At 41.7% G+C, this 1,006,896-nt stretch overlaps 17 protein-coding genes and 1 long non-coding RNA gene across 36 annotated transcripts; 14 read left to right on the forward strand and 4 right to left on the reverse strand.

The window, feature by feature from the left end:
- Positions 1-126,745: 126,745 nt before the first annotated feature.
- LOC124851360 lies at positions 126,746-205,420 on the forward strand. The gene is made up of 3 exons (XR_007032408.1): positions 126,746-127,156; positions 157,678-157,787; positions 205,058-205,420. It is a non-coding gene; the product is annotated as an uncharacterized LOC124851360 (long non-coding RNA).
- A 25-nt stretch (positions 205,421-205,445) lies between these two features.
- Positions 205,446-750,287, forward strand: nrxn2b (neurexin 2b). 8 transcript variants are annotated; one of them, XM_035149292.2, is made up of 22 exons: positions 205,446-206,474; positions 247,414-247,434; positions 295,865-295,894; positions 336,579-336,596; positions 407,011-407,312; positions 420,879-420,902; positions 429,270-429,431; positions 435,933-436,371; positions 437,539-437,922; positions 440,640-440,843; positions 444,017-444,043; positions 466,574-466,693; positions 469,172-469,553; positions 470,698-470,888; positions 488,378-488,551; positions 492,881-493,000; positions 651,821-652,002; positions 706,048-706,219; positions 719,062-719,151; positions 731,627-731,952; positions 738,080-738,158; positions 747,299-750,287. In XM_035149292.2, exons 1-22 carry the CDS (start codon positions 205,763-205,765, stop codon positions 748,186-748,188), a joined length of 5,049 nt encoding a protein of 1,682 aa, XP_035005183.1. In that variant the 5' UTR covers positions 205,446-205,762; the 3' UTR covers positions 748,189-750,287. The 8 variants fall into 8 exon arrangements, with proteins under 8 accessions (XP_035005183.1, XP_035005189.1, XP_047194876.1 ...); XM_035149298.2 differs by having other exon boundaries at positions 747,890-750,287; XM_047338920.1 differs by lacking the exon at positions 719,062-719,151.
- Positions 750,288-785,896: 35,609 nt separating this feature from the next.
- On the reverse strand, positions 785,897-830,280 carry LOC118102482 (mitogen-activated protein kinase kinase kinase 11). Its single transcript, XM_035148715.2, has 10 exons — positions 828,131-830,280; positions 810,105-810,285; positions 806,860-807,008; positions 805,601-805,776; positions 804,805-805,051; positions 801,807-801,923; positions 798,238-798,409; positions 798,025-798,137; positions 797,220-797,831; positions 785,897-795,209 (listed from the first exon to the last, which is right to left on the reverse strand). Exons 1-10 carry the CDS (start codon positions 828,885-828,887, stop codon positions 794,608-794,610), a joined length of 3,126 nt encoding a protein of 1,041 aa, XP_035004606.1. The 5' UTR covers positions 828,888-830,280; the 3' UTR covers positions 785,897-794,607.
- A 4,365-nt stretch (positions 830,281-834,645) lies between these two features.
- On the reverse strand, positions 834,646-843,551 carry drap1 (DR1-associated protein 1 (negative cofactor 2 alpha)). The gene is made up of 7 exons (XM_035148631.2): positions 843,308-843,551; positions 842,579-842,651; positions 841,880-841,973; positions 840,168-840,293; positions 837,817-837,907; positions 837,636-837,724; positions 834,646-836,057 (listed from the first exon to the last, which is right to left on the reverse strand). The coding sequence occupies exons 1-7, from the start codon at positions 843,347-843,349 to the stop codon at positions 835,871-835,873; spliced, it is 702 nt and encodes a 233-aa protein (XP_035004522.1). The 5' UTR covers positions 843,350-843,551; the 3' UTR covers positions 834,646-835,870.
- A 321-nt stretch (positions 843,552-843,872) lies between these two features.
- Positions 843,873-845,634, forward strand: c23h11orf68 (chromosome 23 C11orf68 homolog). Its single transcript, XM_035148630.2, has 2 exons — positions 843,873-843,983; positions 844,464-845,634. Exon 2 carries the CDS (start codon positions 844,490-844,492, stop codon positions 845,231-845,233), a length of 744 nt encoding a protein of 247 aa, XP_035004521.1. The 5' UTR covers positions 843,873-843,983; positions 844,464-844,489; the 3' UTR covers positions 845,234-845,634.
- Positions 845,635-845,636: 2 nt separating this feature from the next.
- rela (v-rel avian reticuloendotheliosis viral oncogene homolog A) lies at positions 845,637-858,370 on the reverse strand. 3 transcript variants are annotated; one of them, XM_035148628.1, is made up of 11 exons: positions 858,180-858,370; positions 856,407-856,439; positions 856,007-856,194; positions 853,954-854,099; positions 852,172-852,263; positions 851,361-851,495; positions 850,479-850,583; positions 848,859-849,074; positions 848,682-848,762; positions 847,995-848,078; positions 845,637-847,613 (listed from the first exon to the last, which is right to left on the reverse strand). In XM_035148628.1, the coding sequence occupies exons 1-11, from the start codon at positions 858,184-858,186 to the stop codon at positions 846,778-846,780; spliced, it is 1,923 nt and encodes a 640-aa protein (XP_035004519.1). In that variant the 5' UTR covers positions 858,187-858,370; the 3' UTR covers positions 845,637-846,777. The 3 variants fall into 3 exon arrangements, with proteins under 3 accessions (XP_035004519.1, XP_035004517.1, XP_035004520.1); XM_035148626.1 differs by having other exon boundaries at positions 845,637-847,616; positions 858,180-858,368; XM_035148629.2 differs by having other exon boundaries at positions 845,637-847,616; positions 856,007-856,143; positions 858,180-858,367.
- Positions 858,371-861,316: 2,946 nt separating this feature from the next.
- Positions 861,317-881,094, forward strand: LOC118102789 (serine/threonine-protein phosphatase PP1-beta catalytic subunit). The gene is made up of 8 exons (XM_035149285.2): positions 861,317-861,475; positions 875,382-875,513; positions 875,604-875,834; positions 876,565-876,669; positions 877,017-877,088; positions 879,075-879,226; positions 879,479-879,613; positions 880,506-881,094. The coding sequence occupies exons 1-8, from the start codon at positions 861,424-861,426 to the stop codon at positions 880,608-880,610; spliced, it is 984 nt and encodes a 327-aa protein (XP_035005176.1). The 5' UTR covers positions 861,317-861,423; the 3' UTR covers positions 880,611-881,094.
- A 1,912-nt stretch (positions 881,095-883,006) lies between these two features.
- Positions 883,007-901,133, reverse strand: LOC118102788 (equilibrative nucleoside transporter 2). 3 transcript variants are annotated; one of them, XM_035149284.2, is made up of 13 exons: positions 900,948-901,133; positions 892,513-892,569; positions 892,131-892,212; positions 891,143-891,288; positions 890,571-890,710; positions 890,357-890,491; positions 890,047-890,144; positions 889,506-889,575; positions 888,103-888,281; positions 887,575-887,677; positions 887,051-887,136; positions 885,235-885,434; positions 883,007-884,082 (listed from the first exon to the last, which is right to left on the reverse strand). In XM_035149284.2, the coding sequence occupies exons 2-13, from the start codon at positions 892,542-892,544 to the stop codon at positions 883,971-883,973; spliced, it is 1,383 nt and encodes a 460-aa protein (XP_035005175.1). In that variant the 5' UTR covers positions 892,545-892,569; positions 900,948-901,133; the 3' UTR covers positions 883,007-883,970. The 3 variants fall into 3 exon arrangements, with proteins under 3 accessions (XP_035005175.1, XP_035005173.1, XP_035005174.1); XM_035149282.2 differs by having other exon boundaries at positions 900,930-901,133; XM_035149283.2 differs by having other exon boundaries at positions 900,872-901,133.
- A 12,753-nt stretch (positions 901,134-913,886) lies between these two features.
- On the forward strand, positions 913,887-918,136 carry LOC118102253 (junctional adhesion molecule A). Of its 2 annotated transcripts, XM_035148313.2 has the most exons (5): positions 913,892-914,052; positions 914,366-914,698; positions 915,028-915,138; positions 916,430-916,530; positions 917,070-918,136. In XM_035148313.2, exons 1-5 carry the CDS (start codon positions 913,995-913,997, stop codon positions 917,133-917,135), a joined length of 669 nt encoding a protein of 222 aa, XP_035004204.1. In that variant the 5' UTR covers positions 913,892-913,994; the 3' UTR covers positions 917,136-918,136. The 2 variants fall into 2 exon arrangements, with proteins under 2 accessions (XP_035004205.1, XP_035004204.1); XM_035148314.2 differs by lacking the exon at positions 915,028-915,138 and having other exon boundaries at positions 913,887-914,052.
- A 1,514-nt stretch (positions 918,137-919,650) lies between these two features.
- On the forward strand, positions 919,651-920,574 carry LOC118102686 (protein S100-P). The gene is made up of 2 exons (XM_035149048.1): positions 919,651-919,940; positions 920,324-920,574. Exons 1-2 carry the CDS (start codon positions 919,683-919,685, stop codon positions 920,462-920,464), a joined length of 399 nt encoding a protein of 132 aa, XP_035004939.1. The 5' UTR covers positions 919,651-919,682; the 3' UTR covers positions 920,465-920,574.
- Positions 920,575-922,100: 1,526 nt separating this feature from the next.
- Positions 922,101-922,903, forward strand: LOC118102651 (protein S100-A6-like). The gene is made up of 2 exons (XM_047338885.1): positions 922,101-922,328; positions 922,674-922,903. Exons 1-2 carry the CDS (start codon positions 922,176-922,178, stop codon positions 922,809-922,811), a joined length of 291 nt encoding a protein of 96 aa, XP_047194841.1. The 5' UTR covers positions 922,101-922,175; the 3' UTR covers positions 922,812-922,903.
- An 11,711-nt stretch (positions 922,904-934,614) lies between these two features.
- Positions 934,615-949,915, forward strand: kiaa0232 (KIAA0232 ortholog). 4 transcript variants are annotated; one of them, XM_035148993.2, is made up of 8 exons: positions 934,615-934,891; positions 937,307-937,881; positions 938,290-938,430; positions 942,028-942,097; positions 942,206-942,290; positions 942,408-945,771; positions 945,961-946,069; positions 946,770-949,915. In XM_035148993.2, exons 2-8 carry the CDS (start codon positions 937,645-937,647, stop codon positions 946,784-946,786), a joined length of 4,023 nt encoding a protein of 1,340 aa, XP_035004884.2. In that variant the 5' UTR covers positions 934,615-934,891; positions 937,307-937,644; the 3' UTR covers positions 946,787-949,915. The 4 variants fall into 4 exon arrangements, with proteins under 4 accessions (XP_035004884.2, XP_047194845.1, XP_047194844.1 ...); XM_047338889.1 differs by lacking the exon at positions 934,615-934,891 and adding an exon at positions 934,948-934,966; XM_047338888.1 differs by lacking the exon at positions 934,615-934,891 and adding an exon at positions 936,535-937,133.
- Positions 949,916-951,026: 1,111 nt separating this feature from the next.
- Positions 951,027-985,877, forward strand: tbc1d14 (TBC1 domain family, member 14). 4 transcript variants are annotated; one of them, XM_035148994.2, is made up of 14 exons: positions 951,027-951,570; positions 954,362-955,127; positions 963,587-963,710; positions 974,706-974,830; positions 976,017-976,099; positions 976,620-976,737; positions 977,467-977,573; positions 978,477-978,557; positions 978,671-978,759; positions 979,144-979,215; positions 980,346-980,474; positions 980,873-980,982; positions 982,038-982,296; positions 982,385-985,877. In XM_035148994.2, the coding sequence occupies exons 1-14, from the start codon at positions 951,528-951,530 to the stop codon at positions 982,439-982,441; spliced, it is 2,163 nt and encodes a 720-aa protein (XP_035004885.2). In that variant the 5' UTR covers positions 951,027-951,527; the 3' UTR covers positions 982,442-985,877. The 4 variants fall into 4 exon arrangements, with proteins under 4 accessions (XP_035004885.2, XP_035004886.1, XP_035004887.1 ...); XM_035148995.2 differs by lacking the exons at positions 951,027-951,570; positions 954,362-955,127 and adding an exon at positions 958,854-959,048; XM_035148996.2 differs by lacking the exons at positions 951,027-951,570; positions 954,362-955,127; positions 963,587-963,710 and adding an exon at positions 967,704-968,098.
- A 921-nt stretch (positions 985,878-986,798) lies between these two features.
- On the forward strand, positions 986,799-987,765 carry LOC118102667 (C-C motif chemokine 13-like). The gene is made up of 3 exons (XM_035149003.1): positions 986,799-986,959; positions 987,044-987,155; positions 987,469-987,765. The coding sequence occupies exons 1-3, from the start codon at positions 986,890-986,892 to the stop codon at positions 987,560-987,562; spliced, it is 276 nt and encodes a 91-aa protein (XP_035004894.1). The 5' UTR covers positions 986,799-986,889; the 3' UTR covers positions 987,563-987,765.
- A 2,247-nt stretch (positions 987,766-990,012) lies between these two features.
- Positions 990,013-990,979, forward strand: LOC118102665 (eotaxin-like). The gene is made up of 3 exons (XM_035149000.2): positions 990,013-990,173; positions 990,258-990,369; positions 990,683-990,979. Exons 1-3 carry the CDS (start codon positions 990,104-990,106, stop codon positions 990,774-990,776), a joined length of 276 nt encoding a protein of 91 aa, XP_035004891.1. The 5' UTR covers positions 990,013-990,103; the 3' UTR covers positions 990,777-990,979.
- Positions 990,980-993,186: 2,207 nt separating this feature from the next.
- Positions 993,187-994,153, forward strand: LOC118102666 (C-C motif chemokine 13-like). The gene is made up of 3 exons (XM_035149001.2): positions 993,187-993,347; positions 993,432-993,543; positions 993,857-994,153. Exons 1-3 carry the CDS (start codon positions 993,278-993,280, stop codon positions 993,948-993,950), a joined length of 276 nt encoding a protein of 91 aa, XP_035004892.2. The 5' UTR covers positions 993,187-993,277; the 3' UTR covers positions 993,951-994,153.
- Positions 994,154-997,199: 3,046 nt separating this feature from the next.
- On the forward strand, positions 997,200-998,166 carry LOC118102668 (C-C motif chemokine 13-like). The gene is made up of 3 exons (XM_035149004.2): positions 997,200-997,360; positions 997,445-997,556; positions 997,870-998,166. The coding sequence occupies exons 1-3, from the start codon at positions 997,291-997,293 to the stop codon at positions 997,961-997,963; spliced, it is 276 nt and encodes a 91-aa protein (XP_035004895.2). The 5' UTR covers positions 997,200-997,290; the 3' UTR covers positions 997,964-998,166.
- Positions 998,167-1,003,386: 5,220 nt separating this feature from the next.
- LOC118102663 (C-C motif chemokine 3-like) lies at positions 1,003,387-1,004,457 on the forward strand. Its single transcript, XM_035148998.2, has 3 exons — positions 1,003,387-1,003,651; positions 1,003,727-1,003,847; positions 1,004,161-1,004,457. Exons 1-3 carry the CDS (start codon positions 1,003,582-1,003,584, stop codon positions 1,004,252-1,004,254), a joined length of 285 nt encoding a protein of 94 aa, XP_035004889.2. The 5' UTR covers positions 1,003,387-1,003,581; the 3' UTR covers positions 1,004,255-1,004,457.
- Positions 1,004,458-1,006,896: the final 2,439 nt, after the last annotated feature.

Below are 1,006,896 nucleotides of genomic sequence, written 5' to 3' on the forward strand. Positions count from 1 at the left end.
AAACCTGCTCTGCTCTTATTACATATTTTACAAATATTATTTTTGATAAGAATAAGCAGTAGATTCACTGTATTGGGCATAGAAATTTTCACTAAACATTCGGACAGCACTGCAAAATGACAAATTGTGGTGAGTGATACTGGACATTGTGTGTCTGCTGTAGTCTCACACATAGAAAACCTCCATCTCTGAAGAAGAAACATCCCTGCGCTCACTACCGTCCGTTTGACTGTACAGCCGCAGATGAGCCAGGAGGCACCCTTAACCTCCATTTACAAGAAATGCTGCAGTATCTACCAAATTGCTCATGTTCAACAGTGTTTCTTTAGCCTGATCCCTCAGCACCTCTGGGCCCTCGGCTTTTCACCGCCATCAATCTATAAATTGATACGGCGCGTTAATGAGCCAATAATTGAGTCGTGAATCAGGGCAACGGCAAGTCATTGATGAAAGATCTGTAATTTGCACCCCTCGGCTGGAAACAAAGGAAGCAGCGAACGCTGCACTGCAGGGTCGGAGTTACTTATTTAGGTTTTGAATTCAAGCTATTAACTAGAAAATTACATTTAGATGTGACGGATAACAAGTGTTAGTTACATCAGCATCTTGAGGCTTTACCAGGGGTTTGCTCTGATTCTGATTTATTCTCACTGGTATTCCTAATAAACTCTCAAAATGAGTCCAAAGCATCCAAACCTCTGCTGCTAGGATCATCACAGCATCAAAATGTTTACCATTTTGATGTACTTGTGCTTAAGTTACTGACATTTTAAAGGGTGATGTTGTAATTTTGACTCTTACGTGACAGCTGCAAAGAGATCATAGGAATTACACACAAAGAAGATGATGAGCTTTATAAGAGACATTGTTACAAACAGAAAAACGGTTTCCCTCCACCTTGACCAGCTACATAAAAGTGCATCAGTGCTAATAATTCCAATTGTATAATCCCTGTTGTAGCACTTGTTGTAGATTTTAATTAAATGATCATCCACGTCTTCAGCTTCTGAATACAAAACTTTTCTGACCAAACCTTGAGATTTTTAGATTTAGATCCGATTTTTTAGACCAGCTCTTTTGAAAAAACAATACTTTAATTTCAGTCTGATACATTTCTGATACATTCTCCAGTGAGATTGCACAGTGCTAGCCGTAGCCGTAGCCGCTGCTGACTGTTTTCTCCCATCCTCCCGTTCTTCCTTTAGCCTCACCTACTTCCCATTCTGTGACCTTCACCCCGTATTGGTGATTTGTAACTAATGTGCATATGACGTTATTTGTGTCCCTGCCTGGGGCAACCAATGCGCTCCGTCCAAACAGTCCACTGCCAAGCCAACTAAGTAAATAAATGGGACAAGAAGAACAAATGAATAAGGAGATGGATGTTCCCTTCTTGAAGACACAGAGCCCTAATTTGAGCTAATAAAGGACCACATCAAGCGTGACCCCTCGCTGAGAGCGGGGGGTCGATGGAGCGTCTGAGAAGCCCATGCAATCTCCAGTCAATTGCTCACAGGCCCAAAGATCTCATCAGCTTCTTTTCTCCTAGCCCGGAGAAAGTGATGGGCGAGGGAATGAGAAAAAAGACAAGAGAGAGGGGAGAGAGAAGAAAGGTAACTGACGGCTGATGTTTTAAAAAACAGAGTGGGTCTTTATCATCATTTGCCCTTTGAGTGCTTCGTCCCATCAGCTCGGTGATAATCTGAAAAGGAGCCACTTAAGAATGAGCTGTTGTCTATAATACCTTTAATCGATATCAATAAAGAAGGGGGTCTCTTTCCTTTCTCTTTCTTTTCTCTTTCCCGTCTTCTTCTCCTCTCTGGAGTTAGCTCCTGATCCGAGGGGTAGGGTGGGTTATGGGTAATTGCCAGAGCACCCCCAGCGCCAGCTGTGATCTGATTTGTGGCAGAGGGCAGCCAATTACAACCATCGCGTCACTTTGTGCAAGGCGGCGACTGCCTGCAGGAGGCAGGGAGGGAGGGAGGAAGAAGGACAGAGGGGAAACAAAGGAGTGGAAGGATGGACAGAGAGACGGGGGGGCAAGAAAAAGGAGGATGAGGGGATGAGAAAGTCTGGAGGCAGAGGGAAAGTAGTGGAGGGGAGGATGACGGAGCAAAGGAGAGGGGGTAGGGATGACGGAGACAATTAATAGTCTGATTATGTAAAGACCAATTCCTTTTTTTTTTTACTTGAACTATTTTTTTGTTTTCACAACCATTTTTGTTATCATCCAAATACATACATCTATACAATCTTTGTAGGTACTGAGTAAGAATAATCCACAGACTAAAAATGAGGAAATGACAAAATGACAGTTATAATCTGCAGTTATATTTCTCTGTCATTAGGAAATTGTATTAATATCTTGGAATTTTGGAAATATCTAGTTGGAATTTACTGCATATTAACATATTTTATACTGTGATAGCTTTATCTTGTATCAGTACAATATTACAAGGTCCTATCTAAATATTGTTTTGATAACCGGGTGAGCACAACATTCAAAACAAACTTCATATGAGAGAGCCCACACTGCTTTTACCACCAGATTACAGATTACCACTGGTAATCGGAGTGGACGAGAACCCAATTTAAATAATCTATACAGATTATGGCTGAGGAGTCAAACTGTAGTAACCTTGAACTCTCCTGTCAGAGGAGGAAATGACAAACGGAAAAGAACGAGCCAAAGAGGAGTGTGATGTGATAGGCAGGGGTATCAGAGGACCACAGGTGGAAGACAAAGAAATAAGAAGAAAGACTTTTCACTTTCAGCAACATGCTGAGATTTCACTGCATTGAATCCCCCTACTGGTGTCCAATATAGTGCATTTATTGGTCCAGCCTGAAATACACCAGCAACCGTTTCAAAACACATCAACGACGTATTACTGTTGACCCAGTGGAAAATAAGGAGGGAGCGCCGCAAAACACCGTGACCCAGATTCCATATTTCCTGCCATTATGATCACTTCCCCTCCATACTTTGGTTCATTAGCGCCCATGTTAAGCTCTGCAGAATTGCTAATAAGTTAATTGAGGGCTTCTTAAGACTTGGTAGGTGACATTGAGAGGGAGATTGGCTTCACTTTGTGTGGGAATGAGCTTTGCATAATATTTAATGGCCACTCATGCTCCACATAGTGTAGCTGTAGAGACGACCGGGCCCATCCTATCACACACCCACACACACACACACACAGACACACACACATAATCACACACAGCAAATCACACACAGAGGCCTGCTATGAGTTTGGTGTCAGTATTAATTAAACACTTTCTGTCCCACTAGGGGAGATGCTGTGTGTGTGTGTGTGTGTGTGTGTGTGTGTGTGTGTGTGTGTGTGTGTGTGTGTGTGTGTGTGTGTGTGTGTGTGTTTGCATGCACACGTGATCAGTCACCTTGTGCGTCACAGGCAGAATAGGGGGTTTAATTTCGATATCAACTCTATCTGACTTGTAGCGGCACTTCCTGCAATCTCACATGCACACACACGCACACGACCTTGTGAAAGTGGTCGTCTGTTTTTATTGTAGTGTGTGTGTGTGTGTGTGTGTGTGTGTGTGTGTGTGTGTGTGTGTGTGTGTGTGTGTGTGTGTGTGTGTGTGCAGGCAGGTTGACAGTGCATGCAGAGAGTCAGAGAGAAAGTCTCACGCATGCAGGGAGCAGCTATTGGGATTTCCTGTTGGTGCCAAAGGTTTCCCTCTCTCTCTCTCCTCTCTCTCTCTCTCTCTCTCTCTCTCTCTCTCTCTCTCCGTCTCTCTGCCTCTCTTTCTTCTCCCCCCTAGAGGCTCTGTGTAGACAGAAGAGACCTCCATCCACACACACTCGCACAGACTCTCTTCCTCCACCGCGGAGCCAGCACTACGCCCACCAACAGGCCACAGATGAGTGTCAAAAGAAATACACTGGAAAGTGAAATATTGAAATGGAAGTCTGTTATGGTAATTCAGTCTCTTGAGTCTGTGTTTTGCTCTGGTTACGTCGGTGTGTGAGGGTGCGCGTGGGGGCTGTGCACGCTCGCTGGATGACTGCAGAGCAGCTTGATTAGCTGTAGCTGTCCGATTGCCCACCACAGATCAACCTTGGACAACCTTTCTGTCAACTTGATAAGGTCCACTTACCTCTGAAAGCTCTTATCTCCCTCACTCATTCTCTGCACATATTGCAGAAGGGTTTGGATGAAATGTTTGGTTTATTAAAACAATAAATTACAGTGGAGGAACAAACCCAGGACATTTGTTTGTGTGATAATTTAGACCATAAGCAGCACACACACATGCACAGAGGGTGTGGCTGGAGGTGTTCGCCTGTGTGTGTGTGTGTGTGTGTGTGTGTGTGTACTTATTCTTCCCTTTAGGACCATTTCCAGAATGAACACTGACCAGTAGACCTCATGGAGATGAGAATTGTGGTTAAATATTGAATAATTAATAATAATTCAGGTAAACAAAATCTATCTATCTTTACTCACACATGTGTATATTTACAAACACAGAATATCCAGTTAAAGCGACAATGCAGTTAAATAAACATGTCGATGAATAGATATAAGTCAAACATTTTATTTAACATAAATAGAAAGGAGAGGAAGGAAAACAAAAAAAACTGTTTTTTATTGCTCATTAAAAAGTTCATGGTTAATTTGGACAGTTTTGTTACTTTTGTCTATAAGCTGCAGAGTCTTGATATATTATTTTAATTCACTTAGAAATCCTGTGAAATTGAAGTTGTTGTTTGCCATTCTGCATTTATATATTTGAAAATTAACTGACAGATTCATTAGGTTTATAATGAAGTCAATTATATAAATTCTCATCTTTACTAAAATTAGATTTGCACAATATATAATCCTTCAATCGATTCCAGACTGCAATTGAATTGAATGAAAGACAATGATTTGTCAAAGACTGCAGAATTTACATAATTTATTTTGAATATCTTATATATTATTTTAAATTGATGGGATAAGTTTAGATAAATAAAACAACCGGGCTTTCCGTCGGTCAGCTTACGTCACGTGAGGACCCCTCACCTGCGCCTCTCACCTGGCGTCACCCTGTGCAGACAGACATACAGACAGACAGAGAGAGAGAGACAGACAGATGGACACACAGACTCACAGACTGTCAGTTGTTTTATTTCCCTCTCTATAGACGGAGCCTCAGCTGCAGGTCAGTGTTGGTGCTGCGGTGTTAAACTTTATTTTACAAGATGAGTTTGTTGTTTGTTTGTTTGTGTTTGTGTCACGTGACACCAGCAGCTGCCACAGCTCACCTGCTGTGTGGATACAAGGTAGCTGCTGTGGACGGACATGTTTGTGTGTCTCTTCACCGGTTCATTCACTGTAGCCTATGGTTTTAGTTCCGACTACCTGGAGCGCCACCTGCTGCTAATTAAGGCCAATTAAACCCATGCACTTCATGGTACCGACTATTTACTGGAGCTGACTGATTAACCAACCCACTCACAGGCAAGTGACTGTGTAGTTTCACTTCGACTCACTTGAATGAATCTGTGCAATGTAAACACATTTTTCTGCTCTTAAGTTCAGCATTAGTTTATTGTCTTATATAACTTTATTATTTTCATTTCTGGCACTGGTTCTGCATTTAATCTGTTTACACTTTATAGTTTGTGTTTATGTAAATTCTGCAGAATCTATATATATATATATATTTAGAGTTAATAATATATAAATAATCTTGGAGCAAGCTGGCACAAGAATTTTCTGTGGGATTAATAAAGTCTTATTTTATCTACTTGTGCATATGTTAGTAGTTAGTGCAATACCTAATTATCTCACTAGATGGCGTTTAGAGAAATCTAAAATCACCTGGAGCTGCAGAATAAATCATGCAGCCGAGCTAATGCTAAACTTATCTGCTACTCCACGCTGTGCAGCAGGTTTGTCACTGGCCTATGTATCCGTAGGTCTGAGGCCGGCAACATACACACTGTATTTTTTCTGTCCTTTGCCAATCACATTCCTATGGAGACCATCAAGTCCCAAACGGTGATGGTTTTGATCTTGTGCACAGTTATCTACCCGATCGCACTAGAATAAAAATGTTTTGGTTCATTATGAAAGTGTGGCCGGACAAATAAGAATATCGCAGGCCACTGTCTTGATATTAAATAATGGAAACACTGCTTTGACTTGGTGAAATAGGCCCTCAGCAGAATTACGCAAAAACTACTGGACGGATTACCACAAAGCTTGGTGGTAGGATGCATTATGGGTCAATAAAGAAGCCATCAGATGTTGGTGTGGATCCATTGATTTGGATCTTTCACTTTCTTAACACTTTTTTAAAAATTAATCATGATATTTCACACTGCAGTGCGAGGATGTCCAGTAAAGCGAGTCGGTCAGAACCAAATGAAGCTGAAGTGTACGAGGCTGGTAAAGGCAGTGGATTCCTGACCAGCCGGGTTACGAGAGCGCAACAGGTAAGAACAACACGTGTATTAGATGTTTACTTTGCAATATTGAGCTATGGACATGGACAGTAAAACCATTTCTTAAGGTGGGGGCATTATTATTGACATTATTGATCAGTTGCAACAGCAGTTTGTGACTTGTGTCCAGAGGGAGAGCGAGTGGAAAGTGATTGATCAATGACATTTCATGTTACATTCTGTTGGAATGCCATGGTGTGGAGATTGTCCCACTGGGATGTAGACTCATGACAATACAGGTGTTACTGATTACACTGGACATTTTTACCAGAAAAGAATCCTTTTGACTCGGTGTCTGCCGAGCGCTTACTGAGTGAGATCTGTAACGTTTGAATTTCACTGCGAGATGTTTCAATCGTCCTCTAACACCAAATCCTCAACTTGCCTGTCAGTCAACTCTCCTCTCATGTGATAAGACTCTGTTACTCTGCGATGTGACACTGCTTTAGAGCGTGACTACCCGACCTGAACCCAATGGGACACATGACGGTTTGGGCCGGGTTCGGACAAAAAAAATCAAAACATCTACCGGCGCGGATCGGGCTTGGCTTCGGCTCGGCTGGGTTAAACAGAAAAAATGCTGCTGCAATCCCACTCTACTCTGCTGCCGTGCAGAGCAGACACTCTAGCTTTCACTTTATAACTGCAGCGTCAGACTAAGTATTGATAACTAGTAACGTGGATGCTACAAGTGATATACAAAAATTAACCAAACCAGATTCATGGCTTTAAAATATGAATAAATGGTGTGGCTGGTGGTCAAGGTATATTATCAGTATGTGCCGTAACACTGGCAACATCGATGACTGCGGCAACCCCACCATATACCTCTTCTTTAAAGTCACTGCCCCTCTATAGGTCTCAGGGTACATGAACATTTACTTGACTATTTTATTTTATCTTACCTTTTAATTCTAAACCACATTTTAAAGGAAATTTCACAGCTGAAGTTCACAAGTTACTTTATAAATGCATGACTTTTCCTTGTTATGTAGCATGTAACATTGTGACATTAGTTCAGTAAGTAAAGGATCAAAATACCTCCTCCACCGCTGGACTCATTTATTGGAAATAATGCTCCCGTTGCTATCAGGCAGGCATCTCTGGCACAGACATCAGAGCAGTAATTTGAAACAATAAGACCCAATTTGTGTGAATTTGTTCTAGTTGGAAATGAAGCTCATTACGCTTGAGGTCTTGTTCAACCCAGAGTGAGAGAAGGAACATGAAATTGAAAAGCTTTTGAAATTCCGATGGCTTGCTCTGCTTTTGCTAAATGAAAATGTGAAAGCTTTGCAAATCAAACCCCCGTCAGTCTGGTGAAATCACGTCAGCGCTGTGTAATTCTTCTCCCCAGGAAATACCTCCCAAGTCGGACGGTTTATTTCGATCCTAAAGTGCCATGTATCTCCACCAAGAGTACTGTATGTGTGCATGAGGCAAGATTCATGTGTGCAGAGCTCCGCCAGCGAGCTTTGAAATGAAGAAAGCGCACACAATGCAGGATTAGCAGCTCCACGCACAGCTGGAATGATACCTGTTGCACATACAGTGATTTTGTTAAGTGAATCTCTGCTTTTCTCCTGCAAGGCCAATCTCTGCTGGCCCGTCATGCTGGACAAGTACTTATTGAGCAAAAGATTGAAAGTGAGAAAGAAGGGATTGGTTGAAGGAGTGGGTGAAAGAGAGGGGAGGGCGTGAGGGCAACAGGCATGGCAGCAGGAGAAGTGAGACGGCGAAGGCAGAGGATGAACGAGGCGGGAACGGGGGAATGACAGAGGAGGCAGACGAGTCAGAGAAAGAAGCTGTAGAGCTAATAGGAAGCACAGAGAGAGATGGAGAGAAGGGTTTGACTGAATAAATGAGAAATATGGGGCTGACAGGGACCGCGGAGCAAAAGTGAGAGACTGCCTGGGAGGCAAAAGATGTGGTGGAAGGAGAGGACAGCTCAGCTCTGCTGCTTGCTATTCCAGGTGTCATCTTTCCCAGTCACTGCTGATTAGTCCCTGAACATATCTCCCGGGGAGAAAATTAAATATTGATCTATTTTTCCTCTCTCCGTTCTAAGCCCCCATCCTCCATTTTTTACTCTACTTCTTTTTTTATTTATATAGAAAAGACCCACAACAGATGGAATTTTAAATGTGACTGGTCAGGGGAAAGCTGTGTTTTCACATGTGACAACCCCCCCCCCAAGTCACCGCAAGTCCATTCATGCAATGGTTTGTTCTCCCAGCCAGTGAAAGTCGCTGCACCTTGCATGCTTCCATAAGCGTGGCCGTGCACCCTCTGCATGTCTAGTGGGTATTAGGCTTTCAGGAGGTATTTCTCAAACTAAGACAAAGCTGTAAATTTTAAGTACTAATCTAGTTTTTCAAGTTGTATACAGTGCATGTTATCTTGAAGTCAGATGAGAACAAAGAAACTAGAAGACATTTGGGATTAAACGTGTTCATCCGACACAGTGGCTGTGGCTGTATGCAACAGTTATGTGGTTGCAAGATTTTAAAGCAGTCCCAGATTTGTATGGCCACTAGAGGGCAGCACAACAAGCTTTAAATAAAATATTGATATTATTAGCTCTTGAAGATTATATGGTGAATAATTTTGCAAACATTCATCTGTACTTCCTTCAAACAAAGTTCCAAGTTAGTGTTTATAAGTCGCAAACAGTAGGCAAAAGTAGCTGCCGACAGGGGACCAGGGCATGCCTCCGAAAAAATGTGGCCATAAAAGCTCAAATTTGGTGCCTCTGGTACACTTTAATGCCCCTGTTCATTAATATATACTGATCTTAATTATTGAAATGTTTTATTTAGCTTGTATACCTGGTGTAAAGATCTATTGAGTTATTGTGAAGGAGAAGAATAAGGAAGTAAAGAATGGGTATTCACTTTTTTCCACATAAACCAGGAGAACATGATTAGGTAACATGATAAACCATGATAAAACATGATAAAGCAAAACATTCACGATATGGTTACACAGATCGGTCATAAATATGTTACTGCAGGTACTGTTGGTACTTCCTGAGGTGAAGATTTAGAGGAAAAAGAACACAGACAAGAGTCAGTATCTGTCCTCTGCCCTCCTGCTACTGCGATTCACTGTTTGCAGGTACCATTGGTCGAGGGAGTGAAGGCGGGTTTGACTCAGACAATAGATACGTTTATACATGTTTACCAGAATCATTACCGTTCCCTCTCCTTGTACCTCTCTTTTGGTCTCCTCCAGCTCTTTGCTATTTGGTGCTGGGAAGGTTAGTGTTCCTACCACATGAAAGTGATCCTACAACCACTGGCTGTAGAACATTTGGTTCTCTGTTGGTTCATCATCACAGTTATTCAACCCATTCTTAAATTAAAAACATTGAGTCGTGAAGCTCTATGTGAGATGCATTAATCTTATGGACTGTTCAATTATGTATCTAGTAAAACGGCTTAAGCTTACTTATCCCTCGGAACCCACATTTCTGCTGTGGGTTCAAGAGATGCCTGAATGTACTCTGAATAAGAGAATTTAGTGTGGAACAAGAGAGGCAGAAGGAAACCATGCTACTCGTTAGATAGTGCTCTGTGTAGTATATCGTTTGCATTACTGAGTGCACACTGTTTGCTTTTGTACGACTGCTCCGCTGCCATTGATTCCATCTGAATTTACACAGAGGAGGCCATAGGAGGACCACATGAACAGACGGTACATCACATATGGTGTAAAAGACAAAATAATAAAACTATTAATATCCTTCACACCCACTGCAGCCTCATATCCTCTCAGATAGTATCATAAATCCTCCTACTCCACCCGAGTCCTCTGGGTGGCATAAAATGAACAGCCACGCATGTAAATCCTCTCCTTTTATACCTTGTACCTTGTCCCCCCTCCCCTTCGCCGCGTGTCTTGTTCCTCTCCTTGGCGCACTGGCTTTTCAGTGTGACGGCCTCAGCTGTGAGGGACCGGAGTGGTTGTGACAGGCCGGGATAGCAGCCGTTCCCCGCTGTCTGGGAGGATTAGCTCTCCTCCTTCAGGATGACTGGGGTTGCCTCCTGGCCCACCTTACCTGGTTCCTATATGGTCTATTCCACATAACAGGGCACACTGGGCCACTACGGACTGTATGATGAGCAATGGAAATCCTGCTCAGATGATGATAAATAGTTTTAAAGTTTGTTTATCTTTTAAAAATATGCAGTGTGATTAATCACAATTAAACATTTCCAGCCTATTTTTGTGTTGGTTTGCCAGCCCCTCTGAGAGCGGTTAGAGCACAGTGCCAAAACGTACCTGGAGGTGCTCCATCTACTTGTTTTTAACTGAAATAAACCACCACAGTAATGCGAGACATTACTTTAATTACTGTACACAAATAAGGCAATTTCCAGGAAGACTAGCTGCTTCCAACCAGTCTCCACACAGCATTTTACTGTACATTTGAGTCTGTTTAATGGCACGAACCAGGAGAATAAGTACACACATTATACAGACGAGTGATTTCACTTCTGTCTGTGATTTCACTGCGAACACCTTTAGGCCGAATGGACCTCTTCAGGGTCTCAATCAGTGGGCCATATTCAGGGGTGTATTTACTGTAGGAGGGTTATTTAATCTACTCAAAACAGTGCTATTGTTGTGATGGAACTGTTTTTCTCATCGGCTTAATAATTATCTTGGTTTTAGCATCTTTCTCACATACAGCTTGGAGTCTTATACACTGTGATTTAGACACCTGTGGTGGTGTAGGGTGTTGTACTGCGTGCATATTTGAGCAACTGTTAAGTTTTATTGTACTTGTAGTACTTTAGTAATTTATATTGCCTGCCTGCCTCCGTTAATAATCTTGTGGAGGATAAAATCGCTTGAATCGGAATTTAGTTCTCCTGAGTTGTGTCTATTCCTTGGTGGTAGTTTTCGATGCACTTGAGCAAAACAGTGAGACTCTATCATTATTGCCACATTATAGGTGTCACTGGTTTAACCTAACACCTCCGGAAGTAGCGACTCTAATGAAGCGAGTGAACGCACCAAAGCTGTTTTTAGTTTTTTTTTCCGACAACAGTGTTAAGTCTGGTAACTTGTTCGTTCGTCTTCACTGTATAAGCAAATAAGCACTGTGGGTAATAATGAACACCTTTTTATAGTGTATTTAAATGTTAATCTTAATCTACCAAGAAATTGGACATCTGGTTCGTGGGAAGAAGCAGAGTGAGTGCTGCATGCGTTTCTCTCCTTACAGCCATTAGGACTTATTGTCCCTGACACAGTAACTGTAAAGCATACACTTGCAAACCTATTCCCACTTTTCCCCCAATCAACATCTCTTTTCCACATTTGTGGGCAATCACTATGAAAACAAATGCCTGACCTTTTTATGGACCATTTGCAATATTGAAAAACAGTAATTTTGCATTGTTTGATTCTTCTAACTACCAGGAACTGAAGAAAACACCATACAGGGCCTTTGTAGTGGTTTTGTGTGTGTGTGTGTGTACAGTAACTGGTATAGCTACCTTTTATCCACAAGTTCAATTTGAACTTTCACGCATCATGAATAGCCATCAAGCGGATATAGTAAACTCATGAGATCTGAGGAAAGGACGTCTCTGGTATTAAAAAGACAAACCCAGAACAGATGGGATGCTTTGCTCTACTGACAATGCCCAAGGCCTAAGACCAAACCCCATCATGATGCCCAGTCCACCGTAGATTCCACTGGAGAAATGGCAAGTAAATCTTGACTGGCTGACATCCAAACATCCAATTATTCAGTGTCAGGGAAAAGCCTCTCCTCTCTCGCAGCCTGATTTGTATTTGAAAAAAACAGTCCAAACAGGAAATGTGCTTTCATTTCCAGAGGCAGCCAAGAGCCAAGATTGAACGCCATTTTAATGAGCTTTCCCAATGAGGTGCCACCTGTTTTATACAGATAATTGGATGATTGGCCACCCTTAAACGACCCCTGCTTAGCAAGCAATCCTTTCTTTCTTTCTTTCTTTCTTTCTTTCTTTCTTTTTCTTGCTTTCTTTCTTTCTTTCTTGCTTTGTCTGTACTCTGTCTGTCTCTTTTCTTTATTCTGTCTTTTATTCTTTGTCTTTTCATCTGTCCATTTGTTTCTTTTTTTCTGCCTTTTCCTTTTACTGTCTTTCTTTCATTTTTCTGTCTGTCTTCCTGTATGTCTTTCATCTGCCCATCCATCTTTCTTCTTTTTTCTGTCTGTCATCTGTCCGCCTGTCTGTCTTTTTTCCCTGTCTGTCTGTCTGTCTGTCTTCCTTCCTTCCTTCGAGACAACAGACAAATCATTCAACCTCTGTGTCTGAAATTAGCCAGTGCCTGCTACTGGAGCCAGGCAAACTCAGCTGGAGAAGTTGGATGTTTTTTCTATTTACACCATCAAACATAAATCCTTGCTAATGAGAGTATAAAAGAAGGGAGGCTCTCTGCCTGCTTTACATTTGATATTTGCTTCCCATCTTGTGTGCCAGTGTAGCTACCTAGCCTACTTGATGGCACCATGATATACCCCGTTCTCAATTTGACCACAATTAGAAACACCGCAGCTCACTGATGGCTTTAACTATAACCTTACACTTTTCTGAGTCATTATAAATCCATTTGCTGCAGAGCAGATACAGGACTCCCTGCCGAGACAATTCACATGATTATATCCATTTCACATTCCACACTGCACTTTCGAACACCACAGACTCTTATGATCTTGATGGTTATATCATTTCACACAGCTGCTTTACATACAGCAGACAGAGGGGGCACATGCTCAGCAAATGGATACAACTGAAGCTGATTGCAGCTTCTTGGTGACTCTGTAGGACAATTATATAAAATGTATGGAATAAGAAATAAAAAGCTTCTTTAATGTATCTATGTAGTAAGTAACATGTTACTGAAATACAGGGATTTAAATAAATAAACAACCAAATAAGATAGTAGACTTGGATAAATGCAGTACCACTGTAGAGGAAATAAATATAAAATGGATTCGATGTCGGCTTGTAAAATCATACTGAAAGTACAATGGCCTCTGTGACATCGACATTATTATACAATATATTATTAAACTAATACCAATGTATCAATGTGCAGCATTTCACTATTTTAGTTGCTTGAGTATGAAATAGTTACCATTAAAGTAGTACTTTTTACTTCAAATTCTGTCAGGTATTTTAATCCTGTGGCTCCCAGTTTACAGGACAGATCTGTCTCACATAAATCTCAAAGAAACAAACTTGTTGGCTTTACCTTGTGGACTTTTCCTTGATCTTCTATATTACGATTAAAAATCAAATCACCATTTCTGTCATTTCTGCTTCAGATGGTAACAAAGATTAGTGGTATTACTTGGTAGTACTTTGTGGGAACATGCTTTTGACACAGTTTGCGGTGCATGCCACTCTGCTTCTTGTCGGACTTTAAATAGCCAAAATATCTCCACACTACCGAATTCCTCTGACCCTTCCTTTCGAAAATGTCCCCGTCTTTTGAGCCTTGGGCTGTGTCCGTTTTGGTTTCTTCTTCTGTAACACTGTCACTCGTGTTTGTCATCTTAACATCTTCTGTACTGGTGTGCTCTGCTGCAGTAGCCCAAACATTAGCACGCTAATGCTCCTATACTCTGTGCTGTGTGCGTCAACCTCACCTGACGCGGCTGTAACTCTATGCCATTATTGGTTTGGCTGATCTCATTATCATAGGCTGTTCGTGTTGTCATGGATGAAATGAGTACTATCGACGTTGTATAAATCATGTCATATATTTCTATTGAGGAAAAGTAATTTTGTGATAATTATCAGTATTGTTTTATCGCCCAGCCCTATGGCAAACTGATATAGCGGTCAATTTCTAAATGGATTTTTAAACTTATCATGTTTCTGTGTAAAATCTCAGTCTGGGAAGGTAACCACTTACTGCAGCAGTCAAGTAAATATCGCAAAAACAAACAGTACAACATTACCCCCTGAAATATAGTGGGACAGCAGTTTTTAAGACAGCCCGACAGCTAAGATAAAACAGCTTGTTATACAGCTCTACATTCCAGTAGCCATTACATCTGAGCAGTGTGTTCATCAGCCACTGCAAAGCAATGATTTCATTTATAATCTTTGCCCAAGTAGTTACCTTCTAGCAAAACAAACAACTGAACTGCTCAATACAATTGCTCCCTGGAAAAAGTTCATAACGGTGCTTTCATATTTTCTATTCAACTTAAATATGCAAAGACCTGAGCTGTCTGTTGTGGGAAAGAATGGAAACAGCTTGAAACAATACAAATCTATTAATTGGGGCAGATGACAGTACAGCAAATTAATTAATTCAAAAAGGATGAAGATAAATGTGGTAGTGAGAATGCTTGTCTCTGGGGAAACGGTCTGTGTCACTGCTGGTTTGTGTCACATAACCTGCTGAAATCTGTTGCGATTAATTCACTAATATTAGCAGAATAATACTGAAGCCCGAACGCAGATGAGTGAGGTCAGTCTACATTAGTGCCTTTGGGCTACTCCTTTAAAATCACCCACCCTGGTACCCATAAAACTGGCAGGGTGTAATAAACAGAAACCATGGCACCTTCCTGACTTTGGACCTGACCTTTCCAAAGTAGCTGCCCCTCAATTTGCCAGCCTAGAGGCCCTTGCAGGCAGATAATAGGCATCCCCTAGAGCTACTATAACATCCATGTGTCTATAGAGCGAGGCTTGGAAACACATGGCCGACTGTACTGGTGCTTTCAAATGTCAGGAGATATTTGCTGGTAGCAGCGGCATTTGGTTGTTGAGGAAAGGCTGTACTCTGAGGTAGATGGAATGGACAGAGGAGTGGAAGTTCACTGTGAAGGGACGATTTAGAGTTCAGTAAAGGGTTGAATGAAATGAAAAGCTTTATATTGAAGTGGATCTCAAATTGGGATCTGGGGAAAATCCGAGAAAAATGAAGAGAGCAATTTCACATGATAAGGTAATACCACAAATAATTATTTGTTATTTGGCTATGATTGGAAATTTTGTGCCGCAAGATTTTATGAAAGGTCTTTTTCTTTTCCATGAACTATTAGTCTGCAACCTGTTTCAGCTAGAATTATTACTATTTAAAGAAAAGTAGCGAATCAATATTTTTACTTTAACGGTGGATTACATGAGTACTTACAAAAGAGTCACTCAAAGAGAACTCTGCAGCTCCCCGCATACAGAACTCTCCATTGACTTTCAGCTCATTGTTCTGTTAACCGGGCCTCAATTTTACTGCTTCGATTCACTCTCTTCTCTCAGCAGGCAGCAGTTTTCAACAGAAAAGCTCTTAAGACCCACTGTACCCGACCTGCCCAGCACCAAAAGGCCGCCAGACAAACGTAGCCACTAGCTGGTGGACATAGTGGGGCAACTTGTTTCCACTGCTCCAAAGGGCTTAAAAGGTTGTGGCCAGGTTTTAGCTCTATTTACTTTTCATGTAAATAGCATGAAGCAGAGTTGAGGTTGCTGCTACTACTTCACCTGCTTCCAACATGCATGGAGAAGGGGAAACCGTTTAAACCTAAAACTTTCAACACTTGCAATACACAGAACAACTTTATTGTTAGACTGACAGCTTTACAACAACAAGGTAAAGATCATGGTTTGGAATAAAGTAAACTAAATTGGGGTGAGGGTGTCTTCTTCCAATCTTTGTCAGAGACCCACAGTCTCAGACTTAGGACTTTAGGACTGTTAGACTAATGGTTTTGATGTAAAAGAAGAGATGTTGCACAAGTTGTTTCGTATATTTAGCGACAGAAAAGGAGAAGTTTCATGCGTTTTTGTGTTTATTCAAGCTTGTGTATGCATGTGTGTCAGATGTTTGAACCTGAAAGTTTGTGGGGGGGTGGGCTGGGAAGATTTAACATGGTAATTGAGTGCGTAATGCCATCAAAGACTGCTTCATGCCATCCGCTTCGCCAATAATCTGCCCTTGATTGCACACACACATACAGAGGGCATTGTTCGGCCTTAGTAGTTCATCTTCAGGTTATTGACGATCTATTGTCCTCATGGGAATTAATTCATCTGAGTTTTTCCACACTAGTGTCCTAGTAAAACCTAATTCTAGGTTGTTAACACACACAATAACTAATATCTGAAGCAGTTAAACACACTAAATATCTCTTGTCTTTATGCCAACCTGTGTGATGTCATGTAATGTGTTTGGCATGATAGCTTTAACCTCTGGACTTTATGTCTTTGGATCAGAGAAAATATATATATATATTTTAGGTTTTATTTTATATCTGCATGACGTAACCCTTTGTGGGTGCCGGCATAGTTACTCTCTTGTTGATGTCTACACTGTCTACCTTTTGTAGTACATACAGTAAAACCTCCAAATTTATATCTCCATCCATTCTTTACAATATCATTGCAGTCACTCACTTGTTATGACTGTGTCACACTCGCATCGCAGAGAGAAATCCATTCCGGCTCGTATTTGGTTTCAGGTTGTCCACGGTGATACAAAACCATTCGTCTGTCACAGTATGATATACTGTACACACGGCGTGTGAAACACACTTAACCTGTGGGTCAGCGCAGTGAATCCCAACACTGACACATCTTTGATCAAGCTACTAAATGGCTCCAACAGGATAGTTGTCCCACATAAATCCTAAATGGTCCAGGTAAGCCGAGGAGGAGGGAGAGAAGCAGGAAAAAGGCTGGCATGGCCAAAGGGGTTAGTGCTGATGCTTGTAAATAACATGGTAAATATTTACTTTTTTTATTTCTGAGCACTTCCACCTGTCTGGTACAAGGAGGGGAAAAATACTGGTGGAGTGGAAAAGGGTGATGAACCAGCAGAGCTGGCAGCCCATGACAAATGTAGACTGGTTTGGGTCTGGGAAAATTTGGTAGTAAGTGCATAAAACCTACTCTGCACCGTCTGCTAGCACCTTTTGTGCCCATGAGCAAAACACTTCACCCCCTCCAAGCTGCTTCAGTTGAGCTGCTGGTGGCTAAATATTATATGAATGTAGTTGTTCTCTGCAGATCTTCGATGTTGATGTGTTTTAGTATGTGACCTAGAGGGAGCATACCTCTACCAGGTTTAATGCCCTATCTTGCCATGTCAAAGCAGTGTTTTCTGCCATATTCAAAATGTTCCTGCCACAGTTTGATAAAGAACCGAAAAGGTGGTTTACACTTCGTTGTGCCCAGAATATATCTCTTAATGACTTTGGAGCTCCCCTGACTTTACCTGTAGCGCCACAAATCGTGGTGACATTTGAAGTTCTGACTGAAATACCTCAACTACTATTGGATCGATTGCCATGAAATTTAGTACAGACATTCATGATCCCTTTAGGATGAATTGTTATAATATTGATAATCCAAGCACGTAAGGGATTTGTCCCATATATTGGTTGATGACCAAAATACCTGAAATGTCCTCAGCTGCACTTTGTGGTCCTTATGAGCTAATGCAAGCATGCTAATTTACAGAAGTATGATGGTGAATATGGTACATGTAAGAAATGTGAATCAACAGCATGTTAGCATTGTCATGGTTGGAATGTTAGCATACTGATGTTAGTATTTAATTTAAAACACCCCTGTGCAAAGTGCATGTGCTCACTCTCAGGCATACAAGCATAGATGTAGACTGAGGCTTGTAATGCATTGTCTCTTCTGGAACACGTGTTTTCATGTAGACTGAGAGAGAGGTCTCTACAGCAAGAGTCCTTGTGTGGACTTGAGTCGGGGGTTTTTGCACCTTTTACATGGAGGCCTGTAATAGTTGCAGCACAATGTTGTTTCAATCACCTTTTATCACATCTTCTCTTTTCAATATGCCAATTTTTTTCCATTGCAGCCAAGCATAACCCCTTTTTTCCTCCAATATATTCGTATGTACACTACAGGGTAAACAAAATGGAGAGACTACAGATGAAAGGGACAGGAGCAGGAGAAAAAGCCAAAATGACAAGATAAAGAGGACAGCTGCCAAATATGAAAACCCATCGATTGCAGCAACCGCACACACTCGCAAACAGTTACGCAAGCTGACCCCTTGTTGACCCCTTGTCTTGCTCAGGTGTCTATCAGCCGAGACAGACAGAGAGGGAGGGAGGTTGAGGGAGAAGGCAGAGAGAGAGGAAGGGGAGCAGGAGGAGGATCAGTCAGAGGAAACAGACTGCCAGATCGCTGTGTGGCAGAGCAGCGTGGCCTCTGGCACTGTCACCAACGCCGCCGCCACCACTTCTGTTGTTGTTGTTGTCAGATGACGACAGGATGAAGAAGAACGAAAACATAGGGGGGTCGGGTTCAGGAGGACAGTTTTACACCCAAAATATCAAGTCGAAATGCTGTTTTTAAAATGAATAAGGAAAATTGGTAAATTGTTTCTGAAACACTTACCCTATGTTTTCTTCACATCCCGATAGCCATCAATAAATAAAATCTAAAAAAACAGAAGGAAAAAAAAGTCTGTGGTACTAATGAACACAACTAGGGCTGGGTTTAAAAAAAATCAATTCTCTGATTTGAAATTGATCTTCTTTTAACTAACCTGATATCGATTCATAAAAAGGAGGAATTGATCTTTTAACATGTGCCTTTTCCCATGAGTAACACCATTTTACATAATATCAGCAGCAACATTTTAGCGAGTTAGCGTGTTGCTTCTCTCATCTCATATCTGTGTCTGGGGACGGGCAACAAGCAGACACACACACACACACACACACACACACACACACACAGTCCTAGAGGAATACTGGAATATTTCTGTAACAGAGCCAAAGAGTCCATTTTATTTATTGTTTTAGTTGTGTGTGGTTTATTTTACTTATGTTTCATTGATTTAATTCAATATTTGTAATTCTAATTCAAATGTCTGACTGAATATTCTTAAGAATTCAAACTTTATTGCTCTTTGAAATTATTATGCTATAATATTATCATGATATCAGTGCGATGAAATTGTTTAAAAAAGATGACAATAATATAATTTCCGGGACAATATATCATCCAACAAAATTTGGTAAGACAGGCCTATGAATCAAAACGGCTAACGCAGGACCAGAGCAAACCAGAGAGCCAGAGACGTATTTACCTCTGAATTAGAGACGATAGCCAGACGTTAGCGAGTGAGTCACAAAAAAGTCGGCTTCTCGCAGTTTTTAGAAAGTGCATGTTTAAGTGTTTTGGGGGCATAGCTTTGAGGAGAGGGCCTATGGGAGGGGATGGGATGTATCAGTTTCCAAGTACAACCTGCTCTTGTAGCTTTTCCAGTATTCCCAATCCCAGCTTTAACCGGCCTTTCTCGTTGAGTGTGTCTTTTTGCATTAATCAAATGCTCGGTATACTTCGACAACTGACTACATGAACATTTTAAGGTGCTGCTGAGATGAGTCGATAAAAGTCTCTAAGTGCACTTTGGAATTTTGGCTGAAAAGTCTTTATATATTTTTCTCTAAATTTGGGCATAATCTCTGGGCATTGAACAAACACATCCAGTCGTAGTGAGTATTCTGGTGTCAGCTCAAGTGCCTCATTCAACAGCAATTCCAAGCCTTTTACAAAAAAGCCCAACCGTGTAGGTGCAATAAACTCCATACTAATTCACTGAGTAAAAAGGTCTCGGTTTCCTCCCTCAACCTTCAACGCTCTGCTCTTTAATTCTCAAGTTGGACTCTCACTGCTACTGCCTCAAGCCAAGGAAGACAAATCAGTCAGTTGTAGTCTTCGACCACTGGCTCTGGGTTTTTTTATATCGCTCTTCTTGGTTTGTAGTTTTACTGACAAAATGGGCTCAGTCATAACACCCCCACCACCCCCAATAGACCTGGACACACAGAAACCTTCCTAAAAAAGCAACAACATGTGAAGCAAATATCAGGCGGCACTAAGAAATCAGACTTTTTTAAGGGAGAATATACAGCTGACATGAGTACAGAAAAGAATATCGATAGATTTCAGTTATTTTCCCCTTTTCTTCACATTTAACTCCAATAGTATTTATCGTAGATTCCTAACTTCAGTGTCGTTGGACTACAAAGTTGTTGCTAATGGTGAGTGAATCATCCTTCTCATTAAAAGATGCAGCTAGGCAGAAAATGTCCTCATCTAACGAATGTTGTCAAGAGAACAGAGTACAGAGAGAGACAATGCTGGAGAGAAGCCTGGTTGACTTGAGGCAGGGGAAACACTTTAGAGGGTCATATTAAATACATCATAGAAATGTATCTTATTTATTTTTAAGAGTTAGTTTTTCAGAGTTAATCATGTGCAGCCTTCAATGCCACTAGTTAACCGACAAACATGGTCAGCAAATGCCTCAACAACATGTTTACGTTTCAAGTAACAAAGGTCTCTATTTGTTACATTACATTACATCACATTTCATTTAGCTGATGCTTTTATCAGTAAACTTTATTTAAAGAGCTACATACACAACTTTCAACTTTTGAAGCTTACGTATGTTAATGCAGCCTCTTTGCAAAAATCAAAGCCAAGAAAGTGAGTGAAGAATCTGTTTGTTGATACGATGTAGTCAGAAAATTAGAAGAGGCATTTCAGAGTGTGCCTAAAATACCCTCACACATTTGCCGACAGACAAAACAAGAAATTCCCCATTACATTTTCCACTCATGCCTGTCAAACTTACAAATCCACCCACACATATGTGGTGGGGACGTTTACCTGGCAGTTATTCCAATTATCTGTGTTCACACATAGTTAGCAGCGTATGCCTGTAAAAAGTTCCATCTGTTTGTATACCACAGCTTTGTGTTCCTCATACCAGCTTTCACAGGTCATTCAGTTCCCCAGCAGAGAGTCAAGCTTTCACAAATCTTACAAACAACTCCATTGCCATTGCATTATTGTTGAAACTCCTTAGACAGAGGCTCTGTGTTCACAAAGGTGGGTGACAGTGACATTTTTATCGTGTTGTCTTCTGTTTGAGTTGCAGCTGCTATAGACGGCTTGACGTTTTTTCCGTGGCCTGACATGAGTGGGCTATGTTTAGCAAGAGGACATTTGATGATTTGATGAGGATTTCAGTGTCAACTGAGCTTTTCTTTTATAGGAAATGTGACATGGAGCTAATCCTGCAGTCACACAGATAGACAGGGCGAGTTTCATCCTTGGAATGACAGTCAAACCATCTAGTGCACGTGCGTGTGGGTGCACGCACGCACGCACACACCACACTCCACTCCACTCTACTCCACACCCTTTATGCACCCTTTAGGCACACAACATGTACGCTATATACGAGCACCAGTTCACCCCACCCATCTGCATGTAACAGATTTAGAATTTATTCAGTAATATAGGTATTTCATTATTTGTGCAACCTGATTGGACTTTCTGATTTAGCAGCTTCAGTGAAAATACTGTGCAAGATTTTTTTTGGTTTGTCATTTGCAATTTACAATTTGTTGATATAGGCAGGTTTTATGCAGATTTCTTAATCTGCAATTATACTTTGGTGTAGCAGGTTGTGCCACAGATTTGTTTGGTATAGGGAATTTGTATAGAAATGAGTTTTGTGCAGTTTTTGTTCGTATAGGGAGGTTTAATGCAAACTAAGAAAGTTTCCACAATATATCGGTTGTATAAATATGTGATGTGTGATATAAGTATGTGATGACATAAGGCAGCTGTTCACAGTGAAAATGCACTGTATACTACCTGCACAGCACCAAAAACCTGTCAACACCAGTTAGCTTCAGTATACACCTACTTGGCATTTGACTGCTCAACAGACAGATATTTCCCTAAGGAATTGAAGAAGACCAAAACAGAGCTAAAAGTAGTGTGTGTACACTAAGTGCAAAACACAACTCCTTGCCTCTACTGATTGCACCATATGACGTGTGTGTGTGTGTGTACTTGTGGCTGCATTGTGGATATTTTTCCTTTTACATCTGAGGTTGTGAGAGACATTTATCCAATAACATTGGAACCAAGGCATCGCAGTGTGTCCTGTACATAGACAGGGGTGAAATTCTTGTTTGCAAAAGAAACATACTTGTGATGATAAAGTGTGTGCGCATATATAGTGTGAATATTAAGAAACTGTGGCAGGTCAAACTAAGACTATGGCATGCCACCACAATCTAAATAATTAATGGAAAAACACTGCATAAATTAACAACATATCCTCATTATGTTTTCAGAAAATGTAATCTGGTCAAAACAAGAAAGTATTGTTGAAAGTTGTTGCAGTTGAGTTGTATAAAAACATAGCAATATTTAGTAATATTTTTGACTTGGCAAGTTCTCTGTTTTTTTAACCACCAGCTGCATGTTTGCAGGCAGCACCCTCACAACCCCTTATCATAACCCCAAACATAACAGTCAGTGGTTTGTGCATCTGTGTATGCAGCCAGCTGGAAAGGCTGGGAGAGTCGTGGCTGTGAGCCTGCAGCTATAATTGAAATGCTGTCGGAGCCACTGGAATTGTAAAACACATCTTTTTATGTGTGCGAGAGGAACTTTTCCTCGAGTGACTGTGAAAGCTTTTTATGAACCAGCCAGAGTTTGAGTCACTAACACGTTGAACACCGAGAGAGTGAGTGTAAAACAATGGCCACGGTATAAAAATAAAAAAAAAGCCATAGATCGGGCTGCTACCTTGAGAATGCAAAGACATAGGGAAACTGCATTCTATAGCTTCTCAGCTCCAGGCAATAGATTGTGTCGGTTAGACGCTTCATAACTTGGACAGATCAAACCATTCTTTAATTACCACACAACCGTGGGTACTGGCGGCCTTCAGACAGCCATTTTTGTTTTTACACCAAATTGCTGAGCGTTAATGGTGTTGACCGCCGCCATTGTGTTGTTTTCTGCCTCTCTTATTCTCTGATTGTGTGCAGTTATATTGTATCATATTGTGTCTTTCAAATTTTACGAGGTTTACTTCAAACAACATTGCACATTCTGTGGTCGTTAAAGGGATATTGAAAATAACTTAACTAGAGATGCGTTGTAAAAAAGTAATGTTATAAAAAGGAAAATTCTGTCCTCATGTGTCCTCAAAAATGATGGATTATATTTGCTGAGGGAGGAGAATGTTTCTCTGAAATGTTTTAATAGATTTTTGAAAACACAGGGAGAAGATGACTCCAGCTTCTGACTGTGATAAATACATGGGTTTTTAATCATCACTGCCTTTTAATGTAATTGAGGATACTGTGTAATGGAAAAAAATCTTCAAATTTCCTGGGCATGAATTTGTTCTCATTACACTGTATATGTCTTAGAAGAAGCTTGAGCCTATCTGCTGCAGTTATATGAGAATCCCAGTCTTGGATCTGCTGGGTGCATGTGTGTCCTGTCTGCTCTGGCTGCACACGCACCTCAATGTGGCATGTGTTTATGCACATGCGTGTGTTTTGCCGCCTGTCTCTCCCTGTGCTCGCTGTGTTGGCAGGGCCACCACCAACCCACTGTGACTGTTCATCAAAGTGCCGCTCCCAGGCAACCTTGTCGCCTGGCAACACAAGCGCGGTTCACCAAGGTGACACGTCAACCTGGCCCAAAGGGAGAGAAAACATAAGGAAATGGAAAAAGGGGCACAACACGCAAGCGCCACCTCCCAGCATTCCAGCTTGTTCTTTTCATCTGCATGGCTCTTCGGTGTTGCCCATTGTCTGTCTTCACTCTCTTTTCAAATCTGGCAACTCCAGAGTTTGGCAGTCGACTAAAAGCAGCTTGCAATTACTCTCTCAAACACATATGAACCCAAAGCCAGGCAGGTACGGTGTCAGTGCCATTTTGTTAGAGGTCTGCTGCTCAGTATCCCTTTAATGCGTCAATGGCTAAATTTACCTCTATAGGCGTGATATGGGACTACATGTACTCTAACCCTTCATCAACCGCCGCCACATGCACATGGATCCTCACTGGAGGCTCAGTGATCGAATGTGAAATGTTTCTTCATTTTAGAGCTTTTACACCGCAGAGCTGCAATTACCCACTGATGCCTGCTTACTGCCAGGCAATCAGCACTCCATTAGCCCCTCCGCACTCAGCCTTCAGACACACACACTGTATGAGCCGACACCCACAGTCACATACACACACACACACACACACACGGGCAGGTGAACACACGTACGCACAAATGCACACTCTAGTTTCTCCCTTCCCAGCAACCACGGTTCTGGAGCCGACACAAATCATTGCTGACTGCTGCAGCAGTTTTTCCCTTCTCTTTTTTTTTTTTTGATCTTTTTTTTTTTTTTCTGTCTCTTCGAGCATTTCTTTCCTCAAACCTTAAAACCACGCTGCTTCCCCAGCCTCTGCTTCCTGGAGGAACGCAGAGTTTTTTTCCCCCCATTTCTAACATCTTCCAGCAGAGGAAACAGATCATGTAATACTTTGCCCGAGGTACAGTAGAGAGTAAATGTGTTATTCATTGCCAAAGGCATTTCTATCATGTTAAGTGGAAAATCTGCAGCAGAGAGGTGACTGGGATGCAGGTGGTGCCGAAATGAACGCAAACAGACACACATGCTCACAAACACACACACACACACATATGCACTCAAACATGTTTATGCATCAGTGCACAGTGCAGCACAGACACACAAAGTACAAACAGACACAGTTAAAAATAGTGAGATAAATGTGTAAATCTGCTTTCCTGGTTAAAATAGCACATCTCTGCTGGGAGCAGACTTGTGCATTCTAGTTCACAGCTTCAGATTGATATATGTTCCTGTTTGCTTGTGTTTACTCTCCCTCAACTTTGTAATCCAGTTGAGCACACAGGCACCCTCCAAGAATATTTTCCACCCACAGCACATATTACTTTCCTGATCAGTCCTCCACTCCCAGCGTGTGTGTGCATTGTGTGTATTGTCGCTGCCTGTCACCTTTCAGCCACTCTTGGAGAGAAGCCGGCCGTCCTTCACTTTGCCTCCTTTTAAATTGGCGTTCTTTTGGGGGAACTGTGAACAAACACTCCGCCCAAGGTGTCATTATTCATACTGATGACTCACAGACAAGGAGATGTTTTCCCATCTGAACGCTGCCTGACGTGGAGGCAATCGATGTCCCGCATGGCAGTACATCTGAGTGGTAAATCATATGTATCACAAAACACACATACATGAACCGTGAAGCCTGCCATGAAATTGTCATCACCGCGTTAATGTTTTTCTCATGAACAGTAAGTTATAACCACAAGGACATTGAGTCACCTCAGATTAAGTACTGCAGAGACTGTGGAAACAACACTGAATCACTGTCCTCATCCTTTTCTACAGGAATGGTGGCGCTTGACTTTGCGGGTCAAAAGAATTACACAACTCCTTACAGTGTGTAATCTATCTTTTAATTTGAACGTACACCCTTTGATGTCAAAATAACCTTTTGTAACTTGTGAAGAGGTCCGTGTAGCTGCTCTGGAAAACGGATTGCTGCAGCTGAACTACACTACCTGTCAGGAAAGTTTACTTTTGACTACACAAGAGAAAACCAGGCAAACTGGAACAACGGCACCTTTTGAAAAGAATGTTATTTATATATGCCATTTTTTTAAGGTATAAAATCCCTCTTTGAAGCACCGTTAAAGATGCCTCACATCCTTCAACTTCACCTTACACTTTCTACTAGCAAGTACTGAAAATTCAACGACCTCCATATAGTGCATTAGAAGCCAAATGCTTTTTATTTCCTATGGTAGACATGTGTATCCATGGTTCTATCATTTATTTAGATTGTGCGAGTGGCACACAGGAGGTCACATTCCCGTCTCCACAGTGTATTAATACAAATATCTGAGATATGGCCTTAAGCGTGCGGTATGTTAATTCAGTCATGATAGGCTGTAGTTTGAGTGGTTTCTTCATGAGGAAAAGTACACAGGTTAATTTGGATTAATGCTGTATGTTCCGGGAACTGAGCTCCATGTTAAACACAGGTCAAAGTTATTTAACTAGAGAGCAAACAGATTAGCTGTGGTGTTCTCTCTCTCTCTCTCTCTCTCTCTCTCTCTCTCTCTCTCTCTGTGTGTGTGTGTGTGTGTGTGTGTGTGTGTGTGTGTGTGTGTGTGTGTGTTATGCAAGTGCACAAGCATACACACACATCAAACAGATGATTAGAAAGTCAATACTGCTCCAGAAACTCAAGTAATCACTGTCTGTCAAATGATCTCAACCACACATCCTTACTTATTGTGTATGTAAACGTGGTCAAGAAACTCATCATACCGCATCATTAATCCAGGACATTTTATTCGCGGCAGTTTCATTTTGAACATTATGATGGATTTTTGGGAGCCATTTCCTCTTTTAGGTGCAAGGGACTCAATTCTGTTGACTCAGAAGCCAAAAACCATCTTCAAACTAGAGTAGCACTCGATAGAGCGCATGCCTCTGCCAAGGTCAAGGCCAAACAGTCCTTAGATTCTGTCAACCCACACCAAATTGTAAACACTCATCCGTCATTCCTCTGAATTATTACCTGGAAAATTGGTGAAATGTTAAAGAAACTGAAAAGCCGAACTGAAGTTGAGTAAAGCCAAACATCATTGAATATATATTTTTTAAATTATTCTTTGTCCAAGCACATTGTGTTCTTTAAAAAAAATTGAATGATAATTCAATTAACAAAAATTAACAAATTGTCATATTTATTGATAGTAATTGGCTTTTCTTTTTTTTAGTAAGACTACTCATGGGACAGGGGCACTTCAGGAGCAGATTTTATTTGTGGCAAGTGCCCCCCTGGTACACGCCCCTCGATTCTGCCCTACCAGGATTTTATAATATATTATAACATAATATGTGCCAGGAAGATGAGCTTTCCTAACAACCCTCGTGTTTCTCTTTATACGTTTAAAATGTTCCTCTCTCTTTAGCCAGTCACTCAGTTTAAAGTTGTGCTATTCAGACGCGAGGGTTGGAGGGCTTAATTTTAACTGCTGCCTTATCTTTTCCTCCCACTGCACTGTTAGTATATTCTTGTTCTCCTGGTTCACTGCAATTCATTCTTTTTGTTCTACACTATGTATTGAGCTGATAGCTACAAGCCCATTCATTGAATTTTTGGGCTGGCTTTTTAATAAGTTCCTCCAATGATTCAGGTATTGTCAGGCATGCAGAAACTCATCTTGATACCACAGGAACACCTTTAGCCGCTTGGAGCCAGAAAAAGAAATTCAACCCATCCACACACGCTATCTGTGGTTTGTCGTATCAGTAATTAAAGTTAGCCGCTGTCGGTTTGTCTGTGACTGCACGCAGTTGTGAGTACTTGTCATAAGCTGCATTCAGACATGCACTGAACTCTGCGGATCCTCTGTATTTTCTCTGGAGGAGGTGCATGTGTGAACGCAGAAGTCTGAGTGAGGGGCTCCAGGTTATCTCTGGACTTTCTCCGCCTGTCCTCCAGGTATAAAGTCCATAGGAATTTGGGAGAATCGGATGTGAGAAAACAATGGGGGATCCCATGCTGGATTCACCGCGAGGGAGTGGGGGAGCGTTGATAACGCCTATAACACGCGACAGATGCAAAAATGAAAAAAAGCAATGCCATACACGTACAGTAGAAGACACCGATGAAGGTGTCTGTGTTTTCAGGAAAATCGCGTGATCTGCGCAGCAGAATTAATAAGTCACTTCCTGCCTCTTCCTGCTGCACCCAGCTGCTCCACATCACGCCTGAATAATGCGGATGATTTGATGCTGTTGTGAACTTATCTGTGCAGAGAACCTCCCGCTGCGTCGTGCATGTGTGAAAGGCAAACCGCGGGCAAACTGCTAAGCCAATTCTCCGGACTTTACCCACAGGTCATGTTAACCACAAGTGTTTTTTCTGTTCGAGCAAATCCAGAGTGACACATCTTGTTTCATGTGGAAAGGATCACATCCCTGTCAGAGGTGGTATTCTCCCAACTTTTACTTCTATTATACTTATACGTTTTAAATAATATAATGTATACTTTTCATATGGACTATTGTGTATATACCACATTTTGGAATCATCATCCTCAGTATTTGAATTAAGAAGCTCATAAAAACAAGGTTTATGAGATTAGAGTCTACAGCTGTCTATTCAATTCCTTGTGCTTGTAAATGTCTCCCTGTTTTCCTGTTATTATAGAAAACACATTATATTGTACATTTTTATTCATACACACAATTTTTCAACTATGGAGCACATGTGCTTCTTAAAAACAAAAGTAAGCATCAAACCTTTGCTAAGCAAAACAGTCCAAACAATGTAATGTTTGCTAGATAGCAGTGTTGTAATCTGTCTTCAGCCAATTTCCTCTTCCTGTTTGTTTTCACATTGATTTTTCAGATGTCAGTGATGACTTTTAAGGCTTTTCGCCACCAATCCCCTGTGTATATGGAGGATTTACTAACTCCCTATGACCCTGCATGTCATCTTAGATCAGCTGATCTTCTGATAGCTCAGAGCCCGATTGGTGACCAAAAGCTATAATGCCTTTGAATTACGTGCCCCCAAACTCTAATGGCTTCCCAGCTGAGAACAGAAACTCTAGCTTCTGCTACTGCTTTTAAATCCCTTCTTATGACCTTCTTACAGAAGCTTTAACCTCAAAATGCTCATTTAATTTTAGTCGGTCTTTTAATGTTTGATTTTATTTAATTGCAATCTTTTGTGAAGCACCCTGTAACTTTGTTACAAAAATGCTATACAAATAAAGCACATTATTATTGTCATTATTATAATAAATGTAAAACCCCAAGTTCACACAACTGAATGTTACTCTAAATAGAGCCTCGTTACAACACATCACTGTTGCACAAAGGGTGCTGGGATCTCTCAGCTGAGCTAAGACATGTCATTTCGACATTGAGGGCAACTTAATCATACATAACCATTATAATATATTTTTTATTTTCATTATTTTGGTTTGCCTAAAAAAAGAATAATCCTTATATAAGAAAATATAAATTCCTTTGCTTATTTTGCACAAATTTATAAAGCAATATATTTAGCCTTTCTTACAGTATCACAATACCAAGAAATACACTGAATCATGACCCCTGTATTATGTTATGTATCGTACAGCCAGATTCTCGCCCGTACACAGCCCTATCAATCAAACAAGTTGCTTTCAGTACAAATGCTCACTACTCACTCGAAGTCAGACAGAGAAAGTTGTCATGTTTCCCCCCCTCCTCGCTCCCTGCCTCCTATACTTCTTAGTGACACTAGCGACGTAACTAATTGTCCATAGTACTGAGAATGGAGAACAGAAAGAGGAAGAAAAAAAAATCTCCCCCCTACACAAACATCTTATAAACCACCACCCTGTCAAAAATGAGCCGCTTTCCCAGTTGCAGTTTTGCGGTCTGTATTTCAGTGTATCGCTGAAAGTCGTAATTATGTTGTCAGGGAGAGAGCATGCAAGAAAAACATAATAAGCTCCGCACTCACTCACTCACACTTACACACAGACAGACACACACACACACACACACACTCTTACACAGCTTGTGTGGAAGGGACAGCTGGGGGACAGAAGAGCCATTACGAGTAAGCTGATGGCTGTGACACTTTTGCTCCTCCCTGCCAAAAACATCGATTATGTATTAACTTAACTTTTTTAATTTCCTAATTGAAGAACATGCGCATCACTCACACGCCATTTAGATCTAAGTATGTAGCCTTTAGAGCAGTGCTGTTTTCAATTCAACCTCCTATACTGATATATCCTTAGTTTGGAAAGTACCCAGCAAAATCTAGAATTGGAATTTTACTCTGATTTACCAATATTGCAACTCATTATATTGACAAATATTGCATACAACATTGGAAAACCCCGTTCAAAAAGACCTCACTGAATTGACACCACTGGTATAGAATCTATAAGTGCCTTCAGGAGGTCAAGTACATTTGTCAGTCTTTGCACATTTGCCGGTGAGTTCAGTGGCTCAGAACTGCCGAGATACCTGAATGACCAGGCAATAGCCATGCAGGAAAAGGATATTGCTAACATTTGACAGGGACTTCACAAACGAATGAGTCAGAGATGGAACCGTAAACAACTGGAGAAAGAAATCTGCCGTTCAGTTGGCAGGAGCTGGCAGGAGCTGGCAGAGCCTGACACGTAGGGACGAAGCGCAGTCGTAAAGGGATGTGAAGCTCCATCTTCCGTCGATCAGTCTCCCTCACCCATGGCTCTTGTTACGCCCCAGCCATCAACCACACGCAGAGTGGCTAACTAGCATCCCACAGTTCCCCTTCCAATATGACAGTGTTCTTAACAGCAGCGGCATGGTGGGGCAGGAAGTTCCAGGGCTCACATGTGACAATTACAGGAGGCGTGTGCATTCCAGTCGAGGCTGGGAGTTAAATAGGTATATGTAAAAGTATATTTACACAAATTGATCACCAAGCATGTAAATGTATTGTAATAATATGCTTGCCAACAAACGCACCCACTAAACTTAACATTGCATCGGTAGCACAGGCGTTATAAAGATGGATGAGGTCTTTCTTCTTCCTCCCACCATCCAGAAATGAAGCCAAAATGTCCCACATACAGCCGCTGCCATCTTGCGCTGAAGACGTCATTTGGCGCAAGAGTCTGCACAGTAGTGATCGTTCAGAGTCAGGTTAGCCAGACCCAGCAATGTTTTTATTGTTTGTTTTTATAGCATCAAATAACGAATTAACTAAACCAAACTTACTGGAAAAATTTGCACTTTAACATGCATCAGTGCGATGAGAACAACCTTTAATAATAGAAACCATCTTTGAGAGTGTGTATTTTGACTTTTTATTATGGAGATGGCGGGTTAGTGACCTATGCCGCAGCGAGCCACCAGGGGGGCAATTAAGACCCTTTGCTTCACTTTAGGGGAGCCATCATGTCATCCATCTTTATATACAGTTTATTATTTGTTACTTTTTTTTATCACTTAAATAATTAATTTTTCCTCAGACAAAAAAAAGAGTCAAAGTAGACATTCTCTAAGATGGTTTCTATCATTTAGTTTGTTCTCATCACACTGAATGTTATCTCATTATTACCTTTACTGCAGCCAGCAACCAGGGTGGAAACAAGATGCTTTGGCTTCACTTTAGCGGTGCCCTTGCCCGTATGATCGGTCTTTACATTTTGAATCACTGAATCATTTTCCTCCAACGAGGAAAAATAATAATTACAATTCAAATTGAAGGGCTAATAATCCAGTTTAGGTTGCACGATAATTACAAAGAAAATTGTTTTCAATGTTTCTCTTGCTCCCATGTTTTGAGCCAGTGCTCATTTTCCCAATTGTCCTTCATAGATTTCCTTACATTTGTATCATAGCAGAATATTGAGTTCAGATAATAACACTAGAGCACAGTCAGTCCCAGGCTAACCCACCTAAGTGTATTAAAGTCTATAGCCTTTCAACCAATCCATACACAAGTCCTGTCACATAATACTCCTCTTTTATGTAGTACATTATTGAAAAAATCTCCATGTCTCCTCCACCACCATCCTTTTCCTCCAACGTCCCCTCCTCAGCTGCTGCCTCTCAGCATGCATGCTCCCTGGAGATCCAGCTGGGATAATGTGCAGCTGTTTGCTGGGCGGTGACCTCAGCACGTACATGCATGTTCACGTAACAGCACATAAACTCACACAGCATCAAATGCAACCCTGTATAAACACACAGTGACACATGCACCCACACACTCTGTCGCATAACATATACAGCTACACTGTAGTTGTGTATTTAGTTCAGTGAGCTCAAGTATTCATGCTGTAAGGTGTACAAATGTATGTGACCAGAATAAGTTACAATATAATTAGATGGTTTATTTAGGAGAATGTATAATAAGGTAGTCATCTCTTGACTTTTATTAATTTAACATTGCAGCAACATCCATGAGATGTGAGTTCAATCTGATGTTCATTAGAAAGTTTTGATAAATTGGTAATAAACTTAATTCCATTGTCTTTTTCATCAACTTGCAACATTTCATGAGCTGTTGTTAACATAAGCTGAACATGTTTTTAGGGTAGGACTCCTACAGTGTTGGTAATTCCACAGGTTTCTACTGGGTGAGACATTTTTGTTCTATTCTTTAAACTACTGCCAACAGTAGGGGGCCCAGGTGGTAGAGCAGGTCATCCTTAAAGAGAAGATGGGCGATTCGATCCCCATCTCCCCTATTCAGCAGTGTCCAAGATACTGACCCCTAAATGGCTGTGTAGGCGCTAATAGATGCACTGTATGAGTGTGCGTGACTGAGTGAATGACAAAACTAATGTAAAGTGCTTTAAATTGTCATCAAGATGAGAAAAGTGCTAGAAATAATATCTAAGTTTTTCCCAAATTCCAAATGTAACAGATACTAGAAGGAAATAGCTTTCATTCATGTTGAGATCAGATTTCAAGACAAATCTGGAGTGGACTGTTCTTTTTTTTTTTGTTGCTGTAACCCTATTCTCAGAGTTGCTACTTCTTTTGTTTTAAGGATATTTGTATGTGTACCTTAAGTATCTCATGTGCCTCATATTCTTTTTACTATTTCCACAGAAGGTGGTCAGGGAAGCTGAGCTGAAGCTCCTTCGCCAGTCTTTACTCTCCTGGTCTGGATCACAGCAGAAGGAGGTGAGTGGGAGGGCAGAGAGCAGGAGAGAGGAGGATGTGGATGAAAGAGGGAGGGGATGGCACCGGTGGTGTGGGTGGGGCTCTCTAGGAACTCAGACCACTTGACTCTGGCGCACGCTTCACAGGGGAAGCTGTCGTTTCAATTATGCCGGCAGTCTGGCCTGCAAACACACGGGCGCGTACTGTACATGCACTTTCCCATGTAACACTCCATTGCTCCACTCCACCCAAACATTGCAGACATATGTAGGCACGTCTCCACACTTTGCGCCGACACACACACACACACACACCTATGAAGACAGCTCCAGCTGAGACCCTGACTATCACCACATCCCCGCTCGGTGAGAGTATCACAGCAACAACATGTGCAGCAGGGGGTGTGAATGTCTATCCAGCTAATCAAGGCATCTAAGCACCGGCATCTCCACACATAGTCAGACACTTCAAAGCCCTGCTGTTGTATGCCGCCTGCATGCCTGTTGTAAATTCCTCTTTCGAATGCTACAACAAACCCTTTGAACATTCTTCCTGTTCTGGCTTCCTTCTCTCTCTTTCTCTTTCTCCCCCCCTCTCGCTCTCTTTCCCTGCATCCCTTCTGTCTTGGCAATCTGCCTCTTTCATTACAGCTTGTTTACAGTGCGGTTAACCCTTCTCACCAGCTTTTCCTCGTGTGTTCTTGCATCCTATTGCGTTGCCTGACTGTTGCAATCATGTCCTGTAGAAAGCATCACAGTGTCGACTTTCTACCATCCTACATGAAACGGGGCAAGTTGTTCTGTTTTAGGTTCCGTCAAAAAGGGGAACAAACAAGTAATCCCGTTACAAACAATCCCTCCTCCAATCTGAAGTGGTTTACAGCACTGAACCTGAATGCAGCATTGATAATACACTACAGGCAGCACATGGATAGAAGAAACCAAAAGTCTGGAAGCAGCATCAGTGTACTGCTCTTGATCTTACACTTCACACTCATCTGCACTCACAGTGCACTGCATGGGGTACAGTTTGTCCTCACATGTTCACTGGTCAGATGAGCTGCAGTAGTCCAAAGTAAAATCCAATGATTTTGAACTGAGCTTAATAATATACCTGTTGCCTGAGTTTTATTTAACCTTTGGCCTCAGTGTTACTTAGGCCCTAAGATAACAGTCAACTTGACCATTGATGATATGACATTTAAGACATGGCATCACCTCACCTGTATAGCTACACGTCAGTCTACTGCTACTTACTGCAATGTATTTCTACAATGAGTTTGCCTTGGATAATCGCCGTCAATAATAATTGCTCACTGTTGAGTAATCTTAAAGCTAGGGTTGGTAATCCTGGACAAACTGGCAAGAGCAGGCTACAGATGTGCAAGGCCACATGTGTCCTCTCGTCAAAGCTACGCCCATATGAGCGTTCTCTGCCTTACAACTGCTAGAAGCCAACTTTTTCGCAATCCTCTTGCTAACTTCTGGCTATCGTCTCAGCTTCAGTGGAGTATGTCTCTCTGTTGAGAATGGGCAGGTCGGTTAGTGACAGACAGGTATACCAGTCAATAATTTAATCCGGTCAGTGTCACAGATGCTTGGTGTTATAACCAGAAAGCCCCTATGTGATTTATGTGTACCCTCATCCAGAGTAAAACACCTTTTCACCAAATATATTTGAAATTGCTAAAAAGTTTTAAATATATAATTTACATAAATTTACTTGTTAGATTTTTTTGTATATTCCTCCCAGATGGACATAGTTTTTCCAACTACTTCAAAACTAGTCTGATACTGATGAATATTAATGGTTCGGATGGTTTGGATGGAGTCAAATCTCCTCTGAATTACTGTTGTAGCCCCTGATGTAACCTTTCAATTTAGAATCACGATTCACTAATTTGGGACCTGGTTTTCTCTTTTTCAATCTTCCTGTGCCTCCAGCCACCTATTTGTCTCCACTCGTCTCTCTCCCGTGGTGTCTGAGGCGCTGAGGATGACATGCAGAGCAGACAGGCCTGTCACAGAGCAGGGGCACAGAGGAGGAGAGAGGAAAGAGGGGAGGCCACAGCAGATCATGCCGGTAGAGGCATCACATCTTAAATATGTTTTTAACAGCTTCGGGACCGAAATATATATCTCGGGTAAAGTACTGACATTTAAGTAAAACTTTGACCAACCATTCTTAAGGAGGAATTTCATTTTAAAACAGACTTACACAGTTTTTACGAAGATTCTGACATTCACCTGGGACTTGTTCTTATGTAAGAACATAATCTACGCACACTGAAGAGCACCCTTACACGCACTTGACAACTAAAGTCCATGTGTAACGTAATCGTTATTGTGTTTTTTACTTTTAATTCTACAGTTGTATGAGATTGAAATTACCATAACATATAATCATTTTTATCTTAAAGAAAGACCGACAAGTTTCAGTCCATATTATAATTCTTTTAAACGCAACTGAGATCACACTCACAGAATATTTTGTGTATACTGCAAAAGATAACACTTTTAAACACATGAACATGTTTGAATAGGAGAATATTCCGTCACAAAGTATTCACCTGTACCCAAAGCACTGCAGTCTCATGCCCTTTTAAAGGCATCGGAGGGGCCTTTACGAATAACTTTCGACTTACGAACACATGGCATTCATCAATGTAAGAACACAGATGTGAACAATTCTGCAGTTTAAGTATACGTCCTGAATCTGACATCAAGCTTTCTTAGGAAACTTCTTGTTGTAAAGTAAATAATGCCTCACTACTCTTCCAAAGAAGTAGTTAAAGGTAAATTTACTTACTATGATGAATGTGATGATTATATATGTTTTAGGTATGACAGCAGTTGGTTGGTCCAGATTGAAATGTCCCAGCAACTAGTGGAATGCTGCAACATTTTGCTATTCAAGTCTGACAGGCTAAATCCAATGACTTTTTTTTTTATCTTGTCAATTACTTTTGCAGCAGGATAAATCAATTTAAATGCAATGTCTCACTGGTCCGAACATGCGGTTGACATTTGTAACAGTAAGATGAGGTTGACATTTTAGTAAATATATTCATATCTATTGGTTGCTTTGCCATGGTAATTTCCACACACGTATCCATGGCACCCATGGAGGAGTTCTCCTGACGTTGTTGATCCCCTGACTTTTCATCTGGTGCCAGCATCAGGTTTTCTATTTTTGAATCACTATCATCCCAACTATTTAAATGCCTTGAAAGTTCCTACACATATTGAAGGACCCTGACGGACATATTCTAATAACGCTGGTGATAAACTCCATCTAATGGCATCATGGGGTCAACATTTAATTTGTCCAATGCACTGGTTGATGAGCAAAAAAAACTAAAAATATTCACGTCAGCCTCTGCTTATTTGTGTTAATGAGCGAATGCTGGTATATAAACACCCTAAATATTAACTGCTAAACATTATCATTATCATTAGCATAGTGATTATGTCAGCATGCTGATGTTTAGCATTTAGCTCAAAGCACCGGTGCATCCAAGTACAGCTTTAGTCTAGCTACAGATTTCTAATGGCCTCTTTCTGAATGCTCAGACAACTTGAACAACTTTTTTTAATTCAAACATAAATTTACAATGCATCTGGAGAAAATACTCTCTCTATATATATATTGTGGTATATAAATTACCATGATATATATAATGTAACTGCCATTTTTTTCACTAGAAAAACATTTAAGACATTTAAGATTCTGTGTGGTCCACAGAGTAACTGAGATACTGTCTTCACTTGTCTAAATATAACTGACTAGGTTTACATGATATATATATACAGTCCATGGATGTGACTAATGTCTGAACACTCCACATGTCTTAAATAGATTGTTTATTTCGAGTATGACCTTAATTAGGTTAAGTTAAGAAAATGAGAAAATGCTGTTTACATGGCAGTGTCTTATTCTGACTATTCGCTCAATCTGCCTAAAATCTGAATATTGCTGTCCATGTAAAGCTAGTCACTGTAACTCCTCATTATCCACTGAAAGCTAGACTCCTGTTGCACATGGCTAACACTAGGACACAATCGGGTTGATTTAGAATAGCTTTGAGGAACAGTCTATTTCTGGGTGTGACACAGCTCCACAGGTTGTCCTTAACACCGAACCTTTTGTTTGCAGCCTGTATCATTTTGTCGACCCCAAAGCAAAGAATGGAAGGTGGACACGGGAGGTGAAGGTGCAACCTTGGTGGAAGTAGATTTTTTTTTTCCCCTTCTTCCTCTCGCTGAAAGGAAATGTGTGGAAGAAGAAAAAGAAGAATGTGATGAGATTAAAGAGGGAAGTGAGAAAAGGTGGGGAGGTGTGAAGCCTCAGGTTGAAAGAGGTGGCATAAAAGTAGAAGTGGTGGGGTAAGAGGAATAGGAGGCAGAGTGCAGAAAGAGGGAGGGAATACAGAGGTGGTTTATGTTACAAACGATAAATATGACAGCCCTCTTAGTCGGTGAGGCTAATGGACTTCTCTTGTTCTGCCCTCATCCTTCCTGAAACACGCTGTTGTCCACCGCAGCTTATATGGAAAGCTCTGGACACTTGTCACACGAATCCACGATGAAATCACTATTAATATGTGGTGCTTTTGCTGCAGTGGTTTCCTATTTCTGTGTGATTTCAGCTGGCTCCGACATACACTACATGGGCGTGTGACTGGGACCGAGTGGTTGCCTTTCTTTGACATTTTAAACACTGCACACTAAAAATCATGTTGTGATATTTTTCACCAGATCGAAAAAAACGGCACATTTTCACTCCCACTCCCACATGCCCCATGTGACATATGATAATGAGTTTTATGCGCACCGTTCCAATGCGTGACATATATCTCTGTCACATGATGATAAATGCGGGACCTCTCTAAGCCAGATTGATTTTTTTATTCAGTGATTTCTCAGCTGAAAAAAATAGCTGTCAATGTCTCTTGTTCTCCAGTCGCTTTCCGAGAAGGTACACGCCCTTGTCAGCAATTAAACCGCTCCAGAATAAACACTGCGCGGGCCATGGTTTACCCCTCGTCCACCAACAATGTAGCAGTTCATTTCTAACCATTAACATTTAAATGGCTGCCTCGATTGATTGACCAAGTTTGAATAGCAATTTTTACACACAAGTGATTCCTCTCATCCCCTATCAGCGCTGATGTTTTCACAACATTGCGTCGCGGCTGCTTTAGCAATTATGTTTTCACCGTGCACGGTATTTACTGTGAGACACTCTCAACAAGCCCCATTTGTAAGAGTGTGACACATGCCACATGGAGGGATGGCGACTTTAAAAAATAGTCCTGCCTAGATCAAATAATCGTCGACCAACGTGAGATTTTCAGTGACCGATGCTTATATTTAGAATGGCACCGCTGATGGTTGATTGAAAATGCCAGTGTCATGTTATCGTTTTTTATATTTGCTTCCATAAAATAAAATAACATATCTACAAGTAATCAAAAACATTTTACTTCACTATCTGAAGACATCTTCGGGATCGGCTGATACCAGTAATCTCACAATGTCAGCTATCGGCCATGTTTGATGAGCGACTGATCAATTAGCTTATCATTCATGTCAAGTAAAGCCAGTCATGGCCTGTGTGGAAACGCAATCCTCAGATGAGCTCTATCACATCTCAGTCCTCACAGAGAGCATTTTCACTGTCAGCCAACTGTGTGTCACATTGCTCTAAAAAGTAACAAATCAATGATGTGTGTAAAGCTTTATTTGAATATGCTGAAGATCATTTAGAAATGGCATTGTGTTTAATGCTCCACATATAATACGATTGTCTATAGAATTCCTTGGCCTAAAGGGCCATTCATAGAGGTTCAGTGTGTTCAGCTCAGAGGATCCATTCATCTGCACCTTCCTCATCTATTCAGTGTGATGTCTTGATTTATATTTCCATCCGAGGAAGGTTCGGATTTTAGTATTACTTTCTTCTTGGCACCATTGTGCTAATACTCCAGAGAAACTTCTGTGGATTGTGTTTAATGAACCAGACATGCCGGTGGTTTAGTGCAGAATGCCAAAATGCATTGCAGAGTTAACTTGTCAGAAAAAAAAATTGACAGTCTTGATTGGTGCATGTCTTGGTTCCAGCTCTTTGGAGAATACATTTGAGGGGTCCAAAATATTAGATATGTCTATGTGGGCTCTTTCAGTGATATTTGATATGAAATAGTCAAATGCCTACATTATTCAGCATGTATTCTCCTGTTTAGCTACTGGAGTTGACTAAAGTGATACACAACTAGTGATCTAGATGTATGCATGCATTCTTTAGATAAGCATTTTATTTTTGTTTGAGGTTTTCTATGACCTGTCCAGAGTGTAGCCAGTCAATGTCAGCTGGTATTGACTCCAGCCCCCCTGCAATTCTTAAATTATATAGATATTATATCTATATATATATATAATGGTATATGCGGTATTGATAATGGATGGATGGAGAGCTTGGTCTTTAAGTTTCTTAAATGTATGTGTAATGATCGGTCGCCATTACGAGAAACTGACGCATGAATGGACACAAGGGTTATATTTAGAAACTCATTTGACTGATTGATGGTTGTGGTCAGAGCGGGAGTCGGAGGTCTCACAACGGGGACACCACAGGGTTGCTCCCTCTCATTGTTTGTCTACGAATGAGGAAAAGGACTCAATAGAAGTAAACTTTTTTTTTGCTAGACCTGTTTTGCTAAATTGGAAACAACAACTAAGCAAAATCCATGGAACAAACAAAACTTACCTGTTTGTGCTGCTCCTCTCAGGCTGCGCGGGACATTCAATTCCTTGGGGGCTAGCGCACCTGATATCGGTTCGGGAGGGGTTTTATTTTTGTACAATGTTTATTGAACTATTTTGGATCCGTTTGGGGTTTGTGTAAATATTTATTTAGGTTTTGGTTATGGTTTTATGCAATTCTTTTATTGTATATATTGTTAATATGTATGAAAATGTTAAAAAAAAGTTTTTAGTGTTATCCCTAATTTCAAGCAAGGTCACAGTATGAATTAATCTATTTTAATCTGTGTATTAACCTAGCTCTGATTTATTTAAGTCAAATTATTGTTCACACTCAGAAACACAACTAGATATGACCAACACTCGTCAATTTATTCATGTTAACTTTGTATCGAAATGATGAAAATCATTTGTGGCTGTAGAAGCTGTACAGTGTGAAGAATAGGGCTTCAATACATAAAAAAGCTGCCTGGTTATCTTGGTTGAAATAACCAACTGTGAAAGAATTCAGTGTGTGAATCAAAGTTATTCCTGATTTGTTCATGTCTGAAGAAGTAACTGCTTCAACGAGCAAACAGTTTTAGTACCATCTGCTTAAATGAGCCTGCTCAGTGTTTTAAAGTAGAGGACTGAGGCACGTTTGTTTGCACATGTGCAGTGTATATAAAAAGTGTGGAATGGTTGCAGTTAAATACAGCAGAGCAAAGCAATTTTCTATATGAAAAGTCACATGTGATGTTTTTCAGATTCCTTGTGTAATCATTCGAATCATTACAGAGCAGATATCTTTTTAGATATTATTGTTATACAAGCAGTGGCAGCAATTCACTTTAGCCTGAAATATAAAATAGCTGATTTTGAAACGAAAACTTTTTATTTCTCCACATCAAATTCTATTGAAAAACCCGGGATTGAATAATACAGCAGGGAGCCTTTTACGATATATAACGTTGAGGTGAATGAATTGAATGTGGGTAAAATTGGAATAGATGTGATTGTCTGCTCTACCTCTGCCACAAAAGCTTCAGTGCTGCTGTCGAACTGTCACAGCCTTCAGCCAATGGAGAAAAAAACAAAACAGAACATGTAAGACATACATCAAATGAATCTCTACTTGTCGTGTGCCATGCCTGAGGGGTTCATCAGTGACAAATGGCCTCCAAACCAACTCATGTGTGACGCAGGTGAGGAACGAGTATCTCTACACTCAGCATTTTGATGGCTCCTCAGATGGTGGTCGAGTGTGTGTGTGTGTGTGTGTGTGTGTGTGTGTGTGTGTGTGTGTGTGTGTGTGTGTGTGTGAGTGAGCCTGATGTAAAGCGACGGAACCCAAGAAAAGCTTGTGATGTCTCTGGTGACGTGTTGGCTTGGTTGTCACGTGCCTGACTGCTGGCTGTGCTTTGGTGGCATGTGGCCACTCGAACATGAAGTCACATTACACTGATTTATGCATCGCGTTGAGCATATGTATAGGTTTGGTGCTGTGGGAAATATGCTGTTGGGATGTGCACTGTGTGTTTTGTGCGTGTTTTGCTACTCTTGGTGACTACATGTGCATGCATGTGCGAAATATAAGATTGTATTTCAAGTGTTTTCCTGCCAAAGAAAAGCTATAGCCTAGTGTGTGTGTGTGTGTGTGTGTGTGTGTGTGTGTGTGTGTGTGTGTGTGTGTGTGTGTGTGTGTGTGTGTGTGTGTGTGTGTGTGTGTGTGTGTGTGTGTGTGTGTGTGTGTGTGTGTGTGTACACGTGTGCTAAATTCACATCTCAGTTTTCTGAAGGTTTAAAAATACATTTCGGAATCACTAAAAGATATGACTACATTCACCTGAGTTATGTCTAAGATCTCAAGCAAGATGACATCCGGGAAATAGTACTGTAATACCATAATAGTACAGTTTTACATAATGGTAGAATAAGTATATAAAACCATGTAAAAGCATTTGAACATTGTCAGCTGAGGAGGTGATCTACGTCTTACGTTTCCTTTCGGGGGCTCAGACCAGATGTCCTGGAAATGGTAAGTCCCCAGATAAAGGGGCTACTCAAGGTCTTAAGAGTCAGGATCAGACAGGAGGTTAGCCGACTGGCGATGGGTAGCATGCACTGTCGTAGCAGTGGCCACAAAAAATGGCAGGAAATTACATTAACTGTGGTTTAGGTAGTGATTAGCAGATTGTCAATGACTGTATTCAGGGACAGCAGAGAAATGCTGAAGTCAGCATGCTAACACGCAGGTAAAATGTTTATGCATGTTCACCATTCTAGTTTAGCATAGTAACGTTTAGCAGGAAATGCACAGTACACCTGAGGCTAATGGGAATGTCATTAGTTCTGCTGGTTAAAAATAACAAAAAGATATCACCTGATGTTTAATGCTATGAAAGTGTCATTAATTAATTAATTATTGTTCTCATCTCTCAGTTGCATACTCCCCATTATTAATTCTTCCCAACATATTAACATAATAATTTAATTCATCCAGTTACTTCATTCATTCTTTTGCCATTGGACCTTTAGTGTTTTTGTTGATATACCTTTTGAAAAGTGGGCAAAGCCAATGTGATTTGTGCATGACTAGGAAAAATAATTTCCTGAATCTAAATAATCCAGTTTAGTTATAACTTCTCCTGAACCGCTTCATTTGAAACTTCCATATGTCTTTCTTGCTTGGTTACAGCTTTCAAATACTGTCTGAACAAGCTATTACACAAAATATCAACTTAAACTCATATAGGAAAGTAAAATGACTCAAATATAAATAAAACATGATCCTTGAGTGTGTGAAACTACTTTTGGGAGCAAGATGCACATTAGCTCTATCTCTGAGAAAATGACAAGAAGCAATTAGAAGCACTTAGCATTATGGGGAACAACGGGAACATTTTCCCGTCATGGAACAACAGTGATGCTGTTTTTCGTGTTCCCTTTATTTTAGAAATGTGTCATTATCACTGCAGCTCTTTTCCCTGCAGCCAGATGAGCGCGGGGAGGTAGGATCAAAATTAACCTGTGTGTCTGGCAGCTCTGGGAGCACAGATCGAGTACCATCACAACCGGTTTTAGTGCCTCACAACACACGCTGCTGCCTTCAGTGGCACAAAGGCAAAGTGACTGGAATGGCTTTCATTTATGGATTTCCACCTTTTTGATTCTACTTTTAATTAGGTTTCCTGCGCACTCACATGTGTGCAGCGTATGCTCCACAATTCACACACACACACACACACACACACACACACACACACACGGCCAAATGACAAATGAACAGAGCAAGTTCTTTCCCATTGATTCCTGCTTTTCATTATGCTGGTGAGGGCATTGGGGGGTATTTCACAAAGCGCTCTTTATCGCCCCGCGCTCTTTTATGAAATGGAAATTATAACCGTGGGAGAAAACCCTTCCACCCATCGTTGTCGGAGCCAGTCCAGCTCCGTCTGCTGGGAAACATTCTGAAGCCTGGAAGAGACATCCTCATTCATGGTCAGTTACTGATCCGGGCTTAGTCACCTGTTTCCAAAACGCTTGGCAGCCGCGTTTAAGGCTGATTAGTTACTGAGGGGACTAATGAAAACATTGTCTGTAGTCCTGCCTTTGAAATTGCTCCTCTGTGCGAGGATCCATGCTGATCGAGAGGAAGTCTCCGAAACGAAAAGGAAAAAGTGGGTGGAAAAGGTGTGAACATTTTTCTTTCCTCTGAGTGCTTTGGTGCTTTTGCCAACATCTCTTTGCATCCGCCTGTCGTTCTTTTTACCTGCACTCCTCTTTCGCCTACTCCTGCCTTTCTTGTCTAGATCTCAAAAGGCAAGCTCCATCCGGTCCCAATCATCCCCCCCACCCCCACTTACACCCACCCATGTCCGTACACTACCTTTGCTCCCTCTTCCACATTTTTATACCAGTTGCTTCATCTCTGCTTTCTCACACACACACACACACACACACACACACACACCCCACATACACACACCCCACATACACGCACACACACACCAGCTGCCAATTCATACTCCAGAGGAAAATATTTTGTCCAATGAAGAAGACAACTCACCGTTCCATATGTCGTCTTTGCGCTTCACTGTGACCCAACCCTTTTTGTAATTGGATCATCTCTCTTGCAGCAAACCCGACATCTGTTATTTTAGACGATTTTACCACTCCACACTTACCGTTCACATCTGTCTGATCTTATACATTTTTCTGCCAACAGAACTAATATTTTGGATCTTGAGCTGTTCCTGTCTACATGGGTTGACCCCCCCCCTGAACAGAGTCCACAACAATCGCAGCATCTGTTATTCTTGGCACATTCTAAAGCCTCTGACCAGGTCTAGCTTATGCTCCTTTGGACTTTACTGTTTTCACTGCTGACCTCTTACCTGAGTCTTAAAAGAAGAAACTTTGCTTTTACACCATCTTGCCTTCGAGTCAAGCTTTTGAGACTGAATAATTACACACATTTTCACTAAGAACATCTTGGGCATACAAATGTAACAGGCTTTCTCACAGAGGACATTTTGACATATCACAGTAAAAGCACAGTTGTAGTCATAAAATCAATGATGGTTGAATTCAATTAAGCCACTTCACTACCATGGTCATGCTATTGAGTAAGCTGGCTCACTGTCACACTATCATGCCTTACTTGAATAGAGCAGATCCACCATGAATGATAATGGTAATGCCTGTGCTTTGACAAGTCAAAATGGCTCCTGTGAACATAGTCCACTGCTGTGGATAGTAAAATACAGTTAAATTAAAGTAGCATAAATTCGAAGCACTTAAGGAAAGTACAAGTACTTGATAATTGCAACTGTACTGAAACTGAAGCTTTAGTTAAGTACAAGTTTCTAACTGCGTGATAAACCAATCTCAGCATCAAAGTTATTTTTACCTCCTTCAAGCAGGTTGTGTTTTTGTTTGTTTGTCTTTTAGCAGGATTACGCAAAAACTACTTTGAAATTTTGTGGAGGGGTGCTGCATGAACTAAGGAGGGACCCGTTCAGATCAGGTGCCATATGCAGGATTTTTTTTTAGACTCTCTTTAGCATTGGAAGATGGGATATATGCCTCTGCACCAGCGACAGCCAGTGGCTGGAGGCATTATGTTTTTAGGTTGTCCATCTGTTCGTCCATTTGTTCTTCCGTCCCATTCCCGTGAACGCCATATCTCAAGAATATCTTGAGGGAATGTCTTCAAATCTGGTACAAATCTGGTTCACTTTGACTCATGGATGACCTGATTAGACTTTGGTATTCAAAGGTCACTCTGACCTCTCAAACACGTCTTGCCTGACTTGGACACACTGATTAACTGCAGATTTCAGTGGTCGAGGTCACGGTCACGGTGGCCTAAAAACCTCTTGAATGTGATACATGAGACCAACTTGAGGGAATTTCTTCAACTTTTGCTCAGTTGTCAATTGGATTCAAAGATGAAATGATTACATTTTAGTGGTGAAAGGTCACAGTGACCTTAGATGAATCTGGAAATAAAATATGTAGAAATATGTACGTGGCAACTGTACTGGTTTGAGGAGCCATACAACCACAGTGCGGTAATTCTAGATCAACATTTTCTTATATTTGTGTGAGTAATTTGATGCAGATCTAAATATAAATCTGATCTTAGTGGATCTATGTCCTCTGCTAAGCGCATTCTAGTTTCTTAATGCAAAGTGGTTGCATATGTGTGCATTTTGTCGGGCAATCTACTGCATGGCTTATTCGTAATAGGAAACTAAAATGAAAAAAGATAGTTTCCTCTTTTGCATGTACAGTTGATAAACAAACGTGTATGAAATTGACCTAAAAAGAAATTAAGTGGAGTATTTAAATATTTTGCAACCTTAGCCAACACGTTTGTTTATGCATTTTCCAAAACACCCCTGTGTGTCCTTGTGATCACCACCATGAGGTTGACGCTTGACTGCTCTCGTGGCCTCTAACAGCCCATATTTAGAGAGAACTGCATCCCGACTTCAGCACTCACATCCTACAACGTCCCAGATTCTCTTCTAGATCACTAGACTCTTAGATCACTCCGCAGACCCTCTTGGTTAGTACATGTCGCACATGATGAATACGGGTGATTAGCAGATGTAATGACCTCTGCTGTGTGCATACAAATCACAGCACCTCTGTCTAACCTGCTGCTTGCAAAAGCTACAGTCATGCTCTGAGGTGTGTGTTTGTATGCTCCGTGTTAACGCATAAATAAGTCACATGAGTTACTAACACACCCAGATATCACTGCAGTATATTCCACTATCTCTACAGTCATATCTTACAACGTCAGGGTATTAGCGAAGGCAGCATCAGCGTGGTAAATTGTGTAACTGTGTCATCTCAGCAGTTCTTGGGGATGTGAATAATGAAGGATGTTTACATGAAAGTGCAGCTAATGGAGGCACTGCATGTGGTCTGTGTGGGTGTGTGTGTGTAGGTGGATCGAGTTGGCTGATATACGATTTGCGTCCATGCTTGTTGTTTGCTGATATGTAATTTGCATGTTTGTGGGGTGATGTGTGAACATGTATGAATATGTGTGCGGTATAAATACATGCTCATGTATGAGGTACATAAACACCATGAAGAATTCTACGTCTTGTTGCCCAGTCCCCACTGGCTGTTTATGTTCTCTCGTTCTCTTCTCCACACACACACACACACACACACACACACACACACACACACACTTGTGTCCATCCTTCCACCTCCATCATACTTCTCTCCACGGACCTGCCAGAAAAATGGGCGTCTTTTAAATGGCCCACTCAGCATGGTGAGATGACTCGCTTATCATCAAGGTCTGCACTGTGTGTAGACGTCACACTCGCACATAAAAACATTAACACACAGCAGAGGATTTGTGCAAGGCTATGCATTTGCATACACACATATATTCACATGCCACCTAGCTCTTCATGCATGTTTTCCTGCACATAGTCAGATTCACACCACACACACACACACACACACACACACATATCTGCCTGCTCTGAAGCACATTTCTCAACCTCATTTTTTCCACTGCACACTTCCTCCCTCTCCCACCCTCCTTGTGTTACCCTGTCTGCCCCATAGGGGAGATTTCACACAGAGTGAAATACAGCGTTGCCAACATATGTCTCCAGCAATCAATTTATGCCACAGGGCTCTCTCTTGGCTCCCTCCGCTTAATACACTGCCACAGAGGGCTGCACAGACCGTCTTGGCTCTATTCTCATCATGTTTTCGGGCAGAATTACTCTAAAAAGAAGTATTTGCATTACTCTGAGTGACTTTGTGCTTTATTCATGAGCGTATTGACAAATGACAATAAGCAGCCAGCGTCAGCGATTGTCAGGAGAGTTACTGAAGCAGACGGTTGTGTTTGATGTGCTGCCTTTCATTTATGACTGCAGTAATATGGGAATAGTAATCGCTAGGGCAAAGCAGGTGAGTTAAAGTAAGAGCTGTTTATTTTTTGGGAGGGGTGTGTGTGTGTGTGTGTGTGAGAGAGAAATTGTGATGGCGCACATCAAAAAGAGCCATCTGAATTGCTTCTGGCATCTTCCCTTAGTATTTTGCTTTTAAGGTAAAAATGTGTCGCAGAAATTGTAATGATCTGTCCTGTGCAATGTTTTGTGTTCCGTGTCGCCCTGCAGCACGCCAGTAATTTCTGTGTTTCAGCACCAGTGGAGTGGACAGTTCCCTGCGAATTTCCCCTATTTTGGGCTTTTTTTTTCTCCTTCCAACAAAATAAATGTCCACTTTCAGGGTGAGGGCAGCAATGCATTAAGAACACAAGGCTGAGGGAAAGGGGGAGGAAAGAAGGAGAGAGATTAAGTGAAAGAGTGGGGAGATAATCTAACACAGGTGGCTTTTTTCTGAGGGGAAATATGTCTCAGCACTGATCTGAGCAGTGATGTAGGATCATTAATTTGCCTACTTCTTTTCTGTGCTCCTGCTGAAGCCCGCCGTTTCAGTCGATTGCCTTTAGCCATTAAGACAAGAGGCAGGATGGAGGGAGGAAAAGTGGTGAGGAGACGAAGAAATGAAGCACAGATTTATGTGGACATGCATGCATACCTACAAATAAAACACACAAAGGGTTTGTAGAGATACACACATGCCAGCTACACAAAGACATTGATTCCTTTCAGTCTGGCACATGCTTCTGGATGTCGGCCTAATCGCAGCTCCTGTGCAAAATGGAATGCTCAAATAAAGAGCCGGATGGACTGATGGACTGTCTTCATTATGTTCCAGCTCGTCTCTGCAAACCACGGGGAGGAGATGTGGAGGTTGGAGAGGTTTTAAATCACCATAATCCCTTACCAGCGCCGTTTCACTCTTGGTTTTAAGTTGTCTCTCCTTCCTCGCATCTCTTCCTATTTGTCCATGTCAAGCTACCCATGTGAGGGAAATGGGTGCCCTTCACTGTGAAATAACCTCAGCCTTTCTCTTCAAATAACAGAAAGAAAAAGAGAAAAGGTCACTGCTGCGGTTCTGCAGGGCTTCCAAACCAATCAGAATATCCCACTGTACCATGCATACATTTATAAGTGGCAGGGACCCCTGCAGATGCCTCCCCTCATTGACACAGTGGTGTTATTCAAGGCTGTAAATGCTCCTATCAATTAGCGGCGGTCTAAGAATTGCTTAGGGCAGCAGAACTACACCTCGGTGATTCAACCTGTCATCTTTTATAGATGTTGCTGAGTCCAAGGCGTGCCGGGCCTCAGAGGTACCAGCGAGCCAAGTGGTCAGCTGTGGAATTCACTCTTCCGAAGGGCTCCAATATAGCAGGGGGAATATTAAGCAATGGAGTGTCAAAATGTGAGGCTTGGCTAAATAACAAGGTCACTATTATTGCATGGGCATTGTTGATATTGATGGGGCCGAGCGATCTTGGTGGAGATGTGCGGCTTTTCCGAGCTTTTATCAGGGCCAATTACACGAACTGACATGGATTGTGTTTTAACCAGAAATGAAAACAAATTAGTGCAGCCTCAATGATATTAAAAAACATAATTTTTAAGATAAATGTGTCATTAAAACATTCTAAATCAACCCTGCCTTTTCAGAGGAGTAACAGCTCTTTGTTAACTGTGAATTCTACATCTCTGCTCACTAATTACACGTGGGAGTATCAAAAATAAACTATAATTCAAAAAATTACAAGCTTAACTAAAGAAAGTACATTTGAATTGAACCGCTGATAATTACGGATTAATCTTTTTCATAAACGGGAGCAAATAAATAGCCCTATTTTAAGAACAGTTATTCACAAAAGACACAAAAGATGTGACTGAAGCTGAGTACACAAAACAATAATACCTATTGGCAGTGATAATAACATTCAAGGAGTGTGATAAATACAATGAATCGAGTAAAACCAGTCATGATCCAAACCTTAGGGGTTTATCAGTAGGGCATTTATCCGGCCTGCCCACTGACTATTGTTCCCCACACCCAGCTTGACATCCCCACAGAAGCCATTGTTATGAAGGTCACTTTACAGAGAAAAAAAATGAAAAGGGTCTCATTGCAGAAAGTTCAGGGTGAGGACCTCCGCTTCATTCAGCTTCGCCTGCATTATGCTCCTGTGGATGGCATACACTATTCACCAAGTACAATGCAATGTAGCCTCTGCAGACCCCAGTTAGCCAGCATGAATGAGGCGACCTGCCAAGCCATTGGTACTTTGTGAAAAAAAAGTTACCCAAAGTTGTGTATCAGCTTCCTGGGAGGCAACACACTTCAGATTCAAGTGTGTGGACAGGAAAATGTTTATTCTCTTATACCAAATTAGTGGCTGACTTAAAAGTTTGTGTGGTTTTGTATTTCGTCCAAATAAGTTGTGTGTGTGTGTGTGTGTGTGTGTGTGAGCGATGAGCAAAAACATTTGATGCATCAGTTCTTGACACATGCACGGCTAACAAGTTTTTAGTTCAGCCCATTTTGAGAAATTACATTTAAAAAGTGTGGCAAAATGTGATAATACTTTTTTAGCATCACTTCAATGACACTACAGTACATTGGATTTTGTATCAATGATTTGGATATCCACGTGTTATAAAAATGAACCATGTACCATAGCTGGAGTAAATATCTTTTGGCTCATGACCATTGTGAGAAATCTGCTATCCCACTCCACACACACACACACACACACACACTTGTGGGACATTATTGAGGAAGCCTCTTCAGATCTCCAGCTCTGAGATGAAGTGTAATGACCGTGTGTGTGTGTGTGTGTGTGTGTGTGTGTGTGTGTGTGTTTGTGGACGGTTGAGGACCTTGTTCACGTTTCATAAAAGTTCTGCATAGACATGGGGCAGCTCCGACTCTCTGCTTTCAATTAAGCTGGTAATGAGCTGACATTAAGGTCAAGCATGGACAGTGGTGCAGTGGGGCTGTACACATTAATCAAAAGAAGCTTCTCACAGTGGCCAGTGAACATTATTAAATACACTATTCAAATTTTTCTGTGTTACAACTAAACCTATATATGGTACCAATAAAATATCTCTGCCAGTATATCAGGCCAGTGGAATTTAACGGTGTATTGACGAATATATATATTTTTATTTAAAGTAGTAAAGTCTAAATAGCACTTTTCAGATTGAAGGGGTATCTGGGGGGGTTTGGACGAATGTTTTATTAATTGATTATACACTTATTACTGTCCTGACTTTAGCAAGTTGACTTTATTCAGACATTAAACAGCTACAGCTCAATGTAATATTGACACTCACTGAATAAGTTATTGCCGAATGCAGCAGCCCATCACCCCTAAAAAAGATATTGGTTGATAGATGATGGATATACAAATATACATCATTATTCTCAGGAAATGGATTTCAAACCCCGATGTTGCTTAGAGTCTCCTGGCACAGAGGCTTGTGTACAGACGTCACATCAGGACCAGCTCCAGTCGTGTCTGTACCTTAATTCACATTCAGCATCTACTTTAAACTCTTGAGGGTTGGTGCTCCAGTGACAGATTTGTCATTTATTTCAGTTAATGCATTTACTGAGATATTCTTACATTTATACAAACCTAGAAGTTCCAGTTTTCGCTTCGCTGCTCTATAAACATCAAACCAACAGGAACAAGCTCAAAGATATATTTTGACCAACAGCGATGTTTTCACTGACTCCAGGAGTACAGACATCCTTTTGTATGTTTCCGATGCTCCGTTCAGCTCAGGTAGCTTGATGTGATAATGAAGTGACAAAACACGAGGGGCTGATGCAGAGGTCTGGGCAGAAGTCATATTTTGGATGGGCTTGCAAAAAAGTGAGTGGCCGTCTTTTCCTACAAAAAGGGACTCATAGAAACTTCAAAGTAGAAGTAAAAAAAAATGATACAATTATTTTTGCAACAATCTGCATTACAAAGGCATTGCCGATACAACGGAGCTCAGTCTGAAAAAGGGTGCACACACCAGTGTGGACATTATAACCCATTCATTCCAACTGCATGGCCTGGATGTTAAAAACCTTATTGATGTTTTAATGGGCCACTAATGGGGCAGGATTTCTGCCAGTGGTACCGATAGTCAGTGTGACTGTGTTGCTTCAGCACTATTATCAGCTCACGGATAGCAGCAAATGCGCAGGCACTGTTTGTCTGTGGGAATCACATTCCAGAGGCTTCCCATAGCTTCTCATAGTTCTGTTTTATTCAGAAATATGTGTCTCTTTCATAGGATTTTGGTAATATGTATTTTGATCATAGTTGGCTGAGGTGGGCCAGGGAGTAATGTGGATGGGCTGGCGCCACCCTGGCACATTACTGGCTCAGCGTCTCAGATGATGGCACATGTTGCCCATTTCTTGTCTAAATCCAACACATGGAGTGTTTCACCCTCAGCCAAATGTCTGACATGGAGACTCTCTGACCCTTCTGCCCTTTTCATACTGTACCACACCCACATCTCTCCCCAAGAGCAACTGCTACACATAACATGGAGTAAAGATACAGAATCTATCTGCCATAACTGCTGTGTCGTGCATTATTCGAGCACAGGGTTAAAAAGGAGCCTGAGGAGGAGAAGTTGGCAAGGGTGCCAGCTACCCCAGCACTTTGACGAGATTACCCCGCCACCCAATTCAATTAGAAGCCCACTTTAGTCACCACTCACCCCTTCAGGGTTTCCATAATCATAACAGATGGCTCTCTAGGAGACACCGACCATCTTTCACCTCCAAGAGGCCTGAAGAGCAGCCGAGCTGGAGAACTCATAATGGCACAGCAGTGGATCATGCTGAGTCTTTTTCACTCTTTTGTAGCTGATGATGTGTGTGGGGCACAGAAATACTGCTTAAATAGAAGTGAAGGCACAGTCAGTTTTACAAAAATAAACCTAAAACTGCGAAAAAAAAGTCCAGAAACAAACAGGAAAAAAAACCTGCATGTGAGTTAATGTAAGTAGATTAACCTACTTATGTGTAAGAATTAAACATGCATTCATTCAGGTGTAAACTTGATTGACTTGACAGACTGACACTTTATTGTTTCACGTTTTATAGGAACTGGGCTGTTGTAATACCCACTTCATTTTTTCTTTGATCTCGCTGTCAGTTCGCTATACAACACAGCAGAGCGATCAGCAGTGATTTGACATTGATACAGAGTTGTTTCGAATCGTAAGCTCTGTTCAAGGCATATTTCTTTGCTTTGCAGCGTTCTATTCTGGATAATTTGTACGACTCCTAGCTGCCCACTGCCAGTGGCCAGAATGAGCATGAGGGAATTCCTTTAAATTTGGTACAAACTTTCAATGTTTTTCTAAATTTTAACCAATTGTCACTTGGAGTCAGACTGATGATGAGACATCACTGGTCAAAGCAGAGGCATTCAACAGCAGGGTGGTATTTGTAGTTTAGAAATAAATTCAATATGATAATGACTGTTAAGGGACAATACAATAATTTACAATACAAACCCCATTTACATCATGTGTAATGTCTGGATATATTATCTGGATAAGGAAAACACCTTGCAACACAAGATGTAGAATGTGTGCAGAATGCATTGTGATCAGGATGCAATCAGATTGGCAGGACACTGATCAAATCTCAGCCAGTTGATATCTCTATTGTCTGACGTCAATTTCACAGAAAATAAATCTACCCAGTAAGTTCCTTGTAGAACTTGATTTTAAAAAGAAGCATTCCCGTTTACAGTATTTCCTCCTGTGACCCGGGGTGTGCCGAGTTCGTTGTCTTCCATCCCTGACCCACTAAATGATAATTTTATACGATAGAACTATTGGATTAAAGAACACCTTCAGGGTTCTAAATATAAAAAAACACAACATTGCTGATTTCCAGGTGACTGAATGTACTGTAAACAACCTCCTTCCTCAGTGTAGTCTATCTAGGATTAGCAAGAAAATAGAATGAAACTCAGACAATCATGGTAAGATTAATGATGTATTAGCTACATTATTAGCTACATTTGTTACAGATTTGACAACAGAATATAGCATCAAGGGTAGACGATACAGAGGTGTATGAACAGTGTAAACACAACAGAGACTGCATTTTATGCACATACAAACACATAGGCCTATTGTATGAAAGCAATAAGTATTTACACACCACATAGCGTGCACATGGGTAGAAATCATTCAGTTTGTTCTGTCTGAATGTCAGAATGTCAGACAAGTCGTGCACGTCTTGCTGAAGTTCAGGTTGGTCAGTAAACAGTTCCACCACGTGCATGTTAGCTTGACCCAGCACGAACCTGCGGGGTGCATTCGATTTGAGTCACTTAGTGTGCCACTAGAGCGGTGAATTAAATCAGAGATTAATTAATGTGAGCGAAACACTTTTGAAAGTTATGCTGAGGTACAATAATGCTAATCATCCTCCCCAGAATGACACTATTATTAACTGTGTAGCATTTTTGTGCATTTATTTGTGCTTTTCACAAACTGCCATCGGCCCGGCCTCTGCTGAATTGGTCTCTTTTCTTCCATTGTCACAGCTTTTCATGACTGGTTAACATGATAAAACAGCGCTGTCGTAGAAAGCATGACAGCATATGCTGATCTTAGCATTTTCCTCAAAGCACCATCGACGGCTTTGGAGAAACGAGTGTCGCGATGGACGCTGCATGATGTCATTTTCCATTTTCGCTTAGTTTTCCTTTTGTTGACAGTGACAATAGAGACAAAGTTGCTATTCTGCCCTGAGCCAGATCTGGATGTTCACCCAATTGTTCCTACAGAGTTTATTTTGTGCCTTTTCTTCGTATTCCATCGTATTATCAACAAGTAGTGACTGTTTGCTCACTCTTAGCATCCTGATACAAATATCCCTTTGTGCGATGCCTGAAGGCTTCCCCATTTTTTTCCCCCTTGTTGAGGAAATGCAGTCATATTCCCATTGGCAGGGAATAACAGAATACAGACGAGTAAGTAAATTCCAAAACCTGACAACCAAGTGGACCATTAGTGTCCTGATCCGGCATCGAACTCGAACTGAAATGCCTCCAGAGATAGTTTCCTTTTTTTTGCGTGTGGAATAGCTCACTCTATTTTTCATGTAAACTGAGAAATCCCTCCATGTGTGTGGCTCATGCACAATGAATGAAGCCCCAGTCGTGTCATTTCAAAATAAATGTTTTAAATAAGCAACACACTGGTCCCTTTGTGGCGCCCCTGGCTAAGGCACATGTCCTCACGTCATTAGGACTCTGTGTCCAGCTCCAGAGCCCTGTCTAATACCATCCCTGATTTCTTCCTCACGTCTCCTCCTCTTACTCCACACAACATGACTTGAAAAGCACCGGAAATGGCGTGAAACTTTATATATACATAAAAAGAGTGCCCTGCTGATGGCTGTGTACTGTATGGACTCAGCATTGTGACTTCTTTTCACACGAGGAATCATGTTTCCCCCGCTGAGGGAGAAGTTGGCACGGAAGTACCTCTCAGGTCTTTTTGTTTTGGTAAAATGAGAATGTTCAGAGAATAGAAAGCAAGCATCCAAACAACAAGCGGATCAGGGATATCACTCAAGCCTTTTGCTTTTTCAGTACCTCTTCACTTTTCTCTTTTTTTCCTTGAACACAGATAATATGCTATTGTGCTCACGTTAATTGTGTTCAATCTCATTCCAAGGTAAGACACAAACAACAAATGCCTTTGTGTTGCTGGCACAAGTTATTCGAGACCTGGAATGAACTGCACAAGAGGAGTGAGGCAGCAATCATCTTTCTCTCCACAGTTTGTGTGAGTGTACTGTATGATCAAAGCGGCTCTACCCCACCATGTGCTGATCCATCCTCGGCCAGATAGAGCTACTTAGTCCCCATAATGTCCTGGGGTCCCCTCTCATTGCTGCCTTTGAATCCCGTCACAGATAACGCTGCAGATTATATGCCTCTCCTGAGTCACTTTCAAGTTGACTGTACTCCAAAATCTCAAAATCTCTCAATCTGACTGCACACACGTCGGCAGTGAGAGTGGAACTATCCAGGCTCCTATCTGACTCTGTTGTTTCTGTTGGTGCACCAATGAGCGGAGATTTCGTATGCCAAGAAGTTAATTTGGAGAGACATAGTTGCTTCTGCAGAGCTAAAGTGCTAAAGTCCTTGACAGGTGATAAGAGGGTCATTTTATATAAAATTATTAGATTATTAGCAAAAATGAAGAGCCATCAATGGTTTCATTCATAGTAAACCTTCATACAGATCTATCTACAACTTTGCCTTTAAATACTTAACACGAATCCTGGAATTTAGACCTAAGAATCTGATTCAACAACCACATTCCATGCAGTTATGAGACTGTGACTTTAGTGTTTAATGTGACCACACTACCAGTTTTTTTGTATTTATTAATATTTGGGCCATATTGACCTCTAGGTGAGAATTTCCCAGTAAAAGCAAATTGGTAGAGCACTGGAAAAGGATATTTGCCATTTTTAACCTTTTTTGTGATTTTTTTAAAATTTCTAAAACTAAGAAATAAGCCCTTTTGCTTATTAATTTGCTGATCTATAGATAACCTTAATTACAAAGTAATTCATTATTTGGTGTTGTGATGAGAATTAACATAAACATTGTAAAACAATATATCAGCTAAAATACCATCCATCAATAAATCATAGAATTTACAAAGAGGTTTGCAAAAACAACATTAAAAAGTGATTATGTGTATAATTTTTAAATACATTAAATAATTGACAAATTAGAAACTGTTATTTAAAAGTCTGCTTGAAAATACAGTTCTAAAAAGAAGGAAATAACTAGATTGATTAAATTTAGAATACAGATTTTAATCAGTCATTTAAAAGGGCAATTTCAATCCCTATTTTAATTTCCATATTTATGCTACGTTTCCTTTTGCTTAGTCATGTACATAAGCCTCTCAATTTAGCCTCTGCACTTGCTGATTTGTGCTTGCGTTGTGACTTATGACCTGGGTACGGGAAGGAGCAGGTCATAGAGAAATAATTGTGCATTTGCATGTGACATGTCAAGCGATAGCCAATCAGAAAGCTTGATGCATCCTTTGGCTCATTTACATTGTTTTACCTAATTTGTCCCCATGCAAGGCTCAAACTGTCATGGAGAGACAAAATGATGAATATGCTTTCTTTGATGTGTCAGTGTCAAAGTGCCTGAACATGTGTGAGTAGAAGAAAAGTTAAAGTGTAAGATTAGGGTTTTCTTAGTTGAGAGACATGAGACAGACGGACCGTGATGGCAAACGTCCACCTCCTGAAAATGTGTAAAACGAGATGAGCAACAGTGTTCTTGATCTGTAGCTGAATATGCTTCCTATGGCCATGCAGTGTGAAAAGCAATTCTATTTTGCGAATTCTAAGAATACAGATGTAATGTCAAGTGAAGGAATTGGCAAAATGAAGTATTATAACTAAGTATCAGGTGTAAATTGTAATCTAATGTATACATTTGCATTGAAATGTTAATGACCATCTTTGCTTTTTCCTGTACCTGCTGCAATCATTTGAATCTTTGAGGTTGGAGTGCCACATTTTCACACTTAATGTGTTCCCCAGACATAAATGGTGTCTGTAGGGGACGGCCTGTGGATATGGTGAAAAGTGCAATCCATGATGAAGCAGGTTCAAAAGGTGTGCACTCACTGTCTTCTTTAAATAATCATCCTGACTGTTGCAGCTGTAAAAATGCATTTTAAAATGTGAGGAATCAATGGGCGCCTCAGTTCGAGAGTAAAAAATCTCTCTGGGTGCATTAGGTGTCTGCGTAGAGGACCCATTTCTGATTCCAGACAGTGTCACTGGAGCAAATTACACCACGCTATGCCACATCGGCAACTGAATAAAATCCCTCGACGCTACACATCACAAAGCCAAGGACATTACTATCTATCAGGTCCCCACCCACTGCCAAACTATAACCGTCCTCTTCTCAATTCTAGCTCCGTTTATTAATGGAGACTAAGCGGCACACCATGCAAGTGTTTCCAGATACTAATGGTCCTGTTGTCTGGCCAAGGAGGGAATGAGCCCGAACTCTGTCAAATTTAATCTTTTAATAAGGTTTAATACTTAAGAGTGTGAAAGCCTCCGTCGTCCTACTCCCTTACCCGTTTCTTATCCAGGCCCGGGCCGCTGCTCCCCTCTATCGTGCAAGCTCGCCGCAGCAGAGCTTTAGCTTCACCCTGGATGTGTCAGCACTCGGTGGATGTGGCGACTGAGAGGTAAAGGAAGATGAGGATTGGTGAAGTGGTGGGAGGCGGGGGCGCTGGGTTGAGCACAGGGCCTTGTTAATGGGTACACAATGTGCCGAGAGACAAGAAGCGGCATACTCCAGCCGGCGGTGCTGTCATCACAGAGGGAGAGACAAAGTGGGATGGTGTGGGAGAGAGAGAAGGAGAGAGGGAGGGTTATTATTTCCTCACTTCGTTTATCGGTTATCATTGGCGAGCACACAGACACAGGAGGACCACAGCCTTGAACACAAACTCAACGCACACGCCGGCAGGGACACGGATTGACACACACGCCTGCAGACACACGTTCAGGTACGCAGGCCATAAAAGACTTAAAAGAAATGAAGGGAATGAGCAGACACACATTCACACACACATGCACACAGGATGCATGGTTAAGTGAGTCTCCTAAATCACAAGCCAGTATTCAATTCATTAGGGAGCTCATAGCAGCTGTTCTTGTCTAACCACATCAAGGCAAAGATTTAACACATGAATCTAACTCCGAACACTTAAGATAAGTCTGCTTTTCTAAGAGACGGGGGAATTCGCTCAGCAATAGTCTGCCCAGAAATTGGTTTTAAACCCTAAGTCATAAGTATCATTAAGCCAGCAGTGTCGTCCAAATGAAATCAAAATCAATTTATTCTCATAGGCAATCCAAAAATGGAAAAGAAATAGTGAATTTAGTTCTTGATGGCAGCAGTCTATGCAGTCCTCGAGTGAAACACATAATTGTACCATTGCTTGCAGTTAGCTACAGTAATTTGATGTCATTAGTTGAGCTTTGTCAATGTGAGCTGGAGGTATGTGTTCATCTTCCTATGTGGAGTGGTTGTGATGATTCATTTGAATTTGTATAGCCTACAGCTTATTACTATTGAGGTTTTATTTCCTTAGCTTAGGCCTGAATGGGGCAAGAAGCACAAGCAGTCAGAGAATCTGACAAATTGCAGAGAAGCTCAACAATTTATCCAGAAAACTTTAAAAAATACCTTGGGTTGTTTTTATCTTATAACCAAGTATCAGGGTCAGTTAAAGAGAAACAAATCAGAGATTTTGAGAATAAAGTGGTGATTTTACAAAGAAAGAAAAAGAAAGTTACAATTTCATGAGGATAAAGTTGCAATATTAGTTATTCTGTCATTTTACAGGGGTAATAGCCTGTCGTTGACGTTAGAATGAGGAATGTGGCCATCTTGTTAAGTTAAGGTTTCACAAATGACAAAAAAATGCTTTTGTCACATCAGAGCCAAATAATTAAAGAATCAGGACGTTTAAACGATTTTGTAAGAAACTGTCTATCCTGACGAAAGAACCACAAAGACTTGGAGTAAATTGCCTGTTTAGTGGAGGAGGACATGTTTGGTAGTGGTAGATTGCAAGGCAATCATTTCTTACGTCTGCGTGATGTGTAGTTTCTCAACAAACAGTGAGATTGATGGCTAATCACGAATTTGGCCATACTCATCATACGTAGTTATAAAATTAGCACCAAAGTAATTCCTGAGAAGTAGGGGAAACGGCACCAACACTAAAGCAACACCTGCCAGGCTTAGAAATGCTCAAACCATCTAATGATTTGTAAACCAGCAAACATTTCAGCTAGATTACCTTAACAAGTGCGATTAGGAGCTCAGACGTAACTAGAACACAGCAAAAGCATCACCAATAAACCTGCCGTGCACAAGAAAAACTTGCACGCACAGAAATCTGTAAATGTTCACAACAGACTGTTTATCAAACTGTTATCTGTCTCTTTCAGATAAATGTGTTAATTAACATAATCCATCCATAATGTTGATTCTGTGTATATATAATTAAACTCTTCACCGATGACATGTTTGATTTGCGTTTCGATAATATCCACAAACTATAACTAACGCACAACTACAGATTATTTAGTTAGGAACTTTTTTTCAGCTCGGTGGTCTTCAATTTTTTACCAACTTTAACCGAAGAGCTTTAGTTGCTTAAACCTAACCTCACATTGATCTGGATTCGAAGCCCAGTCTCTACAAACTATAACAAGTTTCATTAAAAAAGGCTTTTCATAAAGTAGGGTATGTTTTATTATTTAAGTTGGTAAGAAATAAATCCTCTATACATACATACTTGTAGCGGTTAACTTTAATTCAACAACATTTTCTCAAGAGCTTCATAGCAATACATACTGTTATCTACATTTCCTATACATGTCACGCTCACTGTAGAAAATCCCTGCACTTGAGCGCCATCCAAGAAAAAAACAAATGAGAGGCGTTGGCCATATTTATGATGAATGTTTTTGTGCCCTGATTCCACAGCAGCGTTCAGATTGCCTGTATTAGGAAAGAATTACGCTCTCATCAAGTTTCATATGTCCAGAAACCTGCTCTCATCTTGGGCCATAAATAAAATGCACAATTCACCAAAATATATAGCACCGGAGATTACAGCAGCTTCATTATTTTGTGACTGTTTATTGCTCTTTTCCAAGTGATGGATTGCTTTAAAAACGCGATGGATAGATGAAGAAGAGGATAGAGGATGGAGGAAGAAAATGTTAATGAAAGCAGTCACTCACTTTGGGAGACTATAAATCATCTGTCCTTTTTATTTAGCGTTCAAAAAAAAAAAAAATCCCTCTGGTCAGCCTCATTGCTTGGTTCGGTGATCAAATGTTCCGCCCACTTTGCTTTTCTTTGCTTCTCTTTTATAGAGTAGTGCAAAAGAATGGAACGGTGTCAATGCACTGCCAAAATGAGCCACTGCATTTTAGAGCACTTTCATTGAACTGGTAGCTCATCCCCAGAGAAGCTCAAACTGTTCAACTTGTTCAATCAGGTGCATTGTTTCCGTATAGCTGCAAATTTGTGTACAGCCGGAGCGACTGTTGCCTTTTGTTTTGGATTTCACCATCCTCCCCAACCTCGGGAGAGACAGGTTAGATACTTTTAACACGCAATCCTTCTTGGCTTCCACACAAATGCCAAGAAAAAAAAGTCTCCCGGAGCCAAATGGCACCAATTTTCTGCCTCCACAAACTTCTTATTCCAAAGAAGCAATGCTGCCAAACAGATTAACGTGAAAGGACACATACTGCGGCGCACACATAACACACAACACCAGATAAAAAGTGAATTTTCTCCTGATTGGTTCTGGGGTGGTTAGAATTCAGAGCACCGTGTTTAAGAATAAAGAATCAACTGCTGTTTGCGGCTCACACACTGTGCACTCTCTGATTAACTGAAGCAAAGGCTCTGTGTTTATACTCAACCGTCAAAGACAATAAGCCCGTGGGCAACATGGTGGGTTCAGTCTGGTCGAGGATGAGGGTGTGGTGGGGGGTGTTGAAAGGTTGCCGGGAGAATGACAATGAAGGGAAGGTAAATAACACTGAGGATACAGGGGATGAGAGTGGAGAAATATGTGGGACTGCTTTTGTGTGTGTGTGTGAGAGACAGACCGTGAGACATGCCTCCTCCAGTGCTGAGGGCAGCAGGTTCTTGGCAGAGCCAGCACTTTCGTGGGTGGAGAGAAGAAGACCAGGACGAGAGCGTGGGGGAGATGAAGGAGGAGGGGAGGGGGAATAGAGGTTTTGGCTGCAGCACTGGTGCCCGGACATGTGGCGATGGCAGGGTCATGTCAGCCCTGATTTGCTGCAGTCTCTGACGGAGGTTGACCTTGATCACTCGCTGCTTTTAACCGACTCTGCGTGCTCTGTGAACAGCGCACCGACACGTTCCCATGCTCACTCCCCCGGGGGCAGCGGTCAGCGGGAGGCGGCCACACTTGTGCACTTCACATACAAACACACACATGCTGCTTGAAGTTAGTGGACCTGGCACTACAGCAAGATGTGTTAAAGGGTAATAGCAGCCAATTAAAATAACACTTTTTCCCCAGTCATATCAACCAGTGCCAATAGGTTTGGATTTATTAAGCTGTGAGATGTCTGACAATTCTGCTGCCACACAAAAAAGGAAGTAAACTGATACTGACATTAGTGCTTAAAAGTCTCATGTTTCCAGAAGCTATTCAAGTGTATTTTTCATAATGCTGTGATGATTCAATAATTAGCACATTTGACACTAATTTCAGCATAAGGATACTGTGTTCCACTTAATTTTGTTGGTAAGTTATATTCATAAAATTGTTACCCTAGTGTAAAATATAATTAATACAATTTGCAAAATAAGTGGTAATATTAGAGGAACTTAAACAATTAAGAAAATATGAATACAGCCACAAACATGTCATAACAGCACTTTAATTATTTCAGCGATCGCATGATTCAGAACAAGGATCAAAAAGACTGGTCTTGACCCATATTAACATCCATTACCCCTCATTTTTAACTAGATCTAATTTTAAGCTCAAGCACTCATCTGACATGAATTAATTTAAAGGGTTATGGGCATTTGGGCTTTGAGGGGTTACCCTGTTGTGTTCTCCTTTTCAGGACAAATTGGTGTGAAGACGCACACACACACACACACTTTGTCATCCTATCTAGTGGTGAATGAATCTGAAAGGATAGTCGGGACATGAGGCACCTGTGGTGGTGAAGGTCACGCATCAGAGTGGTTCCTGAAGGGCACGGGAAAGTGATCCTGCCTTTAAAAAAACCCCACTGACAACACATTAGCCGGTGCCCGGGGAGCAGCAGTAATAACACACACACACACACACACACGGACTCACGTTTGTACATCTATCTTAGTGAGGACATTTATTGGCATAATGCATTCCCTAGCACCTCACCCTAACCTTAGCCATCAAAATGCCTTACCCTAACCCCCCAAATCTAAAACCCTCAAACAGCCCATTAAAAGTGGGTGAGAAAGTAAGGACTGGCCAAAATGTCCCCACTTTCCCGAAATGTCTTCACTCCGTAGGTTCTAGGCTCAAAATGGTGCTCACAAAGATATGTGTGCAAGAACACACACACACACACACATACACTTGCAGAGCTGTTCAGGGGATCCTTTTTCACCAGTAAACATGTGATTTTTGAGAAACCCTCTCAGATTGCACACATGGTCCATATATATATATATATATATATATATATATATATATATATATATATATATATATATATATATATGATGCTAGGATTTTGCCTTTTTGTTGAAGCTGTTTTAGACACAGTGTAATGCACACCACACTTATGCAAACATACCAATCAATAATCAAATCCTATTCTGATCCTCTTGTCCCCCTTCCCGCTTTTGTGTGAAAACACCCCACAGTGTGGCCTTGATTGTAAAAGTGTCTGTGTGTGTGCAGCACACCTCATTTCAGATGCATTTTCTTCTACAGCTTTCTGAAAGCCAGTCGGCCTGATGAATGCCTTTGTTGTTTAAAAATGCTGCTGTTTTCCAAGCCCACGTTTTGAGATAAATGTCGAGCAATTTTGTGAACGAATTGTTCCCAGCATTTTAGGATAAAAGAAGACTGTGTAAGCCAAGAGTTTTCAGCTTTAACAAGGGAAAATAATAATAATGGTGGATGATTTGACACTTTGATCACCTGGCATTCATGTAAGGTTATGTACACAGCTGGAAAATAGGGCACATACCTCGGATAACACTTTACCTTTTCACATAGTCAAAAGCAGTTGTTCAAAAATATTTTGTTTTAAATGCAGTTTAGAGGAAGATATATATCATCAAATATTTCAAAGATTTATTACTGCATAAACATTTAATTCAATGTACACAAGTAGTTCAGAGTGAGACCTTTCCATTTGCTCTGCAGTCTGCTTCGTTTCAGGGGTAAAATATGACACGTTTTTCTCCTCTATACATTTATGTACCAGCTATGTGATTGCCAGGTAGAGAAATCCTCCACAGGCAAAATATAACCAGAGCTCATACATTATGATGCATAGCTGTAACATAAACTGGCCAGTAATTAGAGCCAGTTCTACATCATTGGAATTCTACACTGTGCTTCAACATTGTAGGAGTGAAGAGTCTGTAGTCTCTTTTAAAGCAAACACATAGTGATGTTGATAATTTTTTGACAGGTGCACAAGTCTAAACACCTCCCAACATAAATGGATCCATCCAGATCTGACACCTAAAGCACTTCAAATACTCTTGGGTGTTAAGCATGTTGAGAGCAGTCTTTTACTGTATCTGCAAGGCAAAATAAGCAGTAGAAGCACATGCAAAAGCATTGTTATTGTTTCTTAATTTTACAACATAAACCTCTATCTGTCAATTTTCTGACACTAATTCCGGTTGGCACCCCACTGGGAGCGAGTAAGGTAGCCACATACGTCCCTTTATCCCATCAACGTTTACCAGCAAGAGAGTTATCATCTCACCAGCTTGTTCCTTTATTCCTCATCTTCTAGCTGGACAGTGAAGGCAACACACATGTGCCTTAAACCTTCCAATTCTAATGACCAGCAATAGTAACAAGAAGTTGGGTTTAAATGGACTCGGCAAAACTTTTTAACCCACCAAGCAGAAATAGATTAATGTGCAAGGCTGCCACTTAAACAAGAAACATTTGAAGCCTTTTCACGAAATCTTTGGCACCAGCCTTCCACCTCATCTTCCTGTGCTGCAGGTGCAGGTTCCTCTTATTGCTGTGATGACCTTGTAGCTGTTCCCAGTGATCCAGACCATGACTTGATGAAAGAAATATTGTATTTGTGAGAAATCATTGGTAGTGTAGATTGCATAGAGAGAAAGGCAAAAGACACAGCACCAAACAGTTGATAGAAAAAAACATTATTCCCTTGTCTTATTTGTCTGTTCTATTGTTTTACATTAAATAACAATAGAAGAGAAACCAATACTTACTTTGTTGGCATATGAGTGCACATGCCCTGATACTTCCCAGCACTCGGTAATGTTCTGAAAAGAGAGAATCATTTTAATAGATGTTTTAACAGGCATCAAGATGATGGTGACGACAAAGCCAGAAAAAATACCCCACACACACTTAATAGATGCACTTGATATTTCACACATAACTTTGAGAATACTGTAATTTCATCTGTGTATTTTGCTGTGAATCGCACGCGGTACATGGAGAAAACAGGCGAGACCTCGACTCTCCAGAAGAGCAGCGCAGCACATGCTTCTGCTAGACTGTTAATCAAAAGCCCTGCCAGCTCCATCTTCGTCACAACAGTTCGATACAATGTCCACTTTACTGCTGACACTGCACAGGATCCTGCTATTGGTCTCCCAATCCATCCTACTCTAACTCATGAATGAGATACTTCAACTAGTTTTATGCCTGTGGCGCAGATATTCCGTCCCGACCCATTTTGAGCCATCCAGGGCACAACTTACACTTATGATTCTATAAGTGTTTAGAGTTTGACATCCCTTCAAACTCTGTGTAACTTTGTCTACTGTAACTGAGTAGCTGTACAGGGTATTTAGGGTCACCCCACATTTTCGTCACCTTGGGAAACTTGAGTTTTTTTGTACAATAGAAAAATACAGTTAAACACTATTCTGCATTTACAGTTGTATTTCCATATGACTCCACTTTGTCACGAAGAAGATCAACTTTAAAAGATAGTATGAGATATATTATGCCCCCTGAGAATTCCCACAGGTCTCTATATGTTCACATTCTATTGATGCTATGTATTTTTCATCACACAATCTCTGTTGGATCAGCTAGCAGCCTGGATTATTGCCCCCAGCTACAGGACATGCACTTGATAAAATGTGTTTGCAGTCTGTTGACAAAGAGCTTTGCAACATGGTAACAAGAAGTGGAAAAAAAGGACATAAAAATCTATATAAGAGTATATTCAAGCGAGCTTAGACTTCAATGTTTTTTCAAATATGTTTCTATCAAATGCTTTTCCTAGTGCAAATGTTTTCCTGTTCATCTCCTGCATCCAAATATAGAGATAGAGGAGAAGGTGAGAGTGAGAAAGAGACGCATCTCATGCTGGCATGTTGTCTGATCATCTTTTTTGTTTTATTTGTGCAGAATTTTCCAATTACGACTGAGTGACATGTATTGTAGCGAATGGTGAGGGTGTTGGCGCTCCTTTCACCGCAGACAGCAGTTAATGAGCTTCATATCATCTATTTATGTGATTTCTGAGAGAGCAGATGAAAGTGAAGATATCGCTAAAAATGCTTCGCAGACACCTTTTAATTGTGATGAAACGAAATCAAAATTTTTAACCTCCTGATCAGCTTTGATCACATCGTCTTTTTTTTTTTTCCTCCTTTGTCATTTTTAGAAATGCTAAAAGCGAGTGATCCGTCACTTCATAATCTCCCTTGTAAGATGGGATAGAACCTGGTGACATGATTACAGACACTCATATACCCACCATATGGTACTTGTGTATGGGCCTCATTACTGCAGACACATTTGATTGATGGAACTGTAGTACACTACCACTATGTGTTTAACAGTAAAACCTACAGAAGACAATATGCTGATACTTGGGGTTTAAATGGTTTTTAGTTAATTCTGTGAAACCACTGAGTCTGAGTGAAGTGAAGTCTGAGTACTATACCGGTAAAGGTTTCATCACAGAGAAACAGAAGAAAACAGACAACAAAAGCCTAGTCTATACATTGTCCCAACCATAGATTATATATAAAGATGGACAACATAAATGAAGCTTAAGCATCTCAATAAACCCTTTGTGTCTGGCTGCATTATAGGTCATAAACCCTGCCTCCTCAATGTTAGAGGCTGGGATCAAACTCAAAAGGTCAAAGTACATGTTAAATAACAATTAAATGTTCAAGGGCAAATTGCTCCTGTGAGCCTGGTTTTAATTAGTTATTTGATGATATCACAATGGGGCATAATGTCATGATTGACAGCTGAGACTGACTCCCAATTGGTCGAACGCATGGATTGGCAGAACCTCGATTACTGTGGCTCCATCCCCCAAACGCTACTGTGTATACCAGTGGTCGCCAACCCGTCGATCTCGTCAGTCTTCACTGTCGATGCGGTTGCTCCGCAGATCAGCTGTGTGTCGGTTGTATGTTGATCACATTGGCGGCGGAGCTGCTGGTTTATCTACTGCATTTCCTTCAATTCAAGTCGGATTATGTATTACACTAAATGCCAGGACACTACGGTATGAAGTCACGCATCTTTTACACAAGGAAATAGTCATATTTTTGGCCATATTCAAGGCAAAGCCTATATGTAAAAACATTGTGCTGCAGTAGCAGCTCCCCTGCAGAACATATAGTTAAACTGAAAAGCAAAATATTGTGCACTGAGCAGATGCAGTAAATATGAATTGATATAAATGTGAATATTGTGCACTGAATAGATACAGTTGCATAACTGTCTGTCTGTGTATATTTATGCTCGTACATGCTCGTGACCACTGCTGTAGACTGTGGCTCCAAAATATGTAACCGGCTCAAGAAAGCAGCGTTTATATGCAGGATATTTTGGCTTTATTTCTGGATAGTGGGAAGAAGTGTCATTCGTCTTTATGTACAGTTTATGATCTGTACACTGTTTGCTTGTTTACAGCCTGTCTGATCGCCTGACTGCATGTATTTCTTAACTCACTAGACTTAAGACACACCAGGGCCGGGACCATGTCTGGACCTTTTGGTGCCCTAGGCATCACATCCACTGCTGCTCCAAGGATTGATATTTTCATTATATTACTTTATGAGGAGTGTGTAATGATTTTTGTAATGATTTATTCTTTTAAATTAACTTAATTCAACTTCACTCAACACCTGTCAATTTTTAGATTTTCATACACAGTATTTCCTGTAATGTCTGGTTAAATTAGTTGGATAATGACATCCTTGTATTATTGTGACATTATCCAGGTTATCACTTATTTTTAAGCATGACTAAAAATGTTCACATGCCTAACAGTCTCTGTCATTTCTGGTCCGTATTGAGGCACAGGAGACTTTAACTTATGGCTCCTGACCACATTTTATTATCCAATATTTAGTTTAACTCCTATTTTTGACCATTTTCCCTGCATCATGAAATTTGAAGTGCACACTTTCGGCAAGCATTAAAATTTGTGAAACAATTTACAGATGAAAATATCTTCATAAAAATTCTAACGTGCTTGTTTCCTATTTGTATCGTGTCCTGAGGTATTTTTTATTATCTCATTAAATTCAGCATTAACAACATAATGAAGTTTTCAGCAATACATCACAGGTGTGGTTCACCTGCTGCTTGATGTCATATAGTGTCCAGTCTGTCTGGACTCCTGTCACCATCAGGTGGTCTTGTGAACACTGCTGTGGAGGTCACGGTTTACCCATCCGTTTGCCTGTGTAATTGTCAGCAGGACTAATCTGGCTAAAAAGGTGGACCCATAATTTATACACCTCTATGCGGCTAACAGCCAGTGGCTCGAGGGATTATCTTTTGGGGTTTTCCCCATTTTGTGAACAATGCGATATTTCAAATACTTTTTCATTCCATCCGGCACAGACGTTCACTTGGATTTAAGAATGATAATTAGAATTTAATTAGATTTAAATCTGGAGGTCAAAGGTCACTGTTACCTCACACTGCTGTCTCGTGAACGCATTATCTTAAGAACCGTGTTGTACGTGTATGTTAACTTTGACCCCCAGATGAACTGATTAGATTTGGTTGGTCAAAGGTCAAAGGTCAAAGTCACGGTGGCCTCACGATCATGTTTTTGGTCTCTTGGACATGATATCTCAAGTTTGCCTTTTGTGATTTTTCTTAATTTATCAGATTTCAATGGTCAGAGGTCACAGTGACCTCATGAGTTTGCGAAAAAAAAATGTAAACTGAAACTTCTTTGTTGCTGGAGGCATACAACCTCAGTGCAGACATATTTATGGTATCGACATCTACCATGAGTTTTTATTAAATTCGTCAGAGTACTTCCTTTGTCCTTTTTATTTTTCTAGTCTAAGAGCTAGACCGCGAGCATGGATTGTTTGGCCTAGGCAGAGGTATGCACTCTACTAAGTGCTAGTTTAACAGTGTAATGCACATACCTGACATCAGTGACAGACTTTTAAAAGTGCACTGGGAATCTGAAAGTAACTAATGCAATCTTGCTAGTGGACACAGGTGCCCACTTGCTCACCTGCTACTAAAAGCAAAAACATAGTTAGATTTAATGGAACTATCGGAGCAGCAACTAGGATTCTGTGGGGAGAGCTACCCACTCCCCTCATAACAAACACCTTCCAGCTAAACTCTCTACAAACACGATTACTGGTCAGGTGGTAGCTAAGCAGCTAATGCCTGGCTGCTCAGCTCTTGAGTGCTACATCAGTGCTCAGCCTAAACTAATGCAATGCTCCATTAACGACTGATTGATTGATGACTGGAAAAAGGAAATGTGACGCAAGCTGTAATAAATCATTATTGTAATTTGCACGTTGGCCCCAGAATTCCTTCCTTACAGGGTTGGAAAGCCTCAATCTGCATTTTAATCTGGGATAATCATGATAATCACATCATACAATCATATTTACACACACGGAATCTAAATATCTCATAATGAGAAATTGATTTGAATCTTTTCAATACTCCAGATAAAAACTAAATCAATCAGGTCTCGATAACATTTGAAAAGCACACAGCTCTTTTATTGTTTGAGATCTAAAATCAGCTTATTGATTAATTGAGTTCCGTAATTTCCAGTGCTTACCGACCTGGATGACTTCCTGTAGACGGCCAGCATCAGTCACCACATAAGGGGACACCACAGAACTTAGAGATGAATCATCCCTTAAGAGGAAAATCCTGGGAGTCCTCTATCCTCCTCTCTTCTCCATCCCACATCCTCACCCCCTGGGGATGTGTATGAAGCGCTGTTGCAGTTGAGCTAGGAGGGGTGAGACATGCACATCAGGCCTCAATGATTGAGAGTCCACATCCAGTGGCCGTGAACATCAGCTTCTACAACACACATACCCTCCAAGTGCTCTAGTCTGGTAGAGTGTGAACCCTCCCCACCTGCCTCAGTCAGAGGGGGCGGCGGGGCGGGGGGAGGCATGCAGCCCGTCATCCCCCACTGATGGATAGGGGACATTACGGCTCTTGGGGACAGGTGCCACTAACGATTAAAGGCCCCAGCCAGTGGCTCGGAAAGAATGGAAGTGGAAAGAGGAGAGGGGAAGGAAAGAGAAACTGTTGCCGCAGAACGAGTAAACACAAACGCTGCAGGGAAAGCAGACGTGAAACGAGAGGCGAGGTGGAGGGGGAGGAGGGGGCGTTGCAGGTAGAGGAGAGACAGATGGTGAGATCCGGGTTTTTTTTTTCGGTCTCAGTGTTTGGATTTAGTGTTTTATATTTTAAGCCTGTGTACCAAAACAGTGATCACACATGCTAACAGGCCTGTTTACAGGTGTGGAAACACTTTGCAGCCCCCTTTGTTTTTCCGTGTGTGGCCGTACCGCGGCAGGATAGCTCACCCTGTCAGTGAGCTATAGGGTGAAGTCTTACCTCCCCTGTCTCAGGGGCAATTTAGCGGCCCATCATTGGTGCTCCCTCGCCTCTCTTTCCTGTCAAAGCATCAGTGTTGTGCTGCCTCATAATTGGTCAGGACCCAAATTGTTTCCCCGTCCACGGCATTACCTGTGCAATATCTACAGGTAAATATATAATAAGCAGGCAGGGCCAATTCTTTTAAATTTGTATCTCCCTCATTAGTGCAAACCCAACAACCTGCAGATTTATCTGCTATGTGCCAATCTACTACCAAATTACACGTTGGTTGTCATGTCACAAGTGGGACCGGTCGTTCCTGGATAATAATCGCAGCCACTAAAATGAACCCCCTATGGAGATGAAATGTGACAAAAATAATCAGTGCTCTGCAGCTCGTTTCCATTATCACTTCCAATCATGGAGAGGGGGAAAGAGGTGCTGTTGAGAGGAAGACATGTGAGTGAAAGACAGAAGATAGGAAGGAGAAAGCAGCTGTCCACTGGGAGCGGGCCGCTCTTTGTTGATGCCAAGTTCAACAGACTGATTGTGGAATTGAATCTCTACAGGGCCAAGGCAATGAATAATAGGCCCCAGCCGAGAGAATGGAGCTATACTTTAGGTTTCAACTGCGGAGTGAGAAGCACTGCCATCAGCAGAAAAAAAAGGACAGGCGTAAGGACCAATGTCTATCTCCACAACACCAGTGATTTTGTGGAAATTGCCTTGACATTCAACTATAATTTGCTTTGTAATGACTGAAAATAGCTGCGGATGAGTCCTCCCAGATTGCTATGTTATCAAAAATTGTGCTCGTGAAAAAACGTGAACAACATTTGCAAACAGCAAGGGGGAACCACTTCATCACCCACCCCCACCCTGCCCCATCAGCCTCAGCTCCTCTTCTGATCCCTCCATTTTTTTTTTGTAGTCCTTTTTTTGAGCCAGCCTGTCAGTGTTTACTGTTATAATGTCTAATGTTTGCTCATCTGCTTACCCATAATCCGTCAGCACACATTCCCTCTCCTCCTTGGCCTCTATATTAAGGCTCTGTCGTCATTGACGGATTAACTCCTCTGAACTTCTTGAGGCTGATACAGAGCAGAAACATGGTACTGAACCCTGCCTGGCTGTCATACCCACAACTGTGCGCGTGCGTGCGCGTGTGTGCGTGCGTGCGTGCGTGCGTGCGTGCGCGCACGCGCGTGTCATGCTATCAGAGGAATTTAACATCAGAAGTCCTTCCAAACGAAAAAGATAAAGCTTTGATCAGGACTATATTACATTTACCAATAAGCAAGAAGTAACAGTCTATAGCTTCTTATTTACTTCTTGACCTCTTTTTGACCAACCATTGAGTCTCATTAAGAACAATTCTCCTTCACATGCTGCGACAATCAAAAGTAAACAGAAGCTGGAGTCCACCCTCAGCTGATATTTTCTTAAAGTACTTCCAGACAAAATAGCGAGTAAACAAAAACTTTTTTCTTCCGGCTGCACTCTTAAAACCAACGTATCCCACCTAATTATAATGAAAGGATTGTTCCCTCTCAGTTAGTTCACTTCTGATAGGTTGTCATGTGGGTTTCTGCCTCCTCTCGAAAGTGTCCCTTTTATCAGCGAGTCCGCACAGATACTGCTCTGAGTCTCTTGCCAGCTTATCTCCGTTATGCCATTAATTAGCACCAAGTGTAGCAATTACACTCAAATATCCTGAGCAACAAAGGCACAAAAGATGCCCCCCCCCACCCCACCCCGTCGTACCCTGGCCTTAAAAACTAGACCAGCTCCCACAAATGACGGGAAGGGGAGCAGGGGTGAGGAGAACAAAATGAGGAAGGGAGATTTTTTTTTTTGAAGCAACACAAAGACAGAACTCGGATAAGACTCCACTGTCGTTTTTAATTGGTTTGTCTCTCCTGAGAGGAGCTCCAGATCTGGAAGGTTTTAGATTGCGAGCCTCCTCTTGTATATGCCGGTAAGTATGTGCATATACATGAGTGCAATTTTGCATACATACATACATGCCGCAGTGACTGAGCTAAAATTGTGAGAATTGGAGATTCACAATTGGATATAACTTACAAAGGAAATCCTACAATTCACTGTGTCTGTGACGGCTCACGTACACAGGCTCTCAATGTTCCTAGCATTTTTATTTCATTCTTAACACTCAAGGACAGGAGTCTTTGTAGAAGTGCTAACTTGTGTTTATTTCCTTTGTTGCATTTGTAGTTATTGCAGTCAGAATCTTGGTGTCGGCATACATCTGTCATCTTAAAAGTAAATCGTATACTTTAGTTATAATTGACCATAGAATTTGTGCCGTTTGATACAGCTGAAATTTTAATTTCCTCCAAAGGAGGTGGATATTTCTTGCAGTCAATCTGCAAACTCTTTGCAAACTTCTGCTGTTGCGATTAATGAAGTCTCTCCTTGACATAAACATTCACAGATGTCACATACGAAGATGCCTGTGCGTGATGTTCGAACAGTTCTCTTGCTTCTGCGGGAGGCTCTTAGTAAAGCAGAGGACCTGCATGGTATTATCTGACTCACTGAAAAGCATCTGTCTGCTTTCTATGACAGTGTCCGTGAGCTGCGGAGAGCAGGTTGCATGCTTCTGTTTGTGAGTATTGCTTCTAACATGCTGTTCCTAAACTGTAGGTTAGCTCCAGTCAATACCAACACTCAGTGATTGCTTGTCATGTGCTACAGTGCATTTGCCGTCACCCTGGAGAATAAAAATCGACTCACTTCACATGAGAAAGAGTATAAAAATAACAAGATGAGGACATGTAGGGAGGGCTGTTGCTGTGGTGAAGGGGGTAATGATTATGGGGGCCAATACTCCGGATGGGGATTAGGGAAATTGGTTGAGTTTGGGATTAGGGTCTTTTAAGATCCTCCCAAGTACAGTAGGACATGTTGTTGGATGCAAACGGTTTGTTGTATGTACTTATGCTCCATGGTGTCTGTCAGCATTTGAAGGGCTTTGGGTGTTAGCCGGTTTCCCCACATGCGCAATTGGCCGCCCTGTGTACAGCTGACTAGACGGCAACCGTCTGGGGATCCCGGTCCCCTCCTCTAGCATCCATCAAGACAGACAGAACTCTGGGGGAAAGCAGAAGCACAAATTAGGATGTAGCACATAATCTAAAAGGTTCTTGCAGTGTTTTCAGAATTACTTTTAATTCAGGAGGGAGTTGGTAATCTACATCAGACAACATCTGTGACTAGGGGGGGTGTTTGTGTATCAGCAAGCAAAGCATTAAACAAGCAGCCGTGAAAAGCTTTTCAACTTCATATTATAAGTGCCAAACTGCAGCAAACATCTGGCTTCTTATGACGGCTCTCAAGATTTTGACATTAAACTGTAAGAGGACCACAGTGTATTTTTTTCCAATTACTAATGTCCGCTCTTGGGATTTTTTTATTTCATTTCTGCCACTTTTGTTTTGTCTACCAGTGAAGCGTTGAGTGCTGTTCCTAATGTTTATTTGATTTGGTTTCCACAGCATGAAGCCCTACCCCTACAGAGAAGAGAGAGGCGGAGGTGTGATAAGGACTGTTAAGGAGCCTGCAGTTGTGTAAGATTGTGGTGAACTTATACTCAGAGTAATGCAAGGTCAGTGTATTAGAAAATAGACATCATTACAATATTATTATTATTATTATTATTATTATTAATATTTACTAGGAGTACAGTGGCTGTTCTTGCATTTGTTGCCCTTTAGACATGATCATAAAGAAGCACCAGACATCATCATTACAAATATATGATATTTCTGTATTCTAACCAGTATGCAGACAGTGTTTAATCAAAATGAAAGCCAACACACTAAAACACCACACAACAGTAACCCAGTCACAACGGAGGAGGTCAACAAAGGATGTTGTTGAGTTATTGCCAAGTGATGGTTGTCTGTTTGAGGTGTGGTGAGGATGGTAGAGGTGCTCGGAGCCCCCAAATATGAAGAACACAACAGTTTTTCCTCAAATAGGAAAGCATCAAATAATAAGTGTCGACCGGCTTGTCCAGGTTTCCACGAGTATTGGATTGACTGCAGAATGTAACTCTGCTTCTTTCCTTGTCAACATCTGTTGTCGCTGACTTCTGCTGTGCTTGTGTTTCTGTTGTGTGGCTTTTGTAGTTGTGTTGTGGCCCTTGCATTTTTTTTTTCTGCTTGTGTGAGACATCTCGGCCACCGGACTAAGAGCTTAGGGCAATATGTATTTATAGGCAGTGCATATTTTAAAAGATTGACAATCACTTGGCAGAGTGTGGTTTTTAACTGGGACAGCAGTACAGCTTAGGTGAATTCACAATCAGCAGAACGGTGAGGGTGAAGGAACTAAATGGGACACAGCAAAAATGAAACAGAAAATCTACTTCAGAGTACTCTGTATGCGTTTCTGACACTTGTTGTTTTCACGTGGTGCATTCAGGAGCCGCAGGAACCTCAGAGAGTTGACACAACGCTGATGAGCAATGAAAGACCTATCACAGTCACAAGCACCCTTTTGGTCTCAGCCATGATTCCCTTTTAAATCCATGATTTTTAAAAGGAAATGTAACTGCACCGCCTTTTCCATTTCTGTGAACCCCATTATTATTACTGTCGCCAACTCAACACATGCACAAATATGTAAATAATACAGTTGACTCACAGCACCAACAATAGTCTGATCATTTCGCTTCAGAAATATGTCTGACAATGGAACACTAGTGATTTTCCTTAATGACGGTAATCATGACCTTTTTTTGGGTTCTACCGCTCTACCTCTTCCCACACAGAGCTCTCAGGCTCTTTGGTTGCACATTAATTTGCTCTTATGAGAACCAAGCCTTATTATGCCTGAAGGTCACCCCATTATCCCCCGCAGTCAGACTGTCTGAATCCAAATATTCACATGCTTCACTGTCATTTCTGACAGGCCGTGGAAGCCAGGGAGAGATGTGACGTCACCACCTTTTGCCACTGGTGAAATTCAGATGCTATGCCAGACGGAGGTAAATGCTCGCATCTCTAAAATGCTGGAGGTGAAAGACTGAAAATAGGCAGCTGTGAGAGATACCCACCCTATTTCAGGGAATGCCGCAGCAAGGGAGGCACGCAAGCCGAGTGAGAGGGCTGTGAGAAAAGGAACAGGAGTGTCACATCCATTTGTAACTCCCACTGTGATGTCAGGATGCTGGCAGGGGCTCAACAACTGTGCACAGTTACGTTGATGGATGCAGGTGAGTGCTCCGACTCTCTCCCCACACACTCATCTGTGAAGATCTGTCTGTTTGTCGTTCCTTTATGAACCCGTAGCTGATAGTCAGAGACAGCAAAAGATGAGAAATTGGGCCGGTAGGATAAATGAGAGTGACAAAGATAAGAATAAAGGTGAGAGTCGGGCGGAGTGACGAAATAGAGTAGCAGAGATTGGGAGGAGAAGAAAAAGGTCTGTCAGAGAAGTGGTGTTGTGACCAGTCCAGAGAAAGTCAGACGTAAAGGGAGTACATTGTAAAGTTTGTGTTTCTTTGAACCTTGACTTGAACTTTTTCCCTTCGATTCTGTTTAAATATTAAAGGTTTGTAATTAAAAGGTGACAGAGTGGGATGCCACAGGGGGCTCTGGCTTTATTGAGCGAGGAGTGACAAAGCATCGGCCGCTACGAGTTGCAGTCTGCATCGGGGGCGAGGGCAGGGCGAAGTGAGCACTGTGATGTTTATGGTCTTTTGTGTTGTTGTGTAATCTTAACAGTTTTCGTATATTGTAATGCGACAATGTTCTGTTTGGTTCACGAGGGGGCACTCCAGGTTTGTTATCACAGCAGGCGAGGAAACGGCCTCACGGTGAGAGTGTGGGAGAGCCGGGGGAATTATATTTAGCCTGCATTGATTGTTTCATAAACTTTTGATTAGTTCACTAAAGAGTGTTAATGTCTGTGCTGTCTGCAGTGTGTGGCAACTTTTTCCACAAATATGGCTGCCGCATCCGTCATTCACCGCTTCTGATATCGGTGAAGATCAAAACTCACCCGTTCATTGGAAGATGTGGCTGCAGTGCTTTGAAAACTCCCACGTGCAAGGCTTTTGCATAATGCAGGGGCAGGTGTACACTATGCTTACCATCACAGGGGAAGCAAAGCAACAACAAATGCATCCATGGCGGACACGAACATGAACAGGACTGAAATCCTTAATGGAAAAACTCCAGTGCCAGGCCCTGTCCTCCCCTGAGTCACAGTCACATGTTCATAAATACCCACTAAGCATGAACAGAGGACCCCAGTCTGACTTTGAATGATGTGAAAGGACTGAAAGGCATAATGGAAAGGAAATATTTGACTTGGACCAGCTAACAGTTGTTGTTCATCAAGATCCGAGAATTATTCTCTGAGAAATAAATAAGAAATTACTGGATCCACACCAAAATCTGATGGGCTCTTACCTGACCCATGTCGCATCCTTCCATGGTAACATGTCGAGTAGTTTTTGTGTAATCTGTCTTTCACTATCAGACGAACAACCAAGTGCAGATAAAAACACAACCTCCTTTGTGGTGGCAAGTAGAAGTATTTTGGGCCTTTTGTGATGTATTTTAATGGTCTTTAGTTGTAATGTGACAGTGGTCTGTTTTATTCACAAGGTGGCACATGTGGCTTATCATTCCTGCACACTTGGAAACGGACTTAGCATGAGACTAAACACGGACAGTAAAGGGATGTTTTGCCTGTAGCCAAGGGTAATGAGCAAATTGTAAAAAAAAGTTCAAGGAGTTTAAACACTACAGCTCTGTCTTGAAGAGTGTTTTGGGAATTTTACAGGCGCGAGTGGATGTTGAGATGTTTTCATCTGTTTATGTCCCAGCGAGAGCCTTCGCCAGCCTCCCAGGGTGCGCTGACAGATTTGAAGCGTGAGCCCACCATGGCAGATACTGTATGTATTTCTGAGCGTTTCTATATTGCTTAATTTGTTTCTCCCCTCCACATGGGATTGCACTCTTGCTGAGAGATGACTGGCAGACAAGAAGAAAAAAAGTCAGTTTTCAGCACTTTATAGGAGCGTGTACGCAATGGCAATCCCCCCGCCACCACAGACTCGATTCCGCCTCGGAAATACAGGGAAATTATTCACTGTGTGGGGCCCGCTGTATGTTGTCTGAATCCTGAAGTTGTTTATCCTTGCCTCTCAAGTGTGTCAGCTTTGAAAGCACACTTCAAGCAGACAGTTATTGTTGTGGCCAAATGCCCAACGCCTTCCTCCTCAATGGCAGCCAAAGAGCCAGATGGTGGGGTGTCAGAGGTCGATGGACTTACCACCTCCAAACACGAAGCACAATTATCAACGCAGTAATCGCATTCTGCTGTAGAATGATCTCGTAACGCCTCAGCACGATGTACAAAAGCGTTACTGTACCTTGAAACGCTCTTGGTTAGATGAGAGAAACCCGTGTGCGTGCATTCCTCCCCCATTAGAGTTTTGCTGTGTGTTGTGAAGTTGTGACACAGGCACAGATATGGTATTGGATTCTTACCTTCATTAATCATACATGCCTTTGAGTAAATTCACAGCTCAATAAATTTAATAAGAGACTGCTGGTAGGCCCAGGCAAGTCCCTGTGTCTCATATATACCAATGTAAGAGAGATCATTATGGAAATTCGCCGACTGAGGTGAACTTTAATAACTGCTCAAAATAAATCAAGAGGCGATATGAAAAGTGACAGGCGTTTCTCCCCCTCCAGACTTCAGATAGAGTGTGCAATTGAAACAACACCCAGCGTCAGAACATCTCAAGTAATATTGCTTCTTGAGGGAAATTCAGATTATGCAGGTTAGAATATTATGTGCCACTGCTTCGGGTAATCATGTAGTGCTGCAGCCGTGCTACTATTGCAATAAATCACAGTTTATGATAATGACAGGAGGAAATCATTGACACCTATGCATCCGGAACACAATGTGTGACATTCGTGCATATTCGGCGCAGACACCTCCGTGTGTTCCGACGCTTCCACCATCAGAGAATTCCAGGGCGAGGTGTGAGAGTATGAGAGAAGATGTAAATCTGGACCAGACGACAAAACACAGATGACCTTTCCTAACAAATCTGAGATGACCTTAGTGCGCGGATGCAAATGTGTGCAATGACTGATACGTTTTCAAAGGGCAGTTGTAGCTACAGACCTATCTTAGGGATTTCACTGATACCTGTTCAGGTACATGGCTCCGGTGCCGGTTCTCTGAGTTTCTGAATTTCTTAAACCGTCATTAACTTTCAGTGATGCGGACGCTTGAGGATTTGCAGTTTTCTTACTTAAAAATCCAACACAGAGGCAACCCCAGCGGTTTGTATTTAGTTAGAATCCCTGTTAATACAAAATTAATTCCAGAGCCATGAGAAGTCTGAGAATAACCATAAATCGTGTAGATTTCATCTTTTTTAACCACATGTGCTGCTTTGAAAAGTTTTTTCATCAGAACATTTGCTCAAAGTGCGGACATGAACTCGCAGTTGTGTTTGGAGAGTGGTTGTATTTTTCACACCTTGATGTTTTTTTCGAATATATTTTTCAACCGCAGAAAAACTTTGAAAATCAGTTTCTGATCTGTTGGATTTTTCCATATTTTGACACATTTTGCCAAAGGAATATTTTTTTATTTATTTAAACCAGCGGTGTAACTACCACCTGCGGAGGTTGAGTCATAAAAAATACAGGAGGAATAGTAAAGAGATGACAACATCCATGAGATCAGTAAATGCAGCTGCAGCGGCACATAAACAAACCACTCAACTGAAGACAGAGGTTTTTTTTAATCCTCAATCATGGATAAAAAGCAAAGTAGATGATAACACCACTGTGATTTTGTAAGTGCTGTCTGTTTTCCTGTCATTACCCTTCACCAGGCCTCCTTACAAACTTAACAGAGATCAGGGCAAGGTGAAAAGATGATAACAGTCACAATGAGAAGTTAGAAAAAGCTCACTTAAGGCTTCATAACAAACTGTTACAGTTTTTATTTTCGATTTCTGTTTCTACTATTTCTTTTTTGGCACTTTTCTAAAACAGTCTCAATCAGTCACCTGCACAGGCTCACTGGTGTGTCTCTAATAAAATACAATAAGTCTTTATCCTTTTTCTCCTCAGCTAATCAAAACGCGTCCTGACCTGCCGTGCTCTCTTATCACCACAAACTTACAATGGGGTTTATAAAAGAAATATAGTTTTAGTTGTGTGAGTGCGCAGCCCTCTGGGGATTTGATGGAGGAGCTGACAAGTGGCGACAAAGTTTCAGGACTGACCCCTGAAGGTGCCGGGGTGAGAATTAAGCAGGCGGAGTGATGGACCCTATTTTATTCTGAGGGAGCAGATAAGGGCTTGAATCGGAATCACATATTTACAGCCGCGGTTATTGAAAAGCAGGGTCACTGCACTCAGACGAGCTCTTCAGATGGAGATTGGGAGCTCGGAGGAAAATTAACTAAGAAGGGCTCGTCTTTGTCTCAGCCGGACTAGAATTTCAAGGACTTTTTTTCCTGCCGATCCCATTCAAGAAATGGACTCTTAATAAAATCGGTCACACTGCTGTGCTGTTATGAACTTACGTGCTTGTGTTGTAAGTGTTTAACATTCTTAAGAGGCAGAAAGTCTTGATTTACTTTGGCAATTACATTCTTTCTATCATTGCTTACCATTGCCTCTACTGCCCACCAAAAAAAACTTGGGACTTCAGAATAGAATATTTTATTTTTATGTCTCCGCGCTGGCAACAGCTCGTGGCCCGAGGCATTATGTTTTCAGCTTGTCCATCTGTCCAATTCTTATGAAAAGGATATCTCAAGAAGGCCTTGAGGAAAAATCTTGAATATTGGTATAAGCATAAAGTTGGACTCATCGATTAACTGATTCGATTTTGCTGGTCAAAGGTCAATGTCATGTTCTTGTGAATTTCATTACATCTGGCACAAATATTCATTTGAACTCAAGGATGAACTGATTAGAATTTGGAGGTCAAAGGTAACTTTTTTTGCCTTTTTGAAAGCATTAATGAGTTAAGAATGCCTCGAGAGAATCCTCTAAAATCGGGCACAAATGTTCACTTAAACTCACAGATTAACTCAATAGATTTTGGTGTTCAAACTTTACTCTCACACAACATGTTTTTGGCCTCTTGAACATCACATCTCAAGTCTTTAAGCCAATATGTAGCCAATATTTAGCTTGTTTTTAAATTAATTTTATGTTTAATTTGCCTCAACTTATAGTTTCACGTTGGCACCCGCTCCACAGTCCACACACACATAAGCGACACTTGAGGCACCAACAGACGCACATTCACACTCTGACCAATCGACTGGCATATAAGCAAAGAACTGTGTCATAAATAGACTCTGATTGAGGCCACACTGTGGTGGAAACGTTTTCAATCATTAGTTTTAAAAAAAACTCTTGCGCCCTATCCCTGTGCACCTTGGCGCACAGTTCAAAGCCCAGTTAAATATCCAGTGAGCAGGGAATCTCTGCACATATGGTATTTTGGTGACATAATGCGCCCCCCCCACCCCTGAAAATGCAACTAAAGTGTTCACACAACTGCAGTCATAAATTTTCACCTCATTGATCCCTTGTGGACTTGGCCAGATTTACAAATCTCCATCACACAGACGCTTGTGACTATGTTGTCCACTATTTACTGTGTGTCTGTTCCATTCAGACAGTTTGCTTGCTGCAAATACCAAGCTGAAAGTAAACATCATTAGCCTATTTGCTCTTATTTGTCTCTGTCCTTACCTTATTTGTTTGAGGAAAATATCATGGATTCAGACAAGCGGTGACAATGACGAGCAGGACTCTTTGTAAATGTAACTCTACAAACATTTACAAAGACCCAAAACTTAATCAGAGCAACACAATGCGAGATTCACTCTCGGTTATAATCTGTCTCCGCCTACAGGTGGGATGCGTAATTCACTGTTGTAAGTATGAGTTGCCAAAGAATGTTGTGGACAAGGTTTTGGGCGTCCACATTCTCTGCACTTAACTCGTAGTAGAACAGTGGCACAAAAGCTAACAAGCTAACACAGCAAGCAAGTGGCCGACAAAGTTATCAATATCCGAGCATGATGTGTATCCAATCCAAAGGAATTGTTTGGCTAACTTGCCAGCTAAACCCTTTTTCAAAATAATAAATAATAATTTAGCCAGTCGACTTCACTTCACGCCCAACGTCAAGCAAGCAAAACCGTGCAAGACATAGCAAACAAGCAAACGTTATTACATCCTTGTCCAGTAATTACAACTCCAGGTGGGCCTATGTCCTTCATTCGTTGGCCTCTTGCAGCTCTCACCAGCGAGTGATACATGCTCCGATTTTCACTCTTGTTTAGTTTCCTTCTCTTTTTCGTCTTCTTCGTTTTCTACGACAATGTCCTTTTCTACGATTTCTTTGGTGTTGCCATGAAGTCCATACTGTGAAGCTGCTAGCTCTGGCTGTTGGTGTGTGACATATGCTGTAAAGCAGGTTGTAATGTTCTAGCATGGTACACTAGAGTTAAGTGCAGTTCCAAACATCCAGGTCATGCTGTGGTAATGACAGACCTATGCCATTTTCTCTATTATAAGTTTGTGTTACATCAAAATCATTTTGAAGTTCTTATTTTAAGGTGTAAAAACTACCAAGTGTTGCTTTAACTGCCAAGTTAATCTTCTTTTCAAGCTATACCCTGGACATTAAAAGCAAACACAGTGGATTTTACTTTCCTTTAGTTCATTTCAATGATTTTAACATTATAGGGTAACTTCTTGCTGCTGCGCATTATGCCAACTGATTATATGTCAGGAGGAATATTTTCACATATTTCCACAGTTTCTTGAGGCACCACATAATGTATGAAAGCTGTTTACTGTTAGTCCAAGCCAAGAAATGATAATACCAAAAAATATTAAGTCCTGTATAAACAAGGCCCTGAGGTAATAATGCAGCGAGTAATATAAAGCTTAAGGTGAGCAGCCACCTACAGTAAGTAGAGGCTAGAATATGGCTGCTGTTGTTCTCAGAGGCTGGTACATAATCATTTTCTCCTTATCAGCCTTCAAATGAACCAGCCAGCGACAAGATGAATCATGCACTTCTAATATTCAGGAAGAAAATATACATGGAAAAACACAAAGGTAATATTACTGTTTACATAACATTTTAAGAGGGACTGAGTCAGCCCTCACGCACAGCAGTGCATTTCTCTCTCACTCTCAGTTCCCCTTGGCTCAATAAAAATGATTCAATGAGTAAACCTTTAACTTTTAATCTCCGTCTCTATCTCTAGTTTGTTTCAAGGTGCCAGACCGTGACCTTGCTGGCGCTTTTCCGTCTTTTTAGGTATAAATGTAGATGGAGGCACTCAAACTCAATACTATGCTTTATTCTCCTAAATCAAATAGTTTGCCTAACGCTATCTATATTTATTTGTGGCAGGCGCAAACCAGAGGCCCCCCCAAGGTCAAAGAAAGTATCATCTTGCCAATGCCAGAAATCCTGCCTCTGATAAGAGCAAATACCAAAGCTGGAGAGGCCACAGACACAAACCACAACTACACCTCAGAAACCTCAGAGAACTTTCCCCACACTGAACCAGCTCGTGATTGATTTTCTACACAGATCTCTTAACGGGCGCTGCTCTCCTATCTGTAACAGTAATGAATTTCATTATAAGGCCCTGGAACACACAGAGACAGATAGAGATGCTGGCCAATGGCGGGGGGGCGGGGAGAAAGACTGAGAGAGAGGAAAGCAGCGCTGTCATTCAGGGTCTGTCTGTCAAGACTGACAGCGCATCTCCCCGCTGGCTGGGGACTGAAATAACAGCCAGATTCAGAGCAATTATAAACGCTGCCTACTGCTTTTTGGCAACCTAGATACCCCTCAGCGAGCCTTAGATTTCTGCTGTTTTGAAAATATATATTGTAACATACATGTAAATATAGACGTATGAGTTTCCACCCTACTTACTTCGGCAGTATGTTATAACTCAAGTGCCCTGTAACCACGGTGACCAAAGATGTCCCCGGGCAGTGGATGTATCCAAGCCGCAGTGAGTCAGGACGCACGATTGGATGACTCACCGCTTTCTTGGGGCTAAAAAAGCCCCTTCATCAGTATATCTCACTCTCCCTAACTCCCTTTCTTTCTCCTTTCTCCTCGCCCGCTCCCTCCTTGAGATCGTGCACGTATCCGCACCTCGGCGTTTCCCCCCTGTAGGCCTGAATAAAGGCTATTTGGTTTTCTCCCAGACCCCGGGGGGGAAAGTGTTGTCGTCTGACGCCACAGAGAGGTGTCGGAGCCTTCAGTTGACTTGCCAGTCGTCTTATTTTCATATCTGCTCCAGCCTTCTGTTTGGTTGTTAAGGAAGTGAATTTCAGCCCTATCATTTTCTGGTCATTAGTATTCATGGAGGGCCGGGTCAGGTACCCCAGGAGTGATTGGCGTTCATGAATAAGCCAAATGCCACTGGAGAATTTGCAGAAAAATTGTTACTGCAGATTTCAATCTCAAGTGGACAATCACCACAGTGTATAGCTTGTAATTTTTAGAAGTTATTCAAAAGGCTGCTCTGCTTATTTTTTTTTATTCTTTATCATTATTGAAATCATGGCCCAATTTTTCACTGTGGGATCAGCCATTCTTACTCGGAGCCCACAGTCATTATTTATGCAGCTCAATTTCCTCCTGGACAAAATTGATTTGACTCTATTCACATCATGTTGCCTCAGAAATGATTTCCCAGATGGGGCATAATGTCATACGAAAATATTAGGTTAACACTTAACTTGGACTCTGGAGGAATTTTATTTTGAAATAGCTGCTCGATAAGTTGGCTCCCTGTTCTACGAGTACATCCAATATTTTCAAGCCAAGTGACTGCTGTATAAAAGGTAAAGATCAGTTTTAATGAACTCTTCCTTATCCATTATAGATATTATATGAACAAGTTAATATTAAAACATCAAGCAAATCAAAGTGTAGTACATGTGTGTGTGTGTGTGTGTGTGTACATATGATAATATATATTTATTGAATGGTGTCCGACAATTACCTGACAATTATTGATTGTTAGGTGATTGATTAGGAGATGGTTGTATCTATAAGCTATATATATTTGTTAAAAGCTTGATCAAAGACGGAGATTTGGAGAATCTACATTCTTTCCATCTATTTTAGACACTTGATTAATATGTGGCCACCGTCGTCCTCCCTCTGTGTGACTGTTTTAATCCATCTACTTCACTGCCGTCCCTATCGCCCATTCTCATTTGGGCACTTTGATCCCTTTCCTCTGCCCACTGTTATAGCTTTTCAACAGTACATTGCCTTTTTTTCTTCTCTCTTTTTATTCAGCTCCTGTTCTTTTTGTCTGATCTTTTAGTCTGATTTGATCACTTAAACCTTTCTTCCCCAGAGTATCTGTGTAACACTCCCTCCTCTCTTTATCACCTTGTTCCTCTTCATCACTCTTCCTCCTCCTGCCCTGCAACCAGGAATTTCGCCATCACCTCCCTCCCCTCCCCTCCACGGCCCGTCACGACCTCTGCTCCATTCACCTCAGGCTGCTGCTCTCCCCTTGACACACAGTGATATGCATATATACTATACATACTCTGTCCTTCAGTCGCTCCATGTTTAATCTCTTGCTTTAATTTCATCCTAACCTTTATCCTCTGAAAAAAAGAAAAAACGACACCGCCAACACTAATTAGTCCTCTCAAGTATAGGGTTCCAAACGCTCATCCACTCTGCCCTACTCGCTCTTGTTCTCTTTCTCTCTTCCACCCATACACCAATGCACATGTTGACGGCTTGTTGCCTCACTGACGTGGCTGCACTGAGGTGACACTGCGTCTGTCACTCTGACAGCTGGCATTTCACAGCGATCCACTGACTACGGCACTCACAAGGCAGACAGCAGCGATGGAGAGAGATAGAGAGGGGGGCACTGCACGAGGGGGAGGGAGGGTGTGTGCAAAGCAAAGATCAGCAAAAAGCATTAAAATGAAACAGTACGACAGATGGACAGTTTTGCTTTAATATTTCTGCCCTTATCTTACCCTTGTCCAGGAAGATAAAGTAAACTGTGTAAGCTCTGTGTGCTGCACAGTGCACAGTAACACAGTGTAGTATTTGTTGGAAGGACACACGTTGTGGTACATCAAGAAGGGAGTTTTTAAGTCAGATTCAAATTTTTTTAACCATATAAATTACGCTTGAATTGTAGATGACTATTATATAGTGTAGTATTTTGCAGTTTGATAAGGTTGTTGTTGTCAGCATAAGTGGTGACAAAGATGACGTCGATAAAAGATCTGACTAGAATATTAATTTTACCCTTAATTAAAAAAAAAAAAAACTGAGCCTCTTACTGCTCTACTGCTAAAATAAGACAGTGAATAACAATAATCTGCATGTTCATGATCTTGCATTCTGCATGACATTAGCATTTATCTTTACAGAGCCAAGTTTGGTTGTAGAGCCTCAATCTTGTTTCTTAGAAAACGCTGTATATTTTAACTCCAGTAGAATTTTGTTGTGAGGCATCCTCAGTGGAATATATATATATATGAAGTCCATCTGTGTAATAGCCATCCCATATAAAACTGAAAAAAGGAGAATTCAGGCTTTCAGAAAGAGTTCAGAATAAACAAGGTAAAATGAGCAGTTCCATCTACTGTACTGCTATGAAACAGAAAAGTTTGGAGTGTATTGAGTGAGCTAGCAATCCCACAAGTAAGAAAGTTTAAGTCATAATAAAAATGGAGAGCCCTGGTGTGCTGGAGAATGAAACTCAAAAAGTAATGGAGAAAAGCCTCAGCAGCACTGGGAAAGGGAGGAGTGAGCTTCAAGATAGCTCGAGCCATTCCACAGAAGAGGCAGATAATCTTTGAAAGAAATTAGAAAGAAGGTGTCAGCTGGGACAGAGCCCGACAAGGAATTCTTTTTTTAATTGTCACAAACCAGTAATCACTGGGGAGAATTTACCCAAACAACGTTAAAAACATGCAAAATCCAGTCGTACATGAAACCCTAGTGTCTCTCGGATCCAGTATCGAATAGAAGGTTGTGTTATGCTAGACACACGAAAGAAGAAAAAATGAATGTAATGTAGAAGAAAGAGTTATTTTCTTTAAATAAACTTCTATCAGTGTTCTTTCTGTAACTGCCCATGAAGTGGCAGAGCACAGGTGAATAAAATACTTCTAACTGGGAAAAAAAACTAATTATAAACCAAGTTCTTGACACATCGGAAAACAAAATACAGGACTACTTGTCGGCTCAGGGGACTTATTTTGTCAAGCTAAAAACCTTGCTGTGTAAAAAACATCAAGTTATAGACCAATTTCAAGAGAAAATGTGCAAAATGGAACATTCTGCACAACATTGGATTGGCACTTGCCAAAGCACGACAACACCTGGGAATTTGTATTATGGCAGGGTGCACCATTTTCCCAGCAGCCTTTGCACTGACAATGGAGGTAATTATTCGACCATCAAAGTGGCTCGTTGGTGGAGAGAGAGGCAGCAGAAACGACACTTTCCAACAAACAAGGGTGGCTAATTATGAGCTGCGGAAGATGGAACGTAGTCCGACACTAAAATGAGATTTAAATTTCATTATTTAGTCTGACACTGGCTTAACTGTTTCCTCTGTGGGAGGGGCATTATATTTTTCCTCAGGATTGGTCGAGACCTTGCGACTGCGAGCCCTTCCCCCTGTTGCTAATGCGCAGTCTCTGGCTTCAAATGGGGCAGGATGGCATCTTAATTTGTTCTAGCTTTATTTCTGGATAGTGGGAGGAAGAAGAGACAAATTTATTATCTTCATATGCAGTCTATTCCTAAACTGGATTTGGAGTGCTGAAAAAACAGACAATTTACATCCAGAAGTAGTTTAGATGCAGAAGATGTAGCACCGACGCTGTTTTCTTGTATCTCCGAATAAGCGGTTTACTGTATGGCTAGCAGCAACTTTAACACACGGTGTGGTTAAGGATAATTAAAAGGTAAGCAGTTGTTGCACGTATGTGAATCCTGAGGGATGGAATTGTCCCACATGGATTGAATTCCTTTGATACTGCTGTTACAAGAATGGGGACCACTGGGTGTATACTGTATACAGACTTAAAGAGGAGATAGTACAACCAGAGTTGACGCTAATAGAATCAACACCCAATAGGGACGGCCGAATCTGAGTAGATTACGTTCTCGAAACTGTGAAGTGAAATGTTCTTTGTCTGTTACTCCACAGAGAGGCGGCAGCTCTTCCTGCTAACGATGCACTTCTTGAATTTCATTTCAAAGTAACAGCTGCAGCTACCAGAGGAGGGGAAAAAAAAAATATTATACTTAATGGTCGCCAAAGCATTTTTGGCTGGATGAAGGAAGATTTTATTTCTTTTTAAAAGTTCTACCTCACGTAAGCGGAGCGAGCGACTTTGTGGTTGTATAATGTTCCGACGGCATCTGTCAGACATCTGTGGGTATGTGATAAAAGACGACTCAGAAGCCACTTGGAAATTTAACTGAGACGAGCTTTATGCACTTTGTTTCTCCACATAATTAAGCAAAACCTCTGCTCCGGGTTGAATAAACTTTTCGCTTAATACACAATAGTTTTTTATTCTCTCTGTCTCCCAGGAAAGACCAACATGTTTAATTAATCTGCTAGAGAAAGCAGGAAAAAAACAAAAAAAACACTTTCACCCGGCAGGATACACCGTTCATCTGATAAGCAGACAGGCTCACCTGATGTGTAAAGCAACATGAGAGGATATTGTTATCTGTGCTGATGCTGCCGTGCAGCTCGAGAACGCCAACAGGCAACGGGCCTGTCTGGAGAGGGACGGCAGCCTTATCAGACCTTCAACAGACGACTGACGTTTTTCTTAATTTATTTTCGCCAGATTGCCAGATCAAGACTGGCATTTCCATCAGGTGTTGCGGGCCGCGTGCTAACATGCGAGCGCCTGGCTGCAAGGCCGTGTGTTATGTGAACAATCGTTTTATGGTAATCCAGGTGAATATAAAGGTGGTAGCCTAATCATGTGTTATTTTTTATGTAACACTTGACTTCTCATTAATAATAATATTAATATATTTACTGAAGGTGCTAGCATTTCCTTTGCTGAGGAGCAACTGTCTTTGTCTCAACACTGGAGTTGCGATTACTCTGCATCATGTGTGTGTGTGTGTGTGTGCGTGCGTGCGTGCGTGTGTGCGTGCGTGCGTGCGTGCGTGCTTGCAGTACTTGGCTCGTTCCAAAGTGCCTCAATCTTTCTGCTTCATTGCGTCCACTTTTCTAATTTTCACTTCCTCTCCCCTGCTCCTTCCTCCATTCCTTCTCTAATTATCTTTGCTTTACCATCATTTCCCTATTTAGCATATGAATTGGACCCGCAGCGTCTCTGTGTAGTTCGCTTATCATGTTCGCACCTGTGTGGATGAAAGACCGTGGCTCTCATAATGAAATGCGCGGAGAATAGCATTATAATCAATTACGGCAGTGACTGCAACACGAGTTCAAAGTTAGTAAATATGTCTTTTGTTTATACATTGCAATGTATATGACCTTGAATCATAATTAGATTACTCACAGGGATGTTTGTTGAACGCAAATGTAATTGCAGTTGAGTTTGTTTCACCACAGCTTCTATTATGTTGTCTCAGCTTTGCTCTCTCCTTTTTTTTTTACGTCTTCATTTCTTTCAAATGGTTGATGTTATTTCAACAAATACTTGTGCTATTAATAGAAAACACTATTTATTCCTTATGTATAGGAGGGAAGAATAAAGGGCGGTGTTTTGTTTCATCCCATTAATTGCCTTCTGTTAGCAAAAAACAAATGCCTATCATGATTAGAATGAGTTTATGAGAGCTGTTCGTTCTGGAAGTACTGGAGTTACTGATGGCTTTTTAATATAGCTCATGAAGTACCATCCCATGGCCTATATCTTAATATTTCTTATTTTTCAACAAAGTTTTTTAGGATTGGCCTGCGGTAATGCTGGTTGCAGCTTTTCTTTCTGAAACTGTAAAAGTGACCTGCAGTAATTGAGCCACAGCAAGTAAAGACCTGCTGCTGGACTCAGTCCACAGAACCCGGAAGCTGCAGCACTACTGCTGCACAATGAGCTGTTCACCTGTTTATTCACAGTTCAGTGTGTACAACCCGAACTGGAGAATCAGTTGCCATTATTGTGAATGTGCCGTTCTTGTGAATGGCTGTTGTCATGATTTGCTACGTCACTTATATCGATGCTACAAAGCGCTGGTCGCCATTTTTTTCGAAGTATATAAAGATTAATCATATTGCGTGTTCAAACACTGTACTTCTTGGGCCTTTAACACTACACACACCAAGCCTATCTTGTTCTTCTTCTCTTTTCATATTATTATTATTATTGTTATCATTATTTAATGAATGGGTAAATGTAGCAGTAATTAATATCAGCGCTAATGAGAAATTAGATAATGGTACAAAATAACCAGTGCAACCTATTAAACAAAAGTGAATAATACTGTAGAAGTTACAAATACAGTTTATTCTACAGTGTATTCTACATTCTACAAAAAAGGAGCATTGAACCCTGATTAAAGTGTTCAACAATATTAGGAATTTTCTAACATTTTGGATTGAAGTGACATTCCAACATAATAACCCCAAAATAATACAAGCCCAAAGGAGAATGTGGCTGTTAGCTCGATCTGTGATCAGGGCGGTCATGCCAAAGCTTGGAGGCTTTTGTGTCTTGTCTTTTTATGATTTCAGCACAGATATGAGCAGCCCACCAGATAATCTCTAATTAACAACAATTTACACCCTTTCTGTCATGTTTTTATATTAAACTGCCTACTCCCTGTTTCTAAAGCAATGGCAGGGGAACATCTAAATCGAATCGGCCTTTGCATTTTGAATTAGCGAGAAGTGCACAACTATAAAATGAATGAAATAAAGAATTCCTTTTCCTTTTTGGGGTGTTAGGTTGCTGAAGTCAGTCAGGAAACTCCATCATGCTACATGGACAGACGAGTGGACACGCTTACAGTAATGTCAGGGATTTGTACCTATGTTATTACAGTGAACACGGATGACAGACTCAAGGCAGTGAGTGGGAGGCTTTGAAGCAGAGATATCACACATTACACCCTCTCAGATTACTACCTTCTCACATAGCGTTTCTCACCCATTTCTTAATGAGCTTAATGGACTGAGAGCAGAGTCTCACCTCCTTTAAACCTGATTAGGTCAGGCAGAAAATGTATCCGCCTGGAGGGCTGATAAATGCTCAGGCGAAATTAGATAGATGTAGTGTAAATTTCTATAATACGGATCCTTTAATCCTCAAAATGAAGTACAGCATCACTGCTTCATGTAGCATACAATAGTCTCAAACCTCCAGTTCAATTCCTGAAGTAGGTCTTGTCAAACACAAAGTGTCCTTTGAATGATGTTCTGCCATGCAGCTCCTCAAGTCTGTCTGCATCAGGGTCCCTATCACCACCTAGTTTCACTCTTTATCAATATAGTGTTCCATTTTCCATCTGGTGAAATCATCGTTTCTCCTAAAGGTCACCTCCTCAAACCGCAAGATGAAAGCTTTTTTTTCCAATTAACACTCACAGTTTTTTTTAAAGGGCCTTTCCTAGCGTTCGGTTTGCCACAATGTAATGAAGCGTTTGACCTATAAATGTAGGGACAGCATGGAAATTAAGTGTCAAGGATTTTTGTCAGTGGGAGAAAATGTTACTGTCAATCTGTAAAATAAACAGGGAACAGGGAATGACGGCACAGTAAAGATGTTGATAGCAGGCAGCAAACGGGCCTGTTTAGAAATATTCAGACATAAGACATTGGCTTCTGAACAAGCTCTCCTCTCAAATGGAGCTTTATCAACAGCAAGGTATCTTTGAAAGTTATGGGTACAAACACACCACCTCATGACAGAAGACTTGTGGCAATTATACAAAGAGAGTGTGTGTGGGAGATCAGAGTCTGCAGGCATGTAAGGGATCCGGGATGATCACAGCCTTCACTGGGTCTCTGAGGGTCTGACTCCAGGGAAGATATCAGATCAGAGCCAGGCTTTCACCACCCTTCACGTCAGAGTAAATTGTAGCCTCAGCTCCTTTTAAGTGAATGGAAACCATCCCCCAACAAATGACATCACTCACCTTGGTGATTCGTAACAAACTAGATTAATGGCACATCAGTGACATTTAAGCCACAAGAAAGGGGATGAACTGATGGAATCAGTGTCTCTCTGCAGCCTTGATTCCATGACACTTGTGAGTGGCTTTCACTCCGACCTTGTTTGGTCATGAACTTTGGACTTTTCAGTTACCAGGTGTGAAAAGTGCCTCAGACAGATAAGAACAAAATTTTGCACGAACAAAAGAGGTGGCCTCAGTCTTGATCAAACTGAGCAATGGTTCGGTTTATTTTCAGTGTTAAAAAAAAACGTTTTTGGACAGTTAGGATTTTTTGACCAATTGCAGGACGTTGAGACAGACTGAAAGAAGCAGAATCGGCTGGCATGATTGTTTGCAGTCTTTGACTATAATGTTTAAAGGAGAAGGACATTCACTTGGTGCATTCGAATTAGTGTCGCATGCAGCACCTGAGGTTGGTGATGCTCATAGTCACACCATAATGATAGTACAGTAGCAATAGAATTAACAACTGGTTAATTAATTTTCTCCATTAAAATGGAAATTACACTACCCTCTGCACTGACCACACGCTGACCTCAGACACACACCAATCAAAGTATAAGTGGACGCAGCCCATGTAGGTGTTGATGACAAGATGTAGGTATGTCCTACAAAAGTCTTTTGTCCTCTCCTAACTAACCGGATCAAATGCACACAATTTAACAAACACACGAGTCCTAGTTCGGACTTTGTTCTGGACACTCAGGTGTGAAAAAGCCCTTACTGTACTGTGAGATAATCCACCCATCACCTTTTTTCCACACTTCAAATGGCAGCCATCTTGTTGACTCCCATGCAGTGCCCCCCCAGGAACTTTAAACAGCCCTGCATCGACGTTTGTTTGTTTGTTTGTTTGTTTGATGGCTATTTCAAGCTTGTCCCTCCCTCCTTTTTCAAATATACCCCTTTCCAACACATTGGAGGAGCACTGATTAAAGCTTTTGCGACCGCAAGGAGCTTTCTATCATGGCTGCACACGAGCTATCAAAAACCTCAAAGCCCGCTTGCTCCATGCTTTGTCTTCCAATGATGAGCAGGGAGGCACATCAAAAGGCTGACAAAACCTGTGCAAAAAGGGAATATTTTATTCATAGCTGTCAACGGAAGGGAGTGGTAAGATATTAGGGCAAGAAGGGACCTGCTGCAATTTAGATCCTGATCCCTTAACATGGTGTCACTTCCAGGATGGTGTTTAATGAGGAAATGTGATCAAGGGGGGAAAGGTGAGATCTGGGCTGGGACACGAGAGGTGATGATATTTACGTCTCTCACCTCCGCTTTGCTCACTTTCACATGAACCTTGGGTGTATTTTTTCACTTGTTACTGGGATAGAGTTCATATAACATTTTAAAACTCTTCAAAATGCTCAGGTGTTTAAGGAGGTAGAGCGGGTTATCTATTCATTAGAAGGTTGGTGGGTCAATTCCCAGCTCCTCCAGTCGGCATGTTGAATCGACACTGAACCTCAAAGTACCTCAAACGGCTGTGCCAGTAATTGTGAGAAAAGTGTGAGGATGGAATGAATGAACGATAAACCGCATGGTAGACAAAGCACTATGTGTAGCAAGCTCTGAATGAATGTGTGTGTAAATGGCTGAATGTGATCTGTACTGTAAAGAACTATGAACAACTCAAAATATCTATTAAAATGCAGTATTTTTAAACCTTCACTCACCATAACCCTACGTAACCTCTGTGCAGTGTTTACAGCTGATTTCAAGCTCTGACATTTGAAGCATGATTTTTATTTTTATTTATCTGGAGTAGTAAACTGTTATGTCCACAGCAATTTCTGCAGTGTAAATGAGGCCTTGTTTCCGAAAAGTCACGACTGAGGTTTTTTTAAATTGCATTAGAATGTTGCCTGCACCACAGATGAAATCCCATTCACCTGCAGTTTGCTTTGGTCTCAGTGCCACCCGTTTGTGCGTTTATCCTGGCTCGGGTTGCAGAGGTAGCCGGCCAAGTATGGTGTCCTCGATATCCCTTTCCCCAGCCACGCTTTCTAGTTTTTGTGAGGGATCCCAAGGCGTTTCCAGGCCAGCTGGGATTTGAAGTCCCTCCAGCAAGTTCTAGGTCTACCTCGGGTCTCCTTTTAATATTGAGTGCCCGGCAAACCTCCCCAAGGAAGGTGCCCAGGACACAACCTAACCAACTCAGTTGCAAATATCTCCAAACCTCAGCAGAGAACAACAGATCTATCACTTAAATCACTTTGGATCTATCCACTGCCAGAGGAGTCACTTAACCCCTCATCGAGCCCCAGCCTTTGTGCCAACATGGATCATACAGTGAACATCCAGACAGCTGAGCGAGTGTTTAACAGCCAGCTGAGTTGTCCCAACCCTCGCCACAATGAAATAACATCTTACAAAAATGACCACACACAAAGGGAGAACAGAGAATCAATGCTGTACTTTCGGTCGCTGTTGCCTTCTCGCAGCTGTTGCTCCTCGGTCTTGTCACCTGAATAAAAATAGTCTCGTGCTCCGTTCACACACGCAGCCGCAAATATGTGAGGATGATATGTGAGTTGAGAAAATAGCAACTTCTAAAGCCTCCGATGCACGGGACTGTGTAAAGCAGCACCCACCTACCCAATTCACTACAATATAGCTTAAACCAGCCACAGAGGCTTGAATGAAAAACAAATGTGTGGAACCAAGTGGCTCATTCAGGTGCTAGTATTGCGGCAACATGGGGGGAAAAAAAATCCAATCGGCCCCAAAGGAGCTGAGTATGGAAATAACAGGAGGCATGAAGCTTGATTTTCTCAGCTTTACAGACTCCGGCTCAAACAAGTACAATATTCGTCACACAAAATGCTTTTGAAAAGCAAAACATGTCAGCAGAAGCCAAATTCTTCTTTGAGTTCCTCAGCTTTCCACTGAAACTGCAGCTCACTGATCTTCTATTTGAAGAGAAGAATTGTCTCTTTAAATTCAGCATAAATTCAGCTTCTCCTTCTCCTCTTCCTCCTCCTCCTCCATGCCACCACGGCTCCTCCCCTTAGATTCACCTACTTGGAAAGAGGGTAAATTTTGAGCAGCAAGCTGTCAGGAGATAAAAGGTGCTTTTATCGGCCATTAGCTTAAGAGCATACACAGCTTCAATTAAGCAGTATTAAGCCATGTATCACATCAAGAGAAGCTAAGTGTCCATACATGGGTGATTTAATGTGTCTGCAGGCATTTTGGTAACGTTTGTGTGAGAATGCCCGTCTCTCTGATCACCGATGTAACCTTTGGATAAGAAATACAGGAGGAAAAATGAGAGATCTGACCTTGAGTCTGTGCTTGTGCTGCAAATGTGTGTGTGTGTGTACTCCAGGTATTACTCATGTTTTGGAGACCTTATTATGTTTACACAGTCACATTACAGGGATTTGTCTTCTTTATGGGGACAAAAAGCAAGTTCCCACAACTTAAATTATTAATGTTTAAGGTGTTCACTGTTTTAAGGTTTAGGTTTAGGTTAAGGTTAGGGTTATGTTATGTATGGCAAGTGGTAACTATGGTTAAGCTTAGAATAAGTCTCCAGGAAAGCAATCTAAGTCAAAGTCGTGTCCTCTGAAGTCATGAAGACGCCACTGTGTGTGTGTGTGTGTGTGTGTGTGTGTGTGTGTGTGTGTGTGTGTGTGTGTGTGTGTGTGTGTGTGTGTGTGTGTGTGTGTGTGTGTGTGTGTGTGTGTGTGTGTGTGTGTGTGTGTGTGTGTGTGTGTGTGTGTGTGTGTACACTCTTTTTTTGTTACCCCTTAAGGGCCTTTTCCAGTTGAAACACTGACCTTGTATACCTGCTTAAGGTTTGGGTGAAGATTAGGTTAAGGTTTGTGTGAAACAAGAAGTGGTTGATTAAGGTTAGAGATACTCTCTAGGGAACAAATGTAAGTCATTGTAATGCCCTCTGAAGTCATCAAGTCACGCATCTGTGTGTATGTGTGTGTGTGTGTGAGACAGAGAGAGAGTGCACATGTGTGTTCAGGGAGATGTACTGTATGAGTCAGGGACAAACGCGAGCGTGCCACACTGACAGTCTCCATCACAAAGGCCTGATGTGAAGGGACAGGACGTGTCAGAACACAGGAGCAGCACTTTCATCATCCAAAGGCCAGATGGACGAGAAAAAGTCCACAAAGACACATACTCACACTTAACAGACATGTTTGTCCCACACTCTGATGTGCAAATGAAAGAAAATGCATAGAAAGACGCAGTTAATCCTGCGCTTTATCACACACAAACACACACACACACACGCGGAAGAAGAAATCTGATTTATATCAGTCAATCGAAGACAGCTTTCAGACGGGGGAGTTGCCAGTAGAATTGGAAGCCTCAGAGCAATGTCACCCCTGTCATCCCAACAAGAGGGTTGCTTTTCTTTCCTCCACAGGCAAACACATCCAAATGATGCGCTTGGCTGAGCGGAGAAGCTTGAATTCCTGTCGCGGGCTAAGTATTTTCAATGGATACAGTCAGGCCAGTGCCTAACGTTGTCATCAAAATGCACACAGGAATTGAGCGATTGTTATGATCTTACCATCGGAGGGTCTTTCTGGACTTTAAAAATAAATAATTTCTCCAGCTGTCTAGTGTTGCTTTTACTTCCTGCTGCAGTTTCTTTCCTGCCTTTGGGATTATTGTGTCTTGTGCCTTCCACCCTTCTCTATTCATGTCTTTTCCTATAGATTTATATATCAAGGATATTTTTTGGTTATCTGGTTATCAACTGGATAAGTTAACTCAGGGATTGCCAGCTGTGCTTTTTTATTTTTTGAAGGGATGAGGTTTTTGAAGGTTTGAGCATATGAGTCAGTCTCCTGGCAGTTATACTTTTTCTTTTCCACATTTATAGTTTTCTCTGCCCTTCCCTTGAGTGTTTGTCGGTCCCTGGTTTATACCTCTCCTTGGATCTGCGTCTACTGGGTGTGGCGACCTGGTTTTGACCAATCCATGCTAATCCTCCTGAAGTATTTAACCCCCAGTCCATCCATCCATCCAGACCCCTCCAGATTGTTCCGGCTACCACACTGTATTTGTGTTTGATGCCTTACCTCCAGTTCCATTCTGGTCACCTGCTGTGGGATTCCTGTATCCGTGTTAGCTCAGTCCAGCTCCTCTTCCTCCTGCCACACCACAAGACCCATTTACACCACAAGACCCATTTACACCTCAAATCCCTGTCATGACCCCCGGCCTGCTCTCCTTGTCGCCCCTCCTCTCTAAAGTCTCTGGTGATAACATGCCATATTAAATACTATACTAAATACTATTTGCTATTTCTCCTTTTTGAAACTGGCTCAAGTCTCGTGTTCTGTGTATTTGGGTCCAAAACTGAGTGTGTTACAACAAATGCATAATCCAGTTGCAGCTGCCAAGTGCAGGAAGGACAGCTGGCAAAACATCCCAGACTGTGTCAATGCGTACGTTAATAGGCTTATAATATCACTGCCCCATCATTACACCATGAGTAGATGTGACTATAAATACATGTGTGTATTCCAGTAAATTAATGTGTGTATTTTCATGGTTTGTATGTCAATTTCAGCCTTATTTTTCAGCCAGAACCCTGGTGGTGTCAAAAATGACTATAAAACATAATTCATATTTTAGAATTATGAAAAGTAAAACGTTGCAGTGATTCTGAACTGTGTTGCCGGATGATCTACAAAAGCATAATGGAAAAGGCTTTGATATTGCTGCATCCAAGAGGAAAATAATGAAATAAATAGAGTAGTGAGCCCTCCTACACTCATGTTGAGGAGCTGGCCCCCTGTAATATTGAGGGTCACTCACACAAAACAAATAGTTTGCTGGTCTCTCAACACTCGTGCCCTCTGACGAGACCCTCTCATGATCCGCCCACAGGGCTCCATGGGATATTGTACAAATGGTAATGTCATTGTCCAATAGAAATGACTCGGTAGTAAGTGCTGCTATAATTCGCATTGGTGTGTTATTTCGAATAGACTGTTTCTAAAAATGGACGTATACTCTGGGTTTGGACAGTAACGTGAAATTGAGAACATGATTCTACTTCTCTCTTGCTTTACAACGTGTGTAAACATTTTAAGGAATCTTTCTATATGTCATAATGTTCTTTGTATAAATCATGGTCCCATTTTGAGTCAATAAACAATATAGCATGGATACTGCCTGATTGACAGCTAGTAATGACCGATGGGTGTAGGTCACCGATAAAGGTCAAACCCAGCTCCTCCAAATATCGCCTCTTTGGTTTCAATAAACCAAGATGCGTCTGCGTTGGTGTCTACAACAGTCTTGTCGAAATGTGCCAGGCTTCTTTCCTTTTAAATATGATGTTTAACTACTTACCATGTCATAAATTTGAAGGAAGCACTTCTCAAAATAGCTACTATGGATTAATCTCCCCACACATCTCCTCATCTCCTGTTTATACAACAGACATTTCCGCCTGCTTGAGCCACTGATGCAGCAGCACTGGAACAACGCAGGTTAAATGTTTTTCTCAGGGCCATGCGGTCATGGGCGAGTGAAGCATTTGTCATCCTTCACTGACCAGTGTTTTTTTTCTGACTAACAACTTTCTGACACGTTTTCATGACATTTGGCTTGACTGTCGACTCAAATTTCTTCATGCTGGATAGTAGAACTTTTTGAAGCCAGTCCTTAGTTGTGTGGGAGAGGGAAAATATGTCAGAGAAAGACAGATAGAATTAGACTGCATGACTTGTGGTTGTGCTCTTCCTAAAAATACAACACTCAAGAAATATTCAAGTTTTGTATTTTGGAAGCGATCTTAATCGTGTGCTTTTTATTTTCTGTCTGATTTTTTTTCTGCTTCTTGTTAGTGATGCCAGCTTGATAACTCTGCCTTATTAATCACTCTGCCAAAAACAATGCTCACTGCAAATTAACCTTTCTATATTTGTCTCTTTGTTAAATAGCTCCCATTGTGCTTTGAAACATATGTTGTGCTTGTTTCACGAGGAGTGATTGTAAAATATGTCACTGACGCCAACACTACGAGGGGAAACTCATTTCTGCTGCCGTGCCAAGTGCCGTAACGTTGAATCAACCGCTGAGGCTGACGTGCCAGGAAAAAGAATGCGAGATTCTCCTCAGGGCTTTAATTGTCTTCAAAATAAAAAGTTCAACCTGACGAGAAATCAAAACAACAGTTCAACAACTTGTGGTCAGGTACTTTCACTGCAAAGTGGAGGTAGCTTTTCGGAATGCAGTGCCGGCGAGGATATGTATAGCACTGAGCGTGCTCCACTTTCTTCAGACAGCACTGACCTTTCCCACAATGTCCTTCTCAAACAAGAAGCGCCAGCAGTCATGTCTGAAATATACAGTATGAAGGCAAAACACCCCCCCACCCCACCCAGCCCCAGTTCCTCACACAATTAGCACATTTACCGTAAGCAGGACAGTGCCTTAGTCGTCTCTGGGTACAGCTAATCATGATGCACTGCTTCCTGCAGGAAGCACATGATGAGTGGGCACATGCACAGAGGCTGACCGACACAGACACGTTCATGTTGGAGTGTTTTGAATGTGTGTAAGAATGGGAGGGGCTATGGACAATGGGTAGACCCTTAATTGAAAGTGTGGTATTGGTTGGTCAGGTCTCACCAGCTAATGGTCAGGTCTCACCAGCTAATGGTCAGGTCTCACCAGCTAATGGTCATTCAAGCTGAAAGTTAACCACCGTAACTGTTGTGTTTTTTGCAGCTAATACCTAATTAATGGGGTCCAAGGATAATTCGATGATTAAAATAACGTATCAGCTACGGGCAGGCGCTATGACCTTGGCTAAAATTAATATCACTGTATTTTATTTTAAGTTTTGGGCAGAGAAGCCTGTCCTGTCTAGTGATATCCTTCCACCTTTTACTAGTCCTGTCATATATGGCGTGTCAGCAGTAAACAATGCCTAGGGTGGCACTGATGTGGTGATTGGTTGTCCGCAAACTAGCAACTTTCCTCCTCATATTCACAGAGATGTGAATGATTATGCAATCAGGGAAAACAAGCAATAACGTGCATGTGTGGGGACACAGATTTTTTTGTGAAGCTTATATTAACTGCATCGGTTTCAAGTCAGGTTTGGATAAAAAACTGAGATTCCTACCATTTTGGTCAGGCTCTTTTAGTTTTGGACGGGTTTTGACAGCAAAATACAGCCCAAGCCACTCTCTATTGCATAGTACTGTAGTTTGCGACATGTGGGATGATTAAAAACCAAGCCAACGAATATGACCGTTTTTGGGGAACAGGCATTTCCTCCCCTGTGGCCGCCTTGCTGTCCAAACATTTTCTCTTTAAAGACCGTGTAAGCCAAAATCAGTCATTTGTCTCTTAAAGCTCTAGCATGTCAGTAAGTGATTACTGAAAACATGTTAAACAATGGGAACTGCTGAATTGTGAAGTTTGTGTGTTTTACAGCATTCCTTGGTTCCGGATTTTTAGTTTGAGAGGGTGATCGCACAATGTCATCATGAATATTTTTAGGCAGTGCTAGCGCCTACACGGAAGCACACATGCAGGTGATGAGTTCTAGTATGTCAGGTCGAAAGGAAGCTGTGAACATATGATGCTGCAATTCAACACAACACTGATGATTATTTTTATTGATACAGGTGTAATTAATTCAATATGTCAAAAAACAGTCCAACAGCCTGCTTTGCTTAAGTAAATGTGCAAAGTGTGTACACCAGGAGACTTTAACTAGGTTGTACTCTGTGTAGTGCTTTGGTGTTTCGACAACAACTGCAGCCGGGCAAAGGAGAGCTGTGTGAGAGCAGCAGAATACTGCTCATTTCATGATTTTGAACCCTATTTTGGGGTGGTTGGCAATACATTGCTCTGTGTTGTGACAAAAATATACTTTTGATTGCTTTACACTGTCTTTAAGCTTAAGTGGCTACTTTTGACGTCACCTCGCTTTACTTGTTCAGGTGGGCTGCTCCCTTTTCACAACACACTTTGCATAAAGGCAGTGGCTGATATATTTTACTTTTTAATTTGCTATAAGATATACTGTATAATGACACGTATTCAGAGCACAACTGAGCATTTGAAGTATTTTATAATGAGGCTTTTGGTTTTCAGTGATCAAGATATTGCAAAATCCATGTTTTGCTGCACTACCACACTGGTGATGAATATGACACCAATGTACCAGGCACCCCTAATATCAGCATTAAGTCCTTTGTTGTGTTTGCCATGATGGATTAAGTTTAATTCTCAAATAAGAGACTGTGGGTGCTGAATACTGAGCCTGGGGATTTTGCACAAGAGGACCGCCAGTGATGACACTGAATGTTTTAAATTTCTTGGGGTCGGCCCTCTCTGGTGTGCACTTTTGCTTCTAGTACAGTGTCTCTCTGCATCAGGGAGACAGGAGCATCCTTCCCCTCTGCCACCATCATTCTTCATTTCCATCAGCTCCTTTTCCCAAACTGTAAACACTCCCTCGCATCCTGTCTGTGACTGTGATCTCTAACCCCAGTGGCCTATGCTGCCGTCTTACTGATGTGTCCAGGCCCCAGTCACCTCCCTGGTGCATCATGGCTGAGTGGAGGCAGTCTCAGAGGGTTTTCTTCTGGTGACAGAGGCCGACCAGACCCGGGTCACTTGCTTGGGGACAGCTTGCTCACCAACACTCCACTGGGAAAAGTCGGCCGACCGTTGGCCATTTATTCAGCACATTTGTCAGATGTTCACTCTAGATGGCATGTCAGCTGCAATGCAGTGCAAAGACAAACTGCTATTTTAAAGAAGGTAAACACTCCTTGCATTAAGCATGAGCAAGAAATGCCACAGCTAAGGTCAGATATACAAAAGCCAAGCTGCACGAAGCGTTGAATACATACATTACAAGCAAGAATATTCCCCCTGAATCAATTACTGTACATTGTAGCTACTTGTTGTATTGAGCTAGCAAGGGGCCAGTAGCCCTGAGCAGGTTTCTTAAGTGCTGGATGTCAGTTTCGAAGGCAGCTTTAAAAAATATAGAATTGTTCCTTGTAAGTTTATTTGTTGCTGTGTTTATGTCCATAGTCTAAGAAGTAGAGTCAGACTGGTATATTGGTTGTCCAATAAAAAAACGTCTGACAGCTTAACAGACATAGTAGTATATGTGTTTATTTTTTTGCCAATATGAAATGCAGAATAAGCAAAGAAGAAAATATGTGAATTTCAGCAGATCTACTAGTATCGGAAATGTTTTGCCCCCTAATATCGGAGTCCCCAAAAATCTGTTAAGCTCTACTGAAAAGAGGACTTGATAACAATCACTGTTGTAATTATGCTGTCAATAATAGCAACTGTAATAACAGCCTCTAACTTGTCTTCTTTGGCTTGTTTCCCCAGACTCGACATCCTGTGGCGGTAACTCTGTGTACTGTGAATTCATCCCCGTACTGGAGGGAATCATAACAACAGAACTTTTTGTGTTTGATTTAATTTACATAATCTGTGACTGTGTTGCAGTTGTTCTTGACAAATGCAGGTACTGTGTATAAAAGTTTGAGAGACCCAGCACAAATAACCCTGGAGTTTATGAAGCTCAAACAAATTGTGTTTCGACCATCACGGGTGTCCACTGTATTCAGTTTCAAGTTTATTTGAATTTAGTTCCAGACTAATGAATTCCATTTCAAATTGTGCTATCCAGATTGTTTTTATGACATTTTAAATAGGTAAGAAATCCAAATTATATGTATATATGTAATACAAAGTTTCCAGTGACACATATTTCTGCGCAGACTAGTTTGGATATGTTTTTCCAACATGAAAAATGCAACTTTTTAAAAATCTCAGACATGGTGCCCTGCGGCCAAGCATACTGTATCTCCCCACGCTCCATCCTTTAGCTTCACCCCCCGACCCCCCGCTAGTACCTTCACCCCCTGCCAGTTCTCACCCGTCACTGCACCAGTGCAATTACACTGCATCACTTGCCAAGGTTAGAGAGAGTTCAGTGCTCTCAAGCTCGGCCCCTGGGTCCCTAAAGGACATTGATTCCTCTGACCTATGTGTGACTGCTCTTCCTCCGACTGAGGTTCACCAAGCTTCTTGCGGCAGGCCTCAGTGCACAGCTAATTTCCCAAGGCTCAGTACAACGCGCTATTAGCGCTGAGCCTAAATTCTGTCTGCTACAAGCCGCTGCCTCTGTGAGATCTATAACCAGGCTGGTGGGGGACCATGAGAGCTCAGACACACTAAAGGCTTCCACCGTCTACTCATGCATGTAGTTGTCTCCTCCTAAACCTGTGTTTGCCCTTAAGGATCATTTCACCAGGTGTGTTCTGCTCGTGAGCCAACTATACCCGCAAGCATGCAGCTGCTGGCCATAAAAAAAAGTGTCCTGCCTATTATCAATGATCAGATATGAAGCACCTAAGTTTCCACATTTGTAATAAAATCAACAACATTCGTCACTCAAGTTGACACAAGTTATACTAATGAGCTCATAATTAATATAATTAATGAACTATTTAGCATATTTTTTTATCTACTTATCTTCACAACATCCTTAACAGGAGTATTAAAGTACTTTTCTTGTGTTAAGCCATTATGAGCTGGTAGCACTTATGAGAAACCGTTATTAATTTTCTTGTGGATGCTCCAGTATGATTAAAACCATTTTCTCTGTAGAGGGTACACGTATGAATTACTGTGTGTCTGTGATTTTTTTTATAGATATTGTGTTTATTGAATGTGTCAAGGATTCAGTATAAAGGAGACAACTATGGTATTATTGCTGAAGTATAGCTTCCTTCCCAACAGTGGTAGAATTGAGTGAGCTGCTGCCAAAAATCCTACCCCTTGTGGCACCGCTTGGAGGGGACACTACCCAGCAAAGGTTTAGGGCTAACGGAGAGGAACTGGGACGGGGCCTATGTTTTGTTGAGGGTTATTGTTGTTTATAATGATACTACCGCTAGGAGTCCCCAAAGTCAGAAATACCGTACTGTCTGTGACGTGGAATGCTGCAGCCAACTGACCTCCCCATTACCGCACCCTCTTCGTTCAGCTGTGGCAATGAGGCAACATCAAATCACGAAAGGCCCTCACTAGAGCCAGTGTGTGGTTTGTCTGTTATAGCCTCATGTTGAAAAATGTCGTTGCTAAATGGCACACTCCATGGTCTGTGCTAAAGTGATAAAAACGCTTGTGGGTTTCTGTCACGGAGGCTTTATAAAGACAGACATCTTCCTCCCACTGTACAAAAATGAAGCCAAAATAAGCTGGATACTGCACCTGACATGTTTTGACACCATTTTTAGCCAGAATCTGCACAGTATTGATTGTGGTGTTGAACCAGGCTATTGATGTCCCGCCGGTACACTTGTTTGACCAATCATAAGTTAGTCTCAGTTGTCAATCATGACCTTTCACCCTATTTTTATTGCATCAAAAAACTACCTTTAATGACTTCTTTGAGAAAATTGTATTCGATGTATATTCGTTAGACCCCTGTCCTATCTGCTAACATGGAGGAGTGCTAGGTGATTTGGTTTCACTTGAGGGAAGCTGTCATGTCATACATCTTTATAAACCGTCTATGGTCGCTGTGATTAGACACTAATGTAAGCATAATTACAAATAGTTTATTTATTATCTGCCAATAGATCCAACCAAAATCCTACATGCTGCAACTTTCCGTTCTGTGGTTGCTTGCCAACATCCAGCTAAGGTGGTATAGGTCACATCAACCTCTGCTTCCTATCAATGAAAAGTGCTGTTACGCATAACAGTATCTAATTAAAATATGACAACAGAATTACGTTTTGTGTATCAAATTATCTTTACGTGGACACTGTGTGTAACTAAATCCTCTGTGGTATTTATCAAGTCCATGGAGCTCTCTGCTGTCTTTACGTCAGAGGTGTCACACAGTGGGGACAGACACTGCCTCCAAACAAATAACCTATATCACCATGGAAACATTGACCCTGACCCAAACAACCCCCTCCCGCCCTAAGGCTGGGGACCCAACTGCAGGATAAGCAGCTTTCCAACCTCGACTCCGGTCTGGACTTTGTGTCCCTCCCAGTCCATCCTGTTATGAGGCCAGTTGCCAGAGGCCAGAGTGAATCTCATATACAGCAGCCGCTATCAGCTGGTCCATTGGGGCGGCTGGCACTCAGTTGGGCAGGAGATAGTGGCAACTGCAAGCTCATTTTGCCGCCACTCTCTGGTACATAGTGCAACAGAGTAATCATACCAATAACATTCTGGCTCTGTTACAGCACAGGGGCTCCGAGGAAGGAAATTAAAGGAACAAAGAGAAACGAGGCTCTGCTCCGGATCTCACATCATTTTTCTTTTTTAAACCCCACCCTGTTGTATGCGCCACCAAAGGAGGCTGTCCAAGGCAATAAGGCTCACAGCCTGCGGAGGGATTTGTTTTGCCAAAAATATTTGCTGCTTTCAATAATGTGGCTGTTTGTATTGAGGAGAGGAGAGAAGAGGAGAGATTGTGGTTCACATGCAATCTGTTGTAGCATCCTCAGTTCACCGGTGATGCCTTATTCTCTTACCCGGGGGATATATTGGGGAAAGAATAAGATTTTTATGACTTGTCTGTCTGAGCCTTAATTCTGCTGCGTGTGTGCATTTTCGTCTTTGTCCTATTTCCATGAAGGACACTAATCACCACCTACCTTCCAAACGCACCATGTTGGCTGAGTGCTGTTGGCTTATGGCTAAGACTGGACCCACTTAAAGACAGTGCATCCCCTGAGACTCACTTGCCAACACAGTCTCTCATCGTTCTGGTTCTGACAGGCTCTTCCTTTGCTAATCCTTTGGAAAGGTGCCTAGCCCTAGGTGCAGCAGCCCAAAGAGCAGCTCCTGTCTCTGGAGGTTTGAACAGGAGCCCCGAGGGTCTTATACCGGCCTCAGAGACACAACCCCCAATCCCCAGATATCCTCGGGATGAGCCAGGAAAATGCTGCGCCGACGAGATCTTCAGCTCAAGCGAGCCAATGGCAAGCAGTCACATGAGACAGCAGAAACTGAATCCCACTCCATCAATGATGGAGGAGAGAGTGGGAGGCCCAAGATTGGACTAACACTACTGGTCAAAATAAAAAAGGACACGCATACAGTACAAAGAGATACACACAGAGCCCTTTCCCTTCCAGCGCACAAACTTTCACTTACTTAAGGCTAACATTTGGCATGGGGATATTGTGGTTCGCTGCAAGTGGTGTTTCTCTGAGATTGAAAAGTGTGCGTGCGTGCGTGCGTGCGTGCGTGCTTGTGACTGAAGGATCCCTTTCATCTCGCCTCCACTACCAATCTTGGAGCCCCCCACCATTGCTATCACCCAGCCACCCACTCTCCAGACTCCTGTCTTCCTCTTACAGTGGCTGCCTTAAAAGCCCCATCACTCTTCAGGTGATTGTTCTTTCTAATGTGATGACAGAGCAAGCGGTATGACCATACTTCTTTATTTGTAGCAGCCACTCTCTGGGTATAGGTGGGAGTGGTTCAAAGTGAAACGGAGAGATTGGAGTGAAGTGGTACATAGGAAGCTGCAAGGGAAAGTGGAATGAGAGGGGATAATAAGGAACAAAGTGTTTAAGGATAAAATAAAATAAAATATCCTCACATTTGAGAATGGGAATTTACATTTGCAGGTTCGTTGAGTAAATGACTCTTTCCTCTTTTACATTTTAGATGTAAACTCAATAACAAAAGGCTTTTGCTTTCTATTGCCAATAGAGGTGTTTGCCTTTCTGCTGTTTTCCCCTCGGTGCGTCACGATCGATGTCACGAAGGCTCAGACAGCTGAGGCGCTCTCTCACCTTGCTTGCCAAATTTGCACATTCACCAGAGTGTCATGTTTCCATTGCTACTGATTGGAGACAGAGACGATTAAAACCGGTGTCTACTGGGGGAGTCATTTGACCCCGGAGTCAATGCTGATTGTATCTATTCCCATTGCAGATAAAAGCCAGATGTGAGTGACTTTTTTTGTCCAGTTGAAAAAAGGGCTTTATGTGATCAATTGATGATGACAAAATTGTTGTTACATTATATTAACGTTAAAGGCTGCTGTAGCAACCTTTCGTCGCTGCCTTTGAGGAAGTGGTAGGATTCAAGGAAAAACATGGATGGCTGCCTTTGCTCTGGCCTCTAGGTTAAGGTCCTCACATACTGACACATCAGACATCAAATTCCACTCCCAGGATAAAAAAGAAGTGGCTGCTGTGTATTGGGGCAGACACACGCTCAAATAACTGGGAGTAAAAGTCTCACAATAAAGAAGAACAGGGATTGTGAAAAAAATTTATCGTAAAAACTATGATCATCTGTTTCACATTATCTAAATGCACCGACCATACGATCATGTCCCAGTGTCTCATACTTTGGTTGTGCAAAATTGATTTGTTGTTTAGAACTATACAAAAAGTCCAACAAGGACAATGAACTCTCCCCTTCATGACCTTTAAATTACTGTTTTCCTACAGGGCCTGTGACTTCTTGACTGTTTAATTACAGTCCTGTACAGCATGCAGCGTGGGAGGCTCCACCAAGTTAGAACAAATGTTAGTTGACCATCGTTTCTTCTTGCATCCATCATGTGGTGAGGTAGGAGATTATTCAGTAACAAAACCCCTTGTGATTTGGACGCTGAGGCAAAGTGAAGCCTTTTCCATAAAAGTGACAAGTGGAACATGGGGGTGGTTTTAGATAACACATGGAGCTCAACATGAGGGAGGAAAGTGGAAGCACTTTTCTGCATTCATTATCACAGCTAATTAGCATAATTAGTGGTTATGCAAACCTTTTATGGGGGAACCCATTGAAGAAAGGTTAGCTTTTTAACTGCTGAGGAGGAGTCAAAAGATCACACACACAAACACACTGAGAGAACGACTGTATTTCAGGACTAAATACTGTCAACAAATCCTCACTGTCCCTGCCTCAACTCAATTGATGATATTTAGATACAGGCCACTCTGGCTCGGGAGGAAGAGGGGGTTGTCCGCTAACCAGAACGCCAATGGTTCGATCCCCAGCTCCTCTAGTCATCATTCCAAAGCAGAATGGTGCGTGATAAAAAAAGCACTGCCTATAGAGGCGCTTTATGAATCTATATGTGAATGGGTTATCGCAACTTGTACTGTTAAGTGCTTTGAGTGGTTGTAAGTAACTATATAGTAGATGATTACTATTTTCCTGCCTTGTAGAAGTCATATATTGTAAACGTTAGACTTTAAACTTTGGTTTTAGACCCCATGAGAACACAATGGAAGCAGTCCTATGAATTAGGAGCTTCAAATATATGTAGGATACTCCCCCCTGGAACCTAGATGCTGGTGGTGATGATGAGGAAGGCAGTATGAAGTGTGGACGTCTCACGAAGGCCTCTGATTGGACTGTTTGTGGGGAGCTTGACCTGGTATCCAGAGTTGAGCCTGTGCAGGGGGTGGAGGTGCTGAACTGACAGCTGAATGACAGGATGGAGAGAGGACATTTTACACTTTTACAGCTCACAGGTGATTGGATGAAAGCGAGCATGTCAGGTTGTGACTTGATGAAAAGAGAGAATGAGCTGGTGGAGCCTAGAGATGGCAGGACTTGGGAAGCAGTCACAAGGACTAAGCTTCATTTAGAAACACAGTTTTTAAAGATATTCAATAATAAATCTATCTCAAAAACATCCAGAATAAAAAGAAGTCTTCAACAAACATACTTCTCATCCCTCCCAGCTGACTGTGGGTTTGTCTCCCTTACAGTGGAATAACAGGGTCAAAGTTACAGCCAGGCTAGGGGCAGGAAATGATTCAAACACACACGTCACTAACCTGTGAAACGCGTCCCGCTCCCCTCATGACACTGTACGAGCAAAATCACAGTTTTCATGGATCGTATTAGAAAGCCTCCACACTGTGCCTGAAAGGAGAAGGGGAGGAAAAGACCAAAAAAGAAAGAAGGGGCACAGGGAGAAACAACACTTGCCATCTGAGTGTCAGGGAAATATTTTTGATCTTTGCTGCAAGAAAGGAAGTCAGCCGCTCATCAGTGAGCCCTGCAGAGATGAGATGTAAAGAGGCTGCAAGACACATATGATTAGGGTTAGGCATGACTGTTTGTCATTTTTCTTTTGTTGTCGCGCATCAACTATACCTCAACCATGAAAGGCAATTAATGAATGCTACAGCATGAGGCTCTTATTCTTACAATGTATTACAATACATCCTCATCAACAGTAAATCCCGGTGCTTTAAAGAATCACAAAAAAGTTCTATCATGACGAGTGTTTTTATCAGCACTTGCCATTTTCAATCAGCCTATCAATGCATCTATATCATTGATGTCGGCTGGGAATTGACTATTTACTACCCCCACCCGTGGACATAGATTAATAAGCATAAGTAGGCATGACAGGCCCGTCAAGCTTTGGATTTTTCCACACGTTGAAATGGTTGAAAATATGAAGCATATATCAACTCTCTACATTGTTTGTTTGAATTTGCCTCACTGTGGTGAGCGTAGAAAGAAAACCATTTAATACAGCACAGTAATGCAATGGCGAACAAGCTCCTGTAAATACAGGAACAATGCCTCTCCTTTATTTCCATGTCGTCTTCATGGATCATAAACTGGTGATGCAGACTTTTTTGCCTGCAGCATTAGCTTCCTCATCTTTTAGTGTCATATAATTCATGCGCTTTTCAAGTGCATATTTAGGATCCTTTCACAGAATCCCATTCTTATTATTCACTGAAAAGAAGAAAAAAAACAGTTGTCAGCCAGAAATGAGGCCTGCTGTTTTTACTTCTGTGTGAAATGATAAAACACGTTGTTTCAGACATTTAATGCAGCAATAATTACGCCTGTGTTTTCTGTATATACATCTGTAAACTCTATATGTGCTATGCCTGGATGGACAAATTGACAAGTGTAGCAACAGAAGCTAAGGGACTCAGTAGATTCTAATAATATTATTGTACATTTTATTTTGGGTTGTTCTCTTTGGGGAAGGGGAAAAAGCATAATGGAAATCTGCACAGCAGGGTGCATCCTGGACAGGTCACCAGCCCATCACTGGGCCGACATACAGAGACAAACCATTCACACTCACATTTAGTCTCCTCACACCAATTTGCATGTATTTTTCGACTGTGAGATGAAGCTGTGGTATGTGGAGAAAACTCAGGGGAGAACATGCAAACTCCACACAGAGGGACACCAATCCAACCCAAGAACCTCCTTATGAGGCGACAGTGCAAGCAACTGGACCACTGTGCCGCCCACAGCATCATAAATGAATCCAATTATAGCATGATTTGAAACCATGTCACATGTTTGGAACATATTGTTGCAAAATAGGGCAAACGTGACTCTCGAATTATTGCAAGTGAAACAAAAGCAGCTTTCAGACATGAACTCCAGAAAATGTCCACACAAAAGTTTGTACGGGATTTTTCCTGAGTTTTGTGTCAGTCACGTGCTGGATCACCATGCCAACTTACTTACTATGAATTTCCCTGCTGTATTGTTACATGGGCTTAGTGACTCAGACATGTGCTTACACTTACAGCTCCTGTCCGCACTTTAGTACATGTCTGAGAGCAGCTTTAGTGAAAGAGGCAGAGGAGAGAAGACAGAGGGATCGGAGGCAAACACACTCACACACAAGTAGGCCACGGGTGTGATATGTCTGGCATCCAGAAACAGGGTTCAGACACTGACCTCGCATCCTGTTGGTGAAGCAAACCCAAGTCAACCACAAAAACAGAGAGCATGTGCGATTATTCTCCCATGTTCACATTTTCACACACGCTACATACACTTTTAAACCTGCTCAAGTTGAAAGGAGAGACCCATTACACTCAGTAGGGTCTCTCCCCTCCCACCCCCCACCCCCTATTGTTACCAACAAACATTTTCTTTTCTTGTCCATGGCGGTTGGCATGAGGAAAAGAAACGTTGCAGGAAGGAAAATAAGAAAGATTTGTTTCTGAACATCCAGCTGTTCCACTGTGTGCAAAATGAAATGGCATGCTTCGATTCCAAAAGTAAAATAAAAATTGTTTTCAGTGGGAAGCCTTCTTGTTCAGGTTTCTCAGACCTGTCCAAGAAACCTCTTAAAAATATGGTGATAGACACAGAGATTTCCTTGGCACAGGCACCACTGCTGTCCGTGAATGATGTCTATATTATTTATTTTCTGTACATCAAACCTGCCCTGGAGAATAAGAGAGGAAACTGAGTTAAACATCATTTTAGGAAGAGACGAGCGGTAAGTATGCTCGCTTAAGTTTGTGCAGAAGTTTCCCAGGATTTGGGGTGAGCATTTTTAGACTCTGCATAAGTGTGTGACTATGAGACATACTGTACCTGTAAGCACATCGGCTGCTCTCTAACTAAGTTGAAATTCCATTTCATGACACAATGACAGATAAAGACCTAACAGCATCGCCTCCCCCGTATCTTCCTCCTCTGGCTCCGTCTCTATATTCCTATGCCGCGCCTCAAACCAGCTGCAATAAACCTCAGAAATCCACTCGGCTCAGTTTGCATACCCACATCTCTGCCTTTCAGAAAATGCTCACCAGTACTTAACAGACAATTATAGCACATCACACAGAAGTATGGAGAAAGAACCTGCCAGAACCTGTCTCATAATATGATTGAGGCCGTATTTACATGTTCAATTTTGAAGCCGGCCCTTAAACATCTAGGTGTGGAGTGCAGTTTGCAAGCATGTAGTGCGTCTGACACAGTGTTGGAATTCTTAACCTGCTACCTGCACACATTGGAGGGTCAGAGCTTAAGATATCCATGCTTCAATTGAGAAGAAGAAATGTATACTGTGCTTTAGTGTCAAGACCACAAAGTAGTCATTTTCTCATAGACTTCTATAGAAAGTTACTTTGGAGTTGCCTTCTCCAAAGTAAGTTTCTATAGAAGTCTAAGAGAGTCTACAATGTTTTTTATATACAGTCTATGCCACTGATATAATTGTGAGAAGTGATCTATAGAATTGCTCTGTAGATCCGAAGAACCCATAATAAACATAGCCAGTGATTTGATATGCTGGTCACACATAAACATCTTATTAACCGTTGGATACTCAACAGCGAGTACATGCACGAGAGATGTCATTTCAATTAAAATGGGCAAATGAAGTGATATTGGGAAATGGAGAAGGATCACCAAGGCATCATACATGAACTGCATGGAGCAATTTATCCACCGGCTCTGCCCAATATTACCATTTAATTGATTTCTCGTGAATACAGTGAGACTCGGGATTTAGGTTTCCTGTAAAAGGGACCTGGGGGAAATGAGAGACGATGTGATCATCAGTGCCACAAAACAGAACAGACGCACAAATATACCAATAATATTTCACGTCGATAGTTTGTTTGATTTACACTAGAATCACACTTTTGGTATCGTTAAAAGTGGTGAAATTGGTAGGGAATGCAGAAAACACATCCCCATTTAATGACTTGAACGCAATACTGTATAACAAAACCAACTGATAATAACAAAAATATGTGCTGCAAAATTACAGACAAAAGCAATACAGGTAATATATACTGGGTGTAATTATGTTAACACCCAAGCTTTACCTACTGGCGCACTGTATGATAAGTGAACTGCCAATATAACACAGAGGGAAGGTGTAGTGAGGAAAAGGTTTAAAAGTCTTATGAACTACAGCAACTTTATTATTAACTGAAACAAATTTGACTCCCCTCTTTAAATACTTGAATTGTAGAAATTAAACAGCAGCACATTTTGACTTTTGTCTGCCAAGATATTACTAGTGTGAATAAGCTTGTGCGTTATCTCCACCGCCTCCTTCCAATGTCTTACAATAATATATGAGTAATATTATTAGGTTGTCTGAAAGAGAAATGATTGGAGTGATTTGATCAAATCTGCAGTTGGTATCTTCTTAGGGTTTAACAGTAGAGGCAGTTTATTCTTAGTATGATGTGTTTTTAGCTTTACTACCCTTTTAACTACGATGGCAGAGATATGTTTGTAATGATATAATAAAAAAAAAAGGGTTAGGTCATTACAAGCCAAAAGATGATAGATATAAAGGACCAAAAATGGCATAAGTATAAATTAATAAATAAATGAAAATAACAAATAAATAGATACATAAATAAATGAAAATGATATTCAGTTTGCGAAGAAAAATGCTGTCTGTGTTTCTACATTTATTCATTGATTTCATCATTTTTACATTTATTGATTGATTTCTACATTTATTTATATCTGTATTTCTACATTTATTTATATCTGTATTTCTACATTTATTTATTTCTGTATTTCTACATTTATTTATTTCAGTATTTTCACATTTATTTATTTTTGTATTTATTAACTTCTGTATTCTATTAATATTCTACATTTATATATTTATTTATTCATTTCGACATGCATATTTTATTTCGGTGTCCCTACGTTAATTAGGTGGGGGGGGGGGTTTACACAGTCTGAAGTCTTATCTCTGCATTTATTTATTTATTCCCACTTCAAACGGTGTCAAAATAGAATGTGTAGAATGTGTTTCTATGTCTTTCTGACTTTCTCAAAATGACATTACACTAATCGTCTGGAGCTGCAGTGCATTTCGATCCCTGCAGGCTGTTGCTATAGGAGGAGTCTGTTATCCATGTCCTCTTCCTATGATTGTTAAATGTCAGAGTAAAATGATGGCTTTACAAGCTGTTGGTCTTTGACACCACCACCGGGCCATTACTTGATGTTTTAGATTATCGCAGACCGCTAAAGCTTCTCTGTATCTGCTCAGGCAATCTCCCAAAAATGACATTCATCTGCAGTTTCTTTAGATATCAAAGGAAATAAGAAAAACGTATCACTGAGTTTAAAAAAGAAAAAAGGCCCAGAAATATACACACATACGAAAAGTTATTTTATCCTACTTCAGGGAGGGTTTTCCTTTGGAGATTAGACTACCTGTAATTAAGTCGGAGCTAATTTTAGACTGTAATGAGAACGGATCATTAAGATCCTCTCTTTGCTTCATTTCCAGTTTTCAATATTTAAAAAGTATATTAACTACAGACAGTTGGAAATGAAATACTGTGAGTATGAATATTTCTACTTTTTAATTTCATACTGCAAAGTCATAAGAGTAAATATTTATCTTGTAGTGACATTGTGAAATGATTTTCAGAGTACATAAGATAGTAGAACCTCGTATTGAAGGTATTTTACCTTTGCCAGATGTTTTAGCTGTTCATTTTTTATATAACAACAACAAACCTTCCCAGAAAATATTGTAAATACAAGACCAGGATCTGCCTTCAACTGTAAATCTTGCACTTTGTTGTATCTGTTTCATATGTGAGATATGATGCAAGGTGCTGTCAAAGTTTCACATCATTTGGCTTTTTTTTTTTCTTCTTCTCAAACCACCTTAATTTAAATGGTGCAAGTGTCTTTTTCTCAGGAAGAGAATATATATAGAAAGGATAGCAAACTTTTTTCCTCCACACATAAGGTGTCAGTTTGCAGTTGGGGCCGACATGAATAACCTGTCTGACAGACAGAGGTGGCAGAGGTTGCTATAGAATGGAAACAGCATTCTGTATGAACTACTTTGCAGGTTGGAGTTAATACTTAAAACACTGGCAGTAGATCAAACTGCATCTGTAGATTTCTTTCTTTTTTTCCATTTGAAATAATTGTCCCAATTAGGTTTTGTGCAAATTGGTCTAAAACAATCAGCTACAAAAAGGGTAATTCCAAAAGAGCTGTAAAAAGATTGTAATTAACAGAAAAAGCCGCTGTGGAAAGATGCACGCAGTTTATTGTACCTTAAAGATAATTAAATTGACTAAAACATAGGTTATGTGGTAAATCCAGCACCGGAATTAACTGTGTTTAATTAGCACCACAGCATGCATTGAATGAAATGCAGAATGTGAGGAAACGGCTTCTTTCATTTTAGTTAATTCTATCATTATAGGTTTTTATCTGCAATCAAGTCAACTAAAAGTACAGGGTGACATCTCAATCTTATTTATATCTAAGCTCATTTCTGGAATAAGACGACAGTGCCACAGCAAAAAAAAAAGCTTAACCAGTGTGGATGTGGAATTTGAATGTCTTTGAAGCATCTTTTCTAGAAGAGAACCCACACCACAGCTCTCCCTATTGCTTTAAAGCTGCTTTCACATATGCACCGAAGTCCAGACATCCTCCTGGTGAGAACACAAATGTCAGTGTGTGAGTACAGAAGGAAAATGTCCAGGAAATTCAAAGCAGGCAAGTGAGCGTGTGGATGAGGGTGAAAAAGAGGAGCCATACACGTAGAGGACGCAGTGGAAAATGTCAACTTGGAAAGGCAATGAGATTCGAGAGGTTGTAGTGATAAGGGCCGATTTCAATGTCGATGTGCTGTAAACAAAATATGTATATGTCATATCCTGCTTGTTGTTGGAATACAGAAAGAAAATATTGGAAAAATTCACATTGAGGGAGTGGGCGTGTTTATGATGTTTCTAACACGTGGCGGATGCAAAACTGTAAAAACCGTAAAGATTAGAAATATCGCTTGTGAAATACACGTAGAAGACGCAGACAAAGATGTCATTTTGGAAAGACTCTTGAGAAGATTCATGAGATTTTGGTGTTAATGGCTCACGCTGTAAATAAATTCACATCTTTACATTGTGTGCTGCCCCCTGCATGCTCTACCCAGAAGCCACCTCTCACCTGCATGCTCTGAACATTTTCCTGTTGTCGCAAATGTATCTGACCTGGACAATATCCTGCTGCGTTTGTAAAAGGTGAAGCTGGTTTGGGTTCGTCTCTGAAAAGCATTTATCATAAAATCGTATCTTCTCCTTCTTTTTTCAGTGACTAGCACTTACAGTGAAAACTGAAAGATGTGCACCCATGCATCCCTTACTGAGTCACAATGGAGCCACCCCATGAGTTGCACTCATGCATGCTGTATATCTGATCCTCCATCAAAAATGTGTTACAATGGCAAAACTCCCAAACGTCAGCTTCCTTCGTTGTTCTACTCTTCGATCCAGGCCAGTCCTGCTGTAGACAGTACAGACATTTGGAGGGAAAAAAAGGAAAAGACGGTCATTCCCCTCCTGGAAAGTGGCACGCAGCATTGAGCGTTCCCTTATTTAATGGTTCAATAGCGATACCTACTCCCTCCTGTTTGAGAGCGTTGTTTCCCTATGGTTATTGCACCATCAGTTACCCCCGCGGATGCTTGGCTGACGCAAATGCATACTTCCACGCCATGCCGAGCAAATTAAACTGAAGAGGAGGTGGAGAGAGAGAATGGGGAGATTAAGTGAGAGCGAGGGAGAAAGAAAGAGAGTTACAGGAAGGTTAGACGTGGAACAGAATGAGGGACTTGCAATCAGGAGGAAAGGAGGCCATCTTAGTATCTCTTTGAAGACTCACACAACACACACACACACACACACACACACACACACACAGAGGTTAATCTTTCTAGTAAGGCCTATTTCTCGTACTTTCACTGTGTGTCCTAACTAACCCAACAAAAGCAACGTGAAGTTGAGCATCCCCATAGTGCTGAAATTAAACTGGTAAATTAAACTAGACATTAACTGTTTACATTACCTGAAAGGGACATTTGCCCAAATGATGAACTATCCACCTCCTATTACCACTGATGTCATTCTTTCTTTCTGTGTGTCTGTGGATCACATATTGCGTGAATTGTACGTCTTATCGGTTTCACACTTGGCATGTGTATTTTTTAAGAGCCCGAGAAAGTGCAGTGTCAAATCTGGTGCGATTTGGACACGCGATATTTTTAATATTAAGAAATTGTGAATAAAGTGGTGACCAGTGCAGTCTGTGGGCGGGGCTTCAGTTGAACATGTCTTATTCTTATTCATATCTTTCTTATCTTTTAAGGGGTGGTCAAATTTTATTAAAAAATATCACTGTGTTTTCAATAGATAATCAAAACACAGTGATATATTCTAATTCAAAATCCCAGTCCATAGTCTTGAAGGGAATGCTCAGACCATTTTGTAAATTGGCTTATTTGCTGTCAAACTCAGAGTGAGATTAGAGGATCAATACCAATTTCATGTGCATATTCAATACAGAGGTGGCTGCATGAGGTATTTAGCTGAGCTCAGTGCCAGGTTTGTGACGGGGGGGAAACAAATGGCCTCCTTCAAAATGCTCATCTCTACCTCTTGGCAAATTAGAGTCTTTCTTTTAACTAGTCCTGATCTTGATCAAAAACGTTCACCCTTTCAAACTGCCTCTGACAATGACAGAACCAGAACACAACATAAGTATGCACACACAGACACACAACCACACACAAACACACACACACACAATCAGGTAAACACTAGCACATGTACACGTGTTGCCTCACAGGAGGGGCCTTGGGGAGCGCGCTGCTGATTTTCACAGCCGTGATAGCGCGGCACAAAGGCGGCATTGTTCACCATCAGCAGGCGCTCCCCATTTCGGGGGGGGCGGATAAAAGAGAGAGGGAATAATTGCTTCCCCTCACACTGTGTGTAAAGTGTGTCCCCTATCAGCAGCCAGGCGCGGTGAGGGCGACAGTGGCGCTTCACGCACAAGACTATGCTCCCCCCCCACTTCACCTTCTCAAACACAAACATAAACACAACACACCGCTGTCCGTGTTCACCGCCGCAACAGCGATCACCGGAGGGGGCCCCCTTGGAAAAACGGCACCCTCCTGATGAGGATCTGTGCACACGCTGTGGCGAGCAGCGCACTCAGCGACAAGCGATACACTCGCTGAGACAAGTCGAGTCAAGTTTATTTATCTTGCATGTTTCGTACAACACTATTTGACACACACACACACACACACACAGAAATGTACGCACACAGGATTCAATCTTATCTGTGATCTTTATCGCAAAGTGTCATCCTTTTCCTACTGTTAGTAAATGTACGTATTCTGACGTGCATTTCACATGCAAACACCATACAGATCCACATCTCCAGTGGTGTGTGTCGGCCGCATATCTTTGTTCTTCTCTCTCTCGTGTGCAGAAGCAACTATCTGCAAATATGCTGATGCTGTCACTGTTGCATTACACCCACCCACACACACACACACACACGCACACACACACACACACACACACACACACACACACACACACACACACACACACACACACACACACACACACACACACACCATGTCCAAAGGGCTCCATGGGGTAAATATGTTCGGAGCCATCACGCCTGATCATCTAATCATGACTAGGCCTTTAGGGAACAGAGCACGCCTGCTCTCCATACATGCTGATCACACAATTTTCCCACAATGCCCTTCATCACTGCAGATTCATATCTAAGAGGCAGGTTAGATGGCTACAAAGACGGACTGAACAAAGAGAGGCTGTTTCTTTTTTTTTCTTCGCCAATTTTCTATTCTGTTTTTTTTTGACAGAGATAATTGATGTGCTCTGAGTTTTCCCATCACCGCCTTTATTTTCTCCCGCTCCTTCAGTCAAATCCAGGTAATGGTTCAGCACATACGATTTGCTTGTAGTTGCATGTGTATTTTCTCATTACCTATGGCTTTTCATTGGCTCTCATACCATGTGAAACACTGACACTTCATTACATATCCTGCTGACAGCACCATGCGTTGATTTATAACAACACTACCTGGTCGACGCCCAATCAGCGGCTCTGCCTTTCTGTATAACGACGGCTGTCTGCGTCCTTTTGGGGATAGTAAATATGATAAAGAGGCAGAAAGTTCACGAAGGAGCGACGTTAGGTGTAAAACAGGATGAGCTAAAGTGGGAACAATATTATAGCTGTAAACTTTTATGTATGTTTGTTTATGAGGCCGTTAGTTTGTCCAAACTGTTTGCTTTTTTTATCTTCAATCTTCAATCCATATCATTTTTAATCGTTTTGGGAGATGAATTTGTCCGTTCATAATCTCATTGATGTTCACCTGATATATGTTCATCTGTAATTTATTAGTAGGTTAATTGATGGTTACAATCAGTGGAGCTCACACAGGCATTTTGGGCCATGCACCATCCAGTACACACAGACAGTGCAGTGTATCTTGTTCTCGTGGTTCTGTAATTCCAGGTGAGCAGAGACTAATAGCGTGTGTAAAGGTAGCAGTGCAAAAAAGAGGATTGAACTGTGAGCAATGCAAATAGGAGATCAGGGTTTGCAGGGTAAACGTGTACATGTGCATCACTGAGCCAATAAGAAATTCAGTAGTGAAACCGAATGTAGCCTACTGCATGTATCAGTTGTGTGAGTGTGTTTTGAGAGGTCATCTTCAACTTTATTTAGATAGTTTTACAGTGTAAAAAGTGTTTTTAGATGACTTTGAAAACCTCCACTGGATGATGGGAGGGAGGGAGAGAGGGAGAGAGGGAGGGAGGGGAGGGAACTCCATCTAAATATATTTTCTCATTAGTGATCATGAAATCGACCTGTCTGGTGTTTACCCCACCTCTTGCCCAGTGTCAGCTGGGATTGGATCCAGCGTCGTCCCTCGCGACCCTCAAAGGATAAGCTGTATAAATGGATGGATGAAAATGCGAATCAATGTAAAAAAACAGCTATAAAAACATAATATACCTGGAAGGACACAGCAAACAAAATATATTATTGGTAATCTTTCCCCAGGACGACAGAGGAGGATTTTTCTGATCTGACACTGCAGTGGTTCAGGTTCGCAAAAAACAATTTGTAGGGTTTAAGAGATCTTTGTCGTCGTAGTTGTTATAAAGAAATAACATTGGATAAGGTTGGAGAACAATCACAGCTTAAAAGAAACTGGTGCTGCTTATTGGCAAGAGAAAGGAAAAGAAACACTGTGTCAAAGTCTTGACATTCTGTGGATCCGTCTGTCTGCACTCTGAGAAACTTTGTGGCTCAAAAAACAATGTATTATTTTCTCCTTCACTCTGGACGCACAAGACTCATAATTCCTCCGGTCGCTGGAGGCTTTGCACAGAAACACGTTGTATGTTGTTAATGGGCATTTGCTAAAAACGACTGACGCCGTCATTTTTCTTCCGAGGACACATCTCCAAATTTGCCTCAGAGGGCAGCGGCGCAGATTTGCAGCTGAAATATTCAACTCCCATTTCTCTTCACGGTGTCAGCGTGCCGACCACATCTCTGCCTTTTTTCTCCATCATTTGTTGACCATTAATCAACATCCGTCCTACACACAATGGAAACAGATCAATTTCCATGACAAGCGTTGTGTCTCAACCCACCTTGCCTTGCCCTGCTACTTAATGATCTGAAAGGAGGCTTTTAGGTTTCTCCCCCGTCACGGCAACACTTTACAGCACGTGCACATTGATCTGCGAGCGCTCCTTCCCTGAATCCCGTCCTGTTGATCCCGCAGCTGTTTCCTGTCGGCCTCTGAGCTCACCCAGTAAAAAGTTCTCACCTGAACGTGGCCAGGGTTGTGTTGTGGATTGTCCTTGAGACTCAGCTTCCACAGGCTCGAGGTGACCCTCTCTCTCTCTCGATTGCTTAGACCGTGCGAGAGCTGCTTCATTCTATCTGATTGATTTTTATTGACAACATAATGTACTCACTGCTTGTGGCCGTCAGCCTCGTCTCACACATAAACAGCAATGACATTGTATATTTAACGTATCTTAGCCGGCCCATATATTACCTATGATAAGTCAATCTAACAGAATTGCTCATAAATTGATGCTAGAACATTTCACTGTAAAAACAAAAACCTTGAAATTGCTCACCCAAATTAGATTTTGGAAACAACATATGTTCAACGGCATAATTAACTTGATTTTGCTTCAACTAACTATATGAAGTTTCTTGTGTAAACTTGGTCTCGATGCATAACTTAAGGTGGTAAAACGCTCAGTTTGAACCAGAGTGCACCACAGGTAGTGGGGCCAGTTTTAGAACAGGGTCTACTAGCAGTTGTGCAGGGGTTTTCAAGGGGGTTTCCACCAACTGCAATGAATCAGTCTTTCTGACACAAACATCGCGGCTCAGGAGGTTGAGTGGGTTGTCGATCCCTGGCTCATCAAGTGTGTTTGCTGTGTGAATGTTCTCTGAATGATCTATGATAGAAATCGATGATTTGGTGAGTGGTTGTTTGGTTTAGAAAGGCGCTTTTTAAAAAGCAGCCTTCAAAGAACTGTGGTAAAATATCTGGCGGAAACCCAGTGAATAGATGTTAGTAAAACCACTGCTTTAATTTGTACAACTTTTATTTTTGGGAATTCTTACGTTGAAGTCAAAATTAGAAGTTTCTGTAATCATGAAAGATACATAATCAGAATTTAAGATTATTAACCAGCACAAATTTTCTAAAGAAATTTGACAGTTTGTCATGTTACTGCCTTTTATTTAACTTGATTTATCTGTATTTGTCTTCTTTTCCTCTTCACTGATTACCTGCCCACCTGTATTTGAACCCATGTGTTCCACTGTGTTCCTCACCAGTTGTTCTTGTCAGATTCCTCTCAGCGATCCGGTGTTTTCCTCACATTTTTCTCGTGTTTTCTCTGGTACGTTTTGACCAAGCTTGATTTTTTTGACCATGCTTATTTGCTTGAGTGTTTTTGGAGAGGCTCCCCCTGGCTCTACTAAACCTTTTTAGTCCTGTTGAAAACTGTTTCCTGGATCTGTCGTTGAGTGTGACATCTAAAAGTGGGTCCTCATCTTGTTCTGGACATAACTGAGTTTGAGTTGTCCTCAAAATCCCAAAATCTAGTGCAATAATATGCCTGGAATTTTTGAGTTTCCCCAACTTTGAAAATCTATCAAAGACTATAAAAGTTATAACCACTACCATGAATGAAACACAAATAGCACACAGCTATACTGCTTAATATCTCAACTTCCACTTAGCTTCTACTTCCACTTCCTCTATAAGTTAGCTTGACCTGTCTGTCACTTGTAGGATATTCTTTTATCACATAACTTGTGTCAACTAAACTTGTCTTACATTGTGAACCTGGACATCGTGTAGAGGTAAGAAATAATATTCGATGGACACAGTAAGCTAGTGCTGTATCTGCATACACCTACACAGCATTACCATAATTTGTGCTATTTATATTATACCATAATTGTGTTCTATGAGTTGAATTTGTCTACGACATTATTTCCTTGTTATAAAGTTGATTTCTCTGAACTTAGTCTGTAGGTCTTGCAGTATTCTTTTCAAGCTAAGAGATTTAATGTGGGTATAAGAACCACTGTCATATCTAAGGCGACCCAATTTACTTGTGTTCAAACCCTCACCCTCTGCTCCTTTATGCCAAGTTATCGTTTGTGCGTCTGATGGAAATGTGATAATGTGCCCACAACAATAACAACAGACAAGGGAGATGGCTTCTTTGGCGTGTTGATGTTTTTTTTGTTTGTTTTGTCTGATTACACGGCACACTTGATTTGTCTCATTTCAGGGATGAGCAGGACTGCGATAGTGGCGCTGTGATTCGGGGGCTCTGTACCATCAATTCAATTCAATTAGTTTTAATTAGCGCAATGGAGACAAAAAGCAAGGGGGAAAAACAACAACCTCACAGGGTCCTCCGACAATGAAATGAATTACTCATGAGTGAAAGCTTATCACATCAGCCAGCTTTATATGTAGAGAATATTAAATCAAGGTGCTGGAAGACGTAAGACTGGAATGAGTTATGCCGATATTTAAAAGCCATGAAATCTCTATTGGATTCAAATCAGATCGTGATAACAGGGCTGATGGTTATTTGATGATATTTGGTGTTTTACACACTCAGGTGACTACTACTCATCTGTCTACTGTGAGATATTTTCATGTTTTTAGATGTGGCCTTTGAATGGAAAACTCTTGTTGAACCAAACAGTATTGACTCACATTTGATTGAAGTATACATCTAACAATGAGTGCAGTGACCTGCAGTTTTGTGAAATCCAAGCCGCTGACAAATGTCGTATACATAAGTGAGCCTCAGACGATAACTCAGACCTCCAGTATGTATTGAGAAGACATTTGTAAACCAAACTACAAGATTCAAGATTCTTTCCTGTCACATGCACAGTAAAAAAAACGCTCAGTACAATGAAATTATTGCATTGCCATTCATCTAATGGCACAGAAATAAAGATGAAACACAATTACAGAGATTGAACATAAACACATACACATGTTCATACACATGTGTTTTGTGCAAGACCAGCAGTAGCGTAATCATAAAGTGACGGCAGACGAGTGTTATTGCAACAGATCATAAAGTGTATTAATCCTATTGTTGAGTGTGTGATATTGGAGAAATGGAGAAACTATATATAAAATATATACACACACACATATATATATATATGTACAGATTGTTTTTATAATTTTAATATCTTAAAGGCTTTTCCTCTCTTTTGAATCCATCTTATGACCAATCAGATGTATCTGTGAGCCCTTGGAGGACTTCTTATTCTTTGCCCTGTGTTTGCTCCTTGTGTTAAATGTTTTTTTTGTCTCTTTTTGCACACAGCGAGGACTTTACAAGTGTCTGCTGTCTTTAGAATTTGTGGGGAATGAGAACTTACCTGCCTTCCATGCCTACCAGCCTTTAGCCCTGTAAACCTTTTCATTAGAGATTTCAATCCCCACTCACTGTCACCAGCGTGAATCCCACTATTCCTGTGTGTACATGATACAAAATATATCTGATGTCTCATTATGTGACTCAAATACAAATAATTGGTATATTTATATATATTAAATATAGAAAAAAATAGTAAATCACAAAACAAACAAGAAATCAAGACAGATATTCTTTGAGCTTTAAAGAAAAAGTGATTTTACTAAGGGCGTTTCTGATACAGACTGGTAAGTTATTATTCGTGCAATACTGGACGAGACAAACTCTGAATACTGTAATATATATAATGTGAAAGGACGGACAAAACAGGAACAATTGATATCACGGTTAAAGTTTGACAGCATCAGCTTTATATATTGAATGATCCCCTCTCAGGCTCATCTTCCACACAGATGCAGGTATAACTATAAAAATTGTCGCAACACAACTTTGTCCAGTCACAATGGGCCACCTACCCTCCACCAGCACTGTTTTTTAATCTTATATTTTGTCCTGAGAAATTAATTCTGAGAGGTGCCAATATCCTTTTGACAGGCTTCTCCAGCACCACGCTGCTCAATAAGCCAGTGATTGATGCTCCCCCTCCAGGTTCATTGACTGGGACTGAGATTTCTCCGTTGGCACACTGCTCGCCTCTGACGTAGACGGACTTTTAAGGCAGTGCACGCTGATGGCTAGATGGATGGGATACACTGTAAAAGTACTCCGAACACACATTATTGACTAACGTGTCAATTGTGTATGTGTGCAATGGTTCCCAATGGTTTCTGATTGATCGCCTGCTGAGGTGTAAACTGGCTTTTTATTTCGTTGATTTTGAATTCTCAACATATCTCAATGGAAATACAACAATCGTAGAATCATCAGCGTTACATGAAAGTCAATGTTAGTCCGACCAATAAAGATGTATCCTTTAAATGGACAGAACAGGCGGAAATGAAGACTTTTACTGGGACATGATGTGCGACATGACGTGGGACATGATGAGCAGACTCAGTCGCCGTCCAATTGAGGCGAGACAAAGCTGCGGACCACAGTGAGACCAAGCAGGGCTACTAATGAGGAACCCTGTCAGCCCCACCGCGTCTGACACCATGAAAAGAGGAAATGAAGAGAAAGTCAGAGCAGAGGGGGGGGAAACGCAGTTTCAGCTTCAAATGCTCTCCCCGACTCAAATGACCTTCGTCAAATGCTCCCACGTGTGCAGGCGACACCTTGTTTTTCTGCCTGGAGCAATAGCAGCGGGTTAGTCTTTAGGGTGACATGTGATGGTGCTGCAGCGAGAGAATGGCTTGGCTATAGTGAAAGCTGACCCTTCTTGTGTTTTTAAAATAATATGCTACAAGAGAAGTTATTAAAGCGCAGCATGGTTCAGAGACCTGCTGGTTTTCATTCAAGCTATTGATCAGAAACTCTAACTTAACACGTTTAACCAAGTTGAAGAATAAAACTGGCTGCTTTTTTTTTTATAAATGCAGAGAATTGAATCCAATTAGCAAACAGAAGAGAAGCTGTAAAACTGTTGCTGTTCAGATTACCTGAGCACATTTGTCCAGTTACACAACAAACAGCAAACTGAGCCATACCTGTGCATGCATGGGACATTTGACAGGTGGACATCTTTGGATACCATCGAAAGCATTTTATTTTAGGGCTGTCAGCTTTTGCAAAAATCAAATCCAAATGAATTTGACATGTCACACAATTCGTTCGGATATATAGACACAGGGGCACCGTGCACTGCTCCACTATGTTCACTTACAGTCATCATTTGGGTCTGTTCATGCATGTTCGAATGGTAGAGTTTTTACCGTCAGTAATTTGCTGCACCTCTCTATCATTCCCACTGCACACTGCCAACCAAATTGAGCCAATCCGAGCTCCCCCCTCCATCTCCTCCTGCTCTCCATCCAATGACTAACTTCACAAATTCTGTTGTCTTTACCCAGTCAAGGTTCTGGGACTATCATACTGAAGCTACTCAATTCTTTTGTAGTAACCAACCACTGATAGTGATTACAAATGTTATCACTCTAAGCGGTTTCCACGGTGCTAGAATTTTGTCGGAGGTGGCTGCCTCGCAATTCTCTGTGCAGGAAAAACTCCCTGATTACTGACATACTTTCTGATAGGTCAAGAGGGCAGGCAATAGGTCAAGCTGAGGGTTATCGCCCCCAGCTGGATCAGGAGACCAACTACTCCTGATGGTCTTCTACACGGTAGAGTTTTCATTTGATCCAGCCATTACAGTTCGAATGAATGTTCCACTTTCGAGTAAAAAGTGGCAGCCCTAGTTTGTTTGGAATATCAGCAATACTTTAATCATTTGAATGAACTCTACATATAACAGTGATGTGTCCATCATAAACTTAATCATGAGTATCACAAAGAGACTTCAGTTAAGTTTAGTTAAATTCAGTGTAATCCAGAAACAATTTTATTAAACAAAACAATATACCTACACATTCCATGAATGAAAAGGCAGCAGGGAAATCTACCTGCCCCTTTCATATATATATATATATAACACAAGGTAAATACAGATGACCATCCCTCTACAAATCACATAAAAGTGAATTATACATTAATTAATTAATAGTCATCATTATAACATATACACACAAATGGCCTGTTGGTATATGGCAGCATGTGGACAGGCTTATTTGGATCCTGTTCCATTGTAATATTGAAACATTTCATCTCTCAGATATAAGTTCCTGTCAGCCGACGTGAATCCAACTAAACTCAGTGCTTCCACCTCTTTATCCATCAGGTTATAATAAGTCACTGAACAGAGTTATATCACAGTAATCTCTCTGTCATGGATAGAGATGATGCCTCTCAAAGCAGTTTTTTTTCTGGTTCTTGGTCAGTCAGTCTTGAGCAGACCTGGGTCTTAAGAGTCAGATTCTCCTCAGACTGGGACGACTCTCCGCACATTTGGTTCAGAGGGAGGTCGTTTGAGCTCATCATTGTTTTGCAGCTCAAGGATTTTGTGTCCTTGCTTGTCAGACGCATCAGCTGGCTCGACTACTTTGTGTTATTTACTTGCATCACAGGAAAAAAAATAATTGCTGCCATGAGAATTTTTCAATGTGTCTGAGTTTCTTTTTCTGTTAGTTTTTTTTTTATATTATCTCTGGGCCTGATCAAATTGTCTCAAGGGGCCCTAATGTATATAAAATTGTTTACTCACTTTTTTTAAGCGATCTTCAATCTCCATGAGGGAAATGTGTGTGTGTGTCTAAGTAAATAAACTAATTAGGATTATGTCGTCTGTGGAAGAAGAAAAAAAAAAGGATCTTCTTTTAAATTGTTTTTGGACGAACTGTTTGGTTTACATAATTGGTTGCTGAAAAGTGGTTATCGGCAGTCATTAGCAAATAATAGCAGTGGTGCACTTGATAGTTATATCTTTTTTTGAGGAATATTAGTCTGTGACTCATTAGTAATTGCTCCATTTTGACTCAGACAAAGTTGTTTGTGTAATTAGGTCCGCAACTTGCAAATAATATCGCAGACAGTTCCATCCTTCACAGTTATTAGAGTACGAGGTCTATATGTTGTCCTTTGGGTATAAACGGATTTTTAAGGGGATACAATAGATTTTGTCCCCTTTGAATTCGTGTCATTTTGTGATTCCAGTAGATCAAGATGGCGTTTTTCTCTATCTTCGCAAGTGAATGCAATAATTGGTTCACATTTAGTCCTCTGGGGTATGTTTGATATTAACATCCTCTTTGACCACCCTTTATTTCTCACGTCTTAACTGCCCTATTAGGAGCGACGATACTTGTGCAGAGCAACAGCCAGCAGTGCACCGCCCTCCCCGTCTCCACCCCGGGGTGAAGTAGCCCTCTCCAGCCGGAGCGGGGCGTATATCTCTGCGAGTGCGGTGCCGCTGCCGCTGCTGCTGATGCCGCTGTGTCTCCTTCTCCAGCGGATGCAGGTGGAGGATCATGCGTCAAAGCGCACCGAAACGAGCAGGAGCATCCGCCAGACGCAGGGCGACGGCACCTCCGCAGTAAAAGCTTCCTCGGTGCACTGCAGCGGAGGCGCTTTAAATCTGAAAAGGAGGATCTGAAGTTGCATCTTTCTTTCCTGCCTCGCCGCTGCGTTGACGGCAGGGGATGCAGGTGGAGCGACTCAGCCAGGAACGTTCACATCTGTCTTAAAGGAGAGAGAGAAGAGGGGGGGTGGAAAACCTGCTTTCTGGTCTGATCAACGCTCTGGATAAAATAAAAAAAAACAAAAACAAGAAACACTGAAGCGCAAATTGCACCCAGGCTATATCCAGGGATTTGTACAAACCTCCTCAAGTCCTGGAGAATAATATCGGGAGGGATTGCTGCAAAACACAAGTAAGGACTTTTCCCCTCTTTGCTGTGGTGACAATATGCGTCTCAGTGCGTTTTTTTTTTCTTCCATCCCCTGGCTGTGAGGATTTATCCCTCTCTGCAAAGGCACTCATCGCCTGTCATGATTTTGTAAATGATGACAGGTGAAAGAATTTAAAGATGAGACTAAGAATAACGAGCAGTTCAGTTGCTGGCTTTGTTCTGTTCAGTGCGAACGATGCGTAATGGGTCAATATTTGGAGGAGATTTGGGAGGCGAGTGGATCCGCGGGTCTGCTGTTTGTTTTCTGCGGCTCCGGGAGCAGACGCGTTGAATCCGCGTGTGTGTGTGAGAGAGCGTGCGGAGGAGGCAAGTGATGGACATGTATGTTTTTGGAGCCACGCGTGACAGCAGTGGCGTGGAGTGGAGTGTGGGAATTCGGCAGGAAAGAGAGAGGGAAAGTCGATTGTTGTGCTTTTTGAAGCTGTGGCTGTGTTTACGCAGCGTCCAGACGACTTGCAAGGGATTGTTTCCCCCGACATTCGTCGGACCCGCAGACCCCACTGTAACAGCTCCGGGTTAGAATGAAATATGAGCCTGAATTGTAGTGGAGCGAGTACAATGTACTGATGGATCTTCATTTCCACACACAGCCCCACTTTCTTCTCCCCGAATCCCTTCAACCCCTCTCATTCCAGTGGTTCTGCCACCGGAGAGTTCGTTCAAATAATGGGGCATTATAGAGCAGGTTTATTATCATTTTTATTCTAGTAATATTTAACTTAATTTTCTCTTTAAATTAAAATATATATATATGTATGACACAGGGAATTAGGCCACCCGGGGGTATACTTTCTTTACAGAGCAGCTGCGTAATGATTGGCTGCTGGAGAGTGAAGTGGCTGTGATCGGACCCTGTGTGTTAATATCCACAGTCTTTTCCCCACGTAAATGTGAGGACTGCGTGGCACTGAGCGTGGAATATGTGTGCCTTCTTATTCTGGAGCTGACTGTACGGCCTATCCTTTGCGGCGACTGCATGTGTCTCCTGCGCCACCGCGTCGCCAAACGCCCACTGGGGCGCGTAATGGTGTCTCTACACAAAATCCCCCGACCCAGGAGCAGCCTACAAATCACAGCGGTAGTCCGAATCAGCAGATAGCTGCGATCATGAGGTGCAAATGCGGACTGTGGGGTTTTAGCTGCACCTTCGGAAGCTCTAATTAAAGCGAGCACATGCTGTCTAGTGGAGCCGCGCAGAGGCATGAGACGGATGGGAAGGACGCGACCAGAGCGAGGATGGGAGCAGACACCACACGAGGAGAGACCTTGTAAACGCCAGTGGGGATCTGACCTATTCTGTCTTTATACAGTGAAGCTGTGTGAACTTTTATAATGTATAAAATCCCCGTTATATTACATATATAACATTCTATTTCTACTTCTCCATCTCCTGTTGGACTGTGCAGCAACGCGGGCAGACCGTTACTGTGGGACAGTGGTACTAATTACTACAATTAGTACTGTTAACTACTTCATTTGAATGCATTTGCTCAGTGACACTTACAAACAAGGATTTTCACTCACAGCAGTGAAGTTTGATGAATCCAGAGAAGTGTCCCAGCTCCGATTGTTGAGACTTTTGCAAGGCAAATACAATCATGTAAAGATGATTGGCCTAATCAGACACAGGAAGTGGAAGTGCATACTGAGTCCACATTGGAATTAATTAAGCAAGGTGTTGTGATTCATTTCCTGAGTGCATGCTCATACAGCCACTATGTTAAAAGACCTCACCAGCACCACTGGGTTTTTGTTTTTTGGTGAGGGAATTTACTTTTCCCTCGTACACTTTGGCATCCAGCTGTTAATTTCCAGTCAACCAAAACAAAACCTCACAAAAAGGATTCCTCCATCAATGTAGTCCAACAACAATTTGACAATGGCCTTTTGAATACTTAAAAGGCTTCTCCCCTTTCGTAATAATAGGCCACACTGAGCAGGGCCCATACACGATTCCCCTTTTGTTCTCAGAGCTTTCAGCACACTTCATGAAGGGTGCTTAACATTGCCTTTGTGAGTGGAGATGACTTATAATAATTGCAAATTCCCCTGCAATTTGAATAATGTTTCCAGACCTTTTTGGTGTTTGTTATTCGGCAAGTGCAGGAAGTGGATTTGAGGTCCTGTGCCTCCCTCTGTTTTCACTCGTTCCGCTGACACGAGGCTTCCAACAACTTTCCTGCATGTAAATCTCTAGCTTTTCCGACTCAAATGCAATCATTCTGGGTCAACACGCAGACAGCATGCCGTTTGAAGGCAGCAAGAAAAAACAACAACCTGTTTCAAATGCAGATTGTGACTTATTGCTCTGTGCTTTTCTGTGGGCGGGATCTGTAGACCTAGTATATCGGACTTATCTCTGAGAATTAACTCAGTGAAGATGAGACGGATCTCATGTGAGTCATAAGAGATTTGGTCTCATGATGGTATGTGCAGGTCGAGCGCAGCCCCCAGAGCAGCTGTCAGATAGGAGGCATCAGTCATAAACACCATCCGCTCACAGGTCAGTGTTTTGAGCAGCTGTCATCTTCCCCTGACAGAGAGCGGAGCCACTGTCTTCTATCTCACCTCTATCACAACTTGGGCCCTCACAATCCCCCCCACGCCCCGCCGCGCCCCTCCAGTTTACCACGGCAGAGACCGGTAGGGAGCGAAATTGGACGCGGAGAGAATCCGAATGGGTAATCTGCCTGTAATCCCTCGCACGTCGGCAAAGAGAGCAATCTGCCTCATTAACTCACTGTTCTGCCGCTCGACGCCTGGCCCTCATCCGTCTTCCCATCCATTTGCCCACAATCCGCCCACAGAGTGGGACACAGGAGAGGTTAAAGGAGCTTAGGGGAGCTATATAGAAGACACTTTCGCTTGCATAAAAAAGTGGAGAACATGTGATAGGAAAATGAAAGATATCCTCTTTCCCCTCCCTACTCCCCTTCCATTTTAGCCATGGGGGCCATGATGGGGGAAGACATGCCTGGCCTGCTCTTACTCCAACCCTTCTATTTCTTTTCTCTTTTGATTAAGACACCAGAATAGGGGTGGAAGAGCCAGTGATGGAGAGATGGAGTGTAGGACCACTCATTGTCTCTGCATGGATGGATTTGTGAGCGAAAGAGAAGGGGCGTTAGACAGAGAAGCACAGGAGGGAGGAGAGGATACTGTATGGCCTATCGATCCTATCACTTTACGCTCTTCCCTCCTGTGGGGCCGTGGCTGTAGGATATCCTAGTCTAGATTGGAACTAACATTAGTCAGTCCGGCAGGACATTTATTATGGGAGATGTCAGAGTAAGAACATCTCTCATCAAGCTGTCAGCTGCAGAGGGAAAAAAGCACAAAATTGCCTTGTGATGGCACCATTTGAGTTGAAAGCTCTGTGCGGCTTTTAACATCTTGCCTTTGGTCTTTCTAATTGAGAGAGTGGAGGGGACTTGGGTGTTGGAATCCTGGAACTGTGCCACAAACTCCACTGTATTCCACAACGATTGGGTCATGAATTCGTTCAGCACAGCTCGCAAGTACATCTGAATCCTGGATGAGGGTTTTTTTTCCCCCCGCTCTCAAATAGTTGAAATTAATGTAATCCCAGCCCCCTTTTTTCATATCTGAGTATCAACCCCCCTCCCAAAAGCAGCCACTGCCAATGAATTAATGAAGATGCTCTTTGTAGCTTCAAGTGAGAGACTGATTTGAAATATTTGCAATACCACATCGCTCGCCTGTTAAGAGACTCAATCGAGATCCTTGCTGCTATGGATGAGTTGGACTTTCTTAAAGAGAGTAGGAGAGAATCAATAATAGAGAAATACAACAGACATGTCAAGCTGAGTAGTCACGTCTGCACCCTATCTCCTTTTGGCCTCGACTCAAATGCCTTCCCCGTCAGTTGTCCCCCGGCCCAGACCGTGAGAGGACTCATTTCCTGGACTGGCCTGTGTTTCAGGTGTGGGACGTGTCTCTTTAGCACCTGCCAGTGAGCTGCTTTACCTAAATTAGTCCGGTGCAAAACCAGCTGCTGTTTCTCAGATTTAAAAATATCCGCCCAGACTCACCACCTCCCCATCTGGAAGGGCATGTTCGGAACAAAGCGAACCGGTGTAACCTCACCCTCTATGACGATGCATCATGTTCACCTGTAACCCGATGACAGTTCATCCTCTTGGAGTCAGTAGTAAATGCTAGTGCTGTTTGATTTTTTTTTTTTCAGCAGCAAAGCCTGTTACACCAAGCCTCATTTGGCCTTGCGTCATCACACATAAACAAGAGCGTCTCTATCTTTGTATGAACTGTGCCTATCCAATCCAGGGTGTGCTAACATGTGATTAGCAGTGAAAGGATCCTATTTTAAAGTGGAGCAGGTTGCGTAACAGGGATATTGGACACAAAAAAAACCCACATAAGAGTTTTATGCTCATAATTGAAGAGTGGGTGTTAGTAACTAATCCTTATGCTGTGGGATATCACTCATCCACACTATTTCGAGTTTTGCATAATCACGCAATTTGTTTGCATAACACTTGCATATCTAACTACACAATAACATCCACTTGCAAAGACAAGTGCTTGGACATCGCCATCAGTCACTTAGTTGCTGTTTGGGGCGATAAAATGCATCCACATTTTCTTTCTCTTAGGGAATGTATAATTTATTATTGTGTGGCATTTTAAAAGAAATGTAAGCAATGTTGACAGTCCGAGGAAATCACATTCATCACTTCAAATGCAAATATACTTGCTCCTTTGTACATAGGCTGTGGCGATGGCCATGGACATACCACTAAGATTTCCTCTAAAGCACTTTAATACGTATTGTGTCTTTGTCAGGGAATGTGTTACCTATATACCCTTCAATTTCTTTAATATTACCAATGACATATTTATTGCCTGACTCAAATTATGTTGCACAGATGGTTGACCTGAGATGTTTGAAGGCCTCAGCAGCAATGTTTGAGATCAGACATTTTATGTTTTGTGTTAGGAGTTGCCATCCTGTCTCTGATGTTGTGATACGGGGAATCTTGAGAGTCTGCACTCTCATAAGGATACTGGGCATGTCGACGTGATTTATAGTGGCCTAGTTTGCTTAAATCCTGAACTGTTCTATTGTATACAATTGGGATGGACTGTCAGCATGTACGTTTATCGCATCCAGAGTCTCCTCTGTTGACAGATCCACGTTGTGTTATTATTCCATATTCAACACTGTTTTATTCACCACTTTGAACGCCGAATAGAAATTCAGCCATCTTTCATCAGACTTGTGTGCAGAAGATTTTCTCTATCCATTTTTTTTAACTCGTCCTAATTCTTAAATGGACTCTCAGGAGAGTTTGTTGAACAACTGGAGGTACTGCTCTCAGTAAAGTATACTTCAGAGAGTTGCTGCGCTCCACCACAGAGTATTCCCCTCTACCAGTAAATCCATAAGGCTTTTGTCCATCCTGTCATGGATGAATATTTTTTCAAAGAACCATCCCCGCCACCAAATCAATACAAGATGTCCAAACCTGAGCTATGCATGCTAAAAATAAAACCTCCCAAGCTCACATCTCTTACCCCTCGCTCAATTCTGATATGTAGCTATTTCCAATACTGGAATGTACCTGTTCCTTTACGCTCTATTCACTGGCTGAAATTAGGTTGGATTGTCTTCCCCCGTGGGAAGAATGAGCCGGGCAACAGGGGGCACTCTGGGGCTGATGGGGTTCATGATGTGGAGATACTGTCCACCACCGCACCTGTGGCCACACTCCGGCGCGCTTTCTTTGCCAAGCGATGAAGAGGGATGGCCATTCTGTGGGCCACAATGGCCACTTCAGCGCAGAGAGGGAAAGGCTTTGGCAGGGCACAATGGGTCCTTTTAGAGAGGTGGTGCTGCCGCTGCCCGGGCCTGCATTGGGTTTGTGCAGCCAGCATACCTTCATCAGGCTCGTCTTGTCACAGATACGACGACGCTCTCTTTGCACACGGCCCCCGGGGCAGAGCACCGGGAACGGCCACCATTTATCCCACAGACCTCTCCCATCGAGAGCGCTCAGCAGCCGAAGGACGTAGGTTGAGCAGGCAGGGTCAAACAATTACCCAGCACTATTCTATCATTTGTAATGAGCCAGGTTTAGAGAAGCTCAATTGAGCGACACCATTTGTGATTCAAAGATGAAACACAGGAATAGAAATGGGCACTCAAATTCAATGACATACACCGTAGCTTTATTGTGTAGTTGTTTTGTATGTCGGTCTCAAAAAACGAGCACTTTTACTTTTGTACTTCTGACAGCGGAGATTTTCACTTTCTGTTTTCATCACCTGCACTGCTCCAAACTTTAGTTTTAAACGCTTCTCTAGTGTTGATGCAGGTAGTTTTTTGCTTCTTTTTTTTTTGTTGCCATTTTTGTGGTTGTCAGGGGCAAATGAGGCCTGTGTCACATTTCGGCTTTCCTGGTTTGAAGGGAAAAGGTAGAGACACAAAGGCTGAATGTGTCAGAAAGACGGTAAGAGGAAAAGACGGCGAGGGAAGAGGAACGAGAGGAATTGCAGCGTCACAGGCCATTCTGCCCTCCCTCCATCTCAGTTCAGCAGTTTCAGTTCAACCATCCATCCAGAAAGCTTTAGTGGGACTTGCTGACTAACTGCTGTGATGCAGTGCAGGCTGTTCTCAACTCTTTTGGACCTCATCCCTATCCACACTTTTACAATTTTAGCCATTCAGTGCACCTGTGTTGGTACGTTTTTCTCCTACACTGCTTTTTCAATTATGAATCACGGCACCATTTTAAACATAAACTGATTCACAACTCAGCACACCCAGTCCCTCCTTGTTTTGATATTACATATTTTAAAGTAATCTTTCTGCCCAGTTTGATCAACCCTAAAGCAAACATAACACAACCAGTGATTCACTAGGATTTTGGTGTTATCACTGCTCCCCAAGAAAATATTCTCTGCCACAGGATAAAGGGATGAATGCCCTTTTCCAGCTTCTGATTTGTTCAGCTGTAGGAACATCTTCAGTTAGGATGCAGTAAAGATTGTCATGGCTCATATACCAACAAAAAACCACAGACAAACGAAATCTAATACTTGATCAGCAGACAACACTTGTGTCACATAACAGGATGGATTGGGGGATTGACAGCTGCATCCTTCGGAGGATGTGGTCTACCTGGCCAGTGAAAGAGGTGGTCTCTCTGAGAATGCCGAACCGAAATTAGACGGTCTGGTCTACAGGGGCTCTTTGTGATATTGCTGTTGGCTTGCAACAGAGCTGGGAATGTTTTAATACCCTTGTTTTTGTGTAGTGTTAGCTGTTAGGTTGAGTTGAAGCGTGATAATCAAGCGTAAGGTTTAGGGTTAAAGGAGCCTTTTCAATGGGACATCATAGTCGCGCCACTGTGATGCGATGAATTTAGACACACAAGTGTGGCTGCAACACCACAGCACTGGCAGCGCAGATGCCAAAATGGTTGTGTCATGTTCTTATACAACCTACAGTATTATTATAGCCAGTAGTGTTTGAATTAATCATTGCTATTGAATATATCTAGTTTAGTTCAAACAGTGTGACAATGCCCAGAGCAGCCTCTCATAAAATGGCCCAGAAATTAAATAAGCCCAGATCTGATTGTTTTGGGATCAGAGCCACTTTTCCCATCAATGGTGCTAATTGTGAGGGTTTAGCACTTACCAGGTTTCCAAGTCTCTCTCTCCCTCTCGCTGTCTTTTTCCCATATCTAAATAGAGCAGTCCAGGATTCATCAGTGTTTTCTCTCTCTTCCAAGCTGGTGTGACACACCATTTGGCCCGGGCGTTCGGGGACTGGCATGTATGGTGACTTGTGCCTCCCACTCCCCAGCGAGTCCCTGGAATAACTCCGCGATTTGACATGGCCCCTGGTGTACGGCAAGCTGTAGAGTGTGGGCGGCAGGAAGTGAGCGTGTGTGTGTGTGTGTGTGTGTGTGTGTGTGTGTGTGTGTGTGTGTGTGTGTGTGTGTGTGTGTGTGTGTGTGTGTGTGTGTGTGTGTGTGTGTGTGTGTGTGTGTGTGTGTGTGTGTGTGTGTGTGTGTGTGTGTGTGTGAGAGAGTAGTATTGTGCCTATTTTGACAGACCGAGTCCCTGGGAATGTATCAGAGATTTTCACCACGGCTGCGGCCTGTCAGTCTGTCACCCTTTTATATTTTTCTATAGCGGACACATTACAAGATTTCCTGACACTGTTAACGTAATAGTTTCAGATACATATTACCTGGGGAAAAAAACATGCAGACATATCGAGAACATGCAAACTGAAAACAGAAGGACCCTGGCAACCACATGTGAGTAATAACTAAAACTAGTTTAAATAGAAAGGTTTCAGATGACACATATAGATCTATAATAGAGAAGATAAAACGAGATAAAAGCCAGTTTTTACCTGATACATTTGAAATTTGAGGTATGAACCTGCCCTCTTGCCCAGCTGAAGCACAACAAGACAAATAGCTCTATAAAAGAGCAAGAAACAAACAAACAAGAAAGTTAATAAAGATAAAAAATAAATAAAAACATGATTCTATTCGATATTACATTCACAGAACAAGTATTACACCAGACATACAGTTCAGACATAATGTCTGGCCATACAGTGAGAAAAGAGATCAATATCATCACAGTGAACAGCTTCCAGGCTGGTGGAAAATCTGAGTAGTAAGTGAGAAGACAGGGAAAATGCGAGGGGAGAGGAAGAGAGAGATAAGACAAACAACACAGGCAGATCATAGGAACCCAGCATACCTCTTAGGTCTTCCAAAACACAGAGGCTGTGTTGAAAAGTCAGCCCCACCAAAGCCCTTTCAAACTACCTCAGCGCACTATCGATCGAAAAGCATTCTCTCTTGCCAAGCCATTTTCTCTAAGGATGCTGCTATCTGCAAGGCGGGCACTTTGCTCCAGCTACCCACTATTCACTCGCTAACCCCCGCTCTGCCATCAGCTATGAATCCATAAGACTTAGTCACACCTGTGTGGCCTCGAGCAAGAGGAGAGCGAGCGAGCGGGCGGGCGTGTTGTTCTCACCACAAACATTAACATCTCCATCTTCCTGCCGGTTTATTTTGTTTTTGTCTTCTCAATGAGGAAAAAAACAGCAATGAGGTCGCTGCGCCCTCACAGCACAGCGGCTCTTTTCACAGTTTCCGGGAGCTTTTGTAGATTTGCAAGAAAAAGAAATGATCATATTAAAGACCGAAAACTTCGTTGTTGTTGTGTTGAGTACTTTTAAGATATTAAATAAGAATGTGAGATAGGAGATCCCGCTCAGTATGGCGAGGTTATTCCCTTGATGTTGTAGCTGCAATAATAGTTACTAAAATAATATTTACTAACGGCAGTTGTTGTAAGCACTGTTGTCTCAGAGCCAGAAGGTTCCCGGTTTGAATCCCAGTCTGGCTCGTGGCTTTCTGTGTGGTCTTTGCATGTTCTCCCTGTGTTTACGTTGGTTTGAACCCGCTCACCCAATGTCAGTTGGGACTGGTTCCAGCTGCCCCTAAGACCTAAAGGATGAGCGGTATAGATACTGGATGGATGGGATATTTATGAATATTGCAAATTATGCAACTTCAATTTTTTTTTTACCTTACATTTATTTTGGAAGAGGTTTTGCGGATAGTGAGAAATAAGAAAAGATTTTTATAATTCATATTTTTTTATGGTTTGAAATCTGGAGGTTAAGAGCGGTCCATGAAGTGATTCAATTATTCATCCTCTCAATTGTAGAAAGTATTTGTATTAATATTTGAGTGAGTGAAGAACGATTGTAAATTAACCTACTTGAAAAGAAAATGCCGCCCTCAAGGTTTAAACATAGCAAGGTGAGGATGGGTTCAGTGGAAACAAAAAGGAGATTTTCAACTAAGCTTCATCTGTTGGGTTGGTACCTCTTACACAAACATTGCATACATTTAACATTTTTCTGAATACCGTTCGTTTATAATTCTTTTATCCAGGTCCCTCTTTTGTCCACTGCCTACAGTGAAATGCTGAGTGTCAGTTCTGAGAATTTCAGTGACCTTCCTTCATGTCATTTAGTGCTTATGGCACATTCTGCAGTGCATCGCCACCTCCAGCATCTCCGGTTCAGAGCTGTGCGGCTGAACCAGAAACAATGGGTGCAAGATGCACTGCGGGGTAGGCCGCAAGAACACCATGACCATCAAGGAAGGACATGCTTTGTGCACACAATCCGTCGGCACACTTCAGCACCACACACTTCACAGAGAGCTCCCCGTACGGCACTTGTAAGCCGCTGTCAATTCAGCACCACGGACAGCTCTCTACCCACATGAGCCTGCCTGTCTCACACAAAAGACGATTGGGTTCGTCGCTTAACATCAGGTTCAACTCTGGCACAAAGGAATCTTCATTTAACTGTGTTGGATCACCCTGGTAGACTATGCTGCTTTACAGAGCTCAGATAGTAGCTTTAGTTCAGGATTAATGCATCATTCCTGCAGAAAACCCAAATCAATTCTTTGAAAAAACTCTCTATCCAGCTGTAAAATGTAGTGTCTACGAAAAAGCCAGCAGATGTTAGTTGAGAGTAGATATCAATAATGAATTAAATTTAGACTATTAATTGTGCTTCAAAACTCCTAACATCGATTGGTCCAGTGTAAATTGTTGCACTCATATTTCATCACTGCGGCTCTGGGGAACATGAAACCAACTTTTTAAATAGAAATCTCTCTACAGAGTCAATACACAGTGCAGTATTAATGCAAAATAAAGTATGTCCACGGTGTTCTAATAATGCTGTGCTGCTAAGCTTTTTTATTCATGCACTTACATAATCTCTACATCACTCGCAGTAGCCCTTGTTGGCCTCGGCTGTAGTGCTGTAGTGTTAGCATTGCTCAGACTAAATAACAATATCCAAAGCTTAGTGATGCTTCATGCTAATATATATATATATATATATATATAATTATTTGTTATAATAGTCTAGCTTATTTAACACACTGAAAATATTTGGCAAAGCACAGCCTATACGTTATGTAGCTTTTGATAAATGGAATTCTAAATTTACATACATGAATTATACATTAACAAACACAGGACAACTACTTTTCCTTTTTTACCATTAATCCATTATTTTCTTTTACTCGTATTGATTCTATGTCCTGGAATCAGCAGGAGGTCAACAAGTTAGGTCAGTCTAATAGGAGACAGTATCACCCTTTTTCAATCGTCTACTGTGTCTGTGAACAGCAGACCATCTGGAAGATTCATCATTGGAAAACTCAGTCAGCATCAAAGGTATAAGTAAACAGTCTGACAGGGTCTTATCCCTTTAATGCCACCATAGCCGGTGTATGAGGGAGAGCCATGCTGTTGATTCAGTAACTTGGACAGCCCCCCTCCTCTCTCCACTCTCCACTTCCATCTCTCCTTCAGTCCAACCAGCTGTTTCTCAGGGAGGGTTTCAGCACCTTGGGTAGCTCCACATCCCGGAGTGCTGCTCCCCCTTTCCCACTGCAGTTCTTTACTAAAGCGTCACAGGGGAGCTGTTCTTTCAGCACCAACTTCCAAAGGCTTTGCAGCAGAGTTCTCACTGTCTTTGTGTGTGTGTGTGTGTTGGTGTGTGTGTGTGTGTGTGTGTGTGTGTGTGTGTGTGTGTGTGTGTGTGTGTGTGTGTGTGTGTGTGTGTGTGTGTGTGTGTGTGTGTGTGTGTGTGTGTGTGTACGTGGAGTGTACTCTGAGTTTGTTGTTAGTGGAGCTCCCTGGCCCGCTCACTGCAGGAGAAGCGCTGCTCCTGCTTTTTATGATAGATTAGAGGTGTGCATGTATGTGTCTGAGAAGAGGGATGGTAAATGGTTTGTATTTTTATAGCCCTTTTCTAGTATTGATGACCACTTCAGTTTTACATTCACCCATTCACACAAACATTCATACAGTGCATCTATGTGCAGCACTTTTCTCTATGAGAACAGAAATTGTGGGGTTCAGTATCTTGCCCAAGGACACTTCGGCATTCGGAAAGGGGAAGACTGGGATCCGAACCCCTGAGCCACAGCCACCATTTCTAATGCACACATTAGAACTATGTTTCAGTCTAGTTCTCGGTCTCTGCTTCTATTTCTCTGTCTTTTTCTCCCTCTGAATCAGTGTCTGTTTACCTTCTTTACTGTGTTTTTTACTGTTACAGAAATTAATTGTAAGTCTTGTGAAGTACACAAGCATGAAACTATGGATTTGTGAGTGTTTGTGTATATGTGTGTGTGTGTGTTGTGCCATTTTTTCCCCCATTATTGACTAGTGTGAATCCAGGAAGGGCTTGCCGTCCCTGTGGCTTAAGACTTCTATGATTATGTGTGATTTACAGCCCTCAGCACCCCCTGTGATGACTCTGCAGGACTTTTTTCTCTCCCCTCACTTCTTCCTACCGTCATTTTGTTTTCTTCCTTACCCCAGTTTTGCCTTTTTTCCCTAACATTGCTTTTTTCCCTTATTTAAAAAAAAAAAACTCAAGCCAGACTTGAGACCAGCATAATGGAAGCTTAGGGCGAGAACTGCTGACTGGAGCCCTTTGATGTTTGGACTCCTGGTTTCGCAACAGGTCATGGTGTAAATGTAGTGATGAAGTCATGTTAAGCCCAAGCCTCTTAGTGCACTTAAGGTAGCTGTAAAATATGTAAGCTTTGGAAGTGCGCACATGGCGTGTGCGACAGAAGTCCTTTTTCAATGAAGGAAATATTGTAGTGATTTATAGAGGATAATAATGTAGCAGTTGTGCTCAGTGTGCCTCGCCGTTCTGTGTGTCTGTGCAAGAAAGCAGATAAGTGGATTAGATTTCTATCGAATTAGAAAATGCTGTCTTCAATATTCATCATGCATTAAGAACTATTTGCACAGTGACATAACAATGTCAACAATTCAGTTAGAAAGTTCACATCCTTTACTGTGCCTTAAAGTCCTGTCAGAGGAACTTTTAAATGCAAACGAAAAACAGATGCATCTAAGTATGTGTGTACATTTTGTGCATGCCTGTGCCCTTTTGACGTCCCTGTTGCACCACCTGTGACCTGGGGAAGGGTGAAGTCATTGTGCTGATGTGGCAGCTGATGCCTTTCCCACCCCTGCATATGGTCCTGATAGGCCACAGCACAGCACAGGGACAGCTGCTGGGTGTCATAGCGACACACAGAGAAAGAGAGAGGCTGCAATGAAGGCAAAGACAAGGGAGCATTTAAGATGGTTTTTATGTTTGTGTTGTATGCACGAACAAAAGCTATCTGTTTCTGTATCTCCCCTCTTTTTTGTTTTCACACTTTGTACACATCAGTGAACATTAAACATTAACACCCTGAAGGGAAATGAGACCAATTAAACTGCGTGTTGCATTGATGCATGAAACAATACTAACTCTATTGTTTTGAACACATTTTAAGAGGTGCTAGCCTGTAGATGTGACCTTGTAGCTGCGATTGCATGTCGGCATTTGCAAGGCTGTTGCATTGAGCTTCGTTACAGCACATGTTTGAGCATTTTCAATTGGTTTTAAATGAGCTTAAGTGGCCGGATAATTTGCTCAATGCATAAAGGGATGACCTAGCTTGACATTTTTTGCGCAGCAGTAACAAAATATGTATCCACCCATTCGGTTTCTTAAGAGAATAAGGTCACTCTGATGAAGAAGAATCGAATCGGTCCTCACCTCCTCTGCAGTGACCCTATCTTTGTGTGTGTGTGTATAACTGTTAACTATGGAGCCATTATTAGTTATGTCACCATTGTGCAGCGGCACACATTACAAAAGGCAAAGTGCTTTCAGTCAGGAGCGCAGACAGCTCCCAATCAATGCTAGGGTGGGCTAGTATTGAGTCAGAGGAGAAAGACGCGTGAGGAGTGTTAAGAAATTAGGTAACGGTGAAAGAGAAGTGATAACAGTAAAAAAGAGGAATGAAGAGAGAATGAGGCAAGGTAATGGGAGCGATTTTTGGAGGAGGAGGAGGACACAATTTGGTGTGAGGGGAAAAACATGTTAAGGGAGGAGAAGGGTGAGAAATATATTTCCTCTATCCACTTAACACAGTAAGAGTCTACCAAGAAAAGCGACAGACAGAAACAGAGAGCAACCTGTGGTTTGACATTGGCTCACCTTGGCTGTCAGCGGAGTTGGACGGAGGGGTTATCTGTCTCCCCCCTGGTCCACTCCCTGCTGCTGTAATGAATTTATTGAGGCCTAGGGAATGGCTAATGCTCTTGTTTATGGAGGCAGGGAAACAGGTGGCAGCGGAATTCACCTCTCGCCACATTTCCTGGGGAGATCCAAATAGTTCTGCAAGCTGGGGCTCATATGCAATTTGGTTAATATTTTGTGGGTTTTGAATACAAATCATGACCACAGGAATGTGCTCCCCTAACTCTTCTATACCTCCTTAAATAGTCTTTTACACCTACCTTTTAGCTGTTTTTTTTGTTTTTTTTCAGCCCCAAGTCACAGATTGGAAAAAAATAGGTCCCATGGTAATAATAAAACCCAGATGAATCCCACATGTGGGCTGAGGATTTTCTTTCTGCTCCGTCTGCCTTCTCTGTCTGCGTATCGCTACCAAACCATCCTGTCCTTCATTCATACGCTCCACTGGCTGTGCTGCGTCAAATCGGCCGCCCGAGAACTCTGGGGATGGGATGGTGAGCTGCAGGGTGCGGGGGCAGTTGGTCCATTGTGGCTAGTGATGTGGAGGAGTGAGGAGAATGTAGCTATCATCCATTCCCATTAAGAGGAGAGCATAGAGAGGGAGGAGGGCCAGCAAGGGAGGAGAGACAATAAGTCACAAGATGCCAAGACGGCACGGAATATGCCTCTGGATGCAATGTGAGCAGGAACATATCACTCATAGTCCGCGTTCATGCCAAGGCGGGGGGGGGGGAGGTGGAGAAAGCGAGCGCAGACAGAGAAAGAGGAACTAATTCTCACGGCAGAGACCTTTACTTCCTGCGCAGTGTTAAATGCTAAACATGTTACTGCTTACTGCAGAGCACAGTTTTCTCAATCCTTCGGGCCTTTTCCTAGCCTCTGACTCCTGAGAGGGGGGGGGATGTCAGAGCTAGCTGTAGGCTGCATGCCTGTCTGAAATTGCTAATAGATCTGTCTTCCTTGCTGTCTTCTCTCCCTGGTTAGCATAGTTCAGTTCAAAGCACATAGCCAGTCTAATTTATTTATTTCCTTCCTCATTTTTCTATGTAGCACTTAAAGCTGCAGTGGGAATCGCGAGAAACATACTTTCTTTGTAGAGTCTAATATCCAGGACGTTCAATATTATGGGTAGGAGGCTGTCTGTCTTGAGCCCCTCCCACCAGATGAGCATGGGCATATGCACAGGCTTCCATAACGTGTATGTGACAGATGTCCCACGTGTGATTTATTGCGTTTATCATCACTCTTTTAGGTTGTTTTGGCAGTTGTTGCCAATGCTGGAATAGCAACCTGTCCTGTAAGATGTTCCGCTAGGACGTACACATGCAGCTGCCAACAGCCAATAGGAGCAGCCTCTCTCTGAACTGCCTTGTGGTTGGTCACAGTCTCCCCATCACACGCCAGGAAGAGGAGCCTGGATGAAGTGCAAAAGTCTAGATTTTTCACAGATCACTTGATTTAAATTATACTGAGAGTTTATTATTGTTTTATTGCTCAATAGGGCCAGAATATGTTGCCTACCCCTGTATTAAAACATGCAATGGTTAATGTTATGTAATGAAATTGACAAGACTGACTCTGATATGATTCTATGAATTGCATGAAAAGAGAATAAGTGTATAACACAGCGGGAGCATCATAGACACATTTCTCAAATTATTATTATCATTTTATATTTTGTATTATTTGTGAGCATGACCATCCACTGCAAACTTCATTTAAACCCAGAAGTTAGATTCATATTTTGATGATTCCACCTGAAAAAAAGCACCTGGGAAGCTACCAACATGTTACAACATTGCAATGTGTAGAGCTGCTTTTGATTTCCCTTTACACAAGTGAAATATGATGTAAATCTACTTGAAAAGTCCAATGGTCTTTAGAAACAACTGGTGCCTGTCCCCCCGCTGTGAGAAATGCAGAGGGCTGAACTGAGCAGCACCCCCCCACCACACACACACTGCCAAAATGGTACAGTCCGGGTTCACCTGATTAACAGGTGACAGCTGTGTGGCAATTAGGTGCAGCTGTTGAGAGGGGGGATACACACCTGAATTAACGAGGAGGACAATCATGGAGGAGGAGGATGAAGAAGAAGAAGAAATGTGAGAGTTTTTGTTTTTAAGATGGACATATTCTGTGTAGGTGAACATTAAGTGTTTGGTGTTAGAGCAGCGTTAATTGGCAGAGCAGGTACATTGCTGGTTTAATTGTCTCGATGATGGCGCATATAAAAAAAAAACACTAACGCAGCTGGAAGATGTAAAAGTGCTGCACGTCAACCTGGCGAGTGTCGTCTATTCTAATATTCACTAAAACTATAAACTTAATTTAGCACATCTCATCTTTTAAAGCTGCATAAAAATTAAAAATAAATTCCCGACGGAGTCACCAAGTTCAGCTGCTTTTAGCGCAGTGACGCAGTTAGTGTCATGTTGAAGAGGAAAGTCGTTTTTACCTGTTTCTTCTAACTCTTTTTAAACCAGACTGGTATAAGCAGTGTTAGGGTCTTACAGGTGATGTGTATGAAGTGGTGCAAAAACTACAGCGTCATTTAATATGATTAAATATAGAATCATAGGTAGAGTGATAGGTTTCAGCTCAGGCAGACTGGACCCCTGTACAGTTAAAGGCCCAGTGTTTAAGATTGAGTTGAAATGGATCTATTGGCAGAAATTGAAAATAAGTAGTGTTTTTTCTTTACCCTAGAATGGGCCATTTATATTTAAATACTTTACCTCACTAGGTCTTTAATTAACGACTATTCTGATAGGTGATTAATTCATTGATTTTTGAAAGGATGAATTGACTAATTGGATTAATCACACAATTACTCAATGGCTCTTATTTAGCCATCAGCTTTTAAATGGAGCTCGAGGTTGTTTTTGGTATGTGATGACTAACAATAAAGATAAATACTTAATTTAAAAATGTCTTATCAAACTTTGCTTTTTGTCCATTTTAAAACCAAGCAAAGGCAAGTGCTGATGTAAAAAATAAATAAAAAATCAAGTATCCATTTTTTCTGTAAACAAAGGACAGGAAATCTAGCAGCAATAAAAGCAACAAACAAACAAAACTACACTTCAAACTACACTACAAAACTACACTCCCTCAATGGAAAGAAAAGTGCATTTTGTGCGTGGCAGTCTGTTTGCAAGATGCAACTACATGAGGCCACATGTCAATCACTGTTCATTCAAACTGAGGGAAGTTAGCATCTCCACATGGTGTCGTGTGAGGCTTGCCCTCTTCTGAGAGCAGATATTCCCCCCGCTGCAGAAAAGATTTGCTCTGACGGGGTGGATTTTGCAGGAATGCACAGAAAAGATCATGCCAGCTTTGAAAGTGTGGGAAAACGTCCGTCATTTCCCCTCCACCATCTTGAGAGGGTCTTCTTTTTGGGATATTGCAGGCTCTGCAAAGTACATCTGAATTTCATTTCTCACCATTTGGATCAGTAGGTCCTCCTGGGTTTCATCTTCTGCCTCCCTCAGACTATCTGTGTCAGATTGAAGGAGGTTATCCAGTACTGATTTTTTTCCCCCCTGGACATTGTCCTTTTTCTGCTGTTACTCTGAGCCGCAGCCATGTATCCCAGTCTCCTTTGCTTCTTTGATAGAAAGGAATTAAATTGTCCCTTGCACCCTTGTGCCATCTTCTGCGGCCAAAAACGTAAGCTTTCTGAATCTTTGGTCAACGGCAGCTGCAATAAGAACTGGGTTGTCTCTCTCTGCTGAGATGGTGTTCAGCCATCTCTCGGTTGTCCCTTTTCCTGCACTGCAAGGAAACTACAAATATTGTAGGCAGTTTTTTGCGAGATGGCTCAATCCTCACCTTCCATGATTGCAATGTTTAGTTCAGCTCAACAGCGTGAAAAGACGTGCTATTTTAATATATGTTTACATGTTTAACCCGGTTAGACGTCTTCCTGGGACTGTGTACGCATGCTCGGTCATCCATTTTGTGAGTATACAGCAGTGTCAGACCTTGGTTGTTAGAAGTCTTGTAACAGACTATGCTGTTGTGTTATAGGTTGTTCATATCACTGTGTTTAGAAGGTACATTAGTGCAGTTTACAGCGTCAACGAATGTGTGAGAAGCCTGTCAGTGGTTGCTACTTTGATTGGAAGAAAGCTGGAAGGGGCATTGATGGTTTTCTTACTGATGATTTGAGGCGAGACTGTCAATAGAGAGAGTGGTATAAGATGCTAGCTGAGAGCACACGCATGATCAGACAGGCTTTTGTATTTGTGGCATTGGCTACGGCCTACACTAGCCCGTGTTCAGTTACTGAATTATAAATAAAACGAGAAAAGCAGCTAATTCCTTGTAGCGTCATTTCTGAGGGACACTACAGTAAGTTTCAACTGTACATGACCCTTTTTATTAAGTGGCACCCATATTCTTATAGTCATAACATCAGTGATTGTCTGCTGTAGGCCAACAGTTTGTTTGTTTTTCGTAACAGGGGGTGTCTGTGTCTGTGATGAGTTAAAGTCTTATTTTGAAAGTCTTTGCTTAAATGGTGCATTCGCTGCTTTACAATGACTGAGCATAGTGGTTTTGTGGCTTTGTGACTTAAATGTCACTGTGTTGCAGTGTTATGCTCCCTGCTATTAAATAATCACTCTCAGCCCCATCATTTGGGCATGGGATTGGGACGTGTGATTGTTTAATTGAATCTTAGTCGCTAAAAGACAAATATGTGAGTTTAAATTAATCAACAACCCCCTGCCCATAATAATAATCATATTCCTTAAGGCAAAGGCTGAGAAAGAGCTACTTTTAAATCTAACTGGTTAATAAATCCTCAACCTAAATGTATTATAGCAAATTTGAAAGCCAAATTTCTATCCTTTTACACCCAAGCTGGAAATCACAAAAAGCACTTCTACTAGTTACTGTATAGATTTTCCAACTCCGCCTTCCTCTGAACTTATATCTGAATCGTCAGACTTTTATCTGAGTCAGTGCTTTGCACAGTTAAAGTAATTACAGTAATATACAGTTTTGGTTTGGCTCTAGCAGATAGACAATGATTGAACAGTATCCTTTCTACATTAAGGTTGGGAAAGTCAGAAATTACCGAGTTGAACCTCTTCTCCGAATATTTAGTTTTGCTTTGTTCAAATGGTGAGATTGCATTTGGAGTTTCCATAAAGGACACGGCAGGGTTTGAAGAGCATTTCCAGTGCCTCAAACCTAGTGGCTCAGCCGCTGTTGCTCATCAGTGATGTCATGACTGGACAAGCGACATCTTGAACGTAAAACATGCCCAGCGGTGCCAAATTAAAAGGTCAATCATCTCGAATGTATGCTTCACTGGTTTCCTCCGTGAACTCTTACTTAGGTGTGTGTTTGCACTGCAGTTTGCCTGCGCCTTCGTTTGCTTCACCTTAATGGGCTCTTTGTGTGTCAGTGTGTTCGTAAAGTAGAAGCGCTCATATTTTTGTGTGTGCGAGTGGATGGACGAGAGTATTCATGGATCTTAGCCTGCAGGCAAGAAACATTGTCTTTTCTCGTTTACAGGGAAGGGATGTCTCAGAGTGTAGGGGGCCTCTTGCAGAGCTGCTGCCCATTGGTATGTGAAGGCTTTATAATTGAATTAGCCCAGGCCTTATGGCCTAATGTTACTGGCATGCTGAGTTCCAACGCAACACTGCTTGCTCATTATTTGTGAAAGGAGGTCACGGGGAATTGAATGTCGAATTTTGCGTACTTTTTAAAGATGGTGCAGATGTGGGGCGGCGTATATTTTTGTGGGAGAACATGAGAATGATTTTGCTTTGATGCTCATCATCTTTAGTATTCTTCGACCAGGTTGGCTCATCCTGGGCGTGGTTGGGTGTGTGTGTGTGTGTGTGTGTGTGTGTGTGTGTGTGTGTGTGTGTGTGTGTGCGTGTGTGTGTGCGTGTGCGTGTGCGTGTGTGTGTGATGGGTCTGGCTGGCTGCTTGATTTACGTCAGACCTCTTGATGTGTGGATGATTGCTTCATCATGAGGCCCTGCGTAAATGTTTAACAGCTGTCGGCCATGTCCATCAGTCAGAGCTTACGGGGCACATATGGATTCTGAAAACATCTTTGTATATTAACAAGCAAAGATATTCTGTTGGAACCACCATACATACAGTATGAATACAGTCCCAGATTTTGCAGTTATGTAGGCCCAGATCCGTTTGCAACAAATCTCCAGTCTGTCCCTCCTTTTTTTTTAATTTTCACACCAATTCATGCTTCCACACAGGGCATAGTGGTTGCCCACAGACGGTGGGGCACTATCATTTATTTCAATCGGCCTTCTGTCAGTTTAGCATAGTTTAGCATAGCCACCTGAGGACTGAGGAAAAATATATGCAAATTTGCCATTACTCAGGGATATCAGCTAAACAGCACTTTGCCTCCCCGATCAATTGTGTGTGCTGTATTACATCACTCTGAGATAATATACTGCAGCCCACCCGTCAAATTCCCTCACACTTCCTTTCAGCTGCATTTTCTGTTCCATAGACATCTCCTCTGTGCTGCTGGATGTGTTCGGGAATCTGCATTTGCATGCCCCTGCTTTTTGCATTCACTTATTGGCTGCTTTCACCGACTGTCTTTTTGCTTTCCAGCCTCGCGGCGGATCACACAAAATGTGCTTAAGACACATTTTAGCCTCACACAATGCGGCCGCAGTAATACGTTCGCTTGTAATGGCCCACAATCGGTTTGGTAGACTGCGGCTTGAGACGGTGGCACTGCGGAGGATGTCGGCGTGTATAATGAGGATTAAATCATAGTTGGGTCGGGAGCATTTACGAGAGCAGTGTCGAGACACCGCTGTGGTTTGGGTTTCAGTGCAGACTCACCCACTCTAAGGACGCTGAGCATTCAAGGCCCTACAGCATAGCAGACAAATGCATGTGTAAGATGTCATTGTGCATAATTTAGCACTAACAGGCCGCCTTGCTGGTCATCCTCCTGGGCTGTGTGAATTGGATGGTTGTGATAATGAAGCTCACTCATATGGAATGGTCCTACATGAGTGGGCTAATCTAACCTGTGGATTGCAAATAACATTGTTTTGTGAATTAATGCGCAACTTGCATTAGCTCCTATACGGATAGAGAATGGAAACCTCTTAGTTGGGTAAACATGATGGGGAAAGTTAAGTCACAAGGGAATTATGGGGGACATGATGTCACATATCTTCACTTAACACCCTCACACCCCACCACATCTTGTTTGTACTATAAAGCTGTTATGCTTAACTCGCTTTGAGCCCTCTAGTACCATTTTAATGACAACATATTCATTTAGCTGTGTTAACAAGGAATTATGACACTTAGTTGGGGAGGCACCGAGGAGGAAGAGGAGTATAGGCAAAAGGGAAGAGGAAGCAGATGTGAAGGAAGGGGGAAAAAAAGGCAAGGCAGGAGATTGGAGCTGATTGTCAGTGGGGACATGTAAAATGGAGCTTAAATTCACTGTGGTAACTGTTACTTCCACGAAAGCACTCAGTGCTAGTGAGTCCTGCTGGAGAGACGGGCGGAGAAAATTGCTATCATTTGATATTCAAATAATATTCAAATACTCAAATAAAAAGCCTGTGCTTTACAGTCCCTCTGGCTTTCTCTCAACAACCAGCCTCTCCATCCTTCCTCTCTTCTTCTCTATGCTTTCTCCGACTGTCTGTTGTGCATCTCCTCTCCCACAGAGTCTGTTTTAACACAGTCTTATTTCAAGGCAAATGCAGCTTAGGGGGCATTTCAGCTCTCACAGGCAGCATCTATGTTTAACTGTTTTGCATCCAGCAGTTAAGACAAGAGACTATGCTCTATTCTCTCTTTCTTTCCTTTTGTAGTTGAGTGTCCATCTGAATGTGATTCAAATTTTAAATGAATGATGAGTAATTAATCAAAAGAAAACCCCAACACGTGCAACAAGATCATGCAATTAAGAGTCAAGCCTCAAAGGGTGAAGCATAATGTGGAAAACAGGATGTGAATTTGTTGCTTGTATTCATTTAAAAACTCCTTATGGATCTGATAGTAGAAGCTTTTATTGTTTTGTAAGTTTTCTCAAACAATGTTTTAATGATGATTCAAGTTTTTCTTTTTTTTTTATCTGGAAATTTCCACTTACAAATTGGCAATGTGCATAATACAAGTGGGAAATAGCCTTATGTAACCAGTTTACTTTTCTCATTCTTTTTCTTTTTGTTTAGCTCAGTGCAGTTTACTCTGTTGCTCTTTGAATGCTAGATGACTGATGGCTATTGCTCAAACATCTAAATACAACAGAATTAAATAAAAAATGCTCATAACAGTAAACATCTGCTCCATTTGCATGAATATGTGCAAATGTGCGTGGGAGTGGTAATGAAGGAGCTGGGAGCCTGTGTAGTTATTCTACAGTGGCTTAATATATTGTGTATGTGCCGAGGGTATTTTTAATGAAATGCTCCGTGTTAATGTTCAAATAATGGGTCCAAGTAAACCAAACCAACAAGCACAGGCTGTCTTTCCCCTCTCTGGGTTGCGTCACCCACAGTTTGGCACTGTTTGTTTTGGCAAATGACTGATCTGTTTATATGATATGCAGCGAGTCATTATGGCTGCCTGCCGTTTGGGCGTCATGTCCCTTCCTGTGTGGTTCCTGGGCACATTCATCACATGCCTAATGACCAAAAACGAGGGCCAGGCCACAGTCTACTGCGGACTTGTGGTTTTGGCCATCATGTTGCAATATGCAGATGGAAGAAGATTCTGAGAATCCAATAAGTCCCAAGTTGTGTTCCTGGTGTGAACCTTATTCCAACTGATCTGACTAATGTAGATGAGGAAACCTTCCACTATCTTTTATATTTGTTTTCCTATTTTGATTTGAAAGATTCTTTAAAAAATGCTGGATGATCAAGTTAATAGTTTTTGTTGTTGCAGAACAGTTTTTGTTTGGATATTTAGGTCCCAGGTCGATGCCAAAATTGTGCAATTTTTCACGGTAGTTATAGCACTGTTTTTTGACAGTACTGTGTCTTTGGTAGGCATCATGTATGTTGTAGTTACTGGAGATGCGATTCGTTCAGGACTAATTCGGGCTATAAGTGGTTTAGTCTGAAGAGAATCAGAGCACTGGCACAGTAAACAATAACAACAACAATTGTAAAATGGCGGTGGCAAGTGTGGATGCAGGAACGGGTCCACTGTGGCCTGTGGAAAAAACACGCCAAAACTGGTGTATGGAAATGTGTTGCATTTGACACGGATCATCAGGGCAAATTCACAGACAAAAGTCAGTATAGTCAAGACAGTATACCACTGGTGCAATAGCATACTGTCATTTGATCATCTCAAAGAGAGACTTCTGTACACAGAACTCAGAAAGAGTGTTATTTATTAAATTTTTGTATTCTCACAATCTGCATCTGCTGTGAAAGTTGTCCTTACACAATATACACCACTAACGTTTTCTTGTCAGGCCTAATGTAGCAGGGGATCATAATGTAAGCTGGGTGCTATCATCCTGGTTTCCCATTAATTACCTAGACTGTAGCAGCCCGCCGCAGTTTCATAATGGCCTGGAAATTGTTTTACTTTTCTCTTAAAACAGTGAAACATCTTTAACTCTCTTTCTCCCGATCACATTGATCCATCTGTCATAGTTGGAATGGCCAATGGCAGCACCGGGAGCAATCCAACCATACCCCCGGGCCATCAAAAACATCTGTAAAGGTGCTGTGCACGTTCCTGTGACAAGCAAGCACTTCAGCGAGCAGGCAGACTGGCAAAACACCTGTCCTCTCTGTGTACCCATCATTCGGCTGCAAATGACAGCGTACTACGTGTGTTCACAAGGCAAACTAAACAATACATCTTCTGTGCTTACTGCAGTGGTCAAGCTGTCGCCAGTGATGTACGTAGCCTTGTCCCTGTCTGTGCAGTCTGGTTTTAGCCTTAATAATATAGGGAATGTAAATGGATTTGGTTATAAATTTTGTATCTCTTTTTGTTTTTTTGAACTAAACATTAAAATGTGAGTGCCTGGTGGGATCTGCCAGAGCAGATGCATTTAATGAATCCATATAGTAGACGTACTTCTGTGTTAGACTTGGATATGGCCACAAGACAGATGCCAACATTTGTGTAGACGGGATTCAACATCTCCTTTTGAGTGAAACACGTCGATATGATCTGTCAGCTCAGCATGTTGGCAGTTCCTCTCTTCATTCCCGCTGATATTACTGGCGTGACAGAATCACAGCAGTGTTTTTACGACTGGCAACAATGGTGAAGGGAGTTACAAAAACGCTGACATCAACATATCTGCACAATGCTTGACACCAAGCCTGAATATGAGTGGCAGTTCAATTTTAATCACCCCTCATCAGCTGCGATCATCTACGTAAACAGTGCACTGGGATGGGATAATTAATCACCAGTCCCTCATCTTCAATTAGCCGACTATTGGAGAAGCGGAAGGGAATATTCCAATTGCCGAGCTGCTATAAAGGCGGCATGTTGATGACACATCATAGTTAAAGACTTCCACCATCCCAGGATCTAATAGGCAACATCCTGTTAGCAGTCCCTCATTGGATAGTTTAGATGGGCTGAGGGCTAGAAAAGAAAGAAGGGAAGAAGAGAAAGCAAGAGACATGGAGAATGCAAGGGACATGGATAATTTGTATCATATAATCATAGCTGATATAATTTGATATTTATATTTCTCGGTGCAAATGGCTGGTCCCCATGTAAATACATCCTGTGGGTGTGCACTTGAGGTGCTTTTTTCATCAGAGGCAATAAGGAACAAATCAGTGTGGTCTGACTGCTTGTGTATGAGACTGCACTGCATCAGCATTTTCAGACTGGAAACAGTGGCACCACTCCCCTAAAATCAATCAAGTCATGAATTGATCAATCAGTGGGTGCTATACTCAATCCACTTAGCTTAGGTAACCTTTCAATCAGTTTAATAAGCTGTGTGTGACACCGCAGTGACTGAGCTAATGCAGGGCTAGTCAGGATGCATGGTGACGGTAGATGATTTACCAGTAAATTATTTGGCGTACTCAGAACATTCTGTCTAATCTGATGTTTAATTATCCCATGTCAGGATAGGATAACTGTCTTACTCAGACCATAGACTCTCAGATTTATTTGACAAGGTTTCAGGCTTGTCCTCCCTTGAGGATGTGAGTCTTTCTTTGAAAAGAAAACCTCATCCAACATGTCATAGCTTATCGACAAAAATAAATTAACAATGTTTTTTTCCATCTACTTAACCCCCTAGTCAGCTGTCATTATACTTTATTTCATTGGCAGAGGGAGGAAGGAATGGTATTGATCTGATGTCAGGCAGGGAGTAGACACAGAGAGGGGGGGGGGGCGGAGGCAGCAAAAAAGAGAGGAAATGTAAGAGCAAGGAAGACGGGGTGGCAAAGAAAGTCTATATGTTAAGATAAAGAGGAAGAGAGGGCACGGAAAGAAACAGGCTTCCCAGGCAGGCTGTCGTACAGCAGCTGTCAGATTAGTGCAGGGGGAGCGATGGTAAACTGAGATGAGACGGCTGAACTTTTCACTGCCTATCCCCCAGTTCCCTTTGGTGGCATTGTGGCCACTTTTTCAAAAGGCATTAGCTGTCACTGAGAGTGAACTTGGGCATCACCGCTCTCCCACTGTCGGTTCTCGGTGCCAGTCCCCTGTGATGCTGGTTAGCTGGCAGCACAACAACAAAGGATGACGACAAGGGCTATACCAGCTAAGTTACCTTAGTTGGCTTTCTGCTTCATATCTGATCCTCCTATGGGAGTCCTCGGGTGACTCTGGCAGCTAGTTAGCCGCGGAGCAGCCACGGGAGGCGGGCATTCTCTCTCCGAGGATCATGTGCTTATTTTTACATTGCTTATAAGCTGTACTGCTCACAGCTTCTGATATTCTGCCGTATTGATCTCTCAGCACTCTTTGACTTTTCTAATGAAATACTGTAGAGTAGACAAAAGTGGTCGTAACAACCCTGCCAGCCCCCTGTCAAATCACCCCTCACCAGATATGTTGGAGACTTCCTCCTTCATACATCTATGAAGTATTTAATTGTTGGGTTGTTGGATTCAACTTCATGTGTAATGTTGCACACTATCACTGGAAGTGGAGCTGCTTTATATGGTTGGTTTTCGAATGATCCTGATAAATATAAAATAGTTTGTACTCTTCTGTTGATTAGTTTTGATACAATCTAATGTGATCATGCTGTGAAGTAGTATTGAGACACACTATTTTAGCTGTAATAGTAGTATTTCTAGACAGCTTGATTATTGTTGTGGTAATGCAGTTTACCATGATATTTTAGCCTTATATCTGTTCAAAGGAAATTTGATACTGCCATCTCTTTTGGGAGCAGGAGAAATAACCATTTGTTTGAATCCGGATTTAGTAATTCCATTTATACCCTGAAAAGGAATTTAATTTCTGTAAGAAGACATACTATTTCTACTTCAGATTTTTAGAGACCAAACAAAGTGGACACAGTGCTTTATTTTTCTTTGTGACAATGCATAATTGGACAGGATAAACATCTATAGTAACATATATGATATGTCACTGTTATTGTCATTCAGGATGAATATATGTGCTGAAGACAGACCATTTGGTCACCATTAGCTGAGAAGGGAGTTCTTTGTAGAGGAGGATAATAATAATAATAATAATAATAATAATAATAATAATAATAATAACAATGGCTTGCATTTATATTTCACGGGACCCAAGAACGCTTTACATATGTCTGTACATATATCAAGCACTTCAAGTGTCCATTATATCAGGAACGGAATGGTCACTTATGCAAGAACTGTACAGGTTGATCGTCTGAATTCCTGGAAATGTAATTCTAATGCTCCAGACAAATATAAGCCTTAGACGTGCTCAACATGCAGATGTAATTGCTAAGTACAGCATAAAAAGGCTGAAAGCTATATGTCTTATTAAGATAAGTATTGGATTATGAAAGTGCACTCTGGATCTAAAGCCAAAACCCCTCTTTAAAATACTGGATAATATCCAGGCTAAGCACTTCTACAGTACCTGAGCGGCAGCTTCACAGGTAGAGATAGGGCAAATTAATTTACAGTTCAGAAAGCAGCTAATGATAAATTACTGGATTGATTCACAAGGATTCAACATGCGTTGTCTTCTGATCATTGCCATTCTCCCATAATATGAAATCAAGAGAGTTTAGAGCTTCTGAACCGTTTGCTCATTTTCCTTTCACAAGTATCAGCACCTCAAAGTATCAGTCTTAACTCCTCTCAGATACACTGTGCATTTGCAGTCAGAGCACTCTTCAGAGCGTTAAATAAATTTGACCTTTTAAAGATGCAACCCCCCAGCTCATTGTCTCCTTCATTTGTTGTGGTGTTCCTTTACCTCAGATGACTTACTGTAAAGCAGGATTATTTCCTGTGGGATTAAATCATAGAGTAGAGGCAGGATTAGTGATGCATTCTTTACGTCTGATTTTTCATCTTTGGCACAGGTACTGGAAATTCATTGTTCCGCCACCAGACATTTGCACACCAAACAGGGGTGAAATTAGCCTGGGCTTCATGGGCTGCCCCTGAATAGGGTAATACAAGAGCATAATCTGCAGAAGAAGAAAAAAAAGTGACGGGGGACCAAATCCACCGCTGAACTCAACAATTAGATGGGACTGTGCAGTAAATCCCATCTTCATTTCACCGTAAGTCTCATGTGAATGCAATTGTTTCAGCCACAATGGAATTGCTTCAGTCAGTTACTTAAAGAAGGAAAAGGACAGAGACCAGAGGGAGTCACATGTCGTCCATAATCCCTCACATTATATATTTGTGATTTGATCTTGCTCAGTCTGAGCCTAATGGACTCTGGATAGAAACACAATTCATGTTGAATAAATGTTTACTAATTCATCAGTGTGTAGCAGGAGACCTAAACTTGAATGTGGGTGAAAATGATATTGATTCCTGCTCTGAAATAAAAGTCGGCCTTCTTTTGGTGTGAGCCACGATTGAGTCCCCCATCGTTACCACTTCTGTGCAAAAGTGCAAAGATTTCTATCAATTTTTGTGCACATAACTGTCAGTTTGTTCTAATGTTAACACAAAACAAAGCTGACAAGCTCTCTGTTAATGGGGGCTGTGTGCACTTAGGTTCCTTCTCCAGATTAATTCATTCACAAGTTTTGCTGTGCAGCCAATAGGAGAATGATTGAAGTGGAAGGGAGAGGAAATTAGAAAATGGCTGCCTGACTCAGCATTTTGGGGCATAAATAAACAATGCAGTTGATCAAACAGGTTTTAACATTTGTGCATGCTTGCTAAATTGCTGCACCTATACATGATATAGATTTTCCGTATTCGTAAATACATCTTTAAGTAGACATTCTACCATAGAAATGTTTGGAGAAAGTTGTGTTTTCTAGAAAATATTTATACATTTTTTGTATTTCAACCCATTTACCATTCGTGTATACATAAGACACTTTAACCCTTGAGTATCTAAAAATTTAAGAGAGATTCTAGTCAATTATTTTTCTATCACTGTATTGATCAGTGGTGACAAATCCTCAGTCAAAAGAGACACTTGTGGCTACCAGTGGATTTACAGTAATTCTGCTGTCAGCTCCACACAGCAAACACAGTTTAGTCATTCAAAGAGCAAACATTGTAGCTGACAATATTGAAACCCTCAGAACACTGGTGTGTTTGACATATGAGCTTGTCTGCCTTTTTCACCTCCCAGCTATTAGTAATAATATTTATTCAAACAAAATCGTCCTCTTGTTTTTTTCCTCCCTTCCTTTTAACCTTGGAGCTTTGTGTTGGGGCTTTGTGTCTGTTTGGAAGCCTGACAGCCTGAGCTGTTGTTGTCAGAGGCTTTGCTCTCAAATACCACTCTAGGGTTTCATTCAATCAGTCATTCTCCCTGTGTCTCAGCATGCTGTGTATCGATGTTGGTTTGGAGCCCCTCTCCCACGGTGGGTCGCCGAAGTTGATGTAGTCTTAGGGCAGAATAAGCAGCTATCCAGCTGTGGATTGATGGGAGGGAGAATTCTCGTGCACACACACACACACACACACACACACACACACACACACACACACACAGGCGATCTGCTGAACTGCTATTGATCCGATCATCTTATTGCTGACTCCAGTGTAGTGCACTCATGCCAAAAGGGTTGTGGAACGCCACTCAGCTACACAGGGTACATTCAATCAAAGTGCCCACAGCTGGGTTAAGAAAGTCGAACATCACTTGAAGAACTGTAAATAAGGCACTTGTTTTTCGTTGTTTTGTTGTGAAGAGTTTGTTGCCAAGGTTTTGATGGCAATGTACCACTTTGGTACCAACATGACCAAATGACTCATCCATTTCTATGAAGCAGAAGTAGTCATCAGCTTAAAGGGTCTGTTTGGTCTACATCCCCCCCAAAACACTCTTCCTCTTGCCCCAACTTGTGATTAAGCCATGCTTAAAGTTTTATGTGCTGTCTTTGGAGCAAAATGCAATCGAAGAAATATGAGCTGAATTGATTTTTATTTGTGTAACTTAATGCATTGAAATAATAACAGTGTTTTCATAGAAACAATGTCTGAGATGTTAAATATATTCTTTTGTGTGCTGTTTACACCGAAAATCATTTCTGAAGTAGAAAGTACCACTCAACAATGGCAGTAAAACAGTTTTCTTTGTGATTTTTGCCATCTGCAGTATTTGTATAGATTGTACTTGAAAGAATACACTGCCACAGTCTGAAAATACGAATCATCTGTTTCTTTGTTATGAAGATCAATCTCTCCAACATTTCCTCCTGTGCTTGATGGGTAAGAAACAGTTGGTGAGAGATACTGATAGTAAAACGTGTACCACTGTGGGAAGTCATAAAAGGGCAGTGGTTCATTACCAGGCTAATGGACAAAGGGAAAGATCCTATAACCTAGTTAGAGAAGAGCTGTGTGTTTATGAGCCCTGGTCTCTAACGTCTACGCATGCAGAAAGAACTATGGACTCTGCACACATTAGACCAGGTCCACCCATATTTTAGTTTCATCCCTTTTCCCTCCTGAGTTATCACCTGGATTTTGATATCCCTAAACATCCCTAGATGGTTTGACTAGTGTGGATGTTTTTATGGCATAGTATATCCAAATGATAAATTATTTGGCTCCATTAGACAAAGGGCAGACAAGCATGCACATGCACACACTTACATGAACTTTAGCCTGCACACACAAAACAGAAAGTATGGGTGACTGATCAGAGTGTAATGGATCCTCCTCAGGTTTCCCCCAATGCACACATCTACATGAGCAGCGACAGGGCTGAGACGAGGGTGGATAGGAGACAGAAAGGGAGAGTGAAAGCTGCAGACGGAGAGGGAGATAAGAACTTGTAAGTACTCCTCTTTCTATTATCCACCTAAAGGCGCCATTGTTACCACTTTTGCACTTGCTCAGTTGGGGCAGTGTTACGTTTCACCCTGCAGTGTGTGCATGTAAGTCTGTGTGTGTGTGTGTGTGTGTGTGTGTGTGTGTCTGCGCGTGCACATGCGTATTAGAATGTAAGTGTGCAGGATTATTTGGTTAGTCCAGAGGCATCACTTCAATGACTGTGTACCTACAGCAGGCAGGTGATGAAAATAGCATTGTCTCTCCTTTGAGGCAAAAGAGGTAGTTTTAACTTTGATAGCTGCATCTGGATGTTTATTTTAGGAGGGCCAATTTAGTTAGCAGCATTGAAATGGCTTAGTTTTGTCTTTCTCCTACTGACACAAAAGTATGCAGTTCTAAAGTAAACTGATCACAAAAATTGTATTCTTTCCTTGCAGTTCATTCCTGCAGTTTTGTACTCTTCACTCCCCTCCTCTCAGTCTGATCCTCTGTCGGCCTTGCTTTTTATGCAGACACCAATAGTAGGGATCATCTCAAGACATTACCTATGCAGACAGGGTAATAGAACCCACGGATTGATCCTTTCTTTCCTCCACTTGGGAATCTTTGGCCAGAGGCTCAGGTTACCAAGCTGACATCATCTTTAGTACCCCCACATCCCACAGTCAGACTTCATCTACCCCTCTAATCCTGCTCCTCCAGCTGGGAAGGATTTGCATGAATGAATGAGCAGCTCTATTGGCCCACATAACAAATATGGATTTGTATGAAGGTGGATGTCAAAAATACAATATAGTTAGTTTGGTGCTTTGTGGAATAATTCACCTGCTGTTGTGTGTCCTGTTGTTTTATCTTTGCATCTACCAAGATGCTCATGTTAAAACTGTTTAGAATTAGAATAATAGTGAAAGTAGAGTGAACAAGCTCAACAATCTCGACAATGATGGCATATGCTAATTGGTGTTCAAGGAATGGAAATGTAGAGTTACCCAGTTTTTAGCAGAATATACTTTTTAGGGTAAGAGTCAGTCATGACTGGAGACCTAAATATTTGCTATTTATAATTGTGTTTTGGCTTTATGATGACATGGCCATAGGGAAGGTTGATAATGTTTGCTCTTTCTCTCTTGCTTGTTGTTTGGAGATGATGGGGTGAATTTTGGAGGAGGCATCTGGATAGGTCAAAGAGTCATTTAGTGAGTCACTATTAGTTATTAAATATTAAAAGAAGATAGCTGAAAGAGGTTTTTGCCTACGACACTTCATATGGCAATTAATCATGAAGATGGAAGGAGATAATGGCTGCGGTTACAAATTCCCATCTGCAGATATACAGTCGAAAAAAAGGTGTGAGTAACGAGTAAAGAGATGTATCTTTATCTGGATATTTTTGTCATATCACACTGCCTTTTTTTACAGTGATATTTTACCCTTCATGCAGCAGCAGCAGCAGCAGGCATATTTCATTTGCAGAAAAAAGGTTGCCTAGATTGGCACATGATACTATATACGCTGGCTAACGCCAAGACAAAAACGACGTCAGTATTTACACATGCATAACAAACATACAGGCATTTAAAGCCTCAATATAAACAATAACTTGATATCAAAATCTGAGTGGATGCCTGATAAATGAACGTCTTCAGTCCATAAAATCAAAAGCATTGGGCATCTAATTGAACTTCTTTTTTTATGCCCACACATCGATATCAATCTATCACTGTCTGTGCACGTTGCTTTGTCTGTCAAAACATGTTCTATTGACGTTCTATCGACCATGTCTTCAATTTCTATCAATGAAAAGTTATATTGCAAAAATTATCGCTATCTGTACAAGTTTGCGTGAGAGTCTTCATCTCTTTGAGAGTTATTTAAATGGCATCCCCGACATGAGCCAGGTGTGTGATGTATCAGTTATGAGTCTCGGTCAAGGCCAACCACAACTCTGTGATGATTTTTGTGTCCCTCCACAACGGGGTAGGAGCAGTGCGGGAGCTTAACACAGCTCAGAAATCTCCAGAAATACAAGCTCACAGATCACAAAAACAAATGTTTTGTGGATAAAAGCCTCCTGAATTATTCATGGTTGCTCATGGGCATGTTTCATCAAGTTTTACCTTTCCCACTATGGCATCAAGTGGAGTGTGAAAAATGCTTTACCAAAAAAACAGGAAAACAATACCCCCAAAACAAGAGCAGTGGAACTTCCAGGAAAAAGGCAAATTGCCAAACAACTTGATCCCACCCCCCCTCAGCAGACTGACTGTAACAGCTCTAGTTCTTTGTATATTTCTCTCTTTTGTATATTTAATGTAATTCAGTTATTTATTTCCAGGATTGCACTTGTTTGATATTCTCTCCAGTAACCTTGGATGGTGAAATGGTAACTTGAATGGACAGCCGGCATTGACGTTACAGCCAGGAGTGCTTTTGGCTTGTGGTTGCCATGTATGCATTAAGGAAAAAAGGAATTCTAAATATAATGTCAAAAAGGAAAATACTACCAACAGGCAGTCCCATACAATCACTGTAACATAGCTGTGATGAAAGGAAGACGGCAAGAATGCCGGTGCTGTAGTGCTGTATGAAAGCTGAGTGGAACCAGGGCTGCTCCTGGTAAATAATCTATCTGGGAAGGTCTCTTTCAGACTGTGTCTCCATAGAAACACTGTGTGGACAGTTTATGTGAGTACTGGACTGTAAAGACAGACTCTTCTCATCCTCGTCTTCACAATACTTAATAATAGTATTTAATATACAATAATAATAATATATTGGACTACGTTCAGTTGTTTCTTCATAGTTTTTTTGTGTCTTTTTTTGTGGATTGGTAGCTCAATAATAAACGGATGTACAGACATAGTGGCTTCGGAGCAGAGGACAAACTGATGGCTATGCTGTGAAATAGATGACGAACAGTCCAACAGGTGAAGACTAATTTCAAAATAAAATATTGTAGAAATTTGTTTCAAGCCAACCTTTACCCTTCAGCCATTAGCAACAGATTGGGTCCTGACCCAACATTGTTTGTTTATAGCCCGGCAGGCTCCAAACCACCACCAGCAGACACTGGGGTCACTGTGCGCGTTAATACATGGGAATGATGTCAGTGCCATTATGCTTCTTAATACACATAATAAATAATAGAGCACTGCCTCTCCCCAGAAACCAACACACACGCATATACAACCCAAAATGCTCATCATCTGTTCTTGCTCTTAGCACCATTATAGCATAAATCAATAGCCTAAAGCTGCCTGTTAAAGACCTTGGTGGGAATCCAACTTGGCTCTCTCAAAGCTTGCTTTTAAAGTGTTGAGATGCAGGATATCATTTTACCAATAGCCTGAGATTTTTAAATGTGAAGTGCTTTCAACAAAGTGTGCATATACTGTATATCTGTGAGGCATGTGAGTTGAATCTGTGTACAGTTCATGGAAATCAGATTTCATGCTATAACTGAATTCAAAAGAAAACTGTGTGGCCAAAGCATTAGTGCACTCACAGGTCCTCAATGGACCCCACTGCCACTTTAGCAATGGAGTGGGACAGATGAAGAGATGGGAGGGAGAAGATGGAGGAGGAAGGGGATGGTTAAGGCCCCTCAATAATTCATTTCCATCTGCTGATATAAAAGTTCTTCATTCCACTTGAAATAATACATGAAACGTCTGCCACAGACACACCCGTGTCAATTTTTAATGGTAGTCTCTTTTCCAGCGACTACACCAAATCAATCATCATCCCAAAGTCAAAATTTGGAAAGTTCCTTCTTTTATTGCTGTCCCCTGTTTCATCCAATCCAAATTATTCACAGAATCCAAGCATGGACGCTTGGTCTCGAATGGTTTTACTTTGAAGGGGCATGCAGGGACAAATTCTTCACAGTGGCATGGAATTCCTACATAAAGATGACATTTTTACTTCCCCCCCTCTTTTTACTTCTATTGCAATATGCATCGTGTTGCCAGAGATCCCTGAGTACCTTCTCCTGTCTCTAAGTTGAAAGTGGCCTGCACTTTTCTTTCTGTTGTGTGCCAGATCTAATTCTCTTTTCCTCTCCAATAGTGTATTAATGCATGCACGGCAGAATTAGCAACACTCGGCTGTCCACGCAATGTTGGTGCATGCTGCAGTCTTTTAAGTAGGTGGGTGGGCTTGTCCTGGATTTTCTATGCATATACAATTTTAGGTACGGTAGAGGTATGACTAGACATCTAACGTGTATTGTGGGTGTTGCTAAACTTGTGGCAGAAAGTTGAAAGTGGTGTCAGGTGTCAATTTACATCTTAGGAACATGGACCTGCTTGACACTTACCCAATTATTTTATTGGTTTGTCAGCAGAAGACGTGTTTAATTTGTTTATAGTGAGGGAACAAAGTCTGGACTTTCTGGTCCATGGATGCATCATCGATGAGAAATCCTCAGTCAATATGTTTTAATGCGAGTGATATTATTTGGTCCCAAGGCTTAGCTAAGTCCATGCACATTTCCTCTTCTGACCTCAAATGGCACAAGACATTTTCTGGCCCTTGTTACCTCCCTCACTTCTGCTGTTTTTGCTGACTTGGCGTCTGCGGTGATATAATCGTGACTTGCACTCCAAATTTGTTTGTTTGTTACAAACCTGTCTTAACATTACTGTGTGTATCTTGGCTTTTGTCCTGGATAAGTGTAGGTGGCGTCCTGGCTGTCCCTGTTAAACCACAGTTTCTGTACATTGCATATTTTATAGATTGTGGGCCTGTCACTTGGCACCTCTCACCAGCCCTGACAGGTGTCGTCTGTGTGGCCTAAGCTTAACCTATTTCTCTAGACTTTCATAAATAAAAGTGCACACCTGGATCACATGCACAGCCTTTGCACAACTGTGCTGATGAGGGCAGATTTGTTTCCAACTGGTCTGGTATGCTTCCAATGCCATAACCATCATGCTGCTATTGATTTAGCATGAGATGGTGAGCGGCTATTTTTTCGTACTCAAAAGGACACAAGGAAAAATAATTAATTGTTAAATCAATTATGCTGAGTCATATTGGCGTCTTCCTTATCAGCTGACATTTATGTGTAATTGGTTCATGATGGCATTCTCTTTGCAAAGCAAGGTGGCCTTATCAAGTGTATCTCTCAACACAGTATAGGGCAACGCAGATGTGCATTTTAGTCCCAGATACATCCTGTGTGCATTATGATCACACTAGACATCTATAGTGTGATCTATACTAGTTCTCCATCTCATGATGCCAGAAAGTGGCATATAGATATATCCTGAACATTTGTTTCAATACTGCTGAGTCCTTATGAGCACAGAACCAGTGAAGTGTAAAGAACTGCCTAGTGAGGGTTCATCTATCTTTTTCTCAGCACGTTTCAAGGCTTGTTTCCATTCCCATCGCTGTGGCCTCACTTCTATTACCCTATCTGCTCTGCTGGCGACATGAGAAAATGGAAACGTGGGAACTGACCATCACAGGCTACTGCAATAATTAAAAGAGAAGCTCCTTGGGGTTTCACAAAGCAGAGACTTTGTTCCTCCACATGGGTGTCAGATTCAGGATAGACGTCGAGGACGACTAACTGTGAGAGAGGTCCTTGTCTTACACATTCCGGGGTCTCCAGCCACTACTACTTAAGCCTTTACACCTCAGGCCAACCTGATTAGGCCACCTCTGCCTTGTTTCCATCCACTTTCTCTTTATTAGCTAATAGGCTTAGCTCTCTCAGGGGGACACAGACACATTGGATCAGCACACCAACCTGTGCTCTGTCTATCTCTGCCTCATTTCCTCCCCCTGCCCTGTTCTCTCTTTCTTTCTCTGCCTCATTAACTGTCTCATGCAAAGATCTCACAAGTTTCTTTTACTTTGAAATACAATGGATGCTTCACTTGCTGCAGCTGCCTGAGACACATGAAGGAATACAACAGATCTTTAGATGCTCTTGTTTGTGTATCGTCTCTGAGAACACATGCCTGCACAGACATGCACATTATATTCACTCAACTTAAAGGGGATGAATTATTAATGCTGTTTCCTTTCTGCATTTAGGGACCCATCCTCCTCCGTATCTTTTCCCTTGGGGCCGAAACACAAACGCACACGCACACTCAGAAAGAAGGGCAAGCTTTACTACTGCTTTGCTGATGCTTGGTGCGGAGTCATAAAAACAGACCGCATCATCCCTGACTTATCACTGGCAATATAAACATAATAACTCCACTGGGATGCTGCATTACACAGTAATTGACCCTTCCTCATCTGCAAAATTGAGCCCATCATTTACAGCTCATGTGTGGCAACTCTTTAGTCCGGATGAAGAATTAAATTAATATCTTTCATCTTTTTTCTAAAAAGAAATGTTAATTGTAAGATAAAAAAATGAGTAAATAATGGTGATATGATGACAGGGTTATTGTTCCTTATGTATTTATATAAAAAAAAAATCATCAGACATCAGTTAAATTCTTTATCATTATACAGGGAATGTATTTACAAATTAAATAAACTGTATTTTACTCTTACTCACTAAACTTCAATGCATAATTTAGACTCTAAATGCGTACATTTTCTGAAAACTGGTGATTAAAACTTAGTGCAAATGAAAGCCTGCTACAGATCATCAGATATGCAAACTAATTTGTCTGAATGTATTGTCTGGATTGTTGTATTTTAAGTAGGAGGTGCACAGACATATTGTTCATTTAAAAGTTTGAACAAAGGAGGAAAAAAAAGACTCCAAGCCTCAGGCTGTCTTTGATAAATCTTTTCAGACAAAATGGCCAGAGATGGATATTTTCTGGTGGTGGTCTTGTCTCATTGAACCTCCTGTTTAGTGATGATAACAAAACGCTGATGGTGGTTGACTAGCATAAACAGTTTAAATATGACAAGACGGCTTGTGAAGTTTAAAACACAGATTTACATGATGTGAAAGGTTTTTACTCCTCCACCACAAACAGAGACTGACAAACCTGTTTCTGTATCTTCAAATCCCTAAAGGTTATCTTCCAGTTGGATTTAGGGAAGTGTAATGTTTGTTTTAAGATTGGGGAACATTTTGTCATACGTTTATAAGCACCTGACCCACACAGGAAACCCAGCAAGATATCTATCACTTCTTGCTCCTCATTTGACTGGTTCATATCATTGCTGTTCTGGCACAAGCTTTCTGCAAAGTCAAATCAGTCCATCACGGAATCACTACATAACATGCTATCATTTATTCTTCATGCACAAGTTTCTCCAGGTCCCTGAGAAATGAGCTGTGTTGGACACCACCCTAATGGAATGGATGATGCTTTGAGACTCCCTTGCTTTGTGTAATCATTGGCGTGCTATAGACCGTCGTGGTTGAAATGAGATAGTCCCATTGATGCGCAGATGAGATTACCCAAGGATTGTGGCGCTCATGAAGAGCATGACAGAGGAATGCCGTGCATATGCAAAGTTGAATAGAACCCAGCAGAGGGGTTTGAAAGAGGAGCGAAAAAGAGACGGTGTACATTTTGAGTTTGTTTGCACCAGATGAACGTTCCAAAATGGCAGCATATGCCCACGCAGTTCACCCAGCGCCTTTTCGTCTTTGTGTTTGGCAAAGCCTTCATCTCAGCAGCTCTAGCAGTGCCCCTCTAGCCCTGTCCTGTTGCCTGCTATGCAGCTGGGGTTATGACAGTGCCCCCTTTTAGCTACAAGGGCTAACGTGCAAGTGGAGAACAAACAAAACCAAAGGCTGTGAGCTGAAACTATCTGTGTAATGGCATCAGCGAGAAATGCTGACGCCTGGCCAACTAAACCTCCATTTTCAGCCAATTGCAGAATTTCCACTCTTGATCCCTATGGAGTTACCTCGGTACCGTTTTCTTCACACACTCGCTGCATGTGGGCCAAGCATTATAACTTTGATTGCAGGTCACAAGTGGGAAAGCGGATATGTGAAGTTTATTTACCGGTACACATACTCACAGTGATCAGCCACAACTTTAAAACTAGTTACCTGTTTTAATGTTGTGACTGATGGTGTGTGTCTCTGTGTGTGACATAACTGTGTGTGAAATAACAAACATGTTAAACGCAACCAGCACTCCACTTACAGAAAAACACAATTTGATTTAAGGAGCAGTTACAAGGAAATGCTCTGATTTAAAGGAATATTCATCTGAAAAGCTTAAGTTATTATTTTAATTTTATTTACCAGTTGATTCCAGTCCTTCTGTACGGTATGTTTTGAAAATCTCAACCAGGCAAAGACGTTTTATATGTAACTTAATATCTTCAAGTTTTGTTCCAGTAAACGGAGGCACACAAAAGTTTTATTAATAGCAGTTGTAACACGTGGAGCTGATGTGATCCAGAACACATGAAATATGAAATCCACCTCAGCAACAGGTCTCCAAATTGCATTAGTTTATGATAATCATGCTGATTAGGTTATTGTCAGGAAAAATATCCTTGTTTCGCAGCAGAGCTTGTTTTTGGAGTCTGATACAAACCTGTGTTTTCTGAAGTTCTAAGTCCTTCAACAGTGTCATTTGTTTGAACTGTACAGAACTATAAGATAATTATAAGATACATTTAAAAAAAAAAAGTGGGGTTAATGTTATATTTTAGACCACATTACTAGGGCTCCAGACTAACTTTTTACATTGGTTGCACTGGTGCACCCAAAAGAAAAAAAGTTATGCGCACCAGCACTGCACCTTACATATACATACAGGATTTCTTAAGCGGCGCTGGGTATCACAACTGATTTCCCAAAACGATTTGATTCCGATTCACAAGTTCTAGATTCAATTTCCGATTTGATTCAATGTTGATTAAGTTAAGGATATTTCCTTGTACAATACCAATTCTGCTTCGATATGAAAGAGTTTCTCAGAAAACTAAAGCTATAAACACTGCAAGAAAACCTGTAACTCCAAGCATTTTATGCCACTGGTATAATAACTATATTGCATAATCATGCAAGTTCCCCCTTTTTAAAAGAGCAATTGACTTTTAATTCTAAATTCAGTCTGACAGTTGAATGAGAAAAATATAATATAAATTAAATATAATAAATTCCTAAATAAATAAAACATTAACAAAATATACCACACACAACCAAAACAATACATAAAATGGACTCTCTGGCTATGTCAACTAAAATTGCTGTGTGTGTGTGTGTGTGTGTGTGTGTGTGTGTGTGTGTGTGTGTGTGTGTGTGTGTGTGTGTGTGTGTGTGGGTGTGGGTGTGGGTGTGTGGGTGTGTGTGTGTGTGTGTTCATCTCTGTCACTCTTCACACACAAACTGACGATCACATTTATTTAGTATTTAATTGATGGTGTCAGATCATGAATCCAGATCGTTCCGGTCACTTAAACACTGATGTCCTGGCTGTGTGCTTCTCGTGTTGTGTGCGTTGCATGCGCAACAAATGTTTGAGTTTATTTTCAATGTGTTTAAATAACACATACTCATAATGACAAACTCTGGAGCAAATCAAACACACACAAAGTAAACTGCAGTACTGCGCCCTCCTAATAACTTGTGATTAGTGTTGGTGTTTATTGTTAGTGTAAAGTTAGCGCAGGCAGGAGTGTGGAGGTAGGACACACAGACAGGAGACTGTGAGTGTAAACTCCGCAAAGGAGATGAAAGCGAGGCAATAATCGATGTGATCAAATGCACGTAGACACACCGGCTAAATGTTTGGTGCACCAGTGCGACCAAGGAACATTTTTAGTCACACTTCCCCGATTTCTGGTCGCACTCTGGACCCCCTGTTATTATTATCATTATTGGACAAGCTGCTGCGGGGCAGATTAGACTACATGAGGTTGCCACACTCTCTAGGTAATTAATGGGAAACACTGCTGTCTGCTGGCTTTGTGATCTTAATACTGTATATCTATACTAGTGAGTGTTTTCAGTCATTGTTTCATTGTGAGTCAGTCAGCACAGTGTTTGGTTAGTCCAGTTTTACAAGCAGTTTGTTTATATTCACGATGAGTAAAATCCAGGTCATATTGCTGTTGTATTATTCCATCTGAGTGTAGTAGTGTAGGACAATTATTTGCATAGTAAATTAATTAATCACTGAAAATGGTGAATAATATCCTATTATTCCCTGAAGCCAAAGTTAACAGTTAAACAGGTTTTACTGAGCGACAGTTAGAAAATATAGTGTGTTGTGTTCCCTGTCAGAGATTAGAAAGACAGTTGAAACCGCTGCAAGAGCTAAAGGTTGAATGTGCTGTTGGCGGTGTTTCATGTTTGTTGTGCAATGAATGTATTTATGCTTTTCAATAGATAAAGGGTGTCCAAATCCTGTTCAGACACATCTATGCTGGCTGGTATGCTCCGACAAACACAAGGAAACATTTCAAGATACCTATAATGCAGGCTGTGTTTTTCTTATTGTAAACATTCAGCATATTTGATTTAAAACTTTATTAGGACATCATATACATTATATCACACTTGCAGATTGACTGTCCCTCCATTATTACCCTTGATGAGTTAACTAGAAAAGAGAATAGTTTGTGTGAGGAGGACATCAGTAGATAGTGACAGGGACAGCTTGTTTTATGAAAGACTTTGAGGGCTCTTACACCTATTTTGTTTGGTCCAGAACTTTGTGTATCTCCGTTTAGTAAGAGCAAAAACAACAGGTGTGAAAGGTGTCTTGGACCATGGACCGCACTGGTCCAAAAGAGTTGTTCCAGATCAAACTAACCCATGGTTTGGTTTGTTCGCAGTGTGTCAACACTTTTGACTGTAAGGCCAATTTCAGGGAGTTGAGAAAGCATTTAACAATAGAAGAAACACAGGCAGCTCGCAGGTTTTCTTGTATTCTTTGCCTCCAATGATATCACCTAAGATATAATGTTTGAACGATGAGGGTGTTCATTTGACTCATCGGAACTAGTGTGGAGTCCTGCGCCTGAAATTTGTGATAGTGGTAGTAATACCATAATGGTATTGAAATTAACCAATTTGTTAAGTCTCACCATTCAAACAGTAAAACGACTACCTGCTGAATTGACAACACACCGACATCAGACACACACCAGTCTACAAACCAATCCACGTCAAGTAGACTGAGACGAAGCACACAAAAGTGATGACAGGTTGTACGTATGTCATACAAAGGTATTTTGTCTGCTCTACAAATTACAATGTGAAAGCAAAAGTGAGCAGATCAAAAGTAAACAATGTGATAAATACATGGACCTTCTGACCTGAATAGCACAGTGCAACCGTTAATTAAAGCCGCTATAGATATCGCAGCATCAGAGTTTTAATTTCCAAAGACTAGTTTAATTAGTAGACAATCCAAGACAACACCGACGTTGGGATTCAGCAAACCAAAAAACAGGAGGAAGCACAGATGGCTAAAGTTCAGACAAAGACTGAGAGATTTACTAAGCTGGAAGGAGGAAAAGAGAAAGAGCTCAATGGGAGAACGTGTCGAGAGAGCTCTGGTCTTCCCTCCTTCGGAGAGACGCTGATCATAGAGTGCATGGCTGTTGTGGGATCAAAGGCTTTGTCAGTCAAAGCCCCTTGACTCCGTCTCTACAGAGCCGACTACAGGTAGTCAGGGAGGCATGGACGTGGAATAATTCATGACCAGAAAGGCTAACCCTGTGATGCACTTTCTGCCCAGAATGAGACGGCTCATCTGGGGTCACAGGTCTCCATGCCTCCCCTTATCAGGCCCCAGGCATGGAGATGAGAACAGCTGCTGGGTTTGGCCTCTGCTGCTCTGCTGTATTATCCGCTACACATACATACATCACAGTCATATTTGGCACAAATACAGTCATGCTGTGCATTGATTGTGTGTGGCATAAATGGCATGCTTTGCATGTATATGGGTGGGCAGGTAGGTGGATGCTTGGCATGGGATGTGATGTTTTTCCTTGTATGCGTGTTGTGTGTATTTGTAGCTTTCATAACCACGGTGGCACTGAAATAAAGAACACAGTTAAATGATATTCTACTCACAGTTCCAAGTTTCAAACAACATATGGCTTGGGCTAGCTGGAAGCCTATATGAATACTACTAAGTCATCTTCAGGCAGTTCTGTTACGCAAGGCTGATTGGAGACGCTCGGCCAGCATTTACGTGAACTGAAATCCCTTTTTGTAATTTGCATTTGAATGGCTGTCATACTTAATTTTACAATATTGTAGTGGAACAGAAGAAAGATGTTCCAATGTTTGGTTTCTTAAGCATTCGATCATTGTCCTGAATTTGGTTTCAGTCTAACTACTTAAACAAACTTGGATATTTACGTGCAGTTTGAACATACTCTGGTAAAATCAATATTATCGGTGGAATTCAACAGCAGGTTTTCTCAAAAGAAGGGAAAGTCACTTCATCCACTATTTTACACTATCCTGTAAAATAGATGTCTGCGCTTTTTTGATTCTGCATATTTACTTATTGAACTATGAAAATAATTGTGCATCACTGAGTTGACGGTAGCTAGAAACTAAAGCCTGCCCTCTGTTGTTATGGCCTAATAACCGCCATTTTCACCTACTGTACATCTGTGGATTTAACCTGTGAATCAGTCGGTGTAGCTCCCTGTGCACCAGAATGTTTAGCCCTAGGAAGGGAGATAAATATTCGCAAAAATAGTATTATTATTACATATCTTCTTTTTTTTTTTTTTATCACTTGGTGCAAATTAGTAAAAGCCCCTGCGAGCAGAATGAGTCATTAAATAGTAGCAAATATATTTTACACCTAGAGAAAAGACAGAGCTTTTGAAATAAAATGTTTTTTTTGTACATGGACGTATAAAAAGGTAGGCTAATAGGCAATAAACACTGGGACACAGAATTAAATTGGACCTTCAACCAAACATTTTGTGGGTGATACCTATTCCATGAAATCTCATCGATTTTCGAAATCCAATTCGATACCACGGCCAAAAACGAAAAAAAAGAAATCCTGTGTCCTTCAACACACACTTTATTAAAAATATTTGAACATAACAAACAACAGCGGCTATGTAGCCTTAAAAATGTTACAATGTGTTAAAATACGTGTTTCAAACTCTAGAGCATATCAAACAAAGTCAACATCAGTACTGTACGTGTCCTAATAGCTTCTGATTAGTGTTGGTGTTTATCGTTAAAGTGAGTGCAGGTCAGCAGGTCAGCGAGGAGGGAGCCCATGTAAGGCGTGTCTGCCCTGATCCTGAAGTAGCGGCGGCAATCATTTTGCGGCTGCGGGCCGTATTGTTCTGTACCTATGGTACTGCAAAAATGAGTTTGGTTTCAAAGTATTGGTTCTCGTGACATCCCTATCACTAACTCTCACTAGGTGCGTTCCTCTTTCTGCCGCGCTGTCAGTGCGGACTTAACATGCTGCATGCCGTGTAATTGCTGCACCTTGGGGCAACACTTTGAGTGTTTTTATTCTGAGAAATTCAGATCTATTTTCCGCTCCGTATATCCATTAATGTAAGTTGTTAAAATCCAAACACTCTTTCAGGGACTTTCTCACTCTAAGGTGGACTTTTCCAGCAAGTTTCTCCAGAGCTGTGTACAATTCTCAATTGCATCATGTCAGGTAGTTCTTAGAAAGGAGGCAGGATTTTTTGTTTGTAGCTACAAAGTGTGGTATACCTACTGGAGCATTAGGACAGGAAGTGATTGCTAAATTTCACATTTAAAAAAACATTTTTTTTAATATATATTATTTGTGATATTTAGTTTCTTTTATTTATTTGACTTAAGCTTGTTAGAATATAGTAACATACCAAAAACCCAAGCTTGCCCTCACTTTTTTTGTACATTGGTGTATGTAGTACACTGTTGACCTCTGGCTCCTCTGAGGACACATCTTTGTTAGCAACAAACAGTGCTCAGAATATATATATATATTTTTTAAACATAACAAATAGAGCTGTCCACATCCAAAGCTCATTTTATTTCGATCATCTCTGAAATCATTTTCTGTTCGGTTGCATTTTTGGCTTTATTACAGTTTTGAATGAAAGAAAACGGTTATTCAGAGCAGAACAAAAACAAATACTACCGTAATCACAGATCTGCAGTGGAGCTTAAGCCCAAAGTTAAGACCATTGTACAGATTAAAGCCATGACGTCAAGCCTGAATTTGTTGTTTCTGGCAGCATTTAGCTATAGACCCTTCTGTGATGGTTCGCTTCAATCATGTGATTGTGAGACAAGGTAAATCTGACCACGTCTGCCGTGCTTCTCATCACTGATACATTTGTGATAGTGTTCTCTGTGATGTGCTTCCTTGTTTACTTGCCGATGTGATCTTTTCTCATAAAAAAAACGGTTTGACATCACACGTGCAGGATGAGTGTTCAGTTTATCACTTCAAAGCTCTCCGGCTGAATTATTTGAAATATTACATGAATAACCACCTCAAACGCAGCACTTGGAAATCTATTAAATCCATTGCTTTGTTTGGATGATGAGAAACTCTGAAGGAATTGTTTTTTCATTTCATATTTGATTGAAACCCTCTTGTTAGTGCATGCTAGGTAGTGATGTTAACATATCAGAGAATGTTACTTTATAAAAACAAATTTTGCTTCTCCTCCTATCGCTTTCATTTCTCTTTATTGTCTTAGTGCTTGCATTAACCCTGAGAATTACAACCAGCTTGTCACATTTTGTGTTTGCATCCAATTGTTCCAACAGTTGCCTTGAAAAAAAAAAAATTCTGTTTGTTTTTGTGAATCATTCAAATCCAAGTGACCCTGGTTTTTCCAAATCGTTTTGGAAGGCATCACCACAAGTAGGAAGGTTGTCCCACCAGCAGATAAAGCAAAGAGAAGCAGAGGGGTGGGGATGGTGTGTTGGGTGACGCTAGTGGAGAAGTAGTAGTGAAATGGGGATAGAATGGGGGAGGCACCCAGTATGCGCTACCGGGTGGTGCCTCGTGAAACTTTTAACTTTAAATTCTGAATGCAGTTTTGGATTGGATCAATACAATCCTCTAAAATTCATCACAATCGAAATACTACTTTTGTTAATCTAGGTTATAAAAACATCTGAGCACATCACCTGCATCATGCTGATTTACAGTTAGATTATTGTGGGGTTTTTTTGTAATTGCGTGTATTTCTTTGAGGGCTGATATGAAATATTCAACAGTACAAGAAACTGCAAAGTTTCTGTCTACTTCGTTATTCATGATTACCTGCTTTTTGTAGCTTTGTCTTTCACAAGCGTGTGAACTTGACTACATGTTTTGGGTCTTGCACTGGAAACCCAATTAGTGACTATAATATTAAACAGAGTAGGTGATAGTGATGAGGATGTCAATGGGTTCATGATGACAATGATGCAACATTATTATAGGATACATGTCTGATGCAACCTGGTTTTCTTTGGCACAGAAATAAAAGAATGACCTTGTAGCCCTGTCAGGCTTCCCTGTTGCCCAAGCTTGTCAGCTTTTGGTGAAGGATTACAGGATTATGCACTGATTTGTATCGCAGCACAGGGACACCTGCAAACCTTCTCTGTGTGCTTTCATCTTCGTCTTGACAGGAAAAAGTCCCATGTTAACCCATTATAATATCTCTTTCTCTCTCCACCGTTCTTTTAAGGAATGAATGAGAGGGGATGGGGAAACTGAGCAAGTGGGTCAGGGTGAATATGCAGTGTAAAGTGTGGGGGAGGGAAAACAGAGCAAGGGGGAAGAATGGGGTAAGAGAGAGGGCACTAAATTCCAAGGCAATAATTAAGTGGAATATGGAGCACGCCCCCGAGGGTACATTGAAATCAGCACTTTGCATTTTGATGGAATGTGAGACTGCATGTAAGCCACTTTATTAATGAGTTTATTTATGTGTGGGTGGATGGCATTCGCCCTGACTCCGCGACACGCTTGGCCGGACTCTCCCTCATACTTGCAAATTGCTGGCAGGGGGCAAACAAAGGTGACTCGGGGTCGCATCTACTCAGTGTACTACAAGCTGTGGAGACCAACCGTGTAATGATCAGTTTATTTACATAATGTCCCCTCAATGTGCCCAATCATATGGATTTGTATAGGTTCATTAAAGTTTGACCGATATGCATTTGTGAAGCTCCATTTCTTGGGATTTGAGAGACTGAGAGCTTGGGCTATACGTGCTAAATTTAGTTTTGGAGGTTTGACATGAGATACTTGAGAAAAGATGTAATAACTTGACAAACTTTTGATGTTGAACATTGTCATTATTTTCTGTCTGTGCTCTGCTTCAAGCCAAATTCCCTCTATTGGGACTACAAAGTACTGAATTGAACTGAGCACAGGATAATAAGCATAACACGAGCTGGGTCTAATTTGAGATTCTGCATCAGTATTCATTTGGGTGCAGGGCTTACCTTAGATAACCATTGTTGTATTTAACTTTATGACTATAACGGTAACTGCACATATTTGAAAATAGTTTCCGTGCAGGAACTCTTTTATCTTTAAAATGGATTCTTAATTGTCGTATCCTAATGGGCTCCTGTGAAAGCCATCGGAAAAAGGAGTTTAATGGAAATTGAAGTTCAAGTTTTACAAGAGTGTTATATTTCCTGCACAGTTCTTTCTTCTTTGAAGTCCAGGGGTTTGTACGCCTCTTAATAAAGAGTGTGTCTGAGCTGTTAGCAAGCCTCCCCAGAGACATGTATTTGTGGTGTAGTTTATGAGAGCACTGGTCATAAAGATTTAAGATGGAGCTTTTAAGGCTGTTTGCTACATAAGCACAAGTATTGAGTGGAATGGGAGATTATTTAGTGCTGCATCAATACAGATTGTACATGATGGAGCTCCGCGCTTCATGTCTGTCTCCCTCTCTTTTTTGTCCTCATCCTGTCAGGCATGTAGCATTTTTCCCATTAATTTATTATTATTTATTATTTCCCATTGCAGACATAAACATGGTAATATGTCATTTGAGCTCCTGATGGGATAGGATGTGGTTTTCCTTTATCCTCACATGGACAGACATGCCCTCAAACAGCCCTCATGTATTGTAGTCGAGAGATTATTCTGTAGGTCTAAATTGCAGTTCCTAATTGGAGAGAATTGAACTAATGTTAAGCCCTTGGGTAATTGGTTCTGCCATTAGCACTTGGATGTTATTCACTTAAATCCATTCTGCAGGCATTTAAATTTAGCAACTGATAAATACTTTACAAAAAGAAAAAAAGTTTCTAGCTGTCTGCAAGTGGGGATGTCTTCATTAGTGTTCTGCAATTAGGTTTCTGTTTACATTCTTCCGACTTCAGTAATGGTGGATACGTTTAGATGCTTGGAAGTATGGGTTTACTTAAGCAAAGTAAATGTGACAAACCAAGAGCTCTGCACACTTTTAAAATGTCTTATTGAATATTATACTGGACTTAAATCAACTTTGAACATATATTGCCCTTTTGAGATGATATATTCCTTAACTAGTCCCACAACGGAGACGTTTGCCACGTTCCAACTGCTCAGACTTAGGTGATCAATTGAAATCGTCTTCCTGTGCTACGATAACTGATGTTAATGGAGAACTGATTTCAGTGGACTGACTTCACACACAGATGTTAGCGTTCTGCTCTCCTGAGAGGGCATGAGTGAGATCTTCCAGTGTGCCTAGTGTCTTGTTGATTTCCTCCAGGATGTCAATACCCTGTCATGTAGGACTGAAGGGACTAGTCTACAGATCAGAGGAGAGAACATGAATTAACAGTTTGCTGTTCAGTTATCTGCACGACAGCTGGATCCACATCTTTCAGTTTTAAGCTTGTGTTCCGCGTGGCTTGAGCTCCTTTGGGGTCTTGGCAGGCTCCCACTGCTGCCTCCCACTATAGCTGAAGCAGCACACTAGCTTTTTACATAAACCCACTCCACAGTCAATCCCTGAATCTTTCATTGTGTGCTGCACTAAATCCTACCTTTGTGACACTTATCACTGTGTTTGAGAGGTTTTAATTCCACTTAATTACAGAGTGTGTCATGTTTTTTTTGTTGAACCCCAAAATGACAATAGTTAAGTCAACACCCTTGACACTGGTTATAATGAGCTTCACAAAGATTGGTTATTGTATAGCCAGTTGCTGCTATGCTATATATTAAAACAACAACAAACACAGTCTTAGAAAAAAATCTAATGTAATTTTCCTAAAATTCAAAAGCATTTAGATTTCAGACAAATATTGTGATGCTGGTACACAGTGTGTGTGCTCAACAATGTACATCAGGCTCAAACATCTAACAGTGTGCTTACTTTGGTCCCCGATGCCTCTATATCACGGAAATGACCCAAAGTGGCCTCTGATGTATTTGTTTTAAAACTGAATTAGTTGACTCCAGCAGACTGAAGGCAGGAGGTTTTGAGGATTGGTATTTGGAAAGGGCACCCATTCAAATCCCAACACCCACAACAACTTATCACCATCATAATTTCACTGGCTGCATCACTGAGGTGTTTCAACATGTACATACTGGCCAGCCCAGCCATATGCTAGTCACTTTTGTTTAGAGCGGTGATTATTTTTTTGCCTCATGTTTGTCCACCAGTAAGATAACCTTTACATTTATTGGCTAGCAGCCTTGCTGCCTCTGGCTTCCTTCCTGGCTTTAATTAAAGCTGTAATTGTGCAGACAGGCTCTTCTCTCATTATATCTAATCTTTTCTTTCAACCTGCTCGCTGTCCCCCGTTCAATTAACTGAGCTCACTGCTGTGGAGGCAGGATGTTTGGTGAAGTGCGGGAGGAGAGGGAAGTGAATGACGTTGGAATCCTGAGCTTGACGATTTCTGTTCTGACCTCATTGAGCTGCTGTGCTGGCTGCATGTTCTTGTGACATGTTTGAAATCCTATGTGGAGTGTCGCACACAGAAGCTGCCAGTTACTGTGCAAATAGGGCTGCAGCTACATATTATTTATGTTATAGCTTATGTTTTAGCAATTCAACAATTATTAGTGTTGTGAATGATAAATTGTTAAAAGTGAATCAGCTGATAATTTTTGCAAAACCAAGATTCATGCTAAAATCTTGTACATTCATGCTTTTTTGGAATGGATTAACAGTACCTCTGTCTTTGTGAAACTGATGTTGGTGAAGCATGCCCTTCCGTTGGGTGTGAACACTGTCAAGGTCATAACTTAATCACAGTGGCTGTTCTGAGTTTCCTCGGGTGGACAGTCTGCACTGTCGCATGCTGGTTGCTGCCTGTATCCTGCTGCTTTCAAGTCTTCCTGTTAAACATACTCCAGAAGCAGCTGATTTGTTAGTGACGGAAAAAGTGATATCCAATATCTGCAAAACCCTGATTTTCTTTTCTCCCGCTGACTCATGTGGGGAGGATTGAATACTGGGAAATTTGGAGACGGATGGAAAATCCAACCACTGTTTGGAACAGAGGGGACCCCTGCCCTTTCTTGCATGTCCCCTGACACTCCCTGCACACATTGCCCTTGCCTCATTGTGATTGAAGTGGATTGCATTTCAAGTGGATTTGATGTAGAACAAATCCTCTTGTGTTAGTATTAGCACTGTCTTATTGGTTAGATCCTCAGAAGAGGTATGTGAAGGGAGAGGACTGATCAAGGGGTTAAACAGAGATTTAAGGATGACAGTGGGATCTGAGCAAGTGTGTCTGTGTGTGTGTGTGTGTTGGTTGGTTGTTGTGGTTTCAAATAAAGTTGACCCTTGGAAGGACAAGGGATGGACTGCAAACCTGAGATCTGTATCTACAAATTGATCTCTGCTTTGGCCTTGTATAGCGGATAGACAGAGGAAGCCACACTAGGTTGTGGATTTACGTATATGATGGTAAATAACATTTCACAGCCCTAAGTATATAAAATAGTATCCTTAATTCTAAATTTCCACAAGTAGATCCGTATCTAAGATGTGTAAAATACTAACTCAACTTAAAAAAAAGTTTATCTGCAGCGACATCTTAGTGTAACAATGTGTATTTGTAAATGGGTTATTTCATTAAAAAAAAATCAACAAAAACACTTGTTTTTTCCAATTAAACCACAGCCCAGATGCTTGCTATACCCAGTGGTAACAAAACAAAATTACAGCCGCCTCCACAAATCTTTTGTGCAGTCAGGTATTGTGCCAGTCTGTCACAATTATTTGCTGAAAACAACGTAAAAATGCCTTAATTATGTTCCTTTGAATCCTCCGCACCATTAAGAGCCAAACACTACCCCCTTTTGTTGTTTGGCAATTACATTGCTTTCTTTGCTTATGCTCTTTTTGCTTTGTGTGTTGTCCATTTTCTTGAATAGCCTCCATCCATGTGCTTTAGATGTGACCCGCAAATAGAATGGAGATGAGGTACTGAGAGATTACTAAAGAAAGGGAAAGCAGCAGAGGGTGAAGTCAGACGGAACAACACAGAAGACAATTACCGATTACTTTATTGTTGTGGGACATCAGAGTGCATGCGTGTGTAATCTCTTTGGTGAAGCATGAGACATGCCAACTGTTATTGACGACACGCTGTAGGATTTCTGCTGCACTTACCCACTCCCTGACTGTTGCCCCCTCACCCCTTCTGAATAAACTATCTTGTATACCAGACGGAGGTTAGGAGGTCTTCGTATAGCTCACCTCATTAGATCTTACACTGGGGAATTAACCCATTCATTTAAAAAATAAAACATGCAATATGGAAGCCAGTAAATGCAAATAAAGGAGATACAATGCACCATGCTCATGTGTTGCCACAGATGCACACACAATGTCCGTAGAGTATATTTAAGAGCAGCATTACCCTTGGATAAGCATTGACCCTGATGCCAAAAGGTGCTGGTCTGTGCACTCGAAATTGCACATTGTTAATTTTAGTGTAAATTATTCCTCAGGCTATACATAGTTTTGTGGCCCAGCTTTGTGGCCCCCAGTCAAGGCACTTTAGCCCGTTAAAAGATCCTGTTTAATAATTAATCAGTTCCATCAGCTTCAAAGGCAGTGCTCAATCGATTGAGCAACTCCCTCACTCCAATTCACGATGCTACAGCTTCCATGAAATTGTTTCCCTCCTTCGCTAATGATTTATTATCACTGCTTCCAACCAAATATGTGAAGACTAAGAAGTCAAATGGCAATTATGCAGAAATGTGATGTCTACCATCATATCACCCTTGATCATCCCATTTCAAAGGATTAGTGGTGGTACTGTGTTTTTTTTTTTTAATGGAAGCTGATTTGCACTGATCCATCAAAGACCGAGGGAGGAGAGTTGGGTGAGACTGACTGCGATTCTCGAAAGGTCATCTGCCGTGAGTTACTCTGCACACAGGGAGAGGCGATGATAGTGTTGGCTGCTGAGGAACCGGGCCCCTAGGGACTGGTGCTTTGCTGTCAGCTCTGACCCTTGCCACGGGGTCAGCTTCAGTGGCGTATATATCCCTGCCTCTGGGTTGCCTCTGCAGTGGAGACCAGACAACACCCATACTTTTTCATCCAGTTGGCGCAAGCATCGTTAATCATCCACATCTCCTTTGCCCGCCGTTGCTCCTCTTGGTCCTACAGGCTTCATCCTTCCATTTTTATTCTTCTTCAGTCCCTCACTTCCTTGCCTGCCCTCCACTTCTAAGTAGTCTTACTTTTATCACATGTACCATGGAACAGTGTACAGTATGCTAAGCGTGGCACCGTGAGCATGGACTGGAATTCAAGTGTCTTACTGGTGTGCTTGAAGGTTCATGTTCAGCTAGTTATTGTTGTGCAGAAATGAACGTAAACATGTTTGCGAACATTTTTATTCTGGAAAATTCTATTGCCAAACAACTTGAGTGTGGGAGACATCTTTTCATTCAGTGTGAAAACACATGTATTCATGATGAGCACAATGCAGTTACCGGCAGTCTTGGCCAGGTCCACACCAAACAGGCTGGACTCTACTTAATTGCAAATTCATTTCAGATTCATGTGACCAAAGCATCTGAAGCATCTATCAGGCTTCCTTAAATTTTCCATTTCATTTTGTGCTGTTTTGTGCGGTTTTCTTTCATCTTGAACACCATCAAGTAAGATTGACCTGCAGTGTCCTTCGCTGATCTGATCAGTCAGTGAAACACCAATTTCCAAAGATATCACCTGTGCCAAGTCAGAAACTCTCATTCAAATGTTTTTTCAGTGCAAGGTTGCGTAAATATCAAATTTGACATCATCTTTGTTGCATTGAAGTTGCACTTTAAGCCCTGTCTTTTCAATGTAGTCTGGCTAACCTGTCTGTTTTACAAAATACTAAACACTTCAAGTGTAAAATTACTTTTTGTGTTTTGAATAGTTGAACATTTTACCGCACAGATTTGTCCTCAGTTCTGTTGTGTGTTCTATATCTTGAGGTATTGCTCATTACAATACATCAAGCAGTCAATAGAATACCCACCATCCTCCAGCACCATCTATTTCTCAAATCAAACATTTTTGCCATTTCTTTGGAGCAGCATCTTATCTTGACTATCAAAGGACATGTTATTAAAGGATTTCTTAAATTATTTTGCGCAAGTAAATCAGTTTTAAGCATTGTGGTATTGTATGAGTTCTTTTACCACTGACCCTCCAGTAAAAATCTGCTATGCAAGCTCTCACTGTTCAAACAGCTCCTGATATTATCTTCTATGAATGTTTATTAAGTAAAAACCCAAAGTAACTCAGACAGATCTAACGGTAGAAAATTACATTTGTGAAAATTGGAAAAGTTCTGTGAAATCGATATTATCTGCACAGCAGAATAATGGTTTATGTAGATAGTTTTAATGACATCTTAATGGAAATAATGGAATTCAGATTGCATGCTGATAATTTTACAATTTACCAATTATATCATTGCTTTGCATAATGAGTCAACATGAATTAAAAAGCAAGAATATGATGAAGTGATTTAAAACTGCAAACGACCCACTGGCTTTTTGTCTGCATGTCTTTAACGTTGGTCGCATCGCTGTTTCTGCAACAATGAGGTTAATAAACACTGCATTGCCTCATAATCTGCGGGAAGGACTTCTCTACTGTGTGTGTGTGTGTGTGTGTGTGTGTGTGTGTGTGTGTGTGTGTGTGTGTGTGTGTGTGTGTGTGTGTGTGTGTGTGTGTGTGTGTGTGTGTGTGTGTGTGTGTGTGATCATTTTAGTTATTAATCGATGTCGGATCATGAATCTGGATCGTTCTGGTCACTTTATCCCTGATGTCCTGGCTGTGTGCATCTGTTGTTGTGTGCATGTGAACTGCGTCCACGCAAAATGTTGGACATTTTTTCAATGCGTTTTAATACGCGTCTCATAAACTCGAGAGCGAATCAAACCAGTACTGTACATGTTCTAATAACGTAGTGCAGGTGTTTATCGTACTGTGTAAAGCGAGCACAGATCAGCTGGGCAGTGAGGAGGAAGGATATGTGACAGGGTAATACAGCACGTTACAAGGTTAGGACAGTTTGTGAAAGCACGCATCTGGGAAAGAATTAACCGACATTACCATGATTAAGTTGGTTAGAGGTTTTAAATGTTTGTTTCGATACATTTTCGGTTAATTACCCAGCCCTACTCCTTGTGTGTGTTTCTTTGTCAGTCTCTTCTTTTTCTCTTCTTTTAAGGTCAAGAGATCTTTCACAGATGAGTGTTTACTTACAATTTTGCAGCCACACACAGAGCGAGGAGCCACTGTGTTTGCCAGAAGGGAAGGATGATGAAACGAAACAATGAGTTTGAGTGGGAGGGAGTACACACACTGACTCCTGAATGCCTGAATCTTCCTCACCTCACCTAAATCAGCAGAGCCTTTTATAGGCAGCCTTTACTACACAGGGGGAAGGGAGCTGTGCTGGTTCAAGACATCTCTAGTCGGTCTCAGTGTGCCTTTGAATCATCCCAGGTATTAGGCGTCACTATCCTAGATCTTTAATGTCATTGATGGAAACACTGTTCCTATTTCCTAATTCCAAAGTGAATTATTTTCTTCTGATAGCCCACAACAGAGTCAGATATAAAAGCTGCAGAAAACTCAAGCTCCAGGCTATTCTCGTGTACAGTTAGGGTTATCTTTCAATATAGATGAAGCTGTATGAAACAAAACTGTGGACAGATCCAGAAGAATTGAAAACGTTTGATCCTCTACACGAAGACTGCTCTGTCCTTTGCAAAAAAAACATTCACATACAGTCTTTTCCAAGTCTGTGCTTTACGTGTGTGGTCTTGAGGCTCATTGGGTCTAATGGGCCATGTTAATTGTGTTAACGGCTCTATATTCTACTGGGCCACATACGATTAAAATCTGCACTGATCAGCCACAACATTTAAGTCGACAAGGGTTCTGGTACATCGGAATACGTATATCTGTGGCCTGTTCAGAAAGAGTTCCTGTATGGAATTTTTTCACATTTGGTACAAACATTCACTTGACAACAAGGACAACCTCTATTTGGTGGTTTAAGATAAATAACACTGACTCCTCGAGGTACATTTTTTAGGTCAAAGATCAGCTTCACCGTTACATCATCGTTATTCAATGTCGTCACTCCAAAACACATGGGAAGATAGTGACCAAATTTCCCACAATTTAGCTGACACATAACTGTAAGATTGCTATTTTGGTTCTTTGTGGTTAGTTTTTAATATTAAGATATGTTAGAAACATTGCACTGTCAAAACAAATGCATGTACTTCAGACAGTTAACTGGGTTCTCATAGTACCCAGCCACATACATTGGTAAGGTAGTTAGCTGGTGACGTGGACTTTCAGGATAATGTAAAGTAACTCATGAAAAACTGAAACATAATTTTACAGTAAATGAGACCTAATTAGGTTCCGCTTTGCTTTTTATACTTGTCTTTCAATAAGTACATTTTCTTCAACAAATTGCTTCCAACTAAATCTAGTCTATTACCGAAGGAAATGTGAAGCAAAGGTGCTCTTCATTTCCAGCTCCTGTATGACCATGACATTTGTCCTTTCCAAGCAAAAACAACAGACATTGATCCGTGTCGAGCTGGCTGTCCACTCCTTTTAACTTTACCACCACTGTCTCATTGTAATGGCTCAGTGTCCTACAGGTGTCATTGGATCCCATTACTGGAGACAGTCTTGATTGGCTATGCAAACTCATTAGAGTCAATGGAACCGGTGAGATTCTCATTTTCACGGCTTCCCTCATTCGCATATTGGCTGCAGAGTTCTGCGATGTGCCATTGTTTGACTGGCAGAATGAAAGTGACGGGCAATTTCCGACGGATGATTTCTGAATGACAATGCACTGTTGCCCTAAAAGTGTGGCGAGCAGCTGATGACCACACATCTCAGACGTCAGTCTGTAGGATTTAGAGGGATCTATTGGCAAAAACAGGATATCATATTAATATATAGTCATTGGTGTATAATCACCTGAAAATAAAAAAATATTGTGTTTTCCCTACTTTAGAATGAGCCCTTTGTATCTACACCAGGAGTTGGTCCTTTTCCACAGAGCTCGCCATGTTGCACCGCCATGTTTTCAACACTGGCTGTAGAGAGGACATTTTGTGTTTTTAGTATTACTTGAAATCCATCATAAATTCCCCTACTTGCTTGGAAAGGGGAGGTGGTATTCAGTTGGTAATTTCTCCTGCACAGTGGTCCTTTAAATGTCTGTATTGGTACTATTGACTGTATTTAGTAGATATATAGTATATTCAAAATGTGAAGGTGAATACCTCATCATAATAAAGCCTGCACTGTGTTTATCTGTGCACTTGGATTTAACTGCAGTTTTTCACACAGCACTTAAACTCGCAGCTTTGAGACAGCAAGGTTTCAAAAACTCACATAAAGGACATACAATACATTCAGAAAGTATCCAAACCCCTTTACTTTCTTCACATTTAATTTTACAGCACTATGATCAAATCATTTAAAATGATAAAGATTTCCCGCATCAGCCTACGCTTAATGCTCCATAGTGACAAAAGCGAGAACATCATTTTAGATAGACATTTTAAAGTTAAATATCACATTGACATAAGTGTCTAGCACCTTTGTATGACATTTGGAATTTAACTCGGTTGCATTAATTTCTCTTGATAATCTTTGATATGGTTCTCCACCTTGATTGAGGTCTATCTGTGATACATTCAAATGATTGGGCAGGATTTGTGAAGGCACACACCTAAACAAAGTCACCTGTTCATGTCAGTCTGTGAGATACTGTTGCCTTTCATGGCAGTAATGGATTTGACGTGATATATATTTATCTTGACGCATCGAACTAGGGTGTGTGTTGTGTAATGCGTTGCAATTATTGACACCCCTGACCTTGTCTTTATTCTCGTGGTTATAAAGAGCTACCAGGCTTAATCCACACTGGGTATACGATAGCCTGCTAATGTACTGACTGCACACATACACATGTACATTCAGATGCATAACCCCCTTTCTCTGTCTGTCTCTATGACTTAATTTGTTAAATTCCAGAGGGAAATGATGTGTAATTTAGGATTTGAGAGATTTCTTACTAGCAACATAATCTGCCTTGCACTCTGAAGCTTCTTAAACTCAGTGTAAGAAGTTAAAACCCACCAGACGTTGGTCAAAGAGTATCTGCTAATCAAAGTTGTTGTTGTTATGCCTCTTGGAGTCTGATTTGTAATGTCCAATAAATCACAGTATTGGATTGGTTAAATATTTCAAATACATTTTGAACTATACATACTATAAATTATATGTTGGTCCAAATATAGGACATCCCTGATTATGAGACTATCTTTCTTTTTCCAACAACTATTTTGAGAAAAATACTTTTTGAGGAAAGGAAACGCTAGGGTTAGTAATCCTGGACAAGCTAGCAAGAAAAGGCTTCACTTTGAAAATATGCATCTGATTTATCCCACCACCTCCTATTGGCCCTCTTGTCAAAGCTCTGCCCAAATCAACATGCAGTGCCTTATAACCACTAGAAGAAGTTACTCAGTAATTTCTGACTATCGTCTCTGCTTCAGCGGTGAATGTCTCTCCCTGAAGACGCCGGTTATGTGCAATGAGTACAAACAGGGTGGGCACAGGCAGGCAGGTCGGTTAGTGACAGACAGGTCTGCCAGCGAACCATTTAATTTGGTTGGAATGAAATGATTGGTCTTATTTATGGTCCAGACGACTTTATTTATTCTTGGCTATTGGGACGTGAAGAGGATATCAACAAGTAGCTTTAAGACAGCCCTGCTGGCAAAGAGAGTCCTCGTCTTTGAAGCCTTTTCTCTCATACCAGTGAAAAATGAAATCTGGCAAAAAATAAAATACAAATTGTTGGATATAGTCACATTCTCATTCTCCTCTCAGGCTCCAGTTAAGTGCTCTGAGATATGTTTGGTCGCCCGAGGAGTTCTGCAGGGCTCTGTTCCAAACAGCACTTAATTTTTACCTGAATTATTGCCAAACTCTGTGGCACACTCACTCAGCACAGCACCGAAATCATGGGTAATGCTTTGGTGACATGTCTGAACATCCCTAAAAAAATACTTCTAAAAAGGCTCCAAGTTATACAGTAGTCTGCAGCAAGAATTATTACTGGTTCTGAATCCACTGACAATATAATACCCCTCTTCATCCAGCTTCACTGGCTCCCTGTGTGCTAAAGGATACTTCAAAAAACTCTCCTCCTCACATTCAAAGCCCGTCACAGCCTTGCCCTCTATCTCTTAGATCTTGCTAGCATGGGTGCCATCTGAGCTTCCTCTTGTGAGCACCTTGGATTTGAAATTCTCCACCCCTTTATATCCACCTACTGAATGTCGTATTGGGGGGCAGATGCTGATATTTGGGTCTAAAAATATTTAGATATGGATATTTCAGCTCATACTTATATTTAAAAGAAAATTGGCAATGATTCCTCAATGGTTATCAAACAAAAATGGCAAAAGTAATCATATTTATTGTTGTTATATTTCATTAGTATTATTTCTTGCATTAGTGCTTGTAAATACATCTGAGATGGAAAAATAACAAGTGACACAGAACTGGAAAATTCATCTTGGTTTTTCTTTTCTTTTTTCAGATTTTCCTAAACCTCCCTAGAATGCTCTAAAATAAAGAGCCTTATTCACTATTAATAGTTTTATCTTCAAAAAGATTTGAAGTGGCTATTCTGTTATTATTTTATGAAGCATTACTGACTTATTGATAATGATTACATGCTGGGAAATTTAGATGACTGTTGGTAATTCAGGGTTTACTTAATCTCAATTGGTGTACAAATGGATCTGTTAATTCAGAGACGTTATGACCATCTCATGAGTGCTAGTCAATTAATGTCACTGTCTTGGGTGGGTAGTTGACATAAAGTGTGTGTGTGCGTGTGCGTGCATAGATGCCTAATTTGTGCCCTTAGTCCCTTCATTATCATCTCACGAGTTTACCAGGTCAATGACACTCCCCAAAGACATGCACACCGTCACAGCCGTACATATGTCATATATTCACCTTTCTCTGGTGATTGTTTCAGTTGTACACAAGTTAATAACAGCTGTTCTCAGCTCAACTCTACCCACAATTAAAAAGCCGTTTAGATTCACTCGTGTAGTGCATCACACATCCATCCTTCCGTTCTGCTCCTTCCTTATTATTCACCCTCTGTGTTGCTCACTGAAGGGAAGCTACTTCATCACGCCACAGTTGACATCCTCCTTTTTGTCAAGGTCGCCAAGAGGCTCCCAGATGATTGTTGACACCTGTTGTTTCTTTATTTTCTCCACATTAGTTTTTCTCTCGGACGTGCTGACAGCGTGCAAGCCATCGCGGAAGGCAGCATTTGCTCTACTGCCACACTAATCATATCCTCCCTGAGTGCAAAGGGTTTGGCCAAGTCACTGTCTGAGCGCATGTGGTGATTTGCAAAGGCTGTTTTTTAATGATGCTTTTCATAGGCTGAGTGTCATGTCCTGCTGGCTGAGCTTCAGCTGATCCATTTTAGTTCTGGCGAGACACTGCACCTTATTTCATAGACGGTAGTTGATAACGGAGCGCACTGACTGGAGTGAGATCAGGTGAGCTATAGAGGTCAATGTTTTTCATCTCTCATCCAACTGAGCTGAACCTTGATCCCCCATCCCCTCAATCCTTCATGTTAATCCCTTTCAACCCCTTCATGCTCAACTGTGTATCCCAGTTCACCTGCCGTCCTCCTCTTCTTCTCCTCTCTTTTTTTTATTCTCTCCTGTGAGCTGCTGGTGCACCCTCTCTTTTTCGGCTTCATCCTTTTTCATTCTGTCCCACGAGTTCCCAGAGGTGACGGGCAGCGAGTGAGGACACTCATTGTTACGCCAGCTAGAGCAAAGCCATGCATTTTTTAATCTGCTCTGACACTATTCTCCATCCCTCTCTCTCGCTCTCTCTCTCTCGCTCTCTCTCTCTCGCTCTCTCTCTCTCGCTCTCTCTCTCTCTCTCTCTTTTACGTGGTTTCTGTCTCTCTCTCAGCAACCTATCACCCAGCCACAGCTTGATTCACACCCAGAGGAGAGGCATTTCACCAGGGACCAAACACCTGTCTGCTCCTGGTACTTGTGCCCTGCTGTGTGTGTGTGTATGCTTGTGTTTGTTTGTGTGTGTGTGTGAGCGACACACACCTCTCCTGTGTAATCGTGCTTTAGGGCTTCACAGCTTGTGTCTGTGGGGGTAGTGGTGGGGTCCTGCATCCACCGACCTTCAGCGATTAGCAAAAAGGCTGCTATTGTTTGCTCTCACACACTCACACAAACATTTTGTCCACTGCAGGTAAATTTCCATCCATGATACTAATGGCAGTTTTACTCAAGTCCTCTGCTTGCCAACTGACAACAGTCTCTTGTGTGAGTAGATCAATTGATTCATCAATAAGACACTTGGCAGATATTTAGCAGTGTTGATTGAGGAAATGAGAATCCCATACAGAAACTAAATGCATCCACTTTGCTGATCCTACAGACGCAGAAGCTTATTTGATAGGATAAAACGATGCAAAGACTCTAGTCTACTTCCTATATGTCCTAAGCTGTTTTTAGACATGACATGGCTCAATGAGGTCTGAACTTTGTCCAGAGATCTGCACATATGGTGAAACATTGTTAAAGATTGACAGCTTTTTAGGCAGTAATAACTCCCCATTATCTCTCCTTAGCCCCCAGCAATCCCCTCAAAACAACCAAATAATAACTAAATAAAATAGTAAATGAAATTACAACAGGTAAACACAAATAGATATTTGTGCCATTTCGAAATTAGAAAGACATTTCAGAGTTTTTCTTGAAGAACCCAGCAGGAGATTCTGCAGTCAGAAGCGTTCACAACAACACAGAAATCTCTGGAGTGTTGAGGCGAGGGAGTGGCGCAGCATATGGGAGGCAGGACAAAATGTTTAAATTCTGCTGCAGAGATGACATGTTTCTGTTTACTGCACATCGACACCGGCTTAGGCCCTTATTACCAAAAGCTCTCGTATTTTGTTGCCTTCCCAAAATTTACATCTTCTACATGTATGTCACCTCTTTTTTCATCCCGAGTATTTTTATTCTTTTTTTTTTTCAGTTTTGCAGCCACTGCGTGTATTAAACGTCATCAACAAGTCTCTCTGTGGATCCTCCAGACAATCTCCTGCTCTATTCTCCCACATAGTCTCATTTGCACATTATCCAGAGGTTCAGTGCATGTCTGAAAGCAGCTCTGTGTGCGCACATTAACACAAAATATAGTGTTTACATTGGAGGCATGCAATGGTCCCACTTTTTCTGATTCTAACACTAATGAGCGGTATTGATCTGAGGGTGTTTATTAATAAGCTGTATGCTTCACAATGTGGAGGAGACCTAGATCATTTTTAGCTGTATAGCTTGTTTTCATAGCGGAGACCTCCATGTTATGGCAAGTCTCCTAGCAAAATGTACGGGCGTGCTGATGCATAACATAATACATGCACATATACAAAATAGAAATGCATTGAACTGAATAAATAGGCCCTGTTGTCACCAATAACTAAAACAGCTATTTGAATCAGTATCGGACCTAATATGCGATATCAGTAGAAGATCAGATCTGTACATCTCTATATAAGTAGACGGTACTATTAGAAATGTGGAAGCTGTATCTTAGTCTTCTGTCTATCAACAAACAAACCTATTTCTAGCCCCACCCCTGTACAAGGCAGCCAATGATTTATTTATAATATTGATCACTTAACGTGTAACAAGATATATGAATGCAATAGCATGCTTCTGTTTACACCATGTTTATTTACATGGGTCTCACATGTGTGTGGAGACTATAATGGAAGTCATTACTCTCTTTCCTTGTGCTCCATAATAAGAGGGCGTTAGCATTCTGTAAGTGACGCCGCTGGTATTGAACTCTCTTTCCTTCAGAGCAAACTGGGTCTTTCCCCGTTTCCACCCCTCCTTTCCCCTCCTGATGTCACCTTGCTGCTTTTCCTCGCAGATCTCCTCATCTCTCCCTCTCTCCATTCACGCCCATGCCTACCCTCCGTGCTGTTCTCCCTCTCCTCGTGCTTGAAGACGGTGAATTAACTCCAGCCTTCAACAGGGATCTGCCTGTGATGAAGCCTTTGTGTTTGTACTCTGAGCCGGCGCCGTTTGGAAATTGAATTGGATGTTCTCTCCCCGCTCGGTTCCTCTTACCTTCCTGCTCCCAACACAGCTTGGGCTTTCTCTATTATCTGCTGCATTCCCCGCCACAATGCTCCACATTGTGCACCTCGATATGTGGCCATGTTTTTTGAACGCATGCAAACACTTCCCGACAACCCCTCAAGGATCCTACACCTGGTTGGATCATATGCTACAAGTGCAATCGCATATAGAGTAGCAGCTTCCCACTTTGTGTCATATGAATACACACACATTCCTATTTCCATCCAATAAACAATTCCCCTTGTCATGGCTATGGCCTGACTTACACTGATGCTGTATTCTGGCAGCCAAAGCTCCCCATGCGTTTGTACTTGCAGCCTCTCCTGAGAACTCCTCTTCTTCTACTGTCACTATCATCACTGTGTGTCCTTCAACTTGGTTTATTGTTGCTGTTTTCAATGCATTACTCCCCGTTTCCAGTCTGCCTGAACTCGCCTTACTCTTCCCACGTGGCCTCCCTGCTGTCTGGAAAGCAATCAACATAGATCTGCACTCACCAAATCCTGTCTATGTAGCAGGGGCCCTCTTTGTGTCCCCCCGCCATGCTTAGCCTATTACCGAGCGCTTTAGTCTCACTTGCCTCCTCTTCGTCTACTCCCAACTTTCTCTCCCCCTCCCCTCCCATATTTCCTACTCTACTCTCCTGGTAATGGTCGGGGATGAAAGGGAGAGCTTGTTTCTGTTCACTGACGCCCCAGTTGGCTGCTTGCCTTTCTTCTGCTATTGTTGTTGGGTCTTAACAGTGGTTAGTAGGCACTTAAGAAGGTAAACACAGAAAGAGGGCTGAAAGGAACATAATACAGGGGGCCGCAGGTTTATTTAGGGAGATGGAGAAACCAAATAGCAGGTGGAGTGTGATGAATGATATATGATGATTTCATATTCAGAGAGAGAATAGGATTGCATAGGATGAGGGCTCTGTGCTGCAGCAAAAGGTTCCCTGAGTACTACCTAGAATGAATTGTATACGTCAAAACAAGACTTCATGTCACGTTGTCTTCTTCACCTCTTCAGAAAAAATATTATCAAACAATCACTGCCAGGTTTTTATGAAGCCAGTCAAGGACACAAGGGGACAGGAAATTTCATACTGATACACGCAATGTTTATTATTTGGGTAACAGTGAGGACATTGTCCAAATCTGACATGCAAACGGTCTGTGGAATCATAACTTTCTTTTTCAATATGCTCTTTTAACCCTCACACTTCACCCTCCACCTGGAGGAATGCAATATTACAGATTTTCAACTGCTACAAATAGAAACATGTGGTTGGTTTGCTTCTAAAATATTGCTGGGTCACCACTATAAAACACCAAAGGAGCAGAGCTGCTGTTGGAAAAGTTCCCTCTTTTAAACTGTTACTGTCAGTGTTCCTACCTCTACTGTCTCCTCAGGCTACCTTGAAGGAAAACAAACGTGTATTCCTCAGACCTTCAAGACTCTGAAAGACAGGCTGCTCTTTTCTCTTGGCTGCTTTGTCCTCACTGACGAATAAATACACTAGAGTGCAACCGATTTATCTGTCAACCGATACTAACCTTTCCATTTAATGTAAAAAGAAAAAAAACATTTTCTTAATTCAACTTCTACAAAGCTTGTTGTGTTTGTTAAACTATAAATAGCAAGCCTCAATTACACTTTTTTTATCATAAGGGTTTGATAACAACATCCCAGGAATCATTACTTTTTTTCAAGCATATTTCAGGTGATATCTTGGTATCGGCATTTTTTACTTCCCAACATAGTCCCCTCCAAAAAATCCATATCAGTCAGGCTCTAGCATTTACTATTTCCACCTAACTGAGTGATATGCTTCATTGGATACATGTCGAAAGTATTATGTTTATAGATGAAATGAACATCATGTTCAACATTCAACATTTGAGATGCAGACGATTTTCATGGGCCACAGGCTGAGAAGTGAAGCAATTGCAGAACTAAAGTGTGGCAGCTGCAGTTCAATTTTCAGTCTATTTTTTGTCTTTTAATCCTGTTTTTATGTTTTCCTGACATTCAGCAACTTGACAAAAATCCAATGGAATCGCCTCTGGGCCAACATGTCACATATCTACCAAATACCTCCCTAAACTCTCTCTGACAGGGACACTTTATGTAAGGATTACAGAAGAAAATGCAAACATGACATTTTGACTCTCTGTTTGACTTGGCAGAAAAAATAACCTAGAACAACAATAGTCAGGCTGCAAAGCAGGCACAGACAGCATTGGAGGTTAAAGTCTCCAAAAGAGGGTGAGCGGGGGAGGATAATGGGAGGTTATGGGGAGGTGAGAAAAGTCATCTAAATAAATACAGGTTCACCTCGGTCTCTAACCCCTAACATGAAGTCTGCGGCAAATAAATCCAGTTTTATCCTGGACTGTGACTTGAACCATCAGCGTAATGAATTAAGTCCAGTTTTGTAGTTTATCAACTATCAAAATTTAGACAATTGTCTTGTAGTAACAGAGATATGTATACATGCTGTATATCCTCCCGCCTTGATTACTGTAATGCCTTGTGTACTCACCTGAACATGTGTGTGGGCAGCTCAGCTCAAACTTAGGCAGCTAGATTATTAACTAAAACAAAACCCTCCTCACACATCACCCAGATCTTGGCTTCACTGCACTGGCTTCTAGCCTCTTTTGGAATGAAGTTCTTTTAATCATATACAAGGCTCTGAAAGGCTTTGGCACCGGAGAACATAACTTTGCAACTTGCAGCCTTCAATCCAAAGAGGCCTTTGAGTACGGGAGTGGGCATTTAAACTAAAGAAAATCCTCCTTTCATAACCACTTAAAACACGACATTACATCGTTCCTTGATCTCTTAAGGTTTTCCTTCGAGGTCAAGGAAAGATGATAAGGAGACTTCTTAAGGACTTAGAAAAACATTACTTCAGTGCTGAAAGAATCAGACTGCACTTACACTGAACTTAGGTTTGGTTTTTAAATCAACTTTATAACAAACAAAAGATAAATACAGTGACACACACAATGCTGTATACATACAGTTAGGGGTGGGCGATATATTGAGTATACTCTATGTATCGCGGCTTGTTCCACGTGTGATGTATACAATGACTATATCTCGACCATTGAGTATAAATTGTCACGTGAGTGTTTTAAGCCGCCAGCATGAAATTCTCTGAGTTTCGCCTCTCTCACTCTCTTCTCATGTCCCTCTCACAGCAGACTGCTCACTCGCCCACCCATCCAGACAACTCCCCTGCACGCATGCATATTTTGTATCAGGAGAGGAGAGACTCAGAGAGAGCGAAAGAAAGTGTCCCAGCGAGTTGACGAGTGTTCAGAAATGGTTATTGACAGTCTGTTCATATCCTTTGTGAATTTTTTTTTTGTGAACAAATGGAAAGGGTTGAAGAACATAACTTTGTTGTTGGAGTTGAAGAAACAAAACAAACAGGATTTAAATGTTAACAAGTTAAACTGAAAGTGTATAAAAAGGATTTTAGTCTGGGTGATGCCATGAGTTCTGGATCAGGTCACAAGCACACACTTGGTTCTCTGTTGTTTCGACATTTGCCTGCAATGGTGTATCCTATGCCAAAGGAAGCAGATATTGAAGTGTCTCTCCTCAGCATGCAGAGAATTCGACCCGCTCTTATCATGGCTGCCGCTAAATACCTGTGACTCATTTCAGTTAAGAACTTTCTTAAACAAAAAAAAGACAATTTTAATATTTAACAGTACAAGTTAAAAACAAAGGGTGATCCAGCCTTTTATCCAGTTCTAGTTTCTGGAGCAGCAGATTAGCTGAATGTGTTGTTGCTTTTAAATCTCAATTCCTACTTTTATAGAACATCTTTTCCTACCAGCTGAATAAATAGCAGACTGTATTTTTGTGACATTGAGCTATTTTCTTTTATTGAGAGTTTTATATCTTTTATTTTCTTTTATTGACTTTTCCTCTTTGTTCATTTTGTTTTAAATATTCTCTCCTTTTGAAGGCACTATGCGCCTATTGCTTGAAAAGTGCTCCGTTAATACAATTCTAATCATTCCGCTCAATGTAAATCAAGGTTTTCCCATTGGTGCGTATTGTTTTTATAGGACTTTACATTTAGTTTGGTTGCTTGTCTGTGTACAGCTCACTGTGGTGACTCGACAGCTGAGGTACTGAAGCAAGTCAATCCCTCTCTCACTGTCTCATCCCCCTCGTATACATATCTTTGACAGATGTAATTCTTGGCTGTTTGACATATTTTCCTCCTGGTTTATTTCTGCAGTAAAGCTAAGAACCTGGTTTTGCTCGTCATGAATTTATTTCCTCAGTGGCAGCAGAACCTGTAATACCAAGATTCAGAAATATCTTGATTTAAAAAAAATCAGGCCTGTCTGAATGTATTTTTATTATTTGGATTAAATTAGGGTTAAGTTTAAGGTGAAAACTAATACTATACCATACTAGACTATATAACTGTTTTTATTTTCGATTAGGCACAGCACCCAAGTCTTGTAATGTAAAATATAACCCTGCAGAAATGACTTTTCCCTTCAATCCATTGGCCCCTGTCTTGTAGTTCACTGCAGCATCATGTAATAATTCATTACTGCTGCATTATAGCTAGTTTAAAGCTGATGAATGGGCGCAGTGTATACTTTTTGTAGTTCAGTCAGCCGTGTGTCAGAGGGGATAACCCCTGGGGTGTCGAGGTGTAGCTCTTCACGTGTCTGTGATGCAAAGTCACTGTCAGTGAGAGGACGTTGTTTTGTGTACAGTTTGTATTCATGGCGGATCTGTGGGAATGGGTGCAGATGTGCTTCTTCAGATTAATTTGTATGATAAGTTATTGTTTCACTGACTCCCTTTATAGTAGCCTGTTTGTGTTTTAAAGAAAGCGAGGCAGTTTGTAAACCTTGCTGAAGGGAAGAGATTTGTCCTCAGCTCATATGCTCCTTATTGCAGTGTTTTGTTTCCCATTTATCGAGGCAAATGTACATGCACATAATTTGTTGGATGAAATTGTCAGTGGGTTATTTCCTGGATGTTATTTTCTAAATCAGTATTTATGTTCTCTTTCTCTCTGCTGTATTCATTAATACATTTTTCAGTTACACTGACCCGATTTCCCATGGAAATCAAAAGTTTCATCTCATCTCACAGCTGCACTCATCCAAACACACTCACACACGAACATGACAAAGCACAAAAGCATTTAAATACTTGGACAAGGTACAGACACTTTAAAATGCATAAGCACACAATCCAAGGTAATCAACCTCCACTGAAACTATCTGTTTCAGGTTCATGGTGGTAACTCCGAAATTGCAACAATGATTGATTTGATTATTATCTTTCAAAAAGATAATCTCACTGGGGTGATTCTTCTTTCTTCTTTCCAGATTCTTTAGCATGCTATATCATGCATTCCTTCTCGATACTTTAACATGATTACAAGTTGAGTGGCAACGAGTGTCTCTCCTACATGTTAAGCTTTTGATAATTCCTGTCTTTACTAAAAATAAAGGAAGAATCAGGAGAAGTGATGCTACAGTGTGGAAATTTTCCCACTGGGAAATAAGCTTGTGACAACGCTGGTGTTAATGATGACACCAGTCAGCTCAATATCTGTGGAGCGCTTCGATGTTAAGAGTTCACTGCAGGAAGCCTCTCTCTTGTGGAGTACATCAAGGGGTGTGGAGATTAGAAGTGTTGGCTCCATTTGCTGCCTTTCCTCATCTGACAAAGTTTGCAGATTGCCACATTAATGTTCCCAAGCTACCTTTTGGCATTGGAGTTCAATGTGAAATATTACCAATTAGACTGTTTAGCTTTTTGTTTTTCGACATCAAATCCTTCGCCCTTTGTCCTGTCAGTCAACTCCTCTCTTCACAGGATTATACAACTCTGTGATTTGACACTCTACACATTTAGTTCACAACTGTAGAATCCAGATAAATGCAATGTATGATACAGTAGCTCAGTTTATGTCATGCGCCCAACTACTGAGACAACATGTCAGCCGCTGTCTTTGTTGCAGATAGGTAAAGTGGGTTTGTGTTTGTTTTAGATGTGTTGTGAGGGCATAGAGGAAAAGATGTAACGCACACAAATAGGCAAACATACAGCATTCACAACAGTCCATAGGCAATGAGCTGCACAAACATCCAGCCTCTGTTATGATGCAAAATCAATAGGTGAGCATATTGACTTCCTCTCAAGATAATGTCATCATCAGCACCTTACATTACTAAACAAACACACCTGTGATGACATCCACACCTTTTTACAAGGTCATACTCAGCGCATTTTCATTGATCAGCTCAACCGCTGTCTTTTAGATTTTCCATTTGGTTTGGCACTGAGTGGTTTCAGTTGCCCCCAGAGGCAGCTGGTGTTATATTTTTTTATTTTATTTCATTTGAGGGGTCATAATTTATCCTTTAGTATCCCCACTGAGGCTGTTGGGAGGAGGATGCAGTTTGTCTTGTAAGCTTAGTCGGATGCTTTTCTCTGCTTTTTTTTCCTTTAAGAGTTTAACCCCCCCCCCCCATATTCTCTCTAATATACTGCTCCCCAGAGGATTGCAAATGCATGCATATTCTTTCCCCTTTATCACTGCTCCTTGGGTTTGTGTAAGTGTATGTGCACATACAAGGCTGCCTGTCATCTCATATCTTGTTCCTAGTCGAGTCACAAAGTGGCATTGCATGCCAGAGCATGTTTCTGCTTCCTAAGATTTAGCGCTGAACTAAAGGAGACCTGAATCAATGTTTTCAGAGCAGTGTTAGTTCCATTTTTCATCAAGGATTTTTAGTGACTTCATTCTTTCCTCTTCATAAGAGGAAGACAACATACTGCTGGGACTTATGGGAGAAGAGAGCTGGATGAGAGGTCTTTTGTAAGACATTGCTTTCAACCACATTGCCCAGATCAATATGCCACCATAGGAAGGGCTCTGAGTGAATTGAGAGGCTAATAATGAGCTCAGCGAGTCTACATGGTCTGTGAAATTAAACACATTGCTCACCTGCAGCAAATGCTAGTGGGCCTTGACTCCCAGTAATCATATCGGTGCCCTAACGTCAATGGAAATCGCTAAGATGGAACTTTGAGTAGAAAATACACACCTCTGTGTATTGCTTGTCACTCCCCCCGGTCTTCAGTGGGCTCGTGTTTCTTTTGATTCCTCTGAAGTGTTTCTATCAATATGATCCTTCATCAGCCTTAGCTGTGATATTGAAATGTCAATTCTGTTTACAAATCTGCCATCGCCGTGATATCCTCTGAAAGTTTTAGAGTTTTTAACGTCTTCCCCCCACTGAGTTTTACTAGCTATTAGGTCTAAAAGCCAATAAACATTAAAGAGGCTGGTAATAATACCAGGTTTCCTTCGATTAAGATTGTCGCTAATAGTATTTTTATGATAGCTGCAGACAGCCGATAGACACTTAACAAAATTGATTAAACTTTTCCAACTTCATTATTCCCTCCTTGACTCCCCCTTGCCTGAATTAAACCATGCAGTACTCTTACACAAATATATCAACGTTCCCTCTGGGAAATCCCTATTTTTTTTAGAACGGACTTCCATTATAGTGATTAGTGTCAAAAACTATCATAAGGCTTATTTAATTTCAAAATTTTTAATTGGGGTTACATTACTGGCCTCCCCCAGCTTTCAGCCTTCTATCTCTCCTTTCACATAAAAAGGGGTCCTCTATAAGACGAGTGCACAGGTGACTTATAGGCAAATGGATACTTGGGGAGGTTGGGAGGTTGGCCCTAATAAGGTGCAAATATCAGGCCTGTGGCATGAGGGAAGAAAATAGCTTTTTGACAGTATATTTAAGATGGTAATCGACTGTCATTTACCACAGCCAATTCACTCTGAATTGCTGTGTGTCTCAGTGTCCCTCCCTCTCCTGCTCTATCGCACTTCCTTTTCTTTCAATCTGCTGTCCTTCCTATTTTGCCTGTCACATTCCTCCATAATTCATTCGTGATGAGAAGGCGAAGCAGCCTGTGAAGCAGCCGGTTGTGATAATATTACAGCCAGCTGCCTCTATGGCGTTTGACTTCGTGGTGGCTCCTGAACCTGGATTTTATAGAAGAGCATGAACAAGCAGCAACAACATTTGCCTTTTAAGTATGTTTCCAGGCATTTAAACGTTGTTGAAATTACAAACATTAATGAAAATCAGCCTTTTATACTTAATTTTTAATCCCTCATTTCACCAACTTTCAGTGTAGCTCTTGATGGCCTTATAAGAAATACAATAACAATGCCTGTGTTCCCTGAAGGGGAGCGCTTTACCTATCCGCCCTTTTATATGCTTGTTGACTGCTGCTGCTCTTATTGGCCACTCAGGTACCTGTGGCCCATAATTGCACCTGCCATTGCCCCAATAAACACGCAAGAAAGATGGGATAGCTGCGACTATTTACAGCTGCTAATGGCCCCTCTTTTTGTTGCAGCTTTCTAGAGGCAATCTCACAGTTGCAAACACAACAATTTAGAAGCAAATGCAGTTTCAGTCTCATGTATCCACAGGTACTAAAATTGATGATCTGTACTTATATTCCTAAGTGTAGCACAGAAGGGACACAGTAAGTGTGTATGCGTGTTTGTTACGTAACTGACCCGTCTGAAAAGGTTGGGGTTGTTTTTTGGGGGGTCATTCTGAACACTACTGAATGCCATCCACAAATAATCTATTCTAAAGGAAGTTTTATGAATTGTATTGAACATTTTTTAGGATCAACTATTTGTTATTTTTATTAAATCGGTTCCCCCTCGCAGTTAATTAAATTAATCCTTGGACTGAATTAGGTTTACCAATTCACAGTGTTGTCACTTTTTGTTCATTATTAAAAAAAACTCATGTACAACAACTGACTGATGCTAAATTTGTCTTTTTTTCCTCCCTCTAGTTTACAATGACTACAGAAAAGACCCAGTGTCTATATTGACACTGCAATGTTTTCTTCCCAAAAATACACACAATATCTTTGTCAACTGCACACTATCAGTTCCTCACTTTCCACACTGAGGTTCTGCTGTGTCTGATGGGGTGAAGATGAAGGAACGAGTGGAGGAAAGATTGTTGGCGTATGTGTTTGTTTGAAGGGGTAGGAGTTGGAAGATAGGGAGCATATGCAGAAGTACTGCTTGGCAGGATGTCTGTGGGGTGACTTATCCCTTTATTCTCTCGCTCCTCTTCCTATTGCCTTGCAACCCCCTCTGTCTTTCCTACATGCTGTCTCACTCTGTCACTTCCTCCTCCCCTCTGTCTGTCTGTCTGTCTCTATCTCTCTCTCCCTCTCTCCCGCTCTCCCTCTCTCCCTCCCCCTCCCCAGATAAGGCCAGCAGAGCTGCAGGCTTGTGGGCTGTTTAATTGGAACGGGAGAGTCTTGAGGCCTGGCCAGTGAGCCTTGCGCTTCCTACCAAAACATCTGCAGGCACCGAGACAGCCACACGCATGCTGCGAGGCATATGCACTCAAACACACAAACTTAATCGGCCACATTCTCGCTCGCCCCCAGCAAACATTTAACATTTCCTGCATGCAAAGCAACTTATAACAGTTGAACAGGTAGGGTTTCAGTATCTTACTCAAGGAAGCTGGGAGAGGAAGGCAACACTTCTAAACATGCATACCGAAAATATACTTTTGATGCCTAGAGCTGTGTTTGAGTACTCACATGCGCTTCACTATAAATATGTACACATACACAAACACTCCCACACCCAATAATATGCCCAAGCACAGTATTCAAAGTGCAGCCATTTTCACCTGCTGTAATCCACTGGCACACTGATACGCATCCAGGACCACTGTCCCCCCCCCTACGCAACAGTGATAACATAACAAAGCTTAACCTAGGGCTCAGACAACGGCTAATCCATTTTTCTGCAGCATGCACGCAGCACCGATTCATTTAGAATTACACTTTCAACGCTGGCCACACCTGGTCGTCTGTGAGCTTTTACGCTCCCATACAGTTGCAAGTAGGTGGAACCAAAGTTAGATGATGATGGATGGCCGCATGAGCCGAGAGAGGGAGTACGAGGAGGGAGGGGTGTGATGGGGAAATGAGAGGCATTATGAGGAGGTTAGTGTCAAACGGGGAGGAAAAAATAGGAGAGAAGGACAAGTGAAAGAGGTATTTAGAGCTCGGATGAGCAGGGGGCCAGACGGTAATGTTACAGTGCGAGTGCAGAAACTCCCTGTCAAGCTTTCCTTCCCTCTGTCTCACTGCATTATTGCTACATTACACTGCAGCGTGATGAGGCTGGCTGATGGCACGCAGATCTAATGGCGGAGTTATGCGGGGGATGATGTGTGTAAGTGCATGTGTTACTACATGTCACTGTGATTGTGTCACAAGTAGCATGGCAGGCTAAGTGTCACTGATGTCTTCTTTCCGTTTTTTTTATTTTTCCTCTTCGTTTCTATCCCTCGTGCTCAGTCTCACTCCCTTCTCTCCCGTTGTCGGCCATTTTGTTGGCTCGATCAGGGACGTAATAATGTCTTTATGAGTGATTTGCTAACGCTGAGAGGCCTGTTTCTTCCAGCCTCTGCTGTCACTGCCCGACATGATGTGGCTCTCTGTGCCTTCATGTTTCCATTTCTGTCATCTATGGCTGTCAGCACTGCCATCTACAGAGGCGGGTCCACTGCGTCTTGTGTCTGCAATTGATCTGCAACCAGCCGGACTAGTTGAAAACAACCTCTCCTCCCACACAGTCCCAAAGCCTCCAATCCGGCCTGCCTCTGCTTATTGATTGATTGATAAAGGAGAATTGTGGGTGACCTTTTCCTGCAGAGTCTAAAACAAGCTGCAGAATGTTCACTCTATCCTTTTTTTTTATACTATTTCCCAGCTCACCCTGTATGACTGCTTTCACTTTGCGTCCTCACAACATTTCAGCTTGGATAGCAAATTCATTTACTCCCCATGATTCAACCTGCCGAGGTGTCACGGCGAAAGGAGCAACAAGAAGTGCCTCTAAAGTCATTATTAATCTGGTGGTTACAGAGCTAACAGCAAGGCTAAAGCCCCTTGATCTGTTTCATTAGCATCTTCTCATCAGGGCTAAGTGCTGTTAGCAGTAACAGTCAGCGCTAGTCACTGGCGGCTTACAGCTGACGAGGCTGATCAAAGCCAGTAGTCTGATGTAGTATAAAAGCAATTCACCTCTGTGTTAGCTCACATGGTGCACATGACTGGGGGACTGTGTCATGGAAATCAGCTTCCACAATCCTGATTAGCTCAATTTATTTTCAACTAACTTCAAGGTGTTCTGTGTCTTTCATTTCTTCTTTGTAATGTGGGTTTGTTCTTTATTTATTTTTTTTACATTATCAAGTCTTTGTCATTCTCCCCCGTCAACCCCAGAGTCTCTTAATCATAGATCTCCATTCCATTAATGTCAGACTTGAGATTGAAAATCATATATACAGTTTCTCTACCAATTAATCTGACATCAAATCAACATGGTGTTATGATAGCAAGAGTAAAATAAAATGAAGATGTTTGCTAATTAGGCTGATCTCAAACTGCACTGACTTTATATTAGGACATGTAGGGAGTGTTTTGGCAGGAGAAATATAGCTCCCACAGAATTGTCTGATTTCCAAACCTTCCATTCCTCTTACCTCTCCAGCCTTCTCTCCTGATCCATGATGTTCAAGACATCTTGACACCACCTCTTCCATGTATTTGTTTTTTTTCCAACTCCCTTTCACACCAGCTCTTTTTTTCAAGTCTGTGTTCTCCATCTTGACCAGGAATATTGAAAGTGGCTCAGCAGGCTTCTCTGGTTAATTAGAGCACAGCAGCGGCGGCAGCAGCAGCAGCCTCATGCTGACGGATGGCACACTGCTGAGCTTCTCACAGGCCAGGATTAATGGCTCCTGCCTGACTAGGATATGGTTTGTGTGTGTGTGTGTGTGCACGCGCTTGTTTACATGTGGAAACTGTGTTTATAATGCATATGAGTAGGTGTATTTGTGCACTGAAAAAAACAATTTATGTGTAAATATTTGTGTGCGCTACACCTCTGTTATCGTTTCTCTAGATTATTGTGCTGTATAAATATTGCATACGCTTCAGCTGTTTCAAGTGCACTTGAAAAGTGATTCAGTGTCATATTTACAGTTCTAACAAAGGTGTCTCCCCCCTCAGAGGGGAAAAAAAGAAAAAGGCACTGCGCACTGAACTCTGTGTTGCACTAGTGGGCAGTGAGGTATTCAAACCAGACTTCAGATGATTGTCTTTGAGCCGAGTGTTTGCAGAGGAAGGAAGATGAAAGCCTGGCACAGCTTCACACAACAGGTGTAGTGTGGTCTGTGGGGAATCTGAAAACCTGGGGACTTGCAGTCGATGCACTGCAAGAGATGGATTAAACACCAAAACACAAACATTTATTCCAAGAATAATACAAGCCTGCACACAGTGGAAGTCTTTATTCCACAATACAACACCACAGAAATACCGTGAAAGTCCCCCGACTACACACAAGAAAGCAGTTGGTCATATAATTTTGCTACCTTCAGACTGAAAACCTCCACAACCAATTTGACATTGTTTACCAGATGCTTGATTTGCTTTTACTCCAGCATGTAAACGGTATATGGCATCATAGCAGTTGGAGCTTATAGAAGAAAAATGCATTCACTGTGAATGCAGAAATCTAACCTTATACATTTTGTATATGTACGATTGATCTTTAAGTTCTTCTTTTACCAACGTGTTTGTCTTTGTGCATTGCTGCAGCGGGCATGGAAATAACTGGCTCAAATAAATGATTTACCATTATGGCAGTTGCAGAATAACCTGCTCCCAGGTGTTGCATTCAGATAAATTGGTCCATATGACTTTTCTGTGTGACAGACTTTAAAAATTAGATAGGTTTTGCCATATTCAAAAACATCCAATCTTTGTCACAAGTGAGGGAATTAAGATAATAAATGAATGGTTTCCACTGTGGCGTGGACTCGGTTGGAGCAGAGTTTCTGTCAAGCTCATGCCAACACTCCTCATGGGATGATGTGAGAGGAAATGGGTCGGTGGTAGCTCACATGACCGTGCAGTCATCCTGAGGGTTGCAGAGCTTTGCTTGGATTAGAAGGCATGTCAGGCTAAATGAGACTGGGTACACATTGCTCTTTCAGCCTGGTTGCCTTACTCTGCTGCAGCTAGCCAAGCACTGTGAGCAAGATAGTTGTCCTTTTTCTCCAGGAAGGAATTGAGGCAAATGGATGTCACGCTAGCAGTTGGGGGGGGCGGGCGGGGGGGTGGCAACATTTTTATTTTTGGATTGAAACTGGACCAACGCTGGATTGTGCAAGTCATTTGTAAAACAATGCTGCGGTGAGGTGCTGGAGAGGAGACATTGTGGCATAAAAGTATGACAGAAATCGTAATCCCAAATGCTGGCATAAATATAGACACACACAAACTCAAACTGTTCACAGTCCACATGAACACCTCACTATCACACTGCTGAATGCAGACAGCTGCACACGCAACTAGAATCAATCAAAATCAAACACACTTCCAAACACAGCACAACCCTTGGAGCTCTGGTTATCTCCTGAGGCTTGTTATGCTTCCTCAGTGTCCTTGGGTTTGAATAGTACCATCAGCCAAGCCCGCCACAACCCCCTAATAACTGGCAACACAATACATGGAGGATACACGGAAACTCGACATACTAAATTTTGATAAACACAACACTGTGAAAAGACAAAGAAACCCTGCTTCGGTCTCGCGTGGTAGATAATCCCCAACCAAACAGAAATAACTTAACGAATACCCATTTTGGCATGGGGATATCCCAAATCAATTTACCCAAAAGGGACACAGATTTGGTTAAAGAATGGTTGATTTAATAAGCGTAAGCTCTCTGCTGGTATCCACCAAAGTAACGATACTAATTGATTTTTGACACTGTGGCATTGCGAATGTAGCTGTTGGTCATCAAAACCAACCCGGTACCACAGCCAAGACAAAAAAATGTATCGTACATGTGAAACATATTTGATTTAGTTAAAGTTTTAGTAAATGTCAATATGACTGGAATTAATGCCATAATGGGATCAAGCAGCACATAAATGTAAATTTCACCCTTTTGGTAGAACTGTGAAAAAATGTAAGATATGCTATGAATCTATCATCAGTGTGTTCATGTTTGTAGTAGAGCTGGGCAATTAACATGTTATGTTTTATCGTAACTGACGTTTCTAACCTCACTTGCTCGTGTCGGTTAATTCAGTTAATACTTTCCCCATTGTGTGCATTCACAAATTGTCGGGTTTCCACGACGTTCATTGTGTGGCGGCGGCCCCGACACGCTGTTTCAGGTTCAGGGCAGACGTACATTACATGTCCAGTATCCTTGGACCGTCCTGGATCACCCTCCTCGCTGACCTGCGCTCACTTTACACTTAAACAATAAACACCAACACTTATGAGAAGTTATTAGGACGCGTACAGTACTGAAGTTTACTCTGTAACATTGTGCGCTCACGCAGTTCCCCTGCCACAGACAACATGTGATGTGACACTCACAGCTAAGACCTCAGGGTTAAAGTGACTGGAACGATCCGACGTGGGGGGGGGGGCGGCATACAATAATTGTTCCTTAATTGTAATCGAGGTAAAAGTTTTAAACGATCTTGAGCCAAGCATGAAAAAAAATACAACCCTATAAAGTCCATTTGAAGACTGTGTTAGTCTCTGTTGTTGCATCACTCAGAGAAAGAAAAAATGCCGCAACATTATTAGTTTTCCTCCCTTTTTTTCTTTCTCACAGGTCTGTGTGCTCCCTCCATCTCACCCCTCTGAGATCATGATTTATGCTCCCTCTTTCTCCCTCCCCCCCTGCATGTATGCTTTTGTCAATGCTGTTGCCACTTTGAAGTCGTTGCAGAATAGCACAAGGGAACGTGAGCAGGGGTGAGCCTAGCTTTAATTGTAAACTGTCTGTGGGGGAAATTAAGTCTCACACAAGAAATAATGGCTCGGGATTAGGTCAAGCCCTTGGGTCAAGACACAGCTATAGACTCTGCAGCACTCCACTCTGAAACACATTTCATTTTAATGATGTGAGCATTTGCATACGCATATCTGTAGTGTGTTTGTATTTGTGGGGCAGAGTGGCGGGGTGTGATTCATCAATTATATTCTGTCAAAAAAATACTGCACATCTATGACAACTCTCCTAACTGCAAATTGAATCATTGTGTTAGGGTTCATTACATTGCGTGACGTGTCTATTGACATGACTGAGAGTGAGCAGATGAAATAAGACATTCATATTGCTCAGGCTCCTCTGGGAAGTATGCAACCACACTAAACTCAAAAAGCTTATTTATTGCTTGGCTCCAGACAAAGTTTTTATTTTATTTTTTTTGAAGTGTCAGCTTTCAACTGAAAAGAGCATAGGGATTTTCATATACAGTGCATGGTGTCTGAAACTGCAGGCGGGAGGAAACCAAAGGCAAAGCAGACGAAAGATAAAATAAATTAAAGTCCATGTACAAAAAAACCTTCCAAGGATTTCAACAGAGTAATTGCTAATTAACTTGACAGAGGATAGGTCACAGTTTTACATGGACCCACTTTTTTTTTTGTGAACTGGATCATGTCCGCATGTGATTAACAGTTTCTGTGTCTGTGTTTCTTTCAGATCCCGGCCTGCCTCCACAATGATGGGACCCATACCTGCATAAACCTTTGTGGTCGATAGGTTTCAGGAGAAGCATGGGCTTACGCTGAAACCATGAACACATCATATGCTCTATCAGACGCCGGCAAGCTCTAATACCCGTCTTCTCTACCGCTCCCTCTCTTTTGCAAATGTTCTTCTGCTTGTCCTCCCCTTGAAGAAAGATCACAATCGGATGACTCTTCCCCCAAGCCTTTGGCAGCTGCTCACATTTCCTGGAAATTGCTTTGAGATCTGGATTCCAGAGACAAAGCTTCTATTTTCAGTTCAGGATAGACTAAGAGGCTTTTGAAGAAACGACTGTTTGGCAATTATCATACCCCCACCCCACCACCCCCCCTATTGCTCTCCTGCTATTGCTCATTCCTTTCCTCCAAGTCCCAGAGGCACCAACTGATGGAGAGACTAAGGAGAGAGTCAGGATAAGGACAAGCATTTTTTCAACATCAGAGAGAAGGAGAAATAACTGCTGATTCATCAGAAACATTTTAGAAGGGCCCCTGAGAGGATTACTTTCCCCACTGAGCTTTACATCCCAGTTGTTCAGTGTGATATAATAATTGCTGTTTACATTTCAAATCTGTTAGCTACACTGAACTTAGTCTCCGTGGTTCAGTAGAACTGTAGGGCATTAAGTACAGAAGGGGAAACTTGGGAACTTTGAGTATGACAAGGGGGCTAAGATTCCTGTGTTGGCCCCTGTGGCCTCTGGCCCTCCTCAGCCTACTCAGTACAGTGACGATGCTGGAATTTGGTGGGGCGCCTGGTCAATGGGCACGCTATGGACGCTGGGAAGCCGGATCAGTGGGCGAGCTGAGCTTCAGCCTCAAGACCAACATTAGCAAAGCCTTGGTACTCTACCTGGACGATGGCGGCAACTGTGACTTCTTGGAGCTGCTGATTGCTGGCGGGCGCCTCCAGCTGCGCTTTGCCATCCACTGCGCCGAGCCGGCCACTTTGCACATGGAGACAGGAGTGAATGATGACCGCTGGCACATGGTCTTGCTCACCCGCAACTTTCGCGAGACCCTCCTGATGGTCGACGGTGAAACAAAAGTGGCTGAGGTCAAGTCCAAGAGGAAGGAGATGGCGGTGGTCAGTGACCTGTTTGTAGGCGGCATCCCTCCCGATGTGCGCCTCTCTGCGTTGACGTCCAGTACAGTAAAGTACGAGCCACCCTTCCAGGGCTTGATCTCCAATCTGAAGGTCGGGGAGATGCCTCCTACTTTGTTAAATAGCCAGGGCATTCAGAGCGACCTGGAGTACCTCTGCACCAAACAGAACCCGTGCTTCAATGGAGGGTTTTGCTCTATTCAGTATGGAGAAGTTCACTGTGACTGCACCCACACCCGCTTCAAGGGGAAGTACTGCAAGGAAGGTAAGGGACCATTATATTGTGCCAGCTTTACCCTGATTTAATTCTATTGTTCCTGTGCAAGGCCCCTTTTGTATATTAAAACCTCCATCTGTTGTAGGTAAGGATATTCTTTTTGCTTAGGTCCTCAAAATCTCTATACTATGTCATTAGATGCGAGTGCTGGCCTTTACCTTTGAGGTGTTGGGATGTCTTGATAGCAATTCATTTTCTTGATAGGACAGTGCTATGAGAGGTTATGCAGAGGAAAGTTGCATCGTGCTGATGTGTATAAATGAAACACAAATGGCCTTTCCATGGCCTCTCTAAGTCTCTTGCAGAGAGGTCATAAATGACTTATGTCTTAGTGTGGGGTGGAAGGAAGTTGTTCTAGGAGAGTCTTTTACTTGAGGTGTCGACCTCATGAAAGCTCAGAGGAGCTGTGTGTTGCTTTCTGAAAGAGCTGCTTAAGGCAGACATTTTGCAGTCTTTTATTGTCAAAATAGTTTTAAAGAAAATTCTTTGCTTGGAAAAGAAAAAAGCTTGCCTAGGATTATGTGACTCAGGTGCTACATTGAATGTGGCTGGGATTTTTTTTTGAAAACAATACTTAACATCAAAGGTGCTGAATATCTAAACAGAACATTTCAAATGCAAAATCGCACATTGTAGGTCTTCTTTTGACTAGCTTTCTCTCCTTCTGTTGTCTCAGTCTTTCCTTCTTTCCTCTCTCCCTCTCTCTCTGTGTCTTCTTTCCAAGCCTATTGTCTCTGGAATACACCCTGCTCCTGCCTTCACTTGCTCTTGGGTTGTGCTCCTGTGCTGTCAGTTCATGTCAAACTCTGTTCTGTTTTAAACTTCTGGCTCCCTCCTTCACTGACGCATCCCATTTCCATATCTGTGGTTTTTTTCCCCCCTGTCCTTCATCCATCCATCTCTCTGTTTCTCTTTGTCTCGCAGCATTTCCTTTACCCGCCTTCTCTTCTCCGGGCTATCTGGGTTTTTCCATCTCTCTTCACCTCCCTCCTCCTCTGTGCCTCTCCCGAGTTCACTCCCTTACTCCACTTATCTCTTTTTCACCTTTGCCCGCTGTCAGCACTTCGTAGTCCTGCCTCCCTTCCTCTCGCACTTAACTCCCTCCTCCCTTTCTTTCCAGTCTGCATCTGCACACCTTCCTTGTGAATTCAAAGTAAATCCAGTCATTCCAAATGCAGCCATCAGGAAAGGCATTATCACTTTATCCCTCTTTTTTTCCCTCTTATATGTTCTATCATTATCCTATTGTTAATATATGTACAACAAAAGCCATATATGATCAATAGCCTCAGCAGCTCTCACATTGTTCTGTTTGATGAAACGACTTGTAATTACAGAGCCTTCAAAAGGTAGATCACAATTACTTTGCTGGTTATGTGCCGATTGTTTGAAGGCTTCGCAATTTTGTGGTAGTCGCAGAGAAGCTGTGGCTGCGTTGAAAGAGAAACAAACAAAAAATATTTTGTTCATATTTTTGTTTGTAAATTGCTTTTGATAGATCTGAAGTCATACGCATATAATCAGCCTGCAGCCACGATTTAGATCAAAGTCTTTAAGTTGTTTTGATGTAGAAAGTCTAGAGCAGGCCTTAACAGTGCAGCTCAACAGTCTGCATTGTTTCGTCTACTGCTTCCTTGAGGAGGCCAAACAAATGCTCAATCCTTCATTTCTTGTGGATGAGTTCTAGGTGGTTAAAGCCCCCTTAGCACAGCACATGATGTCACGGCTGGACAGCAATATGTCTATCTGCTTGTCTGTCTGTCTTGCGCCCTGTCTCTGTCTCATATTTCACAGTTCCTTAATTCCTCAATCCTTTCCTCCCCGTCTGTCTGTGTGCTCTGTGTCAGATTGCTGTGTGGTTGCTGGGAGCAGATACTGCTGCCTGGCTTGGCTAAATTGAGAGCAGAATACCAATGCAGTGCTACAGTGACTGCAGGAAACATTTGTCCTTTTGAAATGGAGAGAGACAGTATGATGGAGTGAGAGGGAGGGAATGGAGATGGAGGCAAGGAGGAGAGGAACGGATCACGAGGAAATTGCGGAGAGAGCGGTGGCTGATCAACAGTGAGAAATGGAGAGGATAGCAAGAATAAGAAATACCGCATGAAGAGATTCATTTGATCAGCGTTAATTTATTTTTAGAGATGTTCTTTGGTTTGAGCACCGTAAATTGGGTCATTATGGCTGCCAGTGCAGCGGTGTATTTATTCCTTTTATCCGACACGTGGGTGGGATGTAAAGGTCTATCGCTCGCTCACTTTTAGTTGGTTTTAAGACACTTTAGATGTCTGAACTAACAAATCCATGCCGCGCCGTGTTAGCTCTGTGGTGAAGGGGCGATGTCAAAGTAATGCTTGTTTTTAAAGGACTGCTGCCTGCTCACTACAGAGAGGAAGAATGCATCACTTCATGGGATCACTTTTAATGATGAGACGTGGCACTTGCGATATACAGTATTCATGTGTCTGCGTCTAGATGATGCATGATATGCTACTTGATCATTTACGCATTTAGCTGATGGTCCTTTTCAGAGATTTAATATCAGAAGAACAAGTTTGCTTTCTTGGATCACTGAAACTATAAATTAGAACCCCTTTGACACTGACATTCATTCCCAACGGACCCTGCTGTAACCACAGGTAGTTATTGGCTCTATCTCTATCTTTCGCCATTTTTATGTTTTGATCCTATTACACACATTGAAGTTCCAGATGTTGGTGCATAAATAGCTGTAAATAACCAGAACACGGTCAGTGGCCCCCATGCTTTGTACTGTTTACTGACCCCGTTTTCTGGCATACTTTTGACATTGAATATGACACACTTGGTGTGATCACTTGATCACTCATGTTTGGACCAAAACAGTCATGTGAAATCAATAAAATAATAATAATGTCTAATATTTACCAAATATACAGATAATTTAAAACCGAAGAATAATTTAAATGAGGTTAAACAGATCCTGGAATTTTCATTAGTTTCATTTCATTCTCTGTTTCAGCCCTGCTAACAAGTCGTTTTATGCACCTATGTAGCAAGATTTCTGCTTCTACTCTGAAGTGCATGTAGTGATGAATAATGCAAAAATCACTAATAGTATTTCTGATTAAAGTACACATACCTTGATAAAGGATTGCATATTTATTACCCATTCCTAAATGGAACTCTATTTGTTGTGCTAACTTCTGAAAATATATTTGTAGATTTCAGCAACCCCAGAACCATTATTCCTGTAGGTGTCGTAGGGTTCATTTTTGCAGTAAAACGTAGTTCCTGTAAATGCTGTTGAAATTGAGTTCTGTGGATTATCTAGAGTAGCCACTAGGCCCGACAATCAAAATATTAAAATGACACTATCGCTGAGTCCAAAACCCAATTTACAAGAGCTGCAATTTTTCTTGATAAAGGTAAAGTGTGTTACGACTTACCATTATAAGTCATTGTGGTGCAAAAAATATCATCTCCTAAAGAGAATTTAATTGGTTCAGTTAAAGAATCATGAATTGTGAGTTCGTCCTTAATTAAGAGTAACAAGAGTAAGCAAAACATATATTTTTGAATTATAAAAGTATTGTAGGTTTTTTTATTATTTCTGCTTCAAATTCATTCCACAGTCTTTAATTATTAACAATGATAGGAGAAGCACCTAATAAAAAAGTTGAATTACAGTGAAATAAATGTCAGCAGGATGGCATCAGCAAGCTCTTGTTTGGTTATCATAACTACAAAAATCCTATTCATTTCACTTATTTTTACCCATTGAATTATCTCAGTCAGAAGAGAAATGTCAGGGCGTACCAATTATTACCTTTGCTGTTACGTTTAGGGATATAATAGTAAATTGATATTTGTGAAGCAATATTTGTCTCAAATTAATCGGTTCAAGGTTTAACATGCATCCAGTTTGGCTGCCACTCAGAACAGCCGCTCATTAGCAGCTCTGTCCAAAGATGCTAAAACAGACAGTGATCTGAGGGATTGAAACTAATACGTTGTTATATATTTAGCATTGTTTTGTTTTTTTTAAACCCAGTGCATTGGCTGTAAATTGGCTTGCTATAAAATTCACTCTTGATTGGCAAATAGCATGACTTTTTAAAAGCTTCTTAATAGCATTTACAAACTAAAGTCATTCCTAAAACCGAACATTAAAAGTCATTGTTTTATTTTTGGACTGGTGTTGGCTATGGTTTATAACAATTAATGTTAATAATTTAAGAAAGTGGGGGATATTTATTTTTGCGAAAAACACCTAAATAAATAAATCATAAGTACAACAACACCAGTATTAACATTTATTTGGACCAAACACAGAGAGAGTTTAATCGAGACATTTAGGGTTTTCTCTACCCTCCTCTTTACTTATAAATGCTGTATGCTTATGAACACAAAGCTTTAGAAGTGGCAGGCCTTGATGTGTATATTAGAGCATACTGAGAGAGAATGAATTTCGACAGAAAGAACTTCCTTCAGGTCTGTCTGAAGCAGAGATGGAAAGGAGAAGAGCCACGTTATTACAATATAATCTTGGCTGTGTTACATAAATGAATAACGATGCACATTTAACACTCGTGCTTTGATAGCCTGTAGTGCAGTTGGACAATGATTGAAATACAGGCTATTAGCCACAAAGGTCTAATTTAAAACAAAACATATTGTCTTCCAGACTTTAGAAATCCTTTGCAATGATGAATGTCTGCCTAAAGTAGAGTCTGTACAATCTGTAAATTGAAAATGACAGCTGAGGTTTTCGTAATTTAAGGAGGTTCTGCCATCTCATCTCCCTCGAGCGCAGGTTTTTATCCTGCTACTGTCTTTTGTAGAGTCTGCATCCTCTGTTGCACTGCATTGAATGCTCAAAGAGAAGCAAGCTAACATACTACCTTGAACATTTATGTGTGTAACTGTACCTTCCCTGCTATTATCAGAGATTCTGTCCCCATATTGAAGTAGTTATGTGCCAGCCTGTTGCTATTGGGGACTGTGATTATAGCCTCTGCGGCCCATTGTTTTTATAATTGATGCTGACCCTGGCTTTAGTCTCTGTTGACCTGTAAATGACAGTGCAGGGCAAGGCGGCTATGAGCTCTCAGGGATAATGACTGCCTGAGATATTAATACATTAATTTACTCAACAGGCTGAACAGTTGTTCAGGTTGCTACCGGGGCTGGATTAGCACCTGATGTTAAAGCCATTTGTCAGGCTTGAAATGCATAGTCACCTCATTAGAATTCAATAAAAAACAACAAATAGAAAAACAGGATTAATGTTTGGCTAATGTGACTCTTGTATTTATGGTGACAAACTGGAATTCCGTATAAAACAAAACCTATAATCAGCATTTATTGAATTTATTGATCTCTGTGGTCATTTCCCTGTACCAATTTGCAAATGCACCACTCAGTGAATTTAATTACTTTACATTGATTTCAATTTTAAGTATTCGCCACCACTTCAAGGCCAATGTTGGCAATAAGAGCTGTTTACTCACCATTCTAGGAGAAACATTGCGAGTTCAGCATAAAAACCTAATTCCTGTACCTTTCAGGCTTTTTTAGAGTGGTTGAAAGCGACGCCAACATTATGTCTTTACTTGTTTAATTTACATATACATTTACTTATTTTGAACTTAGCATTCTAACCAGCTAGCCTTAGTCTGGCCAGACAGTCTAATTCATAGACTGAACTCATTAGTTGCTGCTGTGAATGCGTCTGTGCAGAGAACCTCCTGCTGTGCTGTGCATGTGTGAAAAGCAAACTCTGGGTAAACTTTGTAGCCAATTCGCCGGATTTCACCCACAGGTCATGTCTCAAAACGGTTTATGACTGCACCCCAAAAGTGACGCCAAATCGTCTCTATCAACACCTGGTGGCTTGAAGTGTTTCAGCTAAAGACATGTATCTGAATCTAAAGTTTTTGACCAACACCAGCTATCTACACAGTCATAATAGCTGGGTAATGGATGGCTTTTCACTTTCACAATTCATGAGGACATGACACGATGGGGACTACTCTTTTGGGAAATGATCAGCATTCAGCTATGGTTTTGCATTTGAAAAGTTATCACCCCTCACCTACAGAGTTATATTGCATACAATTTACTCCTCGTTCTTGGCTTGTGACAAGAAATGGTATCTGGCAATGTCACAGAAAATGTGATGTTATTTGTCCATATTCTCAGTTTTCTCTGGCCGTGATATAAACACTATATCACCATTTATGAGGTAAGAAAATGTCGACGCAGCAGGCCTTTCCACTTGACAGTGCCATGTAGGAAACTGTTCAAAAACAGCTGCTTAGCTTATTACTGCTCACCGCTCTCCAATTCACTTTCATCATCACTTTCTATTATATACTTGGGAATATGGCAGAAACCTGGATCCCTGAGGGAGCCCTGCAGTTAACCGGGCTGGACCCCGCGTGTCAGGAAAAAGGCATCCCTCCTCCCTCCGCCTTAAAGCAAGAAGCCGTGACCTCAGGCGAGCCTCTAGCTGCAGAGTGGAAGAGACAGGGAGAGGCAGATCTGTGTTCAGGGAGTTAAGGCGTCAACTTCAAACGCACACTGTCCTTTTTATAGCCTGTGGAGATGTTTTAACAGGGTCTGCCATGAACAGATGCTATTTCCCCCAACAGGCCAGACAAATCTAGGTTTATCAGCTGCTGTAATTCATAAATGTCAAAAGCTCAGCGCCGTTCTTTACACCCACGAACTTGGTGTTTTTATATGCCTTTGTTCGATAAGAAGCTGTATGGTGAAGTATATGCACCTTTTGAAATGACCTGGTTATTTTCATTAATTCATCAAAACCGATCGGATCATTATCTAAATCACAAGTGTAGACAAACACTATGTCCCTAAGTTGATAACACACAAATCATTATGTTCTATCGTGTCCTTTTTGAACCTATCCACGCAACATTCAGACACCTGGAGGGTAAAGTAAGTGGACCCTTAGATTTAACAAGTGTTCCGACATCCTCTGGCAGCAATAACTTCAAACAAGAGCTTTTGTTAGGTACACAATAGTCAGTCCTGCACAGCTTCCAGGAGGAGTTTTTGACAGTTCTCTTACAGACCCATTTCAGCTCAGCCGTAGTCTTAGGATGAGATGTTGTGAACAGTGCTCTGAGCTCAATCCAAAGCATCTCTGCCGGGTTAAGGTCTGGGCTCTGTCTGGGCCACTCCAAAAGGTGGATTTTCTTTTTTTTGAAGTTGTGCTGTAGTAGATTTACTTCTATGGTTAGGGTCATTGACCTGTTGCATCACCCAGTTTCTACCCATCTTCAGCCGGCGGACACCCACTATAACATTATCCCTTAAGATACCTTGATAAAGTCGGGAATTAATTTTCCTCTCCGTGATGGCGAGCTGTCAGGACCAGAGGCAGCAAAGCCAGATCAAAGCAGCCTCAAGATTTGATGCTCCCTCCACTGAACTTCACCTTTGGAGTGATATTTTCAAGTTGGTATGCAGTCCAGTATAGTTTCAATAGTGTTCAAAACTGATCCAATCATATCTTCACCTTCTGATTCACTTGTGACTGTACTGTACTGACATTGTGTTGCCGTTTTATTTTTTGAAAACCTAACTAGGAAAATGGTATGGGGCCACTGTTGATATGTCAATGTCAACCACCATTGACATATCAAGTTTCTATTTCATGACCGTCCATTCTGCGTTTTGTTAGAAATAAACACTAAGTTTTCATACCTTTACAGAAGATGAAACAATATCGTTTTTAGTGCGTATTACATTCTTATTGCGTGCTCGGCCATTGTCTGCCATTTCTAAAGGCTTTAGCTGCATTCGTACTGAAAGTATAGTGCTTCTTTCTTTCGGTTGTAACATCGAATTCCTCTGGGCAGGAAAGCATTCAAGCATATTTTCATCCAATTCGACCTTATGGCTCAATAAGAATGCAGGGCTGGTATAAATGATTCTAATCTTAAAGCCTTACATGTGTAAAGATATAATCCATTGTTCTTAAAATGTGAGTTGAGTGAGGCAGGGCACTGAATTTGAGTGGTCATATTTGGGTTAGATGGTGACAGAACTAGGCTGGGAAGAGCAGGGGGAACCCTCATGCTCCACCATTCATACATCATGGTGATAATTGCTCTTCCCACTGGTGAGGGAGGAGACGGAGGCAGTTGGGACTCAGTTTGTGGAGGGTGTGGGGGTGCTTACTGCCTGATAATTGAGCTCCCAATTAACTTGTCCTGTACACATAAATAAGTATGGTATAGTGCTAATGATGAGGTTGTTGCCTTTAAGGTGCCCTGAACAAATTCTATTGATAACCTTATCAGCAATACAGCGGACAGAATCCAAGTCATGTCTTTAAGCCTGTACCAACCAACGACACTGATAAAGTTTAATGAAGCCCCCATGCTTGCATTGTATCTCATTACTATTGGTCTTCATCAGAGCGGCCGTGCTACGTTCTTCTATATATATACACTTAATTGAAAACTATAATATATTGCAAAAAAATGCCGTAAGCCACAAATAATCACTTTGATTGGAAGTAAAGGGGCACCTTTTTAAGAAAACCTACTGAGTAACAGTATGTAGGGTTTTATGGCATTTTACTCAATCTTTAATTGTATTCAGATGCTTGCATATCCATCTTTATATGGTAGGGATGCATTTTCTTGCAAAATTACTAGAGCTAATCCAATCTCATTGAATGTCTACACCAAAGTCCAGGAGGTGGACACATTCAGTTATTAGAAAAATAAAATTGAGTCAGAGTGATAGTGGATGTTTATAGGATGTATATTAACCTACAATCTAAATCTCTAACTCTAATCCAAAAATTTTTAGCTGGTGTTTGTTGCGTTTGAATAAAACAGGGATGACATCAAAGAAACAAAAGACAACTGCTCCAGACGAGTCCATAACCCCTCGTATTCGTGCTCTTTGTTGAGCTGTATGACAACTTTAAGTAAAGCTGTCTGACTGAAAGAAGTCAGTGAATGTTAAAAACAATTCTAATATTTCTTTTGACTTGATAAAAAGACGTGGTGCTGTAGGATGTTGGTCGGTTAGGTGCATAAAAGCAAGAGCCTTCCTTGGATGGTGTCAATCGGATTTTCCGGTCTACCACCATCTTTAACCTTTTCTCAGGTGAGTCCTTATTGGCTTGAAGGTCCCCGCCAGCGTGATCTGCTGTCACACGCAATTAAAGCTTGCTCTCTACCCCTGCTGTCTCTCTAGGAGTGGAAAAGTGAGTGAGAAGTCTGGCTCACACATCCCTGTCACTTGTCACTTGCCATCCATTGCGTCTATCACTGAGCTGCAGGAGAAACATATGGCTAAAACTAGAAAGGAAAATATGTCCTTGTTGCATTAAATTCTTAAGTGCGTTGAGACCATGTCTGTGCAGCATTACGATTATTCAAACATGATATGCAATATGTACAGATGAGACGTTTATTGACATTTATGACACTGGTGATTTAATAGTATGTCTAACAATGCATGGCTGGAGTACATTAGACAGCTTTTGTAATGGAACAACAAAGCCGATCAATAAAGGGATTCTCTGATGGCTTGTTTTCACTCCGTAGCATCAGTGCTCTAATATACTCACGTCAATTGCTGAAGATTTCATATACATGGATTTTTTGAGTATATCCGGTGCGCCCCTAATGCAATTTACTTCATTTTCATACCCTCAGGGTCTGACTATTTGTGTACGCCGTTAATTAAGAGACAGGTGGCTCTCCAGAAGCTGCAGTCACTAGAGAAGGGGGGGCATTTTTATCAGCCGCACAGTGAAACATGTCCCATTTCAATATCAGCGACTCCATCCTGCCATTTGTGAACGAACTGAGACGTTACCTGCACAGAGAAATCATTTCATATTTAAAGATTTGAATACTGAATATCTAAGTAACTCGAATGTAGGATACTTGTTTGCTTAAAGGAAGTGCCATGAGTGCAAGGCCATGCACTACCTTTTAAAGTTGTGTGTGTCCATATGATATTGGACTGAAAAGGGCATTGGGATCCAAAGTCATTATAATGCACAGTGTAGAGGACAATATGTTGGCGAGGAAATGTGGTGGGGAATACAACGTTGTAATATCTTTTATGCATGATTGCACATTAAAATGCTGCGGTGTTGGCTCAGCGATTCCTCTCTAGCCTTAGTCAGATGTATTGCTATGGTTAACTCTGAAAATGCTATATATTACTCACTTTTTATTAAAACACTTAGTAATCATGAAAGAGCACAAATGTGAGCAGTCCATTTCCATCCCCAATTTTACAATGGATGCTGTGGGCAAAATGTCAGTTGATTGCTTTTATTGTTTGCTTATTAGAACATTGTGATTCTCCTTTTTGTATTGTCTGCATTTTTTTCAATTGGGTTGAACACTAACTATCGTGTCGTAGCTTTGAAGGGTCACTAGTGAAACCAAATAAATCAGTCGGTTTGCAAGGCACACACCAGCAGCATCATATTTGCATTAATATATTCAACTTGCAACCTTTTGTAAGTTCTGCCCTTCCATTATATCAACTCAATCCTCTGAGGAGTTATTCCTCATGTTCATCGTTTGTGTTTATCACAGTCCAGCAACTTGAGCTTCATTAGCTTCTGCACTCTAAGCCTAAACCTGAAGGGAGCCAACCACAGCTCGGTTTATTGAACCCACGTGTGCAAGGATGTAGAAAGAAAGTCCACAAAGAGAGGAAAGAGAAAGATAGCGAAGCATTGAACACAAACCCGACCCTCCTCCCTCAGTTCCTGCAGACTCTTAATTTTTCTCTGCAACCCCAGGCTGCTGGTGAAAAAGATGACTGACTGGATTGTGACCGATAAGAGATCCATTTATCAGGTGACCCCCTGTGGTCCTCTACTGGACAGCTTGTTTGTGCATTGACTCCGAAAGGAGATACGTGGGAGGCGGAGAAGAAAGGTTCAGGGGGGGGAAAAAACAGCATGGTGTAAAAAAAAAGAAGGCGTGAGAGCATAGAGGAGTGTTGAGACTCAGAACATGTTGCTGTCGACACAGACTGTGGGAAAACCTTCACTGTTCCTGAGCCCCTGCCCTCTTCCTGGGATCCCACTTCAATCAAGCACCTGCCAGCTGAGCTTCAAAAGAGGACTGTAATCCCCCTCCCTTCGCCTGCCAAAGACCCCTGCCACCTGTAATATGACAATATTGATAAATGGAGCAGAGAAGTTTCTGATGCCTTCTATCGTGCCCCATAACCCCGACTGAGCATGTGGCTTATGGCACTGTTGATGCAGGTAAAAAAAAGACCCTGCCCCACAGTCAGCATGTAAAGGAAAAGGCCTTGATCACAACACGCGGGACTCAAATAGGCCCTTAGAGACTACTTAAAGGAGCAAAGCTGCCATCGCCGCTGATTTCTGCACAAACAGGGTGGCATTCATTATTAGTTTATAGATCTCCTGTGAACCGCAGTGGTTCTATGACATTTATTTATTTATCGAGCCTTCCAAACAGACGGGACCACCTATGGAGTTAATACAGCGTCGGCGACATCAAATTACTAGGAAATGAGGTCTGATTGCTGATGTGCTGCTGCTGTAATGCCGTCACTCAAGTTGCAAGCTGTTTGCGCTTGTGGCTCATCAGAGCTCTCCCGCCTCGCAGCTAAGCGAGACTTGACAACATCAAGGATAAAACCTCTGCTTTTATTTATTTATTCATTACGTTGCTTCCAATTTGACTCAAGCATTTTTTTAATGAAATAAGTGGGCTTATCGAGGAGCTGTGGCTATCTGACGCAGCCTGTCCGAAAGCAAGAGACATAATTCCCTTACTGTTCTCACCGACTAAACTACAATTAGACCCGTGTTCTCCGGATTGGGCAATAACCTCGTGAATCAGCCTAATTTCCTGACGTGTCGAGTGCCATGTTGTACAGAAAACAGGGCAGTGAGTGATAGAGGTCACAAATAGGATTGCCAGTAATGTTTCACCTGCAAGGTTGAGATAAGAACATGATGCTAGTAACGCAAGAGTTTTGCCAAAGGTGGGAGCTCATCAGTCATACAGCAGAGCATGGGGATAGGCTTTAGGATGGTGCATGCAGAGAGGACAAAGTTGTTAAGAGGGCTGGTTTGTGGACAGAAAAACCGCTGCATGACATAACAACACGGCTGTAGTAGTGACACAATTGTCCCATGCCCCCAAGAAGGGGCTTATGTCCCTGATGGATTGCCCAGAGTGATATTTGTCAGGGAAAATGAAACCGCTTGAGGGGCACACTGTGAGTGCTGGGGGCAGCAAGTAGTGATGCCAGCCTGTAGATTGTGAGTCTGCGGAAATGCATAGACCAGGGGATGTATGTGGGGGAGTGGAGGTCTGACTTTGTGCCTCAGTGGTGAGACTTTCAGCCTCGCTCGTGTCTCACAGGCAGGATGATAGATGGTTGAAAGAAATTTCACAAAAAAGGAACAACAAAGAAACGTACAATAGGATAGTCTCTGACTGTGTGTGGAGACGTTTCACTTTTGTTCCTCTGTAAACTTGTGTTTTACCACACAGGCGTGAACCTTAATGGCAGTTTTCAGTTTTAAAAGCGTCAATATGATAATACGCTAATATGATGCATGAAAACAGACATTCTGAAATGATTATTGTAATTATTCAGTCTTTGGATGCTTTTTCGAGCAGTAGTCATAACATAGCACCGCACATTTATTCACAGCCATCCTTCTCAGCAAAAAGACTTAATCACGCATTTCCATAAACACACAAACACATTGACACACATCTCTGGCGTCGCTGCTCACAAACTTAGCAGGGAAGGTAAATATTGACTCACAGTCTTCTTGGTAAAGGGCTTTTTGACTATTGGAGCCTGAAAAGGACATATAGTACACTAATTGTAAATAGCAGAATGCCACGGGCAGTGTGTGCTAGTGATAGTGGTTGACCTCTCTCTTCTCCCCTCTCCACCAAGTAGGCTTATTGCCAGGGGGGGCGACTTAAACTGAAGGGGTGGGTTCAGATTGGAGGTCATTCTGGATGTTAGGAATTACATGACTTCACTGTCAGTGTGGAAACATAGTTCCTGTGAAAATAGGGTTAATCTCGTTATGCCAGGAGTTCATGCCAAGTTTATACAATGAGCACAGCTTCTAGTCTCATTTTCACTGCCAGCTGTTGTCTCTGTATTCCACTAAGCCATGCATTTATTTGAATCATCTTTCACAGCTCGGAGATACAATAAATGCATTGCCTTCCCCCGCAATGCTTGTTGTTTAGCCTTGGTTTAATTTGGGCCCGTCCGTTGCGACAAAGTCATACAAAGTCACCAGTGGCATTGTAAATTGTGAAATACTGTAAAATTAGACTTAGCTCATGAATATGGAAGACAGAACAAGAGCGAGAGAGAGTAGAGAGAGCAGATAAAAGAAATCACAGTCCCAAAGAGAATTGTTCTGCTGTTCGCATGTCTGATCAAGCTTAAAAATGCTATTACTCTATTGTCACTGGAGCTATTCTCTCTGGTTTAACTCCAGAAGATGCTCTGACCCTTTCAACACTTTACCACATCTGGTCTATTACGTGCCGACAGCTCACCTTTCCCTTTTCTTGCGCGAGGATAATGCCAACTCCCCGTTTTATTGTGATGAAAAGGCAGCGCTGGCTTTAGTGTGATTCCATTTCCCCTGCTCTTGGAGCTTCTATAGGCAGAAGCCTTGACAGTACTTTACTTGAAAGCAATCACCAGGAACGACTGTTGCTTTAGTGTGTGATTGAATACCAATAAATCTGACCCTCTTTATTTCCCTTTGAACACCGGATGGTGGATGGATGCCAGCTTGTATAGACAAGAGAGTGGATTATCTTCCTTAGTGGACCTTAAACTACATGATCCTGCATCATGACGCAAAGCTTCCATCGGGGACATTTTGACCGAAGCCGAAATTCATGTAATTCTTGTAACATTTATAATACCTCAGCCATTGTGGTGGGTCTCTGTTGTTGCCCCCACTGAAGCTCCTGGCCCTTCCATCTATTTCTATTCAGTTTTCTCTTGACTTTTTTGTGTGATCTTGGCTTGCATACAAAACAAGCACAGACAATCACTTTCTGCATCTGCACACTAAAACGTGATGATTTTGTGAAGAAAGGGCAGATGGGGCAATAATTAATTCCATGTTTTATTTGTGCTCTTAATGACAAAGACAGTTTTGGCCCTTGAGAGGGGAGATCAATTGAACAGGCAAGCTCTGGACCCCTAAAATAAACATATTCCCATGATGCCTTCATGACAATGAGACTTAATAGTTCTTCCCACTGTCTCGTAATGAAGGATCAACCTGGTATTATCCCTTTATCTTCTCCCACTTGGGTGTTAATAAAGAGCTATGACTGTGCTGGGTTTTTACCAAGGTGACACATTTATTATTATACTTATTTCACACACAAACATGCATGCAGGGGAGAGACAAACAAACCAGCCCTCAACCGGACACGGATTCTACACGAGCCGGTGGGCAAGAGATGGATCTGTTTATTTTGTCTGTCTTTAGCCAGGTAACTACTGTGATATGGCCTGGTTTTTCCAGGTGATGTGTGTGCAGGCCTGTGTGTGTTGTCGCTCCGCACAGGTGGCGGGCAGCAGGGATGGGAGCAAGCCAGTGAGCAGGTAGAATACCACTGAGGTGGAAATAACACAGACTGGACTCCTCCGCTGTTTGGAGAGGCCTAGTGTGAAATGTTGCACGTAATGCTGACCGCACACTGTTCTTCCCCCTGCGCTGGAAAAAAGTCTGGTACAGGTGTAGCTGTGTGTTTTTGTATACCTGGGGAAGACATACAGCTAGTCACTAACATGAAGGCACAGAAGAGCCAAGAAGAAAGATCCATGCACCATACTGCTTATGCATTAACAAAAAATAGCAGTTTTATTTTGGGATCGTCAAATGTTTCTACAATGGTGATTGGTGACTTAAAGCTATTTTCCATGACTGGAGCTGATGATGGTAACTGAGCTTGCTGCTATTGTCACGCAAACAACAAAAATCTGAATTTGCATTGCTGAAGTTGGTGCAGACATTATTTTGTAATATCAGAGACTATACCTTTTACTCTAACAGACATTCTCAAGATTTGACTCACTCCTTCTCTCTCAGGAAATTCTTGGAAATTAGGAACATATTTCTTATACATCCAGTATTCCTCTCCAGTCATGATCCCATCTGATCGACATACTGTACATTTGAAATCTGCATGGCTGTGATTGGTAGGCACATAACTCTTCATTTGAAGATCAAACAATTAAAAGGGAAATAAGTGATTACAGTTTTGGACAAAATCCAGTCCCTGACATTCCACTGATATGAAGAGCTTTGAAATGTTGCCTTGGAAGGGAATTCATTAAGATAGGTATCATAAAGAAAAAAAAGAAGCAGGGTGAAGAAGAAAATGAAATAACATTTAACAGAAATCCAGATTTAAACCCACTGTCAAATGAGTATAACAATGAATTATGGACCAAAGTGTTAGCAAAGATTAATTGAAAACCTAAAGCCAGCAACATTGAATATGTAGGAATGTGTGGAGAAGGCAGGAAAGATGCTCGCTTCAAGATCTGAAGACTAGGGAGGAATATAAATGCCGTGTTTTGTATTTGATTATCAAATAACTCAATAAAAACTTTAACAGACTGATAACAGAATCTGAAAGGGATCATATACATTAATCAATGCATGGATTCTTAAATAATATCAATCTTCCCTGCATGTCAGCGGCTGAAGAAATGCATCAGAATAAGCCAATCACTATAATGATATCTCCTGGACAACCAGATGTTTCAATAGGATCTCTCCCTCCTGCTTTTGCAAGTATATCAAGCATCTTCAACAGTGGAAACTTTTCACCGATGTTTAATTATTTCCGTTTTTACTTTAAATGATAAAGATAAAGGCCCTCTGAGTTGTAATAACTGTCGCTCAATATTATAAGCAAATCTAGAAAGTAGCAAGATCAAACCATGTAATCGGAAAGCTGATACACACTGGTCTCATGAAATCGACAATCATCAGATAACATGAGTGAATTGTTAAGTCTTATTCTAGTAGTTTACCTTAGATACGTAGAAACAGTCTCCAATCAAAAAGTGGCCTGTTATTTTCAGTGCTTTGCAGATATATGGGTTTGGTCAAAATTGTATGCAACGGATCTGGGTGATCTATTCAAAGCCCGTGGCCTCAAAAGGATCCAATGACCTCAATTCAAAATCTTTCATCTTATATTGAGGAACAAACCATGAATGTCCAGCTGCAGAGCTTTTATTCATTCTACTTATTGAACCATTAGCCGAGGAAATGGGAACTGAAATGAATTTTCATAAAGAGGTGTAGAAATTCCAATGTATAGAATAATACTGCATTGTGATCCTTTACCTTTCCAATATGAATTGTCTTTTTTACATCAATCAGATTATCACTCAATGTGGCTCACTCTCAGGGTTTCAAAGTCACTTGGGGGAAATGTGAGTTGTTGCCTTCAAACAGACGCTTCAGTATCATGCTCACAATGTAGAACAATTTAATAGCATCAAAAGAATAAAAACACTTTTAGGATTGCAAATCAAATCAAAAAGTGAACATGAGACCTAAAAGTCACAGAAATATTTAATAAAGTAAAGGTAAATATAGATGGAGTGTCCAGGTTTCCGTCCTGGTTTAAAGCCTTTGACAGAATGATCTCATTCTTCATATTGAATAGAAAGATTTTCACACCGAAAAGATGTTTCAATGTTGTTTTAAAAAATATGTTTTAAATCAATCACTCAAATGTAACAAGTCATGAAATGGAAATAATGAAAAGATGATTGAATAACCAAGTACTGTCACTTTTTTATAAAATTAAAAAAAAAAAAAACTCTTTGAATTAATCAATGACCATGAACCTTCAAAAAGTGAATCCTTAAGTATCATCATTTTAATGCTTAATGCTTTCCTCCTCTGGACAAATTGAGCATAGACACTCACAAATTTGAAAACATGCTCTTTACTTAAAACTAGTTCAATAAAATATAGTTAAATATTTTTACACAATATTAAATTAAAGCACCATCAACCCATTTATGACTAGAGGATGGTATCTCCTGGAATGATAGATGAAATAATCAAGGCTGCCCCTTGTACAAAGCTCAAACTAAGGCAATTTAAAATACTTAATAGATTACATCAAGCTGTGTTACAGCTGTACAAATGGGAATAAGGGACAACTGCAAATGCTTTGTGTTGCTGAAGGAACTCTGCAAAACAAACCAACCAATGATCAACTGTAGTCACACACCACAATCATGTGTACTGGGAAACTTGCATTATTCAAAAAAAATGTTTATTAATGTACACAAAAAAAATGTATCCAAGTTGCAGAGTTGGAAAAAATAACAGCAAGATGACAGAATATGGTATAAAGTAGTTTGGCTTTTCAATGACGTCCATTTGATCATTTAAAGACAAAGATCCCACAACAAAATATAACCTGTAACCACTGGTTGGCTGGAAGGTGGAAACTCGTACCAACATCTTGTAGTATGATTAAGAAAATGTTCTATATTAATAAATAAAACATTGATTTCCCTTGATATCAGGCACAACTTATATCTAGGCCAAAACAACACACATAATGTTATTTATAGAAAATAGGCTAAACATGCTAAAGGCGTTGTGTGGATTTCCTCTCGGAATGGAAACATATTTACTGTTCATTAAATTATTGCGAGAACAGAAGTTGGCTTTTTAGTATTTTATCACTGTCTCACTGTCTGCGTCCACTGTCATCGTCCTTCAACCTGTTGCTCCCGACCAAAGCCACCACACAGTGACCAGCTGGGCAACACTTGAATTTTTAATACACCGGCGCCACTGCCATAAATGTCTCATTCTCTTCAAAGCTTCCTGTTTTGTAGCCGTCTCCAACTCTGATTACATCAAACACTGGCAGCAGACAGATGAAGGACAGCCTAAGTGAGAAAATCAAGCACACTTACCAGCTGGTAAAAACAGTAAATTCTAACACTCACGCTTGACGGCCTAAGTTGCTGAAACATGTATTATACGCTTGACTCTTTCTGACCTGCATACATGAGTGATCAAGCTTTTTGGAGTGTGAAAGTGGCTGCGAGGAGGAGGCAAATAAAGGAGACCAGTCAACTCCCTTCTGTTCCGTCTCCTCCAAAGCCCTTCTTTTGTTCTTAGGTTTTTGGCAGCGTGCCTCGAGTCCAGTCAACTTTCACTGCAGTGATTTGTCTGTGACACATCAGTAGCTCAACACTCTCATCTTAGAGCGTTTAGGGGGGGGGTGAGGGGTGAGCATGACTGCCAACAATAGGTATCCTGTAAGGCCTGCCTTTGGTTGAAGTTGTCACTTCAGAGGGAGTTCTCACCAGAAAATAAGTCCACTCTAACTAGCAGACAGAGAGAGATCGATAAACAGGCAGGCAGCTGGCCATGCAGTGTGTAATCCCACCAACTAGGTGTCTTCGATACTACGTCCGCTCTTATACCTGGAGATTCAGCATCACGTTGTGTCAGTTAACATTCCTTTTGAATAACGATGTTAAAACGATACTAATACAATTGGCCATTGAACATGTCGAGGTTGCAAAGTATGAATACAATTGTCATGTTCATGTGCAGCAAAATTTAACAGCACCAGCAGTACAGAAAAGCAAGAAATCAAACAAAAAAGCAAGTATAATTCTAAAAAGAACACACACACACAGTATGCTATCATATGTGGTTTATATGCAAATACAATGTCCATTAATGTTGGATAGATATCATCACCTGCTCCATTACTGTAAATATGTACACATCCTCAGTCTGTGTTCATCCATAGCTCATTTGGAATTACATACTATATTGCCTGCTGCATTTTACTGACTGTGAAATATTTTTGGGTCATTTTCAGTAGAAAGGCTGTACATCTGACATGCCACCCATCGTTACACTTCTTCATCCTGTATGCATTCCAGCGGTGCCTCTTCCCGCTGTGCTCCCAGCGGAGCCTTCCTGTTTGGTGACTCACTGACCCCCTTGCTCATATACAAATCTGCACACTGTCCCTTTACATAACACCCACAGCCCATTTCACTTCCACTCTGTTGAACAGGACTGAAACAATGGCTGGGTACACCCTCCACCCCACCTCCTCCTCCATATTCCCTCACTATGGTTCAATGACTGCTGTCTCATTGAGGGACGGTACAGAGCCTATGTGCCCGTTGCTACATTCACATACGGGAATGATGAATGTTTTCCTCCGATGGGGGACAGCGAGGGGCTGGAGATGAGGTCATGGGTTGGGAAGGGACAATAATGCATAAATTTCAGGCAGAAATTCATGTCCCGAATCCAGAACAAGAGCTGGAGCCCTGCTCTGGGTACGGCACTGCCACAGGCCAAACTCATTTCCTCCAACACATTTAGCTATTTCTGAAACGTTGAGGCCGGAGTGTGTCTCACTCACTGTCTGTGTCTGGCAAACACAAAGTACTTCTTTTAGAATTTACATTTATTTTCTGGTGCAGAACTTTTATCAAAGTTTCTGTCGAGCAGAGGGGGAGCCTTTGTTAGAGATGGTGTTGGTGTCACAAACTAATCCTGTTGGTGTATGGGTCCTGAAACGGAAAACATCAGTTCGTCTGTGAGTCGACATATTAAACTGGAGATCTGTTAAAATGGGAAGGGGTTCATCCTCTTCCAAGAGAGGGAATTAAACTGATGATTGGTCTTGTTTTAAGGCTGGGCATATTCTGCGGTGGTTGACCTCCACATAGAGAGCATCATTTTGAAGAGGTTTTTTTTCCTGGTTGTGGATGTGAATCTCTGTTTTAACCCCGTCTCAGGCTGTGTTCACACTAAGCACTTTAGTCTGATTTTATTTTATTTTTTAATTCACTGGGGCCGGTCACAACAAGGCCATATTTTAACATTGGTAGCATCAAATATCTGCTCTTAGATGACTGAAAGAGCACGAGTAAGTCTTTTTACAGGAGGAAGGGAAGTGTGCGTCATTAAGAGCGAGAATGTATTCTGAACCAAGTACAAGGATGCTAAGATGCAGGGGTTGATGGGTACAAAACGACAGGTGATGACATGCAATAGCTTTTAGTTACTCATCCGTGGAAGGCCGAGCAAATCAAATTGAATCAAGGGCAAACCACAGTCGAGACTGATTCACATATCCTGCTATTGGCTCATGTGCTCTTGAACTAAAATGAAGACTGCAGCCAGGTCCATCATCTTTACCCAAAGCACAAAGCAGTATTCAGAATAATGTTATTCCCATTCTCATAATCATTTGCTTGAACCTCTTTCAAATTTCTGACTATAACACAGATTTTTACAGTCCTGGTTATGCATGTATATGGATATGTAGTTTGTCTTGATTATGAAAGTGTAAATATTGTTTTAGAGACGTGCTGTACATATGAAGTTATTATTATTATACTTGATTCCCTTTGCAACAAACATGAATTATGGAATGCAAAATGGTGCTAGAAGCTCCTTGAGGTCATTTACATCAAGATTGAAAAGCAATACACTTTGTAATAGCTTTCGAGTTGAGATCTATCTTTTCTCGTCAGCATCTATCTTCCCTGCAATATTGGATTCCCTGTTCTCTCAGGGCTGAACACAGTGGCCCACAGCAGCAGCCATCACCGCCCCCCCGGCCCCTTATTTTTCTGACATTAAAGGCAATAAGATAATGGAGCTCCTTCTAGTAAAGAGCAGGCTAATAAACCTCAGGGCCATCCACTAGGCCACATAATGATTGTGTTAGCAATGATTCAGTTTATGACTAATTCAGAGGGAGAGGATTTGATAGGGAGGGTTTTGGAAGTCCTATTCTTGTTTTGAATTAAGTCCCTCGTTCACAAATTTTATTGGTATCAAATTGTTATTTTGTGATTGTCCTATAAAATTCCTACAGTAGTCATATCAGTGAACAGCTACTAAATATGGTGGAAACAGAATCAAAAAGCATTAGTTTACCTACACATCAGTGATATCTGCTTTACTGCTTCCACCAGACTAGAAAATATACTACAGTGGATACATCACATTATGAGCAGACCAGGTTTTTACAATGTTATTAAATCAAATATTTGTAGTTACTCCTTAGCGGACCATCATACTTTACCCCTTTGCAATGTCAGCCACCAATGTACTCTGTAATAGCAGAGTAGAGTAATGCAACTCCCTGACACACTGCATCGGGTTTTTACAAGTAACACTTTTACATTTGATGCAATCGAAAAGCAACTCTCCAGTTCCGTTGGACCCTTCCACCCAAAAGCCATTGGCCCTGCCTGTGCCTGGCAGACTGTAAAGCACACTTCATTTTGACATTCGTCACTTACTGACTGCAGGGAGCTGCACCAATGTAGCCTCACTACCATCAGCGGCTCCTGCCTCAGAGTGCGGTGGCATTTTGGGAGATCTATGAGGGTGTTTATGAGCAGCTTGAAAAGGGCATTTTGCAGATTTATGGATGACAAGGCTAAATGATCTATGGAAAACAGGGAGGGGGGGCATTGATGTTGATTGGAAAGAGTGTGTTTGGCAGTGTATGCTTTTTTTGTGTGTTTTAAGAGGGGTGTGTCAATCCCTCCCAATCCCAGGGTATTGGGGACTTTCCACAGTGCACGTTTGACAGGGGGGGGTAAATGAATAAATAAAAAGGTCACGTCAAGCCATTTTCATAAAAGCTCATTAACTTTTATTTGCTGCAAAAGATGTCTGTGTAATTAGAATAACAGTGATTGAGCTAATGAAATTACAATAAGTAGTGGTGAAGTGGAACCAAAAAATAATGATGCACAGCTTACGCATGTGTGAGACTTAACTGCACGTTACTGGCAGGTGACCTTTCAAGGAGATTGAGGTAGATCCCAGGTGTTTTTCTTTTGCAAGGTGTGGGTTTAGTTTGTAGGGTTTGTGTGCATGCATGACCATGTGTGTAGCCAAAGTGTTTGAGCACACAGGACTTTCTCCTGCCTGCGTCTGTGACGAGGCGCAGTTACGGTAACAGAGAGCAGTTTTTATTGTTGCTCTGACCTTTATTTATTGGCCCCCATCATTGTGTGGTGGCGAAGAAGTAGAACAATATATGTTCTACAAATGGCAAGTTATCGAAATGGTTTTCTCCACACATTGCTCAATAAAAATGAATAAATCAGGAAGCCCGGGCTTGTCATTTATTAGCTGGGTTAATAGAGAGGCTTCAGTCACAGTTGCTCAGGCTCACAAAATACAGTGGCCTTGCGGTGTCGTGCTAAAGACGGCTGAGACAATGAAGGTTCCCACCGCAGCCAAAACAAGTATTCAGCACAATTTCAGCTTGAAAAGAAGGACATCCATCTGTGAAGTGCGCTTGGTGCAGTGATGCAGGAGATGCCTCACACCCAGCCCAACGTGATCACACTCTGTGGTTGACATGATTGGACGTTAGCGCTCTGCTCCCATATATTATTGAATGCGGGCAAGTATAGGTTTCACCGCCGTCATTAGCAGGGGACGCCATTAATGATGAATGTTGCCTGATCCCACGTTTGTAAGAGGTCAATGAGTAAAGCTCTCTGAAAAAACAGTAATCAATGGTCAGCCAGTTTAATCACCGCCATGGTCTGTTATCTGTCTGCGACCTTCAGAAGGGGAAGTCATTCAGGTGCAGTGATGCTGAGACATCAAAGCAAAGGGAGATATTTCATTAAAAATTTAAAAAGAATGTGTGTAATTGATGAATTAGTGAGTAAAAGGGGTTGTTATTTGGATGGACGGACTCGCCTGAAAGTCGCTTTGACACCAGCAACGTGTTGTTCCGCCACCTCATCTTTCCAACCTGCGTGATACGTGGCTCGGTTCCATAGATATGAGGGAGATATGTCAGCCTCCCTGTCTGCTCGCTGTGTGTTCTGATAGCCTGGCAGCCTGGGTGTTTGTTTACTCCCTGTCTAGGTCAAAGCAGATGCCCTCACTCTTCTTCTCTACCTTCCCACTCTCACTGAGCTTCTGTGAATCGTGGTCTCTTGCACTCGTATTGCGCTGACCTTTATAGAGAACTGTATATGCTGTAAAGTAATGTCACAACACTCAATTTTCAAATCCTGTGCAAGTTGGCCAAAGAAGCTAAGGGTTGTCTCTGGTGGTGGGCAGACTCGTGAAAAGGAGATTAAGGTGAACAAGTCACATGGCTTTGCGAAAGCATTTGGAATCCCAATGTTGAGGTCAGTTTGCTTTCAGTAGCTACATTGGACTCTATACAGTTTTATTTCCTGTATACGCACTATTGTATAAAAATATAGTTTGGAGTGAATGGTAAAAAGAAACAATAGATAAAGCCTGAGTTGACCGTAGTGACCTCTTATTTCAGCAGGGTGGTGCAATGGTTAGCACTGTGGCCTTGTTAGGCAAGAAGCCTGTTTTTCCTGGGGGGGGTCTTTCTTTGTTCTCCCTGTGCACAGGTTTCCTCCAGGCCCTCCAGCTTCCTCCTTCAGTCCAAAGACATGCAGAGTGGGGTTAGTTTGCATCATAGGTGTGAAATTGAGTGTGAATGGTTGTTTGTCTCTGCATCTCAGCCCTGAGATGTGCTGGCAACCTGTCCAGGATGTCCCCCACCTCTTTTTTCCCAATGTCAGCTCAAACTGTCTCCAGCTTCACCAACAGCACTCAATAGTGAGTGGTAGGGCTTATGGATGGGTGGATGTTTTAGGGGTGGGTAGTATACCTGTTTATGTTATGTCACATCGTGCCATGTTGTGGGTTTTGCACTACAATTGCAAATGCACATGCATGTTTTATTCTTATCACACACAGAAGGGAGCTCCTTCTCCACCGACACCTGATAAACTACGTCACACCTACTGGTTATATACAGACAACAGGGTCATCTTGAGTTGATCCACACCGTCACAGATCTTATTGCAATTCGGCACACTGAGTTAAGATTTTAAATTTCTGTTCCATAGGTTTCTTTTATGACCAAATCAGCATGCTGAGAGGTCTGTGATGGTGCAGCCCAGAAGTGTGGTTATTTGACATGGGACGACCCAATAGGCTTATTCCACCTAATGCAGCACTGACTTAATCTGATGCTGATGCTAAATCTAAACCAGTTCATGCTCATTAGAAATATTTGTTTGAATAATCTTATACTCCGTTTTTGGCTGGTATATTTGTGGTATGTCGGATCACGAATGATGTGGGGACTTAATTACAGAGTTGGACAAACTTACTGAATGATCTTATTATAGTAAATGTGAAAAATACATGTTTTTCATGCTCACATCCAGGTTGCACAGCACCACAGTTCACAGCTCACACCCCCAAACAACACCATGGCTGTTACTACTAACTCTGAGAAATGAATCATATTATATTTACTAATTAACCTACATTATATGGCAGGCTACTCCTCCCAATACACATGTTGGCCAGGCCTTCAACTCATTTTCATTTCTATTTTAAGCCAAACACATGCATATTTTTAAAATGTTTCCCCCTCCATAAGAAATGTTAATTTACTCTACCAATAGTGAGAGAAAAGGTCGAATTATATTTTGAGTTATGTATATTTAAAATGTGGCAATACTGTGATATTATAGAATCATATCCCTATATTTCTGACTCTTATTGTGTGCTGAATGTTAACAGTTGAATGATTAATTTTATCCAAAGATTTAAAAAAGTACATTCATAACCTATAAAATGGATGAGGAAATATTTGGGACTGATAATGTCCTGCAGATGAGATTGTACCGGGAGAAAGATTATCCTCATGATTATATTCTGAAATATTTCATGAACATGGCTTTGATGTAACGCTCGACCAAGAGGATTTAAATCCTGCAGATGAGAACCTCACTAGCTGCTGTTTCATTTTGTCTTCTGCTGATGTATTCAGAAATGTTCAGCGGACCTGAATCATTTGAAGCCTGGGCGTTATGCATCACCGCAAAGTACACAACCTTGACTTGCTGTCAATAAGGAAAGTCATCATCATCCCATCCATCTGAAACATTTACGTGAACTCGTGGTGCTCTGTCTCAACGACCTCCTCAGATGCTTCTCTCACACACTCGTCAGTGCAATGTGCTAGAGTTGAAGCTCACTGATAGCATGTTAGTGTTTCAAAAAAATACGTATAAAGTGCAAGCTGCGCTATATGTGTCATTCCTTCTGTAAATATATTTTGTTTTCTTTTGAAATGGATTCATGACTCAACGTTAACTCTATCTCTCCGAGGAACAGCGAAATAGATAAAACACAAATATAAATAACCTATCTTGCAGAATAAAACAAGGGTATTAGGGTTTTCCCACATGATACCCGCATCAATTTATGAGAAGAAAAAAGACAGGAGAAATTAAAATAAATTATAGTATTATACCAATGAAGATTGTGCATATGTAACGTACCCAATCTAACATTCCCATCTTTTCAAAAAACTTGCCTTCTGATTCAGCTGCAAATCGAATACTGTGCACTGTAGTGCAAATGTTCCAACAGTACAGTATTGAATGTAATAGTGTGTTTCCTGGTAAGCTGTTCTGAATTCTAACCATGTAAAGTTATTCTAGTATTGAGTCATATGTTATGTAAGATAATGTAGGTCATGGCAACTCACCTGCCTTCATTTCATGTACAACGAGTATTGATTTACTCTCATACACCTTGAATGAAGGCAGGGGATGGGATGCCCCGCGCATCCAACTGTTTTTCAGAAACTTCACCTATTTTCTGCATTGTTTTCTTTCTGAATGCATATTTTCACAAAGACGGCAGCATTTCTGTTCACACAGCACTGAGTTAGACACACACTGGCATCTGGGATGATGGTTGAGTAGGTGTTGAGACTGTGAAGCATTCGTTTTGACACTGACGTGTCAGTTTTTTCTGAATTTGGGCGGGTTCAAAGTTAGTTGGCTGGTATTTTTTTTGCACTCTCTACATTTTTACCTTTTTTTCCTGTCTGCATCTGACAGAGATGCAGCCTCTTAAAAATGATGGTACTTGAAAGCTCAGCATTCCATTTCCCCACTTGTGACAACATCTTTCACATCTCTTTCTCTTCGAGGTGAAGAACAGAAAAATACTGGACCTGCAGTGCACTAACACAGCAATTGACATTCCCTGTATTTGACCTTGCACTCACAACAGTAACTTGCGTAGTTTGATTTTTAATATATTTGTATGTGCCTGGCTGGAAGGTGCGTTCATTCAAAGTGAGGTCAGCTGACTACAGGGGGTCGTTTATAATGGCTTCAAATGTGCTCAAGATGTAACATGAAAGGATCATTGTTGTCTACTATGTAAATTCATTGGAACTCTTCAGTGGGTTAATAACCTTCGTGCCTTGGCAACAACTGAAAGATGAACATGGACCAAAACCCAACAAGCATTTGCTTTTTTAAATAAAGGGATGCACAAAAAATACTTTTCCCCCCCTAAAACATAAATGTAAAAATTAAAAACATATCAACATAGCATGAATGTGCAAGCAGTTCAGTTTCCTCAGTGTAAAGTTCAGTGTCATTCTAAAGATGCTCTAATTGTGACTTAGATAGCAAGATATTGTCATCATGCCCCAATTTACTGCTGAGCAACTTTTAAGGAAAACTATGAAACGCTTTGACTAGAAGTATATACATTATACAGATATGCCTTTATGTAACCCTTAGAAATCCTACATGATCCCATGCTGTGAACAGATAATATCCCTTAAACCTATAGGACAAGCAATCAGAAATGTATATTTATAGATGAATACAAGTATGCATGACGTGAATGATTTGAATGGGCTGATATGTTGCAAAGAAAATGGAATATCAGGTTGTCCCAATAGTAATTTTTATAAAAATACAATTTATAATAATTTGTACTCCAGAAGGATTACTATCAGTTTTCCAGTGGGTTCTTTATAATGTATCAAGAGCATTCAGTTGCCTAGAGGCATTAACCCAAAAAACTGTTTATTAGACATTAAAACCGCTGGTTTGTATTCCTTTTTATTTATTTTGTTTATAATTTGCTGTTTTAGAGGACAAAATAATCTCCCAGGCTGGAGACAAATGATAGGTGTTCTCTGCAGCACATTGCTCTGCACATAACACCTCATCTTTCAAAGCTGTGGAGAAACAAATCAATACTCCTCTGTTGATACAGAAAGCGAGAAATAAAACAAGAATTCCAGCTCACCTGGGCTCAAAAGGTTTTGCTCTTTGTTTAGCTTTTGCAAACAAAGGAAAAAAATATTTTCCGCTTCTGCCTACTCTGTATTTAATTCTTGCACTGTGTACTTTGCTATTTTAGAATCCCTTCGTCCATGTAATCCAGGGGTGTGCTGCGCCGCAGCTCGGGGCCCACCGGGCTGTTCCAAACAAAGTCACATTAGCTTCTCTTCACTTCACAGCTGCGTTGGGCGAGGGGGGGGCGTTTTGCTAGAGTCCCGTACTCAATGTTAATAGTTTTGCAAGCACAAGACCAAGAATGTAGAGCATGGACGTGAGGGTTACAACAGCTTACCTGGAGATTACAGCATCAGCAGCTCTCTCTCGATATCACCCCTTAGGATTTGACTGCCATTACCCCACCATGGTGATTTTTTTTTTCACGCCCTCCATCTGTGGTAGTCGGAGATTGAGTGTAAATTCAACGGGCAGTTATCAGAAAGAGGATTGATCTGTGGCTTTCCATCCCAACGGAGATTCCTGACAGTTTGAGCTGCTGTCCCCTTAATTGGAGCATCCTTTCTATTACATGCCATGATCAGCCATTTCCTTTCTGCTTTGTTACTTGTGTACAGGCTTTGTTTTGTCTCTGGAGGCACATGGCGGAATCCTGTGAGCACGCCACACGCTCAAAGATTTAGTTACAGTGTATCCACAATGAGGTGCTTCAGACAGTAGACGGCTATTTCAGAGACGGATGTTAAGAAATGCGAATTGGCGCCCCTTCTTTTTCCTTTCTGCAGAAATCCCAAACAATACCAGCCATGTTGTGGGACTGGAGAGACTGGCTAGCTCAATCCTAACTCTATCGAGGATCATCAACAATTGTCACTAAATCAGCCCCTTTAGTCTTTAGCCTCTCTCAATTCATTACAAGTGAATGGGCTTTTATTGGCGTGACCATTTTAACAGGGACTCAGGGAGTGTGTAGAAGCTTGTAAGGCTGGATCGACACAGGCAATTTACTAGGGGATCGAGGGGCGACTTCAGGCCAAAACCAGCACAAAACAAACAGAGCGACAGAGAGATTAAGAGATTTGTCACCCCCCAACCCACTGTTCCTCCTTTTATTGTCCCTCCCTCTTTTCCTTAGCTCTCAGCTTGTTTGTTTTGCTCTGCTCATCCCCCTTCAATCTTGGATGCTGTTTGGTCTTCAAGGCTCTCTTGTCCCTTTTTGTGCGTGTTTTTTTTTCCTTTATATTTTCTCTGGCAAATACATATCCCCCACTGAGACTGATATTCAAACTGTATTATCTTATCCCATGCCTTTATATTGTGTTTTTTTTTATCAAAACTGTGCTGAAGGCTGATTCTTTTCAAAATGCAACAGCAAACAGCAATTCTTATGAGCAACTTTGAGTGGGACTTCCCCCTTGCGAGCAACTTACTGTTTCCAGTAATGTAAAAAAAAATATGATTTTGTTTCCCCAAAGCATTTTGTGAAAACACAAATACAAAATGTGGTTGTCTCTTCCAGTGCCTTCTTTTCACGAATCCGGTTGATTTTGACTCATTTGCGAGCTACAGCCATTCCGCAATCTGAGAGGTCTCGGCGAGATTGTAGGTGTTTGTGTCAGCAGGTGGGATTGAAAGCACCAGGACATACTGCACAAGAGGTCTGAGCTATCAGAGAGGAAATGATGAATATGAAGAATACAATTTTATTTGCAGTCAAACGAGTTGAAGCGGGTCAAACTTTTTTAAAAATCTCTCTTTTATGACTACCGGTGAGTCATACAATGCATCCTCAGTATAACACATTATTTCCTGTCAAATCATCCTTGACCTATTACAGTGGGTTCTGAGTGAAATCCATAATGATGAAGAAAATGATTCAATTTGAACATGTTTTTGCTTTCATTTGTATTGTATCATGACCATATTATATTTTGGGGTCAATTATCATATTCTTCTGTACTTCTGCTTTGCTCTTGCAAATGAAAGCTTATTTTTCTAGACCTGAAACATAACTGTGGTACTAGTGGAGCGCACACCACCACCATTCATTCATCTATGTTGATGTTGAAAAAAAAAATGTCATATTGACATATCACCCACCTCTTTCTGAATCTCAGAGGAAAGTAACCTTGACATTCTGCATTCAGCAGTTTAACATGCAGTTATAATAGGATAATAATTACAGAATATCAGCAGGGCTTGCAACTGTGTTTACACTTGCCATATATATATATTTTTAACTTGACTTTGACCTTTTTAATTAATGTGGCACACAGCTTTCATGTCAAAATAAGCTAAATAAACCACTAGTCAGATAATCAAGTACCTTTTTAGCACCTCAAACTGTGCCTGTACCTGTCTCCCACTCTCTGTCTTCAAAACTAAAGAATGGCTGGAGGCAACTAACAGGTGGGGAGGGAAAAAATTATGAGGTCAATGGATCTAATGTGACTGGACATAGAATTTGTTCTTCTCTTTTTCACGTCTACATCTGGCCAATCATATCATCCATCCATCCATCCATCCATCCATCCATCCATCCATTATCTTTCCCATTTATTTTTGTAATGGTCATCAAGGGAGCTTGAGCCAATCCCAGCTGGACAGGTGGCCAGCCCATCACAGGGCCAACTAAAACTGCTTTCAGACTTTATGAACTCCAGATTATTATCTTAAGGGCCTTTATGTGAGAACAAAATTGTCTGAGTCTGCGGACCATCTCTGTAGTTTCTCCTGCCAGCACCCTCGTAAAAAAGGAATAATTTAATAATGATCATATCCAAGTGAGCCCATGTGAGAAAACAGCTGGAGAGTATCCAGAGGATTCACCGCGAGCAAGAAACAAAAACATTTGATATGTCTAGAATGAAAGAGGTGTCATAAACATAGAAGACACAGACAGAGACGTCATCTTGGAAAGACAATGCAGTTCGAGAGGTCTTGGGGATATGGGCAGATGCCGGTATGGATGTGTTGCATGTTTGCAACGGAATTCACATGTTACGCCACAATTCCTTTATGCTGCTCCACCCCCCTGAAGGCTCTGGAGGTGTCTGTGTTGTGAACATGTACGATCGGATAATCTCCTGCAGCGTTGTTCATATGGAAAGGCAAACTCTGAGGAATGTCAGCACAGTTGGGTCCAGAATTTGACCGGTGTTCATGGCTAGAAATGGCTATACCATACCATAGCGTCTCCATGTAACCTAATCTGCTCCAATCTGCTTGTTTTTGAACTGTGGGAGGAAGCTGGAGTAGGCTACCTGAAGAAAAACGCAGACAATGCTTACTCCACAATCATTTACCATTGCACCATTGTGCCATCCAATAATGCCATCAAATGACAATTATATTAAAGTTAGTTACATTTCATTAGACACATTTTCTTTACAGTAGTTTCAAAGTTTTCCTGCATGGCTTGTGTTTTCACCGATTTCTAGGGACATTTCTACCCCTTTTATAAACAAGTCTTCAGTCTCATCCTGCTTCTTATTTCACATAAGAGATAAGCCCTCTGCCAAGGTTTCTTACATCTCATATCTCCTCGCCCCCCTTTTCTCTGTACTCCCCACTCATCTCTACCACTCCTCTCTTTACCCATTATCTCCCCCTTCCTCCCATCTCCCCTGTCTTCCTAGCTTGGCAAAGATAAGATTCGCCGTCCCCAGTGAGTTCTTGGTGTCGATACTAATGTGCTGTTATCATCGATGAACTGTCAGGCCACCTCCTCCCGTTCCTCCCCTGACCTTCCTGCAGTGATACAAAAAAAGTAAAGCTTATGACATATGTATGCTCCACATGACTTTGTTTTGAAGTACCAGATTCATAAAATATATCTTCTCCCCGTTGTTCACTGAACTTTTTTTTGATCTGCATAAGGTCCGTTGAGACGCCTACATAGTAGAATTAAACATGATAGAAACACTTCATTAGATCACAAAAGAGCACGTGTTTGAAACCGAGTCAAATCGCCCACTCAGTCAGGGGTCTGGTGGAGAAATGGAGCTGCAAGCATGTCACTAAATGTGTGCTGATGTGTCTTTGCTCGCAGTTGTCAGGCTCAGGGAGAGAGCTGAGTGGCGGCCAGCTAACAGTTAGTGACATTTATGAGGTGGATCTACCGCTGCTGATTGAACCTAACTATATGTGTCATCCTGGTGAAACCTGGTGAATCCAAATCCACCTCACAGCATCACAAGTATGCATATTTTTTAGCAACGGGAACCCAAGTGGGACCGGAGTCTTGTAGCCATTAGTGTAGAGTAGAGATACTGGGCCCACAGGGTGAAATGTCACTGCAGGGCCCTGATGTCAAATGGGAGCCTTTTTCTTTCCGGCTGCCACAGAATCAGAGAGCATGAATGAAAGTTAAAACACTAAAATCTTTAAAGTGTGGCAGCCACGCTTGCAGTTGATGCTGGTGCTGATGACTCAGAAAGTGGCTTCAAATAGGCAGTGATTTAAGAGATTATGCTGGCAGCCTGTCTCACGCAGCCCGTGATGTCATCCTCTCTTCATTTCTCCTTTTACACCAGTTTTGCAGTCAATACTTGTTAATCTTGTAAACGCCGGCTTTATTACAGGCCTGTTGTAGCTCTCTGTAAGAGTAAAAGGCCTCATATTGGTTTCTTGAAGGCTCACAGTTTAATGTGCAGCCGCAGATTGTGTGCACCATGACAGTAGTAAGTATAGTTCATGGGGTTTATTTTGACTGATACCTGACTCTTTTTTTTTGACATGATGTGTAGTTAGCCCTGTTTGCAGAGTTTACGAGCGATGTAAGTTATTGTTTCATCATATATAACGTCTACATGTAGAAAATGAACACTAGGGCCACTACAGTAAACCTACAGTACCGTCATTATGTAATATGAGGGAAGAATATAACATCAAGTAGTAGATTAAATGCTGATTTTAAACCCCCCCTCCCCCAAACACACCGTTAATCTGAACATAGCATTGTATATTTGAATATTTGCGTAATCATCTAAACTTTGTTGTATTGTATAATCTGACAAAGGATTTTGTAAAACCCCCAAAAAAACATGATCTCTTCATGTCATTTGATGAGTTTGTGATCATAGTCAGAGATTTTATGAGCAGTGGAAACAAATCTCTTTTAGGTCACCTTGAACAGGGATTAGTTGGAGGACAAGAACTCATTTCAAATTTTCATAAAAAGTCAGATTTGTCGAGAGAACATGGTGTGTATTCTGGGAGAATAAATGTCACCCTTACCCAGAAAGTTTTGGATTACCTAATGTGTCCAAACTAAAATCATCCTTTTTAAAATATCACATCTGCAGTTTGTCAAGTGTTTTGACATGATGCCACGTTAAGATACTTCCAACACAGCTAGAATACACTTTAATAGAAAAACAAAACTCAATACGAAATGCCACCAGTCAGGTTTGGATTTCAACAACTTTTAAATAAAGAGTAAAGGCTTGCTAGAGCCGACTATAGCTGCCATTTTACATCAGTGTTGAGTTGTCATCCAGGGAGAAACTCATTGCAGTGTAGAAAATAGCAGAAAAGCACCACTGACAGCAACCTTAATAGCCCAGAGTTCCAGGCAGCCACAAGACATGTTTTGTTTGGATTGTGTACCTCAGCGTTCGTGTTTTTTTTTCCACCGGATGAAACCGCTCTCAGCTGTTGCTTGTTTTTTGTTTCTACCTCCATGTGTGACCTCCAGCATTGTTGCCTGGATGGAGTATCGAAAAGTGTACAGTCGGTGCAGTTTGCTTTTTGTTAATCCAACAATCTAGTGAAGTCAGTCGGTGATGAATGGCATCTCTTTGTGAGATAAGAGTATTATGAATTCCAGCTCATCCTGCAGTGAATAGTGATTGCAAAAAGAAATGCAGTTCACGCCTCTGTCATGGCAAATCCTGAATAGATACGTGAATTTAGTTCTCTGCGGCTCTTAAATGGATCCGTTCGCTAACTGAGCACTGGCCATTGCTTCAGAATTTTATTGCGGTGACATGTGAATTATATTAATACCAACTTCAATGGAGTTTAAAAATCAAGGTTAAATGTAGTGAAAAATCAGCAGAGTTGAAAAATCAAGTGTCATTAAGTCCGCGAGGCTCAAGGGCCCTAATGGACAGGAAAGCAGCCAAATCAGGCCAATGCTTGACTGATGAAAGATACACGCAGGCTTTGCATACACACATGTGCACGCACACACACACACGCACAAGTACCTGCTACTTTTTTAATTTGAAAAGAAAATCAAAAGTGTTTTAATTGTGTTTTTAAGCTGTCTATAGTCCATTGTCTACTGGTCAAAAAACGTACGAACACCCACTAACATCTGACTTTTGTCGGCAATGGGAATGGATTTGATCAGCATTCGCTCCTGGGTCAAATCGGCACCAGCTCCAATTGGCAGTGATGCAAACATGACACCAGGGTGAACAAGCTAATTTGTCAAGACAGCAAGGGGAGACCCTCACCCTCAGTTGTCAGTGAGTTGGTGATGTTGAACATGATGATGATAACATCTGTGAATGAGAAAGGAGTTAATCACCTTTTTTGGGAGCTTACCTGCGTTTAAACAACCATTGTATACGCGCTAATTTCGGTGTGAAAGAGATAAATAGGTGCAATATATTTCACATGTAATCAAACATGATTCATTTTTTGTAAGTGCTGCTTCTTGCTGTCTGCACAAAGTCCGATTCCGTATATCTACAGATATCGGGCTCATTCTCTTCTCTTCACGCGAAGCATATCCGCTGCCATCCATTCTCGTTCAAGGTGAAGAAAAGTTGAAAAGACTTTAAATAGTGGACAGATAAAAGAGTCAGATAAGTCTCTGCTGTGTCTCAGAGGAGTGTTTTGCTTATCAGTGCTGAGTTTTGTCACACTTTGCTTCCTGCCAATCACCTGATATCCACAGGAGAGATAATCGAGAAGATCTATTTCAATCAAGTCGTCTTACAAACTTTATTGTACTGTCCATGTCTTTAATGTAGGTTGCCTTTAAGTGGAACACAATTTCATGCTGGGTTTGACCTCACACTACCTTTTTATTGCATCTCTTCACAGAACACAGTTTGGTTGTAAAATATCGTGTTTTTGATAAGTGCCCCACCTCCACTACCATATCTTATCTGAGTATTAACAAATTGTCTTTCTCTGCTGTCTTTCTGCATACTCCCGCCTCCTGCCTCTCCCTAGTAGTCAACGAGCGATCATCTCTTATCGAATTAGCCTCCTTGTCATTTAAACAGTTTGGATTCTGTTCTGTCCCCCCCCCCCTATACTGGAATACATCATTGCTGCTTTCCTATAAACAAAAAAAGGGATGCTCACAAGATATGACAGCTTTATACTTTAGATCATTGACTGTGTAAAGATGCACAATGTTACGGCTCATGAACTCCATCCTCCAAGTTAGTGAATGGGGCATGGGCCAAACTAAAAAAGTCAAAACACACATCAAATAAATGTTTTTCAAAAATGTTTTCTGCCATCTAAAGTGCAAATTTTTTCCGGATAGTTTGGTTTTAATTACTTGACAATGACTTGCATAGATTTGTTATGATGCTATACAAACAGGGTAAACATGATTGACAGCTGAAACTGTATCTGTGGGACCTTGAAATCATGACTCCATCCCCCAATCGCTACAGCACACATTGCAGTTCTGTATGATGTCTTCAGTGCAAGATGGCAATGTTCATATCTGGGGTAGTATTTCTTCATTTCTGTATCGTGGGAGAAAGTGGAGACACGTTGTCCATATTCATATACAATGTTTAATTTAGCTTTACATTGAATTTATAACCCATACACCTCACAGCAAAGACATTTTTATCTCCACCTTTAGTCTACATACAACCTCACAGTATCTTCCTGTCACTATTTATCTCTGTTTATTTCTGTCTGACCTTGTCTATGATGACCCTTGTCCAATGTCCCTGATACATTTTAACCTTTGCCTTTACCTACATCCTCAGACTTTAACTCACTGAGCTGTTATGACATTGGCAGAAGAGACACACCCCCATTAATATATCTAAAGTTATTACCTCCTCCTGACCTCCCTCTGAAACCTGCTTTTGCTTTATGAGTCACCACTGTGCAAGGTTGTTTCCGGTAGCAAAGAGGAAAACCAGTAATAGGCAGACAGTGTTCAGAATGAACCACCAATGACAGGCTCACACTTACTGTCTACATCTGAATCTTGATCTGCACCAAAAAATAACCACTTGCTCCTTGGCTCATGGCCTAACCTTTCCACCAAATGTAAAGTCTGTCCACAAGGTTTTTCAGATATGCAGGTTTTATCAAACTAACAACAAACTTTCACCCCAAAAAAAAGTGCCCCTTGGCAGAGCTGCCCAAAGTTCTCTGTTAATCGATTTTTAGACGAATAAAACTCATGTTCATGTGTGAGCAAAAAATAAAAAAATAGGAAAGATTTTTTATAAAAGTTTTGATAATCTTTATGCAAATGCAAGGTATCTGCCTTTAGAATGTAACTATTGCTTTTGTTTTTATAGTTGTCACATTTTTAAAAAAATCTTTTGACATTGCTTTAAACAGGTGGGATATACAGTTTAAAATGTTTTGACACATTAAGTTAATCAAGGTCATTTAAATATACCAGAGACTTAACACAGCTGTTATGTTTCAGAGAGGAAAACCCTTAAATACTTGTTAAATGTTGCATCTCTCTAATCCCTTCCATTTGACCCCAGTTCCCTCTTTCCCTTCCTGACATCCTACATTAAATGAGGAATACTGTATATGTTGTGCTGTTGCAAGATAAATCAGTCAATTTGTTTATTTTCAATTTTTTTCTTTATCAGGATTAGAAAAGCCTCAACTACATTTCCACATTTGTCGTGTTGTCGAGATTCGGTATGGAATCTGCAAAGGCCATGTCGTGCGGATTAACTTGTCACTCAGAGTGAAAGTTTCTGACAATGTGGGAGAGTTCAGGACAAATCTTCCCTCTGATTAGAATGTAAAGAGCGAGGGGAAGGGGGTGCATAGGGAGAAGTTTGTGTGTGTGTGTGTGTGTGTGTGTGTGTGTGTGTGTGTGTGTGTGTGTGTGTGTGTGTGTGTGTGTGTGTGTGTGTGTGTGTGTGTGTGTGTGTGTGTGTGTGTGTGTGTGTGTGTGTGTGTGTGTGTGTGTGTGTGTGTGTGTGTGTGTTGGGGGGGTATTTCCGTGCACGTTTCTCTCCATCTGCCTCTCCTCTCTGTGTGCACTCCATCTCTGTTACTCACTAATGTTGTCATTTCTTTTCCTCCGTGCCTGTCTGAGGACATGTCAAACAGCCTTGGATGGAAACTGCCTTTTCTCTGTCTCTCTCCTTTTCTCTGTCTCACCTTTTGAAATCACACTTTCCTGAGTGACACTGCGCTGGCCAAAATAAAAGACTTTAAAAGTCTTGCCAGTGCAACTACACGAACTCACAAGATGGGGACCATGTAAAAATAATGGTCTGCATTGGAAGTTTAGAATAAAAGGCTGTCTTCAAAGATCTTACACAGTTTGTGAATCAACTGTCCCTTCATGTGGCTACACTGTTGTGTATTATGTAGAAGTCAATACAAGTTATGCTGAAGAAATCAAAAGAGCCAGTATTGTTCGCAGCGCTGTGTGTTTACAGCTGTTGGCCAAAAATCACAAACAGCCCACTCTCACTCCAGCCCAGTGTTGTTTGGGTAATGTGCTGTGTACAGATCCAAAGAAAATGTTGTGCTGTGTGCTGCCCTGGTGTCCACTCTGGTGGTGTGTTTGCTTTATGATACATTTCAGCTACAAACCCCAGGTTAGCTACACTGCAGCTGGAAAACAGACAGAAACACGAGCCAACCGGACAAATGTGTTTACACTTATTGGTATGATGGAAATATTCAAACAATACCATTTTTTTCTTTTTTTTTTATGTAAAACCAACTACTCCCTCTGAAAGCAACCCTCTAAACAGTTTCCCCTTTTCAATCGTTTCAGGAACTATAACAGAGTATCAGAATGCAATACATCATCTGACTATACCAAGACTATGTCATTTATCTAATCATATGATTACTTGCATATAAAATAAAGTCAGCTGGTTAATAAATATGTGGCCAGAATAAATGTGATTTCTTTTTTTTTTAAGCAAAAACGAAAGTCCATAGTTCAGCATAATGTATCTTAACTATACTGGATCCATCTTAAAATACATTCTATCCAATTACTATATAGTTAATCTCTAGGTTATTGTCTCTGCAAGAAAAATAATACTACAGTGTATATGAGATGCTCCTCATATATCCTCATACATCAATATTTTAATTGGCATGTACTTTGTAAGGAGTAAATAACTGAAGAATACATACATCCCCATTACAGACATAACAAAGACTCAATGCTTCAGTCCTTTATCTGTTATGAAAATATTATAAAAATACAAATTAATGATTATTTTAGTCAACAGGACATCAACAGTCGCACAATAGACACACTGGTGAATCCATTGGTTACCTAACAGTTTTATTTTTGTTTTGTCTAAATATCTATTCATAATTATAGCTCCTTAATTAATTTACTTGTATTTAACGTGCTGTTCAAGAATGATGTTTTTACAATTCTACTGATAATATTACAAATCTATTCAAATTGATTTGCATGTTGAACCTGCACTATTACCCTATGCCCCCTCATAACCTTTGTCTATCTAACCAGCAGTTAATCGTGAAGCTCCCTTCACATGTGAGGAAATGGGTTGATAGTGATAGAGAGGAGATTGTTTTTCAATGCAGCCGTGCTTTTCTCCCCTCTGTAAATCCTTTAGTTAGCTTGGTGAGGATTAGGTCTGAAAAGTCTCTCATTTGCCTCCAAAGCCTGCAGGGATTCATTGCTGTAGAAATCCAGTTTCTTCAGAGCTTCCATCTGAATTTTACTTTGGTATTTATTTGCTTATATATTTTCATTGCAGCCCATGTCTGATTTCTGCTCTTTTATATCCCATGACTGCCTTCTTGCTTAATTTAGACTTTTTTTTATTGCGTTTATCGCTGGAGGTATTGCACAGTAAATTAGAGATATATACGAAAGAAATGACACATTTGACTTCCTGTCAGTTTAACACAAGTTTTTGTCTACATCTCAGCCTTTTAGAGTTCTTTTTAGTCTTGGATTGGGTGAAAAAGGTTACAATAAATAATGTGTATTCCTCTTTTTTACCCCAGAAATAATTCTAAGACACGGCTATGAGCCTCTTTTTTGCACGGAGACATCTTTTATAGTACACAGAAAAGCTTTTGAGCATTTTCATTCGTTCTCCATGCTCCCATATGAATCACAAAGTGCATTCAAAAGACTAAGATCCCAGTGGAGCTCAAAGCCTAAGGCTATGTGGGATAGACCATAATGAAAAACAGCTCTGGGATAAAGATAATGGGTGGTAAAGACTACTGGAAACTATCAATGGCATGAAAGGGACACGCTCCAAAGGGTGGGGCATACCCCAGCAAGTGTCTGACTGAAATCATATTTCATCCTTAAGGCTAGATTTCAGAACTATTTCCAGGGAGAAAGAATGCTTGCTCAAAAGGATTATCTGTCAAGTCAGAGTCAACCTTAAAATGATATGGATTTAACAATTAGCGGCGCTTACTAAATCTTATAGTGGGGCCTCTTGACGGATCATTCTTAATGTCCTCAACAGACGGGGAGTATCTTTCTAAGTGCAAAATCGGGGATGCGACAAAAGTGCAGATGAAAGTTTTAGAGCTTGAATATGATTTGTTGACACACTATAGATGCATAGGAGAGTCTAGTGAGGGCTACTCCCCATGAATTTAAATGTAATAGATTTTAGTGTTACAGAGCATTTAAAAACCCTGTTTGTCTATTTCCCCAAAGCGGTGTCTCTCTTTTTTAGCGAAATATGGACTTCTATGAAGCTGAGTTTTGACTGCGAGACAGAGGGAGCACAAAGAAAGAGCGTATGAGGGACTTTGTGGAGAGATGAATGGACAGAGTCATGGCCGATGATGATGTAAAAAAACCTCTACTGTACATCAAACATCCTCTGCTACAGCTTTGGATAGAGAGAGAGAGAGCTGGGAGGATATGAGGGAGGACAATGAAAAAAAAAAAGGATGATGGACTATGATCAGAAATGAGATGAGGGAAAGGCAGAGTCACGGCCAGTGATTATATAAACAACCTCTACTCCACACCAGACAAACTCAGTCCCCATGCTTTAAGCTCCAATAAGCCCGCTGGTTCCTTTCTGCTATTGAAATACACCACACCCCACTCGAACACTTACAGAGAGCATTAATTATTATCAATGTTGATGTCTTTATGGTAAACAGCAGCACTCGTGACTATCGCCTTGACTCGTCAAACTTTCTCGTCTTTCTTAAATGTCCTTGATTGTTTCTGTTGTGCGTCCTCCACATCAAGGGGGTCATCGGATAATTATTATCTTTTCCTCCTGGAGTCATTATTTATCAACCTTGTGTTTTCTAATAAGTATAAACCTCTATTGTTTGTGCTCAAAACCCTTTGAAGATGCTTTCATAGAGGTCGATAGTAGTACATAATTCAAAAGCACACCAGCGATTTGCTTCATGCAGAGGGTGCATTCAAGAGAATCCCTTTTCAAGAACACTGCTGGTATGTTGTGGGATATCCGCTTCTCTCACTCCTCAGCCCCGTCGGGGGCCAAATGGTGTGTTTCTGACTTTTAAATGGCCGCCGTTATCATCAAATCTTAATGTTAAAAGCAACTCTAACTGTCTAGGCTTCCCAACACACAAGCAGCATATGCACCATATATGAAAAATAGATTTGCCCTTTCCAACTCTAAAATGTAGTGTATTTTTCAATTTGCTTGACCTCACAGTTTTAGATAAATTGTGTGCTGCTGTGGCACAAAAAGCCTGTGAGGATTCTGTATGCTTCTTCTGTTTCTGTTATTATTCTGACTGAAAAGCTGTAGCATGCAAACACAAGGAACCAGCTCAGTATCGTCACATTTGTGTATTATTGACCATGCTACCACTCATTACAGCAGCAGCCCACAAAGACCCAGGTCCCGCACCCACAACAGCAGATCAAAATGCCAAGTTTTCCTCTGGGATGCAAAGCTCCAGGCTGCTTTACATTCTCCATCTGAGCCTCATCTTCCAACATGGGGTTTCTAGAGTGCTCGGCGGCAGCAGTTTTATATTCTGGCATTGCAGGCTGGCCTCTGCTGCTGTAGGGTAGATTTTTTATGTTAAGCGTCCTGGTTGAGCCTCATCTCTTAGACTCCCCCTCACTGAATCATTAGCTGGAGAGAAGTGTGTGAGAGTCGCCCTCTCTCAGTCGGGGTAGCTCTTTGACTGAAGCCTCCTGCTCCCTATGGGGGTAGTGTGGCTATGGAATGCTGGTCCTCCACACTCTCGTTGTGTATTTCTTAAATAAAGAAATATGTGTGTTAGTGGGATTATTGGAACAGTCACAGCATTTTAAGAAAGTCAGATAATAGACGTGAGATTAAATATTCAGGGGAGTAGACTTTATTTTGTTTTGCTGTCGAGGCTCCAAGATCTCAAGCCTCGTTGATGGTCTTTATTTAGATTTTATCTTGTGAAGGTTTTCTTTGAAGAAAAAATAGAAAGACATTTATTTGAGGAAAAAGTAACCAACTAATGACTCTGCTCTCTGTCTCTTTTCCATGCACTCCTGTCGGACCCTCCCCTGCAGCTGAAGAGTATGCTGTTGAAGGTAAGACAGATGTTTTCCTCCTCAGGCCCTCTGATGGCTTTCCTTAATGCTGTCATGGATTCTGATGCTGGCTGCTTATGAATGCTTTTTGCCCTCCCTCCAGGGAGGGGCATTGTCAGTTTGGACTGCGGTTATAAGTGACTTCCAGGGGGCCTAAATTATAGTTTCCGAATAAGACAAAAGCAATGGCTTTACAACCAAAATCATCCCTGTTTAATCTTGTTTATTTATTCTTGTCCTTTTTAATTTGGTTTTGTTTTGACTTTTTATTATTTCTATAGATACAAGCATATGGCAGCATAATTCACACAAACATGTCAAGATGTCTTGGCAATCTTGATCCAATTTTGCAGTTAACAAGGTTTTGTCAAAGCTAACAAGATATGGCATGGTGATTTTGAGATGCTGTCTTCCTGCGTTCCTCCCTGTCCTATATCCAACAACAGTGAACTAGGGCTGCAAGTGGGGGCCCTTGAGGGGCCTCATTAGCCCTTGGGCCAGGCACTAACCTTGTGCTGGATGTTGCCTGACTTGATGGATAGATCAGCTTTAGCTTGTCTGTCTGCAGGCTCCTGTCTTTCTCCACTCTGCTCTGATCTGGAAGAGATTCACCTTTTGTTTTCTGTTTGTCACACTTAAGAGAAACAGGCTTTTTTGGATCTCTGCTCTGCGTGGCAAAGCGTTGTCTGGGTGTATGAGTGTGTTTGCATGTTTTTTGAGTTGCATTTCCTCCTCGCTGAGTTTGAGATGATGGATTACCTATCACACAGCCTGAACCGGCAGGGGAAATCACTATAACAAACACCCTCTTCCACCAGGTTTTCTTTTAAAGCTGAAATCTTAAATGCCAGTTGTCTCTCAGTCTTTTATACAGCGCATTAGCTGTTTATCTTGTGGCATTTTGGAAATATGGAATCATATATCATAGTATCATTTCATTGTTATCAACTAACCCAGTGAGTTTTATTTAAATCCTGCTCTCAGCTTGATATGTAGAAAGTGTACACTTGTAGCTGACATTTTCTCAGCTTGTTCCTTCATGAGAAATGCAAGTCTCTTGTAAAGACCGTTTATGTGTGTTTGTTTGTGTGTGTGTGTGTGTGTGTGTGTGTGTGTGTGTGTGCGCACGCCCTTGCAGCCGTGTCCCAAGTCAGTACCACTGAGGCCCTTGATGAGAAAATGTCAGGGGGAAGGTTGAGAATAGCAATAAATGGTGGCAATCCTACGATTCCTGGCAACAGGGCTTGACAGATTAGCGCCCCTAGACTGATGTGGAGTGAGGTGAGGGGCAAGAAAGCTTTGTTTGTTAGGTAGAGGAGGTGGAGAGGAGCAGAGGAAGGGGATGAAGAGGAGTGACCTCCTCAAGGAAGGGTAGGGCACCTCACAAGGAACTAGGTCGTCCTCTGTAGTTTTTCACCAGACTGCAGAAGTAAAACTAGACTCTCAAACACATTAAAATGCAAAGTTAAAGTACTTTTGTACGTGTGTATCAAAGTAACAAATAATATGGACTGGTGTGTGTGTGTGTGTGTGTGTGTGTTTACATATGTCAAGGCAATGTCACTCAAGCCGGCCTTTTTTAGGGCAGCAGCTTCAGTTTTCAATACTATTTGGAGAATGATCTGCAGGTATTTCTTTGCACTGGGTCAGGACATCTGTTGTAGGTTAATTTTCTTTGATTGTGTGCTCCCAGCACTATGAGAGGGGGGCAGGTGCAGGGCTCTAGCTGTTTTCTTCAGTGACATCATAACACTAATGTGAAAGTGAGTATGAAAGCTGATCTAAAGTGTTATTTTTTTCTTTCATCCGATGTGGGATATTCTTATGTGAAGGTACACAAATTCTAAAATACACATGCTAACATCTCAAGTAATGTGTGCTCTCTGAAGTCATGTCATTTCATTAAAGACAAGGAGTTGTGTTCCCAGTTCCCAGTGTGTTGTGTATCAACAAGACAGCTCAATAGATTTATTTAGTGGCTCATTGTCTCTGATTCCAAATCCACAGAGTGTACCTGCACTTCTTCCTCCTCTATTTTTAGGGTTTGCCTGTGACCGTATTTGGTCTAATTAGTGTCGGTGACCGTGTAGTCAAAGGTTGGTTGAGATTGATGATGCAAAAAGATGTGGAAACACCCCGGGGAGGCTGGTGCCCCTGGAAGGTGGCTGGTGGCCCTGGCTCCCCCACTGTAGGACTTCGATTGACGATCTGCTTGCAACACTGACCTGTTTTTACCGGTGAGCTAGCCACACGCCTCCATCTGCGTACCGCCAAGCATGTCCTTTCCCCGGAGGACTGCATGTGTGATGTATAGTTTCATTATGTAAACTCCATTGTCCGTAGCAGTGGTGTTCCTGTGGAGGTCATTAAAGAAATGTCACGACGTGCTGAATGCAGTCGTAGGTTAGGTGAAGGGGGTTGTGACCTCAAGGTAGCCTTTTCAACCACCTGGATCTGTTGGTAGCAAACTGTTGATAAAGTGCCATTGTGCAAGGCATTTTAAATCGTACTGAACTGAATTGTGTTGTGGCGTAGTCGTCGGCAAAGACAGACTCGATACAAAAGAAGAAAGAGTGAATAAATACTATGTTACTAAGGCAGTAAAATGCTGTTCATTCAGATGTTGAAGGATAGTCATATTTTAATTTAACTTCAGCTGATGGTCTGACAGACTATGACCATGGCTGAGAGAAAAATGCCTTGTATACAATTGGATAGTAACAGATCAAATCTAACCGTGGTCCGTGTGGCTGGCCCCTGAGACTGGCTGATAGATGTAGTGACCCACTGCTGTGTTTGGGTGAGGGATGTTCCGAGCCGGCCACGCTGATCTTAATCAATCTGATCAAGGCTAATGATCTTTTCTCTCCGAGCCACGCAGACCTTCAACTTAATCTCACCCGCGGGGGAGGGCAGTAACATTTTTTTTCTTTTCCCCCAGCGTAAAAAAAAAATGGAGTTTGATGTTTGCCAGAGATATCGGATTATAGATTTGAGTGGGGGTCTGTAGTTATAGGAGATTACTTTGGATCATCCAAACGAGATTATGGATTTTGTTCTTATTTGCTCAGGAGAAATAAAACAGAATCATTGACTGAAAAAATTTACTGTTTTCTAAATGCGTCTGCATCAAGGCGACAGAAGGAGAAAACACAAGAGTATGAAGCAAATATTAAATGTACTGATGCCATTGTGGTATTAACCTAGATTTGATTTGTTTCTGGAACAAATGGTGCATGTACATGATCCTTATTAGAACTCCAGCTGCTGTTGTTTTGAATTCCGTTGGCGAAAAAGGCTCACCACCTGTGTGCTGAAAAAGGTTCTGGTCTTGCCAAGAAATGGTACATTGCTATAGCAATGAAGAACGATAAGGCATTTATTCATATAATAGCATTGCGCAACAAAACAATTTGTCCATTCTTTCAGATCAATAAAGCTTAACTGCATTTTTCATTGAATGCACGGGAGATTTCCAGTGTTCAAATAAAGCAATCGATTGTGGAAGATTGCTGGCAGCCATTTTACTCACGTGCAATTGAAGAGAACAGGTTTTATATAAGCAAGCACATATTCACACAGTAACCTCATTGAATGGAAAAAAAATTACCAAGGATGGAAAGGGTGGCACAGAGCTGAATGACTTCTTTCTTCAGCTCTGAAATTGCTCAAGAGCCTTTGGACAGCAGGATGCCTTGATGTTCCCTCTGCCTGCCCAGCTACTGCCAGATGTTGCCGGGAGATTATGCATCCCCGGGTCCTGGAAGAGCCAAAGTCCAGCCATGCCTGTTCTCACAAGACGATAATTTCACCCCACACAGCTCAGAATTTTTTTTTTTTATTCTCTCCTCTCTCTTTCTATTTTTCTGCTTTGTGATAACCAAGTCTAAGGGGATGGAGTGGGCGTCCACTTGTGAGCAACTCCAGATGCTTCAGTGTCAACATGCATGGCCTTAGGCAATATTGTTTTCCATGATGGAGAGAGAAATGGATTGGACAATGCATGGCCCAGAGCTCTGGTGGGGTTGTAGTGTTTGTGTGTGAAGGAGAGCATTGCGTGTGCCAGATTGTGCTGCTCTGCTGGAGATTCTTCATTTTTGTATCTTTTCAAGTGTAGTACAGCTCTGTCAAACTTTGAAATGGCCACATATTCCCTACTTAAGCCTGTATTTGACAACAATAGTGTACATTTTATTTTCCATAGTAAAGCTATTACATTTTTAGTAACATGTTAGTTTTTGTTGAGTCACTCACTTTTAACTAGCCGAAAGGTTGCAGGAACTTTTGTACACCAAAACAAACCAACAGCACCATTTTGACTTTATTATATTCTTCAAAATTTTTTTTAATCAACCCTCTTTTAGTTTATTATTTGTCTTCAACCTACAACACAAAAATTTGAACCTGAGCACTTTTCCTGTATTACCCTGACATACCACAAGGAGCTTTGGGAGGGATTTTAACACTCTCATCAAAGTACTTCTTTCCTCTGTGTGCTAAACAAACATTTGTTGTGCACGTCTGTACCTTTGTTGCTTTTGAAATAGGATTAAAACAAAGGCAGACTTTTTAAGCATTTCCCAGTGGACTTTGGGGTTGTGAGGTATTTGGAGTTTATATTGCCTCATCTCTCGCTTTGTTGCCTGCACCAGCTAATTTATGCCCGGTCAGGGATACAGTGGTGGTAATCCTCCTGTTTTTGATCCACCCATCTATCACTCAGTGATGTTTTGCTCTCTTCCTCTTCTCTTATCCCTTCGCCAATCTTTAGGCTTTATCCCCGTCTCATCAATCAAAGTCTTGTCTTCTTGCCACCTATCTGTACCTTTTTTACATCTCTCTCGTCCTTTCCTTTAACAATTCCTCCTACTTTTTCTCTGCCCTCTCTTTGTCATCACCTTCATCCCTCTCCTGCTAGATAAATGTATAGGTTCTTGCTAAGAGGCTTACTGGCAGGACGCCTCTATAGGAAGTTATGAAATGCAGCTTTAGGTTATTAAAGGATATATAGAGTGGACACACTCACAAAGCACTATATTTGGAACACCTGTACACCGCTATTCTCACAAATATGTAGGTCAGGAGCTTTAGTTAATCAATCAATCAAATTTGATTTGTACAGCCCATATTCATGATTCACAATTTGAAACATATGGCATAACAAGGTGCGACATCCACTGTCCTTAACCCTCGACAAGAGCAAGGAGCAACTACCCAAAAAAAACCTATTAACAGAGGGAAAAAACGTATAAACCTCAGGAAGAGCCACATGTGACGGATCCCTCTCCCAGGACGGATGCTGCGTGTAACTGAGAAAATCCGCTATATAACAGTATTTCAACATTGATTAGAAGAAATAGTTTCTAACATAATGGAGAAAGTGGGTCAAGTGAATGTTCACATCAAATGTCAGAATAGGGGGGGAACAAATTATCTGTGCATGCGACTTTGACCATTGCGTGCTTGTTGGGGACAGCTGGGTTTGTTTGAGGATTTCTGAAACTGCTGATTTGTGGAAAACACTCAACAACAAGTGAGCTGCTGTGCAAAGAAAATCCTTGTTGATAACAAAGGTCAGAGGACAATGGCCAGTTGAAGGTGACAGAGACGCTAAAACATCTCAGTGCGTGTACACTTGTACAGTTCACTTATACTCTATAATACTTCATATAACTCATTGTGATACAGAGCTCAATCCCAATAAAAGCTCTGCAATGTGGTAGAACAGGGGATTGGCAGCGTGAGCGTGCAGCAGAAATGATGTGATGCAGTCATGTTAATATGGAGCAGAATCTCAGAGGCGTGTTTCTAACATCTTGTGGAATCTATGCCAAGAAGAACTGATGCTGTATAAAGAGCAAAGGGAGGAATCACTCAGTACCTGTATCAGTGTGCTGTTCAGTGAGCTAATGGCATGCAAAGGACTAACAGGCTAAACCAGGTGTCTTAAACGCCCACACTGTATACCTAATATGGTGAAATGAAAATTAGAGCTATAAAACATAATAGGATTGCCCTCTTATTGAAATGCGTTCAAGTACAGCACCTCATGACACAAGTGTTAGCATCCAGTGTAAGTCCTTAATAAAGGCTTAACCTTGTTCCTTTGGTGGCTCCTAATGTTTGACACTATTATAAGAGATCATAGTAGCTCATTTACAAAGTAGGTGATTAACCTAGCAGATCTAACGCCGGCAGCGGTGATGGTCTGGAGCTTACACCCTACTGGGCACAGCTCAGATTAACACATGAAGGTTGGTAAAGTAATTACTACCAGAGCATCTCAGTCATTTCTGTCCCTTTTTAAAATCCCCAATCTCATAGATATTTGCAGGCTGTGCTGTTAAAGATGCTGCCAAGTGAAGTGCTGACACATCTTTTTATTGTGTTAATTTTCAAATTATGGTAGAAGCAAGAGAGCAGACATCTTTTAACTTTCGGCCATATACAGACCACATAGCTTCCAAACGGAGCAGTGTCCATATTCACTGAACACGTTCATTAAGAAACCGCTGAATACAGCATGAGTCGAGGCTCCTGTCAGTGGAGTTTTTATCAAAGAATAGTGTGTCCAGACAGGACTGCTGACATATTTAGAAGCTTACACTCATCTATTTATTCTCCTGACAACGACAAACACTTAACCAGATTTCTCCATAGTTCAAGCCAAGAGTCATTGCTTCACATTTTTTCCTTTCTCCACCAAACCTGCTATTATTTGTGTCACAACACTCCTGTTGTGAACCTGCATCCTTTTCTGAAGTCAATTATGCCATGAAATGCCACTGACTGTAAAGCTAAGAGTCCATGCTGGCCAGGTGACACTGTGAGAGATTGCATTTGGGCAGAGCCCAGCAAAAGAGTCCATCTCCTGCCCGTCCCCGAGCCGACAGCTAGTACTAAGGAAATAAAAGCACTTGCACTCACTCTCACTTCCATCTGACCGCTAAGCCAAAAGGTTGAGGCAAGTGGTTACCACCACATGTTTCTTTCTTGTAAGTGAGTGCATACGTCATTTGTGTGTAAATGGGTTCCTCTCAAGACACAACAGACTTTGCAGCTCTTTGTGCACAAATGTGTGACACATGCATATGTGGTTGTGTGTGTTTTCCCATCACTGTAACTTGTCAGAGCCCCAACCCCTCTGATGTGTAATACCATACTGAAAATTCAATTTCACTGCCTGACTCTCAGTCCAAATTGCAAAGGATCTCAAAGAGAATCTGATGCATTCAGCAGGTGAGCATTTGTTTCAGCCGTCTCGTTTCAGCCTGGCCTTTATTTATTGTCAAACATTAATTTAGCACGCCTACAATTATGTATGAAGGGCTGTTGGTGGCACGGAGGCAGTGCAGAGAGAAATGGTCTGGTAAAATGGAGATCAATAGCCCGGTGAGATGAATAAGAGTGACCAATAAAACAAGGGATATGGGGAATACAGCTATTCTCTCCTCGTCCCTCCCTCCCTTTCATAATGGGAAAATTGTAACACTTGAGTGAGCTTGTTTTGCCGCTGAGGACCTCCCTCCCGCCGCCTGAATGTAAAATGATATTAGTTTGGGATTCAAGGAGGGTAGATTGGAGAATGCATTTTTCTCTTGCTAAATCCTCCCCTTTGTTTCTCCCTCTCCCGTCTCTTATCACTTTTTTGTCTCTTGCAATCACCATCTCGCTCTTTTTCTATCGTTTGATTTTTCTTGCGCCTTCTTTCTTGGCGGTGCCTTAATTCTTTAGTTTATTTGGTGTCTTTGAGTCATCTCCTTTATTTCTTTTCAAGTTAAATTCAGAAACCTTTAAATGAGGTTGGATTTAAACATAAACATTAAACACAGATAAGTTTGTGTGTGCATTAATGGTTGATAAGGTACATGGCATTGGCCACTACTGATTACTGGGTTTCATTGCATACAAAAATAGCATTTAACCTTAATCTCAGGGGGAAATCAAAGCAAGCTGAAGCATTTCGGCTGTGAAACAGTGTTCACTGCTGGTCTAGAACACTGTGCAGTGACAGGAAGGCAGTCAAGCAATGCCTTTCACCCAAGTTTAAGCCTTTTATAAGCAGACACTTGAGGCAAGCGGTGGAAACGCCTTTAGCGAGACACTGAATCCCTACCAGCTGGTGGAATGCAGCACTGTAGCAAATCCTGACCTTTGACCTTGCGAAGGATGAGCAGCAGACAAATAAATACATCACATTTAACCCCCCCACACACACTCACACAACTTCTCACTTACTCTTCAAAGCTGCATATTTGTCTTCTCAACATGTCATAATCTGTACATATCTTGTGTAATAAGACAGCTTTAAACCAAATATACCATGCTGATGGACACATAGTAATCAAAGCCCACCACAGCTTTAACCTAACCTTTGGAATAAATAAGTAGATGTATAAACAGCTGAATGAAAAAAAATACATTTCTAATTCATACCATGGTGTCTCTTGATGCAGATTAAAGTGTATGCTCAGAGGAAGAGAACAAAAACAACCCAGTGTTTTCCTTTAAAGTGACAAACATCCTACCAAACCTGTCAGAGCTGAACTTGGCACCCTTGTCAACCACCTACACCAACTACCTTTGTTGAGAATGGTTATGCAGGGGCAAAAAGCATTAAACTGACAAGGAGAAGAAAATAATTTATCCAGTATACAAATTATAAAAATTGTGAATACAGTCACATCTCCCAAATCCCCCAAATATCTTTAGGCTCATCCTGACAAAATGTTTGACTTGAGAATCCAGATGTACGCTATGTTTGCCTCATTAATTCTGTCTCTAATATCCAACTATATGGTGAGTTCCTTAGAGATAGACTGGGGGAAAAAAAACTCCATATCATTTCTCATATGTAGATAACAGGTTTTTCGTTTGACAGTTTGACATAAGCTCAGGATTTACTGTTTTTAGATTCAAGCCAGAAATTTGGGTAAACTTTTCACAGTCACACATTTAGTCCGTTTTAGTCACTTTTGCTGTACTCCTATCAGTTCTTTAAAGATTATAACTACCATTAACTCATATTCACACATGACTGTGCAGATCCCGAAGATATGTTACAGTTCTGTGTCCTGAAATGTATTTTTTCTTTTTCCAACTCTCCAATTCATATAGTAGTAGATGGGGGTGTAGTGATCCTGTCTGTGTCTGTAAAACATTTTTAGCTCTTTGGTTGGCTTTGAAAAACTACACGACATTGAATGTAATCAAAGAAATGTTACTTATCATCTACATCATCATTTTGCTCCATTTGCATATGGTAAGTAAAAAGTAGATTCTTAAAAAATATGTTCTTGTTTTAAATGCCATACTAATTACCTAACTGAATAGACACAGAGGAAAAAACACATTTAACTGAAACTATTTTATATACATGCTATACACCAGTCTGACAGCCACAGTTTACAGAACGCAGAGGCCATTATGTCACATTATTAATATCTGAACATTTGTGTGTTTTCATCTTCTGTATAAAATTTGCTTTTATAAGTTGAAACGGCCATCTTAACAAATACACATTTAGTAACTTTTATTTTGAAATGTAATTACCATTTACTCATGATTACCACTGATCAATGAGTCCGTCCTGGATTCAAACTGCTGCTGCTCGGCATCTGCAAACACCGCTCTATCTTCTTCCATTGTGGACTGGTGTGAACTCATGCTGTTTTTACATTGCGCTGCAGTATGTATGATCAGGTCAACTCAGGGGTTCTTAAGTACAGTTTGTGAAGTTAAAGCTTAGTTTACATTAAACAAACCAGACATCTCTGAGGAAAATGTTTGAATTGTCCCTTTTGCAACGTCCCTGCAGACAAGGCTCCTCTATTTTTTCCCTTCACTCTAAGTGTGGCCTAACCGCTATGATGAGTTGTTATCAGGAACTCAGGAACAAAGCCTCTTCGCCCTACCACTGTTATTTATTTATCTGTTGTGTCTCTGATTCTCAGAGGGCCACAGAGGAGGAGCTTTAATACCAAAGACACTCAGTGCTCTCTTCTAGTGGCTTCGGCCTGGCCTACTTGATTTCTCAGCATGTGATCATTTGGAGGGGGAGATGTAGAAATGAGGGGAGAAGTTGTAGACAAGGGTGAGAGGGAGATGAGGGATGAACAGCAAAGGCTTGTACTGCAAAGAGGAAGGAATGGACAGATAGAGATAGGAAACAAGGGACAAAGGATAGAGCGAGGTAGAGGAGGGGTTAGCGGGAACCTCAAGAGCTGAGGCATCAAAGCAGCAGGCTGTTTCAGTAGGAGGAGACATGGCCTAGATACTTCACTAGGATTCACTGTTAATGACTGTTCAGCTAGACCAGGGTTTCTCTTTGTCAAGTAAGCCACCGTCATCTACAAAGTGTTAGTATACACCACGTGGCCTTTCAGCCCTGTGTGTGTGTATTTGTATCTGAGTGTGTACAGGTACGTGTGTTTGTGTTTCGGGCGGGAATGTCTGCAGGGACGTCACTGTTGTTGACTGTCACTGCATTAACCTTGGTGTATGTATTTCATACATTAAGCACTAAATAAATAAATAACATCAATTATGTTTTGATAATTTTGACACTCCACACGAATGTAATGAGGTTTATGTGGTGAAAAACTCAGATTGTACTTTACAGTATCCAGGTGGGTCCGCTGGTCAACAAGTGATTCTGCTCCTCGGCTCTTTTCTAATCAATCACACTTAGAGCGGATCTTTATAAAAACCTGTAGAATTCATATATATGTGTTTATGCATAAACGGGGCTTAAAACACTGCGTTGCGTCATAATCTCCTGGAATTATCTGTATAATCTCTCTTGTCTGCAGGAGTGTGTGTGTGTGTGTCTGTCTGTCTGTCTGTCTGTCTGTCTGTCTGTCTGTCTGTCTCTCTGTCTCTCTGTCTCTGTCACTCTTCACACAAACTGACCATCACTTTAAATCTGATGTTCTGGCTGTGTGCGTCGCGTCTTGCGTTTCAATGTGTTTTAAATACGTGTCTCATGAACTCAAGAGCGAATCAAACAACACAAAGTAAACGTCAGTACTGTACGGAACCTAATAACTTCTGAATAGTGTTGGTGTTTATTGTTAACGTATAAAATGAGTGCAGGTCAGTTGGTGAGTGATGATGGAGGAAATGCGGCAGCAGGGCCGCTGCTAGCCATTCAGGTGCCCAAGGCATAATTGCTTAACTTTACAAACTTTGCAGATGGCAGAATATATTACACTACAGAACAGACATTTTCAGCAGTTGTGGGAAGCTCTGCAGACGCACACGTCTGCATTTCATTCACGGGCAGGGACCCGGGGGGGGGGCTGCACATCTCCACTAGCCAGAGTGTGCACAGCCACAGCACCACCGAGCCTGGGGGGAATCACTCAGCCCGCCTGCACAGCTCTCCTGCCCGAGGTCAAGCAGTAGGGGCAGGGAACCAGGGACCATGGACAGCTCCACTGGCCCAGCCACATTGCACACAGCCCGGCCACAGGACCACCAAGTCTGAGGAAAAGCACCCAGCTCTCCAGGTCCATCCAGAGCGCACAGTGCCATGTGCAGAGTCGGTTGCTAAGCAACATCCAAACATCATTCTGACGCTCGGGCCACACTGGCTGAGGTTGTGCCGCGGAACGACTGTGTGTCGTGGTTGTTCACCAATTCATCATTATGAATGACTATGATGATCATAATTGTGGTGCCCTATGCAAAGTGTGTCCTAATCCTAAAAGTAATAACTGAACATAGTACGCTTTTAAAATATATTTTAATGACAATTATAAGTGACAAATATATTTTTCAAAATATTTTTTTCAGAGACCCCCCATAATTTTGCTGTTGAGGCTTTCAGGGGGTCTCAAGTGTCAATAAAGGGGTCTTGGACCCCCCAAGATCCCCTGTATTTCGCACATATGTATCTGCTTCTCTCAAGTGTCTGATGACAAATGGTAGTGATGATGATGATGCTATTTGCACTTGGTTTTCCAGACTTCCGTCAGTCAGTCTTGCAAATTAACTTTTTTAGAAAAGAGCTTCCCAGAGTCTATAGAGCTACAGGTTTTTGGAGGGTGTTGCACTGATGTTTGAGTTTCCTCTATCGCACCATCTACTATGTCAATCTATCATACAGAATATTCTGCATCTTGCTTCAGATATTTAGTTTACTAAATGTTCTTTAAAAATCATTGTCCATGTTCTTTGGATCCACTGTACCTTATTTATATTTGATGTCACACCATAGAGTCTTTGTATCCCTAAGTCAGGGAGTTTTGTTGTTGGATTGTTTGAGTCATCTGAACACCAAAATGAACATGTAGAAAGCAAGTTGCGGAACAATCCTGATGCTACAAGTAGTCATTAAGCTTGTACCTCAGACTGGGTCTTGAAATCTACCCTGGCAATTAGATTTCTTCTAGTTCCACTAGGAAACCGGAAGAAAGGAAATCGTTTGTTTTCATGGCTTGACAGTTTGCAATGACTGAAACCAATCCAATCCCCCAAAACCTCTTCTTTTTTTTGCTAACATGAGGCAGACAAATGAACGCCTACACCTGTGCAGAATCCACAGTATATCCACATCTCTCACATCTAGATTGAGTATATGAATCTGTCTGTCTGTCGTCTGTCTGTGTGTGTGTGTGTGCGTGCGCGTGTGTGTGCGTGTGCGTGCGTGTGCGGGCAGGGACATATGTCAGTGAGTGCGTGTGTGAAAAGTGAAAGACTGCGTTTGTGCATGTGCAGGACCCAGATTAAGCTGTCACCCAGTCTGTGAGTGGTCCCAGTCAGGCTGATCAATGTGGGGCCAGCTTGCAGATAATAAAGTGGTTAGGTCTCCCCTCATGCCTTTAATTGAACAAGTGTCGCTGGCTCGGCCCATCTGGACAGAAAGCATTCAGGGAATTGCCTGTTTTCATGGGGACCGTGGTGTGAATGGCCGGAGAGGAGTAAGAGGAAGAGTAACTCTGGAGCCATGTGATCCTTTAGAGGAGCTCAGGAGTCGGTAAAGAGGTAACATGTGGGAGGACAAACTAGCAAAATTAATCTTTTCGCTTAATGCGCAGAGCCCGTGCTGTGCCTTAAGTGTAAGCCTGTTTGTGCATAAATGTGTGCACCTTCTCAAAGGAGTTCCTTTGTGCTCTGTGATGTTAAACATTTTGTTAAACAGTGCAGGCCTTAATTTGTAATTTCTCAGTTCAGTCATACTTTGTCCTAACATGAGGGGATTTCTTTTTGTAGTTTTTCATCAAAGTTGACGTTTGTTACTATTGGAATAATGTTTGGTCAGTATTATCCTGTGTTTTTTGTGTATGTCCTGTCCATATCTTTCACACCCATGACTGGTGTAGTTGGATAGTACCACTGGCTGTTCAGTTGAGTCCAAGGTTTTAGAAATATCAAGATGCAAAAATTGAGCTTGCTAGGTTCATGCGGCTTGCCCCCTATCCCCATTATACAATAATATATTCATGCAATAATTATAGTAAATTATGACACTATAATTACACTACTTTTGTATTGTTGTTGACATTTCTAAAACCACTAAGTTGGTTAAATCTTTTGTAGTAAAGTATACGGTTAATCTAATGACAAAGCCTGTTATCTTTGAACTGTCCACTATCTTGTTGCCCAGAGCTTTGTGACCTCAGTGGTGAGCATCCTCATGAGCGGAAGGATGTCTGGGAATGGCATCAACTCCCCTCAGATGTGAAAATGAAGCAGTGTGTGAAAGTGCATTTATTTACATCCTGGAAGACTAAAGGCGTTATCATGCCTAAGGGTATGGCTTCTGCATGCAGGAAGAATATCTTTTTTTTGTGTGTGTTTTTGTGTCCCATTGTGAAATCTGCAGGCACTAGAGAGTGCAAGCTGAACGATTCAGCGCCTTAAGCCAGTGGCCCAGTTGAATAAGATAAGGTCAGAACTCCACTCCTGATTTAGAGGATACAGAGCATCTCCCATCTGGACACTGACAAGAGCAGCCTCCCCCCGCTCTCTCTCTAAGCCAAGTCAATGAAGAGACCTTCTACCTGCCTTGTTCGCTGTTTCTCCTCTCTGTCAGCCTGAGCCCCTTTACACTATTCATAAACTTGGGCAGAGGGTTGTCTGACCTTTTTGCTGAAATGTTAGGGCAAATTAGTTGTCAGAGTAGTGGACGTGGCAGCCATACTAAGCCACAGCTCCAGTCCCATACACGTCGACCTCCCTTCCTTCCTTTACCTTTCCACAGGGTGCCTTGCCCTTTCTACTGTTGGGGCGTAAGTCCCTCAGCCACCACCAAGGATACACATTTTTGTCTCTGTTCGTTTCATAGACTGCCGTTTGCAGAATTAGGCAGCCAGACATGAGCCATGATATTTTAGCAAAATCACAAAGTTCCACCCACGTGGCCAATTCCTGCTGGAAGTTTTCCTCCCAGGTAAACTGTAGGTCAGTCCTTTCAGTCAGAAATTAATCTGAAGACTTCTTTACAGCGGTCTTATGCACATACTTGATAAATAACTGCCCTGATTCAGTCTATAAATCACAAATCCTTGAATTACTATCACCTACTTTTACCCTGAATACAGAGCAGCTTATAATGAGCCCAAATGCAAGCAGCACCCTTTTAAAGCAGAGTAAACACTAAGCTTGCTGAGCCACTGGCCCCCCGAGTCTACGCATATTCATTACCTTACGTAATGGCTTTTTAAAATAAACAGCACTGCATTCAGCAGGCATTAGTTAGTCCTGTATGGTAATTAGCTTCTCGAGACTGTTTGTACGTTGCTGCTGGTTCACTTTTTCCAAATATCGAACGAGAATTAAACTTTGTTGCTACTCTCGAACAACACGTTTAGATTGGGATCCATTAGCCCAGATACATGAGGTTTTGCTTTCCCAGAGTTCCTACAGGTTATTTAAATCCTGAAAAGTATGGCATGGGATGTTCCATTTTGTTGTTATTAGTTATACTAATAACTAACATCATAACTTAATTTATATGACCTTGAATATGCCCTAGTAGCCTGAAACCTACCACCTCAAATTGACTAATCTTGACTTGTTCAGATAGCTCTAGGGGGCTAGGATGTGTTAAAATGCAGGGACTTTTCTTTATATCCCATTGGCCTGGGAAGTCTTTAAAAAGCCCTTGAAATTGATTTTAACGAAGGTATGGCAACCTTACTTTCCATGGTTCCATGAAAAAACTCCATTTCCTCTCTTCCTTTTTAGTTGCCAATCTGCCCTCCACCTGAACCTCTGAGTCTTGTGGCTCAGGGCTAAACCGCATCCCCTCTCCCTATAGGCCCCTTGACTTTACTTTTTGACCTTAGCCTGACACTGATCCTGCCTTTTGAAGACAAGCGAAGATCAGGTGCGGATCAAGAGGTTAGTCGCTCTCGTGATGCAGTTTTTTTTTCTTCAATTCCCTGTCTGTGGGCTGTGTTTGTCTGTGCTCTGTGGGTCGATGAGTCCTGCATGCTAAACTTGCGCGGTAATGGGTGTGTGCATGTTTGCAAGTGACTCCAGCTCATCATTCAGCTTGAGAGGAAATCCATAGCAGGGTGATAAACATATTGCTTTGTCAGGGGATTGTAGGTGTGAGTGTCTCTGCGCCCAACACTGTGTACACAGGACGACAGTGCTGTATGTGGACAGATGTACACACGTCATTTGAGGTCAGTGTTTTCACCACTGTGGCAGCCTGTAACAGCATAATGCTTGGGTAAAGACCAGAATAGAACTGGGTGTTGAATCATAATTTACAATAATTATCGCCATATAATTTTCTTCAATACCAGTATGACAAACTTTCAATATACTCCATACCTGAGCGGTTATTATTACAATTATTGTCTGTGGTTTCATTTACATTTGACATGATCTGATATGGGAAGACCTGTCTTCACCCACCCCAAAGTTTATCATTAACATGAACGTGTCCGAACCTATCTTGAACCCAATCATCACTTCTCACTATCCACACACACTTAGTAGGCAAAACAGCAAGTGTTTACCTTCCCAGCAAGCACTTACAGTTGCCATATCACATCTCGCTTGTCCTTTACTGTTTACTGAAGGCCGTGATTAAGTGCCATGATGGAAAGCATCAACATCCATCCCATCCATATTTGATGAGTGAATGTCTCCCTCCCATTACACACAACAGGGGGAAGCTGTAATCAGCATTTACACATACTGTGAATAATTGTTTACCCAGATAATGGCTGTGTTTGTGCAAGCACAGAAACGGGTTGTTGTTCTTGTTTTTTTTTCCTTTTCTTTTATGATAAAGAGAACTCTGATTAGGTAATAGCACGACTGAGTTCCTGTTGTTTTTATTATTTGGCTTGTTCAGGCGGCTTCCTAACCTGTGAACTGCTGTTAGCCCCCATCACAGAACAAAAAAAAACATTGACATCACCAGGACAACAAGACCAGAATAAACTTGTGAAGGAGAAAACTAGCATGCTGTTATTTGACTGTAGTAATGATGTGGCATAATAACTGCACAAGCGTCCTTTATGCACTCTGCTCACACATGCACTCAGCAGAGGGGTATATCATGGCTGCATTGAGCTGTGCTGAGCTAAATTACAGAGTCACCCTGTAAACCTTAAATTTGATATGAGGGAGACCCTATTTCTGCAGGGCAGCACCACATTAAAGAGAATGTGGATCCACAAATGAGGTCAGCGGCGCAGGCTGTTACATTAAGGGCATAGGAATCAGTGTCTGGCTCCTACCTATTACAAATGGCACAGAAATATTAGCATATAGAATTTGATACACATAATTTGAAATAATAGATTAGGACGGGGTCACTTTGACACTTAGTTACCAGTTTTTAAGGTATACCATCGCAACACCTACAGTATGACACAAGAATCATACAATAAAACCAACATTAATGAAAAATTCAGATTTTTTTTTGCCGAAACCATTTCTGCGAGGTGTTAAATCAACTGTTATTTTATAGGAGGTACACTATTTTCGGCAAAAGAGTGCCGGCAGGATTGCCCAAAAAATATTGAACAGATTTCCACAAAGCTAAAAAGGAAACCATTAAATTTTAAACAGACCTTGACGTAGGAGCCAATCCAAGACCAGCGCAGCCTCCACGTCTTTAACTTTCCTTATATTTACATTTGTTGTAAAACCATCTCAGGAAGCGGTGTTGCAGTGTCCAATTTAAAATCCCAAAGAGACAAACCCCTCAAACCTATACCTCAATCACATACACAGTGTGTTCCAAGGTCAACCAGGGATGAAGTGACCAGTGTATATATTCCATAAAGAAACATACTATGTTACTACTATTTCTGCTATCTATGATATACAAACTTAACAATATAAATGCCTGTCTCTGCTTCTACCCCATGCTCGCACTTGCACGTGTGCAGTGACACATGAATATATTCACTTCTAAATGGTGCCAATGATTCAGTTTGTTTAGGGCTTTTATTGAAGAAGGTACAACTGAACTCTTCTTCCATTTCAAAGTCCTTTATCTCTGACAGATGGCAGCAATTCATAGTGTGGGTTGAATTGGGTGATCAGTCATTTGCTATTGTGGGTGCTAGAGTGTGTGATGGCTCTGTCCTTCATATCTGAGAGACAGTGTGTAGGCTGGTAGGTGACTTTGAAGTCAGTATGTGATTTTGTTTTTTTTGTGAATTGTTACCAGGGTAAAGACGGAGTGGGAACAGTACAACAGGAAATGTCAGAAGATGTGGGGTAATAGAAGGCTTTGTTCAGAAACCTCTGATGTTGCGTCTGATGAGGTCCCTCTGCTGGGATTGTTTGTGGATAGCAGTGATGTGTTGATCCAAACTGACTTTATTATTTATACTTGTTTTTTTGTTTTGGAAGCTGTTTACCAGTTTAGCTGCATTGCCATGACTGGGGGTGTTGTTTGTGTGTGACAAACTATTGACCAGGCTTTTAGTTGTGTCCATATTCTAATGTGGCCATAGGTGGTACTTAATACTCTAATGGCCATCAATTCATAAAGATGAAATGATTGACTGGTGTACCTGTCTGTCACTAACAGACCTGCCTGCATCCATTCACCCTGCCCATGCTCTCACTGCACAAGACCGGGGTCTTCAGCTGGAGAGAAGCTGAAGATCGCTAGTAGTTAGGGAGCAATTCATCGTCGGCTTCTAGTAGAGTTATACATATTTCATACAACATCACACCCCCATCTCACAATTTTGCATCCTACCTTTACTCTTTACCCTTATTCTTGTTCCACACTTCTGTCATTGCCTTCCACTGTTTAGTTTGCAGTGACAGCACTGACGGATGCGGATCCAACCAGTGTATGAAAGGCAGACACATGCCCACTCCCAAGGCTCTCGCCCTTCGGGCCCTCATCTTACCGGCCTGTTTTCATTTCCAGCAGCCAGGCAGGTGGATAAAATGAATGATTGCAGTTGAGAGTCCTTTTCCCCTCCTCTTTTCAGTGTTTTGAGTGGTGGTTGATTAGAAACGTGCTTTCCTCACCAGGCCCTTGAAATCCAAGTCCTGGGAAAAATATATCTTTAGCATCAACTGCTGTCACTTGGCAGAAACAAAGAACCGTAGAGATTTAGACACAAACAAGGGAGCGATGTCATGTTTCCTTTTACGCCACTGTGTGTGGCAAACAATACATTTGATCTTGATTTCCATAGCTCAGGAGAAGGAGACAGTGTTTGAACTCTAGATACTTGTTTGTAGCAGGATAACCTTGCCTATGTCGGTTAATGTAGCACACTTTCTCTTCAGGTTCACAGTCTTGAAAAAAAAGCTTTTAGCACCACTTTTACACTCACAGGAGAGATTAAAATCAAAGTGGCTTTCAGAGAATCATTTATAATTGGCTTTATCCCATAACACAGAGAGATTATGGTAAGAGTCAAATCACAGTATACTGTATATGTAGATTGATTTCCCAAAGCAAACATTAAATTACTGAAATGCAAGGTTAAAATCGAACAACAATAATAGAAAAGATAGGCAAAAATAATATATTACGCACAGTCGTATTTGGTAAATATAGCCAATCTGAAATGTGTTCACTCCTTTGACGAGCCATTTATACAGATTTTGTACTCTTGGTTGAGCAGCATAGATAAAAGCAACTTGAGAAGAGCACTTTTTATGTGTAATGCAATCTGTCTTGCTCCAGCAGGAAGGAAGGAAAATCAAGAGTAGGAAAAGCAAAGCGACAGGTGGAGTTTTGATACCGAGCTAAAACTGTCTGCTTTCCTGTCTGTGAATCCCCCCAGCTGCTTAGTTGAGATTTTAGCCATGCGAGGACTGGCATTACAGTCCTTGATGTTTGGAGCTGTTGCTCTAATTAATTTGGCTGGAAGTCGTGGACGCAAGCTGGTTTCTTACCATTCAGCTATTATTTCACTAAATTTATATTGATCCTCGGTCCCTGCAGCTTCAGATCGATGCTACAGTTTTAAAAGGAACAGGAAGGACTCTTTGCACGCCACTCGAAGGTGGTGTGCCATTTTTCTTACCATTATACACCGCTGTTCTTCCATTTCACCCAACACGAGGTAATGTCTGTAATGGGAAATGAAAGTCTTGCAGTGACAGTATTGTAGTGGCCATGCTGCTCATGCTTTTTTAGTTTGTTTCTACTCTTCTAAACTTGCCTGTTTGCTCGGCTTGTGAATAAACTTACTTTTTTATTGTTTGTGTGATGGACATTGTCTCCAGAGTCTAGGCTGCAGAGTGAGGCTACAAAACTTTGTGAATATCATACCTGGTTTATCTGCATTGAAGATTTTATAATCAACGTTTTTCATTTAATGAAACTGAAGTTGCTTTATTACTGTTTACGTGTGTGGATTATGCACAAGTTTAAATGATTTACTGAATTGCTGTTATTTTACTTTGAAGACTAATTGCCAAACAGGACATGATTATGTGAATATTGTTGCCATGATGGAGACCAGCTGTCTTCACTGGTTAGTCCGTCTGTGTCTTTATTATCAAAAGGATCTGGCAGTGATTCTGACCCGTGGTTTCACCCGGTTAGCAGCCACTGTTGTAGTTTATTAAAGGACACAGACGACATGTTCAAACAAACAAGTCTCAAGAGACGACTGTTGACTGTTAGGAGAGTTTGAAATGTGGTGGCTAAGTTCAACATTAACAGAAAATAATTGTTTTTTTTTACAAAAGGGTGTCAGAATGTAGCAGACGGCCAGACTAGCCATTAGACCAATAAGCAATCCCAAAGAGCCTGAAGAGACCGATTTACCTGCTATTTACTGCCACAACAATTTAATGGGAGAAAGAGGAGGCCCAGGATGGAATATGTTGTTATTGCTATTTCCCTGCTTAATTATGGTCACCATTTGGGGTCCCAACAGGGCTGTCTTCTGTGCCCCAGTGTTTTTTTTTTTTCAGACTTCATCCTGTAATAACTGTATGTTATTAGTAGCCATTAGTGTTCTCCATAGTGAACTGTACACTTACACATCCACAGCTGCTAAACTCCTATCAGGAGTGCTTTCCCCAGGTAGCGCAGATTAGCACATCTAAGGAGCCGAATCTCCAAAGTAACAGGTGCACTGTTTACCCCCTCTTAAAGCAAGACTCATAGAAATGACTCTGCTCCTCTTTTCTCATGGGAAATAACTCGATGCCGTGCAATGCTATAAGCAGCTCAATTCTTCAACACAGACACTCTTTAGAAACCACAATATATGGGTGAGCTATTTTCATCAACAACTGTTGAATCACAGCAGTTTCTGTGCATCATTCGTCTTTTGTAACTTTTTCATACTCTTTCATTGTGAGGGAAATAATCACATAAATAACAAAGCGTGCATTTCAGATCCCTGGGCCCAGGAGCATGTTGTGAAAGGAAGGGTACAGCTGTTTTTGGCAACATACATACAGTACACCAGACTGGGGGCCAGAGCCTATAGGGTCATTAGCTTCTGTGCCTCTGTCAGTGAGAGGATTTGTTCCTGTGTTGGAGCTGATTCACACTGTGTTCTGACTTGGAGACATTCGGAGAACTCTGTGCTGCCCCATTAAATTTGCAGCTGCTTTTAAATGACCTGAGCTGCCACTCCCGCAAAAAAAGAAAGTCCCTGTTTTGAATTATGAAGCAGCTGCGTCTCTGCGTGTGTGTTTGTGTGTGTGTTTCAAAAGTATTCTACCTTTGGGGACATATTTCAGACTAAAAACCAGGCATTTGTGGACAGCTTCACCAGCTAGCCATTTCCCTGACTCCCTGTGTTGTCACATTATTCTCTTCATCAGCTTTCTGGTGCATTGCCACCATTCACTGATATGGAGTGCAGTTTCACTGTGTAACTCTCTCACCAAGTTGCACTCTCACCCACTGAAATATGTCACCCTTTATTATAATACAGTATTTAGTAGTTTCTATGGTACCAATGCAATCAGCCGGTGCCCTTAAACGTACTAACAGCCATACTCAACCCTACTTGTATGAGCTTTGACCAAACACACACGGAGATGCAGGTGAATGCAATATAGCTATTATGCAGTCTAGATGCTTGCAGTGGCATTTTCTTTTGTTTACATCATTCACAGCAACTCTTTGCAGTTCAAACATGGGATAGAATACACATCTGGGAGTAATGCTGCTTGCAGTTGTCCTGCACCTCCCACCTCTCCCTACTATCTCCACACAACCTTTCATAATAAGCCCTCTATGTCACTGTCTTTCAGTCTCTCCTCATCCCTTAATCCCTTCAACGCTCACACATGTTAGGTCTCTACATAGACTTACATTAATTTCTTAAGACTAAATCCCAACACTGACCCAAAAATCGATTTTTGGTGACAGCGCATTCACTTGATTTCACTCTGAAATGTTTCCCCAAAGATACCCTATGACAGAAACACACACACTACACACACACGGGTACACATTATAACCTCCATTATGATCCATTATAGTATTTTTTTTTTCGGACTGTAGAGAAGCACAAAAGCTTATCCTTGTATTCTGCAGAGAAACTCCCTGTACCTCCTATACATTAACAGATCGATAAAAGTACTCTTCACTAGCTATGCAGTGACTTTGTTGACTGCCGGTGCATGTCCAGTTTAAGTGTTTTTTCTGTCTTCTTGTTCAATATAGCGAGTAGGTGAAAAGCAGCTGAAACAACAAAGGCTTGTGATACAGTGAAATACAATCCAGAGCCAGAGTCGACCCATTACCATATTATCCTGCAGACCAAATATCAAATATCCCAATTAACTGTTATGCTGACGGACATGCTGTACTATCCATGTCAAGATGGGATGAGCAGTAAAACCATAGAGCTGCTCAAAGCAATGCAAATATTGTCTGTGTATGAGATTCATGTTGATTGTTTTAGAGTCTTGCAGGTGAATGTACACCAGTGTGGGATCACAGAAGCGTGAATAGAGATCACTCCATTTTTGCTGGAGTAAATCCCTGACTCTTTGCCTGGCGGTGTGCTTATAAAGAGTATTTATTAATTGGTAAATGGTAAACATCTATATCATTATAATTTAGCAGTCCTACTGTACTGAATAGCCAGTTTCCCTATGGCCAAAATTAAATCAAATATAAATTAATGCCCATAGATGTATGTGTAAACATTGTTAATTCCCAATTTCAATGTGAGAAAATGGGCTGGCTTAAATAAGACCAGGTTTTATGCCAGCAAATTTAGACATCTTGCCAAAATAAGTATTTATGTCCAATATCATTGGTTGATGCATATTGTTAAGTATGACATCATGAGCAGAAATTATTAAAAATGGTTTTGCTTGCTTTCCCAGTAAAGTATTTATGGAAACATCTGTTACCCAGTCAAACTTGTGTGTGTTTTGGTCACGGTTTAAATAAAGACGTACAGCTCCTCACAGCTCATGTAACTGATAGATGCCCTGAAGCACGACTTTCACCTCTGGCGCATCGTGCACTTTGAGGCAGGAGTTTACCAAACCAACCTGACAGCCCCAAACCTGTGCCCAGTAAAGCAGTGGAGGACGTCGACGTCAGTGAGGGGAAAGTTGCATGAAGATGAGAGGCATTTGAAGTTAAAGAGGGAGATGGTTGAGTTCAAGGAATCAACTCGGCTCCCTCCTTATTTTTCCACGCCTCTGCATGGAGACCCCATCGGTGTTGTAATAAAAAGAGGCATCACTCAAAGCCAGGCGTTGACAAATTCTACCTCCTTTCAGGGTTTTCTTCCCTTACTAGCGCTATTTGCTCTGTCCTCCTGCATCCCAACCTTTCCCTTTTCTGTACACGAAATGACATCAGACACCTAATAAATATTTCATGACACTGCTTTACTTCTGTGCAAATCGCAGATGCCATAAAAAACATAAATGTCTCTCTTCATCGTGCAGCGTTTTTGTGCATGCCTGCTGGAGCAGTGCCTCCAATAGGTGCTCATATTCCTGCCATCAAGGACATTGTTTGGGGAGATTCAAGCACGGAGCGGCACGGTTCAAAGGCTTCATATCGAGTCAAGACTTGAGTACACTGATCCATGCATTCTGGGTTTCTTCTTTTTAGTCGTAGTTCAGATTTCACACGCACACGCACACACACACACACACGCTTAAAGCGATCCTCATAAAGATATAAGTACAGGAACACACACTCATACCTCTCCTTCTCTCCAACTTTGTCCTATTTTTTATTCACACCTCCAGCCTGGGTTGCCCCAAGCTCACTACATAAGAAATGAGTTGTTTGATACGCACAGTGACATAATTCCAATACACCTCATCCACACCCATGACACTTCACCTGAAGTGCACTTCAGGGATCCATGGTGCTTTGCAATAAAATGTCAAATCTTGTGTGACTCTGATGAGAGGTTGTTAGTGGAAACGGCTTCAGGAATTCACTTCCTTGAGATTGTTATTGTTTGAGCTGGATTGCTTACTCTCTCACCGTCTGACCCTAATACTCTAAACAAATGATGCACTTAAAATGTGCTGAGTCCATATGCAAGATTTACTCCACAAACCTCAACTACCCTTTAAATATAATTTGTATTGATCAGTATAACTTTAAGCGAACTACGTAAGTATTCATTTGCACTCTACTTCATTTCCAATATGTTGTATATCTCTAGCCCCGAGGCGTTCTTTGTTCCTTGTACTTTTGCACCAAATCATCCAAGCACAGCCCTGGCTAGAGAATAAATGTCAATTTACTTCCCTGACTTTTAGCCGGAAGGTATTTTGGTGCACCTGTCCTGCTCATCAAATATCCAGGAAATTTGGTTCGGATGTGAGGCATCAGAAAATGAGGCGTCCGGCGTTTTTTTTTACTTCCCAAATTAGATTGGCTTTATTCAAGGGCGATGCCGGCCTTTGCGTCATCTCCCTTTATCTCCTGGAAAGCAAAGCCGAGATGCAGACAATTATTTTAAATGACTTCGCAAGATCCTTATTTGAACATGCTTTTTTATCTTCCGTCCCTTGTTCTGCGGTGTGACAGCGGCTCACTTTGAGTGTGCTCCTCTGTTGTTCTCTTGTCTCTGTGCATTGCAGTGAACTTTGATTTGCACTAGACGAAAAGGTGGTTTCTCAAGATTTCCCCAGCTGCAGAGAAGTGTATGTGGTGTAATAGCAAGTCCGAGCTCAGAAGCTCTTAAAGGCCATTTTAGAGGCATTTAGAATGTTCTTCTGTTTGTGTCTTCCATTGTACTGAATTGATGTTAACTATAACCCCTCGGAAAACTTTGTTAAGGACATGGGTCCAGTCTGACAGGGAAAATACAGCCCTTCAGTGTTTTTACATGTCTGAAACTGACCTGGTTACATTAAATCTGCATGCAGCAGGTCAGAATCCACATGCCTCCCTTTACCCTGACCTTATTTCAGAGCCACCACTTTCTTATGTTAATTGTATTAGCGATGGTAGACGCCGTATCTAGCCCGAGGTACTGATATTTCGGGTGTCTGTATGCTGGCGCAGACTGGCTGCAGTCACAGGCAGAAAACAGCTTTTCCTCACAGCATGAAATGTCTGAATTTAACAAATAATCATATGCTTAGTGATGGAAACCAACTTCTTTAGACTTCCAGTGGCTACTTTGTTTTTCAGTGTAGACTCAGACTTTATAAGAGATTTTGAATACAATGACTCATAAATACATGTAATGATCTCTCCTTCCTACCTCCCACTCTGCTTACATACATTTTCTGCAAACAGCTAATTGTGAACCGGTTTATTCATGTACATGTCCAATACATCTGTATTCTCCAGGAGATATCGTATAAGAGGATTTGAAGAATGAATATTTGATCATGCAAATAAATACTCTTTTTCAAATACAAATAGATGAGCATAAACAAGTTCACATCTTGCTAAGTAGTATAACTAAGTAACTAACTATAACAAGGTTGTATGTACTGTGTACACTATTTATAGATATGGACACTAATGTAATTTAATGCTGACTTTAAAACAAATTGACCAAATTCTTTTCATGTTTTTTGTGTTTTTAAGATAATTTGTTTTGTTTTCTTGGTCATGTACAACATGTAGCAAAGCCAGCTCCCTGCTTTTGATTGCAGTAAACAACAAAGCACTTTCTCACATTACATTTCCATGGAACCTAACTTTTCTCAGAAATAAGGACTATTACTGCATTTATTCCAAGTGTCTCTATTTTCAGTTCTCACACCGGCCAATCAATAGCTAATGGACACTAATACAAAGAGCAGAGCAAATCTCACACACCATGAGTGCCCAATCAGCCAGTGCTTTTGAAATCAAATCCACTTGAGTCGTTGCTGAGGGGGCCTATGGCCTGATTAGGGCAATTATTACACCATGTTACCTAACCGTACCTCATATACATTCAGCTCTCCCCGGCTGACTGAGTAGGTCCGGAGACAATCATATGTGCACCAACCTATACATTAGATTGAGATTATGAGCAACAAAGTCGACTGAACGCTCACATTTAATTTGATTTAAAAGACGTGATTATTCACTGTGTGGCTGCAATCAGCCCACACGTATGGTCTTTGAATAGAGAAATCACCTCCTTAGCAAATTAATTCATGTATTCTCTATTGTGTCTTTAAAGCATTTATTGTCAAAGTGGTGTCCCATAATGCTTCTTAATCTGAAAGCGTGAAAGACACCCACTGTGTCTGCACCACTTCTGATTGACTCCCATTGACACCATGCGGTGCCATATCCTTTTGATTGTTATGCAAAGGCAGAAACTCATCCATATTCGCATGGTTATTCTACAACTTTCCAGAGTGAATACATCTGCATATTTTAAACTCCATTAATCACACTGTATACAATTTGTCCCCGGCATTTTCCTGGATGTACCCAAACACTGCAGCCTTGACATTCAACCTGCTTTTCTTTGATTATCTGCTTGAAAATCTTGAAGCACCGAGAGAAAGAAGATTGGAACAAGGCAGGCAGAAAACTCGAGGGCTTTCTGCCACAGAGACACACACGAGGAGTCCTCAACAGAGGTGCGGGTGCATTTTAATGGGAGAGGTGGTATTTGTTTAGCAGGGTTCGCAGCTACCCGTTGCAAGGTAATAACACCCCCACACCTTGACAAAGATCAGTCCAACGTGGCAGCCTGACACATCAGGCCACTGCAGGGTTCTTAGGGGATTTATTCTGCCTTTTTCTGTATAAACACTTTCTTATCTTATCGCTTCCCTGTCGAGTGCAGGCCTGCCCTGACAGCATGTAGCTTGAGAGGAGCCATCATTTGGGAAAACTATGCTATGTTCACGCGGCAGCCAAAAGTGTCTCACCACTGATTTTGTTTTCCTCCCCCATGTACTGCCAACAGGATGTTTGAGAATCAATATGAGGAGCAAAAAGCTGCACCACAAGTGTGCAGTTTGTGCTACAAAATACAAAACAAAACCATGCTGCGTATAGTGCACTAGGTGTTGTGGGCATTGTACAATTTATAGTTTAATAAAAAAACAATGATTTTAGTTCCCTATAAACCAGTAGAGATGATTTTTAGTTTTGACCTTCCTCATTTAAATCCTAAAATACCCAATGACGTGTCTCTTAATGACAATATAATAAACACAACAACCTGTTTGTCTTTTCTGATGTTGCTGGCAGTTCATAATCTCTGTGAATCTGTGTCAGGATAGATTGACAACAAACTAGTTGAAGCAATGGACATAATTTTTGAATTGAGCATGAAAGCCCTGCAGTGTGAGCCCATGCTCTGATCTATAGCACCCAGTGGAAAAAAACATCATTGAGATGCTGCTTTGCTGCATCCTGCATTCACTCGTGTGTTTGCACTTACATGCTCACAAGCGAGTCTGTGTTCAAATCAAGTAGAGATAAGGACAATCAGCTCAAATGTGTTGCTGCTTTAACATTTGCCACACTTAAATTACAAGATAACCATCACTGCCACTTATTATCTGCCATGATGAACAGAATACAGAATAGATTACATGTATATGGATGTTGTGCATCACAGGTACAGCTCCTTGTTAACAGCTGTTTGTGTGAACAGATGGAAGGTTTGTCATGCACACGGCAGACACACAAACATACACAAAGATATGCACATGCACACACACACACACCGATGACACCAGAGACGAGTGAGGGATTGTAATGGAACTGTCCATCAAGTCAAATCAGTGACAAACATGGGATGTTTTAATCTATTCCAGCAGCAGAAGGTAGACAGAGGGCTTTCAAGAGGGCACCACAACAGCAATGAACTGTGGTGAACATATAGATTCACATCTGATGGATATTTCAGGCTATTCACCCTGTCATTTCAGTGCTTCACTGCTGTCCTTTGTTTTTTTAATGCAATATATATGGGAATCAGACTAAAACCTGTTTTTGTGAAAAGTACAACTTGTCAACACTTAAGATGCGTTTTATTTTTGGTGAATACCTCTTTAGGAAGAATCCTGGATGTAAACTTAAGTATGTGCAAAAATACCTTCTGGGTCAAATCTGCTTTGTTTAAAATGCAAAAAAACGAAATAGTGTAGAGTTTTGACTGTTTTTTTTCTTGTGGAACTGTTCTAACTCTAGACTACCATAAATGTCTTCTTCGTTTCTGCTCTAAAAACAGTACTTGCCAATGGCAGTACAGCACAACTGGTGGTTTGGAGCGGCGAAGAAGGAAGATTGCAGTTTTATTTGGATGAATTAAAAATAAAACACTTATATATTTGTGTACTCGCCAATTCTCAAACAGGCATCTCCAGCAGTATTGGAGGTTTTTCAGATTCTGTTCTCACAACATCTCAGGTTTGTTTGTGTGCATGTGTATTTCAGTGCAAATACTGACCTTGTTGGAATACCAGACGTTTTCATGGGGACCAAAGCCCAGGCAATGAGGCAAAATGTTATTTCTGAGGTCCTGGTTAAGGTTTGGCTTAGGCTGTCCACAATGAATGGAAGTAAATATAATGATACAGCTGCACATATCTTTCTGTGTGTGTTGGTCTCTGCTCATGCACCTGCATGCTGCCGGTAAAAGGGTTATAAATCACTGTCTAGGTGTGCGAGCATATGTTTGTGTTTTCCTTGCCTTCTCAGCCCGTTATGAGACGCTGCTCATCCTGACAGTTGGAATTGATGGTAGTCATTATTTATGATGCCGTCACCGTGTGTTGTCACCACGTGAGTTGTCAGCTGCCACAAGATGATAATCGCACAAATACCGTTTGGCCAGAACCTAGTGTGTGTGCGTTTGTGTGTGAGTGACTGAAACATAAAGAGATAAACATTGGGACGTGGATGGAGTCTTCTCTACTGCACCCACATGCATGTTCAAGATTAGATTTCCAATTTAAGTCTGAGAGGACTTTGAGCCTGAATGTGATGCTTAGCTGAGTGCAGTTTTGTCTCCATATAACATTTCATCATAATACGATTATTGTAAACAAGTAACACCATGGGAACAGTTTTTAGTCTCTGTACCAGTGTGTAATGTACATCCAATACTTTGCAGACACATGCTTTTATATTGCAGTAACTCCTCTAGACTGCTCCTCTTTCAAGCTTTAAACTGCCAACACTGCGCCAGTTTAATGTCATCAGTTTGTGACTTTTATGTCCTTTACATCACATACACTGTAGGACAATGTGACTAAATTAGAACAACAATGTAGTAGCCACAACAGGTTTACGCAATATGCACAAGGGAAATAATACATTACCTCACAATCATAATTCATTTGGAAAACTTCCCCCGTGGCTAAAATGTCAACAATGTCTTGCACTAAATCTCGTTCGCCAGCCACTTTGCCAGGTATTGAGCTCTGGCTGAAATCCAATCTGCGTATTAACATCTTTGTACAGTATCACTAAAATAAATAAATAAATCCCTTGGGATTTTAACTGTGAATTATTTAGTTTTTCTTCTCTGAAAATTTGCAAATTCATGAAAAGTGCAAAAAGATCTGGCAAGTTTGTTTCCTTAACTCAAACTTGCTGATTATTGAAACCTGAATCACAAACCAAAAGCAGCAACTAGTGAAGAGCAGTGTACTGCATTTCATGAGAACATATTTTTTTGCAGCTGTTGACAACTAAGAGCTTTTCATATTTACAGTGTCATGGCTTTGTATTTTCTGTAGATTAAAATGTTGCACTGATTTGACCTCACAGTATTTTAAAGCATTGCTGCTCTGTTTCCACTGAGAACATAATTATTATAAAATGCTTTATGACCTTCTTTCAACCATTTTTGGCAATTTGGGTATATTATGTTGGAAAAGTCACACACACACACAAACACACGTGTTTCCTCATTTCATTTGCATAATTACAACCTGAGAAACTTTCTGTTGTCGCTACCTTGTTTGAGCAGATGTTCCGAATGTAAGTCCTGCACTAACCGTTCTCTCTAACTTGCCTGTCACAACACATTTAGACAGCCTTTTAGTGTGCTAGGTGCTACGGCGTACACCAGATTGGCCCTAAAGCACAATATGTATGAGTGTGCGTGTGTGTCCGTGTTGTGCGGGTGTTGCTGCAGGAAGGGCGAGCTATAACAGGGGAGATAACGAACCCCCACCGAGGTAACGGGTGGCTTGTTGGGCTTCAAACCCACACCACTCGCCACTTTCACAGTGTGCATTTCTCTCTCTTTGTTTCTCCCCTTCCCCTTATGGTGACATTTTTCGGGGCTGCATGACGCCATGAATGACAACTAGGGGCTCTTTGGAGTGTATGTCGGCAGAGTGGCCTGGCAGAAGGAGATAAGGAGAGGAGGCTGCACACATACACACACACACACACACACACATGCCCACACACACACACACATTTTGTCCATGCTTTAAAAAAAGGACAGAGAAACATCCATACCCAAAATCCAAAGGACACTCATATCATTCTACTTGTGTTTTTGTAGTTTGTATAATATGTATCTAGAGACACTGCAACATACATTGAGGACATTTCTGCAAGCACTTTGCTTTCCATTGTTGTCAGCAGATATCAGCTTACAGTATCAACCAACAACCAACTGAAAGGGACACAGTGATATTATAAATTTCATTTGCAAGTAAAAAGGTGACGCACAGACCATTTTTCTTTTTGCTGATTTTAGAACAGAAACACAAATGAGCTATGGATATATTCATTTAAACGGTTCACCTGTAATATTAGTTTGTAGATGCAATGTCACCTGGTACTGGCTAAAGTAGAGCTGGAAATTGTATCAAATGGGCAATATCGCAAAATATCGCATCGCTACACGCACACACACGTATACACACAAACATAAATTCATATTCCCTCAATGTCTGGTGTCTGAATAAGCCTTTAACGAACAAATACATGTGCACAACTCCCTCAATTTGTCAAAACCAACTCTGGGTGTGTTTGTTACTTTCTTCTCCAGGCTCCGAGACATCATGACTTGGGTCTAACATTAGTCTTATGACTCTTAGAGCAGTTCGATTTTGAGCACATGCGTGTCAGTCAATATGCCATATTGCCCAAGTGACTCCAAAGATGTCGCACAAGTGTGCACATTTGTGCAGCAAAACAGACATCTGTGCTCCATAATATCTCAAGTTATCACAATTTATTTCTCATGGCTTGAGAATTAATGAAACAAACATGTCTGTGTTGCTTGCACAAATTATGTGCAGACAAATTACTCACCACTTTGGAGTCATTTGGATGCTAATGGGCTGCCGCTCAAATTGGTGCAAGTACACATTTTTATTTTTGTCTGCACAAATGTGCAGAAATGATACACCAACAAACAACAATGGTTTTATTGATATCCTGATCATATGGAGTGACACCTTCAGAGAGGTACAAACCTAGTCTTAACTGCCTTGCCCAGCATGTACATATTTTAATTTCCTTAAGAGTTTGAAAGACCGGCTCATTAGGGTCAATTACCTATTTCTGTTTATGCTCAATACAAATATGGTAAGACTTTCTCTCTGTTGAGGCTTTTCATTCTTTGACATTAATTAATACAGCTATCTGGGCCTCCAGAGCCCTTCAAGTGTGAAAGCTCCTGGTACAGTAGTACACACATGACCACAAAAACATGAATAATTATATGTGTAATTATTCCAATGCTGTTTTGAGTTGTTTCTCCACAAACATGCGTAAATATGGGTCAAAGTTACAGCTTTATGTTATAATGAGCAAAGATACCAGAGCCTGAACTCCTCACTGCTATTAGCCTGGCACATTTATAAATACTACACCAACAATTTGAAAAGAGAACTTGTTGTCTGAAAATTATAAGAAAATAGTTTTTGATGTGTACACCCGACTTGACTTTCATGTTTGCCGTGAGTCAAGGAAAGCCCCTGTCAAGATGCTTCATGAACATTAACACCATCTCTGGGGTCAAGCTAATGAGTTGCTCGTCTTCATATTCTGGTTGTTTTTAGAGTTTTCTACATATTTCGTGTGGCTATGGAGGATTTCCTTGCATTGTCAAACCCATCATCAGATCATACAGGGGACAAACCAGGCTGGGGCGTCAACGGGCACCATTCAGAGGCAAGGTGCATCTCTGAGGGATAAAAACCTGCAGGAGAGCTATATGTCTTCATTCTTTGCCACTGGATTGTTTGATTGTACCCAAGGTGGTAACTGCTTGTATATTTCTCCACAATATATGCCTGGAAGGAGGAAATATTATGGATGAAACTGTGCCTGAGCCCACCAGAGGACAGGGTCATGTGGCAGAGGTTGTCAGATTTGCAAGGGAAACATTTCCGAGCCAAGGCAATAGATGCCTTCTGGCCTCAGGCGTCATCCATGGTATAAAGCTGCTGTTACATCAACTCAGGACCCAGCTGGTGGGTGCAGAAGATCGTTCAGAGCATCAGATATTGCAAACTGAAGAACGACTTCAAACTGTATTTTTATGCACTGGTATTTTCACTATTAATTAACCCAAGTGCTATTTAGAACATTGTACAACATCCCCAATAGATGAGGAATTGCATGCCCCTACACAACAGCCACTGTGAATCTTCCCCAGAGGGCCTGAGGACTAAGAACTTCCCCTCAAAGCACATCTCTGTTGTGCTCTGTAACAAATCAGAATAGTTGAAGTTAACGCTATGTTAATATAAAAGCACTTACTCAGAAAAAAACATATTACAATCGTCTCAACCTTAGATCACTTACTCCCGTCCACTCTCTATGTATAAATATTGTTTTGCTGCAGCACTAAATAAGTTTAGTGGTGTCCTCCCATATTTCTTACTACCATAGCCAATCTTTGCTCTGACAACATTGCCGTTTTTCATAATATTGGAGTTGCACAGCTATGCTAGCTAAACCAACATTAGTTTAGCTGGCTACTAGGTCAGTTATTTCATTTGTATATTTTTTAAACATTGTAGTTTGTAGGTAACTTAAGAAGACCAATAATGGAAAAGTCAAACACAATAATAACACTTGAATACATAAACATTGCATCATTGCGAGGCGATCAGTATATAGCATTTCAACAAACGTTCTCCAGGTAAGCCACAGATGCTCATTAATATGTATAACCGTACCCAGTAACTGTGATACACTCGCACACATATAGACACTCATATTCTGTTTCACCAGCGTAGGGCCAAGCCCCAGCTTGCCACCCTGCCTCAGGGATGGCAGTGGCAGATGGCGCCTGTTCAAAGGTGCCGAATACCCAGATCTGTTGGTTGAAGCCCCAAGAGGCACCGTTGATGAGGGATATGAAGTGGAGGTGACACTGATCACTCTTCTGCCTCCTCCCCAAGCTCCCTCGATTTCACTAAATGCAAAGGAGCCGAGAGATACTTAAGGTGCAGAGAGGGAAAGGAGAACAGAGGCAATATGGTAGTGAATGGGGGGAAAAAACAGAATGGAGGCTGTGTCTGGGGGGAATTTGGATGCAGACAAGGCCGTGCTACACCCATTTCAACCCAGTGATTACTAATGGCTGTATTTAGTGTTTTAAGGACCCCACAGAATGTTTGGAAACACTAAATATGTTGTTGAAGTTATTAGGACGTGGATACACACAATAACATTTTTATTTCATATTCATTCATTTTTATTTTTTTACATATTTAGTAATTAGCCAGAGGAGGCTACTCATGTATCATTTTAACTAAAAACAGCACCCACCAGTGATGAGTGTGGCCCTACAAATCAGGTGGGGAAAAAAAACCTTGTGATTGATTTGGTATTTCTGAGGCAGCTCTAATTATATACTTTTGTTACTGACACTGATGAAATACTCAGAAACTATTATTGATTTTGCTGCCTGACTCTTTTTCCAAGGCAAATCCATTTCAGTACAGCCGTTATCAATCCTGATCTCGGTTTCAGGTACCTTCTTTCACCGAGCAATTAGTTTTAATTACAGAAGCTTATATGGAAATTGATTGATCTGAATCACTGTAATCTGGGGCATTCCTAAAATACTGCCTTCGTTCAGCGTTGTTCGAAATTAATAGTGTGCATCTAATTTACTCTTTGAATTAAATACAACACATTAGTCTTTATATCGTATATATTTACACTTGTTATCATACCCTATAAATAAGACATTTACCGAGACACGTTTCAGGCAGAACATCAGCGAGTAAGCATGTTGTTGAATACACAGCATACTTTGACAAACTGTATTCATACAGTGTAGAACCAAAACTCAAACTGATCTGGACATTTTCTCTCGGTTTTCAGTAACATCATCAAGACCACCTCTCGCACGTCACATTACCTAACATGCTTGCATTGTGGTTTTCTGTTTTAGATTAGTGTTACTACACTGCACCTAAACAAATCCCAGTGGATCATTTTGATGTATTTTTGTCTGGACCTCAGATTCGAACGTGCTATCATGACACCTCAGATTAGATTTTGCAGTGATTTTGATCCTTTCTTCTCTCTAACATGTCAACTTGGCATGAAGATATAGGCTCTTACATGCCACACTCACTTATGCCACACACAGACCTTCCTAAAGAGCCCCACCAGAGAGGAATTCATGTCCAAAGGAGTGTATCCCATTGAGGAAACTGCTTCCTCTTTCAATTTTCTCCCTCTACCCTGGTCAGATAAAGCTCTTTTCCGTAGTGGAAGGGATATTGAATAATTGCATATAATTGGATTATAGATTATGCAGTTCAGTGACCTTGTAGTCCGTTTTTTTGGACTCAGGAGTACATAGCTTGAGTGAGAGTGAGAGAGCAACCCGTTTAAGTTAATATATTTGTGTATACTTTACACGTCAGTTAGTGCGTTGTAGGTTTTTGAGAGTCCAGATGATCCAGACAGTTCGTGGCAGCTTGATCCCTGATGACCTGATGTAAAACACTCAACATCGGTCCTTCGATAGTCCTGACACAGATGTGTACATGTCCTGACTATTTACCACATGCTAATGTTATCACTCTTGTGGATCACCAGAATCAATCTTTTTATAGTGTCACATAATAATAAAAAACGTATACTGAGTAAAGGAGAGCAGTGCAGGGCCACAGGGGATTTTGTTCTTTGTATCTTGAGCCGGCACATTAGCATTCATAGGGTATCATGGATTAGAGCAATAATCCTCAGGAAGCTTGTTTTCCCCCCCCCTGATTTTCACGATATCTTTGGTGCTAGCCAGTCATGGCTTTGGTGTTTTCACACTACACTGCACAGAGACTGTACTTTGATATCAAAGAGTGGAGCTGTTACGCCGACAAATCTGTTTACGCCGTTCGTTTTCCATCTGTGTATGTTCCTTTTCTTTTTTTTTGTCACATCGACTCTCACAGTTCATGCTAACTAACTGTTAATGGCTCAGTCTAAATAAACTACAAACAAAACAGAATCACTCCCCACCAAGAATATATTTACCCGATTTACCCAAGGAAGACCAGACTTTGATTTATGGGAGAAGGTCGGACCTTGTGCTTTTAAGCCAGGCTAATTATCAAGTACAAGCCCAACAAGTACGATGGAAAAATGCATTGGAAGCAGCTTTCTCTCTAAGTGTTTTATCTGCCCTCTTTAACTTGTAAACTGGTGACCAAGTAATGACCCCCTGCTACTAAACACAGAAGTGACAAAGGCAACATGTTTAGGGTTCTCTCTCCCTCTCTCTCTCTCTCGTGTGTGTTCTTAGCCGCTAATCCAGTCCCCTCCGGGCTTCCCGGGGATGAGCTGATCCAGCTGTAACTGGTATTCAGCTGCAGACACACTGCTGCCATGGAGGGGATGAGGGCATCCAGTGCCAAATACCTGGTGACTCAGGCTGCACGGAGCTTGTCTGATGTACCTCCAGGTCCCTACCTAGAGGTGAAGGTAGAAGGCTAGGGGGCGGAGGGAGGTGGGATCACAGATTAGGGAGGTCGTACTGCCCACCTCTCGATTACCAAGTAGAAATATTGCTTATTGTCAAGAAATATTTGAGTATAGGCTCATTTTCTTTTCCCCCTTTTTAAATGAGTAAACAAAAGGCAACGGGTGCAAAAATAGCCGATAGAACAGATTGAGTGGTTTTCTTAAAGAGCTGTCGTGGGGCTCAAAACATCACGGCGGATCTCAGGATGCAGTCGTGACAGATGGGATCAGCGGAGCCTAGCATAACAGCGCTATCTGATTAAGCGATCCTACACTGTATGAGCAGTAGCCAAAATGGCAGTATTGGTGAGGGTTTTGATGGAAATAGTGATGACAATATTTACAACACATACAGTAATATAGTCCCAAGGGCATTAGCAAAAAAAAGTGCAAATCACCTTTGCACTTGCACACACACATCAGGTGTGGCTGTGAGATAACATGGACGTCTTGCACCAGAGGGTTTGTGTTGGTCTGCAGAGAGCTCCCCCGGCATAACAGACTGCTCCAATCTGTTTCTCTTGTTATTTTAGATAGCCAGGTGCCAGATAAATCAATATGATTAGTATGTATTTTCATCTGTATTTGATACATCAACATATATATATATATATATATATACTCCAAATATACTGTTGGCTCCCATGTATTTGATTTTTACAACCCTCATTTCTAATAGCCTACTTTTGAGGATAGTAATGCAATAAAATGTAAATTAATAGCAGGTCTGTGTTCATTCCACGCGTTCGCACTTAATCAGTGTTATTATGTTTACTGTCGGATGCTTACAGTTAAACAATACAGCTGCAGCAACCTGGACTTAATGGTATTCAGGATTCCCAACAATATAAAAAAAGGATTTGGCCCCACAAGGCAATTCCACTGCACTGGGAAGATTTATGAAAGGTTTAGGTTTGCCCTATATGTGCATTCCCTGGTGAGTTTACCTCAGTGGGCAATGAACCAGCAGACGTTTTTTTTTTTTCAGTATCATTGCTGATTCAACTGCATCCTAATACAATTACAGAATTCTCTTATTCAGCTTTATAACCCTTTTCAAATGCAAATCCCCTGTGACTTTTCAGAGTGGTGTATTATGTATTTGGCTGGATTATTGCTTTCAATGAACGACACTCCGGACAGGGGAGAAGTGAGCTCCAGTGAGTGGTGTGGCCGAATAACAAAGGGGGACAAAAAAAGAGTCTATGGATGAGAATGGCCGAGAAGGAAAGACATAAAGGGAGCAGAGGAATGTGAAGCAGAATATGAATGTGAATACACCAGTATGGCCGTCGTCATGGTAGGGGAGATACTGGAGCCAGTTGCCATGCCAACAAGGGTCAGGCAGCATCTCGTGTATTTGTCCATGGAAGGCCTAAAAAGTGATGAGGGACTTTCAAGAGAAACAAAACTTGTTGAGGGGAAACAAATGTCTTTTTTCTCTCTCATCCCAGTGACTATAGTGGCTCATATATTTCAGGAATATATAGCTGACACTTGAAGGTGGAATGCACCACACTGTAAAAAAAAAAAACAATGACGAAATATTAATAAAAGCAATTGCAGGTTTTTACGCTTTTCCAGGCTGGTATGACCAGTTATATTTATCTGTAAACTTTTGTATTCAAACCAATTGATTTAACATTGTTTAATTGATTGAGACCCCTTAAGAAAGGAACAAAGACACACAAAATTGTTATTTCTTTTTAAAATGTTGTCCCCTTAGTTGAGTTTTTTTATTTGATTTTTCAGCACCCATCATACGTGAAACCCAATTCCAAACGGAGCGGGGTTATTTCACAGTGCAGCGGCACCAGACGTCGCCTACATTGTGTTTAACATTGTTGAAATATTTGTTTACAAGGTTCAGTGCCGTTTAATTTTCTTGTGATCAGCTCTCTCTCTCTCTCTCTCTCTCTCTCTCTCTCTCTCTCTCTCTCTGCCTCTCTCCCTCCTCTCTTTCTTCAGCTCCTTCTCCTTGCTCGAACTCAGGAGTCCTTTTGTTTGAATATGCAGAGGACTTCTCTCTCGCGCTCGTATTTGTTTAGTTTGCCTAATTAGAGTTTGGCGAGATGAAAGCAAGCAGCGGGGCTTTTTGCTCAGCAGCTGAAACTAAACGAGATACTGTTGTCTCCAGGAAAAAACTTGACATTTGTTGTTTCCTTAATTTAGGATTGAGCTCTGCCATTTAACGCCCTGGCATCACCTTCATGAGAGAAGCTGTTGTTGCATGTGCACGTGAAGGCTACACTTCATATTTGATTGTCACTGACTTTTAGCACAAACACTTGTTCTCAAATAGCACAAACTAAAGGTAGGGTTCGTAATTACTTGAAATCCTCCTCATGTCCAGATAGCCATCAATAATTAAAGGGCAGCAAATTCATTGATTGGTTGGCTTACCTGTCTGTCACTAAATAACCTACCTGCCTGCCTGCGTGCACCCTGCCCGTGCTCTCACTGCACTTGACAGGAGTCTTCAGTGCGAGAGGCACACGCCACTGATGGAAGGAGGATAGCCAGAAGTTAGTGAACGAGTCACAGAAATGTCAGCTTGTCGCCTGTTGTCATGCAGTTCACGTTCATGTGTTTTTTGGGCGTAGTATTAACAAGAAGGTTGATGGGACGGGATGGGTTAGTATTTGTTGCATTTTTTAAAACAGAAGCCTGCTCTTGCTATGTCTTTTCCAGGATTACCAACCCTAGCTTTAAATGCTCTCAAAGATTAATTTTAAGAATGCTCTGCAGTCTTTAGATGCAAAGGCCTATGTTGAAAAAACGAGTTTAAAAAACAACAACTTTGTGAATGTATTCAGTCACAAGTATTTTCTCGCTCTGAGGACAATTAAGAGATTAGAACTGACTAAACTCTTTACCATTAATTTTTTGCAGCTGGCTGAAGAAGAGTCTGTCTGTAAGCATCTTCTTCACAACCATTTTATTCGCCAATTTGCAAAGTGGATACACCAGTTGGGACTTTCCAATCTCAGTTAAATCAAGCTGTTTATTCTTCTCCACAAAGAGAATTCCAGCTTCAGAACACAGACACATGAATTATGAATACATTTGCAACACAATTTCCATTAATTTCGCCATAATTACCCAACTCTCTCAAATGACTGAACTTCCAGGAGCACCGCAGATTCCATGGTCTAATGGTGTTTACCCGACCCAATGAGCTAAATGAAGTTAGTGCGTCATCTCAGTTGGAGGACATTAATTTTCCATTATGGGATGTTGTTGTAGGTACCTGCTGAGGCCCACCCCCCGACACAAGACAGGAAGTCACCCTCGCAAAACCTCACAGGGAGCCACATTTCAAGGAAAGTCATTAGGATTTTATTTTTTTCATCCTGACGGGAAACTACAGTTCACTGCCATGCTGTTGGTGAAGAGGAAAAAGGATATGTGCTCTTAAACACCAGCTGAAGGGAGAAAATTGTCAAAATGAAACATTAAACATCCCCAAACGCTCAAGGCAAGGTGCTATTTTGTACTAATGTCCCCGTAGATTACTTTGCCCTGACTGGAGCTTCCATGGCTCAGAGGACCAGAAGATTTTGTTGTTGTTGCTTTTACTTTATCTCACTGACATGGGTTTACTGTGGTTCTGCAACAGAGTAGTGACAAGGATACCACAACGTACCAGCCTGTAAAAGGTAGAAATGGTTCTTACAAGTGAAATATTGATATTCTTTTCCTGCTTCCCTGATTTTGGAGTGAACTTCCTTTGTTGAGACAATCTTTTCATTCTTAATATCTTTGATTGACGAACGCAAGAGTAAGAAGAGCAGAATGAGGATTTCAGAACAATGCAAGTATATTCGGTTTGGTTGTGTGAGTGTGGACAGTAGAGACACTTTGACAGGTTTATACATATGAAAGGATGTGCAGTCACGTGCTAATCATCCACTTGAGGGCTTGCTTCCTTCCCCCCTATCAATGCTGTTGGTCTCTCCATCACATCTGGTGTTGCAATCACAGCTTCCACCATTCCCGGAAAGAAGAAGAAGAAGAAGAAGAAGAAAAACTGGGAGTATGACGTGCATTTTGTGGCCCACTCTCCGTTTTCCCTAATGAGTACAGTCCAGAAGTGGCAATCAGAGGCATTCATTCTATGAAACTGGCTGTGGGAAGAGAGCGGATGGACTGGGATGCATCTGTGGCACTGGCAGATGACGAGGAAGACGAGAGGAAGGACAGATGGATGCTCTGGGAGAGGACATCATATCTCAGAGGGAGCTAATGATTAGTTTTGACCTCATAAATGAAAGGGAAATGGAGGTCAGACATTGAATTTAGAGGTTTTCCGCGAGATGTACCCAGACTGGTTCCTACAGGCCTGGAACTCGTACTGGAACTAATACAACTGACGGACGTACAGAAAGAAGATACCAGTTTAATTTGGGCCGAAACACTGCAGAGCATGAGGATGCAACTCCTGCTATATTACACATCTATATCACAGCTCTATCAGTGGTGGTGGGGCCCATTCTTTGAAGGGAATGCAGTGGGGTGTTATTTAAGAGCTTGTAAACACACTGCTGCTCCTCTGAGCATCTTTAGCCTGTCTTGTGTAAATTAGCATCAGAGAAGAAATCATCAACATCCTTTTGTGTGCCAGCTTCAGTGGCTAAAACATTTAGAATTAGTCCAAGCGCTCTGGCTCGACATATGGAGGTTCTATTTATTTATGAATTGTTTAATTAAGATGGAGCAGCAAATGTTCAGATCTCCCTTCCCCTCGCTAATCTCCAAGACGCTCTGGTTTATTTTTCCAGACACATCCCATGACATATTAAATGTGTTTTCATGAGCAAAATGTGCGAGTCAGAGTGATTCACTCAGCATTATGGAGTTAATTAGGGGTTGTGGGGGAGCATATTATCTTGATGTGAGATCTTTCTTTTTGTAAGACTTAACTAAGATCTCCCCACATACAAAATAGGCAGCTATTAAGCCAATAAACAAAGGTCACTGCAAAACGTGTAATTCCCTGCTGAATAAAATTATTAAGCATGAAGTGCATTCAGTTAGGATAGTGTTTTTATTTTTTTATTCTCAAACATTAAAGCAATGGTAACCAACGATTGAGCCAAAACAGAGGACGATAATAGTTTCTATCGTATGTCAGGGCAACATCGGTTGAATATTCTGTCTGCAGACGTTGTCATGTGCAATCTTAATTATAGTGCGGCCCTGTGTTATTGTAACTTTGGATAGTAAATCACATCATTTGACAGGCCTCCAAACAACTTAGTGTATCGTTCCTGACAGATGATGGCTGTTGCTGCTGTGTAAAGCGGAAAGTGACCATAAAGATTTAATGCTTCACTCGCTCAGCTTAAGTGCCTCGCCTAGGGTCAACAGTTCCCTTTGGTATTTCCAAGGAAATCAAATGCATGTGAGCAAACGTACACGCACACACACACACAGAAGGGGAATTCAAAATTGCTGTAATAGGAGTATATTTTTTATTCAGATACCTTGAGAATCTGGGGCATTCTGCCAGAAAACAAGCTCTCCAAGTAAAGACATAAACATGTAAAGTATTTTTTTTCTTTCCTGTTACATTCAGAGGATGAAATCATTTATAGTATAATTTGTGAATATTAACTGCATATGTTTAGAAGTGATCCAGTGGTCACCAAAGTTAATGTGACATGCAGTTGTACTCGTGAGCATAAATTTGCTTTATTTTGACCTTTAAACTTGGATTGGTCCTCATCATTAACACAGAGAGAAGCAGGAGAAATATCTTCCAAGTGCAGCCAGTGTAAAATCCCCTGCTTTTACATTTTTATGGTAAAAGGAAGCAATTAGATTTAATCTTTGAATGTGAATGTAAACCTCTGATACGTAGCATTCAAAGTAAATAGTCTGCAATACAACTGCCGCATAAATCTGTAGGGGAAGAACTGTGTCATTCCTACTCGAGCAATATCTAATCCACCATGTACTCTATATAACTAAGCAACGGAAAAAAGCAGCCAACATTGGAATAGTGGAATATTCCATTGTAATCATTCTAATGCATTAAATGATATGATTGGAGGTTTCCAAGCCAAATCTCATATACTCATCACCTGAACCTTTTTAAAGCTGTTTGAAAAAAAACAACATAGTTTTATCCTTCACAAACTCAGTTGTGGTCAGTCTTCAGAATTCACATTATTTCCAATTAATTTTAGTTAATTATTTAGTTAGTTAAGCCTGTGGAAATTCTTCGACCCATGGTCATTATGTCCCATTATGACAATTAAATTCACCAATTTGCATTGGTGCATCTCCATGAGTGTCAGTGGCCAAATCTCATCAAGTCTCTTGGCCCAGTCTCCCACAAGTTGGAAGCGAATTTGATAATTTGACAATTTGACAAGACACATGCAATCAGCAAAATATGCTGATCTGCTACAAATAATATAAATAACACGACTGCTTTCTGCTCACTATTGTGTTAGCTTACCTGCAGAAAGTGTACATCCATCTGATGGCAGTAGTTATAGCACAGTGCGTCATTGTTTAAGAAGACAGATTATGTTCATATTCAGATTTACATTTTAAATGTTGTTTGTCACATGAACAAGTTTAAAAGCTCAGTCTCCTTAAATAGGAAGCATCCTTACATTGTATAACTGTTAAATGTATAAGGTTATGAAAGTGTAACTGGAGACCGAGAACATTGAATTGTAGTCTTTCCCTTGAATCTTGATGAATCACATTGTCTTGCATCACATTGAGTTGAATCACTGTGCACCCACACAATAATTGGCAATTCTTCAAGATGTGTATCATATCGGCCTTAGTGATGGAGATGCACATACCTTGTCCCAGCACCAACAGTATCTTTGGATTATGTATTCTATACAGCTCAATCTTCACTTTAGACACTGCTCTTAGTGACAGTTATCTGTTTATGCATATGAACCAAAGAAGCCACTGCATGTTGAGTCAAAGAAAACCAGGCAATGAAATTAAGCCATCAGGTTCTCTCAGGAAATACAAAAAATCTCTCATTTTTTTTAACCCTTCTAAATGAGGTTTTGAATAGAGGGTTTGACTTTATGTTTGCTTGATTGACATGCGAGTCCGCCTCATCAAAATAAGACGTAACGGTCATCGTGTGCTAATACCCAAGCTCCACCCAGGCTTATGCTCCCCACAGTTGCCTAATGAAGCGACATGCAGTATTCTTAAATATATTAATTCATAAACCTATGGCTGATGTCACGCGTCATTGTTTTTTCTACAATGTAATGTAAGTCCAGAATAAAAGACACCGCAGCGTCTGACAGTCCCTTGTAGGATCTCTGACTTAATTTTGGCACCGACGAAAGCTGAACCTTTTGACCAGATTAGCACCAGTAGATGAAAGCCTTCCCAGGATTTATGAAGCTGTTTGATTGGGGGTCAGTGCAGACGTCAGATAATTGACAAGGTTTCATATCAGCAGGCCCTTCTCTTCTCTTTGGGCAGATATCAATAAAAGCGTTTTGATGTTCAGCAGAGCAGTTTCTTCGACTATACAGCGTGTACAACATCTTATGACCAAGGCAGGGTATGTTCACTGTAAGCGTTTTATCCTTTAATAAAATCTCAGTGAGCCGCGGTGTATGTCTCTGCACTGCCGGTAAGCCACTGTGGACTCGTTGGGTAAATTCTACTTGATATTAAAGTGTAGAACTTAACATGTTCCTTCCCTTTGAAAAGTTTCTGTGTTAATAATTTAAGGCACTGAAAGACATGGGAACCTTTGACATCAATCTATAGCTCTGTGAGATTGTAGGAGTCTACTCAGCCCTTTACCTCCCACTTTCTATTTCTTTTTCTCTCTCATAGAATAGAAATCCACAGTGAATTATTAAAGCACTTGCCACAGTTTCTATATTACTTAAGCTCTGCAAAGACACTATGCATTATATATCAGGCTACTGAGATGAATATTATTCACATTCAATCAGAACCGCTTTCCGACATCTTTTAAGCAGATGTTTTTACAAATTGGCCTGGTTTGTGTCTGAGCCCTCGAGGGCTATGTCTGCACTTTTAAGCAATGCGAGACCTACAGCGATGATTTTGCCGTGAAACTTTATCTGTGCCCAGGCCCAGTAAAAGCCAATGATTTGTGGATGTGTCAAACGTTTTGGATACTGTGCAGTTTTATATCTCGTGCCAAGGGTGCATCAAGCAATAAGCTGCACGTAAAACCATTTGTTGTTCTTATTTTATACTTCATGACTTTTATACACTAAGATAGCTCTTGCTAGCTCTCGCTAAAGTCATCAAAGGCAGTGTCCTTAAAAAAATATGTTGTGTGACTACTGTTGTGTTATCAGCGGGTAAAGAAGAGGCTTCTGTGTCGGCGTGGCACGTGTCTTCCAGAGGCACGTAACGTGCGGTGACCATATGCTGGCAAGGGTCCTTGGAGGAGGATGCTATTTAGCATGCCAGCCCGACACCACAGGGGGTTGGAGAAGCAACCACATTCTTCCTTGTGACTTAGTCCATGTGTCCATCTGATGAACGAGGGATGGTGGAAGTGTGAAGAAAGGAAGTGCAGAAGTGGGGGGGGATAATGATGATGAGTCCCATTTTTCTCTGTTCCCTCCAGTTGTGTGTCGTTGCTGCTGCCCTGAGACCCAGCACATCTGCTTGGTTGCGTGCGTGTATCCGTGTGTGTGTGTGTGTGTGTAGGATGATGAGGCTCATCATAATCTGTGAATATTTGAGAAACAGGTTTGACAAATGAATTTCTTACAAGGTCATTCAAGATGACGCTGTACCAGTTGAATGCTGATTACAAAACAGCGACATTACTTGAACTAAATCAGATAAATCTCTATTGTTATTAAGCCTTTCCTATCACGATCTGTGTGTGAATACAGAACGTCTCAAAAATGACCACGTCTGCACATTAATCTTCATCTTTTAGTTGATGTACGACAAGCAGATGATTATAACGGTGACCATATCATTTGTATTCATGTGATCCTTATGATACAAGCCATTGTATTAACATGGGATTATTTGTATATGGTGGCTGACTGCATTTTGCTAAGTGTAAGTATCTGTCTGGTGTATCTATGAACTCATAGATGAAACCCTAGATAACCTTATTTTAGTTTTTTCTTTACCATGCAGTTGGTGGCAGGAGCCACCAGAAGTCATTTGGATGAAATCAGTAGTTTGCAAAACAATAATGGCTTGTGTTCATCAGACCTGAAAGAAGAGCATGAAAAGGCGGCAGATGAGGAAGAAGAGAGCAGGAGGCAGCTGCAGCTGGCTGATGGAGGCTGGATGTGGAGCCAGAGAGACAGGAAAAAGTGAAAGAAAAGGAAAATAAGCAGGAAAGCAGGGGGTGGGCCAGAGGAGACGTGAGCATGTCTTCTCCTAATGACAGAATTATGACCACGCACCATCTGTCACTCAATCATAACCAGCCAATCGGAGCTGCTCTCCAATCGGCGCTGGTTTCCGTTTGGCACTCCCATCTGTACTCGCCACCGACTTAAGGAAGTAATCAAATGCTCAGATGTCAAGGAGATGGGGAGACTCATCGTTTCTGCTGGGTTTTCGTCACGGCCTCAGTATGTGTGCTGCTGTGATTGGATTCGTGCTCACGTATTGATGTAGAGTTATAGTTCAGAGGGATATATCTTTTCACTATGTCTGTTATGTTAGGATGTTTTACACTTAACTTTTCAGACCTGCCGGGTCTTTTTTCCCTCCATCAAACCGCTTGCTAGTAAAAGCTGTCACATCCTGATCAGGAGCTGGCATGTTAGGAGTCGAGCAGCCTATGTTGCTGCCAACAAAACGTGTATGACTGGCTGTGAGTGGGTGTGAGTTTGTGTTTCACTGTCTTTCTGTCATGGGAGAAATGTTGCGTGGATAGAACAGTTTAGTATTTTGCAGAGATCACATCACATCCCTCTAATTTTCCATTTCACCTTCTGATACAATACTTGGGAATTGATTTCTCCTTCTGATTGATTTTTGGCTTTTCTTTGCCACCTGCGGACCTGTCTGAGGGTCTCCGGTCAAAGCAGCCTGTGAGGACGCCATATGACAACTTGCTGCCATTACTCTGTATGCCTTCCTCCCTTTTGCTCTGTCTATATTCTTTCTTCTACTCTTCCGTACCTTTTCTAGGCTTCCTCCACCATGCCATTGTGCCACTCTCCTTTTGCCTTCCTGAGCAGTATGATGCAGGGGGTAGGGTGGGGTTGGGGGTATTTGAATGATTTGGTATGCAGTGACAGCACCGTTCTGTTTCATTGCAGGAGCCTCCGCCTTATCTCCTTAATGGATTATGAGTAAGGGAACAAAAACAGAGGGAGGCAGAGTGAGAATGATTGGACTCCCTGCAAAGGGCCGGCAGGAAACTGACGGCATCCAGATAAATAAAACACTCAGCTTGTACATTTCCTCTTCCCCTGAATCACAGATGTTATTAAGAAAGAGGACAATAGAGGAAGCTTGTAGTGAAAAGTCATCAGAGCTTCCGTGCTCTTTGCATTCTGATTTACCTGTTTGCTGGTGGCGCTTCAAGTGTGTTTAGTGCATTCACGCTGGAGACGAATAGCTGGCCCCTGGTTGTGTGTTCATTTCTTTGCTGCGACATTGGATGTTATCTTTCTCCTCTTGGTCCACATAAAAAAAATAAATGAAATTGAATGTAAACTTATCAGTGAAACACCTCAGTTATCCCGGCCATGGTATAAATGTCAAAGCACAGGGATCTGAGTGACACCCCTGGTGCATTTGCTGAGTATGGAAGCTTCAAGGCAGAACACCCTTATGTGTTTCACTTAATCACTAATTCCAGTGCTGAATATTCAAAAACTGCAGCCGCCAGTGATGTGAATCAAGTCTGAAGGGTCTTTAAGGCAGAAATATTTTTCTTTTATCCGAGACTCGGGTTGATGCTGGTGACTGATGATATTCCAAACAGAAGTGAAAGACAACAGTCCAGCGCTGCAACACTGCACAGTCTTGATGCTGAAGGGATATTAAGACGTAGCTCTTTGCTAGTGGTACCAGGAGTGTTACGTTTGAAATGGTATTGATTAGGGGAAGACAAGTTGGCTTGAAGAGAGTCAACCTTTTGGGTCCTCTATGATGTTGAGATTTTTTGCTGCCTTGGGTTAAATCCACTTTGCTTTAGTCATTTGGTTCTTATGAGAATGAACCCTGCTTTAAGACCATGTTCACTCTTTGGTTTATTTCTCTATTTTGAGGTTTTCCTCAAATAATTTCCATCCACTAGACACGCTGCTGGATGTTTTATGGTTTTATGGTTTAATGGTTTTATGAAAACTGTCGGCAAAGTTGTTTGAACAGATATTATAATATTATCTTTCCTACCAGGCATTTATGGTTCTCTGCTTAGTAGACTTCCCAAACAGGTGCTCTTTGGAGGCTGAATGTAACATTTCAAACAGTAAGAGTTATTGTTGTGTGTTATGATGCTGTGTCATTGTGGATGCAAATGCTGCTGCTTTAGAACTGTTGTAGAAATATTCCCTTTCCTCCTCACAGACTAAGCTGGAGTGCGCATGTGAACACACACTCAACAACAAAGTTGCTCAGAGACAGTTGAGGTCTTTTGTTCCTTTTAGTGCGAGGAACGACCTTTGATAGGTTGAAGCTGCTCAGCGTGCCGCTTCCGCTAATGGCAGTTTTGACAGTGCTGTTGCTATTCCTCTGGGGACGGCTGCACCGCGACCAGTCTGGCTTCAGATGTGTTTAACCAGAAACTCGAGGTGTTTTGATGATGGCAGAAAGGTGCCACCTGCATTGTAGACTACTAAGAAATCAGGGTGTCAACATTTTCTTTTCTAATTCCAAATGTGTACCAAACTGTTTCATGATGATGTGAATGTCTTTGCATGTATGGCTTATTACAGTGTATGGAATGGTTTGTTCGGTGCTGTGGCCTGTTTCAGAGGTTGCTAGAATTCATCCACCGCAGCAGACGCTGATTGTGGACATCTTTTAAAACTATTGATTTGCAGATTTGCCAGATGTGTGCACAATAGCCTACAGTAAGCTAAATAACTATTTTAGGTGGCTATTGTGATGCTGTACTCTCACATCTGTGTCGGGATAATCTTTGGCTTTGTTTTATTTATTTTTTTTACAGACAACACAAAACATTTTATCCTGTAGCGTTTTCCCAGGTTTATCTCTGACCCTCTCTCTGTGTGAGACCCTGCAGAGCTGAGATTCTTTTTTGTGTGTAAAAATTTGAGTACAGACGAAGATGACGAATCCAGTCTGAGCCTTTTTCTGCCAAACAGTTCTTTGTGTGTTCCATAAGTACTCCAGAGGAAAAAAAAGCATTTGTGAGAGCAATAGCCTTCGGGGGTTGCGCCAAATGAAAATGCTTTTTTTTCTAAACCCCCCCACACCTCACTCAAGAAGTGTTTGCTTGTTTTCTGTTACTATTCGCTCTCTCTCTATACTCCTCTCTCTTTCTCGTTTTACCTTTGATTTGAACTCTGACATCCAAGTCTGCCCCAGGATGTCTGTCACAAACTGCAGTCCAACGTTGTGACAATGCTTTTTTTCTTCCCGTGCCGTTTATGACCTTCTTTTCTTCCTCTTTCTGTTCTTTTTTTCTGTTTTTTCCCTTTCAAGGTCTGGCGCACCTGACGTTAAACGACCAAGGTATGGGTTCATTCCTTTTTATTTTGGTTCTGGTTTTCTTTTTTTTTTTGAGAGGAACTGACTCAGCCTCTTCGCCCCCAGCCCCCTCTATACAGCCGCTTTCCCTCACAGTCTCCTCCTCTGCTTCTTACCTTTCCTCAGTGCCATATCCCTCCATTTCTTCCTAAAGTCTCCCTCGCCTTTTCGTCCCTTTGCAAAATCCTCCCTGGTTGCCGTACCCTTCTTCCTCTCCTTCCATGCTCATTTTTTTTGGTTGTCCCTCTTGCTCCTCCTCGCTCTCCCTGCCACCATATCTTTGTGCATTTCTGTAACCTCCACCAATGTGTGTCCCACCCCTTGTCCTGTCCTATGGCTAACGTCCTGGACCTTCACCTCTGACCACCTTTGACCCCGACGACCTGACCCGGGGCTGAAGGTAACACTTTTCTGCTATCCCTTCTGCTTGGGTTGAAACAAAGACAAGAAAAAAACTGCTGAATATATTGGAAATGTGTTTGTTGGTCAAGGAAAAAAAAAAAAAAAAATGTGTCCAGACTTCCATTCACTAACACTTCAAGGTGAAAGTGTTGTCGAATGTGCAGAGTTTCTCATCACCACTCTGCTGACATTCCCATTGTTTGGCATTCAGTGTTCTTAAAGGCCTGCGAGTTCCGATATAACTTAAAATTATGTGTTAGACTTCCTTGATATGGGAAGATGTGACTGCAATTGTTTGGATGTTGCTGTGTTATATTTGATGTGCATTTACAACACACATGCATATTGCACTACAGCTGTTTAATCTAACCACACACTCTTTCTATCTGACAGACCTTTGACCTTTTGTCCCCTTTGCTAGTTTTTCCACTTGTGTTTTAATCATAAGCACCGTTGAAAATGTCATGTCATTTTGTCTCCTATAACACCGACAATGCCTTTTAAACTAAACACAAAAGTCCAAGCCGACTGTTTTCTTTCCACAAAGTTCATCTGACCTTTCTCTGCCTCTGGCCTTGCAGTGAGGACAGTCTATAGAAAAAAGCATTAACGCAAAGATCACAAGAAAGAAAGGAGCAAGTGAACAAGCGCAATTGCCAGTCAATGTTCTGACCTTTACTCGTGTGGAGAGAGCTTCCTTTCTTCCATCAGTTTAGTCTGTGGCTGTGATTTGAGAGAGAAGCCCTTTACTTTGATTATTCTTAAGTTAGTGTCACATTATCTCAAGATACTCACCAATTGTGGGAAAAGCTTAACAATCACACTACAGCGTTGTCCACAAAACTAGATTCCATCTGGGGTGGATGACTCTGGTTGTTGAAGCAGTGAAGCCAGTCCCTGTGCACACACTTGCAGCATGTTCTCATGTTCCCCCCCAAATGGGAGGTACCGTAGACGGTGAAGGTCAAAGTTTCATCTGCCTGCTGACAACTACATGCCCATCACAGTTACTGCTTCTGTTTTGCTGAGTTCTGCCAGTATGTGGATAACCTTGATGGTCCATGCTACAGTGGGATTTTCCTCTAGCTATAACATTGGGTCTGTTGTCAATGCTGCACTCAGCTCTAAAATGAAGCAACCTTGCAGAGTACTAAATTAGATGTTATGAGAATCGTAAAAAATAAAATGTTTTTATAGGAAACTGGTTTGACAAAGTAGGTAATTATTAGTAGTATTATAAACAGTGAAGTGAACCCTGAAACGCAGTTCAGATTCCAACATTATACCAGTGCTCTTTATACAGTGGCGAGAAAAAGTAATTAAATCCTTTGGAATTATCTGCATTCATTTATCAATGTGTCTCAAGACATGACCGAGTCTTTATCTAAGGTACAATTATGAACAATACATTGTTACTGCTCACATACGTCATTGTATCGTTCTTGTCCATTTTGGATATATAATTCAAGGACAGTAGATAGTAGATATATGGTACTAGCACATTAGGTGTGGGGCACAACTATTTTCATGTAAAATATACCCTCTGACATTTTGAGGTGACAATACGGCATCTGCTGCAATGCTAACAAAAGAGTGATATCAGAAGACCATCCAGAATTCCATATTTGTCCAAGGTAATAAAAGGTTATATTGCAATCCCGAAGAGTTCAGTCAAACTGCCCATAAATGCAGATTTTGTGTGGTGGCTACTTTTCCATCAAGCAGGCGCCTCGCTAATTTGACTCCAAAGGGAAAATACAGATGCTCAGTGAGGTGAAAAATTAGCCCAGAGTAACAGTTAAAGGCTCACTGTTAGCATCCTAGTTCAGCCTTTACATGCCTTTAGAGCATGTTAGCTACAGCACAATGACACTCAACATCACTACAGGGAAAATGTTTTGTGCACTTAAAATAACTGAGGTTAAATTGGTTGGAAAGAACAAGCAGCATTGCATACGGTTGAAGAGGGTAGTGCATACACACATAAAAAAACATGGTTCCAAAGCTCCCGGTGGAGGGAGCATCTTGATTTTGGCTGCTTTGCTGCCTGTGGTCCTGGACAGCTCAACACCCTGGTGAGGAAAACTGATGTTCAAGTTTATCAAGGTATCATTCCTGATCATATCAGAGCTGAAGATCAGTAGAAGCCATGTTTGGAGAGTCCCAGTCAGAGCCCCAGTCAGAGCCCACCCCCTGTAGAGAGGCTGTGGACTAAACTCAGAGATTGGTTCACAGCAAATATCCTTAGAATATGTCTGATCTTCAGGCTGCTCTGTTGCTTGAAATAACGCTGAGTAATTTAAAGGAGGTTCAACCTCAACATGAAAGAAACTCATTTCAAATCACGCATGAAGCGTTTGTCTATATTTGTTACGTGCTGATGAAGTTTAGATTACACAGACACAAATTAATCCAGATTACCAGGTCATTCCAAAGGGTTAACACAACCTCTTCCGCCACTGCAGTTAATTGTCATTATGGGCCTTAGTCACTAGTGTGAAGAAATAAAGTGCAGCAGCAAAGCAAAATTAACTTGAGCAGCTGTCATTAGACTCCAAGCCTGTGTTCAATGTTCTAAAGTGAGAGAATGCATTTGATTCCTCCCTTTAAGATCAGCCATGTGTGTCAGTTAAAGTGGTGCCTGAAAACTACCACGGAAAAGAGTATAGCTTATACTGATATGTCACTTGAAGATGCCTTTTTTATTTAGATAACAATAAAATAGGTGCAGTTTAAATATTTTCACAAAAATTCATGCTGCCTTTTGATATTCCACATTTAAAGGGGACATAGCATGCCCATTTTACCACAAGTTGATATGGTTCCTTGGGGTCTTAATGAAATGTCTGTAACATACTTTGGTCAAACTACCACAAGGATCATATAAAACAGCACCCTTTTTACCCTGTATAAAACAGCCCTCCACAGAGTGACCTGTTTTGAGTGCCTGTTCCTTTAAATGCTAATGAGCCAGCTCCCCCCTCCCCCCTCTCCCCCCATGATTTTAAACGATATAAATTACATATTTGATATGATATAAATTATCAAATATGCATCCCATACTTTGTATTCCCCTTCTGTTGTCCTGGAGTTTTAATTTTCGCAATCACATAATTAAATGTCCCCTCTGCCCATCCACTACAAGCACACAAGCAGACAGAAGAGAGAGAAAGAGAGGTGGGGGGGCTATGAAGACCATCATTTACCCCGAACCCCGACATTCAACGGGTACAACAACAAGCGGAGAAAGCAGAATCGCGGGCTGACCTTATATATACAGTCTATGGGGCTGACCAGCGGAGAAATGCTCGTCCGTGTGAACAGCCAGGCGGCTGCGCGGCGAGCACGGGCGCTGCGCTGCCTGCCAGGGCGCTTCCACGTCCGGTGTCACTGGCGTAACTACTGTACCCGGCGTAACTACTGTAGGCGTACAGTAGAGCTGAATACTCGGAAGTCTTCCACACAGCTGGCAGTGTGGAAGACCGCTAGAGCAGCGCAGCGCCGTTCTCAGCGCGCAGCCGCCTGGCTGTTCACACGGGACGAGCATTTCTCCGCGCTGGTCAGCCCCATAGACTGTATATATAAGGTCAGCTTGCGATTCTGCTCTCGCTTGTTGTTGTACCCGTTGAATGTCGGGGTTCGGGGACAGTAGCGCTGAACACTGCGGAAGTCTTCCACACTGCTGGCTGTGTGGTGCTGACACAAATTCCAGCTCACGCACGGGAGAGCGAGCGGTCGCTCCCGAGCAGCTGCTGCAGCCTCCCAGTCCCAACAATCCAGACAAATGCCACATTGAGTGAATCGCGGGCTGACCAGCGGAGAAATGCTCGTCCCGTGTGAACAGCCCGGCTGCGTGCTTGGGAACGGCGCTGCGCTGCCTCCGTGTAAACCCGGCGTAGCGAGTGTGGGGGACGGGTGGGCCAAGACCATGTAGGGAGACTTCCAGTTCCTTGTTACGACACAATACCCAGGAAGCGCAATCGAGTCGCTCAAGCATGACGTTTCTGACTTAGACGAACTATAACAAAACGCGCGAGTGTTTTTCCCCCAGAGTTTTTGGGTTGGTAGACATGCCAGATACCCACATTAACCTGTAGAAGCACTAACAAAGTGGAATTTGCATGCTATGTCCCCTTTAAATAACTGTGTATCCAATAATGTAGTGTAGAGTTGAATGAAAGAAGGTTGTTTTACAGTATTTTACCGATTAACTTAAATTTAGTTTAAGTTATTACTTAGCTGTGACGGTTGAGTCAATTAAAATGAGGCCAATTGTTTTATATCATTTAAAATATTTTCTCCAACAAAAAATCCCAGCTTTGCCCCTTTTCTCTGTTTGACAGTACTTTACAATGACATCATTTGGGTTTTTGATTGGTGGTTTGATAAAATAAGAAATTTATAGATATCAAATTTGGTTTAGTAAAAGCACATCCTTTATCATAGTTTTGTAAGGTTTCATTGACCAGAAAGGGGATCTGTTACTCTAAAAATGATGCTCTGCTCAAGTAGTGTATCTTCATTTATTCCTTACTTACTCACCCACTGATATTACTACATTAGTATTTTTTTCACACATAGTTGCAAAGGAATACGCTTGGATATTTTTCTCCCTGACATTTTGGCCAATTTACTATCTATTCAAACCCCACTTCCACTCCAGAGCTCATTACAGGAGAAAACGTGCGCACTATGAAGGTTTCTCTCATTTTCTCAAAGCAACAGGTTTAACACTTCATTTCTTCTATGCCGCGTGCCACAAAGACAGAATACAATTTTCTATCCTCAACAGACATTCACTGCCACCAGCAGATGATTCATAACCATAATCCCTTCATCTCTATGCAGCCTCTGCTCTTCCTTCCCCCGTAACATCTCCCGTAACCTCCTGCCATTAACCTCAGATCCCCGTCTGTAGTCCATCCCAAACTGGGCCGGCTGTTTACTCCAGCCACACGCTCATAGTGAGAAGAGCACACATCGAGACGATAGAACATGCCAGAGGAGTGGGAAATCTGACATCTATCCATCTCCACCATCTCCCCCGAGACACGCCCGGGTCTCAACATCAGACATTCGGTCTCCGATTCGTCAGAGCATACTGTAGCTGTGCCTTTCCCATCAAATCTGCCATCATAAGCAGCAGGATCTAAAGTTGAAAGGTGCATGACTGAGACAATTTCTCAACTTTTTGTTTTAAAGAGATAGAAACAAGGTTTGGATTGTGGAAGATAAGGTGAGGAAAAACAGTTATTGAGAATAAATATAATATCACACACACACACACACACACACACACACACACACACACACACACACACACACACACACACACACACACACAAGTGCGCTGCTTTAATGTGCATGTGACTAACCGCATCTGGCTTCTGACTCCTGTACAGTACTTTTTCAAATTCTGACATTTAATAAATAGGCCACAGGCATTCGGATGTTTAATCCATAATTTTGTTTGGGGATAAAATAAAACGAGTCCTGTACAGGTAACAGTGTGTTGTTTTGGTTTCCCTCTCATCAGGGCTAACCACTGCAAGTTAAGTAAAACAAGGTACAAGGTAAATTACCTTGGGGGTGGATGCTATATTTTCAGTTCAAAGTAAAGTAGCTGATTATGCTTGTTCCATCAAACAATGCCCAGCCAGCCATTTATATTGATCACCCTGTAGCCAGAATTAATACAGTGTTTGTTCCCAGTGGACGGCCAAAACACATCTTGAAAGAGAAAAATCGATAAACCAATTTGGTAAAGGCGAGGACGTGTGACATGTTAGCGAATTAGATGATTTTCACCGTAGGATTTAGCCACTTCTCAGCTTTCCCTGCTTCACCTTTCCTGAAGTCTGTGCATTTCTCTGTGTGTGTGTGTGTGTGTGTGCGTGCGTGCGTGCGTGTGCGTGCGCACATGTATGTATCTGTGCATGTCAGGGTAGTCATGTTGTTAAGAAAAACAAAAAAAAGAGAGAGAGAGGTTTTGGTCAATGTTAACGATCAGAGGCAGGTGCCTCAGCCATCACATAACCAGGCCAAGAAAATCAATGTCAGTCTCCTCTCAAACCCAAGGCTGTCCTTCACTGCTGCAGGAAGGACAAACCCCAGGCTTCAGTCACTGCTGATCTCTATCTGCCCGCCCGTTGTACCGGCCCCATACATTTGGGGGGGCATGCTCAGAAAGCTAGATATGATGTGACGACAGCACATTTAACGGAGTGATTACATATAGTGATTATTGTTTACAAGCTTTGACAGACGCAAACTCTCTGAATAAAATAAAATAGGCTGTGTTTCTTGATAAGCAAAGCCCTTAATGTTAACATTCAAACAGAGATTACAGGTATAACTCACAAATTGAAGACAGTATTTCCAATCCTTACCCTGTACTCTGGTTTACAACACACACTGCTTTCATGAAAGAGGGGAAACACAAACAAATACTGGTACAAAGGTTTTCGTCTGCAAATTAAAATAAAGTTGCGCAGTTAATTTACATTTTTGAGTCCGAGGACAATTCAAGAAACAGTAAGGTTCTGCTCTTAATAGATTGTCATGTATTAAAACAAATATTGGGATGGTAAGTTTGGTAAGAGATGGAGTTTCAAGCTCAAGAAAAGCTGTAGCACAATTAGAGTAGTATAAAAGGAGGAAACCCTTTGGGCCATCCTCTGGGAGAAAAAGCTGCAAGAGAAGCCTGAAGTCAATGCACTACTGACCTTGACCTAATAATACGGCCATGCTTTTATTGTGACGGGTTGAACTTAGGAGGAGCAACATCAAATACATTCTGCACAATATTCATAAAGGTGGGGAATGGGTCAGAAATAGAGTCCCTTTGGATCTGGGGATTCTGAATTTGATTTAGAGTTTTATCGGTTGGTAGCTGTTAATGTTAATGTACCATCACAATGTTGGGACTCCTTTTACACTCTCAGCACGATGTCAACCCTTTTACTTTGTGTGCAATAGGGTCAAGTTTCATACAGGTCTTAACCTTTAAGTCACTGTCACTCTCCAGACAATGTGCATACACATTTTAAGTGAACAAGGTTTTTATTTTTATCCTGGAATTTGAAGTTTTGAACTTCTTAAAATTTAAGTTTTCAGCCCCGAGAATCAGTATCAAAATAGAAAAATCAGGTTTGACTGTGACTTGTCTGACATCACATTATTAACTCACTTCCTAACTGCACTGACCTTTATATTGAAGCAAAGCAATGACACGATGGGGTAATTGTAGGTTATGTTTTGATGGTGTTCTTCCACTCCTGCAGGGACATTAACTGAAGCTGTGAATATATGCATTATCACCTTGGTCCGCAAGCACAACTCAATTATACTTTACCATTAACAGTAAACAATAACAGTGCATCTGTCTCATAAAACTCAATTTGCAATTATATCAGCCGTCCATTTTACACTTTGTTGGTGTAGGTGTAGCCTATTTACAATGCCCAGCTGTCTCCAAGGTGTTCACATATCGCTCTTAACAGCAGCCCTGAAGCCATCTCAGCTCTAACAAACTAATTAAGGGCCCCTTAAATAAATAAAACTACCATTTCCAATAATAGGGGGGAAAAAGTGCACTTGAATGGCACTAAATTGGAAACATTTCCGGCCCCTTGGCTTTGGAATGGCGGACGATTTCGCCCACGGATCATTTGGTTTCCATGTGAATGAAGTCTCCTGCTGCCACCACGTCCTCCGCCTCCTCTGGAGAGGCCAGCACGGTGCATACTTGGAATCAAATTAACCAGGCCCTGGGAGATTGTCTCTTGGCAGGTTTTAATGTAGATCACCCTGGAGATACTGAAGTGAAAATGAAGGGAATATCCCGCCCGATCGGTATCTAACCTCGAATGTAATAGACTAGGTCCAGGTCAAGATAGCCATCGCTGTCGAAGCTCACCCAGCACAGTCTATAGAGTCCTTGGGCCACTGTGTTTGGTTTCAGTCTTCATACACTATTTTTATTGATATAGTAGACCAATAGTTGGCTTTATTTAATACTTATTATTTAATCCAACCCTTATATGTATTAGTGGAAAAGCATCTTCAAAATCCACTAGTACTAAATTATAAATAATAATACTATTTTAAATCTTACCTAAAAGTCTTTCTTTGCTTGCCCTGAGCAACACACATTTTGCTCTTGGTGTCCATTGCGCATTTTTCCTCAAACATTAGTCTGAACATTTTGCTCGCCTAAACATCACCACAATTAAATTAACTAAATTGCAATGTCCTTTTTCTGTTTTCATATAAACATGGCTTCAGATTATCTCTCTTCTCAGAAACCCATCAACACATGTTCTTGCAATAAATAACAGACTATTGCCCCCTTTAATTCCACTATAATTAAAATCTCTCCAGGCCTTATTTGAGCCATGGAGACTGTTTTCTCCTCTAAGCTACGAGCTTACTACTCAGTGATATGCATTTGTACATGTAAGAGCAATACACACACTAAAATGAAAAATACAGCACAGAGCCATATTAACACACTGTCAGTGAAATAGCTCATTGAATTAACTTTGGCTTGAGATGGTGGCAGAGATAAAACAGTGCTCGTTACAGTATTATTATTATTTTTGTAATTACAGTGAGGATAATGGCACAAATACAAAGGCCTATCGTTGGTACAATATTAAACCCACAAAAAAAAATAAAATGGGCCAGAGAGAAGGCATGCAAGCCACAATGCAATTGTTGGAGCTATATTAGAACATTTCCTACTGACAAAATGCCAACATCTCAAGGCAGTGAAATGTACTTGATATTCAAATTATGCGCTGTGTCTTACTGATTACTGACTTAGACAGACAACTTTTTAACTTTTCCCCCCAGAGCTTTTCTGAGTGCTATGACTGTTGGCGCCGCTGTCACAAAGACTGGATTGTTTCCCTTGTCAGCGTTATGATAAAAACACACGTTTGTATTAATAAGCAGGCAGGTTTTGTTACTCACTGATCCAGAAGGAATAATACCAACCAAATGTTGGTTTTGAAAGCGCTCAAGTCCCGGAGCTCTCCCTGAATGCCCGTGCAGAGTTTTTTTCTTCTTTTTTCTATCACTCCCTCTTCACCTTCTTTGCCTCCTCCAAAAATGATACTTTCCACAGTGGTTGTTCCTCCATTCACTATTTCTGAGAACAGTTACTGAAGGCTTACCCAAGTAAAACAAAAGTACTGTCGTCTTGCTCAACTGCAGATGTGTGTCCCTTTGTGTCGTAAATCAGGCTTTGCGGATGAAGGCCCGGTCACACATGTGTGAATGCAAAGCGACTATCGCAGGTCAAAGTTTAACAACATTGTTCTCCATGCATAATCAAGCTGCAGATTTGCTTTGCCACAGGAAGCAGATGTTTTTTTTCGCCTCCTCACTCGCACAGGTTTGAATTAAATGGAAGGCAAAATATGAGTTGTGAACATGCTGTTATAGGCAGCAAAGCAAAATGCTGATGATGTCAGTATTCTAAAGCTATCAAATTGTGCACTCAATGTTTCCTTCATATTTACTTAAAGCAAAAATAAACGTCTATTGCCATTTAAAACAAATGTTTAACCATCATAATAAGGGATGTATTCTTACTTAGGCGTTTTATGGCAAAATAAATGTGTGAAACAGTGAAACAGAATGATGAGTAATCTTTATATTATAATGTTTGCATTATCCATACTGCAAACAACTCTTTAAAATGTATATATCAACACACGTTTTCACTGAGGTTCACTGACGTGTATATGATGGGTTAAAGTATCATATAATGATGATAGTGGGACACCTCTGCGATGCTATGGCACCTGAGGAGGTGAGAACTTGTCTCGTCACATTTTCCCATTTGTTGAAGTTCTTTCTGACAGACAAGTTCCACTGCATCTCCTGCCAGGCAACATCAATTTCCTCTAATTTTAGTGGGTAGCAACAGGGTGCAGTTCTGCCACACCAACTTCCAAAGCTGTGCAGCATGATTAATGATAATCAGTAACAATTTAATCACACTAATCTTACAGCAAGTAAACATATATTACACAAAGAATAGTTCCTCCATTTCTTATTTTATACTGGTAAAACATTTTTTTCTTTTCAAATGGTGACCTATCTCAACAACTTAACCTGAATTCATTCATTCCATCACCATCAATACAACCGTGGTGTCCTGCTTGAGCCAAAGGAGTCCGTTAGCATATCCATGACGGTAATGGGGTGTTTGTATTCAAATCAAAGTGTGATCACTAAGTTTAAGTTTCGCCGGTTGCATATGTATATTTCAGAACATTTTCCTAAAATCTTTTATTCACCGTTTAAACCTTTCAAGCTATCATGTAAAACATTCAGCAATAAAGCTGAATAAAGCTTGAATTAACATTTTGCTAAAGTAGAGACAAAATTAATATTAGATGACAGTTTAAATATAACCTTGTTTGATCTTAAACAAGGTTTAAGGTGCCACCAAGTACACTCACACGTTATGATCTTCTCCATACATAATCATTCTTCCTCATCGTGTGTCCCGCGGGATCGTCATTTAGAATCTTTGCCGTGACCTCTTCCTCCCTGCTCAGCAGCCTGGGCATGGTGGGCTGTCTGGCTCAAAGCCTGCGAGGCTACTGCAGAGACATTAGGCCAGGATGACAGAAGCTCTCACACAGGCAAGAATTTCTCCTGACACAGCAGCAGTGTAAAATGGATGGAGCCTCCACAGCAGCCTGAATCTGCTTAACACAGTCCTCACAGCCATATAGAGAAACGCCTGAGATGAGGAGATGTATGGCTATGGCACTTTTGTGTGAGACAACTCCAATTATAATATTGAAAAGGATGGGAAAGAGGAGTTTTCAAAGCAAAAATGGGAATACATATAGTGCAGGTATTTCTGTACCTGACAAAGATGATATGCAACGGGTTACTTTATGATATTTTCTTATTAACAGGTCAGCAGTGTGCGTATGGGTTAATCCCAGTTAATGGCGTAATCACAATCATGAGGCTAATGCTGATTGACAGGTTTGGACTGAGGCCACCCTGTCTGACCTTCAATGGGTCCCTTGGGTGAAGCGAATGACAGAGTGTGAGGTGTGTGACAGTCCCAGTCCCTCTGCACCCCCCCCCCTCCCTCTCTGAGATTGATTGGAGGCCTGCATTGTGTTTCCAAGGCTAGTCACGCCTCATTATTGGCAGCTTCACTTAAAGAAAGTGACAGGACACGTCATACAGACAGAAAACTCCCACTTTACTATGCAGCGGGCACACGCAGCCAATTCCCTCAACTACAATGTAGATGTTCTCTCCTGGACCCTCATTTCAAGCCATTAAATTCAAATGGCTAATGCCGAGATAGCAGAAGCATATCAGAAGAAATGTCGGATTTAAGTTTTGACTACTATCACCATTTCACTAGAGAAATAAACTCATTGCAGTTTGACAAAACAGTGAAAAACTAAGGGCAATCAGAAAATACAGAGGTTTCCATCTGTTCAAAGAATTGCAAGAATACAGGCATGCGAGTTTAACTGTGAGTTTCTTTCATTTTGTACGAGCAGCATAATGCCTGGAGAATAGATGTAGTAATTTAATGGCACCCTCTCTATTGTCCTCTCTTTATCTTCCCAGCCAATCAGTCCACCTTGACTTAAATATGTCTGGCGGATGGCAGAATTCACAAGCAGGTCGTAAACACTGTGGGTTGGCTCTGAAATCCCATCTCGTGAATTGGTAATTAAAACACAGATTGTAGCCGTATGGCTGTGCACAGTATGACATATTGTGTGCTATATCCACCGAGAATAGAAATGGTTGGCGTTTTTTAAGAAAGACATGCTTGCAACATCCAAACTGCATTGTTTTACAAATATTAAAATCAGAATTTAAGCAGATACAAAATAAAAATTGAATATTTTATGAAGATAGATTTTGTATGATGCTTAAAAAGCTAAAGTAACAACAGACATGACTCAAACTGTGAGCACTTATGTGAACCTTATCTGTGTGAAACAAGTCTGTCTTAACAACCTGTACACATAAAGCTTTTTTGTAATACTTTTGAACCCATTTCCACACAGTGTGCAACAAATCACAGTAATATTTATTACAGCCTGCAAATTATGAAAATGGTATCCTCAGTGAGGGCAAATACATATTTTGTGATGCTAATTTCATCGTCACTTATTTTATATTAATTTTCATCTGTTAATCTAATACAATCTGACAAGCTTTTAAATGTCACGTAAATTACTTCCAAGGCCGTGGGGGCTGATGTGCTTGTTGGCACAGCACAATATTTAATGTGATCTGATTTTATAAAAATAAAATACATTAAAATCAAATGCAACCCTACTTGATCTGGCCTTAAAGAATTATGACAAAGGCTCAGACCTGCTTTTTTACTCTGAATGTCTAATCTGAACCCAAAGGTTTGAAAGATTGAAATGACAAACAAAACATAATTGAAGCTGCCCCAACTGTGCAAGTCTTAATTAATTTACACTGAAAGTAAATACAATGGAATAAAATATGTATACATTAATAAATATGAAAACAAAACAAAAAACACTGTTGTTCCATATAATACAAGTATTAATACATGGCTGGATTTAACTCTGTGATGATAGAATACAAAGATATTACAACGTCCCTCATATATGTTAGAACAAATAATATTAATACTAAATTTGGTTAAATGATTGTTAAACTTGAATATTCTGCAACTACTAAGCTTCACTAAGCTTTTCATTTGTTCATAATTGATTTAATTTTCCAAGTCAAACATAATGCATATTTTAAGTGTGTGTATATATATATATATATATATACAGTATATAACTGACTTAATTCAAAGTGTCTTGACCTCACACCACAATTTTACCATAAAATACCTTCATTACTACCATTACTTTTAAATGCTGAGTTTAATGCACGCTAAACCAAAATATTACAACAATTACCCATAATCCAGCTGTACTAGAACAAAGCACAGGGGTAACAGATCATTTACAGATACTAAAGTTCAAACCAATGGATTAAATATGAAGCACTGTGGAGTATGTCTGTCTGATCCTGGACTCTGCCCATTTCTCTGTGTTCACTGACCCAAGAGTCTGCAGTGAATCCACGGAAGAGAAGTCATTAAATCCATTTATTCTTAAAAAATGTAATGTTGTCCGTGGATACATCTTCCTGCTCTACACTCCGCACCCTCGTCTCAGAGCTGCCAGACACAAGGGTGATGTCCACGAGTCAGCATCAGTCGACTAAATCAAATATTAAACATACACTGAGTTGTTTTTTTTTCCTTTGCACACCAGATAATCTATTCTCTAAGATAATGTCTCAAACAACTTTACTGAGCAGAGTGACCCAAACTCTACCCCATACATTCTTTATAGCACAATCCAAGGAATTCACTGGAAACGATTGTTTTCAAAATCCTAGTCATACGCTCAGCAAGCACTCCAATCGAAATGCCATGTTTTAGACCTGCTTGCCCTAATGCATTTATACAGTCCAGCCAACATGCCCCTATGCTTCAGGGATTTTGTCATTGTCATATTCACTTTGTGTAATCGTTAATACAACTGCAATTTCGTTTTTAACTAACTAACTTCATCTTATGATATGAATCTAACTGATAAAAACCTCTCCAGCGTTCTTACTGATTTTAGGATGCCTAGAATTTGAATCGACTTTTACTTCAGGCAAATATTGATTTGAATTCAAGACTTTGTTGAACCACCAACTTTAGGTTGTTGCAGCATATACTGACATAAATAATGAAGTCCGGGGTAGCAAATACTATGATTATAAAGCACAAAAAATGAAATAGCCATCATGTTTGATACTAGTAGATAAAGCTATTATTCTCTCTCTATTTTCCTTTAATTGTGTCGACCTTTACCCCCAATGTTTTTTCCCCGAGATTCAATTTTGTGACCCTATTGTTCTATCCCTCCTTTTTTATACATTTGTGGTCCTTATTTGGAGAGGACTTAATTGAATTTGGCCCATGGGGAATTAATCTTGTGGCAGTGTGGTCAGAGGCTGGAAATTGGATCCAGGTCAGGTTTTTACATGTTGTAATTAAGGTCGCAGGGGGCAAAAAGTAAAGGGTGGAACTATAGTAGCCGGAGTAGCGCACAAGACAGATTAGAGACAGAGCGAGGACGGGGGGGAGAAGTTCGGATGTGGGAAATGTGAGTAAAGCTATTGGGATGAGTAGTAAAAGAAAATACTGAGTCACGGCACTCATTGAAGAAAATATCTAAAGATGACTGCAAGGAGTAAGAGACTCACGGAATAGAAAAAAAGAAGTGAAAGTGAGGACTAAGAGAGAGGGATGAGGAAGGAAAATAGGATGAGCAGCGCATAGACTGTGGCATATTTTCACTTGGTGACGTTTAACCAAAGGCACTTTGTTCATATGAGCATAGCTAAAGGGCCATAGATTACCAAAGGCTCTCCAAATGGAAGAGAAATACACTTTCTTTTCTTTTTCTGCCTCCTTTCCTCCGTCCAATGCCTTGTCCATCTCATCCGTGTCATCTCCTGCGCTCTATCTATCTCTCTGTGTTTCTGTCTGTTCCTGTTTCTCCGCTCTTGTCTGCTCTCCGGAGAGACAAAATCAGGTGGTGAGGGGAAACCGATGAAGACAGGGATATGTGGAAATAGAGAAGGGGATACGGGAAGGAGGGGCAACGGAGGGATGAGGCCCATCAGAAGATGAGTGTAACAGGAGTAGAATGATAATGACCATAGAGCCCTCGCTTTCCACCGCTCGGGCTCTCTACAGATGTAGTGTCACAGGGAGAAATCCACAGAGCATGCATGTGCTGTAATGTGTAATCTAGTCCCTGCCTACACACGGCCCTCTCGACTCGTACAAAACAGAAGCTGCTGTAAAACCCTTGAGGGAGCAGGAACTCCCAACAATTACCACAAGGAACATCAAAGCGATCGCACAGTCATAGAATTAATCACCCTCTTCTATGACACACATATCCTCACGCACACTCGATGAAGCGGTCTTGCCTCATATCTTATTTCTACAGTCTTAGCATTGTTCAATTGCATAACGCTCATGAATACCGGCTCTGTGATAAAAGCTTTCCAGGCGTTTAGAGAGAGAGAGCCAAGAGTTAAAAAAACCCCGGTCCTTTTCCGCACTCTGTGTAATGTTCTGTAAGCATTTAAATGTAGACTGCAGCAAAATTGAAAGCTGAATAAGTAAATTTTAGGCCGCATATTTAATAGTCTTTTCAGGAAGAAAAAGCAGCTCTGGCTGGCCGATGAGAGGGAAACGTAATGAACAAAAATAATCACTCTCTCTTTCACACTTTCTCTCCCTGTGTCCTGGAGAAAATGATATTTACTGCATTTAGTAAATAAAAAGAAAGGAGGTAGAGCTAATCTCTTTGGTGGGAGAGGAGGACAGACTAATGAAACATGTCGACACATGTATTAGAGGCTGCCATAATTGAATAAGGGGATTTGGACGAGAGAGAGAACATTATTAAGATATGTGGGGATTTAAAACTGTACAGAAAAGAGGCCAGGCCAACTTAGTTAAACCAGGGACTAAAAACATCTCCTTTATGTTGTATTGGGGGGGAAAGAGGCTTGGTTTGTTTCTCTCCTTTGTGGCTTCATATGTTATTTTTATGTTGTATTCACTAAAATATATGTCTGTAAACAACAGCCGATGTCCCTGGTTTATTTATATTTACTATACAGCCATGATGGATTTGAACCTGTCAGTGTGATGGTTTCCTTGAAGAATCTGACCCCCACCTGCAACCTTGAAACCTGAATTACGCATTCTTACATATTTGTAGTACGGCACATATATTATATACTATATAGAACCATTCAAACAAACAATAAATAAGTGGCAGGGCAAATATATTCAGTGGAAAATAAGTATGTTGGCCTGATGGTGGTGCAAGAGCAGTAGTCATAGTTGAACCAAAGAATAGATGCTATAATAATATTCCTTTACTTTTCAAAAATGTGCACAAACAGCAAACTCTCAAACATTAAAAAGTAAGTATACATGGCACAAATATTTATACTGCAGATACCTTTTTTTATTTCCAAATGCACACATCTTAGCAGTGACTGCACAGGAGAATACCGTGTCATTGCTGCTCACTAGGACTCTGCTGACACGCCCCCCCGTTTGCCTAAACTCACCTGATCGAACAGACGTGCAAAGAAAAAAAAAAGGCATCATCTGCAGTGATTGGGTTGCCTCAAACACAAGGGTCATGTATGGAAGTCTTAGGCCCAGGTAGTAGGTGTCACTTTGATGAGCGAGTAAAAATGATTAAAACTTTGGATGGGATTGTATCACTATAATGTTTTCAAGGCAGGGTGATATAACTGCTTCAAACTGTTTGAGATGGAGGGGTGGAATTCTTGCCCACCATGTAGGAGGGCTGCTTCAAATTCTCATCAAATGTAAATTGGGCATTTTGCTACACACCTGAACAATGGTTAAAAAAGCATTTGCACTGATTGGGTTCTGCAACGCACCAAAACTTGTTTCTGTTCGGCCAATGTCTGCGAGAAGAACATCACAAAATGTTCTGTTTTCGCAGTTGACAAGTGCAGCTTCAATTTATACGTTGTCCCATTGTTCCGGATGTACCATTAATGGGAGTGAAATGACACATATAGTGACAGAAGACAAAAGAGCGCACTGAAACAGGCTTTAACCACACATTAGGTGTGATTACACTATATTCAACGTGGTGTTGGAGCCTCACCTTGCATATCGGTTAACACGCTGTGACGGCACAGTGTCTTTGCCCCTTGAGTGTTTCAGTCCTATTGCTAATTAGCAGATAGTCACAGTCTCAGAACCCTTGCCTCCCGCTCACCTCCTCTAATCCCCCACCGCATGTCATTTTAATAATTAAACACACTAAAGCCGGGGATATTCATCTTCGTGTGTTACAGGACAGTTGATGTAGACTTAATCTCTAATGTCCATAATTGACCCAAGGTTTTGAACTGTGCCACTTTTGTCTACAGCACTGTCAACAGAATTAGTCCGACATTAAAGTTCTTTTAAACTTCACCGTGCTAATTATGTTTGAATAAAAACATTGAAATGGAATGAGTTGCAGTTAATTATATATTTGACAGACTTGTAAATATTATTAATACAATGACTGAGAAAAAGACACAAATTAGTTGAAAGGTCTTCTGATACAGAGGCTTGCTTCAATACTAATAAATGACGGAACCTTAATGAGCAGCTATTCAATGGCCATTAAATGTGAAAAAGGCAATGTTGGATGACACTACAGTTTTTCAATGAATATATCCTGAGGAGCTTTCTGTGCAATGCACTTTGAAATAACCACCTGACTCCTCCGAACATGATGGCACAGCTCGGTGTCAGTATACTGTCAGGATGCTGCAGGTCAGAATCTTTAGCGGCTGAATCGCCTCCGTTTGTAACTGCAAACATTTGAGAAATGACTGAAAGTGACCTTGTCCTCCAAATGGCTCCTTTTGCAGTCGTGGGACTGATCAAAGCTACCTATCTTATCTCCAAATGGGTTTAATTGGGCAGACAATTTGTGTAGTGACGTTTTCCAGATATTACTGAGGCTTGGTGAACCAAAATAATTCCCCCTTGTTAAGATAAGAAGCCAGTGTCAACTGTCTGGAGTGCTTTCAGCGCATTCACTCTGCGCTCTTAGCGTCAAGGTCAACTGTCGAATAAGCCAGGCACCAAAGTTCCCCACCAAGGTTAATGGGAATTCAAGAGTTATCAATGTATTAGCTGTTTAAGATGCAGTCTTTTGTCACAGGTACACTCGCTAAGTGTGTGTACCAATCAATAGTTCCAAGACTTAAATGACATGCTAGTACTTTTATTATTTAACTTTTACCACAGCATGTAACTCATTTCCTTCGTCAAAATAAAAAAAAGGAAAAGCTCACAGTCTCTCTGAATTACCCCGCCTCAGTTTCGTCCCTTGCTAATTTTGCGAATTCACAGGACAATGGGTGGTTTCGTGCTCGCCGGAGCATACAAGCAGAGTCAGTGAGCCAAGTGGAATAACATTAGAGGCCCTTGTTTGAAACTGCAATCAGCGCAGGTAGTAGAAGGGGGGGGATTTGTGTTGCTGTTCTGATCAAGTGCATAACTAATGACTGCTGTTCTAAATGTCAGCGGAGACGCACACCTATTGTGATGGACACCTTCTTAGCCGAGATCACACACAAAAATATCAAATTACGGGTCAAAATCAAAACAAGGGGTAATTTCTTCAGCAAGCAGCCGGGGACCCAAGATATTATGAGGAGAAAGAGGAGTGGTGAGACTGGGTGAGAAGGGGGGGTTTGAGGAAGAAAGGAAACACAACATCAAGTGAAGCCATTACGCAGAGGTGAGGACCTTCATGCAGACTGTGAGCTTTTATGTTGATTGAGAACAAAAGAGGTCCTGTGTAAGTTATAGGCCCGCTTAAATGTTAAAGCACATTCATGAATAAGATATTATAGTTATTTCTCTGGGTGCATGATTTGCATTCCCTATTCCCAAAGCCAGTTGGCAAAGCATTTTTCATTTGTATGATTTAAGTGCCCTTGCCTTTACGGAAAAAGGGAGAAAAATGACTACTCAAGAATTACAGTACACATTACACTATATGTCTGTGGCATATGCAAATATAAAGGTTTATGAGTGCTGCGATCTTCTCTCACACTTTAGACATTGCGCTTAAAACTGATGTGCACTTTGGTGTAAAATGTGATTTAATTAATCCCGTTCCTTTAAAATACAAAAATTTGTTAGCTCATGGAACAGGCCTGCTTCCTTAGGTGACTGTTCTTGTTTCACCTGCATCACTCTATAAGTGCCTCTGTGTTGAGGGTAGAGCTTTTTACAACAATGCCCTCCTGAGGAAATTTAGTGTAAAACAGTGTACAGGCACTGCTCGTCCAAACTGTGTGTAGTAGTACATCAGTCATTCTCTGAGTATTCTCTCTATCTCTCTATTTGACTGCGTCCATCATTTCTGTCCAGCTGCTCTGCTCAGTTATTAAGTTTGATTCTACTTTGCCTAATCAATATTCATTCCAGTATATCACATGGGCAATTATGGACATGCACAGATAGAAAAGGTTAATTTAAAATGGAGAACACATTGATGATGTATTTAATCAGTCTTGTTGTGGGGTAGGCAATGCCCTCTGGAAGACCCCAAAACCTATTCTATTGTGGCACCAATTCAGGCTCCATATGTATTATATATACACAGGTACTTAGAAATGGAGTGATCAAGTGAGTTCAGTTTGATTCGGGAGTCACATGAAAGTAAATGGAGAGATATTCCATGGGGAGTGTGACTTAGTTTTAAAATCGTAAAACTTTTATTTCTACAGAACTAGAGTGCAATACTCATGTGACTTTTATTCAAGCAGAGGAGTCTTAGGTTATACCACAAGTACGCCTATATGATAATCTGCTAGTTGCCGAATGATCTAAATTCAATATATGCACAAAGTCTTTAGCTCTACAAAAACAATACACAACACCTGTTGCTTAACACTGGAGGTGATTTAATTCCGTCTCCATCAGAGTTGTGTGTGTGTGTACTCACTTGAACTCTGTAATGAAACAGCCATTGTAAGTGAGTAGGTTTAGATGTGAACCAATTCCCTTATAAGAACAGTTGCTACAGTGATTAGAGGTTTGCTTTTCTGTACTGTGTTAAGGAGATTTAGTTTGATGCCTTCTCTGCTCCTTATCCCATAATTCCTGCCCTGCATCAACTGGTTCTTCTTATTTCTGGCCCCCGTCACCCCTTTATTTCCTTTGGCTTCAGGATAAGCTCATCTGGCTTTTAGAACATTAGCTTTTTCTTGACCCGTCAGACTTCTTTTCATCTCTTGCATTCTCCCTCTACACATTTTCTTAGCTCCTTTAAATTTCAAAGTGCACCTTATAGGTTTTTTTTACGGTTGTGAATACATTTTAAATGGACAGCATGATGGATAACATGACAGCTTCCAATTGAAGCCAATCGTCGCCTGTTAGTTGTAGTAGGTCCTTCCCTCTCTGTTTTTGGAGATGACGGGCCAAACTAAAATAAACCTCACAAAATAATATTTACCAGACGCTTTTTGCCATTTAATGTACTTCCTATCCTGCTAATGTGCTTTTTTTTAATTGTCTAATTAATTTAGTTTCAATTAGTTAAAAGGGGGTGTGGCATCATGATTGACAGACTGACTGACTCTGGATTTTGTTACCTATTGTACAGGTGTGACTTTGGATACCAAAGTTTGCTCTGCAAGACACCACATAAACACACATAAAAGAAGAGTGAGTTTCACTCTTTGCTTTTCATTCAAGTTGTAACGCAAAGTCAGTTCCTCCACTGAAGCAGTAAAAAATTAAGGGTGCGACCAAACTCTCTTGGAGCACTTCATGTGGACTGTGAAGCATTTAACACTTGTTTAACCAAGTGAGAGCAATGGCATTCCAACTTGGCTGTAAACCAGTAGTGTAGTGCAGGGTATATGGAGGTATACGGTGTATGCCCACTTCTAAATCACCTGTTGTGTGCATCATTCATTCGTGTCCTGCAAGCAATTTTTTCCTAGGACAGCGCAGCATCACCCATCTTACTCTGATTGGTTAGTTAGGATAAGAATATCAAAGTAAGCCAATCAGATGCCAAGTAGGGCGGGTCATATCTGTTTTTGCCAAACTCATTAAAAGCTAACTACTCAAACAAAAATGTCATGTTTCATGACATTCAGTTGACCTCTGTGCTGCTCGCCAGCAGCTCCTGTGGTGACGGTAGTTCAGCGGTACGCGCTCTGTCGCCACATCCCCCACCCCCATCAGAGAGGATACTGATGGTGACAGAGATTCTACCTCTCGTAGAACAAGATGTCAACCCCAGTGAACACTTTTTAATAGCAGAACCTTTGACATTTTGATAATAACATCCAGCGAATTTATTTTTATTTAAATAATTTTGTAATATTTGCGATATGAATGGTGGCACACTCTGGCCTACACTGTCTGCTGCAAATCAGCTATCCATGTGAGAGTTTGAAACTACTACTGGCCCATAGACAACTGAGTTGACTCAAAATGCATCAATATGTAGCTGCATAACCCTGAAGTGTGTGGGCTGGTATTGATGCAGCATCGGAGTCATAAATTAAGTGACAATTTAAAAAAATTGAGTACCTACCTCTCCAGGCACCACTGCTGAAAACGATTAATGAACCTCAAAATTTGTGAAATTCAGCTCTCAGCCTTCCTCCAAGTTGATTATTATAGTTTATTCATAGTCAAACCTATATTTGTCCATAGCACACAAGATAAAGAACACAACAGAAACTCTTTTTTGCTTGTTTTCCAATTTATAAAAAATTGTGTGTCTGAAATTGAGCATAAAAATGTCACACGCTTACCTACATTCCCCCGATGAAACATTGAAATTCAGTAGATCTGGATGTTTATATGGATATGCACCAAATTGCACACACTCACAGCATAGAGGCATGTTACAGGTCATGATCTTGCTGTGGGATGATACCCTAACCAGCTTCATTTGTTATTTCTCTTTTTCTCTCCAGTGTAATAGCTATATACAGTCCTACCCTCTGCAGCCCAGTGTCATACTGGTACCGCACTATATAGTGCTGCAGAGGGTGTAGTAATAGATTTTGTTCCAATCTCTGCACCGATAGTGCTTTTTTACAGAATAATAACCAGTTTTAAATTCATATGTAGTTAATGACCATTTTCTATACAAGTGTACCCTTGAACCATCGCCAGTCCCTTTGAAATCAATTAAGCTGCACCAAATTGCACATACTCATAATTATCAGTTCCCCATATATGCCCAAACATTTTCCCCATGAAGATCCATTAATTATTCCCAGGGAAAGCTTTGAAAATGTCCTGCATTGTGAAAGAAAGTGGGGAAAGAAAATCCTGGATCCACCCCATTGTTTGGACCAGAAACTTGAATGGGTTCTTTCTTGGCCTACGTCCTGTGGAAACCTGCTTGCTAGTTTTTACATAAACTTGCTAACAAAAATAAATGGATAAAACAACCACAAAATGGTGGCAAAAACATAACCTCTCTTGTGGAGGTAATAACTAGAACCAGTGCAATTTCCGTCTACGTATTTCTTTATTTATTTAGTCACTGTGACCTTGACCTTTGACCACTGAAATTTGAGTCCAACTGACAAGTGATCAAAAGTTGAAGAAATTTCCTCAAGGCAGTCTTGAGATATCACCGTCAAAAGGCCCAAATCATGTTTGCAAGGCAAAATATGTGCTTTGAGAGGTCACATTGACCTTGACTTTTAACTATATTCTAATCAGGTTATCCATAAGTCCAAGTGGTTTGTGCCAGATGTGATGACATTCCCTACTGGCAGTCCTGATAAATCCCATTCACAGGAAAGTAAGGTCTCTGTGACCTTGACCTTTGACCTGCAGTCACCAAATAGAAGTGTTCATTTTTGAGTCCAAGTGAATGTTTGTACCAAATCTGAAGGTATTCCCTCAAGCTGATCTTAAAATATTTCATTCAAGAAAAACATAAACAAGTTTATAAACTGCATGAGGCCACTGTGACCTTGACCTTGACCCCCAAAATCTAATCAGATCATCCTTGAGTCCAATGTTTGGATCAAATTTGAAGACATTCCATTAAGGGGTTCTTGAGATGCCGCGTTCACGAGAATACAGTACTAAGTACTCACTGAGTGAATATCAAATAGAAGTGCCACCATTTTTTAAGTCAGCCGTTACACAAAGTCTAAGTTAAAATCACTTTGACCCAGACAATTAATTGGAAGATTAATCAACTAATACTGATATTAAGTGAATAATTTAATCAAGCAGCCGGGCTCGGCAAAAGTAACCACACACCATTAACTCGGGCGGAGCTTTACAGCATTACAGCATTAGTCCAATCACATCCAACAAAACAAGCACACTAATCATAAAGGAACAGAGAGGAGGCCTTGATAGTCTGCTACTCCAGCATTTATAAAGTGCTCTCGTTAACCCTTCATAAAGCAGCAAAGCAAACTGGATCGTTGCTGCTTTGTCCTTATTTCACCCTCATCCATAGACGAGTCGCACTGTGCCAAATCCTTCATTTCCCTTTTTAATATGTCCTCTTCATACACTTTTTTTTCTCTCTTTCACCTGTTCCTGACTTTCGAGTTCACTCACAGTTCCCCTTATTTATTGCCTTTGTGTAATTGACTGGACGTTTCACGAAGTCTCCGGCAGGCATCATTAAAAAATACTTAGGACTTTCAATGCTCCAATCAGGTGCCTAGGTAACCAGTTTCAGATGAGCAGGGAGACTGGATGTCCTATCCAGCTGAGCAGCTGATTAAATCGGTTTATCATACAGATGATAACCATGGAACAAAATGGGCCCACTGAAAAGGCAACATGCGGTTATTTGAAGGCATGACAATTATCTTGCAGTGTGTAATAAGATGCCATCCGGGTTGAACAGGGGTGGAGTGTAAAAAGGTTTGTCAGTAATGTTTGATATGTGTTTCATATGCAGTGTGCTTTGCCTCCAGTAATTACAGATACATTATATGTGCTTGCATATCAAAATGATCCACCAACTCCCCTCATACAATGACCCTTTGGACAGGAAGAATATCTTACAAGATGAGATAGACATTTTAATACCCTAAGTGTAGATGACGTGAATCAGACAAATGTCTCTCTATTTCGGCCCATTTTATCCATTATCGTTGTACTTGCTCAGAAATAAAAAAAACATTTCAAGTTGTAGTTAGTGTTTAGTGTTCTTGACAGACACATTCACAGTTTCAAAGACAGGCTGGAAATTACCCATTGTTCTTGTGGGGGCTTTCTAATGGCAAATCGGGGAGCACTTTGGTGGCATCCAATGCAATAATAATATAATGTGTGGATGTTTTTCAGTGACAGTTTTGAGAACATAGAGATAAAGATGAGCTCATTACAGAGCCAGCAAGCAGACCCAAACCATGCAGGCTGTAAATACTGATGCTCCATCAACTGAAAACCCTGAAAAAAGAAAATTGTTCTTACTGCAAGACAAGTAAACATTGTTCACAGTGGAAGCTGTGGATATAAAATCTGAATATTGATACATGTGAGGGTTCCTTTGTATGTGTACGTTTGTTTGTATGTATGTGTGTGTTGGCATGTGCACTGTCAAGGAGCACTTGACATCAGAGGAGAGGTATGGGCTGAGGGTAGCAGAAGGGGATTTGGTGAATTACCAGGCTGCAGCCTCAGCATCGAGTCCAGAGGATTAGAGCAAGGACTAGGGTCTAGGAAAGAGGTGTGCAGAGGCACGAGTAGGAGGGGATCAGTGTGTGTGTGTGCACGTTTGTGTGTGTGTGAAGAATTGGTCAAACACTGGCTTCAAGCATTACCTAACAACTAAGAGGTACCGTGTCACATCAGAGGCAAACACCCTCAAGGTCACTGTACAGTGTGATGTGTGGAGGGCTGCACTCTAAACGTGTGCAACACATTTTTAATAGCACACTGGATAAAATAGGATTTGCAAATTCACTCTGATTCAATGAAACACTGTACATGAACCGCATAGTGGATTTTGATTAAAGCTGACATTCCTGACTAAATACTGATCAATTCTAATTCTTTTATGCCTCCCCACCATAGACAGCCATGGCCAGAGGCATTATGTTTTTAGGATGCTCTTCTCTTAACAGACGTCTGCCTCATATTTCTTAAGGATGTTGCTGAAGGACTTGCATTTCTTAAGCTTTAGTTAAAGGATCAGATATTCCAAATTGATCCCATTACTATAGAGATTCCTGTATGCTTTGAAACTCATGAGTTAGACCTTTCAATAAGTCAAACTTGTCCTTGTCAGGTAAAAACTTTGAAACAGTCTCTTTCATTTTCCTACCATCACTGTCAAGCAGAGGTGTCAGCCGTCCAATAGCTACCATGACTCCACCTCTGCACTCAGCAATAGTCATATTCTCTTCCTGGGACCTGAGGGAGGTGAACACGACAATATCTTCAAGCGAGTTGGCTCAGATCCACCCAGATGTGTTTTAGGTCTCTGTTATCACGTCAAGGTCATCGTGACCTCCTGTCCATCCTGCCCGTCAGCTGCAATTTACTGCAATTTCTCTTTTTTACTGTTCACTTTTAAGTCAGTGTGACCTCACAAAACTCTTTTGGCCATAACTAGGAATTGTTGTAAGAATGAGTATCCTAAATATTACCAAAAATATACATAATATATTTTATTAATTTCCTTCAAAGTCTTCACCACATAGTCTTGTACGTATGAGTCTGAACCAAAATGGATGCTAACTGCAACTTAACTAGACGGTGGAAGCATACAACCATGAGGTGATAATTCTAGATAAAGGTACATTTTAAAAATATACCTAAGAACTTTTTCTTATGTATTATTTATTTGTGCGGACTCTAGCCACTGCAGAGTCTTTCTGATCCACACTGCACTCAAGAAGGTCCATAATGACAGTTGCGACTGTCTATTTTCTCCTGAGACAGCCACTCACTTTCATTTAGAACTATGTATGTAGCCAGTATCCATCTGACAAACCAGAGAACCACTCTAGGTATCAACCGAACTGTGTCACTGTTACCGAGCAACACAGCTTTCTCCTAGGGCCAACTCTGGTTCAGGAGGTGGAACGGGTTGTCCACTTAAGGTCGTGGTTCGATCCCACGCTTTCTGCGGGCTACATTTTGAAGTGTCCTTGGGCAAAAAACCGAACCCACGAAGTGCCTCTTATGGTTTTCCCATCAACGTGTGAGTGTGTTAACAAATGTGTGTAAATGGCATGCAGTTCTAAGTGCTTTGAGTGGTTGATTGGACTATAAAAGCCCTGTATAAATGCATCACCAATTATCATCTGTTACGTCCTGTGAATGTAGCTGGATAAAAAGAAAGAAAATAAAAATGAAATATTATTGACCAATCACTTTTATCAGGTGTTAAAGGGATAGTTCACTTTCAATGAAAAATGAAAATTCACTCATTATGTACTCACCACTGTGCCGATGGAGAGGAGGGTGAAGTAGAGTGTCAGGGGTAAACAGCGTTGCAGCTGAATCCAATATATTTTAAAGTCAATTCAGAGGTAATAAAACAGAAAAAGCATAGCATGCCTCCATGCTGCTCGCGTGGTGTCATCCAAGTGTCTGCAATCCCCGACATTCATATTTTACACGAAAACGGCAAAACATTGCTGAATGCCATAATATCTGTACATCCACTGTAGGCCCAGATTCAACACCCAAACAATGTCCTTAGCAGACTGCAGAACACACTTTCAATTGCATTCTATTGCTTGATCTTAATTACCTGGGCAGTTTACCATTTATTTGAATGGTGGGGTGTGCTTGTTAACTTTGTTTTCACTATTTACTGTCAGTATCAAAATATGTGCTGCCTAATTGGACACGTCTTTTAAGTGGGGATTCACTGTGCTTGACGCTCTCTGTGCATCAAAAACAAACCGCTGCCTTTCTGTGCATGTGACTAAGGACATACACCTACATCTTTATTTAGCTGTACCAAAGGCCCCTAAGCTGAATGGCTGTCAAATGATTTAATGTAACCTAAATATTCGATTGTTTTGATATGGTCCTCTAACTAACAATAATTCAAACACCTCCAGCACTATGGCATTTGTTTAATGTGAGCTATTTAGGGCATGGACACAGACAGCAAACATCAATTCTGTAATTTTTCCAAAGTTCCACTTTTCATGATGGCTCTCTCTTAGATTTTAAGCTGTGGTGATTTAAAGTCTCCCTCTCACACATTTCCCCACCTTCCACTGGCAGTGTCAGAGTCACATATTTAATCTATTTTTACTGCTTGGGACTGCGTGATGACCCTGAATATGATCTAATGCTTAGGAGAGTATTTTAAAAACGCATTTTACTCGTCCAATAAAAGAAACATGAATCGTATATCCAATATTTATACCGTTACTTTACTTCTGTTTGCTGCTGATATAGTGAGGATTGAACAAGCATTATATTCAAACATAAAAAAAACAGGGCCAGCAGAGCGGGGTCCGACCTCACTTGGAAAGAGTCAGTCAATAAACGTACAGTATGTATAACCAACTTATCCGTAAACTGTATGTTGCAGCCTCTTGAATCCTGCTTCTTTGTCCATCTGTCACACACTTGTTTGCTTTTACTTGGATTCTTATCGTCTCTGTTGTTATTGCCTCTTGTAGTTATCTACTGGATATCTTTAAGGTGTCCTTAATTGCAAGACAACATTGATGATAGTGTTCCTTTCAATTTTAACACCGGTGGTTGAGCTATTTTACATGTGTAATAAACGATGCTTGATGCTAGGTTGTGAGGCGCAACACCAACAGCCATAAAACGTATATGAGAGCAGAGGACAAATCCAGGTGATGTCAAAATAAAGCCAAGGTCACTGATAGGTTTGACACCGTCAATTATCAATTTATTACTGAGAATTATTCAATGTTAAAACGTTTCTATTTTAACCGTCACCACTTTTCAAGCCTTTGAGGCAGCGGTTTAGCAGACTACTTGTATGCACTGTAAATTAGTGTCAGCCACTTATTGCAAGTTGAATCAGTGAGGAAGATGAACACACACACACACAAATCAAACTAAAATTAAGACAAAAACTCGAAAAGAAAACTCAAGCTACACTTTGTATTTTTTTAATCTTAATAAATAAGCAATTTGTATCAGATTTAAATGTATTAATTATTTGAGTACTTATTATTTTAAAGTCCTGCATTTCAATGACCTCCTTGAAAGATGTTCTGCACATCTGCTTGAGAACATTTTGTCAACTGGACCTTTGAAATAGTGACACACTTTGCTTTGGATTGGGGAAGAGAGGATCTGAAGACTCTAATCATGAGGCTGAGTTACTGTATTTTTGTGGCTCATAAAGTCTGACGTGATAAAGTTGTGTCAGTTTGAAAGCTTCATGGCACCTATGGTACAGGTAGCCCCGCTCGCCCATTTATTCGTGGTGAATCCAAAAGCGCTTGCAAGTCCCAGGTTTCAGAGAGTGAACTATGTTTAAAGTGGAGTCATCTAATCAAGAAAACCATGACTGGTGGTTTTCCTGCATTGCTGGCAGGCCAGTTTAACATTGGCTCTGTTAGTGGCAGTGGGGTCCTTTGTTTAAGTAACCTCTCTGATGCGCTGGTAGCCTTGGGTGGAGGGCCCAATAAACTCAGCAGCATACTTGCTTCATGTCCAGAGGACGTCTGGGCGTACGGAAGGACTCCATCCTTCTGTGATCAGAGAGAACACGGTGCTTCTTCACATGGCAGAAGATATGGTTTTGCAGGATGACAGCACAGTTTTCCTTCCTTTTCTCTGTTAAGAACAATAGCCTACCTCTGGGGTAGTATATTACAGTGCACACATGGCCTCTGGGCTTGCTTTACACCGACACTCCTTTCAGGTTTCTGTTACTCTTTGAAGGGTTGCTGCGGAGAAGTGAGGCCAAGATGATAGTTCTACTTCACCCCAGATTGGTTTCAACGATTTAACCTGCTTTTCAGGATACAAGGTCTTTGTTTTAGATAGTTAGAATTCTTCGTTATTACAAAAGCAGTCAAAATGTGCTAAATTTGTGAGATGTGGAAAGTGAATAAGTAGAATACGTTGTAAGTAGAATATCCATTTACTAAACTAACCCTTCAAAACACTGGTCTCTATTGGGTCACAGTTGCCTGTCATTGGTGGCCATATTTTCCTCATACGTGTCCACATAAAGAACATAAATTATACAGTAAATACCTGTGTTGCTGTATATGGTGTGTGACATTATTGGCGTTGAGGCATTTAAAAACTACTGCTGAAATACTGCAAAGAAGGTTGGAAAGAAGCTTCATGATGCACAAGATTAAAGAGTTGAAGTGGATCTAACTGCCTTTATATGACTGCATGGATTTAATGACATGGGTGAGTAGCTTGTCACAGAGTGTAAAGTAGTTGTGGACAACAGTCAGGAGTCAGAATCAATCATATTACTTCATGAATCAATGTAGAAGGCTTCACTGCTTTTATCACACTTGAACATTTTATGCTGAAAGTTATAAATAACATCAAGAAATACTGTGATTACAGTCGACCTTCCACCTTCTCCCTCTTATCAGAGAGTGCTGTAATACTGATGACCCGGTTGACAATAATCTGTATAATCTGTGAAGTAACCACCACCTGACACACATGTCTCTGCACTATATAATTTTGGATGCATCAGGCCAGAGTCAGACAAAAAAAACCTCAAATGCATATATATATTGTAGCGTCCCCGCCTCACAGACGACACGAAACTTCTTCTCTTATTTGTAACTTTATTAAAGTCAACACGAACATGTCACACTTCTTGTTCCTAACTCCGACACTCCTAACAACAACTTAGTCTTCTTCACTCCCCTTCCTCATTCACCCCTGACCCGCCAACAAACCAGCCAATGAGAGCCTGTCATCCCACACAACCCCACAGCCATTGGTCTAGAACTGTCACATGCCCCACCCCGACCTGTTCACTGACCCTCAGGACATCTCAGTACTTATTTAACACAGTGTACTTAGCTGAACATAAGTCATAACGACCACATAGCAGTCAAACAGAACATAACCCTAACTACCAGTCCGTTACAATATATATGTAGGCCGCTATATTTTTAAGGGTCACCGTTAAGTCTGCATTGTTTCAGCATGTGTGTACGTGTGAGTGGGAGAGATCAGTTCACTGGTCTGGCATGGTTGATTAGAGCATATTTTTGTGGGATGGATGGTAAAGATTGACTCTCTTAGTGGGTCGGATGGGTGTGGGTATTAACAAACCCTGACACGCGCATCACTACAGCCTGTTAGCGTTTGCATCCTAATAACTATCAGACAGCAAAGCTCCAGCATCTTTCCATGATCATTATGGGAATGCTTTGCTTCCCCAAGCTCCTTATTAGCGCTGCCTATGCATATTGCTGTCAATAGCGTGTGTCATAGAGAAAGACAGTTTGTGGGTTTGAAAGTGAACTTATTAATGTATTTTTGCCTGGAAAGCTAAAACAGCCATTAACCAGTAATGTATGTCAAGTCCATCACGGCAATGCAGCTTAATGAATACACTGATCCACTTGATGATAAATAATATGAATAACCTATAAACCTCATTATCAATTTGTTTCAGTGTCAAAATCACCTTGAATATCTCTTTGTAGTTTGAGACATAGTCAATAAATACATTATGCAAACTAGTAGATCTAAAAATCCAAGTGTGATAAGATGATGGTATATCGAAGCAGATGGAGGTCAGCTCCAGCAGGGTGTGCTTTGGACTTGAGGAGGTGGAACTCAGCTCTGATGGGCTCCGACCCATTTTAACCCCTGGATACGTTTGAAGAATATCGTTAGGTATCGTTAAGGAGAGAGGATGGTAAAAGCAGCAGAGATAATCTGTTCATAGGAGAAACAGCAGAGCAGAGATAAAGAGGCAGAATGGGAAATAATGTTTAGGAATTTATCTTCATTTATCTTTTTTACTTATTCAAGTCGGGTTGTTATTCCCTGATCGCATGCGCTGCTTTGAAAGTCGCTGCAGCACAAGTTTTGAATTATTCTCTCACTTCATTATAATGCATGCTATCTGGGTAACATTTTTACCAGACACCAGTTGGTTCCTGCACAATGCAACTGCTGGAGAGCTTAGCATTTAAGCCATGGAAGCCAGGTTCATGTTCCCAAGTGAAAATTCTTAGCTAAGAAGTCTCGCTCTGTTTCAGTGAGTGTCACTGTCGCACCTCTCAGCACAGTGATGCAAATGAAATAAAAAAGGTTAAGCAGTGTGATGGAAATCTGGAAATACAAGAGGCTGGAAACACCAAAGTTATCTACGTGTATTTTAATAGGGGCTTTCTGCAGAAAGGATCAACACAGAGAGTCACAAGGATCTCAGAATGAAGATGCAGGACACTCAAATGCAAGGATCTTATATAGGAGGACTAAGGCTGTCTCTCTGAACCAATCCAGACTGGTTCTGTAGGTGCAGGAGAGAGAGGAATCTAAACACAAACAACTGATTTACATGTGTTTCCTAAGGAGATAAGCAGACATACATTCCGTTCTTTGGAGGGTAAATAAGTGGCAAAAGGGTCTGGCAGTTTTCAGGTCATACACAGTTCAGACCATAAAAAAGCTCAGGTCATAAAAGTCTTTAGACAGGGCTGCAAACACTTACTTTCCAACTACAAAATAGTTTTCAACCACACTTAGTTAATTTTTCTACTACAGCAGTTAAAGCTGTGATACCTTCAGTTGTTTGCCTCCAGGCAGAAATAAATACAGATTCTGCTATGTTCAACGCACACTCATTTACTCACTGTCGCACACAGGATTTGTAAAGTTAGATTTAAGCAGGGCATGCTATTTAAAGACAGAGGACGATTACTTGTCAGTGACATCTTGAGGGAAAATTGAACAGATGAACTGAAAAACTTCAAATGCTGTAGTTTAGACACATGATGTTCTCAGCATTTGGCTGGATAATGTTACCTCACGTTGAACTCGGTAAAGCCTAAGTAGCTTATTAGTAATGTATATGATGTTTTTATCTGGCACTGACTGAAGAGTCATGTCGAGGTCAGGAGCTTCATCAAGCATCAGAATGGGGGATATTTGAGGTTTTATAAAACTGCTGATCTCCTAGTTTTTTCATAAACAGCAATCTATATAATTTACTCAGAAATGTGTGAAAAACAAACAAGAACAAAACAACCAGTGAGCATCAGTTTTGCAGATGGAAACGCCTTGTTGATGACAGAGCTCAGGGGGAAATGAATGGCCGGGTTGGAACAGACAGAAAGGCTGTGGTAACTCAGATAACCTCCTTTAACAACTGTGGTTAGCAGAAACGTATCTCAGAATGAACAGCACATGAGGCTCTACTCGTATCAGCCAAGAAGAGGAAATACAAGGCTAATGTGTAGTTTAGCTTTGAAGCTTCAACCATAGCCATAATAAGTCTACATCAGTATTCAAACCCTGAATTTAAAGATACATTAATAAACATTACCACTAATATCTCAGTAACCCGTGTTCCCATGAATCAACGCTATTAGTTATATGATTAAAAGTTATTCTAAGACCAGGGCCATTTTTTTTTTTGTATTCATTGTTTTGTGCCTCAAATATATCATCTCATGTTAAGTGTACTGACCACATGACAGGCTGGCAAGTTTCAATAAAGCTTTACACTAGTGAAATAACAAGATGAGGGAAAGGTACAAACAAGAAGAAGTATCTGGAATAACTTCTACATTTATTAAGATGACTCCCAAGGAGTTCAGTGCCACATATGATTACCGATACTGCCATATTATATATCAACAGGTTTTGCAATAACCTGAAAACTTTTTTTGCAACTGCTAATATGCTCCATGCTATCAAGGGATAGGATTGTACTCTGGTTTTTGTCTACATCTCTTTACAACATTTTATGGATTCAATGCCATGAATAATTGAGGCCCTCTCCAGTATTAACTTGCTGTTCCTATTAAACTGCTTGGTGAATATACGATCACCATTCTTCACTAGAACAGCTTTTTACTTTGTTTTCCATTAAAGTCTAACCAGGTTACAGGAAAACAATGCAAGCAGTGAAAACCCATCCAAAGGTGGTCATTGTCTGTGGTGAACCTCCAGTGTGGGATGTCAGGGTTATTTTGTCTCCTGTACATTTCCAGAGCACGGCGGTATTAGCAGCTCACTGTGTCTGTCCATTTAGCATATTAGGTGTAATCCAACAGTAATACGATCTCATTTAAGGCAGATTCCCTTGTTTGCTCACTGTTGTGGAAAATAGGCAGAAAGTCATTCCAGCAGTTGGACCTTCACCTCTGTATGAGAGGATGAGTAGATAGACGGGGTCGATTTTTCTGCACAGTCTCTTGGGGGTTTGGTAATTGCAAAATCATCTCACTGTGTATATACTGTACCACTGGCACAGTATTGACAAATGTGTTATAGTTGTGGTCACATTAAAAGGAGCATATTATCTGTTGTTTGTTGTCAAAAAACAGTGACTGGAATGTGAAATTAAGTATTAAACATACAATGTTATATCTCTCTTGATGTTGCCTCGCTTCCTGCCGCTGTCTTTAAAGCTACAGTCTCACAGAGTTTGTCAGAAGTAACACATCTGTTACTTCATGTCTGCTGCTGAATGAGGTTAACAGACTGGGGATTGATGGAAGAATCGCATTATTTACAAAGAATTAAAATGCTGCTAATGCACACTAGACATGTCCTACCTACTGCAGCAGCTTCAAATTAAAAGCAGTAAACTGGCAAAAAAACAAGTTGGCTTCTACAATGTAGTGGTACTGCAGCTTATCACTTACCGGTGTCGAAGTAGCAGCTATGAGAGCATAAATAATGTTGTGTAGTTGTTGGTGCATGCTGGTTGAGAAGCAAATATATTTTGCAAAATAGAAATTGCCTTTCCGTTGTTTATTAGTAAGGAAGATCTTCAATGTTGGTACATTTGCATTTATTTGACTTCTATATTTTGTCATTATTCTGACTTAATTTGACTTGAAAAATCCAGGTGACAGAACTATTTTAATGCTAGCGTGCACAATACCAGGACCCTGGGATTAGCTGCCTCAATGACCAATTAGCCTACATCAATTTAATGACAATGGTCTTGCTCCTATGGCTTGCCAAACGGTCTGTTGATTATACTTCCTTTGGACTAACTGGGACACTTAAATTGAACAGAGCCCCTGTTAGCAGTGTTTGTTACACCTGGGGCCTGGGGATTGGAAAGTTTGTTGAACCTGAGATGAGGGAGACTCCATTTCCATTCCATAAAGTGAGATATCCTCCTTAGTGATAAGGAACTAAAATAGGACTCAACAAATACAGAAAGTGGGGAACGAGGGAAGCAACATCAAAAATCTCACAACATTTTAATGAGGGAACAGCAGAGGTAGGAGGAGAAAAAATATATAAAAGCAAAATAAGAAAATAATAGAAAAGGAAGGGTGTAAAAAAAATAAGATACTAATAGATAGGAGATGTATTGAAGTTAGTAATACTTGAAATGCAAAGTAGGATATTGAAAGGAAAATAACTCACCAAATAAAAATTGAATGAAAGGATATACCAAGTAATAAAGCAAAGGAATGTGTATGGCTGGATAAATAAATAAAGTCAAAGCCAAAGTGAATAGACAGGTCTTGAGTTTGCTTTTGAAAGATCAGATCTGTTGCCGAGACAAGACCATTAAAAGCTTTATAAACCAATAGGAAGACCCTAAGATCAGTTGAAGTGGACAGGTGGCCAGTGCACGGACTTTCATAATGAATATGTGCTCGCTTGCTGGTCAAAGTCAACACATGTACAAATGAGTTTAAAAGCAATTGTAGCTGAGATATATTCTTCTTATGGAAACCAGGTCTCCTGCTGCCAGAGGCACGTCGTCCCCTCCTGGCTACAGATGATTCAAAATATTTGAAATGCAATCTAGCAGATAAAGAATTTCAGCATTTAAACATCCATTATGAATATAAAAGTCGGCTACCTAATGTGGTTGAGTGGACTTCGCTGAATGAAATAAAACGGTGTTAACTTAATATCTCTTTTATTCAACTCAGGCTCTTTCGTAACGGCTGTGTTTTTAAAGGTAAAAGTGCATCGCCACAAATCCTCATATTAAATGGAAGCTCTGTCCTTTATTTACCCATTTATGTGTTGGATTGCATTATTGAAGCTCTAAAAAGAACGGTTATGTTTTTTCAGAGTAGATTGAGTAATAGGGCCACTTTAAGGGGAAATAAATCAGATATTTTGAGAGTAAAGTCATAATATGATGAATATGGGAGCATTTTATTAAGTTATACTGTTATATAAATAATGTAATACTCTATCTTTTGGCTCTTTAGCACCACATTATCAAGCATCAGGACGTCAAATAGATTGTGCAACAGGAAACTGGGTTTATGCAGAGGAAAGAACCACACAACCTCTATTGTGGAGGAGGAAATGTTTGTTTGTGGTCGACTGCCTGCTTATCGTTAGTTACATCTGCATGGTAGTTAAATGGGTTTTGTAATTTCTCAAGAACCAATAAGATTGTATATCAAGATTTTGGATCCAGAAGGAGTAAAACTCTGGTGATCATGGATTCTCCTTGCTGTTTATATGCTTTTCTTCTTCATTATTGTAATATTATTACTTTTTTCTTCTTAAATTTCGATTTTATCCTTACAATATAACATATTCCTTCTCAATTCTGACTTTATTTGCGTAATATTGCGACATTGTTCACAAAATCTCCTTTTCTCCCCTCCATATGGCCCTTATACCTCCTCATACTAACTGAGTCAGTTGTGGATCTGATTTTTTTCAGAGTTCATCAACTTAGGGTGAGAGTTTGTTAAACCTTCCTTTTGGACCATGATCCAGAGCCTTTTCTGCTCTGAACAATGAGAAATGACTTTTCTATGTCTGCCTTTCTTAAAGGGGACATAGCATGCAAATTCCACTTTGTTAGTGCTTCTACAGGTTAATGTGGGTATCTGGCATGTCTACCAACCCAAAAACTCTGGGGAAAAAACACTCGCGCGTTTTGTTATAGTTCCTCTAAGTCAGAAACGTCATGCTTGAGCGACTCGATTGCGCTTCCTGGGTATTGTGTCGTAACAAGGAACTGGAAGTCTCCCTACATGGTCTTGGTCAGCTCTACTGTACGCCGGGTTACAGTAGTTACGCCGGGGTACAGTAGTTACGCCGGGGTACAGTAGTTACGCCGGGGTACAGTAATACCGGGTACAGTAGTTACGCCGGGGTACACCGGACGCGGAAGCGCCGGGGTACACCGGACGCGGAAGCGCCGCTGCGAGGCAGCACAGCGCCGTTCTCCAGCACGCAGCCGCCTGGCTGTTCACACCGGACGAGCATTTCTCCGCTGGTCAGCCCCATAGACTGTATATATAAGGTCAGCCCGCGATTCTGCTTTCTCCGCTTGTTGTTGTACCCGTTGAATGTCGGGGTTCGGGGGTAAATGATGGTCTTCATAGCCCCCCCCCCCCACCTCTCTTTCTCTCTCTGTCTGTCTGCTTGTGTGCTTGTAGTGGATGGGCAGAGGGGGACATTTAATTATGTGATTGGGAAAATTAAAACTCCAGGACAACAAGGGGAATACAAAGTATGGGATGCATATTTGATAATTTATATCATATAAAATATGTAATTTATATTGTTTAAAATCATGGGGGGAGAGGGGGGAGGGGGGAGCTGGCTCATTAGCATTTAAAGGAACAGGCACTCAAAACAGGTCACTCTGTGGAGGGCTGTTTTATACAGGGTAAAAAGGGTGCTGTTTTATATGATCCTTGTGGTATTTTGACCAAAGTATGTTACAGACATTTCATTAAGACCCCAAGGAACCATATCAACTTGTGGTAAAATGGGCATGCTATGTCCCCTTTAACATTATCCAACTTAACTGCAATATCCTGTACCTTACATCTGAAGAGGGCTCTGTAACATCAATGATCCTACCATAATTTTCAATCAGGATTAAAAGTTGAACAATCAATAACCTGCATGAGAGCAAGCCAGTAACTGTGTTTTTTTGTTTTTTAACTAACATGTAAAAAGAAACATGAGTGGACCTTAGAACAACTTAGCAAATTGGAACTTGAAAAGTACATTAAAACTGTTGTTGGTAGGCTACAGGAAAGTAATCTGACATGCGTGTTTTTAACATCCACCTTCTCTAGATAACTTTAAAATCTAGAAGGGGCACTAAGCATAATGCATATCTACTCCAAGTCCACATAATCCACTAAATTGAATCAAGCTGCACCAAATTTCGCACACTTATTGAAATCAGTTCTCTAAATGTGCTACATTTTTTTTTTTCATCATGATCCATGAAATACTCTTCATGATATCAGTGACAATGTCAAAATTGTATAGCTTCTTCCCTGATCCATACCATGTCCTTCCACCAAATTTTGTGGTTAACCCTCAATTAGTTTTTACCTTATCTTTCTTCCAATCAAACCAACCAATAAACAAATGGACAGGGTGAAAATATAACCACTTTGACTGAGGTAAAAACTGTTGAGCCCAAGTATGCAGCCAATATGTGGATAACTTTCTTTTTCCTGGTAACCTGCGATGTGAACTTGAAAAGTCTGCCCTTACACGGCCTTGAATAGTTAATTTTTTTTTTACCTTTTACACGCACACACGTGTGTGTTAGTGCCGTGTGTCTCACTCATTCATGTGTGCTGTGTTCTCTCCACACTCTCATTTATGGGCAAGAAGGGTTGACAGCTGAGCGTTGCTGAAATGGTTTTGGGGAGTGTGTTAAGAGATGGACAGTAAATCGACAGCAGCCAGGGGTCACTGCTTCTTGGCTGTGAGACTGAATTACCAACATCTAACTGTGTGTGTGTGTGTGTGTGTGTGTGTGTTGTGCAGCTTGATGCCTTTGTGGTCACAAAAAGTCACATGCATTGTTAGGTGTAATGATGTGTATCATACACAATACAGATGGTGTGGAAGATGTGACTGGGTAAAAAAAATACAAAAGAAGTCTACTCAGTTTCAGAAATTGACGGAAGTGTCACTACACCTCAGCAGCTTTCACTTCAAAATTCATGAAAAACTGAGCACCAGACTGTTACTGGCATCCAGCTTATATTCGTATACAGCTGCCATAACATGCTATTACACAGGAGCATGTATGTCGCTTATATTTTTGTTCTGTTGTGGTCTGGGAGAAGTTGCAAGAGTTGTTTGGCCAACTATCTGTTCACCTGCTCCGTTCCCCTGTCTTTGGTTCCTGTCTCACAAACACTCACTTTACCTACTTGCCTGTGTCACTGGCTACCCTCGTGTTTTTCGAGCAGGTTTGTCGATATCCGAGCGAGCACGGCAGCTGATACCATTTGGGGGTTGGAGAAATCCTTGTCAATATCCAGGATATTAACAAACAAGACCTGAGAGACGGAAGCGTATTGATTGTGTTCATTCCTCTGGCATGTTCTCGGCTTCGGCCTCCCTCCACCACTTTGAGCATTTAAGCCCTGTCTCAGCTCTTGTGCCTGGACTGTAGTTCGAGCCCAAGGCCGGTGCTGCAAGGCAAAGCGCCCTGTGCTCCATCTGCTCTGGCTGGCGTTCCCGCTCTGATCCATGTGTTGGGATTGAAGAGGCTTCTTTTCACCTTGGACATGTAGTGGTAGCCATCTCGCCAATATGGATGACAGCCTGTCCTGCATGGGCCACTTTGTTCATGGCTGGCAGTGACATAAGGGAACTCTAACCAGCAGCTCATTGGCCTGTGGTGGAAATCCCCTCTCCCTGACAGTGTTCATTTGAGTGTGCTCATGAACTTTTTATCCATGCATGTCTTTAAGTAAAACCGTCAAGAACACATAGAGATTAAATTACAATTAAAAACATTGAACTCTTTATCTGATCTCTGTCATGGTAGCAACATTCATAGAATCACTCGCCTTTTGGCAATTTGTATTCAAAGTAAAAGCACCACATTTGTTTTGTTGCTGCAGTGGTTTATATCGAGCTGAATTACAGAGCTTTTAATTTGTTGTTCATAAGTTGTGGGTGTGAATATAATGTCGATCCACCCACGTGAACATTGTCTGAAACATATTGACTAAGAAATCTTTATTTTAGATAAACCAAGTTTTCTAACTTCACTCTGCACCATAGACTTATCACACAAAAAAAAATGTTTTAGAACTGTTTGAGGAGGAATACATCTGAAGTAGCTCTGGAGTATTAACACAGGCCAATAGAACAAAACATTACAAACTGGCAGGTTTAGAATGGTCACTACACGAGTCTCTTAAGTGGTCACAAACCAATGTTAAGCTACCCTCTTATCACACATTACAAACAAGCTGCCGTTGTAGAACAGAGAAATACAGAAAAATACATAAGACATTTCCTGGAATAGGAAGGCACATAGGCCCAAGACAGCTGTTTTGGCATTTATAAAATGCAGCAGGTGCAGATATTGCACTGTGTGTGTATGTTTGTGTGTGTGCTGCTCAAGTTCCCTGAAAGAAAGTTATGCATTTCATAAGTTAGTTGGACATGCCCTCCATCAAGAATTGATCTTCACAACCACTGTATACTTACTTTAATACTTTCTTTAACACCTGCCAACTGATGTAGCAGCTCCAATTTTTTAATTAGGAGTCTTACCTGACAGCATGGATCAATGATATGAAAAGTTATGCATGTTTTTTTTAAAACACTTCTTACTTTTTACTGAATCATCTGTAGGACATTGGAATGAATGCCAAATGGAGTGAAAGCCTTGTTATTTGCTTCCCTTTTATTAAACTGTGGGTTTATGTATTGGGTGATCCTTTAAATTTCTTTAGAACAACCCCGGCCTCGGCTCCCACCCTCTCCTGCTCATGCTCCGCTTGCTCTGTCGCTGTCTGTCACTCTGTTTGTGTCTCTGACAGTAACTGTGCACGATGTAAAGTCTACCTGAAGCATCGCAGATGTGCCATGTCCTTGTCAAAGGACGTGACAAGAAACACAATCTCTACTCAGTGATGCTGCACCTATGTGTAGTAGAAGTTACTACATACTGGTGCCACTAAACTGTTGAATTCTTATAATTGGTTTCCCTTACCTTGATTTTATTTTGTATTATTAATATTCCTCCTGGCTAGGCTGCTTTAACCTAAAAAAGAAGATACTAATATAATCCAGGGTTTTAAAAGTCCCAAAAACATGGTAATTGCAGTGAGGGAAAATAGTTTGTAGGGAACCACACAATGCAGTCTTTTTTTTAATGAGTCCTTGGAGGAGTTGTTTGCAGAGTAGAGAGAAGTGGACTGTCAAGAAGTTTGCTCAGAAAGTCAACTTTTGATTTTTTTTAAACTTGAATTAATAAAATAGGAATTCCGCCTTCTGAACATTCCTGGTAGTTGTTCTCCTCCACTGTCCCAATTAGCAGCTCAGTTTTGAGTCCAAAGTGTGGAATAGCACTCGTCTTCATGCTAATTCCAGCCTGACTTCTTTTATTCTCTTCTCCCTGCTGTTAAATCTCATTTTGTTGCGAGCAGGTATACTCAAGTGACATTCTGCTCCTCTCGTTGAACTGATCCATCTTTTCTTTTTTTCCCCCCTCTCTTTGTCCTCTCACAGGTGACTCATCTCAAGCCGGTAAGTCGTCCTCATTCTATACTTTCTGCCACTTTCGCATGTTCTTTTATATGCGCTCACCCTGTTGCCATAGTGACAGACTGGTTCCGTCACCTCTTTATTATACAGCTGGAATATTTGTGAACATTTACATGCACACAAACAAACACCAATTATATATGTTATCTTCAGTTGCTGCGCTAAATGAACAGGGAAACTTTCCTTTGACAAACTGCTGAATAGAAATCGCTTCTGAACTCAGCACTTTTCTCTGTCTGCCTCCTACCCTGTTCTCTTACATTCTTTATGCATTGCAGCTATTTGATATTGCCTACTACATTACCTTCCATTTGTTTGTATTGTATATTAAAGAGGGGATTTCTAACTGTTTATTGCGAGAAGACAAAACCCTTAGCCCCCGTTTTGCTCAGTCTCATAAAATGCACTGCCTTCCAATGTAAATGCAAATTTGAAAGGTTTCAGTGAATGACTAACCGGTTTGAGAGCACAGGGACAATTCTGGGTGAATGACATTGTGCTGTGCAATGCTGTTATGCTGCACTGCCTGCTTTATCAGGACCCAGGATTCAATGAGTTATTCCACTGTCATTTTCAAGTTCATGAAGTTTGTGAAAGTGACTCATGTAGCAGCTCAGATGCAATGACTCAGACTTGGAGGTCTGGATGCCAGTAAAAAAGACTGTGGTTATATTTGCCCCATTATATGTTCATGTGCCTGAAGTGGATTCTGATTATCAGACTTTCAACTAGTGTGCCTTGTGATTGTGTGCTTCCCATTTCCAAATGGGACGTGTAGTAGCAATGCTGATGTACAATGCATATCTTCACGCCTATTAACGGCTGACTTTCCTTTAGCTAGCTCTACCCCATTGCACTAAATTTCGAAATGACTTTCCCATTCATATAACTTATGAGCAAGAAACGCAGTTATGGGCAAATTCTATTTCACCCTCCGTGTTGTTGTGTACCAGGCCTGAAGTGCTGTGGACCATTAAAGCATTTATTAAAACACGAACAGAGGCTTTATCTGTAAATATGCTGACATGTCACAGTGTGCTAGCTTTCAATCAGCATGTCATTTGGAATCAGCGAGGGTGGGAGACTTGAGCGAGGGGAAGAACGGGGAGATGGACGGACTAATGGGACGTATCAACACCTCACACAAACAGTAGAAACCAATGAGATGGGTAGACTTTAAAACTCTCGCTCACAGCACTTCGCAGCAGCCAACTCCTGCTTTAGAAATGTGTCAGTGTTATCGCTCGCCTCCTAATAATTGGCTTTGTCTCGCTGCAGTACCCTCTATGCATTATGAATGTGTGGTGGCAATCTACAGCACAGCAGAATGCGTAGCATGGAATGAGAAAAGTTCTTCTTTTTTTTTTATTCTCACACAAGGGATAAAGAGGGCGTGATAAAGATGTTTTCAATCAATCCACTGGTGTACATTTTCCCCCGAGAGTTTTGTGCTGTGATAATTCAAGCATGTCTCTTGTTCCTTATATGGAAAATATTGGTGTGTGTGTGTGTGTGTGTGTGTGTGTGTGTGTGTGTGTGTGTGTGTGTGTGTGTGTGTGTGTGTGTGTGTGTGTGTGTGTGTGTGTGTGTGTGTGTGTGTGTGTGTGTGTGTGTGTGTGTGAAGCTTTGTCCAGTGAGTGTTTGGTCCAGGGTTCTGATGTCGCCTGAATACTGATGTCACATTTTGTCTGTTTACTGCAGCTCGGACACTCGGTAGGATTGAGTGTTGCTTTGGGTACACGTTCACCCCCCGGGGTGCAGGGGAGAGTAGGGACACACACTCAGATACCACACCCGTTTCTTACTACTCTGCCAGAATCAAGATCCAGAAAGGGTGAAGGAGTGAAAAAAACTAATTAAATTTTCATCTTGGAGGCCAGTGCAAATTGAGTTTCATCTTCATTAAGACCACCGGGCAAAGAAGAGGGAGATAATTCGGCTTTGCTTTTCAGATACAAGCTGTTTCTGTGTCAGTCTGCAAATTCAACATGGTTCTGCCATGTGTGCATTTAAGCGCATGCACATTCCGTAGGCCTTGGAGGGGTTTCTGAGCAGCTCGTACTTTATTTAGTGTTGGGCATACAGTGATGCATCGCATATTGAGCAGAAAGAAGTTAATGTTCATCCGAAGAACCAGTTAGGTGGTGAAGAGTATATTAGCTGTGGCTGGATGAGATAGTGTATTTTTTGTTTTAAATAAAAGTGTAGATAAAGAATAGCAAATAACTCTTTCATTAGATTATTATTAGACTGTACCACACTTTGCGGTATGGCAGTGAGTAACAGCCTGTGATCATTGTCCAATCTCCGTCATTGGTTTAAACATAATGCTGTGTATAGCTCTCATAAGTTTTGGAAAATCGGATCAGCTGAGTGAATTACTGCCAGTTCTCACTCGAGCACTCCTGCGCACACACACACACACACACACACGCACACACACACAGACACACACACACACACACACACACACACACACACACACACACACACACACACACACACACACACATTTCTACTTCTATCTTAGTGAGGACAATCATCGGCATAATGCATTCCCTAGCCCCTAACCCTAACCATCCAAACTAAATGCCTAACCCTAACCATCCAAACTAAATGCCTAACCCTAACCTAAACCTGATACTAACCCTAAAACCAAGTCTTAAACCTCAAACAACTCTTTGAAGACGTGAGGACCGGCCAAAATGTCCTCACTTTCCAAAAAATGTCCTCACTCTGTAGGGTCTATGCTTAAAATGGTTCTCACAAAGATACGAGTACAGGAACACACACACTCATCCTTCCCCAGAGCCTTTGTCAAAATTCAATAGATGCTACGCAAACCCACATTGGAAAGAATGGCACATCTAGCTCCGTACCAGTCAGAGAGTTTGACAGTCATTGTTGCTGGAAGTTAATATTGCTGTTCTTCGAAATTGTCAAGTTTCTTTTTTTCCACCACCGGGCTTACGAGGCAGGTATTGGCACAGGTAATTGGCGTCCATCAGATGTAGAGGCTGACAGGCGGACTAAAGGCAGAGATCCTTATCCTATTGCTGAATTTCATTCTGAGTCCAAAAAAACAGCATTACCAGAGGCAGAGACATCTTTCCCTGTACATCTCCCTGTCTCTCTCAAGCCTTGTACTGCTCAGCTCAGATGATTTGCATGTCTCTTTCCCTTTTTTCTGCCTCCCTCCCTTGAATGCCAACGCCAGGCTAGTCTGAGCCAGCAGAATCCTCTTCAAGCTGATGCTGCGCAGGGATTGGCCTGCTCACCACACATGCTCGCACCAATGCTCAGCGAACCACACATCTCCAATTTGGAGGAGAAAATGAGGGATTCCGGCTCTGTGCTGGAGTAGAGGTTGATTCTTAGTGGAACATATCGTTTTTCTCCACGTTCCATTTATAATAGTCATACAAACCCCCCTCACAATTTGTCAATTGCCCAAGTCATTATTTTAATTCTGTTGTAGTTTTTGTAAAACTCCCACATTGCTGAGAAAACGTATGTGAAGGCTTTGGAATGACCTAGTTTCCTGTGTGCGTTGTTCATGATATGAGTTGATCTTCACTTGAGTCACACATATAGACAAAGGCAACTGGTCATTCTTACTCACAGAGCTGCTGCAGCTCAGCCGTACTCTAAAGGCCCTTTCAGGTAGGATGTGACTCCGGCACAGTTGAGCTCAGAAATCCATTCGTCAAGATGCTTTTCTCTTCTGCCTGAACCTGCCTGAATGCTAATCGAGCCCGACCCAAACCGGACAGGCATTCTTATTTGGGTTACCTAGTCCCTGACATTATTGCTCCTTTTTTCCCGATAACAGACACGACTAAATAATCAGCCCCGCCAAAGTAACAGACCCGACTCAAATATCTTCTTAAAATCTTTCACAGAGCCCAGCTCATTTGGTATATTCACACACGTTCCCTGAATTATATGATTTCCAGTCAAATACGCGAGTCGTGTGTTTTTAACACATGGCTTGTTGTAGGTAGTGAGAATATGGCAACAATGAAACAGAAAATATTTTGCTCTTGACCCAGCGGCCAGCATAGCGCATATCAAGGGCGGTGGAGTGCTGCTGACTTTTCTATCTGCAAGGGCCTTTATCTGTTGTGAACAGCTCTCTGAGCTCATCCCAGACCATCTGTACTGGGTTAACATCTGGGCTCTGACTGGGCCACTCCAATAGCTGGATTTCCTTAGTTTGAACTATTCAGTACTAGGCTTACTTCTATGTTTAGGGTCATTGTTCTGCTGCATCACCCAGCTTCTACTGATCTTCAGCTAGCGCAAAGCCACTCAGACATTATCCTTTAAGATGCCTTGATAAACTCAGGGATTCATTTCCCCCTGTATGATGGTGAGCTGTCAGTACCAGAGGCAGCAAAGTCGGATCAAATCAGCCTCAAATCACTTCACCATACTTCACTTTGGAGCAATATTTTCACAAAGTCACTCAGCATTTCTTTACACCACACACAGTGCTGTTTTTCCCAGTCGTGAGGTGTCGCCTTGCTTGTAGGCAAACTTCAGGTGGACGCCCACTTCCTGGGAAAAGAAGACAGAACCAAATCAACTCCATTTAAAGGCAGTTTGTGTAACTGTGGGCCGATGAACCGTTTGGGATTACAATGTAACCCTTTGTAGCTTTATGCAAATCAGCCATTCTTCATCGTGGGTCTTCTCAGAATTATTTTTTATGAGACGTGTTTCACATAAGCAGATGCTTCTTGTGAATTGCAAAGTCAATATGTTGTTTTCTTTATAGGTTACAGCCGCCCTGACCCACACCCCCCTTGTTTCTGGTCTCATTTATTGGACTCGCGATTTGCAAGCTCCTGGCTCCAGTTAGCGTTTATTTAATTTACATTGTCAATGTATTTAATATGGACAACAGCAATACAATGGTTTTTATTTTATTAGTTTCAATAGGTTGTTTGCTCATATAAGGATCTGACCATGTTTTAGGACTACTTTGAAACAAATGTTGCAAATTCCAAGGATTCACCTACTTTTCCTTGACATTGTATGCAAAGCTGGACAATTTATTATGTAAGTTGCTTTATTCTGAACGAATACAGTTCTGGATGAACAGCCCCCCTGTAAACATTGAAACGGTTCATAACGTTCATAATTTATGAATTCCTTTCATCACCTTGATGATTAAAGTGCTGCACAGTGAGGCCATGTTCTGTTTGATAGAAGCGACCTGGCTACTTAAACTGAACAAGTCTTATACATGGGTCACACATGTAGACACAAAGACGGTTAACACTCTTCTGTTGTCCCTGGGAACGCAGCTGGCACTTTAGTTATTTCCCCCTGTCTGGTGATAAACAGCACAGCCTCGGGAAGAGCACAACAAAATGTCCAATCCACAATATAACAACCGAGCCTGTGGTCACATTTACATACTAAAGGAGGGCGGTAATGAGATAGCTACCTGAGATAATTACTACTCAAGGCATCTGACTCTCACACCTTACCACAGGGAGCCGGTTTAACTCACTGCAATTAAACGGCCACTCATTTGCTCCATTTGAGGCACCGTTTATGCCATTTTATGCTTCACTGTGTCTTAACACAACGGTGGCTTGAATAGCGGAAACTCCGAGCTGCAAATGCGGAAGGCTGCATGGCCGTATAGATTTATAGATTGTAAAATGATAGACATACATGGAGGAGTTATAGTAGTGTAAACCGTCCATTCTGATTCAGTTAAAAAGAACACTCGCTGCATGTTTGTGCCCATTACTCCATTTAAACATGCTCACTTTCCTCAGGCACTAATATGCATCTCACATTTGGATCCTGATGAGATTTATTTGGGATTTCATTGACACATAATGGCAAAATGTATTTTCTCCTTATCAAAATGTCCTTTTTGTAGTATATGCTTTCTTTGAAATTGCCAGTGGACACCATGTCTTGCTTATTCCCCACCCACGAGTTTCCTGACAGGCTGTTTTTGACAAGGATTTTATGTTGTTGGTTTTTTTTATCCACCTCCCTACTTTCAGATTTAGTTTGTATGCTTGTGTTGTTGCTACACAGGATGTGGACCAGGGAGTAAATACATGCAGAAATAGTTGTGTTTTGAAGCTTTTCCCTCTGGCTCGAGATGGCTTGGATGATAGGTTATATATTTAGGATTGGAAACAGTTGTATCTGACAAGTCAGACCAGATGCGGAGCTAGGTGGAAGAAGAATTGCATGTTTGACCCTTTCTCCCAGCATATAAAACCACAACTGTCTGGCTGTATATTCAGTGCGACTTTGCTGTGGCTTAGAAATGGCATCATTAACACTGATGACAATAAATCCAGATTTTTAAAATGTTTATGTTGCTGACAGTGACTCTTCCAATTGCTCTGTTGATTTCCTGCCTTTAGCAGACTGAAATCCTTGACGTGGCAATCACTCAAATTTGCCGCCGATATATTTCATCCTTGTCTTTTCTCAAACAAATAAATTAAACTGTAATATCTTGACTGCTGATAAATTGTGTTGGTTTGCTATGAATGATGCCCTGTTAATAGTGTGTAATCGTTGAGCTTAGTGTATTCAGCTGAGCAGCGCGAGACTACACACCAGGGATACAAAATGAAGAGCACTGCTAGATCTACATTGGTGCCAGCATGCGAAGATTAGCAGCGTCTGCTTCCATTAGCCTCAGAGTAATTGTTAAGACAGCGATGAACAGTCCATAGCTCTAATCCCCAAATCAAAGAGAAGTTGCACAGACCACCAATGCTCAGATTTGATTTCTCTCACTCAAGAAACGTGACTTAATCTTTCCATCTTGTTTAGAGATCAGAACACAGAGCCCACGTCCTTCCCGTCAAAGTGTTTTCCAATTATCATTTTCACAAATTCCCAAATGATGAGGGAAAAGGTGAAGACGTTGCGGTTAAGACAGAGGCGCTGTTTCCAAGCGCGTCTGGAGATTCTTTAACGTGCAGCAGCGTGTGCTACTGTGTGCTAAACCTGCATCCCATGGGAAAGTGAGTGTAGGAGTGTGAATACAAAGCCAGAGGAGATTCAAAAAGTAATGTGTAAAAGAGTTTGTTTAATGTGCGCACACACTCTTGGAAGACACTGACAGAATCACAAGGACAAAACCCGGAAACTTAGACATCTACAGTGTATCTTTCCATCTCAACCTCACCTTGCAGCTAATCCCTGTTTTTTAAGAATGGTCTTATCTCTATTCATATTTCCTCCCCGCTACTGATTCACACAAAGTCCTCTGGCGTTTGTTCGAACTCAAGGCTCATTACAATGCTCGGCAGGTTCATTGCAGATCTATTAGGTTGATTGGACTCCATGAGGGGGTAGAGGAAGAGCTAGTATGTGGGAGGAAAAAAAAAGGGGGCCAGACTAATGTGGCTATAATATGGGAGCAGCAGGCGTGTTTACTAAGTATAGTGCCAGGCCGCCGCTGTAGATGAGCCTTGGTGCCCTGTAGCTCCGCAGCTTAGAGGGAGCGTCCATTAAAAGCCACAGCTTATTACCAACAGCTGGTGCCGGATACTGCCCAGGGACAATCGCATATATTATCACAGGCCATCACACACATACACATCAGTGCACTTTCACTCGTGTGACTTTAACTGACGACATTCATTCCTTAATTTGATTACATTTGTTCCCTTTTTGATGTCTTTGATGCTGTGAGTTGAATAATATAGGACAGAGGACAGATTCACATACTTTTTTATTTGAAGACACTGCATTTTCAGTCAGTGTCCACTATATTGTCGTCAATTTCCTGTTGATGAAATTCGATCTGATTGGATTAGATGGTGGCTGTGGAGCCTGTTAGGACGTGGCATTTTGTTTTCCAAATGAAAAACATCTGATGGTTGTAAGTCAAAACAAGGAATGTTACAGAATCAATTTTCTTAGTGTGAAAAGATGGGAGGTACAAATTATACTTGTATTGATTTATTTCCACTATTACTCTGACAATACCTAATCCTAATTAGCATGCATGGTGTGAGACGTTGGAAGGGCTGAGAGGCTCCCGACGGCGTGTCAGAAAACGGTTTGAAACTCATTATGAAGTTCCATTTTACAACTAAATTTGACACTTGTATGATGAACAACGTAAGTCGATCAGGTGAAAGTCCTTTCTTGCAACTATGCGTCGTCGGTGAATATGAGGCAGTCAACAAAAATGTCCGGGGCAGGATCCAGTTATAACACCAGATTTGGTGAAATTGACAATACCTAATCCTAAATGTAGTTTTTAGGCTGGCCTTATATTTGCTTTAAAACGAATGTGTATGTGCTCCTGATAGCTGCCTCGTGTATTCTTTGTCCATTTGTTTGTTTATGTACAGAAATCCTCAGAAATCCTCAGAAATCTACGCTGCACATGCTCAAGATGCAGCTTGCTCGTTGAATAGTAGAGGCTGTATGGTGGAGAGTTTTTAAGATAAGCTAATAGACTGCAAGTCTGCAAATACCCTGATCTGGTGGCTCATCAGTTTGATTTTATAGAGAATATGGAAACCTGCAAAAATATATCTTTTGCACAGCAGAAATGTTGAAAAAGACTTAGTGGGAGCACGTGTATTTTACACTATTCATCAGTTGCCCGAGGCCTGGACCAGAATTGTGTCAATAACTGGGGAGTATGTGAACAATTAGATTAATAATGCAATGGCAAAAAAGCAGGTATATCTCCAGCCTGCAGTGTAAATGGTGCTCCTTTGCAGAAAAGTTGGCATACATATCATCCCTCTAGTTCAGGGGATTGGCTACTCGCGAGGAACTGAACGAATCAGTTTAAATACCATGAGTGAGAGAAAACGTGTGTGTGTGTGTGTGTGTGTGTGTGTGTGTGTGTGTGTGTGTGTGTGTGTGTGTGTGTGTGTGTGTGTGTGTGTGTGTGTGTGTGTGTGTGTGTGTTCCCAGACAGCACACACACATCCGCACTCACTCCTCGCACAGCGACACACGCAGTGAGATCAGAGCTCATTCACGTGAAGCAGCCGGTCAGTGACTTTGTTGAAGAACAGTGAAAACACAGAATTTCTCTGGTCTCAGCTGCTCAGTGATCAGAGCAGAAGCTGCAGCTGGTTTGTACCGAGCTGGAGTTTCCTGTGTCCTCCTCCACTCTGACCTGCTGTCACTTTTACCTTATAAACACTCATCATAAGTTATCAGGACCTGATCAGTACATTAAGCAACTTAGTGTTTGTTTGACTCGCTCCAGAGTTTATGAGGCTGCATTTAAACATCATGAAAAATGACTTGTCCACATGTTGTGCTCAGTGCAGCACGAGACGAGACGCTCACAGTCAGGACTCAGAGTTAAAATGAGCGGAGCAACACGCAGACACGATCCGACACCATCGATTCATAACTAAACACATGATCGTAAGTTTGTCACCTAAATCATCCCAATAAAAAATGTAGCAATTCAATGTGAACTTGCTCATTTTTGGAACGGTGAACGCAGTTAGTTAATTTTAAGTGTGAACTGGCACAACACTGAGTATAACTCTATATAAAACTTTATTAGCTGTGTTATCAAATATGTTTTGCCGACCCCTGCTCTAGTCTCTCTCACACACAGTCACTGATACAAACACACACACACAGATCCCAACTTGTCTGTGTTGCCTCAGGGTCGAGACAGTGCGACTGTGGGTCTGAGGAGGCGATGGCAAACAGCATCAGCAGCAGACGGTCCACTCCTGCAGACTCTAATCGAGTGTGCACACACCTCTGAACTCTACGCAGCAGCGCGGTGTAGAGATACGCGTGTGTGAGACACCAAGCCCTGATTAGGTCTTTGTCCAGAGGACCAGTGTCACTTTTACTAAGCCTTCTGTAAATAATTTGTTTTTTCTAAATATTGCCATTGGGAAAATGTGCTAGTACTTTTCAGATTTCCAGTCCCACAGTTAGACATACATAGACATTTAAAGGTATTTGATGTATATACTTCAAAGTTAAATTAAAGACACAACAGCGAACACTTAAGGTAACTTTATGAATGTATAACTTGGTTGGCGTAATAAATATGGTAGTGCAGACTAAAAAAACATTAATAAAGCACATTTAAATGTCAAATATCCTGTTAAAATAATGCTCTAAATTAAATTGCATCTTTGTGTAAATTTAAAGAATATTGCACCAATGACGATCGTTAGGATATCATCATGACATACACTGAGCTTCTGGCACATATAGCTGCTTCACAGACACACTGTTCTTGTTTTTCTATCTTGCATAACCTGTGCTCTAAGGCCAACATCACATTATATATTGCCACAGCAGAGATATGATCAGACCTGCGTTAATGTAACAAAATCCGATTATGTGCTTTTCTACTGCACAGGCAGAAATGAAAAGATTATTCCCGTCACCTCAGGGGGAAAAGGTGACAGACGGCTAGAAAGGCTGCATTATAGACAAAAAACTAAACATTTACTGCCCTGGGATTAAAACCGAGTCAACACTGAGACACAGATCAATTGCCCAGGTGGAGCGATGTCAAATAAGTGAAAATGAATGTCAACAAACCAGACTAAAGTGGAAACCACTGACCACCTTTGCTTCTTTAAGCAAAAAAAATACAAGAATATATACATCTGACCCCATACAATCTCAGTATTTATTAAATTGATTTTTAATTTCAGAAATAATAACACACAAAAACAATTTATAATAATACCTACTCTGTTCTCCCAACCCCTGCACGAGGCCTCAGGGCCCACGGATCCCATCATGCCGTACCGACTGTGTATCTGTTAGCGATAACTGCTCTGTGGTTCCCGGCCACGGTCGGCAGCAGCCCACAGCCGGGCCTGATCAATAGGGATCCCAATAGGAGGGATGAGGCCCATGAATCAACCTGTCTGGATATGACCCAACTCACATACACACAGCAGGACGCATACAGTTGGCACGGAGCTAAAGCGTGCACATGCACAAGTAGTTCTATTCAGGGACAAATGATCCATACATTGCTATGGAGACACACACACACACACACACACACACACACACACACACACACACACACACACACACACACACACACACACACACACACACAAAGGATTAAAATGTAAATGATCTCAATTCATAAAGGAACCGTTACTATGTTCTACATGTTAGTTATTTTAATTAGCTTTGTCAGCATCAGGCTCGTTATAAACTGTCATGTGGGCCAGTCATCAAGGTCATGGTTATCCAGAAGACACAGAATTGAGGGTAAACAGAATGATGGGCTGCCACTGCACGGATATGCACGTGTATAATGTAAACATTGGCGCAGTTTAAAGGGTTTCTTTCCATGGGATGTATTGTTTACCAAATCACAGCCTCTTTAACTAAGATGAATGTATGCAGCATTTGCTTTGTGGTGTTTTTGATCACTTGTACGTTTCTCTGTTTGCATGTACGTAGCCTATTGATATGCAAGGTGTAGCAACATAATGTTCATGGAAACCATGTGCGAGGCATCACTAAGTGGCAGTGACAGTGGCAGTGTACGTGGTTGATGCAAATGGGCCAGAGCTTATACATTTCTTTTAGATCTGTGTCTGTCATTAGTATCACATTTCCATACATGCTGCACTATATGTGTATACATTCTGAAGGTAAGCAGTTTATAAATTGCATAAATTGCTTTTTACTTTGAGTTTAAGCTTTCTACACGTTTAAGTACTGCGACGCCCATTGTGACCTAATGAGAAAACACAGAGGGTTTTTACAAAGTCTGTGTTCCTCTATTGCAGCAGCCAGGTGTATATTATATCCCATCTCATAAAGCAGCACAAAAAGAACTCCACAGTGCCAAGTACAAGGGCCAGGAGCCTCGTTGGTAGTGTGGCTGAGGCTGCCGCATCACTGCTCCGCTGTTTTATGGTGCACAAGCAAGCGGATGTCAATGGCTGGCACAGGGTTTTATCGTAGCCTCTCCCTTCTTTATATATCTCTCTACATGTGCATTATAAGTAGCTACAGTTATATACCAGCTTTTTGGGAGAGACGGTTAAAAGACGTGGGGATCTGCTTTTACATTCAAAGGACACAACACAAGAATGTTGGAATCAAATTGTTGATGGTGTAACTGTGAAAAATGCGTTTCTGTGCCTGGCACGTGGTCCAAAAGGGTTGTTTTTAGTCTTTTAATTATTCATAGGTAAGTTTCAACTTCTATTCCATTTTAAACCACATGTGCTCACACTTTGGTGGAATGATACTACGTAGGCAGATTTGCGAGGTAGTAAGAGATAATGTTTCTCCGCATGAGAAACATCACTCTATTGACTTCAGACCAGGTTGGTCAACTGTTCAATTGTTTTCTGCTGCCAACAATGAGCCTGACTACACCTCATTTGAAGTCCAACATGCCCAAAGCTGCTTAAATCGTCACGAGTGCATTTGCTCTTCAAACAACATGGGTGCTCGACGGGGAAATGAGAATCATGCTTGGCATCACTTTGCAGAGGGAGTAGAAAAGTCTCCAAAGTCATGCATGCCTTTGCTGCTTTGTCGCACATTACTGCTTCAGCAGACACGGAGTACATTTTCATGCACATGAGGAATCTGCCCACCAGGAGAAATTGGTTTGAGGCTCGGAATTAATGTTGACATTCACTCCATTAGCTCATCTCTAACACACGTTTACATGCAGCTGGTCATTTCTTCCCTCCTGTGTGCTGGAGTCTGGATCTTTAAATGTATTATCTGCTCAGCTCAGGGATTCAACTTCCAGACTTAGTTGTCATCATTTCAGTTTCAGGTTATATTTATATTATGTTAATGGAATGAAGTCACTGTGTGTATTGAACTGATTTAGCAAAATAAAACACTGCAAGTAATTGCATCTCAAAATGTAGAACATGTGTGAGAGAAGGGGAACTGCCTGCTCATCTCTTTGACCCGGTTCAGACCTGGTAATAGCATCCATCCGGAGTAATAGGATCACAAGTGATCAGCACTAAGTACGACAATATCAACAATGATCACCACATAAATGTGTTGAATCTAAGCACAAATTACATATTTGTTTACTTGCATATGAAGCAGGCAATCACAAGTGGTCACAGTACGTTCAAGAAGCACTTTGATTTTTCAACTTCAGATAGGATCTCTCAGGTTACTATCAGGTCTGATGGTTGCCATAATATAAAGGCAAAGATGACTGCTGGGTAACAAGTGGATTACATACTTGCTAGGTTCACTTTGTATGAGGACAGGATTGTTCTCTCTGTATCATATCAAATGTAGAATTGCTTTCTTCATACATCTTGTTTTGCTAGTTCAGGACATAATGAACATGCTTCTTTTGAAATGATAATAACGAGAACTGTCCATCTACCCGAGAAGGTCAGGATGTCAGCACTGATCTCATGATAGTGTTGTTGTCATGGAGATCTTCAGGGATAAACTACTCCAGGGATGAATTATGCAAATGAACGATATCAGTGCATCCAACTCCTTCAGCTCTTCCTCCACCAAAGTAAAGTGTTGAGTGGGCTGGTGCTTAGAGGTGATAAATGGCGGCTGGTAGACCTGGAGTGTTATCTGTGCTACTGAGGCCTGCAAACTAGGAGAACACTGAGGTAGGACACAGCAAGACTATGAGGTTAAGGTTGATGTATCGCTGCACAGTCACAATAGGATTCATGTTGGAAGGGCCTCAGTGAGCATTGTGAGACTTCGAGGACCAGTAGCTGCAACTGAGTATGTGTTGATGGAAAAAGGGAGATACTATGCAATTAATGTTGGTATATCTGCGTATGTGCGCAATCTAAGAGTCCTCAGTTTCAAATGAAACACTCACACAAAATTTTGTGTGAGTGTAGTGCGAGGTTAAGGCGATTCCACTCCTCAGCAGAGATGATTGACTTTTTACAAGACTGTGTGTGTGTGTGTGTGTGTGTGTGTGTGTGTGTGTGTGTGTGTGTGTGTGTGTGTGTGTGTGTGTGTGTGTGTGTGTGTGTGTGTGTGTGTGTGTGTGTGTGTGTGTGTGATTGATAGATGTGCTTGTTAAAAGAAGGCGTGCGGCTGTGAAACGACCGACCAATTAAATGCAATCTGTTCCAGAGGACAGATGACATCATAAAAAGTGCGTCATCCTGCCAGTGCCTACATGATGCCCGCACACACATCAACGCAGAAGCAAATAGAAGTACTACACCGGCGCGGTGGCTTTTAGTTTCTATAGAGGGACGTTTTGCTCACTATGCTAAAAATAGGTCCTTGACAAAAACAGTCATAATAATTCACCTGAATGTCTTCTGCTCTTCCTTCTATCTTCCTCCTCTGACCTGTGTGTGTGTTGGCCTGAGTCTGCTATGTGCATGTGTGCCTAGTGACTATGGAGATGAAGTAGAATATTCCTTGGAGCAGAATGGCGCAACATTGTCAATTTCACAAAAAGATACATTGCATGTTCAACAGTAGATATCATGCTGTTTTTCAGACATGCATCTCAGGAACCAATCTAAGTAGAAATATGTGAGTTAACACTATAAATTAAAACATAATAAATAGTATTCATTTCTCATTTGTAGACTGTAATTTGTGTTACTTAGATTTATCCCTCTCCTTAGATAGCCATATCAAATTCATTCTCACTACCGCAAGTGACAGACGTGTACAGCATGTTGGGACATATGAAACCTGCCATCACAACACAATCCAAGACGTAACAGGAAGGCAACATCAGGGACAGACAGTGGTGTGACATATCTTCTTTTTCCGTGCAGCGTTTCACCGTCTCTGTCTTTCCTTTCCCTCCCATTTAACTGTGAAGCTTACATTCTGTTGCCTGAGAGGTAATTAATGTAGACGAGACTGTTATGCAACACTTCTCCTCTTCTCAGCGTCATTGTGTCCCTCGTCCACTCTTTTGCCAAGGCTGTTGTGTCACTGCAGACGAAGTGGGTCATACTTTCTTTGTATCAGCTTTTCAAAACCTCTCTTCTTTTTTTTTTTTGTGAGTTTCTACTTTTTTTTCCTGTATGCACTTTTCATTTCTCTTTGTGTGCGGGTAACCTTCCACACCGCACTATCAAGTGTAGGAGGGTGCAGGAGACCATTCAATATCCAATCTTTGCCAACAAGTGTGGCTTAACTTTAGTTCATAAACATCGATTCAGGTGGAGGATTAGCGGTTTTATCAAGCACCGGAGCAAAGTCACACCTAAAATGTGGAATTTAAGTTAGCACCCCTGCAATTGTTTTTTCCAGCTTTGATGCCTTCACAATGATTTGCAATCAATTTCACAATACATAAAGATATAGATTGTGTTTTCTAAATGACAGATGGTGAAGCAGAAATGCAGTTTGAATAAAGTATTCAGCTGTCTACCCTATTGAATATACAGTGACAGTGTTGTCCATCCAATAAGCACACACTCACATAAAAACACACACAAAAAAACGCAAAAGTACGATGCTAACACCAACACTATCTGACTTCTCCTCCGTCTTATATGTTGCCCCCTTATTTCTTTCTTCCTCTTATTTTTTACTTTCATATGTTTTTCTAATTAGCACTCGCTACTGGAGAGGAAGACAGTTAAACACACACACACACACACGCACATTAAATATATTTAGAAAGCTTTATTTACCCTTTGCCGCATGGGAGAATGAGCCATATGGAGGACTGCATTTGCTGAAAAACACAAAGACACGATAATGAAACTCAAATGTGCATGTGCTTAATAGCCTGCACGACACCAGTGATGGTTTAAGACATTGTCACCACCTGTGGTCTTTTCTTATCCACACGTGTAAATCCTGTGCAGTCAGGCTTTCGCGGCACAAGATGTAGGAATCCACCTTATTTGAGGTGTGATGGATGCACACGTACTTATAAATAATCCATAGTTCACAAGAAAGGCTCCAATGGCATATTTATCTCCATCAGTGGCAGAATGTGTTAGGATTCAGTCACTGCCGGTGTGTGTTTACATGTAGCTGGAATGCGCAAGTCTGTGTGCGTGTTGAATGATACTGGAGTTTCTGCCTTGAATATACCCACCCCCCCCCCCCGGAGCACTCAGGAGCTAGAATTAAAGTGGATTTAAGGGAGGCGAAGGTTGGAGGAGAGCGAGGGTTTATAACTCTGATTGCCATGCCCACCACTCATAATGAGACGCATTACAGAGCTGATGTTGTAAGATTAGGGTGACTTTAGAGACATGAGCAGCCTTACAGATCAGAAGAGAGCGGGAGAGAGCGGCGTGGGCAGGGGAGAGGCGTAAAAGAAAAGGGAGGGGGCATGAAGGGAAAGTGAAAAGAGAGAGTAAATGGTGGATGGAAGGGGAAGTTTGGATAAGGCCGAGACAGAAGTAGAGAGATCGGCAAAATGAAAGATCGAGGAGGCCAGAAAAAATGGCTCCACATCTCAGCAATGTTTTTATTTATGTCAAAGGGCTCAGAGATAAGAGAGACAGGGAAATAAAAGAGAGGATGATGGAGGTATGCAGATGGTGGCGCTGGAGGAAGGAGGGACAAAAAACAACAGACAAAGGAAATATGCATTCCCGTCAGCATGCGAGAACAGCAGAGACTCTCTGTTATTAAAGCATTGACAGCCTTTGACAGCGATATAGCTCAGTTTTGCTCCGGCCCCATCACCGCTTTGACTGGAAGTCAGAACAGGCTCGTATGTCATGTAGAGCGCTGACAGGTGTTTATGTCCTCTTTCTGTTAGAATTGCTAGTGATGAAAAAGAAAAAAAAATCTCCTGTCTAATGCCCAGCGTCCCACTTGTTTGATTTGATTGTGTAGTAAAGCTGATTTGCTGGGACGGCACGTTCTCCAGTCATGTCGAGGTTTATGATATGCACTCAGAGTTTGTGTGGCTGCCAGCTGTTAGACAAAATGTGAAATACAATATGCTGCGAAAGCCAAAAGCTGACCCAAATGACAACGTTTACAATCTACTAATATCTATTTCTACTCTCTTACCACAGCAAACAGAAGACAAAAACAATACAATTTTGTATAGTAATTGACAACTTTCAGCTCAGTTTTGGTATTTATGATTCATTACTCCTGCTATGCTGTTTGCAACTAGTTTAAAGGGACTGTGATCCTCACACTAGTGTTAATATATTGACCTAAGACAATAGTCTGAAACAGATACTGCCACGTATGCAGTGTTTTCTTACCAACCAACCAAATAAGTTCAGTGTTTTGACCTTAGTTGCATTATCTGGACGTAAAGCCATGGGAGATGAAAGAATACAAAGGAGTTGTAGCTTTTGCACAATTAGAAATAACACACTCAAAAAGTTATATGTAGCATTGCACATTAAACTTATTCAGGTTGGGGTTTTAAAACTGGCAGTCATTTTGGCATAGTGGATGTAATGACATGGGTCATGGCGTAACATGTAAACAGGAATATGAATGCAATGTTCTATTAGTGATCTATTAGCACATGCAAACTCCTGAACCTAAATTACATTATGAGTATTCATAGTACTCATAGTACTATGAGGGGCCATGCAGGGGTTCAGCATCTTGCCCAAGGATACTTCGGCATGGCATTCGAGCCGCCGACCTTCTGGTTGGAGGACAACCACTCTACCCCCTCAGCCACATCCCCACAAAATAATGTCTTATTCTGAACACAATCAATAGGCGTATTGATGTCCATGTAAACGGGGCCTGTGATGGATTGCTGGTTTTCTAAAGGGGCTCTTCCATTTGAACATTTACACCAAAAAAACATCTATAACCAATTTGTATTTTCATACTCCCTGTTATTTGTCCTTTCTGCTACAATGCACACTGTCCATTGTACTGTATGAAGTGTTTCAACTACAGAGTGGCTACTCAAATATTACTAAAATAATCTCAGTCATTGTAGATTATGTCATGTCAAATATTGTTACATTACTACTACTGCTACTACACAGATAATGGCGATCTTTGATCGCACAATCAACACACAAGTGCATGCTTTGTTTACAGTTATGTCCTCATGTTGTGGTTTCACTTCAATTCTCATAAACTGTACATTTCACAAAGACGGTTGCTGTTGACCACTTTTGTGCATTGTGTCTATTAGAATGCATTTTCTTCCAAGGACATGGACATCCAAAGGGAAGCCTTTGATAAATGCCTGAGGGTGTAACCAAGGACTGCTCTGATTCACAGGGACCTCTGTGACCAACAGTCTTTACTGTGTAACATGGTTTAATGGGCCGAAGAGTGGACGACCTTCTTTACGACTTCTACAACATCTTCATCATTGTGTGTGTGCGTGCGTGTGTGCGTGCGTGCGTGTGTGTGTGTGTGTAAAGGGGGTTACATGTACACAGATGGTGTAGGGACACATTTGCACCTGCATTTTCTGTTTTGAAGTGTCTATGATAATGCAGAGCAAATAGCAATGGACACATTTCTGAAATGTTGTTGATGGAAAAGATGTGTCTGTTTGACAAGTTGATCTGATTGGGAATATGACAATGTGTATTTTCTGTCATAAATACAATAATGCAGTAAAGCAAGTGCACATATACAGTATATGTAGCTGTCAGTTTATAAGGGACACTTAATGAGGCAGTCACGTTGTGAATCCTCCCTCTTGGAGATTAGGATTTTCCGATTCTGTGGAAACTGCATTTGAGAGTTGTTGATTCACCTGGATGAACAACTTGGAGGCTTTGGGGGTTTGTGTTGCTGTTGAACTGCATATTATTGTCCAGAGTTGTGTGTCTGTTGTTAAACCTACCCTCATTAATTTGAAGGGGATGGAATATGACAAGAAAACGGATTCACACATTGCAGTTTAACAGCACCATGAACAACAGCCTGCACACAGACACTGAAACCTTCATGAAGGCAGATTTAATGCAACAACTGCTGTACTAAACTTCATTAGATTGAGCTAGATATGCATTTATACTTAACTTACTAGCTTAATAAACTCACAAGTGGTTGTATATACACGTACGTGATACAAAGGTACAACTCTGTACCATTCATATGTGGTCAACCTGCTTGGCGTTGAAATAGATTGCGATGTTAATGTTATATACAATATTAGTCTTGTTCCAATATTGCTTCACTAGTACAATGTTCTGGATTGTGCCACAATTAAAGTTGCATGCAGTGCAAAATGTTGAGGCTCAGTATCCACCATTAGTGTCAGATAGCATTGCCACTGAAGCTAATCAGGCTACATTGAGCTGTATTTGACAGTTAGCTGCTCCCTGTAGTGACAGGCAGCAGTTGCATTATTCAGCTGCAGAGAGGTTTGGCGATGCTCTTTGTCATACTGCTGTTGTGGTAACGTAATTAAGTCAATGGTAAAGTCTGTATCTTTTTCACTGGAAGAACATTCACAATAAGGTACAGATGACATACCCACAGTTGAAATACTGTGTATGCAGAGACATTTAGAATTGTATTTCCATTGCGCTGTATGCCTTCTGTTGGGCTTGACGTGCTGTTTCCTACAGCTCCACACTGAAGTCCCATTAATATGTAGTATTGTCCTTCTTCTAATAGTGGGCTGAAGATAGAGTTAAAACTCACAATTCTAGTATAAAGATGAAATGTCAGTAGTACAATAGTTTGTTCTGAATTCAGAGGATTTACAGGCTCTCCAGTAAGTAGTTACATTCTGTCATATTTGACAGAGTGCTACACTGCAGTGGCAAATAAATCCAGCTCATTTATGCTTCTATCAGATGCAAATTTGAGAGCACTTGCTAGCGAAGGTACTCTTACAGCAATATGAACAATTGAATTTGCCATTTAACTGGTATGTTTCAAAAACAGACATATACCAGATGGACAATTTAGCAAAGGTCTTTGTTTAAATAAGCCAAAATATCACTAGGAGGGGAATTAAAGCATTATTTAAAACTCCAAGTCCACGATTAGCAACGTGGTTCTCTATCACTTTAATCCTGATGTAAATCCAGATGCAGACTGAATAAAAAATTTAAAAAATACATTTTCTAACATAGGAATAATGAGGATTTTGCAGCCAGCTGTCTGGATTTTTTTCCTTTTTTCAACACACCAGCGTGGCTTGCTCTTTAGTTTTACTTTATTTTTCACACATTTGTGGTAACAACAGAGTTAAATAGATTTATGATACATTTATATCTATGTTTTGTTATGCTCAAAAAGACATGCATCATTTTGACTCCATAGAACCATCCTGCCCCTTGTTTGTCTCTGCCGTGCATCTTGACATTCCCTCTATTCTTTGTAATCACCATTCTAAACAGGTTGTAATCAGCCTGGCTGGGAACCGGCTAAATCAGAATCCTCCATTCTGATTGGGAACAACAGCATGTCGGCCTCCCAGCTGATGGTGGAGCCACTGTTATTATTATGAAATCCCTTTTGAATTCCTCCTTAATCTTGACAGACAAATAGGAGCAGAGTATACAGTATATGAAAGACTTATGCAGGGAATAGGGGTTTTCCCCATGAAACACTTACTGTGGATTTATGGACGTGCAAGATGAAAGAAAATGCTAATATGTGAGGGATTTAAAAATATGAACGTTTGACATCAAAAGCAAAGAGGGATAATAGAGACTAGGTGCTGAACAATGTGGTGCTGGGCTTAATCTCCACTAATTCTGAGCAAATTCGACACAATGCCAATTGTAACCTTTTGTCTGTATTTATTAACAAAACAAGCAATTTTACAAAAGCATTAAAACATAAAATACAAATATCTCACACTGGTAGATGAAAGATTAAATTCAATAAATTCATGTTGAAAGCTTTATTTTTGTATTTAGTTTTTGTTTATTTCCATATCAACGTCCATGTTATTTTTAGAGGGTGCTGTGTTTTATTTTGTAAGTGGGGTCCTTCAGTCTATTTTGCTGTAACTTTGCAGGTGGTCAGCTCGTTCCTGTTCCTCAGTATTTTATTCAGAGACTCTTGGATCAGAACATGCTACATTCAAGGATTTATTTTTTAATACCTAATTGGTTTCAAAGTCATCTGCAGGAGTATTTAATGAGCACATTCACAAGTATGCATTCCAGATATTTACACAACAATCTGTTGGACCCGGATATTCAAAATTCAACATTATTTATTGTTGCATGCACACTAAAAACAGGCGTCACACTGTGCAATGAAAATCTCACACCGCTAGTCCCCCAATGGCAACAGAAATAAGGATTGAACACCAGAATAACTTACTTATACAAAAAAATATTAACACACATACACACATATGTATATAAATTGATACATCGACACATATACACATAGTTAAGTGTGTATGTATATATATGTATTTTGTGCAAAGAGCAGCAGCAAGGGAATCATTGTATAATAAAGATGGACAACACTTCTCCACTTCCTCCTGTTTTACAAAAATGATGTTAAAATCTCCCTGATGCTGGAGCCACCATCTGGGACTTTTGACATTATTTGGAGTCAGAGTCTGTGCAGCAGTGATTGTTGTGTCGCTGTGGAGCTGAGCAGTGCCCGACAATTCACAAGTCTGTCTCAGCTGTCAATCATGACGGCTTGCAGGGAAGCCCCATTAGTCTGGAAACTTTATACATATTTGTGCATAGTGTGTGCTTGTGTTGTGTTAGCACACCTTTCAACATCTCCTTGAAATTCTCTCTGCAGCTTTGATGTAAACACATGTCTGAGTGTTCTGAGTATTCACAGTACGCTGTCGAAAGCAGCCAGTCCATTCCCTCGTTCACAGCAAGGCCAACTCAGATGGATGCTGCCATTGTTGTGGACAGAAAAGCACCTCTGTGTTTGAGGCAGAGTTACAAACGCTGTGGTTCACTTTGCAAAGACTTTTAATTGTGTTGGGGAGTCACCAGCTTTTTGTACAACAGGGCTTCTGACAATGCGGCCCTGATTGTGGTTTTGGACAAACAATGGCCCTGTGATTTTGTGCCACTCGGGCAATGATTGCTGCCAGAGCAGACTTCCTGACTTTGTGTTCCTGTGATGGAGATGACGGGGGACGACGTCAACACCCTCCTCATGAGCCACTTCACATCGGGGCTGTTTACGTTTTCATTCTCTCCGAGTCGTACCGTGTCCCTTTATCTTTTCAGCAAATGCTTTTGTCATGCCTTTCTGGGTTACCAATACCAAGAACACACGTTAGTTTTGTTTCTCTACGTATTTCAAGTATTTGCGGCTAATGACAGCCCTCTAATAACAAAATGACTGATCGCAGAATCTTTAATCACAAGATAGTTTGGGTGTGGCTACTCATGTAAAGGCAACGCACAGATCATAATGTAATGTTAGAGCTTGGAATTTGATAGGATTGGATCAACAGTCGTGCTGATCCTGTGTACTATGCACAGTTGGCACAATGAAGCAGTAAAAATTGCAGTTTTAACTTTTTAAGAAATTACAATATGGAACCATTACTCTGAAGAAAATGGCTCATATGAGTGAACACCTCAGTTCCTGCTCTGTTGGCTGAGTGGTTGCGGTCGAGGTCAGCGCAAAGGACAGAGGGTGAAAAGGGCCTGTTAGCTGTGGGTTAAAGGAAGTCGACACATGAATCACAGCCAGGACTGAGAACTCAGTATCTGACCGTCATCCACCACTCTCCTCTGCCTCCACCTGCAGCAGGTGTCGAGACCCCAACACTTGACACACACTCGGCTCGACAGAGTGATCGATGGATGTTGGCCCTCTTTCTCTTGATGAGAATGGGTCAGTATGAATGCACACACTCACAAATGGCACACCATCAGGGACACCGCCTGGCCTCACACCTCACAGCTGCCCCTTTGGCTCGGTGTCACTCAGCTTTCCTTTTCACAGCCAGTTCTAATCTGTTCAGCTCCATGCTTTGAATTCATACCAAAGACCTTCTCAATGTTCTCATTGATGTATTTAGCATCTTCAGACACATCACACCTTTTTTTTCTGCTGACCTTACCCTGTAGATCTCAGCCCTTGTCAGCAAATGTATGGCTTTGCTAAGATCCGTGTTCTCATGGCGCAAACACCGACATGCATTTACACTGGACCAAAAGCAATTAGAGTATGAGATGGAGACACAGTGTCTGTGCTGGCGCCATGCGCTCATGCATGCTTGCGAACCTGCGTGTGTTAAAGTTTCCCGACTAATGGGGCTTCCCTCCAAGCTTCACCAGCATCAAAACACACAGAGACACCACATGACAGATGCATTTGATGGATCTGTTCAGCTGCTGTGCCAATCGACAGGCGCATAGGTAGTTTGGCACAGGCGCTGGGAATAAATATTCACAGCAAGTTTGCTGTTATTACCACAGCTCAGCCATAGAGGCAGAGAAAGATAAGCCATGTGGATTCTTAATGTCACTGGTTGCATATAGAAGACATGCAAAACAAAGAACAGAAAAATTCTGACCATGACATACTTTGAATGAATTATCTGCTTCAGACGCAATTACTCCACTGTACCTTTACAGAGAAAGTAGTTATTGTCTGCTTCATCAGTGTTAAAAGCCATGAATGGCCTTGATTCTGAGGTATTATTTAAATTTGTCATCAAATTATAGTGTTTTTTCCCTCAAGGGATATGATTGACTTGTCTGCATTTATGTCACGAAAGAGGCCAGCATGCAGGACTGTTGTTTTCTTTTCAGTTGACATTCTTTGGCTGAGACATAGAAATAATGCCAATGCAAGGCCATGAGCAAAGTGCTCCATTCAAACACCCGTCACTGTTGTTAAATGTGGACCTTGTTTGCTATTGTGTTGCCAGTGCTTCCTCTCAATCCTGGCAGAATGGACGTTACCTAGAGAATGCTTCTGTATTTGCTACTAATATGCAGATATAACAAATTTTAAAAAAGCCAAATACCCAACCTACATGAATCCATCAAGAAAGATGGCGACATGAAACATGCATTATGGTTGGGGTTAAGTGAATAATAAAATTGCAGGTGCGAAGCTTGCGTGGGCGGATGAAAGGATTGGAGCCAGATAAGTGGTTAGAGGTGGCAGGATTGCGTTGGAGGAGGAAATGATGGTGTGTGTGGGGGGTGAAGCAGCTTTCTCTTCTTGGCTGGGTTGAAAAGTAGGGCGGGGGGGGGGGGCAGCGGAAGGCTGTAGGTGGGCAGGAGATCTTCTGATTGCATTAACCTATTAGAAACAAAAGTGCAGCTGCTGGGTCGTGGATACATCATATCGCTTCTGACTTAGGTATTAATCAAAGCTTAGATTGTCAACAATCCTGTCTGTATCTAATGTAACCATGGTTACACTGCTGAATATATATTCATTGTGTGGTTTATGCATATTTTTATTTATGTTTGACCTTCGCGATGTCATCCAATTAATGTCTGAATCACAGAGCATTTTAAAGGAGCCTTCATGGTCATTACAATATGTGTTTGGGTTTTCCACATCACCAGCGATGAAATAGTTTAGTTGCTTTTGAGTCGTTGCACTGGGAATGATTGGTTATTTGTAACGACAGTGTAAAAATAACACTGTTAACCATCAAAAGCCCACATCAGTCGTATTGCTTGGATGAATATGCAAGGCTGAATTCATAAGTAGGGAGAAAAACTCGGCAGTGGGAATTCACTCACTCCCCTCCCTAAATATTATGCCTTTGATTAACACATTTAATGGCCAAAATTGCTGGAGTGAAGCTTCCAGCATACCTACTGTATATGAATGATCTGCCAAGTGGAGTTGTCTGGAGAACTGCATGTGAAAAGATGTGTACAAAAGCAGTCGGCGTGATCCGGCCTGGAGCGGAAAACGGTTTTTGAAATTGTAAATTTTGCTCTCTTTACAAGTACAATGAAAGGCCTCTAGTGACACAGTATAACGATTGCTTACTGCTTTGCTATTGTAGGATACTGTATATAGAGGCCCTCACCATGGCTGTCAACGTGGATCTGCATGATGGGGTCCACATTACTTTGATAATGGATACAGAAATATAGTTTTGTCAGACAACACAGACTTGGGAATTGGATTTTGATAGGAGTAGTGAGAACGCAGTGGCGGAGACTTCATACATCTTACGAGTTTCATATTGCCCAAGGCCCTGCTCATCCACTCATCCAGCCAGACATTGCTCATGAAACGAAAGCGAGGGAGAGAGTATGTTTAGAGACTCTCTTTCTTCTCTGATTTGATTAGGACGCGCTCCATGGCTAAATTTAGCCTTAGTGCTTTGGACAGCACTCACATATAACTCCGTTGATTGTGTTGATAATGTATTTGTATGCAGCAACTTTTGCCCCGTTGCATCTATCATGTATTCCCTTAACAGGAAGTAGGGGAGAGCATTGGTGACACTGTAGAGATAAAAACAGACTGTAATTAATGTTTCACTCACTATAACTTTTTTTTTTTTTTCAGGAAATATAAAAATAGTCTATATATTATATATATATATTATTGTAACATTATATTATCATGCTAAATTAATGATATTTCCCATGAGGTCCATTTGAAGAGTTTCATTCCAACATTTATTATCCACGATGTCAAAGGCAACCAAAAGGCACTAATCCATTCTCTAAATGTTTATTAAGTTGAAGGAAAGTGTTCATGTTGTGTCTAGGTCTGGAATCCATTAAAAGGAAAGGATAATTCAGTAATGTAATAATTTTGTATCCATTGAAAAATAAATAGACCATTCTCTCCCTGTACTAGTAAATATTGTTGCAATCCCTGAGACCAGACCAGCAGAATGATGTCCTTGTCACTCAACCTAAGCCCCTTGTTGTATATCATTGGACATCATTTGTATTATATTGGTGTAAGTACAAGGGTGCTCAGAGAGCATATACCTGCACCAAGACTAATTCCTGGTCTCTATATGTTCAAGGAAGTGTCAAAGAATTCCTGGATCCACCGGTTTATCTGGATCTGCCCGAAATTGGTTATTTATTGGGCCATGTTCCACCCATTCCATAAAACGTAATGGTAATCAATTCAATAGTTTTTGAATAATCTTGACAGACAGACCGACCTTGGTGAAAATCAACTTTATATCCCACAATGCAATGGCTGGAACTGATGATGATGATGCTTCTCATAGCTGGTTTAACTAAAACAACTTGTTCAAACAAATCCTTGGTAGTGTGGAGCATGGCTTGCAAAATAAAATGATTCCCTCAGATCAGACAGTGTGATCCCTTGGACAACAATTGGTTGGTCTTTGTTTGTCTTCTATTCAACCACAGGCCAGAGAGAAAACCTTTGAATTTATTGTTGATTTTTTCTGAATATACCATCCCCTCTGTGATACATAACATGTTTATTATATGTATAGTAATCATAGACAACTTACAAAGCACACAACAAAAAAAGGTAATACCGTACACTTAAACCAAACCTGAGCCTACTCACACACGTGCACTCACTCATAACTACACTGATTTCACATCTCATTTTCTTCTCTTGATAGTCACCACGATGCTGCTTAGTGACAACATGCAACAGCTTATATATGCTTTGTTCACCTTGTCCGTGACATGACAGCACACAGCCAGAGGGGAGCCCCCTGCAGGACATCTTACTCTATTATTAAATTGTAATTTCTTGGCCGTAATACACAATTCATGACCATTGTTAGTATCCATGAATTGCTTTGACATCTAACCATCCTGCCGATCTCCAGATTTGAATATGTAAGTGCATCTGTCATAAGTTCCAGGTTTTCAATGACATTTCTGCTGAAAGGAAACTTTAGGACAAAGTCTGGTTACAGCTTGAGGCACAAGATCTGTGTGTGTGCAGTCAGTCTCTCACTAAGGATCCCTGATACTGCAGCCTATTATGTTGAGCTTTATGCAAACACAATGTTATGCATTGCTATACATACCAACAATTATTAGTATAGATGGGCCAGGTCTTAACATTGTGCAGTGTTGGTATGTGACTATTGGAAACCTGGTGCTTCTTCATTGCTTCAATTGGAAAATCGAATGGAGCTTCTGTCAAGAGGAATTTAATTGCTTAGGGATTTCTGCGGCAAAATGCCAACATGGTAGGAATGAGAGAAAATAAGTGCTATCAACTGAGTAAATGAAGAGAAAAAAAAAATGCTGATGCATTGTTTTTTCCTTTAAACCCCAGCTCTACCCACACCTTATTTTTGGAGTCTAAAAAGTTGAGATCCTCACGGAGTTTTGCGAGCCAGCTATGCATAAGGAAATAACATTTCGTCAGCATAGATCATTAGTCTTTGTAAGGCCTATACTGTCGACTACAGAGAAAAAGTAAGGATGGGGATTGGATATTTATGCTGCATACCACAGGTGGTGTGACTCCCCAGGACTTGGTGTTAAATCCGTACAGCATTCAGTCTTAGAGACGCTGCCAAACACTGATCTGTAATCACAATACATCCATCCTGCCCAATAAAGGCCAAAGCCTGAAGCTACTTGTTAATTTACCTTTTTAACGGTTCAATATATATATATATATATATATGCATGCATGATTGAGCATGTGATGAATTACATGCATCTGAATGGAAATTACAGTTGTTCAAATGTAAGCACGGGTGATGGTTTGTTGTAAAAACTGCCTTGAACCAGTCAAATGCTCCGGTACACTCGCTTGTGTTCCTTAGTGTTTTTTTTAAGATCATGTGTATGCAGTCTTGCTGTTCCTTTTTTTTTTGCAAATCCTCCTCCTTGCCCTCCATGTCCGCCCATGCAGCTCATTAGGGCTAAGGGCACATCTTGACTCTGCCATCGTCATGGCAACACTAGAATTAAACTCCTCGGGGCATCTCTGCCTGTTTCAGCACCCTCGCCTCACAGGCACTTAGAAATCATGCTTAATTTGTGTGTCCGTCATAGCTGAATATAGTGTGCAATGTGTGTGGGTCTGTGTCTGTGCACAGTTGTACAATATACACCTACATTGACATGTGGGAAGTATATATATATCAATATATGTATCCAAATTGCTGTGAACTGTGTGTGGCCTCAGTGCCAATTGTCTTGCCTTGAAACCCCAGTAAAAGATGTCCGTCTCCAGCAGGAGCCAGCGCCACTTATCTACCTGTCGGGATGTGGCAGAGTGGAGCAGCGATTTGTATGCACAGAAACACCCCGGCTGTCATGGGGTGGGCTAACCCAGGAGATTAAGAACCTGTCGAGGCTTTAGTGTCGGGAAGAGATCATGTTTTGGTCTTAGTGATCAGCACTAGCTACCACATGACAGCGTGATAAACAGGGGACTCAGACAGCATATCTTGGTTGATTTAAATAGCCCCTCGCACTCACCTCACTATTAACAGGTCCGTAGCTACTCTGAAGGATGGACTCTTAATGCCTCGTGAAATATCTTGGTTGGGAACGGCAGCGTGAGGGAGAAGATGATATATGGTAATGTGTTCAGAAAGAAGGGATGATTTACTGTATAAAACAGAGATCAAGTCAAATAAAAAAAGGAACTGACTGCCAAATATATCCTGGGATGAGCCATAAAACACATCCTCTGAATATTTTATCAATGATGGATCAGTTGACAGTTGATTAACAACAATTTGGTAATTGTGACCCTGAGATAGGCTCTTTCAATAAAAGTGAATGAGGCCAATTTAATTTGTTTCCTCTGTCACAACAACAATGGCAGGTGTGTGTGTGTGTGTGTGTGTGTGTGTGTGTGTGTGTGTGTGTGTGTGTGTGTGTGTGTGTGTGTGTGTGTGTGTGTGTGTGTGTGTGTGTGTGTGTGTGTGTGTGTGTGTGTGTGTGTGTGTGAGGTCCATTTGCCGTACTCGACGCTCATGTCCTCACCTTCAGTCTGCAGTTTACTTCTTTGATTTGTCTCTTTGTCAATACACGGCGCTCTGTCGTCAAAGGCAATATTCTCAGTGTTGACGCTTTCAACCCAGTTGGCTTTTACAGCGTGACTGCCAGTATTACTCAACCTGTTTTACCATCCCTCCTCCAGGCTCCTCACGGGGAGAGGTGACATTGGTGTTAATGGCATATGTCTGTGTTTTAATAGCTTCAGGGCAATGTGTTGAATAACTCTAATCTGGGTTTTGGGCAGTACAAAAAAACCCAAAAACATCCAACAAGAGTCTGCTGTGGTTACAGTGGTGGATGTGCTTTGTGTGGGCCCTTTGGGATGCATGTAAGTAGGCCTTATCCATGGAGCATAATTCCTTACTGGGCCTGCTTTGTTGTCACAAATAGGATTCAGCGTCCACTAGACGGGCACTAATCCGGGGCAACTCTATGTAGCTTTTTAGTCATATCAAGATTTACCGTATATTGTTAGCTTCTCATATTAATCTTGCTTGACTTGTTTTCTTTTCATTTCATCTAGCTGGCAGAGAATAAACAAAGGAGTGTGCCAACCAGTGTACTAGGACTTCAGGGCTCCGAGAAAATATAATCAGGCATTCTACTAGCTATTGGATCAGGCATTATCAGCTAGCAGAATGTGCTCTGCTTATTATCTTGGCTCAGTCTTTCCCTAACTGCTACAAGGCCGTTTAGCACCTGATGCTAACAAACACTCATGAAAATCCCCTTGGATGGTTGCACAGAGATTTAAGATGTGGTTAGAGAAAACGAGACAGAAGGCTAATGACTACATGACGGAGAGAAATAGATGAATAAAGAAAAATATGGGGGTGACATCTCAGTTGGTGAGGGGGGCATAATGGATCTGAACTTAATCAGCAATCAACATTAATGTTGACGTTGCTGTGTTTATTCAAATTAATCATCCAGGACAGGGCACCCCCCCTCCCCATGCCAGAAGAGTGGAGAATATGTCTCCGCAGTGCCTTGCCAAGGAAATTGATGATGAATTACTCCGTTTATCAAGTCACCCCCATTAATGAGCATGCTGACGGCCCCGTCTCGATCCCAGAAGATGTTTTCTTTGGCTTCAGCGGATGGTAATTTGGGTCCTGAATATATATATATATATATATATATATAAATATATTTATTTATTTTTTCTCTCCCCTGCTCATCGTCTGAGTGGAAAGTGAAACTGCAACAAGCTTCATTGGTAATGGCTAGGTGTGACGCTGAACCCTAATGCATTTCACTGAACATCTCACTGGTTAGGTAAGTGGATGAGTAGCAGCAGCAGAAGCTGTTACACTGAAGTGAGGAATTGAGAGTATGCATAAATCCCAGGGTATCTTCTCTGGCAGTTTTGGGTAAACACAGATTAATGTTGTTCGACCGACACGTCAGAGAGGATGTCTGCTTAGATAATCAAGACGTACTCAGGGTACTGCGGCTGTGTTCAAACAGATTCTCATCAAAGTTTCTCTCCCATTATCAGAGATGAGTGCTGTCTGTCCCTGATGAATTTAGAAAATGTACCTAAATGCAAAATGATGCGGTAAAGATTTAGTCGGGCTTTAGATGTGACGGTAAATAACAATTTAAAGCTGAATCAAACTGATCAGAGAAAGTGTTTATTAGGAAGGTATTTGGCTTAGTTCAGCAAAGACGGGTCTTACTTGTCAGGCTATAGATTGAAACTAAATGAAAAAACACTGGAGATTCATTAACCACTGGCCTTTCCACGGGAGATGGATGACTGAGGATGGCAAAAAAAAGAGGTTGAGCAAGAAAAAGACGCAATCAGATGAAAGGGTGAAGAAAAGGTTGTGGCGAAGGAAAAATGGCTAGATAGCATAGAGCGCATTTCTTGTGTAGGCCATTCGTCATGTACAGCCGGAATGGGAAGGGGAGAATGAATGGAGGTGCGGAGGGGGAGCAGCGGAGGAGAGGTGGGGAAGAGGTAGAGGCTGGGGAGTGATGAACAGTTGGCCTATCCCATCAAGGATGCCTTCTAACCTGTGCTACAAAGAGGGGCATCCATCACGGAGGCAGGCGGCAGTGCTTTACACAATTGCACAGACACAGCACCGCAGCGGCCACATGCTGGGCTCACACTCACAAAGGGCACGGCGATCACCGCCAGGGGCTACCGTGCACCAGCAGCAAACTCTATTACACCCTAAGGTGGGGAGAGATGGTTTGCTGTGCCATGGGTGCAGGAATGTGCTTCTTTTCATCACAGTCTTCATCAATCAAAGTATTTTGTGTTAGGATGTTTTTTTTTGTATTTAAAGGGACTTTGATCCTTTTACTATTAACATGAAAAAAGTAGTGGAATTTTGAATGAATGCCTCTCGGCTCAGTTGTGTGATGGAGCTACTGATGATATCAGCACGGTGACCTACTCTGTTCTGTCAAAGGTCATTCCTTTAAGACCGTTTAGAAATGTCCCTATGATTGCAGCGCTTGCTGAAATGAACAGATTTTGGTCCATAATGTTTTGCCGTTATGGAAGCTGATGTGTGTCTGAAGAGTGTCAGATTTTGTTTATCTGTGGAGGGGTGGTTTCAAGCCATCTACTGGAAAACAAAATCTGACACTCTTCATTGTGCACGCACAATGCAGCATTTTCCCCTTTTGTGTGAACAGGTCTCCATTTCCTGTTTGAGTTCAAGTTTCCCAGTCACAGAGAAAATAAACACCTTTGCCTTCCCTGTACTGCAGGGCAAGCATTTATCTGCGTAGCCCTGACAGTCGCCCAGCTGTGTGTCAAATGAGCCGCATGAGTGTCTTATGTGAAAAAGTGAATTTCACATGTGTGTGTCTGTGTTTTTGTGCATGTGCAAACTGAAGCCCATTCATCTGTTTTCTCTGTGGTCCGCCTGCTTACGATATGGGGACACAAGTGTCGCTCTCGGCTCGGCAGATGTTGGTGCTAGCGTCGCTCGACTGTTCCCTCTTAATCATGTGGGCTCACGTCAGACACCCTGCTGCTGCAGTTATGGATTAGTCTCTTCCAGATATTGACTGCTGGCGATGCGGAAGGCTGGGGGGAGGCTGATAAAAGACACCTGAGTGTGTGTGGCACGCCAGGGCCCCGACTGCGGTTTTTATTGACTCCCTGGCCTAATCAACAGTCAGAGCCGAAGGGAGAGCTTGTTAGCAGCCATGTACTGCTTAGATGCCTTCACGATGTAAGAGTGTAGGTGGTTGGATTGATGGGGGGTGGCTGTGCTTGTGTAAATGTCAATGTGAGTTCAAGAACAAAAAATCATAGGCAGAAGAATAACAATCCGAACCAACAAATGCAAGAGCTTGCAGGCACAAGCACACACACAATACAGGCTTCCTCTTCCGTTGCTAGTCTCACACTTTGTGGTGGTAACTGCATCCTCAGAGCATCATTATGAAACCCCAAAAAAACTAATTTGGGGTTCAGACTTCCTGCTCTACCTCATTTTCATGTCGAGCTCTGAATGTGTCTTGATTTTGTATTTTTTCCTGTCACAAATGTCATGGTGAACCACCATGAAGTCTCTGGAAACATAGATCAGTGCAATTCAAACTATGAGCTACTCACACACTCTGTCTTAGTTGTGATGTCAACTCTAAAAATGTAAATACGAACTTGGGACTCAAGTGGTCAGGCCTTGTTAGTCAAAGAATTGGTTGTGCATTTTACCAGGCATGCCTCGGGTCTGTGTGGACCACTGGTCTTACTGTGTCATCGCTGCTCTGTGATACCTTACAGTGTAATGTGCTCTAAAAATGGTCGACTGGTTTGTACAGCTGTACTAGCCGCCTCGGAATTCCTAATTGAGTCTTAAATTTCCAATCTGATGGAAGTAGGAGTGTGCGTGTGGAATTATTTGAATGAAGTTTTACAGTAATAGACTCTAAAGTTCCAAACTATGAATAGAAGTTAATACAGCAGGCTATATGCATGTGTAAGTATGTATTGCATTCATCATTGGCAGTTGGCTTTGCATTGTCAGTAAACAGAGGAGGCATTTCAGTTTAGGCATTTCATCTGATACATCATTACGTGTGTGGCAACATGGACAACAGCTTCTGCCTTTAGTAAGATTTGGCTGAATTCATTGTCAGAACAGAATTAGAAGCTCCTGTATTACAATTTTTTGCACACAACTTCTATCTATAGGATACATTGACTATTTGATTAGGTAATAATATGATTATTATCAAGGTGTGGTATTGGCAAAAATATAAAGATTGCATGTGGGGGAGCTCATTCAATAATTTATCAGTAATAATAGGGGTGAGCTCATTCTACTAAACAAAACAACTTGGAATCCCCGAGAGTTTGTGTGTGGGTGTATATACATTTTATATATTATATATCGCATCATGTCATTACAATAGGATTCCATTGAAAGTCAAAGTCAATTTAAAGAATATTTTAAATGCATAACAAGGGAACTCGTCAAGAACAGTTTTACGAAAGAACGATAAAAATAGATGAATAAAGAGACAGGACCTTTGTGCAGTGATTTTTAAATTGCTCGTTTCATCGTATTCTCCTGCCACATAGACACCAGAGTGTGTTTAAAGTAAGATTATTTCTCTCTCAAGAAAAGTTCAAAGTCCTCAGAGAGATGTTTGTATAACTAGATCTCTTTTTTTTATTTCCTTTCTGTCTTCCCCCACTACAGCTCCAAACAGTTATCAAACCACAGCCCTAAGTGCTGTTGACACACTTCATAGGTTTGGACTTTATTTGTAAAGACAAATGCGAGAGGAGGAAGACGAGCGAGTGAGCCTGGTCTGTAGACGGAGGAACGACATCTTTATAAGCATTATTAAGAATGGATGAGGGCATTACTTCCTTTTTTCAATATCTGATTTCGAGTTAATGAGGGAAATTAGAGCGAGGGGAGGTAGAAAGACTGATTGTAGCGAGTGACGGGGAGGAAACGCAGTTGTGGTGCTGGGAGCCTTTGTAACCATGGAGATCAGTGGGGAGGCAATTAGAAATGTGCAGATCGTTTTGAATCGTCTATGCATAATTGATTAAAATCATCTACATTGTGGTTATGGTGGTGTTAGTGATGATGAAAATGAAGAATCAATACTTCATTTAGTGGTGAGTGTTACAGTGAATGTGACAGGGATGTTTCTCAGTTAGAACTCAATACAGAAACCTGCGTCCAAACCTCGAGAGTAGTCGGTCTTGTTTGCGTTTTGTTGTCTCAAAAATATTTTTTTTTTTTATTCAAGGGCTTTGGTTTTAGAAACAGTGGGGAATCACTGTCCTTATAACATTTCCCCACTTTAAACGTGTCATCTTGGATTGCCTCTCACTCCAGGCCTCAGCATTCTTCTGGATGGATTCATATTTTCCTCCCTGTCTAAACGTCAGTCTGGCAGCAGGCTTTGCTGCCTGCTCTGTTTTTATGGTCCAGAGGTGATGGAAACCTCATTGATGGTTCTCAGTTTTGTTGTTGTTTTGGGGTCTGGTTTACAGTCTTGCTGACCTTCATTTGTACAGCATCCGGCTCTAGGGAGTAGTTTCCAGCAGCACAGCTGGCACTTGGCTCACTATGAGTGTGTTGTAAAAAGTATATGTGCACTGCGTAAAACACATCTCTTTTATTGTCCGTGAATCCTTTTTCCATATGTTGATTACTTGACTGCCATTGCATGCCATATTTTTCCTGAAAATGAGTAGACAATTATCCAGTATATATAATTCTGAATATTTTACATTCAAGTGTACTAGGGCATCTGGCAGATGCACAAGCATTGTTACTGAACACAAAGTTTGCAACATAAACAAAGCAATGGCAAATGTCACGCTCAAGCTACACTCGGTGCATTAGCAGTGTGTGATGGTTGTATCACTGATCTGCTGCGTCGCTGATCTGCTACTTCTTTGGCACATGCGAAGGGGAGAATGCCTGCTCCACAGCTGCTAGCTTAAGTTTCTGGTATGACTACTGTATTTCCTTGTAGGCCTTTGTAATCAACTAAATGCGTGAACTCTTTGGTATGAAGCTGTGCATCATCTGGTCCTGCAAATATTTCACAATATAAACCTTATTAAAATGGCTAAATGTATTCAGTCAATAACTCTAGAGTGCTTTTACTTTTGAACCGGTACAGGAAGTGTTGCAAATATTTATAATTGTGACATTTTTGACAGACATACAAACGTCACTGTCTATTTTTCTGTGAACTACACAGTATATAGTGTGTCAGAACTACATGGAGTCAGATTTTGATACCTGCTTTTATTCTATTTCACCTCATTTGTTAATCCAGATATTTCTAAAGGGATCAAACTGTTTTGAAAGAGCCCATGAGCTCTATTTATCTCCATAGAGAGCAACTTGTTTTTAATGTTTCTTAGAAATCCTGCTCGATTGTTGATCATTTATAAATGCAAAATATTGTGCATCGATGTGTTTTTTTTCCTTTTTGTGGGTGTAATTTTTGAAAACAAGTCATGCAGCGCTGTTGTGTGCTGCAGAGGCAGATTAACGAAGGACAAATTCACACTGAGCATGTTATTAATGTTTTAATTAAATTCTCAGCCAAAATTACTGTTGCCGTTCAAAAAACCTAAATGAGGTGAAATGGTAATTGCAGCTTCTTGTCTGTTCAAATCCAAAAGAGAAACATTCAAATAACCAAAGTGAGTTGAAGATTTAAGAAAACATGCAGTGAAAGGCTCCGCAAATTTGAACAATGTTACAAATTTTAATACCTATTTCTTGATGGATTTATTTTATCTTTCAGTTCAAACCCTTTTAGCCTTGTCGCTGTCCATGGTGCTGAAAGAGCTTGGTGCGATACATTGCTTTGCTGCTCTGCTTTTTGTGGCTCACTGTGCCATTAGCAGTCATACAGTAGGCGTGGAGGGGGGGGATAGGCTGTCAGTCATGATAAATCACGTCGTTTTCTCCGGCTTTTCACAGCAGCACACCTGTCACACATGACACACTCTTGTCATGGTGAGAAGACTCCTCTGTGGTGAATCTACACCACATGCTTCTCAGGTTCGGACGGAAGTAACACATGTGGTTGTACATGTGGTCTGAGCAGAGCATTTGATGTTGTACTATAAATAACAGAATACAGGCTGACTGGAACTGTACTAATATTTTGGAGGTTTGGAGGAATCCACCATCTGCTTTCATGATCGCGACAGACGATGTGAACACAAACGCTTCATATACGTGTTGTATGTCAGAGAGATAGCTGTAGGCTGATGGTCATGACAGTCAAGGTGATGGTCAGGACAAGTCTCAACTATACAAAAACATACAGAAAAGAAAGAAACACAAATAAAAGCCTTGATTTAGCTTACAATTGCTTTTTTTTTAAGTTTCAGTCTTTTAACTTCATTGGGTTGATGTGTCAGAGCAGCCCATCTCTTACAGTCTCTTTCCAGGTATCCATTGCTTTCTTTCGGTCTCTCTTCTTTCTTCCAACACTATTCATTTGTCATATTGCCTGCCTCCCAGTTAGGACCCTGTCTCCATGGTGATGGGGTGTCCGTGCCACTGCCTGGCATCGTCACTCCAGAGATTTGCTGCTCGCTGGGCTTGCTGCCAAGCCTGCCTCTTTCCAGGTGCTAGTGTGTTGTAGTACTAGGGACGAGGACAAAAAACTGTTAAATCCATGACTGCCAAACAGCAGTTGTTTGCAGCTTTGTAGTGACTTGGACACCTGACTTCTGAATATGTGACATGACTTACAGTAGAGACATTTTTTTAAACAAACTTCAAAAAAGTACTTTTGCTTTCAACCAGGTGTTGGTCTCGCCTATATCAATTATATATTGACACTCAGACTGTCATAATGCAATTGCTACACATCATTCCATTCTGTTTGATAGAAGGATTTTCCACAGTATTATTGTTGTATTGAGCTTTGCAGGGTTGCATGTATGAACTTTCCCTACATTTATTTAAAGTATCTCTCTGGCATTGCCATCAAATCCCATGAAGATGCTGCTGAGGAACAGAAGGCCACCCTGCAGTTTCAGCTCTCATTTTCATCTTGTTATGCTCAGATTGAAGCAGAGAATATTTATATACTGACTGTCTTTAAAGAGACATTTTTAGGTTTTCAATGCTGTTATTTATGCAGCACAAGTTTGCTAAGGCATTCTTCAGGAACCAAACTAGGAGCAAAAACACCCTTTTCTATTTGTAGGTGATGCTTTCATCCATACGTACTTCATGTGCTTGCACGGCAATGTGTCCTCTCAAAGTTTAACATGCAGGGCACTTTTATGGTCTTCCTGCAGAGTAGATTCCTCATGGTTTTTACACTGTGCAAAGGTCTCCTCAAAGTGGTGTATATTGACTTCTTGGGAGCATTCAGTATCCAGTGCACTGATAAATACGCTGATAAATGCCATGACCCTCATTGACAGCGCCTGCTGTACTTTGCATTAGTGCTCTTCTCTGCCTTTCTTGATTTATGGCCACCTGATTAAGGAGCCCAAATCCATATTTTTGCTTTCAAGGCACAGAATAATACATACAGTGAGATATAAATAGTTGCTCTTAATACACAGAGTAGGCTACAGTGTGTGAGTGTGTCTGTTGTGGCCAATTTAATATTTGTCCCTGTAATAAAGAAACATACTAGGCCATGCTATAAAGAGGTTCCAAAGTGGGGAAGGAGGGTTTCCTTCGGATTTAACCTTCCAAACATTGTTTGTCATGTCCAATTAAGTATCCACCTTTTTACTAATTTACATTTAATTAAAGATTAAAAGATGATTCACCAACACGCTATCAACAATTCAAATTGCCTACTGTCTACTTTTCATTTTACAGTGATATACGGCTGCATGTCATCAGAGAGAAAACAATGGCACATTAATAAAGGCAATAACGTCTGAACCCCGTGTCTGGTGTCTCTGCTGAATGCCTCCCTAATAAGGATATAACAACATCTTACCACAGTGGGAGCAATGACACAGATTCCCACCACATTGTAGATAAAAGGGTGTGTTTGATTTTGACTCCATGACAATCCTATTCACACCCTCATTAACACATACATAATGGCTTTGTGTGTTGAAACAAACGCAGTTTCAGTCCTCTGCCTCTGACTCAGAGCGCTGCACTTGGAATTGTTCCTCTCTGTTTTCCCCCGTCGGTCCGTCCTCAGGGTCTCACCTGTCTCATTGTCTGTCTATCATTGTGAGGATCTTCGTTGGCTTGTATACTGAAGTGAATATCGTGGAGTTTTGGAATGTTGGCCCAGCAAAACAAGCAATTTGAGGACCTTGATGTTGGGCTCATTTGGGCTATAATTGGACAAAACAACTTTAAACTTAAAAAGTGTTAAATGCAAAACAGACACTAATGAATGCATTCATTAAATTAATAATCTGGTGCTACTTTGAAATATTATTTCACAAAAAAGGTGCACTAAATCAACTGAAGCAGAACCTATACTATTCTGGGGAATTTAAAACCCTGTCTTTGAGGATGAAATCTGCAGGGAAAGCGTGGCGTCTGTACATCCAGTCTGTTGTGACAGTGTATTAAAAAGTGTGGGATGATGCCGCCTCTGTTGACATGAAAATTGGATTTGGTCCTGTAATAGCAGATTATGAGGTTGGATTAGATACAATACAGCCGAATGCTCAGTTTTGTCATAAAATAGCAATTGTTAGCAAAGGGTTGAACAACATTCCTCCATCACCCACAGAGCACCATTATGTGCTATTCTCATGTATATTAGGTAACGTCAAAGAAGAGAAGAAAGAATAAAATGTCAAGGTCAAGGATTCAAATGTACCACAATGCCACACAAACACAAGGATACATTATCACATTTATAGGAAGTAACAATGAACTCAGGTTTTCTCTCTGAAAATGATCAGTGTCAATATTATAATCTATATCATGGCTATTATCAGTGATTTTGTCATCGACATTAGCCTGTAAACTTTCCCACTAGGGCTGTGCAATATATCAAAAAATCTATCGTCATCGTGATATCAACCCTAGATGAATAATTGTCATTAGAAAAGAATACAAAGAGAATAAAGACAAAAGAGAAAACAGAGATGTGATGAAGCAAGACAGCTCTTTTTAAGATCCAAGAACCTGAGGGAAAAGTAACAGCACACACACACACACACACACACACACACACACACACACACACACACACACACACACACACACACACACACACACACACAGCATGATCGGACACATGTAAACTCAGTCTGGGTAAAAACAACAGACTTTGTAAACTTAGTCAATGTATGTGGAGCTGGAGGAAATGTCGATGTGCTTAGTTTGTCTTTACAGTGTTGACGTACGACACAGAGAGGAGTGTTAAATACATACAGAGCCGCTGAAATCTGTAAATAAATAACTGTTGACGGTCCATGTATGACAAGATCCCACATTAACACTGTAAGTGGACTTAGTGGAGCTGTGCATGGCTCCCTGGTGTCTGCCCCCAACTTGGTGGTGCTGCAGCCGGGCTGTGCGCCTTCTCCCCCCGTCGAGCTGTCCGTGGTCTCTGCGTCTGTAGCCAGGGACTGTTTTTGTTTAGTTATCGCAGGTCATATCCTCATCGCGATATTAAACAACATTATCTCAAATAGCATCTTTTCCTAATATCATGCAGCCCTAATTCCCACTTATTATTCAATTTCCGCTGCTACTAACATCAGCAGCATAATATCTGGCATTAAAAGAGTCAATAGTTTATTTACTGTAGTTACCATTATATCTGTCAGTGATATCATAATTGACATTGATAATACATGAGTAAACCATTAAGGCTTAATTTCATTCAGTGACACACAGACGCATCATTATAACAGCAGATCAAGCTTAAAGGTGATTGTAGATATTTGGCCGTAGACAGTTGTTGATAAATGACAGAGCCTCTCACACAGCTCCACTGACATCGTGTGTCTTCCTTCTGTCTCCTTGGTTGGTCATTTGTAGGTCTATTATTTATCAGATGCAACCACATGATCTGTGTCCTAGTTCCACACTCAGATTAATTTGGTGCATTTATTAATACTATTGGGTGTTTAAAGGTGGGTATAGCAAAAAAAATCAGTCAGCTCAGATTATTGATTGTTTTATACACTGTTGATATAAAACTCTGACAGTCACAGTTAAGATAGTCAGAGCTGCAGATGACAAATGTACTGCAGATTGGACACGGGTTTCTTAGTGAAGTTTAATTGACAGTGACGTCCCAAATATAATTGATTGACTTCCGTCAACACAGGTCTTGTATGATATGTTGTTTGTACAAAACCTTCATTACTTACTGGAGTCCTTTCATTCCTCATTATTCTTTAATTAGACATTGTTTTGGGATCTTTAGACTTTGCCTTAGTTACAAAACAGACCAATAAATACTGCCTGCACAATAAATACACACAGGGCCACACATATACTGAAACATCAACCGTCAGTCACCTTGACTCTATACAATGACAGCTCCAACTTTCTATCTCTCTCTCTCTCTCTCTCTCTCTCTCTCTCTCTCGCTCTCTCTCTCTCTCTCTCTCCTTCCCTCCCCCTCTTGCATCATCTCAGTGTGTGAAACATTCGCCTAAGCACCTCATTATGCACATTGCAGCTCCACACACTTCATACTGTGACATGCTCGGATTGTTAATGACAAAACATGGTTTGACTGGAGAGTGGGAGTGGCGCATTGTGGGCGGATGACGATGATCGCGGCGTTGGAGAGGGAGGGGGAAGGAGGCGAGGGGTTCCTCCCTCACAAATCAAGTGTGTCAAATTACAAGATTGTGTTACATGATTAGCATCTACATAATGAGCAGAGTTCATTAGCCCCCTTATTAGCTGTGATTGGGCTTTCCGGATGCCCTGTCGGGGAATCTAACAGTGTTTGGGTGTATATGTGTTTATTGAGGTGATGGATTTGGCGACTGCATCTCAAGGGTGCAGGAGTGTGTGTGTTTGCTGGTCCTTTGTCTTTATTCTATGATGTGTTTTTAAGCTATGCGTTTAATCCAGGGAGATAACCATAGTGAATACACCGACGAGCACATAAGCGCTTGCATGAGAAGATATGTGTGCACAAATACACCGTTTAACAAGTTGGCACGAGCACATGCAGTTGATGGTGTGTTGTTCATAACCTCCCAACGACCGTACACATGGCATGTCTCTTCCCCCAAAACGCACACAACCACCCCCGTCTGTGAAGCATCTGCTCAGTACAGAGCGTGTACTTACCTGCCCAGCATGCCAGCCCAATCCACTGTCGCTAAATCCATTTAGTCCATATGGCTCTGACACGTCTCTTCTTCTGTGCGTGCACCGTGTGTGTGTGTGTGTGTGTATGTGTGTGTGTGTGTGTGTGTGTGTGTGTGTGTGTGTGTGTGTGTGTGTGTGTGTGTGTGTGTGTGTGTGTGTGTGTGTGTGTGTGTGTGTGTGTGTGTGTGTGTGTGTGTGTGTGTGTGTGTGTGTGCTGTGGCGGCTGTCCTGGTACCTGACTATGCTTTGAAATCGCTCTCAGAGGGCCTACCTCTCTAAAATCTCCCTCGGGATCACTCAGGATTTTACCTGTGCTGTTCAGCAAAGATTCCACATCTGTTTGATATTCTTTTTACTTGTTTGTGCTTGCTGTGCTTAACACACCATGCTGAATTTGTGAAAGACGCCTGTGTATGTGTTGTTGATAATTAAATAAATTATTATGTATATATTTTAGATATTAGATATTTATGGTGTGTTGAACTCCCTCCTCCCATTTCTCAGCATTACTTTATGTACACACAACTGTTTTATGCCTCAAAAAAAAAATCCCTAGTCTTGACATGCTGACACCCTTGAGGCTGACACCCTCCTGCAACAGCAGGTTTTAAAAGCCTTAAGTGTGCATATGCACTGCAGGCATTGCTAATTAAGTGGCAGGAAAATGTGTTTAGTTCACTATCATCAAGTTTTTGTGTTACAGCAGGTTAAAGTATTGCCGCGTCTGCAACAGGCAATACCCAGAGGCAATATGTTTTCAGGTTATCTGTTCATCCCATTCACGTGGACACAATATCTCAGGAACACCTCCAGGGAATCCTTTTAGATTTATTAAAAATTATCAGTTGGACTCAATGTACTATTCAATTTTGGCAGCTATGGTCAAGGTTGTGGTGACCTCATGTAGTTGTGCCCGCGATGTATCCGGAATACCCAATGAAAACGTCCTTACATCTGTCACAAACATTCCCAGTTAAATGTCAATATGGGTCTCTAATTTTCAATATTAAGATGCAGCAGAGTAATTTCTTCCTGAAACAAGAATGAAGTCACACCCTCTGTGTGTGTCCTGCCTGTGTTGTTAGTGCACGTTAGTGAATGTGTGTGCATATATGTGAGTCACAAAATGAGGGGGATGTTGGTTGTGGCTGCAAATGCTGCCATTGTTAATATTGTTTCATCTGTATCCTAGTTTCCATGGTACTGTACATGATATGGAAATTAATGGTTATATCACCAATGTTGGGAGAAAAAAAAGATCCAACTTAACGCAGTATCTTACCTGAACAATGCATGTGCTCCTCGTTTTCTCCTTGACTGCCTGTCACACTCTGCAATTGGTACCAATGTGCCACACGCATACAGAATAAAATGGCAGAGAGAAGCGAGACTGATAATCTACATCAACTGAAAAAGAAACTGAAATCAGCAGCGTGGGATACTTAGGATATTCCTCCATGCAGATCAGAGTAGGTGTCCCATTTACAAGTTAAATCCCTAATGAAAAAAAGATGTGAACGTTTCAACATCGACCATAAAATGCACAACAGAAATATCCCCACATAGGTGTGTGTGTATGTGGGGGTGTGTAAAGGAGAGAGAAGGAGCGATCAAAAGATACAGACAGAATCCATCTTACCTACAATAATAATTTGGAGCTCTTGTGACATTTCTTGCTATTTTCAGAATTTTTACAAAACATTCAATCAGTTGGTTATTTGAGAACATAATCAGTCGACTACTTCAACACGATAATAATGATTTGCTTTTTGAACACAAAATACAGAATTGAAATGAGCAACAGCAAAATCCTGCCTTTTCATTAATGCATGAGTAATAATAATCAATGATTATATCATGATTTGATATAGAATGGTCACAGAGGTTTTCTTTCTGCATTACGTATTTTTACTTCCACTACATTGGCATGACAATATTTTACGCAATGCAATGGACTTATACAAACAACTGATATTATCTGAAAACTATTATCATACTGTGGAAATAGTATCCCTAAAATATGATGTTATCAGCTTTTATACAATTTATCCTGATTACCCAATTAATTATATGTCCTTGACGTGGATCTATCCCTATTTATTATAAGTATTTGGTCCTGCTGCAGGAAACATTCAAGTGAAATCCATCGTTTTATCTCATGAGGACACACTACAAGTATGTGCAAAGCTTTTAAAAACATGGATTATTAGTTTATGTTTCTATAATGAGTAGAAGCCCTTTTTGTGTTTGATTGTATTCTGTTAGTCATGTCATATTTTGATTTCACAGTGCCACATTATCATAGGTTATGTTGGTTTTGTGTATGAAAAAGGGTGGAATGTTGCCTCAACTTAGAAACAAAGTACACAGGTACCAATACACACAGATACAGACACGCACATATATTCCCTTAGTGCGCTTTGCCCCCTTTCTGCCCTTTTGGTTTTGTCTCTGTCTTCGTCTGTCAACATATCTTAAGTGTACGATGAGGAAGTGGTAAGTGGCAAGGCATGACCCTTCCTTCCCCTTGCACACACACACACACACACACACACACACACACACACACACACACACACACACACACACACACACACACACACACACACACACACACAAACACACACCAGGTCTGTGCTTGTATCTTTCCCCATCCTATCCCAGTGGTATTGAGGTGCTATCTCTCTCTAAGCTGTCAGGATTGTCAAGTACCTGATGGATGGCAAACAGATAGGGTCGGAGCAGCAGGACATAAACAGGGCTTCCTTGTGCTGCCTGCCCTTGCTCAGTCTCAGCCTCCACTCAGCTGGTGGTTATGGTGGAAGGCTTTCCACTGGGCCTTGTTTGAAAACTGTTTGAAAGCATCGCTCTCGTCAGTTTTCCAGAAACAAAACGTCAGAGTCTTTGCCTGGTCTGTCTTTGTCAGCCTGTTCTGACAGTTTTGCAGCTTTGAGACATGCACTGAAATCCAGACATTCTCCTCAAGTTGTGAGGAGGGGCTGTATGTGAGAACATAAATTCTCGGGGTTCATTACTGCCGTTATTCTATGGACTTTTTCCTTGCAGCCCCCCAGTAAAATGTCCAGTGAATGTCTGAGTGAACTCATGCAAGAATACAGCAGGGAAATGTCCGGAGAATTCACAGCGAGCAAGTTGATGTGTTGAAGACATTTCCAACATGTGAAGGACCTGAAACTGAAAAAAAACAACGATAATACAAATATGTCAGGATGTCAAAGTGGTTTCTGACACAAAGAAGACACACACAAACATGTCAAGAGAGTTTCTTGGTGATAACGGCTGATACCGGTGTCGCTGAAAAATAAACAGAAACATGTGATTTCCGCTGTAGAATGTTTGTCCTCTCCTGCATGCTCGGCCCAGACGGCACCCCTCCCCTTAAGGATCCGGACAATCTCCTGCTGTGTTCTTCATATGTGAAAGGCAAAGTCCAGAGAATGCACCCAATCGTCAAGATGTTCTCTGGAGTTCATGTCTGCAAACAGCTTCGGAGTCATCAACTCTGTAGTTCAGATTTAAGATGGCTCAAATGGATTCATCTGAACAGCTCTTTGTTGTGCATGTCTTTGGAATTGCAGTGGCAGTAAGCTCTTATCGAAGGTTACAGGTTTCTCCATTCACCAATGACTGTGCTGAGTAAAATCATATCCATTTTTCTGATTTAAATCAAAAAGCAAATGTCATCAACCAATGCATCACACTTAGGTTGCAACTATAAATGTGATTATAATGTTTCGGTGACATTACACGGGATCTTTGAGCCCTAGTCATGGTCCCTCCTCATTCTACAGGTGAATTAACAGGAAGACAATCACTCTATCCATCATTCGAAACTACCACAAAGGCCTTGTCTCTAATAGACCAGAAAAAAGAAAGGGAGGTGGCTCAGGAGAGAGAAAATGCAAGGAAAGGAAGGAGGTTGCAAAGATGTGGGCGAGTTGATGTAGTAACATGTACATTGACATATGCTCATATAATTACATACTCTACGAATAAACTTAACTTTCCAAGTACAGTAAGAAGCATGAATGTGTAAGTATGTGTTTTTTTATTTATGTGCACACGACGTCAAGAAGCACAGAGAGCAGAGCATAGAGATTTACTGTACCCTTTATTTACGACAGCAAGCTCCTCTCTGAGGTCAGCTCGCGCTACGTCTTTGAAATGTAATTATGTGGCGATTGGTGAAGTGTGGATGTGGATGTGACAATTTATAGGCAACTTATTCCTGATGGATAGCGACGGAGCCCTTCCATCCATTCCACCCCACCTCTCCAACCCCACCCCCCGGCACGTCCAAGGCCCCGGTGCAGATTAGAATAAACGAGGGATGAAGGTGCAGAGGTTGGGGCGGTGAGTGCGTGGCCCGCTACAAGGAGAGGGCAGTGGAGGCAATCTGCATGTGACTGATCTGTGCTCTGATGCTGGCTATCGGATTCAGGGTTAAAGGTATAGGATTTGAAGTTAATGAAAGTTTCTTTGATATTGCTGCCACTATTGGCTTTAATATCACAGTCTCATTCAAGTCCATGTGATGTTGGAGGAGGATTTGTTTTTTTTCCAGTTTTCAGTTCACCTGTGAAATGTCAAACCCAGCAACCAACCCGCCAAACACTCCCACTCGTGCTTAGAACTGCATGTAGCTTGTGAGCTTCAAGGTCACCCGCTGTATATTCACATGAGAACCAATTCAGCGGGCTGAAAAGGCGCCGGTCGAGCAAGGATTGTTTTCCTGTGGACATAATTAACTGCGAACAGAGATTAGGATTATTTCATTTAGGTAATCTGGCCCAGGAGTCCCCGGTCAGCAGTGGGCTGGAGAGATAGAGGAGGATAAATTGGTAATGTCTTAAATGAGCAGCTACAACGGGCGTGCTTTGGCCCCAACCAGACAAATAAGCATGCAATCGCCCCATTGCCTTCTCCCTCCATTGTGACAGGGCCCAGAATGGGAAATCATTTTTCCATTTATTTTTTAATCATTTTCCCAATTTCCCCCTCCCTACCGTCCATGCCGAGAATGTAATTTAATCTGCGGGCCACTTCAAGACACACATTTTTTTTTTGTTGCGCATGCTCACACCTTGTCGTGCAGCACACATTGCATATGTCCACATTCGGACGCACCCGCGGACACACTTCTCTCCGTTCCTTGAAGTTGTGGTGTCATGTTGGGGGATGTCTCCTTAAACTACTTTCTCACTCTGTACCAAATGTTTTGATAAAGTTAAGATTTAGAGCGGAGTCCAAAAGTCCGAGGCTACTCTGCCATTCAGAAGAATTGAAAGTGTGTACGGACTGGGTAAAATTACATTGTGGCTGCAGAGTTGGTGGTTTAACCGCACCGTGGTGGGCAGGTGATGGGTGTATTTACAGTGTCTGTGTCTCTGAAGGATGTCACAGCATAGAAAAGGGGGCCCACAATTATTGTGTCCACCCACATCATGTTTACATCCCTGCCGGAGACATCTCGCTTTATGAACGTGGGGGCAAACATTTTGACAGAGGGGGACTCACACGGACATTAACACACACCCAGGCCTGCTATGAAAACAAAGAACAGAGAAGCTCGGATCACAACACAAACAGCGGGTGTGTGACATTCTTTCTCAGTACAGGACTCCATTGATGAACTATAGCTCAATGTAGAAAATCCGTATTGGCTGCGATATTGATGTTCAAAATCTCATATTTATGTATATTTCTTTATTTATTTGGTATGAGTGGCATTTGTTACTTGTCGCTCAAAACAAGGAACTGAATAAAAGCAAGCTGGTTTTAAAAAAAACAACAACAATCCTTTGAACTGCATTAGGCCTCCAGTCTGGGCTTTTATCACCGAGCGATGGTTGACACCAGCTTTGCAGTGCGCGCAGGCTTAACAGTTCGCCTGCATTCAAAGCTCGGCAGCAAAGCCCGTCCAAAAGTATACGTTTTCTCTCCACGGCAATCACAGTGGAGAGCTGTCTGTCTGCCGCCAAACACTGCTCTGTTTACAATGCCATGGACTCTGAAGATTTCTGTTTACCCTATTTCAACTGGCGGCCGCTGTATAGAGAGTGCAATAACCCACAATGAGCAGTGCCCCTATAATTTTCCGAATGCATGTATCTATGTAGTAAACCTCCCAGGGCTAAATCATTTGTGCTGACAAATAATAAAGAAGAGGTGGAGGATTGTAGGCGCTGGCCCATAAATATTTAAGCACTGGCGGATTATTACAGACTTGGCTTTTATGGGAGACCTCATCTTTGATTGTAGTGGCTTGGAGGGAGAGGAACTGTGTGCTCTGCGTGCATTTGTCTGGCCGCGGTGTCATGCTTCAAATGATTCGCCAACTTAATTTGTGTCTGAGATTTTGTTTATTCTCTTTATGATCTCGTCAGGCGTCCTACGACTGCACATCAAGACGTCACTGTCTGTGTGATGCATTTCTGTGATCTTAAGCAGAGACTTTTCTGCTGTTGTGACAGGCCTCTTTGACCTCAGTGTTACGGTTGGATTTGTATAAAACAGGCCGATGGCATGGCAACTGCTATATTATCATTGCTTTATGATGGGGTCTTTTTTATTTTAGTTAATATTATGTTTTTGTTTTATCACAATTTTTAGCTATACAATGTTATTGGGTCAACTTGACATCATCAATGCACATATTCGCTAAAGCGTTTCAGAGCTGAGGATGTGATCTTTAATTAAGATATGATAAGATAAGCTTTACTGATCCCACGTTGACAAAATTCAGATTGTCAGAATGAGGTAGACAAGGGGACACTTGAAAGTACAAAATAGAAAAACTTTATGATGATAATAGTAATAAACACAGGGAATAAAAATACAGAGAATATACACCATTCACCACATATGTACATTTTATTTGTCAAGAAATGTGCTTGGGTAAAGTGCAGTGATGATTGCATGATAATGTATACTGTGCATCATGTATGAGATATTGAAATAGACATGTACATATGTGAATATATACACTGTATATAGGCAGGTATGTTATACACAATTAATTAGTATATTATGAGTAAACTGGGGTGAATAAGAAAAAAACCCTAAATTTAGTGAGTAGAATATGTGAAAACTGGCAGAGTGAGGAAGAAGAAGAAAGCATGAAGAGTGCATGAGACCAGGATTTTCTTTTCCACAAGGAATCCCATCATGCCACCTGAAGTTTCCTCTCTCATTCACTCCACTGACCCTCGGTCACTCCCCACTGGTGCAGACCAGCTCCCGCCTTCCTCTTGGCCTATGTTGGTTGGTGAATGAGGAAAAATGAGTGTGACATTAGCTATCGATTCCACATTAATGCATCGGGCTCCTATGCTATCCCAGACACATTGATTTCTATTTTGGTTGTCACTGGCGAACACAAAAGAAGGTGAGGCCTGCTGTGATAAATGGATGGGGTGTCTTTTTTTTAAATGGCTGCCAGCTCCTGACTTGGTGTTTTCCCAGAGCTGAAGGCGTCCCACATGGATAAACTCATGTGTAAGCAAGCAGGGAGTGGAATTATTATGTTCTCCCTCTCAGTTTCAGGTCTAAACTGCATGCTTTCTGCCCTGACCAACTGGTGTGATGTGTTTGACATTTCAGAGGTAGCTATTGTAGCAGTCATTGGAGATGTCAGTCAACACATCCCATCATGAGAGATAACAAACAGTCCAGGCTCGGGATTGCCCCGCATGTCAAATCAAATTTTGACTAACAGTGCAAAAGGTACCCCACTGCAGATGTGAAGTGCTTTTTACGTATGTTGGCATAATTAGCCTACACTGCACAAATTAATTGTGTAGCTGCACTGGTAGTATTATGGTCTTTGTTCAGCATCTGGCCGGAGGTGCAGAGGGAGGCCTGCACACAGGATAATGGGGCTGATGGCAGGTGGCAATTTGTGTTGGGTATCTGAAAGCATTTGTGTCTGACGGTTGGCAGAAATGCGGTCATGCCAGAGTGGACACATGAGAATTTGCCAAGCAGTGGTGTGCAGTGCTGCCAGCCACTCATTTGCTCGACTCATTGGCGGGTTGGTGTGCTGGTGATTTGGCTGCAATAAACATCACAGTGCAAAGACTTAAAAAGTATCTAATTACATTTACTACGGTTCCTTCAATTATCAGCTTGTGTTTTTTTTCAAATTTCAAACCATTAGGCATGGTAGTGAGGTCCTGCCAATCCACTCGACCAATCACGGGTCAGTCTCAGCTGTCAACGTGTCACCCCATCAAATAACTAACTAAAACCAACTCACCAGAAAGATTAGCACTTGAGCAAGTGGATAAAGAACTACCCAAAATGACAGAAACAATATTTGAGAAATATTTCATGTGTACTTTGACTTTTTAGTTTGGTCCATGTACCATCCACTAACATGGATGAGACAGGCTTTATCGCCTATACTGCAGCCAGCCACCAGACGGCAATCGGGGCACTTTTGGTTCAATTTTGGAAAGCCGCCATGTCGCCCATCTTTATATAGAGTCGTATGTCTGAGTCTACAGTGTGAGCTGGTCACAGTATCTGATTTTACTGCATGCAGCCACAGATCCCCAGTAAACAGAAAGGAGATGCCTCTCACAAACATCCACACATTTCATGGCTGACATAACAAGAAACCAATATATACGTCAGTATGTGAGATATTTGTTATTAAATAATCGTTCATTAATCGTAATCGGGGTAAAAGTCTGCAATAATTGTGATGTTGATTTGAAGTAACATGGCCCAGCCCTTACAATTTATATTTGTATACTGATGTGTGTATGATGTGTTTAAAACCAATTACATACAGGATATTGTCATTTCTCCTAGTCATGCTTGTAAAAAGGTCACCATACTGACCAAGTACAAAAGGTCTGACATTTAATGTTAAACTTTTGCCTATGAGTGTGTCAGAAGTCTGCATTGTGAACCTGAAGGGCACAGTTGACATTGTTTGTGGCCGTGTGTTGAGGTCCTTAGTCACCAGGCCTCCCACACTCATCTCTTGTTCCTAAAGCTGGCCTCCCAGTCAGCCATGTCACAACCACTGAGTGTCAGATGTTCGTGGAGAGGTTATGATTGACACGTACTGTACATGTGAGTTTTTATAAAGGGAGAAAGAGAATAAATCAGACTTTTACCAATATCTAGAACACACATAAAGTGCATCATAAAAGTTTTAAATTACTTCAGGAAATGCAAACATGGGGGAAGACGAGAACAGAGACCATATGCTGCTAATGGTTTGCAACTTCATTCACATAAATTAACCATTACAGTTGATCTTGTAAATCTGTTATCATTAAACAGTCATAAAAGTTTGTGCTGTTTGATTCACTGGTTGTTCTCCATGATTAAACGCCAACCATTACCATGCTGACAGACTAACTATGGTGCGATGATCACTTTTATTGACCGGCGGTGAATAATGCACAATAACAAAGAGAAACAAGGGGGATGACGACTTTCCTTTTGACCATATCCGATCGGAACACACACACACACACACACACACACACACACACACACACACACACACACACACACACACACACACACTTGTCCTTTACCTCTTCCCACAGTCCCCATGACTACAAGTGGTTCTTCACTCCTCCTGTCTTCTCCCATTTGAAATGTCTGTTCAAAGGTCAAATACCACTCAGTCCATGCCCCTAACTTCAGCTGCCGTTTTCCTGGAATTCTGTCTTTGTGTCACAGAATACACTGAATCGCTCCGTCTACCTCACAGTCGAGCGGCTGCAGTTTTCTTGAACGCTGACAGCAGGGTCCGTTCCTGAAAGTCCAGTGTTTTCTGCACTGAAGACTGACTGTGGTGTTTCTTTTTTTACTTTTGATCTGGCTGGTGAAACGCACTGGTTGTTTTTTGCTCTCAAGCTGTTACCAGCATACATGCTCCACATAGTATAGATGCAGGGCAAAGAATCGCATATGGCAGCACTGTGAATAATTCAGTTGTTTATACAATGATTCTATACATAACTTTCCATTAATCCAATAGTGTGATTGATCATGATCACCATGCTGGGATTCTCCAACCACCGACCCTTTTGTTTATTTGTAAATATTCACTTGTGTGTGTATGTGCTGGTAGAGTTGGCTGGTCTTGATGGGGAAATGTGTGCAACACTTAGAGTGCCAGAGGCCTGTGAGAAACAAAAGACTCATCGCCAACACTGTGGAGCTTTCATGGGAAACACAGCGGGGAGGTGTTTGTACCTGATAATATTTCACTGTTTCTACACCTCCCCCATCAATGCCTTTCCCCTCCTCCCTTCTCATCATCCACTTGTCTGTCCAATAGCTTCTCCTCCCCCCCCCTTCTTCCATCCACAACTCTGCTTCTTCCCCGTTCTCCTGAGGTCCTTTGATTTTTTTTTTTTTTTCTTTCCTCCCTCATCTCACAGCTCATTTGGTCGTATATGCAGGGCTAAATGTGGCCAGGTGCTGAATTCGTTTGCTGCCTCATATCTGGGAAAAGTATGGCGTTGCAGCTTTTGAGCTGGACTGATGAGAAAATGTAAGCTTGTAGACAGGACGCCAGTATGGAATGGTAATGTAGGACGAAAGAAGGAGCAAATAAATGGGAAGGGAAAGGGAACAGGGGTTCAGAGAGGGAAATAAATAAAGAAAACTACCAGAGAGATGGAAGGATTTGTGTGTGTTTTTCTGGCGTAGGGAATTGCAAGGGAAATGCAGCAGGAAAAGATGATGAGAGAAGGCAGATAGAGATGTATTGCAAGAGGGATGATGATTTTGGTGGTGATAATGATGATGATGCATGCGCAGCTCAGAGTGAAAGAGAGACATGGACGGGGGGAAAGAAGGAAGAGAGGAACTGTCCGTAGAATTACTGTGGCTGCCAGAAAGAGACTAATCAAATGGCACTTGGCACAGCGGGCCCCCTGCTCCACGCAGCTGGTGAAGGAGGGAGAGAATGGGCTTTGACAGTGGGAAGAAAAGATGGAAAGGAGGAAGTGAGGGCAGCGGAGGAAAGGTTGCGGGGCTGCAAAGGGAACCGGCTTGTTGAGATTCAAAAATGCATGCAATCTTGCGCACGGGGTGAGGAAGGGGAGGGCGGGGTCACTGTAGAGAACAGGACAGGAAATGAGAGACATCAGTCCTGGTGGATATGCAGAGAGGGAGAGAGGGTGAGGATGGAGGGATGCTGGCATGGGGAGCAAATGGAGGGAGATTTGACATGCGAGAGAGAGTGATTGGGTGGGTGCGGAGGCGGGGAGTGGGCGATGTCATGCTTCAGGACATGTTTCCTCCTTTTGATGGGTTACTGCATATTGTGTCAGCATTTACACCCATATGCATCATTCCTATAGTACAAGCTGCCTTGTACAAAATGTAAAGCTTTAGCTGCAAGAAGCTGCACCAGTGTTTGCATTTACACAGGGTTCATGATTGAAAGCATATTATGTTTAATAAGTGCAAATCAAATTCCCTTGTTTTAATCTTTTAATTACAAAAGGGCACCATTTTAAATGTTCCAAGTGGCATGATTTTATATTTTGAAGTCTGTGTGTGTGCGTGTCTTTGTGTGTTTATCTGTGCGACTGAGTCAATCGCAAGAGGAGAGTTTAATAGAAGCTAGGGAAAGCTTACGCGATCAAAGCGGAGAATCTTTGCTGGCACTCGGCAGCAACAAGAGGGCCAGTCAATGCTAATTTCAATAACTCTTTAATTATTGGTGTCAGAGCTCCTTTGGATCATTTTGTGCGAGCGAGTGAGTGAGAGTGTGAGACACAGAATGAGAGAGAGAGAGAGAGAGAGAGAGAGAGAGAGAGAGAGAGAGAGAGAGAGAGAGAGAGAGAGAGAAGAGGCGTTGAGATAGATCAGCCCTAAATCATAAATCAGCAGTAAAATATTGATGCAATTTGAATGACAGCAGATACAGGAGGTCAGTGGAGGAGAAGTGCTGGAGATGAGAGGAGGGTGAGAACATTAACATTGGTGGTAAGAGTTTGGTTTTGGATGGGAAAGAGAGAAGACGATTCCTCACTCTCCTCCTTCTCCCTGCTTTGTTTGGATTATGACTGGTATGTGTGATTATTGATACAGTACTGTGCAATCCATCTATCTATCCATTGGCATGATTTTCTTCAGCTACAAATATGTGTAAAACAGTTTACTGCTACTCTGTGTCAGGGTGCATTATATTCAAATTTGCTTAAATAACGAGGACTCATGCAGCTCATCAACCAGAGATGGTTTTTATTGCCCTATTCAGTACAGCTAGGAGTTGGATAGAGCCCAAAAATAAACCAAGCCAAAAAAAAACTAAACAAGAAAACAGCACACACTGAAAATGGATCTGATCTGATCTTTCCTCTCAATGCCCTCTTCCCCCCCACATTGGTTTTGTGCCTTCCTTCTATGGCACCACCAAACTGCAGATCCTATTACAGCCAAGCAAACAGTCATAGGAAGAGTAATCCACCACTCTCTGTCTGAGAAATTGAGTGGATTCAGGCTGCCAGTTTACCTTTTAACACAAGTGTGCACCCTGACCCCCACGTATGGGCCTATCAGACAGAATAAAGCCAAGGCAGAGCTCCAGAAAGGAAAACAATAGATACAATGCTTTCCCCTTAATGTGGATGGAGTGTGATAAGGTTGCTCGACTTCTAGTCAGGGCTGCCTTTCTGTTTCTCCACCCACAAATTCCAAGGAAACTCCAGGGATAATTAGTCATTGTATTTTAACATTCAGATACTTATCCTTGTTGCCCATCTAGTGAACCTTTGGCTCATTACCATCCAGTGTTTAATTTTGTTACACAATAAAAAGGGTTACAAGCATCGACATTGGCAGTGGTTTGAATACATCTAGATTAATTGCTCCGATCCTTGTTTGCCCTTTTCTTATTTGTGTTTCCTCCTACAGAGAACAAGAAACAAAGCCTTGTACAAATCCCCACTTGGTCTATTCTCGAAAAAGTGAAAAGCATATTTTAGCACATAGTGTGTTACTGCAGATGCTCAGTGCTCTGAGTAGGAGGCCTGGAACAAATCTGCCGACCTGGTCTTTGTTGTCGGGGAGAATTAACACTTGGCTTTTCAAGGGCTGTTAAGTTGCATTATGTGATGATGATATAAAAGTTACATTCAATTTAGCTGGTTTTGTTTCTCCAGTGAAGCCAGATTTGCTTTATGTCACTCAGAGACATATTATTGATGGCAGGCATTGTGCATGGTTGCCTAGAAGAGTTTGTTTGGCAACAATGACATCTACAATTCGTAGAGTGCATGACTCCTTAAAGACCCAACAGACCCCTTATGAAACCATATTTAAATTCACACACACTCATTAATATCAGCCCCCTAAACATGCCATTTTTTCCATCAAGATCCATGAAATACTCCCTAAGAAATAAGTGAAAATGTAGAAAAACACTGCAGCTCACAAAGTTGAAGACAGTGAAAAAAGTCCTGTGTTTATCCATCCCATAGTGTTATAGTAATCCAGCTAGATAGTCAAAAACATAACCTCCTTGGCAGAAGGTGAAGTAAAAAGAGAAGGTGTGCATCACGCTTAAGGGCTGCTATCGTAACATGTTTGCACCTACATTTGTATTCACATTCTGTAGCTACAGAATGTGAATACAAATGTAGGTGTATTGTCTTCCCTGTTACTATGAGATGTTACTTTGACCATAATATATAATATATCAGTATATGTGACATACAGAAAGTGTGTGTGCATTGTTAAGGCTTCAGGCATGTGTTGGTATGATAGTGGTAGTTTTCTTTAATTTAACAACACATCTTAAAACACAATATTTTCACAATTTACTTTGTTTTCTTCATCCATCACTGAATTGGTAAATTAGGTAGGTAAAACAAATGTAATTTAAATCTTAAAATGTGACACCGCTTGATGAAAGTCAGGTTTAATTGCTAGCGCCTATACACATAAATAAATAAAATAAAGCCGTACAAAAACCTATTTAATTACTGTAGCAAGATAATTACAATGTGTTATACCTCCAGTCTTGCATCGCTGAGTGTACTTTATTTTTCCTTTCTTTTCCGAGCTGTGGCATAGAAGGACTGTCCGTTCAATCCAATTCAGCAGCAACCCTTTGTTTCTGTGATATATTCTGCTAAATCATTGTTGTAGTTAACTTTGTTACATTTGTATGTATTTATGCTGTCTCAAATCTGCTTTGGAAGTTATTGTGTTATATATATTTTTTTATATATTTATCAACCTCATCCCCTTTTTTTAAGTTTCAAGAGAAACGGTTAACTCTTTAGTCTGTTTCAGTCATCAGATTATATTGAACATTTCTGCCAAAACAATTTTTTTTTTTTCATTTTACTCAAAACAGTTTCCTCACCAAATTGAATGAGTAACTGCAAATTAGCAACTCCAAGTCCTCACTGCTCTTCAAGGTGCTGCTGGCTAGTTATGATACATGCAGCACAGGAAACTGAACTGTGGCATTGAAGGGAAAAAAAAATCAACAGAAAATCAACTAGGTTTTACTACATTTAATTTGGTCTTTTTTCCTCAACAGTGTAGACACAGTCAGTGTTGGGACATTCTTCCATGTTTGTCTTTTAAAGAAGAGATATTTATTTTTTACCTTAAATATGCCATGAACTTTCACATATTGCTCTGTGATAGATTGCCACTCTGTCCTCACTGTGAACAATGGCCGGAGTTGTCACAAAACACCCCGAGGTGTCAGACGAACCTTATCTTCTTAGTTCTTTGTTCAAGGTTAGCTCGCCGAGCCTTCAGGGAGCACTTCACATGTCTGCGGCGTAAAGACTTGTGACATTGACACAGGAGTCAGAGTGGAGTCACGTCTCCTACGTTTGACAAGGTTGTGATGCGGCCGCCGTCATATTAAGGGGAAGCAGCCGTTGATGCAAAGCGAACTCATGTGAGAACAAGTCTTCTGTTTGCGTATTGTTTCGCTTAGAAAAACAATCATCCGATACCCACAGGCCTTAGGAAGCACATACACACTGCAGCACACACGCAATTAAACACCCACATACACTTGCCGAGCCACTGCCCACGATACTGCACAGAGGTGTGTGTGTGTGTGTGTGTGTGTGTGTGTGTGTGTGTGTGTGTGTGTGTGTGTGTGTGTGTGTGTGTGTGTGTGTGTGTGTGTGTGTGTGTGTGTGTGTGTGTGTGTGTGTGTGTGTGTGTGTGTGTTTGTGCGTGTGTGCGTGTGGTTACACAGAAGCAGCAATACTCTTCTGAGCCTTCAGATAGCCAGCGAGAGACAGGGAATGAGTAGGACAGATAGGGCCCAGTGTCTAATTAACTTACTGCCTTCAGAGGATGTGTGTGTCCTTAAATCCAAGGCAAATGATGACCACTGGGAAGAAGGGGCGGGGGAGAGAACAAGAGAAAGGGGGCTGCAGTGATGCAGAGAAAGAGGGTGCTAATACATGGAGAGTACCACTGTCTGTCGTTCCTGTTCCAGTTTACAAGAAAGGAGTCACATGTGTTCTTTATATTATGCGTCTTTCACACCAAATTCAGCGGGTATATAGGGGATTTGTTTTTAACGTGAGTAAACCTGCTATAAAAGGCAATTGGCTCATTTCCTATTGCCTGTAGAGGAGTTGTCCTTCCTGTTTTCTTCCCCCTGTGCGTCATGTTCGACGTCACAAACCCATTGACAACTGTAGAGCTCTCTCACCTCGCCGTCTTGCCAAATTAGCCGTTGACCCGGGTGTCTCATTTCCATACCTGCCAATTGGAGCCGATTAAAACCTGTGTCTACTGCTGAGCCATTTCTCCCGCGAGTGAATGCATAATGTTTCCATTTCCATTGCAGACAAGAGCTAGATGTTAACGGGTGCTTGTGGGTTTTTTGACCAGTGGAAAATGGGTTTAACACAGGGTTCTTCCCAAGAAATAAGAAGAAAAGAAACATGCTTCTGGATGTGAGCTTTCCAACGGCTGTGTTGATCTTGTTCTTTATGTCAGCCGTCGCCATCCAACAAGTATCAATGGACATCAAAAAAACATCTCGAGACACCTAGTTGTACATGAGGAGAAAAGGCCTGAGGTGTTATAGATTTTCAGTGAGTGATAGAGAGGGTCCTGCCGCTCCACAGCAACAACTCTCAACAGCAGCTGCAGACACAAAGACACTTCTGGGTAGAACACCGCTATGTGAATGTTGAATGCAAACACCCGATGGGTATTTGCTCTTAGACTTGTTTTAATTGAGAAGCAAGGAAAGACATGTGTTGAGGCCAGTATGGCTGCAGAAACCTCTGTGTGAGCCTGAAAAACAAACTCACTTAGACACAGAAGACAAACAAAGATGGAGAGGCGGGGGCAGCGGGAGCCAGTGAATAAAAGTCTTTAATTAGACCAGAGTGCCATAGAGTGCTGTCTGCATGGATCACACAGGCTAGGCCTAAAGGGATGAGTATAAAGGGAAAGTCACTTTCAAGCTACAGCAATATAATGGGACCCCCATAGCACCAAGCGGGGGGTAGATGTTTATTTGCCTTATTTCTGTGCATGTGCGCAAGTGTTTGTTCATCCTAACAAAAGTTTCCCCGCGTTCAACCTGTTTCAAGGTTGGCTCAAACAGCTGAAGTCATCAGTGTAAACCATGAGGTCTAACGTGTAACTCTTCTGCCATTATCGTCCTCAGCAGCAGCGGCACAGCTGCACACAAACAGAGCCTCTTGCTAAGCCTGGTGTCATATCATATGACACCAGGCTAAGCAATATGGCTAAGCAGGCTGTTCACTGGGTTGTGAAATTGAAATGCAGCCTTGGTTATTAGACAAGCAACTCATCACCCATACTGCTAGTTCACTGTCAATGGCCACTGTAGCATCAACTAACAACAGAACTCATTTGTTGATTAAGAAGAGCTGTGTATGTTGTGTGCGTTAATGTGTACGAGCGCTGATGCAAGTATATGGATCTGTGTGTGTGTGTGTGTGTGTGTGTGTGTTGCTTTCACTTCGGGGCCACCTGCCTGTACATCACTGAGGCTTAATGAGTGAAATACTCATTGTTACAGTAGCAGCTGCAAAAATGAAAACATCGCCCTGGTGAAATACCCCATTTGTTCTAGTGTTCCAACACTAAACTGTATATAAAGGTTGATGATATGACAAAAAAAAATGAGGCCAAAGCATCTGAAATGCTGCCTGGTGGCTGACTGCAGTGCAGGTCATAAACCCCATCTCCTCTGTGTTAGTGGATCGGACATTGACCAAACTGAACGTCAAAGTATCACATACATTTTTCTCAAAGATGGCTCCTGTTCACACTGATGTATATTCAAATGTATTTTTTTCCAATAAGTTTGTTTTCAATTAGTTATTATTTTTATAAAAACAGGGTGAAATGTCGTGACAGCTGAGACTGACTCATGATTGGTTGAGCATATGTATGGGGCGGGACCTCAACACCACGTCTCCACCCCCCCATCACTAACCATGACCTCTATTTAGAATTTCCATTAATGTAATGTACCTGTCTTGCATTTGAATAGTTTTAGAGCCACCTGGTGGTAATATTGCAACTCCATTACAATGGCAGTGTTCGTATCCAGGATATTTTAGCTTAATTTGTAGATATTGGAAGAAAGTTGAGACACGTTGTCCATCTTTGTAAAGTCTATGGTTCTCACAAATTTACTCTGGCTTGCATTTATTTGTGTTAAATCATGTTTATTTTTATGGGTAGCCAGTCAGCTAGTGAGGTAGGATAAAATCATCCACTTCAAGATCAAGCCGAGGATGATAATGGTAATTGTCAGGATCATTAGTTATCCCGGTGGATAGAACTTAACCATATCAAATGTTGCTGCAAGTTAGGCAGACGTGAGTGAGAAGACATTGATTTAGACAAGGCTGCAGGGAAGTGTCTGAAAAAAGAAATGTTCTGCCCAAGTCAGACTCATTTTGTGTTACAGCAGTTGTCAAAGTTCGAGCTTGTCTGTATCCTGAGCAAAAGCACTGGTTTACATAACATACATTTGTAAGTGAAAATTCCCTGCAGGCTCAGTAGAGGTGTAGAAGTGAAGAGATGACACTGCTGCTCAGGTTCTCCCTGTACACACACATTCAAACTCAATAATTCAGAACCAGCAGCTGTCTGACCAGCAACAGATGTCTCTGTGAGTGGGTGTGTAATCAATGCTTTGCAAAAGTGTCCATTTGCAAGTAATTTACTTCCTTATTTTCAGTTTTAAAGTTTCAATCACCTCAATTTTTGGAATAGGATTTGTTAAGGACGTTTCTTGTAAATGGGTCTCATAGTGGATTTGGATCTGAGTCAAAAACAAGTCTTTATTTTTGTTGTTTTTCTGTCCAAAAACATGTGGACATTTTCTCATCACTCCACTCCACCTCCGACAACAACCATCATTAAGAACTGAACACCTTAATCTCGTCACAACATTTTAGTAACCATTCATGTGCAGAATCCTTAACTTCACGCACAGATTAATTCACTCTTAGATGAGCAGATACAAGAGCATTTCATTTTGACTTCTTAACACTACATGTTGTATTTCCCTTTTCCTCCCACCCAAAATGAAGCGACAAGCTGTTGTATTTGTTTTGTAGACGTACAAGGCTGTGAAATAAAATACACAATGAAACTGTACCTACACCTATAGAGCAAATTCTGTGTGATCAATATTTTACAAACTTTCCTCCCAGTTGAGTCAGTACTAATATGTAAAATTGCAGTGAACTTATGAACATGCGACAGTCAATTGTTCAGTGTTTGCAGACACTACCTACATCCATTCTGCTGAACTCTTCCCTAAGTTTTTCCTGCAGAATATGATGCTGTATAGTTGGAGAAGGACCATGTGTTTTCCACACTTTACTTTTCACCCTTAAACTTTGTATTTACGGGAATAGATATTTGCTTTATCTGAACCTGGTATAAGTAGCGTTTGTTTTAATATTTATATGTTTTTGTTATTTATTAACTTTTTCTACTAAGATTTTAAATTTTATCTTGGAGTTTGTGCGTCTTTTTACAAAACTTTTTTTTATCTTCTCTTAACTCAGTTGTTTTGAACCGGCAGGAACAAAAATACTCCCTGCTCTTCTATAATCTAATTTTGGGAAGCTCTTATCTCAGCTCTTATCAGCTCAATGCCTCTGTCTCACTCCGTGCCACACGGGCTGATTCATGTTGCCACATCCATCATTGACAGGCCTCCAGAGAGAAAGGTTAGCATTTAGCTAAAGGGTCTCCAATACATCAGCAGATTAATCCTATTTAAGCTCCTGCTGTGTGTTTGTTGTCCAGTCTGTGAAACATCAGAGGTGATCATTTCTTAACATTTACCCTCAAATGTCAGTGGAAATATTGATTCGATATAACCGTTTTACAGAAGTTTGGCTTAGTTTTCTTCATACATCGACTTTTATATATTTCCACTTACATTCCTTCTTATATTTTGTGTAGTAATGGGCAAATTTGTTTTCCATAGGTGTAACAACATGGCATAAATTGTTTGAATCAAAAAAAAAAACACATCAGATTCTCTTAATATGTGTTAGAGAGCAGTTTTGAAATGTCCCCCTTATGCATGTCATAGTTTAAAAGGAGTCAGATACACAAAGCTAAATCCCATGCATCATACCAAACTCTATGCTTGTCTGCAAACAGCCATGTTTCTCAGCTCTGATGTTTGGCAGTAGCAGGTTCAGGAGGTCAAAACATCTTCAGCAAGTGGTTTCACTCATTAAAACTCCTTTGACTGATTGGATGCCTTATTAGTGGTTCAACATTGGCATCTGACCCAACTAAGGTTGTTGTTTTGTATGTGTGTGCATGTGAGAGAGAGAGAGAGAGAGATTTTTGAGCCTCAACTGAAAGTCTTATTCATTGCGACGTCTTCATGATAAATAATAGTTTTTCTTTTGTTTTAACCCAATATGGAGGTTCCCATGTGTTATAGTCCCTGTCACAATTAACACTATGTTGGAAGGGCTGCAGTCATGAACTAGTAATAAAAAAACACATATAAAACAACACAAAGAACCCTCACAAAAACAATACCACATTGTTTTTCATTTTCCCTCCACTTTATTGACAGTGGCAGAGTGACAGTTCATGATAAACTGTGCAAGAGTATGTATTTCATTAAAGGAAATGTACGTTTCTCTTTAGGCGGTCACATCACATCGCAACTCTAACATTTTTTTCCAACACAAACTAACAACCTATATTTCAGACCTTAGGCTCTTGTAATTGTAACTGTAAATAAGGGGCTTTGTGCAAGTATGCACACATTTTTTTTTGTCATCTGTGAGAGGGTTTCACCACAGTTCAATATAGAGTTAATGAGCCAAGACCAACCAATACTCACTGGAGCCATTGAAAGAAAAAAAGAATCCATACCTGTATTTCAGATGGCTTCTTTCATGTTGTTGAGGTAAAGAATGTGGACATTAGCCTGATCACTGTAGCAGAAAATGGCCACACATAGGAAGTGTACAGTTAAGTTATCTTAGAAGTCCTATTTCTTGTTTACAACATTGGTCCGGTGCTAAATGATGTTTGACTTGCGGTGCTTTCATAGGACACATCTCTGTACTCTGAATCATTTTAGTTCTAAAGTCATCTAACTGCTTGCAATGAAAAGGTGTATAAGCTGTGTTTAAGTCAGTAAGGTCGTCTTCAGCACTGAACGCAGTAGGTGTTACAGGAATAGTGTTTGAAAAAAGGGGAGAAACATTGTTCTGGCTCAAGTTAATTGGGATTAGTATGTACACTGCTCAAAAAAGGAAATTATAATATAATTTGTTGCGAACAAAATGATGTAACAACGGTCAATGGAAATCAAGTGCATCAGCCCTTTGTAGGCTGGATTCAAAACCACGCCGAAAATCAAAGTAGCATTTTTTAATTACAGGCTAATCCAACTTGGTTGAATTTCATCACGGCAACTCATAATGTGACTCAGCATGCTCCTGATGAGTCAGAGGATGGTGTCCTGGGCGATCTCCTCCCAGACCTGGATCAGGGCATCAGTGAGCTCACTCTGTGGCAGTACTTGGCGGATGCACCGATACATAACATCCCATAGGTGCTCAAATGGATTTAGGTCAGGGGAACATGAGGGTCAGTCCATGGCATCAATGCCTCCGTCATCCAGGAACTGCCGACACACTCTGGTCACATGAGGGTGTCTCCCACTAGCGGTCGCCGGGCTCTCATGATCCCCTCAATATGGAGTCTGTTTCTGACAGTTTGGTCAGTAACATGCACATCAGTAGCCAGTAGGTAATTTTTTAGGGCTCTGGCAGTGCTCCTCCTGTTCCTCCTCGCACAAAGTAGCAGATACCGGTCCTGCTGCTGGGTTGATGCCCTTCTACGGCCCTGTCCAGCTCTCCTTGTGAAATGGCCGGTCTCCTGGTATCTCCTCCATGCTCTTGAGGCTGTGCTGGGAGACACAGCAAACCTTCTTGCGACCACACGTATGGATGTGCCATCCTGGAGGAGCTGGACTAACTGTGCAACCTGAATGGGCTGCAGGTACTGCCTCATGTTACCAGTGGTGACAAGGACATGAGCAGAACACAGAACTAGAGAAGAATCAGTCAGGAAGGAGAAGGAGAGAGCAGCTGTCTGTGGCCACCACAGGTAAAACCATTCCCTTTCAGGGGGTTGTCTTGCTTTTGCCTCCATTGCACCTGTTGTCTTATTCATTTGCACCAAAGCAGATGAAATTGATTCACATCACTTGTGCTTCTTAAATGCACAGATTGATATCCCTGAAGTTTAACTGACTTGGTGTTATACTGTGTCCATTAAGTGTTCCCTCCATTTTGAGCAGTGTACTCTGCCTGTCTTGCGGTCTGTCGGCAAAGGAGCTCGGCATTCAGGAGCACACAAGGCTATCGCCGGTGTCACTTTACGTGACATTTTCTTTGTGTTGCGGTAGAGCCCTCCACTGTGATAACAGTCATCTACCACCCACAGCGGGAGAGAAAAGAAATGACTAAGGAGAAACGAGAAAGGGTAAAGAAAAAGGAAAACAAGTGCAAATCAGAGAGTGAAGGAGCTGGGGTGGAGTCACGAGCTTGCTACTATGGCCTCTGATATTGCTGTTACAAAAGTGACTGTTTCCAAGGCAACAGATAATTAAAGCAGCATCTATATCCCCCATTAAGTCTTATCTTCAACTACCTCAAATTATTCCCAAGAACATAAATGTGGGATTCAGAGGGCATGTAAAACTGTCTCATGAAAATGCTCCATTTAAACTGGTGGAGATGACAGTGAGTGAGGGAGTCAAAAAAGGTGAGACCACAGTGGCTCCCTGCTCCTGACGCTGCCCAACTGGAGACACTCCTTATTTTCGGTGTGGGTTTTGAGACCCAACTTGCAGTACCAGTGTACCAGTGGAGAACGGATTCCATATGCAAATCATGCTCAATTATTTTCTCACCAGCTCTACAGAAAGATTTACTTTCTTTTTTCTTCTTTGCCACCTGCTCACCGCGACCTTCAAGTACTGCCAATCAAAGCAATGGCGTAAGGGATTAAATTAAAACGAACCGTGCACTCTCAAAATGTGACCCGCAGCAACATTTAAAGGTGGAGGAGCAAAAATAATCTAATCAGGTGTCTTTATGCCAAGGGATCTTGAAATGCATGTCTCCGCCAGCGCACTTAGTCATGGGTAAGAATAAAGTCTATAGACACCTCATGGATGTGAGATTTTACTAATAAAGTCAAGTGGCTGATTACGTTGGCAGATACAGGCTCAAGGTACTGGTTAATTTGAAAGTACAGTTAACAAAAATCAACAACCTTGTTAAGAAGTGACTGACAATTGGGACAGGCAATAGCTATTTTCTTAAATATATATACTTTGAGTTTGGTTCAACCATATTTGGATATTTCAGATATATTTTCAATGACCTTTCAAGAAAAGTTACCAACACACTACAGTCCTCTTCCTTGTATATGATGCATGGAATAATGTTCTCTAGCTCTTTATGTTTCCAGGAAAGGTGATGCTCTCTCATTGGAAAACCTTGGCTCATCCAAACTTGGTTGAAAATACAATGCGTCTGCCGGGGTTAAGAGGTTAAAAATAGAAAGGCAACAGAGAGACTACTCAAGTGACACTTGTACTCATACATTACCTCACTGCAGACAGCTCGTTCGATATTGACCCTCCTGCTTTTTTGGCAGCATTCTCCCCCGAACAAAAGAAACACTGCAAATGGTGTGATCGCACATTCACTATGGCTCAACAAGCACATAAGGTCAGAAGGAATGGACAGTGGAAAGAAAGAGCCTTCAGCAAATGAGCTGGGCAGACAGAAAGTTATGGCTCCTTCATTATAGGATTGCAATCAGTCCACGGATCGATACGTACAGTAATCACCAGGTTGGTGCAGAGAGGGGAGAAGAATGGGAACAATGTTCCTCGACTTCAGCTCGATGTCAGTGGCCCCACAAGAGACTGGAGACATAGATCCATTAACCTATTCACAAATTACCAATACAGCTAACTAGATAGTTTCACAGGCCAGGTCAGGACAGGGCCTGCAGGCAAGGAGGATACTTTAGGTGTTAGTTAGGCTTTAAGACACATAACTTCTATGATCACTACATACCTAATGGTCATAGCAGGAAATTGTGGTTATCAACAATAAACAACAAGTTTGGTTGTGTTTTCTCTAGTGTCCTGTACTTCAACGAGTCTGTTGGTTATGGGGCTCAATTTAGGGCAAGAAAATACCTGAAGTCAAAGGCCAAGCTGAGACCAACCATAGGGCTGTGTTTAATGTCATTAATTTTGATTGTTGAGGTCACAGGGGCGGGACACACGGGGCTCTGGCAAGTGGCATCATCTGATGATAAGATGCGTTGGTCTGGCGGATATATTGTCTTGTTTTGTAGTATCAGTCTATAAACTGCTAGACAGTCTTTTGTCCTTCAAATGTTTAAATGTAGTACTCAAAGTGGACTTCCTAGGTCATATTTCATGTCATCTGAGCCTGCAGCAGTGCATCAACACCGATGTTAGCATTTTTGTAACACAGTTGACAGCACAGGAGGCAAAACAAATCTAATCTAATTTGATTTGGTGCTGAAGCTCAATTTTATCCCAGTTTGAATAACATGTACTGTCCATACATTAACTGAAGCAAAGTGTCATAGCAAGTAATCATTGAAGGGTGGATAGAACAGAACTATCTGCGTAGTAAATAAATATCTGGACTAAAATCTTTAAATACTTACCCAGGTTGTGCTTTGGCTAAATTATAAGCTCACCAGCCTCACGGAAATATATCTTCAAAGCATCTTAACCACACCCATTTCAATACAAATCTATATAATCTACAGGTTTATAGTAGTAATTATTAAGCTTTCATACATTCCCAGTGACTTGCAGTAAATTGCTAATTTCGGGATGACCCTGCCGCAGTCCCATGATGCCCAGCACACTGCCACTACGAGAGTTTGGCCTTGGAGACATATTCATTGGCCTTTGCCCGAGCTCAGAATCCCACATATGTGTTTGTGAAGGACAGCTGACAGTTCGGATTTATGAGTGAGGGAGACCAAAAGGGTCAAATCCATGAGGAGTGAAACATAAAGCAGGGAGGGGCCACGGATATCTGAGCCATCAATCAGTCATCCCACCTCAGCAGTTTGTCCCCCTACCCCACCCTGCTCCGCCGAACTCTGACACTACAACTCGTCCCACCTTTTAAAATCTACAGAATGGGCCTTGTCCTCTCTTTCTGCCAGTCGGTTGCCTTGAACTTCCCTCGGTTGCTGTCTTCTTTCCGTCGTGATTTCCTTCATTATTTTCATCTTTTTCTGTCTTCTATTTTCCATGGATTTATTTATGTCTTTCTGTTTGTTTGTACTCATGCAGTTGCGTGGTTTTTTTTGTGAGCATGTTTGCGTGTGAAAGTTCTTTAACACTGGCAAAGCGTTAAAAAAAAAAAAAACTGCTCACAGACCTTTGCGTGTGCCTCGGAGCTAGAGCAGGACACCGGCCTCTGTCTGTGGATCCAGCAGGCGTCTTTGATTCATGCGGCATCAAAGCCGTCATACGGCCCTGACTTTTCCCTCTCTCATGTCGCTGTCGGATACCGTCTCTGTGGGGTGGATGGCACTCGTTGCGAGCTAATAGAGTGTGACTGTACATGCACATGTGGAAGAGTGTGCGTGCACGTGTGCAGGAGCGGCGAGGTAATGTGACGTGACGAGAGGGTTTGCCAGCATGTGGTCATCTAGATTTTGGATATTTTCACACACACTTGTCTTGAAACCATTCTCTTTTTTTTTCTCTCATTCCTTCTAATGCTGCCTAATTACCAATATGTAATCCAATCGGCCAAAAAGCTGCATGTTAAGGTTCATTATGCGTTGACTAATGCACCACACAAGTTTGGATGGAGCTATTCATGCAGCTCATCTTATTAAACCTGTTCTCTCTCTCGCCGTCTGAGCTGAATCCAATTTAATAACGCATGCTGCACTGCACTTTTATTACTGTAATATCCACCAAAGACGAGCCTAAAATGGCACTTTCAGGGCAGCACTGAGAAGCACGGACTGTATTTGTGTCCTCGTGACATTTTATCACTCTTGAAGATGCTGTGTTTTTCCAGGGCAGGGACACTTGTTATAAATACCCTCGGATCAAAACGAGTGAAGCTGCAGCAGGGGTTGTCAGGGTTGCAGGAGAACAATATGTAAAGCGGGTCAAAGTGTGTGTGATGGTCCAAGTCAGTGACATTGATTCCACTCAGGCTGGAATTCAAGACTCTTCCTCTGGCCTTCCTCCCCCTCACAGTTTTACAGTGTAGCATGAAGCAATGCAGCACCCCCTCAAGAACAGTGAAGGCCAGGGGTCTCTGAGGCCAGGCCACTCGGCATCTCAGCCGCAGCAAAGTGCTTATCGCTGGTGATATGATTGTTCCATGTAGGTTGTACTGGAGGTGGAGGTTATTGAATCTATATTGTATAAACCATAAAGGCTGAGAGGAGAAGGAGAAAGTCTAAAGTCCAATCAGGAGTTTTGGGAAAAAAAATCCAGTGTTACTTTATTGTACTAACTCCTGTGGTGAAAGGTTATTTTTTTTTCCTTTCAAAGAAATCAGATGTCAGCGAGAGAGTAGCACTTCAAGAGCCGGCAGCGGTTTGGGGTTTGTGTTCAGATGTTAAACCCCAAACCGCTGAGCGTACCAATCTGACGCAACGAAGAAGCAGCCTGACGCGAGCACCATGAAAGGCTGAAGCCAGCAGGTACATGTGGGCAGTTGGTGAACACTGGCTTCCCACATCACATCTGTTACATCACTGTGACTAGATGCGGTATCGTTCTTTGACCCCTAAAAACTACCTGGTACTCCAGGTCCGCTCACTCGGCTCAATGACATCAAACACCAGAGGAAGTCGACATTTAATTAATAATAAATATGCTATTATGGGTGGCTAAATTTCAAATGAGTCATTTCTGTAATGTAGTCAGGGCCTTCCGTGAGGTTAATTGAGACCTTGACAGCACTTTAGTCTGCGCTCCGTGCTTGTGTGTCTTGTCTTACCTCAAGCTGCAGCGCTCGGCTCTTGGGCTTTATGGAAGGAGATTTGATCTGAGTGAAAAGTGTGTGTGTGTGTGTGTGTGTGTGTGTGTGTGTGTGTGTGTGTGTGTGTGTGTGTGTGTGTGTGTGTGTGTGTGCGTGTGTGCGTGCAATCACAAGAGTGGTACCGCGGGAGTGAAATGATGAGATAGACATGTACAGGAGATTTAAAAGGAGAAACCGATGTATAAAGACAAGCACATATTCACAGAAGCTAAATTGGTCTCAGAGAAGGAAAGAAAAGAGTCGTTCTCTATATTAGTTTTTGTGTCTTGAAAGCCGAAGCTGAAGTGATCTTCTTTTCCCCCCTCTGGGAAACTAGGAGGGCTTTTCCATTGCTCCGCAGTGTGGAGGAGGATCACGGCTTCCTGGAGCATATTGGAAATTACTTAACCCGAATTGCAATATAAGTATGATGAGTGTTTGGATAACATAGCAATGTATAACCGGCTTGTCAGTGTTGCTTGTCCTCCTATGTCTGCCTTTAAAGTGAAGAGCAAAAATGATAAGATTGTGTCGATCCTAGAGAAAAATTATCACGGCTTTTTCTTGGCATGGTGACAGGACGGACTGGTGCAGCAGTCTGTCCCAGTCCTCTCCTTTCTCTCCCTGATCCTCTCCAGCTTTATCGCCCTCTCTCAGCATTCTGCTCATTAAACAGACATAAACAAAATAAAGTCTATTTTTTTTCTGTTTACCGCTTGTGTCTCTCCGTCGCATTTCGGCTCAATCTCGCTGAGCTCACGGAAGCAATCGCAAGCTGTTTGTTGCTTACTGTTAACAGCCCATACTTTGGGAGGGGGTCCAACTTTAATACATAATTGAAAATGGTTGCTGTGGTCCATTTGCCGCGCTTTTATTCTTCTTACATCAGCACCGCCAGGAGGCTGCTCTTGGGGGATTCGCTTTTCTCTTTCTTTTTTTTCCTCCTCAGTGTCATTTTCCCTCTCCATCTATTCTTTCTCCGTTGATGCCTTTCTTTCGATGACAATTCACACTTCAGTTGAGATTGGTCTAAATTTCGATTTCAGCCAAAATGCTCTTTTAAGTAGCTGTCCCTGTCTGGATGCCATTTGTCCTTCACTTCCTCTCTTTTTTTCTAACTCTGTAAATGTTTTCTTTTATGTGAGTGCATGCACCCATGTCATGTTGATGTGTTTGTCTCGACGTGAGCTCTATCATCCCCTTTAATGTCCCAGAAATATAGCAGTTAGCTGTTGTCACTTTACAAAGCACTTTTATTGCACGGCCGCTCACTAAAGCTCCCTTTCCTTTTCTTCCATGCGGTGGTTATTCCTCAATTTGTTCTTAATGAAATAGTGTAATCAACTTATGTAGGCTACCGCACAGTCCGTGGACATGTCCCAGTACAAAGTGCATTGCTATCAAACTGACACACTATTATCCATCACCCCTCCTCTCCTCTCACCTGCGATTGCTCCTGTGGCGAACTCTCTCCCTCATGAGATTTGGCTTTCAATCTGTCTGCCCGAGGACCACCCCCTCCGGCCGGCCCCCGCCTCTCCCTCCAGGGAAATGCACCGAGGTCTTGGAGTGATTTTGCTGTAATGAAACTTCAGGATAAACTAGATTTGATGATCCGCCCATACAGGAGGGCCCCTGCCTCCCCTCCCCAGCCCAGTCCCTCGCCCTCCTCGTGTTTCAGCCCTAAACCTTATTACCTGAGTCTGATTCTCAAAACTGACCTCCCTGGGGAAGCAGAGGTGGGGAGGGACAAACGAACGCAGGAAGTGGAGTGTCACTTCAGATCAGAGTTCATGTCGGGGAGCCAGTTGATTTGTATCACCTCCTAGTCGAGGAAGAGTTATTTGAGAGATCTTGTTGTTGTGTGGTGTTGTGTTGCCTCAGTGCTTTTTAACTCTAGAAACAGATAATTTGTACCATGCATCTTGGGATTTGTAGTTTGGAGTCCAGGAAAAATCCTTGTTGCTGTCATCCTGCCTAATTTAAGATGCAACTTTATTAAGATCATGTAATTAGAATCATAGAAAACCGTACGGAAAACTAGGTAGAGGCTTATTCACAAGTTCTCCTTGCTCAGTGGCTTCAGCGTCAACGCTGTGATTGAGGTGTCAGTGTTGTGAATGCTGCTGCAACAGGTGTTTGTGAAGTTGCTGTCAGATACACACTGTGTCCTCCCCGCTGCTGTTCGACTGCAGCTGTTTGACATGTGTCCATTGAACAAATGGGCTGTTTTGACTGATAGTGTGTGAACGGAGCTCACTGCCGTGGAAGGTGGCCATGTGCTGCAGACAGACTGACAGCCTGTAACAATGCTGTCAACACCTTTTCCCTCCTTTCCGTTTAGTCTTTTCTATGCGTTGCTTCTTTAGTATTTCTGTCTCTTAATGTTCTTTACAATGAATTTCCTTTGGACAATATTTTTTTCGTCAGTTATAAAATGTATATTAACCCAAGCTGCCATTTATTTATCATGCTAATCATATACTGTAGACTAAAGCTCAATTCTTGCTTCTGCGTCGAAGCTACACCGTAGGTATGCACAGGGCTTAGCATTCATAATTGTGCGTAGGTGTGTGTGAGTTGCGCTGCAATAACACAACCGAAACACTAATGGCGGTAGAGTTTCTATACTGGTGTTAAATGTCTTCTGGTTTGTGGTCTGAATTTACAAATTCTCTGGCGTCTCTGTTTATATGGAATTGGTCTTAAGAGCCGACATAGACCAGCAATAACATCGGTGTGATCTTGTCTTTCCTTTCTCCAGGTAAGGAAGAGTCGGTGGCCACCTTCAAGGGCAACGAGTTCTTCTGCTACGACCTGTCGATGACGCCCATCCAGAGCAGCACCGACGAGATCACGCTGTCCTTCCGCACGCTGCAACGCAACGGCCTCATGCTGCACACCGGGAAGTCGGCCGACTACGTGAACCTCTCCTTGAAGAGCGGAGCCGTGTGGCTGGTCATCAACCTGGGCTCGGGGGCCTTTGAGGCCCTGGTGGAGCCCGTCAACGGCAAGTTCAACGACAATGCCTGGCATGACGTGCGCGTCACCCGCAACCTGCGCCAGGTAAACACTGCCTATGTAATCCAGGGCCACCGCAGTTGGAGTGGGGCCTCTCCTTGCCACCCACCCTATCTCTGTTGCTTTATTTGACTCTCTATCATTTCTCTCTGCACAGGGATCGTACAGCGAGTGTGTCTCACCTTCCTTCTCTCCTCTGTTGTTGCTGCATTAACAGAACTTTCTGTTTCCAAGTGGAGTTAACAGAAGGCCGCCGCTGCTGTTGTTTCATTCTTTCTTTCTTCCTTTCTAATACATGCAAAGATCCACCTTCCTTCATATTCAAAGGTCCTTCAAAGGCAAGAGGTGAAAAAGCATCTCAGTCTAATGAGATTTTAATTGTAATTTAAGTTAGATTGTAGCTCTGCATGTTAAGGTGTTCCCGAGGACATTGTCGTTGGCCGTTATTAAAGAGCCACTGCAGAAAGTGGTCTGTTCAATATGTATGCACATAATGTACTTGGCTACACAAATATAATGCACCATAATTTATCAAAGGTGACAATGCACTTATACCCTCTCTGAACAAATAACCAGACTCATCTTTACAAATCTTTAATCGTAGCAAATGGAAAACAAAAGAGAACATGCAACCTGAATTTATACGTGTATGGGTGTGTGATTTGGTGCGAGCCAAACACGTGTACGTGCACGTACAGCGTCCTCTCTGGATGCTCCAGGTCATCAATTGGCAGTTGCAGATACCAGCAGTGAGATACAATCAATTCCACTTACACTTGCCGTGCTTACTTCTTTACGTTTTTTTGGGTAATTGTAATTGGAATGAATGTCTTGTCAGACCTAATAATGGGCATTGTAAGTAGCCTTGAATGCAAAACGAGCCTGATGTGAATGCATTAACACAAGATGGTACATCAGCTTTTAAGTTCGCGCTTGCAAAAATACCCCCTGAAAGTTTGAATACGGGGAAAAAAGCAGATAGTGTCAAACTCGTGTACTTTAAGACACTAAATTGTCAAAAAAAGGAAAACCTGAGAGCAAAGTGATTCTTAATGTGGACGTTAAGTGCCGTTGAATTATAGGGGGGGATTTCAATGCCAACCCGACTCTGCAATTTCTGTCATAAAGCAATAATATCATAATATATTTCAGTAAAGTAACTTAGACATGGAAATGGTCCAAGATTTGTGGAACTGATGTTTTATTAGCATATACGGTATTTGCCGTAGGATAATGGCTAATGATCACACACTGAGAGTCAGATGCACCTGCTCAGACACACACACACACACACACACACACACACACACACACACACACACACACACACACACACACACACACACAGCCGGGGTCAAATATGTTATGCTGTAGAAACTATGTGTGATCACCAGAGTGAGACTAGCTTAATGAGTTCGGGAAGCCAACACGATTTTAAAGATTTACAGCGTGAGCCGACCGACCTACCGACAACTGCACCATAATGACCATTAGGCAAATGAGTAACACAAGACACTATTATTATCTGCCTGTCTGTCTCTCCATCGATGTGCCCAGCTGTCTATACATGTACAAAGAAATGCTATGTGACTTCAAGGATTGTGCAGTGAAAGTCAAATACAATTCTTAATTTTTAAAAGGGTTTGAGTCTTTAGAAAGTATAAAAAACGTAGTAGGATACATTTTGTAAAAATAACATCACTTAAAAACTATTAAACTATCTAAATTGCCACTTTAGGAGAAACACAAAAATCAAGGTTAATCAAATCTCTCTCGAAAATATCAAGGTGTTGAGTTATTGAAGATTTGTGCTTGTATCCTATTGTCAAATTGGAAGAGTACAATAATATTAACTTTGAAACCTTAATTTAATAGTGTTTTAAACACAGACATATCTATAATATGTCTTTCTCATTTACTGATTACATTCAGAATATCATTTTAACACAAGTGGGAAGAAGAACAAATCCTAAATCCAAGATTTGTTCTCAACAACAGACGTTGCTTACTTGAAACTAAACTAAGCACATCAGACAGTGATAATGATTGCCATATATTATTGATATTCTTGGGGTAAAAATTTAAAATACATATATTTGCTTGCATTGAAAACCAATGCAAAAATCGTACCTGACTTACCACTAAAAAAACATATTGCACATCTGTCTGTAGTGTCTATGTCACAATGTCACGTCCACTGTCCAGACGATGTCCATTAACTCACACAGCGGCTTGAATCCCCCACAGATTGCTCTAATTGACCTAACAGGCAGCACAAGTGTTGCGGAGCGCTCTAGATTTACACTGGAGTGTTCCCCACTAAGAGACCCAAGGAGGCGAGGTATCGATGCCATTGACCACCTCTGACCCTGTGTTTACTCCCGCACAGATACCCAGCAGATCAATGTGCACTTTTATGCTTTAAGGCCTCTCCGAGCATGCACCCATTTACCCAGTTGCACACATGTCAGACGAAATGTAGACTGACGCGTGTAGCTGCATATGGTCACATACCTTTGAATACACTGTAGGGAAAGCCTTGATATGTAGATGACCTTTTTTTAATATCCTGTTAGCCTGGGAATCAAGGAAATATGTTGTAGATCTTAACAATCAGTAACACTCCAGAGCAATTCATTACTTTACAAATTAAAAAAGAAAAAGTACAATGTGCTCAATTCTCCTATTATTCTGTATGAAATGTGCATGAAATTGACATGGTAGTGTGCGGAGTTGAGGAATTATAAAGGATGGATAATTTAACAGTAACACCTCAATGTCATGTTTTACACTACAGAGACATTACAAACTATAGGTTTTGATGGCTGAATTAAGACTTGTCTAACACAAACCAACTCAATACAAGCTGATCAGAGACAGTATTTATTACCATTGTTCTTTATGCAGTATAATTTCCAAATATATTTACATGTCTACCTTTAGACTCCAAACATCAAAATCCCTTTTTCCAGATTAAGTTTAGCTTTAAATATTGACGAGTGCAGATGATTCGTCCATCAAGATGCATGTCCTGTCCCTCCCACCATGTTTGGTTTGGCTTAGATGACAGTTAATCACAGCGCCCATTGTTTAGACATGACTGGAAGTGTCAACATAGAGCCCACACAAAGACACATTTATCGCTTTGCACTGCTCTTTCCTTTGTAGTCAACATGATATCTTGCGTTACAAACAGCCCCGCAGTCGACGCGACAAGCGTTGAATCCCATCTCAGGTTATCACCCAGCCCCATTTGTCTCGCAGAGTCTCATCCACTCTGTGTCTGTTGCTCCTGTCATGCATGCATCACTACCAGTGCATCAGTAAGCTGCAGAAATAAGTAAAGCCTGTGAGATCTCACTAACCAGTCTCCCTGTCGGACACTCTCTCTCTCTCTCTCTCTCTCTGTGTGTATTCAACATATTTCTCCTCAAAACCTATGCATTTGTCAGCTTTGTGCAGGATAAAATGAAGCAGACAGAATTAGGTGAGGTGATAGGGACACTCCGCCAAGAGAGTGGAGAGAAAGGAGGAAGCGGAGGGGCGGGGAGGGGAGAAATGCTCCACGGCCAATAATGCATCACAGCTTCAGAGCTCCACTTGGTGGCGTCTGGAGGAACTGCACGTGTGCATGTGGATAATGGCGCGTTTGAAGAATTTGTCTAATCCCTGTGGTATACAGATCATATGTAGGCAAGGACAATGGCCTTGACCTCATCACTGTAAATCTCTCCCCACTACACACACACACACACACACCCTCACCTGTCTCACCACATTCACCGCATCATTGGTTAGCATAAGCAGCAAGGCAGCCTCCCTCTGTTCCCCCTGACATGATGATCTACCGTCATGTACATGTTATAGACTTCAGCACCGGTGACCATCCTTGCCCTCTCTCTCCTGCGGGATTACACACACCGTCTACGCACTGTGCAGACAGAAGGGCGAAGACAAAGACGGAAACCCTCGTGTTGGGTGACTGGTGGAATGATAGATGTATCCCTTACACTGCACCAGCCCCATCACATTGTGAAACTAGGTCAAATATGAAGTGTGCAAGGACACTCTCGTCAGCATGAATGTAGCAGTTAAGGTTGTTCTCTTTATACATGGACAGGACATAGTTTTAAATATCTGCACATTCTGTTGCCTTAATATATTTTCATATTTTGGAGTATTTATTTTCTGATCTTCCTGGTTTGATTACTTCAGTGTCTCTCGACAGACTCATTTGCGAGGCTAACTTTTATTGGATAACTTAAACAACGTGTTGTTGTGTCACTAACGACTGTCGTTGCAGCAACTCAGAGTCAATCGGTCGATTTGTGTGTAGTGCAAGGTAGCAGCAGGGCAGATGTTCAGTGCTGTAGTTAATGTTTGTGTGTTAAAGTATTTGATGTGTATTGTATTTGAACATTACATCTAGAGACAGGCTCTGGTATCACTGCCTGCTGGGAGCATTGACTTCAAACAAAAAATCTTAAATTAAAAAGAGTAGAATAAAAGAGGCAAGAGATTAAAAAAGGTTAAAAAAAAGTAAACAAACTAGATAGAAGTTTGAAATAAAGATAGAGTAAAATACAACAATGATATGGCCTTAGACTTTTGTAAAATAGTTTAGTTAAGGGCATTTGTGAATAAAAAAGGTTTTTCAGTTTGGATTCAAAAACTTGTTGATTATATATACAATAGGTGTGCTCCTATTGTCTCGTGAAAATCAGCCTTTAGTGGCAATGGCTTCCTCTAAGGTAGTTAAATATTCGTTTGCTGTGGTATTTCAGCAGCCTCTCTGATATTGATATAAACCAGTTTCATGGTGTATTCAGATATAAAAAAAGACAATGCCAGGAAATATGTTGGATGATTTCGATCTACTGGGAAGATAGGAATACAGAAATCCAGTCATTTATATGTTAATGTGTTTTTGGAAGGATAACTATCCAAGTTGATGACCACTTGAATCAAAAAGGCCTCCGTCTATCCCTCCGTCTCTCTATCTGTGTCTTTGTCTCTCTGTCTGTCTGCTCAACAGACACATGGTTCCCACAGGACGCTGCAGGCAGTCAGTCAGTCAGGAAACATGAGACAGGCTGCCAGGTCGAAGGAAATGCGTGCTTGTATGTCTGCGTTCCTGTTTGCTCGCGAGGAGCAGAGCGAGGGGAATGAACGATTGTGTGCACAGAGAGTGGGAAATGAAGTGTAGTCCTGTCATCTGAGACTAAAGGACTATCGGAGCAGTGGGAGGATGGGGGGAGTGCACTGGGAGAGGGACAACAGTTTGTTCTCTACTATGAAAAAAACAAAACAGAGGCATGTTCTTTTTTTACAACTAAACGATCCAACATCCACTGTCTCGTAGAATTGGGGCAATAGCTTAACCAGCGTCTTGAGTGACAGACCTTTGGGAAAAAAAAAAGTTACTCTGAATGTTTTGGTCATTGTGAATCCACAGGCATGTGTGCAGCTTCCTGATTGTTGAGTCCATAGACTCTGTATAAAGATGGACGACGCGTTTCCACTTCCTCACACTATCTAGAAATGAAGCCAAAATATCCCAGTTACGAAAGCAGCCATCTTGCACATTTAGAGTCTGCACAGTAGTGATCGGGGAATGAAGCAGCAGAATCAAGGTCCCTTCGATACACACAATCAATCAATCGTTAGTTAGTCTTAGCTATCAAACATGATGTGCCATGCTATCGGATCAAATAACAAATTAAAACCAAATTTGACAGAAAAATTAGCACTTGAACATACATCAGTGTGATAAGAACTAACTAAAATTACAGAAATCATCTTTTAGAAACAATTTTGTAGTTATAATGTGGAGAAGGCAGGATCTATTACATGTACTGCAGCCAGCCACCAGGGGGCAGTCAATAAACTTTGGCTTCATTATTGGGGTAGCTGTCATGTCCTCCATCTTTTATATAGTGTATTGTTGGGACTCAGGCGCAACCTTCGTAATAATTGATAGTAAAACTACACACAAACATTTTACAAGCAGCAATACAACGTTAGATAAATCAGTTGAGAGCACAACACATCTAATTCTAAACTTCTCCTAGCCTCCATACATACTAGAGAATGGTGCTAGCTAGGTGCACGTCTTAACACGCACTGTTCTCACAATGCATGCATACGCTGTTTCAGAGAGTGAAACTGAGAGACAGAAAAACCTCTATGAATGACAAATCTTTGATTAAAAAAATAGACTTCCCACCCCAAAAACATTATAGAGTGATTTGAAAATGAAACAGTGTCACAGATCAGTTGCTGCCATGAGTGAAAGATTCATCAGGGAGACTCCTTGTCATTTATTAGTGTTTTAAGATCGTGGAGAGGCAGAGTGATCGTCCAAACACATTATTCCTTTTGGAAATAAAGAACGTCTAAATGCAATGTAGCCTTTTCACTCAAGACTGTGTAATCCCCATCACGAAGACATATTTAAGAGTCGTGTTTTAACTGGCAGTGCATATTTCATATTAGTCGACAGAATGAGAACATCAACCCTTCCCCTCCTTCAATCAATACCAGGAGAGCGGATACTCCCCACCTCTTCATTGTTCCCACTCTTTCAACCTCCCACACTCCCACAAATTGTTTTTCATCCGTTTCAGTAAGGCATGATCAGCTACAATTACTCCCCCTCCTCCCCATCCTCGTCCATCAGTCAACCCCCTTCACCCAACCTACCTCCCTTCCCAGCCAGATTCCCTAAGAGAGAGCCAATCAATTATTCTCTCCTGCGCACGGTCCCCTCCCTTTCTGTCTCATTTTCACTCCGTCTCTCTTGTCCATTCTTGCTAGCAATTTGTCACTTAGCAACTGTGTCTGCAGTTCTGTTGGGTGGCGAATTGTCCCTGCATGGCGGCAACACTACAGTTTTACCCTGTGCACACAATAACAAACTCCTGCAAGACGCTATAGCTGCTTTCACACATGCATTGAATTCCGGGTAATCTCCTGACATTCTCCGCAAGGGGCTTTACATGAGAAAGCAAATAGTCGAGTCTGAGGCTTTGGAGTTTGTCCTGCCCGCCCTGTAGTAAGAACTCCTGATGAGCCCACATGAGAACACAGCAGGAGCTGCTCTGGAGGAGTCACTGCGAGTGAGTCGGCACTTTGACTTTTCTAATATGCAACAGACACAAAACTGAAAAAAAAAAAATACAAATACAAATATCTCAGGGTGAAAAATGAAGCCACACATGTAAGACAATGATGAAGATGTCAACTTTGATTCGAGAGCGTTCAGGGATGAGGGTCAATGCCATTGTTGATGTGCTGTAAACAAATGATGTGATCTCAGCAGTAGAATGTATATGTTGCGTCCTGCCTCCTGCATTCTGCACCACCCCTCTGATGAACGCTCCGGAGATTTGTGTTGTTGTGAGCTCATCTGATGGGAGAATCTTTTGCTGTGTTCTTCATATGAAAGGCAAACTCCAGAGAAAGTCCAGACCCAGTTGTGGGGACATTCTCTGAATTTCATATCTGTAAACGGCTTATGATAAAACAATGTCTGACAAGTCCTGATTTACTAGGTAGTTGCGTTTGAAACCCTTGTGCCCTGCATGGTGCTTGGACCTGCTTATAGGGACAAAACGAGAACAATATGTTGGAAGCAAAAGTAATTGGTTAAACTACTGAGTAAAATAACCAAATTTCATGATGGATTACTCAAACTATTCAAATCTGGAACCCTTGTTGTACATGTTTTGGCCAGCACACACATACATTTGCTGAGTAGCTCCTATAATTCACATGTTAACATCTCAGTAAGGTCAACTTTATACGTTTAGCATAATGACTGGACCTCCTGTTGCCAAATTGAAAATGCCATTTAGAGTGCTCTGCGTTGCCAACCTGCAGAGCACTGCACTTTTATGGTGACAACTGGGATTGCTATTCAAGGCAGGCAGGAGTAGTGGATTTGTTTGATGCACATAATGACATGCTAACACCCCTGTAATCCTTTCTCAGTTTACTGCCAATGACATTTTAAGTATTCCTAATTTTCCCCAGCTGTGCTGTGAGGAGCAGTCGCCGTGTTGATGTGCGTTTAGGCTTTTTTTTTTATTTACTTATTTCCCTCGTGCTCCTTTCCCCATCCACGGCCAGAACCTCAAGCACAGTTCCTGCTCATGCGTCGCCCAAACTACAAGCACCTCCTGCTCAAACATCGTCCTGACTGTTTGATACCATCACAGAGAGGTTCTGTGCATTTGAGGGGAAAGAAACCCCAGCTCATTTGCATCGCATTTCCACGGCATTAGCATATCTGCATGCATTCCCACTCTGTTACTCATCAGCCTCATTTGCCACTACCTGTATCTGCTCTAGCACTTTCATGTTTATTCATCCCACTGTCATGCAGGCCTCTAATCGGATAACACATCTCTGCACCATTAGCACATTGAAACAGGTGGAAACGCGTAATAAACCGCTAGTGAGACAGAATCCGGTAAGAGATAGAAAAAGAGATTATGGGTGAGCACAGGACGAGTAGAGAGGGGGAACGACTTAGGAAGATAATAAGGAGAGGCAGCCCTGTAAAAGAAAGACTAGCAGTCAACATTTGTGTGATATTTTGTGTCCGTGTGAAAATCTGTCGTAAAATGAGACCAAAGTCAATATCGCAGGCATCTGTAGCTGCTACCTGCATCCAAATTGGGAAAGTGCGGTCCCTCAAATTTCCTTCGCTTGCTTCAGTTAGTGACTTCTGATAATTTTCGAACTCTTAATGACACCAGAGAACTCTGAGGGTAAAGGCAAAATCTGCAATATCGCTGTTACAGGAATGTTACATGGATAAGAAGTAAATGATGATATAGCTGGATTTCAAAAGTAGGAAAAAAAATGTCCAATCTTTGGGGCAAATAATTTGTGCTCTGAAGGTAAGGTTTGTTGTTTTGTTTTGTTTTTTCTCATCAAGCGTATTCACAGGCACATACAACATAAATGCAATCAGGAACAGCCAGATCAACTTTCTGAAGAACATCCATATTCATGTTCAGCTGCTACAGCTGTGTGCTCACAAACTGGATCAACATTTACACGAGTTAAGGGACAGAAATAAAAAAGGTAACTGTACAGTTAATGTTTTTGTCCAATGTATTATTAATTCCTAAATTACAATGCCTTCTCTGCTGTTGAGCCATCTGTCTGCAGAAAAGAAAATCGTGCGTATTTCAAATTAAACATGGAGACAAGAGCATGTGAGAAACGGCACCACACAATGTCATGTGGTTCATTTCGTACAATGAAGGCACAGTGATTTCAACCCGGGAATATAGGGGATGTTGTTAAAAGCAGTGGATCTGTATTGAAATGTTTTTTTTTATATTCTCAGCAGTTGCACTTCTTTGACATTATGGTGAAATCTAAGGAGAGGGAAGGTCCACTGTTTGAAGAGACTATCTGTCAGTCACAGACGAGAAAATAGAGATGTGAACAATGGGAAGCACAACAGAAAAAAAGGAGAATTATGACCATCTGCATCAAAATATACAATATGCTCTCCTGCAATTTCTCTGCACGCATACCTTTAAAGAAGCACACAGCTTCGCACACTGTTTGTTTGCAGACTCCTCTCCGCTGTAATTGCAGTGACATTTATATTCGCACCTGAAGCCTGTCGGCCAGTTTCCGTTGCTTGGAGCCAGACAGAGGCAGTCGAGAGTGAATGCCGGATGATTGGAATGAATGCAGAACCAAATGTACCTGAAAGAGCAATTTTGAATTGAAGCCCAGGTCCACTGTGTCTGACAGGGTCACCCACACAGTGGCCGTGTTACTGAGGACAGCTTGTCGCACCGCACCTGCATAAACACACAACAGCCAATAACATGCATATATATACATATAACATGGATTGAGCTTATACTGTCTTTCATGTGTCACTAATCATTATCTTAATTTAGATGGAGACTTTTCTTCCAGATGACAAATAGCACCTCTTTTCTTTCCCTTCCGCCCCATAATACAATCACACAATAGGTGTTTTATCACTTTTTTCTAAAAGCCTAAATTGGGAAATTTATAGTAGAGCGGTCATCAGTCTCAGCGCTTTCTCACTTACAATGATAAATCTATCTGGACCGGGTATCTTGGCTCCGCTGCACTATCCATTGATCATTTTCACAGCTTTGTCATTAAATATTTATTCAGCTTATTCGCCTGTGGCCGCAATTCAGTAACGTCCACCGTGACGGGTGTGTAAAAGATCAGCGTCTCAACAATAACATCATTTTACGTCTTGGCCAACCCTGGCCAGCATCCTGCTGCTCCTGTGTTATATACAGGCTGCCGGAGCCACCATCCACAGCTCCAAAGCAAAGAGACTTACCATGTTAATAGCACTAGCATTAGCTCATACCCCCTCTTTTACCTCATCTTCCAAAATGTAATAATACAGTGTATGTTTATTTCATAACCCAGAGGCACCTCTGGGACAGGTGCAACACTAATTTGTTTGTCTGGGCCTGTGGTTGTTTACATGACTCGGAGCTTTGTCCTCACTCAGCAACTATCACGGCCTTCCTTTTCCCACATGGGTCAATTACAGAGAGGATGATGGGCTGTCACAGCAGGGGCTCCAAGCATGTTGGCTTTGAGGCAACTTTGTAACAAGCACAGTCGGGAAGAGCAACTTTACAGTGAGACAGTAAAATCAACAGGACAGAAAAAATTGAGCTTTTTAAAAATAATCTTGCGTCACATTTTATTCTTATTCTTATGCTAGAGTCAAAATCCCTTGCCATATATATATATATATATATATATCTCTCAGTACTTTCTGTTGTCAGCCCATTAGGTTTCTTCTATACTCGATACGCATCAACGCTCCATCAGTGCTGCACACACTTCCTTCTTCAACGTCATGAAGTGCAACAAAATTGGGGAATTGTGACAGAAACCCCCTTTAAAGCAACCAGTTCCCCATCCGTTCTGTCTACCTCCTGATAACAAAAAAGGAACAAAAGTTTAATTTTCTGCACGATTGATCTTGACAATGGAGCGCCAGTTAAGCAGAGCTTACAGCTCTCAAGCCTGCAGTAAAAACTGTGACTTGTATAGCAGCTACGCCTCTAGATCTATGCATCGACGTTCACGCATCAGTTTCAGTGGCTCGGTTCGCTGCTTTTCTCTCTAGCCGGGCAGTTTATTCATAAAGCGCTGCCTGCTTCTTTCTCAGCCCCAGTCTAACTCCCCATCTGGACTCAAGTGAGTGATTAGGTTATATCTGTGCTGATAAACTTAAAATAAGACATCATAATTTAGTTCCCACTCAGCTTCATCAAGGCACCTCCATAGAGCAAATCAACACGCCAAATGCAGTCGAAGGAACAAAGAACAGATTTAATAATGGACAAAGAACAAATTAAGTTTCCTCATTCACTGAATTCAGGTGTTAAACACACACAGGATCCAAATGTATCCCTTCCGCGTCATTCCTTTTGTCAGTGGGACAAACAGCCTCCATGTTCACTCTCTGCATGAGATGATGCAGGCACTTTGCATCCAGCGTCCAAATGCGATCGCTTCCTTTCATTCTTTCACACATCTTTTCACCCGCTGCCATCACTTTATCATGTTCTATTCAAAGAGATCATCAGCAATCTTTTTTTGAAGGATATATTTCTCACCACCATCCCAGGGCTGCTCTGTCAAAGAACTGAGAGATAGATAAGTCCGAAATCCAACATCATCATCAAACGGCTGAGAGGGATCTAAAAACGTACAGAGTTCAAAATGTTGCGTCCCTCATCTCGTTTGTCCCCCCCCGTATCCCCCGACCGTCTTCAAATGAGTTCTGAAAAGGTCAAAGTCATTGTCACCTTTTTAAGGGTAAATTTGTCAAACTAGACTAAACCATTGTCAGTCTCCTGGTTTTTCAAGCTTCATATCACATCCACTCTGTTGGCATGGCATGGATATGCCTAGTTAATCGTTTAAGAGGAGTCATTAGACAAAGTGGATGACTGGCGAGAGCATGTTAACGTGACCCCTGATCCAAGAGTGGGCGTGGATGAATCCTCAAATCTGCCACTTAGCCCCATAGGGAGGCCTGCTTATGGTGAGCATTTAGACTGAGCTCCCACACAGACGCCAAGAACACATAGAACACACCCGTCCCCTACACACACACACACACACACACACACACACACACACACACACACACACCATTCCCAATAAGTGGGATCACATGCATTCACCCTTTTTTGTCCAAATTCAGTGCATCAGATATGGTCACCTGCAGCAGTGGACAGTTTCAACTTTCAGATCAAGATATGAGATGTCCTCTAGACGTCCACTGTGTCCAGAGGGAAAACTCAGGGCAGATCGCACTGATGGATCCATTCACCTTCTCACTGCCATCTGCCAACTTGTGCACTTGACTCAAAATAATCAGATATTTGCGATGGAAATAATACTCATGAAGGCGAAATATTTCACCACCCCAGGGAAAGAAAAATCACCAAGATTTGATGAATGTGTGACATGTATTTTTGTCCATTTCATGTTCTGTATGGTTTGTTTTTTGTCTCTTCTCAGGGACTACAGATATTGCTGTTGATAGGATAAATTATTTTAAAGACTTAATGGACATTTGTCTCTCTTTCAGGATGCTGCAGATACCAGAACCCTCAATGAAATGTCTCTGTCCTTCTCTCCGCCTGTCTTTTCTTTTCATGCTCAATAGTTGCTTAACCTAATGCTGTTTTCCTTAATGCCCTGATGAATTCACATCACTACCTTCAACACTGGAAACACACTGTGCGTTTATATCTACCACAATTGTTCCTTTCTACAATGCAATAATTTATTTTTGGTTTTCTCTTGCATATATCACAATAGCTCCGTACTTGGGAAATCACGAAAACATGATTGGCAACGCCCAGTGCTTAACGAACGCCATTGTAAAAATGGAGTAGACCCCACCGCCAGCAGGCTCCCGCTGACCAAATTAGCCATTCAGATTGAATACTAATACTGGTGTACTTCTCCCTCATCCCCTCCCCCACTCAAAAACCAACACCCCCATCGAAACTACCCAAGTCCCCCCTGTGGAAGTTGATTTGCTAACTCTTGTCTCTTTTACTAACAACAAGCTTCCGAATTCTTCCAATTTGATTATTTTCATTGGTGGATTTTTCTTTCCCCTTTACCTCCTATGATTTCAACAACTAACACTGTGTCATTCACGGAATGTGAGCCATCTGTTGTTTTCTCTACTTAACTTGCAACTTACATACTAACAAATGTATTGTTATCCTTTTGATTCCTTTGGTTCTTTATGGATTTATTTTGTAGATGACCCCTTCAATCGAAATAGTAGATTTCTTTATTTCTTTATTTGGATGTTTTACTACATAAACAATGCGAAATATATATTCTTTTTAAATTATATTTTACTATTACATACAATTTTTTGCTTGGAGAATGGAGTCGCCCGTTAAGAGGAGAAGCTGGTTTTGCCGAAGGCGATTTTTCTTTTTTTCTTTCCCGCCTTTTTGGGGTTGAGGTGTGTTTTCTTGAGTTCAAGGTTTATCATTATTTTTTTATTCTTTCTCCTCCCCCTGTTTTCTCCTGAAGCACGCAGGCATTGGACACGCTATGGTAAACAAACTGCATTATATGGTAGATATCATTCTAATTGTCTTATACTTTGGTTTGCCCTGGGTTTTCCGTTACCTCTTTCTATTCTGTTTGCTTTACTGAAAGTACAATCCGTCATCAAGGTAGCTGAAAAACTCCACCTCTCTGTTTTTCTTTAAGCCCTCTTCCTATATATATGTTATTGCTTTTTTTTTTATTGCCATCCAGTTCTTCCCCTCCTGAAAATAATTGACGTGTTCATCCAAAGAGGTCTGCCCAAAAAAAACATACAGAAAAATTGAGGTTTCAAGATTTTTATTTCTTTTGCTGTTTATTTTTCTGTCTCTTTTTTTATTTGGTTGTTTTGTTTAGATTTTTCTATAAATTCAAACACAATCCGTATGAAGAAATAAAGAATCGTAATGCAATGCGATTATTTGAAGAGTAGTAAAGAGTTATCTTTAATTTTTGTGAATCCGTTTCCTCCTGATTAATTTTCTTACACAAACCTTGTTAAGTGAGCGCATGCAGCAGGTTTCTCAGGCAGATAAACATGTTACTATGGCAGCTCCAGTGAGAGGAAGTAAAGAAAAAAAACAACTTTATGTTCATGGATTTCAACAACTATTATCACCATTAGAGGATTGGGCCTGAGGAGAGCTTCGTGCTAAGATGCCTCAGTTGGACCTGTTATCAGAGCCACCTGTTATCCACGCTCGCCATCCTGTGGTTTATGGAGTCATGAAGAGTATTTACAACTCCTGATTTAGTGGTCAATGCCCCCATTGTCAAGTAGGTCTTAAATGAGGGCTTGATCCCATTAGTGGCCTCCGAGTGATTTATGATCAAGATGGGGCTGTTCCCAGACCTTCACCTGAACACACCCGCTCCGTTACGCACACATATGCACACTTAGTCCAGCTGTAATGTGCCAACAGTCTCCTGAACTCAACTGCAACCAAGAGTACTGACTGAAGCTCGGCACTGAAAATGAAATGGCATTTGCACCTTGAGCAGCAGATGAGGGGAGTTTGCAACAATAACGTATCCACATTAAAAAAGAAAGACTCTTAACAGATGCTTTTATTAGGCTGAATGAACTAGAGTCCTGCCAAAGCACGCTGGTAAACCACCCGTAGCATTAGCACGTACTTCTTATCAGACTTACTTGCTTTCACTGGACTTTACCAATCAATAGATGAAGCTCTCTGCCCATTGATGCAGACCATAAAGAGAACTGCCTGGGTAAATCTGAGCTGTGTGCGATCGACCCCTCATTAACACTAACACTAACTTATACTTCCTATACTTTACTGGCCTCAACCCTTGCATGAAGAGACTTGAAACCCCCCGTGCCAATCTTTCTCTTTTTGTTTCTATTTCAGTTTTTGGTATACAGATTGCATTGAGTATATATGTATATGTATATATCATGGCTAACATATATGCATACATATATCAATTGTCCTAATATAATCAATACGGCCATGAAACATGTTAGCCACACCCTCTTGTTGTTTTGTTTATTTTTTTTATCTTAATATTATGTATGTTGTTTTTTTTACTTTTATGAGTTTAACTTCAAAATTAACTTACTAAAATAATTAATGACCTCACACCTTATCTTGCAAAACTACCCCAAAAAAAGGGAAAACGTAAAGAGGGGAGACAGATTTTCATTGTCTTGGTGAATAGAGGATTGATGCCTCCAGGAATAAATCTGGCCAATCCATCATGACACACGATTTGGGAGAAAGAAAAAAAAAAGATTGTTGTTATGAGTGTGCAGAAAGTCACTGTATCCGTTCAGCCTGTAGCATTTCTGTCCAATTGCATGGAGGACAGTGATAGTTCATTGGTCCGACCTTTGGGGTAGAAACTGCTCTATTCACCAAGACAGAATATGTCTTCTGTCCCCTCTCAGTTTTTTCCCATTCTTTAAAAAACCCTCTCATAACCGTTGATCTCATCTGTGATTGGTGACATTGGTCCCATCCTGTCCTCCCCTCCACCACTAAACTGACAGTATCCAGTGGTTGTGTCCCTGCACCCTGTCTGCATGTTCTTACTGGCTAGAATGTTTCCACATCAGCATCCTCACATGGTGTAAATGCTGCTCTAGCCCAGCGCGTGTCAGTCGGTTGTACACGTGTCTACATGGGTGTTTTTTTCTGTTGCACCAGAACATTGAAAGTTATCTTTCTTTCTTCATTTGTCTGGTGTTGTTGTGCCCTGCAATTTCAAATTCACTTTCCCACTACTTTGCTGTATCTTGCATCAGATGCTTCATTTTTTATTTTTTTTTGTGTGTGTGTTTGTTGTGTCTAATTGAACCCCCCTCCTCTATAACCAATCTTCCTGTCATCTTCCCATCTAAGTGCATGGCTTGTGTGTGTCACTCCGTGAGCTTGGACGGATTCATTTTGTTTCTTTTTAACAAAAGCAAACCTTTGTCACATGAAATAACACATTCAGTCCAAATCTGGATCTGGTTCGGGCAATCAAATTGCAGAGGACTTTTAAAGAATCCTCACCTACTCTTACCACTTTGACTAAATTTACTAAAACAGTGTTACTAATCTACTGTTTGAATCAAAACCTTTGTTGTAACTGTACTAACAACCATTTTTGTGTCTGACTTTCCCTTACTTACAAAAGTACTAACCGATTTCGTTCACCCACCAACCCTTTTAACTCTTTTCGGCACAGAGCTTAAAAAAAAACTCTCCCCCCTTTTTCTCTCCCCCATCCTCTTGTCAAAATGACACTCGGCCTAACTTCCCAACCCTCCCTCATGTCTTTACTAACCTAGGGTTTTAGCTTAGTTCATGTTATAGTTATTACTTAAAGACAGAACCATCTCTGGACATCAATTACACCTGGCTAATAATTTGTTCACAAACTGCCAGACACCTATCGAAGTCCACCGCTGAATCAGAACCCTTTCTTTCCCTTTCTCTCTTGAGCATCCTTCTTTTGAAGGAGGTCTGACTTTGACCTCAACCAATGGGGAATAAATGTGTGCATGTGTCCAAAATATCCAAAATATAACACATTATTTCTTCCCTGAAAATGACAGTAATCAGATGTAGTGCCAACAAGGGTAAGTGATGCACTTCAAAGGTAAGCTTGATGCCAACTCTCTGCATGGATAATGCCGTTAATGTACAACGGTACTGGTAGAGCGAGGCTATATGAGTCAGGAAGATGCTGACGAAGGAACTGCAGATTCTGGCTCCGTGCAAAGATTGGATGCTCAAAATCACGACCGCCCACGGGAATTGAAGCTTGGAAATGATCTGTGCTTTTAACTAGGTGATGTGTACGTGACGAGAGTGAGTGGCTCACACAAAGCTATTTTCCATTGTATGTGCTGAGGGCCTGACAGGATATAGCTTCAAATACTATACAATTTTAAAATTTCTCATTTTCACTTGCTATATCGGGGAAATGACTCACATACGCTTCAAGACTTGCTTTGATACTTCCCAGCCCCTTCATGGGAGTAGTGGCAGCTTTACACATGTTACTTTATCTGTGCTCCTCATGTGCATATTTTTTTTTATTTTACCCTTATCAGCACCTACTGTAAGTCACTGCCAGACTCCTGGAGATCATTATAAGATAGTGGATGAGCTCTGTGTGCCCTCAGTATGTTGAAATTGTATGTAAGATGGGATCTAGATACATCTCCAAGCACATTTGAGTTGCACTTTAAAGGAGACATATTACACTTGTATTCAGGTTCTTAATTTGTATTTGGGTTATTACTTAGAGCACATGCTTCAATGTCCAAAAAGCTCATCACTTTCAGCCTCTGTCTGAAAACATTGGGTTTTAGCTCCAGTTACTTTAAGGCGCTCCCTCTGATAAAGCCCCGTCTCCTGTGATTGGTCCAACCACCTCAAATGCAATCTTAAAATATCCCCTTAAGTGAATTTACTCCGCAAGTTATTGACTTCTCCCTCGGCCCATACCCCATATCCATCAACTTTTAATAAAATGTATTCAGTTGTTTTTTTACGTAATTCTAACAAACAGACAAACAGTAATTAAAACATAACCTCTTAAAAAATCTAAAATCTTAGAAGAAAGTGAAAATCTGAAAAAGCCTATTATGTCTCCGTTAAACACCCACAGATGAAATATAGTTGAAGTGTACCGTGGGTTCATTTCAAGTCCATTGTTGTCTTCACTGCGATCAATAAGACCTTTTATGTGCAGTGTTAGTGTGGTCAGTACAGTCCCTAGCACAGCTGGAATCATCTCCACCCATCTTGTTTACTTGATGAGAGGGGGGGGGCTCCACTTTATGGGGCCCTCCGTGCTCAGCAGCCTGGAGTCATGGAGTCAGTGAGGCAGTGACACGGTCAGCTGACCTCACCACAGGACTCCACACTCAGAGCAGTGGTAGTTCACAATGCACTACATGTGAGGACCCACGAATACAGCTTTATTGTTCTCTGGGTAGTTGGAGGTTTACGAGGAACAAGTAAACAAGTGGAAAATTGATTGAATAGAATGGAGGTTATGAACATAAAAGCAATCATTCCCCCACCACAGGGCCATTGAGGAAGTCAGTTCAGCGGCATGTGAATGGGTAAAAAGGAATGCCTCTCCTGATTTGAACTTTGCAGGTATAGCAGTTCTTTCACAGTATCTTCAGCTGCAAACAGCTTCACTCTGTGTTTTCTGTTGTACCCGGGACACAGTTCAGCAAAGATCAGCCAGCTGTGTCAGTTTCTCTGCTTAGCTACTGGGCTAAAGAAGTGTTTGAATAGAAGCTGGGTAAAAATCAAGTAATCCTATAGAAGCAGCAGTGGTTTTTGGTTTAGCTGCTTGTTTTAGGTAAACTATTCTAAATCTAGAGATTTTTATTAACGTATATCCAATAGAATGATGTTAAGCACAGACAGACAGTAGAATGTTAATTAATTCTTTTTTTTTTTTGTATTTATCTGTCAACAGTCTCATGTCACTGTTATCATGCATTATACAATGTACTCATTGGCTAATAAATGGAGTAACATCACATAACTGTAGGTGGCAGTATAGCCAGGCCTTGGAGTGAATGTCACTAACCCTGGCTGTTCTGTGTGTCCTCACTTAGCAGTGCTTTGGTTCTGTTACTGTGAATAACTTTGAATACTCATGAACAATCAAGGGAGGGCACTCGTTGGTGGTTTTTAATTTAATGACCTAGATCCAACATTTCAACCATTAATTTTACCTGTGAGCTTGTATCACCATCAAGTATAGAGGAATAACACAGGGAGAAGATGCTGGAGGCTGACATCTGCAGAAATATGTCACAAAAGTGAAAGTGAACGTTGTATTTCAAGACACTTTGTGTAATCTCTGTTAGCTGTTACCTTTGCTTCAATCAAATTTACCTATCAGGGTCAGATGCACCCAGAGTATCAACAGTATTTCTCAGCTGCTGTTAGTCAATATCACAAGGCTGTTCTCACCTTGGTGACAAGTCAATATCCATCCTGACAATAGTATCCCAACAACCTCTCTGGTATAATCTTATAACAAATTGTCGGGCTTCATTTCAAGAGCACTCCGTCTGCTAATTGCAGGGAACATTTTGAGATAAGAATGGAGGCTGATTAACTCAAGGCTACGTGGCTTCCTGGCTGGGAGGACCAGGGTGTTTCAACTATCAACCTGTGATATCGTCACCCTTCCCTTCCTCTGGCCAGTGATGCAAGTGTCAGTAATGTGACTCAACGGGATGGGTGTGCACTCTGGTTGAAGCAAAGACTAGCTTAACGCTCGTGTATAATTAGAAAGAGGAATTACCTCAGAGGAAACACTTAGTTGGGTTTTGTACTTAATCATTTTTTTCAATTAATTTTTTGAACTTATCAGTGTGCTTATTTTGGATCTTTGACCTATTGTCTCTGTGGGTTTGTTATTGATGTTTAAGTCCAACCTCTTATCACATGATGAATCACTGAATAGAATACGATCACCCTGGGTCTTTTCTGTCATTTTTTCATACCCAGCATGCATCAAAAGCTCTGATTAATCTTTTAAGTGTTGGAACCTGGGATGATGAAGAGAGCACGGGAAAGAAACAAAATGCAAATCGCTTACTTTCCCTCTTAAGTTTGGACATATATAGGTGTCTGGCAGCCAACTAACCAATGCTAATCAGCCATGGCCCCAGTAAGCACATCCAGCCTTGAAGATGTACCATCAGCAACCTGCTCCTTTTATAATATGTCGGTTTTCTTCTGACCTTTATTCAACATTTTAATTTCACAAGCTTTACAAGTTATATCTCTACGCTCTGACATTTCAAATCCTACATCCTTACCTCCTTGCCTTGAGAGAAGGTCATACCAAAGGTAGACAAACTCTGTAGGAGCTTTCCATGAGCCCTTCCCCCGTTTCTCCTCTCTTGTCACTGGGAGATAAATGAAGTGACGGCGCGGAGAGCGCCAACCACGACTTCCAAACACCCCAACACACCAGCACTGTCCACCGCAGAATGTTCATGGTCTTTCCCACCAAGTAGCAACAGCAGACATAAAAATGAGTTGCCCTGTTCACAAGGGAAGTACGAAAAAAATGAAGAAAAAAATAGTCACGAAAAAGAAGACAAGCACTCGGCTGGGGTGACGCATCTTTTGAGTGCAGTTGCTAAGGTTTCTCTTCAGCTTTCTGCTTTTAAGTGTTTGCTGCCACAGGAGTGGACCTGAACCTCATATCATTAGTTTTTATATTCGATAAGAGAGTTTGAAATACAGGGCATTTTTGTATTGTGGAAAAACAAAGTGAAAAAGTTTCTCACAGACTCATAGCCCACTATTACTGTAGAAATAGGCTCATGATAGCTACTCTAAGGTTACTTTAGATCCAACATGCAAAGTGAAGTGTGTTAAATGTGAATTGTAACTACAATCACATTTTTAAAGCTGGACTTAAGATGAAATAACGATGGTTTGGGCTTGCCTCATTTTTGAGAGTGCAGGTAATTTTAAACAGATGCTCGTGGCTCCCCGCAGTGCTGTATTTGTGTTGTGTACATTTATGCAGAATATCAGAGGCACGAGTGCTGCACCTCTGCCCAGGCCAGCTCGATTAGGATAATTACACAATAAATTGGCCACTAACCGCAGAAGCCTCTTCCAATCAAGCAGGTGTATTTCTGCTGGATATTTGTAGAGTAGCATAGCTGTGGCACTGATGGCAAATACAACTATGCCATAAATTACACTTTTGCAACTATTAGAAAACAAAGTGAAGAAGAGAAGATTTCATTTGTGATGATTACTGTAGAAGTGCAGAGCAAATCCTCACAAGTTTAAACGTGCAACTGAGTTTATCTAATGTCCCATTTTTATTCTCTCTTCAGGTTTTATTAAAATTGACGAGTCAGGGTCTGGTGTAACATTTAAAACAGTTGCTTCACCTGCTCTTGTAAGTGCAAACGTTGCATCACTAAAAGTCTCCACACATGCCGCTATAATTGAGGCTACAACTGCTTTGATCAGATTCATCGTGTTTCAGACATACAGGGTTACTGAGCGTTAATATCACAGACATCAAACTGTCATTTGAACCAAAAATATGATCAAAGAAAAAACGACATTCTGTGAGTAAAGCCTGGTGGAGCCACACAAACGTAGCATTTGTTCTTCTGTTTTTTAAATAATTATTATTTTGGCTCTTAAGTCTGTTTGCTGTGCTTCAGTCCACACTGTTTCATAGCAGCCGCTTGTGGCTGTGTGTTTGATTCCACCCAGCGCTTTCTGCTGTTAGGAACCAAACATGCAGCACAGACTATGTAACCTTGCACAAAAGACCAGACTTGAGGCAATTAAATATTGAAAGGGGGGTTATTTTTACTTGTAGTTCCTTGAGTGAGGGCTGGTTCAAATGAGGAATGTTGCAGAATATCTATGAGGGAAGACATTTTGATACTGTGAATGCAGTGTTACCTGCAGGATCCTGTTGTTGAACTTGATTTTTTAGTAACATTTCAGTCAGTGCTTTAAGTTTATGATAGTTTGGAGTGCTTAGTGTTTAGAAACTGTATATTTAAAAAAAGGAGTGGCTGCTTTTGAGGCACTTAAACCAGTGTCAGCTACAGTTCAAGCCTTTAGTCGGTGAGCACAACACGGGTCCCTTTCCCTCAGCAACTGCACTCTAGAGTGAAACCCCCCCCCAGTCTGACTGACACCAAAGCCGACCAACCAAGCGATACAAAATAGGGGATGCCCCCGCTTATTACCTATGTTTAATCTATTTTCTTCCTTGTTTTTCTTCCTCATTCTTCTAATTTCTCTGCTCTCTCGTCATCCTCTATTCTCTCCCCCTTCTCTATTTTCTACCTGTCTTTTTTTCATCTCTTTTGGGCCACGCCTATGCCAGGTGACCATCTCAGTGGATGGTATATTGACCACCACTGGTTACACCCAGGAGGATTACACCATGTTGGGCTCTGACGACTTCTTCTACATCGGAGGGAGCCCCAACACCGCTGACCTGCCTGGATCGCCAGTCAGCAACAACTTCATGGGCTGTCTTAAAGATGTGAGTGGCTCCGTTCGATTTTGCAGTTTGTGACTGATCAAACACGCATCCGCTCTTTATACTGTATTCCCCTGCCTCCAGCTAGTCGGCTATTTGCTTTGGAAGCAGTTCAGACTGCACCATCCTGCATCCTGTGTTGCCTCATGGGAAGGAGTGCAGATTTTAAAATGTTTTTATCAGTTAAATAGTGTCTGAAAACTGTGGGTAAGTCGTTCTCATTCCAAAGAAAAACATAGAAACATCACAACATTGCGGTGATAACAGACCCCGTGTTCAACTGTCGTGCAGCTTCATCCTCACGCAGACTCACACAAACACAGTGCGTATTGACTTTGGCACAGTCACTTGAGAATCATCAGCCTGTGCAGATATAACTCCCATATGTGAGAGTAGGAGGTGTCAGACAAACAGTATCCTGAATTATTTCATGTGTTATTCCCTCCTCCTCCTCCTCTAACCACACTGCAGACTGAACACATCCACAGGCCCTGCACACTCCCACAGTGGGATGGAAGAAAATCTCACACGGGTTCACATTTTTAATATTCACACACACTATACACAGCCACAAATCAGCGGTGGCTGGATATGCAGGGGGACAATAGCCTTATAATACTTTCTTTCTTCAACTCTGACAAAAAAAACACTTTTATTTTCACCAGGGCTTTAATTCATGGCTTAACAAGCCGTCAAGAGGACCAATGACAGCTTAAAGTATTATGCCCTTGTAAATGTAATGACTTGTATAGAGGCGAGGCAACATGGTGCCATTGCTTTTCCTCATGAAACCACGCTGATTGAATAAGTAATTACTTTTGCCATCACTTTTAATGGATTGCACAGTAATCGCCCTATCTCTAACTTAATTATGCCTGTAGAATTACATTTTCATTATTTGGGTTGCTATCCGAAGGATCCCTAGTGGGTTTTAAACTTCCTAAGGCGTTTAACTATCCTCTCTCTCATCAAGACAAGGCTGGATTTACAGACAACGTACAGACCGAGCGCAGGGAAAGGGGGAGGGGGGTTTGTTAACAGTAGGAAAAACAGACAATGGCAAGTGCTAGCAGCAAAAAATAGAGGTGAAGATGCAAGGTGAAGACACAGGCAGCTGGAAATCGCATGACAGAGAAAAGTGTTGGAGAGCAGAGCATTTACGAATCTGTCGGACAGACTTAGCTATCTGCCAGTAAGTAGCTAAGCAAGAGTAGGTGCTGCCTTTAGAAAAGAGTGAAAGAAAAGAAGTCTGTGTACGTTTTGAGGTAAAGGTGAGATGTGGTTGAGAATGGGATAGATTCCAGGCAAAATCCAGGAGAGAAGTAACATTACTGTAATCATGTTTGACCTTCTGCAGAGGGCTTCATTTAACCTCAGGTCTGGGTCAGCACTGAAAAACATGTCTCATAACTGTGTAGAATCATAACGTGTTCTTAAATCGAGAATTGTATGCTGATAGCTTGACATGGTTTGACAAGGCCTGTTGTCATTTTTTGAGATAATTTTAAGATTCCAACATGGGGGCGGGGGGTCGTCAGCAGCGTGTTTCTCCCTGTCCGAGTTCAGTGGCACAGCTTGGATTATCAGTGGTGTTATGGTCCGGGGCGAGGCTTTCATGCCGCCGCCACCGCGGTCAAACGCCTTTTGATATGCTTGGCCAACACCCTCCAGGCGGCAGAAATCTGAAGGAAAATCGCAGCAGAGGAAGAGTAAAGAAGGCACCACACCAAACGAGGCACCGAGGCCGTATGAAGTTTGTATGTCCTGTGTGTGTGCTCATACGCGCGTTCAAAGGTACCCACATGCTATGATCATACGCTGTGTGATGTATCCGTGTTGTTTCTTAGCACAGCGGCGTGGTGTGAAGTCGGGTCTCTCCGCTGCTCATCCCCTCACTCTTGTTTTCCACAGATCACTCTCCTCTTCTGCACGTCACTGTCTGTCTCACCGCCTCCGCCTCTTCATCTCTCTCCCAGACAGTGACCTTGCTATCACCCAATTCACACTCCTCCATCCATCTCAGTCTCTCTCTTTCACTCGCTCTCTCTCACCCTCCCTCACCTGCTCGTCCTCCTCACTCTTCCCACCGCTCTCATCATTTCTTCTCCACCTCCCTCTTCCTCTCATCTTCCCTTTCTCAGGGGCAGTTTTCTGTAATTAAGTCCATGCTAGTGCAGTTGGTACGCCAGCTTTGCCACCCTGACGGCCAAATTAAAAATTGATTTCTTCGACTGATTCCATGCACTGGATGAATGCTCTCGCCCTCCTCCTCGCCCTCGCTCTCTTTCACCCTCTCTCCCTTCCTGCCCTCTCAACTTCATATTGATGCTCTATCCCTTTGTCTGCAGCTTCCTCCTGCTCTCACCTTTGTTGAATGATGACATTTTCGCGAGCCACCCATCACCCGGACCACGAATCAGACTTTGTAGTTGGAATGGTCCTTTGCCCTTTGCAGTCATATTTGCTTATCACCAAGGCAGCAGTTATATTAAGTGGTAATGCTGACAATAATCAGAACCTGTCAGAAAATGAAGTTGACAAAATATGTGTTAAATTAGGATTGATCGGTGGATTGTCTATGAATCTATTGCAGCACCTGTACAAAAACAGATAGTGTATGTGTTTTTTGAACATTTATAACCCCCAAGTAAACCAAGAAAAAAAAGCTGATTATATTTATCCTGCTTACCTGCAGGGTTTTGGATTTGCTGGGTTTCTCAATGGCAAAACAAATCAATGGAGTCACCCCTGAGGAAGGCTTTGGCTCTGCTTTAGTCGTACCATTAGAACAGTGAAGGCACAAGTCATGAGTCCATGTCGGGGCCCCACACGGTTTGATTTTCGAAAGATCAGTGAAGTTAAACCTGCACAAAAACACCCCGCGGCTCTGCTGCCCATGTCAATGAATTCAAAAAGCCGGGAGTGAAAAATCAAATCAAAGAAGGGTCAGAAACCTTGTTGCTAGACATTATTAAACTTTTGCGAGAGCTCTATTTATTAGTGGACAAGCCAGCGAGCTTCTCACCAGTGGGCAGTTTGGCTTGTTAGATGAGCTGTTGTGACCTACCCTCCCAATATTGAAGAGGACATATTACAAAGTGTCTGTGTAAAGCCAGACAGCCCCGAGGGATGGAGATATGATGGAAAGGCGTATGGTCTAGATGAGTCAGCACATGCCTTTAAATAGAAACCCCTTAGATGGTCTTGATTATTTGCTTTACAAAGGCACTCACTACTTGATACACTTCTCAGAGTGGGCCCTGCATGCCTCTCGCTCTTTAATGCATCCACTCTGTAACTCTGCTACCCTCAACTTCCTCTCATTCGTCATCCGCCATCATCTTCTCCCACCATCTTTTACGTACTGCTATTAGCCTAATGTTGCCCCTGGCTACTCCTCTCGTTTTATGTGTAGTCTTTTGCTGGAGACACACTGGAAAATGACACATTTCATACATGGCAATGCTGCTGTAGCATATTTATCAACTGGAATGCCAGTAGAGTGCAAACCTCCACCAAGGCCAAACAGCCCCTTATGAAACCACATTCCAATTCAATACATGCAAGTTGTTATTTGGATCTGCACCACCGGTCCCCTAAACATGCCTGATTTTAAAGGAATATTAATCTTAATTTTTATCAACACGATCCATGAATTATGAGATGCAATGTAAAAGAAAGTTTTAAAAAATGGATCTGCACCAAATAGGTGACCCATATGCATCCTTACACCAAGTTTAGTTACACAACATAAAACGAAAACATAACCTCCTTGGTAGAGCTAATTATCGTTGACCTAATAATTAACTGACAGAAAAGGTTAAGGATCATCCTCTTGGACACACACTCACAGGTAGATGTCAATTTGACAAGAACGTGGACCAAATTGTTTTATTGGTTTATTGACACGTCTCATTGGCCCGTGTGTGAGTCATTTGAGTGTGCAAACAAAGAGTGATTTTTTCCACTCAAGCTTAGATTTCGGTTGGTATTCTCAATTAATCATCAGAGCCGTGTTGCAGGTACAAACTGACCCTAGAGTCATGGTGCAGCCTGTTTCCTGCTTTCAATCCTGCCTCATCTTTTCATACAAGCTGTCTGTTCGAGCTGTTCTATAAAATCATTACACCAGGCCCTGCACAGCATGGATCATCAAAAATAAATACCTAAAAATAAATAAAGTCAAAATAAATATTCCCCTTCCTCCCTCTGCATTTTCTTTCTTCCACCTACTCCTCTCTGTCTCTAACACCTTAATCTCGTCGAGCTCACACCTTATTAAATGCCAGTTTTATCGTTATCATGGCTAATTACCAGGAATAATCTCTGCTAATGACGACATGATGAGATGTGCAGTACATGTGGCAGCGTGGCCAATGTGGGAGAGAACTGAAGGAAGGCTTAGGTTCAAGAATAACCCAGCACATCTGTGTTCTTATGCTCCATTCTGTGCCTGTGCGTAGGCGTGGCGCTTGACAGAGAGGGAGCGAGTGAGGATACATGTGAAAAATCGAGTTGGAGGGTATTGGAACAAGACACTGTGAAAGACAATGAGGAATGACATCAGCGGTGTGGTGAAATTAGATAGTAAAAAAACAATATGGCGAACCACATCGCACGAGACGAGACGTTCAGTGGTGCAAATATGACCAACAGACCAGCGGGAAAAAAACCCCGAAAGAGTAACTTAATATTCAGATAATAATTCAGCACTATGTCTTCCTCTCTATTTTCAGGGTAGGAAGTTGTTTTCTGGTTTGATGAAACAAGATGAGGGTTATTTAAGAAGCAAGATGTAGGAAATAATCCATATTCTATCAGTGGATCCAGAGATGTCTCATAATTTCCCCCCTAATATAATTTAACTGGATTTTGAACCTAATGGGGCACAGCATGTGACGGCTGCATCACTGTCATTGGTGTCTGTTGTTCACACAGGGAGCGGGTCTGTTGCGGAGCTACTACATCTGGTCTGTGGTATGACTAGTGTATTTCCTCAAATAAAAGTATAGGTCAACTAAATGCCAGGACACTACAGTATGGAGCCGATCCTGCAATAGCAATAAAATACTCGATAAAAAAATTAATGGATTGAGTCTACAGAGACGCTGGAATGCTTTTACTTTGAAACAAGTACAGGAAGTGTTGCGGATGTTTATGTCGTGACATATTCAACAGATAGACATGGAAACGGTGGTGGAGGATTATTTCCACTCAATTTTCGCTGTGAACCGCTCATGCATCCAGCGAGGCCCTGCTGTAATGTTCATGCGTAACGATCAGAGATACGTTTTAAATCTCTCTGCCAGGGTGTAGTCAACCAAAAGAAACAGATCCTACTGGTATTCTAAATCAATATAAAACAATGTGTTGTGAATTGAAAGAGTTGAGTAATGAAATTTCACAGGGCAAGTCATGGGGAACCAGGGATGTTCCCCTTGCTGTTATCAAAGAAACAGTGTTTAGCTCTGAACATGTAGAGAGAGTATCCTACTCTCTCTATATCACACACACACACACACACACATACACCTCAGCTGTGTCACACTGTTACCTCAAGGACGTCCTCTCAAAACAGTGTCTGCAGAGTATTCTACAAATAAAAGGAGAAGTGAAACTATGAAAGACAAGGACAATTTACTTTACCTTTAGCACATAATCCATTGTGAATGCACACAGTGAGGAATAGACACACAGTTTGAGCTGAAACAATGGAGCCGTGTTTCATCAAAGGCTGTCGAAGCCATTTGCATTAAGGCTGCAGGCAACATGTGCCTGTGTCTGGAAATCCCCTGGAGCCTTTTACATTTTTTTTTAACCATTTATTGTGCACATACACTGACATCTCTGAGCCTTTTTTCTGCTACGACAAATAGTTTGTACATTACATGGATTTGACCAAGATGAGGGAGTTCATATGGCAGTGATCAGAGCTGGATGCGCTCAGAATGCTGCGCAACCCACACGACCGCAACACTCACAGACATCAGTAGAATCAATGAGAGCTCGCCCTGGGCAACTTGTTAGTCCCAAGTGGTTGCTCTGTGATTTAATTTTTTGTGTGAAGGATTTTATTACCAATTCGTGGAACGTCAGTAAATGGAGCACTCGTCCGTCTTAAGTTTCTTGTTATCGAGGACTGTGGGCTGGAGATTGAAAATCAGCTCCTGTAGTGAGTTGTGTCAATGCTGTCGTCGCACTCCTGCTCCAAAGAAACTTGTGTATTGCTTTCACGTTGTGATTCATCGTCTCCACTTGCTGACGAGCTTTCTCAGCAGCATCTTTAAATGACACTGGAGCGTCATTCTAGCGATTAGGATGCATGTCCAGGCTCTCACTATTGTGGACAGGATGTTCTTGTCTCATGCAGCTCTATTCTGTGTGTATACTATAGAAACGTTTTCTAAAACAATAATGATATCATACATGTCGTATTTGAATCACAACCTTGCTAGTTAATTCAGAATTATAACCATGGAACTGTTTATTATCTCTGCTGTCCAGGTGGTGTACAAAAACAACGATTTTAAGCTGGAGCTTTCACGGCTAGCCATCGAGCGCGACCCTAAGATCACCCTGAACGGTGACCTGGTGTTCCGCTGCGAGGACGTGGCAGCCCTAGACCCCGTCACCTTCGAGACCCCCGAGTCCTTCATCTCCTTGCCCAAGTGGAACACCAAGAAGACGGGCTCCATCTCCTTTGACTTCCGCACGACGGAGCCCAGCGGCCTCCTGCTCTTCAGCCACGGCCGTCCTCCGAGTCCCAAGGAGCAGAAGCCCGGTCGGGAGCTGAAGACAGATTACTTTGCCATGGAGCTGCTGGACGGGTATATGTACCTGCTGATCGATATGGGCTCCGGAAAAACAAAGCTGAAGGCCAGCAACAAGAAGGTCAATGATGGTGAATGGTGCCATGTGGATTTCCAGAGGGAAGGAAGGAAAGGTGAGGGCTGCACATCATCTAGAAAATGTTGTTATTGGATGTTAAGTTATTCACATTCATCATCTGCATTTTATACCCATTCCTGGCATGACTATCAATAACAGCACTGGAATTTATTATGACCTCTATCACCATAGTTCATCTGGAAAAATTCAGCAATTTTGTATTTTGGGCAGATATGTGCCTTTTTACAAGGTGTCAACACCCTGCGTGCCACACATGCATTGGCAGCTTTACAATTGCTTTTCAAAATGTTGTTGCTATTATTTTACAAAGCCAGCAATATGCATGTGTACTACTATACTCAATCTGTTACTCAGGTTTTATTTTGTTGTTCCCATAGGCAGCAGATTGAAGGGTCATATAGTATTAAAGCTTCATCAGTGACAGCAGAAGAACAGACTGACTTGACTTTGACATATTCTAAATCTCCATAGCTTTTTATGCCAGTCCAAGCACGTACTATTAATGATACACCCAGTGTTATTTATGAATGTAAGTTTATTTTTCATACCTGCGTGGTGCACTCTGATGACTCCGCCTGCATGTGGGCACAACAGGAGCATTGTGCTTCAGTGTGCAGTGTCTGATGAATGATCTGTAGGTGGGCAAGCACCTTGGACATTATACCTCACCCTAATGGCGTCTTCTAATGAGGAAGGGTGTGAATGAGTGTCTGCGTGTGTGCACGCATGCATGTGATCTCACCGCTACTCCCGCTGTAATTGGCTTTTAATAGAAAATTAAGACGGAGTCGTTAATCACAGAACGAGAGAGAGCCTTTTGTTTCACACACTCCCTGCTGCATTCTGCTTCCCTTCTCCTCCATTTAGCCTATTACAGACACATCAGACACACACAAACACACACACAGGCTAACACACTACTGTCTTCTTTTCTCCCTGTCTTTTGTCTGTCTGGTCCGGGTCCCTAAATTATCCACTTACAGCCCCTCTCAGCCGTACATTCACTTACTCACCCTCTCACTCATCCACTCTGCTCCCCACAAACACACCCACCCATCCACATCACACGTTTCAACCATTTTCACTGTCTCTTTGAGTCATTAAGACACACTTTCATCCATCCACTGAATACAAGAAGCATGTCACAATTTGATCAAGATGTCCTGTGGCATTGTACAATATTTGCGTTTCTGTCTTTTAGGATCTATCTCAGTAAACAGCCGCAGCATGCCCTTCAGCTCCCCAGAGGGCAGTGAAATCCTGGACCTGGACAGTGATATGTTCCTGGGCGGGCTGCCGGAGTCTAAGTCAGACCTCATCCTGCCGCCAGAGGTTTGGACAGCGCTGCTGAACTACGGCTACGTGGGCTGCGTCCGCGATCTCTTTATCGACGGCAAGAGCCGCGACGTCCGCCGCCTGGCTGAGATCCAGAGTGCGCTGGGTGTGAGCAGTTTCTGCACGCGGGAGCTTCAGAAGCGCTGCAGCAGTACTCCGTGTGGCAATGGAGGTCTGTGCAAAGAGGGCTGGAACCGCTACATATGTGATTGTACCAGCACCGGATACCTGGGCACCAACTGTGAGATAGGTAAGGAATGTGAAAGATGTCTGAGGAGATTAGGACTTTCAAATCAACACTTCGTTAGTACATAATTGTGTACAAATGAAACTTTCTCAACCCCAAACAAGACCCACAAAATGACACAGGAACCTCTCTCATCCCCCTTTTCCACTGGTCAGAAAACCCACTAACACCCAGTAACATCTGGAGTTCTGTTTGCAACGGGCATGGATTCAAACTGCATTCACTCCCGGTTCAAAGGACTTTGCAATAACACTAATCGGCTCCGGCTCTGATTGGCAGTGATGCAAGCGTGACACCAGGGTGAACACATTAGTTTGGCAAGACAGCGAAGTGACGTTGAACATGACGCACCAGGTGAAAGAAAAAAAGAAAAGAAAAGCCAACTCGGCTTCTGGCAATGGAAAAGTTATTTGTTATTTGCCTGTTTATCCACTAATTTGGATGTAAACGAGGTATAGCAGTGAAGGAAATCATCACCTCTCATAATCAAAGACACATGCTTAACATTGGTTAAGTGTAAAAACATTATGTCTTACACTCCATCCAATAAACCAGAGCAGGAAAACAAGTGTAGAATGAGCATTTCGGCACGTTCCACAATGCACTGCCTTGTATTTGACACGACCAAGCAGCTGCTGTACTGTAGGAGCAAGAGCTCCACAGGGAGCTGTGTGTGAACCAAGTGCCACACGAGTCTGGGAGGAGGGGGGGGGGCATGAGGCTGAAGCACTGAGAGGATGGCAGCAGCGACTCTGAGCAGCCAGGCCTACTGCCGCCATCTGTGCCAGTCATGCAAACCCAGGTGGCGCGAGGTGAGCTAGTCAAACAGCACCACGTACGTCTGATTCCTCCCAATTAGCCGCAGACGCCTCACGTCATGGTTCGTCTTTGCACGTCCGTGGGGCTGAGTGAGCCATGACAGTCCGGGATTGTGAGGGACAAGGAGGGTAATGAGGGAAGGAGAAATGGGATTCAAATCAGGTCGGTGCAGGTAGAGGATGAAACGTCTTTATTTTGAAGGCTGCTGTTTTTACGGTTTCTCAGGTGGCAGGTGTGGCTTTTTACTGATGCTCATCTGCCATCTAGTGGAGTTATGTGTTACTGCAGCATGTGGCAGAGAGCACTTTTCTAATAACCAGCCGATTCTTTCTTCATCAGTAGACTGAGTGCATAGATTAACAGAGTGTAGGGACAATCAATGATATTGACTCGACGAAGAAAACCTCAAGGATATTACAAGATTCCGCCAAGGCACATCAAATTAAAATCATCGATGGTCTTTTGAGGAGGGGCCAGGGCGCTAATGAATATGCTTTATGAACTATGGATTAGTTTGATGACTGAGAGACTTATTCTACATTTCATCCCATTTTTAGGTAAGAAGGGTGTTTTTCAAAGAGGGTGAAATGTGTTGATCCAGCTATGTGTGATTTAATCTTTACTGCTGTTACCAGTTGATCCACCCGCAGGGACTTTCCTGCATCTTTAAACATTGTGTTTTTGTACCCTCAAAAACCTAAATATGTGAATTACCCCTGTGACAGCTACTCATGTTAGCCTGTGGTGAGACATATTGATCCACATGATAAATTATGATTACTCCTCTGGGATGTGTCACTCTACACAGCAGTCTGTTCCTGGCATGGCTGCCTCTAAGGGTGTAACCATCATTGTACCGGCTGTGGACACGATGACTCAGGAACCAGCTGCTCTTGTCTGGTCTGATTCTAGATTGTGAACATGTCTTTTTTGTGTCTCTCTCTTCTAACAATCAGTGTTTTCAATTTGTGCTTTGGGAGGTTGATGTGTAAATTGATGAGAAATATAATGTTCATGTAAGAAGTCCCGAGCATATTCCGCACACTTAAAAACACCAGCTTGACACAAGTGAAGACACAATTATATTTATGAGGGAAATTACACAGTTAAAGGTGCAATTACTAAAACACAAAAAGTGACAAAAGCCTGGAGGAGCTGTCTACACGCTGTCAAACGTTTTATTAATCCTCTTACCTGCCTGAGAAACAGCAATGATTTATCTCATCTTTTGATGGATATGCTAAAAATCATCTTTCTCACTGAATGTTCGCTTGATATTATAGGTGTATTAAAATAGATAAGACATTTAAATATATACAAATTTTTACCTACAGATCATTGCCTATTAGTTTCATTTAAATCTGATCGTTAAAGTGTAAAGATATGTTAATATAATTACACATATTTGAAGATCCATTTATTCTAAAGGAAGTTTGGACTTCATCTCTTATGTTTTTTTTCAGTGTCATTAGATTTGTCAAGTGGTTGTAATTGGATGTCTGGAATATTGGCAGTTGAGGGGGATACGGTGGTACAGTGGTCAGCAAGGTCCCACAAGGTTCCTGATTTGAATCCTTGTTTTGCCAGGGTCCTTCTTTGTAGAGTTAGCATGTTTATCCTCCAACAGAAATGCAGATTTGGTTAGGATGATTGGAAATGTGAGTGTGAAAGGTTGTTTGTCTCTGTATGTTGGCCCTGTGATATACTAGTGACCTGACCAGGGTGTACCCCGACTCTCGCCCATCCCTACTGCGACCCTCGAACAGATAACCCTAACCCTATATATTTGATATCCTCGTCTGATTTCATCTGATTCTCTGCTCCACTGTGAGCATTCCCTCCTTTGTCATGAGTTATACCCACTTTCTCACTCTTCTGTCCTCTCCTTCACCCCTGCACAGAGGCGACGGTGCTGAGTTACGATGGCAGTATGTACCTGAAGATCATCATGCCGGTCACCATGCACACGGAGGCCGAGGATGTGGTGCTGCGCTTCATGTCTCAGCGGGCCTACGGCCTGCTTATGGCCTCCACCTCCAAGGAGTCGGCAGACACCCTGCGCCTGGAGCTGGACGGAGGCCGAGTCAAGCTCACCGTGAACCTCGGTAGGCCACTGTGATTCATGGCACATGTCCCTGCTAACCTTTCCCTCAGCATCCCCCTGTCTCCTCATCTTCACGCTGTCTTTTAGCATCGTATACTGCTGAACTTGAAGGAATGGTTTGGCATTTGTTTTTTTTGTTTTTATTTTTCTATCGTTTTTGGGTGGGCAAAAGCTTCTAAATTTGTCCCTCAGTTTCATCAGATCAGTTTTGTCTAACAAAACATATTTTATTCCATGTATTGGGTGAAGTTGGCGGTACAGTAAGCTAAAAAGCTAACGTATACCCATTATCACCCACCAGCTTACATTAGGAATGCTAAACGTTCTCAAAAGCTATAATTAATTAAGAAAACTGAGGAATGAATAGAGAAACTTCTCCTCCACAATTTGATAAAGTGCCTGCTGCCACAAGATAAAAGCAAAATAATGTAAAGTGAAATGAGGAGGCCTCCCCAGAACAGTTATCTCACCCACCGTGGGGAGCCACCTTGCAGTCATTTCTGTTCCATATTCGTTGACCCCTTATCCTTCCCCATCCCTTCCTCATTCATTGTCTTCTTTTTGTTCCCTGTGAAGCCCCCCAGCACCTCCTCTCGCTAAAAAGCTCCATCTGTAAAGCTCCGTCCTGGGCCCCACCCGGAGCCTGAACCCACTAACCTGTCTCTACAAACTTCAAGGTGGCCTTGCTCCTGTCTTGCTCCTCCTCACGGTCCTGCTCTATTCCACTTAGTTGTGGAGTTATCTGAAGGGCTTGTCTGGTCCACTTCTGCCCAGAGGCTTTGCTAGGAGAAGATACACATCCTCATCATTGGTAATTACACATCAGTTTAAAGTGGATGTAAAGAGGTCTGAAAGGCAATCTTGGAGAGGAGAAGGTCAGGAAAATTGTAGAGCGATGTTTGCAAGATGGATGGTTCCGTAGAGAGAGCGAATGCATTCCCTCTAATAACCGGCTTCGTGAATGCAGACCTTTTGACTTATTAAAATTTCATTGCGATGAATATTAGCACTCTGGGGAAGATGGGTATGACCTTCCAGCTCTGGATACTTTAAGTCTGTCCTGATCCTTCTGAAGGAAAAGACTTTCAGCAGTGAGCGAGGAGGAGCGTGACAGAGATGCACCCTTGAAAATAGGAGTTTAAGCCACCGTAGAGACAGGAAACAGGCGGTGGGATAAACAACGGTGGACATTCGTCTTTCTATTTCTCTCTCTGTCTCTTTTCTATCTCTGTCTCGCTCTTCCTCTTTTCTCCTCTCGCTCATAATCACCCCCAAGTGGCCATGACTCAAAATATGGAACTTTTCATCCCTTCAATGGCCTGTATGTCTGCGGCCCTCGGATCAAACAGTCAGAGAGACCGACTCACAGCTGTAGGTGACTAAAGCGGCACACAGGGCCACAGACCTTTTAGAAATCCCCATCTAATACATACAGTCTAAGAAATTAAGAAATTAATTGTATTAAAGTCCCATCCCTCCACTTTTAATTGTGCTTAAATGACACCTCAAAAACACTACACAGCTCTGCTCAGGATGTTAATACTGACTCTTGCAAGAAAATTTAATTACAACAAACATGAACCACATTTGACAATCAGCAGGGAATCCTCAATATCTCTTAAAGCATTAGTCCTTGTGACAATTATTGAAATCCTGCAAATTAATAAAGAAAGGCTTAAAATGTTGAAGATCCCTGTGCACAGCAGTTGGTGCAGGATCTATCACAATAAGAAAATTAAAAAAAACTCCAGCGCACACCAGGATGCCAGGACTGACACTATCAGACACTATTAGTGGGCAGATAATGACGGTAACCTGTGCAATGTGTCAGCTGTCAGATGACGCCTGGCACAGTCTGGTTACCACCTTGTATTATCCTCCCTAAAAAATCACTTAAAATCACGAGCAACCTACATATGTGGCCCGTAGATACATATTGATGCACCGGTATTTATATCACGTCATATCTCTGCAAAGTGACGCCGGTCCCTGGCTGTTTGTGTCCACTATTCTGTAGCGGTTGACAGCTCGAGACCACAACCCAGCCACACTGCCACATGCACATGCAGCTCGCAACCACAAGATGGGGCAGAATAGTAGTAAATTAATTTAACGATGCAATTCTATGGGGGGGGTAACAATTTGATACTTTAGCGATCCCTGCAAAGGGAGCCGCGGCTTGTATTCTTTGCCGCACTGCTTGTAGCGAGCAGGACACAGCAGGGTCTTATTCCTTGTGGTTTGTGTGCACCAGGCGTGAGGTGGCTGGGATGTGCAGATCACCCTTTCTTGTCATTTACACTGTTGGGTTTCTCGTCCCCAAAGTGCTGCAGAAGGCTTCTCAAACTGCCAGGGGGGAAAGAAAGGTGGAAATTAAGGGGGCACGACAACGTTGTGCTCCAGTGACAGCACAGCAGATGCAGGTAGCAGGGTATCTGAACACAGCGTGAGCATAATGGGCTTCACAGTGTTAATTTACAATCCGCGTCAGGAAAGCAAACACCTGGTGTTATCATCATCTCATTTTGTCGAAAACTATGTGATTTTGAAATTGTAGGCTCTATCTGACTTGTTTAACGGAGTTAACATTATGTGCATTATATTAAGTGTGTATATTATGATTTACAAAAGAAATTCAAATAAACAAGATTTTTGATGTATATTATTAAAACAGAGGGAAACTAGATGAGGGTTCAGCCGGATGGTTTAAATATTCTACGCTTTATCCAGATAGAACCTTATGATTTCAAAAACACCATATACATTTTTATATTGCCTCTTAAATCACATGAACTTTTATTATGTACTTGTATGCTAACAAGAGAGCACTTTGAATAGTTTATTTTCATAAATATGATACGAGCAGTGCCAACATGGCTCCATGCTGTCCTGCCGTATAGATCCCACGGTGTGAGTCTTCTGCTGTGCTTTGGGGGCAGTGGGTGGAAAGGGGATGAATGATGGGACTGATGGAGGAAAAGGGTGATCCTGACTCAGAGTCTGTCCCCGGATGGTGGCCCCAGAGCAATGATTGTCTGCAGAATGTACCTTGAAGGATGTAAAATGTCTTTTTTTTTCTCTCTTTATCCTTTCTCTTCTTTCTTTCTTTTTGTCTCTCTCTCTTTGTACTTTTTTTTTTATTTCAACTCACCATTTCGCTCTCTCTCCCGCCAGATTGTATCAGGATAGACTGTAGCCTCAGTAAGTGGTTCTATCCATTTTTCTGACTAAAAAAAACAATGTATCTGTCTATCTCATCTTGATTCTGTGCAGTGGCCCTTTTCTGCTCTCTCCTGACCTCAATGATCAGTGACACCGCTCTCATTACCCATGTTTTCATTCTTCCATATTTTCTTTCATTCTAGTAAGCATTGGTTATTTTATTTTTTTCATTACATTGTCTCTCAATGCCATTTTATCATTTTATCTTTTTGTACAATGCATGATCTAAGTTGTATTCTCCTTATTTTCCATAAGTATGGTCACTTTATTTTTCCTCTATTCCGTCACAGATTAAATTGTTTCACATGCATAATCATAAGTAGTTTTCACCCTGCTTGCCAACAGCAGTAGGACATCACTTCATTATTTTCCTGATAATTTCCCATGCTGTTCATTCCCATGTCAAAAAACACATGCAGAAAAGGGCTACTTCACACTCCCCTGTCGGATTTTCCTGTGTTCTATAATGCGGTGCGGAGCATCGGCCCCGCTCGGCTGCACACGCAGGTGCTGTTTCTTCTCTATGTGGCCCCCAGAAAGCTAATTGCTTATCCACTGAGAGAGGCGGCAGCACCTGTTGTGTGTGTGTGCTTGTTGTTCGGAGAAAAGCTTGTGTTATCGTGCCCCGTGCTGACAGAATGATAGCAAACACTTATTTCTATCATGGCCTGTGACAGTTGAGCAACTAGCCCACAGGTAAGTGCTGCCAGCCACCAATGACAGAAATGGAGAAAACCTCATGTTTGTGCTTGTGTGTTTTAAATTACTAGTAATTATTGTGTTTTTTTGTTTTTTTTGTCAAATAGTTGTCCCATCTGTTACAGTTTATGTTTTCAGGTTAGCTTGTCTGAATGGATTAATAATGGGTCGTTCATGGAGCGCCGTGTAGTGCCCGTGTTGTGCCAGCAGGTGGTGGTAATGAGCTGTGTGAGTTTGTGCGCAGCTTTTGCTCGTTAACGCTAATTAGTGCTGCAAATGGACGACTGAAGGGAACAGGTCGGTTTCAACACAATATGATACAGAAAAAAGCTTTGTGAAACGTCGATGTAATGGATTTAAAGTGCGTCAGTTAAGGATAATTGAAGTGTTTTCTCTATATTATCTCAGTGTGAGGGGCCCACAGTGTTAAATCCCAAGCTGTTGTTTGCTCAGAAGTTAAGTTTCTGTTGTGTTTGTATTCAGCTCGAGTGCCTCATGGCGCCTGTACCTTTTTATTTTATGTATGCACTGAATGACTGTAGTCAGAGCTGAGGTGTGTGTCAGCAGAATGAGCTGTGAGAAGGCATGTTTCATATGTGAACAGTCCAGTGCTGGACAGTGTGTACAGGAGGTGGTTGAACCTTTCCCTGTAAATAAACTGACATTTCCCCTGGAGTGTCTGTGTGGTGAGTGCGTGGCAGCTCATAAGCAACCACGTTCATAATTGTACTGGGGGCTATTTGTATTTTATGTGGGATTTGTGTGAGTTGTTGGTGATTACCATGAGTTTGCAGTCAGAAGGCTCAGGTTTAATTAAGGATCTGAGTTTGAAGTTAGATTATAGCTTTGTTGTGTTATGGTGATGGTTAAAGTTAGAAAATAGTGTTGTCACTGGAGCTGTTTTTGCCTCATACAGATGTGTTTGCATGTGCACTTAAATGCACTTTAACACTACTTATTTATGACTTCAAAAGCCTCCACATTGCATGGAGGTGGCCTCTGTGTGTACGATGAATAACACCACTTGTTATGTGTGGAGCATCTGGCGTGACACACAATTCAAACAATGCCTGCAGGATGTCCATACCCAAGGTTAACCACTAGATGTCGGGCAAGCACTGGGGATATTATGTGATCTCTGCAGTAAGGGAGGAGAGGGAGAGTGAAGCTGTGTGATTTTTCTCCCACCTCAGGGATCTAAACCATTTCTGTTGGGCTTGTTAGACCCGGTGTCGATTGTGTTGGATTGTAACAAATCATGTATAAGGTGGTTGGGGTCACGACAGATTTGTATTTTCTCCTTTTTTTTTAGTCACTCAGTCTTGCAGTGCTGCCGGCTTTCCTCATAGAACTACAAATAACATGGGAAATGTCGTCTTCAGTCATTGTTTTCTGAAATAAGAATTTATTTTTTTTGCAAGGAATGTTTGTTTAACCTTTACATTTCTTGGTTGGCTGAGCACCCTTGTACAGCAGTGCCCTGCTTCGTGGTCACTCAGTCACACTTTCTTAAAGATCCTTAAGTATGAGTGTATAAAGTAGAGAGGGAGAGACCAGGGAAAAAAGAGGGAGAGAACCAGGCAGAGCTGCAAACAATTTATTCCATGCCATGACATCTCCCGGTCGATTTCCTACTCTTCTAAAGCCTTGAATTTGATTCAGAAAATCAGTGCACCAAAGTCTCTGCCGGTTGCTCCATGCACGTCGGTTTTCTTGCTTGTATTTACATTAGCAGCAGTGTGTAACGATAAACATTTATATCCCTTGCACATTAAAGTGAATTTGACCCAACTCTGCATATAGATGTTTACACTTGCCTGTGACTGCTGGATTAGAATATGAATTTATGTATCCCACCATAAGTTTAACATCACATCACTGCATCATAACCTGTGCAAAGTCTTAAAAACTAAATGAACAATAACATTTAATAACAATCATCACAGCAGACTAAGGGACCCAGCAGGTTATACTGTACCATTTGGTACAAAAACAGCTTCAGCAAATAGAGCTGATTGAAATTGCAGTTTTTCGGTCTGTGGTTGTAATGCTGTACTATACACTATTGACCCTTTGACCTTTTTTTATTTCTGGACTTTGTAGGGCTTTGCGAGGCTTAGGAAGTGATAGTTCAGCCCTGTGTTTTTATTGTGATATATTTTGACCTTGATCTCCCACCGTAATGCAACGAGATATTATATGGAGCAGAGCTGTAAGCCTTCCGCTGCATTCAGGTCAGGGTGTCGGGCTGATGATATCTGCTGGAAAGGTGGCCTTTCTGCAGCCGGCAACACCTTCCCTTAGCGCCAGATTAGATTTGGCATGACATATGGCCAGCATGTGGGGCACAAGTGGTCCATCTGGTAATGTCATACCCTTTGGCCTATCCGCCTGCAAGTTCCCACTCCAGAGCAGACTGAGACAGTGTGTCCGTGTGTAGATAGAGATTAAAGGTATCTGATCAGAGTTCAGTATGTAAGCATCTCTTAGAAACAACACCTAAAAATAAAACTCATAGAACTCATTGACACTTTAGATGAGTAGAGATTCTGTGAAAAGGGCTGAATATGCTCTGCTTTTTGTGTTACCTTACAGAACAGTGATATCAAGTTTTGTCGATTTAGGGATATTAAGTTTAGTATATAAATATTTTCTGCACATGGCATTTTAAACACTTGGTTAAGGTTAGGGAAAGTTTGTGGTTATGGTTAATCAAAAACATGACTGGGATGGGAACTCTGGTCTCTCCTACACATGTCTGATTGCAGATTGTTCAGCGGGAAGTTAAATCCTATGAACTAGAGGGAAATATTATGTAGTCATTCAGTAAAACTATGGTTTTCAGCCATGAAGACTAGAAAGTATCAATACCAATTGTTTTTACCAGGTTTGCCAGATTTATTCAGTTTGCATATTCCTTTTGTTTCTTAATTTATTATTACCCACTTTATTCAGAAATTTCAAAAGTATGAAGATTAAAACATCAGCTCAGTGCTTTATATCAGTCAAATATGTAATAATTAACCTGGAAACATGTACATACTTAACTAGGATAATCTCACCAGCTATTTTGTGAAGGTATCATGTCAATTATCATAAAACATTTAGTGTGGCAAATTTTGGGAATCCAAGATTATGTTTTTCTAAGGAGAGCTCTGATACAATAAATGCAAAACACTGTTTTGCATCCATATCATGGGTGATATGAAGACATTTCCGTCAAAAGCAGCCTTTCATTTTACTGTTTATGAGCCTCACAAGGTAAACATTCTCTTTTTAGTGGCTTTGTACTAGATGGACCTTGTAGTGATATATCTCTTCATCTTTAGTGCCCTTAACTTTTCCATTTTATTCTATGTCCATATAATCTAAAGTCTGAAAAGTCCATCTTCTTAGGAGTGAGGCAGGCCCTGAAGGTAATGTGGGGTATGTGATAACAGTAATTTGACAAAAGATCCACCTTCAGTCTCTGTTACACTTCGTCTTTTGTGGTGGTTTAAACCCACTTGCACACCGGGCTTACTGCACACTTATCCTGCTCTAGAGTGAATAAAAGTACCACTAACCTCCCAGTACGTTATCTTGGAAAATTTGCTTCAGCATTTGTATTAATATCTCCTCAGTGCATCAGGGATGGTAGGAGTTCAAGATCGTACAGAGATGGGCAACCCGCCCGGCATTCACAGACATTTATTTTTAAATTAGAGCTATTGATTATCTGAGAGAATGACTTATCTGTGTCATCTTCTTCAGCTGAAAAAGAAAAAACTATAAAATAGTTTCATTTGCAGTCCAGTAGTTTGAGGCTACCACTCTTACCAGGGATTGAAGAGACCCCCTACCACCCCTTCCATTAAGGGGCAATACTCATTATTGCAGAGTGCCAGCTCCTCAGCAGGAGTGTACTCCAGTGTAGGGTCTGCTCCTGTCTGCCATTTAATTGTGCTTTTGTACATCAGTGTCATCCTACAACAGAGGCTGACTGACGCACTACAACCCTGTACGTGATGTACTGATACAATATTAAGTAACCTACTGACTGCTTTGAACTATGCTTTTAGATACATTTTTTTATTCACTTCCAAATACATTTTGACATCACATGGGTTGCTGTTGTAATAATGAGGCTAAACTTGTAATGCCATAAGAATACATCTGAGCTACACGTTCATTCAATAGAATTAATTTAGTTGGATCTACTGATGCCTTAATTATAAGACTGTGCTATGAAGTAATGCTATTAATCTACTTTAGGTATATGCTGTACGTATAGTCTTGTGATGCTTTTTCTTTGGTTTGCAGTTTAGGTGGTTTGAGTCTCTATTGGTCTTTTCAGCTGTGGCAGCTGCTACTGCTCATGCAGGCTACCAAAACCTTTGTGTTGTATACAAACAGCCTTTGTGTTAGAGTGAAACATCACTTTGTGGACACTAGAGATTTCCAAAGAAATGCGTTTCATGGGACTGAGTACTTTATATACAGCATGGACACTATGGCTGAGAGGTTTTGTATACTAATATTTTGACCAGTGGTGTGAAATAGTGAGTGTGGCTAACCATGCCCATGTGAGTAGAAAACTAAACCGGTATCAGGTTTATTGCAAGAGTCATATCACTATAGGGAAATCCAACCATTTGGAAGGATGCACAAAATCCTATTGATTTTCACTTAGTAGTAACTAAATACCTATTTTGTCCAATGACACACTACCTGTCCTATAATCAAGTAATTTCCCAGCTATGTAAATGTAGGTTCACGTTTTTAGCTTTTTATTTAGCGATGCCATACACCAATAAATATACTGTCACTGATATATGCATTCCCACCAGCACTTGACACATAGTGAGCAGATAAATGAATACACACACAGATAGGGAGCATATCTCCGTCACCTTCCTCAGTCTTTGCTGTTTGCTCCCAGGATCTCAGCCGTCTCACTCCTCCCCATGTGTTCTCCATAGTCATGACTACTGAAATATGTAGCAGAGTTCATGTAACCCTGTATCAATTTCCACTGTAGATTAAGTACATGTGCTCAGAGACAGCCCGTATCATGGCCTTTTAAATTTGAAAGTATTGTGTGTTCACTCCAATTTGTATTGAATTGGGTTCTTATCTGCCGCCCCAGCTCCCTCATTTGTCTCAAAGCAGATGGCTCTCTTACTCTTACTCATACAAATATTGAATTTGAATTTGTTTCCAATAACTCACTTAAATCATGAGTCATCACGGCCCAACTCAGCCAAATAGATGTCAAAGATGGATTTGCAGTAGGCACTAGAAGCTGCCCCCAGCACAACATCCTACAGTTTGTGAAGTTTAAGCATGTATCAGAGTTAGACTGTATAACATTTATTTTGGATATGCTTGGATTGGGATTTGATTTTTTTTTAAGGCAATTTAATGCTCCAATGGAGGTTAGCCCTCTTTATATGTAATGTTCATTTTATCCTCCAAAACTCCAGGCCAAATGTGATGCAAAGAGCCAATAAGAAGTGTGTTATTAACATATTGCCTTGGATATGTGCACCCTCGGAGTATGGCTGCACCATTAGATATAAATAGATTTATGTTAAAAGCAATCATCCAGGTCAGCGATGGACAACAGCAATTAATTGCACATTTTCCACCAGTTAACAAGTTTAACTTTAATTAAGAGTCGTCCGTGTGATACTAGCACACTGCTAAACACCAGTGAGACAAATATATATGGTGAATCAACACATAGGATATATGCAGCTCGTATATATATATAGTTGCCTAGCAGTAGCTGGCTGTCATACACCGATCATTTTTAAACAACATGGAAATCAACATACACATAAATACATGCATTGATGCAACTTCATCTTCTTCTTCTTTGTTCAGTTTATTTGCGGGTGGCAACCAACGTCAAGGTCCATTATCATCTACTGGATCGACTTCTCTTCTTAACTCTCCCTCACCTTCAATACATTTCCACATATTTTATCACATTTTGCTCTTTGCATGTTTTGATGCAAATGACCCAAATGCCTCATCAAATGTTAAACAGAAAAAGCCTAATAAAGAAGTGTTTTGAAGCCTATATGAACTTCAAAGGAATAAGTAATCACAGCATTTTCCTAACAGCGGCAATGGCGTGTGCAAGAGTTTATGTGGGCAAACCCATGCACGCTAACTTGTATATGTACACGTGTCTGCTAATGTTTACATTAAGATGTACTCTGACCTCTTGTTCTATCACTATGCATAGTGTTGACGTGATGATAGCAATGTATGTAAACTGAGGCCAGCTTCTGTCAGTATGTTCAAGTACAATTACAATAATCATAATAGCCCACATGTATAAGGGAATGTGGTTCAGTAATCACAACAAGCTATTTCAGTCTCAATTCTGCAGTCTAGGTGATTGACCAACTGAGAATGTCCTTGTCGGCTGTTAAAAATATTTTATTAAACAGTTATTGACTTCCCCTATATTGCTTTTATTATATTCATGTGAATACATTTCCTGAGATGCAGAATATTTTTGTCTGTTTGTTGCTGTTAAAAGCAGCTCAGGAGAGACGATCAGCCAAAACACTCCCGCTGTACTGAGTTGCACAAATGAGTCGACGAGCTGTTATTGCCAAGTACTCACAAATGGAAGGGCACTCCAGCTGAAGGACATGCTGGGAAGGTGATGGACCATAGTTGTATGAAAAACTTACAAAGCTTAGTCGTATATCATTTATATTAACTATTTTTAAAGCAGGGCTCTGTTCTGATTCAACACTCAGCAGCCTAAAAAACATTCCACAACTGTTTCACTGTCAAAGGCCCTTCACTGTTGAACCCAAAGGAGAGAGAAGTTTTAGCAGGAAGGAAGGGGGGGGGGAGCAGCAGATGGAGACAAAACCTACATTGACAACGCAGTGCAGTGGGGTGGCGAGTGCAGATAGACACTGATGTCCACTGACAGATGAACGAGTGGAAAGAGAGTGAGACAAAGACAGAAGAGGGAAACAGGGAAGACAGAGGTTATGAGTAATATCGAGTGAATGAAGATGATCTAAGAACGATGACACTGTGCCTTGTATCATTTATTTTTCGAATTTACTCCATCCTTTCTTCCTCCTGTCTGTGCTCTCTGAACTTTATAGACACCTGAGGCAATCTGCTTACCAGACCAAACAGGATGAGGAGATTTACATCCTGTCTCCTTCTTGCAGGAATCGTCCACACTAATCTCCACTGTTGACTTCTACTCAATTTCAATTCTTTAACATCGAAAAGGTGGAAAAACGGTACATTCTGTATTTCCTCCTGGGGCCTGGTCTAGTATTGCGAGGCAGCCATGTTAAGGAAGACACTGTCTGCCCTCCTGGTCCAGTGAACGTCTTGTGGAGCATGTTGGGCAGGAGGATAGCAAGCTTGTCTCTGTGCCTGCTGGGACCTTGAACAGTGTGTGTCTGATTATACCTTTTCAGGGATGCAGTTTTGGCCGACCAGTGGGTGAAATTTTACCGGAAAAAATGTCATGATGCAAGCAGATATAATCCAGTTTTTACCTGTGTAATGGCCAATTGGGTTTCAGACCTGAACAATTCACAGGGATTCTAATTGACCTGGGAAGTAATTGTATCCGTTTGGTTGATCTGTTGTTGATGTTACAACCCAAAATATAACTATTGAGGAATTAGGAGATGGATGTAGCCCAGATAACAAATATATATAAAATGGTGAACAGTTTAATGAAATGTATTGCAGCTCTTTGTTCTAGTTCTGCATTACTTTGTAATGTCCACTGTACATTTAGCATTCTGTTAACGTTCTCTTATGTCTTATGCATTGCTTGGAGAGACCAACATGCAGTGACAATGACTGACTTGACAGTTTTCAGGGAAAGATATGGGGGTCCTCTGATTAGTCGTAGTGACCTAAGAATCACAGTTAGACTAGTTTTATTATGTCAATATTATCAAATAAGATTTTAAAAAAGGTGCTGTGGTTCTTGAGTGTTTTAGCGCTACTGATTCTGAGGATTTCATGAAACCAATTATCGTTTTTGGAACTTGTGGAAGTGTTAGAAGAAAATCTCTTATGTATAAATTAATATATAAGCCCAAACACTTTTAGTTTAGGTACCATGGGAGCTGGCAATCACTATTAAAACAAATACATCTTAAGTGCTTAAGCCTGGAATTGTAAAATAGTTTTGTTTACTCCATCAGTAGCAAAAATAATTTCCCATCCGAATTGGGTGCAATCTCCTTTTGCATTAGTTTTTCACATATTTTTTGTTAACGCAAAACAAAGATGTCGACATTGATCTGATATCAACAACTGCATTGAAAGCAATGCCTCTATGTTGAATTGGGATGTGGCTGTCTAATGGGCATAGCTTCAGTCCATGATCAGTCTGCCTCCTTGCAGCGCTGCGTGGCACCGGCGACAGGTTAGATGTGGACTCATTACACAGACTCTAATGAGAGAATCTGCAACAGCCTGGAGCTGTCTAAGCCCATCCTGCCTTGCAGGACTGATGGCTATCCCATGGGGCCATCCCCTCCTGCCACAGCATGGTGGGAAATGCGGTTTAAATCATAAATCAGCATTCCCCCCGGGACCTTTTTCTACAATGCTAGGGTGCGAGATGTGAGCAGGGGGAAGGGAAAAAAAGAAACTGTGAGGACGAAGGGAACTGATAAGAAGCAGGCGATGGAGGGTGAGCATCAAAAGGGAAAGTAAGGAGGGAGGTTGCAGATGGTAGTATGAAAGGGAAGAAGTGTGTTGCCTGTGTTTGATGATCCAAAGGGAGCTCTAAAACTCTTGAGGAAGGGCAAAATGTATGATTTATTCCCGGCTTCACAAAATCAATCTGCTGTCCTCTCAACATCGTCCAGACTCAAATATGTCTTCCTGCGGTGGCCATCTGCAATTCCAGAGGCTATCAACAACGGTTATCTTGTCATGGATGCTAAAGCACCAGCACACCCCTCCTGCACATCGGCGAGAACAGTGGGAAGGAGAAAGTGTGTGGCCGCTGATAGCAGGCAGTGAATACAAATGTCTGTATGCGAGAAAGCGTCGCACACATATTTCTGCCTCAAAGTGTGACTCCCGTTGTCACACAAACACGAACCCAGTGGCTGCCTTATCTCAGTAATTGGTGCAGGGGGTCAGAGTGGCAGGCGTAGATAATCATGACTGGGGGTCATAATCTGTTTGCTGCTCCCCTCACTTCTTATTCGTCTTCTTTCATCGACCCCTCCCTTATCATCATAGCCATACACACACACACACACACAGTTTCATACTCTGACACACTCTCGGCCACCTCCCATCTTTCTAGTCCCTGTTCGTGATGCAGCACCACGCTTGAGATGTTGTGGATGCTTCTGCAGGGGGGCTGTTTTGCTGTTGTGTCAGCATGCTATGTTGTCCTCAGCTGACTGCCAGACCCCCCACTTAACAATCCTCAGTCCCTTTCACCCGCCCACAAAAATACAGCCCCACAACCCCTCCCCTCCCCTCAAAGAAATAGCTCTCTTCACAGACGTATATGACACATAAAGCAGAACAGAGCGCTGCTTTACAGGGGGGAAGGACTTGATAGATTAAACGTTGAGAAATGTGGGTTAGAATTGTGACAATGGTGAGTGGGAGGAAAGAAAAACACATAAATGTAGTGAGGAGCAACTGTAAATTGAGGAGTGGGAAGCGGGAAAGGGCCGATAGATGAAGGGTCTTGATGTAGTTGTCTCCTTGCATTTTTATCAGAGTAATCTGCTCATATCTTTCATTTTCATCACAGCACTTTTTTTGCTGTTAGCATACAGCTGCCATTTAGAATGGACACGTGCAGGCACACTCGCGTGCACTCACACACACATTCACACAAACGCGCCCAGCTTTTCATTAGATCTGCAGCGATAGGCCTCCACTCCTTTGAGATAGAAAACATGATATCTTAAGATGGGAGCCAAATGGCATTATCGTCAAAGGATGTCTTATCCTGATATCTCTGAAGAGCAAAGTCATTCCTGTCTCTCGCCATAGAAACCATATTAACTTCTGCAGCCTTATATAACTTGCTGCTATTGGTCTTTGCTTTTACAGAAAAATATCTTGTCCATATGGGTCACTTTCCTCCATTGAGGAACTCTCAGCGCTCTCATAAACCACAGTCCACAGCAGTAGACAAGTAATTTCTGCTTATATGGGGTGTGTGTATATAATAACCATTTGGTAAATGATCATTTCTGCACAGTGACTGAGGAAATTATATGTGGCGTGGCCAAAACACACTACACTATAACTATTGCTTGACTCCTATTTAAACAAGACATTTTCAAATCTGAAAGTCAATGAAGGCATTTAACACAGTTACTGGTCATTAATCATGATGTCGCAGCCATGAGTTTCTATATAGGGCTTAATTTACATAGTCCTTTGTCTGTAAATGTACTTGTAACGAAACGAGAAACGAGTCATTTTACGGTTTGTTAAACAGGTTTTTCTCAACATTGAGTTAAGCAGATCTTCTAGGACTTATTTCAAAAAAATTTTTTAAAGATGTACATGGAAAAAAACAGTGAACAATAATCTTGAATTAAACTGAGCACTAGACCGTCATACACTGTCAAACCGCATTTGTTTTACTCTTATGTGCACCTTCGTCCTTTTAATGTGTATTATTGCTTACTAGTTCATTTCAAGGAGGCATATTTATCTAATCTCGATATTAGATACTAAATAGAGACAAACATGCTAATTAAAATCACTCAAAATGAACCAAATTTTAAATATTTGTCTTTGCTCACCGTGGCATATTTATTGTAAACATTTATTTGAAATTCAGATATTTTCTTAAACCAAGGCCCATTCAAATCACAATGTGTCTGTGGCTGTGAATAATAGACTTTAGGTTAAATAAGAACATAGAGTGCTGTGTTCATAATGTCTTTATCACAGAGCTTTGAATGGATATGTGGTTTTCTAATCAAAGCAAACAAGATTACCAGACAGTCACAAAGCAAAGAAGTGAAAATCACCCGAAGACCTTCCAGTGGGATTCCTATTTATAAACTAAGCCATGTATCATTATCTGATTTCCATTTGAAAGTGAGGCCATGTTCTGCTCAATGGGAATTAGTATAAACTGTAGGAAATGACATAGCCACCTGTAGTGTTGCAATTAACTTCAATAAATGTGTGAAATACATAAACAGTGTTGACATCGTTGGTGGCACTGAAGTAGCATAATCAGTCTATGAGAACAAATCATACTTTCTAAACGCCTGTCCTTCATTTCCCCTGAGCAAGAACACCTGTCTAACTCCAGAAGTAAATTTGTCTTCAACAGGAAGCATTGTCAACAGATCAAATCATTAAAACCTACAATATGTCAAAAAAGTATTGTTTAGAAAGGGAGCACATTTGTGTTCACCTCTACCTTATTAGATGGCATCTTTGCAACCAAGCAAAAGATGAAAGATGTCCCCAGTCTAACACAGACTCCAGTAATGACTAAGCTCAAAACAAGTGCAGTATATTGAATAAACTCTCTCCAATAGTTTCCGCTGAATCTATAACATTACATTTCATAAACACCAAATTGCAGATAATTCAATACAACTACAGCCTGTCATGGGACTTCTGCAGAGCCCTCGATGGCTGTAGAAGAGAAACCAGCTAAATATAAAGTATGACATGCAATTCGATCATAGCTAATAGGTCATTTGCATCGGTAAAGTTTCAGTTTAGTTTCAAGAACCATCATGCTTCACTCAAATAAAGGGTACTTATTTGAAAATGCAGACTAAACTCCCCAGTGATTCTGGGGCCTACATCTCCTGACTGCCTCATTGTCAGTACGTTGTAGCAGTTTATTCCATATTTTGTTCTGAATAAGAGATAATATTGAAAGGTGATTTTTTTTTTTCAAAGGTTATTATCTGTGTTATATAGCATCCAGGAGATTACATGTATGGAACATGGCTGCATGAAAAATAGTTTTCTCGCCGTCAGTAACCCACAGCTTTAATAGCTTTGGATTCCATCATCTCGCCGTTCCTCTATGCAGGATGTAAAGATAGGGTTTTTACAGAAAAGAGCCAGAGAAGCCCCCACATGATGAACACACCTGATTGCCTGCTGGTGGGTTTGTGTATTGGAGGGAAGCATTTTACTGATGGGAAACAACAACTAATGTACAATTTCAGACAAGTAAGTTGCACAACACTGTATTCACTTTATTATTTCATGCCATAAGGATTGAGAGAACATATCAGAGGGTGTTAAGTAAAAGGGATCTTTAACAGTTTTTAATTAACATTAAAATGATATTAAACCTATTTTTATAATGTTTCCGAGTCACTAATTTATACTGTGTATTTACCCAACCATAATTTATACCATCTTATATTTTAATCAATTACTTTGAATTATAAGCTAACATATTTGATTTAACTACCAATAACTTTACTGTATTATTATTTAAATACATCGATTAAATAATGCTAGGACTATTAAACTGTAAACATCAGGTCCAGGTAATCGTAACACCTCTGCGTAAATGTTAATTATCAGGCTGCTTTCATGCCACCATAGTGTTCAGGTATTTCAGTGTTTGAATCACCCGTGCTATTATCTGCAACACTACGGTTGGCTGTGTCATTTCCTTCAGTTTGTAGTAATTCCCCAAATGAGCCATTGGGCATAACATTACCTCACTTTCAAATGGAAATCATATAATGATCATATGCAGTGAAAAACCCACACCGAATAACGTAAAGCTGAATGAATAAACATGTGACCTGCATATTTCTAAGCACTTTTGGAATCAAAGTCTGCTCTCCCACCTGTCACAATGTACTTTTTCTTTGTCTTTGTTTGTTAAATGCAGTGATAAATCATTTTCGTTTTAAATAACACCAGCACACTTTGACAGATAGCACTACGCACTGTTTGCATTTCATAAGGGATTTGACACATAGCATTTTGCACAGAGCGTCCTCAATCTCCCATTAACATTTCTAACAAACGTGTTTAGCATATGAGAGCAGCGGCAGGGGGGTTGTATGGTGTCGAGTTGTGGCCCTGCTGTCCAGACAGCATTCGACTGGGGTAATCAAGTGTGAAGGTTGTGAGGAGCAAACAGCCATTAACTTCCCAAACACAGGCCATCATCACCGTCTGCGGAACACCGAGGGGAGGGCGTGTGTGTCGGTGTGTGAATGAGAGCAAGTGTCAGGGCTGGAGAGTGTAGTTTAGCATTGTGTGTGTGTGTGTGTGTGTGTGTGTGTGTGTGTGTGTGTGTGTGTGTGTGTGTGTGTGTGTGTGTGTGTGTGTGTGTGTGTGTGTGTGTGTGTGTGTGTGTGTGTGTGTGTCCTTCATTGCTGTCTGATGATGGATAGAGTGGATTGTGATTGTGAGTGTGTCTGATGCCAAGTGTGAGTGCACAGTGTGTGTCTGCTACTATAACTGTCATCAGATGAGAAGAGAAGAGTGTGCTTGTGTGTGTGCACGTGCACATCTGAGTGTGTGCAATGGTGCTTGCAGCAGGGAAGTTTAAAGCCTTGACTTCCGTCTCTCATAAATAATCTTTGCTGTGAGTATGTGTGTGTTCTTTCAGACATATATACCCTGTCACTTTTATCAATTTATACAGATTTGCAGGCAAATCAGGTCGTGCATCCTACTCTGTGTCCCTATTCAACGTGATCTTAGCGCACATTATTCCCATATGGCAGTACAGTATGCCTGTGCTGGCCTGTGACCGCTTGTTTGACATGCCACTGTGTCCGCTGGTGTGATGCCATGCCGATCCAACCCATCTGCTCCGGGGCCGAGCTGGCACAGGGGAGAATACATTGGAGGCAAGCAAAAGGGCATTGGACGTGGGGTTTGGTGAGGCATGGAATCCAAAAACCCTCCTGAACTACTGCCCTCAAAACAGTCCAGAGCACAAACAAGGGTGTGATGGACTGTTAGTTCTCAGTAGAGACCAGGAAAGCAAATATACTTAAAATGGATATGCAGGACAATCCCTGCATAGAGAATTGCAGGCCTGTCAATGATCTGCATATTTTTAACATATCATCTCAGGCAGCAGGGCTCCATCTGATTGACCAAATATATTGATATGCAGAGTGTGAATGCATGGCACATGGAACACCATTTATCGCAGTTCAAGCAGTCTTTTGCGATACGTATATCGCACATGTTGACATTGCAAAGACAGTAAATTTTCGCTGTATCATGCAGCCCTAGTGCGGAGTACTCGCACATTGTGTTGATGAAAGTATTAAGACTGGTGTGTTAATGGAAACCAAGTGTTAATAACTTCATATCTGACAATGTAACTAAATTAATGGAAAAAGGACAGAGTGAACGAGTGAAAAATATCCAATCAATAAATCTGTTGATGACATTAAAAAAGAAAAATGTTTTAAGGTTGCCATTTTAAAGTGTTACAAAACAAGACGTGTTCATGACGATTGTCAACTTGTGGTCATTATTAATCACCTCTGTCTCATTACATCATATGATAGAGGTGTATGTAATGTAAGTGGGTTGCTGTAGGATTGTGTTGTTACGTGTGCGTGTGGGTTCTAGCAGCGGGGTTGTGAGTGTGAATGTCAGCAGCCATATTTTGCTGATAACATATTTTCAAATACAATTAGGGCTTTTCTTGCATCCAGATCCCATTGAAGTGAAATTAATGGTAAGTCAAAGGTTAGAGTTGGAAATTTGGCAGTTAATTTGTAGCCAGCAAAGTATACATTCATGTAAGTATACTGTTCTCAGAAATGCCCTAAACCACAGGTGTATGAGTGTGAATCTGTGTGAAAATGTGTGTAATCTTGGGGTTGGGGTGGATAATCAGTGTGTGTTTTGGAACATTATCAGGGTCTCTTTCAGCGCAGCACTGACATGTGTGGTATTTATAGGATTTGTTCATTTGGGTGGGTGGAGAGCTTTCAGCTGTTTGAACTTAAGAGGCAACATGCTGCGAGGTTCTATTTAAAAAAAGAAGAAAAAAATCAATGGCAAGTCGAGCAGATTGTGAGGAGATGCAGTTTAAGAGGGTGTTTGAAAAGCAGAATACTTGGAGCCGAGTTGTTTGTGAATTTATGTACGTTTTTGTAGGCAGTAGTTTGTAATGCAGCCATTTGAGGGTAAATAGACTGTGTTAAAGGAAGAAAAGGATTGTCCGAGACACAGACAAGGAAGCAACTGTGTGTGTGTGTGTGTGTGTGTGTGTGTGTGTGGGGTGGGTGGGTGGGTGTTCCTCTTCATTACCAGCTCTAAGGAGACATGCCAGCAGCACAGATGGCAGAGGAGAGAGGGGGCATGGGGTTGGCACATAAACCTCAACTCACCCTCAAACACCACATACATTCATACACTTAAATGGACATGAATATTTGTATAATAAATCTTCAAAAGGCAATATGTTTTGTACTTGTACTCTGCTGTTTATCACCATTACTAAGCAAAATACAAACATCCCTGCAGATGTGGTCCTGAAGATCACCACACACATTCACACATAAACACGTGCCATGATGCCACACCATGATGTTCCTGTGCCAGTTTGTTGGCTGGGAAAGCTGCCTTGCTGACACTGCATCTCTCTATCTTTTGGCTCTCTCACGTCCTGTAACACACACACACACACACACACACACACCCGCTGCCCCTACTCCCCAATAAGGCTTATTCTCTCCAAACCCTTGCTGTCACCACTCTTATAACCTGAGACATAAGTTAAAGTTTCAACAGCACATTTTTCAAAATAGGTACCATTATTTTATACTTATAGTTTCTCTTTCATACACACGCGCATGTACACACACGCATGCATGTACACACATAACATTTGTTCACATAATGCATTCTCTAGGCCCCTACTTTACCTCAAACATTAAACTTTGTTCCACCCATTACCATATAACCGGATTCTGACCCTAAAACAGCTTACAAGGTCGAGGACCACCCAAAATGTCCTTACTTTCAAAAACTGTCCTCACTCCTCTTATAATCAAACTGCTACACGTACACAATACAGGACCCCAATGGTCCAATTACTGACACTGGTCTGGCAGGAAACCAGGGCCACGTGTTTTTGTGAGGGAGATGTATCTATTGCGCGCAGCATGCGCTGCTCTCATCTACAAGGTTTAATGTATGAGCAAGCTCTCTCTCTTTCTCTCTCTTATACACACACGCACAGGCAGACCTCCCACAAATGTAGGAAGCAGGAAAGCCATGTAGTCTCAATTCAGAGCCTACTACAGTACATGTAAGAAACCTGACACATTTCTCTTGTAGCTGATGACTTGTAAATCCCTCTTTAAACATTAATTATGCATTTAATAAATGGTGTTCATTTTGACTAGTTACCTGGGTAACGACAATGGCACAACACTAAGATACAATGAAATATCTATAATTATTTATTCTTTTAATTATTTTCAGTATAATTTACACCTCTCCAGCAGACATATTGCAGCTGTTGTTGCTGTTTTGTGCATATTTTGTCTATAATTTGCCTTGAGTTGTTCAGTGAAAAAATCTGATCTAATGGCTTCGGGTTTTGCTTATGGATAATTATTATTATGATTATTATTATGATTAATATATTATTACCATGCAAGGTGTACCAACATGCTCCAGTTTAAGACTGCTGGACATTTCCACACCCTTTTTAATGGATTTTTATAACATTGTTGTCTAATCTAAGCTCAGCTGGTAACAAACTCAATGTCATTATGCACATTATGAAAGACATTTTTTACTTTTATACACTATGCTGATTCAAAGAGCCCAATTGTTTAACTTAGTTCTGTGATCATACTGTATTTAGTAAGATTTTATTTTGTATCCTTGCAAGGAGTATTATGATCATTTAATTTGAATAAAGATTATTCAATAATAATTGTCCCATGCACCACCCAGCGCTGGTGATGGCTCAATTCTGATTCTCATGGCAATGCTGCCATTCAGCACATAACAATCCTGCTGGGTGTTTCCTATGTTTTCATTTTTATAGAACCAATTACATATTGTTTTTATTCATTTCAAAAGTGGTATCCATCTGCAACAGGATGTGCATACTTCTGTTTGATTATGAACAAAAGAGTGTGTTCACTATACAATGTGCTTTCCCAGATGGGTGCACAACAGGGGGTTGCCTGAGGTCCATCACCTGGTAGTAAATGCTAATCGTGAACATAAATAAGTCCTCCACTCATATGACACATACACACATTCTCTTTTTGATTACAGCATCTGTCTGTCTCACTAAGTAGATATTTTATTGATACATCTTTTGTTCTGTCCCCACGTATTCCATATGAATCCACAAAGATGCCAAGCGTTACAATTCCCCCTGGCCTCTCAGGTTATGTTTTTAACCTCCTCTACTGCTCTGCATGAAAAATCCATTTCAATCATCTGGTATCCACCCTCATCTCTGCATCTTCTGTTTTCTCTCCCCCCTGCTCAGTCTCTCATTCTCTCGCGCCACATTTTCGTCAACACTCAGATCAGCATCAGTGTCCTTCCTCTTTCCTCAGAGTGGGGCTGCTGAGCTGAGAATGGAACTCTGGGGATTGTGGATCTTTCTTGAGCCCATTTTAATTGGACTGCAGTCCACTGTTGCATTTTCTTTTCTCTCATGGGTTGCTTGTGTGTGTGTGTGTGTGTGTGTGTGTGTGTGTGTGTGTGTGTGTGTGTGTGTGTGTGTGTGTGTGTGTGTGTGTGTGTGTGTGTGTGTGTGTGTGTGTGTGTGTGTGTGTGTGTGTGTGTGTGTGTGTGTGTGTGTCGCTTCGTGGAAACCCGTGACCTCAAACGTCCAGAGTGCTAGCTGCTCATAATTATGTTCTCTTGCAGGGAATTTGAATTACAGAGCTTGAACTGGCATTCACGGCTGTATCCTATACTTGAGGATGGCAGGTTCTGTCAAACATCGTAAAACAGAATATCACGCTGTAGTAAAAGGGGAAATCAACTTACATAGCAGCTCAGGTTCCCCTGTTAAGTTGAGTCAGTGTTGAGATGAAAAATGGCAAAGTGGCACATTCAGGGCAGAGCATTGTTCTGATACAAGATTGTTTCTGTTCAGTGTTAAATCTCTGTTCTCTCAGGCATGAGTAGAGGCTTTCCAATGCTACAGTGATGTTGCAATGCTTGTAAATGTGTTGCTACCTCTGTTATACATTCAAATCCACATGGCATGCTAATATAAAGTTGGATTCTCTCTACATATCAGAATGGTTTAGGATATAAACTGTCTGGTTAGCTCAAACATCATGTTGAATCCCCTTAGCAAACATTGACTCTTTGAATTTCTGACACTGCACCCTGCAGTTACCCCTTACCCCTATAATCCCAACACTCTGACTACATATGCTTGAGAGATCCCGATAAACTGCTTGGTTCAGTGGCTTGCCCTTGTGTATGACTGCATGACTCGTGGCAGGTTCTTTTGCCATCTACTGTACCAACAGCAAACTTGCCAGGGACTGCCTGTGGCCCTATCGAGCTGTGGTAGTGTTGTTAAGCCACTACACTGGCTAGCAGTGATCGTTCCTGTTTGGCCAGCTCCGAGCCCCCTGGTCAGCATTAGACTCTGCTGCGCTCGTTAGCGTAACAACCATTTCAGGAAAGCTTGCTGCTCCGAAGACAGCATCAGTCAGGAATGATTGGAGTGACAGTGGGGTTGATGACCACACGGGGCCCCACTATCATGCAGAATGTAAAAGGACCAAACTGAAACGTACCTCATAACATTGTTTCACCATTCTAGGTTCATTTTGGGGCTTGTAGTTGCGGTGTCAGTGACTGAGAGGAGAGATTTAATTGTGCTTGGCAACTTATTTAATTTGTCAGATGCTTCTATTTTAAGATCCTCAGACGAGTGAAAACATTTTCATCAGTGGTCTGAAAGATTTCTGGATCTCTGTGCCACTTTCTGCATAGTCAGAGAAAAACATTTTTATGTAATTTCCTGATTGTCACAATATAAATGCTGTCATCATTGCCTACTGCAGACTGATGTTCAGCTTCACTCAAGTTGTTTTGATTGTGGTTTAGACATGATAATTATACAACAGTGCTCTAGTACTCACTGCACACACATAGCCTGAATAGAGACTGATGGCAACAAACAGCAGCCATTGGCTGACAGCTTGTGTTTCATTGATCCGATTACATTAATGATGGCTGTTTACACAGAGAACGGAGCAACCAATGATGGATGAGTGCTGGTAATAGTGCAACAACCCGCAAACATCACACCTCTCATTTATGATGTGGTGACACAGCCAATGAAGGTAATTCACAATCCTGGCTATTTTAAAACTGGTTAAGAAATCTCAAGGCAAAGTGTGGCGCTGTGAGGGGACAAAAGATATGCAGAGATGAGGAAAGAGGAAGCTTCTGTTTATGTGAAGGCAGCCCTTTGCCCTGCTGATCTCCAACACAAAGCGAGAGGGCACAAGTGACAGCCTGAGAATTAATTGCATTTTAATAATCACCAGCTCTGTTATTAATGAGCCTTGTGTCCCCCTTTGTTTTTCTAGCAATGAGTACTCTGCCAGTGGCTGCATTAAAGGCTTAGCGGCTCATTTAACCCTGGACCACTAGCTCTCAGCTTTCTTGTTTGCAATCTCACCTGGGCAGTGAAGTGAGGCGTCACTTCACTTTCAGCAATATGCCGCACTGAGCCAACACCAGGTGTTTCATCAGTATGAAGTTTTGAGGAATAGGTTTTGATTAATACTGTTCACATCATCATCTGGGCGTCAAGTCAACACGCAGGCCAAATTCTGTAAGATAGCATGTTATACTTATCATCGTCATACTCCTGATCTCTGCAAGCTATTCTTTAATGGTTGACTAGCCCAACCCAACTCTAGAGAAGAGAGTATGATAGTGGCCTGGGGTGTGTGTTGATACTGTGCACCGCCCTATGCCCCTACACCTTAATGGGTCCCGGGCTGCACTTCTACCACCTTCTACCCAGAGTTTCTGGTTGCTTGGCTAGCTCGACCAGAGTATATATCTTAAGCTCCCTCATTGTTACTGTTATTATGTTTCAAATGGTGCTTGCTATGTATGCAGCAGTGGCCCTTACTCTCCTGCGGCCTGTGGCAGCCAAGCCAAATAAATATTGCATGGACTCCATTCTAAAGGGTAGTCATTCCCCTTCATTTGTGCTGCCTTAGACTCTTCTAACTTTTACGATCTTGCATCAGCCAGCCAGCTCTCCGGCTGCTCTGTTGCACTTTGGTTCTCAGTTTTTAGTTTGTTTTTTTTTAAAGGTTCCTTTTTACTCCGGTTTTTTTTGTCCTTCAATTTATCTTCGTATCAGCTTTACCTTTGCTGGCAAGTTTAATACACTCCTGCTCTAGTTACAGCAATACAGCAGGCATTTCCTTAATATTTACTTCACACATGGTGTGATCAAAAGTCTCTCTGTCCAATTTCATGTGGCTTAAGTCAAAAAGTACATGAAAAAAACAATATAATAAAGTAACGTGAGTTAAAATTCCCCTATAAACGGGGAAGAGGACAATCATGTTTTGTCTGTACTATATAATACACTCAGGCTTCAGGCAGCCAGCCTGTCAGAATAGAGCCAATGACCCTAGAAGTGAAGAGCAGTTTCTAATAGTAGATGTGTATTAAACAACTCATCAGTACTATTAGAATATGAAAGCCTGTGACTTTTGATGCCACAGTTTCTTTATTTACCAGCCACAATGACACAACAGTGCCTAAAAGTGTGGTGAGCACAGAAGGTGGCTGAATACAAGTGACTGGTCTCCTGTTGCATTCTGCTATTTCAGTATGCCCTGCTGTCAACAAGGTGGAATTCTCCTCTCATTATTCTGTTTACACACACACACAAATTCTTGTTCACTGATCACCTTCACCTCGGTGCTGTGACACTTTGCCTGTCCACTCCTGCCAGGCCTTCACTTTAACTTCTGAAACCACGTTGCCATACTTTCCAACTCCGGTGTGTTTTGAATCCTCAAACAAACTTTGTCATATCAACTAATCCCTGACAGCCAATGCTTTGACTTTGGCCAATAATCATGTCAGCTCATCATGGTGAATTAAAAAAAGGGTATGAATGACCACCGTCTTAATTCACATGTTTTTTCCTGCTGTCCCTCCCTGTTGCTGACATTAGGGTCTATTAAACATTTCTGCAACACCATATGACATTGCATCAAACTGTCTTTTCCCTTTCAGTGGGTGAGGTGAAACAGCAGTAAGAGAGGCGAGCGGTTGAGAGGGGAATTGGAAGTGGAGATGTGGAAAGGGGGAATTAGGGAGGAGAGCAGTTTGTGGGATGAGCGGTTAAACTGCCTGGTCTCACCTATTAACTCCTCCACTTATAGGGTGTGTTAAGCGAGTGCTCCATGTGCTTAACTGAGACATGAAATGCTCTGTGAAAGCAGAACTCGACTTTATATAATGCTTGTAACAGAGCCTCTCCAGTCGTCGTTGGCTGCCTGTTCTAATCTGCTTCCTCAGCCTATTACAAGGTATTTGTCCTACTGTCTTCAATTACATCCTGCTGCAGCACTGTGAGCCTTTCAGAAGACATTTGATTTCACAGTCCGTCAGGCCAGACATTTGATTCCTTTCATTTCCGGTATACTGGGAAAAATCCATCAGGTGAACATGTTTCGCAAACATGCAGATTTTCTCCAATAGTTCTGTCACCTATTATGTGTAAATCTGGTGTGTGGGTGCGTGAGTAGACACAAACACAATCCCCGCTGTGCTGATTGTGATTTGAATCCCCCCTCCCCACCACAGGCAAAGGACCGGAGATACTGTTTGCGGGGCAGAAGCTGAACGACAACGAGTGGCACGCGGTGAAGGTGGTGCGAAGAGGCAAGATCCTGCAGCTGTCTGTGGATAATGTCACAGTGGAAGGTTAGTTGGGTTTGGGACACAGCAGGATTAATTTGGGGTGAGGAGCAGCTAATGAAAGCATTGTGACTGTAAGGATGGTGATTTACTCGAACAAACCATGTTACCCTTTCCCTTCATAAGGAAGTCGACTAATTATGATGATAATGAATCGGAGATATGGTTTGTTAATTTATAGTTAAACAGATTAAGGGAGACAGGTAAGAAGTTTGAAATGTTTATCCGCAAATGTCATTGTCGAAATTGAAGTGTTTTTTTTTTATTTGCATTGGTGAGTAAACATAAATACCCATCTTTGGTCGTGAACTTACCCACTCACAGTACGTCTAGGGCTGTAGTGGTAAAAAAAAAAAAAGGTGGGTAAACAAAAAATTTCAGGCAGCTCTCTCACACTGCTATCATAACGTCAATGAACTTTATTCACCCGTATAAGACACTATATATACACAATGACACTAGAACCACTGAAATCAAATCATATTGACCAATAAACAAGCATTTTATTATTGATATTATTATTGTTGCTATTTATTTGTACTGGTGTGGGGTAAACAATGATAGAATGTTACTAAGTATAATTACTCAATTAATGTATACAAATTTATTGAGTGTTACTTAATCTTCTCCATTAGATCTCAGAGGCAAATGTACTTTTTTACTCCACTATTATTTTCTATCAAGCTGTAGTTGCTAGCTACTTTACCAATTAAGAGTTTTAATATGTTACAACAGTATAAATCCTGCTTTTACATTAATGCATACAACATAACAGCATAAACAGGGTGCATTCATTGTAAACATGGCATTAATGTCAATGTCCAGCCAGCTTCATTGGAAATTAGGTTAATTATGTAATTGTTAGCATATGATTCAGATAAATCAATGCGGCTAACAACAACGTCTTACAAATTAAGCCTGATTGAGCTCATCAAACTTCATACAGGCATTTTGTTAATCTTACTAACTGATAAACAAGCAACCACCCTTAACCATTTGCAACCTGTAATGTTGTGCTAGATGTTTGAGAAAGTGACAAATCTTCAGCAAATCTTGCTGAAGATCTAAATGGTATCATTTAGATCCCGTTAGCTTCTCTCTCTTTACCAAGAGCAGAGGCGTGACACACACACACACACACACACACACACACACACACACAGCATAGTAGTGGAGAGAAAGGTGAAGGGAAGATGACGAATTTGACTCGTTACGTGAAATTAAAGCATCTCAACAAGAGCAATTTATTAATTCAATACAGTTTAAACCCAAAGATGGTCTGACATGAACCACAAACATCTGAAATGCAGATCATGAACATATATATATTTAAAATGTATGGCCACATTATATAATATTTTTAGGGGTGCTTGAGCTCTAGGTGTTGAATTAGACCCAAACTTTTATGAGTAAACCACCATAAAAAGATGGGTAAATGCTATTTTGTATTTAAAAAGGTATGTAAACTGTACTTTTACCCCCCACTACAGCCCTGAATACTTAACATTTTAGGAATGATAGAAATTGTGAGCAAGCTAGTTGCAACCACAGCAAATCAATGCATATAATGAAGAGCTGGATGAAATATATGCAATTGACACCGAGCACAAAGGAGAAATGCAAAGAGTTTTTTTTACAGTAGATAACTGTGTGGTAGCCGCTGTGTACAAAGTACGCAAGAACAGGTTCTGCCAGCTACTAAGAAAATGGCAAGAGAAGGATGAAAGGTCAAGGGACGAGGTGGAGTCACTTGTGCTCACTGTATTGTGGCCCCAGGCAAAAGGATAAAAGGGCAAAGGGTGAAGGAATAGGTGAGAACAGAGTGTAAGATAGATGACAAGCTAGATGGAGGAAAGGTAGTGGGCACGTCAAGGCCAGAAGCAAAGATTGACCCTGTGAAATTCTGACTTGTTCACAAACTGGTTTATCGTGAAAAATAAGGAGAAAGCGCCCAGGGAGTCCTGGCAGAGTATTTTTAACCGGCAGGTTGCCAAACTCATTTCTCAACATCTCACAGTTAACACTATGTTAATTGTGGTGTGTGTGAGCAGCGGGAACAAGAAATTTACTGCAATATCGTCCGTGTATAATATCCATCACAGCAGGTTAGAAAAGGAGCTGAAAGTTTTTTGGACCTATGCATTAAAACCGTATCCTGTACACACTGTTTTATGTATTGTTACATTAAATGTAATAAGCTTAATAATATGCCAGTCATATATTATATGCTTATTGTAAAAATATTCTAGCAGACAAGGTTAATTAAAGTTTATTATATGTATACATTGTTTTTCAGTTAAAGGCTTTTTAATATTAACATTGAGTTTTCCATTGAAAACGTATATACATATAGATGACCTATAAGTTTAACTTACTCGTCTTAAAAACATATATATGTATGTGCTACTGGTTATAATGTTCAATTAATATCTCTATTTTTAAGTTAATGGTGTTTTGTTTTTTCTGTATCCTTCAACGTTCCAGGCCAGATGACTGGTGCCCACACACGTCTCGAGTTCCACAACCTCGAGACGGGCATCATGACTGAGCGTCGCTTCATATCTGTGGTGCCCTCAAACTTCATTGGCCATCTCCAGGGCCTGACCTTCAATGGGCTGCCATATCTAGACCAGTGTAAAAACGGCGACATCTCCTACTGCGAGCTGAACGCCCGCTTCGGCATGCGCCACATCATTGCAGATCCGGTGACGTTTCGAACGAAAGGCAGCTACTTAGCGTTAGCAACGTTACAAGCTTACGCCTCCATGCACCTCTTCTTTCAGTTCAAAACCACCACGCCCGACGGCCTGATGCTTTTCAACTCTGGAGACGGGAGCGACTTCATCGTTGTGGAGCTGGTGAAAGGGTGAGTGGTTTTTTGTACACTGGTGGGTACGTTTTAAGTGATTTCTCAGTTGGGCCCTTCTTGCCTCTCCAATCTGCTGTTGACAGAAAACAGAAAATTACCTGAGTTCGCATTGGGCTGAAAGTCATGGAACGTATTTTGTAACAAATCAAACCCAGCGCCACAGTGTGTACTGAAGTATTATTTAAACTATATGCTTCGGCTGTTCATCAGTGTTTTTTTGGATGAAAGTTGGTGTAGTATATGTGAGTAATCATAATCAGTTATCTTGAAAGCTCGGCTGAAATCTCCACATCCTGCAGGTTGTTATTGGCTGGTAAACAGAAAGTGTAGAACTATCTCCATCTGTTTTTCTAAAAACCTGTCTTTGGCACTCATTTGGTACAATCTGATTACTTTGCATATGTGTGAGCACAGTGCATTTCTCTGATTGACAAAGTATTTGGACAATTCTTGAAGGAGCTTGAACCCTGGAAAACCTGGTTGGAATTGTCACCTTAAATACTGTTTATAATTAAAGGATCAAAAAGAGGCTTTAGCTATTGTGTCTCTCTTCCTCTTGTGCTCTATACTTAGCCCTGTTGCAACACAAAAGCCTGAGCTGCCTCTGCGGCATAAAGACAAGAGGCTACATAAAGGGACTAGAATCAAGGTAGAAAAAAAATAAATGCATACCTTCAATGGAACAGCCACAATAGCCTTAACCCGAAACACAAAAGAGAGCCATATTTGTGTGAAGGAGGGAAGTGTGCCACCTCATCTGCCTGTGGGCAAACAAGGGATTGGAGACAAAAGCAGGTTTCTATATTTACATGTCAAACCTGTGAGTAAATGCCATGTGCAGACACATCAACTTGAATTTGTATTTACCCCAGAATATGTCTTAGAGAAGAGGATCAAGATATCAGAAACAGTGTAGGAAATAACAAATATTATCCGATCTTCAATCACTCCATCATGATAATTGAAGGTTGAGTGCTGTTGATTGTGACCTGTTATCAGTGAGGGGTTACTATTGTAATGTGAAGCCAGATCAATATGAACCATTGTTGTCCCCATTTTCCAAAAATGAGTTCTGACTGAGCAATGATTGATTTTTGATAATGACCTCAAACAGCCCTTACACTGATATCTTTCTTCACAGGTATGTCCACTACGTCTTTGACCTTGGCAACGGGCCGTCGCTGATGAAGGGCAACTCAGACAAGCCGCTCAATGACAACCAGTGGCACAACGTGGTGGTCTCCCGGGACGCCAACAACGTGCATACGCTAAAGATCGACTCACGCACCGTTACTCAGCACTCCAATGGAGCCCGGAACCTGGACCTCAAAGGTAAGAGCAGGCCACCCAGTGCTCAGGGATAGATTCTTCCAGAAAACATAACTGCTGACGGGAAATACTTATTGCATTGTCATCCTTGGTTTGTCCCTTTTGTGTTGTTGGACTGTAGCCATGAGAACACGCCTGCTCAAATTAATCTAAATTAGATCCACTTTCAAGATCACAGTGACTTTTACAATAGGAGCATTGTACATCCATTGGCATTCTTAGGCACTGAGGATTTCCTACAACACATTTTCTCCTTGAATATATAAAAACTTGTCTCAAAAAACCAGGTTTTAGGTGAGTGAACCTATATACATTTTATCATGTACTGCCTTTTTCCCTGAATTGCAAGGCCAAGGTTCAACAGGCAAAAGTAGATGGTGCTGCCAAGTTCACATGTGCTTCCCAAACAAGGGTAGACAGTCGGTGAAATAAAACAAAAGCCTATCCTCTTCTCCTTGAAAGATAATCCCCACCTATTTTGTCAGACGTTGGATTTACAGGAAAAGGGCAATAACAGCAATATCCTTTACCAACTGGTATCTTAACATCACCTAAACACTGCAGACCAAGGTGAAAAAGGAATCATATACTGAAAACGCTAACAGGTTATCGTTTCATCCTTCTGTGCTTTGTTCCCTTCTCTTTTTTTTAAACTTTCACTCTCTTGTTTCAACCGAGCTGCCTGACTGACTGGAACAAACACCTTCACATTGAGTACACTTGACTTTTACTGAGGAAACAATGACTTTAGATGGAGACACCTTTACTACTTTGACTTTAAAGTGTGTTGCCCTCACGAGTCATCTTGAAATAACAGCAATGGTTACAAGGCACTCAAGTGTGAGAAAATATCTGGTCCAGGCTGACTGGGACTGGAGGCGCAGGTAGTTGTGGGCTTTGGATGTCTGAAGTCGCGTCCTCTGACAGTTGACAGCATGGAAATCATAGATGAAGAGATATTTACTTGGAAGAGAGACAATAGGAACTTGACAGTGGACAACAGAGGTCGCAAGGTAGTGTCCTTCATGCTAGACTCTTTCAAGTGCCTGTCTCTACTAGTATTAAGATTAGCTCTAGATGAGTCATGTGCTCTTGAGAGCACTGTAGGTCGTTGTGTAAAAACACATCAGATATCAGATTGAGCCCCCAGGGCGATTGAACGCTATGGGGAGTCAAAAGATCAAACGACGCCGTGAGATTTTCCAGGAAGACATGATTTATTGACACTTTCCCTTTCCTTGTCCTTTGGTGTATGCATGCTGCAATTAGAACGTAGAATCTTAGTGTCCATAAGCCAAAGACACAAGGATTTAAGAGTTTGAAATATCTCGTAGTGGTTTTAGCAGTAAGAAATACAATTATCAGCCTAATGACACAGAAATGTCTGTTGAAATGCAAATAAAATGTAATATGCATATATGGCCAATTATGTTATTGTCACATATGCGCTAGAGTAGGAATGTAATTACTACAATCAGTAACTCCCAGATGTAATTAGTGCTTGCTTTTTTGAGTATAGCAAGCTGCAACATAATGCTTCCATTATGTATTGTGTGTGATTGATGGACAAAGCACATCTCCTGTGCATCTGTGCAGTCGTCACACCATCTCTGCTCCGTTGATCTTTTACAGTAAGGTAATTGATGTCTGTTATTAGATGGGTTTTTGACCTTGATTGATTGCTTCCAGGCTGTGACAGAGACTGTTGTCAATCATCACTGACATTATGCTGCAGGTGTTGAACCGTGGATTACCCTCCTCCCTACGCCATCTTCAAATTATCCCACCATTTGCAGTCATGTTACACTGCGTCCTTTCTAATCAAGCAGAAACACATCACAACTAATCCCCCAGCAGAAGAGATGCACACCCTTAGCTGTCATTATAGTTTAGGAAAAGAAAACATAATCTGTCTTCTCATTGTTTGGGAAAAGCAGTGTTCTCCAAAGCTATACAACTGGTGTTACCGTTCTCTCACTCAGCCTGACTGATTAATAGAGAATTGTACCACCTCCTTTTTAAAACCCCACCAACCAAGCCTGCGCCCCCAAGATCCCTCAGCTGCCCACCACAGAGCCATGCAGCAACAATGGGTCAATTTGCATATTCAAAATTACAGACACCCCACCCCGCACAATGATTTGTCTCACAAATGAAACAGAAGGCAGACATTTGTTTTCTTTTCAATGCCCAATCAACATTGTATACATGGCTGGGGAGTGACCCTCTATCTTTATTAATCTGTGAGCCACAGCATTTGAAACTTAGTTATTTTCATTGGCCCTTATCTCTATCTTAGCAACGCTTGTTTTCAGGGGGTGGGGGGTTGAGGTGGCTCAGTGCTAGTGGGAAGAATACTAGTTGGACGTAAGTCAGGGGAAGATGTCTCACTACTCAATTCCCTTATCGAATTGGGCATTCAAACCATGCTCTGTAGTTCTGCTGTGACAATTCCCTTGCTAAAATATCCTACACAGCTCAAGCACTGTAGTGCCATAAACATGGGAGTTAAGCACCAGATCGAAACCTGTATAGGTGGAGAAAGACATGTACATATCGTTTATACTACCACACATGATGGGCAGATACGGTTCTTCCCTTTTACTATTGCACAAAGGCTGTGTATGTTCTGGAAGTGTTATAGTCACACAGTGTGAAATGAAAGAAACAAACAAACTAAACAAAACACAAGTCGTATAGCAACATTAAATCATCTCTCTCAATCTCTTTGCTCTGTTTTAACACCATTTCTGCCTGCATTTCAAAGAAAAAAAACAATTCTCTAAGCTTTATCTGTGTAATTGCCCAGAGAAAATGGGGAAAATGGGTTTTGTGCTCTCTGTCTTCCTCCTCTTTGTTTTTGGACAAGCAAAAAATCTTCAAGGCATCCCTCTTTGTCAGCTTAAGTATGATGAGGGAGCAACACACACTCGGTCCCCGAGGATAGCACTGAGTGGATCTAGTTTTGTGTCGTCAATGCAGGTCTCAGAAGAAGACATGTTGAACATACACCATGCAGGGAATAAAACTCTTTCGTTTCTGTTGACAACCTGCACAACACAGTGATAGCAGGTTATTTTTCCATATTCCTGCCCTGGAATAGCCTTGTCGATTCTCTCAGCGATCAGTTTGAAAGGAGCCTTATCAAATATGCCACAGAAGCTTTACAATATGATAACACAAGACATGATAAAACAGAATCCTTTAGTCATACCACTGAAGGTGACAAATCCAATAAATCATGAGAAGCTTAAAATGATTGCCAAACAGAGTTCCGATTTTTGGAACATGCAGAATTTGTGCTTGTTTGTTTGCTATGGAAATAATTACACATTAGGACCTATACACTTCAGCCTCCAGCCTTAGTCGTGACTGTCTTAAACAATTAGTCAGCAGGGAAAAGCAAAGGGAGAGAGAGTTCCTTCAGCCATATACATTTCACTAGCATAGCACATCATGATCAAAGTAGAACCACTTGTTGTCACATAACTAATTTGCATAGCTGAGCAAGAATGGAGCCTCTAACAGATTAAAATTGTCACAGACGAAATCAGACGAAGTAAATTTTGGAATTTCCTTAAATGTAAACCAATGGGGGATGCTCAACAGTATAAATGTGTATCCATAGACAACATGGCTCCCCAGCTGCCAATTTCCGGCAGTAAAAGTGTTATTAGTTATAACTGAACTAATATATGAATATATTCAGGAGCAAAGGATTCTCCTTCCTCAAACACATCCCTTTGTTTTTGTATGAAAGTGTTAACAAAGAGAGGTTTCATAGAGTACGGTCTGCTTTGCCTGTTTCCACGGTGCATTTAAATATTTTGCTACATGGACTTTAGGGCCCATTTTTTTATTTACAATTTTTATGAGGCTGTTTGATACAAAATATCAATAAATATGTTCGGTAGTGAAATATGTTGTGCCAGCCAGGTGGTTATTGTAGGAACATAATTTTTTTGTTGAGGCTTTGGTGTAATTACCAGAAATTAAAAAGACCATCAACAACCTCTGGCGATGATAGCAGGAACAATTAGCGGCATCCTCTTTATGACAGGAAGCAGCAGGTCTCATATGATATGTCTTCATTTGAGTAACACTCACCTTTAATACCACTGGGGGTGGACAGGGGCTAATTGTCCCCATTTGTTTATGCTCATCATGCCAAGGTTCCCCAATTAATTTAACAAAGATATATTGATCATTAATTCATTAATGCTACATCTGACACCTTGCAACAAGGACAGGTTAAGGTTGATTGGTGAGTGTTCTCTGACAAAGACCAAAGACAATGTAAACAATAAGCCACAATATTAAAACTAGTTACCAATGTTAATGCTGCATAATGTGCATGTCCTCATTTATTAAAATTTGACATGGAAAAACGACACAGAATTAAAAAGTTTTAGCTCTGAATCCCAGCAAACAGCACTCCCCATATTAAACAAAATAGCTGTAAGCTTTAGTAACTGTTGTTTCAGTAATGGTGTTTTATTTATAAAGCTGAAGTTGGAGTGGTGAACAGTGTTGGTCATGTGGTAGACGACGTAAAAACACCCATTGCCCTGAGGGGAATAACTTGCTTCACAATGCAACGAACATGACAATATCAAAGATATTAATGCTATTATCAAATACAGTGATGTGACATGAGGTAAAACACTAGAATAAAACGAATGAAGCCTTTTTTCAGGTTGACGAGATGCAGAGAGGAGGAATAATTTTGCAAACCATATTCAGACTGTGCCTGTCCCTTTCTTTAGAAGATGCTTGCTAATGAGACATACTTGTGTTGAATTGTAAAGAGATGACATTGAAAATGTTCCATTTTTTTCAACAAAAGCAGAACAAATTGAAACACAATGTAGAGAAGAGGGTTGGCAAAGGAGAGAGAGGAGGAGAGAGAGGAAAGTAGGTACACACATTTTAATGAGCTCTACTCTTGCCAGCAGTAAAATTGAGATTAGCCATTTGATCAGCGCAAAGCTTTTCTGTCTTCTGTGTCCTGGTGAATATCAGTGTCTGACAAACCAAGCTAAGCTAGTCGCTAATCCTGCCACAATACCTGTTTACCTGTATACCTCTTCTTGCCTCTCAGTAAACCAGGTGCAACACAAATTCTAACCATAGTCTTTCCCACCGTACAACAACCAAACATACTCCAAGAGATAAAGCGGTAGTTTTCATAATGGACAGTACAAGTAGCACCAAGTGGAAACCTGATATTTAAGACACGTCTATTCACATATTTCCATGAGATAATATAGTGTTTGCAGTAACAACATTGTAGAAGCAGGCTTACTTACATATATTCATGCCTGTGACCTGCCTAGTATATAATCTATAACCAGGAAATAACGTCTGTGGAACAGCTCTATGTTAAGTGCCTTGGTCAAAGGCATCTCAGTAGGATGTACTGTATACATGTACAGCCAAGACTCTCATAGTAAAATGTTATTTTCCTCTTTTTTTGAGTCTATGGTCGTCACATTTGTATGTGTGACATATTACTCATATTGTTAACATAGTTGTGGCCCTACATAGCCCACACATTCACTAGTGTCCAAACCGGCTCCCAATAACATTTTTCCCAAAGTATTGAATTCCCCAAAACTGGATGAATAATGAAATCGTCCATCGACTTCTTCCGATGCAATTGAACAGCTGTTCTACTTTGAGCTCTTATCTCTTTTCCCTGTAAGTATGGAAGAGCCCAGGCACCTTGTAAGGAAAACTCTTAAAAGCAAAATCCTTCTTTAGCTGACTGAAATGAAAAGCTGAACTTGAATCAACTGGCAGACAAAATGTCAAGATCTTAAGTTATCCATCTTGTGAATTTCAGCCACAGTCCTTCTGCCGCAGCTCTTTTTGTCTGCTAATCCACAATTCCCATGTGCCAGTCGAGCCTGAATGGTTTCCTTCAACAGGCTGATGACTTCCCAGTACTGAAGTCCATCAGCAGCTCCCACCTCATCTGGCTCATTTTAGAGGTAGTCTATAATATATTAACTTGAATGTTAATATCATACTACGTAGATAATTTCCATGTGCTTCCCTCTCTACTAGGGGGGATTTTTTCTCCTGCTACGCTTCTCCATAAGAGGATCAAATTGAGCCTAGCAGCTCAACTGTCTTGCTCAAGGACATAGTATCAAAGTGTATTTGTTAAAAAGAAAACATGATTGTATCCACATTGTCAGATAAAAGGAACATGACTCACACAGCTTAGAACCCTGAAACCGCTGCTGTTTGAGCTTTCATCACTTTTGACGATACAAAAATAGTTTGCCAGCATTTGGCCTCGTGCGGGCAACACTATGTTGCATAAATCACCCTTCATGAGCATTGTAGTGTATTTGGAACACATTGTGCACGGTCATCCCGCTGTAACCAATAGTTTAACATTCCCTCTCATTTAAAGCCAACCCTTTAGGTGTAAGCACAATCTATTCATTATATTGTGTGGAGATTAAATAACATAATACCAGGGTCTCTTTTATTATGTAAGAATAATTCGTATTATCCTTCCATAATGGCATGTCAGCAACAAAAGGGCGGTGAGACCGATTATGTGATGGACAAGACCGAGATGTGATCATACTCAAGAAAGTCCAGCTGTGATATTGAAACCCAATTACATGTCTTTGCTGTGACGCTTTCTTGACCTCATAATCTTTAGAAGAGCACACAGTGTTAGCTCAAAGGGTGTCAAATGTTAAAATGTTACAAGGTCTTAATAAGCTCAATGCTGAAACCGTTGAAGGGGCGTTTCAACACTCGGGTTCTGTAATTGCTACTAGGTGTTAGCTCAATGAAACCTCCATTGAATTCACGGGGGGAAAAAATCCTTCAATACCAGTCTCCTAAACACAAAGGCTGTTATTTTTCTCCACAAGATACTGTATGTTTCCCACAGCGAATTCCACTCTACTGTGTTTTGGCAGTTTTACCAATAGTCTTTTATGATAAAGATATGAAGGCTTGAGCTAGGGGCATCACTTCATTGATGTCTGAGACCATTAATCTCACTCAAACAGCCACCTCGGCTGCTTGAGCTTTGCTGAAATGTGGCTTTTCTAGACTTCAAGATAACTTTTATATTTTCATGTTTTCAATGCACGAACACCGAGGAGTAGATGAGTGCTAATTCCGAATACAATTGTTCCTTATGTGGCCGACATAATGTGGTTCCTCCAATTATCTTAAGACAAGTGTCAGTTTCTTGAACCTAATCAGGCAGATAAGTAGTGTCAAGAAAAAGACACACTGGTAGACATATTAATTAGTTTTAGGCAAACGGATATTAAGACTCATTCTGCTAATTGAAATGATTAAGATGGATTATTCTGCCTTCAAACGGGACCATACCAGCTTCCCAGTGGTCCCTTGAGTCTTGTCAGCTGAAAGTGTCATGAGCAGAAGCAGTGTACCAGGTGTGAAAGTAAGTTTTCAGTTCAAATCTGACGTAGCTTGAAAGAGAGAACTGAGGAATTGTCACTTTTGTCTGAACCAGTTTATTAGATGTACTACAACACATGTACCTAATTCAATTTCCTCTTAAACAGTGCTTTAGTTTGCACCTGGTGCAGAATTGTGAATGACAGAGAGGGACGAGGCGATGTAATGAAGATCTGCCAAAGCAGCGCCTGAATGCATTTGCATAATAATAACTAAACAAATCACTTGCAGCATAACTGGATTAGTGCCTCTTGTCAGATAGTATAAATGTCTCGTGCAGTTTCTCAGCCTCTTTCATGACATCTCCGCATGGGAAGCTTCAGGAGTGTGAAGACGATGGAAGCTGTTTGTGAGCCATATTCAGTTCATTCACACTAATTTAATAAATACATTTGTCATTATCTAAATCATTGTCTGAACATGTTGTGACGTTGCCTTTATCATCGTCAGTGTAAATCAACAACACCTATCCCTACCTAGTTTTAATGAGTCAATGATAAATCACCATTATTGTAGACATAGTGCCAAATATTTAACCTAAATCATCATTCGACAAACACATGTTAAAGAAGACCTGTCTTTGTTATAATCCACCTCTTACTCAACTGAAAGTTAAGTAAATATGACAGCATCAAATGTCAATTTGTAAATCACCTTATATGTAGTAGTTTCAGAAAGTTATCAAACCCTCCTCCCCTTTTTGCACACTTAGGGTTGTAGATTTATTTGTAATGACTATACTTATCCATTTTTCTTTTGAGTCTTTTTTATGTTGTTTGGCAAACTCTAGGCAGGCTGCCATTCGTCTCAAACACAAAGGCACTTCTGTCCAGCCACTCTAAGATAACCTCACCCAGGCTGTGGCTGATGGAGTGCTGCTGAGATGGTCGTCCCTCTGTGACAGAGACTGATGGGTCCTTCCTGGAGATTCCGAACTTTTTCCATTTCTCATCTCAATCTTATCGTAATCTTATTCCTTGGACTCAATGAATCGTTTTTTTTAACTTGACATTGTCCAACCCAGTTCTTGACAAATCTTCATGGACAGCTAGTTGAAGAAAACTAGGGACACTTGAGTGCCACAGCAAAGGGATGTTTCCACTTTATCTTTAGAGCGTGTTAGAGTGAGTATTGATGAGTTACATTTTTTTGTTGGATCTATAACAAAGTGAATGAGACTGAAAAGTTTCTTAAGAAACTGACGGTCCTTTGCAAAGTCTTTGCATGTCAGCTTCCCTTCAAGATGTTTTGTTTCCTGTTTATTCATATCCCTCTCATGTCCTTCTCTACACCCTCTATTTTCCCGCTGAGTGTCAGTCCTCTCTGAAATGGTGGGCTAGGTAGCTTGAGTGCTGCAATAGAGCAGTGTTGTTTAGCTTGTTCTCTTCCCTGACCTGTCTTACATTACAATTTACTATGCCATTACTCACAGTTTTGGCCATTTTCCCACCTTCCTCGCTCCCTCTTCTTTTCTCCCTTTCATCAAAAGACAGCTTCTTCACCAGAGGTGTAACCGAAATGGAGACACCACTTGTTCTGTGTATTTGTGTGTATGCCTGGACTTGTCTAATAACTATAAAGTAAAATGCAGAGTGATCTGTCAGTTAGTCAGCTTGCAAAATATCATATAAACAAACCATTTAGTAGGAACAAATTAACAATATATTAATCCTAAACGGCTACTAGTTACATTAGTCTGAGTATACTGTTTATCGTTGTTGAGTTGTACAATGCTTTGTGAGTTGTACAATTTGTATCAGTGTCATAGGATGTCATTCTCTTAAATGTATAGATAATCTATGGTATATTACAATCCGTTGGGCCAGTCCATAGCAACTGCAATGGATTTGAATTAACAGTATTATGCATGTCTACACGGTTTCATTCCTATGACTAGCTGTTGCAGTTGCTGGCAGTTTGTTCAATTCATGGTAATAATAATTTAACATAGAGTATTTTTATACAGCAAAGCATTTTGTATGTGTTTGTGAAGAAATGCGAACTTTTTTCAGACAGGAATGTAGAGGGGTAGAAGAGGACAGTTAAAATAAATAAATAAAATTTGAGCAATTTGTACAAATATAAAATGTAAACATTTTACTAACGTGCAAAACATGGTCTGTGAGGTTAAAACATATGGTTGATAGAAATTGATTTGGATTGGGTACAAAACATTTCAAATTGTCCGAAAAATAGATATACCACATCTTTCCACATCATTCCACTTGTAGGCTTATTTAGAAGCGAATGCGACTGGCGTTGTCCTCATCAGTCATGAATCCCTTTGGGCCTCATTGGCTGGCCTCTAGTCCCCTGGCAAAGGCCCTGCTAGTAATAATGCTCCCTCATGAATTGGATATTGTCATAGGTGCATTTTCTTCTGTACACATGCACCGGTCTCCATCTCAGACTCAGAAATAGATGTTGAAGGAGAAAAACCGTCTGTCACCCATTGTGCGATGTTACTGTTTTTAGACCATAAAAAGGAAGAAACATGACAAATCCACTTTAAAAAGATTTCCCTGAAAGATGTTTTTACAGAATTGTAGATATTTGATTGAACACGTCTCTCATATTAAACAGGTGAGGAAGTTTGGAGTGAAATTGCAGAGCTGTTCTTCAGACTGTGAATAATAGAATAACTGCTACGACACTGACAGCAGCTATTGTGAACTGGTACACCGATTCACAGCTAGAGATCGAAGTGATTACATGTAATATCTTAAACATACGTTCTGTGAGCCTACAGTCAGTCGCAAAAAGGCATCAATTCAAGTGCACATCCATTTCTGCCATTTTTAATCAGTACAATGAAACTTTGACCAGCAAAACGATACTAAGCTTGAACAACTGACACTGACTCTGAAGTCATTTAGGGTTGAATCAAGTAAAGCAAAAGAAGATGGGTTGAAAAGGGAGATTTAAAAACAGGACAGGGTGAGGATGCTGTGAGCGCATAAAGTGAGGGTGGAAAATGAAAGGGCAAGGGAGATTAGGACAAATATGTGGAAAAGGGAGAGTAAAGGATAGTGACGGAGCAAAGTGAGAAAAACTGACGGGCAGTAGAAAGAAAAGAGCACAGCCGAGGCAAAGCGAAAGGACACCGAATACGAAGTGACATTTCATGGAGGGAGAATGGAAGCATGAAAATGTGTAATGATGCCTGTCTGTGTCACTATACAATCTTTCACAAAGTGCCACCAGCAAGTGCTGGCACATATCAGGAGCCCACACAGGGACCCACAGACCAGCTGGTTGGGTTTGGGTCAATCAGGTTGCAGGTACATAGTTTTGATTGAAAAAAAAATATTCAGGTATCTTTTTCTCTAATATACATACATTTTCCTGTACATAAATCATGCTTTAGTTTTGATACAGCACACTTTGCCATAAATGGTTGTGGAGCAGCTTTGCTTTTAGACTGCGTTGAGGGCTGCGTTAAAAAAAACGTCCCTGCGGCAAATTCATGGACAAAAATGCCCTAAAACTGTATAAAACTATATATTTTTTTTTTTGTGGAATATATTTATATATCATTTTCTTTTTCAATTACTTAATTTATTTAACCAACTTCAGTCCTGATCATGAATACCAAATATTCTTTCATTTTCATTATTTTAACCCTTTAAACTTCCAGCTTATTTGCATGATACAACCAGTTTTTATGTAAAAAATACCCAAAATATGAACTATTTTCCATATACTACATGATAATGAGATAATTTTTGGAGGGTTAACAGAGCCTGGCATATGTCACTGATCAGCAACAACATTAATGTTCTTGCATTATTAGTTTTTGTGTAGTATCACATTTAAATGAAAGATTCCTTCTATTACAGTTGAGAAAAATATGCCCCTCGCCTAAAACTGCTATCACATACTATATATCAAGATTAGAACAAAACAATTATAATAGGTTTCAATGGGGCCATTTTTGTCACGAAGGTGCCGAAAGGTACAATTTATTTGACACAGTGAAAATTCCACAAAAAATACACACCTTTGGGATAAGTCCAACCAATAAACATAAAAACAGGCAAAACTATCAAAAGAAAACAAAAATGTCTACAAGGTGCCCCAAGGGTTTAATAATCCATATAGTTAATTTTGACAGACACCTTCCAGCACACCTGAAATTACTTCCCATTGCGATGGTTTCCACTGATAAACTTTTGTGACTCTCACTGTTAATGCTTAGTATGTGGTTATTGTCAAAAATTTAAGGCTACATGGACTGGACTGTTTGCGGCTCAAACAACAATATGTTGATTGCAAGTGAGAACAGGAGCAAGCAGGAATGATGATGTTACAAAAAGTGACGTGCATTTTAAAGACGTAGTGAGTCATCTTAAACATGTAGTACGTTTCACACTACATGCTACATTGCAAAAGCAGGAATCAGTGCATGACAAATACAATGAAACATCAGTTGCCCAGTTTCATGCTTAAGGTAGCAATTTTGGGGAGGGAGGTTGAATTTGAATACAGATGACATTTTGCGCAAATTGTGATACGAAAGAATCTTGATTCAGCATACCAAATATATTCAGACTGTTATATATATATATATATATATATATATTTGCGCTCGCTGCAATCTTTTGGAACTGTGTAAGAGAGGTTGTGTAGAGTTTGAAAATGAATTACACCACCTGTAGTTTCAATAAAATAGAGAGTTCATGCACCGGTTTGTGAAAACATGTCAATACAGTATCAAATAATTACAGCTTGAGTTGCCTTGACTCCTTTGTTTTTTTCCTCACAGAATTATAAACATTTCTGTACCGCTTGTTTTCAGATACACACACACATCAGAGACACAACATAATTATCCAACTTATAATTTAGCATCAGCAATTAACTCACAAGCAGCACCATCATTTATCCTTTACACCAATCGTCTTGTTGTGGCATATTTGTAGATCAGAGCACCTGTGTAATTAGCAATCACAGATCCCCTGCATCCTCCTGCTGGCTGCCATTGTTCCAGCCCTGCCTACAACACCCCACCTCCGACTGACACTTATTCATTCGCACTGCTCACAGCATATATGTGTGTTTGCATGTGTCAGCAATCATTACATTGTTCTCAATTGGAGCCTGCGTGAGAGCAAAGCACACACAAGCAACACAGGAGGAGAGAGTGAGGACCCGAGAGGGAGGCAGAGGTTCTTAATAGAGCATTTAATGAAAGTTAATGGTCGGCTTTGGGTTCACCGGGGACTTGGCACGGAGCACTGACTATTGTTTAGAGATGAGACCAGGCATTGTGCATCTATGGCCTATTCACATCATCAACCCTCTCTCAGTTAAGGATATAAAAAGTGTTTCTCACTATATTCCTTAATATGGGCAGAGGCTGCAATATCTTTGCTTCACTTGGGAGCCAATTACAGGCGAGGAAAAAATACAGGTGCTATCCTGAGTTGACGAGGCAAACTGACCTAATACATCAACAAGTCGATTCATACTACTGTTGGATTTGGTTCAGGTCCATGGTTCAAGAGGGTTGTACCTAATTTCCATAATTAATCATGGGCTTGTTTTGTAAATTGTAAAATCAGATTGTCACCCGTTTGTTTTAAAAGCATTGCTTGTGTGTGCTGGCAGCTTAGCAAATTGCTATTGAGAGGTATCAGAAGGTGGTAGGTTTGATCCCAGTCTTCCCCATTATGCATGCCCAAGTGTCCTTGGGCAAGATACTGAACCCCAAAAGGGCAACAACTGTACTGTGAAGCACTTTGAGTAGCTATCAAGACTAGAAATAGGAGCTGTGAGATATTCTTTAGTCTGGAAGTAGAGAAAAACACTTTAACTCTTAAAACACTGCACATGAAGTGTCTCAAGCATACTAACACCTTTCAGTCAGTGCTCTTCTTTCCTAGAGATTAAAGAACAAGTTGTCATTGGCTGTCATGTGTCTGAAGGTCATCCACTCATCTCTCTGTTGACTGACTGATCCAATTTTCATGTCAGCAAATCTGGATATATGATGTTTTCTCACCATGGAAGATAAATTAAACCATCATCGCAGAGATCTATATTTCACTTTAAAACCCTCTGAAAACCCGGATTGTCAAGTGTAAATGTTGAATCAGTGTTCTCATCCAGATTGTGCTGTGAGTGTCTCTCTAGGGCCCCCGTATCATAGCATTTCAACTCCTCCCATTGGCCCCCTGAGAGGTCATTATGGTAACCGTGGAGGTGGTGGTCTCTGGCGATGTCTGGGATGCTGTAATTGGTCCCGTCTGGTGGGTTTCTCTGAGCTCCTCAGCAGCACTGCTATTCATCACTGCTGGGGCAGCAGAGCCAGACCAGGACACTGTTTCTGGCTGGGAGTAAAATTGTTACTCATTGTTCTGACCTGCCCATTCTAGAGTAGTCCCAAAAACATGAGTCAGTGGTTTTCCTTAGACACCTAAGTGGGAAAACAAACATTAATTTCTGTGAAAAAAAACACTAGAAAAATATATATGAACAGGTTTTTGATGTGTCACTCAGCTGCATGAGTTTATATATGTCACACTACTGGGATAAGTTTTGAGAAGACATCGAGTTTCACACACGCTAACCAGGCTCCTAACAGCTTTTCAATGTCAGCAAGTGGAACTTCCTTAGTAAACACCTATTTGAAAACAAGGTGGAGGAGCCATAATGTGAGCCACAGAACAAACTGTTCGTGGGCCAAATGGACAAGGAAGTCAAAACTTTCCCCAGAGAAATCTGTAATTCAGATTTAAGTGTTCGACTCCAAACCGAACACAGTGACAGCCTGCTTCTCTGAGTGGGTGTGTGCAAGTGTGCTGCATATTTATTCATCTTCGGTTGTCTTAACGCCACTGAAAGAAAAACAAAACTTGCATAAGTTATTCCTTACAGTACATCTCTCCCGTCTACTCTGGTTATGCAGTCCGCTAGTGGAATCTCAAACATGCTGTGGACTTCTGCAGGAAATGCACTGTTTGCTCTTTTTAGATTAACTCCATACCAATAATTTCATATTTGCTAAATGGTTCTTAGAGCTGCGATTTCGGGGCATCACTCAGCCAGACAGATAATGAATTTGTCGTATTGATTATGATGCCCGGGAGCCCCGGATGGGAAATATGATGTGTCAAGTACTCATTAATTCCAGAGAGGAGTTGGCAAACATCATTGACTCATTCCATTACACAAAGTCCACATATAATTGACCTCGTGGCTCATTGCTTCTCGGAATGGTAAAGTTGAAAGTGCTAAAGTTTTCAGCTGTGAGGAAAAAAATTCTGACTAGAAAGGTTTTGTGATGGTTCTATACTTTACAGGATCTCGCCCATGTGTGAAAGGTTTTGCTGGATTTTCATTTTATGCCTACTTAAAGATAAAGTGTAAAGTAGGAGTTTTGTTGATGAGAAATGCCTGAAGCATTTCAAACTGTGTTTATTCATATGCACTTACATCAAAGGCCTCTTTGTGTTTTTCATAATTTCACTTGGCATTTTCTGCACAACTCCACAGAACAGAGGGCTGAGAAAGGAAGGGAGAAAGAGAGAGAAAATAATTGGGCTTAAAAGTGGATGGATATTTCCTTTTATGTTGTAATGTAAAGAGACCTTAATTGTGCTTGAGCGCCGAGATATTTCAAAACTCAGCCTTATCATCTCGCTGAGGATTCACAAAGTCTGCTTCACGAGAAACTGCTGTTGTGTACATTTTGTTCTTCTCCCAAAAGAGAAGAGTACAGTATGTAGACAGGATCATGACATGAATCATTGTAAGCATCAAATGCTATCTCCATTGCTTCAGGCTTATTGTTGTACAATCTATTTATGTCAACTGTAAGCTACGTCTTTGAATCATGCAATATACAGAACATGTTCGTGGCACCTTTGTCACGACAACCGTTTTGTCAGCGGATGTGTCTCACGAGCATAGCTCCCAACATGCATGCTGCTTGGCTTTAATGTCAATTCTGTGTCTCTCGGTACCTGAGACGTTTACTGCCTGTTACCTGCATCTGATGTTGCACAAAAGCCCAGTGCTTCAGCAACGCACCACATTTTTTTGGATCATATACCCCATTCTCCCACAAATGGATCAAAGGCCACCTCCGATCTTAATGACAGTAACTACAGGTGCTCAGATTGATCGGCCAATATTCACTCTAATTAGTTTGATCAGATTAGGCAAAACAAACAGCTGTCACTCATAAAGTGCAACGCTCAACAGAGATGAGAAGGAACTGAGATGGCTCACTTGTCATTTTTTTCAATAAATACTTTGGTATTCTAATGTAGGTAGTTATTTGGTGGAAATGGCTAATGAGTGAGGCATCTTACTTCTCTTCTAATCTCTGTTGAGAGTTGCACATGTGCAGTATCGATTAAACATGACTGGCTGCATAGTGGGCTTCGCCAATCTGGCAGTTTTACCAGGTGTCTGATCAACATTAGCTTCTCTGTGATGCAAATGACGTGTTTGTGCTCTTGTGTAAGCAGCAGATGTTTTCCTTCTGCAATATCACCAGATTCCCTTTAAAATTGCCCATTTTATAGAGATGAAACTTTATAAACTTTGTGAAACGTTGTCTACAACTCTTTGCAAACGTGGGTGATGTACTTGTTTATTTGCATATAGTGCGGGGGATTCTATCACGAGTTGGCTGTCGGATCGGGTTGTCTAACCTCCTCTATTGCGATCCATTATGTTTGTGACTCCCGGGTGAGAGCCTGTCACAGCCCGGCAGGACAGACGCGGCAGGGTGTGAACAGGGCGCACGTTTCTCCTTTCTCTGGCATTAATGCCAACTTTGTCATCTATCTGTCATATGAAAACATCAGATTTCCACACAGTCTGAGAAAGTTTAAGTGTGTGTCCTGCTCGTATAGTTCAGTTGTAAAGTCCCGTCACTCCTTTAGCTGCTGACAGCGCAGATCAGACATGGGACACAGACACGGACTGGTACAGGAGTTTAATGTGGAGTTTAATTGAAGAAAAAAAAGAAGGAACAACTTGACAGTAATAATGGACATTTACTGAGTAGGATTAAAACCTGTAGTTTTTATTTGCACATTGGTATCAGCCAATACTACTTCAAAAGATCTGTGATCGGCCCAAAAAATCCTGATTGCAACACCCTTAACAGTAACAGCAAGAAATGTTATAACGAGCAAGTGAATGACTAAACTGTGTGCTGTGTAGACTTCATTATTTCAGTATGATCTCAGCCTTGTTCCCTTCAGCTGTGGTCTTTTATGAACATGACAGTTCATGTTAATTAACTGACTGCACATCAATGTCTCATAATTAAATGGCAGATTAAGTTATCTCACAGTATATACCCACACCTTTAGTCTATACACAAAGAACATGTTTTATTGGAGTGTGGCATCATTGAACTGTAGTTGTATGAGACGTGTAAAGAACAAGAGTGTAAAGCTTTATTTGTACTTTCCCCCACAATCAAGGTGATTCTTGTTTTGACACTTGAGATCTCGATGGTGCATTAATTAGTAGCAATCCACTCATTTAACATCCATACAGTCAAAGCAAAGTGAAAGCACAGCTATTCCAACAATGCTAGACTTGCTAAATAGCTGCTTGCTGCCAGGCATAATTGTTGAGAGTGCATTAAGCTTTAAAAAAACACAAACAACCCAAGTGTCTCACCATGGGGCTCAGACACTGACGGGAGCAAAACACACATTCTACATAAAGATGGGCAGCAAGATCATGGGGCAGGATCCACTTTGCATCATACTAATGAAAAGTACAGTAATGAAGGCTTCACTGATAGCTGAAGACACCACACACCATTCAAACCTACGTCATGCTACCAAAAGGAATAAACTTGTTTTGTATGTACCTCAATCCCTAAATGGAACTACAGACACTAATGTCGATTTGTGTATATAAACGTTTGAGCTGATATCATACATTATAATGTTTACTGACCAAACAGGTTGTATCCTCTATATTGTATTTAATTTAAACTTTTAAAAATGTAAGATCTTTCAAGTTTTCACAAGTGATTCCCTTTGTGTATTTTGCAGGGGAGCTGTACATCGGTGGCGTGACAAAGAACATGTACAGCAATCTGCCCAAGCTCATTGCGTCCCGGGATGGGTACCAAGGTTGTCTGGCCTCCGTGGACCTGAATGGGAGACTCCCCGACCTGATCGCAGATGCCCTCCACAGGGTGGGTCAGGTGGAACGAGGCTGCGATGGTGAGTGGAGGAAGCAGCTGTCCATCACCCACAGGAACAGTTCATAAATTTAGCTCAAATAACTTCATGTAGTTTGCATAATACCCAATATGTGTTTTACTTAGTTGTAATACATGGTACTTTTTCAGCTATATTTCCCTAATTACCAATGGCATTCATCTCATGTTCAAAACAAACGATAAATCAACAATAAGCGCTCCTGTGAATCAACGGGGATCAAGTTGAATTGATTTCAAGTGTTTGTGTTATCTTCCAAGGTGTAATCCAGTGTTCCTGGGGGGGGGGATTGTGTTTTTGAAGACAACTTTATACTGATTTATCTCAGTTCAGAGAACATGACAAGTAATCATAAGGAAAACAAGTCAGGAGTGCAGCAGCAATCTGCCTCTTGTACGATTTAATTTCAATCTGTCGTGTAGAGATGGATATAAAAACCAGTAGTTATTGGTTTCCTAACTGTTTCACATACTCGTAATTTACTGTGCTAATTGTTAATTAAAAAGGTAAAAAGTGATTTTAGTCGACATATTTATACAGTACAATGACAATGTGTACATGCCACCTTTATTCTCTGCTTTAAACAGCTGCTCTGCCTTTTTCAGTTTTTATTTGTATCTATAAAGTGGATTTGTTTCCCTCTGTGGCCTGATTACACACAGCACTTCCACCTGCACTGAGCCTTCTGTGCAGAGACACCAGTACAGTAAGATGGTGCATTTTTCTGTAGCTGCCTGATATACACCAGTGACCAAGCCCAGACTTACAGCTCAGGGCAGTCTTTACAATCAAAGTCCCTGTCGTCTCTATATCCGCTCTATTGCTCCATAAAACCTGCATGAGTGTGGTATCTCCTTCCTCTAATATTATTGTCAGTGCGGCTAATCTCAGCGACACCCCCACTTTCATTGGCTTTGGCTTCATCAATCTTGCATTTGTTTTGTTTCTACGTCTGCTGCGCTCAGTTCACCGTCCTGTCTCCAGCTACATGGCTTCTGTGTTGAGTAGTTAATCCTGAGTATAGCAGCAAATTTTGGGTGTAGCATTTTCCCCTTCCATACACCCCCCCCACCCTTTCCCCCACCTCCGCCGCCACATCTCAATGGCATACTGAGCGTTGGAGAGCACATACTTGATTTCCCTGAGGACTGCACCGGCCGACTCGAATGCAGCACTGATCCAGTGCTTTCTTTTTCTTCTTCACTTGATCCTTAATGCTACTACTTCTGCCAGCCAGTCTTATTACCTGCCTACAGTTACACACTACAATTACTTGGCTCCAAAGACAGTTTAAAACTACATTAAGTTATCATATTGACTCCTGCAGGCACCTGAAATGGATGCGAACATTATTGTGCCACGGAGCTGAGCATGTGTAATTTAACAGTTATAGAAGCGGTGGACCTTTTTGACAAATAGTAGGACACCACAACCTGAGGCTGTTGCAAATGTATTCCCTTGTTGATATTGCAGGAATACATAAAAAACTGTTTGAATTTTTACTATAATCATATTCAGAATATTATTCTTCACTCTACACTAAAGATGCCAAACGTTGACATCACATAACAAAGTTAAAACTATAGCAATAGTGTTCTAGTTAATCTATCTCCATCAACTGCTAGTCAGACCTTTGGCTGTGCAGGAGTCCTACAGATGACTCTCTTAAAATGCAGTGTTATTCTGCGGATGGACCACTGCCAACATCCTTCCTGACTTGGCTCTGAGGTCACTGTTGCTTGAGGACTGGGAATACAGAGTGGTCAGAGGTGGCTGCTGGTCCAAGTCTCTGTAGACCTAAGGCCAGACCAAGGCCAGAACACTGAGCTTGTTCTTGTGCCTCTGTACTAGCTCAGCAGATGATAACGGCAAAGAACAAGATGTGGAAAAGGGAAGGAGACTGAGACCGAGAGAGTCGAAGGGAAGATACACAAACAGTGTTGCTGACTCACTTAAAGTACAGTATTTAAAGTATAAGAAGAGTTACCAAAAAGTTTTTGCTGTTCAACATTGAGAGCTAAAGTTGTCTATCACTGCCTACTTATAATCAATTTAGTTTCACTCCCAAACCAACTAACCAGGCTATTCACAGTGATTAAAAACTGGATTTAACAGTTTCACATTAAACATGTCTCCCTGATGAACACGGGACATCACTTTCTTTTTGTCTTCTAACCTAAGATTCAGACGTTTGATGACTAAAATCCTTAGTCTGGGTAAAGGTTATAGTAATAAGGTGATAAAAAGTGACTGTGACGTGACTTTGAAACGCTATAAAAACAGTTGACTGTGGAATCTTTAATGTGCAGCCATTCTGCAGACAGACGGCGCTGATGGAAATCTCACTGTGGCTTACAGACGTCTCAGTTGCAACACAGCTGTTAGTTGCAGACGCAGGTGACAGCAGCCAGGAAGTGGAGATTTGTGTCCACGCTGGTCTTTTACAGCGATGTCAGGCTAACCCCCTCCGTATATTGTCCAGTATTTTCCTGAACGTTTGGAGCTAAAGTGGCAGATGGAGTTTTATGCTCCAACAAACCTGACGCACCTACTAACAGGTTCTCAGGCAGCCATACAGAGTTAGTGTTTGGCCGATCAATAGTTGAAAGAAAGGCAGGGGAAGTGATTACATTACTTTATTAATTATTACAGTGTGCTTAATTAGCGCCTCAGGGGGGCCCTTTATTAGTGAGTAATAAATGGGGCAATAAGGTGGTTCAGACGTACTAACAGAACAAGCTGATGGAAACAGAATTCAATTTGGGTGAACATTTTGGACCAGAGTAAAGTGAGTAAAAGCTCTCATGGATTGTTTATTGTTTTGGGTTTTATTATTTTTTTTCTTTTGGGCTCTGGGGGGGGGTGGCATTTGTAATTGGGCCATTTGTTAAAAGCATAGTGAGATATCGGTTTATCTATGTGGAAACAAATGAGTCTGGCAATAAACCATGGCTCTTTGGAAATGTTTGTGTTTAATTGAGATTTTAATGAGAATCCCCACCACCACCAACAAGAGAGTTACCACACATGCTTATTTTTAGACACATTTCCTTGTCTCAGATTTGATCTGCATACTAATCTTTTATCTGCCATTCAACTTTTATATCTTATTTTCAAAACAGCTATTTCAAATTAGAGTTTTCTTGAAGGGAAGATTAACGATGATATAGTGTTAGCCTATAATAATACAGAGTCAGTTAGAGAAAACACTTGATCAATTATTTTCCGTATCATGTCAGCTCGTGTGATGACGCCTTTTGGGTCAATAGTATATACAATGTGGGGAGGTTTTCATGGCAGTCTGTCACACTACTTATCTGAATAAGTGGCTGGAATTCCACTGAGAAATTACAGCGGTGGAGTCTCTAATTGACAATTTAAATGTCTTCATCCATCCATGACCATGGGAGGGAACAACAGGCGAGAGCGCCCTCACGCCTTCCCCTGAACACACACACACACACACACACACACACACACACACACACACACACACACACACACACACACACACCACACAGATGCTGAACTGCAACTACCTCGAACAACATTAATTTCCAATGCAAATTTGCCCCATGTCCTCCGATTACACAGGGTTTCAACCTTGAATTAATGTCAGATTTAATCTGAATACATTTCTAAGCAACATTAATCAAATCATTTTCAGTCTATGGATGAGAAGCTACTGAGTTTAGTTCTCGTAACTGGATCTTTTCACACAAGTTTTAGAAATATGAGATATATTTTACGCTTTTCACACAAACAATGATTTGATAACGGTAGATAGAAAATGCAATGGATAACTCGTATGTTTAATACAAATAAACTAGTAACACAGTGACAGGGCCTTGATACTCTGCAGCTTATGTGGATCAGATGGGTAATTGGTAACTGTTCTTTATTTACACATCCAGCTAGCAACTAGCAGCATGACAAATCCATCAAAGTAGATTCCTAACTCCGAGGTTTAATATCAATGCCACTAATGCTCAATGGTTTGCATCACTTTGGTTGTTAGTTCTGTTTGGTTTGTACAGAGCTAATAGTGGCCTCCCTGTCACCTTTCACATGACGGGGGGCTTGAATGCAAATGTCATATGTTCCTAAACGGAGCCTTAAAAACCCTCCTCAGCTGCAACTACCCAGAGAAGTGGACAGCCAGCAGCACTGCCTGAGGGGTTTGTGTCTGGCTCAGCTGAAAATGCTTTAAATACTATGCCACACTCCTCATTACTTGGTTTCTGTGCACCATGCGTGGTCCCTAACTTGAATTCCATGTATGTTGTGGACTGTTAACTAAATCCGTAACTGTTGCTTTGGTCCTGCCCTCAGGACCCAGTACCACCTGTACGGAGGAGTCTTGCTACCATCAGGGGGTGTGTCTCCAGCAGTGGGAGGGCTTCACCTGCGACTGCACGATGACGTCCTATGGTGGCTCATTCTGCAATGACCGTAAGTGATATGTCTTTAATGTTTGGTTTAAGTGTGTATGGCTGGAGTGAGTGTTGCGGGTAGATATTTGCAGGCTCAGATGTATGCTGCTCCTGGTGCTTGTTTTCGTAAAGCTGCACAATACACTTTGCTCTTCTGCTGTTGAAGTGGCAGTGAGAGACTACATCTGAAAGTTCCCATTACTCAATTAATCAAAGTAATTGAAGTACACAGCACAATCTGTCCTCATTCATGTTGCTTGGGTAACCATCATTGGTGCGTCCAGTGCTCATTTGCATCTCTTTAGGTGATCATTTGTGTGGATCTTCAGGCTCTCAATTAGTGGAAATGGGATGCTCCACTCTTCTACAGCCTTAATCTTTCATTTAAGCTGATAAGACAGTTGTATCTATGCATGCATACATATATGGCCATGTGCAGCTTTAACAGCACTACAATTAGAGCCTCACAGATCATCTCTCACATCGCCTAAATACCAATAATTTGACAAACTTGACAACATATTATGACTAACTTGCTAACATGTTACATATCAGTATTGTAGGCTACATTGCACTCAACATGAACTCCTCTGTAATGGTCTATTTCTCGCACATTATACATAGTAACGCCTCAGATTGTACAACTCTGACTTTGCCATGAGATTGGTTCCTCAGCTGCGGAGGCGCTGCCGACACATGCTGGGATGAGAAATGGTGATTGAAATCCTAGAGGCCTCCTGCCATGTGGTCACCTGCTAGGCGGCTGGTGGCAAGGAAGAGCAGGGAGGTTTGGAGAAGGGGTGAAATACTTCTATTACAGTGATGTTGTTTATTTCAGGGGTTTTAAATGCTTCTTTTCCAGGCTGATGGTAAGTGCGTACATATGGCTTTGGTTTGAACCAGCTGCATTCAACAGACTTCATCTTTCACATGTTGATTACTGAATATTAGAAATGTGCTTATAAATAAAGAAAATATATTTACTCATTGACATTTAGCTTAAATATTAAATATGTTTTGGCAGTGGTGGAGTGATATGCCTTGTGTTGTTAGGTGTTCAGTGTACTGTCTCGTCTCATTAGCAATGTTCAAGTTTTAAAGATAACATGATTTGGTAAGATCAATTATATATTTGCAGTGCTTAAGATCTCCTTATGTAGCAGAGCTTAGCTTGGTAAGGTAGAGCATGTGTACAATTAGCATTCCGAACTCCTCACAGGCTTGATTTAGACAGGGGCAAAGGCAGGGTGACAGGCTAATAGACTTGTTTGCATAAGTCTTTGTTTGCTTATTAAGCGGTTTGTGCTGAGTTAAGCTCTATCACCGTCACGTTCTCCTCTCTTGTTTTTTTCTTAAGCACCCTATGTTTCATTTGTGAAGTTATGAAGTTTATCTGTGACTGTTGTGTGCTGATGCCGTTGTCACGTTGCTGCCATGTTAGCTATACAGAATATGACGGCATGACAGTCAGGGGCTGATTAGCAAGGTGTTCCTTTGGCTCTTGGAAGACTCCAGCAAGGAGGAGGCGATAATAACTGCTCTGTCGGCATGACAGCCTTGCTGAGATAAGCAGAGAGATCCCTCGCTCCTTGAGAGAGGAGTACAAACGATGAAGAGAGGAGAGGGGTGCTGATTCCTGCAGTGGGCTTTTGCCTATGGGGAGTGTTAGCGGTTTTGCCATGCTGGTTTCACAGATGACAGTTAAAAGTGTATGGCACCAGGGAGCATAGCAACATGGGCTCTGTGGAAAGACATAGGAGATGTGTGTGTGGCTTTTGAGTGTGTGTGTGTAGAGTGGAAGGAAGGACCTCAACAGCAGCCTGATCAAATGAATTGTATAACTGCATTTGAGAAAAAGAAACATTAAAGCAGTCTGCACTACAGGCAGCCTTGTTAAACCGTCAAGTCCAAATCATCTCAAACTAATGAATATGATTAAATATCAACACTGACTTATTATCCTCTTTGTTTCTGATCATGCAGTATGAGCAATATGTGAAATGGGCTGCAAGTTGAAGTCCACTCTTCCTTGCTCCTCTTGGTCTTCTTCATGTGCAATGTTTTCTTGATGAGGGGCTGCCACACTACAATATCACACATCTACAATGTCTGAGAGAACAGCCACCACCTCTTACTTATTGATGAATGAGGCCAATTTGAAAATAAGACTGGAAAGGCAAACCAAGTTTATTCATAACTTCAGTGATAATTTAACATGACTAGATAACTTTTAAACAGTTGGAAGAATAAATATAAACACCAATACATTTTTGCATACATTATGTATTTTATCCCAAAAGTGTTAGTGTGTCAGCCTCTGTCCCAGTGTGCATGCATTGCTAAAGCTGGTTTGTATTGTTGCATGTTCTTTCCTTCCTGACAGCAGCTGCACATCTTCTGGCTTTCCTTCCTGGCTTCATATCTGCCATCTTGCCATGTTGGAAGACTTTATTTCATCTCTTGACCTTGACAGCCGGCTCCGAGTTGAACTTTTGGCCCGTTCTCTTCCTCTTTCTTATCTTCCCGTTTCCTTGCTCTTCGCCGCACAGGCAACCTTCTATCCTTGAGCCTTTTAAATGAATCAACATTTGTCGCAAACTGTCAACCTTCAGAGAATTTCCCTTGAGCCTCATCTGAAAAGCAAGGTAGGACTTAATACACTGGGAAGCATTTTTAATTTATGAATTCATGAAATCGATGTGCCAGTTTGGCAGATATTGCATCATTTTTGTTTTCGCAATAGAAACAAAGGACGTGAAGTGTTTGATCACAGCCCGGTTCACAGGATTACACTTTCTTGCTCGCCGTAGCATTCCCCTGTTTTCTGTCATGTGCCCTTGATGTGTCTTCTACCTATGTGAAATGCAAAGTGTTGAAAGGATTTAATCCCTGTTTTTTGTGTAGTTTCTTTTCTGTAGCCACATAAACCATATAGCTTGTATCCTACTTGTCTATGCCTGCATGCATAATGAGAACGAGACTGGGATGAACAGGTCTATGGGTCGCATCTCTTTGTAGTGTCATATATAATATTTTATAAGGATATGTGTGTGTCACCAAAAAAAGAGGCAGAAATAAGGCCACTAAAATGAGTCATAGAGAAGTAAGCTGCCACGTGATCACACTCTTTGTCGCTCATTCAGCTTCCACACTTAAAACACTGAAAATATAGTGCATACATATAGATAGTGCACACAAGCACTTTTTATGTAACCAGCCAGGCACACATTTGTTGGCCACACGTACCTTTTCATGCTCTCTGACCTCAATTCCAAAGTTTATTTTTTTCAATTTTGCCATCAAAGAAAAATTATAAAACTTTTAGTGAGTGATCACCACTGAGTTAATAAGAGTTTAGTAGGTGTGTGTGTCCATGTGAAGACGACACTGCTCAAATAAAAATATATACCTGTGAAACTGACTGGTCTTAGACTTAGTGGTCCATAAAGTATCAATGAAGCACTCGGAGCCAAGTTTCACATGGTAAACATTGTTCGGTAGAGAAATGCCTAAGTCTAATTTCCTCAGTTTAAGCTCAGTCATTTGTTTCACTCCGGCTAGAAAGGTTGTCAAAGGTATTGACGCTGCAGTTGTTATTTATGAATCCTGATTCACGGTTGAACAGAGGCGATATTATACACAGATAAGCTTCTATTGTGCAGCATTTTTCCTCACCGACGTTTCATACCAGATAAACTGAAGTAATTTATCTCTATTGGATTTTTATTACCTGCTGGACATAAGCCAGTCATATTTGTCTCCTGAGATATGATGGAGGTTATGTCTCTGACTACATCTATAGAAGCACTTCAGCAAACCTGTACATTTAATCTTTATTTTTTAATCATATTTGTAAATAAAATAGCATCAAATTTGAAAAGGTTATTGAATCCTAGTGTTGCCTAATTGGAAAGGAGGATGAGTCATTAGCTCCATTAGTCCTCGTCTCAATGGAGTGTTAGTGTCACATTATTTTCTAAATGCTGTTACAGAGACTGCTCTTCTATGCCAAGAATAAAAGCTTTCCAATAATCAAACTCACTTAATCAAGTAATTATGCCCAGCTATGAATCCTTGAATTTCTGGAATGATCCTAAATCTAATAAAGGGACAGTGGCCAGAGGGACGGGCAGAGGACAAAGGAAGGTGACATGATGAGATGCTGGTCGTAAAGTTGGCTTACTTTAATGTCATCTGCTCTGGTTGACATAGTTGAAGAGGCTGAGGCCATATTCAGTAATTTGAAGATGTGGACTTCTCTCAGGCATTATTTAAAGCATGCTTCTATGTTTTTTTCTCCCCCCCTGTATCATCAAAAATTCAGATGTTTGTTGTAGATGTTTTCTTTCCTCCTTAATTCCCTGGTCAAGAAACTATTTTTGAGCGCTCGCTCTCAGCCCCGCCCTCATCGCAAAGCTGCACAGGACTGCAAACTTATTTTTGCATTGGCATTACTTATTGATGTGCATCCATCTGACACGCTAGATCGGAAAAGGCACTATTGAGAAAGCCAAGCTGTCTGTGTAGCATATAGTTTATATTGGATGTGATCACCATGGCCGAGGGTTAACGCTGTTGCCTTGCATGGATAAAGGGAAGAAGCTGCATACTGCTCACTATTTGTCAAGTTGTATATGTAGCAATGCTGGTGAGCTCGGAGCATTGTAACAGTTCATACTACGATGGTTTTTATATCAAGAATATTTCTGAGGCTCAAATCCAAGTGGAGAAGTTCCCATGTTTTTTAATAGTATAGCTTGCACATCTTCAGTTACCTCTTCTGTCGGTCACTTTGCACTGACAGGCTGATCGCATTACACTCGGATAAGTACAGTGTGTGTTTGTTAGGTGGGTGAGTGGGGGGACTAATATATGAGGCTCAGCTTGGAGGAGGGAACACGTACTACTGAAATTGTTTTTTTGTTGCATTCCTCTCTACATTAGTGTCTACAGACTTCACCTCAGCAGCCACATTCACCAGAGTACCCTCCAGCCATGTTTTCTATCAAATATACCTTTTCTAAAATGGCCTCTTCTCTTACATTCTCATTGACAGTAGAAACATGTGGTGCATTTGATGTAACATTGAAAAACACATCACATTCAGTTGGAATTGGAGGTGTTTGCACACAACTGTACCACTATGTCCATTCACACATGCATTTGTGAAACAACGAATACGAAAAAACAGTTTCATACCCCCCAATCGCATACACATACACAAGCAAGCATTTGTTATTCAGCAGCAGACTGCAGTGATTGACTGGTCTATTTGTCTCTGCGTAGCATATAAGTGGGCCACTTGGTATTCTGCCTTATTCATCTGGAACCAACTCAGACAGAGATGCTGTGTAAGGGGCCGCTGTACGAGGAATTTGTTTCTGTCCTGCTCTCATTCTCTGTGCATCGCGAGAGAGCGACCAAGAGAAAACAAGGCGGAGAGGGGATGGACAGGGTGGGAGGAGAAGGCTGTGCAATTCTTTGTTCAGCTGTATGCTTTCTCTGGGCGAGCACAAGACATGCATGTGTAGAATGAATCCAGCTGCCGTTGCATAGTGCTGTCAGGCATACTAATTGAGTGCAAAGTGCCAGAGTGTTTGCAGCACTGCTGATTTCAATCTACCTCCTCCCTGCAATCCCTCACCTGTTTCTCTTTTCTCCACCACTAGTACCGCGCTCTCAGCAAAGGAAGATGAATGTTTTCCCGAACAACAGCTTGTCATTGAAGCACATATGGTTACTGCATAATGTGTCCTTCAATGTCAGACCACTCCAATATGTGCATTCATAAATTACAAAAAATCACAACTACCTCCAAACACAAGATGTATTTCACTGTCCGATGCCAACAGTACACCAGTAATGGTTTTGGATTTGAGGAAAATGTAAATAATTATAACTATATAATATTACAATTATAAATGTCAAATATTTAGTTTTAGCTGACTAAAGGGTGAAAGCATCAGTTAGTCAAGAGTAACAGTTGGCCTTCCACTAAGTGTGTTGAAAATCCTACGATACCTTTAGTTCAGAACTGAAAAGGTGCAAATTTGTGTAAAGGTATACTGTGTGCCATTATGATACTACCAATGTGCATCTGTGAATGAAAGTACGCCTCTGCTTTCTAGTGTGAATGTACTGCAGCTCTTCCTTTAGTCCATTCCTTATGCCATTTGAGGGCCATTAGACTGAGCAATTTGACAACAACTCTAAAGGACTAAGTGCAGCTCACTAAGCTGCCCCTTACCTTTGGTAGCCTACTGTTAATGCTTGATAACCTTGATGAGTTTCAACAGGCACTGGTCACGACTAGCCCTTGTTGCCATCCCTCCCCAGCAAACTTTAATGAAACTTGATCACTGAAATGCATTCACTCTCATCCTCTCCAGCGACTCTTTAGGTGGTCATTTGCTTGCATCGCTTGAAATACAGCAGAAGAAAAATAGCAAATAAATGGCTCCTGTTCGCAAAATAGCAGAAAAGCCTCTCGGATCCTGACTTCACTGTTTGAGGGATGCACTTGGTTTAGCTTTATCATTGATTGCCAGGCCACTTGTTGTGATGAAGGTCACACTGATTACCACACAGACTCAGTGCTCAACACAGTTTAGATTAGGACAGACTAAAAGGGATTCTCATCACCAGCTGAAATCACTCAGTCCATCTCAGGAGGAATGAGTAAGCAGAGCCAGAAACCTCAGAGGACAGTAAAAGGAAAACTCTACCCTCGAACCCCCTGATCCAATAAAGGAAATCAACTGTTTTCACCCAAGATGCCCTCAGGGAGAGAGACAAGCATGGTCGAGCATAAAAGCCAATACATAGGAGGTGTCTGACCTGCTTTTTGGGCTCATATTTCCTCTTACTCTCATTCCCATTTCTGTTAAGTGTTATTCACTCCTCACCTCCTCTGCGGCGCACATCTTCTCTGTTTGCCAGCCGGTCCCAAAGAGCTGCTGTCCGGACCCAGCAATTAACCGCCACCTTATTAGGCCAGAAACACAGGGTGAATCCTGAATAATTACTCTGTCTGCTTTTTTAATGCTCATTAATACATACACACACACACACACACACATACTCACACAAGCACCCTGTCTACTTCTCAGCTGTTTACTGCTCTAGAAATGAGATGGAGTGAGACCGGTGGGGGTCGCGGCTATCTTCCCATTTGCAGGCGCTGTGAGTGAAAGCATGAGCAGAGAACTGAAAGGATGGATGGAAAGCGTTGGAATGGAGTGAGCGTGAGTGAGGAATGAAATAGTGTTTGGGCATGCAAAGGCAATTTTGGCTTCCTCTAAAGATGGCAGTGCTTAGCCCATTGGGCTTTAAAAGTCACCATGTCAATAGCTTGAAGGGGATTGGTTGAGGGTGGATGAACACATTCTGTGCCCTTTGATGCCCAGGGCGTTATGCTCAACATATTGCTTAGGTGGAAATTGTGCTTTAGCTATAGTCGTCAACTGACTGGAACACTTATAATTAAATGGAATTTTTAAGATCTGCAATACCTGTACGGTAGATAAGATAAGAATACCTCAGCAGCAAAACTAGCTATCTTTAACATTAAGTGCAGTTATTTGAACTCCTGTATTTCAAAAACCAAGAGAGTGAACGTCCTTTTCCTTCAGGATTCAGTTAATCGTCTGCTCCTCATCTATTTTCTCCAGAGCGTCTGTTTGTGAGCCTGGTAGATTTGGCAGGTAAGCTAGACTTGTGCCTGTCTCTTTGGGGAAAAAATTACCAAAAGCAGCTTTCTTTCGGTCTTGATGAATTGTGCTTTGTGTTGAACCGGTGGAGATTTTCAACTCCTTGGTTTTAATTACAGATCGGAGATTTTAAACAACAATGTGCAGTAAAAGACAAATAAAGGGGCCTTGTAATTGATTTGAGATCACTCCAGCCACTTGCAAACATTATCTAAAGCGTATAACTCTGGAATAAGACTATGGAAGAGGCATGGGGGATATTTCAGCATGTGTGTGTCTGGATTTAGAAAGAGAATCAAAATAAAAAATAAGGTAAAAACAAAGCAGGGAATCTATTATTTCCTGTTGGTGCTTTGTAAATAGCAGCGTCGCATATCTGACTAGTGTCAATATTTTGGACCTGATTGAATTCAGTGGTGCAAATACTCTCCCAAATGCCATACAAGTGCCAAACATGATGCGGCGAGTTGTTGTGTGTGTGTGTGTGTGTGTGTGTGTGTGTGTGTGAGTGTGAGTGAGAGCTTGGTTTTAGCATGACACAGATGACATTTACAGGCAGGTGCAAAGAGATATTTTGTCATTTATTTTTTGTTATCAATTTCAACCATTGTTCTAAGATGTTCTGACTGATGGGTAGTAGATATATACTTTTAATTCTACAAATATGTAGAATTGTCCATGTTTAACTTCACAAACATCTAAACTCTTATAGTGACAAGAACACAGTGTTATTATTACTACAATGGCTCAGTCATGCAGACAGGTTAGTGTGTACATGTCAAACACAGGAATAAATACTGCCCAATTTATTATTCATAACTTTTAAATAATTGCAACTTGTGTTGGATGGCACACGATGAATGACTGCATTTTGCACTCAACACCCTTGGCCTGTCCCTTTGTTTGTTGCCAGATTACTTATGTGAGCGGGAGAAAAAGCCCATCTTTAGGAAGGTGTCATCTCTGTTGAATGAATGAATGACAGCAGAAACAAATTTTATCATTGGCAGTGCTGACCTTAGTAGCCAGAACTTTAGGGAGAACTGCACTCCCGGATTACATTAAATATTGGTCCTGGACAAGTGTCCACACATTGGATGTGGTGAGAGGAAAAAACATTATGCCAGACAGTCAAATTCCCTCACTTTCTCTCCCCATCTCTCTCGCTCTTGTGCTTGAGCACCGTCCTCCAGACATACCCTTACAGAAACAGACACACACACACACACACACACACACACACACACACACACACACACACACACACACCCCTGCAAACAATCAAACTCTGCTGGGAATGTCAATTTTTCCATAGGGCATCATCCCGGACAGAGACCTTTAGTCGAGCTGACGTGGTAGATCATCAGGACCGACAGATACACAAACGCACACGCGCACAAACACACACCATGCTTGTATTTATTCCTTTAGGGGTTGAGCTGTCGATAAGTTGAGCCGACAGTCTCCTCTTCACCTTGTCGTCCTCCTCAGCCCTTCCTTTTCCTCAACTCCTCAACCTCCCTCCTTGAACAACACCAATAACTTTAATTTCCACCGCTACATCCTGTAGGTCGAGCGCAACCCATCTCACTGGCAACAGGACTTAAGCATTTAAAGTGTGATGGATTTAAACAATAGTACGATGATGATAATTGAATTGTGATCTGTCAAGTGTATTCAAACCAGACTTCCAGTTCTTCAAGTATTCATTCAGGAAAAAATGTGAGCAATGTTTTTATAAACATTTGTATCACTGATTGACAGTGGACAGTGGAGTCAGACATATGCCTTGTTTTATTCAATGTATTTTGCATTTATGGTAATTATATATCCAAATGAATGCAATAGCGATAATGACTACTAACATCCTCAACACTGTGCCATAACAAAAGTCAGATTAGATCAAAGATGTGGATAAAAGAATAGACTTTCTCCAACCTGATAACTCGGCAATGTTTTACAGAACCATTTCCTTTACATGCTTCATTATACACACCATCCCCACATTGTTAGAGATGATTATGATAATAAAGCATTTCAAATCAGCAATTATAAAGCTGAATAAAGGGTTGTGTTCAACATGTTTTGTGGATTTTGTAGGCAAGGAGTTGTGAACACAACCCGAGCACGAATTGGTTTGGGGAAACTTGCATAGATTCAAGTTGTTGCAGAAAGATGTAATCATCAGACACTGCATGTCCATGAACTCATGATATCCTTGAAAATAGTATCTCTATTTGCAGACTGTTAGCTAGAAGCTAAAAATGGGTTTTGGAAACACACCTCATCGGAAGCCAAGATTTAACACCTCAGATATTTTTTCCCTCTCCACAAAACCTCTTGAAAAGGGAAACAAATAATCAATGGCATGGATGTTTGCTGTTAAGGAGAAGAAGCAGAACTCTCCATGAACTGCAGTTAAGTTAAGCAGCTACGTGAGTTCACAGGGAAACCAGTTGGAAGATAATATGTTTCTATGCGTCTTAAACACATATTGTAGCAAATTCCCAGTTGTTGATGATTTTCTTTGTAATGACATTTTCTACATCCTGTCAAATGTCTTTATCATTTGGACACTAATGAAAATGGTCCATGTAGCTTTTGTAATTGCCTCGTCCAAGTGGTAATAATGTGTTCTAACATAGCAGAGCTCATGTCCATGTCTGTGGAAGTGGTCCCCTGTGAGATGATAAAGTGTGTGGAGCCTGAACGCTCTTATATTCATTTGAAACGGTGAGCATCAGCAGAGAGCAAAATGAATTCAACCCAAACCCCAGCAGTTATTTTTGTACGCTGTTGGATTGAAATGACCCTTGCATCTTCCTCTGTCCGTAGACCAGTAATGGAGTTCCACAAGCGGAAAGCTGGTGGCTATTCTACAGCGAGCCTGAATCAGGTGGCCAAAGTGGGTGATAAATCAGGAATATCCTTAACTCCCCTCCCCTAAAGATTTAATATACAATGAGGTGCATATCACTACATGGATTCAAGCTGTGACATTTTAATAGATGTTTTTCCCCTCTTGGTTATCCCATACTCCTTCTGTTAAAGCCCCTCATGGAATTGTATTACACCACAATATTATTCCGACATATCCAGAGAGAGAGGTCTTATTGATATTTACTCTCATGAGGACTACTTCTTATTTACTGCTGCAATAGGGCTGCATTGTAAAACCCTGCCCTCCTGTGTATGCCCTCCATTGTTTAATACCTTTTGACTCAATGGAGATACGTGGACGAGTTGAATGTGCTTGTTTATCCCTGTGTGTGTTTGATGCTGTTACTATTCTAGAATGCACTGCGTTGAGTCTCTTAACAGTATAGCTTTATTTCAATATCTCTGATTTCTTATCTCTGACGGATGACATTGGGATGGGCTGGGTACAGAGGAGAGCATCCGAGAGAAAGGGAGCATAAGACGATGTCGACAGAAGCAGCGGGAGAGCGATGGCGCGCTTTTCAAAGCTCCCCTTCCATAGCTGTCGAGGCAGAGGGAAAGTTGGAATGTATAATCAATCCAGCCTTCTCTTTTCCTCTTAAAACAACTCCCCTCACTATCTTCCGTCTTGTTTTTGAACTTCAGTTGCTTATAGACAGTGACTCTGACTTTGCCAGGCACCATTAATAACATTTGATTTGTATCTGATGTTTCCTTACAAACTCTAGATTTATAATTTAAACATTCAGCAGCCCACAGCTGCATCATATCAAACATGGATTGGTACCCTCCTATTCCCCTTACTGTTTCACACTTTGGTCATTAGTCCTTGGTTCTTAGTCTTCCTTCTGCAATAAGGGATACCATACAATTTATTTTCATTCTAGACCTTTGCCCAATTATCAGGAGCATCAATTTAAATTACATTTTTTTGATCTGAACAACAATAATCAAATTTGTATAATTTGTTCATATTGTCTAATGCAAAAGCAATACCCTTATTACAGAATGCAGATGAGAATTGTACCTACTTTCTGTTTGTGTTTGAATTATCTTTCTTTCTTTTTTTTGTTTATCTGTTTCCTGCTCATATTTTTGTCAGTTACATTTTCCACCAGGGAGGATGTTTTGTGGTTTTTGCGATCTGATTGGTTTGTTTTACCCACTCAGCACAGAATGCAAGGTCCCTTTGTTGGTACATCCATCTGTAGTCATGTTGTTTCTGGAACAGAACTATTTGGGGTTTGGGTTTTTTCAGTTATCTTTATCAGACAGTGAGGTGGTGCCTTTTGGATTTCTTGAAATTTATTTTTTCTTTATGTATTTCCATGGCAACAAGTACAACTTGGACAAACCTCTTAACTCAGAACAGCAGAGAGACACCACACAGCGCTCTGTTGCTTGACATTGATGCAAGTACAATTTTATATTTTCAATCCAATAATTTGTAGAGGATTTCCCTTTGTAATGCTTCAACCTATATCAGCAAATATTTATCATTTTTTCATTGCTATCTACAGATTGTCTTGTTTTCAGTTAAAAGAAACGTATAGATCAGTTACAACTTCAGGTAACTATGCAAGTCCCCCCCGCCCTCTCTCTCACATGTGTCTAAAGCATCTGAGGAGGACCAGGGATCGATTGAGGCCAGGCGGCATATGAGCATAACAAAGTAGATGAGTGTCCTTGAGCAGAGCAGAAACCACATTTATAATCCCAAGCGATGACAGCTACTTCTCTCTGAATGCAGCCATTCTGACTGTTGCTCAAAATGCATGTCAGTAAAATTGATAATACATGCGCTCGAGCAAATTTGTTATCCAGCACTCATCAGAGAATCAAGAAGGTTTTTAATCGTGTTTGGACTGCTGAGGAAGGTGCAGCCGGAGCGTCCGACCTGTCTCCATGAATCTTGTTGCCTAATACCTCTCTGTCTGGCAGATCACTGACTACAGATGTTTCTCTCTATTATTTTCCAAATGTGTCTTCTTGCCTGACTGGCTAAAAGTAAGCCAGAACCTCTTCCCTAGTCTCCACCCCTGTGCTTGACACTTTCTGCATTATTCATGGCAAGGCTGTTCTTTGTAAATAGAGTAGCTTAGGCCGCCCAGTCAGCTGGCGAGTATTGGAGGAAACCTTAGGCAGGCCTGACAAAATATTCCCACTGTAAGAGCTTTTAAAAGCAGAGGTGGGAGGGAAATGAGTGCAAAAATGACACCATGAAACAAAATGCAGCATCGACATTAAGGCAACACCCCCCGCACATACACAGCAGTAGCCTTAGTTAACCCTGGCTAAACAAACAAGACTGGAAAGCTAATCTGCCTCCTTCAAATGGTAGAAAATGTGCTTACAGCAGCAATGCTGTTGAATAATTTATTTACATTATGTTTGTCCATGTGTGTGGTGCTTTGTTGAAATAATTCCTCCCTTTCACTCAGGATTATCCATCGAACTTATCACTGTTTTAAAATGCAGGTGAATTGAAGAATATGCCTCAACATTGTTTTGTTTTGTTTTTTTCCCTCCTGTGAGTTGACGGGGTACGCATACATGATGGGACTTAATTTGAGGGTATTTATTACTGGGAATGTGCACTGGAGCCTGATATTAAAGAGGTCCAGGTGCTATATAATTTAAGACTGTATTATTGACCAGCTTTGATGAAATCGTTAAGCCCACTGTACTGCAGAAATCCAGAAAATAGGTTTCCTCTTTAATTATTGATACATAACGTTGCACATTTAATCTGTTGCACCCTGTGTGCAAGGGGGCAGGGAAATGCTTCTCCCATGAGTTGCAGCAGGCCCCGTACACACTTGGTATAAATATGCGTCTTTTGTGATCCGATCTTAAGTGGACAGCTCTTGGTACAGGTGTGAAGGCCCTCAAATTGGATAGTGATCAGATCACACCAGACCACATTCGGGGGGGGGTCTATATTTATATAGAGCTTTTCTAATCTTGATATACACTCAAAGTGCTTAACTGTACAGTTTATTCCCACTCACACACACATTCATATGTTTATTTGTTTGTATTGAGTGGAAGTTGAGATCCGATCTGAGACCTGATCCTGAGTTGACTCCACATTTTAATGCCAGGTGTGAACACATTTAGAGCTGTCCACTTGTGATTGAATCACAAAAGCCCCATGTTAATACCAGGTGTGTGCAGGCCCATAGACGCACACACCCACACACACCTTGTTGCTCTTAGTGACAGTGGTGCAGAGAACTACAGGTTCAAAAGTGTAAAAGACAGTGACGAAGATGTTAAGACACCTTTAGGTGATTATGAAAGATTCCTGTGTTGATGTGTTGTAAAAAGAAGCCGGTGATCTCCGGAGCGTAATTAACACACATTACAAGTTGCCTCGGCTGCCTGCACCATCCCTCTCTCCGGCTGCGTTGTGCATGTGTCAAAAGGAAAACTCAGGAGGTCATGTCTGAAAATGGCTTATATTATCGACATTAATGGATTGTCCATCTTGGTTGCCACGACTCTTGTCACATGCCTCCCTGTCCCCTCCCATTAGAGAGTTGGCCTCCAGAACTAGAAACCCATTGAGTGAGCATGTCCTTCACCTCCCTATTCAATGAGGGAACCGGCCGGACAATAGCTGACCACCTAGAGGGGAAATTAATTGAAAATCACAAGCAGTTGTGGGATTAACCTGAGGGCTGTTAAACTCTCATTGAAATGCAGTGGAAGAAGAGTGACAAGATTTATTTTCCCCCACTCTGCCTCTCTTCTCTTAAACCCCCTACCATTCTCACCCAAACCTCACCTGCACCACCTCCCTGGGTCCTACAGTTAAATTTAGCTGCCCTAATTCCTATCGTCACCTCTTTAGTCTCTGCCGATAGCTGTAGCTTTGTCTCCGTCAGCTCTCAACATTTTTTTTTTTTTTTTCGGCATTGGTGTAAATCTTGTAGCCTGTCCAGTGACTATATGTTGTTGTAAATTACTGTACATTAGGCTTTCCTGCTGCATGGCAACTTCTCACATTTAGTTTCTCTAGTATATCAGTGGATTGACAAGTACACACACACACACACACACACACACACACACACACACACACACACACACACATAAAATGGTCATTCTTCTGTGTATTCTTTATGGAAAATCATAAAATCTGGCTATTAATACAAAATAAATGTCCCTCACCTTTCCCGCAATGATTTTCCTTTCATTCCAATAAATGTTTTGCGGACTCCTGAATTAGCCCGTCTTCGCTGCTCACCACAGATGTAGCTTGCATGAGTAGTCTATATACAGGCATTAAGTGCGTTTCTATCTAAAAGCCTCTCCACTGTGTGCAAATGCGCACAAAAGCTCACATCCATACCCTCACTCTTACACACACACACGCACACACACACACACACAGTCTAATAAATATTGCCTCCCTATTTTGTGTCATTCCACTCTGTGAAGAGAGGCCCATATCGACAGGCAACACAGCTTTGCTTGATCAATAGTCTTTCTCCACCTCTCTCTTTTCTGTCTCGGTCTCTCGCTCCCCCACAACTCTCGCACAAATCGCAGCTCCCTGTTCTCCCTCTGATCCTCCAGCTGGATTACTTCTGATCTTGTGCATATATAGCCAGAAACCACACAAGCTCAATCTCATTTGGTTTCATTTTCAATCAACTGCTCAATATCACACATGTTGCGAGGTGGCGGGCGGGGGGGGGGGATTCTGCATTTGATTGTATATCACAGAAATTCTAAATAGCAAGGAACACAGTGGCTCAACCCTGATTTGCACAGGCAGGCAACGTCAGCAGAGATATAATGTGCGACTGGGAAAAGGCCGAAGGTTCACATGACACCATATAAATCGAGCTAGATTGAACACAGCAACAGTGCTCTGCAGCTTCTTCTCGTATAAATAGTGTATAAAACATGGAAACACACATAGTGTATACAGAGAGTAGAGGCTAAGTTCTCCTAATACATATTCAAAAAACATGCTTGGCATACCTCATTCATATTCCCCACTTTAGGAAATTTCAGTGGAATCCGTAATAGCTGATGAATTATTGTGTTTAGTCATCCACAGTGATAATGTCATTACCACTAATAAACCTGCTAAATTCCTCAACTTTATAAATGTTCTTCCAATCAGTGCTCAGAACTTTACCTGAGGAAAGCAGATTTATTATTTGGAGAGTTTGTGTTGTCCTTGTCTCTGAATCCCCACATTCATTGGGTTTTTATATTTAAAGGACTTTCAAATTTCAAGAGTTTTTACTGTCTTTCTAAAACATGAGACACATGAGAGGGAACAAAGCTACAGTAAGTATTGCGGTCCTGGTTTTATCAATAGAGTGACAATCAAATCCACAATAAATAAATAATGAAACACAGGTACATTAATCACAACAGAATTAGACACAATTTAATATCAAGGCCAACATCTGCAAAATGTTAGTGGCCTTATTTTGAATGTAGTACATGAAGAAAGGAAGGGTGAGAGAGGAAACTAGAGATGCAGGGATGCACAGAAAGAAGTACATGCCTGCAGCAACACCCCCCACCTCCCCAAGGGCCCAGCCACAGCTTTGTGTAAATACATGGCAGCAGTGCATAGCAGAGCAGAGTTTCTTTGCTCCGAAGCAAGAAATCTGGTCATTTTAGGAGCTAAAACAGCAGGAACGCCTTCTCCTCCCATTCTTTTTTTGTTCTGCCTTTTGAAGTCACTGCACATTGGGAGTTGTCTGGGCTGCTTTAAAATGTGTTAGTTGTGTGTTTCACAAGTTGGACTGCATTAGAATACGCTTAGAATTAAGATCCACTGGCTCAATGCAGAGTTATAACTTTGCCTGTTTTTTTTCGAGATAAAGTTGAATATGCAGTGTAGTGGATGAAATAAAGGAAAGTAAAAGAGGAAAATATTAAATGGAAAGATAAAGAAAAGTGTGATACTGTACAGTTTTAGTAAGTCATACGCCACCCACACTATCATTGGTGGCATTTGGGCCTGTCAAGGACTGAAAAGGGGGGGGAGAAATCCTAACTTTTGATGCCTGGCCTAGCTGCAGTGATAAAATATTGAAGCAGTTCTCAGTTCACAGTGCAGTCACCGCTCTTTAGATATTCTGCTTCAAGATAAAAGGCTGACCCCCCCCTACCGCTGCTGTACTTCACCTCAGCCCTTCTCATCATTTACTCTCCCTTTGTCTTACTCGCTCTCTCTGTCTCTTGCTCACCTCGTTTCACAGTTCTCGTCCTCGCTCACTTGTATTCCTCTGTTATCTGTGTATTTGTATGACAGTGATTTAAAGTATGGGTTTGAGTGACAAGCCATGATGGTGCCGCTCAAAATTAAGTGGGTGGTTTGTGTCACATTAGATGGGTTTAAAGCTCGTACGTGTGTTTATTTATGACACTGTTGCGTGCATCTTCGCTGACCTGAGCACATATGCGATTAGCTCTTAAACGTGTGGTTCACCCCAAACTATTTACAGACAAACGAAGCACAGTCAGAGAAGGTGGGTGAGTGCACAGTGTCTGTAATGTAGTGTTGTTGTCTCTCGATACAGTAAAACGCTGCACAGCTAACCATGTGTATAGCATAACAAGCTTTCCACACATACTTTTCCCACAACTACGAGATTTAATTGGGTGTTTTGGATCTAAACTGACCCTCAAATAGGATCTTGTCTCTGAAAGTGTGCTGGCAATTAAACATGTGCGCATCCTGTTTGACACCCTCCCAAATTAGTATTAACACAATATCCTGGGAAAGTACAGCTGTTCAGCACTTGTCACTTTTCTCTTGAAATAACCTGATCTGGAAACCTAATTATGTACAGATATTCAAGACACACATAACATGCTGATGGCAGCATGTTAGAAAGATGTGAACACAATGTGAATATGCCCATAAACTGTGAAGGGAGGAACAGGACTGTTAGGTAGAACTTCAACATTTGAGAATGAACAAAAGCTGACTGTTTCTTGGGTGCTTCATGGTAACGACTACTTTCTGCAAAAACCTGGTGTGAATTTGAAAAAAGTTGGCACCAGAATGGTTGGAACCAGTATTCTAAATTACTTTAATGTCTATGCCTACTTTCCCTCTATCTGACTCTTAATCTCTCCGTCTCACCCACCCTCTCTTCCACCCTCCTTCCATGTGGCAGTGATTCATCACAGCAGTGAAACTGTGAACACAGGGAGATAGACCAGTGAGGAGCGTATGGCAACTACAGCTGTCAAACCATTAAAAAAGACAAAGAGGGAGATAGAGGAGGGTGGGAGGCTTTTTTTCATTTTCAAGTATTGTTAAGTCTATGTGACACATTGAGTCAGATGGGTTGCATGGTGTTTTTGTTTTTTTCCCATGGTCAAAAGTAACACGCAACATACAGTCTACTGGATGTTTGATCCCAGTACACAGTGATGTGGTAGATTTTTAGATAGTTACTGAGAGGGACATGTATCTGTTAAAATAATATGCTTTCCAAATGCTCTTTTATAGGTGACAATGTAATTGGATTATCATTTCTAATACACCTCAGTTTGTCAAATCTGTCCTGCAATTTCATCATTCAACATTAGCTGTGTAGACACAACCATACCATCCATATTAGGTAATAAAGATTCATAATGAACATTAATGCGGTGGTGATATGCCATCTATCTATTTTATAAGGAAAATACAAACAAGGTTTCAGATTAAATTTCTGTGTTCAAAATGAATGTCCCATCATTATCACCTATCATTAAATGATTTGCTGCACTGATGCCTTCCATTCATCCCACATCAAATATCCTAGGCAATGAAATATGACAACTTTCTGTTGCTATTAGAAACAGGGTAACAGGAAGGTATCATACCTAGTGTTATCTTCAAGTTAAATAGTGTAATATAAATAGTTTTTTCCCAAGAAATTTTTCACATCTTTCTTTTAGAATTACTCACTACTGTGTTAAGAGGGTGTCTCACTGGATCAGATGTAGAAGAAAGCAGAAAATGCACAACTTAAAGTTTAGATAAAATGAAAAAAGGAAACATCTTCATCTATGTATTACTGGTCACATCCACTCTGTGCGTGTGTGTGTTCTGGGAGTCGGCTCTTTGACCAATCACAGCCACTTTTCACTTTGCATGTGTCAGTGTGGGAAGAGATAAGAATAGAGAGCAGGTGATTTTTGGTTTAAGATGCAGTCTGTATGCTCAGCTCTGAGAAATCATTCAGGCTTTGAACCTTGTCTTTCCCCTAGTTTCATGCCTAAAGTAGCTGTCTTTCTGTGTGTGTGTGTGTGTGTGTGTGTGTGTGTGTGTGTGTGTGTGTGTGTGTGTGTGTGTGTGTGTGTGTGTGTGTGTGTGTGTGTGTGTGTGCGTGTGCCACAGATAACTTCAGACAGAACAAGAAAGAAAGATGTAAGGAGAAAGATAAGTTGCGCTGATTGGTGCGTGCAGGGCAAGTGAAGAGAGTGAGGCAGCCATCTCCAGCATCAATGAGTCACACACTCCGTACCTGTGCTCTAGTGGAATCCACTCCACTGTCATCTTCTCTTATTCTTATTACTTCTACTTACTTTGTTTCGGGTTTCTGGCATCTGCCTCGACTCTTGTCTCTAGTTTTTTTTTCTCTACAGGCTGTGTGATAACCTCATTCCTCCTTTTCAAGAACTATTATAGGAAGTCTCACTTTTAACTTGACAATTGTACAGTTTTGAGATTTTATTAGTTACTGGAAATGATTAGACAAACCATCAGTTGTAGCATTTGCTCAGAGAGGAAGAAAGCAGCTAATGATTGGATGCTTTTCTGCCTCTGTTTGATTTCCTTCTCAAAGAAAAAATAGTTGGCTTACCCGCTCTACACCAAATGTTGTTCCCTACATCCTCATTCTTGGTTGGAATGCTCAATTGCAGTAATAGACTGAGAAGCAAATGTTTCTAATTAACTAACAGTAATGTGACAAATAAGTTGTCCTTACTTGAATTGCAATCATTAGATCCTGACTAGCTCACACTTTTCCAACTTACCTGTGTCATTGACGCCTGGCAGCAACTCTCACCTTCACCTAAAAATCGAAGTGATCAACATGCTTAACTTGTGTGTTCTAAAAGTTGATTTTAGGCTTTATTTGCGCATGGCAATCAGTCCTACATGCAATTCTGTGGCAGCAGGATGCCAAAGTCTGCTTGGCAAACAGGTTGCAAAATATTAATTATGGGCCAAATGAGCCTGTTAGTCATTGGCTGAGAAGTAGAAATGGATGTCTGTGTTTATTTATCCTGGCTTGGATTTGTGTGTTCAGCCACTGTGGGGATAATTATTTAAAAGAAGAAATTGGAGAAACAAAGACAAAAATATATGTAGAAATAGAGAGGGATAGGGTGTGGCGAAGGAAATTGGGCTGGAGACAGCGTGTGGAGAGGATGAATTGCATAATTAAAAGAAAATAGCCATTTCATATTGATTGCAGAGATGTAGTGATAGGATTATGGAGGAATGTCCTGGGAGGGCAGCTGCCCCCAGGCCAGAGTGAGAGATCGTAATGGTAGGGGGCAGGGATAATAAGCTTCCACATATGGTAACCGTTGCTCTTTCAACATGAAGTCATCTGTTACATTTTGATGGAGTCGTGCAAGAGCATGAAGACACACACATCCGTGCATTGCCCCACTGAATTACAAATACAGATATTGGCACGTGGCCGCCCCACAAACAAGGTTTACACGTACACGCACAACTTGCAAACATGATTAGTATTCACATTCTACAAAAGGCACGAGACCCCCCCATGCATAGAGATGTACACAAACAGAGACGTTTAATTTGTGGATCCTGCTTCCCATTGGCACGCTTTCCCTTTATTTTCTGTCACGTCCATTTTCAGTCCCACAAGCTGGAAAAACAAAACAGCAGTATGTGCCCTCTGGGGAAGGACAGTGAAAGTAGAGAGAGAGACATCGGTCCCCCGTACAGCGTGTTTTGAAGTGTATCTGTTGCCGCGTAGACCTAAAGCATCAAGGTCCATGTATGAGTTTAGGTTTACTAAGCTGGCAATTGCAACAGATAAACCAAAAGTAAGAGAAGAGAGGGAGAGAGACAGTTAAGATGTTTTATTTTTCAAAAACCGGCTATCTCATCACACTGCTTCATCAACAAATGTCGGGCTGATCGAAACTAGTAATAAAATATTGAGCATTTAAAAAAACACAATTTATCTGTAGAATGCTTCTGTTAGATTGTGTAGAGTCAGGGTTTCATTGTGTTATTTTAAAAGAATGGGGTCAAGACAACATAAATCTAAATAAATCTATCTCGGGAGGCTGCTCCCTAAGATTAGTAAAAATCATGGTCCAACTGCACTTTTTGATGTTCAGAAATGCACCAATGGCATGGCTGCATATATTTCACAGTATAGCATTTTATTAAAAGTTGAAAGCAGATTGGTTTTACTTTTCTCATACCTAAAACTGATGAATCCTTTAAGAACAAAAACAAATCTGCAATAAGGCAAAATAACCACATTTCCAGACTGGCAACAATTTATATTTTCCTAATTAAAAACTAACTATGTTGTATGTATTTGTTAATTAAGCTATAATTAATTCATTACATTAGACGTAGGCATATACTTAAGCATTAAATAGGAGTATACATACACACACCAACATACATACTCAAGCAGTACTGGAATATGTATTCTCCACTTGCATCTGTTTCCACCCATCTCTCACCCCCTGCTGTGCAGAGGAAGGTTCCGTGGATAGACATTTGTCATGTATCTAAATATCATCGGCTCCAGCGCGAGCAAGTGTTTTGGGAGATTGCGCTTTGTCAGATGACACGCTGACTTCAGAGTCAACAAGATGACAACAAGTGTTGAGTTGTTTTTGCAGCTTCAAATCTCTAAGTTTAAGTCGGTCAAGTTTGCCACGTCGGCCTCCCACAGGTAGCTCCGCAGCTGGAAACATTGGGTGACAACGTCAAACACTTCAAAGGGAGAGAATGTTGTATAAAATGTAGCTTGAATGCTGAAGGAGTGCAAAGCATGTACAGAAGTACACATTCTCACTCAAAGGCACAAGCGTAGGCACCCGCTCACACATGCACTCTTTCAAACATGCGTGCACGCTCAATCACTTCTGTGTCCTTTGACTCAGTCTTTCAGCTTGTCTTTGTTGAATTTATCGCCATAATCCTTCTGTCTTTGCTTGTTCAATAGAGAAATGGAAAAACTAAGCCAGAGGGGTGGCAGGGAGGGGGGGGGCAATGAGGGAGACACACAACCGCAAAGTAGTGGGAAAGAGACAGGACATTGAAATGCATGGGTGCCCTTGCCAGTTCTGATAAAGCTCACAATATACCTGCATCGAATCTCATCAAATAGTCATCAGTGCAGATGCTTATAGCAGAGGGTCGTACCTGTGCATCCGAAGGCCCTGTCCACGGAGCTAAATGTGCATATGTGAGAGAAAGTGTGGATGTGTGTGTTTGGACCTGACCTCCCTGCAGGCCCCTCCATGTCCTTGTGTTCAGTGCTTTGACCTTTTGACCACCACTAATGGCATAAAGCACTGTCGCTGACACTGGACACACCTGAAGTGTTCTCTCTAATGCAGAATCCCCCAAGGTCAATCCCAAACAACCCCACCTCCTCCCTCTGTGATCACCCGCCTGATCCCTTTTATGATTTCAGAACCCCCCCTATTCACTGTCTCTCTTCCTCTCTACCCCTTCTTTCAAATTCCACCTCTATTCTTGCTCTCTAAGCTCCATTGCCTGCTGTGCCCTGCACCTGCCTGGAATCCCAAAGGGACATTGTAGTAGTGTCACTTCCTGGCAACACAAATGCACACCTACACAGACGGACACAAACACATTTACTGATCATCTGTGGACACCCACCTCTGCTCTTGATATACCTGGCCTGCAGGGGTGTAAAGCGTGTGGGGGAGAAAGGAGGAAGTTGGAGGGTTAGCAGAGGTTGGGGAAAGGAAACCGGCTGTCAATACAGGCCCTGGGCTGAGCAAATGTCAAAGGCGGACATGCCAGATGGATTGAGAGACACTGGGTGCTGTCTTCACGGTGTAGTGCCCTGAAGATCGATCAAGAATAGCCCTTGGTCAATGCTGCTTCAAAGTCAAAGTGCTGCATGGTAAAAAAAAATGCAACTTGCTGTGGAAGCTTACTGCAATATAGAAACACGTTTTTTTCTGTACTTAAATGAGAAGTGAATGCCATGTACAAACCTTAAATGTGAGCTAGCATGTTCAGCAGGTTTCAATACTTGCCTGAGGTGGTTACAATCAATCTCTGACATCAAGATTGATTAAATATTCTGATCTCTTTCCAGACATAATTCATTCAGACCGCGTGAGTGTAAAAGAAAAGTCAATAGCAAATTGAAAATGACACCTCCAGCAATGCTGTATCTCCATCTCTATTCCAGAGAATCCTTGAAATGTGACCTCTTCTTTTAACGCTATTAAGTTACAGATGTACAAACTGCTGCACCTGTCACATACGCCTTGACAAATGTGGACATTATGAGCAGAGCTTGATGTTAGCAGATATAATCATATGTTAAAGCACACACGGTGCGGAGGCCATGGTTTGGATCCGGACATTTTTAAGCTTGGCAAATAGTACCAATAATTAGCTGGCTATCTGCAACAGATTTTTATCCTTCCACAGTGGTGCCCAAGTAGCCATAAAGCCAGGGCCGAGTTCAGCTGAGCGCACAAATACCAGAGCAGGAGGCAGGGGAAATAAGAGGCGGGTTGAAATGTCTCTGCACACTCTGCCTTTTTCCTCTCCAGTGATGGATGGTGGGCATTGTTCAGTGGCTTTTAGTCACAGGCTTGTAATTGCTTTTTGACATTGCTACAAATGAGAAATTACTCTGTCCCATTACCAGCGCAGGAGATAAACAATAGGGGGGCTTCAGCGGAGGAGGGCGATAAGACGGTGTTTACATAGGGAAAGCACCGTTGTTCACATTCCATTTATTTGAACAGAGTTACAGTACGCTGAAAAAAGAGGGGCAGCTGAGAAAGTTAGTTACCTTAGAATATAAATGACTGAGGAATGACTCTGCTCTATCATTGTAACACAGGGAGACACGAGTACTTAATTACACTGATTTCACTTTTCCCAGCGATAATTATGTATAAAAGACGTAATTAGAGCACAAACAGTATTAGTCAGCTACCTCAAAAATCAGATCATGTCCTTAATATTGCAGTACACTATTTTCTAATGTAATAAAAGTCCCTATTGCCAACAGGATTTTAAGTGGACCACATTGATTGAAGGGCGTGGTGAAGGAGAATGAATGAGAGTTTAGTGCTTGTGTGTGTGTGTGTGTGAGTGTGTGGGGCCTATTCCCTCCACATGTAAACAGCCTATTTTAATGAACCCTGTCCCTTCACATGTCAAGCCTTGTGCAAGTAATGTCCTGGAACGTCACTCACTGCTTCCTTCCTGCCCCCTAACAAGACACCTCCCACCCTCCACGGCCACCACCTTCCTCACCCCCTCTCCTCCCGACACCCTCCCCTCCAGTCAACCGTGGCAGTGACATCGAGGGGGAAGCATTGCTAATCACCCATCACTTATCTGATTCATCACTTGGTCACGGAGTGCCATGGTGATGGGTGACTAAGGAGATGGCAATTGTGTGAGTGTGTTTGTGTCTATGAGTGAACAATCAGGTGTTTGATGTTTGACTAGTGCTAAGTTTGCGCAGACGGAAATCGAATGCTCTGAGCACTGGGAACTGTTAGCGCTATCATGAGTATAGAGACCATCCGGTTTTAACTGGTGACATTGCCCATACATCCTAAACATGAAGCGCATGACCCGCAGCGAAACGCACCAAGCGTATCAAGAGCCTGTTTGACAGTAATAGCCTGTCGGTTGGGCTGTAGATCGCCTCACTTGAATTGGCTGTGCTTACATCATAGCTGTTTTCTGTCCGAGTGAAGTCACAAGTCTGCACTTCTCAAGCCAAGTCTCCTGTTCTTTAGAGCTAAGTTAGAGGTATAGTTCACCCAAAAAAGGAAATTCACTCATTATCTACTCACCACTATGCCAGTGGAGAGGTGGGTGAAGTGTTTGAGTCCACAAAACACTTTTTGAGTTTCAGGGGTAAACGAGTCTAGTCCGTCAAGACCAAGATTAGCTTTGAATCCTTACTTTTGTGACTCCAGTTTGACTCTCAAGTCTCAAGTCCTCGGCTCAGGCTTATATCGCCTAAGAAGATCTCCCTAGGAGAATATACCATCATACTCTTCTGTTATTTCAAGCCTCTCTTCTCCCCATACTCCTCCTTGCTCCTCGCCACTGTCTTTAATTTCTCTCCCTTCCCATCATTACATTTCTCTTTAGGTTAAAAATAGAATCAGTTAGTCATTGTCTATACTGCCCCCGCCTCAATGCAACAGAGCAGAACTGTAGACCTGTAATTTGCGTATGAAACGTGTGATCTGAATTAGACCACCCCCACGGTCTTGAAACCTCACACTTGACTCCTGTCAAAGCAAGAACTGTGACAGGAAATGCATGATTTATATGTATCTGAGCCATGTTAATTCATGACTTAGCTCTGCTGCAGTGTGTTGACACTCAGAGAGAAGACCCCAGCATTGTACGTATATGTGTTGCAATTTTAGTGGACATGTGTTAGCGTATTTCACCATCTTAATGCGTGTTTCACAGATGTGTAAAATGCATCTTTAGAATTGCATGTCCAGTATCAGGTGAACTCTTTTGGGTGCAGCAACAACAAACTACATTGATTTTAGCAGAAAAATGGAAGTAAGCAGCTTTTCTCATTGAAGTGCCAATGTTTTTGAAGTGTGATGAGACTGTGCATCTGTGATGTCTGAATCGTGTTAATCTGCGATACAGGCAGGTTTTAAATCACCACTGTTTCGGCTTGTAAACACTCTTTTAACTTGTATTGCTCTGTCTGTCGTGTTCTACTTAGTGACAACATAGATTTTAGATGCTGTTATTAAATATCCAGGGATATTTATGTTCTTTATTTGCTTGGTTACATCTTGACAATGGCAGGGTTACATCCCCAGTATGTTTGCCAGAAGCTAATATTGTAGCTCCCTTTAATCGCAACTCTAGAGTGTTTTATGGCTTGCTTTGATGCATACAGCCGCAAGATGCTGAGGAGCTTGTTTGCAGGTTTTTAAAAAACAAGCCAACAAAGATCTCTCCAGAGAAGCAAAGATCCCTCAAGAATACATCCCAGCCTTAGTGATGGAGACAACCTGGCGTGCAGTCAGTCCCTACACTCCAAACATGTTCCCTCTGTGTTGTGAGCTTCCCAAATGATTCCCACCCTTGCCTTTAGACATGGAAAAAACAAATTCCTTAATTGGTGGAGCTAGTAATGTTATACATGCTGATGACACAGGATGAATCAGTGTTTGGTGCCTGAAGGTGGTGCGTTGTTTTCTCTTCTTTGGCTCTGCATATTTGAGGCTAAGGTAAGCTACTGATTGCATGTCAATTAGGTTTGTTGAAGTAAACAAGAGGTCCACTACAAGTTTTTATGTGATAGTAGCTTGGCGAGGGAGACAGAAATTCAGGCAAAGACGCATATCAGTTTGTTGGAGCACTAGTTAGAGGAAACCACTTTGCATTCTTTAGCCATCCATGCTTTCCAGATTTTTACCTCCTCACCCAGAATACTAATAACACCCCAGCTGCACACAGAAAAGCCAAAGAAACCGAGGATGAAATATGCAACAAAAACTGTTTGTTTGTGGTGCGAAAGCCAAGGTTATTTGTCATCTGAGAGAGGAGAGGCGTTCTCAGGCTTAACTGATTCTGTCTGCTATGGCCTCCTTACAACAATGATCCAATCAGGGGGAAGGACTCACCACCACCCAGAGAGCTACACCTTTTTATTTAGCAACGTGTTATCACGTAGAGAGATATGATAATTAAACAGGAAGAACACTGTTGCCACCCCAATAACCCTCAGTTAGATGTCACCCATTAATGGTGCTTAATTGGCTCTGAAAACCAAAACCACGCAAATCCAGTATTTTTGATGTGAAAAGCAAAAAGTCATGAAAATGAATCAGAACCCCTGTTGTTTCCACCCTGTTCTGCTTGTAAGAGAGCTTTAGGTGTTAGCACTGGCTGACACTCACACACACGCGCACAAGTACAATCCAACACACACACACTGTCTGTGACTCATGGTTTGATAAGTATTGTGTGTTTAGTATGCTTTGTGATCTATTCTCCAGTGTATCTCTGAAGTGTTTAATCACTGATTATTCTGTCACTCAGGAGCAGCTGGCTCAGTGAGTTCAGTGTGTGTGTTTGTGCGCGTGTGTGTCTGTGTGTTAGGAAGACAATTTAAAAAGGTGCCAAAACAAAGAGCAAAAACTGACAATTAATTTGTATATGTTTATATCCTCTACTTGTGTTAAATCCAATTGTTTTTTGCTTACATTAGTACTGCATTTGTTCCCACCAATATTAGTCACTGGCATGTATTGTAGGTTTTTGTGGGTTTTAAGTAGAAGAGGTTTACTAGCAAACATCCACAATTTCATACTCTAGATGCGGTAAAGCACATTTAAACATATGGTTTAGTAACATAGCAAAAATGATGATAAGCGGTTTAGTATTTAATACTGTATTAAGAAACCATACTTGAGTACTATCTATACAGACTCTTTAACCATCACAACAAAAATATCAATCACACCCACATACACAAACACAAACACTAACTGAGGCCTGCTGAACCTGCCTTTGCTTGTGGAGATAGGCTCTATGGTGTATTTCAGGGAACTGTCCCTGGTGCTGAATTCAATTCCAAACCCACTGGCTCTTGCTGGTGAAAAAAAAAAGACTAAACTTAAGAAGATATTTGGAAGAGGATGTTTGGAGGGAGGACGCTGCATAATTCAAAGAGGAAGGCAGCGGGAGATTTGTTTGAGGGGGAAATGACAGAACATCAACAACCCTGACATGCAAAAGTGAAAGATGAAGAAGAAGCTGTTGAGAGGGGGAGAGAGCATGCAAGACGGCCTCACATGTGGTGTTCATGTGTTGGCAAAGTGTGGCGTTCTAGTAACAGTTGAGCCAGCACGTGTGTGACTGCTTCAATGGCGAAGGCAGTGCCAAGGGAAAAGAGCAAGTGGACAAGTCACCAGTGCCTCAGAACCTCTCACTGAGGTACTGTCCATATGTCAGCATTTTGACGGGGAATGTGCATATGAATCACTTTTGTATGTTGTTATGCCCTTCTACTTTCCCTCTCCAGTAAGATAGCTAGATGGATGGATAGCAGGAAAGTAGCTTGGCTACTTGTGGCTGATGTTTATAAATGCTTTTTAAAGACACTATTATCAGTTATTTATATTTGCAGTACTTTTTGAATCCAAAGTCCAAATGTAAGAGCTCACCTTAAGTAAGGATCCGTGATATATGCATAAAAGAAAGAGACAGTATGGCCAAAATTTGACTTAAAATAGGAATACAGCATTTGAGCACAGCAGTGGGAAATGTACCTGCGTTCATGTGAAAATTGAGTATGGCTGTGTCATGTCCATGTAGGGCTCAGACCCATGTGGATGTCATCTGAGCTGCAGCCATATATCACCTGATTCAGCTTTGTGGCTATAAAAGCATCAAACTCCAGACAACAAGTCTCTCTATTGATGTTTTACATCTCCCACTGAAGCCCTAATCCATCTTTGTACCATGGATACGTCGGCTCAGCCGTGTGCCCAGGTTAATCAATGCAGCCAGCTACACTTGTAGTGTTTGCAGCAACTTGACAGATTTCAAGTCTCAGAGTTGTCATTGAATGCTTTATTTATGTAGGCTTTCAATTTTTGTAAAACAGTGCAGCCATAGTTTTATATCTTGAACATCTCGCCCATATGAATACTTACTTGACTTCAGTCACATGTCAGGAGACTACATCATTTGAAGGATCAATGGAGACGTTATCCTGTAAGGGAAAGAAAAACATGCCAATCACTGTTTTCTTACATTTTCTTAACAGCTTTAGATGTTTGATAGATGTCATGTTGTGGGAGAGAGGCGGCTCAATGGCCCCATATTCAGTGTTTTTTGGGTAAGCCCACTTCACGAGGTCAGAAATACCTGCGAGAATCTGTGTGCCTTCGGCTGTGCTATGATGATGTGTGTGTGTGTGTCACATGTCAAGTTGTATTCCCCGGGTTATAATGTTAAGGCCTCAAGCAGTATCATTTGATTGTTGAAGTTATTGTAATCATCGTGCTGCTGTAGCACCATAATGAATAGCTACACAACAGTAACAATCAGAGTTGCACATCAAAACAATGATACATGCAGGCAGGCGTGGTAGCATTGCCAGGCCTTCAGGGTAATCAACAACACAATGGTACAGTAGAGAGGAGCCAATCGCACACAACAAAACCGCCTTTTCAAAACAACCCTCAGCAGCAGGGGCGAAAATGTTTTGTTTTACACATTTACTTCACACAACAGCTCCTTTGGCATTGCTGTGTGAGTATCTTGATCTGGTGGTGGTTCTGTATTGAGCTACAGTCTTTCAATAAACCTGCTTTTTTCTCTGTGGAAGAACACAACATTTTCTTCGATGTTTTAACTCGACCAAATCTGTGTGCAGTAGCTTTCCTCAACATGCCATTCATTTTACACTTACAGAAAAGGTTTGGTAGTTGTAAACCAGGTAGTACAAGAAACAACTAGTAGCATTTAATGTTGTTCTCAAGTGAGCCAATAGGAGCTGTGAATAAATGGAAACCATGTCAGGTTATAGGATAGCAGTGCTCCTTTCAGAGCATTATGTGGTAATGTAAGCTGCTGGTTAAAAAGGCAACATTAATCAACATTAATTTAGCTTTTTTCTACTTGATATTTCCATTGGTACTAAGGACTATTTTTTTTATTTTAATTCAAGGGATAGCATCACCATTCAAATGTGCATCACTATGTTCTCAAGACATTAAAGCAGTGCTTTTCATTATAACTATGTTTCTCTCAGTTGACCACAAAGCTTGGCTTGTGTAAGCACTGCAATAAGGTTTATGGCTCTGCAAACACAAACCCTCTCACATGGTTATCATGTCAGGATGTTTTCTCTGTCCCTCACTGAGTTGAACTGGGAGATAATGCATTGTAACAGCTGGGATGACATTGACATTGAGGGGAGGTGTTCAATTCTTTGACACTGTAGCTTGACATTCTCGTGTTAAAGATTCGTCACAGTTTTTCGCTATTGTTGCCTCAAGGTTGTTGGAGCATTATTTAACAATGTTATCATGTTTGTTGGCCTGGTCACAGTCGTGACAGCAGTGTCACACATGGAGCACGATGCGGTGTTAGGAGATAACAGGGAATAGTTTTACACCTCTGAAACCTTCCTGAGTCTTCACTCTGCAACTTAGTTAGAAATGTGTGGGAGGAATGTGTAAACTATTTAGTACTGTTTTGTACACAAACAATTGACTATCCCTTATCTCTTGAGCTGTGAACACGGTCCTGAACAAAGACAGTTTTGCTCTACTACAGACATAGTATGCAGTCACAACTGGACACACTGTGCAAAAACGAATGCAACCCGATGCACATCCAAGCTCATCCTGCTTTGTGAGGGAGCTTTTTAGCAGTTTAGCAGTTAATTAACTGGCCTGGTGGCGTGTAATGTTGTTTGTGGAACCCAAGTGACTCAGAAATTTTCTTGATGAGAATTGATGTGAGCTTTGTCATGTTCGTTTTTTTGCATTTGCCTGCGTGGGTCTTCATGTGGGCACTCGTGTTTGTTTTCATTTCTGACATTGTAATGAAGAATTATTCATATTTTCTGATGTTGTATAGAAGTCCAGAGGATTTTTCCAGATATAAACTACAAGTTTTACTTTCCTTTTACACATTATGATTTTGATGTCATTGTTTAAATGGAATTTGCATTTACCATGTAGCGATAGTTGATCATGATAATGCCCTTCTTAAAAAAGTAATTATTATCATCTATATAACCAGTAGCATTTAAAGACCCAGTTTACCATAATCAAGGCATTCTCATTACCTTGGTTTCTCATTTAGGATTTATAAGCATTATATGATCATTTAATAATGGCTATTAGTGTAAGTCACCTGAGGCTGTGTTTAAAAAGATAATGAATAACAATTGATTTAAAAAGTCTAATCATTGTATATATATATATATACGTTATAATTGCTGACAGTACTGCATGTTAATAAACACTAAAAATGCCCTTACACAAAAATAACAATATATAATAAACCATTAATTAACATTTTCTATAGTGATATAAAAGCTTCATAGTGGGAGTCAAGGTGGATTGTTACATTAAGCTCTCTATTTGTAACATCTGACTAAATTTAACATTGCAACTGTTCACATGCGAGCAGTCACGTGGATTCCGAACAATAGGCCGAGTGTTACTGATTTGTTTAGACACACTCCATCTTGCTTCTCGTCTGGTCTCCACCATTTGTGTCTGTCTCTATGTCTGTCTCCTCTGCACTCTGCTTTTATGTCTTTCTCTTGTTTCCTCTCCCCTCCTGCCGATCAATGGCTTCCACCCGGCTTATTGATATATGTTGTGCTCTCTGAGTAACAGAACACTGGTCAGAAAAAGAGTCATCCTCCAAACTCAGCGCAGGATATAAATAGAGTTGTCACTCTGAGACATCACATAGCTCTTACTGCTACAGTGTCATGTTTCACACTTGTAAAACTACGATCAGTAAATTGCCTGTCACAGTTACTTGAGTTCCTCCAGCTTATTTAAAGATAAGCATTTTTCAGTTCTCTAGGGCTATTTGGCATAATGGATATTGAGCACATTAATATTGTTCTCTGCTCATTCCAATGTGTTAATGTTTTGCTGCCTCAGCCTTTCATGGTAAGGAGGGAGGATCCGTCAGTGTTACCAATTTTTTCAAACTAAAAACTCTTGAAGTGACAGAACTAATTCAACCTCTTCTCTTTCTCGAGTTTTGTACGTATTTTTTTTTTTCAGCCATCATCCTTGACACCTTGCAACACTGTTTGAATGACGTCTTACTCAAAGCAGATCTGTGCAATCCCATTGTATCCTGTCACTCAATAGCTAGGAAGTTCTGTGTTTTTCTTGTGCACACACTTGAACATAGTTATTTATTTATTTATTTTGTTCAACTGTTGAAGCCTGTAACAGTGGGAGTATGTAGGCGAGTCAGAGTGGCAGGTTTTCTCTGGTAAAGTGTCGATAAACACAGAGGGCGAAGTGACATTGGCAGCATGGCCTTACTCATGAGAACCGTACTCCATCTACAAAGTTCAGTGACACACTGAAGAAATTCCAATGAAAGCAAGGAGGAGAGACAGATGCAGGAGGCTGCAAACTCACTCCAGCTGACCCAACTAGCATTTAGCCTCTCTGTATTACATTTTCCTTGATAACATTCAGCTGTATTTCTGTCAGTAATTACGGTTGTTTTGATGGGTTTGCCAGGGACAGGATGGAGATGTACCAAACATGCTGTGTGTTCTACTTTCACATCCGTTACCACATACATTTTTAACCACCGAAGTTTCCCAGCTATTTTCTGGGAGTTCTCCCAGCGTCAAGCTAAACATCATTTGTATGCTTTTGATGATGAAACAAAAAAGTCTTATTTCATTATTCAGTTGAAGATTACTCTGAGTCGCTTTTGATAGGTTCAGTAGTGGCACCGATGATGTATTTCATCTTCTCAGGGTATAAAGGATAGTGCAAAAGGCAAGCTCTTTCTCTTACTTTGTATTTCAAGGAAAAAACACAGCTCAGGGTGTGACTGCATTTCCTGTCATAGTGGTACACTGAAAAATATCCCCCAGCAGATTATTCACATATTTGCATTTTGCTTACTATAAAGCACTTTCAGGTAGCTGCAGTAAAGCATTGCCAGGGAACTCCATTAAGCATTCAGTGGTCTGTCTCAGCTGAGCAGGCTTATGGGTTTCAACCTTACCCTTGTTCTCCTGTCACTGATATGCAACTATACAAATTACAAGGTCTGTGCTGCGCTCACAGGGGCCCACCTCAATCTCCTCCTTCCCCACGGCTTCATTTAATGACTTCATCAGTCATCACACGATTTTTTTTTTTTCCATCATTAGGCTGTGTCTGGCCAGAAACATTCCTGGGATTGGTTTGACTTGCCTGGGAAGCCAGTAAATCATGCCAAGGGTCTTAGGAGTGTTGGAGATCCAAAACGCCACGATTATCGTTTTCAATCAGACTGCTTTTGGGGCTGAGCTGGCTGGACTAAAAGCCCAGATCATTGACTCTACAAATGGGACCCTAAGCCCCTGGGCTGTTAACCCTTTTTCATTCAAGTTGGCTTACTGGCAGAACTTAGTATCTAGTGGTTTAAACGCGACAGGTCAGTTGGTGGTTCTCTGTTTGACCACATGTTTCACTTCCTACTAATGTAACACCCATACATCATTATTAAAAACATCTGGTTTATAGAGTATATGCTCTATAGAAAAAAATGAACATCTTGTGGGAATGACATGAGCGAGAGGTCTGGGCTGGATTGTAAAGGGCACTGCAGTTAGATTTGATAGCTATAAGTATGTCTGATAGTGGATAAAAAGATCGGTATTAGGTAGATTTGGGTGCATATTTTAGTAGCAGACTGGTATTGACTATAACCTCATTCATGTTTTATTTGGATTCTTCCCCTTAATTACCATGTGTTTATATTGTTGTCTCAACTGGGAATTGTGTATGTTATGTAATGCTGGGTGACCACTACTGTTAATAATGACCTCTGACCTCAGTGAAGGCTTGGGGATAAAGAAAATATAGAGATAAATGCCAATAGTTGGAGTAAAGCTGTCTTAAATCCTTCTGTGTCTGTCTGAGGCCTCCCCCACGAGAGGCTTGCCTGAAGTTAACTGGGAAACTTGTGAACTTTCTTCCACGTGGCTGTGAAAGGATAAAGGAAATCGCTGTACATACAGCCTCCCCATGGACTCAAACTAGCAGAATCAACCTTGTTTCCTTTGTGACAACATCTCAACACCTTCAGCCGTTTAAAGCTGCAGCTTTTCATGTGGTACACAATATCTTACAGTGATGAAACTAAAGTAAAAACATCTGGATTAGGAGTCGTCTTTCTCACGAGCCTCCTCCATCTCCCCACCACATGTTTCGTCTTTTCTTTTCTCCTCTCCTGCCGTTTTAGCATCCTGTGTAGACTGCAACATGTTTTGGCCCCCACAGATTCATGCCTCAACATTTGGGAAGGGAGTAAGGTTTTCAAGAGGCATTGATTTGCGATAAGTTGTGAAACATGGACAATCGTGCACAAGTTCGTATTTTATTAATTTGCCATCCTTAAGTGTGCAAATACACGCACATAGCAATGAACACCCACTAACTGTGTATTGGTGCAAGCTGTAATCTCTGTATTCTTAGCATCATCTAATTGCTCTGCCTATCTGCTAATACCCTTCCAGCACTAGTGTTTGCTTTCCAATGATTTCTATCCCCTACTGTGCCCCCCTCTATAGCCATTCTCAACTAAATAATGGATTTGTTTGATGCTAGTTTCTCTCCCCTGGCTAACTGCAAGCTACGACCGTTTTAATGTGATTCTCTTTAATCTGTTCTTGCATTTCTCCACTGTCTGTGACCCTTGGAGATAACGGTGAAGCCATTATGTGGAATCATTGTCATCATGCATGCTGCCATGGCTTGATTGTTGTACCTTGTGCATTTTGACAGTATACCAGGTTAGGGTTGGGTACCTAACTCTGTACTTTTAAGGGTACCGACCAAATTATGTCCGTACTACAGGGTTCACGTTATTGCCAAATTTTGGTACTTTTGAGCACATCTGGGTGACACAGTATGTATGTATATGTGAGTGAGAGTGAAAGAGATAGTATATGTTGATGAAGAGAGAGAGAGAGAGAGAGAGAGAGAGGGCAAGACCATGTGACTCACCCCTTGAACATGATCACGCAAAGCTCATTTCTGATCAGTGCACACAGTCGGAACATTGGCGAGTCAATGGGCGTAGACACCCAGGGAGCCATGCACGGCACCAGGGCACAGACCCAGCAACCATCAATGTGCGCACAGCCCGGCCACAGTGCCACCAAGGCACCATGCACATTTCCACTATGTCCGCTTGCAGTGTTCAGTTGGGTCTTTTCATAAATGTTTGGACCAGCCCTGTCAGCAATTTACTGCTCCACACTTTGTCTCTATCATTCACGCACAGCCAACCAAATCGAGCCAAACCGAACAATCCTCTGGCTTTTTAAAAAATTTTTATTTAGTTTACACGTGTCGGATCACACTGTTTGAGTGTGAGTGCGTGTCATCGAAAGACGAGCTGAATATTGAATGAATTTGCAGCAATGAAGAAAGATTTGACTAATTGAATAAAAATATGGATAATTATTTGGTGATAATTTTTGCTTTTGTGACATAATTTCAAACAATCAACATGTAATCTGCCTGGCTAGCATTCTTAGGTGAACAGAAACGTTAGGGTTAATGTTTGGGATAAATATATTGTGATTCTGAGCTGATTGTACCTTGATTTAAAGTTCACCATAAATATTAATTATGCTACTTACCCAAAACATTGTCCAGTTTTAGGACTTGAACCTGGATAATTTGAGGGTTTTAGCAATGGCCTTGTCTGTCATTCTGAGGGTTCAGTTTAATCTGAAAAAGCAGCGTTCAATGCCGGCTTTATTTGGTTCGTGATTCCTCCAAACTTAATGCCTGACGGCTGCAGTTTAGGAAAAGTATGATAAGGACGAGATGACTGAAACACTTGATATAAAAAAAAAATACTGACATGATGGCTATTGTATTTTACAAACAATTACAGTCACAGATGAATGAGGCAGGTTTTAACTTGGAACTGGAAAATAACAAGTTATTGGTGTTGTCTACACTTTGCTTTTTACTCTTAAAAACTGCGGTCATTCCCGGGAGAACGATGTGGCAGGTGCTTAAACCACAAACTCCCACATCGATGCACACATACAAACATACACTCCTACAGGCGCTGCTGCACAGTGCTTCTTCTTACAGCCCTGAACAATAGGAAAGTTTACAATATAGAGCAGTCTTTTGCTTAGTGGCATATCTTTCACACTTCACGTCGCTTATAACTTTTCAGAATGTCCAGCTTGGACAACAGACACAATCATACATTTCAACACATTCACAAACACACATTGATGTAATATAATCACAGCAGGTGCAAAAGCTGTAGACAAACCGTGTTAGAGGCCCAGAGGCAACCGAAAACAGTCTCTGCCAGTCTGAGTAACAGCAACAGTCATCTTGTTTCTTTGGAATCAAAAGGCACAGACAAGACTAGCCTGCAAACAGATACACAGGAGCCTTTAGTGTTCAGTGAATGCTCATTCTTTGTGTACGGATAAACATGGGAGCCAAGTAAGCTCCTTCTAAGATGGGGGTCATTGACTTTATACATTTCGAAACACCTTTTCAGATTACCTAATTGGTCAGTATTGACTTTTTTGAATTTATGTGGTGGTGTTCTCTTTTACAGCATGAAATAAAAAGGAACAGGGCAGAGACTCACAGTGCAGTGGAGGTTAATATGTGTCCTGAGCTGGTCTGAGGCATAAACGAACCCAGCGCCTGCTTAGGGCCCATCCGGCCACTTGAGGGGCCCCCAAGAGTGGCGGAAATTAAGGGGATGGCTGCCTAATACAGTCGGTTTAATCCATTCTTGATGCCTCTGTCAGAACAATGAAAAGACTTGTTTTTATTCACTTTACTTTTGTCTGTTCTCTGAGAGTCAAGAGACTCAAAGAAAGTAGACCAGGTCTACTCAATACAAGATTAGATTTAAAGCACCAGCAATGTGAAAGGCACTATTATAATAGATGGCTTCATTTGTTAAGTCTTACAGCAGCAGGCAACTTGCTGGAAGACGAGGAAATGAGCATATAGATATGAATTAGGACAAGGGTTACTAAATGGGGTATAAAGAGCGTATATATGTATAAATATGGAGGGGATAAAATCCTAATGCACTGTAACTATAATAATCAGGACAAATATGTTTATTTGTATCTATATACTTATTGCATGTCTTTATCTTAGGTATGATATTCTATACTGCAGGACAAAATTATTCTTATAAATATTAATCTCAAAAATGAATTTTTAAAAACACCCTTTACTCAAACTGAGCACATCCTGCTTTTATGCCATCACAGCAATAGTAGTTCAATGGTACCTCCTTGCTCCATGCCTGTAGTGAGATGTTGTCTCACTCTGTTGTATTCTGGTACAATAATTGTGTTGATTATTCAAAAAAACCATCAGTCAATATAATGCACTCAGTATATAAAGTAATTAAGTAACAAAAAAGGGTGTTTCGGTTGGAGAATGGATTATGCTCCTTTAACTGCAGGAAGGCCATTTCATGTGAAAGCATGTTTCTCTCACTCGCCTGGCTGTCTATTGTAGGTAAATTGACTGACCTGTTGAGATAGACATCGCAATCAAAACCCTATTGAAAGTCATTTCACACAAGTAATTGCTCCAAATTGCCTAAATCATTATCCCTGTGTAGATCTGTGTTGGCTATTTGTGAACCAGCAGACCTTATGAACGTGCATTGCCATCACAGCAGAGAAGGGTGTTGTCTGTATAACAGCAGGAGAGACACTCAGATACCAGATTCGTCCGACGATATATTCTGGATAAATACATTGTCTCTAGTGAGGTTTCAGTGGAGTGGCATCATTGGTTCAGGATGTCATATCAATATCGTATCTGTCTACAGTTTGTTCATCATGATCTAATCAGACGCTTGTTATTTGCAGACACACTGCAGCTTGTTTGCTTGCAGGTAGAACCCTCCTGGCCCTGACATTCATCTTCTGCGTGAAGTCTGCTGACTGACCTCTCATTGTGTGCAGTGGCTTTCTTGGCACTCGTTGTGAAGCAGACATGATAATGAACCTGTAGAAACTGCGGCGAGAAGGAAAGATGGACCACTGCCGAGGCTGAAGCTGCAAATAAGGAAAGGTCAGGAAGAGGAACAAGCAAAGCTGTCACTCCAAGCAAATGTTAGAAGCACAGTTCACCGGGCGTTATTAGGCAAAGGTGGGCCAATTAATCCTGAATAGACAGCAGCGTGTTCAGGGGTTAGAGGGCGAGGGCTGACTGCTCTTTTTGTCCTTATATGGAGACATGAAGAATGGAGGAACACCTCCCTCTTAGATGTCTTACAAATTATCTAAAATAATTTCATTGTTTTGTCAGTGCTATATTTTTCTTTATATGCAATTCTTATTCCCAAAAATAACAAAAGTGGAACTGGGTTTCCCTTTATAGGAGTTACTTATATTTGACATTTTTATATAAATGGTTTACGCCTGCAGGTGATTTTTATTCACTCGTGTCGTGGTTTGGGGCATCCACACCTTACCCTCTGTCTACACCGCCTTTAAAGCGATAGTTCGCCCAAAAATGAAAATCCACTCACTCTCTACTTACCACTATGTCGATGGAGGGGTGGGTGACGTGTTTGAGTCCACAAAACACTTTGGGAATTCAAGGGGTAAACAGTGTTGCAGCCAAATCCAAAATAATTGAAGTAAATGGGGACTCCTTCTTCAAACGTAAAACAACACTGATTATGTAATCTAATGTATCACAAGTGTGGTGCCGGTGGCCCTCACCTGTGAAGTGTTTTTCCTTATTCCACCTCTTCACTCTGCATCATTCGGACCGGCCCTCTCCTTTTGTTTAGGTGATTTACAGACATATGACATGAGATCTGTTTTGCAAATCGGCAAAATATAGTGATGGATTGTCCACGCCCTCTGCTTACATTCATTCTACTTCCTGCAGAGGTCTCTAAATGTGAGCACTCTTATGGGAGTGTGTCTGAGATAAAAAATGTTAACAGTGCAGTGCCAGCGACACCAGCTGTTATAACCAGTGTTATATATCATTTTATGGCCTTTTTATTTTTCCATTCATCGCTTTCTATTTGCAGCCTCTTCTTGGCTCATTCATAGCCTCCCTCCCTCCCATCTGCATGCTCCTGTCTGTCTCACTTTCCGGTATATGGCTTTCATGATGATTTCGCAGGTGCACTGTGATTTGTTCCAAAGCATGAGTTATGACAAAAATAAAACACAGGACAGGGACTGAATACAAAAAGGTATCAATACAGCCTGCCCTGACTTCCAGGAATAGAGGACAGTGCAGTTACCCTGGTCGCAACAATGGAGAAGTGTGTCCTGATCGGTGCTTGTTCTGTGCATCGCCGACAATGACAGCTAGGGACTTTTTCATATCATATTATTTGTCAATAGTGGATTCAAGTGTTAAGTGGGAATGTGAGATAAGTTTACTCTCTTACTCCCCATCTGTCAATGTCACTGTCCTTCCTGTCATTGAAGAGTGACAAGGCAATCACTGCCACATCTGCCACTCTCACGCAGGAAGTGATTACTGTAGATCAGAATTGATGAGCAGCTCTCCTCTTCTGTCTTCTCCATCGGTCCAGCCTCTCATCATCATCAGACCAATGTGACAAATGAAACGAGCATGTTTGTGCCAAGAAGATGTTTTCATTTATGCTCAAGAAAATAATTATGAGAAGGTAAAGTCATGTTTGAAGAATTATATCTCTGTTAAACAAAATGTTTTCTTGCCCAACCTTGAAAACACGACAGAATTGGCGAACGTTCTGAAATGACTGTCACTTAGACATCATAATCATTGTGTGTGAGGAAAGCAGGCTTTTTATCATTAAATCGAGCTCAAAGTGAGCAATGGCAATTAGGAGGTGATGGGAAATTATGACACCAATTTGAAGCATAATTTAAATAACTATATGATTAAATAGAATACATTATTTTATCCATGTAATCCCTATTTCTCATGGTTTTCTCCCTGCATCCATCCATCCCCTCTATTCCAATCTACCCCCTGTGCTTCACTTTGTAGTTGTTGCATGTTTCTTAATCACACTCTTGTGGTTCTGTGTTAATGTTAAATCACTTTAATGGTGTATGTGTGCTCCATGAACACAGCAGTACACCTCAGAGTGCCCTGGGTGGAGCACAGTGTAGAGCGATGCTCTCTGCTGCGCCTATTAATCGATGGATATCATAAGAGAATTGCATATAAAGAGCAATGTCAAAAACAGAGCCACAACTTAATCTGACGAGAACATCTGCAGACACTCGAGAGGCATCTGTTTGGCCTGGGGTTAGTCATCAAAACAAATCTGCGTCAGTCCACAAGAATTACAGATATGTTATCTAACTGTTGCTGATTTACTGTTCTCTAACTGTTGCATACCTCAAAACATGTTTTCTATGAATTCGGGAATGACGTCTGAGTGTTGGTCTGTGACAGCGCTGATTAAAGTACCATTAATATTTTAAATGAGCTCATTTTGAATTTTTCCAAATCATATCATGATGAGGTGGGGAGGATTGGAAGTGAACGACTCTGGAAGGGGGATTAGTGGAGCCACAAGACTCCATTTACAGTTTGTGCCTATTGGAGATAAGATGATACCTGATAGATTCAGCCATGGTGAATGTGTCTTTTCAGCGATAGCTTAAATGTCTCCATTATTTCTACACTGCCCGGCTTTCTCTCTTTCTTCATTGGCTCTACACCAGGTGTAGTCCAGCTTCATCCCAAAAGTCCTTTCCCGAATTCTACTTCCCCTTCCTTACCTCTCTGTCCCTCAACTCTCTCCTGAGGAAGTCCAGAAGCTAAAGGCTTTGTGTTGAGTCCTCACCATTAATCAAGCCCAAATACAGCTTTGGACTAATTGATACCCTGCAATGGGAAGACAAGGAGGAAAAGTGTACAGATGTAGAGATAGAACAGGGTGTAATAGGACATTTGAGAGGACAGGCTCACAGTGAAGTCACAGTGTTACAATTAATGTATACTGTCGCCTCTAGAGGCTGCGGTCTGTGGCACCAGTGTACATCCACTATTGCCATAGCTTCCATTGGTTATTTACATTTCTAGGATTTCCCATGTTTAGTAGAAATGTCTCATCGCGCACTTGACCATGAAGGGAAAAGCATCAGTTTATGCAGTCCACTTTACCTGTACAGTTTGTCTTACAAGATTTAAATGTTTATTAGCGAGACACATGTTGTGAGTATTAAAATATCGTGATTCAGATTATTCTTGGCAAGTATCATTCAGTAGAATTCACATAATCATTGACTTGCTATTTAATAGACCTAATGATTTTAAGTCTGTAGTAAAAAGCTTGGAAGTTTATCAGAGTTGGCTTTCAACGATCAGACTGAAGTACAGTTAAATTAGTGTTTACCCCACTGTTTTCTTGCTGGGATATTTTGAAATTACAAATAATGTTGAATTCCCCACCTGACCTGCAGTGAAAAGAGAGATTTACTCCTCCTGTCTGACAGGTAATCAGTTTAATAACAGCCTTTGTTTTTCCTTAGTATTAGTTGAGTCCACACAGATCTTTTTGATTAGCTTTGGTGCTGTGTGTTACTGATTATGTCTCTATGCTTATAACAAACATTCAGCCAACTAGCCCACCTGACACTCACACACAGAGACTCATATGTGCACAAACATAACTTTTCCCTCATTATTACTTGGAGGAATGTGCTTAGCTGGGAGAATCCAGACAGCAATTATCCAAGCCTGAGCGTCAGCAAGCAGCACTACGCACCGGATGAAGGCCGGTTAGACGGAGACAACACCTTGTTCTCGGGATTGGATAGTCCTCATCAGAGCCCAAGCCGCTCTGTGACTGTCTTTAGTCACAATGAAAGACAAGAGGGAGAACACTAACAGGGCCGATTTAATAGGTTGCAAAACAAGAGTATTGGAGTTGGGTGGAAAATTTAAAGAAGTGTCCAAAGGCACTGTGATGTGATGTATCAGTCGGTCGATAGTAATGGCAAGTTGGAAGCCAGAATGATGGTGAACACATACATCTTTAGAAGTATCTGAGAAGCAGCCTTTTTTCTTCCCTAATGGAATGAAAAAAACAATAGCATAGCTTCTTTTTTTAGGCCACATATGCTGTTTTCCATCAAGTGGTGACAAGAGCAGACGGTGAAAAATACTGTTATATGAACCTGCTGCAGCAGACACAAGCTCCTCTTTATGTTAAGATGTGGCCTTTTTCCAGGTTCGATTGGTTTGTGTGTCTGTTCTGTTGGCGTTAACAATAATCAGAGTCAACATGGGGAGTAGCAAAGATCAACAGAAACTTGACTTTTCAGGACATCATCTCCTGTATCCAAAACCAGTCATTTTCCATCACTGCAGGCTTTCCACTTCTTGCACGACAGAGGCTCTGCAAATGTCTGAAATATATATGAGGTGGTGCAGGATGGCGCACCATTTCAGGACCTCCCATTATGATTGTGAATCAGAGAGTTCTCCTCTGTGCTGAATAATTCATGCAGAGAAAGTATCTGCTTAGTCAGAATAGTTTTTTTCCCCTCTACCTGATGCAGGGAACGGATCGAAAGACGTCAGCACTTGTCCCAGAGTTGCTTGGGTACAGAGTTGCCACTAAGACAAAGTTCAAGTGGAGGAACTTGTAAAAAGAAAACTAAAACTTGAATCTTTGCAAATTACAGGTAGATATTCAGAACAGGGGGTTGTCCAAGAAAAAACGGTTAAATTATAAGTCAGTAGTTTGATCCTTTTGCAACCTGCAGTATTTTAACTGCCATGATGGGAGAAAAGAGCAGGTTAGGTGGATGATGAGTTGGGGCAAGGAAGGGGAAGGGCTGTATGCGTCTCCCCCCTTTATTTATTCCAGACGCTCTCACTGTCCCATTACTCACGCAGCAGCCCAGGAGCTCTTACTCACTGAAACCCTGTTAAAGCCCTGCGTCAGCAATACAGACAGACTGAGAGAGGGATGAAGCAGAGGGAGGAAAAGAGGAAATAGACAAAACAGAGGTGAGATAAAACACTCCCCCTGCTCTCAGCCCCATTCTTCCTGAGTCTGTCTGCCGGTGGTCGCTATCCAAACCTCCATTAGCCGCCATGAATAATGAAAGAGAACAATGAGTGTGTTAGCATTGAGCTATTTCCCCCTTCACTGCTGGGACCCAGACCCCTGTGAGCAAGTGGGTGGCAAACAAGGTTGAGAAATTACAACAGATGTGCCAAGAGTTCCCTCTCATACCCACGCTGATTTAAAGGAGAAAATTAGAGTTCCTTTTGGAGCTACTCGCCCAATCCATCTTGCTGTCAGATGGGCTGGTGTCAGGGGAATCATCGTTTATGGACTCTTTATCAGTTTAAGGTGAAATGGCTTGGGGTACAAAACTTTGCTTTGATTGGTTAAGAAAGTTACAGATTGAGTTTGGTTTCCCTACACTTGACTTTTCACCGACCGGAGAGCCTTGGGTATATAGAGAGCTTATATTATGTTTAGTTTCAGAGCTTAGTCAGTTCACCTGAAATGAATGTGAGTTACACTGTTTGTTGCTCTTTGTTTTATCCTCTGCATTACATATGTATTCTGTATCAGGACCTATATGAAACTTGCTGTACCTAATGCGTATCATGATAATACACTTTCCAATATTTGATCTTTAAAAGAGTCGTAATACTTAATGTATGATTTAAATATGCCCTGAGAGGAATCTTTTAATGTATACTTTAACAAGTCTCTTCAGGATGTATCAGGCACCGTATATTTTGGTCACCCAAAGTACCAGTTTACGAGAGAAGTCTGAACATTTATAAAGTGATATTGAATATGTACACTGGTCTAGATGTAACCTCTATGGTGGAGTTTTCTGGCGATATTATTGATTTATTTACTGTTTGTGTCATGTTTGGCTTTCTCGCTAGTGTTATGACTTGTCACTGTTAACAAAAGTATTTTAAAAGTATACATGGACCAACAAGCCTGACCAGCAGGAAAAGTATTTTACTTGAAATCAATTTAAACAAACAGAACATTCACTCTACTCGGTTGGTCTTATGTATCCCAGTCTGAATGATATATTTAAACAGTAGATATAGAATTATAAATTCCTCTATATTTCCAACAAAAACGCCTCACCCTCCTCTCTGTGATTTACATCCCTCAGCTGTTGCCAAGCCCATCACTACCTCTTCTTGTTGTTGTGAGAACACTTGAAACGGCTCAAATCAGACGGCAACAGCTGGCCTCAGACCTCTGCTTGGGAAAAATGTCAAGACAAGCTGAGAGCAAAAGAGAGGAGCCTGTAGTGATGGTACAAAGAGTAGGGAGATAAAGGCTGAATGAGAGAAAGGTAAAGACTGACAGTCATGAAGAAGCGATGTGAAGAGGTCGAAGAAAAGGGAAACATTTACACGGAGAAGTGAAGCTGTGAGAGCAGACATGAAAGCCCAATGTATTTGTAATGCCCTCACTGTCTCTTCAGCTCCTCCCCTTTAACGACGACAGGAAGAGGTGCTCGGATGAAGCAATAGAGGCAACGGGAATTTGTCAAAAACATGACACGCTTGCTCCATCACGTCACTCTGACAGGCTGTCAATTACTTCTGACATGTGGCACAGCTGTGTCACCTGTCACAGGGCGTGTGATGGATTGTTCAGCATCTTGAAGTTGTTTCTACATTCCTGTTATTTCTCATTCACTTCCTACAAACTGACAGAAGTCGGAAATTGGAAAATTAATGTATAGTTTCCTTGAAACTACAACTAGTGGGTGTGTATAGTCATAAAGATTTCACCAAACAGAGCACAATGCCTTTTGAAGACTGTATGAAGAAGCAGCTTTAGTAGTGGGAGTGTATTACAGCATCTATGTGACCGTAATCATTTTTCCTTATTCCTTATTAACTTATTTTACCGCACCTACAAAAATACTGACAATTTTCTTGCCTAGAATTGAGATCATAATTCTGTCATGAGGCAGTTGTCTGTCTCATGATATTGTTTCGCTGTAAATGTTTATTGCACTGCCACAGGAAATATGTGATTGTGCCTTATCCATTGCTGAGGTCTGTGTTGTCATGCGGCAGTTGTCTGTTCAGCTGAAGTTGTCTGGGTAGAAAAAAGGACAACATTTAGCCTCTATTAGAGTTGGCTCTAAACACAACTCTGTCTAACAAAGACTCTTGGTAAATTGTAAGTGGAGCGCATTTATATAATTATCACATTCTATCCAAAGTGCAGAACAATGTGTCTTTCATTCACCCATTCCCACCCACTGACACTAATGCCAGTTAGACACCACAGAAGCAACGGGCCTGACCATCAAGAGAAAAGTGGGCTCAGCATCATATCTAGTGACTCCTCCCATTCCCACAGAATGTCCCTGCGACCCTGAAGCATCAGTTTAACTCTAGCTGCAGCCGTGCCCCTCACCTCAGCTCTTGTTTTAATCCTGATGCTGCGCGGTCACAATGATGGTGATGGTTAGGATCCATTGTTAGATGTCAAGTACAACACTCAATTACTCGTTTCTCCTGTTAGCCGGTGCAGGGCTGCACACGTGTGATTTCATGCTTGACCAAGCATAGTCTGTCTCGATCTATCATCCCTCCTTTCTCCCTTTCTCCTCTCCAGTCTCCTCTGCCTCACTTATTTATTTGGTGACAGGCAGGAAAAAATGAGGTGAAGGGTTTCGACAATCTATTCTCCTTTTGTTTTTGTTGTTTATAATGAATTTAGCTTTTTTTTTTGGAATCCTTTGTCTGTCCTTGCTCCTCTGCCTTTGCTTTTGATTCTCTCCCCTTCATCTCTCTGCCTCCGTCTCATTCTCTCGAAATTTAGAGAATGTTTGCTTCCATAGGAGACGTGCTGTAGGAAGCTGGTTAATTGTGTGCTGTGTTTGCATTTTGTTCCAGCTGATATTTTAATCATCAGGCTTCAATGTTGCCTTTTGCTTCTGACAGTGTGACAGAGATGTTCCAGTGCTATGAGTCGCGTATTCCCATCACATATGCACATGCATATGTGATGGGAAACCCCCTCAGTGCCCACCTTTCTTTTTTTCACTCCCTTCTTGGAACGAAGATAAAGCAAAATCCACAGTGATGAATATCAGACTGGACTCGTAGTGGAGCATCACCTAAGATATTATGGTTTCGGTGCTAAAACTTTTTAACTGAAATACTGTATAGCTCATATGTGTGTGACAATAATTCCCTCATTGTCAGCCTCATACAGTATTTATGTGTTCTTACTTCTGTGTAGGTAATAGTAAGGGTGTCAGTCTAAACCTGTCTTCAAATTCAAATTTGCTTGAGCAGATTTAAAAAATAGAGAAATTGCAATGCCACAAGCTACTGAAGTTTTATGTTTTATGTTTGAAAAACAAATTCTGGTGTTAGATTATTTTTGTTTGTTTGAGTATTTTTAATAATTGGAGAAATCTCTCTTTCTGTATGTTGACCGCGTATCTCAAGAACCATCTAATTGGCTTCAAACTTGTGTATTGTTAATGGCCCATGGACACGTGATAGAGATCAGAGATGATATCCGCAGGTTTTAGTTCATCAGAGAAGTTGACATGTTTGGGGTTTCACTAAATGTGTCCGTGCAAGTTTTGTGCCTGTAGCTGGATGCTGGCACACTCGTGCAATTGTGAATCAACTCCTGAAAGAACAAATTAATCTGTGAGACATGTACAGCTGTGTTGAGGTCTGTTGTGAACTCCCCTGCTTCTTTTATTATTTGTCAGGATGTTGTGCCTGAGCACTGTGGCTGGTTACCTCCCTCAGACATCCAAGATTTCCCAAAGCATGACCCAGACCGACAGAGGTATAGACAGCAATAGAGGAGGGACGGTGACCTGTGGCAAATGAGTAGCTCTGCTTTACATCTTTGAATCTAAAATTTCATTTAAAAAGCTGATGTGAAAATAAGGCCTGATCATAAAAAAGGAGTATTTATACACCAAGAGAGAAGGGCTGTATTTTTACTGCTGGAGGGGTAATGAAAAGAGATGGGTAAAAATAGTGCTTCCATTGATTCCCATAGGGTCAAAGGGGGGGCTCAACAGATGTACTGTTCTGATGGAGTCAAATTATGAATGGCAGTTTAAGCTTCTCACAAACACACTCGGACTTCTTTAAGGTATCTGTGTGTATGTGCCCAGCCTGGTGATGAAGTGTAGTTCTCATCGCTATGTGTTAATGATCTCCCCTCTCCACACCTCTGTCACCCCACAATGACCCTCATCTCCAAATTCAAGGAAACGGACCCATTTCAGAGTGCCACTGCTCAGAGCTGCCTATCTGCAAAATTCTCAGGGCGGGCTTTTCAACCCACCAGTCTAATTTACAGCGATAATGATCGAGTGAATTTAAATCAGTCACCATCAGGCTAGGAAAAAGTTTGGGGCAGGGTGGTACAAAGGGGGGGAGAAGTGATTAAAGGTGTAATAGGTGGGCGAAGGGGCATTCCTCGACACCGGGAGGCATGTGAAATATGAAGCCCAAAAACCAAAGTGACAGAGAAAAATGTCTTTCTCCCTTTTGCTCACTTATCACTGCAAATCAGCCCTGCGTCATCACACAACTCCTCAGGTCCACAACTCGTGAGCACTAATGAAGAGGCCTAGTGGACAGGGGAAGACGAAAAACAGGGTGATTACTTCTTGCTAGCCATGTTTAATCAGTCTCCGACTATGCTTTAGATAAATTCTGACCCAGACTTGATAGGAACCTAAAACAATTTATCCGGTGATGGAGAATTCAAGTAGCAGTTTCCTGAAGAACATCTCTGTCCTTAATTACATTCTGGGCAATTTTCCATTAGAGGGGACACAGACAGCCTTGTTCAGTCAAAAACTAGCAAGTGAATTGCTAGCGTTTACCTTGTTATTGGTTCCTCCGATGCCCTGTGACCTCACTTACCTTCCCAGACACCCGGTGGCCTCACTTAAAGCTTCCCCATGCATTAAAGGGCATGGTTTGAAATAGGTGGTCATAACATAGCAAGACCCATAAAATGTGACTTTGTGCACCAATGTTTCAAACTTTTTTAACACTTGGCCTCTTACTTAGACTAGCCCCAGTAACCTTCTCCAGGACCGCCAGGGTGCTTAATTTTTGCCTTTGGCGCTTGAGACTGCAAAGGTGCAATGTTCCCTGCAGAATAAACTGCTGAATGTGAGAGAAGGCCAACTTTATATAAGGACACAATCATGGCCGTCCTTTGGAAATAACGTTTTCTAAAATGGGGACTTTTTTTTTACACTCTGGATAATGACTGCTTTGCATTGATAGCATCTTCACGTTAGGTTAGCATCCACTCATTGCAGTCACTCCCTTGGGTTTATTGTGTCGATGGTAATTTCACAAATAAATAAAACAAAACTCGCCTCCATTTGTTCCGACTGATCTGGGAGCCTTGTTGTTGATATGATGAATACATCGGAGAGAGGTGCTGTAGTGCATATATCTTACCATTCCAGAAAACAAAGCAAGAGATGACTGTGTGCACTACAGATGCAGAGATTGCAGTTATACCTGCAGATCCTCAGGTAGTTCGGGTAGGGTCATAAAAATGAACATTTGTGATTAATACCGGGGTATTAAAGAGAATCTTGTGCATTCCTGCAACGAGCGCTGGGAGCGAGATCTCATTCAGCACAGCCAGGTGCATCATTGAGGCCAGTAGGAGTCAAACCTTTATTTGCAGTTTGCAATTACTAGTCAATGCAAACAGAGGGTCCTAATTTTGGGCCAAGGCGCAAAGTGTAGTTTAATGTCCAGTGCGCAGGGTGCGTGTCTGGGCTTCGGTGACAGGATGCTCCTCGTGCATCTGAAAATGGGGAGAGATTGATATGCATTGCGGCAGGATAACCAGACATTGTTTATTACTTTTATCCTTCCCTTTAAGTAAGTTTATCCTATGAAATTAAAACAATTCAGTAACAGGAGATTTTTTACAGATGTGATATGTAAGGAAGGGAAGGATAAGGGGAATATAAAAAGCAAGGTCTGGTTGGTTAAGTCCCCGCTACTAACACACGCAGTACATCTCAATCCCTCCCTGTTTCCAGATGCGCCAGGTGCATCCTATCACCAATATACCAGATATGCACAGTCACACTCCCTGTGCCATGGCGCATGGAAATAGGTTCATATGTTTTTATTGATTCTTAATTGCAAATGTTTCCACAACAGTGTCCTCACAGTCAGTGCAGACAGCGGGTGTCAAACTAGGGTCCATTACAGAGGCTGCATCATGTGATTAAGTGAAATGTTTCATTTCTCAAACCCAAGAGGCTTCTTTAGTTCAGTTCAACAGGTCTTGTTAGTAAAGAACAGATTCATATCGCATGGCCACAAGTTATTTTTCTCTCGTTTCCACGACCTAAATAAATGTGAATTTAATTGAAACCAGCATAATATGTCACCATGTTTTCACCAGTAGAGGTGGAGTGGAATGTTCATGGGTCTGCAGGTCTCTAATTTGGAGAAGATAATTCCTTTCAGTGGGTGATAGGCAGATGAGTCAAGCATACATGTGGATGCGGATGTCATCACAGCCGATCCGTGCATCTCTAGTGTGCACAGTTATATAGAGCAGATGCATAAACAAACACTGGAGTGAATTTTATGAATACACACACAAACTGTTCATGACTGTCATGAATAGAGTCCGTAACAGATGTAGGTCAGACTGACCGAGGCATTGATCTCACACAAGCACAAGACTAACTTCCTCTTTACTTTTTGTATCAAGCTACTGCATACATATCAATGTGACTGGAATGTGAGAACTTGCCAATAACAGCATTTAATTTTGATATTACTTAACTGCTTTATATGGCTATAACATCCACATAACTGAGAGTTACGATATGGTGCGCTCCCACACGCAGAGGTAATGTTCTGGGCTGCGTGGGCAAGCTGGGAAAGGTCTTCCTCTGCCAGTGGTGCTGTAGATGGGGATGGGGGTGGTGGGAGACACAGAGGACCAATAGCTTCAGCTCATGTCCATAGGGCCTAAATTTCTCTCTCTCGTACTGTATTGTGTGTGTGTGTGTGAGAGAATGGAACTTAACTTAAGAGGAACATGTGTGAAATGTGCACATAAATATTATATATAAACATTCATACTTTTACACCATCATTTAATAGTAAAATGTTACCATATTGTATTAATCAACTTTATGCTCTAAAGGTTATTTCAACTTAATTGCTAAATAAGACAAACTAAATAAATATTTAACAACACACTGGTATTATTTTATTTGAAGGTTAGTTCTTTTTTTAGGCAAAATATATAAAAAGATAGAAATAAGGCTGATATTTCACACGTAGAAAGGATGATTTGAACACCTTTCGACAAGCCTGTTTCATTTAATAATGGTTAGCTAATATGCCAACCCTATCTGCCATCAGGTGGACATTGAGTCGTTTCATAATTTCAGGTTGCAAGATTCAGACACACAATTACAAGATCTGGATGTGATGATTAAGTAGAACTGACTTAAAACTGCCGAGCCTCTTTGGATTAAATGGCAGAACATTATACAATCCTGTCCTCAGTGTACCAGACTCCATTTTGCTAAATTCAAACTGGAGTGAATCTATTACTCATCTATCTACTCATGTGTTGGTCTTTATTTCACTGTCCCTTAGAGGAGTTTCACAAACCTTGATGGCCATGTAAGCCTCGATGATCCAAGTTAACTAAGTATCTTGACTGGGGTGGCTCACGGTGGTTACATTTTGCACACTTACACTTAGGATAAGATTATAACTTATAGGGTCTCTAACTGTGTTTTGCACTATTTTGAAACCTCCCTCTCTGTTTCTCTCCCTTGCTCTCTCCATTGACAGCCCAAATCCATAAAGTTTTTACTGTCCTCCGAGGCAAATGGCCTTGTCAGCTTTCAGCTGTAGTCGTGCGTGTTCCCGTAAGGAGCATGCAGTCCTGAGGAGGCGTCTCTCTGTGTACCTGTCACTCGGGCGCTGTCAGGTGTGGCATGAGAGCGTGCATCGCCACAGATTGAATCTAATTCTGTGGGAAACACAGAATCCTTATGATCCCTTGATAAATTTTTCGCCACTGTTAAGCCGGCTTTGATTGATACGTGTGACAATGAGAAAGCACGGGCGCCAGTGAAAGTGTCTGATTGATATCACGGACAAATACTCCACAATTACGAACTGAATTGCTAGCTGACCCAAAATGACTTTGTCATTAGTGTGACACAGTGGCAGCCCTGTCCGTGCTTGATGGCAAAATGCATTTGGAGTAGGGATATGAAAGAAACTGAGAAAATCCTGGCAGAAAGAATAAAATGAAGAGAAGCATCTGTTTTAAATTAGACTAGTTATAACATTTTAATTACTGACTAATTACTAGATTTTATAATACACAATCATAGATTATCATTTTTGGATAGATTGAACATGACTTATTTATGCTTTGCATACAGCCTATACATCTTAATGAATGCATTTGGGTGTGGTTACAGACTAATCTTCCACACATTTAATTTTGTATTTCCCCCACTGAATAGTCCTCACAAGGATAACCTGCTGTGATAGATCACATAGAGAATGAAGGGTGGACGGAACATCATCTACAAGCACTGACAGATGAGAGTGGCAGGGTGAGGAAATGGGCTGGAAAATTTGGACTAGTGTCATACTACGATTTCCATTTCCTTTAAAACAAGATGTAGTGTGGCAGCCTTCGAATAAAGTAGCAGGAGAATGGAATTGTCTTATATCTGATGTGGGGGTTGCTCTTATAGTCAGAGATCCAGTGCAAAAGAACAGAGGTAACAAGTTAAAAAGCTTGGGCCCAGTGTGAATTAGTGGGGCTCCAACATTTTTTGTCATTATCTCTTGATAAACACTGAACCAAGTGTCCTAAAACTAAAATCTTGTGTCTAGTTAAAAACCTTATTGTTTTGATTAACACCCAGCAATTCAACATTCTTCAGCTACGCATGTAGGCTAAGATGCTGATGTAGTTTTAGATGCCCATCTGGCTGTTTGTCTGGGTCACTCTGTGTCTTATACGGAGAAAGTGTCCATGTAGCCGTGGCTGTGGAGTCACAGGAACTGATTCCTTTATGGTGTATTTCTTGAGATATTTCACACTTGATATATTCCAAAGCCATTTGCTATGCATTTTATCAATTTTTGTTAAGTTGAAGTATTTACAAAATACACAGTTTGAATACAATGGTGGTCCAGATGAATTGTTTATCATCAACCCTAACTGAGCAAAAAAAGGACTGAGCCATGCTTAGTGAAAGTGGAAATGTACCACTGCGTACATTTATGCTGAGATTTGCCCACTTTAGAGTAAAAAAAGACACATTTCATTCTTTCACAGTGATCATGTATTCAACACAAGGAACACCTTGGGCCTCAAGTAATTTACAGATTACAGCACCTGATACTGCAATCACATGAAACTAAATTAAAATAAGCCTCCTAAAGGCCTAATGAGTGGAGATTAGTGTGTCGGCTCTTTGCTACTGGGTGCTAAAAAGTCATGAAGCAAGCAAAAGGGTTTTCAATATTCTAAATTATATCTAAAAGAAGTCCAATTATGATGTGCACTTGAGGGCATATTGGTGAATGACCACTAAAAAAGGGTTTGTGTCACTGATGGGCATTTGCAGGTTAGACTTCTTTGGAATTCCCCAATAGATTATTTTGTCTTGTGGCCAAACGGTATGACTGGCAAGGAACTGCAGTTTTATCCTCTATTTTTAGGGAGAAAATGAGTCATAATGAGAGCACTGTTTGTGTGCGTATGTGTTTGTGTGAGTGTACCAGTGTACGCATAAAATCCCTGGCACATTCCAGCGTGTCTTATCCACTGCCAATAGCTCAACCGAGTCCCTGCAGCCCCAGTAGACCAGTGGCCGGTCGTCTGGGTAGGAGCAGACACATAGATGCTACAGTGAATGCCATATGGCTTGTACAGGCCCCCGTGGAGGGTCTGGAGCCTCAGAGAGATGCCCTAAGAGCCGATTGGTCACTGGAGCAGGAGAAAGAAAATAAGGATTGGAGCAAAGGATGGAGGGAAAAAAGGAAAGGAAGGGTTTGACTGTGTGATATTGAAGGCTTATAGACCTCCACCTGCCTGCTACTTATTGCTAATTGGCCATCAGGCTCTTGATGCTGTGCCAACACAGTAGTAGGGTGCCAGTGCACAATCTGACTGCCATATTTTCCATCTCTCGCTCTCCCACTTTCTCTCTTGCTCTCTTCCCCTCTATTAACTCACATGGACTTTGCTGTCCTTCCCCATCCTGTCACTGCTGTTGAGTCCACAATCTATGGAGACCGCATGTAATTGAAGAGTAATATGATCTGAAAGGCCAAATCCTGGAGGGAGAAATAAACACCATACAAGATTGCGTAGAGTTTCCATGGTCTTCAGAGGGACTGTCCTTTGAGGCCTGTAAGCTTGAGAAATGCTCAGGTATCACATCGCTGTTGCCAGGACTTGGCGCCCGGTGTTCCTGCACTCGATTAAGTGAAGTTGCTACTGTAAAATCAACAGTGTTTACTTTGCATGCTAACTAGGTGTGTGATTGCATAGTGTTAAGGTAGGCAGACCTATCTACAGACAGCTGCTGACTCTTCCTTCTGGGAAATACATTACTGCGCTCCTGTTTGAACTGTAATTGGAAAGGTGTTAAACCCAACCTCTGGTGTCTTTAAAGTGATTTGCTGGTGTGGTGCCTGCACAGGTTTGCTGATCCTCTGCTTGTCAGTGTGTGAAGTTACTGTGAGTGCAAGTGTGTGACTATATTAACACTACTGTCCTGCCCCCCTTAGTTATACATGTATAATCAGATCTTATGTATTACCAAACATCACACACTTAATAACTGGCACAAAACAAAAGGGGGGAATTGTTTTGTAAAGTGCCTTAAGATAATTTATATTATGATTTCTCGCTACTCAAATAAAATTGAATTGAAATGGATGTGTAGACACTCTAAAAAATAATTAAAAAGTTTGGTCATTTTTCACATTAAAAAAGCAATTTAGGATTTGTACTATTGAGTTTATTGGTAATAAGAATCATATGGTGATATGATGACACACAGTTAATGCACAGCTTGAGTCTGGGGCAAACATGAGTTGTCAGATGATTGAACATAAAAATCAGCAGTGTAGCGTAATTACTTTTACTGCTCATGTGCAGTAACTACATGAGGGCCAACTAATAGCTAATGTAAACTGGATGTTTTCAATTGACTGCGTCATAAATCACCTTCATTTTAAAAATGAAAAAAATCATCATAAAGAAATAGAAATGATTTGGAAAGTGGGTAGCATGTGTCTCAATGCCTTTGATTTTGACTTCAAGTTTAGCTGCTTTAGGTGTTTGTGTTTTAGGGTATAATTGACTTTGTTGGACACATTTCTTGCCACCTTATTAAGTTGCAAATGGTCATGGCCCCCTGATGTGACAGATTTTATATTTTTAGAGAAAACCCTGGTGGAAACAGTGCATTTTCTTCCTCTGTAAATCCCTGTTTTAAAATATGAAAGTGCACTTTAAGCAAAAGCAGGAGTACATCATTGGCAGGATTCATTAATTAGGATCAAGTGGTATTGTAACATCTAGTCTAAACAAGGATTTAAAAGGTCTGTTATGACTGAGTGAAAGTGGCTTTGATTAGAAATGAGTACGGCCACTTAAACGTCAAATGGTGACAAGTGGATTGGGTTAATTAATAGTCCTCTATAGAAGAGCTAGGGGAGGGGTGGCTTGTGTTTGATTTGCATTGGCTCGAATAAGTGAGGGGAACGACTTGAATTGATTGAATCAAAGTTACGTGCCTTTTCCACACCATCATGTTTTTTTAACTGAAAGAGGGAGACAGAGGAGAAAATCTGCCCACGGGGAGTTGAAGCATCAGTGAAAAAGAGAAGGCAGAGGAGGAAGAATATTATTATGTAGCTGGGCATTGCAAATTGAATTATTTAAATGTTCGCACTGTAATCATGGCCAAGGGAGTGACAATAAAACGACGAGAGAGCCAACAAATGAACCAGAACAAGAGGAAAAAGTGCAGGCTAGTGTAGGGTGAGGTTATTTTTTCACATATTGTTGTAACCATTCACGTACTAATGCTCTCTGCCCCGCAGAACAGACTGAAGCTTAGGTGCCCCACATTACCCCAATTCACCCTTTTGTTCATGCGTTTTTATTTCAGGAACATTGATCATTTTATAATTCTTTCGCTGAATGTTACTTGGAGCAAGTCGAATATTCCAGTATCTGTATTCCAGACTGTCAGTAGGGTTGAAATGACAGCTTCCATCTGCATGTGATAATCCCCTGAGGTGTTAAGGATGGTGAATATCCCTACAAGGGACCATCTTGTCCTATATTCCAAAATAACCGTTCACGCACTAATGCTTTCGGCCCCACAGAAACTCAGTAGGTTATTTGAACAAAATTATTTGAAATACAAAGTTTCCCTTCCCCCTGAGGTAGAAAGGTCCGAGTTCCATGAGGTGTGACTGAATTTGATCCTGTGGGCTCCAGTCTCAACACTGCCTGGCAATCAAATCACACCTCATTGGCTGGAGAAGCAGACTCCATGTTTGAACTACAGCCAACACAAAGGGGAAAAAAACAACATGAGAAAACATTAAGAATAACTGCCATGGCACAGCTTAGGTTGCCAACGTTGTATTCATGTTTTTTTTATTATGTAACCTATAGTTGCAAGCCAGTCCCAGTGAGTCAGAGATCCATTTCCTCCCCTGATTGAATTCCAACCCAGTCATTTTGTGTGCCATTAATCCAATGTGCTGTTTTTTTTATATCACGGTTTCCTCTGTAGTTCCAATCATCCTTGATTAGCAATCCCCCACTGCATGTTCTTTTCTTATTTCCATAACCATTTATCCTCTCATGTTACAAGCTAGCAGTGTTGCCTATCTCTTGGCCAACAAAAGGACACCCCTGCACATTTGCTCTTATTAGTCTGGAAGCCTAATGACTTTATCAGCTCCTGTCTCAGAGTGATTTGTATAAACCTTGCAGTGCATAAGCGGGGCCAGACATAGGGCCGAGCTGAATAAAGAGTGTAAAGGTCTTTAATTAAATGTGTCATCTTGGCTTTTGATAAGCCCAGCGCGGCATTAGGGCTGCCCGCTATGGAGCTGGAGGTTGGGAGAGAGGACTGAAAGCCAACTGTCCCCATCTATCATCAGTAACACAAATGGCGAGAAAAAAACATGTTTGGATACATACTTTCTCCTCTTTGTTCTAGCATTTGCAGTAAATTACCTGTGTAATGTTATTCAGGTTAGTGAGGCATTATTTTTCACATTGCATTCACATTGCATCACTTAGGACAAGAATGCAGAGATACAGTTCTGGTGTAAGAACCTTTGTGCAATAATGAAGCAAAGTGTAAGTTGGAATGTGAAGGTCAGGGTGGTGGATGTAGCAGTTGTTTAGCAGACTTGCATTATTTTTGCATTAATAAACTAATAATGTTGGCTGTTCCCTACATCCTTAACTATAACGTAGCCTAGTTGTCATGGGTTTTTATTTCAGAAACAAATCGAACATTAAACATTTTATAAAACTGTTGCTGAACATTACTTGGAGCTCGTAGCATATCCCAGTATAACGGGGAACTGATTGTCAGTAGGGTTGAAATGACAGCCCACATCTGCATGCCATAATCCCCTGAGGTGTTAAGGATCATTCCTTGTCTGCCAACTATGCTCTGTCTAAGTTCCTCGGGGTGGTTGGCAGCAGTATTATAGGCAGTGATGTCAGCAGTTTAGTAGAGGTTTCAGGGAGATCACTATTGAAATCAGACATCATCTGACAGCTGAGAGTAAAGATGAATGTCTTGTCCTATTCCAATCTTCAGATATGGATTGCACCTAGAAAGTGCTTACACAGCCCTCTTTCTCGGTCTAAATTATTGACTGCATACATGTAATGTGTTTACATGGCCTGTGTCCATATGAATAAGTAATGCCATGTCACGCACAGAGCATGTAAAGAGATATGAAGGCCTGAGGTTTCCGCCCCTAGCAATCGGGGAAGAAGCTATGTTGAGACCATTGTTCTGTTGGGTTTGTTTCTGACCTATGATTACATTAGAGAGTTAGAAATGCTCAAACAAATGCTAACCCAACCTTAAGACCCTCTTCATTGAGTTTTATGTTGGTCTTTGCTCCCATATGGCTTTAATGTAGTTAACAATATATTTTCCCTTATGTATAGGATTTTATCTCACCAGAAAACTTAATTGCATGTCTCTAAGTTAACCAAAATAGACACTAAAGATAAACCAGTACGGTTTGTTTCATTATCTAGTTCTGAAAACCAATGCACTTAACAACTTCTATGACATTAGTCTGAGCAGTAGTACTTAAGCTTGTGTACTGCTTGAGGTTGATGATACTTCCATCTATCCATCATCTATACCACTTGTCCTTGATGGTTGAAGGGAGGCTGGTGCCAATCCAGCTGACATAGGGTGATAGTCATGGCACAACCTGAACAGGACGGCGTGGGGGGCTGACATATAGAGACGAAATAACCATATAGAGCCAATCAAGCATTTTGATGATACATTCCAAAATATTTCATAAAATAATAAAGACAGTTATTAACAGTTTTTTTGTGTGATATCAATCGGGGATCTAAAACATTGCATACATGTTGTCAACCTGTGACAGCATTAATTTACTTCCCATCACAAAATACTTGGCATTAAGTAAATGCTGAAAATGTACAAGCTGCCCCTGTACAGGGAGTCCCATATGCATTTGTTTTCAGTCCTTCAGTTTAGCCAAAGGCCACAGAGGCCATGTTCATATCACAAATTAACATACTGTATGTCTCAGGTCATCCGATCACAAGTAGACGGCTCTAAATGCATCCGTTCACATCTGGCATTACAATACTTCTTCTTCTACAAATGTCTTGAGTGACACTTGCGAGTCTATCCCACTTCCCCACTGTATATACAAATAAGCACATACATTGTTTCTGTTTGCAAAGACCAAATTATGTTGATTTGGCAGGCGGCAGCAATGCACTTCCCATTTTTAGTCTGCTGGGAATTAAAAGATGTAGTCAAAACAATATACGTACAGGCTGTCTTCCTTGGCATGCTCCAGGCACACCAAACAGACCATGATTTTTGATGCAACTGTAATACATATCTCTGTGTGGTTTCAAAATGGACATAGAGATATGCCGAGTATGTACTTCCTCTTACGCAGAGGACTGGTTGAATCAGTTGAATAGGCGGTCCTTCAGTGTGGCACAGGACGCAGTCGCCCACACATGCTCAATGAATGTGGCCAAAAACATATCCGAATGTGGTCTGAGCAATTTAGGTCAGTAGCTCAGTAATGAGAGGCAAAAAGAATAATTGCTTGCATTATAAACAGTTGAGTAATGGCCTATGTCCAATGCACATCATCATATATTTGTCATGATGTAACCACTGTAGGAGCTCTATGTCTGCACTTTGTGTGTTTGTTGTGTGCACTTGTGCCTTTTTTACACTGCTCTCTTTGTTCATGATGGCTTTAAATGGTTCAGTTTAATAACCACTGATACAGACACTGTAGTTCATTAAATCTGCTGGAGAAGAAGACAAAAGCTTCAGGACTAATTATTATGTTGGCGATGTCACCTCGTGCCTTAGCCCTGAATGTGTGCACACATTGTGCATGAGGATGAGAAAGAGGGAGAGAGGCGAAGATGTATATGAGAATTACTGGGGGGGAAAAGAATAAATTGAACTCAAGATTTTAAAACATTAATTAAAAAAATTACGATGTTAAATGTATTTACCCATCCAATTACTTTGTTATTGTTTGATTATGATTTTGGTGACGCTGTCCTAATTAAACTCTGTCAGTCCCCGGCTATTAAAATGTGCAGCACTGCACTTTTTGCCATCCTGATTGGCAGCAGCAGTCGATACGATGATGGAAAGCCATGTTCACATATTCAAAGCAGGCCTCCTCATCTGCGTGTTGATAACCTGGACATGTTAACCCTTCAACCTTGTGCTGCTGCGCGTCAACAGATAAGCTCTAGAACTTGATGTCTCCATCAGCCTCATCCCTAATGAGCCCTCATGTAGCCACTCGATAGGAGGCCTGCACTTGTGGTTAATGTCGTCTATTGAGCTGAAGCACTATTGGCTGTCAAAGGAGGGAGACGACAAGGGAGAATGGAATGATGTGAGAGAAGTGTGGAAATGTCAAGGGCATTCCTGTACATCTGTTTTTGAAGCACAACTCTTCCTCCCTCTGTCAAACACTTGAGGTACAGTTCAATGTGATGTCAACCTGAAGTTTTCAAGATCAAATCTCGAGTCCATGTTATACGCATAAAAAATCCATCAAAATTCGACTCCAACCACAGGAGCGCAGCCCACTTGTCGTTACGGTTACGTCTTATTGGCTTTATGGGAGAAAATCTGCAGTAAAGATTGATTTGTTAACTGCAGGGATTTGTGATGTAGAAAAGCAGCAGGGTTGCCAGCTTTGCCACACAGTATAGATCTATAAATGATGATTTTGTTGCATTCTGTATTCCCAGCACCTATCACACTATAGTAGGAACAATCCAATTGGGGGTCAGTTGAAAGTGTGGAGACCTGGCTTTGTAGGGGCCTGGCTCTTCAGGTGAATCCAAGGTCTTTTTTGTCAAACGGCACCAACTGGTAGACGCGCTGGGCACCGCCGATTACTCTTTGGCTTTGATATAAAGAAAATCCCTCCAAAGAAATGTAACAGCGAGCAGTAACAACACTAGCTGACATTCACATAAACAATATCATTGATCCGTCACACGCACAAAGAGTGGAGGATGAGAGAAGGTCAGACATGGAATAGAAATAGAAAAGATAAAATTGTGTTGAAGTAACCTTTGTGTTGATTGAGAGTGAAACCACACAACAAAGTAACCAGACCTGACACAATACTGTCAAAGGTTGGTGCACAGACTGAATAGTTTTCATTTGTATTTTGCTTTCCCTAAGTGTATTCAGCTGCTGTGCTGCCCTGTTGCGGACAGCGGCGGCGGCGGTGGCGGCGTATGTGTGCAGAGCGTGTAATGAAGGCTGACACACTGAGGAGGCAGCAGTCACCCTGTCCATTAACTCTGAAATCCTGATTCCAGTCAGCTATACTGCAGTAGAGCCTCTGTAGTTATGCTGCACTCACAACATAGTGCGCACACCGCCACACACACACACACACACACACACACACACACACACACACACACACACATACACACACAATCTGTCTGAATGTAGGCACAAATTATCCCAAAACATACCCTAAAAGGTTATTTTCTACTTCTCTTTTTTGAAAAGTTGTACTTTACCGGTGATAAGTGAAACTGTATACAGAGAACTGGGGGGGGGATTTTCTGCTGAGGGGAAATCAGTGGAAAGTGTTTATTTCAAGGGTTTCTCCCCTAGATAAGAGATGACACAAGAAGCAGCAAACATCAGGAAGGGGGATTAGGACCAAACTGCCTCCCAGGGGGAGAGAATGATACAGACTAGAAAAAAAGTTTAAGATGGGTGCTTGTGCAGTGGGGGAAAGGATTAAAATGACAGGTGTGAATATCAAGAGCAGAGTGGGACATCCTGGTCGAAGGACACTCGGTGCAGGTAGGAATTGAGAGATAGGGTCTGGCTTAAGTTACTATCTGCCTTACTCTCCACTTATTACAGTCCTTTCTCCTGGATACACAATCTCTCCTGTTTCAATTAGTTTCCCTTGTCATATAGTCTCTTCCCTGTCGCCCATGAGTATTTTATGTAAACTTTCTATTTCAATAATTAACTGTCACTGGTACTTGAGGCCAAAATAATTGCAAAGTTGGCCAGACAGCATTTACGGTACTGAAATATATCCACTGTCTGTGTGAACTTACATCACACTACAGAAGTGTCTCCAATAACAAATGTGCTGAAGAGGAACATAACTGATTACAGTTGAGTTAAGACGTATTAAGACCTGAGATTCAAATCATGCGTAATTAGAGCAACAGCATATTCTCAGCAGTCCTTAATTGTGTCTCCCAGAAATGTCTGATTGTTTCATATCTTGGTTGCTCAGAGCTTATATGGTTTTAGCCACAGGTTTTATTTAGAGCTTGTAATCCAGCCTGTTTAGCCAATTAGCATAACACAGAAAAGATCTATGTATTCAGTCGATTTATTGCTGCTTGATAGAATCAGTTACAGAAAACATTCAATGTGGTAAATGTGAGTTTTAAGGAAGATAAATGTCTTAATTAAGAGAGTGCAGAAGCTATTGTTGCAAACAACTTGTCTTTGCAAAAGACTCTAGGGGCTCATGGCACACCACCCCTGTGTTTGTGTGTTAACTGAGCGACTCCCATAGGAGCATATTCTAAAGCTGTGCTCACTGAAAACCTGAGCTCCATGCATGAAAAGCCTTTTTAGCACAGGTTGCTCTTTTTACACCCTTAAATGTGCAAATCCCTCTGAAAACACAGTGAAAGACGTCAGTATGTACTATATCTGCGTTCGACTACTGTACATAAATATCAATGACTCTCTTGAAAACCACGCACGTTATTAACCGTAGCTTAAACTGCAGCTCGAGCCATGCATCTCTTATGTGCAGGATAAAGCCAAGTGAATTTTCTCCCCAATCTGTTCCCTGCAGATTACCCATTGTTGTTGTGTGTTAATCTCAGTGATATCAGCGAGGCCTCGGCTCTCCCTATCTGGAGTTTAAATCAATAGGCACTTCCATTTATCGAACATGGACACCAACAGAGCATCATAAACGGCTTATGTCCTAAATAAGCTGTTGTACAGTGCGCTCTGTCTGTCGTTCTGACGATCTCCCTTTTTTCACCCTCTTTCACAATACTCGCACATTAACTGCTGTTCCTCTTCACATAGGCTGTGGGTAAATTAGATGTGATTCAGCAGGCATTTTAAACACCGGGGCGTCTCATACCCTAGAGCTCTGCAATCTGGCGCCACAGAAAGATGATGACTCTTTCGTTCTCTTTCTCGTACTCTCTCTCTCTTTCTCCCCTCTCCTTTCCTAACTTCCTGTCTTGCACCATGCTCTGGCCCCCTCTCTCCCCAGCGCTACTGTTGGGTATTCATTGCGTATAGAAATTGTATTTAAAATCCTTAAATCCTTGTCAAAATTTCTCCCTGTGTGCAGGAGATTACTGTGAGCCAGTATTATTCTGGAATAGCTTTAGCAGGCACTCTCCCTCCCCACCACCCTTTGAGCATGTACCCTGATTATTACCTTCACAATGGCACATAGAAAGGAATCGTTTTCAGGTCCCAGTAAACCTGTAAATCACCTCCTGAAGTTGTTGCAAGGCAAGAAGTAATCACTTGAAAAAAGGGCTGCTATGCGCTAATAACAATAAAGAGCCATAGCAGCTTGGAGTCACAGTGTAAGTTGCACTGACACCTTTTTTCTTCTGTCAAAGTGCACCAGAAACATCTCTTTACCATATTGTTTTGGCTCACTGAGACTAATATGCTCAGAGGCCAGTTGTCCATGGCCTCAGGTTAGGGGGCCCCTCATAGACATCATGGATGAGGGAAGCTGAGGTGGAGATGAGCCCATCTGGCTCAGACAGCTGGGTCCACAGCTGGAGGGACAGACAGTGACAGCTGATTCACCGCAGAGAGCTGGGCTGCAGCTATGGATGGATGGATGGCTGGAGGGAAAGGAAGGAACCAATGGAGAGAAGATAAGTAGAGGTGGGACAGAGAGAGATGGGGAAAAGCTTGCCAGCCGACCAGCAGCACTTTTATTTTGCATTTCTGAAGCACCGAGGCGGAAAAAGAGAATGTAATTTGTCTTTGTAGAGATGGAATCTACCGAGCTTGGCAGGTGTCCTGGGTAAAATCTTTTTTTTTTAATTGTGGCACCAATCAGTAATTTTTATCTTGAATTAATAACTTGTACCCACAAACAAGCCTCGTTACCATTGACTCAATATTTTTGGGGCATATCTTGAAACATCGTTGGAATGCATTTTTATCCAATACAGGTATACAAATACTTATGTAGCTCTGTCGAAAATCAAAACTGTTTTCATTCCAAGTGTCTCGTTAAGAATATATTCTCCCTCACAATTGTTTGTTTTTCTTTTTCCCTGCTTTCTGAACTGCAGTTGTGCGCAACTGACTGTGAGCAGACATAGACCGAACAGTATTAATATGTTTTAGTACCAAAACACAACTTGCAGCTTCTCTCCTGCCTGTGCTCCTCTCTGAAAGGAGAAGAACAGACAACAACCTGTAACTGTAGTTCTTACTACTCTACTTTACTGTTTTATTTTGAAAGCGCATAATCAAATGATTATTAGGCATTAATTTCTGGCAAAGATAAAGTAAAAAAAAAGGAACATCCGACACCACCAGGCTTTGTAGAGATCAGTTCAAAATGATTCCGTGACCAAGGAGCCTTTTTGGAGCATCAGCCGTGGCCCTGCGGTCACCTGAGCCCCATCTGCTCCTGTGTTGTTAGGACAGTCAATAATTTTGACTGTGGGTGAAAAAAGAAGCTGACTCGACTGATGAGACCAGGGTGAGGCCCCATTACAGCACCCTGAGGGGCAAGCCATACCTCTGCTGATTAAATATTCAACATCTCAACCCACTGATAGATATCAGATCTTTCTAATTACCAAACAGCCAATTAAACAAGACAGGGAGAGCTAACATAAGATTGGCAGACAATGTCATCCTGAATATGATCGTTAATGAAATCTCTAAGAAAATGGCTTTTATGGTGATGGGTAAAGGTAAAAAAGGGAAGAGAGGGGGAAAGTGATTTATACATTTTCCCTCATCTCCTCTCTGTCTCCCCCTCTCTCCCCTTGAGGATATATCATTTCACATGATTAAGATGTGTGCAACCTGCTCCTCCATTCAAGCGAAACAGGAGACACCCCCCTAGCCAGTTATCTTCCCTCTCTCTCTCTCTCTCTCTCTCTCTCTCTCTCTCTCTCTCTCCGAGCTGATGCTTCCTGTGCCCACAACACACACATTTCGCTTTAATCCATCCCCTCTAATTACCAAATATACTATCCCTGCATTTTTTCCTCTCTGTCTTTCATCCCGATCTGCTCTTTTTCATTAAACCACTTTCCTTACCCTCCGTACTTTTTTTCCATTACTATTGAAGCCAGCAAGTCAAATCTCTTTCATTATCCATCTCGACCCCGTTTTTTGTCTGGCCATCATTTAACACCATAACAATACAATCATTTAACTCGGCATTCTTATTTTTCAAAGCTGGTGTAGCCACAATGCTATTAGTGGATTTCTTTGTCGATAACTCTACTCACAGGCACCCATCAACTGCATTGATGGCTTAATATCTTGCTTTCATTCACCAGCGTGCTCTTTTCTGTGGTTTACATTGAGGGCATTGGTGGTTGAATGTCTGCGTATGATTACTGGCAGAATAACTGATGCTGTGTTAATGGAAAACCAATAGACTTTAATCGCCAAACCTCTCGTAGAGAAGCATATTAAAGTGAGTAAATAAACAGTATGAATCACAGGCCATAATCATGCTGCAGTCCCATGTGCCTGCCCTTCCCTGCCTTAGACAGCACACTGACAAGACCGAGTGCTGCATATTTTACATTCACTTAAGATGACATGATAAAGTTTTACAGAGAAAAAGAACAGTTTATGTTTGAGACTCCCCAGAACAAATTAGACTTATGCTGTTCAAATGCCTGAAATGGTCTATTTTTATATTTTCTAGTCATGAAGCCTTGTGTTGTCTTGTTCTTTCTGAAACGCAAAGGTTATGAGTGATGCATCATAAGTCTCTTCAAATCAGGTTGCGATGGGTGGTTTGGTGCACAATGTGTCTTTAACATCTATTGTTACCTTTAGTTTTTTTCAACCCTGACTATAACCACGATGGTTCCCTAGCCTCAGAAATAATAATGATCATATATAATAATATCGTAATAAAAACACAGTTGTCCCTTATGGTACTTGGCTCACTTGGCCTCAGGTCATTGTTCGCCTCGCTTCACCTTCTTTTCCTCCTCTTCTTTTGCCAATTAAAGTTTCAGGCTTGTCGGTAGAGTGAATGTCATTAGTCTAAAAGAACGGAATCGTGGAATCAACATTCTTTGTAATGAAAAGATACAAAATAAAAAATCCTTTGAGTTAGAGTAGACATCTTTAAGAACTTGAGTTTTATGAAGACCATAAAGTTTGATCAGGCACGTTTTTTTGTTCCAAAAAAGGCTTTGAAGTAATTTGAATATCTTCTCTGGTAGATGATTTTACAACTGGCAATGCTAACGCCAAACCATTCTTTCATAGTCTTATATGAGTAGCCAACATTGGCGCTCAGTATGGAGGACGTTTCTCAACAGAGCACTTACATAAACGGCGGACACCGGGGACGCAGTATGGCAGAAAGCTACTGAATAGCACAAACAGGAGACGGGAGTAAAAAATTGATGACTTGCTTTTTGTGTAACGCCTACCCCTGCTGTGCGAGCAATGAGATTCTGCTTGTCCTACTTTCCTGACCTCACCCAATCCGAGCCTTTCCTCTTTGGGTGTCGTGTATTGCTGCTTAAACCCCTTGAAATACATCTATACATCAACATTGTTTATATAACCGCTCTTAATAGTCTTAAAAGAAAATCCCCTCTCACTTTGTGTTTCCATCGCTGTTGCTTCTAAACATCGGGTGGTGTCTGAACTGTAATTAATTAGGTGTATAATGGAGAGACGGTTTCCTCAGGATTAGACTATAGACAGGAGGCTTTGATCCCACGTCTGTCAGTAAACTAATCCCACTTCCTCTCTCGGTGACCTCACTTCCCCTGAGGGATTTTGGAGTTTGTAGTTTCATTGGGCCGAGGGTGGTGTATTTAGCTCCAAGGCTTTTGGCCTTGGGGACCGGGATGTTGCATCACACGACAATGAGGACCTTCATGGCAGTGTGTGTAGTGCAATTAGTGTACATGTGTCTGGAGTGATAGTTCACCTGTGTGTATTTGTGTGCTCTGTATTCCCTGTTTTTCCTGTGCCGGAGGGGAGGGGAGCGGAGCAGCAGGTGTTGGCAGTCCTTTGTGTTTTATGTCGTAATGAGTTCCCAGTCCGCACACTCTCCTCACAAGGACACAGCTATGGTGTCAGTAACAGTAATGGAACACAGAACATGTTACATATACTATGAAATATGGTTAGAGGTAGTTTGATCATGAAAACCATAATGAAGACGTTTCATTATAAGTAGTTGGCTGTACATATAGATTACTTTGACATTTACACAGTTTTTAGTTTGTGTTTTGCATATTTTACCTTTCTTCTCCCTTTCTGTTTGGTAAAATGTTGACACTACATTGTCAAAAACATTTGAATTTGCTAATATACCTTTATTTAAAAAGATTTCTTGCCTCATCAATCAAGCAACCAAATCAAGCCAGCAGTGCTATTTACGCAAGATGCTGATAAAGCCTTCGATTGGCTCAAACAGGCCTTTATCTCCAGTGCTCTGCAGAAATATGGGGTTGGGGGAAAGGAAAATAGTCAGTGGATCTGGATGATCTATTCAAAGCCCATGGCCTCAATAAGATCCAATGACCTTGTTTCAAAACCTTTCATCTTATATTTGGGAACAAAACATGGATTTGCATTTCCAGGACTTTAATTAAATTTAGTTATTGAACCAGTAGGTGAATTAATAGGATCTAGAATGAAACTTAAAAGCGTAAAATTAACACAGCTTCTTCAATACATCGACCACTCAAAGAAATCAGGAAACAAAAAAATAGACAATGCAATACCTTACTCAGTCATAAACATGAACATCCAAAAAAGGAATACCTGAATATCAAAACCATAATAACGAAATTGAGGATATACAATTAAATTGTATTTGTATAGTGACATATCATAGTCACATTATCTCAAGGCACTTTACATAGTAAGTTTGACACATTAAAAATTGCAGAGAAACCCATCAGTTCCCACAAATTTACTATTTGTTCTATACAATAAAGTTAAATATTTTTTAGACAATATTAAATGAAAGCCCCATCCACCCATTCAGGCCTGCATCCACTCATCTGGTAGAATGATCAAGTTCTGAGGCATTATAAAATTACCATTCAAGCTAACAAAGTTCACAGTAGTAAATCTGTGCTTCATGGACTGCTGTGTTTTATCCTGCTGCACCTGCAAAAAAGGTTATGCTCAACATCTTCATTTTGTAAAATGCATCATCTTTCCTCTTAAGTTCAGCAGTTCACATGCAAAATCAGGACGCGTGTCACCCTGTGTGTCATATCTCCTTCACCCTGACAGCAGCAAACGCAGCATCTCTTGTCTTCCACCTGTTTGTGTCTGTGTGCATGTGTGTGTATATGAGTGAGTAAATGAGTATAGTTCTGACCCTTTTCTTTCCATCAGTGCAGAAGACCTACAATGGCCTTTCCTGCTTTGGCCAATTTTCTTGCTTCTTGTCTATAGCACTGAGCTCCTGTCCCAGCTGAGATCTCTATCTGCCATGATTTATCTGACACACAATCTCCCTTCATCTCTAGCCTTCTCCCTGTCTCATTCCTAATTCCCCTCCCCTTGCAATTCCCGTCTCTGCCTTTCTTTCTGCACTGCACACATCATTCTCTGCATCATTATTATGCATCCCTTGTTTTTCCCACTACTCTTATTGTCATGGTTTTCTTGTCTTCCTCACCTCTTCTTCTTTTTCGTCTTGCCCACACTTCCCTGGCTTCTTCTTTGACAAGAATATGTGAAAATGAGTATATGGTGTGCAAGGAGAAAAACAAACATGCGTAAGGAGGAATTGGGATTGAAAGGAGTATGTGCTGAGTGCAGACCGCCCGAACCAAAATACAAAAAGAGAGGAGAAATAATTGATAAGGAGAAAGAAGAATGAATGCATTGGAGGAATATGAGAAATTTATCTTTACAGAGGATGGGAGAGAAGTAGTCCTTATTAAATGTCTCATTGTGTAAATGATTCAGCTGATGTCAGGGATTCTCACTGCCCCCCTCATAAATCCATCATTATCTGCTTGTTTCATTTGTAGTAGCACTAGAACTAACTCCTCCAGACTAACTTTTTTACATTGGTTGTTCCCTTTGGCACCGCAGTACACATTACACCTTGTCTTGGCAGTTCCCATATGCATAGGTCATTTCTTAACTACATTTTCTAAGAATGAAAGCTGTAAACTGTGCAAGGAAACCTCTAACTTGGTGCATTATTTTGTCCCAGAAATTATTGCGATAAATGATATTATTGTCATCATTGTGAAACCATGTGAGGCTACTGATATAATGATATTATAGCATCATCATGCAAGTACACACTTTCAAAGTGCAATGAATTTAATTCTAAAGAATATTCAGTCTGACATTTGAATGAGAAACATAATATGAAAATCTCCTAAATGAATAAAACATAAACCACAGACATCCAAAACAATAAATAAAATGGGCTCTCTGGCTCTGTCAACAAAAATTGCTCTTGAATAAATATTAAACATTCGGCTCAGGGTATATGTTATCAGGACAGTAAACAGAATGGTTATGATTTAGAAGAGCTTTTAGCTTATTATTGTATTAAGTTAGTATCACAGCGTTTCACCTAGGATTGTGTGTGTGTGTCACAATGTCTTTTAATAAGTGTTTCATAAACTCTCCAGTATCTCAATCAAGGACAAAGTAAACATCAGTGCTGTTCATGTTCTAATAACTTGTGATGAGTGTCTGTGTTTATAGTTAAAGTGTAAAGTAAGCGCAGGTCAGCAGGATTGTTAAGGGAGGACACTCATACAGAGACCCTGACGCTGCTTCTGTTCTGACCCTGAAGCAGCGTCGCTAATCGTTTTAAAGCATTGGTTCGTAGTGGAAACCATGTATTCACACTTTCTCTTTGTCACTGTTGGACATACTCACCTCGATCACCTCTTCTCCCTCATCTCTGCTTCACGTGTGTCAGTGTGTGAGTGAGTGGGGGCGGGGCCAGCCTTTGTGTGTGAGTGTTACCTCCACAGAGGAGATGAGATGAGGAAGTGACACGACGAATGAAATACAGAGACACACCAGCTAAATGTTTGGCACGTCTGTGCGACCAAGCAAAACTCTCGACCCCTGTAAAATGTTGTGACTTGTGGATAAACACAAAGGGTTGGATAGTTACAGATTACAGATAGAAAAATAAATAACTCAAACCAGCATCTATTACATTTTAATGAGAAGATAGTTACATTGTCAAGTGTTACATGATAACCTATTCATTATGTATTTATAATTTTGCTACTTTAAATTGTAAATGTATTTATTAACGAACCAAAATGGTGTCTGACTTACAGGGTTTCTAGGACAAACTGCTCATCATAAGAATTCAAGAGAAATTAATATTTGAACATTTTTGTGTGCGAGTCCATTTTTGTTTAAAATGCAGTATTTTCAATGCTTACTTTTGAAGTAATCCAAATGTAGGGTTTAGATTCCAATTACTATACATCAACTAATCTTACCTAACACTGCGTACACACACACACACACTCTAGGATGTGATTGTCTTACATACTCCAGAGAATGTGCTTGATGACAGACAAGTCATTGGTGTAAGAAATCTGTTTGTGGTGTTCTTTGTAAGTGTGTGTCTTTGTCTGTCTGGAGTCCCTGTGTGTGCGCCTGTGTCCAAACATCAAACCCGACATGCATGTGTGCCTCCCATCTTTTCTGTGTGCGTGCTCTCCTCCTTCAATTCTCTCCACTCATTCCCTCCCTCTCTCTCTCTCTCTCTCTCTCTCTCTCTCTCTCTCTCTCTCTCTCTCTCTCTCTCGCTCTCTCAGCTCCTACCAGACACATACAAACACACACTCTCTCTTTCTCCGCTCTGCCCAGCGTATCATAGTCACCGCCTGTGCATTCAAAGGATCTGAGTGTGTCCACCTTTCTTTCCTCGGCTCTGTTTCTCCCCCTGGTTTTTTTGCCTTGCTCAGAACGGAGCCGCGTGCGTGTGCTATTTAAGTGGGGGGGGTTGTCTGACTTGATCGGAGGAAAAAGCAAAGGAAGAGCTGTGCGGGCAGGAAGGATGCACTCGCTGCTGCAGCCTCTGATTCAATTAGCATGAATTTCACAGCAGAGGCAGCAGCGGCAGTAGCGGCAGCATCATCATCAGACTCTCTCCCAGCAAGCCAGCAGCAGCACCCTGTGTCAGAGCTCCACCGAGAGGACCAGCGGCTGCTTCTCATCTGCCTCCCACCCTGGAAAGCAGCGTTTAAAGGGGCAGGGGAAACCGAATCATTTTCCGAAAGGGTGAAGAGTAATCGCTCGTAGGACGGAGCTTGCGTACAAGTCTAAGGATTGGAGGATTGTTGTTTTGAACTGGACAGCGACCACTCTGATGCTGCTTCAGAGTTAAGGTTATTGTTTAATCCAGTGAAGGTGTCTTCTCGGTGCTGGTCTGCGTTCCATGACCCATATTGATTTATTTAGTCAGAAAACAAGAGAGAGGAATTCAACACCGCCGCATTTGGAAATAGCCGACCGTTTTTGTCCTCCTTCACACCATCTTTCATTTCTTCACAGTTCTCTTCTTCTTTTTATTCATCTCTGGTTTTCCTGCTCTTGGCTGCAGACTGAACGGGTTCGCAGCTCCTTCAGGGATTCAAAGCCCCGAAACGGGATTTGGCTGCTCCTTCATCACAGCACCCTTGTCTCTGCTCTTCTTTTTTCGCCTCTCCCTCTTGCTCTCTGTTTTTATTTATCCATGCTACAGCTCATTTAAGTTGTCTCCAGAAAGCTCTGAAGGGATGGTGGGAGTCTTTTTCTTCGCAATGGAGTCTTGGATTATGGGTGGAGAAACCCTCTGAAGATCTTCCCAAGGCGAAGGAAACCCTGCCGAACAATTAACTCAAAGCGCTGTACACAAGATATTTTTCAAGGAGCTAAGATGGAGTCTTGTGTTTGCTAATTCTGTGCTGCTAAGCTGTGATTGTTTGCTTTAGGGTGACAAGAAAGTTGCATGTCACAGAAGAGGTTTAGATTTTTAGGGAAAGAGTGGGAGTTCTCAAGGATCCAGTCAGAAGCTTTTGGATATCAACACTAGACTGTTGGAGGATTTTTGGGGTCTTTCTTTTCAGTAAGGATTTTTTTTTTTTCCTTTCCAATCACTTTTGGGATTTTCAAACGAGGATCCTTTTTGTTTTTCCTTTTTTGGCTTATTTTGTTTTTTGTTTTTCCCCTTCCCTGGGCTTGAAAACAGGGGATCATGGGCCCCGGATTCGTTTGAGATGTTCACTTCCTGTTTGTGTCGTGTGAGGGGGAGGGGCCTTATGCCCCTTTCGGGCCCTGCCCCCATGGAACAGGAAGTGGAAGTGGAGGTGGACAGAGGGTTGCTATTTGTACCAAGGCCAGCGGCAGCATCAACTGTGGTTTGGGCCAGTCCGGCCTTCCTGTTCCGGCTTGTGCTCTCTCTGGCACTGCTGGTGTTCCCCTGCCCAGCCGTGGCCGCCCGAGTTTCCTCCTCCCTCAGTACCACCCACCATGTCCACCACTTCCACAACAAGCATGGTACTGTGCCCATTGCCATCAACCGGATGCCCTTTCTTACACGTGGGGGCCATGGTAAGAGCATATGTTTTTGTTAGTCTTTTCAAGACACTTCAGCCAATTATTGACCGGTGATTTTGCTGAGCGAGATTCCAAAGTACATGTTTGAGAATGAATGAGAGGAATGACAGAGACCTAGGGGGTCAATGACAGTTGATTTATGGTGGCAGTGAGCTCCAAGTTGACTACATGAGCCCAGGCATTTGGTTCATTCATCTATTGATCTCTGTCATGTCTGGAAAGACTGCAAGGAGCCTGGCCCGGGTGACCAACCTCACTGACACAACTCCCCATAGGCCAGTGTCTTGATTCATGTCCCCGAATTGGCAGAAGATGTTTCCAGAAGCTCTTCCCTTCTGGGCTTTTTGCAGCACATCCCCAGCCAGCTGGGTTCTGCTGCTTGCCTTTCAAGCTCAGCAGCCATCTTGGGTCTGATGTGTTGAACTGAAGCCAATTTAAATTCATGTAATCACCACCCGTAGCATGATTGTTGACGCGTGATGGCAGACACTAAAGGAAAAAATGGCCTCAACTGGTTGTTGGGATGCTAAAACTTGCATGGTGTGTGTCACGGTACATTATGTACTCAGGAAAATCCATTGATAATTGCCTGAGCACTCCTTATACTGTCCTACTTTCTATAGTATATGTCTTTGGCTCAGTGCTTTGTGGCGCATCAGTTGCTGCACTGTTCTTAGCCTAAGCTGTCAGGGATGAGGCAGAGTTTCACACTGATGATTCCTTTGATGTTCCCCACCCCGAGCTTTTACCGCTGCAATGTTTCTCCCCCTTTTCCTCTGAATTTGTTACCCATGCTCCTTCAAACACCCTGTACATATATTACTGTGACACGACACATTCACAGCATTTACTTATCCCTCAGCATGTTCGTGCTCATGTCATTCCATTTTAAGCCATTCTTCTCTGTTTGTCGTCCGTTTCTCCCCCTACCTCCTCCCCACCTCTCCTCTCTCTCTCACTTCAGTCTACCTGTAATCTGTATCAATCAATCCGGTGTCAGATGGGCAGAGGAGCCTCACATAGCCCTCTGCGGTCGATTGGCTGCGGTGAGCCTCTATAGACATTATCAGCGCGCAGCCTCTTCCCTAGTGCTAGGTACTGCAATAGATTTATGGTTACCCACATTCTCCTCCCATCACACAGTTACAAGTTCTCACAGTCAAAGTGTGACTGAACACACTAATGAGGGCTAACCTGCGCCATAGAGGGGATACGCAGGAATCTTCTCAGGGTCTTGTCAAAGACAAACTGATTATGGATTTTTTGACGTTAAATGCGAGTATCATGATTCATCAAATCCTTGAATTTTTTTCAACTTATATATATATATCATCTTTAGCTCTTAATATTTTTCACTGAATTAAAGGTGTTTGTATTATTTTCAGGAAGGTCTTGATAAGTAAAAAATAAAGTTAGTTAAAGAGTTAGTTAACAGTTAAAGAGCTCTTTGAGAAATGAATGGCAACAAAAAATGCTGATTTTATTTATTATAATTACTTTTAATAAGGTCCAGTTTATAGCATAGCCTATACTGTACAAACACAAATTAGAACTAGAGGATTTCTAGCCACCCAGCTTTGTCACACTTTAATGACAAACATGATCCACTGCATAAAACAGACATAAAAAGGAACAGGGAGGAATTCTGCATTTCTCAATTGATTTTTTTTCTTTTTTCACTAAGGGCTGAATTGGCTGTCAGTTTGGGTTTAAATGCAGCTGAAAGCATGGTCTGCGCTGGCCGTGTTTTCCAATTTCATTGTAATGTTAATGTGAACTGCTTTATTTGTGGTGCTGCTTAACTGGGGCATTTGTGATTTGAACACTTGTCAAACATGGTTTTATTTGACGTAGCAAGATGTGATTGATGGGAGAGAGGCAGGATGATCTTTGGTTTGTTAAAAGTCTCACAAACCTTCACTTATTATAAGACAGATGAGCATATTAGCACTTCTCATCTGTGTTGTTGTTGCTACATATGTTGAGCGTGAGCCAAGTGTTGACAGAGCAATCAGCAATTCCCATCTCTGTTTTCAGTAACTGAGCGTGAATCATTTATTTTTCCAATATAAAATTGACAGTGTTCCGTCCCAATGCACACTTTCTCATTTTGTCATTTTAAAGTACACTCCCTAAAAGCACAAGGCAGTCCATCCGAGAGAAACACTGAGTAACAGCACACAGACACTTTCTCCCTTCTAAAATTACACCTCAAACTATCCTGTTCTTATTCTTTTTTTCTTTATATTTTCCTGCCTTCTCTTCCTTCTAGCTTGGATAATTGGATTGTACCTCTCACATCTCGAGCTGCTAAGCTATTTAAATTGACATAATTAACATAAAAATGTTCTCCGGCTCTCTCTGTGGATTTATGGCTGCCAGAAGATATTGGCCTGCAAGAGAAACGGTCTGTTTGCCCTGTGGATAGGAAAGGCTACATTTCCATAGCAAACCATGAGCTCAGGCCCAAGCCGGGATGTCGCTCCGCACCATACTAGCCTGTGAGTCGTCTTTCTGTTCTCATGTGCTGCAAGTTTGGTGGTCTTGCGTGCAAAAAAACAGATCATTAAAAAAAAACAGCTAAGCAAAAGCAAGAAATAATTTAAGTTGTTGGTTGGCTGTATCCGCTGTTCTTTTTTTCCCTGGCAGTATGCTGTAGCAATTACTAATGTGCGCCTACACAGTAAACACTTCTGTGTCTCATTCGGTTTGTGTTGTTTTTAGTAGCACACTTGAAGTTTTTTCATTATCATGACAAAACAGCGCACACACATTAGAATGCTGCTCTTGTCTGGGGAGTCAATTTCAGTCGCCATCATAAAAAGTTCCATTGCAGTCTGGCATATCAAGTCCTTGTCTGAAATGTCAGCTCTCCATGTATTGTCAACCAAGTGGCATAGCTTATTACCAGCATTAATACCCCACTCAGTGATAAGGGCCCACTTGTTTCAGAGCCTTTTCGGTAGACAGTTTCTAAACTAGGTGTCATTTTCCCAACACTGTATCACAGCCTTTGCCACTACAGACACAGACACGCTCCCTCCAACTTGTTCAGCCCTCACGTCGGCTTTAAAAGCCTCCAAAAGCTGTCCATTTGCAGGGGCACAGTACGCTCAACAAATCTTAGTGTATGCTAGGAGGGGAGGCACCTGTCATCCATTAAGCCGTCACTGTGGCCTCGAACCCACCCCTGGGTTTTAGCATATCAGGTCTATGAGATTCAAGGCTCAGTATTATCTGCAGCTCTCTTCCCACAGTGTCATTATTACGCTACATCTGTCTGGATGAGCCCCTACTGTTGTCACTTGCAGGCACACACCCACTCTATGAATACACACATGCAGCGCTGCCAATAGAAGTATTTCAGTATTTAGCACATTGAAGACATGTAGAGCTACATGCTGACGTGCATTACATATGGGCTAAACGGATATTGTGCTTACATGTACCATGTTCGCAAAATGGGATGATTAAATGGAAGTCGGTGAGCATTTAGGTGGAACCATCTTGGAAGAGCTGTTGTCACCCGGCACTAGGTTTATGCACATATCTTCCTCCGTGTCTTTAAAGTGATCAGCAAACCAATATCTGAATTAGGGCTATAGCATGGGACCCACTATTTGCCGTTGTTTATGATCCTCCAACGTTGCCATGATCCGGTGTGACAGATGAAGAACTGCCTGTTTTAGAACAACCTAAAGTGTCTGTCTAACCAAATGCAGCTTTCTATTTGTAAAACAATTCATTACTCTCTAATCAGATGCTGCTATGTATCACCTACATTACTCTGATTACAGCTAATTGAACGGTCTTGTCAAACTGTGGCATTTTTCTTAGCTCTCTTCGTGGTGATACGTGACCCGTCACATATATACATGCATATGCTTCTCAGCTAGTGTTGCATTGTCCTCTCGCTTAGATCCATTGGGAATGTGATAGTTCCCGTTGCAACCTGTGACTTTCTTGTGACAAGTCTTATACGTCTCTGTGAATCGTCCTGTACAGATGTGTTGCATTTAATGCACCTCGTATGTTCCTCATAAGATATTTACAGTCCATGCATGAATAAGAAAACACTGCAATTAGAGAGATTGCACTGAGGTGTGAACAGCCCACATCGTTCTGAATAAAAACCAATTAGCTTTCCACAGGTCTTTTTATTTTTTCTGTGATAATCACTCTTTTGCACCAGTGGCATGTGTTGGTGTGTCTGGCCACATTGATTGCACACACACTAACACACACACACACCTATGCACATTTTGTATGACCCTGTATTGCAAACAGAAAGCAAATGTTTGAGATAGGTGGTAATCCTTACCTGAACACCCCATGGCATAGGGCTAAAGGGATTAAAAAGCTAATTTTGATTCAGCCTGTCTTTGATGTTCTAGATGGTGAGCTTCCAAGAGATTTTACTGCTGGGTGGATCACTTTGTCCTTGACAGTGGACAGAATTTAGCTAATTTGAGCGAGTTCCAGCAAATGGACGAGTATAGTCATACGTGTGTGTGCACATGCTTTCTAATGTGCACAGAATTTTGTGTATATTATAAAAATGTCCCCAAGGTTGAAACGCCTTCCTCAGTGGGTGAGGGTTCAATTTCAAGAATCAGCAGCATCATTCACCTCACTCCCTGCCCATCATCTTTGCTGACCTCGGAAACTGAGGACATGCTCAACCTCTGCTGTGTTTGTGGAAACAGGCGGCTGAAGGAAGGGATGCAGGAAATGGAAGGTTGGCCTCGATAACCTCAAGCCATCGACTGATTTAAAATTCAGACAAGGCCATAATTACAACTGCTCTCACGTCACCTGGGCCTCCTTTCATCTTGACAAGTGGTTTGTGTGTGTTTGTGTGAGCATCACCCAAATGTGTTTTTTTCTTTTATGTTCAAAAGGAAAACACGTCCATTGTTTTATACCCCAGCAAAGCTTTGTTTACTGCTAGGCAGCAGAATAAAAGAGGACGATAATTATTTGCCTCAGAAAAGCAGGGTGGAATTTTGTTGTTAGCCAATTTTCAAAATATGAATTACATCAACAAAATTAACATCAAAAAGTGAAAATAGGAAGAAACTGAAAATGGTAATTTACAACAATATTAAATTATGACAAAAGAGTTTGCCCACATTAAATTAAACTGTGAAATAGCCTGCAGCCACAGGGTCTACTCTCTGTGTTGATGTTAATTACAGGGTTGCTGTGGTGGATGCCCCAGCCCCTCCTCTTTTGCTGGTCTGTGGTAATCATTGCAACCCACTACGCAGTGCCCTTGAAGTAACTGCAGAGATGGTGTTGACACATGTTGACCTCCCTTTATAAATTCAATTCCCCATCATCTGTAGCATAGATCTTCTTTATCTTCTACCATTTTGACTGATTAATTCCAATGCCAGTGGTGTTTCTAAACACTTAATTTACTATCCATTACTGTCTTTGTTCTCTTTGTGTTATTTTATTTCTCCACTCTCCCTTGTCACTTTACCCCCAGTCTATATTATGTTCATCTCATTAGCACCATCATCTTTGGGTGTTTTAATGTTGCTTTGTTTCCCGTGACTGCTGCTCCCCATCTTCCCCTTCCTTTGGGAGAACAGCCTCTGTTTGTAGTCCTCTGTGTGGTGTTGCTTGCTTGTAGGTCGCACATGCATACTGATGAGGTCAGCTGCTGCCTACACCCATACATCTGCCCTGTCCTGCACAAGTAGAACCACTAGCCCTCTGAGTCCTGCGGTCCAAGCACCATCTTTACTGAAAACCACACATCATGTGGCCCTCTCCTCTGAAGAAGTCCTGTCCTTCTCTTTCACCAATGGCCTATGTCACTGTTTACTGTGCTAATGACAAGCAGCTATGTTTGATAATCACCGCTTTATCTCTTGGCGGCAGAGGGAGGTCAGGTGCTGTGTGTATGTGTAGGGATGTTGGGGAGAGCTGTTGAGTGCTCTCCTTTGAGAGTCAAGTCACAACCCTTCTCTTTCAGAGAACATCATTAGTATTCATGATTCTCCCTCCACACGAAGTCCAGGGTGCACAACCACGAGCACGGACATGCGCATAGTGATGAGAAACAGAGAGGACGCCTCAGGTGTTGTGGCCAGTTAAGATAAGCTCGCTGGTTTGATATTTTCTGTCCTGCCCTCACACCCCCACCCTCCCAACCCCTTTTGTGCTGCAGTGAAAAGGGGACATATATAAGCCAAGTGTGCCAGGCTACACTCCTCCGAAAAGCTGCCAAGGCCAAAAATGGAGCAAGTGTGTCATCCAGCTTCAGTTACTTCCGAGATTTGTGAGCGCTGAGCCCACCATTGCGGGAGTAACTTTACCATGTTTTCATTTTTCAATAACTTCTTGGTCTCTTGCTTGGTACTTGGCTTCAGGCTTGTGCATTTTTTACATTTTATGAAGTGTAAAGCAGGAAAGTGGGTGTTTCAAGCATCACTCTGCAGCAGTTTGATTCCACTTTTCCATTGTCTGATACCAGAAATGCACTTCAGCAATAACCTCAAACTTTCTGGCTCAAGCTGTATATGTTTTTTGCTTGCTGTCATATGAGTGTCTCCTTGGTGGCCTTCTTTCCTGAGTATTTGTAACCGTCACACAGCTCTAAGCCAAGGACTGAAGTAAGCCCTGAGTGTTTGGGTAAAAGTTGTCTGCTGCAAAACGTTTGTTACTGTAATGTTAAGTCAAAAAAGCCAACAGATGGCACCGTGTCATGATCATTCAGAGGTTGCAAAGTTTATTTTATGTTTTGTCAAAATCTAAATGCATTACAACCATATATTCACATGTCAGGGAAGTTAATGTAGTAATAATAAAAAGCAGTTTAATGTTACAATAACAATAGAGAACAAAACATTTATCCGACTTCTTGTTAAAATGTTTCCTCTATAATATGCGTGCGTCTATAAATTTGACTCATAGTTTCTGTAGAAACTTGTTGGAGCACAGAGAAACACTCTTATAAGGACCATGTCAAGTTTGAGATACATTGACGCAAAATTCTTCTCTGTAGTCTTTTGCATGCAGCAAGCTAGCAGGCATATTTTCCCTGCCTGGCAGTGGAATTGATTTGCCCTGTCCGCCGCTCTCGTGTTGAGGCACCGACACAAAATAAGGTGTCATACACAGCTGCGGAGACCAGATGAACGCGTTCCACCCAACACAGCCATCCATAGTTTTTCTATTAAAACGAATGACTGAGTGAGGTGAGAAAAGACAGTGCTTTGTAGTGCCGAGGTGCTGGGGATCCTCCTCCACCTCAGGTTTGATTAATGCCCCTCCAAAACAAGAGAACGCACGCACCAATCAATATGTCACAAGCGAACACATATGAATGGATTTGGCATTCAGGCTCTTATTATTTGCAAGTTACCAATATGTCTTTGGTCTTTTCATTGCTTATGTAGCCGCACACATTGCTCAAGCAAAAAAGATGGTCGAAGCTGGGCCATTGACGGTGTTTGCTTTGTTGATTACTGTTACTGAAATAGTAATTCAGTCTCATACATTACATTTTAAATCAACATTTTCCTCCTTACAAACTAAATTGCACCCTTCATCAACAGCAGCAGGTGTACTTAAATCACAATTTGTCTTAACAAACCGTTTCCTTTTCGGTTGGAATAAGTTGGCATTGAGCTACAGGGATGTTCTCTCCATTCCTACCGCCCTTCCCTGCCAAAGCACATGAAACAATGCAGGCTCATAAGTGGGAGTGCTTCACAGCGTAGGCAACGGCTGGGCTTTGTATACAGCAGAGACAAGGGGGCCGGATCTTCAGAGGGTGCGGTGATGTAAGCTGACTTTAATTATTTAGCCGCCAGATATTAAAGTAGTGCGACTTGGGGGCCCACGCCAAGGATTCGAGTCTGCACTGGGAGTGCTCGCCATTAATAAACAAAGTGGCTTATATTATGCATGACTGATGCTTTGAAAAACCGCCACCTCTGCCTTTCTACCCAGCAGAAGGAGTTTTGGAGGAAACCGCACTCATCAGCTTTGCAACTATGTAAATGCAGATCTCCTGCCCCCCACCCACCATTTCACAGCTGACATTCCCCACCTCCAACCTCAGTTTTCAAGTGGCCTTTGATTGTGGTTTGTTTCAAAATGATGCTGTCAAGGAACTAGTAGCCTACAATATAATAAAATAGTATATAATAAAATGTTATATTGTTCAGTAAAATATTATATGGTAATGGCAAATTATACAGATCTGTGCAGAAATTCTTATATTCAACTTTTTGTTAGCAAAGGCAGTGTTGACAGACATGAAGCCATGAACAAGAATGACTTTGTCAGTGCACTTGACATATGAAAAGGAAGGTTATCAAAGAAGAGAAAATTGCTTATTCACATTCAAAAACAAAATCCTGAAATTGTAATATGGAATGTGTATTGCATGATATGAAAACATAATAATTATGTCCTAAAATTGTAAGCACTTAATTAGAAATCACGATTGTTGGGATTGCATCATTTCAGTTACACTATTGATTTGAACGCTGGATAGATTCCGTTGCATCTGACAGGGCATCCATACGCTAGATGGGACAGTACAGTAGCCACACAATAAACCTGACAAAACCAGAATTATTTAGATTCCCCCTTGCTCTGTATGTGTTTGATTTCAGCGTCTTGCAAGAGAATGTAGTTGGCGGCTGCAGCATCATGGCTTTGGTTCACAGTACTGTAATTCTCATGAATAATTATTTAGTTGTTGATGCATGTTCAAGAGCAAAGCAAACCTCAAACCGTTCAAATTAATTCAATACTGATTAATGACTAATCACTGATGCATTAACTATATTCTATGACTTATTTCTCAGTACCTATTGCGAGTAGTGCATGAGCCATTAAACATTCATCTATAGAGCAAGCTTTCCTCAGCTGGTCTCCAGTGAGGCTCCATCCTGCGTTTTATTGCTTTAAAAAGAAACTTTCCATTGTTGTGTTGCCTTCAAATATTTAAATGTAATTTCCTTGACTGAGAGCACTCACAGCAAGAAGGATGTCAACAGAGGTTTCCTTGTCAGCTTTTGTTTATTTCATCTGGTTGACAAAGGAAGCAACCCATGGGATGGTGCATTGTATTGGCCATGCTTTTGTAGGTATTTCATTTTATTCTTTTTTTGTAGTCCTTGGGTGCCAATGACTGCTTGCCATAATTATTCCTGATGTGCTCTAATTGTGCTTTTTAGTGCAAAACGCAAAATGGAACCATTTGCTTCATCCAATGCATTTCACTGTTTAAAATGATCTGTCAGGACGTAGAAATTAATGTTTACTCAAGGTGCTAAACAGACAGAAACTCCTATGTATGTGCATACACAAAAACACATAAATAACCATATGCACACACCCACACATGGTCTGCCAGCAGAAAGTTACTTTGCGGAGTACAAGGGAACATCAGAGATCTCAGCATCTTCATCTGACACATCTGTGTCAAGGCTCCGATGACTGACAGACACAGCATCCATCACCATCATTGCCCTTGCCACTACCACTAGTCATCCCTGCATGCAGCCTCCATATCGCAGAAAGATGGGGAGTAGGATGAGCTATCTGATGGAAATCAGAAAGAACGGTGCAAAGAGTGGAGATTAATAGAGTAGGGAAAAGGAAGGAGAGCTTGCACAGCAGGGCTGGCAAAGCAAGATTGGAGAGTAAGAGAGAGAGAGAGAACTATAGAGAGTGATAGAGCCCCGGTACAGTGCGATTGAAGCCCTAACTCATGATCTTGCACACACATTCTTGACACAGTTAGATGTCCTCCCTGGGGCCTTTGGGGGGACTGTAGAGATGAACCAAGGAACTAGTGGACCAGAACCAGAGATAGTCGAACCCTCTACTACTTTCCACTCCACTCCCCAATCTTATCCCAGCCCATCAGTCATTTCACTGCAGAAATAGGTTATTCTTAAGTGTGCCCAGGTGACCGTCTCATTTAAGGGTCCAAAGCCCCGCACAGCTTCACAGGTCTTGGCCACAAGGTCCTAAACCTCTGCCTTTCAGCCCATACACTATTCTACTTTGGCACCAGTAAAATGTGCATTGACATTTTCCTTTTCATCACTTACCTCTCTATTAAACACATTTGATGGAAATAGCCCTGACCACAGAAGAGGGCCTGAAATAAAACAGAGGCATCAACGGTCTACCCATATAGCAGATAGTTTAAGATAATTCCATTCATGATTAAAAGCATAGAGTTAACTTCAATAACCAGACCACCATTGAAGATCTTATTCTGTAGTTTGTGGTGCGTTTGCAGTTATTTATTTGTAGGACCTGGTTTTCAGATTACATGTGGACAAGGTGCAGCTTGTATCCTCATGCAATGGAGGAACAGTTTAGGTCAATATCTGCTCAGAGTCAAGTGAAAGCGATAACTCGAAATGGCCGTAAACTAGATTTATTGCAGTGGAGAACAGAGAAGGCAGAGCATTCCTAACGGTAGTGGAGCAGTGAAGGCCTATCCAGCATCATCCTGTACTTACAGAGAGAGTGGAGTCTATAATCTGTCTGTGATAACTGTAATGTCGGGGCCTTTATCTTTCATGGGGGAAACCCAGAGGCTTATCTCATGGCCTGTATGTAAGGCAAATCACTCCGTTGCCCATCTCCTCCACCTCCCTCTCTTCTTCCACATGCCAGTATGTGTAAGTAATGTTTCCTCATTGGGCAGATTATTGACCGCCAATGGCAAGGTGCGTGGGCGGGCTAAGAGGCTCTGTCTGGCTGAGAATTTGAAAAAGGATTGTTTGCCTACATTCTCCCATTTCAAACTGCATTGCTGAGTGTAGGATGTCTTCCTGCAACATTTACAGGGAGAAACATGACATTTCATTGGCTTCTTTGTTTATCCTGGAGGACTAAATGGCCCCTTAGCCACATAGATTGAAATTGGCATCAAACACTTCTCCTAAATACTGAGAATTCACACTTAATTTGACTCTTCAACGTAATTCAGGCTCAGTTAAAAGTGTTCAGTTGTATCTTTTGCCCTGAAAACCTGGATTTAGTGAAGAACCACAGTATCTGCATATTTATCAGTGCGGCTAATAGCCGTTGTACACAAGCAGTCCTGCCCCTTTCAGCCTGGATAGAAGGCTAGGTTTACCCACAAAACTGGTTTAGATTACAACTAACTGTCATCCTGAAACCAAATCCTACAGGGACAAGTATTATTGTGCTGTGAGTGGGCCTTGCATTTGATTGGGTTGTATTTTTTTGTAATGCTGGCTCTTGTAGTGATCAGATTACAGACCTGCTTGCTCTAATGTTACCAAGACAAACACCCTGGCATCTTGTCAAAGACAAACAAATTGCAACAAGACTCATTTGGGGGAGCAGCAACAGTCGTTAGGCATTTGAGGAATTACCAACAGACACTTAACATGCACGGTAGCCAGACATATCTAGCTCAAGGTAGATAGATGGTTGGCACAAAGTTAATTAAGGCCTCCACCTGGACACAATTGCTCAGCTGCTATTGAACGTGTTTGACCCTCCGTCGTCTACTTGTCTCCATGCGTGCGTCTGTCTGCATTCGCAACACTTAATGTACAGGAGCCTTGATCTATTTGACAATGACTTAGTGTTGTTTTAAGCTTTTTCTTACTAATGTGCATTTCTTTCCTTTCCATTGTTGAGGGCCAGATAAAGTACGTGTTTATACTCCGTAGCCTGAGTGATATATAGCAATCTCGTGTGCTTGGCTTTATGCAAAGGTGGAGTTCCCAGTACTGCACTTGACTTAAAACATTTCCCCCGGGGAGATTCTGTGCTCCCTACCTGTCAGTCATATGTCTTGCTTTGTCAGTTCCTCCAGCCATTCAAAGCCCCTGTATTCCTTTCTGGAGCTGTTCTGTGGTCTCTCATACAGTGCAGGAAAACATAAAGCTCTGCAAGTATCGACTGCATTTCAATCACAGGTAGAGGCTATTGTCCGTAGGCTGTACTTTAGGGATCAAAAGGTCAGAGCTGTTCAAGAGTAATAAACAGAATTAATGTTGGGCACTGGTGGAGGCCGAGTGGAAGATAGTGAATGCACCATTTTACTATCTTAAACAAGAACATTTCAACCTTTTTGTTCTCATTCGGATACTCACTGAAAATTGAATTACTGTTCTTACAAGGCTGTTACAACAGCCCACTGTATTATTTTTGGAAACGATTTCAATCCTAACACACAGACGGAAGATGTGGGATTCCACAGCTATTTTTTACTGAGCTGTCAGTGATTCAGAGAGGCTGAAAGTGTGCAGATGATGTGGGGAGACTGTAAATGCACTGTATCCTACTAATCTCTTATGACTTATTCGATTTGCGCAAATGTAAATGTATCTCCAGCGCACACTCACTCACATAAAAAAATTGCTAATCATGTCCACAAATAGCTCAGGAGATCCTCTTTAACGTGTGTGATTCTCTGTAGAAATGTTTAACTCTTTTAAATGTTCATCACATTTTTTAATTCATTTTGTTGTGTAAATATAACTTGCACATAATCCTTTTGTGGTGTCAAAGCTCAGGAGTAATTGTAACACCGCCGAGGCATGCTGGGTAGTGAAATGAGAGCTCTGATATGTTTGCTGCCTTTTGGCTGACATGCGGTCCATTTGTTACCAACAGTTAAATTGGAAGATGATGTTGCTTCGTCCACGTCATTATCAGAGTACGTGCATCAACTTTTGCAAAGGCAGTGACATGTGTTATGACACTGCTACTGTGTGTGTGTCACACAAGGCCAAATAGATGGAAGGACAGCAGCACAGAGAGGCGAAGTGGATTGATCAATGCAGGCACAGTGGGTGAGCAGGTGAGAGATGGATAGTGTTATTTTTCTCCCTCTCCCAGTGCGGGGAGGTGACCTCTAGCTCGGCGATATGAAGAGAATGTCATGCAACATTACCTTTCTCTTCGCCTCAGACGCAAATGAAGTTTTATTTTTTTGTGCCAGGCTGTGGAGAGGAAACAATTCTTGCTCCTTGATTAATGTCTGGTGCGTTGACAGGCAGCACACAAGAAGGAAGTAAAGAAAGGATTGGTAAGCCTTTATGCATTCTTACTCTCTGATCTGCCAGATATATTAATTAGACTGTCAACAGGCTCAGATGAGGGACCACAGTGTCCAGTGCTTCCTCCCTCAGAATGTTTTCTCCTTTCTCCTTTGGTTAGCTGACCTCCCTCCCTAAAGTAGTACTGCTATTTCATCTACAATCATTACAAGATTTTTCTTGGAAAAACAGAATCCCTGTGGAAATTGTTTGCTTCATTTTAATAAGATACAGTACTTAGGTGAAGAGCCAGCAGCGATATCATGAATACCTAATATGTGCCTTTGTCCAGTGAATCACCAAGGCACACTTTTGATTGTATTATTTTTCCTCCGAGTCCTTCTGTTGCCATATTGGACCCCCTTCCCTACAATCTGGAAACAAGAGACAGTGACAGCCAATGTGACCGTGTAGCCATATGCAAATCTGTCAAGATGGCACCAAAGGACATCTGTATCCATATGACAGTTCTCTAAATAGTACAGTGGTGACGTCAGCAGGTTTGATTACCCAGCTAAAATATGACTGTTTTCCAGATGAGTTTGGGCAATTTGCATCCGCGACTATCAGTGCCAGTAGTTAATTATCAAGTAAAGACGACCGCACAGCCAGCTCAACTGTAATTACCTGTCAGAGCTGACCATCAACTTTGGCTTTGCATTTTATAAAACTCCCTCCATTCTCAACCTCTCTCAACATTCATTTTGCTGTCTTGTCATTCAAATGCTTTTGCGGCTTATTTGGGGTGGGAGGGAACCTTGTCTTTTAAATCACACATCGCCTTTTTTTGAGTAGCGACAAAGGCATGGCTGCTGTTTAATGGTGGCAGATGTCAGATATGACAGAAGCCCTCTTTCAATGGAAGCTGCCAGAAGGTTGTCAAGTCTGACAGGAAAGGCGAGGTGACATGAGGTTGTGGATTTGGACAGTGGATGCCCAGGCCAATTTAAGCTGGCAGAATAGGGACTGGGGGCTTATTTTTGCCATCACTTTCTCTTCATGTACTGAATACAGCACAAACAAGAGTAAATATACTAAGTATACCACAATGCATGTGTTGTGGATGAAGCTGAGAAGTGAAGAAAAGCAAATACTTGCAGTGCGTGGGTTAGTGTGCAGCTGTGCCTGTGTGCGTTAGTACAATTTATGAAATAGAATCTGTTGCCAAGCTCATTAGAGAGTCATGCAACACATATTACATTGTTTGTGCTTAGAACTGCTCCGCTAAATGTCATCTCAATACCTTTTGATGAGTGGAAACTGACACAAGGTTCTTCACACCGCACAGAGTGGGAGGTATTTGTGCGCAGTAAAGGATAAAACATATGTGTGTGTGCGTGTAGACAGTGTATTTGTGTGTGGGTGGTAGAAGGGCTGGCATCCAGTCATCTGGAAAGGTGACTTTCACTCCAAACAAACAGTTGAAGCTGAGGTTTGATTGGCAGGAGAATATTCACTCCACTCTCATTACTATTTGATTATGAATTAAGCTGTGCACACTAGGATGGAACAAATACCTTGTTACAGGTGTGGCAAGAGATATCTGATGATCTTTTCACCACATTTACTTAAGACTCAAGGACATCTTATGCATTGGAGAAGCCTTAAGACAGGGATTTCTTTATTAGAGAATCACATTGTTTGCAGGGTTTCTTTTGAGAACTATTATATAAAACTCCTTTGTACCAAACTTTGCACAGTATATCGGTAAATGTTGCCACTAACCACAATGGTCGACACATAAATAGAAACATTTTAGACTGAGATATGTTTGCTAAGTAATTGCTCATTGTTCTATCCCAGACAGAATGACTATATGTAACAATTACCCCCCGAGCCTCTTAACGTTTTGTTTCAAGCTCAAAGCTGTGATGGATTTTAAACTAGGCGTGAGGTGAAGTTTTGGAAAAAGAGTACTATAAAAATTACTTTGAGTGCTATTAGGGTTATTCTTTTAAATTTGAAAAACTTTGTACGGACTTGAGGTGAGGGGTGTTTTCCTTGCAGGTCAGGCATTTTTACTATCAATAATCTTTCTGGACATGCACTTATATAGACCTGTCGAGTATAAGGTACCTGCAACCAATAAGTATGATGTAATAATTAGATACACTCATCTTCCATGATGTAAAGCTTAATGCAGACAGTGAGCTGTCATTCGTCCTGTATCAGCAAGTCCTTTGTGCTATTACAGTGGTAGCTGAGGTGTGCTGCATGGCAGCTTGTTCCTGTAACATGACACGGGGGACTTTGCGAGCGCCAGCCCACGTTTTGCTGCCACTGTGATTGACTCTGAAGCCAGTATCAAGGCTGGACACTGCTGTCAGAGCTTTCTAGAAAAAAGCCACTGTCGGAAGAAAAAAACTGAATAGAAAATGGGCAAATCCCCCCCTCTTCGATTCATAGCTCTTAATCAGTTACTGTGATGCAACTTTGTGTTGCATTAAGGAATCAATGAGGAGGAATAGGAGGCCGAGGGGAATCTGGAGGGAAAAGTGGAAGAACCTTCTTTGTAACCTCCTCTTTGAAAACCAAAAAGAAGTGATGTTATCACCCTGAGTCCTGTACTTTACAGAACACCGATGTTCTTTCAGGCAAACACCTGAAGGTAAAAAAAGCATAATTTTGATTCACTTGCTACGTTATACAAATGGGAGCTTAAGAATGCGTCTTGGAATTCATAATCACTGCACCACTGTCGGCCCTGCTGGTGATCTGCCTCACAAGCGTTATCTCAGAGGCCCCAATTAAAAACTTCCCCTGATTCAGTAACATTGTTGTTCTAAAAACATACTGCTTACTCTCACTTTCCTCACCGCAGTGTCTTTGACAGGAAGATGACAACACAAGACCAGAATTTACGTAAATAAATAACACTAAAGTCATGTTTTTTAAAGGTCTTAAAAACATTTGATTATCCAAAAATGATTTTAAATTCAGTGGGATGATTTAATGTTATATGTGGTTTAAACACACAGCACAAAGCATTGAGGTGATAAAGGTTGCACAACCTGATGTCACACCCCTATGAGGGGAACCTCTCAAACATGCCGTGATCTCTTGATGCTTTCAGGGTGACTGCTAGTCCTCATTGATCCTTTCTCCCCTCATGACTCTCTCTCTCTCTCCACCCCCACCCTGTTCCCAGCCAGTTCTACAGTACTTCTCCATCAGTGATGTGGAGCTAGGAGGCTTTCAGAGCTTGCTGCTGGAGCAGCTGTCACCGCCACAGCGGACACTCTTAATTGGCTCCCTGGGGCAGCCCCTTGGTGGAGTAGAGCGGGGCAGTAACTGTGGAGGCACGGCGAAGAGAACCAGAGCCCATGGAGGCCTAGTTTAAAACCCACTGAACAAGCCTCTGGGCTGCATTACTGTGCCTTATAATTCAGAACACAATTGGAAGCAAAATACCATTTCATTCATTTTACAGGACACGCAATGTCTTTATATATGAATTTTTTTAAAGTGCCTGCAGCTGCTATTCTTCCGTAAATGTGTTGAAAAACAGTCGGCTTTGTGAGACTGCACCAAGCACACATAAAAATCGCTCAATCTGTATAATGATGACATCAAAACTCAACTTCAAAACTATAGCTATGGAAGTAGTCAAATGCACTGAATGGCTAACATAGCATGCAATCCAGCTAAATGTCAACATGCCAATATCACCAGCAGTTTCAGAATGGTGAAATGTGGTTGCCATGGTTATTTTTACCCATCTCCTAATATGTCTGGCATTTCAGAAATCGCTCCAACCACTTGTTTAACATGAACATTCCATGTAAACCCTTGTCTTTACCAAAACTGTATGTGTATACAAAGATGGGACATATTCTGAGAAGAGTTTGTGTTGTCGGTTACAGTCGGTTATTCCTGATGTCTGTATTATCTGATGCAACGAGCCACTCCAGTCCCAGCACAGTCACTGCAGCAATCACTGCCTCTCCACATCCTTCCCCAGTGCTCTGCACACCTCTACTCTTTTTGCAGTTTCCATTGTCTTCCTTTCTTCAGTTTCAGATCACCTTTTTACCTTGATATACCTACGTCTATCCGTGGCTTTTATTCCTTTTTTTCTCTGTCTTACTGGCTTTGTGATGCCGGTGCAGGAGGATGAGTCAGTGAATCAGACATCTGCTTCCCCATCTCCCACTCCCTCATTTTTTATTCCTCTGCTCTGCCATCCGGCCTGCACTCCTTCATGCCACATGCCCCTGATATCCTTAGATTCCCTCTCGCAATACCTTTTGCCTCCTCACCCCCTCATTCTCTCTCTCCTCATATTTCTTTATCCTTCTGGCTTCATCCCCCATCTTCAATCTTTTCTGTCCGTCTCTATCAGCTGCAACAAGGAGGCTTTATCTTTATTTTCTGGTCCCCTCATTATAGCTAATGCAATTCCATCACTTGTGTTTTGTTTTTTCTCCTCTGCCTCTCACCCCCTTTAGTCCAGCTCAGACTGATTAGGGTGCATTGTTATGTTTCTCCAATAAAAGCATTACTGTTTCTCCTGCTGTTAGTCTAGATGCAAGTTGACAGAGGCCGAGCTACTTGAAGGGACGGAAGGACGAATGAAATGTGGGACGTTTGGAGGGGAGAGCTTCAGTATGAGAGAGCATTGCCAATCTCACTAATGGCTGTGTCTCAGTATAGCTCAGAGATTTCCTTTTTGGCAAGCACAGTGTTTACACTCCTTTTCTTTCCCAAAGTCACTTCAGAAGCACGGATGTTGGTGTGAAATCTGGTGTCTGTGCGCACACACTCAAACTTTACCATGTTGACCTCACTCATTCATTTATTTGATCTGCCTTGAGAGTTGATTTGGCCCTGACAGAACCGATCAATGTAACACACACCAGAGCTGATATCAGCCACAAGGACTTCACCTAAAGAGTATTATCACATGAGAGCCATTCCAACAAGAGCAAAGCCTTGGAGTATGATTCATATCCATTCAGTGGTCTATTAAATGGTACCAAATTAACATTGAATAGCAAGGAAGAAGCAACTGCACGGTATGATATTTTCATAGCCTCTGGTTCCCTGGCTTTTTCAACTGATTTCTTAATTAAAGTTAGGTGGGGGGTAAGGGGGTGATTGACCTTTCAGCTCAATTTGTTTCCTAGCAGCCGCTGGATCGGAGGCATATTTCCCTTTTTACCCATTGAGTAACCAAGCGAGGAGCGAGGGCTGCACCCCCGGGTATCCTGTAGTCTGAATTATACAGTCACTGGGCCTGGCTGTTTGTGCATCTACTGTACAAACACACAAAGGTATTCATAGCACAGGAACAGAATTATGCATCCGTGTCTGTTCTTGTTAGCAAACAGTGCACGCACAGCGGGTGCACACCTGCTCTGATGCACCTGCATTTAAAGTCACAACAACAGGAGCTGTAGTGGCAGCAACACAAACACTGAACAATGTGCCCATACAGTATAAATGAGAATTCTCGGCCAGTCCTAACAAACTGTAGTTTATAAAGTTGAGTTGTCAAGGAAACTTCTTCACTTCAAACTCAGGAGTAAGGGAGTCATAGCTCAGGTCCTCGATTATTCTCACTAACAAACCAGCTGCTTCAACACTGACATTTCACTCACACCTGCTGTTAATAGTTATTTCAAAACCCTCTAATATATAATTATATGCTTTAGCTCATTGTGATTTTCAAGCAGCTGTGTGGAACATACTTTGAGCTGTATTTTACTTACAATGTTTCTAAACAACAGTTTATTAATGGTTATTGAGCAATGACCCGAAGGAAAATTCAATAGCTAATTTTGCGTCTTTCTTTGTTCATTTATAAAGAAGTGTATCGCATTCTTAAAAATATTTTTTGGGGGATAAATAACGACTTAATTATCTTATAAAAAAAAATATTTATAGCAAAATATCTCGTTAATTCAGAGAAACAGCCCTATTTTTCTGAATTAGCAAGATAAAAATGAATCATACCTAAACAGGCAGGACATGTTTGCTCCCATGAAAGTGAGAGCCTCTTACTGGATTATACAGTCGACTATTTTGTTGATTTAGAAAAACCAAGCAGATTTTTTAAATTGTTTTTAATGAAAAGTATCTTGTCCTGTTTTTCTGAATTCACAACATAATTAAGTCTTTAATTAAGAAAAACAGAGCAGATGTTATTTTTTTCTGAAATGAATGCAATACACCTCCTTACATTTACAATATTATACCTCCAACAAATAATGAGGCACACATTGCAAAATTGTCAGTGTTTTGGTGAAGATGGCAAATATTTAATCATTTATACAGTTGGCACCTGACATTAGCCTAGACCAGAGCACCTAAAGCCTCAGTTAAATCCTAACCAATAATGAAGTGGATGTAGTTCTGGTCACCACAGTTATACCTGCAGAACTAATGTGAAGACATGAGGAGACAACTGTGGAGTGATGGAGGGTCCTAGACCAAGGCCAGTCCGGCCAGTTATGGGGTTAGTTAAGCGGCTCACTGAGGTAACACTCTGACTCAGATGGAGAGTGATGGCATATCTGGACTGACAGGCACAGTGACAATTGAGATTGATGAAAGGTGCCACTGGGAAACAGATGAGGGTGTGATGAGAGAGGACATGTCAGATGGAATGGTGGATAGAGAGGTCAAAGTTAGGGGAACAACATGAAAAGGGAACGTATACTCGGTACATTGTGATCAGAAAAATAAAAGCTACTTTGAAGTGGTGCCTCATGGCAGGAACGCTCTTCAAGAGGACATCCTGCTGGGTAGAGTACTGTCAAACTCTCCTTAATTTGTCTTTAAGACACATATTTACAGTGTCTGAGCGAATCTGTAACTGATTTGATGGCCTGGAGCTCCTTATGTAATTAAAAGTCAGATCCAGATTTGTTAAGGATTTTTTTCACCAGTATTGACACTGATTCATCAGTTCAGACATACAGCCATTATATATGGCTATAGTATCAACACATTTGCCTTAATTACTGACAGTAAAGACAAGTAGTTGGAAATGTAGATACACAGGTCACCATCAAATTAACGTACTATAATTACATGTTCTGTTGTTGAATCATTACAAATTTAATACAGTGGAGACTCATAAGTTCTATGGTAAATATTCATCTGGATATGGCTTCATGAATAAGCAGTGAGAGAGAGAATAAGAAAATAAGTATATGTCCTCAGCCATTAAAAAGATATAGGCAACCATGATAATGGGTGTGTGGTCCTTCTGCCTGATAGCGTACTCCTCTAGAGACCAGCCTCTGTGTTAGAGAAGAACATACATTAGCCTGAGATTATAGTGCAGCTGAAACACAGTGGCAGAGAAGAGGAGGAAGGAAGCCAAAGGCATGATAATCTGGCAGAAGTTAGTTATACCGTGAATGAGAAATGTGCAGAAAATAACCAAGTGGAATGAGAATGAATGAGAGTTGACAGAGGAAGTGAGTGGGCGCAGGCAGTAACCTTGAGGTTAGAGATGCTTGGCTGTGACAGAGAAGGAAGAACACCGATGTTATCTCTGCGGACAGAGGCAGCCAAGACACATAACCAACTGTTGCAGTGCGTATGTGCAGTGACCAGCATTACCAGACTCTGCTCTTTCTGTGCAAATCCCAATAGAATTTTATGAATGCCGGAGTGTAGCTGTAAAAGAGTGTTCATACTCCAAAGTGTTGCCAAATATTCCCATGATCTCAACAGTAGCATGATAAGACGTGTAGAACTTGTCCTAATGGCGATTCAAATTAATTTATTTCTGAATCAGATTGTGTTAAACAAATGTTGTGGCACTCTGCCAGCTGGATTGCGACTGATTTAAACTCTGGTGAGTATAAATATCCTTAGCAGATTATAGCAGAAATATGGCTCCGAGTTTTTTGTGATTCTACATGTTTTCATAACCTTGCAAAGAGACGGAAATTGAGAGAGACAAAAGAAGGGTTTTATACTCTGTCTTAATAGAATATTAGGATCCCAGTTTCAGTGGTAGTCTATCCACCAATGGTCAAGATGTTGTGCTTTTTGAGCCAGCTTCATGCAACCTGAAGACTCACCACTTGCAAGGTGACAAAAAAAATATATATATGTGTGTGTGTGTGTGTGTGACTGTGTGAGAAAGAGAGAGAGAGCGTGAGACTAAACCTGTAGCAGAGGAAGAAATTGAGCTGCCTCCTCTTTAATGACGTTATCTCCATACATGGTTATGCAAATTCACCCTGGGAAAGCCTGCTCTCATTGTAACACATGTTCTCTCATCTAAAACACACAAGCTGTTGCACGTCGAACCAAGAGGATGGATCATCTCAGTCAAGACCTTAGACATCTCTATTCATGCTACCTCGCTCTATAGAAGCTAATGGATTTTCCCTGCAGCGCATCTTTATTGTCTAATGCACAATAATGTCTTGGATGTTTTATGAGCTCAACCTAGCGAGCAGACATAGAGGAAGGTAACGCCAAGGCTGATCGATGGCGAGGTAGTTGATGGATATAACCATATGGAACAGGAAGGTTGTGGGGGAGATGGGGAACACACAGAGCTGTGGTGCTGAAAGCTACATTGGATGCCTAATGCTGTTCTGCAGAGACATCAGGCCTTAATGCATAGTACAAGGATTCTTGTTTCGTATTTATGGTGAATTATTAATACGGAGATGTGGGAATGGCTTGTATACATGGATAGATTTGGACAGAATGGGACCAAGGGTTATCGGCAAATCATCTGTATTTATTCATAGACAGCATATTTATTTCATTCAAATTCTTGTGGTGCCTTCTTTCTTCTAAAGAGAGCAAATGTGCTGCCCTCACTTTTTAATCAGCTAGTGACAGTGATGGTATCAGTGCTTTACCACCTATGTTTGGTTGAAACTGATAGAGGACAGGACCCAAAGTGTTTATGGTCCAATTAGTTAAACTGATTTCTGCCATTCTGATGCAACATATCAGAAGAAAGTAAATATCATCTAAAAACAAGTAAAGTTGGGTACAACCCGAGAGACACGTTTCACTCAAAAACAGCATCTCCTTGCGTATATGCATGTTGCTTGGAGAGAAATATGTTAGTTAAACTGTGCCTAGCGTGAAGGGATGGCTCAGCAGTCCTGTGGGAGTGGGTCTGTGTTATGCCTGCGATGCTTGGCTGCACTAAGCACCCATCTGCAGGAGCTCCTGAGCTCGGCGCCTGCTGATGAGAGAATCAATTTAAGTTCGATGTTACAAACTGCGCAGGCGAAAAAATGTATGTGTGAGATGGAACAGAAAAGATGTATACTTTTAATATATACTATAAGTCTACTTATTACAGAACGAGTACAGAAATAGTCCAGTTAATCCATCTGAAGCACACGAAGGAAGAGCTTCTAATTCTGACCACTGCACAGCTCCAGTTCTTTTTTGTCCTACACCCCTTCTTCTCTCCAAGCCTTTGCCCTCATTCCTTCTTTTGAACTTCACACTGCAAAAAGTCACACAAATGTACAGCATATCAACTCAGTTTTCTATTAACATTAAATGCCATCCCTGCGACGCTGGTCACCTGAAGGTGAAGGGCTTGACTGGATTATTCTCGTATTGTAAGAGAGACAAAGAGAAGCCCTTCTGCAGCCATTTTAAAGTCTTAAAAGACATGAAAACATGGTGGGGAATACTCTGTATCTCTGCACACGCCCGGGGGAAAAGAACAATAACCTTCTATTGTGGATGGATCAAGGCAAAGGCCCTTGCCTACAGATAAAATTTAACTCAGCACGTAAACTAGCTGACGTTCCACTGCTGTGTTGGATATCAGCCTTTAGATGAAGGGACAATTATTAAATCCAGTTCAGGTTCTTTCTCAGCTTCGCGGCTCCACTGACTTGGCCCTCTCTTTCTTTCTGAAGCCCCCCTCAGGGCGTCTGCAGCCTTCAAAGTCGCTGGTCTTTAGCCAGCCAATCCTCTTACCACCAGGAAGAGGCTCTCCCTTCGACACAATGCTGACGCTCACAGCATGAAACCTGTCAGATGTGGGTGAGGTGGGAGTGTGTGGCATGTCTCTTAGAAGCTAGGTTTATTTTTATATATGATGTGATTCCTTAGTCCAACAGCCATTATCACTTCACGGTATAATTAATAATGTAGTATTTTGCATTAATAACCAATGCTTTTGTGTCTGTGTGTGTGTGTGCGTGCTTCTGAAAGGCATTCATCACATGCTGCACTCTCTCTTATCTATACAAACAGCCATATAGCACATGCGTATGATGGTCATATATTTGGCCGGCCAAATGGACAGTGTGTCTCTTTCAACTGGCCTGGTGAACTCTCTTTGCCGGTGTTTTCGGGACACTGTTAACTCCTGATAATGACCACTTCACTTTTTTTTATTTGTTATTCATGCCACTGATGTTTAACATTCACTCTCTTGACATCAGGCGGACAAAATGTTATTTTTTGAATGGGCAAGTTGCGTACATGAGGAACTGCTCATTGGTGCATCTTTGTCTGAGCGGCTCTGATGGTTTAAAGTGCCAGTTTTAATGATTTAATAACAGCGATTATCACCTTTGGGGGAAAAGGATAGACAGTTTATCGGTCTCGGGAAAGCTCGAACAGAGCTGGCTGTGTTTGTGTTATTGCTATCTCTGTGCCACACACACACAGACCTATTTGGATGGTGGCTTTATGGGCAGGCTGGGGACGAGAAGGATGCATGTGTGTTTGCATGTTAGATAGAAAGATGTTTTGTTGTTTATCCTTCAATGTCGACCTTGTTGTGTATTTGGATCATCCCTATTCCTTCATTGCTTTTTAAGGCTTCAGTGAAAGACAGAGAGAAGAAAGAAGAAAGAGAGGCACAAAGACAAAGGAAAAATTGAGATGTTGCAAAACACAAAGAAGGAAACTGACACCCCGTGTTTGAAATAGTGGAACCTCCAAGGGAATGTCAGGTATAGAAGGTAAAGAAAGAAGACTATGATGGAGAAGAAGTCATCTTTGCTGCACTATTCTCCTGTCTAACGTTTAAATGAAAGCACCATGGTCTCAGTCTAGCTCGATAGTTTCAGAAATCTCTGGGGAAACGCAGAGGAGCCTGGGAAGGAGTAATAGTTCTTATGGACACTGATTCACTCAGAAAATACTTTCCTTTCATTGAAATCCATTTTGCCATCACTCTTTGTTATTTCAGACACAGTCGGGCAAATCAAATGTGGGCGGTGTGTGTGTGTGTTGAAAGAACATAGACAAAGTTGGTGGAGCAAACAAAAAGGAGGAGCACCTTAGTCTAATGCACCATGCTGCCTTGCTCAACGAGCACATTTTACACATCCGTAGAAACTCACATTAGACCTGCATATTTCATAAGTGCAATGTTTATTTCATCACATGTCCATCTCTCGCTTCGTAAGGACTCGGTTAAGCCCTTCCACCGTGTGGCTTGTCTATTGTTTTTTTCAATCATTTCACGTATCGTTTGTTCAGCTGCTTTAGCTTACATATCATTTGCTTTTAAGAAGGCGTAGCGTAACTCACAAGGCTTGAGTGGGGATTAAACATAACATTTAGTAAATTGTTTGATTCAGATTTCAAATGACATTTTGTTTGTGTGGACAAAGTCATCCTGGATAGAAATATGTAATGTAATAGGTTTTAAACGAAACCAAAGAGTCTAGTAGTGAATAAAACATTCTCCAATGTGTTATTGCCTTCCCAAAAGCTTGAGTATTTTCTGATCGGTCACCTACATGTATGACTATGATATTGATAAGTTAATGGAACAAAAACTACTTGGTTGTTAAGGGCAGGATCATCATTAAAAGAAACTTGAGTAGGAGATAAAATGTGAACTGGTAGCTGTTCCAACATCCTCCCTACATGTTATATCAGCATTATAATGTTGTCGCAATCAAAGGTTGTTTCAAGTGTATTATCTTTCATGTTTCTGGTGAGTTCAGCCTCTGAGGTTAGTGTCTTCTTTCGGTCCTCACATCTGAAGCAGTCACCAACCCCCTGTGTTCTTGCTGCCATTCGTAGCTGCCATCATGTGACACTGGAGCTTTTACAGTATTTGGGAGAATCCAGGAAGTGTCTGCCTCATAGCGCTGGTAAATCTTAGTCCCATTTTCATTCATGTTTTCACTGAAGTCCCTGTCACAATGGGAATTGGCTTACACCATGTTGAGGATTCTGGTTTTAGCACCAATTTCTCTTTGAAAAGACTTTGTGAACGAAACGCTGTGATATAGAAATGTGACATGGGATCCCTTGTGAATGAATGGATATATGCATTACCTCTGATTCCTGCTCATGGTCACTGATGTTTTCTGACACATCCAATTTGGGTGAACTATCCTGTGCATCTGCAAGGAACTGCAGCAAAAGGAGCTATTTTTAGCATCATGGCTTTTCCTATCCGGATTAATTTTGCTGCAATGTCCTCATTGGATAATTAAAAAATTGTGAACAATATGATCACAAGAATAATTAGATCTACGTTGTGTTCTCATCTTCAATAGCGATAGGATTTAATGTATTCTGTCTGTTTCGAAAAAATGTAGAGCGTGCCTTTGTCTTAAATGCTGGATGTCTTATTTTTGTCTTTAATCTCTTTCTCACTAAAAGATGTACGTACACACTCACATCCTTTCCCGTCAAACAGTCTCCCCACCGCCTCAGCCACAGAGTGCATGTGGTGTTGCTGGGCCCGCTGCATTGCTCAGGGGCCATTAATTTCCAAGCTGTGCTTAACGCATTTGGCACTCTCTGGGAGAGATGACATGTATATGTATGAGTTTTCTGGGGCCAGGGAAGAAGAAAGCGAAGAAGGGAGACAGACGAGAGTGAGAGAGGAATGAAGACAACTAGAAAGAAGGGATAGAGAAGGTAATTACGGAAAGGAAAGGCGGGAAGTCAAGGCACCGCTATGGCCCTAATGGGACAAGGGGAGAGAAGGAAGAGAGTATGAGAGACAAAATAATAAGAGGCATATGCTGCATTCTACCCACATGGCCCAGAATAGTGCATTAAAGCTGCAACCCCAGTTGGGATGCAATATTTCAACAGGGTTGCATGTAAGAAAGCTACACGTTTGTGTTTATATCATTCACAATATATGTTTAGGGTAAAATGCTTTAATTAAATATAAAGCAGGCCCAAAAGTGCCTATGGATTCAGAAGAGTCAATAGGTGGACAACAAAAGATGAAATATAGTCAATGACATAACTTGCATGAATCAGAGACCAGCCTACACACCTCCGTGATAAACAGAATACATATCTGCATCAAGGTGTCATTCCCCATCTCCCCCATCCTCGTTAGCAACTCCTCCATCCAGTCAAAGCTCTTAATTTACCCAGGGGTCATACACCATCATGATCAATGCACTGCTGAGACACAACAGCACTCAACGCTAACTGAGATCATAGGAGCCTCGGCATTCTCTTTTTTGATTTGTCTGCAGGTGAGACATTCCACATGGGACAAAAATCTATTGATGGGATAGTCTATCTTGTGAGAAATTAACACAATGTCAAAGTGAGCTCTCACCTTTTGTCCCTCTATGTCTCGTGCAGGTTGGTCTCATTTTAATGAGCAGTGCGAGTAATAGCCTTGGGTTGGGCCTTGCTTTGGAGGCCTTCTTTTGAAGCAGGCTCTTTGCTAAATATTTAGGCCACAGGGCTGATGATATAAATAAATATGGAGATGTTCTCTCTCCAGTAATGCCTGCCAGTCTCTGTGCCTCCCTTTGCGCTGTTCTATTCCGTGTTTTGGGAGTTGCAATTTCATAAAAGCTCCAAAGAAAATGCAGAGTATCTCTGCAGTGCATTGTGTGTTAATGGTTCAGATTTCAGGATGAATGAACATCCATTGGTCCTGGCTAAGCTCTTAATTTCAGGGTTTACTGCATTCCTCTGCTTTATTTTGTTGAAAGTGGAATATCTTAAGGTTTAGCATGGTTTGTCAGGCAAAGAAGACATTTGAAGCCCTAATAGTTATGGCATCTTTCAACACAGTCACTTAATTCATTTGAAATACAATTTCAAAATGTAATCAACAGTGTGAGAAGTTGACACCTTAGAGTTTGAGGCTGTAGAGGAAATTGCATGATCACAAACAACAGCATTTAAAACAGGTGTCAGATCTAGTATTGTCTCCAACTCGCTGTCCTGTTCTTTTCTCTTCACATCTTCAGTCCATCTTGGATTTGATTTTTGATCTGTTCCCCTTACATTCCAAATCTGCTTTAGCTTTCACTTTATTGTGACAAGGATCTAATGCACCGCTGAGAAACTCCTCTTTGTTTTTGTGGGGTAGCTCCATGACTCCTGGGTTTGTGCTTCCTTTTATTGTCTTTGTTTATTTGTGTATAGTTTGAAATGGAATCTTCCAAATCGGTAGTCAGTGTGCACGATCACAATGTAATTTAGAATATGAGAAATATTGATTTTGTCTTCATGATATGACCAGCAATGTTTTTAAAATGGCTACAACAGACAATGAGGAGCTCAAATTAAATTAATCTCTCCTCTGCGTGGATACTGTATACTTTTTCCCTGTCTGTACGAATTTCATGGGTCACTTCACCCTTCCTGCAAATAATTTTAGTGTTACCTGTCCAACATTATCCATATATATTTATCTGAGTTTGAGATTTATCCCGACACCTTGGATAGGACATTGGAAAATTGTGTTTGTGTGTCGACGTTTGTTTTCTTTGTATATTTTGTGCTTAGTATTTTTAGGGATGTTCCCTATATTTTCTCAGAAGGTGAAGCAAACTCACATCGTCATCTATACATCCGAGTCAGAATATAACCTGGGTCCCTTAGTTTGCCCTTTTTCCCACTTCTTCCATATCCCATCCATCCATCCCCTCATCTATCCTCCTAGTCTGACTGAGACTGAATCCAGCTTTTCCCTTTGCTTGCCTACTCGTGTCATCTCCACTTTCCTCGCTCTTCCAAACGGCTGCTTGTTTTAAGGTTACACAGCCTGCCTGTTCAGCCATGTTACAAGGAGCCTGCTGAGGCTGGGAGTAAAGAAGGTGGAAAGGAAAAGTAATGGTCCAAGCCTTGACATGGATTTGGCACAACCCGTCGGGGTGGGTTTAATGTGGATGGGACAAGGAGTAGCCCCACTGATGCTGTTACCAGTCAGACTGTTTTTGGCAGCCAGATCGGCGGGCTCCCAGCTGGGCATCTGGATGGTTACACAGGCATGAAGTGGATTTCAAGAGTGTGTGTGTGTGTGTGTGTGTGTGTGTGTGTGTGTTTGTGTTTGTGTTTTAGAGGTGTTGGCTTGTCTGCAGGCAGTGTGCATTGTGGCGTATGTGCCCTTCACGTGCCTTTTCTCTATTGTTCCATCCGGATTACTGAAGTTTTTCTCTAATGCACTCTAACTTTTAGGTGATGCTTGTAAATAGTAAAGGGTCTGTATTTATATAGCACTTCTCTAGTCTTCTCTATGAGAGCTCCACAGTACAGTTTGTGCCATTCACGCACAGATTCATACAGTGCATCTATGAGCCGCACTTATCATCTCTCTGACACATCACTCGGCACAGCCGTCAGGGGTGCCGTTAAGGGTTCAGTACCTTTCCCAATGACACTTTGGCATGATGAATGGGGCAGACTGGGATCAAACCACCAACCTTCTGGTTAGAGGCCATTGCTGCTCGTAAGATATGATGCACAGTTTTACTGGGCCTGTAGAAGATGTGTGCACATACACAGTACTCTGTGTGTATTTGCTTTTATTTGCATCTTCTGTTTTACATTTACCCAAACATTTGTTTTGATTCTACTTTAATATAAACCTTAACCACAGATACTGAAGCATTACTATATTTTGCTCCAGTCATAATTTAACAGCAGCTTATGGTAATGCCGTCTTCTTTTTTCCCGTATAGAAATTACCAAAATATTGCAGTCTGAAAAGTTGTTTCAAAAGATGTGTCTTTGGAAAAACACATTTAAATTATCAATCCCACCTACTGCTGCCTAATCTCTGTGTGAGCTCCCAATTTGAATTTCCTCAAAATGGAATAAACAAACAACAAGGCAAACAGATTAATAAATGAACACACAAACGTATAAATAGATAAATATCTGCACAGCTCATTAGCATTTTGCATCTTACCCCCTGTAAAGCTGCACAGCTCTCCATCCAGTCTCTGTCTTTCGAATTATCCTTGAACCAAGTTGCTCGTGATATGGAAAGATGAAAGGTGATGATCCTTCTATCCTCCAGATTTTCCCAATACACACACACTCACACAAACCCTAGTCTGTTCCCTCCTTTACATTCCTTTACTCCTCCCCATCCATCTGCTTGCACTGAACTCCTGACTAAATACTTGGTTAAAATGGCGCTTAGTACTGAAGGCAAGAGAATCAAAATTCAGAATACCCAATGAGCTGAAGTACCCATGCATATGCACACACACACGACTTGTTCACACACATACTGTACCTGTGCATAGATCACTCACAGACAGCCACAGCAGGTGCTATCATGGAAACTGATGGGGTGGCTCAGGTGTGCCGCAAGTCCTTTCATGTGTTAGTGTCTCCTCTACAAAAGCACACACATACCAGCTGAGATGGGGCAGTTAGAGGAGGACTGGGTGCCTAATGCTTGCCTCTTTTATGCAAGATTATTTTTCAAAAGGTATCCCTGCTTGATAAGCAACAATATATTTTTAGTTGAATGCAACCCAGACCTCTAAAGTTAAAATCTAAATAGATTTACAGATGATACAGAAATGCAATTAGAAATGGATTTATTTACCAGCCTGTTATTCCCTCTGAGAGTGCGGAATGGAGTTTAAAGCGTCCATCTTAATTAAGCGATAGATTTTTTGGGGAAATGTGCTGGAAGACATTGTGCTTGGACACCATAGTTAAAATTCTATGAATGGCCTCCTGTTTAGCAGTTGTAGTATATTTGTATTCAGTCGTGAAAACATTAGACATATTATACACATAGTTAACAGTCTATGTATCAGGTGACGCAGGCAGAAGCAAGATGCTTATATGCCTGTGCTACATTTTTGTCCACCTAATTAATTCTCCAGATTGATGCCCAGTAGTTTATTTTTCACTGTCTGGAAGTTGTTGTTCTGTTGGTACAAGAGTCTCTTACTACCACCAAACCCTGCATCGCTCAAAAGTTGTCTGCGGCAGTGATTCTACAATTCTTGGTTTGCCGACTTATATATCCTATATTGCAGTGAAACTCACACACACACACATATATATATATATATGGAAGGACAGTCAAGAAAAGTGAAGGTTAAACGTTAAGTTAAAATGTGTAGTTTGTTTGTACTTACTATATAAACTTACTTACTAACTTTAAATATATTATGTATCAAGATAATTCTAAATTGTTCTGTCAAAATAAATATTGCATGTAATATTAGCTGAAATGTATCTTCATCATTCATTTATGGGTCATGGGGTAATGGAAAATATGATGTTAAAAGCTCAATCTGCACATTTTGTAACTATGAAAGGAAAACGTCAACCTTAATCTGAAATAAAAGCTGCTTTGACAGGTCAATTTTACCTTCAAGCAGAAAATTTGCAACAAAGTTATTTTGGCACACAGATAAGAAACTGCTCAAAGGTAAGGTAAGCTAAGACCATGGCAGTGCTCATAAGCAAAATTACAGTTTTCTATCTCGGTCTAGATATTAAAGTCTTGATTTCCAAACTCTCCTCAGTTAACATTTGCAGTTACTTTCCAACATCAACTAAACAGGCAGCGGAGTGATCTGATTTTAGCTTGTAATTGACACATATTCGTGGGAAAAAAGTTTATTTATACAGCAATTACTGATATTGCAAGATGTCTTCCATGCAGAGATTTAATGGTGATGATAAAGGAGACAGCAGCTGTCATAAAACTAGAAGAAAAAGAAATGGCAACTAAAGTCAACCAATTTTACTTTTTATATAATATATCATATTTAAAAAGATAGATTAAACATTCTTATCTCAACAATCATTTAGCATAACTACCATGTTTCCTGCTCGTTTTGTGAAGCCGTTGATTTCTACGCAAAACAGTGACAAAGAGCAGCGTACAAAAATAACACTGGACTTGCTCGCAGCAGCCAGACTCACATCCCGGCTGTGTTTCTCAAATATAAGATTTGCCAGAATGCACAGCAGACTAATAATATACATTATAATGGACTCTAGGCCACGATATTGCTGTTCGTTCTTTTGTGATACAGTTAGGTTGGAGCCCCAACCCATTTCCCACACATGCGTTATTACTCTAAGCCGATGCAGACAATTTAGTCTTTTCTCATCCCTGCACATAAGAAGAAACACATTCACACATGGATCTGAAAAATGAGACAGGCTAGGATGAATGTAGGCCACTGCATAACATTGAAAAATAGAGCTGCTATTAATTTTGCTAATATGGCAGTAAATAGAATTTATTTTAGTCCACCTACATTTGTATGTATTCACTTTCACATTCAAACTGGTACACTGCCGTAGTGTATTCTGTGTTGCAGCCTTTGATTTAAATTGGACTTTGTTGACTGTTCTGATCTGTAGGAGGCAAGATAGCGTTACCCCTCATTTTCCGGCCTACCAGTGTATGTGGTGGTGTTATTGGATAATGGTGGTTGAAAAGTAGTCTGTTTTTAGCCAGGTTGTGTTCTGTGATTTGATAAAAGGCAGCTAAGGAGAATGGAGAATGTTGTTGTGTGTGATATGGATTCAGTCGAAGAGCTTTGCATGAAAAGGTACTAGAACATTAAGAAATTATATTGTTTCCCCCCCTGCCAGGGTCTTTACCTTCATTTCCTGTAATGCACATTAGCAGCACCTAAACAAGATTTTTTCTTTTCAGTGCGAAATGCCTTTTGGCAAGTGTGTGTTTGTGTCTGTGTGTGTGTGTGTGCACATTTGCCTTGGTCCAGGTCCTATTTCAAACGTGTACCCAGGGGCTTCTGCTAGGAGGCAGCCAGCTCAGGTTTGTCTCGGATCAGCAGATTTCTGTTGTCAAATATTTTTCCGTTGCACTTCAGCCACCAGCAGTGAAATTGAGAGGAAAAAGTGAACCGGAAACACAAAAGCTTGGGGAAAAAATCCAACTATTTATCTCGCTGTGTTTGGCACCAATGTAGCTTTTTTCTTTTGGGTCATTTCTTTTTTCTGTCCTCCCCCCTGATGTTTTGATTGTGTCAGACTCCCGGAGAAAATCTGGTTGTTTCTCCTGTCAAAACACATTGTCATGATGAGACGATGCCATTCCCATATATGGCTAAACAGTCCTCTGTTGAAAATACCAAGTGCTTCATTGACCTCTTTGTAAACACAATGTCCCAATTAAAGTGGCAATTTCTACTTTACACAAAATGGCTATAGTATATCTACAGTGGGCTAATAGGGCTGCTGGTCGATAATAATTGCCTAACCATCTAACCATCTAACCATGTAAGATTTACCGTTCCCTGGAGTTCCAAGATCCTCCGAATCCTCAAGCATCCCTTATGCTGATCAGGACTTAGTGTCACACACAAGGACACTTAGGCAGGCTAGAGGTTTGATGATAAAATAGCTTTAAAACTCTGTACTTGTATAGGACAATCTATCAGACTTTACAGAAAGCATGAGAAGTTCATAAAACAACGGGGGGGGGAATAAAAGCCTTTAATTGAGGAGTGCAGATATGCCAAGATATGAAATGTAGACATTGTTTCTGTTATCGACCAGCCCTCATTTACTATCTGAACATTTCTTATAGTCTTTCTATAAAGCAGTAATGTCACGTTAAATGTCACAGAGCTAAGAAAGAGGGGTTTTTTTTTATCCCTTGCGAATTGTCTGCTAATATGCTCACACAGCTACTCTTCCTCTGAATGTTCTCTACAGTCCGCTGCCTTGCCTGAGGGTCCTCAGTCCCCTGTGCTTCTCACGCGATCAATAACAAGAAGGGGACTTTCGATTGTATCTTTACCTCCCTCATACCTGCGTCACATCACAGACAACCATTGCTGCAACCCACCACATACGGTAGATCATCTGCTCACATGCTGCCCGCCCCCTCCACCTCTTTTCCTCTGCGTTTCTCTGCCTCTCTCCATCCCCTCTTCGCCTGGTTCACACACTTACCCTTTTACGTTAAACTTTGCTGTCAAATCTCCGCGGGCCGCCAGAGCGCAAAGACAAATGTTTCCAATCGAAATGAGAATGGATTTTCCCAACGGCTTCCGTAATCAGTGGTTCGTACATTTTCATTTGGATAAAAAGTGGCGAGGGGCATGGTTGCAGTAATGACTGTCCCCACGGGGAACTGAAGGGCGCCCAACGACAGAAGGGGGTTTGGTGCTGATAGGGGGTGACCGGAACATAATGTTGATGCTAGGAAGGTTATGTTCCAGCATGAAGCTCAGTATCTTGTTGCTGAGATTGAGTCCGCCTTGGATTCCATTTCATCAAAAGGAGGCATTATGATAAAACTGGAAAATATCAACACTTTAAAGAGGCCAGTTGAATTTAAAAAGGACCTGAAGTTCAATTTGACTCTATTTATTAATTTACACAATTAACAGAAAAAGACATGACCTGGAGCACTCTCGTATAAAGAGCAGAGATAATGGCATGGGCTGAGATCTTTGTCATGAAGAATAAGGTCAAGACAGACGGGAGAGAAACTGAGAAAAACATAATTAATATTGTGCCCTGTAAAAACTGCGATGAGTGACAGTTTGTGCCACACAGACCGATTTAATGACGAGGTGGAGGCGGGGAGGAAGGCGGATGCGGAGGGCAGGAGTTGGAGCCAAGCTTAATGGCCTATGCAGCGGCGAGTAGCGAGGTAAAGCAGCCTATAAATCCATGTGCTGATGTACCAGGCCAGGGCTTGGCACGGTCCCCTGCCAGCGGTTAGTGGTTGCGTTCCACCTGACTTCCCCCATTCTTCTGGCTCCTATTTCTCTCATTCTGCCCCATGTCTTATTGCCGCTGTCGTGACATAAGCACCTGCAGTTCTATTTTTGTGATGCCAGGTCGAGATAGAGGCAGACATACTTTGATCCCTCTTTAACCTTAGTGCACTGTAGCCAGCACAGACCATAGGGTTCGCTGCACTTAATATGCATTTATTTTGAAAATGTAAATATAGTTTTACAAATGAGAAGCAGAAACCTGGGCCCCCGCTGTTTTTTTGGTTGACCTGGTGGCTTTTCCCCACAACAGCTTTGACTTCAAGCAGCTGTGAGCATTTTACACCCTCACTCCCAAAGAATTGTCTCTCAAAAACAAAACATCTTCTAAAGTTTATGCACGCACTATCATTGCTGGAATATAATACATCCAACCCATTTGAGAGCTTTATTGCAATACAAAGCAGCTAATTTAATTTAATATGCAATACACAGTATATGCTAGTGGCAAACCTGCACCTCCTACACATGGACATCAGTTCACTCTGGGGAGAAAAGTAGTCGGTGTGAATTTGTTGCTGCATCAACGGTTAGGAAAGATACAGAAAAGAGATGAGGCTGATTTGTCATGATTGATGCAAGGCCTCGTGGTGCTTTGCAGCTCAGCTTTTTGAGGAACATGTTCATTTTAAGTTGTTTTCTATCTCTCACTCAATTCTCTCCAATTTGGTGTTGCCAATTCGGTTGTCCTCTAGTCCTCATCATTTCTAAGTACAGTGTTGACGGGGAGTGAACCACAGGGCTTGTGGGTGACTGTAAAAACAGTGAGGATGGAAAACTGGTTGCAGAAACAAAAGTGTTCTTCAAGGGATGCAGAGACTAAGAGGATCCCCAGCATGTAGCATCTTGCAAGTACAGGGATATGATGTAAGCACAGTAGCAGCTCTGACAGCAGGCTGTCTTCCTTTTTTCAGTGGGTGCACCCTTTCGGGGCAGCTGTTTGACATGTATATGGGACATCGTCCTCTCACCTCATTGCATATTCATATGAGCCAAGGTAATGCGTTACACAAGGCCCGCTGACGAAGCCGAAGGAATTTGCTTGAAGACACATGGTGCACTTCATCATCACTTGTCCACCTTGCTGGGGAATGTCACAGCGCTGCAGGATTCATACCTTTCTCTAGGTCACTGATTCTCTTGATCCAAAAAAATTAAAAATTCAAGGCAAGGGCTGCTGGGATAGAAATGAACAGCAATGGCTGTGTGTGTCTGTGTTATGGGGTGTGGGAAAGTGATTGGTGTGTATATGCTTCCTCTTCGCCTTTGTATCCCTTGACATTTCCTTCACACTTGCCCAGTTTGCTTTTCTTCCTTCTCAATTTGATCATGATAGGATTCAGTGATGGAAAGGTAGCTCTCCCCCTTTTCTGCTGTATTATTCCGCTTAATTCCCCCACTCACAAGAAAATTAACTCTTTTATTTTATTTGCAATGCTGAGCTTAAGCCAGATCTATCACATTTACCAAAACTGGGAGGACTCACCCCTGTGGCTTAATGTGTTGTATGTCTCATGGTAGGCTGGACTATTTAGACTAATTGAAGCACAGCATGGTTTGATAAACAAGCTGTTCCCCCCACTGTATGCCACTAATATAATCTCCTCACTTGAATTAATAATGGCACAATAATTTAGTCCATGTTTATCTGTGACACTGGGGATTGAACAATTTGGGAGGACACTAAATTGTAAATGAAAATGTATTCAATACATATTGAAATTAAACCTCCATAACAAGTACTATAGTATTTTACCACCAGTAATCTCATGATTTAGTTAGTTTTAATTGCAGATATATAAGTTATTTTCACTGTTATTTTCACTGTCACATGTCACACTTTCACATACTACACAATACAACTTTAGTCTGCGATTTGTTTGTTTCTTTATACGCACAAAAACAAGAAACACTGTAACTGTCAATACAGTATTATCTTTCTGGAGTGGATTTTCCCTTTTAAGGGCATCTGTTTTGAGCCATAGTGTAGCTTTAAGTGGCTGCTGTTGAGTATCTAGTTGGTTACAGACTGCCAAGTGGCACTTCACAGATTATTCGGTGACTGCAGTAGAGTTGCCCTGTAGCAAAGTGGAGGATAAGAGTAAAACATGATAAAAACCTGTCGCAAAAGGCTGGATCTTCTCCCAGGCCAGCACTGAGCAGATGGAGATAGCTAGGCTCTGTTTGCTGGGTTATTGTGGATGCGCTGACAGTGAAAGACCGAAGGCTGTCAGTCACATTTGATTGAAGCTGACATTTTGTTAGGGTTAACCCCTCCGCCCTTACTTGATGTGTGGAATCAGCCTCGGTTTGCTTGTCGGATGGTTTCCATTAGTCTGGCGGTTAGGTGTATAACAACGACTCCCCTGTGGATTACAGTGTTGATAGTCTGCCAGTCACCCACATGGAAACGCCAGGATTCACAGAGGTTTCTCCTCTTTCTCTCCGTGTATCCCTGCCTCTCTAAACGAAAGCCTTGATTGATAGCTACAAGTCAAGTAATCTGTAATCAACTGAATCCTCAAATATGAGACTGTCTTGTCCATGTTACTTTTTTTAGACAGATATGAGTTAAATTAATTTAAGTGGCTGGCAAAATCTGCAGTGTAGCTTCTCTTTTCCTCTGTTGTATTGCAAAGAGTGATAAGCTCATGAGAACGGATGTGCATACAGAATCACAGACACGGAGAGAGACAGTAAACTGCAAGTGGTACTTTATATCAGACCAAACATCAAATAAAAAAATTACTATTTTCAGGACTTTTATAAATGTATTGTTGTAAAGCAACTAAAAAGCTTCTGAATATTATTAAACAAATCAGTTGAGAGTAACCTACCTTCCGCACACCTCGTAAAATTAGGGGTTTCCCATCCACAGATATGTCAAAACAGATAAGCCGATCTTTTAAATGGCTCTATTTCTGTTGGAAGCTGTAATATTTCAGCACTAACAGCAGCTAACTGGTGTTATGATAATAAAAACAGGCTTGTGGGAATTGAGCTGTATGCTTGGTAGCTGAGTGAATACATGGTTTTCTCCTGCAGATTGTGCACATTCATAGAGGGAACATTCACATCACTACTTCTCACACAAATCTGCATATATGAGAGCTTAATTATCATCCTTTGCCTTAAACATTGCATTTGAGTTACTATTAAAACCCTGTGTTGACATCAAATTCTTGAATGTGCGACATTATATTAACACCGGTAACCAGGTCTTTAGTGTTAGGTCACATCTGTGTTGTCTGTCACAGTTGGAATGTGGGCCCAGTTGTATTTCAACAGTATCTTCTATAATCCAGTAGGTTTTCTCCCTCAGACTTCACTGAGAACATAACAGTGCTGTATTGTAGCAATGACTGCCATGTTGATGAAAGTTTATCTCTTGATGCAAAGTAAAGGATATTGCTTTTGCTGGAGAGCATAGTACCGACAGACATGTTTATGAGAATCGGTTTTCTTGAGATTTGAATGCTGATAGAGCACCCGCCACTCCCTTACTTACTCGGGCATGATACCTTTACAGCTTGACACAATACAATAGTAAACACACGTCTGGAATAATTTGTTTAGCAGCTCATAAGTGTTGGATATGAAGACGAGCAGAAGAGAAATGCACAGCAATGACCCAATCTGTTTGAGGATGGAAATTAATTCAATCTTAAGCAATTCTGGCTGAGTGACAGGCCTGACGAGAGGCCTTGATTTCCCCACAGCGGCGTTGCTTCATCTTAAAGCCAACCTCATACATAAAAAGACCCCCAATTAGGAGTTAGTCAGGGCTGCCCACCGTCCTGGATTATGATTCCATAATTGAGTGTGCTGGAGGTCACTATGCTTACTGTCTCTGCAGTGGGGGAGGGGTGACTTTATTTGGGAACATCCTTGCCAACAGTAGGTGATGGCTTGCTAATAGCTGCCAGCTCCAGGCAAAATTGCCTGTCAATGAAGGTGATTGGGCTCATAAGCCATTGTGTGCGCTCCATCCACATTCAGACACTCTATAGAAAGTTTCAAAAAAGCAGCGTTATCAGACAGTCATATCACCACACGGTTTAAGCACATGTGACATGTTGAGGTGACGGGATCACCCTTGGTCAGACGCAAATTTAAACTGTTACTTTAGCTGTTTTACTCTGCATACATCCCCTGTAACTATTTATAGTTAACTGTCAGATACACAGAGCTCATCAGGTGTAGCTGAAAAGTCAGCGCTATTTGTTACCTCTCAGTGGGTGTGGATTCACTGACTTCTCATCAGGGAAGCCTGTTCACTGCACAACCCTATTTACCTCTGGCAGTTTCTTACAAACATCTGTCCAATCCAGTACTCCGGTTGGCCCGGGCAAAGACCATAGTCACTCTCTCTCCTCCTCTTTCTTGAAACGCTCTCTGAAACTAGCAGGTTTAGCTTTATGACCCAGGTGTTTAGCTCAGCAGTTTCCCCCTCCTCCTGCCCGCTCGTCTTCCCACCCTCACACACGCCCTGCTGCATTCTGTTTCGGCTTGTGCACTTCTTTGTCTCAAACCCACTGGTGACACCAATCAGGGTTAGGTCTGGCGCGCACAGAGCACAGCTATTGAGGGAAAGCGGTGAATAGCAGCTTAGGATGGCATTATTACACAGGTATATCTTTTCTGTGGTTTTGCTTGTGACGAAAAGCAGCATATATGAATGGATTTGTGTGGTTTTGCTGCAGGTAAGAACAAGTATTGACTTTAATATTAGCTGGCAGTGAAGATATACACTTCTGCTTTTCATAAGAGAACCTTTAACAGAGTAATGAGATACAACAAGTTAAGTCCTGAAGGGGATTTTGATTTGGTACCAAAGAGAGAGGGAAAAAGAGGGGCTCTAGCCTTCAGCCCTACTTCACCTTCATAGCTCCCATAAACCAGGAAATGTTCGACAAAAAAAAGGGAAGGGAGGAAAATGATTTGCAAATTGGGAAAACTGTATAAGCAGAGAGCAAACGGTTCAGTATTCCGTACACGGTGGCTCTGAGCTGTGTATGGGTGTGTACATAAATTACAGTTGGAACTTAGCCACGCACCTTGAAGACCCATAAAAGCACATCGTTGAGCTGAGCTGTTTCGAGTCCAGTTGCCTCCCTCACTGTCCTCATGTTTCATTTCTGTATCTCACCTCGTCTTACTCTCAGTCTGCCTCCATGTCTTTTTCATCTCGCAGCTTCTTTTATTTACCATGTATCGTTTTTGCACAGGCCTGACCCAGGACTGTGTCAGCTGGTGATTGAAGCCATCAATTATTTAAAAAACACAACAGAGTTCTAGCCAAAGTCTTCCTCCTTTATGTTTCTTTAGTAGTCCGGTCTAGCAAAGATGTAGCATAATCTTATGGCTTTAACATTATCCACATGGGAGTTTCAAGTGTGGTTACCTTGCAAAGACATGTTAGCCAGTAAGATTGAATTCTCCAAGCAGAGACAGCAGGAACATAGTTCTGATAAGGAAAGATGTAGGAGGTGATGGAAAAAGGCATGAAAAGCGTATTTCAAATGCTGCTTTTATAAAGCAGCGTCTAGAGATTAGAGAAAAAAGCTAAGTTGTACACAACCTCTGCGGGGGAAGGTTATCATGGGAGACTTTGTCTGTATTATTCTCTAATTATTCTGTAGAACCATATCAGGCTTTGTATGGGGACAACATCAGCCATGTTTAAAAGAAGTGGAGCATAGGTGACAACAAGGTGGTGGTGGTGAGGGTGTCTGGATTTACCATTGAAGTCAGTCACAGGCAGAACAGTGAGTGCTCAGTGCAGCCTCTTTGTGTCTTAAAGGGGACATAGCATGCAAATTCCACTTTGTTAGTGCTTCTACAGGTTAATGTGGGTATCTGGCATGTCTACCAACCCAAAAACTCTGGGGAAAAAACACTCGCGCGTTTTGTTATAGTTCCTCTAAGTCAGAAACGTCATGCTTGAGCGACTCGATTGCGCTTCCTGGGTATTGTGTCGTAACAAGGAACTGGAAGTCTCCTAATGGTCTTGGCCCCCGTCCCCCACACTCGTTACTTCCGGTTTACACCGAGGCAGCGAGGCTGCGAGGCAGCGCAGCGCCGTTCCCAAGCACGCAGCCGGGCTGTTCACACGGGACGAGCATTTTCCCGCTGGTCAGCCCGCGATTCACTCACATGTGGCATTTGTCTGGATCGTTGGGACTGGGAGGCTGCAGCAGCTGCTCGGGAGCGACTCGCTCTCCCGTGCGTGAGCTGGAATTTGTGTCAGCGCCACACAGCCAGCAGTGTGGAGGACTTCCGCAGTGTTCAGCGCGACAATGTAACCCCGAACCCCGACATTCAACGGGTACAACAACAAGCGGAGAAAGCAGAATCGCGGGCTGACCTTATATATACAGTCTATGGGGCTGACCAGCGCGGAGAAATGCACGCCCGTGTGAACAGCCAGGCGGCTGCGCGCTTGAGAACGGCGCTGCGCTGCCCGCAGCGGTCTTCCACACTGCCAGCTGTGTGGAAGACTTCCGGAGTGTTCAGCTCTACTGTACGCCGGGTTACAGTAGTTACGCCAGGTTACAGTAGTTACGCCGGGTACACCTGACGCGGAAGCGCCGCTGCGAGGAGCGCAGCGCTGCTTTCGCCAAGCAGCCGCCTGGCTGTTCACACGGGACGTGCGTATTCGCTGGTCAGCCCCATAGACTGTATATATAAGGTCAGCCCGCGATTCTGCTTTCTCCGCTTGTTGTTGTACCCGTTGAATGTCGGGTTCGGGGTAAATGATGGTCTTCATAGCCCCCCACCTCTCTTTCTCTCTCTGTCTGTCTGCTTGTGTGCTTGTAGTGGATGGGCAGAGGGGACATTTAATTATGTGATTGGGAAAATTAAAACTCCAGGACAACAAGGGAATACAAAGTATGGGATGCATATTTGATAATTTATATCATATAAAATATGTAATTTATATCGTTTAAAATCATGGGGGGAGAGGGGGGAGGGGGAGCTGGCTCATTAGCATTTAAAGGAACAGGCACTCAAAACAGGTCACTCTGTGGAGGGCTGTTTTATACAGGGTAAAAAGGGTGCTGTTTGAAATGATCCTTGTGGTATTTTGACCAAAGTATGTTACAGACATTTCATTAAGACCCCAAGGAACCATATCAACTTGTGGTAAAATGGGCATGCTATGTCCCCTTTAAATGTAGGAGGCAGGCCTTTCACTTTACCCACAACTGGACCGCTGCGAGACTCTGATGCTATGGTGCTAAAATGCACACACATGCACACTAATGCGCGGATTGCAGTCATACCCATGGACTAGCGTTTGATCTGCAGGTCGGGTGTGTAGGGCCATAATTTCTAATTAATAGCGGATGGGTTTGGGTGGGTGACATAGGCATCAAACATCATTAATGTGTACAATATTAATTACATTATCTCAAATGTAAACGACAAAGAAAGAGAGCCTTGTGCATTCCTGCAACGAGCGCTGCGAGCGAGTGCTCATTCAGCGCAGCCGGGCGCATCATTGAGGCCGAGATGAGTCAGTGAAGACATAGGTCTCTATTTTTGTAGTTAAATGCCCAGTGCACAGGGAGTGTGTCTGTGCACATGTTGTATCTTAGTGACAGGATGCACCTGGCACATCTGTTAACAGGGAGATTGAGATGTGCTAAAGCACATACAACATGCCCACATATTATGAACTTAGCTAAATAGCTGCATCTGTTTTATTACAAAATAAGTTTCATTCATCCGTTGAACATACTGTTTATGATAATCAGCAGCTGAAGTTGTACAGTGAGTTTTCACTTAAATTCGTCTTAAATAAAGTTACAGCCCGGTCTTTGTGTCCTCAGACAAGCTGTTCAATTTCAGAAAGTTAGGATTTGTTATTTTTGCCACTGGAGTCAAGCAGTGGAACAGGTAGCTGTCAAGTTGAGAAGCATAATATTAATTAAAGACACAGCCAAGGAACGAGTCCAAGTTAAAATCAAGCTCTCGAGCTCCGACCTGCTTATTCATTTATCCTCTAAAGAAAATGGAAACACCAATGAGATGCATTAGAACGGGGTCATGAGCAGGGAGAGGTCACACTAAATCGACGAGCGCGTTCATCACAGGATTTGGCAGAAGAAAATTTTAAGCACAGGTGTCCTACTTATTAGCAAAGTACAACTTGCAGCTTCCTGCCGACTCATATTGATGTGTGTGTGTGAACTTCAGCTTTATAAGTTTTTTCACATCACCTGTAATTCATGACAGTCATTGACTCAGATACTGATAAATCAACACAGAAATACATACAGGCCATTTCAACCCTGAGTTGGCTGTGAACTTTGTTACACTCATCAGTGGTATTGACTCGGTTATTATCTTCCCATGACTGATGCCAAAACAGGTAGAAATGATTATTGGATTGCCGGAGAAGCAATTGATACAGCGTGCAAAAGAAAAGTCAGTCATCCATGAAGGTTTTATTGACGTCCTAACATGGAAGAGATGGAGGAGGATGAAAGTGAAGGGGTACAAGTACAGTCAGAAATGAACACTCACATTTTGTGTAACAACTGCCGAGTGTGTTGTTTCCCTTGTCTAAAAAAAAGTCTCACGTGCTGCCACTCATAATTGCGTTATAAAACGTTAAGTTGCGTGTTAAGGGATTTGCCACATCTCTGGTGATAAAATTAGATACTTTTTCTGTCGGTTATTTCCCACTAAAGAACATCTGTCCCCTTCTCACAAGGACATTGTGGTTCCCCAGTGCAAATACTTCCGTGTCTGTCAGTGCATTAAATGGAAGGGGAGACGGAGTAGTAGTACACGAGGATTCGGTCGAGGTCGCCCTATTGTTGGTGGCGTAGCTTCACACCAGCTGGGCCCATGTCCCTCGATGAAATTAGTAAAGGAGTTGTCCTTGGTGGCATCGGCTGCCTTTCACCGACACAGGCATCTTCCTTTTTTTTTCAACAAGTCGTAGTGCAATAGATTGGGGACAAATGATTAGTTGGGTCTTAATGAATTAGCTCAGACTAATCGCTGTTTTATTGTTTAAGTGTTTTCTCTTTGGAGTACAGAGTGTTGCAGATTAAGTGTGTGGTTGTGGACATGTGTGTGTGTGTTTCATTTGTTTGCTTGCATGTACACACACTGCATACTTGTCTTCACCAGCGTTTGCTTGAGAGGGTAAAGCGGTTTTTAATACACCAATATTTAAGAGTTTTAGTTTGAAGGTGCCTCCAGGCAGCAATTTGGTGCTGATGTTTGATATTTAGACCATTAACTTGTCAAAAAGCATAACAAAATAATAATACGGGTTCCACCTCTTCAGAATTAGCTTGAACAAGAAAATAGAGTGTTTTTGCCACGGAAAGCTTAACTTCTTGGTTTGATGTCTCTTAAAGTAGGTTCAGACAGATTCACTGCAGGTTTTACAGCCCGACACGCCTGAAATCGAGTAAGTAAGAAAAATTCAGTACCTGAAAGATACACTGGCTCATATTCTTTCCATCGATTGTCGGATCCTTGAAGTTAATGCTACACATTAGGGCCCTTGTGTCTTGGGTTACTTTATTTTCCAAACATGCCTCAAATGAGGCAAAGCTGAATCATCTTTTTTATTTTAACTCTCCTCTCTATTTCACTGCTCTTCTGGGATCAGTAATGTGAGTACAAAGCTATAGACAGTAACATTTTTAAGACAGATTTCTTTTCTCTTGTAGCAGAAAACAATGGGACTTCCCAGGAAGACAACTGTATCACCAATCAATATCCTGACATACAAACTAAATTTCAATTGATCCACTGTTTTTGAAAATGGTCGGTGCACTCTGTGGACATGGGCAGTTAAATCAATTGCAAAACTACAACACCACATACAATAAACAAATTACTATTGAGTGGGTAAATAGGATCGCGGTGCTGTAAACGATGCAGTACACCAGAACACATCTTTTATGATCTGACACCTTCACTTTTTCACAAATTTAAAATTAATACCATTTAGTTAAATTAAGGTCAGGAAGTCAATCCTGACTGTGGTTTACAGACAGAATGACAAAGTGTGGGGTCCGGTGTTAAAGCCGGACAAATACACCTTGCCCTCCACCCGGACCTTTACCTACAGTCACTTTGTGGCTCCATGACAAAGTACCACCTTTTGATTCTGAGAGAAGACGTTTTACCTCTTTCCCACAACCATTGGAAGTTGCTTGTCCTGCCAGTGTTACATCTTGCATGATGCAAAGAAAATAAAAAAATCCCGCTGTAGCACATCGTTTCTAGGAATACAAAAACTAAGTACACAAACATTCATGGTTGTTTACGTGCCAACGCCTGGAAATGAGCATCATAATGTCGCACAGAAAAAGTGCAGCGTCTAGACTGCTAAAATTAGGAAAAAGAAGAAATTGGCACGCTCGCCCAGGGGTTATGTTTCCATAACTGCCGATCAGAGCCTGAGCTGATAAAAACCTGTCTGCTGCAGAGTCATTTGACTCAGGAGGGAATGCAGATTGTATCCAGGCACATTGCAGACAAAAGCCAGATGCTACTGGGTGTCAGTGGGTTTTTTGACCAGTGGAAAAGGGGCCTAATGATGTTTTTCTGATAGAGGACAGCCTCACTTACTGAATGCATACTTGAAAATGTGTTTCTGCAGATAATGTTTTCTGTCTGCAAACAATCACACTGCATGTCCATTCAGACTCTTGAAATATTGGTAACTCATCCATCCTAAGTTTGTCTTGATTCCCATTTAAAGTAATTTATTTAAAATACTTGTAAAGGTTCCCTCTGTTTTTTCTTACCAATGCCACCTCCCATCATGCATCCTTCATTCTAGGTTTCCTTGAGCATTCTGCCCACTCCATATCCTCCACGTCCTTCAGCGGAGGTGCAGGCACTGAAAGCAGAAATAGCCACTCATGCATCACTTTAGTCACACAGCCTCATTCACTCCTCATCTCTCCATCTCCCTTTTGTCTTTTCAACAAAGGAGCACGAATATCAGGGTTAACCCTCCGAGAGTACGGCACTGACCGACCACCCGGAGCTCCTACACTTCTTTCCACGTCTCCACGGTCAATGTTTCACTCTACCATGATAAAATATAATAGCAGCAGGAAAGTGTGTATTCATGTCATTTGAAGGAGAAACATGGAGCGCTGATTGTAGAAGGATTTAGTCTGAATTGCCCAAGGATCTTGTCTCATGGACAAAATTTGCCGTTGTCTTCTTTGTTTTTACTCTTGAGCTTCATTCCTTTTCCAATTTTCAGCCAATGTTGATGTTCAGACAGAGTGATGTGTTCTTCTACGTCACATCTATGAAGACACATGTAAAATAGTAAACACCAAAGTAGAAAATTAAGGAGACATATTGTATGTATGTAGAACACACAATTTCAAGTATATTATTTAACCTAGTCTTTAAAATCTTCTGCCTGAAGGCAAAAAACACTTAGGATGAGATTTATGTCCTTGAAAAAACTTGTTTGTACTCAGTCTGCATGTAATTAGGGTTTGACTTTCTAAGGCAGCAGCAAAACACAATATCGGCAACCTAATACTATGAAGAGTGAACTTCAGGTTGAAGTTTATGAACCGCACAGCGACGACTTTCAGTCCGCACTTTGTTTGGTGTTAAAAAATAATTACATTATGTTGATTTATTATTGGTGATGTTTTTTCCTCTCACAGAAGCTTTACTTTATTTTCTGATTCACTGCAGCTCCAATGAACTCTTCTGCGGTACGCTCGCCCTTTCTCTACTGTCGCTGAGATTTATGTGGAATGCAGGTTAATTTAAATTCCCCCACCCGAACGCAGCACATATCCGCACTTTGCTTTTCAGAGGCATAGATTCTCTCACTAAAACTGGCCCTTGTAAATGTTGTGAATCCATCAGTAAGCATGTTAAACCATACTGATCTTATCTCACACAGTTTTGCACAATTCTCCCTTAAATGCATATAAATAAGGGAGAGATGTGCAGTGATTGCACAGAGTGCTCTTCTGTGGCCGCCTGATAAATCACAAGCATTTCCATAGCTCCTTTGATAAAAGGGCTTTGCAGCTCAGTGTAAACAAACGGTTAGAGTAGACATACATACACACGCCATGCTTCACTGATATTTGCTGTTAATTCAAATGATAGTTCTTTCCTAGCACCGATGATTGGTGGAAAACGTCTACACAAGCACATACACATGAGCACAAACCACACATTGGCTCCCAAGGTCACTCGACAGACAGACACACACACCCATCTCACACTTTATCCCTGCGGCAATTTTATTTCATTTTAGGTTCCCAGCAAACTTGCTAAAGAAAAAGTGAGATTTGAACACCTCTACTGCTCCGTGCTGTTCCAGGTGAAGTTGTGGAATGGAACCTTTTAGCAATCTTCCCTCCATCCTTTGCCCATGTGCAGTGAGTGAGTGAGTGAGTGAGTGTTTTGTATCACCTTGCTGGAAAGACTGCGACATGTTGGATTGAAGGGGAGAGACTCAGACATTGAGATTGATCAAGTGCAGCATCACAGCGGACAGGCCACTGATTGTAGACAATAATGATCAAAGGTGTCGGGTGCTCAGCGCAAATACCCACTTACACACACTACAGCACACATTGGCCTCGTTGGAAACACCTACACTCGCTTGCTGAAGCCACTTTAAATACATTTAGACAAAGCAGACTGTAAGTGAATTAAGAATGAAGATTGTGTACGAACTCTGAGTGGCTCAAAAATATAACGGTTATTATTGAATAAAATCATCCCTTTGTTCTTTTCTTGTGGACTCACTACACGTTTATCACCACAAGCTGTAATGAATATAAATAGTTTTTAATCATTTAGTCAATGGAAGGACTAATTAATCACATAATCAGACTTTAGCTCAGTTGTAGCTGCATTGGACATGACTTGACGCGGCATAATGCTTTCTATGCTTACTTATTTAACCAGGGCAATTAGAAAAAGAGCTTCTGGTGGTATTAACCCAACAGTTTGAGGCAGACAGCATGGTAATGGTTCTGTTGGTTTCTTATCTCCACTGCCGCCAAATTAGTGGTCATTGTGGCAGCTCCTGGGTTTCTCTCTTAAATATCGTCGACTCTCGACCTCACTATGTAAAGTGCTCTGAGATAATGCATGTTGGGATTTGGCGCTATATAAACATAAAGTGAATTAGACCAAGTAAGACTGGAGCAGTAAAACCCTTGAGTCTGCTGATTTGCACTACTCTGCTCTGTTGCGCATGTATTTAAGTTTTATTTGAAAGAAGAAATACGTAGTTTCTCCTTCCAAAACGGGCTTGCGGTAAATACCACCATTCAATGTACTGTACAAACACTTGAGGTTTGTGTGTGTTTCCTCTGTCCTCAGAAGCCACCACAATAACAGCCTAGGCTTAATAATGATTCCTAATAGCGAGCAGTAATTGGAAATGGCAACTTCATTAGTGAGTGACGGCAGCAGGTGATAAGACAGGGGAATACTCTGTAGTCAGTGATGCTAGAAACTCATTATCTGCAATGCATGCCCCACTCCTTAATTATTTGAGAGGATCCTCACACTCTTCAGAGCCCCTCTGTCTCTTGGACTGTGGATTTTTAAGTAGTTTATTTAAAAGAGATATTTGGGGTGCCTCTGTTATCTGTGTGTGGGAGGTGGTGGATGGCTTTGGGACGCAAGTGATAAAACAGAATAGGCGCAGTAATGAGAATCTCCTCGCTTCGGCCTTTGATGCGAAGATGATGCGGCATCATGTTTCCTCTTTTTATGTGGGTTGGCCTCACTTCAGACTGGAGCAGTTGTTTGATTTTTTAATATGGCCAACGTTACTTGTTAACATTTTTCATTAGCATCTTATTATTGCTGCCCAAACGCAATATGTCACCAGCAAAACCCTGAAGTTAAGCTTTTGCATGCAGCCAAAAAATAGTTTTCCCATTTTCCCATGCACTGAAGGTACAGTTAATTAAAATAAGCAGCCTTGTGTGAACAAATGATCTGTTATGTGCCATATACTGCAAACGTGCTCCACATGGAGAAAGAGAAAGAGAACATCAGACCTTCCCTTCTTTTCCCCTTAGTTTATATCACTGAATTATGGCCCTACCTCTAAACACAGCCTGTAAACAGTCCACAACAATTAGAGACATTTTATGTTTCTGTAGCTTCGGCACAAACACATAAGTGCTAAAGTGCTGATAAAAGTTGCCTTTGTAATGTGATTATTAGTGATTCTGTGTGGGCTAGACATATAACATAACCTCATTTGGGAAGCAGCAATAAGCAAGCAGGATTGCCAAAGAGGCTAAACCCACCGAGTGTATGTGTGTCTGTGTGCAGATGACCTGCTGTAGAGTTTATACCTGAAAATAGTTTCCTCTCATTTTGCCCATGATTGGTTGCCACTGGGACACTGGTGCAGAACTGAAGGAGACGGAGAGAGAGTCAAAGACAGAGAGACAGCAAGAGCACTTGAACCCTTGAGTGGCATTGGTGATGCTAATGCACTGCTCAGAGACCGAGCGTCAGAGACAGCAGAAGAAAAAGAAAATTGAAATAGTATAAGTGATTGAAGGAAACAGGGGAGCGGGGCGGGCTAATGACACTGAATCTACGAGATCACAGTGATTGAGAGAAGAGATAAGATGATCTCTGATTATCTGCACTTGCATAAGGATCAGAGGGAGAAAAAGAAAAGGATGAGTTCATGCACACAGACGTGTCAGATCCAGCCGTGTGGCAGGAAAGAGTCCCGAGTGTGTGTGTTTGATCCGGTGTGATGACCACAGATGAAAGCCATTGTTTACACCATGCTCAAAGGTCAAACACATCATGTGTGTTAGAGAGAGGTGGCCGGAGTGCTACTGGTGTCGCTCAAACCACTGGTGCAAATGGAAGGGAATATATGTCCAAAAAATATGAGGTGCGATACACGTTGGTGTATTTCAATGCTTCCAACCCATTGAAAAAGGTATTTTATATTTTTCAAACCACTTTGAGTGCCTGGATCAATTTCTCAAATTGTTGTACATCATTTGTGTTTTTGAGCTTTGAGCTGAGTTCCCAAGGTCACACACACACAAAGCTACGACTCCTTCATGCTGCAGCAGGATGTGATTGGGGATGATAAGCTCCCCCTATGTTTTATCCTCTGGGCCATCCTCATGCCAGTCCCACATGCCTGGAGGGGCTCAAAGCTGCCACGGTGTAGAACGGTGTGGTGTGTGGGGGGGGGGTTAGAGGGGGAGTTTATGAACGATTTGCTGTGTAACATGAGCGGGCAGCTGCCACCATATAGCCGCATCATTCAGGATTATAAATATAGATTCATGAACATTAGAAACACCCTTAAGCTGTTGATCCCTCGAAGTGGCGGGACATATTTCTGCCTCAGTACTGACGCATGACAAACACACCGTAGAACCCAGGTGTTCTGCTTCTAATCAATGGATGTATTAAAGGGAGATTCCGGCATCTTGCAGCCATCGGTGGTCGTGAGGGGACTAGCAATAGCTTGTTTTCTGCCGGGAATGGGCAAGACATTGACGTCGCGGCAGCCAAAGAACTGTCGCATCCATCCTGGTTGGAATTCAAATGGATCACCCTCGCCGGGATCAATACTGCATGATAATGATGTTGTGACATTTGAAAAGGAGACTGTGTGTGTGTGTGTGTGTGTGTGTGTGTGTGTGTGTGTGTGTGTGTGTGTGTGTGTGTGTGTGTGTGTGTGTGTGTGTGTGTGTGTGTGTGTGCGCAGCACACCCCTTGAAGTGTGTCCTGTGCGGGATGTTGTTGGACTATATAGCACCTATGTGCCTGTGAATTTGCCGCCACGCAGACATCCTTTTTATTTCCCTGCAAACACTTAGTCAGTGGCAACATTAACAATATTATGACTATCAAACATATCACTCGTATAGTTATTTTGTTTTTCATTTAATTGCCAAAAAATGCAATTACACCCTGTCTTTTAAAATTGGATTTGCTATGGGTCACCAGGGGAAACCAGCTCACTATTGTTCTGATCTATTTTAAGTAGTGTTAATTGTCAAAGCAGGATGTTTCTACCATTTCTTATATTTGGTTTTATGAAAAAACACAGTGACAAGCAAATCTGGTTATGGCATTGGGTTCTAGGAAGTAAGTAAATCATCTCTCTTGTCATTGCTGGGAAAAGCAGTAATATTATTATAATATGTTCCTGTATCAGGTTTCTGAACAATAACATACCTTATGGGCCTGTAAGCCAAAATAAACGGCTGCTGTATCATTTGAAAGCTTTTTATGGCATTGACTTAATTACAACAGTTAAATATCTTGTCTTACAATTTGTCTTAGCCCGAATTTCTGTTGTTTTCTTCTAAGTCTTTAGTTTTTTTACTGAACAGAATCAAATTTACCCCCTATACCTTCCAGTTGACACTTTTTTGGCCTCAGAACACCATAGTCCACTGACTTTTGCAATGTATTAGTTTATGCTGGGGCAGCTAGCTTTATGAGCGACATAAGCGATCTATCAAAGAGGTTGAAGACAAGCCTTTAGCACCATTGATCTCTCCACTCCTGCAGAATGTGCATATATACCCCCTATACATCACTGGATGGCACTTTATCAAGAGAGATGGATGAAACACAGTGGCAAACTTTGTCTGCATTAGAGATACAAAATATTTCTGAGGGTGCTTGCTCTGCTGATTAATGGCTTCATAAAATGTCCACAGCTACCCCTCAGCTTTAGGCAGCTTTTCAATCACAGAATAGTCTCAGAGAGTAACCCACCTACAGCTTCGGAAAGTGAAGTTTAAATCAGATTTGCGTCTGTTTTTGCATTGAAACGTTTCAATCTGCATCCTTTACATCCTGAGATTACAGTCGAGAGCGGGGAACCGTCTGGTTTTCCACATCTTTCTTTGTGCCACTCTCTTCCTGCTACATATGTCAATGTGTCCTGCTCTTCCGTGCCTCCAAATCTCTCCTCTCTCCATACGCTTCCCTGTTTTTTCAGTGCGCCCTGTGTGTCCGACTCCTGAAAGAGCTGGCTGCCTTGTAGAGAAACACTATTAATTACCTTGTCATCCCCTGACAGTTGGCAGTGACAGGTTTTAGACCAGCTCTCTGAGGAGGTGGGCGGACACTCGCTGTAAATTAAAAAGCTGGGAGAGCTTGTCATTTCCTGTCATTGGTATATTTAATGAAAAAACTGAATGTGCGTGCGTCTTTATATATCTGTGTTTATTCTGGCAAAAGACAGGCCGATAAACCTGCAGAATAACCAACAGATGGGCAGAAGGAGAGAATCAGACATATATTGACTATGTGATAGACCAAGAAACAGCTGCTGGTTAAGTGGACAGAGGTATGGAGAGAAATGAGGCCAAAGCATACAGTAAACCAGCAACCACAGTGCAGTAGAATAGCAGCACCTGTCATTTTCAAAATGCGTAACATCCTGCTGGTTTCTCAAGCATGTTCAGGCAGTAACTTTGGACTCTTAACTACCAACTTCATTTCGTTTTTGTCAAAATCATAGTTCTGCACTCATGTCCCTGCCTGAACTTTCCCCTAGCTGGCATTTTCTACAGTGTAGCTACTCATGTGACTGCAAGAGATATCTCCTCTAACATGGCAGAGCTTGAAGGGAGGAATTACAGACTCTTGCAGCTTGAGAAATCCCAAACGTGAGTTCTAGATAGATTGTGAAAATGGCACTTTACAATAGTTTAACAGTTTTTGCTGAAACACACTTTAGAGATAATGCAGCATTCGTGTAAAATCGGTCAAGCCATAACTACACGCAGTCAGGTGGGACAAACCTCTCACCTCAACCTCTGACTTGCAATTTGCAGTTAGAGATACTTTGAATTTCTAACAGCTACAACGTCTCCCACCTAGTCAAATGAACCATAGACCTCTGAGATGGCTAGAAATGCACCACAGCGGGCAATTACATCAAAATGAAACTCAATACTAATTCTAGCACACTATACACTGTTGTCTAGCATCGTGTTTGACTTAGTTACAACCTGCTACACATATCTAACACAACAAAATAAGCTATTTTATGTTTTATATATGGTGTGGTTACAAGCATCAGTGCTTATCACCCCTAAACAATGTGTGCATGTTGACAGAATGGGGGATGTTTGCAGCCCATCTGATCATCTCACTGCTTGTGTGCTGTGGTGGCAGTTCCCATTGGGAAGTCTATTCTCGTCTCTCTGTTCACCTTCTGCAGATAGACTCGCCTTCAAGTACATGACATGTGCAAATGAACACAGAGAGGATGAAAGATCAGTGTTTGTTATTTAATGTTAAACTAATGCTGTCTTCACCTTGAGGTGTGTCCTGGCGTCTTCCATCTTATATTGTCATTAGATACTGAGTGAGGTGCTGCATATTTGGTGGCTGCACATTAGACTTCTCACACAAAGGAATAAAATACAAGGGTTCTGCTTGGTTACAGTAATTCAGCAGTTAGTCAATGTATGTGGGGGCTCATTGTAAAAGACATTGCATATAGAAATTTCCATTGCAATGTACTCGTTGACCTCCCAGATTCCAACAAACAAAAGTAAGAGAAGAACAACCTGCCGGTAATTGTGAGGCTTCAACCTCTCTACTTGAATTTTATGGGTGATGCACAGTTACTTCAAATGCAGTGTTGTATTCCTTTTTTACCAATGTTCAGCACATCACACAGTGAGCATAGCCAGGCCACCATCTCCGAGTTTCGCTCTGGGGAGAGATGTAGTTTTTGTTGTTTAGATATATACCGTCCCACCCGACCGCTTCACCTAATGGAAAAGCCATGTCACATTTCCCAGGGCCTCGTGCCCACTGCAGCGCCACATAACAGGCGTGTAAGGGATCCGTGCGTGTGCCAGGCGGCAGCGGTGAAACAGGCGGAGATGCAGTATGCAGTGTTGTTGATCTGGGTCCAGACCCATGTTTGGCCCTGATGAGTGTGAACAAGCTGCAGCAGCCCAGGGGAGCTGTCCATGGTGCTGAAATCAAGGCTCTCGCTCTCTACTGCTGAGACTGCTGCTCCTCTGCTGCTTCTCGAGCTAATCAGCCAACACAGAATCCTGCTTCTAACCTTGGCTTCATTTTATCCATTTCTTTAAAGGAAATGTGCAACTTTAACTTTAGTTGCACTCCTACTAGACTACTAAAGGTTATTTTTCTGAATGGTCTTACTGTTTCCATCTATAGAATTAGTTTTTTAGGCATTGGCAAAATTCTTGTTTATATCAGTATTTGCATCCAAAAGGCAAAACAAGATTATAAAGTAAGTTTACTTTATTTGACATTTAAAAAACGTAATATTGGATGTGCAGAAGATATTAAGAGCTTTATTAAAGGTCACACATTTGATATGAAGATTCATACTGAAGTTTGGAGTCTTATTAAAAGTTTACTACTTCTTTTTTTTTTACTCGTCAGTGAAGAAAAGATTAGAGCTGCAGGAAAATTGCTCCCTGACTGAGTGAGCTAAAAGTGAGCTTGTATAAAATTATTCGTTGATGTCACAAGTCAAAAATTAATATTTTGTGAATTCCAGCTAGAAGTCTCCACACTACCTTGTGAGAATCTACAGGAAGGAATGCAAATGGAAATATCTGCTTGGCTGTGGTCATTGAGATGGTATCATAATGTGTGAAAGCAGCTTTTAGTGCAACAGCATATTGTTGTCTGATGCTGTTAAATGCAGCTTTAGTCTTAAATGTGGGACGGAGAGTCCACTGGGACCAGTCTGTTATTGTCAATCCTGCACTGAAGAGGGTATGGTTTTACTGTGGTTTTATACCTGGAGAAGCCAGAAGAAGAAGATGGAAAGAGTGAAAAGAGCCCTGGGAAATCTTTCGCCCCATCTCGCAGGCACCTCAGCTTCCCTGTTCCTCTCACTCACCTCACTGACTTTCAATCGCTGCAGCCAATTTGCTGTGAGAGAAACCCCACGCTGGCAAGAAATGAAAACCGCCTCAACTGCTCAACAAAACACCTACCCCACAGCACCGTCTTCTCCACCTCTCCATTCCCTCCTCCATTCTCCTCTCTCCAGTTGTCCCAGTACATCAAAGGCCTGGAAGAGAAACATGGAGACTCGCTCCGTCGCCCATTTGCTTCCCCACTCTTCATTTTGTACCACAGCCTCACTCCTGGGTTTCTGTCTTGTGCCAACTCTGAGTCACCGAGAGAGGAATGGGGAGGGCGAACATGGGAGAAAGAATGGTGCTCAACCTCTATGGTTATTGTAATGCTTGTTGACTCTATTCTAGTTTTTTCTTTTTTCTTTTCCGGACTGGCTTCATCATTACTCCCTTTGACTCACTCGGGCAAATCAACAACCACAGGAAACATGATGTCTAAGTAATATTGATATTATACATGCTTCACTCTTTAAAAGACATTTGAGTGGGAAAATGGTGAGTGAACCATTGCATAGGAGACAGGAAACAAAGGGAGAAACACTAAAAAGAGAGACAGAGAAGGAGGAGGGTTGTTTGCCTGGGGCGCTGGCTGTCCGCAGCATGCTGATGGCGGTGTCAGGGGTTTGAGACTGTAAATAATTTACTTTCTCACAGCAAAGAACACACACATGCATTGCTCAATCAAGCCCTCTACCTCTCTCACACACTGCCAGTATTTGTGCACAAACCTGCACATACAAAATACATTTTATTTTCATCATTTACTTTAAAGCTAGCGGCTTACTAGTTCATGTTTTTGTATATTTTCTTTGCTGAAATACATAAGAGTAAAGATGAGGGGCAAAGTTTACTCATGGGCCAAGAACTCACACATGCAAATACAATGCAGTGGTAGAAGTATCATTACTCGTGATGGGTTTCCCTACATTTCCTGTCCACCTTGTCTTTTCTTCTCCTGTGCGTCGACACATATTTAAGGTTCTGATACATGTTCAAATAGCCTCGCTGCAGGCCCATTCCCCTCAAAGCCATGACACCAAATAACCTCACTGTTTGTTATTATCATCTGAGCTTTTAATTGCATTTTGAGAGCCCAGAGGGAGCAGTGTGCACCCTTTTACCGTTGCATTGTGATGGCTTTATAGTTGTTCAGTCTCCGGCATGAAAACACCATTACTCCCCAGAAGGCTTCGCTTGACATTTAGGGTGGAAGTGTTGAGTCTGGGGGAGGGGGCGGTTCGGCGGGATGGGAAAGAAAGGATAAACATGTAGAATTAGGTGGGGGTGGTGGGAGTAGAACAGGCGGAATGGGTGTTCATGGGAAGGCACGCAAAATGTCAGACGTGAGCTGCACAGCGAGCTGAGAAGTGAATGTCAGGGGGGCGACGGACAGCTGCCGAGCAATTTCCTGGTCATTAGCAAGGTACCAGTGACTTGGGGCTGTACTTTGTGACCTCAAGGCAATAATCAACCTGCCTGCCTGTAACTGAGCTATGGTGCTATGTCAAAAAAAATGTGTTGATTCTGTGAAGCATGCAGATGTTATAGTTTGCATGCTTCACAGAATCAACACATTGTTACATCTGTGGGGTCCGACGAGGGTATTATATTATATGTGCACTAATATGATTCATACTTTTCTGAAATGTTGCTATTCAAGCTTACCTATAGGCTATAGAGCCCAAGACAAACATGCATGTGGCTCTTTCATTTTATGCATCCAATTGTTTTCATACATGTTCAATAAAATCATTAGAATGGATTTGAAGGGTAAAACAGAGCATTGTAGGGAGGGGCCGTAGCACAGTAAATATCCATCTCATTAGGCTCTAGACACAAGCGCAGTCCACCCCGAATGCTGCCTCTGCTCTCCTCACAGCAAATACTGCCAGCAAAGCTAACCATAAGGACGCAATGTGTGCGATCCTGAGGTAGCGAGTTTCCTCCCCGTCAGCTCCGTAAAATGCACACTCTCTCTGACTCAATGTTACAACTCAGCACTCATAAAAATCACTTGCCAACGCAGCATGGAGCAACACTTAGCATCATTTCCTCAGTCTGAACACTAAACAACATCCTGATTTGCATGCTAACAGTGTTTAACGGATACACGCACTGCCCCTCCCCTCCTGCCTTGTTCCCTCTGAAATGCCAGTAAATGGTAAGGGCTCCGCAGCAATCCCAGCATCCCTTATGGTCTCATGTTCCCTCTTGGCGTGACACAGATGGAGAAGGCCATGCCCCACCGGTGCCACTTTGTTTGGGTGGTGTTTCGCTGTGATTTTGAAGCCTGTGGGCACTGGCAGGGACACACAGGCCTTTCCTGGCAGGGAGTCATATCATCTCCGCAGGATGATAAGTTAACATGAGTGAGGGGGTTGTGAGTTGGGGAGTGGAAAAATAAAGATATGATACTGCAGTGCAGAGGTGTGTGATAGAGTTTATATACACTGGACTCCTTTTTTAAATTTGTATGTATACATTTTTCTACTTTGATAATTTGGTACTACTCTCACTCATTTTTTTTCCAGGCAGATGCCGCCACCACCTCACCTCCCTGCTAATATCCACCTTGACAGCATGTCACCACAGTAGCTGCAGCTTATCAGCTCTTTCTTTGCACACTGACGGATGCATTCCACCCCTTCCTCCCTGGATTCCTTCCTTCCTACCTCTCTTCCCGTTTCCCACCTTCCCATCTTTACACCAGTGTGTTAATATTCAGGGCGCACGGAGCCAGACAGTTTGTTTGCAATTCGATAAGACGATTGGAGCGGAGGGGGTTGTGGGAGGAGAAGACATTCTGGAAATATCAGCAAATTGGATTTAGTAGGAGAAAATAGCAGGTATCTGATAGCATGATTCTATTAATGCAGGGGGAGAAAGTAAAGCAGGTGGTGTGTGTGTGTGTGTGTGTGTGTGTGTGTGTGTGTGTGTGTGTGTGTGTGTGTGTGTGTGTGTGTGTGTGTGTGTGTGTGTGTGTGTGTGTGTGTGTGTGTGTGTGTGTGGTGTTAATTAAGGAGGTGCATGGAACACTTCCCCCACCACTCCCTCTGTGACAGGAGGTAGGCGTTTGAAAGCTGGCACTCTGTCCGTCTTACAAGGTGCGCCACCACCACCACAAACTCCTCGCTCCCTTGTATCGAGGCCAAAATGCTCAACAAAGCAGTTATTGCTTGCTGTGTTTGATATGGAAATTTTAAAGATAGCTGCTAATAAACATTGAAGTGCAACCTCCGCCGCCTGCCAAATGTTCACTTGGAGAACTGGCGCTCCTCTTGCACCGTCTGCACACCGTTTCACTAAATTGGGGACAAAATAGGAAGCAATCAAACGCTGCAAACACACACCCTCTCCACACCACAAGCCCTGATCCTTTTTTCCTTCCCGCCTTCCCCCCAGTATCTTCCTTGGCTGACCTAGATAGTGAAAAGCGAGGAGATGGAAAAACACGACTTCAGCAGAATCGAAATGCTTTTCAACAGTCTCGCAGACTAGCCTTTTGTTGTGCTGCTCCATATGCACTTGCATATTCTTCCACTTCAGGATGGCAGTATCTATAGCAAAGGTTACTGTTCACAACACTTATAGCTGGATTCCTTTGTCTTTTCTGCCAAATACGGGTAACTCTGATTTTTCGACTTTAGAATTTGTGGTTTTACCTCATTTGTGTCTGCACAGAATCTGGGACATCACATGCTCAAACCCATTTTTTACCACCCTGGTTTCTGATAGAAACCCTCAGTCTCTCTCTGACCCTCTCATCAAAGTCCAGTGTATTTCCATCACAACACACTGTTTGCATGTTTCAGTCCAGTGTCAGGAATAGAGAAGACGACAGTGCCTGTCCTGTTTATGTGCCGCTCTGCCAAACTAGGTCATCAGACCCTGGAAATTTGAAAAATGAATACTCTCCTGAATTCAAAAACAGCCTGTCTGGAAAGATTGCCTGTGCCAAACACGTTTTATATGACCGCCACACAATGTTACCAGTGCAAGTAGTAAAAGTCAAGCTACATCTGTGTTGTCAAAAGGTCATTTCAGGTGCTTGCAGTTTAAAATAAAAAAGTTGTATATTTTTGAGGCAAGAAATATGACGTGCGCCTTTCACATCATGATCTGTGGCTTTTATTCTGCCAATGGATTCCACATGTCGCTCTTGTTCTTTGCCTCGGTTCTTTTCTTTCCATCCTGGATGAATGACTTTGTGCAAAGGACGACATCTATTACATCCTCTAAAGAGAAGCCATGGCTAAGTATGATAAATGAGTGATGAATTTATCAGCGTGTGATGAATGTACAGTCTTGTCCAGGTGCGTCTGAACTAACCAATTCCTCACTTCTTTCTCTCCCTCTCCTTCACTCTCCGCTCTCTCTCCTGCTGATGCCTTGAAAACAACCAAATAGGTAAGTAACGGAATTCCACTCTGTGCACTAAAATGTCAAATTTAGTTGTTTTGTTCATTTTGTTTGGTAGAAAAGTCAGAGACCACACGGCGCCAGGCTTAGGCAGCAGGTACAAAAGAGATGCAGAATGGGCTTCGACGTTTTCTTCAATAGTGAGGCATTTCCACTGCCTAATGAATTTTAATAGGATTTTGGCCCTTTTGAATAAGTATGACAGTGGTTGTGATACTGTATCTGGTGATTAAGGCACCGTGTGCAATTTGCTGTAAATTACATGTTTAGCTAAATCCCTGGAAACCTGCTTCCACCACTGACTAATTGTCAAACTTCCTCCATGTATCATATTGTAATAGTCAGGGGACATTGTAATATTATAATAAATAATAAATATACGGGGATTATAAAAAGGGGCAATTGCCACATTTGGCAAATGACCTCCTGTATTTGTAAACGAGGGCAGCTTGTGCCACCACCTCTGTGCTGTTGATGGGCCAATTTATGTCAAACCAGTGGAGGACATTTGGCGTTTTCTTCGACTGCTCCACTCTGTGCTGGTTCCTTTTTAACAAAGTATCATTGGGTTGCTCATTAGAGCTCACAGCAGACTGCATTAGAGACGAGATGCTTCACTTCTCGCTCATTTTGTCTAGCCCTCTCTCACTCGCATCTCCCTCCATTTCCGTGTGCATTCTGCCACCACCATGCTCTTCCTCGCCGCCACAAAGGCAAATTGCTCATCTGTCTTTCTGGCTTTATTCCACCCTTCTGTCTTTTCATTATTCCTCTCTGTCTCCTTTTGTCCTTTTCATAATAATGAGAACCATATTTTCCGTCTTATTTTACGCTCCCACTGCCTGCTCTACATAGGAAGCCTATCAGAGAAGGCACGTCTCAGCGCTGTCACTGACACTTCATAAGGCATTTGCATTACCTTACAACGGGAGTTTGTGTGCTGCAATTTAATTTTCTCATTTGATCCCTTTCAAACAGCTGTATTTGAAATATATGAGCCTGTTTAAATTCATGAGGTCAGATGGAGTGCTTTCTGTAATTGGAACAATTTACACACTTTCTTGAAGATGCTTTCTTCACCCATTGGTGTCAACAGTGTGAGGGTGACAATGGCCACCACACTTCACAGTAGCAACACTGCACAGTTGTAGTAAGGATTGTATATAAATTCTGATAGTGAACAACACACCAGAGTGTCATTATTATATTGATTTAAAGGACTGAGGTGCAAAGACTAATTTAAAAGTAGCAGATGCTATAGAATTATTTGAATGGTTTGAATTTGAATTAATAAGACATATTAACATATTAATATGCATAGCTAGCATCTTTCCAGTTCTGCCGCAGGCATTTATCAGTTGGTAAATATAAAGATGTTGCAAGTAAAGCTTCCAACATATTATTTTCCTGAAAATTTGATAGTGAAAGGATCTAAGTAGGAATCTGTACCAACTAGATTTTATTAAGAGCCATTTTCACTCCAGATTAAATTGCAATTATTCCCATAATAGCTTCTGAACATTGTGCTGAGCTGCACGCTTTCAAAACAACTTGGTTTTAATATGAACATGAAATGACCAGTCTCCTCACTATATCAGTCTGTCTTATCTTTGGTAGAGGTAATGAAACCAGAAGCATCATGTGGTGATGTGTTATGAGAGTTGATAAGCCAGAGGACAGGTAATAAAAGAGGCGGTTCACGGCTGCAAGTGCAGGAAGCGACATGTGGGATACGGAAAATAAAATGGATGCTTCAAGGAGATATTACAACAGGCATGAGGAAAGAATAAAAAAGCTTTAAAAAGAGAAAGTTGAACTTGAACAACGTATAACATCTCTACACTATGAGAGCTCAATCAAGGCACGTAGTCCTGATTACTCCTCTACATTTTGCCCTAAAGGTTTTTACCAATGAAAAAGAAAGGAGTGAGAGAAGCTGTTATGGGTGTGGGTAAACATGTATTGGGTTGTTTGTGTCCCCTGCAGACACCTTCACCGCCACCAGTGTTTCACCTCAGGTGACCTCACCTTCATTTCAGACAAGTGCTGTATGTTAATGTGAGGTCAAACTGGTTAATTAACTTGTCAATGGCATCATATCTCCGTGTGGTTGGCTGATACAGAAGCATGAAATGTAGCCACATTTTTTAGATCTTTTCCGTTCATATATTTTAAGTGGATGAAGGTGTGCAATCATTCTATGTCTGGATCTTGAGTTATTAGCGTCCCCCAAGATGTCCTGTCTCCACGGAGAAAAACCTTTTTCTTTGTGAAACTGCTTTAATGAGCGTTTGTTTTGGAGAGTAAAAGACCTCTGTGTATAATTCACCTTCCGGTAAAATCTCCTTGAAAAACTAAAGTTAGAGGGACATGCAGCTAGTGCAACTTTCATATGAGTCATTAAACTATAACGTCAATCTTCCACCAGGTATTTTAGTTGCCTAACCCTGACCATCCCTAAACCATAGTTAATTTACCATGATCACAATCTGACATGAACTATAGCACGGTTGCCATGAGTAAGTAAATAATGTACTGGTGGTGTTTTCAGATCAGTACTTGTGTTTGGTAAAAGGGCTTGTTTTGTAACATGAGTTCATATAGACAGTTGTGTCTGATAGGTTTCCGAGTACAAATCACGACACACTGTATTAATATGTGGTTTCTCACTATGTAGAAATAAATAGAAAAACAAGAATTGAAATCAGTAGAGCGCAAACCTCCGCTAAGACCCAACAGTCTCCCTAAATTAAAACAAACCTGCAGGGTCACATTACGTTTATCAGCTACACACTGGTGGTGGTTACAGTGTTCTAGCCCTATTTGTTACCATGTAACAGCTGCAAAAACACCCTGATGAAAACAACATCAATCAATATAGAATTTTTCATCAGTATTCGCACATAATTTTATGAGAAATGAATGTGAATATTGAAAAAAGCCCTATATTGCAATGTTAAAAAAATATTCCTACATCTGCCCCCTGATCCAGATCTGCACCAAAATGTAATGGGGTCTCCTCTGACTTGCACCACGTCCTTCCACCAAGTCTTGTGGTAAACCATCCAGTAGTTTTGGCGTGATCCTGCTAACTAACAAACAAACAAACAAATGCACATGAAAACATCACCTCTTTGGCAGAGGTAATTAAAAAGTTGCTAATTTTAATTGTTAAATTTACACTTTCTTATTAATACCAATGAGAAGCATTAAATCATTAACTTGTGACTCAGAATGACATTAACAATAGATCGTCTACACAGTCTTGAGTACAAAATGGCATTATGCACCTTGACCAGGAGTAAAATCCTGCTTTTCACATGTTGATTTAATCTCAGAGACGAGGTCAGTGACTCTGTCGTGCTGCGTCTGCATTTGAAAGATAAAGTCACTCATAAAAACCAAATGCTCCCTGCAGCATACCCGCTGCTCTGTGAATGACCAAACATATTACAGGCAAAGCGGAGGCGACGGTGAGATCCAAGTGTTCCCTGTTTTGATTTGCCGCTGTTGGGTTTGTCAGCATGTCAGTCATGCTGACAAACCCAGGAAAAAATAACTTTGGGAAAATACCTGCTTTGTTCAGCTGTGAGAAAATACTCATGCAGAAAGTAGTAAGAAACACAGCAATGCAATCACAGATGCTCTCTCTCTCTCTCTCTCTCTCTCTCTCTCTCTCTCTCTCTCTCTCTCTCTCTCTCTCGCTCCCTCTCCTTCCCTCCCTCATCTTGAATCATTTGTTTTCCCCATGGAGGAAATGTCCTTGGAGACCTGAACACTGCAGGCACACTCTCAAATCCTATCAGCTCTCATCATCTTCTGACTGGAGACTGGCTACGCTCAGCTATTCGCAGTCTGCTTCAGAAGAATGAATATGTATCAAAATGTCCCAGAGCAGACTACTTTATGTGATATCCCTCCAGACCTCTGCAAATTACTTCTACAACATCATGTCAAATTTAAACATGAAACTCACCAGAGCCAAGAATTTAGCAGTAATGTCCATGACTTCTGAAAGCCCACACACATTGTTCCTACGATTTAAAAAAGATGCTGTGTGGGCTGCGTTGATCGGGTTGAAGCAAAGTCAGATGAGGTCATATGGTGTATCTTTTTAAATGACACTCAACAGTTAAAGGTAATCAGTCCATCGTGCATTTGATCAGCAGTGTTTGAGCCCCGTCTTCACCCCGCTGAGACGTATTGTTCTCCTTCGCGATTTCACTTGAATATGAATCAGGATCGTAAAAAAAAAGAAGAAATATAGATAACAGACATGACCGGAGGACGTAAAGTGAGTTCAGTGAAGAGTAGAGTCACAGAGAGCAAATGAGTGAATATCGTGCGGGGACAACGTGTGAACAGAGGTTTGGAGCTGCAGGGAGTGGAGCTGCTGGTTTCAGTGGTGCTTTAAATGACCCTGCTATCTCTCTTGCATTAAACACACTGCCCTGCAATCTGCACTAAGCCTCAAGCCTCACTCTGTGCAATCCGCTTACCCTTGAATAGCTCTAAATTAGCAGTTGGCTTTTTTCACTTTATGCCTCTGACGGGCCACAGGCAAGTTGAGAAGTTGTTTTCTTTCTTTTTTTTTCCAGAGGTAAAGACTTAATACAGCCTGAAGAAAAATGTGTTTTTAATTAACTTACCTTAAGGCTGGTCCCCATCCCGAAACCTTTGATTAATTAGATGGGACTGATTCAGATGATGGAGCCTGTGGGCGACCCAGGATGCTTCAGTCTTTCTTTAAGGACTTCATTAGCCCAAAATCCTTTAATGTGACATCAATAAATTGCGCGCTCCTGAGACCTGAATTTTCTTCTTAATGCCTAATAAGGAAGGAGGTGGTGAAGAGGTTCGTTTGTTTCTTCTTCGGAGACACAGTGCTGAGTTGGCTCCATGGCTCACTAACATTGTGTCGAGTCTGGAATTTTCCTCTTCACGTTTGTTTGTATCCCTTTAACTCCTCACCTGTAGTGCCACCTTATACGCGCAGGTATATGTTTCCTGCTTTCCTCTTCAGTTGCATCGCGTTGGCCATAGATGTGACAACACACAGTCTCAGTGCGCGATGCTGACAAACCAGTGTCTCTTAAGCTGATGTGTCTTGTAGCGATGCAACATTAAGCCTCCCATCTGGTGGGATTACCATTACAGGTGTTTAATTTGGCACCTGCATCATTAGTGCTTTATCACGCTGTCTGACACAGTCAAGCCGCCTCCTCCAATGACAATGACCTTCATTAGCAGAGATTAGATGGCAGGGATGATCGGAAACACGACGCAGCAGAAAGATAATTGGGTTGCATGGGTGCAAAATCTCAAGAAAGAGGATAAGCAGGCTGATAGAACTATAAACATTTAATGGTTCAAATGGAAAATGGAGAAAAAGGCAACATAGCTGCACAAGAAAGATTCCTGAGTGGAAATATGTCATTCCCTCTGGTGATGCCACAGCTCCGCCTTAGTAACCCACTAGAATTTTGCAAAATTTCAACATGCCCAATAAAGGATTAATAAAAATGCTAAACTGCTCCCACAGCACTAAATGCCGACTGTGCCCTATCCAAAGATTAGATATTGTGCGTCTTTGTGTCCCACCAGTGTACTTGAAAGTGTAAAAGTATGGCAGTCCCTTTAATAATGTAGTTTTATTTTATTATTCAGGTTGGATCTTGCCACATGCACCTTTTGAAATTTTAATGTAACCCCTAGTTAAACCAAACTCAAGAAGTCAGCAGTGTGTAGGACCAGTGAATCCTCCCTCCACGGCCACCCCAGCCTGTTCCTTACACTCTCCTTACCTGATTCCCTTTTGAGAGTTCAGTGTCTGAAATGTTTAGAAGTGGAATCAATATGGTTTTTGTATATTTATTAAATAGTTTCAATAGTTTCAATGTCCTTGTTAAGCTTGTAGTAAAACTGGCGTCCCTAATAGATCATCATAGATATAGTTAAAGGAATAGATTGATATTTTGGAAATTGGGTTCATTTGCTTTCTTACCATGAGTAAGAGGTGAGGATCATTACCGTTGTCAAGTCTGTCTAGACTATCAGCTGAAGAATACCTGGAAACCACAGATGAAGAGAGACCCTGGCTCCTTCAAAAATCATCCCCCGGCCTTTTCACGCTAACTGTTTAATATGTTACATCTTATGTCCATCTGTTCAAAAAATGAAGTTGACAAGTTTTGCTTCAATGTGCTTGAACTATTTCTTGGCCAAGAAACATGAAACTCCCTGTTAAGCTAAGGTGATGGCCTGCTGCCTCCAGCTTCTGACATAATACACATACATGAGAGTAGTAATGATCTTCACATCACACTTCAAAATAATTCCCCAAAATATCAAACAATTTGTTGAACATGTTCACAACATACATCATAGAAAATAGAATATTTCTGACTGGCTGCCAGTGTAGATTATAAAGATAAGAACATGGGTAATAATGTATTGATTTTTGCATTTGTGTGAGGGTTCGACAGGTGATCGATGTAATACTCACGAAACACTTAAAAAATGCTGGCGGCGAGAAATGCTCTTGAGTCAGTAGCACCCTCAAGTGCACTGCCTCTATGACCGGAGCAGTAAACAACATGGAGTGTCAGAGTGGGGGACAGGTTGACCCGGGTCCACCAGCTGATCAGAAGCAGCAGTCACTACAGTTAATGGATTGTTGTCGGCCCCGCTGTCTGCGGAGGAGATTTACAACCAGCTCCCATCACAGGAACATCAGCATCTGCTACTTAACATGCGGCATCCAGTCTGGGAAGACCAACACACAAACCAACACACGCACATGAACAGACACACACACACACACTTGGAAGAACTGATTTAACAACAAAAGCAGACAGCTGTGAGGCACAGCAGTGATTTAACAGCACTAGAGAAAGTGACACCACATCCGTAATCTTCTTTCTTCCATCTTCTGTTGAGCCCTGTTTAGTTATGTTTCAGTGTAGACGCGTATTGTCAGATGTTGAGTGTTGGTGGGCCACACTCAAAGTGAAATGTTGGAATGGAGACCTGTCTGTTCTGCCATTTTTTCAAGTATCGTTGTTGTGTTCTCTTATAGTCGATACACTTAAAACGTTGTTCTCTTTTAGTTAACGACAGAGTCCAGCCTCTGTGGCATTTCAGGTGAGGAGGGGCATCTTTTAAAAAAACCTCCCACCCGTGCAGTTCAGCTCTGTATGCACAACATGTTTTGCCAAATTGAAAATTAAACACACTTTCAAAAAACGCAGGCAGCCATTTGGTGCCATTTATTTCCTCGTGCAGCAGCCAACATCTTGTCAGAGCAAGCTTTTTAATCAGACGCGTGCAGGAGCCTGCCTTTGTCGAATGAAAAGAGAATGACGAGGCTGACGGAGGAGGGGGGTGGGTGGGCGGCTGGGGTGGGATGGGATGGGGTGAACAATTGGCATGAAATGAAGTGTCGTCAAAGCCAGTGCTTCGCTGAGCATAAAACAGTCAGGAGGGGATGATTTATTGTCGCAGGGAGATCAAGGGCTCTGCTCTGTATGCATATTGTATGTGTTCTGACGGAGTTGTGGCCCCCACTGAGGAGTCTTTCTGAAACAGGAAATCATCATAATACCCAGAGTGGCAAAAAAGCTTACAAATTGAAACCTCTGACTGGTTGAGTTTTCTTTCATTCCCCTTATAACATTTACTCCTTTGAGTCTGTCCTTTTTTTGTTGTTGTCATTGAGTCTCTTCCTGTCGGCCACCTTCTCCGTCTGCACGTCACCCCCTGATTCACATTCTGTTTATCTTCCCATGCTGGCCATCTCTCCCCCCTCGCTGCCAGGATGTTCCTTCTTATTCCATCTCATCCTCCCATATTTCCCTGTTCCCCACTGCACCCCAGCTTTCATCCCCTCGGCCCCTCGCACTCCTTCCTGGAGACAAATCAAGACAGCTCCCTCCTTGTTCTCTCAGATACAAGAGAGTGCGAATGAGGCAGCAGCGAGGGGGGCTTTGTAGTCAAATTGACTTGTGCCGTGTTCACCAAACGGATGAGCTGGGCAGGTCTCTGCCTGGGCTCAACAGTATGCTTGACACACTCATTTGTCATGCATTGGTCTGTGTGTCTACTCCTGCCAAAACACTGTCCTGGCTCCCATCCCAACTCTCTCCTTATTCTCTCAGCACTTAGGCTTGGGGGGAAAACACAGGCACAAAATGGCTGCCACTGTCACTGCACAGTTCTTTCACTGAGTGAAGAGGAAGGAGTACGCTGTGTTTCTTTTTATCTTCTACGAAGGATGAGATGATGCAAGTCTGTGTTTTTTTTATGTGCAAACTGTGGACATTCGCTTCTATTGTTCAGCACAATCATTTTTTTCCCTCATCAACCCTATGATTTTGCTATTAGTAACTTAAAGAGGGTCCAAACTGATTCTGACTTTAAATTTTCATTGTCTATGATAAGTGCATCTGTGCAGGTTTTTTAAAACACAGGGAAAACGATTTCCCGTTGCCAGTAGACATGTTTTTGTTTATTTGTGGTGATTCATGTTCGACATCAGAAAACAGGATTAGTGAGCAGAAGAAAGCAGCATGGAGATGAGTGACTGTGCTGGCTGTTAGTCTTTTGTCTTTTACTTCACTCTCTATAAATCGAACATTGTTTGAATGCCACTTGAGCTGAGACAGATATACAGCTTTGATTGCTACAAGCTTTGATTGCCTCCATGACGGTGTTGTCATGTCAGCTGGAAAAAGGACCAAAATCGCTGTGTCCACCAAGATGTAGTTGAGTCATCTGACCCAGGAATTAATCCAGATACTTCACTTTCTGAAGACAGATAGAAGTGGGTTCCTGTCCAGTGGAAAATGGGCTTCAGGAAGGCTCCAGGACCAAAGTTTCCTCTGAGACGGTAGTTTAGTGACCTACATGAAGTGATTAATTACCTCAATGTGATTTATGACTTTGGCCTTAATAATATTTAGTCAGACATTAGTCATCGCGTCACTTTGTCCCCAGAAATTGAGAAGTATAAATTGATTAGGAAGTATTGGAGGCAGCTTGTACACAGAGACTTTCCTCTACATTAGAGCTTATAGTTGCGTCAGCCGCCATTTTCTCACTGACAAGCGGATTTTGAAAAGGTCAGTTGTGTTTTTGTGCTTCCCTTGATGTAGGGCAGTCCCCCTCTCATTTTTGCTCCCGCATTCTCTTTCTTTCCCCTTTTTCTTTGTGATTACAGTGCAGCGTGGACACAGCGACCACTGTACACTTGTTATTAAGGCCAATTTCCATCACTCCTTCTCCTCCTCCCCCGTCCTGTCACCAGCACGCCTCCGCTAGGCAGAGAATGGATTTTAATAGGCGCTGGTTGATTAGTGTAACACTAACAATGAGTCAAGTAGCGTGAACGACTGTGAAGAGCGAGGTTGATTTAGAGAGGCAGGGGGCGAGGAGTGAGTGATATGAGGTTATTTTATTCTATTTATCAATATTCATACAGTAGTTACATGTATAACATTCACAACAGCTATTTATATTGATAAATACACACACATTTCCTGCAAGTTGAAACTTCTGACTCACTTCCCTCTGCCATTAATGCTCTGAGTCACATGCTGTTTGTTTTCATGTTTGTTGAGAAATAGAGAGCATCCCACTCCTCTTTCAGTTCCACTTCCATGTCAGTGTTCCGTGCACAAATCTCATAGTAAAATTGATTATTTTCTTTTGACTTTCCACTGACATGTTTTTAATCAGAAATTCCCAACCAGAGGAACTTGTACCCTGTGAGTGTCTGCAGCTTCCCGGGGGTTTATAGAAAGATTGTAGACTCGCTCGGCTTATTAAAATTCAAATTATGATTAGTTCAAAACATAATTGTGTTGTGACAGGTGCAGAACACACCTCCCACTAACCTGAGTGGGTTTTAAGAACTTATCGAGCAGAAATGGCTTTCTGAATGTCATGGATGTGATGGTTGTGTACACTCTAGTACACTCAGGTCATTATTACTAATGCAAACTTGACCAAACCTACTAAAACTCTAAAAAATGAATATGAGGAGTATTGAATAATACATTTCAAAGCACTCATTTGGAACATGTACAGTAGTGTCGAAGGGCCTTGAGCTCGTACTGTACATCATGGAACTTTGGGACCCATTACTTTAAAGTATAGAGTCTTTTATCAGTCTGTCTTCTGTAAAAACCCCTGAGAAAACAACTCCTCAGGAGAATGTTCACCTAATAATGATGCTTCTTTGTTTTTAAAAAAAAAAAAAATGTTTTCAGTTTTGACTTTGAACCTGCTCTAATTAAGAGCAGGTTTAGTTTTTTAAGTGTGGAGGTATATCTCCTATAGAAACCTACATGTCACGAAGTCGTGTCAGCAGCAGATAAACTTCTGGCTGTTGCAACAAACCTCATGGAGAGTGTGAGCTGTGATGCATTTATTATAGATCTCTCTCTCCCTCACTGCCAAATCTAAAGTAGGTCACTGCAAAACTGAGGGCCACTGTAAATCACTCCGTCCATGCACCACAGCTCCTGGTTCCCCGGTGATCGCTTTCGTTTCTACATACATACCTGTATATTTACTCAGAGATTGTGTTTATATTGCAAACATGTCAGCTCTCTGACGTGGCAAGGGTAAGGATCTGAAATTGCATTAAGGAGCAGGATTTATTGCAAGAAGCTGCAGGCGAGAAAGCAAATGGGCTGATTTTGTGCCTTGCAAAACATTTTTATCATGTTAGGGAATTGTGGGTGTTGTTATTAACCATGGCAATAACAGCTAATAAGACTAAAACCCAGTTTATTTGTAGCCCAGTGGATAGTCGTTCCTTAAAGATGAAGCAGCGTCAAGTAGGCCTGTGCTCTAACTCCCTCTGTGGCTGCTTCGGTGAAGAACAGTGGGTTAAGATGAAGCGTTAGCTTCGGTTAATGCCTTTAAGCCAGTGTTAACGAGATGGGTATAGTCTAGCCACCCTGGCATGTGTAACATAACCAGCGGAGTCAAACTTCTTAAAGCTCCAAATGCACCAGGGATGGGTGGCGAAGGAGGCTTTCAGCCCTGCCGTCTGCCTGACAGCCTCTATGACAGTTTCCCTGTGATCTGAGAGGGCTGCACAGCAGTCGTCCGAGGCTAACAAGCTCCGCGAAAAAGAAGTAAGGGAGGAACCAGTGACAGGGGAAGAGAGAAAATGGGACACACATTATGGGATGATTTCAAAGTCAAGCGCTCAGTTAAGAAGATGGCGTGTGATGGCTTTGGAGTGAGTGGTTTGCATTGCTACTATTACCATGTGGCGGCTGGTCACCGAGGGGTAAATGAAACAGAGAGAGAGCCACACACACACAACCCTCGGCTCACTGCAGCCCCTGATTACAGCTCCCTCATCTCTCTTGTTAATGTCTCCCCTTTCTCTCGGCTCCTGTCTACAGCAGAGCTGCTTTGTCGTCTGTTTGCTTGTATGAGCACTTGTATTATTCACCAAAGCCATCCCACTCAGTCATGCACACTCATACACTTTGTGTATGCTCAGTTGGATTCCATAATTAAACTCAGTTGTATTTAACATTATAACCCTGATATTGCACATTCAAATTTAGACTTTATAATAAATTGTCTCAGGCTTTCAAAAATACATGAAACATCTTTATTTGTTTAACCTTGACATATAATGTAGCCTATTTTTCTTGTTTTTCTTATTTTTCACGAAAAGTCTATAAATAAAGAAGCATTATTTTATTACTTTTACCAATAGTAGCTTATAAGGTTAAATAAGACATTTTGCTAAACAATTATCAATAAATATGATCGCTTTCTATCAGACATTACCTGCTTGTTTTTAGGAAAGTTGCATGTCAGAACACAGGTTGCCTTGTTAAGATGGATTTTAGTGTCGCCACGAGCTAACATTTGATTTCAATCAAAAAAGAAAAGCACTCAGTCATTCTCTCCTTCCTCGCTCCCTTAGAGAGGGAGCAGCCAGATGTGAGCAGAGAAAATCTGCCCCAGTCACTGTGAGGCAGCTCTTTAGGCCGCCCGTTGGGGAATAGCTTTACGATTGTATTGATCAATTTTTCAAGCGCAATTAGGTCTCGCCCTCAAGTTACGTTGTTCACTTGTGAACCCACTCTGAGCCAGGTTGCTACCTCGGAACAGAACGAGAGGTGACTGACTTTTGGCTCATTAGATTACAAGCCTGAGGAAGGTATTGGATTCTTGTATTGTCCCTGTGTCAGCTTGTCTTTCATGGAGATCTTGCTGTCACCCAGTTTTTCCTGTCCCAACTTGCCTGACGTTAGAAAAGGGCCGGTTCCCCTCCACCTCTTTGCCTCTCCCTCCATGTTGCCTCTCTTTTTCTGCCTCATGCTTCATCACTTCCATTCCTCCCTCCTAATCCCTCCATCGTTCCTGTCCTCACTCTAACCTCTCCCTGTCCACCACTTCGTCCTAGTATTGCTGAAGGCGAGAAGGTGTGTTGGATGTTAGAAATCTCCCCGATGTTACCCTTTTAGAAACAGCAAGGCCTCCTCATCATACCTGGGACGAGGCTGCTGGCAGAGTGCGGCCTGTGTCGACTTCTGCAGAGAGACGGAGAAATGAGGGCAGAGATTGAGGGCGGTGAGGAAAGAGACAACACAGAGAATATAGCAGCAGCAGTTGAAGGGCAGGGGGAAGGAGTAATGGGAAGGTTAGCAATCTTTCATCCCTTCTTTCCCTTCTCATCATCTCTCCTTCCTTTTCCTGGGTTTTAACCATCTCTCTCCATCTGTCTCTTTCCCTCTCTCCCTCTGCCTTTGCATCCTGGCTGCGACAACAGTGGGATAAAATGGAGAGCGAAATGTCATCTCATTGCTCCATCTGCACCCGCAGCTAACGTGCCTGTGATATGGCTGACACCCACTCATTCTTTCTCTCCTTTCTCATCTTCTCCTCTCCCCTCCCCATAAATCTTACCTCTGCCTATGACTTTGCTGAGAGGGAGATCTCTTGTTTTGTCTCCACTGACAAGATCACCCAGAGCTTATACACCTGCCGCTGCTGAAAGCCCACATTTTTCTTCACCCGTGCTCCATGCTGAACCCTATTTCCTGCGATGTAGCAGTATATACAGGATATATTTCATTTTGCGGGGATTGTCTACGCCAGCATTTAGACAGTGACACACTTCCAACCAGTCACAGCTTCACAAAGCAATGTATGTTTTCAGAAAAATTGCCACAGAAAAGCTCCACTTGGTGAGAGTCTTTACCTCTATGACATTAAAACTGGGATCACATGCTGAAATATTACACATAGACACATTTTACCTCAAAACTCTTAAGTCAATTCATAATTACCTGAACCCACCGTTTTGCAAAGTGTGCTTCTGTAATTTTTTGTTTAATTGACCATATCACTGTGATTTAGTATTGGGCATTTGTTTCCTGTTTCTCTAGCTGCTTTCAGACATTCACTGAACTCTGGAGATCCTCCACAGTTTATCCGATCGGGTGTATGTGTGAACGCAAATGTCCAAGTGAGAGCCTCGGAGTTTCTGTGGAATTTCTTCGTCTGGCCTCTTAGTATATGAGTTCCTCCGCAGGTCGTGTCTCAAAATGGCTTCTGTTGATAGTAGAAATTAAAGATTGAAGTGTTTTATTGTCATAAACACAGTTCACTAAATGACCAAGTTTGTAATTGTCCTTCCCTCAGATTTGTACTTTTATTACTTCACATTGGAGGTGAATAATACAAAAAATGCATTTTGTCTTTCCAGAAACAAGTAATTCTGGATAATACAGTTTCCAGTAAAATAACTTTTTCTTATGAAACCTCTGCACAGTGAAGTCACTTCATTAATCTACCTCTTACTACCATTTGGAGACAGCAAAATTAAAAGCTGATTTTTTTGCAGGCCCAAGTGATTCTGTTGCAAACTTTTCCATCTTGTTGCACCGGCTCTGACAACTGTAAATAAATGATCAGAATAGAAGCAGCCACACTAAAGTTGTATCTAGTATGACTCACCCGTGTAGCTGCCTTTGTGTTTCTGAATCATGGTCTAAGATTACATTTTGCCTCGTCCTCTCCTTCAGTGAATCTTGTTTAAATGAGCAACTGTGCAATGTCATTATATGAAAGCTAGGGGGCCTCTGCCTCGCTACATGCACTGAAACCCCGAGTGATGCAGGCGGAGAAAAAAATATAGGGAGCACAAGACGAGGAGGTCTATCTCTATATCCTCATAGCCTCGTACAAGAAGCTAATACTTCTTGACATCCGTGAAAACCCTTTTTTAATCTGCTGACTGAAAGTGATGGGGAGGGAAAAGAAAAGAGGAAGGAAAGGAGAGATGAGGAAGTACTGCAGGAGTTTTCTGTGTACAAAATCAGCTCCAATTTGAAAATGATCCTCTTACATTTTTTTTGGTTGGCACGTCCTTTGGTCTTGCCGAGAGGGGCATTCAGCCGTGATGTGTCTGGAAATCCTTTTTTTCTATGCAGACATAATTTATTGCAAGGTTGGAGCTCACATCACATATCATAAACCCTGTTAAAGTCAACGCACTGTGCAGAAATGTGTAATTTCGATGAGCCTGAAAGGATGTAGCACTCATTTGGTGCTAAACTATAGATTAACTTTCCTTTTTCCATTTATTCTCTGTACGTGTATTTAGCTAAACAAGTGGGTGCCATGTATTTAAGGAGTTTCCACCTGTGCTCAGACAACCAAAACTTGTTATACCTTGGCTCATAGAGACGGTAAGAGAACGCAGAAAAAAAAAGGAGCACCTTTCAAAAGACAGTGGGGCGCAGAAGCTTCTCTCCGTGATTTGACAAATACTCTGCGAAAGCGTATACGTCATACATCTTGAAGGCTCTGTTAGATTGCTGTGATCACTGTAATCACCTGTTCCTGTCCGCGCTTTGGCAGGGAAGCTCTGCTAATTACAGAGAAAATGTTAGCGGTTTGTTTACCAGCGAGAACTAGCTGAAACAATATATGTCCATGCCATCGCGAGGCCCCCCCCCCCCAGACTGTCTGTTGTCTGAGATGTGTTGACTCAAATCCAGGGTGAACTGTCCTCGTTATTTGTCTAATTTTCCTCATTAGCCACGGCATACACACCAAGTAGGAGCTCGGGAAATGAGTTTGGGGCCGGTCGGGGCGCTGGAGTTATTGTGATGGTGGAGATGCCATTGGAGTGCGAGGACACTGAAATGGCTGCCTGGTTGCATCAAATCACTTTTCTGTTTGTGTTTTGGGGGCAACTGCGCTGTTATCTGCTCTAATCTGTTAATAAGACAAGATGAAATAAGATTTGTGCTTTATTTGCCTCCCAGCATTTCTTTCAGCCATCTTGGCTCCAATTCATTTCTATAACCTGTCTTATTTCACTTAGAGAGGGAGCGTGAACAGTCCTTTGTACTTAAAGGCACTTGAATGAGCATGCAATGAAAACAAATGTCTTCACACCAGAGAGCCACACTTTGGTCTTTTCATGGTCTTTTTCAGCGTTAAAGCAATTCCTCCTCCTCTACAGAATTACACCATAGTGACATTTAAGAATTGTAAATGGCTTCGTAACAGCCTCAGCCCATCTCACCAGGGCTGCCACGCATTGTCCCAACATTGTCAACAGGCTCTGAAACAGCCCGCAGCAAAACACTGGCTCGTGTTTTCCCGCCCCGTTCGTCCCCCTCATGAAAATGCAGGTTCTTTGTATTCATCAACACAGCTTAGGTTCAAGCACCGCCTCCGGGCTGCGAGCTGAGGAAATTACATGTGAATGTAATGTGCTGTATAAAGGTCGGACGAACCAAACCTGTGCATGTTAGGGAAAGTATAGAAAGTCTGCGTGAGAGGCAAACATGCATGTATGTAAAGATACATTTAGGTTATAAGTAATGAACAAGTACAAACTTGCTAACACCTTCACCCATTCACAGACTAAGAGGCTTGTCTTTCTCTTTTTTCTTTGGGCCAACCCACTGTGACTACCTATATGGGTGGTGTGCTGTATGCAGTTCCACTTTACCTGCAACAACCTTGAACACACTAAGCAGTGTCATTGCATTCTGTCTTATAAGGTATCTAGTCAATATCCCCCATGATTTTTTATTTTCACTCTGATCCAACAAGTATAAGATAATGAAATGTCCCACTGATCCTCTAAACGTCATGAGAAAAATATATTGTTTTTAATTACCCTCCAGAATGAGATAAGCGTTTTCCAATCCAACACCCTTTTTCTGCCGCATGAAACCATTTGCCACCGCAAAAATCGTTATATGACAGTTTGACAAGTAGAATTATTTTCAGATTTATCATTTTGTTAGGATAAGGCCACAATTTAGGTTTAGAAGAAAGGTTATGGATTTGGTTAAAAGATAAACCACCATGGGGAAAATACCGTGTTACAGCAGAAAAACAAACGAATAGTAAAAACTACAATATAAATCCATATAAATATATAGATATATAAATTTACTTTTTGTATAGAAATATAAGTATTGCACATATATGATATTGAAATTGCATGGATGAAAATTATTGGATCTACCGTGTAAAGTTTAGGGGACACCGCAATCATTGTTCAGAGAAAGCGCCCTGATTGTGACAGAGAGCAAACAATGGAAGTCCAAGGTTTTGTTGAGCCATCCATCCACTCAGTTTCCTCCGGTGTGCTCCATTTGCAGTTCCATAATAATATTTCCCTCTTTTCTCACAACCAACAACAGTCTGCCGGTTTATTTTTGGTTAAGTTGAAGCAACTTAAGCCACTTAAACTACTGCAGTGATACATTTGATGTCCCCTTTTGACTGAAAACAATGCACATTTTAGTTTCCTCAATGGTTTAATTTTGTTCAAAGATGGATGGTTGGATAGAGCAAGAAGCCCTCTGAGACAAACTTGTGATTTTCGGCTGTGTAAATAAACTCAACTTGACTTCGTATTAATTCTGCCCTGCAGACTAAAGAGGCAGTGATCTTGCATATGCATGGAGTGAAGGCATGTGCAATCTGCATGAAACTAGGTTTATGGCTCATTTCCTTGTAAAGGAAATGGAAACCCAGCGCTGTAACATTCTACAGTTTGTTTATATAAAACACAAATGAATCTGCGCAGGGTGAAAAATCTGTGACTTCAACAGAACATTATTAAATGCAGCAGATTGCGTGGAAGTCCAGTTGGCTCCTCTGCTTATATGACACACCAGTGAAGAGCACGAGACCCCCACCAGCAACCCCAGTGTTTGTTTTCCATCTTCTTACAGTCTGTGTTTGTTTTGTTTGTGTGCAAAAGCATCTGTGAATTCTTAGTTACCCCCGTCAGCAGCCTTATTTGCTGCTTGTGCATTGGCCGCCAAGCAGTCTCTCAGCACCAGCCAACAAATGGATTGTTATGTAACGGCCCCAGCCTGCTGTGTTTGACTGCCAATCTGTACAGAAAGAGAGGGAATCAAGGGACAAAGGGAGGGTAAAAGATAAAGAAAGAAAGGGAGGCAGGCAGTTAGAAAAAGGGGAAGGAGCAAGTTACGTGCCTCTGGCTAAATGTTTTGGTTCCAGACACAGCACAGCAAATCTTCTCTGCTGTTCTCCTTTCTCTCACCGTGTTTGGGTGTTGTCTCATCACATCATTGGTTCGGCTTGATTTGCTTTCCATTGAGGAGCTCTCAGCAAAGCACAGACGGTCATTTATTTAGTATCTCCCATTCCTTGCCCAGCTCGTCCGTCTTGCCAGCTCCCCCCACATGTGAAAAATCAGCTCTGCGACAGGCGTACTCAGACAGTCGCCTCTGTCCAGGAGTCCCTCTGGGCTCGGCGAAACGAGGGAGGAAAGACAAAAAGAATACAATCAACTGTCTCTGCTTTATTCGGGCACTTCAACACTTGACATCACAGCACAGAGGCACCAATGACATTTCAGATGACTACTCGGGCTCCTCAGAGAGATGGCTGGTTGATACTTATATATCTGTGTACTTTTAAATCGCCCTCTTGCTGCGTCTGCTGGGTCCAACCCAATCTCAGCTTTTAGCATTTGGTTGTTCAGCTCAAAATCTCCCACAGCAGTGTGTGTCAGATTTTAAATCTTGTTAGATGAGAGGGGATGGGACCACCTTCAGTCTTCAAAGAGCCAGTCTTATATGGATATGATCTCATAATAGCTGTGTGAATGGGTAATAGACCTGCTACTGGGGCAGACATGGACATTCAGTTGTGCAACATTGAATCCCCACCCCTCAGCTTTCATGTGTCAACAACAGTCAAAGCTTCACAAGATCTAAAAATCCTTGTGCAGACTGACCTGTGCCAGCTCACCATGCGTGCAACACGCTCAACATACATGCGCGCAATGTTTAATGCATGCACCTCACACGTCCACTACAGACTGTGTCGTTCTTTCATCTCCCCACTTCATCCGCCTCCACCTTTGATGTGGGATACCCTGGAGTCTGAGGAATACAGTCCTGGGGAATGAAACAGAGTGGATCTGTGCTCCCGCTCCTAGGAAGAGGCTTCCCATTGATCCCCCTTGCGTCTAATGCTCTCTCTCTCTCTCTCTCTCTCTCTCTCTCTCTCTCTCTCTCTCTCCATCACCTCCCCCACTGCGTCTGTCCGTCCCTCCACCAACATCCATTATAAGCATCTTTTCTCCTCAGCCAAGATGAAGGTCATTATTCCTTTAGCTGAACACATTGTTCTTTGTTCTTCTGACCACTCCCCTACCTCTAATACCACAATAATAAGTTATCTGAGCCCCACAGTGCACTCTGCTCATTTCATTAAACAGCCATTTCATATGTTGCTCCAACCGGTCAAGTATTCTGCAGCCATGGCTCTTAAGTTCCTAAAGTGGAAGTTGATGTAAGCTCGGATAAACTGATTGTGAAAGGTGTTGACTTACTCACTCTATTCCCGACGAGTGGTGTTTCAGAGATGCCATTACAAACATGTAACAAACTAGAGAGGTCAGTGGAGATTAGTTTTATCCAGTGGGCAACGCAAGCAGAGTCGGGAGGCTCTGTTACGGTACTTTGGTCAGTATCTAAGTGTTCTGCAATGGTAAACACGGAAAGTAAGAGATCCTTTGGTTTTTGTCTCCTTTTCTGTTTATGCAAGGAGACAGACTAGTGATAATTAAATGGTTTAGTGTGTGAAGGTTTTGTCATAAATCGTTTAAAAAGTGTATAGTGGGTCATCCTCTTGCCAGAGGGGTGTCAGCTCTATCGCAGTCTCCCCCATTTCGCATGCAGACGTGTCCTTTGGCAAGGTACTGAACCCCAAATTGCCCCTGTCGGCTGTGCCGGCGGTGTATGAGTCATGCATGACAGAGAGGTCATCAAGACTAGAAAAGTGCTGTATGAATACAGGCCATTTGCTGCAATTTGCTGCTTTTCTTAGTTCTGTATAATTAAACCTTATAACAAGTTCAGGTTTTTCAACTTTTCTGTACAAAACAAGCAATCTGACTTTCACTTTGAGCTTTGAGAAACTGTGTTGGGCATTTGCCACTGTAGACTCGAGACCTCATCAGCTATAGCTATTTGGGTTGTATTTACATTATATACTGTTAAATGTTGAAAGCCAGTCATCCTGTTCCTGCTTGTGTAATTTTACAAATTTCATGTGGTCACCACTTCAGGGATGGAATAACTAACCCCGGCTTTATCCTGTGTTTGTTTATGTACTGTGAAGGCTACTCTAACGTAATTAGGATGATGTTAACACTAATGGCGTCCATGTGTATTAAATTATGTCAAGAAGAGCACACACAATTCCCATAGATCCAGCAGCAACAAAACACTCTGACCTTTTCAGAACATCACGGTCTAATGACTCTGTATGGGAAGTAGGGATGGTATACTGAGCAGGTCCGTAATTATTTCTTCATGCATCACATGCCAATGTTGCCGATACGCAAACTGCACCTGTCTCCTCTGACCTCTCCATTCTGGTTCTTCAGTCCCTAATTCTTTATTTTAGCTCTGGTACACAACAGCTACTGTTCACTTACTCTGTGTGATCTGCTTTTACCATGTTTTGCAGGACATTTGTTGAGGGCTGGTGGGTTGGGGTCAGTTTGTTGATGCGGACCCTCCAAACAAGATTAATAATTAAACGACGCAGTCTCGAGATGAAATATTCACGTGTCTCCGTCTGCAGCTGCTGTTTGATTGGAATGCTATTAGTAGAGTTATTGCTGCTTGTAGTGTAGATGCTCTCAGACATGCACTTAAGTCCGCACATTCTCCAGAGGGGCTGTATGTGAGAATAGCTATGTGAGAATAAGGCAGGAAAATGGAAAATTCACAGTGAGCAAGTGGATGTCTTGATGATTTCTAACAAGCGCCGGAGGCAAAAACTTATATCTTTGGATGAGAGAGAGACATAGAAGATGCCGACTTGGAAAAACAATGACATTTGAGAGCTTTTTGGTGGTACCCAGGCACCACCATGGGCCTGAATGCGTTCTTCATATGTGAGAGGCAAACATTTTCATGTCTGAAAAAGTCTCCCTTGAGTTTGGTGTGCAGGTGTCACATCCTCCCTGTATGACATTGAAAAAAATGCATTCATGTGAGACCAAATTATATCAATGCTGATAAACACAGTTACCACAAAACTTTGGAAATGTCTTACTTGCAATATGCTTCTGGTAGAATAGATGCTGCAAGATACATTGCTGTCCCCAAAGTCTCTGAATCAATATTTCATGTTTAGATTCTGGATGAGATTCAACTAGAGCCTCATTGCCCCAGTCGATGTTTCCAGGAAGCCAATAATCTTTTCCTGAGGTAGTCAAGAACAGCTCTGTATCCCTGCTGCTGTAGATCCGAGATACATCATTGAATTAGATCAAGACGAGGTCAATCCCAGTTTGGATATATGGGAGTGTGAAATTGTTGACGTAGAATAGAACTGTTGGTGAACTGGTGTAAACAACTACCTCCAACGGAAAATAGCTAAAGCCCGACACGCACGATGATGTAATATGCTAATTAGCACATTCATGACAGGATCCCATCATATTTGCATTCTGCCGAGTGTCAGCCGGTTTTACGCTCTGATCTATTTGCTCCTTTTCTACTCTCTGTGCTCGCATATACAGTATTTTTATACATTCAAACTCCCAATAAAACTGTTCTCATCTCGACAGTTTTGTTTTTCTGTTGTCACACAACTGTCCAACCAAATTATCACAGATTCAATCCTCTCTGTACTGTCGAGACTGGAATCTTTTCTTCCCGGTATTTTTAACGTTCCTCCTCAGCACGTCATCATTCCCACAGTCATCCAAGCATCAGTTACACAATAGTACAGTCATTTACATCGATGACTCAGCGTTATTACTTCTCAAACCACTTGATTGCTTTTTGATCTTCCTCTTCTCGGCTCTTTAGATGTGGAGCAAAAACAAATGATAGCTGAAGTAAATTTACTCATGACATTTCCTGAGGCTTGTACATGTAGTCTAAAAAGGATGCTACACCATAACAAAAGGTTGGAATAATCACTTACGCCACAAGGAACTGATGGACTGATTATCCATGCTTCAGTAAGTGTGAGCATGTGTCTTTTGATGAAAATAGAAATTGCTTCTCGCCGTCTACGCAGCTCTGTTGGGCAGCACTGTCTCAAAGTCAGCAGACTATTGAGCAGGCTATTAGATAGAGGAGGGTATGTGGGGTTGATCAATAAGCCTTCTAGATGATATATATGCAGGGCAGATGTGCTGTCCTGCCTAGGTACCTCTCACAACTCCTCCATCTCTCCCTTCTATGTTATTCTTCTACCTACCTCCCCACCGCCTTTCCCCCTACTCCCAGTGGAGGACTTCATTTTAGGATAGTTGTGAAAAGACAAAGGCAGCGTCTGAGCAGTAGCTGAGCATTGTATTTTTACGTATCAGTCTCTGTTAGTCGCTTACCCTCCGGGGACATGGCATTTTGAAATGTTTCAAACAAACCTTACAAGCTGTTGAAAGCAAGAGAGGAGAAACATTTGAATCCTCCCAAACTGTAAAAGGTACTCCTGTGTATCAAGTCCCCGATGGCAGAAATCTGGAGGGGAATAATATCAGACATCTGAAGTTGACAGACGTCATTTCCCAATAGTTTGAATGGTAATTGACAGAGACGTGCACTGTTGACATAGTTGACAACTGACGCAATCATTCAATGAATTAAGTAATTATTTTTGTCAAATTTTGTAAATTAAGTGATCCTTAACAAACACAAAGTTTGCTTTCAGTACACTTTGATTTTTTAAAGCAAGACAGAACAAAATATGGTTTGAAGACGTTCTTTTAAAGCAGGTAACAATCTGTCATTAAAATTTGTTGAATTTTGTCTGTAGATGATTTAACTAAGAAATGTGGGGGCATTATTCCCCTGATTCGACAATCAACTTGGAAAAAATAAGCACCAGTTTCTAAGTAATGTCACTCCCTCATTATAACCTCCCTAATAGTGTAGTTCACACACAGACACTACAAGAACAATTTAGCCTTCAACGTTGAACTTGGACTGTTTTGTATTCATTGGTTTAAACAGATTGAGAAGCCACAGTCAGTGTTTGCGAAATCGCAGCTTTATTGTTTTTACAGAGATGTCATAAAAACTGTGCAGCTATAAAAGAAAATATTACATTATTGTGTTAAAAGAGTCAAAAGGCAAAGATGCCACACTTATTGGAGCTCCAGTTAGGAGAACAACAAACTGGAAATAAGACACAAAAGATGAAGAAGTCTTCAATAAAGGCACTCGAGTAACACACAGTTTAATACATAGTGGATTGGTCCGAGATTCCAACAAATTCAATCGACTCTGTACCAGTGGGAGGACAGTGAGGGATTATGTCCTTCTTGCTGCTCTGGTGGTTGATCTGGACTCCAGCAGCCCCATTAGTTAATCATAGATATTTTTTTTCATTTTAGTAGCAAGGGTTTAAAGGGTTAAATCACTCGATGACATCCGGTTTTTATCCTTTGCCTCTGTTAAAGTAGGGCCTTGATCAGCTGCCCTTTGACTGTGGTCGATGACTTTGACTACTGTTACTGATGCTTCCTATAACTTCCAAGTAGATTAGTTTGGCCCATGTCAAGAGTTCCCATGGGGCCCCTAACCATCAATAACCCCAGTACAAAATGCTGCAGCTGCTTTAATGCAAGACCTAACTGACAATGATTGACCTCGTAGTCTGATATATTGTGTAGTGATGATTAAGCAGTGTGCATGCTCACTTTGACATTTTAATTGAAGTGAATCAGGCACTTGAGGAGATCTTCATGCTTGAGATCTACATGACTGTAGTATAAGGGGACATGTTTCACCTCCATAAGTAGTGATATAGACGAGGGTATGTACAGTATGAGAAATATATATATAATTAGTTAATTAGTGCTATGATTGTCCAAGTGTAAGGTCAGTCCAATTACTCTTTTTTAAAATAGTTCAGGCGACTGGGATTCAATGTCCCCATCTCCAAGCTAGTGCTGCAGAACTCTCCAGACCCAATTACCACTGAAGCTCTTATCACCCTGTTGAGATCAGAAGAAGTCAAATAGAGGGGAAGAGTTTGAATTTCCTTGAGGTATAGAATGGACAGGATATAACAAGATCAGAACTATTATAATCGTGTAAGGTGTGATGGATTAAGTTGCAGCTGCAAAAAACCTGCTCTGAAATGGCTTAACAGTTTTACTCTCTTATCCTTCCTACTTATATCAGTATGACAAATTCTTACTTGCATCGTAATAGATGCTTGAAAGTAGGCGTGGTAGAAATCTGAGGAGTAAAAAGATTTTATCTTTGATTAATGATGTCATCTTATTGTCAGTCGCCCTACCTGGACTCTGTAAAGTATTGGGAACTTTGGGACTTCCATAATCAAGTGTCATCTCACCTCATGTAGCAGGAAGGTCTCTCCAATCCAGCCTTATAGAAAGCATAGATAGAAGATGGATATTATCCAACCACATCAGAGGGGGGGGGACTCGCTATTTTCATTTTAGATACAACCAATCTTTGGGGTGGCATTTCTGCATTTTCTAATATACCGCCATGGAGAAAAATCTATCAGATCAAGGGCAGGGGCGTGTGTGTGTGTGTGTGTGTGTTCTTATCACCGAGTTCTAGTCAGGATGTGTGTATGTATCTCTGCAGCTTTAAAGATCAACAGCTGTCTGGAAACTTTTGGCAAATGTCTCATCTCGGCCGTTCTGTCTCTCTCTCTCTCTCTCTCTCTCTCTCCTCCCAGTCTACACATCTCTTTGTAATTGTCTCTGAAATAAATGTTTCCAATATAATATGTCAAAAAAAAGAGCATAAAAAAGAAGGTTTTCAGTGTCCTCGTTTAAAAAGGAATCAATAGCTCTGTCTCCGTCCTTAACTGCTCCAAAGAGTCAGCACTGATGCAATAATACATGAAGGTTGGAGGAACCATCGGTGTTATTGAGTTATTGTTTGAGAGCCTGTCTGAGAGTTTAAAATAAGAAGTAGCTATGTATAAATTAATGTGGGTGTGCAGTGCCGTGGTGCCTCGGGGCTTATTGCCTCTAAAGAATGGACTTCGTCAGTCCCTTTTTTCCTCCCGGAATGTTCATTTTATCGCCAGCCTGTCTCGCAGTTTTCATGCTGTCAGCTCCCACGAGGCGTCGCGGCTGCCGTTCGACACGGCAACATTGACCACAAGCCTTAATGAAAAATGGTGGCTTCTGCTTTCGCCCGATATGACCTGTTTATCCCCACAGTAGATGATAGTGGCCTGGAATCCACTATACCAATCAATGGCCCCTCGCAGAGAAAGCATCCCAGATGATAAACTTAGTGCTAAATGCACTCCTCTCTGACGACAATGTAGAGAAGAAGAGTGAGGAAAAAGGGGGAGGGGGTGAGCAAAATCAAAATCAATAGGTTTTTCATTACCGCCGTGATTCATGAGGCTTTTCTGATTATTTTTCCACCGACCCATGGACAAAGGAAAGTGGGGTATTTTTTGGTCCGTTCTTCTCTCAACTAAATTACCAGCCAGCCCGTGTGAATGGAAATAATAATTAAGGGGCGTCCTGTAATGTTTTGATTCATCTCCTTGCACTCTCTCCACCTCTATCACCACAGGTAGGATTGATTGGCCAGATCGATGGCCCCAGAGCTAATTGGACAAAAGTAATAAATATTTAGCTTCTTTTTTTGAATGGGGGGGTTGTGAAACACCTGGGTTCAACAGAGCATTTCCATCACTAAGGCTATTCTAGCAAAAGCAGGTAGTCTGATTGCTTGATTAGTCCACGGTGGAATGAAGGTCAGAGGAATCCATACCTGGCGAGGTTTTTGTTTGCCAACAACTCCCTCGGCAGCACTAATTTACTTTTAACTCACCTTTTTAAATAGAGGCAAATAGTTGCTGTTTAGAAGAAGTCAGATGCAGATGTCTCTGCCTTATTCTGCACACAGACGTGGATAGTTGTGCATCTACAGATACACAATAGATGATCTTATGAACATAGTAGCGACTTGAATTTAACCAATACAAAAATAATCAGTTTTCTGAACTGCCACATCGTTTAGTCTTATGTTGGTTAGGTTCATGTTGGACTGTTACGACATGGAAACAACGTCTTTTGATGGTAGCAGACTGAACACAGAGGCAACACCCCAGTGTCATATTCAGTTTGTATGCAGAACTATAAACCTCATTATGAGGCTTTGTAAGTGCTACAACAACTGCACCTTTGCTTCTCAGAGAGGTTAGTGAAAAAGCAACACCACACATTGTTTCAAATAAACAATTTGCACATTTCTGCTGCTGGGGTCCCTCAGTCCACACAACAATAGTTTGATGACGTCGTGAAATGAAGTGGGATCATGAGAGATGTTGTCTCTGAGAGGTTTTTACGAGGGCTCCTCCTCAGCTTGGTAGATGTGGTAATTATTATTAATTTCACAATTTCTCAAAAGTAAAAAAGAACACAAACATTAAGAGGATACATGAGAGGTGACCAGATGAAACACAGTTACAGTGATTCAAATTACAGATTCAAAACTTGATTGATGGGCAGAAATATTTTGCAATTTATTTGACATGGCTATGACTGTCTGGCTATGACGCTTTGTGATATTGAGGAGATCATTCTCTTGGTTACAGCCAAAGATATATGTCCTTCAGACTTAATAACAATAATAACTTTATTTGTGTCACACTTTTCAACACAAGTAACAGTGCAACAAATAATAATAATAATATTAAAAGCAATAGACATCAAATGATAATAACTTTTTTATAAAGTTGTTTATAAGAATTGAGATAAGTGGGGAAGCGTTTCTGAAAGTCTAATCTCTTCTGGCAAATTGTTCCAAAGTAAAAGGGGGGGGCCCTCATGGCAAAGGCTCTGATTCCTTTGGTTTTTGGCCTAGACTTGTGAATGGTTAGCAACGCCCAGAGGATCTCAGACTGTGTCCTCTCTGAAGTATAGGGAGGGACCAGCTTTAAAAGTAATTAAAAGAATATTCAAATCAATCCTAAAATAAACAAGCAGCCAGTGCAAGGATGCTAAAACAGAGGTGATATGGTTGCATATTTTGGATTGTGTTAGAAGCCGAGCGGCAGCATTCTGCACTTGTCTTCCTGGGCACGATGAACTCGTTTTTCCCTCTTTCTTTCTGCTCCATCTCATCTAACATTAGTGTGTGTTGCATTGCAGTATTTGGTGGATTTTGCCTCAACCAAAGCAGCAGGTGTTTGCTGGGAGACACTGTGACACATGGATGCACCCTGTCAAGCCACCCACCGAAGACTCTGCAACTTCTTTGTCTCCTCATTTAGAGCAGAGAAGAGCGCACACACACACACACACACACACACACACACACACACACACACACACACACACACACACACACACACACACACGTAAGAGTGCTATACAGAAAGTGGCCACTATCAACCGGATAAAAGCAGAAAGACCTGTGAGACCAGTGTCATATCAGGATCACAGTGACTCAGGAAAAAGAAATAGGTGCACTTTTCATCAATTTGTATGTGTGTGGTGATTTGCTTCAAACTTGACACATTGTGACTGAGTGGAAGCTCTGCACATTCCCAGTGCAGTCACATACATTAACCTGTAGTCAACTTTTCTTTTGTTTTTCCCAACATGGCTCTTTTCTCTTCTATAACAACATGGCTTCCCACCCTATTTTTATCGGCCATTTTAGAAATCTGTTCTCCTCCTCCATCCTCCGCAGCAGTCGGTCGCTCAGGCTCCAGTGCTGCGCTGTTAATAAACACAGGAAAGAAAAAAGAAAAACACCAACTTTCCTCATCTTACCACCATCAACAATTCACAGACTCCCGTACCCTGTACACCCTGCCTCTGTAGCCCGTTGTCTTTCTTCACCCTCTCTCTCTCTTTTTCTCCCCTCCTCCGGCACACAACCTCTTTATAGCCCTCATTGCCATGCTGCGATAATTAGTCAGCGCTAAAATAATACAGCCTCAAGAAAACAACAAGAGCTCAGCAGAGGGCTTAGCTCCGCTAGGAGGGAAGGAGGATAGGAGGAGGAAGGGAGGAATGGCCAGAGCCTGAAAAACGAGAGACGGAGAGAAAGAGAGAGAGTGAGTGGCAGTTTGAATGCCTGTTCTCCTCATCACGGCCTCTTCTTTCCATCCTCTCTGGTCAGAGCGCACCTTGACTGAGATTTGTTGGGTATTAAAAGTAATATAGGTTTGTCTATGTGTGCACATATGAGGGAGCATGTGCTTTCACTGGTGAGATGAGCACAGTATGAAAACCCCAGTGCTGTACGTTGCCGTGTCCATACCGGCTCCACGGTGCATTTGTGGATCTGCAACTAGAGAAACTACTTAAAAACAAAGTACAGCTAATTTAGATTTTCTTTTTCAAGTAGGAGCCACTTGCTTGTTGTAGCATCTCAAATGTGAGGACTTATAAATGTTATTGTTTACATCATTATAATTAAAATCTTTGAATTTTGGACCGAAAATGCTGCATATGACCAGGGGCCAAAATGTGGAGTCAAACAAAGCTTAATTTGACCCCATTCATCTAAAAAAAAGGGCACTAGTGCTCTGATGGTTAGGCTATCAAAAACTGAGATTAGAAGGATTTACAAAATGAGGATGCACAGAGCAAGCAGTCAAATCCAAATTTGAAAAAGGCCTTTGTTGCTCTTGAGTTGGCTGTCTGTGTAGCAAGCCTGGCAGTTTGGGCAAAGTTACAATTATGTGATCCATAGTTGAAAAGAGGTTCAACTCTGTTCTAGTGCGTTTTGGGCAGCTTTATAAAGATACTTATACATGCACCAGTCTTTGCACAAGCATCCTGTGTAATATATATGTGTGTGTGTGTGTGTGTGTGTGTGTGTGTGTGTGTGTGCGCGTGCGCGTGTGCGTGTGCGCGTGTGTGAAAGGGAAAACAGACAGCCCACAGGGTTGAAAAGCGAGGTTTCATATTTCATATACGTTATGCTAATCACAGCCAACGCCCGTCATTTCTCATTCACCACCGGGCATATCGGAGTCAAGCCAAGTCCTTACTGCTCTGTTCCAGTTCAAACGTGAAAGCGCTCAGTGTACGAGGTGGATTTTTCTTTTTTAGGCTGTAAATCCAAAATAAATTTGAGGCAAAGTACCTTTGACGCGGAGATCTGAGGAATGTATTTTGTTGACGTTGAGTGGTGCTGGTTATACTGACAGCATAGCCAACACAAAGTTTGTCAGTTCGCCCTAGTTTGAATACAACGCAACTGCAGGCAACTGAGGGCAACTGTAACAGCAGAGGCTCTGAACATTAACATTTCAAAAAGCAGAGACAGCCAGCACGGGTGCGAGTGCTAGCGCTAATGCTAAACATGACTTCAGGATCATGATATACACTGGCAGTAAAACAACAGTTTTCAAATGGGATGTTCAAGCCAGCCATTTTTCAACTTTCTGTGAAATGCTTTCAAGTAGAATTCATATTGTGAGCCAGAATGTGACTTTTCTCTCACATGCCTGTGTCTGCAAATTATATAAAAAGTTATGACAAATATTAATTAGAAATCTTCATGATCAGTCTCTTGTATCCGAGACTGATCATGCATTTGTGTTCGTAAACACGGCAGTCGTCATTATTGCATTGTAACTAAATGATTGTCCAACTTTCTCCCTGTGTTATTTCTGCAGCTGGGACAACTTACATCTTCGGGCGAGGCGGAGCCCTCATCACATATACCTGGCCACCCAATGACCGGCCGAGCACACGGGCAGACCGGCTGGCAGTGGGCTTCAGCACGCAGCTGAAGGAAGCCATTCTGGTCAGGGTAGAGAGTGCCAAGGGACTGGGAGATTACCTGGAGCTGCACATAGTAAGATACCGCCTCAGGGGTAATAAGGGGGGAATGTGAATGTACCATAATCTATATTCAATCAGATGACTCATTGAGAAAAACCCAAAGAAAAAATGGGGGATTGGGAAGAATCTATATAGGGAAGGTAGAAAGGGACAAAAGTGGGTTGCATTGTGTGCTGTGATTCCATGGAGAATAGACAGTCACTGGAGAATGAATAAGAGGAGGGAAGAAATGAGTGAAATAATGAAAGAAGGACGGAGAGAATTGTACTTTGAACTAAGCAGGAGCGGTGGAGGAAAGAAAGGGAAGAGGAGACACAAGATGCATGCGTTCTTGTTGTGCACTCCTAGATCTCAGGAACATTTAGTCATACTAAAGTTTAATAATTGTTTTAATTTTGATTTAAGATGAAAAGCTACGGAGAAAGACTAAGACAGTGCGATTCAATTTTGCATATGTAAAGATGTTGAACTTCAGGTCTTATTCAGGTGTGGCTCACATAAGCTCTTTTAGACATGATACGGCATAGTTTAAACTGCGTGGAGTGTGAAGGACTTGTCAACAAATGGCATGGAGATATATTTTTTGGGTGTGTGGTAGTTGCGTGGCTCACTGGGAGGAATCAGAGTGTGCAGAGTGCAAATGACTAAGCAGCCAACAGTGTCTCGTCTTATCCCTTGTCTGTCGAACTAGTTATGAGCCTCATCTGTGCCTCACTGCAGTCATGTGTTGGGCTTAAAGGTCATTTACAACCACCTCCAATGACAACTTTAAATGGCAACTGAGGCAGGAGTGTGAAAAATGCATTTACTCAGACTCTTAATGGTCTCATTGACCCTAGTGCTTCATTTACCTGATGTTCAGTCAAAGTTCATATTCATTCTAATAGGGTGGGGGTTAGTTACTAGGACCACACCTGGTGACTCTCATCCACTCATCTTGTTGCTGGGGGACACACAATTAAACACTGCAGGTAGTCAGGTTCACAACGACAGTGTTTCCCTGTAACAGCTGGGGGGAAAGATGTGTAGAGATAAGACTGTGTCACTCTTATCTAGTCTAAACTGCACTATCTGCACAAGTGTGTGTGTGTGTGTGTGTGTGTGTGTGTGTGTGTGTGTGTGTGTGTGTGTGTGTGTGTGTGTGTGTGTGTTGTGATCACACTGCCCCAACATCCTGGTGACCCCAATTTGTTTGAGCTGCCCATTCCTGGAAGCGACAGGGAACATAGTTGACCCCAGGTCACTTCCCATCCAGTGCTCTGTAAACTGAGAGGGACGGAGGGAGGCATGATGGGAAGGAGAGAGGGATAGGTGGAAGAGTTGGGGGAGTGGAGGAGGGATATTGCGTCAGTGATAAATAATGATGACTATAGTGATGCAACAACTGGTGCTGGAGTTGAAGTGGTGATGTAGGTCAACTGAAACAATTTAGAACTTTTAAATGTTATACGTCCTAATTACTCAAGACAAGACACAGACCTGTTCAGTTTTTTCTGGAACAACTTTAAAAATGGTCCCTGTTTAAACTGTTGGCAGCATCTACTGTGGAATAGCCTGAGGAGCGAGACTTTGTTTTTCGGGATGAGGCGTCACTGTTCAATTTTTAAATGTAATTTTCAGTGTTGCGAGCGCCGCAGCAAAATTTAATTTTCTTATAGGGTGTCACAAGAAATCTCAGAGGCAGATATCTCAATTCCTGGGGAAATAAATCCAACATATATGAGCAGAGCGAGGAGACACAAAAGTTTGGCAAGATAAAGTTATTTTTGTAATTTCAGTGAACTTATCCTTTAACTTCGATTCAACTTGAAGTACTTTTTCGCTGTTCCTCCAGGTTAGAGGAACAGCTCCTCTCTGTTTATCTGTACCTGTTGCTCACTATCTCATTCTTCTCTCAAGTGCACCGTCTCCATCTAACTTCTTCCTTTCATTTACTCCCTCACTCCCTCGTCTCTGGCCCGCTCTCTCTCTCTCTCTCTTTCTCTCCGTCTCACAAACACATCAGTGCCTCCGCCCCACCAGCCCGGCTTCTCTGCTCCCATTGCAATTACATTTCATTTGCTGCCATTCCTCCCGTGTCGCTCCCCTAAATGACTCTGTTCAGCCTGTGGTGGGTGTTTGGGTCCTGTTAATTATGCCCGTCTCTCTTTGAGGCGAGGAGTACAGGCAAATTAGACCTGAGAACCCAGGAGCCGTGGCCTCATATCATTCCGCCTGATGGGGGCCTCACGGACCCAATCAAACTATGAAATAGCTCTACGTTCAAACAGGGATGGTGGCCTTGAGGTACTATACCTTGGGCCTTCTTCGTTAGCTTTGGCTCGTGGTTCCCAAATCCAGGTTAGCCTGTGCCATGGTCTCCAATAAAATGTTAAAGAACGTAATTGGCATATTTAAAAGTGCTCGGTTCAATTTATTGTTGACATTTTTCGAAATTCTGAATTTTGAGAACGGACATCCACAATTACACATAAAGCAAATTATTATATTGATTGTTAAGTTAATATAAGTCCGTAATATGGAGTCAGTGTCACAGACTTAAAATGTTATGACACATCACCGTCTGTTCATAACATGCCACCATGGATGTGATGGTACAAACCCATTCGTCTCTTTCTATACGCTCCCTTACTTATAGCAGGCCTCCATCTCCTTTATTCCTCCCCCCACCCACTCCCTTCCATTACCTGACACAGGGCAGGACATCACTCACTACATCTTCCTGACACGGCAACATCAGGCACCAGGGTAGAAGATGTAAAGTGGAGGTTGTGGGATGAGGCGCTTGAGCCGAATCTGCTGAGTGGGACTGCTTTAAAAAAAAAAAAAAAGGACATGACATATCCTCACAAGACCCTGTTTCGTGCACTCCCCTAATTATTTACTGTGGGTGTGTCTGAAAGTGCGGCAAACTTTCCAACTGACATTTTGAAAGTTCTAGATGAAAAAGCTTTGAAATTCATTATCTGGAAAATGCCATAGGAATGACTCATCGCCGAGCAGACCAAACATGACGGTGCATATTGCTGTTGCAGTGCAGCGTTGATCAGGTGCGTCTAATGCTCCTCCGTCACCCAGGTCAAGGGACATCAAGCGCTAGTAAACCAAATAAATGGCAAGCTGGATTCTCTGTTCATCCAGAAGACTTCATTGCTTTTACTGACTGGTGTGGGAGTTCCTCCGCATTTAATCACCCAGAGAAGTGAAATACCACACAACTCCCCAAGAGTCACTAGAACTAATTAAGCCTCTTGGATAAATGGTGAAACATTTTCAAGACTACTCAGTAAGTCTGGTCACTTTTTACTCTGTGTGCTCAAATGAACATGTCGGTAGCACGTAGCTCAAGTTGTAACACCCAAGTAATGCACTCGTCTGAGTTAACAGCTGTTTTTACAGAAGGCTGCCACAGTTTTTTTGGTCAAATCAGTCATTGTAGACTTGGCACTAATCCACTTATCCAATTTGTCGTCTTTCATTCTTCGACAAAATGCTATTTCTGTGTAGCTGTTTTTTTCAGCTTGCTTAGCTACTCCTGGATCCATCTACCGTATTTCACAGAGTTCTATTTCATGATGATTTCTGATGTAGGATGTGAATAGACGCCTTGATTTTTCTGGGCCATCCAGTGACTCCTTGTCCATGACTATGAAGCCATTCCAGTTTGTGTATTTGGTTTTGTTTAAGAGTTCACTTCATGCCTTGAGGGAGGCATGAAGGGCTTAAGATTCGGGAATATTCACAATAGATAGTGTTTTTGTTCGAGAGGTTAAGAATGAATCTTCACATGTTATTACAATCAGGAATCGAAGCCAAACAAAAGAGACAAATAACAAAAAAAAGTGACAAATTTCTTCGTTAGAAACTTTATTCTCTCCAACACTGAAAATACCCATCGGTTTCACAGCTCGCAAAACATGAATTAAATGGGAACAGACACAATTATTATTACTTCAGTGAGCATTTCTGTTTCCTTTCGATTTAGTCGACAGGATGTCCCCCAGTCCCCCCGATGTCTTTCACAGAGTGTTAGCTCAACAGAAGTAAAAATGGTCATTTGGGAGGGCAGGACATCATCTTTGCCAATCTTCATGACATTTCCACCATCAGGGCCTGGGGTGTGAGATTCAGGGAATGAAGGGTACAGACAGATATCGAAGTGGGCTGATAGCTAAATCTCCCATCTGTGGCTGCTGGAAAAGGTAGATGTCCTTGCAAGACCTTGGAACCCAATCATAAAAAGAAAAATGTTATAATTTATTTTTAAGAAGAAAGTTTATTGAAGCCAAAAGCAGTATTTATCTTCAGTAAGTTCATTTTTTCTTTTGGTTAGCCCTTTTGAAATCACTTAATGCACCAAAACTGTGTCTAAGTATAAGGAGTCTAAGTCGCTGATCATGTGTCTGGTCGCAGTCATAAATCTCCACTTACAGTTTTACATTAGCAGCAGTAATAAAATAACATTTTCAGAACAGGTTTAAGAGGAGACTTTTGAGTCAGTATCCCAGACAGCTCACCTCGTAGTTCAAGTGTTATTTTAAGGATGCAACTTCCTCCTTTGCAAGTGTGATAAATGAGATGTAGGACAAGAGTCTGGTGTGTTTGCCCTAGGGTCCTATCCTTTTGTTTTTGTGCTGACAGCCTGAGTTTTTTTTGCCTGGTACACAAACATTGGCAATTCGAAAGTTTGGCATGCAAAAAGTGTTGCCTTTCATTTTGCCTTGGCTAGAATGCCTCATCTTTCTCCTGCTGCATGCTCTGCTGTCCTTGACAGTGATGCAGTCAGCCACTACCCTGCCCATTAGTAAACTATGGCATCGAGGTGACCTAAGTTTGGAAGACCAACTCACCTTTTGTGTCCCACATCCATAAGTCCTACAATATTGAGGAAATGGCGTGTCTAGAAGGGCCTCACATGGCATCTACTGTCCTCTGCTTTATGACTCATCAGGAATTAACAGAAACTACCATGCAGGTTCTTCACTCTCAACAGAAGTAATGTGCATTGCTTTGTTCATTTTTGAATGTTTTTATGAAGCTGTTTCATTTTCAGCAATAAAGGTACAAAAGTGGAGAGCAGCAAATTGGGGTTATGGTATGCACAGAGAGATGAGTCATTAATGAAGGAACAAGTATTGGAGTCATTCTTTTCATGAGCTTCTCATAAAATTGCAAAATGGCCTGACAGAAGCTGTGGTGGTTTAGATGCACCTTTCAAACGAGGACTTGCACAATCTTTTTTCGTTATTTTCTCCAGGGTGTCTGTTTGTATTTATTGCTGTTCTCACAGGCACCGCTCACCTTTGACAGTCATTACATTTACAGCTGGCAAGTTGTCGCAGTAACTGCTCTGTGGGAAGTGTCTCATCTGCAGTTATGGGCCAGTGCACAGCGCACAGCGGGCCAACCCGAATACCTCCATCACTGGCTGTCCGGTCCCGGCTCATAGCATTAAATAAGGGCTGACTCTGATTACGCGTGAGGGAGACATCCCTCACCTCAGCTGTCTACTCCGAGCAGGGGCAGAGAGCAAGGGAAGGGGGCGGTTAGCAAAGGGGACATGGCTATATTTTCTCCTCTTGACCCCACCCTTACCCCTCGCCCAGCGTGTGACAAATTGACTGAGAAAGGAAAAGGGATAGACAGTGCACCCCGGTGTTCATGTTTCTGCTCACAAGCTTTTTGTGGCCAACATCCCCGCAGTCAAATGTGAAGTGCAGCATCTGACTTCATGAGCTTCATGATGCTAATGTCAGAGATGAGCTCCTTTACTCTCACCGCTCACTAATGAGATAATCACTTTTTTTTAATACACCACCGCCCTGCGTTTTTTCATTTTCACTTTCCGACAGCCACAGGTTATCTATCAAGGCTTTAAGCCGACAACTGTTTAATTATGGGTTGAAAATGTGATCTGACATGCGACGGCAGCCTGGGATAAGATGAGTGGCGAGGAGAACAGGGTGGATGGAGAGCTTTCAGAGTGCAGTGGGGAGCTGAGAGATGCTGGCGTCAGATAAAGGCAGATGGTGATGCAGATAAAACTGTCAGAGGGAGGCAGAGGCTTTTATCCTCCACTCCCTGCCCCCGGTAACACAGACACACACAGAGGGATGGATGTGTATGCATGCACAAACACACGCACACACATAGACACACACACGGCCACACACGCCATTATTCCCGACTAGCTGTCAGTAGCACCCACTGCTCTGAGGTTCCAGCTTAAGTTGTGTACAGACAATTTTGCAAGGACACCTTCACATTCTCTCACAGGACAGGTGTGATTAGCCCTTGTAGACACTTGAATTCATTCACAGTCACAATTTACAAAAGAAGCCCTACACATTCTCCCCCTGCATCTTGTTATTTTTTTTTATTTACAAGCCCCACACACACACACACAAACACTTCCTTTCTTAAATGGGTGTCACCACTCCGGCCTACTCTCCTTCATCTTGTCAGGGGAGAAAAAGCCAAGCACGCCGGGAGAGACGGACGGAGGATGCGTGGAGAACAATTGAGGGGGAAAGGGAGGCATTGTTTTGATGAATGCAGCTGCCTCACAAAGGGGAGCGTGGGCCACCGTCGGTAATGAGATCGGGTCCTGGTGGGTTTGGCAGGGTCTCTCTCCTCAGCCGCTGGGAGGATGACAGCATATCGATTAATCCTCCCCTTTCGCATCACTAATTAATCGTCCCGTGTGGGGTGTGCGCTGAAGGGGGGGGGGCAGATTCTACCTTAGATGTTTCATCACAGGGGGCTAACTTTGGATAGACAAGGAGATTAGGAGGCAGACCTTCCTATAAATCCCACTTCCTTCACTAGGATCGGTAGACTTCTTGAATAACCAACCATTCGTTACTAAAATCCATTCATTTGACCGGTGATGCTTGTAGAGGGTAGTACACAGCATGGGTTTAATTGCTGCCTCAAAGGCCTGAATCACAACACAAAAAAGAAGCCTGCCGCCGGTACCTGTTTGGTCATTTGTCTTGATTTTTAGACGTAGAGCGCAAATCCAACAAGTAACTCAGACGTGCTGAAGTGCGGCGAGCTTCACTTCGCTGTGTGGCTTTGTTAATGTGTCAGATCTGAATGTAAGTGGTCTATTAGACGGCCAATTATTTATTACACTGAATTATATGCTGTCAGAAAGTCCCGGCTCACTGCACCGGTTGGAAGGATTTCAAGCACATAATTCCTTAAGCTAGCAAAGCACTTCTGGCCACACCCCCAACCTGTTCCACCTTTGCCACCTGGTTTGAAGTCGCTGTTTGACGTGTGGTCAGAAACTCAACGTGATTAAAAAACGTTAGTACAGAGAAGGGCAGCTGTTGCCTGAGAAACGCTGCATTGATTTACTCTTGAGATATACTCTCTGAAGAAAGTGATGAATGGAATCACATTGAATGCACAAGTGTTGATTAGTTGATCTGCACTTCACTGCACTGTGGTTTGCTACGCCTTAGCCTCAGTGAGTCCACAGAGAGGAGGCATTACATTACACTAGGCTGATTTAACAAATGTTTTGTTCAAAGCAGCTCACACATCAGAAGCAATTTGGGGTTTGGTGTGGACAGGAACAGAGGATCAAAGCTCCCACCCTTAAAACATAATCTGAAGACTTGACTCAAGTGCAGGATCGCTTTTCCTTCTGGGCTGATAGATCTGTCGCTTGCATTTGATTAGTCCTCATATTTAAACATCAAGTAACTGTAAGTTCACTTATCGTTCCACTTAAATCATGGACAATACAAACTTGTAACTGATGAGTCCATTAAAAAGAATTCATCATTTAGTTAACAAGGTGGCCTCAACTCTCTTTACTGCCTGTTGGTCACTGTTCCTGTAGATCACTCTGGCTATGTATCCTGTGAGAATAAAGTGGGAGATGGGCTTTTGGATCAATAAGCTATTAGGGTCCAGGAGAGCAGAGAGCACCTGTCTGTATGGTTTCCATCCTGCCTTTAATAATCACCTGGGAAGGCAAACTACCCTCTTTCTATTCATCTCGTCATTGTCTGCCATCTTCTTTCTTCCACCCATCTACCTCTGTACTCCTGCTACATGCTTGTAGTTTACGCACTGGTTCAGCTTAGTCCAGATGTATGCTTCTAATCTAATATGATGCCTGTGTTTTATTTTTATAAATTTCCACACAAATGTTGTCATTGGCATTACGTTGCACTGACACAGCCGGCTTAACCGTGTCATATTACTGAAGATTATGTAAGTGTGGGGCATTTTACGTTTGTTGTGTGGTAAAATGAAAGTAGAAAGGAATGGAACGAATGAAGGAAAGTAGAGAGAAGGAAACAGACGGGGTGCTAAACTACCCCTTCCGCCAAAAGGTGCGGACCACTAGCGTCAGATTCACCTTGTTGTGGGCATGTTGTCAATATTTCATTGACTAAACAATTACATCTCCAGAGGGCTCATTGGTAGATTCTGGCATCCCAGAACCAGCCTCCAACCTTCACCCCCTAATCAGTTTTCATGATCCCTCGATGTTATGTTGATTTTCTTGGAGCCCAGCAAGGATCCCTCCACTAGAGCCATATCCACTGGCTGCTTCTTTCATCTGCCTGTGAGACTGACCAAGACAGAAAATCAAGAGTGTGGATGGTGGAAAAAGATGAGAAAGCGTACATTTACCCAGTCTGCTTTGTCTTTAGTGAGATGCCCTGAGGCACAGACCACTGTGAGGTCCTCTCCGAATGTCACAGCTGCACATCCACCCTGCTTTTTCCCTCTGGATGCACTTTATCCAGCCCCCCCCCCTCCTCACTCACTACAGTAAGCCCCTGACCAGCAAAGACAGGCTGGCCTGTTTATTATCTACATTCATCTAACACAACACAAACCAGCATCCGTCATTAGAAATGATGCCTTCATTTGCATTCTGATTCATCTACACCTACTAATGCTGCTGCTGCTGCTGCTGCTATTAACTATTCTCTATGACTAATACGCTCATTTTCTGTACGAACACACAGGTGTCTGCACCATTCTGAATGGTCTCATTAAAACTTGTCACTTCTTTGATTAACTGGTAATGCTGACACATGCATACATTTCAGAGTGGATATGTCATCCTTAAACACACACCAATTTCAGGGTGCTTGCATGCAAACTCCCAATGTTCATATTTAACACCTCCCCCCAGCATCTGGCTGTGCCTTGAGTATCATTGGAAACTGCCTGTTAGCATTATCTAAGACTTTTGGACTTTGGCTGACCCTTATGTATTTACTCCCCTATGGTTCAGCACCACATTCATAATTCATCCTCGCCCTTTCCATGGAAGTTTGTCTATTGACTTTCCGTACTGTTTTAATGAAGCTTATGATTTCTATTGATTGTAAAACCACTATATAGTGCACTGCTCCCCTTTTAATATCTCAATTGACCACCAAATGAGCATCCTACATCACTGTTGCCCCACTTTCCTTGGAAAAAATAAGCTATAGCTCTTTGCCCAATACCTCCAGGGCTTTGTTGCAGTGAGGAAAATCAACACAGTCAGGCTAGTCCAAAGATCTGCTTTGAACTTTTTCCACCTCTTTCTTAAAATGGTGGTCAGCTTAAAGCCCAAACTCGGTTACCACATCCTTGCTCGCTCTTATCTCGGTGTACTTGCCCACTACCTGGGGAGGGTGTTTCCACCTGAACATATTTGAACACAAAGGAGATGCTGAAAGCAGAACGGGAAAGAACGACGCTTAGAAAGAGAAAGTAACATACAGACTGAAGGAGAAAAAAAGGACAAGCAACTGAGCTGAGAAGAGAGAGAGAGATGGCCAAGAGAGGCAAAAAATCTGTTTACATCTGCTCATTCATGCGGTGTCTACATGTCTATGTTTTCAAGGCATCTGCGATGTGCTCAAGGCAGAAATGATGAATGCATCTTTTCTCTGTCGCCATTCTTAACTTTGCAAGTCCATTGACCATTCTGCTGTTGACAGACCACGAGAAAACCACTTCATTATTTAGTGCTTTTGTTGTTCAGAAAACGAACGCCATTAAGAAGGAATGTCTGGAGCCGTCAGCATAAAACTGGTCATGGCTGAGAGGGAAGCTCTTAAAAAAGGGGCCGTTGTAGAGCAAAGATAATAGGAGAACACGCTTAAAAACTGCAATTCTTTTTTAGGAGTTAAGGAGCTCTTAATAAATGCCATTGCCTGTGTGAGTTAAATTCCACATAAAATCCCCTGAGGAAGAGACAATCGGCTGGACCAGGACCAGAGCCGTGGCTTTTCCATGTTACTTTACTATTTCTCAGATCGGATTTTGTTTCACGTCCGGGTCACTGAGGTTGCATCCATAGTTGACTTTGATTGGTTCATAGATGAGCGTATGTCAGATGATATTATTATGCATTAGTCAGTTATTTTATTTGCAAAACCTTTTGAATAGGTGCATAGAACAAGTTGTCTTTCTGTTTGAAGATGAGGAATGAACCGGCTCATTTCATTGACTTTGATCCGGACAGACACCCCCTCTTTGGTTAGATTATGTGCTGTTTAGAGGCACATTTCACACCTGTTGTTTTGGTTCAGACCAAACTGAAAAGTCCAGCGGTCGGCACCAAACCCAGGGAGGTGTTAAAGCACCTTTAGTTTGTCATCTAAGCCAATTAAATCCACATTTACTGGAAACAGTGTTACTGTCAATATTTGCCCTCCTTCGCCCAACCACCTCTGCAAGCACACATCTGTTTTGAATTGTGTGGTGACATGTAAGCTTGTACAATCATAAACATGTGAATCTTTTCCAGCCCCCTGTGCGATGATGGAAGCATTTAATAGGAAAGCTGTGTGCACAACCACAGTGAATGTTAATGATAATTGTTCACAACAGGCAGTTCTGTAATAATTTTTACAATTTTGTTTTTGGTTCTCCTCCAAAGCTTGTCTGATCTTCTGACAGCTCATTGGATTTACTTTGTGGTGACTTTGCAGTCGTACCAAATCCCATCAGTTAAATTACATCATTTGTGCTTCTAGAAATCATGTCTGAGACTAAAAAGAACAGTCACTATAACCGTCTTTTACTTCTAAGAGCAAAACTGAAAATGTCGTCTTATCCCTCATACTTAGCACATCGCCCTCTTCTCTCTTTTCAATTTTTTCTGCTCTACGAGTCGAGTAGTTTCACCAGTAATCCATCCCCGCTGATATGGGTGAGTGAGGTCTCAGCTCACTGAGCAGTCAACTGTCCTGTCTTCCCAAAGAGATGAAATCCTGTTGTCGGAGCAGCAATAACCGATGTCCAATGGGCCCCCATGGTCTGTGCAAACCTGTCGCTGAGACCCTGCTATGAATGTTCACTGCTGCGTCTTTCATGTGCTGCAAATAGGATTCCCTCGCCGCGGCTGCTGTTTGGTAAATCTGTTTCGTGAAGACCAGTTTGGGTTGAATTTGTAGGATTGGTCAAGTTTGAGAAATGTGTGGACAGACGGAAAAAAAGAGGATGAAAAAGGTGCTGAGGGAAGTTTATGTGTAGCTTTAAATGTTTCTTTAAACAGATATATGTGGTTGAGTCATAATTATGATTCCCCTGTAAAGGTCCCTCCTCTTTTGCGTGATACTAATCATTGCTACATTGTGTCAGTTATTCGGGCAACATAAAGGAGCAGCAGCTTAATGCTCTCTTCTCTCACTCAATCCCCCCTTTCCCCCCTCTTCAACAACAATCAGCTTGTAGTCTGTTTACTGTGTAGTCTTTGACTGTATCCTCTTGTGTGTCTTTTGTGTCTCCTTTGTGTTAGAATTGGCTCTGAATTTGATCAGAGATGGAAGAGGAGGGGTGGAGGGAAAAATTAGCATAGCTTTCATTTCGGCCACTGCTCTTTCTCCTGGGAGGGGGCATTGTGAGGGAATCACACACGCAGTCATACAGGAAATGGCATCAGCAAACAGAAAACACAAAAAATGTGTTTCTTGAAGCTTGCGTTCACAGGAGCTGTGAAAATCAAGACCCGAAGAGGGAGGTGATTGATTCTTTTGTGACACGTTTATAAGATGTGGAGAAAAAAATCCAAACAAAACAAAAGAACTGTGTCAGCCTGAGACTACTGTGAGAAGTCAAGTCAGGCTCTTTGATTTTCTCTGAGCAGACCTGTCTCCCATGCTCCGAGACACATGCCTAATATTTAGGGGGAAGTAAAGCCACAGGGGAGGAACCTCTAATAAGTGATTGAAGGATTGGTGTCATCCTATTATTCCTGCACAATTTAGGAGGAGAAGGAAGTTCATTATTCATTCAGTGGCTGCCACCACACGGAATTGGGTTTCTTCGGTTCATCCAGTTGGGTTTGGGACGATCACATGCAAGAAGCAGCAACAGCCTTTTGTCAATTAGTTTGCAATCACGTCTTGTTTTGTAAGTTTCACTTTGAGCTGTAACTTCTGAGAACAAATCACAAGCTACTCTGTGCGATGGAAGGAATGTCATAATTTGCAAGTGAAAGACAAAGACAAGCAAAGGTAATCTCCAGCAAATAAGCTTTGGGCTTATACTTAATCAGGCAAGCAGGAGCCACCAAACATGCATGTCATTAAATGTGTTGGAAGCTCCTTTTTTGAAATTTTGAAATTAGCAAACGACATTGAGGAAGTCGCGACAGTGAGTGGGTTCATGTTATTCTCGTGTTCCCTCATTTCCTAACTCAGTCTCTGTCATTTTTTTTTATTGTATCTGTGTTTTTCCTCTTCCGCTCCATCTTTGCAGAGTCAGCACTTGCACTTAAAGAGTCAGGCTTCAGATTGATATGCTGAGTAAGTGCTCTTATATCCGTAGCTGATGTAGCAAAAGGCTGAGGGAGAGCTGGTGCAAGTAAGGCAGGGAAAATTCACCACTTTGACTGTAATGAGGGCAGGAAAGTGCCCAAAAAGGGAAATGTGCAGACATTATTTTATCGGCTCTGATTCGGGACATTTGGGGACATGAGCAGATTAGCAAACGTAGCAGTGATGAATCAGACATTTTCCAGCAGATCTGTAAAGTTAAAGATTGTACTTGGCAGTGGCAGGGTCATGGATTTGCATAAGAGGTCACTTCCAAGTCAGAGTCCACCAACTCTTGACTATTATCCTGTGCGTTTTGGGCACATGGAGCCTTCCCACCCAACTAAGACTGGGGCAGTAGCCGTCAAGCTGTTCATCTCCCGAGCAGAGAGCCGGGCCAACTCGAGGAAAAAAAGACTTGTTAGTTGGACGTCTTCCCAGAGCAATTAGCTGAACCCATATGCCTGTTTGATTAATACACAGATGAAAATTATCTTCTCCCAGCCACTCTGCTCGGCTTAAGCTCCCTCCATGGTGACCAGGTTGGATGTCAGTTTGTACAGTTTGCCACTGTTGACTCGTGTGCCGGGCATTTGTGGTGTAGCGTTTAAAAAGATCCCGTTGGATTTGCAGATCCACGTAGCTGCTTTTGTAGCATGATAAATGGAGGAGAGGGCCGACCACAGTCATCCGTGTTGACAAATGAAGCCTTTCCCCCGTCTTGCTTACGCCACCTGTTTGCTGGTCTCACATAGCTATGCAATCTTTGCTCACTCAGCCAGGGCACAATCCATACATATTTGATAGATAGAGCAAAGTTATCAAAGCTGACAGTCCCAGTAATTAGAAAAAGGCAATAGTCGAGGCCAAGGAGACCATTTCCCCGATGGATTAACAGCAATCACTTACAGCGGCGTCCTCGAGCTGTTTACACTGGCAGTCATGAGGCAGATGTTTTGAGCATCAGTAATTTCTTTCTCTGGATCCACTTGATCAAAAGCAGTGAGCTAACTAATCAGTGGTCTGGTTCCAAAGCCGCAGATGTATTATCATCAGAGAGGAAATAAGATGCGTAAACAACAGGCACTTCCCGTCCATCTCTCTCTCTCTCTCTCTCTCTCTCTCTCTCTCTCATATTCATGCACAGACCCATGTGCAGGCGCATACACTGCAACCCACCTGGGAGGGATGACCTGAGCACTGACTGTGATGCCAGTTACTCAGAGAAGAGGAGAAGACCCAGGAGATAGTCCTAGGGCCTCCACCTGCTGTTTTAACAAGGCCCACAACAGTGAGCCTTTGCCGGGTCAGACGATCAGGGGTGTTGCCTCTTAAGCTTTGGTGCCCCCCCACCAGGTGTACAGCTCTGTGGTATCCTGCTGCTCTCTCCTCGATCTTCATGGACAGGCCCAAAAGATCTAAATGCTAAGGCAAAAGGGGCATTGCTTATACTGTCCCACACAAGAGTTCCTGTTGACAGAGCCATCCCAGGGGCTGGAAGGTTTAGAGGGGAAGCAGGAAGGGAAGTTTTCACACTCCAAACATCACATACGCATGCAAACATGCACACAGACACATGCTTCATAAATCTCTCCATGCTGGAGGCTGTCACAGCAGGGTGTTGAGATGCCATGCTTGCCATGACAATTAGCTGCACATCTGGCCTGATGATTCAGGGAGTCGGCCAGGCAGCTGGTACAGCACTACCAGTGTTTAATGTGTAAATCTGGAGGGTCCTGCACATTTGAGAGTGGATACAGTCTGTGAGGGGAGGGGGCTGCAAGTTAGCCACTGAATCAGATGTTAAATGAAAAGTGTGACAGGGCGTGTTGCCAGCAGAGAAATACTGCTGCTTTTCTCAGACAGCAGGTGATTCTCAGCTGTAGAGTGAGTAATGGAGTGTTTCAACTCCAATTATGAGCACACGGAGCAATAGGGATCAATGCACACACTAAAACATTATGTGAACATTTACATTCCCTGTCTGTTTTTTTAAGATTCAGTAAACTGTTGTTTTTATTTACTGCAAGACCATAGGAAGACTTGACCAGAAGCCTAAATCAATGTAATCAGTTCCTTCAGTCATTTCCTCAACAGAGATTCACGGTCTTTGAATCGCTGTTACTACAACAGAATAACATTCTGTATTTTCATTGATGCAAGCTGTGACAAGTCCTGCTAAAAATTATATTAAAATTAAACAATGCATTACATTAGTGCAGTGTGTACAAACACTAAGTTCAATTTCTCACCCACAAAATGTCACAAAAGTCACACCAGGATAATTTACAGCAAACTAATGAAGGTTCTTAAAAAGAATAACTATTATGTGATATGTTTATACTATCATTTACCTCCATTTCACTGCTCCCAATTATCCACAAAGCACAACAAGACCTCACCGATCTCTCCGTACCATGCAAGGTTATGTTTTGTTTTTCCAGAGTAAGTGCTCATCCACAAAAAAAAGCAAGAAATATCCTGTGGCTACAGAAGATTATTCTGTGCAGCTGGTTGCAGGATAACAAAAAAAATACACATTTCTCCCAAAGTGGCATGCATGTAAACCGAGCGCACAAACAAATGCGCAGATGTGAACTGCAGGCACAGCCATCGCTTTCCGTCCATGCTCATCTGGGTGAAACAGATAACAGATCGGCAGAGTGTAGAGTCTCATACCTGCTGAATGACATTTGTGATATGACAGGGGATGTGATGATGGATCAGGGGGGGAGAAAAAGAAGGAAGAATGCTGGAGTGAGTAGTTCATGTAGTCACGTCTCAATGCTACTGCAGATGTTTAAGATCCACGGAAGCTGCTTTTCAGGGCACGATTTGTACTTTAGTCTATTTGAAGAAGCATTTCACTTTCAACAGTGGGGGCAGGTTTTTGTGACATGTCATATAATACTTAAACCAGCAGTACATAGTAATTTAATGTAAGTAATGATTTTGTGATCCTATTAAATTGCAGTACATCAATAGGAGATGGTAAACAGAACTAATGTAGTATTATCATCAATAAGAGGAATACAAACTTGTAAAAAATGAAGATCCGACCCATAATGTTTAACTAAATATTTGTGAATATATTTTGTATCAATTGTGTGTGATTAAAAGGATTTGTGGTACTGAGCAGCAGCTTGATTTTAAAGATTTGAAAACTCTTATGTTGATGTGACGCCTGATTTACAGCATTTAATATTTCTAAACTTTCAGAAGGCAGTATCTGAAAGAAGATAATTTTGTTAGACCTAGATGGCATCTTGATACCGTGACATATAAGAAACAAGGGCACAAGGCCATTAAACAGAGCAAATGCCTCCTTGTGAGGCTGAGAGGAACGTCGCACTCCGACACCCAGCCACCCATCACCGGCCCCACAAGTCCCTGACTCTTAATTATCCCCTGGAATGATGAAAATGAAAAAGAAATAGTAAAGATGGAGCCATAGCCGTGGCGGCTGGTGGGTCATTTAGCCGAGCATTTATAAAATGAGATCCCCTGCTCGGTCTGGAGCCATATTAGAAAGTCTAATGTCTGTCTGGAGAGATAAAGAGAGCTAAGGTCACCCTAATCTGCCAGTTATGCTGGGCGACGTATCGTGACTGCCGGAGGTTGTGGCCCCAGACGCTCACCGACACCTCGCACAGGCAGACCACTCAGTCTCGCACAAATTTAGCGTTCGACCAAACAGGCGCAGGTTCAAGTCATCAGAATGAGAAAGATGTAGAGATAGTGATGGGTACACCTGTCTCTATCTCTTTGTTGTGAAGCTTATCCGCTATTTATCAGGTCCATTAGTCCCCTCTTGAACTAAAAATTATAGACAGCATATGTGTGTTATTAGTAATAAGTGTACAACTATAATTAAAGCATCAGGAGAGCCAAACTATGATGTACAGTATTTTGAGTGATGGAGCATCACCAGCACTGAGAAAGAACCTGCAGAGTTTATATACTCGGTTATAGTATCCCCTCAGTACATCGCCATACACTCCAACCAATATTATTTTATTCTACAAGGATATTAACAGCATATGCCACTGTCTTCTCTCTCCTGTATTTAGAGATGCAGCACTCATCTCCCACTCCCAGTTGGCTGGTGAAGGGGAGAAAGAACCAATTCCCCGATCAAACACAAAATTTAAAACAAGCTTTAATTAAACTGTAAACTTGCTCCCAGTGTCCTACAGCACTTTTAATCTGCTGCTTTGAAACTATTAGTTATTAATCCAAGAGGTGTTTGTTACGATGGTGCTGATCCCCCTATAATTACCGGAAGTGATCACACACCGCTGCGGTTCTCTTGGATATTTGTTCACAGCAGCCATAGAGTTGACTTTGAATCTGATAGGAAATCGTGTAATGTCACCGCTGGTGTGTTCAGCAGCATCTGATAAAGCGGCAGCTCCTGAATACATTCTCCAGTGAGAGCTGCCTTCTGCCACCCCTGTCTCACATAGGTGATTCAGCATACGTACAGAGAGATCCATCCTAACTTCTCGTTTTATCTACTTCTTTCCGACATCCAAATATGAGCTGACTGGACTGTCAAAGCCGGCACGGAACCGCCGTTTGATTCGGACAGTCTCTGATCGGTGGAATATGGCTCATGTTATAAAAATGAGCAGACAGAGCCAGAAATCCCCACCCGGCCCGAATCAACATCCTCTGCCAAGCAACAAGCCACGACCCTCTTGTCTCACGGGCGTGTAACACATCATGACCCTGGCGTGTCCTCAAGCGAGGCCCTGTCCTCGGCCTTTCTCGCCCTGTCAGTGTTACTTGGGTCAGGTTAGTATCAGCTGAGGCCAGGGTGTCATGTAACCTTTCACTCCTTATCAAAGTCACGATAGATACAATCTGCCCTGAGTCGCTGCCTCTCCACATCTTGATCCTTCTGTTTGCATCATTTTCTTTCCCCACTTCACCTCACTATTGAGGTCTTCACTCTTTCGTATTAGGGTCTCCTCCACTGCTACTACAGTGTGATGGCCCCTCATTCCCACATCAGACTGTAGCTAATACTCTATTAAACGTGTAACTACTTATTGTTTTGAGTCCACATAATTAGTCAGCTGTCAAAGCATTTATTATTATAGAAGAAACAGAAGCTCTTAAGAAAAACATTTCATCAGAAATGCTGCCTACATGTCGGTGTATATATGTGTGATTGACAGTTGAGCAGGCAGAGGCGTAAAGATAATATGTAAGCGAACTTGTACTTGTGACTTCTATCTAACAAGATCAGAACCGACAGCTTTTTTTTACATTTTGTTAATTTATTTCATACAGTCATTTCCCATTAAACAGTCTAATCTTAACTTTTATAGCTGTGTATTGAAGCTATTTGTCGTGCTGTTGTTAATTTGCCATCTTACCTGGAAACTTGTCAACAAACTTGCAATGTGTTCACAGTGTTTATTTTCACGAGCAACACAAGAAATGCAGAGGGAAGGAGACATGAGTTAAAGGTTTGAGTTGTAGTCCAAAGTCTGTTGTGCAGCAGTCCCATTTGTTTGCTGTGCCAACCAAGGTGGACTCATGATGTCACAGCTTCATGCAAATATTATTTTGAGTGACATTAAATTAAATTGTTATTTTGCTGTCTGCAAAAAGCTTCTTTACCATATATAAAAAAGACAGAATCATGCATAGACAGGTGGTTCCATCATCAAAATATAAAATAAGAATTTAACTCCTGTGGGTTCTCATTTTTCTTTAAAAAGAGCACAGTTGTACCTAAAATAACAGCTGGTTTAGAAATATGTAATTTCTCTAACATATTTACTACTCTGTCCTTCATTCCTTCCTCACGTGCAGCTCATTTACTCTCTCTCTCTGGATTTTCTATCCACCTATTTTTTAATCACCTTGCTCTGAAGATGGGCAAGTTAATGCATGTTGAAAAACCCTGGACCCCGCCATGTATTTGTTCCAGTTAGACGGGGTTTAGCCAACTCTGTAATTGGACTGTGGTTAATCCCCGCCTTTCTTTTTAGCCACTTTCAATGGAGGGTAAATTACTTCTTCGTCTGCCTGTGGCACAAATTGGTTTAGGGAGTGTGTGTGTTTGTGTGTGGCGTGCACGCTGTAGAGGTGAAAAATGGTGGTGCTCCCAGGGTTCTAACACGAGAGCAGGCTGCAGGTATTTAGTCAATAGCAAAGCAACACATTTTGTCAGGTAAAAGCAGGTATGAAATCCTGCTATGTTAAATAGCCATAGCTGTGTGCTCCTCTGAGACAGCATGTGATGGATGACATGCATGTTATTTTATAACACTGACTTGGGGTAGATGGTAAACCTCATGCACAATTAGCATCCTGAGGGTGAAAGGCTGTAAATCTGTGGAGGGTAAAGCAACTGCATGTGTGAGGTTCCAGTCTGGAGGCCCACGTAGTATGGATTGCTGTGCAGATACCTGCAGAAAGCCAGATTAATAGTGATGGGAAGATGAGATGCCACAAAGAATTCATTATCCCCCCTCTTGAATAAATGGGCCCTGGGCTGCGACTTTGCCGCTGCCACCTCAGATATAAGGCACGCTTTAATAAGAGCTGTCGGGAGGTCTGCGTCCTGAGCATGTTCATCCCCATATGTATATGCGTGTTCAGGCCTCTCTATCCCATGCCTGTGTCCTACACCTACATGCACAGTTCTGCCCACGTTGCAGGGGAAGATGTAAAGGAATAAGGAGTGAATTGAATCTTTCTTTTAAGTTTGTTTGAGAGGATTGGCGATCTTTTATTGCTTCCAAGAACACTTACGGTGCACATCCTGCTGCCGGCCTTCCTGGAAAGGCTGGTTATGGACATCTCATTGAGTTTCCCAGACATTTGCTCTATGGATTAAGCAATCATCATCTGACTGTATAACTGTCTATGTGTATCTACACTGCTGTATTTTTTTATTAACCATGCCATAATACTCTTGTGAACTGCAGCACTTAAATGGTCAGTTTACAATCTCTTTGAGTTTTGGACATAATTTACATATTATGTTGCTGCCGCTCCTTTTATATAAAATGCAAAGCGTTTGCCAAATGAATAAATAAAGCTATAGTGGAGTTTGATTGCTTTTCAGACCTTACAAACAGGCAGGTTATCAAGTACTTTGATGGAAGTACTGTATGTACTGCTAAAGTACGTACTTTATGCTAAAACAAAAAGCCAACAACTCAAAGGAACAGCTGTGTGTGTGTGTGTGTGTGTGTGTGTTCATGTGTTCATGTACAGCTATCTGGTCCTCACTTTGTGACCCACCTTTAATGGACTGTTTTGGCGTTAAGACTTGGTTTTAGGGTTAGATTTAGGTTTAGGTTAGGTTAAGGGTCAGGGTTAGGCATTTAGTTTGGATGGTTAGGGTCAGGGGCTAGGGAATGCATTATGCCAATGAGTGTCCTCACTAAAATAAAAGTACAAACGTGTATGTGTGTGTGCACCACCCCTAAGGGCCTATTGTCACTGCAGTACAGACAAGTGTCAACACATGGGCCTGATGACAGATCCCTGCAGCAGTGGTCTCACAAACATACACAAGAGGGGGTACAATCATGTTCGATCTCGATGTCTACAATCTACTTTTCAGCCAGATCTTAGAGATTATGACATTTTATTAAATTTACACTCTGTCCGTGATAACGTTGATAACAGAATGATTGCCACCAGATGGATGCAAGAAATTCTGTCACATGTCTCTGTCATAAAGTCTCCTTCATGCGGCAGAAGAAGAGCTGGTGCCAAAAAAGAACAGGACTCGACGTCAGTAGTGTGACAGTGGTTCAGCTGTGCACAGTCAGATATTACGATAGAAAGTGATGCAATAAATCTATTGAACCACTTTAAAAGAAAGCATCTAAAGGAACATGAGGAAAGTGTTTCACTCAGGTGGGTGAAACCCCGATCGTCTGAATCTGACAAGGTCCCAAAACAAAAAACATGCATCATTGACTGGAACATTAGAGCAGGAGAAAAATACAATGAAAGCAGAAAGGAACAGAAAGAGGTCACTGAAGAGGTCACATTTTATCAAGCTGAAGATATAGTGGCATTCGAAGCTGCAGACAAAGTGGCATTTAAGACACTGCAGCTCTCTTTAGTCCAAAGGCTGTTTCACGTTACATTACTTTTCAAAATTGAGATGAAAGATCACAATGCAGATCATAGATAGTGATGGGAATTTGTTTGGGAGGAGGGGGCACTACTTCAATTACTTCAATCACGCAAAGCAGTAAGTACAAGTCGATTTTTAATATTCTGTAGAAATTGTGCACGTGAATATGCTGAGTCTGTGGGGGGGACAAGAAGACCCCAAATACTGCCTGTTGCCCTCAGAGGTTAGTTTGTCATCAGATGATAGCTGATGGGCTCTCAGATTGCTTTACTGTAACTATCTTTTAAAGCAGCTGCCCAGGTTCTATTCTGGTCCATTTTACTCTATTCAGTGCTATTCCACTTTTGTCCAACCATTATCTGTGGGCTCTAAATCTGTCAAATCCATTGGAGTGATTGGGTGTTCTATCACTGGGGCCGCATCATCTGCTCATCTGCTTCAATGTGGACTCCAACCCCCTTCCTGGCTCTTGTTTTCTCATCATGCTGCTTGGCACCGTCTGCGATGCTTTTGTCTTGTCTTCAGCCAAAATGGAAGCGTCTGGCTCTGGCCCCCTTCAGCACCGACTGAAGGAAGGTTGTATTTACTAGTGTCAGTAATTGGGGTTGCAAAATCTTGTTGTGTGTGTGTGTGTTCGATGAGGTGATCATGTAATATAACATCCAAATTACAACTCGGCTGTTCTGTTAAATCTTTATTCAGTACTTTGGTAGTTGATCATACGTAACACATAATATATATTTGGATCAAATCTAAATTTAAACCTTGCCTCTTTTCTTTGGATGGCATCACATCTTGTTACGGCCTCAGAAAAGGCAACTGGCTTGCCGCAGTGCTTCCATCCTATTTGGGCCGAATGAGTAACTTTGGAAACTTTTTTCCAGCATAAAATGCCTCTTGTCGAGAGCGACTTACAAACCGTGACATTCCCTGTAGGTTAGTGGGAGGTTGAGGGATCCAATTTTTCAGACAGTGATCCTCTCGTAAGTTTTACATTAGTCCATTAATTTAGAAGGTAGGTTTGAGTAATAGCAGCAAGTGTTTTCTGTTTTCATGCCACAGCGCAAAGGGCCTTAAGGCAACTGCACGTCACTACAGACTCATCCACTTCAGAATCATCTTGGCAAAGCGTGTAGAGCTAAACAGCTCAACGGGCCCCGGGGCTATTCTGTCCGCTGCACCTTGCATGAAAAATATGTAAATACATCAAGTTTTATGCCTGCCACTAGGAGAATGCAAAGTGCAAACACTTCATACCATAGGAAAACAGTGATTTGCAGGCAGTGGTGACCTTAAAGCAGCGCACATGGCTGTACACCACACACCTCAAAGGCAAGAGTTTGTTACCCCATTAATAAAAGCACCGCACCGAGCTCCGGGGATGATCGTGACAAGTTCCTCCTCTTCAACTCGTGCCCTCGGCCGTCATTTTGAATGTTTGTATTGAACTACCATTCTTTCTCCTGCTTGTTGCACGGCCAGTATGAACAACTGAGTCAGGTTCCACACCCACCCAGTCCCCCCACCAGTTTAATTTGCATAAATGATGACTGATTCAGGTCAAGTGACCTGATTGGCTGTCATTGCATGTCTCTAACTGAGGACTGATGACTCATTTAATTTAGTCTCCCTCTGCCCCAGGCACTTTATTCTTTATCATCTTTTCTCTGACTGTTCTCTCAGTCAACCCTTCTCAGTCAACCCTTCTCTCTTTTTCCACTTTTTCTGCTTTATTGCCCTTTTTTTCATCACCCCGTGTTTCTCTCCTCTCCTATGGGAGACAAGACTGTGTATCAGATTGATAGTGTCTCTGAAGGACGCCAGGCTGAGACAAGGTGCCCTGATTTTCACACCCAGGCGTCAGACCACGTCTCTCTTCCACCCCCACCTTGGTCTCAACCAGCGCCTTTATTCAACCTTGCTTCCCTCAAAACCTATAATTCAACCCAGGAAATTACCATCACCGAGAGCGAATGCATTTCATCATGATCATTTTCCTCAATTTAAGTCACAGCAACAAAAAGCCTCCAGGACCTTTTAGTTAGTGATCATGGTACTTTTAAACGCCCATCGCCACAAACATCTGGCCCTCCATCATTTGAAGGCGCCGGCACAAAATGTGGGCACCATTAATAAGCTTTATTACAGCACATTGACATTTCAGTGATGTCTTTTTAATTACTTTGATTGATAGTTTTGGATTGGGATGAAACCAGGACGGTGGGTCAGGAGGAAGGAGGGGCAGATACTACGACGATTCATTCAGTTGTGAATTGGTAACCTTTCCGACTCGCAGCTTAAATGTAAATGGTGCCCCAAGGGTGATGATCATACTATATATCAATGCCTTTTAGATTCACTCAGAAAAACAAATGAGTCCTTCTAAGTGAAAATTTCCGTTTTTCCCCATCGAGAAGTATATATTACTTGGATTTCTGGTCAGCAAAAGATAAATCTGAAATGATTATAGCAAACACCAGCTGAATAACTGACTAACCATGGCCTGAAGCTAAACCTTTCAATTCCTGTCAGCTTATACATGAAGAGAAAAGGAGTCTTTATTAAAAACAAAGGATTCATCATTTTCGTTTCAGACTTTAGCAGATGTTTCTGTAATTGTTTCCCCCTTTGGGTCATACAGCAGTGTGCTGGCTTTTGTTGCCTCATCTGTTTGTGATGATTTAATTAAAACTCTCATGATCTCCCTGTCCCAAATGGTGGAGACAAGCAGACAACTCCTCATTTCTCTGTTCACTTGTAGGTTGACAAAGCTGCATGTTGTAGTCATGAGACTATGGACGAGTGTTTAAAAGTACCTTAACAATACACATTTTTCTTTAGAGTTACATTGATCGTGGAAATCCTAAAATGGGTGAACAGGTCCACGATAGATTTCACTTTATGTTCAATCAGAGATTTGGACAGTCAACATGTATGTATGACTGAGTCTTTCTAATTAAAACAACCATTAAATGTCCACATTCTGAACTGATCTGTCAGTTGAAGTTTGCAAAATTCCTCAAATGTTAATGATGTTATTGTACGATTCTGCTTTGTCAATGTGCCGCTTGTTGCTTACAGCGCTGACAGAAGCACTGACCCGAAGCACAAAGACAAGCACAACAGAGGAAGAGGGTTCCTCCTCCCCTGTTTCACTCTAGACCTCTTATCAAACAGGAAAAACATGTCCTGAGTCACAATGATGACCGTCTTGATAGGTGAGGGCAGCGGAGGGCTGTTCTCATTTTCTGTCATGAAATGGTGGATAAGGGATGAACCGAAGCCGGCCAGGAATGCTCAAATCTCTTTGAGAATGTTATAAATCACAGTTTCTCCACATATTAAGTGTGGTAATATATTTTAGGCTTGTACTGAGGATGAGACAACATAGTTTTATTTGTTCTTGGACAGATTTCCTTCATATTCACTACAGAGCTACAGCTACAGAACAGACGTGTGTTCACAGCCCACTGAAGTCAATGATGTCCAATGCACCTCCCTAGTTTGTGGGTAATGCTCACCAGATGGTAGAACTCTATATTGCTAAGTGGTCTTGTACTAGAGTACCTTTAATCACTGAGGAGCACTTTACATTTTTGGAGCTTAAAGTAACGTTATTGCCGATGTGAATTGGTTCACATCAGTCAGTTGCATTTTATGGGTGGTTTATTTCAAACTGTAACAGTTAAAAGTGCTTTAAATGATATTACAGTGATATTACTATTTTCAGATGGTAAACGAAGACCTTCTTTGTTATGAATCGTCAAGTCAAATCTGTAGGGACCAGCAAATTGTAACAAAAATACATTAAATCAGAAAAAGAAAGAACAGAAACCAAAAACTAATCATAAAACCAAGATGAAACCGCAGTAAGAAAAAATAAGCTACTGTCAGCATTAGTGTCAAAATACACAAGTCCAGTGAGTTAGGCTATAAAACTCAAACAGAAAACTAATGTGGTTGGATGTACTTTCTAAATTAAGCTATAAACAGTGCAGTCTATTTTTCATTTTCTCACCAGTGCACTTTCCCATGTGCACTACATAGGCTCTGATTAATGGTTTCATTCTCACCAGCCAGTGACGACAGCTGTGCTGACTAATTCAAGAGACATGAGCTGAGTGCTACATCATATCACCTCAGCATAGCAGCTGTAGCTCGCCAGCGTGACAACAGATTTCATTCAGCGGTTATAAAAGCATTGGATGTGATTTCACTAGGATTATGAAATACTGACAGGCAAATATTGGGGATAATGACTCCAGCTTTTACCCTGCAGTCACATTTTGCACAGAGGTTGATGTGAATCACTGCAGCCGACAGTAGATCGGTGTGACGCTGATGGAGGCTGTGATTGACTTACGACACATGTAGGATCCTTCCTTTTATTTAATAGTTTAATTGTGTTCGTGTTGAGAGCGGTCATTAGGACTAAAATGTGTGGATTAAGAGTACTAGTACTCTAGCCAGTATTTGTAATTAACATTCTGTATGCAAATTTTATGAGCCTATAAATGTACACTATTTGTTGCAGGATAGAAAAGCTTATGAAACAGCATTTAGACCTTTATGTGGCAGTAAAGCTCCTCAATAAAACCCCTACAAATGAAACCTTTTTATATGAGAAGGCAGCAGTTTAACTCAAGCGCTGTGTTTCACAATATCACCCAAAGTGTTGCACTCCATTGTTATCCTGCTTTGATCGTTTTAATTTTCAGTTCCCTCCGCTTGTCTCTACCCCCTCCTGCCTTCCACCATCTTCGCTGGATGTCACACATTGCGAGCCTCTTCGGTGGAGAGCAGTTTACTTGATTGGGATGATAATCAAAATCTCAAGTAGCTTTGCACCTTGATGAGAATGTGCTTCATGCACAGTTTTGTATCCAGCATGTCCCCTTTTTATCCTTGTAGGTAGCTGAGTGTTTTTAACAAGTCGACATAATTGATCATGAAGTGGGAGGCCTTTCACCCCAGCCACAAAGCACTTGACACTCTTTGAAATATTACAAATGAAAATGTTGGAATTTCTCAACTGTGTGCCATAATTTCAGGTCAGTGGGACTGAATAGCATTTTTCTGACAAATCACATGCATTGCACCTTTCAAAGAACTTCAGACTCCGTCACAGCACTGTAAACTATATATGACTTAGTGGGGTGTGTTGGCAATGACTCATCTTAATGCTGCACAGCCCCGTGCTCAATGCACCTACATGTAACATGGTGTGTGTTTTGTTGAAAAGGAAATCTGACTAATTTGAATAATGCATTTAAAAGAATGATTCTGTCTTTTCTCTTCCATCAGTGTTGCTCACTGCGGCGTCGGTCTGTGCTGTTCTTTTTCGATCTCCAGCATTTAATTTAGCTTTAATTAATACAACACAGCTTCTGAGTCACTCAGAGGACAGTGTTAACTTTCCACTCAGAAACAGCTTTCTCTGACTTAATCTAACAAAGTTGTACAAAGCTATTTTTGAGTTTAGGACTTTAGAGAATGTATCTGCTTTGTTAGATTTTACCTGCTAAGGAGACGCTGCATTACTTTGTATTAGCAGCAGTGACGTCGCCTGTTTTATTCTGAGCTCTTTTTAACACACACACACACACACCTATAGCTCACAAACACATGCACATATTAACTACAGAGCCACACTGCTAAAGAGCAATGGCTGAAAATGCTATTAGCAGCAAGTGAGAGGGATGGAGTGAATGAAAGATATCCATCTTTTATGAGCGTTTCCCACTTCTTCCTTTGGGTGCATCCAACCATGTACCCTCTTCACTAATCCCATTTAGCAAAAATGTAATCAGAAAAAAGCCCATTGGAGTCTGTGTTTCCCCGTTCTCTTCCTGTGTGGGCTCAGTGGTGGAGTCTTGCATCATCACGATGCTCATTTCCTTTCCTGCGTGCTTTCACACTGACTCAGCTCCCCTCGTTGTACCGTTGGTGCCCTGAGAAAAGCCACCTCTGGGTCGCGATGTCCATTAGTGTCGCAGGGTATTACTCATCCGCCTGTTTTTCTGTAGGTTTGGTTGTACCTTCATTTGTCAGTGTCTTTTATCTAGGAAAAGTCACCCAAGCTTGCAGTTCTTTTCAGCAACACCCTGCTCTACATGAATACAATAACGCACAGTGATTCGTGGGAGCTGAACGACACGGTGCATCCACATCCTAAATGTAACATCTGGAATCCTATTATTTTTCTTATTAGCAATAGCAGTTTTCCTGTGCAAGTAGGGATTATAACTGTTATTTAGGTTTCCCCTCCATTAATTTGGCGAGGTGTTATTTACCATCTGTCTAACATCTAATCATGTCCGCTCATTTTTCTTCCGTTGGACTTTGCTGTGTTATGTCACCAAAATCATAACTGTGCAGGACTAAGACGACCATAATGCTTTCATGATGCATCATGAGAGAATAAAATTTTTATACGAGATAACATTTACAAAGGAGGAGTATATTTTTCGTGGAGGTGGCACATTTATTGCTTTTATTGCTTCTCCTATAGAGTTTTTATTATTGGAGTTTGTAACTGTGTTCTGAAAATTACCATATATAAAGATCTTTGCTTTTCTAAATATCTGCAGTAAAAGCCCTTTAACATCATCCTGGCGGATTTGACAGTCTTTTCTAGTTTATAAGTCCACATCGTCTTTGTTTATTGGTTTGTCCACCTGCCTGTCTCAGCAGGCAACTAGCCTGTGGTTTGCAACCCCCACCTTCCACTCTACCACCAACATGTTTTTATGGCTTCATGGTGGTTTGAGGACAGCCAAGCGAAAAAGGAAACATCCTAATCTAGGGCACGAGCTGCATTCCATTAGCTAGGCCTGCCAACCCTTATCCATTGATCTGCCCGGATTTGGGAGACTTTCTAACTTTATATGAGGAGTTGTGTGGAGTGGGACTAGCGCCTCACTGATCTGACAGATAAAAACAAAGATGAAAGAGCTGCATTTAGGCACAGGCCTGGGACAATGAGCAGAGACGAGAGGAGGGGGATTGTACTGGAGATAAAGGGATGAAGTGGGGGATGTAGAAGAAGATGTGAGAGGCAAAAGTATTGCCCTCCAACACTGGTGAAGGTCATGAGGTTTAGTGTAAAAAGAAAAAAAAAAACAGACTGGAAAGGTACATTAGTACATGTACTCGATTGAATCGAATAATAAGAACTGCGCTGTATGTTTCCTTCGGTCTACAGCATCTCACATATTCCCCCTTTCAGGACATAAAAGATCACACTGTCATGAGGTCTGACGGCAGGCACAGCTGGCTTGACTTCCTGTGGCGAACGCTCACCCACTGCAGATCACTAGCAAAAGGAAAAAGAAGCACTATCAACACAGTATATGAGCTATAGTGTTCTGTAGAATAGCAATGAGGGTGGAGCAACAGAGAGACAAGTTGACGTCTTTTTGCTTTAACATTTAACCGCTGTCATCATGGGTTTTCTCAGCCTTTCTGACGCCCCTCTCCATCCCTCCCTCCACCATTCGCTCTCGCATCTGTCTCCCACGCAGTGTAAGTTGACCCTGGAAATGCATATTTACCCAAACACTTCCTTAATTAAAACTGTCACTCCCCTCAGCTCGGTGGCCCATCCTAGCCCCTCAGCCCTCACTGACAGCCATTCAAGGCAGAAAATCTGTGGACTGCATCGCCCTGCTTGCGGGCTAATCTCTGCCTCTCACACCCTGTTTCTGAATTAACTGTCCTCATTATCGCATCCTCCCAGAAACGCTCCCTCTCCTCTCCTCTCCTCTCCCCGCTCCCCCTCCGCCTCCCCCAACCTTTCTCTCCTCCTTCTCTCTCATGCAGCGCTTCCCTTCTTCCTCTAGCTCACCCCCAAAAAGTAGGACGAAAGGAGAGCGAGGGAAAGAGAGCTTCTTCCTTTTTTTTGTTTTTTTCCTGTTCCCTCGCCTAAAGTTGAGAAATTCTAAATAGCATCGTGAGTGGCCACGGGCGAGAAAATGCATTTTGGTGTCAGCCAAATGATAATTGCATTTCAGCTGTGGTGGTGGATGGGGCCTATTACATAAGCAAAACATGAGAGTTCACCATGTTCGGGGGTTGGAGCTGTCACAGAGGTGTTTTGAAACGGAGCCAAGAGAATGTGGCTGTATTACCAGAGCCCAGCCACAAATCATTTAGTTAAGACTTCATTAACCCTCACTCACCTCCTAATGATGCCATGCAGTTGTAGCCAACTCACTGTAAATGTGTTAGTTGTGTGTTGGTAGATGTAAAGAGTATTATTGTAATCAACCCTAAAATCAGTATTGCTGTACATCTCTATTCTCAATTAATACATAACAGATTGCCTCAAAGACAAAAAATTTAAATTATCATTTTGAGAAAAAATGCAGTCCCAACTTTTTTCTCCTGAAACTTTTGAAAAGATATGCTAATAAATGCATTTTACAAATTAAGCATCCAATATCATTAGTTTCTTCATTATCACATGTTACCTAATGAGATGAGCTATTGCATCCTTTATAAACTATAACCCTCTGCCAGATGAAAATGGGTTTACGAGCAATGTGATGAAAATAAATGAAGCAAATCCCCAAGTAAAATGCCTCCCACATTTAACTGAAAGTAAACAGACCTTTAAGTTGTTCTTCAGAGTTAAAGTTGAGGCCTTTGCAGACGACAGCAGTTTTAGTGTTTGTGTTGCACAAACGACAGAAGACATAGATGTTTATGTGTGAATATTTTTGAAGTTGAATTTATGGCTATACTGCCAGGAATGGAGGCTGTTTTGGAGACTTAGAGTCTTAGATTTCTATTAAGGAAAAGTTATATCCCGATAATTATCGCTATCTTTTTATCGCACAGCCCTATATGTATTCAATTACTACCCAAACCTGATGACTTGTGTATCAAAAATCTTTCAATTAGTTTTGTACCAACAACTAACTATAGAAAATGTTGGGTGACGGAAACATGCATTGATTTGCAAGTTGAGAGATTAATTTCCCATTAAAATGGGACTCAATGCTTTAATTGTCCAACAGACAGCTGAATAAAGCTTTATTAAATAAATGCTATGACCCCATCCACGGTTTAGATTTGCAGTGATAATTACTGCTCAAAAAATAGTCGGTTACTCTAAAATGGTGACACACATTTGTGCTTTCAATACCTAAAATGGTCAAGGATGAGGCAGCAGTCTGTGTTTGACGTAAACCTCTGATACGTCAAACATCTCTCACTGTAGTGTAGCCAGGTGCAGAGCATATAACTGAATCCTAAAGGGATTTAGCTCGCCAGGTGATCTGTCTTTTTGCCGATTCAAGCCTGCCTTCTCCAGGACGAGCACAATACACGTACTGTAGGTATATTCACCCCAGTGAGGATTCTTGTCAGCAGCCAGTACCGGCTAGTCTCATTATTCTGAAAGCTTCTGTGTGTATAGCGCCAGACCATCTCTAGTAGTATGGTTAATTGTGTCCATTTAGTGCGTCAGGGCAATTTTCCAAAGTCTTACACTAATAATCGTCATAATATGCATGCACGTTTGTTGTCAGAGAAGTTGAAGGGCTGTAAATGAATGAGAGGCTGACGGCCACAGCTGGAGACAGCCCCCAACACAAAGTAAAGGTTTCCAGGAGCAGAGTACAGCGTGCTCTGGCACTGATAGAACACTCCATCAGTTGTCGACCACACTGCAAGCTCTTTGATAGCCAGCACTTTAGCAAGTGGACAATTCCATCGGCAAGGATGAAGTTAAGAGTCTGGGAGACTGATGGACAGACTCGAGATGTCAGGCAACAGTGAGCCAGAGCCGGAGGACAGAGATGAAACTGAAAAGGAGAGGGGGAAAAAGTCTGGGGGAAAAGCAGGAGGCAGGAACGAAGAGGGGTCTCAGATGAAGCCCTCAAATGCTTTCATTATTGGCTGTCAGATGCCAACATGAGATAGAGACCGTCCTCAAGACGTTGGGTCAGGACTCCAATCTCCAGCCACAGCAGAACGAGAGGGGCTGCAGGGGGAAAACAATTCACCATTACTGACATGTAGGCAATGGAGAGAAGCTCTGCAACACTAGGGCTTGTAAACAGAGACACACGGGCTGAATGGTGATGCACAGTGCACCAGTGTGTCTGTTTGAGTGAATGGAGAGGCACCGCTGAATGTACTGCTACACTCCTGTAGAAGCGTACCTGCACTCAACTTGATATTCAGCTGAGGAGAGGCAATTTATTTAAAATATTGAAAAGAAAAACTAATATCTGCTGGCAAAATCCTCCTTAAACACACCAGTTTATATATCACACATTGACACACACACACACACACTTCGAACACAAAGCTCTCACTCAAAAAACAAATCCAGAGTCTTTTACTTCTTATGAGCATCGCTCTGAGACATACGTCGTTGCATTCCTCCCCAGACACTGTAGCCTCTTTTTCATCTCTGAACTAATGATGTTCCCTTGGCTTTATTCACTGAGGCCTTTTTAATGACGTGCGGGGGAGGACAGAGTGGGGTGCAAGAGGGAGGGGAGGCACATTGACCTGCCTTTTATTGAGAATAATGGAGCCAAAATGGCTCCCATTGGCTCCAATATTTCCCAGGTGGCTGTTCATTTATCACCGGACCTGCGCTTCCCGGGAGAATCATAATACAGACGGGGGAAAAAACCATTCATTCCCCATTAATGGTCGCTCAGCCTCTGCTGAAATATTGTGACAGGAAGAGTGGCATCAAAAGCATCATCTCATATCTGCAGCCTAGATGCTCTGTGGCTTTGTCCTGTAGTTTAGTTAAGCATTGCCAGAGCTAGATCTGCATCATAGAGTCAGAGAAGCTTCTGGTGATTGTTTAGTTCAAGTGTTAAGTAGATGGGAATTGTAATCTTTGCATCCAAATAAACGGCTCCCGTTTTTTCTTCCAAAAACTGGCTCTTTACTCTGTCCAACTCACTGGATCCATTTCAGGATGCAGTCCCACCATAGGCTTTCTTCTCTTACTGCGAGAGTGGAAGAGGTGATACAAACATGTCACTCACTCTGACATTTTTACTCGTCACATAAAAAAGGCTCCAAAAATAACAGAATAGCACACTAAAACAAGACAGTCTACAAGTTGTTAAGTGTGCAGAAAACCAACATTTCACAGCTGCACTGAAATATTCATGGTGCAGGAGCTCGTTCCAGACAGGCGACATCGACGATAGTGGATTTATCTGTTTTGTCAGTCTCTGCTTATGGCCAAGACGGCTTTACAAAAACACCTCCTCCCCCAGGGGATACAATCCTAGCATTTTTCACCTTACATCTCCCTCTTCAGTTTCTTTAGCCTTCTCACCTTTCTTCTTTCAGTGCAAAGCGGTACTGTGCTCACTGTTTTGAAGCATCGGCTGTCCAGGAAGAGGGTCATGCTGCCAGCGTGCACCTTACCAATAGGCTATCTAACCCGAAATCAGAAAAGTCTTCTCTCTCTCAGCCTTGAGAACGGAACGCCCTGGGTGTGCCTGGAAGGCAGAATTAGGTTAAGGAAGAACCCTGTGAATTGGAGTAATGTTGAGATCAGTTCGGCCCCTGTAGGATGTGGTATGCTGGGATCAGAACTCTGCCTCCACTGCGTACCCTCCAGCTTCCCTCTGTCCCTAAATAACAGCTCAATAGTCTCCTATTGCTTTTAACTGTTACACGCAGTGCAGACAGATCATTACATAACTGGGGCCAAAATTCACAAAAGTGCTCTACAGATTGATTTTAAAAAGACGTTGTGGGAGCTCTGAAGTGAACTTTTGCCGACAAATGTCCAGCATTATCTGAAATAGTCGCACTTCTTAAAAACTTACTTTAATGCAACATCCTTAGTGTCACTGCCCATAGCTGCAACCCATCCATCTGACAATAATCTATACTATTAATATCTATATTTATGGCTGACTGTAAAGCATCTAATTTGGCCATTACAAAGAATAATCTATTTGAGTCATCTGCAAAAAATGTCTGCAAGAGGACAGGACAGGACCAATATTCAATATTCATCACAGGCTGTATTTACACTGATGTAATGTGTGTCCAGCTCAAGCCAAGTCTTAAACTGCTTTCAGACATTCACCGAACTCTGGATAATCCCCTGAAATGAACCGGAGGGGCTGTATGTGAAAAAGCAAATGTCTGAGTCAGTTGCTGCGGACATTCTCTGTAGTCTCTCCTGCCAGCCCTCCAGATAATGTCTGATTGATTGTGATTGCTTTGAAACCTGAAAAGAACAAAAAGAATACAAATGTCACATGATGAAAAAGAGATGCCATACACACATAGACACGCAGACAAAGATGTCAACTTGGAAAGACATTGAATTTCGAGAGCTTTTGGTGATTCGGGCCGACACCAGTGACAATGTGCTGTTTTGTACATTGTCACTGGTCCCTGCCGCAGAATTTATACATGAAGTCCTGCCTCTGCATACTGTGCCACCCCTCGCCTGAACGCTCTGGAGATATGTGTTGTTGTGAATGCATGTGACCGTAGAATGTCTTGCTGGGTTCTCCATGTGTGAAAGGCAAATGTCTGAGAAGGTCTCGACCCCATAAAGCGGAGTTCATGTCTGGAAGCAGCTTATAGCAGCGATGAACTTGGTAAAGATTTAGTTCTCTCTACTGAATATGTTTAGTGGAATAAATGTGTGCTTGTTTACCACCTGCTTGAATATCTGACTGCTCTTTTCAATCACTACATTTGAAGAGCAACTTGCATTAGCTGGTAGTTTTTGCTTGCATCACCACACACGCCAGAGACTGTTTGACGCTGTGTGTTCGTATACCTGATGACTGTGGTCATAGATGCGATGGGGGCACGTTTAGTAAGTGATTTAGATCTGTCTGCAGCACTGAGAGGGTAGTTAAATTTTGTCGCCACCCAAAATGCCTTGTGTGTATACATGGTAATGCACAGTGGATTCATGCTGCCGACCAACAACTCATCATGAGCTACAAATGAGGGCTATTTATTTCACCTTGTCCTTAACGATCACAATGGGGCTGAATAATCCCATTTCAGCTGTGTAAAATCAGCGAGCTATCTACGGCCCATTACCTTGGATGTGAGGGGGTCTTTAATAGAGAGCGCCGTGGTGGCGTCCAGTGTCGATAGTGTTTGATACGGGGAAGCAGAGACCCCGGGCTTAGTTTACGCACTCTAATCCTCATGGAAAGATAAGGCCTTTAATGTGACACACAGATGCGTATACAGCCGTCACAGAACGTGCAGTGCACGAGCACTCAGACTGAAGGGCTTGAACACCACACCGATGCATTTGCATACACCTTTGCCTCTGATATCGTGCTGTCTCTGTATTTGATGTTATCTCTGGCACACGAACAAAGAATCCAAAGTTGCGCGCACACACACACACACACACACAAACAGAAACACTCAAACAGACACTGTCAAAACACTTAGAGTATGGTGCCAGATGTGAGGCATCTGGGTTATCTGGAAATAGGACTTTTATCTGATGCAAATCATCACCTCACAAAACTGTGGGTGGGCGGGTACTGACTTTCACCAGTGGTGGCCCCAAGTGTCATTACTCCCTCTGTCGCTATCATGAGCTCAACATCTTGTGTGTGTGTGTGTGTGTGTGTGTGTGTGTGTGTGTGTGTTCTATTTCCTTGCGCGGTTCGCTTCATTTCCTATTCAGAGAGATTCAAGGCAGAGGCAGCAATCAGTGTTTCCCAGCTTCTTCTGTGTCTCTGCCTGACACCTCACTGAAAGTCAATGCCTTACCAAGCAGAGCAGAACAGCCAACTATTAAACATGTACACTGAGCTCCGAGCCGCGAGCCTCTGACATGTAAACAACTCTCAATGAAGCATCTCCAGCTGCGCCCTGACAGACACACTCTAACCTATCAGATCAGCTGCCTTGATCAGTGTCGCAGTAATCAATCTCCATTATGTATTATCTCCGTGATCAAGAAGTGCGCAGGCATACACACACTCATCATCATCAATTGAGATCTGTGTTTATCAGCTCAAATGAATTGTATGATGCACGTTGACGCTGCAGATCCATAATCACAAAAATAGAGGCCAAATACAATCCACACACATGCACCTGAAACTCTGAAAATCAGACATAACTGCATGAGGTTCAGTTAAATATACATGGTCTTTTATACAAGGTGCTATTAGCTGTGCAAGAATGCAATTTTTACGCCCCAAGCAAGCAGGGTATGAGTTATTATTTAATGTTTGCAGTGCCGGGAGCGACCCAGACAGAGAGATAAATAGAAGGTGGCAGAGTTCAAGAGAGAAGCAAACAATAACGAGTACAAAGAGAAGCAGGGGGAGACGACCAGCTGGGCAGCATTTATGCAAATTTATATTCAGCAATTATGAAAATGAATAAGGAGAATAGAAACAGAAAACGTAAAATAAATGGCTTCAATAACACAAAATAAAACAATTGCACGTTTAACCAAAATAGATATTTATGACAGAAAAAGATAGGCATTTGTTATTGTTGTTTAAAATTGTACATTAACATTTGTGTGTACAAAAGATAAATGTACAACAGAGTCAAAAAACATTTCACATTTTCATACATTGGTTAAATGACCATTATGGACTTGGCAAAACAGAATATGAGCAAAGGCTAAAGATCTCCTTTCTACTAAATACATGTGTTTATTTATATCAACCCAACTGTTAAAAAAAAACTAATTATTCAGTCTTGCTGGGTTTCTATAGTTTCCCAAGACTTTGGTGGGCTCTTTCATGAAACACCAGCGAGACAGACACAGGTGAAGTGAGGAACAGAGACGAAGGCAGACAGTGAGAGAAGCGAGAAGATGGGAAGCTAGGGAAAGAAAAAAGGGAGAAGGCTCATTAGGAGAAATTCGGGCAGGAGCAGTTCTGCATTTTCCTTCTGCTTTGTAATTAAGAAGTGGATTAATGAGAAAGAGACACAAGCGTCTGCCAATGCCACCGCAATTAACGAGCTGAGGAAAGTTTGTTGTTCCGTGGCTGCGCGAGCGAGAGCAGAGAGCGGTCATGACGTTCCACTCATTGACTTCCTGTCTCTTTGCATCCTTCTCCGTTCCCCTTTTTTTGTGCTTTTGGCTCTGTTTATCGCCCCAGCTCTGAAAATATCCCCGTTCCACTCTTTTGGAAGCTTTCCCATTAGCCTTCACCTTCTCCTGAATAATAGGCTACTCGCAAGTGGGGCAAGTAGTGCATGTGCAAGTGTGTGCTTGTAGGAGTGTGTTAGTCAAGGTCCTGATTCTTTACAGGGAAAGATAGACATTGGAAATGAGGTGTGGTCTTTGATTCTCTCAGTAACAAACAGATCTGTAGTTGACCTTGACTTAAGCTGTATCTCAATTCAGGGGCCTCTTCCTTCAGAGGACACGGTACAGACCGCACAGGCCAAACCTAAATGAGATGGTCTGGTCTACAGAGGAAGAGGATGTGATCAGCGTCACCAGCTTGTCCCACCCATACTGTTGTCGCCGAGCAACAGAGCTGCAGTTGGACATGATGAGAAAGTTTTGATTCTCATTGTTTTTTAAACATGTCCGGTTAGCTGTTTGGTCGAATTGAAACGTCACTTCATGGTAGGACCATTACATCTTGGAAAAACAGTTAGTCACTGAAGCGCAATGAATCATGGGATAGGTTGGGCTAAAAAGGATCCACCCATTGGAGCTTTCGTTTCCTGAAGATGAAAGAATGTATTTTTAGGCTGCATTTGGAGGAGCCTTTGAAAATGGGACAGCCTAGTCACGCTGCTGTGACGCAATCGGCCTTCAAATGCAGCCTCTGAAGGATGCAACTCCTGAATTGAGAGCTTTTCACTGCAGACGGTCCTTTTTTTCCAAATTGTTACTGTTTTGGTTTATTTGATTATATTTTAGTAACACGTGTCTCTGCTCTTTAAACTTCTCACTTTTTAGATCCTCCTAATGTTAACCTTGATATTTACAAGCATTAGTCACTGTCAAACCTGTAACTGACACTTACTTGACAGTTTAAATCGGAGAAATATAAATAATTGAAAACAATTAGGTCAATAAAAAAAGACTGAGAGATGTTTCTGCTCGGCAAACCCTCATTTGACGTAAATGGACAAAATTATAGACATTATCACAGTATAAATCAATGCTGTGCAACAGAAGCTCAGGCTACATCAGCTGCACAGGTGAATCAAAGCATTTCTAAAACAGGTACAATAAAACAGACCATTATATCCTTCATGAAGGGAGAATTTTGTATTAAACTGCATCACCCTTAGCTAGGTGAACATAATAAACCAGCAGCTGAATGTATTTGAGTTGTCTAAACATGCCTAAATGTGTGGTTTAGGATTAGGACTTGAGCTTCAGGGTAAACAAATGTTACTGAACATGCTCTTTAAAAATAAAAACAATCATTTGAAGGTCCTCACATGTACCAGTAGACGGCTGGCATGCATACGTGTGTGTTCCTGTCTAAACCTATCAGTGTGTGTGTGTATACAAGCAGACAGCAGGTGGTGTGTGTCAGGGGTGGCTGGTGCATGGGGGGGGGCGGGCAGGTGTCAGGTGTGTGAGGCTGAGGCGGAGGTTTAGGTGTTGTGCGGCCTGTGTGTAAGATAGGCAATGATGCGTGTTGGCAGAGTTGTCGGCTCAAGTCCATCCCCATGTTTTTTTAGTCTATCTCTGAAGCACACACTCAAATACACACATTCATGCATATAGTGTAGATAGCCAGCTGTCCAGGATGATATGTTTGTCTGAGATGAAGATCCAAACTCCAGTGGTCACAGAGTGGCTAAATAAAAGCAAAGTTTTTAGATTGTAGCATAGTTGCATTTTTTTTTACTTGAAAACCTTGAAGACTGTTACTTGATCTAATATTACCTCAGTCTGTACCTTTCCTTTGCTTCCAAGTAAATTCTGCTGTTAACAGTTATATATTGTCTATTATTCTTTTTGGCATTATTTTAAAACCAATCACACATCTTCTTAAGCTTGGTCACTTTTCATAGACTCAACAGTGTATTGTAGTGTGATGGATAATAACCGACAATGATCTTATCTGTTTCTGTCGTTTCTTCTCCAACCTACATCTACTTTATACCACACGTAATGTACTGTACTCAGCGGGCACCACATTATCGCCCAACCATGGCTCTCTGGTGTATATCACAGATGTACTTTGGCGCTGATGTTTCTTGGTATTCATGGGGCTCTTATTTATTCACTTGGATGTCAGTAGAGAACATGTACAATGCCTGTGTCCAGAGGCTGAATGTGGCACACAGTCGTGATGTTTGCATGTTTGGTGCACTGCCCGGTGCTGCCACTGGTATACACTCGGCTACGGTCTGTCAACATACGAGTGTTCTGTGTTTGTGTGTGTGACAGCATGGAGATGAGCTCCCCATACAAATCTCTTGTAACATTTTCCGCATGCATGGTGATATATATTACATGATTTCTGTCGAAATGCAGTCAGTGACGGGAAGAACAGCAAGCGCTGAGCGTAAGCCCCGACCAAAGGTTTTTCTGTTTGTCTTTGTTGCACAGAGTCCTCACATGTATCCAGGAAAATCAGTCACAGGGATTTCCTGAGTCTGACATGCAGGTTACAGTAGAACTGAGAACATTTACATTAAACTGTACTGACAGTAATCCTGATTTGAAGAAAACAACGGTTTCCTAAGATGTGATTAGTTTTTAATGACAGCACTCTTAGAAATGTTGAATATTAAGTTATAACCCAACATATAGACCTATTATTAAACATAACTGCCATATGTATTCAACATGTGATTTTGATGCAGTATTTGGCACATTGATATTTGAACTAATGTAGTGTACCTCGAAATTTAGGTTCCTATTGGACAGTAACACTCCTCATTGTTCTTGTACAATTTCATCAGTCAGTGCAAGAAGAAGTAAAACTTGAATGTAATCCTAGTGTATATCTTCCAGACTGCAACAAATGCACTTATCATTCACCAAGTGTAGTAGTAGTTTCCTTACCGTAGTTAGTTATTTGTCATAACCATAAAAACAAAGCCCTAACAGAGCTGAGCATGTGTCCCAACCAACACCAGCTGAATATCCTATGATTCATTGCACTGGGTAATTGTTGTGCAATTGTATACTGCATGTATTTCTAAAAAACACTGAAGTGAAAATGAAATCACCATCAAATCTCAATTCATAAGCTCATTCTGAAATTGCAGCAAACAACGCTCCCACAACCCAAATAATATCAGCATATATCACACGTCTTCATCAGAAAATTCCCAATTCTGAATATGCTGTTTACATGACCATTATCAAATTCCAACAATAGTGGAACATCAGTGTGCATGTGTGCTCCTTCACTTTGAAATGCCCTTCCTCTTCATTAAACGTAGTAGGACTCATAGACTAGAAGAGGTTTGGAGGCGAATGTTGATTTCACAGTTTAAATGGCAGGTATTTGTGGACTTTCTTCTCTTAAGTGGACTGAATGAATTGCTCATTTCACCCTCCTGCCATTCATCCTCTCTCCCCTTCACGTCTCCCCTCTCCATCATCCCAATGCCACCGCTGAAGACATTTATTTGGAGGGAGTGATGAGGTGCGTAGTCTGAGGTTTCTCTGCTTGATTGGCTGATACGTTGTGTGGTTAGCGTTTGGAGGGGACGGGCGGAGAGCAGGTGAGAGCGGGTACTGTCGGAGTATCGAGTGAGGGGGCTCTCGTACGCGTTCACACGCTCTTTGAAGCGATTGAGGTGCCCTGTGATTGATATTTGATGTGTGATTTCTTTTATCATCCAGGTATTTTTTTTTTTTCAGCCTTTGAGGTTGCACAGTGGCGTGGTGTTTATATTTTCTGCCTCAGACGTGTGTGTTGAAGCAGGAGACACACGCGAGAAGTCAGAGTAAATAAGAGCTCACATTAAATCATGGTGGATTTATAGGAGTTGGCGTTTGGAGCTATAGTGGTTGCCACGCACACATGTACACACACATTTACACAGGCACACACACTCTGACAGTACAGTAAGTGGTTCTGCCCCAGTAGAGCTAAACAAGGCCAACAGTCTCAGTTATGGACAGTAAATAGAGCAGAGCAATACCTGTAAATAACCAACAACACAGCCTCATAAATCCTGTGTGTGTGTGTGTGTGTTGGGGGGGGTCTGGCGCATAGACAAACACAACCCATGAGTCCAGAAGGACAGGTGGGTTTGTACGCCTGTTCTGACCCAATGCAGGTCACTTGGCATTATGTTTGTGCACATTTCTAGATGAGTTCATCCCTCTGTGTGTGCGTTAATGTGTGTGTGCACTGCAGGAGCATGTATGCGAGCCAGAGGTCCCAGCGACCAGTGGGATATGACCTCTGTTTGTCCTTTATGCCTTTGCCTCCATCCCCTCTATCGTTCATCCAGACTGCTCCATGCCGGCGTGGGTCAGACAGGCATATGTGCACACAGTTAATGCTGGCATCCCTCCCAGTGACCTGATACAGGTGGACTTGCCCACTGGCAAGGAAATCATAGACCGGCCACAAGCAGGGCGCACAGATGTATAATACAGCAGCCTGCTGACACAGGATATTTCCTAGGAGGAGTGTTTCATGTGTAGAAAATTGCTCAAGTTCTCTGCAGAGGATCCTGTGTTTGGGCGAACACAGCCAAGAAACACCTACAGCTCACCACGCAGCAGAGTTTTTAGATGCACCTGATAGTTAGCATTGCGACTGCTAACATTTGAACTGTTAATGAATGTATTGTGTAAAAGAAGTGCAAGCAGATGTCAGTTGTAAGGAGTAAACATTGGGACATTGGTTTTCATTTAATGACTTAACTCATTGGAGAACCCTGAAGAAGAATATTTAATTAGTGCAGATGATTTGATGCTGAAATGGATCAATAACTGGTCTAACTTATTGATTATATTCTATAAAATATATACTTATTGAACACACTTGATTAATTCTGGCCTTTGCAGTAGAAAATATGCTGGTTTGAAAAGACTGTGACTGCAGATGTCAGAGGAGAGAGGAGCTTGCTTGTGTGTTTGTGTGCACGGGCCACAGACTGACACTTTGGGGGAAATTGTTGCTGCTAGTTGACAGCACAATCACAATGATGTTCACAGTGCCTGCTCTCCATTTTTATTGTAAACCATCTATTCTTCTACAGACAATATTTAGTTGTATAGCTGGAGTGTGAATTCAGGTTTTTGTGTGTGTGTGTATGTAGTGGGCAGGTGAAAAACATTTTTTAACAAAAGGAGGGGAGACACACTGAATGCCAGGCCATGAATGTTAATTTTCCCGGCGCATGATTCATCACGACGGACAACCGTTGCCGGTGGCACTCTGAACTGGCACGGCAGGGTTGCTGCGGTGACACAGCGAGAGCACCTGCAGCCGGTGAGACAGTGGCGTTTATCACCTGCTGGGGGCAGCTTTATCCTGTAACTCAAAACCTTAATCAGAGATCTTGGACTGCAGCGGCTAATACAAGAATAACTAATGAGATGGAAGGTGTGAGCATGTTGTCAGTGTGGGTATACGTGTGTTCGGTCTCGCCCTGTAGTCTCAGGTAGTGGGGGGGGGGCGTGCAGCCTGACATGCCTCGATGTACGTCTGAGGGAGAGATGGAGGGAAAACCTTATTTTATTTTTATTTTTGTTTCACTTAGTTCAAACTGAGGTCTTTGAAGACTGTGATGCCGCCTTGTAAACAAAAATCGAACAGAGCTGTCACTGCCGCAGACAGCGTCGATGCATTATGAGCAACTTTGTAACTGTCACTTGAAACGAAACACTCTGCTCTTTATAAGCACAGTCACAAACAACATTAACAAACATCAGCAACAAACGACATTCGCTTTGTGCTTCTGTGTTCACTGCTGCCTTTTAAAAAGCAGGCACGCCTTTATAATTTGGCATCTATCACAATAGTCTATATCCCTGCACTAATTATTTTAATGGGAAATGTCGAGAGCTGTGTAGGTTACAATATTAATGTATGTGCCTCTGCTCCGAGTGATTGCAACAATGCAGTGTAAATGTTTCATCCGCATCGTGTTTGACTGTAAAAGCAGTCACCCCATCGAGACACAGGCGAAAGGTTAGAAGAATGTAATTTATACATTTAATTATTCATCTTCTGTTCCAATTTGCTGCACGATAATTTACCACTTGTTTAATTTTTAAAGTGTGCACTATATGAGCTCATTAGCTGCTATTTAATAGACAATGCCCCGGTGTTTTTCTTCCCAGCAATCTGTGAAACGTGGCTGCAACGTTTATAGAGAGTTAATGTAAAGTTAGCATGCTTAATTTATTTTGTTTTATTATATAAGGAAATGATGCCAGAGCTTGAATAGAAGAATCGGTGTCATCAGCTTGAACTGTTTTGTTCGCTGTTTTCTTGTCACTCAGGTAGATAATGGACTGTAGCACACCAACTCCGTATTGAGCTCACTGAATTTTTCTTCTGCCTTTGTCGCTTTTAACAAGCAATTTATTTTGATGTAGGAGCCGGAATTTAAAAAGTGTCATAATCATCTGCTGCAATAATTAATTTTCAGCAGTAGAGTTTGCATAAAATAACATTTGGTACAACAGTGTCTCATTAATGTCACTGTCAAATTACCTTTGAGCAACATTTTGAGAAATCAGAGTAATTTAATTTCTTAAGCATTTCAAACTTACATTTGTGCTCCCATGAATACACTGTGTTATTCATATCCATGTCTGCAGTCCTAATGTGACAGTTAGTATTACAGGGTGTTTATGCTTTTGTTAAGAACAGTATCTATTCTTTCTGCTACATTTACCGTTACTGTTGTGTTTATTGATTTGGTTTATAAACACTGAAACACAAAAAAGCATGACGCAGTCTTTATAATTCAATTCACTAATCTTAAGGAACCTTGTATTAATTGTTGATCTTAAAAAGATTATTTGTGTTTGCAGTGAGTTGTTTGTCTTTGAAGAGGCAGTTAAGTGAAGTGAAGAAATTCTGTTGTTTTTTTTAAGCACTTCACAAAAACAAAAAATCTTTTATTTCCCTGCTTCAGAGGCAGGGTTTTAAAGTTAATTAGCTCCGATGTAGAACATTGCTCTCACCTCGATGTCGCCTAAGATGTGTGATTGGCAGACATTCAGCTAATCAGAGGTGAAAGAAGGTGACTTTTCAGTGTTGAACAGTGATTGCCACAGGGGAGAAAATATCACATTGTTCGTTTTTTTTTACTGAAAGCATTACTTTGAGCTCACTTCAACTGAGGAGGAACATTGATGTTTGAAGCACATGTGGATTCCTTCATTTTATTTCCATCTGATATGCACAGTATATATGAACACCCAAACAATCTGTCTTGTCTGGACTTCTCATCAAATTGGTCCCAACCTATTGGTAACACAAAGTCACCGACACTCATTCAGGCTCTTCTAACCGAACAGACACAGGTAGGAGTGGACAGATTAGTTTGGGGCCTGCAGGGCTCCACTAGGCCGGTGCTGTCACTGAGCAGCCATGAAGAGAACAAGCTCTTCAGCAGCACTTGACAGATGTGAGGTCGACGACTCGAGGCAACGGTTCTGCCTCAAATAGAAGTGCTCAGGGGTGAAGGTGGCCTGGGCCGCGTGAATGTGTTATGAATGAACATGTTATGAGTTTTAGATAATGACTCATGCCAATAACTACAGCCACAAAAATGATTAACGTGAAACGTAAAAATAATGTGAAGTTTTATTTCCTTTACAAGCCTAGATTAAATTTGCTTAAAGGCTTCAATCAAATTTCAAATGTGAATCAGTGCATCAGTTACCTTTATGTGAATATATTCCAGAAAGTGTGACAAGACTTAAAATGTGCAAAAATATGAACATTGGAAACCAATGTCTCACGAGATTGAATGCCAATTGTATCCATTCCCATTGCAGACAAAAGCCGGATGTTAGTGGAGGAGCTTAGGTCAGATGCTACACACCCATCCACCACTCAGACCTCCATATCCTTACTTTCTATCTTGCTGCATACAGTACACCAAGGCACATTACTCTTCTTTCTGCACTGGCAATGATTGTTGCTATTGGATACAAATTATGAGTTGCCTCCTCTATGTAATTCCTTCTCTGCTGCGATGCTGGAAGCTTACCATTTGTCACCAAGAAGTGAACCTTTATAAGCTTCAAAAGAGTTTATTCCAGGGAATTGGATTGAACAGGTGTACCTAATAAGCTGCGCACACTGATGTAGAAAGACACACAGCAGAAAGGATTATGGTATCAGATTTATCCCACACCCAGTGATTTGCTTGGAAACGACATGTGTACAGTGTGTGCGTTGGTTTACCAGCAGTCAGCTCCACAGCAGCAGCACAGACACAGGAAGGCAATGAAAGGGAAACAAGGCAGGCAGCCAGGGACACAGGGACAGAGACACAGAAAGAGATTGTGTCCGCTTTATCCCTGTTTGCTCAGTTTAGCGCAGGGCAAATATTAGCCCGTGTGCTCGGCAGCCGTTCTTCTCTACTGGGCTTCAACCTTACGCCCTGCCCGCAGAGACTAAAAGGCAAAAAAGAGAGCAGGAAGCAAGGGGAAGGGAGAGGATGAATGGGAGAGAAGCAGAGTTATCAAGGTAACAGATGGAGAGTGGCAAAAGGCAGAGAACAGAGACCGAACCATGGCAGAGAATACAGAGAGTAAGAGAAAGTCAGAGTTAGAAAGAGGGCAGTATGTGGTCCAGTTCAAAAGAGACACTATTTTTACTGTTGGAGCAGAGCTCCGAGTTCAGTATAGGGCTTGTAATGATGACTTGCGTGCAGCTTGTCATCCTGCCTGCATTTTATGGTATAGGTCTTCTCCAGCTTCACAGCAGGGCTCTCACTTTCAGACTTTCTCTTTCATTGTGCCAGGAAAGGTTCACTATTTAAATCTGTCCAGACCACAGACTGTACAATATGTACCATTGCTGTTTTCAATCGAAGGAGGTTTGCAACCGCAGCGGAGGAAAGAGAGAGCAAGAAGTAAAAGCCTCACACAATCATGCTCTTGTGTTTTTCTTTGCGGCTCTGTTCTGCAGTGCAGAGGAAAAGAGATAAAGTAGAAGAGGCAAAATGATGCTGCGAGGACAGAAAGTGGAGAAGGGTGGAGAAAACAATGCACAGAAAAAAGACTTTGCTCTCGAATTTGTCCGAAGGTCACAGTCATTCCCTTCTATTTCGGCCAGCTGGCTAACTCGCTTCCCCTCAGCACAGAGGAACCGGCTGCTTCAAAACAAACACACACTCACACAAACCAAAACAGACATTCACACATATGCCCCACCCGTAGCTACACACAGTCACACAAAGTGTAAAATCATCAAATAGAGATAGACAAAAGAGGTAATCTCCCGTTTCAGTTTCTTCTTGCAGTGTATATACCCCAGCATGGCAAATTGCATGAGCAAACTGAAGATGAAAAGAGACGGCGTTGGCACAGTTCTGTCCTCTCACACAATCTCCAGACTTACTTGCTCAACTCATCTCGTGTTCACTCTTTACAGAGTTTACATAGTTACAAAACCTTGTCCTCCATTGTTTGGCCACAATACATGAACAAGCACAGCGCCGGGTGCCAGTGTTCGCCTATAACTGCAACTTGAGGCGTGTTTGTTATACGATGACAAAGATGTTGAAGTTATAGGAAACAATGGGTTGGGAAGATCGTTGATCACATGGAATTACTGAGCAGTTGTAGACCTGTGGCTCAGGAGGTAGAACAAGTCATCATCTGAATTGTGTTGGTTCGATTCTTGGCTTCTCCAGTCCACATGTCAAAGGGTCTCGGACTAGACACTGAACCCCAGATTTCAAAAGGAAAGATCAAGGACGTATAGTTAGGGCTGTAATAATGTGTGGATGAATGGGTGAATGTGATGTGAACTTTGAGTCATTGTGAAGACTAGAAAAGAGAAATTGCAGTCCATTCCATTTACTGCGGATCGATGTCTTTGTGAGTCCGGCTGGGCTCAACCTATATGTAGGCTCCAGCTTTATTGGTCTTTATGGGATGTCTAACATAGAAATGGATCAAAGAGGACTCACCATCAGCTCAGATGAGGTGTGAGTGTTTTTTCTTTTTTAAATGACTTTCTTTCTTTTCAAACTGACTGTGAATTGGTGATTATCTACTTGTCTGCTCTGTCTGGCTCAGCTATATTTTGAATCAGGTCTAATTATAAATCTTTTTTTTTTTTTTATGTATGCAGAGTTTCAGGTTGGTTTTTCATGTCTCTGTTTCGAGACAGGTCCAAGTTTCCACCATTTACTTCAGTATATTGCAAAACTTATTTTCAAGTGAAATGGATTTTAGCCTTTACAGATTTAAAAGGTACTTTAAGAACACAAAAACAGTAAACTAGGACATTATTCCTTTGTCATTCCATCTGTACCGCCAAAATATGAACCGTTTTATATCAAGGTTAATATTAATAGGGATAAATAGCACAGTGAAGTTGATTTATTCATAAATTCATTATTATTCTGGTTTTGTTTCAGTATCTAGTAAGACATAAAGTTAACACCATGCAACACAATTAACCCATACAATGTCAGGAAGGATTAATATTGTTTAGAGCTACGAAACAAAAGGCAGCTTAAGAACAATGTTCAAGGACTCAGCTATCTCATTTCACAGTCTTTACTAGATTTATGCTGCCAGGCAGGAATAATCTACAAACTCATTTTGTCTAAAGCTGATACGCTTCTCTCCATCAGCTATAGAACACTGCGAGTATCCACTATTTCTATCAGATCACCCACAAGAGCGTTTGGATCGATTGGATTCTACCAAACCCATGTTAGCAACTCCAGTCAACACAGTAATGAGCCTCTTGGGAGTGAAAGAGTGGTTGATGAGGGCAGACAGATTAGAAAATGGAGAGAAAGGAGGAAAATCAAAAGTCAAAGTGAGCAACATGAAAATGGAGGACATCTGAAGGTGAGGCAGTAGCCATTCCATTCCAAACAAAGTCCAAAAATTGATTTTGAGGTTCTCATTGCTCTAATAGGCAGCAAGGACCTTTTTGTTATCTGCTATTTAAATTCACTGAGAAAGGGGATATGTTGGCAGAGGTTTGGGAGCATTAGCAAAGAGAAGTCATATCGCAATGAAAGCATTCAGAAACACTCAGACCTGATCACTTGCTTAAGTTTTTAATAGTTTTCTGACACTGATTAAATGAGTCATCTGCCACTGCTCCACTTTGTCTACAGAAAGGTATTCAGTATAATTAGCTCTGGTGGCAGATGCAGGGATTATTGCCATATCTGTGTTTAGTGAATTGATGAAGGATTATGTGGAGCTGGAAAAGGCAAAGGATAATTGAATGAAGAAAAAAAGAAGCGGAAAGGATAAAAGGATGTGGATGGGAAACTTTATTGGTCTTGTAAGCCTCTTTGTCCCATATTAAGTCCCCCAACCTGGCAAGTATCTCCCAGTGTCTGGGCCTACCAGGGCTTTTGGTACTAGGGATGTCGAGTGGGCGGATGGACATCGATTTCCAACACTACTGTAACACAGATACTTTTCTGGTTTTTCTGGCCTCAAGGAATACGCCCCCGCAGCTCCAGTGTTGTGGATCTCTATCACTTCTTCTGTATACCTTCCTGCTGCTAGTTCTTTCATCATATCGTTGCATGACCGCTTCTTCCTGCCCTTCACCATTATTCCTCATATCTGTTCGTTGTTTATTCTCCGTATTTGTCCTTGCTCTTCTCCATCCCCCATCAATCTCTGGTTACTGACATGAAAGCAATGTGCTTTTTGAGATGTTCAGGTTTCACTTGTGCATCCTGATAAATTGAATCTTTCTTAACACATTTCTTGGCAGCACGAAGAGTCTGAGATGTAAATGATGATTCTATTTTAGTACTAAGGTGACATACTCCCTTAATATCACCACTCAAATTTAATTCCTATTCTGATGATAAGGCGGTGAAAGGCAGACAGGCAACATTTGATGGATGCTTTAAGATTGTGTCACTTTCCACAGAAGTGGAGAACGTCTGGATCGTGGACTTAATGGAGAGGCAGTTAGATGTGCATGAGTGTAGACACAAGGTCATAGGTTTGATTCCTACAGTCGACGTGGCAATGAACTGTGCTGCTTCTGAGTGTCCTTGTGGAGGAAGCTGAACATGTTACCTTCGTGGTCTTCTATTCTTCTTCTGGTATTGGCAGATCAATTCACATTTTCAAATGGGTCTGGAACCTCTTCATTTTGGATTTCAAAAAGTCGCAGACCAAAATTGCCTCAGAGCACGATTATATTAACCTACAAACAATCATTAATACTGTTGTGATAGCGGATTCATATCGTTATCAGTGACAGACATAGGTCATTAACGAAAATGCTGCAGCGATGCTTCTCTGTCAGTCAATGTATCAAATCCGCCCCATTTTAGATAGTTGGTTGTGATTGGCCCAACCTGTCTCAGGATGGATGCAAACCTGTTTGAATGAGGAGGGGGGCAGAACCATTCACCAGAGCAGATCAAATTAGCTCCCTGCTCAGTCTGGTTTCAGGTTAGTGCTTTTTCAAACTAACATCTAATAAAGCTGACTTGAATATTTTTTATATAAAAATGGATCTAATTGAATCTTTGCAGTGTTAAAGATGTCCCAATTAGTGACAAACCCATTATCCCTTCAGCTCTATTGTTTTAATGGTGCAGGCTGCAACTGTGCTAGTTTGATTGTGTCACATGACTTAATGACCAATGATCTCTGCAAGCCTGAGTTTCTAGTGTGCCACAATAACGTTATAAAGTATAAAACAGATGCTTTATACTCACAAATGCAAAAGTAAGATTGAGATCGTTTAAAAAATTTCAGCAGATATAAAGAAGCAGTGCCCCATCTCATGCTTTGTACAATCAGCTGGATCCCAGCCACTAGCAAAAGGCATAAACAAATCCCTGAGTACGTGAGTGTGCGTTTACGTTTGTGTATCCAATCAGCTCTCTGAAGCTCTGTAAACAAGGCCGTGGTGTGTGGCGGCACTCAGCATAACCTCACTCAAGGACGTTCTCATGTTTGCATATGTGTGTTTGTGTTTATAGTGGGAGCGGGTGGGTCAGATGGGATTCACACCTACAGGTCTGATGGTGATTGTGCTGAAGGACACAATCCATCAACAGTCTCAGTGGTGCACACCTTGCCTGAATCGAGTCAGTGTGCGTGTGTTGTTTTTCTGGTTCTTGAGATTGGTGGCTGACACAGGAGTTGTGGTGCTAGCTGACAACATAATCAGGATTATGGCGGATGATGTTTTGGCTGATTTATTTTTCCCTGTCTCCTTTGTTAGCATAAATGCTGCTTCCCACCGCTGCATTTTGGCTCGCTGCCAGCGTATGTGTACTCCGGGACAAATGGGTAAGCCCAGCGTGAGTCAAGCTCTGGTGGGAGATTCAGATTCAGACGGATACACACACACACACACATTTTCACTCATGCAGTATATACACACCCACACCACATCAGTCTAATTCATTGATTTTTCAATCAGATCTGATTCTCCATCAGAGCTGCCGCTCATTCTTTTCAGAGCAGAATAGAATGAACAGCCGTGACCACTGACGCTGAAATAAGTCAAAAGAAAGAGTCGGGGGGAGCAGAGATAAAGTGCTAATAAGATGAGGAGATGGGGGGGCAACTTTCTCAAGGTGACTGCTGGAGACCACTGCAAACACATACAAATGAGTTGGCTGAGCAGAATTAGAGAGAAGGTGTGGTAAATGGAACCAAGCACAACCCATCTGCAAAGTGTGTAGATGCTGCCCTCCTCTCGTCCCCCTGCCTCCCAAATTGAGATTACACGCATGCCTCTCTGTGTTCGAGCCCTGTGTCATTTGAGGTGAATGATGAGAGGAGAAGACATGAAATCTGAGTATTTCAGTTACAAAATGGCTGTTGGCCCTTAGTCTTTTCCTCTCTTTGTCACAGACATTCTGCACACATTAAGTGAACGGGCAGTGGCTGATTTAGCCAGCGAGGAGTCTGAATGTTATGCAACCGCCCATTTCTTCTTACATAACGCTGCAGTTTCAGAATGGAAGATTAGCCCCACTATACTGTTCTCCTTGTAGCAGATGCCTCAGCCGATTTCCACTCACAGACATTATGCATCACATGTTGACAAGCTGATTAGCCTTATATCCTCAGAAGGGAGAGGCAGAGATACCATATGATGCTATATCAGGCTTAGTTGCACAAACATGTGGGGCATCTGTCACTAATATCAATGTACTACCTAACTGCAAATAGCACATAAGATTCAACATTAGTGTATAGAGCTGGTATAAGTTGAAATGCTCAAGCTGTAACAGTCTGAAATAGAAAGCTGCCTTAAACCATCTGGAAGTGTCAGATTTGTGGTTTAAAGAGGGTACGACTGATCGCTTTTTCGCTGGCCATCCAGTAAAAATCTATTTATCAATCATTTTCTCTGGCCACGCTGCTCCACTGGGTGATTCATAAGCTAATAAATACTGCAGCTCCACATACTTGTGCTTGTTCGTCAAGTTAGGCTCAAGCAGATACAGGCTGTGATACATTATTGGGGAAATGAGAGAGAAGCTGATGAATGGTTTGCGTTTGCACCACCCGCCGGACTATTAATATGAAATCTGTCAAACCAAATCAGCAGAATCAGCAAATTCCTGAGCTGGTCAGCCATGTTCCCCCACCGATTCTTGAAGCACGTTGAGACAGCAAAATGCAAAACACCTCGAGGGATTTAAAACGGCCGCCACTGTATCTGCCAGAGTCTTGCTGAATCTATCCGGCAGTTGCGTCTCTGTCTGTTGTTTTTCTCTCTCTAATTTGCCTTTTTGGAAGTCATGTATCAGATCTAAGAGGCGAATGCAGGAAGATGTTGAGGAAATGCAAATAGATCGAGAGGGAGATGTGTGCGGAGATGAAGCTGTAGGGGGTGTTCGAGGAAAAAGCGCATCATGATTAAGAAATGAAACCAAGAAACAAAAGCCATCAAAAAATGCATTCACATTCTTCTTTTGTCTGTTTTTCCCTCTTCTTAATTGACTACCAGCGAGAGAACAAGATCTTGACATTTTTAAGGGGCTTTGAAGATGTCAAAGCACCTTTAGGCCTGTGAGGATCATCAAGGTTCCTTCTGTGTTGTTATCGAAGTGTTACACTCTGCACCTTGCTCCTCCTCTTCCTCTTCTTCCCGGCGTGATCAGCCAGGGCTCTCGTAAGGCTGCTGATAACCCTGATACACACAGGCCAAATGCAGCCACGTTCTAATGCACCCTCATTCTCATTCCGCTCTCGCCTGCAGCGTTTACCTCGATGCACTCTCGCACGCTGCAAGGTCATGTTGAAATATTTCAGATGGAAATGCTCTCCGTATTCCAGCACTGCTCCTTCTTGTCTGCGGCTGCTGCACAGAATTCCAACGCCACTTTTCTTTGTCTTTGACAAAAAAGGAAGGAGAAACTCTAATTTGAGGATTACGCAAACTTTTCTTTCCTTTTTTTTTTGTGGCCACTCAAATCTGTAGTCAACTATCTGTTATGTAAAAAGCACATCAGCAAGTTGTGCTCTGCTAAAAAAAAATGTTTTTCATTGTACTCAGACCTAAGATATTTGGCTAGATTTATGCTTGATTAATTAAAATAATATCCAAGAGAAAATCTATACTTAACTTTCTTACTTTTCTCATCTGATAAAATCTTTCCCGTTAAAACTCTAAAAAATAATATCCACTCAAGGTCTTTGTTTAACTCAACCTCCGTAAATTCAGAGAGATGCTGCCTTCCTCAGACACTTGAGGTAAAAATTGGATGTGATTGAAAATCTATCATAAAGCAGTGAGCTTTCCCTCTAGTCTACAGCGGACCCCCTACCTGCACCACTGATTGACCTACAGATGGAAAAAGAAAATGTGCTAACCATTGGATAAAAGACAAAAAGCGTAACATTCTCACTCCTGACATTGGCTGACAGCTGCAGCAGATTTAGAGCTGCTAAGCAGTAGTTTAAACGCTGTAGTGTTTAAAGAGCAGCCAGGGCTTATTGTCAGTTACCTCCCAGTCCCTCCGTTTCAGTGTTGCAGGCTTCACTGCTCCCAGTCATTCAAGGAGTTTTTTTTCCGCTTCTGTTTCCAGAGATATGTTCGCTTAAGGGAAATGGCCATTACCGCTGCATTAAAATCGTTTAAGAAAAAAACACTGGTTCCCATCGGCTTCCCACTGTAATGGGCTCAATACATTCCCTCAGCACCAGGAAGAACCCTAATGTTGCGGAACACAAATGCTAATCTCTCTGTAAATATCACTCAAATTCACTCTCCCTTCTGCTTCTCAGTCATAATAGCATTGGTTCATTATGCTTTGCCCTGGCAAATTGAATTAATTCTCCAGGCAAAGGTGTTATGATTCTTCTAATCTTCCTGGTGGGGTGCAATGGACACAATCCTGGCTCTTCCAATTGATCTACCCACATTTCACTCACCATCCCCATGTTGTTGTTCTTGCTGCAGTATCTCAAAGGTATCAATAGTCAAAGCTTTGATTCAAATATTATTAACATGTGCCCTGCTAATCTCTCTCTGACTGTATTCATATTCATGTCTGAGAATCAGTATTGGATTTTGGCGTGCATGGGGAGAGCGAGTGTCAAGACTGCATGGGTCAGTCCATAACATGAATCAATTGATTAAGTGCCTTGGAAGCTAGAAGCACTTGGACATTTGAGACGTCCAAGCCTCTTTGCAGGATGAGATCATTTGTTGAGCAGTCCATCAGGCTCCACTCTGAGGAACTCATCTTGGTCTAACTCAGTTCTGATCTTCATAGAGAGCTCTTTGCTGTATCTGTTTCCTGTTGTGCTTCCACACTGACTCCTCTTGTTTATTCTGACTCTTGATCTGTGACTTATATTCTGTTGATCCCTCTATAGCATTAATCACGGCCAGCAGCACTGCCTCTTTCACTGCCATTTGAGCATGCTCAATTAATAGCCTAATCATGGCTGTCATCAGTGCATGGCCATACTGTGGCCTTAGCTAAATATTACCCACTTCATGCAGCACCGAATAGTGGTTAGAGTGTGCATAAATTTGACTGTGATTATACCGCTCATTAGCTTATTGTACAACCTCTGCACTTATTTACTCAATTAACTTGCTATTTTAAGTTCTGTTAACATTGGGGGGGGGGGTTATTTTCGTTTTTTAAATACTTAATCAGCCATGAATAATGGAAAACCGCCGCGAGCAAAAGCCACGCGTTCACCTCTGAATATCTTGGCATATGGAAGGTGGCAAAATAAATGCACATACCTAATGAGATAATGGAATCAATGAAGTTGTTGCCGCCGCAGTGGGAAGATGAGCACTGTGTAAAAGTGACCCTGTCTGCAAATGAGCTTGACCCTGTTGTGACGACCAGGAAGTGTTCCGGGTTGGGCAGGGATGGGCAGCAGGGTCTTCTGGGTGTGCAGAACTAAACAGCGACAGAAGATTTACTGTCGGACAGATAATTTGTCTGTAATGATGCTGTCTGGTGTATGTACTCTGTCTGTTTCTCGCTCCCCCACCCCTCATTCTATGCCTCTCTTGCACGCTGTAACTCTGTAAATGACTTTGACCTTTCCTGGGACTGAGGACAGGACCCACAGAGGGAGAGCAGAAAGATGGCGGGAGATGAGAGTAGAGTAGGCGGTTGACTGTAATAAACTCGAATCAGTGGGCAGCTGTCAACACTAATAGATGGGAGAGGGGAGGGGGTCACTGGGTTGATGAATTCTAAAGGTGCCTGAGTCCTCAGCGAGTACTTGTTCTTTACGAGGCTGATGTGGGAGAGATCTGATGTTCCATCTGAAGCAGGATGATAGACCAATGACCTGGTGTGATTGATTATGTGCTTCATTTTTTTGTTAACCAGTTAGCTGTTAAAGCTGTAGGCAAGAAAGTCAGAGATTTCGTGGGATAGGCTGAACACAGAATGTTATAATGACTCAAAATTACTTAAAATTATACACCCATAAAAAGCAATTTTCCCTGAAATGTTGGTTTTGTGTAATTTTTTTTATGTTAAGGACTCTTGATTGTACTGTATTTAGCTACACCCTGAGCTAAATTTGTCTTTTGTCCTCTGCCTGTAGGAACGGGGAAAGATCGGCGTGATCTTCAACGTGGGAACGGACGACATAATCATCGAGGAGAGCGCGGTGATGGTGAGCGACGGCAAATACCATGTGGTGCGTTTCACACGCAGTGGTGGCAATGCCACACTACAGGTGGACAGCCAGCCCGTCATCGAACGTTTCCCCTCAGGTAGGAACAGGTCCCGAATCTGGGCAATGTTTGATTAAAGCCTTCACAGTTTGAATTCTCAGATAAACTTGGTAACACAATGGAGAGAAAAAGAGGGATGTTATTGAGTGTGCCACCTGCCTCTTCAAGTAATTTTTATAGAACACTCTGTAAGGGCTCCAGTTTATTTATCATGGCATTCATATTTAGAGCGTGTCTGCATTATTCTAGGTGATTAAGTCAGGTTCTGGTCTAAAAAGCAAGAAGAGCAAAACAGTTTTCCTCAGGCAAGCAATCTCCCGTCTAAGAGCATCGACCTCTCTGCAGTTAGTCTTTCACTGTAGCTCCTGGCACTGTGAAAGCCAGCACTGAATCAGGGCCAGCACAACGTGAATATGCCGGTCAGGTTTGTTTGGTGAGCATAGGATACAGAGGGAGCACACTTTACACTGGGAAAGTATGTGGAGGTGTTTAGACATGCCTTGGCTCCAAGATAAACACCGACGCAACATCATTACACATACAGACTTTAAATGAGGGCAAGCACCCGATGAGTCACTGCTTGGAGTGTGCTAATTCCCCTGCTTGCTGTTTAACCATAATCATGGAATTCTATTTTGGCCCAAATGATGAGGCTATTTTCGGTGGTACAGAAGCACTCACTTAATTTCTCTCTCCATTGTGTTTACCCTCTGTTCATGGTTGTTTTAAGGAAGACATTTTGTGCTCCCATCATGAATTTGCATCCGGTGAATACCAGGCGAAGCCAGTCTTTCCTGCCAGTGTAAGGTATTAATGATCACGTGGAAAACTAATAACCTGCTGGAGTTTTTCAAAGATTTTCTTATATTTCAACATCAGACTTTTACATTTCCTTCCCCCCTGGAGTCAGTGTGTTCCGTCTCCGTTGTCTAAAAGCACTATGTACTGTCATTGTTTAAAATGGCTGCTAATGTGGCCGTGATATTTACTCTAGTTGACATGGAGCAGTGCGACTGTGGCATCCTCTGTCACAGCAGTGATCCCATATTTTGAGGCTATGTTTTGGCATTGAGAGAAGTGTATTCTCTTGCTAATCCATCAGCACAGTGAGGCCGAACTGAGGGGCATGCATCACAGCCAGAAGAGGAAGAGCCCTGACAGATCACTCTTTTCAGTTGTTATTATGATGGAAATACAGCCTCTTTCCGCTATAGCAAACACGCCAAAGAAGAGCCTTCAACAACAGTGGCACTCAACAGTAGCACTATGCGCTTAGAAGATGACATCGCAGCAGCGTGTTAACATTGGCAAGTGAGCGACATCATCCATATCCGTTTTGTCGCATCAAGAAACGCAAATGCACAGCCCATAATGTATTCTTTTTATTCCTCTTACCTTCCGCCCTTCTGGCTTCTGCTGTTGTCTTAGTCAAACATTTCTTTCCTTTTCCTCCGCTGATCAAGATTTGAAGAGTGTTATTTTGTTGTTGTTTGTTAGTTTACTTGAGGAGTTTCGTGTTTGTCTGCAGGGGGCTGGAACCCGTGTGAAGTTTTAGGAGGTTACGGGAAATGAAGAAAGGAAATGGATGAAGAGGAGAGGTGTGTGGGGGGGTGCGTAGTTGGTTGATTTGTAGAATGGCTTTTATTCATTTATGTGAACTAGATCCTTTCAAACTATTTTTGGGTGCGTGCTTTGATGGCTTCGGCACCTGCTTTGAAGGCTCTACTCGTCATCGTCTGGTGGGGCGGCGTCCTGGGGAAACAGAGATGTTACACATTAGGAAAGCAAAACCTCGGATGAGGCTGAGGCACAAAAGGGCGGAGGAATACATAGGGGAGAGAGCGAGTGAGTCAGGGATGGAGCGAGGAATTTGGGGATTGCAACTTCCTAACTGAGACAGGAACCGTGCAACGAGACAGTGTGACGTTATATCTTGTAGAAAGGAGAAATAAGTATGGGGAAGCTCCCTTGTTGAAACAAGTTTCTCTAACCCAGATTCAGACATCTTTTGATTCTCTAAACGAGACAAAACACTCCATGCTCACTATTTGGGAGCGTGTTCAGAACCTACTTCATTTTCTTGATGCTTATATTATGTAGTATCATTGCCATGTCCCAGTGGACGATTGAAAACATCTTACAGTGTCCACGTAGCCAGATTGAAAATAAAAAAAGAAGAAGTTGTGTCGAAAGATATTTCCAACAGGGCTCTCTATTAGTTGTTACAGGTGCCAAATTTGTCTGGTTCTTCTGACAAAACACGGATGTGCAGTTTCCTGTGAAATCTCCTTCCCCAAAAGGACTGTTGTGTTCCAAATCAAGCAGTCTTGTTGGGAGGTTGTTGCAGTTTTGAACCCTGTCTAATGCTTTGTGCTCACAGAGCTACATGTGGGATTTATCCTCTTTGTAGTCCTGGTCTAAGAAATGCAAACGTTCCCAGAGGAGAGGGATGAGAATTGTAGAGAATGTAAATCTGTCATCTCGCACAAGAAGCACGGAGACAGGTTATCTATGTGTATCTTTTTCTGACATTTTTGTACACTATAATTAGGGCCACAGTCCGAAAGATGTGTCAGATTCAGATGAGTTTGAATTGCTGTCTGCACAAAGCCTCCGTTAAGGCCCCGGCAGCAGGCTTATAAAGAGAAGGCCACAGCGAGGTGATGATTGAGGGAGACAGGATGTTGACAGCAAACATGGCCGTCACGGGTCAGGCACATTCATCGGCAAAGCAACACGTCTCCTGACGTCCCACGAAGTGATGTTTGTGGTCCTTAGGGAGTGTGTGTCTGTGGTTGTTTCGGTCCGTGTGGGATTCTATGTGCGACAGTGCATATGTGTGTGTGTGCGCGCGTTGTGCTTTTGTTTGTGTGTGTCTGTGTGTGTGTATGTATGCATTTGATGGACAGAGAGCAGACAAAAAGTGTCAGAGGAGCACCCGACCAACTAATCCAGCGTGTCAGGTGTCCCCAGTGGGTCTTCCAGCAACAGTTATTGGCCCACCCTGCCTTCCACATTCCCAAAATGGCAGACTGGCTCAATAAAAACAGCCCTGTGTCACACTGAGCACCTCAACCTGGCCACAGACAAACAGGCAGATGTTAGCAGCAGTGCCATACGGACCATAATTGTACCATTTCACACCCAATTCCCTTTATTTACTGGTCATCTGCTGTGACGAAGGTAGCAGACCCCATGTTGCTAATTGTTTAGTCTGTGCTGGTTTATTTTCAATTTAATACCACAGCCAGGAAGAATATTTAGTCCCGATTTTCTGAAGGGTGGGCATCATTATCAAATGCACACACCACTAGTACACAGCGGCCTCATCAGTGTTCTAGATTTTGGCTTGAAAGCTTTGAGGTTTTATTCGTTGTTGTGTTACCAGACCACAGGTTCCTCTTGTTAGAAATAATAAAGTAATATTTATTCCAGTGAGAATTACTTCAAAAGAGAGTTTATTCTTTAAGACAGTATTTCTGACAGAACTGGACGCAGCCCAGGTTGGGATAATCCCCTCTGACCCATACAGACTCTGAAATGAATGCAGAACAAAGTAGAAGACTATCCTCACTTTTGCTTTGGGGCTTTTTTAGCTTCTGTGTTATACTAAATAAAGCACAAATATGAAGCTTTTAAGTTAAGATACAACACATTCTTCCCCTATAAATGAAAAGTAAAATTCCTGAGGAATAAAATGAACCTTTGCTGATTTGCAAACATGCATAGGTTTTGCAACCATAGCCTTGCTTGACCTGAAATGACTAGTAGCATAGTGGCTAAGTTTCGCTAATATAACGCTAACGATATTGAATTGAATATTGTTGTATTTCATTTCTACTATATTCAACTATTATTTACTAATAGGAAGATTAATTCATTTTATATTATATAATCTTGACTTAATAATTTGATTAATGTACCTTTAATATTAAATGTTTAACAAGATCAATTTGTGTCTATCTATAATAAGTCATTTGATATTTTTGATGTATCCATCAACAATTAACCAGCAACCTCAATTCGAAATGATCAGTGTTTGTATCCTAATAAGCCTGTGTTATTCAAATCCTGAATACAGGATACATACTGAATACTGATGTAGTGGGAATCTGCCTCCATGTTATTGTTTTATGGGCTGTTCTCTCCCAACTCTCTAACTGATCAGATGAAGTGAGTGGGGTGCTGCTACAGTATTAATCCCCTTCTTATGAGGAGAAGGCCGCCTTTCCAGCAGCTGCTGCTTTAAAACAAGTTTGAGTAGGAGAAAGAAAGAGCTTCAAGGAAGAAAATGTCCTAATGGTGTGGTTTTGAGAGTGCTTATATGATTGAGTTGTGTATGGTATACCTTGGTCTTGGTGTGTATCTTATATTAATGTGACTGTGTATGTACAAATGTATATGTTTGTTCACCTTTATTGCCCGTGTGCATATACATGTGGTGTATATACATCTACATTTGTATGAGAGAATGTGTGCAGTGAACAATATGTAGGTGTTGTTGCGTGAATGCCGACTCGGCTTCTAATCATCACCTTGTCTCTTTGTAAATCGCCTCACATTTCCATTTTTTGTGGCTGTAGTAGTTCGCCACAGTAAATTAGTGAGAAGGGGGCTTCAGGAAAAATCTGTCCATTTGCTGTGGGTTTATACCACACTTGGCATTTGGGCTTCATCGCAGTGCCCCCCTGAGCTTTGGATAATCATTTTGCATTTTACAGCCGTAGTTATGTTGTCACCATCGCACCATATTGGCTGTGATTAACATATTTTGCTGGCTCATAACTGTGTCATTATGACCAGTGAGAGCACACAGCGTGCCGTCTTTCTTCCACACTTACTGTTTCTTTCTCACATGCCAGTATTTCCTGACAGTAAATCTCCTATAAAACTGTCACGTTGATTTAGTCTCTGACAAGGCTGCGGTTGAGCAAAATTAGAATTAGAAAGTGGAGTCGGTGGCGGTGGGCCTGAGGATGCTGGGGGTGGTGTGGGGGTTGCGTGAGTGAGGGGTGGAAGCAACGGAGATCGAGCAGATGAAAAGCAATAGCACTCTTCACCAAGTGCCGGGTACGCATTTCTGAAAAATGATAGACTGAGGGAGGAGAAGAGTGTTGGATGGAATAAAAGAGAGGCGAGATCCAGTATGCATGCTGGAAGCTAACCGCTGTCTCTGCCGTGATGGATGAGGATTTGCACGTTCCACAAATTGGATTGCATCACAGCAGGGAAGATTACATGAACAGTGGCCCTATACAGCGTAATACAGCACATGCACGCTCCTGACATGCAAGAGTGCGCACACATATTGTTACATTGTCCACAAGCCAAGGATTAATTTCATAACAAACACACAAATTACTTGGTACTTGTAATGCACCCAGACAATCAATGCTCATTTTTAACAGACTAGCACACCGCTTACTACCGATCATAAATCCGTGAGAGGAAAGATGGACCAAGTATAAAGAGAGGGCTATTGTCATTCCCTGTTTTCTTTCTGTAAGGCGTTTAGAGAAATCCACTCAGCGTGGCGGCTGACCATTAGAGAGAGGGAAAAATGGAAGTAGGGAAAAATGTGGGTTCACGAAGGAGGAGAGAAGATCTCTGTGTGGGAGAAAACAGCTCAGACAGAAGAGCTGGAGCTCTTAAGATCTTCTTACTCAACTGGTCTAAGAAAAGGGGTCAACAAAGCTCTTGGCTGCACTCTTTCCGTATCATCCCTTGGACCTTTATGTCCCTATTGTTTCTAGATATCCATCGTCCATTGTCTTGGCCACCTCCCCACGCAGAGAGAAAGAAAACCAAGCGTGAATAAGCATGGAAGATAAAGAGACATTGTAGAGGCAGCCCAAAAGATCTGCTTCCCTTTTCCCTTTGGCAAAAACAATATGAAAGCACTCAACTGAGCCAGTTAAAATGCTAAAAGTAGGGGAGACCAACAGGATTAGGACAGGAGAGGGATGCACTTTGTACAAGACAACACAGTCAGACAAATAGCTGGAGGCATATGGACTAGATTTCACTTCACTAGCTCAGGCCTCCACACAAGAAATATGGAAGCAGTGAGTTTGATGCCCACAAAGCAGAAGATGAGAGTCAGAGGAGCGAGCTGGAAGATGAACACAGCACAGCGTGGCCTCATGTCCTTACATCACATCCATTTGAGAGGGGACACCTATGTGCTGTAGGTTATTCTCATGTGTCTGTAATCTATGGCACTGAGAGTCCTGACCGTTTGCAGTGTTGCAGCAGTACAATGAAAGTCCCACTCATCAACTAAATGAATACTGCAGCAGTGGAAAGTACATAGGAGCAGTGCAGTAATTAAGTCCACCTTTGACTGGTTTTGTTTTAAGAGCTATTTCAAATTTAAGACTCAAGTGTTCAAACTTACTTTTAATTTCTGCTCCACTACAGAGGAGATACAGAGATGTAGAAATATTCAGCTTTTCAACCCATGACACTTTTTATGATCATCATATGATATGTGATTAACTACTGTTAGTATATACATAGTTAATATTAGATTTAAAAGTAGTTTAACATGAATTTACAAAATGTCACCAACTGAATCAAAGACTCTCTATTTCTGATAGATATTTACTAAGAATTGTTTTAGCATTAAAAAAAATAATCAACTGTCCAAATATTTGATATACTACATCCGATACCTTCTCTTTATATCTCTGTGTCAGGTTAACTTTTGAATGCAGGCCTCACTACTGCTGCTTTTACTCACGAGGACTAGAGTGTACAAGAAGAGAATTCCTGTTTGAATGGTCCCACTGATACCATGAAGTAGCGGAGGGATTCTTATTTCAAGTTGCTCAGGCTGAATTAAAACCAAAATTATGAACATGTTCATTAACTCTAGTAGTTAGTGGAGTAAGCAGCAGGAGTTTTTGAAGTTGGGCTCCAGACTGTGTGGGAGTCAGTCATATATATGATATGATGCATGACCGACATTTGTCATAATTTGGATTTTTATATTACGCGATTCAGGACTAAACAGCAGAAAAAATCAGAAGCTGTTAAATGAAGTCAACCCGCTCAGCCACTTGTCATTGGTGACAGCTCCACCTCATTCTGTGAGTCCTTATTGGGCCTCTGGTGCGCTGCGACTCCCTCTGATTGGATCTTGCACAGTTGGAAGGTATCTCCAATTATTGGCCTGTGGCTATGAGATGATGGAGGAGAAGAGAACAGAGAAGTGGTGAAGAAAGTACTGACGAGGAGAGAGCGAGAGATGGAGGGAGACATGGCTAAGTAGTGCAGAGCAGGAGAGGGAAAAGATTGCTTTGGGTAATTAGAGAAGTGACAACTTTGATTTCCACATGAGTCGGGGTGGGGGGGCTTTCTCTGGCTCACTCTGGCAGCCACCCTCGCACAAATCCACCGTGGCCGAGATGAAAGGTGGTGAGGATCCCGTGGAAGTGAGAAGAGCGTGGGGAGAAGAAATGAAAACGAGCTGTTGGATTGATAACTGCTGCACAGATGAAAGATGAGTGAGAAAGATGAGTAGTTAAAACAGTGAGATTTCATCTCTTTCAAACGCATGCCAACACAAGCGGTGGGCGACGTATTTACATTGAACAAAGGAGTCTGGTTAGGAGGTAAATGGCTTTCTTTTCCTTTGCCGCTTCACATGAAGAGACAACTTGCCTGCAATCGTTGGCTTAAACGAATCGGGAGAGGAGAAAAAAAATGCTGCAAAGAAATGCCATCTTATGTAAATGATATCCCTTTTTGAGCATCTTAAAGTGAACAGATCTGATTGTGCAGATTAATTCAACTTCAAACAATCTAGATATGTTAAATTTTCTTAATTTTACTATTGTAATCCTGAGACCCTAAAAAATATTGAAACATAGAAACATCAGAAACAGGTTGACTATCTATCATGCCCTATGACTTTTTAAGAAAACAGGACTTTTGGGATTTAAGAACAGAGATGAATTTAGTAGCATAGGGTTACAGTACATGGGGCAGTGGTTTCCTCTCACCATCTGCTCTGAGAAACACCCAGTGGATATGAGAGCAATCCATCTAAAGTTACCTAATGAAAAACAGAATGAGGCTGGTTTGACAGAGAGCGGTTTCTGTGAGAGGGAGGGAGAGCGCGATGGCTGGTGGCCAGTCGTCTCCAATGTAATCTCCATTCTTGTGGATGGATTTCCAATGTGGGTGTCCTGTACAAGGGCATCTGGCTGCCTGCCTGCCTGCTACATGATATACAGTTGGCTCCTGGGAGAGTCTCCACACACGCGCTCACATGTGGTCACACATATGCACCGATACGGAAGGAGACAGAGGGCAAGACCGAACAGTGTGTGATTCATATGCTAGATTATCAGCACACTCGAGCCCGACTCTGCCAGACAGACATAAAAATCAGACACTCTACACTCCCAGCTCGTACACAGGTCTCTCGCCCCGACCTCCACCTTGCTTTCTGTCTCCCAGAGGTGCCAGCCAGTCAGTGAGTCCTTGCCCTGCCCCTAGCGCAGCAGCTGTGATACCCACCCCGGACACGGCCCCATCATATCTGTTGATGTAGCCAATGCTTCAGGCGCCAAACTCAGGGTGCGAGAGATGGAAAGACAAAGTTTCTGTCTTCCAGAGAGGAGAGAGTGTTTCAGGGTGGACAGTCTGCACCTTAGGGGTCCAGAGGCTTGTCGGCTGGGCAAACAAACGTGATTAGTGTAAGTAAGTGTGGGGCAGCCTGGGACATGCACTCAATCTGCTGGTTTGTGATCCATACCCTGTCCTACACCTCGTGTAAGATTAGTTATCTGTTTGCTCTATATTTAAAATACACAAGCTTTTTCATCATATGTCCACCAGTAATACAACTCAGTATGCTACAGATATTTATCATTATGCCTATTCATCACATTAAGGATAAGAGTTTATTCAGTTAATGAGATTTTATTTTGACATGCAACTCTTTGAATAGATCATTTAAAAAATGGCCCAAAATGGTTGAAATGCATGAGGATGATGAGAAATCATTAATATTGATAATGCTCCAAAAATACTGTATCCTACATTTCCCTTAATGCAACCAGAAGCATCTCTGGTAAGCTCCACCCAGCACTTTAAGTCACAAGGCTGTGGCAAAATCAGGTTTCTTCTCTCAGACTTGACCAAGGATCCTCCTCTCTAGAAGTGAATGATTGGAGTGCACCTTTAAGGGAACACAAGTCTCCATGTAAACTGACTGCAGCCACTTGAGTCCTTAAGTCACGCTAGGCTATCAAAGAAAAAATATATTCCTCAACAGCTTAGAGGCACGTTTTGATTTACTAGTTTATATTTCTCTCTTGTATATCAGATTTCCTTGAGCGCCAGGTCCGATTGCATTGTTTTGCCGTCTTTCATATCAAGCAAAGGCAATAGTCTTGGGAGAGGAGCCAGTGCGATAATGGCGGTGAGGGAGAAGAGAAGGGCCCAGATGTTTAATCTATCCCCCCATTCTCATGCAGAGCAGGCTTCAGCTGGTGTGGAGACGAGCGAGAGGGGAGACGTTTCTCTGGTTCACTCAGAATGACTTATTTCTCCAAGGATCCCAGTCGAGCAGATGCAAACAAACAAGCGGGACAGGGAGGAATTTACATTTTCTGACACTGCGGTGGAGAGGATACAAAAGCTGTCCAACAGAACTTTATGGCATTATTTTTTCCTGTATCTCTACATTCATTTTTGCGAGGGTGGCTGCCAAAATTACATTATGGTTTCCATGATTTCCATTACTTCCCCAGTTTGCTTTACCTTATGTCTTTTTGTTGAATAGATACAAAACCATTGTGTGTTGGATCCTCAGTGATTATTGTTGTTGATGATGTAGATTCTTCTCTCCCGTGTATGCCAGGGAGAGAAGATACATATACATACTGTACATATACAGGTCTCTCTTAGCATTTATAGCTCTCCTTTCCAAGCACTTAGTATGACTGTGTGGAGTAATGGAGGGCAATGCCTGCATTACATTGTAATGCATTTAATCTCCCACCACTAAACTCACCGTGTTACCTGGCAGGGAAGAAGGATGGAGGGAAGGAGGAAGAAAGAATTAACAATAAAGAAAAGTAATTGGTGGAAAGGGAAAAGGTGGAAGGTAGAAACTCAAGTTAAATGGAGAAATAAAAGGGAAAACTCTGCAAGAAGAGAGGGAATAGGACATAGTGGAAGGAGGAAGGAAAGAGTAAAGGCTATAGAAGAAATAATGGGAAATGGACTTTGGCAGAAGGTTAAGAATGAACCGTGGATGAAGGATTGTTTGAGAACAAGGGAAGGACAGGCTGAGAAGAAGAGCGGTTAGAGGGGAAGAAGCAGGCTCCAAGGATAAAGTGAGTAAGACAAGGAAAAGGGATTAAGGAAAGCGCGATAGAAGCAAGAGAGGAAGGAACTATTCCTCAGAGGAGGCACAGAGCAAAGGAGGGTGAGAACATTTGAGAAGCTGTTTCCTGGCTGCAGTATCTAACAACCGCCACTAGGGGGAGAAGTAGTTCATACTCATTATCTACCATTATTTGGATGATAAAATGGATCCTTCATAGGATTAAGTTACTGGAAGCGGCTGCCTCAATGTGATTCAGACAAAGTTAGAAGATGAGGTAGCAGATGTGAAAATAGAATCACAGCACTGATTCATCTCCCTGCCTCCCACTATATTCCTTTCTGTTTGTTGTTATTTTGATCACCTTTAAATTGCTCCACCTTTTAGTTTGTTCACATCCCCTGCAGGGCTTATTCAGGCATTATTGGAGGCAGTAAAAAGCGCCATTACCACCAATTACACATTATTCAAAGATCAAAACACGCAGGAACAGCTTCACTGCTTCATTTTCTATCTTTGCCTTTCTGAGTCAGTTCTCTCGCCCAGATGAGCAGAGAGTTCCAGGTGCAGCATATGAATAACACTGAGTCAGATGTTGCAGTACATTGGAACCACGTTCTCCTCCATGCCTAACCTGCTCGCCCTCTATATGCTCCTCCATCCATCTGCTGTCTGTTATTCATTCCTGCTTTCTTTCTTCTCTCCGCTTTTCTTTCTCTTTTCACTTTACACATATTTTTTTCAATGTAGCTTTTCTCCCCATGCACAAACAACTGTGTATTTTCGTATACACACAGTTCCTCAGTGCGTGTGAGCCATTATTGCGCAGGCAGGCGTGGGTAGAGAGACCCCTGGGGAGTGGAAGTAGGTACTGCAGAAAGGAGAGGTGGTCTATTTTAGATCACTGCGGCAGCACAGAGCAGCGAAGGGAGCAAAATCAAAGTATACTAATTAGGATGCAGGATTTAGTTCAGAGCTCTCCTATTTGCTGTTTAGACTTTGCTCCCAAGCCCTCCCTCAGTCTCTGACTATTCTCTCTGCAGCCATTGTCGAACCATATGGCTCTTTAACATTTCATATGGTAACAGAACCACTAAAACCGACTCAAAGTCAGGCTGAGACTTTAAAGATAATGTTCACTGGTGAATGAGAGTGAAATCACAGCAATAGTTCATTACAGAAACGTCTGCTTTACCCCAGTAGGGTACTTGGCTCCATTGGCTCAGTTATGCAGTCGGAACTTGGACTGAGTCGTGCTGTGGTGCTATTCGTGGGTAATGATGGGATATGATGACATTGGCTATGTGAATAGTCCTTAAAAGTTGAATTGAATCTCCTTGTATGTGGAAAGTGACACATTTTTTTGTTAGATTTATTGTGTTGTGTTGTAAATGAAATAGTTTCCTGTAAATTATATAAATACTATATTAAGTATGTTCTGTATTCGTCTGCGCTCCTCAAGGACGCCTGGGGATTCCCTGACCCCATTTTTTGGGGAATGACTATGCCAACATAGCGGTCTTATTTTTAGCCTGTAATCTTTGGAGATTCCTTTTTGACATACACAATAACTCCTAATTAAGTCTCTGACATCGCCACCACTTTAGACTTCATCAAACCCCGAGCCTGGCCACCACCAGCCCTCACCTCCCCCTAATTCCAGCTCCAACTCTATTGGCGGTGTTGGAGATGTGTGCAGTACGACCCAGAGGTTGATTGAAGTGAAGTGAGGGATAATAAGTTTGCACAGCAACGATGGAACTTCTTTGACTCGCTGATGAAGTGATGCTAATTGCCGAGTGCCACTGAGAAGTGCTCAATTAATGCATAAGGGAGAGAAAAAACCCTGAGAAAAACAGAGTGCAGACAGTTTCACTAAGTCCTTTTTCGCTTTAGGTGAATTGGAAAAGTCGGATTCAAAGTGAAGTGATGCTCCACGGGCAGAATGCCATCCTGTTGTCGGATTTGCGAGGTAGTGATTTCCTAATCAGCGACTCTTTGTGTGCAGTGGGAACTAAAGTATGTCTTCCTTGAAACAACCATGAAATGTGTTTTACTACTGTGTGATTATCTGACGCTCATGTGAAATAACAATGCTTTATTGCTGACATTGATGTGTCTTTTCCTGCTTTATTCATTTACAGTGTACTAAGTGTGTTGTTCAATGATTGCTGGTTCTGTGCGACTCTAGCTTAATTTACTTCATTACCGCTAATGTGTTTCTAAAGTGTATTCACTTTGCGGAAGTTATCTCTTCTACAAGTGTAATTATGCTTTATCTAAATAATTCATAAATCTGTTTAACTTTTTGGTACATTTTAAAATCATTTAAACTCAATGTAACTAGAATGCTGTTAACTTGTCTAACCAAACCAACCAGCCTAAAAACACATCCTCAAGTTCTTCCTGTCCTAAATAAAGCTGATTTAAAGAACATAACTTGCTAAACATTTGCCATGTTGCCCTTCTAACCTCTAACCTTTCAACTTCCAGATTTTTTGTAACCTCTCTTAATTTGTCTTCTCCAAATTTCTTAAAGGGAACTTTGATAATGAGCGCCTGGCTATTGCTAGACAAAGAATCCCATACCGACTCGGTCGGGTAGTTGATGAGTGGCTACTCGACAAAGGTAATAAAATCCCTTTAACTCCACTAATGATCTAACCGCCTAACCTACCGTTAACCACCACTCTGGAGGAGGTGCAGTGCCACGCAACAAGGGTGATTGTGATTTGGCTCTTTAACAGAACTGTGGGTCCCCTTTAATCTACTACATACTTAACATGCCCAATTGTGATTGGCTGATACATCATAATCCAATAATTTCAGTTATTCTCAATCGGTAGAGACATGTTGGTTTCTACCCCATATATTCTTTATATTTTTCAAAATAGCTCTGCACTTGAAGATGTTCACTGTGCTGTTGCTGGCATTCTAGAGAAATTCCAGCAAATACCTTTGAGCAATACCACCATTTTGTAGCATTGGTGTGTAGATAACCAGGGGACCACATGTAAAGCACCTTAAACTGGGTCTGCATCTCTTCAGAGGATTAACCCCCAAATAACCCAACATAACCCCCTAATAACCTGACCACATTTAAATAGAATATTGATTCCATATGCTTTTCCTTTTGTCTTTTGTTGGCTGAATGTGAACTTGCATTGACTATATTTAATTTTCAGTCTTGAAAACAAACAAACACTGTATGACCTGTCACAATTACTGGATTTCCAAGAAGAAAGAATCCCCCATGAAAGTCACTAAAAGTTAAAGGGACTGTTGAAGTGTTTGGTCAGTGATCAGTCTACATTCATTGCAGCGTGTGGGCGCAGTTTTCTGCCCAACAAACATAACTAGTGTTCTCAGTGTCGAATGTGGTCCCATCAAAGTGATGATTCTTTAACCCTTTGAGTGCCGAATGTCCCAACCCCTTTGTCTTTGTCATGTGGCGTGTGTTTGTGTTGCTGAAGGTGGTTGATTCTTTAAAAAATCGAGGAATAAATCAAGACAGAAATGGAGCTGACGTCTGTGTTGCAGCAGGATCGCTGACACAAAATTCTCATGCACTTTGCGAACGGTGAACTCAGGTAGTTTAAGATCAAGAAAGACAGTTATGAGAACATACAGCACAATTTAGAAGAAAAAAAACAAAATATTAGGATGAGAATTTTAACCAACAGATGGTTTTTGATTGGATTCAGAGATCTACTAAAATCACTATGCGTTAGAAGTTCTCAGCTTTAGCCAGTTAGCTTCAGGGGCTTCTCTGAATCTGTATCATAAACAAATACTAAACAGATGAGGATAATAAAGATTGGTTTCCGAGAGCAAAATGAAGTATTCATCCAACAGACAAACAAGATAAATGAGGCACTTGTATATTTATTACATAGAGGCAGAACAATCCCCACATTCATTTGCGGCTCCTGTGTTCTGACTTTTCTGTCCTCCTTCAAGGAGTGCACTTCTACTCAGGGTAGTTAGGGCACAAATCAGAATGGAAAAGGCTATGGAGATGAGAGTTGAATGAAAAACTGGATCAATAAAAAATGACTTACCCACTTATGAAATGATTTGTACATGCCATTAAACTATAAAGAGAATGAGATTGAAAGTGAATGTATTATTCTCTTTCTTCTATAGTTTGAAATGAGCCTGCATCCAATCCTTTAGATGAGAACAGTAGGAGAAAACAGGAAGATCACATAAACAAATAATCTCAATCAGACCTCAAGTGACAGCTTTGATCAGCGTGCGTCTTCAGAACAACATGCAGGACTGCCTATTTGTTTATCTGATTGGATTCCTTCAAACGAGAATCAGACACACGTCATGGACTGAAGAGGCAAAGTGGTTTTGGAAAAACAGAAAGGGTGTATAATTCTAGATAATGAGGGGGATTACCAGACATTTCCGAGCTCAAAGGGTTAAAGCTGTTTGTTGCTTTGAGAAGGAAGCAGCTAGAACTTAACACAAAGAAGCTTCTAAGCAGAATCTAACCACCTAACAGCAAATCGAACTCCACCCACACTAACCACTGAGGGCTTCTCTCATGACTTCCCACCTTCCCCTGCGAGCCTTGATTGAAACAATTTGATCAACCCTCCAGCTTCGCCCTGCTGGTGACAAATTCAGAGAGCCCTCAGTTATAACCCTGTTATAAATTATGTTTTAACGTCTGAATGCCATTGGACCTGGACGTCAGTATTTGGAAGAACTTGGACAGGTTGCGACCATCGCTCGGGACGAAAACTAAACAAAAAGCTAACAAATGTCTAACTTCCACTAAACGAAAAAAAAAACTCCAAGCAACGTCTACCCCTTGCTTCCACTGTCACGTACTGCAAAAACTCAGAGGGTTAAAACAGCAAATAACCAAATTCAAAAATGACCCACCTCTGGTTCATTGAAACAGAATGTATTTGAAGAAAGGTCCCTTTAACATTTATTGTTTTCACCACTCAGGAATGGTTTGGATGTATTTTTGTGTATATTTGCTCATTTTGGTGAACAGTGTGTGAGCATCTGAATGACGGTTATTGACTGTTGTGTGTGGTTAGCAGCCTGGATCATTCAATTCAATTTGGATTTCAATTCAATTCTTTTTCAATTTTTATTTTACTTTACATAGAAAGGCAGAGACCTTTTGTAATAGATGTATACAAATGGTCCCAGTTGTGTTACCAGTGTTTTTGTGTCTAATGTTTGATGATTTTCTTACCATGATGCCTCACAGGGTTTTAACATGTGAAAGAGCCCTTGACCAGAGAGCACAAAACAATCAGCCCCACAGGTCTCCTCTCACAGTCTTTTCAATGTTTCATCAAATATGCAAAACTTAAAAAGCATGGGAAAACTCCACATACTTCCCATCTCAAGACGTGTACACCATTTTGTTCATGTGTGGAAAGACACAAAATATGCAGACAAATCTCTCGCAATCACTCATACAAATCAGTCTGTGAGTCACACCGGGATATAATGGCAGTCGCTTGGGCCAGCAGTGTCCCCAAGGAGAGCTGTGCTGTGTCACCGCATCCCGTTCTGAAGCCCTCAGCCCATCTCCCCTACTGTGTGTGAGGCAGATCAGAGTGAGCATCTCTGGCCAACTCAGTGCCTGCTGACTAAATCCAAAACGGCAGCCATTACAGGGAGCCGGTGCAGGGGGAAAAAAATCTGAGTCCCAAAAGTTTGAACAGCTCTATCTGAGCCAAAACTTACTCAGATCATCTCTCTCCACATGATGGATCTGTCATCCCAGGTTTTTCATGGAAAACTTTGCAAGCATTCATCTTTGTCAGTGGAGCCCTTTCTTCTTCAGGAACAATAATAATGCTTTGCAGCTTCCGACTCGTCAGGGAGCTCCACTAGGAAACAAAGATTACAAAAAACAGCAGCAATCAATTTCCCTTCGTCTTTTACGTTAGCAGATGAGCAAAAAAGCTCCCAAAAGAATTGGAGCTTTATACCTTCTTCTAGCGAGGAGCCTGTCCCTCTGGAGCAAACCAATAGCATGATGATAGAGCTTTGAGTTGAGCTACAGGAGTGCAGGGGGGAGGAGAGAGGAGGAATACTAGGACACCAGGTCTCTGTGGCCCAAAAAGCAAGTTGAAGCACTAGGTTTAATGTTTAGTGTTTAATGGTCTGGCAGAAGCTCCCCCCATTCCCTAATCGAAAGCAATCAAGTCCTCCCTCTTGGTGTGGGGCCAGAGCCCAAATCAACATCTCCAAGCCCGGAATTGGTCCAGATCTGCTGTTCATGATCCCGGCTTTATTTCAGAGATTCTCTCACATCAGGCTGCAGTCAACAGAGAGCAAATCCGTCTGAGTCTGCCTTTCAGTACCCCTGTGATGAGCTTTGTATCCCGCTGAGTTACTATCTTGTTTTCTCATTTGATCTTCCTGGGCCATTCTGGCCATATTTGAGGGAAGCAGGGGAAACATTTCCAATGGTAGCATGCTTGCTCATGAGTAGAAAAGTGGCTGTACGAAAGCTTTGCCATTATTTCATGGTCTCCAACCATGAAATGGCCTGAAAACAACACAGTCACAGCTGGAGTGAATAAAAAGAGCGAAGATTGTCCCCAGCTAACCACCGTGCTATCTCTCTTTGTGTCTCTACGGCGACAGTAGCTCTTGTTTAAGATCTGCATACAGATATAGGAGCCGGGATAGAGCCACATCAGATTAAATCCAATCTAGTGTCTCCAGAGTCCTGCAAATTCACCGCCACAATCTCTGCACCCTCAGCTGCCTTCAAGGACCTCAGGGCTCCACGCTGCCTCGCAAAGCTTTCCATCTAACTTCATGCCGCATTTTGCCCCTCATCTCCATTGTAAAACACAATTAATTCATAGTGTTCTACCCAAACCAGCCCAAGTTAAAAGGAGTAAAGAAGCAAAACGCTCTTAAGTACCAAAGAGAGCCTTGTGCCGAGGAGATAACTGGGGAACACTTCATAATCGACTTTGTCAGCATCCCAACCCACCCCCATTGTACTCCAGCCTTCTTCGACTTTCTCTCTTCTTAGTCTTTTTTTTTTCCTCAGAGAAGAAAATAGGAATAGAGGGAGTTCTTGTTTGTTGATACAGATACGAGAAATTCTGCAGGCAAATGAAGGATTTATGAACACAAACCCGTACAGACGCTGCATCCAAACGGTCCAACTATCTGTTCTGCACACCACAAAGCGTTGTATTGACAGAGGTGAATTCTGGGCCATCCCTCCCACCCTGTAACTCGGCTAAGAGAAAACATTTCAGATGGAGGCTTCTTGCAAACATATGGCATTCCTCGTCTCTGCGAGATAACGGGAGTAGAAGGAGGATGAGAGAGGCGTAATGACGAGGGTGGTGGGAGAAAGATACTGCTCTCTCCAGCTGTACTCCTTTTTATATCCCCTCCACCAGGGATGGGTGCACTTGGATCCTCCTTTCTTCACCCCCTCTCCCCTCATCTCCACCTACATTCTGGTGGTTGTTATAGACATACAACCATTATTTTACAGCTCTCAACAAGCAATATGTGCGTTAGCAAGTCGAGCGTGGCCCAAACCCAGCCCACTCCCCCAGCTCAGCTAGTAATTACCGACCACATCTCATCTGCATTGATGCAAAGCTATAACTAGAAACTAAGTGTTACTCCTGTTACTGCAACTCATCTTAGGCAACTTTCCATCATATACAGGGGAAGCTGTTAACAGTCATCATGGTTGCAGTGATCAACCAGAAGTTTGGGAAAGATTAATTCCTATAGAAATGCTGATTAAATAATGAGCTTATAATGAAATACTCCAGTAGATGATGATTGGACGATTATCTCTGATTCATTACTTTTTATTCATGCTATTATTAATATACAAATGTCAATTAGATGGCAATCTACATGCCAAGAAAAAGAAAGTGATAATTATCATGTTTGAAGTGATCAAGTTGACCCTGAAAGATGTGATCATTACTGTTACCCCTGTACTGATGGATCCTGACAACCGAGAAGAGTGACGCAACCTGCACCCAACTGTTAACACATTACAAAAATACTCACTTATGGAATAAGTGAGTGCTACGATGTAGAGCACTTTGAGTGGTCATTAAGACTAGAAAAGTGCAATATAAATGCACTCCATTTACCACCCCATTTACATACAGTTGTTAGTAAGAACAGCTACAGCCAACATGGCTGAAGGAGGAAGACCCACAGAAACTCAAACAAATAAAAAAAGATATCTCTGTAAAACCAGACAGAAAAAAAAAACATCCCTGGATTATTATAATTGATCATGTTTTCTCAATCTGACACTGGAGAGCATGGCAGCCCAATCAATCACATGTGTGTCAAGATTCTTAGCAATTCAGGTCTTGGAATTTGTTATTTTGAAATTTCAAAGAATATTCATATAAGGGCATCATATCCAAAATGGTGTGTTAATATTGTAGGCATATGGAAATTCAATAGTAGATAAGTGTGATCAATAAGTGATTACTTACATCAAGAATATGATTAAAATAAATGCAATTTTAAATGTAATCTGAAAATGTAAATTGTAATATGACAAATTTGTCCCATAAATATTTGAGACAGTGATTAAAAGTGTGCACACCACAGTTTAGAATGAACCATTGGGGATCATTCACTTCTGTTATCACTTCAGGTACTGCACATTTGGCTCGCCTCTGTTTGACCTCTGGTGTCTTTTTGGTGAACTCAGCGTTCCCAGAATTCTCAGCAATTAACCTACGTGCACAATGTTTCCATTACTGTGAGAAGACAGGGATTTATCCTATAAAACCATCCCCTTTCCAGTAACACAATTAACATCCTGTACTTTTGACTTTTCCTAACAGTAAGTCTATAATCACAGCAGTATTTATAACAGCAAGTCTGGCTGAGTATGGTATATTCGTATTCTTCCCACCCCTGTGTAAATGTATACCCACTTCCTCTATATGAGCATCTTCTCTGGTCAAATCACAGGGATTTAGCGAGACGTACAGTAGGTATATCGAATAAAACCCCGTCATTACCGCAAGGTTAACCATGTGATTAGACGACCGCACTTGAAAATGACAGTGGGACGATAGAGGATATTCACCAGGGGTTCCATAACATCTACATGGGAGGCACGAAAGTGCACTTTCCTTTTCCTCTTTCTTTTCCTATTTGCTCCAGTATTACCGTACGTCTGTCTCTACTAAAGATACGCGGATCGGCTCTGATGACATCCGAATCCGCACGTATGCTTGACTCATCCGCCCCATCACCCACCAGAAGGAATTATTTTCTCCAATTTAGAGACCCGCAGCCACATGAACATTCCACTCCACCTCTACTGGTGACAATATGGTGACATATTACACCTAAGAAGGCTGGTTTCAATTAAATTCACATTTATTTAAAGTAATGTTTTTTTTAGAAAAATTTAAATGGTAACATGTATCTGCATAATAATGGAGCCTCTCTGGTGACATTTGGGGGAAAAAATTTGGTGCATCTGTAAACAGGGAGAGATTACCCAATTACCAAATGTGCATTTTGCACGGTGCGCCTTGGCCCAAAAAATAGGACCGTCTGTTTTCATTGACTAGTAATTGCAAACTGCATAAAAATGTAGACCCCGCCTGGCCTCAATGATGCACCTGGCTGAGCTCTCGCTTGCAGCACTCGTTGCAGGAATGCAAAAGATTCTCGTTGTTTGTCGTTTACATTTTAGAGAATGTAATTAATATTTTATATGTTAATGATGTATGATGCCCAACTTAACCACCCAAACCATCCGGTATTCATCAGAAATGTTCATTTTTACAAACCGACCCGCGGATCAACCGGTATAATTGCAATCTGCGCATCACTAGTCTCTACCTCAGCCGCTATCTTTAACTGCGTCATTCCTCTTGTTCTTTTTATCAAGCCTGTCATCCACTCCCCTTGTCCCTCCCTGTGTGCCCTCACTCTGTCTCTTTGACATTCTATCCTCATGCAGGCCAACTCTCTCCCTGTCCTCCTCGTGTCATCCTCCCGCATTCCTGTCATCTCTCATGTCCCCGTTCTCTCAGTCCCTGCTCAACCTCTTACTTTATTTCTCTCTCTCTTGCTTTTGAAAAGATAAATCAGGAGCTGCCCAATGGTCATTGAAAAAAAAAAAGTACATGTTATGTATCTTTAATAGTTACAATTTACTTGAAACGCTGTTGTTGCACTATAGTTAAAGTCAGCTACCGTTCCTCTTTTTTAGAGACACTGTAAGCCCTACAGTATGAGGAAGTCCACTTCTCCCTTCATATTGATTACCTGCCAGCTTACAGAGGGAGGGAGGGCTGCACACTATTCCACTGTGCATTATAAATGTAAAAATACCCCCCCCCCCCCAGCTGCACAAGGTACTGTGACATGCAGGGGTCATTACCACAATGATTCGGCGAGGAAATCGAAGTCGGAGCGCTGCTGGCCTGTCAGCCACTAAGCCCCCCGGGTGATCCAACCAAAGGCGGGTGTGATTGCAGATGATAATGCCTTTAGAAATAGTCGTGACCGCTTTCTTTTACCCAGATGCCCTATTTAAGCATCAAAGAGTGCACAGCTCCCAACTAGGATCCTATGTTCTTCCAGGCTGTAGGACAGGAGCAAAGACTCAGCTGCAGCACCTCTGAAGCACCATGTCTACTCAGGGAACTTTGGAATGAACAGAAAAAGAATACAATCCTCATCAGTATTAATCCTTAGCTCTAATTAACATGACTATAGGTAATATGTGTTTGACTGCTCAGCCCTCCTCAGGCTCCTCCTACACTCTGTTTCCAGCATGTTACTTTGTATATCCCTTCATTACCCAGCGCTATTTTTACTCTGCTTTGTTGTAACCTAAAGTTGAGGGGCTCTTTGTGCATTCCACTTCCCTCTATGGATTTCTATAAGAACAAGCTATATGGATTTAAATGTAATAGGGACTGACAGAGTTAGGAGAGTGGTGTGCAGAATCGAAAGAAGAACAGAACTAACCTCTTACATATTTGTTCCTGGGGATGGATGGATAGATTGAATGTGATAGCCATGTAAGTTAAAGTAAGATATTAAAGTAAACTATAGTCGCATGAGCTACAAAACAGCTTACATCTAAGAGACTGTCAGACACAGCTCTCTGTCAGTAGGATGGTGGCATGGTCCTCTGTCTCCTCAGACTCTAGGATCTGCAGCAGGACTTAAAACTGTCCCACTGACATCCCAAAATATGTCCAGAACCAGGGCCATGAGCTTCAGCTCCTGTATGATGCAGTGGAACTCTCCTCCTCTAACTGTGCTTTTCTTTCTCTACCTTGTGAAATGGAAAAAGATCTGCTTTTGTCAAGTGAGAAGGAGGATGAGATCATCATCACTGGATGCTACTGAGGATTGAGCTAGCGTAGTTCTAATCAAACTTTTCATTGAAAGAATGTGGCAACTGCAGCAAATTTTCATTACATCTTTGTGCCATTTAGTTGGCACAACTCCAGTGTGGTACGGCCTTTACAAAGCCTCCACCATGGCTGTAGACTCATTTAGAAATGCATAACTACTGGTCTTGCCATGGTGCTAGTCTTTAAATATTCTCACTAATCTGTGTAGACCTAAATCAGGTTTTAATCAAACAGAAGGAAATAAATAATAAACATTTTCAATTGTCCCCCAGCTTGACAGAAATATTTTTTTGCCATATCACACACCCTAAAAGGTAGAGAGACAAATGATCGAAGGCTAGATCAAGTTTGAGTGTCTCAGTTCGTCTGCAGTGGCTCATTGCAGAAAGCCTGATCATTCCGGTGGCTGCACTGCGGTTAATTAAGGCTTTGTGTACGGCCGTGAATGTCCGTTATAATAAGTGACTGGCTGCCTGCCACCCTCCCCCATTCCTAACCCCTCACCCCCCTGCCCCGGGCCCCTCCCGAGCACAAACCTCTGCCCATTAAATGCCTATCACCTTAAGAGCCCTGGGGAGAGAGATGAGGCAGCAGCCACACAATCAAGCCAAATTGGTCCAATAGCCCCTCATCAATGTGCAAACCCCATGTTCTGGGCTGTCTGCTGCTCACACACATGGCTGTCCAAGCGCACATAAACACACAAAGGAAGAAGCGTATGTAAATAAATGTTGGGCCAACACACACTACTTGAAAAGGCCAACTATCACACACATAAAGGTCATTTCACTGAGTTATTATATGCCCCCGACACACACCCTCTTCTCAGCAGCACTGCCAAACCCAGCTCCGTCATTTAACGTGCTGTGATTGCTTGTCATGCAGAGGCTTCTTTTTTTTCCCTACCCCCCAACCCCCACCCCACTCCACCCCCGCTCATGGCCGCTTCCAAAATTGGCTCTAAAACCGCATGTCACTTTTGATTTGACCCGGCAGACCCTGAAACAATAACTTCATCAGGCCCTGTTAGAGTCTCATCCTGAGCAGACAGCTACAAAAACAAACACTGATTTCCCTTCATATAGTCTGGGGGGCACCTTTCTTCTCTTATTTTTTTGGGCCGTCTCACTCTCAGCTCACAGTGCCTCTCCTGCACTAGAGGCTCGTCCTTCTGCGTTTTTTTTCCCTTTGCAAAGGAGGCCATTGTCACCTGCAGGATTAAATCGGTCACCCAATGGATGCTTGTACACCTCAAGAAATATGTCATGATACACCGATGTATGTGCACCGACTTTCGGAGGTATTTCTAATCCCCCCCAACCTCCTACACCATAAGCTACTTGTCAATATGGCTTAGTTATGACTGTGTCACTGACTGAGGGTGCAACTGTGACACCAATACACTTAAGTCCTCTGGAGTACACTGTCTTCTCTGAGCAGATCACACTCTGACTTGGAGTTGCTGCCCACACACATGGAAAGTCGGGCATTTGTAGAGGAACTTGAGCTGATTAGCAAACTAAGAGGACTCTTAGCATTCAGGAAGTCAGATGAACACGTGTGTCCTCAACTTCTTCTTAGTCCACGACCCTTTCAGTGGAGAGTGGGAGTCGACTGCTTGAAATGGGAGACCCTGTGGGCTGATGTGCTGAGGTTGTATATATGTGTGTCCTCTGGTCAAGGACATTGACTGGAAGTGGGGTGGGAGGGGTAGGCATGAGGCAGTGTTATATTGTTTTTGTGATTTTCTGAGTGTGATTGCCTGTGTTCTCAACCCCTCTGTTTGTACACAAGTGCAATTATTCTCCTGTATTTTCCCTGCTGATGTCCACAATCTGTCTCTCCCATTCCTTCTGTTTATTGCAGTATCACTCCCACACCAAACATGCGTTCGGTATTGAGATAATAGAGTGAGACTCAGCTTATTATGTCAACAGTGCATATGCCAGACATTAAGTCTCATTATAAAGTTAGGCGAGGGGAGCTGGGTCCCTTGTGGGCCCCTGATGGGCCTAATGACCTGATAATGGGATGACACGTGTAATGGCCCATCTCAATGGAATAGATTTATCTTTCCAGCTCTTCTGTAGAAAACTTACAGACACACACACACTGAACATGTGGTTTATACGCCCACACACGACCCACACACACATGTGCGTAAATCGACATTTGTCTGATAAATCCACCCACACGGGGGTTACACATGCATCAGAACAAGTGCACGTGCAAGTGTAGAAAGAGAGTAAATCATAATTACAGTGATGAAGTACCCTCTCTGCTGTCTTTATTGAAAACAAATGGGGCCTGGGCTGGCCTCCAGTGCCTCTATGCTGATGAGGAGAATGCCGTCCTCGCTGGCGGCCAGTCCTGCACAGGAAACAACACTTACATTCAAAAGACATCCAGAAGATGAATCCGTCATCATTACACACATTTACACACACAGAAGACACTTTCTGCAAATGACATGTGCATGAGGTGCAAAAGTCCACACATGAGCAGAAGTAGAGCAGTAGTCTCTCATACCTGTGTAAAGAGTAATAAATATAAATACACGCATGCACACACACAGAAACACACACTCCCATTAGGGCCAGAGGGGTCTCTCATTTCAAAAGTCCGTAGCCTACCTTCCCCAGAGAGTCTAAATTTCCCTCTCAAATACACACATTAGTGTAGTATTCCTTTCACAAACACACTCCCTCCTTCCTTACAGGGATTGATTAATCCATAAAAAAAGCTCTTTGCCTCCTCCCGACCTTCTGCTCTAATGATTACCTCATCAGGTCTGTTTTCTAACCCACTTGCCTTCACCATCTGCCCCTCGCATCTACATGTCTCATATAATAAGGGTTAAAGTTTACATCAGTCCAAGTGGCATGATGGGACGTCCCCGAGGAAAGCCAGGGGGCAAATATTGGTTCGAAAAAAAGAGAGAAAGTCTAAATAAAACCTGAACTGACATCAGCTGAAGAAAATCCATAGAGAAAAACTACACCTGTCAGACTGCCCCCCCCTCTCCACCCCTTCACCACAAGTCCTGGTAACACATTAGTATTGGACCCTGGTTAAATGGCCCACCTTATCCTCCCTTCATCCATCTATCCATCCAGATGAATGGTAATGACCACAGAGAGGCTGCTGAATTAAACATTTCCTTCCAATGAGGACCCTATTTTCCTCCTTTAGATAGCAGAGCAAGGTGCCATTTTTTTCTGCTGGCAGAGGTACTTTATCATTGTGCAGCACAGGTGCATTGGAGGTCAATGACACAGACCCGGCATTGTTCTAATACATTCCATCTTAGGGCAAATGAGATGCATTTAGCTGTGAACTTTCAGTCTCAGGGTCAAGCCGCAACTGCCCCTGCAATCTATTTGACTGTCAGATTCAGGATGCCTTTGTGGGAAAATGGCACGTGCCCAGCTCTGTAATGGCTGCAGCTGCAGCAAGCCAGGGTCCAATCTCCCTAAAGTGTTACTCAGGAGATCCCATGTGATTGAAACAGTCCCACTATATCCCTTGTTTCACACTGTGTACAACCTTGTGTTTCATGTGGAAGCTCACCTAGAGACCGTGACTCATTTATATTCTCTGCCTTCTCTCTCCTGCTTTCCCTCTTTCCACGATTTCTCTTTTCTGCCTCTCGTACCTCCACTTCCTCTCTCCTTCATTTCTGCGACCTTCACCTTGTCTCTCGCATATCAGGTCGCCAGTTGACCATCTTCAACAGCCAGGCGTTCATCAAAATTGGTGGCGGTGGAGAGACGGGGCGCCACTTCCAGGGCCAGATCTCAGGTCTGTACTACAATGGCCTGCAGGTGCTCAAACTGGCAGCAGAGAGCGACCCCAATGTCCAGACCCAGGGTAACCTGCGGCTGGTGGGTGACGTGCCCTCAGTGCTCACCACTGACACCACCTCCACCACCCCACTGGCTGACATGTCCACTACAATCATGGAAACAACCACAACCATGGCTACAACCACAACCCGCAAACAGCGCTCGCCCACCATGAGGGACAGTGTGACACAGGTGAGTTTGTAATTCCAGGCTTATTTACATGACTCCCACTGAGAAGCTCAAGCAGAACCTGTAGCAAAAAGATGCTGCTGTTTGAGTAACTGAGCCGGGGAGATATTTCACTGCAGTGCATTGTGATGAAACATTGCCAGTTACTTTTAATTGGCTTTCTAAAGTTCGTCCAAAATCTCAAAGTGCTGAGAACAATATTTGAGAGATTAAACAGCATGGCCAAGTAACCAGATGACCCTCCTTGGACGAGAAGGCTTGCATTTCAAAAGGAATCGTTCATCGGCTGCAAGGTCAAACAGTCACGTCCTCAGCACAGTGTTATGTGCGAGCCTCCCCTTGTCAGCCCTCGGCCACTTTCAGATGTTCAAACAACCCCCAGCCTGAGAGGGAGTCGCAGAGCAGCTTTGTGTGGCTAGTCCTATTAGACCAATCAACACAGCAATTTTGATTCGCTCCAAGACGATATGGCTGACTAAACCCCAGATGTGGTACGATGCTGGAAATTATAGCACATCCAGGCAGATCAACAAAGGCTGGAGGAGGGGAGGAACGTAATGAAAAGGAGCTCCCGCAGCAGTAACAGCAAAACAACTTAGGGTACCATGAACTTATACTTACCGTACTGCCCCTCCTCACGCGCGTGTGAGAGGCTGTGATTTATAGTCGGATGATTATCCACATATGCTAAGTATAGCAACTGCTGGCACTATAAGCAGCAATTAGCAAACAGCAGGGAAGTGCTCTTCCCTACATGGAAGGGGTGGGTCATCCAGGCCCACTCCTCTCATAAAAAGACCAAATAACAGACTCCAGGGAGGAATATGCTTCAGTCCGCACACAATATCACCAGCTACATGCTGTGTGCCGTGCAAAAAGACTGCTGCGTAGCATTTTTGAAAGTGTGATCCAGGTCATCTCTGAAAACGATGCAAGCTTCTTTTCCGTATCTATGTTGGATGTGCATTATGTCAGCCTTTTCCACATTATTGTAACGGCTGTGAACTGGAACTGCTTGAAAGCTCTTGTCTTTAAAAGCTGTCCATTTCATACTTTGAACTTCAGCTGTCTAACAAACTTAGATGATGTTGCCAGAAACACAAAGGCAAGGTGCCAATTACCAGTGTGTCTCTCTTACGCACATGTGTTCATTTGTGCAATTCATGTCCACAGAAGCTTATCTGAGATCAGTCAGCAAGCCACTCGTGCTCGTCCCTGACAACCGTGATCAGCAGATGCTGAATAGATTTAGACGCGCTCAGTCTTTGTCCCTTTATCATCATATCAAACCTCAGCAGATCCCTTCCTTTCAGCGTCCTATCGGCCTCATTTTGAATAAATTCAGCGTTGCCAATTAGTGCGAAGTGAAGGTGAGCCTTGCTAACACCAAGTAGAAAGAAAATTGCAATGTTAGTTGAGCTCACTGCTCAACTCCTGGTAATTTGTTATTTTTTCTTCCTCCTGTAAGAAGTCACTTAACAAAGCCTCCATAGCCTCATCAAGGCAGTGCTCTGATGCCAGCTGACAAAAGATACAAAGGGGGTTGTGTTTCAAAAATGTTCACCCAAGCACATGCCGTTTCAGTCATGGTTGCGGCTGCCATGTAACTGCAAGCAAGTTGAGAATTGTTGAACTTAAAGGTCAGTTAAAGCCTCTTTACAAAACTGTCTGGGTTGTGCCTGGTTGGCAAGACATGGTCTGCGGTTTAGCATTTCTGGGTCTTCTCTCTTAACATGGGATCAATAGAACCCGACTCTAAGATGTCACATGTGGCCATCTACTCAGTTCAGTGTTATATCTCTGGGCTCCAGACTTTTCGGCGGAAACATTCTTTTGCATTCATCTTTTAACCAGCTTTTATAGCAGCGGTCTGTGATATGAAATTGGCAGCGATAGAGAGCACAGTTTGATGAATTATCTGGAACCATTTTCGGATAGCAGAGAACTCGGAGCGTCTTCTGCTGCTCTGTTGTTACAAGCCTTAATGTGTGCTGCACTTGCTGAGAGACGTTTATGTTTGGTCATAAAAAAGCTGAGTACCACCTTTAGAGTGTTTTTTATTGCCTAGAATCTATTTTTCAGTGAGTGTGCACACATTTTAACAACATCTTTTTTATTATTTTTGTATTATTATGTACCTGGCTGAGCATGGTGTATTGTCACAATAGCCCAAAATAGCATTTAGGATATGTGCATGAGAATGAATAGATACTAACGATGAGTCAATCCACATTCTTGAATGAGCAAATTTTGTTGTGCACACAAAAACATGAGATCTTTATTGTGGTGTGTCATTGCTACAAAGTCCTGATTATTCTTACAGACAGTCCCAGTGTGACAGAATAGTTTTAACTCCGGGATTTGTAAAGATATCTTTAAATGGTTAGAGTAGACACAGTTGTAGCCTGTCAAATTAAGCCAAAAAGTCCTGAAAGCACAAGGATTATATTGATTTTGAACAGCCGAGAGGCACCAGACAGTGTATGAAATCTCTTATATTTGCTGTTCTGAACACTTGATGTCTGGTGTGTCTGTCCTGGGAAAAATCCTGTGGTGCACAGGAAGTACTGTTGTTTGTTTTGACATTCACGGCAGCAAACGGAGTTTGTCATAAATAGAAGAAAATTGGGTATTTAGCAGCAATGGAGTGTATCGTAGCTGTGCAGACAGCTTGGGTCGGCATGAAATTGGTTTAATCATCAGGCCAAAAGATGAACAACTGTGTTCGAAAAACATGTGGTACTTTGATTAAAAAAAACTAAAAGTTTCTCTGTGTACAAAAACTTCAGGGGAGGCAATAACTCTGACTCACAAGGGGAATTTCTGCAGTCTGCAGATTAAAGCCATTTGTTTTCTTAGAATCTGGTTTAATTTTAGATGAATTCAGTAACAAGGGTGCCATGTTTAGTTCCCAAATGAAAAGAAGGGTTTTCAAATGCAGGACTCTGACTGGCTTCTACTCTGCAGAGTCCCATGGAAATTGTAGTATTCAACCAGAATGACACAAGATTTCTGAGAAACTAAGTTAAGTTAATTCAAACGGATGTCTGTGTGATCCTTTCAATATCTGGAAGAGCTCTGTGCTTCTGTGTTACATAACACTGAGGATATCTCTTTTTTTAAACAACTTTAAACCCCCCGTTTTAATTAGAATTGGGAATAACACCTCGGGAACCAGTATCCCTCCTTCATCACAACTCTGACACAACTTAGTCACTCTCTATGATCAGTTTGTGGAGCAGTTATTCGACATTATTCTACAATCAAGAGAGACGTTTGTTTCCAATCTTGTGTTAGTCATCACTGTTGCAGTCCAAGAAATATGCAGATTCAGATTGCTTTGTGCTCTCCCTTTCTTTGTCGCTAATTGCAAAGAAAGATGACGTCCTTGACATCCCACCTACAAAGCTCTGATTGGTTCGGCTGTTTATACAAAGGAACTGTGAAGCAGAGAGAATAGCAGATCTGTTTAAATTTGACAGTAATGAAGTCAGACTTTGTATTATACACCCAACATGATTAGATAACCCTATGTGGCTGATAGGTTTGTTTGATGAAAGTCAGCCATTATATAGATTCTTACTGAGTTACCTCCACATACAGTACACAGTATGTCGCAGAAAACTGATAACTCACTATATTCGTTATTCGAGTTGTGTATCATATACCATAGCCCAAATAAGAGGAGGAATAAAGGATTAAAAGAAAAAGAGTGAGTGTGTGGTAACTAGAAGAGAAAGCAGTAATAATTAGCAGTTCCAGCTCACACCAATATCTTATCATATGGAGCCTGTGGTGTAATTTTGTGCTAGAGCAAACATAGTAATAGTATGCTTAATACCGCAGTAGGCAAAGCTAACAGGAACTATTGCAGTCTAATGAATATCCCCAGCAACCACCAACACATTCTGAGACAGGAGACGGGCCAGGGTGGCGGAAAGCAAGCGAGCGGAAACCCAAATTTCAATTTCTCCAAAAGCTCTGAGCAACCCGCCGCGCTGTAGCTTTGATCATAGTGGAATAATGCGCTTTGATGCTTAGAATAAAAGATCTACCTTTTGATGTAAGTGTGTGGGGGTATGTTATTTTCCCCCTCTCTTCACCCCCTGATACTGTGGGTTTCCATGAAACTGTTGGAGTCATCACTTGTCTTGCTCTGACCCAAATTTGGTGTCGGGATGTTATAAAACTAAGATCACAAGCTGCGCCTGCGCTGCTGCTGTCTTAGGTCGAGAGCCGTCCCAGGTGTTTCTCTTGTTTGGATGGATGCAAGTAGATTCAACTTGGAGAGTTCTGACCGAGTCAAACTGGAGTTCGGAGCTACTCCTTCAGCAGTGCACTGCGTTAGTGGGCCTCAGGGGACAATTTCCCTTCAAGTGAATTACACTCAGCGCTGCTGTTGTGGGCGTTCAAGAGGGGGAGGGTGCGAATTGAGGTTTACAAGTGTGTCAGATACTGAACTAATTTACAACTGTGACAACTCCAGCAAAAATGAGTAATTTTGTATTGAGTTAAAAATATTAAAACATCTGTCGCCACAAACACAACGTGCTTTGGACATTTATTGATGTCCGATGTGCTTGATTTAAAAAAGTGCCCTTTTTCAGGGATGCATTATGTGCGGCAGTATATGGACTCAGGGAACTGATTGCATGGATGGACTAGAACTGTAAGTGCATGTTTATTGGGATGTTGCTCAGTAACTGAGGCGGGGTCATTAGGCCCATTTGACAGAGCCAGGTGAGCTGAACACACTCCAACTCAAACAATTCAATTTAGGATTGATTACAGCCAGGTCATGGATAAATAACAGAGACGACTACGTAGCAGTGTGTCTCTTGAATCAATTATACTCATAAAGGCTCCATTTTCTATCAGATGACCCCATCTTGAATAACAAGTGGAGAATGAGGATAGCGGCAGGGAGGAGACTCGGGTGTCTAGACATGCAGCTGTGTGAGTCATGCAGGAGTGAGGACAAACCTTGGCTTCTAAGTTTGAACCACCTTGTCAGTTGTAATCTGTTTGCATCAGGTGAAGAGAAATGTCTGCAAACTGTAGGTCAAAAAGGAAAGTGTGTGTATATTTATTCATATATACACACAGCATATTTTTTACTTTTCTACGTGCACATTGAGGATAACAGCTACTATCTCTGAGTGACTGGCCACTAGCTACTGGTTAAGTACAGACAAGCTGCCCTTGACTGAGCTTCCACCTTTCTTTTTTCAATCATGATATTGCACATATTATTATACACATGCACAGATGCATGTGGAAACTGAACTTGTGCATTGTAAAATAACTTCCACCAGTCTTTTCTTCCTGAGTGTTGGGAGGCAGCAGAAGCAAGTAAACGAGCAAATGACACTGTGATTTATCATCTCATGCAGTACGTTTGAAAAAAGTTTGAGTCAGGATATTGTGACACATGCAGCGCAGCTCCTTTAAGGGAGAGTTCAGTGCGTTGGTTGTGAGTCTCAGTGAGCTTAGTAACTTGGAGCAGAGTTAGAAGTTTGCGGTACAGCTGTGAACTAGCAATTAGAGCTGTGCAGTTTAGTCAGTAAATAAACACAACAACTCAGCCAAGGTCCCCTAGTGTCACTGCTCTCAGATGACCCCAAGATAACCTGCATTGACTAAATTAATAACCACCTTAAATAATTCATATTTATTATGTTTACAATACCCATGGTGAACATTCATTTGGGTCCTGCAGCTCTGCTTGTGTATGTGAAAAGTCTGGTATATATAATATTTTGTGTCTATTCAATGGAGAATTAATGCTGTTTTTTACTTTTGTCCAGAAAGAGCTTCTTTGACTATAAACACACAGGTTTTAATCATAAAGCCCCCCCACCTCCACAGCACATTTGCTACTTCTAACAAATTGCTAAACAAAAAAACTTCATGTTGTAACCAGAGAAATATATTCCTCCCCTGGATTTAAAAAAAAAAAAGGTATCTCCTGGCTGTATAAGCTTGTGTGAAACTAGGTATCATAGGAGCCACGGATCTTCACTGTGGCTGCCTGAAGCTCTTAATCCCCTTGGATGTTCTGTGTATCCTCTCCACAAATAAAATGTGTCCTGACTCTGTGTCCTTTTCCTCCCTGTATCTGTTCTTCTAGAATGCGGATGACATTTTGGTAGCATCAGCTGAGTGTCCTAGCGATGACGAAGATTTGGAGGAGTGTGAGCCTGGAAATGGTGAGTCAACTCAGGGAGTTCTGTCTTCATTGTGCTTGGTACAAAAACAAAGCACAGTCTAGAAACGTACGTAGACAAATGCTGTGCTCCTTACTGCACTTTCATGTGACACTTGATGACTGCACAGCCCTCTGTATGCAGCTCTGATTGTTTGATCCAAACTCCTTTCTTATTGGTTTTCAAAGCAGCAGGCAGTCTTCAGCACTGCGCTCCATCAAGTGCTCAGCCAAGTGGTATTATCTGGCATTTACCCAGCTGTTGCACCGATCTCCTGCCTCGACTTTAACAAGGCAGGACAGTTTCAACGTGGAAACGCAGCTTGTTCTGCGCAGCGCACAGCTGTAGGCTGGCAGGCCCGACGGCTGAGGCGCTGTTAGTACGAACAGCGGGTCAAGCAATGTTCTGACACCATGACAGGAGGTGGAAGTTAAAGGCCACGTGTCTAAATCCCTGCCTCTGTGGTTTCTAGCTCTATTAAGCTGACCACGGTCAAAAACTGCCAAGAATCCCACACAGTGAAGCAGTGTGATTCAAATCACTGCTGCCTCTAAAGGAACAGCTCCCAAACACAGACACACAGATCCATAGTTAATGATATTTTATCTTGAAAGATCCTGTTTGACAGCGTAATGGATTTAACTCTGGTGTGGGTAGGATAGAGATAAAAACAATTGCCTCAATGAAAACTATGATTATAATATATTGTTATGTTATTCTTCTGAATATGCAGTAATACGACCTTAGGCATAAGAAATCATTAAAAACTAGCAACTTTAATGAAAAATACTTAAATATTAGATTCAATCTGAAGACCTGACTTTTTAAGTCACAGTGAAACAGAAGTTACTATTCTTATCATCAGTAATGTGAAGTACCTCAAAGTGAACATGTACATCCTGTTAGTTTTAAGAGAGGTTTGTCAGATCATTAAATTTGATTGGGTCATGCAACGGTAGGTGTGGTTTATAACAGGAGATTACGGAAGAAATAATTAAATCAAACCTTAAATATTATGAGATTCATGAGCCCTCCTCCCATTCTGCTTTGTAAGTTACAACCAAAGCTCAAGTGTTATTTAAATCAGTATTATTTATTTTACATTTTTGGACAGTAAACAGAAAAGAGGCAGACAAGTCACATAGACACAACCTGGGTAGCAACTGCTGCGGGAGAGGACAACCCAGCAAAACAGTTTGTAGAGATTATTATGGGCTCAATTCAAAGGGTTTTACAAAATAAAAAGAAAGGCAAATAACAAGTATCTCTCACTAATCTTAGCATGGACCCACCAAGGCGGGTTTGGGGACATTTCTTGTGATGGTCCTGAGGGTAGAGCGGACAGTCACAATAACCATAATATCTTTGTTTGTGAAAAACGCTTCACTCTGTTAGTCAATTTGAAGAAGTTGTTGTAGGGATGGGGATTAGAGGTTTTGCTGGACTGTTGATGGCATATTTTAGTGATTACAGTAATCAGTATGTTGGTGTGAGGAGAACCTGATCTGAGCTCAAGTGTGGCATTCCCCTGTGGTCTCTGTAGGTGGTTGGGACAGAAATAGAGGCTCAATTCCCTTCTTATCGAAAACAGAAATGAGAGTTTTTCAGTGGATGCTATTAATCTCCTGTGGGGAAATGCAAGTCTCTCCCTCTCTGTCTCTCTCTCTCGTGCCCACACACACACACACAGAGCAGCAGACATGCTTACCTTTCCAGACAGACTCTTGTCTCTCTCACTCTGTGGGAGTGAAGTTTTCTCTCTGCAGCCATTTCTCCTGAGAAACAACAAACACACATGCTCCGTACACACTTTCCAGATAACACCGGAGTTCCTGCAAGGTGCACCAGCGGGTCGGATAAGCCTGGGTGAGAACTGTGGACAAGGAAAGAGGAATCAACATTGTCCGTAAAACATGTCCCCTCTCCATCACTGCTCCGCAAACACAGGCCTGTAGTCATTGTGTGACAGCAGCGATTCCCAGTGTTTTCAATTACATGTGAGAATGGAGCTTATTGAAGTGCCCTCAGGAAGGAGGAAAAATGTTAAGCACAGTTGTGGATTTTCTATTAAGCCCAGCAAGATATGACTGCTGGGAATTCATGGGGATCAATACACCACCTTCTTATAGAGCCAGTGGAGCTCCGTCTGCTGAACAGATGTGTCTACCTGCAGCTGTTGTACTACCTCACACAATGCCAGGCATGCAACTTATTTTCTTGCGACTCCATCTTGCTCCAGGATTTTTTTTAACTGCCTAGTGCTAAGTGATGACCCTCGATGTGAAGAGCTGAGATGATGATTTCCAGGGCAGCCGCGGCCGCTTGCTCGGTGACGGGCTCAGAGTGGGTGCAAAATGGACCGAGCAGGGGAGGCATGGAGAAAATGACCAGAGGAAGCGATGATCAGGAAAGAGCTGGAAGGACTGCGTTTGTGAGGGACTGAGCCTCATTGAGATTTGTGTCACGTTCCTTTGCGCTCAGAGCAGAACTGAGAAACGGGGAGAGGAGAGAGACAGAGCTGCTGAGAGAAGAGAAGGAGGAAGCCGAGGAGAGGAATGCGAAATTGAGAGTGTGAGCGGAGTGAAATTTGCGTGAACGATTCCCGCGTTTCCCACCAGGCTAATTAAACTTTGACTTTGTCAGGAAGCCTTAATTACATCACCCACTTAAGGCTTTGGTGTGGATCCTCCAGCGTTGTTAATGAGTCAGGAGAGCGACCAGACCCAGGAAGTGGGAACCTGGATTACAGTTGAAGAATGTAGTGGGTATGGAGTAACAAAGTGAACACCCACACACAGAAATTCAGATAGATACATTATTTGTATGTTCACATGAACACACTTAGATTAAAAGCATATATAGACAATAATTGTGACATAGACAGAGAAATGATATCAACATCTCTTCCTCCAATATGAGCTCATTAAATCTCTTCATCTCAATGTTCTACTTCGGGTCTTTTCTCTACCTCAGCACGACCTCACTTTCCTTCTTTCTTGCATTCCTCCCAGCTACTTATCAGCAGCAGGATGTTAGAGGCACTATATGGGTTTTACTGTGACAAGATCAGAGCTTAGAGGAGCTCCTCAATAATTCATCAGACACAGTCATCGCAATAGAAAGAACCTGCGAATGTTCTTTTTAGGGCAACAATTGCAACTAAGAGATGTTTAGAGATGTGTTTCAGTGTTAGATATCCATCAGTGTGATTCTTAAATGATCTCTGTTTCACAGGTTAGATGTTTGGTTCCACTGGTTTGAATTCAGTTCCGTGGCTTAGATGTTTGGTTCCACGAGTTAGATGTTTGGTTCTACAGGCAAGATGTTAAATTCCACAGGTTGATTGCTTGGTTTCACTGGTTAGATACTTGGTTCTACAGGCTAGATGTTTGGTTCTACAGGTTGATTGCTTGGTTCCACAGGTTAGAAGTTAAATTCCACAGGTTCGAGGTTTGGTTCCACAGGTTCGATGCTTCAGAGGAAGTCTTCTCATTTTTAAACATTCTTCACATTTGATCATGTTGTGTGGAAATTATGATCAGAGTTTAGGTTGAATTTTATGAATTACTAATAAAAATAAACTAAGTGGTTTAGAATGTGTAAGAAAAAAATAGCTAATGAATTCTAAAACAGGGTAGTATAAGGAATAATACAGGATATAAAAATAAACATAATTAATTGATTTCAAATGTCATTAATAAATTATCAACCTATCTTAATTCATTATTTATTACTAACTAATACATTATAAGATGCAATTTTGATAACAAATTAAATAATTTAGCAAAAATAAAACTTAAATCTGCTTAAAACTGCTTAGACATTGGAGGTACATTAACAAAGAGAAGGATTATAAGTTTATAGAGTCAGGGGAGTTATTACAACAGGTGAGTCAAAACAAAGAAATACACAGGCTGGTGCTCAGTCTACTGTTAAATACACGGAAGTTTGTTTAAATCCCCCTGTAAACATTTATTTTCAAAACACATCTTATTGAAATAATAATTAAAACCTGGTGTTAACACAAAGCAGTGTATGAAAGAAATATAATAAATTGTGTTTGTGTGCCCCTGTTTTCTCAGCAGGGGGGCTTTCTACTCACACTTCAACTTGTAAATACACATCATAGTTTCTCCCATGACTATGGTGAAAAAAAACCCACTGGTTTACAATTTGCATGAACCACATAACCAGGGTTCCTGCAGCTCCTTAAATAGTCTTAAATTGTCCTAAATTGACCATAAATGTGCTGCAAAGTATTGCATTTGCAGTCGGTGCATTTAAGGCTGATGGGAAAATGATCCCGACAGTGTCCTACCACAAAAACATCTGGGAAACGTTAGTCCTGAGACACTGCCAGTTTTATGTTTTTAATAGCGTAATGTTAAGTATTCATATGGGCAGTGCACGTCACAGCACCACACAATTCCCCGTCTTACAAATCAGTGGTCAGCTACGGAACTGCAATGAGCCCTGTAATGCTCACAGTGATGTCTCCACATGTCAGCTGTAGTGTGTGCACCATTCAACAGCTTAAGTTTCTTAACACAATCAAACGACTGCAAATTCACAAAAGAAGCAGTTAGACCCAGTGATGTATCATTTATATTACTTTAGGCTACACTGTAGTTTTAGAGAAAACACCACCAGTACTCAAGAGATCTGCCGGTTGCAGCTTGTGCACAGAAGCTAAAGTTATCTCACAAGTGATGCTGACTGGTTTTGATAGACACTAACGTTACCTTGGCAGTTCTGGTAGGTAGCCTGGGTTAATCCATTTGGCCTGCCGTGGTAAACCAGAACTATCTTGTGTGGTCGATGTAAGTGAGCACTTACATAATAGGTATGTGCTTGAAAACTAGTTTCATGGTAAAGTCAATGAAGCTTTAGATTAGATTCACTTTATTGTCATTACACAGTACAGGCACGATGTAATGCAATTAGGTGGCTCTAACAAACAAACAAACAAAGGGCAATTGAGTTTCTGTCTCTCTTGGCCTGGTAAACAACAATGAACCCTCCCTGGTGCCTGGCTGCTTACACCTGCCTAACCATAATATCACCTGGTGCTCAGTACCTTCAAAACAAAAGCATAAACTATCAAAAGTAACTAAAGATACCTAAAACAATATGACTATTGTTTATTATTATTATAAAGGCATAATCTAACTAGTTATATTAAATGAAACAAAAACTAAATAAACAAATGTTCAACTATTAAACACTTAAGAAAACAGTAAATAGCTCCAACAGTTTCCCTCACTCAATGTCATTATTCTGATATCTTATTAAGCTTATTAATAGGTTTACTTAAATGTTTTTGACGTCTTAAATTACATTTATTGATGTCTTTAAAAATGGTGCAAGAACCCTGATAACCTAGTTATTCAATTTTCTATCACTTGTATTTTCCAGAGGCCAGTTAGCTTAGCAGTGGTTCTGTTAAAATATGCCAAAATGACCCTTTTATTTAATTTAACAAATACACTCAAAGGCATCCGGCGTAAAGGAGAAAAAAACAAGCTGCAGCAACAGGGCCACTGCAAAGCAGGTGCAAAGCAGTAGATTTTGAAACCTCTGCATCAGGTAGAAATTCTCTGTGCATGTCGGAGATTCACATCATCATGAGATGGAGACACAGCCTGGCAGGAACAACAAATCCAGCCAGCTTTATATGGTGGGTCCAGGTGCTACTGAGCAGCAGGGAGGTGACTCTGACTGTCGCCAGTATGAGACACCACATGAGCAGGGCATGATTTCTTTGTGTCTCTATAATTCACTTTGCCTGAAAGCGACAGCAGCAGTTTATGGGATTACATGTATGAAGAAGCAGCAGCTTTTTTTCTTCTTCCTGTAGCACAGATGATAATGGCCACAACTGTACCTACTGTGGCATGATTTGAAAGCAAGCAAAGGAAAATGTATTGTGCTCTGACATGCTGTTGGATTTTCCATCTGCAGCCTAATCAAAGCTGAATTACAGAATCATCAAACTCCTAACAACCTTTTTGCTCTAAATATTTCAAATGGATGCGAGCGGGGCAACATGAGCGGCAGAATAACGACATATATGCATCAGTATCCATCTGCCCTGTTCTCCTTTTGAGTAAATAGGAGGGTGGGGGGGGGTGACTCATACTGGCAGCCTTGTGCGTAAAGATAAAGAAGAAGTGTCATCATGTCGGCCAAACGTGGTTACACTGCCTCAGCTGTTCAAATCATTGGAGTCAAACTCAATCAATCAGGCTCAATATCTTAGAGTCTCCCTCGCTTTAACGCTTAAACGACACTCGCACAATGTTACAAGAAAGAGACGCCCACGCACTGGAATCACGCTGTATGTATTTTGAAAACAAATATTTGCATCCAAAATGGTCTCACGCCTGGTTTTGGTTCAAACCACAAGGTGACTCAGTTGAGAGTAAGAGCTTTAAAGCAAAATAGGCTGATGGCAGTGTGTATGAAGAGTTAAAAATACCTTAAAACCTCATGCTCACGGTGACAAATCATGTTCCCCACTTTTTCTATCAGTGTGTGGTTCTTGGCAGCGCTTTAGCAGGTGAACACATGTGTTGTTTGTGACTTGTTATTTTTCCCCTCCCAAACTAAACTGTGTCAGCCTGCTGCGAGCCTGCCTCTGGGTGTCGACTGAACAATCACAGCTGCATACAGACAGAAAGCAGTGCAGTCGTGGGGACGGGGAGAGCCAATCTAAGTTGTTGATTGGTTTAAACTATGGGTGCTGTAGGTCTGGGTCACACAACAGGAAATGAAAAGATGGTTCACTCGATAACTGCCTCCAGTTTTGAGATGTGGCTCACTGTGTCTGAGGGCTGAGATTCATTATCTTTCCAGTAGCCACTGCCTGCCAGTCATATGGGAGGATGCCTTGATGCCTCCAGGCTTTGGCTGTTAAGCACTAGGGCACAACAGAGTGATTCAAGTCATTTGTCTGTACATATACTTTTTAAGATATTAATATTAACCTCCTGAGAAACAAAATGTTCCTATTTCGGCAAAGATAAAGAAGTAGCCACTGCCTGCCAGTCATACTGGATGTCAACCACATGTACTTCAAGTGGGGCACGCAGTGAGTGGAGGTAACTCCTCAGTGATGGGTGGGCTGCACTCGGAGCAGCAGGTATAAAGCTTGAAATTGCACTTTCAGCATCTCTGCAACACAGACAGATGGCAAAGTAAAGATAGCAGCAGCATCTCACCCTCAGTCACGCATTCATCTCGTATCTCTGAGGTCCCAAAAAACTGTGCTTTTTTTTCCTCTTTCTTCTCTGACTTTGACAAGTTATTTAAAAAAACAACCCACCAAAGATTTCTTTTTGAACGCACTAAACTTGCAAAATCCTGCTTGGTGCTTTGTTCCTTAAATGTGCCACCATGCTCTGCTGTCCTCTCAGCCTTCAAGGTGAAACACAGCCCTCAAACACAGGAAAAAAGAAAGAAAATATAATAGAGATAGAGTAACGTGAGCATTGCCATGGAAACTATATCCTTTCTAGCGCTAGCATTGAAATGAGAAGTTCAACTCTTCCTCTAAGTTTTCATTTCCTTTACAGCTCTGACATTTTGCTTAATTTTAAGGCCTGTTTCTGTCAAGTGTGTTGTTATATGCTGATGTGTTGCCGGGGCTTTGTTAACTCAATGCATCACCATTTTTAACAAAGCAATTCTTTGAGTGAAAATGTATGGTTGTATAACTGACTCCGTTTGAGGGGCGGGTGGCTGAGCTGATTAAAGGTCATGGGGAATTCTTACAGTCCCCAAAACGTCCCCTATCATCCCAGAAGTGCCCGACCCAACCCCTCTCCCACTGAGTCACACTGATTTACCTCTTCAAATGAACAAAGAGCCAGAGTCATGATTTTATGCTGGTGATGTTGGCATTTCTTTGGTCATGTGTTGCTGTTACCTTCCCTTTTTTCTCCCAACAAGATGTGCCATGATCTAATCCCCCCTGCCATGTTTTTTCTAATGTTTCCTTGACTGTATCCCTCACAAATTCAAATGTAGTGTATAATAATGATATTCTGCCATGCTCTGTTAATATATCCACAATATATTTAACCATTAACCCCAGTTGGGCTTCCATACACTGGTAGAATTCCTCCTTCTTACAGTTGACTTTATTCTACATCCAAATAATCGTTATCTAATCTGGGTGTTCATTTTACAGTTGGATACAATTAGATTACAATTTTAACTGTTCACTAGTGGTGGTGGCTGTTTAGGAAGAGCTCGATTGCCCCATGTTTATGTCTGGTGGTTGGGAGGGAAGTGGGCATCAGAGACTCATGTGAAAAGAGGGCAGCAGTGTTTAATATTGTGTGTCTCAGTGTACTGTAATGTGTACTGAGAGTTTGGGTTGGAAAGCAGGGGCATCGGTTTCCTGCAGCCACTCCTGAGGGTTTGCACAGAGATTAAGCCAATGACAAATGAGAGTTAGAAACCACCATAGGGGGAAATTGGGATCGAGCCAATTCTTAAGAAATTGAGGAATAGAAACACATTGAATGACTTATCAATATACACCCAATAAAGAACAAGAAGAGAGGAGGTAAACAAGGGGGGGAAGTTGTTTATCACTATCCAAGAACAATCTTACACAGCTTTCTTTTTGTAATTTTTTTTTCATGCAAAAATCATGCGGCCAATTTGTTGATGTAAGTGACCTGAACCTCGTGGTTTGCTATCTTATTTAACCAATCACAGCAGAAACGTGTGAGCGTTAGTGTAGTAAGCATTGGTAAGACAGGAAAGTTAGCAGTGAAGGATAGGCTGTCTAGTACAATAGATGTTAAGTTGTTGAGTGTAATTTGTAGTCTGCTTTTATCCTGTATTAGTCATATGACATGTCAAGTTTAGGGAGTTAGGTCAGAACAGGAGCAGAGTAATGGAGAATTTTCTTACAGCTTGTAGCTTATTTCAGCTCAGAGTTAGTCAGATTATTAACTTTTTAAATAGAACAGTCTAAACTTGTAGAACTAACCTCATGTTAAGTCTTAGTGCTGTTCTAATACTGGTGTTGCTGTATTCATTTGAACTGTTTTCCTCTGTTGACTGGAGGTGGTCTCTTTCTCAGGTGGTCTCTGACACTCTTTCCCTCCATTCTCTCTTTCTTGTCCTAGGAGGTGAATTAGTGTTGCCAATAATAACGGTGGACTCCCTAGACCCCCCATCCATCGCCACCCACTACCCAGTAATCCCCCCGCCCCCAACCACCTACCGCCCTTTCCTCACCCTGCTCGAAACCACCAAAGAGTCCCTCCCCTTGCCCAACGGCCGGCCCCCATGCCCCCTGGACCAGGAGGACTGCGAGGAGACCATCGAAGTGTCGGCATACGGCTCGGGGGAGATGACGGAGTCTGATGACGAGGACTATTACAAAAACTCGCCCCTGGTCACCGACAGGACTGTGCTCCCTCCTCCCCCGGCCGCCGAGGGTGGCGTCCAGAACCCCCGCGACCGCCATTTCTCCCGCTCTCCCAACTCACACCGCCCACCTCTCTCCTCTACCCCCACGGCCAACCCCGACCAACTCAGCCCGCGCATCAAGCCGGCTGCTGGCGGCAGCAGTAGTAGCAACAACATCCCTGCTGGGAAAATGAACACCCGGGACCAAGTGCTGCTGCCGCCAGCCCACCCCTCTTCAGACCCGGGCCACCGTAGAGTCCCTGGAATAACCTACCCCCCAAATTTCCCTCATGTTCCCACTCCAGATCCCACGTCTCCTGAGAGAGGGCTCCCAGGCGCTGTGGAGGTGCAGCAGTCCAGCAGCACCACAGGAATGGTGGTAGGCATCGTGGCAGCCGCTGCACTCTGTATCCTCATCCTGCTCTACGCCATGTACAAGTACCGCAACCGCGACGAGGGCTCCTACCAGGTGGACCAGAGCCGCAACTACATCAGTAACTCAGCCACGCAGAGCAACGGCGCCCTGGTGAAGGAGAAACAGCCCAGCACTGCCAAGACGGTCACCAAGAACAAGAAAAACAAAGACAAAGAGTACTACGTCTGAGGGAGCGCCACCCTGACACACAGAGACAGACAGCAGACGCACTTAGAGAAGGAAAGAGACAACAGAGAGAAAGAGAGAGAGAAGGAGGGAGACAGGCGGTATAAAGGAAAGAGAGAACATAACAGAGGGTAATTCATTATAAACTCAGTATTGTCAGGTGACCCTTCATGGTTCCAATTCCAGTCTATTCAGAGGGAGCAAAAAAAGCCAAGGTGACATCGTGGTTGTGTTCAGTACTTTCTGATTCTCTAGACTTCTTATGAACTGTTGACCGTGGTATGTTTTAGGGAAGGCTGTCGCACCTCAGATCTCAATACTGTGCCAACACCCTTGTACCAAATGCTGATAAAACAGTGATTTATGGATAAGTATATGACAGGTTATTTAATATCTTGAGTACTGTAGGAAAGCACCACCATCAGTATTTGGGTCTGTACTTCATTCTGAGGTGAGCTTGTGGTGAAAGCCGTCACCTGAGACAGTATCAACTTAATATTTTCCAACTAGGCTTGAGTTAGCAACATGAAATCCCTCTGTAAAATCAAAATACTGCCAAATCCAGCTCCCACCACCAGATGTCTCTCTCTCTTCCTCTCATTTGCCTGTGCACTCTGTTTCTCTCCTTGTCTACGGCGTTAATGCAGCTGATGCAACGTAAACTCTGCCGTGTTTCAAGCATGTAGTATTCATTTACGAAAAAGAGATAAAAACTGTTTTTCTTTCTGTGGAGTTTAAAAAAACAAAAAATATGACAATGATTGATGATCATAACAATGTTAAACGTAGCAACTATGTGAGATACCACCGCTCCAACCTAACGGATGCTAACTTGTACGTTTAGCCGCCAAAAACTTGTTGAGGCCAAAACCCCTTGGTCGTCCTTTCCAGCAGATCTGTGTCATATGTTTCTGGGGCTCCGAGGTGCCCCCTAGTGGGCCAGCAGAGAAACTGTCACGTCCTTGCAGTTACTAATCACCGGAAAACAGAAAAAACCTCCAGCAAACAAGATGAACTATGTTCTATAAAATTATAAATATATGTATAGACGTTGCAGAAACCTATGGACCTAAATTGTGAGCGAGTGGAAAGGTGCGAGTTTGCTGATATTGCGCAGCGAAGATGGACTTTAGGATTTTTGACGTCAGAACAGTCTCACTACCCAAGTCCTCTGCCTCCCCCCGACCTCACCCTTTCATGAACAGGAACAGGAACAGGATGACTGATGCAATGCCTTGCTGCAAGACTCAGTCACTTTGGTTTGCACTGTTCTTTTTTTATTTGGTTCTTTTCTCTGGAGAAATGGAAGACATTTTAGGGAAATTCTGAGTTGATTCTTGCTGGAGTTCCACTGTGGAGAGAGAAACCTTGCAGCTGAAAAAGCAACTGTCTTTTGCCCCTCTCTGGCCTGACTGGACTGATGGCAGCCAAAAGGCAAAGCAAACTTTGTGGGAAGAGCACACAAATGACAAGGGTGAACGGCAGTTCCCTGGAAGATGTACAACAAGAACTCTAGTATTCCAATTTTCTCAACTCTATTAAAAAAAGAAAACTGTACCATGAAATGAAAAGAAAAATCCAGAAAAAAGTTTGTGAAATGTCTAAATATTTGACTCTCATTCCATTACTAAGAGAAATGTGTTTTCCCTCCTATCATTCCTGTTTGGAGAAAAAAATGTCTATGATTCTGGGAAACCAAAATGTCTATGTACTTTTCTTTTGGTAATTGAGCAAATGAAACCACACGTTCTCCTTTAAATTCATCTGTCATTCGCAATCTATTTTTTATCCTCCATCTTTGCCTTTTTCTCTGTATGTCCTCATTCCCTGTGGAGTAAGCAGGTTTAACCCATCCTCCATCGTTTGTTTATTACCTTTTTCTGTCTATATGGCTGGAGACAAGATGGCCACCATTTCATTTGACAGGCTCCATCGATTCACTGTCCTGCCACGTTTGTCTGGTTTCGCGCCTTCTCCATTCCAACCGTACTCCTCCCAGTATCTTCCTGTTCTTTCTAAATGTTATTGTAAAGTGTTCCAGTGAGATGACTCTAAATATGTGTACATTAACAGAGGGAATACACTTGGTTATATACTTCTTACTCCCTGTGTTGCGTGGTCTCTTCATCATCTCCCTTGATTTCATCTCTGAAGCTGATGATTTGGACTAAAATTTTAACTTACATCAAACTCATTTGAAAGACTCAGATTCTACTCAAATGCTCTACATGCTGCTGTATTTCATCATTCCACAGTAGCTCCGCTTTAGCAACCTAGAAATTACAGTCACTGTCACTTAATGGCAGAGTATTGCTTTGACTAGAAGAGTGTACATTCACTGTCAGAAATACAGTTTTCAGTGAAGGACAATTTCATCTCCTTAACTATATATCATGGGCCCTATGTTTTAGCCAGATTTCCTTTTCCTCCTTCAGACTGTTGAAAGTTAAGGGGGAAGCGCAGACCTGAGGCAAACACTGCACGGCATGAAATTTGCAGGTGCAAGCAGTGCTCTGAACACTAGGGGGTCGGCCGAGTATCAGTATAAATGCTGATATTTGGCATCTTTTACGATTATCTGTGGTGTTTTTATCCGATTGCCGATCAAATGTGCTACTTTGGCTATGATGCAACCGACCATCCCACCCACAGCACTGTCTGACGTCACGCCTATCATCACTGAAGACTACCAAAGTTCCGCAGAGGAACGCTGTGTTTCAGAGGTAACGGCCGGGCCACACTGGCCATAAATAATATAATTTTCAGTATGATATCATCATACATCAACATGTATGTTATTCTAGATTTTGACAACCAGAGTTTAATTTTTACTGCAAATTATCGGTTATCGTTCGACCCCTACTGATTGTAGTCTGGTCTGTAATTTGTATTAAAAGCAGAAAATGTTGGATGTGACCACACCGACATATTTTTTTTAGATTCAGTTTGACTTACACTTCCCGAAGATATTGTATATTATCTAACTGCACCCTGAATTCACTGCATATAAACTTCTAGAAATTATAGGAAGAAATTCTCTTTTTGTCCAGACCTTTCTGCACATCAGCATAACTTTAGAGGAGCCAATTTTTCAAAATATAGGATAAAAATACAGGATTTTTTGGGTGTAATTAACTATGGAAACATTATACTTCCTGATAAGGAACAGGCAGGGGGAGGCAAGCATAGTTCTCTCAATTTTGTCTGAGGGTGGCCTACAGTGTCAGACTTTTTAAAACCCTTGTGGAGAGCAGGGCAGACTACACTCTTTAATATGTTTTATCAAGTGAAACAAAGCTGGAGCTTATTAGTGGTACAGAGAATGTTTTGCTATCACTTACCACAACAGAGAGGTCTGGATCATCTCAGGACAGCACATCCGGAACTGGCAGGGATCATTTGTATTCTTTGAGAACCCCTGTACAGTGGCGACGTGTTGACACTGAAGTAAAAAGAAAACAGTCAACCACTGTACTGATATGCAGTTTCTTGTAACTTGTGATCAGATCTGCTCAAATCTGAAAATGTGTTTTCATTTTATGACTAACAGAGGTGTTGCTTACCTTCATGTACTCAGATGATCAGTCAAGAGCGCTTTTGGATAGGTGTTGCTTGGCTGTGATCCCGGGGGACTGAAAAAGAACCAAACAAAACAAAGTAAGATCATCTAATTTGCCTGCACTGACTGAACATGTTTCAGACCCAAACAGACATTTCTTCTTCTTCCGGTCTGCTTCTTAATTTCACTAAAAATTGTCAGCTGAGAAGATTATGAGAGTATTGTATGAAACAGTGATGACTTTCAATAAACCAAGTCTTATTGTTTGGTCTGGAAATCCACAATTTGGAACCATGAAAGTGCAACAATCAGTGAGTTTTCAGTCTTCAAGGACAAACTTCATCACGCCTCTAAATGAAAGGACTTAGAAAAGACTACGACCAATCAGCTTGGTGAAGACGCTTCGCAAGAGGCTCTAAGAGATTAAATTATTCCCCCAGTGACAAAGACCAGACGATATCACGGTAAGGCATTGAAATGTGAGTATAGTAAGTCAGTAAGTGTTATACTATACGAGGGCATCGAATCTCATTGTTTTTTAATTGAAAACTGTCATGTTATAATGAGGAATAAAAGAGTCTTAGTATAATAAAAAGTATAAAAGAATTCTACTAGAGTATAGTAAGGGTAAAAAAAAAACTAACAATATTGGCCGTGCATTTTAACAGACCCGACAAATCTATGACTAAACTAGTTGCCAACTATTTTTAAAATTGATTACAAACGATTAAATGGTCTAGTTGTTGCAGCCTTAATCACTACATCCCTGCATCACATCATTGCCTGGGGAATAGAAGACATGCTGATGATCCAAACTTTAGAGAGCAATAATACAAATGAAGAACAGAATCAAACACCTCTCCAATCAGGAACAGCAGGCAGCCACTGAGACTTTACTTCTCTTTAACACAGATTTTTGAAAGACAGAGGCTGATAAGTGCTCTAATGTTTCAGTGGTGATTTATTCATACTATTAAAGATGGAAATCTGATAATATTCTAAGGAGCTATGACATTCTCCAAACTCTATTTGACCAATGTCAATTCTGAGCTACACATGCACATAAATCTCAGTATCTAGGGCTACTGTCAGTGCTTGATAAATTAATAACTTACAATAAATTAATACATAAGCCTTTTACTATAATACGATAAAAAATGTCTTTACGGTCTGGTTCCCTCTGCAGTTGAGGTAAGTATAGGCCACAATTTGAGAATTTATCACCCTCGCACATCTGACTGAACACCGCCATATCGTTTTCACTCCACTGGTTTTGCATTGGACCGGAAGAAGGACGAGGTGAAGAATTGGGCCGTTGTGTGACAGGTCTCATGGGAAGTAATATTGGATCAGTTTACCTCTTTTGCCAGAAATTAGCCCCTGACCACACAACACTAATGTGTCCGTCAAGATGAATCTGTGGAGGCAGAGGCTGCTAGAGGTGACGGAACCAGCACATCAGTTTCACACGGTCGGCTGGAACGCAAACAGAGGGTGGGAGTTGGGCCTTCCTCAAACGTTCCTCTATCACAGTACTAGTTCTCTTTAAACCCTGGCACACCATGGTAATCGATAACCCTCCACAAATTACAGGTGTAAAATAATAGTAATTAAATGGGATGACTGTACAGATGCAATACAAAGCATTGGAGAAACATGCATGTGCACTCTATATACCCTAATCAGGCAATCTTGTGTTTTCAGATTATGATAATGCCATTTCACAATGATGTCATCAGAAAGTAATTTGAAGCATAACAAATGACTGGTTAATCTAAATAGGCTGTAAATATATAATATCATTTTCTGATTTCATAGTGACAACATCAGTGCCATGTGATCAGCAACTATATTTCAATCTATATAAGTTTTCGATCACGTCTATAGTCGAATAAGATGCAGAGAGATGAATGACCTTATTTTCGGACTTCTTTGTGACGTCTTCATGTCACTTTCCATCTTTAGATTGACTATCTTGCCTTATTATTTGCAGAAATATCTTTCCGAGCATATTTTGTTGCCTTTGGACTACTCAGCTCCAGAAGTGAATCAACTGGAAATACCCTTCAAAGTAATATTCCCACCAAATTTGGTGAAAATCTGTCAATGCTTTGTTGAGTTATTTTGTATATACACACACTCATATGACAACTATCCCAGGTACAGTATGTGTATTACTTGGCCGCCTTGTGCATCAGCCAGCACACGAAATATGAATTAACAATAACAAGACCATCACTGCATGAAACAAATGAGCAATACATTTGCCTAATCTGCAAATCAGTGAGTTCATGACAACATGAAATAACAAAGTGATCTGTGCCTTGTTGAGATTATTCAACTCCTGTGCAATTGATGCACTGTATGAAACACTCAAATACCCGATTCCAGTTACCGACCAATTAAAAGGCTGATTTTAATCCAAGTAGTAAAACTGTACAATTCTGCCGGTCCACACTACACATTTTAAATACATGGAAATAATTACTGATGCATTGGAATATTGCGAGGTGAGTACAGAAGCATGACCGAGGAGGGCAGAGAGGACTGAGTGGGAACAGCTAGCTGCAGAGGCAAGACAGGACTGAAAATGAAGTGACCTTTAATATTGCACCAAAATGTACAGCAAAAACTAAAGTACAAGACAGTGCTGGAGTAAATTAATTACCAACACTGCCTGTGTTTGAGTGCACACCTCTCATGTGCTGCAGTTTACATCTTGGCTGACAAAAGCTGCCACTTAAGCACTTTGTGCAACTCTCACTCCCTTAACTGCCGGGCCCTGATCAGATCCGGCTTCAGCCTGCTCATTTGAAAATATTCTCTTTAATTTAATGAACACATGCTTGTGGAGCAGCCAGTCTCAGGCTGGATGTTTGTTGACCTGTATGAGTGGAGTGAAAACGCAGCAGTGAGAATAGCTACAGATGCAAGTGGGAGGCCCGTTACATCACATGTAGTACAACTGGCTGTCTTTAACAGAGGCAGAGATCTAGCAGAAGCTGCAGAGGAGGCAGGAGTAGAGATAAGCCCTCAACCTCTGCTTTCCACTGTAGGCAATGAGGCACCTGTCACAGACAAAGGCCACAGTCCAAGCAGGTTTACTGATGAAAGTACAAATGGAAATATCACAGTCACAACAGGGTAAAAAAGTTGATTTGAGTCAATTTTATGTGCCAGAACATTTAGTTCTGTTGCAATGTGGCAGAATTCCTATTCTTCCAGTGATTGAAACCAGATCCATATACATATGAAACGCCAATCGGCCAATTTGAAACCCTTTCAAGATGTACAAAAATTCTAAATTCCATTGACATTTATAACAATGTGAATAACTAAAAATAAAATCTTGGATAGATTACTCAACAGTAGGTTGTCTTTAACTCCATAGGTTTAAACATATGGAGGGTTTAACAGACCAGTCCATTGTGAGACCATAGACTGTAAAAAAAGATGAACATCCATGAAGCCAAATAAGCTAGATCGCCACCTAGAGGCTGTATATAGCATATAGGTAATACACTCTGCCTCCTCCATTTCAGTGAATGGGACATGGGCCAAACCAAAAAGTCAAACATACATTGAATACATTTTTCTCAAAGATGGTTGCTGTCATATTTGGTAGTTCTTATCACATTGATGTGTGTTGATGTTGTAAAAAAAACGTCATGATCTACAGCTGAGGCTGACTCACGATTGGTTGATCATATCTATAAGCAGAATGCTGATAACGCGGCTTTCTACTGCACAGACTCTGGCTCCAAATGACGTCAAAAGCACAAGATGGCGACACCCTTATACAGGATATTTCAGCTTCAGTTTTGTCCAATAGGATGAGGCAGAGACTAATCATCTTTATATACAGTGCATGGAAGAGAAAATCTGGAGAGATCCCCGCTTCAACAGATTTACTGAAAGATCCTGTTCATGGCAATGGGACCGACAGATGGACAAGGCATAAGGATAATGGAGGAGAGCTTTTGTGCATTTTACTTATATGGACCGGAGGAGTAATTTGCTCAAAAAGCAACAGGAAGACAACAGGAGGTTAGTTACAGGAAGTAGTTTGGCAACTGATTCAGCCCACTCACTAACACAGTAAACAGCTGCAGCAGCTCAGCTCCATGCGGCAATTAAGGTACTTTAAAAATCCTAGATCATTGCCACTATTTGCATCTAATGCCACACCTACTCAGTCAAAACTGAACACAGTGACATGACAAACATCTGGTGTGGTTTAAGATGTCATTATCACGCATAAATAAACATATATAAAAAAGAAACTCCTACAAAACTACAGAACTTGAAGCTGTACATCCATGAGTACACGACTAACAGGAACTGCTTGTAGCTAATTCTGAATGCTCCAAAGTTCTTTTTAAGGATATGGTGCCGTTCAAGACTGTGGACAACATGAGATTCAAGACACCTTAGATGCAGAGTTTGATCTGCCAGTGTCCTCTGTGCATTTTCCAGTCTTAACAACCACTAAAAGCCCTTATGAGTCACGGTCATCCATTCATATGGTGTCTTTATACAGTGCTCAAAACAATTAAGGGAACACCTAAATCACACAACAGATCTTGATGAACGAACTATTCCAGTTGAAAATCTTTACTGTTGTTGAGAACAAAATGACGCAACAACGGTCAATAGACACCAAAATCATCAACCCATTGAGGGCTGGATTCAAAACCAGACTGGAAATCGAAGTAAAATAATTAAATCACAGGCTGATCCAACTCGCATGAATTTAAATACAGCAACTCATAATGTGACTCAGTAGTGTGAATGGCCCTTGAGTGCCTGTATGCACACTCAACAACGTCTGGGCAAGATCCTGATGAGTCAGAGGATGGTGTCCTGGGTGATCTCCTCCCAGACCTGGATCAGGAGCTGGAGCTATGTCAGTCTGTGGCAGTACTTGGGGGTGTTGGATGCACCGAACCCAGGGCCCACTGCACAAGCATCATTTCTGACAATCGCTCTGAGGATCTCATCCAAGTAGCTAACAGCAGTCAGGGTCCTGTTGGCTATGACATGGAGCTCTGTGCAACCCTCCAAGGATAAGCCTCCTCAGACCATCAGTGACCCACCACCAAACATGTCATGCTGGATGATGTTACAGGCAGCATAACGTTCACCACGATGTCTCCAGACTCTTTCACGCCTGTCACATGTGCTCAGTGTGAACCTGCTCTCATCTGTGAAGAGAACAGGGTGCCAGTGGCGGACCTGCCAATGCTGGTGCTCTCTGGTGAATGCCAATCGAGCTGCACGGTGCTGGGCTGTGAGCACAGGTCCCACTAGAGGACGTCAGCCCCTCATGGAGTCTGTTTCTGACAGTTTGGTCATTTTGTTGGGCACAAAGGGGCAGATCCTGGTCCTGCTGCTTGGTTGATGCCCTTCTACGGCCCTGTCCAGCTCTCCTCGTGAAACGGCCGGTCTCCTGGTATCTCCTCAAGCATCCTGAGACTGTGCTGGGAGACACAGCAAACCTTCTTGCGACCACACGTATGGATGTGCCATCCTGGAGGAGCTGGACTACCTGTACAACCTGATTGGGCTGCAGGTACTGCCTCATGCTACCAGTGGTGACAAGGGAACATTTTTTGAGCAGTGCTATACAGTGCCTTGCATAAGTATTCACCCCCTTTGGACTTTTCTACATTTTGTCATGGTATAACCACAGATTAAAATTTATTTCATCGTGAGTTTATGTAATGGACCAACACAAAATAGTGCATCATTTGGAAGTGGGGGGAAATATTACATGGATTTCACAATTATTTACAAATAAAAATCTGAAAAGTGTTGAGTGCATATGTATTCACCCCCTTTACTGTGAAACCCCTAACAAAGATCTGGTGCGACCAATTGCATTCACAAGTCACATTTGCAAGTCACATAATTAGTAAATAGGGTCCACCTGTCTGCAATTTAATCTCAGTATAAATACACCTGTTCTGTGACGGACTCAGAGTTTGTTGGAGATCATTACTGAACAAACAGCATCATGAAGACCAAGGAGCTCACCAAACAGGTCAGGGATAAAGTTGTGGAGAAATATGAAGCAGGGTTAGGTTATAAAAAAATATCCAGAGCTTTGAACATCTCTCTGAGCACCATAAAATCCATCATAAGAAAATGGAAAGAATATGGCACAACCGCAAACCTACCAAGAGGAGGCCGTCCACCCAAACTGAAGAGTCGGACAAGGAGAAAATTAATCAGAGAAGCAACCAGGAGGCCCATGGTTACTCTGGAGGAGTTGCAGAGATCCACAGCTGAGGTGGGAGAATCTGTCCACAGGACAACTATTAGTCATCTACTCCACAAATCTGGCCTTTATGGAAGAGTGGCAAGAAGAAAGCCATTGTTGAAAGGGATCCATAAAAAATCCCGTTTGGAGTTTGCCAGAAGCCATGTGGGAGACACAGCAAACATGTGGAAGAAGGTGCTCTGGTCAGATGAGACCAAAATTGAACTTTTGGCCTCAATGCAAAACGCTATGTGTGGCGAAAACTCAACACTGCCCATCACCCTGAGCACACCATCCCAACAGTGAAATATGGTGGTGGTAGCATCATGCTGTGGGGATGCTTCTCTTCAGCAGGTACAGGAAACTGGTCAGAATAGAGGAAGATGGATGGAGCCAAATACAGGGAAATCCTTGAAGAAAATCTGATGCAGTCTGCAAAGACTTGAGCTGGGGCGGAGGTTCATCTTCCAGCAGGACAATGACCCTAAACATACAGCCAGAGCTACAAAGGAATGGTTTGGATTAAAGAATGTTAATGTCTTAAAATGGCCCAGTCAAAGCCCAGACCTCAATCCAATAGAGAATCTATGGCAAGACTTGAAGATTGCGGTTCACAGACGGTCTCCATCCAATCTGACTGAGCTTCATCTTTTTTGCCAAGAAGAATGGACAAACCTTTCCATCTCTAGATGTGCAAAGCTGGTAGAGACATACCCCAAAAGACTTGCAGCTGTAATTGCAGCGAAAGGGGGTTCTACCAAGTATTGACACAGGGGGGTGAATACTTATGCACCCAACAGATGTCAACTTTTTTGTTCTCATTATTGTTTGTGTCACAATAAAATGTATTTTGCACCTCCAAAGTACTATGCATGTTTTGTTGATCAAACGGGAAAAAGTTTATTTAAGTCTATTTGAATTCCAGTTAGTAACAGTACATAATGGGAAAAAGTCCAAGGGGGGTGAATACTTATGCAAGGCACTGTATATGTAGGACTTTTCTATCACTCTTGCATCCCATACACACACACTAATAAATATAAAAATGTATTTTGTCATCAATGATAGTTTTCTCACAACGCAAGTTTAACCAGGTAAGATATGATGAGACACAGTGCTGGCACAAAAAGGTGACACAGAGAGACACCGTTATGTTATTGTTTCATCGGTGAGAAGTAGAAATTTGTTACCAGCGTTGTATTTGTTATATACTGTATATGATGAACACTACACAACACAGTCCCTAATTCCAAATCCTGATCTTTCCTGCTGAAAACATCAATCTCAGGGTGGAAGTCGATATCCATCAGTCAATCGTCATCTTATACTACTCTTATACAAATAATAGACATTGTTCAAAGGCTGTTTGTTCTGTCACCTCTCATTGTGATAAATATGAGTCTTGCCTGAGTTTTGTATCCCCGAGGATAAAAAAGGATTCCTCTGCAATCAGATTTAAAACAGTGACTCAAAAGACAGTGCAGCTCTCCCGCCGCAGGGATTGAATCAGCACAAACACCAAAGACGGTACCAAATTGAAACCCCTGTTTATGAATCTGGAGCAGGGGTTAGTAAAGGTAAGGAAGGAAGGAAGAACACGACTTCTCTGCTCCAATTTGTGCGGTGTTTCCTTCCTATTTCATCATCCAACTGTGAGACGCACCCTGTGGCCGCTTCTCCCGTTTACTCTGCAATCTGTAAAATATGACGTGAACACATGCATGGATCACACTACGATAAGACAATCCCAAATATTTCCAGACTAAACTTGGTGTCCTCCTCACTGGCTTTGTTTCTGCCCCGCTCTGCTCGACATTCATCAAATTAATGAAGTAAAAAAAGCCAAAAACAAAGCCGTGGCATCATTTCCCCACTGGCACAAGGCTTTATGGTAAACATGCCTGAGAACTTAGTGATCATAAGAGATGTGACGTCACTGCTTAGACAGACAATCGACAATGACACCGTCTCAGCAGCCGCCGCCCCTGCTGTGCAAATTATCAGCCCTGTGCTCGAGTGTGTATTCGTGCACGGGGGGGTGCATGTGAGCATCAGAAAAAGCAGGGCAGCCTCAGACTTGATTTGTTTATTTGCCTCTTTGAGTAAAAGCTCAAATGGGCTGTGAGATGCCTGTGTTGTCGAGTGTTTAATCATGCAGCCCCCAGGCAGAGTTTGGGACGGGGGGGGCCATACAGAGGCAGACATTGTTTGAAGCCTCCAAAGACGAACAGACAGGTATACAGGCATTATGGGTGAGTGGCCTCAAGAGTTTTGGACCCACACATCCACACACCTGCAGACAGCAGAGTGAACTGTGGCAGTTCAGAGATTGATGCCGGTTTGACTTTTGAGAATCAGACATTAAAAGTGGGCTATGGTGTTTTTGACGACTAGGGAGCACTGTCTTTATCAGTGGGTCCTCTTTCTGTTTGTGACTTACAAACACCTTTGAAGACACACAACAACAGGCACAGGTTCAAGAATCTACCGCAAGGAATTCAAGACAATAAAAACAGGGTTGTATCTTTAAATATGTGCCTGTGGTTCACAGTGTTATGATAGTTCACAGACGACTCCCTGCTCTGAGGAGCCATGGTGCAGCATCCCAGTTTCGCTGTCTTCCTCAACCAACAAGTAAAGTTTTCATGCAGTTGAAAACTATAATTGTTTATGGTAAATGGGTTTTCCAGTCTGGTTGACCACTCAAAGCAATTTGAATATTAACTTCATTGTGGGTGGGGTTCGTATTCAAAATCTGCAGTTGAACAGAAGCGCATCAGAACTCCTGAACTGGTTTTCTCTCCTGATTCGGCAGAGGGCGATCGCTGTCAGCTTGACCTATTGCCTGCCCTCAGTAAAGTAAGCCAGTAATGTTACATTATGTTGCTAAGAAGATGGTGGACGCTAGCGAGCAAAGCCGTCCTAAGCAGACGATCATGACACTTTGCCATGTGGAATGGGGAGATTGGGATCGAACCGCCGACTTTCTGGTTAGCGGACGACCCGCTCTCACTCTCAAACCACAGCTGTCCCAACAACAAGTACAGTACAAGTCGCATTCCTCCATTCAGACACAAATGAATACAGTACTTCTATACACAGCACATTTCTCTTTCAAACACCATTCATTCACTGCTGGCACTGTGGGCAGGGGCAGACACTTTAGAATGCAGACTGGAGGAGACAGGGATCGAGCCACTGATCTTCTGGTTAGTGGACAACCCTCTCTACCACCTGTGTCTACTTTATTTTCTTATCTCTTACGGAATGGGTACGATATCCTCTAAACATCTGCTGGAATTTGCATAATGTAGTTGCACCATGTATCATATTTTAATTCATTCAGAACAGGGCGTGTGTTGTGAGTAAATGTTTACATCCTCATCCGAGTAGACCCCCCAGGAGGCCTCTCCACCATATGCAGGACAGTCAGCATCAGTAGCCTCTCCGGCACTCCCCTGTGCTTCAGCAGCTCTCCAGGGTTGAGTGTCAGATCAGAGCTTCTTGCCAAGACGTTCAGTAGGCTGGAGTTGGGGTTTTGTCTGAAGACACTCGCACTGATCTGGGATCTGCTCCACCACCGGGGGGGTCCCTCTATGGTGCTACACTTGGCAAAAGCACCCTACTTGCATCCACGTCTCTTTCTACCAAATCTGTCTCTCTTCTTTCTCTCTGGTTTTCCTCTCTCTTTTCTTCCCTCTCACTCTCTCCTCACAAGATGCGTCATGGTGTTTAGACTAATTGACAGCACCTCTTGGGCATGACACAAATAGAGCCTCAATTTACAAGTCAAATGTGTATAAGGAGCAGTGCGTAAATGGAAGGCAGAGCTGCGAATGCAGCAGGAAGGGGGTGACAAGGATAAGGGGATGGGAGGGGGCTGATGAAAAAAAAAAACTGGCTACAAGATGGTGAGCAGGGGATGAAAATGGGGCACAGAGGGATCACGGGAAAAGTAAGGGAAGCCTTATAAAGTGAAAGCGTGTGTGTGTGTGTGTGTGTCTGTTCCAGAGTGTAAGCGCCTGTGTGGCTGCTCACAGAAGTTTATCTTTTGAAGTGGGTTTTTGCGTGTGTGTATAAATGTGCTTTTGTCAGCCTCAAGCACAAGAGTATATTGTTGTACAGTAGGCAGTATGGACGTGCATGTGTGTATAATATATAAGATAAGCAGGACTGTGCCTGTGTGTGTATGAGAGAGTGGTTGTCACTGCGGCGTAAAATCCAGACTGCGGGGCAGAGGGGAGGATGATGGATGAACAGGTAGCTGCCTTCAAACCTCCGCTGCTGGAATGAAGCCATACAAACACACCACTCTTACCTATCAATCTGGCTGTCGGCAGATTACACTGTCTCACACACACACACACACACTGGACGCTCACGCAAAGTGTGAGAAACTGAGAGAGAGAGAGAGAGAGAGCGACTGAAAGGGAGGCGAGGAACAAAAGATGGAGAGATGTCAGGGATGGAGGAGACAAATGTGTAGTGAGATTATAAAATCACTCAGCTTCTGAGAGGGTTTATGTGTTAAGCGAGTGTGTGTGTGTGTCTCTCTGTGTGTGTGTGTGCATGTCTGTGTGTGTGCGCGCTCTTCACCATCCCTCTCTTACTATTTTTGCCCAGTTGCCATGGCAACCATCACACTTATGCTTGTGTGCATGTGTTTGGGAAATGTAAAGTCAACGTCGAGGCTTGCAGAAACATTGTCCACACCTCGAAGCTGCCCGCACCCACCCCTCCTCCACACAGCTCTCACCTCTCTGCTGACGGAACAGAGCTAAACTGACTCCCAAACACACACTTCTCCCAACATAATAATCCGCTCCTCACCACCACACCCAGCCCGACTCCCACAAACCTCAGATAACCATTCACTGTTTCAGATTATTCATGGCCTCAGTCACTCTGAACAAATTAAGGACATATAGAGTAACTGGGTTCTCATTAAGGGTTATTCAAGAGTGGGCACCATTATAGAACGCTCTAATTAAACTGCCATGGCGGTGAAGCTGCATCCGACTGACCTCACCGCCTCCAAAGACCCTTCAGCTCGACCACGCAACCAGGATCCACTCATTACCACCCTGCCCTCTGTCTGGGCTAATCAGTGTGTGTGTAACAAGTGAAGAGATTTTTTGGAACTGATTTAGCATTGTCCTGCAGATCTGCGTGGCAGAGAGAGATGTGAATTCACACTATAACATCACTGCTGCGTCTAAAACCACAGCTGCACACGCACTCAAATTTGAGGTTAGCGTAGTGAAACTGATTTAATTTCAGATAAGGGTTCTCAGGACCACATACAATGGACACATGTAAGTGTGTATGCTGTGTGTTCATATTTTATGTATCAACCAAATATCAAATGACGACATGTAACATTATTAACCCACCTATCAGTCTACAGTGTCTTCCACAGATTAAGATCTGTGGCAGCAGCTGAATGTACCTGCTCTGTGGACCTGTCGCCAGCAGTTCGCCTGCTGAGAACTGCCTGCCCCCCCCCTGAGAGAACTTGCACAGCTACAGCTGAAACTGTGACGAGGCCTGCCTGTCTGTCTGTGAGGACAGTAAAAACTTTACGGATGGTTTGGGGGCACACCAAGTGAGCAAAAGAGCACTGCACACAGTTCTACAATGAAGCTGGCAAGACAAATTAGAGTGTGACACCCCCCTAAAGTCTAATTTGTCTAAGTAATTAATGGAAAACACTGAACCTATATGAATCTATATTACCACGTCAATTAAGTCACTATTTGTTTTAAGGCTCAAGATTCCCTTGTAGCATCAGATGCTTAATCTGACAAATGGACAACTAACTATGAACTGCAAACCACATTTCTATACAGTGTGCAGAGATGGACATCAGTCTCCAATCTTGTCTATCATAATTACCATAGATGGCACAATGTAAAAGCTTACACGTATATCTTCAGTCTGTTACAATAATCAGTTAAAATGCCTCCTTTCAACCTGTGTCTTTCAGCACTATCTCTTTTAACATCAAAAAAGCAGCAGCTTTATTTTAATGTGTCTATTAATCACTTGAAAACACATGGTAGTGGTCTGTTTTGCTGCAGTAGTGTGGAGTACTTGTTCCTGGGGACGTGTCTAATTACTGTTGTTTGTGCTTACTTGGTGATACCTCAGGTCAATGACTGTATATAACCAAGGACAACATGAGATCTTCTGAAAGTGAAGCCAAAACATATTGATCATACCCTGGCTGCCGCCTGCGGTATAAGTATAATGTAGCAATATTTTTAGGCTTTATCACGATACTCAGAATATATCTTGAAGAAATAACCTCATAAATACTCAATTTTACCCTTTGATGCAAACAACCGAAGCAGTATGATTCTAACAGTCCCTGCAACATTAAAACATTCATATTGATAATTACTAGTGGTTTCTATTGGAACACATTTAAACTTCCATGCAAAAAGAGGATTAAGTGTAACAAAACATTCATATATTTTTTTCAAACAAAGCAACTGCATTTCAACAGCAGAAAATGATGTAGTCCCACATACTGTGGCCTAGTTTAGACCCTTAACAAAAACAGAGCTCGAGACAACAAAAAAGAAACCCTCAGAAAGACATTTCAAAACAACATAATTTAAAGTGCACTTTTTGTGCATCGTGTTTGTGAAAATAGGTCAAAAACAGGAAGAGAAAGAAAGCAGACTGTGTGCACCACAGAGGCAAAGATCCAAACTGTCACTGAGACAAATGTTTAAGTCTTTAAAATGAATTAAAGACGTGATTACCATAGCTGCCTTTAGATTGGGGCTGGGCAACTAACCGAAAATGTATTGAAACCGACATTTATAACCTCTAACTGACTTAATTCTGCTTAATTACGTTAATACTTTCCCCAATGTGTGCATTCACGGACTGTCGGGTTTCCCGCTACGTCCCGTCACCCTGCTGCACGTCCTCCCTCCTCAGTCCCCCGCTGACCTGCGCTCACAGTGCACGTTAACAACAAACACCAACACTAATCAGAAGTTATTAGGACACGTAGGCTACAGGACATGAAGTTTACTTTCATTCGCTCTTAAGTTTAGGAGAAACGTATTTAAAACACATTGAAAAAAAGTCCCAACATTTTGCACACACGCAGTTCACACAGGAGACGTAACATGACGCACACAGCCAGGACATCAGGGTTAAAGCCCTACTTTAGATCTTTATCTCATCCACTGATTCGCATGTAACCCTAGCCCTTCTCATTCACTTTAATCCGTCTGACCCATTTGGACCCATCATTGGTGTTAAACACACAAACATGACTTATTGTTCTGCGGGGGGTTCAAATTATTGCTATTGGATTACGAAAAAACTACCGAAACGATTTTCTTCAAACTTGGTGGTAGGGTGAGGTATGAGCCAAAGTGGAAATCATTAACTTTTTTCAACATTACTAGATAAGCCGTTAGCCTTAGTGGATATGGAGAAAGGTGTTGGTAAGGATATCTACAATCATCATACTGCTGTGACCGTACGAATCAAAAGGGAGATGTGGACAGATGTGGAGGCTCAGGTATTCTTCATTTAGTAGAGGGTGACATTTCAAATGGCAAAACGAATTTGTGGTTGCATATTTTGCTGTTCCTTGCTATACAAAAACCAGCGCCAGGTGATGGATCCAGTACCGCTTCTTTTTGGATTCAATTTGTCCGCCTCCATCTTCTATTACTGTCTATAAACTCAACACGCGGAAACTCGCTCTGGCGCTTCGCTTCTTTTTGCTCTCTCCAGGCTCTTTCCCTGTTCCCTACTGATATAAAAATACACACACGTGCACAAGAGAGTGGTCTGGACGGGGGCAGTGTGTATGTGTGCGAGATGTATGTAGGTCTAAAATGATGTGACACTTTGCGCTCCATGTTCGAAATACAGCCACTTACTACATTGCACGAATGACAAGCCGTAATACATCAAATATATTTGAGATAGCAGCTCTTCCTTCGGGTGTGTAATTTGTGTCAACGTAGCCATGTGCACATACAAGACCGATTTTATTGCTATGTGGCGTTATGTACTGAATGTGTTCTTCATACGAGTGTGTCTACATAGAGCATATCATCGGTTGTTAGTAAGGTCATATAGTGTCCTTGCACCTGTCACTTTGAATATATTTGACAACGCAGCTGTGTGAGTGTGTGTTTTTCTCTTTGCATCAGTATATGTACGTGTGAATTTAAGGCGCGCACACGCACACGCACACACACACACACACACACACACACACACACAATTACTGGAAACATAGGAAGATGTAATGGCTTCCGCTAACGCTCGAGTATTTTTCGAGATGTTCTCAATAAAAGAAGACGAGTGAATAAAATGAGAATACATCTGTAATATGAGCAGAAGGGAATGGTGAAATTTAAAGCTGAATGGGGCTGAGGAGTGATACATTCTGGCGTGCCACATTGAATTACAACCTTAAAAATGAGAAATATCAGCGCTGCTGGCTTTTTTTTTTTTCATCGTGGAATTGTTTACCACAGCTTGAGTTTTTTTGGGGTTTTTTTGCAGCCAACACGGCTTCGTGCTTCACCCTTTCCATTTAGACTGAATGTGCTGTTGACGGTTGTTATCTGCTGGCACCAAAATAATTGACATTTTCATCATCACACTGTTATTATCTGATCACCAGTGGGATTTAAAACTGTGACACAGTTAAATTTATTATCACTATGATGCCCGTCAATTTAATTCCAATTTTAAAGTATTGTCAATATCTACAGATTTGTGCTGTTATTTACAAGAAATAACAGCAGCAGAAACGGGTTGAAGGCAGCACAGAGGAAGTTGCCTGTTTTGTTGATTTAATAGTTTAACATACAGTGTCACAAGAAAAACAGAAAGTTACTAACACTGACTAAAATGTAGCAGAACCATGATGGTTTAAGTCACATTGGCTTTTATGCATGGTTTGCATAACCATTTCATATTTCTCATCACAATCACTATAGCAGTGCTTGTTGATTTTCAGTCAAGGTCTGTCCCTCCTCTTTAACTCTATTCTGTGTGTATACTATTTGCTACTTTGCTTTAAATCACATTAACATACAAAAAAGGTTAATTGGTGTAATTTGAACATCATCTGTCATTTTATATCCACGCAATACCATCGCTGGTATTTACAGATATGGTAAAATAAGAGTAAATATAGTCAGTCACATTTATAGGTGACAGCTGAGCTTCAATAAGTGTTTTTTCCATAAGTTAATTGTCGGTTTAGTCAAATTGTCCAATAAAAGTGACAAAACGCCTCCAACCATCACCTATCTGTCACTCTGAGAAACTTTCTATTACCTACAACATTTCCCAGCGTCACACCTGATAAACCATTATTTGTTCACATCTGTGTTTCCCCAGCTATGGAAATCATAACAACTCATTATGTATTCTGAATGTATAAAACATCCATTCCCAGGATGAAGTCGGAGCCTCTCATAAATGCCAGCTGACATTCAGTTTAACTGCACTGCTAGTTATCCAAAGAAGCTGCAGGTCCAACCAGAGTAGACTGAATCTGCTGTGTTGGGAAGTTTAACCTTTAACCCTGAAACACCAAACGACACCATGACAGGTAAATCTCTTTCTTTCATTTTCCACCTGTCTGTCATGTATGGAAATGAGCGTGACGGTAACTTCCCTTATAGGATCCCACGCCGAGTCTCCTGGGATCTCATTTACTCGAGCATTTGATCATCACCTCCACATGTAAACACGCCAGAGTCACAAGCCACGAAATATGAAGGCTTCGTTATAATCAGTCTCAAGTTCACTGTCAGCATCTTGATAATTGTGAATTACTCAAGAATATATAAAGCTCCTCCGCCTACTGCAAAGCTATCAGCGCCATGACAGACTGCACCTTTCTGAGCTATTAACAGCACAAATATAATTAAACTCATCAATCAAATTCACTTGCTTTTCAATCACTGTTTCACAACACCCAATATTGGATGCTAATAATATCTCGTGCCACATATGAGTTTTAAGATTAATTTAAATGTTTGATTAATTGTCTAGGAGGAGTAACATCACCAATCTTCTGTCACTTTAAGTCAACCTAATTATTAACAATAAATAATGATAAGTACATCATGAGTGAGGGTTACAACAGATACAAAGCTTAGGCAGTCAAATATGAAATGATTAAATACAATGCAGAGATTAAACAGCATGGTTATTCTATCACCAACACCAATCCTGTTACTGCCATTCTTTAAGTATTCATTCAAGGTCATTGAGAGTATGTCGCCAGTTGCAGGAAAAGCACACCCATACGACTACCCACTGATTGCTGCCACTACCATTAAACATCCATCCAAAAGTAGAGCAACTTTTATCCACATTTCAAGGGAATTGTCAGAGGGAAATGTCTGCCTCTGCCACAGCTGTCGCTGGTGGGGCATAGCACTATGTTTTAACTCTGTCTTTGAAGATATCAAAGAGCACCTGCAGGTGTAAAGAGTGGTCCAAGGACACTAAGTTTTGCAACCTCAGTCTTATTTCTAATGATTGTTTAAATACAGACACAGCATGTCAAACATGTTTGTGCAATAAAGCTGCAAAATCATTTAATTACAGATCGATTCTGTTAACATTCAAATTCCTTGTTTTATATTCTCAGTAGACTTAGTATGTGCCAGTGACTGTTTTGCAGTTTTGCAGGAAAAGTATCTCAAATGATTAATTGATTAACAAAACTTGCTGATTAATATCTGTTCATCAATTTATTCATGTGACAGATTTTGCAACACTGTTTCATTTAGTTCTAGTGTCGGAAACCTTTAAAAACAAGCTAATTCGAGTCTGCAAGTACAATTACTTTGCCGCTTGAATCACAGTACTGTGATTCATATTGAATAATTCCTTGCTCCTTAACAGGGCTTCAAAAGAGGGATCACAGATACCTGTTGTAAATTAGACCCCAGTGTAACTAATCCAGCCTTTTTCCTCTTTTTAAAAAGGTCCAGTGTGTAGGACATGGGGGGGGATTTATTGTTAGAAATTGAATATCATATTCATAATTCGGGGGGGCTGGAGCCAATAGTAGCTGATACTGGATAAGAAAAAATTTACACCCTGGACAGATAAATCCAGATTCAAATGGGAATCTCTTCTTCATAGTAAACAAAATAAGTTTGGGAAATTTCTTTCATGAAACCTTTTACAAGATAAATTAATAGAACCAGAAGAACAGTGTCTTTGTTGTTTTGAATTTGTTCCTTTTTTAAACCATTACTGCAGCCAATGGCAATTTGTTCTCTAAGATTTAACCTCAGGTAGTACAGCAGAGCAATTTAAGTGGGTCAGCGCCAAACTGTCAGTAATACACTGCTAAGTCTACTCAACCCCATCTTACACATTAACATCACCAGGCAACCAACAACGCTTCTGGAAGAGCCATCTAGATTTGACATTAAGGTCATACTAGCCAAGGAAGTCTCTACAGCACATCTGTCACATCTGCACTAATAGAAACAGGACAAGACAATTATTTCCGTCCTGCAGTTAATCATTGTGATGACGTTGATACAAGAATTTTTATTTCTCTACAATTTTATTCCTAGATATCTTTTTCATATCGCCAGTTGCTCTTTTCATCTATTACTGTTAGTTAAAACTGCTCATTTGTTGCACTGTGCATCTAGTTATCAGTCATGTTTACCAGGTATTAGTGGATAATTTCCTTTATTTGGACTTAGTAGTTGCCTTTGTAATAAAGAATGGAATTCCACTGATTTAGAAATAATGGCTTCATACATGAGATTAATCAATTGAATTAATCCATTTGAAGTTGTTCCAATAGGAGCTGTTGCATCCTTTTACTGTGCATACTAAATTATGCCATAACAACATTAGGTCAGATAGGAGTGCAGGCTGTTGTCAGTTATTTATTTTATTTGTGCGTGTGCCTCAATTTGTGTGAATGGCAGAAGAATGGACTAAGCCACTCTATTATAAAGTCTCTGTTCAAAAAGTGAACATAAAGAGACGACAATGAGAGCGAGTGGGTAGAGAAGGAAGGTAAAGGACCCCAGCACGCAGTAAGCACAGAGGTGGGTCAACTCATGAGGTCTATATATACAGCCAACAACTCAACCAATTTATTATCTCCTAAGCAGGATGAATGGGCTTCCCGGATTTCATTTGGATAAGAAATGAGGCACGGCAAAGAAAACTGATCCGTCATCATTTCCATGTGCCCGGGACAGGCAATGAATGGCTCTTAAGAACACCATTTATTACGGCTTACGCTCTACAGTGTACCCCTGGTTCCTCTTTAAATGTTCAATTGCACCATTGCAGGTGATGAATCAGGACATGGACTCTCAAATCCTCTGGGACGGAGTCTCGGGGAGAAAGATGAGCTGCACCATCGGCCCTCTGCAGCAGGGCAGACTGCTGCTGGTGAGGAAATCATCACACTCAATCAATTTTACTCCCTTTTTGCCAATTTTATCATCTGTTCTTTTTTTTTTGCTCATTAATCGAATTACAGATAATTATTTATATTTAACTAATCCTTTTAACGCAGAAGTTTAATTACCTGAGTTAAATTATTAGCCCCAAGTAACATGTCTGTATCAGCAGATTTGAGCTTGACCCAGATATGGACACAGGATTGTTGCAGTACATGGCATGGAATGGCAAAAATGTGTAATTTTGGCAACTTATTTTTTAGTAAATACATGTTTTTAGTTTAGTTTAGTTATAGGCTAAAAAAATGTAAGATGTTTCAGTTTATAGTTTTTGTTTCACATTCATGTACATTTTTTGTCATGCAACTTTAAATGTTATGTCTTCTTCATATTTTGTGGCTACAGCTATCACCACCTTTGCGTACAGTTACCATGAATACAGGTGTTCCCACTAACCAAACATTACTGCAGCTTCACGTGATGTTAAAATACCAAACTGGATTCACTCACTTATTGCTAACTATACATTTTCTGGGCTTAGCCAGCTGGAGAAGTGTCGCCTTATATCGTCAGATTACAACTGTGATCTTTCTTTAGCAAAGATGTAGATGGAGAACTTGCAAATTCCTTTTGATATCAAGACTAAAGATTATATAGACCACGATGAGGACATTTTACCTCTGGGTGATAAACTCACGCCATGTGACGGCACAATGTCCGCACTTTAGATCTACTTTAGATCTTTTGATTCTCGTCAGATCTTTAGATATTCCCCTGGCTTTTTTGATTTATATATTTTATGGAAAACTTGAAATAGTGCAGTGACAAGTTCTCTAAGGTTAGAACTTTTATTAACTGATCAAATAAGTTGGATAATGGCTTGCTTTGCATAATGCTGCGCTCCAGATGCTGCGACTTTCAGAAAAAGATTGCATATTCAGTCTCAATAATGTTATTAGGTTCCCTTTTGGTTTTGGGAGTTTAAATCCAACGTTTAACTCTGACACCAGATCCTCCGCTACTGTGTTGCTGGCCAACTCGCCTCTCACCACACAAGGTTCCACTGCTCAGTGATGGACGCAGGTTGTTGAATCAGACTTTCCATTAAAAAAGTCTAATTGCCTGCGTTTTAATCGTCAACAAACTTTTTATTCAGTTTAAGTCTTGTTCACATCGTTCACAAACTTTGTCAATTAATATTTCTATCATAGTTTTCGTTGATGTAATTAATACTATGGGCTCGATTTTTCCACATGGTGTTAAAGCTGCACATGGAACAAGTACATTGCTTGCAAAGCAGCACATGAAATTTTCTTTGCTTACTGGCTTTTAAAGAAAATGGGAGACGGCACTCTGATTGGTTTGTTGCATGTTACACCTAAAACACAAAATGAAGTACAAGAACAACCAAGTACAAGTATAACCAACTATGCACCTGGCACAGGAGCCATTTTTGCTACAGCTAAACGAACAAACGGTGATTTGGACATGACCTGAATGCACTTCTGTCCACCATCAGTTTATATTGTTATAATAGACCGCATGGAGTTTCTCTCTGTGTGCATTAGTCGCTCAATCATTCTTAACTGACGTCCTTGATTATACTAAATTCCGTCTAAATGTGTTAGGTGACTCTCCTTTAAAAAAGGCGTGAGAAAAATCAAACCCTAGCAAGACAAAGAGTGAGGCTCCATGTAGCAAACAGCTTGATTTATGGTCAGCCTCACGTCATCATCACTTACAGCAGAGATAACTTATGAGTCGTTAGAATATCTTGTCAGTAATTCTGCCGCTGCTGCACTTCCTGTATTTGCTGAAGGCTAAAAATGTAGAGAAATGCAGAATAACTTCAACTCACATACATTAGTAAATTAACCTAAAAATCTGATTAGCCACAATGGATCCACTAAACAGTAATTAGACCAATCCCACTGTCCATTACACTGGAGCTTTTTGTGCCTTTCACAGCCAGAGCCGAGGTGCTCACATACAGTATCCAATGAGACACTCTTTGGGGACTTACTGAGCTAAATTAGCAGCAGATAGCTGCTGTCTCTGCCCGTTTTTGTCACAACAATGAAGCATGTAATTGTTCTGTAGACGTGCACTAAGGCCAACCGCGATATTTACCCTGCAAACACTTCTCCCTTGGAAATCTTCCCATGCATGCAGGCACATTTGCTCAGGGCTCTTTTATCGGATGCTGCAAAATAAATTTAAAAGAGGCTGCGTTGTGTAATTGTTTGTGTTCTGCTGGCATGCATTGCACACTCCTTTGCAGACATGCTCCTGTTAAAGTGAGTTAGTTGTGAAAGCAAGTGAGATGACGGATAATTATTTTCCCATGTACCAATATACGCTTGTCACAGGCGGCCAAGAACAGTGGACAATTCAGCACAGACGCAGGTGAAGCACGTTGAGGTGAAATGCAAAAATCAACCTTTGATCAGTCAGACGCGACTGCAGCAAATATCATCCCCTCCAAATGACTCAAGTAAGTCATCCTGAAGCACGTGTGTATTCTGCAAAGCTCATAACAATAGTGGAAATCACTGCGATTCAAAACTACATATTCCTCCTTTGGTCTCGCCGTGATACTCACGCTGTTGTGATAAAGGAGCGGCGACTGACGACTGTGTAATGTTTTAATTCAGCACGTATTTCCATAAAGACCTTTTGTCGGTAATTTCCATGATCTCAATCTGTCAATCAGCCCCGCTCGGTTATGTGTGCCGCTCTCTGCGGTGGGAGGACCCACTCTCCCTAAAAACATCATTAGTCAGCCCCGCCGCGTGAAGCTATTTCTGACAGCAGCTCATCAAAGGGGCTCCAGGTGAGCGCGGCAAAGGGAAGACATGCTCAACCCCTGACCCGATGCACCGCTGCTTTACAATTCCCGATTGGGGGCGAAATGGGAAGCCACAGTGGAAGAAATGGCAGGCAACAGTGATAACAAACAGAATAGATTAGTGCACTAGGTCTCGTGCGATTATGTTCTGCAGCAGCTGCACACAGGAGACGGCTGTGCACTTACACACTGCCCTCTAGTGGCTACATGTGCACAAACTCAACTGACTGGATGCCCTCTTCAGCCTGATTTCAGTCTCGCTGATTCTCCAACTTTTAGTATGACATCAGCATTAAAGTGAACTGATTCATACAGTAGAAATGAGCTCCGTTATCCTTGGCTGAAGACGTCTTGGTTTTCCTCCGGTACAGCACTGGGGACATCTTTGTTCCAGTGTCACTTTGCTGTGAGCCACTCTTATCACACTTCCTGGCTTCTTTCCTGCTCTGGTTCACTCATTATCCTGTAAAAGGACTTTGTGCAATTTGGCTGTGTGAGCACAAACCGAGCATCAGATCGGCACGAAATAGATTTAAAGCCTGAGGTTCTGACATTTTCTAATAGAAAGGCTGGAAATAGCAGAGGCATTTTAGATGAGGGTCTCGTGGAAATAATGTAGTTCCTGCACACGCTGCTGCTGCTGGTGCTGCTTTTCAAAATTAGGATCACACACAGAGGCCACCATGGTTGTGCATGTCTCAGTATTCAAATCACAGTCTGCATTAAAACCGTATGCAACCATTTTGATGACATATGCATGTTGGGAAATGTATTTTGGACAGGGTACAATTGTGTTACTATATATATACACACTACCGTTCAAAAGTTTGGGGTCACTTAGAAATTTCCTTATTTTTCAAAGAAAAGCACTGTTTTTTTCAATGAAGATAACATTAAATTAATCAGAAATACACTCTATACATTGTTAATGTGGTAAATGACTATTCTAGGTGGAAACGTCTGGTTTTTAATTAAATATCTACATAGGTGTATAGAGGCCCATTTCCAGCAACTATCACTCCAGTGTTCTAATGGTACATTGTGTTTGCTAATCGCCTTAGAAGACTAATGGATGATTAGAAAACCCTTGAAAACCCTTGTGCAATTATGTTAGCACAGCTGAAAACTGTTTTGCTGGTGAGAGAAGCTATAAAACTGGCCTTCCTTTGAGCTAGTTGAGTATCTGGAGCATCACATTTGTGGGTTCGATTATACTCTCAAAATGGCCAGAAAAAGAGAACTTTCATGTGAAACTCACCAGTCTATTCTTGTTCTCAGAAATGAAGGCTATTCCAATGCGAGAAATTGCGAAGAAACTGAAAATTTCCTACAACGGTGTGTACTACTCCCTTCAGAGAACAGCACAAACGGGCTCTAACCAGAGTAGAAAGAGAAGTGGGAGGCCCCGGTCACAACTCAGCAAGAAGACAAGTATATTAGAGTCTCTAGTTTGAGAAATAGACGCCCACAGGTCCTCAACTGGCAGCTTCTTTAAATGGTACCCGCAAACGCCAGTGTCAACGTCTACAGTGAAGAGGCGACTCCGGGATGCTGGCCTTCTAGGCAGAGTGGCAAAGAAAAGCCATATCTGAGACTGGCCAATAAAAAGAAAAGATTGATATGGGCAAAAGAACACAGACATTGGACAGAGGAAGATTGGAAAAAGTGTTATGGACAGACGAATCAAAGTTTGAGGTGTTTGGATCACACAGAAGAACATTTGTGAGACGCAGAACAGGTGAAAAGATGCTGGAAGAGTGCCTGACGCCATCTGTCAAGCATGGTGGAGGTAATGTGATGGTCTGGGGCTGCTTTGGTGCTGGTAAAGTGGGAGATTTGTACAAGGTAAAAGGGATTTTAAATAAGGAAGGCTATCACTCCATTTTGCAATGCCATGCCATACCCTGTGGACAGCGCTTGATTGGAGCCAATTTCCTCTGTGACCCAAAGCACACCTCCAAATTATGCAAGAACTATTTAGGGAAGAAGCAGGCAGCTGGTATGATGTCTGTAATGGAGTGGCCAGCGCAGTCACCAGATCTCAACCCCATTGAGCTGTTGTGGGAGCAGCTTGACCGTATGGTACGCAAGAAGTGCCCATCAAGCCAATCCAACTTGTGGGAGGTGCTTCAGGAAGCGTGGGGTGACATTTCTACAGATTACCTCAACAAATTAACAGCTAGAATGCCAAAGGTCTGCAATGCTGTAATTGCTGCAAATGGAGCATTCTTTGACGAAAGCAAAGTTTGAAGAATAAAATTAATATTTTCTAACCTTGTCAATGTCTTGACTATATTTTCTATTCATTTTGCAACTCATGTGATAAATAAAAGTGTGAGTTTTCATGGAAAACACGAAATTGTCTGGGTGACCCCAAACTTTTGAACGGTAGTGTGTGTGTATATATATATATATATATATATATATATATATATATAAATAGAATAATATCCAATAAAGAAAACGCAAAACAGGTATATAAATTGTCATTCTTCAGATGTCATTATCAAACATAATGTAATTGAGGCATAATATTTAACAATTCACCTGCAAACTTGCTATAATTATCTATAAATAAAAAGAAAACATAAAATACAACCAAATCTATAGAACTTGAATTTAATAACATAAATGCCCATATTTTCCTCATTGTTCCCTCTGCCATGTTTGCTTTGCAGGTATTGCAGTAAACTATCCCCATCTTTGGAGAAGAAGTTCCATACCCTATCTCCTGTTTGCGGCCAATAAACTTTGAGCTGAATCATTTGATGGAAAAAACAATGTCTTGACTGCTATTAGAGGTAATACTTTGAAATGATTATATATCAGCGACATTCTGGCCAATGCTCGGCAATATGACTCGGAGAGGTGAATATCGGCAAACCGATGAACTGGTCAAGCTCTGACGCAAACGCAGACACTGAAGCCTCCTGACTGTTTAGCATTGATTCACAGAAAATCGTGAATGCACTTGCTCAGACGGCTCTTACAATCCTGCCAGACAGTGATGTTCAGATCAGTTTACAGACCAAAGAACGCTCCTGAGTTGGACTCAAAATGACAACGCAAATGATAATCTTGCCATTTTCAGTGCAGAAAGAGAAGTTTCATCCTCAAGGGCATTTTAAGAAAAAAAAAATATATATATTATTGAGTCTAATTAAAACCTTTTTATATGGGTTTAAATTTAACATAGACGTGCAGATTTGATTAACACCACCTACACATGTGCGAAGTGGGTGTGGGTGACCTCCTGAGAGTTACCTAAATTCCTGCAGAAACAGCTTTTATGCCTCTTAACTGATAAAAAACACACCTCGAGGTGAAATGTGAGGCTTTAAATATAGGAGGTATAAAAAGACTTTCTCACTTCATCTTGAGAATGTGCTGTATTCTGGGCTCATTCCAGCTCATGTCACAGCACAGGAGGCTCCAGGGTTTCTTAGCTGCCGTAATCATAGAGTGGCAGAAACTACTTAGATTACCTTTACATATATGAATTAATGCGTCCGCTATTGGAAATAGTGTAAATCATGGATATGTATGTATTTATGTTGATCTATAATTATAAATAATAAAGCTTGTGGGTTGACGTAAAATATCAAACCTTCTTTCTTTGTTGTCAATCGTTTGATAATGACATCTTGAGAACTATTGCCATTTTACACATGTATACGTTTCATGGAATGTCAATTAATCCGATAAATAATTGTGGGGTAATTAATATAGCGTGTCCAACATCCTTGTACAAAAAAGATATCTATAAATAGCATATGGTAATTATTAAATTGTTTAAGTTAAGCAAAAATGCAAACAGCAACATACGCTATCAGAAATCACCTGGGACTCAAAAACATTCTGGGAGCCATTTATCACATCTAAAAACAAGCAACTCAGTTACTGGAAACATGAATCAACCTATTAATCACTGTGAAAACAGTTTCAGCCCTGAACACACAAGAGAGGAGGGGGTAAGTTACACTCTCCTACAGAACATAAAAGCCTCCTGTGAATGAGTGAGATGAGATGAAGCCGTCATCAACCGCAAATTAAGAATCAATAATAAATGTATTGCGTGATAAATACTTGTCTATCAGAAACACAGAGGCCACACAGAGCCACAATTTCACAGAGGCAAAGATGCAACATATAGGTAACATGCATCCACACAGAATTTAAATGAAGCCATTTCCTGCAAACCAGTGAAATACAATATCCATAAAGAACACATTTCCTATCCCAGGGCGCAGTCAAAGAGTGTATTTATCTTAGGAAGGTTCCTAACTGCCATAATAAGAACAGTAATATAATAATAATATTAATTGTCTAGAGGATTAGGAAAGGAGCTTCAGTGCTTCTTAACTTATCTCATTTAACAAAAGGTAACACTGGGTCATCCTTTGAATTACATTTCCAGACCTATGAAAGAAAAGAGGAAATGCCGTCCCACATGCAACAGAGCTGCAGTTTTATTCTCCTGTCACGAGCTCCTGATTTCTCTTATGTCACATGTGTCCAGTCAGGAGTCACATTGAGCAACAAGCATGCTGAACCTGTAGTTCACAATATCCGTATCAGAATTAAATACAAATTCAAGAGTTGTTTCAACCCCCTGATTGTGGAATGCACAAAAAGTGATCTCCACTTAACAAATATATATAAAAAAGGTCAAAAGCACCATACCAGGGATCTCTGCTTACTTACGTCATAATTTACTCTAAGCCCTATTGTATTATTGTTTTAATGGTAAAGACTTCCTTGTTGTATTTGATTTAATTTCATTATATTTATACATTTTAGTCCTGTCAGTTTTGTTTATATTTTCAATAATTAATATTTTGTTATCTCTTCCTGTGAGTAATTGCTTAAATGTTCCCTCTGAACTTAATCATTACTATTAGTATTATTGTAATTATTGACATTATTATTTTACATTTCTGTATCTTGCAATTTCCGGTCTCGGATTATATAAAAAATCTAATCAAAATATGTTTCTGCGTACGCTCTATTTTTCTACATGTGATCTTCTGTACACCCTCCAATTTAAAATATGAAGGGAAAAAATATTGGCTGTGTATAAATTGAAAACAGCTGTTAATTATATATTTCTTCAATGGTAGAGAGTCTGTCACACAGAAAGATGGCTTTAAAAAAATGGCACCAAGGTTCTCCTCTCCGAAATCCTGATGACGTTTTCCATCGGGGTCAATCAACAAGTGGTTAAGAGAGGAGATTATTTTACTTTGCATCTAAATCAAACCTGAGTTACACAAGTTCACCTCTCATCTAAATAAATAAACACTTTTTAAATCCTGCTTATTTGTTGTGTTGACGCACGTGCGCCTGCAAACACGTGCGCGCGCTGCAGTGCTCGTGGCAGCGGGAGGCACAGCAGGGCGAAGAGGACAATTCATACAAAGGAGAAGATTTTACACATACAACTATCTTTATTATATATTTAGTTTTTACGGCGGTGGATGAAGTACTCAGACATCTCACTTAAGCAAAACTACAAACAAATAGAAAATATGTAAAGTAAGTAAGTACTTGCTTTTAAATTAACTGAAAACATTCAAAGTAAAAGCACTTGCTGAGTGTTGCCTATTCCCCTAATGCACCAGTCTACTACATCATTACCGTTCAAGTATCTGGAGACAGTACAGTTTTGCGTAGCAGATCCCAAAACACAGACTACTGATGTTGATATAAAAACTAAAGTAAGGATTAGGCCCTGTTGAGAATTTTGACATCAAATAAATAAGCTAAAAATAATAATTCACTTTTATTTTTTACCTCTGAATTTAATTATTTTAAAGGCTGAATTAGATTGTTGCAGGTTAGGAGGGATCTTGTCTGAAAACGCATGCACTGCTATATTGAAATCAGATATAGTAATATAAATCATGCATAATAGCTAATGTGGCATAAACCTTTCTGCTACATTTTAGTTATTGCATGTTATTGTTATATCACTAATGTTTTAATAGTACTTGCTTTATATGCACTATATACTTAAAGTATTAAAATTTAAAGTACTTGCTGAGTGTAGCTTATTCCCTTATGAAGCGTTTTTTTAAGCATTGGTCTTGAATGTGTGATGCTGCTTCTGCAGGGGGCGTGGTCTAATGATACCTGCCTGCTCTGATTGGATCAATCGACTGATTCCCCTCTCATTATCGATTGATTGAAAAAAAAAAAAAAACACTGAACAAGATGTAGTGGGGGGGTAGAGAGGTCAGATATTTGCTGATATAATGACGTGGAGTAAAAGAGAATTATTAGTAATTATAGTACCCGTAAAAAAATAACTAATAATTCACTAAGCAATCGGCTCTGTTACATCCCACCACTGTGTATTTCCTACTGGATGGTTTTATTGTTGCCGTGAAAAGTCAGGAACCTCAATAAAAGAAGAGAGAAAAAGCACCGCCTCTTAGTCACACTCTTCTCAGTGCCACTCTCAATAGGATGAATAAGGTCTGTGGCACTGTCTGTATTCGATAGGGATGATGCAGTTTAACACAGTTCCAATACAGAGCATGAAACTGATGGGCTGCGCAGAGAGTTTATAGCCGCTGCTAATTTTCAGCTCGTGTCCCCAGTTGCCCTCTTGTGTGATGTGCCGTATCATTTTAAGCTTGGAGGGAGCACTCAGACTTTCTCAGCCATTCACAAAATGTTAACGTCCATCAGTGGCTCTTTTGTTGCTCCACAAAATGCCTGTGCACAGACTCGCTGTGTAACTCAGTTCGCAATTGCCATGGTACTCTTCTGCACTCTTTCCTGCTGCAACTTAAATTGCATCGATTGCAGGTTATTCCCTGAGGCTCGTGCTCCCTCCACCTAATGGTGCCCAGCCTGGATGAGGTTAGGGTGATGATGACATGCATTGCCTTTAATTCCCAAAGTAACACTGATATATTGTTAATGTTATTTATTTATTTGGCAAAATTAGACACCGGCTGTTGAACATCTGTCCACAGATCACAGAGCACTGCGGAAAATCCAGGAGCAGTTTTGTTCAATGACTTCCTTTCAGTGGACTCATGGAGACCGTGTTAGAAATAAGATAAGATACCATAGACTTTATTAAACCTGATAAAGTCCAAGATTGCTCCAAGATTACAGTGACTGTACAATATACAATATAGTACATTAGAATAAATCAATAGTATTAAGTTTAAAAAATATAAGTGAAATTGAAAAGCTTACGGTAAGTGATAAATATAAAGTGTATTATAAAATATAAAAATAAAGTGTATTATACGTGGAAATAAATAAATAGTGTATACAGACTAAATGCAGAACCAGTGTCTATTGGAAATAACAATAGAAATGAAGATAAATTACATGAGACAGTAAACTAATACTAAACTAAAGAGGCAATCGAAAATAGTAATGAGAATGATACAAGGACTGAGTAATATGAAAGTATTATTGCACATTATATTTAAGAAATTATGATGCTAAACATAATAATATAACTCGTGAAAAATAGTAATATCACACAGTGTCTCTTCTGACCAGGACACATTTCACTGCATTTATTACCTAAATTCCAAAGCTGAATGTCATCACACGTATTTGATTGCCTGACTCCAGTTGCATTGTTTTTATAAACTTCAGTACTTCGCCACTAAGTTACGATCTGGACATGTCACTACAGAAGTAATGAGTTATTTCAAGTTTAAACATTTCACACATATATTTCCACTGATATTATTAAAGGGTTCTGTCTTGCTATGGATGGGTTGATGCAATGGACACCCAATGCAAAATGTATCCTCTCCTTTCTTGTTTGGCTATAATCGAATCCATGACAGAAAATGAATAAAGAGGAAGCTGACAATTGCATGACTGAGACCGGTAAAAGTGCCCAAAACAATTGTCATCTTCGCAACTTCACAAAGTGATGAACATCCTCCTCTCCGCAGCTTCGGCATGAGAATCAAGCGTAATCACATCTTGAGGAAGCATCAGGTTTTGTTCCTTTTCATTTAATTTTGCTGCTCTGCAAAGGCAGCTGAGCAGAGAGAGAAATGGAGAGAGACGGAGAGAAGTTCATTCCCGCTCTTCATTAATGTCAATAAGACTTTCTCTGCAGGGGAATAGAGGACCCTGACTTGTGGGAGCTTGATTTGACGACTGAACTGAGCGGAGAAGGAAAACATCCGATGCTGAGCTCTGTGTATATAAATGATGCTGAGCATGATCTTTTGAGCTGTAAAGGGAACAAGTTAAATCTAATTTTGAAGCATGGAGGACAAAAAGTGTCATTTCTTAGACTAGATTACAAAGTTATTCATTATTTACTATTTTAGATAGAAATTATCAAATTAATTTACAATTAAAATATCTATCTATTAATAAATAGTTCAAATCAAGTTGGCAATAAAAACAAAATTTGTATATACATCAATGAATTCATGAATAAATGGTGGACTTTAAAAATGTAACAGTTAAATTTTAGTTTGAAAAGAGAAATAAGAAACTATGATAAAAAATAGAATTAAAAATCCAACGTATATGTACATTGGAAACGATTTTTGAACCAATGAATCAACAGAGAGTGCATTAGGACACGATTATCTTTTTAATGACGTATATCTAAAGCACCCCAGTTTGTCAAATAGACTGAAGGAGCTGCTTTGCTCTACAGCAGGGGTCGGCAACCTTTTTGACAATAAGTGCCAATGTAAAATTTTCTTGTGAATTAGTGTGCCATATCAACAGTCTTATTATTGAACCACATTAATATTTCCAACAGACATGTCATTTTATTCCATCCATATTGGCTATATATAGAACAACACTTTAAAGAAACATGTTTATCTCATTATGAATGCAATAATAAGTTCGTCATTAACCCCACCAACCACACTCATATTCAGAATTGCAAAAGCTTGCTTCAAAGACTTTGAGAGAGTTGGCTTCTCATACCTGGACACTGCACGTTTGATGGATTCTCCCTTGTCTGCCTGATGCTTGAAACTTCTTTCGTGCTTTGTTTCAAAGTGGCGCTTAACACTGGACGTTCGCACTTTCAAAACATAACGTGCACACAGCACTGTCCTCATGAAAAATAAAGCCACAGTCTTCTGCCCATGAGGGCGGAAATGCCCGTGTCTTCGTTTTTTTAGCTAGCGGACATGACGTCACCAATACACCTGAACGGCTGCACTTCACTGAGACTCGTGTGGGGAAATGCGAGCTGCGCCGGCTGGGAGGCTTCTTCTTCTTATTATTTAATGGCGATTGGCATCGAGCCTATGGCGCATTACTGGCACCTAGTGGCTGGGAGGTGTTATCAATCAAGCTAAATAATACAGGCTGCGTGACGGCAAAACCTCTGAACATTTCTTTAACAAGTGTGCCAATGGTTATGGCGCCGCGTGCCATCATTGGCACGCGTGCCTTAGGTTGCCGACCCCTGCTCTGCAGGCTCTCAAACCCTCCTGAAGTGGAGAGGAGCTACGAGTTAGCCACCCAGCTAAAGATCATTTAGCTGCTAAAAAGCTGAATGTTTCCTCAGGCGGTGGTGGAGACCAAACCAGAGCTAAAAGGAATGTGGATATTGGATCTACATTCAGGAGAGGGCCTGAACAGCACATCAAACTGAATATTAATGATGTGTAGTATCAGCAGGATGTGTGAATTGTGTTTTAACAATTGTTCATCATAACAACATGGTGAGATTATATTATGTCAAAAAATTGTTCTGCTGTCCCCAAAAGGACATAAAATGAATGAATGCATCTTTACCTAAGTGTTATGCTTTTAGTTTGTATTCAGCATATATTTTATATTTATTATTTTGTCCTTTAATGCTGTGTATAGATTCTTCCATCCTTGCTCTCTCAACATGACTATGCTCAATAGTGCTACCTTAAGAAATTAAATATTCAACTCCATTTATTGTTTAAACAGAGCAGAATATTTAAAATAAAGATCATATAAATAATTGAATCAAATAGATCAAATAAAAAGCAAACAAAAAACCCCACTTAGTGCTCACTGTGAAGGCACTGCAGAGCCACATCACTGTGCTTTATAGACTTTCATTCACAGTGTCCATGGCAACATGAGCCTTTGAGACTTGCGCTGGGATAAAGGAGGGCCAGGCGTTTCTCCGTCACGTCCTCGCTGACGTCACTGATCCTTCTCTCACCGTGGTATCTATCTCCCCCACTCCCACCTCATGTCGTTCCTCTCATTCTTCAAACAGATTCACATTTTGAGTCGATGGCCTCTCTCTGGAGAGATTTGATTTTGAAGGGTTCACTTGGATCGGCTGCAATTTCCACGCAGCCCTTTTCAATTTCTGACATCCCAGCGCAAAATCATCAGGCAGACGAATCACATCAGACATACATCCAGTCTACACGCATAGAAACACACATCTGTGAGTGGCTGGTGCCTCAGTAGCTCAGACTCTAACAAATCCCTGAAGTGCTTCGGAATGCCCCCTTTAAAATTAGCGGTGGTTTAATTCTAGTGTTATTTAATTCTCCAGAAACGTACCCCACAATTTAGCTTCGCCCTTATCGTTATTCACATGAAAAATCTGATCAGACTGAGGGCTAAAGGGTTTAATGTGGGTCAAAAACAGAAGCCATCATTATCTATTCTACCACATTATATCTCATCTGTACCCAGGATGGCAAGTCACACAGGGAAAGAGACAGAACATCGGGTCTGACATGGCACTAAAATAAAGATTGTGAGTGCATTCATGTGTCTACACGAGGGGTCCAAAATGCAGACACATGAATGCACTCACACTTTCTTCTCACAAACTTGTTTATGAATGAATGAATGAATGAATGAATTAATGAACGAACACACACACACACACACACACACACACACACACACACACACACACACACACACACACACACACACACACACACACACACACGCCAGTACTGTCCTTGCCCTGCCATAACCTGTATTGTAGCTGTGAAGCACCAGTTCTCACTACTGAACATCTTATATCCACATGACAGAAATAGAACGTACACACAGTCATTACTTCCACTGAACTAGTCCTCATTTTATGGATGGGAAATGATGTGAGAAAACGTTGAACTATGGTTTATAACAGAATATTTCCTCCTCCTGGAGCAGGATCGATGCAATTTCAGGCTTAATGTTTGAACTAACTGGAGGGAAATGATCACATCTGTCCACTGGAGGTGACCACAGAGAGGTCATATTTTCCTGGCCACTTTAGTGAGTATTCAGAATTTCAATAGGTTTCTCCTCCACTTTAGTCCAAAATGAAAAATCCCCACGACCTCCGGATGGACTGCATGAAGGTGCATACAGATACTCACTGTCCACACAAGGTGGACCCTCGTGAAATTGGCGATTCCCCGGTTTTTCCTCAAGTGCCACAAGAAGATTAATATTTTAGCTTCGAAGTATCGCAACAATTATTGGTTAGACTGTAAAGCCATTTGTTAAACCCAAAAGGATAAATTGCGATGATCACGTATATGCAATATAATCATAAAATAAACACAAAAGAATCACAGGAAAATATCTCATGAATTGAAAAGATACAGTTATGAGATTATGTAATTTAGAACACTATTTATTTTTCTTTGTTAAATACGAGGACTGATTTACTTTGTCTGGAGCAGAATTTACCATGAAATATATATATATAAATATGATTGTATCGATAAACCATAGGGACTGCTCTCTGGATAATAGATTATTTTCAGGACAGAAAAGATTAACACAATGTCAAAGTTCATACAATATTAATATTGCAGTTATATATTAGACAGATGCTGACTCAGGGTGGGCAGCGACCTGCCCCGACCGTTTGGATTGAAAGGAGAGAAATGGTGAAGAGAGAAAGAAAAGAGAGTTGTATATCTAAGTTATAGGTTTAATGGTGAGAGCAATAATTACAGCAGAAATGACAGTAATTAGTGTTGAGCAGTAGTATCAGATCGGGACCCTGCATCCCTTGAGATACCTTCAGAATGAGGACAGAGAGAAAGAGAAAGAGAGAGAGAACATAAGCAGTCTATGGAAGGACATAGCTCTGCCTCCCTTTCTGCTCTTGGAAACTCTAAGAACCACAAGTAAACCTGTATTTTGAGAGTTAAGTTATCTATTAGGATAATTCACTACTTTGAGATATGGTGGAGCTTGGCCATTAAGGATTTGTATGTCGAGAGAAGGAACAAGACTTCTGTTCTGGATTCAACAGGGATTCAGAAGTAAAAAATTACCAGTCATTCCTGAAGTTTGACTACCTGATTAGTTTGTCCGGCTTAGTACAGCGGAGTGTCTGTAAACGGTGCTAGCTGATAATATTGCCTGACAGAAGGATATATAGGGTGAGGGTTTCGGTCCCAGTACAAAACCCTGTGGAACTCCATGACCAATGTTTGTGTGCCTGGGAAAGATGTTATTAGCATGAACAAACTGGAATCTATCCGATATAGATGATTCCCTTTGATCACAACTAATTGTCCAAAGGAACTAAACGGACTAAAAGCGTTTTTTGTTTGATACAAAATTCAGCTGCACCCTTTTCTCTTCAATATGAATGAGGTCACAAACAACTCTGGAGTGTTACATTTTATTTGGTCTCATCTCTTTTTGAGCTTTTTCCTTAGTTTTTTTTTTTCCACAGGTTAAAACCCATTATAATAGTCAAGAGAAATAAAAACATTTTCACATACTGTATACAGAAATAATCCTCTTGACACACAATAAAAACAGTTGATTAGGCCCAGCCCAGTGCGAGATTTCACAAAAATGCAACAATAACGAATTTTTCAAAGCCTGATGACCACTAAAACTCTAACTCAAAAAGAGCAGAGACAGTTCTGAGAGAGATGTAAAAATGGCTGCCAGGGCAATGCAACAATTACGTTATCACATCGCCTAGGCTGTAATAAAACACACACACAAAAAAAAAGACATGGAAATGAATCTGGAACAATTATAATTAAAAGCAAATAGATACAAAGACGGAGAGGTCGACCTTGTCCACCACTTTAAGGTAGGGACAAAATCCTCATCTCCCTCAAGCAGTTTTATGCACATAAAAATTCAGTATGGGTGCCCCAAGGGGACATTTGACCACAATTTAGGTTTGGGATTTTGCAATTATGTACACAAAAAAAAACAGATTTCAAGCTCTACCAGGCAATTCTCTTGAATTTTCTGCTACACAAAAATACTCTGGCTTGTAGAGGAATCATTTTGATACAGATTTGGTCGAATTCAGAGAACTGGAATGTAAAGTTAATCTGCCTCATGTGAAGCACCCATACACGCAACTTAAATACTCCAGTGAAAACCTATAAAATGTTTTTGATCATATGAAGCAATCATCCATCATCCTAATGTAGACTGCGTCCATGGCCATCTATACAGAAACATATTTTAAATCCAGTGTGTAAAAAGATAGCCATTTATAAATATCCACTTTCCCCCCATTTATAAATTTTGTATATGCCCCTAGCTTGCTGGTAGGAAGCTGTCAGAAGGAAAAGCCTTTTACAGTAATGTGATGCTGTGAGTGGAAGAGATGTGACCGGTGAGTCATGGGGATTTGTACCATCCAAACCATTTAAAATTTCTATTATGGATCATTTAGAGTTCAGTTAGTTAAGCCCCAGCATGAGCACCTGAAAGAGACCACCTACTGTTAAAAACCCTCGAGCTGCTGTCAAATACTTTACCTTGAATTATATCTGTGCCTTAAAAGACCTTAATCGGGTTAAGTGCCGGCTGTAATCTTAGCACTCTGAGTGTTTATTAGACACAGTGCGGACACTTAAGTCAATATCATTTCGTAGGCATTCAATTAAATGTAAATAGGACATTGGACATTTGTTACTACTGATGTTTTTGTTGATTTACTCAAGCTATAACTGCTTTTTACGCTGAGTTCATACGTTCAGCATTCTTCCCACAACAAGTTAACAATGAGACTTGTCCACGTTTCATCACACCAGCATTTCAGAACAGAAAACAAATCTTTTCAAAATCAAGTATTCATAAAGTACATCATGGGACAATTTTGAAGAGGGCTGACTGCTTTGCATTTTAAGGCGGGAAAAAATAATTGGAGGTGAGTGAAAAGCAGCCTACTGATGTACAGATGTAAGGTGTTTGTAAAATGTTTCTCAGACAGGGTTGTAAAAGAAAGAAAAAAGCCAGTTTCCCTCCCAGGACTGTAATAGACATCATTTCATTCGACCAAAATATCTGTCACTAACCGACCTTCCTGCCTGCACGAACCCTGCTGGTGCGATAGCCAGAAGTTGGTGAGGGAGTCACGGAGAAGTCGGCTTCTAGCAATTTTTCAGCATGTGTTTCAGGGGCATAGCTTTGGCAAGAGGGTCGATGGGAGGGGAGGAGATGTATCAATTGCACAATTTCAAAGTGTAGCCAGCTCTTGCTAGCTTTTCCAGTATCACCAACCTTAGCTTTAAATTTATGTTAAATTGTAATTACATACCCAAGGTTGAAGGGCACATTTTAGGTCCTACTGTTGTGTGGAACCAGAGGCTTTGTAGAACTAGCTTGTGCACCTGATTTGTACAACGATTCCACATGATTAAGATGAAAGGCAAAAGTAGTAACTAATCATTTGCTTTTATCTGTGAACAATGTCAAGCACACAAAAATATAAATCAGTCTGCACAAGGGTTGTTTACTCAGCGCACTCATTCAACACTAGAAGCAGACATTTTGAGGAACAGGTTCTATGCAGAAAGATCACGAAGTAATTGAGTGTCAGTAGCTTCGCAGAACAATAATCTCGACCATGGGGCTGCAGTATGCTGTTGAGAGAAGGGGGGTTGAGTGTGTGGGCCTCGGACTTAATCTCAAAGCTAAAATCCATGTTTATTTTCTAAACAGAGCGCCAAGAGCTGTCACTGTGGTCTTGGAAACAAATTGGTCATCCTTTCATGGCTCCGATTCGTTTAGTTTTCGTTGATACAGACAAAGAGGACAGCAGATGGTGACCTTGGATGCACAGACAGAAGCAAATTAGAAATAATATTCACTCTTTGAAAGACCGAGCATTAGCTTTCGCACTTTGCGGGGCCTGTTGCAGACACGGCTTTTGTCCACGTCCCTATTGGGATGTGCAATTCCTGTACAGCTAAAGAAAGGTCATATTTGATCATTTGGGCTCAGCCTGTTAATGCCAAACAAAGGCCTGGACAGGTGCTTTAGTTTCATATGAGCCAGAAAGAGCAATAATGAGACTCTGGCACCGACGGCTGCCTGTGAGACAGCTGAAATAAGCCTGATAACCAGGTACATTTGTAACATCTACTTAATTGAACAATAGCAAGCAGAGGTGCAATAGGGTGAGAGCCAGTGAAATGCCAGGGCATCTAGTTAGGCGTTTCACAATTTACTCTTCACTAAGCCGCCAAGGTGAGACTTCATCAATAAAAAAAATGTATCAATATGTGGAGCGTATTCAGCCTGAGTTTTCCCAATCTCCTTGTTGTTTCTACAATTTGAGAAATACAGTGTCCTTCTGACTCGACTCTCCGGCTTCGTTAAAGTTGACACCAGAAATGGGTATGGTTACGTGCACGTCATGCTCGGTTACTTTCAGTAATCAGAATAGTTCAGTGATGGTTCAGTGCAGGAGTTGAAACTATTCTTTGAGATTCAGTTTTGTCAAGGTTCACAAATCTACCCTGGAGCTTGGCCATGTTTACAGAGAGGGCTGGGCAGAAACTAGATTCAGTCGTTCCCAGTACAAGATCTTCTCCGTTGTTAGAACTGATTGGTTTACACAACACTGTGATGCTCGCTTTACTGTTGGCTGTTAACTGCAATGATACAGCAGCAGTAGCACATGTCAATCAGAGAAAAGCATTAACTTCTGCCAGCATCACTCGCCACCATGTTGTCACTGTGACAAACGCACTGATTGGGTCATACTGATACATTTATAAACTAGAATTAAATCACAGTATCTGCATTGTGTTGAATATGTTAAAGTATCTAGAGCCATAACTATATTTTACACCATATGTCCTGATTTACCAAAAACAGACGGATGACTATGGAGCACCAAAACTGGCAAAGTGCAGTAACAGCTTATCAGACAAGTCAAAATATTACTGAACACATCAACAAATAATAGTGTTGGGCAAAAAAGTAATTCGGGGGGGGAAAAATATAAAGCTTTATGTGATTAGCTCCAGCAGGAACTAGATTAGCACTTCAATGTGATGTCCGTGTGTAAAACAAATTAGGTTTTTACTGGAATTTTGACCTAAAATAATGGAGAGCCTACAGCAGGTTTTACAAGTGGATGCTGCTACTATTAAACATAAAGTATATAGTTGAATCAATGCTTTAACCAGTGTGAATCCGATAATTAGTATCTATGTAAACGTATCTGCTGTTGACAAAGTCACTTTAAAGACTGAAGTTTGAGTGTAATCCTGATGGATGATGACAATTGGCAACACTTTTCACTCAAACTCTTTTACTAAGCCAACAAATAAGTAGCTTGCGATATGATTTTTTCCCCCATTCTTGATAATGGCTGCGAAACACAACTGCCACTAGTTGGTGCCTCTTGGCGTGATGAGGGTCACGGCCTTGGGTTGCTCCACTGTGCCGTCTCATTAGCTTTTATTCATGCAATGTATTGGCAATTTGCCATTCGCTGATTGAGGCAATGGTCTGAGCTTTGAATTAAGATCATCAAATCATGTCTGCTCCCTGCCGCCCTGTGGAGCTGGTGGCCAGATATCGCTCCCTCCTGTAGAGAATTCACTTCCATTCTCCCCGGCTGCTTGTTGTAGAGAGACGCTGATTTGCAATGACGGCTGGGGCAATGCCTCCAAGAGCAGAGAGTCGCAAACAACCCATCAGGAGTTTCTTATGGGAGTGCTGGCTGTCAGCTGCGGCAGATGGGTGGATGCCATGGCTCATAAACCTGACAGCCAAAACTAAGAATTGCTCGTTGCCGTCATATATGTGTCCCGGTCACATCCAACCAAAAAAAAAAGCATTTCAACATATTTTCATGAACGGGTCATTTTGCAGCAGGTGAGGTTTCTCACCACTCCAAATGAAACACTTCTGAGAAATAAAAGAATTTCCCCCAACTCTGACTACAGACAATAACTTATATGTGAAATCCATGGTGACTGCTGTTATTACAAGTAATATTTTATGTAGTCGGACTCAATCTGCGCGCCCTTGATGGAAAACGGCAGGTAACGCTTTTTCAACATCAGCTCTGGGGGGGAATTAAAGTGAGCGCTGAGAGAACATCCAGACCAGACATGAGTGGCGTTTTGAAGTGGATACTTGACACACGCTGTATTTGTGACAGAAATAATCAGCCAGACGTTTCAATCATCTCAATTTCCTTTGTGTAGCCTTTTCTTTTTAACTCACAGAGCTCTGTTGACAATAACAGCCCTCCGAGCCTAATGATTATCAGAGGATGGCTCTTGTGACTTTGTGTGTTGACACAGAGACGCGTCAATAACTCATCACTTGTCACGTCTATAAAATGGCGGCGAGGACGAGAGCAGAGGAGGGGTAGGGAACAACGCTGAGGGAGACAACAGCTAAATTAAACCTTCAACGTTTGGCCGACTTTGAAGAAGATCCCCACAGCTCATGTCCTGTTGATGGCAGGAGAGACTGGACCAGAGGTCAATATGAAACAACGGAAAATGGTGAATGTGGGTGATCCTACCAGCTGTATCTGTCCAGAAGAAGCAACTACGCTTAAATGAGAAAGCAAGAAAATAGGATGGAGGAGCTGCTGCTGCTGCTTTTTCTTCCATGTTCTCAACATTAATATGATAGAAACTTTGTATTCTACTCTTAGCTTCAAATTACATCCTTTCCTATGTCATAAGAATTTGTACAATTATTGTGTCTTTCCGAAACAGGCACTCCAACACCACAGGTCCATTTTACAGAGCAGGTGCCAGCTGTGTGGAGGTGGGTAAGTAGGCGGCGTATGAGCTCTCTCAAACTAACTGTGTAACCCTTGACATTAAAAAGGATTTTTAATGACAATGGATTTTTTATCCTCCTTAACATCAGTTTTCAATTTGTACAACCAATTGCAGCACCACAAATGCTTTCAAGAGTGTGCACCATTATTTCCCAAATGAATGACATCTCACCCCTCTCAACGACTGCAGGCGTTTCACCCCCTCAAGTGTAGCCATACAGAACTTTGACCATTGAAAGTGGCTGGACTCTTCACTGTACAATCTACCTGCTCTTACCAGTGAGTATTACTTTGGATGTCCAGTAGTAGATGGAACAGATAGGTTAATGTGCAATAGAAATATATAATAAAGCTCCCCTTTCCATCCAAAAACAAATCTGCTTCCCTCCCAGCACTCCCTAGTAAATGGATTGTCCTTGAACGAGTGCCATTTCTTTCTGTTTTTTTCACGGACAGAAACCTGGCTGTTACTGAATTGAACGCTCTGCAGTCTGCCCTCCCGAAAAAGCTTCCAGAGAGCAAGCAAGCAAAGGAATGGGAGTAAGAAGAAAAAAGGAGTACAGCTATCTACCACATCACCTGAGGGGGAAGGGCACAGAAAAGGGTGAGCGTCCGCAGACACTCTCACAAACTTTATGCATTAAAAGTGCGCAGCTTCTACCGAGATGGAAGCCGATGCAGCAAGCGACTACAATACCTTGTGAGGAGGATGCATGGCATTTACGTAACGTTGGGGGAAATTAATTAAGAAGATATCCGAACGCATTGTTAATTCTCCCTGCTCTTATCAAGAGGCTAATTATCGCTATCAACCTCCTCCATTCGTCAGTAGGATTATTAGGCTAATCTCAAAGCTTTCCCCCTTCGGAGACGAGGTCTTTCACTCTTCATCGGAAACAAAGCGGTTATTGTCTTCCCATGACACGGTGTCAGTGATGAACCCAATCAGTATTTCTACCCTGTAATGCTCCAGTGAAAACATGGGTTACATGACGAGTTTGGGCCACGTGTAAGGGGGTCTCTTCCAGTTGCTCACATGCCTGACCTACGCCAATTATGTTAACGGACTAGGCGCTTGGGAACCCGGCTCACTCCGGTTATGCATCACGAGTCTGAGATGTTGTGACCTGCCACACCTCACGCATTTCCCAGGATGCCTTTTGAGAAAACTGTCGGAACATGTTACATTAGGTGTGCAGAACAACCACTGACAATAATGATTGTGAGCCAAGAGTGGGATGAGGCCGTTTGTCAGTGGTTGCTCTGCTGCATTCTCCTCTGTTGAGGCTACTGATGCTAAAAAATTCCTCCCTGTATTAAAATGCTCAAACGTCTCTGCTGCATCTGTTCTGAGAACATGATATGTCAGTAATCCAGAGGTTCCTACCAGATGTTTTCGGTACTGACATAATGGTTTAGGATGGATTTATTTTCTGACCATAGAACTGTGAGTAGAGTTCAGTAACGCCTAAGCTCAAGTTGTGCAAAGCCAGCCTACAACTCACAACCTCCCTAAAACATCTGATGTTTGACGCATGTTACCAAAAGGACTTGTTTGACATTGTCGGAAATTTCTCTTTTTGTTGCACAGAGTTAAATGGGAAGAATACCTCTCTCATGTGCGTAAGCTGAATATGTTGCTCACATCAGGAGATGATTATCTTAGCTTAGCTTAGCATAAAGACTAGAAACAGGGGGAAGCAGCTAGCCCGGCTCTGTCCAGGGGTAGCAAGTTGCAGTTGATGTTGAATACATTGAATAGACAGATAAGAGAGTGGTGTCAACAATGTCGAACAAATCTTTTGGAATCAGGTTTTGCAGGTATCACTTCTATCAAATTTGTATTTTATATACAGTATTATAATGCACATATTTTTTACAAACTTTTTATTTTATTCTCTGATCTATATTTTGGATTTCTTTTTATTGTTTTTGTCTTGGTCTGTATATATATTTCTATTCTTGGCTGCAGCGACTGTAATGAAATCCAATTCACAGGGGTAAAAAAAAAACAACATGAATTTCAAATCTTCCAGCTCCTACTTTCTTCGATACAAATTTTGATGGGTCCATGAGAAAGAAATGCGACATTTCAGATCTAGTTTTTCTAGTTCAAGAACTGGATGTAAGGACCAATGACGACCAAGTTAGTGGTGCACTGTGAAATTGTGGGCTGGCTTTGTGAGGCCACTGTGGAGATGACTGAAGAAAGCGTCCATACTGATGTACTGTAGTATCTGCCAATACTTATTTTTGGTTGAACCTTCCTAAAGCATCAGACGGGTGGTGAGAAGACAGTCGGGATAGTGTCAAACAAGTCAAACAATCACAGAAAAGTATATTGAAGTTACATTTAAATACTATTGTCTCTCTCTGTATCATCCAGTGTGGCGAACCCACCCGTCTGGAGCTCTGCGGAGGCAAAAACAACTTATTTGCAGACACTCTTTGTCCCAGCTCTTACACTGTCACAGTGGCATTCTTTGGCATAGGGAGGGAACGCAGAGGGCTCCCCTGTCTTGTTTCCTGTGCTCTGTCGCCTGCCAGCCCAATGAATCTGTCCAATCCCTGGCATTTCCCGAGGAATGTGACTGGAATGTTATCTGCTTCCAAGTGGAATGCCTGGGTCATGGTTTTGTCTTGGATTTCATGAGCAGCCTAGAATATCCACTCTGAGTGCTTTCTCCCATAATGCAACAGGGTAGACTGTTTTTTAAAAAAAAAAACAACAGTAAGCTTTCCTTGAACAATGAGTCTAGACATACATGCACACAAGCGCGCACACACATGGAGACGGCATTTTCTTCCACAGCAACGCTAAGCTGATTTGCAAATTTAAACCAAATTCAAAGCATCTTCCCTACGCACCAGATTATCCATTCAAGGAACCTTGAAAAGATATATATTAAAAACACTTCATGAAATAAGGCACTCCAATTTTTCATTGTCCTGAATGCTTTCAGTCTGCAGAGAGGTAGAGACAGATGAAGCCGTGCAAGTCGCCTTATCCACCTCTGCATTGTCACAATGCTTCAAAGGTAGGGGGTGATGAAAGCAGGTGATATGAGCAGTCTGATAGGATCTGAAGATGGAACTAGTGATCTGTGGTCTGCTCCTTCAAAGGGATAGAGAAACAGAGATAGAGAGGGAGAATGAAATGGGCACCAGCTGTTGGTTTACCTTTCCTTTAAGATGTAGGACAAAGTAGTGGAAACAGTCCTGGTCTGTGCTCCTGTGATAAAACTGCACTTTTTAAACACTTAGGAGGGAGACGTGGTCACAAGCCAACAGACGAGGCCTTGTTTAGAACCGGTCATCTCTGAGCTGAGTAGGGGACTTGAAGGGCTTGAGCCCCATTGTCCGGCGGGGGTGAGCCCTCTCTTTGGTGCCATCCAGGGGCTTGCTGCAGGCCGCCCAGCCCAGGTCAATCAGGGGCGAGTCGGCTGGGTTGAGGGGGACAATGCGGAATGAGGGCAACGTGGGCGAGCCGTTGGTGGAGCACGGGGCAGAGCGGGATGTGTGAAAGGGAGTTGAGAAGGGGTCAAATGGTGAAGCTGCGTCCGAGTCGCCCAAGGGGTCAGCTTTGAGGGCAAATGGATCACAGTCCGGTGATGGGAACGGGTCACAGTTGGTGAACGGGTTTGTAGGGGAAGGCTGATAGCCCAGGGGGTTGCTGTCCGAGCGGATAGGACTGCGGCCCACAGTTGAGTTCCCTCCGCCAGTCGAGATGAAGCTCCAGGGGTCGATGCGGGGGCGGATGGGTGACGGGCGGGGCCGGGGGATGACGCTGACCTCCAGGCGGCGGGTTTTGGGGCTGCAGAGGGCAGGGTTGGGGTGGAGAGAATAGGGCACAGAAGGTTTATCCTCGGCGTCCTGTGTGTCTTGGCAGAAGGGCAGGTCCAAAACTGAAAAGAAGAGAGAGAAAAACATCAAACGTGCTCTGCAGCCTTTTAGAATTAAAACTCTTAATGGCTGAGGGACTTACGAATGACAGACTTCAAATACAAAAGTCAAAAACTTAGCAGCTGAGGCAAAGATATCCTGAATAATTATATTAAGATTCTAGACAACTGTCTCGTTGACAACAGACTCCGTAAGATGTGTAAAATGACAAAGACTAATATATATATAAAAGGTTTAAACATTCAACATATTAAACATCTTCATCACCCCGTCCTTCATGTTCTTGCTGGAGGAGTTTTCAATTGTTAATCTGGAATGTGCTTTCAAACTGCTGCACTGCTGCTCCACTGCTCTTTGATGCATTCCTACCCCATCTGAATGCAGCACTTGTTCGTGCATAATTCTAGAAAACACATACTCTAAAAACATGCTCACATTGATCCAGACAGAAACATGAAAGTGGAAGACTACTGTTGCAAAAAGAATTGGAACAAGCACCAGGGCAGAATGTTGATGTAATTAGTCTACATTGAGAACAACATAGTGCCGTGTAACTACATGACGGAGCTGCAAGCAGCAAGTGTAAATTAGCACCGACAAGAACATTAAACTCAGAATAAATCACCTCGGATGAACATTCGCTATGTCCAAATGCGATGTGTCTGCCAAATGGCATTACTTACGTGAACAGCAACTCTCCGTGCATGCAAAAGATAAAGCTGACAAGACAGGGGAATCGGGAGTCACATGAGCAAACCAGTGTCGGTATCCTCTAAATTCATCTCTCTCTTTCAAGCTTGCATTCACAGCCAGTAACCTTGTGGCAGTCTGTCAATGCATCTGAGTCATTGCGCTCAATAAACGTAATAAGATGCTTAGCTAAAACATTCCCTGTTTAATTAAGTGTGGCTTTTCGCCTCTGTGCGCCCCATGTAATGAGCGCATGCGGTTTGTGAGATCACGGTTGTTGGCGGCGGAGCAGGCGAGATATGTCTGCTCGCAACCTGGGGGCAGCGCTGGGAGAACGGCGCTGTGGAGAATCCGGGGCTTTGTGAGTCAAACGGACCAGATACGGAGTGTGAAATGTTTCCCAGGGGGCACTCTTAAAGCCCCTCGTAAAGCCCACTCGCTCTTAAAACAACCAATACCCACGCCTCCATCGTTACAGCTCTAAACTGTGTCAGTGCTTCGAAGAAACGCATATTAGTCTTTGGGAAAAACATGTGAATGCACTGTAAATGAAAGCAGCTGGTATGCAGATAATGTCTGGGAGCACGGCACTGTACAAGAATTACAACAAAAGTGTAAATATGCCCCATGAGAATGGAAAATTGCCTATTTCAAAATGTAATGAATGCTAATCCCTCTGGCGTGTGCTCTTTTATCATGTGTCACGCATGTATTTAACACAACATACAAGACACATTACATGTCTGGATATGAGCATATTTGCACTCAATACAACCATAATGCACAGCTGGGCTCCAGCCAAAGACTCTGAGGGAGAGCCCAGAAAGACTTTGCCGTGTCGGTGAATTCATGAACAGATGATCAGCAACTCTGAATCCAGCACTCTCTGGCTCTGTGACCTCAGCTGTGCTGGCTCATGTTTCGCCGTCAACTTTGCAATAAAAGAGAATCTCTGACTCTGAGGGAAAACAACAGGGGCAGAAGATTTGATGCTAGCTTTGCTGAGCAAGTATTAGCAGTGGGGCCAGCTGTTACCGGAGATATGCAAATTATTACTCAAGGTATAAGTTGGATCCAGTTTTAGTGTTGGGCGTCCTGAAGAAATGTGGTTAAATCATGCAATTAAGTTAAAAAGAAACCAAAGACCCAATCAGGAGAAGAGATGTACTTTCATAAGGTTGGGAGGCAAAAGAAAAATGGTCAAAATAAACTTCAAATGACTTCTAGCCCCGGGTATGAGTCAGAGCATTTCTTATACTTTACATAGCAAGGATCTTTTCCACTAAAATTGGTGGAATACCCCTTTAAGGTGAAAAACTGACCTAGCTGGGAAGTGTGCAGGCCTTGGCTGGACCTCCTCCTTCTGTCAGCTTTGTGCTCCCAGGCCTCGCAGTTGGTCTCCCCGTTGGAAGAAGTGGAACTCAGGGTCCATTCCGCTGGGCTGTTCTTGTCGTGCTGCAGGGGGGTCCTGGGGCTCTGCGGACTGTGCGGCGTCCGGTGGCCACTCCTCTCGCGCGGGTTTGGCGGTGGTGGAGTCAGGGGCAAGGGCTTGAGTTCTTGGTACTGCAGAGCTAAATCCAAGAGCGGTCTGGGGAGCGGCTCAGAGGTGGATAATGAGATGAGATCGTCCACTACTGGGGGGTCTGAGATGAGGGGCTTAGGGGAGGAGATCTCCAGTTCGAAGGTGGTGCGGTCCTCTAGGGATGGGGGGTTAGTTCGAGGGGGCACCCTTGGGGGCATATCAAGGCAGCGACCCAATCCTACTGAGGCCAGGAGGGAGGCACCCCCGAGCAGGGCCTGGTGCGTGCCCCTAATCAGGCCACCGTGGGAACCCCTCTCAGGCCTGGGGGAGCCAGCTGGGGAGGAGCCACCTTCCTCGCTGCCCGAGTCTCCCTGAGGTAGAGGAAGCCGCAGGCTGTTCTTCACTGAGGAGCCTGCAGAGAGAGAAAAATGATTTTTTAAGTTTTAGAAAGACACAGAAGGAGAAAGAGACAGAAAAAGAACACTCAGTGCATTTATTATTCAGTTAGCGTATTTATAATTCACACTCATGCCAGTGTGAATTATAACACCAGCTAATGGAAGATGCAACTGGCGTTTAGGCAGGTGATGGAGGGCGCCGGTTACCGTTCTGTGCAGGGGGAGGGGTGGGGGTGGAGGGTCTGTACTCCTCAAAGTCATCCTTGGACTCTCCGTTCTCATTGCTGTCTGACCCCAGGAGCTTGGCTCTCATCGAAAGACTGAAAGCGACAAAAAATTAAGAAACACTGAAGCGTGGTGCTGAACTAAGTTGAGTCCTTGTAAACCCTAAATGTTCACATGTCAAAGAAAATGCTTTACCTGCTTTCCTGCGGACTGAGGCGCAGCACTTTGGGGCTTTTGGGACTTTTCGGGCTCTGGGGCCTCCAGTGGGGGCACAACCTCATGTCTCCATTCGATTGTTTGAGAGAGGACGCCTCGAGAGGCCAGACTGGGCTCAGCCCGAACGACCTGCTGTTGTCACTGGGACTGACTGCAAAGAAAAAGGGAGAAAAATATAAGCTGGCACATTATCAGTATGCATGCCACCCGGCTGTATTCTAATGAGGTGAGGGAGGCATTTTTTAAAAGGCATCTTTCACAACAACAACAATTAAGTCAGGCCTACACTCGTCTCCGACACGGTGACATTTAACTGACCCCATGGCTACATTTCATGAAACTTCAACAAGTGCCGATCTCTTCTAAATTGTGTGACGATGACGTCATTATAGGGGATTCAGTCTATTGGGCAATGTCAGAATGGTTTACAGAGCAGGAGGTGGAAGGAAGGGAGGAGCCTCTCTTACACCAAAATTATCAGGTATGAGCAGGTTTTTTTAATGCAGTTAAACTCGCTCAAAGAAAGGGGGGATGCTGATTGAATCCATCGCAGACAAAAGCCGGATGTTAGTGGGTTTTTGGACCAATGAAAAAGGGGCTTAAGAGAAGATGACAGGAAGTACAGTGTGCAAATAAAAGCTGTGAATTTCAAATGGCATTCGCACTCTTTACCTCCCCACCGACTGGCACGTGCTCCAAACACAAAGCATGTGAACAGTCAGTCATGCACAGACTGGGCGTCCTGCCACAACACCTTGCACTCACACTTTTTTTAACCTCACACCCCCGACAAAGCTAAATGGAACCTTCTCGACACAAAGGCTGACATGTTTGACAAAGGAAGGGACAAAAGTGGAAAATGGAACTTTAAAAAACTTTAAATCTATTGTTTTTATTTCGCCGATTTCTGGCGATGCTTATTCCCAGCGATTCCCTCGCTCGTTCCTGTCATTTCCATTGCAGCTTCAGAAATTGCAGCTGTGCTCTCTGAACGGACAAGTTGTTCTGTTTCATGGCCTGGCTCGTGCACTTTGCCTCCCGTCTCTCTCTGACACAATGCTTTTCAAAGCATCCACAGAAAGTCAGTTGATAGTGTCAGTGTTGCAATTTCCACCAATATCCAACTGTTGCTTGAAAAAGAAAATCCCCAGCATTTTCCTCTGTAAACACTCCTTTCCTTTTGCAATTTGTCCGCATTAATGTCATCATCTTTATGTTTACATGGTTGTAATATTTTTGTATATTTCCCCATTAGCTCATCTACTCATCATCGGCCCCATGTTGCATTTCTACTTCTGTTAAACATTATTAACAAAGGTGATATTCATTTGCTGCTACATATGAAACAAACAGCTGTGCAAACTGCAGATGTTGATCAGGTGTAATGTTTACTCCGTCTTAGTATCAGCATGCAATCCTCAAGTACAGCTGAGGCTGAGGAGAATGTCGTTCCCTCAGCTAAGGAGGTTATGTTTCCGTCTGCATTTGATTGCTTGTTAGTGAGTCAGACAGGATTACAAAAAAACGTCTCAACTGGTTTCCACTGACTTTCCTCCAGACTTTACACTAGGGGCTCCAGCCGGGAAAAGTCAGCAGAAATTCTGGAGGCTCTCACTCGGACATTTGCATTCACACATACATGAAGAAAGTCCAGAGGATCTCCGAAATTCAGTGCATGTCTGAAAGCAGCTTTAGTTTTGAGGGTATTTCGTCATAAACAGAAGCGTGGGGTGAATGTTAACTAATCATCTATATCATCCTCTGAATATCCAAATTATGTTCCTTCAGGTAAATGTTAGGATATTTATCTAAATGAATGAAAATATTTGCATTAGGGTGGCGCTTAAGAAAAATTCAGGAAACCACTCAAGTCAACAGGACTCTTTTATAAAGGATGGCAAAGAACTGTACTGTTAAGTGCTTTGAGTAATCAAGACTAGAAAAGCGCTGTATACATAAAGACCATTTATCATTTGGACCCTGTGTTAACTTGCACATTACAAATGTGAAACTTGAACTCAATTTTATCTCTATCAATGCAAGAGCTGTTGAGATATTTAATTCAGGACAAAAGCACGGGGTCGACCAACTGACAATGCCTTCATTAGAGCAACACCACTAGCTAAATTGGAGTAATAATGATAATAATAATATGGATAGCATATACAGCAGAGGATGTACATGCACAGTACATGTAGCAACCTCTATGCCTCAGGTACTGGAGGTGGAATGAGGAATAGCACCAGTGAGACAGTAGCTAAAACGAACCCTGCAACCATTGCAAAAATAAATGAGGGCAGCTGTAACCATTAGATAACAGTCTACCGAGATGTTAAAATGCTAACTCTTGTTCTCCCAAATTAAAATAAGTCCCTCAATAAATGTGGGATGATTTAATTTCCTTGTTATTGAATTCAGTAGACTTTGGCAGAATGGGAGACTTTACCTCAAAGACGATTGCTCTGTAGGTTTTTCTTGTGCCACCCCCTTCACTAACTTGTATTCACTGAACAAAAACCATGTTGAATGGAGCTCTGTGCACTAAAGCAAATCATTTTGGCAGTTCTCTAGACAAATATGTTTGGAAAGCAGCAGCAATAAATCACTGCTTTCTACTCAGAGGGCAAGCATAAATATCCACTAAACACATTTTAATGACTGGCACACTCTTGGCTTAGTGATTGCCATTAAGGGGAGTCATTAGGAAGTAAAGAAAACCAGCCCTCTATTTAATGAATAAATGAAGCCGACAGATGTTTTGGATTTACTAACCACTTTTACAGATAAATGTTTCACTGCAGTTTGTGCTTTTATGCCAACCCCCGGTGGTAATTGTTTAGAAAAAAAAATCCCTTTCACTGCCTGTTGCTGCACCACAAATTTCCTCTTGGGTTTTGTTAAGACGGCCCGTGACCTACTGCCTACAGGCTCGATCTCGGGGCGTTTGTCTGCGAGCCTGACAAGCAGAGGAGCATTGTAAATCTCTGCCACTGCTGCAACCCTTCTCAACCCCTTCTCCTGCAGCAATGAATTCCTCCCAGCTTATTTTTAATTCAGTCAACCGCACTGTAGCCACTACATGCATATAAAAACTGGGGAGCGTTTCTGCATGGAGAATACAGCTCCATGGCTCCCCCCACTGCAGCACTGGGCGAACTGCAGTCTGAGTCAGGCTGCAGTGGGAAAAAAAGCTGCTGAGCCGCTGAGAGGAAGTCAGATAATATTTGGACTGGAACAGACTATTGAAAAGGGAAAAGGGTGTGTGTGTGTGAGAGAGAGAGAGAGAAAGAGAGAGAGCATTAAGCCAGGGAAGGGTAGAGAGAACAAGAGGGGACCCACAGGGAAACAGGGGAAGACAAAGAATTCGAGTGGGTGGTTGAGAACACATGAAAGAGTATTGAAAACTGAGATGTAATGTTGCAACAGAGTCTGTGTGTGCATGCAACAAGGCCAGAGATGCGACATTCTTAGTTTTTTCCCCAATGTCTCTGGAGGCTCACACACACACACACGTGTGCGCATCCAGGACAAAAAATGGCTGCACTCACGTTGGATCGCACGGAAACGTGGGCCGAAGGAGGGCGAGGAGCCTGAACCCAGATCAGGAGAGTTGCGCCTCTTCTCCAGGCCGGGGGAGGCTTGCACTGTAATCTTATGGATGAAGTCTGCAACAAAAACAAACACACATATTTATATATATATCCATTCCAGTCTGTATGTCGACGTGACCTTGGGCTGGACAGTGAACCCCAAATTGCCTGAGCTGTATCATCGTTACACGAGTTTTGAGAGGTGCTGTATGAATGTGTGTGGGAATGTGCCTTGTAGTGTAAAGCACTTTGAGCGGCCGTTGTCAAGAAAACAGCTATCTAAAGGCCATCCATTTTACCATTCCATTTACACACAACTCTGGGTTTCCTCGCTCGACTTCACATTCATACACGCCAAAGAGCTGTCAGCTGTTTTGAAGGTTGCAACACTTGTGTTTAGGTTCCTTATTTCTCCAAAAAAGCCTTAACTGGCTGTCACGGCAGTTTCAGAGTTTTTCCAGGAGATTCAGAGCAATACATGTTCTCATCTCAAATCCTTACATTACATGGCTAATTTCTGTTAAGGGATTGAATGGCACGTAACTGCTAGCCAGGGAGAAAATAATGCTGCTGCCACAAATACTACTGCTTATAACAAGCTGCGTAGCTTAAGTGCTAATTAAGGCTTAGTTCGATTTAAGGGCACTAAACGTTAATTTAGGCAAAGATATCAGTCAATCCAAAGGGAACAAACTCAGGCTTTACTAACAGTGACCAACGCAGCCAGGAGGGAAATTTTGAAATAAATTATTCTCTCAAATTAGTTACTCATGGCCTCATATTATAAACCATTCCCTCAAATTAATGTGCACGTGAAACATCAATTCCCTTTATTTGATCTGTCATTTGTACCCTTGGCTTTTTTTAATTGCTTCCCTTAAATCAGTAAATCATGTTCTTAAATTGCATATTTACCGACATTATCAAGTGCAGTGGTCTATAATGAGGACAGAATGAGATATTGCTATTAATTTGAGGTACTGAGTTAATTATGTGGTTTGACATCACAACGTCATTATTCAACTGCACAGATTGTACACAAAGAAAGACACACCAGGCCTTATAGCAGCTCCTGCCATTAGCTAGCATTTGCTAGCTAGCAAAATAAGATAATCTTAAAAACAATATTTTGTTTAAGTCCTAGAATGTATGTAAAGACGTGTAGATGACAGGTGGCTGTATAGCAGTATAGGTCATACATTCCACCTCCTCCATGTTAGTGTATGGGACATGGCCCAAATTAACATCAATACACACATCACATTATTTTCCCCAAAGATGATTTCTGTCCTGTTTAGTTTTTATCACACTGATGTAGGTCCATGGTTTATTTTTTCTACAAAAACTGGGTGAAATGTCATGATTGACAGCTGAGACTGACTCGTGATTGGTCCAGTGCGTTTATCAGCGGGACCCAATACCACGGCTCAATCCCCTGATGGCTACTGCCTAGACTCTGGCTCCAAATGAAGACAACAGTGCAAGATTCCAGCGCTGCTCTCTGCTATATTTTGGCTTCATTTCTTGATATTGTGAGGAAATGGAGATATGTTGTCCATCTTTATATAGAGTCTATGGTTCCAGTTAACTGAGATGACTCCAGCCAAAACCTGAGCTAAAATTATACATTTGGACTTCATATAATTTTACTTTTACTTAAAATGTGCCATAGCCACGGACCAATGTTGCTGTCGCTCTATTTCTAGCAAAAAGTATTTGTTTCTATGTATATTTACCCTCTATATAACCATGACTGAGCCAAATTTGCAATGCTACAGAAAAGCCTCAATGTCTTTTATCCTTGAATTTTCATTCTTTCCATTTCTTGTCCTGGTTCTGACGGAATAAAAACAATTTAAATCCTAATTCCTGAAAAAGAAACTTTTTGAGAATACGTGATGAACTAAAAGTTACTCCAAAGGGTGCAAAGAGCAAGACTAAAACAGGATGAAGGAAAATAATAATAATCATTGGTGTAAAGAGGAAAGGAAAAAAGAAAAGGTCAGAAGGACAATAAAAACACTAGGGAGGAGAAGAACAGAGACAGAGAGAGAGAGAGAGACAGAGAGACCAGCATATCCATAGACAGGAAGTGTTGAGGCGTGGTTGGCTCAGTCTCCCCTCTCATCAAACCCCCACCACCACATCACTGCCCTGCTGCTGCTGGGAAAGGCCTAACCACAAACACACACACACACACACACACACACACACACACACACACACAGAGACAGACAGAACCCCAGTGGATGTGAACTGCAGCGGCCCATGTGACTTTGTGATAGTAGAGGATACATAAGGAGCAGCAGCCAGCTGAGTGTTACAGGGTAAACAGGTAGCAACAAGAGAGCGAGTGGGTCATTGCAGATGCAGCATCAGCAAGTCAGACCTGTGAGATCAAGGCTTTAGTAGCATCTTTGTCAAACCATGGTCTGAGTGGTGTTCCAGGGGCTTTTTCAGAATAAAGTGATACCATTTTTTTTTTTGAAGAGTTATTGCTTTTTTTGTGATGAAAATATAAGAAAACTATTTCAAAGTTATTACATATATGCAGCACCAAATATCATGAGTCCAGCCCTTATATGATCCTGCAGCAAAGCTGAGCTACAAAACAGTTGCACCACAGAACACCACCCCCTCCCACACACACACACACACACACACACACACACACACACACACACACACACACACACACACACACACACACACACACACACACACACACACACACACACACACACACACACACACACACACACACTTCCTCTTCACTGCTCTCTTGCATTTTTTTTGTTTGTACTTTTGTTGTTGTTTTTATTGCTTGTTGAGACTGAGCCAGTAATGGCTCTTGGAATGGGATTTCTCGTCAAGACTGCAGACTGACACAATCCGGCTATATTTGTTTGGGACTGAACAAATCAAAGACACTTCAAACACACACACAGACACACACCTTGGGGCATGCTGATCTTCTCGCCATTCTTGCTCTTGAGCTTGTGCTTCTTGAAGGTGCCCTTCCTCTTCTTGACGTTGGGCTTCTCCTGGTTCTGGTTCAGGTGGTGGATGAGGAGGCTGAGTTCGCGCTCGAACACGTCCTGCTCCCACTGGGCCAGCTGCTGCTCGCGCTGCCGCAGGAACTCTTCATGGGACTTCTGCTCCAGAGCCGCTCGCTTCAGCTCCTCCTCGCGGCACCGCAGCTCCTGATGGAGGAGGGGGGAGGTGTTTAATATTAGCAGGTCCCAATCATGCATGACTGAGGTTATGCAGGTTTACAGTCCCATCTCCTCCTGGGTGGCAGTGAAGTTGATTGCAGGGAAACCTTTCATCAGTATTGTGGCAAGATGACTAGCAGCTTCTGTTTGACATTTTATTTGATGTCACACAGATTAGTGTTTGATCTAAAGTGTTCAGTATATGGGCTTCTCCTCCAGGGACCTTACATTAGATACTGTTCCAACCAAATAAAAACAAAGATCAAAGTCAAATGAACATCCAAAACTAAAATGAATGTTTCTTTGATGTGCCGTCTTTGGAGATAATTTACTTCAGGTATGAATGTAAAAGTGTATTGGTGGCAAAGATTGCTGCTATTTCTGAGCATGACCAGAGTGTTACACCAGAGAGGAGATAGCGAGAGAGGCATGATAAGTCAGCCTCTAGCAGGAGTTGAGAGTTCTGGGTAGCTGAATGGATCGCAAGGATCATTGGAGAAAAAGAGGTACGCGAGTGGTTTGCACAGTGCCTCATACCTTCTCTTTAGCCCGGAGTTCATCAAACATGTCCTGGATCTCCAGTTTCCAGTCCTCCTGCAGGGAGTGGAAGGAGTCCTGTGGCATCTCTTCCTTCACCTGCTGCTCCAGCGCCGTCAGCTGGGCCAGGATGGAGCAGAAATTGGGTCTCCGGTGGGGGTCCTGGTCCCAGCACTCTGTTACGTATAGAGCAGACACAGTCAGACAGCGGGTTCTACACCACACACCTGCACTCTTGGGATTATTATGTGTACAGTTGCATAGGTGTCCTCACAATGAGACACAGGTATTAAGGAGTTTTATGTTGGAACAACTCTAATCCTTCTGTGTCCTTAAATTACTATAAGATTTATTTAGTTCGGTACCGAGTGGTAAAATCTTGTTTCCTAAAAACAAATGGAAAAATCTTGTCTCCACTACAGTTTCACTTCTTTGGACATTTGTCTTGAATCAAGGGACGTGAAAGAAGGAAGTCACCCAGTGATTCACCATTTTCCTCACACACACTGATCTGCACTGGAAAAAGACCAATTGTATCACCCAGATAACTGTGAAGACTTAAAATCAGGCCAGAGTTGGTTATTTCTGTTAATTGAATGAATATTCTGCAGCAACACCTGTCGTTTGTATTTTCACATATTTCAGACATGAGTGTGAGCCTGTGTGAACATCTGGAGTCAGATTGATCGCTTACTCAAAGTGTCACGCTTTATTAACTGGCTGTGAGGGGTTTCGCATAATTTGCTGCAACACTTGGGGCCTTACAAGCAGATCAAAAACCAATCCAATAATTAATTAATCCTCTGAGGTGGCTATCGGTGGTTTGTGCGCACTGATCTCCTTTATGAACACAGTGGTAGAAAAACAAGCCGACATCACGACAAGAGGCTAAGTGGAAAGACTGCACACAGCGTCTGCTTCAAAGCAAACGTACGTTCGGTACAAAGCAGTTAACATGTTAGAAAGTACCCAGGTGACATTTCTTTTAAACATGAAACTTAACAAAGGAAGAGGACAAACAGTTACAAACACGCTGGTGGCCCCAGCACGACACACTTCCCCTGCACAGCCGAGTTATTAACATACAGGAATTTGTTTGCTCAATTTCAACCCAGCTTTGGGGAAATGGAAAGAGAGCATGCCGGGGACACCAACGATCACACGCAGGAGGACTCGCACACACCACTGAACTGAAAGCAGCAGTGGCACGAGGGCATCCAGGTACATTGCTACACATGCAAAGGTGCGCCCCCCCCCACCTGACATGAGCTGAGCAAAGGGTTCGGGGCACGTGGAAGGGATGGGCAGCGTGAGCTTGTTGACGGCGACTCCGTAGGCGACAGCGAGTCCGTCAATCCCTTTGTACGGTGACTCTCCTGTTAGCAGCTCCCACAGCAGAACACCGTAGCTGGAGAGGGGGGGGGGAACACACACCACAAGGCATGAGACAGTGCACTCGGACTAAAATTAGACACAGAATATAATTTCACAACAAGCATCATTATACAGTATTTTGCAACACATATAGCTCTGAATTCTTTGGAATTTTAAAAACATGTTGTGATACATTGGAAATTATTTGAATCAAGCTGCTGCAGTATCACTGTACTAAACAAGATTTTCATTTCAGAAGTCTATGTTACAATGCCCATTCGTGTTTAAAATACGTTCTTGACCGCTGCAATACGGTAATGTTTTCATATCCTTAAGCTGTTATAAATACATACTTCCTGCAGCTGCCTCACTGAAGAGGCCTTACTGTAAATAGAATCATGGCCGATCATGGGTTTTTACTGCAAAAGCAGCTCAATAAGTCTCAAATTACCAGCACCAGGATTATCTGAAATATAGTTTAGTCCACATGTTGCTTGCAGACCATTCAACTCAATGTTTGTGGATCAAATCTGAGTATAGCGCGCACACGCACACACACACACACACACACACACACACACACACACACACACACACACACACACACACACACACACACACACACACACACACACACACACACACACACACACACACACACACACACACACACACTTTAAATATATGGAGTTTAGATACTTTGTTGCATTATGAATTGTAAAGTGTAATTTTAATTCCACTTCTTGCTTACTGCTCCACATTAGGCCTTACATTTTCACTATCATAGCAGTGACAGAAGAGAACCAAGACGCATTAGTGCTTTGGAGAAATTTGCATGATGAAGCACGTGCTGGCAAAGCAGTGTGAGTTCATGAATACCGAACGTGAGCCAACACAAGTACACACACACACACACAGAGACACACAGACACACACATACAGACAAAAAAAACAGGACTTTGGAGGCCACACAATGGGAGCAGCCCTGTGTCCCAAGAAGTTGAAGCTTGATGCAGGACTTGGATCTCCCACACTGTCAATTAGCCCTCGCCCGGACCTGACCGAACGCACAGTGGAGGCTCGCTAAGTGGAGAGCTCAGGCCGCAGCCCTTTTTTATTTAGTTCTTTAATTACAACTTCCACACACTGTGACTGTGCAGAAACGCTGCTCGCCGGCTCGCCCCGAGGCGGTCGGCGTCTCCGCGTGGCAGCTCTGGAGACGGGCGGCCATGGACAAATGAGAAAGAATGGCAGAACAAAGATGACCCTTCATTTTCAGAGCAGGGCCGCCCGCCTGCTACTCGTTCATTTCGCCGTTCTCCAGATTGCGCAGTGATTGCTGTGAAAATGAGGTGCCGTGGGTTTGTTGTCGAGAGGCGAGGGAGACGGAAAGTGAGAGGATGTACGTGTGAGATAGTGAGAGAGCAAAGAGCCCATTGAAATAGTAAAAAAAAAAGAAACTACACTCTCTCGGAAAATAGGGTTCTATCAAGTACCAGAACATTCCTTAAGTGGCTTGCACCAGAGCAGAATCTCTTTTGGTGTTCTCAAGGACGCTTTCAAAGAGGTTCTCTGTCACAGCATGCTCAATTGGTTTCACATAGACTATGTATGAGTGTGCAAAGATCCTTTTTACGAATGGATGATATGGTCCAAATCCACAGGATTAAAATTAAACCCTGGCATATGAGAGTCACTGCAATAACCACAATGCAGCAAAGCCGTAAATGCAATATTGCTTTAATTCATAATTTATATATATTCCCTGTAAGGACGGCCCGGCTCACTTCATTCCAAATGCAAATTCACATACAGCACTTAGAAGCCATCTCCAATCCCCTCTCAACAAATCACAGTTGTTTCGGTCGTTATTATGAAACCACAGACCATAATTGAGGGACTCTTCTAACTCTGTGTAGATGTGGCCAAAAACCCATACAGATAGGAGCGTACACACACACACACACACACACACACACACACACACACACACACACACACACACACACACACACACACACACACACACACACACACACACACACACACACACACACACACACACACACACACACACACACACACACAACTATTCCCAGATAAAAAGCTGTGGTGTGGTCTGGTGTGTGGCCTCCTCCTCTGTCTATGCCAGAGACAATGAGACAGTGTGCAGCACACATGTCCCCACAACAAAGCACAGAGCATGTCTTTGAAGAGACGCCATCACATGGCTGCGGCGGCCCGCTGCAATCCATCACTCCATCCCTGCATCTCTTCATCACTGCCCCCCCGCGCCCTCCAACCCTCGCTTCTCTGCACTTTCACCCTTTCCCCTCTTTTTCTACCACTTAGCTGAAGAACTGCAGATAATTAGCAGACGATATTGAACGTACATAATTTAATGGCGCACTTTTATGAAGACTGCCCGTATCTTTTTAACTTCGATATCCCTTCCACAGGCATTTGCCTGGCAGCTGAAACTGCCAGTAAAGTGTTTAATAGCAAAACATCCTTGTGAAACCCTTGCATTATTCACAAACTTTGTAAATCTGTCACCTTAGAAACTCTAATACAGTCAGCTAGCAACTTTCATCAGACTATTAAACTGAGGATCAGTTTTTCAAATGTCAGGACGCAAACTTATTTTCTGGTGTCGTAAGAATGTGGCTGTTATGAAGACAAGCTGTGACCTTTTGGTTAAAAGATGTCACAAGATAATGTTAGAATAGTAGCTCTCGGAACTAAACCACCTGCCTACAGGCCCTCGCTTTATGTTTAGTGAGATATGAGCGGTATCAACCTTTTCATGTAACTGACATTAAGACATAAAAGTATATTTCCCAAAATGTGAAGCTATTCCTTTAAGGCGCCATGACTGATAAACCATACCCCCTTTTCTAAGGAATCATGACAAACACAACAGGCTTTTGATTACTCAAATACCTTGCGAGCACACCTGCACTCACAATAAAACAAAGTCCTGGCTTTCTCTCACACACACACACACACACACACACACACACACACACACACACACACACACACACACACACACACACACACACACACACACACACACACACACACACACACACACACACACACACACACACACACACAAAGCCCTCACCTCCAGACGTCGCTGCCCTTGGAGAAGGTGGAGGACTTGATGACCTCCGGGGCCATCCAGGCGTAGGTGCCGGCGGTGCTCATCTTGGTGGTCTTATGCCACTCCCTCGCCAGGCCAAAGTCGGTGATCTTCAATGTCAACCCCTCCATGCACTCATTCTCTATGGGCTGAGCCAGGAGAACTGATGGACACAGAAGTAAAAAAAAATATACAATCAGTGATTACAAATGACAGGAAATGCATCCCTGCAGACAGGTTTTACACTGTTCTTGCTTGAAACTGAGAAAACTAGAGACACACATTCTCCATGTCTCTCTCACTTCCTCTTCCTCCTCTTTGTGGGCCGCTCAAATCCAAACTGACAGTGGCAAACGCTTACAAGTATCCTGTTACACAGTTCATTCACATTAGATTTAGCAGGCAGCTCTTTCCCTTTAAATTGCTGAGGGTAACAATTACAGGTGATTGGCAGCAGGGTCATAAAACTAATGTGTTTTTTCCTACTGTGTATAGCATGGTTTAGCTGGCACCACCCTCAGCCGAGCTGCGTCATCAGCGAACTAGCTCAACACGTTAGCCACACAGGCGAATAGAGAGGAAGCACCTTTTTTTTTTTTATTGAGAGTCCGGCAGCTGCTCTTTATGGTTGTATTACTGGTTTGTTTGGTGTTGTTTGTTCCACTAATTGTTATTTCATTATTATTTTACAGGCAGCCTCTCCTTTCCACGGCTACTTTTGGAGCTGAAATTGCAGTGAGATTTCACTTCTCATGCTGCTTTGTTTTTCTGAACAGGAAGCAGAGATTTTTACAGTTAAGTTAATGAGTACGGTTAAAGGAAACAGTAATGAACAGTGAGCGGATAAGATGAAGGCAAGATACTTATTGCGTGATACTTATGCGAGTGAATTCAAACCTCCGACACATGAGTGAGGTAATCAGCAACACCTATCTTGCTGCCCGGTCGCATGGAAAACAACCCACACTGCACCCGCATCACAAGCTCTGATCACAGATCGCACACGTATGAGTCGTGTGTAAAAAATATATTGTATTACGTGATTTTTCTTGTTGACGCACATTGGAAATATCTGCCAAATTTCTCCAACTAATTTAAACCAAAAAGCCAATGTCCAAATATAGAGTGTTTTCATTTTAAACACTGTGATATGCGTCGCTCCTGTTATTTCAGACCTGCCATCATGCGGCTGCTGAGACATACTCTGCATACAAGTTCAAAGCACAACACGTGTTGACGAGTTACAGTTTGTGGGAAAATAATGCATTGGTTCATGATATGAAGCAGACTTTTTCATATGAAAATCTTTCAATTCCTCTTCTGGTGATGGGTGGCTTGTTATTTGTGTCCCTGGAAAATGCAGAGCTCTATGTACTCACTTCATGATATTTTTTTAAGTCAGCTTCCCAGTGAAAATAAAAAAGAAAGTATGATTTCACGTTGACGTAAGACTAATGAAATACTTGAGACGGATGTTGTTTTTTTTTTATTTCCTTTCGTGATGGAAAAGTCACACAGCTTTCTTTTGACAGCAGGCCCACTGCACGTCACAGGGAGCTGCTCTTAAGAGTACAGAACTGATCATCCATTCATATTTTCTGAGCAGAGAACACAGAGTTGCCTCACAGACATATATAGTTCCGTCTTACACGCCTTCAAACTAAAACTGTGTCAAACTAAAGACCCAAAGCAACAAACAAAACCAACTCAGTTCATTAAGTGTGTCAGAATGAGAAAAATATATATTTAGGCCACGTTAAGTTCTTATGCATGTCAGACGCTGTTTTCAAAAAGACACTAATGTGGTTTCAAAGAAGAAAAGGTGAATAAAAGCTTCAAGTGTTTTCTTTGAGTTGATCATTAAAGATTCATGATAATGAGACCGCTGCTGATTAAGCAATTTCTGCAGACATCCGCTGATTTGCTTTTGCTCCTGAGACGAGAGGCCTCACAGGGTGTATCTTTCTTAACTCACTTTAACTTTAATACAACTCCAAAAATGCTGGTTTCACTCACATCAAAACATGAACTAGAATGGCACTAAGAGCACATTCCTCCACCGAGGCCAGACAGTCCCCTTATGAAACCAAATTTAAATTCACTAGATCCTGATTTTTATTTGGATCCGCCCAAAATTACACATGAATGTTAGTACCTTTAACATGCCTGTTTTTTTCATCAAGATGCATGAATTGTTATATGTTGCTTGTACACTCAATAAAACCTTAAAACCTTTTTGAAAATATCCCCGTTTGTGTTTTGTGTGGAGAAACCTTCAACTTGTGTCATAAAAGAAACAAGTCGGAGTGTAAACAGAGTAAAGTGAACAAAATATTGGCTCTTGCCCCTAAAGGCCAATTCATCGTCAGATGATAGCCGATGGGCTCAGGGATTGAGATTCAGCAAATGCTGAGATGTCAAAACACGGAAAAGTTACATTCGAGTCCTTATTTGACCTTTAAACCAAAAAGGAATGACAAAATATTTCCTAAATTTAAGGGACTCTGAAAATGGATTTGGAGCTTAAATCTGGGCTTTATCTAGTTTATTTTGTATTAAAATATGTATTTTAATGTGACATAGATCCTAGCTGTGAATTCAACATGAAGAACATGATGATACCAGGATTCAGTAAAACAGATCTGAATCAGTAAGTGGATTTACTGAGGATTATCACATGAGAGCAGGTCAGATATGGAATGCTGGTGTCACATACAGTCAGTAAACAAGAACGAGAATAGAGAAATCCAAAATGAGATAAGTACACATTGTAAAAGTTAGATGATAGATAGATGGCTAGATACTTTATTGATCCCGGGGGGAAATGTAATAACCTATGAGTAAACATATTGTGGTAACCAGCCGCACAGCATTGGAAGTTCTCCAGGCGAGTTTCTGTGAGAACAGAATATAAAGCCAAGGATGTCGGTGGCTGTGGTGTGACTTTGTATCACATGTCTCAGTATGATCGGCAGCCGTGCCTCTCTTCCCCTTTGCTGGCAGGATGGGCACCGTTCAGGGAGAGGCTGGCCGTCAAACGCAGGGAGGAGAAGCAGCAAAGAATTTGACTTATTATAGGGAAGTAAGATTCCTGCTATTTGCAGTCACTTTCTGACTTTCTGAGCACGCCGCTCTTTTCCCTTTGTTTCCTCCTTTTGACCGAGTTTTTCACAAAAAAAAGAAAACGACCTCCAGTTTCTCTTTTCTCTCACTACACAAATATGAATTTTATATATGCCTCCACGTATAAACGACTCCCTCGGATTCTCTCTTTGTTGTCTCTGTCTTTGTCTCTCTCAGACATCCTGTGCTGTGCCTCGTAGCCCAGAGGCAGCGAGTTTGACGTCACAACGGAATGCATCACAAGAGGTTGTGTTGTCTGCTGTGCGAGTGTCTGTGTACGTTGATGGGGCGGAAGACTTGGTTCTTTTGCTCGCGTATTTGAATGAGGATCTTTGCACCCAGTCCTTCAAAAACTACACACAGACACCTTCCATGAAAACATACTGTCCATGCTGTCTCTGCAATGATGACAGGTGCAGACTGAGACAGTTAATGGAGGTTTCTCCCTTTGTTCTAACAGTCAGACAGACGTCTTTCTAAATGCATTAGGGTAAGTCAATCACAAACTGTCACATCGACTTCTGCCTCGAGAAGAAGGCACAACCAATAAAAAGTAGCCAATGGCCAAAACAAAAACAAGCTCTACAGTGTGCAAAAAAAGTGCCTGCTCATTTAACCTTTCTGCAGAAAATCAATTTCTGTCCATTCTACAGCTGAGTCATTGTTGCTGTCAATGCCACAGGCCCTCAGGGAGGGGGTGGCAGTGGTGTGTGGGTGTGTGTGTGTGTGTGGGCAGCGGGGGAGGTTGTATTTACTGCAACAGGCTCTGATCCCTTGCTCCAGTGCTGGTCAACGATTGGTAAAAACAAGTCGACGGTCAGTCACCCCTATTTCCACCCTGGTGCTCACTCATAGTGTCGTGACCTCACTTCCAGGAAGTGACGCCGGTATCCACCCAATTACCTGCAAGCCCCTTACTTTATAAAAGAAAAGAAAAAAAACACAGGAGCCCATTTGTTCCTGCTCACCGTTCATTGTGCACATTAATGACTATTTTAGGAAACTGGGGTTAAGAGGGGTCACGTGGCTCCCGATACTGACAGCGACGGACGGGAGGGAAGTGGTGCTGTGGTAAAACGAGCTGAGGTGACAGAGTGCGAGAGAGAGAAAGAGGTGCCGAATGTTGATCAGTATCATATGATTGGGTAAGACAGGGCACAGCTAAAAGTGTCTGTCTGGGCTTAGAAAGCAGGATTATAGATAATGGTGGGTGCACACAGACACACACACACACACACAGCACACACACACACACAAAGCATTCATTCAACATGGGCAAACAGACACTTAACACAGAACACGCTCACATTCTGTGTCAATTTTTTTGCAATACACCCAGCAGCACACAAGTAACAAAGTGTGAGAAATCTCCGCTCTAAGACACAAACACAAACACACATAGAAGAGCTTGCAGCTGAAGTACACACATGAATACACAACAGTTATATACTTTACACACACATTAAAGGTGTAGGTCATATCCCAGGGTTATGGGTGTGCTATTAACTGGCCCATTTAACTACTAATCAGCCACGTGATACTAGATTATTTATTTATAAAATGTAATTTATCAAATGTGATCACAATGTGTCTGCACAATCCCAATCAACCATTTTGTATCACTTAGGCCATTTTTAACAGACATTTTATATGCGTTCTCTTTGTTAAGAAATCCAGTGAACCATGCTCAACTAATTATGATGACACCAAACTATCCGAGAAGAAACAAGAGGAAGGTTTTTTTGGGGTTCAACAGACACAGTCTGTAAAATACAAGTGTGAATGTCGATTCTTTTACATATTTTAAGATAAGACTGTGTGAGCCGTGTTCACATTAATTCTAACTTGACTACACCTTTTTGAGCTATCAGTAAACAAGGAAGACTTAAATGTGCACCTCACTGAATCAGGAATGTGGGCATGGATGTTGAATATATAATTGGCCCCTCTGTGTAAATTGTGGCCCTTTTATGGCGCCTGATTGCGAAAAATTCTAAATCCGCCATTGTTGACAAGTAAGTCTGACTTGAAGACAATCAAATTTGACCTTTGACCTGCTACTGGTTATGTACAGTTGATAGATATTTGTTGCATTACATCATTAGAACTGGATTAACTCAAATAGTAGCTCAACATTTTGAGAAATATGCTCATCTACTTTCTTTTAAAGGGTGAGAGGAGAATATCAGTATCATATTTGGGCTTCAGGTGGTCAGTGTATAGTTAGCCTAGTTTAGCATAAAGAATGAAACAAGGGGGAGATGGCTAGCTAAGATGTGTCCGAAGTTGAGCATTACACCTACGAACACCTTTAAAGATAAACCAATTCACAGTTGTTGTATTAGGCTTGACCTGCAGATGAAAATGTAAAACTGATACCTGACCTGCATGATGAAACTATTTCTTGGCAAAAAAACATATGGGCACATCAACTCTAATAACAAACATACAGAGACAGACAGACAGACTGACCTATAGACAGCATTGTATCCATCCTGTGATATTAATACGTTTAAGTAGAGAGGCATGCTGGGTAAATAACATCACAGTTGTTGGCCTCAGGCCTATCTTACACCAGTACATGCACCCACACTCACAGACACAGATTTATTGTAAAGGCCAACAGGCACATGCACAAGATGGTTCCTACACATACATAATCAATATGCATGACTCATAAATATGCATATGTCTATAAACACACACCTACGCACACACACATAACCAGGCATAGAAACAAACATGCATGTCCACACTAAAAGCATCGCAGCAGTTTCAGCACACACACACACGGCACATTCTCTACAGCTCGAGCCGAGGAGGAGTGCATCCACAGTCCAGCGGCCTCCCTCCTCTCACCACCGCCATCGCACTGACGACGTCTGCCGCAATAGTCAGCTGCTTACTGGACGGCATGTGGTAACACACTGTGTCTAAATCAGCCGCTCCCCCACATAACACAAAGCCTGCTGCTGACATCTTCAAAACTGTACTGAGAAACAGTTTGGAGGTTTTAAGTCGTGCGCTGAAGTCTGGAGGTGGGGGGGAACGTTGGCGGAAGCTGTGGTCTAATAAAAAAAAAAAGGAGAGAACACACCCACCACGCCATGCTGTGTAGAGTAGCTATAGAAACAGCACTAACACAAATAGCTAAAGCGTGATCACCATATGTAGGACAATTTATAGATAGATTACACATAAACAACACATGATTTTTCCTTTCTTGCCTACATCCTCTGTTATCTCCCACCTAAGATCACATTTTGAGTAGGTGTGTTAACAAAAGTGGCAAAACAGGGCAGGAAATCCACCTCTCCTTCAAAGGATGCCGTCGAGTATAATGACTAGATCAGTCTTGCCCAGACAGAACATCTCCCTGATAGAGAGGCGAAACCAACAATGTCGCCACAAAAACACCGTGACAGATCTCCATGGCAACAGGACTCTGTTTGGCATTGTTTGTTGTTCAGAAACAAGAGTGTGTCAGTTGCAGACATGACTCCTGCCAGCGCGGCAGCCTAGATAAGAGTTTGGTGCTGGGCCTGAGTCCACCCTGGAACAGTTACCTGAGCGAGGAGCCCAGTATCAGGGATTTTTGCACGAGACTTTCCAGGGCTGATTTAACATAAGCTACCTACTGATAAAGAATTACCATCCCGGGCCAAATACAGACTATTTACAATTCCCACGCTCCTCATATGTCATTACAAGTGCTTTAGGCCTATTTAGATTTCATAATAGCTGAATAAATCCACAGCTCAATGTGCAAATCAGCTCAAGCTCGTGAAAAAAACAAAAATAGTTTCAGGGAATTTGTTGTGACATCATTGCCAATGTAGTGACCTCGTATTTCAAGGAAGTTACAGCAGCCTGAGGACAAATTTCTCCACTGTGTGGAAGCCAGTCATGGTGAGTTTAGGCTAACACCTCTGACCTGCTCTTCACACTGTCCTAGTTAGCCAAACACACATCTTAAAAGCCTTTTCTCTTGTAATGTTGAAAGTCAATACAGCGAGGCAGCGAGGCAGGGTTCTGCTTGAACCAAGTAAAAGGCTAATATTACATTTTTCCTGGGGCTAGGCATTACAGTCAAAAACTACAATGGCACTCAGTAGGCCGCATACCACCACCAAGGCCCAACAGTCCCCTTAAATCCAAATCAAGCGGCACCAAATTTCACACACTCATAGAAATCAGTTCCTCAAAGGTGATTTTTTTCATTAAGATCCATGAATTATTCCCTAGAGAAAATGTGAAAATGTTTAAATACGCCTTATCTCACAATGTTAAAGAAAGTGAAAAAATATGTCCCTGGATTCGCCCCTGAATTGGATCTGCATCAGTTACCTTGGCGGAGGTAAAAATTAGTTGATATCTAGAGGGGTCCGCTTCTGTCCACCTGTGTCTGAAAACAATGACCCACTGCTCCAAAGATATCGAGTGGTACAGTCATCACTGTGTAATGTGTGTCGTACAAGAACAGAAGCGACAGTAACTTACATCTGCAGCGCCTGACATTCAAAAAGAGCAGAAGCTTGTAAAGGTTCAACGTCCTGCTCAAGGACATGCGTCAAATTCTGAACAAACAGTGATAGAGGCAGTAACCTTTCAGCTGCAGGTCTTTCTCTAACCCTCCAGCCCCGTCACGATATCATGCCACATGCAGACTTCAGCTCCACAGAGACGCTCTCTGCCTCCTCACTCTGCACCTCACTTGATTACTTTCTCTCTATAAGTCAGCACAGGAGCCACATCTCTATCTCTCATCGCATTTTTTAACCTATCAGTCCTCACGGCTCATTCTCTGGAAGGGTCACACTGCTTGAGAATTTTGAAAGCAAATCAGGCCCTTATTGATATTACAGGCCTCTGTGGCTCAGGAGATATGAACAGGTTGTCCAATGACCATAAGGTCGGCGGTTCAAACTCCGAGTCCTCTAGTCTGCATGCCAAAGTGTACTTGGGCAAGGGACTGACTCCTAAATTGCCCATGGCAGTTGTCCTGGCAATGTGTGTATGAATGGGGGATGTGACTTGTACTGTTAAGTGCTTTGAGTGGAAGATAAGATCAGAAAAGCGCTGTATAAATCTGATATGATAGTTTGCGTTTATTTTTCTATTCAGAAAATAAGTCAAAGATAGGAAGAAATCCAGAAAAACACCAAGAATTTACCCAAAAGTCCAAAGTCTTCGAGAATTTGGGGACTTCAAGGTGCTCAATATATTTGTCCAAGTCAAAATAAATATCTGTATTAACTTTTTAAATAGCCACATCAGTTCAACCTAAGCCTCCTCTATGCTCTTTCTACCTTCCTCCCTCTCCCTCCCTCCCTGTCCTGCACCCGTAGGCGCTGGGAGAATTCCAGCAGGGTGGGGGCTTTCCCCAGGAAGAACGGGAGCTTTGTCCCCTGAGGGACGAGGCCATAGGCTGACAGACAGTCTGGCAACCTCTGACCAGGCAGCTAGTGAGAGGGAAAGAGAGATAGGGCATAATCATAGTGCAGCAGATGTCAACTCACGGTGAAACCAGCACTCATTCCGCTGGAGTTTCGTCTCAGCTCTGAGGCACACAACTGTAATAATAATAATAATAATAATAATAATACTCACAACAAACCAGGCCGCAACTGACTGGTTACTATGAATAGAATAGTCTGCAGTCAGTCTGAGGCAGCGTATCTCCTCCTCACTTGATGAAGTTGCGATTCAGGTTCAAGTACATTTTTATTGAGCCTCTACACAACAAGACTGTCAGTAGTTAAACCTGAAATCCCTAATGGCAGTTTATTGTGTCACTTTTGCGTGGCGTGCTGCAACACTTCACATCTTCATCAACACTTCCAAATAAGTTTGAAGAACCTGTTGGCTTGTTTCCAACATCCGTGAATCTCTGACTGTGGGTTTCTTTGTGTTGTGAAACTTCTCGTCAGCCAAGCCCCTTTTCCACTGGTCAAAGAAACACACTAACGTCTGCCTTTTGTCTGCAATGGGAGTTCACTTCCGGGTCAAATGAGTCTGCAGTAGACTCGGGCTTTGTGATATTGGTTTGTGTTTATCTGCTAATTTTGGTTTAAAAGGAGGCAAAAGCAACTGAGTTGAAGAGTGATAGAGAAAGTGCTGCACATAGATGTATGAGTATGTGTGTGAATGGGTGAAGGACAAAAATTGTATTGTAAAAATGTTCTGTTGATTATTTTTAAAGGAATTGATCCATTTTTTTGGTAAGAAAACGTCATAAATTTGAGTAAAACGCTTATTAAAACTTTTCAGGATCCAATACCCGGGTCCAAGAATAAAAAACCCAAACATATCAAATTTGAAACGACAAAACAAATGGCAATATGACCAAGACAAGCCAGTTTTTTAAAAATCAAACACATTTCAGAAAACAAGCTACCAGCTTATCATCGTCACAGTGATGTGAAACATACCCAGGGGAATATTCGGTTTCTGAGCATTAACGCTGTCAGAGGGGGTTACAAATGATTCCCTATGCAAAGTATCCAGCGCCAGGTATGAAGGCCGAGAGGTCCTGAAAACAGTCACTTATTAACAAGCCTCCAGTCTTCACATGTTGAAAATTAACCTTCATTAGTGCCATTTCCTTAGAAACTCAAACAGGGGGGTCCTTACTGTGTTGACCCCACAGGGTAGCAGCAGTCGGCAGGGCTGATGCTCTCAGACGGTAAATATGGTGGATCAAGCACAAGCTGGTACAAAAGAAAAACGCACTGCACTGATTCTAGAGTACATAGCCATTAGATAAATCACTATACAACCTCTTTTTGACCACATACAATGTTTTCCAGGAACCTGAACCTGTTCAACTTTCCTGTTTGAGTTTACACCACGCTGGAGGAACCCTGGCAATTACGGGCAAACAGTCTAATTGTAGATGACAAGAAAATGTTTTGTTTAGTGCAACACGACCTTATTGCTTGAGCTTATGTTGCAGAGAAGACGTAATATTAGACTCAAAGCTGCTCTGGAGGTAGAAATCTATTCATCATTTCATTTAAATATACAATAGCTTAGAGCTGAAATGATTAATCAATTAGTTAGTTGGTCTAATGTTTGATAATTGATCGTTTCAGTCATTATTCAAACAAAGGTTTTAAAATGTTAGGAGTTGATGTTTGTCTTAACTGAATCAATTGTTTTATAATATAGGTTAATGTTAGATAGTGTAGGTCGGTCTCTGTCTTGACAAAGGTCTGGGGTATTTTCAAACCAGGGACAATGATGAAGTCCAGGGCATTACTGATTACTTTCATATTCCTGAAACAGGATGTTATGTTTTCATAGCGGTTTGTTTGTTTGTTTGTCTGTTAGCAGGATTACACAAAAACGCTGGATGGATTTCCCCGTTACTTGGTGGACGTATGTGGGACTGATCAGGGAAGAACAAATTAAACTTTGGTGTGGATCAGGGGTTATTATTAACCTTTTGGACGTTTTCACCAATTTCCCAGGGACTATTTCCTGGATAGATGAAACTAAATCTGGCATATTTAGGGGACTTGTTTCTATGAGTCTGTTAAATTCAGTGCGGCTTGATTGACTTCAAGAGGACTGTTGGGCCTTGGTGGAGATATGCATTCTATTATATTATCTGGAGCCATAAAACCATGCTTCATGTAAAAAACGAAAGCAGCTACATATAGCAGCCAAATATGAAGCAGCACTTCTTCCATTTAAAAAGGCATTACACTCCTGTGGCCCAGTCATTATTCAACAAAATAAGTGTGAAATTCATGCCTTTCCATGTTAACTCACAGGAGACCAATACATTATTGTATAGTATTGTATGGCCATACAGTGTAGGGATATGCTATGTACCAGTGGTGAATAGTCCTGCATAACAGATTTAAGACCTGCAACAGCTGCATTATATTACTATCCATCGAAAATGGGTTACAGGATTACTACGGTGCTTTCTCCTGAGGGTATGTAAAAGGACAGCCATGTTGAGAGAAGGATGTTAAAGAAGTCAGTATAATGTGAACAATGTTCCACTCTGTGTAGTGAACTGATAAGTAACACTGCCTCACGTTGCCTTCCATCCAGAACCCACCGCAAAAGAAAATCCTCGGAACCGTTTTCTCTTCCACAAACATACATACAGTAGGTTTTCACTCATTTGCATGGGCACGGTCTTGTGATCTGGGGTAAAAAAAAAAATAGAGGCCGAGCTGAGAATGAGGCTGCAGACTAGAGACAGGAAAAAAAAACAAGGGCAGATTTTCACTCTGGCCGAGTTCTGTAAACCTCTCTACTTCCTGTGCGCTCTGACCTTCCAGTGCTTTTCTTTTCTTTTTTTTTCCTCTATCCCTCTCCTCCTCCCCCCCTGCAGTTTCGTTGTTCCTCCCCTCACTCATCCTGCCTGGTCTTCACACACACACATATACATTGTGCAGCTTTCATGATTAAGCGTGGGTTTGCAGTCATTGTGTGGGCACATGTTCTATATACTATGAAGACTCTGGCCGAATGGTGCAGAAATTGCAGTAATAGACCAAAATCATTTTCTAATTAAAAACCCAAACGTCAGCATACAGATTGGACTTGATTAAATATCGATCATTACAGGGCAGGGCGCATACCACATGAACATAAATGCCTTGAGCAGCAAGTCCCAGATTTGACTCTCAGACAGCCAGACCATCTGCTACATGTCATCCCCTTCCTCTCTTTCCCACATTTCCTTTCTGCCTTCACTATTACAATCGAAGACACTTAAGTAATGACAATGGCTTGACATGAATTTCTACGACTATATAATATCACCCTGAGATTGTGGCTTTGGCTTTTTTGTTCTGGAACAAGGAGTGCAATAATGACACAATAGCATGTGTTTGCTCGCTGCTGATCTTTTGCACTTGACATGTTGAAGTGGCAGCCGAAATACAATCAGTTAAAGAGGCCGTAATGTTTGAACTTGTGGATTGAAGTACTACTGCTATGATTTGTTTAAGTGACATAACAAATAACTGTTTCTTTAAGCAGCTGAATGTGGCATGAAACTAGTCTGAACCTCACCTTGAGGACATGAACACGTCCAAAACTCGAACATAAAACTAGAATTACCTGGTTAAATGCCTTTGCCAACCAAAGCAGTTTTAGTGTATATAATTTAATTTGAATAACTCGTATGAGGTCACCGTGACCTTTGATCACTGAAATCAGATCAATTAATCTTTGGGTTCAAGTGACAACTGGTCCAATTTTGAAGCGATTCCCTAGAGGCAGGCTTGAGATATCATGTTCAAGAGGCCAAAAGCATGATTTGTGAGGTCACAGTGACTTTGACCTTTGACCACCAAAACCTTATCAGTTCATCCTCGAATCCAACTTAACGTTTGTGCCAAATTTAAAAGAGGCGTTCTTGAGATATCGTGTTCACAAGAATGGGATAGACTGCTCTGCGTCATGTTTGTCTGTCTCCTCCACAAACATAGAATAAAGAGAGTATTCAAATGAATGGTATAGCCAGGAAGCTGACTCAGCCATATATTAAGTTCGGCATGCGAACTCCCCTCTACCTTATCACCCGCTGACACACACTATGAGCCGGCAGCAACGCAGCTGAGCTCCGCCCCAGGTGACCTCCTTCAGACCCCCTCTCGGGACACCCCAGGCACCCCTTAGATGCGCCAGTCAGCAAAAGCAGCACTGGAGACGCAGGCTTGTTTATGGATGGGTTACTTCATGATGATGCAGTTTTTGCCCTGTTTGACTTTTGATGTTATACCTCCTGCTGAATAGAAACACTCAGCCGATGCATAAATTTGCTCTTCACGGTGGAGAGGATCAAAAAGTGGTGAGCTAGTTGAGTCATCCAAAAAGTTTGAAGCCAGACACTGAGTGGGTTATAAATTTCCGAGTCTAGAACAGCACTGTATGTTAATGTATTCACCGTTCTGATATGAAACTGAAGGGATATTATTTCACACAGCATCACAGAGATAATGCAAAAGTTCCTCATTTATAGTTAGAGAGTTTATTTCTACACTGAGATCAACTGGGTCGACGAAGCATTTGCTGAATCTGCTATTCATTCTCATGCTCCAGTTCCCTTTTCTTATTAGAAAACATGTTACCGTCCAGAATTTAAAAGACTTGACAGACATGACAGACAATTCAACATCTGGGGCCAGATGTTCATGTGATGCATAATGGTACAGAAATCACTGAACCACTCTATAAACACAGAATGTGTAAAAACAAGTGGCTTCACATCATGTGTAGCTTAGCTGAGCAGAGTGTGATAAAGCAGACAGAAGGATAACCCAAAGCTTTATTGATTTCAGATAATCAACGTCGTTCAGTATAATAAATAATTAATATTTTGATTATTGATAAGATAAGATGTACAATGCAGGAGCACAGGGACATCATGTGTACCGTTTCTGTTTGTGCTTTTATTCTGAAAAGCTACACATTGCAGGTGACTCCCCATGCAGGTGACTCCTCCTGTTTGAACAAGCATTGCAGGTTCAATATTTAAGCCAGTGTGTAGATATGTGTCTAAAGTTTCTCTAATGGACATACACAGCGATGCCGGCTTCAATCGATTTTCTACTAAAACGCCTCGGTTTCCTTTGTATGACTTGGTTTGACTTGGCAGTGATTCCTACATTTGGTCCATTAAGAAACCAGCAGGGCTTATCAAGAGACAGACTGACAGCTCTCTCACAGTCGGTCCCAGCGGCTGCCTCGGGCTTGTCACACCCTCAGTCCCACTGAGACTCTGCCACTCATTTTCTGGCTCCAGCTCCAGTGGAGCGAGCAGTTTACCTACAGGTGATGTCACACACACACTATGGATAAGGGTTTCTAACATCGATGGTTTAAAACAGCTTTAATAAAGTGTCTATGGATCAAACTGATTGTAGATGGACTGTATTCATAAAGCACTTTTAAAGTCCTATCGACTACTCAAAGTGCTTTACAGTGCAAGTTGCATTCACACACACGTTCATACAATATTTCTACATGCAGCACTTTTTTTCTATACAGCTGTCAAGGGCAATGTGGGGTTCAGTATCTTGCTCAAGGATACTTCAAACAGCAGACTGGAGGAGCCAGGGATCGAACCACCGACCAGCCAATTATTAAGATTCTTTTTTACCAGCAGTAGATAAAAACTCACAAAATGGAAATTTATTTAACACTCGAATAGAACTCAGAGCGCATACCTCCACCAAGGCCAAACAGTCCTTGTACATTCAATCAATCAATCCAGCTATCATCTATATTGTTATCCTTTGATGGTCCCAGGCAGACACGGGGAGAACATTTAAATTCCATACAGAAAGACCCCGGGAACATTCTTGCTGTGAAGCAACAGTGCTAGCACCCCCCCCCCTAATTAAGCCACACCAAATTTCACACATTCATAGACATCAATCCTTTAAATGTTATATTTTTTCATCAAGATCCATGAATTATTTTCAGGGAAAATGTCAATAAAAGATCTGAATGGCAAAAGTCAACGGACATTTCCATCTGTAGGTAGGATTGTTTTTTTACTGTGTGTTCTTTCTCTCTCAGTTATCACCTAAATTCAATGCTACAGCTGTCTTAACAAAATACAGGTGCATGTCCAGACTTTATTGTGTTTAAATGCCCATATTCCCTTCACTAAATAACTCGGCACAACTAACAAAATACCTAAAATGTCAGAAGTGCCCCCTTAATTCCTCCTGCTGAACAGGGGAGGGGTATTGGTATGTGTGTAAGGGTAGTGGTAACAGGAGAGCAGTTTACCACACACATGCAAACATCACACACCCAGCCGCACACACACAGAGACACACACACACACACACACACACACACACACACACACACACACACACACACACACACACACACACACACACACACACACACACACACACACACACAGGGGATGTTTTGAGTGCACTGCAGTGTGGGGCACTGGGGGCCCTGAATGAAAACATGCCGGTAGAGGGATGTATCAGATGTTTGTCTGCATGTGAAAAAAAAAAAAGACATGTTGATCCAAGATCTAACTGTGGCTTCTTCCTGGGAAAAAAAAAAGGGCCTGCGAGTTTCAGCCCAGCGAGTGCTTAGCTTGGCACTTTCCCCACCAGATCTAACTAAAGCCTCTGCAGAGTTTTATGGCGTGCGGTGATGCCTATATCCCTTTTTGGATCTATGAAGGTTTTGTGTCAAATTGAACAGAACTACTAGCTATACAGCCTAAAAAAATAACATTAGCCGGGCACTTTTCAGTTTGATCATTAAGCAAGTCAAGGTCCAAAGCAAGATTGTGTGTTCTAGGTCTGTTCAAAAGCTGTGTGGCTCAGAGTTGTTCTCTGGCCCAGTGGCCACTCTGGTGTGACCACTGCTATCAGAACTAGCAATGGCTAAGAGTAAATCATTTGATAGATCAATGTCTTTCCTATCAGTATAAGTTCCAACAAGTGAAAAGTCTCTAGTTTTAAATGATACCCATTAAGACCACCACGAGATATACAGTACTAGTCTAAGGTGAGTAAGAGTCTTGCCCCCAGACATACAGGCAGAAGAGTGACTGACACAGGCTCCCATATTTTTCTCTCTTCTATTTACTTTCGGTGGAATTCCAGTTATGGCCCCTGGCTTAAACACAAGCTCTTCTTCATTGATCCAGTTTCATCAGAATGTTCCCAACAACTCAAAGCGCTCCACTGGTCATTAGCTACAACTGCAACTCTTGGCAAGCTCTTGAGGGATAATGACTATTCACCTCAATCCATCACGGTAAGAGCTTTGCCCTTATGGCCAAAAGCAATCTCTTTTTTTAAATGTAGTTATAAGCTGGTGGTCTCTATCTTCACCTAGTGTTTAGCTTAGGTTGATATGATACTTTACTTGAGTATAATATGATGTTAAGAGTGATTTTTAACCATCATATCATATATAAAAAGGAGTTGTTCTATTTCTAAACCCATTTCCTCTCCTTCAATTATTCTGTAATGAACACATCCTTACAGCTACTGGAAATATGTTTTCTGCCTCTAAAAAAAAATTCTTCCTGTATGATTGCACCGGTGCACAACAGCAGATCTAAAAAGAAGAACTTGCACCATTATTCTGAGGAACTGACACCATAATCTGAAGTTTACCATTGATGCTTTAGTACATTTTGTACTGCCAACCCAACAGGCCTGTTGTCTGTTTTTTCCTTGCACCTGTGGAATAAACCTGTCGGCGCCTCACTTACATCACGGTACATTATTGTCAACCCTGACAGGGTTTCTTTCTAAATGAGCCCCCCTCCCTGTCCCCGCTGCTCCCACTCGCCTCCTCCACACCCCCTCCACCGCCACAACAGGATATTGCTCAGTGGCACAGCAGGGCTATGGTTGTACAGAGACGTGTAGGGGCAGGCCAGGGACAAAGAATAAAAAAAAAAATAACAAGAGGCTGGAGGAGGCTGGAGAGCGATAGGATCTCCCCGCGCACAGAGAGAGGGATTGTGTTCGCCCCGACCTGCCTCATATACAAAGATTATATTAACAATAACTCTGCTTTGCACTACAGGAGAGGTTTTTCCAGCAGAGAGGTCTTGCTGGGAAACAACCTGACACAGGGGTGAAGATAAGCGAGGGGTGAAACAGAGGGTGAGCAGATGCTGACGAGGAATAGGAAGAGGGATGCTTGATGGTCTGAGAAAGACGGACAGTTTAACAGGTGGTACTTGGTCAAAAGTGAAAAGGATGGACATGTTGAAGGGTGTGGGAGAAAGATTTTCTTATGATGTGTTGAATGGGGATCCAATTCTTTAAACAAACCTTGAATCAAGGATGTTACCCTTCATGTACTAATAACTAAGGCCATATTCTCAAAACCTATGTTAATTTACGGTTACATTTTTATTAAGGAGCAACCATTATCGTTTTCTGTGTTGGTGTCCTCGAGCAATGAAGATCTGCAGTAACCGACAGGAAGAGCTGAGGGAGGTCAGCAACTTTTGGAGCAAAACAGATACAGACAAAGAGTTGACAGGGATTTGATGCTGCATCACAAGAATGATAATAACAGAGGGGAGGCTGCTGTGAAATTCAGGTGGCTCAGTGTTTAGGTTAGCTATGAGCCCCATTAGAGCTGAGAAAGGCATTTGTTCTGCTTCAAAAGGGGGGCCAGAAAGCTTTATCAGCACCTTCCTCCCGTGTAGCTTTAATGACAAGGTCCAATGCGTACGTGTCTGCTATGAGAGCCAGACACACTGACGCAAGACCTTTCCCTCTACCCCCGGACAGCATCAAAGTCCAAAGTGTGAGTTGTGGTGGTGCGGAGATGGAAAGCTTCCTTGAATTCCTGACCTTTGCTAGAAAAGCATGGCATTTTGTGCTGTCAACAACACATATTTGCAGGCCTTTCTGGCCTCTGCAGCCTTGGCCTATCTTCTACAGCCAGGGAGTCACATGACTGGGCCTCAATCCAAAAAGATGTGCTGTCGTAATACTAATCTCGAATGCTTTGTCATGATTTTGACCTGGAGCTCAGGATAAAGCGGATATATTACCCCAAGCACAATGAGTCAGACTGGAACAAATATGGTACAGAATCAAGAGTAGAGAGACAATTCAATTTCCAACACTAAAGAGTTAATAATTCTACTGGATGCATTTGTTGAGTGTGTTGAGAGAGTTTGAAAGGTCTTTATTCTAGATATGACCTTGTAAACACCAAGAGATTCCTTTAGCAGCTTTGTGTACACTAGTACACTATGTTCCAATGCTGCCATGGGACATGTTGACCCACAGAAGCCCCAGTAAATGTTTATACCTTTTATTTCCCTCTGTGTATCCCGAACAGACAGTGGGTGAACTCAGCTAAATTAATCAACACTGCAGACGTGATGGACTTACTGTTGTTGGACTTGAGATCTCGGTGGATGACGGGGACAATGGCCTCGCTGTGCAGGTACAACATCCCTTTGGCAATCTGCACGGCCCAGTTGACCAGGACCTGTGGCGGGATGCGACGTCCTGCCAGCGCCCGGCTCAGCGGGCCACCTGATGCATACTCCATGATGAGGCACAGGTTGGGCTCCTGCAGGCAGACACCTTTCAGGGCAATGATGTTCGGGTGCGTGAGCATGGCGAACAGACGGGCCTCCTGCCTCACATTCTGGGCCGTCACACTGATGTCCTCGTCGGGGTCCTGGCGTGCTGCCTTCACGGCCACCAGCCCGCCTCTCCATACACCACGATACACCTTCCCGAAGCCACCGACGCCAATGACCTCCTCCAGGCTCAGCTCCCGGAAATCCAGCACATCAGGTTCGAACTCGCCCACCACGGCCGGGCCAAGCTCGCTGACAACGCCGCTAACTGGAAGTTTCCCATATCCACTTGGCTTGAAGGAGCCATAGTTAGACGGGAAGATGCCCACCTTGTCGTTGACCTTGCCCGCCCACCAGCCCTCGTCCCCTGATATCTCAGTGTCCAGAGAGAGGACCTCCACCAGGTCACCTTTACGCAAGGTGAGCTCATCTTTACAGGACGCCTCATAGTCGAATAAGGCTGTCCACACGGGATTGGTGAAGTTCCCTTTTTGTGATTGATCCAAATTTTTCCAGTTCGACAGTGAGCCACGGCTGAATATGTTCTTCAGTGGCTCCATGGAGCCTCAAGCAGATGTTTTGACTGGATCCGATTTTGCACCCGAAGGGTTTGAAAATAAAGTACAAAGGAGTACTTTATTGAACCTCGCTCCCTTTCCTGTCTTTCTTGTTGGTTCATCAGGGACCAGTGAAATGTATTCAAACGCTTGACCAACAAGTGGGCTACAGGAGAGGATTCAGAGAGAACTGAACAGCAAGTGTCTTTCATTCGTCTTCACGTGAGATGCAAACCTCTACATTTGAAAATGCAGAACCAGCCGAGAGACCGCTCTTGTTTTCTTGAAGTGGATCAAAGCTCAGAAAGGCAGCATGGTCGCCACTGAATTTCTCTCTGTGCGAGTGATGTGGTGTGTGGTTTCCCCAACACATGGTTTGAGCACAATATCATTTCACCGGCCTGTACTTCAGAGGCTTCTGAATCACCTCACTATGGGCAAATAGGCCAGTGGCGTCCCTCATGCAAAAATTGCCACCTGTTGAGTTGAGATTATGAGGACCAAAAGTACAAAGACGAAAATAAAGTAGCCCAAAGCTTGTTGGGAAGTACTTAGATTGTTGCAACTCCAGATTAAGTTTCCCACAGCGTTGTGTTGTCCATTTTGAGTTTTATGTATTTTTAGCCATTAAGTGCAGTGGCCACCACAAGCAGGAAGCGCTGAGAAGCGGAGAAGAATAGCAGGAAAGGAGCATTCAGTCCGGCCAACCAGAGTTTTACGACGAAGTTTCAGGGCCAGTTCGCATTAAGCCCAAACCTCCAATAACCGCGTCTGGCCGCAACTTTGCTGCGCTCCCGCATCCCAGTGCGCGTGAGTATCCATGATTACAAGAAAGCACGCAACGAGCTGCGCTTTTAGAACAACATAAAAATAAAAAATAAAAAGTAGTTTAGTTTAGTAACAGGAAGAGCGAAGCAAACCTGCTCGGCTCCACTTCCCAGGGAGCAGCGCGCAGGAAAGAAAAAAAACAGGTTCCGTTAGTTCCTCGTCGGAGTTGAGCGCGTGGCCTGGTGCTGCCCGGTGGTCCCGGTGTTACAGTCGGTGGTTCACCGGAACTGCGCCTCCAACAGCGCGTCTCATCACGCTCCTCTCCGTAGGTCGGTGCTCACTCGTCAGGACCTCGAACCACTCGTACGTGTGCGCTGACAGTCCGTGCGGAGGGTGGGGTTTCTAAACTTCTTCTCTCCCAACAGGAAAAGAGTCAGATGACAGGCCACGGTCAAGCCGGACACAATTCCGCGGTGGCATTTCCGGTCGTCGCTATCAACGTAAAACCGATCTCATGAGCAGCTTTATTTGAGTGACAGGCGACGTGAGGAATATTTATTGAATTTTTGCCTTTTGCTGTTGATCCAATAAACAGTAGCTCACACAACAACTGCACGTTACAACTTCATTAGTTAAACTGAAGCCATGAAATCGAATGTCCCTGTATCTTGACATGACTTTATCATTCAGTCAACATGCTGCTGCGGGAAAAGTACATCGTAAGAGGAAGATCACACAAAGAATCACTCTTATACTTTATTTACATGGTCTGTGTATATTTTTGGCCTTTGTGATAGAATGATAAAAGGCAAGAATGTAATTCAGGCATCATAAAGTTCTTTTTTTGGAACACTTGCATACTGTTCATATTCCATGCCTTCACAGGTACAGGTCCAAGAATGCCCTCATTATAAGTGTCGACACCGAATTTTGAAATAAAGACCTATTTAGAATGTATAAATAGCCATTAATAAAGATAAGATACGATAATCCTTAATTAGTCCCACAATGGGGACCTTTTCCGGATTAGAGCAGCAAGAGTCAAAATAGGCCTCGGTAAGTAATAAGTAACATGCAATGCTTCGGTGTAAGGAATATAAAAAATTTTAGAAAAATATGAATGGAATTGAACTAATTAATACAGTGTAAAAACAGGAGAAATATGTTGATTGATAAATGGATGATTAATCCTTAATTTATGTTTCAAAGAGAAGGGAGAGTGTATTCTTTAGGTTTTACACCACTTGTTTTTGGAGAAAAACATCTACTATCACACAGTTTCATGTCCTGTTTTACCTAAGACTAGAAAACATTACGGACATAATGATTTAAGTAATGTGACACACTTCAAATAACATGGAATAAACTCCATGTGCACCAAATAGCCACAATTTCTAAATAAAAGATTAAATAAATTAAAATTTTTAATTAGATATAAGTAATTATTTCCTTGTGTACATATATGCATATATGTGTATAATGTATTTATGAGAGTTTGATTTTGAGTTCATGATTTCCCTTTGTTCTCATGGTTATCCTCCTGTTACCTTTTGTGTGTTTATTTTGGATAGAAAAAAATGCTTTAACTTGGCTCTTATTTTGAAATTCACCCCAGAAGTTCTTTTTGTTTACTATGGATGACTTTACATTAATGGTAGCAGGTGCTAAATTCATGTCTACTAAACAAAATTCATTTCCTTAAAATATGCTTTAGATTTTATGTACAGTTTCCTTTACATAACATAGTTGACCACATGTAACTACTGTGCGTTTCAGTGGTGCCACTGTACACACTCAATAGTTTATTCTGTATATAAATGTACGAATGGTTATTTTAAATACATGATATATGTTCTTTTGTGCTTTACACTCTAGTTGATTCTTTGCATCCGTCTGCTGCTACAATAAAACAGTATGTTATAGTGTTTTCCTGTGGAATCAGTTGAAATGTTACACTTTGGTGAGACTAAATATTCAAGGACACTAGTTCATTAAAATTCCCCCCATAGTCACAGAGAAGAGGACAAAGTGCTGCTGTTGGGTTTCTGTGAGGAGAAATTGTGTTGGTGTCACTTTGAACATAAAAAGGGGGTTTGAAGCTTCACTTAAAGCAACACATTTAAAAGGCCTCAGCATGTGGCAGGTTTCATGTGCTTTATGCAGTTTGATGGGGGCAACTTACCCGACTGCAGCGGAGGAGCCTTCACTGAAATCTCATTTGAGAAGGTTTAGATTTACCGCTGTAAAACTCTACACAAGATAAAGTGAAATATAGTTTTACTCCAAAGAGAATACTCTTACTCTCTCTTTCATCTTCCTGCTTTAAAAGCAGCAAAATAGTTCAGCCAATTCTTATGATAAAAATGTACAAAGCACTGCTTCAGCAATGTAAAGTTATTTAAACAGAATCTAATATTCAAACAAACCACAGGCTATAATCTAAAGTAAATCTTCATATAATGTTCTACAAATGTTTGCTCTTCTGATCGGACTTCATAGCTATGACTTCATGTCTTTCTATGGAAGACAATTCCTGTTCAGTAAATCAAAAAGAAAAAATGGATAAACCTTTTACTACTCATGACAAAATGAGGAGATACTAAGACAAAATTTAGAAAATCTCTTAACTGACTAAGTATCTTAGTGAGTCAAAACAATAGACTGTATGTGGAGCGTCCATGGGTCTCTTGAAAGACCCTATAGAAATTCAAGCTATTATTAGGGTTGTTAAAGCTGGATGACATGTCTCCACTTCCTCCTGCCAGACAGAAATGAAGCCAGTATATCCCGGATACGAACGCTGCCATCTTAACAATTTAGAGCCAGAGTAACACACGAAGAAGACTCTGACGAAGAGGAGGCAGGGTTTATGACCTAAGTGACCAGGGGGTGATTTGGCTCCACTTCTGAGAAACAGTCTACCGTAAAAAATTTTGACATATACACATTTTCCCTCTTTTGGTTGAAATGGGCTTCCATACAAACCAAACCACTAATGTAAAAACAAAAAAAAAAACTGATTTCAAGAGCCACCCAGTGTCCAATCATTAACATGACACACTGATAATAATCTCACGCCATATGCCTACATCATAGTTTGTCAGATAGTTAGTTAGATATTACACAACACAAAAATCAGAGATGTTTCCAGTAAAGAGGAGAATTAAAAACAAACACTGAGAAGACCCAGTGAACAAATTGCCACTGTGCAGAGTGATGCAAACAGAAAACTAAAATCATGTATGTATTCAAACTCTCTGCACGGTCTTCAAGCTTCTCTCTCTAACAGCCCCAGTTGCTTTGCAGTTTCAGATTTCACACACACACATTCCAGGCCTCTAGATGAAACAATCAATATGACAATTTGGTAAGAATTTGTATTTTCTAAGCTTTTTACAAAGTGCATGAACAATTTTCAAAATACATTCAATGATGTGTGGCTTTGCTCAAAGCTGCAGAGCCAACAGTAAACAAGGAACGACTTCAATGTTCCCATTACTGAATCAGGAGTTGTGATGTTGGACATATAATTGGCCCCTCTGTGTAAATGGTGGCCCCTTTATTGCCCCTGATTTAGGAAAATCATAGATCAGCCCCTGCACTTTGATATTTAAACTACATCTTGTAGATAGTACTTTCATTGTTTTACATGTAATGGAAAATCCTGCGACTTTAACTTGAGCAAGTGATCTCTGATTGTTATCTCAACTCTCAGCAGTTTATATCTGCTTTGTCCTCTGTGTTTTCCAGCCCTGTGTTTAAAATGAAATCAAATTTGCCCTGTCTTACTCTGTCCTCACTAGATGACAAAACACCCCCTCATTCCACCACCAACCAGAGCAGAGAGACAGAACTGGAAATAAGAAACAACCCAGTACAGATCAGAGTGTGTTCGTGAGCTGGTTCCCACTGTTCCCTGTGATCAAGGCCACAGACTGGAACACAAGGTGCATTTTAAAACACGTGCTTTTCAAGTGGCTGCACATGTGAAAGGATTTTGTTCTCGCAAAGGTCGGGGAATTCCTCTTTTTGCCACATTTTCCCATGTTTTTCGACAGTAACAGAGCAGCGCACAGCGACTCAGTGGCTTCACGGGAGGGAGGGGCTGGGAATCACAGGGCCACCTCTGGCCCCCGCTGGCTGCTGTGTGGAAACAGTGTGCTTCCTCCCGCCAGCCCTTTGATCGCTCTCCTTCCCCTCCCCTGCTTCCCTGCACCATGGCTGCCTCTTGTTTGGACACCGACCTCCTAAAGTCAACCACCTAAGACCCCCCCCTCCCATTCACACACACACACACATACACAATCACATCAAACTCCACCCTCCTCCCAGTCCGCTGAGTCAACGCTTGTGCAGGAAGGATGCAGTTGTTTATGCGTCCCTGGCTCTGTGTTGCTTGGTCAGTCGGGTGGGGGTGGAAGGTGCGGCTGCATTTACACGGCAAAAAAGTGTTTAAAAAAAAAAAAAGTAAAGAGGGCAGGAGGAGGAGCGAGGAGGCTGGACACACACAGACTCAAGGACAAGTGGAGCAGGGTGTGTGTGCCCGTGTGCCCGTGATGGTAACAATCACCTTTTCAGAAACCTGCAGTGTCTTGTGCTTATCTGATTCAAATGCCAGCAGGAGACCGAGGACAAACAGCTCTCGTCTTTCAGGTTGCATGAGTCATTGGCCAATAAATCAACACAAGATATGTCCACGAGGAAACTTTTCAACATTGCAACACACACAAAGTAAATAAACCAAAAGGAGAAGAAGCTACAGCATCGAGTCAGGACAACAAGGACGTTTTCTAAACATGTACAACTGTAAATCGAAAGGGAAGCCACTTTGAAGCATTTTGCGTACAGATACAGCAGACGTCGGGTGCTGCTCCTCCACCTGCTGAACAAAAAGCTGCGTCTGAAGGTGAACGCTGTTGCTGATTTGCGAGACGTGAGGAAGCATTTCAGGCTCCTCATCTCCCCGACATGGAAAACACAAGAAAACCTTTTATTTAAATTGAAATATGAACTTTATTTCACCCATACAAAATAAAAAGAATGTTAAAAGTTTACAATACAGTGTCCATGTCTATTTGGAAACATTTCATACTGAGACCGACATATAAATGGGAGCCCCGTCTCTGCTTTACATCTAAAACAATCTAAGATAAAGGAGAAAATGACTGGAGGGGTGGCCAGAGGAGAAATTATGAGGGGACGAACAACTTTAAAAACAAAGTCATGGTTCTGGATTCTTCTGATGGGCGATTCAGGGGGAATTTAATGATCGTATAAAACAATACAGGAGCTCGAAATGCCTGACAGCATCAAAAACAACAATGTAAATCATTAACCAGCTGATATGGTCGTCTCCAGGGCTGTGGTCATGAACGTTTACAGTCCTCTTGATAAAAAGCATGAATTAAAAATAGATAACTAATTCAAAAAAAGCTGCGGCTTGCTAAACTATAGCAAAAATACACCTGCGTCCTCGTTTATGTTACAGTTTGATAATTTAACTGACTTGTTGATGAAAAGCCCGAACAGCAATTATTCATAGCCAATCGATAATATAATATATAGACTATGACCTTTTCCCGTCGACAAGTGCTGATCACCTTCCACAATCTTTACAAGCTCTTGTCCTGAATTCCTCTCTATTATTCGCCTTTGTATGATTATTAAAGGCTGTAATTCAGGCTTTAACAACCAATTGCTGATTTATTTTCTTTCAAGCCAACCTGAGGGTTTGCATGACGACTGATACGTTCCCTTCATCATGTCTATTACAGAGGATCAAGGTAGAAAGGAAAGTGCCAAAAGAAAAAGCTACGAGGCAACACAAACCACACCTATCCTGTCTGCCGGGGGCTCATGGCGAAAACAGCGACGACTGCCATTTTTAATAGTCAAAATAGAACGACTGACTTGTTAAAAAACATCCTTGTTGAACTCTCCTCTACAATAAAATAAAACCCTTTTTTTTTTTTTTAAAAGAAAAAGAAAAAAGAAAATTAAAACACATAATATACAACCAGTTTTCTGTTTCCTGTGGCGGAGTCTCTTTCAGCCGGCTGTCGAGAGGTTTTTTCTGCCAGCAGGCTGTGATGAAGAGTCTTTCCCTCCTCTGTTTAGAGCGCCCGCCGCAACAACATCTCAAGAGATAGAAAATAAAGCTGAAAGTGTATGTGTTTGTGTGTGTGAGAATGATTGGTGGAGGAGGTGGGAAGACGGAGCTAAGAGTCATAGTCTTCATCGTCGTCATCCTCGTTTTTGTGCGGCGCTGGGGCTGGCGGAGGCAGTGCGACGCTCATCATGGAGGGGTGCGGGGCGAAGGCCATGGTGCCCTGGGGCTGTGCTGGTGCCATGCTGCCCGTTGAGGCCGTGTCGCCCATGTGCATGTCTTGGGGGGGCGCGTCGGAGCTGCGGGGGCACAGGCAGACGTGTGAGAGATCAGGGATGTAGTATCACAAAGCACACATCATTAAACACAATCTTCTGCAGTCAGACGTTATTGTAAGGTCTCAAGGGTCAACGTTTTACACTCCATAACACTAATTAGAGTATATATAGTTAGTACTAAACATTTATATAAAACACAATACGAGCTTGACTTCATCTCAATCAACCTGTCCATGGATCTAACAGTTTGTGTTTTTTGGGCTCTTCACAAAGCTGCTTTACCACCGTCCAAACATTGCACGTATCCTAAACTTGTGACTTTCATGTATAGCACCATTGTTAAATGCATCATAGAAGCAGTGGGCTTCCAGTTGCCACATTTTCTACAATACAACTAATAAATCATGTCAGTGTGTAATCATATGCTGCTGTGAAAGTGAAGCTGAGAGAAGGAATCACACATTCATCCTCTCACCAATGACAAGTCAAAGGACACAATTCACAGGGGTCTTGGCAGGGTGTGAAGAGTAGCATATGGTGGCTAATGTTAGCTAATGTTAGGCTGACATTGCTGTGTTCCTTACAACACTGAGCATCTTCAATGACTTGATGACTCCTCTCTCTCCTTGTGCTACTGTTTGAGCTTCACCACAACCTTGAGATGGTCCCTGGGGGCCACAGTGGAGTGTCTCTTTAAAGACAAATGGGGATTAGTCTATTCACAGACAATTAATTGGCAACTATTTGATAATCAAATGATCATTAGTCAGCCAATGTTTGCTTGTCCCAGTGTCATGATAGAAAAGTTGTTAAATGTTGACTAGTTCAGACATGACAGCAGTATTCACACTGGGCTGTGGGCACTTTTTAAATATTTCAGACAATTCATCTTTAACAGGATTGAATTCAAATTATTGGCAGCTTAATCATAAATCTTAGATATGCCGATACCGAAAACAGCATCAGAAATGCCTCGGATACAGCCGAAAATGGTGAGTATGCAAATCTACAGGTATATATATATAAATATACACACACACCAATCCAGTATATTAATTTGGCTCAGATAACGGTTTCCTTTTCTCAGAAATCACTTCTTCACCACTTTAAAACATCAGATGTGGTGTACTAACACTGGCAAGTACTGTTTTTTGAGCTAAGTAATTTCTGGTAGTGTAGCGTAAGCAGGAGCTCGAATGTCAATTTAAAAACACCTGGGACTGTTGGCGGAGGTATGCGCCCTACTAAGCGCCACTTATTTATCTTTGGCTCAATTAGTCATTAAATGTCACGTTATGTTAGTTAAGTGTTTAATTCAGAAAGTTGCTGTTATTGGGGATGGTGTTGCATTTTTACGAATGTTTGTTCTGTTTATTCAAAATAAATGAAAAGCCAATGAACATAACCAAACCAAAATCTCCTCATTTTCACAAGATACAGACTAGACATGCAAATACCCAAACCCCTCTCCGGGTATTTGGCCTGAGAGGACAATGCCAAAGTGATGCCGATGTTCGCTGTATCTGTCCAGAGGTTTTGGATGCAGTTTTTTTTTTTTTTTTACAGTATCATAGTAACACAGGCGATCTGTGTCCCTACCTGTTGAACCTGGCTGCAGCCTGTAGATTTGTGCTGGACTGAGAGCCGTCCTCCTCGTCCCCCTCCGTCTCGCTGTCTTCAGAGTCATCCTGCATCGATCACGAGGAACACAACAATGAGCCACCTCTCCACAAATCTTTCAAACTACAGATAGTTATTGGCATGCAGACGCAGCTCCCACCTCTTGCTCTGACTCGGTGCCAGACAACTTCTTGTCCTTGCCTTTGGAGCCGACCCCTCCATTCTTGCGTCCAGTTCCTGGTTTTCGACCCCTGGGAGTAAAATAAAACATTTTTAGAAAAATTATATAAGGACACATGAAGGTAATAAGCTTTAAAAAAGTGGAAAGAACATTTGGAGACATCTGATTAATGGCTGTGCTAAAAGATTCTACATAAATTTCATGATCTGTGCAGACCAGAGTAAAGGATTGCTGTTTGCTGCGGTCTGGTTGGAAAAATGGCTCACACAAGGAAACAAGTTATCTAACATTTTTTCCTTTTAAAACAGTTTGCATTCATTAACCATTGTCAATTCCCCTGTTGATTGTGAATCGATACTGCACACATTCATATTTTGGGCATAAACACCCATTTTATTTATTTATTTATATATATATATATATATATATGTATATGTGTGTGTGTGTGTACATGTAATTTGTCACAAAGCACCACAGCTACACACATTTCAACATCTCATAAAACTAATTAAAAATTAGAAAGTCAATTTGCAGCATAAATCTGCAAGACAGTTAATGCCAAAATGGAACATTAAAATCACTGGAGATAATTTCAAAGCAGAGAATAATGTGACCAACACTGCTGATGGAAATTCGTTTGAGCCATTTATATTCAAAAGATGCTGTGACTCCACAAGCCTCATCCTCAAAGCAGAGGCGAAACATCTCAATATTAGCAGCTTGCAACCACTTTAAATTAATGTGAATCGAATCGGCCACACTGTTTAGTGAGGAGAAGACATCTTGCTCATTTATTTTGTGTGTGATTCTCTGCCAGACTCTCTGCTTCAATTTAGCAGCAATGGCGATGTTTGATTTGACAGTCAATACGGCTCTCTCTTCTCTACAATCCTCAGTAATTAGTTCTCGCTCTGTGAAGATGAATAAATGTGCCCTTTCTTTTCTTTTTTGGCTGTTGTTAGTCTTGCGTAAGAAAATAAACTGGGAAAAGTAATAAGGTAAGACTGCAAAGATGACTAACAATACTTGTATCAATTTCATTTTCCAGGAGAAGCTGTTTCAGGAAGAGGTAACTGGCTTTGAGTGCATGTAAAGATGGCTCTCCCGTTTGGGATTCATTACTTTGTAATCTAATAGTTTGGGTGCATGAACCTATCAGAGACGACAGAATGACAAATTGATTAATCAAGTGATAAACCAGGTTAATAAGTAAAACTTAGCAGCATAAAGATGCAGTGACTGTGTATGGAACAAGCAGTATCCACTTTGACTGGTAGTCACATGTGTGTGTGTGGGGTCCAGGTATTACTCATTTTGTGGGGACATAAATCTAAACAGTCACAATATGGAGAATTGCTTCCTTATGGGGACAAAAATCAAGTCCTTGTTACGTAAATGATAACATTTTAAGGTGGAGACATCCTTTAAGGTTAGGGTAAGGGTTAGGTTTGAGTTAAAACGCAGTACTCTTAGAGAGTTCTCAGACATGACCTCTGTAGGATGTCCGGAGAGTTGGGTCCAAACTTTCTGAGGAGGTTGCCTTTCACAAGTGCACAACACAGCAGGAGATTCTCTGCTCAGACACAACAACACTGAAATCCTCAGAGCATTTAGGCGAGGGGGGGGGGGGGTGCAACAGGCAGACGTAGGACATCCGTGTCGGCTCTTATCAACAAAAGCTTTTTTGACATCTTTGTCAGTGTCTTCCAAGTGTATGGAAACGGTTTTTCATGCAAAGATATTTGTTTTCTTTTAGTTTCTTTCATTTTTGCTTCTGTCGTGAGTTAGAAATGTTATCAACACACCCCCTCCCTCGCGGTGAGCCCTGTGGAGGATCTCACGCTGTGTTCTCACATCGGCTCCTCTGCACGTTCTGTGGACTTTATAGTAGGGGACTGGCCAGACAAAGTGTGCCGGCTCTTTCTCTCGGACATTTGTGTTCACACATACAGCCCCTCCAGAGAAAATCGGGAGGATCTGCAGAGTTCAGTGCATGTCTGTAAGCAGCTTTAATGAGAGGCAAGGCATGGGCACATTGGGGGCCATGGCTATTAAAAAGTACAGATTAAATCCTTTGTAAAATACAGAATTGATTAATTAAAAAGCCCAGCATAACAAATTATTTTTGTATAATAAAATAAGGTTTAACGGGACCAATGAAAGAATTGGGGCAGTGGGAGCTGCAGCCTTTTATTCAATTTTTCATGGCTCGCATGGTCTCTCCTCCGACTGTAAAATGAAACGAACCCTGCAAATGTTAACATGACCTTAAAAATAGCTTAAATAATAGTTAATAAATGTGAGTGTTAGTGTGTGTGAGAGAGAGATACCTGCGGGAAACTTTTTCTCCTCCCCCCTCAGTGTGGTTCTCTTCCCCCTCGCCCTGCATGTCTGGCACTGTTGCCACCAGGTCTTTCAGGAAATCAAACTGTTGCTCCAGTTCAATACACTGTTTTCTGTGAACAACACAAGCACACACTGTTCAGTCAGACCTCTGCCTTCTCTACAGAGTCAAAACACATTCAGTGAGCAAAATGTCCGCCTCGTATCAAATTTGAAAAGGCGATAAAATGGGATTAAATATTCATTACAGCAACTTGAACGCGTAACACTATCATCTCACTCTTGGCCATAAATACTTTCAGATACAGCACAAGGGATTTGATGAGGCAGTTTGTTGCAAATCCACTCAGCAGCACTATTTAATGCTACATCCACACTTCTGATTCTAAATTCACACTAATACGTCACTTCTGATACGTTGACATGTGATCTCCACAATACTTTGGAGTTTTTCAGCCCATTAAACTGAGAATTTTTCAGTTTGAAAACTCTAAGGTTCTGATTTATCCTGGTCCAGTTTAGGACCTTATACAGGGCGGGTTTTATACGAACTGGCTGAACCAACTTTATCATTATGACAACCAGTTGCCGACAGCATCACAGCACTAAATCCAACTTGTATTTCCTTAGTAATAAGCAAAATGACATGATTAACATAATTCTATATTCTTTTTAAGGACCGTCACAGTCTGATGAGTTGTGTGAAAGTTTCTGTGAGGCAACATGAGGGAGACCAACTTTCAGCAGAAGCACCGGGAACTTTTACAGCACATGATGTGTCAGACATTGTCTCAAAGATAACTAAAAAAGTTCCTACAACATTTCAGATTTCACGCCTACAAAGTTTGATGGTTGTTTTGACAAATAAAACATTATGTGTCACTCAGTGTAGAGTGATTGTATTGCTGCTCCAGGGAACGGTCACATATACACAAATGCTTGCGAATATCATGGATCAAAGTTCACCAAAGTTGAACTCCACATGAAGCCTTGCTGTGGATTTTCTCCGCCACAGGAAGCAAATATAGTTTCACCCCTCGCTTGTACAGATTGGATGTGAGGGTTCGTTACTGCTACATTCGTGTATGTGTGGCCGTGCCCTCACTCTCTGCTGCTTCTTCTTATCTGGTGTTTATTGGCAGCAGGCAAACCTAATTAGAGGTGCATTATTGCCACCAAGTGGACTAGAGTTGTTGCAGCCTCGACATTCTCCTCAGTTTCAGTCTACTCAGGAGCTTCTACTGAATCTAGAGAAACATCCAGCAATTAAATTGGGGATACTGGTCCAGTATTTAGCTTAATGCCAAACTGGTTTGAGATTTTTTACACTCGCCTCAAAGTGCGTTTTGCCCGTGTTATGCTTTAACTGCGTACATAGGCAGGAGGCAAGCAATGATTGGAGTGCCCTGAGTAACACTAGCCTTACAGGTATTCCCACAATATGCAATGTATTATATGTGTAATATGGCACCTAAAAATGTGTGTAAAAAGGAAATAAACACAGCACCTTTTCAGCTACATGCATCCAAAATCATAATACAACTTTACCATAATGTCCTATAATTATGGTAAAGACACAACATGAATTCACATATAAGGTGTGTAAGAGAGAATGACTTGGGCAGAGGATGTCTTAGAAATCCAAAGTCCAACTCCAGCACAGGGAAAGACACACAACTACAGAAGTATAGAAACTTACAGATGTGACGTTGTCATCGTCTTTGCGTTCCTCGACTGGGTGACTTGACAGGCCTTCGTAAGCAACGATTCCAAAAAAAGCTCCAGGGCTCTCGCTGACGTCTCCGTTAAGGAAAGTATGATGCAGCAGATCTGTGTCCATCATTACAATAAAAATATGTAACTTACATGGCCTGGCTTGCACTGACGCTGCATTGAGGCTGAAAACTTTCACAACTGATGATGAAAGACATGAACAGGCTGACTGCAACACAATAATGACAATGAATATTGTTGATGAAAAATATCACTTAGAACAGATTTTGCCTGTTATTTGAAATAGTGTTATAGAGTGCAAATCCACAAATTTGTCAGATGGGGTGACTTATGTTATTTTAATCATCAGTTAATATTTTAATATATTATATTAAAAATGCCCATCATATGCCCCCCGAGAGCAAAAAGTGATCTTTCTAAAACAACAACATAAGTTCAGCTTTTGTCTTTCAATTATTCCAATTGATCAAATATTTCAGCTTCAGGTCAAACAATTGGTTTGAGGGCCCTGGAATGAATGAATGAATGAATGAATGAATGAATGAATGAATGAATGAATGAATGCAGACCACATAACACCACACAACACATTCACACCACTCGTACTGATGATCACAGACGATCCAGACCATGGATCTGTGGAGATATTTGGCAGGAAGGATACAAATTATAACGGGGACTGCTGCAGCCACCTTTCCTATTTCTTCATCTGTCTGCATAATCTTCTTAATCCTCGCCTGTAATGACAAATGGGTTTGACTGTTTAGTGTGTGTACACAATGAGTCAATACAGGTGAATACGGTGACACAACAAAGCTTTACCGTTGGAGTTATAAACAGACTCAAAGCAACTTTCGCACCCCAAACCCATTCACTAAAATGTTAGCAAGATACAATACAGAAAGTTTGAGTTTAGACCATTAGTGGTATTCAGCTGCCTGCACGTTTAAAACCGTTAACTCCCGTCGTGTGGATCACATCTACTGTCGCAGGTGCCCCGTGGATGTATTGCTCATTGTGCGGCTACAACAGAAAACAGCTGATTTACTCTGATACCCCTAACCCCTCAGTTTCACTTAGCTTGCCATGCTAAAAACAACGTTAATTAGTGGGGTCGCTAGCTAGCTAACGTAGCGCACCTTTAATGAATCGTTGTAAACACTGGGGAGCCAATACAACCAGCGACGGTCCTCACATGAAATGTAACGTCTCGATAGCACAATTTACATTTTAGTGGTAAAGTTCTTGTGTTTACTAGCTGACCTTTTAGCCCCACAGGCAGGAACACAGGCCAAATCCTACTCAAGCTAGCTAGAGGAGAATTTAGCATTATTCACACCAGTTTGCTAACGCTAGCTAATCTTTACGCCGGTTCGGCGAAGTTCAAACTTACCGGGGGGAATCTGGCGTTGTATTTCTTCTTTTTGCTGGGCATAGTTTGATCGCGTGGAAGGCCGACCTAAGATAAAACGCACTATATTCTGGATTTTTACTCTATATCATGTGTAAATCGCCTCCTCCGTGCACACACACACCAGATAGCGGTGGCTAGCCGGCTAACACGTTAGCACGTCGTCGTCGTCACTCGTCGCCTCCTGCCTGGCGCGTCAGTTCGCAGGGTCCCAGCGCCGTCATGTTGGAGCACACGAGGAATATAAAGTAATGAAAGTATTGTTGATCGTGATTAATAGTGTGAGACTGACATTTGATATCTATACAATTTAATAAATAATATCGAACCTATAGATGATCGGTGGGTGTACACAACCCCGAGGCCCCCGGTGAACAAGAGTCGTGTAACTACATTATTTAATTCAGTACTTCATATGCTTACATTGATAAATAAAATCGTTATAGCAATAATTCAACCTTAAAAGTAAGACTTAGTTGCCTTTGTTATCTTTGCTTTATCAAAAGTAACATCCAGATGTACATGAATTGATATCAAATTGTCTGACATCACAGTGGAGTTTGTCATTTCGATCTTGGACGCAGAAGGAACTAGACTATCATCTGCGCTGCGCGTGTGCGGGAGAACCACACTGGACAAGAAACTTCAACATCTGCAGGTGGGTCAAACTTTAATGCAAAAACTCTTTTATAAATCAATGCACGATCATTTCAATTGTCCTCAAGCAAATCCGTGCTTTATAACGTTAGTTGGAACAGTCGGCTGGGGTCCATTCTTTATCCAAGAAGATGAGAATAAACGATTGCTACAATGGCTAGAATGGCTAGCCAGCTTGCTAGCTACAATGAAACTAGATACGCGTAAAAATAAGTGTTTATTTCTGCGTGGGTTTATCGCTGTTGAGGGCACACACAATAACGAAAGTCTTTTTCATACGGAAGTATTTTTCATACGGAAGTGAGTCTGGGGTGGACAAATGTTAGGCGTGGAACAAGTGTTGCTAATGTAGCATGCTAGCTAGCAGCACTAGTAAACACCCGCGAGCTACAACAGCTGCCCACCTGTGTCTGGGTTTGAACCAACACAGAGGCTGCTGATGTGGTTCAAAGTTTAACGCACGACTCCATCATTTCTGCAGGACGATCTTCTCACACTGACGGCGACATGGAGGAGGAAGAGGCCCCGGTCGATGGCGAGGTGGAAACCACCTTTGCCGCGGAGACCTACGCCGCTGAGTCCATGGCCGCAGATCTGGACCCCTGGAATGTGTTCGACTCCAGAAAAACGCCCAGGTCCGAGTTTGAGGGCTGGCTGGAGACCAACAGGCCCTCGCAAGTGTATAGATTCGGCGACGAGGAAGGCGGTGGCAGCCCCGTGGGGTGGATCGCCGTGCTGGGCCCGGAACACGGCCCCACTGGTTCTGATGTGATGGGTCTCCAGGAGAGCTGGGAGAAACTGTTGGGCAGTGGCCGGTCTGTCTCCTTCGAGACAGTGAAGGAGCTGGCCCTAAACCACGGGGTCCTCTCAGGCAAGTGGCTAATGCACTTGGACTCTGGTTTTAAGTTGGACCATGCATGGGAATGTGTGGCCAGAGCAACCCTGGATGGTAAGATCTCCATGGTTAAAGTCAGTGCCTTCGATCCCAAGGGAGATCCCCAGCAGGTCATATGCTGCTATAACCAGAACTTCACTGATGAGAGCGACGTTATAAGGCTGGACTCTGCCATCCGTGCCACAGGGGTCAAGTGCTCCCTCTCCTACAAGCCAGACGTGTACACACACCTGGGAATCTACCGCAGAAACCGCTGGAAGCTCTGCCCAACCATTTACGACAGCAAATTTGACCTGGAGTGTGTACCGAGGCGCTCCCACATCATCAACAAAGTCACCAATCTTGAAGTAACATAAGCCGGTCGGAACAAGAGGATTCGTTTTGCAGGACGGGTAAATGAAGAGGCACATAAAAGGTCCCATGAGATTGGCTGGATAGTCCAGAACACTGATTTTTATGTTGGAGTCTGTGGTTGAATGTTTATCTCAAGTTCTTCCTTGTTGCAAAAAAGGCACTAAATCTCATTTCAGTTTTGTCTTCTCATGCTGAAATGTCAAATTGTATTGAATATATTGTAATCATAAGTAAGAATATTTGTATTCTTGAGGTTCTGTTTCTAACACAATGATACTCACCTGACAGAGTGGCTCAAGTTTGGGGGGGAAATTGCATCAGATGAAGCATTTCTTTTTGATGCAATATACTTCTCGTTTATTTTTTTCTTAGAGTTGCCAAATAAAAAATCTTTCAAAAACCACATGCATATGCTGTTGTTTTTATTGTCATGTACAATGTGTTTAGATTTGGACAGAATTAATTCATTTCATTTATGACAGCAAAAAAACTGCACAGAGTTCAATCCTGCTTACATCATACTAGTATAAAGCTGCCTAATGCCGTCTCAATAAAGCAAATTAAACTGTCGCGTAAAGCAAGTTGAACTGTAGGTGTGAAATCGTCATATTCATACAATAACTAGAAAAGCTGATGAGAGAGCAGAGGAAGCCGAGCTCTGGGTGAGATCAGAGCGTGAAGCTTGAACCTCTTAAGCTTCTGTGCTATAAGCATGTACTCATTAATGTGGCTTTTTGGATAATTACTTACATATATACGCCTTCATTTGCCTCTTAAAACTGAACAAGGGCATCTGTATAGAGACAGTGGTGTTACAGCTGCTGCTGACCTTCAAAAAACATTCTGTTGAGTTACAAAAGCACTACATGGAGATACTTAATTAAAAGACAAAGAGACATCCTTTGCATAGACTTGACTATACTTGATTAAAGTCTTAATGAGATACACCGGCTGCTGTGTTTAAAAATAAAAAAAAGGCAGACCAAACACATTTCACTTAAAGACAGTGATCAACACATTAACACTTACCACATCTACCAGGGTTGGCAGAAGTACAGCTAAATTTTAAACCAAAAACATGCTTAACATGTTTCACAGAAAATATCCTCAACAGGAAAACATTTGAACAGACTCCTACAGCATCTGATCTGATTGTCTTGTTAAAACCAACATTTTACTGTGGGTAAATCTTCCACTATCAAGTGGACGCAGGCAGAAACAGTTAATGAATGATGCTAAACATAGGCTTGATAAGGGCAATGAAATCTGATTATGCTCTGTCCTGTGTTTTATCTTTATATTTCATTATATAAAGCCTGGCTAAACACGCTCATTGAATACCATAAAAAGTCTTTACTGGTATTTCAACAAGCACATCAGTAACAGTAAGCAGTTTGCTACATTCTGTCTGCTCCAGCCCTTCATATCCACCTGGTTTCCTTTATGTGTTTGGTAACAGCAAAGGACCTCTAGTTCTGAAGGTTAAATGGGCAGTACACATGGTCTATGTGAGTGTGTCCGTTAAAAACAATCACGTGGACAAACTTTAACTGGGGTGTCCTGTCACAAACCCAACATGGCTTTCGCTGTTGAGAATGGAAATAAGACGATCCTCGTCAGCGGACATCAACTCATCCAACTCATCCAGTACAGGAACTTGATGGTGGATGTTGTTGGATGCGACATTTGAGCCCTCGTTCTGGAGCAGGGTGACGATGCTGTTGGGGTAATTCATCCAAGTGCTTCCTGGGTTGCTGGCGGGGTCAGAAGTGTTCTGGGCAACAGTGGAGGAGCTGGAAGGGGCCACCTGTTGGCATGAAGCCTGAGCCAACATCGAGGTGCAATTTCCAATCTCGCTCATGAGGCGGGGGTTCAGAAGGTCCACAAAGTCATCCATGTTTAGGCTGTCCAGGGTGCCTGGGGCCTGAGCTTCAGAAAAGCTAGGGAACTCTGGAATATCATCATCCAGTGGTGCGTCCACACGGAAATGAGAGCTCTGGAGGGTATAGGAGCTGTTGGCCTGCGAGGACGCCGTGCTACCCAGAGAAGCGGAAGGCTCCTGGGCCATGGCGGAGGAAATGTTGGGGAAGAATTCATGCAGATCAGACAGGTTTACAGTTGAGTAGTCCGGGTTGGCAGCGGAGGTGGTGGTAGAGGTGGAGGAAGATTGTGGCTGGCTCATTGAGAAGTTGGCCACTAGTGTGGCTTTGGGCTGGTTGCCCAGGCTCAGGCTCTCCATGATCTTCCATGTTTGGCTTGTAGTCACAGCTGAGATGGAGGGGGAGGCCTCTACCTTGGGCTGGACTGTGAAGAGCTGACCCGGCTGATTGAATAAGTAGGAGGGCTGAGATTTCCCTGCACTGGCACCAGAGGGCACCACAGCTGCTGAATACACACATCAGACAAACAAGCAATTTCAGTTCCAAATCATCAGTTTAGAAGTTCAGTGTGTAGAATTTAGGGACATCTAGTGGTGAATTTGCATATTGCAGCTGAATACCCCTCAGCTCACCCTCCCCTTCCAAACATGAAAGAGAACCTGAGGTAACCTTCAGTTGTCATAAAAACTCAAAAGGAGTTTAGTTTGTCCAGTTTGGACCGTACAGATTTACTTGATAAATGACTGAAACAAATGATTATCAAAATAGTTGCCAATTCATTTTCTGTCGATTAACTTTTATCACTATTCAAATCAGAGCTGACCTCTTGACCCCTCTCAGGGATTGAAGCATCAACATATGTGATGTGATTCAACAGACTCACCAGCTTGTGCGTTCATAGACGGAGGCTTGGCAGTGACTGTTCTCCGTGCTGTGCTTATGTGCCGTCTATCTTGTGGAATGGACACTGAAATTTGAACAGACATGATTATATTACACTGCGACACACACACACACAGTTACCTTTTTAGATTATTGCAGAGTGACAGAAAACAAATCTATGATGTCTGAGGCGTCTCACACAGGCACACTAACGAAAAAAACGAAGGCAAAAGCGGCAACACAACTATACAAGCTACACAACAAAGACACAATCACATCAGAAATGAGCGACAATGGATGTTGACAATGAAACGAGCAGAGCTCCTTTTTTGCTGTCAAGTGCGCCATCGTTTGTGAAAACCCAGTCAAGTTGGCCGCTGCCTAAAATTTGATCCTTGTCTACTTGATCTGCTACGATACCGATTTTTGGAGCACCCTCAAGAAGAACGCACTTGTACCCTAACACCTTGGATAGACAAGCAGCAAGTTTTAGGTGGCGGCTAGCTTGACTGGGTTTTCATAAACGACGGCTCGTCTCATTGTCAACATCCGTTCTCGCTAACTTTCGTTGTGGTTGTGTTTGCGTTGTTTGGCTTTTTTAGTCTTTTTGTCACTTTTGGATTCCTGTTTTTTCCATTAATGCCCTTGTGTTGACGTCTTGGCCACCGAACAAATCTCATCAACATACCACTAGACAACATGGGTCCCAGCTTCAGGCTCTGGAACATGTCTCCTGTGCGCTTCCTCTTCTCAGTCAGTCTGTATTCATCTACAAAAATCATTAAAAAAAAAGAAGTGATAAGACACAGGTTGGAGAGTTCCACCTTAAGGTATCACACAGGAGAATGAGAACACTGTGTCCGACCTGGGTCAGAAGGCAGGTACTGGAAGTCCATTGGCTCGCTGACCTCGCGATCAGAGGGCCGGCGGAGCTGCATCTTCACTCTGATGGGCTCGGTGAGATTAGAGTCGCGATAGGGAGGTGTGCGGAACACGATGGCCACCTGCCTGTGGACGTCGGCCTGGGAGAAAGTGCCCTTTCCCTCCCAAGAGTCCTGGAAGAAACGCACCTCGATGTCCTCTATAAGGGGAACAGAAGGTGGGAAATGTAAGGAGAAGCGCAGAATGGACTCAAAGCATAAAAGAAGAATCAAAATCAGACAATGGTGTTTGAGGTTTGAGGATATTAAGAGAGAATAAAAGCTTTTAGTCATGATTAATGAATGTGCTGTCACTTCTGCTGCTATGCAACACAAAGTTTGGTAAAAGCTTACAAGCCTTGTAAATAGCTTTAACTGGTAAACGTTAAGTAAGAACCAGTATGACGTTATGGTGGCTCCGCTTGGGAAGAAAGTAGCTACCTGACATTTTCCTGGAGAGGTCAGGACCAAAGATTTTTAGAATGTAGTTCAATTTCACAGGTTCACACACTGTATTCACACTGATGTAATGTGTATCCAGCTTGAGCCGAGAATCAAACTGCTTTCAGACATGCACTGAACTCCGGTTCCTGCCAGCCCCCCTAGTAGAAATTCTGGATAATGTAGGAGTGAGCTCATGTGAGAATACAGCAGGAAAACATGTGACGGATGCAATTAAAAAAATAAAAGGAATTCAAATATCTTAAGATGAAAATGAGGAGCCATATGCTGGTGTCTATGTGCTATGGCATTTACACATCATGTCCTGCCTCCGGCACACTCTACTCAGACGCCACCCCTCCTCTGAACTCTCAGGAGATGTCGCTGTTGTTGTGAATGCATCTGACCAGGATAATAAGGACTTATTGCCTGAAAGCGGCTACAAAGGGTAAAACTGAGTTTACAAGATGCAGGGAAAGTTCAAACAACTTTTACAAAGAACATTACAAAGCTGTTTTAACATTCTAAGCATGGACAGGCAGAGACCCAGTGGTATGCAGTGCAGCGTCACCAGAGAGTCTCTAGTCTCCAGTAGAGACACAGTACTGATTCATTAGTAAATAGGAAATGAGAAGTTGGTCGTCTGAATACAGGAAGAAAGCTTTCCCTTCCAGAGACTGCTTTGCATTGCACTTCTCACTCTAACAGATACAGCGACAGACAACGAAACCTCACATGTGGCCGAAAATACCATTTCATGCTGGTTGTATGCAAAGAGCAGCTGTTTTGGCCTGAAATTCAACACTTGCTGTTTTTTTAAATCAGGCTCTTTGGCTGCTTTCTTTTAAATTTGAACTCTAAAGCCCTGTTCAGACCTGGTAACATCCTTCCTGACAGATCCAATCACCACTGAACAGCGCTCAGTCTGCTGTGACCACTTGTGATCGGATCTCACTTCCTCGCTCTACATGCAATTACACACATTTGTCATTTCTGTTCCCAGAGACCAAATGATGAGAGGAGTCTGATGTGACTCTGTTGGTTAGTTGTTGTGAAACTGTAGTGGGTCAGAGGACATGAGGAGATGAAATGCAAAACTATTGTACACCGCAGACATATTGTACCTTTTTGCACTTTGTCACACAACAGAAAGATTTCGTCCCCTCCCTTGCAGCTTCCAGAGTTGCGGTTGACTCTGCAGATCTTCAGCTCAGCTGTGTTTGGGGCTCCTGCGACACAGAAGAGAGCATAAATAACATAAATAAGCCAACAGCAAAGCTACAGGTTCATACCAGACACCTGCTAGATGCAGAGGAATTTGGGCTGTGGCTGACAAATCAATGAGCCTTTCCAATTTGATTATAATTTCAACACAGGGAAGCAAAAAGTTTCTGAAATATTCTACTGTATATAATTGTGGTAGAGTGGATTAATCATTATGAAAAAGTCCACCTTTTTCAGAGTTTTAATATAAAAACTAAATGTCACATTTTGAAAGTGAAACCAACTTGCGTGAGAACATTTATTCACATTGAATCGGTGTTAGATCCTGAGCTGAGACAGGGCCATGATGCCACACACACACTAACCACATTTCCTCTGCACAGGAACATACAGAGAATATCAAAATGTCTTGATGACCTCATTTTATTTAAAATACAGTATCCCCCTAAATTCTTTTGTAAAAAAAGATTCTCCAAACTTACTGTGGAGAAACTGAATTCATTCAATTGTAAAAAATAATAAAAAAGGGACACAGTCACAAATGGTTTCTTGAAGGTATCTTCAGATTGACAAGAAAGGTTTGGATGCAAAGAGGAACAGTGTCGGAGGGATAAAACATCGCAGGAGATACTGACTATTGTCAGAGTGTGAACTTTATATTGCATGAATGTGTGACGAAACAAAGCTCTCCTCAAATGGATAATTAACATATGTGAGATTAAATAAACCTGCATCAACTGAACTTAAATATACAACATATGTAGACATGTGTGCCCACTCACTGTTGTCGTAAATGGGCTGCGACACCACAGGCTCCAAAGGAAACTGCTCCCCTGTAGACAGAGTGATGGAGGCCTGCAAGCAAAGCCGCACTGAATTCAGGTCAAACTCCTCTTCCCAAACCTTCGCGTCTGGAACTGCAGCCAAGAAAGAGCAGAGAGAAGGAAGGGGTGACACATCGGTCTGGCAGAGCACTGCTTCCTGTCACATGCAGGCTGTCTGTATTTAGGTATCAGTGGAGGGGGGACAGCAACAAATTAAACTTCCTGTTGATGTTGTGGTTACTGTCTGTGATGTTTTCCTGTTAAGTATTATCTTTTCTCTTTCTCTATTTTGTGTGTAACACGTGAATATTGGGGCGGAGACTATGCCATATTATTCAATACATTTTCAGAATTTTTTTTTTAGCTTCTGGTGCTTTGTGGCACCATTTCTCTATAAAGCCATGCTAGCTACAATACTGCTAGGTACAGGTTGAGATACAAATGTGGTGTTAAACCGGAGGACAGTAAAAGAGTGAGAGAGTAAAGATATCACACGCTTGATAAAATGTAATCAGGACAGTAGCCAGCGTAATGTTGGCTAAAAAAAATATTTACGGCTACAGTATTTTACCATTGTTATGCCTCGCAAGTACGCCAACAAAAAAATATTATTGCAGACCATGAACTGTATATAAAGATGGATGCCCCAAATATTTGTCTTTACATTTGAGTGGGACGTTTCTCCGCTCAGCGCACACCAACTACCAAAAGGGCAACATCACAGAAAGTGCTGAGGGCTGTACACTCGTCTGCAACCATGACTACTCACTGTTGAAGGGGTTATTATTGGTCTGCAGCCTGCAAGTGATGGCCTCAGTCACATCCTTCTTCTTCACACACTGTATGCCCAGGTTCTGAAAACTGAAAGAAAAAAAAAGTCTAAGACAAAAACCACAAAAGCGTAAACCTGCCCTCTAATTCTAACACTTGTAGTACTTGATATTATGAGCTTTTTATGGGATATAACATAGTCTGGAACCGACTCGTAACGGTTGGTAAATAGTCAATTTACAGTTTCACACATGGTGCGGTCCATCAACCCCCATTTTAATTTTCTTTGCACCTCTGCTTTGGACATTTCTGCTCCCATAAAAACCACATTTAAAAATAATAAAGCATCATCACTTTGGATCACTACCCACATCCCAAGTTCAGCAGACAATCGAGGGGAGAGTGGGTGGAAGTAGAAGAACACTTGACTTTGAGTGCACTGCCGAGAAATTGATATATTTCAGACCACAATTACTATAATAAGGTTGTTAACAATTCAAAAGCTTAATGCACTTAAGATCGTTCCTTTTGCCAATAACCACTGCTTTAGAATGCTGGTAATCACCTTTAAAACTCTCATAGAAATAAATTAGGTGAACTTTTCTGAGTCTTCTACAGTTTTATCTTTTTTTTTTACCCGTCATTTGATTGTTGGTACATCATGTTTTCATTTTGTTTCTCTGTCTGTTAGTTTGCAGGATTGTGCAAAAACTCCTGGATGGATTAACATGGATCTTGGTGGAAGGATGTGGTATGGATCAGGAAAGATGGTGTGGATCCCAATAAATGGGTACATCCAGGAAACTCTCCCTGCAGCATTTATTCAAAAAATGTTTAGGTTCATAATGAAACTGAGGTAGGATAAATTAGAATATGGCGAGCTGCCACAGTCCAGAAGATTGATGGGAAACACTGCTTTGACATGGAGAGATAGGGCATTTGATCCATAATTCTGCTCCTGTTCTTGGCTTGATCCAAGACTTACTTAATCACAATTTTCTGAAAAACGATTAGGTTACTCATGGTTAGTTCTTAACTGAATTGTCGTTGTGTACAGTCTGGTAATTATAGCAAGTGAACGCCTCCCTTCCTACTGGCTGTATTCCAGATCATTTCAAAAATGCCTGTGTGTGTCCAAACAAAGAAATAGGCCTCAATCCTTCTGTCGACGTTGATCACAGACATGTCTCCAAATAGCCATGTAACTACAGTGCAGCTCTTTTCTAACTGTAGAGTCCAGGAGCCATTAACATGCTGCACTTATCAAAATATCAATATTTGTACGTGAAAAACAGAGACGGCCATATAAAATTCCCTCCTGCCGCACAGACTGGTGCATTTATTTAATGAGAAGTTTAAATGTTATATAATTAAAAGGGATCTTATCAGTCGGTGCTGCTGCCATTTATTTTTTCTTCACACATTTAATACATTTTTTAAAGATGTAGAACTAAAACAAGCCGCTGACAAAGAGCAGAGTCTGCAGAGGGAAACTGAGCTTGTCGTTAATTAGTTTATGCTGTTAATGTTTTACCCAGCTCCAAACTCAAGGGGCGGCTGGCGACAGTAAACACATCAACTCCCGCAAATGATGAAGGCTGTTTCTAGGCCAGTCTCTAACAAATGCCACCTTGTTCTGGTTTGAAATGCGTCCGTCCCCCCCCCGAGGCAGCACAGTGAACACTGAAATGAAGTGAATGCTGAAATGGAGTCACAACAAGCAGAATTTACTCGCGTGTATCGGAAGCGCATGAAATACCGAGTGTCACGCTTCACGTACCTGTGTATTCGTCTCTCCTGCAGGTCAGCCTCGTAGTAGCCATGTTTGCAGTCCTTCCCGACCAGTTCGTGGGGGTGAGGCTTGTGCGGCGCATTCTTTGTCACCAGCGAAATGCGCACACGCAAGGGGCCGCTGTAGTTGTGCACCTGTGGGAGGAATGTGTCGCACTTCGGTGAATCCAAAATTCAATTTTAAGGGCACTTTAGAAGGGTGGATGTTTGTTTTAGTCGACTAGTTAAAAGGGTTTGATCTCACCAGTCCCTCTGCTGAAACCCCTTAGAATAACTCACATGTTTGGCTTTGTAACACAGGAAGCAACAATGTTTCAAATGCTTCAAAGCTCAAAAAGCTTTAAAAAGCAATGGCTAAAAGCTCATTAATTTATGTGTTATATGTCATTTGTTTGATTCTTACACAATCTGAAGAGAAAAAATGTAAATTTGTCCTTTTATAGAAGGGTTCTAGATATCTGGATCAACTGTCAGTACACCTATCTGACAGTTGACCCCAAAACTTTGGTATGATTTATCATCTATACCGTTTATTCTCCGACATTAGGAGAGAGGCAGCGCTAATGTCCAGAGATAACAACTATTCACTACGGACAATTTTGAGTCTCCGATCAACCTGACCCCAATCTGCCTTTCTTTGGACTGTGTGAGGAAGCTGGAGCTCCCAGAGAAAACCCACATAGACATATGGGAGAACGTGTAAACCGGGATTCGAACCAGGAGCGACGGGGCTAACCACAGCACCACTGTGCCGGCCTCCTCTTAAGCCTTGGAAATAGTAGTAAAAATTATCCTTTCTGGTCCATTTATTATCTCCACTCAGGAGGTGATGTTGTCACTTGTTTCTTTGTTTCTGGATTACTGAAAAACTGCAGAACTGATTTCCACATGACCCAAGAAAGAATCAATTAAATTTTGGAGCTGAACCAGGATTTAAATTTTTATTTATTCAATATATGCAATATGGTTATAGAGTGGTCTATCAGCCCTGACGGAGTTATGCACTCCTCCGACCGCCCTTCTAGTTCCACACTAGGTCACATGATGAAAACTGAACAAACTGCTGCTATTTTGTTGAAAATAATCATTATTACCGCCACTGAGGAAGTGTTTGTCTGTTATTTAGCCGGATTACACAAAAAGCTACTCATCAATTTCCAGGAATTTTTTTGGAGGAGTGGGGCATGACTCAATTACATTTTCAGGCAGATCCAGGATTTATAATTTTTTTTTTTTTTTAATTCAACACTGTAAGATAGACCGTTCTTCAAAATTTTGGTTTGTTTTTCAGAGAATAATTCCTGGATCTTGATGAAAAAGGGGACTGATATTTATGAGTGTGTGCAATTTGGTGCAAATCCAAATGAAAATGTGGATCTAGTGAATTTAAATGTGTTTTTCTTTTCGTGAGGGGAGTGTTGGGCCTTGGTGGACGTACGTCTAGTTTTCACGATCAATTCATCTTTTGGGAGTGAGAAATATTATCAGGAGGTACAAGACAAAGAAAGGAATGCTGCAAGCTGAGGTGATCTCTGACACATGTGGTTTAAAAAACACTTCACTTTAAAATTATATAATGAAGCTGCTACATATTTTATCATGCTGTAGCACATGTCTTGGTCTATTTGGGGTACAGTTATATATAGTATGTACATTGTTTTTTGTAATATCTTACAACCATCCTCTTTGTTATAATTATCTCCATCTAGATTTGCTTTCTTTTTTTCTTTTTTCTTTTCATTCTTTGTATGACTAATGGTGTTTCCCTTAGCGACTGTTGCGTTTGCTCCTCCTCAAGTATCACTGTGTTAATTTATGTTGTGATACTAAACAAAGTTCTTGCTTTTCTTGCCAGAGATGACTCAGCCCTGACCTACCCCCTAGTGCCTCCAGGTCCAAAACAATGCAGGCAAGTATGGAAGTGTCGTAGCAGAACAATAAAAAGTAACATAATCTAGCATTAAACCCTTTTAAGTTGGCAGAGCGACATTAAATAGATCACAGCTGGAAGACGTGCGGGAAAATGTTTGGTCCGAACTCACCTTGATGGCTGGGTGAGTCTTAGTGGTGTCGTTGCTCTTCTCTCCGGGGATGCTGCCGGCTGAACGTCCTTCACACTTATACCTGAACCTCATGCCCCTTGGCTTTGGCTGCTCAATAATCTCTATGAAGGGGCCTGCTGTTGGGACAGACGCAGGAGGCATGAAAGGAAGAGAGGAAGAAGAAGAACCTGCTTGAATTAAATGGAGTTGTCACTTTCGGAAACACAAAAGCACTTTGTTCAGATTGTGGAACTGCCTCTCTACATGGCTTTATCTCTGTGTCAGTGTGTCAACACGGACATAGCCGGTCATCGGTACACAGGGTGTTGAAATGTTTACACGTGAAAAGTCTGCAGGCAGTATCAGCAATGATTCACATTTGCGGGAAACAGCTTCTTACCTGGGTTGAGTGTCGTCATGTCCCATCTATACACTGTGGTGAGTAGAAAACAAGAGAAGCAAGTTTAACACTGTTAGTTTAGAGTCTCAGAAGAAATAGCAGTACACCGTTTATACTCATGCACACGGCACCAAACCAAATGCAGCATCAGTGCGTATTTGTGGTTTAGGGAGAGTTTGTCATTTGTGTTGTGGCCTGGGTGGAAATCTTTCGAGACACAGCAGCGTCCAAAGAGGTCAAGGGACGGCGAGTAGCTTCCCAGCTAAATATAATTACTCATTAAAAAAATGCCTGCCAGAGCTCATAAAGAAGAAAAAAGGGCAGAGTGAAGCAAACAAAGACCGAAAGGGTGTAAGATCAGTGTCAAATTACCCATCTCATTGAGAGGGAAGAGCAGGCAGCGCTCTTGTTTCAGATCCTCGGTTAGTGAATCGTTGAGATTCACAGACACAAGTGCGCTGCGACTTTAGATCAGGTGGTCAGAGCTCCACCCTGCAGCTTGCAGCACTTGTTCTGTACAAGAGTTGGAGCAGGATACTTTCCAAGTTGTAGCAGGCGTGTGACCCGGCCACAGACCACAGTAAATGAATGTGTGAACTTTTTTCGCATCTTAGCTTTAGACCAAGCAGTGACAGATATAAACAGTCACTACTTGATTATTTTACGTATGATTAAAGTGGATATTGGGATTAAACAAAGCATAAGTACAAGTAAGTGTGTAATGTGTGCAATCACGACTTTTTATTTTAAAGACATCCCTGTCAATTTGTTGAGACTGGATGCTGTGAAAGTGAAAGTATCCTACATCACCACTATTTGGTTGCAGCACTGAAAGTATTAATATCAAAACACAGCTGGTACATCTGAGACACATGTGTGAGTCACTTTCACTGCTTCAAAAAGTTTGTTGAGCCTGTTCCTCTCATGGATTGTTGACTTTTAGTGTTATTTAAAATTTTAATACATCAACAACTCCTAGAAATGGATTAATCATGTGTATCAACAAAGTAAATCTGTTTTGGGAGGTCGCTGATGTTAAAACGCTTGAACGCATCGATCTCCATTATAAAAACATGCTATTCAATGTTTATTTCGTTTACAGGGAAATGTAAATATGACTAAAAAGTTGAAACAGGGACCGATTTGAAACGTCAAAAGATAGTCTTAATATCGGCGTGCATATGTCACAAAACAACAGACCGGAACTCACCACAGTTTGTGTGAAAAACACAGAGCGTAATTTCCACCTATACTTAAACCAAAGTGGGCGGTTGCAAGCAGCGTGGGCCGATTGTACTCAGGAGGATTTTTAATTCAAACCAATGAAGGTTACCCGCTTACATGTTAGCCGAATTATGGAGAAATTGTTCACAATGGGCCGCAGAATCTTACAATGTGAATGACAACTCGTTTTTCACCCCCAATGTACAGATACTAATAAAATAGCCACATATTTCAAAGGAGTATTCCATGAGGTGGAGTGACCCGTCAGGGCCTTGATCTCGGCAGCTTGTGGTTCAGCGGTGCCAGGTGAGCGAGTCACGTGAGGAACAGAGGAGTGAGTGTGATTGAAACTATCCGATTTGACAAAACACGAGAACAGTAGCAGAAGTGAATCACAGCCCGATGTGTGCGTTAGTGTCCGGGAAGAGAAGGCTCCTCCTCGGGGCTTTCCCCCGGACCGAGCGCAGACAACAACTCCCTGGAACACTTTCACCTCCACGGCCCTCCGCGAGCAAACACCCCGGACCACCACGCAGCGGCTCCACTCACCCTCCATGGCGGCGTCCGCGTCGCGATCACGCTTCTCCCTCCACGGCCCCGTTGTCCTGATCCTTGTATATGTGGTTGTTTTTCAGCCACAGGTCGCTGCACACCCTCCTAACTTCTTGACACAGTTCTCGTTCCGTCGCTTCCTTCGCTCCACCTACATCAGTGTGCAAGAGTCAAGCTGCAGGCAGGTACATTCACACGTGTTCCGGTGACAACTTCTGTTTGAGGAACGTTGTTGCTGCAACTGTTTGTTTGTTCTGTGCGTAAAACGCTTCTTTCCAAAGTCAAACTCATGACTGAACCACAGCAGGGTATTCATTTCACCTTTCAATCATATCTCAGCTGCTTCTTTCGTCTTTTTAAATAGAAACAATTACATTTTGGGATTTAAAAATTTGAATGTGTATAGATAAATGTATAAATATCAATATATACATACCTAATGCGGTATATGCAACCTGTAGGTCATTTCTTTCAATTACAAATGCTCTGCTATGAATTGCAATTAGACCTTTTGGAAGCAGATAGATTATGAAGTGTTTTTCAGTGTTGTCATTCTTAAAAGTGATTAAACTAGAAATGTGATTTACAGATCCACAACACAAAACGCCTCTAAATAAAGCTCTTACTTTCAAAACGTACTTTTTAAAAACTTTATTTGTTATTTAGCTATTGCTTATGTTTCTTGTATCCTTTAGTAATACCATTCATTTTAAATAAATGATTGTATTTGTTGCCCTTGATATTAGATTTGCTGTCTTTGATTTTAGTTGACATTGTATTATTTTGCTTGTTGTCTCTGATGATTTGAAAGGTGCTATACAAACCAAGTTATTATCATTACAGATATTAGTGTCTTCTTTATTAAGTAATAATATGGTTTTATTTATTAATGTTAACAGATCATTTTTACATTAGGGTTATATTTTTATTTATTTATTCCTATGTACTTTACAAGTTTTCTACCAAAATGTGCAGTATAATCGTATTGAAAGTGTTTAGGAAATTGCAAAACTATATTTTATAATAACCACAACAATGGAATCTTGATCCAACAAATATTAAGAGTAAAAAAACAACACATTTTACCTTTTAAAATCAACACATATTGACTTGTTTAGTCTTTCATAGAAAACAAACAAGTAATTTAACATCGTACTTCGTGATTTGTGTATTATTTAACAGGTTTCAGGATTTCAAGATGAAAACTCTGGACGGAGAAATACAAATACCTTGTGATTTGTTGTTGTTGGATTATGTCTGTTTATGGACGTTGTGTGTGTCTTGCAATGTAGAAGCATATTATTGATTTACAGCTGTATGTCATTTAATCTATCAACAGAAGAAAAATAATAAAGGTCTATTTGGAACATACTCTTAAGTCATTTGAATAACTTTGTGCTGTTATTTTGAAGAACACTCGCATATTTCCTGTGTCATCCTCTGGCTTGACACAGCTGCGCCCTTCTGTCTTTCCTCTGCATTGCTGCTTGCCACCACCCACTCCAAACAGTGCGGAAATACCCAGATGACGCAGTAGAGAGGAACAGAAAAGTGAGTTGTGAGTGGGAGAGGCCACAGCATAACTTCTGGCTTTAGTCATAACCTGGCAGAGAGTTTCAGACCGGATCCACCTCAGTCTGTGCCAGAGGTTTATTCTCAGGGTTTCTCCAGTAAACAGACCCTGGTCGTGTCCAACACCCGGCTCTGATTGAACTTTTTAAGTTTTTTATAAACATCTTCAGACAACCATTCCCCCACTGACCCACGAGGTTCCAATCAGCACAGTGAACCACATACAAATCCTTTTCTCAGGCCTCAACACTGGCGAGACACTGATAGCAAACATCTCCCATCATAATATTTATCTGACAATCATTATTCTATTTTTAATAATAAAATGATTCTAAAAACAGTTCATTTGAAAGCTTTGCACGTACATGTCCTGACATTACCAGGAGAGGGCGCTGCAGTTGCATAAATCAGCATCTACTGTCTGTGTATTTGGCCCATGATAATATTTAGTGACATTTGTCATGTTTCTCCTTTTTTGTTATTTCTTCCAGTTTTCCTCATTTACATTTGTTTATCGGTCGACTGCACTAATGTTTGCACACACGATCATTTTTCTAGCATGTGACCAGGGATCGAAGTAGATTAAACATCCAACTGTTGCAAAAGTTGCCAACTAAGTTCATTTATTTCCAGTAGCCATATAATGTCAATGGCACAGTAACCTGTTGCAGACCCTGCTGATTGTGAATGCATTTGATATAAGATATAGATTATGTATTTTATGTAAGACAGGAAAGCTTCTGCATGCAAGGGAGTGATAATAATGGCTGTTTAAAAAAAATATTTGAGGAATCCTAAAGTCAACCCGCTAAGAGAGAGACTGTGGAGTTTGGTTGAAAGCCCTGGAAAAAGGTAAGTGGACCTTGAGTCAAGCTTCTTAGTCTCTACACATTATGTGTGTAATGTATACCAATTATATCATATTATTTTGTATTATTCCATATATATATATATACCTCTTATTGTGACGTTTCACCCATTTGAATGTAAATACAAATGGTTTTAAATTCACAATAAGATACATGATGCATATATGTATACCTTTTTATGTTCATATTATATTGTATATCATTGTGAATTTATACCCATTTATATATATATATACACACACACATACATAGAAATATATATGTACGTCTTTCCACACAATTCAAAACATCTCCTTATAGTGATGTGCAAATACAGTTTGCATCGTGCCACTGCCCTTTAGTCAAGTACATTACAAATACAAAACACTATTCCGTAGTGATTCTCTTGACTGCCTCATTCTGACCTGTCTGCTGCTGTGACAAGTGGATTTTCATCAGTAAAGTTTAATCTTATCTTATCTTGTATTACACTACTGTAAAAAATATATATTCTATATTTTTTTCTTTTGAAGTCACAATAATTAGTCAGGAATAAACACAAGTTCTTCATTACATTCTTAAAACGTATTTCAGGTGGTTTCTGTTTTTATTTCTTTGCGTATTGTGAGTGTAACCGTCACTTGGGGGAGTAAACACACGACTCTGCCGCCTCTGCCACAGAAGCCGGAGTGTCCGAGGGGTCCGTGAAGGCAGCACCGTGTTCCTGAATGGGAGGAGGTCGGCGGTGTGGCTCAGTGCGGTGAGGCGGTGCCTTCACTGCTCCACACTGCGGAGGGAGGCCGGAGCTGCTGGGTACAGAAATGGCGGAGGGGGAGTTGGACGTCGACTCGCTGATTTCCAGGCTTTTAGAAGGTGAGTCCACCGCCTCGGCACATTCACGGCGTCCTTGTCGCTCACCGCTTCTTTCCTGAGTGGTTGTTTAGTTAGATTGTTTTTATTTGGTGGGAGGAAGTTGATAAGAAAAGCGGCCGCGTCACTCGCTCGCGGAGCCGCGGGTCGGAGTGAGCAGAAACTAGTCCCGTTGGTCGGTAACGCGGATCACAGGCACACGCCTCTATCGCTATCATGTCTTGTTTTCAGATTAACTCGTGATTCATTGTATTTGCGACACTTTGTTGTTGTCGTGAATAACAGTTTGAGTTCGGGATCAAAGTTGCAGCTGCAGGACTGTTTGCACCCACAGACAAACCAAACCTTTAACTACAGCAGCGAGTTGCCACCTGGATTCATGCTTCAGTCCTTGTGTTGCATCATTAGTTTTGTTTTTACCATCCAAAGTGTCTCAGGCTTCGAAAACGTCTCCTCTCCAACAAGCTTTCTCTTCTACAACCAAACACACGCCACGATGGGTGGTAGCTTGTGGCCACACGAGTCCCCGAAGTTGTCATTTCTCTGTAAATAAAGCGCAGATTGTAAAATCCTAGTCGCCGAATCTTTCCAGGCAATTACCTGCCCTCTAAATGAGCTGTTTCAGTATTGCCCATTAACTTTATATCCAATCTTAAGTAGAAAAGGCTTTTTTTTAATGAGGTCTGGCATAAGAAGAGAGAGGACACTTCATTGTTAGAGTTTTTACATCCTACTATGTTTACACAAAACTTAGGCTTTGATGTTGTTCAATTGTAGATACACCTGAGCTGTGCAGATTATACAAAGGGAGATTTTGTATTGAAACCAATGAAAGTTAGTGGCTCAGATTATAGCCGAATTGAAGAGAGGTTGTTCGCAAAGAGCAACAAGCTTTTGTAATGTGAATTACAACTCTTGTATTTCCCCAAATAGACGGATCATCGTTAAATTGCCAAACATTTCAAAGGAGTTCCTGCAGATATTTTCACATCATTGCAACTGCTGGTCTCCTGATCTTTACTGTTGTGTCATGTCATCACACATTCCTAAAATAACCAGTTTTCCCAGTTTTCTTCTGGATGAGAACTGCATGTAATGTTTTTCCATCTACCCAGAAAGCTAATGTGTCTGGTTGATCATATGTATTTGGCTTTTTCCTGATGTCAATAGTTTGAGGCTGTCAATGCTGCACAAAAGTAACCTCTGTACTTTCGAAGAACATGTTGTTGTTGCTCCTGTGCCACTGTTATGTGTTGAGTAGCAGTGGGTGAGTTTCTTAGCGGTGCTAAATAAGGGATCCTGACACAGGTGAGCCGATCTGTCTGTCTTTCTCCTGAGACAGTGTCCCTCTGTGTCTTCAGTAAACACGTCACCGCCAAGGCGCTCGTGAACAAACATTCATGATGGATTCTCTCTTACACAAATAAAATCTGTGTGTTTTAAGATCAGACACACAAAAACATACACAGCTTGTCAACAACTCCCATTGAACGAGCCTGCTGTGCAAGCTAATCGTGTGGATTGATTGGGACTGGTTAGATAATAATGCTTGTTTTGATCATTGTGTGTTTAACACAGCTGTGTGAGTCTGTACTGTCAGCTGGGCTGGACTACACTGAAGCTGGTTAGCATGCTTCATATTTAGTGATTTCTTCTTTTTTTTTTAAAATGCAGTGAGTAGGAAACCTCAGTTAAGGAAATTTGAGGGATCAGGGTGTAAAGGTTTCTAGATGTGCGCTGTGGATATATCCAACCATCTATGTCCTTCCAGCCTCAGCTAGTCTGAATCCGGCCGGCTGATATTTGGTGTGAAAATATGAAATGAAGGGTGGCTCCGACACTGATGGTTTTCTGCTGGCTGATAGTGATAGCTTAGCATGGAAGGACGTTGAAGTAGCCTCAACTCTCACTTACAAGTGATTTCTGCAGCTCGCAACTGCTGAAGGAATTTAATCTCCATAAATTAAGATTGGCTTTGTCCAGCTAATCTTGATACTTCTGGATCAAAACCAAAATGTATTATTGTGAAATTTTGTCCGTTTTCAGGAGCCAGGATTGGACCAAGAAGTTCCTTTTTCTTTTGAAAATTGTCCTATCCTCTCATGGTTACCAAAAACTGGCTGAACACTCCTGAATGAACAGTTTTGACAGTTTTTAAGGAGCCACTACTAGGCCACATTCACCCCTTTTCCTCTAAGACAGTTCTAGGGCCGTTTCGTAGCCAGTGGCTACACTCGAACCAGTTTTTTGTGTTTTGACAGCCAAAGAACTGTCTCTCAGCCAGAAAAAATGGTTCCAGAGTGGCACCAACTTGTTGCTGGTCAAGAAGAAAGACCCGCCTAAGTCAGAGGCTGGGGGCGGGATTATCATTACCAACAAGACCAACCAAAACTTTGTTGTGTCCACTTGTGATCGTATCTCACTTCAACGCTCTGTGCGAAAAAAACACGACAATTGTGTTGACCAAATTATGTTGTTTTTACCCAGTCTGAGTTTACAGATGTGTCTAATGACATGGATTGTGTGTCTGCGTGTCAGCAAGGGTAGTCGGGGGCGGCTGAATGAATATAATATATAATAAGTGCTATTTATACATCCTAGGTGTTGCGACATAAACTGTGACGTATATGGTGACGTGGCTGTAAGGCGGCTCAAGCCCATGGAAACCCAAACTGGTTCATAGAAGGTTCACAAGTTGACCCAGCTCCAAACCAGCGCAAGTACCAACCCAGCACTAGCGTTCACTTTGGTGGAAAGGGGTAATTTTGGACCGTATCAATGTGGTTCAGTAGGCAGCCTGACTTGGCAGGCTTGAGAAACCTCCGAAAATGTACTTGGACCACAGCACACAAATGTTTCCACAAAGACCCAAAGTAACAACAACATGAGGGTTGGATGAACTTCATGTGGATTCATGTATAACTTTGATTCTGCACTGCAAACAAAAGATGTAATCACACTGTCAGGTCAGGTGGCCAGAGCTGACTGCTGAGCGTTTACTGTTTATATCAACAGGCGAAGTGGCATTAGGCTAACACAGGCGGACGTATTTGGGCCATTACACAAGCAGAATTCCAAATGCACACACTCAAACTGTCCCTGGTGTGTCGGTTTGTTTTCGTTGGGGCTACATTTTATTTTAGGACTTGACCTTTGGGCAACACAAAGACCGCTCACAGGCTTCTCCCTACTTATGGAACCTTGATATCCCTCGTCTTGGTTTACTTCACCAGATTTACGTCTACAGCTCGCTTTCGTTTAGAAGTCCACTAAACGGCCACAACCTTTCTGCTCCCAGTGTTCTCAATTTTCAATTCAATTCAATTTTATTTGTATAGTGCCAAATCATAACTTACATTATCTCAAGCCACTTTAAGGTCGAGACCTTAATATTTATAGAGAAACCAAACAGTTTCCACAATGAGCAAGTACTTTGGCGACAGTGGAGAGAAAAAGCTCTTCATAAACAGGAATCCTTTCTCCTTGTCTGTAAGAATAAAGAGACCTTTTCCCTCAGGTAGGAAAGGATTTCCTTAAACCGCTTCAACAGGGGGTTCGTCTCTTTTTCCCCCTCTGCTCTCTGCCAGTCCAGAACCAACACGCACGCGCACACACACACACGAGAGCGCCCTGATCTAGTAAATGTCAACAGGCACAGCTGTCCCTGGTAGAAATTAACCTACCCTTTAGATGTCACACACACACAGGATTACAGTGTAGAAGGGTAATACTGTAATACAGTAGACATCCAGTTCTACCTTATTTTTATTTAGCTTTTTGCTATTCTTTATGGTTTCATCAAATTATAATCTCGTGTAACCGAAAACTGTGAACGATTTTCAATGTCTAAATTGGACTATTAGCAGATACCTGTTTTTTTTTTTTATCATATTGTGTAATGATAATATAGTGAATACATACATATAGAAAATACATATAACATATGTATATTTCACTTTATTTTCTAATAATTTCATTTGTTTTTCATCATGAGCATGATAATTTAACTTCTGACTACGCTGTATTATTACTAACCTAATAATTTGTGCGTTCCATGATTAAAATGAATTGGGCAAAGAGTCCTTTCCTTCTAATAAAATTTACATTGTCCTCACCTAGAAGCTAATTGTTGTTTTCTTAATCGCTTACACAAATAACTCTGGCTCATTGATTTAAGAATTTTAACAAACGTGGCCTGGTAGGATTTTTATAATAATGTTTACAACACATGCCTCAGCAACACCGAACCTTTCCTTCACACATAGGTTTGCTCTCAACCAACCTTCATCTGCTTTAACGGATGCTGTGCTGTGATGCAGTAAAGCAGACATTACAGAACCCAGTTCACCCAGTGTGCCCATGCTAAGCCCACGCTGGCCCAGTGCACGAGCAACAACAGGCCCTCTGTCCGGCCTGCCAGCACAGGTGGCCCGTAGGCTGTATGTGCCACTACAGTCCCATACCTCAGCCAGTGAGGGTGGATACGCAGCATGGAAAGTTGCATTTTGAAGACATTTTGTCATTTCGGTTTATGGGCAAAGACGCCAGCCAAGTTGTAACCCAGTATGTATGAGTACATAAAATCTCCCACAGAGCATTTCTCTGTTCAGGAGCTGTCCAGGTTGTGTTTGTCACGGACTGTTACACTGCACAGATTTGAGATAATCTGCATTCACTTATTTAGAATTCGATTTAATTGACTATTAGAGGCAGCAGTCCATCACTTTCTACCTTCAAAATTTCACACAGTTGCGTAGCTGCCTCGGAAGTTAATCCAGTGGTAGCGGGTGTGTTTGTTGGGGCAGTGTGTAATTCCAGAGCAACTGCAGCTTCTGCTTATTAACACAGGACCAATAGTCTGACTGTTGCACACGTGAGGGAACTTTTCACGTTGTTTTGACGTAAGAGGCTCGCTCAGTGCTATTTGTTTTGTTTGCGCTCACCATATGACTTGTAGTTCGAGTGGTTAACGCAACTTGCATGGTTTTGCTAACAGACAACACGAGACATCCTTGAAAATGTATGTTCTGCATGTGGCAAATGAAAACTCTTGTAACAAACCTCCTCCTGTAATAGTTCAGGACCAATGTTCATACCAATAACTGTACTGTAATATCTGTACTCTGAAACATATGAATCATTAAATTCACCCCCAACGTGAATGAATTCAGTGTCTTTTGAACAAGCTCCTTTTAAAGAAAAGATTTTATTCAATCAACTAGGGTCAGCAAGTTCTTAAGTAACTCTGTAGCGGATCTCAGACATGGAACTGGACTCCGCACTTCCTCCGTATTTTCTCCGAAGAAGTCTATGCATGAACACAGCAGAGGATCCCCGCTGGATTCACAGTGAGCGAGTGTGGGGGTCGATGACGCTTCTCACACGGGAGCTGTAAACATGATCACGTGATCGCCGAAGCGGATTTAATACATCACCTCCTGCCTCTGTCTGCTGCTGTTTCACCTGTCGCCTGAATAGTGCGAAGGATTTGTTGCTGTTGTGAACGCGTCTGCGCAGAGAACCTCCCGCTGTGTTGTGTATGCGTGAAAGACAAACTGCGGTTAAACTCCGTAGCCAATTCTCTGTATTTTACCCGGAAGTCATGTCTGAAAACAGCTTGTGGGGCCAATGTGGCTTTGAGTGGTAACTAAAGGTCAATGGAAGATGCTAAGACTTAAACCCCTTTTCCACTGACCCACCCGCTTACATCTTGTTTAATGGACACAATCGGTATTCACTCTTGGGTCAAATGACTCTGCAGTTGACACAGGTTTCGGTCGGCTCCAGTTCCAATCGGAAGTGGTAAAAGCAGCACGGGTGAAAATGGTGAAGTTTTGTCCTTTTTTTAAATTAGCATAAATCACTGCAGACAAGGTAAGGCTGTAAATGAAGCAGTAGAGTTGAACTTAGCTTGGTGGGCTGTAGTCTGTTGCCTATAAATTCACCTTTTGTCTTTCTTCTTGCAGAAATGACATAATTTCACTTTAATTTTGGACATTTTACAATGACATTTTCCCACTAAGACTTATTTAATAGGTGAAAACAACTCAAGGTATACATACATGTGCAGTGTAATATAGATCATTTAGTTTATAATGTACCATTAGACCTTTTTTCTGCTCTTTCACAATGCGTTTATATTGGTGCCACCATGCTTGTTTTCCTGGGACTGCTGCTGTATTGCGTGGTGTTCAGGCTGCTGGCGTGGCACTCTGTTGTGGAAACAACAATGGTGGAGCCTGTGTGCAGTGGTGAGCGTTCACCCCCTGGCACCAAACATGGCACAGTGCTCACTCTGCCTTTTCAGCTGTCCAGCGACGCTTTCAGCTAAAACCCGTCCGTGCCCTCTCCCTCTATTCACTCCCTCGCCTTCTGTGTCTCCTCCACGCAAGCTTCAGTTTCTCTCGTTCTCCTCTCCTCTCCATCTCTCCCTCTTTCTGCATCTACAGTGTTCATTTCTCCCCCAGTCTCTCCTCTCAATTTCATCCTTTCTTTTGCCCCACAAAGACATCCATTCACCCGTGGCACTTAAAGGCGGACAAAATGTCCTCTGAAAATGCAAAGCCTGCACAGAAATGCCACAGCAGTCAGGATTTTGGCCTTGAGATTCGCTCCCACTCTCCTCGCCAGAGTTGCTTTGTGTTTCGTGTTCACTGAGGGGTCACTGTTTTCCATAGCCACTGTGTGGGTGAGCGTTGGATGGAGGAGCGGAGGGGAGCTGCTGGCCTCGTGCCCAGTTGGAAAGAATGGAGTTTGAGAACTAAAAAAGGTCTGACTGGGCATCTTTATTGGTGCAGCAGTCAGTAAAACATGCACAGTCATACCTGATTAAAAATTCATGGGTCTGTTTGACCCATTAGATTCTTTGGGTATCTTTTCTTGGCAGTTCCAGAAAATGAAAAATCCTGTTTTTACTCAACTTACAATTTCAAGTCAGATAATCTGCACTAACAATAGTTTTTATGTATGCTGATAAGTGTTCTCTAGACCCTGCACCCCCCCTCAGCACCACAGAACATTTTAGTATCTTTCAGCTCATAGTTTTGGTTTTTCTGTTATTTTTGTTTCCTGCTCTCATCCACAGCTACAGTCAACAGCTGTTTTCAGCATAAAAGCTCTTAAATTCACTGTATGCCTAAAACATTGTGACTAGCTGGTGAACATAGTTATTTTGAGGTTATAGAATCTGGTATTTTTTCTTTAGGAACTAGTGGAGACCAAAATGGAGCTAAAAGCAGAGAAAGGGTAAATATTGGAGTCATGTTCATCAGGTAAGCACGACTCCAAATACATGCTAATGTTGCTAAGTTTCTGCTGTTAGAGGTTTTGTTTTTCAGTACGTTTGCCTTCATTTAAGAAATGACATGTGGATACATTATTATTATTGTTGCATAGGGAGAGAACTCCATTGATGCCACTTGCGGGTAGGCGCACAACTTTAGCTTTAACTATGAGGTCTGACTGTCTAAGTGGATGGTAACAACTTTATGGACGATAGTACCAGCAAACTGCAAATAGCGCTTCACACAGCTGTACAATGCAGCAACAGAGCAAACACCGACAGATCTCTTGTGTTATTTTGAGAGGGGGTTCATTATGAAACTGTGGCAGGACAAAGAACACTGGGTTATAAACATGGTTAAACATGTTTAATCATCTTTTTGTTTTGTTTGTGTCTTTCGTTGCAGCTTCGTGACCCTGCATGTCCCTGATAAAAAGGTCTGTAAGATAAAGACAGATGAAACACGTTCTGTGGCAAATACCACAAAAGATACAGCCAAGGAAAGCAGTAAAACAACCATAACAGGACTAGAATATACAAAGTCGACATGAGCTCAACAAAAGTATTTTTCATTGTTAAGCGTTTTTATTTTGCGACTAAAACAAAGGCGAAACTAGAAAGCGTGCTGGCAGCTCAACAGTTGAAAAATGGACTTATGGCCTCAGTCTTATTTTTAAGCTCCAGATATTGTGCTGACATCAGTGTGTGTGTGTGTTTGTTTTCTTGTTGACGTGAACGCGCTGACGCAGCTCTTTGCCGGTGCAGCTGACAGCCGCTACATTGTTGTGGACCTTCGCTCGGTGACGGAGCCGTGGCCTGTGCCAAGCGAGTCTTGTTCTTTCTCCATCACATAACAAAAACAGAGCCGTCCAGCGCTCCCTCTTTGTCCCGACTGAGTCGCCTGCTTCCTCCATAGAGTAACGCCCTTATATGGTAATGCCTTGAAGGAGTGATCTGTCTGTAAGTCACTTATCTTTCAGTCCGTCTCTCTATCCCACACTGTGCACTGTTCAAGTGAACTCTGCTCTTTTTAAATGAATGGAAAAATAGTTGACCTCCTTGACCCTTAGCAAGGAGTTTGCCGCTAGTGAAGCAGAAGAATGATGACTGAAAACAACCTCTTGTAGATCACTACTCCTTTTGTGTTTAAAACATATACACGTCTTTATTTTCCTGCTTTTTACTGGCAGTTTGGGGGGAAAACTGTTATTAAACCATCCACAGAGAATAAAAAAGGAATCTCTTGAACCCGTGACTCTGTACTCCAGCCCTGGGTCTATTTCCAAAACTGGCCACACAGGCTCGTCCCTGCTATGTGCTCTGCAACTTATCTCGGTCATGGTTTGACTGAGTGCTCGCACAGTCATGGCGTAAGTTCTTTCTTGTGTGGTTCAACATGCAGCATAATGGTGGGTTGGGCAGCACTCCCAAATATTTACTGTTTTAAGTCGTCAGGTATCTGGACTTTAATTCAGGCTCATTCTTGCTGACACAGATCAGTCACTGTAACTAAGGTTAGTGAGGCGCAGTGTTGGGAAGAAGCCATTTTCACTGTCAGTAGATGGCGGGTTAACAAACTATCTCAGTTTATATTATGCAAGTGTGGGGCTGGAGCTGAAATCTAATATTGACCAATCTGCCAATTATTCTCTGGATTATTTTAAATTTGAATTTATAATTCTGGTTTTGACAGAACATCACCCTAACCCCAAAGATACTTAGATAATACTCTGCTTTTCTTTGTTTTCATGTCATTATTAAATTCATATTTCTCAGTTCTGAACTGTAGGTTGGACAAAACAAGACTTCTGATCTCACTACCAATGTTTTTATCATTGTATTCATACATTCATAAACCAGATGGGGTTTCTATTACATGTATAACAAGCAGAAAAATGTATTTAAATTCAAGGCCTAAAAGTCCAATTGATTAAACTGTAAATGCTGTGGTCTCCGTGGTCTTGTTTTCCGAGTAAAGTATCATGTTAGTCATTGTCCTAAAGACATAGTTTCACCCAGAACAAAAATATTTGAAACCGTGGATTTTGATGGGATTTGCAGATGCTCCAACCAGAGAGTATCCTCAGTGCAGCCAGAGCCGTGACCATGTGAAGGCTCTGTGAGCTGTCTGGAATGCAAAGAGGATTCTGGGAGGGGCATGAGGCGTCGTCGTCGTCTGACGTCAGCACAGTTCATTGGCAAGGTGGAGGAGGACTGTGACCCAGGAGTTCAGTCATAGCCAAGAATACAAGTTAGAGATAAATAGATGAAGAGGAGGAAGAAGGAGGGAGGTGGAGGGAGGAGAAGGAGGGCTTGGGGAAAAAGGAACAGGGAGAGATGGATAGAGAGAGGCTGCAGTGCAGGCATCTTTACATTCATAAGCCTGGGCAAAGAAGGCGTTCAGTTTTGAAGAGGTCAAAGCGTGACTAAAGCTAAGCCTAAAAACCGAGGGAGACAGACTAACGTACCTGACCAAATTTGGAGAGATGAACTGGAACACGGAGCGGAGATTCCCTCTGATCGGGAGTGCGGAGCAGCTGAGAGAAGCTGGTGGAACATCAGCTGCTGAGGCGAGGCTGTCATGGAGCGAGGCTCGACACTCGACTGCTGCCTCCGACAGAGTAGTGACACATAAACACTGCATTTGTTTAGATTATCTGTCACTCTGTGAGACTTTTAGTGTCCGCCTTGATTGAGGAGAATGCATCTCAAGCTGCTCCCTGACATGCACCGAAGTCCAGACATTTTCCTTAAATATTGCATGTGAGAACGCTAATGTGTAAGTCAGTTGCTTTAGACATTTTCTGTAACTTTTCCCACCAGCACCCAAGTAAGAAGTCTGAGTGAGCCTATGTAGGAACAGACAAATAGGTACATTTGGAAAGAGCTGTGCAGGGTTTCCTGTTGTTGTGAATGTGTCTGACCCAGATAATCTCCTGCTGCGTTCTTTATATGTGAAAGGCATAGTTTATTGTTTGGTGTGTACATCGTCACGACATAAAGAGATATTCAGTTTGAAATCCGAGAACACTAAAAACCTTTCACATGTTCGTGGCTAGAACAAATGGATTTTAAGCAGTTTTGCAGTTAAAATATTGACATGATTAAGTGGTTGCTGACATTTTTGAAAAATCATTTTCAGTTGAATAAACTAATTGATTAACCAGCCAATCATTCAGGAGCAGTTTTCCAGTCAGATGCTTGTACATAGCTCATGAACAGGGAGTCCAGAGAGTCCGACTAATGTAAGAATGGTAACTTTCTCAGATTGTAGCTCAGCTGTTTCCACAGGCCGGTGTTTCTCACGACAAGTAAAACATTCAGGTGACGGGCGCGTCGCTACTGTCGCACCTGTGGTGTGTGGGTGCGTGTGCGTGTGTGTGGGTGTGGGGGTGTGTGTGTGTGTGTGAGACTGTCTGTGGGTGTGTGTGTGTGTGTGTGTGTGTGTGTGTGTGTGTGGAAGACTGTCTGTCTGACGGTGTGTGTGTGTGTGTGTGTGTGTGTGTGTGTGTGTGTGTGTGTGTGTGTGTGTGTGTGTGTGTGTGTGTGTGTGTGTGTGTGTGTGTGTGTGTGTGTGTGTGTGTGTGTGTGTGTGTGTGTGTGTGTGTGTGTGTGGCTGCGGCTGCGTAGGTATCCTGTCGGGGTTCCTCCGCTGCTGTCAGATGCAGCCCATGTTAGTATGCAGGGCGTGGGTTGGTGGTGATGCCACTTTATCTGCAAATCAGCTCCTTTCCCTCCCTCGAGATACAGCAGCAGCTTCGCTCACCAACACAGGCTGGAAATTGGTCTTGCTGGGTTGCCATGGTGATAAGATTTGGGTACCACCTTCTATTCTCTCTCTTTCTCTCTCCGTCTTTTTGATTTCTCAGTGTCTTTCGCTCCCTCGCTTTCTCCTCACTGGGGAAGCTGCAGTGCAGTGGTGACAAAGTAAAGGATGCTCGGATACCTCCCCACAAGGCCCTAGTGGTACGCTCTGAAGTCAAGGTCACTGGATCAACAGTGTGTGTGTATTCAAGTGTGTGTTTGTTTTTTTTGTGTGTGTGAGAAGCAAGAGACCGAGAAATTGAAGAGTGTGTGCATGGTCCTGGCTCTGCCCTCACCATATAATGAAAGGGGATCTTCCAGGCAAGTGGGACTAGCTGTGTGTGTGTGTGCGCGTGCGTGTCTGTCCTATATCAGGCCTCCCCTGTCAGCTGAGCTAGCACAGACCTGCAAGCGTGTCATCACACAGCTAAAAGGGAGCGTGGTGAAATCATTCAGGCACTCCTTGCTTGTGCGTTGTGCTCACCGGAGGATATGTTCTACAAAAATACCAGCAATGCATCGTGTTTGTGTTTCTAAACCACTGCAGGACTTTTCAGGGTGTCACCCATTAAAATCATATTCTCCACATGCCCCTGCTGTGTTGCCGTGCTTTGTGTTTACCTGTGAAATACGACCGCTGGACAGTCTAACTGTAGTGTTGCCCTCAGGTGGGGCGTGTGCGATCACAGCTTGTGTTTGGTCTGAGACGGACAGGGGGACTGTAGGCAGAAATATCAGGGTCACGTTGCACGCACACACGGCTGCACACACTATTGTCCTTTAAAACTTTATGTAGAGAACACCCTCAGAGCTGCGAGCTGCAGGAGTTTGATACTTGTAGATTCTTTATTTCACCTTCTTTTTTAAATACACCAATTGCCGTGGAGCTGTTGCTCTTTCTCTGACCACGTCTGTCTGATTCACCTATTAGTCGCCATTTGACGCCGGCTAGGATTTCCATCATGTTGCTGTGGTGTCATCTGACAGAAGCTGTCTCAGTCAGACCTGGCCCACTTCTCTTAGCAGGAGGGGAAGGAGGGGAAGGAGGGGGTGTCTGTGATTCTACCATTCATCAGAGCACGGGGAGAAAAATATAGGGCAACACATGGAAATAGTGCAGGGAAAGTTGAAATTGAAAAAGGTAGCTATAATTGGTGGGAGTCAGTGCTGGGTCAGTGTGTCGGCTCATGTGAGTTTCCAAAGCAACATTAGGGAAATCAAGAGTTTTCCAGAGGCCATTTAGTGTCTGAGCTGCAGGGATATTATTCATAAACAACCCAAAGCTTTTTATTTGGCACGGTGTTACAGTCGGAAACATGCTTTTATTTCAGTGCACGCTTTCCATTTGATTCATCCAGTAACTACCCAATATTTTACGAACAAACTAGATTGGCCCAACAGTCTTCTTATGAAACTGGATCCGATACGCACACACTCATAAATATCAGTCCCCTAAACATGCCTGACATATATATTTTTTCCATTAAGATCCATGAATTATTGTCAACATATCAACACAACACATGTTACCTCACAATGTTAAAAATTATTCCTAGATCCGCCCCCTGATCCGGATCCACACCAAAATTTCATGGAAATCGATTGTGTAGCTAGTTTCTGCGTAAACCTGCTAAATAAGAAACAAACAAATGCAGACAGAGGTAAAAAAAAAAAGAAGCTTCATTATGCTTTCAGGGTGGTGCAGTATATGAGGTTGTGTCTGGCTTCTTTATATAATCCATTTTTCCATTATTAGTTCATCTGTAGGGTAATTGACTGTCTTCAGAAAGTAGAGAAATAAGATGTTCTATCTTCTAATAATCCCAATGTGACGTCATCAATTCTTCGCTTAATCATTTTATACAGTCAGTTAGGGTAACTTTTACTGAATGATATTTGTTCCTCGTGTATCTTCATGACAACTTAGCTGATTTTTTAGACTGTATGTTTTAGCTCTTGTACAGCTGACCACCATTGGTGCACTGACTGTATTATTGTGAACAAGTGTAAGATGAGAAGATAAGAAATGAATACACAATTTTTTCCCCTTTACAATAAAGTATTGAAAAACAAAATCATTTCGGTGGTGGTACAGAAACTGTAGAAATGTCTTAATCTCATATCCCCTTTGCTTAAAATGGGTCAGATTAGATACTGAAAAGATGAGTTAATATTATCTTGTGTTTCTCTTGTACAGCAGCGGAAACACTTAAAGGTTTAAAGGGACTAACCTTATACACCACCCTGATGCAGGATCACAGCTCACTTGTTTGCTGTGTACATATTAGAACTTAAAAATACACCAGGTTGTAATTTGAGCAGCACAATAAATCGCCTTCAGGCTGCGTCACTTCTCTGAAATCTCCCACGTGGGTTTACTTCATTTATTAAGTTTCATTATAACTTGCTCTGCTGAATTTATTAACAGTCTTATATACATTTAACAGTCCGTGACTCGGAGTCCCGCAGCTTATTGTTAAGCCCCCCCCTTCTCTTTTCCTCCCTGTTACACAACAGGAAGTGTCTCCAAAAACACCCCCAGCAACATCAACAATGCCGACACAGGCCGTTTCCATCCACTGTCTGTTGACTAAACTCGGCCTCCCATATTTAGATTGGAGTTCATTTCAAAACTCGTCCTGTGGGGGGTGATGTGTACAGTTGTGCGATGAACAACACAGGCGTAGGGTTGAGGAACACAAACTGGGGAAAACAAGTTACTGAGGAAACTCCGGTTGGATCGCTGGTTTCTAATTAAGACACACACTCATTAAGTTGTGCATTAATACTGACTCCACCTTTCCTTTCCTTTCCCTCCACCAGTGCGAGGATGTCGTCCAGGGAAGATTGTCCAGATGACGGAGGCTGAGGTGCGCGGCCTCTGCATCAAGTCCAGGGAGATCTTCCTCAGCCAGCCAATCCTTCTGGAGCTGGAGGCTCCGCTCAAAATCTGTGGTCAGTAACCCCCTCGCTTGACCTTGTTCTTTTAAATTACACCATGTAGTCTGTCTCCGTCCTCAAACCTCCATCCCTGCTCCGTCCCAGGTGACATCCACGGACAGTACACAGACCTGCTGAGGCTCTTTGAGTATGGCGGCTTCCCGCCAGAGGCCAACTACCTGTTCCTGGGGGACTACGTGGACAGAGGGAAGCAGTCGCTGGAGACCATCTGCCTGCTGTTGGCCTACAAGATCAAATACCCCGAGAACTTCTTCCTGCTCAGGGGCAACCACGAGTGTGCCTCCATCAACCGCATCTACGGCTTCTACGACGAGTGTGAGTGCTCGGCTCCCACGAAGCGAGACAGAAGTCGAGTGTGTTTTCGTTTTCAGTTCGAGTTCCATTATGCATGTATGTAGAGAAACGAGCCGAATAAGTGAGATAAAGTGCTGCTTTTAATCCTTAAACTTGTAACTGTTGAAACCTTGACATTTGGTAACAAGGACACCAAAACTGGAACATTTGGAAAGCAACAAAAAGAATCATGAGTGAATATCTCGAGAACTGCTCATCGTATCTGCTTCATTTTGTATGTGTATTGTTAACGGCCTAAGAAAGTGCAGTGTTGAATTTGGTGCAACTTGAACATTCGTTCAATATTAATAAACTTTGGATAAACAGGCGACCTGCGCTGAGTAACGACGTTGATCACAACAGCTGATTCTCCAGTTCAGGTTCCGCGTGCTGACTGGAGCTTCACTAGACTTTGAACAAACAGGCGGTACCGCTTCAGCGTTCTGTGGACAGAGCAGCAGGTTTCCTTGCAGGGGCTCAATCACTGCAGGTCACTTTTACAGTTTCAGAAAGAAAAGCTGCAACCAGCATCACCACAGGCCAAGAAAACAGCCCATTCCAGACAGGCAGGTTTAGCACAGGCAGTGCACTAGTTAATGGTGACCAGTGAGGCGTGTGTAATTCTTATGTTGAAACTCCTGAACATTTTGATGAGCCGTAAATGATTCTTTGCCCTGAGGCCTCCTGACTCGCTGCCTCGTTGATCCCACAGGTAAACGCAGGTTCAACATCAAGCTGTGGAAGACTTTCACCGACTGCTTCAACTGCCTGCCCATCGCTGCCATAGTGGACGAGAAAATCTTCTGCTGCCACGGAGGTATCCATGTCGAATATATGAATGCATGTTTCTGTGCACATCCCGAAAGCAAGTCCTTAATGTCTGTGCTTTCTCTGGGTTTGTCCTCATCGCTCACCATAGCACTGTCAAAGCGTAGTGCTGTGCCTGATCTGGAAAGATACAGTTTAACTGAGCCTTGTTGACAAATCCGATGTGAGGTAAATGGGTCAGAGCCAGTTTATAGCTTCAGTGATATGGGTTAATACCTGCACGGGCAGGAGGAAGGAGGTGGGGGGGGGAGGAGAGACAACGATAACGACGATGATGGTGATGAGATTTAGAAAGTGTATTAGTTTTGTGTCATTGTGTTGCTGTGTTGCCCTCAGGTCTCTCTCCTGACCTGCAGTCTATGGAGCAGATCAGACGCATCATGAGACCCACAGATGTGCCCGACACAGGTGGGTCAGCGCTCTCACACGCACACACACACGCACACACACACACTGAAAGCAGGCCAGATGTTCCTCATGTCTCTATCCCATCTACCTCTGTACAGAATGATAAAGAGTTGTAGTTTTCATCTAAGCTGCATTTTAAGCTGCTGAAAAGTCACTTTTCATTCATGTACTTAATTACTGTGCAGGCTTTTTTATTTTATTTTCTATTTCAAAACCCAACCTTGCTGTTTCCTGTAGATACTCCAGCTGTAAGCAAATATGTCCCGTTATGCTCTGTTGCGCTGATGGTGACCCAGGGAGCACATGAAATATAAAAAAGCAGCCCCCACTCAACTATAGAATGATGTTTGTGAACCTTGTGCACATAACCACTTCAAGAAATGCAGTTTTGCGTCTGTCTCAGCTGCTGTTAGTTGAGAGCTGCTCTCCTTAGCTGCTTTCAGACATTTTCCTGAAATGTTTTGGAGGGGCTTCATTGGAGCAAGCCAATGTCTGAGTCAGTTGCTCCTTGACTCTTCATGTGTGGAAAGAAAAATCTTGAAACGGCTTAAAACGGCTTAGAGAAAAGTTATTCGAAGGCTTAATATGCAGCTGTATGAGGATATGAAAAATATCAGTATCCACATACAAACAATATTTAAGTACCATGTCCTGCCAGGTTGTTGATTTTGATAATCAAGAAAATCTGGGCGCATATTCATTGGGCTTCTCAGTGCAGGAAATCTGCCCCAACTGGTCAAAACCTCTCAGAATGACGCAGGTTTGGTGAAAGAACTTTATCACGTTTCTAATTCTGAGAAGACTTGTTTCTCTCCTGATATTTAGGAGAGCCAGGAGGTTGTGTTTAGGCATCGACATGCATTTGCAGACTGTGGGAGGAGAGAGGGTAACTGATGATGGCGAGGTTATTAAAAAGTGTTTTTGTCTTGGCTGACCTTGTACGGGTTTGCGCACACACACACACACACACACACACACACACACACACACACACACACACACACACACACACACACACACACACACACACACACACACACACACACACACACAAAACGGCCGATCCTGCTCCCACTGCAAACTCAACAACCTCACAGCGACAGGGAGGACGCAAACTGTGATGACTTGGCTCCATAGCAACCAACAATTTCTGCAGTAATACATCAAACTTCGATCCCTCGTGCACCTCCTCCAGAAAAATGCTACCGATCAAATCTCTATTGCTCGAGTCCTGCTCAGAGGGAGCTGCTGTTTGGACTGAAGTTTTCTTTAGCTGCGATTCCATGGAGTGATTCTGACATGAATATAAATACAGGTCCAGTCGCTTGTGAGCTCAGCCACTGATAAATTGTGTTTGTGCTCTTTTGCTATAATTTATGTTCCAAGCACGAGGCGAGGACGCAAGGAGTGAGTAACTGCTCACTGCGTCTGTCTCTTATAAATCCTCGCACTTTGAGGCTTGCTCCTGTAGCTGGTTTTTAGATTAGGGAGAATTCATCAAAAAATAATATAGTGGTATAACTTTTTAATCTCCCTGACCCCCCAAGACGTACACAGTTCTTTTATAAGTCAAGATAAAACCAGTGGAGGTGAAGCCTCTCTCAGTTGGAGGCTTCGCCCTCTTCCTGTCCTTATAAGGCAGCTAGTGTTCGAACGCTGGCAGCCACCGTCTCAGATCCTCTTATGGTCTTCTAGGGAGACTCCAAGTGTCTGGATGTGAAGAGAGTGTGTCTGTGTGTATACAAAAGGAGGCCTTGATGTTTTAATACCTTTAAGAAAAGGCAACTTCCGGTAGTTTCAGGTGGATTTACAGCAAAGCTCAGAGAGAGAATTTGATGCCGTGACCCACATCTACATGTTTGATCAAAGGTCAAACACAGACATGGATCTTGTTTTCCCGTGTGAATGCAGCTGCTCCCTCTTCTCTGATGAGCATTGGTTGTGGTGTACGATGGAGTTGAAGAGTTGTGTGTTTTCCCCCTCCAGGCCTCCTGTGCGATCTGCTGTGGTCGGACCCAGACAAGGACGTCCAGGGCTGGGGCGAGAATGACCGCGGCGTCTCCTTCACCTTCGGCGCTGATGTGGTCAGCAAGTTCCTGAACCGCCACGACCTGGACCTGATCTGCAGAGCCCACCAGGTACCATGCACGAAACCTCCCATTACTCAACAATATAAATGCATAGGAAACCAGCTCCCCTGACTCTAACAACAACTGGCCTAATACATCAGTCTAGCCAGGCATCTAGTTGTGGTTTACCACAGCTTTGTGTTACCAGAATGTGTGTAAATGCATCTCTACTGAAAAACCCAGTTCACATAATGATGTATATGGAGATACCATGAATCAGGGCTACAGTGAGTGATATCCCTGTGAATCTGATGCCCCCAGGTGGTAGAAGACGGTTATGAGTTCTTTGCCAAGCGGCAGCTGGTGACTCTGTTCTCGGCTCCAAACTACTGCGGAGAGTTCGACAACGCCGGCGGCATGATGAGCGTGGATGAAACCCTGATGTGCTCCTTCCAGGTATGCAATACTGACAGAGTCGTGTCAAAGTACAGACATGGGTCTGGTGCCCAGTACGTGCACAAAGCAGATAAACAGGAACATAAGATTTACATAATCAGGGAATTCCCTTTTGACTTAATTAAGTAGATGTCACCAAAAGTAAATGATATTTGATAACAGTTCTATTCATTGCGTGCAGCAGCTTCACCGCCCCGATCAACAGATGTGCTCATAATTAAAAAGGAAGAAAGAAACTATACACAATCAAAGACTATGAGCTTAAAAATCACATGGTATTGGTAATTAATACATTGATCAATAATTATAAACAATGAAATATAGAAAGAAAAGATCTGGACATTGTAATGATGCTGTACAGAAGAAAACAAATCCAACATGCTGTATTATCACAGGAAACGTGACGCACGGCTCTGGATTGAACTAGTGTGTTAAATCTTTAAAATAGACTCCATCTCAATCATATTAAAACGCTGCATACACATTATATCAGTGTAATGAATCCAGTTTATAATGATAAAACAGACAGGGGCCCAATGATGCTGCATCATGAGATACTAGACAACTCACTGCTTCTAATGCTGCTGTGTTGTTACCTATGTAGTTTTATTTTTGTTATACCAGACTGTTAATTGTAATGGAGTAGTTTTACTCCTGAAGAATCTGATTACTTAGTTTGTCCACAGTGAACATGTAGCTCATTGTTTATCAAGGCTCATTGAAGCAGAGTTTATATACATTTATTATATTTCCTTCTGTACTTCACTGGAGCAGCAGTACAAAGAGGCATTCAATTGAAATACAGTGAAGTACAAGTACCTCAGATTGAGATTGTGAGGCATTTTATTAGATACACAGAATTAAAGGCTAAAGCTCCTGTGCCCGTTCCCAGATCCTGAAGCCATCTGAGAAGAAAGCCAAGTACCAGTATGGAGGGATGAACTCGGGACGGCCCGTCACCCCACCCCGCACAGCCCAACCCCCAAAGAAACGATGAAGAAGGACGGAGGGAGGGAGAGACGGAATGAGAGCGGTGACTGTCGGTGATTTTCTCCCGTTGGCTTTTCACAACTCTGAGTAAAAGCAACACTCGGCAGAGGAGGAAAACAGACGAGCGCGGCGGCTAAAAAGACGCACCCAAACCTGTCTTTCATTAAAATTCTCAATTCTCTGGTCTGCCTCTGAACTGCTGTCACACACTCTTCTTCCTCCTCGATGCTTTTCATCCGTGTAACATTTTTAAAAACAAGTGTTAAAAAAGAAAATATGCGAAAACAGCGAGGGCGTCATTCTGTAGCATATCAGAGTGTTTTCTTTTTCTTTTGTCCTTTTGCCTTTTTTTCTTGACAACAGAATGACAGCTAATTTAGTTTACCACATCTCCTTACTTCCCTGCCTGTACACACACACACACACGCACACACAACAGGTATCAATGACAACTGCTGGGTTTTCAATAAATAATACAGGGAATAAATCCACGTGGACGTTCTGTGTCGTTCTTCCACCTCAGGCACTTCTCCAGATCACTCATTTAAAACGTGTGTGTACCAGCTCAGGACCTTATTCCAGTAAAACATTGACCTTGTCAGGACCAGTAGACCTGATGGGGACTGAAGCCGAATGAGGCAAAACGTCATTTCTGAGGTCCTGGTTAAAGGGCTACTCACCACTTCATTAAACCAATAAGAATAAAACAAAACCCAGATTTATAGTGACTAAAGTTAACTCAGTTATCCTCATGAAAAACAGGACCCTATATTTGATTTTGTGATCGAGGTAGAAGTTCTCTATACTGTGCTTCCTGCAGCAAATATCAAGTATTCTCTAAAAAAAAAAATTCTTCCCTGACCCCTTACACCAAGGGAAAAAAAGTTCTGTTTTTGTGTAATCTTGCATCCAGTTTATAACAACTACACACACACAACTGGTTGGAACCATTCATTTATTCACAGCCAAATCGATACACATACATAATGAACATGCATGGATTCCCTTTACTGTCACAATCTGTACGGGTGAACTGCAGGTAACGTTATGGTCGTACTAGATCGGAGAAAACACAACGGGATGATTTTTGTGTTGTTGAATTAAATGCATTGACTGAAAAAACTGACAATATAAAACTGTTGCAAACACAACGTGAACCTTCTTGTTTTATCGTTAAGGCTGAATGTGACAGAGCTGCAGCTACAGAGCGCCCACAGCCTGAGAGCGGCCCCACGTCGCATCACTCTCTTTACATTCTTCAAACACCACTTGAACAAGTACAAGGGAAATATGGAGTTACCAAAAAACAAAAAACTATTTGTTTTGTTATCAACATGGAGTCATACATTTGGAGCATCACATAGAACATGAACAGAGATCATGTTCAGTTGGCATCAACTATATTCAAAATCTGGGATTGGCAGAGGATTCAAGGCATTTTTTAACTATTACAATAAATGGTTGCCATGTTAAGGAAGAAAGATTCAGAGCTTGTGAGAATAAAGTCGTAATATTACGAGATTAAAGTGAGAGAAGACAAATCAATTACGACTTTTTTCTATGTCAAATGACAACGTATTTCTTGTAATATCGTGACTTTATTTTGAAATGTCAGAATTGGTTTTCCTCAACAGGACTCAATACTCCGTTGTACCTTGACAGCTACTCGCTGTATTTGTCCATTTCATGTAGTGTCAAGTCACACTTTAAAACAAATGCATCACATAAAAATATCAAATAAAAATCCAATCCATATTACATTAGGAGTCAGCCCTTGGTTCATTTCGAAGCAGCAGCTGAGACAAGACAAATTTCGTTGACATGTACATGACACCTCATACTGTAACAACCACTCATTTACTGTCAGAATAAAAAGACGCAGATAATAAAAATAAAGGCTTATTAAACACTTTTCAATCCACACAGATTGTGATACAAAACCAGCAAAGTAATGTAAGTTAAATTCTATACATGAAGATGTCTGTGCACTACAAATAAAAAATAGAAAAACAGATTTGTAACTGGAGCAGAGCACATTGGTAGCAACATAAAAAAACCCCAATACTATTGGACATTATGTTGCAAATATAAATATCTACACAAAATTCTACATTTGTTTGTCATTTTCCACAATGACTCCAATATTCACAAATTATTTAATTGTTTGTGTTCTTACTAATAACAAAAGCGTTTAGCTGCCCGGTGTCCTCAGGACGAGCATCAGTTTGAAAAACTCACTTTAAAATAAAACTACATGTTGGAGCCACGACCTGATGTTTTACTCTGTCAGCAGAAGAATGCTGCTCCGCTCACACAACCTGTTCACCTGAAACCTGGAAATACAACCAACCACCACCTGCTGCTGCTGCTGTTTCCTGTCAGTCAGTCGTAACCTGTGATGTCACAGGTTTTATTCAGAGGTTTTTAGGTTCAAATCAAAAAGAAAGGGGGAATTCTTTAAAGTCCTCTGTCCAGTAGATGGCAGCAGTAACCTAAATGCTGAGAGGGACAGGTTTGTGGAGGAGAAGAAAAACTGGCACTGCCACAGGGCCCCATGAGCATAGATGGATTCTGGGGCCCCTGGGAACAAACATGTTTAAAGCCCAGGGGCCTCCTGATCCTTTGGGTCCCTGAGCCTGTCTCCCTTTTGCACTTTCACGTATCCATCCATGTCCATGGTAAATTACATGACATTTAAACAAACAGTTTGTTCTACATCTTCAGCATAGTGCTAGTTCATTATAAAAACAAAACAAAATAATCCTAGAAAGTTCCCATCATCAAAAATAGCTAATGTTTTAAACACAAGGTAGATAGACTCGTAATTATTCAAGCCATCAGTCAAATAACAAGAAGCTATCTCGTATCAAAAGCCAAACAAACGGGGTGTAAACAAAGATCAACTGTGGCAACAAGAACAAAGATGATACATAAATCTTCTTGAGTGCAGCACATGGAAATTCATTTAAATCTGTATCTCTAAGGATTCCCTTTATCTACACATCAGCAGTGTTAAATGCCCTAAACCAATCAAGAGGTCAATCTACACACACAAACTGTAAACCAAATAACGCAGTAACACAATAAAAACAATCCTATGAGAAATTAACAAAGAGGAACTCTTTTCTAACCGTTTTCTATAGGCAACATAATAAGCAGTTATCAGGAATATGCAACATTTCCCTTATTCCTACATCTGAAGGGAATCTTGCCATTTATGACCAAAACCACTTCATGAACTGAGTGCGTGCGTGTTTTATTTTTAAAGTGGGGCCCTCGGTTGTCACGAGCTGACAGATGGAAAAAACGTAATGGTCCAGGAGGGTCAGACTGAGAAACCATTTATCAAATTTTCTCCGGTGTGTGTTTACACCAGCGCTCTCAGGGGGAAGGACAAGCCCGCTCCTAAAGACAGACCCAGGGCCAGAAAGAAGGTCATCAGGGCTCCTGCAGTCTCCGCGTCCTTCAGCTCCACTAACCTGGGGAGGGAGGGGAGGGAGAGGGAGAGGGGAGGGAGGGAGAGGGAGGAGGGAGAGAGAGAGAACGTTCACTTACTGACCACACTTAACCAATTAATAAGTCGCATGATCATTTTCAGAAGACTGCCGAGTCGACACAGTGAGCATTTAGCCACCTTCAGTTTGATTAGTCACAGTGATGTGATATTGTCATGGTGATCGAGGGGTGATTCCACACCAACACACCTTGTTGGTGCGTTCAAGGACCCTCAGAGACTTGGCTGCTGCACAGCATGTTAATTAATTATAAGATATATACATATTTAAGCTTATAATTCTTAAAGGTTTTAATAATATCAGGTACGAGTGATTTAGCAAGAAAGCGTAGACGACTGACAAGGTTTAGGAGTTTCGACTCGTGTCATAAAGGAGACTAGATGGATTGTAAACAAAGTAAAGAGAACAGTATACTGAGTCTTGGCCTGGATATCCACTGTCTACACCAAAAGCCCAAAATGATTGGCTCTTGCCACCAGAGGTTAACAGGGTGGCTTATTGCAAAGCATGAGGTATTTGTTATCAAGGTTTGTGTATTTTATTCAATCATAATTTCAGCTTAATGTGTATGAATACCACACGGTGCTATTTCCTTGGCTACAACCCTTAAACCTATTCTAGATTGGTGTAGACTTTATAGCTTTACACGATATTTGAACTGGTAAGTGTTTTTGTTTCTGTGGATGATCAGTTTCAATACGTGGGCTGTTTTAAAAGAGTTCATCGTGAACCAGTAATATGATTTAAAACTTGTGTTTTATTACTTTCCACAGCTTCATGGCTTGACTGAGTCAAAAGTGATAAATTACATTATAACTAGTTAACTTTTTTAATGTTAGTGTGTATTTTAGATGCAGATTCATATTTAAAACAATCAAAAGCTTGTTGTAATGTTGGTCATTTCTTTCTATTAAAGAAGGTTTAGTAGCTTTTATCTTAGAGCCTAACACAACGAGTTCGAACCGTCCACACCCCTGAACGTGTACCTACGGTCAGCTCATAATCGATCAAATGCCCAGAACTGCAGTAACAGGTGGGATGTTGTTTGCATTGTGGAGTGAGATCTACACCATTAATTATTTTTACTTTATTCAGCATCAGTGGGTGTGTACTCACTGTGGTGCGTAGGACATGGAAAGGCAGACGAAGTAGCCACTGGACAGAGAGAAGAGCGCCATGATGACAACGAAAGCAGCGTCATGGGCGAAGTAGACGGGAAGGAAGGAGCGAGTCTGGACGTTGCAGAGCATCAGCAGAGGGATGAACACCACCCTGGAGATGACCAGCACCGGGAACAGAGGAGACTCTTTACGAGGCTGTAGAGGGGATGACAGGAAAGATGGGTTTGTATAAGGAGGATGGACAGGAACCAGACAGAAAGAAAAAAAAAAAAAATCACAAAGGAATCAGTGGTAGTGTAGATGTGGGCAACAGGAGGGATTTCGACGTGTCGCCGTGGGAGCTGAGATGGGACCGTCTGACACAACAACATAAAAACAACTAAAACGTGCTGCCACTTTCTGGCAAAGTGACAACGACAAGAGAGAGCGAGAGATCCTGTTTAATATGTTGTATTATTGTTCCACTGGAGGACGACTGAGGTCATTTCCAGTCAAGGACAAAGAGGCAGCGCGTCATGTTCTCTCCATCACTCACTGCAACAGTTTCTAATCACTGCTCTCACCTGAATGCTCTGTAAACACAGAACTGGATACAATAGAGGTTGACAGCTGTATGTACTGTGAGACAATACAAATGTATCAGCCATCAGAGATCTGCTGTTTTGAAGCAACGTCGTCTTCCCTTTAATATCTGTCGGAGGAATTAATTCCCAACTATAAAAAAACAAAAGCACATGTAAACATTTTCTAAAATAATAACTTTACTTATGTGGCACCTTAAGAACAGGGTTTATAGTTTACAGTGCTTTGACAGACAGCAGAAAGAGGGGCAATCGCAAAAAGTCATTCACACTAATAAAAACAAATAACAGTATCACACAAAGGCAGTAGATACAAAAAAAGAATCGGACCATAAAAGGAAAGAGACAACATTGCGTTAAAGGAAATAAATACCAATAAAAAGATTAAAAGTGATAAACATATAAATATAAAAAGACAACATCACAGGTAAGTCTGTAAAAATATATATTTTTTTCAAGTAATAGCTTTGTAGAGTGGCCATTTTCAGGTTGTTATAGTATTATATAGTTGCCGTGAATTCATATTATTACTCATGCTTTAACATGTTATATGTATGTTAATGTTGCAGCTGGTTGAGATGGAGCTAATGACATTATTATTTTTGTAATTGTATGTGGAATTTAACAATAGTTTAAGACAATAGTTTATTTTGATATGTTAAGTACAACTAGCAGTCAGATTATTGTAGTGGAATGAAAAGTACAGTCTTTCAGGACTGTTATGACGTAGAATTATAAAGGAGCAGAAAATTGAAACCAGCTGAACTTTGTCCTTGCCTAGTATAAGTTTGCATATGTTTGAATAAGTAAGATAGTGAACATGGCAAACATTATACGTGTTGTGCACCAACATGTTGCATTTAGTCGTCTCTACGATCAGAGTCACAAGCTTGGCTGCACAACTGAGTCTTCACATCACAGTCTGAGTACTTTGATTTGTCAGGTATTCAATTTCCTGGATTATCTATTAAATTATATTATGTCTGTCTTCAAAAAATGATTCAACCTTTGATTTTTTTTTTAAAATACTGTATCTTTATACAAGAGTTGTCTGTGCTGGACATGTGAAGTTTAGTTGGTTAGCTTTTGACAAAGCATCAAAGCAGCAAATAAAGCTAGAAAATAGCAGTCGTCTGGACAAACGTATGCTACAAAGAGAAGTCTGATTATTATAAAACTGAAATTAGTCATGTAATTGATTAAATCTCACCCAAATACATAGATACTCACCCAGCGTATGATGGTGGTGATGGTGCGGCCGAGCCAGTCGTTGATGTTGAACATTAAGAAGCAGCACACTGACATAAAGTAGCGCTCTGGTGAAAGAACAAAGGAGGAATTGACATCAGGCCACAACTTAAAAGAGTATAGAGATTTTCCAAGTGATTGTTACTGTACATCGCTCCATTTATGTTAGACACTGTCTTTTCTCATGAACGTTGAGAGTATTATTATCATGTTGATGTGCTCTGTTGCACTTTCATCCCTCACTTGAGTCTCTCCCTGAGGATTCGGCATTTCATTCTCTTGTTAAACCGGATTTGTTGTAGTTTTTCCTGGTGCTAGTCAAGGGTTAGGAACAGAGGATGTTGCACCTTTATTGTTAAGCCTATAGGGCAAATTATAATTTGTGAATATGGGCAATACATATTCAATTTGATTGATGGATTGATCTTTTGTGTATATAGACGTCCAGTATGTGTATGTTGTTTGCAGCAGGAATCTACCAGAGTTAAACAAAGGCTCAGTCATACCCCATTTTCCTGGGAATGATGTTCTGACATCTGCGGTGACAGCAGGGAAGACAGACAGAGTGACTGTGAACACAAACGTCACACAGAACGCCATCACCCAGATCTGAAAAGCAAAGAAAAGAGAAACAGCTTATACACAGGACTAAATATGCATTTATGTGCTCCTCAGAAGGTCCAATTTCCCCGAGTGGTGAATTTAGTTCCGACTTTGAACCAAGCTTTGAAATGGAAATGTGGAAAAAACATTGTTAACAAAACATGTTGTATTCATTTGTTCAGAGCCTTTTAACAGCAACTTGACACCTCTTTCATTGATTTACATAGTAAAGAAGATCAAGTGATCAAGTGATGAGGTCAGCAACTCTGAGTTGTTAAAAGTTGAGATGGCGTTTACATACATTTTTCTAGTCAGGAAGTCATTTCACGGATTATTCCGACAACATGTGAACACACACATAGTTACTTCATGATGCACTACCATATCTGACACACAGAACAATTGATTGTCGTAGTTTCAATGAGACTTACCTTTTTGAACACCTCTATGACGGAGGCTTTGGCTTGTGTCTTCTCCACCAGCTCCAGTGACAGGAAGGCCTGCTTATTATCTTCCGGGCTGGGGTCCACCTTTGCCTCGGCTTGTTCGCTGCTGCTCACCGAGCCATTAGCATGGCCGTTCAGCTTCCTGTTCTCCACTGTGCTGCTCTCTGCAGTTGAATATGTAAATTCGTCTTAATGCCATCTCAAAATTAAAGTACAAAACCGTACACACAGGGGAGCATTTCTTCTCTGCATGCGCACAGAGCAGTATCTGCGAGCGGAAAGGCATAGTCACAACTAAGCATTTATGCTCCGTGTGCATGGCTGTGTTTCACGCTTGCTACTTCTCAACACCGACAGACAGTTGCTAGCTCAAATGAAATTTTGTGACAGTGGCTGATGCTCCCTTCCTTCGATTGGTCACTTTGAACCCTCCAACTTCTCTGATCATGTAAACCCCCTCAATTTTCTGTGGCAATTGTAAACTTTGTGGATCACATATATCACTGCTGTTGACAAAACAAGCCTATGCACCATATGCAGGCGTGGTTCTTATGTGCGCACATTGTGAGACTAAATAAGTCCATTGTTCTTTTTATCCATACAAAACCTTTACTGTTCAAGGTAAGCTTGGGGGAAAATATGGAATCTGGTTGGCTGCATTATGCGAGTCGGAGCACCTCTTTGGGTTTTTGAGTATTCATCGCTTATGCGGAGTGTGTGTGTGGGACTGTGTGTCAGTGTAACAGGCTCTGTCTTTGTCCGAGCGCTGCTGGGACTCTAATTGGATAAACAGAGGGTCAACTGACTTAATAAGATAATGTTCCACTGAATTGATTTGATTCAAGCAGACTGAAGGACTGAACTGTGAACTGGAAAAGTAAACACACGCTCGCTCACTGTCAAACAAATGTCTTTAAATGACGAATGATGAAATTTAATATAAAATAATCCCAGTGATGTTTTCACTACTGTGTTTCATCTAAATTGTACGAATTGTTGTTTCTTTACCCTCAAATGGGCCCTTTATATATAAGTACTTTATATGTACATCGGGAGTGGGTCCTCTATTTGGAGGCAGCCATGTTTCATACAGTCGTACAAACTGGACAATCTAAACACCTTTTGAGTTTTTATGACAACTGAAGGCTGCCACAGGTTCTCTTTCATGTTTGGAAGGGGAGGGTGAGGTATTCAGCTGCAACATGAAACTTCACAACTAGATGTCATTCTACACGCTGAACCTTTAATGATGTTAATATTGAAGAGCTCACACTTCAAAATTAAGTCAGTAGGTGAAATGAGTGTCGCTTTGAGACAGAATAAATAATTCAGAGAGTCAGCTGAGGGAGTTTGTTTAAGAGTGTGTAGGGTGAGTTTGGCCATCTCACCTTTCAGTAGCTCATCTGTGGCACCTGCCTCATACTTGCTGCTTTTCTTCAGATAATACTGGGCAAACTCCTGCATGGAAACAACAGACAACACAAGTTAGACCTTTGAGCTGAAAAATACACAAACAAAACAGAATACATAGACACAAACGTGAATTATCCTGTTGAGACACAGCACAGGTTTAGAAGGTAATTCCCATTGAAATTAAAATTCACTTTGTCCTGCCATCATTTGGCTTCTGTTTCACTTCCAGGAACCATCACAAAACATTAAAGCTACTGAGGTTTAAACAGCTATTTACACAGTATCAAACTATCTAAAGCAAACTATCTTAAAAAGCTTGGTTATGTATTTTGTATTTACTGATTCATTTCCAACACTGCAATGTTAAAAACATGACAACAGTTGCTTCAGTGCGACTGTGTTAAGTTGTCGTTAACTATTATGTTAATAGCTAACAAAGAGTGGGTTCACAATAGTTTAGTTGCGGTTGAAAGGATTTCGGGTAATGTAGTCATGCAGAGATGGAAGCTGACTGACCAGTCGAGGTAGAAGCAGGTAGCTTAAGAGTGTGATCACTGTTCCCAGGCATGGTGTAAAGAAGTACCCCAACGCTGCTGACTCAGAGTCTGCATCACCTGAGTCACAAAGCACAAAGACATGTGTTAGCCACCAGCTGTTGAAGGGAGAAGCTTATAAAAACGATCAAACTGCTCATAAGGACCAACACGAACAGAGTCCTCTGAGTGTCTTTGAGTTGGGGGTTGGAGTTGTAATTTGACTAGCTCGACATGCGTTTCTAGGCAACTGGGGATTAAGCACAAAGTGGCATTTTGTGTGGGTGGCTCACTGGCTATGGCTAGCAGCATGGCGATGGCGGCGAAGGTCCCGGCAAGGCCCTGTCCGCTCATGAAGACAGTGCTGTACTTCTGAGGCAGCAGACCCACCAGGCCGAACAGACTGCCCTGCAGCACGGCACCGAACGCTGGGGAGAACAAGTGTTGTCACTCAACATTTTTCAACTGTGCGTCACTCTCGACAGGCTTTCACTCACACTGACTTACAGTTGATGAACCAGATGGTAGCCATGGTTACTGAGAAGAAGCGGTCTGCCTCCATGGGCACTTTGACCAGCACTGCTGTGAGGATGAAGAGCAGCAGGATAAAAACGAGGCTTCCTGCGATACGCATCGCCTCCGATATCCTGAAAGAAGAACAGTCGACATCCACATTAGTGGTTTAACCAAGAGCGTGTTGAATTTTACACCAAACTGGAAGAAAACTACACCTGAGTCAGTGTTTAATGCGACAGAGCAAACACCTACTCTCTTATGTAATTATGATTTGAGTGTAAAAATGTTTTTTGTTTCATTAATAAACTGTGGCAGCACAAATTAGAAAATCAGGGGCCACCCCAGTCGAGATTATTAGTGGGAAACACTGAGTAACATATTTGTAAAAGACACTTGGTGAAAGCTAAGACCTTAAATTTATTGTTTAGAAGCAAGATGCATTATTCCAACTGAATATCTTTCTGTTCCTAGATAAACAAAAGTCATAATTTCTTATGAACAGCTTCTGAACACTGCCCATGCCCAGTGATGACATCATCTTTACTTGGAACCCAGTCACTGACCTTTGGTAGAGGACGGAGTTGAGCAGGGTGAACAGCAGCAGGGGCAGCTGGGACAGCAGGGTCATCCAGTTGTTGAAGTAGTACTCTTTCTGGATCACCACTGTGCCGTTGCTCCATTCTGTTGTGTTTAGACGACCTTGGAAATACTACAAACACAGCAGGACAGATATTAGATCACCACTGCCAAATCCTACTTCCACTTAAGGATAAGGATACATGAAATTGGGACTGCATACTACATTAACCAACTATGGAAGATCAGTCATTTTAATATAATCAAGCAGTAAAATATGTTTCATGTTGTTGTTAAGTATACACAAAATAGGTAATGAGTGCAAGGAGTGAGCATAAAGTGTCAAAGACCAAAAAATAATAATCATAATACAACCTATTAGTTGCCATGCTTTATTAGCAGACAGGAAACTAATACTAATTGTTACAGTAGCTTTAGGACAAAATAAAGCTGTCTTTTCTTAAAATCCAGGTGGCCGATTGGAGCATAGATCCAGATACATGTAGTTCTGGCAACACTGAAATAATCGTCGTGAAGAGAGGCTTGGCTCCGTCACATGAACATCTGTGTTTGCGCTTGCCTTCATCCACATGACGGGCTGGGTGGATTTATGGGTCCCCTGCAGGGTATGACAACACCCTAAACCCAGAATGCACAACATGCATGATCACTTAATACCATCTCTGACAAATCCAATCCTTTATGTTCCCTTACATCACATGATGTAGTTTTTTAGACCATTTTCAACCATCCAGCATGTGATTCTTTAAGAAGTTTAAGTGAAGCTCAGGACCAACAATTTCTGAAAAGTCATTATGGAGAAAGGGTTTTTTATGCAGAGGTGATTGAAAAACTGATAAGATATCATCTATGACTGAGTCTAAAACATTTCATGCATAATGTGTCAGAAGTAGATAAATAGACAGACACTTAATTCATCCTGAAGGAAATTTAGGAGAAATATAATGTTTTTACCATTGAAGCAGTCATGAAGAAGTTCCATGGTAACAGTGTTCCCAGGCCCAAAATGAAGAAACTGATTCCCACCAAGCAACCCCTGTGAATAAGAAGTGTTATTTGAAGAAAGGTTTACAGCAGCCAGCTGGACACTGCATTACAGTATCATTCTTAAAGAACAGGCAGCCACTATTAAAAGGGTGTAGGCTTTTTTCAGCTGCTGTATATTACAAATAGGGCTAGAAACCTGTCACAAAAACATCATGAGACCATAGCTGTATGTGCTCTACTGAGTGCAATTCTAGTTTTAATTGTTACACCAGCAACATCATCAGCAACAAAGACAAATTGAGAAGTGATGAGTTTCTTGTTTGAAACTCATCACTCAACTAGTACTCACCGATCCTGAGGAGCATCTGTTCCTTCCTTCATACTGACGTAGGAGGTTCTGGTGAAACTGCGAGGGAAACAGCAGAGAGGAAAGGTTAGCCACATGACCGAGGACAGCTGATTGGACAAATCTAGAACATGAGAATCCACTCCCTGCGCGCGCGCACACACACGCTCAGTTTTTACACTGAGCGCACTTTCATTTCTATTTCATTTCTATTTCATTTCTATTTCTATTGTGGATACTTCCCTAAACATGCCAGTCGACGCTTCCTACAAACAAAAACAGGTTTTCCATTCACTCACCAGTGTTAATTTTGGCAGCTATTTTTGATTTAGTCTTAAGACAAAAATGCATATTAGTTTTAGTCACATTTAGTCATTTTTATCCTTCTTAGTTTTAGTCGACGAAAACTAATTACATTTTAGTCTAGTTTTAGTCACATTTAATAGCCACATTAAACTCCTTTTCTTCCCTTCTCAGGCCCAGGGACCCCCTGTGTTGTGTCTACAACTGCATAATAGTCTAGCTTGCAGTACTTAGGTTGTCCATTAGATATCCCTCCTAGCATAGGTCTATAGGATGTGACGTATGTAGGAGGAAGGGATGAGTTATCTAACACATTAGCAGAACGAGTGAGAGTTGCAAGGCCAAAAGAAGGTCCTTACTAAACAAACAGACAATCCCAGCCGAAGCTCAAAAGGCATCATATGATGTGGCATATTTAATTGCACAGGCAAAAAAGCCACACACAATCGGCGAAACGTTAATTAAACCCGCTGCTGTAGATAAAGTAGCCCGTGATCTGGAATCAGTGCCGCTGTCTAACGGGACTATTGCCCGGCGCATCACCGACATGGCCCAGGATATAAAGTGCCAGCTGGTGGATAGAGTTAAGAAAGGGAAATATGCTTTACAGTTAGATCAGGGGTGTCCAAAGTCCGACCCGCGGGCCAACTGCGGCCCGGGAACCATTTTTTATTGGCCCGCGGCAAATTCTAAAAATATAATGGAATGTGGCCCGCTAGCACTGTCAAACGGAATAAATAAATCATACATTTTTAAAATGTAATTCCTCTTTTCACCACATTGTGGCAGCATCACTTTAATGCTATCTGGCTCTGCTTCCTTGCCGCGCCCCCTTCTCCGCTCATTTCTACCATGGCGACTGCACAGAAAAAGAGGAAAGTTGACACTGAGGGCCGCCGCTTTCAAGAGAGATGGGAATTACAGTACTTTTTCACAGAAAATCGAGGCAATTGTATTTGTCTCATTTGTGAAGAGAAGGTTGCTTTGTTTAAAGATTTCAACGTAAAGAGACACTACCAGACTAAACATGCTAAAAAATATGACAAGCTAACAGGGAGTGACCGCGCTGAAAAAGTGAAGCACCTGCAAGCTGCTCTGGCATCACAACAGAGATTCTTCACACGGGCCTGTGAGTCAAAGGAAAATATCACCAAAGCAAGCTACGAAGTGGCCATGTTAATAGCTAAACATGGCAAATCTTTTACTGAAGGTACATTTATCAAGGACTGTGTCATGAAAATGGTGGAGAACATTTGCCCCGAGAAGAAGCAAGAATTTATGAATGTTTGCCTGGCACGTAACACTGTGGCACGGAGAGTCGAGGACATATCGTCAGATATTCAGAGACAACTGAGGGACAGGGGAGTGACTTTTGATTATTTCTCATTAGCCTGCGATGAAAGCACCGATGCTTCTGACACAGCTCTTGATTTTTTTAAGAGGAGTTGACGACAACATGAACGTAACAGAGGAGCTGCTTGACCTCCAAAGCCTTAAAGACCAAACCAGAGGAACGGATCTATTTGCTTCTCTTTGTTCAGCTGTTGATGATATGAAACTACCGTGGAGTAAAGTTTCTGGGATCATTACCGATGGTGTGCCTGCCATGGCTGGTGAGCGACGTGGATTGTCCACGCTGATCCGCAATAAAGTCAGCGAAGAAGGAGGTAATGCTATAAAACTCCACTGTATAATTCACCAGCAGGCTCTCTGTGCCAAACATCTCAAATGTGATCATGTTATGAAACCAGTTGTAAAGGCAATCAATTCTATTCGCGCTAAAGCTCTACACCACCGACAGTTTCAGCAGTTCTTGCTTGACATCCGAGCTGAATATGGAGATGTAATATATGACAACGATGTGAGGTGGCTAAGTCGGGGGTCCGCAATGCAGAGATTTGTCTCTCTCAGAGAGGAAATTAGAATTTTTTGGGGTGAAAAGGGGCAGCCGATGGAAGAATTGTCCGATCCTGTATGGCTGGCTGATTTGGCTTTTTTGGTTGACATAACGAAGCATCTGAATGGGCTGAATGATAATCTTCAAGGACGAGATGCAGTGGTGAGCCAGCTATACGCTCACGTCAAGGCCTTTAGAACAAAACTGCAACTTTTCCAAAGACACTTGTCCCAAACAGAGCCCTGCACCACGCACTTCACAGCTTTGAAAGAGGTAATTGAAAGTTTCCCACAGGACAACATTGGTGCGCAAATGAAGAGTTATGCAACAGCTATCGCATCTCTTTCTGTGGAATTCAACAAACGCTTTCAGGATTTTGCAGTTATTGAAAAGGACATGTTGCTTTTCTCTTCTCCCTTCTCCGTGGACCCTGATGATGCTCCTCCACAGCTGCAGCTGGAGCTCATTGAACTGCAGTGTGACGATGAGTGGCGCGCCAAACACCTGCAGCTTTCTCTTGTTGACTTCTACGGGCAGCTGGATAAAGGCAGATTTCTAGAAATGCGAACATTTGCTAAGAAAATGCTGAGCTTATTCGGCTCAACATATTTGTGTGAGCAGACATTCTCTGTCATGAACTTAAACAAGAACCGATTGAGGTCAAGACTGAGTGACTCCCACTTACGTGACATTTTACGCATCTCAACCACTGCCCTCAAACCAGACCTGGCCTCTTTAGTGAAATCCAGATCTCAACATCACCCTTCACATTAGTGTCAGCAAGTTATCGGTTTCTTGATCAATCTGAAATTGAGTGCTTTGAACTCCTGTTTAAAATGACCATGAGGCAAAGATTTTTATCTAACTCATGGAAATGTAATGTATTCCATACAGTTCAATGTTATCTGACTCTCCAGATATAAATGTTTTGGGCAATAAAGCGAGCTGCAGCCATTGTCTGCAGTACCTGTCATGTCGTGTCCTTCCCGTCATTGCAGTACACAAGGTACAGCACAGTGAGTCTGTATAGCATACAGAATAACATTACCATTTGAAATATAAAAATAATTGTGACAATTAATTTTTATTTATTTATTGTTCTATAGCAGTGTATATTTGCATGCAACTTTTGTGGATAAAAAACATCAGACGGAACTATTGGCCCCCGGGCATCTTCACTTTATCAAATCTGGCCCTCTTTGCAAAAAGTTTGGACACCCCTGAGTTAGATGAATCCACAGATATATTAAACTCTGCCCAGCTGCTTGTTTTCATCAGATACAGTTTTGACGGAAAATGTAATGCTGTTTTGCTCTATTCTGGTTATATTCTATTTCTTAAATTGCTATAAAATAATATCATGGCTGTAAGGCTGTTGTTCTTTTGTGTTGTATTAATGCCCGTGTTTGCATCGGCCTAATAGTGCGTGTGCGTGGCTGTGCGCAACATTATATACCACATCCAGGGTAGGTGGGGGTCGCCAGTCTCTGGCACCGTTATTTTCGGGGTCGCGGGCTGAAAAGTTTGGGAACCCCTGAGTTAGTCAACCACCAACATTTCTTCTCGTCTCGTCAATGAAAGTTAAAATAGATTTAGTCATAGTTTTTATTTTCAAAGATCCGTTTTCGTCACGTCTTAGTCATGTGAAAAAGGTCGTTAACGAATATTTTTCGTCAGAGTTTTCGTCAACGAAATTAACACTGTCACTCACTACATTAAGTTACAAGCTAGGCTAAAAATAAAGGCCTGTTTATTCCCTGGTGAGACGGTCTCATCTGCATCTCACTGAGACAGTGGTATGTTCTCAAAGCTTGAAGAATATAAGCTCAGTCAAAGTTCACTGCAGTCTAACTAAAAAGCCTGTTTAATGCAGCAGAGCAGAACTAATTACAATGTTCTAGTAAATCATGGACAAGACTAACAATATGTTCTGTTTATTTTACCAACATGTCATGGAAGGATCAAAAATGGAATAGGAAGGGAGTTGCTATGGCTGAGAGACGGCAACAATGTTTGGCTGAATCAAATGCAAGGACATCAGCAGGAGGTAAAACAAAAATAATTAATATCCTTACTGATCTTTGGCAAAAGCCAGTCAAACAACCGGCAGGGTTTGGATGTCTGCGTTTGTAACAAAGACCCACTCAAATTGACACAAAAAACATATCCTGAGTCCACTTAAGGTCGGGGCTGAAAACAGACAGAGTCACAGCCCCCCTTATCAAGAGGAATGTCAGCTGATGTAATCTCACTAAGCCTGATATAAGCCACTTAAAAGGCTGAAGTCAGGACCAGATGATTTAAAGATCCCATACTTAAAGGTACAACATGTAACTTCAGCCACTAGGGGTCTCTCCATCCAAACAATAACAAAAGACATAGTTTATGATGTCGGGAGGCAGCGTGGGATCATGGGAGTTGTTGTCTTCACTACATTTGCAGATGAAAAACTACCTGATGCGACTCAGGCGAAAAAAACATGTTCATGGATGAGTTAATGTATTTAAGTTTTATTATGTTTCACAGCAAATGGCAATGAATAATAGCGACCATAGTCCATAACCATAACAAACAGTTAGGGAGCAAGTTCTAAAAGCTTTGGTGTCTAATGGAAACTAAAGTGGTGGGAAGGAAATCTTGAAAAACTTAATTTTTAAGAGCATTAATGTTACAAATCTTAAAGATAACCTGAAGATTTGTTTGGATTCATTTGTTTAATCAATTTAAATTTCCAACTTTAAGTACCTAATTCAAGTACAATATCTTTTCTACTTCAAAAGGTGCTTTGTCAGTGTCTGACCTGGAGAGACATGTGAGTAAATAAGTAAACAAACTGCACCAAAATGGTTCCCAAACTCGTTGTGACCTCACAAATCCTGCTCGTACATTCACAAATTAGAGATTTGAAGTTTGCTGAAAAAGCTTTCCCCCTGCAGCTAATGAAAGCGAGACCAGCGTATTAGTGACGCTAGTGAAGCTCAAACAACCAGGGGACAGACAAAGCCCATTTTTGGAGGGGGACAATTAGCATTCTAGCCCTTTTCTCCACCTTCTTTATTTCCTGGGTCAATCCACCGCTCCCTCTCTGTCAGCAACTAAATGTACCCGACAGACAGGAGAAGTGGCACCTCCCACATCACTGAGGTACACATGTTAAACGTGAGAAAAATGTGCAAGTCCTGCATGAACACTCGAAGTGGGTCACTACCTGCATAGTTGCCTTCACAGGCAAACACAAATCATTCTTCAGATGTCAGTCCCTTAGAATGCAGCGGCTCTTTAAAAACACACAAACATTACTGCACGGACAATCTCTCCTGTATTAAAATGACTTTTCTTCAGTATATTCAGAAGGTGTGAGAGACAGACACTGGCTTTTCAGCTTGAGGCATTTAAGTGGGAGTGTGCAGAGGAAAAACAGCTGCATAAACACAAGGCTAAAATTATTTGCTCTGGTCCAAGGCACAGAAAAACACTATTGGTGTTCGCCTTTCTATTCACTTAGGAGAAAAACCCTCCTTTGTCCGTTGACGTTCAACTAATGTCAATCTTGCAAATCTTATCTTTCGATATACACATGCACTCACAGTATTTGACTAACACAAGCAGCTATGTTTTCCTCCACAGACAGAAATCAATCTGTCTTCAAAATGTTTTTTATTTGCTGGGCCGGGCAGTTCCACTGATAATATACTCTATATTCACACGGTTAGCCTTAGTACTCAATTTGAATTTTTTTTTTTTTTTAAGTAGCTGTTTACATTATCTTTTAAAATGTGTCCAGTATCAGACTCCAATGTGACAGACGAGCAAGAAGTCACACGCAGCACGCTGTGTACGGAAGTAAACAAGGAGAAGTCAGCAATAAACATGGGAGCCACAGATGTGAGCTTTTACTGTTCAAAGTTTCTCTGATATATGCTTTCAAACACAGACCGGTTACTATACGATCCCTCAAGTTTAACTTGTACAGACTTGTCACCCAAGTACATATGAGGTTAAAACCTCACTGTCCTTCCACTGACTGCAGTTGTCGCAGCTCCGTCGCAGCTGTCTTCTATGTTTGTTGTTGCCAAGTGACTCCCGCCCACTCCTTTGCCTCCAAAAATTGATGAGGAATTTTGATCTAGAGTGACGTCGAAGTCGCAGTGAATTCCGATATGAGTCACACTGTTCTGACTTAGGTACCGTTTAAAAAAATCTGATTTGAAAAAAATCTGATTCCAAGTGATTTGAGCTGTCATTAAACAATCAGATCTGGGTCACATGGGTGGAGGGAGATCAAATCCGGGCCCTCTGGGCTGGGTGAACGTATTCTTACTGTCCTTCCTCTGCTGACATGCAGAGGAACAACACGCAGGCCACAGAAAACAGATTTCATTTCATTTAGCTGACGCTTTTATCCAAAGCGACTTACAATAAGTGCATTCAACCATGAGGGTACAAACCCAGAACAACAAGAATCAAGAAAGTACAATTTCTTCAAGAAAGCCAAACTACAAAGTGCTATAGGTAAGTGCCACTAAATTATTAGTTTAAACTTTTATTTCAACCTTCTTATCTCCGCCAAGAAGGTTTTGCTTCAATCTGGGTTTTCTTTGTCTGCCTGTCTGTTAGTGAGCAGGGGTTTTTGCAAAAAGTTCTACGGTGAAACTTAGTGGGAGGATGTGGTATGGGTCAGGGGAAAACCCATAGAATTTTGGTGCAGATCTGAATCAGGGGGCAGATCCAAGAGTTGTTTTTCACTTCAACGTTTTTCAAAATGTTTAATTATATCTCAGAGTAAATCATAAATAATGACTGATATCTATTGAGAGTGTGTAATTTGTTGCAGATCCACATAAAATCCTGATCTAATGAATTTAAATGTGGTCGGGCCTTGGCAGAGTGAAAAAGTGAAAACTGAATTTTAAGAAATGTAACTCAGGTACCTCCCACTTCTATTAGTCATCTTTAAGATGTGTCTACGCCATGAGTCGGGTCCACCTGTGGTAAATTCGATTAATTGGACATGGCACAAGAAAAGGCGCACACCTGCTCATGTGAGGTGGAGCAACTCAAAGTAAACAACCACGCCATGAGGTTGGAGGAGTTACCGACAGAGCTCAGAGAGAGCATTGTGTCGAGCATGCTCCAGGTAGATTCCATATCGAATTTTAACTGTGTAGCCCATATTTACAAATCCCTCTTTGCTTAATGTACAACATCCTCTGTCCTGTGTATGTTTATCAAGACGTTGCAACATTTCAGACGTGATCAAGAGAAACACGTGGCTCCTGAGTGCTCACAGCAAAGATGTACAAAAACAAAATCATCCAATCTGTTTTCATTTAGTGAGTTAAATGAGGTGATTTAGCACAAGGCTGCAACAGATCAAAATGATCCAATGTCTTCACACACCCACAGTAAACGCTGCTGATTGTGACACTCGCAGGTGAGTTCATCTCTTCGCACAATTGAATTTCAGACATGAAGGCCAACATTTGTAGATTGGGGTTGTGAAAACAAAACACTGAGTAGAAGTGGCAGACACCCGCAAAATAACAATGTTAATGACCCGTCCCTGAGATCACATTAAAAAGAAAACCCTGAGGGAAACACTGACTCAGTGGTTCTGCTTACTGGTGCTTTTGGCTTTCCTGTTATGCTATCTGTAAATGCTTCTGATTCACTGCTGACTCATTAGATTGCCAGTCTTCACAGTGATCCAGCTCAGTGAGCATGTGTTCACACAGCAGCAGCGTCCGTGTAGCTTCATCACCACGAGGAAAAGAGAAATACAGTAAACCGTTACTGATCAGCTCCTTTGTCTGAGTGCTGCAGGTAAACAAACGTATTCTTTGTTAATGGTGTGTTTCACTGTCACATGTGGACACAGGTCGGTGCTAACTGAAATATATAACAGAATAAATTACCATAGTCGTCATGTAAATATAGAGAAGCAGGTAATTCCTAACCAAGTCCACTCGGCTCCATCCTCACATGAGCTACCGACTCACTGGAGGCAAACGGATGCATTAAATAACAAAACAGTGAGAGGAGCCGGAGAAGAGGAGGGGGAAACCAGCGGACCCGAAGCCAGCAGCAGCCCCCTCCTCAACACACGACCACAAACACTGACGTCCCCCCCGACGGAGACACCGCGGCCATATCTGCACGTACCGAGCTAACGTGATGCGGAGCCCGGTGCGGAGCCTGTAAATGGTGGCGAGGGGCTCACCTCGGGTTGAACGCTGACCTTGTTGTCACTGTGTCTTCATAGTGTTTCCGCCGGGAAACCGAGTCTCGTCCACACCGACACAAACCGCCTCCTCTGGAACCTCGTTCACGTCTACACGTGGCGGGAACCTATAGAAATGGCCACGGCCGCGAGCTGCGTCTGTTTAGTCTGCGTGTGTCGTCACCCCCCAACTCTATACACTTCCGGAGTAGTGACACGTTTATACCCGCGAAAACCTTCACGTGTTCGGAGCTAGAGCTCTTGTCAAGAGACAGAACCTCACCTATATATATTTATATATGTATACACATGTATGTATATATATTTATATATGTATACACATGTATGTATATGTACATATATATGCATGTATATGTGTGAATGTATATAAGTATGTGTGTGTCTATTTGTATATGTCTGTATGCAGGCACGTGCATAGAGAGACCCCTAGTGGCGCTCAAGCACCTGCCCTTTTGCCCTGGATGAGAAAAGTGCCCCTTCTGGTGGAGCCTAATTTTTTTCTTCATTCATCAATATTTAAGAATACAAATTACTCTCTGTCATCAATTCCCCCCAAATGTGTTTTGATATCTGACGGGGCATTTATTTGAGTTCTTGCGCTCATTATTGAAATGAAAGGTAGGTCTTAAGTTGAGCTACATGACAGTCTGGTGAGGTATATTGTGGTATATTATTAGTGTAATGCTGCTTATGCTTCAACTCTCGTCAGAAAACAGTAAAAAAAAATGTGTGTGTACTGTGTTGTCAGCTTTATAGAGATTATGTAAGTCACTCTTGATTATTATGCACAACATTGATTTATCTCATTTACAAAATTTGCAGCATAATGCCAAGAAAAGAGAGACTCCAAAAGCAGAAGGACAGGGAACTGCAGCAAGCAGCTCAGGGTAGCAGCTCTCTTTTATCTTGGATCAGGCCATCAACTAGTAAAACAAATGAGGGCGAATCAGTAACCCTACCTGGTCCAGAGGAGCCCATCACAGATGAGGAACGACAGACAGAGTGTAGGACTGAGTTATGTTCAGGGGCAGCAACAGAAACAGTGTTGCCTGAGGAGATGAGTCAAGAAGAGGGTGAAGTGACAGCAGCTCCCTTTACATCACAGCAAGGGCATGTGGAGGAAAGAGCTGTTGATGAAAGTGAGGATGCAATTTCAAAAATAGCCACCATGCCATATCCTACAGATCCGTCCCATATTGAAGCATTTCACATCAGGTGCAATGAGAGCTACATTGCTATGTGCTGCAGTGTAGGGCCCTGTCAACCAGAAATGTTTTTTCCCAAAAATGCTGAAGGGCGGTCATTCCAAAAGCATTGGTTTTCTGGAAATGTGTGGCTGGAGTATTCCCCAAGTTCTGATTCAATGCATTGTTTCAGTTGTCGGCTTTTTCTACCTGAAGATAGATATAAAAGCAGAAAGGAGTGGAGAAATGGGATCAGAAAGTGGAATACTGCTCTTGAAAAAATCAAGCAGCACTCTGTCACAGAGGTCCACATGACAAGCATGGTGAGGTGGACCAATTACAAAAAAAAGGCACTCCAGACTTCATTTGATGTATCAGATGTAAAGGGAGTGGAAGCCAGAGAGCGAGAGAGGCAGACAAACAGAGAGATACTGACCAGGTTAATAGATCTCACAGTGTATCTCGCAAGGCAGGGACTAGCATTCCGAGGTGATAATGAGAGTAACTCAAGTAACAACCGTGGTAACTTTCTGGAACTCGTGAATCTATTTTCCCGCTATGACAGTGTGCTGAAGATGCATACAGAAAATATTGGAAGAGTGAAAGTCACCAAGAAAAGGCCCCAGGTGTCACTGCTGTCAAACAGAAGCCAAAATGACCTGATCACAGCACTGGGTACTTACATCAGGAGGGAGATCCAAAGAGAAATCCAAGAAGCTGAAATGTACTCTATGTACTCTACATGTGTATATATATATATATATATATATATACATACAGACTGTATGTATATATATATATATATACATGTGTGAATGTATGTAAGTACATTTATAGGTATGTATATACGTGTATATGTATATGTGTGTATGTTTATATACACATGTCTTTATGTATATGTTTGTCTGTATGTATATATACAAGTGTGAATGTATGTACGTACATATATATGTATGTATATTCATCTGCATATGTATATTTGTGTGTCTATATGTAAATGTCTGTAACGCACATATTTTATATATTTCATATTTTATTTTATATATTTTGTAAATCTTATAAGCTTATATTTCTAATCTTGCATGGAGTTATTGGAACATGCACAACTTCCCCCTCGGATCAATAAAGTATTTCTGATTCTGATATATAAATGTGTGAATACATATATGTATGTACAGTATATACATGTGTATATGTATACGTGTATACATGTATGTTTACATGTGTCTGTAAATATTTGTATATATGTACGTATACATAGCTTTGTGCTTTATTTTTGTGTAACTTTATCCTCGTTTTATCCTCCTGTGTTATTGACTGATTATATTTCTCTTCTTACAGTTGCTGTTTTTTAATTTCCTTCTTTTCTTAATGTTAATCACTCTGTGGCTTTGTTAAGACAAATGCTTTCTAGATAAAGTGTCTTCTCCTTTTTCTTGTTGTTCTTATTCTTCTACATCAGTCATTCCCAAAGTGTGGGCCGTGAAGCCACTGCAGGTGGGCCGTGAGAGGTCATCAGAAAATAAATAGATAAAGTTTCAGATTTGTAAGTAAGCGTTGATTACCACCAAACATTTATGATTGATTTAAAAAAAAATTATCATCACAGGTAATGAAACAAAAACATGAGATATAAATTCCATGTTGTTCTTATTTTATCTGACCTATATAGCAGGTGTCGTTGTTTTTGCTGACCGTCACATGAACACTTGAACGCATCATTAGCGGGTGAATCACAGGTGAGGGAGAACTTTGTTGTGAGCTGGGTCGAGCAAGATGGAGCAGAGGAAAGCGGCTGATGACGAAGGGGAATCAGGAAGTCAAACTGAACCATTCAAAACTAAAAAGAGGACTCAAGTGAGGACCTGTCGCTGGCCCAGAGGACAACCCCCAAGCCTGTGTGTGTGTGTGCTGTGCGCTGAGATGCGAGCTAACAAGACCCTGGGGCCATGTAAAGTGCGCCGCCGACATTTAGAAACTAAACATGGACAATATTTATCCAAGCCTCGAGCATCTTTTAAAAATACGCTGAGAGAGCCTTAAGTATATTTGGTTGCGCCTCAAATGTGTTTTTCTTCTCCCGGATATTCTTGTTGTGCTCTGTTATACAAACAGTAAGATTATATTTTTAACAATACACTATTTGCACTTCATGTTTTTTTACATTGGTTGCTTTGCAAATTGTTACGCTTAAATGTGGATGTTATTGGATTTGCACTGCATATGCCTGCGTTCATATACAATTATTTTTGCTATCAAATTAATAATATGTATGATTCTAGTCCTGTGTGTGGATCATATAGTTGTGATTAAAGGTGTGGGTGGGCCGCACACATTTTTCAGTTTTCAAATTGGCCCGCGGCATTCTTAAAGGGGACATAGCATGCAAATTCCACTTTGTTAGTGCTTCTACAGGTTAATGTGGGTATCTGGCATGTCTACCAACCCAAAAACTCTGGGGAAAAAACACTCGCGCGTTTTGTTATAGTTCCTCTAAGTCAGAAACGTCATGTTGGAGCGACTCGATTGCGCTTCCTGGGTATTGTTTCGTAACAAGGAACTGGAAGTCTCCCTACATGGTCTTGGCCCACCCCCCGCCCCCCACACTCGTTACTTCCGGGTTTACACCGAGGCAGCGCAGCGCCGTTCCCAAGCACGCAGCCGGGCTGTTCACACGGGACGAGCATTTCTCCGCTAGTCAGCCCGCGATTCACTCACATGTGGCATTTGTCTGGATCGTTGGGACTGGGAGGCTGCAGCAGCTGCTCGGGAGCGACCGCCCGCTCTCCCGTGCGTGAGCTGGAATTTGTGTCAGCGCCACACAGCCAGCAGTGTGGAGGACTTCCGCAGTGTTCAGCGCTACTGTAACCCCGAACCCTGACATTCAACGGGTACAACAACAAGCGGAGAAAGCAGAATCGCGGCTGACCTTATATATACAGTCTATGGGGCTGACCAGCGCGGAGAAATGCTGTCCCGTGTGAACAGCCAGGCGGCTGCGCGCTTGAGAACGGCGCTGCGCTGCCTCGCAGCGGTCTTCCACACTGCCAGCTGTGTGGAAGACTTCCGCAGTGTTCAGCTCTACTGTATGCCGGGTTACAGTAGTTCTACAGTAGTTCCGCCGGTTACAGTAGTTACGCCGGGTACACCGGACGCGAAGCGCCCTGCGAGGCAGCGCAGCGCCGTTCTCAGCACGCAGCCGCCTGGCTGTTCACACGGGACGAGCATTTCTCCGCTGGTCAGCCCCATAGACTGTATATATAAGGTCAGCCCGCGATTCTGCTTTCTCCGCTTGCTTGTTGTTGTACCCGTTGAATGTCGGGGTTCGGGTAAATGATGGTCTTCATAGCCCCCCACCTCTCTTTCTCTCTCTGTCTGTCTGCTTGTGTGCTTGTAGTGGATGGGCAGAGGGGACATTTAATTATGTGATTGGGAAAATTAAAACTCCAGGACAACAAGGGAATACAAAGTATGGGATGCATATTTGATAATTTATATCGTTTAAAATCATGGGGAGAGGGGAGGGGAGCTGGCTCATTAGCATTTAAAGGAACAGGCACTCAAAACAGGTCACTCTGTGGAGGGCTGTTTTATACAGGGTAAAAAGGGTGCTGTTTTATATGATCCTTGTGGTATTTTGACCAAAGTATGTTACAGACATTTCATTAAGACCCCAAGGAACCATATCAACTTGTGGTAAAATGGGCATGCTATGTCCCCTTTAAGTTTGGGAATGGCTGTTCTACATGATGTATTGGGCCCAAACCATGTGTAGTAAATTAAATCGTTTATCAGCTGCATCACACACACGACCGTACCAGGAGGAGCCTGGTGAAAACTCACCAGGCACTGAGGAATTCGTTGAGTTTGCACAGGAACAGGTTCCAGTGAACAATACTTTAGCACTTATTCTTGACAGCCCCTCCCTAACCGGCTCACTTATGTCAGGAATCCAACACACATTAAGTTGTGTGGTCTTTTCTATAGAGACCCCTGATATCATTGATTAAATCTTACAGAAGACAGCTATTTGAATATTGACACAGATTTCCATCACATTAGCCACTGGTCTGCCACTATCTCCTATTTCTCCTATGCTGTATCTTGACACAGAAGAAGTAGGACCCACTCTGAGGACATGAATGCTGGACTTTTGTGCCGATTTTCAAATTTGCTAATATTGTAAATAGCTCAATCCACCTAATGCACTTTTCAAAGCGTTTCATAGGAGTTGGCTGCTCTCCCTGGTTACCTTGGCCAGCTGGTGCGTAGGTCCATCACGTCGAAGGACCTTTCTATGTCAACTTTCAACGAACAATTCATGTAGTCTTAAAATCCTAAAATGATTTGCTGTACTATTACTAAGTCTGTGATGTGGAGAAAGAAGAAAACATTAACTTCTGGTACAGGTTGTTTCCAGGAAGGAAGTAGGGTGCAGCCAGGAGAGTGTGTGTGTCACAGTGAGTTGTTTTGCATTTCCTCTTCCTGGTTTACCGCAACACCTGCTCCCACACCCCTGCTGAAGGCTCACCATCCCATGCTATTTAGTATGTGTGTATACTCAACACAATGACGTGGCAGTGGATGTTGCCAAGAGAAAACACACGTCAAAATTCTCTGGGGTCTCATTTATCAAACATTGTGTAGGATTCATACTAAAAGTGTACGTACGCCAAAGGAAATTCCGATTTATAAAACCGTGCGCACGCACACCTGAACGCAATGTTCGCTTTATAAATCACAGTCCACCTGGAAACGTTCGTACGTGGATCTGCCTCCAAATCCGCCCTCCACACGCCCACTTTCAACCATAAATGGTCAATGCAAAGCACGTCATGAATATTAAATTATCCTGCTGACCAATGGGTTGCCACCGTGAGTCGTGACGGAGTCGCGGCATCAAGCGATGAGAAGAGGAAGCGACACTTTCTGAAACTGACATGGAGGTGTTTGTTAGTGAGGTGGAGGTGAAGAGCGACTTTATGGGACAGCAGTGATGTCACTAATAAAGAAAATACACTGATACTCTGCTGCTGCTGTGGATAACACAGTGTGTGAGAGGGAAGACGATAGAAAGAACCGAGCCTGAAATAAAAAAAGATCTAATTCAAAGGTGGAGGCAAAAAAAAACACACTCTGAGAATTTGAGGGAACTTGTTGTATCTCATGTTCGTATTTTAATCATCCAAAACTGCAGGATTATTAAATTCAGAGACAGCTGTGATGTCCTCAATCTATCGAATTTAACAGAATTATTATTATATGCTCGTGTTTGTACTGGGATGGCTCGGTTCCGTCGGTCGATCTGTGTGATGCTGGACTCAGTTCAGCACAAAGATCACAGATCACAGATCAATAGAATCTATATCAGCTGATCAGAATATGGGTGTCCTGCGCCCTCTGCTGGTAGAATGTGAGAACTGAACTGTCAGGCATCACTGTGCGATGTGCACATGTGATGATGTATCTCACCACATGAGTGCGCTACTGTCCGCCATGTGAATCCAATAAACCTTATTTGTATTGTGCCATGTCCCAACACACATTATCTCAAGGTATTTTTCAATATTATAGAAAAACCCAATAGTTCTCGCAATTAAAAATCTCTACTTACTAAGAAACCCATTTTGAGATTCCACATTTCACTCGTTTTTCACCTCGACATTTTCTTTTCTTTATGCATTTTTAATTGTTCTGGCTTTTGTACATAACTAATATGTAGTTTTATTTAAAAAAAACTCCTGTGCTACTGTTAAACTGTGCGAGATGACGAGAAGATGTAGAGATTGTTATTAAGGAGCATTTATATGGCTGTGATTATGGTATTGGTAACAGAAACAAGTGGTCATAGCAAGTGGTTGTAGGTGCTGTCAGTGATTGTGTTTACATGGACACTAATATTCCGACTATTGAACGTATTCTGAATAAGACCTTATTTGGATTATGGTGTTTAATCTAACACCAGTTGCTAATAGAAGATTCCTGTTTACATAGTCTGATTGTGGCATCAAGCAGGTGGTAACTGTCGCACATTATACATGTCTACATATTATTGGAATACTTCACTTAATTCCATTATTGCTTATGACCTTATGAAAGTTAAAGTAATCAGGAAATGCCGTTGCCATGGCAGTGTCTTATTCAGAATTTTATCCTTATCGGGTAAATATTGCAATATTGGTATCCACCTAAACAAAGTCAGTGCTTCACAAACTCAGTGACTCAAAGAGCCACTGACTCCTTTGTGTTGTAATGTCTGTGTGTGGTGAGACAACGCTACTTGATGAAAACTTAAATCAAAGGGACACAGCGGGATTTTCAACCTGTAAGAAGAACATCTCGCCTTTGTGCTCCATCTTGTTTTCCTTTTCAATATAACCACATGAAGGGCACAACACTGAAATATCATGATGGAGAGTAAATACTAAATTGTCTGGTTCCCAAATCAAAAGCTTTTATTTATTAACTGAAGGAAGTGTTGCCCAAAACTTCACCTACAGCACAAAACAAATACTGAGTGAGAAAGTTAAAGGGGATGCTTCTCTCATACTGTATTTCCAGCTGGCAGAATGAAGACGACACTGACGCGTTCCACCAGAGTCGGATCATTTAATATTTTTCCCCAGATGTCACTTTGCTGCAAATAAATCATGGATAAATTGCTTGTATTAGACCTATATTGTTCTGTGTTAACCCACCAAATACCCAGATATATTCGCACTCAGTGAAGAGTGAATGTTATTTATGAATCCCAGTCCCACATCCTGGAAATAAGAGTTGTCTCGGAGAATTTAATGAAATAAGCTTCAACATGCGAGATGCTCTGTGGAAAACATATATTCTCACAGAGGAAAGCCAACATGTGAAAGTCAACTTAAAGCAGCTGTTCTCTGACTTTGAAAAGGGCACAGGGGGGAAGCAGATGTAACATTTATGCTGTGCTATGGCTCACTGAAGAGAAATGGAAGTGAACAACTGTGATGATCATTCGCAACACCTGAACTCAGCCTGCATCAACTTTCCTCTGTGCAAAGGTCTCGTCTCAGTCGTGCTGGAGTCTAGCAAACCTTTATTCAGCCCTGGAAAACAAGGAAGGCCATCCAAACAACGAGATGATTAAAGCAGCCCACACCAACGTGTCTCTGGCTGTGGAAAAAACTGTGCTACTACACCCCCTGGTGCATTATGAGGGCATTACTGTACATTGCTGTTAGAATTGTGAGGAAAAAAGGGGCAAGTGACAAAGGAAGACAGACAAGTTGTTCAAAGCAAAGTAATGAACCCAAAAAAGATACAGACAATGTTAGGGTTAGTTATTTTGATGTTCATCCCAACTAGTGGCCAGTAAATGATTAATGCAGCTTTCAACTCAGTCTATCAAATAAGACTTACCAGTGTCTTACTTCATTGGGTTATTGGCAGCTTATCCCCCCCTTCCAAAAAATTAACGAATTAAATGCATTTCTTTAAAAGGGAAAACTCAAAATGACTAGAATCATTACTTCCGCCAAGTCCCAACAGTCCCCCTAACCAAATCCAGATTTTTACTTGGTTCCGTACCAAATTACGCACACTCATAAATGTTAGTCCCCTAAACATGCCTGATTTTATTTTTTCACCAGAATCCATTAATTATTCTCAGAGAAATCAAGGAAAGTGTTGAAAAATTGCCCAATCTTACAATGTGAAAGAAAGTGAAAAATAATTCCTGGATCTGACAATGATCAGTGGTGGATTGTGGGTAACTTGGCTATGAAAACAGGAGGATAACCTATGAAACTATGAACCCAAACAAAACCAGGTTGGTTCCCAGCCTATCAGGAGGGACAGACGACGATCTATTCAGTGTTTCAGTTTCTGTGTAAGAGGGAAATAAAACTTGAAACTCTGTCATGAGAACAGAGAAAAAACTATCTGAGTGGCACTTATAGTTTCCTGTGTGTGTGGTGTGTTACTTATTTTGTGAGGGCCTTGACGATGTTAGTTCATGTTATGTCTTCTGAGTGGGTGAAGTGGGAGGGACTTAGAGAAGCCAGAAAAAGATGAGTGGCAGTAATCAGTGGTGAATCAGTGAAAAGATGAAGCTTCTTCTGAGCAGTCTGCTGCTGGGCTCTCTCTGTGCCATCTCATCTCGCAGTAAGTAGAAACACGACTTATTTACTAATAACAGACAATAGTAATAATAATGATAATACCACATCTGTTTCTGGTGAGATTTTGTGCAAGAATTCTCAGAACCAAGTCACCAAATCTCCTCATTACATCAATTATTGGTGTCAGAGGATGAATTTTGTAATCCTGCGTTGGTCCAAGAGCTAATGAATTTATGTAAATGTAGAAATCCTGTTCCCCAAAAGTTCATGCTAATATCTTTTGGAATATTTTATGATTTTGATCAATTTGTTTCTGCTGTTCCAGTTTGTAAAAAGCGATAAATGTCTCTTTATAGGTGCTTCATCTACAGACATTGTGACCCAGACCCCTGATGTTTCTGTCATGGAGGGCGACGCTCTAAACATCACCTGCTGCTTCACCTCGATGTCTGAAAGAGCGAGGTTCAACTGGCGGAAACATCTGACAGAGAATTGGAATCAGTCCAGCGTCATTAATAAATGGCCTCAAGGATCCCAGATGAATCATTCCTGTTCAACTTTGACCTTTTCAAATATCACAAGAGAGGATTCAGGGAAATACATCTGCAACGTGATGGTGGAGATACTGTTATATTTCATGAAGGAAGGAAATGGTACCGTCATCACAGTTAAGCCCAGAGGGAACAGTGAACACAGCAACACACATCAACACACATTTGGCGGTAGGTGATAAAATACCACTGGCCTGACATGCACTCAGAGGTCATCTCATATATTGGTTTGTCAAGGGATGGAAGGAATGGTGCTGATGCAAAAAAACATCATCAAGAATGAATTTGTCCGTTTAGAAGACAACGGTATTATATAACATTTTAAACCCTGGGATCAGTCAAACTATAATCAAACCCAGATGCTTGTTAAAATTGACATTAACACGAAAGGTCTATGTTAATATAAACAGGCAAGACAAAATGACACAGTGGTTTTGTGGTAAAAAAGCAAGAAGCATCATGCTTGAGGTGTCGCTCAAGGGACGTCACTGCTGTCTGTTATTCAGCTGGTCTAAACTCAAACAAAATGGTGACCATTGTATACATCACACTGTTAAGCATCAATTAATATTGAATATGGATAAAACAGGAACTTCACTCTTTATTATGTAACTATATTAATTACTTCAAAGTAATGTACATTTTTTTATATTTTGATTACTTTTCTAACAAATGAGTGGGGTGAAAAGTTCTGAAAGTTCTGAGAACATACATTTAGGGAGGTAGTATCGCCGTTACATTCACTTGCCTGTAGATGCTTCATTGCGATGTCGACAGTATTGTGACGACTGGTCAACAACTCCCCCACCGTGCAGTGAGGCTAGAGGCCTTTTTTAATTTCAGAAGGAGAACACAGCATTTCTAAAACTGTGTAAGGTGTTGGTGTCTGATAGTATGAGCACTCTCCTTGGCCCAGGCGGCCGGTCGCAGGAACAGCGGACTCAGGTTGTTTAGAGCAATGTCTGTTGGTTTGATTGGCAGATAAGAGGCAGTGGAAACTGAAGGAGGACAACGAATCAAATCCGAATTTGGGCAAATACTGTCAAATGAATGGAGCCTGGCATATTTAGGGGAATAATATCTATGAGTATGTGAAATTTGGTGCAGGTCCAAATAAAAATCCGGATTTTGTGAAATAAATGTGGTTTCATGCGGACACTGTTGGGCTTTGGCGGAAGTCTGCACTCTGAGGACCTGTCTAGTATACAATGACATTTATTTAGCAATTTAATGACATACTTACCATCACTGTTTACACATTTTATATATTGTATCAAATGTTCCTCTGTAATAAATAAGCCACTGAATTGAGAAGTGCCACACCAGAGCTCAGGGCCATTATGACCACTACCTTCATTACGTCACATGCAAATGGGACACCAGGCTGTGACAGAAGCACTTCAACACACTGGTCTATGTGGGAGATCAAACCATTTTTTGATTTTCTTTTTTTAATTTACAGTATTTCTGGTCCTGTTGTGTCTGCACCATCCAGACATCCTCATGTTACTCTGATTGGCTCCACTGTTTCTGCATGATCCCCCGTCGCTCAGATTGTTGAATAATAATTGAATTGAATCTTTCTTAATTCAACTATGCAGATGACACACAAGTCCATAACAGTGTGATCAGGTGACTACAGTCGCTTACATGGGCTAAATAGGTGCATCAAACCAATCAGTGACTGGGTGTGCTAGAATTTGTTTTACAACTAAACACGGAAAAAGGGAAGTCATTGCTTCTGGCCCCAAAGAAGAAAGAATAAAACTCAGTGTTCACTTTAAAAACACAGCAAGCAAAGGAAACAAGATCCATGGAAAAAAAGGTTCTACAGCAGTGTTATCACAGGTGTTTAAAGCTGTCTCTCTCTCAGATGGTGCCTGGGAGGAAGGGTTGATTTACACCCTGAGGTGCCTTCCCATCATTCTCCTTATCACAACCTCCTTCTGCGTCTACCGATGGAAGGTTAAAGCTCAACAACAAGTACCAGGTGATATATAACTTACCTCAAGTGTGATGATACTGTAAATGTTGCATTATATGGAGAGTTATTGATCAGTGCATTCATGTTTCAGCTACCCCTGGGAATCGGGACGTAGATGAAAAGTAGATGAAGTCAGATGAGGCTGCAAACTGTTGTTAACTGTAATTCCTCACCTTCTCCCTGCACTACTGTCACAACAAAAGGAACAAATCTCTCGCTCATTTCATTAAAAATTCACCAGCAACACTTGTTGAGAACTTCTGCAAACTTCTGCAAAACATATAAATAAAAAATGATGCCCTGTATCTTGCATTTTATTTGTGTGTGTTCACTGAGTGGGACACTATGCAAGGTCTATTGAAGGCCTTGTCACACTATAATGCTCAACAGTGTGGTTTCTGATGTAAAAATCCCATTCATTTTATGAATAGAGATGTTGATTATCAGCCATAATATTGTAACCATCAAATATGGACTTACCACAAGCTACCTGATCGTTAAATTATGTTAATTGCTCCTGTAGAAGCTACAAGTCTGTATATCATCCGCTGCTTTAAAGAAAATTGTGTTTTACTTGCAATGTCAAGGAGAAATACTACACTACCCACAATCCTTAGGTGTAGTAGTTAACCCTAACCCTTGCTGTCACAATGGAAATGTTTATGCTATGTACACACACACACAAGTTACATACTATGATATATTGCATCACTACATTAACAACCAGGTCAAATTAAAGAAGTCCACTAGAATTCATTGTGATCATTTGCAATGGTTTATGGGATGTGTAGTTTCCTTTTGTTCAGCTCAGCCTTTGTTGTCTGTGAGAACCCCAGCTCCAAAACATGGAGTCAGATTCAATGCATCACCTGACATGTTGATATACACGTCCATGCAAAGACAATCTTGCCATCATCCTGATGATTGATCAATACTAAAACAATACAAAGTCATGAATTTTTCTCCTAAACATATATATTTAGTCTGTTACCGATTTCATTGTTTCAGTTTCTGTGAAAGAGGGAAATAAAACTTGAAACTCTGTCACGAGAACAGAGAAAAAACGATCTGAGTGGCACTTATAGTTTCCTGTGTGTGTGGTGTGTTACTTATTTTGTGAGGGCCTTGACGATGTTAGTTCATGTTATGTCTTCTGAGTGGGTGAAGTGGGAGGGACTTAGAGAAGCCAGAAAAAGATGAGTGGCAGTAATCAGTGGTGAATCAGTGAAAAGATGAAGCTTCTTCTGAGCAGTCTGCTGCTGGGCTCTCTCTGTGCCATCTCATCTCGCAGTAAGTAGAAACACGACTTATTTACTAATAACAGACAATAGTAATAATAATGATAATACCACATCTGTTTCTGGTGAGATTTTGTGCAAGAATTCTCAGAACCAAGTCACCAAATCTCCTCATTACATCAATTATTGGTGTCAGAGGATGAATTTTGTAATCCTGCGTTGGTCCAAGAGCTAATGAATTTATGTAAATGTAGAAATCCTGTTCCCCAAAAGTTCATGCTAATATCTTTTGGAATATTTTATGATTTTGATCAATTTGTTTCTGCTATTCCAGTTTGTAAAAAGCGATAAATGTCTCTTTATAGGTGCTTCATCTACAGACATTGTGACCCAGACCCCTGATGTTTCTGTCATGGAGGGCGACGCTCTAAACATCACCTGCTGCTTCACCTCGATGTCTGAAAGAGCGAGGTTCAACTGGCGGAAACATCTGACAGAGAATTGGAATCAGTCCAGCGTCATTAATAAATGGCCTCAAGGATCCCAGATGAATCATTCCTGTTCAACTTTGACCTTTTCAAATATCACAAGAGAGGATTCAGGGAAATACATCTGCAACGTGACGGTGGAGATACCGTTATATTCCATGAAGGAAGGAAATGGTACCGTCATCACAGTTAAGCCCAGAGGAAGCGCAGGTGGGTGACAAAACACCACGGCTCGATAATGTTGAATTAAGGGTTTAAAGAATACCTGGTTTGCAAATGGATAAAACTAGTAATAATAATGTGTGTTCAAAAATTGGCATCTGGCCTTTTCTGTAAATAAAGGCTTTATATCGCCTTTAAAACGGCAAATCAGTCAAATCTAGCTTGTTTCAAGTATAGTAAGTGCTGAGTGCAAGGTTTTTAACAAATGTGCTTTTCCTCATCTTAAAGTGCAACCTATATAGTCTCCATTCTAAATTACCATAATCATATCTTATGTAATTATCATTGTAATTTCTTCCCCCCACCGGAAAATAAAGATGTCCCTCCGGCTCGTTCTGATGAAGTCCCCATAATAATTGCCGCTGCTGTTGTGGGTCTGTTGCTCCTCATCGCGCTCGGCTGTTACTGCACTCTGCGAATCAGACATGGTACAAGTACAAATTTTGTCTTATTGTTGTATTACATTATAAACCCAAGTGACACATTGTCCTGTAGATCAAATAGGCAGATCAGTCAAATTAGACACACACTTTTTTCTCCCACGTACTTAATTGTGCAGATAGCTTAAGCTTAGTCTGTGAATTATCCATAATGATATTGATTTTGATTTTGAAACATAATTGATGTAATTCATTTAACGCATTTATGTCAGTGCCCCAATCTAAAATCCCTTCCCTTGTATTGGATGTATTGGGCCAAATAAAACCAGAGAATATCAGTAGCGTTGCACATGAGTAAATATATTTCCGTTAAAATCGTGCATTAGCAGATTACAGTCACGAGATTATAGCTTCAGTTTCTCAAAAATGTTGCGCAAATGAGCTGGCAGTCACACTCCCTGGCCACTTCACTCGGTAAAACTGTACAAATTGTGCTTATTCAATTAAATGTTTATATTTGAGGCTGGTTTTAATGGTGGAGTTGTAACTGGGGCGGGCAAAAATGTAACACCTCCGAAAAATACTTAAACGGCACACACAACTCCAATCTCAATCATAAACATATTAATAACTGTTCGATATTGTCAATCAAAAGTGACCCTGGTTATTTTTATAAAGGAATAATTTATACTGGCTGTGAACAGAGGCCGCATCACGGGTTGGGTTTTACTTGTGCTGTACACCCAGGAAGCGCGACCTGAAGCAGACACACTGCAACATTTTCGTTTTTTATTTAGAGTCAAGCTTCTGATCACCTAATGGTCACTGTTTTGGTCTCTACCTCTTTGGAAAATGTCTGGCTCTTCAGCAGCTCTTTGAATGCTATCCGCCTCCTGCTGTAGTTACTACCGAGTTGGTTTGAGCCAATCCATCTAACCACCAGTTACAGAAGATGTGGTGGAAAATAGTCCACTACTCACTGTTGTTTCAGTAAAAGAAGTCATTGCACTCTTTTCTATCACATTTTTTGTTTCACTGTCCATACGCTTCATTTGTGAAAGGCCGATTTTAGAGCATCTTTATTTAGTCGGGGGCACTAGATTTAAAACAAGATTGGACTGGGGATCATTTTAGTGAAAATGTGCAGGACTCAGAATTCAACCAGGTGGTACACCACTGACTACTGAAAATGAGAAAATTGCTTGTTGCAACAGGATTAGCTTCTGTGTCGCAACTGTATATTTGTTGTATTTTTGGGCAACAGTCCTGCTAATTATTTGTGTGTGCATGTGTGTGTGTGTGTTTGTGTGCTTATGTGTGTGTGGCTCCACGGGTTCAGCACAAGCAGTCAGGGTGATCTACGAGGTTCCCCACATTGACTCCGAAGAGGCAGATATGGATAAACACAGCACCAGCTCCTCCAGAGGCTCTTCTCAGTGGGTGAGTCAAAGGGCAGCATGTCAGCGGCTAACACACACACACACACACACACACACACACACACACACACACACACACACACACACACACACACACACACACACACACACACACACACACAAGATTTCAATACTTATTGACAAGAAATTGAATTATTATATGTTTACACATGCTTTGTAGCTGGCCAGACATTTCCCCTATAAGTCTGGCATCTTTTAATTAGACAACATTATATTATAAGGTTGGAGCAATATAAAGAAATCCAGTAAGTTTGAAATATAATGTCCATGTTAAACCTCTTCAGCTGCTCAAAAAGCGTCAACCTCCAGTGTTGAGACATTTTTACGAAATATAACTGACATCCTGTCTCTGACTAAGTGTGCCTGTGGGTCACGCCTACTCGGTTTTATGTTTGCACATTATAAGGTCTATTGACCTTTGAGCACCACAAACCCATGAGCCTTTTTAATAGCCTTATCTGACATTTGTGTTTATACTATGATACTAACCTTGAGTTTATATCTTTCTGGCTCTTTCAGTGTCAGGTACCAGTGTATGAATCCTTTGATTACTTTGAACGGGTGAAAAACAAAGAAAGTGGATGAGGATCTACTCAGCTCATTTCTTCGTCTTCCAGTATTTTCTGTATTTACTTTTCTTCATGTGAATAATGTACAATAATTGACTTATGTCTACATTGATTGTGTAAAAGATTTTTAAATGTTTCTATAAACTGCCTCTTATTCAAGTATTTTCTGTATTTACTTTTTCTTCATGTGAATAATGTAAAAGAATTTACTCAGATCCATATGGATTATGTAAAAGCTTATATATTTGCAAATATTTTACTATTTTTCTATAAACTGCCTTTTATTCATCTTTGTGGATTACATTCTTTTCAGTCATGACATGGTGTGTGTGTGTGTGTGTTCATTTACAGACAGTTTTACTTGTATCACACTGAAAGGGTTTGACGGGATCACACTGTGGTCCACATCAGTGAGTGGTATTGAGGCAGAAGCAGAGATGCAGGTCCCACGGTGACTTGTGTTTACGATGGGGACACTGAGAGGAAACTGTGGTGTTGAGGGGTTGTTGCGTAATAGGTCAGTGACAGGAAGTGGAAACCATGCCTGTGACGGTCGAAGTAGCATTGTGCGTACATTCACCACACAAGGCCCTCCAAGTGGATACAGAACATCTATAAAGATACATACAGGCTCTTACTGTAAATGACCATGCTTTCCAGTCATTATCTTAACATCATTCATATCACAATACACGGGCTCATACATTTCTGTCCCAAGACCATGTTAGTAAAACACATTTAGAAAATTTACACAAAGAATAGAAGAGCTGACTTTTTCCCATTTTGTCTTCATCCTCTACCATTATGTTATCATGTTATAATGTTGAACACGATGTCAACATTTGTTCATTAATGAAATCAAAGTTTGAGGTTAACACTTCATATCGAAAGAGCAACTGGGTCAAAAGATGTGAAGCTGTAGCTGCTTGAAGACAAGAAATTAAGCCAATTGGTGACAAGTACTTCAAACACAGAATGATCAAATGTTTGTGCTTAAAATTAAACATTTTCACTGACTGTGTCGCTTTGCTTTGCGCCTCTTGTCCACTTACAAATATATTGACTATCATTTTTATTTCTCCCTTAAGGTTTGCATTAAGAACGCTAAGCACTGTTTGTGTTCGCATTACAAATGCACAATGTCAAACATTTTCAACATTGCATCTTTGTTCTTTCATGGTTTGTATGCTAAAGTGTTAGCATGTACACCAGATGGCACTAAAACCCACAACGCATGATTTCTGTGTTACATTTTTACATAATTGCTCTGCGGCTGTGATAAAGTCAATGAGCTGATAAATACTGGCCTCATTGGCAGCTACTTCTCAAACAGAGCTGCCAACCCAATGAGTCAGCCTGCTTTGGATTGAAAGAATGTGAAAGGCAACAGAAAGACACTCCTTCACATGCACGTTAAAGTGTTCCACCCTTCACGTGTATGTACCCACTTGCAGATCCTGCAAGAGCTTTGAACAAACAACCACCTTTCTTTTGTTTGCAGAAAGCAGCGCCGTACAAACACACTCACCACACCAGTGGGATATAGAAGTAGGCTACTGTATTTACTGCACTTGTGTCTTTAACATTTCATTCAAGCTGATGACATGGAGTCCAATTTGTTAAACGCATACAGCTGTAATACACAGAAAATTACATAAACATACATGTACATAAAGTGTGTATCATATGAATACTGTGACGTCCCTGTTTCGATAGATAACACAAACACACCCACACACACCCACGAACGCACGCACGCACGCACACACACACACACACACACACACACACACACACACACACACACACACACACACACACACACACACACACACACACACACACACACACATAGCTCTTACCCGATTGTCTTCCATTGATTTTAGGTATACGTACTCTGACCTTAACCATAGGTACTACTTGCATAACCCATACCCCAACCTAAAACTAAAACTAAACCTAACCTTAACCTAACCCTAACCTTAAACCTTACCTAAACCTAACCTTATCCCAGCTTTAACCCAACCTTCACCTAACTTTAACCTTACCATAGCCCACCCTTAACCTAGTCTTAACTTAACCTGAACCTAAACCTGACATTAACCTAACCTTAGCCTACATTAACATAACCTTAAAACATGTGTTCACTTTAAAATGTGATGATTTATGTTATGGGCACTTGCTTTGTGTCCCCATAAGGAAGAACAGTATACTCACAGCTTGTACTTGAACTTTTATAAGCCCTGTCATGTTTCCTCTCGTCGTTCATGTCAACCCTTACACAGCAACACAGTAAACACTTTTTACCTTTCACAGTCAAATAATTGGTACTAACCTCAATGCAAAATTGTAATCAGAATCTGATGTCCCTGTGTCTGGTTCAATGAAAAGACCTCCCTTTCGATCAATAGACGGCTGACTGAAGCTGTGTATGGTTTGGGAGGTAATGTGTGCATTGGGTGTTGCAGAATTGAGCTTGTGCTAACATGGGTTGAGCCACTCACTACCTTTACCAAACACTTAAATTGGTATTCCATGACCTTTGAAAGCTTTATCAGTGATCATGCAAATATTTTTCAAAGGGTATATAAATAGTGTCCTCTCGGGTCTTCCACTCCTCTACTACTCTGCAATTCTCAGATTTTCCTTTTTACTGCGTTTACCGCCCTCTCAAGCAGCAACCATGACCCAGCTCGAGACAGCAATGGCCAGCCTGATGAAGACCTTTGATACATATGCCGCGGGGGAAGGAAAAAAAGACACCCTATCCAAAAATGAGACCAAGACTTTACTGCAGAAGGAGCTTCCTGCCCTGCTCAAGGTATCGTTCAACCCTGGGGAGGGGCGGGTGGAGCACTGAGACCTGTTTAATGAGCCTCAGGCACATGAAGGATAATCATCCACTAAACTTACTTCATTCTGCATTATATTAGGTTCTTGCTAAATTACAAGAGAGACCAACAATACTGGAAATGTATTGACTGTTGATTGTGGTATTAAAAAAATGATGATTCTACATATTTGGCACATCATAAAACCCATTCAACTGTTTTAAGTAATGGTAAGAAAGGGTTTTAATTTCAGGGTTTAGTGTCCTTCACCGTTTGGTATAGAATTTGCCTGTCAAAATAAAATGAGGTATTTATTAATATCTACTATGGTAATAATATCCAGCAAAACTGATGATTTTGTTGGTGTGTGCAGGCAGCGAAGAACCAAGATGAGGTGGACAGGCTCCTGAAGGGCCTGGATTTTAATGGTGACTCCGAGGTCGACTTCACCGAGTTTGTGGTGCTTGTAGCTGCCCTGACCTGCGCCTACCACGACCGTGCCTGCAAGAAGTGAGCAGGTTGTCCGCACCCTTGGGTGGAGCCAAACGGAGGCATAATCGGCTTTAAAATCCTTGTAGTAACTTTTTTTTGGAGAAGCTGAATAAAGTTATTTATCTACCTGTACCTGGTTGTGTGATTAGTGTGAAATCCGGAGCAGTAAGAGGGTGTGGTAAGACGTGGCAAGAATATGAACAGGAGCCAAAATACAGATGGTGCCTTGTGAGATTTAAGACGTTTCTACATTATACGCTCTATTGTACATGGACATTTTGAAACACCCTCTTGGGAAGATGCAACTATCACTCTCCCAAAATGTCCTAACTCTGTAAGGTCTAGGTACAAGTACACACGCACAAACACACTCACACACTCACACTCACACATGCATGTGTATACTCATGCTCGGCTTCTGACATAATCCCAAAAATGGGGCGTGGACTGGCCGCTCCCTATATTTCAAACCGTTTATTTTCACAAGCTAAGACAGGTTCTCTTGTAGGGCGTTGCTAACCATTCCAAAGTCTGGACTGAAAACCAAAGGAGACAGTGCCTTTGTCGTGATCTTTATTATTATTTATTATCTTTATTATTATGAATATTAGTATTAGTTATGAGTTTCATCTTGTTTGTTGTAAAGCACTTTGTTACTAGTATTGAAAAGTGCTACAGAAATAAAGTTATTATTATTTGTGTATATGTCACATATGTCTTTGTGTATATAAATGTACATATATTTATTATATACATGTGAAATGAAATGCTATGGAACCAAAAATATGGAAATTTATGTACGCATGTATGCATTGTGGAAGATGCGAGATCGTAAAGGATAGGAAATGATTTTATCGTGTTGCAGCAGCTGGTCAAAAAAGCCACATGAAGAACATTCACCGCATTTCCTGTCTAACTAGAAAAGCGGAACGTGCATGTGAAACTATTAGTGCTAGACGTACCTCTCTCTAAATACAGCATGTTTGCAAAAAGCAGCTTGCAAAGATAGTGGTCGTCACACTGGGAGGTTTGTTTATCAGAAGTTGTTAAAAGTTAGTGCAAAAAACTACAACCAAAATGGAGATCTCAGTAGAGCGCATACCTGCAACAAGGCCCAACAATCCCCTTAAATTCAATTGTGCCACACCAAATTGCACACAATCAGTCCACTTGCAAAACTGTAAAAATGTCCCCAAAAAACGCCGGGCTTCATATGATGCTTCTCTCTTATTATGTTTGAAGTTTGTTTGAGTTATTACCTCTGCCGAGGAGGGTTGGGGTATGGTACAAGGAGCAACCCCTTTTTAGAGCAGATTTGATTGAGGAGGTGAATGCAGAAAATTATTTTTTTACACAGTACATTCACAAAGCTTGGGGGTTTCACGATGTTTCCTCCCCTGCAGCGTAGAGTTGACGCCAGCACACAGTTTATACCTTGCACAGTTAAATTACCTCAAATGAGCCAAATCCCAGTATCAAATACCCCTGGGCCCTGTGGTTTGTCGAATGATATGCGTACACATTGGGTGTTGTAGAATTGAAGATGGGTTAACATAGTTGTACCTTTAGTCATACTCTTAAGCTGCACAACCCTTTGAAAGCATGCTGTATCACCGGTCCCAAACCGGTTTATCAAAGGATATATAAAGAGTCGCCTCTCAGCTCCTGCACTCCTCACACATAGACCACTCTATTGACGGCTGCTTTTCTTCGATTTTGTTCACCACCTCGCAATGGCAAACATCACCAAGTTCCAGGAAGCCATGCTCATCCTGCTCGCAACCTTTAGAAAATATGCAGGGGCTCCGGGAGATAAAGATAAAAACACCTTAACCAAAGCTGAGTTCAAGGCTATGCTGGATGCGGAGCTGCCTATTTGTGGCAAGGTACTGTACAATCCACTAAACTTGCTTCATTCTGCATTATGTGAGGTTTGTGTTAAATTGACAGTTGATTTGTGGTGTAAAGGGCATCAGGTAGGAATGTTAAACAAAATCACGATTCGGTATATTTGACGCTTCATAAAGCCCATTTACCTGTTTTAACTAATGGCAAGACGAGGCTTTAATTTCAGGGTTCAACGACCACCTTTTTATGTCCTTCATGCTTCTTCATGCGTCTTTCAGTTACCTTAATTTGGCTGTGAAAACAAGTAGAGAGAAGAGAAGGTAAAAAAAACGTTAAAGAAAATGTTCTTAACAACAATGATGGTGTTGTGTTGGCATGTACAGGGGGAAGAAGGAAAAAATTTTTTCGATAGAATGATGGAGGATCTGGATGCGAATAAAGACCAGAGGATCGACTTCCAGGAATATATGATCCTTGTAGCTGGTCTCACCATGGCCATGCACGATATGACCAACGAATGAGCAGGTCGACCGCAACGGCAGCATACAATCCCTGTAGTAACAGGTTTTGGAGATTTTTCTAACTGCTGAATAAAGAAATGTTTCTACCTGAACAGGTTTGTCATGTGTTTCATGATCAGTGTGAAATCAGAAAGAACATGTGGTTGGACATGGCAAGAATATGAACGGGATACATATGGTTCTTCCTGAAATGAATGAATCTCTCTCTCTCTGTGCAATGTGTGTGCTCTGTCCTGGACAGGCCTGCTCTCTCTCTCTCTCTCTCTCTCTCTCTCTCTCTCTCTCTCTCTCTCTCTCTCTCTCTCCAGGCTTTATATATGCATTATATTATGCATATGTAGTGGTTCAAAATTTGAGGTGACAGTTAAATGCCAATGAGGTATACCACATATATCCAGAAGCAAGTGATATTGCATTTTGTACATTATTTTAAATTTTTCACAGTTCCTAATGAATTCTGAATATATATACAGTATATATATACAACAATGAGCGGGTTAAACTCATCAAATGGAATCTAATTAATGAGGGTTTGGTGAAATTATAGAAGGGAACACAACAAAAGATATCTGTATATATTAGACAAAATTAAATTAAAGAAGTTCTCTTTATATCATGCTCAGAGCAAAGATCAGGCAACACGCTGCTTCTTAATCCACCTCTGAGATTCTCAGTGAGTCTCGGGGGTCAGGCCATCGCTCCATCAGCCCACCAGGAAGCACTGGCCAAGAAACACACTGTATCTCTCGTCCAAGCAGTAGCAGTAGTTCACAGGGCCTATGCTGCCCCCTAGTGGCAGATAAACTCTCCTTTTCGTTTTTTTCTGACTGGCACTAGTCAAGCACAATGCACAGCAGGGATTCATCACAATCACTATGAAATAAGCACTGCTGCCATATGCATGATTTCCCAGTTGCATGTGCCTGCAGCTGATCTGACAGCGCAGAGTCTGAGGCCTAACAGTGCCGATTGTGAAACGTGGCGGGCCTGTAATCGGCTTGCAAGGTCATTGAGCTCAGACTCTCCTCTCGCCACTTCCGCTCTCGCTCCCTTGCTTTCTCTCTGCATTACAGAGGCTTATGGGGATTAGGTGTCCAGAGTGGAGGAGGATGTGGCTCTGGAGTCAGAAGATACAGGTGGGAAGGTGGTGCACTGGTGTGTGCTCTGCTTCTTTTTCCCGTTGTGTTTTTTCCTTTATCTGCATCCTAGTGCACTCCTAAAGTTTTAGTAGGAGCAAGTAAAATGCAAAAAGCACAAACGCATAGCATAGCATTTTTACGCCTTACAATGTATTTCACATGATACATTGTTACCACTTTGCACTACGCATTGTATTCTCCGAGGCCGGTCATGGGATGGTCGAAAGCTCCAGGGATGATCCTCACACATGGTGGCAAAGTGGGTCCATACTCAGGCCTTTACAAATCCTTCATTACTCATAAGAATTACATTATTAATTGTTCTTAATTTATTTTCTATCTTTTATAGAGGTATTTCATATGAGAGGCTGGTGAAAAATCCTCAGTGTGTATCTTTCTCTTGCATGTCACATCACACTGCAGAGCATCTCTACCAAATACCATTAATAATGTGGTAACAGTTAGAGATCACTCCTTTTTACTAATGAGTTTCTGTCATTTACTTAGACTGTAGGTGTTTAACAGATGCCGGCCTTAGCAATGGCTTGTACCATCTAAAGCCATATTGACCCTCTGTGCAAATCCAGGAGGAAATTTAAAGTTTTTGAAATGAAGTAACTCGTTTTTCTAGATCCAAAGATTCAGAAAACCCAAGCAACTCGTCGGCTCCGTTGACGAGTTGAAAGGGAGTCTTTGTGTAGTTGGGTGAGTTCATGATAAAATTGTTTTTACATCAACATCCATATTAATACTTTCTAATTTTGGAACAATGTTTTTTTCCCATAGGCTTCAATCTAAAGCCATGCGTCCATGAAGGGTGTTTGTGGTGTTGTGCACACACACAGGCACGCACACACGCACGCACACACACACGCACGCACGCACGCACACACACACGCACGCACGCACGCACGCACGCACACGCGCACACACGCACACACGCAACACACACACACACACGCACACACACACACACACGCACACACACACACACACACACACACACACACACACACACACACACACACACACACACACACACACACACACACACACGGCTCAGCTCTGTCCATGTGAGGTAGAACGTTTATGAATACCTCATTCTGTCTTAAAGCCACACATCTCTGGTCATATGAGCTGCCAGGGTGTCCAGCTCATCTCGTGGCCTGACTTCTCAGCCGGGAGAATCAAGATAAACACACTGCTGATCTTTGTCTCCACACTTTAACTGAGCGCGTTTTTCTTGCCCTTGTAGCCGCCACTGGGTTTTACTGAGGAGCTGTGATACAGCTGCGAACACTCAAAGGCTGCCTGATTCATGACTGCTTGACTAATGGGCTGTTTGAATATTGATTAGATAGATAGATAGATAGATAGACAGATGTACTTGTGTAAATTATTGTGTTACAGCAGCATGTCAAGGGCATTGCACATAGAGCGAAGAACAAGAGACTTCATGCAAGAGATGACAAACTATGAATAAGAAACAAGCGTGCACAATTGCAGTGGTTGTTTGCAAAGGGAAGGATAGGAATATGAATAAAATAAAATATGAACATAAGATTTGCAATCAAATATGTTATAACAGGGGTGATCAGAGAGATTATGTCACGTTTCAATGTGGAATGCTGTGCCAAATGCACAGAATAGCATTAAATAACATTAAAGCTGCTCTAATCAATATTTTTGTATGAATAATGTATGAAATAATTATTTTGTTAACAAGCAAGTGTTTGCTAACACGTTCTCTGCCAGTTTTATAATGTCAAAATACTTCATTAATTGTATTTACACTTTGTTTGCACTGCCCCCAAGTGGCTAAAAGATACACATCAGTAAATGCAGCTTTAACTGTGCATACACATGAACCCTGCTTCGAATACTTATTGATTTTCCTTTTGTTGACGATTTCCTCTATATGTTAAACATTTTTATGTATTTCTTTCATTAAAATAAACGGTGGAGAAAATACTATTTACAGTTTTTAACCATGTTGCTATTATGTTATGCTGTTATGAACAGAATTAAGAAGTATTGTTGTGACCCAGGTTTATAAGTCATACACACTCAATATACAATATATTGCCCGACAGCTGTGACGTGTCAGAAGCCTGAGACTGTATGATTACCAAGGACTGGAATAACTTCTGTGTTTTTACATTGCAAAAGAGGATTTGACCACAAGATAATCATTTGCCAAACAAAAGCTCTGTTAAGGGGCATTTTATTCCTCTTCACCTTGAAACCTGTCTTCCAAGAATGACCTGTTGACTGGAGGTTTGCGTTCCAGCTAACAAACAGTTGCCAGGGCTTAAAGAACACAGCACAGAGTTCCTCCCATGCCATGCATTCCTCTCAACTTAGTGTCACCGAGGCCATTTCTGTCAAACTGGATGGTGGTATCCGCCTGCTTTGAAGACTAAAGTCCTGTCTCTCATGATTGCGGATTTATGAGCCCGGCTGTGCGACACTGTCTCCACCACCACATGCCATTGTCAACAATATCTTTGATTTGCTGATAAGATTTGCTGCGTCGTCATTATCAACATGACCGAAAGGCTCTAAACTGTAAGGGGGAACAAAGCAGCCCTCAGTCATACCAGACAACAGTGTCAGCACTGTCACCTTTGACCTACACACACACTCTCAATGTCAATGTCAATTTTATTTATATAGCACATTTAAAAACAACTTGGTTGACCAAAGTGCTTTACAGGAGTAATGGTACAACAAAAGGACAGTAAAAAGGTAATACATTATAGTGCAAGTAATACAAATAAAATACAATTATTAATGTAAAATAAAATAAATAAATAAAATAAAATAAAAGATATATGATAAGATAAATAAAATCCGCTGCGATGAAACGTACTCAACTCGAGCAGAAAGCCTGGGAGAACAGGTGTGTTTTTAGTAGCCATTTAAAGTTTGTTAAAGACGGGGCAGATCTGATGTGAAGTGGTGGGTTGTTCCACAGGTTTGGGGCGGCTACTGCGAAGGCGCGATCACCTCTGGTTACGAGCCTTGTCTGAGGTTTATCAAGGAGCAGTTGAGTGGCTGATCTCAGTTCCCTAACTGGAGTGTGCATAAAGAGAAGTTCCGATAAGTAAGACGGTGCCAGTCCGTTAAGAGATTTAAAAGTTAAAAGTAAGATTTTAAAAACGATCCTGTGACAAACAGGAAGCCAGTGTAGGAGGCGCAACATGGGTGTGATATGGTCTCTCTTTTTTGTCCTAGTCAGCAGGCGAGCAGCAGCATTTTGGACTAGCTGCAGGCGTTTAATGGAGGATTTGTCTAAGCCTACATACAGGGAATTACAATAATCCAGATGCATGGATAATTCTCTCTAGGTCTTTTTGTGGGAGGTTGGCCTTTACCTTTGCTATTTGTCGCAGTTGAAAAAAAGCAGGCTTATGGTGCAAGGGGCTGCTTGTGCGAGAACTTGCAGCGCATTTGTTACCTTCACCAAGGAGGTTATGTTTTCACCTCTGTCCGTTTGTTTGTTGGTTGATTGCTGAACAATTTCCTGAGGCAGGTGAAAAGGGAATTGCAGAAGTCTAAAGCTGCTTTCAGACATGCGCTGGACTCCGGAGATGCATCCAGATGGGTTGTTTGTGAACGCAAATGTCCGAGTGAGAGTCCTAAGTGCTCTGGCCTCCGAAGGAGCTGATGTGGGAAAACAGCAGGAGATCCTCCGCAGGATTCACAGTGAGCTAGTGGGGGGTGTTGATGACATTTCTATTAAATGCGACAGGTGCAAAAAAAACAAAAAACAAAAAGAACACAAGTATCTCCAGATGAATAAGAGGCGCCATACACACAGACAACACAGACCTCAAGAGAGTTTTTGGTGACAAGGGCCGACGCTGGTGTGAATGTGCTGTAAACAAAACCACATGATCTCGATAGTGGAATTAAACGTTGCGTGCCTCTCACTTTAGCACTCCAGAGATTTCTGAATTGTTGTGAATGGTTCTGAGCGGAGAATCCCTTGCTGCGTTGTCCATGTGTGAAGGGCCAACTGCGGAGAAAGTCCAGACCCAATTCTGCAGACTCCGAATCCTCCGGAGGTCATGTCTGAGAACGGCTTGAGATAAGATAATCTACCTGCAGTTGCTTATTTTATCCTCATCACTCCTGGTTGAATATTTTGTAACATGAATGTAATTCTAATGTTTACTTTAAATCTCGTTTAACACCGACAACATCTCCTCCGTTTCAGTCCCTCATCCATTAGTTCCTACTAAAGACAGAAATATGCAAAAACAGGTTACATATTATCGTAGTTTCATTTTTTATGAAGGTGCAGTCATTTCCTACAACAGCTTGGCACTGTTTTAAAAGATAAGAAATTAGTCATGTGTTGGGGAATATTTCCAGTGGTGATACAATACACATTTACACACAATTCTTGTTTCAAGGGACTTTTGGGGCCTCAGGCAAAATGGACCTGTGTGTTGTCTAGTTTTTAAAATTACAAAGTTTGTGACATGGCTGATCATAGAATTTAAGGAGGTTCTCACAAAATTGTCGTTGTTTTGGGCTAATATAAGCGATGCAGCAGCGATGTGACTAGACTGTCCCATTTCGAAAGGCTCTGGGAAATGCAGCTGGCAAAAGCTTCTTTCCATCCCAGCGAAATGAAGGCACTAATTGGTGGATTGTTCTGGGACAAAACTATCCCAGGATTCAATGTGCTGTGGTGATGAACTGTATTAGGCTAAGTATTAGGTAGTGGACTTTAGGGGGGGCTTTCAAACTTTCTCATCATGTCCGCCTGCAGCTCTGAGAAAAAGTGGATTGAAAACCTGTTGAAGCGAGTTGCCTTTCATCATCTGCAGACAACAGGCAGGTTAACAGAGGTCACTGAGGCCCTGCTATTTGCATTGAGAGCACACTCACGCCTGCTCTGTGCTGATAACAGGCCCTCTGTGGGTAAACTGTGGCTCCATGATGTAATCCACATTTTCCTGCATTTACAGCCACTTGCCTGTGACGTAATTAAAACGAGCAATGTGTGTGCCCTGTCCTGGACAGGCCTGCTCTCTCTCTCTCTCTCTCTCTCTCTCTCTCTCTCTCTCTCTCTCTCTCTCTCTCTCTCTCTGACACACACATACACACACACACAGCGAAACTCATGACAAGCAAACTTTGTCCTCCTTTATCTTCAGCAGCCCCATGAAGTCCTTCAGCACAGACACATTTGGGCGTTGTTAGTTGTCTTGCATCACCATCAGCCAGCACATGTCAGTAGCAACCCTAATACTCCTCAGAGCTTTATTAAAACCTGCAGACAAAATAATCACATGCGAATGATACCAGGATGTTGGTTGTTAATTCTAACGCAGTAGTGCTGCTGTTAGAGCCTGGAGTAATGGGGGCCTTTCGTTATAATAGGAAGAGACCAATGACCCGGAGCCATCAGACGGATTGATCTGTATCTACTGACCTACTGATTGAGCTCTGTGTTGGGATATTATCTGCGTCACAGGGAGATCAGCTCCTTCAGATCATGTGCTAACAAGTGCTGCGAAACAAAGATGAAGAAGAGCTTCATACATTGTTTACAACTGGAGTTGACCTTTTTCTCGTGTTGTGTGTTATGTACTGCTGGTGGCAGAACAAACTTTGCTGCTCGTTAAACCACATCGTTAGAAAAAATGGAAACTAACTGATTATTTGTGGCTAAATAAATATGACCTATTTAGGCATAGTTGAACTTTAACTCACTGTAATTAATTTGTATGGTTAGGGAGCTTTAGGCTAAATACTGCTTGTGTAAGGATATGGGATAGTTCTTCAGAAATCAGAGGAATCTATCGCCGTTTTCAGACATGACCTGCGGGTAAAGTCGGGATAATTTAGAAGTTTGCTTTTCACACATTCACAACACAGAGGGAGGTTCCCTGCACAGACACAACAACAGCATCAGCAACAGCCGGGTGCAGCAAACAGATGCGGGGCGTGACGTATTAACTCTGCTGTGAAGGTCACGTGATTGTCTTTACAACACACCACAAGCTCTCGTGGCATCTTCGTTGGGAAAAAACGGAGGATCTGGGGAGTTCAGTGCATGTCTTAGAGCAGCTAAAAGGAATGCATCAGAGTCCACACTGATACTGAACATTATTAATATTCATTGTCAACACAACATAAAACTGTGCCCCTTCCCCTCTCTGTGTTTTAATGTTTTGTTTCTTGGTAATAGTTTGCACTACCTCTGCAAGTAACGGCATGTCTACAGTCACGAGTCATTAAAAAGAAATATGGCAGAGGAGGTATGGTATACAGGCTGAGTGCCGGAGGAAGCATTGCACAACTACGAGTGCAGGAAACAAAAGAAAACACAAGCAGAAGCTATTACAGCAGCCTGGGGTGAGAGCACATAAACATGCATGAATGTTGTACAGAGAGCAGACAGTGATAAACAACCCTGGAGACAGGAAAGAGGAACCAATGTCACATGGCTTGTTTAGGGCGGGATTTGTGTCTTCTCCAAAGTAGGGATTGGTCTCTTTGATGAATACTTCAAGCTGTGATTGGTTACCCGGGGAAGTATTTCAATTCTGTGAAAGGATTAGTGTCCTGAGAAGTGTGTCAACTTGACAGCAGCGGAGAATTGGTGGCTGTTTGCTGCACATATGGCATCAGTCCCTCCTAGGAGGAATGTTGTCATGTGACTGTCTGGATACTAGTGATGACTAAGTTTCATGAGTTTGGTCAAAACACCATCAGGATGAAATGTGACGAACGTATATTGTCTTAAATAAGGATGATTTACTTGAGTTACATATTTACCATAGAACTAATCAATAGGATCAACTGTTTATAGCAAAGTATTGGACTTGAAAATTAGCAGCAATTTATTCTAATAATCCAGGTAATAATTATTCATATATGATCATGATTCATTTGTATATATTACACAGTTAAACATATGTTAACGCCATTTATAGTTGCAGGTTTCTTGTCTTATTTGTTACCATACAACAGCAAATGAAAATATCTTCATTGCATTTCCATTTGGATGTGCATCAAGATGTCCACCTTCATGGATGCCAACCCCCTGAATATGTCTGAATTTTTTCATCAGGATTCATACATCTCGTAATGTTATGCAATGCATATCTGGACCACTCCCTGATCCAGATATGCACCAGGACTACATCCTCACTGGGTTTCTGTTTGAGAACGCATCGACTCTGCCTGGAGTCCACAGTAGTCCGGAGTTTTAGAGTTTGGAAATGTTGCAAGACTCGTTCTGATTTGAAAACTCCAGGGTTGCATTCTAGTCTAGACGGGCAGACATGGAGATGTTTGGAAATGAGGACGAAGAAACTCACAACCACTTGCTGATTGGGTCTTTTTGGTCATCTCGTAGTCTTCACTGATTCGTCAGGCTTTTACCACATGACCCCCCTTCTGGAAGAAAACAACCAGCATTAGCCTTGGCTGCCAGTGTCGAACGCAACAAGGATAGGCAATTATAAGCATTGCTGACCCTGTTGTTTTTGCTAGTGGCGTTAAATTCTTCTTATTGCTACTGCGACAATTCCTGTGTGTACCAGCACGTGCATGCCCAGTGTACATGAGCGGTCATGTGATATGCATTTTCAGGTGTGTTAGGATGGACGGGGCTTTAAACCGATATGGAGTCCAACCGCTGGTGTGGACAGAGACTGTTTTAGTTAAGGAAAACATAGGAAAACACCGCAAGTTTCGTGGTAATCCATCCAGTAGCATAATCCTACTAACAAACAGACAAACAGATGGAAACATAACCTCGGAGGAAGCCTAAATGCTCTATGCCGCAGACTCTGGGTCCAAAATGCTGAAGATGGCTGCACGGGTTATTTTGGCTTAATTTCTGGTTAGTGGGAGGAAGTGGAGATGCATTGCCCATCTTTATAAACAGTCTATGGTTTGTGAGACACGATCTAAGAGCTATTTAAATTGTCAATTGTACCATTTTGCGAGTGTGTGTGTTTTTTGAGCATGAAATGTAATGTAAAGAAGCGCAAGAGGCAGGAAAGCTGTGATGTTGGGGACCAAACAGTTATTTTTTCTGAACCGTCCCATTCATTCAGATACTGTTTGGCTCTTAAAACTAGAAAAAGTGGAAAAACCGTCGGCGTTCCCATTACATCACAAGTCTACACCACATGCTATCTAACGCGTGAGCTGTGACTAATAAAGGATTTACCTCAGTGACCCACCCTGACCGGCTTCACCTCAGACAGCACTGTGAACCCGCTGGTAAGGTGGAGAGCGCTACCAAAGCATTGTGGGAAAACTCTTTGCTTTCTCACAACCTCAGGAGTGAAATCACCCAGAGGCCTCTCACAACCCCCCCCTCTTCAAGCGAGGGGATTATGGGTCATCTTTTAACTGTGCCATCTGCTCCCAATTGACTTTCAATTAACACTGGCAAATGAGAGAGAGAGCTGTCGGAGCGGAGAGAGAGCGACGCAGGCTGAGATGTTGCTCGGGCGAATGTTAAAGTGCTGCGTGTTGCTGCGCCCGAGGCTGAGGTTCAGATGAGATTTTATCAGTGACGGGGGGGAAAAGAAAAAACCCCAGAAACAGTTGGTGAGGCAGCAGAGAAAGAATAACAATCCAACAACTCTGGGAAGTCAGCTCATTATTTCAATGTCCATATATTTTTATGTAGCATATATCGATGTTGAAAAGCAACACAGTTTCCTGATCGATTGGTCCCCTGTGTTGCAGATGGTCAATATGTCAATATAAGGCCTTTGGCTGCAGTGCTCTTCAGGCTGCAGATAAAGATCATAAGCACAACTCATAGCATTAGTCTGCTAACAGGCCGTGAGGGACTGTGCGTGCTGTCCTGATGTTTCACATATTGTAACATGCCGACACTTACACCGATACGCCGTCTCACTCACACGAACATACACACCCCAAACACACACACTCGCATGGTCTACATTATTTGATTTTCCTCCAATGTGCATAGACTCTGTACCCTCCTATACTGACCTCATTTGCTCTGTCCTTATTTACACTCACACACTCCACAAACACATAAAGATGATTACCTTTCATGTGTTATTACACGTGCAATTGTAACTCATTGTATACAGCCCGATGAAGGTAGGAGTATTGCAACTTCATTCCGTCTTTGTGTTGTGTATAAAAGGAACCAAGACAGAATGGAGGGGGGCATTGGTGCGGTAAAAAAACGAAAGGGTGGGATAGACGCTGATGCTGTTGTATTGTGTGTGTGTGTGTGTGCAGTGGAGTGTCAACAGCTGGTCAATAGGCCTTGACGCCTCCTGTCCCAGAGATCATAACCCCTGGGGTCAGAGGGCGGATGAAGTGTGCCACACTATAGACCCATGGCAGAGGGCAGGTGGTCAATCTAAAGGATGATGCACCACCCCCAACATTCACACACAATTCATGGTTTTGTGGTAGGAGCAGTTAAGCGAGATAACAGTGGTGAGAGTCAGCCAAGATAAAAGGAGATGAGGTTGGAAGGTGAAGCTCCATCAGTGGTCTATAATAAGGAACAGCAGGTCCCAGTGATACTAGTCAAAAATAAAAACAATCAGTACCACGGAAAGGACATTTTCTGTTAGTATATATGTGCATCTGCCTGAAAAGATGCGTTGTCTGCACCACACCAGTACAAAGTCTGTCTGCGTCAGATCATGTCAGAAAGAGTACAACATTTCCAAAGAAACAAATAACAGAAAAGAATATACAAAACCATCACCATGAACACATTGTGGTCCCTTCGACAACAGAGGCTTCGGAAAGTTTTCAGGTCCCCTCACATTTTTGCACACATAACCCATAATGACAAAGTGAAAATGTATTTTTGCAAATTTTGGGAAAATCGAAAAAACTTAAACCTCTTATTTACAAGTGTATTCAGCCACTTCATTCAGTTCTTCATTGAAGCCCCTGGGCAGTTCCAGCTTTGAGCCATCTTGGGTAGAAGCTTCGAAGACCTGGATTTGAGCAGCTTGTCACTTTCCTCCTGGTACATCTTCTCAAACACATTCATATTGGAAGGAGAGCATCGGTGAACTGCCATCTCCATGTCTTTTCACAGATGTTCTATATGGAGTGCGAATCGGCCACTTAAGGCAATTCTTTATCTTTAAAATTAAATCTACAACACAACAGTGTGCAAAAGGTTTCTGAAGTAAGTAATATTGCATTTTGTTTAATACATATAGGTGCGTTTTTTCTTTTGTTACGTGTTTCTTTTTATAATTTCCTCAAACCCTCATTAATTAGATTCAATAAGACGAGTTTAACCCGCTCATTGTTGTTGAATATATTAATATATATATTCAGTATTCATTAGGCATTATGAAAAATGCAACAATGTACAAAATGCAATATAACAAATTCAGAAATGTTTTATTCAGTATTAATTATACATAATATCACATTATGCATATAAATATGTATATATGTTTTCTTTTTATAATAGCCTCAACCCCCTCATTGATTAAACACCGTGTGATGACCTTAACGTGTTGTTATGCAGCATCTCTCATTAGGGTAGGGGCACTACTTGGGCTTCTGATGCAATCCTCTGGCGGAGGAATCAAACCTACGCGAACAGGACGGCGGAGGTTCGCCTTGTTGCCTGGATACGAACGCGGAGGGCGGCGCATTCAGTGGCCCTGCACGGAGTGAAACTGGCCTCCGGTGGCGGACATTGCGGCTCGAGGTGGCATGTGTCATCGAGGGACGACCCCACTGCGGCCGGAGCCCGAATGTCGCCGGTTTTCCTGACGTTGTTGAAGAAGCGCTGGATGTGAAGACAGCGCCATTTCTGTCGGCGTCCATGATACGCGATGCTACCGCAGCGGATTCCAGAGCCTGAGCTCGGAACGGCAGCGGGAGAGAAATAGCCGCTCCCCTTTCCCCGCTCCTCTCTACTTCAGCCCACGGCAGGTACGTGAACCTCTGAGCCCGGTGTCGCATCTCGTTTCTCGCCGTGGCGTCTCCGCTTAGTGTCCCCGCGTCTAAGTGAGTTCACTGTTTCGCCGTGTGACGATATGGCGCACATTTTTGAAGGGGAAACCGTCTGACAGTCCTGTGGTGGTTCACCGGGGCAGCCGCTCCTCCTCCCCCTCGGCCACAACAACAAGAGGACGTGAAGGCGAACGTTACTTTGACACGGAATCCGCTTTCCCTGCTAGATGCCCGGCTGCTGTTGGCACCGTGTTATCTAATGAAAGTCCACATTGGCCTAACGTTAGCGGGTTTGCTGCTTGGCTAACCCCTTAATGGAGAACCGTTGGGGCTTTAATGTCACCGTATACAAGTAGCCTCCGCTCACCTGCCCGACTCGGAAACTGGCGTTGGCCTCGTTGGTTTCGAGGAGACAGCGGGACTGGACGACTTTAACCCAGAACATGTCGCGTGTCGTGTGCCTGGTGCATGTCAAGGAATCACTAAGATTATTAAACTGGATAAAGGACGAGGAGCTCCCGGGAGCTAACTTGGCTAACTTAGCTAACATTAGCTAAAGGTCGGTGGCGGAGCTAACCTTGCCGTTTGACTGCTAAGTGACGGTTGCTAACCCGAAGTTAACAGCTAAAAGTCGGCGTGGCGTCGGTTGACACTTCACCTCTCACCGCCGATTGTGTAGTCATTGAACATGATAGTGACATTAGCCATTAATCTCAAACACCGTGTGTAGCCAAGCGATGCAGCGTTGATACAAGCGAACCAGTCAGGGTCTGCACGGAGACACACACACACCAGGAGTAAAGTAGCGTGATTCTGCTCTAAATAGACTACATTGTTGGAGAGATTACAACACTGGATTGTGGGGTAAAGCTGGAATGTGGACGGGGCAGTCAGGGGCTAAGATCCACACAGAAACAGCTGGGTTGTAGTTGTCACTGGTCAGCCATATTTAGCAATCATCGACGGCGCTAGCGGACCCATCAGCTGTTTGCTGTCTCGATGTAGCAGACCGGCACGTCGTTATTCTGTGAAATGGCGTTGCGTGGCTGCATGCGGCAAAGCTTCTTATCTTTGCCCTTTTGACGTCTCGAACGGGCAACTCCATACTGTGCCACTGGAGACTGACGAGCGATCCAGCCAATCAAACGAGCACAGCCTCCATTTGCTCGTCGCGTCGGCCCCCTCGTCCCACTGCTGCCATATGAGACACATGCACATGACAGACAGCGTCTCCCCGCACAGTTACACTCGCATACACGAGCCGGCATGTCACGCTTTGCTTTGTCATGGAAACTAACCGGGACATTTTAGGTGTATTCCTCACCATGAGAGGGGAGACAGCAGCTTGTATACAACAACACTATTGAGCCCAGAGAATATTCAATATATGTAGTGTGCAAATAATGCAATTCACATGCAGTATGTGTAATATTACAGTTTTATTCCTTATCGTGCAATATTTCAATACCCTGTGCAATATCTCATATTACTTGCCTTTTTATAATTTCCACTTACTGCCACTTTTGTTCTTAGTTTCTCTGTCTCATGTAACTTGCTTATTTGTATGTATATTTAGGCACTGGTTCTGCATTACTCTGTATACACATACATGTATTTTTCTTTCATTTGAAATATACTTTATTTTGGATTTCAATTACATTTTTTTTTCATTGTATTGTATTTTATATATAGGATTAATGAAGTTTCATCCTATCCTCTCTTTAATGAACTGTGATGCAAGGACTAAGTTACAAAGACTTGGACATGACTTCACACAATTTGTTAAGACTGATTAGTTTAGGAGAGAAACTCAATTGGTGATAGGTCATTTTTTTGATTTTTTTTAAACGAGAGAGAGAGAGAGAGAGAGAGAGAGAGAGAGAGAGAGAGAGAAATTAAAACTTGAAACATGTATAGCGCCAAATCACAACATGCATTATGTCAAGGCACTTCACATAGTAAGGACGACTGACTCCTTTCCCTTTGACAGTAGAGGAGTTTCGACGTCGCGAACGCACCAGCAACTGAGGTGCCCCCTCACCTCCTTGTCTTGCCAAATTTGTGCGTTCACCCGGGTGTTATGTTTCCATCACTGCCGATCAGAGCCGGAGCAGATTAAAACCTGTGTCTACTGCAGAGTCATTTGACCCAGGAGTGAATGCCGATTGTATCCATTTCCGCTGCAGACAAAAGCCAGATGTTAGCGGGTGGTAGTGGAAAGGTGGCTTTAGATTGCATTTACTAAACATTACATGTGAATAACTTTGTTGTGAATGTTTGAGATACATCCATGTTAATGTGAGATGTCCCTATCTTTTGAGTGGGCAGTATTTTCAGGAAAATGATCTCATTTACACCTATTTACTTTGTAAATGTATGTTTGCTCTGTTTCAGGTTGTGCCGGTGAAGTGAGACCTTACCCAAACAATGGACCCCTCCGACTGAGACGCAAACACATCTTGTGTTTTCTCAGCAGCTGAGAACTATCAGCAGCATAAGCCATGCCTGACGAGTAAAATAACCTTTTGCTCAAAGCAATAAAAAAAAAAGAAAAAAAAAAGCTACTACATGCCTCCTCATGTAGAGCTCCCTCAGTGCATCCTGCTGGAGTGACTTCCCCCTCTTCCAGATAGGTTCTGCCTCATCCTCTCTCCGTACCCTTTTCCACCGACCACCCATAATTACCCATCACAATGCTGCTCCGCCTGAGAATGGCCAACACCTGAGGTCCCATGCGTCCAGTGAGCACCGATTCAGACGGTCCTGCTCCTCCTGAAAACTTCTCCTGCCCCTACCCCATCGTAGGCCCCCTGCCTGCCTCAGAGATGTCCCTTCTCCAGTCACTGGGTCCTGTGCAAAGCTGGCTTGGCCAGGAGCTTGAGAAGTGCGGGATTGATGCCATGATTTACACCCGCTATGTCCTCAGCCTTCTCCTGCACGACAGTTACGACTACGACCTGCAGGACCAGGTGGGCTCCGACAACCTCAATGAGATATGTCATGTCTAGTCAGAGGCTTTTATAATTTGCCATTGTGTGTATTGTCGAATGCTTTAGAAGTGAGTTTTATTCATGAGGGGAAGTTGGTGTGGGGGATATAATCGCCTCGTTAGAGGAAGACCATTTTTACAAGAGAGGTTAACAATGAGGCTTTTCTTTCATCTCATGACTCGTGTACCTCTGACTAACTCCTCTGATCCAATTTGCCTGATTTATGTGTTAATTGTTATGATGCATACACCTGTATAGAAATGCCCATACAAATGTATCAAATTTATGTATATATGTGTGATTTTATTTTGCTTTGGCTTTTTCCATGTTACTTTATATCACTAGTTTGTCCTTTGGGACTGACTTGTCTTGGTTTGTGCCTGACAGGAAAACGACATCTTCTTGGGCTGGGAGAAGGGAACTGGGAAGAAATGGGGTAAGAGTAAGAAGAAGGGAGGGACTGACCTGAGTCTTGAGGAAATGAAGAAACAAGCCGCTGTGCAATGCCTCCGCTCCGCATCTGATGAAGTAAGCATTGTTCTGCCCGTTTGATGTAATCCTGTGATTGTCATTATGTTCAAGTGGTGGTCAAATGATGCTTCACTTGTCTGTGGTGTAAAACAATCATTATGCTAAACCCCTTTTGCTTTGGAGGTATGCAGACCAAAAACTGTTTGACCTGTTTTTTTATGGAGCTTTTGAAAGAAAAATAGGAAAAACAGAATGGAGAAGACTGGGGTTGTCATTTGTGTAATTATGCCAGAAACCTGCTACTGTCGTATTCCTTGTTGCTTGTTAAGGTGCAGTCATGTAGATATTAATTGCATGAATCACAATGAGTCAGTGAATGAAGCTTTGTTTGTGTGGGAGGCCAAAGCGTTGAACAAGAGAAGATCTTAATTGTAAGGGCATGGTCACCTCATTTGGCTGAGTGGCCACACCTTCAAGACAATTTTTTCATATGAACGCTGGACAATGTCCGGAGAATCAAAGAATCGGGGAGTTACTCTTGCACATGTGAAGCAGAATCCCAAAGCTAGTCTGTGTCTGGTGTGTTCTCACCTTAAGTGACCTGCTCTATACACACACAGGCTCAATTAGGCATTACACACAGTTTATTCACCGGGGCTGGCAGGGTATAGTCCATCTGATGTCCAGTCCAACTGATTTGGACATTTGCATTCTCACATACAGCTTCAATAATGTCACAAAAAAGTTTAGATTTGCAGTGCAGGTGTAAAAGCACAATCAGTTAGTCTTTCTTATAAAGGTTTATTAAAGGTGTGTATAAAACGTCTCTTATATTAGTCCATTATTATCCTCTGAATCCACTCTTGCATTTTGCCATTATCATGAGGCTCTGTGTGTTGTACGCAATGTCAATCGGTTCATTTCACTCGCTGGTTTTATCTGTTTTATATGGAATAGAAACCAGTAAGTCTAGGCCATTCAACAAGTAATCCAGTAATGTCTACGATAGTGTGTGTGTGTTTCAAAGGTTATCAGTGTGAATGTGTCAGGAGTAGGCAAATCTAAATCAACTGTCTGTTTGCATGTCTGAGTTTGTTAAGAGTCTCATAGTGGGGATAGGGGGATTTATTTGCCATTGAATAAAATATTGATAATTATATTTTTATTTGAGCATAACTATGATTGAGTATTAAGGCCATATAAAAGATGTAGTATTTTATTTGTGAAATCTATACTAAAGTATAACTTAACAAGATTCTCCACATTCCTTATTTTAGTATAGATGACAGGCTGATCATCTGATATTCTTCCTGTAAAATTACATGTATCTTAATATTATCCCTTTATTCTCGTAGTTCTACGATTTTCTCCCCTTTAAGAGGCCCTAATACTTATATATCCCCCTGAAACTAAAAATAAAGTTTATTGACATTAGAATGAGCCTAGTATATCTACATCAGGACATCTACAACACAAGTAATACCTCTCTTCCTCTATTGAGTCTTTAAAGGGGACATAGCATGCCCATTTTACCACAAGTTGATATGGTTCCTTGGGGTCTTAATGAAATGTCTGTAACATACTTTGGTCAAAATACCACAAGGATCATTTCAAACAGCACCCTTTTTACCCTGTATAAAACAGCCCTCCACAGAGTGACCTGTTTTGAGTGCCAGTTCCTTTAAATGCTAATGAGCCAGCTCCCCCTCCCCTCTCCCCCATGATTTTAAACGATATAAATTACATATTTTATATGATTATAAATTATCAAATATGCATCCCATACTTTGTATTCCCCTTCTGTTGTCCTGGAGTTTTAATTTTCCCAATCACATAATTAAATGTCCCCCTCTGCCCATCCACTACAAGCACACAAGCAGACAGACAGAGAGAGAAAGAGAGGGGTGGGGGGGGCTATGAAGACCATCATTTACCCCCGAACCCCGACATTCAACGGGTACAACAACAAGCGGAGAAAGCAGAATCGCGGGCTGACCTTATATATACAGTCTATGGGGCTGACCAGCGCGGAGAAATGCACGTCCTGTGTGAACAGCCAGGCGGCTGCGTGCTGGAGAACGGCGCTGCACTGCCTCGCTGCGGCGCTTCCGCGTCCGGTGTTAACCCGGCGTAACTACTGTAACCCGGCGTAACTACTGTAACCCGGCGTACAGTAGTGCTGAACACTGCGGAAGTCTTCCACACAGCCAGCAGTGTGGAAGACTTCCACAGTGTTACAGTAGTGCTGAACACTGCGGAAGTCTTCCACACTGCTGGCTGTGTGGCGCTGACACAAATTCCAGCTCACGCACGGGAGAGCGAGCGGTCGCGCCCGAGCAACTGCTGCAGCCTCCCAGTCCCAACGATCCAGACAAATGCCACATGTGAGTGAATCGCGGGCTGACCAGCGGAGAAATGCTCGTCCCGTGTGAGCAGCCAGGCGGCTGCGTGCTTGGGAACGGCGCTGCGCTGCCTCGCAGCCTCGCTGTCTCCGGTGTAAACTTTAACCTTTAAGGTCAGCAGTTCTACGTTGTTAGTTGACAACAAACAAATGCTCTCCCTGCTTATAATACGCAACCTTCAAATAGTGTCATCTGTATGTAGGTTGAAAAATCGACTGAGCGATTAGCTTACATTTTAGTCTGAGGCCAGCAGTAGTAAGGGAGGTGTGCTTTGGCTGAGAGTGACACAGAGGTGGGGGGAGGAGGGTTTGTAAGGCAAGAGGAGTATTGAGCTCTTCTCTGGGGACTGGACTCTGCAGTCTATTTTTTAACCAGCACACGCTGCACAGGATTGCAGCAATGAGCAGCGGACTTGGTCAGCTGACCGGCATTAGCACAATGATGCAAGAGGAAACACAGGGCAGGAGAAAAGCTTGCTTTGCCTTTCATGAGGTGGCATGGTAAGGAAATGGGAATATTATTTTCTGGAAGAATGAACATGAAAGGAGTTAGCTTATGAGTGTGGCAGGACAGATACTACTGAGCAGCTTTGTTGTGATTTGATTAGCCATTTGTTTTGACAGTGGCTATTTGGAGTGAGCTAACATTTGAACATGGCTGTCTTGTTTATTTCAATCCTTGTCCTTTATGTTTTTCACATATGATGTTGCTTGATTTGAGAAGGCAATAAGCCAAACGTGTAGTAAATGCTCAAGGTTTCACAACATTGTGACGCAATCACTTGTGCTACTGCTCAGCCCTTTTTTTGTTGTTTTTTTGGAAAGCATTTCTGCACCGTAGCTAAATATAGCACAGTCATCGCCAAGCATGCCTGTGCTCTCACAAGTCAGGTGGTTTGACGTGTGTCAACCCCATGCCTTTTAATTCTTTCTTTTGTGTCACATATGGGGTCAAAGTATCTATTTGCTATTCTGCATTCTTACCAAAGGCTCTTGGATCTTTCAACATCCATCATGTCTGTCTTTGAAAAATTAATTATTCTTTTGTGGTTATTTCAGCTCCCACAGTACTACAAAATCTCTTCATCACTCAATATGTTTATATGTTAAAGTGCTGTGACCAATTCTAGCTAATGTTCAAGCTCAAAGTCTGGCCACAATATTTAGTTTGGTCCTAGTAGAGTTTTGTCCTTGCTTACCTATTGGACACTATGTTACTATAAATCTGTCTTTTGTGTTGTTCTTCTGTGTAGAACTCTGGAATTGAGAGCCTGGTTGAAGAGCTTTGCTCTAAACTTAAGGACATCCAAAACAAACAGAAAGGTTTGCTTTATTCCTCAGAACTATCATAAATCGAACATTTTAATTAAAAAATAAAGTTGAGTAATAACTGTTCTAATATGATGTCTTATTGTTCAATGTCTTTTACAGAGGAAAAACAGATTCAAAAGAAATCTGATGGCTCTCAGTCTCCAGAGCGAGCTGAGTCCCCCTCTTCAAAGGACCAGGTGGAAATGTAAGCCACATCATGGACACCATGTACCATTATGTACACACCCATATTTACTTTTTTATTTAGCTACTGCTCTGAATACATTAAAATCAAGTTTTCTCTCGTCTGTTTTGACTGCAGGTATTATGAAGCCTTTCCTCCTTTGTCAGAGAAGCCTGTTTGTCTCCAAGAGATCATGACGGTGTGGAACAAGGCAAAGACCTGCGCATACTCAAGTTCATCATCCTCTGCAGCCCCACAGACCAGCACGGACACCTCCTCCCCAAAAGATTGCAACAGTGAAGGTGAAGCTGCAAAGGAGAGAAATCTAGAAGCGTGTACTGTCACCAGTGAACGAGGCCAGCAACGACGAAGCAAGAAGGAGAAAGAAAACCGGTATCAAGGTGGCGCAGCAGCGGAGGAGAAATCTACCATCCACTCTAAGAGACAGACCAGACACAGATCTGAGGGCAAATACAGACCCAGATCCTGGTCGTCAGGCTCTAGTGAGGCGGGCTCCAGCTCAAGTGGGAACCAGGGTGACACCAAGTCATCCAGAAGCAAGGCAGTTAGAATAAGGCACAAATCCAGAGAGGCTGCAAAGAACAAGAGAACACGCAACAGTGGACAGGTGAAGCTGCAGGTGAAGGTAATTGACAAAGACGAGCGAAGAAACACAGGGGGGAGCAGCAGCGGCGTCACCGGAGGTGCTGCCAAACAACCACAGCTTTACAAAAAGGGGAAGAGGCTGCTAAAGGAGATTCGTAAAGATCCAGGCTGGGTGGAAGCAAAAGAGTTCGGGGTTGAGGCCGCAAACAAAAAGGAGTACATGGAGGAGCCACTTTGGTATACTGAGCCCATCACAGAGTATTTTGTACCTTTCAGCAGCAGACAAAGCAAGCTGGAAACAAAATATCGAAGTAAGATAGACTCTTCAGACAGCTTTGCCATGTCAACTGACATGGAGAGGCTGCCGGAGAGAATCCATGGAATCTGCATTGCCAATGAGAGCTACCAGAGAGCATACCTTGCAGCAGGCTCGTTTGTGGATGGGCACTTTGTGGAAGGGCCTGGTGAAGCAGAAGACGAAACTGCTGAACTCACTGGGACCTCCAGCTGCCCTCAGCCAGAGGATGGAGATTTAGATGACAAGCATCTGTCTGAATTCACTCACTTCTATGAAGTTGATATTTATCAATCCATATTGGATACTAGTGCCTCAGACTCAATACAAGAGAGTCGGATCTTAAGCATGATTCGACAAAAAAGCAAAGAGCAAGGAGACGTTGAGGCAGATTGTTGTTTAGTGTTAGATGGCTTTGAGCAGCAAGGGAAAAGTGCAATACGGGCAGACTCACAGGAAGCTTCGGGATCTGTTGGATTCTTAATGGAGGATCTGGAAAACATGGCTCAAGTGTGGGGATGTTATTCACCCTCTACTTCAGAAGATATCGATGGAGAAAGCTTCGTAGGAGACTCTCCCATTCGCCTCTCCCCTCTTCTCGATAGTGTTTCGTTCACCCTGAGCAAACTATCTGGAAATGTGGAGGAGCCACCTGTTTCTGAAGCCACCGGTGAACCATCTGGTTTGAACTCATCCTGCTTCTCTCTTTTCGAGCTGCAGTATGACAGTCCCACTTTTCCTTTTCCCCGCGACTCACTCACCGTTGGTCACGAAAACAACACAGATTCTAGTAGCTGTCTCGACCCACATTCTAATAAACAGTCTCGTTTGCTAATATGGACCAAAAATAGTGCCTTTGACGAAACTGAACACTGTTCTAACCTTTCAACTCGAACATGCAGTCCGTGGTCACATTCAGAGGAGACTCGTTCAGACAACGAGCAAGGAAATGCTGCGACAGAGGATGCTGCTCAAATTGGCAACAAAGAGATTGATTGTATAATCCCTCCTCTCTCTGGTGCTTATCTAGAGGACGAAATCTTGGATTTTTTGCAAGAGGAGACTTGCCACAAGTGTGAGGAGGTCAGCGTTGCCACAGCATCCAATCAGACCACCAAAAAGTCTAAATTGGAGTCCATTTGTGGAATCGCATTGGAAGAGGATGAGAGTAAACAGTACAGCACTGGCATGTTTTCAGACAACACAAACCAACAGAGTGATGATTACAGCTCAGGGATAATAAAGGACATTTGGACTGCAATTGGAGATGGCAAATCTGTAATGTCAAGGCAAGGAGTAGAAAATCCAAGTGAGGGGCTATTCTCAGATGAGTCCGGCAGTTACTGCTGCAGCTGTCAGGAGGTGGAGGCAAAAGGCGTTCCAATTCAGGGGCCTCAGAAAAAAGCAGTGCAGCGGTCAGAGTATCACCTTTGGGAAGGCAAGAAACAAGAACAGGACCTAGCCAAAAACAAACTTTCAAAGGTAGATGGTGCTGGGGATTACATGACTCCGTCCAAGCCCTGGGACTTGAGCTCTGACAAGGAGAGTACGTCATTCATCCTAGGAGGGGTGTATGGAGAGCTGAAGACTCTAACTGGTGATAAAAATTGGGCTGTCGTGCCGCCAAGTGACACCCAAGATAGCCTGCTCAAGTGTGCCGCCGCAGCTGCATCTGCTTCTAGCTCGGACATGCTCACCATCACTGGCACAGATGTGTTCATGAACAGGAGCAGCTGCTTTGCCCCTGGGCACAGGCCCCTGTGGAGGCCTCTTGTGTCCTTTGGGCAGAGTGACCAGGCCATCAGAGGAGGCGGAGATGGATTGAATAAGGGATTTTCTTTCATCTTCCATGAAGATTTGCTTGGATCGTACGGAGGCTTGCATAGTGAGGAGCAAGGTTTAGAATACCCGTTCGCATCCTTCAACCTAAACAATCCCTTCTCTCAAGTCCTCCATGTTGAGTGTTCTTTTGAGCCTGAGGACATGGCCTCTTTCAGTCCAGGATTCAAGCCCAAATCTATTCTGTGCTCGGACTCGGAGAGTGAAGCCTTCCACCCACGAATATATGGCATAAACCGGACACAGTACAGGGCCATTCGCATTTCTCCCAGGACCCATTTCCGACCAATTTCGGCCTCCGAGTTGTCTCCTGTTGGAGTGAGCGATTCGGAGGCTGAGACTGACAAAGAGGAGATGAGTTTTCCCGTCCTGGCGCCGGTGGACGTCTTTGATGATCCTCAGGCAGACCTCAAACCTCTGGAGGAGGATGCAGAATGTGAGGGTCCTTATTACGGGAAGTCAGAACTGGAATCTGGTAAATTTTTACCCAGATTAAAGAAGTCTGGCATGGAGAAGAGTGCCCAGACTTCTCTGGATTCACAGGAGGGCTCCAGTACCCTCCTGCCAATCGCTGAGCAAGAAATTTGCTTAGACTGCAAAACGGCAGCAGCTGCATCGACTGCTGGTGGACAGACGGATGTCTCAGTCGACAAGATTCAAAAAGAGGAATCTTCAGAAGAAAAAGAGTCCTGCTTATGTGCACCAGCATGTCAGATCCCCAAGTATGGGATTGCTTATGACTTTGTTGGAGATGTGCCAGAGGTGAGGATTTCTTTGAAATAATTTCCTGAGATTAATATGTATTTATGCCGAGTGTGCTAGAGAATTGTAACACAAACATACACCTAACCATTGAGTGTTTCACAATCTACTGTCGGCTGCTCCACCTGTGATATCTTAGTCAGCCGTTTACTGAAACACACTTAACCACTTCTCATTTGTCCTGTTTAGTTCCCTCTGTTAAATATAAGTGGACAGGGAGGAACAGGCAACCAGCAAGATGAGTGCTGGTGGCAGACCACACTCTGCTCCCCCCTTTTCCCTGGATCTCAATGTACAGGTACATTTCTTGGAAGAAAAAAAAAGTTAGAAATTATATATATATAATTTCTAACATTTCATTTGCAATACTTTTTTTTCCACAATACATCAAACGACTGACTGTTAATGTCTTTGACAATATATTTTTTCAATGTAAGGGACGATCAAAATCCCAAAATTTGTTCTAAGGGTTAAAATCATTAGGAAAGATACTAAACAACTAAATGTTGAACACAATATGACCCGCTGCTATTTGTGTGGTGCAGGAAAAGTCATGAAAAGTCTTATTTCTTTTTTGCATCTGGATGTGGACACAGTATAAAGAGAAACAGAAAGTGAAAAAGAGATGAATCTATAAAATATAAATTTTCTTGATTGTAAACCTTGATTGATATGTTTTAACAAAGAACGATCAGTCATTGATTGTGTGAATTCCCACAATATTATCCTGCCATTCAGTATACGGTGCACAAAGGTATACATACAGTGTCAGGGAGTCTGTCTGTTACACTAGGAAACTCCTGCTGCTCCTGCTGAGCCATCAAAACATTTAACCTATCAAAACAGAATCCACATTTTTGGTAAAAGCTTTTATGTGGTGAAGACATTTTACACAAAATAGATATAGGTCCTGTTCAGTTTAGTATAACAGTCCGGTGTCAGCGTGGATATTTTCTTATGTAACAATCTAACAAGTTTTTCCTGACTTCCTTCTCCAGGGAGCAGCAACATATGAAAGCTCCAGTTTTGCAGAGGATGCCTGTCGTCGAGAGGGAACCCTCTTCTCCTTTTGTGACTGGACCTCTACCAGCAAAGATTCAGGGTCATCTCAGAGCTGGAAAAGCTAATGTAGGCTAATTTTCTGAGACACCCCTTCAACCCCCCCCCCCCCTCGCACATAACCCCTGCTGGTTTTCATTTACTAACTTAAATCCATGTGTAATCAACAATCAGATCAACAAGAAGTGAGTGAAAAATAGGAAAACTCAAAAAATATGTTCTGTCTTTGAGTGATGCCAGTGATGTGCGAACATGCATTTTAGAATTTCAGTTGATTCTTCTGTACACTGATCCTCATTCAAGTCTCTCAGTTAGTTAGTAGGGGCAATCTTTTTTTCTATCCTTGTCAGTTTTGTTCCCACCAATTTGCTTTTGAACCAGGTTACTGGTAGTTGGTGGTGTCTGAATGGTTGTGCATGTGTGTTTGTCCAGCCAGTCTCACTCCTTTTTTCTAGTTAAACCTAACATTGTGTGAAACGACTGCAGTCGCATCCTCTACTTTCCATCTTGTGTTCAGAAAGACAACAAAAGGATGTTGGGGTTTTTGAGTTGTGTAAAAGTTTGAGAGTTAAACTGAGCTAGTTTGGTTGGAAGACTTTCTGAATGTGAAGTAGAGAATGTGTGCATATTTCTTCTAAATATCCGTAAATTCCCCACGTGTGAAAAGTTACTATAAATGAGTCTGATTTTTGAATGGTGATAGTCTTTCAAAAGCTAGTAGTAGACTTAGTACGGTTTGTGAGGCTAAAATAATAAAAATCCTTCAAAAATAATTTAAAAAAGGAAATCAAAAAGAAGTTTTGTTGGCAAAAATACAAATAATCTACTTGAAATGCAACGCTGTAAAAGAATTTGGGGGGAGAAAAAAAGTTTGTGAAAAGACATGACGACAGCCATTTCTGCAGACACCTGTGTTGCAACTGAATGAAACTTTGTTTTATTTTTTTTTGTAATTTCTATGGTACAGACTATTGGTGCTATAAATATGTTCAAACATCTTTTTGAAGATCCATTATATGGCTGACGTAGACGGCAAAGCCTAGTTTTGTTTGTAGTCCAGACAGTCAAGACTCCATGAATATATTTTTACGAAAGTTGTTAAAAGAGGAAAAACTGTTATTTTTTTCTTTTGCCTGATTGCGGTTCTTCTAAATGTGGCTTGGTTTTTATTTTGAGGTAGCTGCTTAGTTGTCAGGCCTGTAACAGCTGAAACAGAAAAACCCTGCAGGTATTTAAATCTTGTGTTTTATCACATCCTTTCAGTCCATTGTCTCCAAGCAGAAAGGACAAATTCTGCATTGAGCGAATCAACTGTCCATGCTGCAACTAAACTAAATCTATAACTAAACAAATAGCGGGGCAATGTTTAAACCAAAAACATACATTACATCATCACACTAACATACAAATGCTTTTTTCATGTGACGTGTGTTTTTATTTGTATTTTCTTTTTTTTTTTTTGGTTTACAATATATCTTGTCGGAATATTAAGTAATGTCTCACTGTGTGTGTCAGCATAGAACTTGTGAAGGCACTGGTTCCGAGTGAGTGTACGAGAACTTTATCTCAGAGAAATGTGAACCTGTGCAGATGCGCACATTCACAGAAATGCAAACGTGTCCGAGGAATTAAAAAGAAAAAAAAAAAAAAACCTGAAGAAATTAGTGTTGAGGTGTGGTTTGCTGACCTTTCGTGTGACCTGTGCTTTGAAAATGAAATTTAGTTAAAGCATCTACAGATACATTTTTTTGAACAGGTTTTGAGGACAGGAGCAGGGCAGTTTATTTGTCTCATACTTTGATACTGAAGCACAGATGAACTCAAACCATCCCTCCATTAATGAGTAATTAGAAATATGTCGGCAGAGTAAGCAGACTTGCTGTAATGCACTGTCGCAGGTGAAGGTGTCTCTATTCCGAGCATGGCTTTGGAAGTGGCTTCCTCGTTTTGACAAATGCAAAGAGTAAAGGCCCACGGCGGTTTTTTTTTCTTCCCCTCAATCCGATGCCACCCTAACCCCCAGTAGCTGAATGAAAGGTACTCAACTTCAGGGTCTTGTCCCATTTCTTTGACAGTCATCAGACACTCAGGAATTTTTTATAAGCATAACTGCATAATCTACACTCGGACCTGTGACAGTGCATTAATGTAAAACATTTCTTTGATTGTAGAGCAGAAATTACTGACAGTTCTCTCCCAGCAAACCACAGAGAGGACTGTTGTTCATTTTGAGCTATAGGTTTAGGAAAAAAAACAAAAAAGAACTAAGCCATTGAGATTGCATAAGCAATGCGGAGGGGGATCCCAAAAACCCTGAGTCCTATGCAATTCCTTGGCGCATGTAAACATTCAACAGTATATGAAGAGAAGTCATTCAGTTCATTTTGCATGTTGATAACTTATGAGTGAGGGACATCTGAGAAAAAAACCAAACCAAGGAATGTCTCTAAAAAAGGAGCATGCAAACATCACACTCCATCTTTTTATGTTGGGTTGAACAAAATAGTTTTGGTTGAAGAAAAAAATATTATGAGTGAGGTTGTGTCAATGAGTGAAAGAATGTGATGCGTGTGCGGTGTGTGTGTGCGTGTGCGTGTTTGTGTGTTTGTGTGCGTGTGTTTGTGTGTGTGTGAATGTATGCAAGAGGCTGAGTCACAAAAGGCACTTATTGGGAGTTGAAAGGAACGCATCACACCTTTCCTCATTTAATTCTTCCATTTTGATAGGCCGTATTTAAAGAAAAAAAAAAAAAAGAGAAAGGAAAAAAGAAGAAAAAAAACAGCGTATGACGAGAAAATGTATTCAGTGAGGGTATACGCATTTGGAACGACACTGATTGGGTGGCAGAGTTTCAATTGCACTATGGTTCGAAGAACATATCCTGCACTGAAAACATTGTGTTTTCCTCGTCTTTCATTCCCCCCTAGATGATGGCCCTTCACCCTCACCCCACCTCTGTGTTCCTAAAGCCCATCTGCCCCCCCGAGTAGCTGTGTTGTTCTAATTTCATGTACACCCAGAGTAAATTATTTTGTTTCATTGTGGATTTTCTTAACATCTAATAAAGGAATAAACCAAACCTCAACCTGTGAACTTCCCTGTCCTTCTTTTACACTTGTTATTTAGTTAATTATTCGGTACATATGCCATGGTGGTGACTACTGCGAATGGAAGGAGCTGCATTTAGCTCAACAACCACCTGGTGACACTAGAGGGCAGGGTGAGGATGCTGTAGGACCATAGTGCAGGAGAGACCGCTCCTCCCCTAAAGGGCTACACAATGTACTGTTTGATGACTTCTATTACATCCTTAAAACAAAAACAAAATTACTTAATTACTTTTTAATAGGAAAGAGAATCAGAATATTTCTTGAAATACTTTGTGTCACAAGTAATTCTCAAGTGATTATTTAAAAATAAAACAAAACTGAAGTGATATTTCTTCTACATGTTTTGAAAACTGAATTTCAAAGATATGCATATTTTTGGTTGCCCATCTGTGTATTTTATATATTTACAACCACGTGAATTCATACAATAAAGGCACAAATGGACTGAATATGATGAACAGATGACGTGTTTCAGTCAATATGTCAACTTTACGTCCCAAGGTCTTACAGATGAGATGATCTTTTACTGGTCCCACCTGAGAGAAATAGTGAAATACATACTAGTAATAAAATATAAAAAAACAATATAGACACCATGAAATATAAAAAATTAGAAAGTAATATATACATTGTAAACAATATAGTGTAACAATATTGTAATATTGCACATTTAATATTGAAATTTCACAAATCATTGTTTTGGGGCCTGAAATGGGAAACAGTAGATATTGTATTATTTTGTTTTGCACTGTATATTTACATCTACACCTGCACTTATAACTAACTGAAGTTTAGTCATGCTTATTAGATGTTCATTCATTTTGATAAACGTCAACACCAACAACAGCAATGTTCTTTCAGTAAAGAAGAAGTAAAAGAGAAACTTAGAAGACATATCATCTAATGTAATAAATAAAAAGCCAATGCAATGACACTAAAAGTAGAGGATCTGTAGAGTTCAGTATTCGAAGAGAGAAACTCGGGTTGTTTATATTTTGTCCACGGTTGTTGTGCGGTCGATTATTAATGTCTGCAGGTCCAGACAGGTGAATCCATCGACGGTGAGCATTCTCCACTCGATTACACCGCACTCCCTGCACACAAGTTTGTTTTAAAATGGCGGCGGAAGCTCGGAGACAGGTATGAAATATTTACGATACCGGATAAACTCGTAAAAAAAAAAAAGATGTGCCCGGTCGCACAGTTCGTTTAACGCCAGGGAAGAATCTCCTCTCCCGTGTTGATGCCGCGGGACGGAACAGAGGAAATGTCCGTCGTGTTTCAACTTAAAGTTGGTGTGTGTTGAGGAAGAGCTGGAGAGGAAACGGGCGGCAGCGGCAAGTGCGTCCGGCGAGAGAGTCCGGTTTGTCCGCGGCGTTTGTGTTCACCGGCCCTTGAATGCGAGTGGGGTTTGTGCGTCCGTCCGTTGAGCTGTCCGACACCGTGTGTGTTCACCGAACAGCGTTAGAGGAGGAGGAGGAGGAGGAGGAGATGATGGAGGAGCAGCAGCAGCAGCGGTAGTCACAGCATCACCATGGAGCGCACACCTGCCACCCACCTGTAGCATCCCCCCCGGCCCCGGGCGGCATGGCGAACACGACCGGCCAGGAGCTGAGGGACAGCCGCTGCGGTGAGTCGCCGCGACGGATGAATGTTCGCAAGAAACACGCGAACTCACAAGCCCGACACTGCACTTGCTGTTCTTCCCTGCTAACATCGCACCAAACTCCTTTGACAAAAATCAACAAAGATAAATGCGGCCCTAAATATTGTAGCTTTACCCCGTTGATCAACCACAACACTTAGCATTTAGGATTTATTTAATATCAGTGTAGATTTCGGCCTACTTTTCATTTGCCAAAGGCCATTTCCTGAGGTATACATTTATAACTAAACCACCAATATACCTCTTAGGGAATTATTTGAAACCAGTCTTTAGTTGGGCAGAATCCAGTCTGCACTGGGGCATGCTGGGAGACTGTTTAAACGTTTAACTCCACACTTTAACCGTGCGGTTTTGTGTCAGGCTCTAAAGTTCAACATACATCTGACACACAAGTTAAAATGTGAGGTCATATCCTCTGTCGGGCCAGAAAGTGATTCTGAATGAAAATAGATGTGTGAAATGCAGCTGCACTGAAAAACAGCCTCATACATTTGAAAACCTCTTTCAGTTAATGTGCCCCCGTAATATTACTCCATTCATTCTGATCTTTGGCTGAAGAAGGGCCACTTTTAAAAATTGAATAGTATTGTATCTTCCTTGGCCTTTCGTCACGTGTCACAATTGGTGATGGTTTCCATTATGAAGAAAAGATGATGGTTAAGTTGCGTTCCCCTCATTGTGCCTGTTGATAATGGTGTTGGGATTGTGTGTGCACTCAAATAGGTGGCTCAACAAAGCCGACAATAAGAGCAGCAGCTCAAAACATGCCTGGGTTTGGCCCTCACGTTGTTCACTCCTTAGTGATTAAAGCCTCATGAGTGGTACAGTATCACATTTTGAATTAAGTACAATGTGATTATAATATCAAAGAGTATGTAAACAGCCTGTAATTCATCGGTGAGCCCTTGTTGTACATTATTTCCACTGTGGCACAGGACGAACCTGTTGCTGTGTTTTGGGACAAAGTCGGTCAGGCTCACATGACCACCTGCAGGTCGGGGTTTAGAGCTTGGGCAAGAATCTGGATTTGTGTGTCAACCAGTACACGAGACCCCGTGTTGGGGTTTTTCAGCGGTTTCACCGTGCTCTCAGTTACAGCATCATCTCTGAGAGAATTTGTCAGGCAAATTTTGGAGTGACTCTGGGTTACATTGACGAAGAAAGTAAGTCGCACCTCGTAGAGAAAACAAGATTTAATGGTTTGTAGCTCTCCAGCTCCTTTTTGCTTCTGTGTTGAAACAACATCCCAGTGCAGAGCTCAGATAAACTATTGTTACTGCAAACTCCACTGAAGTTCTTGACAACAACAGTGTGAGTGTGCGTGTTTTCAAAGCCCTTATTTCCCCCTTGTTTTGTCCAACAACAGAACACCTCCACGGCACACACAGCTAGCTACAACTCTAGTGTCGTGTCCGAGTTCTGTCAAATGGATATGAAGTGTGTAACTGATGGGGTGGGAATGTGTCTGTCCCTGAGAGGCAGGAGTTGAATTAATGCAGCTCGAGAGCTTATAGACACGAGCTAAAAGCTTAGCTTCCCAGCTGGAGTTACAGCATGGTGTAGCCCTGCTGGAGCCCTGTTCATGTTACACAGCAGACTCCAGTTACAGCCTGGTTACTGTGGGATTAGGTTTCATCTCACAAGGCTCCTACACTCGTATGAATCTAAAGACCCTGATTAATTAGCAGAAGCCCTTTTAATAATATCATATTTTGTCAATTTGTAGACTGATGATTGGTTTGTTTATAAAATAGCATGAATCACAACCAGGGCAGATTAAGTGTGTTCCTGGAGCAGAAATGAGTTGGCCTCTGTTCACGTCCACATTCTCTGCATTGTATATATCACTTAGTAATTATAATCAGTTTGTGGTGACCTGATTTAAGCATAAATCTATTTAATGTACTAGATGAGCACAAGATACACGGAAACATTGAAGGGTTAATTCTTAGATGCAACCCAGAGGAGACCTTAATATAATGTAATTATTCAAGTGTCCCCTTGTATTTTGCTTCTGTGGTGCAGACAATATTACTAAACAAATCAGCAATTACTCAAACGAACTGCCAGAAGGTGAATCCCCGGGGCCTGCTCTGCATGATTAGTAATTATCCTTGCTACAATGCAGTAGAGCTGAAGGCGTCGTGTTTATGTGACTTATTTAAAAATAATCTCACAATATTGAATTTATACTGATATCAAACAGAGAAAAGCAGCAAATCCTCACATTTGTATTTTTATTCATTCATAACAAATAAATCAATCATCTAAATTGTTGGAGATTGATTTTTATTAGTTTTGATTATTGTTGTGGAATGATATTGCATATTATACAGACACAGGAAATGTGAGACATATATATAAATATGGTTGCAGGAGATAACTACAGTGACTTTAAATACAGGAAGTGTTGCAAATATTTATTTGTGACATATTCGACAGATAAACATTTAATTTTCAATGTTTATTCTGCTGTGAACCATGTGCAATGTTTATCTGTTGAATATGTCCATCGACCTGTTGGTTACCTTCTGCTTTAATGCAATCATAGGTGACCTGTGCTTTACTGGCCTTAACAGTTTATCAGTGGAATTGATGGCAGTAATGTTTTAATGTGGATTTAACAAATGTATTCAGTAAAATTGGCCCCTCTGTTTAAATTGTGGCCCCTTTTTATGGCCCCCGATTTAGAAACATCCTGGATCTTTAAAAAATATATAAAATCAAGAACTAATTCAGTCATGTTCTTTTGAAGGTGTGTCTGGAGAAGCCGTAGTGGAGAACGGCTCTGTGGTCAAAGATCTGACTGCCCCTGACCTCCATGATAACACCAACCATCACTGTCATGAAGCCAGCACAACCCCACACCGCAAACCCGTCCTGCCCAGTTACAAGCCATCCTGCTCCTCTACCCCCACCTACTACAGCAGCCCACAGAAAAGCTACTCAGACCTGGACAGCCACAGCTTGACTTCCCAGGACTCAGGTATACCCACTCTCGAGATAAACCCTCCCGAGCCCATCCTTCATAGCCACCAACGCCCAGGCGACGCAGGCCTCATCCTGGATGCCAGTCATGATTCCCCTGCCACTTTACCTTTGAATAATGACAACACCATCCGCAAATCCTCCACCTTCCCTCGCAGCGGATATGACTCGATCCGCCTCTTCAGCCCCACCCTCAGAATATCAGCCCCCACAGGTATGGGTCTCGGGGGCGGAGCCTTAAATCGTAGCGATGACATCTCTGTGTGCAGCGTGTCCAGCATGAGCACCGAGCTGTCGGTCTCCAACGAAGACATCTTGGATTTCACCGTCACGTCTGACTCCAGCGCCATTGTCACCTTGGAGACAGACGACAGTGGCACCGCTCACTTCTCAGATGTCACGCTGTCGTCCTCTCCAGGGGACCCCAGAGACGTATGGAGTCCAGGGCGACCCTACCCGGGGTCAGGTGTCATGCAGCAGGAAGAAGTTGTCAGGCAAAATAAACTTGGACCTCTAGCTAGCTTATTCAACAGGTGAGTTCACATAAGACTCAGCATAAGTCTTTAAAAACCAACCATATTTTTACAAGCGTGATTTCGATCGTTGTTTTATTTTTGATTCAATTCGTGCGATTGAATATGTCACTATTATTCATTCTATTGTCTACACAGTCAAATGTAGGCAGCCTAAGCAAGATGATTACGCATTCTCTACTTCCTCTCATTAGACTCTTTGCTGAAGACCTTATTGTAGCCTTACAGAAGCGAACATTGCTCAATGTTTTACAAACTCGCTTAGCCAAGACATCCTGTCCCCTCCCTCCTCTCTTGCGTATTACATTTTCTCCAGAACATGACCCTCTCCTCGGCTCAATATGTTACAGCATTTGGAAAGTTTAGGTTTAAGTAATTGTATTTATATAGAGCAAAAGTTGTCCCAAATCAAAGACAGTGAGATTAATGACAGAGACCAACGCGTGGGCACATCTAATAATAAAGTCTGGTCGTTGGAACCAATATTATTTTATACTCTCGAGGAAAGGAAAGTTCCTAATTAGCACCATCTTAGCTGAGAAAACAAAGTAGGACAACATATTTTGCTAAGAAACTGGTTGGCGGCACTGTGGGACCACACACTATCTCAGGTTATGAAAATTCTTCCATGTAGAAAGTGTCACTTCCCAATCCTGTGACTGTATGTTTGGGGGTGTGGTAACCTTGTGGATTCCTTCTTAGATTCTCTTGAAGAGTAGCAAACGACCAGGGAAGTGTTCCGCCTGTTGCTCTTAAACAAACAAGATCCTTTATCTGCACTTTGCTTCACCCACAGAGTCTTTTCCTCCACTATGAATTTGTAGTATTGCACAATGGTGGTGAGTTTATAATACGACCTGTTATTAGAGCCCAAGCACAGAAGGCCCTATTGCTTTTCCTTTGATTATTCAGGAAAAATAATTGCATTTTTGACATCTTGAACATACTCAAACTCACCAATTTTCACGGGTGCGTCAGGCCTGGTGAACATTTACGTATTTTGGAAGAATTACAAATGGCCCTTGCAAATTGCTCAACAGCGCCTCCTAAAACGCAGCAATTCTGTCTGGTTTAACCGATCTTCAAGAAATTGGGTACACACGTGTATCATGACCGGACTAAACAAAATGTCCCTGGCACCAATACAATTAGTGGAACAGGAAGTTGGCCATTTTGGATTTAGTGGCCATTTCGGACGAAATTTTGATGAGTCGCCATCAAAACACAAGGTTGTTGTATCTCGGACACACATGGTCCAATCGACTCCAAACTGGACATGTATGAAAAGAGTCATGGCCTGATGACATCTACACATAAATCATGACTTAAAATCACAGTGCCCCGTGGTGGCAACAGGAAATGTCTTGTTTTTTGCACATCATACACTTTGATGTACTCCTCCTCGTCCATTGGCCGCAACCATGTCAAACTTTGTCAGAAGGTCCTCAAGACATTGATGAAGTCTTATCAAAACTGTGAATTTTCATTGAACACAATGTTAGTGGAGTGGCGTCAAATTTCAACGTGCCGCCATGACACACGGAATTGCTGTAACTTCAGTGTACTTTGTTCAATGTCCCTCAAACTACATGTGTGTAACAGCAGCCTTTACAGCTATTACACAGCCAAGATCAGGCCTGGCATTGATCTTGACTATGATCATTATTTTGATGGTGAATGGCCTGCACTGCCGAACTTCATAGTAAAAAGCTTCCAGCTTATTACTGTAACAACAGTACAAACCCCGTCCAGTCATTAAATCACTATAATCAATCACTATATGACATAGTCCATTTAGTGGTCATTTTAAGAATAATATAAATCACCAGGAGAACAAAATGAGCCCAAAGGACACAATCTCATTGAATCTCCTGAACCGTCAAGGCAACTGTGCTGGACTGACAAATAGAGAGCTGGGACAGAGCGATCTTGTCTTAGTGGCGTAGAGACAACCTGCTACTCAATGTAAGAGAAAACGCACCACACCATTGGTACAATCAGGCAAGACAACAGCTTGAGGCACGTGGCGACCATGAGTCTTTTGAGGAGTAGTAATGCACAGTTGTACACGTGTAGAGCAACAAAGTCCGTGGTTATCATTCCCACGGAGCGCAAAACGCACGCAATGCGTTGCCGTTTCTCCCGGACCCTGTCCGCCCTCCTCCCGTTGCCGCATCAGGTCCCAAATTCGCAAGTGCTTGGGCCCACACAGTGCTGCTTCACAGCCCTAGTTTTAAAATGTTACTCAAAATTCAGCAAAAGTTGTTTTCACACTCTCTTGCCTCTGCACATGTAGCCCTAACAAACCTTATCAGAAAGACCCGTCATTTCCTTTCACTGATTTGATGTCAAGATTTTCCTCAAGGTTTTAAGACAGATTGCTTCATAATCTGTAATTTAACAATGTTATTGTAGCGTTACAGCACCAAGTAATAAACTGCAAGTTGTAAAAAAACCAAACATAACACTTAGTTATTGCAGGGCTGTTATATAATTTGATAATGACCAGTAATTATGCTGTGGCTGATACTGATGATGGTATTGATTGTTAAATTGATAGAACAGACACAGGTGAATACAAAATTACATTTTAGATTGTCCTGTTACTTTATAGCCACATTACCAGCTTTAGCATTGGCTGTATGCTTGGCAGTGTTGGTCTGTAAGTCAGACACAACAATCTCAACAGCTATTGGATGGTTTGTAATTAAATGTGGTACAGACATTCATGGCGCTCAGAGGATAATCACAAATGACAGTTTATCTTTCAGTCCAAGTGAAAGATTTTACCAAATTTGAAAACATTCCCTTAAGCTGATCTTAAGATGTAATGCTAAAGAGAAACATAAACATGCTTTGTGAGGCCACTGTAACCTTGACCTTTGGCCACCAAATTCTATTAAGGTCATCACTGAGTCCAAGTGAATGTTAATGCCAGATGTAATGAAATTTGCTTTGGGTATTTCTGATATATTAAGTTCAAAACAACATAAGGTCACATGACCTTGACTTTGTGACCGTCGGCCACCAAAATGTAATGAGTTCTTTGAGTCTAAGTGAATATTTAAGTTTTCTGAAGGCACTCTTGAAATATCACGTTCGTGGGAATTGGACAGACGGACGGACAACCCGAAAACATAAGGCCTCTGGCCGATGGCTTTCGTCGGCGCAGAGTCCAACAATTCAGGCATAGTTTGGAGATTATTTAGTGCAGCTTGTCTAAATTGAATGCGACTGTTGGACCTTGTCGGTGGCATGAGCTTTACTCTGTGCCATTCTAGTTGAGTCATGTGATTTTTATTTTTAAAGAGTAATGTGTTATGAATATTTGATAAGTTACCTTCCCAACACTGGTTAACCCTAGAAATATGTGAGTCGACATACAAGATCCCCTTGTGGCCACTAACAGGGATGACTATTAAATTTAATTCGTTATGCTCACAGTGTAAACTATTGTTTACTGTAATTGATTTTTCGATTCAGTGTGATGTGTGAAGTAGCAGTACTTCCTTTAAATCCCCATTTCCCTCTCATTCTGTCAAGTTATCTCTCTGTTATCACTCCTCGCTCACATGGAGAAGTTACTCATTCCCTGAGTGCCCTTCAGATTCCTGCGTCTCACACCCAGGAGGGGGGGCGGGGGGACTCCGAGGAGCAGCAGTTTCTTCACATTCTCACTCTGCCTGAGTCCGGTGGCTGTGGGGGACTTGCGTTAGACTCTCGGTGGAAGCAATGAGTCTGAACTCAGGGAGAGCTTGTACTTAGTCAGGAGTTTTTGCTCTCCTGTGTTTACCCATTACTACTTTCAAAGATCAACCACTCGCTGCTTCATTCTCTGTGTTGTTTTGATTTTTTTGGGGCTCATTGTGTTTTGTGGTGAAGGAGCAGGATGGCCGCCCCATCACTTCTGTACATCGACAGGTAGGATAATAGAAACATGATTTGCTTTTTGTCTGAATAAAAGTTTGTTCAATGATTGCTGTTCTTTCAGCCTGTACATTTGTACACAGCACATTTTTTGTTTCTTCCCTATATGTCGTTTTATTTTTATGAAAGCAAACAGCAGGGATTTGGTGAGAAGTTGAATACTGAGGCTTTTGTGCTGGACTGCCGGTTGCTTGTTGACTAAATACACACTGTACCTTGGATTTCATTTTTGCTTGGTGGAGTGTTGTTAAAATGCTTGGAGCAGCTCCAGGTCATTCGTGTCTTTTATGATGTGTGGAAAATAACTTGGTGTACTCTGCTTTCGTTCTTGTACTAGCTTGCTCGGTATTTGTGTACGAGGGATCCTCATTGTCAAGTGAACCATACGAACCACTGGGACCCCTTATCACCTTATTTGCACACTTCAAGACTGAACATAAGTACTGTGAAATCCCCCAAAAATCTTTAGAGACTTCACTACAAACCAATCCAGTGCAAAGCCTTGGCTTGAACTCAACATTACAAACAAGCACCTCCTGCCAGTCTTTATGGATTTTCTAGCCGTTCTACTTGAGCACCCGACCATACCGGCAGCCATTCAGCTGTCACATTGAACCACATTTGGTTTGGACTGAATGCAAATGATGCTTGTGGTTTGTGGAAATTTGTTTGTTGGCAGGTCCGAAAAAACGTGGTCATATATATTATTCCAAGACTCAGTCAGGTTCTCCTTTTTAAAGGCAGAACTCAGTCGGCCTCTGCACTTTGATCTGTGCAGCATTGTTTTATGGTGGCTTACAGGGTTACTAAAGTTCAACACTCCCCATAGCTCCATTCTTTGTTACAGTTTACTTTTTCCACCCTCGGTTTGTGCTGTGGTGTATGATGATCTGAGATATGAGTCCAAATTCAATCCATTGCTTTTGAAAGTTACAACTGTACGCATGTTTTTTTGTTCAGTTCTTGAATAATTCACAATTTGAATTTGAAACTTCTTAATTCATACTGGAAATAGGAGTTTGACCAGAAAACATCTTCATACAGCACTCAGGCTTCTTTCCAAACTTTCAGCTGCATCTCCTGGTGTTAGCGGATGGAGTGTGCTCTATTGCAATGGTGATGTCTCGTTTGTCGTCACGTGACCTAAATGTGGAACATCTGACATATGATGATGGATCATATCCTAAACATGTGTGTCTAGATGCTGCTGAAGGCCCTGAGAAGTGTATCGATAGCTCAGATGAAATCTAGTCTGTGAACCTTAGTGTTAGGAATTATTTCTTTGTCAGTTCACAGGTTATTAATGGTCAACGTCCTCTTTCTATTATCACCTCTCTTTAGATTAGATTTCAGCGTTTTTTCACTCTTCCATGTCAGCTGATGTGTCCTTCCTTTCTGTTTTCAGAGTTCAGCAACTTTGATTACGAGAGATTGGATTGTAACGCCCACTGCCTATAGCAGCGCTGCACGTTTTGCTCTAGAATTGTTTGACACCTTAGGTTTCAGCACCTTTTCTGTTTTCTCTCCAAGAAAAGACAAATTGAAATTTCATCTACAGATTGTTGGTTACATTAGATATTGTAGCAGCCTGTGAATAAATGGTTAGAGTGTCTGACTTTGGCCAGTCACACTGGAATGAACTTTTTATCTGGAATCGCTTAATCAGCTCCTCATGGTCCGAACCATGCCTACATACAGACTGTTTTTATATTCCTAATAATGGATAGTCTGAAAAACAACTGCTATAGTTGCATATGTTAATAAGTTTTTGCAGTAAACACCTTGGTGGTTTTTTTTATGCAAGTAGCCGCATTGTTTCAGACAATTTAGCAGCAAAAGATGTTGGCTTTAAACCTGTTTTACGTTTGCCACATTCAGCACAGTAATATTAAAAATGCAGACTTTTACAGTTTTTAAGAAGTTGGCATCTTTACATCATGTGTCTTCAGAGTTGTTCTCCTATAAACTTTAGCCTGATTCGTTACCCTGATGCTGCAGTGTAAGTGTAATAGAAGCATGTGCTGTTGATTTGAGTGAAGATTCCACAGCACAGGCAACATGCCGTTATCAGCCACAACATTAAAAAAAAACAGTTACCTGTTTTAATGTTGTGGTTGTTTACTACAAGGTGAAGCATCAAGGAGGCATGGCTGCACATTTCAGCAGGCTTAAGGATGATCATTTTATTGTCTCGCACACATTGCCTCGTAAACTATACAACTCATAAGGGCAAAGCTCTGATATACAAGTGCCAGAATTATTGGATGCTACAGATGTATATGTTTTATTTTTATTGTCACTCGAGTAAAGTACTTGGACTAATTTTAGAGAGACTGGAACGCGATCTTCATTGTTTTATAACTATTTGTTTTCTTATGATTGTAAAATGACCTTAAGTCTTTCTCACCTGCAATTGCAGTATAGCCCCTTTTTCTTTATTCAAGAGTGGGGTCTTTCAGTTTGGGAGCAGGACTCATTGACGTGCACGTTCATATTTTGCAATGGTTTAACTCAAAAGCCTGCACTCTGCTTGTGCTCAAACTGTGCGCTTGCACTCACATTTTGTTGCTCGGACAGATTTGAGAAATGATCAGATTTCAGTGAGTTATCAGCGAGCACAACAGATGGCCACGTGTCTTGATTACAGCTCTGTCCACAGTAAACACAGGAGCCAGCTGCAGACACCGTCAGCTATCAGCTGTAGCTGTATCTACTCAGCGTTTGTCAGCATGTTGTCCTGTCAGCACTCCCCTGGAGGCAGCATAGAGCCCTCGGGCCATGCTGTGCCGCACATAGCAGGTCAAAGGTCAGATTGATCCTCCTGAAACTACTTTGTTAGTTAACACCTCCTTTCCACATCTCTCAGGTCCTCGCAGTTGAGTCCAAGTGGTGTCAACGCACAATCATTACATAAGGCAGTTGCCACGGTGAATTGCTCTTGATGAGATTTATCAGAGGCAAACAGCCGGGTGTGGACTCTTTGATTACTCTGCCTGTTATGTCACCTTGCTTGGTCAGAAGAGGCTTTTTGTTTGACCACTTCAGTCACGTCTTTTTGTGCTCTGCTTTTTTCAGGCTTTTAATTAAAGCCCCCACAGACAGACAGCTCTGTGATAACACCGCTCTGACGGAGTAATGAAAGGAATAGCTGGCTAAATAGTGGCCCTGCTGAAGATAAAGAAGGCTTTTCAGCAGCTTTGTCTGTGGTATTTAAACACCAGGTGATGGAAGATAAACAATCCATGCAGATTGCTCTCTCTTCCAGTCGACCACTTTTCGTCATGATAATTTGAAGTGGAAGTGAAGTTCTTCCATGAAAGCAGCAAAAATGATTAACTACTGTTACACATGGTGTGCTAGTGTTAAGTTTAGAGCTGGAACTATCTTTTAAAAATGTTTATTATTATATTGATTGTTTTTTTCAATTAGTCCATACATTTTTCCGATAAGTTCTGATTAGTCGATTGAGGCTTTGGTTAATTACCAAAAAATAACCGTAACTTCTACCATTAACTGCTCAAACTTTTACTCTCGTAAAAAAAAAAAAAAAAGGTTAAAATAATATTGACATGAATTTACAGGCATCGCTGCTGTATCGTTGTTTTATGGGTTTTCTTTGAGCTGCTGTGTGTGTGTATATATTATAGTAGAGCAGATAAGCTAAAAACATTTCAACGGTATTGTGCATTTAATAATATAAGCACAAAACTTTCTCCAGGATTTCTATAACCCATGAAGTTTATTTTTAGATGTGCAGGCATTTCTGATTTAACCTTTGGGGCCATGAAGTGGGTGAAGAAACTTCAGGCAGTCAAATAAAACATTTTTAGATCATTGGCATGTGGGTGATATACTATACATGAATTTTGATTTATTTTTAATCTCTAATTCACCCTAGATGGCAAATAACTGCTTTAAACTGTTAATAATATAAAAGCTCCCCGACCCCCCCCCCACCAAACACACACACACAAACACACGTACAAAAAAAGCCCAGAAGCGGACCTCACACAATGAGCAATGTTGTTGTCATGTCGTTATCTCTTATCCCACCCAATGACATTAACAGTTGAATATGGTCATGTGCCAAGCAGTCTGATGAGCATGATAAAAACAGTTGCCCTGCTGTGCTATCAGCCTCAGTTTTACAAAGGATGCGGATTAGCATTTTATAAAGTCTCTATTTAAAAACATCAAAACCCCCACACTTTGAATGACTGTTTGACAGGGAAAGGGAGCCACCATCATTGGGGTTGCACGTAAATGGTGTGACGCTTAATTACTGTATTTACATAATCAACGTTCTGTACGTTATCGTTGTCACATAGGTTGCTCTGGGTGATTCATTTCTATTAGCTTCTATCCCAGTAGTTATGAGGGGACACAGACTTCTGTAGCTCTGGGGGGCCATAACAAGTGACCCAGTAAAGACCATGATAATAGCTTGTGTTGTACTTTTTGCTCTCTGTTTTGATGGCCAATTTATTTGTCCTCCTGCCTAATTCCCGCTCTCCATCCGGCGTCTCTCTCAGGAGCCTGTTTGCCAGGAGGGTAAAGGACAGTCGGCCAGTGGAGCAGCCGGATCCAGGGTGGAAGCTTTTCGGGAAAGTCCCCCCACGGGAAGGCCCCATCAAGGATCCCAAGAAAATCCAAAAGGTAGAACATTCTGATTGATTTATTTTTCATTTGTTGGTGGGGAGAGATCCCAGAGTTTGGTTGTCATCTGGCAAATGAAGAACGTCTCTTGTTGACTAGATTTACATAGACACAAAATCAAGTAGCTGGTCAGATAACTCCCCTACCGTGTACAATATTTTTTATGATCAGATATTAGTCAATATATGAAAAGGGATGGGGGGGGGGGATGCATACACATACATAGAAACGTAGAAATATACAGACGCTCGAGACACCAAGGAAAAAGCCATCCATCATAATCTCATTGAAAAATAAAAATGAAGTAAAATAATAATATATAGAGAATTATGATTGATAATTGATCTTCCACTTGAGGCAGAATAATAAAGCGAGTTCTAATGGTTATAGTGTTTGCTTCATGCATCTTTGAAGCAGCTAGCACTAAATTGATAAGGACTGTCTAAAACCACTGTTTTTGTAATCCAGTGTCCACATACTCGACCACATTTCTCTGATGTGACAGTAATACTTACCCAGTCTATGTTTCATGCGTGAAAAAGCTGGTTAAGCATTTACGATCCGATTTCTCCAGCATAATCTACCACCAACTTGACTTCATTTAATCCTCCAACATGACACAGGGAGCCTGGTTCTTCCTTCACACAACATTGAGGGTTGGCATAAATCAGATTTCTTAAATTCTTCCCTTATTCCGTGCTGAGGAAAATGAAACCATGTAAAAGAAAGTATTGGATTCCCACACACTGAGTTTAGAAATTCTGTTATGTATTCAGATGTCTTACCGTTAAAGCTTCTTTTCTTTTATGTAGTTCGACTGCAGTGTTCAGAAAAAAACATCACATCTCCACTTACAGACTGAACATTAAAAAAATGGACGATATAATTTCAGACCAAGCTTGTTTATTGCTAAAAGCCTGCCATAGCTTGTTGTTCACATAGAAACACCTGAGGCTCTGCTCAGCTGTGTTCCATGTTCCATCCTCGATAGGATATTTATCACATGAACCAGCAATAGTTAGTTGAGTTTAACACTATTTGCTTTGTTTTCTGAGTGTTTTAGTTTGAACCTAAAGCAACATCTCACCATCAGTGACATTAAGGTCCTACAGCTATTTTTAGAAGGCACCAAACTGAAAGACAAACAGTGTGTTTTTAAATATTGACTCGGCTAATGTTTGACCCGGAAAATAATGTGCACAGTCAATGGTAGCACATGCTAAATGACAACATGCATACAACTGTGGTTTAAAGCAGGAACACTTCCTTTGTAGCATCTTAATTATAACACAATCAAGTTTTAGAAGCGACATGCAGTGATGCTACTTAGTAATGCTACTAGTTTAACTACACTTCTCAGTAGAATTCTCTTAGCTTAGCTATTTTGAAAAAGATGTTCCCTTTTTATAAGTCATGCAGCATTTCTCAAACAGCTTCAATGCAGTATGGTGCCAGTTTGAGCTTGGAGGTTAGCTTCCCATTTTAAACAAAAGCCTAATTCTGCTGTAGAATTATTGATAAAAAAGGCCTGTGGCTCCACTAGAGACTGTGTCAAAGTGGCTTTCTCAAAACGACAAAAGTGTAGATCAAAATTTAAAAAAGGTAGAATGAAAACAATTCTGTTGTAGTCATGATAAGACATGATAATTATCCTCAAGCACACAACAGCCAAAATGGGAACAGAACTATTTATATACATCCCAATAGCTAAATCAGGTTAATATTAGCCACTGATAGCTTTCTTTCTAAACATGCACTTGAGTTGTGTTATTTTTCTGTGCCAGACTCAGCTCATTGTGTCATTTTGAATTTCAGCTTGCTGAGTGACACAAACACATTCATGTTGTGTTTGTGTTGCTCAGCAAGCTGAAATTCAAAATGTCAATGTCGTTCAGAGCACTTTGTTAGATAGCCAGGACAGACTGGACAAGGAATTTCTCAGTGCCAGTGTCTCTGGCCTAATTAAAAAGCACGGTTGTTTCCTACAGGCAAAATAAACCAAAGAACAAGATGGCAGTATGTAATTAGAGCCTGGAGAAGCCTGTAATTGTGCTACCGTTTCCCCTTTGGCTGACATGAGGGAAGGAGCCCTCTCTAGTGGGCTTTGTGCTGTTGACACTGGGATAAAATTCCTGTTAATGTGCTTTAATGTACCACTTATAGCCATTTAACCTGTTACAAGTTTGGTTAAAATAACTGTAAATGTAATCTAAATTGAGAAGGGTTTGATACAAAGTCTGCCAGAGGAGTGCTGTTGGAGTGTTTCCATTAACAACCAAGATGGCTCCTGCTGATGTGGAGAGGTTGAATCTGCTAATGTGAGAGTATTGTATTAACTGGACTCATGTTTTATCTAAAAGAAGCTCAAACATCTACACTTGTCGTGTTTGATAGTTTACATCACACGTTAGGTTTCAATCCTCTTGCATCCAGAGGAATCTTGGTCTGTGCCCATTGATGACGCCCCTGTGTAATCAGTAATGAACTGAGAGGTTCCAGACCCGTATCCAAGTGCATATTGTTGATGACAGGCTCATCCATGTCGACTGTCTTGTTGTATTGGTTTAAAATCGGAATTCCAGGATTTAAATGTTGTCTCTCTAAGCAAGTGAGTGCGCACACACACTCACTATACACACCCTCAAGAGTTTAATATCCTCAGTCAATCTCCTCTGTGGTTGTAACCTTATATTGGACCTCAGGAATCGGTTAACAAGGATCAGCTTTCAAGCTTTTGTGCTGCCAGTGGCTGTTCAAAGGCGGGTCATTACACTCTGTCCGTGTAATGCTTTATTTGCCAGGGTTATTGTTCAGCTACTGCGGGACCTTCCGTGCTATTTCTACCAGCAACTTCTCCCCTTTTTTTCCTTTTAGAGCAACTTAACGGATCAAGTTTATCATTTTAATTTACACCACTTATCTGTGACTTCAAGCACTCGGAGGCCTTTGTGTAATGTGTGGCTGCAGTGAGGAAAATAAACTGGTCTGTAGTCTGCTGAGCCTCTGAATCGCATTGTGTGGCAGACGAAACGAGTCTGAGTTACTGGGACTTGGGAGTAAGGCTGAATTGATTCATTTTAAATTTTATCTGTGTCTGTAATAAACTTGATTCGGACTGAGTGAAATGATTGGCTGGCGTACCTGTCTGTCACTTACCGACCTCCCTGCCCGTGCTCTTACTGCACATGACCGTAGTCTTCACAAGCCGGAGAGGCATACACTACTGAAGCAGCGACAATAGTCATAAGTTAGTGAGCAAGTCATGGAAAATTCCGCTTCTAGCATTTTTTCAGACTGTGTGCGTTCATGTGTTTTGGAAGCATAGTTTCGGCGAGTCTTGCATGTTCCTGCTCGCTTTTGCAGGATTAACAACCCCAGCTTTAAATCCTGTGTTGACTCTAATAAAAGAGGCTTTATGGAGGAAGATGGTTGTATATAACTTTGCTGCTATAAAAGGAGCAAATGGCATTTTATCGATCATCATATCTGAGGTGGTTAAAGTTGAATATATGCCTCAAACATGGGAAAACCAACATTATGTGTCTAAGTAAGGTCCTCCAGAATGGCTTCAGAGCTACTTAGTGTAGATTTGGTGACTTGGGGTCAAAGCACAAGAGTTCCTTTTTATATTAGAGGTTTTTGAGACCTTACTTTTAGTTTTACTGTCACGGGTCTGTGTGTTAATATGATGAATTCCTGAGTGGATGTTGTATCTGAACAAATCTTCTCGGAAGTTTTTATCTTTCCCAGAACACTGAACACTCAAAAACTGTGCATCTTCAGTACAAGGTACAAGACTGCTGTTGGGCAAGCATTGCATTTATATACAGAGAAGATCAGTCTATAAGCAGGGAACAAGGGAAACAAATCTCAAGACACAACTGGTAGATTCAACTTGTTTTGGCACTAAAGCTGCAGCTGCTCGATGAGTCCTGACTGGATGAAGAGAGCAGAGAGCTGAGTGGCTGAAACCTGATCTGTTATTCTGGGGTTGATTATGATGCCTGGGTACAGCAGAGCGCAGAGCACCTTCAGCAGAGAGACCGGGGCTAATAACACACGGCAGTGCTGATTTACTGACACACACGCAGCAGCAGCATTGACAGACCTGATGCAGAGCTGCTCAGTGTAGCGTCACTGCTCAGAGAGAGTGGGGTGAGTAGGGAGAGAGCGAGAAGAGGGGTGTCATGCTGCTACCACATCCTTTCCAATGCGGGGTGTGTCCCTCTGTCGGCAGCTTGACTGTCCCTCTGGCCTCCTATTGCACCTCCTGGGTGTCCGGTTGCCAGGAGTGAGCTCTAAGGGGCAGCAATGACGCTAGGCTAGGGTTTTTGGAATCAAACCCCCACCGGAGGACTGGCCGTCTGTAAGAAACCGCAGCGTTCATGGTGAGTGAGCACTTAACACTGAGGACAAGCGGGCGAACGTGGGGACCCACTGTCATTCTCCTCGTCTAACCGAATCAGAGGCCATCTGTATTCAGAGCATGAGGCAGCAGAGGAAGATGATGGCTCGGATTTCACACAATAGCCTCTTTCAGCTCGTTGTAGCTCTGTGTTTCATGGTGGACGGGTGCAGGATGCTGATTGTCAGAATGTCTAAATCACTGGAAAGATGAAGATAATGTCTGGTTTTCTTGATGCGTTGATCGACTAATCCCCCATCTTCACTGCATGTTAGTACAACAAAAAGCATGTGCAGCAGCATGATAGCCTTGTCTCTTTTCTAGTTAGGCTTTTTGAAGTGTGTCAAGGGATTTCCTCCTGCTGCTATCACTGATGCTGTAGGAGACACAGAGCTCATTTGACAGCTGAATCAGTGGGACTCTGTTTATTTTTGCTGTCCAGTGAAACATCCTTTGATTAAAAAGATAGAAATAAGTTACTATACCTGCCTAGTGTTTTTGTGACCTTACTCATAGTCCAATGTGTTACTGTACATTTTCTTCATTCTGTCTCAACTAAACTGCCAGATTAATACAGACCTGTACTCCTCCCCAGCTCCCCTGTGGTAACTGTTGTGGGTACTGGTAATACTACATGCAGATTAAATCGCTATTGAAAGTTATTCAGATACATTCAATAATGTCGACAATATTGTATCAGATCTGTAGTTTCCAGTTACTATAAATGACCAAGTGTGATCACATGTTTACATGGACACTGATATTCCGATTTTAACTCGATTAAGCCAACAGTCTGAATGCGGCTGCCATGTAAACAGTACAGTATTTTCTGATTACCTTAACCAGAATAAGGTCATACTTAAAATAGACAATAATTTAATAAAGATGTGGAGTATTCCGGCCTTTATGTAGACCTGGATACATCTTAATCAAATTATAAAGTCCTATTGTAGTTTTCACTGCATTTTGCACCATCTACATACAGCAGTTACCAACTGCTTGATGATGAATACCTTAGGTGCAAACAAGATGGAAAAATAAAAGGAATCTGAGCTTCTGCAAAACAAAACAAATGGTATACAGTTGCATCATACATTTAACTGTTCCAGGTTGTGGTTTTAAAACTGGCGAACTAATTTAGGACGTAATTACGTAATGACATGAGTTATAATCAGATCGTGCTCTCTTACATGTATGAATGGAATATTCTATTGGCAACTCATGTAAACACCCTAATCAAACTAATGTCTTATTCTAAATAAGGTCAACAGTGGGAATATTGGTGCCAAGTCAATGAAGTTAATTTAAGGATATTACATAAGTGAGTCCAAAAATGGAATGAAATCAAATAATGCAGTGTAATAACAATAATTCGATGTAAGATCATTTATTGAGTTAAAAGACTTGGTAGTAAAATCCCACAGTGTGACTGCTGCCTTTGCCCAAGTTTACTAAACGACCAGTCAGTCTACAACATTAAATTATGCGAAGTTCACTGGAAAGCTACTACTAAAACAAGATAATTACGTCAGTCTCACTTGGAACAGAAATGATGTTAGACTCTATTTACCAAAGAGCTTATAGTTTTGTTTGGTTACCGTTTGTCTTTTAGTCAGCAGGATTACACAAAAACTGGACGGATTACCACAAACTGTATTGAAGGATACAGTTTGGGTGAGAGAAGATCCCATTCATTTGGTGTGTATCAACATTTTCGTTGATTTTCGTTCAAGTATTTGTTGAAATGAATTCTGCTGTGTCAGATTAAATTGATGGATGTTCTCCTGTGTTTGAGCGGTGTACACTGAAGTGCTTATTAAAAAAGATATTCTAGCATTTAAGTGTTGCACTTCCATCAAGTTTGTGTACTGGCGGTGAGCTATAGCAGTTTGGCGTTTTGCAGTGAAACCAGGCTAAGTGTCCTGCTGTGGCCTCTCATCTCTTTGTTAAGAAAACCAGCAGGGTTTTGACGTGGCTGTGATGCAAAGGCAACAACCCAAAGCATAACTGGACAGTTTTACTAGCAATTGTGACATTGGTGTATTTTTAAGTCCATGTTGCACCTTTTAATCATTGACGCATTCATTTACCTTGAATCGGCCCCAGAAAACAACTGGATGAGGACTGGAGTTGCGTCCTATTGTCTGCAGTTCGAAACCATAGAGGACATGAACAGCCAGCCAGCTAGTCAGTGAGTGCAGCCAGGCGCCCAGAGAGCTCTTACATCACAACCATGAAATCAGAGAACTCTACTGAAAGCCAGTGTGACAAAGCAGGTTGCTCTGGCAGCCGGTTATCATGGGATGTTGTAGCTATTACAGCTCAGGGCTACCATGGTGGGACCGGAAGGGTTTTGTATCATTGTTAAATCTGTGAAAATTTCAGAGAAACATGACAATATATGTGTTGTCGTTGTACTCTGTTTTTTTTTTTTGTCTGCTGCCAGATAACCAGATATTCTGAAATAGCCATTCATGAAAGTGTAACTTTATGAAGCAACATGAAACACTCAGGAGCCAGTAGGGGAGATTCATTACTTGTATGTTTCATTACTTGTATGTTTCATTTGAATCCATGTAGTCCAACGATAAAGTCTCTCAAAGCAGGATTGCAAGAAAACGTTGCCGACTGCGATTTGTACATGTGATGCATTCAATACTAAACAAACAGCCCATTTCAAACAGGCAGGTTTCGAACAGGCACTACACTAGTTTAACAACTATGAGGAAGAACACTTAAAATAGTAGTAGTTATAGTTTGTTATGGTGCTTGCACAATGTTTGAGAACATTGAAGAAAATTATATTGCAATAAATAATGTACTTTTAAAGGAAAGGTAGTTAGTACAGGAAGAAGAGGTGGATATTGACGTGTGACAAATGCATGCTAATCAAAACAAGTTTTTCTAAATCTTTTTGCGAGGGTTTGCGAGATGATTAACAGGATATTAAAGTGGGGGGAACAAACACCATTCTGTGTGAAAGAGGACAAGGCAAATTGTGCTGCAGTTGAAGTAGTTAACATCTCCAGGAGGAAGAATGTAATGTAATAATGTGCAGTCTCTTTCCTTCTCTCTCTGCTCACTTCTTGTCAGCGTAAGTGCTGATTCACCGGTCGTACTAGTTCTTGAGTAGCAGAGGAATGCACAATTGTCTGTTGAGTGTTAACCGGAGTCTTGCTCTGACACCATCAGTATTGTTTTGTTTTTATAACTTGGGTAATGAGTTGAGCTTTTAATAGTCTCACTGCTCATCTCATTATTGGCACCTCCCATTTTCTCGTATCCACACATATCTCCCTGTCCACAGACACACCTCAGTGCAGTCTTCTGTTTCAACCTTGGTAACACCTGCAGTGCTGCTGAACAGATGCCAAATTGCCTCCCCCCAGTCTATCTACCTCCCCCTCCTCTCCCTCCCTGTCTCTGCAGTGTCCATCCATTCCCAGGGTGAGAAGCTCTGCTTCCCTTTTTTTTATTGGCCTGCAGCTGTTCCCTCAGGTACTCTCTGTCCTTAATAAACCAAGCAGCAGTACATGCATGTTAGTAGTTAAGCACCGACTCACAGTGATAAGAGACAAACAATATATATTCATATACCTTATTTTAATTTACTTTGATTTGACTGTTGGATAGGAAGTATGGTTATGATAAGATTGCACTTATTAAGTTGATGCGGTGACCACTATTGGTGTATCTTTGCCTTTGTCATATGGTGCTGGGCAGAGCAGTGGGTTCATCACAGCGTCCTCGCAGAGAAACAGCCACCTGCTGCGGGTAAATTGGTTGGATTAGAGTGGCGAGTGCGAATCAAAACAGTTAAAGTTCTGGGCTGTCAAAGAACAAGCTGAAAAAACTGGGGAAAAAGAAATGTCCAGGCTGAGTGGGAGTGTAGAGTTGGGTGAAAATTCTTTGTAGGTGCCTCACCCCAAGAATTTAATTTCACATTACACACTCCACTGGTATTTTAATTGCAGCTTTAAAGTAGAATGTCCCTCCCACTGCTCCTTTTGCTCTCTTAGGTAGGGACAGGAACATTTTGTATTGGTACAGACTATTAAGCCTGTTGCAGCACTGTATGTTGGACCACGCAAAAACGTTCTCTTTCAAGACAAAGATGAGCAAAAGGCCTTATTAGTCTCTCCTCCGCAGCATGAGGGTGATTTGGACTAAACCTGTAGCTGGTTTATAATCCTGAATATCCTAAATCATGCAGTCAAAGCGGGTACAAGGGAGGAGAGTAAGTGCTGGATAGACAGTTTCAAAAAAATAATCTAAGTGAGGATATAGTTGGTCAATGAAAAGAAAAGTAGGTGTAAGTACTCACACAGGACTGGTGACTCACCCTTTAGTGTAGCGTTCTCTCAGCCCAGTGCTCAGGGTGCAGTCTTCCCATGAATCACATCCACTCTCCAGCGGTGCAGGACGTTTTCCATTACCACTCAAACTTCAAACTTCATGCATCCTCCTCATCTTTGCTTCATGCACCACTGCCCTCATTTCTTCCTGTCTTAAGTGTCATCTTCTCTCCCTTGATGTCCAACCCTCAAGAGATGTTTTTGGCATTTCCCTCTCAGGCTTTCCCGTTTTCCCTCTCCCCCACCTCCTCATCATGACTCTGGTCTGCAAGATCAAGAAACAACATGAACAATCTGATGTTTTGCTTGATTACAGGCAAGTGCAGCATAAAAAAAATAGAGTAGCCGACCCGAATGAAAATATAACTTACATATTTTTGTCCGGTAACCCGACTCGCTTGCTGACTATAGCATTTAGCTCAGAAGTACAACCTGAGACAGTCACCAGCACGACTGTACAACTCTTGAATCTTTTTTTTTTTTTTGTTGTACACTTTTTTTCATCCTGTCAAGAACTGTCTGGCAGGTGCCCTGTACATACATTTTATGGCTATTGTAAGTAATTCATGGTAGTTTTATGTCTTTTTTTAATTTGGATTCATTTGGATTTGGTGTTGTGTCCCCCTCCTCAAGCAGAAATTCAGCCTGATTCAATTACCTTTATTTGTCCCTCAGGGCCAATAGATATCAGGCTCTGGTACATCAGACAGCGTCACAAAGGCAGATTAATAACATGTGCTGCATCAGTACCAGTAACACACTCACACACTTGCTCGCTCACACGCACACACCGGAAAGAATAGATTGTTCTGCCTGTATTGTGGCCTGTGCAGATCAATGCGAATGTAGCACAGTGTTAAGCTGATTGCCTGCAGACCTTGGCCTGCATTATTAACCAGCTCGACACACACTGGAGGACATTCTGGACACACAGAGGGGTGTGTGCGTGCGCTCATGTTGCACTTGCCCTATTTAAAGTAGCTTCCTCATTAACTAGTAAGACAACGCAGCATCTTCCTATGGTCTCCTCTAAAGGTCGTCCCTGCACAATTTGTGCTCTATCTCCTCTCTAATTCCAACTGCTGGATTTACACACACACAGAACCTGAAAGTCAGTCAGCTGATACTTCTGTTCAAATGCTCTTCTGTGGCTTTAGCTGTAACAGACTGACAGTCACATGGCCTCCTCTTTCTATAGGCCTGTATCACACTCCCAGGGGTGGAACAGCAACCACACACATTAGACACCAGCTGACAAATGCTCAGAGGCCATAAGAACATTGTCACAAGGTTGTCAAGACATTTCTCAGTGTTCCTGTGTGACTTAACGTGGATGTATGAGCCCCCCCCCCCTCTTATTTCTTTTCATGTTTTCCAATCTCCCTCCTTTTTCCCTAAAAATCATTACAGTTGGAATTAAATGTCAGCTATAACCATTGTGGTAAATTCCCTGGCTGTGGAACCGCATCCCTGTTCTGCCGGCTGTCGGTACTTTGAATGCGATATAGAGAAACTAAATCCAGTAATTTTCTTCAAACTATTCACTTCCCTATATTTGTGTGTGTAGATCATGTGCATTCGTCATTGCCACCGGTAATGTGAAACTAAGGCCTTGTTCAGACCCGGATTTAACATCCGTTCTGAGTGGTCACAGGAGACACATTCAGGAAGCATTTTAATACCAGGATCGGATCTCACTTCCCTGCTCTATATGCAAATAAACATGTGCATCATTTGTGTTTGTGAAGACCAAATGATGTTGTTTTTACCCAGTCTGAATATATAGATGTTTGTGTGTGTTGGTGCAAGCGAGAGAGAGAGAGCCCGAGTTGGTCAGTGATTATATTGTGACGGTGACTACAAAATCAATATATGGGCACAGAGAATCGTAAAAATATGTTCAGTTTATTGTGAAACTGTAGCAGGTCAGAGGACGTCAGCTGAGTAGGTTGTCACTCATGTGGCCCAGGACTAATTTGCATTCACACAAAACATCCATCAAACAACCAAATGTGGTTTCTGTGATGGATCTTAGAACGCATTGAGGACACCGAGGAACTGTACTTAACGCTGACCACTTGGCGTCTGCTCACTCAGGGTGGATGTTAATACCCGGTCTGAGCGGAGTCTAAAGAAAGTCTGAATAAAACTGTCCTTGGCAGTTGGTTTCCCTGTTATACTGTAATTAAGGTTCATTTTATGTGTATTTGTCTTAATCCTCTGTTTTTGTTGCAGGAATATGAAACAAAGAGTGGCAGAGCTGGACCCGGCAACTCGACGTCTCCCAGGCGGAGTGTGAGGAAAAACCTGGACTTTGAGCCACTCTCCACCACCGCACTTATACTGGAGGACAGACCTGCGTATGTAAACATACACAGACACACACATAGTCGATCCTTTGGTTGTTGGACTATCCCACATTTTTCATTCTCTCTCACCGCCAGTGGGGTTTACTCTTCAGAAAATAAAGCCGTTGTGTCTTCATCCTCCCCCATCATTCCTTCTTTATCAGCCCTCCTTCCTCTGCTGGATCATTACCCTGTCAGTCATTCCAGCTCTCACCGCTTCCCCCCGTTCGTCTCACAAACAGTAAACGAGAAGTGTTGCTGAATGTTTAATTGCCCTCCCTCTGCCTGGCTCCATTACCCTGCTTTTTTGTTTTGTGTTGAATTTGCATTTTGTTTACATAAAAACAGACGGACATATGCCGGGCCTCACTGGGCTTCATCTAACATTTAGTGGTACTGCTCTACCGCATGTTGAAGAAAAACAATAGTGTAATTTAGCCTGGTTTTTCTGTGTTTACAGGAAATTGATTTTAACACCTCGGCTAGAAAAACTGAGTTCAGCTGCTGCAGGCTTCTTGCTACATACAAGCTTCCTTATCTGTTTCCATTGTCAGGGGCTCCCTCTACTGGTAGAAATCATTAAGAAAGGTGAACCTACTGTATTTGGTGATTCAGTAGAAATATAGTGCATCATCTCTGTATTTGTAGAATGGAGTAAGACTAAACAAGTACAGGATTTTACTCTTGATTCACTTGCTAAAATGTATTAGGAACTGCATCACATGTGTCATCAGACAGATCCTGAAAAACAACTTTATTTTGGGCTTTCACTCATCCATATGACATGATCTTCATCAGCACAGTTTCCCCAGTTGTGTGAGATTATAGATATTAAATTAGCATTAGACCGCGAGGTGAGATTGCTGTTTCTGAAGTCAGAAATTATATTTAATACCCAGTGTTATAAAATGACTAGTTAGTCAGATATTAGAGGACAAAATAAAAGGGTCAAGTACTGTACATAAGATGTGACCTCATCCATATAAATGTTTAACAAAGCGTAGACATCCAAGCCCCAGCTGACAGCATCTCCCACCACCAGAGCAGTGCGATAAAGGGAAGTGCTCGTGGCCGGTTCCTGTGCACGTTCTCCTCTCTTCGTTGCACAGAAGCACTCAGACATGAATAATGCAAGTAAACCTCAGAGAAACTCAATGCTGCTAACCCATTTACTTAAATGCATGTCTGTGTGATACAGGAATCTGCCTGCCAAGCCAGCTGAGGAGACACAGAAACACAGACAGCAGTATGAGGAGATGGTGGCCCAGGCTAAGAAGAGAGGTGAGGACATGTGACAAAAGAATCAAGGTTCACCTGCTGTCTTTGTCTAGGGTCAGAGGTCAGCTCTGGAGCACCGGAATTCACCAAGACGGCATCAGGAACCTGAATACAGGAACCTGCTATTTATTTTGTCCTCCACCATTCTCTAAAGCTTGCCGTCTCTATCTCTGTCTTTCCTCAGCCTGGTTTCCTCTTTACTCTCTCATTTACCCACTCTTATGCCTCTTATGACTCTTTGCCTCCCGGTGCATCATGTTCAATGCCATAAACACACTGACGACTGAGGTGCTCTCTCACCTTACTGTCTTGCCAAATTAGCACATTTACTTGGGCGTCTTGTTTCCATCACTGCCGATCTGAGCTGATAAAAACCTGTATCTACTGCAGAGTCATTTGACCCTGGGGTGAATGCCGATTGTATCCATTCCCATTGCAGACAAAAGCTAGATGTTACCGGGTGTTAGTGTGGAAAAGGGGCTCTACTGTATCTGACCACCTCTCCTCACCCTCCTGTGTGTAGAGCTGAAGGAGGCTCAGAAGAGGAAGAAGCAGCTGGAGGATCGGTGTAAGCTTGAGGAGAGCATTGGCACAGCCGCCCAGGTCTGGAACCAGGAGATACTGCCTAACTGGAGTACAATGTGAGTACAACCACTCTCACTGAGTTCAGAAATATAACAAAGTATTTCCCCAGAAGAAACCCTTCGAAATGTCCAGTGCTTTAAAATATAGTAGAGCACCTTGATGTTGTGGCCCATTACCCCAACCCAGTGGTGGAAATCGGTACTGTTATGAGTTATCTGAATTGGTTCTCATCATTGCATCACCCTCTTGTTTTTCACACGATTGTGCTCGTATAACCATTTGTCGTATTCGTTTTTTTAAGACACTGTAAATTTCATAAATGTTACTGAACCTGTTGTTAAAACGCCAAGTTGAAAAACGGCTAAAGTTATCTCTGAGGCGCCAGATTAAATACAGTGAAGTGTCCTCATTGATTCAGCAATTCTTAACTATTACTTACCCAGTGCAGAGAATCCACAGCCTGCTCATGAACAAATATATATAGTTGTATATGATCTTGACAAACATATGAGGACATCATCTTCCTTATAACGTTGTTGTAGGTAACTGTACTTCTCCGCATACTAAAGCATTAGTGTTTTTTTAACGACTTTTTTTAAGTACTTGTGATGGTTAAAATCGGTGCCTGGAAGTGCTGATGAAGCAAATTTTGCAGTGTGTCAAAAGTCTTTGGCGGTGGAATCTCACATAGTTTGGTCTTAAATTTTACTTCAAGTGGTTGACCAACATGTGCTTCTTTGCTCTTTGAAGAACTATATTTGTTCCCACATTTCAAACTCTACCAGGTGCACATCTCGGCGAGTGAGAGACCTCTGGTGGCAAGGCATCCCCCCCAGTGTCCGAGGCAAAGTGTGGAGCCTGGCTGTGGGCAACGATCTCAACATCACACACGGTACGTCATGGGAGTGAACGTGCATCTCCGAGCAAATGAGGAGAAATGGTGAAACTGTCAGCTTTACTGATTTGTTACCTATTTGCTCTTCCAATCAATCAGTATAAATCACTCTGATACTTCCTCCTTTCCTTCATTGTAATATTTGTGTGAACAGACCACACATACATGCACACACACACACACACAGACACACGCGCTGTGCACACACACATAGATGAGTGTGGCAGTTTGTCTCAGCGTTTGTTATTGAGCTGAAGTGGCAGTGAGATGGAAGGTCTATTAGAGCAGGAGCATGGTCCACTGAGCACGAGTACAAGCACGAACATGCAGAATTTCAATGAGTTCTGTGTCTGGCTTGAGACGACAAGCACTTGTACTTCTACACCTAATGGTATAATGAATTCCCAAGCCCTTTACCCTAACTTTAAACATTACAACTGGATACTAACATAGTAGACAACAGACGTATCCGTAGCAGAGTTGATGCGCTTTCAAAAACCTAGTAGTGTGGCTGTAGCTTCTGTGTTAAGATATCTCTGTAATAGCAATACATCTTTACATTAGACTGCAGTTCTCATCCTCTCCTTACAAACCCTCTGCATGAAGTAAATAATCAGCCAGAGCAGTGTAGAGCTCCACATCGTGTTTCAGAAAGCTCATTATTTCCATCCCGTACAATCACTGGAAGGCAGCCACAGGTTAAAGCCATGACGGGTACATTCATCGTACTGCAACAAAATAAATGTCCCCTGGACGCAGGAGATCTGCTTTCTGTCATCGCCTCACATGAGCTGAATCCTTTCTTCACCTAAAGTGGTTTCTGTCCAGTAATCCTGTTCTGTCAGTCCCTTAAGCCTCTGTCTTCCCTTCTTCTCTTAATGCTGTAATGTTTCCCTGCAGAGCTGTATAACATCTGTCTGTCCCGGGCGAGAGAGAAGTGGAGGACCACGCCAGCACCTTCCGCAGAGACTGAAATTAATGGTAGAGATGGACAAGAAACTGTCAATCACTGTTTCTGGCTTTTTTTTTTTACCTGAGTTCTGGCCCACATCTTTCTGTGTGTTTCTGAACTGGCCGCCATGTCTTCCCATTAGATGCTGGTTCTTCAGACAGGGAGTCGAGCCTGGAGCTGATCAAGCTGGATATCTCGAGAACCTTCCCCCAACTGTGCATCTTCCAGCAGGTCAGTGAGAGAAGCTCAGCCAACACGATGGTGCTATCACGGCTGCTTTTTCCGTTTACCTGTTCAATGTGTTTCCAATGCAGAAAGCAAATAATAGGATACACTAAAGAAATCACTGACAAAAAATTCACTGATACAGAAATCTCTTTTTCCTATTTTGTTGTTTAATTTAGCTTTTTCCACATTCTTAGAAAGCTTAATAGCCTCAAGCTTAACGCTGGTTAACATTAGTTTGGGACAGCAAAGCAGAGGATGACATAACCTTGATATTATTGTAACAAAGCAAATCTAACACTGCATTTTCTGGGTAAGGTTGTGTGTGGTTAAGTTTATTTTAAGTCTATTTGTTTCTATGTCTTTATTATTTATTTTGTTCCTTACCAGGGCGGGCCCTATCACGATGTGTTGCACAGCATTCTGGGAGCATACACTTGTTACCGGCCAGACGTTGGCTACGTAAGTCACACACTCACAGAAGCAATACTTCCCTGTTAATTCCCTCTAATCAAATGTGTAAATTAGATATTTGTATTCTTTTTGTCTTCAACACGACCACTTGCTCGCAGTGAATCCTCCGGATAATCTCCTGTTGTTGTTTCCTTAAATGGGCTCACTCTGACATTATCCAGAGTTTAACAACTCCGGAGAGTGTGTCCAACAATTGACTTTTGACCGACGTTTTCACATGCAGCCCCTAGACATTATGCAAAGTTTGGTCCATGACTGAAAGCAGCTCAACAGAAACAATATAAGCCTGAACCCAAGTCCTTAGAATCAAAACAGGACTAAGTTGGTTTAAGATTGGTCTAAGATTGAATCGACTCAACGCATGGTGAGGGCAACATAAAGCTCAATAACTTAAACCAACTGTAGATAAAAAAAAAGTTGATAAAGGGAGCTAATGTCTTCCTTCCCTCTCAAGGCTTAATGCCATCTCCTGATATGTGCTACATTTTTAATACCACCATGGAGACGAATGCATAAACTTCTTTATTTATTTATTTTTTTAAACTCCCCTGTGCCTTCAAGCAACATCAAACTTTCTAATTAGTCAGTGGCATTACAAAATATATGACAGCGGTTTCTTGGTGTTTTTAACATCATGCTTTTAATTTGTGCAAATTTGTGTGTGCACGTTGAGCTTGTAGATGCTGTGGTTTGTCTTTCTGCTCCTCACCACAGCCCAACGCTCTCCCCACGCTGTACTTGTCAATAAGTAACTAACTTCCTGCACTGACCCCAACGCATGAGCTGCCTCACATGCACAGTCTATGCATTCACATGTGTGCACAGGTTGTTTTTTTATATCCGCCTTCGTTGGTATTTCACCAGATACTTTCAGACTGAAGCTTGGATTTGATTTACGTTTTATAGAATTTGTGTTTTAGATGAATAAGGGTGCTGTGTAAAATTCACCTGTTAGCAAGTGTTAATTTGCTCCTGCACATTTCTCTGCACTCACTTTCAGAGATGGAAGTCAAACCACATCAAATCATACTTACAGTTCTATACATACAAGCTCAAAGTGAGACCATTTTTACGTGTTTTTTCAATCTGTCTGTGTGTGTGTGTGTGTGTGTGTGTAGGTGCAGGGAATGTCATTCATTGCAGCAGTGCTCATCCTGAACCTGGACACAGCCGATGCCTTTATAGCTTTTGCCAACCTGCTCAACAAACCGTGTCAGATGGCCTTCTTCAGAGTCGACCACAGCCTTGTCAGTACAGACACACACACAAACGCACACTAACATAGAAACATTGTCATTGCATACATCTGAGTGCGAAAAACACAATTTGGTCATCATGAACACATGTTTTTAAGTGAGATCTCATCACATGTGATCACAGGAGACACATTTAGGATTCATTTCAACACCAGAGGTGAAACGATGAACTTAGAGCTTTTCACTTGTGATTGGACCTCACAGGACAGATGTTAATAAAAGGTACAAACAGGGTCTTAGACACGTCAACACTGCAGAAATCACTTGGCGGTCTCACACACACGTTTGTGCCCTGTGTTTATGTTTTTAGCTCTGACTCACTGCCCTGCCGATTGAACCAGTCTGTGTTGCTACATGTGACCATCTTCTCTCCTCTCTCTCTCTCGCAGATGTTGACATACTTTTCGGCATTTGAAGTGTTCTTTGAAGAAAACCTACCAAAGCTCTTTGCACATTTCAAGAAAAACAACTTGACCCCTGATATTTATTTAATCGACTGGTGAGTCTCCAGCTCCTCTGTTTTCTACTAGTATTATTTATTTATTCGATCTCTTTTTCTCCTCAAAACCTTCATGACCTTGTTCCCCTCCCTGACGGATACATGTCATCTAGAAACAACTCTCGTTCTCACATCGACTCAGTGTCGAGTTTGTTCTTCTGAGGAAACCGGACGGGCTTCACTTGCAGCACCCACACCCCACCTGCCTTGTATTACTTGGTATTCACATGTTGGTGTTCGTTCTTTAGTGTCAGCCACAGAGTTATTTTTACTCTGAGTTATGAGACACGATTTCTTGGTTTAACAATAATAATGATAAATAGACGACAGCGCTTAAAATATTTAATATCAGATGAGGACAAGCAGCAAATTATTACATTTGAGAACCAGGAAATATTGAAACACTTGGCATTTACTTAAAATTATTATTTATTAATTAAAATAGCTTCCCATGAATTTTCTGTGGATCAATTTATCAGTCCCTGCTGGGGATGCAGAATGTTAGCTACACTACATATTTGTCCACAGCACAGTGGTAATTGGTGTGGTGGTGATCAATGTATTATGTGTGGAACTTCGGCCACACTATCTGGTTATTTATTACCTCTGCCAAGGGGGTTATGTTTTCATTTCTTTGTTAGTTAGCAGGTAGTTGTGTAAAAACTACTGGACGGATTTCTTGGTGGAAGGATGTATTATGCGTCGGGGAAGAACCCATTACATTTTGGTATGGAGCCGAATCAGGGGGCAGATCCAGGATTTTTTTTTCACTATATCAATGCGAGATGTGGTGTTTTCCAATATTTTTGTTTATTTCACAAAGAATGATTCATGGATCTTAATGAAAAACATCTGTCATGTTTAGGGAACGGATTTTTACAAGTGTTTGCATAAAAAAAAAAAGTATTAATTTAAATGCGGTTTAATCGGGGGACTGTTGCACTTGGATTGAATATTCTTCTGTATGCACTTGATGCGCTTAAATTTCTCTATCATCTCAAAACCAGTATTAACCGTTCCTATTGCCCCGTCCCTCCCTTCATCCTCTCCTCCAGGATCTTCACTCTGTACAGTAAGTCGCTGCCGTTGGACCTGGCATGTCGGGTTTGGGACGTGTTCTGCAGAGACAGCGAGGAGTTCCTTTTCCGCACGGCGCTCGGCCTGCTGCGTCTCTACCAGGACGTCCTGACCTGCATGGACTTCATTCACATGGCTCAGTTCCTCACCCGCCTGCCGGACTTCTTACCGGCTGAGCAGCTCTTCCAGCAAATCGCTGCTGTGCACATGACCAGCCGCAACAGGAAATGGCCACAGGTGGGGTGTTAAAGCAGCGGCTTAGGCTTCTCGTTCCATACGGTTTCTTGAATCATTGTTTTCCTAATTATATCTACGTTCCCCTCAGGTCCTGCAGGCTTTACAGAAAGATCAGGAGCGGGGCAGCCCAGTGTTGAAGCGCTGAGCCGCGATCAGGAGGTCCCACTAACGGAATCCAGTTCCCCTCCAGACTCTTACCAGGGACCTGAGAGAGACCTATGATCATTTGGGACGTATCTGGAGGGGGTCTGTCAGTGACGAGGCAGGCATGTGAAAAGGAATACGAGGCCTTATTTATCTCCACCCACCCCTCCTCTGCTCTGAGGCCCAGCAGTGGACTGTAAACTGTAGCTGGCAGACGCCGAAGAATGTACCACACACTCCCACATACATGTACCCAGCAGACTGACTCACGTCCAGGGGAAACGACCAGTTAATACGAAAATCCTCCACTTAATTCTGTTTCCGCCAACGGTTCCACTCAAGAGGAATGTCCTGAGACAAAATCTCCAGAGTCAGATCTGTGAATGTCAATGTCACAATGTGTGGATCTCTTTGTATTTTCATTCCCCCCATGTCCTGCGAGTTTGATTTCATCTTTGGGCTCAGTCTGCTTTTCATTTACACGTTTTTGTCATTGAACATTTTAGTTCCTGAATCATTCCATGAAATCATCTCATGTTTTGTGGGAGTTAAAACCCTTGAAGTTTGGTGTCTCTGGAAGCACCAGATTGTTACAAGTGATGAAATGTGCTCAGCCTCTGAAAGAGGTGATAAGCTGCCTGTAAAATGAGTTTTACAGTAAATTTATAAAATACTGGAAATGGAGTAAATAATAATAGTAATGTGTTACTGTGGGAGACACACAAATCACAGCGTCAGACTTGGACTGGCCCTTCCCCCGAATATGTTTGAGGTACATTTCATCTGGTTAGTGTTTTGATTCTTATGTCTTGGTGTGAGTGTTAATGTCTTGTGCGTTTATTTAATATTTATCTAACGGATGACGGGACTTGTTCCAGTGACATGAAAGGTTTTTGAGGAACCTCTCCCTCACACAAATGTGTTTGGAGCTTATATAGATCTGTGATTTAACAACTAAAACACATAAGAGGTTATGACTTGAGCTGCATCATTCATGAGCAGATTTGTGCACTTTGAGGACTACAATGTCCACTGGGGGCATATTTTGGCTGAATTACCTCTGGGCAAAAAAGGAATTCCTTACCACTTTTAATTTTGTTTGTCATTTAAATATCTAATGTGATAATTCTCCAGGAATTATTTTTTTAATGTGGAGGTTATGGCAGTTCTAGCAGCAGTGACATCTCTTTAAACTTCCTGTCCTCGTATCCTAATCTATACTGCCCCCACTGGTCATGCGCGTAATTGCACGTTGTGGACAAGTAGCATATGATGCACACAACACTTAAGATTCAAATTCTGGATTCAGCAAGAAAAGCCATCGGCTGCATCTTTTTTACCACATATATTTTTATTTTGACAAATTGGCACTATAACAAATATGCCGAAGCTGTTAGCATTTCCTGTTTGTAGTGTATCCATAGATTTACAGACGGCTATCACTGGATCAGTTTGATACTAAGGAAAAGTTAAAAATGTGACAATTCTCATGCAAGTTCTGGACATATAAGAAGCATATTCCCCCAATATGACTTGAAAAATCAGAGGATATGTTGAGGATGTGTAAGTTATATTTAACGTAAAAATATGTGGGCATGTTCAGAAGTGACTGAGACGAGAAATGCGATTTTTGGAAGCAAATTGTATTTTAAAGCACCTTAATTTCCATGTGTCGCGTTCACTGCTGCTGCGCCATCTGTTGTTCGCATTGATGAACTACAGTTACTACACTGGCTAACACATGTCGCTTTTACCTGTCCTCACACGTTATCTTTTGACTCATGTTGCTAAGAAAAGAAAAATGACAAGATAGAACATGTTTGATTGTTTGATCTGCTGCCTTTTTTTGTCTCAGGAGATAATAAATTGGAATTGTGAGGCTTTTGGTAACGTTTTCCAAGAAAATGGAAATAACAATTGGTTGCAGGAAAACATCTTGGTAAAAAAGTATACAGGAGCTATCTGAGGGTGTCTGTTTTTCTCCAGCATTTGTATGATTTACTGGTCAGTCTTAAAAATCTGTGATTACACCAGTCTCATTACTTGTTTGCATTCTGTGGTTAACATTTTGCCCCATCGTGACCAGTAGGGGGCGGGAAGATTTGTCCATGCAATGTTTTTGACAAGTCAGCCTCCATCTAGCAAGTGCTAAGACAGTACACGGCACTATTAAAGGTTCAGTGTGTAAGATTTAGGTGTGAGGGATTTATTGTAAATAATCTTTGTGATGTTTCCACTAGTGTGTTTCACCTAAATTGTACAAATTGTTCTTTATTCTAAAATGAGCCTGTTTATATTTAAATACTTTATATATACATGAGGAGCGGATCCTCTCTCACCTTTTTGAGTTTTTATGATAACTGAAGGTTTACACAGGTTCTCTTTCATTTTTGTGCGGGTGAGGTTAGGGGTATTCAGCTGCAACATGCAGCTTCACCACTAGATGTCACTAAATTCTACACACTGAACCTTTAAATAATCAGATGTATTTTTTAAAGTGGACATTTGTCTTGCTGTTGATTTCATACAGGATTTGTCAGTTACCTTTTTATAACATGTTTATTTCTTTCAACGCCAGTTTTGCACAGACCTGTTTGTCAAATTGAAAAAAGGCAGATGAAGTGAAGGAATCGGATTGGTTGTTGATGTCTCTGAAAAGTGCAGTTGTCAGGGTGATGGTATTTCTCAACGTAACTGTTATCGTTATTGCCTGTGAAGCTGCTTCGACTCTTGTGCTATGCTACTGAACCTGTGTGATGGCATTCACTTCCGTTTTGTGCCCTGTAATTCCAGTGACGTCCCCATCAGGCCTCTCCACCTCCAGACTGCACTTTCATACGTAAATGCCTGGACCACTTAAAGCTTAAATATGAGATGTGCTCTAGATTTAACGAAACAGGAAGTTATCACCATCATCTCAGCTTGTTTCGTGGCTAGCGACAGATGGTCTGTTTGTGCTTCATTGTGCTGCAGGGTTTCTGATCGCTCTTCTCTTTGCACACATCCCCCACCAAGTGTGGTGCCTCACCGCAGGACTGCAATAAAGCTTTTGGCACATATACGTAGGCCTCTGAGTTGTGCCTCGCATCACCAGTTCATATCAGCACTCGGTAGGTTTAAATGGTTTGGCCATTTTCCATGAAGTGCCCCCCCAGCTCCACTAACACTACAAAAAACACAGTTTAATCAATCCACAGGCGTCAAAAAACAAATTCAATCATATTTAAATTCAATGAAGGAGTCTAATATACTGTTATCGATCTGTTGGATTATCTGGATGTCTTTACTTTCCTGGGTTCTGTTTGATTTGCATTGTCTTTATTTTTCTCATTGAGACCTGTGTACTGCAGAGGAGTGATGGAGACAAGGGAGCGTCACCATGCAACTGTATCTCACTTGAAATGGTTTTATTAAAATAAAGAGCTGTACATAACCAACCAGGTGCGACCATTTTATTGTTGAATGGCTACGTTTCCCAGAGGACCTTTCATCAACTCTAAGTAGCAAATGTGTTTGACAGATGATGAGTAGAGTGAGAGTGAGTCATTTTCTCGAGGTTCACATTAAAGTGTTTTAGTCAATTGTTGAGTATAAAAATTATGACCTGTGCTGTAATTGTGATGAGTCATGTTGCAGAATTTCTGATGGACTTCTTCTTCTTCTGTTGTTCATCTCTTTGAATCAGAGGAGTCTGTGTTAAAGGAGCAATACACCAATTTTACAAATGAGGTTCGGTCATAGGGGGTTGAACTCTGCATGAGGAAACAGTGACACACACACACACACGTCTCCAAGACTTCAAAGGACACCACAATGTCTTAGATTGATTTCCTAAACGTAACCATAGTAACTACTTGCCTAGCCCTGACCTGAAACCAAGGTCCCCACAACACAAGTAATACCTGGACCACACATGCACACACGGTGAGGCCAATGGTCGTATGGTATATGTACTGTAAATATGTTTGTGTGTGTATAATACATATATATTAGAACACAGGACAAGGTGAATATCCCTTGTACGTTTGAAGGTCCTCCGCACTAGTTAAGAGGCCAGATGATGTAAGCTTAGCCGATGTTAGAGACACATCTTCAGTTGTGTACCTTAACGTCAACAGGTGTTTTTGCCTTTTAATAGTAAATACCAGAAACAATAATTTATAAAGTGTATATGTGTGTGTGGTTTGAGCTGAATCTCCGACCACAACTGCATTTCCTCTGCGATCCATCAAACAAGCTGAGTGGAAAGTTTCTCTCGCAGTTCGGCCCCTTAAAAACCACAACACCCTCCCTCCTCCACACCAGCGACACCTTTTTCTTTCTTTAAAAAACAAGATTGTTGATCTCAATAAACATAAACCCGCAACACATTTTTCTCAGAAGCCCCTAACAGCAGTTGTGCTCTTCATCTCCATCACCATCATCTCCAGACATTTACATCGAGCCGCCATGAGGGCCCTTCACGTCCTGCTGCTGTGTGTCCTGGGAGCTGCACTGCTCTCCTCAGTGCTCTGCAACAGTAAGACGGACTTATATGTTAATATTTAAACATGTTCTGTGTCAGAGGTGTTGTTGTCTTATTGGTCGACATTTGTCTTTTCAGATGGACTGGGTCCTGATGAATGCTGCTTCGGTTTTTACCGAGGACAACTGAGGAAAGCTAGAATCAGTTCCTATCAAGTCACTGATTACAGGTGTCCGAGGAAGGCCGTCCTGTAAGTGCTGATTAATGAGTTTACATCACCATCATTATGTGTAATACACCAACGTAAATAAGTGACTTTGAATACATGTTTGATTTCACTTTAGAAGAGGGAAATCTATTTGTCATTACTTTTAAATAGTACATTCTAATTTTGGTCGACTGCTTATGTGCATTATACATCTGCTGTTCTGTCATTTCTGCATTTACTCCGAAATACAGTTATTTTCTTATTTCTTGAAGCTATTTAGCATCCTTTCAAAATGTTCATAAAAAAACAATAGCAATCCTCAAGATGACATTAACATCTCCCCCCTTTGTTTCAGTTTTACGACAAAGAGGTCTCTTAGAATCTGTGCGGATCCAAAGCTCCAGTGGGTTCAGAGCATCGTGAAACGTTTGGATGAAGAATCCTTGTAAACCAGGTGCCCGTCTGCAAATCAACAAAAACAAGAAGAAGTTACTCCTGTGTCTGTTGCTGCATCAAATCAAATTCTGTGAAATGATTTCACTGTTAATGTGCAAACCTGCCATGACTGATCCCAGCTTCTGTTTGCTCACTGTCTTTTGTGTTTGTATTATCCACAATTATCATAAAGAATAAACATTATACATTTACAGTTGATCGTGTCAGAACTTTGTCTCGTCTCCTCTCAGATAGAAAACAAATGTGAGAAAAAATCTTAATACCTGGTGTTTATGGCTATATTATAATGCAGCAAAAAGAAATGTTTCAAAGGTCTAATCCTATGTTCCTCTATGGAAGCCCTGGGAGGCAAATTAATACTTTTAAAAGAATTAGCTTTCTCTTGCATTTTCCTCTCCCATTTTTTTTAACCTGTGAAAAAAGAGAAACCAGATTTTTTCTTTTTTCAAACAGAAGTTTAATTAAAGTATAGTTAATATTGTTCTTTTTTAAACTGAGTAAACTAATAAACTATAGCCCTGGCTGTTGTTTGATGGAATACAACATGGTGCTGTGCATTGATGGCTTCTTCTCTTATTTCAGCTTCCTGTCACATGTATCAGAATCAGAATCATGTCTTAATGGCAACAAACCACGTCGATGCAACTCTTATTGTGCACAGCATTTTAAAACTCATATGAACATAAAAACTACAAAGACGTCGACATTACATAATGACACACAATAAACTATGGACAGGACTAAATCACATACAGTAGAGTAACAGTGCAGCGTCTTTAAAGTGTCCATGATGGTTGTTGCACTGAATGGACTGACTCAACAGTATATGGTGGAGGTTTTATCCCCATATAACCCTGCTCACACGTTTGGACCCTCTGGCAGGGGCTGTTTAACTGTTCCAGACTCTCAGCTGAAGACGATCGGGCCAGAGCTTTGAAATAAGAGCTCAGAGGTTTTGGAACACCTTGCCTGAGGAAATAAAACAGACTGAGTCAGGAGCTTCAAAGCTGAAAATGCCCTTTAATCGTATGCATATCCTGATTTAACCTCATTCTAGTTTTATTATTGTAATGGTTCGTCTATGACTATTTTTATTTGACGTTATTTTAGGTATTCTAACTTTTCTGTCTTTTATATGTGAAGCAGTTTGTACCTGTTTGTTGAGACCCCCCAAAGTGTGGTGCCTCACCGCAGGACTGCAATAAAGCTTTTGGCACATATACGTAGGCCTCTGAGTTGTGCCTCGCATCACCAGTTCATATCAGCACTCGGTAGGTTTAAATGGTTTGGCCATTTTCCATGAAGTGCCCCCCCAGCTCCACTAACACTACAAAAAACACAGTTTAATCAATCCACAGGCGTCAAAAAACAAATTCAATCATATTTAAATTCAATGAAGGAGTCTAATATACTGTTATCGATCTGTTGGATTATCTGGATGTCTTTACTTTCCTGGGCTCTGTGTGTTTTGCATTGTCTTTATTTTTCTCATTGAGACCTGTGTACTGCAGAGGAGTGATGGACACATGGAGACAAGGGAGCGTCACCATGCAACTGTATCTCACTTGAAATGGTTTTATTAAAATAAAGAGCTGTACATAACCAACCAGGTGCGACCATTTTATTGTTGAATGGCTACGTTTCCCAGAGGACCTTTCATCAACTCTAAGTAGCAAATGTGTTTGACAGATGATGAGTAGAGTGAGAGTGAGTCATTTTCTCGAGGTTCACATTACAGTGTTTTAGTCAATTGTTGACTATAAAAATGATGACCTGTGCTGTAATTGTGATGAGTCATGTTGCAGAATTTCTGATGGACTTCTTCTTCTTCTGTTGTTCATCTCTTTGAATCAGAGGAGTCTGTGTTAAAGGAGCAATACACCAATTTTACAAATGAGGTTCGGTCATAGGGGGTTGAACTCTGCATGAGGAAGCAGTGACACACACACACACGTCTCCAAGACTTCAAAGGACACCACAATGTCTTGGAACACACGTGCACACACGGTGAGGCCAATGGTCGTATGGTATATATACTGTAAATATGTGTTTGTGTGTGTATAATACATATATATTAGAACACAGGACAAGGTGAATATCCCTTGTACGTTTGAAGGTCCTCCGCACTAGTTAAGAGGCCAGATGATGTAAGCTTAGCCGATGTTAGAGACACATCTTCAGTTGTGTACCTTAACGTCAACAGGTGTTTTTGCCTTTTAATAGTAAATACCAGAAACAATAATTTATAAAGTGTATATGTGTGTGTGGTTTGAGCTGAATCTCCGACCACAACTGCATTTCCTCTGCGATCCATCAAACAAGCTGAGTGGAAAGTTTCTCTCACAGTTCGGCCCCTTAAAAACCACAACACCCTCCCTCCTCCACACCAGCGACACCTTTTTCTTTCTTAAAAAAAAAAGATTGTTGATCTCAATAAACATAAACCCGCAACACATTTTTCTCAGAAGCCCCTAACAGCAGCCGTGCTCTTTATCTCCATCACCATCATCTCCAGACATTTACATCGAGCCGCCATGAGGGCCCTTCACGTCCTGCTGCTGTGTGTCCTGGGAGCTGCACTGCTCTCCTCAGTGCTCTGCAACAGTAAGACGGACTTATATGTTAATATTTAAACATGTTCTGTGTCAGAGGTGTTGTTGTCTTATTGGTCGACATTTGTCTTTTCAGATGGACTGGGTCCTGATGACTGCTGCTTCGGTTTTTACCGAGGAGAACTGGCGAAAGCTAGAATCAGTTCCTATCAAGACACTGATTCCAGGTGTCCGAGGAAGGCCGTCCTGTAAGTGCTGATTAATGAGTTTACATCACCATCATTATGTGTAATACACCAACGTAAATAAGTGACTTTGAATACATGTTTGATTCCACTTCAGAAGAAGGAAATCTATTTGTCATTACTTTTGAATACTACATTCTAATTTTGGTCGACTGCTTATGTGCATTATACATCTGCTGTTCTGTCATTTCTGCATTTACTCCGAAATACAGTTATTTTCTTATTTCTTGAAGCTATTTAGCATCCTTTCAAAATGTTCATAAAAAAACAATAGCAATCCTCAAGATGACATTAACATCTCCCCCCTTTGTGTCAGTTTTATGACAAAGAGGTCTCGTAAAATCTGTGTGGATCCAAAGCTCCCGTGGGTTCAGAGCATCATGCAACAATTGGATGAAGAATCCTTGTAAACCAGCTGCCCGTCTGCAAATCAACAAAAACAAGAAGAAGTTACTCCTGTGTCTGTTGCTGCATCAAATCAAATTCTGTGAAACGATTTCACTGTTAATGTGCAAACCTGCCATGACTGATCCCAGCTTCTGTTTGCTCACTGTCTTTTGTGTTTGTATTATCCACAATTATCATAAAGAATAAACATTATACATTTACAGTTGATCGTGTCAGAACTTTGTCTCGTCTCCTCTCAGATAGAAAACAAATGTGAGAAAATATCTCAATACCTGGTGTTTATGGCTATATTATAATGCAGCAAAAAGAAATGTTTCAAAGGTCTAATCCTATGTTCCTCTATGGAAGCCCTGGGAGGCAAATTAATACTTTTAAAAGAATTAGCTTTCTCTTGCATTTTCCTCTCCCATTTTTTTTAACCTGTGAAAAAAGAGAAACCAGATTTTTTGTTTTTCAAACAGAAGTTTAATTAAAGTATAGTTAATCTTGTTCTTTTTTAAACTGAGTAAACTAATAAACTATAGCCCTGGCTGTTGTTTGATGGAATACAACATGGTGCTGTGCATTGATGGCTTCTTCTCTTATTTCAGCTTCCTGTCACACGTATCAGAATCAGAATCATGTCTTAATGGCAACAAACCACGTCGATGCAACTCTTATTGTGCACAGCATTTTAAAACTCATATGAACATAAAAACTACAAAGACGTCGACATTACATAATGACACACGATAAACTATGGACAGGACTAAATCACATACAGTAGAGTAACAGTGCAGCGTCTTTAAAGTGTCCATGATGGTTGTTGCACTGAATGGACTGACTCAACAGTATATGGTGGAGGTTTTATCCCCATATAACCCTGCTCACACGTTTGGACCCTCTGGCAGGGGCTGTTTAACTGTTCCAGACTCTCAGCTGAAGACGATCGGGGCCAGAGCTTTGAAATAAGAGCTCAGAGGTTTTGGAACACCTTGCCTGAGGAAATACAACAGACTGAGTCAGGAGCTTCAAAGCTGAAAATGCCCTTTAATCGTATTGCATATCCTGATTTAACCTCATTCTAGTTTTATTATTGTAATGGTTCGTCTATGACTATTTTTATTTGACGTTATTTTAGGTATTCTAACTTTTCTGTCTTTTATATGTGAAGCAGTTTGTACCTGTTTGTTGAGACCCCCCCCCACCAGGTGTGGTGCCTCACCGCAGGACTGCAATAAAGCTTTTGGCACATATACGTAGGCCTCTGAGTTGTGCCTCGCATCACCAGTTCATATCAGCACTCGGTAGGTTTAAATGGTTTGGCCATTTTCCATGAAGTGCCCCCCCAGCTCCACTAACACTACAAAAACACAGTTTAATCAATCCACAGGCGTCAAAAAACAAATTCAATCATATTTAAATTCAATGAAGGAGTCTAATATACTGTTATCGATCTGTTGGATTATCTGGATGTCTTTACTTTCCTGGGCTCTGTGTGTTTTGCATTGTCTTTATTTTTCTCTTTGAGATCTGTGTACTGCAGAGGAGTGATGGACACATGGAGACAAGGGAGCGTCACCATGCAACTGTATCTCACTCGAAATGGTTTTATTAAAATAAAGAGCTGTACATAACCAACCAGGTGCGACCATTTTATTGTTGAATGGCTACGTTTCCCAGAGGACCTTTCATCAACTCTAAGTAGCAAATGTGTTTGACAGATGATGAGTAGAGTGAGAGTGAGTCATTTTCTCGAGGTTCACATTACAGTGTTTTAGTCAATTGTTGAGTTTAAAAATGATGACCTGTGCTGTAATTGTGATGAGTCATGTTGCAGAATTTCTGATGGACTTCTTCTTCTTCTGTTGTTCATCTCTTTGAATCAAAGGAGTCTGTGTTAAAGGAGCAATACACCAATTTTACAAATGAGGTTCGGTCATAGGGGGTTGAACTCTGCATGAGGAAACAGTGACACACACACACACACGTCTCCAAGACTTCAAAGGACACCACAATGTCTTGGAACACACGTGCACACACGGTGAGGCCAATGGTCGTATCGTATATATACTGTAAATATGTGTTTGTGTGTGTATAATACATATATATTAGAACACAGGACAAGGTGAATATCCCTTGTACGTTTGAAGGTCCTCCGCACTAGTTAAGAGGCCAGATGATGTAAGCTTAGCCGATGTTAGAGACACATCTTCAGTTGTGTACCTTAACGTCAACAGGTGTTTTTGCCTTTTAATAGTAAATACCAGAAACAATAATTTATAAAGTGTATATGTGTGCGTGGTTTGAGCTGAATCTCCGACCACAACTGCATTTCCTCTGCGATCCATCAAACAACACCCTCCCTCCTCCACACCAGTGACACCTTTTTCTTTCTTTAAAAAACAAGATTGTTGATCTCAATAAATATAAACCCGCAACACATTTTTCTCAGAAGCCCCTAACAGCAGCTGTGCTCTTCATCTCCATCACCATCAGCTCCAGACATTTACATCGAGCCGCCATGAGGGCCCTTCACGTCCTGCTGCTGTGTGTCCTGGGAGCTGCACTGCTCTCCTCAGTGCTCTGCAACAGTAAGACGGACTTATATGTTAATATTTAAACATGTTCTGTGTCGGAGGTGTTGTTGTCTTATTGGTCGACATTTGTCTTTTCAGATGGACTGGGTCCTAATGACTGCTGCTTCAGTTTTTACCAAGGAGAACTGGCGAAAGCTAGAATCAGTTCCTATCAAGACACTGATTCCAGGTGTCCGAGGAAGGCCGTCCTGTAAGTGCTGATTAATGAGTTTACATCACCATCATTATGTGTAATACACCAACGTAAATAAGTGACTTTGAATACATGTTTGATTTCACTTTAGAAGAAGGAAATCTATTTGTCATTACTTTTAAATAATACATTCTAATTTAGGTTGACTGCTTATGTGCATTATACATCTGCTGCTCTGTCATTTCTGCATTTACTCCGAAATACAGTTATTTTCTTATTTCTTGAAGCTATTTAGCATCCTTTCAAAATGTTCATAAAAAAACAATAGCAATCCTCAAGATGACATTAACATCTCCCCCCTTTGTTTCAGTTTTATGACAAAGAAGTCTCATGAAATCTGTGCGGATCCAAAGCTCCAGTGGGTTCAGAGCATCATGCAACAATTGGATGAAGAATCCGCGTAAACCAGGTGCCCGTCTGCAAATCAACAAAAACAAGAAGAAGTTACTCCTGTGTCTGTTGCTGCATCAAATCAAATTCTGTGAAACGATTTCACTGTTAATGTGCAAACCTGCCATGACTGATCCCAGCTTCTGTTTGCTCACTGTCTTTTGTGTTTGTATTATCCACAATTATCATAAAGAATAAACATTATACATTTACAGTTGATCGTGTCAGAACTTTGTCTCGTCTCCTCTCAGATAGAAAACAAATGTTAGAAAATATCTCAATACCTGGTGTTTATGGCTATATTATAATGCAGCAAAAAGAAATGTTTCAAAGGTCTAATCCTATGTTCCTCTATGGAAGCCCTGGGAGGCAAATTAATACTTTTAAAAGAATTAGCTTTCTCTTGCATTTTCCTCTCCCATTTTTTTTAACCTGTGAAAAAAGAGAAACCAGATTTTTTGTTTTTCAAACAGAAGTTTAATTAAAGTATAGTTAATCTTGTTCTTTTTTAAACTGAGTAAACTAATAAACTATAGCCCTGGCTGTTGTTTGATGGAATACAACATGGTGCTGTGCATTGATGGCTTCTTCTCTTATTTCAGCTTCCTGTCACACGTATCAGAATCAGAATCATGTCTTAATGGCAACAAACCACGTCGATGCAACTCTTATTGTGCACTGCATTTTAAAACTCATATGAACATAAAAACTACAAAGACGTCGACATTACATAATAACACATGATAAACTATGGACAGGACTAAATCACATACAGTAGAGTAACAGTGCAGCGTCTTTAAAGTGTCCATCATGGTTGTTGCAGAGAGATCAGGGGCCTTATGGCTGTGGGGAAGAAACTGCTTTTTAAACAAGTGATTTGGTGCATAAGGATCTGCAGCGCCACCTAGTGGGTTGCAGTTGAAATAGCTGGTGAGGAGGATGGGAGATGTTTTTATTTTTTTGAGCCCTTGTGATGTTGCGTTTGTTGGTACAGTGATTCAACTGATGGGACCCAGATATAATACGGCTGTGGTCCACTTCAGGCAGTGATGTGGCACTTCTGGCCTTCTTGTGGCAAAATGGATAAAACTGCCCACCAATAACAAATGTGGCCCAAATATCCCAAAACAAATGTGGGCCTTTCTTTTTAGCAAACATGCGGTGCTCTAGGTTAAAGTTTAATCTAAAGTGGCCCACATGGTAAATGGTGAATATGGCACAAAATAAATCCGGGCCACCTTTGGAATCTTTGGTTAGCATTTTGGTATTGCTCTGTTTTACCCGTGGCTGCCCAGGTGCCATCATTCCATGTGGGGTGTGTATGTGGGTTGTGGGCAAAATCTGGGGCAGAACTATTTTCCTATGTGTTGATCCACACGCTGAATGAATTCCTTAACTCTTGAACCTCCTCGATAGGGAGAAGGGAAACTGTGGGAATAATCGTCATCAATCATGCAAGTGTTTTTTTTTCAACTAGACTGTTTGAGTAGTTGAGACAAGTGGAAGTATGTTCTGACTCTTTATGTGTGTTGCCTCAGGTTTGCGTTACATTTCTTTCCCCTTTTCTTCTCTTGGGCACAGTGGCCTGAATTTTCACTTTTCAGTAAGTGGGTTAGTTCCTTTATAAAAGGAGATCAGAAACAAATGACTTCCAAAGCACTGAATGGACTGACTCAACAGTATATCGTGGAGGTTTTATCCCCATATAACCCTGCTCACACGTTTGGACCCTCTGGCAGGGGCTGTTTAACTGTTCCAGACTCTCAGCTGAAGACGATCGGGGCCAGAGCTTTGAAATAAGAGCTCAGAGGTTTTGGAACACCTTGCCTGAGGAAATACAACAGACTGAGTCAGGAGCTTCAAAGCTGAAAAATGCCCTTTAATCGTATTGCATATCCTGATTTAACCTCATTCTAGTTTTATTATTGTAATGGTTCGTCTATGACTATTTTTATTTGACGTTATTTTAGGTATTCTAACTTTTCTGTCTTTTATATGTGAAGCAGTTTGTACCTGTTTTTTGAGACCCCCCCCCACCAAGTGTGGTGCCTCACCGCAGGACTGCAATAAAGCTTTTGGCACATATACGTAGGCCTCTGAGTTGTGCCTCGCATCACCAGTTCATATCAGCACTCGGTAGGTTTAAATGGTTTGGCCATTTTCCATGAAGTGCCCCCCCAGCTCCACTAACACTACAAAAAACACAGTTTAATCAATCCACAGGCGTCAAAAAACAAATTCAATCATATTTAAATTCAATGAAGGAGTCTAATATACTGTTATCGATCTGTTGGATTATCTGGATGTCTTTACTCTCCTGGGCTCTGTGTGTTTTGCATTGTCTTTATTTTTCTCATTGAGACCTGTGTACTGCAGAGGAGTGATGGACACATGGAGACAAGGGAGCGTCACCATGCAACTGTATCTCACTCGAAATGGTTTTATTAAAATAAAGAGCTGTACATAACCAACCAGGTGCGACCATTTTATTGTTGAATGGCTACGTTTCCCAGAGGACCTTTCATCAACTCTAAGTAGCAAATGTGTTTGACAGATGATGAGTAGAGTGAGAGTGAGTCATTTTCTCGAGGTTCACATTACAGTGTTTTAGTCAATTGTTGAGTTTAAAAATGATGACCTGTGCTGTAATTGTGATGAGTCATGTTGCAGAATTTCTGATGGACTTCTTCTTCTTCTGTTGTTCATCTCTTTGAATCAAAGGAGTCTGTGTTAAAGGAGCAATACACCAATTTTACAAATGAGGTTCGGTCATAGGGGGTTGAACTCTGCATGAGGAAACAGTGACACACACACACACACGTCTCCAAGACTTCAAAGGACACCACAATGTCTTGGAACACACGTGCACACACGGTGAGGCCAATGGTCGTATCGTATATATACTGTAAATATGTGTTTGTGTGTGTATAATACATATATATTAGAACACAGGACAAGGTGAATATCCCTTGTACGTTTGAAGGTCCTCCGCACTAGTTAAGAGGCCAGATGATGTAAGCTTAGCCGATGTTAGAGACACATCTTCAGTTGTGTACCTTAACGTCAACAGGTGTTTTTGCCTTTTAATAGTAAATACCAGAAACAATAATTTATAAAGTGTATATGTGTGCGTGGTTTGAGCTGAATCTCCGACCACAACTGCATTTCCTCTGCGATCCATCAAACAACACCCTCCCTCCTCCACACCAGTGACACCTTTTTCTTTCTTTAAAAAACAAGATTGTTGATCTCAATAAATATAAACCCGCAACACATTTTTCTCAGAAGCCCCTAACAGCAGCTGTGCTCTTCATCTCCATCACCATCATCTCCAGACATTTACATCGAGCCGCCATGAGGGCCCTTCACGTCCTGCTGCTGTGTGTCCTGGGAGCTGCACTGCTCTCCTCAGTGCTCTGCAACAGTAAGACGGACTTATATGTTAATATTTAAACATGTTCTGTGTCACAGGTGTTGTTGTCTTATTGGTCGACATTTGTCTTTTCAGATGGACTGGGTCCTGATGACTGCTGCTTCGGTTTTTACCGAGGAGAACTGGCGAAAGCTAGAATCAGTTCCTATCAAGACACTGATTCCAGGTGTCCGAGGAAGGCCGTCCTGTAAGTGCTGATTAATGAGTTTACATCACCATCATTATGTGTAATACACCAACGTAAATAAGTGACTTTGAATACATGTTTGATTTCACTTTAGAAGAAGGAAATCTATTTGTCATTACTTTTAAATAATACATTCTAATTTAGGTTGACTGCTTATGTGCATTATACATCTGCTGCTCTGTCATTTCTGCATTTACTCCGAAATACAGTTATTTTCTTATTTCTTGAAGCTATTTAGCATCCTTTCAAAATGTTCATAAAAAAACAATAGCAATCCTCAAGATGACATTAACATCTCCCCCCTTTGTTTCAGTTTTATGACAAAGAAGTCTCATGAAATCTGTGCGGATCCAAAGCTCCAGTGGGTTCAGAGCATCATGCAACAATTGGATGAAGAATCCGCGTAAACCAGGTGCCCGTCTGCAAATCAACAAAAACAAGAAGAAGTTACTCCTGTGTCTGTTGCTGCATCAAATCAAATTCTGTGAAACGATTTCACTGTTAATGTGCAAACCTGCCATGACTGATCCCAGCTTCTGTTTGCTCACTGTCTTTTGTGTTTGTATTATCCACAATTATCATAAAGAATAAACATTATACATTTACAGTTGATCGTGTCAGAACTTTGTCTCGTCTCCTCTCAGATAGAAAACAAATGTTAGAAAATATCTCAATACCTGGTGTTTATGGCTATATTATAATGCAGCAAAAAGAAATGTTTCAAAGGTCTAATCCTATGTTCCTCTATGGAAGCCCTGGGAGGCAAATTAATACTTTTAAAAGAATTAGCTTTCTCTTGCATTTTCCTCTCCCATTTTTTTTAACCTGTGAAAAAAGAGAAACCAGATTTTTTGTTTTTCAAACAGAAGTTTAATTAAAGTATAGTTAATCTTGTTCTTTTTTAAACTGAGTAAACTAATAAACTATAGCCCTGGCTGTTGTTTGATGGAATACAACATGGTGCTGTGCATTGATGGCTTCTTCTCTTATTTCAGCTTCCTGTCACACGTATCAGAATCAGAATCATGTCTTAATGGCAACAAACCACGTCGATGCAACTCTTATTGTGCACTGCATTTGAAAACTCATATGAACATAAAAACTACAAAGACGTCGACATTACATAATAACACATGATAAACTATGGACAGGACTAAATCACATACAGTAGAGTAACAGTGCAGCGTCTTTAAAGTGTCCATCATGGTTGTTGCAGAGAGATCAGGGGCCTTATGGTTGTGGGGAAGAAACTGCTTTTTAAACAGAACGATTTGGTGCAAAAGGATCTGCAGCGCCACCTAGTGGGTTGCAGTTGAAATAGCTGGTGAGGAGGATGGGAGATGTTTTTATTTTTTTGAGCCCTTGTGATGTTGCGTTTGTTGGTACAGTGATTCAACTGATGGGACCCAGATATAATACGGCTGTGGTCCACTTCAGGCAGTGATGTGGCACTTCTGGCCTTCTTGTGGCAAAATGGATAAAACTGCCCACCAATAACAAATGTGGCCCAAATATCCCAAAACAAATGTGGGCCTTTCTTTTTAGCAAACATGCGGTGCTCTAGGTTAAAGTTTAATCTAAAGTGGCCCACATGGTAAATGGTGAATATGGCACAAAATAAATCCGGGCCACCTTTGGAATCTTTGGTTAGCATTTTGGTATTGCTCTGTTTTACCCGTGGCTGCCCAGGTGCCATCATTCCATGTGGGGTGTGGGTTGTGGGCAAAATCTGGGGCAGAACTATTTTCCTATGTGTTGATCCACACGCTGAATGAATTCCTTAACTCTTGAACCTCCTCGATAGGGAGAAGGGAAACTGTGGGAATAATCGTCATCAATCATGCAAGTGTTTTTTTTTTTTTTCAACTAGACTGTTTGAGTAGTTGAGACAAGTGGAAGTATGTTCTGACTCTTTATGTGTGTTGCCTCAGGTTTGCGTTACATTTCTTTCCCCTTTTCTTCTCTTGGGCACAGTGGCCTGAATTTTCACTTTTCAGTAAGTGGGTTAGTTCCTTTATAAAAGGAGATCAGAAACAAATGACTTCCAAAGCACTGAATGGACTGACTCAACAGTATATCGTGGAGGTTTTATCCCCATATAACCCTGCTCACACGTTTGGACCCTCTGGCAGGGGCTGTTTAACTGTTCCAGACTCTCAGCTGAAGACGATCGGGGCCAGAGCTTTGAAATAAGAGCTCAGAGGTTTTGGAACACCTTGCCTGAGGAAATACAACAGACTGAGTCAGGAGCTTCAAAGCTGAAAATGCCCTTTAATCGTATTGCATATCCTGATTTAACCTCATTCTAGTTTTATTATTGTAATGGTTCGTCTATGACTATTTTTATTTGACGTTATTTTAGGTATTCTAAATTTTCTGTCTTTTATATGTGCAGCAGTTTGTACCTGTTTTTGAGACCCCCTCACCAAGTGTGGTGCCTCACCGCAGGACTGCAATAAAGCTTTTGGCACATATACGTAGGCCTCTGAGTTGTGCCTCGCATCACCAGTTCATATCAGCACTCGGTAGGTTTAAATGGTTTGTCCATTTTCCATGAAGTGCCCCCCCAGCTCCACTAACACTACAAAAAACACAGTTTAATCAATCCACAGGCGTCAAAAAACAAATTCAATCATATTTAAATTCAATGAAGGAGTCTAATATACTGTTATCGATCTGTTGGATTATCTGGATGTCTTTACTTTCCTGGGCTCTGTGTGTTTTGCATTGTCTTTATTTTTCTCTTTGAGATCTGTGTACTGCAGAGGAGTGATGGACACATGGAGACAAGGGAGCGTCACCATGCAACTGTATCTCACTCGAAATGGTTTTATTAAAATAAAGAGCTGTACATAACCAACCAGGTGCGACCATTTTATTGTTGAATGGCTACGTTTCCCAGAGGACCTTTCATCAACTCTAAGTAGCAAATGTGTTTGACAGATGATGAGTAGAGTGAGAGTGAGTCATTTTCTCGAGGTTCACATTACAGTGTTTTAGTCAATTGTTGACTATAAAAATTATGACCTGTGCTGTAATTGTGATGAGTCATGTTGCAGAATTTCTGATGGACTTCTTCTTCTTCTGTTGTTCATCTCTTTGAATCAAAGGAGTCTGTGTTAAAGGAGCAATACACCAATTTTACAAATGAGGTTCGGTCATAGGGGGTTGAACTCTGCATGAGGAAACAGTGGCACACACACACACGTCTCCAAGACTTCAAAGGACACCACAATGTCTTGGAACACACGTGCACACACGGTGAGGCCAATGGTCGTATGGTATATATGTAATGGGGTCAATCCTTAATAAAAAGCTTTAGCTAAAACAGGATCGTTTTAGCAGTGTTATTTTACCAGTTATGCTTACATGTCATTGTAGATATAAAATCACAGCTCTAATTAACCTGACAGGACGGCGATGCCTATAGGATGAGGGGAGTCGGCGAAGTTTATTTAGGGACCCCGTAGTCGCCCTCTCTCTCTCTCGTTCTCTCTCTCTCTCTCGTTCTCTCTCTCTCTCTCTCTCTCTCTCTCTCTCCACTGCCGGTCCTGTGAGGAAGTGTAGCGTGGGCGTAGCAGGTGTGGACGCCAATTGTTTGTTGCGAGCCCAGCGTACAGCTGTGTGTGTGTGTGTGTGTGTGTGTGTGTGTGTGTGTGTGTGTGTGTGTGTGTGTGTGTGTGTGTGTGTGTGTGTGTGTGTGTGTGTGTGTGTGTGTGTGTGTGTGTGTGTGTGTGTGTGTGTGTGTGTGTGTGTGTGTGTGTGTGTGTGTGTGTGGCGCGCCCGTGTGTGTGAGAGACGGCATCAGCGTCGCCATACAGGCACGCTGTAATAATCTCCAGTCAGCGTGTACACACAAACTAATGGGAACGATACTTGTAAGTAATGCGCCGGAACATTTATCCAGAGTCTATACTATTGTGTCTGTGACATTAAGTGTAATTGTCCTTTCCTGGTTTAGTACTTGTCGTCAAGACAATAAGGACGGCGTGGGTCTCTGCTTTATTTAAATTAATTGAAGGTATGGCATAACGATGTGTTTTATATTTGTAAATGTTTTTAAACATTTTGATAAACTTGTTTAATAATTGTGTGACCTAATATGACATGTTTGTTTCATAGGGTTGCCTTCAGGCAGAATATTTACGGTCACTGTTTTTTCCCACATTTAGATTTCATTTAGATTATTTGGCCTTGTTTAGATTTAGTTTCTTTCTGATTAATTGGTTTGATTTCTGGTTTCTTTGTTCATTTTATTTTGTTCTTTGTTCTGTGGGTAATGTGCAATATGGTTGACGGGTACTGTGCAATCCTGGTTTAATGGCTTGAATATTGGTGAGTTATTGGCTCCGTAAACTAGAGGCCCTCTTCTGTTATTTCAGTGTATAATATCGCTTGCAGTGATAATCCACTGGTACAATTACACCAGTGTTGGGATTCTTAAAGTGTGCTGTGTTTGTTTTATGCGTGATATTTTAGTTTTGTTAAATTGGGTCTGGAGCCTTTAACTTCTCTCTTGTTAATCTGTTATTTATATCAAGTATAGGCCAGTACTCCCTACATTGCACATGATCCTGTGCTGTTTGATCAGTCTTTTTAAATCCTTTGTCCAACTTGAATAAATTTTCTATTTCTGGAATCATCAGCCTCCCGTCCCGTTTATTCTGGATATATGTGGTGAACCCGATTGGCATTCAACTGTCGCACTAAACTTTTGACCACTACATATATACTGTAAATATGTGTTTGTGTGTGTATAATACATATATATTAGAACACAGGACAAGGTGAATATTCCTTGTACGTTTGAAGGTCCTCCGCACTAGTTAAGAGGCCAGATGATGTAAGCTTAGCCGATGTTAGAGACACATCTTCAGTTGTGTACCTTAACGTCAACAGGTGTTTTTGCCTTTTAATAGTAAATACCAGAAACAATAATTTATAAAGTGTATATGTGTGCGTGGTTTGAGCTGAATCTCCGACCACAACTGCATTTCCTCTGCGATCCATCAAACAAGCTGAGTGGAAAGTTTCTCTCGCACTTCGGCCCCTTAAAAGGATCGATTTTACGCGCACCATGTTTGTACCTTCACAGAAAGAATTAATGTGTGTGTGTCTGTGAAGATGGCAATGAAACTGAACTCTAAACAAATGCAGTATGTTGGACAGGGGTGGGGGCAGGGGCAGTTTGGGCTGCATATGTGGGAAAATGTGCGGCCTTCACATAGTGACTGATCGTAGCCGTTGCTGGCTGGTTTTAATCTTGAAGTTGGTTGTTGTGTGTGTGTGTGTGTGTGTGTGTGTGCGTCACATCGCAGTTCAGTCTTGCACCTGTCTGATAATGCCTGTTTTGAGAAGACTGTACATCTGTGGCTTACAATAAACTGTACTTTAACTTGTTCTCATACCTAACTTGCTATATTACAGCCTAAACTCCATTAGCTTTATACAAACATCACACATACATGAATGCACTGTTTTCTTAAAAAACTGTGACATACCCTTAGAAAGAATTCAAGCAGCTGCCACTAGGGTCTGAAGATCAGATAGGAAAGGCGTTGTTTTGTCTAGAAAATGCGCATGCCATACTGAAAGCTCACAAGCTGTCAGCCGATTCAAGGCTGGTTTTAAAACACCAAACCAAACACTGTCAGAATGTGAAGATTTTCCCAGCTACGGTCAGAGGAGGGACGAAACGGGGAGCGGCTCCTCATCATTGGTGGATTCCAGTGCCTAGAGGCTGGGACCAGCCTGTGCACTAGCCACGGGGACTCCCCCTCGTTATTGACCAATGAAGTTCTACCTACTATTATAAATATTGCACCCGCCGTCCGTTCGGGGCGACTCTTGACTTCCCCGGCTGTATTAGGCGGCTTGGGGCTGTACGTTGAGTGCCCATAGCTATGTAGTAGTTTTTCCTTGCTTCTAAATAAATACTTTTTTGAACCAAGACCGACTCTACTCTCTCTACCTAAGGATAAAGGAACACGACACCATCAGCTCCAGACATTTACATCGAGCCGCCATGAGGGCCCTTCACGTCCTGCTGCTGTGTGTCCTGGGAGCTGCACTGCTCTCCTCAGTGCTCTGCAACAGTAAGACGGACTTATATGTTAATATTTAAACATGTTCTGTGTCGGAGGTGTTGTTGTCTTATTGGTCGACATTAGTCTTTTCAGATGAACTGGGTCCTAATGACTGCTGCTTCGGTTTTTACCGAGGAGAACTGGCGAAAGCTAGAATCAGTTCCTATCAAGACACTGATTCCAGGTGTCCGAGGAAGGCCGTCCTGTAAGTGCTGATTAATGAGTTTACATCACCATCATTATGTGTAATACACCAACGTAAATAAGTGACTTTGAATACATGTTTGATTCCACTTTAGAAGAGGGAAATCTATTTGTCATTACTTTTAAATAGTACATTCTAATTTAGGTCGACTGCTTATGTGCATTATACATCTGCTGTTCTGTCATTTCTGCATTTACTCCGAAATACAGTTATTTTCTTATTTCTTGAAGCTATTTAGCATCCTTTCAAAATGTTCATAAAAAAACAATAGCAATCCTCAAGATGACATTAACATCTCCCCCCTTTGTTTCAGTTTTATGACAAAGAGGTCTCATAGAATCTGTGCGGATCCAAAGCTCCAGTGGGTTCAGAGCATCATGCAACAATTGGATGAAGAATCCTTGTAAACCAGCTGCCCGTCTGCAAATCAACAAAAACAAGAAGAAGTTACTCCTGTGTCTGTTGCTGCATCAAATCAAATTCTGTGAAATGATTTCACTGTTAATGTGCAAACCTGCCATGACTGATCCCAGCTTCTGTTTGCTCACTGTCTTTTGTGTTTGTATTATCCACAATTATCATAAAGAATAAACATTATACATTTACAGTTGATCGTGTCAGAGCTTTGTCTCGTCTCCTCTCAGATAGAAAACAAATGTGAGAAAAAATCTTAATAAATGGTGTTTATGGCTATATTATAATGCAGCAAAAAGAAATGTTTCAAAGGTCTAATCCTGTGTTCCTCTATGGAAGCCCATTTTTTTAAACAGAAGTTTAATTAAAGTATAGTTAATCTTGTTCTTTTTTAAACTGAGTAAACTAATAAACTATAGCCCTGGCTGTTGTTTGATGGAATACAACATGGTGCTGTGCATTGATGGCTTCTTCTCTTATTTCAGCTTCCTGTCACATGTATCAGAATCAGAATCATGTCTTAATGGCAACAAACCACGTCGATGCAACTCTTATTGTGCACTGCATTTTAAAACTCATATGAACATAAAAACTACAAAGACGTCGACATTACATAATGACACACAATAAACTATGGACAGGACTAAATCACATACAGTAGAGTAACAGTGCAGCGTCTTTAAAGTGTCCATCATGGTTGTTGCAGAGAGATCAGGGGCCTTATGGCTGTGGGGAAGAAACTGCTTTTTAAACAAGTGATTTGGTGCATAAGGATCTGCAGCGCCACCTAGTGGGTTGCAGTTGAAATAGCTGGTGAGGAGGATGGGAGATGTTTTTATTTTTTTGAGCCCTTGTGATGTTGCGTTTGTTGGTACAGTGATTCAACTGATGGGACCCAGATATAATACGGCTGTGGTCCACTTCAGGCAGTGATGTGGCACTTCTGGCCTTCTTGTGGCAAAATGGATAAAACTGCCCACCAATAACAAATGTGGCCCAAATATCCCAAAACAAATGTGGGCCTTTCTTTTTAGCAAACATGCGGTGCTCTAGGTTAAAGTTTAATCTAAAGTGGCCCACATGGTAAATGGTGAATATGGCACAAAATAAATCCGGGCCACCTTTGGAATCTTTGGTTAGCATTTTGGTATTGCTCTGTTTTACCCGTGGCTGCCCAAGTGCCATCATTCCATGTGGGGTGTGTATGTGGGTTGTGGGCAAAATCTGGGGCAGAACTATTTTCCTATGTGTTGATCCACACGCTGAATGAATTTCTTAACTCTTGAACCTCCTCGATAGGGAGAAGGGAAACTGTGGGAATAATCGTCATCAATCATGCAAGTGTTTTTTTTTTTTTTCAACTAGACTGTTTGAGTAGTTGAGACAAGTGGAAGTATGTTCTGACTCTTTATGTGTGTTGCCTCAGGTTTGCGTTACATTTCTTTCCCCTTTTCTTCTCTTGGGCACAGTGGCCTGAATTTTCACTTTTCAGTAAGTGGGTTAGTTCCTTTATAAAAGGAAATCAGAAACAAATGACTTCCAAAGCACTGAATGGACTGACTCAACAGTATATCGTGGAGGTTTTATCCCCATATAACCCTGCTCACACTTTTGGACCCTCTGGCAGGGGCTGTTTAACTGTTCCAGACTCTCAGCTGAAGACGATCGGGGCCAGAGCTTTGAAATAAGAGCTCAGAGGTTTTGGAACACCTTGCCTGAGGAAATACAACAGACTGAGTCAGGAGCTTCAAAGCTGAAAATGCCCTTTAATCGTATTGCATATCCTGATTTAACCTCATTCTAGTTTTATTATTGTAATGGTTGGTCTATGACTATTTTTGTTTTACATTATTGTAGGTATTCTTACTTGTCTGTCTTTTATATGTGAAGCAGGTTGTACCTGTTTTTTGAGAAGTGCTATAAAAATAAAGATTTTATTACATAAAGATAAAATGTTGTGTTCATACATTCAGGTATGCTGAGAAAACTTGGCTGTGCTCCTTGTGTCCAGTGGGAAAGTTAGGAGGGCTCTGTTTTTTAATGTGTAATGTTCAGCCTCGTTTTCTGAATGACTCAATAACCTGAAACACCTTTCATCACCCTTCTATGTGACGTTACTCAGCAGTACTGTGAGAGCCAAAGTTAATATTTAGCCCATGTGTGTAATTTTGTGTTTTGGCTGCAGATATTCATTTGTTGTTACATTTAGTAGGGCTGCGATACTTTCTGTTGACATCACGTTTTACTTTATGTATTAATAAAAGACACATAACGCATCATGGACAATAGTTGCTACAAGTATATAAACATGTAATAATTGATAGTAAATTCGTCAAATACTGTACATTCATGAAAATGTCCTTATGTCTGCTTAAAACTATTTAGTCTGTGCTTTAAATGCTACATTGAGGGACTTAAAATAAATGAATCAATTGATTAAAAATGACTAAAATGTTACTCCTTTGTCTTTCCTTAGTTATTAATAAATGCTGTTTTTTAAATTCTTGTTACCTGGCTGGGTGCCTCAGGAGAATGAGGCCCTCATTTAGTTTATTCAGGAAACTGGGCAATAGATCCTTTGATATATCCTTGCACTATTTAGTTTCGCACCTCACATCGTCGTGTGTTTGTCTTG

The sequence above is a fragment of the Hippoglossus stenolepis genome, chromosome 23 (genome assembly GCF_022539355.2).
Source record: "Hippoglossus stenolepis isolate QCI-W04-F060 chromosome 23, HSTE1.2, whole genome shotgun sequence".
Classification (NCBI taxonomy): Eukaryota; Metazoa; Chordata; class Actinopteri; order Pleuronectiformes; family Pleuronectidae; genus Hippoglossus; species Hippoglossus stenolepis.

What these genes read in the sequence shown, in the direction of transcription:
- nrxn2b (XM_035149292.2), top strand. Translation starts at nt 205,763, where the DNA reads ATGACAAGGGGGCTAAGATTCCTGTGTTGGCCCCTGTGGCCTCTGGCC. An exon ending in CCAGAGGGAAGGAAGGAAAG is followed by an intron (nt 436,372 to 437,538) that starts GTGAGGGCTGCA and finishes TCTGTCTTTTAG; the next exon opens with GATCTATCTCAGTAAACAGC. An exon ending in GGAGTGTGAGCCTGGAAATG is followed by an intron (nt 738,159 to 747,298) that starts GTGAGTCAACTC and finishes TTCTTGTCCTAG; the next exon opens with GAGGTGAATTAGTGTTGCCA.
- LOC118102482 (XM_035148715.2), bottom strand. Translation starts at nt 828,887, where the DNA reads ATGGAGCCACTGAAGAACATATTCAGCCGTGGCTCACTGTCGAACTGG. An exon ending in GAAGATCAGCATGCCCCAAG is followed by an intron (nt 801,924 to 804,804) that starts GTGTGTGTCTGT and finishes TTTTTGTTGCAG; the next exon opens with ACTTCATCCATAAGATTACA. An exon ending in CCCTCCCCCTGCACAGAACG is followed by an intron (nt 797,832 to 798,024) that starts GTAACCGGCGCC and finishes CTCTCTCTGCAG; the next exon opens with GCTCCTCAGTGAAGAACAGC.
- drap1 (XM_035148631.2), bottom strand. Translation starts at nt 843,349, where the DNA reads ATGCCCAGCAAAAAGAAGAAATACAACGCCAGATTCCCCCCG. An exon ending in GGAGAAAAAGTTTCCCGCAG is followed by an intron (nt 837,908 to 840,167) that starts GTATCTCTCTCT and finishes TTTTACTCCCAG; the next exon opens with GGGTCGAAAACCAGGAACTG. An exon ending in GCTGCAGCCAGGTTCAACAG is followed by an intron (nt 836,058 to 837,635) that starts GTAGGGACACAG and finishes GTGCCCCCGCAG; the next exon opens with CTCCGACGCGCCCCCCCAAG.
- c23h11orf68 (XM_035148630.2), top strand. Translation starts at nt 844,490, where the DNA reads ATGGAGGAGGAAGAGGCCCCGGTCGATGGCGAGGTGGAAACCACCTTT.
- rela (XM_035148626.1), bottom strand. An exon ending in AGACTCACCCAGCCATCAAG is followed by an intron (nt 854,100 to 856,006) that starts GTGAGTTCGGAC and finishes TTCCTCCCACAG; the next exon opens with GTGCACAACTACAGCGGCCC. An exon ending in GTACCTGCCTTCTGACCCAG is followed by an intron (nt 848,763 to 848,858) that starts GTCGGACACAGT and finishes TGATTTTTGTAG; the next exon opens with ATGAATACAGACTGACTGAG.
- LOC118102789 (XM_035149285.2), top strand. Translation starts at nt 861,424, where the DNA reads ATGGCGGAGGGGGAGTTGGACGTCGACTCGCTGATTTCCAGGCTTTTA. An exon ending in AATCTTCTGCTGCCACGGAG is followed by an intron (nt 876,670 to 877,016) that starts GTATCCATGTCG and finishes TGTTGCCCTCAG; the next exon opens with GTCTCTCTCCTGACCTGCAG. An exon ending in CCCTGATGTGCTCCTTCCAG is followed by an intron (nt 879,614 to 880,505) that starts GTATGCAATACT and finishes GCCCGTTCCCAG; the next exon opens with ATCCTGAAGCCATCTGAGAA.
- LOC118102788 (XM_035149284.2), bottom strand. Translation starts at nt 892,544, where the DNA reads ATGAAGGAAGGAACAGATGCTCCTCAGGATCG. An exon ending in TCTTCATGACTGCTTCAATG is followed by an intron (nt 891,289 to 892,130) that starts GTAAAAACATTA and finishes CTGTGTTTGTAG; the next exon opens with TATTTCCAAGGTCGTCTAAA. An exon ending in ACCTGCTTCTACCTCGACTG is followed by an intron (nt 889,576 to 890,046) that starts GTCAGTCAGCTT and finishes GTTTCCATGCAG; the next exon opens with GAGTTTGCCCAGTATTATCT.
- LOC118102253 (XM_035148313.2), top strand. Translation starts at nt 913,995, where the DNA reads ATGAAGCTTCTTCTGAGCAGTCTGCTGCTGGGCTCTCTCTGTGCCATC. An exon ending in TAAGCCCAGAGGAAGCGCAG is followed by an intron (nt 914,699 to 915,027) that starts GTGGGTGACAAA and finishes CGGAAAATAAAG; the next exon opens with ATGTCCCTCCGGCTCGTTCT. An exon ending in CACTCTGCGAATCAGACATG is followed by an intron (nt 915,139 to 916,429) that starts GTACAAGTACAA and finishes CCACGGGTTCAG; the next exon opens with CACAAGCAGTCAGGGTGATC.
- LOC118102686 (XM_035149048.1), top strand. Translation starts at nt 919,683, where the DNA reads ATGCAAATATTTTTCAAAGGGTATATAAATAGTGTCCTCTCGGGTCTT. An exon ending in AGCTTCCTGCCCTGCTCAAG is followed by an intron (nt 919,941 to 920,323) that starts GTATCGTTCAAC and finishes TGGTGTGTGCAG; the next exon opens with GCAGCGAAGAACCAAGATGA.
- LOC118102651 (XM_047338885.1), top strand. Translation starts at nt 922,176, where the DNA reads ATGGCAAACATCACCAAGTTCCAGGAAGCCATGCTCATCCTGCTCGCA. An exon ending in AGCTGCCTATTTGTGGCAAG is followed by an intron (nt 922,329 to 922,673) that starts GTACTGTACAAT and finishes TGGCATGTACAG; the next exon opens with GGGGAAGAAGGAAAAAATTT.
- kiaa0232 (XM_035148993.2), top strand. Translation starts at nt 937,645, where the DNA reads ATGCGTCCAGTGAGCACCGATTCAGACGGTCCTGCTCCTCCTGAAAAC. An exon ending in CATCCAAAACAAACAGAAAG is followed by an intron (nt 942,098 to 942,205) that starts GTTTGCTTTATT and finishes TGTCTTTTACAG; the next exon opens with AGGAAAAACAGATTCAAAAG. An exon ending in TTGTTGGAGATGTGCCAGAG is followed by an intron (nt 945,772 to 945,960) that starts GTGAGGATTTCT and finishes TGTCCTGTTTAG; the next exon opens with TTCCCTCTGTTAAATATAAG.
- tbc1d14 (XM_035148994.2), top strand. Translation starts at nt 951,528, where the DNA reads ATGGCGAACACGACCGGCCAGGAGCTGAGGGACAGCCGCTGCG. An exon ending in CGCAGAGACTGAAATTAATG is followed by an intron (nt 978,558 to 978,670) that starts GTAGAGATGGAC and finishes TCTTCCCATTAG; the next exon opens with ATGCTGGTTCTTCAGACAGG. An exon ending in GATATTTATTTAATCGACTG is followed by an intron (nt 980,983 to 982,037) that starts GTGAGTCTCCAG and finishes CCTCTCCTCCAG; the next exon opens with GATCTTCACTCTGTACAGTA.
- LOC118102667 (XM_035149003.1), top strand. Translation starts at nt 986,890, where the DNA reads ATGAGGGCCCTTCACGTCCTGCTGCTGTGTGTCCTGGGAGCTGCACTG. An exon ending in CTCCTCAGTGCTCTGCAACA is followed by an intron (nt 986,960 to 987,043) that starts GTAAGACGGACT and finishes TTGTCTTTTCAG; the next exon opens with ATGGACTGGGTCCTGATGAA. An exon ending in TGTCCGAGGAAGGCCGTCCT is followed by an intron (nt 987,156 to 987,468) that starts GTAAGTGCTGAT and finishes CCTTTGTTTCAG; the next exon opens with TTTTACGACAAAGAGGTCTC.
- LOC118102665 (XM_035149000.2), top strand. Translation starts at nt 990,104, where the DNA reads ATGAGGGCCCTTCACGTCCTGCTGCTGTGTGTCCTGGGAGCTGCACTG. An exon ending in CTCCTCAGTGCTCTGCAACA is followed by an intron (nt 990,174 to 990,257) that starts GTAAGACGGACT and finishes TTGTCTTTTCAG; the next exon opens with ATGGACTGGGTCCTGATGAC. An exon ending in TGTCCGAGGAAGGCCGTCCT is followed by an intron (nt 990,370 to 990,682) that starts GTAAGTGCTGAT and finishes CCTTTGTGTCAG; the next exon opens with TTTTATGACAAAGAGGTCTC.
- LOC118102666 (XM_035149001.2), top strand. Translation starts at nt 993,278, where the DNA reads ATGAGGGCCCTTCACGTCCTGCTGCTGTGTGTCCTGGGAGCTGCACTG. An exon ending in CTCCTCAGTGCTCTGCAACA is followed by an intron (nt 993,348 to 993,431) that starts GTAAGACGGACT and finishes TTGTCTTTTCAG; the next exon opens with ATGGACTGGGTCCTAATGAC. An exon ending in TGTCCGAGGAAGGCCGTCCT is followed by an intron (nt 993,544 to 993,856) that starts GTAAGTGCTGAT and finishes CCTTTGTTTCAG; the next exon opens with TTTTATGACAAAGAAGTCTC.
- LOC118102668 (XM_035149004.2), top strand. Translation starts at nt 997,291, where the DNA reads ATGAGGGCCCTTCACGTCCTGCTGCTGTGTGTCCTGGGAGCTGCACTG. An exon ending in CTCCTCAGTGCTCTGCAACA is followed by an intron (nt 997,361 to 997,444) that starts GTAAGACGGACT and finishes TTGTCTTTTCAG; the next exon opens with ATGGACTGGGTCCTGATGAC. An exon ending in TGTCCGAGGAAGGCCGTCCT is followed by an intron (nt 997,557 to 997,869) that starts GTAAGTGCTGAT and finishes CCTTTGTTTCAG; the next exon opens with TTTTATGACAAAGAAGTCTC.
- LOC118102663 (XM_035148998.2), top strand. Translation starts at nt 1,003,582, where the DNA reads ATGAGGGCCCTTCACGTCCTGCTGCTGTGTGTCCTGGGAGCTGCACTG. An exon ending in CTCCTCAGTGCTCTGCAACA is followed by an intron (nt 1,003,652 to 1,003,726) that starts GTAAGACGGACT and finishes GGTCGACATTAG; the next exon opens with TCTTTTCAGATGAACTGGGT. An exon ending in TGTCCGAGGAAGGCCGTCCT is followed by an intron (nt 1,003,848 to 1,004,160) that starts GTAAGTGCTGAT and finishes CCTTTGTTTCAG; the next exon opens with TTTTATGACAAAGAGGTCTC.